This window comes from Cladophialophora immunda (genome assembly GCF_000835495.1).
Source record: "Cladophialophora immunda strain CBS 83496 unplaced genomic scaffold supercont1.4, whole genome shotgun sequence".
NCBI lineage: Eukaryota > Fungi > Ascomycota > Eurotiomycetes > Chaetothyriales > Herpotrichiellaceae > Cladophialophora > Cladophialophora immunda.
Window position 1 is genome coordinate 4,173,896 of NW_015622544.1, and position 994,508 is coordinate 5,168,403.

Consider the following 994,508-nt stretch of genomic DNA (forward strand, 5'->3'; position numbering starts at 1 on the left):
AACAACCTCAAGAATAGGAGGAGGAGGAAGAGGAAAGGGAGGCTAAACAGGAGCGGAGAGAGAGAGGGGGGGGGGGGGGGGGGGGGGGGAAGGGGAGGGCAATGGGGTAAGAGAAGTTGCCAGCACCACCGCCGAATCACTGGTTACGTCACTCCATCGCCTCGGCCTTTGGTGCTCCGGCCAATTTGAATCTACAACACCAATGTCCTCCTCTCCCTCGTTGGTCTCTGCCCCTTTCCTTTCCCTTCTCACAGGCTCATCGGTGATCGGGGGATTCCATTGTTCTTCTACTCGATTCTTCTTCGTGCTCAACCAGTGCGTGGGTTAGCTAAGACACCTCTTCAACTCAGCTCAGAACATGCGTTGCAAGACCGCAGGCTGCACTCTAGACGCAGGGCCCGAGAGACTGCTATGATGGCCGCGACAAAGATCACCATCGACCGCCGGGGCCTCTTACGATAGGAAGTCCAGCCTCAGCCACAGCCTAGTGAGCCTCAGCAACGTAACGTGGTCTCGACGTGTTCTGACAGATGAGAAGGGGTCCTGAGGAAGCCCAGAACTGCTTATCAGCGTGTCAGGCCTGTCGCTTTGACTTTCCCATCTCACCTCTTGGAGTCTTGGAGAAACGACCAGTGAGCCCAGCCGGCAGGGATCAGCTCAGGTTGACCATCTACAGGCCCAACGTTCCCGCCGCTCCTCCATTCGTTGACAGTGGTGCCGGAAACATTTTACGACACCCCCTGCAATTGGCTTGAATGCTGCCCATCTATTCCGAGTCCAGAACGAGGTGGACCTTGGGTGCACCAGTGTCCACCATCTCCTGGCGCAATGTGCATATCCTCTGGCCATCACCGGAAACCTTTCCCGGTCAAATCCGTGGCGCGATGGGTTGTGCTGGACGGTGGTGGTGGTGGTGGTGGTGGTGGTGGTGGTTGCGCTCTCCAACAAACAACGAACAATGGCCTGTTCGCCTGAGAACTGCAGTGCTTGGATCCTTTTTTCGATGACGCTAAAATTGATCCGTTTTCAAAACCCGCACATCTCGCCTTTGAAATCCCACGACTTGACTTGAGGCGAACAGAAGTGTCCACTACTGTCGAACCACCGAGTCTTTGCTGCTGTAATGGTCACAGGGGACCTTCTCGGCATTTCTTCATAAAGGGGATCTGCGTCTAGAATTATCCTTTGTCGTCTTCTTCCTCTTTTTATGTTGGTCCCCTTCGCGGATTAAGCTGGCCCAGGCTTCTCTGTGGCTGTAAGTGTTGGCTTGGGGCTGTTTGTCCCTGTCCGGAACACGACCCAGGGAGGCACCATGCCGGATCCAATGGACGTTACCGTCGGCCCGTCGCAGGGCCAGCGTCGGCCGGGAAGTTCTCCTCCCAAGCAACGCCCGTCGAGGAAGACCAACGTCGCCAAAGTGCGAACTTCACACGCCTGCGATCGCTGTCGCTTGATGCGGACAAAGTGTTCGGGGGGTGACCGATGTTCCAAATGTCTCAAAGACGGAGCAGCCTGCGTCTATGGTGATCGCAAACGGGAACGCAACAAAAAGTATTGATCGTGTGATTTCCCCAGTGCATGCCGCTGACGGTGAACAGAGATCTGGCCGAAAGTCTCGATCGCATCAGCCTCCTGGAAGAAGAGAATAGTCAGTTGGTCAGTGCACTTCGCTCAGTGACTGAGCAGCCAGATTTCCGCCCAGAGGAGAACGCCCGTATCTTGCAGCTCCTGACAAAGGTAACTATTCGTGCATCACACACTTTCCGATCTCGCTTGACGCCTAACAAAGTCGGCAGTACTCAGAGCAAGACGAAGAAGAAGAGGAGGAGGAGGTAGAGGAGCCTCCTGGGGGGCCGCTGAGCAGTCATTCGCAGAGTCGAGCCACGCCCTCTGCTTCCCAACTTCCATCATCCGGGTCGAGCCAAGCTCGGCCACGGGTAGGCGACATGCGTGGCGAGGGCAAGGCCAGATCCGACGCGGGCTCTCCTCATAGACAGGGCGAGCTGAACCATATCGTGACTCTGGATCTTGGGGGAGGCGCCTCGGGCTTTGTTGGAAAGATGTCGGAGATCTCTTGGATTCAACGTGGATTCGAGACTGTCCGGGGACACACTGCCCCCAACCACGGTCTGCTGCATGCAGCAGAAATGGACGAAGATCCCGTCACAACCACAGATTTCATCTATTTCATGGACGACATTAACGTATTGTCCGTGGATGAGGATTACGTGGATCAGTATCACTGGCCGAACGATGACTCTCTGGTGATTCTGTCGGAAGCCTTCTTTCACTGTATGCAGGGCGCATTTCATTTTGTCCTCCGTGAGGAATTTCTCCAACGGGCAAACTCTTTCTCAGGCAAGGGGACGGCCCCGTCGTGGAGAAACCGGCGATGGTTGGCGCTGGCAAATCTTGTGTGGGCTATCGGGGCGAAGTGGCTCAAAATTACCCAGCTCGCCGACGGGGACTCTAACGGAGAGCATCTCACTTATTTCGCAAGGGCACGGGCGTTGGGACTTGATCACAGAGTCATGTTCGACCATCCTGACATCGAGCGTGTCCAAGGCATTGGGCTTTTAGCTTTCTACCTTCTGGTCAATGGATCCATTACGCGGTACGTCGTTATCACTTGGATGGTCTCGCGTCTCCTAATCATTACAACAGAGCCTGGAATACGCTGGGCCATGCGACCCGGCACGCCACGGCACTGGGCCTGCATTTGAAAATCACAGATCCGGCCGTGAGCGAACTGGACAAAGTACGGCGAGCCCGCACGTGGTATTCACTCTACAGCCTCGAGATCTTGATTGCTGAGATCACAGGCCGGCCCAAATCCATATTCTTGACGGATGTGACGATACCCATCGATCTTTTCTATTCAGTTCCCAAAGAGATGCAGCAATTCTCTGCCCAGATCGACAACTTTCGCTCGCCTGATGCCTCGAGAAAGATCTGGCTCGACTACTTGAATCGTGGCCGCAATGTATCCCAAATGACCGGGGGCGTGGTGCCTTGGAAAAGTTTTGCATCAGTAGGACGAGGCGCCCCCACTTCATACTTGCCTCAACGACTATATCTCTGTCGACTCAGCGACAAGATTGCGTCGCAAATGTACACCGGGACGTCCGAAGATTCGTGGTTCCAGATTCAACGCAAGATCGGCAATTTGCAGTCGGAGCTGAGAGCCTGGGCGGACCAGCTCCCGCCAGAGTTGGCTCTTCAGGGCGAGGAATCGGCGGACATAGATCCTCGAAGCAAGATCGAGCTAAGGCTGTACTACCACAGCGTGGAGATGATCCTCCACCGTCCATGCCTGTGCGAGGTGATTATCGAGGACGAATCGAGCCGGTCGAAAGAATTCAACCGAAGCTCGGCGCGAGCCTGCGTCCACGCGGCCATGTCCATGTTGTCACTCATGCCCGACTATCCCACGGCTCACGAAGCGTATCAGCTGCTTCCGTGGTGGGCCCTCCTCCACTTCGTGGCGCAAGCAGCGGCTGTGTTGTTGTTGGAGCTCGCCCTCGACGCGCGACACTTCCCAGACGAGATACCCCAGGTGGTGATGTACTTGCGCAAGGCCATGTCGTACCTCTGGTGCATGAGCGAAGGCTCGTTGTCCTGTCACCGCGCATGGAGGATATTCCGGCAGCTGCTGACCGAGGTGCTGGAGCGGCACGAGGAGTTGGACATGATGGATGTCCCTGCCGAGGCGCCGCCTCCGCCTAGGTGGAATGACAAGCTCGAAGAGTTGACAGTCAAGGCTTTCGCGTCTAGGAAACATGGGATTTCTCCCCCTATGCCGCACTAGGAGAAGGAAAGGAGAGGAGGAAGCACTGGCCCTGCGCAACACAATCCTCGAAAATCCGCACGAGGATGGGAAAGGGTAAATTCGTTACTCGTAAAAGAGAAACCAGATCTCTTACGTGACCATCCGTGGAACAGCTACATACATATGCGGATTTGACGCAGTCATGGAAATGAACACGGACGACATGGCAACCACCTGCACCGGTTGTGCTTAGTATACATACACCAAAGTCATATCTAGCACTCGACGGACAAGCTTCCCCCCTTTCCTTGAATCCCCAAGTCAGCTTCATTGATCATGATACTTTGAGGGTTGATGAAAGAGGACGCTCCGCAAGTAGGGTTGGTAGCAGTGCTGTTTTCTACCTGGTGTAATGCTTGGGAGGTCGACTTGAGCTTGTTCGTCAGATTCCGGGTTTTCTTGTCGGGAATGTCACCGCTCCCTCCTAACAAGTCTTTGCCGAGCTCTTTCTGGACAACATTTCGTACTTCCAAAGTAGGAGCATAGTGACAGGATTCTTGAGCTCGAGGTCTTTCTCCTGCCCTGGGATCGTGGTTTGTCTCTCCGGCGGATACTATGAGCTCGGCTATGCGGTGCGGAGGAACGACCACTACAAGGCGTCTAGACCTTGCGCTAAAATGCAAAGAGTTGCGAGCCTCATTCAGAAAGCAGATTGAGGCATGCAATACTCGATGTGATACAAGTCAACAGTCACTCTGCCACCAGTCGTAGTGACATTAAAACTGCGAGACCACGTGGTTCCTTGGCACCAGGCGCAGGCGGCGAGGCTGCGACCTGGGCAGAGCAACAACTACTACCATGAGACAGTGAAGTTCACCTCAAGTCACGACCGCCTCACTGCGTCGTCTGCTGGTGCTTCGATGCCTGCTTTTCAAGTTCGCTGAGTGGTTGCTACCTCCCCGATGCTGCAGTCCCTGCGGAGTCGCATCCTGGAGACACTGTCCTCTCGAGATATCCTACCTCGATACCGCCCAGCAGAAGGACCATATCAACTCCTCCCACCTTCGACATTGCCAGATCTACAATCACCAGACCCACAAGTCACGATGACAAGAAAGGGGCTTTGTCCACGCCCGGGCTCTCGTGTCCTTGCCCTCGTCTTTTTGCTACTGCTCATCAGTGCAGTCAGTGCTGGAGTAATTCGTCACAGACCCGGGCCTTCTGGTAAAGCACCTGTCTCGTCTCCGAGTTCTGTTGATTCATTTGAGCAGGGCATCCGGCGCTTCTGGAGGCTACCATAGACGAACTACAAGCAGGGCTTGCCAGCAGGAGATTCACGAGCGTCGACCTAGTCAAGGTATGGACAGAAACTGCCCACGGGTGAGCCGTCCTACATCAAAGTTGTCGTGCTGATCTCTGCCTAGGCTTATATTGCGAGAATACATGAAGTCAACGATACGCTGCATGCTGTAACGGAAATTAATCCCGATGCCCTGGCTATTGCTCGCGAGCTGGACAATGAGCGTTTGCGAGGTTCGTTTCGTGGGTTAGTGATTCTTCCCTTTTGGAGTTCCACAATTCGGTTCACTAATCGCTGTAGGCCGCTTCATGGACTCCCCATCTTGATCAAGAACAATGTCGGTACTCACCTTCAAGAAGACGAACAAAACATACCCATCCCGTCTCGTTTGAGCCATCAAGATACCACGCTGACCTCTCAATCGAGACCAGATTGCCACGAATGATAGCATGAACACCACAGGTATATGAACATGATATTGTTGAAACAACAGGTCCTGGTTGATGCTGACTCCATTCATCCAGCTGGTTCTTGGGCTCTTGTGGGAGCCAAAGTTCCGAGAGATGCTACGGTTGCACAAAAGCTTCGAGCTGCGGGAGCCATCCTCCTTGGAAAGACGAACCTCAGCCAGTGGGCACACTTCAGATCCGTCAATACCACAAATGGCTGGTCAGCATACGGAGGGCAGTCATATGGACCCTATTTTCCAAAACAAGACCCATGGGGCAGTTCGAGTGGTAGTGGCATATCATCAGCGTGAGTATTCCAAATTGAAATCCGTTGTTATCGCTGACAGGCAGATAGGCTCGGTTTAGCACTTGGCTGCTTGGGCACCGAAACAGATGGCAGCATTGTAGATCCTGCTGATTTCAACAACATCGTGGGGATCAAACCCAGTAAGTGTGGTTTGGCAACAGGGCTGGGACCAAACTGACTGTTGAAGCTGTCGGACTCACTTCGAGGCACCTGGTCATCCCGGTCAGCGAGCATCAGGACACTGTTGGACCTTTGACAAGAACAGTCAAAGATGGTGCTCATATTCTGCGGATAATCGCAGGAGCGGACCCGCTGGACAACTATACCTCATCCATTCCACAGGGCAAAGTCCCGGACTTTGTTGCGGCTTGTCAACTGTCTGCACTGTCGGGCGTCCGGCTTGGTGTTCCAAGCAACGTCTTATCGATCCTTTCGACCAACACAACCGAGCCAATACTTGAATCGTTCTACGGAGCATTCGACATATTACAGGCAGCTGGCGCCACGATCGTTGAAGATACCAACTTCACCTCAGCTGCAGAGTTTGAAAGCTCACAGCTACCAACCATCATTCTCGAAGCAGACTTCGTCGTCAACTTACAAGACTATCTAAGCTCGCTAACATACAACCCAAACAACATCAGCTCGCTCGCCGACTTGCGCCGTTTCACTCAGTCTTTTCCACTAGAAGACTATCCGCAGAGAGATACTGGCTTGTGGGACCAGGCACTACAGAACTGGAACAACACATCTCCTCAATTCTGGCCCGCTTATCAGCAGAATTTGGTTTACGGCGACGAGGGAGGTTTGCTCGGCGCACTCAAGCGCTATGACCTCGATGCTGTCATTCTGCCAACCCATTTCTCTTCTAGCTTCGCTGCTACTGTTGGCGCCCCTATAGTGAGTGTGCCAATGGGCTTCTATCCAGCTGGAACTCCAGTCTCAACTGATCCATGGGGCTTGGTCGAAGCCGCTCCAAATATTCCGTACGTTCTGCCGATTCTGCAGATAAATGTGGCAACTAACCAGCCCAGGTTTGGACTCAGTTTCCTCGGAGCAAGATTCGATGATGCCAAACTCATCGGCATGGCCTACGCATACGAACAGAGAACCAAAATCAGGAACAAGGTATCGCCGTACATTGTGCCCCAGACAGAGATTCGGGATGTTGTAGGTTCCTGATGAAGCGCAGACAAGTAACTGCTGAGCATGATGAGGTGAAGTCGAGGGTGAAATATATGCAGTGACCAGCCCGACGAAGAACGGCCGACTGCTGAAGGAATTCCAACGGACTAGGGAAGTTGTCGACAGACCACAACCTCGCGGTCCGTAGCTGACCACCTTGGTAGCCACAGGAGGGCTGTTGATGGGCTGAGGCAGTACGGAACTACTAGGCGAGGAAGTAGAGAACGATACTCCAATAGCTATTGTCGGCGCCCAAGTCTCCGCTGGTTATTCAATTTCCTCTGGCCGTCACGAAGTGCCACCATGCATGGAATGGACCTGTCTTCTCGGGCTCGGATCGTGCGATCCTTTCTTTCTTGGATGTCTGTTACACCAGCACCAGCGCAGAAAATCTCCCAACTAAGGACTCCCGCGCGATATGCTGGAACCTGCAAAGCAGGCACTAAAACTCTGGTGCCCAACCCCCCTGCACATGTATCCGGTCTTCTTTAGCAAACAGGGCGCTCGTAAAAGAGGGGTGGCCTGTCGAACACGAGGCGAAGAGTGAATCATCCAATATCTTCTTCGATTTATGTTTCACAAAGGTAAGGGTCTTCGTGGGACTTTCACATTCACGACCAAGAGGCTTCATGCAGCAAGAAAAGAGGGGTGATAACGCAGTCGGTGGGAAAACGACCAGCCTGTGGCAGCCAATAGCATCCCCATCGTCGGAGGCATCGCTGCAGCTACAGTTGCAGATCCATGCAAATGCACTAAGGTACCCACAGCCTGATCAGCCGATGGAGGGTGCTGTGTTGCAAGGAAGCCCTCTCTCTGGAGCACAGTGAGCCCATTCTCGGCCTCAGTCTGTCTACGGCTTGACTTTGGAGTTTTACCACAACTGGCGAATGGCCGCAATGACGACCTCAGCCGAGCCGCAGATCACCCCTTCTATAGCCATGAGCCAACAAGATCACCTAGGGTCAGGTGATGAGGGTTTACCGGAGGGAGCAGTGTGGAGCGAAATCGAATACCTTGCAGTGGATGCAAAGCACCAGCACGAAAAGCCCTACGAGCTGAGGTTCCAGGCTGGAGGGACGATTCCAGAGACAAACATGGTGGATGAATCCAGAAAAGTGCTGATCTGTAACTTCCGGCCGCTCGAGAATTCTCGCAACTTCGAAGAATATGGCTTTTCGGCTGAGAAGATTGGGTGCACCTTGCCATCCGCAGAGTATGATGACAAGGAAAAGGTGGGCAAGACCTACTATCCTGCCATCAAACGAATGTTGTGGCAAAAGTTTCCCGACGCAACACAGATCCGAATCTTGGAGCACGGTGTTAGTATACCATGTGGATGTCTACGTTGGTATCCTACTATTGACTTTTGATAGCTCCGTAAGAGGGATCCAGAGTTCCCCGCCACCGACAAGCCCTTCTTCAAACACGTCCAGCCTTCCACCATTGCGCACATGGGTCAGTGGCTCGATACAATCCTGTGCCGGTACGGGACTCACCAAGTGCCAGACTACTCGATCTACTCGGCAGCGCGAACTGCTCAGGGGGCGTTCAAGATGGGCCCAGACCAATATCGGCGTCTGGTCACCGTCAAGTAAGTAGCTCGTGATGCGTTTTTGTCTTGGGAACCCCCGGGTTAACACTACAGCGTCTGGAAATCTCTTCAAGGACCGGGCAACGACTGGCCACTGGCTCTCTGTGACTGGCGTACCTTGGACCGGCCATCGGAAAGCGTGGTTGTCGACGTCGTGTACAGCAAGGACTTCACGGAGAACGAAAGCGTCTACTATAGCCCGAACCACAAGTGGTACTACTTCAAAGATTTACAAGACGACGAAGTCATTGTATTTCACCAAACCGACTCTGCTTTGCCAGGTGGCGGAGGTGAGTATATGTGTGTTTCGACACACCTCGTCCAAGCCTCGAAGGATTCAATTGACTTTACTCATGGTACGACAGGTGTCGCCCATGCAAGCTTTCAGAACCCAGACGCAGACAAGAACGCAGCCCCACGAACAAGTATCGAGCTGAGAGCATTCGTATTCTACTTGTGAAGTCTGTGAGAACACGGAAGTGACTTGATCCAAGGTCGGATGATGGAATTCCCCAATCAAAGAGCGTACATCAGTGCGAATCCGCGCTGAGACCACGAATACATACTGCGCCCCGTGAGCCCTCGTAGCATAATCACCATATCAACGACCGTTCATTTCTTCTCGGGCTTCGGCTCGTCAACCTTGACCTCCTCCTCGTATCCGAACTCGGCACTTCTGCCCCCTGAAAGCTTGAAGTGGGGGATTTGGTCTTTCTCGCCCTCTTCCACACGCTCCTTGTCGGTAGTGGTGTCGGGCGCGGGCCAAACCGACTTCCATGGCTGAACCTTGGTAGCTTCTGGCATGGTGGGACTGAAGTTTCTTCTGTGCCTTGGTCGTCTCTTTTATCGTGAGCACGAAGCTTTTGCGGTGGGTGATTTGATTTTGGATAATCTGTCATGTCATGTTAGGAACGACGGGATGGGCAATAGTTTGAAGCGGCACAAACCAGATGTCAGGCGATGGAGATTCTCGGGTTTGAAAGTATTTGAGTGGCAAGGCAGACACAGCCAATGTCATGATGTGGGCGCTGCCGTATAGATATGAAACTGGTTCTCACTGCTCTGTGTCACCCACCTTGCTGCAGGTATCACATGGCCTACATCAGTTGATCCCTGCATGCAAGCCGTAACACAAACAGCCTCTGCAAAGCGGTACCATAGGAGGCGGCTGGATAAGTGCCTGTTCATACCCATCGCGATACGTGTGCTTCGTTGATAGGTTATACAACTCCTCCTACAGGAAGGAGGCCTGTCGGTCATGGGGGATCAGCAGTTACGCTGTCGATCTGGTTGGTGCCCTACCTTTGCCAGCCTTATCCCGCTTCTCCTCCACGGCTCACGACGAGACACCCCTGCTCGAGAGGAAGAAATCAAGCTTCTCGGCGAATGGCGTCCGCTTTGGAATTGAGGGAGGAACCAGGGGAAACAGCAAGGGAGAGCCAGGACGAATTGCTGCCACTCCCTTTAACAAGTTCGTTTCTCAGCCACGCTGGGTCACGCCTATCGCGCGAACCCTGTTTGATCTCACTAGGGCCTTGCCACCGGATGCAGTAGGGCATTCGGGAGACGACCCGACTGTGTATGGTAACCGCTGGTGCTGTTGCCCGACGGGGTTTGCGAGGCTTGTGAAGCGTGCCGATTTTGTATAGGATCTTCTTGGCCCGAGATGCTCGAGGACACGAGCTCAACACAGCCTCCGAGGGACGACGCATGCTGGAAAAAGCGACGCCCAGAGGCGGGCAGTGTAAAACGGCCACAATCTTCACAGCCTGAGAAGACCTCGGAGCCACCTCATCAAGGTGTATTTACCCCGGTAGACACCCGTCCCCCTAGAGCATAACATGGCAGGCTTCCCAGCCGTCGGTAGTGCTTTGTTGGTGTCAATCCCCTGCTCTTTCGAGGCCACAGGACAAGTGCGCTCTCAATGACTTTTGCGTGGATCAGCCTGTCGACCCGGTGGAGTTTGACCAGTGTGCAAGCGGCGCTCAACGTGATCATCTCGGTGCTGGGGACGGTGGGAGTATGGGCGTTCTCGAAGTACTGGTGGCAGCGAGGAAGTGCCAACATTCTCCGGCACGGCTCTGAGCTGCCGTTGACCGAGTTCATCATTGTGTCTGGGCCGGGTGACGGGTGGGATCTCCTCACGGTGCTTCGACGGCGGGTCTTTTCCAAGGGACACTGGCATCTGCTCAGTCAGTTGATCGTGGTGGTCGGCGTCACACTTGCCTGCATGTTTGCCGGCCCCATTGCCAAAGTGTCGCTCAGGAGCACCCAGACTGTACAAAAGAGGCCGCTCGGAGTCCTGCCCACGGTCAAGGGCGACGGGTACGAGGCGAATCTGGTCGATGAGAATGTGCTGTGGAACAACACGATCCAAAGCCTGGACCTGGCCAACTTCACCCTCGATCACATGCTCGAATACCTGCCTCCGTCCACTTCACCATGGACTTACGAACCAAGTCAGTGGGATCCGACATGGACCTTGACGTGTAACTCCACCGAAGAGACGCTTCTGCACAATGTCAGCGCGGTCGGTAACTATACTTTCCGCAACCCCATCGATGCGTTTCCTGCCTATCGCCAGACGTACGAGCCCGCCTGGATGGACTCGTCCAAATACCGCACGCAGGTCGACTTTTCTTCGTGGTCCAAGACCCAGCCGGCCTTCATCTTTGAGGAGGTGCTGTTGTTCATCCTGATCGCATCCGACCCGGCGATTGACGATCGCATGTACACCAACAACGCCACCATGGAGGTTTGCTTCTCCGTGCTGCATCTCTCCCACTTCAACGCCACCGATCTCACCGACGCCACGCTCGATGCGGAAGATTCGTGGCGGTTCGTCGGGCCCGTGGGCAATGCCAGCTATACACGCCTCGAGTGTACCATCACCCGCAAGCCTGTGGTGGCCGATGAAGAGGCGATTCCGTGGATCTGGACCAACGACACATACTCCATCACCTTTGCATTCCGCACGTACTTTTCCAACATGCTAGAGTCGGCCGCGAGCAAAGAGCTGCCGGTCCCGACGCCGACGTCCGTGGACGTTCTGAGAATGTGGCAGGCGTACTTTGCCACCGTCAACACCATCTATGCGTTTCCCACCCCGCGAGTCCTTAGCGTCTGGATGGACACGGTCCAGCTGTCCACGGCCTTACTCTTGACGCTGGTCATCCTCACGGCGCTGATCGTCTGGACGTCCGGACGCTACTCGGTCTTCATGCTGCGCAACAAGGACAAGCTCGACAAGCTCGGCATCCCGGACAGCAAGATCGAGTGGATCATCCACGGGGCAAAAGTCCTTTGGGCCAGTCAAGAGAGGGTCGGGGAGCCACACCAGGACCACCAAGAGCAGCAGCAGCAGCAGGTGGTGGTCAAGGAAGACGACGACGCAGCTTCTTCTCCTCCTCCTATGGCAGCTACGCCTTTGGCGACACAGACGGACCGGGACCACCTGCGCATGGCGACCTTTGGCCACCGCTACTCACAGGTGTGCAATCCCACGGCCGATCCAGGATCGCCGTTGGTGGTCGTCCCAGAACCCAGCCTCGCGCGCATCCACGTGCCTAGGTCGTCGCGCTCGGCAGCGCCGTCGACGAGTATCTCGAGAGAGATCTCGCGGGACTCGGCGCGTTCGGGGCCTGCGAGCACGGACATACAGACGCCGTAGCTGACGGAGAAATCAGAATGACAATCTAAGGACCGACCAGAAAAAGGGTACGAGGGAAGGAGATCGAACAGGCATCTAGCATGCAAGTTTTTTGGGGCGGCCTCGAACGTGAATACGCAGCTGTCCCGGTTCTTGGGTTAATACGTTGTCAGACTGTAGCTCTCCCTACGAGGTCCATCTGATGAGTGGTGGTGGATTGAAAGAAGGAGACATACATACATGTATGTCACTGCACGGTGTTTTCGTTCGGTTTCAGTGATGGTTCGTGGTTCTTTCAATGTCTTTCCCCCTCTATACAGAGGGGGTTCGTGGTATATCGCCGCGGCGAAAACAAGGCCACACCTCACACCAACAGATCGAATCATCGATGCTCCTCCATAGCGTATCGCCTTTTGACACTCGGTACTTGTTCCACGTACTCCATAATTCCCGATGGTGGCTGATCTTTCCCCGCATGGAATGCTTATCGCCTCGGTTCCCCCAGACGCCGGTGTTTCAAGCATACGGGGTAGAGATGATATATACCTAGGCATATAAAAGGAAAGGCCGACGTCCAATGTCTTAGCACCGTCACATGTTGTATCCCCCAGCATCAGCATCAGGAAAGTCTTGTTCTTGCTGTAATTGTTCCCGCCAATCCAAAGACCAAGAGATCCAGACCAAATCCAGAGTCAAAAAGACCAGGATAATGCCCTATCTCAGCCGCAACGGCGTCCGCCTGTACTATGAAGTCCACGGCAGTAGCAGCAGCCCTCCTCTCCTACTGACCCACGGCTACTCGTCCACGTCGGCCATGTGGGCTGGGCAGGTGGCGGCGCTGTCGCGGGAATTCCAGCTCGTGCTGTGGGACATGCGCGGGCACGGCGCGTCCGACTACCCCGCCGACCCAGCGGCGTACAGCGAGGCGCACACGGTGGCGGACATGGCGGCGATCCTGGACGCCGCGTGCGGGACAGGCGCGCGGGCCATCGTCGGCGGCCTCTCGCTGGGCGGCTACATGTCGCTGGCCTTCTACCGCGCGCACCCGCAGCGGGTGCGCGCCCTGCTCATCATCGACACGGGGCCCGGGTTCAAGAAGGACGCCGCGCGCGACGCGTGGAACCGCACCGCCCACGCCACGGCCCAGGGGTTCGAAAGCAACGGCCTCGCCGTCCTGCAGGGCCTGAGCGCCGAGAGGGCCACCGTGACGCACCGCGACGCCAAGGGCCTCGCCCTCGCGGCCCGCGGCATGCTCGCCCAGAGGGACTCCAGGGTCATCGACTCGTTGCCCGACGTCAAGGTGCCCAGTCTGGTCGTCGTGGGCGCCGACGACGCCCCTTTCCTGGCCGCGAGCGAGTACATGGCCAAGAAGATCCCGGGGGCCAGGAAAGTCGTCGTCCCCGACGCCGGCCACGCCGTCAACATCGACCAGCCCGAGCGGTTCCTGCAGGCCGTCACGCCCTTTTTGGACGAGGTCAAGCGCAACGCGTCAAAGCCGAGGGCGTCGCTGTGAGAGAGCATTTTGAAGCAGGGAAAAAAAATACGAAAAGCGTGATTTGGAGGCATTTCCTATTCTGAGAGCTTGAGAGAGAGAGAGAGCGAGCGCGCGTGTTTGGACCCTGACCAGTTGTTGTACATATCCAGGCACAACGACCCTGAACCACATGAATCCCACCGCCTTGTGTACTGTGTTGTTTTGGTTCGCGTTTTTTTTCCAGTCTGCCGCACCTCTCTAACTTTTTCGTCGCCCAGTACCATAACACACACACACGCACACACACACTGAGTAGATGACAATTCAATATCCCCCCCAAAAAATACAGCAAAAAAAGAAGACTTACCTTGTGCGACTTACCGTTTCGAACTTACCTTTTATGCATTATCCTATCTCGCCATTGCCTCCTCGGTCAGACATCTTCCCAGGCGTCCCCGGTGATTATCCGCCTCAGCGACAATGGAATATTGGGTGGAATGGTCCCCCTAGGCAGTGTTCCCAAGCGGAGATAGGCGATTGAGCAACCCTATGTTACGGGAGAACCGGTTTTAAACACTGCTCGATGGCCCCAGATCAGGCTGTCAATCTTGGAGAGATTTTGCCCGTAATAAAATATATCTCTGCAACAGAGAAAATTTTTTCACCTGGTACGCCCGTGACATGGAACGTCCCTAGAGGTTGCTGCTTGGCGGTAGGAAGGGCGTCCGCCGCTGGAGTCTTCTTTGATGGCATTCCTTCTCGGTCGTCCAGTGCCCTTTGGTGCGTTGCAGCCAGTGTGGTCGTATCGAAACAACAACAAGGTCTCGGCCGACTGCGGTATCTTCCCCAATGGTATCGTGCTCTCTCGAGGTCGTGGCAGCTCTCGGATGGTGTGTATTTACCGTGGCCAAAAAAGGGCCCCAGAACCAGGCATGTCGGACTCGTCTGATCTGGGAGGCCACATTGTATCTATGGGCGGATAACAGGCTCCCAAGCGGCGACTTTCTCACCACACAGCGAGAGTATCACGGCGGCTCATGGCTTCTTTGGGGGCTCCTTTTCTAGATGACGGATCGTCTATGACATGTCGACTACCAAGGCGAGTGGCATTCAGTCATGGGCTGCTGTTGCTGTTTACGGCTGTGATGGATTGTGTCTGGGTCATGGATGTGGTCCTACTCCCATTATTACGTGTCGAGCTCTAAAAAATCCTACCTGAGATTGGACTCTTTCTCGAGGTGCAACATCTGCCCACGACAGTATGGGCATGACAGGCAAGGCCATCTTGGTCGATCAGACCAGCAAGCCCGGTTCGTCTGGCTTGAGGACATGTTGCAGCTGCTATGCATCCGTATTGTGAGGTTGATTGACGTGGTGGCTCGCTCAGCAATTACAGAGCTTTCTCGCACAGCGGAATAGGACTCTCGATGTGCTTCAGGCCCAGGACTTGATGGCAATGTATAGCAAGCGGATTGATGGATTTTTGAGTCGCAACCTTGGAGCATGAAAGGGTATTCTTCGTAGGGACAGATACGTGGACACCACATACTCGGCCGATGGAAGCAATTTTCTCTTCTCCATACACATGTGAAAGGCAAGTTTGCCGATCCCAAACGAGGGCTCGTCGCCTTGTGGCCTTCCAACCGCCAACCACCAACTGCACAACCCGGCTTGCTGCCTTGCCTCATACATTGCATGACCTCCGTTTCTTCCTGGTTCTTCGCTTCTTCTTGCACCTCTCCAGCGACCAACTCGACGGGACCTCCTCGCCTTTAACTCGTCACTAACCACCACCTCAGATGCGACTGCCAGCACGCCGATCCTTGCTCTGCCTCTCTATCCAGCCTCAATGACAGCGACTGCCTCCAACCCAGCGAACGCTTCGACCCTGTCAGCTTAACTTATCCATACGGGATTTCTCCAGCCTCACCATGAAGACCACTTATTCGCTAGTCGGTCTCCGACGTTGGTCGTGCAAGAGCAAGGAATTACCTGTAGTCCCCACAATCAAGGCGATCCACGTTTACGACTTTGACAACACTCTCTTCAACAGTCCCCTACCGAACCCTCAGATATGGGCGCAGCCTACCGTCGGCCTGCTTCAAACATACGAGACGCTGGCATACGGAGGATGGTGGCATGACAACAGCATCCTGGCAGCCACGGGAGACGGCCTTGAGATCGAAGAGCCCCGCGCATGGGAAGGTCACTGGAACGAGACTGTGGTCCAACTCGTCGAACTGAGCAGCCAAACCAAGGACGTCCTTACTGTCTTGCTGACTGGGAGAGGGGAGACATATTTCGCGGACCTGGTCAACAGAATTTGCAACTCACGGAAACTCGACTTTGACATGGTCGTCCTGAAGCCCGAGGTGGGCCCATCAAGCCAGCAGTTCGAGAGCACCATGGCGTTTAAGCAGGAGTTCCTCAAAGAACTGGTCTTCAGCTATAAGAACGCTGATGAGATCAGGATCTATGAAGATCGTCCTAGGCATGTCAAAGGCTTCAGGGACTATTTCGAGCGTTTGAACAAATCATTCCTCTCGCATCCAGTCGACCAACCGCCTCCACCTCGGAAGCCCATCACGGCCGAAGTGATCCATGTCTGTGAGCTGAAGACTACTCTGAACCCAGAGACCGAGGTCGAGGTCGTCCAGCGAGCCATCAACCGCCACAACGATGCAATCTCCAACGGAGTTCCAACTCTCACCAAGACTGCCCGCAAGCATTTGAAGATCGACCAGCAATTTTGCTACTTCGGGTATATGATTAATCAAACCGACTCTTCCCGGCTCCTGACACTGTTCAACATCGCAGCTGGCTGGATTGATTCCGGTGAGGTCCGCCTTTTCGCGTCGAGTATCCTCATCACCCCTTATTACCCTCGACACGATGTTCTCAAGAAGGTTGGCGGACGTGGGAAGAAGGTCACCTGGCAAGTCACTGGCATTGCCAAGTTCGAAGACCGTATCTGGGCTGCCCGTGTTGCGCCAGTGACAGAAACGCAGATATACACCCAAGATCCCACACCTCTTGTTGTGCTTGCCGTCCGAAAGGGATCCAGACAGATCGACGCAGCGAAAATCCAGAACTGGCAATCCGTCTCTCCGGACAAAGCTTTCATATTCGAGACCACAGTCGCCGATAAGGTCATGTTGAAAATCGAAGACGATCCCACCCGAACCCAACGTTGGTCAGGGGGCAACCGGAGGGGGCCTTTTGCCAACGATATGGAGGCGGGGCACAAGCGGAAATATGCTGCTGACGAGCCCAACTCGCGGAACAGAGATTCGTATGCACGCGTTGCAGCTGGGAGCGATAGAGATGAGGGTAGTTACGTCCCTAGAGGAGGCCGGTTTGCACAGCGCAATCAACAAAGTAAAGCCAACTTCAACAACCGCAACAACCCAAACTTATCCGGGAACAGAGGGAATCATCAAGGCGCGAACACTACGTCGAAACAACGCGGTGGTGGCCAAGGTGGGGGAGGTCCAAACAGAGGCAGAAACGGCGGTCCTGCCGGTGGAGGCGGCGGCAGAGGAGCCCCGGCTTACAAGAGTCTCGACGACTATCCACCAGGAAACTTTGATGGGGCCAATGATCCCAAGACTGGTTCAGGCGAAATGGTTATGAACTATTAGGGTCTGCATCTTCAGGCAGGCCATGATTTGTTGCAGGATACGACACAGGAGCTGAGATTTTGTTCGGGTCTATGACAGGATGAGCGGATGCTGGAGCATCCATCGGTCGGGGGTCTTTATTGCAAAGCCGGGTGTTCACGGGGAATGTACTGTTCCTGGGATGGGCCTTACTTGTATGATACCCAAAAAGGGCAGTTTGACTCGATATTTTATGATTGTTCTGCTCGAACGAAACCCGTTGCTAGGAGAGCGTTGCTGCTTCCAAAAGCATCAATGAATTGTCGGCGCAGAACTGGTCTTGTCGGAGCTGCCTTTCCAAATACGTCGCAGGAATCTCAATGGAACAGAGAAATCTTGTATGATCAGTTTAGGCACGAAGAAAAGACGGATCATCTCATGTGTTGCCAAGTGTAGCTGCTTCCCATCCTCCAACATGATGCTCTGCTCTGTCCGTAGTAGGTAATTGTTTGTCCTGCCTCGCCAGACCTGTCACTAGACGCTTTCCTGGTCCCTCGCACTGTCGACCAGCGCTGTCGCGTAGGTAGGTAGATACCTGTCTTTTTGCGCCGGGGCTGCCCCAATTCGAGCATTTCGCGCGCCCATTCCCCCCTGTCCGCCTTTCATTTCCGTGATCCGTGAGATACGCTCATGCGCATGAGGGAGTTGTCGACAGCCCTTTGCCTTACCGAGATGATGGGAGAGCCGCGTGAGGCCGTACGTTCGTGTCTGTGCGAGATGTTGGCTCGAGTTCGGCTCGCGTGTTGGGGCCCTGGTGGGTTGAGGAGGGAGGGATAGTGCTCGTGCCGGCAGGGGTGCGGGCAGAGATGGGTGGCGTTTGTTCTTTCTCATGCTGTGATTTCCTCCCAGTGTATAGCCGCGGCAGCAATGCTGGCGGACAACGGGAGTCCGGCAGGATATGTAGGCTTGATGGTCACAGTATCGGAGTCGGCGATGCGAGGAGCCGGCGAGAGGATGGCTTCTTTCTCTTCTTCAAAAGCCATTGCCCTCGTGCCACTCGCGGCCGCACTCCCGCGCCCTGGTCTGCGGATCGAACCCCCTCCGAACAGCCTGCTCTCTGGCGTCGTCCAACTCCCTGCCCAGCCTGCCGCTGCGGTTCTTGAGGGTCTTGAACTTGTCGCTGCCGCCCTTGTCCCCGCCCTCCCACCGCGCCAGCAGCTCCGCGTCCAGCGCCTCCTTGGCGCCGAACGCGTCCAGCCACCGGCGCAGCCCGTCCTTGCCGCCCTCGAAGCAGATCCCGTACCCGTCGCAGTAGCACCGGTGCCGGGACGGGCAGAATTCAAAGACGCCCGTGAAGATGTACTGCCACACGTACTCCAGGATGCGGCCTGCGGTGCTGTCGTCGAGCGCGGTCCGCAGGAGCCAGGCGCGGTAGTGCACGTACTCGTGCAAGGGACGCTGGCGGATGCGCGCGCCCGACACCGCGAACTGGGCACAGCACGGCTGGGAGAGGGCGCGCGGGACGGGCACGTCGGCCCCGAACAGGTCGTGGAACAGGCCCGAGGTCAGCGCCAGTTCTTCGGGCTTGCGGCGCAGGTCGTGCTGCCGGCGCGGCCGGTCGACGTGCAGCCAATCCGGGCAGCCGGGGTCCAGGTGGCAGCGCGTGTTGAAGTAGCCCTGGCGCACGACGTGGGCGTCCGAGAGCAGCTTGATCGTGATGGCCGTGTCGGTGTCCAGCACGATGTTGTTGTGCCAGCTTCTCTTGCGCGGGTGGAAAAACAGCACAACGTCCGGCAGAGAGTCGTAGTGGTCGATGATGTAGGTGAGGTATGCCATGGCCTCGCGGCCTTTGTTCGCCGGCAGCCCAGAGTCCGCCGAGTCGACCGTGTAGATCATCTTGGGCAGCTCGGGGAGGTCCCTGTCCAGCCAGGACGTGTCTTCGGTCGAGAGCCGCGCCATGACCAGGACACGGGTGTAGTTCTCGCCAGCTGGTTTGGCGGTGCCGGCCGAGAAGAGAGACGGGTCATATAGTGGTCCATCTTGGCCGTCGAAGTATGATTGCCTGTTACGGATGTTGTGGAGGAGGAACGTCAGGATGAGTGCTCCGAGGACCAGAGACAGGATGGACGAGCGGCGGAACAAGCGCATGGTAGAGAAAAAGTAGAGAGTATGAGAGAGGTAGTCACCGCCGTCTTTTGCTCTTCATGTTGCCCCACAGGCACAAAGTCCACAGACTGAGAGCGCGTGGTTTGGAGGAAGAGAGAGAGAGAGCGGCTCTTTCACTCCCTTGCCAGGAATCCCGGATTCACAAACGAATGTACAACCCAAGTCAGTGCATGGCCAAGGTCTCTGGATCCCTGCCGCTAGCGGCTTGACTCTTGTAGTAGATAGATGGGGACCGGGGCAGGGGACGAGGAACGACCAACGGAAGATAAGGAATCGAGGACCAACAACAGCACAGGTGTGACATTCTCGACGCCAGCCGAGCCTGGCAAGGGGTGATGGTGATGTTGCTGAAGAATGTCCGTGTTTGAGTCAGGGAATGTTTGTTTTTGGATATGACGGGGAATGCCTGGATTCTTGTCGAGTCACAGATTCGTCGTTATCGTTGTTTGTTTCTGGCGGCTCGTTGGGGGGAGAAGACGGTGGTGTGCGAATGCAATTTCTCTGGTGGAGGAGGTGTTGAGGCTTTGCGAGGGGATAAAATTGCGCCTTGCTGGGTACGTACAAGGCTCCGCCAATCCCTGGCAAGACAGACCAGCGATGGGCCCTCGTTCAGTTCGACATAGAATCTTGGCCTTTTTGTTCTATCATTTGGATGGATAGGTATGTGTCTGCTTCCCATCACACTTTATGACGATGTTGTACACGACTGTGCTCAAATATAGTACATACCAACGAGATGAGAGGAGTTGCGCCGTCGCTAATGCTCTATGTCCAAGATCTATTCTCCGCCATCATTCGTCGTCCTCGGTAGTGCATTGTATGATCGTACACTTCAGTATCCTCCAGTAGTCCCTTTCCTTGTCGAGCAGTGCCGTAACATCCTCAATCGCATTGTCCATCCTTCCATCCATCTTTCCATCTCTGCTTCCAGAGACTGCAATCGAATTCCGCCTTTCCCAGCTTCACATTCACCGCGTTATGAGCTTGACACATCCACATGCCCAGGTCGTCTTGTCCTTTGACCTTGGGCTCGTTTCCGGGCTTCTTCATCCAGTCTCGAAAGTCCTCCGCGCAGACCCAGCAGGGGTAGAGGATAGAGAAGGTTGAAATGAACTGCTTCATGACCGATTGGGTTTCGGGCGGGGCAGCTTCGGGGTATGTAGCTGCAATGCTGTGCAGCAGCGTCCACGTCGCGCGACCGAGTTCTTCGACGTCGGGTGGGCATTCGGTTCGTGGTTGAGCGACTGGAGCAACCGCTGTGGGCTTTTTGCCGCTCTGCTTCATCATCGCCATCCATGCCGCAGAGGAAGTACAGGTTCGGCATCTATTCCGCGGTCAGTGATAAAGCCGAGTCTAGGGCAGAAAACAACCCACGGTTTCCCGTCCTTGTCCAGGACAACCCCCGGAGCAAACTTCTGTGGCTTGTCTTCATCCTCTGCATCCTTGAAGCCAGTTGCCTTGCCAGCTGGGAATGGGAAAGACATCTGGTCGTTCAATCTAAAACACCACACGCCTTCCTCGGGTCACCGCAACCGTCTCTCACGCGCCCTTACAAACATCAAAGAGAATTTGGGACATGATTGCAAATCAGAAAGGAAAGCCTCGCCTAAGGCTTCAAACACCGATATATCCGATGCGTGCTCGCTTAACTTTCCATTTAAGCTTTACCTGGATGGGTTTAGATCAGCACCCGTCACGTGCTGATCTTGTCCATTTGCGGGGGGGCCTCGAGCCCGTCACGAAAGCAAATCCAATGGTCGATCAGCCTGATGCGACCAGCCATTGATCCCACGAACCCGACGCGCAAATTGACCAATATTACTATCACGGCTCTACCCCTTCGGTCGGGCTCTGTATTGTTTCCACGGATTAGCGCGTTATGTCTGCGTTCTACTCCGACTCTTCAGAGGCTTCGAACCCACCCGCACCGCCGGACAACGAACTCGAGAACAGCCTACGATGCGAGGTGGTAAAGGCGCAGAGAGCTGGAATAGAGCTCTCGAACAACTCCATTCGCGCCGCTTCCGAAGCGAGATTGGGATTGACAAAAGGGTTCTACAAAAATGACGAGGAATGGGCACAGCGAAGTAGAGGCATAATAGCCGACCAGCTGGTATAGTTGGATACTACATATTGAGGGTCGCATCTAGCTAACACTATTGCTAGACAATCCTGCAGGACATAGCAAGCTCTCCCGTGAAAGCCAAGCCCGAAGAGCCGAAGAAGACGTCCGCGAAGCGCAAGTCCTCACAGAAAGAGTCCCCGCAGAGGAAGAGAGCAAAGGTCGCAGACTCTGAACCAGGAGACGAGCAGGAGGAGAAAAATGGTGCTGCCGCAGAAGAATCCTCCGATGAGAGAGAAACCACCGCGGCCATTAAGGCCGAAGACGGGTCGGACAGCGACATGTCGGTTCTCTTGGACGAAGCGCCTCCGGAGAAGAAGAGTAGGAGGCGCAATGACTCCGCGGCACAAAGGCCCAAGAAGTCTGCCAGCAAATCCACCACAAAACCCAAAGCCGATGCCGAGATCGACCCCAAGCAGGCCGAAATCAAGCGTCTGCAAGGCTGGCTCGTGAAATGCGGCATCCGCAAGCTGTGGAGCAAAGAGTTGAAGCCCTACCCTACCCCCAGAGCCCAAATTCAGCATTTGAAAAAGATGCTGGCCGACGTCGGCATGACTGGGAGGTTCTCGCGGGAAAGGGCAAATCAGATCAAGGAGGCCAGAGAGCTGGCCGCTGACATCGAGGCCGTCCAGCAAGGAGCAGAGCGCTGGGGTGCTCTGAAAGATGACGACGGTGCACGAGCCGAGAAAGAAACAAATAGCCCGCGGCCCGCGGCAAGGAGGTTGGTCCGAGGAGCGAAGAATTATGATTTTTTGAGCAGCGATGGTGAGGAGACAGATTGAAGCTGTTTCGGGCCCGAATCTCCCTACGCCGGACCTTTTGCTATTGGGCACTGACGTGAAAGGTTGTTGCTTTTATTTGATAGTTTTGTTGCCGCTCATACGCTGTGCAACGAGACTGAAGACGGCCACGGACGAAATGAACAGGACCAGGTTGTAAAACTAAATCAAGCTAGTTAGAACTAATGCTCAAAACGTGCTTCAGAGCTGCAGGGATATCAAGGAAGCTTACGGCATTGCGTGAGTACTCGTTTTCTTCTGCCTCTGTTCGCGCCTCTACAAAGAGGCGGCGGAGATTTGGGAGAGCCATGTTTGATGAGTGAGATACGAGGCGCCCGTATCGACGTGCCTATACTGGATGTTACTGTGTCGATGGAATAGAAGGAGAAGCAGGTCAGCCAGTCGGGCTTTGCAAGGCTGGGCATGTCTTGGCAAGCCCCGCTAGAGCCTTGTGGCAGCTTTGAGGCAGCCTCATCACAGCCTTGCCGGGCTATTTTCCATCTCCTTTTTGAAAAGTAATCAGTCCGGTCATCTCTCACCGGAGACTGATTCAGTATTGGATTGCCGAACAGTTGATTGAAGGTGCTACGATAGCAGTAAGCTCTCCAGTCTCACCCGCGAATCAAGCTTGACCATCAGGACGCCGGCACGCTTTTGCAAAGAAAGGTTATATTCGCTCCCTTTACCAGAACGACCTTAGCAGGCCGACTCGAGCCCACCCTGGAAGGCTCTCCCAATCCAAAGGAAGAGCTCGTTCACTGACTCTCGGTCACTATTGAACCACAATCGATTCAACCTCGGAGACATTTCTAATTGGCATCATCTTCAGGCGTCCTGTTGCGACACCACGTCCTTTGGAGTGCAAAATCAGCGGCAACCCCTTCTCGATTTGGGTAGCGTGAGCGTAATCACAGTAACGGTAATAGAAAATGCTTCCAAGCTGATACTTATCAGCAGAACCGTCCTTGCTTGGCCTTCTGCCAATCCTTCAACAGCCAACGTTCGAGTCCCGTGCACGGAGGAAGTGGGAATCCCAACGTGATTCGATAATCAACGCTTTTCAACATGACTATCCCCTGGATGTGGCGCTTCCCTTCATCGGTGAGATCACATACGAAGGTAAGATTGCTTGAACGCGTCGCTTCCTGGTCTTGGATTGGTGGCCTCAACACTGCTCGTACACCATCTTCGTATACCGCACCAACTGCGGCTGGTTGCCCACTTGTCTGCTTGCTGCCTTACTGCGCTGTTGACCAGATGGAACGCCTGCTTGATTCTCACTATATAAACCATCGAAACCATATCCTCACGGCACAACTCTCTGAGGAATAACATTGCTCAATCTCAACAAGCTTCGGTAATCATGGACGGCCATCCACTTGCTTCCATACCACCACTTACGCTTCATGCCGGCGTCAATCGAGATCAAATCAACGCGGGTGACATTGTGGCCGACTGGCTCGCTGCTCTAGAGAAGCGTCCCAAGAACGGTCTGTCTACTGACCTCTCGGACCTTTTTATTGATGATTCCTGGTGGCGGGACTTCGCCGGGCTCTCCTGGGATATAGTGACAAAGCACAGTCTCGAAGATGTTGCAGAGTACCTCACTAGCTCGACCACTGGATTCGGACAGCTGACTGCCATCAAAACCGGCGGTCTGCAGGCGAGCTTGGTAGACATGCACGGATCCATCTGGATCCAGGGTGGATTTACTTTCCGGACAAGCGATGGCTCGGGCACCGGTCTGGTCCGATTGATCAATGTGGACAAGTTTCAGTGGAAAGCATGGATAGTCTTCACTCAACTTGAGAGACTCAACAATCAAGACGAGCTTGACAGCCAAAGGTTACGACAATCCTACACCCAGTCAAGGCTCGCCAATGGCGTCAATGGGGAGAAGAAGGACGACCTTCAGGTCCTGATCGTCGGTGCAGGTATGTCTTCACAGTTCTCAGGGCAATCACACGCTGACGCAGTTCTAGGGCAATCGGGCCTCATGCTCGCCGCACAGCTTAAGAACATGGGGATCAAGGCATTGCTCGTTGACAAGCTCCCCCGACTCGGTGACATGTGGCGCTCCAGATACGAAACAGTCAGGACCCATACACCCATCTATACCGACCACTATCCCTTCCTCAAATTCCCCACCAACTGGCCCCGATGGCTTGAGCAGGATAAGATTGCCGGCTGGATGGAACATTACGGACAAGTGATGGGACTTGACTATTTGCTCAGCACGACCGTGAGCAAGATTGACTACGATGAGGAGGCCCGTCGATATACCGTCGAGGTGGAAAATGAAGATGGCAAGCAGACCTTCCACCCTCGGCATCTTGTTTTAGCCACCGGCGTGTTCAGCCGGCACCCAATCGAACCCGAAATCCCAGGCAGAGACTCGTTCAAGGGCGAGACATATCACTCAATGCACCACAAAGCCGCACGCCTCATCCCCGACCTAGCCAACAAACGCATCGCCATCATCGGCTCTGGTACCAGCGCCCACGACATCGCCCAGGACTTTGTCAACTCGGGGGCGAAACAAGTATCGATCGTCCAACGAAATGCCATCTTCTCTGTCTCGGCCAAAGCGCTTGAAGATGCCTACCTGTCCTTCTGGAACACGCCCGGCGTCTCCACCGAGGAGGCAGACATCATTGCCAACTCTTTCCCCACCGCAGTGGGTCGGACGCTCAACATCGGACAAACGCAGATGATGGAGGAGCAGGACAAGGAGCTAATCGAGGGCCTGGAGAAGGCAGGTCTGAAGTTGAAACGAGCAAAGACGGCGGGGTACGGCTTTATCGATCACCTCGTGGTGAAGACCGGACACTTCTACATTGATCAGGGAGCTAGTCCGATGATTGTGGATGGGAGAATCAAGATCTACTCGTGCGAGGAGGGGGTCAAGGAATTCGTTCCCGACGGGGTCGTCCTGGCCAATGGGACGAAGGTGCCGGCCGACCTGGTCGTTCTGGCGACGGGTTATCAGAGAAATGTCCTGACCGTCGAGGAGCTCATGGGGAAGAAGGTGGCCGACAAGGTTGGCGATCTGGGCTACCTCGACAGCGAGCAGGAGCGGATCGGGGTAAGTGACTACTTTTTACCCACAGACTCCCCCATTTACTCAGTTGCTGATCATCGTCACAGTGGTGGAGGCCGACGGGCTTCCCGGGCTTCTGGTACATGACCGGCAGCTTCATCTGGGGGCGCCAGTTTTCGCCCATCCTCGCTCTGCAGATCAGCGCCATCGAACAGGGCCTGAACCCAGGGTATTGGGAACAAACACAGCGGAACAACAAGGGGATAGGCGCGGTCGCACACAGAGTGTAGACCCAAGTTCGCAGAGGCGGACGGTAAGTTCCTCAGGGCGACGACAACTATTTCAAGATGTTAGACAGGTCGAATGCTACCGGTCGGTCAGTTGAGTACGTAGTTGAGATATGGTCATCCGGTTCCTTTCTAAAGCTGTCCTCTGTCTCGTTTCCCATGTCCAGGTCCACGTTGCCGTCAACAGTTCATCGTTTGTTTGCTCTCCCCTTTTTGACCTAGCCTTGTCTCTTTGTGCCTTTGTGTCTTTGTCTACAACGTGGACGCTCGGTGTTGTTTGTCAATGAATATGCGTAGGTCACTGCATTGATTTCATTGTGGCATTGTCACTCGCCGTGGCAACAAACAATCGTCCTTCCGTTCTTGCGTCGTTATAGATTTGCTGGATGGGAGTTTCTCTTTCTCAGACTCTCGCGAACATCAAACACCATTCGATCTGTCTCCAAGACAAATACATACCTACATACCTACACGAAGCAAACAACAGAGCAAAAGCAAACCAAAGTATACCTCACACCAAGACTTACACGTACTCATTCACCATGAAATTCCTCACGACCATCACCGCCGCCGCCGCCTTCGCGATGGCCACGACCGCTTCGACCGTTAACGACCCGGCCGCCCTGTCCGCGAGCGTCAACACGTTCGACCTGGGCGGCCGCAGCCTGAAGAAGATGGACGGCAAGTGCACGGCCAAGGGCGGGTGCAAGGTGCCCGGCGGCCTGCACTCGGCGTATCCCTGCTGGAACTCGAAGTGCAACGTCACGGCCAAGGCGGGTGACGCTGACGACACGGGCAAGAACTGCACCATCGCCCCGGGCATGGACGGCGCGTGGGTCGCAAAGTGCCCGACGAACCTGTTGCCGTATGAGTGGGCGTGGCCGTGGGTACCGCCCAAGAAGAGCAGCAAGGGCTCGGACTCGGGCAAGGATTGAAGTGGAGGAGCTGGAGAAATACAGGACGGGTGATAGAACTATACTGTGTAGGAGAGGTCAGGTCCTGTGTAGACAGTCCGACACTGATCAAAATAGTTGCAGCCCATATGGATATTGGATCCTGAACTGTCAAAAGTAGTATGTTTGCAGCAATCCCCAAGCCACGTAGGCATGCGTACATACCAAAAGGGGCCTACTCCCCTGGACAGATACTGATTCACCGCTGAAACGCCGCGAGCCCCTCGATCTTGTCCTGGTCCACGTTCCCAATGGTGCCTGTGAACCCATTCTCCTTGACCGCAGCCAGATCATCTTGGTTCCTACCCGGGTGGCCGCCCGCGGGTCCTTTGCCGACCGCGACGGCCAGGATGTTTTCGACGTCGAGAGCCTTCTCGACACCCCCAGCAGTCTTCGAGCTGCTCCGCCACGCGACGTGGTCGTCGGGCCTGACTAGCACGGCGTCCCGCTCCCACACCTCCCTCACGTGCGGCTCGTCGGGCAGGTGGACGGCCTTGAGCGGGATGTCCAGCTTCTTCGCCGGGGGCGCGAAGGCCTCGATGTATCGGCCGTCCGGGGTGAAGTCGACGAGGGAGAACTCCCTCCCGCGCCCGAAGAGGTCGAAGACGCTGGTCGTGCCGTCCTGGAGGAAGACGTGCGGCGCCCGCGCGCCGGGCCACGTCGAGGGGACATAGCGCTCCGGAGTCCAGTCCGGCTCGGGCGTGGCGTCCTCGTCCGGCAAGACGACGGGGGAGCCGTTGTAGCGATACCCCATCTCGATTCCGTGGTCCTTGTTCTCGCCGTCGTGCGCGAGGATGTACGCGGCGATCTGGGCGCGCACGGCGTCCCCCTCGGCCGTCTTCGCGGTGACGGCGTCGCCCGTCCGGTCCACCAGGTCCTTGTAGAACGAGTGCTGGGACCAGTGCACGCCCGAGCGCTCGATGTTCCTGGCCGCCACGGGCCGCCGCTCGGCCTCGTACGACTGCAGCAGCGCGGGGCCCCCGTGGCCGGCCAGCACGGCCGCCAGCTTCCAGCCGATGTCGAAGCTGTCCCCGACGGCCGTGTTCATGCCATAGCCGCCCGTGGGGATGTTCTGGTGCGCGGCGTCGCCGGACAGGAAGACGCGGCCCCGCGGCGAGATGTATTTGTCGGCGATGCAGATGTTGGGCCGCCACGTGCTCGTCACCAGCACCTCGTCGATCGCGATGGGCCACGGCGCCCTCGAACCCCCCAGCACGCGGTATACCGTGTCCTCCGGGTCGAGCGTCGACACGTCAAAGTCCAGCGGCAGCGGGGTATGGGCCGTCCACGTGTCGACCTCGTCCTGCGAGATGATGACGTGCCCGCTGGTGAAGAAGATGTGCCAGAACTGGCCCTGCCGCTGGATGCGGCTCAGGTCGCGCGACTTGAAGTGGACGAGGTATAGTTTGGCGGGCCTGGGGGTGTGGCAGAGCCGGGTGGTGAGCTCAAATAGGCACAGAGAAGCGAGAACAAGGGATGATGGACTGGGTGATGAGGGCAAAAAACACTCACACTGGCCCTCCTATCAGCTCGACTCCGATCGCCTTGCGTACCCGGCTTCCTGCACCGTCGCACCCCACGACATACTGCGCCTTAACCCGGTGCGTTTCGCCCGCGGTGTCGGTCAATTCGCACTCGACGCCCGCGTCCGACTCGGCCAGCGTCTCGAACTTCCAGCCAAAGTGCGACTCGATCAGGGGCTGCGCCTGGATGCGCGGCTTCAGCCAGGCCTCGAAGATGGCCTGGGAACACCGCTGGTAGGGCTCGCGGGGCATGGAGCCGTCGTTGTGGGCTTTGATGTGGGCGCGCCACCAGTCCGGCGAGGGGAGGTCCTAGACCAGCAGAGAGAGACAGTCAAGTTAGTCGCCATACCCCCTCTATCGAGAAGACGAGTTGTTCAGGCTGGATAGTTGGTGAGTGAGTGAGTGATGCTTACCCATTTGGCAATCCGTTCGCCTCCGTCGGACAGCCCAGAGCTGAAATGCACATCGAATGAGTAGTTTTGCGGCACCCCTGCGTTTCCACCGCTCATCAGCCCAATCCAGCCATTCATCATCGCCTCTGTCAGGGTTTCACCCTCAAAGGCCCAGGCTAGACTCTGCCAAAACAACGCTGGACGGAACACGAACCGACTTCTCGCAGCCCCTGGTCGATCTGGAGCCGCTTAAACAGCTCCATGCTCCGACAGTTGGTAATGTCCATCTTGGGCCAGCGCGTCGTGTCGAGGTTGCGCTCCACGAGCATGCACGGCACGCCGTTCTCGGCCAGCTGCAGCGCTGCGATCAGCCCGGCAGGCCCAGCGCCCACGACGAGCACGGGCGTTTCGTGGTGGACGACCTGGAGGAGAAATGTTAGGGGGATGTGGCTATGGTACTCGCACGATTGGCCATGGTAAGACGCACCATTCTCTGTAAACAAATCTGGGAGGTTTCTGGGAGAAAGGGGCTTCGCCAATGAGATGTGCAAGGGCGGTTACACAAGTATCGCTATATTATATTATACGGAGTATAGTTATATGTATGCATATATATACTTTGAGCCTCCACAATAGGGTCTTACCTTGGGGCTTTTGCCCAGCACCACTACCACTACCACTACCCGGACCACTATCCATGTACGTACTAGGAAATCTCCGGAGACCCTCCGCATGTGGCCTTTCCTTGCCTGTGTCTGGGGAAAAGGCTTGTAGCCATTGCTGCATTAGTCCCTCAGGAACGAAGCACTCGCCCGAGAAAGTCGTAAAAGCAACGCCCATTGCCCCGCCCCATCTCGCTTCCCTTAGAATGTGTCCCTCCGGTCGAACACCTCGTTTACTCTATGACACGGCTTACACTACGGAAACGCTGGACGCCCTTTCGTGGGGAGGGGAAATTGATTTGACAATGATGATTAAAAGATGACATTGACACGATTGGGGGGAAAAGGGCGGCCAGGCAAGGCCCACTGCCGATCCTGAGCCTGCATTGTCAAAATCCCACAAGTGATAGAGGAATCATCCATCCACCAGGCGGGGAGCCCGGTGTCGAGGTTTGCGCCGTCCATGGCCGGCACTGGAGGATCACTGGGGCTGATTCCCGGGGATGGGAATTGGACGGTTTGGGTCTAGATCCGGCGATGGCTTGGACACGGAAGTAATATCTTTCATACGCCCTTGTGACTGGCTGAGAGCTAAGAGTAATGCTGCGCATAGGAGGGTATGCTCTTCTCTTTGTACGGTGGGTGTGTGCCAGTGATTCTATACAGAAATGCTCCGGCGTGGGCAGTTACACGCCACACCAGCCTTGTGCAAAGAGGGCATTATTCCCATTTGAACAGTCCACACGAGAGAAGATGTAACTGCCAGGTATATGAATACGGTCCTACTATCCACTAACACCCCCCCAAATTGCTCCTTCACATCAAGCTGCCACCATAGGCACGTTATACTGAGCTGGTTTCGCCTCCAGCGGGTCCGGGGGCACTGGCATCTCCTTGCCCGCGTCTTCGATTTTTCCCGACAGAAAGGCCAGAGGGATATTGGGGCCCCAGATGTGCAGCGTGTCCGGCGCAGCGGCCTCCCTGCCAAAGGGCGTGTCTTGGTTGACCAGATCCCCGTCCGAATAGTGTTCGACAATGTTTCCAGAGCCGTCGAACCTGTCAACCAGGAAATAGTCAGCCACAGTGTTTGAGATCACGATGCCAGAACGGAAGAGGTCCATACCAGTAGTCGAAGATCTGACTCCCCAGGACATGTCGCCCAATGCCCCAGCAGTTCGTCCAGCCCTTGGTTCGGAGCCAGTCATGCCCAAGGGTCTGCGTGTCGAAATCATTGACTTCGTAGCTTGAATGATGGACGAACACGGGCCGCCCTTCCTGGCCGGATGCGACAAACCAACTCTGGGGCGCATCCGTTAGTCTGCAATATCGACAATTGGCTGCATTGACTTACGTGATGATCAGTATATTCTGCCCCCAAGTCTATGTGGCAAAAGCACGTCTCATCTTTGCCCGTCACAGGGCTGAAAACGGCGTCGGTCGGCTTCAAATTGATCAGGCCGGTATAGAATGAGAGCGTGCTCTCAAACTTGCTCGGGGGGACAATGAATCCGTAGTGTCCCAGCTTGTGCACAGGGGAAGCCCCCGGCTTGAATCGTCGAAATGTGCCTTTCCTGGGCTTTTGGATGGCCGTGTTTGCGATTGGTGCAGTCTTCTCGAGCGGAGGTACGGGGCCGTCGCTCTCTCTCAACTTTTGTCCATAGACAAAGCCCACCGTGAAGCCATTGGGATCCTCGACCGTGACCACCTTTCCACCGCCGGGCGCATCGCTGTCCTGGATGGGCGAGGCACCTGGACGGGCAGCAGCGGCTTCCAGCTCTTGCAGGCTGTCCACCACCCAGAAGCCCCCGACAAAATGTCTCTTGGTGTCTGGAGATCGTTCGGCGACGTAGACGAACGGTTGGATCCCGTACCCGCGAAGGTACACGCGGTCGGCGGTTCGGTGCTCCTCCACGAACCCAAAATCGAAAAGGAAAGAGAGCGCTCTGTCCAGATCCGGGTGCTGGTATACCACGTGCGCCAGTCGGACCACACGAACTTGCTTGACTGCCATCCCGTCCTGGGTTAAACAAACACTGGTGTTAGGTCGTACGATGGGAACCAAGATGGACCTGCACAGGTACAAGCTGTGCCTCCCAGAGAGAGAGCTCCCCGGAGTGCAATATATCAACACCCCCCAAATTCGCCCCGCAAACCCGGCCGTATGAATCGCGACAAAGTGTATGGGATAGGTTTGCCCCGTGGGCTCTATCTACGGTCTTCACGGATCCCATCGTGGGTCAGTAGCGGACACGGCCATGCACGGTCTCAGGAATGTACCGATCACCGTCCACGTGACAACAGGTTCGATGGAGTCCAGGCTCGGTGCGGGCGCGGCTTCCGGTGGAGTGGTATAAGAAGCCAAATTCCGAGGCATTGGCATGGAGGTAACCCTCCTTTCAAGGTGCGAAAGTTGATTTGCCAGATAGCTCGGCGGCACCATCATTGTCTAGGACTACTCAACCAGGCATGAAATCCAGATCTTGGTAGCCACCAAAGAAGTCGGAAAATCCGAATTCGATCTCATTGCTGCCATCATAAAATTGAGGCTGGAGCACAGGGAAGTTCTGAGGGTCAAACATGGGGGCTTGGTAGCTGGCTATGTTCGTTTGATCAGTCAACTCCAGCGACGTTGGATACTCCTCCTGCGGGAGTGGCTGCCGTTGCTGCACCTCCGCCGGACCGGGGTACGAAATGTTGTCGCTGATCGTCGAGTTGTTCCTCTCTCGCCGGTTGAGATCTGGAGGAGTGTTGCCGCTGAGGCGCGGCATTCGGAAAAAGACTGCGTATCTTTTGGCTAGCTGTCTTTCTTCGGCGTTGAGCGCGCCTCCTCTTTCAAGGATCTTTGCCAATTCTGTTAAGGTGGTCAGAGCGTGAAAAATTCTGGAAAATGAATAGTCTTACCTGACACAACGGAACCCAACTTCCATCTCTCGCTGAAGTGTGCCAGGACCAGCTTCCCCAAGTCGTGACTAGAAGCGATCAGAGGCTGGGTTCTTAAGATATCGCCATCCACGTAGTAGGGTGGGAGCATCATGCATGTAAAAAATGGGTGTGCGACCGCGATGTATCTGGAATCCCAGAGACTGATGATCCGTGACAAGTCGATGGCGCGCTGCCGGAGGGGAGACGGCCCGCTAGCACCCACGCTTGACACACTGCGGTCGTCGTTTTCGGCCGTAGCAATGCCAGACACCATGAAGGACGCGGCCATCAACATGAGATGGGTCCCAATGACCCAGTTGCACCGGGCAAAAGTCGCCGGGGTGAATGTCAAGGTTTCGGCGTCGAGTCGAAGCGACGCAGGAAGGGCCAGTTTGAAACAGCAAATCTCGTTCTCCAGCGTCAATTTCTCATCCGCGGATACGTCTTGTTTCTGTTGCAGGCGGTCATGGACCGTCGCCATGAAATGGTTGGCGACCAGGAACCACGCCCTCTCGTCTTGGTTGCTACAGCCCTGCAACGACCTCCACGATTGTCCCGGTAGCATGTTAAGCTGTGCAGATGATACCTCTATTTCGGCAAACCAAGCTTCGTCTGAGACTGGTAGAGCAACAGCCATTCTTTTGCGGTCGATCGAATACGGGTGCCGGGAGACCGTAGATGCAAATGTATCGAGTTCCCACACAGCCCACCAGGCTCGCCTGAACTCTTCCCGTTCAACCGAGTCCATGGGCGTGAGGGGGCTCCAATCTTCATCGTCAATTTCGGAGAGCCCCAAATCGTAGGCTAACCTAACACAGACGCCGATGAGGATCCAGCCTTGGTGTGTTGGGCCTGACGTGTAGAAGTAGTAGGCCAGTAGGATACAGCCCTGGAGATAAGTCAAGGACGGACTTCGTATTGAACGGGCCTGGGCGTAGCAATCTCGAGCGCGCTGAGCGAACTCGTGTCCTCGCTTGTTTGGCGGCGTACCAGCAAAAACTGGATGGTTGGAAAACCTCGCGGACATGGCAAACATGCTGTAGAACAAGAGCGACTCGTCGACGGTGAATCCCTTCATGATATCGCCATCATTCAATAGAGACTTTTCGTACCGGGCTAGAAACCGCGGTCGATGGAGGATGGGGACCCAGGCCTGGACTTTGTCAAAGAAGACGTAGATCAGATCTATGGCGACCGAGCAAGGGATTTCTGCACCGAGGGCCGAAATCTGTGTCGGCGTCGAGAGTTTGGTGGTAGGTTCAGTTGAAGTTGCGGGTGGCGATTGCTCCAAGTCTTGCCCGTCGGCTTCGGGGTCTTCCTCGTCAATATCCTCGGCGTCAGAGGCAGAGCCATTTTGGTTGTTTGATTCGGTGGATTGGTCCTGGTTTTCAGGGGCGTGGTTCTCGGTCTCAGCGATCTCGGCGAGGAGTCCTTTCAGCGAATCTCGAAGCAGGGTCTGGGGAATTCCGCGCCGGCCGTCCTGCTCAGCGGAGCCTTCTCCCGCTCGCGAAGCTGCATCAAGAACCTGGACTAACTTGGACAGGCTGTCACTGATCTTTCGAGATTGAGTCTTGAGCTGGGGTTTGCGCGTAGGCTTCTTCCTTTTCAGAGGGAAAGTGCAAGAGTTACCCGTCCGTAAGCAAAGGCCGCAGACGGGACGACGCATGTCACATTTGGTCTTTTTGCGGTTGCACTCTTGACATGCCCGGCGCGGTTCAAGCGGCGGGACAGAGGCCTCGGTCTCGGCCATGGTGGTTGCCCGAAGGAGCTACGTAGCTCGACCACTGAGATACACAATCATCGAAGTCGACGTTCAGCGATTCGCGATGTCGTGACCATGAGGTTGAAATTGGAAGAAATGAGATGTTTTGCTAGCCCTTGAATCTTACTTAGGATCCTGCGGGCGAGCGCCCGGCGCTAGACCAGAAATGGCCATGGTGGCAGCCTCGATGCGGAACGGAGAGTGGGCGACAAAGTGGGGGCGGACGGTGGGGTGGCAAGGCGGGGGTCTTGGCACCACCAAGCTGACTAATGGCGGTTGGCGCAGTTTTTACTTCATTATCATTTTCCAGCCAGCCTTGCGACAACCCATAGACATCGTCCAACTCTGTAGGATTCGGGGCTCTCTAGCAATATCTCCCAGTCTACGGCTAGTCTCCTCGCGCGCTTTTCGCACCCAACCTAAAGAGTCGGAGTGCCTACATAAGAACGCATCCAGTTGCTCCTCATGTAGTCAGTTGGTGGACTTGAATAGCTGAAAAGGTAGGGTAGTCTCTCATTTGTCACTCAGTCAATGTCCATTGCCTTAACCGTGTGTGGGACTACATACGGCTGGGCGTAGCAGAAATGGCTCCAGTGACTATACGAGCTTCTCTCGGCGCAGTCCATCGTACAAGGCGTGGAGATCAGGTTCTCCTTCACTGACCGACAGCTCTAGCTGTGTCCTAAGCGTTCCGCGCAGTTGCATCCGTCGCTGATCTGACCGAATGTTCCCGATCAACTCGTCGAGCTGCTTCCCCTCCAGTTTGGTGGTATTCCCTACGACAGGGCGTTCAGATTCAGTCTTTATATGTGTAACTCACTGTGGCTGCACACTGGTACCTGTGCTTACCTTGGAAGTTCAAGTAAGGTTGGAGGCGGCTTTTGCACCTCTACCTTGACCACTTGCAGGCCACAAGTGGCCAACAGGAACGGGAAACTATCTATCCCAAATCCTACAGCTTTCACAAAATCTGAGATGACATGATGCTTCCTTCATTAGATCCGGCCCTTTTCCCCCTGTCTTCACTATCTAAACAATTCCCAGCTCCGCAAAATGGTCAATTGTAGAATGAAACGACGTCGTATCCTCCGAGTCTGATTTCTCGGCCTCATGCTCCATCCTCGCCAACCTCGTGTCGACCCTCGAGGGCACGGTTACACTGAGCAGCAGCTCCGCAAACGCAATCTCCCAATCCACAAGCTCATCCTGTGTCATCCGAGCCTCGTTCATCTCCGCCCTTTGTCCCTCGATGCGTTGGTGAGCCAGCTCCGCGGCCATGTGGCCCTGCTTGTCTCTTACAGTAGGATCGAGGCCGTACATGCGAGCGCATGCCAGGAGGCGTAGCATGGGCACATCGGCGAAGAGCGCGGCGTAGTGCAGCACCGAGCGGCCGGCCTTGTCGAGCGCGCCTGTGTCGAACTTGTGGGTCAGGAGCTCAGAGACGGAATCATGGGAGTTGTTGGTGACACCGCCCTGGAGTGGTGTCGTTCCGTTGTTGTCAGCCGCGCTGTTGATGCGGGCGCCGTGTCGTATGAGGATGCGGACGGCCGAGGTATGATTATTGCGGACGGCTTCGAAAATTGGAGACTGGCCGGAGTAGTCGGACGCATTGACGTTGGCGCCGCATGAGAGGAGGGCTGGAATGAAGAACTCTGGGTAAGAATAGTACATCGCGGCAATGAGGCAGGTTTGACCCCATGTATCGCGTTGGTCGACTCTCGCTCCAGCCTGAAGGAGGAGCTCCATACACTCTGGACCGTCGGCTTTGAGGGAAGATCGCAGCGGGCCCTGCATGATAAAGTCTGTTTTGTTTGGAGAGGCTCCGTGCTCAAGCAGCGTTCGAACGGCTTCGCTGTTGCCGCGAGCGGCTGCCCAGTGCAGTGGCGTCCTCCCGTCAGCATCGGGCTGATCGATCAACGTTGGATGCTGGAGGACTTCTTGCTTCAGGTCAATATGTAGCATGTTCATCACGACCTTGTGCAATTGAGTGAGCTTCCTTCTGCCTACACACGCGTCCTCATTGGGATAGATCTTCAACAACTGGTCTATCTTCCATTTTGATGAGTTTGAGGTACCCTGGAAACACAAGATCGAATTCCAGGCCATGTCATATGGTGATCTGCTTCGGCTCAGTTTTGTCCGCAGTTCTTGGCTGTCTTGATCACTTACTCCCTCGTATAGTTTTCTGCGTGTGGTTCGGCTCCAAATTGGATGAGCAGCTCCACAACCTCAAGTTGGCTTTTGTACATTGCAAGATGTAGGAGGCTGTTTCCGTTGCTAGCGTTGACATCTAGGACTGAAGCCTTGCCCGCAACTAAGCTTGACCTGACGGCTTCAACGTCGCCGAAGTAACAATCCTTGAAGATTGGATCCCACTCAGGCCGTACGTTTGCGACGCGGAGGCAAAGCTCTGGACCATTGGCCCGACTGATGCTCAATGCGATTGAAGCGACCTTTGCCAGGAACCAAGGTGGAAAGAAATAATGAACATGTAGCAGCCCTTCGGAATTGCCCTTACAAACGTTGCTGTCGCATGCGGGACTGAGTGCTGGGATTCCAGTGTATCCAATAAACAGCATGCCCACGACAGACCTCAGAAGCTTTGGCGTATGCATGCTCACCTGTACATGACAGGCACATCTGCACCAGGACTCACATCTGGTTCGTTGTGAGAACCTCATCTGAAGTGCGCCAAACCCCGATGTTGCAATTGGTGGCTTCTGCTCTTGATTGGCCCACGGGGTAGGCGCATGGCTCGCAACAGGTATGACCGGGGGCTGCTGCTGCTGGACCTGCTCTGAAAGGCTCAGAAGCCCTTGCTCAATCTTGTCAAAGCGCCCCTCATTGTTATCGTGATATTTCAGGATTGTTGCTAATGATTTTTCCAATGACGAATGTTGTTTAGCGACGACCTGAGAGAAGCCCAGTTGCCCATGACTTGTAGTAACGCGAAGATCCCGAAGCTCAACCTGAACCCGCAATGCGATACTCGAGGTCAGTATGCCCAGTGCAGTGTTCAGGTTGTGTTTCAGGGTTCCAAGCTCATTGCGTATCTTAAACACATTCGACTCCACCCTCAACCACAACACCTTACTCGTAAATTTGAGGCCATTGGCAGGGAGTTTTTTGAGGATGGTATCGAGATCGTTCAATTTCGCTTGGATGTGCTCAAGTATGGGAGGGAGGCTCTGGAAGCCAGCTATCTTGGGCGCGGTCGAGCCACGATTTTCAGCGTGAACCGATCTGGCTTCGCTAAAAAGAGAGTTAACCTCGTGTAACAGTAATTGAAGGTCAGAGACTTCGTTGTTCAATGCCAAGATGACATCTGGCACACCTCTCAACCTGATTAACTTTTGGAGACCCTGGGAAGCGGCATTGGCCGCACCTATCAGTGCTATGAGGCTTGCTGTAAATGACAGCGGGTCCATGGGGCAAAGTCGCTAGCATACACGGCAATGAGCGACATCAGCAAGCTAGTTAACGGAACATCGGTAGTGATACAGACGGCTTCAAGGTCTCCGCCGCGTTGGATGGTGATCTTCTCTTGTTCGAGAGGAAAGCCTAGCAGGCTCATAAGATGGTGCAGACTGAGAGCCTTGGTGTAGAGAAGACCAGGCGGGGGAGGCGGGGTTCTTATCTGCCCCTTATACCCGAGAGAGGCAGAGCCTCAACAGATTGTGAGCATCTCGATAACGACTTTTTAAGTCCAAACATGGTATAACCAAAAGAATATCCGAGGAAGATGCTTGGATATGTTATAATACAGGAAGTCCAATTCCGCGGCCTGGAACTAGCCAATCCTACCATTCTCATTCTTCGTGTTGCTGTGTGATGGAGTGAAGGTAGCCGCCCTGGTCAGAAAAATATTTTAAAGATGTCAGGCCGCACTCCTCCGTGCTCAGTCACGTGCAGGAGCATCTCAGGTTGAAGCGGCGAGGCTCAAGGCCGCGCTCAGGTCCAAAGATGGAAATGGAAAGTCCTCGTGTCGAGATTCCGACGTCGAAATCCCTGTTTCTCTGCCAGCCTCGTCCGTCGGCCTGCACAATGGACATGGCAATGGGGTGGCTGGTAGCATATGCAGAGAGGCTTCGAGGACGGTGGGTACTTGATTGATCGCAATGGATTCAGAGTGGATCTGCTTGATGTGATCTGAAAGAGTTGAGCTGTCCTCATATATCACATCATCGGTACATATCAAGCGGCTCCAACATCTGTCATGCAGATGTTCTGCTCACGCCATATGATCGACCCAAGCTTTGCGGGTGACAAAAGTGGCGTCTGGCTCTCGGGGCACTTGTCGTAAATGCACGTATACGGGCATATGTCCTCTGTGAGATGTCTCCTGTGATTCTATCAGTCCATGGCGTCGACCATGAAATGGCATTATTCGTTACCTCCGCCGGTTACCAATCGAAAGCTCGCGGTTCAAGGTCTGGCAACAGCGAGGGCATTTGAAAAAATAGGCGCCAGGACCTATTTTTGGTGGATGGGGGTATCGAATTCGAAAGGTGATTGAGGAGATCTGAGAAAGTTATCCTGGAAGGTTTTGGTTTAATATCTTTGTCGTGGCTTCTAGTTTCGTGGCGGTTGAATTTTCCACCAGTGGCTTTCGTGAATTGGCGGCAAAGAAGTCCTCACTGACTGTCCGAAGCGATGTGTCTGTAATATCATCAAATATGGAAACATTGGGCAGGCAAGCATCCGGTTGTACAGTGAAGATCAAGTCGACGCGATAAGCCTCGGCCAGCTTTCGAGAATGCTTCTGAGCGTAAAGAAAGCGGTTTCGCCTCCTGAGGTTGGCATTAATCAAGCGTAGTTGAACAGGAGTTAACTGGTCTCGATCATCCCGGATCTCTATGGTCTTGAGAGGAGATGTATTTGTTTGACCTAAAACCCAGAATGTGAGGAAGGTTTCGAGGACTGAGTGTTCTGATACATTGAAACGGGAGTCCGATCGCTTATTCAGTACGATTATGGGAGGCAGTTACCCAAGGGATTTGAACGAAAAGACTGCCTAGAGGGCGGCCCAGGAAAGTCTTCTGCAGAGATTCGATCGTTCCTCGCAAAATTGGAGGTATCACATCATCGACGGCAATTGGGTTGCAGTACGGGTCGCTTTTTGGGAGTCCTTCAGCGCGTGGACAAAGTGATGGCATATCCTGGGGCGGAGGCCGACAAGCTGTTCGAGCGCTCCTCACTGCATCAACATTATGGGGCTGGAACCTATCAGACGTGCGGACGGGAGGGTTCTGTTCGTATTTGCCTGGACGCCATCGAGAGCAGTTGCGAAGATTTAGGTTGCGAAAGGAATGGGCCCGTTCAACGTATACGATACCCAAGAGGCACTCCACCTGCAGGCACGATGGGGGGAGGAGGTTCATACCCGCCGTCAATCCATATCGGCAACACGGGATCTGGGGATGCGGTGATGAGATCCGCCACACGTCGAGACCAAGTTGCGCAGAAGTACGACATTCTCGGATTTGAAATGGGAGGCGCGGGGATTTGGGATTTCTTTCCTAGCCTCGTCATCAAGGCCGTGTGCGACTATTCGGACAGCCACAAGTGGCAGCAGTATGCCTCAGTCGCAGCCTCCGCAGCCACGAAAGCATTCCTCGAGGAATGGAGGCCAGGGAGTGGAACATCCAGGGATTGAAACGTGATATCCGCAACTCGATAAAGAGCCTGATCAAAAACAACCGGGTTGGACAGTGGCATCGTTCGTAAGGCTTGAAGATCATCCAACCATTCAAGCCTTGATTGACAGCCGTACAGCCTTCTACAGTGCACGTCGAGCTTCGACCTGCGGAAAATGAATCTGCGCGTCGGAAATGCGTGTGCACGAGAGAGCATTTGCAAAGTGGGCTTTCCCACTCTCACAACAACAAAGCAATCGACCCACATACCAATTCCGTGGCATTGGTACGTCTCTGCTTGGGCGTTTCCACGAGTGGGGAAATCATCGCTACACACCAATATAACCCAAGATTCCCGGTCCGAGGTTGTACGAGAACGACCTCGGGATGGGAACTCTGTCAGAAGTGACGCTTCACGCGAGACCTGTTCGATGGGCAACATTATAGCCAATGCGAGGTTCCGACATGGACGGCCGCTAGGGAATTTGCAAAGGACAAAGTCGACGGCGGCTCTTGGGGTTTCTGACCAACATTCCGAAGCATATCTTAGATACTGCGCGATGTCGGAGGTCTAAACCACATCGAGATGCCTGCCGTGGGACTCGTTTTCCTAACCACGAGTAGCCACCGAATCCAGGCGAAGGTGGGTGGGCATCTAGGCCAAGGTACTCGCTACTAGCCCCAGCTATTGTGGCTACAAAGTACTCCGTACCCCTTACCGGCTCGGAGCTGCAACAAGCAACACATGGCCCTCCCCCAGGTTTCTGGTGAGACTAGCCACGAAGGCATCAACACTCCCTGGGCTCAAACATCCTCGCCTGGCCAATAGTCGAGGGTACAGGAGACTGGACACTTGCCCCGGGAAGTATCAACATCCCCCACCCAGCCACCAAGGCACCACCACCCAGAAGAAAACCCCCACTAGTTAGTTCCTCTGGCGACTTTTCTGTCTCTTTTTCCGTCTATTTTCCGTTGTGTCTCTCACAGCCGCGAGGCATTGAAAATGGCCTAAGGCCTAGTGGTTCTCGACCTGATGGGACTAACAGGTTAGCCACTTGGAGGCTTCTCTCCTTCCTGAACCAGGCCAGACCTGCTATGTTTCCTCTCGATCTTCGCTGCTATCATGAAAAACCCACCAATGATTGCCAAGTGCGCGGTCCTGCTGACTTGGAAGTCCAAGGGCGAGAACAAACCGCGTAGCAACCGCGCCTTGTCTTCAAGACCAAGAAGAAATCGAGGCAGACTATCGGGAGCTTAGATGTTCTAACAACCAGCTGGGCCGTCGGCCTCTTCGAAACCCGGGAAATGATCGCCTACAGCGAGGGGACCACTTACACACGTTCGGCATGCGGGAAATGGTTACCGCTGCACAAGGACGGGGGATTTTATTTTATTTTATTTGCATTGGGCTGCAACGACAAAGACCGATGCGACTCTACACATACAGCCCTTCGTAAAGACGTCTTGACCGTCAGCAGCGCAAGGAAAACACGATGCGCGAAGCTGAGGGTTGAGAACCAATTAATCCGAGGTCAGCCACGACCGGTTTCTTACACAAGCACCAACAAGGGTCACTCAGGCCCTCGGCCCTCGCGTAACCTAGACCAGGGGCCTTGTGGGAGGTGTCAAGTTTTCTTCTTGCTCGCGCGAAACTCTTTTCTTGGGCCGCTCAATTGACTAGACCCTGCCGCGGTGATCCCAGCTGCATGGCACATGGCGCTTCGGGATTCGGTTCAGCTCTCCGTATAGCTCTGTGATAAGCCCGGGCGAACCCAACAAAGCCTACTGGTCTGGATGCTGATTAGCCCCGAATTCCCAGAAGATGCGAAGTCAAAAAGATATGGCGCAGCTGACCCCACCAACCCATGGAACCCCATGGCGCCCATGGGTCGCCTTCCCTCTTTCAGGTCAATAGAGGGAAGAGCAGGTCATATATGCCCCCCGGCGGGTTTTCATGCTCGGGTCAGTAGTTCCAAGCCTTTCTCTCCCATCCAGAAGGGCGTCGTCTACAGCGACCTGAAGACACGACCATGATCTACGCTCGGTTACAGGTCGGGAGACCGACAGCGGGCGAGGCTGTGCCTCCTGTGCCCGACAACGTCGACGATGTCGCCTGCAACAGGGCCCCTTCTCGAATCAACGGCAGACTTAGTGTCCTGGACGACTCCATCAGACGCCAGGCTTTTGATACGGTACAACTTGGTCTGAGAGGTAATGTCGAGATGGCAAGAAGTTGTTGTTGTGCAGTGGGGCTATTCTGACGGTATAATAACAGGTGTGATTACATCTTCCGTGGGCTACAGGCATGTGCTCGAGGACATCATCACCCTGACCGATGTGAAGGCGGTGTCGGATTTCCGACAGACCACATGTATCAGCGAGACCGACACGCGCAAAGGTCGCCATTTGGACTTTTACTTCGAACTGCCCACCACGATTTCAAGCGAGGCTGGCATCTTCCGCCCTCTGCCTCTGTCAGGCGTCTTCAAGGGCACCACCACTGTCACCCAAAGCACGGCGCTGAACGATCACCGCGTCACGCATGGGGACTGCGAGGTGTCGTACTGGATCGAGGCCCAGTTTCGCCTTTCCGGGTTACAGGTCGGCTTCTTGAACCAGCACATCCAAATCTCGTCTCTGTACCCATGTCTACGGGCGACGCCGACAAGAGGGACCCCCTTGACGATCCGCGCGAAACCCGACATCCTTGCGCGCTGTCGGTTCCAGAAAATCCCGAGTCTGTCACTCACCTTGCCCGAAGCGGACCTGACGATCAAACGTGAACCGCAGACGGGGAAGCGACAGATCAGCGTGCCGCTCACCGTGGCCATGGATGCCTCTGAGAGTCTTCCGATGGATGCCCGGCAGTCGCTGAAATGCTCCGTCGAGGTCAAGTGGGAGGTGAACACGCGCTTCTCGATCACCCCGGGACGCCCGTCCGCGGCGAGGCTGAGGGCAGGCGAGGTCATCTACAAAACGACCACGGCGTCGACGCAGAAGTCGACCATCTTGTTCCGCCCGCTGCCGCAGTACGACGACCCCCGGCGCGCGCAGAACGCGAAGAAGAATCCCGCCGAGCCGTACGTCGCGACCTCTCAGCTCGACTTGGCCGTGCCCGACGCCGTCTCGCAGCCTTCTATAGACTTCAGGTATCTGTCGAGGACCTACACCCTGGATCTCTCCTTGACATTCCACGGCGGCCACGGAGCGCCCAAGTACTCCTTGCACACGAGCATCCCGCTCTCGGTCACGGCGTACGGGTCGAAAGCCGACGACGCGGCGAAGCACCAAGTCGTCGTGGACGTCTCGGAGATTAACCAGGGACTGGAGTCTGACGGGGAAGAGGATAATCTCGTTGCATTGCTCGCGCCGCTGGGGATGGGTGCAACGCAGCGGCAGCAAAGCCAGCGCACTACGACGAGGACACCGCCCCCAGCTTACTTTCGATGACATGCACGACCCGCCAGATCAGGAAGCTCTGTTGCCTCGCCGTGTATCTTTTAGCGATGCACCAGTTCAACATACTAGCGACGCCTTCAGAGGTGGCGTGTAGAAGCCATGCCTTCCCCCTTAACGTGGGAAGGGCACCGTCACTTTTGCGCAGCCAGTCTTACCAGTCCAACATGGCCCGGCGATATTCTCGGAGCGTCTTCGGCACAACCCACGCCTGCACCCCCCCTGCCAGGGATGCTCAACAATCTCAACACTTGCTCTCCAGCAGGATTTATCTCCAGACTGAGCGGAAAGAGATTTCCAACCTGATGTTGGGGGACTGAGGTTGTCGCTCGCAAGGCTGCATCTCAGCCTCCCACGCAGTCCGTCCACGGCGCCGCCGCCAAACCTTCAGGCAAAACATTTTCCCCGGGCTGCTGCAGATGTCCAGCCTGTCCTGCTTGGCGGCAACATCAACTTCTCACTCAGCGCGCAAAGATAAACGAAGCTTGAGAGGGACATCTGGCCCAGCCTACAGTAGCATGTTGCGCATCCCGCCGACGAAGACAGAAAGAGGGTGTGTAAGCTGATTTGACTGATTACCTACTATCTGAAAGCGGCGCGCGCAAGTCCTGCCACTAGGACTTGGGCGCTGACCACGCAGCGCGCACGCACCAACCGATACGAAGGCTTATCATCCCGCAGGATCGAGCCTATTCCAGGCTCTCACCCCCCTAACAAGAATTACGCCACAACGCCCAAGGACAAAGCATGTCGGGGAGCAGAGGAGACCTCCGTCTAGAAACCGTGCGATTATTCCACCGAAGCCCCCCCCCCCCCCACGACCAGCGCGACCTTCCCTATGCACCGAGGACACGGTAGTAGTACGCTGTCATTGAGATTGAGATAGCAAGGCCGTGGGGGTCGGGGGACTGCGATCAGTAATTCTTCCCCCAACACACACACACACACACACACACACACACACACACACACACACACACACACACACACCCGCCATTATCGACACAGGCGGGATTTCGCAGCAGGGCGCGTGAGTTCGAGATAGCATGCCGAAGCACACCAGCCTGCCGAACACACTAGCCTGCCGAAGCACCGGGCTGCCGAAACAACGTTAACGTTATGCTGCCGAGACACCGGGCTGCCGAAGCACACACTATGCTGCCGAGAACACAACAACTACACGAAGGCTGCCGAAGCACAGCCGCCCGCCATACCCGCGAGGACGGGCAAACCTTCCTCGAGCCAGGTATTGGAGCGATAGGTGAGGGGTTGGTGGACGGATGAGAGCAAAGAGACGAGTTGGATGGGCCTAGTGCCCTGGCTGATCGCCCGATGGACGATGCGCGATGGTTGCGAGAGTGATGGAGAGAGTAGAGAAGAAGGGAAGAGGACTCGGTATTTGGTATTTGGTCTTCGCCATACACACTCGATCCATCGCCCGTGCGTCGACGTGCTGCGGGCACATTTCACCGAGAGAAGACATTAATCAGTGTTGGGAAGGAGAGGAATGTGTTGGTCAAACATCTCAGATCTCAGATCTCGCATCTCGCATCTCACCATCTCGGACAGCCTTGATTGGCAAGAGACGAAGATGGAGATACCTCGAACCGCTATAGACGGCACAAGTTACAACTACCTGGGATGCATGGTGTTTTAGACGGAATCATAGAAAGCCGCTTCTCCTGCAGGGTATAGAAGGGACGGAGTGCTCGTAATCCTCTGTGAGAATGGACATCAGTATGATGTACCCAGTCAGGGTCCAGCGCAGAGTAATCTCAATGAGGGGGAGATGAGTTCATTTTGTTTTGGTTCTCTCACACTTCTCGCCGTCCCATAACGGTCGCAGCGTCTGTGTAAGCGGAGGGGGATGTTAGCTATATACATTCCAGACCAGCGTGTAGCGTGTCGTGTCTTGTCTTGTGTTGACTCGCTTCATTTGATATCGTGTCTCGTCGTGTCGAGTCATGTCACACCCAACTCCAACTCTTTTTCGGCGTCGAAATGGTCTCTCCCTGCACCCACCATATGCCTCCATATTTCCACATGCGTCATCTTTCCGTTTCTCACCACCTCGTTATGTCCCGTCCATCCGGGAATGGGCAAACGAACAGTAGCCAGGGTAGGGACAGGGACAGGGGCAGGGGCGGCGGCCGGCACCAGATCTCCGCGCCTCCACGCTTCCCCCGCAAAAGTAAACGCCACGCACGCAACACACACGGGGTACATACAATGCAATGCAATGCACGAGTGAATGAGGGGAGAACAACTAATACCAGTGCCCGTTACTATGGCACAGCACAGCGACATCCTAGCCGGGTCGTCGTGGTTGGGTGGTGATGAGAGGAGAAGTTGAAATCCCCACCGCTTGCCTGCGCCGGAAACACGGATGTTTTGGGGAGTGGCCCTTTGTTGAGGTCTACCCCTACACCCCTGCGTGGTCCTGCCGACCACTGCAGCTTCGCAACGATCATGGTTGAAGGACCGAAGAACCGTCGAACCGTCAGGCGGGGCACACAAAGGAAACCCCGCTTCCCCAGGGTTATCGATCGAGGGCTTGTTCCTGGCACTAGACCACCGACGGCTGTCAGCATCGACAAATTCCGACTCACATGCACGGGTGGGGGAGAGAAAGAGAGCAAGACGAGAGACAAAGGGGAAAAGGACACAACACTCGGCGACTTACCATCTGCCAGTACGCCCCGCGTCGGCTCAACAGCTCCTTGTGCGTGCCGCGCTCCAGGATCCTCGAGCCTCTGCCGGCCTCGCTCTCGCCAAACACGAAAATGACATCGGCCTTTTGAATCGTCGCGAGCCGGTGCGCCACCGCGATCACGGTCATGCTGCGCTGGCCCACCAGCCGCTCGATGGCGCCCTGCACGAGCTTCTCGGACTGTGAGTCCAGGCTGGAGGTGGCCTCGTCGAGGAGCAGCAGGGCCGGGTTGCGCAGCAGCGCCCGGGCGAGGCACAGGCGCTGCTTCTGGCCGCCGCTGAGCGACGTCTGCGTGTTGATGCCCAGCGGTGTGCCGAAGCCGTCCGGGAGGGAGACGATGAAGTCGTGGATCTCGGCGTCCTTGCAGGCCTGCACGATGGCGTCATCCCCGACCTGTTCGTCGTCGAGGCCCAGGACCAGGTTCTCGCGGATCGTGCCGTCGAAGAGCTTCGGTTCCTGCGCGACCAGCGACAGCGCGCGGCGGTATGACGGCATCTCAATGTCCTTCAGGTTGCGGTCGTTGAAGGTGATGGTCCCCGCGACGGGGTCGTAGAACCGCTCGAGCAGCGAGATCACCGTGGTCTTGCCACATCCCGACGGGCCGACAAAGGCCACGAACTGCCCGCTTTCGATCGACAGGTTGAGGTTGCGGTAGATCGGGCTGTCTCGCGTGGGGTATCTGAAGACGACGTCCTTGAACTCGACTTTGGCCCCCGTCTTCTTTTCACTCGGCGGCAGCGGCGCGCCCACCCCGGCCAATTTGGCATCGGCGTCAATAACGGATCGTGATCCCAGGATGCGATTGGCTGCCGCGGTGGCTCGAGCAATGTTAGGGGACAGACTCAGGAATTGGCCGGCTCCCTGCGCGCCCTGCACGATGGCCGCGTAGATGAGGAAGAACTGGAGGATGTTGTACTCGCGCCTGGCCAGAAGCTGTCCTCCGTACCTAGAGACCGTCCTGTCAGCTGCTTCGAGCCTTAAGGAAGATGAGCCTTACCAGAAAGTCAGAGCCATGGCGCAGAGCTCGACGCTATCCGAGAGCGCAAAGACAAGACAGCCGTGTGTCGCTCGTCGAGTCGCGTCTCGAATCTGTTCCTGCAGCAGATCCGAGTACTTGGTGATGATGGAGTCTTCCATGGTCAACGACGTGACCGTCCGAAAGGCGCCCACCGCTTCCGTTGCAAACTGCGAGCTGTGGGCAAAGACTTTTGCGTTCCACTCCTCGAATTGGATCTCGTATTTGATGCGGACAAAGGCGGCGACGAGGACAACGGGCATGGCGGAGAAGAAGGTCACCAGGGTCAACTTCCACCCAAAGTAGAAGGAGATTATGACGCAGCCGGCCATGTTGAAAAAGGAGATCAGTGGGAACACGCCGTTCAGGCCGAGCAATTCGCTGAGCAGTCTAAAGTCCGTCGCCAACCGGCCCATCAGCGAGCCCGAGGCGTTGCCTTCGGCGTCGAAGAATGAGATGGGATTCCGGAGGAGATTCACAAAGTGTTCGCGCCGATAGACGGACGAGACGAGCTGTGTCGTTCGTTAGAACCAAGATCCATCTTGCTCCCCCTGGCACGAACTTACCACGGAGACATGGTTGGAGAGGAACCCCAGGATGAAGTAGGCCACCGCCATCCCCAGGGCGAGAATGAAGAACATCAGGGACCAAAAGTCCCCTCTTTCCTTCAACTTGTGACCCGTGAAGGTGAAGACTTGAATTAGTTGAGCAAAAATGTAGCTTTGAAGCGAGAACGCGGCTGTTGCAATCCTGGTTAGTTTGTCTGTCGTCCGCGAAGGAATGCTTCGAGAGACTTACAGCCCGCTCCCATCGCCGCAAGCACAATCAAAACATAAAACACCCAGTACCCTTGCTGTTCGTACAGGATCCGGCCGACGGACATGATGAAGCCCCGGTTCTTGTAAGTTGTCTTGGTCTCTTCATCTTGATTGGCCGAGACGGCCGTGTCCTGCCTCTCGAGATGTTCCATTTCAGAGGCCTCGACGGCCTCGTTTGTCGGAGGTGCCGTCTCAGCCTCGAGCTGCTGTGCGTGCACGAGGCCTGCGTAGATCCCGTCGGGGATCGCGAGGAGGTCGTTGTGCGTGCCCTCCTCCATCTTGCGTCCGTCGCGCATGACGATGATGTTGTCGGCCTTGCGGATCGTGGAGAGGCGGTGCGCGATCACGATCGTCGTCCGGTTCTTGGACACCTGGTCCAGGGCTTTCTGGACGATCCGTTCGCCGCGGACGTCGATCGAACTCGTCGCCTCGTCTAGGATTAAGATGGAAGGCTCCCGGATGATGCTGCGCGCGATGGCGAGCCGTTGCCGTTGCCCGCCGCTCAGCTTGATGCCGCTCTCTCCCACTCGCGTTTGATAACCCTAACCCGCGTCAGTATTGGCCAGAAAAGTTAACCACGGTTCAAACAGATTTGCTCACGTCTGGCAGTTGGCGGATGAATTCGTCCGCAAATGCTTCTTGACAGGCCCTTTCGACTCGTGTCTGCTTCGCTGCATCGTCGTCCTTTTCCCACGCCGTCCCGTTCAGTCCGCACGCGACGTTTTTGAAGATGGTGTCGTTGAACAAGAACGGTTCTTGCTGGACGAGGCCGATCTGTGACCTCCACCACTTCAGGTTGGTATCCCTGATATCATGGCCCCCAATTGAGATCAGGCCCTGGTTTCGGGGCGGTCGCTCCTGGTCATTGTCGGGTTTCTCTGTGGCGGATAGGACCTCGTCCTTGTCGGGATCCTCCCTGTCCAGCTCGTACCATCGTTCCAACAATGCCACGATGGTACTCTTTCCCGAGCCTGAAGGGCCAACCAGAGCGGTTGTCTTGCCTTTCCTGAACCGAGTGTTGAATCCCTTCAAGACCTGGACCTTGGGACGACTGGGATACGCAAAGTCGACGTTGTCGAACTCGATATCATCGTGCGACGACACGTCTGGATCGGTCATGCCCTCGCACGAGACTCTTGGAGCATCGATCATGGAAAAGAACTCGGTGGAAGCGCCGATCGCTTTCGTAATGGCAATGATTGGGGTCGCGAGGACTCCCAACAGAGCCATGACGATCAGGACAGAGAAGATTACCCTAAGAGGTCGTTTAGCAGCGACGGAAAACAGATTGGTAGATGGCTTACGTGACGACCGTGCCGATATTCTTAATATGGCCTTCCTGGTATTGCTTGACTCCGAACCAGAAGGCCAGCGCAAAGCTGGCGTACATGGCGAAAAATCCCGGCGCCACCTGAGTGCCGTACAGGGGGGACATGGCCAGTCCATACTTTTGCGACTCTTGGACGGCCGCGTAGTACTTCTTTGTCAAGCTCTTCTCTGCGCCCAGGGCGAAGACGGCGCGGATCGAACCGAAGACTTCTCCCGCTATTGACGCCGCATTCGCATTCGTCTTCTCGACCTGGGCCATTCTCTTCAGCAGGATGGGGGAAGTTATGCTGTACACGATGACGACGAAGAGCATCGACGAACTCGCGACGAGGGTGAGAAGCGCCGAGTACCGAAAGGCAATCACGTAGGCGGTGATGATCAAGGCCAGAGCCATGAACAGCGAATGGAGCTTGTCCGAGATGCTGATCTGGATCATGTTGGACGACGCCGTGATGGTGTTGGCGACCGTGCCGGAGGAGACTTCGTCGAGCTTCTTGATGGGCTGCGCGAAGAGCGCCTGGAGGTAGGAGAGACGCAACCGGGCCGAGATGCGCAGTCCAGTAATGCGGAAACAGAACTGCCACGGTCAGTAATGGGGTTTCTGCATCTGAATGCAACAGTGGTCTTCTCGGAAAGCTCACCGTGGAGATGTAGGTCAGGGTGAACCTGCCGATGAATAAATAGACCAGATATAGCCTGCCACGGTCAGCATATGCTTCGCCTGGAGCGACCAAGACTCAAGACGTACGAGTTCTTGTTGACAGCTGATTTGAATGTGCTTTCGGTCACCGTGGAGTCTGGGACGAAATAACCATTGAAATCTTTGACAAGGTCCCCAAAGACAATGTTCATGAGAGGAAGTGCCTAGTAGCCAGCATATCAGCACCGCCACACGAACCCGCTCAAGACCACCTACCGTGCCGGCTCCAATGGCACACAGACAACTGACACAAAGGGCGAATCCATCTCTTTTCGAGCGGAAAGACAGTATTCGCTATGCTCTATCAGTGAACCGCAGGAAACAGGAAATGACAAGGACAATCCAGACGCACCCAGTAATTCGAGGCAGGAGGCCGGGCTGTCTTCTCTGGCTTCTCTTCATCCTTGACAGTGACGGTTGCATCTTCGACGATTTGCGCGCTGGCAACTTTGGTCTTGGCGACAGGCGCTTGCTCCTCGATGGCGCTCATGGTGAATATCACTGGTATGGGACTCGAATCGCCCTCCTCCGCCAGCAGCACTGATGTCAGTACTTTCTCACCGGTTGCAGGTCGACATATTACAACGGCGAAGAAAAGGAATAATAGCTGGAAGTCCTCATCGCCCTATAGTTAAGGCTGAATTATAGAGGAGCCAGGCAGAATCCGTTGGCTCAACCGACGGAACCAGAGACGCGACGACGGGGATCCATGGGCCTGGGAACGAAGCGAGATGGTTGATCCAGTGGGAACGTCGTGATTCGCAGCTGCCTGGACTAGAAACACACTGCACAGTTTCTCCACCCAGTCGATGGTTACAAGTCCTCGAGAAGGTCTATAGCAGGATGAAGAGAGGGGGAGACGCTGTGGAAAGTCGAGGGTTCTCTGCTGCCTGAATAGGACCTCCTAGCCATAGCGACATGTGCGAGCTCGAATACGATCACGGATACGACGATTCAAAGCCAAGAACTATTACTCGCAAGTTCATCTCGCTTAACGGGCTAGCCGAGCATCGACCTTTTAGAAGCTAGGACAAGGCAGACAAGGTTTGGTGGGGGACAAGGCTGACTGAGGCGCTGTACGTTGTACTCGTAGTCGTAGGCATAGGAGTTTAGCAGGATCATCACAGTCTGCAGTCAAATCACAAAATATATTAGAACGAGCATGCCCTATCAAGCCCCAAGGAATGCTTCACATTCAGCCGGACCCTTCAGACAACACCCCTCCCAGAACGAAAAGTAGTTGCGATCCCCCACAAGAATGCCCCCCAACAACAGCCATCATCATTGTCATAAACCTCACTTCCTCCCACCCCTAATCAGCAACGGCTTCCATACACTCAATCACATCATTTCGGTCCAGTTCCCAGTCCCCTTGTCGAACTTGAGGACAACATCCGGGATACTGTCATCGTTGATAAGAGAATCCCGGGCATGGCGACGGCTGTAGTCCATCCCCGCAGGTAGAGCTCGCTTCTTGTATTGTGCCTGCGACGAGAATTCCGTCCCAGAGTTACCCCGGAGGAGGCCAGCGGCGAAGATGGTATTACTACCCGCATCCCTCGTGGTTCCTGGACTGGCGCCATTTGCAACACCGGCATTGGAGGGCCATAGTTGACATTGGTTCACTGCTGAAGGCACGAACTGCCAGAGGTTGCAGTCGGTACCACCGCTCAGAAGGAAGGAACTGTGATACGACTGACAGATTCGCGCACAGTCGTCCGCCGTGGCGGGGGGTGAAGTAAAGCCGAACACAGGCGTCGCCAAGGAATACACTGGGCTGAGTTGGATCCCCGACTGCGAGTTTTGGAATGAGGCCCCGCATGATACGTACCAGATGTTGTCTCGGTTCACATTGATCGTGGCAGGGCCCGTACCACTGGCCCCATTGTAGTACACGCCGACGAAGGTCAACTGGTAATTGTTGTTGTTGCAGAGACCTAGGTCGTAGCCCGGAGCAAGGAGATAGGTTGCGTCCACCACATTCGGCACGGGTTGGCCGGTGAGAAGTCGTGCGGTGCGAACGCCACTGCCCACAATCTTGGCTGGGGACTGCCCGCCAGCCAAGCTAGGTGAGCCACCACTGTTGACCCGGTTGTAAAGGTAGCAGACCCTGGTTTGTGAGGCCCAGTAGGCAACAAGACATGTGCTCGTTCCAGCCGCCGTACAAGCGTCAATACAGCTCTCGAGCGAGTAATAGGTGCCCGACTGTTGAGTGACAGTACCACCGGTGCTCCCGGCATTCATCCAGCATTCGACTTCGTAAACCGTACTTGGGAAGTCAGCCAGGGCTACCTTTTGATAGTTATAGGCGCCCGTGGCCACGGGCAGCGGCTGGCTGGCCCCAGGGCTGACGTTGGCTCCAGCGCACAAGGTTCCTGTGGCTCCAGCAGCGACGGTACTGAGGGTAACTGCCAGGGCCAGAGCCGAATAGTTCGGACCTGCTGGAGGGGAGTAGGGAACAGTTGTACTGCTTGTACTGCTTGAGCTGCTGCCGGCACCAGGCGTTGTAGTAGTGGTAGCAGCTGGGCTAGTCGAGGTGGTGATTGTAGATGTTGCCAATACCGTAGTCGTCGTCGAAACTGTCGTGGCTTGCGCAGTAGTGGTGGTGGATGCCGAAGATGCCGGAGAAGACGCGGCCGATGTCGTCGACGAGGATACTACAGAAAGCGAAGTCAGTATACTTGAAGTAGTACTAGAAATTGACGATGCACTAGAGGCACTTGTGACAAGGGCAGTTGTAAAAGAAGGAGTAGTAGTACTAATTTGTCCCGTCGAGCTCGTCGTAGAGGTACTTGACACCGTCGAACTGAGAGTGGTGGAGCTGGCGACACTGCTGGCTGTGGAAATAGTCGAGCTCGTCGCCGTCGACGTGGTGACACCGGTGGCGGTGGATCCGGTCGAACCTGCAGTGGCAGAGCTTGGGGAAGTGCTAGTCGTGGAGCTCGTCGAGCCCGCAGCTGCGCTCGAAGAGGAGGAACTGGCTGGCACTGTCGAGCTCGTGGTAGAAGAATTCGGGCCGGTGCTCGTGGTTACTACAGTGGATGTCCCTGCAGCAGAGGTGGAAACTGTAGTACTTGACGCCGGTGAAGTCGCGGCTGACGTGCTTGAGATTGTGCTCGTACTCGAACCAGCCACAGAGGAGCTTGTCGGGGACGTCGAGGATGCGCCATTAGTGGTCGAGCTTGAGGTAGTTGGCCCAGAGTTGGCACTCGAGGTTGTGGTGCCGGCCGCACTCGAACTGGTTGGCGGGCTCGAACTGACCGAATTGGTCGTGGTGGAACCTGCAACACCCGTGGAGGTCGTGGCGCCGCTTGAGCTCGCGGTGACAGAGCTTGACGTCTGACCTCCTGCGCTTGTACTTGACGGAGAGGCAGAGGAGGCAATCGTTGTCGTACTCAGCCCTGTTAACGTTGTCGAAGTCAGCCCTGTGGAACTCGTTGTTGCCGCACTTAGAGAAGTTGTTGAACTCGACGCTGAAGGTGAAGAAGAAGAGAAGTTCGACGTGGTAATTGGAGTGACAGAAGCCGTCGATGTGGTTCCCGGAGAGCCTGCAGTAGTACCAGGAGACGAGGAAGCTAGATATCGGACAAAGTAAGTCAATATCCAGAACGAAGACTAGGCAAGAAGCAAATGTGCAAGGTACAACGCTCTTCCGTCTTTTACACCGGTAGAGAGAGCCAACGATTGGGATGGAACTCTTTCCGATAACAAATATCAGGTGGTGGCTCGTTAGATACCGCACGAGTAGTGATCGATGGAGAAAATGAAAGATCGAAGTAGACTGAGGATGCTATTGACGTACCCAAGGATGAGGTGGTTGAAGTGCCCGATGCTGCCGCACTGGAGGTCGCAGCACTAGAGGATGATGGAATCACAGTCGACGAGCTGGACACAGAAGTACTGCCAGGTGAAGATGTAGATAGGCTAGTCGACGCAGACGTGCCCAAACCAGTCGCCATCGAGGATGTTCCGGCATTGGTTGTGACACCACCTGCTGTTGAGGACACACCAACAGAGCTTGTGGATGCCGAGGAAGACGACGAGACTGGCGGTGCTGATGAGGCGGCTGTGCTAGCACCCGTCGATGCTGCCATGCTCGAGGTTGCAGCAGAGATTGATGTTGTACCACCTGAAGGACTGCTCAGCATCGTAGTGACGGCGGTGATTGTGCTCGAAGCTGAAACTGAAGAAACCATGGTCGTGGGTGCTGCAACTGAAGGCGTAGCGACTGAGCCAGCAAAGCCCGACGAAGTAGTGCCAGATATTGTCGGGCTTGACAACGCAGCAGACAAGGACCCCATCGATCCAAGCGAACCGGAAGAGAGGGCCATACTACTGGACGTAGAGGCAGCAGCCATCGAGAGCGCAATCGTACCACCAGGTGCGCCACGGAGAGTACCCAGGATTGAGGATGGACCAAAAGAAAACACAAAAAGACTAGGAGAACTATGAAAATCACAATGAGAGACGTACCGGAGCTTGGAGCAGAGCTAGCACTGGTCGTGCCGCCAATAGTAGTGGATGTTACAACGTTGCTAGTCGTAGAAGAGGCCGCCACAGAGGTTTGAGTCGTTCCTTGTCCTGTCGTCACCAAGGGGCTTGTGGTCATAGAGCTCGGGGCTGAGGAGGTCGTCGGTACCGGGTTGGTCGTCGTAGGGCTCGTTACGACAGTACTTGCCGACTGGGAGCTTGTTGGCAATGAAATTGTGCTTGATCCGCCGGGCGTAGTGGCTGGCGAGGAGGTACCAACAGTTGTAGTAGGCGCGTTTGTCGATGCCGAAGTTCCAGGCGCTGGGGCTGAAGAAGACGTAGTTGCTCCTACAGAGCTGCTGCTGGGGGACAAGGATGAAGTACTTGGACTGGGGATGGTAGTGGATGAGGAAGGAGAGGAAGACACTATACCTGCTGGAGTCGTCGAGCCGGGATTACTCGTACTCGGAGATGCGCTGGAGGAAGGCGATGGTGAGCTACTCGGGCTGGTACTTTGAATGCCTGGAGATGTAGAGCTTGGTCCACTGGTAGCTCCGCCGGTACTTCCACTTGAAGAGACGGCAGAGGAAGCGCTGGTCACGACCGGCGTGGTTGGCACTGCAGAAGTCGTGCTGGATTGCGCGACAATGACACTTGTGGAGCTTGAATGGGTAGTGATTGCACTCGATGAGCTTGATGGCGTAGGGAGTATACTGGTTGAGCTCGATTGCGCAGGGGCTATGCTGGTTGAACTTGACTGTGGAGGGACAACATTTGAAGAGCTCGTCCCCACCGGCGCAGATGATGGAGAGCTAGTAGACTCTGTTGCAGAGGTGGCGGGCGACGCATTAGAGGTGGTGGAAACCTCAGTAGTCTCGGTAGTCTGAGCCAGCGAGCTGGTGATGACTGGTGTTGAACTTGAAGGAGACGGTGTCGCTGATGACTCAGTCGAGGTTTGATCGCTCGTTGACGTCGATTCAGGAGTTGTCGTGGGCGATGTCGTACTCTCCGAATCGGTGGTCGTGCTCGTGGTCACTTCGGGGGTCGTGGTCGTCTCGGGAGTCGTGGTCGTCTCAGGAGTCGTGGTCACTTCGGGAGTCGTGGTCACTTCGGGAGTCGTGGTCGCTTCGGGGGTCGTGGTCGGCACGTCTGTCGAGGTTGAGGTGCTCGAGGCAATGGTTGTTGATGATGTGGTCACGTCTGGATCCCTGAACGGCACTGGACAAGCGCTGGCCACGATACCGCCCAAGGTGACGTTGTAGCAGTCGGGCCGCGGAGGAGAGGGGAAGCCAGCCCACACCTTGTTATCACCGCAGCGGTAGAAGGTGGCTGCGCCTTGGTCGGTCGAATCCCAGTTCAGAATGCCATTAACAAACGAAAACACAGTGGTGACGTTGTTGGTATCGGGATCAGGTGTCATGAGGGCAAAAGAATCGGTGGTGTTGCGGCCGACCACATCGGTGCCATCTGTCAGCTGTCCATGTTGTAGAAAATATCTGACTGCAACATCGCATGCATTGCTGGACCCGCCGTCACTCCCGGAAAGCAGCTCGGAGGCCTGCGTGCCTGAATCCTGTCTCTTTACTTTCGCCCCGCCGGGACCACCAACTGCAACGCCGACGATGACGGCTGATGATGCCGGGAGATCCGTCACGGTTCCAGAAGGCAGACCTTCGCCAAGAACCAGTGGTGGCTGCGTGATCGGGACTAAAATTGTGTTTCCTTGCGCATCAACCGACGTAGAAGTCAGGACTGGTGCCGGGGTAGGTGTTGTAACTGGAGGGGGGATCGGGGTGAACTCTGTCGTGGATGTTGTGGAGGTGCCCGAAAGTGTCGTGCTCGAAGTTAGCGTGGAAGTTATCGAGATGGACGTAGAGAGTGAGGAGGCAGGAGTCGCACTTGTGGTGATTGGCCCGACACTCGCACTGCCAGACGGAGTCGTTGATGTGGTTGTAGCTGAGGGACTGACGACGCTTGTTACCGTGGAGATGATGGTCGTGGTAATGTATGTGTTCGTAATATACGTTGTAGGGGCATTTTGAATCGTAACCGTATCACCGTTGCCGAAAAGGTTCACAATCTGCGAGGCTGACTGAAAGAAGGAGCTGTAGTACCCTGCTTGTACAACAACGACGCTGGTGATAGATGGCACCGGACAAGGTCCGCTGGGTCCGTAGGTGACCGTGGCCAGAGCCTGCGCGTTGGCTGCTGCAACTTGCAGAGCTAGGGAGGATAAAAGGAGTGACGATGACGGCCACATGGCGGGCCACCCTATTGCTTTCTTTTTATATGCCGTATTCTGCGAACACCAAGACTGAAAACAGGATTGATAAGAAGTGGAGGACTGCAGAACTCCAAACCAAACGAGCGACTGGCAATGGCAAAAAGGTGAAGGAAGAATTGCAGAGGTGGTTGGCTTTTGAGGAGCCACGCCCTTGGGAGACGCGATATCATAACAACACAACCAGAATGTTGCATTCCAACCAGGCTCCCCCATCGACCACGCCGCACGGGCCTGCGTTGGTAGAAACCAAGCGAAACCAAGCATTCAAGGGGTTCTCGTGTGGAATGAGGGAGCTCATCCTTGGGAACATGCCGAGATGAGCTCCTCGGGCGCATTGTTCAGCGAGTGGGGGTGCGCCACCGGGCCATTCTGGACTGGATGGAATGATGGCAATTCGCTCCTAATCCCATCGTCCAGATCAGATTCCTGAGTGCTCGTGGAAACACAGTGATGTTGGCATGAGAGAAATGGTAAGTGCGTTGCAGCCTTTTGAGAGAATCCAAAATGCTTAAACTTCAGTCCTGATCAATACGCAGGAACGGTGAAAGCTGAGATGTTGGTCTTGAGGCCGTGAAGAAACTCATCCTGCGAGCTCTGTGAGCAATCCTCGATCTTCTCCGGTTGTCCATTGTGCACTTAAACCTGGCAGACAGTCCATCGCGACCCACCTTGGGCTCTTGACGACAGAGACAGAATCATGAAATTGAGGAGACGAGAGTGTGGTCTCGCTGCTTGGACTCGGGTATCGAGGCGTTGGCGGTGTTGAATGAGTCCAAGGGATATAGAGCACAGCTGATTGGTATGTTGCTCCCTCAGATTAAAGTTCTGAGACTAGGCCTTTTCCAGCAATTGACGTCATTGACCTCTGAGGGCCCGATTCTGGCGTCTCGGAGCTTCCAGCCACTTGAGCTTGACTGCGACATGCGACATGCGCCCATCCCACGATGCGCGACCATGGCACCACATGGACTTGCATTAGCGGGCCTCAGATCGAGGTTACTTTCCTTGATTTCTACTTCCTGCTCCTTCCGCGAACTGCCAGATTCAGCAAGAGTCTGTCACTCATTCCTCACCGGACAATCCTACGCCTGACCAGGCACGCCTTTCGTTTCTCTCCTCTTTGCTGTCTTGCATCGCGTGCTCTCATGCTGTTGTTGGTATTCTTCTAAAGGGCTGCAGATGGTCAGAGCTGAATAACTCGTGTGAGCGCAACATTCTCACAGGATAAGCTTCAATTGTTTGTGCCAGTTACTCCGCCCAAACAGAAACTATCACTAACGAGACGAGGTTATTACGATAAAACGTAGCCCAGTAATCATGGCTCTACGGCTCCTCCTAGCGACGTCTGTCCTCCTACTTCGAGTGTCTGCGGTGCCGACCCAAGTGTCTCCAGAAGAGGAAGCGTTGATCACACCTGCACCCACTCGCACCCTCGCCGTGTACGGATCATATGCAGGAGCAAGGCGAAACATCGTTAGTGACCTCGAGTCAGACTTGGACTCGTACGTGAACTCGGTGTTTAGCGAGCTGGGGACGGCTATCCCCTCATATGTTTCCAATGGACTGCTCCCGAATCTGCAGAATCTACCCACAGGCAGTGCTGTCATGAGCTCGGTAGGAGTAAGTAGCTCGGATCTGGCTGCCACCCCTACTCAGGTATTGAACATCCCTGGGTATGGTAATTGGACTTCTTCGGGTTGGAATCTGCGAATGCATGGGAATGTGTTCAAGCAACCAAATATCTCCAATGCAACGGTGGACCGTCTTGCCAACTTTTTCCTCATCGGCACGAGCATCGAGGATCTTCCTCCGTCACAGCAGGCCCAGGCCCGCAACCTCACAAGAGAGATCTACGTTGTTCAGCAAGGGAATCAGACGGTCACGATGGACATTCTACCTGGTCCCGAGTTCGGTGCCAACGGGCAGCCTGGAGGTGGTGGTGGTGTGACCCCAGCCGGCGGAGAGCAGGTTGTAACCCTTCCTAACCCGACCACCCCGGAGGGCGACTTTGACGTTTTCATCCCAATAGACAACAACTCATTTACATTGACTCCGGGAAGTGGTGATATCCCACCACAAAGGTTGAATGTCTACGCCCAGGGCACTGACACGGGGAATGCGACATCGTACCTCGTCTCCGACCAAGGATTAACCGTCATCTCTGACATTGATGACATACTTCGCGTGACCAAGATTTACGAGCCCAAGGAAGGATTACTCAATTCTTTCGCTCGTCCGTTCACACCGTGGATGAACATGCCAGACATCTACCGTAACTGGTCTGTCAGTCTGCCCAACATGCATTTTCACTATCTCACGACCACTCCGGAGCAAGTCACGCGTAACTACATGCAATTCATCTACGCCACTTATCCAGGTAAGTGAGGTTTTCCCGCGTCCATTTATCTGTATCTCACCTACGAATCCAGGTGGGAGCTTCGACACCCGGCCACTGAACTTCAGTGACGTCTCTGCCACTCTATCGATTAGAAAATTCCTCTTGGACAAGATCTTTCAGAGTTTCCCGAATCGCAAATTCATCCTAGTTGCGGACACAAGCAATTCGGATGTCATGCGCGATTACCCCGAAATGGCGAAGCAGTACCCCGGTCAAGTCCAATGTATTTTCCTCCGCAACACATCCTCGACAGACCCCGGAGATAAATTTCCTTACAATACGGAGGGCTTCAAGAACCTCAGCCAGCAAAGTTACATGTTCTTCAAGGTACCGGACGACTTGACTGGGCTTGATATTGTGAATGGGCAGTGTCTGAATGCGACTATCCCGCAGAATCTCACGTTTGGATACCAAGGACTGCCGTTCGGGCTGACTACGGGCGATGGCAAAAATGGAGCAAGTCGACTACTGGGTGGTGGTACTTTATTCGAAAGGTTTGGTGCCGTACTGTTTTCCGTGTCATGTGCGGTTTCTCTTCATGTCCTATGATACTGACGAAGTCATTGTTCTTGTGCACGCGGTGTTTTCCGATGGGCTGGTACCGCCAATGTACAATGTGAGAAGGGATTGAGGCAGTCGAAGCTATGTTTTAACCCTAAAAAGCATTCATAACGGAGAGAGGCTGGGCCTTGTCTACCTGTTCTATAATAGCTATCTCTTACTCGGCATGAATATAATGAGGGGAACCCAGGATCGGAACTACCTTGATGAGGCGAATAGTGGTCGCTAAGATTGAAGAAGACTCGCCGAAGAAGAGTTTCAAGCAGTCAAGGCTTATTGTGCATATTCATTTTCCACAGCAAAGTCTGAGAGCTCAGAGAAGAGTCGCTCCCAAGTCTGAGGGAGAGGAGAGAAGACTAGAAGCTCAAGGCAACCAGCAGACATTATTCAAAGTGTAGACATACATAATGCCACAGCTGTGCACAGCTCGTCTTTACATACAGAGCCTTGTCTTGGCGCCCGTCTCTCAGCCTTGCGCGATCTTGACCAATTTCCAATGTTCCCTTGTCGATGGATTCGGTTTTGCTCAGTATCCGCCAGCTCGTTGATCCAAAGGTCATAGATCAACAATTAAACACCCTCTCCATCGCCCCAATTACCATCTCAAAGTGTCTTTGCCTTCGCTAACACTTGATACTCGCGCGGTGACTGGGCAACTTCAACTCACCCTCCTCATCGCCCCTCCTCCAGCAGCAGATCCATTTGACATACTCCGTTCATGATATGGTGCTAGCACCAGAGGCCCCTGATGCGGCAAAAATGAGTCTTGGTTCCTGAGTTGCCCCTTCCAGATGCCAGCCATGCATCCGCTCCACAATCAAGTCTCCTCGGCCCTGCAAACACGCCACAACATCTCCGTCAACCCCCACTGGCTCGACACATTCCTCACGTCGCGCGGCCCCAACCCGCCACCGCTCCCAGCCCTCATATCGACCGCGCACTTCCGCATTCTCGCGAGCGACATCACGACCACCGTCTCGCCGAGAGGCACGGCGGAAGCGTTCCCCGAAGGCATTAGCGACGTGAATGTCAAGGAGCGACGACTCGAGGGCACGGTGATCGCCCAAGTCCTCGACGTTCTCGACGTGGGCAGTAGCAAGTGGAGCCAGGTCGAGGCCATCGAGCGGGTCGAACGCGGCGAGGAGGTCCGCGGACGAGAAGTCATCCGCACGGTCAATGGCATGGGTAATGACAACAACGAGGGCGATGCCGGCAGTGTCAACGCCACCGCGGCACCCCCTCCAGGCGGGGGCACAATCGCTCCCTCGTCTACGACTTTGTCGTCCGCGGCCAAGAAACTCAGCGTCGGTCCCCACAAGCTCCTCCTCCAAGACGCGCGCGGCACCAAAGTGCTGGCCTTCGAGCTGGTCAAGATTCCCAAGATCGAGCTCTCTACTTCGGCGTCGGCGGCGCTCCCGCCTTCTGCTCGAAACCTCGGCACTGCAACACTGCCTGAGGACCCGGGAATGTTCATCGGATGCAAACTACTTCTAAAGCCTGACACCGTCGTCCGGAGAGGCGTGATCATGTTGACCCCGGATAGGTGTGTCGTGCTCGGCGGAAAGGTCGAGGCCTGGGACAAGAAATGGAAGGAAGAGAGGAAACAAAGATTAACCGCGTTGATCGGGGAAGAAAATGCCACTGGGAGTGGCTAAGAGAGGGACCGAACGAGGGAGAGAATCAGGAAGAGATGAGCGCCATCATCCTCAGCTGTTCAGTCGCAATTGGGCTCCCACAGGTATCTGTGTGTCTGCGCCTTGGGAAAAAGGAGGAGGGGGGGGGGGCAAGAGAATGCCGTCTCTTACGCTCTCAACCAGATCATCGGTCCCAGCAGATCGCGATCCGGACCTTGAAACACAATCATAAGAAAGTTCTGGCCTCTCTCCAGCAGCTTAGGCAGCAAGATCCAGTCTCCACGGCGCAAGCATCTTCGCTTTAAGAAAATCCTCCGCCCTGCCCGTCCCTTCATACGCCCTTGCTAATTCCTCCGCGGTAAGATTGCCACCCGGTGGGATCTGTCTCTCAGCATTGAGCACCGCCATCTCGGCAGCGTAAGCACCGTCGTCCTCGTTCCCCACGGCCTGTGCGAGTTCAAGCCAGCCTTGCGGTTGACCTGGTGCAAGCATGATTCCGTTAAGAGCATCTGCAACCACCGCAACCTCGTCCACTTGGCCAGTGGAGGTTTTCCGAGGCCGACACCCAACGATACCAGCCAGGACTCTACTGACGCGGATCTTGTCCAGCACTCCGATCTGGTCTCCACGCCTCAATGCCTTTAGATCTTCCTCTACAGCTTCCAGCACATCTTCATCGTTGTCCAACAGGCCAGTGACCGCGAGCAAAGCGACGGCCTGGACATGTTCCGGATGGTTCTCAATCACATCAAACAGCTGCGATCTGGCCGCCTCCTTCTCCTCCGCGCCACCCTTTGCCCACAGGACCTGGGCCAGCATGCAGACCACGTCTGGTTCCCGATCGGATTCCTGCAGCGCCACTTCAAACATTTTAATCGAGCTCTCAATCTGCTTCAAGTGACTGTGTGCAAGGCCTGCCGTAAGGTGTGCTGAAAGTCGCCATTTCCGGCGAGCTTCCGCATATGCCGGGCCAAGATCACCGGGTTCACCAGAAAGATCGAGCGCCGTCTCCGCATTCGAGACTGCTTCTTCGAACTCGCCAGATGCAAGCTGTGCACGGGCTAGATCGGCTTTCGCCTGCGCATACCTGACCAGGTACTCGTCCGACTCGGACTTTTCGTATTCGGCTTCCGCAGCGTCGCAGACTTGCTGCAACACCTCGACGCTCGTAGAATGATCGTCAACCCGTTCCGCAAATAGCGCCAAGAGGTGACTCGCGATCATATCACCGGGCTCCAGCGCATGAAATTGGCGCAAGGCGAAGAGCGGCCTCAACAACGCAGTGACCTCCTGGGACCGAGAAGGGTCCTTGAGCAAATGGTCAAACGCCGACAGCGCAAAGTGGCGTTTCGCAGGGAGGACATAAGAGTCCGCAATCTCGAACGCATGCATGAACAGTCCCCTAGCTTCATTCAGGCTTCCGAACAACATGGCCAGGAATCCCTGCCCGATCCATGCCTCTGCATATTCCGGATCCTCCGATTGCGCGCGCGTGAAAGCTTCACCTGCGAGCTGGGTATCGTTGCTCAGTAGATAGAGTACTCCAAGATTCGTCCACGTCCAAGCATTGTTCTCGTTCAAGTGCAGACTTCTCACAAACGAATGCTGCGAGACTTTGGGGCTCAGCGTCATAGTCACCACGCCCAGTGCGTTCCAGAAGTCGGAGTTGCCGGCTTCCAGCTCAATGGCCCGCTTGAAGCACGTCATCGACGCCCTGAGCAGTCTGCGAGGTCTCTTGCCTTGTAGTCTGAGGGAGGCGCCGCCGGAAACGTACGCTTGATGCTCTGCCCAGCCGAGGTTGTACCACGAAACGGCTTGGGCGAGTTGGTCGGACGAGGAAGCATAGACGGCGCGTTTCTGCGCCAGGATCGCGGCCACGAGATACCTGTCCGCTTTGTCCGTAGGAGTTGGAGAGTCGGCAGCGACCGTGAGGAATCTAAGTTCGACCTTGTCGGTTTCTGCGAGAGTGTTGAGTTCGTCGTGAAGCGAGATCTGCAGCAGATCGGCCACCGCCTGAACGTTTACTGAGTCCGTGTATAGTTTGACATGCCCCAGAACAGAGCACGCATCGCCGACGGTTTTCCACAAGTTGAACACGTCCGTGCCTTGCTCTGCGATCTGGCTCGCCAGCTCAATGGCAGACGAGGCAAGTTTCGCCGCCTCGCCAAACATGCCCAGCGCAACCTTTGCCCAAGCACTCTCGGAAAACGTCTGGAGCAAGGCGATGAGCACCCCAAACTCTTTCGGCTTCAGCACAAGGATCTCTCTATATGCGGCGATGGCCTCGTCAAAGGAGCCCATCTCTCGTTGGACATTGGCAAGCATGTACTTGGCGAACCAGGTCTCCTCGGGCGACAAGCCGTGGTCAATGCTCGCGGCTTTGGCAAACGCTCTCGTAGCAGCGACGTGTCGTCCTGCGTTGTGATAGCTCTCGCCGAGTCCCACCCAGGAGTGGTAGTCGTCAGGCGCGATCCTCAGCGCATGCTGGAAGGACACGATCGCTTGCGCGTAATGCTGTTTGTTCATCTGCACAACGCCCAGCGCCGTGAAGGGCCAACTGTGCGCTTTCTTCTTTGAACCCGGCGCCGGCCTGGCTTTTCCCGACGTCACGACGCGTTGGGCGACCAGTTCCACGAGATCCCATTCTGAGTTGTCGGCAAAGGTCTTTGCGAGGCGGTGCGCAGCTTCGAGCTCCGAGGTGGAGAGCTCAAACGCCTTTTGCAAGGCGACCCGGGCTCGTGCTTTGCTTCTGCCGTAGTCTTGGAAGTAGATCCCCAAGAGGGTGTATGCGGGTGCGTAACTGGGGTCGGCTTTGATGGAGGCGATGAGGAACTGGTATGGCCCAGACTTGTCTTTTCGAGCGGCCGCGGAAGTCTCAATGTGCCAGTAACAGTACGCGATGCGGTAGAGCGTGACGGATTTCATGCTCAAGTTCTGCTGCCTTTCCGATTCGATAGCTGATAGCACCTCCTGGAGCTCTTCCAGGCCGTCGCGAAGTTGTCCATTGTGCGCACGGCACCATGCAAGCTCGATCTTGATCCTGGCATTATCTGGATCGCGTTCAGCCGCTTGGTGGAAGAACTTGACTGCTTCCGCATAGTCCTCGTCGTCTTCGTATATCAACCCCACACCCAGCAAAGCAGCAGTAAGCTTGGGCTTTCGCCAGAGAATGTCTTGGAACAGTGCTTTGGCTTCGGGATGATGTCGCGGTGACTGAAATGTGATCAAAGCATTTGCAAGGATGAGGTTGACACCGTCGAGGCTGTTTTGCAGGTCTATAGCATAGCGTCGCTGAGCGTCCAAGTGCAATTTCTGAGCCTTCCGTGCAATATCGACGGTGCTTTCCCATTCTTTCAAGCGGAGGTAGACATGCGCCATGATTCGATGCCCAAGCAACGACTCCGGACAACTCTCAAGGCCTTGATTCATTAAAATGAGCTGCTCTGCTTCACTCAGCTTCTGGGGTGTCTCTTCTCCCTCCTTCTCTTCAACTGGTAGGTGCGGAAATGGCGAGGCGTCGCTGTCGAGAAAGCCTTGGAGAACCTTGCTCAGGCCGTCCTCAGGGAAAAAGCCCACAAACTCGCGAAAGATGTTGACATCCCATTCTTGCAGCTCTTCGGCATCAACCCACTCAAGGGCGACTTTCCAAGCCAGGAGAAAGGGGTGTTTGATGATGACCATGCCGTTCGCCATATTCAAGACCTTGTCCCGTTGGTCCGGCTTAGATTCCTGGGGCAGGACAAGCAAGTTGTCGAACATGCGTTGGAACAGTTTCTGTTCGAGATCGTGGCGGGTATCGTCGTCCCTTGTCCAATCAATGAGAGCAGCGTACTTTTCCTCGATTTGAAATCTGCTTATGGCCTCGCATTTAACTTGTCGAGTCACCTGCTCAATCTTTGCGCCGAGACGCGTTCTTCTCTCACCAATCTGCGTGTTGACCCATTCCCTCTCTTCAGCTTCTGCCGACTCCAGAATGCGTTGGTAAGCCAGGCTCGGTTGCAACACACGGCCTTCGAGTGTAGAGTAGAGGCTTGAGGTCGGTAGAATGAGCTCGAGAGCCCGACGGTACTGTGATCGGCTGCCATGCTTCTTTGCAAACAGCTCATATTTGTCAATAACGTTCTGGCATTGTCCTTTGTCATCTTGCCCGGCGTATATCTCTGCCAACTTGAATGCCACATCATGATATTGGTTCAATTTGGCTTTCCCTTGCTTGTCGTACAGCGTCACTAGCCCCTTGTAAGCTTGGACGTCGTCGGGTTTGACGGAGGCGGCTTTGTGCAGGGCTTTCTCCGCAGCCTCCAAATCTCCAAGCTTCTCTCTTGCGAATCCGAGGAAGAGGGAGGCAGTGTAGTTCTTGTCATCTTGTTTGAGCAAATCTTCGGCTTGCTCGGCGGCTTTGGCAAACTGGCTGGCGTCCAGAGAGGCTTTGACCGCCTTCAAGGCAGCCTTGGACGAAGCCATTGGCAAGAATTTGGCAAATCGACGCCCTCACACAAAGCAGATGACGAGGAATCAAAGTGTCTCGCCGCAGTTACGCGTTGAGGAGGAGGATTTGGCCAGATCACGTTGTCGGATCTACTGCCTCACCTTAGACTGGCGCCTCTCTGAATAGCTTTGCCCGTTACACAGAACAACAGCACCTTCCCCATATTGATAACTTGATCTCGGAGCTGAGCCTGCTTGAACTGATTTTACACGATCGTGAAAGAAAAGGACGAACAGATGAAATCATCACGCTCATCACGTGTACGGAGTGATCTTATATGAATTGTACTCCGCCCAAGTCTTGGCTACGGGGAAGCATATAATCACACTCCCCTTCTCGATATCTGACAGACTGACACGCCCGACTCTCCTTCTTACACCAAACGTCGACCTTCTCACTCCGTCCGCTTACTACGCGCACTTGGGACATACTGCCGCTTCTCGAAGTGCAAACTATCTTAAAATTTGGACCATTTGATGAAAATGGGGTATTCGTCTCGAGTCCATCACTGGGCCCCCAAAACAACCATTTCGAGATCACGCGTCGCTTCACAGACCAGGGAGGGCGTTGTGTGATTATCTCTCCGCCGGTTATATGGCTCTATTGAATATGCGACGCCAAACGTTGCTCAAGCTTTGCCCTTCCCTTATGGGACTGTCGTTGGAATCAATGCATTCATGAGTCAGGCTGGATGTTGTCCTGACACCATATGAATCTGGCTGAAACATGGCCTGCTCGGTGAATTCAATCCGGTGTCATCAGAACTAGGCTTTAGGGGATCAACAAATGACAACACGATCCTCCGAACTTGAAGCCCTTCGGTTGCCTTGTAGGGATGACGAGGTAAATCAGAGATGAGCAAATTTATCTAACGCCTGGGTCCACTCTGGCTGTTATCCTACAGTCGAGATTTGACAATATGCCACAATCGGTCTGGTTCGGCCAACTACATGTACCTCAAGCAGAAAGGCGTCTCGGAAACATTTGGACTTTCTAAGCCTCAAAGTGGTGGTCCTAACAAAACGTCGGAGACTCGGAGAGTTTTCGCATATCTATCCGATCCGCCGTCGGAGAGTACCTTAAGAAGCTGGTGAGTTAAAGGGGCATTTATAATGCGAAGGCCGCACGGGTATCGTCCATCCTTCTGCACCTAGACAAGGTGAGCTGCTTGGACCTTCAAATACCCAAGGCATACCCTGAACAATCCTCCGAAGTAAACACATCCGTTCTTCTAGCTTCAGTACAGACGGCACGACATGGACCCCGCCCAATTCGACAAAATGTTTTCTCAAGCCGACCGTATCATGGGCCCATTCGCAGAAGTGCTCCTTCGGCAAGCCAATTTTCCACCCATGGCCGATTCCCGGCTTGTTGTCCTTGACCAGGCGTGCGGAAGCGGTGTGGTTTCCTCCCACATCATGTCAAGGCTCTCCGCAGAAGAAAAGTCCAGACTAGATCTCACATGCGCCGATATCTCCGATGCAATGATATCAAATGTATCAAGACGCATCGAGACCTCAGGCTGGGACAATGTGTCCGCGGTAAAGACTGATGCTATGGTCTGCTATGCCCACCCTCTAAACGTTTCTGCCCGGCACTGACACCGAGTTGGCAGGACACAAAATTTCCCTCTTCCCACTTTACGCACATCTTCTTCAACTTCGGCCCACAGATTCTATCCAATCCGCTCGACGGCATTAGAGAATGTCACCGCATTCTACGGTCGGGTGGGGTCCTGAGCTGCAGTACCTGGCAAGACGTCCCGTGGTGGGCGGACTACCGTGCAGGAATCGCAAAGGATCCCTCGCTGCCTCCATTCCCGTCCGATGAACAACTCGGACATGCATTCTCCGACACCACAGAACGCTGGAATAGCGTTGAAGACGTCAAAGCCCATATGCAAGAATGTGGCTTTCGTGACGCTGAAGTCCAGGTTGTGGAGAATACCACGAAGATGGACGTGGCAGAGGTCGAAGCCATGTTGCCATACTCTCTGGACATGATGGTCCAGAAATTCTGGAAGGACAAGTTCGAGCAATTCAAGGAGCCTGCACGGCGGGCCATCTTGGATCACATGAAGGACAAATACGGGTCTGGGCCGGTTGTGTGGAAGTGGGTGGGCATAGTCGCCGGTGGCCGGAAAGGATAAAAGCCTCGATGGTCGCCAAGATGGGGAATGTCAGAAAACACAGACAGAGACCACATATTGTCCGAGCCAGCCCAGCAGGTATGATGTTCATTGTGAGACTTCCACAACAGATATCCCGCGCGGACATCAATGCAGCAATAGAGTTAGGCTCTAGCGAAGAAGAGATATACATAGAACTCTGAACCACCTACGCGCGTCGCCTGATACGAATAGGGAGCGGGCCCGGGTTTGAGTTGAACCGCTCAAAAATCAACAGTTCCTGCCCTTCCCGCTCGAGCTGTATGTCATACCGTCTGACCAAACTGGAAATCAGAATCTGCAGCTCGATGATGGCGATGTGTCGGCCCAGACACGCCCGAGGACCCTGGCTGAAGGGAATATAGTAATTGCGCAACGCCTCCAGTTGGACGGGGTCGTCCTTGTTCAGCCACCGGTCGGGGTTGAAGCGGTCGGGTTCGGGGAAGACGGTCTCCTTCCGGTGGATCGAGAACGGGGGCACCGCGACCACAGTCCCCTGCTTGATATGCCGGCCGGCGATGATGGCTCCTTCCGGGGCAACCACAAGGCGTTGCAAGGGGTACGCGATCGGGGGTCGAAGCCGGAGGGTCTCGTCTATACAAGCGCGAAGATACGGCAGGTCCCGGACCAGGTCATAGGGGAGAATCTCTTGAGGGTCGTCGGGGCTGACGCGTGAATCAACCTCAGCCCTCAGCCGGCTCATGGTCTCCGGGTTGGAGAGGAGGTGGTAGATGGTGCTCGTCAGTCCGGCGGCTGTTGTGTCGCTCCCCGCGTTCATCAGCACTTGCGATTCGGCGACGAGCTCGCGAAAGGGGACTGGTCGATCCGAGCCCGCCTTGTCCTTTAAAATGTTGGCGATGAAGTCCTGGGTATCACGTTCCGGAGGTCCTTGCTCTAAACGCTGTGATGGCGTTGTTGTCAGCACCGACCTGACCAGTCTCCTTTCATCCCAGGGCGTGCTTTTTCTTTGCTCACCTTGCGTAATTGGTATATGCAGAGATTCTCAAAGTCATCGGCGTCTTTAGCGTGGGTTACCCGGTACCCAAGGGGAGTACAACGAGAAAGCGCCTTCAGCCAGGGCACCGTTCGCGGGGAGACAACTTGAGCGACTGTCAGGCTGTGGCGGACGCCTTGTTGTAGAGCATTAATCAAGCTCCCGACCTCGTAGGATATGCCTCCTTGGGTCTGCGCTTGCCTCGAGTCCCCGCCTTGTGTCAGAAACCCGGTGCAGTATCCAAACGCCATGTCCGAAATGACGTCCAGTGTAAAATAGTTCAACCTGAAATCACGTCGCGTCAGCCTTGTGGGTGGATACAGGTAATGGCTCATGGGTGATCAGATATATACCATTGACGGATGTTGAACGACTGCTGGGCTTTTGGGTCTGCCTCAGATGCAGCACAAAATGCATCGATGCGCACCAGCAAGTTCTTGAAGTTCTTCCTGATGACTGGTTCCATATCGACAACAGTCTTCAGGGCAAAGGAATTTGCGAGATACTTTCTCTTGCGACCGTGGTCATCGTGGTCCCTCGTGTTGACAATGTCGTGGACGTCGCCGGCAATCTTATCGTAAAACACATCTTTGACGATTTTCCTTGCTGCCAGGTGGCCGTAGATGTCCTTGACCGCTTGAGGATCGTTGAACATGAGCATGTTCGGCGCGACGCGGAGCACGTCGTCTTCGCATTTGGCCAATTCTGCGTGTATTGTGGCCGACCGCCGTTGCATCCACGTCTCCCACATGAGCCATAACGGAGTGGTGGCAGCAAGAAAGCTGGGGGCTCGATACTTCCGCAGATCCAAAGGATCCAGCCAGAAAATAACAATGGGCCTCAGCAGAAGGAGCACGGCACACGAGAGTGCCACGAGAGAAACGGCTGCGACTGGAGTTATCATGGCCGTGACTGCATGGGCTGGAAGATACTACCCTTGCAGACATCTTCCTCTCGATCTCTCCCCTCTCGCGTGTATATAATATACGCATCTTCGGAAGTTGTTCGTCAAGGTCATCTACACCACGAAAGGTTTCTATCCAAGAAAGGGAATTGTGTACGCGAACCGTGCCAGATTCGTTACTACCGGCAAGCGGCATCCATGATCGTCACGGCGATGGCGGAGCTTCAACAAGCCTCGGGCACTTTTGCTATTAGCGGTAAGGCGGGCAGCGGAGTAGAGAAGCAATGTGAGACTCCGTTCTCCCATTTTTCCTTCTTAGGTCCAAGTATCGCTAAGTGCATACCACAAGGCCGAGGGGCCCAAGTTCTCGTTCACTTTTACCACCTTTGATTTGAGAGATGGGCAAAAGAGCGCACAATATCTGGTATGCCATGCGGATTGTTCGCTGTAGGTGTCCACCAACGCTAAGCTGGGTAGCACAAACTGTCAAGAACGTCATCTGAAATGTAAGGTGGGAGCAAGCTTGGTTACAGGATCTGCTGCTGACGGGCTCGAGGCGATGGCGACGTCTCAAGCTGCACGCCCTGCAGGCGTTCGGACCTGCGCTGCGTCCCAGCACCGCGGTTTGTATTCAAAGGGGCCAGGCGGAGAGATAGTATCGCGGCTCGTTCCAATCCCCAGCGCCATCATCCACCTCCAGCATCCCGGCAATCACGATCAAAGTCATCCAACAAAGGTAAATGCTGGCAGGTTGCTGCCAAAACTGTCTGAGGACGACGTAGTTCGGTAGAGCCGAGTCTGGAACACATACACGATGCTAACTCTTGCCCTCTCGAAACCAAGCCATTCGCTTCTTGGACGAAACTGAAGAGACTACACGGCTGTTTGCCACCTCCCAAGATCAGAACCCTGAAGGAACCGCAGCATCGTCTGCAGCAGACGGTATCGAGGCGGTGGCCAAACATTCCCGCCCCCCTCCACCATCATCCGCCGACCCGGACACGGAGAGAGAGTTCGGGCATGACAATGTATGTATGCAGCAGCATGATGCGAACACAATCAGTGCTCCTAGAACGAGCGCCGTACAGTCCTTGAGCATTCCAGGATTCCCACTTGACCGCAGTTTCGGGATGCAGTACCTTGATGCGCCGGAAGAGCAGGCCGAGGCATTGCCTTTCGCGATGCCGATCCATCGCAGCCCTTCTAGGACCGACACCACGACGACAACGGGCGTCAGCGTCCCGGAAGCCTGGAGTCCATCTCCATGGACTGCAAATGACATCTTTGCCAGCTCGAGCTCTCTTGACGCTGACCGCTATGCTGTCCGCACACCACCACGGCGTAGTGGACAAACCCTCAGCTCGGACTTTGGGCCAAGAGAAGCACAGTTGCTGAGAACATTCGTCCAGGAATGGGGACCTTTGCTGGACTGTACAGATGCGCAGAAGCATTTCACAAACGCAATCCCTCAACTGGCGCTGAATGAGTCCGAGTGCCTGTTGTATGCGATATTGACCATTACAGCTCTGTACCTCAGTCGGGTATCCCAGTATCCTTCGTCGGCGGCTCAAGCTTACCGACAGAAGTGCGCTCGGGCGTTGATACCGATCTTACAAGAAGATCCTACCAACATGCATGAGGCGAGCATGTTTGCGACCTATGTCTTGCTGCGAGTTTATGACCATCTGACAGGTCCGCATGTCGAGCGTTCTCCAATGCGGAAGACTCGTGGCTGACTTCTCTTTAGTGAATTTTAGCAGTGAAAGAGTTCCCGACACAATATTTACGGAAGGGCTGGCACTTTCTACAACACCCTGGAATGCGTACGCCACACAAGCATCCCTCAAACAAGCCGCGTTTTGGGTCCATTTGCGACAGGACATCCACGTGGCATTATTGCTCGAATGCCCGGTCAACGTCGACTACACCTTATATACACAGACGGTGGCCGTTGCACAAACCATCACAGAGCGGGGCACGGTTGACTGGAATGCGGATCGAGGACACGAGCAGGATGGTTCGGCGGCGACCAGCGCCATTGTGGTCGAGTGCGCTTGGGCGAACCGAATCGTGGGCATCGCGCTCAACGTTGTCAACTATTGTTACAGCGACTCCGAGAAGACGGTCGACCAATGGGCCACGCTTCTTGTGTCCCTCGAACGATGGAACATCGAGAAACCGCCTTCTTTCTCGCCTTTCTTCGAATGCAAGCCGGCCACCTCGACGGGCGAAGGGTTTCCCCACATATACTTAATGAGCGACTGGCACGGTAAGCAATGCCTCATGAGGATGGAGTATCGTCGTCCAAGTTACTGAGCCACCGGGAGATAGTGATCGGGCTCATGTACTACCACCTGGCCATAGCCATGCTGAAAATTCACCACCCAGCCCGGAAAACGAACAAGTTGGGCTCGTCAAAGTTCTTTCTGAGCGACGACAAGGCATGTTTCCTCTTCCCGGCAGCCGAAGAGAAAGATCCGCTAATCTGAATACCGTGGTTAGGAGGAGATTGCTTTCTATGTGTTGCGGCTATGTGGGATTGTTCATTCCAACCCGATCCCCCAAGCCCTTATTATCGCAACCGCGATGGTGAGCACGGCTCGATACTCCGTCCCATTACAGAGGAGGGGCGCTTGCTGACACCCTACAAAACACAGTTCAATGCCGTCGGGAAAGTGTTGACGGAATCTGCCTCCCAGGCGCAGATGCTGGAGCTATTAGAGAAGGCACAGAGAGACACTGGGGCTCCCATTAGCAAGGTCCAATCAAATCTGAAAAAGGCCTGGACTTCTGCAAGTCTGCACTCGACGTGATGCCTTGTCGAACCGATGCTATGCGAAGCCAGCTGACTCGTCGCTCCACACAGGTTGTTCTCAACAATCGGGATTAGCTCAATTGTATATAGACGAGGACAGAGAATGTGCAGCCACTGGAGCACAGACAGATCAATTACTAGTTCACGTGGGTTCACGACAGCGGACAGAGCGATGGCCTAGTCCAAGATTCGAGACAAGCGCTCATTGATCTGTAATGATCTCAAATTGGTAGACCGAAGCACCTCGAAAGTGCGTTTTCCAGGAGAGCTCGAAACCCCAAGGGTTCCGCATTGCTTGCCGGCACACTGGCAGAACGAGAGGGCGGATGCATCTCATCGGAAAAGTTTCGGACACGACTCTTTTGGTATCCCGGTCCTGGTTTGTTTCCTCCTGTTTTCCGCAGACATTTGCCTGGCCGGAATGCTTTGGTAGGTAAGTGATTTCTCGCAGCACAAGCCTGGAAATCTCGGTGTCGCCCGAACCCCCCAGGACAAGCCGCTATTGGAGAAAACATGTGAGCTTGATGCCGCTTCTTGTACAGCGCGGCAAGCCAAAGATGGTCATCCAGGCTCGCCGACTAGGCGGATAGGTGTCCAGCCACGAGTCCTAACGTCGAAATCCTGGAGAAGAAGGAACAGGCTGGCCCTCTGCACTCCGCATCTGGGCTCCCCGGTGCGGATACTCGCCTGTGCATCATTCCCACAACCCTCAAACTATGTTCCCCAGATCTAGTCTACTTTCAACGAAGGGGGAAAACATGCCCGAGAGACCAGCGCGGTTCGTCCATAATTTCCCAATTTTGCTTCGATCCACCCCCGGGGGGGTGGGGGACAAGGGCGAGAGACGAGATGGACTGACTCCGTGTCGGCCACCTGACGAACCAGCCATTCTTGATGTCTCTCGATATTGTCCGAGGATATAATGGTCCTTGGCTCCCAGCGATCTGGTAGAGAGGCACCACTCGACATTCTGGCCAACGGCTCAGCTTGACGATTCCAAACAATTCGACCACCATGGGGAAACAACGGTTGTTCGGACGGGGTTTGCGGCTTCGCATCTTCGTCACGATTGCATGCGAGATGGGTAACGCTTCTCCTTGCTCCTGTTTCGTTGATCATATGGACTGACTGTGGACCTAGCATTCATGCTGATGGGTATGGCCATATACATCTGCCTCCCAACTCAGGCTAGCCAGCGGGTTTTCTCTGACTTCTCCAGGCTACGACCAAGGCGTCCTGAGCAGTGTCGTCTCGAACGAAGACTTCCTCGACAAGATCGATCACCCCGACGACGTGCATCTGGGTATTATTGTCGCCACGTACAATCTGGGTTGCCTGTCCGGCTCGATCCTCACCTTCTTCCTGTCCGAGAAGCTCGGCCGTCGGCGATCCATGTGGCTGGCCATGAGCTTCATTCTCGTAAGGGGAAAAACCCCGATGCCTCTGCTTTTCGGAAGATTTCCTTGAGAAGACGCTGACTCTGACGCAGGTCGGGGCAACGCTGCAAGCAACTGCGTTCACGCGGGCTCACTTTGTGGTTGGGCGCTACATCTGCGGCATTGGGACGGGCATTGACACCTCGACCGTGCCAATGTACCAGGCGGAACTGTCGCACGCGTCGTCTCGCGGGCGCCTCGTCAGCTCAGAACTTCTCTTTGTTGGCGTTGGTATCGTCACAGCGTACTGGTTCAACTATGGCATGAACTTTGCTGCTGGGTCGGAATCCTGGCGACTGCCCATCGCTTTCCAAACCGTCTACGCTCTCGTATGTGCCCTCTGCTTCCTCTGTTCCCCTTGAAGATCGGAAAAGAAAGAAAAGCAGTGGAAGTGTCTCATCGGCCCCAATTAACCACTCGGTTGCGACCTCTAGATCACCATTGTCGTCGTGTTCGGCATTCCCGAGTCCCCCCGATATTTGTGCAAGATAGACCACTTCGACGAAGCGCTCGAGGTCCTCTCGGCCGTATGGGACAAGCCCAAAGACGACCCGGCCATCCGCAAAGAACACGACGACATCGTGACCGCGCTGGCGATCGAACGGGAGCACGGCGAATACAAATGGTCTCAGCTCCACAAGTCCGACCGTGTCCACACCACGCGACGGGTTGTTCTCGCCTATGTGATCAATTTCATGAACCAAATGGCCGGCATCAACATGATCGTGTACTTCATGCCGACAGTGTTGCAACAGAACGTGGGCCTGTCGGCAAACATCTCCCAGGTCTTGGGTGGATGGTAAGGATGCCACGTATCCTCTGCGAAGATGCCCGAACTCAAGCTCACGCGTGCCTCTAGTATCAACCTCATGTTCCCCATCGGCGCCCTATTCCCGACCTTCCGGGCCGACACATACGGTCGAAGAAAGACCATGATGTGGGGTTCTTTCGGCCTCGGATGCTGCATGATGATGATCGCCATCCTGCTGAGCTTCCGGGGCAAGTCTGCTGAGAAGCCGACGTCCAACGCCGCCGTGGCGTTCTTCTTCCTGGTACGTACCGTGTCCTCTGTCCCTGGATCCTTTCCGCGTGCCAGAGCACTGAGACAATGTGGCGGGATAGTACATGCTCATCTTCGGCGGCTCCGTCAACTGCATCCCCTGGGTCTACGGGCCGGAGATCCTGCCCCTGCACGCCCGGGCCAAGGGCAACGCCCTGGCCGTCAGCGCGATCTGGCTGTGGAACTTCTTCGTCGTGATGATCACCCCCGTGGTGATCAACCGCATCCAGTGGAAGTCGTACCTGATCTTCACCGTCCTCAACTTCTCCTTCATCCCCGTCCTGTACCTGTACTTCCCCGAGACCCGCAACCTCACCCTGGAGGAGATGGACCAGATCTTCACGCAGGGCATGTCGCCCGTCAAGGCCGCCGAGAGGCTGCGTGCGGAAAAGGACCGTCGCGCGCAGGAGGGGGGGAGTCCCGACACGTCGGTGGTGGAGGTGCACCTCGCAAACCCGGAGAAAGAATGAGGTAACCCCCAGGCATCTGGTCTGGAACCAACCGTCGAGTGGAGGAACTGGAGCCGTCGGTGCGGATGGGAAAGGTGCCTGGACCTAGATGTAGGAATGCGCAATAAAGTGCTGGCCAGCGACATATCTCGTGAGTTGGTCCGGTTGAAGGGGTTGGATGCAGCCGAGACCGTTTTCCACTCCTGGATTGCGTCTCCTTTAACCCCTTTGACACGTCTTACGTACTCCTGGCTGTTATTCGGGGCTTCCTGAATAGATAAACATGGGAAGATATTGAAGCCAGGCCGCCCTAAGCTTCGCTCTTGACCTTATACAATCCGATTGCTTTTGTCTGCCTGGATGGCTGGCTGGTCTTCCAAGTACGAAAGTCCTAAAGCCTGGGATATGTGTGAATTATCCAGGGTCCGGAAAATAATGCTTTCGCCATGAGGGTGAGTCCTCTTGTTCGAGCACATTCACACCAGGCAATCTACCTCAACGCCCAAAAGGGTCGGAGAGTCTCAGGCCATATTTGTGTAGCGAAGTGATGCCGCCCTGTCGAAACTAAGGTCCATGCAGCTAGAGCAAACCCCTTACGCACGAAGCTAGTTGGCGATATATTCGGGAAATCCACTCCTCAACCCCACGGTGAGGCCGGCGCTGATTATATTGGCCACTGCAGCATCAACATATCTACGCAGCTCAGTGCGGTGATCTAATATGCGAAGATGTGGGAGTTGTTCCACGAGCGAGAGGGATCGACCGAGCGATACCCACCGCAGAACAAGTGCCACAAGCTGAATTGCGAGCAGGATTTGGGGGGTTTTCTGACATTGGATCGCCGAGCATGCCGGGGGATTGCAAATGGCAGGATAGATGGCAAGATAGACGATACACACAATGTATCTTGTATCGATATCCTCTCCCCCATGGCTGAAGCTCCGAGACCTTTTGTTGATCCAATCTTCTCCCCCATTCCTCCTTTGTCACACCGCGACCATCTAGTCAAGGTCGATTTCATGCTTAGGGACGACATCAATGGTGTCTTCGGTGTGACTCGTCCCTCCTTTTGACAGCCTCTCGTTCTCGAGCTCGGCGATCCTGCGGCCGGCGCCGTGTGTTTCCGTGGCGGCGAACTTGCGCGCCGGGACGTGGTTGTGGAAGAGCTCGTCGAGTTCCTCGAGACTCCGGTGCTATGTGGCGAAAGAGAAATTCATCAGCCATGTGCGTCACGTCAAGAGGGGGAATCAGAAGGGTCGTAGGCTCACCGCTATCTCCGGCACTCTGAAATACGCATAAAAGGTGGCGACGACGCTGATCCCGCCAAAGAGCCAGCCGATATTGACGCCGATGTCGTTCAGCAAGTACGGGACACAGAACGCCACGAGCCAAGCGGCCACCACACTAGAAACAACGTACGGATTAGCTGAAGACTCTCGCTCGGTTCATCGTCAGAGAGAAGCTGAAGACGTACTTGATGGTGCTGCTGAATGCCATTGTCTTTTCTCGGAGCGCCCCGGTGCCGATCTCAGATGCGATCTGCGCGAGAACGACACGTTAGTGAAAGATCATATCGGTTCCAGGCCGGGGATATCGAGAACGTACCACATAAGCCAGGGGTGCCCAGGTGCTGCGTGACGGACGGATTAGCGATTACGGACCCTGACAAGCTGCACACCACTTACCCCGAGAAGAAGAAGTTGAACAACATCACACAAGCGACGAGGCCGTGTCCGTCTGCCACGGTCGGGTTCTTGATCTGGCCAATGCCGGCCATGGAGAACAGAAAGACAGCCTGCCCGATGGCACCGATGATGAGCATATTGCGTCGGCCGACAGTGTCGAACAGACACATTCCGATGGCCACGCCCGCCCAGGCCACGGTCGAGGAGGCAATATTGTACTTGAACGCATTGGCGCCGAGACCGACCGTCTTGTAGAACCGGGGTGAGTACTGCGACACGAACCCTTGGCCGGTAAACTGCTGCAAGATGAAGACGATCGTGGCAATTTCGGTCCGGCGGAGGTTGGTGCCCCGGAACAGGTCCAGCCAGGGGCCCTTTTCGGTTTCTTGCCGCATGGCCTCTTGGATCGCGTCCGCTTCTTCCTTGCACGCGCCCGCGGCGACATCCTCCTTGGGTCGAACCCGCTCGAGGGTTTTGATGGCTTCGTCCTTCCTCCCCTTGAAGATGAGCCATCTCGGTCCCGAGGGCAGAAAGGGAGGCGTGAAGACAAGGATCACCGGGACAATGGCCTGGATGGAGACGGGGATGATCCATCCCTTGGAGGTTGTCGTGGTGGAGAAGTTGTTGTTGACCCCAGCGGCCATGATCTGCCCAAACTGAATGAAGAGCTGGATGGATCCCACCACGGCACCACGCAGGGATCCCGGAACAATCTCAGACTGGTAGGTTGTGGACGTGTTCTCAGCCAAGCCGACGCTGTAGTAGACGACGATTCTGCCGATCACAAATTGCGACACCTTGTGCGCCGTACATTCGAGAATGACGCCGATAAAGCTGATGAGACAAAGGACCCAGATGGTGTATCGATGCCCGATCCGTTCGATGTATAACGGGGCCGTCAAAGTCCCGCAGAATTTACCGGCGAAGGCGACCGAGGAGATGAAAGACGCTCGTGAGGCCGAGAGGGCATACGAGCCATCGGTGCCGCTCGGTGTCCCGAATTGGCGTTCGAAGGCCGGAATGCTTTGCACTCCGGCGAAACTGGTCGTGTCGAAGCCGAACAGCATGTTGAGCATTGCCGTGACAAAGCTGCAGAAGAAAAGGGGCCAAGTCATCTTTGCAAGGACAGACCGGAAGCCCCCAGCCTTTACCACTGCACCTCTCGCCATGGTGATTGTAAGAGGATCAGTCCCCGAGAAATGTCTGGTCAAAAGAATGTAACGACTGATATCTCGGTGCTCATTGTGAGAAAAGGAAGAGACACAGTCCAAGGAGGAGTATATAAGCCCGGCGGGTTGAGGTTAAGCCTTCCAACACCCATATGTGAGTGCTCTATACTTTGCGCGGCAGGTCTGTCGCTGGGAGATATTCGTCGACTCCACCTCCCCTTATGTGGCATGGCTAACACGTTTCAAGTGGAGGGAATCGCATAATTGTCGTGGAGAGGCGTCCATCCGGAGATCGTTGCGACGTACGCGACCCAGATTCCTCATTCTGGAGAATGATGACACCACCGGAGATTGAGCCGAGTTACGCGACGTAGACCTTCGGCCGGACTTTGTTGGCGACATACGCGACGGGAGACCAGCAGGAGCCAGTATGCTTGCTTCTGATGGGGATACAATCTGGACCCAGGCCACAGCATCCTATGAACATGACTGCTGTACATGCGAGAACCCCGTTGGATCCATTGACTCCGTCCGCCGATTCGCCGGTTGATGGCCACGTTGACCTGAATAAGGTCTTGCCTAGCTCAAGGGCACGATAGGCATATATCCCTGGAGATACAGCCTTGAACTCGACCTTTGCTTCAAACCCTACTACAGCGGCCAAGTTTGTGCGAGAGACCAAGACAAAATGGGTTCCATGAAGCGACCAAATTTTCTGGTCATCCTGGCCGATGGTAAGTGCTCATATATGTTTGGTACCGCGAGTTGATGCTGAAAGGTATAAACTAGACCTCGGATACAGCGACATTGGTTGTTTTGGAGGCGAGATACGAACGCCCAACATCGATGCTTTGGCGAAGAATGGTGCCCGCTTCACTGACTGTAAGTAACATCCATATGTCGGAGGAGGATGCTAAACTGTCTTTGAAGACTACACGGCAAGCGCTTGCAGTCCAACACGTGCCATGTTGATGAGCGGAACAGACAACCACATAGCTGGAGTGGGTGTCATGAGTGAGCAGAAGGGGCGTGATCCTGAGAGATGGAACGTTCCTGGCCACGAAGGGTTTTTGAAGTGAGTTGTCCCATGATATGCTCCATCGTTACTGAGATCTGACAACATATTCTCCTTCCAGCCATGATGTAGCTGCAGTGTCCGAGATCTTGCAGGAAGCTGGTTACCATACCTTGATCAGCGGCAAGTGGCATCTGGGTTTGCGTCCAGAGAACAATCCAGCAGCGCGAGGCTTTGACCGGTCGTTCTCCTTGCTGCCCGGGGCTTCCAACCACTACGGGTGGGAGCCTCAGTTTGGCAAAGATTATCTCAACTTTTTCGTCCGCATCCCGCTCCTTGTAAGTCTGCATTTCCTCGATTTGAGGCCTCGATCGTTTGCTAAGCCGTGGTTAGTACACAGAACAAGGCAAACGCTACGAAATGTGAGTTCTTCACCTCTCGGAGGGCAGCGGTGCTCTGATCGAGCGCCATAGGAAACCTTTGTGCTGACCGGACAACAAAGAACTCCAAATTTGACCCATGACAAGAAGGGATTCTTTTCATCAGACTTTTACACCGACAATCTTATCAACTACCTAGAAGAACGGACCGAGGAGAACAAATCGAAGCCGTTCTTCGCGTATCTGCCATTTTCGGCGCCTCATTGGCCTTTGCAATGCTCCAAGGAGGACCGCGATAGGTATAAAGGTGTGTATGATGATGGCCCGGATGCTCTCCGTCTGAGACGTCTGGAAAGACTCAAACAGTTGGGTCTGGTGCCGAAGAATGTCAGGCCTCATGAAGTCGTGACGCCTCTGGGCAATCCTGAGTGGGAGGAGATGACTGAATATGAGCGCAAATGCTCTGCTCGCAGCATGGAGTGTTTTGCTGGCATGGTGGACAATATCGATCAAAATGTCGGCAAGATAGTCGAGTACCTCAAGAAGATCGGCGAATTCGAGAACACCTTCATCATTTTCCAGAGCGACAACGGCGCAGAAGGAGCGACGTATGAAGCGTTGCCGACAATGGGCGCAGATCTCATGCGTGTCATCAATGCCTACTATGACAATTCCTTGGACAACATCGGAAATGCAACGTCGTTCGCCTGGTATGGCACACGGTGGGCGCAGGCCTCGACAGCGCCGTCGAGACTGTTCAAGATGTACACTACCGAGGGTGGTATAAAGGTCCCATTTGTCGTCCACTACCCCGGTTTCGCAAAAGAGCATCAAAACGGTGCTCTCATCCGTGCGTTCTCCAGTGTGATGGACATCTGCCCTACAATCCTCGACCTTGCGGGTGTTCAGCATCCAGCGGCGGATGGCAAACCAGGAGAATTCCAGGGTCGAAAAGTATTCCCGATGAGAGGGAAGTCTTGGGTATGTATCATCGCGAGATGGATTGCAACCATGTGACTGACTGCTATACCAGGTTCCCTTCATGACAAGCACAGGGTCCAACAATGACGCCCTTGACACAATCCACGATTCAAACAGCAGCATGGGCTGGGAGCTGTTTGGACGGGCCGCCATTAGGAAAGGGAACTGGAAGCTTGTGCATATCGAACCCAAATTCGGTGGCCGTGAGGACGGCAAGTGGCAACTGTATGACCTCTCTACAGACAAAGGCGAGATTGAGGACTTGTCTGAATCGAGACCGGAGATTGTAGAGGAGCTGCTGCAGATATGGGAGAAATATAAAGCAGAAACTGGAGTGGTGTGGGGTCAACCAATACGCTATATCGGAGAAGAATGGGATGGCAACGCCGAAGAAGGCATCATCGGCGGCGACGCCATCACGCAAACCACTGCCTGGATGAAGGTCAGGAAAGGCGAGGCGCCACCGTCAAGCCGTGTTTAGGTGTAGAAGCGCAATTCATCAGGCAACGTTTGATAGCATGTCAACAGAAGCCAATGTCCTCAAACGGGGCCTGTGTGTCGACTAGATCTTCGCCCCAGCTGAAGTCAATGTTTGCCCATTGATCGAATTGAGCCATTGCCCAGTCTATATCGTACAGACCATTGCCCCAGTCTGCTGCGAGGCGAAGCGTGTCAGGGCTAATGCCTTGTTCGGTGTCCCCATAGTCTGTTGGCAGAGGCATGTGGGGAATATTTGAGGAATTTCCATCAGCATTCAGCGCCACAGGAGCGGAGATGTTATTTTCTTTCGTTACCGAATTCGTTATCTGAAGTTTGGAAACCGAAGAAGTTGGCATTTTCGAGGCTTCCAAGTCATCGGCCGCACGGCTTTTTGCAACCTCGCCAAAGGTGCCGTACAGATTCAAAGTAGGGGATCCTTGCCGTGAAGGAGGATGTGTTGGGTTGCCAGACACTGAACTCACGAAATCAGGCACGTCCAGGAAAAATCCGTGTAAGCGAGCAAGTTTGTTTGCAGCAAAGAGCAGCTTTTGTATCGGCTTGGACCATCGAGCAGTTCTTGCCGCACACTGCACACAGAGCTGTAAATCCTCTGCCACGGAAGGTGGTAACAGTGGCGAAGGATTTCCAACCGTATTTTGTCCCTCCACCGAGATGATTCTGATGGCTAGACAGCTGCAAATTGCGATGAATGGATCATGTTCTGTCGCAGTTCCTTCCAAAAATTGTCGCACAACTTTGATTATGTTGAGAGCATTTTCAATCCGGCCCCGTCTACATAAATCAATAAAGTGTTCAGGTGGCGCGGTCTGTGCCCTTCTTGCCGGTGCTCTCGCTTGGATCCCGATTCTGAACAGGTCCGCGGAAGCTGCAAAGTACATGATGTGTAGCGTGTAAAGCGGAATTGGAGACTGGTCTGTAAAGTGTTTCATGTTGACCGTGAGTTGGAGTTCGCCTGGCAAAGTCGCATAGAAGTGTTCGAGCTTTCGCTGTAGGTCGTGGAAGGGCGAGTCCGCTAGCCAGGGGGGAGAGTCTATAAGCGGTTCATTGCCGTTGACGTCTGAATTTACATAATGGAGTATTTTCATCCGCAGCACGGCCATCTTGATCAGGTATGCGGATATGCTGGGGCAAGTGTTGGGAGCGGTGACAGACGTCGTGTGCCGATCAGACCAGAGCTCCGCTAACGTTGGCTGCACAGCACTGGTGCCACTCCTGCGTTGATAGCACGACTCATCCGACGGTAGTCTAGCTTGTATGGCAAAAGGATCCATGGCCGAATATAGTCGCCGAGTTCCCGCATCTGGTACTGATTCCATGATGAAGCAGCTCCATATGAGGCGACGGCGTGTCTCCAGAACTGATGGAGGCAGAACCGTGTCTGTCTGTACAGGACGTTCTGTCGGTTCCAAGTGTAGCTCGAGCGCAAATGCCAGTCTGATTGCCAGTGCTGACAGGAAAAAGGAGCTCAACACTGAACCCCGATGCCATTCGTAACGTTGCAAGAGCAGGAGCGTTTGTAGATTTACGGTTGACATACGTCGAAAGATCTGAGGAACGATCAATCCGCGACATTCGTCGGCCCAGCGGTCCGCTGAAGTGGCGCTAGGGTCCAGGGAGCGCATGCCCGTGGCAAGAACAATCAAAAGGAGGCTGTGCGAGACAAGGCCGTTTTCGAGCATAGCCATGAAGGTAGGACGATGCAGTATGGCAGAGAAACAGAAGTTATGAGGACCCTCAAAATACGCCTCGAGGATGGAAGCCGTCTGCCGACGATCAGGAAGTGGCTCTTTGACGAAATGCTCAATGTCCGCAGTATCCGCTCGCATCGCTCGCGGAGCAGCCTTTGAATCGCGGGGCGGAAGATTGCAGGGCGTATGAGATGTCAAACATTGCTGACAATTGCTGCTATCGTCCACGACGCGACATCGAAGCTGTAGAAGCAGAGTCAGTGTTGTCGCCGTGTATAGCCAAGCAAGCAAGCAAGCACCATGCCTTTTTCTCCCGGCATCTTGTACAAGCTCGATGTCTGCGTGAGCGCTGAGAAGCACCTTGCAAAGAAGGCCCGCTGACCGAGTCCCATACACATTGAAGATTCAGGCGCGAACAATTGCCGCACGTATCACGATGCTCGTCACATTTGACCTGGTGAGCGTCAATAGGGACGTGCGCTGAGCTTGCTGGGGACTGACCTTTCGTATTCGACACGTACGGCACCCGCGCCGTGAACGGTGCCTCACTGCTTTCAAGGGCGCCGAAGGATTCAAGGGGGTGTCAGAGGTATCCATAGCACCCAGTCGGTGGTCAGGTCAGTTTGTATAGCAGCATCTGGCGCACATTCCAAAGTGATTGACAGCGAGACGGGCACGCAATAGAGCCATCTGTCTAGGCTCCACGTGATCTACATCTGTTTTAATTCGACCCTACTGGACGGGGGTCTACCGCAGTACTTGTAGGTAGATCAGTCTAATAGCAGCAACGCACTTGTCGACTTCAGAGCTCACCTCGGGCCTCGCCAGACCAGCGCCGCCTTTAACATCGCGCACCCGCTCACCTCCTCTTACCTTTCCCTTACCTTCACTCACCGTTGCTCACCCACCGTCAGAGACACCGGGAATGACAATTTCCGAGCCAGTGAGTTGTTTTCTCAAACAACAATCGACCTAGCAATGCTGACTCTACCTTTCATGTGCTTCATTGAATCACACTCTCCTCGCCTTTATCCGTGTGCTAGTCGGTGAATGGCATGCGGATAAGCAAGGCCATTCTCATGGTCAGACTATCGCCAACACTGTCGAGACCATTTGAGATGAATCAGCTATCGAGCTGTTCTTTCATACATGCTCAAGGAAAAGGAAATAAACCACTTGAGGACTTCGACGGGACGCTAGACTTTTGTCTGACGAGATGGACTTCGTACCAACCGTCGCATCTGTGTCGTTAGGCCATCCCACCGTTCACCCTATCACTGCACGACTCTCCGCCGCGGCACGGCATGGCTTCAAACACGTGGAAATCGTGGAAGCGGACATCCTCGAGCAAGCAAAGGCCTTAGGGTTTGACGATTCCGCGAGTAGCCAAACAGAAGCCGCCAAATCCGTGCGGGCAATGTGTGACGAGCTGGGTCTGACAGTCCGAGTGTTGCAGCCGTTCTGGTTCTACGAAGGGCTGCTCGACAAGGCGGAACATCTGGCCAAGATTGAGAAGTTGAAGCTCTGGCTCAAACTGGCAGCGATCCTGGGCACCCAGACCATCCAAATTCCCACGAACTGGCTGACCTCCGGAACGACGGGCGATCTCGAGGTCATTGTGCGGGATCTCTCTGAGATGGCTGATCTCGGCCTCAAAGAGGACCCCGTTGTCTCTTTCGCCTACGAAGGCGTTGCGTGGGGAACTCACATTGACACCTGGCAAGGTACGTGGGACGTTGTGAAAAGGGTTGGTAGACCTAACTTCGGGCTGTGTCTCGATACGTTCCATATCGCCGGGCGAGTATGGGGCGATCCCACTGTCCTGTCGGGAATGAACGAAGACGCAGACAAGGCACTCGACGAGTCCTTGGAGGAGATGGTCCGGGATCTTGACGTAGGCAAGATCTTCTATGTCCAACCCGGCGACGCCGAACGGTTGGATCGGCCTCTTGTCCCCGGCCACCCGCTTTACACTGCGGACCAGAAGCCACGCATGACTTGGTCAAGGAACGCGCGACTGTTTGCCTACGAGCAACATCTCGGGGGGTATCTACCGGTGGAGAAAATCATGGAGACTCTGGTCATAGGGATGGGTTACCGGGGCCTGATCAGTGCCGAGGTCTTCTCCCGACACCTATTCGATCCTAGACCCGAGATACCGTCCGAATTCGCCGATCGAGCGGCCAAATCATATAGAAGAATGGTTGAAGCTCTGGAACAGCAGTCCGGTCGAAAATAGGACATTCGTTACCGATGGATTCTCCTGGGTCGAGTTCAAGTTGCTTAGGCTAGCTGGGCGAGGTTTATTTCTTTTTCCTACTAGGTAAACTTGAAAATACCTGGCAAGGCCAGCCGAAATGACATTCATACGTCAAGCTTCTTCACCCAGGCTGACCGGGTTCGTTGAAGCTTCGGGTAAATGCACATCCGCACATCTGATGCATCGAACTACAGTACTATGTCTGCTTTCCGACGGGGCACCCTAGGATCTTATATATATGTTCGAAGAAGAAATGGTAATGGTTTGTGACAGGCCCGGGATTGTTAGGAGAAAATGGTGGTTGATCTGCACTCTTTGCCGGCCGGTTCGAGGCCGGAAACCGCTATTCGAAATACCGGCCCAGACAGCCTGGCCCTGGAAAGATACAAGCCCAGGGAACTGGCCGAAGGTTGACCGATGTACCGGTGAGTAACGCATCTTCATCCCAGATCTCAACATGCAGAAAAGCTCATGGTTTTGGCGAACCCCAACGATGCGGGCGAATGGGAGAATCTAAGTCAGATCTTCCACCCTGACGCATTCATCTACACCACCTGGACTGGCTAGACCCATCATTTGGACTTCATATCAGCTTCCAAGACGGGAATGGATTCCAGGGCGTTTATTATGCATCGGTGCCACGGCATCAGCACAGACATTGACCCAAGCGCCAGCAGGGCAGTCACGAAGATGAAAGCAACCATCACCCAACGGTTCGACCTGGACGGCATTGAAGCCGACGCGGAGAGTGACTGTCGATTTTGCTTCTTTTGGCTGAAGGTCGGGGATAAGTGGAAGGCGAAGTTTGTCCGGCACTGGTATGAAAAGGCAAGAGGAAAAGAAGACGCCATGGCGTTGTCCCCCAAAAGTGTGCAACCACTAACATCAGAGAACAGGACAAGTTAATCCCGGTGAATCCCAACAAAGTGCCCACACTTGATGAGGCTCAGCTTCAGGCATACCCATCTGGCTACCGGCACTTGGCCTACTGTCAAGAAAAGACCATGGGGGTGAGGGTCCTGCCTGACATGCCTGGGCATAGGCGGGAGAAAGGATTACCTGGAGGTAGTTTGGCTTGCGGGGAGAAGCACGATCTGCTATATTGGCAGTGCAAACAGTGGCTAGAAGGCGAAGATTTCGAGATTTGAACGTTGACGAGCTATGGTGTTGTTTTCCTGCCTTCTTACTGCAAAGAAGCTCTTGGCGTATCAGTGAAATTGAAGTCACCATAATAAGAACGGGGCCCCTGGTCCTCCAAGTCTCCGATAGGTGAGGTGAGACCACGCCTGACAGCCTCGTGAGCGTGAGCTGGGGTGAGCACAGGGCGACATTGCCCGAGTCTGGAACAAGGCTGAGCTCGCCGCTGATTCACTTCGTCTTGGCGGGTCGTACTTTATTCCCAATGCAGATGCTCGCTATGCTGCTGCTGAGCCAACTTGAAGTCGAAGTGCTACTGATGCCGGCACCATTTCCTTTTTCTCAGCTGCCTATGAGGGAGAACTAGGCGTTGGCGACTTTGTGTTTTGTCCCTCGGCCCTGTCGTTGATGCCGTCCTGCCTCTAGAGAAGCCTGCGCTCAGAACACCCCAGCTCTGTCTGGCATCTGTGCCTCCCGCATGCTCCCGCAGTTCACTCTACACATCCCCACCGTCTCCCAATGACAACCCGTGGACTCTCGATCGATGGAGTCAGATTCCGAGATGCAGAAGGACGTGAGGTGACTTTTCGCGGCATCAACGTTGCTGGAGACTGCAAACTTCCCCGTCACCCAAGCCAACCCTCTCACGAACTCACTGGCTTCTTCGACGCCAAAAATGTCTCCTTCGTGGGACGCCCTTTCACGGAGGAGGAGGCACATATACACTTTGCGAGGATAAAGAGATGGGGCTACAACCTGATCCGGTACATCTTCACTTGGGAAGCCCTGGAACATGCTGGACCAGGCCAATACGATGAGGAGTTTATAGATCACACCATCAAGATCCTGCGGATAGCAAAGTCTTATGGACTCTATGTCTTCATGGATCCTCACCAGGACGTCTGGTCGAGGTTTACCGGCGGCTCCGGGGCTCCCCTTTGGACTCTGCATGCCTGTGGGCTGGACCCCGAGACCTTTGCAGTGAATCAAGCTGCCGTTGTTCACAATTCCTGGCCAGATCCTGCGCAATTTCCCAAGATGCTGTGGCCGACGAATTACACTCGTATGGCTACCGAGACTACGTTCACCCTGTTTTATGCCGGCCGGGACTTTGCACCAAACGCCATCATAGATGGCAAGAACATCCAGGACTACTTGACGGACCATTTCATTTCAGCCTGTGCACATCTGGCCCAGAGAATCCACGATGCTGGCGGTCTAGAGGATGAATGTATCATTGGGTGGGAAACGATGAACGAGCCGCATCGAGGATTGATCGGTTGGGAAGACCTCAACGCGCTGCCAGACGACCTCAAAATGAGGAAAGGAACAATGCCAACTCCGTGGCAGTCCATTCTGACGGGCTCAGGACGTGCCACCGAAGTTGACGTCTACGATTTCAGCACATTCGGGTCATATAAGAGCGGTCGAGAACTGGTGGATCCAGAAGGGGTGTCGGCGTGGCTATCGAAGGATTTCGACGACACACAGTACGGGTGGAAGCGAGACCCAGGCTGGAGACTGGGCGAGTGCCTGTGGGCTCAGAACGGCGTCTGGGACCCCAGCCAAGACCAACTCTTGAAGCCAGATTATTTCGCCTCGATACCCAAATCGGGGGAGAAGTTGGACTATCTCAAATACACCAACATATACTACATGCAACATTTCCGGAAGTATAGAGATGCTATCCGGTCGGTCCACAAGAATTGTATGATTCTGGTGCAATCAGCTGTTCTCGAAATACCGCCGAACATCAAGGGGACCGTCGACGATGACAAGAGACTGGTCTTTTCCACTCATTACTACGATGGCATCACGCTGCTTCAAAAACACTGGAATAAATACTACAATGTGGACGTCTTTGGTATCTTGCGTCACAAATACTCCAACCCGGTATTCGCTGTTCGGCTCGGCGAGACCGCTATTAGGAACTGCCTCAGGGACCAGTTGAAGGCGATACGTGAGGAAGGCGTGACATATCTGGGAGACCATCCTACGCTTTTCACGGAGATTGGCATTCCCTTCGATATGGATGATAAATACGCTTATAAGTCTGGTGACTATTCAAGTCAGATCTCAGCCTTGGATGCCAACCATTTCGCCTTGGAGGGCTCGGGGTCCCAGGGGTATACCTTGTGGACCTACGTCAGTCAGGTAAGAAACAATCTAGCCCAGCACCTTCGGCCGCTAATATCTCTACAGAACAATCACCAATGGGGTGACTTATGGAATGGCGAAGACCTCTCCATTGTCTCGGTTGATGATCCTCTCCTTCCAAGCGTCTCGACGTTGTCTGCCCTCCCCTCTGTCAACCCCTCCACAGTATCCCTGGGTCAGCAATCAGCCTCCTATTCAAGCACGACACTGTCTGACTCGACTACAATAAACCCATCAAACCTCAAAGACGCTCTGATCACTCCTCGGATCAATCAAACCCCTCAAGCGATCCAGGGAATCGCAGAGGGAACGCCCGGCTTCCGTGCTGCCGAAGCGTGGGTTCGGCCCTCCCCAATCGCTACCGTCGGTGACGTCGTGAATTACGGCTTCGACCTGAAATCCGTGACCTTCACATTCTCCTTAACCTCAGACAGTGCGACAAAAGAATCTGTACCTACGGAGATTTTCCTGCCCGAGTTTCATTTCCCGCCTGGGAAAACGCAGGTGGAGGTGAGTGGCGGACGATGGAGAATCGACGCAGTGGACGTCGATGGTGAAGGCATGCAAGTGATGAAATGGTGGCACGGGGCTGGAGAACAGAGTATAACTGTCAAGGGCATGAAGAGGAAACCTGGAGCGTTGAATGAGGAGGATGATTCGGAAGCCGGGTATTTGGACACGATGCGGGAGAGCTGCTTGGTGATGTAAATCTGTATGAAGCGGCCAGCTTTGGTCTTCAGCGAACTGTATGTCTTGTTTGGGCGCAACGGAAGCGGGTTGGAATCCACGGCTCTTTCTTGTTCAGCTGCGGCGACTGCTGTATCTGAATGTCACTGATATACAATTGGCCGACTGCCTATTTCCGCCTGGTGGCGAGAAAGAAGAATACGATGAAATGATGCAGTACAGTGTCTAACGCGAGTCCGCCCTCAACTCTCACGGTTCTGCGCGTATCCACCTTAAACTGCTCCCACAGTGCCTTCAATGAGGCTAACGACAGCACGGACGGTATATCTGGTGCAGCTCCCTCCAGACTCATACCCACTCCCTTACTGTGCATTTTCACTTTGTCGCGCTTCTTCTTCTTCTTCTTCTTCGCCATTCCCTTGCGGTTCCTCGTGGACATCATCAGCAGCACCATGGTTGCCCTCATTATCATCGTCCTCAGCAGCGTCGGCGTCGTCGGCATCAACGTCGTCCTGCGCTTCCGCGGTCTTCCCGTTCTTCCCTTCATCCTGATGGATGTCATCCTCTTCGCCACCGGCGTCCCCCTTCAACTTACCCCCTTTCCTCTTGGGGATGACCCGCAAAAAGGCCTTGCCCCAGTCCTCCTCCTCCAGATAGCGCAGCAGGATCTCCACGACGTGGTTCGTCGCCAGGACCTTGCGAGACGTCATCTCAAGGTACTCGCCGATGGGCAGCTTCGCCGTCTTGACCCCGCGGGCCGTGGCCGTCTTGTAGCAAATGCCCTTGTGCCGGTTTTTGTCCACCAGCCCGCCGACAATGTACGTCGAGTACGGGGACAGGGTGGTCAGGGTGTCGGGCGAGTCGGAGGTCAGGTAGATGACTTCACCTTGGGGAGGTAGGGAGGGTTCTGATGGCAGAGAATGTTGTACTTCGGGTTGGGCGGATTCGGGAGCTTTTGGTGCTGGTGTGTCCTGGGGCTTGAGAGGGCCGTTTGTGTCGGGTCGCCCGGCCTCTTCGGATTGTAGCGAGGTGTCCGCGGGCTTGAGATCTTCGGATACTGCTTTCTTAGCAGGTACCGGCCCATCGGCGCCAGCGGTGGTAGCAGCAGCGGCGTACTTCTCAAAGCATGCCACCAACTTCCCACCACCAGGGCCTTTCATCAACTCTTCGGCCTTCTTCGCCGCCTCGACAAAATCCCCCTCCACGAACGTTACATTCCTCCAGTTCAGATAATGTTTATTGAGCACCGTATCGAATCTCTCCTTCAGTAGCCCGCCCCAGGAGCTAATCACAAGATGTGCCTGATATCGCGTGCGCGAGTTATCCGAGTATGACCGTGTCAGCTGTGAGCCAAGGGATATCCGCTCTTTTTCCATCATGAGATCGTCGAAGCCACAGTCTATGAGGATGGTCATGGGGACTGGGACGGGACGACGGAACTTCATTTTAGGGGGTGGTTGTGGAAGCTTCGTCTTCGTCTTCGTCCCTTCTTCTCCATTTCCTCCTCCAACAAGGGACGGTTGTTGCAGTATTTGGAGCCGGTGCTGTTCCTCCTCTTCTCGGGCCGCTCGTTTCCTGGCCCTCTTCTCCTGTGTCTTCTGTTTTCGTTTCGCTTTGCGGTAGTCTCGGGCTGCCTCCCACTCTTCTCGCTTTCGTAGTTTCTTTAGCTGGTTCTTGGACAGTGGCTTCGAAGCGTCGCCATCTTGTCGTTGATGCTGCGGTGTCTGGGCAAGGTCTGGTTGGCTTTCTGGATCCAACCCCGAACTGTCTGAATCATCTTGACCGTCTTCCTCTCCCCGCGTCACTGAAGGGTCCTCGATATTAGTAGCACACTCCTCTGGCTTACTGTTTTCCAACGCCGGAACATCGACCGTGCCAGTGATGGTGCCAGGTAACTGTGACAACAGAGGAGGACCTGCATCTTCAGCCGAGCCTTTGTCATCGTTTGAACTAAGCTTCCGAAGCTTTGCAGGGCGCTCCTCTGCCTCCATGGCAAGCGTGGACAGTCCAATGTGGTCGGCACAGCCGGTGCAATGAAACCTTTGGAGCATTTCAAAAAAGTATTTTGTGTCGCATAAAGGACTGCGCACGTGCTGCTTTAAGCTTCTGCTCCAAATTGGGCAAACCCCGACCCGAGCCTCCAATTGACCTCATCTCGAACTTCCAAGCTACCCTTCACCACCACTCGCGCTGTCTATGTAGGTCCCAACACATCCAACAAGACCAGCCAGCCTTGGAGGACCTATAGACCATGCCTCAAGACCTCCCGCCCACGGGCGGCTACGAAGCCGTTCAATACAGAGTACGTCCACGAGCTCACCCTCCACACACACACACCTTCCTTTCCTCTACCCCCAATTCCTCCATTCTCGTCCGAGAGCAGCAATAGCAGCAGCAATAGCAGCGCACTAACATTTTCTGTCCTTGTCTTGCTTCGCAGCGTAACATCCCCACGCGCGGCCTCAAACCCTTATGGTACCTCGTCGGCGTCGGACTCGTGATGGCCTACGGCTGGCGCCAGGTGTTCGTCGGACAGCGCGAGAAACACGAAATGGCCCGAGAGAAGATGTGGAGTCGGATACACCTGACGCCGTTGCTGCAGGCGGAGGAGGACCGGGATCAGGTCAGGAGATACTATGCCGATTTGGCCAGGGAGAAGGAGTTGCTCGGGAGCCAGAGCGGGGCGTATAACAGTGATCGGTACGTCCCTTTTTTTTTTCTTTCTCTCTCTCATTTGTCTGGGTGGTTGGTTGGTTATCCTTCTGTCTTGCGCGGGACTAGACTGTGATTATCTTGAAAGAGGGCGGAGTAGGGGAAGCGCCTCAACGACTCGACGGCGGAGAGGAACATGACAAGAAAAAAAGGAACATGGGTCACCGAGCACGAGATGGCATGCTAACAGACCTTGCTCCCGCAGGTTCGTGAGACCGACATTTACAGCTACACCGAGCAGAACGGTGGAATGAGGGGCGGCACACACACACCTCTCATCGTTTCTATCAGCGGTCACCTCCGGCTCAGCTTGACATATGCTCCAAATCCTGCTCTTCTCCCAACGCTCGCAAGTCCCCTTCTGAGCGGCACAATGAACATCCCCTAAGATCCGAGAGTCAAGGAGGCACAGATACCAAGGAATCCCAAGAGGATGAAGAGATGTGGGAAGACCTTTATCAACCCGACATGTACATAAAATAAAAACCTCACGATACAGGAGACAGCATTGGGACAAGGAATGCATCGTTCCGTTACAGACGATCATCTCGCAGTGAGGAGGCTGGCTTTGACGTCCGTTTGCAAAATTCGCATTGAGCTTCACGTGCCTGCCTTCGAGCGCTGCCCGCCTCGATATCCAACGTGCGCATAACATCTACTCTATTCCCCGCAGTCGTTGTTGTGGTTGTTTGCGGTCTTTTGCCCCCCAGTTCTAGCCAGAAAACATGTCCGCCACTCCCGCCAAATCAGCTCCGTCGTCCCCAGGGCCGCTCCCGACGTTCTGCCCCGCGTCTTCGACGCCCTGCATGCTCAACATCTCTCTTTGCTTGTACTTCTCCAAGATCTTCGAGTGCTGCTGCCTCGTGTCGATCTTGCCCAGCTCACTAACCCGGACCCCTCTGACGCCCTCGAGCAGTGCGAGTATGATGGCTCGGAGCCTCTTTGACCGGCTGCCCACGGCGGCCTCCTTGAGAAGCAACGCAGATGCGTGGCTGACCTTTGCCTCGGTCATGCCGGGTAAGCTGAGGATCACGTCTTGGGGCGTCGAGGTCAACGGCTGGCGTTCGTGAGCGGGCGTGGTCTCTGTGGCGGGGACGTGGTTCGGCAACCCGTACGAGAGCCAGATCCCCGCGATCAGCTGGGCATAGTAGACCTGCTGGTCGGCGAAATAGCCGTCGTTCAAGCAAGTGATTGCGGTCTTGAGCATCTCCGTCGAGATGTACTCGCGCACCGCGGCGGCTTCTTGGCCGCTAACGAAGCGGTCGGATGCAAACTCTGGAACAAGACGGTGGGCAGTCATGAGCATCTGGTAGGACGACTTCATGTCCTTGAACGCAAGCGCATGGGTGATGAGGACAAGCAGCTTCTCCAGGATTTGCACATTCGAGAGCAAAAACTCGCGCATTGTTTGTTGACTGCCGTCGATCAAGTAGTTGCGATTAACAATCGACTTTTTTGAGCTCAGCTCCTGTTCGCGCTTCGGCTGCAACCAGTGCGCAACCAGATTGACGGCCCGATAGGTAGTCTGCCGCAGCACCGAGTCATCTCTCATCTCGTCTCCAAGATTCTCCTCGTCATGCTTGTTTTGTTTCCGTTGGTTCATCTTCTCCCACTCAATTGAGAGCTTGGTGTCCATCTGCACAAGGACGGACTGGATGATTGGAGTCAGGAAATGCTGCCGACTTCCCGGCGGACATTCGTCAATCAACTTCGGCAGCATCTGGAGCATGACAGAGAAATGATGCGGGCTCAGCGGAGCTGCCGAATCAATGGCGGCTTGTGCGATCAACTCAGGGAGTTGCTGCAAGCTGTAGAAAGTCGGGCCCAGCCTACCCAGTGTGTGGAGGATGCTGTAGCATTGTTCGAGGTGTCCTCGTATTTTCCCGCGCACTGATGATGCAAATCCCTCCAGCGTTGACTTGGAGGCTTTGACCCGGCTGTGAAACTCGCCCATGGAACCCGCCGAGATCCCCGACTGCCAGTATCGGTCTCGGAGAACTCGTCGGATGACACCCTCGAGGTCAGGGGGGACATTCGGCCACGATGAGGGATTGTGCAACTGGTGGTTATAGCTCGTAAGACGGAGAACGTACTCCAGCATCATTGGGACCATGGGTGACCACAAGTCGCATATCATACTGTGGAGCTGAGAACCCTGCTCGAGTCTGTCGGTAGATATGCTCAGGAAAATCCGCGTGGCTCGAAGAGGTAATCTTGCATAAGCAGACGACATCTCGTTCTGAATCTGCACTCCACGATTATCGTAGGGAACGGCAGACCAATCTTCAATTTTGCCTGCTCCTAAAGACGCCAGGTACGGTCCAACCTGGTCGAACCCTTGGAAATGGGCAAAAGACTCCAAGCTGCCTAAAGCGGATTGGAAGCTTTGGTCTGCCCAGGCTGCGGCAATCGGTCGGAGGAATTCTTCCAGTTTGGCTTGACGTTGGGCGTAGTCGACCCCGGTCGCATGTTGGATGACTGAGAAGAGCGTAGACTTCAAATCAACCTGCAGTCGTTCACTGGCACTAATCTGATCTATTAGATCTGAGAATTTCGCTTGGAGCTGGTCGTAGAAGGTGACAAAATAGTCGGCATGTTGCAACGACAAGCGCCTCAACTCGCTCGTAGCATAGCTGTGCAGGTCCTCGACAGCGTCTGCATAGGTGGAATCTTGTTGCCCAGCTATGATGAACGAGGACAATATGTGCTCCAGGACGCTAAAAGCGAAGCCCGTGTCCTTCTTCAGAGCTCGATTGGAAACCTCGACTACCGTCTTGATCTGGCGTTGCCTGATCTGCGGGTCTTTAAAGTGCCTATTGTTCATCATGTTCAACATCCAAGCTTTAGTCTCTTCCCGCATTCTTTGCCCGAGCTGGTCTTCTTCCGGACTTGAACTTTCTCGGTGTGCCCCCTGCCATCGATCGAATCCTTTGAATGCTGCATCGACCATGGCAAAGTAGGCGTCGGCGCGGAGGAGATGCATCGACACGCGTCCATACCTCGTAATGTCAAACTGCTGTTCCGCTGATTCGATGTCATTTAAGAGAGCGTCAACTCGACTCATGACGGCGTGAATCGCGTCTTCCAATTGTGCGAAACAGATCCATTCAATGACAGCCGAGCAGAGCCTGCGATAGTTCATGTAAAACCCCTGGCGTTCCGGAAAGAGCTCGATCTCTTCATTCACGAAAATCACCACAGATTCCTGGGTATCCTCCGGGAGCTGATCATACTGCATGAGTCGTTGTGACGCTACCTCCAGAAGCGGACCGATACATTGTGATACGGCGGGAGTTGTCCGCCAGCTCGGTACCTCCAGCATCTTGACCCAAGAGTGAACCACTGGAATGGAGACTATCAGACTTTCATGTTCTGCGACCATGGTCAAGAACCGCAAAAAGGGGAAAAGGTCGAGAGTGTCAACGTCCGGAGGTTTGTATTGGCACATGTGATCCGCAAACAGGGACATCAACTCCGAGAGCTTTTTCGAAATGACATACTTGCTGCTGTCCATTTCATTCGCTGAAACAACAGACCAGCTGTATAGCTGTCGTAGTGTTGCGATACTGTCAGGCTGGATTAGTGGATGCACAAGAGCTTGCACCTCGAGCTCTTCTAGGCGAACTCTTCCGTACAACGACAGTAGACTGTCGATGGCAGCCATGATGAGGTCCGGATCTGCTTGGGTCAGGAATCCACATGTCACTGCCAAAGCCATCGATTGTACAACAGCTGGTGTCATGACCCACGTGAAAGCTGAGCGTATAGTGGCAAGAGCCTTCAGGATGACCTCTTTGAGCTGTCCCTCTATGCTAGGGCTTTGGATTGCTTCCTCGAGGAATTGCCTGATTCTGGTGAGCCAGCCGTCCTTTCCATAGCGCATGTGGTGGGTGGTCTCGCCGATCTTGATGCCTCCTGCGAAGTTTGAGCTGGATGTGAAGATCTCGACAAGCGCGGAGTTCAAATCTCGCCCTCGCATAATGGCAATGCTATCATCCCGAACAAAGATGTCTTCCGACAAGTTTTCCAGTATCGTGAGAACAAAGTCCTTATGTACGAGGTCCTGTTCCCATAGGTACACCAAATGCTCATCCAGGCCGAACATATCCAGAGCCCAGTAGCGCTTGGCCAATTCGATCCATAGCTCGGCAATTTTGTTGCGAATGAAAACAAGATCCCTGTCCTGGATCGACCGGCCCAGCTCGTGGATGCATTCCCGAAGTTGATTGGTTTGCTGTTCAGAAAGATGGTGAACCTCATGTCGGACGATATGGCTGAGCACGGAAAGTCCGTAATGTTGTACCAGAGGCGGCTGCGTTTTGTCGCTCGAGAGGGCACAGCCATATTGAAGCGCTTCATTGCTCAACTTCAACCCCTCCAGGTACTCCGACGCTTGCCTCCTAACCTCATTCTTGGTGGCGGGATTGTGGATGACTTGTAAAGCTTCCAGGATATTGGAGGTGTCATAAGACGGTTCATGTGCTCCATTTGTGGTGCCGTTGGCCGTGGCTGCGTCTGTCATCTCCAGGTATGTCGATCTATGTGGTGACAGTCTGTGATGTGAGTGGCATATCGGCCTCGGGTGGGACCGACTCAGAAGATTCAGGTTGGGGATATTGAGAGCTGGTCTGTGCTGATTCGATATTCGTTCTTATTGGCAACTTAGAATGATGGCAGAGATTGCAGGCACAAGTTCTGCCTGTCGGTCTGCTGCTTGGCCGGTTCACGGTGAAAGATTTGTCACCACGGCCACCGCCCGTTGTCGTTCCTTTGTCTAGGAGAGCATCAGGTCTCTATGCCCAAAATCCAACACGGTAGTAGATGGCTCCCACTTCGTCAGCGAGAGTTTGCAGAGAAGGATCGTAGAAGGAGGAAAATTGTTTGGCGAACAGAGGCATGCGACACTCGCCGCAGTCCAAGTGACGATTTGCTGATGAAACAAACTCCTGCCAAACCAAGCGTCGCCTCGCCCAAAACGGAAGGTTGAGCCGAGCTTGTATATAACTCTCGATGCATCCCCTTTTCTTGCCCTTGGATCATTAGTACCATATTGACCACTGGATATAGGACTTGCATATCCCCTTCACGGTCACTTATCAAGGCTGGGGAACTTGTCATTCTGTATATAGAGGCTATACGCCTCTCCTTTCCTATCTCTACTGTTGTACCGCACCTCCACCCATACCTCTACCCATCTTTCGGGCTCTTCCTTCGCGTCTGTTGTGGCTCGCTCCGCCCCTGCCCCTGCCTTGCTCTTTTCGCTTCCTGGCAGCCTGGGTTGCTGCGTCACCACTGGGGCCGGCAGTATTCCCACCACCGCCACGACCACGTCCCCATGTGCGGTTTCCCCTGATCTGCGCCTGCTGTATCCGTCGGCCTCCAGCCTCACCCTCTCCCTCGCTAGCCTCAGGGGTGTTGTCCCACTGCCATCGTGTCGAAGCAAGTGAAACTTGATTTCCTCGGAAAGTCTGCGTCCCCGAGTACTTCTTTTCCAGGCGATCTTGCAGTTTAGGGTCTTTCTTCAGCATGATAGCCCATCCTTCCAGTTGTTCATCACTCATTTCCGTCTCGCGTTTCAGATCTTGTCGTACCTTGGATATCCGGGTCTTGCTGTCGCGTGCGAATAGCTCCTGGTTGCCTTTCCACGCTCGGAACAATTTCTCCTCGTGGGGATTCTGCTCAGGAACTCTTTCTGGTTGCGGCCTAGTGTCAGTGTCGAGGGTGGAATCCACTGTTCCACCTACGTCTGCAATATCGTAAGTGTCGTCCCGCTCATCATCGTCCGAGTCAAACGCCGCCAACGCCGACAGAATTGCCGCTTTTCGCTGTGTATGCTCATGCTCCGTTTCGGCGTGGTCAATCCCGACGTCTTTCCGCCCTCTGTGCAGTCGACCTGTAGATATCCGAAGCTTGTCCAAGTCATCTCCATCAAATATGTTCCTCCTCTCTGGAAGAAGGGGAGGTGTCGAATGTGGCGCAAGATCATGCGGTGGTCCCGCAATGTCGAGATCAGGTCCTTCGAACACCCCTTGATCATGGAGTCCAGCTGGGAGAGAATCAGGCTCTAGTAGCGCGGCCACCACGGCCTCCGTGTCATCATGGAAATAGTCGAGAAGCTTGAGGATATACTGGTTGGAAAGATCTGGAAAGAGGTCGTGCACTTGTGATATCTGGGAGGCTTTATGAATGTGCATCTCTTCGTTCACATCAGCCTTGCCTTTGCCTTTCGCAACCTTTCGTCTTCTCGGGCTGACTAGAGGGTGTAAATGCGCAGTATTTTGTCGATAGGTGCTGAGTGATTCTAGCAGTCCCTGACCTCGCCAACTGGAAGTTACAGGAGAGTCTGATGCGAGGTGCCTTAGGAAAGATGTACTGCAGACCAGGCTTGACGACAATGTTGGCTCGTTGGGTTTTGCCTTCATGAGTCGATCGGCCTCTGACTTCATGAAGTAAAGGTGATCTAGCAGGAGCGATCCATGGGAAGTACCGTCGGACATAAGACTGCGCAGGCAATAGAAGATGTGCTCGGTCAGTATTCTCTGAGACAAGCCTGTATCAGGTACCGTCTGCAGCCGACCGTAGGCCTCCATCAGCGTTTCGAGGTAATCTGAACCTGTCATGAGAACGAGGCCTGCGTCCGCGGAGACCTTGACAAAGGCATTCATCTCACGCAGTTGACTCGCAAGCGCTCCTGAGCCGGGCTGTGCCGAAAGATCTGCTGAGGCGGACTTTTTCCAGGCCTCCACTGCGTTCGTCATTTGGGAGTGATCTCTCTTCCAGAGTGTCTTCAGCGTCGTCCTCCAGTCCGACACGGTTGCATACTGCATGCTTGCCTGACACAGCAGCTCAATGAGGTTCGCTGTGTCGTAGTCGAAAGGCGCGTCCATGACGAGCAGGAGTCGCCTCAGGAGTAGATATGCGCGCTTCAGCAGCAGTCTTTCCTTCTGCAAGCTCGATGGTTGTGTCACGTTCTCCGTCCGAGTTGACCTGAGAAACGATGCGAGAAAAGCCACACCACTGACGTCCTGGCCGAAGCTGAACTTGGAGAAAAGTTTGTCTGGCAGTCGGAGGCGAAACTCCAGGCTGAGCAGCCATGAGTCGAGGCAGGCTTCCCACTCAGCGGCCGGCAGGCTGGCTTTGACGGTTGGTTCCGGGTAGAGGGCTAAAGGCGGGAGGCCGCCCTGTATGCCTGGGACCTGCTCCATTTTCAGGAGGACGGCAATTGTCCCAAACTCAGTTCCAGGAAATATAGGTCTCTACCTGTTAGAAAGTCAAGACCTAGTCGGAAAAAGTGGCTCACCAGAGTGCAAATCAAGTTCAACTTCATCGTCAGTGACTAAACCGTTGGAGAACGTTCCACAACAGGCTTAGTCTGCGGGTCAAGCCGCCGCCAAGATTTCAATCGCACTGTGCGCCAGCTCGTGCCGTCGCTATCGAAAACCACCGCAGGCAAAGTTCTTTGAATTGCTCTTCCTTTTTGACCCTTTCCCTTCCTTCAGCCTTTCATCACTTTACCGAACCCAGTCGTTCAGGTCTTGATTGGCGCCGACACTCTCTCAGACCTCTGAATCGCATCCCACTCGACCAAAACATCACATCAAAGCGCCCTCCACAAAAAGCCGCTCAAAATGTCTTTCCAAAAGCCCGAGAAGGATTTCGGCGAAGGCCCAGTGCGTTTCTGTTCCCTCCCTCCCTCCCTCAAACCCACCGACTCCCTTGCCCTCATACTCTTCCATCTCCCATGCGTCCCGAATGATCATGATCCGCTAACTCTTCGTTTGTGTGTTGATGAAACCAGAAAATCCACAAGATCCGCATCACCCTGACCTCGCGCAAGGTGCAGTCGCTGGAAAAGGTGTGCACGGAGCTGCTCGACCGCGCAAAGACCAAGAACCTCCGCGTCAAGGGCCCCGTGCGCCTGCCGACCAAGACCCTCAAGGTCACCACGCGCAAGACCCCCTGCGGCGAGGGCTCCAAGACGTGGGACATGTACGAGATGAGGATCCACAAGAGGCTGATCGACCTCAACGCCCCGACCGAGGTGGTCAAGCAGATCATCATCAACATCGAGGCCGGGGTCGAGGTCGAGGTCACCATTGCGGCATAGAAGCTCGAAGCTTGGAAAAGGCGTAATCTCGGATCCATTCGATTTTGTTTTATCTCCCACGACGGACTGGCGGAGAATATGGTCGGAATGGGAGATTAGCGAAAAAGGGTGGCGGATGGTTGTGCTCGAGCCAGGTACCGGGAGATGCATTGGTTCTGCTCCGGCCGCTACAACTCCTGGAGTAGAGAGCTTTTTTTCACGAGGCAAGATTAACGTCAAGGAATCAATGAACAAGATATTCCGAAGAAGAGAATTCGCATGGGTTGTGTCTTTGGCCCGGATCTCGTAGAGATACATGTGCCAGCCCGAGGGTGCAATTTTCCGCAGTTCCCACCGCCTTGCCTGTTTTCCGCATCCATACCGACTTGTTGTCTGTCTGTCTGTCTTTGTAATACAATGCAATTCCGAAGGTCCAGAAATCTCCAAGTCAACAAGCAGGACGCCGCTCAGAAGTCGTAAATCCCCCATTCCCGCAAGGGCGGCACCAGCGGAATCTTGCCATCCAGGAACCTCCCTTCCGAAAATAAATATTTGTAGCGATCCACCACGTCGTCTGTATACTCCTCTTTCCTTCCTTCGCAGTCCTCGATCTTGTCCTCCTTGTTCAATGCCACGACATCGGGTGTGGCCCCGGCGTCCGGAAACCAGATCTTCTCCATGCCCTGGCCGTCGGGACGTCGATAGCAGGGTATGGAATTGATGTATTCGACGCGTTGGCCGCGGTAGGAGGTGATGATGCGACCGGAGACGTCCTTTTGAGTGGGCTGGAGAGGGAGGGTCTGAGTGTAGTGCACGGCGTGCGGGGGCCGGTTGATAAGCGGGTGAGGAGTTGTCGAAGTGTTGATGATGGGTTTCGCGGCTGCATAAGGTTGGGAAGCCGCGGGAGTTGCTTGAAGCGGCTGAGGCGCTGTAGGCAGCGCGGATGATGTTTCGAAAGGGTTCGCTCGCGATGCCGGACGTGAAGGCGCGGGGGTGGTTGTATCCATGTTCTCATCTTTGGATTGCACATCTGCAGTTTTGGGAGCGAAAGGATTCACCGGAGCCGTAGTTTGGCCGAATGCTGGTGTAGAGCCGGACCCCGGACCAGCCTGTCCGAACGCGGGAGCAGAGGTTTGACCAAATCCAGCTGAAGTAGATGCAGCCTGACCGAATGGCGAGGTAGTGGAAGTGGGTGCTTGCCCGAAGCCAGATGTCGTTTGAGGTGACTGTCCGAATGCTGAAGCTGCTTGCCCGAATGTGGGCTTACCGAATGCTGACGGCTGGCCGAAGGCAGATGTGGGCTGCGATGCCTGTCCAAAGGCTGAAGCGGGCTCACTGGGCTGGCCAAAAGTTGAAGAAGGTTGACTGGGTTGGCCGAAGGTTGAAGAGGGCTGGCTGGGTTGTCCGAAGGTCGACGCAGGCTGTGAGGTCTGTCCGAATGCAGAGCCGGGCTGAGAGGGTTGGCCGAAAGGGGAGGAAGCCTGACCGAAACCACTTGATGCCGAGGCTGGCGCAAAGGGATTCTTCTGGGGGGTCGACCCAAAGCCTGATGAACCAAATGCCGGCTGACCGAACGCGGAAGAGGGCTGAGAAGGTTGGCCGAACGCAGAGCTTGTTTGTGGAGCCTGGCCAAAGGCCGATGCAGGCTGTGAAGGTTGTCCGAAAGTAGTAGATGCTGGTTGCGAAGGCTGACCAAAGGTCGACGACTGTCCGAACCCAGGGCTTCCAAAAGCCGGCTTTGCAAAGGGGCTTGATGACGATCCAAACCCGGCACCGCTAGAAGGCTTTCCGAATGGACTACTTGTTGAACTTCCAGCGCCAAAGCCGCTTTGCCCAAATGCTGGCTTCCCAAAAGGTGAGGTCCCGAAAGCGGAGGATTGGGCAGGCTGGCCGAATGACGAGGCAGCGGGCTTCGCAAATGGACTTGTAGTTGAGCTTTGGCCAAACCCGCCACCAGTACTCCCGCCGAACGGACTCGAAGCAGCAGGCTGCGATTCAAAGTCCTTGATAAATTGATCCCGCGATTTCGTTCCATCCATCTGTGTAAAGTCGTCTCGGTTAGGGCGCTTCTTCTCCGCGTCCAGCACAAACTTCTCGACATCGCGCGCATTGCTGAGGATCTGGTTGATGCTCTGTTCGGCTTTATTCCACAGCGTGATGGCTTCTTGGTCGGCTTCGTTCTCCTTGCCTTGGCTTGCAAGCTCGTAGAACCTCACGCGCACTTCTTCGGAGCTAAACTCATTCTCTACCAGGAGCGAAGCTGGAGCATTTCTGCCCGGGCCATATGCAGAAAGAATCCACTTTGGTCGACCTTTCCCAGCTCCAAGGTCGTTTGGGATATCGTCCGGGTTGAATTGCCAGGCATCTTTCCGAGCTAAATATCAAAAATGTCAGTTTGCCACGCAGCTTGCTGAGGCATGAGGTGGGCTATAGAGACGGGCGTCTTACCACTGCCACCGCCACTACCTCCAAATCTGTTGCCCGAGAGCGCGCCAAATCTGTTCTGATTTGCAAAGCCACCTCCACCAGGATGCTCGTTCCGACAATTGGCTGTGAGGAAGTAACCGTCAGTCACGTCCAGGAAGAAGATGTGTGTTGTCATCACAGCGTTGGAAACGTACCGCCAAATTTGCAGTTTCCCTGCAGGAAGTATTTGCAGATGACCATGATACTCTAGCCCCAGATGGAAGTTGGGAGAGGGTTGGTAGGTAGAGCAGAGAGAGCACGAAGTCGGTGATCTAGTTATTCACTTGGACATTTCGTGTTATGATGCCAATCTCCCAGGCGTGATAGGAATTTCAGGATATAGTGAATCCAAAAGCAGCTGCCGACGCTTGACTAGCGCAGTGTCTCAAGCTGGATGAAAGTTCTGAGGATAGGTCTTGCTGGGTGTGTTGGTATTGAGTGCCCCTTGGCCCGATCCTTGTGAAGTAGGCCCCCCTGGTTGGCGAGGCAATATGGCGAAGAAGTCTAGATACAGTGGTTGAGGTGCAGAACTAATGGCCTTTGTACCGTGAAGGAATTGACGTCCCCTTGAAAGTGATGCGCCCAGACGCGTCCGAAAAGGGCTTAGGGCAAACTCGGCTTAGTCATGTAGGAACGTTCTGCCACCAGCTGCAGCCTTGGGCCTCAGCCTTGCTTCAACTATAATAAGAACCCTCTTTGCAGGGTTCACGCCTGCTGCACCAAGATCTCTGACAATTTGACGACTTGTCGTCCATTATCTCCAAGAACCTCTCAAGGTACGGGGTTAGACAACAACCATAAAGGCGTGAAGTAAGACAAATAGATAATCTGAGCGAAAGAAGCTACACCTGAGTTCTGCTGTCAACGCACAGGGTCGCTGCACTTTTAAATCTCTTTCTATTCATGCTATTTCAACCACGGTGCAATTGCTGTCGACTGGTCGCACGCTAGGCGGTATATTGTGCTCTGAGCTGAAAATCTTGTGTTTCTCCCAGAAATCAATCATCATACGTCTGGTCGACCTGACCCAGAGACAGTGTCGTGGCACATTTGATGGATGAACTCTAGCCATATGTCTGAATTTCAATGTTACAGCTGGTCGCGGGATGCTGGGAGTATGGGCCGTGCTGGTAGCCACGAGAACCTGAGCATAAGTATCAACGACCCAGAACTCCCCAGATGGCACAAACGCTCACAGCATGACTGAAAAATATGTCCAAAAGCTTGAGCCTTGTGCCACCTCTGGTGACCCCTCCGGGAGATGATGTGGAAGTGGACTTTCGATAGCCTGGGCTCCGACGGTATGCACGGCTTCGGCACCGATTCCTTAGGTGCAGGCACACTTCTCCAAGCCTTGGCAGGGATGACAGAGGCTTCATTTCTGAACCTGTCTCTAGGAATGTGCATCCTCCTACGCCGATCACCTATTGAGATTGGAGTGATTGGCCACTTCAGGTTAGAACAGGGACAGCAAGTCTTCGTTTGTCTTCTTTCCGCTAGCACTGTCAAGTTGTTGTTTAGCGGGTGGGGGTTGCGACTGGGAAAGATCCATCGAAGCGAAACCGTTCAGGATGTCACTGTCGGACATTCCCCCAAACGCAGACGTGGCCGATGGAACAGCAGATGAGCCTCCATTGCCAAACACTCCAAGTAAATCATCCATGTTGTTTGCTGCAGCAGGCTGGCCGACCGTTGGTGAAGCCACTCTTTGTGGTGTCCCCGCAAGTCCTTCCAAGCCAGACAGGCCGTCAGAAGGCTTCTCCGACGCTGATGCAGGCGCGGCACCATCGAAATCGATGTCGAGTAGGTTTTCGATGTTGTTTTGTGCTTCGGGAGCCTTGCCTTGGACGGCCGCTGCCGCTGCCGCTGCGGCCAATGGGTTTTCGCGTGCATTTTGCATTTGTTCTTCGATCGCAGCTCGTTGTACCGCATCAGCTCCAAAGCGACCTTGGCCAACAAACTGCTCTGGCGGTTTGTGATAGACCGAAGCTAACGTGGAAAGCTCACCGAGCAACCTTTCGAGGAGCGCGGGTGGTAATGATTGGATTGTGGTGGTTATGGGTGGCTTTTCAGAAAGGATAATGTTCTTCGGGGCGTTTTGGTCGCTCGTGTTGGAGAGAAGTCGCCAGTACACATAAGCTCGGTCGCGGATGTCGGGGTTGTCGCTTTCGGCAGTTGCAGCGTTGAGGACCTTCTGGACGAGACCTTGGGCGGCTTGCGGTCGCTTCAAGAACAGCTTAACCACGGCGGTAAGGATCTGAAGCTGGGTCTGGTTGATTGTCAGTGATCTGTCTAGTGGGGGAGATGCGGTGAACCTACTTGCGTAAACTCTTCGGCGAAACCATCCACAAACCCTCCGAGAATGTCACCGGCGTTGCTGATTTTTTCTGCATACTCGCCGACGATCCAAATCAGAGACCCTCGCGCATGCGGTTCATCCAGCTCGTCGATACATTTGCATAATGTAGGGATGATCCCTTCATAGCCTGGGTATTTCCGGAAAATATCCTTGATCACGACAATCACCTCTTGCACCACGTAGTTCACCTTTGTGTTGATGAGGTCCAGCAGAGCATTGACACAGCGTTCGCTGGCACTTTCAATCTTGATGGCAACTTGCCCAATGGCCTTGACGGCTCGGCGCACAAAATCCATGTCCACTTCCAAGGCGTATTCTTTCAATTCGGCCAGCAATTGATCAACGTTTGTCTCGTTTGCTATACGGACCATGATCTCAAGTTTTTGAAACTTGACATACGGCGGATCGTTGTACTTGCAGAAAAAGACCCGGATTTCTTTGCTGAGAATATCAGGCTGCTTCTGCAGGAGAAGGTCAATATTGCGGAGGGCAACGTATTGTACTTCCGGCGCCGAGGACACCAGCGTGACCAGCGGAGGCGCCATTTTCTTCAAGTATGACTGCTGCGTTTCCGATGGAAGGTATCTCATATGCAGGAAAACAGCCTTAACGGCAGCGACAACCACGCTCGAGTTGACATGCTGAAATTGGGGAGCCACTCTTTCGCAAATGTGCTCGGCCTCTTTGACATCATGTGCCTTATATTCTGCCAGGGTACTCAAGATCGTGACACGGCCCCATTCTGTGCACTCATTCAGAGCCATAAGGAGCTTCTTTAACGTGTTGGGTGTGATCTGCAGGGCGTCCGTCTCGGGTGCCGACTCGTTGATTTCCGCGAGGGCTTGGACGGAGTTTGCTACCACCATCGGATTCGGATCACCAATCATCTCCTGTAGCGTTTCCAGAAAGCCGTTTTCCAGACACATGGAAGGGTTGAGATCGAACAGTTTTGCAACGCAGATCGCGGCGGTCTTTCGAACATAGGGCGATTCATCTCGGAGCGTCTTTCGCAGGGGTTCTTCCATATAATCAATCATCTTGTCAACTCTTATACACCCCATCGTTCGGATCGCCAGGGCGCGGATGAGGGGATTGGGGTCTTCGGAATCTTGGACAAAGGTGTTGACGGCGAGAATGCAGAGGTCGGGGTGTGATTTTGCATAGTTCCTGTAGCCAACGTCAGTATCATAAAGGATTTGGTCGAGTCCCAGCATACTGACATCAAGTATAGATAGACTAGTTTCTTCTGGTCGAGGTCAGATGTCGCAATGTTTTTGAGGACATCCGGAAAGAGAGCGGAGACGTCTTTGCCCAAGGTCATGGCCATGATGGTTTTCTGAATGGCCTCCTTTCTACAATCAAGATATGAGACTCTCTGTATGGGCCACTGCAAATGAAGTCGGGCTTACCGTTCGTAGGCATATTGGGATCTAGGATGATTCAGTTAGATTATCCACTCTGGACAGGGTGTCAGAGCACCTACACAAGGCCAGCTCGCAGTTCAAACGTCTCCCCTTTCTTCGGAGGCGCAAAGGCGTTCCTCACCCTGTTCATCGCCATCTTGCTGAGGGCTCGAGCGGGACACGGGATCTGGGCGAACTATTGTGACGGGTCGGTCGATGTTGAGGGGCTACCTGGCCATCTCAGAGGGCTGCTCGATCCATGAGTCAGCAAGAGTCGGAGTCTTTCAAGTAGGGCTGTGGTCTGAGTGACAAAATATTTGACACCTGACACAGTCCGGGGCAGGTCGTGGAAAGACAGCGTCAACAGATGATCTGGCGCATTTTACGGAGTCTAGGTCAACCTGAACCGCGGACTAGATGCCAAGTGGATGGATTGCCAGGTCAGTCCCCTTTGGGATAAAGGAGATGCCGCCCTGAGATGCCGTTGATGGAGACCCCTACAGCATCTATCATTGGCCCCCAATGCATACTGGCAGTAGCAGCACCAGCAACCCGTTTCCCGTATGCCCCCTAAGCAGTTTAGCGTTAAGCCTTCCATGTCTCGAGGAGACCAAGCCAAGCGGCATGTTCTTCATTACTGCTCTTGGGCGGCGACTCATTCACCACATTCATACATAAGTTCGGTCTCGGTCGCCTCAAGCAACTGCTGGACGGTTAATTGGTGGCAGAGATCCCCCAAAGCCATACAGGTACCCAACGTGGTTACTTCGTCTATTAGGCTTCAGGCACATGCCAGGCAGACATCGAGGTATTGATCAAGTACTCCGTATCCGTATTCATGGTGCAGCAATGCCTCCTCTCAGCTACATATATGTGTACAGCCTGTAGCTCACTAGTCTCGAAGGACTCCCTCTTCGCCGCTCGGCCCTTTGAAACAGCCATTTCACTCAAAGATACCCTGGAGTTGAGGATTCCGTCACAATGTCCCTCTCCCACGCAGTAAAGATCATCCCCTTCTTCACATCGCCACACCTGACCTCGCTTCTCGACTTCTATAGAAGCTACTTCCCAGACTTTCAGATTTCCACGCACCCTGCCGATACCGCGGAGCCGACATTCGCGTCCATCGCTGCGGGGCCCGGCGCTGCAGCCAACATCTACATCCTCCAGGACGAGAAACGCGCCCGCGGGAGCTGCATGATCATGATGAGCACTGTGTCTGCTCTAGATGATCTGTACGGGCGACTCGTTGGCCAGGGTTTGCGGCCTTCAGGCGCGGTCGACTGGACCGGGACGCCTCAGTCCGCCGACGAAAGTCGACCACAGACGGCTATGGGACCGGCCGAAGACAAGACATGGGGTTATCGCCAGTTCGATCTCATTGATCCGCACGGCAACATGATCGTCTTCTTCGCGTTCTTGGAGGAGTAGGAGCGGGTTGGAGGGAAGGATGGTGGTTGGACTAGTAGGAGGGTGGTGTTGGCAGTTCGAAGGCAAAAGTTGGGAATGTTGAGGGCCAGAAAGTAGATGATCATAGGTCCAGGAGAGTTGCAGAGCTGATCAGGTTTAAAATGCAGAGAATAGTGCATCGGGAGTCACGTCCACCGACCAGTGTGATAATGTGATAATATGATAGTAAAAAGGGGCAGGGGGACTCGATAGGCCAGTGTGGTGGAAAGGAGTACGGCATTCCGAGAGAAATGGCAGCTCATATTCATTCAGTATTTACCCTTGATCATCTCTTCTTCAGGGTACAGATGAGGCCCTCCTGCTGCACGAACCAATGGTTACAAATGTGCCACTCCTTTTCCGGGTATGTCAACTCGACATCAAACTGTCTGAGTAGCTCAGGTATAACTTTGTGGATTTCGATCCAGGAGATATTGCGGCCAATACACTTGCGGCTGCCTGCTCCAAAATTCAGTTCCCAGATGCTGTCCATCTCCTTCAGCTGGGTGTCGGACGCCGTCAACCACCGATCTGGGTTGAATTTCTCGGGCTCTGGGACGAAGACATCTGAGCGGTTGGTAACCCAAGGATTAATACCCACAATGGTCCCTGCGGGGATGTGGTAGCCCTGAACAGTGAGGCCTTCAGCGGGGACATGCCGTTCCATCAGCAAGCCCACCGAGGGATGAAGACGCATGGCTTCCTTGACCACGGCACCTAGATAAGGAAGTACCGTGGTGGCTTCTTTGAAGGTGATGGGGAGACTGAGTTTCCCCTGTTTATCTGCGTTGTCGATGTCGCCAACCAGGCGATTCATGCATTCTGGGTTGCGGCAGAGAAAGTAGACAATGGCACGAAGGGCGATAGCGGTCGTGTCACTGCCAGCAAAGACATTGGTCGACAGGTGGACCACGATGTCGCGAGTGTTCATCTTGAGGGGATCTGACGACTTGACATATGCCCAGCGGCTAAGCATGTCACGACCCTCGACGTCGGCGTTGATCAGCTCGCCGTCTCGTCTAATGCTTGCCCGTCCGTTGATGGCCTTGAGCGTGAAAACAAGCACTTGGTTCCAGGTTTCCATGGCGGGCATCAGCCGTGTGAACAGTGGGTTGCCCAGGAGAGCATGGTGCAGTTCAGGGACTTGGCCGCATAGTGATGCATACGCAAGCATGCCTTCGATGGCTTTCATCATACCCTGGAATGAGAGGTTAGCAGGCACTCGGGGATCAATTTGGGGACACATACATCAACATCTTTACCCTGCTCGAGGAACCCAAGCTTGCTTGCGAAAGTGACCTCTCCAACGATGTCGAAAGCAAAGTATTGTAGCCAAGCACCAAGGTCCACAGGTTCTCTTTTTGAAGCAAATTCATTGAGGCGATCCATAAACAGAGTAACGCAAGAATCAATGGCTGCCTCTGACTGCAGTAGGTTCGGCAAGCTATAGGCGGCTCCGACTTTGCGCTTCTCGATGCGATGGTATTCCGGGTCACGGGTAGAGAAGAGGTTCATCTCTGGCTGTTTCTTCCATGAGATACATTGTATCGGATAAAAGGCCGTTTTTGTAAAGTTCTCCTTGATGCCGTAGATGACGGGTATCAGTGTAGGGTCGGAAAGGGACACATGGTTGGGGCCAATGCGAACCACCGGACCGTATTTCTTGTGCAGGTTGATGGCGGTGATGTGGGCGTGCCCTCTATAGACATCATACAGCCTCCAGAGCTTGGTATAGGCGGCGACTGGAGGTCCGGGGATGCTTCTGAGTCCTGGTCTGAACCTGTTGTATACCAGCGAAATCACAAACAGGCCCACGACAAAGAGGACCGGGTAAGTAGTGACAAAGTGCTTAGAAGAGGAAATCAGACTTGTGACACTAACGGTAGCCATATTGTTAGGCGGCTTGTTAGAGCCTGGGGAGAGAGCGACAGAAACAAAAGGGTTGATCGCAACTCCCGCTCGCCAGGCTCCCCCTGGCCTCCTTTGTATAAATCTGCTTTCCTCCCATCAACCCACACCCGGATAATGCACGGCTGACGGCATCCAGCAGGAACAATGACTTCAGATGTTCATGTCGTCCATCGGTCGCCTCCCAACATCGGTGATTGGCCATGGACGAAGAATCAGCGCAATGGTTTGGAGCTTGTTGCTCAAACTTGACCACAATGGGAGAGGCAGCCCCTCACTGAAATCCGGGGCCCCCTTCTCCGGCGACGAGTAGGAGTGCAGGAATTATGAAGTCGAACGAGAAGAGTCGAACGAGCGACCGTCAAAGTGAAGCATCGTTGCGGGTCTGAAAAAGCGTATACAATTGAGGCTTCTCGACGCAAGCACGGACGGAAGCATGCCTAGGTACTCCGACGAATCTGATAGGGGGGCCAAGCCAACGACTCCCTTTTCCCGGCTCACTAGCCGCTGGGTGCGAGTCGCACACTGATCCGCTGGGCGTGCACGCGTGTCATGCTACGCTCCTGGCTAGAGTGCCAGACAGCTTTGTCCAGCCAGACTGGGGATGAGAAACGGTCCACAGCCCCGGATCCGAGGCAAGGGATCACACCAACCGGCCATCGGATGGCTGTAAACATCTCCACGCGGAGAAAGCGCCCAAAGACTTGCTCATGGCATGGTGGTGTTGCGAACTTGTGGGAAACGGTGGTATATTATACTGCTATTGCCTTCCCTTCGAAGTGGCGATACTGGGCTGAAGGCTGCCACGGGGATCTCGAATTCAGCTTTGACTGTGGGCGACAGAGAGAAGCATCACCGTCACTGTCGAGGATGCCAGGGCCAGGACTTTCTTCCCACGAGGCTCTACAGGACAGGAGGAGTCTATCATTCGCCTCCCCCGCTCCGCTCTGCTCCGAGTCCACGAACAGTACTGGCTGCCTTCAAAAGAACTTGAAGCCCTGCGGCCCTGCCCAGCACCAGGTGGCGACTGGAGGGAGGTTCGACGCTATTCTTTTCGACTCTCGTAGGCGGAAGAATACACAGCGTTGTGAGCCATTTTCACGTCCATCTCCCTTATGGCGACTCCATCGTAGCTCTCGGTGCTCTGGAAAGTCCCCCCTGCTGTGGGCATCCCGATTTTGGACGTTACAACACAATGACGACAGAAATCCAACAGTGGGAACGCGGTGGTGTCGGGGACATGTCTCGACCTCTCGGTGAATGTCGCGCCGCCCAGCGCAATAAAACACAGTATCAAGGCGAGTCCACCCAGGACCACATAAGCTATGATAGACGCGAGTCCCACGACAATCTGGTTTCTGCTTACGGTGAAGTACACGGGGCTGTTGCGTTCCAGTCCGTCAGGAAGGATGATTTTGTCGTAGTTAGTTAACAGAACGTTGCTTGGTAGCGCCGAGAGAGCTTGCCGTTCAACGTATCCCGGTTGACAAAAGTAAATGGGTATTGCTAGCAGTGCCTGTAGAGCATTGACTGCCCGTGTTTGGAGGGCCGGACTTTGTGAAGAGACTGCAGTGATGGCATTTAGCATCGAAGCGATCATTGCTGGGAACATGAATTTTCCAGCTCCCAATCCCAAGATTTCCAGAGTGGTAGATGTTGTCAGGTCTGTGGACTTTGCAAGACCTAGGAAATTGTCCCATGCCTGCAGTAGGTCGCTTGAATTGAGTGGTGCGACAGTTTCGGACATTTTGCTGAATTCGTGAGAGATGATGGTGCCGTTGAGCCTCGAATACGCGATTCTAGCATGCCGGAAAGTAGAGGACAGGCTCGTGGCCCAAGTTGGTGTTGAATTCCATGTCGACTCCTTGTCACAGTTTCCGTAGAGGGTGTCGTTGTAGCTGCAGCTTGAGATTCCTGTAGAGGTCAACACAGTCTCAGAAGGACATAGTTAAAAACTTACTCGCCTGTATCTGATTCGAGGCGACATTTTTCGCACAAAGCCTGAAAACCCCTAGGGCTGCTCCCACGGCCTCGGTGTAGTAAGTCCGGCATTCTGTCCCATTTTCAAACGCCCAGCCATGATCTCCTTCAGTAAAGCGGAGAACATAGCCTTGGTGATCTTCAACGAGCCAGGAATCGGCTCTTGGATGTGCATCTGTAGTGATCTGTGCAGCTATCTCCTCCTGCCCTGCAACGAGGTAAATAACTCTCTCACACGTCTGTCCACTTCCCAAATCGGCTGTGGTCGAGCAAGCCCTCCTGCGGCTTGCATCTGAGATGTCTATAGCATGAGTCGGATCATCCAGAAACTGGCTGAAAGAGGCTCCAAGTAGTATGTCCGTAAGGGGAGACAACGTCACCGCCACGCTGGTGTTCAAAGATCCCAAGCCGAAGCCTAATGGTGCGGCTGTTTGGCCCACCTTGTCGAACCTGAGCACTGTGCCCACCTCGCCTGTACAAAGTTAGCACACCCAGATTGTGATAGTAGAGTGAGATTTTCGGCCTTCAACAAAGCTGTTAACCCGGGGCGGAACACTGACTCATGATCAAGACACCCAGTATCGGCAACAAGACCACAGCAAGGATTCTGAGACTTCCCCAGAGCCTCGTCCTAGCTCTGGCCTTCGCCTCGGCAGTAAGTTGTATCAGTCCCAGAATCCCGGTTCCTTCTTGGAGGCACAAGAACTCGGTCAGCGGTATGCCGCCTTCGCGGACGGTCAGGAGCCACTGCAACAGCTCGAATGCAGAGGCCACAGTAATCGCAAGCAAGAACGCAGTCACTTCGGATAAGGCTCGGAGAACAAAAATTGCATTGCTTGGAGACGAGTTGATAAAGTCGCTCTTCCACAGATCTGGCCGAATAGCGTACAGCGCTGTCAGTGCCAGCATTATGACAGCGAGACATGCCGGAACCCATCCAATTGCGATTTCCCTCCTCTTCCTCATACTTGGCTTGACACTAGCACTAGGATCTGAAGGCACTGCTCTCCCATTGTGGCCTTTTTCGCTTGATGCTGGCTCTGTCACTAGAGGTCCGTCACCCTCTTTCGAAGAGTGCTCGGATATGGCAAGACTGATGGCCCTGTCAATGTCCGAGCCTTCGGCTTTGTTGGGTTGTGTAGACTGCGAAAAATTGCCTGTTGCCGTACGCATTGGCAGAACCTGCGCGGAGGTGTGGTCCTGAAAGGAAAGATCTCGACCTGAGTGGTGAGATCTGGGTCGCTCAGGTGCTGCCATTTCTCGATCTCTACCACGCTGCAGAGACAAGGGAGAGCGAAATCAAAAACATTGCGATGCGATGGTAGGAAATCTGCACTGGACATCGTGGTCTTGAAGCGAACTGTCAGGCTGAAATATCATGGAGACCGGCCAGCGACAGGACGCGAACCCCTGGAGATGACTGGTTATAGAAACACGAGGTTCAGAAGTGTCACCAGCCCATCCTGTCCGACGGTGGAACCTTGTTGGCTCGTATTCGCTAGGTTTGAACCGTCTCAGTTGGGTGCGTTGGAGATAGGGCTGTTCTCGACCGCTCTCGACGCGACATGGCCCAGCCACGTTTCGGATGGTCACACAAACTGCCAAAGTCAAACCAAAGTTTCTCTAGTTTCAAGTTCACTTGTCTGTTTGCTGGTAGTTATACGAGACGATTGCAATTGCCTCCGGGCAGTGGCTGCCTCCTAGCTGCCCAATAGTTTGTTCTGGCCTTTTTGATGGCTACTCGTCAGAGAGCACGTAGGTAGGACACCACTAACCTCCTGATCCTGTGCGGGCCCTTCCAGCCCGCGCCGTGCCATTTACTTAGATGATAGAAGTACTATGTAGTAGTACTAGTACTCACGATCTCACATCGATGTGAGTGAGTTGGCAGCAATTCTTTCAGTATCAGTGTCCAACCTGTTCACCAAGATGTGGAATAACTTCAATCTTCCGCTGGTATTTGGGCTCTTTGGGTCAGCATTCGCCATCACCCAGGCTCCCAAGCTTCCTTCCCTTCTTGTTCGTCAAGACGGGGACCTTGCATCTTGCCAGCTCGTGAACAGTATTGCTGCGGCATGCTCTGCGAGTACGAGTAACCTTTTCGATCAAGGCTTCAGCGTTGCCGCTTCCTGTCTCTGCTATTCGGGATCGGTATATCAGCCTTCAGTCTACGATGGAGCTATCGAAACGTGCCTCGCCTATCTTTCGACGGCCTCGCCACCACTATACACCTCACTTGCTGGAAGTGGCCAGACAGGGAGTCCTTGTGCATCGGTCGGCGACGTTCGCACCAACACAGGGATCGACCACAACTTGATTTCTTGCTCGTCTTGGTATAGCATGGAAGCCTCTTGCTCTGGCGACAACATAAACTCGTCGCCTCCACCCTTCTCAGTCCAAGCCAGCTGCCTGTGCTATACGAGTTCCGTTTTCGCTCCGTCGGTCTTTGACGGGTTCTGGGACGGCTGCCTGGACTACTACAAGACTGCATCCTCGGCTTACTACTACGAAACATTGTCATCACCAGGGAAGAATCTGAACACACCTTGTGCGAGGGTCGGCGACGTCAGGGCGTCAACAGCGGACGGTGCAAGTTCTGCCACTCCGGGCCAAACTTTGTCCACTGCACCGACTGCTACGGCGAGTACCACAAGCGCTGGTGGTACAACTAGCCCGAGCAGTAACGAACCCACTCAGACGGCGACAGGAGAGAGCGCAGCATGTTCTGGGCCAGTGCCTGGTATTTGGTGGCTTCTTCTGGGCATTGTTTCGCCGTTAGCGTTTTCCACGGGGCTATTCTGATTTCTTTTCGTGCTTGATCCTGCTCAGCAATTATTGGTTCGGTGGTACTATTAGGATGCAGAGCAATCCAGTCTACGATCGTTCAAAACTTTTCAATCCGCTTCGCTCTTTTTAACTCAGGAACTGAGCCACAATCGATCCCGGTGCTTAAATCGACCGATCGGGCTGGCCCGGGCCAGTTGCCCAGGTGGAATCGTGCCGACCCATGGGCGTATGCTAATTAGTGTGACAGTTTGAACCTCTACTTGCAATGAAGAAAGGGTGTAGGTGGTGTTACTAGTAGTAGCGATAGCATGAAGGCCAACACGAGGTAGGAGTGGTACCCCAGTACATAGTAGTGGTTGCACCTGGATGGAAAACAGGAAAGGTAGCAGTGGAACGAATTAGGAAAGTGATCGGGTCAGAAATGCAGCTAGTCTACTTTGGTCAAATTTGGTGGTGCGCTTTGGGGAGCATCATAAAGTCCAATCCCTCTTCTTTTGCACAATGGAAGTAACAATATGTACTTGTACTTTTCTTCCCTCCACTTTCATGCGTCTCTTTCTTGTCCTCGGAACAAACATACTTCTTTCCTTTTTGCTTCAAATACTACTTAGGCACTGGGAACGTTGAGCGGCACTCGCAGTGCGAACTGGAGTAAGGTCGCCACACCACTGCCTGGAGCTGAGCTGTATAGTACCTAGGCTGAGATCGGGATGACACCTACAATGAATGAATGATAGGATGATAGTAGATAGGACCCGGGAAAGGTAGGGAAAGCTCATGTGCCAAGGTGACATCTTCTCTCGTCGTCTCGTACTATATACATAGTACTCAGTATATATAGTAGTTAGAAGTTGATATCGAGGAAGAATTTAGCAAGATTAGATGACATTTCGGCTCGTGTAAGGCCGGAAGTGACACTGTTGGCTCATGATGGCAGTACTAGGAATCAATAGGCTACTGCAGCAGCACTGGTGGGAAGTGCTAGTGCTTCCTTCCACCCATTGCATTGTCGAAATTCGAGTCCTCGGTGGACGCGACGAGATGGTTTTTGAGCCTTTCCCTTCGTCGTCGCCCCTTCACTAGTACGTAGTATGTACTAAGTACTTACTATGTACTTGACTTGGAGCTAGCGTCCGAGCTGACTCGGACACCTTATCCAAGTTACTAAGTAGTAATGATGCCGGCGAAGCGACAAGAAGCCATACCGTACTACTGCTCGTGCATCTTGCCAATCTCAAATGTGTATTTTCCGTGGCATAGTGCGTCGTAGTAATGGTCATACTCACGCAGTCTTGGCAGCCAATTTCTGTCCAGGGAACTGTGCGAGTAGAGAGATACTTATGTAGATACTATCATAGGTACAGTCGGTATTGAACAAGGCCAAAAATGTGCCGAGTACATTATCAATACCAGATGCAGGCTAACAACTACAGAAGAAGATATGTGATCAACTCTATCGTTATGTGTGGGCCTGTTGTAAGGTCAATGCATCGAACGCAAGGAGGGGTCGTGGAAAGTGTATCCGATGAGAAAGCGCAGCAATGAGGTTCAAGTTTGTGCGACGTTGATATCGGATTAGGATTGAGAGCTGAGTCTAGTAGCTCTACTCCTTGTCGCTCTTTCTGATACGGGCACGTCGGCATAGCGTCAAGCCTATGCTCCTCAGCGCCAAGCGGGGCAAAAACGGCTCGCGTCTCACCGCGGATCGGGGTGATTCCGCCGTGCGCTCACCCGAGCTTCCCCGGGTTCGCGTCAGGCGGGGGAGCGAACGACTTGAAAATCCTAGCAGCGTATAGGGGCTGAAATGAAGCTTCCGCCTGAGCTGGCGGAGTCGATTCCCTCTCCTTCGACGTGAAAAGTGATCCAGATAGCAATATAGCCCAGGGATGGGACTGATATCTAATGTGTAAAGGAGGGCTTTTTAAATGCTGCCAACAATTATGAATGAGGGGGGGACCCCGCTGCCTGATCCGTTAGGAATAAATACCCTTCCCAGTGTAGCAAGTCTTCCTTGGGTAGCTAATCGAGCTGGCCAAGGCCTCGCAGACAGGCCTAGTTTTACCTTGGACATTTCGTGATCTTCCTCCCACTTATTTCATGGGTGATTGGCATATCTCTCAAGGATATAGGAAGTTGCTTTAACCTTAGCTTTCTGCTTGCCATGCTGTTCTTTAACAGCGCCATGGGGAGGGGCAATTCTACAACAGGCAAGATCCATATGGTCCTTGTTGACCCCGCTTCAAGCTCTTAGGAAGTGATAAACGTACTCTCGAGAAGACGAGGTGAACCATGGTGGAGCAGCCAGAACCATACCTAATGGGACTGGCCCCGGAGATTGTACTAAGATCGCCGGAGGAGCTATTCAAGAAATGGACCTGGGTAGGCAACGCAAGAAATTTTGACTAGCTAGGTAGAGATTAGGATAAAGGTACGAGTCTGGGGTGGGTGGTATCTTATGATTTTTGTCTTGGGCGGCTAGGACGTGATTCCTGGACATGCAGAGCGCCTAGGATCTCAGGTCCTGGTGTCAATTGATACTAGGCGTGGAAAGAGCCTAACCCGCTATTCCTAGATCCGAAGCCAGTATTTATCTCAATGGGTCATGAAGAGAAACCTCTTGAGGTACAGCGATGTTATCACCTGCAGGTCGTACATGGGAGTGGAGCTGCTGGTTCTTGCTGAAGTGCATGGTCAGTCAGGGCCGGGCAATCTCCCATGCACTCAGCTCGTTACAGATTTTAGCCCCCATTGATAAGCCGGTTTTTCTACATTGAAATGGTTGCCTTTTCTGCCACCTGACAAGTTAGGCTGAAACTGCTACAATCTTGGTGTTTGTACTAAGTATTTTCCACCTAATCTACGTTCTCTTTCACAGCTCTTCTTCCTTTTGACTCAAATACATAGTATCCATCCATAATGACCGACAAACAGTTTATGACGGTGCCTGCCCTAGACGAGCCAGAAACCACTCCTGATGAGGCTCGCCGATTCCTCCGTAAAATACGTGCAGGAAAGTTCCAAGTGCAGCGAGAAACCAAAGAGAAGTTGATCAGCCAAGGTAATTTAGATGTATTGGAACAATTGGAGGAGCTAGCGAAGAATGGAAGAAGCCTCTACAGGAAGAATCTGCAAAGGTAAGTCCACCTATTTATTAAACGCGATGCTGAACGTGCTAATGCTCTAGTAGCGTGATTGACGAAGTCTACCACGATTCTAGCCGTGTCCTCTATGAGCTGATCCAGAACGCTGATGATGCTGAATATTCGAAAGCTTGGAGGGAAGGGAACTCTCCTTTCATGAGATTTACGTTTGACCAACAGGACCTTGTCATAGACACGAACGAAGATGGATTTACTCGTGCCAATGTGGAAGCGATCTGTTCCCTCCGTGAGAGCTCGAAGAAGCATCCCAGCAGTGATAATTCAACGGGAGAAAAGGGAATCGGGTTCAAATCAGTCTTTCTTATATGCGACAACGTCCATATCCAGTCGGGTGTCTGGTCCTTCAGCTTCGAGCAGGATGAAGATAACTTCCTAAGTACGGTTATACCAATTGACACCGAACCGAGACAAATTCCTGAGAATGTCGGTACCCGTATCCGTCTGCGTTACAGGCAGAGCTGCCGAAATGACATCCTGCGGTACCTGGCGGAAATTCCAAGCGAGACAATACTCTTCTTGCGCAAACTGCAGCAAATAAGCATCCAATTTGACGAGACCTGCATTCCTAATTCAAGCCCGACATCCAGAATTATTACTAGGAAGACACAATTCTGTGCGGTACAAGATCCGCAGCGTTTCCCCCCGATCAAACAAACCAATGAGATGGAGGCGGGTAACGAATACCGATGCCCAGTCTGTCCGATTGCACATGTGCCTCGCCATGGTGCTGCGTTCTGCGATCACGCCAATGTCGTCCACATACATACGAGCTCTACGATCAGAGAAAAGGTTCAAAGATCCCAGACACATTATCGCTTATCACGGATTGCCTTCACCGACATGCCAACTACTAAAGGCCGTCCTACTGTCGGTGCAGATACTGAGATGAAGGTAGAGCTAGCGTTTCCTATCAATGAGGACGGGACGCATCCAAAAACGTCCAAGGGCGGCGCGAATGTTTGTGCATTCTTACCAATGTGTAGACAAGAGAATCTACCTGTATGTGGTGGTACTCGATTTATTCCAATCACTCGGCTAACAAAACTCTAGTTTTCCATACAGTCAGACTTTCTCACGATGCAGAACCGCCAAGACGTTGTCGATTGTCCTTGGAACAGGGTGCTACGTGAACAAACTGCGAATGCTTTCCAAGATACAGTCGTCAAATTCTGCAAGGAGGAGAGCTTTCGTTTCTCCTGGCCTCAGTATCTGCCACAAGAACGACTCAACGGAAATTTCTGGGAATCTTTTCGTGCCCTCCTTGTTGAGAAGCTGCGGACCACAGAAATCCTCCAGTGCTGGGATGATGACCAGCTCTATTGTCCGGGCGACCTCGCAATCTTGCCGAATTACTTCTTATATGGTGAAAAGAGAGAGCCCCTCTTCAAGGATTTGGTAGACAAAATCTACCTATCTCGGCACTACCATGAGGAAAGGGTTCTAGAACACCTCAGAACCCTCGGTGTCCGCGAACTCAGTCCTGACGAGATCGTGGAGCGAATCGAATTTGACTTGGAGCTACCGAATTCGGTACTAAGGGAGAAGTATTTGCAAACTGATTGGCACGACTGTATGTGTGAGGCGATAAAGGCTATATTGAAAGGCTCAATCGAGCACACCAATTCGGAGAACTCTTCAGGTTCCGATGATCAAAACGATACCCTCTCCAGTGATGAAGGTTCGTCTGATGATTCAGGGAATACGAATCCCACAACCATTCATGCCCGCCTCAAAGCTCTGAATATCATCCTCTTGCGAGACGGCTCCTGGGTCAACCTGGAGGAAGAAATATACTTTCCCACAATTGGCGGCTTCAGCATACCGGATGGCCTTGGCCTGAAACTGCTGCATCCTGACGTCTGCGAAAGCCACACACAAAGAGAATTCTATGAAAATACCCTGGGTATCTTATGGTGTGAAGCTGAACTCGTTATCAAAAAGATTATGGAAGCCCATGCGTCCACGACAGAGAGCTACACAACAAGTGATGATTGCGAACCTTACATCTCACACTTCCATTTTCTATTCCACTTCCGGGGCCAAGTTGCCAACGAGGATTTGAAGTCACTCTATGCAGTCACGTCAGAAGGGACTGTTCGGCGTTGTTCAGATGGGCTCTATTTCGGCTCTACCAAACCCTACGATACTCAGAAAATCCTCGAAGCTCTCTCACCCAGCTACGAGATTGATTGCGACATCATTCTGCACGACATTTATAATAGACACGTGGATGACTACACAAATGAAACCTGGAAGCAATGGCTGCAGGATGTCTTTTTAATTGCATACTATCCTCCGCTGGGCGAGGCAGGTGGCACAAAAGTATCAACGCTTCTCGAGTACCTGTGGCGCCTGGACACTTCCTTATTTCTTGGAGCATTGCAAGACCACTGGGCCTCAAGCTATGAGCAGGAGCTTGATGATCATCCGAATATACGAGACATACTGCACAGGGCCCCCATGTCCTGTCATGATCACCAAAAGCATCCACTGAACTGTACTTATTTCCCCGAAGACGAGCTGCTCCGGATGAGCGAAGAACTCAGTGTCACGTCCCATATGCCAATCATTTGCTTGCCGAGGAGTGATGAAGCGTTGAGCCATAGGAATTGGGACTTTTTGTCAAAGCTCGGGATCCGACGTGGTGACCAGAAATTGAACTTTTGTCTTGACGCGCTCCTAGCTCTACACAAGCGCAGCCAATCCGAGGACAAGCCTACTTACTCCTCTATTCGACAAGTTTTCGAGACGATTGGAAGAGAGGCAAGCTACAGGGACGCCGAAAACCTCAGGGTAAACACTCCCACCGTTTCTTCGGGTGGCACTACTGACAACGAGAGTAGAAATTCTTCTCCTTGCATCCATGCATCTGCAACCCAACTGATACCTCCGATTGGAGATTTAGCCGCGACTGTGTCTGGGATGGTCCTGATTTCCTAACTTGCAAGCTTCCTCTCAAGTGTCACTATGAAAACTCGACGGAAATGGAAATCCTCTTTTCGAAGTACATGAAGCTAGGGAATGCTGACTGGAAAGATGTTGCCAGCGAGCTGGAAAACATCAAGCGGTCAGGTAAATGGGAGCAGACCTCGAACTCAACCCACCAAAACAGATCGCTGTCATTAAGCTCACGGATCTACAACGAACTCCACGCGAGGGCGGTCGCGGAGAATGATGAGCTCGCCTTAAGGTAATTTCTGCCGTTGGGGTTGTTGAGCGCAAAATAATGTGTCTAACTAAAACTGATGTTTTCAGGACATTTTGCGAAAAAGAGGAGCTCGTTTTCACCGAAAGGGGATGGCGCGCACCTTCCCAGTGTGTATGGGAAAGCAAGTATAGGCTACCCGGCCTGCCTGGTCTTCAACATGACTACCCGGAGCTGAAATGTTTCTTCGTCGACCTATTGGGAGTACCAACGGTCAATATAAGTATCCTTCTCCATGGGCTTATAGACCTAGTGCAAGCTCAGGAGCCGAGTTACTCAGATGTCAAATCTATGCTGCTTGCGTTAGGTCCGATGTTTAACGCTGAAGCTGCACCTGAACGCTCGTTTACTATGGGCTTGGCAACGCTGAGGAAGTACTCCTTCCTGCCTGTACGTCTCAAGGACAAAGCGCCGGTCTTGCAGAAGATGGCGACGCGATTCTTTATCGCCGACCATGAACGATATGGGCAGGCGTTTGAAAAAAAGGTTGAATTGCTGGACTTCACGCTTGAGGAATTTCGCTTGCTGAAGAGCTTCTTCCGAAAGCTAAACCTTGAGAATCGTTACCTGTCCGCCTGCGTTACTGAAGCCTCAGAGGTGCCCAAGCCCAGTGTCGCATCTAAGGATTTTGCACGGATGCAAGACTTCAAGAAGAGAGCTTACTTTTTTTCATGGTGAGTTCTCGAGCTGAACACATGATTTTCTGCCTCACGACCTTGACTTATCTGACACTTTCTTCCTCAAGCTGTGCTGCTGCGTTTTCTAGTCCAAAGTACTTTAACTTCGACGACTCAACGCACAGCAAGCTGTTGGGTATCGAGGTATATACCTGCGCAGAACTGCAGACCATGCTCACTCTGCACTACGGCAATGAACCGCTTGATCCTATCCAGAGCGACCGGATCCAACCCATGTTCACGGAAGTTAATGACGGCATACAAATTTACCTCCCAACCCAAATGTCCGAGCTGCGCCGGTGCTATATGGTCGAGCTCCCTGAGTCGATGTTGAAGTTGCTCGGGATCGAGGATCAACGGGCAGGACACTGTCTTTACTTCCTGCTAACTGAGAAGCTGGAGAATCTACACGATGTCCTGAAGCAACAAGATATTCCTGAATTGACATGGCTCAACCCTATTATCGATGGCGACACCGATGAGCTGACCTACGAGATGGGGGATCTAGGTCTGTCAGACGCAAATAGAGGTATGGAGAGGACAGGTGCGATGCAGGAGTTGGACTTGAAAGATACTCGCCATGAGTATAATCGGCTACTCGAGCATCTTGTTCGGCAAGTTCGCAAAAAGACTCGGACAGTGGCAGAAGAATTCAGGCCGTTCAGGACGAGGGACACGTTTGGCACTCCTCAGACAAACCCCGATTTCTGGGACCGCATCGGGGTAGCTGGAGAATTATTCGTGCGTTCATCCCTTGTGTTTACATGTTTTCGTGCTCGCCTCGAATGGGACGAATAGTGTGGGTGTAAATCACTATCTGACCAGCCCCGTTTGAACAGGTCTACGAGCTTCTCCTCTCCCTCGACCTCCCAGGTTTCCGAACGGCAGACCATCGAAATTGGCGCAGCACCATCCGCAAACACGTCCGCGCCATCCACGAGTATCAAAATTTGCTAGAGTATGATGGGCCAGATATGGACATTGTGTACAAAGACACGACCGGCAAATTCAGCACGTGGTTAAAAGAAAACGGGTGGGGCGAGTCCCCTGGTTTCATAGACGCTGCTCCACCAGTTACACCGACATCCCCTATCACATACTACATCGAAGTTAAAAGCACGCCAGGCCCCTGCGGAAAGCCCATGAAGATGAGCAATGCGCAGTACCAAAGGGTGAGTCACCATGTCTCAGCGAAAATCGTGAGTTGACAACCTCTGACAATTAGATGCACGATTACCGTATTCCGGAACGAGGTTGGGCCAGCCGCACGACCGAGAGGAAAGTCTTCGTGCTCTGGCGCGTGTTCGACTTGCTCGGCCAAAATGCCCAGTATGCCGCATTCGTCGACCCGGCCAGGCTTGATGGTACCATTCTCAAATTCGTTGCTGACAGGTGGCAAGTCACTGCTAATCTCGACGGCTAAAAATTTGACTAGCAATCAGTGGATGAGGTAGCCCTGAACAGAAAAGTGCGAGGAGACGTTCGAGATTTATTGCGGTCATGGTTTCGGTACCTGGACATTTTGCAAGCTCTGGGCATTTTCCTTGCACCATTGGTTCCGTCTCGCGTAGAGACTGCAGGGCTATAGTTGGCCGAGGCGAATTGTGACCCGGAGGATGGAAGTGAAAGAGCGTGAGCGAAAGAAGAAAGCAAGACATATAGCATAAAAACACCACAGGCTTTCCTCCAATCTCGGTGGAAAGACGAATCAATCGTGAAAGAACCAAACTCCGCTACAGGGCGACTTTTCGTTTTCACCGGACCAGATTTCGAATCATTTGCTGGAGAACTACCCAGTATAAGTGCTTGCACTTTTGAATTTGGAGGGCTACTCTTGGGCTCTGGATAGAATATAAGTCTCCAGGCAGGAAAATGGGCACGAGATATGGCGACACAGGAAGCCCGTGATGGCGGTTGTTATTTTTTGTTGCGGCCGTCCTTCATTATTCGGTCCTCTCTATGATTTCAAGGCTGCCATCTTCCTGTCCCGCCTCATGATGATGAACCATGAGGTGAGAATCCACAGGATCGACATAATTAGAACGCGCAAGCAAACACCGTAGCTCTTACGATAAATCGGCCTGCAGATGGTGAAGTACACATGCAATCCCAGGGTCTCACTTTACAGCACACAAAGTTCGTCAGATCCATGCACATCCCCACGACGACTGTGCCTTTCAGAGCTCGAATACTCTCCGGCCAGATGATAGGGTATGGAGACATCAGTTACGGGGCAGAGTATGTAGGATATGCGTCCTACCAGAGTTACATTCGACCATCCCCCATGGCCTGAGCGGAGCGACCTGGGAATCTCTTTGTCCTGGGACAATTGGGCCAGTACAGATTCCAGCCCTGGAAGGGTACACCCAGCCCTAACACCACCCCAGGGCCTCTGCATTTCTAGGAACTATGTTCTACCTCACTATGGATCCTAGATACACCCATTGGTCCAAAATGGCATTGGAGGGGAGAGTTGCCGCGCCGCCAATATTGGATTCTGGCCGGAAGTGCATACGGCGGAGCGAGTGAGGACAAAGGTCGAGTGCGAAGGCGAGAGGGCAGGTTAGGGTGTCAGCGAGCCATCTCGGTGTGTCACACAACAGACATGATAGGCTGACTCGGGCTTGCCAATCCAACAACAAGCGGCCTCGTGGACACCTCAATGGATCGGCACGGACCTGAGGAGGATGTTAGATTCTGCGCTTTTCTCTCCTGCGTATCCCGATGCTAACTCAACTGAATACAAAAACATACTATGTGGTACTACATAGTACATATCATGTGGTAACCTGGCAATTGCTGCATTCGACCCGATGAACGTCAAGTTCCATCCACAGTCGGCTCGATGTCCAAGTCAACAGAGACTGAGACTGTCATCAACCCTCAGCTGAGATACGAACCCGAAACTCGGAACCATGATGAATTGGAGCCTCCTCCAGACGGCGGCTATGGCTGGGTATGTCTGGCTTGCTGCTTCGCAATCAACTGCTTCACCTGGGGCTCTGTAGCGGTAAGTCACGACCTCCATACTCATCCAAACTCGCTCAGCTGTCTTTCTCGCATGGGTTGTGTCTAGCAGTTCAAGTAGAGCTGGCTAACGAGGGACATACAGTCTTATGGCGTCTTTCTGTCGTACTACCTGACGGTGGATGCGTTTCCCGAGTCTCGCCCTCTGGACTATGCCTTCATCGGCAGCTTCAACTTCGGGGTCGCGATGCTCGCGGCGCCCTTGGTCACACGCATAGCCCGCTCGTTCGGCATCAAACTGCCCATGTTGGCGGGAGCAGTCATCTTTGGAGGAGGGTTCATCGCGGCGTCTTTCGCCACCCGGATCTGGCATCTCTACCTCTCACAAGGAGCACTGGTCGGGCTCGGTGTCGGCTTCGTCTATGTGCCCAGCATCGCGGTTCTGTCCCAGTGGTTCGCAAGGCGACGGAGCCTCGCCAACGGCATCAGCGCGGCCGGGTCGGGGATTGGCGGCTTGATCTTCTCCTTCGCCATTGGGGCCATGATCGAACATCTCGGGATCGGATGGGCGCTGAGAATCACGGGGATCATTGCACTGTTTGCCAACCTCGTCGCCGCGGCCTTCATCCGGGACCGCAACAGCGTCATTCGTCCCAAACAGCACCCGTTCGACCGGGACCTGGTGTCGCGCGTCGAGGTTCTGTTGCTCCTCTCCTGGGCCTTCCTGAGCATGCTGGGGTACATCGCCCTGCTCTACTCGCTCTCGGACTTCTCGCTCTTCATCGGCCTGTCCCGACAACAGGCGACGCAGGTGACTGCCTTTCTGAACATGGGCACCGCGCTCGGCCGCCCGTTCATTGGCGTCGCGAGTGATCGATTCGGCCGGTTCGGGGTCGCGACGAGTCTCACCTTTGTCTGCGGTCTCTCGTGCCTGGTGATCTGGATCCCGGCCACTTCGTTCGGGGTCACGGTGTTTTTTGGAATCCTGAGTGGCGGAATCCTGGGAGTGTTTTGGATGGTACGCTTTGGAACTGTCTGCCACTGTCAAACCCCTGTCACTTTCTGTGTGCTATTGATCAATCCCTGACTGACCGCCCGACTGACTATCTGTCTAGACAATCGGCCCTCTCTGCGTCGAAGTGGCCGGACTGAAACAGCTCCCTTCGCTCCTCTCGCTCTCTTGGCTATCCACCGTGCTGCCGACGACATGTGCGTCCTCGTCATTTCTCCTCACCTGTCTCTGCTTTCCAACCCAGGCTACAGGTGTAGTTAGTACACGTCTATGTCTGTCTGTCTATACTAACATGACGTTTCTCCACCCCTCAAAGTCTCCGAAGTCATCGCCCTCTACCTCCGTCGCCCAGGCCACGCCCGGCCGTACCTCTACACGCAAATATTCTGCGGAGTGAGCTACATCTGCGCGAGTTTCTGTCTCTGGGGGGTGCGGGTTCTGTGCCGGAGACCAGGGGGTCCTGCGGGACGGAGGAAGGAAGAAAGGACCGGACGGCCGGTGAGCATTGGGCTGGCTGAGACCTCGACAACAGGTTGAAAGTAAAATATGCCAAAGGTGAGGTCCTCGGAATGCTCAGAGAGGGGGGGGGGGCTAGTGCTTCGAGTCTTGAATTGACGATTTTTTTGTATAAAATGTCAATTACTAAGTACTAAGTACTAAGTGCTATGTAGCTGTACAAAGTCGTTGGTTCCCTTGTAGAGCTCTACTTTGTGGTCTGGTCTCTCAGAGACGGCTGGATTCCTGGGTAGACATACAACCGACTGGCAGACACGCACGCTGACAGAAATCAAACACCAAAGGAATACTTCATGGACTTTTTCACCCGGACGACATCCCTCGCCACATCGCTGCTGGCGTGATCCTCCTCCATCGCGGCGGCGGGTTTCGATTTCGTCGGAGGCGTGCTGCTCTTGTCTCGGTTGTTACTACCTCCTCCTACTCCGCCTTGTTGTTGTGGCTGCTGTCTCCTCGTGTGATGGAGTCTCATGGCCCGCCCCATCTGTCCCGCCAGCCAGGGGATCTGGTCCGGGCGGAGCAAGGATCCCAGCCTGCGCGGCTCCTTCCGCAGGCCGGTCAGGTCGAGAGGTTCGGCCGTCAGGCCCAGGACAAAGGCCATGGGTCCGAGGATGTTGTAGCCGCCCATGCAGAGGTTCTGGCGCTTGCGCTCGTCGGCGGTCAGGGGCACGACGTTGTGTTCGCGCGCGTACGCCCGGGCCACGGGACTGGACGGGTGCGAGTAAGGGTCCTTGCCCGGCGCCGGCCACGGGTACTCGATGGCCGCGGTGTCGGAGAGCTCGTGGATCGAGCCCGGGTCGGTGCGGTTGCCCAGGTGGAACGGGACGGCGGCGCAGATCTCGTCGACGCAACCCCGCAGCGTCTCCTCGGCGGGGGTCCTCCACGCGTCCGAGTCCGCGAGCAGCACGTCGTTCTCGCGCGGCGTGTCGCGCACCGTCTGGTCCGCGCCGAGCGTCATCCGGAGCAGGATCAGCCGGTAGCTGTTGTACGCGTGCCACACGCCCGCGATCTGGACGGACGGGTAGACGTTGCAGAAATCGCCGTGGAGCCCGGCCCGCCGGACGGAGGCCGGGATCTCGTCGGCCGCCAGGCGCACGGGCGCGTAGGACGGGGACTGCGCGGCGGCCCAGAGCTGCAGTCGCTGGTCGATGGCCGCCGCGGTCCTCCGGAACGACGCGATGATGCCGAGGTCCCTTGCGGTCAGCACCCTCTGGCCCTTCGCGAACCCGGCCTGCAGGGTGGATTTGTATTGCTCGAACAGAGCCTGCATGTTGGCGAGGTCGATGGCGATCTTGTCGAGGTCACTGGCCGGGTTGTGCGGCATGGGGCCCTCGTCCTCCCACACCGCCGGGTCGATCTGGACCGGCTGGCGAGTCCGGATGGCCTCGGAGACCATGGTGCTGCGCACCTCTTGCAGGAGCCGCTTGGAGGCCATGTCGCGGAAGCCTTTGCTCTTTCTGTAGTTGACCACGGCGTATGCGCCTCTCTGGTGGCTTCCGTCGACCTTGGCCATCTTGCGATGGGCAATCAGCGCTTCCCGGAACTGCAGGGCGATGATGGCGATCAAGGTCGTGTCAGACTCGCATCCCTCGGGGGTCCGCAGGGTGTCCTTCAAGAGGCCGATGGCGCGGCCGTAGTACTGTCTCGACAGCGCCGAATCCGGTGGCCGGCCGCGCCACATCGACAGCATGGTGGCCGTGAGAGAAGCCGTGGCGACCGACAGCAGAGAATCCAGGTCAGTCGGCTGATAATACGGGATCAGATGCTCGAACAAGCCTCGCGACGACTGCACGCCCCGCCCACCCATCATGTAGTTGTGGGAGAAGAAACACAGCGAGACAAAGTTCTCGTCCTCGCCGAGATGGGGCACTACGGCATTGGAGTATTCGCTGTAGTCGGCGTCGGCGTCGGCGGCTCTGTCGTCGGCGGCTTGGAATAGCTGTATCACTGCCTCGGTCTCGTCTCTGAACTGTATGCCCGGGGGGTCTGGCACACCGGGACACAGCACCCTCCTCTTCAAGCAGTTCTTACACAGTGGTCGGCCCAGGTCACACTTGACTCTTCTCCGTTTGCAAGTTGCGCACCCGCGGGAGGGGCCGGCGTAGACCATTTTCGAAAGAGATCTTGTATCTAGCGAGTCACTATCAGTATCTTCAGCCTGCCTGCTCTACTGAACATATCCAGGACCGAGAGCGCGGGAGGGCCACCGGATAAGGCTGTCGACAAACACGAGCCTGAATCGGTGCGAGTCATCGCCGTCGTCGACGAACACCGGCTGACAGCTGTGGAGGGTGTCATAGGGTGGGAGGTGATAGGATTGCGGTTGTCGCCAAAGAAGCTTCTGTGCTTGGGGTTTAGCATGAAGCCAGTCACCAGCCCTGGCCAGTCGGAGAAGTTGCAATCGCACATCTCCTCGCTTCTGGAGAACCAGTCGAATGCAACACCCGGGGCCTGAATGGACGGGCCAATTCCGAATACGAGTGGCAGGTCGCATCGTATATATGCTACTCTTGCCCAGTGCAAGGCTCTTTGGTCGATGCGTAGACAGAATGTACTGTCTGAGTCGAAGATGTGTCGTGGCCGACTGGAATACGATATTTCGATTGGGAGCTAGATAAGATGTACCAGAAGTGGGAAACAAAGCCACGGAATGAACATATTCGACATGAGATTCTCTCTCTTCGCACGACACGGCAGTCTCATTGTGCGCGCACTCTCTTCAACAGAGGGATCTTTTCCCAGAGATCCTTCGTGAGACACCGCCAGGCTTGTACTTTCTCAGGATCTTCGACGACTCCAGCTTCTCTTACTCGTCCAGGCGCGTAACTCCTCCCTTTGACTCGCTCGAGCTCTGGCTGGTTTTGGGTTGACCGATGGGGTCCCGGGCCACAACATCCCCAAACCTGTCCACGGTCAAGCCCGCACGGGCCGGACGCTTGAACCCGGCCTCGACCTGCCTCTCGTAACTGACGAGCCTCAACCTCTCGCTCTCTGCGGGGGTCAGCTTCAAGTACGTCTCGACGCCGATGGCGTGGACCGCAAGGCAAAGCCACACGGACATGCCAAACGTCAGGTGGAACGAGGCCGTGACGAACTCGGGGCCGAGCCCGTGCACGTTGGCCTTGATGACCACGGGCGCGCTCGAGTTCGCCGCCGTGCACTCCGGGTACAGGTACGGGGTGGGATTGCCGGCCCCGGCCGGGGCGCCGTACAGGGTGTACTGCTTCCAGATGTCCCCGCAGGTCTGCACGTCGTACCAGTGGCCCTGCTGGTGTTGGGCGACGAAGGTGTTGGCGGCCATCTGGACCAGGCGCACCGAGATGACGCTCCCCGCGTACACCCAGGTCCGGATCATCCAAGCGCGGTGTTGGTCGATCTGCAGGCGCTTGATGTTGACGTACGCCAGCACCACGGAGACCGTGGTCATGGTTCCCAGGAGGCCGAGGCCGGCTTGTGTGGACGGCGATCCCCCTCCGGCGATGGGGATGACCATGAATGCCCCAGAGTTGGCGGTCAACAACAGAAGAATAATCGTGTAGCCGTTGAGCCTGTGGAAGAGCAGGAGTTTGTACCTGATCGCCGGCACAAATTGGAAGCACACCAGGAAGCCTGCCGGGAGGATGCAGCCGAGGTGAAGGATGATCCCGATCCGCTTGTACCCTGACTGATAGTGGATGGCGTCCCCAGGAATGGTTTTCTGTGTGTTATGTACTGTCAGTCACAATAGGAAGCATGTGCGAAGGACTTCCTTGGTCCAGGCAGCACTGTACCTTCAAGAAGATGCCGTCAATGTTCAAGTATTGGAACCGAGCGAGTACAAACCCCATGAGGGCCCCGACAAGTATGACGAAGAGTATAAAATTGTACCCCCTCTTGAAGCCGAGGGGGTGGTATATCCGCTGCCCAAACTTGAGCCAGCGCTGCCCAGCTGTAGTCCGGGGAACGTGCTCTGAGGATTTGTGCACGTCAGGAGGCACTGACATTTTGAATGGGGATTCCGGTCGGCGAACTGCGACGGACGAGGGAAGAACGGTGGTAGTATATAGTGCGCCAGCGTGAATGATGCTTGGTGGGAGGGTCGGACTGCTCAGCTTGTGTGTATTGTGTGTTGGGCAGGCCATCCAAACGTCCTCTGCTGGACGGCATGGACACGACTTTATAGACGAACGGTATCACCCAGGAGATCTGCAAGTCGTAGGTTCTCGCAAACCAGTCTGAAAACAGAAAGCCTGGCTACAGGAAGCTGGCATAGACACGTATTCGTGAACGCCCTTCCACCCACTACCTAGGACACGGCTCTCGCAGCAGCACATGGTGGCCGATAGAAAGCCTAGCGAAGCCTCATAAACCTTGCTTGCTAGACCATGCAGCTCCCGACGAGCGAGAATAGAGAAATCGAGCACCGCCTATAGGGCTGAGTTGCTGGTTTGCTGATCGCGACAGAAACCAGCAAGGCAGCAGGGAGAGCAGACCAAGGAGACTGCATTATCTCTGTGGTGGAGCAATCGGCCCTAAACTGCTTCCACTCGAGTTTGCGAAGCGAGTCTTGATCCGGACTTGCTTCTCGGGCTTCTCTGTGTAAGCGACGCCTAAGCTGCTTTCGCTCGACTTTGCGAGACTATACTCGATGAGGAAGGATCCTCGGTGTTCGGTATTGCCATGGATCTATCTCTTCGTCACAGAGATGTGATGGTGGGTCTATACATTGCACGGTCAGGAATCCTGCCTCGAAGCAGCCCTCGCGAACATGCTATAGATGAGTTCGGTCATACGTCCGACAATCAGCGCGCCGCCACAAAGCCCTGATAGACTCGAGCGGGAAAGCCTCGTATACAGCTCTTTCCTCCGCTCTCGAGAACTATCAATCCTATCATGCGCTTAGACAAAGTGAATGATCATACAGTATGCTGGAAACCTCCGCCCCCCGTTGCCATCGTAGCACATACAAATCGTGATCGTCAACCTTGCGTCTCCGCTCTTCGCTCAAGCCACGTACGGCCCCTTGTCATATGATATGGAGGCGCGGGTTCAGTCGCAATGTACGTCGTTGAGCCGCTTCCCGTCGATCCCGAGTATCTGTGAAGGGGGATTCTTGCTGCGGATGTATCAAGATGTTTGATGGGTCTCGCGGCCTCCTCAGCTGGGACGACGACATGCTTGTCTGCGTCTTGAAAGGCAGGTAGAATCCCCGGACTATGCAAAGACTCGGTATCTTCAGTTGCAGATGAATTCCAATCGGTCGCTGACGAGAGCGCCCCATTCGTGCTCTGTGATGACGAAAACGATGCCATGATTGGCAGTGGCTTTCTGCGAGGAATTTGATGTGGCTGGTTCGACGCCCGTAGGGGAGAACTTGCCACAGGATTTGACACGTTCACTGCAGGAGGTTTCACTATTGTGGTGGCCAACATCGGTCTCAAAGCATCATTGTACTGTCCGTATGGAATGGGATAGCTGTCAGTAGCATCTGAAGTTTGATCTTCACCGGTGACTTTCGTTGCTGCCGATGACGCTTTAGAGGACTCGCTGGGATCAAAATTGGACTTGGATGCATCCCCATTTTGGATTGTTCGCTCTCGATGGATATGACCCTGTGTTGTGGCCAGTGCAATTTCAGTACCGTGTCCCCAGATCTCCGCAGCCTCAACTGCCAACGATACTCGGTAGTCCAGGCCGTTGTGTTGGTCGGTCGTTGCAGCCTCCAAGGCGGCGTCGTGGTCAAGTGCTCGACCGATTCTTTGCAGATAATCTTTCGGTGGTGCAAAGCCATTAATGGGTGTTCCCGTGCCTTTTCTTTGGTAGGATTGGGCTGGATTTGCCTCTTCCGCACGAGAACGCTCAGGGTACCCAGCTCCGAGTAAAGATCCAGCTGGTGGTTTGGATTCGCCCTGGATATCTCGTTGTTTGCCCTTGCCAATGCATTCTGATCCTCCCTCGAGAGAGTGTAGAGTATTATGGGCTGCACTCCTTCTCCTTCGGTTCAAAAATTCGCTGAGTTCCGGGGATGATTGTGGCGTCGGTGATTTGCAGTTTTCGCACGAAGACAGGATTTCCATGGCATCATTCAGAGATTGCGTGGCGACTAACATCTGTTGGGAGTGCGCTGTAGTCGCAGGTAAGTCTGAGGTCAACCCTTTCAGTCGTCGCAGGAAGGACGGATCAGGAAACCATCTCGGACGAACGTCAACGCTTTCGAGGGCAGGCTCTGGCCAGTGGAAGGCAGCATCGATAGCGTTTTTGGTGGTTTGGATTGCATTGTCGACGCAATATTTTTGGTATGGACTCAGGTCCGCCGACAGCCGCGATCGCAGGTTGCTAACGATGGAAGCTCGCTCATTTGCCTCGAGCACCGTGTCAATGTGCATGTCAGGGAATTCACCAGCTGCGCAGATACCGGAGCGGGCGACAGATGATCCTCTCGGGGACATGTGCCTCGTATCCCAATTGCCAGGATCGAATAGGTCAGTCAGTTCCAGCTTCTCGGTAGTGACAGAGCCTCATTTCCGGGTGGCTGGACCATTCAGGCAATCTGCACAATAGTGGACGTGGCTGATAACCACACCGGCTCTACTGGCACTCGTAGCTCGAAGCCCCTCTCGAATGCATGAATCTGCAGCTACACATCAAACGGTCGTAGCCCAGGAAACTGACATCGCGCTGGGCGAGTGTCCGAGGGCAACGAGGCATACCTCGTACTTGTGCTTCGTTCGATTTTGGCCCCAGCCGCAGGCGCTCAGGCTCTGCCGTTGGCGCCAATAGTGACGCATCTGGGGGCTGCGAACCTGGTCGACGCCTTGTCGACGTTACATCCGAGCTGCAGGGGCCATGCCGTGTTCATCGACTCAACCCCATGGGCTGGGGTTCGACGGTTCTGTATCACCACAATCAACCCTCGCCCAGGTACGGTGGGTACGTCAAGGGTAGCGGGCCAATGGTCGACAAATGTCCATAGAGACCGAACAGCAACAAACGCCCTGGTTGATGTCGAAACTGTATGTACCGGCCGAGTGCCGTCCATCACAGGCTGCGGCGTACTTGACTGGTCCGCTAACCCTCGTCGAGCACCCAAGCGACTGAGAGCGTCCAGTGCCATGAGGCTGAATCACATTCTCGCTAACCGAGGGCACTAGCCCCTCTATCCCTGGGATATTCTCAACGTTACTCAGGTACCCCCTGCAGTAGTGGAACACCCCTAGTCACGAATATCACGCCAAGGCGGAATGGACCTGCCGGAAGATAAGGGAGAACGTTCATATGACCGCAGCCCGACCTCCTCTATACAAGCCACATGTAGGCCGCTCCAACATGAGAAATTACACACTTGTGAGGACTCCGCACCCCCCGAGAGAGCCCCCGAGGGCTAAAACCAGCCCTCCCTGGACAACCGAGGCTCGATCAGGTGCAATGGAGACGCAAGCGAACGTGCCTCTTCGTCAGTCACCTTGTACAGTCCTGGCAGGACAGCAACCTTGCCTGGACCATTCTGGGGTACCCCTCCCCTGTTGCTAGCCTCCCACTGCCACCGGAACGAAGCGGGCTGCGAAAACAACATGACCCCTAAGTCGCTGGCTCGTTGCATTATGCCCACCATGCTTCGGAAGCGAGTATTATCCGCTGATCGAGCCCATGGCTCGAAAGCAACGCATAACTTTTCCGCGGCGGCATTGATTCTTTGATCACGCTCTGTAAGATATTCCTCGTCATGCTGCGGCTCTTGCCTCAGGTAGGCCGAGAGGACTCGCCAGTGGGCTAAAGCCTGTGCGAACCCTGTCCGTCTCTTGTCAGCCACGCGAATTCGTCTCAAGCCATGATTTCTCTTACCTGGGTTTTCCGGCGCAGTTTTCAAAGAAGATTGCAACATCATCATATCTCTGGGCAAGAAGGAGTCGTTTGAGTTCTTCGTAAAGTCAATCCGGGACAGGATCAGGTTGGCAATACAATGTTTGATCAACGAGGTAGGTCTGCGAGATGTTCGGATGAGGTTCGATGCCGAGTCAGGCAGATGACTACAGTCCAAGTCTCGCATTTCCGATGCAGCTGTATGGCTAATAGACACATTGGTTGCATCTCGGTAGAAATTCTCGACGTGCATCTCAATTTGATCCAGGGTGCGGCTGGCCATATTGCGCACAGCCTGATCGGACTCGGATTGTGGCAGGTGTTTTTCCCATGCCCGTGTTTCCACCACGACCACGTCTTCATTGCTGGGGCTTGGATCAGGATGCCTTTTCCCAGACCGGGCAGCTGAGCCAGCACCGGGAAGGATTTCAGACGCTTTTCTTTTGCGCCTCCGATAAAAGAGAAATGCCGCCAGGCCGACGAGGACAGCACCTCCAATCCCGCATCCCACTGCCGCTCCTGCCAGATCAGCGGTGCTGTAGCCCTTGCTTATTGTGGGCAGTTCGGTTTGTGTTGGTTGGCCAGCGGGCACAGAAAGTGGAGAGCTTGGTGCCGTCGCAAAGGAAGCCGTGGAATTCGACGATGACGTAGAGCTGGAAGTTATCGAATATAATGTCGTGGTGGTTTGCGACACAAACGAAGTGGGACTTGGAGAAGATGCGCTGCTCGTTGCCTCTGCTGGTGCCGCGGCAGGGTTGGCAGTAATGGTGGCGGTAATTGGTATCTGAGCACCAGCGGTATCGTAAACCGTGAAGGTGGCATCAGCAGAGAAGGGTCCTTTCTCTACTGACAGTGGAACTGAGAAGGTGGCCGTAAGAGTGGCATTTCCTTGCACATTCGTTGCTGCATAGGGGGACAATGGAGCCCAGACGACGGCAGTCGGTGTGCCAGCAATGGTTATTGAGGCTTGGACAGTGGTTCCGGCCACTATTGCCAGACTTGGAGGTACAGTTACTGTAGCAGTGGCTGTGTAGGGGATGGTTGCCATGCTAGCCAACGCACTCAAGCAATAATAACTCCCGACAATGGTGATGGAACACTGGTTCCGAGAGAGTGGAATAAAACAGAGTGTTGAAAAGGGAAGGAAAGGAAAGAAATGCTTCTGTAGCAGCTCATGGAAGGCTTAGATCGTCGCACCTCCCTGGGACGAAACATGGCCGCCGCTTTCCGCTAGTACGAGTACTTCACGGACATGTTCCTCGAGAGGAATACGAGCAAGTCGGACCAAATCTGCCTCGCCGCCAGGCTAAGGCAAGGCTAGGGGAGAGAGAAGAGCGGCAGAGAATCACTAGCATTTCTCCACCTTGATAGGCGCTCACACAGCTGAAACAGAACAGGGGTATGTGCAGGGCAACGGACATATTAGCGCCTAGGAATTGGACTATCGACGGTTCGTTGAGCAAGGCACGGGATGCGGATTCAAAACTCCTACTCACACACCAAGTATCGCTTTGTTTCGATCCACGGCTTCCTTGCAATAGACTCAAAGAAGCCTCTGGGCCTGTCCTGCCGAAGAAATGGAGTCAACACCAGATGTGATCGTTGGAATTGATTTTGGGATGACCAGTACAGGCGTCGCGTATTCGGCCGGCCCTGAATGGACGAGGCCTGAGACGATTCAGAACTGGCCTGGGAATCTTAGAGGAGGCATCGCAGACAAGGTCGACTCGAAAATCGCCTATGATTCGAATGGCGAGATTGTATCCTGGGGTTTTATGGTTGACACCTGCCGCGTCGGTGACAACTTTCGAGTCGAGGAGCTCTTCAAGCTTTACCTGGATCCTGATTTCAGGGATCCATATGAGGGCGCGCCTTCAGTTCGAGAAGCCCAAAGATGGTTCACCGACTATCTGTCGTGTCTCTATCAAGCGGTTGAGCGCCATCTGCGGGATACCATCCCCCGATACGAGTCAAAAAGTGTCGAGTTCCGATTCAGCGTTCCCACAACCTGGAAAAATCCAGCTATGATCGCCGAGACGAAGCAACTCATTCACAACGCAGGATTCGGGCGGCGCAATCCAAGGGAAACAGTCGAGGTCAGTCTGACAGAAGCAGAAGCGGCTGCCGTGTACGCATCAAAGCAGCAATATTCTCCCGGGGACGTGTTTTTGGTGTGTGATGCTGGTGGAGGTACATCTGATGTCAATATTCTGAAAGTCCTGGCCTCAGGGATAGGAGAGACCGAGCTCGAACCCCTGTCATGGGTAGAAGGCCGGGCTATCGGTTCGACATTGATTGATTACCGTATGGAGAAGCTGATCATTGAGCGTCTGAAGCCGATTCGTGAACAGCTGGCGCTGGATCCGGAGACCGCGGCGTACCGAATGCTGAGAGAAAGCTCGAGGTTTGAAAGCTTCAAATGCAACCTGGGTGACGAGGCCATGGACTTGCCCTCGCTTAGGCTACCGATCCCCGGGTTGCCCTTTGGGACAAATATCGAATCCGCCCACGTCGAGGACTCACAGATGATAATCACAAAGCAAGAAGTCCAGGCAATCTTTGACGACCAGGTCGAGAGACTTGCCGATTTGATTGACGAGCAACTGATCCACCTGCAAAGCACAAAACCTGCCGAGAATATCACTTATATGGTGTTGTCTGGCGGTCTTGGGAGTTCGCCATACCTTCAGAAAAGACTCATGGCTCGCTACAAGGGCGGAACAAGTCAGTCGCCGAATGCGAAAGATCTGCAAATCCTCCGGGTCCCCAAGCCCCAACTGGCAGTTTGCCACGGACTGGTCCTGGATCGAGTGCAGCAGATCAAATCAAACCGGTCTGTGTACAAGGAAAGATACTGTCGAAACTCATACGGGGTCGTGGTGAGGCGAGAATACGACCCGAGGTACCATCTTGGCCAACCCGTCATCATTGATCCCAGGGACAAGAAGATATGGGTGGAGAAGCAGATAGACTGGTTCGTTGTAAAGGTACGTCTGGATAGCGATATCCCACCGAGAATAAGCGTCGAAGCTGGAAGCTGAGAGCCGAACAGGGCCAGAAGGTCTCAGTACAGAACGGCATCAAGCAACGGTATTCGATGAAAATCCAGCCGGGAAGCGAACATGTCCCTTGGCAATCGCAGATTGTCATGTCGAGTCTGCCGCCAGAGCAACTTCCCAGCAGCCTGAACAATTCCGGAGCACAGCTCGTGTGCAAGGTCGAGTCTCAGCTCCCACAAGACATGAAAAGGAAGAACCGGCACTGGTATAACGTCGGTCCCGAGTACCTCCGTGCCGACTTCGACATGCAGGTGCTGATCGGACCAGCTGATCTGAAGTTCCAGACCCTCGGTCGAGATGGTGTTATGAGTAGGGGTCACGAGAGCATCGACGTGGAATGGGTTTCGTCCACCAGGGAGGCGAGTCAACCGGTCATGGCCGAGTTGGAGGGAGCTGATAGCCCTCACATTGCGCAGAAGGGCCAGCGATGGACCCAGCTCAAGTTTGTCAATCGGTGATGAGCTTGGACCGGGTGGTGGGAATACCTGTGTCGTTGCTGCCGACGCGGATAACCTTGATATGTCTGCCAATGAGATCTGGGTGACTATTTCCTCTGCCACATTCCGCGTTCATGATCCCAGCACTCTGTGCTTTTGGTCTTCTAGGCCTGGTTCAACCACTTCCGTCTGTCTGTCAGTTTGGCGCTGGCTCTTCGAAAGAGCGCAATAATTCCGCAACGGTTCCAGGTGAAGTCGGCTGGTTGTGATTGCTAAGAGGCTAGCCATCGAGAGATCACTATATCTTCGCCACTGCAGATACCGGAGTGTTATCTGCATTCCCCTTTCGAGGAGATGGCGTTCCCTGTTCATCGGTCAATGACCGATAGCAGCCCAACCTTAGAAGGCTTAAACTAGGGATAGAGCCGAAATACGCGGACCGGGGCATTAAGTGCGACATGATTGGACAGCCTGGTCCAAATCTCCCGGTCCCACTTCCCCATGGACGGCGATAGACGATATGCCAATCTATATGGGGTAATCAAGGTCGTCAGGGTATCTATGAAGACGTACGGTCCAGATCTGCTTACCGAGCGTGGTGATTATTCGAAGATGTCCAGGAAGACATAAATACTTCTTGCATTGTCGCGAGGAGGTCTCTACCCCTCTATCTCGCAGTCAACACAGATAGAACAACTTGACGCTGTCGAGAGAGCCAAGGCCACGATGAGTGACAGCAGTGCAATCGCAGAGATAGGAGTGCAGGCAGACCTCCCTCCTGGGACTGTCTTGCTTCATGACCGTGAGTTCCTCACAAACTACCCCGGGAGTCCTTTCCATCACCAGCTGACTATTCCCTCTCTGCCGCACAAAGTACAGAAATCGTCGTCAGAGATCGTCCTCCATCCTGTCCCAACAGCTGATCCAAACGATCCCTTGGTGAGTTTGTACCAACCCTCACACCTCCACGCGCTCTGCTCACTTTTGTTGAAGAACTGGTCCAAATGGCGCAAGGCGCTCAATTTCGCATTGGCCAACGTCTTCGTCCTCTTCACCTTCGTACTCCTGGATATCTCCTCGGTTGCGTACGGCCCATACACGGTAGAGCTGCACATTACATACTCCACCTTCACAATCGCGTCGGCCGTCGGCTTTGCAGGTCTCGCCATTGGGTGTGTGCTTTTCATCCCGTTTGTCCACAAATATGGCCGCCGGCCAATATACCTCCTGAGCTGCGCCGTGCAGTTTGCCTCGGCAGTATGGTCGGCCAAGATGAACACGCGCGGCGAAATGATCGCTGTGAGCCTGATATCCGGTCTCGGAGGCGCCCTCAGCGAAACGCTCGTCCAGGTTACCATTGCCGATCTGTTCTTCGTGCATCAGCATGCCACCATGAGTGCCATCTTCTTGCTCGTGCAGGCCGCAGGCTCCTTCCTAGGCCCTGTTGCCGCCGGGTACGTGGTGGATGCGCAAGGCTGGCGATGGATATGGTGGTGGTGCGCTATCTTCTTGGGTGTTAACGTCCTCCTTGTCGGGGCGTTGTTCGAGGAATCCAAGTACATCCCCGAGATAGCTGGCCACCCCCCGACAGCAACAGACCAGACCGAAGTTTTTGCGACTGACAAATCCAACAAGAACCCCCTGGTGTTTATGGAACAAGACGATTACCACGTCCGTCAGGTCGATATCAAGCCGCGATCATACCGGCAGCGAATGGCGCTGTTCACCAGGACAGAAGCGTCGGTCAGCCACCATTTCTATCAGCCATTTGTCATTCTTTGCACATTCCCCGCCGTCGCCTATACGGCTCTGACATATGGATGCTTGGTGGCTTGGTATGCTGTGATTGTCTCCGTGGTTTCTTCGACCATCATCTATCCGCCTTATAACTTCAGTGCGTCAAGCCTTGGTCTGATGTCCATTGCCCCATTTGTGGGCTGCGCACTGGGCAGTATCCTAGGAGGACCGCTCAACGACCGACTGATCAGCTGGCTGGCGAGAAGAAACCGAGGAGTCTTTGAACCGGAGATGCGTCTCTACATGTCCGTACCAGCAGCAGTCCTCAATGTCGGCGGCATCTTGATTGTGGGACTGGGACTGGCACACGTAAGGACCTCCCCTGACACCTGTTATTAGTGGTACTGATGCAAGATTCTTCAGGATCTGGCTTGGCCAGCGCTTACCATCGGATTCGCCGTGTTCGGATTCGGATTCGTCATAATTGGAGATGCCGCCCTGGCGTACCTGACCGACTGTTATCAGGATGTGAGCTTACCATCCACCTAACCTGCTCAAGTTTAATGATCATTACTGACTGAGCTGGCAGATCGTTGGTGATGCGCTCGTCGCCGTCGTCTTCGTCAGAAACGGACTGTCCATCGTCATAATGTTCTCCTTGAGCCCCTGGCGTTCTGCACTTGGGATCCAGAACCTCTTTGTGTGCCTCGCCATGATCGCCCTTGCTATCTTCCTTCTTCCCATTCCACTATTGATCTGGGGAAAGAAGGCCCGCGTCAAGACTGCCGAAAAATATCGAATTCTCTCAAATCGCCAGTCGTCGCGACAAACTGTGTCGTAATGGTGCAGTGGGGATCAAAACGCCATGGTCAAGAACAGTCTTTTCGTCCTAAGCGGTGCAGCAAGTGCAATGAAATGAGAAGACCCAGAGTCGAAAGGGACTGTAGGAAGGGGCCTTGACTTCAGATTGTTCCCTCCAAGGTACCTACACATACCCACGGCTTTATTTGGTAATGCTGTTACCTCGGGAGCCATCATCGCAGCAATATACGATCGTCAAGAGACGGAGATGTCACATTCGGGAAATGATATACGGTTACCCTCTAGTTACCTTGCCGCTTGTGCATCCCTTTGTTCCTATATTCCTGACACACGACCGAACAAGACCAACCAACATTACACTCTGCTCTCCGGCGCTCGAGAGTCTTGTAAAAATATATCAAGGTTTCTTCCTTGACTGAACTTGTAACTATCGATTGTTCTGACCACTGGAGTTACCCGGCTGAACATTGTTCCATTGGCAAGATCGATATACTACCGAGTATGAATTGCAGGGCACAGTAATGGAAGTCTGACTGGTGTATCCAACATCGACTCTCTGAGAAGTTGACGTTTGCTATCTTCCCGATATCCGGCTTTGATGCATTTCAAGGTTCAGATATCTTGTGGGTGATTCCCTGTGCCACAGGATCACGCACGCCTTGGGCAATCCACACGGTCCGCTCTCTGTATGATCCTCGTCCGTGCTGGCTTCCATTGTCGTGTGGCCCGTCCGCTCTGGAGGTTTTCTGGGTCTGTTGGTGCCCATCTCGCTTCCTGCCATCTAGTCACGCAAAAGAAACCTTCGTTGCTGACTTCGGAAGTTGGCTTAGCAGCTCCAAGTTCGCGAGCTGTTGGGCAGAACGTTTTCCGGCCGAGAAGTTGCCTTGTTGCAGGCCTGTTCTCAACTTGTGTTGAAAGTCCATCATCTACTGCAAAGTGAGCAAGTCTCTACATGATATGATATGACGAACCTGATAGATCATTGCGAGTCAATGGGAAGGCATGGCATACAGAGACGTCAAGGGACCACCTGCCTGGAATAGCCGACCTGTTACCACGTCTTTCAGCAGAGTTGCTGTACTTTCCCCGGACGGTTCGGTGCTTTCTGGTCGTGAAGTCTCATCCGACCTGGACATGGGGATTTAGTACGCTGCTCAATGGAATCGCCGATCGGTGACAGGTGTAGGGCACACGCACAACCATTTGATGTGGTTCAATACCTTTTTCTTCCTCATGCGACACGTCAGACGAACTATGGGTTTGCGAAACTGGCGGGTCTGGGCCTCCCTTGCCATTATGAGCTGCGCACTTATTTTGCCGACCGAAAGTCTGGAATTGACCGTGGTGCGAGAAGGGGTCAATGTGCTCAAGGTGTGAACGGACTGTCCCTAGGGACGAAGTGTGCCATGGGCGTCTGGGTCAATGCTATTTGTCCTTCCCTCTTCCAGCAATTATATATGTTGTCTCTATTTGTAAGCTGATGGCTGCGGTCGTATGGGCCTAGCTACCATAACACTATCTGGCATAGGGCAGCCGTGTGCCAGATGCATAAGAAGTATTCTCTGCTGTCGAGGATCGCCTGAACATGCTCCCGCGCCCTCAGAGTCCCAAGGCCAACTTCTATTGATCTGTTACGTCGGCCGAACATAGAGTGTCCTCGCACCGTTTGGCAGAATGTATCTTGACTATGTGCCTAAGTCGCCGACCGACCTCGCTCTGGATGGCAAGGGGGTCGTTGAGCGGATCAGGGCTCGATGGAGGACCCATGGTCTAGTCGCTCTCAATCTGACCACTCTAGCTGTCAAACTATGACGTGTCTATAGAATCAGCACTGGTATTAGGCCGACACCGTTCAAGCAGGTTCTACACTGCTATGGTCTATATTAGTTCTTCAATGTACACCAGAGGCGTTCAGGGTTGTGTCTTCCAGTCCCTGCCCACACTATATACTTGGAGAGTATAGGTGCCCACCTGGCCCTTCGACTTCATGTCCACTTCCAATCATGTGCCAGAGGTAGGTATGATAACTACCTCCACAACGTCATAATAACGCGTATCGGCTATACGGTGGCTTGGTCAACTAGTGTCTCCTTTTCATGCATACGCCAATGATCGCCACCAAGAGCGCCGGCAGTCCAATGCCAATCCCAACACCTAATGCGATCTTGTTGCTGGTCGCCTGGAGCGCGTTGCCTCCATCGGAGTCGCTGGTGGAACTTGCTGAAGCGCTTGTGGGGGAGGGGGAGGAGGAAGAGGAAGTGGACGACGGCGAAGTCGTGGAAACAGTATTTGTCGCTAGAGTTTCCGTTGGGACCGCTTCCACACTGGAGACCCAGGCTTCGTTAATGAAGACGGTCAGGTAGCTGGTGCTTTCTGATACGGATGTCGGGTACGCTGGATTGGTGAAATGCGCTGTGCTTGTCGTTGACCAAGAGGAGACACCGTCACAAAGACACACCACTCCGCCAATGTTTGAACTGGGATTGCCGTGGCCCGGCCACTGCACCGGCACCATGCATACGTCGGTATAATTCGGGTCTACCGTCAAGACTGCAGAGGTTTAGAAGGCAATGTCTGAACGACTCACGGAGGTGCTCTCGGATCGTAATGATTGGATCACGATTAGGAGTACTTACGGTGACCAAAAGCGTTTGAACAATCTGCATCGAAAACGGCCGTCTTATTGTAGCCAGTAGCAACCATGTAGATCCCGCCTGGACAGTAGTCCAAAGTTAGCCAAATTCATCAGTCTTTGACCGCGATAACAAGCCGCTTCACCTATGCACCCATCATTGATCGTTGTGAAGACGGCGCCCACGTCGTAAGAGTTGTCTAAGGTCGTGTAAACACATCCATTTGCGTCGACCGTGACAGTCCGGACCAGGGCGAAGGGGGAACAGTAGGTCCATGAGTCGCCATCGCGTAAGATAGTGTAGATCGAAACTTCGCACTGCGCGACAGCCTTAAGAGCCCGCAAAGCGCAGCAAATCAAAAGAGTGGTGGTGCGAAGCCACTGCATCCTCTGCGTTGGACAGCTGTCCGAGCCCGATCACCGGTTGAGAAGAATGAGACACCAGCAAACGTTCTGATGGAGATGAAGAAAGCCATCATCGAATCGTCTCATAGAGCGGGATGTATCTAGGCTCTCCAAGGCTCGCTAGCGAAGTGCCATCACGCTGGCCAACATCAGGCTGGCGAGGTGCCTCACAGACCGGTTGGGGGTGAGCAGTAGATTGTCCCGCGCCAGCCTCACTTTGCCTCGAGCGGAGTGATTTTCAGCACTAAGGTTTCGCCCCAAGATTTCAACTGTACCGGTGGAAAGCCTTACAGATTGTCGAGAATTACGTATGTCATAACGTGGAATCTCCGTCCGGTGTAGGAATGGGAAGCATGATTGAATAGAAAAGAGGGTTGTGGGTGTAAATGGATGGTGAGCAGATGACTTGAAAGGGAGGATGAGAGGCGCCTTTAAAGCGGCGCAAGTGCTCGTAATTAATAGTGCCTTTAACTCCCAAGCTCCGTATTGCTTGTTGCCAAGCTTCACGACACTTGATGCAGTGGAGCTGTCGGAGGTCGAACTGCATTGAAGCTCCTCCCACGCTGCGACTGTCACCTCCTTCGACTCTGACCTGCACCGACGCTCGATTGCCTGCAAAGGCTTCTGTCGGGCACTGCGTTGCAAGATGCACACCTGCCAACCCTCTACCCTCGCGCTGCGCGCAGCTCGGTCGTCACTAAAACCTAAATCCTTCCGACGAGGATACAACCAAGACATCGCTATCACGAGGACGGGCAAACCGATTATAAAACACGCAGGAGGGAGGTCATCGTTAGGAGGCTATACGGTTACTGTGTTTGGTGCAAATGGGTTCCTCGGAAGATACATCGTGCAGCGGCTTGCGAAGAGAGGATGCCAGGTTGTCGTCCCATACAGAGACGATATGGCAAAGAGACATTTGAAGCCCACCGGCGACCTGGGAAGGGTTTCATTCATGGAGTTCGACCTGAGGAACACAGAGTCGATTGAGGAGAGTGTGCGACATTCTGACATTGTGTTCAACCTGATTGGCAAGAATTACCCGACTAAAAACTTCAGTCTGTGGGATGTCAACGTTGAGGGCGTGGAAAGAATAGCTGAAGCTGTTGCCAAATACGACGTTGACAGGTTCATTCACCTCTCGTCGTACAACGCCGACATTGACTCACCATCCGAGTTCTTCAGGTCAAAGGTCAGAACGTCCGGGGACGCGGAGAGCACGACGGTTACTGACGCTTCTTACAGGCGAGAGGAGAGCAAGTTGCAAGGCAACTCTTCCCCGAGACCACCATCGTTCGACCGGCACCCTGCTTCGGCTTTGAAGACACCCTTTTGCATCGCCTTGCCGGCGTCACCAATTTGATCACCGTGAATAACATGCAGGAACGTTTCAACCCGGTTCATGTAAGTCCGCCTTCATGCTCCCAACAATTCTTCCACGGCTCTGACTCTACGATGCTAGGCCATCGACATCGGAATGGCCCTGGAAAAGATTGGCTACGATGATACGACCGCGGGCGAGACCTTTGAGCTCTACGGCCCCACAAACTACAGCATGCGCGAAATCGCCGAGTTGGTCGACAGGGAAATCCTCAAGGAACGCCGCCACATTGACGTGCCCAAAGCCCTCCTCAAGCCCATTCTTTATTACCTGAACAAAGTCATTTGGTGGCCAATCATGACAGCGGATCAACTGGAACAAGAGTCACTGGATCAGACGGTCGAGAAGGGGGCAAAGACGTTCAAAGACCTGGGAATTGAGCCGGCAGAGTTGAGGGATTTGACGTATTTGTACCTGCAAGACTATCGGAGCAGCTCCTACTATGATTTGCCGCCAGCAACGGCCAGGGAGAAGAAGGAGGCAAAGAAGTATTTGCACGTTATTGATGATCAGTAGGTGGGCGAAGGGAGGGGGTTTGGTGCGGATCGCATGCGTGGATATTCGAGAACGATTGGAATTGAGGGTCTGTGGTTGAACTGCTTGCAGGAGACCACTGTCCCTGCTCGAGACCCGAGAGATTGTACATACATAGCTAGAGAGTGAGGGTCCAGACATCAGAAAGGATTCGGCTAGGACACCCGTGATTCCTATCCTCCGTGCGTGCTGCCTGAACGATAGTATGGGATGCAGCTTAGCAGGGTTGAGAGGATACAGGTCGTTGCACCCTGAAGGAAGGTGACCTTCACGGATGCTAACGTTACCTTGGTACCTCGTGTACATACACAGCCGAGCCCAGTTCAATCACCGTGAAGCGATATTACATTATTACAGAGTAACTACTTCCCAAGGCGAGAGACCAGCGCACCCCTTCCTCCTGTTGCTCCTCAAGTTCGAAAAAGGACGACAAGATGAAACGAACCCCCTCCTCCCCCCCCCCCCCCCCGGGCGGGCGGCGGGTCTCCTCTTTCTTCTCAGCACACCCTCCGCAACCCGCCCAAAAACAAAAAGCCCCCTAATCCACGACAAAGCCCATGCATGCATGCAGATATGCCGGTGGTATATTAAAAAGGAGCCAAAAAAGTGTAAGACGTCAGCGACAGGGTTCGAACCTGTGCCTCCGAAGAGATGTGATGGCATTGAAATTTTGCTAGGAAAAACCACTGCGAGAGTTGTTTTTTTTTGTGGAAAATTCAAGTCACACGCCTTAACCACTCGGCCACACTGACGAGGTGTATTTTTCGCGATGCTCTGAATTTTGGGGAGCAATTTTCACGGTGTTATCGTGACATATAGTATATGAATCTGGAGATTTGAGGGAGGTGCGTGGGGATCATATGGGGGTGTTGGGGAACCCTTCGGGTGCTAAAAGGACATGCAAAGGCCTCTCTGTCTGGAACACCCGCGCGGGTAGCCGAGGTATGGCGAGAGCTTTATGCAGGAGTGTTTTATACACATGGACACCCAGAGAGGGGCAGGAGCGCTACTGTCCTGCAGTGTCTCTATCGCTGTCTCACCAGCTGTACTCCGTGCTCGATACTATCCGTCCGTTCTTCGATGGCACAGTCGCCTATGTCTGAAGTATCTCGACATTGAGTCGACAGTCGACAAGATGACGAAAAGGACGAAACAGCAAGAACAAGGAGGAAATATCTTGTACAGAAAGAAGCGGAGAGCCGTATGGTCTGGATTCTGCATTGATCTGATCTCTATCCGTTCATTTCAATTCGTGCATTTCACTTCAACTGTGACGAAACATGCGAATGCTTGCTGGGGCAACCCATCTCCCATCTCTCTCATCCAAGCACAAGGATGGGATTGCTGTGACCTGTTGGCATGGTTTTTGTCGTACCAGAGAAGCCCGGACCTGCCATCACATTATGTCTAGACATTCGCGTAAGCCCTTGGCTCTATTTGAAAACTGCCCTCATCGCCCGGTCATTGGCCCCTTCCTGCACATTGTTTCACTCAGCCCGAAAAGTTCTGACTCTGCCTTACTGCTCCCTCCGTTCTTGCAAGCTGGCTGCGGACCCAAAACTCGACCTTGTCGTGTTCATCGCATGATTTCATTCCAAATCAACGCCTTCAACTCCTCCTTGCTGAGCTGATCCTTATTCCTATCAAAGTCGAAGAACTCTTCAGGAATAGGCTCCGCGGTCGGTTCGTCGTCGGGGTCGTGGTATGGTTCGAGGTACGGATGCTTGAGGGCTTCTTCAACGGTAATGCGCTTGACTGGATTGAACGCTAACAATTTCTCCAACAAATCCAATGCCAAGTCCGAGGTCTTGGGAAAGAGTGCTTTCAGTGGGATTTTCTTTTTGAAGGGCAACGACCGAATGTATTCACGCGCGCGTCGGGACTTGATGCCATAATAGTCTTCCATTGTCGGAGTACCGAGGACATCCAATATTAGGGTGAGCTGGTGGTGATCTAGAAGGCAGTCAGCACTGTCCATGGCAACGGGAGGAGTGGTACACACAGTCTTTGCCGGGAAACAAGGGCTTGCCGCTCAACATCTCTGCAAGTATACAGCCAACGCTCCACACATCGATGGCCTTGGTGTATTCCTTGAATGTGAGCATGATTTCGGGAGCACGGTACCATCTTGTCGCAACATATTCAGTCATGAATCCTGAGTTGTCGTCGGTTGAAGCTGCGGACCTAGCCAGGCCGAAATCGCAGACTTTGAGATCGCAGTTGGCATTGAGTAGCAGATTTGACGGTTTCAAGTCTCGATGAAGAACGTTCGCAGAGTGCATGGCCTTGAGGGCGCGCAGGGTCTGATAGATGAAATACTGGCAGTGATCGTCAGAGAGATCTTGGGTTCTAATCACGCGGTGCATATCCGTTTCCATGAGTTCCTGTACAAGAAGTATCAATAGTTTAGCCCACTGCCCCTGGTGCTCTGAGACCAACCTGAATGAGATAGACCTCGGAGAAAGACTCGTAATTTCGTGGCTTCTGAATGTCGAGAATGGAGATGATGTTCTCGTGGTTGAAGTATCGTAGCAGCTTCATTTCTCGTAACGTGCGCAAGCAGAACATGGAATGGTCGAATGGAGTGATCTTCTTGATTGCCACTTTTTGACCAGATGGCTTGTGCAGGGCAGAGCTTCGGGGAGTCAGTCGGTGCGTTCGAAAATTGAAACATGACAAACTTACCAGACGACACCATAAGCACCCTCTCCAATGACATCCTGGATATCGTACTGATCAGAGACGTTGAACGAGATCTTTCGGGAGCCTCCTGATGGTGCAGTTTGCTGCTGTGGCTGTCCCATGTTTCCGGCACGTCACAATATGTCCTTGTTGGATCTACAGATGAGCAATCGAGCACGTGTCCCTGCCTCCGAAGTCTTATGGGATATCCAAAGTAACGCGGGCAACTGTCCTGCGACCACGGGGGGTTCTCGCTTTTCTGGTTCAGCTCGACGGAATGAAGGTGCGGGTGAGGTTGCGGCCTTGGGGATTGGAAGTGGAAGAGGGTAACAACTCGCTTGCGCGTGGGCCCTAGTCGAAGTTGGCTCCGCCTGTCTGCGCTGTTTCACAGTGGCCGCTGGGGTGTCTGAACGTGAATCCTGTGCTTGAGTCGAGGCGGTTGGGTGCGCTCAAGGTGGTAAGAGGTCGATGCTGGCAAGCAAAAGACACCTCTGCAGGACAGATGAACTGCGCCGCCGCGGAAGGGAGGGTTGTGGAGTGGTGCTAACTGCTGCAGGCGGTCAAATTCCACATTCCTTACGGTATGCGACAACAAACAGAGCGAAGGCGGCGTACGGAATTGTTTCTTGGTGCAGCTTCTCGCCTGCGAGGCTCAAGCCTTATCTGCAGTCTTCAGGGCGGTAAAGGTCTCTTGGTGAATTGGGAGGGTGCACAGAGTTGCAATGGCGGGGTTGTGCAGCTCGGGAGTTTGCGCAGCGACCACGTTGCAGTTGGACGGGGGCAGGATGTCTCAACAATGAGGGAGTTGATGGAACGAGGAACAAAGAAGAACGAGAACAAAAAAGGTCTGCAACAAGATGGTGCCGCAAGGTGATCAAAAGGTGTGTATCACATTGAGGGAGAGCGAAGCAGCTGGCATTCACACCCAGGATCGAATCCCCATTCACGCAGCGGTCGAATTGAAGGACGTTTGGATGAATAGGCGCTGGCAATGGCTCACTAGGCGGGGCTAAGCAGAATATAGCGGCCTCACTAGCCCTAAGCGGCCCTGAGCGGCCCCTCAGCGGCCAGCTTAACCCCTTCCATCCATGGCCTGGACGGGGGCGGCCATCCTGTGACAGCCTCTACCCACCCATTTGCCTTGTTTGAGCGTGTCGGATCAGCGTTTCATCTGTTTCTTGTTGCCGCAGGCCATGAACTGCTCCAAAGCTAGAAATAGCCCGTCTGGCCCGTGGCCTCATTCATCATCCTGATCACTGACGACCCGATAGGTCAAAGCGGAACGAGCCTTGCTATCTAGCCCAAGTTTATTGTGTACATGGTGTGCCCACAAGTAATTGAGTGCGTCATTCAACCTTTCCTTGTATCTCTTCAGCAATCAGAAAGCATGATCTTTTCTGCTCGATCTCAAGGAGGCCTGACCTCCTGTTGCTGTGGTCGCCCAGAGGCTTACTCGTCTTCGGGCCGTGGTGATTATTGCATGACCTGCATCCCAAGGGGTTAGCAATCCACACCCAGTACAAGAGAATCTTCAATCATGACTGTACCTTCTCGCGCATCATCCCCATCCATTGCTGCAAGCTCACTCCTTGATCTGCTCGGTCTTCCACAAGCATCGTTTGCGCCCAAAGCCTCAATCCTGGTTCGCCATCCTCTTTCACAACGTAGAGATGTGGCACCACAATGCTACCTACCCCCTTGGATTTGTGGTCACGGCTCTTGGAGACGACGGCCCTCACACGCTCGCTGAAGTCGTTGTCCAACTCAGGGAGTCGTTGCTTGCCCACTTTGAGTTGACTCTTATCTGACAGTCCGAAGACGTCAAGTATCAACTGGGGCACAGCATCTCGTCCAACCCAAAGGAACTGCGTTTGGCCGTCATCAATCAGATACAATCCATACGGCACGATCCTCTCAGATGATAGGTTGATCGGTGGCGGCAGGATGATTTCGCCGGTCTTCTCATCCACCGTCCCTGCGTCATCTGGCATGTCGTGCAGAGAAAACATTTTGGGATAGATGTACTGAATCAATAATGGGAGGGGCAGTGTTGATAGCAAACACAGAGCTGCTGATCGCATGTCGCTGGGTATTTGTGACGATCTCCTGAGACCCAAGTTCTTGACCAAGGCAAGGAAAAGCACAGGCAGGCCTCGAAGGTTGGCGGGGAATTGGAGCCCACCTCCGCCCATACTGCCTCCTGCGAGCTCCTTCTTGTATGTAGCCAGAAGCTCGACCAGTTTGTTCTGAATCATGTCCCGGGCACTGTCTAGCCCACTGTTTAGGACGCGCTCCACGGCTTTGTGGCTGAAATACTCGGTGATAGCTTGCTGGTCGGCCGAGGCGTAGACGTCGGCCAGTTGCTGCGTTGTGGGTAGTGCGAGGGTCATGACGCGGATTCGTCGTTCACCGTTGCATGTAGTGTGAAGGACGGCTGTCTGCATACACACAACTGGCTTCGTGATGGTCTCATCGATTGCTACCTCCACAACGTAACTCTGATCTCGTGGGAATGCTGGGAATGCACAAAGATCCGAGCTACGGTTGAAGAAATTGCCGTAGAAGGTACTCATCCGCAATCCTGTCGTCGCTCGAACACGGAGAACAGCCTCCAGCCCGATCTCTGACGACAAATAGTCAGAAAACTCTTTGGCAAACTTCATGGCGTCCTCCTCTCTGGCAGCATTCCAACCAGGATAGAAATAAGTTTGGCCGCCGGTGTATCTGGGCAAATTGCTCAGCGATGCCACGTCCTGGTACTGTGAGGAAAACAGGAACATATCCACTGAGATTTGTTGTTTCGAACATTCGACAGCAAAGCTCTTGTAGAAGCTGTTCCCCGTCTGCAGCAGGCTGCTTTCCTTTGATGTACCGAGGAGCTTCTTGTCCTCGCGCATTTCGAGTTTACCATGGCCGATGTTGGGGATCGAGGCGGTCACGACCGTCATCTTCCCACCGACCGGTCCGATAAGCTTATGTCCAGCTCGAAGTGCAGATCCCATGGCAGATGCGCCGTTCTGGGTGTTCTGGAACATCTCTTGAAGCTTATCCAAGAAATTCTCGATGTTTTCACGACATTCGGTCAAAGTCACCAGTAAGTCGGCTGGGGTGGGCAAGAACGCCTCTTCAAGGTCGCTCACGACTAGCATGCTTGTCTGGGCATTCTCAGTTCCGTCCCGAGGGATATTGAAGAAATGCAAACTCGAATCAACTGCGATAAAACCCAGGCGCGTGCGTCGATCTGCGTTGGGTATTCGATCCAAGCTCTCTCGGATACATCTTGCCGTCGTCGCCAGGAGTCCACTCGACACGGCCGCATAACTTACGTCGAGCAAGAATAAATAAACAAGCGGTTGTGGGGGCCGGACCATGTATTCCTGAGGCGCAATGAACTCAACGACTGCATGATTCAGATCTGGTCTCTGCCATCTGTCGAGGCTTTTCTGCGCGGCTGCGTCCCAGTCAAAGGCTTGCGGTACATCGTTTGTAAGGTTGCACATATTACATCTCCATCGGTGCCCGTGGTCCAGGAAAGTGACGAACGGATTGATATACGACCGACATCTTCTGCATCGGGAAATCACCTGATCGGGCACTACTGGCACGGGATCTTCGACGTCGTGTAGAGATGTGTATGGTTGGATGACGAGGGCGAACGGAAGTTTAGACTTTTTGAGCAAGGAATGAGTGGTGGGGATCGCGTTCAGCGTCGACCGCACAAATTTCGGTGGGCAGTTAGCGAAAGGCGAGGGTGTTACACTTGTCTGTTTAGATATTTAGCTTCTGATACAGAAATAGGGGGGCAGATTCCATACGTTAGGAGGGAGAATCACTGGCGGAGGTGGAAAGTCCAGCTCCGCGACATTGAATGGTTGGTTTGAGAGATCGGTCGGGTAAAGCTGGTTCAAGACTGGAGCACGTTGTGCCTGCTGTGGTGCAGCGGCGACAGGCGGCTTTTGCGAGATGTCCATCTCGCCAAACTGTTGGGTCATGCCTCCTACACCACCAGGCGCAGGGTAGGCCGGAGCGGGAGGTTGATAACCTCCCATCGCAGCTGGTGGCTCTTGGCCAGGATATAGAGGTGTTGCGGTCTGTTGCACAGCCGCAGGATTCTGTTGATAACCTCCCTGCGGATAGCCCGCTGCATCTTGTTGAACGGAGTACCCAGAGTATGCGCCACCAGCCTGTTGTTGTCCTCCAAGCGCAGCATTCGCTCCAGCACCAAACTCATAGGCTTGTCCTGCGTAGGCACGCTTCTTTCGACCAGCATGAGCCGGACCAGGAGCAGGTCCTGGTTGCACTCCTGGCGGATTGTTGGTTTCGTAGTTGTCATAATTTTGACCCGCCGGTGGTTGCGGTGGCTGCTGACCGTACCCATCCTGCCCAGGCACGCCTTGCTGGGGATATTGCTGAGGATATTGTTGCGACATCTTGAATCACAGTCCCCGAGTCTCGTGCATGCAACTCTCGGTCTGGACTTCAAGGCAGCGACAAAGGAGCGTAGGCCCGACTGTGGAGTGGAGGGGACGAATAGTGCGGAGCGAGGGCACTGGGAGGGAGATTTGCCGACAATGTGCGAGGTTTTTTATTGTCTTGATCGGTATAGGATGACGTCCATACCGAATCGGAAATGAGGATAATGTACGCACAGTTTGGTCAGAAGGGAGGATAAGGAGCTCTTCAAGTTGTGAGGTGTCTAGCCAGGTGGTGGTTACTGAGCAGACAACTTGTCCTCAGACGTGGTGGAAATCTGGTCCCTCTGCGGCACTCGGCGTGGTTTGCAAGATTGACCAATCGGCGACAACCTCGTTAAATGCCCGCTTCGAAGCATCAAGCTTGCTCTCTGTACCTTCTTCGACCTCGACAAGCTTCCATCGAATCACTCATGAGACCTTAATCGAGGGCGAGGGCAAGGTCAAATAAAGTATTATATTTCGATATTCCTCGAGGTAACAAACTAGCCGCAGGAGACTTGCTATTTGCACCTAACAAATCCTTCCGATTCTCAGATCCCTAGATTGTCCCTTAACACCCTGCATTGCACTCTGGATGACAAGCCGACCTCCGGAAGAACGCCTTTCGCTTCAATTTGATTGCAGCTGCCCCAGCTGAGCCATTAAATCATCTCTGACTAGACGCTCCGGGCGCCCAGATCGTAGGTAACTTTGCCTTCATGCGCCAGTGGCAGTACTGCTGGTACCGTGGTTAGGCCAGCCACGATGAATATCGTGACAATGATGGCCTCCATAAGAACGCCCAATATGCCGTGAACAAGGATGGCAGTCCACTCCAGGCTCCAAGAGCTGAACCATTTGGGGTCATTGGCGAAGACGCACAGAATGGAGAAGATCATGCGGACCGCCATGAAGGGCAGAGCCAGGGCAACTGCAAACAACAGCCGTCGTTCTCCAGGTAAGATGTGAGTGATCTTTAAGAAGCAATGTCCGGCGATGAGGATATCGGCGACGAACACAACTAAGAATAGGCACACGGCTGCTTTGAGTTCGGTAAAGCCAGCGGAGACATCAGAGTGACTATTGCTGAAAAGATTCGTGCTCCCGATAACGCTGAGGATGATACCGACAATACTTGGGAGGTGGAGGAGCTGGAAGACCTGATGTGGCAGACCGTGTGGTCCCATGCCGTCCTCGACGCGATCCAAGAGAGCTAAGGCTGTGGAGATGATTGCCGACAACCCAAAGCTGTTCATGATATCGTAAGTGATGGTCAAGCCACTGGATGGATGCCTGACATCAATAAGAGAAGTGATGGCGCCGATCAGTCGGAATAGGCAGATCATAAGGAGGAATCTCCAGCCGAGTCGTTTGCGATGACCGTGCTTATAGACGACATAACCCGAAGCTATCAGGGCAGGGACAAAGTAGATGAGCTCGAGGATGTCCAAGATCTCGAATGCCGAGAGACCCATGGTGAGAGATGTGGTTGGCAAAACTGTCTGGCGCTGGTGCTGCCCTTTTCAATTGTTGGGTGGCCAAGAGGAATTCAGACCAAGTGATTGGAAGGTATTCTGGTTCTGGTGGATATGTCTGGCGATCTTGCAGGTTGATGCAGAAGGTGCTGAAGGTCTGAAGCATCATTGCTATATACTCTCGATATGGACCTGGTGCTAGAAATCACTCTTCTTCTGATACCACAAGTAATAGGTGTGGTCACCCAATGCGAACGCAGTTGGTAGCCTGTTGGGTTTGTGCCTCATTGCGGCTGTGTATCGACCGCGTCCATTGTCGCGATAATGAACCAAAAGGGTTAGCTCTGTGAGGAATCAGCCAATGGCTTTTCTCCTTACCGTGTATAAATTCCTAAACAAGCAGGCACTCGCGGTCGCATCAAAAAACTTAGTCCTTCGTCTTCCTCTTATAGAAACCGCCAACCTTATGGTAAACCTTCCGACGTCATGCGTGCAATTTCCCACACTTCACTTAGAAAATTATCCTAAATACTCACACTAAGACGAAATCTACCGTCTCCTTGGCATCCGTCAACGCAGAACTGTCCATCAACCCTTCAATATACGCATCGCCGACCAGCTGAAAACAACCGTCTCCTTCGGGCGTCGGTTCGCTCCTCTGAACGCTGGCGCGGGGTTTTACCCCGTCAACTTCGCGATGTCCGCACTCGTTTCCCAGTGCCTGACACAAAGGGTGTCCGGCCTCCCATTAGAACACAGACCAAATCCCCAGCCATCGCTGTAGGAGGAGCGAAGCCGAATTCCCCGTCTTCCAGGACAATGAATCGTCGAAGGATACAATCTCGCCTAACCATATACTCGTACTGTGCGGCAACCCTTGCATACAATCTTCGTCATAGTACTCATGATGTCGACAATATCCGGGGCACAATATGCGGTAAACTCCTTCTCATCTTGCACCTTTGATTGTCATTAGTACATGAACAGATATTCATTGCGAGGATAGTCTTCGCGGCTCTTCATCAAGAAATATGCACCTTCTGCTGTGACGCCGATTCCACCCGTCAGCGCCACAATGAAGCGAAGTTTAGCGTGGTAGATAGCCATTGGACATCAATGGGTCGTCGAAAGTGACGTTTGCCGAGTCGCTTCAAGCCTTTATCATGCCGGAGTTGAAGATCAGAGGCCGTTCGTAACATTCACCGACATGTGGTGCGACGACGCCGCAGCGAAAGCCAGACACCAGGAGCCTCGGGCCTGTGTACTTGATGGATGCAGCCATTGAGCGTGCGGCACGGTACAGCGGCAGCAAATTCAATCGATCGGCCAAGAAAATCATCCCTGTGCTCTTGAAGTAGATTGACCAGTCTAGACTCGAGGATGCCAGTTTCGGCAAACGGTCATAGTCATTGTGCACGTTTCTGGCAGATGACTGCGCAGATGACCTTCTTCTAATAGTAGGTCCATTGGTACTGAGGCGGTTGAAAACAATCCAGAGCGCCTGTTGACTCAATGAGACGCACAGCGCTCCGCTCGAACTCTATCTCTGCCGTGGGTTTGTAGCCCAGTATATTGGGAGGGATTGGCGCCAGACCAGCGAGTGCAAATATTTTGTCATTGGGGACGGTAGTCAGTCTGTGGCGTACACTAGCCAGCAGATCAAAAGCAGATCGAAGACCTTACCTCCACGCTTGGCAGTTTGATTCACTCTCGTCGTAGCGTACGCTTGCGTCGCAATATCAATGGCGGAATCGACAAGAGTGCTGCGATCGTCACCTCGACACCACATCCCGTAGCCCATATGATTCATATACCAGATATAGAATGCATTAACAATCTCGCCAGATATCGAGAAATAGTCGTGTTAATAGAACCTTCCTTACCAAAATCAGTTCTTGTGCTGTCCACATCCGGAACCAATATTCGTTCTTGAACAACCTAAGGAGGTCACTCCATATCCCATACAGATCCATGGATCCTTTATAGTGCTCGTCTTCACTCAGCCGGCCAAAACCTTTGACCGTTTCGACAACGTTAAAGTCTGGCTGTGTAGACAGTTATGGTTGAGATGGGTCTAGGCGGCGCCTGTACAGTCACCTAGAACAAACTCGTCAAACAAGTCGATTAGCCACAGCTGCTACCCAAGGTCTGGGCCCTTTATAAATGGCTGTCAATCAGTGCATGAGTGACGAGCACGAGTGACGATAGCGACCATTCACTTGGTCCCTAGACCTGTGCTTTCTCACATTCACTCATGACGGTAGGATGATAGATAATGTTGGCGTTGTCAGTGGGTTCAGAGCATGATGATAGATCATGAAGTATGTTATTTGTGCCTGTGCTGATTTCATCTGCATCCGGGATGCTCGCTACAGCGATGGAGTACATCGCTGGGTGAACAGTTAGCCCACCGGCCCTGCTTCGTGCCCCTTAGGACCATACGACAGGGGTTCCTTCGATAGGTCCATCTCAAAGCAAATTGGGGATAGTCTGCAGGCTATTAGCCCGCCAAAACAAACCCTTTGGCGTATCCTTTGACGCGATATTCATCTTGTTCACACTATGACATCCTGTATCATTTACACGAGATCTCCGAATCGAGCATTTACGAAAGGTGATGTGACAGCGTACTCTATACATCCTTGCAGGTCGTCGCTCCATCATGATCTCATAAGAGCACCGTGATTCCTACAAGCATCGACCATCCGGCTATATCGGGACCCTCCTGAGGGCTGCTTTTTGGATACCTCAGGCTTCTACATTAACAATATTTTACTCAGAATAACTGGCATCTGGCTTCGAGCATCATATCAACTTGGGTCTCTCGAATGCAGTCTTAATTCCAAGGACAGTATTTGTGACTGGAGGGGTGACACACAAGTACCAACTACACGAGTCAGCCTCTCAGCCTATATCGATGACGATAGTGTCTCTCAATATGTCGTCGAAACAGAACACTGTAAACCTGGGTACCGCCCTCGGAATAACATCCTCAGCCATATTCTTCGGCGCCAGTCTCAGCATCTCATATGTGACCATCCCCGCGCTTCTGCTGCCATCGCCGCCAGCGGCCTTGCCAGCGCCAGCCAACTTTACAAATGCAGCTTCTCTGACATCTATCTCTTCCCAGAGACCGGCGACGAAATTTCCACATCTCGCCCGCCAATGGCAGGAAGCTTACAACATTGGAAAGAAAGCAGGCCCTTTTTTCGCTCTGCTTGCCAGTGGATCTTGGTTGTACACAGCGAGGCGGCTGCCAGCGGAATCGAAGCTCCAGCAACGACTGCTTTTGGCTGCAACGGGGCTCTCGCTAGCGTTGTGCCCTTCACATTTGGGGTGATGAAGCAGACAAATGACGAGTTACATCGCAGAGCGAATGCGGCAACGAGAGACGAGGAAGAAGATTCCAAAGCATATGCCCAGAAGGGCACAATCGAGAACTGTGAGACTCACGATCTTATCCGGTGGTGGGCGCGACTGAGCCTCATGTAAGTGGCAGGCACAGATGAAACTATACCGCGATTGACGATTCGCTTTCCAAGAGATCTTTGTTACACATCGGGGCTATCGCTTGCGCCACGGCGGCCCTGACTCTTTGAAGTCCCGGCGATCATACGAGAAATGTTCCCGCTCACTCTACGAAGCGATGACAGCCCGTTGGGAAATATTGCTTGCGGCAACTGAAAGGGTCGGCATTGCTTAAGGACAGGATTTTGGTTGCACAGCCCTTGAGACTTTTTCTTCTCCTAGTCATTCTAGCCTCTAGACCTGTGTGTTTTGTACCATAGGATCGAGTCCGTCTATACTGCTTGCGGCGGAAGGCGTATATATAATATCAAACTGGTCCGGAATAATAGATGGCGACCGGAAACAAAAGCAAAAATAGCAGTAGCAGGTCACGCAGGTATCCCGGTGAACCTGCCCCTCATGACAAACGCGCCAAGACTGGCATGTAACTCTTGGCACATTTTCAGCCCACAACTTTTCGGTGCCAAGTGTAGATGCGAACTTCAAGATTTTGACGACGACACCAAACGACAATCTCCCACCTTTCCTAAATCCACGATCGTGATTGCTGAGACGGGCTGTCTCGACACTTGCAATCATGGGTGGCGTTACCGTTCGAGATGTCGATGTGAGTTCGACCCGAAACCCTTCCTTGGATGGTAGTCCAAGAGCCGTTGTGAAAGGAGGAGGGATCTCACGTTTGGGCCCGGCACTTCTGAACATCGGATTCAATGAGGAAAGCATGGGCTGACGATGCGGATCACGCAGGCACAAAAATTCATCGAGGCATATGCAGCATTTTTGAAGCGACAAGGGAAAATCCGTGTACCAGGTACGGCCCAGCTCCAGCACTTCACCACTTCTCTCCCGGAACCTGAATCGGGTGCTTGGAAAGATGAATTGCACACTCGAAAAAATATTTCTTGGAGAAGATACTGATAATACTCGCTCTGCAGGTTGGGTTGACACAGTCAAAACCTCGCACTCAAACGAACTCCCTCCCCAATCTGCCGACTGGTTCTACGTGAGAGCTGCCTCAGTCGCCCGACATGTCTACCTGCGGAAGTCCGTCGGCGTCGGCCGTCTCCGAAAAGTCCACGGCAGCACAAAGAATCGCGGTTCTCGACCCTCGCACCACGTCAACGCGTCTGGCGCAGTTGATCGCAAAGTCATGCAAGCTCTCGAGGAGTTAGGCATTTTGGAGAAGATTGATGAGGATGAAGAAGGCGGTAGCGGAAAGGGTGGACGAAGAATAACCCAAGCCGGTGCACGAGATCTGGACCGTATTGCGCAGACCGCTGTGGAGGGTGACGAGGAGGAAGAGGACTAAAAAGTTTGAAGACGGAGTTGGGGATCATTAGCAGAATCACAAGCCGCCCTTTTCTTGCGAAGATGGCAGTCCCCGCAATGCGAGGTGGTCGTATGACCAGACCATTCCCGGAGTCCGGGAGGCCGCAAATTCAGCGAGCAGACTGACTGTTTGCCGAACTGGCCTGTCTAGCTGTCAATGTTCTACACAATGGCTCAGGACGACCGATAAGAGCCCAATGAATTCATTTCACAGTTGAATCGACTGTCCTCACTTCCTCGATCCTCCTGCCCCAGCATTGTTTGTGTTTGCGCAAGGAGCTAAAGGATCCAAATGATCCATATACCCCGTACAGCCTGGGACTGGCTTAGTTACAGGCCTCGAGGCTCAGGAAAGGACCACTTACATCACCGCACGTTGTCCTAGTCCTCGCCTATGATGGTCTAAAAAGTTGCTGAACCACCACAAGAAACAGCGGTTGGAGAATAATTGTTCCGCCCGGCTCTAAAGGAGTCAGCCTTGTCGGTAAACTGCGGCGACGGGCATAGCCCAGGCAGCCTCGACTGACTTGGCACGGGCCAAAATCCGCCTTCCAGAAGTTGGGATTGCTGGCCTCATCTACCCAATCCACCGTCTCCCTCATGTACGCCTTTCCTTTTGGTTCAGCCCAGAGCTTGTGGTGCGAATGCGAGACCAATTACCTCGTGATATCGAGACAGACCCCGCAGCGATACTCCCTCGGAAGCTACACAGGTACCTAGCTCACCACTTTGACATCCGGGACTGGTTGCACAGCCTTTCAAGGCGTCTATGGTACCTGCGGACGAGACGGCATGGAGCTTCCCACTTTTACTGGCTGGCAAACTTCTTCGCGGAAATGCACATGACACCACCAGAGGACGGCGCAGCTCCACCTTTGGCTGAGTTACACTCCGCCCGCGCGCATTGTATAGTTCCTCGCCATGGCATGGTTAGGCAGCACGTCTTTCGTGGGTATGCCACCAATGCCTCCACCAAGAGGCTTTCTCCTATCACCAGGCATACTCGGGACTCATCTCAACTCGCTCGACCCCAGGACTAATTCGCCTTGGGTATTGACTCATGGGGTTTTAAGCCTCCGTTTGACCATTTTCTCGCTGCCCGGTTGTGCGTTTGTCTCCCAAGCCTTGTGCGCTATTTCCCTAGCAAGCAAGCCTCCTTCTCAGTTCCATATCACAATCTAACAGGGCTATGCAGCTCCCGAGTGATGGTATTCAATGACTTTTGTTTTCTTAACTCGTTTGAATTCTTCTTTCTAACCTGCTTCATCATCTATCTATACGCTCCGATGTTACGCAAGGCAGCTGAAGCCTCCAGCAACAAGGAGCCGCCCCCAGGAGAGACTTGGGAAGCTTTCAAGGGCGTCAACTTCAATCTGCGGCCTAACAATGACTGGACAGGACAGAAAATACCACCTGCACTCCAACGAGTCGAAGAGGACTCGAACTTGCCAGAAAAACTCAAACAGATTCTTGTTTGGTCATTATCGCCCAATGCGCCTCTGCCACCGGGCAAGGGCCAGCGAAATGTTCGACTGCCAGACGGATGTACTGTTCAAAACTCGGCACAAGCAGAAGATGGTAGCGGGCCTCATCAGACGAACACAGAATCGGCTCGCCGCTCTGTTGCCCCTGAACATTTCGACAACGATGACACATCTGAGTCTCGAAGCGCGCAGTCCGAGCGCCGTTCCGAGAAAAGTCGGTTAAGATCACGGTACCTCGGTGGCAGCGTTCTTGGGTCTACCATCAGCCTTATCTCAACCCTCAAGAGCAAGTCGGACAAGGAATCATCGCAGCCTTCTAACAATGCAAAGAAGACACCGGCGAGGAGAACATCTCAAGTCGAATGTACAAGCTGCTTTGAAGAGATCTCCGAGAAGGAGTCGAGCAAACTTCCTTGCAATCACTCATATTGCAAGTTATGCTTGACAACCCTGATCACAACTGCTCTCCAAAACGAATCTAACTTCCCGCCGAAGTGCTGCTTGACAGAGATTCCATTACACACAGTTTTGTTGTCGCTCGACGCTAAGCATAGGGAGATATACAAGGAGAAGGCTGCTGAGTATGCAATTGCACCTCAAGAAAGATGGTATTGCCCAAACACAAAATGCTTGAAATGGATTCCACCCGCAAAGCTCCAACGCATCCGCATATTGAACATGAAATGCCCACACTGTGCAACGAAGATTTGCAGTATATGTCGCGGCTTGGCTCATCGAGACTCCGCAGATTGCCCTCAAGACTACGGCCTCGAAGCAACAATTATGCTGGCTGAGCTGCAGGGCTGGCGACGCTGTTTCAAATGCCGCACTATGGTCGAGGTAACATTATATTCGTTGACTGACAGAATGTAGCTAACATGTACCAGCGAACGCAAGGCTGCCGACATATGACTTGTAAATGTGGTGCGCAGTTCTGCTACGTTTGCGGTGTCAAGTGGCGGACCTGCTCTTGCACTGAAGTAGATGAGACCAACCGCCAGGCAGAGTTGAGACGGCGCAGAGGGGCAAGAGCGGAGATAGCGGAAGCTGAAGCTGCAGAAATCAATCGAATAATTGCCCAGGTCGAGGAAATGGAGCGACTTGAGGCGGAGGAGCGTCGAAGAGAACAGCAAAGACAAGAGGAGCAGCGCAGAGAAGAGGCCGAGCTCGCGAGACTGGAGGAACAGCGTCTTCGGGAAGAGGAGGCCAGACGCACGGAAGAAGAACGAATGGCCCAAGAGCTGCGACAGATCCTGCGAATCTCCATTGAGGAGTCCTGTCATACAATCCAGTCTGCCTGGAACGGTCTTCTGCGAGCACAAAAGAAGAACTTGGATGACAGACATTTGCGTACCGAGCAACAACATATGCAGTTCCGTGACGAAGCAATGACGCGACAAGAACAAGAGAATGTCGAAAACCTGGCAAAGATGGAATCGAACGTTGCGAAGAGAACAACCACCATCAAGGAGAGGCACAATATGGAGCTGGAGGCGTTTACCATTGAGCAGCAAGAGCTGGAAGACGACTTTTTCCTGGAAACTCAGCTACACCTCCGTGGAAAGCAGGACAAGGAAGCACGAGAACGCCGTCTTCAGGAACGATTTCAGCGACAGCGCGAGGAGAAGCAACAAGCCATGCTCTCAAAGCATCGATCCCAATCAGAAGCTCTGCAAGCGAATGCTACTATGGAACTCCAGGGCCTGAAGTTAACCAATGAGAGCAAGTTGGCCAGGCTTGAGCACAGATTCCATTTGGATTTTGAGACTTTACTAGTGAATGTTGCGGCGGATCGCGCGTGGTTTGGCTTCCTTTCAGAGAGACGTCAAAACATGGTGGACGCGAACCGGCGATTGATGCTCGAAGCTCTGGATGCCGGTCAAGAGCCGGTTGGGTTGACCGAAGACACTGCTACGACAATCGGTCCATTTTTGACAACCACGCAGCTCGAATCAGAGAGTTCTGGCTCGACGCCTTCTCTTGACGGCGCACTTCTTCAGGAGCAGAGACAGGAGCCATGGAGGGAGGTCTTATCACCATCACCGGCAAACAGTGCGTCTCCAGCGCGCTCCTTGGTCGAGCTTGCTGCAACGTCTCAGCAATTGTTGAACAGCCTGAATGGCTCAGTCACTACCCCAGAGTCGGACGTCAAGAAATTACACGGCGGTGCCTTCAGCCACCTCACGTCCAACAGTGCCTTCGCGTGGATGACTGGTGTCGTCGAGGACAACGCCACGTCCAGCAATCATACTACGCAGCACTCTCCCCCAGTTCGAAGTCATGAGCTCCACCGTCAAGATCGTCCCGATGCTGCTCCTATGAGGCTTCCGGCAACAGCCAATCCGGCCGAAATGAAAATGTCGGGAGCGCTGCCCTCCAGAGGACACTCGGCGTCATCCAGGGACCATCTTGAAGTTCCGGTCCCAATTCCTGCGCCATTGCAGGCTGGGAGACGGCGGCCACAGCCCCCCTCAGAAGGCTTGAAGGGCCCAGAGCGTTACATGAACGATCCGCCACCCCCAGTCCCCAGAGTGCCCGTCATTTACCTTGCCCAGCAGTCCGGCGCCGGTGGAGAGGTCGGGGACGATTCATACACAGTGCAGCAGCCAAGAGTACTGGGTGGCCTGGTACCCGTCGATTCAAACAGAGACAGTCACGGAGCAAGGTATAGAGACCATAGACGCCAGCTGTCCTCGTCCTCGAGTTCCAGCTCGCTCTTGACTCGCTGTACGGCGACAACATCAAGGTCAACTTCCGCTACGCGCACCGCAAGCTCTCGAAGCAGCGGCGACAGCGTCTTTCTGCACAGTCTGATCATGGCGACGACCAATGCAGCCACCGCGGCAGGCCGACCTTCGACGACCTCACTCTCGCCAGTGTCGCCGATATCCCCCACCGCAGAGGCAACGAAGCAGAAGCCCGGATCCGAGTCCGGGCCCGGGGCAGTGCCACAGATGCGGCCGACGCGATCAGTGTGGTCGATTCTGGGCTGAGACCGACACCATTCATGGAAGGGGAGTTGGACTAGTTGTTTTTGGCTAGTTGCGGTGGTTGGACTGGTGTGTCGTTGCATAGAATCCAGAAGAGGAAGGCGAGGCTACTGGGTGGGACGGATCTGGCAGTAATAACAGAGGGACCTAGGCTTCATTATTCGTTCGTGTGCTCAAATCTGTAGCAGCGAGGCTCAGCTTAAAGGGAAGTGGATCAGTCGTTGTGCCCTGTTCCCCATCCCATCTCATCTCCATTATTTCATTTCCCCTGCGTGCGATTGGTTCTGGGCAACGATAACACCAGACTCAAGCTCGCCCGGCCAGACCAGAACTTCCTCCCTCCCGAAAGAGAGGGGCTTAAGTAAGTTATCGCTTCCTCGACCTTATCCGCATCCAGCAAAATAACCCTCCCTCCCTCCCTCCCCTCCCGGACGGCCTTCTCCGTGGTAATGAGGGGATATGGGACGGATTGATAGATTTGCATTGGTCGACCGATGAGGAATAAGGAGGCGTGTAGGCCTTATCGAAAGTCGAGGAAGGGAGATGTAGCAAATTTTGTAAAACTATATAATAACTGGGATTTGGGATTCTTTATCGTTGGCCTGATCAGTGGCTCGGGCATCTGAACTGTGTCATCTGCGCCCCTGGAGAAGCGAAAGGGTGGAAGCAGTGCGTTGCCTGCTAGCTTGTCATTGCGCTTGTAAACCGTCTACGACCATCGGATCGCATCGCGGTGTATTGCAGTGCCTCTGACAGTATCTGGCGCCCAAGTTTGACGAGAGCGGGAGAAGCAGGGGGGAAGATATACAACAAAGCGTGGTACACGCGCGCCCGGAACCATGACGACCGTCGACAGCACAAAATTCCTCGCCAACGGCGGATACCTCCAAAAGGGACGCGAGAAGAATCTGCGCCCGGTCGACCTGGGAAGGAAGACGTTGAGTTTGGCACCTTCTAGGTATGCAATCGGGGCCCGCGGCCAGGGCACCCCGTCTGCGCTCGTCGGGTTCTTTCATTATGGGGGGAAAAAACAGACATAGATAGCAACTTGTCGTGACCAGACTGCTGACCGAGGGATGCGCAACAGATGGTATCGCGACGAGAAAATCTTCCAGCTCGAGAGGCGGGCGTTGTTCTCCACGGTAAGAGACCTGTCTTAGTCCCACACACTGTGCTTGCTCGAGGCTGGAGGACTCCTTGGTCGTCGTCGCCAACTTCCAAAGGAGTGATGACAGATCTGACTTGTCCTTCTCGTAGCTATGGCACGTGGCGAGTTTCAAGGCGCGTTTTCAGAAAGCAGGAGATTACTTGACACTCGAGGTACGGCCTCAACACCCTTCCGAGAGAGATTGTTGTCCAGGCTGAAGTACTCGTGCAGATGTTTGGATGGAACTTCTTCCTCATCCGCGACAAAGACGGGAATATCAACGCCTTCCACAACATCTGTCGACATCGAGGCCACCCGGTCACTCAGAAGTCCAGCGGGTCCAGCACGGTTTTGGCATGTCGATTTCACGGCTGGTCGTACCTGCCCAACGGAGACTTGCACAAAGCCCGAGAATACAGCAATCTCGAAGACTTTGATCCCAAGCAGCATTCGCTGTTCAGAATCCACACTCATGTGACGGCCCAAGGATTCATCTTTGTAAACTTCGATGCAAGGGAGACTCCTGCGGTGAGTTTTGAGGATCAATTTGGTGACGACTTCGATCCAGCCCCGGCGACGAAGACCGGAAGGGAGATTGGGGACGAGTTTGCGCTCTTCCCGAATGATGGGTGGGAGTATGATCATACCTGGAATAGTTCAGCGGCAGGAACCGAGTTCAACTGGAAAACTTTTGCGGATGGATTCCAGGTTTGCCTCTCTCCCCTTGGGCTGCCACATCTTGAACTTTGGTAACAGGGTGTCAGGAATGTTATCATTGCCAGACTGGCCACCCGACAACCTTGCCCAAGGATTTTGCACTGGACCAATACTACCTCCGGCAGGGCATAGGAGCATCACGCCATTTCCTGCCTCCGAAGAGGGAAGGGCTGTCAGAAGCATATATCAGTAAGTCCGCCCTGGGATTGGTCTAGTGAAAGAACAGCGACACTGACATCAGGTCTAACTTGTCCGTCTAGCCTGGTTGTACCCGATCGGCGCGGTCATATTCAGTGACAACCTCCTGTTCATCGCTCGCTTTAATGCAACGGGCGCACTGGAGACCTCGTACCAGAGCGAAACTTACCGGAGGTCGAGTATGCAGAAACCTAGCCCGGAGTACGACCATTGGATGGAGCATGACATTGGCTATTGGCGGTTCGTCGAGACTGAGGATGTCGAGCTGGCCGTTAATGCCCAGAAAGGGTTTAAATCCGGGGTTCTGGGCTTAGGCAGGCTGCACTCCATTGAAGGTATGTTTGCCAGACTCTGGACAATCCCATCGGAAAATATATCCAGGAGCTGACGAAGCCCACCCTTTTGTCAACAGAGCATGCCGTCAAATGGTATCTCGACAAGGTGAGGGATGTGTTAGTGGGCCATGCCGAGGCGGAGAAAGCGGAGGGTAAAAATATCGATTATTCAGTTCCCAAGGCGCAGAGCGAGGCGGCCGAGGAGGATGAACTCTGCAAGTTGGTCGGGCCGGAGTATGAATGGTAGAACACACTCGGCAGCTTCAGCTAGAGGGCGGACTCCGCGTCCTGCAAGATAGAGTTGATATGTCCAAAGGGGAGAGAATGATTGGTTGGACTGCCTGGCTTATCGGAGGTGCTTTTGGCCTTCCGCCGACCGTCTGGCTCATGTATGCAAGTATCGGCGATGTGAGCCGTGGGGGCACTGCTCGTGTAGGTAGGATGAACCGCCTCCGTGGCAATGAAACGGGAATGATGGCAGTGTCGGTGGGCGCATATTGTCGTGCAAGCATGTATGCAGTAATAACGCCAGATTGGGAGACTGGCAAGGAGGTTTTCAGACAGACGGCGTATGATCTTGAGGAGTTTTGAAACGGGTGGGAACCCACCATGAGCGTAGATCAAACATGCAAGATGGAGAATTGCGGTGTTGCCACAACGCAGATGGGATTTCGTTGGATGGCTGCGTCGGTGGAATAGGCCGGGGCGGGACCTTTGGGCCCTCTGCCGCTTTGAGGAATGTAAGGTTGGGTGGTAGAGTACGGGGTAAGAGCATCCACAAGGATAGCTGTAGTATGGAGCCCACGGAGCAGAGAACGGAGAGAGGTGAGATGGCAGGGGAGTGAGAGGCAGAGAGAGACAGAGAGGACACACTGTCGTCTCTTCTTTTTTTTTGTCAGACCCGCATTAGGGGTTGAGTTTGTTCGTTGGTGGGGAAGAGAATCCGCACCGCAGACTACAAGTGACGTCAATGCCTCAACAAGACACACCGTTGAGTTGAGCACTGAGTGAGTGAAATGAGTGATGAGTGAAGAGTGAAGAGATCATTCAGTGTGAGAGACGAGTTGCTTGCGCGTCCAGTATCAAGCATTCCCAGAAGAAAACACCCGGTCCAGAGAAACACGCCGGATGTTGTGTCCTGGCTGCATACAATCCATCCACCAGACTCAACGACTGGCTCGTTCAGTCAATCATCGAATCATCAGACGGCCACAGATGGCGCCATTGATGTCTTGTCTTCCTCTGCCCTCACACGTCCGCCCGCCCGCCGTTGGATGCATGTCGTACTGTCCGGCGTCATCCTGTCGCTGGTAGCACATGGATCTGAGTCTCCTAGCCCGGACATCCATCTCAGAAAGCTTGACATGACCGTGGCGCCAACCTTGATCCTGGGATCCCCCGGCCACCCCATCGAACGCCGCCTTGCCTCCAGGCACACCTCTGCCTCTGCCTCTCCTCCTCTCTGTCTCGTCTCGAGTCCGTCGCTCGCGTCTCCGGCTTGGAAAGGAAAAGGACCAAGATATAGAGATACCCGGAATACAAGTCACGCAGACACAACAGATAAAGAGCTGGACAGTGGGCGACGAGGTCCACCCATGTGTGGCCGTGGCCTTGATTGCGTGCAAATGTCCCACCACCCGCGTCTCGGGTTGGGGCCAATCGTCTATGTGCCCTGGACGCTACTTGCAGGTTGCTTCAGCCGCCATGGCTGATTTGAGGCTTTGACGGTGGTTGAAGGTTGCATGCTAAGACAGATGGAGACGGTGGGCTCGACCAGGGTCATACTGGTAGTTTTTTAGTCTTCTTTGCCTCAATGCATCTTCAATTTCCATATCCACTTTGCCCCGGAGTGGCATACGGATACTCCGTATTGTCTCTTGTCTATCTTTTCTCTGAGATTCCCACCCTTGGGGGCCCTTCGTTTTCTCCTTGTCTGTTTGCCTGCCTGCGCTGTATCTGGACGCCGTACTCCGTGCTTGTATCTCGACTCATTCGCTTTGTCGAGTTGGCTGTGCCTGCTACACACATCCCTCCCTTCCTCCCTGTACATTACCCTCGCTGTCAACTCGCCAAAACCCCCCTACACGCCGGTCGCTTCCCTCGTCCTGTTTGAACCTTGATGGCAACTTCCCAATCTGCATGACGCCCTCCAATCTTTCGTTCGGTCCACCAAAATCAACCCCAATTTCCTCCTACACGTCGTCTTCTATCACGACCACCACCATCGACTCTCGCTCTAGTAGCTGCGCGCCTCCTCACCTTCAGTCGCTCGTTTAGGCCTGTTACTATTTTACCATCCCATCGACAACCCTCTCTCGATCGATCGAACCCGAAATCTTATGACCCGAAGACTCACTATCACTGGCAGCCGCTCCGAGATGGGCTTGCTTGAAGACTCGCCTGTTGAGCCCGAGACACCTCCCCCAAGCTGGTCACCCGCCAGACACGACCTTTGGAAGAAGCCTTCAAGATGGCAGATTTGTATGCCTCGGTTGCGGATGGTGCTCAAAGTAGCAGCCACGTTCGTCGGCATCATAATTCTCATCAAGATAATGAGTGCAACACCTCCGCCCCCGCCACCCGAGCCCGCCCCAGAAATCCCAGAAGTCCCCGAAGTACCAGAGGTCCCCGAGATCATAGAAATCCCAGAAGTCACGGAGCCTCCACCCCCTCCGCCGACCGAGGATGAAATGATGGAAATGACAATGGAGAATGCAAAGAAAGAGCAATGGATCTGGAGAGACTTTACAACGTATGTCACCACACCCCTTTAGCGGCCAATCATTGTCTGTGTCAGGAGCCTAACCATGTTGATTTGACCAGGCATGACGGTTTGACGCGTGGAACGTCACACTTGCGCGCTTGTGAGACCGGTGAAATCGATTGCAAAAAGACGAGTCCCCTCCTCGTTCGCTATGATGGCTATCGGGCATTCCAAGAACCTGTGGAACACATTGTCTCCTGCGTTGGTCCGCGTGGTGTGCCATTGAACGAGAGCTATGAGGACGCCATTTGGGCGTATCCAGGTCAAGCAAACGGTGAGAGTGTGCGACCCATGGTGCTTGGGCATGTCTGATTCGAAATCTTTAGGTGCTGTTGAGCCTAGCCTTGGCTCGTATGAGGCATCCGGCTTGGATGGAAGTGTATCCTTTGATCGTGTTGGTCGCTTCCAGGCTTATGGAATCGACCAGTGGGATGCAACCGACGTCGAAGAGATGAAGAAGATGAGCGACGTCGACTGGGACATGGTTGACTGGGGTGAATTGCAGGACGGCTGTGCCGTCGCCAACAAGCTCCGGTTTCGACCCTTCAAGGAGCGCCCTGCGAATTCGATTCAGTATTCCAATCTTCGACACAAACACGACAAATCCTCGTACAAACCCCTCTCCTCAACTCTGGAACCCGGCATGGTCAACAAGGCAAAACGCACCGCGATTCTGATTCGTGTTTGGACTGGCGCGAAGTGGACTGCCGACGCCGTAATGAACATTCGTGCAATGATTGCAGAGGCCTCTTTGGCCAGCGGAGGGAAGTATCAGGTGTTTCTTCTGCTTCATGTCAAGGACGAAAATGTCCCACTCTTCGTCGGCGAGGATGAGCCGCGAGCAACGATCGAGAAGCACATCCCACCTGAGTTCCGGTCCATGACAGAAGTCTGGAACCACGCTCAAATTCGGGGCTTGTATTCCAACTTGGCTGAACATGCTTTTGTTGGCCGGTCGCCCTGGATGATCATCCAATGGTTCGCGCGCAACCACCCCGAGTTCGATTTCTTTTACCAATGGGAGTTTGACGTGCGGTATACCGGCCACTATTTGGACTTTTTCGAGGCTGTCGAAAATTTTGGACGCAATCAACCACGAAAGGGCATCTGGGAACGAGCTGGCAGGGTCTATATCCCCTCGGTCCATGGCGATTTCGACACCGATTTCCGCAATTCGACGAGGGACGAAGATCCTCACCATGTGTGGGGCCCGGTATCCGTTGAAGGCGTCAGACCCCGTGGGCCTAAGCCGCCCAAGGAGGAAGAAGATGATTTTGAATGGGGAGTTGGTGAAGATGCTGACTGGATTGGGTTCCTTCCAAGCTTCAACGTGACTGGCACCGGCTGGTGGTTTCGCAATTATCTCTGGGGTTATGCTCAGGGCACATCGACCCCAAGGAGGGCCACTCTGATTGCGCAAGGCAGAGTCAGTCGGCGCGTCCTGGAGATCATGAATTATGAAAACGCAGAGAACGGGCATCACATTGACGCAGAAATGTTCCCCCAGACCATGTGTCTCCACCATGGGCTGAAATCCACCACGTTTCCACACCCCATCTTCGCCGATCGATTTTGGACTCCCGAAGCGTTGCAATCAACGTTCAATGGAGGACCTTTCGGCCAGGCCGGAGGCCACTGGAACAGCACATTCAGCAAGTGGAACGAACATGCGTGGACCAATATGACCTGGTATTACAGCTCTGCTCAAGCAATGCCGATATTCCAACGCCTTCTTGGTATCACAGCGCTCGAAAGCGGTGGTCAGGAATGGGAGGATGTGTACGGCCGAACCGTTGTTCGCCCGATGCTGCTTCATCCCGTCAAGGGCGCGAAAACCTGGCAATGGACCGAAGATGGATGGCAGCAGACTAAGGCTCGAACCTGATCCATCCGCCAGCAACTTTGGTTGTCACGCAATCCGCCGGTCTTCACCTTTTGATTTTTGCATCAGCCCTGGAGTTTGGAGTTTGGAGAACCTGTTCGCGTCAGTCTGGCACTGCTTCATCGAACTCGTCGATCATCTGACCCGCCTTCAATACAAGTGGCTATCGCAGATGTCGACCGGAGGACATTCCTTGGAAAGAGAAGTTGTACATACCGGCACGACTGCTTATTTCCCACGACGACTAGGGGACGTCATCTCCCCCACGACAAATGAGACACTGATACATACATGACAGAGGACTTCCAGACCCAGGACAGCTGGATATGAGCTTTTTATCAAGCTATAGAAAGCATCAGCTAAGCTGGAAGACTTGAGTACCTGATAGATAGACATATGATCGGCCATTAGACGGCCGGCACTAATCATAATGTAAATTTTCGCTGGCGATGCATTTCAATGGCCCACTTCACAAGCTCATCAGACCCTCGGAAGCTATTACTGAATGTGTGCGGGCAGGCTTCACGAGGAGGTATTTGTGGAATACAGCCGGGCGTGAGAAATATCTGGATCTGCAACTAGCAATCATGATGCGTGAATGGAAAGGTGGCTTGCTCACAGTCTGACCGGGTGCGTCGCGATATGGACGAGGAACCACGAAATCCCGAGTCGCGGGCGGCTGCCACATGGGTTCCGCATCTCTGCTTATCCAAGGCCCAGTCCGATGCCAACCAGACTCACAAGACCCAAGTTATCCTCTTTGGCAGGGCATTTTTCTCTAACTTCCCCAGAATCTCTCCTGACCAACACAGATCAATGAGCGCTCATGCGGGTTACATGGCTGTTGAGACCTCATGTCCACAAATCCTTTCCGTAAGAGTAGTTCATTGAAAGGTTCTGGCGGAAGCAACACTCCCACTCCCAGTCTCACATCGGATCATCGCGGCACCAGTCCTGGCGCTCTTTCTCTTGATACCAGAGGTATGTGGCGCTTCTACACCTTCGGGCGATTGCCCTGGCCTCTGCTGAATTATTCGAGCAGTCCATGGTCCTTCGCAGAAACATGTGAACTTTGCCTCTCCCCCGGCCATCCCCATCTCGCCGGTCTCATATCCACCTTCGCCCGAGTCTACGCGACAGGAGTTCCTATCTACATTCCCAAGCCCGAAATCTCCTGTACCTGCGCCGACAGACTATAGCCAGGCGCTTGCGAGCGATCCTTTTGCGGCCGAAGCTTCCGACGAGGATGATAGCGCCATCGAGCAGGCATTGGAGAATGCGAGGGCAAACAATGAGATTACCGCGGCTGGGTCGATCACGACGAAGGTCTCAAGAGATGATGCTGTGAGAGAGACTCTAGCGCGATTTCCAAGCATACCACGGCGGCCGGTTAACAGTCAATCAGCCGCCGCTGCTGGGAAAGACCTCAGCAGCTCCTCGAAGTCGACAATGGATGTAGATGCTTTCAAGAGGATGTTGCTGACTGGAGATCGGAGTGCTTCTTCATCCCGCGATATCGCGGTGCAGAACATTCAGTCAGGCCCTAATCCTGTAAGTGACAGTGGCTCCAGTGCGGACACGGCATCAATCTCACAGCACTCGATTTTCGAGACTGTACAACCTGCGCACGATGAAAGCCCTCGGACTTCAGATGATCTAGAGGGCAACGAGGCAAATACATATCGAGCGCAGCTTGGGACCATCTCAGAGAAAGGAGAGAAACCACCTCCGCCGAAGAGCAGGCGCGGGAAACCTCTCAAGGACTTGGGAATGGAGCAAGGTCCAACAGCCAAATTCGACAGCTTTATCAATTCTCTGGCGTTGCCCGGCAGCCGTAATGTCAGCTCAGAAGCGCCGATTCTGAACTCGCCTCCGATTGTTGAAAGTCATCCTAGCGATCGATTTGCGAGTACCGGACATCCTGATACTCAGAAAAAGGTGCCACCAGCGCCTCCGTTAACTCGCCGGAAGAGCCAGCAAGCACCAAAGAAACCAGTCTTAACAAGGAGCAGCTCGTCTCGTTACTCGGTCTTCAGCGAAACGGATGGACCTCCAAGTCCGTCCTTTCTCAGCTCTGCATCGAAAGCTCCTCCGCCGCCCCCAGCCCGTCGCGCCAATAGCACTGGCGACCGCCGCCCTTCCATCGACGTGGCCTCCATTCCAGAGAATGCGGACTTGGCGGATACGGAATTACGGCCGGGCCTACACTCTAGTCCATCCTACTCGAAGCGGATGAGCCAAGGACTACCGCCTCCATTACCGCCGCCTCGGCGAGGAAGAGGCTCTAGCCGAAGCAGCATGGAGACCACGAGGCCGTCAATGGCACACCTAGACATGGCAGAGGCTGGAGGAAGTGATTTGGAGTTTCCCAAGAGTGACCCCAGAGACATTTTGGCGGACCTCGCGGCCCTTCAACGCGAGGTAGATGCTGCTCGGGCAGGGGCCGGTCAGTGACGAAGAGATGACATTGATTGACGAAGAACAGCTCTTGTATGATAAGGTAATAGCCACAATAAGCATTGGATGTTCCCATATCTAGCACGCACGCCGGCGCCTCTGGCCCGACTCCCTATCGACCCTATGCTAGACATGTACAGCAGCAGGGCGTCCACGGCGTCGAGGCTTCGCCTACCGTAGGAGCACCGTGTCACGTGAGACTCCGCCCCAATGACGTAGCCAACCGGAACTTGCCAGTTCTTGCGACCTGCATGCATGCGTTTCTGGGGAACTTCGAAGTCCACGTCTGGCTTCCTTGTGCACCGCGCAACCTGCGAATTCCTAACCTAAACTTTGACTCAGGTCCTCATTTCCTCCTTCACTTTGTATTCAAAAGGTCGCCTTTCCTGTGCCTAACACTATCACCGACACCGCTTCCTCCAAGAAACATACAAGTGCCTTCTTTTGTCACCTTGACCCCCCCGCAATTGTACTCAGCACAGAGCCCCCCTCTACCGGCCGCGCTCGTAAAGCCCCTCGAACTCTCACAGGGCATCGCTTCCACGCAGCACTCGACCACACTACGAGCCTATAATGACTGCGTGATAACTCTTGCTATCCTTCTATCACCGGCAGCTGCTCCATTCCCTTGCTATATCCGCGTTCAAAGACCACGGTTCTCGTCTCGGCTTCGGTCCCTGTACCACAGTTCCATTCCTACGGTGGGAAAACGGATCTATCGCAACCATGCCTAACAGAGGTCCCACTCTGATCAACCGTATGTCGCTGAGCCTCCTTTTGCCAGAAAACCATTTGGAAAAAAAACTAATCCAGTGGGCATGCAGTCCCTCCGCCTCCTTCAGATCCAGCCACGCCCAGCGAAATGGGTCCGGGCACCCCCAACTCCACCACCACCTCTCTCTCAGCGTTGTCCGTTGTCGCCATCAAAGACGGCGCAATGGGTCATGGCGGCAGAGGAGCCGGCGCATCTGCGAATACTCTGGAAGCTGAACGGGCCGATCGCATCTCCCGTCTTGCAGGCCTCGAGAGAGTTGCGACTTCTCGACCTACCCCGCTGGGACACCTTGCCCCAGGCGCGGGCGCACTCTACGGTCAAGCCTTTGATAACGCGCCTCAATTTAAAGAACGAAGTACGGTTGGGAGTGCCAGCGCAACAGGTAGCGTTGGTGGCCGGACCACCTGGGCGAGTGGCAGTGTCGACTACGATGCGGACAAGATGAGTGAGGATCCAGATGATGGGGTCTCGAGCACAGGTGGATTCAGTGACGAGGACAAGGCGAGTCTGGTCGGATTTGGCGAAGGGGCAGGTAGCACAGTCAGCGGCCCCGTCTCCACCCCTTACAATACTCGCGCTTCTATTTCTCGACAAAGCACCAATGTCAATGCTCCTTCGACCCCACGAACCGGAACTTTGCCGATGTTTGGCTCTGGGCAGAGCACGCCCATGAGTGGCATCACTCCGAGTGCTGCTGCTGGAAGCACCGATCCTAAGATGATGGACGGGATGAGTTACGACCAGAACTTCCTCGACACGACGATGCAGCCAGCCCCACCGGTCGATGACACCTCGGCGCATCCTCAGGCCCATCGATTCTCGGGCATGGGAACTGAAATGGCAGAGGAAGTCATGCGAGATCGACTAAGAGATCTGGAGCAGGCGCAACAGTCAATGCAGCCGGGCGAGGGCCAGACATTGGGCAGATTCCCCTTCGAGAAGGAATAAGCTAACGGCGTCGGCGTTGAAATTTCTCCCTACTGATGTACGAGTAGGGTCAGATCAAGGTAGAGAAATGAGATCAGGCGGTTCTCTGGGAAAGATTGTACTTGGTGGGGTATGAACGAATGAGTTTTGTGACTGTACGATATGAATAACTTGGGTTTGTAGCGGACGCTCTTGAGACTTGCCCAATGGTGGGTGGTACGCGGCTTGTTTACCAGGCGTAAAGGGTTTGTTTACCCTCTTTGGGCCGGGCTCGCGCCAGGGACTCGTCCAGAAAGAATGACACCTATATTATCAGAGTCTAATATGGACGTTCGAGTCTGCTAATTGGTGGCAACTCAGTTTGACCATGCCCACAGACGAAGTTTCTGTACTTGTTAGACAACGCGAATACAACGCGAGAACGGCTCATTGCGGTGCCCGGACGCTTCCAGCGAGCCCAAGTAGATGGCAAGGCTGAACCTCCCTTTAAAGCAGCGGTCTAACAGCGGGCTAGTCGCTAGCCAGGGCACTCGAGCCTCGCCCACCTTGCCCTGGCTAGGCAATTGCCTTAAGTAAGCAGAGAACCATTATTAGGGCCTCCTAGAGCCAGGCTAAGCCGTGCTAGGGGACGAACACCATTAAAATGAAGTTTTGCATGACTGCGCCCAGGCTCTACCACTAGCCTGGCATTCACGAAACTTGGTCCTCTTCCGTTGGACATTTTTTTTGTCCCTTGTTCCCTCTCCCTCTCTTCCCTCCACCGCCCCTCTTGTCACCCTGTCCAATTTGTTTGTCCCCTCCTGCAATCGCTGATATTAAGTTATCAAGTACGGAAAAGACTCGAATTGTGACAACCTCACCGCCACAAAGGCTGCTGCCATCCGCAAACTTCCTAGTCCGCAGGGCTTTGTTGTTGATAACCTGACACAAATCTCTCGTTGGCGATCGACTGTCTCTTCCTGCCAGACCCACGTTTTCGTACGAGAAAGTCTGACCATCTTGACCACTGGAAACGCTCAACTGTGCTCAAGAACCCACGGAAATGGCTCTGACACAATTTGCCTGTACGTGTCATCCTGGGCGCAGCCGGGGCAAAAATATACTCAAGCCTCGTTGCTAACTTTGCATGTCACAGACCGGACTCTCAAGGGGATCGGTGTGGTCAACGGTGCACCTAACTACGAGCCGCTTTCCGGTTTCGAAAGGTTCGTTCTGATGCGACCCGGTAGCGGACCGGTCATGTTGCTAACGCTCCGCATGCCAGACCCGAAGGAAATCTGCGATGCTGCTCCTACTCCCCGTGCGGCCGATACTTCGCATGGGCCTACCCCGAAAAGTATGATCCAAGAACGCCCTCGAGAGCCAAGCCAGATGGACTGACTAGAGACGAAGGGTCAACATTATCGACGCTGACACAGGTGTCATCATCTCCTCCCTTCCCGCCGAGAATGTTTTCGAACTGGGCTTCTCGCCCAAGGGTACCTACATAATCACGTGGCAACGCCCTTCGAAGGACGACAACGGTGACGCCGTCAAGAACCTCAAGGTGTGGCTGGTCATTGACGAGAAGGCTTTGGCGGAAGGCGTCGACAAGGAGCCAGTCGCTAGATTCGTGCAAAAGTCCCAGACTGGTTGGAACCTACAGTACACACATGATGAGGCCTTTTGTGCGAGAGTGGTTACCAACGAGGTGCAAATCTACGAGAGCCATGACCTGACGACGGTGTGGAATAAAATCCGCGTCGAGGGCGTGACGGACTTTGCGGTGTCGCCGGGGAAGAGCCACACCATTGCAGTCTTCGTGCCAGAGAGAAAGGTAATCTCCAAAAACTCGTCGCAAGCTTATATGACGCGAAGATTTAACCGGAACGACAGGGACAACCAGCTGCTGTCCGAGTCTACAACGTGCCGAACTTTACCACTCCCATATCTCAGAAGAATTTCTACAAAGGCGACAAAGTGCAGCTCAAGTGGAATGACCATGGCTCGTCTTTGATTGTGCTGGCCCAAACCGAAGTCGACAAGACTGGCAAGAGCTACTATGGAGAGACCACACTCTACCTCCTCAGTGCCAACGGTGGCTTCGACTCACGGATAGATTTGGGTAGGTCACTCGCTAGTTTCTTGCCCGATGTGCAAGTGCTAACCTGTGTATTAGACAAGGAGGGCCCCATCCACGACGTTGCATGGTCACCGAAGTCGAACAGCTTTGCTGTAGTTTACGGTTACATGCCGGCCAAGACTGTGATATTCAACTCCCGAGCCCAGCCGGTTCATACTTTTCCTCTCGGACCGCGCAATACTGTGCTTTTCTCGCCTCATGGACGTTTTGTTCTTGTGGCCGGTTTCGGAAATCTGGCCGGTCAGATGGACATCTATGACTTGGAGAAAGAATTTGCCAAGATTTGCACCATCGAGGCAAGTAATGCAAGCGTGTGTGAATGGTCGCCTGACGGCATTCATATCTTGACAGCAACTACGTCGCCCCGGCTCCGAGTCGACAACGGCATTCGGATCTGGCATGCTGGTGGTTCCTTGATGTATAACGAGGATATGAATGAGCTTTATCACGTTTGTTGGCGGCCACAACCAGCTGATGCATATCCTCTGGGCGCTAACCCACTCGCCGATATCCCCACAGCACATAGCAGTGCGATGAATTACATGGCAGCTCGGAAGACGCCCAGTAAGCCTGCTGGTGCGTACAGACCACCAGGCGCTCGTGGACAGGTCACGCCCCTGGCTTTCAAGCGCGAAGACGAAGGCGGCGCTGCATTCGTTCGCGAGGGTATTTCGTCATTCTCCAGCAACATCAATGGGTTCGGAAAGCCTCGGCAACGGATTGTTCCCGGTGCCGAACTTGCTGAAGAAAAGACTCCGCTCCCTCCTGGTGCTGCCCCTGGTGGGGGTGTGAGTTTGACAGGCACTGGGGAAGGGGCAGATGGAGAACCATTGTCCAAGGCGGCTAAGAAGAATGCAAAGAAGAGAGAAGCAAAGAAGGCGGCAGCGGCAGCAGCGGCTCGCGAGCAACAGCAAGGGGGAGGGCCAGCCAGTAACCTTGCGCCGGAGCAACGACAACAAGGTGGAAGGGGAAAGAGTCCAAGTCGAAGCCCGGATGGTCGTGGCCACCAGCGCAGCCGAAGTAGGAATTATGTGCCCGCGCCTGGTCTTGAGCCACCCAGTGGACCGAAGAAGGAACGGAGCAGGAGCAACAGCCGACGGCAACGCGGGGATACGAACAGCTCAACGTATGACCGTCACCACGCATTTTCGAATGGCACACCCAAAGGGCCCGCACAGGGAGCACCCAATGCTAATCAACAGAACAAGACACCTCGCACCAACGCGCCAACGAATATCAACACGACTCTTCCCATCCCCGCACCTCCTCCTGTCCCTCAAGCGTCACAAATCCCTCCCGAACTGGAAGTCACCTCCCCAATGACGCCTGGCGGCAACCCACAGGACAAGAAAATCCGAGGCCTCTTAAAGAAGATTCGAGCGATAGAGGATCTTAAGATGCGTTTTGCTGGGGGAGAGAAATTGGAGGATACGCAGATGAGGAAGATTCAGAGTGAGGAAGGGGTTAGGAAAGAATTGGCGGCGTCGGGGTATTCTGCCTGAGAGTATTTGTCTCGAGATGATACGTTGGTCTTGATTTTGCACTGTCGATTTGTTTTATCGAACATGAGAGGATTTCTGCCTCGAGGGTTGAACCGGTCAGGCCACCAGGAGAACAGCACAAACAGAGCCTCGTCCTCACCAAAGGAGCCTGCCTGTTGATGGCCGCCCAGGCCAGGTCAGACGCCGTGCTCTCCTCGGATTGGAGGAGTGTCTGTCTCGTCGAAATGGATTCCTGCTCCTCGTCATTTTGTGAGCACAGCACTGCCTGCTGTCTGGAGTCTGTGCCCAAATGATCCAGGACCACTATCCGATCCGCGATTGCTGTGGGAAGTTTGGGTCACGGAGGAGGCTGGGCCTTTGCGTGTCCGGGCGTGTGATTTGCGTTCTGTTTGCGAGGGGTTTCTACCCACTCATTTTGCATAGCGAGGACAGCGTCGATAAAGGGAGGGGAATGGCAGATAGATGGCTGGATCGCGGCCCATGAGAGAGTCGAGGCGGGGAGGACAAATCTGCAAGACACTGGAACTGCTGGTAGTCATGGCATACGTGCGTGGATACATGCATGGACCGACATAAGCGGATGAGAATGTGTGTGTGGAAGTAATCGCGCAATACCAAAGGAAACTACACCAAACCCAAATACTAAAAAAAAAAATAACTAAAAGACATTTTCAAGGAAGAACCATTGAGTTGATATTAACGTCGTCTGATCTCACGGGGTCGTGGGTCGGGAGGTGATAGATAATGCGATATAATGTGATGTGAGCCGCCAGCGCACCCGATTGGGAACCGTAGACTGCAGTTGAATATTGCGATTCCCACGGTGAATCCTGGACGATCTGCCCTTTCGGGGCAGGTCGCGGTGGACAGCTCGACCCAAACCGCCCTCCCTCTGCGTGTTCGACCCGTCAAGAGCACCCGCTAGAAGGCGAGGCCAGGCCGAGACGAGCACAGAGGGGTGGGGAGGTTTCTGTGGGGGGGTTTTCTCTTTGATCTTTCGCGAAGAATACTGAGCCGGGGGATTTGAGTCAAGGTATTGATCTCGCCTTGGGCTCCACCTTGCATCGCGATGAGGTGTGTGTATTTGGATTGGGGGAGAAGGGAAGGTAAGGGGAGCGGAAGGGGAGCGGAAGGGGAGCGGCGGCACGGAAGGTCTGGCTGTAGCGACGCAGAAGGGGACAAGATGAGTCCGCAAGAGGAAGGAAATGGGCTTGGAAAGAGATTGATCAAATGTCGCATGAAAAAGGGGATCGTAGGGGCAAGCTCCAGTAGATGCTGACCATGACGTTGAAGAGATGCCTTCAAAGGGCCACTTATGTCCTCTGTACGTTGTCCATGTGGACCTCCCAGCACATTCAGAGGCTCGAGTATTACTTCGACGGCGCATAAGAACAAGACAAAGCTCGAGATTTGGGTATCGTACAAAGGAACCGTCCTTGTTGCCAACATAAGAGAGCCAACTCCAGCTGGGAAAGCGGCAAAGTCCATCAGCTTTTCAACCGGGTTGAGTTTCAGAGGCGCTCATGTGAACAATCTCCTCGTTGGTACGGCTGACTGGCCTTCGAGCACTTTTTTCCCACTCATGATCTTCAACCCCCTGCCTTTCGCTGGCGTCGGGCTCCCCATGTCGACGTCCTCGTCCCCATCCTCATCGTCAATGCGGAATCCTACGCTCTTCGTAAATAGGTTCATGGGTTTCTTCGTTGCTGCCGCACCACCCATGTCATCAAGGATGCGGTCCATACCCTCGACATCCAGATTGCCGGATGCAAGCAGTGTTTGGTCTGACGGGGCAGCTATCGTCTGTGTAGACGGATCGGCCGCGCTGGAACGTAAGGAGAGTGGGTTGAGCGAGAGGATGAGGCGATGAGATGTCTGTATGAGGAAATCTGGAGGAGAGCGTGTATTGTCGAAGATGCTGGCCCCAGAGAACACATTGCTTGAAGGTTCTGAGCTAGGAAGGAGACTGAGGGACAATGGGACTTGGCCTCCTAAGCTTGCAGGCGGAAGCCGCACCGGTTTGGATTCGTCCTTCCAGAAAGAGAGGATTGACGGAATGTATATTGTTTCGTTGGCGTAGCTAATGAGCACGGACTCGTCGGATGCTACACGGTTCGAAAGCTTTTCTTCGACATAGATGGACCCGAAGCATCGTTGGCCGTTCGGTCTTGATGGGTTATTCGTGGATGCTGAGCCTTGGAACAGACCCTCGGATCGCACCTTGCGAGTCGACGGGGTCATTGGAGCCAAAGAACCGGATGTTGGTTGTGACTCAGTATAGGACGATTTCTGTTTGGACTCCACAGAAGGTAAGATGTGTGAGCGAACTGCAAACCGAGTCAAGGAGCCGCCTTGAATGCCTGAGATGTTTCCGTGTCCACGAAGAAGATTGGCACCGGAGCTGGAAGATGTCGGTCCCACCGCTTCTAGGTCCCAGATCCCCCATTCGCCATCTTCAAGCAAAGTTGCGACAGCACGGCCGCCGATGAGCCATCTTGCGTCCAAAACCCCTTTTCGTCTCTGCTGGAAAACTTCCGTATTCTCCTGCCTGAAGGGCGGGAGCATTGTGATGAGGAATTTCCCTCGATCACTGCTTGGGAGTTTTGTTGACCGCGTGCTCGAGACGGAATCAGCTGTTGCAGTGGATCCTCTGCGCTCTCGAGTGTGTGACGGGAAAATCTGGTAGATCTTGACTGTGGAATCTGCGGGAACTGTAATGAGTATCGTTGAATGTCTTTCAGACGGGTACGGAGAGGTATTGAACGAAACCCTCGCATTCATGCATGAGGAGCGAAGGTAGGTCCTCCTGATTGGGACAGGATAATCTGCGTTCGCCGTAAGTTGATTTTTGTGGAGCGGAACTTGATGAACGAGTAACAATCCCGCACCAGTACACGACACTGATGCAATGAGAAGTGACCAACGTTCGGGTTCGGATTCTGCACTCTCTTGCTTGGATTGAGATTGTGAGCGAGTCTGAGGCTTTAGTTGAGTCTGTTCCTCGGCGTCCTCTTGTTCCTTCCAAACAACTCCCGTGTGAGTGATTGCGATGTCTGAGACGAGCTGCTGGTGGGAATTTGAACCTTCTATTTTCAAAATTTGGACATCCATTCTGGAGATGTCGTGCACTTCTGGAGCAGGTGGATCAAGAGGAGCAGATATGACTCGAATACTAAGATCAGTGCAAGCGGCAGCGACAATGATGCGATCGTTGTAAATAGCTGGCCATGATTCTGGAGGAGCTTGCGCGAGATCCTTAACAATATGTGGCACTGCAATCCTCGAAGCTGCCGTTCCCAATGGTATGTCGATATGCCTGATCACATCTCGATATGGTGCCGACGGGTCCACTTCCTCCTCATCTTCTTGGAACTCAGCAGGCCCTATTTCGGCCTCTGTTTTCGCTGCCGCATCGTCGTCGTCGTCGTCGTCGTCGATATCGATGACCATAGGGTCGCTCTTTGCAGCCCCATTTATCTTTGGTGGCAGCAGCTCTTTCTTTGGTGGCTTGAATCCTCTGCCAGCGTACCACACAAGACGCAAGCCTTGCTCATGCCCGTAGACTATGACGGTGGAACCATTTGAGGACTGCCGAGGATAGACATGGGATCTGAATGCTTCGTGCGGGAGTTCATAGCTGGATTGTAAACTTAGTCGAGCGCTGAAGCAGCCGAGACGGTAGACTTACCTGAGCTGCCATCGCCCTTTCTGTCTCACAGATGACCGGTTCATTCTTCTAGATTGTGTCGTCGCCTCAAAGCAGGAAAGAGCGGACGAATATGAGGTTGCGTAAATTTGTGGTCAATGTGGTCGGAAGTTGATCTAATATAAACCGCAACTTCGGGTTTTCTCCAAATCGCGTCGGGAACGCGTCGGCGCCTTTCGTTCACCTCATCACCGCACCAAAAATGTGCTTGAACACAATATACCACTGGGGGTACATGGCACTTCTGCAATAGACATGCTTGTCGACTCTAATCCATTCCGTCTTACCCTCATGTCTGTCGACCCGCCTCCGTCACTCCAGAGCCATGAGTTCAATCCAGTCGCTCGGCCTCCATGAGCCCAGCGCTCTATCCTACCTTATTGCCGCTTCGATCCTGCCCCCAGATCCTCCAATCTCACTGTATAAATGGACACTCTCGCGCGTGTACGACAAACATGCTTCGAGTTTCGTGGAAGAAGAGATTCTCATCACAGAACACTGCGTGGTATGGTCCAGGAACGGCGCAATTGAAAGAGCGCTGAACCTCAGTGTCGAGGGGGAAACTATTCTCCATGCTTTTGTCACTCGGTTTGACCAGCCTGGAAATCACGAAAAGAGCAGTCAACAGCAGCATGAATCTGTGAAGTTGTCGGAGCGTGGTCTGGTGGTGGTGTTCAAGACTCAGGTCCACATATTCCTTCTCTCCGGCGATAGCTATGTTTTCCCTCTCTCCTTTGAGGTCGAGTCTGCGTTTCCTTACCCATCTGGATTCATTCTACAGCGGAAATTGGGAGATAGGGAATCTGGTGGCTACGTTGAACATGTCCACCATGATCTCAGTACCATCAACGAGACCCTGACTTCCATCGGTGGTAACAGCTCGAGGCCGTCACTGGTCCTGCCAGAAAAGCGGCACTCAGACCCTAGGCTGATATCTACCAGCACTAATGGCATCCCTCGGACCTTTTCGTTGACTGAAATCATGTCGGAGCTGGGTCTCGTGGTGTGGAGCCCGAACCGGAAAGGCGAAGCCCTCGAAGAATGTAATGCTCTTCCTCGCTCGGAGAAGTTGATCTTCATCACGGCTGGGGACGAACTCGGCCCTGAAAGCGCGAGCGATCGACCTGTCTGCATGGCTTTGACCTTCAACGAAAAAAATGCTACTTTCACAGTCTGGCATGTGAGCGGAGATGCCATGACAGGGCAGCAACAACCACGAAGTAAGAAGGATAGCAACACCAAAACTCGCGCGTCTCTGAGGAAGAGTTCAAACATCTATGGGCGAGACCCCAACACCCTCAGGGAAAGCCTTTTAGGCTCCCGTCCTTTGCATCCTGAGGGTGGGCCGTTTTCGTCTCTGGAGGAGCAGAAATCCTTTCCAGTAAATGACCTGGCTTCTCAACTAGGTCCCGAGTTTGGCGACGTTGGGGTGCAAACCCGGTCAGCCCGCAGAGTCAGCTCAATGCTAGCGCGCACAGATTTGGGTTCTGCAGCAGATCGAAATACGTTCAACGATCTAGCAATGGGCCATGCAGGCCGGCAGAGTCTAAATAGGGCAGGCAGGCGAGGCGAATCAATCGGGAGTTTCAACGATCGGCAGAGCTTTGGTTTTCGACGAAGGAGCTCTTTCCCGACAAATGCATCTATTTTCAGCAATGGCACCTCGTTCCTGGACATTTCAGCTCGGGGGCTCCTAGAAGAATTCGACCCATTGCGGCAATCTACACGTCTCGAAGATGATACTTTTGACGGCTCGGAAACCAACTTACCCAGAAGTGTCGGTTTCTTCAAAGTCAAAAGCTTTCCTAGGCGACAACCATCTCCTGAGTCCAATTCAGCGGTCGAGATGAAAGTTTTGCAGTTGAGCCCTGGTAGCCCCTTCGAGCAAGGTGGTAAGCGAACAAGAGACGTCCACCTTTGCGTGATGGACAAGAGCACCCAGGAGATGACCATAGTCAGGGTTCTGGTGAAGAGACATATCCAGAGCAATACAAGAAAGTCGACCGTGTCCAAGCATTCGTTTGAGCTCAAAGTTGCTGAAATTAGCAGGATTCCGGGTATAAAGGATGCATGCACAGTCGTGGATAGATCTATCCAGCGATTAGTCGTCCTCACGCAGTCCCGGTCACAGATTGTCGGCTTGCAACTCGAATCGCCGTGGTCTCCGTCCTTCGAAATCGGACTTCCTACTCGTTACGCAATCTACGATCCGTTTTTGAGCTCTCAGTCATCTAGCCCGAGAAAGGATAAAGACACAGGAATTAGGCGGGTCATACCAGGAAAAGATGTCCAGATCCAATCCTTGCTCAGTTCAGGTATTCAAGCACAGATCTATGCGATTGATCAAGACAAGCGCAAACATGCGCTGGGAATCCGACTTGCTCCGCGAGATCCTCTCGTTCACAAGGTTCTCAAGATGTGTGACATGGTGCTAGGATCAAACCAACAGGAGAGCCTGCTCGTTGCATTTTGGGAGGTCTCGAGGTGGTTGAAAGGCAGGGAACCACCAGTGACCTCTGAATGGACCGCAATGCTGGTGGTGCTCTTCTCGCTCGGAGTGCCTTTCATCAGCAGTCAACATCCACAGTCCACACCCACGCGGCGTCGAACCAAAACTGCTCTCCTTCGCTCCAGCAGTGGAAGTGCCATCGACCTTACGAATTACGACCTAATGCATCATGCAGATGACGAAATACCCCAGAGATTTGGAATGCAAGGACCCGCTTGGGAGTGGGTTTCGCAGAAGCCTCATGGTACAACGACAGTCACCCCCAAATCAAAGCACTCCCGTGCGGCGAGCACGGCGTCTTTCCACGAAAGTCCTCCTGATAAGAAGAACGCATTTTTGATTGGATGTATAGCACTGGCAAGAGAGTATACTCAGACTCCCACAGGGGAAAGTGCCCTCGGACCCGAGGGCTATCTGCCGACTTCGATCAACAAGGAGCGAGAACAACGATGCAATGCCATACCCAGCATTCTACTCGGTCTGCATCTCCTTTATGAAGAAGACAAACTCAATATAATGGCAAATCCTGGTCGGAAAGATGCAAGGAACAGTTTGTTGATTGTTCTTGTTCAGCTGGGGCGTTGGCTTGGATGGAAAGACTGGACATCTGGGAGTTCCACCTATTATGAACACGAATCGGCGGAAGTCACTGACTATTTGTACGACGAGTCATTACTTGATGGTCTGCGAATTCCAGCCCAACCGTTTCCGCCGCCGTCAATCTACGATCATTTTGAAAAATGGATCATTGGGAACCCGCCTGCTCCATTTTTGACGTTGACTCGTTTGTCTGGTTTTCCTGAGCTGAGCCACCATGATCACCCATTGTGGTGGCAGGCAGCAGACCTGACGCCCCGAACGTTGGCTCTTCTGTCCCTCATGGATCAAGCGAAGGATCAGCTCAGTCCCCAGAGAGCAATTACAGTTCTGCTTCGGTCAGGGTTTAATGAGCGCATCTTGAGCACTCTTCCGGACGGGGTAGCAGCTGCTTTCCATCAAACAATTGCGTCGAACCGGTACAGGGCGGACAAAATTGGGGACCAAGTGAATCAGCTTGTTCTGGGACGAAGCGTTACAGTTCAACGAGGTGACGATCTGTCTCACCACCCATATAAATCACAGTTGTCACCATCGTCGCACGAAGCTCTGAAGGACTATCACGCTGTCTGTTCATCTGCAATCGAAGCGGAAACACTTCAAAGATGGGACGCATCCTCCGAGGCCGACCGGCATGTTATTAGCAAGTTGATATTCAATGAGGACCGCCGCTTCTCAGAAGCTTCCAAACTAGTCAACCAGACAAGACCTCCAGTGGTTGAGTGCACGCCGGAGCCCGGCTGGAGCGACGTGGAGTTGTTAGAGGCGCAAAAGGAACTGGCGCAACACGTTACCCGGAGGACATTGTCTGTGGCTGCAGGACGAGGGATGATGCATTTTAATGCTCGTGTCCCCTTGCTCACCGAAAGGGTGCCCATACCTGCTTTTAGTCTGCAGTGTATCATGAAGCCTAGCAATGCCGGTGAGGGTACTCAAGCCATGACTTTCAGCGCCGACAAAGCCACATTTACGGAAGAAAAAGTGTGTTGGGCATTCTTTCACAACGGCGCTTCAATGGGTCTCATGATCTCGAACGATGCCAAAGGGATTAACACCTCATGGATACTGTATAACAAGCCGCCCGAATTGACCAACCGCCACGCAGGGTTTCTGCTTGCTCTTGGTCTCAATGGACATCTCAAAACACTGGCCAAATGGGTTGCATTCAAGTATCTCACGCCGAAGCACACTATGACATCCGTTGGACTCTTGCTCGGACTGTCAGCCTCTTTTCTAGGAACCATGGACACTCTGATAACGCGCCTGCTCTCCGTTCACGTCACCCGTCTCCTGCCGTCTGGTGCAGCTGAACTCAATCTGTCTCCATTGACACAAACCACTGGAATCATGGGAATTGGACTCTTGTATTACAATTCTCAACACCGCCGCATGTCTGAAGTTATGCTATCCGAGATTGAAAACGATGATCCGGAAGAAGGTGTTGCATTCGACAACGTCCTTCGCGATGAGGGTTATCGACTTGCGGCCGGATTTTCTTTAGGTCTCATAAATCTTGGGCAGGGCAAACGCCTTCATGGTCTTCATGATATGGGTGTTGTCGAACGCCTTCTCACTATCGCCGTGGGCACGAAGAATGTGAATATGGTCCACGTCCTCGACCGCGCGACTGCGGGAGCTGTTATGGCCATTGCTTTCATTTTTATGAAAACCAATGATAGTGCAATTGCAAAGAAAGTCGACGTTCCGGATACCTTGCACCTATTCGACTATGTACGACCAGATATCTTCCTCCTCCGAACTCTTGCTCGGCATCTGATAATGTGGGACTCGATTCAACCCACGAACGATTTTATCCAAGCCTCCCTTCCCGAGCCCTACAGACCGAGAATTGATTTGAAGGCTACGAAATTTCTGAGCACTGAAGACATGCCATTCTTCAACATTGTTGCCGGGATCTGCTTCGCAATCGGGCTGAGGTTCGCAGGTTCTCAACGACACGACGTCCGCGATCTCCTCGTCTCTTACCTGGACCAATTCCTCCGTCTGAGTCGTCTACCCGCGCATAACTACGATTCGCGAATTACGCTGAATAGTGTGCGTAACTGTCTCGATACCCTTGCCCTCTCTTCAGCCACCGTTATGGCCGGATCCGGCGATTTGATCATCATGCGCCGTCTGCGTGCCCTTCATGGACGTACCGATAGAGACACACCATTCGGAAGCCACCTTGCCGCACATATGGCGCTCGGTGCATTATTCCTAGCCGGTGGCACACGTACCTTCGGAACCTCAAATCTAGGGATCGCGAGCCTGTGTATCGCCTTCTATCCGATCTTCCCAAATGACGTCCTCGACAACCGCGGCCACCTTCAAGCTTTGCGACATCTATGGGTGCTTGCCGCTGAGGGGCGGTGTCTCGTCGCAAGAGACGGTGACGCAGGTGGCTCCGTCTCGGGAGGCATGACTGGTCGCATCTCTTTAAAAAATGGTGAGACGCAGTCAATTCGCTTGCCTGGGTTGATACCGGAGTTCAGCACCATCAAATCCATTGATATCAAGGGTGAAGGCTTCTGGGATGGGCATCTTGATTTCGACGCTGGGGGCAAAACGCTGAGAGAAAAGATTAAGAGCGAAAATGCCGTGAATGTTGTCCTTCGGCGCCGCACGGCGTACGATGAGCCCCCGAAGAATCTTTTCACGGCAGAGTTGCAAGCCAAAGCTTGGGCGATGGGAATTCCGAGTGTTGACCCTAACGCAGTTCCTTCTTATACTAGTGCGGTCGTCACCAGCGCTACATCCGGAGTTGGCCTTACCACGAGCTTTGCAAAGACGGCAACCCCGAACCCGTTCGAATGGATGTTCGAAATCGGGTCTCTCAAGGACTTTGATCATGCGGAACGAGCGCTGATCCTAGGCCCCACACTTATAGACGCCAAAGAAATGAGCAGAGTCACGGTCGTGGATTCCCGACTCGAGTTTGAGAAAGGCATTCTTCCTTTTAAATCTCACGGAGACCAAAATTCTGGCGTAGAAAAGAGCCAGATGGATAAAGACAAACTATGGCAGTTGAGGCTGTTGTTTGCCTGGTTTGATCGGTGGGAGAGGGAGGATGAGGAGCATAATCGAAGAGAACAAACGACTGGGCGACACCCAAAAAGTCCTGGTAGGGATACCGATGGGGATCAAGATCCAGATAAATGGTTCTCGAACAGTGGGGCCAGCTGGCTGAGAAAAGAGGTGATCGAAAAGCTGAGATGGAGGGTGTGGAATCTGGCTACAGGCTCTGCGGATGAGATCGACGAGGCCGGGGACGCTGACACTACCGAGATGTTGTGACGACCACGACCAACGACCTCCGCATGGCGACGACCTTGAAGACTGGATGAGGGTCAATCCCTTGTAATCTCGGGAAGGCGCCCATTTACGCCATGTATCATTGCGAAGGAGTATTTTTACGCCCTTCCTCTCCCTCTCTACGAGATTCGCGCGCTCCGGGGAAAGAAAAAGACATTATGGCAACGTGTTAATGACAAAAGCTGCATTCATGGATGGGTTTGGACCAGACCGGCGTTTGCGCAAAACGCGATGGCTTCACGCACAATGTCCTACATACCGAGCAAAATTGCCGATAGAAATATCAAATATCATCATCGTTACTGTTCGAGTAGTTTCGGTCTTTCCACCCAAGCAAACCTTGGCGGTTGCTGCTGAATTAAAAGCCAGCAATCACATCCTCTGTCTCTCTGCACTCATCAGGGAGGCTGTGACACGGTGATTGTTGGCGAGAGTGTTTTCTCGTGCTCGTGCTTGTGCTCGTGCTCGTGCTCGTGTTCGTGTTCGGGTCACTCGCGACAAGACAAAAGCAACCGCGTATCTCTATCCCGAGTGCGGGCGGCGTGCTGGGGAATCAGAACCACAACCACACCGTCGTCGATGATTCATCTCGCATGTCAGCCCCGTCGAAGGAAGCTTGGCCAAAAAAATAACCAAATTGCACACAAATCCTCGCTCACCGACGACGGAGGAGGAGGAGGAGGAGGAGGAGGAGGAGGAGAGGGGGGCCCGTTCTTGGGTCCAATAGACAGATTTGTGCAGCAAATAGGGAAGGAATCCCACATCCTGGTACTGCCCGTTCGTGAAACAACACTCCCTCCCTTGCCTGATGGATGCAGTGATCAAAAATTGATTCTGACCCCCTTGGGCAGGAGGCGTCGCATTGCCCCTACGGGGGACCATGCCATGCCACTACGAGTAGCCTCTGAAAATGATCAAGCCCACCGCTTGCTTTGTGCCATTTCCCAATTCAATCACCCCCCCTTCCCCCCTTTGGGAGACTTTCCATCAGGCGAGGAAGTGCGGAAGACTATCTATCGATCTGAACGTCCATGGGGAAAGAAAGCCGAGCTCGTGGACGTCCAAATGGCTCATCTATTCCAGCAGACTCGCACAGAGTGAGTGACGATGACGTCGAGCAATTCTCGCCAGTCACGTTTCTGCTCCTGCTCGTCAACTTCAGTGAGTAAATACGTGGGTACCACGCCGAGGCTGACTGACATCATTGCTGAACGCCCCCCCCCCCCCCCAAAAAAGAAAATCTGGCAGAAAGATTGGACGGGAGGGATTCAGAGGTTTTCTCGGTTCCCGTTCCCTGCACGACCTGGATCTCGTTTGTCCGCGAATGGTGTTGTTCAGATTTGGGGGAGGGGAGGGGAGGGAACTCTCATGATACTCCCTAAACCGTACCTTGCCAGCTCTCAGCTGAGCGGAAGATCTAGATGCCGATCAAACAACCCACAGATAGGTAATCAAGAACAACCTTTCGATGTTCGGTGGGTGTCAAGCTTTGCACGGCTGTAACCGCATAGGGTCCGGATTGCCGAGCTTGAAAGGAGCCGTAAGATCGACGATCAGCATAGAATTAGGAGTAGGCTGGGGATCCACGAGTTTAATCGGTACTTGTACGCAAGGACGGAGGTCGTACCGAGGCATCTCTGGATCGTACACCAGCCTCCTGGAAGGGCTGATGTAATTCTAGTGAACCCTCCAAGACGAGTTTGTTCCCTTTTTGAGCAGAGCAGCGTGTGACTTCCCGAAAAGGCAGGGTTGACTTGTTTGGCTTTGTTGCGCAACTGGTGATGCCCGGGCGCTTGTTTGTGATTTCCCGCTATCGGAGGTATTACCTGGAGCTGTGATCCATCATTCAACCAAAGGACAGTGCTGAGATCAGGTTCCAGATTGAGTTTGCGCACCTGGATGAGTAAGTAAGTATGTTAGTCTCTTGGGCAGACTATCGACGACTCTCTAGTCCGGGCTAGTCGTCGGGGTTCCTTCAAGTACTACGACGGAGGGGGCTGGGTTTCTTGGACAGCGACGTCGGTGCCAATTGGGCCAGGGGCACATGAAACACGATCCCGTGTGAAGCAGGGACGGATTCGCCTATTTCCCGTTGCGGAAGTGCCTGGTCTGATATCGGATATAACTGGGGTGGTCGTCAGATTTTCTCCGTTTCGTCATCGTAACCCGACGTTGAACGAGTCATGGTAGACGATTATTGAGTGGTCAAGGGCAGATCCGCACCTGGAGAGCAACAAGGGCTGCCGTTGCCCCTCTGGACTCTTCGTTCCGGCGTATGCTAACTTGGTGGGAACATATTGGATTCCAAATCAGGCGCCCGACGGCGGATATAACCTCGGTCGAAGTCCGAATTACTCAGAATTGTTCAGAAAACGCCCCCAGTCGGTTGTCAGACCGTCGACCTCGCTCGAGAATGGAAGGCGTCGAGGCAAATTGTAGGCCTTGGTGACAAAGCCGCCCGTCGATTTCACAAGCGGGCGCATGAGGGGCGGGCGCAGTATTCGTGCCTGGAAGAACTTCCAGAAACGTTGAATAGCCGTCTCCCAATCAGAAGTGAAGGAGCTCACTACCTGAAACAGGTCTTTAATGCCAAAAGAAGAAAATCCCATAGGTACTTCCTATCACGCAGCAGCTTCTGATTATGCTGCCCGAAGCCAATGGCAGGGGGGGCGGTGAAGATCCATCAAGAGCAATTAGTAGCGACATTGGAAACCCCGTGACCATGCAACTGGCCGTGCATTGGCAAAGAAGGGACCTGCGAAGCCCATTCTCGAAGTGGGAACAGGCCCTGACATTGGTTGCATGTGCGGAGAGAGCGCAGCAAGGGGCGTATAATTTGGCATGCTCCTTGATGAGTCACAGGATGGCATGCAGATCGCACATGCAAGGTCTCTGCTGTCTGGCGCGCTCGTCAAAGGAGCGGGGAAAGCAAGACCCAACATCTTCAAGTCTCGAACACCACTCGGTGTGAAACCATTCCTCGAACAGGAAGTCACACTTACCCGAGCAAGAAACAAGAAAATCCTCCAAGGGAGGCTGGGCTCAACGAGCCGCGGTCTTGAGGGCCAGATCTAATAGGTGACACGGGCAAGACGTGCAAAGTTTCGAGTGGGGAGAAGAACCTGTCTGGGTTGAAGCTGTCTGGTTCGAGGCGGGAATGAAGGTCAAGAACTAACCCGTGGCCGAGGAGAGTGTGCGAGCCGCTGTGGACAAAATACGAGAGCTGTTGACAAAGCTGGCGGTAGAGAGGGGGACTAGATTCACCCAAACCATGACAGAGATTTGGTGAGCACTCTGAGTCAGCGGCAGGCTGCTCGGTCGACAGGCCAATCAAGCCGGCCAACAGTCGAGCTCGAAAAGGGCAAAGCGCGGTCGGTTGGAAGTTGTTATAACCAGGCTAGGAACTTTGTTTTGTTTCTGTAGCGCCATGCAAAGGACTGACTGCCCTGCCCTTGACTGTAGCCGTGAACTGAGACCGAGGGAGGGGGGGGGACCAGATTGATAGAGGCATCAGTTTGGCGCTAGATAAGAGGGACTCCCTGCGAGCGCAACCCTGACCGTAGATCACGCGGGTCGATGGCGAAAAGGCTAGCAGCAGAGATACGGTGATGATCTGTCTGGTGGCCGAGTTGGGAAGTCTGATTACTTTTGCGTTGATTTCGGCGACCAAGAGCGAGCGAGCAGCCAGCGAGGAGCGAGAAGAAACAGAACCAAGAAGACGGGAAGTTTTGAAGATCGAACGAGAATCATGCGATGTCGACATTTGAACATTGAAATGTCCATACCGCCGTGACAATACCGGATAAACTCTCGGTCACGCCAATACAGCCATGACGTTGACATTTCACGACTTGAAAACTACTGGCGACTGGCCTTTATCCCGAACAGGAGTTATGCAGCGAATTATGCCCGGACAACTAACCCACCCGGGCCATACTTGCGCCCACCCCTCCATCATCCAATGCTTGTCCCCTAGTGAGCTGGCCTGAGCTGCTTGGGTCTTTCTCAGCAACTTGCTCAGCGGAATCTTCCCCCCCTACGCCCACCCGCCGAGATCAACAAAGAAAAAGATGGATGTTCTTAAAAAAAAAATAATCATTTGCACGAACGTCAAGGATTCGCGCGTCAACAGTGGCGCTGGGCAGAGGGGCTTCTTGGTGCTGGGCATGTCACCATATCCCCTGGATCAACTTGAGTTTGGGGGGAGCTCTCTACTGTTCCTCTTGGGACGCCAATCCAAATCGAAGAAGAATCATCGCCAGTCCTCCAAAAGCTGCGGTGAGGACCACGAGGCTTCCCGCGGGGAACGCATTGGCAAGCTGGCAGGGCGATCCTGTGTTGTAGCGACGACTGAGGATCCCGCTCTTGGAAGCCCAAGCGAATACGTGGATCTAGAGCCCGGAATATAGAAGGGGCTGTGACCTACCTCGTATCCCCCAAGCCGCCTTGAATGCCGCCACTCGCCCAATCGCATCTTTCCACATGCGCTCGACAAGAAGATGCCACGGCTTGCCTCCTTTGGCTGATGCCTGGGCAATGCCTGGAAACTGCGGCCTGCCCTGAGCAGCGACCGCCACCTGCAGCGACAATTAGACTGCTGATATCTGCTGCCCGATAGATCTTCTAGAAAACCACAGCCCCCGTGGATCCCAATTTGCGGCCGGTGTGGTTCGATCCTTGATGTGTTTTACACCCTCCGTAGGACGCCCAATAGCATCGATCCAGCGTCGGGGTCTTGTGCTCTCTACCCCCTCTCGCTCTTTGTTCAGTCCGTTTCGTGCGGATCAATCACACCTTGGAGAACGAGCTCAGACTCTGGTCCCCAGGTGTCCAATCATGCTCAGCCACTTGGACGTGATTTTGACCGCCGAATTCTGGTTGTCGGTGCGCACGAACCAGCCGTTTCCCAGGTCCAGAACCGCATCGCCAAAACACTAAAGGGTGGCTGGCAGGGGCTTCAGGCAAGCCATAGGGTCGCCGTGCTCCTGTCAAGAAGAGGGGAAGTTGAACAAAATACGGCGCAGCTTTGCAACCGCTTCAGTGTTCGTGCGAGTTCAGGCAGGGTTTCGGATTCGGGTGAAAAGATATCCGACACCATCCCCATGCTGGTGCCAAACGCCTTGAGGTGGATGCGTACTCGCGTGATTGGATATGTGATTCCTTGGATCGACACTCCCACAAAAATGGTCATGCTGGAGCCCTCTTCGCTGTAGCCTTTTTGCCTCCTGCCTGTCGCCAACAAGGGAATGCTTCAGACGGGACAGCTCATTACACCCAAGCGGCATTTTTGCAAGAAAAAAGGGGTTGTAATGCGATCGTGTCGATCAGAGCAACGCGGCGAGAACTCGGCTGAGACGCAGGGCCGAACGAGATTGATGTCTTGTCCAAGGTCCCCGAAACTTCAATCACGAGGTTCCAAGAGAGTTGGGTTCAGTCGTACTCCGTACATCAGGGACCACTCTGACCCTGGCGTTTGGAAGTTGATCGGGCCACGGATGCCTTTCCGAGCAAGGCACTCGGCTTTTAGTTACGGCCGACGCACCGCAAGTCGTTGCTCCTCGACATTTTGTCGTCGTCGATAGCTGAATAAAGCGGCTCCATGATCTCGCATCTCCCACGGCGATTGTCTGGGGGGGGGCTATGAGGCATTTTCTCTCCTTCTAAGATGAAATCCACATTTTCGACATGGTCTTCTGGAATATCGGCACGCGTGATTTTCTCCTGGACCCAGGAAGTGGCCAAGTTAGCCCATGCAACCAACGACGGGGACTATCCGCATTGTTGTTTGGCCATGGTCGTTTTTATGCCGTCATCGTATGAGCTGCATTTGTCAGGCCGAGATTGAATATTCTATCGCTTATCCTGCCTCGTTCGCAAGTGCTCACCGAGTCAGATTCTCGAGCTGTCTGTATACGCCCTCCCCCGTCATCACGCCCACACGTGATCCCACACCTTCTATGATTAGAAAAACTCACCGAGGGACACGGTGGGTGCAAGGCGAGCCTTGTTCAGCCTTGTGTACTCGGTACGTCGCCTGGGCGGCCTGATATTATCCTACGCCTTCCAAGCCTTGTGCACAGTCTTTGCGCCCCAGATCTGGCCGCGCTTGAGTATCACTTGGTTTCTCCATTCGGGCACGTTGATCGCGTTGATGAAGCGGCTTGCCTCAACGCAGAACCCTGCTCGTGCACCTCGTGCTGGGGTGTGCTCTGTTGCCGCGGCTTTGATGTGTTTCCCCGTGTAGAACTGAAAGCAAGGTTCCGTGCTGAAGACGTCCAGATGTAGCTTGGTTTGGGGGTGTGATACACTGATCAACGGCTTGAGCTGTCGTCGGCGAGTATCAAGGGGAAGTTCTGATGTGTCCGTGTCGACCACAAAGCAATGGTCAATGTCCGGCTCTGTCTCACCTAGGACGAAAGGTTTATTTGCTTCAACACCAGGGAAATCTTCAATCGCCCCGGTCGGGATCAGAGCGCTATCCACTACCAGGTACTTCGAAGTGTGAAGGGTAACCACCGATCCTTCGATCGTGGGTCCGTCACTCAGGTTGAAGTAGCTGTACAGGGCGGTGTTAGTAGGGGCTGACATAGAGGCAGTTGTGGACCAGGCTCACCCGTGGTTTGTGATGTTGACGACCGTCTCGTCACACTCGTTCCCAACCAATTCCGCCTCATACTCTGTTTCAAGCACGGTCTTGGTCACTCCGCCTTCGTCCTCCGTCCAAGCTATATACCAGACTTTCAGCTCTACCGTGCCGGGATATCCTTCCTCCCCGTCCGGCGACAGATACGTGAAGAGGACTGCTTCCTTTCCGTCGCGATTGACGGGCTGAGGGCCCTTGAACTGCTTCTTACCCCATCCCTTGATACCTCCATGAATATGTGTAGGACCTTCATTTGCCGCTAGCTTATACGTCTTTCCATTCAGAGTAAACTCGGCGTTCTCGATGCGGTTGGCAACGCGGCCAATCGTCTCCCCGAAGAAAGGCGAATCGGCATATGGCTCGGGGTTGGGATACCCAAGCACGATGTTATGACCGGCTACTTTGAACTCCTGGATGATTGCACCCTGCGGGAGGAAAGAGAAGCCGGACTCTGACGACATGATTGCGACGGCTGCAGCGGCCAAACGCGGTGCAAGCGAGGCAAGGTCAAAGTTGAGCAGAGAGAGTTATAGTCGCCAACAGAAAGTGACGACAAGAGACTGTGCATAGAGAGTTCATGGACTTGAGGTCATGATTGGGAATTTTTGGTTACAGTGACATTCTGTCCAATAGAACAGGCGGGGGACATAGTCATTTGTTGGCGCAAATTTACCCGGCTCAGCGTACCATAGGCTGAATTGAGCACGCTATGGGATTCATGCAAGTGCCGAGAAGCAACCGCTCTCTACGAGATTGTGGTGTAAGATAGACAATCCACAAGACGGACTGTCGAAGCTGTGAATGTAGACACGGAGTTTTTGAAGTTGGGGCATGGCGTGAGGCTGTTGCGGGGCAGGTGCCACCAAAATCATCATCACCTTTTGTCAAAGTTTGGATCATGCATCAAGCTCTGTAGGAAAATGCAAACGGCACAGTCTGACGCAATCTCGAGACAACGACGAGGTGGCCGCTAGATCAAATGGCTCATATCGTCAATTGAGGACAGGGGCATCGCTGTGTACAATAATAGAGTAGGTACCTAGTAGTATCTCGGAGCGACCAAGTCAGAGTTAACCCCCTGGAAAACCCGCTTCACGCCAGACTGTGCCATTTATTTTTGACATGGGCTCGGCGTGTCGTAGATGGAGCCCTTGACCACTCCTTCCACATTTCAATGCGTGGTCTGAGAGTGACGGGCGTAGGCAGGGGTGCCGTTCGGAAGAGCGGACTCGTACCAACCTCAGCATGTGGCCAATGCGACGTTCATCATCTCGCCGTGCGAGGCCTCATTCCCGGCAAAGCGGAGGCGGCAAAGGTTTCACGTGTAGACCGAAACTCCGTTGAGAGCAAGATCCCAACAGCAGAGCAGAATAGAGGCATGTGCGCAGAAGAAGCCAGGGGGAAAACAATCAAGGTTGAAGTTGAACTAGGCTCGCGCATTCTTGATCGAACTGCTGCCTCTGCTGCATTACTCGTACTCACGCGAAGAGATTGCTCTCTGCTCAATGCATTAGTATATAGAAGCTTGGTGAGGTTACTCGACGAGGCATGCCAGCCTGCGTTGACCCTGATCTCTCACACTGCCCGTAAACGAGTGCTGTGACCACCTTTTTCGCCATTTGGCAAATGCTCCCAGACCTGTTCCCACCCAAAGCATGTCCCGATCGAGATATGGTATCATCAAAAACTTGCCATCACCACATGGTACAACTCGAAGCCCACTGGGTGACGTAAACCAGCTGCGAGGAGATAACAATTCCACTCCGCTAGCAGAAAAGACGTTTGCCATCAAGGTCGTCTTTGGGTGCCGCCCTGCCCGCCGGATGCGATATCCGCAAAACCCCTCCCAATAACCCAAGCGATCGCGGGAGAAACCACCCCACAAAAAAAAGCCAAACCCGTACGCCCGCTTTTGGGATGCATTACAGTGATATGATCGTTAAACAGTCGTGTCCTGAGAAAGGAGCCTCTGGCGGTTATGAAATCATATTGGCGTTGAAGTACCGTTGAAGATCTTCCTGGCCAGCCCAGTCCTTCATGGTCAGACAAGGGTTGATGGCGGCGGGGACGATATGTTCCTGGAACATGGTTGGCGGAAATGAATTCATGTCGATGGCGGACTCCATTATGGGCGACTCGAATTGGTTGATAAAGTCCATGCTGTCATCGAATTCCGAGACCGCTGTGTTCCAGCTGAGGTTCGACTGAGCATGAGGATACGAGTGGGACTTCGTCGGGATGACGCGTGCGTTCTGGGGGAACGGACTTTGGTTGGGTGGTGTAGGAGGGAACTGGTTCAGGTTGAATGGGTTGGTGAAGTTGGGCCGCTGGGCAACGGGCTCGTAGATGGGCGAGGGTGCGCTGCTGTCCGAGTGGGAGTCGTGCGAGGGTTGCCGTTGCATGAAGCCAGCGCCGTCGGCGATCAACTTCTGTTGCAGCACAGCGAGGTCCTCCTCGAAGACGTCGCTTGTGTGACCATCTTGCTTCAGGGCACCCAGCCTCTCCAGAATGTCGTGGGTCAAAGGAACACCGTTCGCCGACTCCTTCAAAGGTGCGCCCGTCCAGCCTTGGCCGCTTTGCGTTCGCTTGTACAACTCTTGCAGGCCGGCTACAAGTTGTGCTTGCTGGCTTTCGAGCATCTCTACGTATCTGGAGACACATCAATGTCAGAAGGGCTGGTAGAGACCGAGTTCATGCGCCGAGAAACTTACCCTTTGGGGTAGACCTTGTCATGGGACTTTTTGCGCTCGCCGAAGACGCAGATGGCATTGTCTGCTTTGCACCGACTACAGGGACTGGCACCATCGCACTAGTACGGGGTCAGCATGTCAGGGGGGGCATGTAGGACGCGGAGGGATTTGACCGACCTTTGACTTCTTTAGACGGCAGCGGTCGCAAGCTTTGCATACTCGCTTGCGAATGCCGCCGTCCATAGGTGATGAGGGTTCCAGAGGAGGGGTCATGATGGTAGCGCCCATTGCTGATCTAGGTTCAGGGTTGCTGAGAGCGGTGATGTGTCCTCGCGATTCCAGGTGGACAACGCTATGCTATATATCAATGGAAGGGAGAGGCCCGACGCAGAGGGAGACCGAGGCACGACTAGGATATCAGACGAAGACAAGACTGTGTGTGGTCTGTCAGCTTATGGAAGTTTCGTCGACAAGAGTATCCTAAGAGGTGGGTTTCGAGGAGCATAGGGTGAGAAGGAGGGCATCGAGGCCATGAGGCATGAGGCCTTATATCGTTTGTAGTACCCAGTGGTACTCTGAGTGAAGGGCTGGGTTACTAAGAAGACATGAGTTAGTCGGGGATCCACCATGATGAGCATTTTGGGACCAGGGTGTCAGTGTTAGCCGTTCGAGTTGCGTTCGAACAAAAAAGAGTCCACTCGAGGGCAGGATGGAGAGCGGGCAAAAAGTTTGATGCACGTCCCCTTTGGTGCCGTACTCGTACGGCAGCAACACAACACACACATCTGCACACAAAGCAGAAAAGGTGCAAGCGACAGGGATGGACATGGGAGCGAGGGAGTGGAGCCCAGCAGGCTAACGATTAGCAAGGGGGGTGGTGGGTGGAAGATGGTTTGGGTTGGATGATGACATGATGCTGGCGTGGATCGTGACTGACTGACGCTTGGACACTTGTTGACGCTGCATAGGGATTACGATGACCATTCTCGAGTGGGGGGTGGTCGGAGCCTAGGAGCCTAGGAGCCTAGGAGCCCAGGGGCCTTAACGAGCTAGGTGCTAGGGAGGGCTGTCCTGGGCACACACCTGGGCACCTGGGCTCCTGGGCGCCGACCGACCGAGCGCGACACTTGGAGTAGGTACGGCACCTAGCCTACCACAGCCTGGAACCCTGAAAACCCTGGAATTTCCCAATACGCACTATGGCAAGGTACGACTTGGACCCTGTCCTGGATGAACAACTGGCACATATCGCTGCATACGCCTTCACTACTACCAGGTACTATCCGATTTCATTAGCCCACCATCCAACTTTCTCCCCCCCTCCGCAATTCTCAGCATAACTATCTCTCCCGGACTTCGGAATTAAAAAAAGACCACAACACGCTGCAAAAAGAAAAATCAAACCGTAAAACGATTGCCCTTTTCCCGGGATTCGGCAACCAAATCACCCCCTCCCCCAGCGAGTCAGGTCACAGCCAGTTGTTGCCCCGGCCTAACACAGCAACCTTAGGCGCGACGAAAAGAGCGAAGAAGCGAGGCCGCCTTCTGACCTGTCCACGACTTCCGCTTTGGTCCAAGGATGCGATTATGTGTGCGAGGAACCAATAGCCTCATCTTGTGGGCTTTCGCTGAGTCGGCCACACCGCAGCTTGGGGGATCCAGCTCGCAATCTTTGCTTCTTTCTGAAACGGCATTGACCAAATACGTCATGAGGACTTCTATACCAGACTGGTCGTGCCCCCTTATACGGAGAACAGTCCTGCTGCTAGTTTGCTGGGTTGAGCAGAGAGCAAACCAATGTGCGAACTTCCTCCGAAATATCACAAGGCCGACAAGGAACAGGAACCCAAAAAAGACGCAAAATTTGGGCCAAGGGGGGAAGAAGAGCGCCGCAATAATGCCTCTCCTGATTAGTTTTCGGGGACATGCTCGGTTTTGGTACGGCTGGGCAGGTAACCGTGGTATTATAGAATTTTTCCGGTAAGATATTTAGATTTCCGCAGTCAAATAGTCTCGTCTTTTGATTCTCTTCTTTTTTTCTTTCTTGTCCATCCTGGGCACCCACCAGCCACGGCGGAATTATTATTGAATTCTACTTCCCTTTCCCTTTTGCCCCCCGCCTCATGGTTTTTGTTTTATCTTATCTCTTCCTGGGCCTTGCAGCTGCCTGCTGGTCAAAGGTTGAAGCCATCTGAGTTTGCAGCTTGTCAGGGCCTCGAGGCAAACCAGCGACCAGGGACAATGCATCCAGCTTCGGCCAGGATGATTGAAGCAGTCCACTCAGTAGTAGTAGTAGTAGTAGTAGCAGTAAATGATACCCAGGCCCTCCTCCCCCGGCGGCCGCATTCATTCGTGTTCTCTCGCTGTGGGATCCTGACCGGAGGAACGTTGGATCAATTCTTTGGTCCGCTCCGTTGCACCTCGGATAATCTTTGCTGACCGTGTTTGCAGGGCGGAATTCGCTGTGGTCTGTTGCTTGAATGATCATGACTAACCCCATGGCGCTGTTCAAATCATCGGTTACACCACTACCCATTTTGAGATGTTCTTCTCCTCCCGTCTGCTTTAGTACTTCAGACGGTCAAATGGTCTGTTTCATCTGTTGCCGCTCTGCGTCCTCGAGCATGGCCAATACGAAGCACCCAAACAAGGGCCCCCCCCCGTTTCGGGGAACACGCAGTTTGCCAGGAATCAAGCCACCGTCGTTTATTCTCACCCTCAACCATCGCTCTTTGCCTCCCCCGCAAACCCGGACTAGCTGGCGGCGGTAGATGGGAGATAGCTACCCGTCAGATCATGCGAGTCTCACAGCACAACCACAACCACAACCACGTGGATTTTAGGCCCGGCGCATTTTCTCCCCCGTTTTCTGCTGCACACCAGTGGTCCAACTTGTGTGCATGGACTTGCTGACTAGGCGTCTTCTTTGAGTAGTGTTGCTGGTGCCTTGTACCACCTGCGTCATTGCTGGCCCACAGGTACAATGTTGGCCCGCGTTGCTTCGAAACAATAATGCTTGCAGCCATCTCCATCCTTCCGCAGGAATTCATTTCCTGGGATTCAAGCTTTCGCTTTACGGATATCGCCCGGGTTTCCTCTTGCGGCAGGTGTGGCCTCGACAGCCATTGGCCTAGCCGCTTTCTCCCCAGCTCCCCAGCTCGCACTGCTGTCCAGACCTAGGCTTTCATTCGGTCCCGCACACGGAATGGAGCATTCAAGTCGTGGCTTGCTCTGTACTTTCAGCCCCCCCAACACCACAGCACCTGAGGGATGACGTCGTTGTGGCTCCCCCAACGTTGGATTCACATCTGATGCAGCTGCGATGCTCTCGTACGAATACCTAGCAGCAGCATGCCCCTAAATGCGCCTGCGGTTGCGCCCGATCTACGTCCCGACCGACGGCTGATCTCCACCTTTAAACGCCCGGGGATATTTGGTACGACGATTTGAGCAGGGCATCTGTATAGCTTGTTGGAAATCAAAGGTGGAGTCTGGCTCCTGCGATTGAGACAAAATATTCGGCCGCCGTGAGCGAACGGGTCCAACGAAGGGCTCAATCGACGATCCGTTTCGACCGCATCTGAAAGAGCAGAGATCCAGACCTCCCATGCCTCTACAGATACGTATAACATAGTCCTTTTCAGGACGGGTTCTCAAAAGGGTTGGCATGGGATGCAAGTAGTGGCAGAATTACCAAAGCAAGGCAACCACTGACCTAATCCAAACCCTCTGCTCCACGGACGGGGAAAGTATATGGGATATCGGGGTCTGGGGACAGGTGTCTCCCAGCGCCAATAAGCCAAGGCCTCACTTGCCAGAAATCCTCACAAGGGAAAGCCACCTTGGTTGTCTTGAAGCTAACAATCAATTCGACCGGTACGGTCTGCTGAAGTAATCAGCGTTGGTGATTGCAGTCGGCTGTCCACACGGCTAACTTCTTGTAGATTGTACCCAGAAAGAGATCATGCAAGTCATGCTTCAAGATCAGGGCCGCGTGTCAAGGCAGCTCACTCAGCATGGATCGCTCCAGCCAAACACCGGTGATCTGCCCCAGATTCGTCGTCCAGCAGTATCTTTGCCGCAAACAGAAGTCTCGTTATGCTGTCTGGGGAAAACTGTTCGCTCGACGTACGACAAATTCGGCGCATTTCCCGATTATTCAAGATAGGGGACCCGGTGGCAGATTCCTGTCCGACACCCAGGGATAATGAGCTGTAATGAATCAATTTCAGTTTGGTTGGATCAATGACTGGAACGGCCTCCCAGACTCCCTGGCATTGTAGGTTAAGTGGTCAGTGTACAGAGGTGAGTGCTCGGCTCTGATTCGCCGCCGAAAGCTCTGTGTTCATGCACCAACATACCACACCTCCACGCCGAGAACTTCGAATCGTCGGCCCTCTTCGCTTAGTGGTTCGTTACCAAACGTGGGACATGATTCGCTGATGCCACTATTCAATTCATCGTCCAACCACAGGCCATAATGCCCATCTCCGCCTCCGACGGAGAGATATCCTGATTCACAGTAGATCAGAAAATCATTCACACCACTGTAAGGAAACGCTTTGAACCTGATTCGGTCGGGTGTTGAAGCGCCTGATCGATCAATAGGCGACTGTAAGTGCGCGGATGGTTCCTTGGTGTTGGAAGGCTGTGGTAACGAGGTGGTTGACGCCGAGGGTGTCCGACGCTCCCCTCGGATTGTGGTAAACCGTTGCAGGTTGGTGGTATCAGCACTAGGCGGAGGGGGCAGCCCAGCCAACTCCAGCAGGTCGTTTGAGGCGGGTTCTGTACCGGGGCGCAGGTTTGTAGACAGATCCCGCAAGGTGGGCAAGATGCTTGCCCGCCAGAGGAAACATTCGCCTGTGCCAAAGTAATGAAGGGATGGTTTGGGCACGTCCGAGAGATATGCCCCGAAGACAGATCCATTTGTTGATGATGCCGACCCGTCTCTTACTACAAGGACATAGCCTGAGCGCTGAGTGTAGGTCGAAACGTGGGCGCAGTGTTCATATAAGGTCGCTAACGAGGAACCATGAGCCTCTAGTGAATATGCCAACGTCCAGTGATCAATGAGTTGAAGCCGTGGAGGGAGTAGAAGTCGAATTTCTTCGGCCAGTGAGCGCGTCAAGAGCAAGGAGCCTGCGGCTTTTTGGGACAATGAGTGCCTCAATTCAAGAGGGGTGAGGGGTGGAGGTTGGAAAGGAGACGCAGTTCTTCTTGGAGGAGTATATCTGCCCGATGAGGAGGCCGAAATCGCGGGCGCATCGAGGAGTCTGTTGACCGGGTTCTCAGGAGGTTCGGTCATACGACGATAGAGGCTGGATACAACGTGTTTGACCGGGTATGCGAGATACGCGGCTGAATTGGGATGGTGAGGATTGTCGGCCAGAGACGGGCGCGCATTCTTGCGTTGAGAGGAGGAATCTCGTCTGTCTGGATTCGAAGTGTCCTTTGATGCCATAGACAAAGTGATAGTGCAAGATGAGAAATCCCGAGGACAGAAAGTGAGAGTATTGGTGCACAATGCGAGTTGTTGACGTCCTGAAGAGACACACCTGGAGAAATGTCGCAGGTGGGAGTGCCTGGCGTGACATTGGAGGACAAGTTTCAGCCTTGCGACTCCCCATCAGGCTGGGTTTCAGTAGTGCCTTGGTCGCCTGGTGCCGAAACCTTGCCTGTGCCTTGAAAAGGGGGGCTCGCAGTTGCCTAGGACTCTTGCGTCATGGGGGCACGCCTCGCTTTCACCTTACCCTAAAGTTTGCCTTTGCCTGCGAATTGTTTATCTTGCGTCTCTAACGTCTTGGAACAGCGGCGATGGACTGAATATTTCAACACAGGATTCTCTCGCTCTTTTGAAATCTATGGTAGCCTGATCTTACAACTACCCTTGACGTTCCTGCCACCGTTTCAAACCCAGTCGCGCAGGGGCCAAAGTCCATTCGGCTCGTTGCAGCTTAGCAGCCAGACCCCGCCATCATGTTTATGATCAAAAACGGTACGATACATCCTTGCCTGCTGTCCACTACCGGCGCTTTTGAAACTAACAAACACATTTTTGCAGTCAGCAAATATCTCTTTGGGGACAGCTCCAAGGAGGTTATTACGGAAATCCCCCAGGGCCAACTCTACCTCGTCCGTCCTCTTTCTCCAAAGGGCTACTCTGAACTCATCTACAAAGACGCTGTCGCCACAATTCGACGCACGGGGCAAGAATATCAATACCAACTTGTTATACAGCGTGCGTACGAGGAGGGTGAAGAAGAACTTGCTGAGGACGACGAGGACGCTGGCGCTGAGGGTCTGGACAAGGACGAGAAGACATTTCTCCTTGATCAGAGTCTTCATTTCAGATCAGAAAAGCGGTCAGGAGGCGAAACAGTTTTAGCCTGGCGTGACCTGAGCGGCGACCCTGGAGATGTTTATGAATTTGTTTGCGACCCTTCAATCCAAGAAGAAAAGATCCAGACTTTTCTTCTAGCCGCGATCGATTGTCAATTCGAGAGAAAATATCGGAGGTCCGCTCAGAAGGCTACAGAAACTGAACTCCAAGAATTCTACTTCGACTCGGACGACGCAATCCCCGCCGCGAGTTCGGTGTCTGCGCCTCTCGATCCAAAACCAACATCCAAAGAAACGGCTCAGAGAATGGCGAAGGATGTCAGAACGCCTACCAAATTAAACCAGGCCAAGGCGAGAGACAGTGGTCCTACGGAGGCACCCCCTGCCAAATCTGCGCCGCGCTCTGGAGAAGTCCTCACCAAACAAATCGGAGAGCTCCACCTCTTTGATTTCCCGTCCGGAACTTTCGTGCTTCAAGATCCGTCAGTAGTGGCTGTTGTGACAGATCTTGGAGGCTGGCAATACTGGCTTCAAATAACTAGTTCCACCGGCAAGGAATGGCTAGGCCAAGCTATAGTGCCGGATATCAATCCAGTCTTCAACTTCGACTATCTGTCTGCAATTTTCAATCACTACACCGATGATGGCTCCGCCTATTCTTGGCTGCTACGGTTCAAGGATCAGGCAGTCTTGGAGAACTTTCAAGAAGGCGTCATGCAGGCTTTGTGGGAGCAATTGAACGAGACGAAGTGGTCCAAAGTAAAAGACCAGGAGCGTGAATACGTACTGGAAGCCTTCAATGATTTGACGATGAAGGATGTAAATGAGGGGGAAGAGGAAGCCGAGGAAGAAGAAGACGAAGAAGACGAAGAAGGAGACGGTGCACGAAGTGAGCACTATGATGAGGACGAATCGGAGGATGATGTTGAGCTGGACAACAAAGACGGGAACATCAACTCTCAACTCGCCGTTGGAACTAAAAACGATCGGTCCTTCGTCATCCGCGGCTCTAAGATTGGTGTCTTCAAGCATCTGCCCAACAAACATCTCGAATTCACCACAAACATATCCAAGGTCGAGACTCCTAAGGGCAAACTCTTCTCCCCCACCAAAGTCATGCTGCACCAAGAGGACCAGAACATGGTGTTGCAAGACCCCAATAACCCCAATTCACTCTATCGCATGGACCTCGAGTATGGTAAGGTTGTCGATGAGTGGAAGGTCCACGACGACATTGCTGTAAGCGGGTTTGCTCCAGAAACGAAATTCTCTCAACGGACGTCAGCACAATCATTCATCGGTCACAGCAAGAACGCCCTCTTCCGCATCGATCCTCGTGTTTCGGGCAACAAGTTGGTCGAAGCACAACTCAAACAATACCTTTCCAAAAATGACTTCTCCGCAGCTGCCACGACTGAGAAGGGGTACATCGCACTGGCATCCAACAAAGGCGATGTCAGACTCTACGACCGTCTCGGAATCAATGCCAAAACACAAATTCCAGCTCTGGGCGAGGCAATCGTCGGTCTCGACGTCAGCGCTGACGGTCGCTGGATCCTCGGGACCTGCAAGACCTACCTCATTTTGATTGACAACCTGCAGAAGGACGGTAAAAACGAAGGCAAACTAGGTTTTGAGAAACCTTTTGCAAAGGACTCAAAACCTCAGCCCCGCCGCCTCTGCTTGAATCCTAATCATGCAGCACAATTCCAACACGAAACAGGTCAACCGATCTCATTTACGCGCGCCCACTTCAACACTGGACTCGACAGCCAGGAAACCAGCATCATCACTTCCACTGGTCCCTTCCTGGTCACCTGGACTCTTAAGAAGGTCCTCGAGGGCAAGAGAGACCCTTACCAGATCAAGCGCTACGCAGCGGAAGTCATGGCGGATAATTTCGAGTTTGGTAGCGACAAGAATGTCATCTTGGCACTGCCTAACGAAGTCGATATGGTGAGTCGCAAGAGCTTCAAGCGACCTACCAGGGAGAGTATTATGGGTCCGGCAGCGAGGGTTTCCGGGGTAGGGATGACACCGAGGAGAAGTGGAAGACAGAGTCATTTGAGAGACGAGATTGTGAACAGTCCTTACTAGGGTGCCGGGGACCAAGGACGGTGTAGCGGAGAGATTGACGATGGATGTGGCGTGCAGTGTGCGAGCTAATTTTGGGTGCAATTTTCAAATGGTACCGAGTTGGACGGGTCGGGCTGGTGGACTCATTTCTATGGAAGACTCATTTTCTCCTTTGTCGCCCTTTTCCAGGCCTTGAATGACGATCTCTGTCGATTGATACCCCCTCGAAGCACAAGGCGCGGAATTCAGATACTGGGTAGATGACAACGACCTATTTTAATGAGCTTTGGATAGTTTCCTGTTCTATAGGAGTTCAGCTCTACCTCGTCTGCCGATTTAGAGACAAATATGTATGTACGTATCTACACGTGTATGTTTCTGTCTCCCCGTCTTGATATTTTCTCAAAGGCTCTCTTCCCATACGTGGTGTAAGTTATATGGGGGGATAGTAGGAGTGATACATAGATATATAGATACGTCTTCGTATCTGTCTTCGGCAATAAGACATATTTGCGGGTCCTGCGCATTGCATATGCTGCCATTCCTTGTTCTCCACTCTGTCTGCAGCACTCAGTACTGACTGCTTGGTACCGAGCTTCCGGCCTGCCGCTACGCTTCGGCGCATTCCCTCTCACTTCGGATGTAGAAATTGAGGATTAAGGGGGAACCGATTTCAGTTCTCTTCAGCGGCAGCAAGGACACAACAGTCCATGAGGTTCTTTTGAACCACTCCGAGGTGAGGGATGACGAAGGAGGTCGCAACAACCCTCTTCACTGGTTGACACATTGTCGAGGACGTTTGCCTGGCCTGTCCCCATGGGCCTTCTCTGTGTTCATGCCCGTCTTTCATGGACGACCTGCTTCGCTATCCGTGAATGGCCAGTCTTCCATCCTTCTTTGGGTGCGAACTAGGTCGGCCTTGTTATCCAGTATAACGCTGACAGTCGACAGACCGTGTCGGGCCGAGGCTGAATACACTCCCTGCCTTGAAGATTTTGTATGGAGTAGCAGACACTCCGAGAGGTGATGACGGCGTCTGACAGACTGCCGACCACAGTCGAATGGTTTGTTCACCCCGAGTCTCCTTGCTCACTTGCGCTTGTTTCCTCCTTGGTGTTCTCCATGACCTTTGCACATTTGGCCCGCAGCTCCTCGACACCACCGACATCGTTCCACTTGTCTAGCACTTCTGTAACAGAGAGATACTCTCGCTCGGCCTCTTCCCGTTGCCCTCGATCGATGATTTGTTGTAGCCGCACGGGTGCATCCAAAGCCCACCTGACGATCTCTTTTTGTGTCCTCTTCCGCCTCGCCTCCGTTGACTGCGTAGCCCTTTTGCCGTCCGCTGTACCTGGACTGAACTCTTTGACCACTTTTAACAACCCATCCAACTTCTCTCCCAACAACGCTACTCCGTCAAGGCCGGGACTTTGCTCGCCCTTCTGTCTGGCCAACACACGCCCCCGAATATCCTGCTCCTTTTCCTTGTGCATCCCCTTCTGCATCTCCGCGATCGTCCCCACCGCTTTGATTAGCTTACTATAATTGTCGTAGACCAATGCCTTTCTCTCGCCATCGAGTGTTCTAATTTCGCTGACCAAAGCGCTCTCAGTTTTCAGAATGTCACGCAGACTGGCAGTTTTCAACAGTTCGGAGACAAAGGTTTCGGCGTCGAAACTCGGATCGTCCAAGTGTGCTGTGAGGGATGAGGTTGTGGACTCTGGAATGGCCGTGGAAGTGGTGGCTATCGTGGAGTCGGAGGCCGTAGAGGTTATGCTCGCTGTGCGGCTTATATCTCGGGGCTCGTGGATTGCGGCAGAAGCGCCTTTGGATTTGAGATTGTAGTAGTCCCGAAGGGCTGCACGATTGCGCCTTTGCGTTGTCGAAGCGGGGGTTGCCAGAGTGGCATTCTGTTGTAAAGAGGGAGAAGAAGAGGACGCATTGTTCCTGGGCAGATCGAAGGAAGGACGGACTGACGATGAAGGCGTCCCGCCTGGGCTGGGAATTGAGGGAGAGGTTATTCTCGGGACGGGGTTTGCTGGAGAGTCGCTGCGGGCAGGCGCGATGGTAGCCATAACGCTACACAGGTTGCGAACCAAGATAATGCGCTCTGCTACATGTTGTGGCGCCCGTCAAGTGAGTAGTCGGCATTGGTAGAGTGGCACAGTGGATGCCCACAGCGGTGGATTCAATGTGCACCGGCTAACCTACCTTGCAGCAAAACTGGGTTGGACGAGATAGCGAGGCTTCAGCGCCCCTTGCCGTGGCAGCCTTGTCGAACTATCCATGTCAATGTCTTCCAGTCTTGCTCCCTAGCGTGAAGAGGCACGGTGGAATGACATCCACATAAGTGTACCCTATACACGAGAGGGTTCTCTCGCTCATCCTTCAACTCTGATCACAACTGCGGTCGACGTTGCTTGACCTCGACTACCAGGAAAGTCTGCCGACGCTTTGATCCGCGCTTTGAGTTTTCCAATTGACTGCCGAGGCACCTGACGATGAGCCTTATCTGTCCGTCTAGACCTGGGCTAGCAAGAGAGTACGCCACCACGGCATCTTCGACTGCGGCCGCGCAGAGATGAAACACAAGCACGAACAGCAACGGGCCTGTGACCGCTGTCACGCAACCAAGGAATGTTGTCGCCGTTTAAATGGTTCGCAGGTCTGTGAGAGATGCCGGCGACTAGGGCGCCTCTGTGAAACCCGTCGGCAGTTGAATCGACCTGGCCGCAAACCTCGAGCGCAGAAGGCCCTTTTAGCAACAACAGCAGATTGGACTCGAGACCCGATATGTTTCAGTCCTCAGTCTTCTGCTTCTATTGCCCCGGAAGCTGAGATAGGAACTCAATGTCAGCTCGTTGCTGTGCCACGAGATCTATCGCCCTTCGGCGGCCTGACACCGCCCGAACAACAATCCCTGGTCGTTATATTGGACAAGGACAGGTTCTTTGAGCGTTTTGTCCTGGGCCCGACCTTTCAAGATGATCATTTTCGCGCTATTATCACGCGGCTCTATACCGCCATGCCGTTGCTCAAAGACGCTTTTCTGGCGTGCGCTGGCATCTTCGCGGACAGCCCGGTTCCGGGCACACCACGCCTCAACGAGGCCTACTACTATCAGCAAGCCACTTCAGGCCTCGGTACTTTTCGTTCCTTTCAGATCACCAGCGCAGGAGATACCTCTCTCTATTTGAGCCTTGCCCTGGCAGTTTTGACCTTCAACATCCACGTGGTCGGAGGCAGCGCCTTCCGGCTCTGCAGATACACGCTCCCTGCGCTGCAATCTTTGAATGACTGCCGCGCAGAGATTGACCATGATGACTTCGCGTTCCTGATTTGCATTCTGCATACGGAACTTGAGGGATGTTTGTTTCGCAACGAGGTGCCCAGCTTTCGATTTCAGATCCGGCCTGAAGGCTTCATGAACCGGTACCTAGGGTTGTCAGCACCTCTGCTCTCCTACGGCTACGACCTCTGTGTGCTATCCACCAAGCTCCACCAAGCGGACGAAAATGGCCGTCAGAGTTTGTTGGTGCAACTGCAGTCTCTTGAAGCTGAGATCTCTGCATGGAGACCTACTTACCCGGCGGACTTTTTGAGCCGATATTCCCAAGCGGAGGTGGCGCATATGCTTTCGCAGGTGCAAATCTTCCGTCAGAGTCTCTTGTTAATCGCTCATCGACTCCGGCATCCCTTTGGAACTTGTGTGGATCGCTCCGAAGTGCTCTCCGACATGATTCTCGAGCAGTTTGACTCGATCTCCAGTCTGGTTAACAGGACTGTCGTGTCAATGGATTTCGCCCTTCTAGTTGCAGCGTTCGAAGTTCGCGACCCAGCAAAACGCAAAGATGTTCTGGACAAGGTCTCCCTTTTCCAAGATCTCCCGGTGACGTACCAGACCCGGTTGAAGTCCATTCTGTGCACTTTCTGGGAGACAGCGGATGAGAAATCCGGGCTGCTTTGGTTTGATCTGGATCGCTATCTGGCACCGTATCTGGATTAAACAGGCACCTAAGACTACTTGAGTTCCACATCACTCTCTGCAAGACAAGTTAATCTGTCATGAGCCGGCTACGTCGACTACTGGTTATCTTTTGGGGTGCCTTTGACTCCATTTTGGCATCGATACAGCTTGGGCACCAGCCGCAGGCAAAGACAAGAGTTCTCCTACGCTCTATTGGGTCTTACAGGAGGCGGAGCTCCTTACTCCGCTATACCCCCGTTCAGGGACTCTGTAAGAGAAGCAACAGCCCAAGGCCTCTTCAGATGCATTGTGCGGAGAAGACAAGGCAGGAAGATCTGCCCGCGGACCAGCCCTTAGGTCCCGCCACCGACGAGAAAGGGCCTCCTCTAATTGATTTGATTTGGTCCTTCCGGCGTAGCCAGCTCAAAATAGCTGGCGAAAAGCGAACTCAAAGACATGAACGAGAGCGGAGACTACCTGGAGATGCTCAGAATGGATGGCAGAGCCGGTCGCACCTTCAGAGACAAGTGCATCTGCCAGAATACGCCCACTTGGATGCTCAACTCTCGGTAAAACCATCGAGCTAGTAGATCACAAGCGAAGCGACTACCCCATGCAGACTTGTACTTGACGAAACTTCAACACAGCTTCATACGACGGGACGTCGGCACAGAGACAGCAGTATCGAGTTCTTTCCGGCAGCTTGATAATCATCTTGGATGGTTATAAAGGAGCGGCGGTAACAGTGGCAGTGCCGGCATTCATCATGATGCCACAATCTGCAAAGATCTAAGCCAGGGGAGGTTGAGGCAGTCTTACTTCCTGTTCTCGAGCAGTATTTGGGGAAATCGCCTTCGGCATTGGCTTTTGAAGTCTCTTTCGAGTATGAAGGCAAATGATGTTACCGCAGTCGACGCCTGCTTGCTGGTAAGGATGCCCCGCAGAAATTTCCATTGTGAGAGGCAGCAAGGGACTTCTAAGCAGAAGAGATGCGTTGAAATGTACCGGTCGCTGAAAGGGTGGGCAGGATGGACAAGTCCGCCGTTAGATATGTAGCCCAGGTAGCACAGCGAGAAGAGCTAGCGAGGTGGACGGTCCCACTGCTTGGAAAGGTTGGTGCTTTCCTGGAAGTACGTTCATCAATAACCCAACCTCAGGCATGGGTGTTGCTGTCCAAGGCAGAAGGAGGACCAACTCGGAGGCGGGATATTTACAAGGCTCATCAGGCGAGCGTAGGATCCAAATTACAATCGTTCTGATGCACTGTCTGAGTTGTCTGATGAGGTTGTTCCAAGGAACCAGTTCATCTTTTGAAAAAGTCAGATGCCGTTGTTGCCATGCCCTACAGACGAGGCTGTACACGTGACCTGGAAGAAAGTGGTTGACGCGCCTGTCGATTGCCTGCGACCGCCGCTCAACTCGCTCTACCCTCTCCGCCATTTGCGACACACAGTGCGTCCACCACCCTCGTCTTTTCTCATTTCTACACATTCCCGAAGACGAACTCAACTCAAGGAATCCCTTTCTTTCACTCCACCCCAGTATCGCCATGTCAAAACAAAACGATCCAGAGGCGATTTCCAATTTCCTCGCGGAGCAACGAGATGAAGCACCCACCGAACTACAACACCTTTTCCTCACTTTCGAAGATCTCTGGGAACGAAAGCTATGGCATCAACTGACGGACACGCTTCTGGACTACTTCTCGAATCCAGAGAGCACTTCTCAGAGATTACCCATCTACAATACTTTCATCATCAGTTTTGCGGACAAGATCAACCAGCTCAAACTCGTCAAACTGGCACTGAGCGCCTCGGCGCAGATCAAGGGTAATTTGGAGAAATCTGATGCTGGGTATCAGAAGCTAAACGGTTGACAGACGACACTGAGCGAAGCGAGTTCCTCAAGACCCTCGCCGATCGAGTTGCCAAACCAGACTCTGAAGAAGCGCACGTCTATACCATCACCGAGCTGGCTAGCGTCTACCTGAGACTAGGAGAGGCGGCAAAAGCAAAGGAGCAACTAGAAAAGGCGCAAAAGACTTTGGATCAGTTCGACTTTGTGGAAAATGTGGTGCACGCAGCTTTCTACCGAGTCAATGCAGACTATTTCCAGGCCGCGAACGACTACACATCCTACTACAGAAACTCATTATTGTACCTTGCGTGCATAGACGAGTCCGAGTTGAACACCGAGCAACGGCAGCACAGAGCTTACAATCTGGCCATCGCGGCTCTGGTGTCAGACCAGATCTACAACTTTGGGGAGTTATTACTGCATCCCATCCTCGACGTCCTGAAACCCCCGCACCCTCAGTCATGGTTGCGAGACCTACTCTTCGCCTTCAACCGAGGAGACCTGGCTACATTCGATCGGATGTCCAACAACCTCGGCAAGGACCCCATCCTCGAGTCTCATCGGTTGTTCCTCTGGCAGAAGATCAACTTGGCGGCGCTGACGGAACTGGTGTTCAAGCGACCGCCGCACGACCGTGCAATGACGTTCAAGACGATCAGTCAAGAGACCAATGTCAAGCCCGATGAAATTGAGCACTTGATCATGAAGGCGCTCAGCCTGGGGCTTTTGCGAGGAAAGATCGACCAGGTCGCCCAGATTGCGAGGATCAACTGGGTCCAGCCTAAAGTGCTGGAACGAAATCAAATCGAGGGCATGAGGCAGCGGCTGAAGGAGTGGGACAGCAACGTCAATGACTTGGGTCACTGGATAGAAGGCGTGGGCAAGGACGTGTGGGCGGCATAGGCCATGCATCATCAAGCACAAATGTATGACCACGGCCCCGGGAATGGCGTGGCGTTTCATGGCAATAAAGCAGCGGTAGACGGCCGACGGGAACGGCTCCGCTGAGAGCTAAAAGCAATCACTCACTGTAGGATTAGCCCTCGAAAATCAAGATCAGTAATTGTGACTTGTCGTCTAAGAAGTCCTTTCTTGGCAAAAAGAAAGATGAGGCGAGGCTGTGGTTTGGCTGCGCTGCAGGCTACGAGGCTGAGGCTCGGGCCCGGCTCCAAGGCGCAGCTCCACCGACTCACTGACCGCACTCCCCCGAATCCAATGCACCCTAAAATTTTTGGACGAAGGCATCGAGGAGCTCCTCTCCATACTTTGTGCAATCATTTCCATCCCACCAAGCTCTGCTCGTCCATTCCGTGAATAGTCCCATCAGAGTCTGATTTCCGTCTCTTCTCTATTCCCCCCCTCCTCCTCATTTATGCTCACGGGTGCCCGGTGAAGCGCCAGTGGTCCCGGGCCTTTGACAACCGCAGTCAATCATGAACTACTCGTCCTCCGCAACGGCGCTCGCGCGACGTGCCCGCGCCTGTGCCTGTCGCGCCAGGGCCCTAGCGCCGCAGTCGACGACAGTACCGACAGCTCTCGCATCTTCGTCGGCACTGGCTGCTCGTCGAGGAGCCACTCGCAGCTTTTCACGGTGCCGCAGGATCCCCGTGCCGCAGCAGCACCAACAGCACCACCACCAACAACAACAACAACAACAACGAGCGTTCTCATCAGCATGTCTGCTGCACCAAGCACAACCCGTCACTGATCTTCCGCCCGCATCCTCAGAAGGACTCGACGCTTCGATACTGGGCAAAGCCAGCGACGACGGAGCAAACGTCTCGCCGAGCATACTCTCACGCGCAACGACGGATTCCGACCTGAAAAGATCGTCTACATCCCTACCTCCGAGCTCATCACAAGCACAGGCACCGCCCTCATCCCCGGAGGAGAAAACCACCCCGTCCTCGTCCTGGGACCCGTCGCTGATCTACCCTTCACGCTCCTCCTCCTCCTCCTCCTCCTCCTCCTCGTCGCCGCCGTCGGGGCACCACGAGGTCCCCGATCCCGACGACGCGGCCTTCCTCTCCACGTCGCCTACGCTGGTGGGGACGGTGTCGCGGGTGGGGACGATGCAGAAGACGGTGCGGGTGACGCGGCCGATCCAGGTGTGGCACGCGCAGTTCCAGAAGCACTACACGCGGCCGACGCACAGCCTGGTGCACGACCCGCACAACCTCCTGCTGGAGGGCGACGTGGTGCGCTTCGGCGCGTTCCCGCCCTCGATGCGGCGCGAGCGCGACCGCCGCGGCCAGGTGGTGGTCAAGCGGCACCGGCCGCGCGACCGCAACGGCATGGTCAAGGAGCAAGGGGTGCGCTACATCGTGCGCGAGGTCATCAGCCCCTTTGGCGTGCCCGTCGAGCAGAGACGGCCGCGCACCGTGGGCGGCGACAAGGGCCGCTGGCTCGGCACCGAGGGCGAGGTGAAGAAGCTGGCTCTGCGGCAGAAGGGGAGGAGGGATGGCAAGGGTGGCAGTGCCGGCAGCCGCAGCCGCAGCCGCAGCAGCAAGAAAACCCAGGCGCCGAAAGCGAACCAAGGCGCTACCGTTGAGGCGTAAACGTTTTTGTCCTAAGGCCTGCGCCCGCAAGGAAGGAGGAGAGGAGGTTCGTGCAGCGCAGAAGAAGCCAGAGAGCGAGTGAGAAAAGGTCAAGGCCTATTCAGTTAGGCGGACTCGGGGAGGTACAAGGCCCTACGGCCAACCTCCCCCCTGTACTTTACCCCTGCTGTGTGGTTCGATGGGCGAGCAGCGGTCCAGAACTGACATGCGAGAATACCAACCCTTTGATAAAAGAGGACACCAAAGACGAACTTAGTCACACAGCAAGGCTAGCTGATCAGTCATAGCTCCCTCCTGCCATCAGGGATCGAGAATAGCCTGTATAGAGACCTGCATCTAGAGAGCGTAAAGACCAAGGTGGAGAAGCATAAGAGAGGACCCCCTGAGGCTCGCTCAACGGAGTCTACTTACAGCCCATCAAGAAGCATGTCGATTCAATTGTCGAGCTCATAGTGGACTCAGTCTAGTTATGGCATTCGCAAGACACAGATTCCCGCAGTCAATGATTTCCTATCTATTGTCCCTGAGCGCCTTGCCCTGCCTGTCTTTGTTGCTTTGGCTCCTGTCTAAAGTAATGCCGCATGACTGTAATTAATGCAACAAGAAAGCCCACGGTAAGGACTCTGCCACATGACCTCGTATCGTTTCGTTGCCAACATTGGCAGTGCCCATCACTTAACCTCATATCGTCACCGATTTTTCTTTCGAAACTCCATCCGCAGCCGTGGCACCGACATTTCTCGATGCTTGCTCGCCATCGATTTCGACGTCTGTGTGCGTAGTGGGCCGAGGCGGCTGAGAGGTTTGCTTCATTTCCGAATCCCCATCTCTATTTTCAGAAGGTGGCTGCTGAGACGGCGATTTGATCAGGGACGCTCGACGCAACTTCAACTTCTTCTCGCCTTGGGCCGATATTCTGGTCAATTCGGCGACGAAAGATTGTCCCCAGAAAGCACTTGAAACGCCCGTTAGACAAACGGTCAAACGATGAATGGGTAGAAATGGTGCGGAATGACTAACCTGGTGTATTTGAAGACGTATTTATGCAGCTTGGCATAATTAATGGCCCGGTGTTCGGGGCTCATCGTCACAGCCTCTTGAATAGCACCTGCCAATTCCTCGGTGTTCCAAGGGTTGACCAAGATACTCCCATTCAAGCTCTGTGCTGCCCCGGCAAATTCGGAAAGAATGAGAACACCTTTTCGCTGTTCCTGAGAGGCTATGTACTCAAAGGACACCAGGTTCATACCGTCCCGTGTCGAGGAGACGAGGCACACATCAGAGACGGCGTACAGCGCAATGAGCTCATCAAAGTTGACCGATTTGTGCATAAAGTGGATGGGCATGAATTCGACAGTGCCTGGACTTGTTAGCCAACCAGCCACTAGATGGAACTGAGAAGACTCGTCAAAACTCACCGAATTTTCCATTGATGCGCCCCACCAACTCGTTGACAACAGCTCGAAGATTCTGATACTCCTCAACATCTTGTCGACTGGGCACGGCGACCTGGACTAAAACGACCTTGCCAATCCATTCGGGGTGATCTGTAAGGAAAACTTCGAGAGCATGCAGTTTCTGGGGAACACCTTTGATGTAGTCGAGTCGATCTACACCCACAATCAACTTAACACCCTTGAATTTTTCCTCTAACACCGCGATGCGTTTTTGGACCTTGTCTTTCTTCAGGCCCTCGGTGAATTTTTCTGGATCGATGCCGATAGGGAAAGCACCAACGGTGACAATCTTGCCTTCAAATTCGACCCCGTTGGGCGTAGTGGTGAGGTTCAAAATCCGCGAACAGCTGCTGAGGAAGTGTCGAGCGTAATCGTAGGTGTGAAAGCCAATCAGATCACAGTGCAGAACTCCCAACAGGATTTCATTTCGAACGGGCAGAATCCTGTAGATCTCGCTCGACGGGAAGGGAGTGTGTAAGAAGAAGCCGATCTTGACATTGGACTTTGTAGAGCCAATCTCATCGCGAAGCATTTGCGGTAGCAGCATCAGATGGTAATCGTGGACCCAGACCAGGTCACCATCCTCGACTTCTCTGGCTATGGCTCGGGCGAAGAGGCGGTTGACTTCGGTGTAAGCATTCCAAGCCGACTCGTCGAAGGTGATTTCACCCGGGTGGTAGTGGAAGAGCGGCCACATGATGGAATCTAGAGCTCGTCAGCTTGATCTACAAATAGTAATGGGGGGGTGTCTGTGTGTGGAGCCGTACTTGAAAACCCATTGTAGTGTCTGTCGGCCAATTCGTCGTCGACGAAGACGGGGATAGCATTGAATTCATCCTTCAGCCGCTTGACCACATCGCCGGCTTCGTCGTCAGGGACTTCCAGCCCAGGCCAGCCATACCACTGAAAGGTGGTGGTCTTTGCCAAGCCACTGAGCCCAGTGACAAGGCCTCCCGAAGACATGGAGAAGTCATATTTTCCTTCAGGAGAGCGCTTGATGGTGATTGGAAGACGGTTCGAGACCAGGAGAAGTCGTGATTCCACCTTGGGAGGGTTGTCGGTGGCTGATGGCATGTTTGCAATGGGACTAAATCAGGTTACGCTTGGAGTCTCGAGACAGTATCCCTGTTCAGAGCTGACTCAGACCGAGTTCAGAGGATGGTCAGACGGCGAGGTGTAGTGGAAAGGAAAAGATACCGAGTCGAAGGAAGACGATGTTGGTGGTAAACGGGTGAGGGTGGGGTTTTGGGGGGTGAAAGCGGCGAAACAGCCTCTGCAGCCTTGCTGTGCGGAGTGTGGTTTGTGAAGACGGTAGGGGGTGGAAAAGAAGGTGAAGTGAATATGAAGACAGGGACGTGAGGTTGATAAGTCGATGGAATCCCAAGCGTATGGTGTTTGGAGGTGATGGTGAATTCCTGCCCAATGCTTTGCGGGAAGCCAGTCAAAATGCAATCGAGATGCAGGTGCAAACGGATGAATTGAGGAAGGCGTGATTCGGTATCAACTAGTAATGTTGGCGTTCGTCAGCCTCTCTTCAAGTTCCACGAGAATGAGGGCTCGGTGGCGCGCTGCGAAGATCTCCCGCGGCGTCTTGACTTGATTCGCTGAGTTGGACGAGTCTCAGATGCCTTTGGCCAGAGGATGCAAGGTCGTGGAGGGGGGCAACGAAGGTTGATGGTCGAAGTTGGTGTCAAGGATTGGTGCAAAGTGACACGAGGGTGACAGCAGCAGCAGCAGGCATGTGAGAGGACACGGCCGGGGTTAATTGAGGCTCACTAGGCGCATCCTCGGGGGGCAAAATTGGATGGTTGGTGAAGTGAAGGTGCGGGTGAGGGTAACAGTGACGGTGACGAAGATAATTCTGGCGCTTTCCTTGTTCCCAGTTTCCAAGGCTGGTGGCTGTGGGCTCGATAGAATTTCTTGGAGCCGTTAACAAAAGTATTGTTTTAGCTGTCGATACGGACCTCGTTACCCACCAAAGAGTGGTAGTAGTGAGCTGCCTGGGTACGTCAGGGCAGTTTCGGAGCAAGGTTCCGGGGCTCGACGGGGCTGTGGAAGCCACCAGGAAGCCACCACCTCGAGCCCCCAAGTGCCAACCGCCACTACTGAATCAGGAATGCCGTCCCAGACTCCCAGGCTCCCAGACTCCCAGCTCGTGCCAGTGATTCGGAGCCTCCCGTCCCCAAGGCCTCGTTCTCCATTGGAGCCGGGATCGTCCATCCCATTCCCGGGCTCGCCTAACACAACGTCCTGGTAGATACGATAAGAAAAGGGAAACAACGCGTTGATCTCAAAAACTGGTGCTCAAGTACCAAATGAACTTTTGCTGCTCGAGTGGTCCGCTCGTCTCGATTTACGAGTGGATGATAGTGATAGTGATTCGCTTCTCAATGCTGGCACGCTCTTCATACATCTCAAACCTCTTCCCCGGGTCCTGTGAAGGCAGCACTCCCTCCCTCAACAAAACATGACCATGCCAGTAGTAATTGCCCGACAGTTAGCCGTGAGGATCCTCCTCTTTCTTCTCTCCCTTTTTTTTCTTTGCGGTCTATGTAACTGGTTGAACGGTGCATTCCCACCCAATGACCTCGCCAACTATGACAATTGGTTGAGATGGTGCAGGATCTGCTTGGAAACGCTCATTGCATGCACGGCGCCGTCCTTGTTCATGCTTCCAAAAAGAAACCCCACTGCCTTTCCCCGTGGCCGTCGTTCCTCGTCCCATTCCTCCTTCCATAGACCGATCCTTCGACACAAAAATATATATACGTAAAAAAATCGAGACCCAAAAAAAAAATTTCGAGGCCAGATTCATGCCAGTGAGTGCGTTCGTCGTCGTCGTCATAACGCCGTGGTCGTTCATCAGTCGTCCATCCGATACACGTGAAAACAAAAATCAAGAAGCAACGTATCGTGAGAGACGTCAAATATCTCGTGAGATCTGCAACGACAGGACTTTCTCATCGTAAGCCGTAAATGCATCATATCTAGTTCGCTCGAATCACAAGTTTGGCAAGGAATTTGTTCGACAACGAATCGAAGTCCTTGCGGTCGAACCGTGCGTTAGGTCGACCTCGTAAATAGTTTTCTGCTCGCCGAGTTAGTTCTTCGCACTAACCAAAAGCCGAGGTCCAGGGGCAGCTCCTTACCGTATCTCGTAACATGTTCTCGCACCTCACTCATCGTGTTGCATACATCCATGTTGGATGCCAGGAGCGCGTGGTGCTTCGAAGTGTCCCATTCAAGGAATGACGGGAGCTTTTGAGAGATGGCCTGGAAAAGGCCAACCACAACGCCAACGGGGGTAGTTTCCATGTCGTTGCAGAACTTCTCCACAGCCGCGGAATCGGGAACACGGTAGTGGCAGTCAAACTGCATGCACTCCCAGACAGCCAACAGGACCGATGCCAGGATGAAGATAGTGGGCCAGTTCTTGAGCTTGTCTCCACTGTACACGCTCGAATACAGGCTGGACAATTCTTCAAGAACGTCCTTGTGCAACTCACGCCACATATCAGCCATGGCACACTTGATCTGGAAGTTGATCATGACCGGAGCCATCGTCTTGCCGAAGAATTTGGATGTCTGCTCTTCGATCTTGCCGACGAATGACTCTTCGCTTGGCACTCCTTCCACCATGGTGATGTGTAGCGTCAAATTGTAGGCAAGCATCAACTTCAACGCCTTCTTGATGATCTTGGATCCGGTCTTGAAGTAGAACCGGTACGCCGTCTTGAGCATCTGTGAGAGGAAGGGTGTGCCCTCAAAGTAGTCATCCACAAATTTCTCAAACGTGCCGGTGCCGTCAATGTGTCGGTCGAGGTAGTCACTCAGCATCGTGGTCGAGATGCCTTCCATGCCAGCCGAGAGCTTGGCCGTCGACACTTCATAGCCATCGGGTGCGAATGAATTGGCCTCAATCCAGTCCATCTTCAGACATGTCTCATCCCTGACGTACACTTCTCGGGCGGTGACAGGGAGCATGTGGCCGTACCCATGGGTGATGAACAGTGTCTTTTCGGTATCGGAGAAACCCTTGATATTGCCCACAGAGAAGCCGAGCGAAATGTGTCTCTCATAGTCGAACTTCCAATCCTTCAAAAAGTACCCAATCTCTTTGATGTCGATGCGAGTGCAGGGGACTTGCCACAGGCGAGCGTGCGACGGTTGACATCCAGCACAAGGCTCTCCTTTGTCGCATGTCTTCTTCAAGAATTTGCATCGCAGGCAGGCTCTCAGCTTCCGAATCTCACTGGCTTGTTTCCGCTGCTCAGGTCGGAGCGGTCCTTTTCTTCGGCCAACCCGCTTCTCTCCTTCCACCCTGCCCCCGGGTGATGACTTTTTCATGACCTTGTCGGTCGATTTGGCAGCTATGGGACTCTTTCGGGAAGGCTTGCGGCCAGGGGACCCGGCTGAGCCTTGGGAGCCGGGCGATCGTATCGACGGTGCGGATGACTTGGCCGAGGGGATGGGGATCGGTCGCACGAGGGCGGAGGGATTGACACTCATGGACGGAGCCGAGCCGTGGTCTATTGATAGGCGGTGAGTATGTCCTGGATATTCAAAGTCGCTGTCCGACAAATTGGTCGGCGAGTACACTGCCTGAGAAGTACCCATGTCGAGATTAGACATGAAAGCACCATGACTGTGTTGTTCGAGGTCCGAATATGAGGATTCCGACAAGGTCCTATTGTGCACGGTTTGGTTGGGGTCAACGAAGATTTGTCGCTCATAAGATTCAAACGACGTTCGTGGCTCGACCATCGTCCACCCGTGTTCGTCACAAGAGCTGGGCTGCGAGAGAACTTCGAGGTGGGAGCCCGTGGGAGAGCTGGTCATCTGCTGATATGGTGAAACAGCCAGCCCGACATCCGTCGTCGTATAGTTGATCAATTCGCTCTGGAGATCTGCCCAGTTCTGGGGCATGCCTTCAATCCCGGACTCGAGGTGAAGGTAAGCGGCTTCGAGCGGTAAGCCAGGTGCCAACGGTGCCTGCGAGACCGGCATCATGGTCATCTGGGAATGGTGTAAAGACATGCCGTGAAACTGGGCATCGTAATGCAAATCGTACGGCGGTTGAGGATTGGCATAGTCGATGCTGGGCTGCTGCGGCTGCGGTTGTTGATGATGGTGGTGCTGCTGATGTTGTTGTTGTTGTTGTTGTTGGAACCTCCAAGTATCCATCATGGGATGTTCTGCCATTGTGGTCTGGCGCAGGCCATGGCTGTTGGTCTGGATTGGAGAAATGTTCCTCCTTGGATCTGACCGAGTAGCAGCCACTGGGTCGATTGGTATAGGCCAGGCATGATTCCGGAAGAAAGAGGCGCTTCTTGAATCGAGATCATAGGCAAGGTCTTCACTGGTCAGGGCGACGTTGCCCGCCATGTTTGATAAGATATGTCAGACAGTCAGCCTCGTGGGATGGGATATGCGGGATCTGGAGGACAAGGCGTCTCGAGCACAGGCTGGTCGATTGTTTCTCTCTCTCTTACGGGCCTCGTGAAGCAAGAGCAGAGTGAGCTGTCGAGAGGAAAAGGCAAAGAGGGAGGAAAGTGAGGACAAGAGTACAGGAAGTGACCGCTCAAAACGAGCTCGACTTGAGAGGCGGGCGTCAGGTGCGAGGGCGAGAGCGGGTGAGAAGAGGCGGTGAGCAGTGCATGCAGGGTTTTGCGGATCGTCGAATTGGGCGGGGAGCACACGAGGAAAGTGGGAGGGGAGTGGCAGCGGGCGATGTGGGTGGTGGATTTTGCGTCTGTGCGATGCCAGTGGTTCGTGGGCTCGCGGTGTGGTGCTGGGACAGGAGTGGTCAGTGGTCAGTGGTCAGAACCCAAAGGGGAGCCAAAGGTCCCAAAGGTCGCCTGCAGGATGAGGCCCCAAAAGCGACCAAGCGATAAGTGTCGTTCGACTGGATAAGAATGGGCCCGACTCGCCGACGCGTCTTGACTGGTTGATCCGGCCGAGGGAAGCTGGCGTCGTGGAATCACAGCCCCATTTGTGTCGACTTGAACGAGGCCTAACGGAGTTCGGTGAAGGTGGTCGGGGGCGGCGCTGGGTTCGTCCCTTGTGCCAACCAAGTTGGGGGTGTTGATATTCGAGCAGAGGAGGCAGGCCGTGATCGGGAATGCTGTCTGCCTGTCTGTCATTCAGTCCGTGATTCTGTGAGGGAGACACTGGGCAGTTAGCTGAATGAAGCCATAGTGAAAGGTGAGATAGAGATAGACTGCCGGGTGCTGTGAGAGAGGGGGCGACCCAAAGGAACGCCGTACTCCGTTCTCCGTACCTTTTGTTGAGGAGCCCACTGAGCCCCAAGCCCTAGAAAATTGATGCTTAGGCGGTTTGGTCAGGCGGGTTCCCAGCGGCCGTGGTCTTCCCTTGGCGGTCACTGATTTGTACAAGTCTCTGGAGCTGGGATACCGAGTAGTACTGGGTGCGGGCACTGGGCAGCAGTAGCCCGAAGTCCCGTCTTTTTCCGGGGGTCAAACAAGTGGCGTCGGTGGATTTGCCTAAGGCACTGTACCTATGGACGGAGTACAGAGGACGGAAGGAGGTACCTATTGAGTCTCCAGTGCTGAACAGAACGCAGAAAATATAGCACTGAGGAGAGAAAAGGTCAGAGGTGAGAGACAGGAAAAGCACGCAGTATTTACTCCTGAGAGGAGCCTGGGGGCATTACAGCATCGTTATCAATCACCATTATGCTGGGAACTTTGGTGGCTGCGCCCTGTTTGCCATCCTCTGCACCCTCTCCCAGGTCTTCAACCACTGCCACGGCACAGCAACACGGGAATGAAGCTTGAACGCGACAACCCAAATGGGATTCTTGAACATCCAGCGCTCCCCTCCCCCTGCCCTGCTCCGCTTCAGCCTTCACCTTCTGTCTCCCTAACCCCTACGTGGTGCATTTGCCGTTCATTGGGACAGCCAGCACCAATATTCGCGAGCATCCCTCGCCTTGTATCTGTGGTGGCGCTGATCTGCTCTGCGGGATCCAGGGTTAAAGCGCCTGGAACGCTCGCTGCTGGGCCTCCTGCGGTGACTGCTGCAAAGGGCAAACCGGTCTTACCGCAACAATACGAGGACTCCTTGTCGACCATAGACATGGCGCAATGCGGCAAACAAGCTCACCACTAATGCAAGTAATCGCCCAACGGTGCTGACCCCTAGTCCTACAATGGCAAGTCTTTTCCTTTCATCGTCTCTGCCGTGCAAACTCTTCGGCTGTGTGAGAGCGAGATCTGTGCTGCGCCTCTCTGTCCAAGGGCAGGTTGTAGTCGTTGCTTGGTATTATTATTATTATTCATCCCTACCATGTGTTATTTCATCAGGCAGGCTCGCCGCCGGCTCTGGCAGCTTGTGCAGTTCACGTATACCCCCTGGTACACGGAGATTTGAGACGACGGCATATATTAAGGATCGCAAGCTGAACATCATGCACGAGGTAATCTACCCTTTCGAAGAGCGGTGTGGACTTTGAGACGGCCTGCGCCTGGCCACCGGGCTATTGCTGCTCCCAGACGGCAACGAGAGTTCCAGTTGGCGATTCAAGACACCAGGAGTCTCCCGCAAATATGTCAGTTTCGTTCGAGGACAAAGTTGGTGACAGACCGACGTTTCAGATGATGAGACATGGAGGATCTCGCTGCCTCAATCCAGTCCGGCTTCATGATTGTGACGGTGTACCCACGCAACGGCTTTGCGGGAACATTGTCCGACCATATCTACCAGCCTGAGCCAGTCACCGACCGAGTCCCCAGCACCCCATGCACTGCTGGACTAATTGAGGTCAATGTCCTTGAATTTCGCGGACCGACCGAGTCGATATACCCCTGCTGCATGGGTTCGTACGAGCAGCATCCAGGAGCGAAGGGAGCTTAATGTAGAATATTATGCGCCGCTATGAGCCCTGAATTAGTCGACGTCCCTCGCTGTGTAAATATAGGGGAGAGGCAAGCTGGGTATATACGGAGCATGTGGTGGAGGAGGGTTGAACAGCGGGCAGAACCCCCCCCCTTCCCCCCCAAGTACCTAGAGCCCGTTGTCGCTTACAACTGGTGGTCACTTGGCCGCCGGGTGCCGTGACCCTTTGTTGACAATTACCCCGCAATGAAGCAGGTATACCACAATCATTCTCATGTCCATCTCAATCTCCAAGTGAGACGAGACGAGATGAAATGAGACTTGGAAAACAATCAAATCCCTTCCCTCGAAATATTACCTTCGCCGATCGGTCTTTGCCAACCGCAGTTCTACAACGAAAACCGTCAGTCGGGGCCCTGTCGTGGCTGACGTGACATGCTCCGCATTGCAGCCAACTCACAGGGAATTTGAGAACAATATCAACATGCAGATATCTACGTCGTCGTAACGCCATGTCCCTGGTCTGGTATGTGCACTGAGACAAAGACCTTTGACTTCTGGCCTCATCCAAGATTAGTCCTTCTACTTCCGCGATTTTGAGTCTTCCTCACACACTGCGAGCCCACCATGGACAGCGCCGACTATCAGATACCTCCATACTTCCGCCAGGCACCACTGCTACTCGATTCATTGGGGACGGAAACATCTGTCGTTCAAGATGAAACCGTCAGCGAGTGCTTGCCTCTCCTCAATGCCATCAACGACCCCAGCCGAAGTCCATTTGATTTCAATGAATTTGGATTGCCTTGCTTGGAAAGAGAGGCGCACATTGGATTCCTGCATCAGAGCCTAGACGAATTCCCTGCTCCTTATGTCGGTATCGACGCAAGTCGTCCTTGGATGGTATACTGGGCATTACTAGGACTCTACATGCTTGGTGAAGATGTCTCCGTATTCCGCTCAAGGTAATACTTGTTCTGCACTTGTGCTCTCCGCGGCGGACTGACCGTGCAAACAGGGTCGTTAAAACCTTTTATTCCATGCAAAACCCCAATGGTGGCATTGGTGGTGGCTTCGGACAAGATGCTCACCAAGCTGGAACCTACGCAGCGCTGCTATCACTTGCACTTGTCGGGGGCGAAGAGGCCTACTCACTCGTCGATCGTGAAAAGATGTGGCACTGGCTGGGGCGCCTCAAGCAGGCGGATGGGGGTTTTCAGATATGTGAAGGCGGCGAGGAAGACACTCGAGGAGCCCTATGTGCCCTGGTCGCTATCTCACTCCTCAACCTTCCACTCTTACTTCCACCGGATTCTCCAGCTCGCGACGCAGGTTTGGAGACTTTTAAGGATGGCCTCGGGGAGTATCTCTCGCGTTGCCAGACATATGAGGGCGGAATTGCAGCTTCACCAGGAGGCGAAGCGCACGGGTCTTACGCATTTTGTGCGCTCGCATGCCTGTGCTTATATGGTCCTCCGCACGAAACGATTGGCAAGTTCCTAGACGTCGATGCGCTGATATGGTGGCTGTCTTCCCGGCAATACGCGCCAGAAGGTGGGTTTGCCGGCCGCACAAATAAACTGGTGGACGGTTGCTATAGCCACTGGCTGGGGGGCTGTTGGCCTCTGGTACAAGCGGCGGTGAACGGTCCTGGAGACTCGGCTGGAGACAAGACAAGGGATGTGAGCGAGAATTTATACAGCAGCGAAGGTCTAGCAAGGTATATTCTATGCTGTTGTCAGGCAAACGGTGGCGGACTCAGGGACAAACCATCAAAGTTGGTCACCTCCGAAGTTCTTCTCACGTATACTAACGGACTTTACAGGATGCCCGACTCGTACCACACTTGTTACAATCTCTCTGGACTCAGCATAGTGGAACACTCACACTCCTATGGAACCTCGGACGGCGACGATCCATTTGGCTCAGCCTTTACCTGGCAATCCTCCGAGGCGCAAATCCCCAGTGAGTGGGATGCTAATAAGGTCTTTGACGCGGGTGCGGGTGTCAAGGAGCTTCACCCAGTCTTTGTCATTCCCCATGGAGCAGTGAAGGCCATGCGGGACTGGTCTTTGGCCAGGCCTCTTGACGTGCAAGGCGCAGAATAACACAATCGGACAATGCCGAAGTCAATGCATAGGTATCAAGGGCAACCTTGAACGGCAGACATTCTCCATGCATTGCTGCCTGTCATGCCGGTGCCCGACACACTTGAAGTTGGTATTAAACTCTATGCCACATGTGGCGAACACGCGGCCAGATCGCGGAGACAGTCAACTCTTTCTCGAAACTCGGACCATTCTTGAATTTCTCCCCTCTCCTTCCTCTTCCTATCTCTACTGTCTGGCAATCCTTCTCGAACCATTGGCCAACGAAAGGTGTAGCATTCCCACCGCAGCCCCCAAGCATGTTGGCGACTACTTGACCCTGAAACTCATTCTTGCTGCTGGAAACTTAGCATTGCTACTGCCACCCAAACGCAGGCCCGCTCTGGACAACCTTTAGTGGGGGAACTGCTCCTGTTCATGCAATGATCAGCTAAGGTTGGTCAGATGCATACGCAGTTGCAGGACCTGCCTTGCTTGCAGACGTGAGCGAACCTTCTCTTGACCTGTTGGAGACTCTGTGGCTGCCTACTCAGGACCATCTGCGACCAGCGCCCGCTGCATCCATGTCTGTCTGGCTGCCTGTCAACAACATCCAAGAATCCGTTGAGTTTTCTTAATTTATCGCTCGCCCCAGCCAGGAAATGAGAGGCTGGCACATTTGCTCGATTTCCAGGTCGTCCGCATAGACGGCGATGAGACATGACATCGAAGTCTGATGCGAGTTTGCCCGACAGCAACCCTGCCCCAAGTACCTGGAAACCTGCATTTGATATGACAACGCATCCATGCATCGGAGCTCTACGAGTCGAGTGCGGTCTGTGATCCACTGCAGCACACGCTTTCGTCGACCTGCCTAACCTTGTTCGCTATCAAGTTGAACCAGAACGCAACATTGGGAAGACCGTAAGAGCGAGATGGTGGGCGAGGTGGATTGTTTTTGAACATGTTGGCCTAATAATGATATGATGCACGTCAAAGTTTCGACTCGTTAGCACTGAGGTATATTTCCCCTACGAGTCTGTCTCTTCCTCTTCTCTCGGCGCCTAACCTGCCTATCAAGGAGATATATCTACTCCCCTTCTTGGAGAGTTTCATGGATGAATTTCTTGTGGCTTTTAGTACGGCGGCCAGACGACCCAGCCGAGATTTAAGGCCCTGCATCGTCAGAACACCATTCCCCACCTGCCAGCTGTCTCTGCATAACGGCTGATTGCGTCAATGGAAGATCTTTGGTCGAGGCCCAGAAGAAAAGATCTCCTCCCCGGATCCAGGTCGGCTCCCAACAGATGTCGCTCTGCAAGCCTCACCGGTCACGCATATAAGCGGAGAAGCAAGTCAGAGCCGAACGGCGACGACAAGCCACGAGTAGCTCTGGCACATGGGCCACTTTCTCATTCGACGGAGTGCGCGGGGAATCGTCAAGGAAGCTGGTCGCCAATCAGGCCCGGTATCTGGATCTGCAGCAGCCCCCGACAAAGAGGAATCATGCTAAGAATGGGCCCGACATCAAGGTTCCGTTAACTGGCTGCAGAGCATGCCAACACATCAACACATTACGATGGCAGAAGAGCATGAAAAATGCTATCCTCCCGAGATGGACCAATACCCAGCCGCTCACTCAAGACCGTTTGGCCACTGTGGAATCTTTCTGCAGGCCCCACGCAATGCCGCTGTCTTCGCGCTTGCTTTGCTGTCAGTGCAGGGTTTCTCCTGTTATCCAAAGCATGAAATATGTGGGAATGCCGCCACGGTTCACCTGTAAAAAGGCCCAGCAATGTCGATGCCATCAATTTTTGCTGCTACCTGACTACCTTTTGCCCTACGAAATCCGCCGTGCCTTCAAGCCTGGCGACATTTGACGAGCGGTGATACTGGTTGATAAGTTTCTTGTTTGTTGTCAACAGCTTGACCTGTTTGGTGGGATTCTTGTTTTTCTCCCTCTTCTTCTCGTTCAACAATTGGATGCACGGCTTGTTGGGCTTCCAAGGTACTGAAAGCAACCTCAAATTGAAGCAGACATGCTACACACCGTCTACCTGGCCAGTATGTCTCATTCAACATCTCGTTCTTTCAGTTTGGCTGCGACTCCTGGCCTGCACTTGTTGTTCCTGGCTTGAGGGCCTCGTCATGTTGTCGTCTTGATGTTCCCTCCACGCTATATTGGTCTCTCAGGGGTCAGCCAGCCTTGCAGATGTGTCCCAACGCACGACCGGTGGAAACTCTCCTGGATGTTTTTCCCTTCGGTCTTGGACTACTTGAAATCCCCGTCTTTCCTCGAAGTTTGCCACTCTCTTCTGGTCTCAGACACTGACGCCTCTTCCTCAGGTCTATGTCAGCGCCGGCGATGGCCCGAGCCTGCTTACCAAATATCCTATAGTCCCTCTGGGTACCGATGCGTTGTCAGAGTGAACAACCGTGAATATCAGACTCCTACGTATCATGCCTCGGAGAGCTCGGCGAAAGAAAATGCTGCATTGATTGCCTTCAACATTTGCCGAAACTTCTCCGCCAACGATGGCATGTACCCGACTGGATTTGCCCATGGAGGTGTGATACAGGGCAATCCCGTGCCCGTTGGCTCTGGTCGTCACAGCCGCAGGAGCGGTGCCGACACCACTCGAATGGAGTACCGTTATGGCGATTCTGATAGCGCTGGAAGTCGAAGTGGAGGAAGCAGCCCTGATTGGGGCGAGTCTCGCCTCTCGAGCCCGATGCGCTCGTCTCCATCTCGCCGAGTCGTCTACTCCTCGGACGCTGGCCAATACAGCAGACGAGCCGTGCCACGCTACTAGGCCTCAGCGGACAACCCTGAAAAGTTCACCATGCCCTATCGCTCGGATAATATCCTGGAATCGACTCGTTTCCAATGCCTGTGTACGAACCTTACGACTCACGAAACCATGACCTTTATGGGGGGCAATCTTTCCTTTTATTCATGATTCACGATGACACGACTACGCATCTTCTGTGACGGTTGGCCGTGGTTAGATAAAGAATTTAGCAGGCAACTGTGTGGTTCTCTGAGCCTTTTTTATTTCCTTTGAACCATAGCGGCTTGGAGAGCAGGTGGTGAGCTTTTGAGAAACGTCTCCTTGACCAAACTGTTTCGCCCGGAAGGATGTGTGAATGCTCTTCTTGCTAGAATTTAGAACAGCAAAAATGATGACTCTTTCCTTTCTTGACCGTCACAAAAAATGGCACTGGATGTAATCTCCTCTGGGTAACTGGTTCCGTCTGTTCTCGGTCGACCGCCGGGACGTGCTTTCGTAGCGAAGCACATGGCCGACTCTTCAGGAGCGGCGGAAAGAATAAAAGAGGAGAATAAGCCAGGATGAAGGTGGGAGAGAGCCGACCAAGCACACCAAAGAGCGGCCGTCAGGTTGACTTAGGCACGGATACAAAGTGTGCCAGGCAGTAGTTCTCGATACGAAGGAACTTGGCGCCAAAGCTGGGTGGTTCGATATTCAACGGTTCTCGCACTGTAGCAACCTAGCGTGTTAGGTACAGGAGGTGGATGCAAGACATCAAGCCTCACCGCCATGTTCGTTCACGAAGCTGCCCACTCGTATATGTTGCTAGCATGTTTGTCTTGGCCGTCTTCTTCACCTAGAGACCCACTCCGCTGCTGTAGTCCTGGATGCTTTGGATGGCGGGCTCGACGCACATGCAGTCAGGGGAGAAAGCGACGATCTGGACGGTGTCGTTCAAGGCCAGCCAGCGTCTCGGCCAGGTTCAACCCCGGTTCAGCCCTTCTCTTTTCCCAATAAGCTCTCGTCAGTACTCGTCAGAGCCAGAGATCTGTAAGAACCTCGTAAATATCATCTCAAAGTGGGCTGGATTGCAGAAGAGACAATGTCTACCAAAGGAAGATGTGAGAAAAAATTGAGAAGTGCCTCGGGTCTACATGAGCCGTCCAGCGCTCAGCTGCTCATGGTATGGGAACCAATATCATGTCAAGACTCTTCAATGCAGACAGGGACATTGGCAGATCTGTTGGATAGATCAAGAAGCACAGTAATGGCAGTCCCGAGGAGTGTCATATAGTCAAGTCGGGAGACCGTCTCTACTCGGTGCCCCTCCAGGTACCTCTGATATGAAGATCCCTGTCGAGACTGCCCAAGCCTTGGCCACCACTAAACGGTCACCTAAAGAGCCTCTAAAGCTGGTACCGAGGGGCCTGGCAGGCGATTGGGTCAGAACTGGTTCCGGCGATGGCCACGGTGGCTGACACCAATTCACCAGGCATGACGTCGCCGGCTGTTTTCCCTGTTGATCAACATGCTGCGATCCTTGAAATCATGAGCCTGCGTTTGTCCCTGTTTCTTCCTTACCAACACACTCCACGCGTTTTGGTCTATACAAGAACAAATTGGGGGAGACACCTTAGAGGACCGACACTATGCCGACGTTGCTTCGAGGAGTTTTATAGCCGTTAAGAGACGCCGCCGACAATGCGGGTCGCGTTGAGTCTTAGGCGACTCGGCCCGGTTAAACCATTGACCCATGCCTATCGCGCATCCAGTATTCGACTGGCGGTACTAAATCGAGGCCAATATCTCAGCTCCCGTACACTGCCGTCCTTGGGCGCGCCTACCTTCACTCCATACGGCCGCAGAGGCGTCTCCAACGAACAGAAGGCAAAAGATCTCAATCAGCAGGGAGTCGATGATGCCCTTGCAGACTTCGACAATGCTTTGGCCAACGACGGGGAGAAGCAACAACGTACACCATGGCATCGTCAGGGAGCGGAAGAGCCTCCTGTGCGAAGACAGCGCTCCGCTGGGGCCATGACCAAAGGTACGTCGTGCTCAGCGGTCACTGCCAGAAGAGCTCTCACTAAACTAGACCCTAGGGAAGCTGCTCACCACCCCGTCACGACTGCTCAAACTTGTTCTGCCCTTGACCACATCCGATCACAATGATGACAGGAAAAACATCGCTCCCCTGGCTCTCCTTGTCCACCCACAGCAACCGCTGTCTTACCTCGAAAGGTTGATCCAGGCGGAACTGCCCCGAGTCAAGACCGAAAAGGGCGACGATCGTTTACCGTCCATATCCTTCCGCGCCATGGAGGCTGAGGGCGATGAGATCATGCCCAAAAACAAGACGCCAGAGGAGCAAGAACAGGATCAACGTAAGGGCTCACTTGGGGACGGGGGTGTTCAGAGCTATAGCGGAGCTGGCAGAGAAGGGAAGGGCGAGGATTCGGGCGAGTTTGTACGATGGAGTGCCTCCACAGAGATTGGTGATTTCATCAGGGACGCGGCCAGAGCGAAAGAGTTTGAGGTCGAAATCGAGGGCAACCCGAGAACCATCAAAGTGGCAGTGCCGTCCTTCAACGACAGGACTTTCTATCTGCGACAAAGGCTTCGCCGGATTTCCAGGAGGATTGCCGACTTGGCTGCTGTCAAGCATGAGTGTGATGTGGCCGCCCACAAGAGCGGACAGAGGATTGCCCTCGGCGGATGTGGGGTCCTGATAGGATACTGGTACTTGGTATACCGTTTGACGTTCGAAACGGATCTCGGATGGGATGTGATGGAGCCCGTGACCTACCTTGTCGGAATGGGAAGTATCATCGGCGGGTACATGTGGTTCTTGTACCATAACCGCGAGGTGTCATACCGTTCAGCGATGAACCTCACCATCAGTCGTCGGCAGAGTCGTTTGTATGAGCTCAAAGGGTTCGATCCCAACAAGTGGGAGGCGCTGATCGAAGAGGCCAACGCTCTCAGAAGGGAAATCAAGGCGGTGGCTTCTGAATATGACGTGGAATGGGACGAAACAAAGGACGAACATGACGAAGCAGTCGTCAAAGCATTGAGAGAAGAGCGCAAAAACGGGACCAAGAGCAAGTCGAAAAAGAACGATGACGATGAAGACGACGACGATTAAAACGCCATTAATATCTGCCCAGCAGCCTGCCATGGAATCAAACAAGGAGTCATACAGAATTACAAGGTCTTCCCGCCACTTGGTCCTCATCAGCGCCGCACATATTTGTCTCGGGCCGGATCGAATATTTGCGAATCGTTGGAACCCGAACTCTGACCTGTATCATGGCCCAATAACTCAGCGTCGAATCCGCGAACGGGAAGCAGAACTGTCCTTACCTCCGGTACTACCTCCTTCACCAGCTCGACGATTGCGGTTGTTGCGAATATCCCGCGAGCGAAAGACACTGTACAGAAGCCACAGGGTCACCCAGTTTGGAGCGTGCTCGCCCGTTGTTGCGCCTTGATCGAAGAGCGTGCGTTGAATCGTGCCGGGTTTCGCCTGTTGCCAGGTGTCGATGATTGCTTGCCGACGACGGTCAAGGCGGATGTGGTGCCAGAAGAAGGGGGGCGTTGTAGATGAGTCGTTTCGTTTCTCGTCTATCAGACTTGTTCGATCCGAGTTCAGTTTGCTGTACACGGCAATGGCTTCGTCCTGTTCGCCTTGATCAGCCCGCGGACGCCATGGTGTAGAGTGTGTTTCCCGGCGTTCAGTTCCAACATACTCTCATAGCCCGGTAGTATCCCTCGTGGCGAGGATCGGTGGTGCTTAAGCCCAGAGCCCGCATGAAGTCATCCTTGGGGGCCCTTGGTCCTACCGGTTGTCTCTGAGGCATTCTGGCGGTGAGGGAAAAGAGGAGGTAGAGGGAGCCCGAAATATATGTGCAAGATGGTACGAGTCTGTGAGCACAGCGAGCGAGTGTCACAGGCTGGACGGCGTGAAGTTTCTTGAGCGCATGATATATATTGCAGCAGCTGAGCGCCAGAGCCTGTCTAGAGTCTAGACGCGAGAAGAGAGCAAACAGCGGCTTGATCCCCACCTGCGGTTCGACTCAGTATTCCATCACGCTCGGGCTTCGCAGTTGGGCATCTGGCCAAGATGATTTTCAAATTCGGACCTTGGGTCGCGTCAGGACAAAGGTTGATGGATTCGTCCCGCTACGGCTTCGTCAAGCCTGAAGTCAAATATGCCAGTTTGACATGTATGCGTGTTACCGCCTTGAGCAAGGGCTCCTCGTGGCTGGTTAATGTGTGGAACTCTGGCAACGCCAAACCGGACGACGTCCGTCATGCCGCATATTTCCCCATGCGTCGCCTTGCTGCATGGGGCCAGCAGTGTTCCAGGCCTGTTAGGAATGCCCAATGCTCCCAAGTGCATGTACCAAAATTTCAATTCACGGCGACGAGGGCACTGACATCAGCCCATTTGAAACGCCGGCCTGCAGCAAACACCCAAGTCCTGTCCTGTTTCATGCGCTGGCCCCAGCTCCAGATCAGGAGGGTTGGGTACGGTGACTGTTGGTCAGATATACTTTCCGATGTCAGCCAGGGTCCCAGGAAAGCCTCTGGTCGGTGACAGTCTCTCTCCAATGGATGGGTGGCCGACCTCTCTCAAGGCCAATATGACAGCTGCCGTGTCACAGACCGCTCAGCCACTCAAGGCAATCGACAAACCTTGAATCAAGGTTTTTCAATGGACTTCTTTTCCAGCCTGTCTGGACTGACTGGACATTGGGCAGAATGCGTGCTGATCCAGGACGCAGGATGTTTGCTACCTCGGACACTAAATTAAGACATGCATGACGAGACAAACAAATACGAGACCGATGCTTCTGAGCGGCCCCCTTTCCAGAGCAGCGATCCAAATACACAGCGGTTGACGGCAGCTTTTTCAACTCGTTGCAAGTGATATCAAGGTCGCCATGGCACCGTTGTCTGGTCCTCGTCTTCCACCGCCAATTCCTTCTATCCCACCACCACCTGACCCTAGGGCCCGTGTCCAGATCGGGAACTCCTGTGGCTCACAAACTTTCGCTGGAAGCCATTCCCGCTTTCTCCTACTGGTCGAGCTGTTCGGATGTGCGACTTGAAGCTCTGCCGAAGTTGGAAGACTGTTCAAAGAATTGTTCCATCTCCGTGCCCCCACTGTGGAAAGGCTGCCTACCTGCTGCTGCTGCTGCTACTGCTGCTACTGCTGTGCCACCTGTCAATGTCAACCGGCTGTACGAGGTTTTGGACATCGTCAAGACCAGTGAGTCGCCAGTTTCTGTTAGCCTGTCCCACCAACAAAAGATTGTATCCCTGGGAGTCAACAACAACAACGTCACCAGAGCAAGTCTCCATGGTCGGTCTGCAGCTGGAAGTCTCCTTTTGTGGGCAGCGAGGGTGTCCCTCCGCCTCTCGAATCTGTGGAGTACTGTGCTCTGCGTTTGTGGCCGCATTCAGAGCCATGAAACCTGTGCCTGAGTCGCCAGCGCGACGGATTACTGGGAACGTACCCATCTGCCTTGTGTCTAAGAGCGACGCATTGAGATACAACGAGTCGGGAGTGACATGCGTCTGTTTGCCAACGCCGTCGTTGAGGCATTTTTGGGAAATCCCTAGACATTGTTATGGGGAGTGGGAGAACCGGCGGAACCGCAAGGCTGCCTGCAGCCTGATAACGTGTCTTCCACGACTCGTACAGAGCAGGTCATTTTCCCCGCGCAAGCCTCTGGAACCGCTCACACAAGGCTCACGAGTGCGGAAGGGATTTTTGGGGGGGGATTTGTGTTGCGAGTTTCGACTGTCGAATGGGGAGTAGTAGCAGTAACCGGGAAAGGGAACAAACATTTGGGATGTGAGACGGGCTGCTTCGTAGGTGTGGTGTGTGCCGAAAACATTGACCGGTCTCAGCGCGGAAACGGGTCAAGGCGAGAGAAAGCGGTTGGCTGGGGATGGACGTTTGATCGGCTTGTCCTTTTGTGTAGGGGAAGCAAGAAGAAAGAGCTAATCACTTGATACAAGCATTCTGTCCGCCAGCATCATTCTAGTTAGTACGATGCGGCAATGTTGCCGATTCTTTGGAGACAGCCTTGCAAGGCTGCGGCCTTGGTTCCCACGATAGTTCATCCGCAGCTCAGCCACCTACGGGGGCGCGTGATTTGATTTCAATTGCAGAAATGCTTCAGGCGAGGATGTTTCGAGCTTGCAGCGTAAGTTTGATCTGCGAGTCAGCACCCGCCACTATGGCTGACTATATGGAATCATGTGTCTGCTGCTGGCGCAGAAGCCGTTTTACATTGACCCTCTCGAGTTCGGAAATAAGTGATGACTTTTTCGCACCTCGACCGTCCACCACCCTCAGCCTGAACTGGTTCTCCGCGCAGCCGTATTCAGCGGGCTCATGTTTCCATCCCCGTCTCCGTCTCACTGTCACGCTGTAGACAACCCTCCCTGCATTAATCCCCGTCTCAGAGAGAGCCCGGCGCGTGTCTTCCGGCTCGCCTCCTGCGAACGAACATGGCCCCCCCACCTACCATCCCCGTGCTCCTCCTCAAGACGCGATCTCAACCGCATGACGCATACGAGGAGTACTTCGCCGCCTCCTGCAGCGCCACTATCATCACCACCACCACCGCTCAGAGCACGGATCCTCCCCATCCCGTCTTCGTGCCCGAGTTCGTCCCCGTTCTAGACCACCGGGCCAACACCGAGAACCTGGGGGTGCTGGAGGAGCTGCTGAAGAGGGGGAGGCTGAGCGAGCGCTACGGCGGGATGATCTTCACGAGCCAGCGGGCGGTCGAGGCTTGGGCCGACGTGGTCAAGCGAGTCGAGCGGGGTGCCGAGCGACGACAACCAGGGGGGGAGGATGACGAACAACAAGGAGGCGTGAGTGCGTCACGTCCGGATTTGGGTCTCGGTATGGTCTGGCCTGTTCCTTCTCCTCCCGTGTCCTTAGTTCTGGCCTTTTTCCCTGGGGGCGTTACCGAGGGAAGAATTGACTCGTAGGGGGGGTTGTTGTGTGACCCCCCTCTGACAGGTGTGACGCGCACATCCAACACCACGACAGACCACGACGTCGACGGCACGAGTCCCCCCGCCGCGGGGCCTCTCTTGGACGACGACTTTGCATTCCCCCTCTACACGGTCGGGCCGGCCACCTCGCGGGCGCTGAACACTCTGGTCGCCGAGTCCGCGGCGCTCGCGCCGTCCTCCTCGCCGTTCTCGCGCCTGCGCCCCGCCGTGCTGGGTGCACACACCGGCACCGGCGACAAGCTGGCCCAGTACATCCTGACGCACTACAACGGCCTGCACGCGCGGCGCCTGTACACCTTCTACGACGCGCCGCGACTGCCCTTCACGCCGGTGATGGGACCCACGCCGGGGCAGAGGATGGGCCGGGACGACGCGAGGCTGCGGAAGAAGCCCCTCCTCTTCCTCGTCGGCGAGCAGAGGAGAGACGTCATCCCCAAGACCCTGGCAGACAGGGAAGGCCGCCTGGCCCCGGAGGAGCGGATCCCCGTCGACGAGCTCGAGGTCTACACCACCGTGGTGATGGAGTCGTTCCAAGACGACTTTCGGAGGCGGATCGCCACCGCCGCCGCGGCGCCGGCCTCCTCCAAGGAGGAGGGCGGGGCAAACGGCCTCGTGGTCGTCGTGGTCGTGTTCAGTCCGCAGGGCTGTGAGGCGATGCTGCGATCGCTCGACTACATCGACCAGGGTCGGGCGCTGACGGACCGCGCGCGGAACCGGTGGGCGGACCGAGTCGAGGACCACGATGCGACCGCCACGCCGGCGCAGAGGTACGTTATCGTCACCATCGGTCCCACGACGCGCGACCATCTCCGGGACAAGTACGGCTTCGACCCGGACGTGTGTGCCGCCAGGCCGAGCCCAGAAGGCGTGGGCACGGGTCTGATGGAGTTCCTGAGACAGAAAGGGTTGATATAGACAAAGACAAAAAGAAACTGCCTTTTCCTTCCCCCCGTACTCTGTTCCTGGACCCGGAAAGAGGGAGGGGAGCTTGTACAGTTTATCCAATAATAAATGCATCGATTCTAATGGGATCAGAAGCCCCTCTGTCTAAACTATTGTCATCCATGTGCAGGCGGGTCTGGTCACTTGGGCTTTGTGACCCTTCTCATCAACCAGCCTGGCTACCTATCTGGCACGCGTCACTGCTGCTCGCTCTTCTTCTTACAACAAGGACGGTAAAGGACATCGGTTCAGAGGATCGCCTTCTCACTCACCCTCCACCTCGCCTCCTTGGTCTTGACGACCTTGCCGTCCCGCCTCAGCTTCTCCAGCACCATCAACAGGCCGTTCTCGGCGGGCTGCCAGAGGTTCTCCGGGTAGTGGCGGTAGATGACCTTGACCATCTCGATGCTCTCCCACTCCTTGCCCAGCACGGTCTCTCCGCCACCGATGACGGCCTCGTCCTCACCATCGCCGACCCGGGTGATGCTGTCGTGCACGAGTGGCTCCGAGCTGTTTGGTGGTGTCGTGGTGCCGTGCTTCAGCACGTTCAGGGCTTCCTCCTCGCGCATGCGCCGGTGCGCGATGTACTCGTCGATCTTGGTGACGGCGTCTTGGATCACAGCCCCGTGGCCCGGGAAGGCCCTCTTGGAGCCCTCGCCTCCTCCCCGACCTTCTTGTTGCTGCTGCGCGGCGACCGCGTCCGACACCCGTTTCTTCATCAGGTCCAAGCTCTGCAGGTACAGGTGCAGATCTTCAAACACGGCTGTGCCGTGGCCCAGGACGTTGTCCGCCGTGAACAGCGCCCCGACTTCCGCCGGGTCCGGCGACGAGGTAATCTGGAAGACCATGTGGTCCTTGGCGTGGCCCGGGGTGTGGATGGCTTGGATCTCCAGGGACGGCGCCGAAGGGTCTTCTGAGAGAGGGATCGAGAAAGTCTGGCCATCCTCAATGTTATGCACGCGCGAAGGGTCGATCAGTCCGTCCGGGTTCCACGTAGGTTGGTTCTTGTAGACCTTGACCTCACCTCCTCCAGGTTGGTTGAGTTCCTCGCACAGCTTTTCCAGGTCAGTCACTCCACCCAGGTGATCGTGGTGCCAGTGCGTCAACAAGCATGTTGACACAGTGATGGGTTTGCCTTGCGAGGTCAACACGGTGCGTAACGTATCGATCCACTTCTTCTCCCCCGCCCCTGTGTCGATCAGTATGCGCCGGGGCCCGTTGCCGAGTAGATAAGTATTCGTGCCTTGGAGCGTGAACTATTTTAGAAGACGGTCAGCATTGGCTGGAGAAGGGCTCGGATCACATAGGGAAGTCGTCCCCCCTTCCTCCTTCTCTGTATCTCCTATGCCCAGCACAGATTGCAGGCACAACATCATCTCTCCGCAAGAGGGCTGGAGGTCAGACGAGGACCCGTAGACACAGCGGCGAAATGAGACAGGGAAAGCGGGATGCACTAACTGACCTTGCTAGGATTCCCGCCCAGGATGCGAACAATATTCGTGCTGATCTGCTCCCAGTCTGGGAGTTTCGGTAAGGTTTGTGCCATTACGCGTCTTGGGCCTCGAGAAGCAGGACTGGTGTTGTGAAGGAGTCTCAGTCCGGTGGGAAGTCTGTGCATATAACTGTGTTGGGTTGGAAATTTCTCGCTGCCGGGTGGAAAGAGACCGTGTGGCAGTCGACTTTCTGGGTTGGAAATGCTGCGAAGAAGGTCGGACAGAAGGCTGGCTGATTCAGTGGCTCAACGTATTCGGATATATATGTCTGGCGGTTGCTCGGTAGAGGAGTCAACAGAGTAATTAGAATGCCGAGAGATGTGATTGACGGCTCTGCAGGGAATGCTGAAGTTGTTGTCTGTTCTGGAGATACGTATTCACGCCATCTGACACTGTGAATTCGATCTCCTTCATGCACACAAGTTCACCGGAAAGACGGAGACCGTGGATCAAGGGCCCTTTATTAGAAAAGACAGCTAAGAACCGAGAGCAGGGGTTCGTCCTATATATGCAACCAGTGACAGAAGATACAGCGCATATCGCAATCCCTCGTCTGTAATTGTGAATCGGTTGTTTCCCACATGCCGAGGTTCACGCGGCTGATGACGCCTGCCGCCCTTTGGTCGGTGACATCAACACGCAGCCTTGCGGCGTCCACTGCCCACCAAGATACGTGTAGAATACATCCATAACCTCGTATCCAAGTCCGCAATGAATATAATCCAGTGTAAGTGGAAGGAAACAGGAGGCGCCTATGACTTTTAAAAACTGGTGCGCGTTGGTATTTCCGCTACGAAAAGTACATAACATCATGCTCCCAATCTGCCGCCATACTAATCCCCCCTTCAGGCTGTTGATATCTGACCTCTACTTGCTCGACTTTCCGTCTCCAGTCTCGATTATCTGAGAGGTTTCTTGAACCGTCGCAGTTGTCTGCGCCGATCCATCCCCGTTTGATTTGCATCCTGTACAATAGTTTCGCGTTGACCCGAGACGAACTCGATCCGTTGTGATTTAGCGGTGGCCGTGCATCTTGGCCATGGTGTTCAGGGCACTTCCGTTCTTGAACCACTCAATCTGGCCGGCATTGAATGTGTGTTGCAGCTCGCAGTCCCATGTCTTGCCATCCTTGGGGTGTACCTTCATGATCACAGGCTTGCCGGGCGCCAAGTCAGACACCAACAAGTCGATCTTGTCGTCAGGGTTGATCTTGTCGTAATCCTCGGGATTAGCGAAGGTCAGGGGCAGCATACCCTGCTTCTTCAAGTTGGTCTCGTGGATACGAGCGAAGCTTCGGGTAATGATGGCAATACCTCCCAGGTGTCTGGGTTCAAGAGCAGCATGTTCTCGAGAGGAGCCCTCGCCGTAATTCCAATCCCCAACGACGACCCATTTGATGCCATCCTTCTTATACTGGCGAGCAGTTGCGGGAACCGCATCCCACTCGCCTGTCTTGAAGTTCTTGACCTTGTTGGCTTCGCCGTTCGCAGCGTTGATGGCACCAATCAGCATGTTGTTGGAGATGTTGTCGAGGTGACCACGATACTTGAGCCAAGGACCGGCCATCGAGATATGATCGGTGGTGGTCTTGCCCTTGGTCTTGATCAAAATGGGAAGATCAACGAAATCCTTGCCGTCCCAGGGCTGGAAAGGTTCCAAGATTTGAAGACGGTCTGACGTCGGAGACACCTTCACGTCCACTTGCGCACGCTCCTCAGGCGGGGCTTGATATGTATCACGGCCTGGGTCGTATCCATTTCGAGGCAGACCCTCACCAGTTGGCGGCTTGAGCTTAAAGTCGTTGCCGTCCTTGTCCTTCAGTGTATCCGTGAGAGGGTTGAAGTTGAGATTTCCTGCGATGGTCATTGCCACGACCAAATCTGGAGACGTGACGAATGAGTGGGTAGCTGGGTTTGCGTCATTGCGGCCAGTGAAGTTTCGGTTGTACGACGAGATGATAGAGTTGGGCTCGCCCTTCTTTACATCCTTTCGATCCCATTGACCAATGCAAGGGCCACAGGCGTTGGCGAGGATAAGGCCTCCGAAGTCCTCAAGGGTCTTGAGCTGACCGTCTCGCTCGATTGTGGCGCGGATTTGCTCGGAACCAGGGGTGACAGTGAACTTTATATTGTCAGTAAACGGGATCACCATCACAGGGAAGGCTCATGACATGGGGTAGATAGCACGTACCAGTGCCTTGGCCTTGATGCCATGGTCCATAGCATCCTGAGCGATCGATGCAGCGCGGCTCATGTCCTCTGTGACCATCAGTTAGCTTTTACTAGTAATGAGAGAAGAACAGCGGCATCTCCACGGGTGAATAGCCTTCTGGAGAAGGGAAAATTACCATATGAAGAGTTCGTGCAGGAGCCGATCAGTCCGACCTTCAACTCCTCAGGCCATTTGTTGTCCTTGACTGCCTGTGAGAACTTGGAGATGGGAGTCGCCAAATCTGGGGTGAATGGACCGTTGATGTGAGGCTCAAGTTCGGAGAGGTTGATTTCAATCAGTTGGTCGTACTCGGCACCTTCGTCTTCGTGGAGCTCAGCAGCGTAGGCACGAGCAAAGTCGCCAATATGCTTGCGTTTCGTGGCAACCAAGTAATCATACATGCGGTCGTTGAAAGGGAATAGTGAGGTGGTTGCTCCGATCTCGGCACCCATGTTGCACTGGACATGGTCAGCATTGCAAACCGGTATGCAAATATGGTATCTGGTACTTACGATGGTGCCCATGCCGGTGCAGGAGAGAGCGTTGGTACCGGGGCCTTTGGAAAAAGAGATTAGCATAATATCACACAGTATATTGCTTTCAAAAAATATCCAATAAGGCTGGTAAACGGAATCGAGAGCAGGTGGCATGCCGGAAGTCGTTCCCTGTTAAGCCGGAGGCGATCGTCGTCTGTGAGGAGCATTCCGTTGAACTTCGAATAGCGGTGCTCCGTTGTTTATCGGTATTGTTGGCTGTATTTGACAGGGGAGTCACTTCGTCGTTGTCGAGTATTCCGGCCATATTGGATGTAGAGTGTACCCCGTCTCAGACACGTGCCACTTGTATTCAGTCGGGTGGGTCCGTCGAGGAAGTTGGGAGGAAGGAGGGTAGAGGACGTGATGGGGAAGGAGCCACCAGGTAAGGGGTAAACACAGCCTCGCCGGAGTATCAAGTCGGCAATGCATCAAAAGTACACTCACCATGGTATTCGACAATCGCACTGCAGAAATGTCAGACTCCCTCGGTATATTCAGAAGCTCAGAGAGAATGGGACTTACCCTGTACCTCCCTTCACCGTCAAGATACCTGCCACCTTGAGGATGATATCTGATACCCAAGATCAGCACAACGCGAATGAGTTGAGCATAGCTTTCTCACCCTTCGGAGAAGTCCATCCAGACATTTCACCGGTCAGCTTGACACCAATCACCTTTGGTGCTTTCAATTCCCAAGGCAGGTTGGCCATAACATCGACTGCATCGGCTCCACCAACCCCAATCGCCGCCATACCAAGACCACCAGCGTTGGGGGTATGGGAGTCGGTTCCAATCATCAAGCCACCGGGAAATGCGTAATTTTCTAAAATAATTTGATGGATAATGCCTGAGCCAGGACGCCAGAAGCCGATGTTGTACTTCGCACAAGCAGTGGACAAGAAATCGTAGACCTCTTTGTTGATGTTTTTGGCTCTTTCCAAATCCTTGTCTCCACCAACCTGGGCCTCAATCAAATGATCGCAATGGACGGTAGTCGGTGTAGCAACTGAGGGCATGCCTGCGGACATGAATTGGAGAATGGCCATTTGGGCGGTGGCATCTTGACAGGCGACTCGGTCAGGTCTGAGTTTGAGGTAGGACACCCCACGTTCGATGTCTTGTCCGTGCGGGTCATCCAAGTGCGAATAGAGAACTTTCTCAGCATAAGTGAGAGGGCGGTTGAGTCTGCTGCGAACGATCGCGAGGTTTTCCGACATCTTCCTGCAGTGGGTATCAGCACCGCCGCCGTATCCCTATACGTTGAGTTTCCATGCAACCACTTCCAACGGTGGAAGGCTCGAAGCATGGAAACCAGAGCTCAATAGGTCAGAAACTCACTTGTAGTTGATGTAATGGCCTTTCTCCCAGTTCGTCATTTCGAACTGTATCCGGCTGTCAGGAATTTCGACGGAAGCAAGTGTGCCAGGTGTGACTTATTTTTGCTGAGCGGATCATCCGAGACCGTGGCATAACCCATTCTTGACATCCGCAAGGGCTGATTTGAACTGTTAGCGAGCTGTTGGTGCTTCCGGATCGAGGTGGATAGAGAACTAACAGAACCAACATTGGCTCCCTGATTTCGAGACACATGTCAGCTACAGGTCATCGGCAAGAGCAACAAGTAAAGTGATATTTGAATCTTCTTGCAGCAACTGTGACGACTGCGCAATCACAAAGCAACGGTATGATGCAAGCAGGCCACTTACCAGGCGGGAGGCCAGACGGCCCAAAGGCCGCGAGGACATCATGTTGGCGGCAACACTGGATCTCTAGCAAAAGGTGTAGAATCCCAAGCTCGGGGTAGAGCTGGACACAAGAACAAGAGAGAGTGGAGAGGTGGAAAGAATTGAAGAAGCTGTGAGGTGTGGACGGAGATGTGGAATGGGAGGAGTTGTTGCAAGCTCCTAGGGTGCAAAGGTGCAGCGCCAATCAGCCTCGGGCAAAGAGGGCAAAGCACGATAAGCCTGGGACGACGTCAACTGCGGAAAACGTCAATGGCTGCAGCAACCACTTCTCCTCCTCATCTACGCAACGATCGATGAACTGCAGATATTTTTCTTGAAAAGGTTCCCAGAGTTCCAACAATATCCTAGCCCTGGATATATAGCATGCATCCACCAGACCGACCTTGGCCGCACAACAATTAGTCGCCTGAAGCATTCCGCAGCTCCTACCTAGGCAATGAGCTCCACCGCTACCCCATGCTCCGAGCAAATGCCTCAAGCCTGCAATTTTTCTTCTGGCCTGCAGACCGACCACCTAGCCAATCATGGCTGATGTAATTACCTCGTCGCACCAGATGCCCGCAACCCCCCCTTCCAGATAGCAGCATTTTCTTTCCCATCCGGTGTGAAGAGTTCCATATGTGATCCAGAGCAGGCGGCAAGGTCTCCTCAACGTGATTGACCACCCTGTTCAGACTCCGCGCAGCTCAACTTGAGGTGACCGGAAGATCAAGGCATGCCAGGCCTTCCAGGCTGGTGCGGAGAACCCAGGAGAAGACAACATAAGGTCCAATGCTGTGTCCAAGATTTAGGGGCGGAGTGATTGGATGGATGAGCCAGTCCGGAAGAGCCCCGGCAGATGCCGCTTCCTTGGCCCAGTCGGCATCCCGCGCTTTTGCTGGCGGAGGCTTGGCACCCACAATGTTGGGCAGGCTCTTGCCGCAGAAGATTGTTCCGGCCCCTTCCAAAAATCATCGGCCCACAAACATTGCCATTCGCCCTTTGCGCCCCAAAAACAGCCTTGCGTCGCTATGACCTGATATTTTTCGCCGGCCAAAGACTCAAGCCGAAAGCCTTGCGGATATTGGCCCAGGAAACACCATGGGCAGTATCAGACGCATCAAGACGAAACGTCGCACCCGGTCCGTTCAGCCGCTCTAGCAAAAGATGTCCTTCTAACCTTAGATGACAGCGATCTTGATCAAGTCAAAGCCGATCTGAAATCACCTAGACATCTTGCTCAACACAAAGGCCTCAAGGCCGCCGAGGATCTGCCCGGGCTGGGTGCCTTCTATTGTACCGAATGCGCCAAATATTTCTCAGACAGCCACAACCTGAACGAGCATAGAAGAGGGAAGAACCATAAGAGACGGTATTTGCGATCTTTCGACACTGTGGAGAGACCTGACCTTTGAATAGTGTTCGAATGCTCAAGGAAGAGGCACACACCCAGAGAGTTGCAGATGCAGCCGTAGGCCTGGGAACAGACAAGCGTCGCCCCCGCTCCTCGGAAGATGGTCCGGACAGCGAGGCCATGAAAGATGTCGAGCATTGAGGTCTGAACTGTGTTGCTCCATGCAGCATACATCACTCGGGAGTCTTCTCTCGTGGACGACCTGTTGACGGACTAGGCGCATGCAAACATGCAAACGCGAGTTTGCATGTGCGATACAGCAACGGCACGACTTTGGAAGGAGCCACCCCGCCTGAACAAGAATTTCAAGTCGGCCTCCCAGACCACACTTCGCTTCCTCGATCTATATCTTGGATCCATCATTGATGGTCCCCTAAGAAGACCATGATCCTTTCGTATGCATACCACTATCGAAAGGTTAGTAGGAATGACGATGAAATCATACCGGCGCGGCCTACCTGGACTGCATTTACAATGAACGCCCTCAAACTACAGATGCCAACACCACGATAGAAGCCGCTCATTCCGGAGGTTTGCCAAATGTCCCGAGCAATGCTAAAAGTGGTCTTTGCCTGGTGAGCCGCCACACTGGCCCCAGGAAGAAGTCTTTGGCACTCTGCGGTCGGGGAAGGCTGCGTCTGAAGACGGGTCTTGATAACATCCAGGGGATAGATGGACACCCAGGTGATGACCCCGGCAATGCCGCCACTGATCAAAACTTCCGTAGCAGTAGGAGAAGTGAACGGATCGGCTTGTCTCGAAAGCAGCAGTCGCTTACTTAGCTCGTACGACCAAAAATACCAGCCGTATCCCACTGCATCTCGAACAGCAGTAATTGTGCCTCCGTAGTAGAGTCCTCGAAGCCCACCATACTTCCATATTTCCTTGAATACCCCATATGAAGATCCTTGTCCATCGACAATCAGTTGGGCTCTGCATTTGATGAGCTCTGACGGTGCAGAGACGACGAAGGTAGCAAGCCCTCCGATCGCACCTGCCGCCCAAATCTTGCTCAAGTCCACGCCAGCCAGCTTCGTGTAGTCGAATATGCTTGGGTCCATCAGCTTCAAGGAGCGGTTGAAGGTCATGAACAATATCGAGTTCAGTGCACCATAACCCAAGACGGGAGCAGCGGCTCCTCTGAACAACGCTGTAAACCGCCGAAGCTGGCGATCAGACTCGGGCTGCACAGTCGAATCCGCAAGAACACCGCTAGTGCCTGCTTGAGCGGCGACCTTCAGCACATCGAGGCGATTACCCACCAGTATCCCTAAGGCTCCAGAGATATAGCTGGCCCAGAAGTCGGCCGACATCTTTTGACCGGAGCAGGGGATACAAAGGTATTTTTAATGGATGGCGGACGACTCTCTGGGTTATATCATGTTTTGCTGACCGGGACCTGTAAATATACCACACTTCGTTCGCCTTGAGGCTCACACATTATATGGAGTGAAATACGTATCAGAGCTTTTGGCTAGCAGTCTATATCTTGCAGAATGTGTGCGCTGAGTCTTGTGGAGATGTACCCCTTTCGGCTCGCGGGCTGCTTGGGGCAGGCGCCAATGGCCGAGGGAAGCACGTGAATACGCGTCCGTCTAACGACGCGTACAGGCGTCATGCGGCCACTGCCACTATTATTGTAGACATCATGAAATGCTTGACAGGCCCAATTCAGTGAAACCTAGGGATCTACTGTTCTGCAGTATTCTGTCTCTGGAGCCATGTATGTTTGTCCTGTCCTATAGCATGTTTGTTCTAACCTTTCCCACAGGATACGCACCAAGTCGATCTCGCTCGAGCAGGACAAGGAAAACATACCACCAACAAAAGCTGGCAGACTCAGTGCCAATTCGCCAGCAGCCCTCGACCGTCTCATCAAACCCTTCAAGTGTCCCGGTTCAGCCAACTCGCGCAAGTCCAATGGCGAACCAGCCAGAAAGAGAAGAAAAGTCAATTACGCTGAAGTGGACGGTGGGGGGGTAGACACCAGTGGTGGTTTCACACTCGATGAAGATGCTGCAGCCCTCAAAGACCGATTCCCAGTCTTCAAGGTCAAGGACAAAGAGTCGACATTTCGGGCTCGATTCTCCATCCCTTTGATCAACAAGAATGCTTTCGACCCGTCACGACCAGCGCCCAGTCTGGGAATGCGTCGAGGTAATGGTTTCGTCAACAAACCTCTACATGACCCCAGTGGAGAATTCGCAATCGTTCTATACGACCCGACGATAGATGAGAAGCCGGAGGAGAAGCCTCAAGATAAAAGGGACGAAGAGAGACCGAAGCTCGACACACCTCTTATGCACAAAAGCCTGGCGGAAATCCTTGGTATCAAGAAACAAGTCGAAGGCGAGAGACCCAAGGTGCCCGTGGTCATCGATCCAAGGCTAGCCAAAGTACTGCGGCCGCATCAAGTAGAAGGGGTCAAATTTCTGTACAGGTGCACGACAGGTCTTGTTGATGAGAAGGCTAAAGGCTGCATCATGGCTGATGAAATGGGCTTGGGAAAGACTCTGCAATGTATCACTCTCATGTGGACATTACTTAAGCAATCTTCGGAGGCTGGCAAATCCACGATCCAGAAATGTGTCATTGCATGCCCCGCCAGTTTGGTCAAGAACTGGGCAAATGAGCTTGTCAAATGGCTTGGTGAAGGCGCTATCCACCCATTCGCCATTGATGGAAAGGCAAGTAAAGAAGAGCTCACGATGCAACTGAAACAATGGGCAATGGCCACCGGCAGAGGTATTGCGAGACCCGTCTTGATCGTGTCTTATGAATCTCTGAGGTTGAATATCGAAGAGCTCAAGGACGTCAAGATCGGGTTGATGCTGTGTGATGAAGGACACCGCTTGAAGAACGCCGAAAGCGAGACGTATATGGCGTTAACCGGACTGAATGTCGACCGACGGGTCATTCTGTCAGGGACACCTATCCAGAATGATCTCACTGAGTACTATGCCTTGCTGGACTTTGCGAACCCAGGTTACCTAGGGACCAAGGCAGACTTCCGGAAGAAGTTTGAACTGCCGATTCTTCGCGGTCGCGATGCTGCGGGATCAGACGCGGACAAGCAAAAGGGTGAAGAGGCCAATGCCGAGTTGGGGTCTCTGGTCAAGAAATTCATTATTCGAAGAACGAACGACATCCTCTCCAAATACTTACCTGTCAAGTATGAACATGTGGTGTTCTGCAATCTTGCGCCGTTCCAGAGGGATCTCTACAATCACTTCATTCAAAGTCCCGACATCAAGAGTTTGTTAAGAGGCAAGGGGAGCCAACCGCTGAAAGCAATTGGGATCCTCAAGAAGCTGTGCAATCATCCCGATCTTTTGGACCTTGAGAAAGACCTTCCAGGAAGTGAGAAGTTTTGGCCTGATGACTATGTCCCCAAAGAAGCCCGGGGTCGCGATCGCGATGTCAAATCGTGGCACTCTGGCAAATTTGCCGTCCTGGAGCGTATGCTGGCTCGGATCCGGCAAGACACAAACGACAAAATCGTGCTCATCAGCAACTATACTCAGACTTTGGATGTTTTTGAGAAGCTCTGCCGTGCGCGCAGTTACGGATGTCTTCGGCTTGACGGCACCATGAATGTCAACAAACGACAGAAACTCGTGGACAAGTTCAACGATCCCAACGGCGAAGAATTTGTCTTTTTGTTGAGTAGTAAGGCAGGTGGCTGTGGCATCAACTTGATTGGTGCCAATCGTCTTGTCCTGTTCGATCCAGATTGGAATCCGGCTGCAGACCAGCAGGCTCTTGCCCGGGTGTGGCGTGATGGTCAGAAGAAAGATTGCTTCGTGTACAGGTTCATGGGAACAGGCACAATCGAAGAAAAGATTTTCCAGCGCCAATCGCACAAGCAGGCTCTTTCGTCGACAGTGGTAGACTCGGCGGAAGATGTCGAGCGACATTTCACCCTCGACTCTCTTCGAGAGCTATTCCAGTTCAAACCGGATACCAAGAGCGATACCCATGACACGTTTAAATGCAAACGGTGCAAGCCTGATGGCACGCAACAAATCAAGGCGCCAGCTATGCTTTACGGTGACACGAGCTCTTGGAACCATTTCGTCAACTCCGGGGAGAAGGGACCACTCGGCAAGATCCAAGACCTCTTGCTTCGACAAGAGGCGTCGGAAGAGGCCGTGAGTGCTGTGTTCCAGTACATCAGTCACTAAGAATGCTTTGCAGACTCGTTAGAGCCAACTTTGGGACAGCGGAATGGATTGGCGGGAAACTAGGTGTCTGTCAGGCAGCACCATTTCCCTTGTTTAGGGGGGTAACGAGGAAAGCGTGCCATGATCAGCAATTGGCCCACTGGACAGTAGGCAGTATGTTTGAGCAAATCAAGTCAGAACCTAATCGATAAACTATACTCTGTGCTTGGTCCTTTGCGGAAGAGACAGGTGCCCAATAGACAGGACGAATTAATGTCGAGACCTGCGTGACTTTTCTGAAAAGGACAGGCGGCAGTAGTAATGAATGAAGCTCAGGCGAATAAAGATGGCGCCGATGCAAACCCACGCCAACCGGTGAAAAGTAGCTCTGTAAGGCACAAGTCGCAAGGACATGTGTAGATGGATAGTACGGTCGTGTTGTGGCCAATCGAGTCGCTGTGGCGGAAAGAGGGAAAGTGAGTCGTGACGGTGACGGTGACGGTGACAGCGAATCTCGAATCCCAACCTCGAATCTCGCCTGGACCCCTGGACCTGCACAACGACGCGTTTGTTCATCAACCCTGAAGTTCTCACTCTCGCCCAACCAACATCCCTGCAAAACTGTCAACGGCTGAGCAGCGTGTGCCAGTCCTCCTGGGATCAGAGTTTTGATCGCTGCCTCTGAAATTGGACCGTTAATCCCCCAAACCTTGTGGCCACTTTGGGCGTATACCGAACATCCGATGATGGTCTTGAAAAGCCGCGTCGCTCAATCGATAGACCGCCATGGACCCCGCAGTTCAACGTCTGCTTAATGACAAGCTCTACGACAAAAGGAAGCAGGGGGCGCTCGAGTATGGCCCCTCCGCTGATCGAGACATTGGTGGCCATAACTGATCTTGACCAGGCTCGAGCGCTTCATCAGAGAGGCCAGTGCCGCCAAAGAATACGACAAGATCCGGAAGACGATTGATCAGCTGTGTCACGACTATGCCTATGCCGTGCACCTTCCGCACGCCCGCAATGGAGGACTCATTGGTCTAGCGGCTGCTTCGATCGCCCTGGGCTCTGTATGTCTGGCCCCAGTGTCTTGCGTCGCGCGACACATACTGACAACTACCCGTCTCCAGGATGAGGTTGCGCGCTATCTGTCTGATATTGTCCCACCGGTTCTTGCGTGCTTTACCGATCAAGATGCCCGCGTCCGCTATTATGCCTGCGAGGCCATGTACAACATTGCCAAAGTAGCCAAGGGAGAGATTCTGGTTTTCTTCAACGACATCTTTGATGCATTATGCAAGGCATGGCTTGACGTCCTCCCGCTCTCATCGCTGCTAACCCAGTATCAAACAGCTTGCCGCCGACTCAGAGCTCTCGGTGAAGAACGGAGCCGAACTCCTCGACCGTCTGATCAAGGATATTGTTTCTGAGTCTGCAGCCTCCTACGTCTCCGTCCTCAATTTCAATGAAGACGGCGAGCAACTCGAGCCAGACAAGGACAGCGCCGATCTTCCCACAACTTTCTCCCTTGCAAAATTCATTCCCCTTCTTGAAGAGCGCATCCACGTTATCAACCCATTTACTCGCACCTTTCTGGTTTCATGGCTGACGCTTCTTGATACCATTCCGGACTTGGAACTTGTACACTACTTGCCAGCTTTTCTTGGCGGCCTCTTCAAATTCCTCGGAGATCCGAATCGTGACGTGTATGTGGCTACGCAGGGGCTTCTTGAGCGCTTTCTCAGCGAAATCAAGAAAATCGCAAAGATCAAGCGCAGTATCGCTGAGAGTCGCCGAAGTCGAGCCGGCAACCGGAGACCTGGATCTGATACGGGCAGTGCCACGGCTCGGGGCAGTCAGTCAAATGAGAACGCCATCGAAGATTCAGAGTCTGGGACCGCCCAAGACGAACTCAACGAACTTGGGGAGCACGACGGTGATTGGATACCCGGACAAGACGTACAGGTGGATTATGCAGAAATCCTTGACATCCTGCTAAAGTTTGTCGACGTCTCGTCCAGTAAGGAGACGGCGCCTCAGTTAAGACTTGAGGGGTTGTCAAAACAAAAGGAAGAAGAGATCGGGATCGTCGCCTTGCGATGGATTGACAGTTTCTTCGAGATTAGCCCAGAAGAGATTCTGCAGTTTGTGCCTCGCCTGTTGTCTCGTGTTCTGCCCGCCCTGTCGGCGCAGTCGGAGCAAGTCAGAACAACTGCCAGCAAGGTCAACAGGTCACTGATGGACTACATTGTCACTTTCCAGGATGAGGTGTCGACCGATGACCAGAGTGCACACGCATCCGGCACCCTAACCAGTGTAACAACGCGGGATGGAGAAGGGTCTGAGAAAAGACAATCCGGCGGGACTACCAAAAGTGTGCCTTCTCAAGCAGAGACCAAGACTGATACACCTCCAGAAGTCTCATCTGAGATAGAGCAGTCTCCCCCAGAGGTCACTCCCCGCTCTACCGCAGCGCCGTCACCGCAACCCATGGCTGACCTCGACTATGCGGCAGCAGTGAATGCGTTGACGCTGCAATTCCTCAACGAACACGAAGAGACGCGTGTGGCGGCTTTGAGCTGGCTAATCATGCTTCACAGAAAGGCGCCAAAGAAAGTCCTCGCCTTCAACGATGGAACCTTTCCAGCCCTGCTCAAAACGCTCTCCGACCCAGCTGAAGCGGTCGTGACGCGCGATCTGCAACTTCTCTCCCAGATCTCCAAGAACAGCGAAGATGGATACTTTAAATCCTTCATGGTGGCTTTGCTGCAGCTCTTTTCCACAGACCGCAAGCTGCTGGAGATCCGTGGCAACTTGATTATTCGTCAACTGTGCATCAACCTCCAACCTGAGCGCATTTATAGGACGTTAGCAGACTGCATCGAAAAGGACGAAGACATAGAGTTCGCGAGCATCATGGTTCAGAATCTCAACAACAACCTCATCACGGCGCCTGAACTGGCCGAGCTGAGGAAAAGGCTTCGAAACCCGGACAGCAAGGAGGGACAGATGTTCTTTGTGGCTCTGTTTCGCGCTTGGTGTCACAACGCTGTGGCTACGTTCTCGCTGTGCCTGTTGGCCCAAGCGTATGAACAGGCTTACAATCTGCTACAGATATTTGCGGATTTGGAGATGACAGTCAACATGCTCATCCAGATCGACAAGCTAGTGCAGCTACTCGAAAGCCCGGTCTTCACCTGTAAGTTCTCTATACCCTTTTGCGCAACTACTTCTGGTTGAGCGTGGAGACTGAATGTTTGCGAAACGACAGATCTACGGCTCCAACTCCTCGAACCCGACCGCTATCCCTATCTTTACAAATGCCTTTACGGTCTCTTGATGTTACTTCCCCAGTCTTCCGCCTTCGGCGCTTTGAAAAATCGCCTCAACAGTGTCTCTGCCATAGGGCTGTTGCACACACCGGCCTCGATGCCGACTTCAGCGAGGCCATCGTACGTTATATCTATACCATTGTTCCTTCAACACTTCCCATTCCCGCACTCTTCTTTCTCACGTGTGTGAACATTTACCTAACGTGATTTCACGTCCTTTTTAGAGTGGTCTCCGGAATGACGTCGTCCTCTCTGCCGCCCACAAGCGGCGGCGCCCTAAACAGCACCGTCACTTCTCGTCTCTCACGAACGCGTGATGCCACAGCCTCTATCGGCATAAACGAGATCAGATGGCCTGAACTTCTCGACAAGTTCAAACAAACTCAGGAACGTGCAAGACGCCGGAACGAGAGGCTTCTTCGGGGAGACCTCGACGCAGAAACCCCTAGTTCTGCAATCCCGAGCGCAGTCGATGATGTCGGTCGGTCGAGTCGTGCGAGTCTAAGAGATGGCGGTATTGGCGGAGTAACAGATGGCGATGCATTCAGAACCGGGCACAAACTACACACTGGACGGCCTTTGAGTGGTATCAGCGCAACTGGCACCGGCTCCGGGCTGGTCAAGGCGGGAAGTGGGTTGGCGGTAACCGGACCTGGCGGAGCGGGTGCTGCTGGCCCTGGAGCTCGAACCGCGGGCATCGGCGAAGATCGAGCTGGACCGCATAAGAGAGGTCATAGTCTCGCAGGGGGGTTTGGGAAGTTTGCCAGCGGGATCGCCAGGGCCGGGGGAAGCAAGGACAGGGAGAAGAAGAAGTAAACCTTTTGGGGGCCGTGAGAATCTTCTCCAGTCTGGCTACTAAGGACTTGCACCGCACACAGTCCAACCCGGGGAAGAATGTCTGTTTGAGTGACGCGCTCCTTTGGGGAAGTTGTTTCGTTTTTGGGACGCGACCTTCCCACCCTTTTGCTTCCGCGAATGGAAAAAGAATGCATGCATGGCCCAGCGGGATGGAATTTGGCACTTGTATACGGTATTTCTTGGAGGGCAATAGGAGGGAGGGTGCCGTGCGCAAGTCATCACAGGCGCAAAGGTGTCTGTTGCCAACATGGAGAATTTTTCCTCTTTTCCCCCCCTCCAAAAAAGGATGTTGACACCCTTTTCTTCTTTGGCTTTCCCTGCTCTGATTCCCTCGACTCTTCATACTTGGACAGCCATGTCCCAGAGGAAAGGGGGGGGCTAGATTGCCAGACTGAGAAGCGATACGCGTTATCAGATAGGGCGTAAAGGAGGCGCAGAGACGAATAAATAATGGAAGAAGGTCAGAAGAAGGGCAGAGATCCTCATTGGGGGGGGGGGGGGGATTAATCACATGGACTCCGTACAGAGTACCATTCTCTCCGCCTCGTCTGCCTACCAAGCACGGAGTACTCGTACTCGTACCGACATCTCAGCCTCGTGGCGGGGGAGTTTAGGATCAAGGGGCAAAATCATTCAGGTTGGGGGGGCCAACTACTTGCATGTCGCTGCATGTCATGCATGCCGCGTGCGAGCCAATGCCATCGTCACCGAGTTGGGTTCATCGCGTGGGTTTGACGCGTGGGTTAAGCGCCGTGGGACGCACATGGATGGATGGATGGAGTGAGTGACGGATGACAGTTATTCGGCCCACTCATACACGGTACTGTAGCAAACAGCCTCGAAGATCCGTATTTTCACTCTCATGCACGCATACGTCGGATGAGCGAGCGGATTAGCTTTGGGTGAATGTATATCTATATCTTAGATACATTTCTTGCGTCTTATTCTACTTGTCGTGCTGGCTGTGACGAGAAAGTCGTCTCGCACAGTGCGCACATGCTATGATACACTGACCCTTTGCCGGATGGCCGATCGCCCCCTGACGGAGAAGCTCCTCGCGCGGTTGTCGAGGTCGTCGATCGCTAACCCGACCTCTCTAGCGTCTAGTTCCAGATCAATCGTTCCCCCTCTCCGAATCCCCCCCCCCAGTTCCAATCGTAACCCTTGCTGCCGCTTCTCATCCAACACGGACATTCGAAATCACATACTTCCATTGAACAAATAAAAGGGCAGGACATCGACACGGAGACGGAGAAAAGCCTAAAGACAACGCCGTTGCTATGCTCAACCACAAGACCAAAAAGTATTCACACGAAGCAAACGCCGCAGAAAGCTCACTTATGTCGGCGACAAGAAGTTGCCGGCCCTGATCGCTTGCTGTTCAATCATCTCCGTTGCTCAGGTGGTACCCACATCTGTGTCCTCCTCTTGTTGCTTTCAGAGCTGTTGTTCGAATTGCCGGTCGAGTTGGTGGACATGGTCGGACTTCTCGAGTCGGCGGCGCCCGTGTAGAAGTATTCGCCGTCTTGGTATACTGCGCCCGTTGTGAATGTCGTCCGATTCTTGCGACGCGCGTATTTCTGCTCGAGGCGGTAGAGCTCCAGTTCTGTTACAAAGATGGTCAGTTAGCCATTCTGTCTAAGATTCACACGCAGAGGAACAGTTGAGTCGTAGCATGAAGGGAAGATGGTGCCCTTACTTGATTGTAGCTTGTCGAAGAGACCCATTTTTTTCCGTGGATGGCTTTTCCAACACGTCCGCGAAAGTCGAGCGACGGTAGTCCTTTTCGAAGGCACAAAGCGTTGAATAGTCGTGAGCCTTGGTGTAAGCTGATCTACGGTGACGGCCTTGTTTTTGATATACAAGGTGCCCCCTCTTTCTATTTTCGAAATCTGCTGGCCTGGTGCTCAGAGGCCTAATCTTTGCGCACGTTCTTTTTTTTTGGTGTGTGTGAACCGTGAAGAAACAGCCCTTGATCGTTCGGAGGCTTGCGCCTTGATATTCACACCTCTTTTCGTTCGGATACGTCGGTTCCCAGCGGGGAAAGGTTTTGAGGATGGCAACTGCGGACAGCGGGCCCAATGATGTCTTATGAACAGTGCTGGCAATGAACGGCTGACTGCGTCAGATGAGCAGTTTCTCGGATTTTTCGGAGCTTCTTCTGAACACGAAATCGAGCAGGCGAGCGGGATATCGTGATGCGCTTGAGTTCCCCCGAGGTTCTGTGGGATGCAGGGCCCTAATGCAAGCTCTTCGAATTCTGAAACAAGCGGAGCGTTGCAAGCATGCAGTAGAATCGAAGGTTAATTGAGGGTGTGCCGGGAAGAACGCGTTGCAACCTGGGCCGAGAAGCAAAGATGCAGTTTAAGGAGTGACTGTAGAAGTTGGACGAGTTGGACTTTCAAGGAGAGGGTATGTAGGTCTGTGGAATGAGCGTTGCTGCCAGCAAGCGACAGACTGTCGGTGGTAGTGGGAGCTCCATTTGGGTTTATGAAGCACGGAGCATTCTGGGCCGCAAATTGAACGGAGCTGGAAATGGATGGGCGAAAGGGGAGTTGGCAGTGTGGCATCGTGGCAGGTGCAATTTCTCCGGCTTCATGGGCCATGGCTTTAGTTAAACGTTAGGGCTGCTTGGCCCGTTGGAGTCGCTATCGACGATTCGACGGTGCCCCCCAGCGGACTCACTAGGCTTAGCGAGCCTGGCTACTGGGTGCTATCATCTAGGTACACAGTGCCTAGCACCGACGTGGGTTGTTTTGCTAGGCAGCTTGGGCATGGATGGGCTCTTTGAAGGGCTTGAATACCACGAGCTCTAGCGCACCAGACGTCCATGAAATGAACCAAGGTCCTGACTTGTTCTACCTGAGATCTATCTGATTGATTGATTGAACGAGCTGCGAGAGTTCCGCTTACCTGGCACGAAATAGCAACTAACATACTCCGATTCTCCTTCTCCTCTCCATCATTCCCGTTCCCCCACGAGCCCTTCCACGCAGCCACGACCGTTTGACGTGCTTATCCAAGAAATCGAACACCGTCGAGGGATCGGCACTCGGGGGCTTCTCACTAGACTGCATGCAGTGGTGGCCGTTCTCTACAAGTGGAGCTGATGCCAGAGTCTCGACGCCACGTGCGAAAACGAAATTCGTTCACCCCTGTCCTTGTCTCTGCCCAACCGCGTCTATCATCTCGCTCCCCTGGTAACCTGATTGATGGTGAGTGTTGGTCGAAGTGGGCACAAGTGGGCACCTGTCTCAATAGTAGTGGTCTCCCCTCGTCCTGAGATCATCACGTCTCGCTTGGTGTTCTCGAAGAAAAGGTTAACGACGAGTTCTCTTCTTCCACTGACCGCCCCCCCTTTTCCTAACCCACCCTCACCGTGCGAGCGAGAACGACGAATCTTCTGGGCTGCGCACGCGTAAGCCCAAAGGAACACGTCTAGACCCCGCGTCTCGGTTTGTGGAGGGATCGAGGAATGCGCTCCCCTTTTCAAACTTTGTCCAAGGCAATGTCATCAATCCCACCGAAATCGAACGAACCGACTACCTTCACTGTGGCGCAGGTCGTGCCCTTTTGCTCTCAAGATCAAGTCTCCTTTTCTTCGGCCTGCCGTTTTTCTTCCAGGGATCGTTCGAGGGTCATGTCTTGTCCGATTGAAACTTCCTGGGCAGCCCAGAGATCAGCGTAGAGTCCCTCACGTGCCAACAGCTCGGCATGAGTGCCTTGTTCAACCACTTGGCCTTCTTTGAGGACGAAGATGATGTCGCTGTCATAGATGGTGCGGAGCCGATGCGCGACGAAGACGCTGGTGCGAGCCTTCTCCTTTAGAATACTGTTGATGTTTTGTAGCAGCGTCTGCTCGGTATAAGTATCTAGCGCCGACGTCGCTTCGTCGAAGAACAGGAGAGGAGGATCTTTCAGAATCAGTCGCGCAACAGCGAGTCGCTGCTTTTCGCCGCCGGAGATCATCATGCCTCGTTCACCGACCATAGTATTCCATCCAGCTGGCAAGCGCTCAATGAGGTCGTAGATATGCGCTCGCTTTGCGGCACTCTTGACTTCGTCCAAGGAGGCGTCGACGTTGCCATATCGGATATTGTGCTCGATTGTGTTGTTGAATAGCGGTGTATCTTGTGGTACAACCCCGATACTCCGTCGCAAGCTATCGAGGCTCACATCGCGGATATTTTGTCCGTCAACCAAGATCTTACCAGAGTCAGCATCATAGAACCGGAAGAGCAGTCGAAGGATTGTCGATTTCCCGCAACCACTGGGTCCGACTATGGCAACCTTTTTGCCTGCAGGTATTGTCATGCTCAGATTGCGGAGAATCAGCCGATCAGAATGGTAGCCGAACGTAACATTTTCAAACTTGATCTCGCCGCCTTTCGTCAAAGCTAGCGGCCTCGGGTTCGCAACCTCTTTGACGGTCACGTTCACCTTTTGCAAGTTGAACAACGTCTCCATATCGAGGAGGGACTGTCGAAGTTCTCGATAGACTGAACCCAAGAAGTTCAGCGGCACTGACAACTGGAAAACGAGTTGATTGACCATGACCAAGTCTCCAACCGTCAGCGAGCCACTAGCCACCCCATTCGCCGCCATGTACATCATGGCTGCTAGCGCACTGGAGAAGATCACATTCTGGCCGGTATTTAAATATGCCAACGACGTCGTGACCTTGATTGAAGCATCCTGGTACTTTTTCAAGGCCGCGTCATATCTGTTGACCTCGAATTTCTCGTTGTTGAAGTATTTGACCGCCTCGTAGTTGATCAGTGTGTCAACAGCCACCGTAGCTCCTTGGTTGTCAGCTGCATTTGCCTGCTTGCGGAATTTTGTTCTCCACGAGGTCGTAGTAATGGTAAAGGTTGAATATGCAACCATCGTAGCAGCCGTGATGGCAGCGAACTGGGCTCCATACTGATATGTTAAGATGCCACAGACCAAGGAAATCTCCAGCACAGTCGGGAAAATGTGGAACAACATGGATGTCAGCAAAAAGCTGATTCCTTTGGTACCGCGATCCAAGGCCCTGGTCAACCCACCAGTCTGTCTCGACAGATGAAAATTCAGGTCAAGTCGCAAAAGATGCTGAAACACGTTGCGTGCCACATTCCGGATGGCCTTCTGGGCCACACTGGCAAAGACAGCATTTCGTAGCTCCTGAAACAACGTTGCGCCAATCCGAGTCGCACCATATGCGACTATCATCGACCCTGCCACCGTCCAGGCAGTGCCGCCAACCGCCAGAAAATCAATGTTCATCGAGTCCACAATGCTTTTGAAATAGAAGGGAACATTGACGTTGAGGATCTTGGCCCCAACCAACAGGCCCAATGCAGTACCGACTCGTAACTTGGTCCCCCAGTCTCCCTTGGGCCACAGATACTGGACCATTTCTCTCATGATAGCCAGGTCGACTTTGCGTTGTTCCTTGTTGGAGACCACTTTTTCCGCGAGGAGAGCTTCTTTCTTGGATGGCTCTGGTTCGGCTTTTACGGTCTCTTTCTGTTGTATAGACTCTGGTTTGGTAACTTCGGTGCTGTCAGCCCTGCTTGGGGGTGCTTCTGCAAACTTGGTTGCTTGCGCAGCTTTCTTTGCGCCGTCATCCCGCCTCGCGAACGCTGACTGTGAAAATGCACGAACACAGAGCGGCGGATGGATTCGGCTCCGGAAAGACGATTTTACCCCAAGAGACCCAAAGGCACTGTAGAGCTTGCGCTTCCCACAGGGGAGGAGCGGACGTGACAGCATGGTGGGATCCGATTCTATCTTCCACGCCGCTGGTATTCAGGTGTCAGCACCACTCGCCCTCCTCCCCTACTTGGATCGGTCGCCAGCACCTGTGATCTGATCCAAAAAGTATCAAGCACCATGCATGGGTTGGAAGAGCAGGAAATTATGACATGATTGTTGGGTTGAAGACGCCATCGCCAGCTGATGGCCGAAGAAAGCCCTCAAGCCTAGACTACGCTTGGCATGAATATACTCTGCCGTAAGTGCTCGGTGAAGCTTTCGGCCCGAGTACGCAAGGCTGAATTGCCAGCCTTGTCCCTGTTCGAAACCACGGCACCTCCCTTGGGATGCATCTCAGGGCTATCCCATGAAAATAGATAAGCGGTTTGGCAGATCTAGTACATGTGAAGACTGTCACCTGCTCCTCGCAGAGATCATATTAGGCTACGGTCTACTTGGAAAATGGCTGAGTCCACGCACGCCACTCTTAAACATCTGAAAGCGCATCTCGATACATAACTCCTTGATTTCTCTCCAGCAGTCCGCAAATGGCGGTTGTGGACTCCGTACTTTGGCAGAGGAGCTCAAAGCCGCTTTCCGAATTTCTCCCACGCTTACCTATGGCGTTTTTTCCTGAAATAATCCATATAGCGAACATATTGTGAGCCTGCGCCATAACACTTGCAGCAATTTACTTATCCTTCATGGAGCACAAATCCATAAACTTTTCACAAAACGCCGAACACATCTCAGAAACATTACTCTTCCCGGCTCCGTGCCAAGTCAGCCATGGGCGGAGCCTCGACGGCCGCCGTCGAGGCTCTCCGCAATATCGTCTCGTCATCGTCCCTTGGCCTGGGCGAAAAGTAAAACTGGATGACCCCAATGATGGCGACAAGGGCACAACTCCACCACGCCCCTGCTGACCCAAGGCTGCTATAGAATATACCGACGAGCGGTGGTCCCACCGTTCTGGCGGCGGAGCAAGCTGACATGGCTAGCTCGTTGACTTTACCCAACACCAGCGGCGAGGGTGTGGCGTTCTTCAACAGGATCAAAAAGGTCGGGAAGGAGACGACGCCCGCGAAGCTCTGAAATGCCAGCACGGCGTAAATTCCTGCCCCTGGTTTTGGAAGAAGAGAGACAAACGGCACCACAGTGTGGATGAACGGGCTGAGCAGTGTCACTGACAAGACGGCCTTCCAGACACCCAACTTGGCCACGAAAATGGGAAATACAACTGCTTGGAAGAACAAAGACATGATGCTGCCGGCGGCGAGATATGTCCCGACTTCGTGCAGAGTCATGCCGAGCCCGCCCTTCAAGTCAAGTTCACGTGCCGGCCGTTGCGGGTCGTCAAGGAGGTAAATGGGGAGAACAGAGCCAAAAGCCATCGAGTGATATGACATCACCACGAGAGCAACGGTCCACATGATGACGGGCTTGGTGAAAGCCCTGATTTGCTCCGGCTTAACAGGTTGTTCGTCGTCTTCGTCTTCAATGACGGCTTCGACTTGTGATCCGACTTTCAAGAGTGGCTTGAGTGAGCCGATAGATGCCACAGAAGGCCGCCGAAGGTCGAAGGCCGGATCGATGGCAACAGGCATGGACTCCGCGACGTAAGTGAGTCCGCCAGGTCCTGTCGAAAATGCACTGAGCGCCGACTCCCGCCTCTGTCTCGACCTCAGGGGCGTCGTCTCATCGATGGTATCGGAACTGTTGACCGTGACTAGTGTACCTGATGATCGCGACACTGGATTCGTCTCCTCGAGGAAAAGGCAGCCCTGTATGATGGCGATGACAATGATCGCTACAGCAACCAGGTTCGGTAAGAGGTAAGGATATTCGCCGAAAATCCCGTCAGAAGAGAAGAGGTGAGGATAGAACCGGGCAGGTTGCGCTGTGAAGCCTCCCAGGGCCGACCCAGCAATTGATCCTAGACTCCATACAAAGGGCTGGACGGCGTATGCGGTGGCTGAAGTCAGAAATCAGCTTTAAGTAATTTTCTGGGGCTTTGCACCATTCTGCAGACTCACGCTCGTGCTCAGGTCTCTTCACCATCTCCGCCACCATAGTCTGCATTACAGCCACGTTTCCATTCAAAAGCCCCCCAACCACCCTCGCCATAAGAGCAACCCAGTAGCTCTTTGCAAACCCAAAGATCAGACTCGACAGCGCAACTCCCGCAAGCCCCAGAAGAACGATCGGCTTCCTGCCGTATCGGTCGGAGATGTGACCCCATATCATGGCCGTAGAGGCCTCAGCCATAGCAAAGGCGGAAATTAAAAGGCCGGCGTAAAACGAGGCATTTTCCTCGCCTTTGATGTCGACGACCATTACAAAGGTGTAGGCTGTGATGGAGCAGAAGGCGATGGGCTCGGCAAGGCGGCATAACGCTGTTTACGTCGTTAGCCGCGGTTCCAAGGGTGATCTGAGGACGACGAGGCCATCATACGTACCCAAGACCGTGAGTTGCTGGTATGGATATCCATCATCGTCTCGCCCTGGATGATTAGTCTGTTGTCGCTGGTCGGGCATCTCTCTCCCCCTCTCTACCACTCCACAAAGACCAAATAGATGTGCTCCTGGTAGCAACGACGAGGCTCACAGAATCAAACAAATATTGTCCCTAAACAATGTAGGAGGGAAAGAGTAGGGGTTAGAATGAAAAACGAAAACAAACCCTCAGCGGGAAGAAAAGTGTCCCTTAACATTCGGACATGCAACCCACTCGCATCCCAGCGGCTGGTGGCGGTGATCTGCGACCCTCCATTGTATTACCAACGGTAAGGCGCTCTCGACCCTGGGAATGTGAAAGTGAAAATGGCATAAAAGTGAGGGGAGGAGGAATTCTCCCCGGGAGGCACATCCCAGCTGCTGCTAGCCCAGCAGCTACCTGGACGGTCCTGCTGGGCAGGGCTGATCCCCTAATAAGTACCACAGGATTGACGTCGGATTAGCAGATCCTGGGCTCTTTCGTGTCTTGATGCACCATTGTGGACGTCGAGCCGATGGTGATGGAGGGGAAATGGCGCCACCAGTGTCTTTTTTAGGCTGATCTTCGGTTGAATGCCCGCGCGAAACCGGGTCCAGATTGTGGATTGGGCTCTGCGGAGTGTCGGAACCGCACTTTACTTGTACAACAAACATTGCATGGGTACTGGTAGGGCCGGAAGTATAGGGAGTCGGCGTTGGGACGCGGGATGCCGAAGAAGGAACCCGGAACGAGGCTCCAAATCGGCAACTTAACCTTTGATCTTAGACTGGAAGAAGCGAACGACAGATGTAGAGATGGCTTCGAGCGGGGAGGACATTGTCTGTTCGCACCAGTCAGCTTCGCCGAACTTCACCGCCATAACGAGAAAGATACTCGGAGAGCGCATGGACACAGTCTTGACCGATTGTGCCATGGATCTAACCAGTCGGTTCGCTCTCCGCTGGCAATATCCAATATTGTGATCCTGGCGGATCCGAAACAGGTGACGGAAGGAAGAGAGGGGAAAAGGAAATTCGCAAGGTGTTTAACACTTGAGACAAGAAAGTTTCCATCGTTCTGGGGAAATCGCGCCGGTATGGTTCTCATACCCTGGCTATGATTGTTCACGAGAATATATGTTCAGTATAGTAAAGGCTTGGACAGTATCATTCCGAGTCAGGCACAGGGGTGTTCGCGTTCACTATGTACAGTCTGTCGCAAAGACAACCACCAAAAGCACCAGATCGAAGCAAATATCGGAGGGGGACTGGCCAGGCTCGCCAGTGGCTCTGTGCTAGGCGATGCTAGACTAATTAGGGTAAATCAGGCCAGGACCGAAGAGCGTCTTGTTCGCAACCTCGTTGGCATTTGCGAATGGTCCGGTTGAGTTGACTACCGCCGCAATCGTAAGGCCGTTCAGTGAATTCTGGCTGAAGGGAAAGTCGGCGGAGAACGTGGTCACGCCGTTGCTGGTAGATGGGTTGATGATTGTTTCAACAATGGGCAGATTCTGTTGGTTGAGATAGACAAGGCTGAGACCTTCGATCGAATCTCGCTGAATGCTGAAGGTGAGAACCTGGTCGACAGCTTGTATGTTCGTGGTTAAGACGTCCAAAGTCCCAAAAATTGGCACGTCAATGGTATTGTCGTTGGGACAGGTGCCAGGCACAATGAAGTTCTGCTGAAGGGACGAGTACGCAAATTCACGGGTTGACTGGGTCAGGAATGGAAGCTCCGAGGGGACAAGGTCATCGGGTAGCGTGCGGTAGATGCCTTGCTGTTCTCCTTCCTGGCCAACCACAGAAACAACCCCCCGGATGACAGCCGAGTCCCCGTTTTGACCAAGCCGGACTGCCACATCTTGAAGGGTGCTGATTACAACGGCAGTGAAGTTTGCAGCAATGTGAATGGCGCTTGTGAGGTCGGTCGCAGGAGACTTAAAAACACACGGCTGGATCTGAGAGACATTAAAGTGCTGTAGAACGTTGCCGGCGTTGATGGCATGCCACTGCTCCTGGCCTTGGATGACTGTCAGCTTTTGAATGATGTCTTGCTTCAATGATGGGTCGCTGATCTCGAAACCGGGAACATCGTTGGTAATGTTGAGAAGCAATTGGGTGAAGTAGTAGACTTCAAAAGTCTCTTGGATTTGGATGACCTTGAAACTGCGCAGGTCATCGGCTGCCAAGGACGGCGGAGGCGGTGCGTTTGATATGGAGCCATGAGCTTGGACCGTTAGTTGCTGAAAAGCCGGCGTTCCTTTTGCTATATTTGGGAAACCATTTGACAACGGGAACACGACTGGTGCGTTCGGTCCATTGGCGCCGACAGGGAACTGGATGGAAGCAGAAGACGGTTGTGCTGGCGCGGAAGCATCGAAGGGAGCAGCTTGGGCTGGCAAGACAAAAGCCAGATACCCAAAGGCTGAACCAAGGATCTGTCGAATGCAACGCATGTTGATCGTTTGACTTTATCTCAGCTGTTTTCCGGTAGGAACCTGTGCGAAGGTCTATAGATGTTACAAAAGAAATGCTTGCATCGTGACAGCCCGGCCTTTTAAAGCATAATGAGGTTGTGGCAAAAGGCTCCAACGCCGCAATGGCACACGGATCGTTCGTATAAGAATAGATCACAGGAAGGTGTCTCAGGTTCTGAGCCGCTTGTGCATGACGCCGAGAAGTTAAACACAAGGACGATGGGCCTGTGTCGGCAAGTAGGCGCTCAGAACTTTACCTTCTCTTATGATTGCTGAGACTCAGAGGTGTCAGTTGTTGACCTACCTAAATTGTTGGCCGTACCTCTCGTAGATGAAGAAAGGTGAGCATATTTTCCCGGGAAAGCCCCGTCTTGAGAGCACCTTCTGGTGCATCGTAAACCATTCCTAATCCACAGCAGAATAACAATGTCGTTCTGGTAACCTCGTATTTTGCTTCGTATATACCATCAGAGAGGCGCAGGTCCCCACGTGTCCAGATCACTGACGGAAGAGAGGAGCTGTATCTGAAAATAGATGACCCTACCAATCTATCTCAACCAATTGTGCGATCCAGCGGGTCTGCGCGCATTGCTGAAGGAAGCGTCCGCGGATATCGTGTCTTGGTACACCTGCGACGATGGAATAGCAAGAAACTTTAAAGGTCAATTTCATTTGAGCACCATATCTCCAATTCCCAACTGGTCATTTTGTGGGGGAATGGGATTTCGACTCAAGGCCTCGGTGCGGCCACACTAAGGCATAGCTCGCTGTCGCTAAGCCACAAATGTTTGACACGCTGCTGGAGGAGTGTACTATGAAGCACAGCCTCAAAGGCCGGAAGTGCGGAAGCAGCAGGAATTTGGCCGTATCTGACGAGATCTGAAGGTCTTTCGTGTTTGGTAGGAGGGAAGTGAGCGGGAGATTTAACAAAGGAGGTAAGCGAGAAGCAACGCCAAGACTGTCAGCCTCGTTTGGCCTCTGACTCTTCCCTAGCGCAGTCTTGGCATATTTGTCTAATTTTGAACTGAAGCTTGCCAGTGCTAGCTTCGAGAAGCACCTGAGAAGCTTGAAAACGCGTTCAGCTCAAGCACTCACAGTCAAATAAGTCGGTCTCTAGAGCCGCATTGCTGGACTCCAGCATTTCCTAGCGTACCTCGCGCAAGGATGCCCCAAATTGCGGCTCAGAGCCTGCGGCGGCTGAGCAAGTTTCCTCGGAAATGGGCGTATCCGGCGCATCTGGTCGCTGGACGGAGAGTTGGCGGATACAAGTACATATCGGTTGAAGCGACGCCGGCAACAGACACCAGCAGAATCAACGTGGCGGGCAGATCGTTGTCCGCTGCATCACCGGGTCAGATGAACCCCTTGCCCAGAGGGAGCACTTACTAACTGATTTTAGACGCCTCATTCGAAGTCATCGGGAGCCCATACTCGCTCCTTTCCGTCACGCTGTCTCCTTCTCAAGAGCTGTATACCCGTCGGGGAACACTTGTGGCTTTTGCTGGGGATCCCAATGGAACAGTCTCGACGTTGCGAATCCTTAATCCCGTCCGCCGTGCCCTAATCGGAATTCCATTCTTGTACCAAAAGATCACGTCCACATCCCCTGCCAATGCTTTGATATCGACAAGGTCGCCAATAACCACATTTGCTATTCTGCAGTTGGATGGCACGATGGACTGGAAGCTAGCCCAGAGAAAAGCGCTGTTGGCGTGGACTGGCAGCACGCTCTCCGTGAAGCCGAGTATAAACACGAGATTTTCTCTCGCATACTGGGGAAGTTCCAATGTCACCGGAAGAGGACTCCTAGCGCTCGCAGGTCAAGGCCAGGTTTACTCTGTCGAGCTTGCAGAAGGGGAGACATATCTAGTACATCCTTCCAACATACTCGCCTACAGTTCGTCTTCACCTTCTCCAGCACCTCTGCCCTTTCGATTCAAATCATCCAGTGCTCGGTTTCAAATCCCTCTTCAGCTCGGAAACTTCTTCCCATCGTCGAAATTTGTCGAAACTCTCAAAACCAGCAACACTTACAAGTTTGTTGCCAATATGCTCTACAGAATCCGAACATGGAGCCGAAGGACTATCTGGGGGGACCGGTTGTTTCTACAGTTTAGCGGCCCGACGACGCTCCTGATTCAGAGCCGGGCTGCGAGAGTAAATGATGTCTTAACGACACAGGAAGTGAACGAAATTGCCGATACCCCTGCAGGGGCTTTCCAGGAGGCAATCTCCAATGTCCGCTCCGCTGGCCCTGAACTGTCCAAACCAGGCTCTGCCGTGCCTGTGTCTTCGGTGCCTGCGTCACCGAGACTGTCAGTGGCAAGCGTTGGCCGCGACGGCAAAGTTACTTTCGATACCGCACAGAATTCTGACCAGAAAAAGTGATAGACCAAAGTCTCTCGAGGACAACATGTACAATATCATGATACGAAATCTGACCTGCGTCGTGCTCGATTCCTTTGGTCGTTCGGATTGCCGCGTTTAGCGGTTTGGGGAATCCATTTCGAACCGTCGCATCGCAGACTCTTCGGTAAACCCACCATGAGTTTCGAGAAATTCATGATCTTTGAGTTACTCAAGTGACACCAATCAATCTTTTGTCGCTCTCCCTCCCTCCTATTTGGCATGATTTCTTCCGGTTCACCAGCAAAGTGCGAGTCTCCAATCCAATCCAACCAGAACCCCCTCTCCCTTGGTTGTCGAGGGCCGTTGCTCGGCTCCTTTCGTTCGTGTCATGAGGTTGAAGTATTAGTGGTCTCGCCTTCTTCGTGCTTGACGCCAACATCCTCTTCTCGTTTCTATCTCTCTACCCCATCTCTCTCGCAGTATTCACTATCACAGGCACATGATAGTTGTACGCTTGATGGATTGGGGCATCACCCATCATTTTCGTGCACGAGACGTATTGCGTTCCAGACCAGACGAATTGCGGAGACCCTCCACCCTTCGAGCACAGCGTGTCGCATTCTTCGCTGTATTCCTCTGCTGGCTTCTTCGTTCTCCCCGCGCCGGAAGCGGTCGTCCTTGCAAGAAGCATCAGAGGGTGAACTGATCGACTACCAATCTCTAGAATTGGAAGATATATCCAAAGATGGTAGCTCATTCATTTGGCCGTGGCAAAGAGGAATGGGATCTCTACCTCTCCTGTCCGCCTGGTAATTGAAATCTCCTCGTGTCCTTGCCGTCTGGCAACCATCACAGACAATGGCTTTACTTTCTCAACATTAAGGAGACCATTACGTACCTTGTCCTAGGAAAAAGCAGCAATTTGGAACGCGCATGGAGATCTGAAAGCTCGACTCCCTGTGATTAATCTGTTGTTTGTTCAATCCGCTCACCAATCAATGTCAAGGGGATTGTTATCCTTCAGCAAAGATATTGTCAACAGTGTCCAATAATGAGCTCATATTCCCTGATACGACCTTTTCAGCCTGTGCGATTCTCAGCGTCCACAATCCACACATGTGCTTCTATTTGAAGGATCGACTTGCGCTGGATTTGTCGCTTTGCAGGTGGGATCTCCCCTCTTCTGCGTCGAAGTATGGGAGCCATAGTCTGTGGCGTCGCCTCTCCACCTCATCGCGTCTTGGTATCCTCTACCTGCCCCTTGGGTCAGTGCTGACACAAAGTTGCTCTCACATTGTCTGGCTCCCAAACGGGGCATTTTCTGTATTTCCCGTGAACGTGATACTCGCATCCCCGCTCCCACGGTGGAAGAGCACCTCTGCCCGCGCGAGCGGAGACAAGGGTGAACACGAACCGCGAGATGGGAAAGTCATGCCTTGATAGCAAGTGATCAACCTCTTCTTTCTTTGTCTCTTTGTCGAGGTAAGACTCGCTTGTTATTGTCATGTCCCATGCAAAAGAGTCAACGACGTATCTCCAAAGTGCAGTTGTGTGGCTGACATTATCTAAAAACCAGGAGACCGGGTGTTTTTCCTCGAATATTATACACATATGCTCGGTCATAAGCTGGTCTTGCCATATTGGAACGCCGAATTTGTCCGCGAATGCCCAGCATTTGAACATCAACAACTCAGAGTAGTTACCAATGATCGGCGCCACGTGGATGTCATCATTGGCGTGCAAAGTAGGCAGATAGCGGGCAAAGGCAGCGACAGGAGCACCTGCAAGGCCCTCGATTTGACCTCTGCATCTTGTCTCCGTGTACGCAATGTTAATACCGTGAGGAAGGAATTTGAAGCAGAACAATGGGAAATTAAAGCTAGTCCAAAGTAATCCTAGTCCATTTTGTCATGTGCCACGTTCTTTCCGTTCCGGGCAACCCCTTTTCCCCCAACTACCACCCTTAATGCCAACATCAATTCTAATTCAGAGCTCTGTGGAAGCCGAAAGGGATCATGCCGGATGCTTGCGAGCTCTGTCTAGAAGATCACGGGCTCTCCACTACTACGTAGCCGACAGGCACGACACTAGCCAGTCCAGCCGACGCAAAACCAATGCCCTCGTTGGCTTCGGCATATCCCAACATGTAAGAAGAGAACCAACCCGTTGAGCGCGATAAATGATGAATCGTTGTCTTCAGACGCTGGTTCGGTGACTCGTGGACCGTACAGGAACTTCGTGAAGATATCGAGCGTTGATACGTTATCATCCGGGAGTTCGATGACGTTGGAGAGAGACTCATTCATGCCGATGGAAAGGCACTTCGGAAAGAAAGCACCACCAAAGTCGAGCTTCATGAAGAGATGTTCGTGGAAGATGTATTCGATCTTGCCTTTGCCCACGAGGACAGTCACCGTTGGTTTTGTTGTGAAGCTGGACAGAGGCGGGTCAGCATCGGAAACATCTCAACCTGTGGTGCTCGGCACTGATGTTCGAACTGGAGGGGATATATAGTATATTACTTGTTTCCATGTGGCTGTTGTCTCGGGAGGAGTTCGAGCTCTGCGAATTCGTCGAATTCGTCAAATCTATCAGTGGATGGTGATGGGGGTTGTTTGTTTGCTGCGGGTCCGGTGAAGGCTTCATTCAACAATTGTGAGTTCATGTTTGCTGCGCGTTATGGGAGATGTTTAGATTGACACAAACAAGCAAGTGGCACAAAAGGAGTTTGCGGTACTTGCAACTGTTGACGGTGAGGAGGCTAGGACACGCAGTTTTTCTTCTGACACGTTTTGCTCAGTGACGACCAGCACCTTGTGACAAAGGAAGTCACATTATCATTCACTATCCACTGTTGTGCCGGACTCTATTTGCGGGCCAGTGCTTCTGTGTTGCGAGGTCACTGTCGCTACGGTCATTGCCATCGCTGCAACCTCGTGCTGAAAGCGACCCGATCCATCATTGTGAGGAATCCTGCCCACGGTGTCCTTTCGCAAGTTGTCTTTTCACATTGCTCAAGAGACACGGGACCGCTTGATGGGCCGCTTGATGACGTTATCATTGAGGTCGCGGTAATAATGTTGGTCACAACGACCGTCACGACGAACGTCCCTGTCAGATTTGGTCGACATTTCGGCCTTGCGTGCCGCATGAAGAGCACAGAAATCCAAAGGATACGCTCTTTCCAAGTCTTTTATGGTCTTCGTTGGATTGATGACGATCTCGCCCTCCTTGTGGACATGATATCGACATGGATTTCCAACCCATGGCGGCCAAAGTGGTCCATGAGGCTTCGGGTTCAAGACCTTCGAGAGCTGGTGCCGTCGGGTACATGTCTGGCCGCCCAGGCCATGTGTGCCGGGTGGAGGACCTTGTACTTCCAGTTTTCCAGGAATCTGTCGATAATGGCGTTCTGCAACATGTTCATGCACCACTTGTCGGCCTGCACGTACGCGTGCAGCATGCCGAAGATGTCGTCTGATGACTCCGGTTTCTTCACCTGGTCGAAGTACATCCAGTCCGCAACAACGTTGAACCCAAGAGGAGTGTCCCCTGGGAGTCTGATCGCCCCTTCTCGTGCTTCATTCATATCGGTCTTGAGACACGTCCTGAAGAACCCCTTCTCCTGAAGCAAGATGTATCTGTGGATATGGTACACTCTCTCTTCCTTGCCCACAATGGCGTTCACGATACGTGACAGAAGAAAACTAGATGAGAGGCCCGGGGTCAGAATCACACTTTGTTGAAGGTTACATCGAAAGGAGGGTTCTTATTGGTCAGCCTTGTCCTTTCCGTCCAGAGGAGAATCGTCTGGAGGCTCATTGTCTGCCATTGTTGTCGCTTCTTCACAGCCTGCACAATGCTATTAGCTGTCCAGCTGCGTTCAACACGCAAGGTAAGGGAGTGATACACGTGCAGGAAGACTTTGTCTTGTTGTCAGGCCTGGTGAAGCAAGCAAGAGTCGCGCGTACACGTCCGCCGCGTAGGATGAAGGTTGAGAGGGCAAGGAAGGAGAACGAATTGAAAAAAAGAAAAAAGAAACAACAACCGCAATATATGGAAAAATCTCGTGGACGGGCCTTAGCTGTGCTCATCGCCGCCGCGGCGACGATGGGTGCCACGTTTCTTCCTCGCTCTGGCGCCGTTGTGGTGTGTACGCCCCGCTAGACTCTTCGACCGAGGGGAGAAGGCGCAGATCGGACTCGGGAAGTGCAGTTTGTTCATGTTTCTTGGAGCCGCCTAGCTGGGTGCTCTATATCAAACGTCCTACGCGAGCTATCTATCCGCTGGGAGGGAAGGGAGTTTTCATCAAGGGCACAGGTTTCAAGACAACACCTGTTCTAATATCTCGAGAACACGTAAGTCACACACCTTGTCAAACCAATTCTCCTTCTCTGGACAGAATTCTGCAGTTTGAGCAAACACTGGAGCTGCTCTGTTGTTCGTCCCGGAGGTTGATATTGCCCCTTTTCCAAACCACATACCCGAGCTCAACCTCGCTGTTCTAGTCTCGAGACAGAACCCGGTCTCATGCTCACTGAGTGATCACGCATGAGCAGCATCGTCTCTTTCATTGTCGTATCATGCTCGTGGATATTTCGCGACTGTTTAGCTGTGGGGGGAAAAAGAGTTGTGATACAGGCAATAGTGGAGATCAGGATTAGCACGATAAAAAAGGACAGGCATGGCGAATTGCAAGGCTGGGACGAGACGAGATACGGCCTCGTCTCATATCAAAGTTCGCAATCCAGAAGAAAGTACACAAGAGGGAATTGTGATTGTATTCTTGTACTCAACGGCTCAAGAAGCCCAATGTGTGATGTCTCTGTGCACGGATGTGTCACGCGGCACCTTTGTCAAGGTAGGTGACTGATGTATCTACACAGGGTATCCTAACTGGTTGCTTTGGCATATTTGATTTGGCACCGTGTGTTCCAGCTCTTTTGCACATGTAACCACTTTCAAAACTTGGGTGCGTCGTTGAAACACTTCTCGAGACCGGGCCGCTTTCGATCAGCTGTCATGTCTCCAAGTCTCGCCCTGGGCAAGGTCCACCATCTTCATGAACATGATAATGACACCCGACAAGTTCTGCAGGGCTGTCATGCGGCTCATTCGGCGCGTTGTATGCGTGCCAGAACAACTTGACCGAGATCTCTGGGTTGGCCAGCAAGTCCCTGAGCGTCTCCGTGTCGCTTTCTGCGCGCCCGGACTCTGACTCGTCGCATTCGATCCACCCGTAGAAGTCGGGCCAGCTGACCAAATCGTAAGCCAGCTGATCGTAGATGAATTCCCGGAGAGGATTCGTGGCTTTTGTGTTCTCCACCGCCCAAGACAGCAACCGAAGGTCCAGGACGTCGGTTTGACAAAAGCCCCGGAGCGCATCCATCAGGGCATCCTGAAGGGCCGGGATGCGATACTTGTCCGCCAGTGTCCAGGCTTGGGCGGCGGACGTGGCTTGCTCCTGGGTCTCGATCGCCGACACCTCGTGCCTGTAGACCCACTCGGCCAGAAACTCGAAGGCTCTGCATGGGTCGTCCGGGAGAGTGATTTCGTCCGTTTGCTGTTCGATCATCCCCGCCGACAGGCAAGCTTTGAAGAAGGGACTCGCCTCTGTCAAGCAGCCCTTGTGGATGTAAAAGGCCCGTGCTGGCGATCCGGCAACCACCTTGATGAGGGGGCCCGCATATGCGCTGAAAGGTTAGGAGCCTTGCAAATCGAACGGAATGGGAGCTCACCTCTCGACTTGGTAGTCGTCCTCGAAGCTCCAAGCCTCTTCACTCTGAGGATCTGACATCTTTGGACCTATGGTAAATACTAAACCGTGATGTCAGTGATCTGTGGTCTTCCGAGCACACGTGGTGCAGCAAACCTCAACTGACCCTTGATGGACTCCAGATGGATCAGCGCCACGAGCTGTCGAGTTGTGCAAAATCAGCACGTTGCTATTGCTTCTCAAGGCGCTGGGCGAAAGGAACGTGCAGATGCGATGAGAATGGCGTTCATATATAGATTTTCCTCCTGACTGAGCCTTGGCGAAAGGGAAGTCAAGTAAATTGAAGGAAATGAAAGTGAAGGGAAAGACATGGACGCGTCAAAGATCATAGCAAACTGATTTCATTCTCAACGCGTCTGGCTTGAGGCTTTTAATTCAAACTCAAAGGAAGTGACTTTCAAAGTGTCGGCAGAATCTAGTTCAACGTCAGCGAGCGAGCACCAGAAAGCGTTGTCTAGAGAATACCAAATGATATTCGGGTCGTATCCCCCTTACTCGTGTAGATGAATGTGTTGAAGATTGCATTTAATACAAGGCAGGCTCCTCCTCGAAACTACCTCGAAGCATCTTTCGGGACGTACATTATCATCATTTCAAATGTCACCCCTCCAACGCCGTACGATCCGTCAACTTGAGGTCAAATTCCCCATACCACGCTTGGTTGCAGATGTCCATATTCGATGCACCATGTCTTGTCTATCTCGACCCTAGAGATACTGATTGGTGGGCATGGGTAGACCCCACAATCCGGGGCCAAGGCTTTTCGTCATGTTGTCGGGTGGTATGTTGTACCACTGGTCCTGAGGGCCGATCGGAGGCATAGGCGTAAATCCAATCAACTTCTGGTTCCCAGGCGTCTCAATATACCTCTTTCTATGTCGCTGATTGGCCAGTTGCTTGGGACCCAGACTTTGCGGAATTTTCATGTACTTTGGAATGTCGCAGTCGAATTCCGGATAGTTGCCAAACATGTCTTTATCAAAGGTGAAGGATGTGAGGTCATTGAGGTGGCGGCGGAACAGCTCTGACAGCTGATACCTATTGGTGGATCGATTGTGGACATAACAATCACGGAGGTCATATGGCCAGACGAAGCGGAAATGTTCTGCCAGCAGAGACCAGAACCTGTTGGAACAATACTTGTGATAGTGATAGACAAATCGCTCACGGATACCCGGCCTAGGAACGAAGAGATCAGGAAATGATGGTCTCGTGGAAGCTGGGTCGTCACCTACCAAACGAAAAAGTCAATGGCATAGGCATGTTTCTGAGCCACTTGCGACGGCCTAGCGCTGGTCAACGTCGTCGCTACAAGCAGGAAACGAGGAGGTGGAGTGGAGATGAATGTTTACCTTGGCCTATACCATGCAGGCAGCCTCAAGAGATTCTCCTCTGAGGGATTGAGGTGGCACTGTATCTTGACGTCAGCCACGGCCGTGGGTCAGTCTCTGGAACAACAACAACATACCTGGAGCAGCAAGTTCATGATGCAGAGGACGGCGAGGCGATCGACGTCGCGAGACTGGGCCCATACTTTCTCGTCGACTTCGCGCAAGATGCGCCACGAGGCGCTTAAGTTGCCCATGGTGGACTCATTCCAGCCTTCGATGACGGCGCGGACGGCGATGTCGTCGGCAGTGCCATCGTTCTTGAGCTTGGGCCAGTTGTGCGTCTTCCAATCCATCAACGTCTCGCTCACAAACGCCCACATGTTGGCCTGCTTGTGAGGATGGAGGTGGTGGGCGCACGTGCACGAGGACCCACTTTCCGGAAACGAAAGAGGGATAGAGGTGGTGGCTGTGGCTGCTACGGTGATTGTGTTACTGTGGTGGGGGCCAGCCATTTCGTCCATCTGAGGTGGTGCTTGCCCTAACCCCATCGGATTGAAGGTTTGTTCATCGAACATGGCATCCGAAAAGTTTAAATTGAGGCTATCATCGACAGGAAAGCCGTATTCAGCCTCACCGTGGACGTTGCACACGGGCCCACGCGGCGGACGGCCAGCGTCGCCCGTGCCTTCGAGCTGGAGATCGTCCGCGACCGCCGGAGACGCCTTGAGCGGACTGAGGAGAGAAAAGGACGGAGAGAACTCGGCGCGCTCTGGCAAGCTTTGGTTAGTTGCTGGCACAATGTCACCAATGTCACCAATGTCACCCCAAGCTGATGCGGGCTGTAACCTACCCTTCTCCGCCATGTCCAGACGGGCCTCGGACTCCTCGTCCAGGTTGATCTGGGCCAGCGAATATATCGTCGCGAGCTTGCGTTTGAGCGACCGGCATTCGGTGCGGGCGCTCTCGAGCTGCTCCCTCAGTTCTCTGCAGACCTCGTTGCCGGACTGGCTCGTCAGATGTGCCACCAGAGACTCCAACTCGGCGATCTTGTTCTTGGTGCGGGCTCGAGCCTGGCGTTGACAGTGTCGGTCGGCCACCCGTTTCTTGTCGCGTCGCTTGTCGCTGATCTGCTTGGGCTTGCGGCCCGTCGGCGGAGGGCCGGTTGACAGCTGGAGGGGCAGCAGCACCTCGGCGGCCATGGTCTCCATCACTGCCTGAGGGTATTCAGAAGGATCCTGTCGACTGTGCCGTTGAGATGCTGGAGAGTGTACGGACGACGGGATACTAGATGAAGCTAGGATTTAGCACACGGGGGGAATTCTGGAGAAGTCGGAAGAAGGACGCGGGGCGGTCAAGGCTTGGCTTGTTGCCCTCGGCACATGCCATCATGGCCATCATGGCCCTCCATGCCCCCCCCCATTGCCCTCCATCACCCTCCCACGCCTCCCTTACCCTCACCCAAGCGCCATCTAAACCCAATGCGACTGTACAAAACACCCCCTACGAAAGCAAGCGAAATTTTGTACGGGGCGAAACCTGCCGCTCGACTCTTTGGGAATGAGGCGACTAGTCAGGGTGGTATTAGGCTGTTGTGGGAAGTTGTACGAGATACAAAAACTGCTTCCACTGATGATCCTGGTTGGAGCAGGTCGGAAGTTATTGGGTGCCTTGCAGGAGCAGCCAGGGGGGGCTTGCTGGGGGCGTTGAGGTGCCTGTGGGGGTGCTGTCGGGGACCTAGATAGCAATGCTTGAGGGCCGGCTAGTGAGGCTTGTAGGGAGCCCTATAGGGGAGCTTATAGGCGCCAATCCATCGGCAGTGCCTGAGGGCTTGCTGGTGCTTACAGGGTTTCTCATGGGGATCTCTTCAGCCAAAGTAGGGTCTATTAGTTGTTCTATGTGTAGTCATCGGGCTCTCACAGACACCCCAGACACCTTGATCGCTCTTCGATGTCTCGTCAAGAGCGCCGTGCTTGTCACATCTGCCCTGTGCATTGGTGCGCGAGTGGGAGTGGGAGTGGGAGTGGGAAGTACGAGGGCGAGAAATCAATGACACTTTGATTAGTAATCGAATGACCCTTCACAGCTTCTCAATCCGCGCAACGTACTCAAACCGTTCTGTCGCAGGCACCCCCCACTCCTTCGCCAATTCATGGTATCTCTTCTTGTATCCGAGATGTTTCGACCTGACCTCAGGTGCGGTTTTCAGCTGATCTCGCCCGACTTGATGCTTGTGTGCAGCGTCTGGCCCATCCGCGATCCGTGCGAACCTGGCGTACGTCCACTGCCAATCCATTAGCTCGAGTCGAGACCGCTCTTCGCCAAGTGTGTCGAGAGATGTGGGAGGGGATTGGGGGGCGAATCGCCCATTCTAGACAAAAGAGGGCCTTACAGCTTCAGGAAGGAATGTGTGCTGCGTGAGTCCTTGCCCGGCGAACATTTGCATGCACTCATCCACAATCTTGGTCACGCCCAGAGGCACCATGATCTTCGCCTGTGCGATAGCATATCTCCCGGCGACGTTGCCCATCAGGTCCATGGTCTCTGCGGCGTTCAGAACAACCAGGCGAAGAGCGTCGATCTCCATGCGCATGTCGGCAAGCCGCTCGATGTTACTGTCGAACTCACCAATTAACTTGCCGCGGGGTTTCTTTCTCGCATCCGTAGCTCTGATGAGTGCATGTTCGTATGCGCGCTCAGCTTGACCAAGCAGACGCATGCTCCAATGACATTAGTCCTGGGGGAAAGCATGGCATTTTGGAGGCCAACTCACCAATGGTGTATTCTCCCAGGTCCTAGTCGACCTTGAGCGATTTCAAATGCCCGGCCTTCTCCCAGAATGATGTTTTCCACGGGAATCCTCACATTTTCATACACATACTCACCATGTCCCTCTGGAGCACAGTCATAGCCCATGATCGTCATGTATCGAACCGCCTTCAATCCTGGAGTATCCCTGGGCACAATGACGGTCGAGTGCCGCTTCCAAGGATCCGGATTGTCTGGGTCAGAGCATCCCATCAGGATGTAGAACTTGACATCCTCATTTCCAATCCAGTTGCCATACAGTTTTCGGCCGTTGATCACATACTCGTTGCCTTCCCGCCGAATGCGGCACGAAATGTTCGTTGCATCGGAAGCAGCGACATCGGGTTCTGTCATTGAGTAGGCGGACAAGCATTCTCCGTCTAGAAGAGGCTGCATCCACTTCTTCTTCTGCTCCTCTGTGCAGTACTTGGCCAAAAGCTCAATGTTGCCGGTATCCGGAGCATGGCAATTGAGCGTCTACAACGTTGCGTTAGGGTTCATCTTTGTCTCTCGAGCGCTTTGCTACCTACCATCGGAGCCCAATAAACTCGCCCAAGAAGCTCGCAGCAGCATGAGTACTCGAGGATCGTGAGCCCCGGGCTTTCTTTGAAGTGGTTCGGGAGGAAGAGATTGAACAATCCTTCTGCTTTTGCCTTCTTTCTCAGCTCCTTGATGTATGGCGGCATTGCCCAAGGTTTCTCTGCCAATTGCGCCTTGACAATGTGATCTGCCGGAATGCATTCATTTTCGACCCAATCGTATACTTTTGCAATGATGTCGACTGCTTTGGGGCTCAGTTTTGTCCTGTACCCTGGAGGAATCCGAGCCAGGGATGGGTGATCTGGTATGGTGGTCATGGTGTTGGCTTCCGTCTTGCCGTACGAGCCCTCGTGGTTGTGAGAGTCAGAATCCACATGGCATGAGGCTGTTGTTGGCCGTTTTGAACCAACGCACCGGGCCCACAGATAGCTAGACACCGGTTGCTGCGAGGCCCCCAGAATGGAAGGCCGAGGTAAACAGCGGCGCGCAGCTGCGGAGATGGTCCCCAGCACGGGCCACCGCTGAGTGTCCGCGACTTCGACGCAATCGACGTCGTCGGTGTGACTTGGCTGCGTGGTGTGCTGCACGCAGTCTCTATCCATACCGCCATGAATCCAACCATGTCGTCTCGGTTGTTGGTGCGTCCCACACGGCAAACAGCTCATGGCATGCGGGTCGAGCCAAGCTCCCCGGGATATGTATGCCTCTTGATATAGACCTTCATGCTCGTTTCCCAAATGTGTTCGTGCTGGAGGCCGTGTTAGACGTTGATCCTTGCTCTTTTGTTGTTTGTTTGCGCCAAAAGAATGCCTTTCGTCTCCAAGATCGCGTCTCTGCCCTTGCAGAAATGCAGCATCCTGGACTTCCTGTTCCCGCCCGATCAACCTGTGTCCGATAAGCCACTCTGGATCGATGCCGCGGACACGTCGCATTGGAACTCTCCCAAGAGTGCCTTGGCTTTGGCCAAACGGTTTGGTTATGGTCTCCAGCAGCTAGGCGTTCAGTTCGAGGATAGATGCTTGCTCTTCACACCCAATCATATTATGGTTCCGGTGTCGTATTTTGGCGTTGTGGGCATTGGTGCTGCTTTCTCTGGAGCCAACCCTACGTTCACTGAGAAAGGTGGGTAGAGCTCTGAAAAGAGTGTGACTGTTGAGATGAACATCGAGCTTATGGTTGGTGGCCAGAATTGGAATATCAAATTACCATCTTGCAGCCCAAGATTATGCTTGTGCACCCGAGCTTGATCCCGACCGCAAAGGCTGCCGCCGCCAAAGCAGCTGTTCCGGGGATGAGGTTGTATGTCTTCTCAGACCGCGAGACAGGAACCATCGATGGCCTTCCAGATTGGAGGGACATTCTGGGGACGCCCGAGCAGGGTGAGCGGTGGCAATGGAGGAAGCTCCCTGGCGAAGAGGCAGTGAACACCATTGCTGCCATCAACTTCTCGTCTGGGTACGTCGCCTGACCCGGACGCGTTTGTGTGTGACGCTGACGAAGGCTCAGCACCACTGGGCTGCCCAAGGGCGTCTGTGTGTCTCATTTCAACGTGGTCTCGAACGTCATGCAGATCAAGTCTCTCTACGACTTCGAACCTTCGGAGAAATGGGCGGGATTCCTGCCTCTGTATCACGCCTATGGACAGTGCTATGCTATCCTCATGGCAACAATCAATCATATTCCCATGCTCATCATCAGCAAGTTCGAGTTCGTCGAGTACCTTCGCATCATCCAGGAGCACAAGATCACCCGACTACAAACCGTCCCTCCAATTCTAATCATGTTGAACAAGAGGCCAGAGACTGCAAACTACGACCTGAGCAGCGTCAAGGAGATCCTATGTGGAGCCGCGCCGGTTTCGAGAGAGCTTGAAGCCAACGTGTCCAAGAAATTCAACGTCCGGATCACGCAGGGATGGGGCATGACCGAGACGACGTGCGCCGTGTCTGGAATTCCGTACTATGAGAAGTCCCGGACTGGCTCCGTGGGAGTTGTCATGCCCAACACCGAGGTGAAGATCATTACGGATGATGGCAGGGAGGCAAGTATAGGGGAAGCGGGAGAACTCTACGTCCGCGGCCCGCAGGTCTGTCTGGGGTATTGGAAGAACCCACAAGCGACGCTCGACTCATTCGATCCTGTGACTGGGTGGCTAAAGAGCGGAGACGTGATGGTCATGAGCCATGACGGATGGATGGCGATCGTGGATCGAAAGAAGGTATGTACAGTACCCAACTCGGTGGATATCGTGCATCATAAGCTAACTCGTGCGCCGCAGGAACTGATCAAGGTGCAAGCGCTTCAAGTGTCGCCCGCAGAGGTCGAAGCAGCACTGATCGAACATCCCGACATTGCCGATGCTGGCGTCGTCGGCATTACCTTTGACGACGGCGAATGGCCCAGAGCATATGTGGCCCTGAAGGAGGAGTCCCGCGGGAAGGTCACGGAGAAGGAGGTCCAGGAGTGGCTGAACGCCCGTGTGTCGAAGCACAAGCGTCTCGTCGGAGGCGTCGCATTCATCCCTGAGGTGCCTCGTCTGCCCAGCGGCAAGATCCAAAGGAAAGTCATGAAGGAATGGGCGAAGCGGGACGCGATGACCGTGTTCAATTCGAGGCCGAAGCTTTGATACGGGTGTCTCGGGAGTCTACTGTACACCAGAGAGAACACATAAAGCGTGATGGATTTTTCTTCAAGACCCGGACGACGTTCATGAGATACTTTGTTAAAGGGTATTCTTTATAGTGTTTATGAGCGCCATACAATGATTATTTATTTATGCCATACTGCCCAGTTTGTAGGGCAACCCAGAGCTCAATCCACCATCCACGGCCCACACCTGGCCGTTGACATAGCTGGCTTCATCCGTGCCCAGGAACAGTGCAACTCTCGCGATCTCATCCGCCACCGCGCCGCGCCGGAGCGGACAGAGCTGTCCGACTTTGTGAAGCGTGCCCCTTTCCCGGGCTGGACCATAGAAGACCGGCTCCGTCATGCCCGAGTGCGTCATCCCCGGTGCAATGGCGTTGCATCTGATATTGCGGCCCGCGTACTGGAAACACGCAGTCTGCACGAGGCTGACGACTGCGGCCTTCGCGGCGCTGTAGTCAGTGCTGCCCCCATTGGAACGGAGACCGGCCGTTGAAGAGGTCGCGATGATGGAGCCACTGGAGTAGGGCTTGTCTTTGCTGGTGACCTGCATTGCCGGGCCCGCGTGTTTGATGGCCAGAAACACACTGTGTCCAGATTCATCGAAGTGTCAGACCAGCGACTTGAAGGGCTGGGTTGCTTGCTGCTCCTCTCAACAGCACAGTAGATATATGTGGGACCTACCTGGTCAAGTTCGTCCTGATGGTCCGCTCAAACTCGTCGACCTCCATGTTCCAGACTTCCTTCCAGGTGCCCGAGTTTGCGGCGTTGGCAAAGAACACGTCTAGTCGCCCGTAGGTCTCCAGGGCATGGGCGACGACAGCCCTGACCCCTTCCTCGTCTCCCGCGTCAAACTTGCGGGCATGGACAGCCACCTTGGGGTAGAGTTCGTTCATCTCCTCCACATGGAGGTTCAGGTGGTCGTCCATGTAGTCGCAGATGTAGACTGCTCGCGCACCATTCCTGGCGTACTGGTGAGCCGTTGCCCGGCCCATGCCAAGTGGTGAGTTGCAGCCGGTGATGATGACCACTTTGCCTTGAGCACGTCTGGCACATGCCCATTTGTCAGACCTCGTTCATCCTCTCAACCAGAAGCTGCATGAAATGAAGTTCTGAGGAGGGGTTTCAGCTCGGAAACTCACTGTCCCACTGAGTCTCCAGCCCGTCGGGCGACCCGGGGCATTCCTTTGTAGGTCCCTTCATCGATGATTGGGGGTTGCGCGATCTGGCTGGTGAGCTGTTCCAGGCGCCTCTTGGGCGTTGTTACTGTCGACATGCTGGACGCGAGACTGGAGCACTCACACCAGGGAAACGACAATTTCCGAGGTCATGGAGAACACGCCACTCCAACCTGGCGAACGTTGATATCAACCCAGTTCCTCGGTACCGAGGGCGGCAGCAACGTCCCTTGGCGCCTCCTCAGCTTCAACCTTGGATTAAAGACTCTGTCTGACTCGTGTTAGGCTGACTGCTGTCCGGGATTTGAGTTTTACAATCAGAGAGCGGTTTTCGGTTTCCAGGCTTGAAGCGAGCCCACTGTGGAGGATTGGTTTTCTTGGTCCCCGTGCGGCCCGCGGATGCCAGAGAAATAGGGGGCGTTGGGGGTTCTCTGGGGCACCTGGTACCCCGGGATGGGCCTCACAAATTTGACACCTTTTAGTCCCACAGTCAGCCACCAAACAAGGTTTCACTCTTCCATTTGGCTAAACGATGGACACTTCTATTCTGTTAGGGCTCAGCCCATGCCTCACATTCTCCATTGGAACTCTCCCTGTCCAACCGTCCAACGGCCCTGCTAGAAGACGGCTATCGCGTTAGGGGGACTCGCAATCCCTCCTGGGGTGTTCAACGGCGCGCTGGTGACGAAAAAGCTCCATCGTTGCTGCTTCTCACACTCGGCTGCCAACGCCTCCAAGTCCCACAGCTCCCCGAGCGGCATCCCCCAGAGCGCAAGGACAAAGTCGTGCAGACCTAAGCAGGACCAGGTGAGTCAGTGGGGGGGGGGCCAGGTCAACGAAAGAGTGAGGCTTGCGCAGTTGACTTACACCACGGTAGCTGCGGTGGCCAGGCTTCAAAGCCAATGGCATCACCACCAACGGCTGCAAAATGAGAGTTCCAAATCCACTCGACGACCTCCTCTGAGCCATCCACTCCCACGTATTCCGATCCATTCTTGACCTTGGCGACGCGCTCTTCGGGGCTGTGTTCGTTGTACCATTTGATCCAACCCGACCTGACGAGCAAGATGTCCCCGGGACGCAAGACCACGTTTTCTTCTTTGGCAATGTCCTTCAAAACGTCCAGGGTAATGCGGTGCCGGGTCATGGCATCGTACGTAATGTTGTGGCGAGCTGCATAGGCGACATAATCTAGGAGGACGCCTCTCCCGACGATACCTCCGCGCTTGCTCCAGTCTTGGGAGAAGGTCAAACACAGGGCTGGAAAACAAAAAGATCACTTACGGTCAATCCCAATACGGTCCGTTTTCAAGAGCTCGTCGTGGTGTATGCGATTATAATACAGTCCCGTCCCGCTATGGCCCCAGTGTCCTGGCAGGGGCATATAAGCTCAATGCACGGGCGATTGTGGTTTCCATGGGTTGTATACTTAGACCATCCCATTGACTCCCGGACTGAGTGTTAATACTAATCTCATCGTCGTATGAATACCAAGGAGACCCCTTGGCCCGCCAGTCGGTGATGTTAACGGTCGGCTTAATGCGGTCAAATCCCGGCTCATGGACGTGGTCAATGGGCCAACTATGCGAGTCAATCGGTTGTCATCAGGCTTCAGCCCTACGCCAAAGGTACCTCAGACGTACTTGAGAACAACACTCTTGCCGGTCTGGATCTCTTCTCGGGCCTTGACCACAGTCTCGGGCGTAAGGAGGTTCAAGGTGCCTATCTCGTCTCGGGTGCCATCCTTGTCAAACAGGCCCCAGGCGCAGCCATGTGGCATACCCTCTACGGGTGGCAGATCTTTCCACGACGGCAGTTTGAGGTCAGCCATGGCGAGTGGCTAGAAAGCGCGATATGCCCGGACCCGGAGTCTCACTGGGTACGAGGTACAACAAATTCACAATCCTCCTCGCCTTCCACGCTTCCGCTTATGAATCCCTGCATGCCAGCCAATTTCTGGGCCAGCGAGTCGCGCGTTGGCGATGTCAACCAGCAGGGGTGTCAGGGCGCCCTGACACTGATAACAATCTGCAGCTTGCTCGATTCTCGACGCGCCGCCTATGGGAACCCACGAGTGGCGGATGATTCTGACTCGCAAGAGAAGAGTAAGACACCTATTTCCCCACAGGTGCCCGCACCCGCGGATGCATCTAAGGGAGCACCATGCACGCACCATGCAAGCACCATGTGGGACCGCTAGACCGGGAAGCCCTTCGCCTGGGGAAGCCGCCCGGGTTCATATACAGCTCTAGACCTCGGGCAAACTCTCTCAAATCTCGAACGACTTTGCTCCAGGAAAACACTGCAGCGCAGACTCGTCTCAGTTCCAGTCTCAGAAGCTGCCAAAATGCCGCACCTCGAGGGCGTTAAGAAGCAAAAGATCAACGCATACAATGTGTTGTTGCTGTGTTTTATCGGCCTGGGGTCGTTGACCTATGGTTACACAGCCTCGATCATTGGGACAACCCTGGGTTGGTACCACCCGGCTGAACCTGACTCCTCCTGCCCAAGACTGACGCTCCCAATCAACAGGTCAACCATCTTTTATTGCCTACTTCGATCTCGCCACCAGAAGCAATGGAACAGACCTGATAAGTACTATGAACGGCCTGTTCCAGACCGGTGGCACTATTGGCACGTTGATGCTTCCCTACGTTGCCGACCGATGGGGTCGGAAATGGGCTATCGTCCTGGTAGGTGGAATTGGCGGTCGTTCGTTGTATCTGAGCAAGCTGACATTTTGATGCAGCCGGCAGTCATTGCAATGATCTCGGGGGCCTTCTTGGCTGGCAGCACCAATGTTGGCGAGTTCTTGCTCTTCCGATTCTTTGCAGGTGCCTCGGCGTTTATGATCCTTGCAGCTGTTCCAGTTGAGTCCCCTTGCCTGTTTCCTGGTGACTATCCATTACTCACGCTTGGTAGATTTGGATGTCGGAAGTCGTGCCGGTCGATTTGAGAGGTGCTCTGGTCGACGTTCACGCCGTCTTTCTTATTCTCGGGTACACCATCCAAGGATGGGTTGGATTCGGCTTCTACTTCTGGGATGGGGGTGAGGATACATGGCGACCTCCTCTAGCTCTTCAATGCGCGTGGCCTCTGCTCCTGCTTTGCGGTATCTACTGGGTTCCCGAATCGGTACGTTGTCGCTGCACGCTCAAATAAATCGAGGCTAACAGGACGGCAATCTCTAGCCTCGTTGGTTAATCATGCAGGGCCGCATTGATGAAGCAAAAGATATCCTCTTCAAATTGCACTCCGACCCCAGCGACCCGGACAACGAGTTTGCCAACGCAGAGTACTACCAGATCCAAAAGCAAATCGCCATCGACAAGACACTTGGCAACTCGTGGATGCACATGATTAAGAAGCCATCCTACCGGAAACGATGCCTGCTCGCAGTCGGAACTACAGGGATCATTCAATGCTCTGGCGTGTTGGTTATCAACAGTAAGCCCTCGTCCGGCATTCTTTTCGTCAGACTTGACTGACTTTGGTCAGACTATGGACCGACCTTGTATGCCAACCTTGGGTTCAGCCCGGTCAAACAGTTGCTCTATCCTGCTGGCTGGCTCACTCTCACCCTGGGCATCAACATCATGGCCATGGCCCTGGTCGACCGTTTCCCTCGAAACCGATATATGGCATTCGGTGTCTTGGGCTGCATGGTCACCCTCATCATCGAGGCCGCCTTGGTTGCGAATTTCGTTCCATCCAACAACCAATCTGCCCTCCTTGCGGCTGTAGCGATGTTCTACATCTTCCAAATCTTTTACGGATTCTGCCTTGATGGTAAAGCCCCCCACGTATACACGCATGTCAAATTTCCCGAGCAGGCTTCTAACTGGCTTCCGTCACTAGGCACCCAATTTAGCTACCTCAACGAGCTGTTCCCCAGCCATATCAGAGCCAAAGGCGTCTGCTTGGGAGTTTCGATGATCTCGCTGATGAACATCATCTGGCTCCAGGCCGCTCCAACTGCTTTCAAGTAAGTTTGCCCCCCAGTAGCCTATTGTAGATGCAGTTTGCTCACCCACAAACAGGACGATCGGGTGGAAGTTCTACCTCGCATTCATCATTCCCGGGACGATTGGCGGATTCATCATGCTGTTCTTCTTCCCGGACACCAAGGGCATGCCACTGGAGGAAATCGCCGCCATCTTCGGCGATGCCGACGAGGTGGCCATCTACCAACGCGAGATTGAAATCGACCACGTCACCCACACCATCATCACCCACGAACACGGTGGGGAGAAGACCACCACCCCCGTTGTCACCGAGGATCTCAAGACGGCCGACGATACCGTTTAAATCGGCAGGGGACCGGCGTTTTTGCCCTCTTGATAATGTCTTACCAAACGATATTTCTCCGACGAACTCTGAACTGGTAATCCGATGCAGGCCACCAGCACTCCGACAATCGACGTTCACAGCTCGTAGATTACATAGGATGCATGGATGGAAGCTGCAGCACTTGGTCGCGTTTTCAACGGATACCCTATGGTATTTTTGATCTGGCGCATATATAAATACATTAGTTTTGAGCCGGGGGGGTTTTATCCAGCCCCCCGAGCCTCGTAGCAAGCGCGCTCAATAACCACACTCTGCTATACGCACTGTAATCACTACATTTCTCGGGCGCTTTGACATGACATCTCGCGTATATACCCCAGAGGGGCTCAGGTACCCTCACATCCGAGGCATTTTGCCAAGCAATGCTGGATATTTCGCTTCTGCGAGCGTGAGAGAGCCCCTCGAGGAGTAATAATTAATATAAGAGGGTTGATAAATCCAGTCCTCTTTTCCTCGGTCGTGGATGATTTTCCCATATCTTCCATCTGTTCTGCTCAGCCAGCGAGGTGTCATATCACCCCCATATATTGACCCACAGTCGAAGAGAGTCTCTCACAATGAGACAGCCGATCGACAGGGAGTCGCTGGAGCGCTATCTCGCGCAGCACGTCCCTGAGATCCAACCCCCCGTCCAAATCCGACAGGTACGCGAGGACAATATCGCCGACCTCCACAAACTCTACTATTCTCCCCTTTCTGCCCTTCCACCCTTTGGATTCACTAACGTGTCGGGTTCGGGGGGAGGGCCGGTCCCCTCGCGGGCCTCGCTCAACCCCCCAAACCACCGAAACAGTTCGAATACGGCCAATCCAACCCGACGTACCAACTGACCGACAGCCGCGGGCGGCACTTTGTGCTGCGCAAGAAGCCGCCGGGGAAGCTGCTCACGACGGCGGCGCACCAGGTCGAGCGCGAGTACCGGGTCATCAGCGCGCTGAACGGCACCGACATCCCCGTGCCCAAGGCGTACTGCCTGTGCGAGGACAGCGCCGTCATCGGCACGCCGTTCTACATCATGGAGTTCCTGGACGGGCGCATCTTCCAGGAGGCGTGCATCCCGGGGGTGTCGCCTGAGGAGAGGAGCGTGATGTACGTTCTTAACCTTTTCGTTCATACGCGGAGGGATCCTCCTGTCTCCTGTCCTTTTTAATTTGTCCAGTCTGCTTGGTCCGGCTGCAGGACCGACAAGGACCGGACCAAGTTCTTGCAAGACCGTGTCACTCTGACTTCGTACGAGAGGAACAGGTGGAAAGAAGCCGTCCAGACCCTGGCGCGCCTCCACCGCGTCGACCCCGTCTCGGTCGGGCTCACCAACTTCGGCAAACCGCGCGGCTTCTACGGCCGCCAGATCCGCACGCTGAAGCGGCTGGACGAGTCGTACTCGAAGGTGGTCGACGTCGAGTCCCACGAGGCCGTGGGCCGGATCCCGGGCATGGACGAGATGGTGGCGTTCTTCGAGGAGGAGGGCCGCGGGCCGCGGGATCGCGGCGCCATCACGCACGGCGACTACAAGATCGACAACTTGGTGTACCACAAGACGAAGCCGGTGATTATTGGGATCCTCGAGTGAGTCCTGCCCCATCGTCCTCCCCCCTCTTCCTGCCAACGTACCGATCCTCCCCTTCCTCCACAAAAAGCACATCATACCAGGAAAATGACCGGCGTGTATAGCTGGGAGATCGCGACCGTCGGCCACCCGCTGTCCGACCTGAGCAACCTCACCATGCCGTGGACGGTGACGCAGGGCTTCAAGGAGATCAAGACGCACTCGCACCCGGCCTTCGACGTGGGCGCCGGCCCGCCGGGCCTGCCCACCAAGCAGCAGTGCCTGGAGTGGTACCGCGAGGTGGCCGGGTGGGATCCGCGAGGCGAGATCGCGTGGGCCGACGCCTTCGCCATCTTCCGCACCGGCGTCATGATCCAGGGCATCGCCGCCCGGTGGGCGGTGCGGCAGGCGAGCGGGGAGGGCTCGTCCGCGGCCGCACTCGCGCTCGAGAGGTTCCCCTACGCGCGCGCGGCGCTGAAGATGGTCAGGGAGTTCAAGGGCGCCGGGGACTCGCGGTTATAGGGGATTTCATTCTCAACGACCCTGGGAGGAACCAACCCCTGTTCAGATCGGCGAGGAGATTGGTTGAGACCCGGCTGCAAGCTGTGTGGAATCGTTTTCCTTCCTCCCCATATCTGCAGCGTTTTGATACATGAGCGATTTGGTATTAGCGCGGCTTCAGAATCAGATTATGCAAGAGAGAGAAGCAAGGGAAAAGTGAGACGGAGAACAGCATGGAGCGAAGGAGAAAGCACTACCATTGTCGAAGCTCCACGAGCCTGATCATCAACAGCATCTCGAGTCACCAACAACAGCCCTGATAAAGGCACTGGCTGGCTCTCTGTCCTTCCGAGAATGTGCCCTGTCGAAGTTTCATGCCTAGCATAGTCTCCACACCATCCGCTCGCTCTCCTCAAGTACCTGGTCGCTCTCCCTCTCCACAGCCTTGACAGCTCATAGAGGAGTTGCTGGCTGGTTTATCTGGGTAGAACGAAGTTCATAGACGATTCTACCTCTCACTCATCAAGGCAAAGATAGTCATCTGTTAGCTGAGGTCAGGTCCGGTGTCAAGTCAAGTACACTCCTTGCCGTCCTCATGGACATGATAGAAGCAGGTGTTCATTTTGAAAGCTTCTTTGGACGGACGATCTGCCGGGTCGGCAAAGCGCCAGAACAGCGCCGTCACAAGCTGCGCGTTTGCCGTGAGCTGCTCCATCTCCGTCACGTACTTTCCATTCGCTTCGGCGGCGTCGGCGCCCTTCTTGTACGCATCCGGCTTCCTCAGGACCTGGTGGTAAAATAGGTCCAGAACCAGCTTCCGCAGCGGGCATCCTTCGATCGTGTTCTTCCAGAAGTACGATGCCCACTCCGGATTGAGCTTCCAGGACACAAACTGGGCCCGGAGCACGTCGACGAGGGCGTTCTGCAGGTCGGACATGCCAAATCGGCGGGCCGCGTTGTACGCGCGCAGCATGCATCCCCAATCGAGATTCTCGGCGATCTTGTCCGCGTACAGCCACTCGACGATGATGGCGAAGCCGGCCGGGTTGTCTTCGGGCAGGTGGACGGCCTTCTCTTCTTGCTCTCACATGCGGGAGTGGAGACACTTGTTGAAGAATGGCGACTTGCACAGCACGCTCTCGTGCACGAGGTGGCGCACCTTCTCCGGGCCAACGGTGACAGTGATGATGTTGTCCCAGACGGCAAAACTGCATGTCCCTTGTTAGCAGGAAATCTCACTTTTTGAGTCAGGACCGTCTCTCCCTACTCTCTACTTACCTTCTCTTCTGGGCTCTGCCGTCCTCAGAGTCGTCCACAGAAGGGCGCTTGGGGGCCATGTCGAGGAGGATAGGGAAGATATTGGGATCGGCCGCTCGATCGATAGACGAGTTGGCTCACTGTGTCCTTGACTGGTTTGCTTTCCCAGTGATGAAAGGAACAGGGTAAAGTAGGACTGGATGAGGGATGTGACACGGTGAGATCGGTAAGTAACAGGAGTTATTCTATCATGGATGTAGTGAAATCACTCCTTTCGCTTTTCTTTCCCTCTTCGTCAACATGTTTGCTAGAAGAAGTCCGGGAACAGAAGGTGGGAGTGCTTACCGGTGTGTCCCAGGCTGATGCTCGAAGGCAAGGCTGTGAGGGATGCGCGAGATGGCTATTGAGAAACTTCACGAGTCAGACAACTTTGAAACTGTATCTGTGTTGGTTAACAAGCACGAAAGGACGCTCTGGTCTTGTCCATTTCTCCTTCCGTGTTTCAGTTCTCCAGCTCTTGCTCAGTGCTGTCATAGAAGTGATGTTCAATCCTGTCCAGTTCAAGTTGTTGAGATCCTCCCACAAGCAGTGTTGGCACAGCCGAAAATTGCATGTCCAGACAGGAACCCAACGATAGTGGATATCATTCCTTAACCCCCAGGCACAGAGGGATCTTGTTGCATCGTCCTTCACTTGCATTTCCTTCCGTCTTCGTGGACATGATAAAGGCAACTAACGCCCGAAGCTGGGCTGGTAGGAATACAGCTCCCCGAGTTGCGGCTGTGGTCTATTATCTTCCATAGCAATGCAGTCGTTAAACCAGCATTTCCCTTAAAAATCTCCTCCAATGCTGCTGCAGAGGCATCCACTGTACCTATGCTGCCCCGTCGGTATCTATCTGGATATGATGCAATCCAATAATGCATCTGATCCAAAAATAGTTGGCGAAGCGGCGACCCCTCTGGCAGCCTTCCCCATGCCCATGAGGCATGTCCCAGAGAGATAAAGACACCAGCTCTGAAAACATCGGCGATTGCATTCTGGAGATCGGGAATGCAATACTTGTCGGCGAGAATGTATGCATTGAGGAGGAGGAATCCGGGTGTCCCAAAACCGTTCAAGCGACCAGTGTACATCCATCGGACGACGACGTCGAAAGCCTTTGGGTCATCATCCGGAAGAGCAACTGCATTCTCTTGAGCTTCTTTCATGCCTGCACCAAGACACTTGTCGAAGAACGGGCATTTTGACACCAAAATTTGCTTGTGAATCCCATATTTCACCTTCTCCTTGCCAACGGTGACCGCAACAATATCCGCGTAAGAGTACATGTTAAGGCTGACACGTTAGCTCTTCAAAACTTCGGACCGGGAAGATGCTCGAGGAGCTCACCCTTGGGAGCTGTCTTTTCTAACTTCGTTGCGGGGCTTCTTGCTTGGGGGTTCATCAATACTGCCCTTGCCCGTGGGATTTTCGCTCCAAGACATCTTGTTGTCTGACCCAGCTTTCGGCATATCTGTGTTTGTCTCTTTCACGCGGACTGTCTCCGGCATTCCACCCCGATGGGCCGCCCTTTGCCTCTGAACCCCCTTTCGTGACCGCGGCCTCGGGTACTGTGGCCAGTTTCAAGTGAGGATAGATCAGAGGAGAAATGCCCCGCGGCGTTTCGTCCTAGTAACCAATACTTAGTAGTCTGGTAACGGTAGAGTGAGAAGGGTAGATAAGACGGTTGTGAGAGAGAGGCAATGTGTGAATCAGTCAATATTCGTGTTTTCGCCAAAGATGACCCCAAAGTGAGCGACCAGAGAATATGTCCAAATCCTCAGCTGCCTCAGAGCCAAATTCACCGGAGAGAACAAAAACGTGCGATCTCTTACCCAATCCAAGGGAATGGAACGCCTTTCTGGATATGGTAGACAGACTGCCTCGGAGAGTTTTTGCTAACATATTCCTCATCTCATCCAAAAACCTAACAACTGTTTGTCAGAGGCCGTTGGAAAAGCCGGGTAGTAAGCTCCCTTTCACGAGCGTTCGCATTTCCTGGAACCTGGATATAGAACTGGTAAGGCAGCGCGAGTGGCCTTGTACACGCCCAGCTTCTTCGGAAGAGGCAAGCAGGCCATCCTCTATTGCCGTGAGTATACCAAAGATCGTTCTTTCCTCGTATTACAAGATCATACTTCTGGAAAACCCATACAATGGCACATGCAAACATGACCCTTTTGGTTGTCCATGAGCTTTTGTGTTCCCCTCCTGGCCGTTTACATTCGGTGAGAGACTCCAGTATCGTGGCGTGAGTTCCGAATCCATTCGAGGGGGAGTCGTTTAGATCAGATGCTTCGACCTGGATAACAACACTCGTGAGCACTGATCGAAGAAAGCCGGCGCACAAGATCACAAACGCGATTGGAACAGGCGATAAAGGAAAAACAAACCTGAAGTAGGCCCTCAAATACACGACCTGCCACGCTCCCAGACCCACCAACATTCCCATCGTCCCAAAGGCAAACCATTTGACCCTTTCATTCGTGCTCTCGTTGGTATCCCGCAACTTCTGCTCTCTGATCCTGAGGTACTCCATCTCTTGGACGATCTCATTGACTGTCTCCTCTATTCTTCGCAGGTCCGCTTCCACAGGCTTCAGCTTTTCGTTGGCTTGAATGGCGGACCAGTCGCGGGCGTCAGCCCCAATATCAATGTCGAGTTCGACATGGCGAGTGGGATTGGGAACAGCGGCTTCATTGACTTGTTAGTCCTGATATTGCATTTCCACCGGAAAGATTTGACAATGGGGTTAAAGGCACTCACATCGGCCCGTCAATGTATTCTCAAAGCACACATCAAATGCGGTATCCGCCAAACTTGTGAATGCCATCCTCTTCTCCCCTGCAACATCCTTGGGTCTACCGTAATCGTTTCCTACGGCGTCTTTGATGTGCATGTTGACCATCTGCCCATCGCCTCTGCTCCCGCTCACAATTGCCGTGACCACGACCAGGGTATCCTTTGTGACAAAGTTCCGTATACACCGTTCGTTTTTGGCACTATGTCCCGGCTGGGCAACAAGTTCAAACTTGAGTGCGGAAGAAAGGAAAGGATATAGGAGGAGGGAGAGGAAGAAGACTGCGAGCCGCGTCATTCTGAGGACGAACCACCACTCCGGTCGTCGATGAAGTGCGCAAAGGGAAGGTGGAAAGGAAAACAAACAAAGGCCGCGCCGCGGCTCAGGTACAGAGAAAATGTGGTACTGTAAGGAGGGGAGAAGAAAGCGTGTAGCAAGTTGTTCAAATTGGCAGACCTTGAAGATGGAAATTCAATGTTCAGGAGTGGCAGAAACTGTGTACAAAACCTGGATCACGTGGGCGGTGAGAGTGAAGCCCCTTTTCCCGGCCCCTGGATTTGTGAGGCACGCGACCAGGAATGGGACAGATACTACCTCGTACTCTTCTTATTACAGGATGGAACATTTTGTGTATATTGACAATCTCTCAGAGCGCCCCTGACGCTAATCTACATGGCAGAACAGATTTGCTCGGGTATCTGACTATCCAGCTCCAGCAGAGAAAAACACCCCTTTACCAATGTGACAGTTCGGTGGCCTTTCCCCCTCCTACATTGCTTCCTAGCACAGCATTGAATGGGCATTATCTTTTGTCACATCCCGGGCACCCAGTGCTCAATACAGATCCCTCTGGACCTTCATCACATCATCGTCCACTTTCCTGATCACTTTCTCACACTTCCCCGTCTCTGGAAAAACTTCAGAAACCCCGCCTGATCCTTCTGCACATTACCTCCCAACTTTTGTGGCGGCTTTTCATTTACGCCCGGTGGTGGTCCTGAACTCATCAAGTACGCAGCTAAATCCGCAGTACCGCCACCATTTGAGTTCGTGGTAGCATCTCTCGGTTGGACGCGCATCTTTTGTCTGTTTCGCTCTACATGCGGAGCATGTGTTGTTGTCGTCGGTCTGTATTTGTCCATTCTTGAGCCCACCTGTGTTAAGTGAGGAGATTCTGCGCGTGCGATATTGACTGGTCTTGTGTTAGGCGTTGCAGTGTTCCCGCTTGCGTGTGGATTATTTCTGGCCGATGACGCTGAACCACCAGGTAGGAAGTCTTTTAGCTTGGTGCTGCTCGTCGATTGCCTCACCATGCTTGCTGGATCCGGCTGAGTAGGGTTGGGCATTGCAGCAAGAATGGGTTGAGTCGTCATGCCAGGAGGAGGTGCGGTGTTCCGGAGAAAATCAACAAGTGATTCTTCGTCGGTTCTGCGTCTCGGCGGCTCGTGCTCCTCTTCCATCTCTTCTTCCTCTTCATCAGAATAATCGATCGCGTATGGGTCTCGGATTTTCGGCCGGTTTCTCCTGGGCATGCCATCTGTCTCGGGAATGACGGGCTGTTTCGATATTGCAGTTGCAGAGGATCCAAATCCATTCGTGAACTTCCCGGCAGCACGGTTTGTCGAGTCCAGTAAGCCAGTACGGGAGTTCATTGATGAGGGCATTGATTTGACCGTCATTGCACTTTCTTGAGCGCTGCCGTCAGAGTTGCGTCCCTTGGCGTCGAGCTCAGGCGGAGGCGCCAGTGCATTCAAATCGTCAGAATCCATCGTCGTTCGAAACGGGGCCACGCTCCGGTCTATCCGATGTTCGCCAGGGGCCCTTGGAGGGCCTTCTCTGATGAAATCAATCAAATCGGAACTTTCGGCCGTTCGAGGCCCTCGGGCATCTCTAGCCTGGTACTTCAATCGACTCGAGGGCTTGCCAGATGTTGTGCTAGGACGGTTTTCACCATCCACCCCAAAGACCTTTTCCCTAAGAGACAATTCCGCCCTGGCGCTTTGAGCAGTAGCAGGACGCGCACTAAGCAACTTGGGGAGCTGTGCCTCATGTTCTGGCCCGGTAGACCGTGCATAATCAGCGAGATCCCGGGTGTTGTTTCGCACCATCCGAGCCTCACGCGGTTCACCAAGACGATTCTTAGGCTTAGAAGGCGAGGCGGCAGATTGCTGACCAGATGTTTGCGGTTGGGTTGATTTGATAGAAGTCGCAGGAGGGTTTGCTCGGAGACCGTCTTTCGCAGAGCGAGACGACTTTGGGCGGACTTCTTCTCCCGGAGGCGCAGTCGTCCTGAAGAAATCTGCCAGTTCCTGAGTCTGGCTTTTCACCTTTACCTTTCCTCCCTGTAAAGTTGTCAGCGCTTTGCAAAATAGAAGACAAATACTTGCATACCACATTGGCAGACGCAGGTGTCAGAGTATAATGGAGCGTTTCGTCGCTGTCAATCAAAAGATCAAGACTCTTTTTCGCTCGGTCCAAGTCCTCCCGCGGCCACACTTCCTCGTTGTCTGAACGAAGCCGAATGTGTTGCCGTCGAACTGTCCCAGAACCTGATGTTGATGGCCTTCCGTCCTTTGCGCTTCCACTTCTTGAACGGCCATTCTGCGTAGCCAAGGCTGAGGTCGCAAACCGCGGGATTAACTCTTGCGGTTTCTCGGCTGGCTCTTGGTTTTCCGACGAGTGGTACGATGGTGGCAGTTGCTGGGGAGCTCGCATTTCGCTTTGCAAGTATTCGGGTTTCTGTGGGTCTAATGACGATCTCCTATTCGGAATTACCGCCGGCCACGCAGATGTTGTGCTTGGTGTGGTTGTAGCTGAGTTCGCACCAGCGTCATTTGAGCGCGCCATTCCTTGCACAAATGAACGGGTAGAATTTGGGTTGCTATAGCCTGAACTCGTATCCGGTGTTTGGAAGATCGTCGCGTATCCCAAATTCGAATACCTCGAACTGCGACCAGCGGCTCCGCTTTCCCCCTGAACTTGTTCATAATCATGGTGATTTGTGATCTGTGGCTCTGTTTCGTCTGCGGCTACCTCTTGCTCGTGCTCATGAATATCATTCGCAGGGCCAGCAACGCTGAATCCAGAATCTCTAGGGTTCGTATGGTCGTTTGCGGCCGCGGCCCCTTCTCCATCGCTGGAGCTCAGAGCCAGGTCTTCGGGATCGCCTGTACCTTCGTGAGATTCTGGATCCACAACATCCATGCCAGTGGCTGACAATCGCGTTGGTATATGCATCCGTTCGAGATCATCTCCTGTGTTATTTGACATTCGTTGTTCTCCACCAGATTCAGGAGAGACTGGCGGAGTCAACTCGTGGCTCGGCCGTTCTCTCCGGAAAGCTTTGGCTGCTTCAACGTTGAGTGCACCAGCGATGGTAGCAACAGTGGCGCCGATTGCACTTGAACGCAGAACAGATCTGCTTCCATCCCGAGGGTGTTGAACTTCCTCGTCCCTTATCCCCTCTGTGTCGCCCATTTCATCCTTGTCTCCATGAACAGGCAGGGGTGGGGAGAGTCCTGATCTAGTCGCCAACTGTGCGCTGGAAGAAGCTTTGGAAGAAGTTGGGACCGATCTCGATCTCCTTCTACTTGGAGATGGCCTCTCTGGATGTTCATCGGCAGCTGACGAAGCTGGGAACTGGCCGGGCATAACTAACATGCTCGTGGGCCGCCGGTCTCCCGGAGTAGGGCGCTGTTCATTGGTCTCTACTTCTTCGAAAGTACGAGCCAGCCCCGGTACCTCTATTTCATCGACATCATTTTCGGTCATTGGTAGAGGGATGTTTGCTGGCGTAACAGATCTACTTCCTTCTTCTTGGATCGGCGGGATCACTGGAGCCGCAGGGAACTTCCATTCCTGCATGGGAGACTCTGGGCTTAGGGGCGACATAATGTTGGGCGTTGTGGGACGTGAGGACATGCTGCCGCCAGTCCGGATGCTGCCCTTCCATGACCGCCAAAGTCGGATTAGAGGCCCTTCTTTGCCGATACCCGACATGTCTATCTCTTCCAAGAAGATCACATCTGGGTCTGGGTGCTGCTGGGCGGGAGCCGTTTCTCGAGCCGCATCTTTGATGTACAAAGTTCGTTTCCTTGCATGCTGCGCCGCAATGCATAGGGCTTGCTCGGCGATGAATTCAAGGATAGTAGATAGGAAGATCGCAGAGTGTGGGGAGATTCTTGCAGAGGATCTGTAAGCCTCTTTCACTTGACTCAAATGTTCCCTCACGTCGTCGCCATCCAGGTAATCCTCCTCGTCTTCCTCTTCCATGTCTCCAAGTTTGGCATAAACCATACAGCGCAGCCTGGTGAGTTTCCAAGCAAGGTCAACGTCGAACTCAGCCCGGGGGTCAAGGACAGCTGGGTGGTTTTGGATATTCTCCAGTTCGTCTTCTTCCAAATAGTCTTGTAATTCCTCGTCAGCAGCTTTTATTGCTGCACGTCCCAGTCTCTGTTTTAAGACCAGCGGGATTGCAGCTCTGACTGCACCCAATGCAGTCGACTGCGATTTGGACAGAATGTCATAGAGTATCTGATCCAGAAACCCATTGAGCAAATGGACGGCGTTGTTTGAAATCTTGACTAGACGATCAATCTCTGCGTAGACCAGCTTCTCGGCTTCGGAAACTGAGACGTATGAAGGGGGTGCTGCGGCGTGTGGGAGAGTGGCTCTCGTAGATTTTGCAGACATGGAAAGGACGTCCGTTCCTGACCCCATGCTCCGTAGTTGCGCCATGTTGGAGAGATATCGATGCAAGGAAGGGAGCAGGCAGTGAGGAAAAGAGTTGCTGCTGGCAGGGCAATTGCAGTCGCAATAAAGCAATCAGTGATCCATGGGGATGCCCGGGTTGATACGAAACTGAGTGCGGAAATTAGTCTGGCAGAAATCGACTCAAGCTTCGTGGCAATTGAGGACTCTGCAGAGCGTCGTTATGAGTATCGAGGCAAGACACTTCGATTGGTCACTATGCTGAGTTCGAGTGAGGCGTCTGCGAGCCCTTTCTTGCGACTGGAAGCGGCGGTCGCAAAGGATGGACAGGGCGATGATCACCGGTTCCGCTCCGCAGTTGAGGGAGTTTGGGGGAAATTTCGAGGCTGAAAAGGTCAGTCCCCCTATTAACACAAGTGAAAGAACGAGCTGCGCTGTCGCTGTCAGCTGGACGATCGCTTCGACTTTGTAGAAAAAAGAAGGTCGAGCGCAATGAAAGTGTCAAGCAGCGACTGTGAGGACGGACTGAGCAAGGACGAGTGACTGAGTGATTGATTGCTGGATGGCGTCCGCGGTCGAGTGCTGGGCTTTTTCGGGGCTGGTGTTTCAATCGGGACATGGGGTGCCTCTCTCACTGTTTGACACCCATTGCTGTGGATGCTGCCCATCACGGACCCAGGCCCCGCGCCCAATTGCATCCTATCGGCCCTGAACTCTGGGTGTGCTTAAGGGGAAGAAATCCGGGCATGCTACTGGTCCTCTGTCGGAGCTGCATGATTTCCCTAGCTAGCTGGGGACAAGCCCATGGCCTAGTGGACACATGTTCGTAGGTGTCCGAGTTTGACTGCTGCTCTTCGACGCCTATGCAGGAAGAAGCCCCGCTGCCATTGGCCTCTGACAACGGCCGGCCACCTGCATCCCCTGGCCTTAACTGGGCACTACAGCACCAGGCCCCCCCAGACGCCCACAGATGGGGGAATCTAGTTGAACTGTTTATCTGTAGCTTCTACCTATACTATACCAGTCCTAGGTATTGGCTACCTACTAGGTATGCTTCGGGTGCCACCTTACCCTTTTCATCCTCCTCCTACGTACAAGGCGGCGCCCCCCTGAAGCATGCATGCAAGACTCTCTCAAAGGTAAGACTACATCAAATTCTACAAGTCGCCCTCTTGGTCCCCAACGAAGTTTTGCCTAGCATGCGCCAATCCACTTTCAACGTCTACCGTCTTACTTCTTTAGGAGGTTCGACCTATTTCTAGTCCTTCACCGAGTAGATTGATCGCACGGAGCACTGACTGTCGACAAGAACAAAGGCTATGCGCCCCACTACAGAAGCGTGGCTTCAGTAGCCCCTGGTAGCCACATGCTACTAACTATCCGTCTTGACTTGAGTGCAAAAGGTGGAGTTAGGACTTTGAGAATATTGACAAGAAGGAATCATTTCCACGTAAGCGAGTAGAGGATTTCTCCCAAGCGAAAGTGCACGTCCCTCTTGCTTTTGAGCGCCGCGATATGCCACAAGCCGCCGACTCCTGTCAGCTGGTGGCCGGCGAGGCGAAATTGTTGAGAACTGTTTGACATCCTTCTCCGGGAGATCTGTTAACGCACATGGTGATGTTGTAGCCCTGGTTATACCGAGTACAACCCTCTCTGAAACCGGGTGGTAATAGCGAATGCCTCAACATCCTGTTGCCCGCTGCATGATGATGACCGCTGACATTCAGCGCAGTGCGGCTGCATTGACGAGCCAGGCATTAGGAGGAGTCGCCCGTGTATCTGACTTGCAACCGTATTAACGAGCCGTTAGAACAGGACCGATGTGTGAACGACACAGGGAGCTTTTGCGGTATGCATCAGTCTGTCGGTCGCCCAAACGCAGGTGGCTCGACGCGTCAATCATCGCTTGAATCAGCTGTTTGGCCCAAGCACGAGGCTGACGCGGTTCTGAGCCACTCGATTGCTCATGGAGAAATGCCACGTCTCAAGACGTGTATTATCACTTGAGAAGGCCGCCGAGGTCTCTTTCCATGCCAGAGACACGCTCTTCCAAGGCTTTCTTCCTAGCCTCCAACTCGCGGATTTCTTCCTCTTCCACCTGGAAATCCTCTTCCATGAAGCCAAGCGCATCATTGTGGTAGACCGGATCTTGCTCCAGATCATTCTTATCTCCCCCTTCTTCAGGATTCAATGCCCGGTTCGTGCGGTTTAAAAGCGATTGTTGCCCGGAGACTTTGTCCTCGAGCATAGCTATCGAGCTTGCGACTTCTCGGTGACGATTGCGGAGGGCTCGAATTCTGTCTGTCGCTCCTGCCACGGTGTACACCTCACAGAGTCTTTCTGCTCCGCGAAGGAGGACTTCAACGTTCACACCTTCACGAGATCGCCCACTGCTAGATTGTCTGATCTCCTGGAGCATCTCTTTGCCCAACAGCGCTGAGACCGCCGATTGTTTTATGGGACGCGCGGACGGAAAACCACTCTGACGGCCTTGAAGACCATTTTTCGTGTCTGTAGGCCGAAAGCCATTCTGTGGACGATTCCTGTTGATAGCATTGGGGTCGATTGAGAAGAGAGCGCGCTCATGAGGTTCTGTATCGCGAATCAGGGTTGTGATCTCCTGATTGTTGAGCAAAGCATTTGTGAAGATCTTGGGGGGAGGGAATCTGCGACGCAGTCAGTGAAAGAGAACGAGAAGGCCAATGTTATATGCATACTCCAGCTCGGATATAGACTTCGCAGACAATGAAATCTGCTCTAGATGGTTCGCAAGGAGAGCCATCTTGCTGCTCAATGTTGAAGCACGTGTCCCAGTTTTAGTTCTCTCACCTGCGCTGTTGCTGTATCTTGCAGTTACAGAGTGTACGAAGCGACCATGATGTCAACAGCATTTGAGTCCCCAAGAAAGTACATCATTCGCACCGTCAAGGCGCCTCATAAGTGCATCATGGGTTCAATGAATGATTTGTTGGTGATTAGTTTGTGGCGTGTGGAGAGACACCGAACGCGTCTGTCTGTTGTGCCTGGCGAGCTGCGGCTGCGCTATGAACAGCAAGCGCCAGCCAAAGGTAAGAAATCACCACTAGTTACTCACTGACTGCATCTCCATTCCCATCTCCATTCAGACTTCTGTTGCTTCAACCCAACCCTTACCTCATCCCGAGCATTCTCCCTTCAAGTCCGACCTCCTTTTCTCGGGTTTGCACCGCGATTGTATACCCTACAAAGTCGATCGCATCTACGGACCTGTGATTGGTGGCGGACCAAGACCTCGAAACTCCGGGCATATGCCAACTGAGTAGCCCGATCTTGCCTTGATACAAGTCCTCCTTTCCATACAAGAGACCTCCGCACAACAAAGATAAGCCATACGCCTATCTCAGCTTGACCCTGCCTCTGCAGCAGTCCGATTCATCTCCCAGAACAACATTTCTAGCTTCCGCCGAAGACATGAGCGGCGACAAACCCCATCTCAACGGCACCGATCCCACCCGGAATGGCATCAACGGTTCGGACGACGTCGAAATGAAGGAGGATTCTAAAAATTCCAAGAAGACGCCAAAGCAAGCGAAGGAAAAGGATGGCGATGACGAGATGACAGTTGTCGTTCCACCCGCAAAGGGCTCCAACACTCCAAGTGCACCTCAGAAAGCTACTGACGTAGATCTTACAAATGGGGCAATAGATGAGGAGGACAAAAAGGAAGGCGAAGAGGAAGTTGATCCTCAAGAAAAGGCAATCGAGGGTGAGTCGCACAGTATTTCAGTTGTTGGAGATGTGTTACTGACATCGATCCAGAAATCAAAGCCAATCTTCCGTTACTGGAACGCGCTGTCAGCCAGTTTGATCCTCGATTCAGCCTGAGAGTCCTCCGTTCCATACCTTCGATCCGAAAACACCTGTCCGCTTATGTGATAGCCTCTGTTGTTACCAGCACTTACGCAACACCAACTGCGACGGCAATGTCACTCCTCAGCGCCGTTAAGGATGACCCGTCCTTTCCAACCCAACAAGTTGAGGAATGGCATGGGAAGAGGGATTCAGTACACCAAAAGAACTCACACAAAGAGGTCCTCCCCGAGATAGACGTCTACCTGTCGATCTTGGTACAAGTCCACCTCTACGATAAGAAATCAGTCAACGCAGGCGCCCAATTTTCAAGCGCACTGGTTGAACATCTTCGGACGTTGAACCGTCGAACATTGGATTCGCTGTCGGCTCGGGTGTACTTTTACTATGCGCTATTCTTTGAAGAAATGGCGCCCTTGCCCCCTTCGCCTGCCGCTGCGTTGATCTCGATCCGGAAGCCTCTCCTTGATGCTCTACGAACTGCAACACTGAGAAAGGATCAGGATATACAAGCTGCGGTCACGACTTTGCTTCTGCGGAATTATCTTTCTACCTCTCACGTCACTCAAGCAGACCTATTGATATCCCACACCAAATTACCTCCCACTGCTGCCAACAATCAGATTGCCAGATATTTGTACTACCTTGGGCGTATCCGAGCAATCCAACTTTCGTACACTGAAGCTCACGAGCACCTGACAGGAGCGACGCGGAAGTCACCAACGTCCTACAAAGCCAGTGGGTTTTATCAAGCATCGACCAAAATGCTTATTGTGGTTGAACTATTGATGGGAGACATTCCGGACCGTGCAATCTTCCGCCAGCCCAGTTTAGAGAAAGCATTGCAGCCATACCTTCAACTCGTGCAAGCCGTCAGCTCTGGAGATGTGATCGGTTTCCAGACCTTGGTTCAGCGGTACAACGCCACCTTTAGAAAAGATGATACGTACACCCTGATTTTGAGACTGCGGCAGAATGTGATCAAGACCGGCATTCGCATGATGTCTCTGTCGTATGCGAGAATCTCTTTGCGCGATATGTGCTTACGACTTGGACTAGACAGTGAAGAGTCTGCAGAGTACATTGTGGCAAAGGCAATTCGCGATGGGGTCATTGAGGCCAGCCTGGATCATGAGCGTGGGTACATGAAGAGCAAGGAAGTGGGAGATATATACGCTACCAGAGAGCCGGGCGACGCTTTCCATGAGCGTATCCAAGCTTGCTTAGCTTTGCACGATGAGAGCGTCAAGGTATGTGACTTCTAACATGCTTCGCAAGTCTGGTGCTAATCTTGGAACAGGCTATGCGTTTTCCCATGAACCAACACAGATTAGAGCTCAAGAATGCCCAAGAGGCACGTGAACGCGAGCGTGAGCTTGCAAAGGAGATCGTGGAGGGAGAAATGGACGATGACGATGCCCCAGGCGGTGATTTCGACGGGATTTGAGCTGAAGGAAGCATCTTGTGTTACCTACAAAGGGATGTTTGGGCAAGCAGCGAATGGCCGACCTTGACAGAACAGGACGTAGGGACGGGATTGATCCTCTTACAAGTCCAATGAGCATACATTCGGGAAAAACAAGGACTGTGGACCTGGAGTTGGGTCAGCCAGGTTTCGATGGGTCTCAGGGCCTTGCTGAACTCTAGAGCGTCGTGTTCAGTGATGGCAGCTATTTCCATAGCTTGGCCACACATGTAATAGTTTCCTGAAATACCTTTGTTCAGTCGCCTGGATTTCAAAGAGCTGCGCCCACGCCCACGAGCATCTTGCTTTTAATTCGGCAAATTGGTAGCATTCTCCAGCCTTGTAGCCTCGCCGGAACAATCTCGTATCAATGATTCTTCCGAACGCGCGGAAACTGCCGGATTGTAATTGGTGGACACGGACACGTCCACGAAATGCCAACTTCGCACCAACTCCCGTCCGTTGCACAGAAAACATAGGTACTGAACTCAACATCAGCGTCTACCTAGAGCCTATTGCTCTGTAGAAACGATGTCACAGCCTCGCACAGCGTCTCAAATGCCTGTGCGGACGAGGTCGCGCTCACCTACTTCCCGGCCGACGACTCCTCTCCGCCCTTCGTCGCGTTCCTCATTCCGTGCCTCCGTCCACCAAAATAATGGGATCTTCACGGGGCCTGGATTGCCGCTCGACTCGCTGGAGCCCCAGTTCGCAGAATTAAGTGATTCGATGGCTGACCTGGAGGCGAATTTGATGCACTTGCAACTCATGCACGAGAGTCTCAGTCGGTTTGGGGAGAGTTTTGCCAGTTTCTTGTATGGGTTGAATATGAATGCCTTTGTTGTTGATTTCCCAGAGGTGAGTCGCATGTCTCCATCTCCTCTTTGACATTGTCGCTCTGTGACTGCTGTCGGGACGGCGTTGACAGTGATGTTTCTGCTCCAGGCTCCAATCTCTGAGTCCATCAAGCGCTGGCAAAAGCGTCAGCAGGGAGACCAGGGAAATCTCGACGATCAGTCGACGACAATGCAAAACAACACCACCGCTGGTGATGGAAGGCTCGGCGAGGGCAGTGCAGATGCCACCTTTATGACTGCAGCAGATGCAAGTTTCGCAAGCTTGAAGGCAACTCCACGCCGTAAAAGCATGGCTCCATCGCTAACACCCGGAACTACCTCAACTATCAAGCAGAGCAATCTGCCTGCTAGTCGTGGAAATGCTGCTGCAGGGACAAGAGGAAGTAGAGGAAGTGTCAGCAGCCGTGGTTCGAGAGGAAGTGGTCTACCACGGGGTAGAGCGAGGGGAAGTAAGTAGGCGACGGTGTCATCGAGTTGCAGTCTCACGACATCATGGCCTTTTGTTCTCGCCGAGAGAGTCCATTAGGGCTCTTCTACGACGCCGAGATACTAATTCATCAACCCCATACGCCAGATTCGTGGATGGAATCTGTCCGGCCAGACTTGTTCTTTAAGCTGTCCTGCCATGCACAATTAGAAAAGGGGGACTTCTCTTCTAGCGCTTGTCATCTCCAGAGCCTGTTAGCCACCATTATCCGTCGACAGGCCGTCCCAGTCGACAACACCATCATCTCCCAAGGACGAACCCTTGAAAGCGAGACAAAGATTCCCTGCGTACAGACCACCGGAAGACGTCGAGGTCCAAAAGCCCCATCCATCACACGTACGACTTCCAAAGCTTTATCTCACTCAACACCCTCCTCCTCGCACTCCTCCTTCTTACCTCCGTCTTGTCAATATTGTGTTAAGATGGAAGAGCTCCAACCAAACAGTGAGTACTTAGCTACTTCACCTGTCACCTACAAATAGCTTACTAACTCTTTCACTACAGTGACTTTGTTTCAGTACGAGGTCGTCTACAAAGGAAGGTTGAGTGACAAATTCGAGGCGTTTTTTGAGAACATATTCCGAGTCGCGGCACTCGATTGGGCTTTGGCTCACAAAATCAATGCTCGTGTGACAGGGCTCCTGGAGACTTTGGAAACGGGTACCAGGGACTCTGAGGACTTGGATCAGGCTCAGAAAGAGGAAGCTGCGGATGACTTGGCCTTGTACGTAGGTTACCAAGACAAAGCCATTGCGGCGCACGTCCAGGCCCAGTTCATTATCCAGGCGTGCGCTAAGCTCTTCGTCTTCATGATGTCGGTTCGCTACACTGATGAGAATGGAGTCCGCTTGCCGCCACAAAGCCCAGGACAGTCGCACTGGTGGACTTATGAGTTCATCGACTTGGTATCAAAGGCTCAAGAGGCGATGTGGGATGATGATGATATCGACACCGCCTTCAACGACATTCCTGAAGAGCTCTTTTCTTACCCTTGAAGAAGGCGTTCGACCAGGGTACACGGAGAGTCGAGGGCGGGTTGCAGTCCATGACGACCTACTCGGTAGAAGTTAACGATTTGCTTTTTCTGGTACTGGCCCAGTGCTGGTGAGGCTGTGAGACCCTCAAAGAAAGCGATGAAGAGAGAGGCCGTTGGGTTGAGAGGAAATGGACGCCATCTTCAGCAACGTGCTTGGAGGAGCGGGCTGGATTTGCAGGCGACGCGGTGTGGAGATGGTCGGTTACCGCCAAAGAGTCTAGACCTTGATATGCAAGGCTGCGACAGGTGGGTGGTCTATTGGCCCACCGTAGTTCTACGGCGAAGCTTCGGCCGCTGGTAGCGCAAGAAATAATCGCTTCACTCCCAAAAATGTTCCTTGATTGTCGGCCACCACCTCGATCCACAATAGCCCCAGTCTCTATTGTCCTTGTATTCACAAATGGGAAATGGGTATTGTCACTGCTAACAGCTATTGAGGAGGATCACAGGACAAAGGGCAACCTCATCGTGGATGTTTTGCTATTAACACATTTTGCCTCTTCTGATTTCTCCTGAACTCGAAATCTCCAACAACCCACTTTGTTTTATATATATCCACCTCGTCCCCTGTTCTAACCCGTCATCCATCTTCATCACCCCGAAAGATTTCTCGATAGTCATGGCTTCAGCGCAATACATGCCCACGGCGGGCTGTGAGCATCTCGATGCCGACGCCACCAGCAAAATCAGCGCCTTTCGCGACAACAGCAACAACCACCTCGACCCGGACTTTGCAACCTACTCGTGCGTCTCGTGCTCTCTCTCCGGCAGCTTCGCGGTGCTGAACAAGCACCTCTCCAAAACGGAGCATGGGTTCGCCGTCTCTCACAATTCCGTCTACTGCGGTCACTGCAATGACCTGATCTACGACCCGGCATTGTTAGTCAGCAGCGGCAAAAGCAGCGCCATCAGCAACAAGGTCAACGGGGTGAAGCGGAAAATTACAGAATCCAACGACGGCGAAGACGACTCCTATCTAACAGCAAATACCTCCCAACGACCGTGCGGCAGGACCGGTGTCCGCGGCTTGTTCAACCTGGGAGAGACTTGCTACATGAACGCTGTGCTGCAGATGATGGTGCACAATTCCCTACTGGCAAGCTATTTCTTGGGAATGGGCCACCCGATTCACACCTGTCCGATCTCCAAGGAGCCTGACAAGAAGGACAAGAACGATTCCGACGACGATGATGACGAAGACGGGTCTGCGGAAGGTTCTCAGAATAAGGAGCAGAAAACTTGCGTCGCGTGTGGAATGACGGAGCTATTTTCTGATGTTACTATGGTGGATCAGCCTCTCCCTGCCCATGCCGTCAACCTCTTATTTGCTTCGTGGAAGAATATTCCGGTAAGTTGCTATCCCTTCTCATTCCTATGGCTTCTCCCTTCCCCTGTCCCGTGGTTGGGTAATCCTAATGCTCATGCCCCACGAACAGCAAATGTCCGGCAAAGGCCAGCAAGACGCTCAAGAGTGGTTCATCTGCATTATCGACCGCCTACACGAGGGTGTAGCCCAGTACGTTCCCTCTTCCGAAAACAAGTCCCACGCCACCAACCAGGCCAACGGGATCGCCACACTGGATAAGCAATGCGTCTGCTTCTTCCACAAGGTCTTTTACGGGCGCTACAACAGCCAGATCACCTGTGACACGTGTCACACCGTGTCGAGCAGAGAGGACGAGTTCTCGAGCATCTCGCTAGATTTCCAGAAACAGATGAAGAAGCGGAAGAAGGGGGCCAAGGACGGCAGCACCAAAGAATCCGCCTCGAAAGAAAAAGATGCCGGTGGCGGCGGCGGCCACGATGGAAGCAAAGACGACAAGGAAAACGCGAAGAAGGGCGACGGTACCAAAGCATCTCACAAGGACAAGGCCGCGGACCTCAAAATCACCATCCCCACCGTCCAAGACTGTCTGCGCGCCTTCACGGCGCCCGAGCCCCTGTCGCCAGAGCAATACAAGTGCAACAACTGCAACACGCGGCGGTCCGCCTCCAAGCAGACGCGCATCCGGAAGCTGCCCGCCATCCTCTGCGTGCACGTCAAGAGGTTCGGCATGAAGCAGATCGCCAGCGGGGTGTTTGGGCCCGAGAAATACGAAGGCAAGATCGACTTCAGCTTGCACCTCGACATGGCCCCGTACACGACGCGGCCGCCCACCAAGGGTGCCACCGAAGCGGTGAAGAAAGACAAGAAAGACGGCGGCGAGGCCGAGAAAAAGGACAAGGACAAGGACAAGGACAAGGAGAAGGGCAAGGAGACCAAGAATCCTTCCGCCCCGGCTTCTGCAAAAGCGGGTGCGAGTGCGGGTGCGAGAAAGGAGAGCGAGTTCATGTACGACCTCGACTGCGTGGTCGTGCATCAGGGCGAGCACGCCCAGAACGGCCATTACTTTGCCTTCTGCCGCCAGGACAACAAGTGGTTCCGCTTCGACGACGAGATTGTCAGTGCGACCACCACCGAGGACGTCTTGAGACAGGAGGCATATCTCCTTTTCTACAGCTTGCGCAGCCTTGAGAAGATCTGAACGCCGGACGACGGGCGCGCGGGTTGTGCGTGTGCGGCTTGGTTGGATATTGGGCTCGCGGGCTGGGTTGCCGGCGTCGGTGCGGACAGGAATATGGATGGGCATGGCAATCAAATAAGGGGGGCGCTACCACCCAGGCCTAGAGCATGAGTAGAATGCACTTGTAATTACATCTCAGATCTGCCTCCCTCGGGTGCCCTATTTTGTCGAATTGCATATGCGACAACTTCCTCTCCTGTCCTGATCGGTTAGTCAGTACGTTGGTCCCTGTCGAAGTAGTGCAGGGATTATCGCCGTTGTCAACCCCCCCACATTTTCAGCATCTGTAAGAGAGGATGTGTACAAGTACGAACCCTGCTGCCTGTGACCTTCGGCAGACCACTGTCAGTGGAAAAGATTGCTTGGAACCACCATTCGTACTACTCGTACATTCAGAGGATGGTGCGCGGCATATCAGACGAATACGTCCCCCGCCGTGTCAGATACACATAAAGCTCGTGATACGTCGCGAGACACCTCCTACGATTCGATATAAATATTGCTTTGAGAACAGGGCGTATCCATGGCGCAGAAATGGACATATTTCCATCCATTTGACAATGTGCTTCGACACGCTAAGCTATATACAGACTAGAACTCATACCAATTAATCATCAGCATGTTGTGCACCAGCAAAGGATTCCCTCTTTGACCGCAGTTCGGTTCCCAAGGATTTTGGTGAAGAGAAGTGACAAGATCATCGATCCATGATGTGCATAAAATATTGTGCAGGGCGGTCAGCCGTAGCGCCGAAGCGGGAGCCAGTGCGGGATCGACGAGATGGTGTCCTTGTGACCACTTGCAGCGACGGCCAATGCAAGTGTCGGTGGTACGATAACGTGCGGGAAATGCAGTGGTATGGACAAAAGGAAAGGGCGCGGGGTGCCCAAAGGTGTTTCATGCATTGATTGACGCCTAGACGTCCAGGTAGAGAATAATACGCTCCAAAGGCACTGGGTAGAAGACAAATCGGTCTGCCAACCATTGCCAAGGGAGGAGCTAGCGGGTTGCACGGCACCGAAACCCATACAAGGCTCGGAGCCTCGGACAGAAGAGTCGGCCGAAAAGAAAAAAGTCGCCATTTCCATTACTGAAGAGGTGGAGTATTCGCTGAACCAAAGCTTGAAGCTTTTTCAGAAGCGTTGTTGCAGCAGCGACGATGTGGATCGAGGCCTTGATTCGACGAAGAGGAAGATATGAGAACAAACTTTTCTAGGGCATTTCTTCGGCGAGTGGACGAATACTCCGTAGACCTACCCAGCGGTGACAAAGTTGGGTCGGTGGTCGACTTCGGCCCGGTGTGGGAGACCCGACTACGGGTAGGAGAGTATCCTGGTCGCCTAGGTAGGCCACCTGCCTGGCTTGGGCGTTTCAGGTTGCAGGATTATTCAACCAGTGACTCCATAGAACCGTTGGCTGTCCTGGGAGAGCCAGAGATATTTTCTGTATCGGGTTAGAGCCGCCGCCGATGAAACCGATGACCAGAGATGGTAATACAGCCAGTTCGGGTGTGGCGTGCGGGAAGTGATTGGGTGGGAGGAGAAGAGATGAGAGGAGTGCGGGAGGAAAGGCACGAGAACGATGGGTGCTCATGGAAGTCAGCAGAAGGTGACAGGAACAGGATGCTGAGAGCAGCCATAAGCGAGGGCGAGAGGATCCCAATGATTCATTTTCCATCGACAATGGAAAGGTGTACGAAACCCGCGGTCAGCATTGCGCGTAGGTGACAGTGACGGTGACGGTGACAGTGGAGGCGATGGAGATGGAACCGATGGGTATCTTAGGTGTTGAGCGATGAACGGGTACTGTGAATGGGTTGAGCAGCAACAATGTGTAGAGTGCGGTGGTCATGGAAAGACTCGTCAAGATACAGCAATAGTGGGAGCGCAGAGAGTCAAGTAAGGGCAAGGCTGGCTTGCCTGAAACGATGGCTCAAAAGCAGCAGGACAAAGTCAGTTTGGGAAACCGCATCCTAACCATGTGCTCTCTCTCCAGACTCTCTACACTTCTCCAGCCACCGGATTTCCCGTGCGGGAACGACGTGGTGCACCTGTCAGCATCCTCCGAGATGCCTGAGAAGCTGTCCGCTGAGTCACCGCTCCTCCGCCGCCGTCCACTGCTGTTTGCCGTTTGAGACCAACATCTCAATCTCGCGATCTCGATCCCACCAGGCCAGTCATAGACCACTTCTCACACCACACTCTCTAACCAGTCGCCCGGTTGGCAACTCGGCATTCCCCGTCTCCATCCAAAGTACCTTTTCACACCGCGCGAATCGAACGAGTCCCGTGCCTGACCAAGAGTCCAAATACCACCATCACCAGATCCGTGTGCGTGTTCGGTGTCTGGGGCCACGGAATGGCTCGGAAGGACACCTCATTTTCTTCAGAACTCTAGTCGTCTACGAGATAATGACATCATCTGGGGGAGGCTGGATGATGGTAGCAATAGATGTGAAGAGAGTGGAATTCTTGAGCAAATATAGACACTGATGCGAAAAAAGAGTCATGACAAGAACCAAACAAGAATCTGACGCGGGAATAGGTTCAACCTGTCCAAATCTGGAGTACGACAAGAGGAATTTGTCTCCAATAATTCCGCGCTGATCGCGGCTCTGGACAAGCACCCGATCTCGTCGCCCTTTTTGTCAGCAGGGCCAGGACTTTGTCAATTTACGACAGTTCGACTGCGACGTATCCGAAGTAGGGCGGCGGAGGCTAAACAGGAAGTATCCTTCCCGGTGGGGGCCCACGTCTGGGGACCAGCATCTTGAGGGAATTTGAGCTCCCTTGACAGTACGCTATCGAGTATGGCGCTCCTCAGAGAAAAGAGTGCGAGAGTGTGAGCTTTGTCGAAGAGCTTGGGCCAACAGCTCTACCTGATCTCCGCTCGTACGTGACTTTGCCCCATAAGCGCTTCTTCGCAGGAAGCTGGGCTCGTTGGTTAAGCGAATAATTTTGCGGGCAAGGGTGCCTGCGATCTGACGTGCCTCTCTGCCTGGCTGCTACCTAGTAGCAACTCGTAGGCTCTTCGCGAGTACGCCGAGCTGGTCCGCCCGAGCTACCTACGAGGAGATAGAGACCCCTGCCTGAGAAAAATAAGTAAGGATAATAGTAATAATACGCTCTGGTCCCTCCAAGTCGCAAGGCCCGGTGCTTGGCCCTAAGAGCTCTTCGGTGACCCTCGTTGGGCTCTGGTGGGCTCCTGTTGGCCGTTCCGGGCAGCTGCCAATGGGGGCGCCGCTGAGGTCAAGGGCGTCCAGGGCCTTTGGAGCTACTGCACCTGCGGGCCTTGTCACTTCTTGACGCCTCGTTCGATTTTCCTCCGGCCGGCGATAAGAAGGGCCAGAGTGGGCTGCAAGCTACAACACGCACCACCAGCACCACTCTTTCGCGCATCCGAGAAATCCGGCCACCAGTCCCCAAGATGCGTCCAACTGATGCCAACAGTCGATGGCATGCTCCATGGCTGCAAAAGCTTTTGCTCTGCTGACCTATTCGTCCCTTCGTCCCCGTCCTTGCGCGATGCCTGTGTGCAGGCCCTCATCCGATGACTCGCTCCAGTCTCCACGACCGGCCCTCGACTCTTTAATAATCTCCCGTGACCGCTGCATGTGGAAGTCTGTGTTCGCTCTCTCTCTCTCTCTCTGTACTGATCTCTGTTCCTCCTGTGAACCAACGTCTCCCCCTGTGTGTATACTTGATCCCTCACGCTGCCCTTCTTCGTATCGACTGTCCTCGCAGTCCTCTCCCTCCCCGTCACACCCTCCGCCGCCGTCGCATTCCGTCCTACCGCTCTTAATTGATCTCTAACTCCACCCTCCCTTCTTGAACGAACCAAGCTTTCGAGTCAGGTGGGCGTTGGTGTAAAAGAAGGAGCATTGAAGACCGTCCAAACAAGTGTGAGCCGAATGGGTTTGTCGAGATGGGCCATTGCAGCGGCGCTGCTTCAACTCGCCTCACTTGCACTTGCTCATGGTCACGATGAGGAGCACCATGATATGGATATGAAGAAGCCGGAAGCCCCTCATGACAATGGAGGAGAGGTCGACCCATATGACATGCCCAGCTATGCTGGCCTGGGCCAGCACCAGAATATGATAATGGCACATGTGGTCCTGATGGTGTTAGCATGGTTTTTCATTCTTCCAATTGGTGAGTCGGCAAGGGCAAGGTGGTGAAGCGTTTGTTCCTAACCAGAGTAGGCGCCATTTTCAGCATTGGTCGATCCAAACTCGCTCTTCCAGTTCAATTTCTCTTCCTGCTCGTCAACGGCGTTGGGCTGCTGTTTGGGATTGTGTACAACATCAACACTCCAGATTTGTACGTGCACAATGCCCACCACAGAATCGGCTGGATTGCCACCTGGATCATGACCGCTCAGGTCATTGCGAGCCTGTTGTTTGCCTACTCGCGGAGAGGCAAGCAACCCGCAGCTCCAGTCGGGGAGAGGGCAGCGTTCCTCCCAGTTTCAGTTGAGAACATGGCCCAGCATAACAGGCGGCCGCCCTATAATGCTTACCGCTGGTCCGGCGACAGTGGCCAAGGCACCGATACTTCCTCGACGCTGCACAGCCGTGACGGTTCTCCAACGGTTGTGGGTCGACGCGACACCTTTGACGACTTCGAGAAGCCTGAGCCCGTGCCAGACTCGGAAGATGATGAAGACGTGCAATTGCCGCAGCAGCCTAGCCGGCAATCCCGTTGGTTCCGCATCAGCTTCATCGACAGATACCTGTCCGCACGAATCCCCAATCTGGTCTCCTCTCAGATTCTGCGAATCATCGAGATTGTGTACAATGTGGTTGACAGACTGATTCTGGTCCTTGGTTTCATCGCGTTGGTGACCGGATTCATCACCTATTGTGGTCTTTTCGTAAGTGTTTCCCTAACTGCGCCCCTTTCATCACTAGGGCGCAGTTAGCCATTCGAGAGCTTGCAGAGACTGACCAAGTGTGCACAGAGAGCCAACAACGTCTTCACGGGGCTTGCCCACTTTATCAAGGGAGGAATTTTCTTCTGGTACGGTCTGCTCACCCTAGGACGATGGATGGGTTGCTTTGCCGATCTAGGCTGGGCTTGGAATCTTAAGCCGACCCGCAGCGAAGTCGGCCAATGGAAGTCGAAAATCCCCTCGGCTGAATTCACAGAATCCTTTGTCATTTGGCTGTACGGTGCAACCAATGTCTTCTTGGAGCATCTTGCTGCTTGGGGTGGCCAGTGGTCGGCGCAGGACTTCGAACATGTCTCGATCGCCATCATGTTCTTCGGCGGTGGATTGGTGAGTTCCTCTTTGTCTCTGCTCTTAGTTTCCCTCGGGTGCCTCGGCTAAACCATTCCCCAGTGCGGTATGCTTGTTGAGTCCAGCATCGTGCGACGATGTTTGAACACCGTTGTCGACAACATGCCCGCCCGGACGGACGTCCATCCTAGCGAAGCGCTGGAACTGCGCGAAACCCCGAAGCAGTACACCACATCTCTCAACCCTATGCCCGGCTTGGTCATCATCCTCCTCGGAATCATGATGTCCGCGCATCACCAGGACTCGATGGTTTCCGCCAACGTACACTCACAATGGGGCACGCTGCTGGTCGGCTTCGGTGTCGCTCGTATGTGCACCTACCTAATCTTGTTCCTCTCTCCACCTAAGTCGGTCTATCCAACCCGACCCCCTACCGAGCTGGTCGCCTCCTTCTGCTTGATCAGTGGTGGCATCATCTTCATGGCCAGTGCCCGAGACATCATCCACTATATGGAGACGACAGGCCTCATGGCCATGTTTGTGCTCACTGTCACATGTGGGTTCACAGCGTTCATCATGGCGTATGAGATCATCGTGCTGTCACTCAAGGGCTGGGCCATGAGGAGGGAAAACAAGGGCGCGGCCCCTAGATTTTGAGGATTGAGCCATGCTCCGTGCAGTGTTTTCCTGGTCTGACTGCGTCGATCGAAGACCTGCACGTGATTGTCGAAAGCCGCTCATCCCCCACCACCCCCAATCTCAAAGGAGTCGGGAGGACCTCCAATCACGCACTACACCAGAACCCCCGAGCTTTTTTTACGTTGTACAGCTTCTTACGATCATTACCCTACTGGGCGGCTCCTCGCATCAGACATAGCCTTGTGGAAGACCGACGCCCGAGTATAACGACGATTTACGACACGTCCCGAGTTTTGGAGAGACCTGCCTAATGAGGAAGCGAAAGGGTGAAACGAAATGGGAGAGAGGAGGCTCATCATTATGTGATCTGGAATTTTTATTAAAACGCACGATACCCCCTTTTACAGACGCCGCGCGCCGGTCACGTTCTGCGTCGCTCAGCACTGCCATAGGCGTCCGCGCATCCAGTGATACCCCCCCAAATCCATAGATTATCGCAGCTAGTGGATAGCTTGCTTTCTAGCTAGCTAGCTGGTTATTGTCCATAGCAGCAGTGGAAACACTGCCCTGGTGTGCTTTGTCCGCATTCGGGCGAACTACTAGTATAGTAATCAAAGAAGAACTATTGTTACAACTTGCCGCGTTCTGAATCTAGACGAAGCAGACCCTTTTTCCTTCTCCTGCTCAGCGACGGGATGCCGTCCCTTGTAACCCTCCAGCGTCGCGTGCTTATGTACTACAGTCTACCAAGGCCATGATCGTCTATAGGGTGGAGCCGTGGGAAAGCAATCGATGGGCCGGTGATGCCGGCAAGGATGTCCGTGAAGTCCTCACAGTCCCAGCTCGGTTCGAAGCCGTGTTGGTCGCTCTTGTCGTCTGGCGCATGGCACCCCAGAGCTCCCGGGTCATTGACTCTGCGAGCAAGCTTGCGGAACGCCTTTGTGTCTTCGGATAAGCCTGAGGAAGTGGTGATGACAGAAGGCGCCGGCCGCGGGGGCGGTGGCATGCGCATGGGGCTCTTTACGAGACTCCCGTTATTGATGCCCGTCGAATCCGGGTGGGTGGACTTGGTCTTCCTATCTGGAGCAGTCGACTCGAATCGCGAGGTTGCCACCAGCGTCCCATTTTGACGGTTTAAAGAAGCTCTGAAAGTCAAGGGGGGTACATTCATGTCGTCTCCTGGCTGATTTGGCTCATGTCGAGTGGGTGGCGCTTTGAATTTCCAAGCATCAAATGGAGGCGCTAGGATAGTTGACTGCACGTGTTTGTGCTCCGTTGCTGGTTGGGGAGACAAGCTGCTTGAGTCGACTAGGGGTCTGAGGTTGAGAACTTGTCTAAGATAGCGATTTAGGAATTCGTGTGGCGATTGCCGGATTTGATACATGGCCTCTGCGGCGAAGCTAGACAATGAGTTTGGGCCAATCAAGAAGCTGTTGGGTGGTCCAGATTCCCGAGCAAAGAGCGAAGAGAGAAGGCGGCATAGGATGAAGCATGCATCCAGATTGGCAGAGTGGTAAGCTGTCTGGGGAAAGGGTGCCGGCCGAAAATCAGTGGCGCACTCCGGCTGTTTCGAGTCGAGCTCCAACAAGCCTTTTCTGCAGACAAGAAACCAGAATAATGTGAAGGTCGCATCTTCCAATCCCTGGTCCGTTAGTGATTCAACTTTCGTGTACGAATCCAGAGTCGCGAGATCCGCAATTATCATGGTATGGCACTGATCGAGGAAAGCGGTAAAGCCGGAGGTATATTCGGGAGGAAAAGAACGCAACGGATTATCTTGAACAACTGGATCTGGCCCAAAAGTTAGTCGATTTAGGCATCTGGCAGAACGCTCTGAATTTTGACCACCAACCTGGATTGCAGATATACGGATAGCATGTACTGTGCAGAACAGTAACCAAGTCCGCGCTGGGGGTCGGTAGCCCGAAAACCGAGGGAAGAGGAGTGACGTGTCTCCAGGAAGGTTGCGTATAACAGGACATGCGACTGAAAAACGTCAAGTACTCTCGATGTTGAATTGTCGGATGAATCACTTTCCGCCATTCTGTCTTCCATGAGTATGGGTTAGATTCAGCCGAGTGCCAGGGTTCGAGTTCGAGAGTAGTTATTCGTTCAAAAGGTCGAGCACCCCTGCACCCCCACCCAGCCTCGCCCATTTCGTACTCATAGCAGTCAAACAGGGTTGCGAGGAATCGGAATGTCCCCAAAGATTCAATTTCACCTGTAATGCGGAGAACTGCATCAAGCGCGGAACAAGCAAGTTTCGCATGGTCCAATCCTGAACAAGATCGGGCAATGCCGATGGCGGCTTTGACAAGAAGTTGTAAAACAGGACCCTTATTGGCAACAACATGAAAAAGATTCTGAGTTAGAGCATCCTGCTCAGTCTCTGGGTGAACAAGATCATCAGGCAGCGAGATCTGTCGGGCATGCGACATAGCGCTGCCCAAGATCTCCACAAAACAGATATAGTGTAAATCGAAAGCGCTCGAGAAGTGACCTGCTGCGGCAAGAGCATCTGCAACATTGCCCATGCTCTGCCAGAACTCCAGAGACGTGCACCATTGACGAGATTCAGCGTCATGAATCTCAAAAGCGGTGGGCTGGAGGATCGTGCGTTTAGAAGTCATCCAAATCTCGGTTGCGTCGGTGCAAGGATGATATTCAGTAATCTTCTGAACGAGCTCGAGTAATGACACCAAGTCCTCTCCATCTGAGGGCCGTTCGTTAGAGAGGTCGGTAATAGGAGACGAATAGTTAGCGGTAGTCGAGCTCTCCCGCGATGCTGATCCTGGAGAGGATGCTCTGATGGGGGTGGGACAGGTGCTCGAGCTTGGATTCGCAAGATGCGTGGTCGCACTAGGGCGTTGACTCGTATAGCACGGATCGACTTCAGAACACAAGTGACCATCCGACGAAGAGCTACGGGAGAGGATATTATCTGGATTTGCTTGAGGGGTGGCAAGGGTCGAAATCGATCCAAAACTCGGGAGAGGCACTTCGGCAAAGTTGTGTGTCGTCCCCTTACGATGATATATCGAAGCGTGATCGGGCAAATCATGGTTCGATGGGACGTAGGCAGAGGCCAGGTCAGTCCTGCTTGATGATAGGCCCTTCTTCCTCGTGAATAGTCCCCATCGACCCATCTGTCTGTTTAACTGTGAGGTCCTTCGAGGCAGCAGAGCAAAAGAGTCAATAATCCGTGAAACTTATCAACGAAAGAGGATTCAAAGACGGGACTCTCTTGAAAATAACATGACTTACGAGGCGCGGAAACCATGCTTCTCCCACAGCAATTTAACTATCATCGTTCGGGAACAACGTTGTTCGTGGTATCTTGTCACCGCCTCTCGTAAAGGTGCCCAGTCGAGGTCGTAACGATTTCTAGCCCGGCGTGGATTCGCAGGATCGTACTCCCTCGAAAATCGTGAATTGCTCTCCATCATATAGCACGAGCTCGGGATTTACTGTTTGCACTGTGAGCACTATGTCATGCTCCAGGCTTGAAGGACCGAAGATGTGGTGAAGTGCCTTGGATCGCCTAGACAAAGGACTCTTCTCTTTAGTCTTATTCTGCCAGAAAATGTGACCGTGCGAGTAATTCTCGCAGCGATAGAACACCAAAAAGAACCACTCGAGCAAGACCGAGAGCGGATTGTAGCGAAAGACAGTTGTATTGAAGTCAGCGCGCGGGACGTCTTGTTATTTCCTGATTCGGTCAAGCAGCTCGTCCTTGGCTGGGGAAAGCTGGTTGGTGGGTTTTACCCAGCTGAGGCTGCTGGACGTGTGACCGGTGTGTGGCAATGCGTCAGGCTCTCAAGTTCGAATTTCCTGCTTAAGATTAGTACTGGCACGCTAGGAGCAGTCAAGCCACAGGAACAATGAAATGAGTCCCTTCCCGGGCGGAATGTTACAGACAGGATCAATGCCGTTCGTACTATGGGGGTATAGTTCCAAAAATGGTTGATGGCCATGAATTGCCCGTCGATTGTCATGCGGTGTCGTATGCAGCATCTCCTATTGCACCGCCATCACGTCCAGGCGATTCTCCACCTCTTACGCGCACTTGACCAGGGGTTATGTGGTTCCGTGATGAGGTGTTGCCTCCTGGAATTCCAGAACAGGAAATGAGGAATAGGAACAGACAGCCTTGTACTCATTCAAAATTCACTGGCGATGCTCCACTGCTATTGTACTTCCACAGATCGACGCTCCAAGAGGACGCTCCAAGAGGTGGCGACTCAACCCATGCCATGGCCTAGCATTAGGAAATCCACAAACTGGATTCCTCAATCGGGAAATGGCGATATGGATTGACCATCCATAAGGGAAATAAAGCAGGAGGCCTCCTTCAGGTACTTGTTTTCATCTCAATTTCTGGTGTTGCGCGGGAGAATAGGATAGCTTGACAACATCAGAAAATTGTCAGGACAGCCAGGTAGAAGGCACTTTTCCACGGTTCTGTCAATGCTGTAACGTGTTGAAGTTCACATACTGACTGTTGTCAAGGAACAGGCTCATCATGAGCAGCGAAACACCAACCAGTCGGGCAAGCGAAGCCAAAATCGATGAGCACTTTGCATATACAGGTTCGCAATTTGAGGTGTCCAAGCCGGACGAAACAAGAGCTGCTAAATCAGAGGGCAGTGGACTTGCAATGGAAATGTTGAAGGAATGGCCCAATACAGTCTCACTTCTTCAGATCGAGGCCTGTGACAGAGTATTCGGTACCGAAGGGTTAATACGTGCGTCGTGTGGGAGAGGAGACATCGAGGAGGGACCTTGGCATGGTATCAGTACCGTCGTTGGACTTGACGAGCAACCTTGCGTGAATGGCTCAGGGCCATCTAAGCCAAAGACACAGGCCTCCAGTCTGGTCGTCGAAAGGAGCTGTGCCTGAGGAGGATGGGCAGTACGGACCGCGTCGATGAAGGGCACGTGAGGGAGTGACTAGAGTCCCAGGATGCTTTGCAGGTAGATAGCTGCGACCGGTATCTGCGGCGCTCAGCGGTGAAATTGATCATGTCTGTGGCACATCTTCGACATCACGACGTGGGCGTCAACCAATAGTAGCTGGCAGCATTCCGTTGGGACGTTGAAGCCCAGCTGTCGATGCGCCCCCATCTTGCTCGCGATGTCGATGTGGCTCGGATGTAGAACACATCCAGACTCTCCTCTTGGTTTTCCCCCACGTGTTTTTCCTTCTTGGAGTGCTGGAATAAAAGGGATTGAGAGGAAACTCTGGAGACGAGGCAGAGGTAAAGAAACAGTTGACCAAGTCGAGGCAGTCTCAGTGGCAGCTAATTTCAGCAGGATCGACCTGCAATTTCTCCGCAGTTTGCAACCGGCTCCAGCGACTCCAAAAATCTCCTGCGCAGATTCGTCGATGATTCTTCAGGCACGAGACACTGCATCTCTAGTCTTACAGTCGTATCCCCCAGATCATGGCGTACAGCAACTCAGACCGTACTTCTACGTGTTGAAGAGTCAGACTCGTATCAACCCAATGTGCCGCACTTCCACCCTCAACTGCCATCTCTGACCAAGCATTGAAGTGCCCGCTGGTACCGCTATCCACCACCATCCTCCTCTGCCTTGCGCCAGAATGGCAGCACCTCGAGCGTTGCCTCGAATAACGACCAATAGCCTCCCTCTCCCAACCCGATTAATCCAGCCGTCGCGTATACGCTCCTACCTTCTGCGTCTCCCGCTTTTCACCCGCCTGATCCTCGTCGCAATAGTAGCCTTTTGGCTCCTCGAACTGCAGACCGTCTGGAGTGTGGTAAAATGGGGCTCACTGGAACCCAAGGAAATCAACCTGGGCAGCATGTACAGGCTCAACACATTTGTCTTGATACACACGGGGTTCTGGCATATGTTAATCAATACCATCTGCCTTATGCCTTTACTAGAGAGGTTCGAGGCTGAATTTGGCACGTTGAATAGCATTGCCTTGTTTATGGGCCGTACGTCTCACATGCCGTCTTTTTGAAAGGACGACAGACTCGGATACCTCGGTCTCGATGCGAAGAATGGCTGCTAACTCATATCACAGCGTTGGGACAAATACCTGCGGTGTTATATCTGTTGTTGGACGGTGTCATCCTCAGAGACAATACCCCAGTCCTCGGGGCCAGGTATGGATAGAGCCACACGACTCGACTCGAGACGGAAGAGACAGGCTAACATGGGCAACCAGTATCTGGGTGTTCCTCCTTCTTGCGGCCGAGGCAATTAAAACTTATCGAGCGAACCCATATCTGGAGTAGGTCCTGGTCTTGTTCTCTGTTGACCCTGAGGGAAGCGTCTGGTTACTCTATAAGCTGCTAACAAGTGAACAACAGGATCGCTGACCAAAAGATCCCCACTTGGATATCGCCATTAGTGATACTGGTCGTGACGTCCATACTGATTCCCAGTGCTTCCTTCCTTGGACACCTCAGTGGGTGTATAACAGGATATTTATGTAGGTGTCGATTTCCTTTGGTCGAATTTCTGTTTGCTACCTTGAGGCGTCCCGAGTCTAACGATTATTCAATAGGGGGCCTGGGCTATATCCGTTTCCTCGCACCTCCGGAGAAAGTCCTTCGCTGGATCGAAGGCAAACTCAATCTGCTTGGACGATTACCACACTATGTGTCTGTGGATCAGAAGACCTATGGGCGCTACGGCGTTCTTCCCACGAGTTCAGCCAGCGGACCAGAAGGTCATATGAGTCCTATTGGACTTGGTTGGATGGGCACCAGCAGTGATGGGCAGAGACTTGGGCCATGACCATCTGCCGGCCTTTGGAACGCTTTTGACCTCTCGAAAATTGCGTTAGAGCACGCAGAACCCTGGACGGTTGGATCAACCCCACGTTGGATAAATGGAGCGTCATGTCTGTGGACAGGTTGCTCGATGTACTAGTAGCCATATTTGCCGATGGTTTAATGAAGACAACTATTTGTGACTCTAAGATATTTTCCCTAGACTCAGGAAAACCAGGTGCCCCTTGGCCCCTTCGCCCCTTAAGCGGCTAATCTTCGGCGTGAGGGCAAGAGTACAGATTCCTCAAGACTGCGTTTGCCTTGAAGGTCGATGTCTGTGTACGAAGGCCTTGCCGTGAAGCCATTGATGAGCCGAGCAAGGTCAGTATGGGCCTCATCCGTGAGTATACCACCAAATGTACTGAAAATCGGAAAAAAAATTGCTAAGACACGGCTCTCTAGGTAACCTCATCTCAAGCCTCCGCAAGGACGACCCCCGACTCCTTCGAATCCCACCGTATTTGTCCCTGCTTTGCATGCTCGTTGGCATATCATGGATCCTGCCCTTGCCTCTACAGGAGTACTCTCGGCAGACGTACATCTCAGAAAATGCGCTCCTACCCGGCCAGGTCCACACTTACTTTGGCGGTAGCGAACAGAATGTTTTTCGCGCATATCGACACGAGTTGGCTACGGTCCTGGAAGATGCTGCGATGTCTGCTGAGAACGAGACCCTGGGGAAAGCAGAGCAGAGAGCCCGGGAAGATAGGACAAGTGGAAAGTTGGAAGAGCTCTTCCGGAACGCTGGCTTGAAGACTGCAAAGCAACGGTATTCTTACATGTCGTCCGGCCAGCTTTACGAGGGAGAGAATGTTTATGCTGTTTTGCACGCGCCTCGCGGTGACGGAACCGAAGCAATCGTACTTGTCGCACCACTCAAAAACATCGACGGCATCCCAAACGTGAATGGTGTACCGCTCCTCATTTCCCTGTCGCGCTATTTCAAAAGATGGTCACTGTGGTCGAAGGACATCATATTCTTGGTCACCCCGGACAGTACTGCAGGACCACAAGCATGGATTGATGCGTACCATTCCACCCACGATCCATACAAGGTACAAGATCTGTCGTTGAAGTCTGGTGCACTTCAGGCTGCCGTTTGCATCGATTACCCATTTGAGCATCGCTTCGAGAACCTTCATATCGCATACGACGGCATTAACGGCGCTCTACCTAACCTCGATCTGTTCAATACCGCCGTTTCTATTGCGTCTGGCCAGATGGGCATTTCAACATCGATCCAATTCCAACACACGTACAGCAAGCATGAGGAGTACAATTCGTACCCTGTTCGCCTTCAAACACTCGTGCGCGGAATGTCAACCCAAGCCCTCGGCCACGCAACTGGCCCCCATTCCACCTTCATGACGTATCATATCGATGCTATCACTTTGACGGCGACAAACGAGGGCTGGCAAGATGAGATGGCGTTTGGGAGGACGATCGAAAGCATCTGCCGAAGCCTCAATAATTTACTTGAGAAGCTGCATCAGAGCTTCTTTTTCTACCTATTGATGCAGTCAAATCGATTCGTCAGCATTGGGACGTATCTTCCAGGTGCGATGATCATGGCTGCCGCTTATACGATTATGGCAATCTACCTTTGGGTATTGAGTGGCTATCAAGTTACCGAGAAAGAAGCAGCGCCAGCGGTCAGCAAAATGGAGAATGGGTCAACTGAGAAGACAAGCGGTTCGCAACCGCAAATCACATTGCCCAGAGAATCCCTCTCGAAAATCGAATTCAAGCCAGTCGACAGACAACTCGTCCTTCCAATTGCCCTCTTAACGGCGATACACCTAGCGTCTCTCATCCCACTATATCTCCTTACCTCACTGAGCCTCAGAGCCATGCCCTCGACATTTTTTCTGATTACGGTTGCCCTGCTTGTGCTCCCAATAGCTCTCGCATCAGCACTTGCCGAAATGCCGAACAACACCACCTTACCTGCCTTTTCCGCGCCGACATATGAGCAATACGTCCTAACCAAATCGCTTAGCCTTTTACTACTTGGCCTCTTCTTGACTGTCCTAGCGACACTGAATTTCAGTCTCAGCATGTTTCTTGGTATTGTTTGCATCCCACTGGTCTTTGTGGGTAGAACTCGCTCTAGGGCAGGGCTGTCACTTGTTCAGTATCTGATACTTGTCGTCATGAGTCCAATGGGACTAGCTATAGGGTTGAGCGCATATGGCGTCATTGTCTTGGGACGAGACGATGTTCTTGTCGAATGGCTACAGCGGCTCGCCCTAGGTTGGAACATCTGGGGGAGTTGGGGCGTTCCTGTTGGCGTTTTGTGCATTTGGTTGCCCGCATGGGTCGTGAGTGCGACTTTAGTGGCCAGCTCTTGGTTCACAACGACAGAGGCGGTCCAAAGTACGCAGAAAGCCACGAAGAAGATGTCATCCAAAACAGCGTCGTGACGAGACATGCCTCAGAACAGCAAAGATTCAAGATGAAAAAGATTCTCCGTCAAAAGAGCCTGTTATTCTAGGAACATGGTCTCTACAGCTCAACATTTGTACAACCACTGCCCCCGGCTCACCATGCTCGAGACCTGAAATTCCTGGGCCATAGACGCAACACCTGGATGCGCCTTGAGGTGACCACCCTTCAAGGTTGTCCCTCGGAATGACAGTCTCTCCTAGGAGGGCAGCCTGGAGCCCCGTCCACCCTCATCTATAAAAGTCCTTCCAACATCCCTCAATGCCTTGAGCGCAGGTCCGGGCGAGAGATCAATCTGATACAAGGCTGGAACATGTCGTCCACCAACTGATTAAGCTGGCCACGATGGAATCCTCCATGTCAAGATTTCCTGACTAATTTCGCTCTGCATGCGATGATGGTCGAGGCTGATGTGGGGAAATTCTCCTGTGCGATGCTGCTTCCCGTAGCCTCGGCTTCAGGTTATTGGGTTTGATATACCTCGTCTACTCTAGATACTTTACCCCTAAGAGGGCAGAAATCGTCTAGTCTTTACTGTTGGAGCAAGGCAATTGTAGCAATACGAGACTGTGTCCGAACGTCGAACGATCTTCATCACCACCTACTGTGTTTTCCTTCAGCCGAGCTTGAGCATCGGCAAGCCGGCCTAGTCGCCCGATACAACGATACACGGTCCTCGTGCTTTGCATAGCTATCCTTCTGGCCCAGAGTCCTTTTGTCCTCTTGCCTCGTCCACTTTAAAGTGATAACTCCTCGTCCTGGGCTTTCCCCTCCCTCCCTCCCTCCCTCCGTCCTCTTCCTGGTCCCTGCCCTTGCAGGACGCGATGTCAAAGGACAACTCGCCGGCTGACAAGGTCGACCATGGGCGCTGCCTCTGCGGCGCCGTGACTTTCACAGTGGTGGGTGAGCCGGTATACAATGTCGTCTGTCACTGCGAGAACTGCAGGTGCGTAGTGGTCCACTTCCACTTTCTTCTTCCTGCTTGGGCCTTTCGTCACAGCCGGATTAGGGTTTGGAAATCCGGCCTTTTTGATTCCCATGTGTCTCTGCATGCTAGGCGACAGTGAGCTGTTGCGCGGTTAGGTGCGGAGTGAACGCTTTCGTGCCCTTTTTCGCTACATCCTGGGTTTCCAGCGAGTGATGAATGTCTTGTGTTTTGGGGGGGGGGGGGGTAATTCTCGCTTTTTATGCCGTTACCAAGGTTGTTTTCGAGCCTAGATGTACACACAGTATAGGGATCGGTTCAAGGGCAGAAGAAAGGAGATGGGATGGCGAAAGTTACGCTCGATAGCATCGGGGGGAGAATGAGTGCACAAAAGCTGACTTCTCGGGTGTCTCTAGACGACAAGGCGGAAGCACGTTGCACTGCGCAAGCATCTTTCTCAAGAAGGTATGTAAGCTCCCGATACGCCTTGAATTGCCCTATTGCATGCCCGCCTTTCTATCACTTGGGCCGTGGGCCGAGCAACTAGATCCCCCAGTCCCCTTGTGCGTACGTACCACACATACACCCCCTAACGATTCGGCAGCAATACACCCTGCACACCGGCTCCGAGAGCACGACGACGTACACCGACCCGGCCACGCAGTCCGGCCAGCCGCTGTCCCGCGCGTTCTGCAAGATCTGCGGCTCCAAGGTCTGGGCCCAGACGCCGCTGAACCACGACATCATCTCCCTCCCCGCGGGCGTGCTGGACAGCGCCGCCACGCGGTGGGCGCCGCACAAGGAGCAGTTCTGCGACGTCCGGTGCGCGTGGGTGCCCGACCTGGGTGGCCGCGTGAGGGAGAGGTTCGGGAAGGGCCCCACGGCCAGCGCGGTGGACGGCGTGACTAGCAAGTTGTAGAATGTCCCTCGTACATCCAGACGTCCTTGGAGGGTGGGACGAGGTGGGACAAGGCGGGGTCACTGGTGAAGGTGGAGGGGAGGTGATTGAGGCATCAGCAGCACGTTGGTGAGGAATGATGGGGCGGTGAAGGGCTGGGCTGGTTCCAAGGGACCACGCACCGGCAAGGTTGCTAGGAGGTGCAGGGATTCATGGAGACAGGATGAGAGAAGAGGCTTATCAGGACATGTATGCGTCGAGCAGGCTGGACTTGGATGTCACTGTACGCTCATGGCTCGACACATAAGAACCGTTGGTGTATATTCGCCACCTCAATCTGATACACAGCTTTACCCTATATAGCGGTTCGTAGTCTATTCATCATCAAGCACTGGAATTGCCCGCTTCGACGACATTATAGACGTGTGTCGACGTCCAAAGCCTGCACACCCAGTGTGAATCGGGCCTTCATGGCTCAGCACGCTGGACGACACGGCGGTTCAGAGCTTGCTTCCTCCTGTGGCATTCTGCTTCTGGGCCTCTCGGTTTTTCTCGGCCATCTTCAACAGAGCATATAGACTCTGCATCCTCGGCATCTCGTATCCCTTCTCCCGCGCGAGCCGGATCGGGTTCCCCAGGATGACTTCCAGCTCCATGAGCTTGCCCCCCTCCCAGTCGAGCAGCATGCTCGGCTTGCTCCCGCTTGTGTTCTTCCGCGTCGACCGAAGGATCTGTTCCGCGGTGGCAAATCCCGCCGGAAACGGCTTGCCCACGACCTTGGGCGCAGTGGTCATCACCTCATCCATCACGCCCTTGAGATGCCTCGACAGCTCCGGGTCGTTGGACATGGCTTCATTGGTAGATCCACCCGACAGCACCGCGGACGGATTCATGGATGCATTGATGGCGATCTTATGCCAGCGGACGAGCTGGAGCTTCTCGTGCGTGTCGGCAATGGCATCCTTGATGCCTCCCTTCAGGAGCAGGTCGACAAAGGTTTGGTTCTGAGCCGTTGCTGTTGCCTTGACCGCAGCCGAAGGATTTGATTCTGAGAAGTACGGCCCCACGTTTATCCGTGTCCAGCGGTTGTGTTTGATATGACCGTTCGAGGGCTGGGCACATGAGGCAATCGTCACGGCGCTTAGAATGGTTAATTGAGGGAATCGTTCGGTGTAGGGCTGTTCCACACCCAGACCGTTCTGGATCAACACAACAGCCGTACCGGGGCTAATGAGGCCCTCGAGGAGTTTCGAATCGTCTGAGACGTTGGGCAATGCTTTGGTGCTGACCACGACGAAGTCCCACTTGACACCGCTTTTGCGGGCTGAGTCGGGGGAATTAAATGTTCGAGTCGGAGTCCAAGTGTAATCCCCGTATTGGGAAGACGTTATTTGGAAGCCATTGGCCTTGACAGCTGAGTAGTTGGAGCGACAGACGACCGAGACGTTGGTGTTCGCAGTGCGAGCTACTCGGGAGGCATAGAATGCACCAATGGCGCCGGCGCCAAAAAACAAGACCTCGAGGGGCATCTCTGTGGAAGGAAGGAATAGAGGAAGCGTAGAAGACGCAATAAACCTTCACAGGGGATATGTAAAAGGTAATATACCGGGAGGATTGAGGTCGAGGAAGCAGGGAGCATGATAGCCTTGATGCCGAGGAAGGACGCCGCCTCAATGATTTGCCGGAGATGCTCGACCGCACTAGCCACGAGCACAGCCTCGTCACCAGCCACAGTTCAGCCACATGTTTACGCCACTTAACCTTCTCCGCCCTCGTCACCATCATCATCCTACCCACCGTCAGCTGCGCAGGCAGACGGGTTTGAGACAGCAGCTGAATATCCAGCTTGCGTATCACCAACTTCCTTCGACCACATTTTGGGGCCAGACTGTGACTACTCATTTAAAGCCTGCCTCTCGGAAAGGGCATGCTTTGCGTTCTGTCCTTCCTTTTCATCGCCTTGCTATACTCATATCCCGTCTTGACTCAGTTCATCCCCCAACTTGACCTTGGCCAGAGTTACCATACCATGGGCGGTGGACACGGGATTCGCTCGGTCGTGTATTACGTGAATTGGGCGCCCTATGCACGCAATCACCATCCTCAAGACCTCCCTGCGGAGAATCTCACCCATGTCCTCTACGCCTTTGCCAATGTCAAACCTGACAGCGGCGAGGTCTATCTGACAGATCCTTGGTCTGATACTGACAAACACTACGACGGTGATAGCTGGAATGACTCGGGGACGAACGTGTATGGGTGCGTGAAGCAACTGTTCCTTCTGAAGAAGAGGAACCGCAACCTCAAAGTGCTTTTGAGCATTGGTGGATGGACTTACTCCTCAAACTTCGCACAGCCTGCCAGCACGTCCGGTGGACGGAGAAACTTTGCAGAGACAGCTGTCAAACTGCTGGAAGAACTGGGATTCGACGGCATCGACATCGACTGGGAGTACCCTAAGAATGAAAGTGAGGCGGCAGACTTTGTCAAGCTGCTGCAGGAGACTCGCCACGCCCTCGACGCGGCAGCTGCCAAACGACACCATACCAGGTTTTACTTGACGGTGGCATGCCCCGCCGGACAGTCCAACTTTGAGAAACTGAAGATCGCCGAGATGGACAGTCTACTCGACTTTTGGAACCTGATGGCATATGACTATGCAGGATCATGGGACCAGCGAGCGGGGCACCAAGCAAATCTATTCCCCTCCCAATCCCACCCTCAGTGTACGCCGTTCAGCACCGTGGCTGCCATCGAACACTACACCAGGCATGGGGTACATCCATCCAAGATTGTCCTGGGAATGCCCTTGTACGGCCGAGCCTTCATATCGACCTCCGGACCCGGGCATGCGTTCAATGGGGTGGGCGAAGGAAGCTGGGAGCAAGGTGTCTGGGATTACAAAGCACTCCCAAAGCCTGACAGCACCGAGTTCCACGATCGTGATGTTGGTGCCAGCTGGAGTTACTGCCCTTCTTCGAACACCATGATAAGCTATGATACGCCAGATTTGGTAGCTCAGAAGGCGAATTTTGTGCGAGACTATGGCCTAGGCGGTGGCATGTGGTGGGAGAGTTCAGCCGACAAGGCGATTGGACAGGGCAGCCTGATTGAGACATTTCTCAGGCAGAGTGGTGGGCCGAGTGGGCTGGAAGAGGTCAAGAATTGCCTGGAATATCCCGAGAGCAAATACGACAACTTGCGGAACAAGTTTGAATGAGGTCAAAGGCATCACCTGCCGTCGTCAGCTGGGATGCTTGAAGTGTTGACAAAGAGTAATGTGCATCAGAGTGGAGATGCTAGCAACAGCTGAACAGATCACTTTCTAAAATTTCGGAGCCATTGTCAAGGGATGGCTTCCATATCCATGGTGATCGCTTCCTCCTAACGCAATCGGCAGGGTCTCCAGCCGCGTTTTGTGTAACATGAAGGCAAGGTGGAAGGCACCCGGCGGGTAGGGATGATGAATAGACCCCGGTCGAGAATGAAGGACAGCTGTCTGTCAACCATTGATGGGCGTGATATTGGCAAACCTAGCCTCGATGGTCTGAGTACCGAACGAGTCTGTACATGTCATCCAGGAGACGGGTGTTCAAGGTCCCCTCCACACCTCGCCCTGTCGCCGTACCAATGACTCCCCAGCAAGCGAGGCATGACACTGCTTCTGTCAAAACTAGACACCACATAGAGGACTTTTCTCTTACCTAATTCACCTGTTCTTGCCTGTCTACCGCTGGCGCCTAGGTGGTTGCCTTGCTGCAAAGAGCTGTCGCTGAAAGCCACGGAATCATCCCCCCTGGCGAGCCTTTGTCGATAGTCTCATGGACCCTGGCGCCGCGGGTGGTCGACCAACAGAGATCTGCGAGATTGACATGGGCCTGCAAACTAACTCCTCATCCGATCTACATACCACTAGATCATATCAACAAGCCAGCGAGCTCATTGCTCTTTGAATTGGGCCAGGTAACGGGAAGGCGAGCTCACAGTCCATCGATCGAATCGATTTTTTGCAGGTTGATGGATCCAGACGTGCCGTCTCGTCGCAAGCCACTTTTGTCATGCCAAAAACGTGTTTCATCTTGGCGGTTGTAAGGGGGTTCGCTGCCCACAAAGTCCGCCACTGACGACTGTCATCTTTTGTTCGACCAAGTTCCTCAGGACTCGCGGGAAGTACCCGCTGGAGAAGCATGCCATGCCTATCGGTCGGCCGCCCTCGGTACGGAGTACAGTCAATCAGACAGCAAGTTCCACTGTGAGCTGATGACGAGAAAGCAATTACTCAACAAATACCAGGGATGTTGACCTGCCACACCTGTCAAGACTCAAGGCCTGCAGTGAACAAGGAATCCGGATCCAAGGAGCCAGTGTTGGGATTCTGGGGTCTGGAGGAGGCGAAACGCTCGTGTTTGAGGAGTGCTCTAGAGCAACATCAGTGCCATCTGAAACTTGGACTCGAGCACCAACGAATCTCAAGTCGTTCTTGACCTACCCCTGCACATGCTCCACCTCAGCTCCCACTCACCCCCCTTACCTAGTTCGTGGGAGCCGTGAAACCCACAGTTAGCTCTGCAAGACACCACACAGATACGACTCCTCCAGCCCTTGTTCAAGAGGGTCGCATCTGGGTGGCTGATCTAGACCCGGGCAAACCAGCAGCTACCGGAATTCCTTTTGCTAGAAAGCTCTCGTTGTGACAGAGTAAGGCGCAGGGAACTTGCCATTCAGGCCATCAAGGCGAATGCCATGCAAGAAGCTATCTGCCAGTAGTCAGGTACACACGAGGTCCAAGCTTGCGGATACCACAGTGTCATTCTTCCTATTGGGTGGTAAGCCTGACGTTGGGCTGGCACGGTCTCTCCCCCTTGCATGCACGAGGTTTTTTGACATTTGATGAGCGTTTCCGGGAGAGGATATCAAGAAATTAACATGCCGGCCAAAATGGAATATCCAAATTTGCCAGGGCACCGACGGCACATTCTTGCGGATCTAGACGCTTGCGTGTGAGCGTCAAACAGACCGCAACAAAGATGGACAGTGGGACATTGATCGGCAAGGCTCAGGCTGAGGCCGTGGATTCGCATCTGATCGTCCATCCACCCTGCAACTTGATGTACATGCTTCTCTTTTGCTACGCGAGAGAACAGCTCGATTAGCCCAGAACAACCATGTTCACCGTCCCGTAACCTAGTGCTCCTCACATGGAATGCCGCTCGGGATCTGGAAGCAGTCTCGGAAAGTCAAAAGGAAAGGATTCTAGGAATGGGCTATGGAGGCGGTGGCTTTCATGAGCTGGTCAGCGACTTTTTTGCAGAGTGTGGACGGATTAGGCTGGGTGGGCGTCGTTAGCGGTTGAAGGCTTGGAGAGAGCAGGGATGCAAACCGTCTATCCGGAGTCAGTTGACTTTCTGAATTACCCCTGAGAGGCACCGAGGAGGAAGGGATGAGAGAGGAGGGAGGAGAGATCAGAGCCAACCCCGCCAAGCCGCGGGCAGCCTAACCAGAGCGAGATAGGTTTCCTGGGTAGCTGGCGACGCCTATGAGGCACCTACGAGCAAACTCCGTGCAGCAGCAGTGGTAAGTAGGGACTTGCCTAGGAGCTACTCGTACATCAACGGGAGGAATCCACCCCCTCCACCCTCCTTCAGGCACTGACATGCAGCCTAGTGAGCCTGTCAAAGCTCCTCAGAGACCAACTTCTCCATATGCCCATCATCCTCCACTGACGCGGCTGCCTGTCTTGTCCACGCCTTTTTTCCTCCTCGTTTGCTGCCAAAAGTTTATTGCCAGATCATAGTCTAAACGGCCCCTCTCTCATTCCCCCTCCAGGCATTGAGGCCACCTCTGAGGTTTAACTGGCATGCACCCCAGGGCAGGGATTGCCAGGGCTCAGTCGTCCACCTCCAAGCCCCCAGCCAACTACTGCTCGAAAAGAAACCCGCCGTGAACCACCCTACCCAATCCAGAGCCACCCCCCTTCTTTCCCTTCCTCCCTCCCTCTTCACCAGTTCCTATCCCTCGTCTATCCACACATCCACACTTCCACCCATTCACCGTTCCCAAAAAATAGTCCTCCATCAACGCGCCCTGACGCCCTGACACCCTCCACGACCCTCTCTTCCCCCCTATCATTTCTGGCCATCCGGCTGCCGTCCTCCCACTCCCTTCATTCGTCCGCACGGCTGTTCCTGGTTCCTGACAGACTTCTGTCCAACACCACTCCGTGCCTCGCTGTTCGCTCGCTGCCATTTCTCTTATCTTCATCCCAGTCGCCAACCAGCATCCTCCACGCTTCCCTCAATCCACCCATCCTCCGTTGTCGCCCTCTGCAGTTGCATTCTTCAAGCCGCAATCCTCCATCTGCGCCGCCAGTCACGGTGCGCCTGCGCACACCTCAACCCACCAGACCTTCTCTTCAACGCCCTGCCTTGAACACCGCCTGCCCCCCGCCAGTTCATTCACAAGGGCTTTACCTTGCCGCGTTTCACTGTTCAGGATATCTGTAATCTCTGTCGGGTGGAGCTTTTCTGCTTGTGTTTGTTCGAAATCTGCATCTTGACAGGAGAAGAAGGGAGAAGAGATTATTTACATTACTCTCGCGCCGGTCGCATCGGACGTTTCCCACCCCCGTCGAAACTTCAACACAAATAATACTGCAATCTGCCCTTTCCAGTCCGATATTTCCAACCCGCCTGCGTCTGCGTCCCGGGAGGAAACGATTGTGCATCACCGATCCCAGATGACCTGCGGCCCGTTCTGAAACACGGCCGACGTCACAATATCATACAACCCCCGAGTTGCATATAGAGTTCAACATCCCGCCTTGGATTCTGTTGCCTGGCCCATAAAGAGTAGATGAGCTCTTCACTTCGTTCCGACGTGCCCAGGCGTGTCTCCAGCGCAAAGGACCGTTCAAGGTCGCGTCGATCCAGACAGGGTGCCGACATGGCGGTCGCAACCATGCTCCAGCCTGCCTCACGAGGCTCGACCTCGACAAACTCCTCCTTCGAACCTGTCAGCCGTACGAATACCTTCTCGAGCCATGATGGCGCCCGCTCCTTGCGACAGAGCAAACGGGTCAGCATGACCGCCCTCTATGCGAGCATGAGCGCAAAGGACAAAGACTTGGAAATCAGCGATGACCTCGCCCGAGCACAACGCTCACTCAGGGACTTGAAGGTCAAGATTTCAAACCAGTCCAAGAAGAATTTCGTCCTTGAAAAGGACGTCCGTTACCTGGACTCGAGAATTGCCCTGTTGATCCAAAATCGTATGGCCTTGGAAGAGGTAAGTTTGGACCACATTGGCCCGGTGTTGAACGTTGTGCTAATACCATGTCAAGCAAAATGAGGTGGCCAGCCACCTTGATGAGGCCGCCGAGCTCCAAGAAGGCTCATTCCCGAACGACGACAAGACTCAGAAATATGGCAACCTATTCTTCATGCTACAGTCAGAACCCAGGCATATTGCTCACCTATGTCGCCTGGTCACCATGGCCGAAATTGATTCTCTGTTACAGACCGTCATGTTCACAATCTATGGAAATCAATACGAGAGCCGAGAAGAGCATCTACTGCTGACCATGTTTCAATCGGTCTTGACCCATCAGTTCGAGACAACGCCCGAATACTCCTCCTTACTCCGCCAGAATACTCCAGTCTCCCGCATGATGACCACCTATACCCGGCGAGGCCCCGGGCAGAGTTTCCTCAAAGAAGTCCTCGCCGAAAAGATCAACTCTCTGACCGAGTTGAGCGACGTGGATCTTGAGATCAACCCCTTGAAAGTCTACGAGGCCATGGTCAAGCAAATCGAGGAAGATACCGGTACTCTGCCGGAAGACCTACCCCGGTCTGTGACAGCCGAATTTGCGGCGGAGAATGCACAAGTGCAAGCCATCATTACGCCACGCCTCAAGATGCTGACTGAAATCGCGGAAGGATTCTTGTCCGCGATTATCGAATGCCTAGAGGACACCCCGTATGGGATCCGTTGGATCTGCAAGCAAATTCGGAATCTGTCCCGGCGCAAGTACCCCGACGCCCAGGACCAGGCGATTTGCACCCTTATTGGTGGCTTTTTCTTCTTACGCTTTATCAATCCTGCCATTGTCACTCCAAAATCTTACATGCTGATTGAGAGAGTGCCGGATGAGAAACCCAAAAGGACTCTGACCTACATTGCTAAGATGCTGCAGAACCTGGCCAACAAGCCGTCCTATGCCAAGGAACCGTACATGGCCAAGCTGCAACCTTTCATTCAACGGAACAAGGATCGCTGCAACAAGTTCATGTTGGACCTGTGCGAAGTTCAGGACTTTTACGAGAGCCTGGAGATGGACAACTACGTGGCACTTTCCAAGCGTGATCTCGAGCTTCAGATCAGTTTGAACGAAGTTTATGCTACTCATGCATTACTTGAGAAGCATAGCACGGAACTGGCCAAAGATCCTTCTTCTCACTTGGGCATCCTGCTGCAGGAACTTGGTTCAGCACCACCGCAATTGCCCAGAAAAGAAAACAGGGCGATCAACCTACCTCTCTACAGCAAATGGGAGACCACTTTCGACGATCTCACTCACGCACTCGACATCACTCCAGAAGAAATCCACTTCATGGAGGCGAAGAGCACGTTTGTGCAAATCATGCGAAGTTTGCCGCAGAATGCCGTAGTCATGCGGCGCCCTCTTCGCCTTGACCGGGTGGCCGAAGCGGCGGGGACCCTTAAGAATGACGCCGTCATGGTGCGGAAAGGCATCCGGTGTATGGAACTTCTTACGCAGCTGTCCGAATGGGGAGTGATAGATCGTGCCGACGACTATGCAGTGCTCCGTGATGAAGTTGAGCAGGAGCTGGCCCACCTCGGCTCGTTAAAGGAGAAGGTGCTCGAGGAGACGGCCAAGTTGGAGGATGTCTACAAGACGATTCGCGATCACAACACATATCTTTTGTCCCAGCTCGACACATACAAGAATTACCTGCACAACGTGCGTAGCCAGTCTGAAGGCGCGAGAAGAGGCAAGACGGAGAAGGTGCGAGAGCTCGGCCCATACAAATTCACCCATGCACAACTGGAGAAGGACGGTGTGATTACGAGAAGCAATGTCCCCGAGAACCGGAGAGGTAATATCTTCTTCATGTTCCGGAGCCCCCTTGCCGGTACTTTCGTCATCAGCCTGCATTACAAAGGTGAGTCTCATGGTGTTGATAGGGGTGCAGTGGATTCGAGACTAACACGGTGGCAGGGCGTGCTCGTGGTCTCCTCGAGTTGGATCTGAAACTAGACGATCTCCTCGAGATGCAGAAAGATGGGCAGGACGACCTCGACCTGGAATATGTGCAATTTGACGTCTCAAAGGTCCTGACCCTCCTCAACAAACGGTTTGCGAGGAAGAAGTAGAAGGCGACTTGGGCCACCTCCATCAAGGCTACACGATAATTGGAGCACGAAAGCACGAAGAGCATATTCAGGCAGATATCTCGGAACACGACGGGGACGAGCGACACGACTGACTTGAAGCAAACAACACTCCCAGCGATTGACGACCAAGAAGCCGGCGAGCTGAGCGGGACATTGCCATATCGATTTTTGCGCTGGGCCCCTTTTCTACCCCCTTTTTGTTTTACTAGAAATCAAAGCGCGTCATCATTTTTTGTGTAACTGTAATATTTTCCACCGGGAATCTGTCTCGAGGTTGTTGTTGCTGTTGTTGAAGAGCGAAGGACTGTTTGTGTCTGTGTACGGTGCGTGTAATATATCAAAGGGGAGCACCACACCCCCCCGGAGACCCAGGACGGCAAGTTGTTTTTGGAATGAAGTAAAACATGAATTTTGTATTGCGAGACCAGAAAGGGGCGAGGCGAGCAAGTCGACAGGGAGCAGGGAAAGAAAAGGATGGGAAATAACCCTCATTGTACTAATAGGACGCCCCCTGGCTTTTGGCATTTTGATCACAGAAGATTTTTTGTTTTGCTTTGGCCCCCTTTCCCCGGGATGGGATTAAAATCTGATATCCCACGGAGTTTATCGCGCTCTTGATCTCTCGCATGTCGGTATCCCTCTCGGTCTCTCCTTGGGTGTGTCTCTCTCTATCGCTTGGATAGGACGGGTATATTGACATGGGCATCGTCGGATGTGTGGACCGTATAATTCGCCGTGAATTAAGTCGGTGAGTTGTGCTTTGTGTTCTCTTCAGTCTTCTCCCCTTGCGAGTGTGGTGGATTCAGAGCGAATGAGGCGACAACGTCTCTCTGCCTGGGTCTCCGATAACTCCAACGGTTCGACAGGTTCATGACGGCTTATCATCCTCGGAGACCACTCAAAGTCATTATCCAGCTCATCGAACTCTCTTCGCGTTTCCTCCTGTCTATGGGACGTAGGCGGACCAATGAACAGTTCCAGTGTGCTTGCAACGAACTGGCCCTTTCGGCCGGATATCCTCCTCCTGATTTGTTCTGCCCCCGCCGCTGGTTCACAGGACAACTCGGGTGCGAACGAAGATGGGGAGGCGTTGTGCAACTGGCCCTCGATCCAAGTGCTGTTCTCTTCTAATCGGAACAGGATCCAAACCTGCCGTGCCTGCCGGTAGTCAGACGTCGTGTGGAAATCTTCCTGCTTCATTGCTCGCCCGTGGATTTTGGCTTCGGGTAGCCAGTCGATGCTTTCGAGATCGCCCAAGAATTTGAAGTGGCTGGGGCGTCCCGACATAATCGTACTTCAATCCTCTGAATAGGCTTAGAAATTGCCATGGATCTTCTTCCGTCCGCAGGGAGAACTGCAAAGCCTTCACAAAGATAACAACCAAAGCGCACAATTCTTGCGACGCTTCGTCGGTCATCTTCCGAGTCTGACGTGACGTTGCAAAATAATCCTTCAGCGGGTCGTCATCGAGAATAGGGGGTCCAGGTATTGAGCGGAAAACTGCGACGAAATCGAATGTCGCCATGGCTGGAGCTCCATCATTCTCAGAACCATATTTCGATTTGCCCGAGGAAATGTTCCGACATAGACGCAAGATGCCTGGGAACTCCAAAAGGTTGCGAATGAGAGTGACCAGACCGGTCAATTCCTCCATGGTCACCCCGAAGGCCTTCGGGTGTGATGCAACGATGCGCATGCTAACGCTGAAGCCATCGGGAATGCTATGTACCTCCCTGGCCAAGCTCAAGCAAGAACTTCAGGTAGGTGACCAGGACGTGTTTGCATTGCTGTGATAGATCCAGATGTGCGTCTTTGTTGCAATCAATGGGAAACAAGTGTCTGCTACCGTTGTAGTGCTCGAATGCGTACCTCAGAGCGTACAAGAAGAGGAATGAATATCTAACCAATCTCCATTGAGGGTACATTGATTTCAGCAGTTCATCGACTAGAACAGGCGAAGGTTGTTCCCATGCTGGAATTGAAGACCAGCCATTTGCTGAGAGACCCCGAAAGCATGCGAGGGCAATCTCTTTGTGTCCCCCTTCTATGAAGGCCTGTCGAGATGGCGTGAGCAGCTGGGAACAGCCTCTAGGACTGAGGAAATATTCACGGACAGTCTCATGGATGACCTGAACTCTTGCGAATCGCTTCGGGCGCCCAGCAACCTCGAATGAGCCTCCAGAAACATCATTAATATGTCTCTCCAGATGTTCAAGATCCGTATCCATCGGGTTTGAATCGTCCACATCTCGACACCCCTTCCCATTCTGCAAGTTGAACGCGCTGTGAAGTTGTTGTAAGGTTAGGGGCTGAAAGACACACAATATCCACTGCGCAAAGGCGGACAAGCTCTTTGTGTCCTTGAGTCGAAGTCCCTGCTTTCCTGGAAATTTCGCCAGACAAATCGTCGAGTTCGACGGGAATCGAGTCGAGCAGCTCCTGCAATTGCTGCTTAGTTTTGCCTTGATCGAAAGCTTTGAGTATCCTTTTGCTGACCAAAACAGTCGACAGGAATACTCCATTGGCTCTGGATATTATTTCGTCTTGGATTGACAGCAATAGAGGATCCAAGCGGACTGGCAACTCAGATCTGACAAATTGTTTGATGTCCGTGCTGTTGTACTTGTCTGTGCATACCTCAACACCATGCATTGACAACATACTGATGGTGGGATAATGGTGGCTGCTCCAGCAGATGCTGAGCGGGACATTTGGCTGTGTTGCAATATCAATCGACCTTTCGAACCTGCGAACCATGGCTCGAATTTCCTCTTCTTTGCACTCATCTAGGGCGTCGATGAGGATCTCAATTCCTTGCGGCTGCTTCCGGATGATTATGGAATGAAACAATGATCCAATTTCTCTAGCCTGCCAAGTGACTTCCCGGGAATCACTCCTAGATTCCTTTTCCACGAATTTCGGGAGAAACTCGCATTTAAGGATAAGACTTTGGCATAGCAAGCTGTGCATCAATGCGAAGGTACAATCCAATTGGAGACTTTTCGTAAACCGCGCCACGAGCATCGAAGAAGAAGGGTAAAACTAGAGTGGAAGTAGCGTTGGCCGCTTGCGATCGCTGAGCGCAAAGGGTTTTCATCAAAGCACTCTTCCTCGACCCTGGTTTGCCTTTAATCCACAGCATATTGGTGGCTTTGGTGGCCCAACGTGCAATAAGCCGTCGTGTTGTATATCCATTCACAAGTATCTTGTAAGGGCGGCACAATGTTCGCTTCCCTTACTCCCATTGCTGAAAACGAGAACGATCGGAGACATCTTGTGCATGTATCTTGGTATCTGTTTCTCAAGTCGGTTTCCAAAGAATGTTGGGTTTCGCGTGCGTCTTCGGATGCAACAAGCTGGAGAGACGTGATCTCCTCAACTTGGTGATTCAGGTTGAGCACCTCCAAGCACTTTTCCACCGCATCCAAACAGCGATCATTATCCCCAAGACCGAAGACATTAGAAATCCTTTTCAAGAGACTGCGAGACATGGAATGGCCGATCTGAAAGTCATCAAGCAAGGCTGCTTGAAAAGGATCCCGCGACATATCGTTCCTTTGACCCAGAGGGAGCGCTGTAATATTGGATTCTGTATTTTCTTCAGAGCCGAGACTGCGAGTAAGCTGTAGCTCGTGCACAAGCACCCAAGTGATAGTCAAACATACGTAATTTCCACCTCCGAACGGAGCAGCCCATCCACAACCCTGGTGAAGCCAGTCTCTTCATCATTTGAAAAATCTGACCATATCTCGGTGGTTGGCATGGATGCCAATTACATTGTACCCAGGAAACGTCGCAGACTTCTTGGATACCACTTTTCCAGCCATCGCCAGAGGTAGTTCCTCATAAAAGCAGGTTATTTCTATGCCGCTGCGACTGTTTGGGACATCACGAAGCATGGCCAGGAACCTTTGTTGAATCGATTCGAGAAATTGATCATTGGTCTGTAGGGTTTTCAGCAATGATGGATTGGATGACTTGATGATGCCAAGAGCTTTCGTAGGGATAGATGCCCAGTCGGCCATCCAGCTCCCGGTGTGCGAAGTGCCCATGAAAATGATCCCTCTTGTGGCGGCGAAGACAGCTTTGAGGTGTTTTCAGGGTTGTTCCGTGACGTCAAAATCGTTTCCTTGCAAACAAGACCTCCGAGGCTGTGGGCCACGAAATTCAGCGGCCTCTGTACAGCATTGTATGCGGCCCTGTTCGTTGTCGGGTCGTTCAAGAAGTTCGAAGCGTGGTCGATCAGTCTGTTGGACGTTGCAACGGTACCTAGTCCGCGGGTTATATATGCGTCATATCCATAGGTTAAAATGCGTGATCTGCGGATCCTGGAGGGGAGAAGAGCTTGGGGCCAAGGCTGGAGCTGTCCTTCGGCTGTCTAGGTTGAGTCACGATTGCTGGTGAGTCCATGGATGAAGCAAGTATCGACGGCAGCGTTTGGGCAGTCGTGAAGAACCTTTATACGGTCCGGAAACGAATCGGTGGGGCTGAGTCCCGGGATAAATGGATTCGTAGCTACAAAAGTGCGTAGTACGGGCAGCCTCAGAACCCTCTGGGCTAACATCGTGCTTAGATGTGTTCCGGAACTTTGCTGCAAGTTTCCTCATTGGACACTGAAGACCAGACCTCAGGGGGATGTCTCCAAGAAGAGAGGGTGTGGAAGGAAGAGATCATAGGAGCCTGGCCTGGGGGGACGAGGCCGAGGAAATGGACAGATGCATGAGGTGGGCTCGAGCCAATGAGAATTTGTTGGCCATTCTCAAGCCCAAGACATGTTGCACTTGGCCGCTTTGAGTCGGGATCGACGTGCACAGGGCAGCAGCGAGGGATCCAGTCTGCTCCATGACTGCAGGTAGCTGCTAACGAAGAAAAGAAACACCTGTTAAGAGTGAAGAGACATTGCCGACGTTCGCTCAATTTCACTTTCGGAATCAACGTCGTCAATCTGGCATCGGCACAACAATAATCCGACATCCACTCACTTGCCTGCTCCGGTCCAATGAGAATCCGGCGGCGCGGCTTCGCACCGGATAATGGGGCCTTTCACTATCTCCTCCCTTTAGCAGCATCTCCTGAGCTACGGGTCAGACTGTTATCTCGACTACTACTTCTCCTATATTCATATCATCTCCTGCATCTCTCCTTCTGACCAATCCATCTACCTGCTCTTGTATCGGGCAGATCTTCAGTCACCTAGCCAATATGGACGTCCTAGAGTTGCCTGCTTCTCACATCTCCCTTCTCTAACACGCGTGACACCCATTTTATTCCTCAAGGCTCTTTTCATTGGGTAATCTCGTGGCGGACGCATCTTGCCATCATGGCAAAAGGGAAGAAATCAGCCAAAAGACCTCAATCACTATCCCCCAGGATAGCATTGGAAAATGTTGCCGAAGTAGACCAGGCAAGTACTGGACACGAGCATTCGTCATTGACATCTCTAACGAGAGCTCAGCACATCCTCGTAGCACAGCTTGACGGACTATGCGTAGTCGATGACTCCGGCATCATATCAGTCGACAAGACCCGGCCGGATTCCATTACTCAAAACGTTCGGGCAATAGAATTAGCGGCACGACCGAGCATTCCAGGCCCGGCAGGAGTGTTGAAACCGAGACCTGAGGATGACATGCTCCAGGTGATCTCCACGCCCGATCGTGGTCTCGCCGTCTTCTCAACTCGCAAGATCAAAGCCGGGACACTTGTGCTGGCCGAACATCCCCTAATCTCGCTGAACAAGCACGAGGAAAACGACTACAGCACGGTCGAGCGCGAATTCTCCAAACTGTCGCGCGCAGAACAGAAGGTCTATCTACGCCTCTTCGATGCACGGAAATCGCGCATGTCCCGCGTTGTCTCAATCTACTACAGCAACTGCTACAACTGCGAGGGCTTCAGACCCGGCGGCCAGGGCGGCTCGGCGATCGGTGCATTGTCGAGTCGTCTCAACCACAGCTGTGTTCCCAATGTGCAATTTTCCTACGACGAGGGTAGCAACGAGATGAGGTTTTACGCCATCCGGGACATCTCGAGAGGAAAGGAGTTGTCGAGTAACTACGACAAGTCGGTCTTTGAAGTGGCGGCCAAGAGGCGGAGAAAGCAGCAAATGTACTACGGCTTCGTGTGTCGGTGTGAGGCGTGTGAACCGAAGAACGAGTTCTGGGTCAAGAGTGATGAACGGAGGCTGGCCATGTACGACGCCGTCCGAGCCGTACAATGGTGCGAGAGGAGGCTGGCCGCAGAAGGCGACGCAGCAATGGTGGACAAAGCGCAAGTTGGAGAGGCTGAATTGGTGGAAGAGGCGTTGAGTTCCTTGACGAGACTCGAAGGGCTATTGTTGAAGGAAAGCCTCGTCGGAGTGCCCTTGGCCAACACTTACCGGAGCATGGCGAAGTGGGCGGAGAGGAAAGGTGACCACGGAGATGACGAGGCTGTCAAATGGAAGGTGAAGGAGCTCGAGATGTGTATTACTGCGTTTGGAAGAGACTGTCAAAGGACCAGGGACATTGAGGTCAAGTTGGAAGCACTCCAAGCTGGGAGAAGCATTTGAGGGGACCCACGGGGCATGCATATGAGATCTGTTCCAAATTAGATAGACCACATAGAAACAGAACAGGAGCAATCCTGAGTAGAATGTTTAGAGCAAACGGCACATTGTCTCTTTGACTCTAGGCGACCTCGTTCTACGTCCATGGACATCTAGTCCTTCTTCTCTTTCAGTTTATACGCCGCCTCCTCCAACTCGACGAGCAACTCCATGCACAAGGGATCCCCGGCCGGGACGATCTGGTTGAACAGCGTGCCCGCCACGCCGCCCTTCCTGTCAACCCACCAGAACAAGTTCGGCAGGCCCCCCCAATTGACGGTGCCGCGGTGTCGCCGGCCGGGGACATCCTCGAGGTTGACCGCCCCGGCGAGGGAGTGGCCGGCGGGGATGGCGCCCTGCTCCTGGGCGGTGCCGGCGGTGGCAGCGGCCGTGGCGGCCGTGGCGGCGGCGCTGGCGGGCGACTTCCACAGGCGGTCGCGGCCGCTGCTCCGGACGGCGCCGTGGAAGGCCTCGGTGCTCCCCGCGCCGATCTGCGGGCGGAACATCTCGTCGACGCTCTCCTTCTTCAGCAGCGGCCCGCCGTCCTGCAGCAGGCAGGCCAGCAGGCGGATGTAGTCGTTGGCCGTGCTGTAGAGGCCCGCGCCGCCGATCGCGTCGCGCGCCGTGGTGGGCCAGAGGGACGTGGCGGGCTTCGAGTCGAGCGCCTTGGGCGACTCGGCCGGGTTGGTGCGCTGGGCGGTCTCGTGCAGCGCCGGCATGGGGTTTGGGTGGAAGTGCTTGGTCGGGTAGAAGGTCGTCGACTTGGCCGCGAGAGGGCCCCAGATGTTTTCTTGCATGTAGGCGTCGAGGTTTTGTTTCGTCAGAGCCTCGACCTGCGGTCGGCCACCAGTAAGTATATGGAGGAGTGGTCGAGTATCAGCCTCAAGTGTCTGTCTAGAACTAACGTACCACTTGTCCGGCCCAGTCAAGACCATCGCTATACATCCACGATTCACCTGGCTGATAGAGCAGGGGATGCAGTGAGCCTTCCTGAAACCCTGGTAGTCAGCACACAAATGCCCCTGGCTCAAGACAGAGGTGAGCGGTCTCACAATCTTTCCACTGAACATGTTATCTGTTCGCCCCGTCGCAGCCGACCATCTCATGAGCAGCGGACTGCTCAGGTCATAGCAGAACCCAGACGTATGGGACATGAGCTGCCTGAAAGCCACGGGTTAGCGATGCCGGACTTTCAGAACTGTTGGCGCTCTAATGGGTGCACAAGCAGAAGGTGTTTCAGACCGTAGAGTGATCTTCCCCTTTACGTCTTCGTAGATGGGCTTCCCGGTCGGCTTCATCTTGTCCGGATCGGCTCCCGCACCACCTCTGGAAATGGCCTGGAGGTCCGGCTCGTCTGCTTGATCATCTCCCTCGAACCCAAGGAGAACTTTCAGGTCCTTCAAGACCGGTAGCACTTCGCGCACATCGTCGTCCAGACCAATCAGGCCCTTCTCAACTATTTGCATCACCGCGACCGAAGTCACCAGCTTGCTCTGGCTGGCGATCCATGTCAGGGTGTCTGGTGTCAATGGATCCGATCTGTCGACAGTCCGACCCCCGACCGAAGTACGGCAAAGGTCATTTCCTTGCAGGTGTCAATCGCCGTACTCTCAAAAGCTTTGGCGAGGATTGACGGATGGGCCTTGCTCACCTTCTCTGTCGACAGCAACGAAGGTGGCCCCGTGCACGCACCCCGTCGAAGGATCGGTGTATTTTCGGAGAATATCCTCGACCTCAGCCATTGTCGTGTGCGTGTGCGTGTGATAATAGAGGCTTATTCGCAGACGATGTCAACTACGCACAAGACCAACTAACTGCTGAGATGCATTATTAATACAGGCGTCACGCTGAACGCGAACTACGGGGTTATATCTCCATCTTCCAGGCCACCGGTACCGGTGCCCGGATGCCGAGTTCCTCTTCACTGGCGCCTCTGTGCAAACCTCCAACTCCACCTCCAGATCCATTTTCGGTAATTCCGGTTGTTAGGTTTGGCTGTTAATACCGGTGGAATGTCACCCATCGCCCACCTGCGAGTCGAGGATAGAACCTCGGCGAACAGAACCAATTATAACAAAAACAGGTAGACTTGTGGCCAGGCTCGAAAAGCCGAACCGAAAGTATGTCCTCCCGATGTCAAATCGGGTCTGGTAATCTGAGCATGATAAAGACTACATGCCTACAGACCTTGACTACCATGCAAAGATCCCGACGAGTCTCCAGGACATTGGAATTGTAAGCCTGACAAAAACTTTAGGGCCTAATTTCATGTGCAGGGAAAGGCAGACGCTTTCAGACCGATGTCCACAGAGCAAGGCTGCGGAATATCGTGTCGATGTTCCGAGGGCTGGCTGAGAGCGACCCCTACTTGCAGGGAACAGCCAACCTGGCCTCAGTCCCGACAGTCCGCTTTGTATCATGAATCTATGCCTAGCCTAGCGATGTGTTCTGGGCCGGAAGCAGTCCTGAGCAGTCACAAAGTTGTTGCTCCAGTGATACCTGTACTGGTCTGCGAGTCCCATTCAGAAGTCGTCAAATTCTTGGTAAGTCGTCACCTCCTTATTGCCTACTCTCACAGGCCCTTTACCCACAACCGCAGACCACTGGCCGCGGCGCCAATCTCGCAGACCTCGCAGACCTTGCACACCTGTCCTTGGAACTGGCTCTGATACTTGGCTCCATCGAACGGACATGACACGCTTTGTGCCCCAGTGTAGATTGGAGTAAAGGAGGCGGCGCAAATGTCGAAATCGGCGAATTGGTCGTATTCGATTTCGGTCTTGTCGCTAGACCCTGAACGCTCTGCCTGTTGTTTGATTTTCTTCGCCTGCAAAGCAAGTTAGCAATAAAGTCAGATAGGACCTCTCGAGATACTGACCTGGTCAACCAATTTGGCCGCGCCCCCGTTGGCAAGGATTCGATTTGCAAAAGACAAAGCACTCGAGTATTGCCTATTCGAGAAGGCCAACTTCATAGCCGCCATGAGAGCCAATTGTCGATGAGCGACCTCAAGTTTCGGCATGGTGAAATAAGCCGAAAGCTCGAGCTGTCGCTTAAGCTGTGCTTCTGAATCACCACCTGCAGCTGCGAGTCGACGTCTTTCAAGCTCGATGCTCATCGCAAGCGTGTATTCCATCGCTTTCGTAATGAGCGCCTTGGCTTCATCAACTTGCGCTTGTGAGCTAACAATATTGACGAGGAGTGATTGCAGCAGCCTCCGGAACGTTACAACACCCTGCTCCAGTTTGTTTGTCCTCATGGCCGCGTATCCCTCCTGAAGGTCAACGTTCGTGAGGGTCTCTAGATTCCTAGGAATGACCGGCAGGAGCTTTCGGTTGTCCGTCTCTTCCGTTGTGCGGCGAACGTAGTTCACAATAGCAGGCAAGCCAGCATTTGCAGGTAGAAATGTTTTGGACGCCTGGTAAATTTCCAGGAATCTCGACTTGAGTGGTTCGAAATGCACCGCCCCAACTTGACGGTTCAGTAGTTGCATGGCACTGTCGAAAGAGCCGGCTGCAACATGATCTGCTGCTAGCGGAGAGTTCCTTGACCACATATCTGCTTCTGAGCTGCCCGGTCCAGCAGCTTCCGCAGGTGCGTCAGGGTTGTCCACATTGACAAAATCGGAGTCATTTCCTGCGGTCTCGAGCCCGATGTCGTCGCCCATATCCCAGCCTTCGCCAGCATCCGCCTCCTCATCTGCTGCGAGTCCGTCACCGTCTGCAGCCACGGGCACGTCTTCTGTGAGAAGATCAGGGCTTGTTTCGTCTTCAACAGCCACTCCCACCTCGCCGAGGAGTGCTCTTTCGAACGAGGAATGTGATGCCTCCTTAACTGGCCAGTTTGCTTTGTAGGTAGGAACAATGACCTTTGGAGGAGCGAGACCTTCTCCGGACTCGGGCATCGAGATTTGATCTTCCGTCAACCCACAAAGCTCGAGTATTGATTGACATTCTTCGGTCAGTCCGTGAGACTTTGCAGTAAGATAAGCCAGGGGATACTGATCGATCTCTTTGAACATCTGTATCCGGCTCTCCACATCGCCGAGATATAGCGCATTTTGGAAGCGAGAGACAAAATCCCCCCGGTGCTCAGCAATTTTGGCCATTCTCGTAAGTTTTTCCTCGTCGCCTGTGCAGAGGTACAAGAATGAGAGTTTGTCGAAATTTCGAAGTTTTTGGTAGGTCATTTCCACAGTTTGATGGTTGCCGTGTACTAAAGCTTCGGCGCCTAAGCGTGTCCAAATTTTGGGCCTGTCCAATTCTTTGGCCATTTCTGTGGCAACGTCCAGGTTGCCGCATTCGATGGCGAGTTCGAATCTCGTCTGGGGATCCTGCACAAACTGCAAGGCGATTTCGGGATAGCCCTTCTTCTGTAGGTAAGAGATGATGCTTTGCCCAACCAGGGGTGAGGTCTTGATAATCTGGAGCATTTCATCATAATTACGCTTCACGAGCGCCAATTTAAATCGGTATTCTGTCGGGTCAATTGTGAGGACTCGAGGCTTGGAGGATCTGTCGAGGCAGTAAACATTGCGGCCTTTCACCTTGACGAGGTAGACCGTCTGGTCGAGCGTCCTAACGATGCCGTTGTCACCATTGAGCAGAGTGTATTTGATATGATTGAGCGTCGAGTAAAGCAGGACGCCAGAATCGTCCCAGGCGGCACTCTTGATTCTGATTGTCTCGTGCAGAGTGCTGACTTGCTCCAGGGATTTGTTTACGATGGTAACATTGTGCTTGCTGAGCAAAGCAGCATAGAGACCATCGTTTGACCAGGCAACATATTTGACGCCTGTAACACTCAGTTCTGCGAGCTGCTTCTTCTGCTGAATATCGTAGAGGACAACGTTTGTGGGAGAGATGAGAAGGAGACAGCCAGTGCCACCATATGTGACATCAGTCGTGCCGGTAGGTGCTTTGAAGGATTTGGTTGTCGAATTACTGAGGTCTTTGATCTCAACCAACTGGGTGGAAGAGCTGAAAACAGCAAAGCGATTGCGTGCCACAAAGACTGCCGCGTTACCTGATCCACGCTTGATGTCGGTAGGATCCGTAGCTCCTGTGGCATCTCGTGGAAGTGCAATCAACTCATAAGTGCCGTTGTCCGTGGGTGAGGTGACCAGAATCGACCGCTCTGCTGGATTGTAGGAGAGTGCACGAGGAGGCACCCAATTGCTGCCAAACTTCCTAAGTGACAGAAGTGATGGGGACTCGACACTTTTGATAAAGTCGTAAGATCGGACATGCTTATCCTTTGTGATATAGAACAGCTGATTCTGGTACACGGAGGACGCAGGTCGTTCGCGTTCAAGTTTGAAGACCATGACACCGTTGTCATGACCGGCGGCGAAGAGATTGATTTCAGGGTGGGCGGCAATCACCCAAAAACGATCATTCTCCCGCTTGAAGGATTGGACGGAAGTTCTTTTGTTCAGGTCCCAGACACGGATAGTTTTGTCCTCTCCCACGGACAAAATGAGGTCTTGATGTGGATGGAACAAGCATGCAGAGACATTCTGGAAGTGCCCTCGGCAGGTATCGACCTCCCACGCCTTGGTCTCGCTCATTCTCCACAGCTTGACAAGCCTGTCATCGCCTGCGGAGACGATCAAAGGTAGGGTCGGGTGGAAAGCCACCCAATTGACCCCTCGATCGTGCCCTTCGAGAACAAATTTGACGACGGCGTCGGTATTGCCGAACATATCAGCCTGTTGTTGGTTTGCCCGGGCCATTTGATCCTCGAAACTCATCGATGTGGGCGCCGAGTGTTTTTTCCGCAGTCCTGAAATATCCCATACCCGGACGGATTGGTCGAGAGAGGCGGAAACAATGAGGTCTTCCTTAGGGTGGAATTGTGCGCACATGGCATAGTGATTGTGACCCGTCATTGTGCAGACTGTTATAAGCGTCAGGGGGAGCTAAAGACCATTGAGGGTAGTACTTACTCAAAGACCGATTCTGCCAGTTCCAGATTCTGATTGTCTGGTCGTCAGAGGCGGAAAGTATCCAAGGCAACTCATGGTGGAAGAAGACTGTTCGGACATAGTCCAAATGGCCATTGAGGGTGAAGAGACATCTCCTCGTTTGGTAGGACCAAACTTTGATTTTGTAGTCGTCTCCTCCTGAGACAAAGAGTGGTTGTGTCTTGTGAAAATCGATGCCACGGACTGGTCCATCATGCTCTTCAAAGCGGTCAATCAGGGTTCCCATGCGATAGTCCCATAGTCTGTAGGGCAGTTAGTCTGGGAGCCGCAGGAGATGGTGTGAGGGCACGTACTGGATGGTGCTGCTATGCAAGCTGACGAGGATCCATGGTCGTTTTGGGTGGAAAGCTAAGCCCTTTGCACGACTGCTCTTGCTCTCAAACTGTACTCGAAGGTTAGAGGAATAGAATAGAGGGCAGACGGCCTAGGCTTGCCTTTGTGAGCATTGAAGGAGACGCCATGTTGGCCGCTTAGAGAAGAGTTCAATTTGCTGGAGTTCTCAACGATGGGTTGTAATCATGCTGCACCCCTCCTCTGCTGCGTCGATATCAAGATTTGTCCAGTGAGAACTGTCGCGGTTTTGAATTTACGTCCCAGTTGGAAAGGCATAGGTGGCTCCCTATGGGGTTTGGGTGCGGTGCTCAATTCAGTAGCAGACAAATCTCCGCAGCCTGACAGTGATCAGCAAAAAGGAAGGTACGGCGAGGCTGCGCAATGTGGGGACTTGGCCAGTTTATCGATTTCCACGACTTGTTAGTAGCAGTCCACTGTCGCTTTCACCCCGAACTTGCCAGAGTGGCTCACTTTGTTATTGACCATCACTACTCTACTCCACCAGTGTATTCCTTGTCAATTTGAGATTCAGCTGGGTCGGATAGGTGGCTTTCTCCCACTCTTCTTAAGCCCAGACCGTCGAGCCTGCGGTCTCATCTCCTAGCCGTTCGCTCACCCGGATCTGTTCCCATCAGCATGTGTTTGTGACAGATTAGACACACCTACGACAATGGACCAGGCTCAGTACGACGCGATCAAAGACAATTGGGGGGAGGTTGAGGACAGGGATGGCGTCAGACTCAGCTGGAACGTCATTCCGTCGACGCGCATGGTACTAAAGGACTCTGCGACGGTACTGAATTAAACTAATAACTATTCTTTAGGAAGCAAACCGACTGGTGGTCCCCGTGAGCTGTTTGCTCACTCCGCTCAAAGTGAGCACTCTGAACTCAAGGAAGTTTCTCGTGCTGATGGTCTGATAGGAACTGGGCAAACCACCACTTCCCTATGAGCCAGTTACCTGCAAAGCGCCATGCCGAGCAGTCCTTAACCCCTTCGCTAACGTCGATGTCCGGGCTAAACTATGGATCTGTCCCTTCTGTCTGCAACGCAATCCGCTACCTCGTCACTATGGGGATATCAGTGCCGAGAACATCCCACCAGAGATGCACCCTGCGAATACTACGGTCGAATACAAGCTTGCCCGACCTGCTCCTGCCCCACCCATTTTCGTGTACGTGGTTGATACCGCGATCGAGGACGATGGTTTACAGGCATTGAAAGAAACTCTTGTCATGAGTTTGTCATTACTCCCTGCGAATGCGCTAGTGGGTCTTGTTACATTCGGAACGAATGTTGCGGTGCATGAAATTGGCTATACCGAGTGCCAAAAATCATACGTCTTTAGAGGCAGCAAGGACTATGCCGCAAAGCAGGTTCAGGAGATGCTGGGGTTGGCCGCGGCCGGCTTGAGACCTAATATGCCACCAGTGCAAGGACGACCACCGCCACCGATGGGCCCTGCTGCTCGGTTCCTCCTTCCTGTCCAGCAAGCTGAGTTCCAAATTACCAATGCAATTGAGCAGCTGCAAAAGGACCCTTGGCCTGTCGCGAATGACCGCCGGCCACTTCGCTGTACTGGTGTTGCCATGAGTATTGCAGTCGGCTTGCTGGAGACGTCATTCCAAAACGCCGGAGCCAGAATCATGCTCTTTGCGGGCGGTCCGGCCACCGAAGGCCCCGGTATGGTTGTGGCTCCAGAACTCCGTGAGCCTATTCGATCACATCATGATATCGACCGCGACAATGTCAAGTACTTCAAGAAAGCCATCAAATTCTACGAAGGCCTTGCCAAACGCACTGCTCACAATGGACACATCATCGATCTATACGTTGGTTGTCTCGACCAAGTGGGCTTGCTGGAAATGAAGGGATTGGCAAATTCGACTGGAGGCCATATGGTCTTGACGGACAGTTTCACCTCATCACAATTCAAGCAGTCTTTCGTACGAGTCTTTGACAAAGATGAGAGCGACAATCTCCTGATGGGATTCAATGCGTCTCTCGAGGTTGTTACGACGAAAGAACTCAAGGTAACCGGTCTCATTGGCCACGCTGTTTCCCAGAATAAGAAGTCGAGTTCTGTCGGCGAGACAGAATGCGGTATTGGGAACACTTGCCTCTGGAAAATGTGTGGCATTGACCCCACATCCAGCTACGGTATTTACTTTGAGGTTGCAAACCAGGGTGGTCCAGCACCCATGCAGCAAGGCCCGCAACGGGGTATGATGCAGTTCTTGACATATTACCAGCATTCGTCCGGACAGTATCACCTACGTGTGACCACTGTTGCTCGCAATTTGAGTGGACCAACTGGGGACCAAGCTTTGGCACAATCTTTCGACCAGGAAGCCGCAGCCGTCCTTATGGCTAGAATTGCGGTCTTTAAAGCAGAGGTCGATGATGGGCCAGATGTGCTCAGATGGGTGGACCGAATGCTCATCCGGCTCTGCTCACGCTTCGCAGACTATCGCAAAGATGACCCAACATCCTTCCGACTCGACAAGAACTTCACCCTCTATCCTCAGTTCATGTTCCACCTACGCAGATCGCAATTCCTTCAAGTATTCAACAACTCACCCGATGAAACAGCATTTTATCGACATGTACTCAATCACGAATACGTGGGAGATTCGCTGATCATGATTCAACCCACTTTGGACTCGTACGGCCTTGACCACGAAGGTGGCCAGCCGGTCTTGCTCGACTCCGCCTCCATCCAACCACAGACCATCCTGCTTCTGGATACTTTCTTCCAGATTCTCATTTTCCACGGCGAAACGATGGCTGAATGGCGCAAAGCCGGCTATCAGGAGCAGGAAGGTTATGAGAATTTCCGGGCTGTTCTTGACGCACCCAAAGAAGACGCACGAGAACTCGTGCAGGATCGATTCCCTCTGCCACGATTTATCATTTGCGATGCTGGAGGGTCACAAGCCCGTTTCCTTCTATCAAAGTTGAATCCTTCCACCACCCATGCGACCGGCGGTTACGGTGGTGTTTCGCAGTCCGCCCAGACGATTTTCACTGATGATGTATCATTGCAGACATTCATGGACCATCTGATGAAGTAAGTTTTCCCTCCTCGTTGCCTTTGAATTACGCTAATCCGATTCAGACTGGCGGTATCTGGGTCCAGCTAGAAGCATGCAGTAGAGTCAACAATAATGGCGATGTGGACAGGGATGTGGGCGTCCGTCTCTGCTACGGGGCCCACGCATGTTGGAGGTCTCTCAGGACCCGGGTCCATGGGTCGACCGCATCTCCCTTTCCAAGCAATCGAGTTGAGCGGTTAGATGGCGGTAGAAAATCGACATGACACGAAATGAGTTTACACAAATGCACTTGATCCAAGTCATCCGTACCGTAGTACGTACCTGTCGAGCGGTATCTGCGCGAGTCATATCAGACCTTTCCGTATTGGGAATAATTTCACCCACAAGCCGAAGTCTTGGCAGTAACCGAAAAAAGTTGCTAGTTTTGGTTGCAATTTCGAGACCAGCTTCTCCCTGAGTTTTTCTATTCTTGCAGCTCACATCAATCACCTCAAGAGAGACTGACTACCTTTCGCACTCGCCATGCGTAAGTATCGTCTTCTTGAGCAGCATCAGCTCGGCGGCTAACCTTATGTGTTCAATCTTTCAGCTCCCAAGTTAGACCCCAATGAGGTGAAGGTCATGTATGAACCCCCCGACAGTGTCCCGTGTCCTCCAAATTCCACCTCGCAAGATACTGACCTGGATGCTCTACAGCCACCTCCGCGCCACTGGCGGTGAGGTCGGATCTTCTGCCACGCTCGCTCCCAAGATCGGTCCCCTCGGTCTTTCACCCAAGAAGGTCGGAGAAGATATCGCCAAAGCTACTGGTGACTGGGTGCGTCTGATCCCCCAACAAGTTACGGGCCAAGCATGGAAGGGACCGGCTAACAGATTGGTTGTGCTTTTGCAGAAAGGCCTCCGTGTCACCGTCAAGCTGACCATCCAAAACCGACAAGCTGCCGTCAGCGTCGTTCCCTCTGCCTCCTCCCTCGTCATCCGAGCGCTGAAAGAGCCTCCTCGGGACCGCAAGAAGGAGAAGAACATCAAACACTCCAAGTCGATTCCCCTCGACGAGGTCTTCGACATTGCCCGGACCATGCGTGGCGCGAACAAGTCGCTTGCTCGCGAGCTGAAGGGTACCGTCTTGGAGATCCTGGGCACTTGCTTCAGTGTGGGCTGCCAGGTCGATGGAAGAAGTCCCAAGGACATCAGTGACGAGATCAAGGAAGGCTCAATTGAGGGTCAGTACTCGCACGTCGACTCGACGCTTTTGTGGAACGTTGTTACTAACTGACTGGACAACAGTGCCCGATGAATAGATCTAGATGCAATGTCTGCTCAAGAACCCACGAGTCTCGCCCGGTCGAGGTTGCGTGGTCTATCAGGAACATGTCGTCCATGAGCGATGCCGGGGGAATTATGTCACGTCCCTCGTCAAAAGGAGTAATGAGGATAACGAGAAAGAATTTGAAAACCCCACAAAAGCAAAAGGCGTTGGCCGTCCCGGTTTCCATTGCTTCGTCCTTCCCCTTCCACTTTCCCCTCCCTTGTCCATCATCATCATTAGTCCCTCGTTCCAAAGCACCCCTCCCAAACCCCCAAACACCTTTGCCAACACTCTGGCCTTTATCCCTTTCCGTCTCCGGAGAGCCATCACCAGGATAATGTTGCCTATTTTGATGCAAAGAAGATCAACTCTGTTACAGAATGACACCCTACTCACCACGGCATTCCCTACTTCCACCATGGATGCAGTGGTCCATCATCCTTCGTGTCTACAATTCCCCGTCATCCTCACAAATTCACTCACACAATACATGTTAAAAAAAAGCAAAAGGTAGATGATCACCTGCCTTTGCGTGAATGAATAAAATGCAATTTTATCAAAGTCCGACGTTCTGTTTGCCGTTCGCCTGTGTTCTAACGCCGCAAAGCTTCTGTGTTCTTTTGTTCAGTGACACGGACGGCCTCGCCCGCCAAATCCATCATGCTTGTGTCCATGACTCCTAGACGTCCTTCCGGTCTATCGTGCTTTTGTGTGCCTGTTTCTCAAACGGAAAACGTCATGCCCAGCCCAGTTCTTTTCCATTTCGAACGTCTTTGACATTCCCACTCACCATCCATGCCACCCGTGCCCGCTTAAACGCTACCTTTCTCCTTTGACCAGCCCGTCCAATTTCGAACGTCCTTCATACCCTCCGCCCACTGTCCATGCCGTCCGTGCCCGCTTGAGCGCTACGTCTCTTTTTGCGGATGGAACATGTTCACAAAGGCGTCGACGCTGGTGATATCGACCCTGTCGACAGACTCCAAGTTCCACCTGCCCAACCTCCCCTCGCGGCACGACGGGCACATCGCCGCCTCCCTGACCCTGCCGTACAGGTCGGCCTCGAAGCAGACGCGGCACACCCCCTGTCCAGCACAGTCACACCCGTCCCCTCCGTCCCCCGCCACCGCCGCCGGCTCAAAGGTCGCCTCGCACTCCATGCGCCGGCACTGCAGGTAGTTGGCCCGGCGGCACGTGGTGGTGTAGTCCCACATGAACTCGACGCTCTGCCGCATCAGACCCCAGAACTTGCTCTCCGAGAACAGTCGCATCTCGCATTTCTGTGCCAGGTACACGGCCCGCATCCGCATCTTTTGGCCCAGGGTCGCGTGCCCCCGGCGGGGGCCGGTGACGTAGAGGTACTCGATCGTCCAGAGGAGCAGGTCGACGCTGAAGAGGGGGCCGGAGGTATCGCCGACGAATTTGCGGAAGCTGACCGCCGACAGCGCGTCGATGGCGTAGTACTCGCCCAGCCGGTACATGTCGATGTGCAGGAAGAGGTGGTCGGGTCGGTATTCAGAGAACAAGGATGCAAAGGAGGCTCGGTCCTCTTCGTCTTCGTCGTCGTCGTCGTCCTCCTCCTCCTCCTGCGAACGTGCTGAAATCCCCATCCCACCTTCGTCCACGGCGGGCCCGGTTCTCGAGCTCTCGAGGTATTCTCGCCACTTGCCAGGTAGATCGGCCTCCTTCTCGGTGTACGCGTGGATGTAGATCGCCTGGATCATGCGCAGCACCACCAACGGATCCCGAATCCTCTCCAGATCCAGGTGCCCCAGGGTCCCCTCTTGAAAGTGCCCCGAGCAGACGTTGGCGAAATACCTCGAGCTGCGGCTCAGGTCTTCGCGGTGGCACTTGAACGCGTACCCGGGGATGCGGAGCTCGAAGTCGACCGCAAATCCAGCCAGGAGGTACAGGTCGCTCAAGAGATTGGGCGTGGCACGAGTGTGACCCGAAGACATTGCCGGCGCGAGGGTTTGGAGTTGTTGAAAGTGTGATGAAATGTATGAATAGATGGGTGAGTGACATGTGACGCGGCTGAAATACTCCCGGGAGGGGGGGGGGGTTGAGTTAGTGACAAGGCGGTCCCGCCGAGACGACACAAAGTGTCACAGAGTGTGCGGGTTCACAGTGAATGTCGTGTGTCTCGGCGGGAAACAAGGCTTTTGGAAGTCTGGATCACTAGGCGTCCTCCTAAGTAACAAGATTGACAAAGTAACATTATGGATCTACGGTTTGTGTTGAGCTCCAGCCTGGCTCAAGGTCTACGAGACAAACCTAGACCAGCGTCGCCCTGAGGTTCGTCAGCATAATGCTCCGTCTTGAACACGAAATCGACGCCTGGAGCTCCATATTGTTCGTACATGGCGGTTTCCCAACCTCTCAGTGTTTTCTCGCTCAAGCAGCGGCCGTCCTGAAACGAGAAACAACCGTGTAGGCCTCCTCCATCCGGTGTCTGATATCGCGCACCGCTTCCTCGACCCGTCTGCGGAACTCGGGATGCCGCTCGCTCTCCAGGGCCACATTTTCGTTCTTCAGGGTGTCCAAGTCACTCTGAATGGCGGCGAGGTGCGTGGCGATAGCCTCTTGGATATTGTCTTGTAGATCGCGGGCCAGGTCGGAGAATCTGTTTCTAAATCGTCGGCGGTGATTGTCGAAGAGCCGGTCGTCGCCAAACCCGTCTCGGATGATTCTCTTGCGCCTCATGTCGCTTCCGGTGCCTGTGTCAGAGACCTCTTGAATCAGTAATCCATTCTCGGACTTGGGACCGCTAGGCGGGTTTCTTGACGCCTCTTCACTGCCGACTAACCTTGCTCTTGGATGGTTCTGGTATACGACACTTCCATAAGCTGACCAATGAACGAGGTGCGAATGCCCGAAAAGGCATCGGTACGGAGAATGCTATGTTGCGCATTAGCTCTTCGATGTCTAATGAGAACGGATGGAACTGCGTCTCTTTCTTACGATAAATCGCTCTGGAAATTGTCTTCCAGTTCCTCCACGGCAGAAAGGAGAAGGGCCTGTCTGTGCCTCATGGTCCTATTCAAAGTCCGCAGTGAGCGTGTCGTGCCATCGGTTGAATCAGCTAGGAACCGTTCGTCAGCACTTGATCAGATCAATCCTTGACGTAGTTACTAGGGTGGCTCATATCGTACATAGAGCTATAACAGAATCGAAGCAACCGTCAATCGCGTCGAGCAGGTCATCCTGAGAGGCTTGAAGGTCTTGTTGAAGAGTCCGCCACGGGGTGGCCAGCTGGGTTACCATGGCTTGAATAGCTTCTTCGTTCCAGCAGCGCCTTCCAACCGCAGTTGTATTGTAGTCCCCGTACTTTCGACAGAAGGCGGAATAAGTACCTGAAAAGAAAGTAAACGTCCGCACAAGATCACGCACGTAGAGGCCGCATCAGAACAGCCGAATTTACCTTACCATGATTCCACTGCCAGTGCTCCCATTAGTTTGAACGCGACATACTGGTATACCATATTGGGACACTTACCCCTTGCCATTCCATACTTGCATCTTGTGCAGCTTCACTCCAATCGTTCGAGTATTGTCCTGCCAGAACATTAGCTAATGACGGTCTCCGTTGCGGGTGTCACGAACTCATGGTACGAACTATCCGGGTATTAAATTGCTGCTCCATTGCCCGCGCGGTCGCATTGACAGAGGATCCAGGCAGCTTCAACTTTTCGAGAACTTCGAATTAGCCAGCCCAAAACCCATCCAAGTCCTCGTCCACGAAACTCACGGTGTCTAGGGCATCTTCGATCTCTTCAATGCTGTTTCGAATAGTTTGTTTCCTTTCGGCGCTCAAACTTCCCGCGCCAGATTGAACCCAGAGCTCAACAGATCCCAGCAGTGCTGGAATGGCATCAGTCATATAGCTGACTGCCGCCCGTAGCTGGCTTTCCGCGACAATGGAAAGACAATATTTGCGGACTTGCAAAATTCCAGACAGTTGGAGGAAGGGCATGGACTCGGCTTTTGGTTTCTTTCGATGCTCCCAGTAATCAAGATTGCTAATGCAGAAAACTGGCAAGTTTCCTCCAGGAATCCGCTGCTGGTAGATTGTCTGAAGCGAGGCTGTGACTTGCTGATTGCGAGTATTCACGAGGAAGGTTTTCAACCTGATGGGTTCACTGTCATTCGTCTGCAGGGTTCGAGGGCAGAACTACTCACTCGAACTGTTCTTTCTTGATCCGTTTTCTGGGAAAGGGGAAACGTCAGTGTCAATATCAAGTACCTTCACGTAAAGGACTTACTTTAACTTTCTAGAGGCATTGTGAAGCCGCACGAGCTCACGGCTCTCTTCTTCGTCAACCTCGGCTTCGGTATCACTATCGATGCTGAATTCTTTTATTTCGTGGTCGATCGCGCCCAAGGATTTCTTCATCTTGTCGATGTTGCTGGTGAAGTTCTCGATGCGTGTTCTAGCCTCTCCATTCCTATCCTCCTTAGCTTCCTCTGCCAGAATATCCTGTGGAGAATATCAGCAGGAGAGCTTCGCGGAGTTTGCCATATCTGCTAGGGTAATAAAATGATCCTGGTGGTGATTTAGCACTTACTTCGGATTTCGTGCAAATGATCCCAATCTTCGACAGCGAAGCCCTCCTGGCGAGGTCGAATACTCCCATTACACTAGCATCAGTGGTAGCTCGACCTATATAACATACGGCAAAAATTTCGTCGCAATTGAGCAGGTACCTCTCGGTGACCTTGAGCCGAGCCGAGTTGAGGTCACGAAGACCTGAAACTGTTAAAAAAGGGCGTACCGCTTGAAAGGTATCCCCTCACCTGGAAGGTCGACGAGTACAAGGCCCTTGCTCAGAATAAATGCATTGAGATAGACTCTGCCATAATCAGCCAGGTTCAATGGGCAGGGAAATAGGTCTCCATTGCGTTCACGAACTTAATCTTTCGAATGAAGGGCCATGTGGAGGCTTCATTCGAAGAATTTTGCTCCGAGGTAAGCTCGGTCAAGCGGCGAGAACACTGGCTTGCCTCCTCGAAGAATTCTCTTTCTGCCCCTGCGCCAGGCCTTTCCAATAGAGCTAGATGGGAATTCCTGACCCAGGTTAGCAATGTCTGGAGGACAGTCACCTCGGAATTGTCGAGAAGGAATCGTTCATTATGCGCTAGGCGGTGCCGGAAGGCAGCAAGGAACGTGTCTTGAGCGACCTTCGCTTTCTTTTTGAGATCTTCTTTGTCTTCTCCCATGTCATTGTCCTGGGTATCGCGAAGATGATATTGTCGGTATGATTGCAGAAGCTCGCTGAATTGATCGTGAAGCTCATCCACAGTGAAATATTCCGTCTCAATGGCGAAATTTTCATGCTCGTGGTAGTGATACTCAGTTGCAACACAAGTACATGCCCACCCACTGTTACTCTTTTACCGACCGCGAGATCAGCGATAGTTCGACGAGGGATACGGGAAGAGCAGCAACTAACCGATCGAGCGAAGCCTTCGAAATCCAAAAGTGAGTTCAGAAGACTGCTTTTGCCTAGGTGTGATGAGAGACAGCTCAGTTAAACAAGGGCCTCAAGTCTACTTACCAACCCCCGAGTCCCCTACCAAGCCCACAGTACGAGTAGCGGGCTTTTGGAAGTGACTCAAATCGACAGCCTGCAAGTACAAGGCGCGTATACGGGACTGTGCTTCATGGTGCAGCGACGAGCTTGCAAGCACGTTGACCAAATCGCTCACAAGGTTCTTTGCGTTGGCAAACTCCCGCTGAAACTCTGGCTCGTGAAACGGCTCTTGCGGGGGTTCTTCCTCTGTGACATTGTGAGGGGTCGGATCGACATAAGAGCCCGACCTACGGCGGGAGGCAGATCTTGTATTGCGATCCGCCCCGTCAATTGATACGTTGGGGCTTGGGGATCGCGGATGAAGGTAAGTGGCCGGAGTAGGAGTATCAGGCCGTGGGGTTTCCGTGCCCAATCTGATATTCTCCATGATACGGGTAACATTGTCCACAGGACTTGGAGCAGAAACTTTACCATCAGATATACTAGATGATGTTTGGCGCCTTACCGGCTCTCCAGACAGCTCTAGCTGACCAATACGCTCAGTTAAGGCGGGCACTGTAGAGGACGGTGTCGGACTTGTCCAACGGTTGCTGGGGGATGAAGGAATTGGAGTCGCAATGCCCTCCGTAACAGGCGGCGTAATAGAAAAGGAAGGTGTTCTGGCGCGCACAGATAGATTGTTGTGAGCAGAGAGGCTCGAGGCCTCATCAGACTCTCTTTCAATTGAAGGAATTGGCACATCTGGGTCGATTTCCAAAGGTTCGAGAAGGTCAGCAGACTGCGAACGACTTCTAGTCGAAGAAGGCGTGAATTGTCTTGGACTGCTTCGGTCGCTGTCACTGCGCGGAGATTGGACTCGGGTCCTGACGAGCACGGATGATTCGGCGGGAGGGTGATCTGCCTCGAGCTAGACAACTGCCGTCAGCCTCTTCTACCAGCAGTGGCTTCGGGAACAACAGTACTTACGGGTCGTCTGACCATGGCTGCAGAGTTCTCGTGGCTGGAAGTTAGTTGAGTGTAGGTTGAAAACGTGGGAAGCTGCCACTGATAGAATGGAGTTGCTGAAGAAGATAGAAAGGCAGATTGAATGGGGGACTTTCTGCACAGTTTTGCACACCCGTGTCATGCTCTGTGACCAAACCCAAACCCCACCTGGAGCCTGGACCGAAAGGATGCTATCCCAGAATGTAGAGACTAATGTCGCAGATGCGCAGCACGCCAAACACTTTCTTTGCTCGGAGAAGAGGCCGACGATCGGGCGAACCTCGCAATCACCCGGTTGAGGCTGGAGAATAGCGCCATCGTGCGATGGACAGAGTGTTTACTTTCCATAACTTGACCCCAGAGAGAGACCAACAAAGGAGGATCCCAAGAGAGTCGGTGGATAGCATGCACTCCGTACTCCGTACCTGTTCCCCTTTTACTCGCGCTGCAAGAACTAGGGGGCGTTGCGTTGCCATCACCAGCCCTGCACGAAGGACGTACCTGGAGGGTATATGGGTCGCATGTTACCTTGTTCGAGTCCTATGCGCAGTAGTTGGCGCCCTGGCTCCATAAGCGCCCTCTAGCAGAAGAAATAAGCGCTTGCATATGCAGGTGGCGCATACAAGGTACTCGTCTGGGGGCCAAGAGAAGTACCCCATGTTGCTCCGGTCCTTTCAGAGACTGTGTCGACCCTGTACTTTTGGATCCTAAGGGGCGGGATATCCTCTGCAAAGGTCGCGGAATTGTCTCGGTTTCAGCCACATACCCACCTTGCGACAGCGCCTATCGTCACGAGGCGTTCTCGCTCATGTCGTAATTCGATATCTTGACGGAGCACTCGGCGCACCGTACTCCGTACAGGGATCACTCACAGGAGGCTGGTATAGGTGGATTCAGGTGGAAGGAAATTTCAAGCCGACAGCTTGACGTCGGCGCAGTGTCGGTTCTTCCAGGGTCAACAACTGGCACAAAGCAGTCAAGAGTCGTACGGCAGGCCAACACTGCCCCCAACAGACCACGAGCCAAGTACGGAATAGAGTGGCAAGAATGTGTGCACGAACAGACGTTTGATGGGATTGTTAGGCGAGGTTTCTTGGGCTCCTCACCTCAATGCTGGTGAAGCGGGGGTTGGACGATGTGCAATCGTATGGAGAAACGGAAAGGAACGGCCGTCAGATTCTCTAGGCCACGGACTCGGCAAGAATTGGGCTATTGTATTCAGCAGAGCAGGCGAGTGGCTCTGAGTGAGAGATTTCTGGACACCCATTGCGTCGTTGGTTGTTCAGTGCAAAGTGGTTGCAGGAAATTGCGCTGAGCTGGTCGTCCGGGTCAAGGAAGCGTTGTTACTTGTTTAGGCATGGTCTGTGGCTGGGCACTTTGGAACAATATAAAAAAGGGGGTTCACTGACACATTTCGTGGGCGAAATCAATAACTATCGAGAATGCTGATTAGTATGGAAGCGGTCTGTTTCTGTCCCAATCCTTGCCCAGAATCCACGCCATGCCGTCCATCGCCTTTTCCTTGATTTCTGGTGTGTGGGCTTCAGGAAATGGGACCGAAATCCAGCCGACATGACCATAGCCTTCCAGCACATCAATCTTCGTCTCCGCGACGCCCTCCTCTCTCAACACCCGTTCATAGATCACCGCATCATCGCGAAGGATATCTAGGTCGCCACCATGTACGTAGACCCGTGGAGGGTGATATGGTTTGATCTTTGGCAGATCCAGGTTGAGAGGTGAAAACCAAGGTGACCGGAAGTCGGTCTGGAGTCTCTTGATCGAATTGGCCAGAGACGCCGCGTTGATGAATGGCGCGTTGGCATTCTCCTCGCGAGACCGGAAAGCGGATGCGTGTCTGGCTGGGACAATGTCTCGATGGACGATGTGAGGGAGTGAGATGAAGAGCCCCGAGATGGACGAGACAAGGCTGGGTAACCCTTGCACGAGCTCTGCGTGGCCTGCCTTCGCTGCTGACGCAATGCCGCCTATGACTGCGGAGATGGTCGCGCCAGCACTGCAGCCCGCCAGGACGAAACCGAGGGAAGGATCGAACTCGATCCCTTCGTGCTTGAGGGCCCCATCGTTGAGGTTCCGTGGATCCGACAGCCACGCTACCACCTCCCATGCACTTTGCATCGGGACTGGAAAGGGATTCTCGGGTGCCAGCTTGTAGGACGGACAGGCGACGATGGCCCCAAAATACGATGCAAATGCCCGGGCGGGAGAAAGGGCAAAGTTTGGCGTGCCAAAGGTAAAGCTTCCCCCGTGGATGTACACGATGAGAGGACACTTATTGACGCTGTGCCCGTTTTTATGCCCTTTCGAGACGGGCCGAACGACGATGGTCTGGCTCACAAAGTGGTCTGAAAGTCGAATGTCGATCGTCGACTCGTTCAGGTCTGGGGGACAAGGACCGAGAATCCCAATGGCGGCCTGCTCCCAGGCTTGTATCTCCTGGCGGCGAGCAGCTATGGCCACGGGCGAGTTCTCATCGGGCTCGGGGACACCAACCTCCGAGGATGTCGCAGCCATATTGAAGAGAATAGTACTTACAGGATGAACTGTGAAGAGGGTGAAGTTATTTTGGGCAAGGACCAAAGATTTATAGAAGAGCCTGCTATAGCACAGACAGCCCAGGGCGCTCAAGGGCCCCCAACCTTTCCCCAAACACATTCACCTCCCTGCCGCAAGTTGAGTTGGGCACTAGGCATCTTTGTAATACGATATGTTCCAAGACTAGCACCGTCCTAGGAAAGGTGGGCGGCTTCAAATTACGCACGAACCAACACCATCCTCCAACTTGGATCCACCTGAGTTCCACCGTCCTGAATAAAAAGCACAAAGACACGGTCGGTGACGGACTAAATAATGAATGCCTGTTCTTCCCTTCATCCCACACACACGGGGATCGGAATGGGCACATCCACTCCGACGAGGTGTCTTCCCACGGGCAAACACCCAGCAATGTCGGCAGCTCTGCCGCGAGCCACCATCCCTCCCGAAGAAGGCGTGGAGACCCGTCTGAGACTCGGCACCGGCAAGAAACCTCGCATGGGCGCGAGGGGCCAGCGCAAGGTCAAGAGCGGGTGTCAGACCTGCAAGTAATAACTTCCCCCCTTCACGGTCCCTTGGTCGTCCCATCCACCGAAAGAGGAGGGAGACAGAGAGAACTATGTACATGCATGTGTTCGATGTGCTGTGCTGATTCCAGGACTCGGCAAATCCGCAGAATTCGGCACAAGCGGTGCAACGAGGCCAGACCGGCCTGTCTGCAATGCAGCAGCACGGGGCGGACATGTGATTTCACTACTATTACTACCCGTCCAGCCGTCGCGCGGTCATCGCATGTTGTCCGTGAATGGAGGGTTGTCCGGAGGTCCCTGTGGCACCGCCCGTCCAGCCTCCCAAGTCACCTGTGCGCCCTGGACAGCTTCGAAGCGAGCACCTTCGAGTACTTCCGGCACGTCTGCGCGCGGGATTTCGCCCTGTACTTCGAGAGTCCGTGGTGGGGGGCGCTCGTGCTGCGGTACGCGCTCGCCGAGGCCAGCATCTACCACGCCGCGCTGGCGATCAGCTCGATGAGCAGGCACAACTACTACCCGACGACGACGACGACGACGACGAGTTATGTTCCCGAACACCACTCATGTAACCACACCCACTCTCAATCTCACTCCGCCGCCGAATACTGCCTGGCGCAATACACCCTGGCGATCCAGCGGCTCAATGCCCGCCTGGACAGTTCCGTCGCGAGCGTCGAGCTCGCCGCCTTCGCCAGCATCCTCTTCATCTACATCGAGGGCATGCAGGGGTCCACGAGATCCATGCACGTCCATCTCCGCGGCGGCCTGGCTCTCGTGCAGAGCCTCCTCCAACTCGTGGCCCCCAACGTGGGATATCTCGAGTGGGCCTTGTGGCAGATTCGGGAACAGGTGCAACAGATCGAGGCTGTCAGGAGCAATGATCAAGAAAATCCAGAGGGGGCGGCGCAGCACTCACAGGGGTTCTAGGGAGAAACCGAGCAAGGCTGACGCAGGATGCGACTACGAAAGAACTACGAGAATTTTGTTACTTAATGAATTTCATTTCATTTCATTTCGGTCTGTAGCATTCATCAAGTCAACGATCTCAAAGACGATGCAAATGATTTTCTCGCCTGGTCTTTCCAAGCATTGGATGTGGAGGATATCTACTCCATGGCTTTTGTAGATGGATACACTGAAGTGCCGCCTTGGCTATGGAGTGCTTTTTCACGTTTACCTCCCGATCGGAACAGTGCGCGGTATTGAGCCTAACAAAGACAAAAATCAACCACCCGACCTTCTTAGACTGCCCTCACGAGGCGACAACTACCAGGTAGTTGACACTTGGGGGAATTCCTTGGACGTGATCCCGAGATCCGTAAAGACAGTATCATCGCCTGGAAATGTCAGCTACACACATACAAGACGTTCGAGTTGCACTCACCTTTCAAATGCTTGATCCGTATCTCATCTTCGCCATCCAGCTTCTCCATTTCCTCCTCAGGCGCAGCATTATTCTCTCGCTCATCCTTGGGCCGCTGTTCCGTGGCCTTGTCATAGTCCTCTCCGATCATCAGAAATTGCGCATTGTCAAAATTCAGGTACTTTGGCTCCAGTGGTTTCCACCGGAGACCCCGGAACTCATCAATGATTTCTTGGGGATATTCGGGTCCCTTAGGCACATTCTGGTTGCCCAGAGGAGGCTGTTCAGGGTTCTTGACACTGGTCACGAAACTTCCACGCTGTTTGAGGCCAAAATCCTTCTGCATCTCACCAATCTCAGCAGGGATGTTGACGATGTAGGCCAGATGCGATTCGCGTCCTGTAGAGGTGATTGCATAGACTCCCTCGGCCAGTGGAGTGACTGGAGGGGTGTGTCTTGTGCCAGCAGTCTTGGTCTCATATTCTGAGCCGGCCATGAAGGATTCTTTGAGCTCCGCAAAGCTGGTTTTATGCTTTTCGACAAAAGTGACGAATTTGTCCTTGCCACTCTTTGGCAGTACCTTCTTGGGTAGAGCTAGAAGCCGACAATTCCCATCGTCGCCAATTGGCCCATCCCCGAGTTTCGCGTCAAGAGGAATGGGTCGCATGACCATGTAGGAGCGCGCAACATCGTTGACGTCCTCGGGGTGGTCCACGTTGACTCGGGCGCGGAAGAAAAAGTATATGACTCCCTTTTCGAGGATGGTGGAGGGGACGTCATCTTCACGCGCACCTGGCTCAACAGCGTCGCCATTCGTCTCGGCGGGCTTTGTGTCTTCCTTGGGCTCTGCCGCCTCGGGCTCGGCCTCCTTGGGCTCGGCCTCTTTGGATTCTACCTCCTTGGGCTCCGAGGCTTCAAGTTTTGCACCTTCGGTCTCGGGCTCCTTTGGCTTTTCGGTAGCTTCCACCTCTTTGGGTTGCTCATCCTGTTCTTTCGCCGCGGCTGTCTCACCGTTGACTTTGTCCGTCTGCGGCTCTTCGGGCTTAGCTGGCTCAGGCTCGGTCATTTCTTGGTCGGCCTTCTCCGGGGCGGGCTCTTCATGAGCTCCACTGGGTAGCATATGTCAGCGAGGATGTGGCGCGGGGGAGTGAAGAGAGGCATTACTTCTGCTGCAGGGTTTCATCCAGAGTCTTCTGCTCGAGCTGCGCATCCTTTTTGCCTCGCTTCGCGCTTGGGGACGAGCCCGCTGTCTCATTCTTGCGCTTCTTTCCAGCCGGCGACGACTTTGGGTGCGGGGGAGACGCGGTCTGGGAGCTCTGGGAGCTCTGGTGTTGCGCCGCGATGCGAGCAGAAGAGCGTCGACCGGTCATGGTGGTTAGTGGGCGCAACGTTAGAGTGATGGATACGAGTGAAAGACGAGGGTGAACAAGGACACTAAGATGGTGGTTGATGGAAAGAGGATGGGCAGAATGAGCAGAGGTCAAGAAGCCATTGGAGTCGGGTCGGCAGCGACAAGCTCATTCTTGTCATGGTGCTGGGAGGAGCAAGGGAACAAGTGAAGTGCAGCTAAAGTTAGTCCACCTGTGAGGGCCCAGAGGCACAATGATGTAAGATCGGAACCAGACCCGTGCGGCGGCGTGGAAGCTTCTATCACAAGCCTGCACAAGAAGTGGTGGTGAGACAGAGGTCGGAAGCTGTTCGGCTGGTGGTGGAGGCAGCGGAGGGACATGGAGACATGGAGACATTGGAGGAGGATGCGGTTTGCGCTCTCTAGTCAGGAACCACCGACCAAGCCACCAACCCCGCCAACTGCCCGCCAAATGCCCCAATCCGGCGCCCCCTTCCAAAAGTGCCCTATTGCTTATCGCCTATTGCCGCCGAATACAAGTAACAAGTACCGAGTACGAATAATACCTGTCCATGACAACCCGGAACCCCTTCATCCAAGGTCCATGGCATCAAGATCTTCCTCTTCAGCCCTGCCATTCCTCATAGGTGTCGACGGCGTATTCGTGCCATCTGGTGTCCCCGTCGACGACTCGACCATGGCCTCCTCGGACCGGTCGGAGCTGTCGGACCAGGCCTCTACCGCAGCCGCATGCTTCTTCGCAGCCCGCTGGCCCAGCGGGGGCTTGCTGTTCTTGTTCTTCCTTCTTTTCGGTGGTGGTTGCTCGGCGTGTCCGTCGACTAGTTCAGACACTTCAATCTCCGTGTGCTTGAGCGGGACCTCACCCTCCTCGTCGTCCATCTCCCTCGACATGCGTTTCCGGCCGCGCTCCCCGTCGTCCCGGCGAGCGTGTCGGAGGGGGTGAGGATCGCAGGACAATCGCCGTAGTTTGGTGGCCAGCTCATCGTCTGTGTCTGGCCACAGCCTTCGGAGCGCCTTAGGGTCTTCGAAATCCGAGTCAGGTTCCTCGTATTGGTCCGGGAGGAGCACCTCGATGTCCCCGTCATAGCCGATGTCGTCGGCCGAGATCTCCTCGACAGAGTACCCGTCACTGGACTCTCGTCGGGGCCGCTTCCTCCTGTACATTTGTAGCGCCATTGATGGTCCGGATGATAGGTTGTCGACCATCGATTTGCTTTTCGACCCTCTTTTGGGGGACGTGTAACTTGTCGTCTGCTGCACCCGCTGTACCCCTCGTCATCTCAGAATTCGGTCAAATGAAGTTATGCAGGCATTCCGCAGCATCCTCACAGATGCAAAGGGTAGAAGTTCGTTTGAACGGGGTTGCCGGGATTTCTTATCGATAGAGGAGGTCTTTTCACTCGTCGCTAAGACTTCAGATGTGGCTGACGGCGGACCTTCACTCTGCACATTGGAGATTCTGTCGAAGGAGAACAATCATCTGTACCACCATGCCGTCGACACGCCACAAACACCTGAGACGCCCTGGTGGCCACCGTCGGGGAAGATTCTGACAGTTGTTGCTCAGGTGTCTTGTCCCAGCCATTTACGTCATTCCACCGGCTTCTATTCGGTACTATAGCACGCCCCAAGCTTCCACTCAAGGATGCCGCCGGGCTGCCGCTTTACAGGGATCTGATCAGGGTCGATCCAGACAGTAGTTAGCCAGACTTTCAGAGCGAGAGAAATGAGGGAGAAATAGGTAGGAACCAGGATGAACGTGATGTATTAGTCCTGATTAGATATGGACGAGTTGACGCTGAAGTCTTGCTCGTAACTATAGTAGCGTTTGTTTAGAACAATAGATTAGATTTTTCAAAATAAAAAACGTGTAGTACGTATCGAAGTCGTCTTCGTTATAGCAGCTATTTAAAGCAGAAAAGGACGGTCTAGGTAAGGTGTGCTTGTAGTTGAAGAGACTGTCGACACCTGATCGCCAGGCGTCTCTTTTGGTAGCTGAAACCGAGGACCACGCTTGTCATCCCCATCTCTCTGTCTGAAGCCGGAACGGGGACACACCCATCGGCCTATACTTCCGTCTTGCTACCAACAATTTTCTCCATGTCAATAGTGATGGCCTCCTTTTCGATATTCTCTTCCTGCATGGGCAGTCCGTGGAGCTCATCAAAGACGGTCGGGCGTCTCTCTTCCCCGTCGAAATAGCCCTCCGTGGCACCCAGGTACTCCCACTTGACAGGAACATCACTGTAGGCGGTGGGATATGTCTGCACCGGGAAGATATAGCAGAGGACGAGGTACAGGAAGACCGTCATGGCAGTTGTCAGGATCCAAGCCATTGTATACATACGCTTGGCCGACTCCCCCACAGCATTCGGCTGGTAGGCGGCGATAAGACCTGGCAGACCCAGCAGCATACCCCCAGTCCATGCGAGGTGGGAGCGAAGATTGAAGCCATGGTAGAACATGTATAGAGTACCTTTGATCGGCTGATAGAGCGACGGGATGTGAATGTTGCCCTTTCGGACAATGAAGTAGTCGGCGGCCATAAGCTGCCATCAATGTCAGTCTGCATCAAAACACTTTCAATCAGCATTAATCATATAATCTTACCCCCAGAATCGGGCCCATGAAAATGTTGTAGGCGCCCAAGAAAGTCAGGAATGCTTGCGCCGAAGCCACGAGCTTCCAAGGCAAGATCACAACTGCAATGAGAGCGCACAGAACCTGGCCGCGGACGATGGTGATGTACCGAGGGAGAAGCCCAGCGACATCCGCGGAAAAGGGTATAAGATTAGCACCGATATTCGTGCCGACGGTGGAGAAGAAAAAGCATAGTGATTCGAGAAAGACGGCAGTTCTTGCAGCGGCAGTCCAGTTGTGTTCCAAGATCGCATTGTTTAGATCCCAGATATTCCAGTAAGCAGTGCCCCATTTGCCTTGCATAGAGGCCGTCGAAGCTAGACCCAGGAAGAGGACTAGCAGCTTCGGAATGGCAAGGAAGAAACCTTGAGGAATTCCAGCTGCTCGTGGATTGACACTGTACCCTGGATCCGAGTTTAGTGACGAGTCAAGTGTGAATTGGATTCGGAGGATTAAAACTCACTCGCCATGTCAGGTTGACTGACCAAGAGCCCAGCCGAGATGCCAATAACACTATTGATGCCTGATAGCATCGCCCAACCCAACGGTGTATCTGCCTGTTTGGCCAGGGGATTACCAATGGCGGAGATCCCGGCCCCATTCGCCATGCACCATCCAAAGAGGCCAAATATAGCAACAGGCATCACGCTGCCCTTGACGACAAAGACCCAGTGAGCGTTGCGAGGGTGAATCAGCGTGAAAGGGGCCTGGATAAACCAGACGAGGAAAAAACATAGAAGCTGGGCGGATGTAATCGAGGCTGATTCGGGTAGGTGGTTGGGGAAGTTCTTCCACTTATGCCCGAACATACACAGCAGGCAGGTTGACATGAGGTTGGCGCCATAAAAGGTGTTGATGCCATACCAAATGGTGCCTATAGTGGCCCGGAAGAAGACAAAGAAGAAGCTGCCGTAGAGGCCAAAGATGGAACGGGCGATGACGGGGTATCCAATGTGGTACACGGCGGCACAGCGAGCGGCGAGGACGACCGCGATCCCTGAAATCAAGACCCCGAGGGCGCATGCCGCAAACGATTGCCGCCATGTCTGCCCACGTTTGGTCAGCATGAGGATGGATATCTTCGGTCTCGCCTGGACGCGCTTTGGCTTTGCGCATTACTCACCAGGCCGGTGGCAATCAAAGAGGCGGCCAGGTTCCACCCTGCCGTTCCAAACGCAGTGGTCATCCAGTAGAAGGGTAAATTGAACCATCTCCAATGGCGGTGCTCAGGTGGAGTTGGCTCCAGGTCTTTGTTGCTCCATGGTGTCGAAACCACGCCTCCGGGGGAGTCGGTACGGACGAATCTGAGGAACGCCTCTTTGCTTTCAAACGGAGCCTTGATTGTTTCGGCACTGAACTTGACCATGGCGGCTGACTTGACAAGGTGATGGGATCTGGGAGAAAACCCCTTCTCCCTGCCGAGGGGATCTGGTCTTTTCTATTCCCGAGAAACAACTTGACGTGTCTCGAGAGCCGACGAGATAAGGCCATGGGGAATATTTCGACTGTCGACTCGCATTGGCAAGATATCTTGAACCTAATGGCAAGGGACGACAAATTCTATCACCGAAAGTCGAGATTAGGTCGAGTTCATTCGTTGCCGACCGAGTGCTGTTCGCGAATTCCCGACAGCCAAGGATTGGGATATCTGCTCGCGGCTCACTCTGCGTTGGGGATAGGGTGATGCCGCCCTGTGCTCACCCCAGCCGCGCGTGAGTCAGGCTGAGTTCCAAACCCTCATAGGAGGGCGTCCTCGGCGACCATAAGCTGGTACTTTGAGCTGCCTATATGACGCTACGGACGGGTCTTCCATTATAGTTTCAGGCGGTGCCCCTTTCGGCACTAACTATATCTACAGAAGATGCCGTCGGAGACATCAGGGGAGGACTTCGCAATGTCGAGAATGACCGCGGAGAGTGACTGTGGAGTACGGCGCTAAGTGGATTTTAGGGCCTGCGCGCGATCCCCCTTTTGACTGAGCCCCCCAGCTTAGTCGCTGCTTATCAACCTATTGACTTACTATCAGGCAGAATTCGAGCTTGAGGGCGATTCAGTCGCAGATGGTCTTGACTCTCATCACAGCTCGTGCGTCTTCGCCATCCCGCTCTTCCTCGGTTGTCTGCACACCGATTCGTGAGGCATTTCTGCTATTGGTCGATGGTGAAGCTTATGAACCAGCCTTGTTTCTATGATGTACCCTGAGATGGAGACAGCTTCCAGACGTAATGAGATACAACCTGCAGTCCCAGCCTCAGCAAAAACATTCTCTTTTTTTTTATTGGGGGAAAACAAAAAAAAAAAAAAGGGGGGGACAGTGTCGTGATCAATGGCTGACCCTCGCCTCTCAGCCTCAGAAATCAGTCTCCTCTCTGATATCGCTATCCAGCTGGACCAGATCACCCTGCGAGAAGACTATGCGCTCAGCAGCGACGCAACCAACATCTCTACAGCGGAGGCGCCACCGCAGCCGTCACCGTCTCACCAAGAGGTTGAAGAAGACGAGCATCATCTCCCGAGTACGGATGAGACACCAGGACCATCTCGTCCTCCTCGTGCTCTTCGAGACAAATGGACCTGGGCACGCGACTTTGTGCACGACCGGCTCCCCACGACCTCAGCAGGCAGACAGCAACTCAAACGCGACATCACTAGGTCCAATCCAGTGGTGGCACGAGTCGACACCGATCCGCGACTGGGGAACGCCGCCTCGACAGGGTTGCGCAGTAAATGGGGACTGCAAGGCTGGCGGTTCGGCGTGTTCCTCTCAACCATGGCCGTCGTGGCATGCCTGGTCGCAGAGCTAGTCATGCTCGCGTGCGCCATGTCCCTCAACAAGCCGCAGGGCAACAAGCACAACATCGGGGTCCTGTACGTGGGCGACTGCGCGAAGGTCGAGCGGATCAACACTTTGCTGGCGATCCCGCTCAACATCATTGCCACGGTTCTGGTCGCGACGAGCAACTACGTGATGCAATGTCTGTCGGCGCCGAGCAGGAAAGACATCGACGGCGCGCATGCGGCCGGCTCGTACCTCAACATTGGCATTCCGTCGGTGCACAACTTGTTCCGGCCGGTATCGTGGAATTCGCTTCTCTGGGTGTCTCTCGTCCTAACCACGGTGCCTATTCACCTACTACTCAACTCAGCCTTCTTCAGCGCGCTACAGGCGAATAATTACGGCATCGTCGTCGCCGACAGCACCTGGGGAATTGGTGACCCGCCCAGTGGCAGAGTTACCTTCTGGAACGGTACGGTCGCAGGATCCCTGGCTCAACAATTCAGCTTGTTTATGTGGTTGGCGGTTGGAGATCTGGAGCACCTGTCCCGCGATGATTGCTTCGCGCGATATGGGGTCGAGCTGCAGAGCGACGCGTCCAATGTGGTGGTGATCACGAAGCAAGACACGGGCAAATACAGCACCCTCCCAGAACTGTCGCCGTCGTTATCCAGCCAGTCAGACACTTTTGAGCCGATTGACCCCTTTACGGCTTTCCAGCTGCCAGAGGGCGTTGGGATGTTTTTCAATCCTTTCAGCGGCAACGCGGAACCCATCTTCAACCAAACCATCCACCACTGGACATCGGGGATCCTTCCCCAAAACAACAGTGGCGGACTATACATCTGGCCCTTAGACGGCGTATACGGCGTCGACTCTCTCAGGAGCGTGTTTTCGTCATTTGACTATAACTACTGGTCCCTGATCAAGGAAATGCAGTACGACTTCGACAATCCTGATATCCTCCGAGCAGGCCAGTGGAATCCCACGAGCTGGATGTGCAGCACGGCCGATCTGCTCGCGGGCAAGGCGTGTACTTCTGGCAAGAACTCGCAAGCCCCAAGTCCGTGGCTGGTGACTCCGAAAAATTTCGAAGTCGACCACTGTCTGAGTCAGAGCACCGAGGAGAAATGTAGCCTGCAGTACAACTTCACAATTCTCCTCATTGTGATCGGCTGCGATATTGTCAAGATCATAGCCATGTCGGCCGTTCTGTTCATGGTGTCGGAGCGACGGCTGGCCACCTTGGGAGACGCCATTGCATCGTTCTTGGAGAGACCCGATCCCTACACGCGCGGCTATTGCTTGCTTGAACAAAACCAAGCACGTCGGTTGTCCAAGAAAAGCCTGTGGTCACGGCAATGGCAATGGCACTCCTTGTGGTCGTGGTGGTCAAGGAGGAGGAACAGGAACAACACCAAATCTTCCTTCAGCCATCGCTATCAACATGTCAATGCCGCAAGCATCAGCGCAGGGACCAGGGCTTGGGCAGAAAAGCTCGACTTAGATCCAGCCAGCGCTGTCTGGACTGAAAGGACGAGGCGCTGGGGGTCAATCCCGTCACACAATCGCTGGGCGGCCTTTGCCTTGCTGTACGTGGGATTACTCGCCGCGTCGCTTGTGGTGCTGTGGCTTGGCGTGCGCGACCTGCATCGAACCGGCATCAACAACCCATTCGGTCGGGGGTTTGGTTCTCTTGACCCGAACGCGCTCTTTGCATATCCGACGTCATTCACGACCACCGGTTCCAATGCCACGTTTACGGTGGTGCAGACCAACAAGTCACGCACGCTCTTCGCCGACGTCATCACTGTCAACACGCCACAGCTGCTGTTTTCGACGCTGTACTTCATGTACAATGGCTTGCTCACCTCCATGGTCATGGCGGCCGAGTGGGGCCGGTTCGCATCTACTCCCAAGGCCTTGCGTGTGAGCGAGCCGCGCGAGGGCCAGCGGTCAACGTATTGGCTTCAGCTCCCCTGGAAGTACAGTCTGCCATTGCTGACAATGTCAATTGTCCTGCACTGGATCGTCTCGCGGAGTTTGTTCATGGTGAGAATCAACGTTTTTGGTTGGGATGGCAAGGAGCAGCCCGAGAGAGACATCTCGGCGTGTGGATACAGCCCCTTGGCAATCCTGATTGTGATTCTAGTCCTCGTACTGTCCTTGGTAGTTATGCTATTGGCCGGAATGCAGAAGCTCGCCCCTGGGATCCCGGTATGTGGAACGAACAGTCTGGCCATCGCGGCAGCCTGCCACCACAGCGATGAAGGCGACCCAGACGTCTCGTGCAAACCGCTTCGATGGGGAGTCACCAAATTGGCCGAGAAAGATTTGCCAGGTCACTGTAGCGTGACGGACGAAGATGTTTGTAAACCAGTCAGCGGGTTGAAATACAGGTGATCGCATGAAAAAAAAAAAAGCACAGTAGTGTTACAAGGCACATTGACCTAGCTCAAGTCATCTTTCAAAAAATCGATGGTTTAGATCTGACGCGGTGACCGTATATGCCTCAGCAGAAAGGTACGTCTCCGACACAACGGCGAGTGTAGTCCAGGACGAGTATCGAGTATCTTGGCTTTTATGCAATCGGCTTGGAAGCAGCTGTCACGACAAGGTCCAAGCGACAAATAGAGCAGTGTGGTGGTAGTGTAGTGATCTTGGACAGCTGGAGCTGTCCATGGTACAAGCACAGGCTAGTGATGCGTCCCTTCTCTTCTCAATCACGGCTGCAGTGGAATGGGAGGCTTTAACAGTACGAAAGTGCTTGAAAAGCGTATCTCCCTTTGGATCCCAATTCTGTGCATCATGTGCTGCTTCAAATATTGTAGTCTGTTGACTTTGAATAATTGATTTGATCGGGCCGAGGAGGAATAATGTTGGTGTTGAAGGGGGACAACATCAGTTTCAGGCAAAAGAATTATTGGCGAATTCTGTAACGTGGGAACCACTAGAGAGTCATCTATAGCAAAGTCACTAGCACCAAACAAACTGCTTCGACTTTGTGAGGATCCCATCTGACGGACATAGCAAGGTATCGAGCGAACTCTCTGGGAGGTGCGCCGGGCAGTCGAATACATGAAGGAGGCACATTTTCAGAAGTGATGCTAGGAAATGAACCGCCGAGGGCGATACTTTTGGAGCCTTTTCGAAGGGAAACAGGGTGAGGCTGACAAGCCAAGGGCTTTCAGAGAGTGGCGTGTAAAAGCGGCGCGGTCGGGGTGAGCCGCCCGCGAGCTGCGAGCACCTACAAGTACAAGTAGTTTTTCACAACGCTTCAGCCGCCAAGCGGCTTCAGAGCAGAAGATGTGGCATCCGCAACGGACATTGCTCTTGGCGTGCACGGGCCACAACGACATGGCCATGTCGCTATGTCTTGGCAGACAGCTCCTGACGTGCACGGGCCACAACGACATCGCCATGTCGTTATGTCTTGGCACGCCAAGACAGCTCCTGACATAGACCAGGATCGTCCTGCAGCAACCATAGAAGGTTGGTTCTCGTTCATGATCCTCAGGCCTTGAACCTGCCTTTCGTATCTATCGTGATGACAACTGATGGCGATTTTCTAGTTGCACTGGCGTTAGGGGTCCTTTGAACCTGGACCCGCTTATCTCTCACGGTTTGTAGGCGTGAGGTGATTGGTGCTTGGTCCATCTCGTGCAATGCCGACGGCAAGACGTATTCGCCATCGAGATGGCCACTATATGGCGGAGGTGCCCTGTACCTCTGGCGCTTCAACCCTCCTTCTTTCAAGTTAGCCACATCGCTTCCCATTGGCAGCCTACGGATTGCGGCAAGGCTTGGGGTTGGGGGGCTTGCCAACCGTTGCCTCGCGCATCCCCGACACGGTTTGGGACGCGAGATTGCTTGGAAGGGTAAGTCGGAGAGAAACGAGAGATATTCACAACAGAGTCGCATGTCTCCGATGCGGCAGACAGCATTTGGGGCCCGCCATGAACGCTTTCGGGGCTCGAAAGGATCATGCCAGATGCCGTCTGCGCATTTGTCAACTCGTCGGGCCGTGCATGGTTTCGAGCACGGAGAGGAGAGTGACGACCATGAGAGACTTCGGCTTTAAATAAGGAGATGGAATTTGGGATAGTGATCGCAGTCCATTCCTAGACTACGAGGGTCCGCCTTGTCGACACAACCGTCCGGAACAGCAAGTGATTCCTGCAAATACAAACAGCAAGATGCAGGCTCAAACCACCGCCGCCGCCGCCGCCGAGACTGGCTCTTCGGTGCTCCGCCTCCAACAACAAGGCATCACACGAAAGCTCAAACCCGTCAGCAACGGTGAGAAGGGCTTCACCGAAATCCCCACGCTGGACGTCTCGGCAATGTACAGCGACCGATTGGCCGACCGCGTCAAATTGGCCAACGCGGTGCGCGATGCCGCCACGCGAGTCGGATTCATGCAGATCAACAACCACGGCATCAGCCAGCAGATCATTGACGACGCCTTTGCAGAGGCCGAGAAGTTCTTCCAGCTTCCCGCCGAAGAGAAGGAGAAGCTCCACCAGAACAAGAACAAGGACTTTCAAGGATACGAGCCACTCTATTACACCAACGTGGGTGGTTTGAAGCGCGGTGGTAGGGCAGAAAATATCCCTTCAGCTTGCTGGGGGAAGAGCACCCGTCCAGCTTCCCCCCCCCCCCCCCCCAGTGATATCTGAGAGAATGAATGACCCCTGACGAATCTCGCAGACTGCAAGGAATCCTTCTCCTACGGCTACGACCCGGCCTACGACGCCAACGGCGATGGCAAAATGCCCTCGATCCTCCAGAGACACAACCAGTGGCCCGACGAATCGGTGGCGCCGAAGTACAAGTCGACGATGATCCGATACCAGCAAGCGCTCCTGGCGCTGGCTCGCCAATTCATCCGGATCTTCGCCCTGGCGCTCTATCTCCCGGAGGACTACTTCGACAACAAGCTGGGGCACCCGATCGCGGGAGTCCGCGTCCTGCACTACCCACCGATGGAAGGAAGCGATGACGAGGAGATTGGGCTCGGCGCCCACACCGACATTGAATGTATGCACACACACCCCCCACCACTCCCTCACAGTTTTCTCCCGCTTCCCCGAGGGGCATTCTCTTTGCTAATCGTCGAGCGTAACCTCTCAGGCTTCACGATCATCAACCAGACCTATACCGACTACCCGGCCCTCGAAGTCCTCAACGCGGACGGGGAGTGGATCAAGCTCTTCGCCGAACCGGGCTGTTTCGTGGTCAACCTGGGCGACATGATGATGCGCATGACCAACGACGCGTTCCTGTCGACGGTGCATCGAGTGATCAACCGCGGCGACTCGGAACGGTACTCGATCCCCTTCTTCTTCGGGATTAACGCCGATGAGCTGATCGGCACCCTCCCAAGCTGCATCACCGAGGACAACCCGCAGAAGTATGATCCTGTCACCATCTTTGACGTAAGTCTCTACCATCCGCTGCTGCAGCAGCAGCAGCAGCAGCACTCGTCTTTCACTGAAGGAACCCCCTTGAATACTAACCAAAGGGACTACCATAGCACTCTCGAAAACGTTTGTTCGCCGCCAGACCAAACCACCCTCTTTCCAAAACGCTGGTGAATACGCTCCCCAAGAAGTACATTGTGCAAAACGGCGTCCCAGTGTATCCTGAAGAGCAGTGACGGAGGGGGTTCAGAAATCCAACATGAGGGATCTTCAGCGCCGCTGGATATCCTCCCAGTGTATCGACGGCAGGCAGACGACGAGAGCGGGGGTGACCTGATAAACGGTTGCAAGCATACAATTGAAAATGTTGGCCTTAGCCCGGTCCGGACCACGCAGAATAGCATAAGGCATATAGCAGCTGGCTAGCATTTTGGGTTCTCCTAAATACATGAATGATTCTGGCGGCGTTCCCAGCCCTTTGGTGCTGTTACTGAGACGTTGGTCATCTGATCATTACATCGTGAGATCTCGTAGCCCGGCACCTCCGACCAATTTTTGCTTTGTTTTATACACAGATTAGAAGCTCCCAGCTTTGTGTGACAAGTGGAAAGCTTCAAGCGCCCTCGACACTCCACTCGACAATGTGTCTCGATCGCCCTCGAGAGTTCCGAGGAAAGACATGCAGCGCCGGACTCGATCCTCGAGTGTCGAGGAGGTCGAGTCTTGATGTGCAGCGACAGCACGGGGAGAAGCGATGAGCATCAAAGCGGCCGAGAAGAGCGCGTACTGCAGCGGCCACGTCGAGACCGTGTAGAAACAAAATCGTGCATCCCGTTGCGGAGGAGATTGAGACGAGGGCGACGGCGCGGTGAGATCGGTCTGTGAGAGAGCGCGCCGGGTTTCATGGACCTGGATCTGGTGCATCTTCATGCAGCATTGGATGAATTGCTCGGCCGAATCGGCGACGTTAAATACTCCTCCTCCATCGGCGCACGACGTCAAGGGCGTGGCCGCTTGCTCCAAGAGGAGGTTGGAGCTGTGGTAAAGAGACTCGCTAAATGCCCCCAGCGTTTCAAGGGTTTCGCGGCCGACAGTGTGGCTGTTGTCTGGTGCGGGAGAGGACTGCTCCTCTTCGCAAGAGGCCAGTTCAGTCGCCCAAGAGGCCCTCAAAGTTTCCAACTTGCTCCGGCTGTTGATGTGCCACGCGCAGTTGTTTTGGGCGGCATGGCTAGCTTGACAAGTTGCCCCGCTGAGGATCTGGGCGTGGATCAGGGATCTCACTTCGGAGTACTCGTAGAGATAGAAGGATGTCTTCTCAATTACGCTTGTGGGTTGAAAGCATGAAATATTCTGTTTCGCCTGATTAGCTTTTTCCCTACCGTCACGAAGCTACGGTCATGCGTGAACAACTCTTCTGCTGCGGCACACTTACGAAATCGTATTTCGGCAACTGAGTCGGCCGTCCGAGTGCGATGGCGACGTCACTAACGGCTTGAGTCAGTCGTTCGTTCGTTCGTTGACCACGAAACGCAGCTGCATACCATTCCAGACAGTATACGGCACGATACAGAGCGAAGATCTCTTGGGTCTCTTCATCATCGCGATCGGCGTTAGTACTGGCCATGTCGAGGCACAAGCGGCACACAAAGCCAAGAAGGCGCCAAATATCTCCTGCTGTTGGGTTCAGCAACACATAGATACACAGGAGGAGCCTGATCCGAATATTGTGTGTGTTGCTCAGTCCCTTGGAGGCTTGCCACTCAGTGATCGAGTTTGTGAAGTACGTGACAGACAACCCCGCCAAACGGCGGTCTTCTTTGCTCGAGAGATAGAGAGAGATGGCAAAGATGAGATAGAGGGTTGGGATCTGCCAGCGGCTTGATCCATGATGTTCGCTTGCTTGAGAGAGATATGTATAAATTTCACTCAGGCGGCGTTGGGTGACCGCCGGATAAAAAATATTAATTGATGCGTTGAATATTCGTATCAACGACAACACCAAAGAATGGGATGGCAACTCGGCATTTAAAGGTCCAAGGGCATCATAGATTTGTGATGTCGGGACGTTTCTCCGTTGAATGGTTGGCTGATAGCTTGGGAAGCAGCCCTGGACTAATTTGCTCTCTTTGAGAAGTCGCACAAATGGATTTGTAGGGCCGAAATATGCCGTGGTGCACGAGAGCAGCTCATTATTGGAGATGGCGATCGTTAAGCCGATGCTTTCAGCTGCGTTAAACTCGCTGTGAGTTCTCTGCAGCGTCAAGGCCGGGAAAAAAGCGCCAGATTCGGGAACCTTGTTGGTACACGGAGACTGAGTTGACGCGGCACGCATGTCTTGTTCTGCGAGCAGGCTTTGAAGCCTCAGTTGAAGCGAATAAACATACCTGAACACCGCGGTGATTAGTGAAGATGAATGGTAAGAGGGTCTAAGAATGACATCTCAGGCTCTGAAGAATTGCAGCCGAATGTCCATTATCGTCGAGGTGAGCACTTACTCTCGAGGGATATCTTCGGAGAGGACATAATCGTAGTACAAGCAACGAGCGTCGGCCTTTTTGCAGTTATAACAAGTCGGAAGCTGGCGATCGCATCTGACACGGCGGCGCCGACAGATTTTACAGGCTGGTAGTAGCTTTATTGCGTTGTTCAGCCTTTCAGTCATGACGGCGCTCGGGATCGAACTCGGGTCCCATTGAGCAAAGGCTTTGGCTTCTTCGCCACCTGGGAGATTCGAGTTAGCTTGTAGTTGGGCTTCCTCGATTGGTGAAGCGGCTGTCGTCGGGAAAAGGTCGATGTTGTATTCATTGAACCCCATGTCAGCAATCTCTTGCCAGAAATCTCCCGCCATCATTGAATAGTCGCTGTCTTCCTGAAAAGTTTTGTCCCACTCGTCCAGAGAACCACTCGGGAACGAACCATGATCGCCATAGATAGCTGATTGGCGGCGCTCGTGTTGATACAGGTGTTCCACTGGTTTTCGAAGAATGATATTATCCAATTGATTGAGGAGCTGTAAGTCGTGCAAGGAGAAGTTACTGTCATCTGCAAACATATAGCTCTTCAACGTGACTTTTTTGAGATCGTCATAAAACTCTCCAACGTCCAACGCACCAAGCCATCGTTCGGATACCGTGGTCTATTGACGAGGTGTGTCAGAAATCTCCATTTTCTTATTGGCGTGTAGTACATGTGTGGTGGTTAGGCTGGAAAACTCACAAAGACTCCTGAGATTTGATTGAGGAGCTCAATTATGCGGTTATTCCCATACAAAGCTCGAAAGGTCTCGGGTGATATTTTCAATAGGTATAGAATCGTAGTCCCTGCCTCAAATAAGTTATGAACCATGTGGAACACAAAGACTAAATGGGCCGTTCGTGAGCCCGTCCAGCAGGCATTGGCGACTTCGACTGCGGCGGCAAAACATGCCGTCATCTGCGTATCAGATGGAGTGAGGTTGTATGAGCATGGTCGATAGAGCATCAGTCGACTCTGGCACACGGCGTGAGAACACCAGTCCGGCGCAGTCTCCATCATGAGAGATATGGAATCGTGGAGAGAACCAATCTTTTTTTCCATTTCTGACGTCCACTGAGCGTAAGTCTTGTTGGCAAGGCTTCGAGTAAAGAACTGGACCGCACAGATCTCCGATTGAATCTGTCGGAATCGAATGAAATTTATAAAATGATACTTCAATCGCCGCCCTCCCGGCTTAATCCCCGAAGGATGTATGAATGCATCCTCAGAATCGGACGGAAATGCCACGTTAATGTGCTCGTCCTTAATAGTGAATGGGCGATGAGAAGTAACAGCAAGAGATCTTTCTATGGCATAAATCTTTCAGTGGTTAATATGGTAGGCAGCAGTTACAGATATTGAATCAATGACTTACACTCCAAAAGATTCTCCTCCGAAGGTCGAGAGCGAGGTCGTCGAGGCCCAGAGCAGGATCAGGCTCTTGATGTAAGCCCAAACCGATGGCAATCTTCATGCCTTCTCCGACCAAATGCCAGAGATTCGCTGTGTGAGGCAGAAGTGCTCCCGACTGCTGCAGGAGGATTATACACTGCAACGAGCGAACATTCGCGTGTCGGAGGAAGCCGCTATGATTTAACGCATCCCGAAGAAGGGCTTCGGCGATCGCGCAGATCTTTCGAACATTCTGAGATTTGGAAGTCAAGGTGCTGAATGCCATGATGAGCGATATGATGAAATATGCATCTTGGGGGGGTTGGGATTCTGTCTGACCGTACACAGCGTCAAACTGCGCTCGGAGATCATCCTCAAGAAAGTAAGGGTATTGCGGCAGGATTCTCTCGATGTAGATGTCAACCAGGACACTTGCCACATCCCGGGGTACTTCGTGCAGACCCCCGATGGTGGCTGTCAAATCTCCTGTTCTGCGACCCTGGTGAGTTGCCCGAAGTACCACGGGTAGCTCAGCGCCAGTGGTCAGACTTTTTCCGTACGCCGTTTTGTCGAGTCCTTCTGGAAGACATGTGGACATTGGCTCAATAGCAGTCCGGGCTATGGTGACGATTGATGTATATGTGTCTGTGGGGCCAGTATCACAGACGCTGGTTCTAGGCACCTCATGGAAGCGAGTCGCGACAGGATCCGTGCTTGCTGAGGCACCCCGAGGTGGAGGATGGAAGAGACACCTCTCTTTGTCATCCGACGAATGTTCGTTGTAGACATCAGTCAAGCTCAGCTGGATCTCTAAAGCGGCAACGGCGTTCTCGAGATATTGGACAACACTGTGTATTGTGTCAGCAGCTCGTGTACGTCGAGGTCCAAGCCGAAGAAGGCACGAATGGCTCACCTCCTGGGTATCTCACCATCTGTGTCGCGGTCTATACTCACGCAGGCGACTCCGGCCTGCTTACACTGTGAGCAAGTGGGAAGAACATTGTCGCACTAGAGAAGGGTTACTAGGTCGAGTTCATGATCTGGTATCACGCATGAGGAGTCTTATGATATACCTTCTTCTTTCTCCTGTAGCATCGTGCACACGCGAAGGCGGCTTTGCTGCGAGCGCGTGGCATCTTGACTGTGTAGGCTGAAGGCACGCATCAACCTCGAGTATCAGAGGTGCCCGGTGGGCGGTGGGCGGTGGGCGGTCCAGACATTTCGTCAATTAGTGCTCATTGTCGATGCGAAAGACTACTGTAGGAGCAGCGGGAAAGTTGGGAGATAAGCCTAGTTCTGGCCAAGAGGGAGCCGTGTGCCTGGGTGCCTGGTGGGGAGGAGGGTGGGAGGGTGTTGCCAACCCCGACCTCCAGAGCCTCGCAGCGCCAAGAATTCCGACCTGGGTGCCAAGAAGTCTCAGCAGCGCAGCAGATATCACAACGAAGATAGTAAGGCATAACATAACCACATCAGAGAGCCGGGGGAAATGGAAAGATACACGTTCTTACATGACAACCCACCTACAGTATGTCAATTGTCGCTTTCCACCTGGCCACGCCTGCTTCACCAGCCTTTGTGGCGGTCGGCAATATGCGACAGGTGCGTGCATTTCCGACACTCCCTTAGGTAAGCTCGGATCTTTCGAGTTCGCCTTCTGCCCATTGGACGGGCCAGTTCGCGATTACTTCAACCTGCGGTGGAAAGTTGATATTCTCGTAGAGATCCGCCTGGCCCCGATCTACTATCCCTTGACAAATGTTGTGGTCAGCTCTATGCGGCGCCTTAATTGGGCTGGGTCAGTGTGGCCTGGACAAATGGTTGGAAAACTCCAGCCTCAAGCGCTGAGAGCTACGCCCGCCGACTCTCGACTGTGTCAACGCTAACAGAGCCTTCCATTCGGAATCTAGTCTCCTATGGCCCCAATGCTAAGCTATCTGACAGAAAAGGACCCAAATATTTCATACTCAGTCAGGCGTGCTGGACGTGTTGGTGCTCTAACATCCTGTTACCCCTTCACTGAGGTGGATGCCACTGATTGACGAGCTTCCCTCTGGGACTACTCTCCACCAGGGCTCCTGGACGACATCCTTGGGAAGAAGGAACAATACATCTCTTTCCTATTCTCCCTTGAACGCCGCTTATTGCCTCTTTTTCCAGAAGCACGTGAAAAAACTATACTTTTTGACCCTTCAAACCGCCGAGCTTGAGCCATAGCAGGCCATAAACCACAAAGCCTCCTGTCATCAAAGCACCGCTGAATCCTTGCATACTCTTGTATCCATCGTTGGTAATCAGCTGCCCACCAATGGGCGACCCAATCAGCACCGCAACCGCCACCACGCTGAACAGACACCCCGTCCGCACGCCGATCTGGCTGATATGGCTGATCTGCGCCACGCAGCTGGGCAAGATACTGGCCGCTGCCCCGGAGCTGAACCCAAAAATGAGACAGAAGACGACGGTGGCGGCTGTGCCGGACGCAGGGACCCAGAGGCAGAGGGTGATGAGGGACGAGAGGAGGGTCACGGAGAGGAAGACAGTGAAGCGGCCAATCCGGTCGGCGAAGAACGGAGGAATTGTACGTCCGAAGGTGCTGGCGGCGTTGAGGATCGCAACGAGGTATTTGGCGAGGGAGTTCGGGACGCCGTGGGCACGGGCAGCGAGGATGATGAAGGTGAAGGGAAGGAAAAGGCCTGATCGCACGGTTTTCGGTCAGTTGGTGAGCAGTTTGCAGGATGAAGCAATCCCAAAGAAGACTAGATGGGGAGGATACATACCCAAGAAGGTGAGGAAACTCCCCAGTGCCAACAAGGCGAAATTCCCCTCCATAAACGGTTTCACGAAATCCATCGGCCTCACCGGCCTGGCCATAGGTGGAATGCGGCTGACGAGAGTCAGATTCCCCAGGATCATCAGCCCTAGAATCAAGAAGGCGCAGATCCGCATGGTCCAGCCAAACCCGACCTCGGGGATCAATTTCTCAACCATGACCGGGAAGATGACACCGCCGATACTCGATCCGGTAGCCGCAACGCCCAATGCGAGGGATCGACGCCGGAAGAACCATGTTACGACGCAGGACATGGATGGGTAAAAGATCATCGAAGCGCCCAACGCGGAGCACACGCCCTGGGAAAGCAAGAACTGGTAATATTTGTGGGAGATGGAGGCCATCATCAGGCCGAAAACGTGCAGAAATGTGCCGATGATAAGGAGAATGCGAGGGCCATAGTTGTCTGCCGCAAGGGAAAACTGTTAGATTCATACAGACGGCAAGATGGAAGAAAAAAAGACGTACCATATACCCTCCCGACCCAGAGACCACCAACGAACATCATAAATGCCTCGAGGGACGGAATCCAAGCGATCTCCTGCGACGAGTATTCCTTGAGCTGGTGTGCTTCATAGTATTCCTGAAAGACACCGATGCCTGGTCGAGGATGGCGTTAGAAAACCGCCACATCACTCTCCTTGGGGACCATCAAACTCACAATTGATCCAGCCGAAACTGACAAAGATGCCACATGCAGCCCCAAAGACCACCGTCCACGCCTTGAGTCCTCCTTCCGGAAACTGCGATGGGTCCATTGGATTAACGGCTTGAGCCACTGGGACATCGCCACCAACGGTTTCCTCAATCTTGGGCTCGCTCTGCACGCTTAAATCGTGATTGGAGGTAGAACTGGCCATGATTTCGGCGGTCTTCTCAAGGTCTCTGTCCATTGTCGATCCCATCATGCTCGGGCTGCTGGATCTTGCTGCAGCGCTGTGGTCGTTTGGAAGTGTCGTCTCCGGTCTGAACGACTGACTGGATGGCTCCGAAGGTCTCAGCGAGGGGCTGCTGGTATCACGGGGAGAATCCGCCATCCACCCGGGGGAGCCTTGTGACTTTGAAGAAAAGGGCAGAGAGGAGGGCGTGCATTGAATGTGTGGAGGGCAAGGGACAACTCACGGACATTCATGTGCTTTTTGTCTCTGGAAACCTGCTGAAACAGACGGGTCAAATAAAGCAACGTTGAGGAGTTAAGCTTCGGGTTACAACAGAGAGATTGATAATGATGTACAAGACCCGATCAACCAACTCCAAAGTGGTCTAGGTACCGCTCTCGCTCGCGAACCCCAAGGTTAGCAGTGCTCGGGCTGAGTTAAAAGGCTCGAGCCACTGCTGCGTACATTAGTCCTCGCCCTCTCGGACGCTGTTGACCCAAGGGCTGGGCGTGTTTTGCACCATCTAGAGGTGCGAAAGAGCCCGAAATAATATCATTGGAAGGTCGACGGACGAACTCGACCGATGCGTAGCGTCATGTACGAAGGCGCGAACAGCTAGCGACTGTGGGAGGGGACAACGTCTCGGAGATATGGGAACAGCGAGCGTCCGAAAGGGATCGACGAGGCTGAAAAGGGAATGGCGACGAGTCGGGCATCTGGCCAATGATAGCAAAGACTGGCCATCTCTGAGGCATGTTACTCGTCCGAGTGTTGGGTACCCAAGTGGTTGGTGCTTGTACGGAGTACCTCGTACCTTGGTCCGCAATATAGCTGGTCTGAAGTATACCGGGATGATGCTTTGGCTTGACATCGATAGAGTGGATCGTGGGTAGGGCATACAATTGCTTGGTCAGCCTTGTCAGGCCCCTCATCTCGTATTCATGTGTGAAATACGTGCTTCAAGGGACCTTTGCCGAGTAGGTCTCTGTTCGCCTACCCTCTTCGAGACAGGCCGGCTGGGTCGCAAGATCTCATACGGCTAAAGAGACAAGCACACTTCGTACGAGGTGGAATTTTGTTATATTCGTCTGGCATTTCTTATCCTGAAAACAGCTGCCTCAGTGTGCCAATCTCCAATTCGAGGTACATTGTGTAGAGAGCTCAGGCAGCAGTTTCCCTAGCTTCACAGATTGCAGATCATACGGACCGTGATATCGACAGGTCAATCAGATCGTCACTACTTCGCTCTGTTGCTGAGCACAAGTTCGTGATACAGCTGTGCCTGTTTCAATTCTTCAAGACGTCTCCGTGCGACCTTCACCACCTTTTTAGCACGAGCCAAGACGCGAGCATTCGACTTTCGTGGCGCCATGCCAGAGGTTGGCGTGAATCTGGGCGTGGATCTCGGGATTGATCCAGGGGGAAGTGACCATGGCATCTAACCATCGTTCTCCTCGTCGATCAAAAACTCCACGAAGGGATCCAACTCGATGCACTTAAACAGCTGGCCCCATCTCACACGGAATTCTCTTCTCTTGTACAAACTGCTGGTGTTCAGTCTGAAACTGACCAGCTCGACTCTCCATTGCTTTTCCAAAGCGCGTTCGACCATGCGCAAAAACCCGCCCGAGTACTCGGCCTCGGCAGCGTCGCCAGTGGCGAGGACAATAGTGCTGGGTTTCTGGCTGTCAATAATCGACTCAAGGATCTTGAGGTGTAGAATTTCGTCCACAGCCTGTTCGACCCATTTCTCCGAACCCGAGTGCTTAGAAAGACCTGTGTTCGTTTCAGAACCACTTGTCTCACCGCCAGATCGGGATTGATATTTCTTCTGACGCGGCGTCAGCTCCTTCGCTTTGTGCACGCGTTCGAGAATGTTGGTTTCATAGCCGATCGACTTAGCCTGTTGAATTGCCGCATATTTGTCGGATCCAACCAAGACACGCTTGGCACATGGGCGACCGCGTTCGAGAATTAGAGAGAAGTTGTGGAATGAAAGAGGGACACGCTTCAGGCGGGTCTCACGGGGCATACCACGTGCCAATTTCAAGCAATCGTGGAAGCCAATGGATATGTTCGAAATGTCAACGAAGACGTGGATGCCGATGCTGGATGTATTGAGCGGGCTAAAGGCAGGTTCGAGGAGCCCGGGATTCGTCAGATACGTTTGTTCTTCAGGATGCCGGCGCATCAACTCGGTAATCAGAGCTTGTTTTCTGGTTCTGGCCGTCAATCCATCGCGGGGAGTAATGACTATGTTCTTTGACGGCGTAGAGACCGGCGTGGCAGGCCACACAAAGGGATTTGAGACAACAAAATCGCGTTGGGGAGTTCTGATTTCAGCTTTTGGGGGTGATGGAGAGGTCGGCGGCGAACTGTTATCGCGGAAACCAGGCCGATTACGACCCAGAATGCTGTCAATAACAGCTCTGCGGTCGGGGGAGCGGCGTAGCGACTCGAGTTCTTCTCCAGATTCCAAGTCTGTGGTGTCCGAAATGGGCTTCTCCTGGGCGACAGGCTTTTCAGCTCTTTCCTTGGCTCTGGCTCTTCTTGCGGCACGCTTCTGGTTGCGAATGTACGCGGCAGTGGCCTTGTTATTTGGGGCTTCCACATTGTCTTCAAGATCGGCGCCATCCAGCTCGTCCCGCCAGCGCACAGCCTTGCTGAGCTGGTTGAGGTCGACCTCTGCCACTGGTTCATCGTTGATCTCATATTTGAACAGCTCTGCAGCTTGCTGTTCGTCAGCAGCATGAGGCCGCCCTAGGTAGTCCCACAGAGAGGAGAAATCCCCAAGCGAACCCTCGCATGTGTCGTCGGCCCCTCCATCTTTGCTGGCGTAGATGACTACCTCATGGCTCAGTGCAGAATCACTGTTCTTGAGCTTGAGACTGTTAAGAAGTCTGATGGCATCATTCAGGTCCCATGACGGGGAATGCTGGGTGTCCGGCATGTGCGCTTTCGAGAGAGGCGGACTCTCCAGTACTCGAGAGGGAAAGGTGGAGGTTAGAGGAAGGTAGGTCTAGTTGGGAAGGTCAAGCGGGATGCACGGCGATTCATATCTCTCGTGTCTGTGTGCAGGTGGTGTCGGTGATTGGTAGAAGAGCAGGATGGTTGGGTCGTCAATCGAGACAGAGAAATGGTGGTTGTATGAGAGCGGTGGTGTTGTGGCTGTGTGGTGTTGGTGATTCATTCCCACTTGATCGGCTGGTCATTACTCGCCTTTCCGACGCCGCCAGCCAGATCTGCGCTAGTCACTTTGGGGCTAGTTCACTTCACTGCCAGCTCTCTCGCTTCACTTGTGCGTGCCGCTTTTACTTCCTTCTCACTGTTGACTCTGCGGTGCAAATGACATCGAGACGCCCAAAGAATGAAGTACTTGGAATCATGACCAGATGAAACCACTAATCTCTTTCCACAGATGGATACGACTCCTTCTTTGGAGAGGATAGAGTTGGTACTTCTGTGTCAAAGCGGGTTGCATCCGCTGTCTTGCAGCACTGTGCTGTCCCCCCAAATCCCCAGCTTCGGGCTGTACCAGCGATGATGGATGGACGCCATAATGTGTCGCCGTCTGCCCTGTTCATCTATCGGCGCTGCTTGTGATCCGCGCCCAACATGAGATCGTCTCTCAAGGGCTCCGCTTTGTTCCAAGGAGTCACTTTCCACTGAACTGTCAGCGGCGCTGTGGGAAGTGTGGACTGAGCGCTTTCTTCTGACCCGAAGTGATGATTGTTGGGTGAACATTGGATGAGATGAAAGATGATTTCTAGATTTTCGGGCTCATAAATATCTATTCGGCTATCTTTCCTCTCTATCTCTCCCCCATAATTGTTCTAATAGAGCTGGCGTTCGACAACGACAAATTGTAGACACGATGGCACCTCTGGTAGTCGACGCAATCCGGGCTTCCAGCATCCCACAAGCAGTAGTTGATGTCCTGACTCATGTTGTCACAATGTTTTGACAAGGCACTCTATGTTCATGTCACAGCTTCAGACGACGGCCCCTCTTCGACTGGAGTCCTTCACTTCATCTCCCGCCTCAGAAGCCTCCCTCGCGAACTGTTTCTTCTGATCTTGACCATGCTTTCCTACCGCAATCTCGTCTAGCTTACCTTGACCTGTATGGCTGTGGCGGACATCATTCTCAATGACCCGAAATTCACCATTGTTTCCATCTCCGAGAACGCCAAGTACGCAGCTCTCGGACATTATGACACCATGACATGGTCACCAATGCTTTCCCCGGCCGCTTCGACCACAGATCCCTCCCCTGGGGCAGTCACTACCCCCGTCCTTTTCACATGTGGCGACTGAGGGAGTGGCGCCGGAAATTGGGAGAGGCAGTGCAGAAGTTGAGGGAAGAACGAAAGGTCGTTGAACAAGAGGAGGATAAACATCGGCAAGAGCACGGAAGCAACGGCCGAAAGTCCTGAAAGAAACAGAAAGACGAGCTTATGCGGACTTAGCGTCCACAGCAGACTAAGACGCTGCGTCCAAGCTGGTTCGCTGCCTACAACAGATACTTTGGAGAAGCTGGATAGAACCAAACACATGCCAATCTGTCCACATGGTCTTGTTGGAGTACTTAGGTGCCTCGGATGCTTCCCCATCCGGAGGAAAATCAAGATAGATCTGCCCCCCTTCTGTGCCCCTCTAAAAGGACCCAATTGGAGGCTTTGCGGTGCTTCACCGTGGAGTGCGCTTGGATTCTGAGTACGTCACGGCCTGCCAGAAACGCGGTTCCGGTGGCTCGTATCGAAAAATCCATGGTTTCCCCTCTCGTTCTCTCGCAAATTCCAACTGCGGTCTTCCCGTTGGTGCGAAATCCGAGGCTTTGGGGGCGACCATGTCGTCGAGCTAGCGAGCTCGAGATGCTTGCTACAGTCTCGGAAAATGCCCCTGCTTCGATGACTCCGCTTCCACTCCTCCTTGAAAGACGCCAGAAATGGTTACTCTTGCCTCATCTTCGTCCGCACACTCCGCAGGTGGAGTGAGTTCAACAATCTGGGATGCGGGGCGAGCTCGATAGCTGTAGGAGCCCCTCAAATCCTGTATTTGAGCTCCCAGCCATCTGTCTCTTCCAGGACTGCACTCTTCTTCCCAATCCGTGGGTCATCATCGCTTCTCTTCAACAATGTCTGCTATCCAAGGCCAAATCGATCGGGGTGCCGTGCCCAACCACGTTTCCAATGTCTGCCCTAAAGGAACAAAGTTTCATATCATGGAGGTAGGCTGGCTCGAGTGTGACGAAGCCTTCGTGGTTCGTGGCGGCAACACCAGCCTAAAGAGCACCGAAAACAAGTCCTTTGTCAACAAACGGAGGGAGCTTCCCGTGTTTTGTATCCTTATCGAACACCCGCATGAGGGTCTCATCTTGTGGGAGACGGGTTGTGGCAAGGACTACCCTGAGATCTGGGGCCCTGTGGTGTCTGACGTGTTTTCTCGGGTGCGCTATGAGCCTCAGCATGAGCTGAAGGCCGCGGTTGAGGCCACGGGAAATAAGCTCGAGGATATCAAGAAAATCATCATCGGTCATCTACACCTCGACCATGCGGGAGGGTTAGACGAATTCCTTGACAGAAAGGACGTTGAGATTTGGGTCCACGACCGAGAACTCAGGGCAGCTTTCTGGTCTGTTGCGACGGGCGCCGATGTGGGCGTCTACCTGGAACATTACCTCAAATTGAGCTTGTATGTGGCCGTCGCTTCCGGCGCAGAAGTGCGTATTCTGACGGTTTGCAGGAATTGGAAGACTTTCGATGAGCGAACGTTCGATTTCTGCCAAGGCATCACCCTGCATCATTTACCAGGCCACACTGACGGTGAGAGCTGCGCTGCCTGGTTGAAGAAAAAAAAAGGAGTTGCTGACTGGCCACAGGACTGATTGGAATGCAAATCAACATGCCGGACAGTGGGACGTTCTTCTTCATCAGTGACCACTGCCACGTCATTGAAAATGTGAGTGTCTTTCACACCTCAGCTTGCTCAGTACTGAACTATTTCCCACCAGTGGCGCGATGGTATCCCTCAAGGGTGGCTTGCTAGAGATCATCCATCATGGTTCCAGAGCACTCAGCGGTTGAAGCACTTGGAGAGGACGACCAAGGGCCAGGTCGTTCCAGGCCATGACAAAGAAACATACGAGAATTTGATCGCCAACGGAAGGACATATACCTGAGTCGACTAGTGGACCGGCTCTGGCAGAGCTTGTTGACTTGGGACGGAGCGCACTTTAGGCGCCCAGAAATGAGAACTGTTGTGATGCTCTCCACCATCTGGTTCTTAATCCACGCTCAGCCAGTTGCTCGTCGTCTTGCATGCCGGTAGAGTCCAGTCCTTTCCAATGTCACTGCTTTCGGAACGTGAAATCTTTGGCGGCGGTTGAATGGAGTACAGCCCACAGTAGCTCCATGGGCCCAGTGTATGACCATGCCCTTGAAGTTTGAAACGTTAAGTGATAGAGGACTCCTGATCCGCCATGCTCCACTGGCTCCCGGTCAAGGCGGAGTCCATCATTTCTGGCGTCTCTTCGGACGGTCCATCTCGGTAATTCTCGCTCGAATCATCGTTGGCGACAGAGAAGCCGACCGATTTGGCGTTTTTATTGCTGCCCTTTTTCCCAACCAGGACGATGTCACCGTTCCACGGCTGGCATTTATATATGATTTCTCCGCAACGCAGACATGTCCAGCCACCACCCTCCTCGGCTTCAATTTTGGTGGCTATACATACAAAGCAGTAGATACAGCCACATGGAATGGTCTCGTAAGGATTCACCACATCGGTAGTGGCTGAGCCAATGACGCCTCCTCCAGCGGCAGCGTTTGCTCCTAGGATCTCGGCTTCGGAAGTCGATGTTGGGTTCTGGTCCTGATAGCAAATGGCGCAAGTCCTTTCGGGTAGAAAAGCCAGTGGCCCGCTTTTGGTCTTCTCACCGTCGTCTTCTGCTTCTGATTGCGACTTCATGGCATCTTTCGTTTTCTTCCACATCCTGGAGAGCCATCTTCGCCATCGACTAATGCCGACCAACGGCAAGAGGAATAGTAAAAATTCAGTAAAGGCATGCCAGACTAATTGACGGTTCAGATACTCGAACGAGACTTCCCGGCTAACTTGATTAGATGGCGACATCAGTCTCAATCTCAGCAAGCGATCTGTAAGAGTCCGGTAGCGTCCATTGACGAGGAACACCAGGAAGGAACAAAAGGCGGCGATGGAATGTGTTGTAGAGACAAAGGAGGTGAATCGCATCAGCCTCTGGACTGTCTCTGAAGGAGCTGTGTAACCTCGCTCTTGGTCGATCAGCCAATCTTCCCACTTGTCCCATCCATACCGCCCAAAGACCGTTAATAGCCCGTAAAGACTCTTTTGCCATCTGGTCGGTTTCGGAAGATCCAATCCAGATTTCCTTGCGTCGACGTATCGGAGGTTCTGTAGAGCCGCGCCATAGGAAGCATCGTTGTCCCATATAGATAGTTTGAACAGTATCGCTCTGAGGGCAAGCAGAATTTCTTGCGACCAGTCATCCTGAAGATGCGCCCCGAGGTATTTCAGGGCATCTGCCACTTGTGTTTTCAATAGCCCCAGCAACTCCTCATCCAGGAGTTCGGCATCCACTTGCCCAACTCGAAAGGCTGGCCGTGTGCCCTCCGACTCTAGCAGAGTTATCCAGAATGAAGACAACTTGGGTCGCAGGGACTGAGTGATTCGCGTCAAGGAGGAGCGGCCACTGGTAATATCGGGCTGCTGAATGAGGGTGCGGGCTTCTTGTTGTCTGGCTGTCTGCCGTGCTAGAATGCGTTCCTGAGCAGCGGCAAAGCTGCTAGATGACATTGCGCGGTCATCTGAGGGCGGAGGGTGAAGGGAAGGAAGCGGGAAGGACGACGAGAAAATTGCGGGAGACTGTCGAGAGCAATAATAATAAGAATTAATGAGCAGCCGAGGCTGGCTTCGGCGAGAGATTGGCCGTTGGGCTCGCTGACTGGTACGGAGTAGTTGTGGTTGGCCGCAGCCTCTTGCTGTTTTAAGGCTCGTGTAGGCTGCTCATTGTGTGAAGGCGCCACGAAAGGCTGGGGCTCCTTTAATGTGTTTCATCAGAGCCTTCTCCGTCATTCGCGGTCTCATGTTGAGAAGATTCTGTTTGGCCTTTCTCAGTCCTTTCTCAGTCCTTTCTCTTGCCAAACAATCCTTCTCTTCAACACCAGGATGATGACTTCTGCCATCATTTAGGCCCAAACGACAGAAATGCCTTCCTTCACCATCGAGGTAGAGGGCGAAACCAACCCGCTGACCAGGAATGCCGTCATATCCACCCTCGAAAGCGCCTCACATCCCACGGCTCAAGGCTTGAAAGTAGCTACACAGCAGATTGGGAATTGGGAAAGGTCACCTGGCTATTATGCCCTTCTTCAGGATGTCTACGCCGATTTCTCGCTCAGCCAAGAAGTTCGCTTGCAGGCCATCATTCAACTCAAGAACGGCATCGACAAACACTGGCGCAAAACGTCCGTAAATCCTATCAGCAAGGTTGAGAAGGAACAGATCAGATCGAGATCTATCGAAGTGGGCGTGCGCGAGCCTATCTCTGCCCTTGCACTCCAGAATGCCCTGATGCTTGCGAAGATTGTCCGGTATGAATTTCCCCACGACTGGCCGGACGTCATCAATGTCATAATACAACACCTTCGAGCGGCAAGTGAAGACCTAAATGCAAACCTTTATATCTCGAACATTTTGACCATTACCCTGCAAGTTATCAAGGAGCTGGCATCGGGACGTCTACAGCGCACGAAGAAGAGTCTTCAACTTGTAGCGCTGGAGCTTTTGCAAGTCCTAGGGCGCCTCTACGTTGGTTTGGTGGCTAAGTGGCAGTCAAGCGCTCATCAAGCCGACCTGGCTAGCGCAGTCAGCAGTCATTCAGCGCTCAAGACACTGCGGCGACTCCTCATCGTTGGCTTTGAGAATCCTCATCGGGAAGACGCTGTCAAGCAATTTTGGGATCTCCTGCAGACGCACCAACAAGCTTTTTGGGCAGCATACAGCCAAGCACTTCCGGAAGACGCTCGAAGCATGCTATTGAAGCATCTGCTCCAACTGGCCAAGTTGTATCTCGACATGGCTCGAAATCACCCGGCCTCCTTTGTCCTTCTTGGCTGCATGGACGTCTTGAACCGTTCCTGGTTGATAATCAGCCAGAGCGAAGCTAGGCAGCCACCTTTGCAGGGTAACTTTGATTGGAACGTGTACCGCAGTGGCGACAATGTCGAGGAGTCACCAATAGAGAAGCTTTGCTTGAAAGCCCTATTACTATTTCGTGCTTGCCTGAAGATGGTCTTCAACCCTGTCCAAACGTTCAAATATGTCACCCCAGAGGACAAGCAAGACAGAAAAGCCGCAGTCGACTACGTCAAAAACACGGTGCTTACCCAAGACTTCGTTCTTCGACTTATGGAGCTTTTGGTGACCCAATATTTCATCCTTCGGCCGTCCGACTTGCGAGATTGGGAGCAGGAGCCGGATGAGTGGGAACGCCGAGAGGAAGAAATTGCAGATGCATGGGAGTTCTCCATTCGCTCATGTTCGGAAAAGTTGTTCCTAGATCTTGTCATCAACTTCAAAGAGCTTCTGGTTCCACGGTTAGTCCAAGTGTTCCATCAATACGCTACCACTTCAAACACCGATGTGCTTCTGAAAGACAGCCTCTACTCGGCCATTGGCATAGCAGCCGCATGTCTGGAAGATGTCCTTGACTTCAATACTTTCCTCCGGGAAACCTTGGTGCAAGAAGTGCAGATGAACCAGCCAAATTACAACCTCCTTCGACGGCGAACTGCAATTTTACTAGGCCAATGGGTCCCAATCAAGGCGGAAACACTCGATCGAATTGCAGTGTATCAAATATTCACACATTTGCTTTCCAGCAAAGAGCCACTCAATGACCATGTGGTTCGAGTGACAGCAGGACGGCAGTTGCGTCTTGTGTTGGAGCCCTTTGAATTCAGCTACTCCGATTTCAGACCCTACGCTACACCTTTGCTAGAAGGCGTCATGTCTCTCATCACTGAGACTGAACTATCCGAGACAAAGATGGCATTGCTCGAGACGGTTAGAGTGGCGGTCACGAGGTTGGAAGGCCATATAGAACCGTACGCACAGGGCATAATGTCGATGCTTCCGCCGTTGTGGACAGAATCTGGCGAAGAACACTTGATGAAACAAGCAATATTGACCTTGATCACCGCAATTGTCAACAGTCTTGGGCAGAAGAGCCTTGCTTACCATGGGCCCATTCTACCCTTGATTCATGACTCAATCCAACCACAGTCGGAAGCAATTGTGTATCTACTTGAGGAGGCCCTCGAACTGTGGGCTGCAATCGTACAGCAGACTCCAACGGAACATGCCTCTTCAGATCTGCTATCCCTCTCTCAATCTCTCCTTCCACTGTTGGATATGGGCGGTGAACTTCTACGGCAGATATTTGAGCTCACCGAATCCTATACGATATTGTCGCCCACTACGGTTCTGTCTCCTCAATTTCTGACGCCGCTCCTCATATCAATGAAATCCTTCTTGCCAGCTCTATCAACTAGCCGAGCACGGGATGCGTCATTGGCACCTCATGTACTTGAAAACCTTGTCGCTACCATTTCGATCGAGTCTCAGTCCGGTGTGAATCCTCAACAGGCGCTTACACACGTGTTGGAATCGATGCTAAGTACCAACTATCTGGCATCGGTGATGGAGCTCCTTAAGGAAGCATACGAGTACCATCAGGATCCTCGTCCGATTCGCAAACCACCAGACATCATTGGCCCGGGAGAGACCAGCCTTTTCGGTCTACTTGCACGCATAGCACTGCTCTCACCAGACCAATTCATTCAAGCCGTGACCGCTACCGATATTACGTCAAGCGTTTCTACATCAGCGTCAACTCCGTCGTCTGTTTCACCACCCGCCAAATGGCTTTTGACAGAATGGTTCCTCCACATCGACACCATAGGCGACATCTTACGCAAGAAACTTCAGGTCCTTGCCCTCACAAACTTGCTTACTTGTACCGTGCCTCCACACTTTCCAACATTCATGCTCGAAAGCCTCGAGACACTGTTCACAATTTGGACCGATATTTGTACGGAGCTCGGGCAAGAAGCAGCAGATGAATCCGAGGGTGACTACTTGTGGCATAACCGCCACGGAAATGGTGGAGATGTCCCTGAGTGGCCGGATGCAACGCCGGAGGATGGACGAAAGAGAATATTGAGTAACCACGACCCAATCTACACGATGAATATACGCGAATTCATCGGGGCGCGGCTGAGACAGGTAATTGAGAGGACAGGCGGGTTGGAGAATTTTCAGCACCATTGGCTCAGTCAAATTGACGAAACGATTGTTAAGAGCTTCGCGAACATGAAGTTGTTGTGACACGGGATTTGTATTTAATCGAGCATCATGGCAATTGGAAACGACGGGACACGAGACTCACGCGAAATGTTCTAAAACTGATCCTATCTCTCACCACGAGGATGTTTGACCTGTTGTTACACGACCTCACCAATGGACAAGTCCTGCTATCAACATTTGCTTTTACAGATGGGTGTGGAGCTCTCGTGCTGGCGGTATTCACGTTTATTAGAGCCAACAAGGCGCCTGTGATCGATAAGTAAAGCCCAACACAAGAACAACTTCAGAAGGAGGGCAAAGGGGCCTAATGAAAACAGAGCATATGTCGGGAGGGCTTCCATGTACAGCTCACTTGAATGAAGAAAGGTGGAGTGCCAGCTACGGGCTATGAGACACCCATATCCAATGCTTCCTCACAATGATAATAGTCATTGATCCAAGCAAACACTGAATTCGAGGTACTGGTGTGTAGAACAAGCATACAAAGATATGGAACCCCCCAAAAGGAAGTGCAAATACCAACTCCAAGGGACTAAAAGAAAAGAGCCGCCATTTCCCAAGACGCCTCTGTTCTATGAATCTATGGATTGCACGGATTCCACCCCTGATATCGAACCCTGTCTGGAGTCGACGAAGGTGGGCGCCTTCTTCAGGCCCACGTGATACCGCATAAACAACGTATCGATAAAGTGCTCATGTTTGATGCCCGGGGGTTTCTGCGCCGCGAACTCCTCTATCGCGTCTTGTGGCCTGTAGCCCATTTTCTCGATCAAATAGCAGCAGATGAAGAAGCCCGTCCGGTTGTAGCCGTAGTGGCAGTGTACGCCGATGGTTTTCCCCTGGACAGTGTGGGGCGCCTCGAGACGCAGGCGGTCGACCAGGGCGATGAAGTCGGCGACTTCGACGACCGTCGGGGGTACTTTGCTCACGGTGGGGAACTTGTGGTACTGGATGCCGCCGCGCTCGAGGGCCTGGGTGTCGTAGACGGGGGAGTCGTGGGAGATGTCGATGACGGCGAAGATCTTGTCGCTCCAGTTCCTGACGAACACCGCGGGCGTGTGGATCTCGTCCTGCTCGCGCAGCGTCTTCATGGCCCGGAATATGCCCGATTCGGGCGGGTGGCCGATGGCGCCGGAGACGGGCAGGACCTTTTTCCACTTCTCCAGGTTCTTCACGTCCCATTTGCCCGACGTGGTGAGTTGCTGGAGCTGCCACCCCAGGGAGAGTTCGGGGGACACGTAGCGTGCCAGGAAGTCTTCGATCAGGCCGGCAACCGTGCGGTAGGTGGAGTGGTCGTACATCAAAGCGTGAGCTGCGGGGGAAGGCAGGATTGCTGTTTTGACAATCTTCGAGTTGTGGCTGGACATCTCGCTTGTTGACGGGAGGGTGCCGAACTTGCGTTCATCCGCCGCCGGCTCCTTCTGGTCGACAGTTGAGACGTCCGCCGTCGCGTGCTCTGGCCCGGCGGCGTCGGTGGGAAGTGGTTGGCTCCTGGGGCTTCCATTGATCTCCTCCCCAACCACGAGCTTCTTCAGGAAAGAAACAATTTTTGTAACCTCTGCTGGCTTCGTGACGGTATCGGCCTCTCCAGCAATGAGGAACAAAGGTACATGGATCTTTGCCCAGGTGTCTTTCCCAGGCAGACCGCCTACTGCTCTCCCTGAAGGTTCGTACTGTGGCAGGCAGCCCAATGCAGAGCGTTTCCAGACGGCTGTTTTGAAGCCCTTGTTGAACGCCAACTGGAGGCGGCGAAGGTCTATCCCGGCAGCCTTGCCAGCCATCCTCTCCACACTTCTGGATTTGACCCCACCTCTTCGATCCAGGGCTCTCAATATATCGAGCGCTATATCAGGGAGCGCCAAGAGTCGCCTCGCCGACGCCGTTTCAGATGGTGAAGGCGGAGTAGCCTTTGGACAAATGCCAACAAAGCCTTCTATGCGCAACGGGAACGCAGGCGATGTCGCCAACATTGCGGCGATAGAGCAACCCATGCTGTGACAAATGAACACCACCTTTTTATGCCCGTGCTGTTCGTAAATACCTTGAATGGCCGTCTGCCAGAGATCACTGAATGCCGCAATGGTATAGGCATCGTAATCCTTCGGGGAGAAGGCGGACATGCCATGACCAGGTAGATCGATGCCGAAACAAGGCGCAATATTGACCAAGCTCCCGAGAAGTGGCGCAAATTGAGGTAAAGAGCCCCCTAACCCATGAACGAAGACCAGCAAAGGCAGATCGGCGATAGCTTGGAGCTTTTCGGCATGGGCATGAGGGTGATAAAAGGTCCTTATCGACGGGTATTCGGCGTGCTTGGTTTTGTATGACCGGGCACTGGAATGGTTCTTGAGCACCGGATGGTCATTGTCAGCCGCAGCCGCGAACTCCTCCTGCTTAGAAGTTCTGCTCGAGGGCAAACAAGACCTTGCAATGTACAGCAGGCCAATGCCCAAAACTAAGCCCAGAGCAGTATTCATTGTTAGCATCCAAGGCTTCGCTATTGGCCGCCCCCATAATTCTTGGGAGAGCTGGCGGCTCCCCGGCCACCGAAAATAACTGAGACTCATGGTCCGAGTTTCATAAAGTCATTTTGAATGTCCGCACAGAAACAGATGAGTGAGTTGTCAAGAATATAAAGGTAGAAATGAGAGACTTCGCCTCCCAGTTCAACCCGGCTGGCAGAGATGCAGTTAGCCGGTGGACGGTAAGGCTAGCGATGCTCGCCGCTTGATCAATAATCCCTGCTTGTCAAACATTCTATGCATACCATTCTTCTGTAGTCTGGAGGAAGAAAAACCGTCAAAGCAAATACCTGCGTTTGTGCAACCAAGTTGGTTGACTTCATGGTTGGTTGGGATCGGAATTTTTCGAGTCCCGGAAAAATCTGTTTCTCCGTTGGAGATCAGTACGGCGGAGTAATACGGCGGAGCAAAGGAGCGCCAGCGGTGCGATCTTCTGGCTTTTGGGGAATTTGGTCGCATCTGCAATGATCTATCGCACATTGCTTGACCATTGTTGACGACTTCTCTCATGCTCGTGTTGGTGCGCCACGAAAGCCTATGCACCAAAGATGGTTGAGGTGGACTCGACAGCGGCTCCCAGTTCGGCCTCTGGCTGTTCACGGTCTCCCTGACTTTGCATCCACGAGCCCAGCCCGATGCCACCCTCAAGCTCTTTCTTGCAGCTTCCATTATAAAGCCCTATCGCTGCAACAAGACCATACTCCACTCCGCAAGCAGTTGAAGGATGCTGCAAAAGCAGTACGGACGCTTCCATCAGCTCCGGCAGCGGCTGAGAGCCCAGATCTATTGGCAAACTGGGAACTAACTGTGGGCATTGAAATTCATGCTCAGCTCAACGCTTCTCGCAAGCTTTTCTCCCGTAAGGATTTTCCATCTCTGTCTTGACATGGGTTCTGATACTGGGTAGCTGGAATAACTGCGCCGACTTCGATCCCAAACAGTCAAATCGCTCCCTTTGACATCGCATTACCTGGTAGTCTTCCAGTCCTCCAACCGGCTGTCATCCTACCCGCCCTTCGTGCGGCCACCGCGCTTGAATGTACGATTGAGCCAGTCAGCAACTTTGACCGCAAACATTATTTCTACCACGATCAGCCAGCGGGCTATCAGATCACTCAGTATTACCACCCCTTCGCAAAAAATGGGCGTATCGTATTAACCACCGAAGATGGGTTGGAGGACGGTCGCACTGTCACGGTGAACATCAAGCAAGTGCAATTGGAACAGGATACCGCTAGGACTCAAGAGGATGAGAGCAACACGGCGTTGATAGACTTTAACCGTTGCGGCCAAGCCTTGATCGAGATAATATCGTTGCCCGACCTGCATTCTCCGCGAGATGCAGCCATCTACGTCAAGAAGATTCAGTCAATCCTCTATGCTGTTGACGCTGTCACCACCGGTATGGAACAAGGAGGTCTTCGAGCTGATGTCAATGTCTCGGTCCGTCGTCGGGACGCCGAAGAGGGCCCATTTGCCTACAGCGGCGTGACCGGTCTCGGCCAACGCACAGAAATAAAGAACCTTAGCACCTTCAAGGGCATTGAAGATGCAATAAAGGCGGAAAGAGATCGCCAAATTCGGATCCTCGAATCCGGTGGCATAGTTCAAGGCGAGACTCGAGGTTGGTCCATGACCAACCCCAATGAAACGAAAAGACTCCGAGGGAAGGAAGGTGAGGTGGATTACCGATACATGCCCGACGCGGACATTCCTCCACTCTACATCAGCAGCGACTTGATTTCCTGGATTGAGAAGACTTTGCCTCCTACTGCGAGCGAGCTGGTTGAGATGCTTGTTCAAAAGTACGGCCTCAGTTTCACGGATGCAATGACCTTGGTCTCGCTTGATGATGGCGAGCGATTGATTTATTTTCAAGATATTGTCGATGAGTTGGTGTCCAGCAGTCGATCTACAACGACATCAAAGGATCACGGAAAGACTGTTGGAAATTGGGTGCTGCATGAACTGGGTGCTCTACTTTCCACCGAAGAAAAGCAATGGAGTGACAACCTCGTTCCCTCCAAACACATGGCCGAAATCATCTATCGCTTGAAAGACAATCAGATTACAGGCACTTCGGCCAAACATATCCTCAAGCTCATCTACAATGGTGACAAGCGAACCGTCTCACGTATCATCAGACAAGAAGAATTGGGCTTTTCGGAGATGTCGGCCGATAGCTACCAAGCAATCGCACAAGAAATAATCGACAAGTTCCCCCAGCATGTCAAAGACATTGTCGAGAAGGGTAAAGTCGGGAAATTGCAGTTCCTCATGGGACAAATGATGAGACACCCGCGCAAGGGTGACATGCGGGCCCCGGAGGCTGAAAAAACACTTCGCCAACTGATCTTGGGCAACAATGGATGACGCCGAAAGCGCCGTAGAACTATTGGCCATCCTTCTCTCCAGACAGGGGGCATATCGTCGACGCAGCGCCCGAGAAGCCCAAGAAAGGAGACCGTACCAACGCAATCAAGATAACAGAATGTTATGTACTCCATACTTGGTCCCCAGCCCAGCCTATCTTCGTTTCCTCATTGACCGGGTGCGGATTGCCGTGGCCCCAGCCATTAGGCCCACTATCCCTTCAGCCCCAATATGTGCGCGTCTGCACTTTTGCATTGGCGTCAGGTAAGCAGCAACTCTTGACAAAAGGCCTGACCAGGTCAGACTATTGCTCAGGCTTCTTCTGATTAGGCTCGCCGACTTCATTTACCTGGGAAATGGCAACTTGCTGACATATTACCACACCTTCCACCATCGGCCATGCGAGCATACGCGAAGGGGGGAAGTCATGGTGCCTAAAAACCCACCTTTTCGAAACACCATGTCTTCCGTCAACTCCATGAGGAACCTCGGGACAGATACACACCTAGCTACGGCGTCTTTGCGGTTGCAATCGCGGGCGTATCCTGAACGAAGTCTCTGTCGATGTGGTCGAGTCAGCTTGACTCGAGTACCTCGACATCAGAAAAGTCCGGGCAAACTTCACGCCTCCCCGCATTTCGGCACAGAATATGGAGGCCAAGTACGGAGTACTATAGCTCCGGGTCCACTCGAGTCTCTAAGAAGTGGCTTCAGGCTTTCCCAAACCGGCAGTTATGCGATGCGTGCAGGGATCGCTCCTGCCCAGGCCATTCTCCAATTAGCTTCTTCCTAATACGCGGTTAGGACTCCCATGCTGGAAGGAATCGACAAGCTCGGAGGGGAGTCGATTCGAAAACGTTTCCTCAGATGACATGTCGTTCTCCAGAGTTCGCAAGAAGAAACATCCTTAAAGTACGGCGTCCACCTGGGCTAATAAATTCGATATCATAACCCTCTTCATCCCTTTCTTCTCGTGCCTGACATCCCCTGCTTGCATAATGTCGGTAACCTACTTGCCCTTGGCCGTCGCCTCAGCTGGCGTGGCATCTCACTTATTCTTCTTCCATGTTGGCGAACGCTTTCTATACCCTACGCGCTACCTCCAAGCATTCCTTCTGGGGTGCATTGTTACGATTGTTGCTCGATCACATTATGGCAACATTCCCACTAAAGATGCCATTGCATTTACGGCCAAATACGCTTCACTGTATCTGGCTGGCCTTTATACTAGCTTGGTCGTTTACCGTCTCTTCTTCAATCCGCTGAACAAGATACCTGGTCCATACTGGGCACGACTGTCAAGATTCGACTTGGTCTTCCGGGTTGCTGGGAAAAGGAATCTGCATCACCACCTGCTCGCCATGCACCAGAAGTATGGCAAGTTCGTGCGGCTTGACCCCAGTGGTATCTCTGTCACGCACCCGGATGGCGTGGAAGTCATATCTGGCATTAAATCCAAATGCACCAAGGGCGAATGGTATGGGATGGACCTTCCATTCGTCTCGATGCACACGTGCCGGGATCGAGCGCAGCATGATCGACGGCGAAGGATCTGGAGCCCTGCATTCAGTGACAAGGCACTTCGGGGCTACGAGAACCGGGTGCAAAAGTATAATGACTTGTTTCTCCAGAAGGTGGAGGAGGCAAAAGGTAATTGCATTTGGTGGATATTTGTACCCGGATAGAACTGACACTACACATATAGGCGACCCAATGAATGTGTCGAAATGGTTCAATCTATACTCCTTCGATGTGATGGGCGATCTCGCCTTCGGCGCATCGTACGAGTGTCTCGAATCCGGAGAGATGCACTGGGCCATCAAACTGCTCAATGATGGCATGGACATTATCGGCTTCTGGTTGCCGTGCTGGCTCTTCCGAATCCTGATCGCTATTCCCGGCGCAGCTGCAGATCACTGGCGATTCATCAATTACTGCTCGGAACAGCTTGAAAAGCGGATGAGGATGCAAGGCAAGCTCGAGAATCAGGACATTTCGCACACGTTGATCGAGCACTTCAACAACTCGGACGCGGCGGCGCAGAAGGCTCAGCTGCCCATGCTGCAGGGCGATAGCCGGCTCATTATCGTTGCCGGTTCAGATACGACGGCGGCTACCCTGGTGCATTTGTTCTACCATATCGCCACGGAAAAAGGTCTCCTTCAGCGGCTGAGAGAGGAGCTCGACAGTTTGGTGAAGCCCGACGAGAATATTGACTCGCAAAAGATCCAGGACGCACCACTGTTGAACGGAGCGATCAACGAGACTCTGAGACTGAACCCCCCTGTACCGAGTGGAGTGTTCAGGAAAACGCCACAGGAAGGAGTCGAAATTGGAGGCGTGTATATCCCGGGAAACACGGTGATCCAGATGCCGCAGTATGCGATGGCGAGAGGTGAGTTTGTGCTTGTCTGTTGGATCCCCTTGGGCCCCCTAACTTCAAGTCTTTGCTCAACTTTGCCTGGTTGTCTGCCCTTGTCCACCACGCAACCACCCTTTTGCTCTGTTTACTTCTTCGTGCATACTAACTCCGCAATAGACCCCGACCTCTACCCTTCGCCCCTGGAATTCATTCCCGAGCGCCACTTCTCCCAGCCCGAGCTCATGCGCCACAAGGACGCCTTCAACCCCTTCTCCGCCGGCCCGTACAACTGCATCGGCAAGAACCTGGCCTACATGGAGATCCGCCTGCTGACGACCAACATCATCCGCAGGTTCGACGTCCGACTGGCGGACGGGGAGACGGGCGAGTCCCTCCTGATGGCGACCAAGGACCACTTCACCCTCGGGCTCGGGCCGCTGAGACTGTGCTTCGAGCCAAGGAAGGTGTCGTAGGCCGGGCAGAGCCGCCCATAGGCCCTTCAAATGGTTCTCATGCAACGAAGTCACAACTATTGAAAGGACATAACCGCCGGGGACTGAGAATGTAGTGCAGTTTCGCCAGGCCCCATCACATATCGTGCATCTCTCAATGCATCACACGAAGGAAGGACAGAAGAAAAAAACAACCTTAGCAAAGACGAAATGAACTAGCAAATCAAGGGTCTCTGGGCCGGGTGGATGCAAGGAGGACAACCGTCTTGCGCGTACCTGCTCGTCTCTGCGTGTCAGCGCGCTGGGCGTGTCCATTATATGACCGAACCGACGTTCCAGAATGCTCAACTCGGAGCTTATGGAAGTGCTTTTTACCGTCCTGGTATTGTCCAAGCCTGTTTTTGGCCCCTCTAGGTACCATTCCTTGTACGGAGCGAGCCTCGCACTGTCTAGGCCTCGTCTATATAGCTAGCTATATGTGGCCGTATCTCTTTCTGCAGAGATATATTTGTGTGCGTGTATAGGTACTCCGAATACAAATATGTTATAGGTATATGAATAGGTATAGGTATTTAGGTAAGCACTTCTTGTGTATCCCTGTTGTAATGCGAAAGGCTTTTAGTTCCCCCTTTGGTCCCCGTTGAGCCTCCCTTCTTTTTCCGTTGTTCTGTCGTGTCCAACATCTCATCGCGGGTCGTGTAACCAATTCAAAGAGAAGACAGAAGGAGAGTGTGTTAAGGATATACTGCCTGTCGTCGAGTGATGGGAGCCTCGCTTTTCTAGGACCAGTCTCTGCTACCTCACAGGAGGGTATCACCCAATGCACACCTCACCAGACTGACGCCTGCCCTCACCGTTTCAGTTGCTCCAGCCACGTCCAACGAAGGATTCACCTCAACCAAATCCATGGCCACCAATTGCCCTGTCTCATGGACGCATTCGGCGATGTAATCCCCTTCTCTCAGCGTCAAGCCTCCTCTAACCGGCGTTCCTGTGCTGGGCGCCCACATGGGGTCCAGGGCATCCACATCGAAGGACAGGTGAATAGGAGTGTCGGTCCCAATATGGGCGAGCGCCATTTCTACCACTCTTCCGATACCGTGGCGATCGATGTCGTGCATGGAGAAAGCCTTGATCCTGTGGTCGCGCAAGATTTTCTTCTCACCCCTGTCCACATCCCGCAGACCGATATAGACAAGCTTTGTGGTCGAGAGCATTTGGTCCTCTTGTAACCAGCCGAAGATATCCTTATCCTCGGAGTGCGCGAGACCTGTGGCGAACGCGACTGGCATGCCGTGGATGTTCCCTGAATCGGACGTCTCGGGCGTGTTGATGTCGGCGTGGGCGTCAACCCAGATGACCGCGATCTCTTTGCGTCTGTTGTACCGTTCACGGATGGCCTTGGCTGTACCCGCGATGGTGCCGATCGCTATGGAGTGGTCGCCTCCTAGGGTCAAGACCATTCTTCCATGGCGAGCTTGTTCGTAGACTTGGCCTGCGAGTTTCTCCGTAACGGCACTGACTGACCGGGGATTCTTCATTCCCCTGTACGGCTCATCGGAGGCAGGACGGATCTCGTTGAAGTTGTGTACCTCGCTGTCTCCATGAAGCGTGTATCCCAACTCATCCCGAATCTGGTGCAGCAACCCTGCGTTCACCAGCGCCGTGGGAGCGGCATCCACGCCATCTTTGCATTGCCCGCCAGAAAAGCCGACCAGGACCACGCCCAGGTCGGAAGGGTAAGGGAGGAACTTTTGGCGGATGGTGGAAGGTGAGTTCATATCGTACTTGTTGTCTGAAGACTCGTGGGAGGATGAGGACCCGTTCGTATGTCCGTTAGTGTGACCGTTGGTAGCGGTGGTGGTGGTCGAAGGGGAAGACTTCTCGGGGGCTTTGGGCTGCATCCTGGCAGATTCGTCTTGGGTGGTCAAAGCGGTAGATGGTTTGGACCGCGCAATGGAAGGAGAGGATGACCAGAAAACGCGGTCAAAGCACACGGTTTGACTGGTTCGTGAGTCGAGACCTTAACTTGGTGCCTTCAACGATGAAAAAGGATCGTGTCCACCCGGGGGGGGCAAAAGAATCAACTCCAAAAGAATATGCGAGCGCTTTTCCGTCTGTATGTACAGGACCTGATTTTGCTTTCCTCTTACCGCAAACACACGATGGAGAGAATAAGAAAGAACAAAAGAATGTGGGTGGTGAGCAGGGGGGAAGGGAGCGAGGATGGTTTTATGGATGTTGGCCCGTCAGAAGTTTTGTTGGAAGCCACTCCCTCTCCCTCCCCCCCTCGCTCCCTCACTCACGTCGCCGTCATCATCATCTCCATCCCACCCACAGCCATCGTTTCCCACCCCTGGCCTTTGCCTCCCCGCCTCCTTCCGCTCCGTCTATCGGAGAGTCTCGCTGTTGAGCTCCCTGCACCGCGTGTCCTTACGATTGCCCACTTAGGGCTCATCAAGGACAAAGCATCGGCTTGGGCATGCCCGCACCGTGGGGTTGGACTCCCCCTCGACCACGCCGAGGATGCTAAGGGTTAGCGGGATGATCTGCCCTGTGGGTTGATATCCCCTAAGCGCAAGATTACCCGCTCGTGTAGCACTGGCAGCAAGCTAGAACGAACAGGCTAAGTCGTTAAGTGACATTCCATCCTGCCTTATCATTCCATTTCCCCTAAGTACAGTTCCTGGCGAGGCTGGCATATTCCATTGCTAACAGAAACAACATCGACCAGATCACGAAGAGTTTTCGTGCTCCGATGTCCGTGCAAATGCATCACATGGCACCCATGACAAGTTTCAAGTTGGGTAAAAAGGGCTTTTTGATTTCGTAATTGGATCTCTCAAGGGGGCCGGATTGGGCACAGGAACCCGACCGCCCCAGGTTTCCATATCCTAGGTATAGTCCGTCTCTATGTTCGTGTTGACCAGCTGACCCTGCAACCCAATGCTAAAACCCAGTATCTTTTGCCCCAGCTAAACTCTTTGCTGCAAGGTTTCCCTTGCACGATCTTCCTCTCCCCGTCTGAAGTCGCTTTTATTTCGACAGTTTGCTGTCCTAAACAAAAGCCAGATTCGGGTGTTTCTGGGCGTCCGTGATCGAACCAGAAAATGGTCTGGAATACCTTCACGCTGCTGCAAAAAGCTGCTGCCCCTTTGCAACTTTCCTACGCAAGCCTCACGGGAAGAGTGCTCTATATTCCTCGCTGATTGAGAAGGCGTGAGCTGCTCAAGGGCCAGGTGGGAAGGATGGGTAAAATTGGACTTCGCCCAGTCTCCCCAGGAGTTGGACACAGCATCGTTCACACGACCAGTATTTTCAGCCAAGGAACTTCTTCAACGTGTGCTCGAGCTTCGACATTGCCAGCGGCTTCGGAAGAAATGCGTCTGTACCTGCCGACATGCAAAGCGCTTGGGCATCAGGGCCAACGACGGCTGTGACCATAATGATGGGCCGCCTGGTGCGAGAAAGTGGCCCAAGTAGTTCCTGGCTCTCCAGCTCTCGAATTCTCTTTGTCGCGGTGATGCCATCCATCCGTGGCATCGACTGGTCCATCAGGATTATGTCGATATCATGGTCGTGCTCGACAAGCTTATCGATGGCTTCTAGCCCATCATCTGCCACGATGACATTGTAGCCAAGCGTATTCAGCATCTTCACCCCGAGCTTCTGGTTGATTTTGTTGTCTTCCACCAATAGCACCGTTGCGCCGCTCAGCGTCTTGGTCTCGTGGGTTGGCCGCGAGTCTTGGTTGTCGTCCACCACATCGACAACAGGGGCAAACCTGACGGATCGATCTATGGACGACCTACCAGTACGAGCTGCCGAAACTATGCTCTCGACCATGCGATGCCACAGGAATGGTCTTCTGACCGGTATGACGTGCGGCGGAGGGACAGAGCCCAACGATTCGTCGAGCAGTGTTTGGGAGTCATATGACAAGATAACAAGTTGGTGTCGAAGGTCAAATATTCGCCCTAGGAGCTTTGGGTGGCTGGTCAGAAACACCAGGTCTGTCCAGATATAACCGAAAGAGTCCGATATCTCATCATCTGGATCTACTCGGATTAAATCGAAATCAAATGCTCTCCAAGCTAGTTGCAGTCCTTCCGTAAATCGAGCATTGCAGTCTTGCAGGAGCGCAATCCGCCGATTGGGAACATGAGAGCTCAAGGCGTCCGGCGTATCGGCTGACAGATGAAGTGGAATGGTGACAGTGAAGGTACTGCCGGATTTTTCAGCTCCCACATTATCTGCCTGGTGGGATTTGCTCTCCACAGCAATTGTCCCTTCCATTTTCTGTAGTAGTTGCCTGATGATTGCCAGGCCGAGACCAGTCCCTCGCTCAGCGCCTCGGGTTTGGGCCTGCTTGAATGGTTCAAAAAGATGGGGCAAAAATGACTCGGGTATGCCAAAGCCGGAATCTCTAACGGTGATAGCCAAGTCCATGTCCTTGATTTCCACGAGGAGAAGTACGTATCCAGATTGCGTAAACTTCAGAGCGTTTGTAAGCAAGTTCATCAGGATCCGCTGTAGATAAGTCTCATCCAGGAAAAGTGAGGCTGGCACTTGCGGCGCCACGACAATCATCAACTCAGTGCCAAACTCCTCGTCCTTGTTGGGCAAAATCGCCAGGATAGACTCACACACTTTGCGGAGATCGAGGCTGGTTGGTCGACAGACAGCTTCTCCTTTCTCTAAGCGAGACCAGTCAAGGACGTTAGCCGTGATCATGGAGAGCGATCTTGTCGCTTGCTGTATGGCAAGGAGGAGGAGACGAGCTTCTTCGCTCAGTTCTGTGCGCGATAGCAGGTCACTGTAACCCTGTAGCTGATGTAAAGGCGTCCGGATCTCATGACTGGCGCTTGCTATGAACTCGCTCCTTACAGCTGCAGCTGCTTCCGCATTTTCTTTTTGAGCAATTGCGGCCCAGAGTTTTCTTCGAGTGTGGACAATTTCAGCCAGCTTATTTCGAGCCACCGTCGCCGAGTGCGCAAGAAGACCGTTTGCAAGCAAGCAGGTGAGAATAGCGATGCTGGTGACGGCGATTGCTAGGTCTGGGGGATACCCACGTTCGGCCGTCGGGGTGGCCTGGGACCAAAAGGTAGTCGCCCACATTCCCGTAAAATGCATGGCGGCAACTCCCGCCGCTGCTACTATCGAGAAAATGAGTTGCTGGGATAGGTTGACCTCAATTTGGGGCATCAGTATACATCCCAAGGTGCAGACCAGCCAACTGCTCGACGCCGAGAGAAGGACGATGAGTGGGTGAAGCGTAACGTGGCCTCTGGGGATTTCCAAAGCCAATATGCCAACATAGTGCATGGTGGTAATTGCCAAGCTCCATATGAAGCCCTTGCAAAAGTTTATCATAGTCGCGCCATGGTACAGCAGCTCACCGATCCCGAGCAGAACATTCGTCGTGGTGGTAGTGTTACTCTTCCTAAATTTGAAGCTCATGAAGCCAGGGAGGCCAAGGCTGCTGCCGTCCGAATGATTTGTAGTCGAAGACCGTCGCGAACGCTCCCCTTCTTCCGAGCTCCTTTGGTAACTTTCAGTGTCGCGAGTAGAGTCGTCCTCTAGAGGGGATTCGTTTTGCGCGGAGAAAGGTTGTCGATCAGCTCCGACGGAGGGTTGGAGACGGTGAGGCAATCGAGATGATTCTATGGTTGTGCTGGTAGCAGGCGCACCGCCAGTGAAATGATCCTCCAAGAGCCCCAGGGTCATGCTGTCCCGACTCGGAGGACTGTGGTCGGCAGGGCCATTGGGATGCTCCGGCGTAATGCCCTGTACCTCCTCACCTTCGCCCGAAACCCGTGTTCCCAGAAGAGCATCTGAGCTGTCATTGAGATCCTGCCTTGCGGCTGCTGCTTCCTTCTTCCTCTCTCGTCTGAGGGCTCTTATCCTGCTCTTCTTGACCAAGCGCAGATAACGATCGCGCATAAGGTCTGCGGCTAATGCCAGGAAAGTGAATATGACCGCCAGAGCTGCGCTTAAAACCGTCAATGGGACGTTCAACCCGATCGGAAGCGGAAGCTCGCAGGCCAACATGGCGATGAAGTGGAGGCACCAAATGGAACAGAAGCCGAAGGTCAAGCTGCCTAGGATAGTCCAAACCAAGACGCCTGAGAAGTATCGCGAGGTCCGTGCTTGACACATCATCTGAGTGGAGGTGAAGGCACCCAAGAGGGAGACTGCGATGGACGCAGCAATGAGCCCTCCATTCCAATGGGCCTCGAGTCGGCTGAAGGCCGGCTCTGCTTGGAGCTCAACCATCTCTGTATGTTGTCGTGGCTGGTCGAGGTGGCCGTCACAGGATGGGGATTCTTGTCCGAGCACGCCTTATGCTCTTCCCTAAGTCTAACATAATGGCACTGACTTGCATGCCACCGCGTGTTTTCTTTCCGACACTGTTTTGCGGCGCAGTCAGGGTCTTCTCTGTGTTTCTGAGGTCGCGTAATAATAAAGGGGACAAGGTGCGGATCAGTTCGAGGGTGGTCTGAGGGCGGCGTTCGGCGCGAGGATTGGACCCTGTGTTTACCACGATGCCCGGCGAGCCCAGGCCTGCATGGGAGGGTATTGATGATAAATGTCCTTGCGCCGATGACAGACCGGCAACATCGGAGCGGTGGAACGAGGGCAGGTAAGATAAATGGCCCAAAGAAGGATTCCTGGGAAAAGAGCGGATGCAGAGTCATTCGAGGCGAATATCCGGCTGCACGCTATGGACATTTGCCGAGTGCGTCACTGCACATCAAACATCGCCCGATGGAAGCTTGTTATTAACCCCAGGGGCCGGATTAGGAAGTGATGGAGTGCCTTTAGTGGTCAGGAAGCCCGTCCCGCAGAGCCTGCTTAACTAAAGTGTGTCGGCTGGCCCCTAATGAATGGGCGCCCCCTGAATGATCAACTGTGGGGTTTTAGCGCGCACGTTTTCCCTTTGCTTGGCCTGCCATCTCAGAACCTTGGGCAGCCTCCTTGAAGTCTGAGCGCACCATTAAAGGATCCAATTTCGCATTGAATTCCATCTGACTGATGACTTTCCCATCCCGCAATACGAGCAACAATGAGATGTCTCTGGGGGTGGTTGCTCCGGGCTTTGGCTTCCTCATTGAATCATATTTCGCATCCTTTGTTCTATGCGGTGACTTTGACTACCATAGGTAGATACCGAGGTATTAATCATAGCATATCTTGCTCCTCTTGAATATGCACTCGACGGACAACACGACGCTCCTGACAGAAACCAGCAGCCTTGGCTTCCAGCTTGTGGCACTTGACCGGTCATTTATATGTATCAACGACATGATCTTACACCTAGAGCACACACATCGTGATGGCTTCGATCAAGATGAACGCAGAGCCGAGTCCCAGCTGCTTATGAGAAGATGTTCTAATCAGAGCTCAATGTGGAAATCCTCGGACATACACGGGGTACTGGCAAGGCTTCACGCGACACAGCGATATCACGAGTACGAGTTGGTACGGTGGGCCAGGCAGCTCCTTAGGCAGGTTCCTGGCTCGTACCGGTATAGGGGGTGAGCGGTTACGGTGCTATTTGGGTACCCAAGCTAAGTTTCTCCCTATAACAAGAAAGTCTCCCGGCCGCGGGGCATCAATAATGGCAGAGAGCATCGGCTCCCGACTCGCCAATACCCCTCGGTGTCTAGGCGCCCAACCGAAACATTCTCCAACCAACCACATGGCTTGCTCTTTGCAACACCAAGATCAACCAAGCATGCCTTGCTGGTGAGATGGAGAAGCTGCCTTATGAATGGACCATGGCGGCTAACTGCTCACCTCCCGTCCGTCTCCTTCGCTGATCATGTTCTCTATATAAATCCGTTGTCGGCATCTCAGGTTACCGCACCATTCGACGAAGGACCTCCAACATCTAATGAACTGACTTTAATATCATTGAATCGACCTCCTTGGTTGCTGCGGAAAAGTTGAGGCTTCACGTCTGGTTTAGTACCTGTTTCCGAGTTCCTTGTTACGTCTTGATTTCACTGAACTGCTGTCTCCCTCCTCGCCCTTGCGACCGTTGTCATCATGTCCTATCCTGCTCCCGGTTCAGGACAGCCGCAAGGAGGCTATTATCCTCGTATGAGTCCCTCCACCGTGCTTCGAACCCCTGAAGAATCGCTGACTGGCATCCAGCGCCACCATCCAATGGCCAGCGTACGGATAGAAGAATAGCTGCCCCCTCGGCCGTTCGCGAAACTGACCTCGTTTAGCATCATTTCCTCCTCCGCCTAGCCAACAGTCCCCGCCTCCCAGTTTCTTCCCTCCGCCTCCATCAGGCCCGTCGCTGCCTGCGCAGAATGCCTCATATCCTCCCCCTCCCATATCCCATCTAGCAGCGCAGACTCCTTCTCCTCCTCCCATCCAGCAGCCTACCGCTCAACGACCATTCAACTATTCCACCGTCCCTGCCTCGGCGCCCGCCCACAAAACCACCTTCGACCATGGTACAATTCACAACCGGCAGCCTTCGTACAATGGCCCGGCGGCCTCGTTCGACGAAGCCGAAGAGAAAGTCACATCCCCTCGCCTACAAAAACTTACCAAGGAGATGGCGAACGTGATGAAACTGCCTGAGGGGCCCTCGCTGGTTGGGGTGCCGCAAGGAGGCCAATTCGTTGGTGTCCAAGCTACGACGCAGGACGACGTAGGCACATTCAATGGTGGCTCGTACCGCATCTCACATCGCGACACGAATTCCATATTGACAATACAGTTGGCCATGGGGTGCCCCATCACCGCGAAACCCGGTGTCATGATCGCAATGAGCCCTTCAGTCATGTTGAAAGGAAACGTCAAGTTCAGCGTCAAGAAATTATTGATTGGCGGAGAAATGGCGCACTCGACATTCACCGGCCCCGGAGAGGTGCTGCTCGCGCCGAGTACACTAGGGGATATTTCGATCCTACGGCTCGCGGGGAATGAGACGTGGAGCGTCGGGCGCGACGCGTTCCTGGCCTGCACGCAGGGAGTGGTGAAAGAGTATAAGAGCCAGTCAATCAGCAAAGCCATGTTCTCCGGCGAGGGTCTCTTTGTCTACAAGATCTCCGGCATTGGCATCCTGTGGATGTCCACGTTCGGAGCGGTGTTGAGGAAAGATGTGAGTTCCCGACGATACCCCCTCCGCCCAGCAGAGGAAGAACCCACCTATCCATTAACTCACTTCACTCAACCTCGAGAAATCTCTTGAGAAAGTCAACGACTTCTAACCAGCGTTCTAATATAGCTCGTCGACGGCGAAAAATACATCATCGACAACGGCCACCTCGTCGCCTGGAACTGCAAGTACGTCCTCGAACGCGTCGCCTCCGGAGGCATCATATCCGGAATCAGCTCGGGCGAAGGTTTGATATGTAAGTTCACGGGTCCTGGGACGGTCTTCATGCAGACACGCAACGCAGCTGCCTTTTCGGCATTCATCAGTGGAAACTCACATCGGGAGGTATGAACAAGGAACAATGACATTTCTAATAATAGTTAGCGGTCCTACTTTGTCTTCATGAGCGTTACGCCTGTAATCTCGGTGTGCTCCATATCAAGTTCGTTTTCCATTTTCGGGCCTTCTCATGCCTATTTTCACATGGAGTCGTATCTTTTCGCCAACGCCATGCCATTCCCCTCCCTCGCGGAAACGACTGAATCCGCCCCTCCCTCCAACCCAGCCTCGAAATTCCAGACTAGGCTTATCCATTGAGCCTCTTTCTCTTGCCCACTTGAGCCGTGAAACCGCTCTTGATAGCCGTCACTGACCGTCTGCTGCCACATGACTTGCACGTGACAAAGTACAGCCGGTTCTCACCTTTGCTCAACTCGGTGTTGGGGGACCGGCAGGTCTTGCAAGTCACGTACTCGACGATATACCGTCTCAGGACGTTCTCAATCTGTTTCTGTTGGAATCTGCCCTTGATGACCAATCTCTTGGACCCATCGACCGAACCGCTCGTGCCGAGTTCGGCGAACAGGAATTGGGTGACGTGCTCGTCGTTTCGGTTCATCCTCTTGCAGATCTCGGCGATGTTGGCGAAGATTGTCTTCTTGTTGCCTTCCCTTAGACATTGAGGGGGTGGGATCTTGTATGATTTGCTCCCGGAGGACAGAATGTCCGGATTGTGTTCGTTGACGAGGTGGAAGAATCGTTTGAGGAGAAGCTCGTACGAAATCGGGGATGTGGCGTCATGAGCCCAAATTCCTGTTCCCTGAGTCATGTCCCCTGTCTGTTCCTGTGCCGCAACCTCCTCTTGCTCTTCCGCTGTTGCATCCGCAAGGCCGGCGCGGGCGAGCTTCTCGGCGAAGTCTTCTCCCTCAGCTTTTGGTTTGGTTGACTTCTTTTTCTTCTTCTTCAAGGCGGAGGCGTCGAAGTCGCCGTCAGCACCAGTACCGGGAGCGGCGGCTTCGCCATCCTCCTTGTCCTCCGTTTTCGATTTGGTCGATTTCTTCTTTTTCTTGTTTAGGCCTGCGAACATGTCCGTCATTTCATCGACGGCTTGGTCATCGGGCGCTGTAGATTCACGAAGCGTCAGTCTCGATTTACTCCTTGATGTTCCTGGAGAGCCCCTACGTGAAGAGTGTTTCTCTGCCGTAACCTTGTCCTCAGCGCCGGACAGAGGTGCCTCTGAGATCTCGCCATTTTCATCCATGATGGTGCTGTCGCCGCTGAATGCGACCGATTTGCGAGGTTTTCGATGAGGGATCGGTTGAGGATGTTCCTGTGTAAGAGGAGATGATGTGTCAGTCACGTCTGAATTCTTCCTGCTTGTGGGGCGAGGTGCATGAGGTTTCAGATTGGGTTCCCCGACTGAGGAGGCATCTGCGTGCGAGGTGGGGATTTGAGTGGCGTTACGCACAACTTCAGCCATGATTCGTGGTGCTTGAGTATGTTGCAGATGAGATGAAGATATCGGAATGCTCAATTCCTCTTTGTCTGTTCTCTAAATTGTGGGAGAAGGTTCAGGAAGATGTGTGGAATCGAGAAGTGCAGCATCGGGGATATTTTCCTGCTCAAATAATATCGATAATTAATGAGTCAACCCCAGGTCAGAGAACGTGTAGTGACGCATGGCACGTGCCACTTATTTTCCGTGGTCTGACAAATCTGCCACTATTTGACATCCCCAGCTAATTTTGTCAGACAAAACCGCATCAATGCGCAGTAGCCTTGCCGACTTTCATTCGTCCATTCCACTTCACTGACCACCGTCAACGCAGGCATTCCAGTTGATTGATTCATCCCGTCCGGTGGTGGACTGCTGCTATGATTTCGTCCTAGGATTCCTTTTAGAGCGGCCTGCCCTTGGCTGAAGGCGACAAATTCCATTCCATTCCGTCGCCAACATGTCTGAAACAGATGGTACAGCTGCCTCCTTCATTGAACCTCCCTCGAGCGGCGACGACGACAACGACGTCGACTCCTTGCCTTCCGAACCCGACTCCGACGAAGTCACTGTGAGCGAAGAGGACGAATATTCAGAGTCCGACGCAGAGCGAGAGTGGAAAGAGAGCTTGCAACAGCTGGAGTTACTGTTGTCCATGGTCATCGTCCCCTACGTCGGGAAGTACTTTGGGAGGAAATTTGCCTATTGGGGTATGTGAATTTGCGTCCGTATGCGCACTTAGGATGCCCGCGCTGTCCAAGCTTTCTTCTGCAGAGGGGGAAGCTAACTGAAAAACCACAGGGTGGAAACAATTCATGGAATGGAAATACCCGGTTGAGATCGTCGTGACGAGCAAGGCGGCGTTCAAGGGAATTGGTGCTGTAGAGGCTGCAGCTTCTCTATAAAGGCAAAATAACAACATTGTTGTCTCGGGAGGAACGCTGAAAATGAGGAAGCTCTCAAACATCGATTTGATCGAGCAGACTGTGGACCGAAACTCTGCAGCGCAATGAAAAATTGGGCATTCCAAGATGCGGCCGCTTCCATGGAGGGGGCAGTCTCGCCAGGAGTTTTCTTGCGTGATCCAGAAGGCTGTCGGTGTACGGTCAACAAAGTCCATGGGCAGCTAAACACAACATAACGAACGAATTTATTTAGAAGAACGCAATAACGCCAACAAACCCAAAACCAGCATCACCAGCGACCTTGTTCTTCGGGGTTGGAGGGGTTGAGGCATTTCGCTGGCCGGGCGCCGTCGCGCATCATGCCGATTTTTGGTACTGTTGTGTCTGCCGAAGAGGATAGCTGCCCGTCCCCAGTCGGCATATTGCAACTCAATCGCCTTGGAACAGTGATACCCTCTCGCCGTTCTCGCTTCGTATGCGTTTCTATTATGTCCCCCAGAGCAATCATTTCGAAGCTTTCCTGTTCCCCTCTTCCTCTCTTCTATCCATCTTTTATCCCAGCCCTCTTGTAGCATGTGTAGAAACAAGCACTGAGTATTGAAATCGTAGGATTGTCTCCGTCAATTCCCCAATGCTGGTATTCGCTCTGACCTTTTCAATGACACAGCTTGGTGCTGACGTGCCTTCTCTGTATTTGCAACATCGGTGTCTGGATCGGACGAAGACTCAACAGGCTCTGAGGGCGGCTGCCACGTCCGCTTCAGAACAGATATCTCGCCATCAATGTCCACGCCTACAGTCAGCCCTCGAACTGTGAAGCAGAAGATCTCCGCAGCTTCCTGAGCCAACGGTCCGAGCCACTTTGCATACAGTGAGTCTTTGGGAATGACGACGGGAAACGAGAACCCAGGTAGCCAAATCATATTTTCCCTTTGAAACTGGTTTTCAGGAGGAAGTAAAAGTCCCATCTCCCCCCATATCGAATCATTTTCTTGTTCAAAAGCCCGGCGGAGGTCGGCAACGCACAAATTACCAGCTTCTAATTCATTTCGGGGGTTGGCACTGGTCGCCCAGGCGACATTCGGGAGGATGATTTGGATGTGGTGATAATTTTTCTTGCAAGGGGGCTGGAAGATCCATCCCCATTCCCTCAGGATTAACTGCATGCCCTTTGAGTCCCACTGGAAGCATCCCGTTAGCCCAAGTCAGTTTTGAATCGCTTCTAGATCAGACGAGAACATCATGCAAGGAGGGCTGAAAGTGGCACTCACGAAAGGCATGAACTCTGGATGGCAGTGTCTCTCCTGAAAATACTGATCCCCCCGAAAATATGTCATGTCGATCTCGTGAAACACTAAAAAGAGGGACTTTTTGCCGTCTTTTCCATACTGTCTGTCGATGACCTCCTGTAGGATCCGGGAAAGGACAAGTGCTGCAGCGTAGTGTCCTGTTATGGCTCTCTGCGGCGCAAGCTCGTCGTTCAACTCTTCCGCCAGGCTGTTGTCGCGAAACCAGTTCACAGAATCACTCGTGTCAAGGCATGGAAGGAAGTGTACAGTCGTCCTTAATGAAATGTGACCGGGGCTCCCCCTGGATAGTCTCGTCCAAAGGATATTCCGATATTCTTCATATATGGAAGTCATCTGTCTGAAGTCGCCGAAAATAGGACCTATGAGCAGGATCTGCTGGAGGGGAGTATTGAACATCAATTGATCGGCCAGGGCCCGGAATCGACGACACACTCGTCTGACATATGCGGCGCTGCGTAGAAGGTGGCGGCTGCCTCCCTGGTATAAAGAGATGCATCCCGTGATGACCTGGGACAGGATGAGGAGGAGGATCTCGTCAGGTAGTCTGGAAAAAGTGTCGACTTTGTACTGGAAGAGTTGCTCTCGCCGCACTACTGATAGGGCGCCCAGATCCTCTGTGGTCAGGATGGGGAAGGCCATATTAGAGACTCTGTAACTGATGCTTGGATGGGGTAGTACTGGATACGCTTTGTAGGCGGCATGTGTATTTCCCTGAAGCTGCTCATCATCTCGGAATCCTCAGGCAACCCAAAACGCTGTTGGGCCACGGCAGGAGCCACCCACACAGCCATGTATCTCACAGTCAGACATCCTGGTTACCACTTAGACACCTACATACACCACGTACGCCCCCATCGGCACACACCTATTAGGCCATTCAACGCACACGAGGACAACGCATCACGAGCTCTCTCTCAACTCTGGGTTTCATTCGTTCTGGTTGGACAAAATAGGTTGCGAATCGCATGGTGGAGTGCCAGACGGGGTCTGTTAATCGTCTTCATGGGTGTCCCTTTAAGGCAAAATGCCTTCCTCGACCCGCTTCGAACGTTGAAACTCCCGAAACGGCTCACCGAGGACCTTGCCACGGCCATCAAATTTGACTCCCTCACTCCGGAGTAGTTCGATCTTCTTGGCCGCGTATTTCCCGTCCATTCCCCAGTCACCTTGAAATCCGCCAATGCTCCTATCTGCCGCTAAAACGCGGTGACAGGGTACGTCAGGAGCAAAAGGGTTGTTGCGCATCCCGTTCCCAACCGCTCGAGCTGAAGAGTCGAGATACTCAGAGATTGCGCCGTAGGTCGTATAGCGTCCACGCGGAACAGAAAGAAGAGTGGTATAGAGCTTCCTTCGATACGCAGTCAGCGAAGGATGGGACCGGATACGGCCTAGAGTTCGGTTGAACTCTTCCTCGTCTGCTTGAAATGCTTTTGGTGACGTTCTATTCCCCTCTACACGGTTCGAAGTGTTGGCCAACGCGGGGGAAGTCTCAGTCCGCCAGAATTTGAGTGTTGATTGGTGTTTCTGGGTCTTCGCACTCTTTGCTGATGTTGATCGGACCGGATGGTCGACCTCTCCTATGGTCCGTTTTCGACCAGTATTGGTTGACATTGGCTCAGGACCGTGCACTATCTCTTTGCTGGCAGTTGATTTAGCGTACTTCCTTTCGTTCTTCCCTCTGCATCGTAGACTCGCCTCGTCCAAGTCGGAAAGATCAATTTCTCCAGCTCTGATCTTTTGGCCCAGTGCAATTGCATCCCTTAACTGTTGCTCGTTCATGCTTCTTATGGCTGGCTTCTGTATTACCCCATCCCATTGTTGCTGACCGTTGCCAATTACGCTGTCGAGGATGATGCGGGCAAAGCAGTGGTCAAGGGTCACAGGCCATACAGGCTGAGCAAGATCTCCAGCTTTCGCCATCTGAGGGAGGGTTTGGGAGTATAATATCCTCCATTCTGTCCGCAGAGCTTCAATGTCAGACATGATCGTGAAGGTGCAGTGAAATGTGTAACTCTGCGCCCAGTTGATCCAAAACGAGGGAGACGGTGTCCGGCCAGCAATCGACAGGATCGTCAGGACCTGTCGAACACTGCCCGACGAGTCGTCGATAAAGTTGGAAGGTCTCTCAGAGTCGAAGGCCTCGCTTTGTGCACGATATGTGGAAATAAGTTTTGGACCGTGCATGGCCCGCCAGCCTCGCCAGGCACTCCGCGACCGTTGACGTCACGCGTTCGTGTGGACTCATACGCGACGCGCGCCAGCTAACTATATCGTTACTCGCCAATGTGATGTTCATACTCGACTACACTCGACGAAGTATTGATATTGCACCATGTCAGACACATAGGTCACGAACGTTGTGCGTTGTGTACCATCGAAATGTCTTCGACAACAAGTTCTCCTTCCGCCGCCGGCTCACCCTCGAGCGTAACTTCGAATATATTGACGCCAACGCGAAAAGTTCGGGCCTTGCTGGCCCAATTCGATGATTCAGAATCTGATACCGCTACTCCCACCCATGGTCAACAACTTCGGCAGGTTTCTACTCCTCATGATGCCCCTGGAGCGGACAAGGACAAGCTGGAAAATGGCTTGGACGATTCGGATGATGATGACATCTCAGCACCACGGCGATCGCTGGTTACGAGCGACATAAACTCTGATCCAAATGGTCATCCTCAGAACGGTCATGAGCGTGCTAGCCCCCGACCTATCATCAGCCCAGATCTTGACCAGCAAGACGGGGATTTAGACGACTCGGAAGAGGATGAGATCTTTGCGAGCCGGCGCCCTCCCAACACGAACCCGACAGGCACACCTGTGCCACGATCTCCTTCTCCTCTATTCTTTCCATCTCCCAAAGAGCAAAAGTCGAAATTCCTAGCCCTCGTCGAGAAGCACAGAAAGCAACGGCTTGAAAAAGAGGCAGAAGAAGCTGCCAAGCAAGCGGCCCGTGCTGAAAGCCTGAAGTCTCAGGAAGCAAAACAACATAGAATCCGTGGTTCAAGCCCCGCAGATGATACGGATGAAGAGAGCGATGTCTCTGAGGGAGCTGGAGGAAAGAAGCTGTCGCAGCATGTACGCCCGACACGGAAGGCTAGCAAGAAGGCCATCGAAGAGATGAATCGCGAGACACAGAGGATCAGTCGGAATATGCAACTTGCACATCAAGCGCGGACGAAAAAGAAAATAACCAAGGACAGCTTGTTGTCTCGGTTCAACTTCTCGGTCGCCAAACTCGCACTTGAGCAAGACACAGAGCACTGTCCTTCCAGCAGCTCCAGAGCCGCATCAGACAATGAAGCTGACAATATTCACGAGACACCTCCTACGAGCCCGGTCTTAGAAGGAACTGTCGACCATCAAAAAGACATCGCCGTTGAAGAACCAAAGAAAGGCAAAGAAAGGGCAGCCTCTGTCGAAGCCATGAAGCAAGAAGTGCACATCCGTCCATCGACAGTGCTTAGCGCCGGTACAATGGATGAGCAGTCACTGAAACCTACTGTCAAGCCATTGAAGTCAATTCGCTCCAAGATCCCATTGGCTGCAACGACTGCATCGGACAGTGACGACTCTGAATCTGATCTCGAAGTGGTCATGACACGTGGCGCTATGCGCAAGTATGCAGCGTTCGAGCATTTGCCCTCGCGGAAAGCCAAGGAGGCTCCGTCGCACTTGGCATTACGTTCCCTTGCAAATCTGGTAGGTGACGATCTCAAGCATTCCATGAACGCCGCCGAAATGGAAGCGTCATTGCGAAGGGCAGCTCGAATGCAGGCACGCCAAGAGAGAAACCAGAGAATTGAAGAATTAAAGGCCAAAGGAGTTATGGTGCAGACAGCAGAGGAGAGAGAGCGCGAACAACAGGAGGTGGAAGACCTTTTGGAGCGAGCGCGACAAGAAGCTGTCGAGATTCAGAAACGCGAAAAGGCTCTCGCTAAAAAGGACGGTACCTACAGCAAGGATAACTTGGATGATGAAGACGAAAGTGACGATGAAGATTTTGTTGAAGACGAGGACGGTGACCTGGAAGTGGATTCTGGAGAGGAAGATGGGAGTGATCGGGAGCATGATGATGACGATGAGGAAGGGGAGGAGGGGACAGAGGATGGTGAAGACCAAGAAGACATGCAGGGCGATCTCTTCGACAATCAAGCTGAAGAACAGGAGTCCGCGGAATCTTCGTCCTCAGATGCTGATGCCGTCGAAGAAGACGGGCATGTCGATGCTGGAGTCGAAGAAGGCAGGTTGCAAACTGATCTCAGGCCACGCAGAGGCCGGACTACTCGCATAGTCAGCGACGACGAAGATGAAGACGTCCTACCTGCCACGCTGCGATCTCCACAGCTTCCCGCACCTGCAAAGACACCCTCATCGATATCTCGTTCAGCGAGAAAGCAGATTCCTGGTTTGCAGATGTCTGATGATCTTCCGATCGGGCTTACACAGGCGTTTGCCGCTACAATGGCAGATTCGCAAAGTCAGGCCAAGGTGAACACACAAGAACAAGACAGTCTTACCATGACCGCGGATCTGCCATCGCCTAACATCGAAATGGTGCCGAGACTTTACCGTCTAGATTCGGTGGATATGATCACCGACAGTCAGCCTGCTTCTCAGACACAACCACTAGATATCAGCCTGTCATTTTCCGGGTCTCAGGCAGTCACACAATCCCCCGTGCATCATTCAGCTCTTCATGGTGTGGACTTTACTCCTTCACAAGCGCATTTCGAACCAACGCAGGACGCGGGATACGAACTGAGTCCGTTCCTGGGGAATCGCTTTGCTAGTGACACGCCTCAACAGCGAGCACCGCACTCTACGGTAGATACCGTCATTTTCCCAAATGACGTGCAAAATAGCCCCATTATGCAAAGAAAGGCGAGGCTCATGCGTGGGCGCGTGAATGTCGAGGAGTCAGACGAGGAGTTGACCGAGCCGAAGGACCCATCAGCGTTTGATATCATGCAAAGAGCTGCCAAGCAGAGGTCTCGTGAAGTCTTCGACAAGGCTAAGTCGCGAGCACGAGAGGCCGTTGACGAAGCGGCAGAAGAATCTGAAGATGAATATGCTGGCCTCGGAGGAGCCAGTGACGATGAGGTGAACGAGGAAGAAAATGAAGATGACCGCAGAATGATTGATGAAGATACGGAGGTCGGCGTCGGCGAAGCAGCCAAATTGGCGAAGCTCTTTGCAGATCGTGAACGTCAGCAAGACGAAGCAGCCGTTTCCAAGTTGATGAAAGACATCACTACGGGTGCACTGCGGCGGAAGCGTGGCAACGACGACCTTGACCTCTCGGACGAAGAAGACGCCGTCGTCAGAAGAAGAGAGGCCAAAAGGAGAGAGTTTGCCAAAATGCGGCGAGAACTACTAAAAGACGAGGCTGTCGGCAAGATTGCGGAAGACAAGAAGAAAGAAGCATTTCTACGAAGCATTGAGGACCGGCCAGACAGCGATGACGGCGAGGATGACTTGGTGCCGTTGGAGACTCCGGGCGAGGGTGATTCTCAGATGAAGGACAGTCAGGACTCACAGCAGAACGATGACAGTGAGGCGAAGGAACGGATGACTCAGCTCTCAGGGATGGGCGGTGCCCGGCCCCTTGCAACCACGGCGGTATCAAAGCTGAATCAGGCGGGGCGATCAAGTCGTTCCACCCATGCTCTTCACAACAGAAGGCCAGGCACTCTTGCCGAGATTCGAGAATCTGTGTCATTTCTCATCGAGGAGCCCGATTCGCAAGCAGGGACGATCGATCTTGGCCTTTCGGATTCGGAGGATGAGCCCGAGGCATACGTGGATCTCGATCGACATCTGCACGCCGCCACAGCGGATGAGAATGCCGAGGAAGCGGACGATCTTGGTGATTTTATAGTGGACGATGATGGGCATGGCAATGCCGAGGGAGCATTCAAGAAGCCCGCTTTACCTGGCAGCGAAAGTCGAGCGCCGTTCTCGGAACGGCGGACCAAGGAGCGGACCGACGTTGTCAACCGCTTGAGCATGCTACGTCAAGCATCGTCATCTTCCGGATCGAGCAGTACCAGAATGGCATTCTTCAGTGCAAGCAGCTCAGTTACCGGCTCATTCAACAAGGTTCCCAGTCTGCTGCGCCGCGCCACAACCAACTCGAGTTTGGGGAGCATGGCTGGCCGAGACGAGAACGTGTCTGCGACCGGGGTGGTGACGAACAAGACGGAGCGAGGCCGAGCCAGCGATGAGAAGGAGTTTGTCAGGAAAGGCTCTGGGGGTCGACGAAACGCCGTCAACTACAGACCGACGATGCGCGAGGAGAAGATGAGCCAGCGGGCGGGGATTGCAAAGAAGAAGGCGGCCAAAGCCAAAAAGAGCGGATTCTTGGGGGGTCTTTTCGGAGGAAACAGTTGGACCTGAGAGCCGCGACACGACTCTTGGTCGACAATGGAGATTTCAGTGCTTTTCCATCCCATCAATGCTTCATGTGAATGACTCATCACGCTCCCCTGAGTGATCCGCTTACGTGCTCGACCTCGAGGGCCATATTACCCCTCTTCGTAGATGGAGTGTGCCCTTACTTTGCCCTAACGATAAGACAGAAAATATATCCAGCTGATCGTTGGCATTGGACGGTGCAGGATGAAGTAAGTGGTAAGCCAACTGCTTGCCATGAAACGTTGGAATAGGTCAGTAGGATACGCCACGTCCTTGATGCCGGGAACAAGGTGTTGCTTGACTTTCGTAGGAACCCCTCGAAATTCGTCAGAGAGCTGGATGCATGATTCCACCGGTACATATGCAATACGAGGGCGTGAGTTGCTTGAATGAATGAAACGTCGTGGGAATTCGCTTTCCGCCCACCGGAACTGGATGGCAAGTAGCGATAAGGCTGCCTCTCTTTCTTAAGTAAAGGACCGGCAACCACACGCACCCAGGACGGTCAACGGTCAACGGTCCACGGTCACTACTGGGTACCCGAATACTCCAGCCGACCCCGCTCTTTCTTCTGTTTGCCGCCGGCAAGTCAGTTGGCCAGAAGCAGTAACTCGTAAGTACGGGGTATTGGTTTGAGTGCAACGGGGGCTTGGGACAGCCTCGGTCATGACCTCGGTAGAAGCAGCCCGTCTAGCGAGGCTAACTGGATGGGTACGTTAGGGTGGCAGGTTGATAGAGAGGTCGAGAAGGAGAGTCGAGATGAGACAGACCGAGTATTCGAAAGAGTCAGTTATTCGGTTCCAGTCGATCCAGCTTTGCCAAACACTCACTCATCTCACTGAGACCTTTTTCCACACGGAAGCAGGATTTGGGAGAGCCGATCAACATCCTCCATTGCATTGCTAGATTGTCGGACACTGGACTGATTCAATACCTCGCCGTCGCTCCTACGTTGTCAACGCCCGCAAGATGCCTCCCAAGATATACTATGCTCCGAGATACTATTCATATCCCAATCTTGATCTCCTGTCGATTCTGTTTGGTTCGTGGAAGCTCTCTTTCTTTTTTGGTTGATAGCAGCCTTTCTCGTTGGTGGCGGTGGTAATGATGGTGTATAACCTACCCGATCCATGCTAACCCGGTACCGCCCCCGACGACGATAGATCCCAACGAATATGCCATGTCCCAGGAAGACTCCAAGGTGCACATCGACGCCGCCAACACGGCAAACTACATCGACAAGGCGCGCGCGCGGGTCTTGACCGAGAACTTCGCCCACAGCCTCCGCCACCTCTACGGCATCGGGGCCGCGGGCCACTCCAAGGACGTGGTCGTGGGCTTTTCGTCGCTGCAGATCTTGCTGCCCATTGCCTTCTACGGCACCATCGCCGCCGGGGGCATCTTTTCGTGCGCGAGCCACGCCTTCACCGTCTCGGAGCTGGCCCGCCAGATCAAGCAGGGCGAGGCAAAGCTGGTGATATGCAGCCCCGACCTCGCCGCGGTCGCCATCGACGCCGCGAAGGCCTGCGGCTTGGGCCTCGACCGCGTGCTCATCCTCGACTCGACCTACCGTGCGTGGAGCCTGAAGTCGGCCGACGGCAAGGTCGACTGCTGGACGGACAAGCGCCTCACGTGGAAACGCATCACCGACCCCCAGGAGCTCGAGGACAGCATCATCAACTTGCTCTACTCGTCCGGCACCACCGGTGTTCCCAAAGGTAGGTCTTCCTCAGAGGGGATGCCCGGATCCACGCTAACCCGCGCGAAGCTGTGATGCTCTCGCACAAGATGATGGTGTCCCAGATCGTCATCTCTTCTCAGGTGGCCCGAGAATGGGCCATTCCGCGCATCCAGGCGGGCGAGCTGACCCCCTCACCACTCCGAACCATCGCCCATCTTCCAGCGGCCCATATCGCCGGGGTGGCCGGGTATTTCGTCTCTCCACTCTACGCTGGCGGGGAGTGTTACTGGATGCGTAAGTACGAGTGGAAGAAGTTCATCGAGTACAACAGACAGCACCGGATCACGGCCTTTTTCACGGTGCCCGCCATCTGGGCGCGCATCGCCAAATCGCCCGACGTTACCGATCACTTTGACTCTCTGGAAAGCGGCCTGGGCGGTGCAGCGCCGATGGATGCGGATCTCTGCAACGCCGCTGGCCAGCGGACAGGGATCCAGATGGGAGGAACCTACGGCATGAGCGAGACGACTGGGTCCGTATGCACTCTTCCTCGAGGAACGTCCGACAATACCGGCAGCGTTGGGGTGATGCATCCAAACACGACGTTCAGACTGGTCGATGATGAGGGCAATGATGTGCCCGAGGGGCAACCCGGCGAGCTGTGGGTGAAAGGCCCTATGGTTACAAAGGGCTACTACAGAAATCCCGAGGCTACGAAGGCGGCCTTTGTCGACGGCTGGTACTGCACAGGAGATATTCTTCAGCAGCGAAGCAATGGACTGTGGTACGTCACGGACAGAAAGAAGGAGTTGATCAAGTACAAGGGTATCCAAGTGGCACCCGCTGAGATCGAGGGCCTGTTGATCTCGCATCCGTTGATCGAAGATGCGGCTGTAATCGGCGTGCCGGGCGAAGGGACAGAAGTCCCTCGTGCCTACGTGGTGGCGGATAAGAACAAGATTTCTGAGGCAGAGATCAAGGAGTTTGTCAAGAGCAGGACGGCGCCGTACAAACAACTGCGAGGTGGTGTCGTGTATCTGGATCAGATCCCTCGGAACGCGGTCGGCAAGATTTTGCGGAAGGACTTGAGAGACATGGCGAAGACTGAGTTTCGACCCAAACTATAGCAGGAGTTTCATCCGTTGTGGAGATCTGCTTCGGCAAGAGCAGACTCTGCTCGCTCCCACTCGGTGGACTTTATCTTGACGGGAGAAAAAGCGGTATTTAAGTGGTAGCGAGCAGAAGTCCGTCCATGGGATATCCAGCAAGCCAGATCACCACGGCCACGATGTGATGTTGTCAGGTATCTAGCATCTCTTTTTCTAGGATATCGCTTGACTATGACGTTGGAATTCCTTGAGCAACTAGCAAAACAGCTGGCAGCATGGGAAAAGCAAAAGGCCGAGGATCTCGTGGCAGGATCTGGTGGTGGAGGAAATTTGACTCGCTTGAAGAGAGGAGTAGCCCGTCCATCCACCGTGCGACAAGATGTCCTTGTCTAGCGAAGCAGGAGGTCGAGTTTAAAGAGTGGTAGGATCCCTAGAATAGAGATTGTGAGTACTGTTCAGTTCGACGATGATGGCAAATCCCTACCTTTGGGGGCAGCTTCATTCTCCACATCGTCGGCTGCGAAATCCGAAGTGCGAACCGCTGCCCCTGAAACGAACAACCTCCAACGTCCAGAGACAATGTCCTCTTGTACCATCAGCTCTCAGCCATCCATCATAACTTATCCTGCCCTGTACGAGATGATATGTCAGCATGTAGATACTGCTCCCAGTATGCAAATAGTGAGTCCGGATAGCAAGAGCCTCAATCTGGTCCCGACCAATGCCAGAGCCTCGCACCACCTCTGACCTTCAGATGGAAGTTTGCTTCCTGCATCCAACCCAAACGTCCAGGGGTCTAGAAACATATGTCCATTGCTTGCCCTTAGGTGCTTGTCAGCTTGCGTGCATGAACAAAGAGACCATAACTGACTGAGGTTGGCCAAATCTGCTTTCGTCTGTCCAGTGGTAAAGAGGATGGGTATAGAATGCCTCCTTGTGGATTGAGCAAACTCTTAGCCCAAGACAGGTCGGAAAACATCACAGACTGGAGACTGATCTTTGTGAATGCGTGCGCATCTTGACAATAGCGACCTGAAGACCACTAGGGCGGCATCACGGCAGGCGACGGTTGTTTTTGTTTCATTGAGACACGAAGCTGCCTCTTTCCTCCTCTTTTTCAACTCGACGCACCTTGGCGTTTTCCGCGCCTCCCTCCTCCTGCCACTTTTACCGCTCAGTCATTAATTTATCATCTTTCATTCATTCATTGCTCACTTAAAACTCTTTCTTTCTTTCTTTCCTTCCTTCCTTCTTTCTTTCTTTCATTGCTCACTAAAACTCTTCTGCGTCACCCTCATCGCAAGCTATCGTTGTCCATCTGCCAGATCATCACGAAATCATCCAGTCATCATGAGCGACTGGGATTCTGCCGGCGCCCAAGGCGCTGCAGGTAAGTCATTATTTCCTTACTCTCACTCTCCTGTCCCTCATTGTCTTGTTACACGCCATCTCAAACCTTTGGAACACTCAAATCAAACATGTACAAGTTTCGCAAGAGGATCCTGCGAGCAACGAAGCCCTGCTACAAGTACCCTGATCTGTGGATGATAGAAGAAGTCCCCTCTTCGTGTTTGATTTCCTCTATCTCAATTTCAAGTGCACAGACTGACCATGACAGTCGATTCAGATTGGAACAACGATGCTGGCGCTGTCGCCATGCCTTCTGAGCTCGACGACACCTTTGGAGCTGCCACCAACGGCGACGGCATGAACGGTGATAACGAACGCAAGATGGGGGGCTGTTTCAACTGCGTAAGTGGAATTATCTCAACTTGTCTTGGGCTCGCTAACACTCCTTAGGGAGAAGAAGGTCATGTAGGTATACACTCTCCTTTCGCTGACCTCGCTCACCATGTGTTCAGTCCAAGGCTGAATGCCCTCATCCCCGCAAATTCAGAGGAGAATGTCGTAACTGCGGTCAAGAAGGCCACATGGGTGCTGATTGCCCGACCCGAGTCGTCAGATGCAAAAACTGCCAACAGGAGGGTCATGAAGCCTTAAACTGCACCAATCCCAAGTTCCTCGACAATGCCCGTGTTGCTGAGAAGTCTGTGGACGAGGCTTGGGACTTGCTCAAGCAAGCCAGTGATGGGCGGGATATTGGTGACTTCAAGGAGGCCCTTCAAATCCTCTCGAAGGCCAAACCTGAGTACACCTACCCCGTGCTGGAGACAGAGTTTCGCAAGCGTGGTTTCAGCATCTACCTGATTGCTATGGTATGTGTATTCACTGCAAATTTGTCATTCGTCCACGGCTAACCACTCGTGTAGGAGAAGGATCATGGTGATACTTGGACCAACGTCAATTTGCAAGGCGATACCGGCAAGAAATATGCTGTCAGTTACTTCACCTCCGACAAGCCGCAACGCCCTACTCTCGTCGACAAATGGCCTGCGTCTCCAGAAGAAAATCTTGCTCGTCTCGCTGATGCCGGAATTCCGCTCGATCGCGGAGTAGATAAGTGCAACAACTGCGGCAAGCTTGGCCACACTACCAAGCGTTGCCGCGAAGAAAGAATCGCAAGTGTTCAGCCAACCGTTACTTGCTACTTGTGTGGTGAAGAGGGCCATCGTGTTCGTGACTGTGGCCAGGAGCGTAAGCGTGGTGCTCGTGCTTGCAAGATTTGCGAGTCCGAGGAACATTTGGCAAAGGTGTGTCATGTCCCTGTTGCATCTGTGGCTAAGCTAAGACTGACATGATGCCGTAGGACTGTCCGAACAAGGAGATCCGAGCCTGTCGCAACTGTGGTGACGAGGACCACATGGCGAAGGATTGCCCTTCTCGTGAGAAGAGAACATGCAGGAACTGTGGAGCCGAAGACCATCTCGCTCGAGATTGTCCTGAGCCTCGAAAGATCACATGCAAAATCTGCAACGAGGAAGGTCATATGGCTCGCGTAAGTCTTCATTCTCTAGGACCATAGCTGTCTGTTCCGCTAATGTGGCCCTGCAGGAATGTCCCAAGAAAGGTGAAGCTGGTCCCCGTCCTCTGCGCGACTGGTCTCAGGCTGTCTGCAGCATCTGGTAAGTGGCTTAGCCGAGCGTCCCGGTACTTTGAAGCTAACCCGGTCATCGGTAACAGCAATGAGAAGGGTCATGGCCGTGCGCGCTGTCCACAAGGCCAAGCAGGAGGCATGGCCGGACAGGCTGGTGCTGGGAATACGAATGGTGCAAGTGACGTGGGAGCTGGTTGGGACAACAATCCAACTCCCAGCTCTGCGCCTTCTGGCTGGGAGTCTGCAGAGACAGGCGGATCCGCTTGGGGTGCCGGGCAAGATGCTGCTTCTGCACGGTAAGGACGTCCATGATTCCGAGACTCGGAGTCTGCTCCAGACCTGTGATTGCACCAGCCGGGCGAAATCGAGGTGCATGCGCAACACACCGGTGAGGTGACATGAACGGATTGTCGAGGGGAAAAGAGAAAAAGAGCTGAAAAGCGAGAGATACCCTGTACCTGTCCACGGGGTTACGAAGCTGCAGGGAGCTTTACCAATCACACCAATGGGTGGAGAGACTGGAAAACACTGAGGCAATCAATGATCAAGCATGAAGATGGCGGTGCCAGTGTCTGACCAGACGGCTCTCCCACTCTTCCAAGAGAATCATGAACAGGATAGCCCATCCAACAGCGCTTTAGTTCCATGCCTGGTGTCGAATCTCGCTGATTGATGTGTAATGTGTAATCTCAGGGTGAGAATACGCGCTCGGTCGACTGTCTAACCATCCAGACGGACGAGAGGTATCCTTCCTCACGGAGACTTTTGCAGAGTATTCAAGCCTCGAGTCGTATGAACTTTCGTCCGTGTCCTTGCGTAAGCCGGAGTTGGCTGCGCCGGCATTGTCTACCAGCCTCGCTGCATCTGCCCAGACGGCGCTACATCGAGCATCGGCCACGGCATACATCGGTGTATTGAAGGCGCACCTCGCAGGCACGCAATTCGGACCCAGCAATGTGATTTGAAATCGACCCTGATACTTCGCTATACGGCCTTTGATGCTGCGGGGTTGGGCGAGTATCTAACCACGTAAACTCTGGGTTCTCTATCTGCCAAAATGGCGTGTGGGTGGCAGCTGTAGGGGGGGGGAGGATGAGTATATAATGGATTGATGCATCGCAATACTCGTGTCCACAGTCCTTCTCGAGTTGCTATATACTCGTGAATCCTCTCACGCCCTGCCCCCAGTCGAGCATTCTGCAAAGCCCCTTGGAACCAAGTTCCCTGGATATCTCGAGTTCGACCATCTAAGCCACGTACCTCCAGCAGCTCTAATTCGACTCCTTCCGTCCGTCAAAGCCTTACTCGACGCAGCAACAGCATGACATCCTCCGTGCCCAAGATCCTCCTCATCCTCGGCGCCGGGCCGAACATCGGGGCTGCCCTGGCCAAGGCCTTCGCCGCAAAGGGGTACAAGGTGGCCAGCGCCTCACGCTCGCCGCCCAAGGACTCCGCCGCCGCCTCCACCGCCCTGCACATCCCCGTCGATCTGGCCAAGCCGGAGACCGTGCCGGGCGTGTTTGAGAGGGTCAGGAAGGAGTTGGGCGGCGAGGTCGGGGTCGTGGTGTATAATGGTACGTTTGTGGTTCTTCCTCTTTCCTTTTTTCTTCTTCCTTCCCCCCCCCCTCTCTCTCCCCGCGCGTGTGTGTCTCTGGGCCCTTACAAGGACTTTGTGGTTGGAGCTTGCGTTTCGTTGGAAGCGAGATTGACTGTGAGGGGGTGGAAGACCCGGGGGGTTGTGAGGAGCTGATGGCGCAAAGAGACATTGTCGTCAAGCTCGCTGGCTGGCTGCTGCTAGGGCGGCCAGTCCAGTCCCCAAGCAGCAGGCGAGGTCTACTTTCGCACAAAGGCAAGAGGGGCATGTGATGTGCTATTTAGTGGTGTTTGAAAAAGAGTCAGTCTGATGGGTTGTCTCTGTCCGGCTTGCGAGCATGGTTCTGTTTGCTACCCAAGAAAACTCCCACATTCGGGGGCCACAGCCTTGCTCCCGCCCATCCAACCCTCCAACCCTACAAGATGTGATCTCTTCCCGAGGACCAGTACCTTTGACCCCGTTGAGACTTGCGGCACTGACAAAACCCGCCATGTCACAGCGGCCCTGTTCAGCCCGGACCCAACCGACCCGCTCTCCCTGTTTACGCCGGCGGCCATCCAGGCGTACCACGACTCGCAGTCCGTCAACGCCACCTCGGCGCTGGTCTCGCTGCACGAGGCGGTCGAGGCGTTCCGCCATCTGCCCGCCGGGACGGGCGACGACGCGCCGGCCCGGACGTTCATCTTCACGGGCAACATGCTCAACGTCAAGACCTTGAAGGGCATGTTGAACTTCGGGCTGGGCAAGACCGCCGCGGCGTACGCCATCCGGCATCTCGTCGAGAACAAGCTCTACGCCGACGAAGGGATCAGGTAAGAGTTTTTCCGTTTCCTTGCCATTACTTGCACGTTTCGTTAGACGAGAGAAAATACATCTCGAACACCCCAAGTCTGCCGTCGCTGGTCGATGCTTTTGGCCGCTGTAACCTCCACATACATATGCCTCCCCCACCCCCAACAGACTATCTCTTCACCAAGGGAGAAGAGCTAACCACGCTCCGTGCCCGCTGTCCAGGTTCTACTACGCCGACGAACGCACCCCCGAGGGCCTGCCGGTCGCCAACGCCATCTCCGGCGCCGCCGCGGCGGATGAGTACGTCAAGCTGGCCGAGCAGAAGGACCAGGGACCGTGGCTGTACACGTTCGTCAAGGGCGCCGGGTACAAGGACTTTGAGAGGCCGGGTCGTTTGTGAGGACAAGTCCGCCAGAAAGAGAGGGGGGGGGGGCTGGGAAGCTCTGGGTGGTTCAAGGTAGTAAGACACCCTGGAGACTCTAAGGTCTAAGAGCAGGCTTGAGCTGAGGGCCACGTGCTGGAACTTCGGAATGGCTGGACATCGACAGAGGAAAAGAGCAGGCTAGGGAAAGGGGGGAATGGACGGAAGCGACCAGAGGATGGAGAGGCGAAATAGGAGGTGAGACATGGAGGGGGATCCCGGGGGAAGAAAGGGGGCCTCTGTGATGAGAAGGATAAAGTGCAAAGATCCGAAACAAGAAAAGTGAATAGGAATATATATACGCCGACGGGCCATCAGCGAGGAGCATAGCGAAAGGAACTGCTGCTTCAAAGAAGGAGAGGAGGAAATAAATATCAATCAAATCTACTATAATGGCCTCCCATAGGCACTTAGGCTGTCCTACGGTTTGCTAGTATTCGGGTATCTATCGTTCCTGTCATCGGCTCATCGTTGTCTCGTGAATAGGAAAAAGAAGGAAACATCAAAAGTATCAAGAAATACATCTTTCGTGCGTCAAATCCCTACCCGCATCCAACTGGCCAGAGAATAAGACAAGAAGAGCAATCATCGTCACGTCGTGTATCCAGAAAAGCAAGCCATAGGCCACCAGAGCCTTTCAATTTGGAAATTTGGAAGGTAGTTCCACCAAGCGGCTACTACACCCCGGTGTATGGTTCACTCTTGCACAGATGAGAGCTGTCAAGAGTCTCAACTTGGTAACGAGCTATCGTCTGAGTCGGAAGATTCTCATGAGCCTGCGCCGTTGTCGAAGGCCAAAAGAATGAGCCCACTCCCGAATCGGCAGCATAGAGCGGAGCCATCATGCTGCTGCTTGTAGTGTAATCTTGATGCTGGTGCTGGTGGTGCGTCGTGTATGTCGGGAGTTCATGCATCATTAGAGAGCTTGCAGATTCGGTTTTGACTCCGAGTCTATAAGGGTTGGGTTGAGCTATGCCACCTGTCGGAGAGTGTTGAGACGGGATATTGCTGTGTCTAGCTAGGGTGGGATGGTCCGGCGAGGCTATGACTTTGCTCTTGCGCCTCTGTGCGACCTTTTTGAATTGCTTGGATCGCTTAGGAAGAATATCTTCATAGACAGGGAAGATATTCTCGACCTCTTCATCAGACGAATGCAGAGACTCGTGTTTGATGCCGTGGTCGGTGTGTTCTGCAAAGCCTTGCTTTTCCGAGGAGAAGCAAAAGATCTCATCGCCTTGCTCGGTTGGAGTGAGGTCTTCGGACGAGCTGTTGGACCCGTTGCCGTTCTCACTCGTCTGCTTCACACCTCGCTTGGCCTTGGTATTGTTATGCCGGATCTTCGGAATCACCTCCATGTGGAAGCCTCTAAGGTGCTCCGTCATATGGTCTCGCCTTGTGAAGCCTTGGCTGCCCTTTCTTTCGCAGTTTCTCTTTGGGCAATCAATGTACTTGATGTCGTGTCGCGACTTGTAGTGTCTTGTCACATCCGCTTTGCGGCTGAAGAACTTTTTCGGTCTTCCATCTTCTCCCATGCAGTCCTTATGCGGACAGTACGACTGGTTGTCTGCGATAGACCTGTCGCAATGTTAGAACTGACTTTTCCAGAAGGAAGTCAAAAGAAGACAGCGTCAGGAGGTCTGTGTTTGCTGGACTCCATGAGCCCAGCCACCTGTCAAGATCCCTCGGCTCTGTGGGCGACTGAATACTTACTTGCCACTCGAAGATCTGATCCCATCGGCTTCTTGTTTTGCTACAAGCTCTTTCTTCTCCTGAATCAGCGATGATGTCCCTTGGGAATGAAATGCAGGCCCGCCATTGTAATTGACTTGGTTGTCTTCGGGTCCTCGATACTGACTGCTGGGTTCAATGAAGGAGTAGGGTGACCTGGGCGTTGCTTCCTGGCTTCCAACACTGTAGTCCGCACTGACTGTGCTCGCTCCGCTACAGCTTCGACCTCTTGCACTAGCAGAGTGACCAGTGATGGTATACGCCTCTTCAGAGTGGTATCCATGGGTTGGGGGAGCGAGCATGTAACCTGGATGAGGCGCTATCGTGCGAGGAGTACAGAAGCTGTTGCTGTACAGTGGACTTCCAAGCTGACATGACATGGTGGTCGGCAAACTGATTGAGAGGCCAGATGAAACCTCTGGCATACTCATTGCGAGTGCGTGTTCAGGGAAAAAACCATCCGGATCGAAATGATCCCTCAAGAAGCCACGCTGGTCGTAGCTGCCCATGATGCTGCACAAGTTTCCTTAAGAACGGCGAGGAAAGAGCCTCCAGACTTTGCTCAGATGAGAAGACGCAGCACTCGAGCCAGAGAAAGAACCAGCCGGTTGTTAATGAGATGGACGCAAATAGTCAGGCTCGACTTTCAGCCTTATGCCGGTATTTAGAGCATAGAACCACCGGTAGTTGGGAAGGGGAGAGTCTGTCAAGTATCCGCCGGCCAACACAGTTCGAGAGACAAGGCAAACTTGAGCTAGCTGTGAAAGGAGGCTGTACCGGATAGTTAACGATATTGGGACACAACGGAAGGACTGACAGGGCTAGGAACCTGGCTGGGCCATGCTTGAGCCGATGGATGCGGGAGTCATCAAGGCTATTAAACCATTCGGATTGAACCACTCGACAGTGGACAATGCAGGACTCTAGCGCGGAGTGTCCCCCCCCGGGTGAAAGACAAAATGCTCTGAGAGCAAACCACCTGACGCTCTTGTACAAGCCTAGCGGCCAGAAGCGATCGAGTCGCTGTATCGATAGACTTCCAAGCCTGGAGGGCATGGGAATCCAGTGTGAATGTCACAAGTGGGCTCCCTTTTGGAACGAGGTCCAATCAAGGCCATCTTTCAGACCGTGAGGCTAACCTCCAGGGCTCCTCCTCGCAGAAGCATTTCCCGCCCGTGCGTTGCGAGAATCCGGCCATTCGCTCATTCGCTCACTCGCTGTGGACTTTGGACCCCTGTCGAGATTTGGACCTGCAGTTTGCTGCTATGGTTCGTGAAGCGTTCAAGCGCATCATCGGGCATACGGCGACTATGGTAACACTGCCTCGATATTTCAATTCCTTGACGCCGGACCTAGTTTGGAAGGTGACGGCCAAATCGACGACAGCCAAGGTGGCATAATTAAGCGAGGGGCAGGGGGGGGACAAGGTGACGACGATATGACAGCCCGATGAACTCCAACCCGGGAGGACTTGGGGAGACACACACCCAGGTACTCCGAGGGTTTCTCGTGTCCGCCCTGTCGAGGCACGAATGCTTTTCGGGACGTTTCAGAGTAGAGCGGTTGTGGGCAGACACGGCAGTGCCCGTCAGAGATCTGCTCCTCGACCATCATGGTTGCCTTTTCGCGGACCGACGCGGCTCTGTACCTTGGTAAGTAGCGGAGGGAATGTGGACTAAAGCGAGGTGGGGAGGGAGGCTGAGGTAGCCATAGCAGCATCCTATTGGCCCACTGGAGCGGACTGCGTATACTAACTCAAAGGAGCTTAGCACGGATGCCTTTTATCACAGCCTCAGTCAATCGAGCCGGCCTCATGTTTGTCTCTCGACCCTGTCGCGGCAAGGCAAAAATTCTGTAACACCCGAGAGTGAGGCGGTGGTCCCAGCTAGGCTGCCATCTGCCACATGGACAAACAATCGAAACAACGAGTAGCACACATTCCCACAGAGCGCCTCGGGTGGACCCCCAGTCCCAACCCAGGCAAAGGTCAGGCCCCTGTGGCGGGCGTGGCACACAAAACAGATCTCAGAACAAGGGTTGGAAGTTGCAGAATTCGAGCTTGGTCGACTCTTTGAAAGGTGATCAAAACCCTCCCCCCCAAAACTGGGCAAGTGGTATGCATGCAGCGGGCCGACGGGCAGCGCTCCGCTGACTGAGTGAGCTATCCTACAGATCGTCCTCAAGGAACTTGTAGACAAACTTGAAATCTGCCTTCCGCCGATTCATCCTGCAACAGGTTAGAAACAACGAGGCGGTCAGTGCGAGGATGGCATGATACGTACCAGGTGCTTTCATAGTCGAAGAAGCGATATGTGCCTTGCTCAAATTCCTCGGTGATTTGCTTGGGCTCTTCGTGGCGTTGGAACCACGTTTGATATTGCTTGTGGAACCGCCAACTCTGGTTCTTGAGAGCTCGCGCCGCCAGCCACTGTTGATAGGTATTCTGCCGATAGTAGAATATGTAGAACAGTGTGTCCGTCTCCAGCCTCTGGTTCTCGTACAATGCCGGATCGTCGAAGATAGGGAGTACGTCCTGAGGATAGTGCGCCGGCGTGTTGTACTTGAACGTTGGCCGGTAGTATTGGGGCCTGTCGCTGTCGGAAGGCTCCGGACAAGTCTCTTGAGATGCCTGTAGCAGTCTGGCTAGTTGTGAGGGAGGCTGAGCAGCTCGGCTCTTGGTGGTCTCGAACGAGTCTAGGAGATCTTGAAGTCCAGGAGGCAAATGATAGATTGATTCCACCGCGGCTGGGTCTTCATGCACGTCTCCATTGGTGGTCGGTAACTCGTCCGCAATCACAGGCTCTTGGATAGCTTCTGATTTCTCCATGGCGGGCGTAGGTGGAACGCTGCTTGGAATGCTGGGAGCCCGGGCACTAGTGGAGCTTAAAGTCGGAGACTTGGAATGATTGGATTGCTCTTGCGATGTTGAGCCGTCCATACTTGCCGCGGCAGGTGCTGGCGAGGCAGTTTTCTCCACCGGTTGTGCTGGCAGTGAGGCTGGCGAGGTCGTGGCGGACGTCTTGACTGGGGGGGGCAATGGGTGTGATGTAGGTGCGGCGCTCGCTCCAACTGGTGGAGGAAGAGGAGCAATACCCACTCCACTTTTGTCGCTTGCTGCTGCTGCGGCCGCTGCTGAGGCGTACTTCAAGGTCTCTCCTGGGGGTCGATTTGGGATTGGTGCAGGTTTCATTGTCGAGTCTTTGGGTATTGACGGTGGCGGTGGCATCGTATTCAGAGTAGCCAGCGCTGGCAGGGGAGACTTGAGTTGGGTAGAAGGTCGTCGTGCGGCAGTGTGCGTTTCTGATTTCGTCTTCTTGAGTGCGTTCGTATCCGCCTCAACGTCTTCCTGAATGGACTGTGCATCTTGAGACGATATTCGGTCAATGTCATTGTTCAGTCCAAATTGCGCCTCTTCGCTGTCCAAATTACAGTCGTCGTAGATGCCTTCGTAGGCTTCAGGATCGAAATCCGGGTCCCGCACTTCCCTTACCACCTCTTCAATGTCGGACTTGATTGATGCCACTAGGTCATTTTCAACATTGCCGTTCTGTAATGATCGTAGGAGAAGTTGTAGCCGCGATTCGTGCCATTTGTATGTCTCAGTCATGGTTTCGATCTCCGCAAGTCGATCAGCCTTGGAGTTGTCTTTCTGCTTCTTTTTGAGAGCGGCTTGCAGATTGCCAGCCTCGGGCTCTAACTCCTCGGTCAGGATTCTGTTGATCTCATCCAACTGATCGGACAGGAAGTCGCAGAGTTCCTCTCTCTCCTTCTCTTTGGGATCTTGCTTGACGTTCTGCGACAACCCTTCCTTGGAGAACGCCTTTGTTTTCATCTCCTTCTCCACCGCTTTGAATATCTCCATGCACTGCATCGTTGTCAGTCCACATCCAGGGATGTTTTGCTAGGCGGAAGCCTCACTTTTTCTATCCGCTTGCGCTGTTCCAGCAGTGCAGACTTGTCCTTGATCTCATTGCCCGCTGCCCATGTCTTTATCTGGTCGCGGGATCTTTGCAGTTTCTTGATCTCTTTCTTGAGGTTGTCCTCCAATTTATCTTTCTGCGCGGCATTCTGTGAGGTGTAGATCTTCTCATAGATGGCCTCGAACGCTTGGATCCCTTCGTCAACCTTTTTGAAGGTTTTGTCAATTTCTTGCTGTGTTTTCCGCGACGCCATGATTCTGTGACATAAATAGAGGTTGAGGGGGATACGACGAGGATGGCGGGATAGAGGGGAGGGTCTATTAGGTGCACAGATGGCGCATGGACGTTGTGTTGTAGTTGAACCAGCCTGCGGTAGTGGCAGCCGCGCGCTGCGTCTACTGCTGCGGCATGCCAGGTGGAAGGGATGTCCGGGTCACGTGAAGGGCTGGTCTAGGGCAAACGGTGGTCTTGGCATGGCTCCATTTCCACCACCAGTTCCTCAGCATTTTGCTCCTCTACCTTTCATCACTACTCACACTTTGTTGACCAGGAGACGACACCCAGAGATCGCAGGAGGGCGCCCTAGTCTGTATTCTTCCTGCCAGCCACCGACACGACACCACGGATTCACTAAGCTCGTCCCCCTGATTATCCGGAAGGTGCAGTGAGACATTCAGAGTATCCTGTTAATCTGATTTTGCGCGTCCGTGCTGCGAGTTAGTGGGTTTTGAGACCAAATCTGTTTTCGGGAGCCATCCTAAGTCAGCCATATGAAAGCTATTCTGCAGCGAGTCCTGTCGAGCTCCGTCACGGTCAATGGTCAAACCGTCTCGGCCATCGGTAAAGGAGTTCTTGTTCTCGCTGCGATTGGCCCCGATGACACAAAGAAGGATGCCGAAACCATGGCTTCCAAAATTGTAAAGATGAGGTTGTGGCCAGACGAGAATGACTTTAACTGGAAGAAGAACGTCCAGGACATAGAGGGGGAGGTCTTGTGTGTGTCGCAATTTACGCTGATGGCCAACACGAGGAAGGGTAACAAGCCCGATTTTCATGGAGCTGCTAAGCCAGAAGTTGCGAAAGAGCTGTATGACTATTTCGTGAGTCGCGTTCGTGACCAGCACGGCTCGGACAGAGTCAAAGATGGTGTCTTCCAAGCAATGATGCAAGTTAGTCTTGTCAATGACGGCCCAGTAAGATCTGCTTTCAATGCCTATGGTCAGATGGTGAGTATATCGATGCTAAACAACCCAGGTCACCATCGAGATTGATACAAGGCCTCCGAAGAAGGATTCAGCGAGCAGCACCAAAACCAGCACTGGAGCATCAACGCCAGTGCAGCAGCAGACTAATTGAGGCGCTCCAGTTGTCTCGATGTCCAATATGAACTTGTCAGCCACCTCCGCGTTCGGGCAACAAGCCCTTTTAACACTTAGGAGTGTTGTGCCATTCGACGCTATCCCCCTTTATCCAGCAGACACCCTTGTCGACGCACCACTGTCCATTCCCAATAGTCACGTGCTCTCGCGCAGGAAAGGAGAAGCCCGCCCTCTGGCGATAAAACACGACACATACTTTGGATGATTCGACAGCGACGGAGCAGGGCATTCTGCGTATCTCATACGTAACCTGAAGCATGTCCAGGCACGCGGGGGAGGCCAACGTCCGTTCGTCCAGCATAGCTGCCTTTCCTGGTTTAACCGAGAAGCCAGGTTGCAGCCATTATTGGGCCTGGACGCTCCTTATCAAGTTCCACCTAAGCTGTAACGTTATTTCATCCATTTTCACCAAGTCGATGACGGAGGCCAAACACACAACAACGGACAAGTGCCTATCACTCGTGTGAGGGGTAACTGGTATGCTGATCGGTCATGCCCCGCAAAGCAGTAAACAATTCTTTTGATATGAGGACGATACTCCCAACGGGAATCTGCAACTCCTCTCCCAGCCAGGCTCAAGCGCAGCTCAGAAGCCATTTACTGAAACATCAACTTGTGCAAGGCGTTGCCAATCGTCCCCCACTAGATTCTTGTTCTTCGCCATTATGCCTGGCCCAATTAGGACTGCATTGAAGGTCGATCTCGACAAGCCTGCGAAAGACCAACCATATTTACATGTGAGCACTGAAGCAGCAGGAGGAAAAGCCAACAACTGACACGCTCTCCAGAACAGATGGCATCCTGACGGTATGCGAGTTTTCATATCCTTTGTGTCCATGGCTAAATTTCAGCTCTCAGTGCCCTTTTGTGGAACCATCAAAAACGGCGAGACAGTCAAGATCGAATGTTTGGACTGGACTGGTGGACAGATCAAGAACACCGACGATGCCGATGATGTTGTGAACGTCGACCTAACTCAGGTCCATTACCTTTCTGGCCCATTCGAGATCGAGACCGCAGAGCCTGGAGACGTTCTTCTCGTGGAAATTCAAGACGTGCAGCCCTTCCAGGACCATCCGTGGGGATTCACTGGCGTCTTCCACAAGGACAACGGCGGTGGGTTTTTGGATGAGATCTATCCCGAGGCGTAAGGAGATTCTCAGACTTCGGCACGGCCGCGCTGTCTAACAAGCTGCTCTACGATAGTGCTAAAGCTATCTGGGACTTCGAGGGCATCTTCTGTTCCTCGCGACACATCCCCGGCGTCCGCTTTGCGGGCCTTATCCATCCCGGTATCCTAGGCTGCGCGCCATCCCACGAGATTCTCACAGAGTGGAACAAGCGCGAAGCCGAGCTCATCTCGACGACATCCCTCACGCGTGTGGTGGCACAGCCTCCTGAACCCAGGAGCGTGCACGCCGGCACGGCCGACGAAGAGACGAAAGCCCGAGTTGGCAAAGAGGGTGCCAGGACGATCCCAGGACGTCCCGAGCACGGCGGGAACTGTGATATCAAGAATCTTTCGCGGGGAAGTAAAGTGTATTTACCCGTGCACGTCAAGGGTGCTAAATTCTCCGTGGGAGACTTGCACTTCTCCCGTATGTTCCTTACTTTCCCATCTTCTTGCAAAAGTTCAGGTCACTGACTCCTGCCTATCTTCCCGTGATCTCAGAGGGCGACGGTGAAATTTCGTTCTGCGGTGCCATTGAAATTGCCGGCATCATCACCATCAAGTTCGACGTGATCAAGGACGGCCAGCGCAAGCTGGGCATGGTCGGCGGGAAGTCTCCAATTTACATTCCTGGGCCCGTGCAGCCACAGTTCGGGCCCGGCCGCATGATCTATTTCGAGGGCTTCAGTGTCGACGAGCATGGCAAACAGCATTACATGGATGCCACCGTCGCATACCGTCAATCCTGTCTGCGGGTGATCGAGTACCTCAAGCGATACGGGTACAGCGACTACCAGATCTACTTGATGCTGAGCTGTATTCCGATCGAAGGGCATGTGGCAGGGATCGTGGACATTCCCAATGCCTGCACGACAATCGGGTTGCCCATGGACGTCTTCAACTTCGACATCTCGCCAGGCGCCGAGGCCGTCAAGATGGACCTGGGGAAGTGCGCCATGGCCACCAAGTGAGGGGGAAAGGCTTGTGGCCCGGTCGTTCGGTCCGTGGAGAGACGAGGCAAGAGAGACAGCCGTCAAAAGTCGCAAGCACGCACAATTTCCACTCTGTCGAGGATGAAAGCTTCATTTACGAGGGACCCAAGGGAAATTATTTTACCTCTTTCTTTTCCAGCCCTAATCATGTGGAAATTTCATCTCCAGAATGGCCCCAGTGATTATTGAGAATCTTTTGAGCAAGGTCTATTACGAAAGATAACAGAATGTGAAGGCCATGGATTACCGATCTCTTCCTTCCCTCACACGTGCATGACTGCCCAGACAGTTCATCTCTGCGCTGCGTGCGCCGTGGTTCCATCAAACGTGATCAAGAATCGTTGTGACATACGCCCGCTGCGTCCGAGGTTGTAACTCAGCATAAAGTCAGGATAGAGAAGGAAAAAAAAGAGGAAAAGTAAATATCGAGCACCTTTGTCGGGATCAAAAGCGTAATGCAGGCAATTAGTCCATGTTGTCTCCATTCCAGGATAGTTTCTCGATGCGCGTGCGTGGATTCTCGTTCAATTGCGAGGCTGCACGGGCGAAGTACATTCAACCGGGGGAGATGGGCTCCCAGTAGGCAGCGACGACAAGACTCCCCAGACCTTGCGGCTCGAGGTCGAGAGACCACCTGGTGGCTTTGCCTTTGATGCGAACGTGCGACCCGGGCCGGAGATCGGACCAGTTGGAGCTGGAGCTTCGACCGGGTCTCCCATGCTGCTCTGGGAGCAGCCACCGTGCGCCCTCCTCGTCGGACACAATGACAAAACGTCCACTGGCGTCCTTCTCGATTGCCGCTATCCGGAGCATTTCCTCCGAAAGCGACTCAGCGTGGGACTCCCGGGTCGCGATGTCCAACACCCAGCTTCTGACCAGGGACGCGCTGCCTCCGGGAATATAGTCCCTCTTGCCCTTGCGGCGCGAGGGCGAGAATATGTCCGGCAGGACAGGTCCGCTTCCGACAGATCCAGGGGGGTAGTCTTCCGGCACGGTTTTGAAGACGGTCCTTGAGACTGGGCTGGGTGGACTCAATCCTTGAGCGACGGGCCTGAAGCGTGTGATCCTGCTCGATTCGTTGGCTGCTGCTGCTGGCCGCCCTGTAGGCCGACCTTCGTCATCATCTAGATCGGACTGCGAGGCTCGTGAGCCGGCGTCGATCTGGAAACTGGCTTCATCAGGGCTATCATCCTCCGGGGAGGACGAAATCGCAATGGGCTCAACGACGCTAGCTCCGTAGTGCGACACCTTGCGTCGTTTGGTGGCCGGGGCAGATTTTCTCAGTCGATGCTGCAGAGGCGACGCTTCACTTTCGGCGTGGTGTTCGTGCACGCCTTCTGCTGCCCGAGCCCCTCGACTGTACAGTGGTGAGAGCGTTTGGTGAGTTTCGTCGTCGTCGAGGTCAGGGATACCTCCCTTGCCACCTATCAAGCCGGTCTTCGACAACATCGCCGAGGCGGGGTCGTCGTCAAAACTCGTTTGAATGTCATCCTGGAGCGTCGGCGTGGGCCGCTGAAACCGTGGCGTGCCGGCGAAAGAAGAGGTCGCAGAAGGTGGTGGCTGTGTGGAGCGCGTGCTCTGGAACGGGTTCCTGCGCACGGAAGAGGAAAGTATAGTTGCTTTGGCCGTCGACGAAGAAGATGGAGGAAGGAAACGCCTCGTTGGCGCAGGTGTCTGGGACTCAAGTCAGTGCAGCTGACCCGACTCGCCGGAGCGGGAGCAATACTTTTTCGGGCTCTGGCATGGTTCATCAACATCTTCCCTATAGCATGAGCAAGAAAACTCACTGATGGACCAGGCTCAAGGAAGCATTGAAGTTTGGTAAAAGGACCGACCATCCATAAATCTTTCCAGGGTCGGGGGTGGTCACGTGGAAGGTCGCCGAGGGCTACTGTACATTGCTAGTATCCATATCCACTCTGCGGTATTATATGTACATATCCGTGATTATCCTCCCTATTTTGGTATCCTCAGGTACGAAACAGACGATCGATAGGCGTTTCACCTTCGTCTTTCCCCGTAGGTCTCACGCAAGTATGAGTCCAGGTCGGCTTCGTAACGGCCTTTCCTTCTGGACAAGCCTGACTCCTTGGGAGCCTGCTTTCCCTCTTTCCACCCCTTCATATCCTCCTCGTTGTATCGCTTTCGTGCATTAGGCCCGTCGTTGTAATTCCACTGGTTATGACTTGGGGTTTCTGCCGCGTCTCTTCGCTGGATGGTATGCAGGGACTGAGCTTGCGCATTGGCTCGTTTTCCGGTGTCTACACCGCCGTTGTCGTCGGGGAGGCCTGGTTCGAAGACTCCGCTTGCACCTAAAAAAATACAACGATTCCAGTATGGGTCATTCCTTGTGATGTGATCCAAAGGTCCACCACGCCGTACTGGCCGCAAGAGCTTGGCCGCTGAGGAACAGCGCACACAGAATTTGTGCGCACACCCGAATGTTGGTCGGCTGGGCCCAGGCAGGGGATGTAGAATGGCGATACGGTTGAAGAAGCACGGACATGTGTGCCAACTTGTGCGTTTGTAGAGCTTGAGGGATGGCAAGGCTAGAGGCTTGGGTTGGGGTTGTGCCTGGCCCGCCTCTTTGCGAGAGGACTTGTACGGCCTCTTTGATAGGTAAGAGAAGAGAATCTTTGCATCCGACGAAGGGTTTGAGGCAGCATCTTGCGGGGGAGAATGGTCGGAGGCTGTGATAGAATGGAGGACGAAGGGGCAAAGTGGAACTAGGAGGTTGCACATTTCGCTAGACGCAGAGTATGCGACAAGGCTGAGGTGGTTGCGGTGTGATTTGGAGACTGCGAGCGGCTTGCATGGAAAACACGAGGAGAGTAGAGGACGACGAGGTTTTCTGACAAACACCGCCGGCGAGATCAACTTACATGTTTATCTGCGGACGCAGGCAGACGACAAAGCGAGGAGGCACGAGCAAAGGGCCAGCAGACAAAAGGCCTGACGAAAGGACTGCAAAGCAGGCCGGTCGTAGCCATTCAACGAGCCGCAGTGAAGATGATTGGTGCGAGCAGCCAAGGCAAGGCAGATGGATGCCTAACCTCTTGAGAAAAAGCATTGATGATTTGAGTCATTTTGCGTGTCTTTCAAGCCTGAGACATTGTTGCATGCCGAGTCATCTCGTGGCGGGGAGGGGAGGGGAGGGTTGTGGCCTCTTGCTGCTCGAGAAAGTTGGTCTTGGGCATCGAGGTCAGATGAGATCCTGGCTGATTGAGTCAGCGCCTAGAGGCCGCATAGAGGTCGTGCATAGTCAATCGCGTGAACAAGAAGAACAAGATCCCCATGAATAACGGAGTGTTGAAGCTAGAAGAAAGGGAAAAAGAGGGCGGAGAGGAAGAGAGGAGCAGGAGAAGTGTGTGTACTCGTAGGCGTGTGTTCTTCGTACCGCGATGAGAAGAGGAGGCTGGAGGAAACTGGCTCAGTGTCCCCAGGCGGCCCAACATTTACTTGCTACGAGCAGGGACTCCAGTAACTACTAAGTACCTAGTAAGTTCTTGGCGACCTTGATATGTACCCACAGCATTATTAGAGCCAACTTAAGTTGATAGTGATAATAGATCACCCTCCACGACAAAACCAAAAGCCAACAGTTATCTCAGCCCTGCTGAGCAGAAAGCCTCTCGCTAGAGACTCAGGTATTTGGTGCAAATGGCTGATATTGGATACCTTGTTCCAACCAAGCGTATTCATTCGATTAGGTTCATCGTCGCGCATCAACGCTCAGAGACGTGCCAAATGCTCAACCCCAGTGTCCCTGACAACATCCATCAGCTGTGTCCTGTGCTCATCCCGACGAAAACCACCAGAACGGCAGCATACGTCGCTGTTGCAGAGAGAGTATCCTTGTTGTCCGTCTCAAACACTAGACTCAATGCTAACGCAAATAACACTACCGCCATGGATACCGTAATCAGGCTCTTCGTCAGCGACGGCTGGAATATCATCACCATCAACGGCACCACAAGCGCACACCCTCCAAACATCCCGATGATTAAGCGCGCTGTCGAATCCACAAACGGAGAATAGATATCGGCCCCCCCCCCCCCCGGGATGAGTAAATGTCTGGGCGTGCGCGTCGCTCGGGGTTGGTCCAGGAAAGACGGTTAGGGAGGAACTTGCGCAGGACTTCTCTGACGCCGTCGCGGCTTTGCACGGTGCGGTCCTGGAGGGTCCGATAGGATGTGTTATAGGGGACGTTCTTGGTGCCAGAGAATTCTTGGTGCCAGAGAACGGGTTGGCGAGTCCCGGGAAGCTGCCTTCGAGAGCGATGCGCTTTTGGTTCCGGTATATGCGTGGTGCGGTGTTGAGGCCGGTGATGTATTGGAAGTCTCGGATTGCGTTCGCTGATTCGATGTTAGTTGGTGACTCTTTCAATCATCAATGGAACGTGTACAATAGTGGTGAAGCGTTTTCCTGAGCACTGTCATCTGCTTCTTGTTTGTGGTTCCGTTCTTTTCTACGTTGGCCTTGATGAGAACTAGTTGATTGAGCAAATGTGTGAGATTCATAGTATGCAGTTTCTTGAACTCGCCCAACGCATGCTCAACTTCAGCTTGCTCCAGCGTGGTGTGCTCGCCCAGTTGGCGCCAGTATTCTGGTCCAAACGTGACCGGGCCTGTATCATCCGGCTCATCGTCCAGCAAGAGAAGGTCGATGGGAGTTTGAACCTTGCTGTCCGTATCCGGTGCCATCCAGAATCGATCGAGGATGCGATTCCAGGGGAATATAAGCCAGAACATATTGGTAAAAGTGGGCTCGGTGATGGCGCCTCGATTGCTTGCGCATTCAAATATACTCTCAAGACCCTAGGTTATATCATCCGAAGAGGGCTCAGCGGTCTCTTGGGGTGGTTTGGTGCCATTGGTTGTGCGGTCTCGTGACGAGCACGCAGTGTACCCATGGCTGGTGGGCTGTGCTTTCAGCTGCGGCGAGAAGCATGCATGTCAGGAACAAGGAGAACTCAGTCACTTCCTCGCTGGCCAGCTCATCAGCGCTATCAGAGCACAACTTGATCATCCATTCCACCCATTTCTTGATTGCACCTCAATTCCTCCACGTTGAAATCCAGCTTAGCTGGTAGTCAAGGTGGGCAAGGCCACAAACAAGGTCAAGTATCCAAAAAGACCCCCATTCTATGAGCAATTCATACAAAATTCTTTGGGCGACTCCCTCTCCGGCTGGGAAGTCGTCATCTCCATCGTTGCATCGCTCGCAGCATTCGCCGACCTTGTGGAGTCGTTCACAATCGAAGAATCCGGCGCGAAGTACTATGCATTGGAAGAAGCCAAAGAGCAACTCTGTACCACTGTTGTCGATGCCGCAAACTCCGTGTCCTCGATTTGGAACTCGGTCGTTGATCCTGGAAACTCCTCTGCCGATAGGGCTCCGTCAGCGGCGATGGGCTGGTATCGAAAAGTGCTCAAGGGTAAGTGGAGGATATCCGCAACTATTGCTACCGTATCTTTTCCTGATTTTGTCTATTAGACACTTCGCTCCCCGAACACTGCAACGAGATCAAACGGAACTTGCAACAACCGTGGGAGCGCGCGACTCGCGATGGCACCATTCGCCGGCCAACGGACTTGGGGACTTATAAGGACCGGTTGCAGCAAATGATGCCGAAGATTCAAGAAGACTTGAAGAAGTTCCTAGAGCTGGAGATTTCGAATGGATTGATCCACCAGGATACTGCTCTGTTAGGAATACCCACGCACAGTCTCTCCGTGCTCGGTTTCCTCCCGACAGAAGGAAAGGACCAAGCACCGCCGTCGCAAGAATAAGAACTGGTGTGTGCTCATGTAACGAATGGAGTTTGTTTTCACGATCGACCTGTTGGACACAGCCCAGGTCGAGAGGTCACAGTGGGCGGGGGACAGCGAAGGAGGTTCTACGTCTAGGAAGTGGTCCAAGACCAAAAGTCCTTTGAAAAGGCGCCCTATGCAGAAAATCAGCGGGCACACGGGCTTGATCCGGGAGCAGCCGAGACCAACCGGCCCTTAATCCCCCTGTTAAAGCAGCCCCCAAACTGCCCCGGCACCCCCGGAGGATTTCCGCGCCAATTCAGCCTGCGCTTCACCCTCACCTCACTTTTCACCTCGCCTTGACCTTGATCTTCCTTTCTACATCATCTGCAACCCACGTGCTACAAGGAGGTAACTCAGCTTGTCGGGTTGCTGCCACCGCTGCCAATTACAGCATGATCGCCGTGCTGTGCGAGACGAGATTGCATCTTCTACTCTTGACTGTGCAACCAGCGGTCGTCAGCATTCCGTTGGTGGCGGCCTTTTGCATGATGGCTGCTCGTATCGTCGCTAAGTTCGCTAAGATTGCGCACATCTCATGTCTTCTGCCAATGACGGTCAGTATCAAGGGGCCGCGAAATGCTCCAGGTAACACCTCGACGAAACATCTGCCACATCTGCTTCCATCGCGCCCCCGGAGAACCTTCGATTGTCACTTCTCTCCACCATGACAGAGCTTATCTCCCCACCGATTCGTACTCCAGCGATCCTCCCCTGGGCGGTCGTATCCGCCACAATGTCGATCCCACCAACGACTCCCTCCAGGTCTATGCTTAATCTAGAAGCTGTCCAACAGGCGTCCAATCCTTGCCTCGCTGCCATACCTCGGTCCTGCAAGCTTCCTTCCAATTCCTCATCTTCCTGCGCCCCAATGCAAGGGCTAGCGACCCATGGTGGATGCTCGTGTCCTCGATGCCACCTCAATGCTTGTTTATCTCTCGGAGCTACGTCCAAAGAGGCAGGATAGCACATCAACTCGATGTTACATGACGTTGCTATTGCTGTGTGAACGGGAGAATGGACGCAGGAGGAATGGCCTACGCGCCTGCTTTATTTGTACCAAAGCTCAGGTATTTAGGTAAGTGGTCGCCGCTGCTGTTTCCAAGACAAATCACTGTCTCTCTCGCTCTGCCTCGTCGCTCGTTCTTGTCGCTGGGTCGGTCGGTCGCGTGCAACATCCCCGACCAGGTATCAGAAGCATGGCCTCTCTTCAAGCATCCACCATGCTTACTACGGCGTTGTCTCTCTTAAGCTGCTTTCAAGCTTCTCTTGTTGCAGCTGGTCCCGTCACCCGTCGCTCCGACCTTGTCGTCAAAGACTTCCATCCCGCTCCTAGGGCGTGGACAAATCTGGGGCCTGCGCCGAGTGAACATCTGATCAGGTTGACTATCGGTCTCTCGCAAAGCCGCTTCGACGAGCTCGAACGCCATCTTTATGAAGGTATGAGATATTGCATTCAAACCCATCGTCGCCCGGTCTGACCACTTACCAGTCTCCGACCCGTCACATGCACGTTACGGCCAGCATCTGTCAGCTGAAGAAGTTCATGACCTCGTGAAACCTTCGGATGAGACCTCGGCGGCCATCCATGAATGGTTACAAGAGTATGACGTTGACATTGAGCAACTCACCTACAGCCCAGCCAGGGACTGGATTACGGTCTCTCTCCCCGTCTCGACGATTGAGGACATGCTGAACACGGATTACTCAATCTGGGAACATCCTGACGGATCGGCGCTTGTGCGCACCGAAGGGTATTCTCTCCCCCACTATGTCCACAAACATATCAGCACGATCCAGCCAACAAACTCGTGGGCTCGACTTGAGGGACGCAAGAAGAGAACCGAGATTAAGAAGCGCTCCTTGGTCAACAAGCGTAGCTCTCATGTGCTCGAGGCTGCAGACACCTACTCACCGCCCGATTCGATTCCGCTGCCTGCAAACTCCACCGTTTATGCCGCCTGTAACTTCACCTCGGTGACTCCAGACTGCTTGAGAACCCTCTATGGCACCATTGATTACGAGGTCAAGTCTGCCGGAAAGAATAAGATGGGCCACACAAATTACTTGGAGGAGGCCACCAACCGCTCGGACATCAACATCTTCCTGTCAAAGTACCGGCCCGACGCGGCTGCCTATGCCTACCAGTTCGAGGCCATTTCCGTTGCAGGAGGCGTCCTCGACAATGGCACCAACGTCGCCGCAGAGGGTCTGGACAGAGAGGCAGACCTTGATGCTGATTACATGATTGGAATTGGCTACCCGACTCCCTTGACTGCATATCATACCGGTGGGAGAGATCCGTCATTTGTGCCCGACTTGGTGACCCCCACCAACAGCGATGAGCCTTTCCTGGTGTGGGCCAATTATATGGCAGGGCTACCGGATAATGAGGTGCCTCAAGTCATTTCCACCTCTTACGGAGACGACGAACAAACTGTCAGTCGCTCTTACGCCCAAGCAGTTTGCAATCAATTTGCACAACTAGGAGCACGAGGTGTATCGTTGTTCTTTTCTAGTGGTGATGCTGGTGTCGGATCAGATGGGCAATGTTTCAGCAATGTGGACAACACTACCGCCATGTTTCTTCCGTCCTTCCCAACTGACTGCCCCTACGTTACCACCGTTGGGGCGACAACTGGCTATCCTGAATCGGCGGCCTGGAGGAAGCTGAGTGGTGGAGGCTACTTTACCAGTGGCGCCGGGTTCAGCAACTATTTCGACATGCCGGCCTACCAGGCCGACACTGTAAACGCATATGTTGACAGCCTCGGAGGGCTCTACGACGGACTCTACAACAAATCAGGTAAGTTCTTGATCAGAGACGCAAACTATATGCATGTAGCCCGCTAACACTCTATTTCTCTATCTAGGACGCGCTTATCCTGATATTTCCTGCATTGGACAAGTCTTCCCCATTACATGGAACGGTAGCACACTCAACCTCGTCGGCACATCTGGTTCTTCGCCCATCTGTGCGTCTGTCTTCACGCTGTTGAATGATGCATTGATCTCTGAGGGACGTCCTCCCATGGGTTTCCTCAATCCCTGGTTGTATAAGTGGGGTCATACCCTCTTCACCGATGTCACGAATGGCACGTCTGCTGGCTGCAACACGACTGGATTCCCTGCAACTCCTGGGTGGGATGCGGTGACCGGCTGGGGAACTCCATATCTCCCAAAACTGCTCGATGCGTTTGGCTTGAAGTAAGCGAGAGGTCAATTGGACGAACCCTGTACATAGGCGCTTACGAGGAGAAGAATAACAGACGTGGTAATGAAGAATGAAAATACATCGATCTCCAGTAACTTGTCGCTGTCCACCCTTCTGTGGCTTTTGGCGGCATCCATGTTCTCGTGTTACATCTATCACCACAATGGAGTGCTATCCACGCGGTCCGAAGTTCAAATGGAAGCCACTAGGCTGGGTCAAGACACCCATTGACCACTGACTGGTAGTTAAAGCCTCGGCGACGATCGTTGTTCGGAGCTGGCCGACATAGTTTTCTCCATGGATAAGCGCGAACGCAATTGCCATTGCCTCCGCTCCGACTGTGGGGTAAGAATGATACAGCGTTGCATCCCTCGCGACCATCAGGAAAAGAAAAGTCGATCGAGGCCGTGCAAGACTGCGAGAGACGAGAAGCGATGGACATATCACAGAGCAAGAGAAGGACGTGATCCTCGCGGTGCAGGCGACACCAATTTCGCGCCGAGCACCTCCTCGATTGATACATACAGTCGGACTCCCCGCCCAACACTCGACGTCGCTTTCCGTCCTCCTCTGCTTCCGACAGTTCTCGCCTCTCACCATGAAATACAAGCAAGCCATACCCGTCACCGTCTCCCTACGCGACCTGCAGTCCAACGCCGTCCCCTTCAGCACCCTCCTCGATGCGTTTGGCCCGGACAGCCTGGGCATCCTCGTGGTGACGGACCTGCCGCCCACCTTCCCTCCGCTCCGGCAAAAGGTCCTCTCCAACGCCTCGCGCCTCGCGCACCTCCCTCCGCCGACTCTCCAAACTCTGACCAAGCCCAGTGCCAAGTATCTCGTCGGGTGGAGCCACGGCGTGGAAACCCTGCGGCCGGGCGTGGTCGACACGGCCAAGGGGAGTTACTACATGAACTGCGCGTTTTACAAGTCCCCCTCCCTGCAGTCCGCGGACGGGGCCAAGTTCCCGGGCTTCGAGGAGTACACGGCGCCGAACGTGTGGCCTGAAGAAGGGGACATTCCGGAATTCCAGAGCGACGCGGAAGAGCTGATCCGGTTGATCATCGACACGGCCGTGCTGGTCGCGCGGGCGTGCGACCGCTTCGCCGAGCACGAGATCGACGGGTACGAGGCCGGATACCTTGAAAAGGTTGTCCGGGGAAGCGAGACGACCAAGGCCAGGCTGTTGCACTACTTCCCCACGGCGCAGCAGAGTGCGAATGCGAACGCCAAGGCGAACGGGGATGCCAACGGGGATGCAACGAACGGGCACGTTTCTCCCTCAGTCAAGGAACAGGGGCAGAAGGAGGAAGATGATGGGCCTGAGATCGACGACTCCTGGTGCACCACGCACCTCGACCACGGGTGCCTGACGGGCTTGACATCGGCCATGTTCCTCGACGAATCCGCCTCCTCTCCCGGTGATCAGAATACAGAAGGGCAAGCACCCAACAGGGACGGTCAGTGCTACACGGAGCTACCTTCCTCCCCGGACCCGCAGTCCGGGCTGTACATCCTCTCGCGCGCGGGCCAGATCCACAAGGTCGGCATCCCGCGCGCCGCGCTGGCCTTCCAGACCGGCGAGGCGCTGGAGCGCATCACGCGCGGCCGGTTCAAGGCCGTCCCGCACTTCGTCAGGGGCGTGGACTCGCGCAACAGCGTCGCCCGCAACACCCTGGCCGTCTTCACGCAGCCGAATCTGGACGAGCCCGTCGATCTGGAGACGGGGCTGACCTTTGGCGAGTTCGCCAGGGGGGTCGTCGAGAGGAACACGGCTGGCTGAGAGCGGTGCGCGGAATCAATGGGTGTCAGGACCATTGGACTTCTCAACATGGGAAAAAGGAAGAAATTGTGTCAAGATATATGATTCTCTGTAGAGCAAAAATCAATACCCGCTTTTGCTTTCTTGTCGATAAACTCTGTCTGTTCAGCTTCGGTGATCTTCCTCGCCCCATAGATTAAATTCATACCCGTACCATACGTTTGCCCTTAGTTCTTCTTGTTGAATGATTCCACAACCCATGATCCCATACTTGCTCAACAAGTTCGACTTCCATACGAGCCCTCAAGCACTTGAACCTGCATGATCAGAGATGAAATGATGTTGGTTGGATTCGCCAAACGCCGGCGACGTCGTGGAAAGCCAGTCCGGTAGTCAGAATCCATCAAAAACGCCTCGCTCTAAGGACATAGACAAGTTATTGTGTCTTGCCACAAAATCTTAGTGTCAAAGCATATTCAGCCGTACTTTTGGACAACCACGCAGAGAGGCAAAAAGAAAACCGGCCACAATGACATCGAACTCCCACTGAATCTTGGTCCCTCCTGGAACGACAACGAGAAAAGTGGAAGAAATTCATTAAAGAAGCATGGCTTCACCTGGCTGCCTCTGTTTGAGATCTCCGTGCGAAGATTGATAGGGATGCACTATCAGAGGGCATATGGGTGCTGTCGGTCTCGACCCGGTCGAGGTGATTGGGTTCGTGGTATGATTCTGCATGGGATTGGAGGGTCGAGGACCGTGACATGGTTTCGTTGGCCTCTCCAGCTTGTCGAATAGCTCTCAGTGTTTGCGGGTCCAGTCTTCGAATGGCGGCCATGACCACGTTAATGTCAATATCGTCGTGCCGCTCCAAGGTGTCCTTGAGCCACTGTTCCCATGCAAGGTTCATAGCTGAAGGATCCCCCCGTAGACGGGACTGCATAGTATCGCGCAGTAAGGCGATGAACTCCTCTTCTGCTGCTGACGAGGGAGTGTCCACATCCTTGGCTTTGCATTCTTCTTTCTCCGGGGTTGCTACCAGGGTCTCGCTGGTCGAGGATGCTCGGTCGACAGAGGCTGGCCGGGACAGATCTTCAAAGACTGCTCTGGGACCATTTCCGGGCAGCGCTGCAACGACATCGTCGGCTGTGGTAGTTCTGACCTCGACCCCCGCTTCACGTTCGTATCTTTCCTTGGCCGCTCTTGTACCTTCCCAGTGACACAAACCCAGAATTTCGTCATCAGTCAGCCCCAGTTCGTCGAAGACGCGGAAAAGACGTCTATGCCAAGGATATCTTGATAGTCGACGGCGGTGAGGAGTGAACGTGTAGTCGAGGCCAGGGTATTGTGCTTCCAGCGTGTCGAGGGCCCCATAGAAGTTCTGTACTTCGACCCGGATCTCGCCCACGATATGACGTTGGATATGAGCGTGAAAGGAGACTGGATCGCCTTGCTTCGGTTTGGGAAACGTCCTCTGGTAGATCAACTCTGGAATGCACGGTTTTCTCATGATGGCTGTAGTCTCCCAGATCGGGCCAGTCCACCTGTTCTACTCGATTTTCCTCGGTCTTTTGCAAAAGCGAACTCTTGTGGCCTCAACGTTTGTACCCAGACCGCGCTTGTGTAATAGGTAGGAGTGCTCTTGTCACAGGCAGAACAGAGGTTCGGTGGGCGGCTGATGATCGGCTACCGACGTTTGGCCGGGGCTACGTAGGTGATCTTCAGGATCTTCGGAGCTGTGTACAATGGCGTGAGCAGATGGTTCGAGTGAGAGAGGGAGAATGGCGGTATTCGCAGGGGAAGGGCAGGTGAGACAGAGGTCATAGGATTTGGCGGAGGTGGTAGAGAGGTGGTAAGGGGTAGCTGCCAGGGAGATGTTGTGGGAGGAGCAGGTAGAGTTCGTCTTGCAGTGAGGGGGATTGTTGAGGTTTTGACAGCTCCCGATGGAATTCGAAGGAGGCCGCTAGATTTGCTGGTCGGTGGTCTTGTTACTTTGGGGGGCGGCAAGGATCTCGCTTTTAGCTTCAGGTACCACCAGACTGGGAGGCGAACAGGCTCCTTTCCCTGAACCCCGCCGCTGACGATACTTACTGCAATACCCTGAATATCAAGAGTCCAGGCGTCAACTGACACAGCCGTCGCCAGCTTGGATGTTTCGACTCGCGCACAAGTGTCCACGGCCCTGCCTATATATTCGATGCCGAGTGAAGAGCAGCCAAGGGAAGAAGAGAATGGGCTATTATTGAATGCGAATCGACGTTGAATTGGGACCACACTGCCAGCAATCGCTGCGTTGGCACAATCTGATGCACCCAGACGTCGTTTGGCCCTTGGTTCTCCGTACTGTTTGCTTCCCTCCGCTGCCACTTGAGTGACGGTCAGGTCGACTGGGTCTGCCACATCACCATCTATCCAACCAGCTAGAATTGGCCTTCTGGACCTCGAACCACAGTCACGTCCTCCATCACGACCCTACCCGCTTTTCGCCTTTCACGGATTTCCTGTTTGTCAGGTGGCCAGCTCAGGCCGTGCATGACCCTTATGCCTGGGTGCAGCGTTCGTCAAGCGGACAAATAAGAGGCAAGCTTTTGCGCCATTACCTCTGCGTTGCTCCCGGCTTCCAATCCTCTTTTGGCCTGCGTTTCCGATACGAACAAGCTGCCGACAAGCCCCCTACCTCGCTCGAAAACCCTGCAGGTCATGGTTGCGGTTGGCCAGGATCTGTTCCGGGCAGCCTCCTGACTGGTGGCCTTTTCGCACGTCACCCCACGAAGGCGCCCATTTCCTGGGACCTTGCCAGAGCCTGTGGGGTAACAAGAGCCAGATCTTACAGCCTTGCAGTCGACGTGTTGGACGCAAAGCTCGCCCGGGTGGTAGTATTCTAGGTGCCACTGGCCATCATGTCGACCTTCAATGGCCTCGTCAAGGAATTTCCGAGTATTAGGATCGACTACTTCAGGCATCATCCGGGAAGGCCGCCGCCTGCTGCGTATTTTCTCAGCCATGTCCATAGCGATCACTTACTTGGGTTGGAGTCGGTCAAAATGCCTTTTGTATATTGCTCGGCTACAACCAAGCGTATCCTGCTTAATATGGAAAAATATCCCCATCGCATCAACTTTGCAAAAGGCATCCTTGAAGCCCGCAAACAACACTATCGGCACCTGAAGACAGTCCTCAGACCGCTGCCGATGAACACGGCCACGGCACTCGAGCTTGGCCCAAAACTTACCATTCGGGTGACGTTGCTGGATGCGAACCATTGTCCTGGCGCCGTCATGTTCTTGATTGAAGATGATGGCAAAGCCATTCTTTACACTGGAGATATTAGGGCTGAATTGTGGTGGGTGAACTCGATTGTGCAAAACCCCGTCTTACTACCCTATGCTTGCGGCTTGAGGTATCTTGACTGTCTCTATCTCGATACCACGTTTGCCATTCGTGACGAGCCATATAGCGAGTTCCCGACAAAAGCTGAAGGGTTGAAAGAGCTTCTTGAGAAAGTGGTGCAATGTCCCCCAGACACGATATTCTACTTTAGAGCGTGGACTCTGGGCTACGAAAATGTTTGGGTCGCTCTATCCAACATTCTGCAATCCCGTGTCCATGTAGATGAATATCAGCTCCGGATATTTGCCAATGGAGTCGATACCGGCAGTAACGACTACGGGGCGCTGACGGGCTTCGCCGTTGGCAACACTCATCTTCCAGGTTGTCTCAGTCTGGATACCGCTGCAAGGATTCATAGCTGTGAACCTGGGTTGAAGTGTCACTCTGAAATCAAACAGATGAAGAACATCAGGTGGATAACTCCTATCATTTCGAGACTCAAAGATGGAACCGAGATCAGGGAGCTTGGGGCCGGCGGAGGCGCAAGAGACCTCTATCCCACGTCTGAATTGAAGGTGGAGGATCACGCATCTGTCCAGCAGCTTATGAACCTCTTTGCATCTTCTATGGACGACACCGCATCGGTATCGAACGTGTTTCGACCGCTTGGCCATTTCGGGGCGAGAGGAGATTTGTGCCTTGCCATGGAAGCACCAGACGAATTGGGACTTGACCAGAATGGCCATATACAACTGAAGGATTTGGTGCCCTTCCTTGCGAAGAGATACGGGAAGACAGATGCTTCACGTCCAGGGCAGAGGCATTCTGATCAAGAGTCAAGACCTCAGACCGGCAACGATACCATACACTTTCCTTATTCTCGCCACTCCTCATATAACGAGCTCCGTGATTTTGTTGAGCGGTTCCGACCTAGGGATATCTGCCCCTGCACAGTCTGCCCGGAGACTTGGACCGAGGAACTTAGCATGCAGGCACTTTTCGGAGACCTTTGTTCAGAGCAAACATTCTACTTTGACCAAGAGACGCGGGAAGTAGTTGAAAAATTGAGGGAAGGGGAGGGGCTTAGGAGTGCCAGTGGTAAAAGGAAACGAGGAGATGATGATACTCAGAAGACGGAATCCCAGGAGACCAACCACGACGATCTTATGAGTGGGGAAGAGGAAATGGAGATCCTGAGATCTTCCAAGAAGCGTGCTGAGTTCGGAGATGCAGAGGCAGATCCACAGAGGCGCAACCAAAAGGCGTGTAGCCTAGGCCCCAACGGTGTCTCTCAAGCCTATCCAGCATTCCACCGACGCCGGGGGAGCGATGACTGGGACCTATTCGAGGACGACACTAGTGATAACCCATTCTTTCCTTCGGTCTTCGACAGTCAACCAGGAGACCTACTTGCCTCGTCTGATGAAGACGTCGAAGAGCGGCCGTCGCGGCTCTCAGCGGCTCAGCCAGAATGTCAAGGCTCACGTAGGGCAGAAAGCCAGCCCCTCGAGGCAAAAGAAAGGCTGATCCGGAGGCAAGAGAGGATCTGGGCATACAAGGCTGCAACACGGTGTCTGGCACACAATGATAGCTCGGACTGGGATGCAATACCACTAAGAAGCGTGGGCCACATTGGACATGACGTTGAGGAGGATGAGCTGTAATGGGCAAAGCCTCTCGAAGGAGGACTTGGTGGAATAGCATTGAAAGGGACTTTTAGATAATAACGAGCATGTCTGGAGTACTCGGTATTATATGCATTGATTCGATGGTATGTAAGTGCGACAAGCCACCTTGGGGCGGGGCTGCTCCTCCGCGCGCGGTTGGATACCTCGCTCGGGCTTAACAGACTCGGGATGCTGTAAAGGCCGGGAGCCCGTCAATTGGCTGCGCGTATCTGTCCTCGTTCTCCAGCTTCGGTGCTCGAAATTCCATTGTTGACGCCATCTCGATTGCCCTTGACGTCTCACGATCCCATTTTCCGTCTCTGTTCTCCTGCTTGTTCTTATCACATCTCCCCGCCAAATCTCTTCCACCATGCTTGCCAGGTCAGTCCTGAGGTCCTGCGGGCCTCTTCGCCAGGTACGTGACCTTGCTCCTGTGTCCGTTGACTCGTGGGGGAAGCACCCGCTGCTCCGTCAATGGACATGATTGCTTCATCCCGCCAGCTTACAAATGAGCTCACACGTCCCTCCTTTCGCACAGAACTTCCGCACATACGCGACCGAAGCTCAGAAGCCGTCCTCCTCGTCGACACCCTGGATCGTGGGCGCCGCTGCCGTGGGCGCAGGCGTCATTGGCTACAACTTCCTGGGATCCAGCAGCAAGACGGCCAAGGCTGACGCTCCCAAGCCCTCCGAGGATGCACAGAAAATGGACAAGCAGGGCCCTGCGCCCAGCAAGACCTTCACGGGTGGGGAGCAAGGATTCGTCGATCTGAAGCTCGCGGAGATCATCCCGTACAACCACAATACCAAGATGTTCAAATTCGAGTTGCCGGACAAGGACCATGTGAGCGGGTTGAACGTTGCTTGTAAGTCGAGTGACATGGAACTATATGTGGTCGGTCAGGTTTATTGACTTGGGTCCCAAAAAAGCTGCCATCATCACAAAATTCAAACCGGCCGATCAGGAAAAGCCGGTCATCAGGCCCTACACGCCCATCAATGATGAAGGTAACCATCCCAGTCCTCGGTCCGGTGTCTTCAACCCAACTCACTCGCTCCCGCAGACGTCAAGGGCTATCTCGAACTTCTGGTCAAAGTCTACCCCAACGGGCCTATGTCCGAACACATCCACGGCATGAAACCAGGTGAAACCCTCTCGTTCAAAGGTCCCATCCCGAAATACCCCTGGGCGCCCAACAAGCACGAGCATATAACCCTGATCGCCGGCGGCACGGGCATCACGCCCATGTACCAGCTGATCCGCGCCATCTTCAAGAACCCCGAGGACAAGACCAAAGTCTCGCTCATCTTCGGGAACATCAAGGAAGAAGACATCCTGCTCAAGCAGGAGCTGTCTAAGCTGGAGAACGAGTTCCCCCAGCGGTTCCGGTGCTTCTTTACCCTGGACAACCCGCCCGAGAGCTGGCCGTACGGCAAGGGCTTCATCACCAAGGAATTGTTGAAGGAGGTCATCCCGGATCCGAAGAGCGAGAACATCAAGATCTTCGTCTGTGGACCTCCGGGCATGTACAAGGCGATCAGCGGCGCGAAGACGTCTCCGCAAGACCAGGGCGAGTTGACCGGCATCCTGAAGGAGCTGGGCTACACCAAGGACCAAGTGTTCAAGTTTTAGATGTTGGTGGGTGAAGCATCTTGTGTCTTTCGCCAATAGATATAAATTTTCCGCCCTAGAGAGAGGGGGAGGGAGAAGGAGACAAAGAGAACAAGAGCAGAAAGAAAAGTTGATGCTGGGAAAAGAATAAAGAGGTCATCCTGAACCAAAGTGTACAACAGTCAACAAAACTATTGTACATATATAGAGGCACTCTGATCAATCATGAGATTGTCCAACGGTACCGAACAAACAAAAATCCACTAGATTGTCAATATGGAAGCTTCTGACACTACCAAATGTGTGTTGTCTGCTGTGGCTGGTCATTGTGCCTCCCGAGGACAGGGTACCCTTTCACACCTGAACCTTTACCTACCTAATAAGTATGCAGGTGGATAGGGATTCAATTAGCCTGGGGACCAGGTATCAGGCTCTAACTTACCCGGTATACTCCCTCCCCTCGGCTCGCTTGGGTTTGTTCTCAGATCGCTCGAGACTGGGACGCGGGGGGAAACTCCTTGACTCCTGCCGGGACCGGGACGTGACTATCTACATAGATTGACGGTTCTATTCATGGAGGACCTCTGATTCTCCCGTTTGCGCACGGCGCGTCCATTCGAGGCTCGCGGGCCCAAGCGGAGAGAACAGTGGGTTTGAACGGAACGAGGACCGCGAGCTCTTGCCGAATCGAAGCCCGTGTCTCTTCAGCCTGGTAGAGACGTCGAGGAAAGTCCAGTCTCTGCCGCCCCCAGAAAAGCCCACTCCAGACTCATCGTTAGGTCGTCGACCAAGCACCCTGAATAGTGGACGGGTGGGTGGTGGTGGCAGAGCAATTTCTCGAGCTAAGTCGTCGAGTACAACCTCGGGATGGCACAGTTTGTCGACCTCATATCTTTTCATAGTCATCAAGTCTTCTTCGGGCGAGAACAGACCTCTCGAGCAACGAACGTGCAAGTCTCTACTTGGGCCTGGATTCGTCTTCGACCGTTGATAGGGGTTGATAGGTGTCTGCATCCGTACAGCAAGGGGTTCACGCATCGATTCATGAAGCGGTCCGCTCTGGTCTCGTCCGCAACATCCATAGTTTCTGCGTCGTCCTGCTTTCAGGAGCAAGCAAGCTTCAGTGGTGGCAGGCGATTGTGTGGGCTTTACTATTGGCATCAGGACACAGATAGATGGGGTTGATGGTGGGCGACATGAAGTGAGAACAGATCTGTTGTACTTGGAAACGGACTCATCCGAAACCTCAGCCTCGCGCGGGGTGCTAACCAGCTACAATCAAGCCTCGCAGCACATCCTCACCAACGGGTTAGCCGCCTTTGACTTCGAATCCGCCAATGATGCCAACGGCGCAGCGGAGTTTGGGAGGGCATACCCTCACAACGCCGCCCAAGTGTTTCCTATATAGGGGTGCCGGTGGTGATATAGAACAAGCGCACTACTGTCGTTGTTAACACTCCAATCATCCTAGAATAAATTTGCATGAGTCTGTCAACCCATTCAGTAAGATCAGCGGTATCAGTAATACATGCTCACTAGTCCACGTGGGAGAAATAGGAGGAGGTGCACTTGATTTCGTGGATGAGATGCTGAATACTTTCAACTGCATCTCTGTAAATGCTTCTGGTGGAGTTAGGTGCAGCATGTCAAGGCTGGAAGTCGTTGCGAAGGGGGCAAGACGCTGTATGAGCGTGCGGTGTTCGCGTTATTTTCGAACGGGCATTAGGTTTTTATTTGGAATGACCACCCAGTTAAGCCAGAGACGTTTTGGTTGAGTCGGAACTGCAGGGGAGTTGATCGCCCCAATGCAGGTACCACCAAAAAGATGGGCATGCTCTGGAACAAAGGAGCGTTTTACGGAGAAAGGCACCTCGGCGCCCGAGTAGAGTGCATGAAGAAGCGCCTGGAGAGCGAGGAAGTATCCAGGTGGCTGGAGGAGTCTGTGGTTGAGGTCCGGGTGAGAGAATGCAACTCGGAACAAGTATTAGAAGGGTCGAAGCACCTCCGTGAGCTCCAAGCTATCAGTGCTCGCTGTCAGTTTCAAGTACGTCGTCCGTACAGGCATGCCTACAATAGCCTACGAAGATGCCTGGAGTCGGAGCACCTCAGCCATAGGGCAAAGGCGCGCCGCCGTGAAGCGAGGCGCCCAAAGAAGAGGAGCAAAAGGGCCCCTTACCATTCAAGTCTGATCGAGATTGGAGAGCACCAGCAGCGACTTTGGCAACGCCACGAAAGGCCAGAAGTGGAAGGACAAGAGCGCCTGTGGAAGCTGCCGAGGGTGAGCTTCGGGGATGGTGGGAGCCACGAAAGAACAGGCCTGACCAGGGCTTCGCAAGACGGTGGACATGATCCGGCTCTGGCGGGTCGTGGGATGGAGTGATGTGCCTGGGACGCCCAAAAGGGACAGCCAACGAAGATGCTGCCAGGCGCTGATTTGTCGGGAGAGACGGGGACTCTTGGGGGTCCGAAGCAACAGGCTTTCGTGACCCGTCACCATGGTGGCCGTCAACTGAAATTGAGAACATCGACTAGCCCGAGGGCTGGGCGCTTTCAGCCTGAAGCAAGTCAGTCAGACAGGCTCCAAATCTCAGCGCAGGCGGCTGCCCAGAGGCGCTTATGCAGCTTGATGGGGCGCTGGTGATCAAAATTGTGAGTCCAAGGCCGCGTAGGGTGGTCTGACTGGCAGTTGCTGTGCTGCCCACTTCCAGAGATCCCGGAGCTTCCCAGCTCGAGCTCTCCAGCTGGATATCAGAGCCACCCTTCAAGCTCGCTCGGTGTTGCCTACCAGCCCTGCGCTGTTTGGCGCCGACGGCCGTCATTGTGCTCCCGGCAGCAGCGCTGATTTTTGCTTCTCGCCGTCATGTCCTCGATTCAATCCGCAGCCTCTTTTTGAGCTTCAGAAGAGCTTGGGCTCTGGACAGCTCTGTCCTCACCGAATTCTTCCCAGTGACGGACGTAAGAAGGACGCGACAAACATAAGCAAACGATTTGCGTCCGTCAGACTGGCACCGAGATGAGCGGACGGGGGGCATGGCACAGCGCCTGCAGCTCGAGCATTTTGGGGAATGGAAACGACTTGGAGACTGTCCCGTATCGTTGAGTAGTTCTCTGAGGAGAAGCTTCCTAGCCTGCATAACCAGATCGCTCGCAGAACAATGCCTCCGTTCGGCAGTGAGGGAGGGCTGGGTTCTAAATGCAGAGTCCAAGTCCAGCGAGTGAGCCTAGGCTAGGCTGTTTTAGCTTGCAGGAGAAGCAGGGTTTGGGGGTAAACAAGCCCAGGTGTTGCAGCAGGAAAAGGTGACCTCTGCCCTCGGGGGCGAATAACACTTGAAGCCTACAAGCTTAGAGCCGGGACAGTGCAGGAGCTTCAGCGAGGCAGGCCCAGTTAGGAGCCAATTAGACCTGCGGAAGGCACCCTTAGCGGCGTGACAGTGGAGCTTGCAGGACACCGAAACAAGCACCCTACAGAGAGCATCCCGGCATCCTTAGAGGCCGAACAGCAGGGAGGGGGGCACGGGGGCTTTAAAAAAAAGAGGGGGGGGGAGCGAGGTGCCAGGTGGCCGTGATCAATCCTGCCGCAGCTGCTGGGTTTTTTTCCCTTCTCGCGCTCTTCTTCCTCTGGGTTGATCCAGCGGCTGCCCATGCCTCGCTCGCCCACTTAAACAAGCCGCCCCCCCCGCCGCCCTCGCCCTCGCCCCCGTTTCCTTTCTGCATCTTCCACCTCTCGCTTTCATCCAGACAGCCCTTGCTTTCTGGCTTCAACTTCCCGCCACCCATCCTTTAGTTAAAGCTCAGCCTTGCAACCTCCCATCGCGGTCGCTTACAGGCGCCTATACTGTCAATTGCTCATACCCTTAGCATAGCTCCTGGTCACCTCCCTGCAAGGCGCCATGGCGAAGAAGACACACGACCCAGAGTCTGCGACGACCCAAGTCAATATTGCTGATTTCCAGCGAACTCGAGATTCGGTACGTGGAACAGAATTTTTGTATACTCCCACTTCCTGTTCTTTCTCTGCCTCACCCACCCACCCACAACACGCGTCCGACCAACCCGTGACAACAACCTCAACCCCGCGACGAGGCTCTGCCCCAACTCGCCTTCGATCACAACATTGACCTCGTCGTCACGCCCCCATGTGTGTTTTCACCTCACCGTCGCGCGCACACAATTTCAACCTTTGTAGTACACCTCCTTGGCTCTATGGTTCATTGCCTTCCTCATGGCTTCAAGCCCAGGCTGTGTCAACCTGAGTGCCGCACAAATTGAGTTCGGGCATCTATTGAACCGTGCCTCCATCAGATGCGTTGAGGTTCTCACTGAAGATTTGGCGACGCTCGGCGAGCTCGTTCGCGAAGTGCAAAATAATCCAAGAACATTTACTCACACATACCCTCAGGTCATTGTTGCCCTTGCAACACTCCAATCCTCCGTCCAAGACCTCTCGCGCGCCTACATTCAACATGCCAACACTGTCCTTACGCCTGGCAAACATGGCCTGAACCCCATTGACGCCAACCTCACCAGCATCCTTACCGAATCTGGTCTCTTGAGTGCTCGCCCCGCCGAAGCTACTCCGGCTGCTGCACCCGAACCAGAGGTCGATGGGAAGAAGAAGCGCAAGAGGACACCACATGATCCCAACGCACCAAAGCGTGCTCTCACCCCGTACTTCCTTTACATGCAAAGTGCTCGTGCCACCATTGCCAAGGAATTGGGCGACTCAGCGAAGCCGAAGGAAGTTGCAGATGAGGGAACCCGCAGATGGACCGAGATGAGCCCTGCTGAGAAGAGCGTACGTCTCTCTCCGGTATTTGTTCGTCGTTGCAAGCACTGACCTCTGCACAGATTTGGGATGACAAGTACCAGAAGAACTTGGCGGCGTACCGCGTCAAGATGGCCGCCTACAAAGCTGGTCAACCCGTCCCTGACGACGAAACCGCAGCGCGCCTGGTGGAGATGGGTAAAGCCCCCGAGCACATCGCTGGTCTGGACGCTGAAGCAGAAACGGAAGATGAGCCAGTCGAGGACGAGGAAGACGAGGAAGACGCTCCCGCTCCCGCTCCCGAACCCACACCGCCCAAGTCCAAGAGACGCAAGACCAAAGAGGCCGAACCTACTCCTAGCAAAGCCACTCCCAAGGCCGAGGCCAAGTCTCCAGAGAAGGACAGGAAGTCGAAGAAGAGCAGGAGGGAAGCTGCTCCTGCAGCTGCTCCTCCCTCAACCAAGGTCGAGAAGTCCAAAAAATCTAAGAAATGAATGCACTCCAACGATCCTGGTGGGAAATGACGGTTGTGTATGTGGGTCGTGCACATGATCATTCGTTACGGGTTTCGATTTTCGGTCTGGGGAATCTTTGAATGCAGGAACTCAACTCTCGCTGCCATGAGGTTGTTCTTCTGTCACGGAATGTTCATAATGAAAGGCGGTACCTGTTTGGCGCAGTGCAGAAATAGTGTTGAGCGCCATCCAAGGGGCCAAGTAACTAGTCTAGTCACCGCCGTCAATGTTGAAATGTCTCTTGAAGCTGCTTTGCACCATGCACATGTACCTGCTCTGATAACATTTCAGACAGATGACGCACCAGGGCAAAACAAAGTTCCTGTCTCGATCTCTTCTCCGCACCAGATGCCCCCACGCATGTGGTTACAAAGCTTGCTACTGCTACCACTGAGAGCTTGCAAAAGAACCACTCGATGGCCTCCTAGCGCATGGCCTGGGGGGAGGGTCCTTTTCTTATCCAGACCTGCCCTCATGCCACTTCAAGCTCTTCCTTTGCCCCGCATAGCCCCTCGACGATGATAGGCCCGACCGACACAGATAAAAGACGTCGCCTCCTCGACGGGACAACGATGAAATTCTTCAAAAGCTGAAGTTCTAGCCTGCAAGCGCCTCTATAGCAGGCAGTGTCCAATATGCAGCTCGTTCCGAAAGAGGTATGAGTGCTCCGGGAGCGTTTATCACCTGGAATGGCCTATCGCTGACTTCTTGAACTACTGGAACAGCTAGATAAGCTCGTTATATCTCAGCTAGGCTTTCTAGCGCAAAGAAGACTTGCTAGAGGTGTCAGATTGAACCATTCGGAGGCTTGCGTAGGAGATTTTCTGAAAGACAGTCTCGGAATCATGGACTGATCTGCTCTGTAGGCTCTCATTGCCAGCAATTTGCAAGAGGTATCGTCAAGAGCCCGGGGATCGCAAACATGCCTGCTGATGATCGGTTGTTCTAGCTGATTCGCGATGGAAACCACACGGTCGCCGACCTAATGTCCATTGGGAAGACCATGCTTGGTCGACGGCATGTCCTCCCCTCTGTTCTCTCTACCTTGACCGAATTGCAAGTCGAGGGCACCTTCAAGACTGGCACGTACCTGGTTACTGTCCACCACCCAATCAGCTCCGATGATGGTGACCTCGAGAAGGCTCTTTATGGAAGCTTCCTTCCTGTGCCATCGAAAGACGCATTTCCCCTGCCGGACCAAAGTGAGTATGACAATAAGAAAATGCCAGGTGCGGTCATTCCGGTCAAAGAAGGCAAGATTACGTTGAACGAAGGACGGAAGAGAATCCAGTTAAAGGTCACCAGCAAGGGCGATAGACCAATACAGGTATTGATGGACCCCAACTCTACCCAGTGTATCTCGCCGGGCTGACATTCTCGCTCTACAGATTGGATCTCATTACCACTTTATTGAAACGAATCCGCAGCTGGAATTTGACAGAAGCAGAGCATATGGTTTCCGTCTAGACATCCCAGCAGGTACCTCTGTCCGATTCGAGCCTGGAGATACAAAGACAGTCAATCTGGTCGAGATTGCAGGCAATAAGGTGATCCATGGCGGTAACAATCTCGCCTCGGGTCCTGTTGATATATCTCGCGCAGAAGAAATCGTACAGAAGCTTCAGCAAGCCGGATTTGCCCATGCTCCTGAACCTGCAGGTGACTTGGCCCATATAGACGTCGCATCCATGACCCGTGCGGACTATGCCGGCATGTTCGGTCCCACAACTGGCGATCTGGTCCGGTTGGGGACGACAGACCTCTGGATCAAGGTCGAAAAGGACTTGACGGTCTACGGTGAGGAATGTAAGTTTGGCGGCGGCAAAACTCTTCGAGAAGGGATGGGGCAAGCATCTGATCGGAAAGATGTTGATGTGCTGGACACTGTTGTCACCAATGCCCTTATTGTCGACTGGTCCGGTATCTACAAGGCAGATGTCGGAATCAAGGACGGCATCATCGTGGGCATCGGCAAAGCTGGCAATCCGGACGTCATGGATGGTGTCCATCCCAATATGATAGTCGGCAATGGTACCGATGTCATCGCAGGCGAGCACAGCATCCTCACGGCGGGAGGTATCGACTCGCACATTCACCTCATCTGTCCTCAACAGGTCTATGAATCCGTCGCGGCCGGCATAACCACTTACCTAGGAGGTGGCACCGGACCCAGTACAGGTACCAACGCGACGACCTGCACGCCCGGAAAATGGCACATGAAACAGATGCTTCAGGCGATCGACTCACTTCCCATCAATTACGGCATCACAGGTAAAGGAAATGACAGCTCACCGGTTGCCCTCCGCGAGCAGTGCGAAGCTGGCGCCTGCGGCCTCAAATTACATGAGGATTGGGGCACAACTCCCGCCGCGATCGACACCTGTCTATCCGTATGCGATGAATACGACGTCCAATGCCTCATCCACACCGACACGCTCAACGAGTCTGGCTTCGTGGAATCCTCAGTCGCCGCTTTCAAGGGTCGAACGATCCACACATACCACACCGAGGGTGCTGGCGGTGGGCACGCGCCCGATATCATCTCCGTGGTGGAGCACGCCAATGTGCTCCCTTCGTCGACGAATCCCACCCGGCCGTTCACGAGGAATACCTTGGACGAGCACCTCGACATGCTGATGGTCTGCCACCACCTGTCCAAGAACATTCCCGAAGACGTCGCCTTCGCCGAATCGCGCATTCGCGCCGAGACCATCGCTGCGGAGGACGTGCTCCACGACCTCGGCGCCATCTCCATGATGTCCTCTGATTCGCAGGCAATGGGCCGCTGCGGTGAGGTCATCCTCCGCACGTGGAACACGGCGCACAAGAATAAGCAGCAGCGTGGAACTTTGAAAGAAGACGAAGGTACGGACGCGGACAACTTCCGAGTGAAGAGGTACGTGAGTAAGTATACCATCAACCCGGCGATTGCGCAGGGAATGAGTCACTTGTTGGGCAGTGTCGAGGTGGGCAAAGTGGCGGATTTGGTGCTTTGGAAGCCGAGCATGTTTGGGACGAAGCCGAGCTTGGTGGTCAAGGGAGGAATGATCAGCCATGCGCAAATGGTAACGTACCCCCCCCGATCCCCTGACATACATTCAGCACACGCAACGCCCCCTATTCTCTCGATGTTTGCGATGTGCGCATACCGAGCACATGGTCAACACGCCCATGTGGTGTCCCTTTCCCCTTTTCCGTCCTCAGCCTTGTCTGTCTGCTAACTCCCGTGGCCTCGCACTCTGCAGGGCGACCCCAACGCCTCCATCCCCACCGTGCAGCCCGTGCTCATGCGGCCCATGTTCGCCGCGCACGTCCCCTCGCGGAGCATCACGTTCGTGTCGCAGCACTCGCTGGCCTCGGGCGTCGTGGCGTCGTACAACCTGGCCAAGCGCGTCGAGGCGGTCAAGAACTGCCGCACCGTCGGCAAGAAGGACATGAAGTTCAACGACGTCATGCCCAAGATGAAGGTCGACCCGGAGTCCTACAGGGTCGAGGCCGACGGCATGCACTGCACCGCCGCCCCCGCGGAGGTGGTGCCCTTGGCCCAGACGTACTACGTTTACTGATATAGGTACTTGCCATTGGATTCTGCAGTTGGAGGCCCCCAAGGAGCGGGATCGGAGAGCAGGGCCCCGTGAATGAAGGCCAGGGGTTTGTCCTTGAGACGCGCAAAGGCGGTTCAGGGACATTTATTTTGGTTCCGTCCCAGTCGATATATCGTGAAGGAACAAGCTCGTGCCCTGCCTATTCGTATGAGACCAAATGAGGCATGGTGCTCGATTCAGTGCCGTAGCCATGTAGAAGCTCAATGCATGAGACCTCAGCGTCACTCGTCAGGTCCTACAGAGGCTCCCCTCGTGATTTCTCGAGGTGCGATTGAAAAGTAAGAGTGCCGTGGGTTCCCATACATGGATCCACGCCAGGAAGAAATGGAAAAAAGGTTCAACAGGGACGCCCATGTATAAGGGCAGCGCAGAGCAAAGTCCAGGATAGTCTGTCTTGGTCATATAAATAAAAAGGATTGATTTTCGGGACAAGGCTTGAAACGAGTTATTCACAGTAAGCAAGCTACTGTAACCATGTCGAGCTGCGAAGCTACCCATACTGTAATCGTCAAAGATTTTATAATAAATCCCAAAGAAAAAGAATCACCGCAATCCGCAGGCTCTGCAATACCGCTAACCGCGCTCATTTGCAAGCGCGTTCCTGCCTTCGCCGACGTACAGTCAAGTGAAAAGAGATGTCGGCTTGCTCGTGGACCGCCAAACACAATGGTCCCTAAACCGAGAACGCCCCGCCCACAGCAGGCTCTATGCTTCGGATGTCATTCCGTCTTCAACTCATTATTCGTGTGCATCTTGTCCTCGTGGACCCAAGCAGTCGTTCGTATTCGTCATATCGTGGAGTGGCCGCAACCTCTGGGCACGCAATTGTTGGTCCGTTTAAGCGCGATATTTCACGCATTCAAGGGCTCAAACCATTGCAGTAGAGTTACCACGGGTATTTGAACTCCGTTGACGCTCAATGGGACTCATTGGATCTGCGGTAGGGTATTTTCGGCCTTGCACGCCGGTTACGGTGGCAATCCTCGGAGGCGGTTGCATTGGCCGCCTCTGCGCGTTCCCTCGCTCCCAATCTGAGGAGCGATGCCTGTTGTCACTTCCACTGCTACTTTCTCGCGTCAACGGTTCGAAATTTGTCTGGTCTGGGTAACGTATCGATGGCGCCCGTGGGTCAAACTGTGCCTGGGCATTTTCTGGAATAGGTGTGGCCGGGGTGGAACTGGGAGTGTCGTTATCCCAGACTGTCTCACGCCATTGCGGTGGGCGGCCTCCCCCATAAGGCTGTTGAGGTGGCTGAGGCGCAGGCTTGATTGCACGAGGTGGGTAGTACTCAGGCCGCAAGGGCTGCGAAGATTTGGATGCAGGGCCCGGTGCGCGGTAACCCGCGTCCGAAGAATGACGACGTTTGTGCGATGATCTCATGAAGGAGGGCACCCATAAGGAAGAGCGACGGCTCTTCCGATCTTCGTCAGACCTCCGCTGATGCCGACCCGTTTGCGAGGCCTCTGAACTTCCTTCGCTGCCTGTATCTTCGTCCACAGTTGAGGGAGTGCGTGCGGGAGAGCGGTATTGTGTGTTGTTGTACCCGGACGAAGGTCGTCGCCCTGGCTGGTCCGAGGGGGCAGCCCCCTGTCTCCGGTTCGAGGGGCTATTTGACGAGGTTTTATGGTGACCAGGAGGGGCCGTCGTTGTATGTGATCGCGGACGCGGCGAAGGTTTTGGTGATGGCCTTTGAGCCGAATGGCTGCGGGTCTTCCGCGCCTCATACTGATTTCTCGGTTCCCAAGGTGACCCTCTCTCTCCCGACGGCGAAGGGAAATCCGGTACACTGCTCCGTCTGCGATAGATATCTGTCGGATGATCTTGGTCATCGCGAGAACTGCTGCGCGAAGGCCTTGTTGGGCGTCCTGTCTGACCGCCAGAGAAATAGCCGTCTCGTCGATCATAGGCTTCAAGATGCGGGGATTGATAAGGAGAGTTCTTTATACGCCGCAAATTGTAGTTCTGCTGGTTCAATTTGCCAGTTACCAGTTTGTGCCATCTCTCCATCTCTTCGTCTGGTTTGTTTGGGAAAACGTCGAGGGGGATGTATTTTGGGTAGGTCCCGCCATTAGGCATCGGGACATTCCACAGCTGAACCGCTTTTTGAATGAAAGCCACATTTTCGTCAGGGCAGAGAAGAAGCTGGATCGTTTGCCAACGAGCAAATCCAGCCGGTGTTAGGCACGGGATTCGGGGCGTTTCGAAGGGACTGGGGGTAGGTTGCAGAGAGTGAAAGCATCCGAGGGTTTGGTACATGAAGGAGAGGGCATGATCGGAGGATTTGAGGAGGAGCGAGTCATAGTTGCCGCCGACGGCTCTATAGAAAGTGGCTAGACGTGATGGAGTGAGTTCGTTGTCTGGTCCGGGCTCAAGGGTCGCCTGTTTTCCCAGTAAGCGAGTAGAACCCAATGTGCGACGGAGTAGACTCACTATGACTTTGGCAATCCCCCGACACAGCTGCTCGAATTGAAGGGTTGCGCTTTTGTCTGGATTGACCAAATATCTCCAAAATCCAGGGGCAGAACCCGCAGACTGACTGGGCTCCATTATTGCAAAGAAGCGCAGTTGATGCTGCGGACAATCACAGCCGGGATCTTTTTGTCTGGTTTTCCCGTTGATGTCGCTCTCATGTTCAGGCCGCCCATTCACACAATTGTGAGAACACTAGATAGGTAGAGACGCGGGAGGAGAGGAGAGGACGAGGCTATCTGATCGTGGTGTTTGGGAAGAGGAGCGAGGACTGGTCGCAATGGATCAAGTGGCGGATGTCGAGTCACACTGGCTCAAGAGGGGGAGATCGGGTGCCTCGAGAGCGGCCGCAAGAGTCAGTGATCAGTTAAAGTGAGTCCAAAGAGATGGGAAGATGTGGATGTGATTCAATACAGAAGATCGTGGGAGAAATCATGCAAGCTCCCGGTGTGTTCACCGCTTGACTGTGCCACAATTGTCACCCCCGCGATATTGTCGCAGCCTTCAAGCTTCCCGCTTCCTTGGTATGGCTAGTCAGGAAGCGGATTGTTCCAAGAACCTGTCAAGCTGCCATCTGAGGCCCCAGAGTGTGCATCTTCCCCGTCATCGTGCAGATGATTGATCTGCTGCCTTCCAGGCATTCGCCCCCAATGGTCCATCTGACTGGTGGGATTTGCATTTATTCCTCGAGTTTCCGCCCTTGACATTGGACCAATTCTCGCCCATTTCATCTGGCTCACAGCAGGACAGCTATTCCTCCAATTGGTGCCTGACTCTATTCCCATTGCAGTGTTGCGGCTGCTTAGCTGCGAGGCTTAGGCTCAGAGTCTCCAGATCTACTGGCGTCCTATGACCCTGTAGCACTTGACCCGCCCTCCATGCGGCCCTATGGCATGTGCACTCAGTGGCACTTGCACACAATGGGGGCTAAAATGGCCAGGCAGAAAGCATCTTGATGCCCAAGGCATGCAGGCGCCCGTTTCCTGGTTTGCGAACAATGACACATACCTGAGCCTCTGTCTAGCTGATCTGATCACAGGAACGGCCGTCTACTTCTTTCATCGACCGAACTTCCAAAGTCTCCACGGTTGTGTGTTTTCTTTCCTGGCTGGCACAGGCATTCAAGGCCACGAGGCTTACCAATTGCTTGCCTGGGCTTGACACTTTTCTTCACGGCAAACCCTCGTGATGAGTGAAACCGCCTTCGGTACATTGTGGTGTCATCTGCCCGCACAATATCAGCGAGGGCGCTGTCCCGATGCCTCTAGGATGGGCGCATTATTGCTTGCACGACGCGAAAGCTGATCACTCGTGACAGTAGCACAATCAAAGGAATTAACCAATTTTGAAGCTTTAAAAGACACAACCTCGCACGACGGAACACCAGTTTCTACGCTACAGTGGAAGGTTGCGCACTCAGAGTTCACAATTGGAGCTTCAGCAACTTGAGTGAGCTGGAAAGCCTCTGTTATCAGACCTTGGCCAGTGACGAATGCCTTTCGAACTCACCGACGAAGCTGCTGCAAGAGGCAATATCACTGATAAAGATACAGGGCGCGTCCATGAACAGTCTACAATTGAAGTGAGTGCAACAGATAACACCGTGGAAGGACAAATCCTGCCTTCAGCTTGAAGCATGTCGCCTCTACCAGCATTGTGCATTCTCGGAAGTATAGAGAACAGTCTGTATTTGTTGATTCTAAAGTTTCGATAATATCACCAGCAAAGCACGATCTCTGTACCAAGGGAATTTCCAACGCACCATTTCCCTAGTAACTGTCCACGAGAGGTGCAGGGAACAGATCACCTTGGACCATCGCATCCTTCATTTCTCGAAACACCGTCATATGCAAGCAACAAGGAAATGTTGGGTTCTGAATATTTCAGCAGGAAACTGGTGAGCAGAGAGCGCTCGATGGCACGGAATCCTTTACTCGTGCAAATTGTATCAAGGCCGTGATCTCAACGTTGCTATACCCAACGGGCCACATCACTCGTCTTTTGTGGCGACTTTCCCCGTTCTATTCCTTCATCCAGCAAGGGGTTTCCTACCTGAGCCTCTTCGCAACATCAAGGATACTTTCTCAACCTTTCTTCAGGTGCAGTTGCCGCGAGTACGACTGTCACTTGCAGCACAGCCAAACAGCCCTCCGCTCGAAGATATCATCGAGAGCACTTCTCTATTCTCTTCACATTTCATTGCCCTTGAGCCAAGCTCAAGCATCTTCACCCTGATCAGTCTACAACGCCGAACAAAGAAACAAAGTTGGTTGGATTCAGAGCAGTTTCTACAAGAACCTATCTGAAAATTTGCAATGAGTTGAAAAGTGAGATATGCGTATTTCTTCCCTCTTTGCTTTCGCCCCTTCTACCACGCCAGAAAGACGTGACCCAATGATGGCCCGTTGACAACGCATCCCACGGTTCAATCGGCAGATAGTTTCCAGGCTTGTCATCGGCTTCCGGCTTAATTCCGTCTCCAACAACGACAGGTCAGCAAATCACGGGTCGAAGATGAAGGTCTTGAAGGACCTCAATTCTCCATCGCGGTCTGAACAATGCTGGTGAGACTGAGGTTGAGACAACACTGCGATAATTCTCCAATGTTGCGGTAAGTCACTGGCCCTGGACGATACCAGAGAACGACTTCACCATGGAAAGTCCGTCCTGACTTAATGTTGCGGACGTGTTTCGCAAGCGGCCTCTGTTTTCGATTCTTGCGCCGGTTGAATGTTTATACAATCTGTCACTGTGCCCACCAACAGTGCACGCCTTATTACTGATCAGCGCATCTGCCAACATCGCACAATTGTATGTCACTGTTCTGCTAAATAAGGCAGTTTGTGTAGCGGGTCAGCTATACTCTGAACGTGTCGCTGGATCTCATGCCACGCCTATCGGATCAGTGGGCATCCGGAAGAAAGGGTCAACTGCTATGGACTTACATGCAAACGTGATGCCGTGTTCCCACTGGTGACGAGGATTATGATCGGGGAGCTCTCAATGGTGACGAAGACCTTGATCAGGCCAGGTGTGAATTATAGCTTCCATTTGACAAACACCGGGTGGAGGTTGTACACCAACCCATATTGATCTCAAAGTCAGTGTGATATCAATAACCTTGGAGGGCGAATCACGCTTGAGCTGCAGGCTGACCTGTCGCACTTTATTGGGACCAGATCGCGGGAGAACGGACTCAAGGATCAGGTCTCTGGACCCAGAGTCGGAAGCATACGAAGCTGCTCACTTCAATCACAGGGCGTACCAACCAAGCGGAATGTTCAGAGCCTTACGGCATTCTTTCTACTCCCTCTTCGCTTCGCTACTGCGCATGTCCGCCCTACCTGAGTAGGATACGATCAGCTATCCCTGTGCGATCGATTCAAGCTACAGGTAGGAGCTCTGGTGCAGAGTGTTTTTTTAGGGCAGAGGAGAAATGGCAACCTGTGTATCAGAAACCTCTCAACCCAGAGCTCTTGACGGATATGGTATGTCTTCCCAGGTTGTGGCAATTCGAGCATTATGTTGGTAGGCTCCGGAGAGTAAGACCATGACCTCGGGCGGATACAGTTTGCTAACTCCAGACACCGGAGCAGAACGTCATGTCTCACTTCTTTATGGTGCACAACTCCAAGTCATGCATGATGGAGATAGGTGTCAGCGATCGTTCAGCTTGCGAGGCAGTTCACCCGGCATGTTAGGAGGTAGGCCATGTGGATATAAAGACGCGTTGATGCCCTCCAAAGAATCGTGTTCAAGGGCCAAAGCCGCCAATACACGTATCAAGATGGCTAAAGCAATAATCAACTGGAGTCTCATTCTCCTCCATCTGACTTCACTGGCCGTGGCTGCCTCAGTGACACAGAACAAGACAGCACTGTCCTCTTGCGCGGCCTCCATGAATGGAGCACTTCCGAGTCCCATTTCCTCAGATTTTCATTTCAGTGGCCAGATCCGCCGCTATTACATCGCCGCGGAGCAAATCAGCTGGAACTACGTTCCGTCAGGCTGGGACAATTGGCTTGGAGTTCCCATCCAGGACTCGCCACGAGCAAACTCGACGGGCTACACGGCTTCAGGCTCCCTGGGCACAACATGGCAAAAAGCACTCTATCGTGGATATACCGACGCTACCTTCACCGAACTCTCCCCTCAGCCAGCATGGCAAGGCATTAATGGGCCGACCCTGAGAGCCGAGGTTGGAGACATGATCGAGATCCTCTTCCTAAACCGCCTTCCGAACAACTACGCCACGATGCACTCCATGGGTCTTTCATACAACAAGGCGAATGACGGAAGCCTGTACGCGACTAGTCCAAGTCCGGGACAAGAAAGCGTATTCATGCCTGGAGATGCTGTCGCTCCGGGGGAATGCTTTGTCTACAAATGGGTGGTGAATGAGGGATCGGCGCCAACCCAGGGACAGGTTTCTCATATGTGGGCATATCACTCGTACGTGAGCATGCAAGAGGACCAGAATGCAGGTCTGATCGGATCGACCATCGTCTACGCACCAGGCATGATGAACGACACCATGACGCGACACCGCGAATTTGTCCTGGTGTACATGCAATACGACGAATCAGATTCTTTCATGTCGCAGACAAACCTCGAGCTTCTGGCAGGGACCAACGTTTCCGACGGTGGCACTGACCTGTCCTCGCCCACGCCGCAACTCAATCAAGGATACGGGAACTGGTCAATCTGGAATCCCCAACTGGTGAACTTGAAGAGTTCTGGCCAACTCAGCGCAACGCAGGCCCCGACTTTCTCCGCCCTCAACGGCTATGTCTGTGCGAACAACGCCCCCTTCGAAGTCTGCGTCAACGACCCCACCATCTGGTATGTCTCGGCTTTTGGCTCGAATCCGCATGTCTTTCACATGCACGGAAACGGGTTCGTGCTCAATGGGAATAACTATGCCGCAATCAGTGAGTGAACTTACAAGCGTTCCCCCCTTTCCCTTTCTAGTCGACAACACCGCCATGGCCACGACGAGATCCTATCGTGTTCCGCCGTTGCCTGCCCTCCCAAGATAAAATCTCTCTGATTCCAGAACTTTAGGCATCAACGACGGCGAGATGAAGACTTTGCATTCCAACATGACCGCCGAAGGCCAGTGGCAGGTGATATGTCACGTCGACAACCACCTGGCCTTTGGCATGGAAGACAACTATATCGTCTACCCCGCGGGTCAATGTCCTCTGCCTGCATTGGTCGGATAGTTAGTTGCACGTGGTGGTATCATGAAATGAATGTCAGTTTGAAAGACAGTTCGCATCATGCTCATCAATAAGATACAATAGCGACTGTAGGATTGGACACAATGTGACGAGGTCAAGGCGAGGCTGAGGATTACAGAATCTGGACCAAACCAATACTGTGAGATGGGTGTGTCTTCTGGGAGCGATCGTAATAGGAGTCCCAGACGAACTCTGCTGTACCTTCCAGGGGTGGTTAGTCCGGCAATAATGATACGATTTGTGGGTGATTTATCGCATATAGAGTACTCGACGAATAGGCTATAGAAGACATCGTATTAATTATACGGCTGCACGAATTGAGAGGTACTGGCGTAATTTTCCAAGAGGCTACATCGGGTTTCGTATAACATCAATATACGCGTTGTTATTTACTATGCTATAGCCTTGCCTGGGTTCTACGATTTCGAGTTTATTCGTCGAAAAAATAAAGGTGTATCCCGTCACATCCCCGAAGCCTCGGGGCCGTACCAGGTTAGTTGTCCTTGCATACTCAACTTGATTGCCTTTTGCAAGTCTTCGTCGTCATCGTCCTCGTACTCGTCCTCCGTCGCTGTGGCACGGCCTTTGCCTTTGTTCTGATGGTATGCTTCCAAGAGGCTTTGCTTCTTGATGTACTCCATCACGACCTCTTCTTCCGTCCTCTCTTGTGCCGTCTTCTCCCCCGGCTGTCCCTGTTGTTGCGCCTCGAACTCGCTCTGCCTGGTGCCCGCGACATGCCCCAGATCATACGAACGGGAGGGTCGCTGGACACTTGGTGACCCGCCGCCAGTCAAGGCTACCGCCTCCCTCGCCATTATTTCGGGTTCTCCTGTTGCCCGCTTGAACTCGTCCTTGTCCTCGTGATCGAGACTTAATATATCCGACTCCCATTCCCTGCCGCTGGCACTCTGTTTGTGTTCCAACACACTCTGTGTCATGACTCGCTCCAGCTGTTTCTGAAATTCCAATGCTTCGTTTGCGTGCCGCTGGGCTTCATTTCTGCTGGCCGCTATTGCCTGGCGGAGACTCTCCTGCTCTGCCTGACGATCTGCAGCATCTTCTTGTTGTCGCCGCTGAAGCTGAGACACGTTTTCCTGAATCGCCCGCTCCATATCGGCATCCTCTTCATCATCTCTCCGCGAGGTCTCCTGGAGCGATGGCCGGGTGGTTTCGTTGATTCCAGCAGCTGGGAGCGATTCTTCAGCAGAGTGTGACCCATCCACGACAAGTATGGTTCCCTCGACATCTGGTGTGGAAGCTTCTGCACTGGCGGACTGAGCGGTGTGTACACGGTTTTGACGGGCCACTGTGCCCTCTGTGTTCCTGCGCCGTGCCTCCAGGGCGTCTTGCACCATCTCGTCAGGGTTATAGTTTTTCTTCAGGGTTTTCTGGATCAGCTTCCACCGAGCGATGACCTCTTGCTTTTCTGCATGGGAGCTCTGCAGCCATTCTTCGTCGCCTTGAGATATCCTGGACGCGACGATGTAGGTCTCCACATTGGTGCCGAACATCTTCTGCACCTCTTTTTGTACCCCCTTCATCGTATGACCGAGGATACCGGAGAAGCCTGCGAATGGCTTGGTTGCAAATCCGGCGAACCCTTTGCCAATTCCTTTGACAAGGCCGCTAGCACCCTCTTTCTGGGCACCATTCCAGGGCTGAGTGACCAGCCCAGTAACGCCATCGTACCATCCAAGGCCAAACTCTCTTCCTGCTGCTATGGCGCCTGACTTGAAATCGCTGACTTGTTCTTGAGGTCGCACGGTATCGTCCCCCCACAGCTTGGGGAGATTGTGAAATCCTTTGGTTAAACCCACTGAGATTTCCATAGGTGTCTGCACAAACGCCTTTACGAAACGGCCAACGCCTTTCCTCGGGTGCACGCTACTCTGATGCAGCATGTCATGTCCATTGCCAAAGCCGGATTCGTTTCGACGGCGGACTCGGCTTCGGCTGGCCTCCCCCTTTTTAGAGCTCGACTGACCCTGCAATGCATCGGAAATGGAGCTTGTCTCAATTTTCGAACTGGGAGACGACAGACTGGAGAAGTTGGAAGGGCTTTGAACATGAGGAAGGGATTCCTGCACATTCAAGCTCGTCTGACTGTGTTCAGGCGAAGTTGGCAGATTTGATCTTTCTCCGCCACGTGAGGTCTCGGTTTTCCTCGCGATTGTCGGCACCGATTCTTGGGACTGCTGTCGGCTGGATCCCATTGGGATGTGCAAAGATTTCACCGTCTCCGAGGGAACCTCAGCTAGCCCCATCGCCATGCCGCTGAACGCCCTGAAACATGCTGCAGCTCCTCCGGATATTGGATCCCAAGGACCTTCGTCTGTGTAGTATTCTTGTGGCCTGAAGAGCTTCAAGTCTTCGAAAAGCAAAAGACCTGCGTTCGCCAAAGTACAGGCAGCAAAAGCGCTCAACCTGACCTGGGTGCGCTTGATGCGCCAGGTCGCGGGTCGGGATGGTGCAAGGGTGCAACGGAGCCGGTCCACCTCGAGATATTGATGGAAAGACTGAGCCCCCATGTCACTTCCTCGCTCAGTCGCGATCTTACTTGCGAGTTCTTGGGCGCGTTGTAAGCTTTCGGGCTTCAGGCAGAAGTTGATCGCATCGGCCAGTTTGTCCGCTGTGAGTTGTTTGTGAGGGATTGGGTGCGGGCCGGCGCCTGCTCGTGCGACCGTGGCGCCCCAGAAAGGCTGGTCTCCAAAGAAGGGAACGACTACCGTCGGCCGGCCTGCGCGAATGCCTGCCGCCGTGGTTCCTGCGCCACCATGGTGAACGACGCAAGAGACGTGCTTGAAAAGCCAGTCATGCGGCACGCTACCTAGCATAAAGACGCCGTCGGGGATCCGAAGTCTGTCCGCGCCCAGGCCTCCCCAGCCTTTAGAAAGGAGGACACGCTGGCCACTCTTCCTCACGGCATCGAAGATAAGCTCTGTCATCGCATCAGGGTCGTCCAAAACGATGCTTCCGAATCCTATGTAAACCGGGGGTGGGCCATGGTCGAGGAATGCCTGGAGATCAGAGGGAGGGGTGTAGTCAGAGGCCAAGTTGAGAAAGCAGAACCCGGAGATAGATATGTGAGGGCCCCAGTCTTTCGGCTTAGGTATCAGGGCTGGAGACCAGCAGTAAGTGTGAGGGACTTTGAGACGCTGGAGCATCCCAGGGGCCCAGATCAGGCTCACGGGATCTAAACCGAGACACTTGGCGCGAAATCGGTTGATGATATCACCCAGGCCCTGCCACGAGAGGACTTCGATCATAGTATAACTTATATAGTTAGTGAGTTGAGGGTCGGCATTAGTGGATTGGATGTTGGCCAGCGGATGAGGAAAGGCTTGGGTGGGAGAATATGGCATAGTGAACATGATATGGAGAGGGATACCCAGCTTCTCTGCGCAATGGATATGGGCAAAGCTTGGAGGATTGGCAATGATGCAGTCGGCGACAAAGGGTCTTGCTATAATCTCAGAGCTAGCATCGTCGTCAGAGATCTCAGAAAGGTCATCATCGGTAGCACGAACGCCCATTCCGTCACCAGTCTGGTAACATGAGCGCCAGCAGCCCTGAATGTACTCGGCAACATCTCTTCTTCGCTGACCGACGTCTCCACTTAGTAGACTGCGAAAGCCCGGCATGAGGCGGGGATTCCTGACCATAAAGGCCATTAGCTGCGAGGGGTCGCCGCCAATGCTGAAGAATTCCAGGCCATTCTCCTGCACAAAGTCCTGGAAACTGGGATGAGTCGCCAGACGAACGCGATGGCCGTAGGTATCTTTCAAGACTTTCCCCAAGGCAATGAAGGGTTGCACGTCTCCGCGCGAGCCCACAACCTGGATGACGATGTTCAAGGGCGGGGGTGGAGGAACTCGGTCGTCGCCGCCTAAGGAAGGAGGAACGTAGGCGGCAGGAGGCGGGCGACTATCTTGGACACTCTGGATCTGTTGACGTAAAGCAGGAGTAAAGATCTGGGACAAGCGGCGGTTGACCTGATTGATGCGGATGTTGACACGGCCGTCGTCGGTGACACGGGCACTGGTGGCCAGGCCGTTCTTTTCGTTGCTGATCTCGCCATAGATGTCGCCATAAGCAGGAGGGGGAATGTTGTCCTCGCCCAAATCGGGAGTGACGAGGTCGGCGTTTTGCAGGGAGGTCTCCTGTCCCGTGGGGCTTGCGAGATCGGTCTCGCTGGCAGCAGCAGCTTCTGCTTGCTGAAGCATGGATTGTTGCACAACAGTCTCCGGGTCGGAGTGGCCACTTTTTGAGGGAGATTGGGCCACCATGGTTTGAATGAGAGAAGGCAAGCCCAGTTTGCCCGTCAATCACTGCATCAGTACGGAGTACATACCTAAATATTTATGTTGTGGGAGAACGACTGAGGCGAGTGGCTGAGTGAGGTGACGCGGCTGCATAGAAGGGTAGGAGAGATTTTGTTATAGACGCGTACATAAACTACCAGGACCTTGTCAATACCAGGCGGGTGTGGATTGATCAGTACCTAGTAGGCTGTGCATCCATCGACACGTCAACTTGGCAGCCGGTAATTCGGCTGCCTGCGAGGTAAGTCGACTACATTCTGCAAGAATACGTGATTGGGTTAGTACTAGAGAACGTAGGAGACATTAGAAAACGGAAAATGGCCGGATTGGGAAACCCCCCGCATCTCAAACGAAGGCCCATCGTCTAAAGGTGATCAAAGCTGGTGTTATGGATACTGAGCAACAGGGGAGGAGTAGGAGCCTCTCCGATATGGACTGGACCGCGTAGTGAGGGCTTAGGAAGCGGCAGGTGAGCCGAGGGTTAGTTAGCGCAGTGTGGCCCAATCATGACAGGGAAGAAGAGGACGCGGCAGGTGAACCGAAAGCTAGGTAGAACAGCGAGGGCTAATCATTATTAACGGGAAGGAGGGCGAGGAACGAGGGGGACCCAAGGGGAGGAGAGCATGGCTGCATTGTGCTCCGTATATCAAGCCATCATCCCACTCCGGCCCCCTTTCCGAAGTAACTGATCATCCTCCAATATGACCAGCTTCCTCAGCCTCCCCACGGAAATTCGACAAAAGATCTACGCCCTCAGCCTCCCAGTCCAGCAGCTCAAAGTGCAGAGCTTCTACGACCCAGCGTGGTCGGACACTGAGAAACCCGCCGGCATCCCAGGCCTCTTCTTCGTCAACAAACTCGTCTCCGAAGAAGCTGCGGCGGTCTTCTATTCTCGGGCCGTGCTCAATGTTGCTCCCTTGCGCCTACCTCCCTATCTGTCTCATTCCTTGGCCGGCAACGCGCCAAAGATCAATCTAGCCTTTGGCTTGGACGTCGACTTCTCCTCTTGCCCACGTCGTCATCTACAGCGCATTACCAAATCGCACATCTACAGCGGCCAGCATGATGCCATCTCGGCCGAAGCATATGAAGCGCTTCTTCGCTGGCTCGTCGACAACACCGCCGTGCAGACGATTCACTTGTCTCGGCGCCTGATGACGAGGTTACGAGGAGCCAGAGCAGACGTCAAAGCCGCCTTCAACCTGTACACAGTTGCATCGAGCTTGACCCTCTCACGGAGTATCTATGTGTACACTGGCAGTAGTCGTTCACCCTGGGAGTTAACGCGCATGCGTGAGCTAAAACAAGCCTTGAATGGCGTAGAATTGCCTGCAGTGCAAGTCTATGTCCTTGAAGAAGGTGACCAGAATGATGCACTTCTGGATCCTCGATGGGATGCACGAAAGAGCGACAACGATGAAAGACGAGGCATGATCCATGAGACATCGCCTTGGTTTGATTCCCTCCTGGCCGCCGTCCCTGCTGCCAAACAGAAAGGCCGTGCAGAAGACGAGCCCCGGTTTTACCAAATGTGCTGCATTTTTCGACGCTTGCAGCCGACTCCAGGATAACGTGCTCCAGCTCTATTATCTGCTCAGAAGGATTGAAGAAATCTCACTATGTGGCTCCGACCCTGACCTTTGACCATTACCTCGGTGTGCAATGCTCCAGCAACGGTTTGTCGAACCACCTCTAGTTTTTCTTCTCGACAGACCTGCTCCAAGACGGCTGCTTGTCCTGGAGGCACAATTTCGTCGTTACCTGCCTCCAAAATCAACACCCTCATATTTGGTCTACTCTTTCCGATTTGATGAAGAGCAGTCTTGCTATCCCATGTCGACCGCAGAAACGGGGCCAGATATCGGTAAGGGAGAAATTTTTGTGGATAAAGTGCGATGAGGATTGCTTTCAAATCCACGAAAGGGGTCTCGAGGAGGAGCCCTGAGAATCGTTGCAGGTTCGCGTCGCCATGTCTCGATAGATTCGCAAGGCTCACAGTTGCAACCCCTGCACCAATCGACTGTCCCCAGACCACAAACCTGGCGTGATCGCAGTTGTACCGACTTCGCACCCACTCCAACGCCGCTTCGGCATCCAGCTCAATCCCGGTTTGGGAAGGGCTCCCCCTTGATTTCCAGAAACCACGATAAGATAAAGCGACAATCGTGTACCGTCTTCCGTTTTGGTGCTGCAACAACCCTTTCAAGATCCTTGAAAGATAGGGAAGCCGAGGTGGTAATGACGAGGCATTCCTGATCAGTTTCAGAGGTGCAGAAGCGCCGTGTGCGGATCACTTACCCCTGGAAATACAGAACAACAATATGATTGTTCGTCTCGGCCTCGACAGAAGCTCCAACTGATCCTTCTAAAATCTTGATCGCAGTTCCATCTGCGGCCTTGAGGTCATGCTCCGCCCATACCACAGGCTTACATTGCAACGAATAATCGTCAACCTTTTCGGATCTCGAAAATGGTGGGACTGAAGGCATATAGATGATTTTGTTCTGGAAGAGAACCATCATGAAGCACTTGTACGTCCATAATGTGACCAACAGTCCCCCAAAGACGACAGGCGGTAGGAGGAAGGCTGGGATTGATTCCACACCAAAGTGACGTTTAGGAAACAATGGTGAGTGGCGATTGGCGTGTGGGACGTATGGTCTCCTGGACCAAAAACCTACATGCCGAACCGGAAGACCCTTGATAGGAGGAAACGGCCGCCATGCTTGAGCACATCTCATGGATACGGGTGCTCTGAGGTTCAACAATTGAAACTCGAAACTGTCCCAGAGCCGAATCGCGACGTTTAGGCAAGCTCAACCACCGCCAAGGCACTAAACCTAACAGGACATGTCCCAAACAGAGTACTCAGCCTTGTGCCGGAGCCTTATCGAGTCGCAGCATGGTGTTGGAGACCTGTGCAAGAGCATGACGGAACATGATAGGAGTGCGCTTCACGGTTGGTCCTTGACCCAATCAGTCTCACGAGAACATCACTGGTTGCTGTCTGCTTCCTGGACCTGCTCGAGCAACGGCCAGCACCGACGACGACTCTCTCAGGTTCTCATCCTCAACGACTAACCGTGGGTCACTCTTCCTCTGATCTTTGTTCTTTTCAGCTCACACAGTTGGCCTGACGATATATCCCTTTCTCAAAATCCTCATATCATGCTTCATCGTCGCCTTCTCGCCACACGGTCTCCTTTCCTTACCTCACTCTTGTGCTATTTCTTCACTTCATCTGTCACTTCAACTGTTTCTTCCTCTCTTCTTCACCTTACTCATTTCCACTCTTTACTGTGTCTACCCCACCATCAATGCTCTCGACCAAAACCATCTCTCCGCGCCTCACTTTAAGGAAGCTTTATTCTTTCCACTTGACTCACTTTTGCTACACAGTCTGCTCTTCTCCTACATCTCTATCCTGGGTTGCCCAAACTGTCGCGTCGCTCTTCTAGTATGAGCATTGGATCGAAGACCATCTATCAGGCATACTTTCTCACCCACGATCCTTGAATTTCACGTTTTGTTCACTCTTGCCTGCTTTCACCCTAAGTTTCATAAACTTCTTCTCACATTCATTTACGCTTCTACATTCCTTACTTCAATCCGTCATCTTTAACCCCCATCTTATCATTCAACTGAATTCGCAATTGGATAAATCTGCCATACGTCTGTCACTGCGTCCATTTGATTTCTGCTATTGCCAAATATGGTCGTTCCAAACCAGCGTCCCGAACCTTACGACCTTCACGACAACCGATTTGCCGAAGTGCCTGGCGTTGGCTTCGCTCCTACTCGACCGCGTTCATGTGGTCGGTTCGTTGACCGGAGAGATCCTAAAAGTCACTCTCAACAACATGGTTCTCGGCGTGAGGAATGTCGGTCTCACTCGGCCCAGCGAGGGAGGAGACATGACAACCAGCCTTTCAGACGGGAAAGCCCAGACAATACTCCGGCGGACAAGAAGGACAGGAACCATATCCGTGCAACTTTCGAAGGGTTTGTGCCAGAGTATCGCAATCCGATCCAGTTCCTCACTGAGAGCTTTGCTCGTAGGCGGAGAGAACTCAACGACGAGGTTACAAGGCAGGTAGCCCTCAGCAGCAACAGCATTCGCCAAAATATTGATCACGTGGACCGGGATCGAGACAGACTTCAACTTTGCAGACACCAATTATCACAGAGGAGCTCGCCCGGACCTGTTCGAATCAAACGAGAGGACTCCGTCGAGCTCCAAAGTAAAGTGCCACCACAGACGGACGAAATTTCAGGAACGACTTCACCACTCAGTGAAAGTGCAAAATCAACGTCAAGCGAACGACGAGATGGCTCTAGCCAGCGCGGCTCTCCTCCCCCACGGCCAAGTCCACCAGCCCTCGGTAGACAAGATGGAGCTCTCCGAGGTTGCATTTGTCCAGTGGGTCTCGACTGTCCCAACAAGCGTAACAATCAAGTGGACTGTCGGACGCTGGTAGTGGAGTATGAACACTGGAAATGGATGCAGAGACAAAAAAGCGGTACAGGGTAAGTTAGTATCAACATCTGAATTGCTCACTGCACATATTGACAGAAAACCTGATCAGAGTACCGCCAGACCGTCCCCTGGAAGATGAGCCATTTGTTACACTACAGGAGACTTTACCAATCGTCAGGCTATTAGACCAGATTCCTGCACGCAGACGTATGTCGATGGGCATTCGACACACCTTCACCAAGATCCAAGAATGGATCAGAATGATGCTGAACAACTCGATGACACAAGAGGTTCTCGACGAGTCTCGCATACTCGAGCACCTGAAGAGGTTCCTTTCGGATGACCACGAGCGGATCCGGAGAGAAAAGGATGTTCCAGAACATATCGTCGAGGATCTCACTTACCTGTATCGCAAGTGGGATTTCAGCGATCTCGGGGTCCTTGCTCGACGCGGACTCCTTGCGCACAGACCCAACGGCCCGCTATGGCCAGACCCGAAGTGGCCGTGGAAGCGCTCAGCGGATTTTTTCGGCCACGGCCACCTTGTCAACGGTCAGACATGGTGCTTCCGCGTCGAGATGATGCGGGACGGGGCCCACGCGCATGCCATTGCGGGGATTTCAGGCAAGGCGAAAGAAGGAGCACGGAGCGTTGTGATGGGGTTCCACGACGAAGTCCGGAAGCAGTACTACGCCGACGTGGACCAGGGCGAGACGATCTACTACTACGGCACCGCTCTTCCCCGGAAGCCAGGCGATACAGAGCCCACCAACCTCAAAGACGCCGTCACCCACCGGGTCGAGCGCATCACAAAGAACTCGCAAGGAGAGGGCCCAACCGACGCGACAATGTCTCTCTTCACCTCGTACAGGACTGGATGCCCCGTTCGGGTGTTCCGGTCGTGGCGACTGGCTGAAATCGTCCCACATCGACCGGTGACGGGCTTCCGGTACGACGGACTCTACATCGTCACGGCGCCGGAACTGGTCAAGATCGAGCGCCAGATATATCGATTCAAAATGGAGCGCATGACCACCGGCCAAGGCCCGCTTCGACACAGCGGGACCCCCCTACAACCGGAAACTCGAGGCAGTCGGAAACGAAAGCGAGAGGCGTAGCGAGACTGTTCCCAAGCAAGACGAGACAAAAGAGAAAGTTAGCAGAGCTGTGCAGGAAAGAAGGGTGCTCTCGGACGGGGAGATGTGAGCGGGGCTATTGAGCACGAGCCTAGGAGCCGGACGGCCACGAACAACGACAATGTAGGAACATACAAGGGAAGAACCCCACGACACATGGCATCGCTTGACGCCGGGGCGCCCACTATCACCAAGCGCCCGAGCGCAGCGAAAAGACGCCGCGACCTGTTTTTGGTTCTGGGCCCCTTCTCAGGTGCCCCGGCTGCCTTCAACGGCTCGAAACGAGCATCCACTCCAACATGGCTGGCGGACACGCGGTCGGGCAGGCCGGCTGCACCGTTTACGATTCCTGGAACAAACATTTTTCTTGTCAATTTTCAACACAATAACTTCGCTGTGCAAATATGCACGCATACAAGGCATACATATCATGTCCAGCTTTTTACCTTTTTCGCTCGTTGCTCAATCACCAATCATTTCAAGGCCATCTATCAGGAACAACGCCCCTGAGGAATCTACGAGGGTGACAATTTCCACCCGGGGTGGGAAAGGGGGGGAGGGGGTCGTCATTCCATGTCTGAGGAGAGAGTCGCGAGGCTGCGTGGCGAAAAGGGGGGGGGGGGGAATGGTGTGGGGCGCGTTCAACATCGTCTCGAGAGTTCGCCGTTGCTTTTGCTGCTGGGAACCACAATTCCACCACACCAACTCAACCTCCCTGCGCTACTCCCTTTGCCCAAGACAACTGCTCTTTCTGCAAATCTTAAGAAAACAACAAGCCACATTTAGCTGCCGCGCTTTGGAAAACATTCTGGGCTGGGCGATTCAGCTGTTTATTTGTACAAGACACTCCTTCTAGGCGGATCTCTTCATCTAGCATCCAAATAGTGGCCTTGGGGTCGTCCGATTCAACCCTTCAGGAAGCGCTTCAGGAGAGTTCGCAAGTCCTTTCACGGGTCTCGTGCTAGCTATTGGCTTTGCCATCTTCACCTCCCGTGTAGCTTTCTCCTTCTGCACCCCTTGTGACCGCCCTGAGATTGCCGAAGCTCAGCACATCTCCAATCCTCTCTCTGCCCGTGAAAAGCATAACCAGCCTATCGATCCCGCAACCCCATCCACCAGTAGGTGGAAGCCCCCACTCCAGTGCCTGTAGGTAGTCCTCATCAACCTTCATCACCTCTTCGTCATCTTCCACATATGCGCTGGCAGTCTTTGTTCCGGTCTCACTCGAGTTAGTCTGTGGGTGGGATTTAAGAGTGCCATATATTTGTTGCTCCAGGAACTTCCTCCTTTGCTCGAAAGGCGAGTTTTCCTCCTCGTAACAGTTCACAACTTCCTTCCCTGCGATGAATAACTCTGCTCTGGCAGCAACTGGCTGATCATTGGGTGCTGTGGGATGGATGTATGATTTCGCCAAGGGCGACAGACACTCGGGAATGTTTGTGATCCAGAGTGGTCTCTGGGAAGAGCGCGGTTCCAGATACAGCGAGGAAAGCTTGTCCACGAGTCGAGGAACCGTGGGATTGCTGGGGAGGGGCAGATTGTGCGAATGGAAAAGTCCCAGGAGCTCGGCGTGGGCGAAAGGTGAGGAGAGGTTGGGGAGATCAACCCCTAAGGCAGAGTTGAGAGAAGGAATAAAGTCAAGCTCTTCGTATGGACCGTGTACAGAGTCAAGAAGGTATGAGCGCGCGTTCGCATATTGGTAAGGTAGAGCTTTGATAGCCGAGCCAATGTCTGTGATGAGCTGCTTCGTCATGTCCATCAGCTGGCGCAGATCGTGGCGCACGGCGTAGAACTCGCAGGTCGTGAATTCGGGATTGTGAGTTTTGTCGAGGCCTTCGTTCCGAAACGAAGGGCCAATCTCAAAAATCTTGTCCATGCCACCAACAATGAGCCTTTTCAGCCACAATTCTGGAGCTATCCGTAGGTTGAGCTTGCGGTGAGGAAATTCTGTCGCTTTGGTCTCGAATGGTTTCGCCGTTGCACCGCCCGCTGCGGCAGATAAGACAGGAGTGCTCACTTCAATAAAATAGCGGGACTCGAAGAATTGTCTCATTGTGCGGATAAGGGTCGACCGGGCCTTTAGGGTCTCTATGATTTCGGGGTCCGTCTGCATTTCCACATGTCGAGGTTGAAAATTAGACTCTGCAAGTTCGGTCGTTGCAAAGCCTCGATGTTCAACCGGAAATCGTTGGAGGCAAGGTGACAGAATAATGGGCATGGTTGAAGCCCGGATGGAGAGTTGGCCATTCTTGGCTTTATATGGTCGACATCCCTTCAATGCTTCGTTCGAAAAGTTAACGGACAGATTCTCCTGGGACGTGCTTCGGAAGACGTACAAATATAGTCACCTCGTCTAAGCAGCCGGCTAAAGTGCTTGAAGTCTGTCAAGGTCACTCCGGAGCCTTCGAATGCCGAGTGAGACAGCATAACCTGAAGCTTCACCTGGTCCTCAACGATATCAACGAAAGCCAACTTTGAGCCGCTCAGCCGGATGGAAGAGACTCTTCCAGACACTGGTGTTTCCGTCAGAACTCATTGCGTCTCTTTGCCTCCTCAGCTGTTGATCTTGCCTTCTATCCAGTCGCTAGGAGCCATAGCATCATCTTTGGTAACATTGACGTCCGCTTCCTCCCTCAATGATTGGAAGCTCCGCGCTTGAGAGGTACACTGATACCGTGGATAGAGGGGTATGGCGGAACTCTGTAGTTCTTGAAGCCGCTCTTGTACCTCTTTAGTCGCATACGGACTTCCAACTTTCGACGCGTCGTGGGAGCTTAACCTTGAAGCCCCCGTCGTAAGGTACACTCGTGAGGTCCATGACGGTGTCTGCAGGTAAGAATCCCTCCAGAGGCATGGGGTCGAGAGAGGTCTCCCAGTAGCGGTTTCAGGGCTGCTGAACGTGCAGTGTCAGCGGCTGCCTTTTCCCAAACGGTAACATGAAGAGCAGAAATATTCCGGAGCATTTGGGCCATAATCAGACAATCGCGGGAGAAGTTTGATCACAAACTAGCCGAAGCTAGCATCACTCGCAGCGGTTCTTCTCGTTGTCTCGTCATCTGGGTGGGAGAGGGGTGATTGAAAGTGATTGAGAGTAGACATACCTTCCGTGCGCCGGCCAACGGGTCGAACGCCATGCTCGCCACGTCGACCTTCCGTACATGAAGCTGCATGAACCGGAAAACGACCTGAGGCCTTGAGAAAAAGGACTGGTCGTAGCTGTGGTTGCGGGAATCCATGCGGAAAATTAAAATGTTCGCTTAAGCTTCGGGGAAACTTCGCCCTGCGTCTCTCGTCTCCGAGCTGCCCAACTTTTTATATACGTTAAACTAAACAGTTGACATTTACGTATCCACGGCGCGTTTCTCCTCACCATACCGCGTGCTCCTCCCTCGATAGAAAGCACTGCCCCGAGAAGGGTTACCATTCAATACCATGTCCTTCCTTTTTGGTGGCGGCCGACCTCAGCCGACGTCCGCAGAAAAGATCGCAGCAGCAGAAAATGAAGTCGAGATGGTCTCAGACATGTTCAATAGGTACGCACGCAACCCTCTGGCCGATATATATCTCTTCTAGCCCTTTATGAGGGAATTCCCGGCAACTTCGCTCTGATGAACAGTGCATTGACCCTGTCCAGATTAACGCAATCCTGCCTGAAGAAATGCATACCCGCCGACTACCGTGAAGCCGATCTCAACAAGGCCGAGAGTGTCTGCCTCGATCGCTGTGTGGCGAAGTTCTTCGAAGTCAATATGAAAGTATCAGAAAAGATGCAGGGCGAGGCGGCCATGAGACAAGGAGGTGCTGGTGGTGGCGGAGGTATGTTTGGAATGTAACCGTGTGGAAGAGATATCAGGTTCTTTCGTCATGCCGATGACCATCATCGCAGTGCATATGGCATGGCTTTGGATGTGAATCTGTACCCTCGTCATAGCATCCATCATGGAGGTGGAATTGCAGGGTTGGAAAATTGTGTACAGTATTTCGGCCAGATTTCATGTCAGAACTGGTGCAGGACAGTTCTGCTTGGTTTGTGATCTGGCCAGGGACTGGTAGAGATGGCGCAGTGGAAAGGGAGCATCAAATCTCAATTCCTACAATTTGAGGCCAGATTACCAGTGCTGTGCCAAATCCCTTGAACCAGGTCCGGCGAGCTTTTATACCTCCCAAACGCCTCGCTAAACCACAGAAAGCATCCCTTCTCCATCGACTCGCAGATGCCGTTCCATTACTTCTTGGGCCCCAAAAAGTTCAGCACTCGTGCAATCCACGATGAATTTGCAGGAGGCGTTTCATTCTCACCATTTAACTCCTTTGCTCTCGCCTCGATCAGCAAAACATTCCTCTCAAAGTCGTCCACTCCATCTTCCACCTCCTGCAGTCGACTCTGCAAGCTGTCCAATTCATAGTCCATTTTCGCACCCAACACTTCCATGCGCCGGAAACTTTCTGTCAAAGCCGTTTTCTCCTGCGACACGAGATCGGACGAGGTAGCCTGTAGAGTCTGATACTCTTCCAGGCGATGATAGTACAGTTCATTGAGTTCTTCCAGGTGTTGATGAGCAATTCTCTCTAGGCTCTCCACATGGACGACCCGGCTTTCAGTGTATGGGATTAGACCTTGCTGAATGCGCTGGATACGCTTAGCTTTCTTTTGGGCATAGGCCTCCAGGGCGTCGCGTTCAGCTAGGGCATTGGTAAGGTCTCCCTCAATTTTACCCTTCACAATACCTTCCTCCACGATGTTTTTGCCTGTGTCCAGAACTGCGCTTTCTACCACGCTGAAGGAAAGGCGTCGGTTGATTCGGTTCTGCCGAGGACTGTCAATGGTATGGCCAATTAGTTGGACATTGCTCTGCGTCCGTCGCAGGACCCGACTACTGGGGCCTTTATATGGCATAGCAGCGGAAAAGTTGCGGTAGATATCTGCTTTGAATTCATTGCGCAGGTCCGCCAACTCGGCATCGACTTTCTTCTTCCTAGGCGAGTCCCCTGGCAAGGCGGGACGCAGTTGTTCCCGATGTGATGGCATTCTCTTCTCAGTCGTCGTTTGAGTTCGGCGTAGTGGCAGGCGCCGTTCGGTTTGAGGCGAGACCGGCTCAGTGTTGACCAAAGCCATGTCAAATGCACGAGGTTCAGATGGATGCGGAATCCCAGTTGCCGTCCTCAATGTATGATCTCGAGGAGTGTGTCTGGTCGCAGCGGTTTCGACCCAATCCTGGGTTTCGTCAATATCTTTCTGATAACGATGGTTATAGCTCCTCAGGCCCCCAACAGCTCCTCTCAAACGGTGTCGGCCGGACTTGGAGTCCGATTGATTCGTGTACATCGTATCGGTCCGTTCAAGGGCGTTTACGTCCGAGGTGGATTCATGCTGGTTGCCCGTCCACAGAAAATTGCCTTGATCATCAGTGCTAAACACTCTGCCCTTGAGATCAAGATCGCCAGTCGGCCAGGCGAACGGATCGCCCGACTTGATGGGCTTCCCTTGCCAGAGCCACTTCATCTTAGGACCCGTGACCAACTGAGCGAAACGTTCAATGTCCATGGTCTCAGCTTCTGAGATGCCGGCTTTGTCGCGACCTCCGACTATACCCATGACCATCTCTCCTCCTTTGCCACTAAGCTCAGCAACGGTGGACTTGACTGCCTTTGGTACAGTCCAGCCTTCACCGCTGGCATTCTTTGCCGTAGCCCTGTGGAGACGATCGAGAGTCTCTCGATCAAGTCGTCGAGTCTTTTCCATTTTTTGGCCTTTTTGGAAATGGCCGATGGCCCTTTTCATTGAGACGGTATCCAAGACGTCCTTCCCAACAGGGGATCCGAAGGCTTTGAGGCGATTGTAAGCTCCGATGAGGAGACCAAGAAGTGCTGCCACCGTGGTTGGTCCAAGAATACCGTCGCCAGGTTCGACGTTGTAGAAATAGGTTCCAATATCTGTCCACCAGTCGTTGATAGCCCGCTCGGTCACATCGCAAAGCAAGCCGTCGGCGTATGTGGGTTGGAGTTTGTCGTACATAACCAATGCGATTTGGCATGTCCGTACAAGTTCCATGACCGATTGATATAGCGGGACAATCTCACTTGTCCGGTAGAGGTGATGGAATTTAGCAACGGTACTGGATTGAGGCGGCTGTAGGTTGATGCCAGCTCTCCCGGAGCATCCCATGCGCTTGAGGTCCTCGTTGACAATAAAGTCATCTCGATGCTTCCTGACATCGCCATCCGGAACTGGAACGACGGTAAGGGCTGATGGAAACGAACTCAGGTTGGTGACCATGAGTGCGCCCAAAGGCGTGTCTTTCTCTTTCGCATGATATTGAGAGACTGCTTGGAAATAGACTTGCAATCTCTGAGACCATGTGCTTTCGTCACTGGGCACAGCAAGGACGTTCACCAAAATGGAGTGCGAAGGGTCGCCTGTGTAGGTACAAATGATAAAAGTGGGATGGCTTCTCGAGCAGGCCCATTGCTCAACCACGTACATCTCGTACCCTTCAAGGCGTCTCCATCGTTCTATAGGATCAGTTGCAGGATCTTCTTCCAGGTAGCGAAAGGCAACGGGATCGGCGAAAACAAGGCGCTTTCGATTCTGGCCTGCTCGTCCTTGAGCGCCCCCGCTAGAGGTTGGGCTGGAGGTATCGACGGCACTTGGCTTTTGTGTCTTGTATTCATCTTTTGGACTAGGTCTAGCAGACTTGTCCTTCGGCGACCCGGGAAAGGAAGTGGGATGATGGTATGGGGTCAAAAACCCAGCTCCCACGAACGACATTGTAAGGCACTGTGCTGGTGACGCTAGCCAAACATGTGGGATTCAGGATCTTTCATCTCGCGTGAGCGTCAAGACCGTGCAAATAAACGTTGATGTCGGAATTGCTGTGCTGATTGATTCAACGTTGGTAAGGGTCTCTAGAGAAGGCAGCAGTTGCAAGCTGCTGGTTGGTTGGCAACGGGTGTTGCCACCCGAAGGGCGACCTTTAACCCGCCTTGCCCGCTTATCAACGATCTACATCACGGGAATCTGCCCACTCCATATCGAAGCTTGTTCATATGGCACGGTCACTTGCCATTCCTCGAACACAGCACCGTTCCTTACTCCAGGCCGTACTTGCATACCCTCCGGTCGAGATTTTCTATCCACCGCGCTCCTAGCAGAATTCCGAGAACGAAAGGCCGACGATGGTACAAGTCACGCCTAGGTTATAGCCAAAAGACGCAGACACAACTGATGACGGTGGCCCACCATGGACAATATACAGAAAGAACACGAGAAAGTGTGGAATAATAGCAAGCTGTCAAGGACGACTGGCCATGTCGACGACATCATTAGATCCCTTCAGAGGGCAAGGAACGCCATTGCCGAAGATCCCACGTCGAGACAGATTACACTGGCAAAACTGCAGAATCCAGTCAAGACATCATTCGACGGTATCTTCTCGGGATTGAAAGACACGCATGGACTACACAACAAATATACAAGAGCGTTGGACAAAGTCTTCAAGGACAAGGTGCCGAGCAGCGAGATTGACGCTCTGTCCACACACCCCGCGTTAATCAACCGAGCAGTCTACTTGCATTTGCTTCGAGAAGGACTATTTGAAGTGGCGTCGACCCTTCATTCCGAGGCGCTTGAGAGACAGCAGGCTCAACAGGAGATAGCAGCTCATTTGGAGTTGGATCTGTCGATGGAGCATCCCCTAGGGCTGGACGAGAACAAGGAAGAAAGCATGCAGGAACAGTTTTCGAACATGTACCACATCTTAAGTGAACTCAAGGACCACCACAACTTGCAGCCTGCTATCGACTGGGCTAGGAGCAACGCGACAGCATTGGAAGCTCGTGGTAGTAACCTGGAGTTTGAACTCTGCAGATTGCAATTTGTCAATTTGTTCCTTGACCGTCGAGAAGAAGACCAGTACGACTTTGAAGCACCCATACGTGCTCTTCAATACGCGCAAAGAGAGTTCCAGTCTTTTCGAGGTCGGTACTTAGTCGAGATACAGCAGCTGATGGGCGCCATACCCTTTTGCTCCAACTTGGAGGAGTCACCATACAGCCTCAGATTCAACAATTCTACCACATGGGATGAAGTGGCAACTTCTTTCACACGAGAGTTCTGCTCACTCCTCGAGCTATCTGCCGATTCACCGTTGTACATAGCAGCTACTGCGGGAGCGATCGCCCTACCCATACTTCTCAAATTGCAGACCATTCAGAAGCAGAAACGGACCGAATGGACGTCGGCCAACGAGCTCCCTGTGGAAACACCACTCCCTCCCTCCTATCAATTTCACTCGATTTTTGTTTGTCCTGTATCGAAGGAACAAACCACGGATCTGAATCCGCCGATGATGCTGCCTTGTTGTCATGTCATTGCACAGGAATCACTACAGAAGCTCAGCAAAGGCGCCAAATTCAAATGTCCCTATTGTCCGGTCGAGAGCCATCCAAAGGAGGCAAAGATAGTCATTTTGTGAAAGCGATTTGGGTGGGGACAGTTTGTGAGAGTCCATTTAGCGCTACGACCGGAGCTTCACTTGACTCGCGTTCTGGAAAACTGCGCATACAGTAGGCCGGCGTTGTCAAGGAGCATTGACAGCGTGACCAAGAGCAATCCATCGGGGCATTGTGCATACACTTGGGGGAGCCACGAATGACCAGCAGCCAGAGGGATTGCAACGTGATGGAGATGGGGCCAGCAATGGCATGCATAGTGAACATAGTCATAGGGACTCTGTTCGATTGATCCGGACGACGGCGCAAGGACCAATGATATCCAGGACATTGTCTTACAGTTGCAGTCGCAACATGTCAAGGTTGATAGATTAATCAGATCCCAACTCTGCTCTCCTTCTTTCATCCACCCAGCCTATCTCCTTGTATGATCGGGGAGAACGGGTGAGGTCAGGCTCCTGGAGCACTAATGCCAGGTACACAAATGGAGCAAATGGCCAACAAATGACAATCGAAGAACCAATGTTCATTGCAGAGCCGAAGACTGCGCTCTTTTCTGCTTCGGGCATCGGAGCTGCATGGTAGGGACGACGCCTAATGTTTCATGTTTTTTGCCTCACTCCGCCCATGGACATGGCCTGTACACCATCTTTTTCTCAATACATGACCTAGTCTCCCCGGTAGAACTCCGTTGTTCTGTTCTCGCTGCCTTCAGTCCCGGTTCTTTCTCTTTGATTGCCTGCGACGATCTGTGATTCGGTCGCACCGGCTTAAAAGTGCTTCCTTTTATGACTGTTCACCGTCGATCGGTCGAATCTGGGGGATGTGACTGGTCACTTTGGCCGCTGGGGGGACTCGGCACGCAAGGGGACAAAGGTCCAGGTGGCGAGGAGGAGGCACTACCAACATGCAGGTTGCTTCGCCTACAGAACTAGCCCATGGTCCCCCGGGTATCCTTGTAACTCTGACCAGACATGGGCACCGTGGGGAGACATACAGGAGGGGGCGAAAGCTGCCAGCCGCAGTCGAGTCACATCGAGCGACCCAGCCAGGCCAGTCAGACTCGATGTTCCGCCCCCAGAAGACCCACGAGGCCGTAAAGAGCTTGCATATCAGTCACATGCCTGCGCTCTTCGTTCGTGTTAAGTGGGTTCCACCTGCGACGCGGGAGACCGTGTCGAGCTTCCGACAGCTTCATCTAGGCTCGATGCAGTCTGGGAAACTCGTCGCATTGATAAGCTTCCCAGCAGCCTGCCCTTGGAAGGGGGAGCAACCTGGCCGCCATGTCCGACCATCAAAAGCTGCTCTTCTCCTGCTGTCAGAATGTTCTTCTCAACCTTCCCTCCTCGCTCTGCCTGATTCCATCAATTCCAGGCAGTTCTATCTTCGTGTCTCTGCCCTCCGTGTTTTTTTCATGTACCAATGCTGCCTTCCATCGCTTTCTTCCTGTCCCTGACTTGACCACACTCGCTGCTACTGACTCTCCTTTCTCCCTTTGACTCCCCCGTATAGGCTGCACAGGGCTCTTTGCGCAAGGGCTTTCGACAACAATGTTCAGCAGCAAGAGACCGCAACAATCAAACAGCTTCTCCTCTCGCTATGGGACAAGCAAGTCCACAAAGCCCAAGTCCTCCTTCCGAGAGCAATCCGTTACCCGAGGTCTCCAGCGCTCCGAGTCGATGAGGTCTCATAGAAGGGAACACAGTACTCATACAAGCCCACCAGTTGGGAGGTAAGTGACAGACCTCCTCTCCACACCGAGCTCTACTGACCAACTTTCTGCAACAGCACCCTCACCTCCGCCATCATCACCATCTGCGTTGGTCCCGAGCAGAGACTCTTTGCCGGCCACGAAGAAGTCCTCTCGCGCTCCCCCTTCTTCGAAGCTGCCTGCAAGGGCCAGTTCTTTGAATCCAACGCCAGAAGGATCAACTTGCCTGACGAACAGCCAGAGATCCTGTCTGCTGTTCTGGAATACCTCTACAGAGGAGACTACTATCCGAAGTTGCTGCATAACAAGAAAAAGGATACCTGGGAATTGGAAGACGAGGCCAATGGGTCCAATGTGACCATATATCATCATGGCGCCAAACAGACCTTGATGAGGGATACAGTCATTTAGTATGTTGTGCCCACCACCGGTCTGCTCATCTGCAGCTACTGACAACTACTCTTCCCCCACAGCTGTTCGGCCGAATTGTATGGCCTTGAAGAACTTAAACGCCTTGCCCTTCGCAAACAAGGCCTGCGACAAGGCATGCAGATCTCTACCATCCTTGCCTCGGCGCGCTATGCTTACAGCCACACCCCTGACTCTGACTCGAAGCTTCGAGCCCAATACCTCACCTTGATCATCCGTAGCCGCAACAACTTCAAGAAGAGCGGCACCATGAAGGTCGAAATGGAGCAAGGCGGCACCTTGTTCTTTGATCTTTTCGTTGCTATGTGCAACCATATGGTATGTCGCCCACACTTTGAACTTTGAGCTTCACGACATGGACTGACTATACGACATAGGACGACCTCAAAACACTCCGCTCCCCTTTCACATCACCGTTCACTCGCTAGAGAGTGACTCCTGAAGACGATGTGCTCCCCATTTTGTATCATGCTAGTCCCTTCCACCTAAATTGCCAGCTACGTGAGGATATCCGATCCCGCCACAAATTGTACCAGTTTTGCTGTGGATTACCCAGCGTCCCGGAGTTGATTGGATATTGTGCTGTCGGATGTCTATTTCTGCTGCCCTTTTGTATCACTATCCAACAAAAACCAACACTGACTGCCCTGTCCCCAATGGGAAAGGGACGAGGTCGATATCATTTCCAAGAGGAAATGTCGCACTGTACTACCATTTCGGGTCTATCTGGAAAGAGAAGAATCTCAGACCACCAAGGGCGAGAGTGGGAGAGGAATGCTCGGTCGTATCTGCTATCAGATTTGAACAACTCAGTCATTGTCTCGGATGCAGCGTATGAATGCTTCGTCTAGAGAGAAAATTAACGCAATGGAATTGATTTCTTCCAGAAGCTGTAGAGACCCTTAATCCTGACTATAGATAGCAGCCGTTTCTTCGAGCACTTTTTGGCCTTAATCCCCCAAAGAAAGCATGAAGATGCCGGGCACAGCGATCCGACTTGCCTCATTCTCCGACATTTTCGGCCAGTTGGAGGTCTATTGGTTGATTTCTCGCAGCATTCCCTCACGTAGATATCCGGCACCTTATAGCGCAAAGGCAGCCAGCCGAGTCGTTTCCTGGCCGAAAAGCCCCGGTTTCCTGGTCGGTCGGTCCGCTGCCCATCCAGGCCCTGGTCTCGCTAATGCAGGCCGCGGTGCCTGGCTCAAGGCAACGAGAGGCTGACAAAGGGGGAGAAGGTGAATTTGAGTTTGTTGGAGCTTGGACCCTTGAAAGCTCGAATCATACCCAGCTGTACCGAGCTCCTTGTACCCATATTTGCGCTGTGTTTGTATGCAGTGATAACGGGGCACTTTGACTCGTTCTCCCCAAACTCGAGAAAAAGCGGGTCAAAGCACCGCACCAATACTTCCTCTGGTGGTCACTTTGCCTGATCACATCCACACCTCGACTCACACGTTCCCACCTTCAGCCTCCATTGTGAGAGTTATCCAGCTGCGTGACGCGATGGGCCAGAAGATGGGCATGCTTCCATGTGCGGATCAACCGTTCCCTCCTCCCCTCTCGCTGGGACCCGTTGCTTTCGATTCCAGTGTGATCCGTTGCACTCTCCTGGGAAGATGGAGGTGTGGATATTCAGACAAGGTTGCTCAGCAGAGCGTCGACCAGCATCCTTCGACCAAGGTCAGCTCCACCATTGGTTGTTGCCGGAAGCAGCTAGCGCGAGCGGCGCTGCCTGCTGGCTTGGATTCGATCTGCCTTGCCGAAGAGGCGGCTCGACACCTGAGGAACATCGTGAACCAGTCATTCTAGCCATCAAAAGGTCAACCCGGTGGCCGCCTTGAAGTAGATGCAGCGGCCTAAACTGTGTGTGGGTGTGGCTCTTTGACTGCATTTTCGGTGACATGCTTGCCGTGTTCAGATCGAGACTGGACCCTTTTGAAAGAAGCTGTTTGCTATAAATGTGACTTAAACTCAGCACCGTAGCAGATAAGAGTGCTTCGTTGGGATGATCCAGCCCTCCAATAGCGTTGGGCAGGGATGTAATGGTTGTGTGAATTTGTCCATCGCGTAGACGAGCCTCAAGTTCGCCAGATGTAGCCTCAAACAGTGAGTAAGTGTTACTCTGGCATGTGTTTCTTCCATTCAGACACCTGTACCAGGAAAGGCACCAGCCTTACTGAGTACGACGATGCCACGGTCGCGAGCAATGTAACCTTTCATCATGTTCTGCGGCGGCAAAAGAGCCAGGAATTCAAAGTCAGCATTTTCCCTTCTAGGCCAGGGATCGGAGCAGAGCTTTCGCTAGTTGAGTTACATGGATCATGTTGTACCAGGCATCCGGCCATCACCAAGGCAACAGCGGCGTTAAGCCGTGCTTTGTAAGGGAGGCACCCCTGTTGAAAGAAAGACGAATGAAGCGAAAGGATGTTGGCAAACGAACATAAAATAGGCAACGGGACGCACCTTATAGATCATATTGGCCAGGAAACACTCAACCTCGTCCCTATCAACCAACACGTCCGTGCCACCCTTATAACTCACGCGCATTCCGGCCTCGAATTCTTCGATACGGATCCTTGTGCGACGGATTTTGCCTGTCACCTCGCCAGTCGTTGCGTCCTTGGTATCCTCCCAGCCTGCTGCCAGGAAGACTTTCCGGAACAGGTTGCGCAGGCAGAGACCACGGGTGCGCTCAAGAGTGAGATAGATACGTCGTCTGACTAATTCTGATTCAGCTTCAGAAAGAGCATCGTCGAAAGCGGCGAGTGAGCCGGCGCGAATGGCAGTGAATAGTGGCGTGAAGATCTTTGCCAGAGTTGGATAAGGAGCCAACAGGGCGTTTCTGGGAAGTTGGTGGTGGTTGATGATGTGTGCTGGGACTAGGTAAGTCAGGATCTGCTCTTGGTTCTTCATGGAATCCTTGTGACACAGTTGAAATGCCTCCATCAGATTCTGCTCCGCGTCGACGTAGTTCTCCTGCAGGAACTCAATGACTCCCCGGTAATACTTGAATGTGCATTGGTGGGATTTGGGGAATCGCGCCAGATTGGGGATGTCATCTGCTGCGGCTTCCAGAGCACGAATGACATTTTTTGTAAGCGAGACCGAATTGAGTTTGAAGTATGTCTTGAAGAGCAGGTTGGTGGTGCTGTAAATGCCCCATCTGCGTGACTCACTCTCCTCGGCTCGGTCACTCAAGCATATCGTGAACATTCGGTTGATGGTCCAGGCGGCCTGCTCCAATTTCTCGTTCTTGTTTGTGTCGCCCATGATATCGTCGGAGAAGCCACTCGCAAAGACATCTCCATTTCCTTCTTTGGCCTTGGTCTCGCTGTCTGCTCTCATGGCTATCATGCGGAGATATTTCCCGGCAACGCTGAGGCACGGAACAGTCCAGGCCTGGAATCCAAAGTTGGTGTATCCTCTAACCAGGTGATTGCACAACTCTCTGTAGGCATCAAATGCCTTGGACCAGTCGCCGGTGCCGGCGCCTTGCCGTAGCGCGACAAGTTCTTTGACACATTTCCATAGAGCAACGAAGATGTCAACCCAAGCATTCGCTTCGGCCTTGGGCAATTTGGCAGCATTGCGGTCTTGGATGATGTGATAGCGTACATCCGCCGAGACCGTCTGATAGTTTGATATCTGCGCGAATGACTCGAGTCGACGGGGGTCCCGTTCTGTGTCGATGGGAGCTAGACAGGATGCGAGCAGCGGGCCATACCCTACCCGCTGGGCTTCGTGGAAATCCGCAAAGATGCTCCCCATCAGACCAAAATGTTCTGGTGTAATTGCAAGACAAACGAAGAGCAAGTTGTTATGGAGGGAAGTTTGTTTGGGCTCCTTCAAATGACGAAGAAAGTCCGACTGACCAATCACCGGGCCCCTGGGAAGGAGCGCCAAGGAAAACGCAACTCTTGGCACACGAACCTAGATCGAAACTTGAAATCCGACGCCTGGCTGCTGGACTCTCTCAGCGATCAAAAGCACATCGACGACGAGCCACGTTTTGAGGTCGATCAAACACAGTCAAGGTATGTGAGAATCCGTCTATGGACATTTCAAGGCTAACTCGGCGCAGATGGGTAAGTCTCTGCATCACAATTCCTCTCTCCCTACGAGCCACTTTTTTGTCGAGTTCACGAGCGCCCACGAGGAATTTTCAATTGGAGGTTTCCGCAAAAGATTCTAGAGAAATATGATGGGGAAGCCTGTGAAGAGATGCATACGTGAAGGGAACAGCATGTCTCGCAATTCTTCGAAGCAGAATGTTCGAAAGAGAAGGGACATCCTCTCCGCCTTGGGATTGGAATTGAACGACACCAGGCCCACGCTCATAATCACGGCAAGCGTATATTCAAGGGAACGCAGACTGACATGTCCACCGCACAGGTCGCCTTCAGGAATACCAGGTCATCGGGCGGTCGCTGCCCACCGACGCGAACCCGACGCCCAAGCTGTACCGCATGCGCATCTTCGCACCCAACACCGTGGTGGCCAAGTCGCGCTTCTGGTACTTCCTGTCCAAGCTGCGCAAGCTCAAGAAATCCACCGGCGAGGTCGTGTCCCTCAACGTCATCCACGAGAAGCGGCCCCTGAAGGTCAAGAACTTTGGCATCTGGATCCGATACGACTCGCGCTCCGGCACGCACAACATGTACAAGGAGTACCGGGAGATGAGCCGCACCGATGCCGTCGAGGCGCTGTACCAGGACATGGCTGCCAGACATCGTGCCCGATTCAGGAGCATCCACGTAGGGTTTTTTTTTTCCTTTCAAACTTGTCTCTCTGACTTCCCTCGGAGAGGGGAAAGAAAGGGGAAAAAAAACATTGCTGACCATGCATGCCCCTCCAGATCCTCAAAGTCGTCGAAATCACCAACCCCAACGATGTCAAGCGACCATACATCAAGCAGCTGATCACGCGCAACCTCAAATTCCCGCTCCCCCACCGCAGCAGCCTCCAGAAGAAGCTCTTCTCCTCCAAGAGACCTTCCACATTTGCTTAAGTACGACGGTCCTTCTCGAGCGAGCGGTCGCGAGCGTGTTGTGGTTCTTGCGAGACGGAGGGGTTCTTCACGGTCTGGACCTGCTGTTTGGACGAGGACACCAACACGTGGAGGGGGGTTACGATCGGGTGGTGGTTTGTGGTCATTGAAACATCCCGTGACATGAAGAACTGAAATAGGGATGGGGGTTTAGAGTGTTCGAGCTGCATCCAGCAAGAGATGATGGGGCGACTCGAACAACAATGACGCCGGGGAAAGCAAAGGGCGTGGTTTCATTTACTGCATTGCCTGGGTTGACGACAAATCGAAGGGAACGGAGAAGAAAAGAATATTGATCAATCAATCCATTCACAACCAGTCAGTCGGAGAGACGTGCTTCTTGCCACAGGTTCCTCAGCGGCGGAGAACGTGCATGCAAGCTTTCTTCTACTACCCAGTTACAGTGCTTAGCCAATGCCACAACGTCTCAATCTCGGGGATGACGGGACACATTCCCCCCAAAGAAGGTTCCTGGAGAAGACAGCGCAAATACTGGCATACGTACTTGTAGGAAGGGATGGAGACCTAAGAGGTAGGAATTAAAAGTGCTCCGTAGCAGTGTGCTTCTTCCGGCGCCCACTTTCTACCACGTTACCACCCCTCATTCATCCTTTCCTCCATTTGAGCTCAATCTTTTACCCAGACACTGAGCAGGTCCAGAAGACGCTTCGAGCATCTGTATCTTGCCCCTTTTGGTTCTATGTTGCAGTTGGTAGTCTCGGCCATAGCATCCAACATACATTTGAGGCTTCTACCCAAAATCCCTCGCGCCAGATCGTGTATGGTTCTCCCCTGTCGAAGACTGACTTGGATGGCGTAACTGTTTCTTTCCCTGCTTGTCAACGGCCGCCGTCGTGGTGATCACACCTTTTTGGCGCATTATCATCGCGATTTAGAGGACCGGGAAACGCGACGTGAAAGTGGAGTCCTGGAGAAGCACAGCGCTCGTCAAACCATACTTATTATCCGGAGATCATATAAAATACTGTACATCACAAGGTCTGGCCCAGGGTTTGGCACAATCATGATCAGAAGTGCGAGCAGGGGAAAATTCTTGCCAGGATTATATGCGCACCCCAAAGCACACAGGCGCTAACCGAACGGCTTGTAAGCTGCAGAATTATATGAACATTCGTTCTCCATCACTTTATCCTCATTTTGCTCCTTCAAGGACTCCAAGCATGGCGACGGTTCTTGCTCGTACTGTATGTCCAAAGCGAGACGCATCGCGTATAGGTGCAGAAAGACTCGGAGATCCTTCCAGAACATGGCGGTCGGGGGTTATGATTCGTTTAGGCGAGGTGCTCTGGCCGTGATGATATGGATTTGGTTGTAGACATGGACATCGGTATCCGCAGCCTGGGCTAGTGCTTCGGCGCAAAGGCGTTGGACGTGATCAGCACGCCAACCGTGGAATCTGCACATAGGCGCAAGAGTGAGAGCCTCGAGTCCGTGGGCACCGCCGCCGTCATGGTCCGGGCCCATCATTGTGTGCCACCATCGCGACATGCGTCCCATGTAGTCGTCAGGCTTGCCCCATGTATTCAAGGGAATCTGGAATACAACGTGGCTGAGATCCCTGAACCCTATGCGCCTCAAGGTGTCGTCCACCGTTGGGTCCCAATGAAGACGACGACCGGCTGCTTCAAAGGTAGTCTTGATGTAGAGTTCCCACCACTCTTTCAGCTTTCCCTGCTGTAACGTACCGTCGTCACATCGAGGCTCGAAGTCGAACTCGACCCATTCAAAGTACCCTCCGGGAACGAGATGGACGAGAATCTTCTGAAAGAGTGAGTCCCAGTTCGAAACGCTGCCCAAGCCCATCCCAAGGTGGATAAGGTCCCATGACGCTTCTCCCAAAGCCCATGGTCCCTCGTAATCCCAAGGGACGGTGTAATCGACTGAGTCACTGGGATTCGGCGGCCCTTGGAAAAATATGTCGACGCCTCTGAATTCAGCGTCCTTGAAAGCGGTCGACATCTCTATGACCCAGACGCCGGTGCCGCAACCCAAGTCAAGGACGCGAGGCCGACGAGGTCGATCGTCCCACCCATCTGTGCGAATCTGGAGAATTTCGTGTGGGACTTCGGTGAGCCGTCGAGCCTTGGGTCTGATGACCTTGAGCAAGGTGTGTACCATATCCATCCTTCTTGTCTCTGCTTCGTCGTGGGGCAACAAGTATTGTCCACTAGGGTCAAACTTGTGTTAGCCGTCTATAAGAGGAAGGAATTGAGGTGCTTACAGTCTGTAGGCCCCATATTCTCGACCAAATTCTTGCACCCTTGTCCTCCAAGGAGGAAGATCGGGATTCATTGATACCACGTTGGATGGGCGTATGTGGGCTTCGAAGTTTGGAGGGACGAAGTCGTTGGATGTTTGCGATTGACTGTCGCCCATGCTTTACTGGTATATGCCTCGACGAGTTGTGGCCGGGCCGGACCAGAAAATGGCCGCCCACAGCGTTTGCTTCACAAAGTTCGTGAAACCGACGACCCGGGTCTGAAGATGGAGGGGCCAGGATGCGGAACAGGAGGAAGTAGCAACACCGCCGCAGAAAACCGGCTGATCTCGATTCAACCAGTCCAGGGAAGAGCGATCGTGTCACCATACATTAAGCGTTTGCTTGCTGTTTGCGCCCGATGTGCGTCTGAAATGTCCGGGACACGAGAGAATTGCCCTCGCAGCGAGACGACTGACCTGACAGACCGATGGAGTGAGGAAGGCTTCGGGCAGTCTTCTTATTTTCCGCAGTATGGCTTCTGGTTAGGCGATCAGCGTAGCCTGCCCCTCCCCTCGTAGGAGCCAGATGTGAAGGGTGTGGGTATTTTGTATTGTGCTGGACTCCCCTCTTGCGTCCTGGGCTGACCACTGAGCATTGGACATTCGAGTTCAGGTTTGACGAAGCTGCGGGTCAGAGCTTGTACAATGAACCCTGGGAGGGTGGGAAGGAAGGGAGGGGCGCATGGCAAAATCCCACCAGTTCACACGAAGGAGGGCCGATTTCGTCAGATGAAGGAGTACGAGCCAGCTCGAGCAGCCCACAAAGAAGGGTCGACATCGGCATCAGGGTGGAGAACTCGGGCAGCGAGCAACAGAGCAGTGAGCGGTGGAGTGATGCACGACAGTTCAGGCAGCCGGGGGGAAACCGAGCTGGCATCCAGATTTCTTCATGGAGGAGACGGCTGGAGGCTCCGAAACTGGGATGAGGGAGCTAGGGTTGGTCACGGTGGTATGGCTGGAGAGGATGCTGAAGTCAAATTGTGTGAAAGGGCTTGCAAGAGCCGGCCAACAATAAAGGCTCCTGGGGGGACGAGTAGTCGGGTGGGCTACGGGTCGTTGCGCGCGCTAGCCAGCCAGAACCGTAGTCACAATGTGCAAGTCGCCCAAAAGAAAATGCCCTGACAGGGACCGAGATGCCTGCGCGAGAATGTTTTCATACCTACCTGCAGACCTGGCAGCCACTACTGTACTTGGTAGGGACCCCCGCAGGCGTGATTATTTGCAGACAGCCTGGGTATCACGTCAGAATGCCAGTCGGGATGGGGGGGTTTGTTGGGTGTCTGGGTCCCTGGGTCCTTGGGTGAGGTGGCCATTAACTAGGTAGGTTAGTTAACTTGGGGCTTTCCAGACTGCCGGGACCTGTGCTGTAAGTCATCACTGAGAGCCGGCACCGCCGTGGCCTGGCACAGCAGGGGGTGAAGGGGATGTCTGATTCCAGCGCGAGCCGAAGCGTCTTAACTAACTCGATAGCGAATAGGCACTGCCGTCGCTGGGGGGTACACTCCGGGCGCTTGGCCCATGACCGAAAGAATGCCTTCCCAACACAGAGTGCTCCGGAGCATGGCCCGGGCGCCCACGTCGCTCCTTACTCTCTTATCCTCGGGTCTCCCTCTGCGCGAGAAGCTAGGGACTTGAGTTAGGTAGCCCCAACATTGTGTGCTCGCTTACCACGACTAGTTGAGGCTAGTTGCTTGGGTGGTAACATTATTATCAGCTGGGTCAATGTTTTTTTATCGAGCTTGCTCAAATGTGCCCAGACACTGACTCGTGACCCGTTACACAGATCATGCCCACCTGCACCTACGAATACGAAAGACTCTACGTTACGGAAGGGTTTGTATGGAGCCCTTGGAGCCACCCTCCTGTTTAGGAGCGTCGGCTGGCCGCAAGCAGCCCGCCCAACTCGACGGTCTACGGCCCAACGCCTTCTGCGTTACCTCTCTCGACAGTCCCAACCTGAGGGAGACGGCTATGACACTCTCTCGGACATTCGGTACAGGGGTCGCAGCAGGGGAGGGGCATGACTCTCGTCGCCGGTCGGCATGTTGGTGGGCGTCGCTAGCCTATAACACCACCCTACCGGCCACGCCGGCCTACCAGGGATTTCTTGCACCTGCGCCATTGCATGCCTTTACCCCGCCGTACCGGCCACAAACTGCGCTCTGCTGACCTTCGTACCCGTGGTGATACTCCGTACCGTAGACTGCGCCGATCGCTGGGTAAAAAAAAAGAGCCGCCACTTGTCGCGCACTTCTCCCATGATTCGTCGCCTACCACCACTAACGAACATCCTTGAACTCAATGTCTCTGCTCTTTATTCTTTCCAAACCCCCCCTCTTCCTTGCACACCGCCAGTTGTTCCCAGCATTTGTGTCAAGGGTGAAGGGAGCCATTTGTTTGCTTTGATCCCCGGCTAGCCCGACCTAGTGCGCCGCACTCCCCTCGACATGATCCAAATCTACCAACAGCTCGCCAGCTGTGCGCCATCCAAGAACGAGGATGTCTACATTTTTGCCATAGCTCCCGTGGCGGGCCGTGGGCTTGCAGCTATCACGTCTGCCGATGAACTCCTCCTTCTCAATAGGGACGACCTGGCTGTTTCCAACCCCGTGGGGATCCAAGGTGTGCCCCATGGGCTCTCTTCGTTGGCGGTGGAGGACCAGGGAACAACCGTTATTTGCGCGGGAAACGATGGAACCGTGGCCGTGTTTGACATCCGAACTCAGTCGAGTGTTGCCCACTTCAAGTCGGGTAAGGCATAGACTGAGAGCCTTCTCCTAGTGGTACCTAAGCTGACACGGACCCGTCTCTACTGCAAGCCAAACCTGTCAATTCTTTGGCCTCCAGACTGAACGAGGTGGCTTTTGGCAGCGAGGCGGTTGTATCCATCTGGTAGGTCCACGTCTGCTTTGTGTCACATTCAACACAGGCTCCTTGCTGCCCAAACAAATCAGCCACTGACTCAACTTGGTAGGGATCGAAGACAGGCGAAGCTAAAATGGCAGAATGCTGAGGTCAACGATGAGATCACGGCGCTGGACTTCCACCCCTCCAGGGATAATCTGCTCCTCAGCGGAGGCGATGACGGTGTAATCTGCGTCTTCGACACCCAAATTCAAGAAGAGCAAGACAGTCTGCTCCAGGCCGTCAGTCATGGTCCAATTCATAAGGCCGGCTTCTTGGGCCCCACAGATCTATACGCTTTGAGTTCGGACCAGAATCTTGCATTGCACTCTCTCACGGTTGATGACGCAGATGCTGAAGCAGATCAGCCAGCGCCGGATCAGTTGGGGGACCTGAGACAGACCGTCCCCTGCGAATATGTGATTGATATCCTCCACAGCGGCACGGACCATGTTGTGGCCTGTGGCTCGCACAGGTCCGTATAACCTCCCCCTCCACCACTGCCTCTCTTATCAGCCTGACACATACGGCAGTAATTCTCGTGTTGACTTGATCCGACTAAGCCGAGGACTTGGACTCAGTCTAGACCAGCGAATCGTGCTTGAAAATGCTCATGGAGGGGAAATTGTCCGATCAATATATGCTGATGAGACTGTGGGTCAACTAACCTTGTCGATATCTGTATGGTCCCGCTAATATCCTGCGCAGGATGGGACAATTTTCACGGCAGGCGAGGATGGACGCATCATGGCATTCCGTCCACAGACTGGTAGTGGTCTACCTCCCACCCCTGCTAAAACAACGAAATCCAAGAAGGCCCAAGATGCAAGATACAGGCCTTACTGAGGCTGCCGCAGACAGCTACCGCCCTGTCCCTCCCCGAGGATCACAATTCGCGCCTTCCTAAGGCCAGTCGTCAAGGCCAGAAGTCGAAGTCAATGGACTGAAACTGGAGTGTACCTTCCGGCAAGAGAGCGTCCGAACGACGTGCCTGGGAGCGTTGGCATGTTTGCTTTCTTGCTTCGAGATACCATCACGTACCGTGTTCCGCTCGACATCCCGTAAAGATGCATCTCTTCCTCATCTGCAGTCTTACGCTCATCCAGGTTGCTCGATCCCTCGGTGTCGACTGTCCCTGCGGTTGGCTACTGGCGGAACCGCACACTGTGTATACGCACCGGCTGTATGAAAATTTCTCCCAATATCCCGATATTGATTCACTCCTCAACAACCGCAAGGTTGCCAAGTTCAACCAAGATTGGATGATCTACGATTATTAGCAGCGCGCCGACAATCCAACCATCCGCTTGAACGCCAAATATGACTGGACCAATGTCAAGATCAAGGGAAAGCACCTCGTACTGAGACAGCGCGGCTATAGCCAGAAAGACCGGGAGGCTTACGCGACCGTCAGCATTGCTGGCATTCAGAGTCGACAGATTGACATGCGCTATGGCACCTATCGAGCAGTTTTCAAAGTCGAGGGCTCCAACGGTGGCGCCTGTGCGGGATTCTTTTGGTATCGTGTGAGCAACGTTCATCCCCCGCCTCCGCACCCGAGAAGGGACCCTGACCCTGCAGCATAGGATGACCGATCAGAGATTGATATTGAACTTATCACAAAGGGCACTTCGCTCGTGAACAACACCGTCAGCTTTACTTCGCACCCCTCTCGAGCACCGGACGGCTCTCCCATCCCAGGCGCGACCCTGGCCAAGTCCTTGAGCGATCCCCAGTTCCAACCCGGAGTATTTCGCGAGTATCGGTTCGATAGTCACCCGGACCTTGGGGTCGCGTACTATGTCGATGGCAAGCTCATCCACGAGAATACTGACCACGTTCCGAAGGAGGGCGGCAATTTACAACTCAAGCTGTGGGCAGACGGGAACAAGTGGTGGAGCGGAACACCCAGCACCACCGACGTCTTTATGACGGTTGCGAGCGTTGTTGCATACTACAACACCTCCATCGTGGATCCTCGTTGGTTGGCCAACTGCACGGCTGCTGGTGGCCCAAGCAAAAGCACTCTGTGCACCATCTAATTGCTCGATTTGATTCCCTGCAGCTGTGCTGGCAAGGCATGAACGAGAGAGCCGAATGACATTTAATGTCCTTCCCAGATCCATGCCTCTTCTCAAATGTTTTGATGTTCCCCCCTGCAGTCAGTAGCTTTTGCACTCTCCATTGTTCGGCTCTCCCCCCAGCTCCACGGATATCCCTCTGTCTCTTGTATTCGCGCTAGGGACTCTAACTCCCAACTTTCTTGTTGCTTGATCTACAAGGACTCGCCGCCGCAGGCACCTATTTCTGACTACGCCTTCCATCCAGCAGCGCATAGGGAGAGGAAGGACAAACAACCAGCCTCGTCCTCACGATTTATATAGATCCTTGAACCAACTCTCTTCCGCCCTCAACAACGCTCCCGGCTCGCCCACCTCCACCACCCTCCCTTGACTCAAGACCGCGACCCGGTCCGAATCATCAATCGTGTTCAACCGATGCGCCACCGCAATGACGGTGCAGTCGCGGAACCTCTCGCGAATGATCCGTTGCATGAGCTGGTCAGTCTTCACATCCACGCTCGCACTGACTTCATCCAGCACCACAACCTTGCTCCGACGCACCATCGCCCGGGCCAGGCAGAAAAGCTGCCGTTGGCCGTGGCTCAAGAAGTCGGGCGTCATCACGGCGTCGAGCCCGCCTTTCTCTTGGATGACGGGCCAGATTTGACACTTGGTCAACGTGGATATGAAAATTGCGTCGCGTTCGCTGCGTCCCAGGGGATTGTCGGAGTCCGCATTCGCGGCCGTCCATGGATCCATGTTGAACCGCACCGTCTCGGTGGTCACCCACCACGGTTCCTGCGGGATCACATTGAGCTTTGCACGGAGTGTCTCGCGTGGAACACGAGAGATGTCGACCCCGTCGATCTGAATCCGTCCGCTGCGAAACTCAAGGAGATGGAAGAGACTGGCCAGCATTGAACTCTTGCCACTTCCCGACCTACCACAGACACCCAACTTCTCACCACGTTGCACCTCCAAGTTAATGTCCCTCAGAACCAGCATAGAGTCCGCCGAGTAACTGGCTCCGAACCCAGTGAAGTTCACCTGTCCGCTCTCCGGCCATTGAGTCGGCACCGGCTCGACTTCCCATACCTTATGCTCTGATTCGATGTCCCGGACAAAATTTCTCAGACGGCTGATAGCTCCAATGCTAGTCTCCAGCATAGTCCAAGTCCGTACCAAGTTTGTTAGGTTGCCGCTCAGATTGACGGTGCTCAATAGACCCAACCCGACAAGTCCCGGCTCGATGGACTGCCGCTTCGCCACAATAATCACCATCAATATCGTCACAAGAGCCGTCACCAAGAGATCGAGGACAATGCCGAGCCATTGTTGAATACAGTACATCAGATAGAACGGCCGCTGACTGCGATCTAAGAGCTCTAAATTCCGCTCCGCGAACTTGCCTGCCCATCCAAAGGCACGAACACTTACCAGCCCGGCAGCGGTCTCGCCGAACAACGTGTAAAGCGGAGCTTTCTCCTCCAGGTCTAAAAGACGCATTTGGCGACTGGTCCGCAGATAGAACTTTTGGATTCCATACATGGCCGCGAGGACCACGGGAATAGTGGCGGCAAAATATCCCGTGCCGGAAGCAGCCATGATTGCAAGTCCGGTAGCGCAGGCTACCGAAGAGAGCACGAAATCCGCATATGAAAATGGCAGCTCCGAATCGACAAGTGCCATGTCCTGGCCAAACCTGCTCGTAGCGGATCCAATATCGGTGCGGGTGAAGAAGGACAGTGGCGCATTCAGAACCGATTCCAGAAGGCTCAGGTGGAGGTTGCTGGAGCTTTTCGGTTGCATGTCAAGAAGGATTTGAATTACCAGTAGCACTATTGACACAGCGGCGACGATGCATGCTACCCCGAAGACGATAATGAACGCGGTAGCTTGCGAAGGAGTGTCGCCCGGGAAGGCTTTCACCAACACACCGGGCGCCTGAGAGGCAATGACGAAAAGAAACGCCCAGACAACGGAGAGCAGACTTGAGAGGTATCCGCAGGAGCGGAACCAGTGTTTGTATGTGGACCACTCCCCGTTTCTTCGCATGAGATCTTGTGCATTCTCATTTTCCTCTTCGGCTGTCTGGGACGCTGTGGACACTTTGAACGTTTTCTCGACCTCAACCGGGGTTTCGACTTCTTCTTTCGTGGGATGTTCGTACTCCTTTCTGAATCGAACGTCAAGACTGTGGACATAGCCACCCTGATTTACCAGATTGAGATAGTTTCCCTGCTCGCAAATCCGGCCATTCGCGTCTAGGCTCACGATGCAATCTGCGTATGGGAGGCGGTGTACAGCGTGAGTGACCAAGATGACCGTCGTGCGCTGCCGCCTCAGCGGCCCAGAGCGACTGAAAAGTTTCTTGAATATCAGTTCCTCCGTATCGTTGTCGAGGCCTGAGAAGACGTCGTCAAGTACCAGGATTGGTGCTTTGGAGTAGACAGCCCTAGCGAGAGCGAGTCGTTGTTTTTGTCCGCCGCTCAAAGAAATTCCTTTGGAGCCGATCAAAGTTTTGTCGCCCTGTGCAAATACAGAGATATCTTCCCTCAATCCACAGCAATCTAATACTTCGTGGTACCAGAAGTCACCTTCGTATGGTATATCTCTCGAGTCCGGACCGCGAATGGCGTCCCTAATCGTGCCATTCTGGATCCAAGCCTCCTGATCAGCAAAAGCGACAGACTGATTCTGAATGTAAACAAATCCACGAGACATTGGGGTCTCGCTCAAAATTCCCTTGAGCAAAGTGGATTTTCCGCAGCCCACGGGACCAATGATCATGGTAATCCAACCAGCGCGCACGGACAAATCAACATCCTGCACAACAGGAGCAGTCTGTTCACTCCAACCAAAAGAGCAATTCTTCAGGACTAAAGCCTCCTCCGTAGTGCTAGTGTTCACACTTCCCAATCGTCTCATCTCGACAGACTCCGCGTCGACAGCAGACTGGGCCCAGTAACTGTCCGAGTCATCGGGATTGGTTAAATTGAGCCGATTGTCGTGGCGAGAGTTCGAAAGTAGATATTGCTGAATCCGTTCAAAGCATGAGAGGGAACTCGCCAGTTGAGGGCAACTGTACAGCAAATTGTTCATGGGTGTCTCAACCAACCTAAATATAGTCAAAATGCCAAAAGCGGTCGCTATATCGAGGGCTTGTCCGGTTTTGCTAGACCTGATGTAGTAGACAAGGAAGGTTGCAAATGGTGCAAAGACAATGTGTCCATTTTGCATGAATACCTGAACGTTGTTGACGATCCGATATCTTTTGCATTCGGCGATTTCCCACAGTCGAAGGGACTGAGTGCGATCCCTGATAATCGAGGACATGCCAAGGAGTTTGACGTTCCTCATAGAATGCAGCAAGGCAGAGGTGAATGAAACGCGGGTCTGGACTGCGTTCAGCCACCGCTTCTGGTATTGGCCGATGACTCTGACCACCCAGGCGGTGCCCAGCATCGAGAGCGCATACACAACTGCCGGTGCGTAGCACGCACTACCCAGGCGTTGATACAACAAATATATGGCGATACCAAGTTCGACAAGGCTGCCCCAGGCCGTATGCAGTAATACGAGCGGGTCCACGATTCTCTGTATATCGGATGACATTAAAGTCAAAGACGCCGAAGGATCGACAGTCACGACACTGAGCTCAAGCGTCTTTTGGTAGAGTAGAGAAATCAGTCCTCCTCGTACTTGTGTGACACAACGGTTTAGAAGATGATGAGAGGCGGCTGTGAGAATAGCTTGCCCGAGATAGACCAGGAAGTAGGCCCCTGTCAACCCCCACCCGACGGCCGCCGTCTGGGTCTGGCGGTTTCCGACATACTGAATGGTTTCCTGTACCAGGAATGGTTGCGCGAATTTGACCCCGATCAGGAAAAGGCGGGGACAGGCCGAAACCAGAAGTTGCCATCTCAGAACGTAGGCTGACACGAAGAAGAGGGTGAACCGGTGGTGTTCCTTCGTATCTGCCCACGCTCGTCCAAAACGAGCCGCGACATTGGCAGATGCCAGCTTCTCATCGAGGTTATAAAGATCGTCAAGTTTCAATGTCTTGCCAAACCCCAGCCTCAATAGAGGGTTCAGCCACCAGAAGACTGATTTGTTGTAAACACCACTGGTAGCTTCCGGCGGCAGATCACGATACGGTTCCAGGAGTATCCCACGCTTCTCAACGGCTTCAGTGACCAGCACTCCCAACTTGATCGCCAGCGACAGGGACAATAGGTTGGCAATACTTTTAGCAGCATAGCCACGGAGCAGATAAAAGGTTCGAAGCTGGACCGCACCAAAGAGAAACGAAACGATCAGATAGAGCCCAATGATGGTGGAAGGTGTTACTGAACGTGAGTGCTCGAAGCAGGATAGAACGAAAAGCACGCAGGATGCTGCAAAGTCAAGGGCGGCCGCAGCGACAGAAGCTTTTGTTGCTGCTTCAGAGTTCGTTGCTCGGGCAAGAAGCACCGTCAGCTGCACGGTGACGAATGCAGACAGAAGCACCTAAGAGACTGTGAGCTGGTCGGCTGGTCCAGTTCCGCAGAGAAGCGTCTCACAAGCTTGGTCAACCGGCTCAAGGAGGTCGCGACCTTGTTCGGTCTGCTCGTCAACCATGCAGCTCTCGCAGTGGCGGAGATAAGGAAGAGGGCAGCAGGAAGGATGGTGAGGATTGTGTCTTCGAAGAGGACTGTAAAGTCAAAGTGCCTGAACGGTCCCTCGTACGCAGGACCGAACAGTGAATCTGAACTGTTGGACACAAGAGAAGCCATTGTCACTCAAGCCGCCTACCTCAACACGGTAGCACTGTGCAGTGCAATCTTGGGATGTGGCGCTTGCACATTGATATGTGCCTGGCCAGAATGATGCTGCCTGACCGAGCACGTCAGTCGATCAGGATTCTCCATGCAGATCATGCACGTTCAATGTAACATGCAGGCTCTCGTTCCCGCCTCTTAGACCTTCGAGACAGCCGGCCAGTCGGCGTCGAGAGAGTATGCATGGTGCCTGAAGTGGCAGAAAAGGGTCGGCCGTTTGAAGAAGGTCGGTCATCGACATTTCTGGGATTGAGCGTGGAGTGGGATGGACACACCGAGGCAGCTATATTGGTGATGACTGACTGCTCACTGGCTGGTGCTTGTGCTGGCAGACTGCGCTGAGAAATGAAATGTCAGACATGTTGTCGCGGGAAGGTCGTGGCACGTGAAGCCCCGATATCGGCGCCTGCCTTTTCCAGTCTGACAGAGGAGCCATGTTCCTCCTTTACATGTACTGTAGCAAACTCAGAAGTATTCGCTACAGCAATTTGACAGTGACCTGACTCTATCACATACATTATCTCGCACGGAGAAATCGACAGAGGCAACATGCCTACATACAACATCGTCGTCTTTGCCGGCGACTATGCAGGCCCCGAGGTACGTTGTCCTCAAAGATGGAAAGGCATCGTCGCTAACGGTTGGACGGTTCTAGGTGACCAAGGAGGCTGTAAAGGTCAGTCCAAGCTCGAGAGCTCGGAGAATCTCTACGGGGATCGTTGGCTAATGGGTGTCTGTGCGAATAGGTCCTCAAGGTGGTAGAGAAGTGCTCAAAAGATGTCAAATTCAACTTCCAAGACCACCTGCTGGGAGGCGTGAGTGACAATCCTTCCGGGACACCCAGGGTTCAGTTTGCACCAAGCCGCCTTTATTGCTGACCTCTGTCAACTCCATCAGTGCTCGATTGACGCCCACGGGACACCTTTGACGGACGAGGCCCTCAGCGCTGCCAAATCCGCCCACGCCGTCCTCCTCGGCGCAATCGGAGGCCCCAGGTATGGCGTGGGCAAGGTTCGCCCTGAGCAAGGCCTCCTCAAACTCCGCAAGGAGATGGGCACCTTTGGCAATCTACGACCCTGTTTCTTCGCTTCTCCCAGCCTGGCTTCGCGTTCCCCGCTCAAGGAAGAGGTCTGCCAGGGAACAGACTTCATGATCGTCCGCGAGTTGACTGGTGGCATCTACTTTGGCGAGCGCATCGAGGGGAAACCCGAAGACGGTGAGAACGAGTGGGCCGAGGACCGCGAACCATACTCGAGGAAAGAGATCGAGCGCATCACTCGACTGGCAGCCTACCTCGCCCTCGCAAAGAATCCGCCTTCCAAAGTCTGGAGTCTGGACAAAGCCAACGTGCTCGCAACATCCCGTCTATGGCGCCGAGTGTTTACAGAAACAATGCAAAAAGAATTCCCCCAGCTCCAATTCGAACACCAACTGATCGACTCGGCCGCGATGATCATGGTGAAGAACCCCCGTGCCCTGAACGGCGTCATTGTCACGTCGAACTTGTTCGGCGACATCATCTCCGACGAGGCCTCCGTCATCCCCGGCAGCCTGGGCCTGCTCCCCAGCGCCAGTCTCAGCGGCGTCCCGGACGGAAAGGGGCACTGCAACGGCATCTACGAGCCGATCCATGGCTCCGCGCCGGACATCGCAGGCAAGGGTGTCATTAACCCGGTCGCGGCCATCTTGAGCGTGGCAATGTTGTTACTGTACAGTTTGAACTTGCCCAGGGAGAGCCTGCTCGTGGAGCAGGCCGTGAAGATCGTCATCGAGAAGGGCATCGTCACCAAGGATATTGGCGGAGAAAGTTCCACCGTCGAGGTCGGCGATGCGGTGGCGAGAGAATTGGAGAGCTTGTTCAAAGACCTGTGAGCACTTCCGAAAAAGAAGGGAGTGCGAATATATACCTCGACGTCGAGATGCGTTATGTCAGTCCTTCCTCTTTGGGAGACTCAAGCACCCACTTTATGGATGCTCTGTTACGGGGCTAGGGAGATCAAACCAGGTATCAGTCACGAATAAAAAGTTGTTCTCTTTGCACAGAAACCAAGCATTGCCATGAAATCTGGGAGTCATTGCATCTCGTCAAAGTAGTTACATCGATCACATAATATGTTTGCATGTATGAAGCCCCAGGAGCGTCGGGCCTGCCATCCATATACACCACCTCATGATAGATCCTGAATGCATTCATGCGGTTCTCGTTGGAGCCGTCGACATTCCAACACCGTATCCCGCTGCCTGTGGGTATCCAAAAGCTAAAGACTACCACCTCGAACGCCCACCCATCTCCCCGTCTGCCCGTCCACATTTGAAAACCATATTCATGAGCCCAGTCGTATCTAGTCGTTACCTCAACACGGACCAGTCCCTGCCATATCAAACCCTGTCATTTGCCCACTCCTGAATTCGCCTCTCCTCTCCTCTTGCCATGTGGCCGGGGAATCCTCCTGCGTCGTCGAGCCCCGCCTGTCTTCGTCTATTTGTCGCTCGTCGCCCTGTCCTTCGCCCTGGGTTGGCACCCTCTGCTGGGTCGCGCATGTGGCCTCCTTGGCCAAGCATTTCCAGCATCTGCTCCATCTCCATTGGCATGCCAGGCAGGGGGTTCTCTCGACCCCTGACGAAACCGTTCAAAAGGCCCATAGCGGCCTGGCCCGCTTGTGCGTAATTTGCCGTCAAAGCTTCACGCGCTTGCTGGATGAAATTCTGGTTCATGTGGTGGTTCGCTCCATTCCCCAATCCAAACATGCGCGCAGCTTGGCCGTCACCATCGCCGGCTATACCCATTTGCTGCATGCGTCGAGCGAGCGCTTCGTCGCGGTCGACCTGATCCCGACGTCTGTCCAATTCTTGTTGATATCGCACAGGATCTCCCAAGTGTGCATCAACAGCGTCGTAGTTGAACCAAGGACAGTCGCAGGATTTCCACTTCAAGCCGCATACCATACAGAACTCCGCAGTGCAACGGCATGTCATATGATTGCAGCCTTCTTTCAACTCGACCATAGCGTGACAGCTATAGCACCTTTGCCAACCCTTCTCTTTCGCCGTCTCGATGAAAGCTTTTGTTTCCGGGTCCTTGGGGCATTCGCGCGTGGTATGCATCCTCTGGGAGCACATCGGGCATACCTTTGTTTTGCATTGTTTGCAACGTCCCACTTTACGCCCATTCTCGATAGTGATATAGTGCGGTTTGATCCAAGCGCCGCATTTCCGACCTGGACAGTATACTCGATTCTTGGTTTTGTATTCTTGAAACTTGCGGTTCCACAATACCTTAAACTTGTCATCGAACAACTTCTCGACATGCTTGAGGGCAATGTGCTGATCCGTACAGCACCGAGGCGGCATATGCGCAGGATCGCTGACGGACATCTTGAAAATCCGCTTGAGGCATGTATTGCACATGCGGTGCTTGCAGGGGAGTAGAGCAGACTGCGCGACTGGGATCTCATCGTCACCGCAAGTTAGACAGGAGACTTTTCTTTGCGGCGCTGGCTTAGACTGCAGGAGCCCGTTCAACAGACCCGATCCTTTCTTGGGCGTTCCTGTGCTCTCCGAAGATTTTGCGACGCCCGCTTCGGCCTTGGGTTTTGCCGTTGTAACACTTCTCTTGATTTCGGGCTTTTGTGCTTTCTCCACCATGCCCGACGGTCGACGTGGTGGCGGCTGCAGTTCGACTTCTTCGCAAGGCGCTCTGCAACATGCGATCAGCGTTTGGGAACAATGTCGGAAGATTGAAACTTACTCTTCAAAGACATAAACCTCCTTTCTTCTCGCTGGCTCCGTGTGCCGTCGTTCTGGCGGTTTCCGTGTCACTTCTGTCTTTTTTGTAGCTTGACCTTGGGATTTCGTCCTCTGGGCGCGAGGTGCTTCCGTTTGCGCTGCGTGTGTGCCTGCGCCCGACGCTCTTTCGGTCCTAGTATAGACGTATTCGTCTTCACTGTCATCTTGCGCAGCGCCCCTTCGATTGCTGTCTGTCCGCGTTGTGGAGCGTCGCTCGGGTTTTCGATCCTCTCGGCCAACAAGTCGGACTTGGGCAGGCTTTTGGCGCTTGTCTTTCTCTTCGTCTACTTGCGACGCCTTCGTCCGTTTCACATACTCGTACTTCATGTCTTTTCGTCTTTCTTCGGGAGATTTGGCTAGATACGCGAGTCTGGCTTTTCTGACGGCATCGATATCGGTGGGGGCATTGGGGGTGGCGGGTGATTTTGATGTCGCACTGTCATCCTCGGACCGCTTGCGGGATTTTGACATTCCAGTATCACCATGTTTGTGTCGATGAGTCTTCCTCCTCTTCACCTCTTCTCCGGCCATGGCGGGCTTCTTTGCTTAAATCTGCGACAACCACTTCAGATGACCCAACCCCAAGAGTTAGTGCCCTTGGGCCGCGAGGTAGTGTCAAGAGCCAATCACTGGGATGCGCAAGCGGCACCCACTCTCGTGGACTGACGAGGCAGTAGGCGAGCACGCGGTGCTGAGTGCTGCAGGGGTCACATTTTCTGGATTTGCTGGCAGGATGTGTAGCCTTTGCAATTGAGGCGGCCAATAGTGGCAAGCCAGCTGGCAGTCGACCTCTTGAGGCGGGTGGCTGGATGGTAGCTCAAGCAGCCTTATCCCTCTTGAGATCGTCATTGCTGCAGCCTTGGGCTAGGGAAGTTCCTGTGACCATCATTGGCTGTGACGCATCAATATTTTTGCGGACCCGATATCACGGAATTCTCCCCAGTTGCTTGATGCTTTTGCAAAGCCGAGTACAGATAATAGCATCTTAGAACTTGATAACAGAGCAGATCTCTAGCCAAGAATTGAGATTTCTTGCGGATTGAAGTGGCCTATTCTCAATCGAATCACCAGGGAAACTAACTGGCAGAACGGACGTCTCCGAAGCAATATCTCACGCCCTACCACAAGAACCGAGCTCTGCTATTGAAAAATTCCAAAAGCTTCAATATGGTAGGACTACTGTAGCTCTCTGAAAGAAACAGTGCAGGAAACTTCTCCAGAGTATACTTTAAGCTATTGATTGAAGAGGACATAGTTTTGATCCGACCAGCAACACCATGTCCTACTCATTCATCTACAAGAACCCGCACGCTCGAACATGGACACACACGTACGATACAGACATAAGTCTGGCTCAAGCCTTCCACAAGCGCCTCCCTGGGTATAAAGAGACTCCACTTGTACCGCTGAATGACCTCGCGAAAGAGCTGGATGTCAAAGCAATCTTCGTCAAAGACGAAAGTAGCCGGCTCGGACTGCCGTCCTTCAAGGTCCTCGGTGCTTCATGGGGCACTTTTCGTGCAATCGTGGAGAGGCATGGACTTTCTCTTGACTCAAGCCTTGAAGATGTGTCGGATGCGGCGAAGAAATCGGAGACTGTGCTTTTCGCGGCCACCGAAGGCAACCACGGCCGGGCTGTAGCACGAATGGGCAAGATATTGGGCATTCCGGTTCGGATCTTCATGTCCAGATTCGCTGACCGTGAGACCTGCCAAAAGATTGAAAGCGAAGGCGCCGAAGTCACAGTCATCCCTGGTAGCTACGATGATGCTGTCTCAAGGGCCTTCCAGGAATCACAGGAGGCGCCGACTGGCCTTCTTATCCAAGACAATGCCTTCGATGGATACGAACAAATCCCGGCCTGGATCGTTGAAGGCTATTCAACACTTCTCTCCGAAGTTGAGCAGCAGCTCAAAGCGCAGAGATTGGAAGCGACCATGATTGTCAGTCCCATCGGCGTTGGCTCTCTGGGTCACTCTGTTGCCGCGTTTTGTAAGTCTGACGGCAGGCAAATCGGTGTTTTGGCCGTGGAGCCCGAGACCGCTGCATGTTTGCACCAAAACCTCAAATCCAGCAAATGGAGCACGATCGAGACATCGGCAACCATCATGAATGGCATGAATTGTGGGACTGTCTCGCCTATCTCCTGGCCAGTGCTTTCCAAAGCGGTCGATGCCAGCATCACAGTATCGGACGTGGAATGCCATCAGTCAATACAGTACCTTCAAGTCCATGGCATTAATGCTGGGCCTTGTGGAGCTGCTGCACTCGCCGCGATCAAGAAAGTCAGCTCGACAGATACTTTGTTCGCAGGCATGTCGAAAAATGCCGTCATTGTGCTATTGAGCACTGAGGGTGCGAGAGCCTACGCCTCTCCAGGTATGCCTTCTTAATCTCGTCGAGCGCAAATGGCAAACTACAGCTGGAATGAGTGGCTATCTATCTGATTTACGTCTTATGCGCAGCAGCGCCGGGTCCATGGACACTGATGGAGAACCAAGCCGTCAATAGCGACCAGGCAAAAGAGGAAGTGTATATGAGGCGAAAAGAACTCGCCTCAAGGGAATCACTCTCCAAAATAATAGAGCTCCATGCAAGCAATCACGTCTTCGGCTGCATCGGAGCCTCTTGCCCTTTCAGACACTTCTGTCTCTTTGCCCTGCGGCTCGTCTGGGCCATATGGATCTGAGGAACCAGTCCTTCAAACTTCCAAGGATTCTCGATTCCGTAGATAACATCATTTTTCCAATTGCATTGATAGCGCCACGGGCGTGCCAGAATCGTCGTGGCGACTCGTGCGAGAGGCTCGATGAGATTTGATCTGTGATGAGGTCCGCGAATGATAATGCTGAAGTGAGTTACAAAAGGAGGTCTTACACCGCAACTGAGCCAACCTCCCGCCAAGGACTCGCATGTTAAGTGAATTAGCAATGATCAGAGGGAAAAGTCAAAGACCCTTCAGCCTGTTGCTCACCTGGTCAAGAAGTCTACCACCAACACTGCAAGACATCACCTTCGCTTGGGCAAACTTCCGCAATATCGGCAGATAACAAACTACCAAACCACCGCGCTTCTTCACTGCCCTGATAGTCGCCATGCGTGAAGGCCCTGGGAACAACACCTTGTCCAAGCTTAGCTCTCAAGAACAAGACGTCTTGATTGCCTTCCTCAGCAATCTGAAGCCCGGCAACGTCGAGGTGAGCTCCTCACTTGCCTGTCACCAGCAAAGCCATCCCACTCCAACTGCTCGTTCTGTTCTCCTTCAGCTGATCTGACCAATTGTTAGGTCGACTTCGATGGGCTAGCGGCTACACTCGGCTTGAACACTCGGACGGCAGCTCACGAGGCTTGGGCTAAGGTCCAGAAGAGCCTTTTCGGTAATGCGAAGCCATCACCGGTGCTGGGACCGGGACCCATTGCAAAATCAAAGGCTGTGACCGAGAAGGGATGGTAAGAAGATAACAGAACGAAGCTTGCTGCATATCCGAGACGGCTGACCACGTTCAGCACTTCCTTTGCCTCTCCCACTGTTGTTCTTGTCTTCTGGCAAGGGAAATACAAGATCTCATTCCACAAAGACATACTCCTTGAAAGCCCTTATTTCAAAAAGCTTGATTGTCTTGCCTCGGATCAGCAAAACCAGCTTGAATTCGATTTTCCGCAATATCCAAAATTCGCTGGGGAGCAGTTGGTGCGCTGGCTCTATTATGAAGAGCTACTCTATGACATCCACGAGATAGCGCAGTTGAAAGGACAAGATGCTACACTTGCTAGATCTCAGATATTCAATGCCTATCGGCTTGCTACGCGTCTCGAGATGGAAAAATGGGCCAACCACCTCACTGACTTGTTCGCGGCCTTTTACCTTGAGGAGGTACGATTAACCGCGGTCTATCACGAGCTCACTGTCATTGGCGAGAATGTGGATGGTATGAAACGCCTCGTCATGACAATGGCCGCTCTTTTAGTCCGTACGCACGGCGTGCACAGTGACACCTGCGGCACGGTCAACGCTTTGGCAGATGAAGTCAAGAAAGACGGATCATTCGCGTTGGACCTCATGGAACATATGTGCATCCTCGGACAACGAAGCCTGGAAGATATCATGAAGGCAGATAAGTGCGCCTGGCACACTCACACCAGAACGGAAAAGTGCACTTGATGGTTCGGGGTTTCTTTCAACCTGAAACGTTACAGGGGCCTACTCTACCGAAGGAGACAGGGACTGGGGAGAGTCGAAAGGTAACACAGCCAGATGAGATTAAGGGGATTTTTGACGAGACGGGCGGGCTATGAAAGAAGAAACCACGGCGGAAGGGCGGGGCGCTGCTGATGCAGAGTTATCTTCAGGAAGGTTTTAGAAGCTCTACACGAGAGACAACTGGGAGCTTTGATAGTGTCCAGAACTGGTGGAGGGTTGATCCTGAGGTTGAGTTAGAGTGGTGATCCAATTATCAACCCTCCTTTGCACCCACATACCTCTGTCTGTTCTGTTCGGCGGGAAATACCTTTCGGTCACCAGCCTGAGCAAATGACCCCTTGACATACAACCTCTCTCTCACACACGCGACATTCATCGAAATCACTGATCAGATGACATGGTCTCACTCATGCCCTATCATCGCCTTCTGCTAACGAGAAGAGCTGGTGTGGCGTAGACTTTGTGTGGCGAGACAGCGCGCTCGTCGTTCCGGAGCATGACAAGACTTCTTATTTCCCCTTATCCCCGCAGCCTCGCTGGGCAGCCACAGCCTCACCAGCCTCGTCGACTGGACAATTCTGCACCTCTGACATGAAACACGCCGAGGGGGAATTGGCCTAAACGCATCGCATGGATGGCTCTCACCTCCTCAAGGCTGGATAGGATAGGTCTCGAGGCGTCCCTTTCCCATTTGGAAATTGCAACTACTGTACACCTTGCTTGATGCTGCTTATAACACACTGGGTACCTCGTACTCGTGCCCGATACATTATTAGACAATAAGGTATAAACAAGGTTAGAAGAACAGCAAGGAGAAATTCCAACTTGGACGATGGCAAAACACGAGGCGAAAAGCTCCAACTCCTTTTTTGATTTCCTTATATCGACATTACGTATCTTTTTCTCGCTCAGGGCACAGCCCGACGCGAACAAATTGTATGGTATCATATCTCAGCTCAGGTGCTAGCTCCGTCACTGCCGCTGCAGTCTGTGGTGTCTGAAAAGTAAATGCCCAGTGTGTCATCAACATCGCTGGATTGTCGAGCTCGCGTTTCCAACTCCTTCACTCAGGCAGGACGCACACACCAAGACCTTTTGTAATGCCAATAAGCCTGGCGGCGGAAATCGTCGTTCCGCAGTTTGGCATTGGCATGAAATGAAAACCCGTCCCAGTACGCGCCTCTAATATGCATTCGTGTGTCAATCGCTCACATTGCGCGCTCAAGAAACTCCACTGCCGCCGAAAAACCCAACATAACACTCAATAGGCCGTAGTGGCCTCGTCCTCGCTGTCGATCTGGTTCGGGCTGCCCCTGAATCTCGTTCTCTTAACGGCATTCAGATCGCCCTTCGATCCACCGGATCCAGCAAGGGGTCTCGGCCCTGACGGCTTTCGCGCCTGGCTTTGTGGCGATCTCAGTGCCGCGACGGGAGACTGGATCCTTATTAGTATCTCCCATACCAAAACGTGTATGTCTCCAACGTACCTTGTCAAATGCTGGGCTTCCCGCCCGTGCTGCAGCAACATGATCGACATAGGTCTGCTGTCTGTTCGAGGATGTAGGGCTCATCATGATCTTGGGTGGGCGTTGAGGCACCAATGGTTCGTCATTGGGAACCTTTGGCGGCCGAGGCGGGCCATGAGAGCTTCCAGATCGAATGCTCCTGTCATCACGTAGCTGGCCTGGCTCTGCAGAATAGGGTGAGTCAGATATAGGACTGAGGTGCCCTCCGTAAGCGATAGTCGTGTGATGATTCGGCTGCAGCCCCGAGTGGGTCTCCCACTGTGATGAGGTCTGTGACGTCGGCGAAGTTTGTTCATTGGTGTAGTGCTGTGCTTCCGACTCCAGACGAGACTGGAAGCGGCCAGTTGGTCCTTGCCTAGGTTGTGGATGCTGGAGATTGATGCTGTTTCTGTGAGCCTGATATTTGGGGTTGTCCGTCAACTGGCTTGGGACCAAAGGAGATGGTGGTCGGTTCTCCGCATCATCGTACTGATCTCGCTGGAATGAAGTATTCGACCGAATGCGGTCGTGGCCCTGAGGGTCATGTTCGAAGTCGTATTCTCCGAGGTTGGAGCCCGACCGAGAGTGCTCTGAGTAGGGTCTGACGCGTTGTTGACTTGCGCGGAAATTATCAGCAGAAGATGCTGTAGTCTTGGACCACCGAGAGACCATTTTTGGAATGAAGGAAGATGCGAAAGACTTGTGCTTTCGTCCAGACGCGTCTCCCGCAGAGAGGTGTGGTGTGTTTTCATGGCTTAGCGATCCCGTGTGTTGGTCCTGCGTCCGAGGTGGAGTATTCAGAGGGACCGAACCTCCTCTGGCTTGTCGAAGTCCATCATTTCTTGGAGGCGTGTCCAGCGGCGTGTGGCTGACGACTTGTGCATTTCCGGCGGCAGAGCCGCCTAGATGGTTCCCATAGTCGTCGTATTCTTCGTCACCTTCCATGACTGTGCTCACCCGGTTTCCAGAATCTCGATGGATATTATAGTTGCGATAGTCTGCCTGGCGAGAGGAGTTGTTCGAAAAGAATCCAGAACGATCACCTGTTGATGAGGTCCCTGCTTGACCCTCTGGCTCATATCCTGTGTCTGTAGGAGCCCGCGCGTTATCTGCAGAGGTCAAGCTCGTAGATCTAGGCTGATCTCTTGCAACAGGAGGAGGCTGCGAGGCCCGCAATGCCTCAACCTCGTCCAAAAGTCGCATCAACATTGCCTCAATGTTTTGCAATTCTTGTGAGTTCTTAGCTCCAAGTCCTCGAAGCGCACGTTGAAAAACATTGCGGCGCTTTAATGGCATGTCTTCCTCCGAAGTAGCTGACATCGTCGGGCGAGGAGCAGCTGCGGGTTGTGGTCGCGGGCCTCCAATGACCTTTTGCGTTTTTTCATGTTGTTTATCAGCAGTGTCCATGATAAGATCGTCCTGCTCTGCGATGAATTTTTTCATATCTTCAAACGAGTTACGCATTTCTGCAGCACTGCGAACCAGCGTCACGAGAATTTCCGTATCTCTTGCATTTCGTTGGGCGTCACGCATTGTGAGATGATCCATAAGAGCCACAATATCTTTGGATTGGATGTTGTCCCGGCCGCGGCCCGTTGCACTATCATACATGGGCGACATGCCATGCGACAGTCCACTGGCATACTGATCTCGCTGTGTAGTGAAGGGATCGTCTGCAACAGGAGCATTATCGATTGGAAGCTCGGGTGTAAAGCTGTCGTCTCGAACTCCTCGGCCTTGGGAATACAATCCTGGCGATGGTACATTCGCTCCAGTTTCGTAGCCTTCATCTTTAGCCCCTAGCGGAGTTGACAAAGGCTGAGGCTGTACATAGAGGTCACGTTTTGTATCCATATCGTGGTCACGGTTGATGGACAAGGCTTCAGGAATGAGATCTGCCCCAGCTGACCCAATATCGCGACTCACTGGTGGAAGCACCAGGTTAGCTCGGGAGTGTGGAGGTGTCGGATCATAAGGCCAATGCTCGGTGTTGCCCTGCGTGAGGCCGCCAATCGGACCTCGGATGATAGACGGATTGGTGGTGATGTCTGACTCGGGTGAACGTTCGACTGGGCCACTGGGCACATTACTGGTAGCAAGAGGTGCCGGCTGCGCTGATTTGGCGGAAGCTTGCTCCAAGTGTTCAAGTGAGCGAGCAGGACTCTGTGGGGGGGACGACATCAAAGTTGCTGGTACTGGAGCAATCCCGTGTGCGTTCTCGCTATGGTTTGAAAGTTGCCGTTTTAGGGGGCTGCTGCTGTGCCTCGACGCGTAATCATGGTGGGATAGCGAAGGGCTCGCGATCTCACGAGCGCCAGGCGAGTCTGCCTGACTGTGGCGAGGTGAATATGTATAATCGGCAGACAGAAGGGAAGGCTCAACTAGAGAGGCGACAGCAGATTCGATACCTGACGGCTCATCGACATACTGCGCGGTTGCCCCAATGCCTCTAGCGACAACCTGTTGGCCCGCAGTGACTTTGTCGATATATGGTGAGTCATGATAGTCGTCGTCTTCGAGGTCTTGGTCACCAAAAGCGTGTTGATCCACTTGGCGAGGAGTGCTTTCGAGCGACCTCACATGTTGAGCCATGATCTCACTCCGGCTCTCCAAACTCATTCCATGAGGTCGCCTCGAGCGGGCTAGGTCAGTGCTAGGCGCTGATGATAAGGAAGAGACGGAGACTTGGTCATCCATATGGGGATGTTTGCCCGGCGAATGCAAAGAGTCTGAGCTGCGTGGCTGCATTAATGAGTTGCGATTGGGTTCCGTAGTCGCATAGCTGGCAACGCTCTGTATTGGACTGAGGCCCCGCCTAATGGGATGCTGTTGATGAAGATTCCTCTCATATTGACGAGCCCGTTCTGGATCTGTGAGAGCCGCAAATCCATGGGTAGCGAAATCCAGCTCTTCTGGCTCAGGTGACTTGTCAAAAGTGCCCTCGTCGAACACCTCTTTCTTGGAGGACAAGTCGTGGGCCGACAAATCGTGCTCCGAAAAGTTACCATGATGAGTACCAAGTCCCCTTTTCAAATCAAGAGCATTAGAGGTGGGCGTCGCCTGGGACGCTGGCGAGGAAAGGTCAAAAGGAGATCCGCGTATCACTTCACGCACCTCATGGCGGGTTGGTGTCTCGGCGCGTCCGTCATTTGAGGATTTGAGCGAGCTCCGAGTGAGGTCGGTACCAATTTCGCTAACGAAGGGCATGGGTGGCACTTGATGTTTCTGGAAAGCATCCTCTTTCTCTGTATAACTCGCGCTGCGGCTGCTGCGGCTTTTGCTCCTCCGCCGTCGGCGGTGTTCCGAATACTCCAGACTCGACCCTGAATCATGCGATTTCAGGGCGGCGGCAGTCAGGGCTGCAGCTCCGACAGCCCCGGCCGCAACGTCACGAGCACGGCGGCTTTTAGAGTGCCTACGTGACTTCTTCTCATCGCCCAAGCTGTCAACAGACTCGGATGGCGCGTAGCTGTGCTCGGAAGGTGAATCGTAGTCGACAGTCTTGTGACGTCTATGACGGCGAGACGAATCTGAGGGCACACCGGATTCAGACTCCCGACTGACTCGGCGCTTAGATTTGCTTCCCGATGATCTGCGACGCGTCCTGTCCTCTCGTGATAGAGTACTCGACGACAGATCCGAAGGATTACTATATTTATCGTGCCGCGACCGGTGGGAATGCTTCTGGTCCCGACGCAATTCGTTGAGCTCGGGTAGTATAAGCCTTCGGATGGCATCTTCAACCGTTTGAAGCAGTTTCGGGTTATTCGTGACTGAGACGTTTGATGTTCCTGAGCGGGCAGATCGTTGGTCTGTCGCCCGCAGGTCTGCAGACACTTGAGAGCCACTGACAATGCTGGAGCCGGTGATGCTATGCATGGAATCATCGTCCACATTCTTTGTGACCCGAATTCGCGGTTCGGTGTGGATAGATTCCGCTTCTCTGCTCGCGCTGCTCCGGCTTCCACTGTGACTACTATGCTGACGCTTTCCGCTGCTCGACACTCGTGGCTTGTTGCTCAACTTTTCGATGACTTTTTGCGTGATACGCTCATTGCTCAAATTGCGTTCGGCGGGAATGACAGGTGGTTTCAACGAGGCTCCTTCAGAAGACATACCTCGAGTGATGCTGACACTCTGGCTGGCAGGCGACATGTTGATAGGTGGATTGGGTCCAAGGGAACTCTCTGCTGGCATAGACGAAATATCGGATTCTGGGACAATGGACCTGGTCTCGGGAGGTGGACTCAAGACGGACCTGTCACTGTCTTCGGCCTGTAAGACTTCAATTTCGACGGGGACGGTCGGCCTGAAATCGTCGCCTGTATCCAAGGAGCTGATGCTGCCTTCAATGACGTTTGGCGCAAGAGTCTCGTTTCCCCCAAGCGAAATGCGGTGGCTGAAGGAAGGCCTCCTAGCCGTTGGAGATTCGGTGACCAGAATGTGACGTTCCCCCTTGTCTCTATTCTTCCGGGAATGGGATGGTGTGTAGCGAACCCGTAAGCTGGGTCGCCTCTGTCCAGAGTCGGATGTTTTGCCTCCTTCGAAATACTCAATCAGCAGCGAGGTTTGGGACTGTTGACCGGACTTTGCAAGTTTTCCAATCGTGCGCTTGGGGGCTGGGGTAATGGTGATTGGGCTTCCGTCGTCAGGAATCGTCTCGGAGGTCTTCTCGCTTCGTCGAGAGAGATCAGTCCCAAGATCCGTGCCGTGACCAGCTTCGTCGGCGGATCCCAACAACGAGTCTGTGGGCGCAGGCAGAATTGGGCGTCGGCTCGAAAAGCCCATCCTGAAGCGGCCTCAAGTGTGCTGGGTCATGGAGCACATACGCAGGGGTCGATGCGCATGTGCCCTTGATGTGTCCTGGCTATGGTCTTGTAAATAACCTTGGAGCAGTCATGGTTGGTGTAGGAGGGTCGTTGCGAGGATCTTCGGTCGGGGATCTTTAAGAAAACGAAGATTTTGAGGTTGTCCGATGGGACCCTCGTCAACAGCAGCGTCGATGACGGCCGAATGTGATCTTGGTTGAAAGGCAGGGGATCGTCAGTCAGTGAAGGCACAAACGGGTGATGGCGGTGTTAGTGGTCGTTGGTCGCAGGCGAATAATTGTGAGGCTGGGTGAGGTCGTGGTGGGTGCGGCGGGCGCAGGTAGCTGTGACAGGACAAGATCTCAATGAGACAGTTTCAAGTATCAATTAAGGTGAATCAGAACAAAGCTGGCAACGCTCATAGGTACCATCTCTGTTTGGCAAGACAACATTCGCTGGAAGAGCAGAGCACAACGAAGAAAAGGTGGAAGCAAAAGCGGTGGACTTGGGCTGAAAGCTGTGCAGAGAGGGATGCCGCGCAGCCAGCGGGTGCAGTACTACGTACTTAGTTGCAGGTGAGATGCATGGATCGGGGGAGGCGGAGGGCAACCAAGAGCCCAAAGAGCCTGGCTGCACGAGCCTGCTAGCCCCCAATCAGTCGCCGGACCTTTTTTTCCCAGGTGTGCCACTAAAGAAAACAGCGTCCAACAGGCCCGCCCCCGGCCAGTCAGGGCTAAAAGCACACGCCACCGATGTTCTTGCCTCCGTTATTGGCTCACCACTCAAGGCATGGGCCTTTCCTTCACGCTCACTTCCGCTTCTCCACTGATATCCGCCTAGCTATCCTGATAAAAATTCCCCGGGAACGAACACCTGGGTCTCATTCACTGGTCCAAGACTCCGTATTCTTGTTCCCACCGGAGTATCAAAAGGGATTTGCGCAAACCAGAAGGCTCTCTCCCCTGCTTGCAGTTATGCTTATTATCGCAGCAATGGTTGATCCGAAGGCGCTGTCTCAGTGCCGAGCGTCAAGCAAGCAGAGAGACAGAACAGGGCACTGCTGCACCTTCGCACAGATCTACAGAGAACCCCGAGCTGCTAGGAATATCAGGTTTCTCTCCCGCAGAACGCACAACTCCTGTGGGTAATAGGCTTCTGTCGCCAGCATTGTTCGCGCTTTTCAACCGTCCATTGGCCAGTGCCATATGCATGCATAGCTGCAAAGTCACCTGTCGATGCTGCGACCTATTCCCATCCCCTCCTCTGCTGAGTCGTTGACCGCCTGAATTTGTCGCCAAAAATGGAAGAGAAGGACGGCATACGAAGACATCCGAACAAGAAGAAAAGAAAAGGGAGCGAAAGGCATATCCGAGGAAGCGGTTGGCTGGACAAATGGCCAAATGGATGGGCCAGCGACACTTCTAACTGAAGGCTACGGGCCCTTGCCGCCGTCGGCTCCACCCAACGCCCATTGCTTGATCCTGATGATGTTAGAGGCTCCCAGGAAAACAATCTTTCGGTTGTACGGGCGACCGCTTGTGACAAACAGTTTCAGGCTTGCAGAGACTTCCATGCAGCCTTTCGATTCGTCACTCACCACGGCGTGGACGAGCCACGCCTCTTCAGCTTGCCAACACATCAGCAACCATCCTGCCAATCGAGCGCCGTGTCTTGCCCATCATTATGCACCTTATAACTTCGGATCACCAGAATGTGTTGCGCTACGGATGCTGGATGTTGTGCTACATTGTTTTCACCATCGCAAAGCTGTATGTGTTGCCACGTGCTCAGGACAGCTGCTGCAGAAGTTGTCACAATAACACCGGCCCCTAGGTGCTGCTGAAGATATTATGGGAGGGGCAGGTGTCACGGTTTGTAGGCTATATCGTCGTACCCTGAATGCTGGGCTTTGTGCTACATCGGTTGGAAGAGAGCGGAATCTTCTGCCAACCTCTCAGACAGAGCTACTGCAGCGTCGCAAATTCAAAGAGCCCTAGAAACGCTTGGACCGCCATTTGCGCTGTGCGTGCCGGCCCCTGCGAGCCCCAGACCTCATGGATCGTACCGAGTATGCGTTCCACACATTCCACCACCGATTGGAAAACCATTCTCTCAATCTATGGCTGTGCGCTTTCCGCGAATCCATTCTCTAGGATGTCTATAAGGTCATCGAGCCGTCTGATGCTAAGACCTGTATACTCGTGCTTTACTAATTCCTGGTTCTCGTCTTGGGCCAACAGCACCGTGGCCGCCCCAGCTCTCCAACCCGCCGCCATGTCGTCGATGCTATCACCGACCATGATCAAGCCGGAACCCAGATACCTCCTGGCCAGTTCCAGGGGGTCAATTTCACCAGCATCAGCCTCAACCGACTCTCGGATTTCGCCAACCTCAATTTCTCCATCCAAACCCCAAGCTTGAGCAATCATCCACAACCCCTCCGGGCTCGGTTTTGGTTCCACTCCCTCGGTTTCCCTCGTGATGATCGGCTCAAAAACTTCCTCAGGTAGGTAATTGCTCAGCAGATGATGCACCGGGGCGGGGAAATTCCTCGTGCAGAGTGCCTTCCTCACGCCTCGTTGAGTGAGGTAATCCATGAGGGCCTGCAGACCAGGTTGCGGCCGTTGTGAGGACATGGCGTTGCGCTCGATGGCTTGGATCTGGGCCACGGCGCGAGCTTGCGGCGACAGAGGCGGCGGATCGGGGATTTTGTCGCTAAATGGGGACAGGATTTCTTCGGCAGGGAGCTGAAACGGGTTGACTGTCGAGTGAGGATGTGGTATTGACCCGTTATCGCCGCTGACGGCGGCGGGGATGTCGGGTTCATTGGACAGCGCGCGGATGTGGTCGAGTATGTCGACGGACCTGGGTATTCCCAAGGCCTCGCGCATCTCCCGGAACATGTAATTCTGAGGAAGACTGGAAGCGGAGGTATTCGATTAGAGTCACGGGTCGCAAAACAGAGATGTAGAGTCAATGAGCGGGTTGAGTCAACACGCACCACAACGTCCCGTCCATGTCAAAGATGATGCCCTTCAACTTTGGAAGCTCATGCCCATTCTCGGCATTGGGATTGAGCGGCGCAAACCTCTTTGGTTCTCTCTGTCGAGCCGTCGTTTGGGCCCTTGAGGAAGTTGAGGCCGAACTTGACAGCGGTCTTGACGTCGACATTTTTGTCGTCCTCGCAGATGGTGTCCTTGATGCCGGGCCCGTTATAGATAAGGGGGGATGAGGACACGCAGAATGTGGCCTATACGCAACAGTCGAGGTTGAGAGGGAGAAATGTCTTCGTTGCTGCTGGGTAGATCGACTGGCGACGACGATAGGGCAGCAAGCTGGTCTGTGAGAGCTAAACTGGCCAAAGTTGCCAGCTCTCGGCCGCACCAAAGTTGCTAGGAAGTTTGGCGGAGATGTCGCAGTCATAATACTTATCTCATTGAGAACGCCCTTTGAGGGAGAAAATCGGGGACGCCGCTGCATGTCGCAACAGCGCAATTATGACGACGATGTCGGCGACGGGAAAATCCGTCCCCACGACAAGCCTGACAGCCTTGCCTCGCAGCCTCGCCCCTCCTACAAGGCAAAGCCACAATGTACTCTCATGATGAGCAGGAGAAGCAAGCTACACATATGAGGCCTGCTCCTTGGTTGACGTCGGGCTTTGGAAAGCAGCGACGGGATGAGTGTCTTAGCTGAGCCTTTGCATGAGATTCTCGATATACTCTAATTAGCGGACTTTGTACCTAGACATGACGGTTGCATGAGTAGCCGTGATGTACCTCCAAACACTCAACCCTTCTTCGGTTTTCATATTTGCACTGCACAAACTCCAAAAAGACTTTCTCTGACCATGCCAATAACTCCAGAAACGAAGCAAAGCCATGCTGTGCCGTGGGGGTATAAGATGCTAGTAATACAAAGCTCCGACCCATTCGCCAGCTTCGAATGCATCAACAAACATATCTCGATGAAGACACCAGAGACACGGCCTTCGCCATCATGCATCCACGAAATCACCGACGTGCCCCTCTCGCCTCTTCCTCAAATGCTTCTTGAGCTTCTCTCTCCGCTCGCTCCTCCTCGTCCTCCACGGGTGCCGTAAGGAACTCGTGCTGCAATGCCTCCCTTGCGGTCCATCGTTTCCCAGAGTCGAGTTCAAGAAGTCCGTGCAAAAATGCGACTGCTTGAGCCTCGCCCGGCCGAAGAGTGTCTTGCTCTTTCTCGCGGCAACTTGCCCAGATGATGATCTTTTCAAAAGTAAAACCACGTTCGCCAATGGTCTCGATGTTGGTCTCAAAAAGTTGGCCATGCATTGCTGCCACAGATTGCATCTTCTTCCGACCAAATATCGAAGCCATTTCAATCATGGCATCAACATCGTCGGCGCTATTGAAGAATGGAAATCGTCGGGCCAAAAGGGTTAGGAGGATCACACCAGCTGACCAGATATCGATTTTGGTCGTCTGCGAGGTGCATTTCAACAAGACCTCAGGTGCTCGAAAACCCCGGGTCCCTGCTCTGTTCGCCCTTCGAGATGATCGGCTGTCATTCTTGGGAAACCCGGTCGACATCTGTTCGGGGGAGGACTGCAGAACCTGAACCGCATATGAGTTGATAAACTTATCTCTTCTTCTCTCCCTTGACTCTGTGCAGAGGCATGGTTGCCAATCCGTCCCTTGCCTCTCAGCTAGGCCAAAGTCGACCAGAACACCTTGCCTCCTAGAGTGGTCGTAAAGGAAATTGGTGGGTTTGATGTCGCGATGAAGGATCCCCGCTTTGTGCACATGGGCCAGGCCGTTGAAGAGGCAACGAAAATAATGTCGCATGTCATTGATGAGGAAGTCTCGATAGTACAAGCGAAAATCGAGGTGCCTGAAATATGGCAAGACCGCGACGACTTGGTCCAGGTGACGGAAAGCTGTCAACAATGGACAGATGTATGGCGAATGCCGTAATTCGTGTAGAAGCTCCAACTCATTCATGATGCGATGAGGTGAAGACGTCACATAGATCTTTTTCAATGCGACAATCAATCCCTTCCTCCGTGACCTATTGACCATGCCAGACGCGACATTTGTTTTCCGCCTCTTAGTAGGGGGAGCCTCAGACTCGTTTGTAGGGTCTTCATTCTCCTGATCTAGTTCGTCTGGCTGAACAAGCTGCTCTGCCTTGTACACGGTAGAGAAGGTGCCTGCAACGTAGAGGTCAGCAGAGGCAACAACGTGCTGAAGGCGATGTAGATACCTTCACCGATGCGGTTGATAAGTCGGTATTTTTGGGAGATGCCTTTGAAGCTTTCCTCAAGTCTGCGCATGTCATCGACTACACTCTCATCGACGTCGTCCTCGCTCTGCTCTGAGTCTTCTGAGAAGGAATCATCGAGAGAGTCCTCTTCTTCCGCGAGCCGCGCCATGTTGTCCACCTCTTCTTGATCACCATGAAGCTGTTCTTGTGCATCCTCGTGAATGGCAATCGAAGGGTGCCCCATGTTGCCTTGCTCCAGACGCTCTCTCACTTCCTTCCCTTGGATCCCTGCTGCGGGCCGCTGTGCCTTCTCCCGATGACGCGTTGACGCAGACTCGGGTTCAGCTTCCTTCTCAGGCGTGTCTCCCACCCCGGAGTCGCTTAGCAAGACATGGTAACGCGACGATGGTGTCTTTGAAGTCTTTGTTGACTGTAGGATGGTCTGTTTTGGCCGTAGGCTCTTGAGGACGCCTCTGGCACTCTTCGCTAATTTCATGGTGCTCGTGTTTGTATGTGGGGCATATCCGCCAGCACTGATTAGGAAATTCGTCAATAAATCTAATCGCGAAGCCATCAACAGTCGGACGGTCGCAAAGTTGGTCGCATTCAATCTTTGGTCCAGACCTTATTGTTGTTGACGGCAACGGGTCAGCAAAACCGATCATCGTAACGTTGTTGTCGGCACCGCTGCGATGCTTTTGTGAATGTCCCACAACGTTTACTGTCGCCCGCCAACGCCCACGTCAACACAACACATGCGCCCGTCTTAACAACCAGATCCTCGCCCCCGACCATTGACCACAGCAAACATGGAGGATCAAGTCGACTTCGATATCAATGAGTCGCTGAAACTTTACCTCAGCGACGTGACTACCATCACCACGCCGGAAGCGAGTCCAGAATTGATCGACTGCGAGAATGACCCAGACAGCCTGACTCCGGCGCTGGTGGACAGTGTGTTGGATTCAGTGATAGATGTTATTACGGAGAATCCAGAAGGATTGTTCAGAAGCTCGACGTTCGATACCTTACAGTTTCTGTTAAAGTGAGTCCCCTGTTCCCCCTCCCTCTGTTTCCAGCGCACCTTTGCTGAACTATTTTGCGTATCCAGAACCTCATCCGCCCTATCTACGCAAGCTCTGGCGAAGATTCTTAATCTGATCGTTTCCGGACTATCTACTACCGCGGACGTTGCAAATCACGATATCGAAAATGACGAACAAGAGACTCTACCGCAGCATAAACGCCTGCTGGAAATGTACGCATTCCTTCTTCAGTGGTCCATATCGGCCGTCGAAGCCAAAGCACAGGAGAAGTCAAGTGCGGCACCAGCAAGAAGAGGTGGGAAAGGGGCAAAATCAAAGTCGGCTGCCAAGGACAATGCGTGGGATTCTTCCAGTCAGATCCAGAGTGCAATGGATGTTATGTGTCGGGTGATGAAGCTCAAGCTGAATCGCATCTTCCAGACAACGTCTGATCGCGACACATTCATCAATCTGTTTACAAGATCCATCTACCTGATCATGGAGAGTGAGGCCAGAGTCAAGATTACAGCAGTCCGCATGTTTTGCTTCAAAGTGCTTTGCGTCGCCGTGAAGCATCATGGCCACGCTCTCGGGGCACAGACCTCGATCGTTCAGAACCTCACATACTTTGAGCATTTGTCAGAACCGATGGCCGAGTTTCTCCATATCTTGTCAGAACAATACGACTACCCTCAGCTATCTGCCGAGATCCTTAGAGAGTTGGCCGCAAAGGAATTCAGTCAAAACGACAACAAGGGGCCAAAGTCGGTTTCCGCGTTTATCATCAAGCTTTCAGAGCTTGAACCTAGACTGGTGATCAAGGAAATGGGCCTCCTCGCCAAATTCCTTGACAGCGAGGCACACACCTTACGATGTGCAGTGATTGAAGTCTGCGGAAACCTGCTTGCAGATCTAAGCAGACAAGAGGAGAAAACCGAAACCACCAAGATCCAGATCAACGCTTTCTTCGACACCCTAGAACAGCGATTTCTCGACACCGCACCATTCTGCAGAGTACGGGCAATGCAAGTTCTCACCAAAATATGCGATCTGGAGCAGAAGTTTCCTAAGAGGAGACAGAATGCTGCCGAACTTGCTATGCAGAGTCTCCAGGACAAAAGCAGTAACGTTCGGCGGAATGCTATCAAGCTGCTGAGGAAGCTGGTTTCTTCGCACCCATTCAGCTTAATGCACGGTGGACAACTTTCACACAAGGAGTGGACAGAAAGACTCGAGGCGGTGGAATCACAGTTGGACGCTCTAAAGCCTCCACCAGATTCCCCCGGACTTGCTAAGACAGCTGCAGGCGAAGAGCAGGTTGACCAAGAACTTCTTGACGATGCTACTCAGGCAGTCGAAGAGCCTAGGGAGTTGACTGAGGAAGAGAAGATTGCTGCAGTAAAAAAGGCACAAGAAGAGGCCGCAACGTCTGAGGTCATAGGGAAACTCCAACTGACCCGGAAATATTATCTCGAGGCGCTCAGATTCATCGAGACCATTCACGACGCCTCGGAAATCGCAGTTCAGTTGTTGTCGTCACCTAACAAGACGGAGGTCATCGATGTGATGGACTTCTTTGTCACGATTGACGCGTTCAAGGTCGAGACGGCGCGGAAAGGTATTCGTCGAATGATGCGGTTGATCTGGACCAAAGGAAACAGTGATGAGGGCAAAGGCGTCCAGAACCATCTCATCGACAACTACAAAAACCTCTTCTTTGATGCTCCTGACATGTTCAGCACCAACGATGCCGCCAATTTTGTCGCCAGAAATATGATTAGCTTGACATTCGGTGCAACGCCTGCAGAATTGACCTCGCTGGAACAGCTGCTGAGCACCATGTTCAAGGCGGGCCACATTTCCGAGTTGGTGATTGCCAAATTGTGGCAGGTGTACGGCGTCAACAAGGAAATCTCCAAGGCACAGAGGAGAGGCGCCATCATCGCACTCGGAATGATTGCTCTCGCAAGCCCGGAGGTTGTGGTGAAGGAAATGGACACGATGTTGAGAGTCGGCCTCGGCCAGCTGGGTCGAACAGATTTCGTCCTCGCCAAGTTCACCTGCGTTGCTCTCCGACGAATGATACCAACTACAAAGAAGGTGCAAGAAAAGACTGCTTCTGCGGGTCTTTCGAAGATGTCCAACAACCACGAGGTTCTGCGTATGCTCGCGTCAATCCTCCTGACCACCTCGGCAAGCAAAGACTGGTATGGGATGGCGGAACAGGCCATCAGCGCCATTTACGTTCTTTCAGATCATCCAGATGTTCTATGTTCCGAAGTGCTTCGACAGAAGACTCGCCTTGTCTTTCAGCAGACGAAAGACCTATCGTCACTATCGAGGACGCCTTCCCCAGAACCCGATGCCATGGACATTGACGGGGAGGAGCAAGTCACAAACCCAGAGACGGAACCGCACGAGCCAGAACCTACAGAATCCAAGCAGGAGAAGCCCTCGATTGCCCTCTCACAGTTGTTGTTCGCTGTCGGCCACATTGCCATTAAGCAAATCGTTCATCTTGAGTTATGTGAACTCGACTTCAAGCGACGGAAACAGGACCAAGAAAAGAATAAGCCAGAGGCCAATCCTTCTCCGGAGAAGTCATCAGGTCCTACGGCAGGTCAGCGGAAGAGGACTGCCGCCGAAGAGGTCCTCGCAGAGAAGCAGAAAGAGGAAGAAAAGGACGAGCTCGACTTGATCGGCGGCACAACCGAAGATGATTTCACCGAAGCCATCGCCCATATTCGGGAACGTGAGTTACTCTACGGTCCGCATTCGTTGCTTGCGAATTTCGGGCCCCTGGTGACGGAGATTTGCGCCAACAATACAGCTTACAAGGATCGAAACCTTCAGGCTCAGGCGACGTTGTGTCTCGCCAAACTGATGTGCGTGAGCAGTGAGTATTGCGAGAAGAACTTACCGCTCCTCATCACCATTCTGGAACGATCCATGGACCCCATTGTGCGGTCCAACGCTGTGATTGCGCTGGGCGACATGGCGGTGTGCTTCAACCATCTCATTGACGAAAACACCGACTTCCTGTACCGCCGGCTGAATGACGGCGACGAAAGTGTGAAACGAACCTGTCTGATGACATTGACATTCCTCATCTTGGCAGGACAGGTCAAGGTGAAAGGTCAATTGGGTGAAATGGCCAAGTGCCTGGAAGATGGTGATAAAAAGATTGCCGATCTGGCACGGATGTTCTTCACCGAATTGGCCACCAAGGACAATGCTGTGTACAATCAATTCGTTGATATGTTCAGTGTTCTCACTCAAGAAGGGCCGCTGGAGGGCGGAGTTATGGAGGAAGAAGCCGTTAAGAGGATTCTGAAGTTCTTGTGTGGGTTTATCGAGAAGGTACGTCTATGCCTGTTGCATCTCCTCTGCCTATCATGTTTGTGCGCAGCCTGGAAAGCAAGCAAGCGGCAAGCATGCACATGGCCGGTCTTTGCTGCAACGTCGCCGCCGTCCTTTCCATCCAGCCAGATTCAACGAAGAGATGAGACTCTATTCCTGTTCCGTTCAGCTGACTTGTGTGGCAAATAGGATAAACACGCGAAAAATCTGGCCGAAAAACTCGCGGCTCGGCTGAACCGATGTGTGAATAAACGTCAATGGGACGACACAGCATACGCGCTGTCGTTGCTGCAGCACAAGAATGAAGACATTGCGAGGAAGATTCAAGAGGGGTATAGAGTGGTGGAGACGGAGGCGTGAGATGTCACCACGCAGTGTCTGGACGAATCTCCGTTCGTATTCGGTCTGTGAGTGGAACATACCATGAAGAATGTAATGAATTGGATGAGGCTATGATACCAGTGCCGTTTCATTCTGTGCTCGTCGGGCGGCGGATGCCAGAGCTTTCTTTCACTTAGCAGGGGTGTATTTCGGACCACCAGCCCTTGCAGTCTGTACCAATATTGCCGACCCGAATGAATAGATTTCAACACGTTGGGGACGAGGCTTCAAGGGATGTAATAGTCTTTGCGTGAACGAACCGATTAACAATGAGGAAGAAAACGAAAGCCCTCGTAGTGAACCTGGGAAAGATTCACCCCCTAATTATCGAGTGGATGATCACGTTCACGTTCGCGTTCCTGATCACGGTCCTAATCGGGATGGTGATCATGTTCATATTCGTCATCACATCCGATTGTTCATGTTCATTTTCAGAGGGCTATTGTAGTAGGTAGGTAGGTAGGTAGGTACCTAGGTACGTAAGTAGGTATGATATCATATGTATAGTGTCTTCGTGGGCCCGTGGTAGGGGGTGGAAGATATCGGCCTCCACGTTCGCTTCCATCATCATATCTCGTCTTGCCTCTGCCTCTGCCTCGTCCTAATCTTGGGACTGGGGATGCATGCAGACGTATGTATGTAGATGGCGACAGGGATGAAGATGTCCATGCTGGACTGGACTGGACCTGCCCACCCCTTCCTTTCCCTCTCACTATCACTATCATCCGGATCATCAATACCCATCCACCAATTGGGGATACCCCAGATTTGATAGATAGAGCATCCACGCCCTGGATGGGAGGACGTGGACTCTCTCTCTCTCACCAAAAAAAAAGGATCAGGAACTGGTACCTCCGTGTATACCGCACAACGCCACAGCACCACAACACCGTATCAACATCGCCACCAGTTTCTGCGCGAAAACGCCGCTCGAAAACGCCCCCGTGTCGTTACTAGATGGAGAAAACCTTGTCGCGGTGGTTAGCGCGCTTCTAGCCTTTGGTCGTGAAGGTCATGGCTGTTTCAATCCGTTGGAACAACCATTTTCGCCGCGTCTCTCCGTGGGTTGTTTCGTGGGGGCGTGATTCGATTCGCTTTCGATAAGGGAGACGACGAGTGACGGGTCGAATAGCTGGATTGACGGACGGTCGGTCGGATTGATCGGATGAGTGAAGGTATCTGGATGCCTTTCCATCGATCGGTAGGCACCACGATTGGTTTTGATTGCTCGATCGCCCGAAACAGTCAGAACCTTTAGGGGTAAGTAAATAAGAAAAAAACGGCTGTCGTTAGGTGGATAGATCATTCAGGGGCAGGCTGGCTTGGGAAGGGCGACCGCCTCCCATTCCACACAGACGTTGCCTCCAGACGTTCGGAAAACATGGCTTGCCGCCGCCGTAGCAGCAAAGTACGCTCAAAGAAAAAGGAAAGAAAAGCAGTTTCCAACGAGTTTCTTCCCGCATCGCCCCCTTGTAGTCGACTCGACTCGACTCGACTCCTCCTAGGGCGTGATGGCCGGCGAGCCCGAGTTCTTGGACTCGGAGTCGCTCCCGGCCTCGACGTGGGCGAAGCGCTCGTCGCCGCCCGGGGCAATGTTGGAGCCGGACCGCAGGCGGGCGGCCTCGCGCTTGGCCAGCACCTCGTTCCAGGCGGCCGGGTCGAGGGCGCGCTGGGACTCCTCACCCAGCGCGGCGGCCGTGCCCATGGCCGTGGCGCTGTGGATGGCGGCGCCGACGGCCCCCCCGCTGGCGGCCATGGCATGCTCGGCGTCCAGCTCCGGGATGGGCGACTCGACCCGGCTGCGGCGGGCCTCGCGCTTGGCCGCCCGCGCCTCGTGCTGCGCGGCGAACTCGGCGTGGTGCTGCGCGAACAGCGGCACGTGCTTGTCCAGGAAGGTCGCCGCCGCGGCCAGCGGGTGCGGCGTCGCGATGTGGATGTGGTGGTGGTGGTGGCCCTGCGGGTGCCAGGAGGCGTCGCTCGGGTTCTGGGACGGCGACGGCGTCGGCGCGATGATGTACGCCGGACTGGGGTGAACAAAGGCAGAAGGCGGAGGGGGCATGGCGATCTTCATGTTGGACTTGGTCGAGGAGCGCGTAGTGGTAGGCGAGAGGGCCTCTTCCGACGTGGAAGGAGAAGACATGTGTGCGGGTGTACAAGTAGACGTTGTTGTGGTGGGTGGTGGTGGTGTGATTTTCAGGCGGCCGGTTGGATTGGCTCCCCTTTTTGTATTTGGTCGTATGCAACGATCCGAGTCAAATCTCGTGGAAGCGGGATTTTGGGCTCTTCTCCTCCTTGGGTAACGAGGCGCGGTTCTATATTACCGGAATGATATATTGCGCGGGGTCGGAAAATGCAGGGCCGAAGCCACTGAGGAGGCTCTGGCAGGAAGTTCAGGTGACCTCGCGCGATTCCGCCACCGTGGTTGTTAATTGCTCTGTAATGAGGGCTTTTATGTGCTTGTTTCTTTCGGCGACGAGGGCAAGGGTAGCGGACGGGGGGGTTGTGGGCGGGAGATTCCAAGGGGAGACGAGAGGACGGAGACAAAAAGGTAGAAACCGGGCCTTTATAGAAGAGGGATAGAAAGGCAGCACTCGGCGCGCACGACAAATAAATGGCCTTGCAAGTGGTTTCCTTACGCGAAACTTAGCAAATCATTCCATCCTCCTGAACATTTCGAGCACCGCAGCAGCGTAGTATAGCAATACCAGATTGCCCAGGAGCCGACACCCCCCGCCGACCGACGGGCATGTTTTCTCGTTGCAGCCACTCACGGGCCCGTAGCGAGGCGGGTGGGTGTCCTTCGAGGGGGAGATGATAGCGAAAGTCGAAGGAGCCAAGGAGAGGGGCTGGAGGGAGTGACGGCTTCAGTGGCTTCCACACGGGGATGGCCATGGTCCAATGGCCACCGCATGGCGACCCCGTAAGTGTCTGGTAAGTGTCTGGTCCGTTGCTGACGCATCATGCGACATTATGCATCACCCCCCTCCCACGGCGGCGTCGAGTAGCGGTGCGGCCAAGAGGGTCGATTACTACGACCGACGACTCTGGCCGGTCGGTGAGAGCAGCACCAGAGCAAATGGGAAACCCCTCGGTGACATAACGGGCGGTCATCAGAGGGCTGCTGAATACAAGAACCACCCCGATAAAGACAACATCTGGGAGGGGAAAAGGAAAAGGAATGTGTCAATGGCCCAGACAGGTAGGCAGTGCGACTGCGGAGTGAGTTGACCGAGCTAGAGCTAGCGAGAGAGAAGAATCTTCCATGCAGGATGCCCTGCAGGAAGCCCGCGCAAAGGAGCGACGAGGGGGGGGGAAAGGAGGATGGTCTGATGGCGCAAAGCAAACACCAGCTATTATTGGCGGTTGGACGAGCAGAGGATCCCGCGCGGTAGAATATTATTTCACGCACAGGCGATCCCAATGTGTGCACCTCGTACCGTCGTGGCCTCTTCCGTACTGCCGGCTGGGCGTATCTGTATAGCAAACTATGAGGGGAGGGAGTAAGGGGAGAGATCTAGACCTGGTGTCTCTCTGGAGCAAAGATGTCATCGACGACATGACCAGCACAAGTCACTGAAAGGCATCATGACCGCCTGCATGCTTGTCCTTGTCCGTGTCCTTGTCCATCTCCTCCCCTGTTCGCCTCCACTGCGTCTTTGCCACAGCCTTCCCTGCCTTGCCGGTGCTTCCTGGATTCAAGCATGTGACATGAACAACCCATAGGCCAAAGATCGTTTTCATGACTTCCCCTCTCCCATCATTATATATCCTTCGTCAACGGCTTGCCCTTGCCACGCGTCCCTTTGTGTCTCATGGACCAAGTTCAGCCCTCTCTGTGCTCCTTCGGTGGTGGAGCCCGTCTCCGTCGTGTCCGGTCGGCATCTCGACCCGGTCGTATTCCCCAGCTCCCGCCAATTCAGGCCGCGAGTGATGGGGAGCTGGTGCTGCTGCTGGTGCCTCCGCCACCGCCTGTTGTTGACTGTCCGCGTAGGGAGACGCAGGCTGAGACGCCACGGAGAAAGGCTTCTGCATCATCTGGTCTCGGTCGAGGAGGCCGCCATACCCGCCATCTGCTGGTCCGACCTTCTCTGCGTGGCCGTGACGTCTTTTGCGGATCAAGACGAAGAGGAGCACCCCTATGATAACCGCCGCGGCTCCCAAGCCAGCCCCCAGCCCGGCTGCAAGCCCCGTGTTGCTCGAGCCGCCACCTTTGGATGGTGCGGGCGTGCCTGATGTCGCGGATGCTGCCGCCGCTGTCGCGCTGCTGGTGGTGGGCGAAGATGTCGGGGTAGAACTGGTCCTGGTGTCGCTACTAGTGGTACTCTGACCAAGGCCACCCGATTCGCTGGTGCTGGTGCCATCGGCCACGAGAGGGCTTGTCTGGACAAACGGAGAGGTTGTGGACGAAATCCCGGGCCAGCTGGTGCTTCCAATGACGGTGACTGTACTCGGTTGCGTGTCCCCGAGCTTGACCACATCCTTTCCCGTGTCACAACTACACTCTGAATCTCCGGGGCAACAGTACTATGGGCCATCTGTTAGTTCCATACTGACGAGGGGGTAATGATATTGCTCCCTCCAAGTTCGGGCAGACCGTTCAAGGGCACCTACCCAGTCTTGTGCCGTGTCACATTTCAGTAAAGGTATGGACGTGTTGGCGTCTGCGAGCAACCCGTGTTTAGCATCCCGTATCACTGGGGGACGGGCAAGGGGGTAGTAAAGCGCCGCCACCTACTCTGAGCAAAGCACCATCCCGGGCATTGCTGGCTGTCCCAGGTCCGATCCGTGCATGTCCCCCGGTAATAGAAACTGTTCCCCTCTTGCTCAATGTAACACACCCCGTCCGAGAGACACGTCCATCCCGTCCCGCAGCACGCCGAGTTCTCTTGATCCGGGAAGCACGCCGTGTCGTCGGGAGCTATGGAGTACGGATCATCGGGTGCCAGCGTACTGTTTTGCCAATAGCACGTTGCCGCGGCGAGTCGTGGTATGAGCAGGACGAGGACGGAGAAGGTTGAGGCCGGCATTGGGCTGAGCACGACGCTCTTTGCCGTCCGATCAGGCAAAACTGGTGATATCTCTCAGAGTATAGCGGTCGGCGGGTTGCGATGGAAGACAGCCCAGACTGTGCAACTGCGGCGGGGTAGTCGCCAGGCGCAAATGATGGATGACAAACAAGAAGATGGTTATGAGAAGCAAAAGACGGGACATTGGGGGCGAGCGTGCCATTGTGAACAACCCGGTTGTGCCACTCAGGCACCCTACCGTTCCACCCTTAGTCTGTTTCACCGCAGCTCTAAAGACTCTGTCTCCAGAGGTAGAGGCCTTTAACGATACGCGGCTGGAGAAGGCTGTGGATCTGAGCGACCACCACATAGCCAATGCTGGGGGGACGAGAGGCTCAATACGCCCCCTGGCCCATATGCTAGCGGGCACGAGTATCCACGATTTCTGAGGGTGCGAACTCGCTAAGGCGTTCCGCCCAGATCTGCGAATCACTGGGCTAGATCACAACGGCCCAAAGTCAAAATCGGGCCTTAATAGGGATGTGTTGATGGGGATGGGGGCGTGTGTCGAGGCGCCCTGAATGCTTCGGTCAGGCTGTGATTGTGCAGCCTCGTAAATTACGACGGGCCTTAACCATTGGCCATGCCGCCAATGAAGATATCGCTATTCCCTGTGTGGACAGATCGAAGGAGGGCTTCAAGACCGATCGACAAAGCCGCTCGCAAACCTCATTTGTTAGTGGCGGCCCGAAATATGAAGGGTGCCCAGCATCGGCTGCACGGAGTTACCTAGGGAGTAAAGGCATCACAGCTAGCAGAGGAAAACAATCTGGGAATAAACTCACAGCAAACCGCCAAAAGCATCATCTCAATTGGAAGAGCTGCGTGCTCCAAACTTTGCACGTACGAGTACCCACGCAAACGGCCGGCTTGAGATGCAATCTCTCTGCCCAGCGCGTTCCCACACCCGGCACCGCAGACCCGAAGGCCAGCCAAGATGCAATCTAAAGCCCAACGGCCGAAGCAATGTGTGCAAGGCGATTGCGCATTCGCCCGAGGCCCAGTTTTCGTTTTTCAGAATCCGGATTGACAAGCAATACTCCCTCTGCTGAATGCTTTGAACATTTTTGTCGTGGCTCCAGGTTCGGTCAAGACGGTGGTGGTGGAATCCGGCTGTTGGCACTGAGCTGGGCGTGCGCCACACATCTTTCTCGAAGCCGGTCCTCCGCCAGAGCAGGCTGCCATCGCCGCTGGAGCTGAGGATGGTGTTCGTGTCAAGCCGCCAGCCAGCACGCCTCGGTCTAACGTGTGCTCTTTTGAGGCTTCCACTTCAACGACGAAACGAAAACACTCCTTCGAGACATCGTTCACGACAAGCGTCGAGGCAAGAAGACAAAAGACATCGAAGCACCAGTTTCCGGACAGTCTGTTCGCGAACACCAAGCAATTTTGCAGAACGTGACAAAGGCAGCAGAGACGGTTTCCCGCCGTGCAGGCGAGCTGAGCAAGATCGTCCGAATCAGAGATCATGCCATAATTAAGAGACAGGCCCCAAAAACAATGAGTAGCTCGGGGTACACACAAACGAACTGCTGATAGAACCTTTTGGCAAATGGACCGAGGGTGTCCAAACATCGACCGACCATGGGGGTGATGGTCAAGGAGAGCTTGAGATTGCCAGGTATGCCTCTGTTCTCAGACTCGCAAAGCAAGGCCATGGACCTCGACGTCGGCAGTCTCCAGTGGCAGTGTAGGAGAATCCCGTTGCTGCCTTCTCTAGACCTAGAGGCCAACAGTAACTGTTGCTCCGTGAACGACTGCCTGCGGGAAGCCAGGAACGATGTCCCAAGCTCTCATCTCTTTGACCTGATCGGTGTTCCGCCAAAAACATGAAGGACTCTGATCAAATGCAATGCCACCCGTCGTGTCCTTGGACCTTGATCCGGTGTTGCTGAGTAGGAGTCTGTGTTTGGCATGGCGGAATAAACATGATCTAGGTGCGACAGGAATCTCGCTCAGATTCCTCGTTCAAACCAGCCAGGTCTGGATTCGACGAGGAGCAAGGTATCCGGCGCACCTACGAATCCTCCCACCCACCACCCCCGTGGCCGCTCCCAAAGGTGATTGAAGGCTTGTCAGGAGGCATCGTCGAATACTTTGCACTATTTTTTTTTTCCCTGCGGTATTAGCCGAGTTTGAGAAGTCGTCGCTGGTATGCGCCTCTTCCTTGTCAATTCGAAGCGCAAAGCATGACCCACAGCGGCACGCGTTAATGATCCGAAACCCCGTGGCGTAATAACGGTCGGGGGTGATTTGCGCCAGGGTGGTAGTTTGTGAGGTTGTCCTCGTATCTATTGTGATTATACTATTCGGGAATCGTGCGGTGCCAGCGCAAGGTCCTGGAGGTCCCTCGTTACGAGATGACAAAAGGGACGAGCATCTGGTACCTAGGTACATGCCTCGCACAATCTCAAAACTCCCCCCTTATGTCGCGGGCGGCAGTTCCAGGCCTCCCTGTGTGTGCATTTTCCGAGCCGTTTCCCGTTACGAAGGGGTGGTTCGTAGCTGCAAAGTGGAGCGAATGGGAAGAAGATCCCCTGGTCCAAAGCCAGGAGTACTCGTACGAGTAGGTCCTTGCTTCTGTGCCGCCTTTGCTTCTTTATTTTTCTCTCTAACGTTTCAGGTTTGGGGAAGAGCAGGCAAACAACGAACCCGGAGTGGTTGGGGTGGTGTGATCGCGGTTGATTACGCTCAGCCGTTAATCCCCCGGTGGCCGCAATGTAGGTTAGAGCGGGAGGATGAGCCCGCTTTAAACGAGGAGGCCGAAGAGGGAGGGACGAGACAACAAACGCACTCTTGCCAGCACAGACAGAGAGGGGGGGATCCAGGGGGAAAGAAGAAACGAGTTTGTTGTTGTTGGGTTTCGTCTCCAGTTGTTGGCACTGGTTAGGATTCAGATCCCCCGGTGCCAATGCTCACGAGCTCCCTTGGCCCATGGTGGTCGTGCTCAATAGTGGTGTTTTGGTTTCCAATACTTTGCCGTCTCTGACTTACTACTAATGCACCTTGTCTTCCTTCTTGTGCATGCAGTGTGCCGAAGTCATGGTCAGGGGCGGCTCTACAGCCAGTAGAAGGAAGAGACCACGGTATCCAACTACGGCATGCATAGGTAGAGGAGAGTGTAGTCTCAGGAAAGACGATGATGACATGGGCCACCACAACAGAGACATGCATGCATGCATGCATCCTCAAGCTTCTCGAAGAATCAATGCCCGCTCGCTGGGGGATGGTCGGGTGGCTTTTGGTCTCCCGCTTCCCTTCCAAGCCAAGTACATGGTGGCTGAGACGAGGCTCAGCCCCTCAAAATCTCGCGGATGGTCCAGCTGCTCCGTCTGCTCCCATCCCAAATTTAGTAGCAGCCCAGGCACATCCCGTTGGCGGTTGATCTGCCACTGCCAGGGGCGTTGGGCTGTCATTTGCTCCCCCTTTGGCGTGCTCTGGCTCTCCCCCACAGGCCATTCCCCGGTGCTCGTTCGTTCGCGTTTATCGGTCCCCTGCTCCAAGCCCTTTGGTCGTCGGCGTCTGATTTCCGACCGCGAAGGTTCAACGCCGGGGACGAAGATCTCGTTCAGAGACCCCTCGTTCGTCAATTGCAATAACGGGAGAAGAAGATCAGAGAGGATCTGGCCTTGAAATTGGAGGAAGATCGCGTACGCCTCCGTCCAAACCTCTGAGGTTCTTCAAAATCAAACAATTTGATTGACAATGGCTCGCAGCGCAGGTACTCCAGTATGGTGGATGGTGGATACAGTCTGTCAAATTTACAAGTCTTTCTCGCTTGCTGGAAATCTGCCCTGAACACGCTGTGCTCCCTGTGGATCTTTTTTTCCCCGTTCGTCTCCTTGCGACAATATGCAAAACCCTCCATGTAGGTGCGCCAAAGTACGCCACAAGAAAGCAAAAAGATCACGGTGTCCCATTCTTGAAACATGCAAACTTGATCAAGGTCGCCGTGAACGCCCAATTTTCCCCGTCCCCATCTCAAGTAAAAGTGCAAGTCCCAGTCCCTCATAACCCGGAAATGGAGCCCCCAAAATGTGGTATCAAAGACAAAACAAATTCAATCCTCGTAAAGGTCGTAAAACATCATGGTCGTGACAGAGAACCAACCAGGAAAAAAGTGTAGGATAGAAAGACAAAGCCGCTCCTGCGCTCTAGAAGTGTGACAGTCGACTGCGTCCCTCCACGAGTCGATACAATACCCGTTCGGCTTCGTTCATCAGGCCACCCAGGAAGAGGGAGACCTTGTTGAGTCGAACAATTTCGAGAAGACCATGCATCCGTCCAAACACCTGTGGGTCTAAGCGTAACAAGTCGTCGACTGTTTTGACGTTGGTGTTTTGCAAATACTCTCGCATACTATACGCCGCCTCGTGCGAGTCAAGAAGAGCCGGATGCGCCGAAGACAAGCTGGAACTTCGCGAAGGATTGGAAGTGGGCTCGCTGGTGGCAGAAGCGGCCCCCGAGCCCTGTCCGTTATTCTCGGCCGTTGTCCATGCAGAAAAGCCATAGGCCCAGCAAACAAGGGCAGCCAGATAGAAAGCCCACGGCTCGTGGAGCATGTGGGTGTCCTGGAACGAAACTGAGAGATCGGTGTTTGTCAGATCAGAAGTCGAGAATTCCGCCCGGCTGCGGATCAGTTGCGTCGCATGCCAGAGCGCCACCCGGCTCTCACGGTTCGAGTCGACCCAGACTCTCAAGTTCCTTTTTGCGTCTTGAAACTCGGCTTCATTCTCAAGCTTCTTCCCGATGATCCAAGACTCGCCGCTGACCACAAGGAGCTGTCGGATCGGCGCGTTCTTGGCCATCTCTCGAGCGTGGCGGTTGAAGAAGAGCCGACATGCAGATTCACCCGCTTGGTCATTCCGGGGCAGAAGCTGATCGAGAGGCAGACCCTGGTTGGCGGCCAAGCTGACTTGGATCTGAAAGTAGTCCAGAGACGAAGAGGACGCTTGATCTGGGTGGCAAGGTCTGGCCTTGCTGGATGAAGGTGGTGTTTCAGAGCCCGAAGCCATCTCCACCCACTCTTCGATCGGGCTGGTCTCCCAAAGGTCCTCTGAACAGGGCAGAGAGACATTTAATCGAAGTCCGTTGGGGCCGGTTCTCCTTGGGCGCTCATGGTGAACAATAGTGGCCGGTTGTTCGAACAAGACCACTTGCTGAAGGTCCAGGACGGTACATGCTTGCAGAATCCGTCGCCGGGTCTCGTGCTCCAGCCAGAATTTATGGGCTCTTTGAACGTCGTCTGTCGTACGCTCTTTGGAGAGTGTCCTAAAGACTGCCAAGGGATCCGTTGCCAGAGTCCGTCTTGCTTGATCGAGGCTCGCAAATAGTGAGCGAAATCTAGCCGACATCTCCACTTCCACCCGCCTCGCACAATATTTGCTCAAAATCTCAAGAAGAAATACGGTTTGCAGGTCTGCTAGCCTTGACCGACTCGTGATGTTGTCTCGTCTTCTCAAAAGTTTCGTGGCAATCTCTAACAGGGTCAGGGAGTATAGTTTCGCGTCTGGTCGGGTGTCGTATTGTGATCCTATTGCTAGCATTGCACTGGCCAAGAGGGGACTCGGCTTCGTAGGCAGAAAGCTGGGTCGGTGAATGAGAGGGTAGGACGGGTGGAAGTACTGCCAGTAAAGTTCCAGGCAATCCCACCTTATAGTGTCGGATATACTGGTTGAGACATTTCCTGACTGAAGTCCAGAGGCATTGGATAGTTCTCTTCGTATGACAGACCATTCGATTCCATCCAGGTCGGAGAGGGGTATTGGTATGGTAGAGTCTGCAGGAGACTGATCAGCTTCAGTATACGCACCAACCCAATGAAAAGGGGCACATACAGGAAGATAAGTCCCGTCATCAAGCATGGTTGAAGGGAGAATGCTGGGAGGTCCAGACGAAGGCACCCAAGGGCCTGGCATTGTTCCGCTGATCAAGGGCGAGGCCGCGCTGGGATCGAAAGCAGCTACAGAGGACGAGGAAGAAATACTCTGGCGGTGGGCATACCGGCCATAATATTCAGAAACAGGAGATTGACTGCTTTCAGGGGTATAGAAAATAGAATCGTCCGCAGAGTTGTAGCCAGGGACGTAATGCATGGGCTGTCGTGGAAACCCGTTAAATGCTGGCGTTCCCATGCCGTATCGGTAGTCTTGCTGGGGATGGACGAGAGAACCGATGGAGAGTCCTCCAGAAGAGGACCTTGGAGCACTTCGATCGGCTTGAGGGCTGGTCATGACAGGAGCAGGCATCACAGAAGACGGTTCTGAAGTGACTGAGACCTGTGCCATCTGGCCCATGTGTCCAGAGGCGGCAGCATCAGCTGCGGTTTCCAAATCACTGCGCAGGGCACGTTAGAACTGCCGTCTCTCTCTAGCTACAGTCGCTCGCGGACTTACTGTCTCTCCTGATGGCGTTGAAGAAGATCCATCCGGTGGAATGCTTTTCGGCATCCAGGGCGAGTGCAGGGGAAGAGTGCTTCAGGATTGTGATTCAATTCATGCCTCCTGTTGATTGTTAGAGGAGGAGGATCCCAAAATGCTGCCGGAAGGGTACGAGCGGCCCAGTAGTCAGACTTACCTCCTGTGCTCTGCCCGGGTGAAGACCTGATGACCATCGTTAGCCAGTTGCTCCTGCTGGAGGGGGCGTCTTGGGCCCCAATGTTGGGGCCTGGATTTTGGGGGTCGCGACGCCTGACGGGCGGACTTACCTTTCCACAACCAGGAAACTCACACGCGTGAACACGTTTGCCTTTCTTTGCCTTGCTGATGCGGCCGGTGGGTGTACACGTCGGCACCATGTCGAGAGAAATGGAAGATGTCCTCATGGTGGAAGAGCTTTCGCGACGAGAAGAGAAACCTTGAGCAACACCTTCGACCGGTGAGGCAGGCGAGTCCGATACTATAGGTGATCGGCTCAAGGAAATCGTATCCTGGAAAGGCGACTGAGCGGAAGATATGGGCCGCGGGCTATCTCTCTGCCGGCGGCGGCGTTCTTTGGCTGGTTGGTCTGAAAAGAGTGTAGTCGTGACCTGCTGTTGGTGAAGGATTGACTCGGAGGAGTTGGCGACGCCGGGTTGTCGAGGAGTTTGGGAACGCTGTTTTGGGGCCATGACGGAGAAAAAGGATATTGTATAGAAGATATAAGAGTATACGAAGTGACCAAGAGGCCTGCGCCAAATGTTTCACGGTGGAGTCGATGAAATGCTTGGAAGCCTCCGCCCCCTTCTGAGCCTCAAGCAAAGATTAAGCTTGTTTGAGGAAATGGAGACGTTTGCATGGGTTTCTGGAGGGAGGGTAGGTGTGATGAGGGAAATGACGACTTGATGGTGGAAAGAAGGGGAGAGGCTAGGAGGATTAGAGAGTTTCCAGGACCTATCGGCAGGGCTGAGTTGTGTATGGGAGGCCGGAGGCACGTGGCGGGGCGAAGGCAGGTCCCAGGTGCAGGACCAGATAGGCCGGATGTTATTCTTGTCCCCAAGAATGGAGACGAGGCACCTAAGGGAATACTAGAAAAAGACGAGCAGAAAGTGGTTCCAAAGTGGAAAGCATGGAAATGAATTTGGACGCAGGAGCCAGGGTGAAATTAGCTACCATAGCTTTTTGGAGAGGCGGGTGTAAGAGAGGCAAGCGAGGTATAGAGCCTCCTGCTCCAATAGAACGGCCGAGAGCGGAGCGGCTGTGTCCTCTGCGTGAGGCTTTTGGGCCAAGCGTGGCCGGTCCCAGTCAAAATATAGAGCGTCTGATCAAGGGACGCCGGAGAAGCGATTGGACAGCGCCACCAAAAGCAGGTGGATGATGCTGACTAGGATGGAAGCCTACTCGTACTTGTGGCATGGGGCCCTTCCTAGTAGTACCAAGGGCAGGCCCAGGAGGGTGTGTAGGCTCGTTCTCGGGGGTGGTGGAGAGAGAGAGGTTCCCATTTCCACGAGGCCGGAGGGATAGAAAGGGACGATGGGAACTTTTGGGAGAGGGGGACCGAGCGGGTGGATCGAGTAACGGCAGGACGGCCGCTAGTATTGAGTCCACCCGCCAGTCATAGCCTCATAAACCCGTCATCCGTGAGGTCGTTAGCTCCAGGCGGGTGCAGCAGGTGGTGAGATGGGCCGGTCAGATGCTGGTCAATGTTCGTGTGAGAGATGCACAGCAGCGTGGAGTGGTACCTGAGGCCAACAAGCGGAGACCGCTGCTGATTGGGCTTGACCACGTCTCCGTCATCCTTGAATAGCACCAAAACCAGCACGCTTAGCGGTTTCTATCGCGAGTGCGGCGCAGGCCGATCACACTAACCCGAAAACTAAGACGGTTGCTACTATCTAAAGACTATGCTTATACTATCATGGGACTAGCGTGAAACACTGGCCAACCAGATACCGGCCAAGCCTCATCCACAGGGGTCCATCCATGCTGGTCTAAAAGTGGTCCTCTAGCCCAGTTTAGCGTAGCTTGCTGTTGTTTAGACGAGTCTGCCTTACCTGAGCACTAAAACATCCAACATCAGAAGCGAGTCTTCAGAAGGAGGAGTGATGGCACCCCTCGCCCATTCACGCTTTCAACAAACCACGTCCCATTTGAACGCCGAGCGCGAGGGACACGCTCGCCATAGTCTTCCGTTCCTGTGTTTTAGAGGATGATCATCGCCGTACCTGGCATTTCGAGCTCGGCTTATGTTTGGTGGAACTAACAAGTTCGTATCCCGATCGCACGCTGAATTCTCCGTCTTCCGATCACCTAACCCAGTATTTTTCCACGAAGACTCCACCCCGTTGATGCCGTCACTCTGTCGCACTAACTGCACGCCAGGGACATCCTGGGGAGGGAGGGTCGGGCGACGCCTTCGTAATTCTTGGTAGATGCCATCAGACACGTTCTGAATGGATAGCCATTTTTGAATCAATCTGTCATCGCCAGGACACTGATCACTGGCAGGCGACACAGGCCAGGAGCGACCCAGGAGAAAGAGCTTCGCCAGGAGTCTGGTATTGCCCGAAAGCCTTCGCCGAGTATCACCAAGTTGCAGCCAGTTCGGGGAACGGATCCCTTTGTAGATCAGCTCCCGTACGAGGACCATCAGGGACACGCAAGGTATTGCGCACTGATGAACGATTGTGCGATCAACAACACGGCATCCAGGTGGTTCGCGAACGCCATGTCCAGCTGAGAAGATCTACTGCAGGAACGAGTCGCCCCCAATGCTTGCCTGCCCTTTACAAACGCAACCTTTCCGTGACCATCGGTCTTTGCTGCTGTAGCCAAGGAGTTTACTCTCACATCCAAGATGGCGAGAAACTCTGGGCTTTCATGCAGATCACCGTTAGTTCGGGTTCCTCTTTCTTACCACCCTTTGCTCCTTTTCTGTAGCTTACTTTGCTCGGTGCGAAGCCGTAAGTGCGGGAAGGATTTGCCCCATCGACTACTGCAGAGAGGTACTTTCGCAACACTCGCCACGATGGAGCGAAGTAGCCCGGCTGTGGCTTGCACCCTGATCCCGGTCATCTTCCGGTATATGTGGCTGAGAACTGTGGCGTCAGCCCCGGAGCGCTTCAGCGATCAGTCCCCTCAACATCACTGCTGATGACCAAAGAGGTACGACAAATCCGTTGACAAACCTCGCAGAGGGATCGGAGGATCCAGATCCTGAAGTGCGGCTGAAGGTGGATGGACCATATGACAACGCACCTACGATTATGCTCATCATACTATCCACGACAAGGAACTCGTACTCCGCGCAGTGGATGCTACCCCGGTTGGATTGCGGAACGCAGCTAGGAGTCTACAAAGATTTGCGAGTCTCCCATCACCGCTCTCTCCCTCCACCTGGTCTGCAATTTCCACCTATCCTCCAAGAAGTGGTCTCTTCAATCATCACGGTGACAATTTCTTCAGCTCGACCGTGTGCTTGCCGAAGATGGGTAGTGACCCACTCGCCGATCAGCCCTGGTCGCTGGCGAGATGAATGATGCGTGGCCGAATACTCCTCCTACTCGTACGTGAGTCAGTCGCCGAGATACAGCGTGCTTGTTGTCTCCACGACGTGGGAAGCCGGCATTCCTCTCCCACGTTATGCTCACGAGAAGAAGGAAGCACGGCTCCTGCATTCTAGAGATCTAGCATCCTTCATTGTCAATGTCGAAAGATCCCAATGCCCCTTTCTCCTGCGTCCAACTGAACACGTCGACTCTCTCGAGCGCCGAAGCCTCCCATTCCCACGAGCACAACTGACAAATAACTCATGACTCTCTCAGAACCGACTCAACCTTATTGATCCTCCCAATCCCGGAAACGGCACAGCATGGCGATCTTGACAATCACGTGTTTCCATTGTCCGACGGGAAACCCTTGGCTTTGACACCAGCGTTTCAGGACAACGCTGTTTTCTCAGCCTTAGCGACAGGTTCAGACAATTGGGCGAGAAAATCTCTTTGCGCCTAATGCCCCTTCCAAGTCCAGAGGAGGAGCGCGCCACCTCAGTCCACAATTCCTTTTTCCTTGCAGATCTGCATGCTCCATCCGTCCTGGAGACACGAGACCACGTTCAGAAACACGCCCTCCCGTTCTACTCCGGCCAATTGACGTTGGACATCCCATTACTGCAAGGGGAAGAGTGCCGGGTACCGTGTTGTAACTACCTATGCTGGCTAAATGCATGCCCCTGACCAGGGCGACGCGCAGGTACCCGACCACTGTCGAGTCTTGACCGGTGACAGTTTCATCGTTAGGGGATCTGTTTGAGTTCCGTCGTCGGTTCGAGGCCTAGCTTGACGCGAAGAAAACGTCAGGGCGCAAATCTACGCGTTCTTCTAGAAGCCACTCCCCCCTCCCCCTTCTTCGAGCAAGAACAACAAGCATGTGGTCAACGCCGGCAAAAGCCAAGGCTCAGAGATGCATCATGCAGGAACCGGCGTCTCTCCCACACGACACGGGAGAATGAGACGCATCAAGGAGGTACGGAGTACATAGCTAAGGGGTACTCGCATGCATGCATCGTATTCGGATTCGCTTCCTTGTGGGCAAGGGTCTCGTCCAGGCCACCTTGCGATGGCCAGGAACCGTAAAAACAGCGAGAAGTTGCTGACGAAGACCTTCCAGACAATATTATTACAAGGCATGTGGAAGACGAAATGATGAGCCTTTCTGGTTTATGTATGGCACCGGTCACGACGAAGGAGGCAGCAAAACCCTCCACCCTCCCCGTATTCAAGCTCATGAGGCCACGAGGAAGAGACCCATAAGACCCCAAGGGCTTCAACGGTCGAGAGCTGTCAAGGGCGATGCGGGATAGAAAGGTAGACACGAAGTACAGAGTACGGAGTACTTTCTTTATGTTCTCCTTGGTCCACGTGCCGTGGCAACCTCTCTCCTTTTCCAAATTTCCCACCTGTTGATTCGACCCTAAACTGCCACCTCACCGACCTCTCAACTCGAGGCGAATTGTTTCGCGCCCCTTTCTGCGCGTGTCAGCAGCAGAAGGCATGCAGGGAATTGCTCACTCCATGGATACGGCCCTCCGCAATTGTCGAGCCAATTCAGTATCAACAGGGACCACGAAGGGCCCCAATTGCCGGGTCTTGAGCTTCTTCCCTTTGACGCACGGTCGATATCAAGGCGAGCTCTCGGGGAATAGTACCCTGGCATGGACTTCATTGCTGCACGCAAGGACCAGAGTCGAGAATCTTCTCAGAAGACGTGAGCGAGAACGACATTTGCCCTGGATGCATTCAACTTCACAATTGCAACAGGGTAGAGCCTGGTGACCGCCCTCTTCTCATGGAGACACCCGCAGGCTCAAGATGTCAAGAACGGTACGGTGGCTTTACAGGGTCTTGTTCTTGTTGTTGATCTCAGAATGTCGTTGGTTTCACTGGGTCTGACTGGCCTTGGGCGAAGTCGTGGTCGAGGGAATCCAGAATCCATCTTCGTTTCTTGTCGAATGCTCACTTTCAGTCCAGCCATTGTGTGAAGAGGGCAGCACAGTAGACAGGTGAGGCTTTGGACCACATTCCTTCCTTGTGCGTTTTGTCTGTCTTCGCCTGCTCTCCTCCCCTGCGAGGCCGCGCCAGGGTGTTGGAGTCGAGTAAGGAAACCAGCAAACAACAGCCTGCGCCATAAATGGTGTCAATGCTCCTATATCCTTTTTACTAGCAGATGATCTATCATTCATTAAAAATGCCCTCCGCAGATTTCCAATGCCAAATCATGTCTTTACCCAAAAACTCATTACGTATCGCATGTGCCCTCGAACCTGAGGACCAGTCTCGCCTGGCCATAGGCACTGTACGGGCCCCCGTCTAAACCTCGCCCGATATTTATGCGTCAGCCGTCCTTAGGAGCATAGTTATGGAGCATGTTTATGATCCAACTGTGGCCCCCTATCCTGTATGTACACTCTCATATGTGTCTGTCGACCCAATCGTTGACGATATACTCCTTCTCTTCCATCTCTTCTTTCTCACCAGACCAGTTCCGAGGACATCATCGCAACTCCTCGCTTTCATGCTCTACATGTCAGCATCAATCCCTGGCTCCGGTACAAAATCGATGACGTATTCTTTCTTCTCCAGCCCGGCCAATGTCTCCTTCCCGTACGTGGTCAACTCGGGCTTCCCGTTCGGCTCGGTGGGCGACGTGAAAAACCTCGGCTGAAACTCGACATTCAAGTCTTTCCTCTTTGCGGCTTTGTCTCTCTGGGCTTGCTCCAAGTCTTGTTTCATCCTTGTTGCATCCGAGTAGCGCTTCTCGTTGATCGCGGTGGTAACCTCCGCCCAGAACGTGCGAGACTCATGCGGCAGTTGCTCGTGGGGTGGGGGACACGCCTTGGGCACCGGAAACAAAGGTTGTAAGTCAATGAGGAGTTGCTTGTCGGAAGTTGGTTCGATGTTTGCGGTCTCCTTGACCGCTGCGCTGTTCGGGATCGTGTATACGATTTGTTCTTGCCAGCATCCTTCAAGCTTAACCAGGATATCCTTCTCGGGAACGTCCTTGACGCGGGAATATTTGTCGTCAGACGGGTCATAGCGGAAAATGAGACCATGGACCCGGTTCTGCGCCTTGCCAAACCAAGACTCTTCCACGTATGTAAGGAGGCATTTTAGCCTCGTCTGCGGACATGTTATTGAGCATGTGTCCGCGACAGAGATGTACAGCGAGCCCCGAAGCAGACCCCCTAGTGAGGCGGCCGGGTGGGCGAGCTGGTATTCTTCGTTTTCCCGCTGTGTGAGGGTGATAAAGATGCCCCGGTTGTAGACACCTGGGATCACGCGAACAGATGTGCCTGTGAACTTGGCAGAGATTTGGTCGTAACCTCGGGCAACGATGCCACGAGAAGGGCATTCATACCAATATGCTGAGACGGGAGGATGGTGTGAGGTCTGTTCAGTGAGAAACGATATTCGGACTGGCTCCTCGCCGGTGTAGCCGTTGGCTTGAGGCTCTGTAGGGTCGACGGACGGCTGAGGCGGCGCTTTGGCAGGGTTTGATATAGGCGGGGCGTCTGCATGGACTTCCCAGTGGCACTAGACAGGGGAGGTGCTGCGTTAGACAGAGACCATACTTGTTGGACGGTCATCTGTACAAATGACGGGCGAAAGTGAGACGAATTGCAACTTACCCTGAAGAACTCTCCCAGCGTCGAATTATAGGGTTTGCAGGGCTTGCCTTTCACATATTTCTGCACACTCTTTTAGCCTCAGCCACCAGGAAGACGGCGAAAGACTCTTCACAAACCAGATCTTTGGTGAACCAAAAGCGTAGGACTTCCAACATGCGACCGAGAGGCTCATCTGATCTTCCTATACTGCAGGACTCTGTCAGGATATTTTTGAAAGATAAAGTGCCTCCGAGGAAACGCAGCCTCACCTGACGAAAGTCTCAGGCCTATCCAGGTAGTGCCAGTACTCTGCATGCTGTCAACACCTTTGCCCCTCGGTAGCGCTTGCGACTGCACATACCTAGGTTTGGTATCGGTTCTATTAACTGTGAAGGCAGTGAAAAGCGAACATTTGCGATATCTGAGACGCCGATAAACCTGGTTCGTGCCCAGCCAAGTCAGCACAATATCCTGAACATCCAAGGACACCCCTGCCTCCTGACAGCTGGAAATATTTTGTTTCTAGCAACGACGTACTTCTTCAACAGGCCCAGGAATGTCCTCAGCTTTGAGCTATCATCTCGCAGATCGTTATCGGCAGGAACAGTGCCTCCCGTGGGAGGGGTAGACGAACTGGGCGTACCCGGTCTGGTGTTGGGATTAGAGGTCGCAGGTGTAGCAAAAGGTGTATTCGAGGTAGAGGTCATGATATGAGCCTTGGGAATCTTTTTTTTCTCTCGCAGGCTCCGAGAAAGAACTCGCGTGCGCACTTTGACCGCCGGTGAGGTGTTGTAGGGACTAGAGTTCAAGGAGCGACCGTCTTGTGGTAGAACGGATAAGAATGAGAGGCTAGGTTTCGGAGGGGGGAGACTCGAGGGCCTTTGTCTGGGAGAATAATGCCAACAAGATACTCGTATGGGTTGCAGGGGCGGTGGAAGTTGGGTGGCTGCAAAAAAACCATCCAATCCCAAGCAGGAGATGATGATCGTGGTATGGGAAAGCCATGCGGGATGGACGAAGCAGCTCGGTAACCTCGTTGGGGCGGCCCTGATTCTGTGGATGACGCGCACTTTGGACCCTGGAGCGAGCAAGACTAAGTTGGCTTTGGGTGCATTTTGGCGGTGGTGGCTTGGTGGCCCGGTGGCTCTGGGCTCTGTGGCGGTGCCCAGTTTATCGATAAGCCTACCTCGTACACATGCCGCAAGGCAAGGGCCAGCCTTGCCAACGGGTCAGCCTGATCAACGCGCCTCCCCACACTATCAAGTTCACCGTCGAACCGTCCCGGCTGACAAGGAGGCTTCTCGTAAGTATTACTGTGCCATGCATATAGAATGGAGTCAGATCTGTCTCCTCCGTGTGTTGCTATCTCCTGATGATTATCCGAGCCGTGCCGCTGCGATGGGAATATCTCAGAAATCCCGCCCTTATTTGCTGCCTGGTAGTGATTTCCCATCCATAAACGCCTTCAAGGCGAAGCAGATGCCCGCTATCAAGGCTGCTCGAAATGCACCTCCCGTTACACTCCCAGCCCCCAGCGTGAGCAGGTACCACATGACCCCTATCTTCCGATTGCCGTTTCGATCAAAGTCTGGCTTGAGAAGTCCCATCTTATTGAATTGGGCCAGCTTGCCAGTTCCGGCAAAAGGAGGGTATCTCACAGCCAACAAACTTTCCATCCAGCTCGGTGTATAGGTGACTGATCGTTGATGCGTAAAGCAGTCGAAGGAAGCTTTGCCGCGATAGGCTCCAGTGCCCGAGTCGCCCACACCACCGAAGGGTAAGTTCGGTATGATGCCGTGGAAGAAGCCATCGTTGATGCTCGCACCACCAGACCGTGTGCTGGCTAAGACTCTATCGGTCTCGGCCTTGGATCCAAAGGCGTACACGCCCAATGGGGTCTCATGGAGCTCATTGGCAATACTGATGGCTTGATCCAGGTTGTCGACGGGCAATATGGGGATAAGAGGGCCAAAAGACTCTTCTACCAGCAGTGAGTCCTTGGGATCTGCGACTTCGATAACAGTCGGCTCAATGAAGAGCTGGTCCGCATCCATGGTTCCGCCAATCACAATTCTGCCCGAAGTGTTATCGAGCATCTTCTTGATGCGATTGAATGAGTTGAGGTTGACTATCCTGGCGTAGTCGGCGCTCTTCTTAGCGCCCTCCGGGAAGAATTCTTTGATAGCCGCCTTCAGCTCTGCGATCAGAGTCGGGACGACTTCCCTATCCGCCAGGATGCAGTTTTGGCTGATACAAACCTGACCTGCGTTCATGGTCTTGGACCACAGCAGCCGTCGAGCCACCAAGCGCATATCTGCCTTCTTGGTCACAATTGCAGGATTCCGTCCACCCAACTCGAGAGCAACTGGAGTCAGATTTTTTGCCGCTGCCTGCGCAATGACCTTGGCTGTGCGGGCAGAGCCAGTAAAGAAGATTTTGTCCCACTTCTGCTCCAGCAAGGCTGAAGTTTCAGGGATCGCACCCTGAACGCAAGCATAACAGTCAGGATCAAGTGCCGTCTCGATGATTTTTTGCATGACTGCAGCACTGTTGGGCGACTGCTCGGAGGGCTTCAAAACGACAGTATTTCCTGCCGCAATGGCTCCAATCATGGGGCCAAAGGACAAATTCACGGGGAAGTTGAAGGCGCTTGAGTGGTGTTAGTTCCAGAATGATTTTACGAGACCGATCAAGGTTGCTTACCCGATCACAAGGACCACACCTAGGGGATCCTTTCGGATTCTGGGGTTGACCAGTCGGTTCGAGAAGGCAATGTCGGCAGGCTTCTCATCTTTCATCCATTTTTCTAGATTTTGAGTCGTGAATACGATATCATTTTGGGTCCAGTTGATCTCCCCAGTGAAGGCTTCGAAAGAGCTTTTACCCAAATCTCGCGATAGCGCCTCCAAGAGCTCTTTCTCGTGGTCCGCAATTGCCCAGTAGAGCTTGCGCAGCTGCTTGATGCGGAACTCAGCAGGACGGGTCTTCTGAGAGAAGAATGTGTTTCGCAGCCGAGAGACGATGGAAGGGATCTGCTCGACTGGCGTGCTGTTGAACGGTGGGAGTTGAACCGAAGTCATCTTGTCTGTTGTCACAATTCCCCTGTCGGAGATCTAGGCTTGTCGTTGCTGGAGAAAAAGCGCAGCGAGGGTTCGGATCTTGACAACAGTCAGGATAGAAATTTCTGTTGTCTTGGAATTCAGCGCACACGAGAAGTGAGATGTTTAGTATGCAGACGATACGCTTAAAGATGCCTCGGTTCAGCTTTCAACCAATTCGCAGTAAAAGCTGGCTTGTGTTTTCGGGTCGCAAATGGCAGAAGGGTGCTTGCGGAAACCGTCAGAGAGGTGTAGGTGTCCAATCAACAATCCCCTGAAGATGCCGCAATAGATATCGGGTCGCAATGAAAACAGAAATGCTCCGTCCCCGCCATGAAGTGACGAGTTCTCTACAAGCCCAGCTCCTTTTTTGCTTTCAGCAGTTGCGGGAACATCCCCATGCTAACCAGAACCAGCCCTAGGCACGCCTGCTAGGCCTAATGAGCCCAACGCGTGGTTCGTTGGCCTCCCAAGTCGTTGACGCATCACCGTCACATGCCTCGCTCGGGCGGCTCTGGCGGCCCCTCACTCCTCGATACCGTTGGTGCCGGTTCATCTGCTGCGAACTCTCCCTTCTCCGCAGTTTCAACAAACATCGTGCCTCATCTGCTGCGTCACAAGGTCTCTGTGCCTCTGTCCTCATTCAGCCCAACTTCATTTCATTCTGCATTCCTTGTTACTGGTTATCTTTCGTTCAACTTGCGGGGTTGCCGCTCTGTCCATCTTTTTCTCCAGACTCAAATGGCGACATGGCAGTGTTCTTCGATCTTGATGACGACGACTGCTCATCTAGCAGTCGGTCGCGCTTTGACACGGGCCCATCATCCCACCAAAATCAGCTGAAACCTGCTCTCAATGGAGGCTCAGATGCAGTGAGCAAGGTTCTCGGCATCCACAACGTCCAAGTACTGTCATCGAGACCCAACAAACTGGCTGCCGCTTTGACATGCTATCCGTAGGCATTGACACATGGCTGCATGAACCCCTCTACGTACTAACCTCGTGGTCCTATTAGGATTGCCCTGTCCCTGTCCTCTCATCTAGATCTCAATGATCTGCACGCTCTAGCGGCCACCTGTCGAAGTGTCCACAATGGCCTCTCACAGTATGCGCATCAACTCAAGTCTCAGTCCCTGCGTTGCATTCATGACGGAAGACCAGTGCTAGCAGAAGCACTCCTGGCACAAAGAGAAAGACCGCATACTGAAGCCTCCTCTGGGAGTACAGCCCTGCATCAAAGCCCTGTGATCTCGCAGGTGCAGGCGACAGCCGAAGCTATCGCGGGAGGTTGGCCACCGCAGAATCCTGGGGGCCTCTATGCATCAGTCGGCCTTTCGAGCAAGATCAGCTCTTGTGCTCGAGATTTGGTGGCTCCATGTCGTCGATGTGGAACGGTCGTATGCCGTAACTGTGCCGCCAAATCTCCCAGCACTGTGAGACTGAAAGATCGTTTTCGCCGACTTTGCAAGACCTGTCTCGACGCTCCGATTGAAGCGCATCTGCAAGCCATTGGCTCTGCCGACGATGCTAGCGATAGTCCCCTCTTGTCCAGTGCGAGTTCGATGCGATCGGAACGGTCAGCTTCCAGCTCATCCACGTTGGGCACCACCGCAGACTTAGAGAATCACGAGTCAACCACCAGCTCGAACCATTCTTTGACTTCTTCCGCATTTCTCCGAGGTCCATGCACGTGCGAAACTCGTGGGGTTTATTTGTGTGCGCCCTGTGGCCAGAGTCTGCGCACGGCTGATACCACTTACAAGAGAGTATGGACCTGGCGTTCTCGGTATTCGACGCATATTGGCGACGGCTTGGGCACCGGGCTGGGGTTAGGAAACCAAGCTCAAAAATGCGGCCGCGGGGAAGATTGCCTAGAGACAAGCGGCAAAGCCATATGCTGGGTGGAGATTGATTGCTCTGAAGGTAAGGCGCATGATGCGTCGGAGGCGGACAGAAACGGCCTCAGCCGAGTAGGCACGCCAGATTCAGTTTATGGCAGCAACAAGCCAGGGTATCTCCAGCAAGAAATCGAGGGCATAGGGGGTGTGGTCAAGAAGAAGGTCAAGAAGCGTGTCAAGGTCGGGGCGGGGGTTTGGGAGTGGGAAGATGAGAGGGAAAGTGGCAAATATCTAGAGAGGGAAGCCAAAGGGACGGCACGCAGTTGGTGTGGGTGGTGTGGGCGGGTATGTCCCTCTGAACAGGACAGACGTGAGACTTGCATGGATTTGACAAGCATGGCCGTGTAGACAGGAGGGAGATATGCTGGGCGGAGACGTTGGGGAACTCGTCATGACCTGTCGCGATGGTGGTACATGGTAACGAGGGTCTTCCGGGTACCAACACACCGCATTACGGAAAACTATATACCAAAGTAGTTAAAAAGTATCTGGTTACATGAAATGTCTCGTGTCAGGCACCGAACTAGTCAGTACCCGAGGGCAGCAGGGGGTATCAGACTAGTCCGTACCCCAGATGCAGATCTTTGGTGGACAGCCTTTTTGATAGCATTCTCCATCAAGGTGGTTGGCGGGCAATGCTAACTTAGTAGCGCTTGGATGCCCCTGCAGGAGCAACGGTCGGCTGGATGCAGCTGCAATGCGGATGGCGAAAGCCGGAATGGAATGTGGGATGGAAAGGTACAGCAACCGCTCAGAGCGATTGGTTCGCCCCCCCGTCCCAGGGAAACGTGGTTACACAAAAAGGCTAAGCAAGCGATGGAGGGGGAAAGCTCGGTCTGGGGAACATCTCCCTAGGCACAGGGCTATGGCGACGGGGCCGGTGCCGAGTCTAAGAGGTGCAACAAGGCTGAGGTTGATGAGGATGGCAGGATCAGGGATTTGGGTGAAATCAAGATCAAGATGACGGTGGAAGTCAGCATGTCGCAACTCGGCTAAAGGGGATACGAGACACTGATCAGCACCCTTGTTACTGCGCAGACGAGGACCTACCTACCTAGGGAGGCATTGTCGATCTTGTGTGTGACATGGTGCCCTGCGTGTGCCGCCCACGGCCAGCCAGACTGGACATGCCACAGAATTTGGGGGTCGGTTCAACTAGTTGCGCATCGAGGACGAGGACGAGTCTGGACAAGTCACACTGCAGGGTCTGTGGACACATTTGGCAGACATTGGACAGACACATCTGCATGCAGCTGGCTGGCACGGACTCCGAGGGGCTCCTAGGATTCCGTTCAGTCCGTCTGCAAAGGTCTCAGAGATGATAACACCAGCGGTTCGATATCCCAATTCAACTATCGCACCTGGAGACCCCCACAAGCCCCCTGGTCCACCTCCACGGTCGCTAACACAAAGGAGATAGCACCCTCGCAGGGCATTGGAGTTCACAGTCTGGCCCAAAAGCAATTCTTGCATCGATCGCCCGCTACGAGTGAAAATTTTTCAGAGGAGGCAACCCTGACTAACCTTGCCATCGAGACCAACCGACTCCGAGACTCTGTCTAAGTTGTTGACGGGGTTCAAGAGGGGGCAAAGGGACAGAAGGAGAGGCAGACGAGCCAGACAGAGAGAGTTGTCCAGCAAGCCCGCCAGCCATAAAAATAGTTCGACCTCGTTTGTTGTGTCTACGACAGTCCACCTGACCTGCGACTGCCCACACCGCACGCAGGTGGCTTTGAAGCGTACTACTGGCGGCGGCGGCTGCTGCTTTCGTTCTTTTCACTTTCAGGTCAATTTCTCACCGGCAGGACCCAACCGCTGAGCGATCAACAGAACAAAACACCATCCCATCGTCGTCCATTCACCACTGTCGACCGCCGACCACCACCACCACTACCACAAATCCCTCATTCGCGTCTCCTTTGTCTCGCATCCCACACCTCACACCTCACTCTTCGTCCAGCTGACCTTCCTCTCGACGCCTTCCTTATTCTTACACACTGCTTTGCTGGTCGTGTGCTCGGAAAGAGACTGACTCGGCACAGCCGGATTCAGCGACCCTAAAAGCTCGACCCAAGACCATCCTTAACCCCGGGCGCAGCCACCAAACCGCCTACTACCTACCACCTACAGCCCTACAAGATTTGGAGATTTCAGCGGGTCCGAGCTCTGGAAAGTCGACATCATCGCCCCTGTCATCACCACCCAAAGCCTCCAATCTCCGTCCCTGTGGTTGCCTCCTTGTCTGCAACATCGTATTCTGTGCTGGGGAAATACCCTTGATAATCAACCGCCGGCTACCTTTTCCACAGCCCTCCTCCCACGGATTTGCACAAAACATAACGGCCTCTTGCACACTCTTTTCCTGGAAAATACTCCTCAACTCAAAAAATTACAGAGAGAGCTGAGGTCGCTGGTCATGAGCTTGCCAAATGCGGTGCACCATCATCGTCGACGGAGTTCATCTCTCGAGCGCAGGGATCCTTATTCCTCACCCTCTGTTTACTACGATGAGGAAGCCGTGAGACGACAACTCTTGGGGTCACGAAATAGAGCCGTCACTTCAGTCTGTCACCTTGCCCCTTTTCCCTTTCTGACCACTGCTGACCCTTTGTTGACAGTACATCAAAACCACTCGCGAAAACGCTCTCGAGGCTTTCAAGGGCAACTATCCCGCTCGGAGGACAAGTCACGGTGCGTACATGTCCCCCCCCAAACTCATTTGTGGGCACAGAACAAAAGATGGCTGATACAGTGTCGTCGCAGATGAACACCACCAACAACACCAGGAGTTACTGGTGGACGTTGACCGCACCTTGGAGGATCTTTTGGAACGGGAAGACGTGGACAAGAACCAACAAATCACAATAGAAGATAACGGTCCCAAGGTAGGCTCAAGCCAGCCGTCGATATTGCCAGACACTGACCCCTTCACAGCACATCAACTTGGGCACATTGGCTTCTGCAGGCTACCGCTCGGCCGAAGTCCGCGGAAATTACATGATCAGCAACCTCCTACAAGAGTTAACTCTGGCTAAAGATTTGGGCAAGAAGGTGGTCAAGATACACCGCTCTCGACTGAGTGAAAACCCGGTCGATCGCCTTTCGCGCCGCATCAGGGATGAGTTTTGGAACAATCTGACCCGGTGCCTGGACGCCGCCACAATCGAAAAGGCCGGTCGCGATCCCAAAGACTGGACTGCCGATCCCAGGCCTCGCATCTATATTCCCTCTGGCTGCCCGGAGCAGTTTGAATACTACACCCAGGTTGCCAAAGACCGGCCTGACATGCGACTAGATGTGCGCTACCTTCCCGAAGGTCCCATCACTGCAGAATACGTACGGGGGCTCAATGATGCACCTGGCATTCTGGCGCTGGCTATGAAGAAAGAGATGGTCAATGGACAAGAGACACTCAAGGGGGAGCCGTTCGTTGTGCCAGGAGGACGTTTCAATGAGCTTTACGGGTGGGATAGCTACATGGAGTCCCTGGGTCTGCTTGAAAACGGAAGGGTCGACCTGGCCAAGTCCATGGTGCTGAACTTTACCTTCTGTATCAAACATTATGGCAAGATTTTGAACGCCAACCGGTCTTATTACCTCACTCGATCACAACCGCCCTTCCTGACCGACATGGCCCTGAAGGTCTATGACAAAATCAAGCACGAACCGGGAGCCCTAGATTTCTTACGCCTCGCCATCCGAGCCGCCATCAAGGAATACTACAACGTGTGGATGTCGGCACCTCGTTACGATCCGGCGACTGGGCTGTCACGATACCGGCCCGATGGCCTGGGTGTCCCACCAGAGACCGAGGCGTCTCACTTTGTGCACATACTGACACCGTATGCCAAAAAGCACGGGATGACGTTTTCGGAGTTTGTCGAAGCCTATAACAGTGAAAAGGTGCACGAGCCCGAGCTGGATGAATACTTTTTGCACGACCGTGCCGTCCGCGAATCTGGCCACGACACGTCGTACCGGTTGGAAGGCTGTGCGGCAAACTTGGCCACAATCGATCTGAATTCGCTGTTGTACAAGTACGAAATTGACATTTCCTGGTGCATCCGACAGTATTTCAAAGATCGGTTGAGCATACCCACCGAGTTTCAGACCGACGCCAATAGAAGGGAAGGATTCGAGACGTCGGCCACGTGGGATCGACGAGCGCGAATGCGCAAGGCCCGCATTGACAAGTATATGTGGAACGAAGCCAAGGGCATGTACTTTGACTATGACACGGTCAATAGGAAGCGCACCACCTACGAGACGGCAACCACCTTCTGGGCGATGTGGGCAGGATGTGCGTCTCCCAAACAGGCGGCTGCGCTGGTGCTCAACGCTCTGCCCAAGTTTGATTGCTTTGGAGGCCTGGTGTCAGGCACTGAGGAGAGTCGCGGAGAAGTCGGCCTTGATCGACCCAACCGGCAATGGGACTATCCGTTCGGATGGGCTCCCCAGCAGATGCTGGCATGGGGAGGCTTCATCAAGTATGGATATATTGAGGAAGCACAGCGACTGGCGTACAAGTGGCTGTACATGGTCACCAAGGCATTTGTCGACTTCAATGGGGTGGTGGTGGAGAAGTACAACGTGACTCGAGAGCTGGACCCGCACAAGGTCGAGGCCGAGTATGGCAACCAAGGCGCTGACTTCAAGGGCGTTCCCCGAGAAGGGTGAGTTTTTTTGGGGCGAGTCTGTTTTTGCCCCGCCTTGTCACTGACGGCGTTCAGGTTCGGCTGGGTCAATGCCAGCTACGTGTATGGATTGTCTTTTATCCCGATGCACATGAAGCGCGCTCTCGGCACCCTCACACCATACGAGACGTTTGCGAAGGCGACCGAAATCAAGCTCGGAGCGGGCGAGGGGACCATTCAAGAAGGATCAGACGAATCGAGGCCGGACTCGTCAGACGAGGCGGCCGTCAGTTCGAGCCTGGACTCGGTATGAAGAGGAAGTAAGGTCTCAATCCTGATGCCGGCGGGATTGTTTGTTTGTTTGTTTGTTTTGTGGCATTTCCGGCAAGCGAGTCGGTGGATACGATTCCCGATGCATCCTCTATTCGAGGGAATAGATTTGGGGGGCATCATGCAAAAAAGACGAGACTGTTTATGGTTAGCGAGCATGAGAGCATCGGGCCTCGAGATTGCATTCGGAGGCTCTTCTTCCATCAGTTATCCTTTGGGCAGGCGTGGTCAAGGGGAGTTTGTTTTTGCTTCAAGGCGACAGCTGAGAAGCGGGGGAAAGAGGCCAGGTGAAGAACCTGGGGAGGAATTCTTGGTATACATAGCCTTTGATATTGTTGCAGCTGCGGGAAGGAAAGAGCCACTGTAGAGGCGCCCGCCGAGCTGAAGAGTATGAGCAATTGCAAGCAGCACCAGCAGGACCAGCACCATACAGAGCATCAAAGCAGACGTTCCAGGACATTTTTCGACGAAGCCAATCGGCGTGCTGCGCTTGTACCCTGACAAGGCATCCGAGTCTTTCTCGAGCTAGCGAGCTGCGTGGATGGACTGGCAATTGCCGGGCCTGCAGCTGGGCCCTTCACGTGACATCAGTGCTGGGTCTTGTGCCTGTGTGTCGTGGAGTTTGGGCTCCTCCTGCCGAGGCACCAGATCCCATGCGTCATTATTGCATACCGGTGCCCATTGCCCACGATGCCACTCCATCATGGACTGGGACAGCAACAAAGGAATGGCAGAAGAAGAAGAGTGAAGACGACGACCTCTGCCGCTGCAGCACACAGAGAGAGACCATCCATGCTTCTCCCCATCTCCCCATCTCCAATCCGGGCACTCTGTCGACAAATGGCGGGTGAACGGAGTTTCTTGGTCCAACGTCATGGCCACATGCCAATCACAGCAATCCGCAAGTCTCCCCCACAAAAGGCCGATCCTGCACCGACACCATCGACACCATCGACACCATCGACACCACCAGCTGCCCCCCATTCCACCTGCTATCGACATGCTCACTCGCTCACTCCGCGCTTTTCCTGCCCGCAGCCAATCTCTTTTCGTGCTGGCTCCCGGCCGCAAGCGGCAAAGGCTTAGCCTGCGACGCCTGGAACTCCAGGTTTTTTGCCTTCTGAATCATCGGGATCCATACACCATGGCCGAGAGGCAATGTTCGACGCTCGATGCACCAGTCGAACCACTTCCGAGCCTCGACCCCCAGCTTCCCTTGGGCCTGGCTTGTGCATTTTTTACTTAATGCTCCTGCATCGCCCTCTTTCCCTCTCGATCCTCGACCCTCCAGACCTTGGATTCCTCTGTATAAACCCTTCCCCTCCGCTCCGTCTAAGCTTCTGGACCTCTGTGCCCTGTGTTGCATTGTCGTGACGACGACTGCTACGACTGAAGCTTGCGAGCTCTTTTCTTTATGACGTCTGCCCTCAAAAAGGTTGTCGACACGTTCAAAATGTCTTCGCTCGACCAGGAAGAGCAGCTGTACCTGCAAGATGTAGAGGCCGTCAAGAAGTGGTGGACCGACTCCAGATGGCGCTATACCAAACGACCCTACACGGCCGAGCAGATTGTGCAGAAGCGAGGCACCCTCAAGATCCAGTACCCCAGCAACGACCTCTCCAAGAAGTTGTGGAAGCTTGTTGAGCATCGTTTTGCGGTAGGCAATACCAGTCAGCTAATCCTTGACACAGACCGCAGCTAATCCAGCTTGTACAGACCAAGACCGCTTCGGCTACCTATGGCTGTCTCGAGCCCACCATGCTGACCCAGATGAACAAGTACCTGGATACCGTCTACGTCTCTGGCTGGCAATCGTCCTCCACCGCCTCCTCCACCGACGAGCCCTCGCCTGATCTGGCCGATTACCCCATGAACACCGTCCCCAATAAAGTCCAGCACCTGTTCATGGCCCAGCTGTTCCACGACCGCAAACAGCGAGAGGAGCGTCTCACCACCCCCAAAGACAAGCGAAGCCAGGTGGCCAACGTCGATTATCTGCGGCCCATCATTGCCGATGCAGACACCGGCCACGGAGGTCTCACAGCCGTTATGAAACTCACAAAACTCTTTGTCGAAAAAGGCGCTGCAGGCATCCACATTGAGGACCAAGCTCCGGGAACAAAGAAGTGCGGCCACATGGCGGGCAAGGTGCTCGTGCCCATCTCCGAGCACATCAACCGTCTAGTCGCCATCCGCGCCCAAGCCGACATTATGGGCGTCGACTTGCTTGCCGTGGCTCGTACCGACTCCGAGGCCGCGACCCTCATTACCACAACCATCGACTACCGCGACCACCCATTCATTCTCGGATCCACCAACGCTAACCTTCAGCCGCTCAATGATCTCATGGTTGCGGCCGAACAAGCCGGCAAGAACGGAGATGAACTGCAAGCCATCGAAGACAGCTGGATTGCCCAAGCTGGCATCAAGTTGTTCGACGACGCCGTGATCGACGCCATCAACGCTGGTGTCCACGTGGACAAGGCAGCTCTGATTCAGAAATACAAGACCGCCTCCAAGGGCAAATCCAACAGCGAATGCCGCGCCATTGCCAAGGGTTTGACCGGTGTGGATATCTACTGGGACTGGGACGCCCCCAGGACAAGAGAAGGGTTCTACAGGTACCAAGGTGGATGCCAATGCGCGGTGAACAGGGCGATCGCCTATGCACCGTATGCAGATATGATCTGGATGGAGAGTAAGTTGCCGGATTACGCCCAAGCTCAGGAGTTTGCCGAGGGCGTGCACGCCGTGTGGCCGGAGCAGAAGTAAGTCACCTGAATCTCCCTTGATCTCTTCCCGGCAAAAGGCGAAAGAACTCGACTAACAGCCTTTGCTTTTCCAGACTCGCATACAACCTCTCTCCTTCCTTCAACTGGAAACGCGCCATGTCCTCCTCGGACCAAGAGACGTACATCCAGCGTCTCGCCGAACTGGGTTACTGCTGGCAATTCATCACCCTGGCTGGCCTTCACTCTACCGCCCTCATCTCCGACACCTTCTCCAAAGCCTTTGCCCAGCGCGGCATGCGTGCTTATGGCGAACTCATCCAAGAGCCCGAGATGGAGAACAAAGTCGATGTTGTCACCCATCAAAAGTGGAGCGGCGCCAACTACGTTGACAACATGCTCAAGATGGTCACTGGTGGAGTCAGCAGCACCAGTGCCATGGGCAAGGGCGTGACGGAGACGCAGTTCCATTGATTTTGACCCTCTTTGTTTCGTTAATTATCTGGTTTGATTGGCAGCTCGGAAGTTGGGATGTTTGGGTATATTGATCTATCCAGCCAGCTATTATCTATCTATCCAACTGATCCCGAGGAAGGGAAAGAGGAGGGAGATCTATTGGATCGTGTTGAGAGAGTTAACAGAGAGAACCAAAAGTGCGGGAAAAACAAAACAAAAGTCGAAACTTAGGTCTTGTTATGTGACGATGAACGATGACGGAACAAAGAACGAGGGCGACCATGATAGGGGGAGAATATTTAGCGACAGAAGGAGATTTACTTTTGCCGAATCCTGTGACTAGTATATATACTTGATATATCGTACATCTGTTCCATCTGTCAGCCATCCATGTGATTTCACTTTGCCCCTATACTTTATCCGTGTGTATGCGTGTCTGCCTCTGCGATGCTCAGTCGCCTAGCTTGAGATGGATCTCTCGCCGGATTCCCGCCATTTTGCCCTTATGTCCCTTTCCACCAAGTCCTATCCCGACATTCGACAATCCATTTGCGACCCCCCCCCCCCCCAAGGAGAATAACTTCCCATACGATCTCGGCACCTAAGAGTCCGTCGCGGTCGCCCGGGCGGTATCCATCCTCGACGTGACGGCGACCCAATCGGGCACGGCCCTCAGCCAGGTCCCGACCCAGACGTTGTCGGGCACGTAGACGCTGCCGCTCCGGCCGGCCAGGACCTGGCGGACCACCCTGGCGGCGACGTCGCGGGGCTCGAGCACCGGCTGGCGCGCGCGGGCCAGCCCCGTCTCCCACGAGCCCACCAGCGGCGTGCGCGCCCACATCGGGTGCACGATCGAGGCCTGCACGCAGTGCCCGCCGCGGTCGCGGTGGCGCGTCGCCAGCTCCGCGGTCAGCGTCTCGTGCAGCGCCAGCACCCCGGCCTTGGTCGCGGAGTAGTCGCCCAGGCTGGCGCAGCCGGTGTAGCTGGCCATCTATCACAGGATTCAGCTCGTTAGACTCTTATATACACTCGTCTAAGATACCTAGGTAGGTAGGTAGGTAGGTAGGTAGGTAGGTAGGTAGGTAGGTAGGTAGGTAGGTAGGTAGGTAGGTAGGTAGAGTAGATAGGAAGGGAGGGGGGGACGTGGGGTCGGGAGAGCAGGGGCACGAAAACTTACACTGGCTATCGACACAATGTGCCCCTTCCGCTGCGCCATCATCCGCGGCAGCAGCAGGCGGATCAAGGTGAAGTGGCTCAGCAGGTTGACGCGGAAGATCTTGTCGAGCCAGGCGTCGTCGGTGTCGAGGATCGTGTGGGCCTGCGCGACGCCCGCGTTGTTGATCAGCACCGTCGGCGGCGGCGTGGAGTGGCGGCAGATGAGGTCCACGGCCTCGTGGATCGACGCGGGCGAGGTCAAGTCGGCGTGATAGTACGAGAGGCGGGGTACTAATGTCCACAGTTAGCAAGGACTCGGGAGTCAGTAGGGTATCACCCCGTGTGTGTGTGTGTGTGTATAGGGGTTTGTCCCCCGAGCCACATGAGAGGGGGTGAGCGGGTGCGTGCTTGAGGTGTTTAGGTGGCTGTACTGACCGTCCTTCAGATCGTCCGGCAACTCCTGCACGTCCAGCACGACGACGTTGGCCCGCGTGCGCGCCGCGAACATCTTGACCATCTCCCTCCCGAACCCCGAGCACCCGCCCGTGACCAGGATGGTCTCCTTGCCTTCCCCGCCAAAGTCCCACGCCTCGCCCTGTTTCCCGAGGTGCCAGTAGTTCAGGGCCAGGCGGTTGAGGAGCCGGTTGAGGTGCGTGATCAGCCCCAGCGCGAAGAGGAACTTGAGCGTCTTGAGCGCCGGGGTCGCCCTCAGCGTGATCCTGTTGGGGATGCCCCAGGGCAGTTGGAAGGGGAGGAGCCTCAAGGTCGTGGTCGGCGGTGGCCAGGGCAGGCGCTCCAGGAGCGTCGGGTTGCGGTGCACGTACAGGAGTAGCGCACCGGTGAGCACCGGGTTGAAGAGGGTTTCGGCCACCAGCGTCCGGAGGGAGGAGAGGTGAGATGATGGTTCTAGAGTAGAGTGGACGGCCATTTTGATTGACCACGATGGTTTGTGATGGCAAACCCACTCTGTCGCCAACTCCTCGATGTCAATGCTCTGGTTTGATCTGGTCGAGGCCCGCCCTTTTGAAGCTGCTACCACCTTTGGTATTCAGAGTGTTGAAGTGGACTGGTCCCCGGTGATGGATCTTGATTGTGACGGGTTTTATCTGGGCGCGGACCTTACAAATCTATCTTGATCCTTGCTGAGTGATGTAAGTGCTTCCATTCCCCCGGTGAGACCTAGATACGCCCAAGACGCGTACCCCCAAATACCTCAGGCACGGACCGAGTTGACCGAGGTCCACGCATACGAAGAGCTACGAGGCGTTCGCTTAAGCTTTTGGCGTCAAGGCTAGAAATAACGGGCCATCGCAGGGATGGCCCTACGAGTATTGAATTGCTGTGACTAGCGTTAGTACCCCAGATTTCTCCTACCGTACCTTATCAACTGCTGTGTATCACCTGCTTCACACCTCGATATCCGCCATGGCGGCGCAACAGAGTTGGGAAAGAGACGATCGTTAACCTGGGAGCATCTCTCCGTGTATCCGACAGGGAGGACTATCCCCTGCGATGCCTTGGCACTGGTGGCCGACCGGGCGCTCCTGGGGTCCTTGTCCCGACATCCAGAAAGTGTCCCAACCCATGTCTCCAGTGGGTTGTCAAGGGAGGCTGGAAAGTATTCGCCAATAACATTTGTGTCGCTGTGAGGTTTGTCTCTTGGCTCACCATCGTGCCCCAAGATCCGAAGACCATCCCCACCAAAAAGGCCAAAGAGGCCAACTAGACGGACGTCGACGCCGGTCCTGACGCCAGACGCAAGGGTTTCTGTCGCCACTGTCGACAGTACAGCTGATTCTGGAGGCTGGAAAGGGTACAACTATCCTCTTGAGCCTTTTGGCTTTGACCCCAAGCTATACTTGCGCACCGCAGCCGGCTACGTGAGCCTGGTGTGGAGCGACCAGACGACCATGTCACCGAACGGAACGTTGTTGACAGGAAACAGCTGCCGCCATGTGGTGCAGAGCCGCGACACGGTGGGCCCAAACTCGGCCCTCCTCAACGCTACAATCCCTTGCCTCTGAATCCATAGCCTCGAGTGCTACGAGACTGACTACCAAGTCCCTCGTGTCGAGACCGTTGGCCTCGGCCTCCTTTGCTCAGGTCTCTCTGACGTAGTATATACCTTGTTGTGCAGGTGGACTTGCTCGACGACAGCCGCGTGGCTTAGCAACTTTCCTGACACGAGATCATACGGCTGAGCCTTATTCTGTACTGCAAGTACGGTTCAATCCGAATGCTGTAGCGGCAGGGGAATGTCGCCGGGCAGCAAGCTTGACCGCAGGTTTGACCGCAAGTTCGCTTGAGACCCTGGTCTACACTTACCTCTACTACTACCAATCGTAGGAGGCGTAGTTGATGGAGAGTCAGTCCTTGGGCGGAGGACCGGCCAGTTATTTGACAGACAAGAAGACCAGGGAGATCTCGACATCGACATTAGCTGCATAAAAACAGGCGACGACGAGGGTCCGATTACGAGATTTTCTCAGTATTCGACCTCGAACTATTATGCAGGATTTATGCCTGGCAAGAACGCCCGCCAGCGAAATTTGGGTCGGTCAAGATTCTGCCAAGCAGAACTCGGCGAACTTGCGACGGTAACGATCTTTGCAGTCACACTTGCTGTGGAAAGATGAAGAGAAGGCGAACTTGCCCGTTCGTGCGGAAAGCAATAGATCGCGCGCAAGCTGAGATCTAAGTAGCTGACTTAATGGCGGGTGTGGGTATTGAGTTAAGGCTGCCACGCCCTATGCGCTCACAATTGGCTACAGTGGGTAATGAGATGGGGAAGGAAGGTCGAAGAGAAGCAGGTAAAGACGAGGAGGGCAGGGAGGGTAGCAGGCAGGACGAGGAAGAGGGGGCCTTTACTACGGGCCATTACCTGACAAGGGACTGGCACTGGCACTGGCAGCTCGAACCCCCGCGTCCATTATTCTAACTGGGGGCGATGCTGACTACATAGGGTACGTTATGTAATGTTTGAAAGAGTGGTGAAGACTGGTCAACACGGAAAGTGCCACAATCTCTGCCTACTTGGTACTAGCGGCCCTGAGCAGTAATGCAGAAGTTGGATTACGAACCAATCGGACACCAGGCTCTCCCCTCTGGTGACAAGAGCAGTCAGCGACTCCGTGCCTCGAATGGCAGACGGTCGAACAAAAGTTGTTGAGCAGGATCGAGTCCAAACATGTCGGGACAACCGCCCACGGTGCTAGGCAGATGAGGCTGGACTGCAGGCACAGAGTATAAGTAGTCCGGGAAAATGCACCCTTTCGCAGAAGCAGTTCGGGGAATTCTCTCTCCTCAGAGGTATTCCAGGGGCATTCTGTCTCCCCCAGAGGTATTCAGGTTCTTTCTGTCTGATATACACGAACGTTCCTAAAACACGTAACCATCTTCTGTCACCATGAACTCAAACAAATCCTTCATACCAGAGATCATCGTCGAGACCAGCGTACCAGAATCTCGACTTCGCGAGAACAAGAAGCATCCACCAAGCCACTCAGGTCAGGAGCAGTGTCCAAGACTCGTCAAGAGGCTCAAGCCATCACAGAGTACCTCCAGAGAATCCGCAAAGCGCACCCTCTCTTCGTCAGGGTCAAGCACAGTCGCCATCACTGGAGTTATGGGCCACAATCATACGCAAGACTCCTTGATCGAGAGTGAGCAGCTGGATGTCCCATATCAGTCCAGGTCCAGCCAGGCTAGTTTCGACCATGAGACAAAAGACACTTCCTTGATGACTGTAGAAGAGGAGGATCATCATCCACAGACAGTTGCATGGAATAACGGCTTCACAGGAGGTGCCGAGGACACCCTCGACCGAGACTGGGATCTTGCTCAGATCGGAAGCTTTGTGGACGACGAAGAGGCGTATGCTTGCTGCCGTCGCTGTGCCTCCGGCCGAACCCGCTGACTGTGCGTTGCAGAATCACCGAAGCTCTTCTGGCGGCTCCAGAAGAAGTGCTGGACGTTGTAGCCGCCAGGTTGGAGAAGACATTGAGGGAGGCCGAAGCAATTCTTTCAAAGCTCAAATCAGCCTTCCAGGACGCGGAGGACGGAGATGTCTGATCATGGTCCTCGCCATGCTTTGGATATTGTAATTTGATAGAGGACGTCAATGGTATCTGGGAAGCCTCCTGTAATGAGCGTCGATTCAGTATCGTGTGCTGTGGCACTGAGGGGTTCCGGACTCCAAATACAACATTGTGAACCGGTGAAGGTCCACACAGGCGGGTGTATTCCTGGGAAGATGTTCTGTGTTAGTATGGCGTGTCGTTCTTCGTTTCCAAGCATCGCTGTTCAGTGTCATCATTCCAAATACCATACCTCGACTAGCCTGCTGATTACTCGCTTGACAAAATAGGGTCCATGTGAGGATGCTGACGGATAGGGACATCAGGCCCATCTCGCCGAGCCCCCTAAGTAATATACGCTGACGACTCCTGGGGGATAACATGGAAGAGATTGCGCCCTGATCCTGGAGAATTGAGCAGCAGACCATCAACGTCCATTTTTATTGGCCAAAGCGAGGACTGCGTGGTTCTGCGCTGTCAGTTCTCGGTCGAAGCCGACAATCACGGAGCCAATTCAGAGACCCAGAAAACGTAGAGTGAGCCGAAACTCGAGAATATTGTCTCTTTTGTAGGCGGCAGGAATTCATAATCATTCAGCAAAAGGTGGTATCTAGTGTCCTAATGAAATGAAAAGACGCCTTCCTGGAGAAGGTCAGCGTGCAAGAAAAAGACATATTACCTGTCGCAGATATCCACACACTCCTTCTTCTCGAGATGTATAACTTCCCACCATGATATGCGCCCGCGTAGATCATGTCACCTCATGCTTGGCTGCTCGTCGCCTCATTTTCGCATATACTCATCTGAAGGGTCGCTCGTATGTCCCATCATCGTTGCCCACTGCGCTGGCTGGCGGACTGCGGAAATGGCTCAGATCTCCGCTCCCGGTCCGCCGGAGAGCTTGTCGCATGGTTTCAACGTTAATTTCATTTCCAGTAGCTAGCGGTGAGCTCTGTCCTGGCAGCGGACTACCGGCGCCTCTTGGGGCTCGGTTTGGGGATGTCTCGAATCCCTTCACAGAGGCGGTCACGCTTGTGGGTGGTGATGTTCCAAATGCCGCCGAGGAGGTGGGCGATCGAATAGGAGACGGCGAGCGAGCCGGAACGAGGGACGGATGGCCCGATAGATGGGTCGAGTCGCGGCGCGGGTCTCCCAGCTCCTGTTCACCGTGAACAACATCCGCGAAGGAAATGAAACTCAGGCGCCGCACATCGGTCGAATCCAAGGATCCGTAATTTGACCCAGTGTCGGCGTCTTGCCGATGCGTTAAAGAAGAAGGAAAATCCTCCTGGACCGAAGAAGCCAGAGAATGATCGGCTCCAAGCCCGGAGATTGTCACAGCAGCAGGTTGATGCGTTGCGTGAGTGACGATCTCCACCGTGTCGGGGTCCAGTTTTTCGTTCGTGATGGCCTCCGCAGACGCATCCAGAGCCGGCGCAATGTGATTTTCAATGAGGACATGAGAAGGCAAGTGTGGGGATTTCTCAGGCAGAGCGATTTCTTCCTGGACATTTCGCTCAAAGATCATGGAAGAAGCGGGTGAGTGCGGTCTGGGAGACGAGTTACTCGGCCCATACCCCGGGGAGCCCGGGACACCGTAGGGATGAGCCATAGAGCCTCTGTGCGGTGATACTGAACCACTGACCGAGTCCGGGGACCTGATGGGTGACGTCGGATTCAACCCAGCGGAGGGGCTGGCAGTGGAGGAAGAGGATTTCGAGGCAACGGCGGCTTTCCCCTTTATATGGTGCTTGTCTTCTTCTGGCTTCTTTCCCAACTTCCAAAAGTCCCTCTTCCGCGGCTTGGTGGAGGTTTCTTCAACGGTCGACGCAGAGGTCTGCGCTCCGGAGGGTTGAGCAGAGGAGTCTCTCAGCAAAGGAGCGGCCGAGTCCCTTGACTCGGTACTGGCACTGACTTTGTCATTGACGGATGGTTCCTTCGACGACATGACGACCGACTGTTACGTCGCAGGCAAGTGATGCGGATATTTAGTGTTCTAGGTCGGGAGGACTGACCCAGATTACCAGGTCAAGATAGAGGAAATAGGCCGTCGACAGATGTGACATGCGTTTAGACAAAGCGCCGGAGGCACAGCATAGTGTAGACAGGAAATCAGAGAGTGACTCTTAAATAGATCCAAATGTGAGCTGATTTCGGGTAGTGGTATTCTACTTGCGCCAGGTCACGCAGTTGTGGCACAGAGGCTTGTAGACGAAGGATGGAGTACAGCGGGCGCTGGAGGGAGGATGTACAGAGTGGAATGCAGATCGACTTGATCGACGGAGGGTTGTTTTCGGGACAACAAGGGGAAGGGTTCGGGATATTACAATGGATGCCCTGTGCAACGAAAGTATGTATGTGCGTTGGTGGTGCGGGTGGGAGAGGAGGTGAGAGTGAGGATGGCCGTCGATTTGCTTTTGTTGTTGAGAAAGGAAACCTGGGAGGAGACGGCAAGTACGTAGTCGGTATGCACTAGGGGAGGGATGGAAGTGTTCCTTGGACAAAGATGAGCACAATTGGTGCATGTTTCGGAGGTTGGGAGGCACATCAGTGGCACACCTGGAGGCTCATGATTTGTGTCCAATTGGGCTCGCAAGCCTCCAACATCACAAGCGTGCCTCGCCTAGAGCAGCCCAGAAGAGCCCAATAAAGCCCGGTGGCGGCCACCGAAGTGTCCACCCAGCTGGGCCCCCGTCAAGCATTTAGGCTCCCGCTTTTGGCAGCACCTGGAGTTTCAGGGACGCATCACCAGCATCGCCCATGTCTTGTGACAGGTGGAACAACCGATGAGCTAATCCGAACCTGCCAAGCCACCACCCGTGGTTGCGCTTTTGCTTCAGTGTCACTGGCCAACCTTGACTGCGCGCGAGCTGCTGATCCTTCACGCTCTGTTCGGGCCCTACGCACAGCACAACTGATCATTCCGGCATCTCGACCCTCCCGGGCATCGTCGAGGTCCGGGAGACGTGCACTTCAATTGTCCTACAGTATTCGGAGAAAAAGTGCACCGTTGGGGAGTATGCCTCAGCGACGGTAATCTCGACTTGTCAAAGCTAGGAAAAGCCAATTCTCATCAGAAGCATTGAGACCAGGCTTCGGGGGGACCAGCTAGAAGAGTGTTAACGTCTTCTCCGTTTTGACACCTGCAAAGACAGAGAACCTGTTTGTCAATATGCAGTCGATGACCCTTTTACCGGCGCCGTCGCCCGCATCTTCGCGGTTCTACAAGCTCTGCGCACAGATCCTCCGACCCTCCTTCCGTCGGCATCAATCATCTTACAGACGGACGAGATCCAGGCTTAATATCAAGCCAGATCCAGACTTTCTACCTTCCAAGACCGAGCTACACGACCACATCATCTACAATCCTCCTTCAAGCATGCCCAATGTCTACCACACGCCGAACATCTTCCTGCCTAAAAATGACCGCAGAAAGGTGTTTCCGGACCCTGAAACACGACAAACACTCTTACAATCGGCTCAGCAGCTACCGGCCCTTCGGGGGCAGACGGAAAAACGATATCACTTAGCGGAGAAGGACTTGAAAGAGATGAGGGAATTGAGGAGGGCAGACCCCACGCAATGGAGCGTCAGTCGGTTATCGAAGAAATTTGACTGCTCTCCAGTCTTTACACACCTGGTCGTCGAAGGGCTAGCCCCAGAAAAGGGCAAGGAACAGAAAATGGTGACCGACGTTGTCAAGTCGAATTGGGGCAAGAAAAGACGGGAGGCACGCGAGGATAGACAGATCAGAAAGGAACGCTGGTATAGAGATGCTTGAAACTTTGTTTGTATATGGGGAAAAAGCAAGACCTGTGTAAAAGATATTTTCCTTTGCCTACCTCAAATTAGAGAGCGCCGCTGTCAGGGGGTCGCATTCTTGTACAATTTTCCACCGTGTTTTGCAATGCGGAGATCTCCAAAATCTATCAATCACACTCTCCAAACCACATCCCGCGCAGTCACAGAGGCACAGCTGCCTGCCAACACATGCTCCACACATTTTGCGCAGGTCGTTACTCTTCGACAGGTCTCCATAGATTATTCAAGACTGCATCTTTACCACGCACCTCAGCTCGCCCTCGTTACCCGCTCCTGCGCGCATTGAGACTCCCCTCCAGTACACGAGATTACTACGGTCACATCTCTGACGACAAGATGGCACCACAGTTAGAGCCATATTTCAAGAAGTAAACCACAGAATGCCGACGTTTTGCAGCACGCTAACAAGTTTCAGGGTGGATGAGCTCGCCGATTCCTTCATTGACAGTAGGGACTCCATGCGATATCGATGACCGCGGGGTACTGACAGTCAATCTCACCAGGGCTACGAAAAGCCGTGGCAATCCCTTCCGTCTCGGCGGACGAAGAAAGAAGAAAGGATGTCGTCCGAGTAGGTGATCAAATGAAGTGAATTTGCTAGGAAGCGGCTGAAAGAGCAACAGATGGGACAATTTCTGGCTTCCGAACTCGAATCGCTAGGGGCAGAGGTACAACAACGCCCGCTAGGAAAACAACCAGGCAAAGAACATCTCGATCTTCCTCCAGTCATCATTGCCCGCTACGGGAATGACAAGAACAAGCGCACCATACTGGTCTATGGACACTATGATGTACAACCCGCCCTTATCGAGGACGGATGGGCCACAAAACCCTTCGAGTTGACCATCGACAACAAGGGACGCATGTACGGGCGTGGCAGCACTGACGACAAAGGCCCCGTGTTGGGCTGGCTGAATGCCATTGAAGCTCACCAGAAGGCCGGTGTCGACTTCCCCGTCAATCTGCTATGCTGTTTCGAGGGTATGGAAGAGTACGGTTCCGAAGGGCTCGACGACTTCATCAACGCCGAAGCCAAGAAGTTCTTCAAAGACGCTGATGCCGTCTGCATCTCTGACAATTACTGGCTTGGAACGGAGAAACCTTGTCTCACCTACGGTTTGCGAGGGTGCAACTATTACTCCATCTCCATCTCCGGACCGGGACAGGACCTTCACTCAGGAGTGTTTGGCGGCACTGCCCAGGAGCCCATGACCGACCTGACGCTCATTTTGAGTAAACTCGTCGATAGCCACGGGAAGATCCTTATCCCCGGCATCAACGAAATGGTCGCTCCTCTCACCGAAGAAGAAAAAGCCTTGTACGGACCCATCGCCTACACCATGGATAATCTGTATGAATCGCTAGGCTCCGAAACCGCCATCTTCTCCGATAAGGAAAATACCCTGATGGCCCGCTGGCGATACCCTTCCCTCTCCATCCACGGCGTCGAGGGTGCCTTTTCGGCCCCCGGAGCCAAAACTGTCATCCCAGCAAAGGTCATTGGCAAGTTCTCCATCCGCACCGTTCCAGACATGGAGTCCTCAAAAGTCAACGAATTCGTCTACAAGTACATTCGGGACGAGTTCGCCAAACTCAACTCAAAAAACACCTTGGACGTGTACTGCCAACACGACGGCAAATGGTGGGTCGCTTCTCCCAAGCACTGGAACTTCACAGCCGCCGCCAAGGCTGTCAAGGAGGTATTCGGCGTGGAGCCGGACATGACGCGGGAAGGAGGCTCGATTCCTGTGACCATCACATTCGAGCAGGCCACAGGGAAGAACGTTCTGTTGTTGCCGATGGGCAGTTCCACGGACGCGGCGCACAGTATTAACGAGAAGCTGGATCGGAGGAACTACATTGAGGGAACGAAGCTTCTAGGGGCCTACTTGCACTATGTGGCGGAGGAGCCGATGGTAGAGGCAAAGTAGACATGGTTCTTTCAGATGAACCTGCTGACGCGGAAATGGAGGGAGCTACTCTGAGTGGTCATCAAGCCCGCCTATGAAAGGGTGCAGAATATTGGATGGCATGAGAAGCGGATGATTTTGACGTGTCAATCTCGTATTAGTCCCAACCGCTGCCAGACCAGGTTGTGACATCCGGTTTGAATCGTGGACAGAGACATTATTCACCCTGCCACGCCAATCCCGCATTCCGCTATGTGTATCCGCAGTCTCAGTCATATTTTTTTTTCTTTGTTATACAAAGCCCTCACGCTGGAGGGGTCGAGTCGTGTCCATAGCAATAATACACAGACATCGTCAATGGCCTCGTCGCTGTATCAAACCACGCCGAACCTACCTCCCTCTCCACCACAAATTGTGCCACCAGTCGAGCAATTTCTGTGATTGTCAAGATGGCGCGTCTGTCAATGGCACATACCTAACACCCATGTCTTTTTTCTTGGTGACCTTGCCGTCCTTGTCCTTGTCCACCACCCAAATCCACTGGGAGCCCCAGCCGCCCACGTCTTCCACGGGGATGAACATCCGCCCGGGCTTGTTTAGCTGGTCAACCAGGATCTGGTGCATTTCGCTCGCCGCGGCGCCGACGTGGATGGCGTCGTAGGGTCCGCCTTCGGGGTACCCCTTGCGGCCGTCGCCGGTGATGAGCTCGACCTTGCCGGACTCGAGCAGCTCCCGGCCCTCTTGGCTCCGCTGCATGTTCTCCCGCGACATGTCCACGAGGCCCTTGATGTGATCGATGCCCACGACTTTGCCGTCTCCCTTGCCATCGGGCCCGCAGACCAGGTTCGCCAGCACGTGTGTCAAGTACCCGCTCCCGGAGCCAATGTCCAGCACTTTCGCGCCTTTGTTCTCGGGCATGAACGGCAAGAGCGATTCGCAGGCCGCCGCGTGCATGTGCGGCGCGGAGATGGTGGCCGAGTATCCGATCGGCTGCGGCGAGTCTTCGTACGCCGCGTGCGGCGAGGACGGGCAGTAGTGTGCGCGGTCGACGGACTTCATGGCGTCGCGCACCCGCGGCGCCTGGATGACGCCCGCGTTGAAGAGGTTCTGGATGAGCTCGGCGTTGGACCGCCCGGAGCAGCGCCACGCCATTCTGGTCGGAGGAGGAGTCAGCGAGACGAGGAACGGGATGTGCTGGGTGATGCTAGAGAAGTCCACGGTTGGGACCAAGACAGCTAGAATGAGGATGGTAGTGGCTGCGCAGAGAAATAGGCTTGCAAGAGACGCAAAGCGCATGTATCAAGGGACAGACGAAAAGGCACGAACTCGGACGGTTGAGCACGGCGGGGGTTTAAATACAACGAGATCGAGAATGGTTGTCACTTGCCCTGTAAGAAATGAACTATCAGAGACCCAAACGAACCGGAAGACCTCGTCGAGAGGAACATAAAAAGTAGGGTGATGGACAGGGAGAGATCGTCTGAGCAAAAGCGTGAATCGTATGACGTTGATTCGCGGGGTGGAGCGACGAGGCCATGATTGCTGTGTTGGTGCCGGGGCGGAAACAAAACCCGCAGTGCGGGGCACGGCGCAGCCTTGCATGCTCCAGCCAAGTGATGCTCAAGGCTGCGGCTACGCAGCGCTCACATGTAAACAGCATCTACAGCATCTACACCACCTATCGTATGGGAACTCTCCAATGTCCAAAGCATTTCCTTCGGCCGACCTCATAAGATTTGTCCGAAAATCTTGTTTTCATAGTCCCAAAAGGAGGCAGCTGGCTGAGTTGAACAGCCATGAACCCATGTTCCCCCCCTGACTTATGTACGCCTTGCCAACAAAGGGAGACACGCTCTTATACCTTCACATCCTCTGCAGCTTTCAGTGCTCGCTCTATCTTGCCTGTAAGCTCTGCGGGCTCTTCCAGTCCGACACTTAATCGAACAAGATCCGCCTCCACCCCCCACTGTGCTGTCCAGTCCAATTCCGTGTAGTGCGCCAGGATCGTGTAAGGACATGCAAGCGTGAAATTCGTGCCCAAGCTTGGACCCTTCTGGACTTCGAGGGCGTCGAAGAACGCAACCGCTTGCTTGGGGTGGTGGAATGTCACCGAGAGCAAGCCGCCGTAGCCACCACTCGGCGTACGACAGGCCTCGTAATTGGGCCGGCTGGGACTGCATTTTGGATAGTAGACCTGCTTAACCAACGGGCAATTCTGCAAGATTGTTGTAATTGCCTCAGCATTCGTGTTCATGCGCTCACTTCGGGAGATAAAGTCCCGCGAGTTGCGTTCCATGAACACGGCATCTTCTGCCCAATAATTGTCCTCGTACTCGCGGGCCATTGTTTGCTTGAGTTCGGGGTACCATTTGCTCTGGGGATTCAGGACGGCACTGCCGCCCATGACATTGCTGTCACCGCTAAACAGCTTGGTTAGGCTGCTGACCACCACGTCCGCCCGGCTGAGGACATCAATGTTGGTGAAATTGCCGACGGTCTCGTCGACTACAACTGCAAAGTCGTACTTGTCCGCTAACGTGCGGATACGTTCGAGGTCTGGCGATTTGAGGAGTGGATTACTCGGGAACTCCGTGAACAGAGCCAGATACCGCTCCCCGGATTCCAGACGTCGCTCAAGATCGTCTAGGCAAGCTGAACTACCCAGTCCATAGAAGAGACAGCCCGGACCCCACTTCTCTAGAATTTTGAGGGTGTCAATGTAAGGGAATCCGAAGCAAATACTCTTTCTGGGCGGTTGTCCTTTGGCCTCGGCGTTGGCCAAGAGTATCCGGTGCGTGTTGAAAATCGACGACATTCCGCAAGGGTAGAGGTAGACGTCGTCCTGCGACAGCCCGATCTGTCTGCTGTTGCAGTTACTCGGGGTTTCGGCCAGTGCTTGGTCCAGATCTACGTCCTCTGTGAGACACCCACTGATCCTGCGACGAATCGCCAGCTTCGCCTGTTGGGCAAGTTTGACGTTGAGATTGCGACCGAACCGTTCCTCTACGAATTGAGGATAGTCTTTGTCTTCGCCGTCATTTGTTGCTTCGTTTACGACTGGTTCAATCGGGACCGTGCTGTCATAGACCACCCCGTTCCGAGATGCTGGTCGTTGATATCGTCGTGGACCTTTGGTAAATAGTATGTCGTCCGTTTTCGGCTTTGTTTGTTGCGTATCAGGTTGGAGTATACCGTCTTTTAGTGCCTTTAAGCAGAACTCTCCGCGGCGACTGGATATGCCATCGCCGGTATGCTGCCAAACTTGCTTCGCGACGCTAAAGTAGTCCTTGGGAAAGAAAACACATGCCAGTCCGGAGAGAACAGTCTCGTGGCTTCTGTGTTTGTCGACAGCCGGTTGCAGTTGCAAGGTTCGAATGGAGCCCGTTGCTAACCCGTCGACCTTGTCGTAAAAGAACTTCTGGCATCTTTTCGCGGTGGCGAGAGATGGGAAGAGCATGACACTCTCCCCGGATCTGCCATAGAGCTTTAAAATCTCCCTCTGGAGTTCTTGGATGGTCAGGTGAATGAAGAACCTGGGATAGCCCGTCTCCATTTTAGACACTACCCAATCCTGTCCTTCTTCGTAACCCACCGTGGCCGCCCATGATGGCAATGAGACACTGACCGCATGGGCGGTGTTGGGTACTGGCTGCCCGACAGCTGCGAGCATGATGGAAGTCTCAAGTCACTGGTTTTGTATGTAAGGCCTTCGTCCTCGAATCGTGTAGGGGAGGGAGGCACCTCGAATTGGGAGTCACTCGGTGCTAGAGAGATTTTCTTTCCGACCTCGGAGGTCTTGTGATTAAATTTCCTTTTCGAGAGATTTGCGACAACAGAGGTCGAGGCAAGCCTTATGGCGGGTCATGAACAGATCTTATGGCGAGAGTTGCGTAGAAAATGCCATAGGACTTATGATGTCTATTTCTATAAGGTATTGCTTCTAAGGTTGAGACGCCGGTAGAATGTTTCGCATTGGAAAAGACACTTTAAGGCGAAAGCGCTCTTAAAGAAAGGGCGGCAAAATTTATCCAAAGCCATCACTACCTAGGCACACTAGGTAATTAAGCTTTAGATGTAGCGCAGATTTAGCAGCGACACCCACGCTAGCCGACCCAATATTGGTGATTAATATATTGTACATTCAAAATTGTCCTCAACAATTGTCCTGTTGAGTCAACAGTCAGTTCTCTGGAGAGATGGCCGAGCTTGGTTATGGCGTCAGGTTAAGGCTACAGTCTTGACACTACGTTTCCTGATGGGGCAACCCGCGTGGGTTCGAATCCCACTCTCTTCATTTTTGCGCATTAAGTATCATCACTGTGATTTTTTGGGAGACTTTCTAGGAAGATGGCCTTGAAAGTCCACTTGAATTTTGACCCTTGTGTCCTTTTTTTGTGAGAGCGTGCTGCCCTATAGTGATTACCGTTGTTTGTGATCTCGATTTCCTTTATCTACCTACATGGATCTATCTAGAACTCAAAGACTCGTCGGAGCTCGTTTTTCGGCCTCCTCGAGGAACAACAAACAAGAAATTCAAGCATTCAAAATGAGGCAGCAAGATAGTGGAATTCCGTCATATTGATCAAATGCACACCCGTTTTGGAGACGATTACGTGCAGCGTTTATACGAGAACGGTGGCAGCAAGGTTGCAGAAATGATGTGAGAACAACGGAGCCTTCATGGCTGCCTCACGCACGACAAATTCCTATTGAACGTATATAAACTGCGTGGGAGCAGTTGGAGATTCTCGTGAAGCAGTGGTCCATATATGTTAAGCGCCCAACCTAGCCTTTCAGAGCTCTCGCCCCAAGGTCGACCCGTAGCCTGCGACACGACAATCACTGGGAGTCATAAATGCAGTGGAGCTTCAGGATCAACGGTGCAGTCGACAATGCTCAAATCACCAAGTCGAAGCACTGGAGTATTGGAAGGTGTTAGAGCTTGTGCGCAGTCAAGCTGCTTCTGCTGGAAGCAACTTCCTGGACGTTTCGAAGTCGACGACGGACGATTTCTACGCCATTTCGGCCCTTTGACTCTTCACAGCACTGGCTTTGACCCTGCTAACTACTTAAATCTCTTTGGTGACGACTTTTGCTTTAGTAAATTCTGAATCGGCGCGGCCGGCTAACTCTTTGTGAGCCTTCCCGACCTCGTCCGACCAAGCGACTTTCGCTGGCGCTTTATGTGCGGGTGTGTGAACTATTATACCGTCTAACATCCAACTCTTTCGACCTTCAACAACACTGGCAGAGCAGCATCAGGCACTTGGTTCAAGCCCACCCACAGTATTTGCACTTGCGGAGTTGGGACCGAGGAGAGACGGCAGACATCGTGGACAAAGCAACTTAGTCGGCAGGACGTTCCAGTCAAAGATCATCGGGGACGTGTTGCACTTGCAGACCAGGTACGGAGAACTCAAGTTGTTGTGAGACGTTATCCTGAACAATCGATATACTGCGTCCTGGAAGGTACGTGTTGATGGAGGACTCCCTTGAATGGCTATTCGAAGGTAAGACCTCTCTGAGTCCATTCGAGACGGCTTTTTTCATGAGCCAGGCTCAGAATGATTTGGTGGGCCGTGATTGTCTTCATACACACTTCCCAGTTTCCTAACTCCACGGCCTGATTTCTACCGTCCCAATCTATCAAGATTAGCCTTGGTCAGCCTTGCCGGCTTGATTCGAATGGTCTTACGCCTGGACTGGCACAGACCATCCGTAGATGTCCTTGTTATCGAATCGATCGACTTGAAGGCTTGAAGGTCCTGAAAACCGCTGGGACAACTGTCTGAGGTATTGATACATCACAAGAGGTGCTGGAGCGGGCAATGTTCGTAGGTGGTATCCGCGCCAAGGTGCTAGACAGCCCTTGAGCCCACCAACACGAGTTGGAGCGGGAAATAGGGCGGCATCACCCTATTTCCTAACTTGGCGGAGGCGAGAGGAGATTTCCCAAGCCTTGGCATCAAAAAAGTTTTGGGCTCATCAACGAGTTGAACATGAACTCCTCGCACCCTTTGCTTATGCTCGTAATACAATTAATCCGGCTGACATAGGCAGAAAGAGGTGGTATGATCAATCACCAGCACCTGGCACTCCAGCATTCATCCCTCGACCATGATTCGGGGATTTTGAGAGGACACCTCTAACGAGTGCTTCGACATGTCTATCAAGAAAATGTCGGGTGGACGGTATTCAGCCAAGAGGCGGAAGCTCAGCCACGATTCGCAAGCAGACGATATTGATCTTTCCGAAGCTTCTTCCAACTCTGATGACGGCAACGATGTTCCGGACACTCTTCCAAGAAATAGTCTTGCTTCGAAGAGACCACCCCCGAAATCAGCTTCGAAGCCTCCTCAGACTTCTGCGTTGAAGCCTTCTGTGCTCCCGACTGGGGGCATCAACAAATCAACTATTCTCGGACTCCAAGTCGCTGATCTGGACGCCGAGGTGACGCCAAATTATGACAAACTGCGGTCCAAATGGATCACTCTCTCGAACAAGCTGGTCTCGCTCATCAAAGACATACAAGAAATTCCGCCGGTCACTGCTACAGATGCTGTAAAGTTGCTTCGCAATCAAGGAATAAAGATTCCATTTCCGCAGCCACAGCCATCAAAAGATACAAACTACAAGCTCGGCTTTGTAGCTCCGAAGCAAGTTGTGGTCGGTGGCGCTCTGCCATTGAATCTGAGTCTGAAGGATGAGAACACCATAGAGATCACAGCTATCATGCCTGATGGCATCTTGCAGGAGAAAGACTATCTCAACAACAGGGCATGCCACAAGGCTGCATTTTACCTCGCTTGCATTGCTTCAGCAGTCAAGAACAATGAAGAAGTTGACTTCAGTGTCTCCTTTGCACATAAGCACGATGTCGATCTGTTGCCGGTTATTGAACTCGTTGCTAGGGACACGGAATTGTCGAAGTTCAAGTTCCAGGTTGCTGTGGGTTTCCTCAATCACTCGATACCCATAGCAAAGACGTTACCTTTGAAGAATTGTCTCAGGCAAGGTCTATTGGGCGATAAAGAGCAAAGTGGCCAATCATCTCCATTTTACAACAGTGCCATCCGGTACGCGGCATCTATTCCAGCCTTTGACCAACTAATCCGTTCAACAAGGAGCTCGTCCTTTGATGAAGCATGCCGGGTCGGCCAACTCTGGCTTCAACAACGAGGCTTTTCCAGTTCCACTCGGTCGGGAGGGTTCGGATTTTTGGAATGGACAATAGTATGCGCACTGTTAACGCGTACAGGTGGTCACCGTGGCCATCCATTGTTCTCCAAGCAGTACAGCAGCATACAATTTTTCAAAGCCATGCTCCAAATCCTGGGTGGAAGGGATCTGCAGGAACCGATGCTCCTCAACAACGCCAATTTCGACCTCCCCAGCTCGGATGTGCCGGTCCTCTACGATGGGGAGACGGGTGTCAACATCCTCTACAAGATGTCTCCTTGGTCCTATGACTCCCTGCGTCACCACGCTCAAGTCACTTTGGTGGCGCTCAATTCTCGCAACCAGGATGGTTTTGACGCAACGTTTGTGCTGAGTGTCGCAGTACCGTTATTGCAGTGCGATGAGATATACTCTGTCAGAGTGTCTCGGGATAACCTCAGGACTCCTGCAGATGAGCGACGATTTGTCCAAAGACTGCACAAGGTCCTGAAACAGGGATTGGGCGACAGAGTCACATTGATCGACTTCAAGCTGCCCCAAGAGTCAGGCTGGGCGCTCAACAAGGACCCATCTCACCGAAAAGGAGATTACGAGTTGCAAGTTGCGCTGCTCGCCAATCCAGAGAATGTCAACCGCCTTGTCGATCACGGCCCATCCGCAGATGAACAGGAAGAAGCTGCCGAATTTCGGGAGTTCTGGGGCGAAAAGGCAGAGTTGCGCCGATTCAAGGATGGCAGCATATCTGAGAGTCTAGTGTGGCGAGGAGACCGGCCGGTGACGCTTCAAATCATCTCTCACCTTGCAGCTCTGCATCTCAAACTGCCGCCGAGTTCGATTGAACTAAGAACCCAGAATCTAGAGATCAGCATCCTAGGGGACAGCAACTACGCATCAGGGTTGACGCCGAAGGACGCTTTCCGCGTTATCAATTCAACGTTCCAGTCCTTGACGTCCAGTCTGCACAATCTCGAAGGTCTGCCTCTGCCGATCCGCTCAATTTCCCCTGCGGATCCTGCCTTACGTTCGAGCTCCACACTCCACCCATTACTCTCATCAACTTCAGCTCCAATTGATATCACCATCCAGTTTGACTCGTCCACAAGATGGCCAGACTCCCTCCCAGCCATCCAACATACTAAAATCGCATTCCTCCTCAAACTTTCCGAGCTGCTGGACTCAAACGATCCAAGTCTCACCACACGTGTAGGAATTGAGAACACAGAGTCGGCCAGCACGGGCTACTTCAATACCTCGTTCCTTGACATTATCTATCCTTCTCCAGCTCCGGGCATTAGTCCAACCTGTTTCCGTGCCCGCATCTACCATGACCGGGAAGCTCACCTCATTCAGACCGCTCTGGCGGATAAATCCCTGCATGGCGCCCTCAGAGATTCTCTCGCGATCGCACTGGCCACGTACAAGCGCGACTTTCAGGCAAAACCGATCCATACGACCACGATCCGCAACCTAATCACTCGGTTCCCACCATTGTCAAGTACAATCCGCCTGTTGAAGAGATGGGTGTCATCCCACCTCCTCCTTGACGAACATATCCCTGAGGAAATTCTTGAACTCGTCGCAGCACATGTTTTCCTCCAGCCTGCACCGTGGAGCGCACCCGGCTCTGCAACGACAGCATTTTTGCGGTGCCTTCATTTCCTCTCGAGATGGGACTGGGCCTATTCACCGTTAATCATCGATCTGAGTGTGTCGCAGGACTCCTTGACCGCCGAGCACCTTACGGAAATCCAGAACCGTTTCGAGGCGTGGAGGAAGTTAGACCCGCAGATGAACAATGTGGTTTGGTTCGTGGGTACGAACATCGACACGACCGGGACCGTGTGGACTGTCAACGGCCGCCCTCCGCGCGTTGTTGCGGGTCGACTGACCGCGCTGGCACGTGCAGCGATTGAGCTGGTCGAGAGCAAAGGTACCAGCATGACGGAGGACGAGTGGAAAGGACTCTTCGAGAGCCCGCTGGGAGATTATGACTTTGTGATCCACTTGAAACACTCCGTCGTGCGTGGTGGTGGACTTAAGGGCAAAGGGTTGAAGGCCAGCTCCAAAGCCAAGGGCGGAGTGGACGGTGGAGCGCTGGAGTTCAAGAACCTGCAGATCGCCGAGAGTCTGGACGTCGACTCGATCGGTTACGACCCCGTCGAGCTGTATCTGCGTGACCTACACCACGCGTTCGGGTCGGCGGCTCTGTTCTTCCACGATCGCTATGGCGGACAGGTCATTGCGGGATTGTGGAAGCCGACTGTCTTGGGGCGGAAGGAGTGGCGCGTGAGATTGGGCTGGTCGAGTGTGCCCGTCAAATCCGAGGGAGAGGCCGAACAAGGAAAGGACATGTGTGTGTTCAACAGGGATGGAGTGCTTGCGGAGATGGCAAGGTTGGGAGAGGGGCTCGTTCGGGAGATCAAGGTCAAGGAGTGACAGAAACGAAACGGGCAGCTAGCGTGTAGATGTGTACATTGGGTATCATTGTTAACAAGAATGAAAGCCTCAAGGCCAATCTATATCTGCAGCTTTCCACCTTGTTGGATTATCTCTCACAAATTCGCCCTTCCAGAGAAGGACGTTAACAAGGGAGATGGCTCTGTTCCAAAGGCCTGCTCTATCTTCCATTTTCATAAAGCCAGCCTTGGAATTCTGCTCACTATGTCCAAACCACACAAACTTTTCGTTCTAAAGAGCCCAGATCCCTCGCGGCCCATCAAATGTACTTTCCGTCGGGATCTGCAAGGTCTAGGAGCTGCATAGTCTTCTCGTACCTGAATTGATCAAAGTCAGAATGCTTCCCGATAGATACCCGCTTGGAGGAGACTCACATCGCGAAGACGATACCACCACTTAGAGTGAGACGGCCCAGACGTGGTAGTGCACCAGACCAGAAGGTTAATATGCCTTCGTTCTTGTAGATTGACGCTGCGCAGTGAAATGTGTTCTTATATACTTGCCTGGCCTCCAAACTCTGCATTCGGGTTTTAACCGTGTCAAGAGGCATGGTGGTGTAGACGGTAACGATGCCAGCAATACCTCCTAGGGCGAAAGTTGTCAGAGATCCAAGCTTCTCCCCTGGCGCAACATAGCCCTCGGCGAATTGTTTGAGGCTCGTGTAGGTACTGAATCGGACCGCGCTGTTGGCTGCTTGCCGTGCGGTCGTGGGCACAAACCCTTGGAAAAAGCCTCTAATTCCTTTCTCTCGAGCGATGACCATGGATCCGTGGATGAAGCCACGCATTCTTGGTTGCGCTCGTTTCCTGTCGTCCACCAGTTGTGTTTTTATTGACTCTGACGGGGTGACTGCCAGCAACGATTCAGTGACTCCAGCACCAAACCCCGCGGCGACTGTCCGAGGCCCAGATATTTGACCATCGTCGTCTGATAGCATATGTTTATATGTGTCAAACGCGAGGAATCGAACGCCTGCCTTGACCGAGTTCCCCACGATTGCCGTCGTGCACCCGGTGTACCATTCTTTCGAGGGGAAGGGAGGCCATGGGAGCTTTTTGGAGTCTGGTAATCGGCGATTGAGCTGCGACCTTGTCTTGAGGAGGTCAAACGGATATGTTATGGCGATCTCGACTGCTCCAGCTGTCGAGCCAGCTATTATCGAACGCAGCGCACTCGGCTGTTGCATAGGTGTATCAGAGTGCTATCTTCGGTGGACTTTATGAGTACATGGTGTCCTGCATACCTTGAGCTTCGACTTTTCCCCATCTTTAGCTGACGTTGATGCCATTCTCCAGAAAGAGACCGCTGTCAAGGCCAGCCCCAAGTCTGTGGACCAAAGCTATTGCTGAGCAGAAACAGAGAAAACGAGCGCAAGTGTCTGAAGAAAAGGTGTGTAGGACCTTCTGCGACATCGGGCCCATGACTTCACGCCGGAGTTTGGCCGGCCCTCATGCCACAACGCGTCAAACGCCAACGCGCAGGCGCGCTTCCCGTTTGCGCAGGCAACGACTCCGAAGTGGCCGATTTCTAATTCCAGTATCTCAGGTCCACGCCCACTACCACCTCCAGGACGAGCAGCCTGGCCTCCCAAAAAGCGCCGTAATGGCGCCTCACAAACGCCCCGCTCCAACAGATGGCGACGATGACAGCGAAAGCAGTCGTGAGTCGTCGTCGCCACCCCGCCGGGTCTCGGTATGGTATTTCTTTGGGATATCAGGCTTCCAAGTGCTAACAAGACGTTAGAATAAGAGAAGACGGACAAGTGACGAGTCATCCGTGCATCGTGATACTTCGAGCGATCGAGCTGATCGCGAAAATGCCAGTACCCCTCCTTCCGAGATTAGTTCTGATAGCGAACAAGACGACGACGACGAGGCTTTGCTCGAAGCCACCCAGGCCATCGAGGCTAGAAGTAGAGGAGGTATTCACAATGAGCCTGCAGAGTATGGCATTTTGGAAGGAGTCCAGCTCAAGAATTTCATGTGTCACGAGGATATGAGCTACGAGCTTGGGCCGTTGATCAATTTCATATGCGGTAAAAATGGCAGTGGAAAGAGTGCGATCCTCACTGCCATCGTCCTGTGCTTAGGAGGGAAAGCCTCGGCGACCAATCGAGGTGCGCGCCTCCAAAATTTCATCAAGGAAGGAACAGACCACGCCACCATCATCTGCAGGCTGAAGAACCAGGGCGAAAATGCATACATGCCCGATGTATATGGGAAGACGATTCAAGTCGAACGTCATATCTCGCGCACTGGTAGTAGCGGGTTCAAGCTGAAGTCAGAGAAGGGCCGCATCATCTCGACACGGAAGTCTGACCTGGAAGAAATTTGCGATCATATGATGTTACAGATCGAAAACCCCATGGCAGTCCTCTCTCAAGACCAGGCGCGTCAGTTCATTGCCAGCTCGAGTCCCGTGGAAAAATATAAGTTCTTCATGAAGGGCGTCCAACTTGAACAGCTTGATCAGGACTACCGACTCATCGAGGAGCAGCTCGACAATATTAGTGCAAAGATCGCCGCCAGAGCCCCGGATCTCAAAGTGTTGAAGGGGAAAGCGGACAGCGCAGCGAACAAGCTTGCCCTATCCGATAGATACGAGGCTATGCGTGACAGGCTGCGAGATTATCGCCGACAGCTGACATGGGCGCAAGTCACAATTCAGGAGGATATTCGAGATGCATACGTTAAAGAGCTTCAAGAGGCGGACGCTAAAATAGCGGCAGCAGAGGCGAAAGCCCAAGAGCTCGACGATGCCTATCAGGAAGCCGATAGACTTGCAGCTGCCACAACGGAGAAGTATAATGCAGCAAATGCAGCTGTTCAACACCTCAAAGACGAGAAGAATGAGCTGCAGGGGCAACAGCAGGATCTAAAGAAGAATTATTCAGAGGCGGCAGCCGAGCAACGACAAATTCGTGATGCATTGGTCAGTGCTGACAGGACCATCACACAGAAGAAAGCAGCTATCGAACAAGAGGTGCAACGGCTGGCCGAGCTCGATGGGGGAGGAGCTGCTCGCCGCATCAACGAACTCGAGGAGGCCAAAGAAGCCGCCAGAAGAGCGGAAGAGGAATTACACCATCACCTGGACCAGAGAAAAACGCACGTTGAGGAAATCGAGAGAATGCAAAGGCTGGAGAGCGAAACTGGAGAGGCGAAGAGGAACGAAGAGCGGAGAGTTAACGACTTGGAGAACAACCTCAAGCGGCTGGTAGAGAACCGCAACTCTCAAGATCTTGCTTTTCATCCTAGAATGCAGGAACTACTGCGAGCTTTGCACCAAGAAAAGGGATTTCAGGACGCTCCCGTGGGCCCTCTAGGAAAGCATGTTAAATTGTTGAAACCCGAGTGGTCTTCGATCTTGGAGAAGTCCTTTGGCAACTCACTTTCGGGGTTCATAGTGACCAGCAAGCGGGACGAAAATCTATTGAGCGACATCATGCGACGGAACCAATGCGTTCTGCCTATCTTCATCGCAAACAACCTCCCTCTCAACATCGAGCCACATCTTCCCGATCCCCGCTTCGACACCGTCTTGAGTGCTTTGGATATTGACAACGAGGCGGTCAGGAAGCAGCTCGTCATTTCCAATCAGATTGAGCAGAGCATCCTCATTCAAGACATGACGGAAGCCTCGAAAGCACTCTATTCGGAAGGGACGCCTTTGCGCAATGTTAAGCGGTGCTATTGCTTCAGCCCAGGCAGCAAGGTGAAAGGCGCCGTCTTATCTTATCGAAATGGTCGAGCTGCGCAAGACCCGGTGCACGAATTCATCGGCACTCCACGAATGAAAACGGATATTGACGAAGCAATCCATCGGCAACAAGATGTGCTTGCTGACTGCAAGGCCCAACGTCTACGCGCAGAGCACGAATTCCGCAGTGCTCAGGACCGGCATGTTAGAGCAAAACAGGCTCTCAAGCGACATGGGGACAGAAAGAGAGAACTCGAAATCGCAGTGCAGGAGGCGGAAGATAATCTCGAGCGGGTGAAGGAAGCGATCAGGGACGACAGCGTCGAAGGTGGCAAGCTTGAAGCCTTGCGTCAGTCATTAAGCGAGGCTGAGGAGCAAAAGACCATTCATGAGAGCTCTTTTCAAGACTCGGTCATCGCTCTTGACGACCAAACGAAGAAACTTCGCGAGGTGACTCGAAGGTGCAACGAATTGGATGAGCGCATCAAAGAGGCTGAAGGGATGGTTGACAAGGCGCAGTCAACCGCTCAGAAGGCTGGCAAGAAACGTGCGCATGAGTTGGGCGAGAAAAATAGAGCTATTGCTATGATCGACGACGCCAGAGCTGACCGAGGCACGCTGGAACGGAAGATGCAGGAAATGGATGAAAAAATTGCGAGCTTCACAGACCAAGCACGGCAGGTTTGTGAACGTGTCAACCTTCCCAAAGGCGAAACGTATGAAAGCCTGAGCAAAAAGCATGAAAAGCTTTCGGCGGATTACCGCAAGTATCAAGCCCAGGTTGGTGATCGGGACGACATAGCGGCCGAGGCATCAAAATCTTCAAAGGCATACAAGGCCGCCGAGAGGGAAATAAGTTCGCTGGAATCTCTCCAAGCACAACTCACAAGGACGCTTGCAGAGCGAAGAAGGCGATGGGTGCTCTTCCGAGGTCATATTACTGCTAGGTCAAGGGCAGGTTTCATCCACAAGCTCAGCGAGAGAGGATTCCGTGGAAGGCTCCACATCGATCACAGAAAGAAGGAGATGGACATCGCCGTCGAGCCCGATATTACGAGACGTGACGGAACCGGACGGAGCGCAAAGACTTTATCTGGTGGAGAGAAGTCCTTCTCCCAGATCTGTCTGCTCCTCTCGATTTGGGACGCAATGGGTGTCCCGATTCGATGTCTCGACGAATTTGACGTATTCATGGATGCAGTAAACAGAACTACCAGTGTCAACTTGTTGATCGATGGAGCCAGGCACAGCAGTGGCGGGCAATTCATTCTCATCAGCCCAGGCACCAAATCTGACATCAAGAGAGCTCCAGATGTCTGCGCTATTGAGTAAGTTGGAGAGCGTCGCACGTTGTGCACAGGTGCTAACGTTTATAGGGTTGCTCCCCCAGAGAGAGGCCAAACGAGGCTCGTGCTTGGTCCAACATGATTGTTGAATCTTGTCATGGTTTCTGTGTGAATGAGTACAGAGGAGTGCTACGACGCTCATCTGGTCGGGTTGAACCACTCCAGGACAGGACGTGACTGAGTTGACCTTGACACAGAATTGCATTTGGCCATGTTGAGATTGGCACTGGATCGCGGTTGACGTGTGACAGACACAGAAGGTTGTACCGACTTTGCTGCTATGGGCACCTCAACGTCCACACATCCTCAAATCGGCTGACTGCCATGCGCTATGATCCACGACTGCTCTCGGGAATTGCTTCCACTATGATGCGCTGTAAACATGTGAACAGGCAGGGGCCATTATGCGGGCCACATCACGGATTTTGGCTCACATCCGAAACCTCCTGGACTCACCTGTCTCTGTGTAACCGTCTCCTCTTCACCGAATCTTATCAACTCGGATTCCTCCGATTCTCGGTCAATATAGCAAAGTCGGCATTCCGGATAACATGTGCCTGAAGGTGGTTGCCCATTCAAGCTGCACAGACGAGGCCGTGGTGTCTCCTGGCACAGCTCTGATGGAAGGTTGTGCGACTGCCGTCTCGTTCTCGTGGCTGCAGTTCCGTCTGTTGGGGAAGTCATTGCCCAGTGAGTCTCAGCAAGATGTCCTGAGCGGCCATTTAACCGGCCACACATGACTTCGCAACTGCCTCTCTTCCACAAGATGATACATCCATTAGGCAGAGCAACATTATACATCCAACACTCTCGGCTCAACCCGCTGGCAACTCAAATCTCCTGCCGACGACTCTTCTCGCTGCGAGTATGGGTGTGCATTGCGACAGCAAGGGCTCGAAGAAGGCGCGTCTCTCAAGGCCACTGCGCGCATTGCGTTACCTTCATCCGATGTGGGAGACAAATCTGTCCCGCACGGTGACTTGTTCTCCAAAGTACAGCAATCCTGGGGTCCTGCACTCTGACCAAGGCCCTACGCTCAACGCCTCAAAGACAAGGAATTGCGGATGTGTGTTGCCGTGTGTGCGAGGAAGGTGCGCTGGCGAAGTCGATATTTTGGTGTGTGGCAGATAGCTTACGTTGATCAGTTGTCCTTGCAAGGGGTCGAGGGGACCAGGAGCATGTCCGGCAAGTTGCACCTGTCTATGTAACTGAGAGCACGACGGTCATGGGAATTTCGGAGGACTGCGATGGCGGTCTGCATGGTGTCCGGTGCACTGGGGCTGAAAGATATGTCTAAGGGTCGGTTCTACCGTCTCCCGGCGGGCTGGAATAAAAGGGTTGTGTCTGTTAGTTTGAGGGGTCCTTATTGTTGACGGGAATGAATCATGAATAGAGCAAATATTGTGCCCTGCCGGCGATGAATCTGAATGGGGGCTGAATGAGCTGAATGAGCTGAATGAGATGGTGGAATCAGAGTCGAAGTCATTGGAACAAAGCACGTTGCCTAAAACGGCAAGATTTGGTTTATGCCTTGGTCTTGGCGCTGGGTTGTGATCTGCAGTCGCGGACAAGGCACAAAGAACTTGCCCTCCCACCTTACTCTAGACTCGAGCAACAGAACTCACTTACACCTCGACTACTCTACCTACACGGTGCATAGCCGCAACTAGACGACCTCTGACACTCGCAAAGAACCTTACGAGCCTCTCGACAAAGGCTGAATTCATTTCCTCCCCACGAGCGACAGATTCTAACCCGCCACAATTAAGTGACACCCCGCGACAATCCTGTCTCCTGCCTCTCGATTCCTCTCTACCCTCTCCCACGCCTTTTCTCCAAGCACCACTGAATCTTTCGTGACCCAGAAAGGGTTGTTACCGTCAACCCGATTTGCTGCTAGCAAAAACAGCATATCCCCCCCTTCAATAGCAAATCCTTCACACCCTCTCCCACAATGACGGACGCTTTAGCAGCACAGCTCAACAAAGCCTCTTTGAACGATGGCGCAGACGAGTCGAACTGGAAAGATGCCCTCAACCTTCCAGCAAAAGATACCAGGCAACAGACTGAAGACGTGACCGCTACAAAGGGCTTGGATTTTGAAGACTTCTACATCAAGCGTGAACTGATGATGGGCATATTCGAAGCCGGATTCGAAAAACCCTCTCCGATCCAAGAAGAAACCATACCTGTTGCCCTGACTGGCCGAGATATCCTGGCCCGAGCAAAGAACGGAACCGGCAAGACGGCTGCCTTTGTCATTCCTACCCTTGAACGAATCAATCCCAAAAACCCAAAGACCCAAGCGCTGATCCTTGTCCCCACTCGAGAACTAGCTTTACAAACATCACAGGTCTGCAAGACCCTCGGAAAGCACTTGGGCATCAATGTCATGGTGACCACAGGTGGCACCGGACTCAAAGACGATATCATCAGGTTAGGGGAAACAGTACATATCATCGTCGGTACCCCTGGGAGAATCCTCGATCTGGCAAGCAAAGGTGTTGCAGACTTATCCGAATGCCCTATATTTGTCATGGATGAAGCCGACAAGTTGCTCTCTCCGGAGTTCACGGTCGTCATTGAGCAGCTCCTTTCCTTCCATCCCAAAGACCGACAGGTTATGCTTTTCAGTGCCACTTTCCCAATGATAGTCAAGGCGTTCAAAGACAAACACATGCGAAATCCCTACGAAATCAACCTCATGGACGAGTTAACTTTGCGTGGTATAACTCAGTACTACGCCTTTGTCGAGGAGAAGCAGAAAGTTCATTGCCTGAACACATTATTCTCGAAACTCCAGATCAACCAGTCGATCATCTTCTGCAACTCGACCAACCGGGTCGAGCTTCTCGCGAAGAAAATCACGGAGCTGGGGTATTCGTGCTTCTACTCTCACGCCAAGATGCTGCAGCAGAATCGCAACAAAGTCTTCCATGACTTCCGTGCCGGTGTCTGTCGAAACCTGGTGTGTTCGGATCTCCTCACTCGCGGTATTGATATTCAAGCTGTCAATGTGGTCATCAACTTCGACTTCCCCAAAAATGCCGAAACCTACCTTCATCGCATCGGTCGTTCTGGACGATTTGGTCACCGTGGTCTCGCTATCAACTTGATCAACTGGGATGATCGTTTCAATTTGTATAAGATCGAACAAGAGCTGGGTACGGAGATCCAACCGATTCCTCCATCTATCGACAAGAGTCTGTATGTGTATGACAACCCTGAGACAATTCCACGCGCAATGCCCCCTCCGGCACAGGCGCAGAAGGCCCACGCGTCGAATGTAAATGCCACTGCAAACACCACCGCAAATAACAATGCTACCAACACCAATGGTCAATACCAGCAGGCTCGCAGACCACAGAATCAGTCGAATGGATACGGCCAACAATACAACAACCAAGGACGTGGTGGATACCGCGGACGAGGCCGAGGTCAAGGTGCTCGAGGCCGCGGAGGTCATCCTCAACAGCTAACAGCAGCACCCGTGGGTCAAATCGCTCACTAGTTTGTGATTTGGACACTTCGATCTAGCGGCGGCTTTTCTCTTCCAATTTTTGTTTCCCGGCGTTTTCTTCATTTCCATGGTACGAAGGTCTATGACATGCGACATGCGCAAGCTGGGAGTTTTCAATAATGGCTGGCTCATGTGGTTTCCTTGCTATCAGATCTGTACAACAGTGTTGGTACAGTTTCTACTACTTTCTTGGGATGGGTGTTTTCTGGATGGATTGCCACGGATGGAGGGAAGGCTGCCGGCTCCTCTACCAAGCAAGCCTCGGTCGGGGATTTATGGCTTATGACATTGCATGTCTTGAAAGAGCCACGTTCTCTTTGGAGTCACGGAGACAACTGGCGCAAAAGTTTCGGTGAAGGTCAGTGCAGCTTCCTACAAGGATTGTAGATCTGCATGGCGTTGCTTGGCTATTTGCATTTCTCTCATTCAGATCTCGGACATACCAGCCACACGATTCCTCCTCCTCCTATCACTGTCACGAAATTCGATACTCGACGCTCATCCCGTTCAACTCTATCCACTTCGACACCAGTCCTACGGAATGACCTAATCATCAAATACGTCTGGCGCATATTCACTCAACATCTCTGCCGGTTACCAGCGGGACACCCTCTTTTCGACTCTTTCGCAGAAACGACACTCAGATCCAGAACCCACCACGACATACCGATATATCAACAGCGCATACCTAGTCCCCTGCATTACTACCTCACACCGAAGCATCGCTTCGATTGTAACCCCATGATTACCTCTCCTTGACGCCTTCATGTCACCTGGCGCGGCTCATTGCTGGGACCTGACACCAATTTTCATTACGAAAGACGACAATTGTCTGTCATCGAATCCACTTCAATCCAACAGCGGACATTCTTTGCCATGCCCTGATACCGGAAAGGGGAAGGCACCGCTTGATAGATGCAAGCAGATCTCAGAAGCACTCTGACCAGAAATAAGAAAAAACCAAAAAAATAAATAGGAGGAAAGCCGATAGCCTGAACATCCGAATTTGTTCGTAAGACTTGTATGTCTTTCACGGGAAAGCAGACTGAAACACCACACAGACCAACAAAAACTGCGAACGGATTGCACAGTGAACCGATACCCGAGCAAAAGGCCCGAAGCCATGTGCCTGCGACGAAAGAACTGTGACAGTTTGGACTACTGGTGGGGTGGAAATGGCTAGACAAGTTATCAGGGCAGCCTAGCACAGACCAGATGAAGCGACACTCAAGTATTTGTGTGTGCGTCTAGGGTTTTCTCCTTGCGCACCTCAGTCCAGGTCGAATACGCTGAATGAGAAAATTGCCCTCTTCCTCTAAAAACCCGAAAGACAAACGTGCTTCCAATTTCGATTCTAAAAGTCCCCCCACTGCCTTCTTTACACCCTGACGACGTACCAACCACGTCCCCGGTTATGCTGACAATGTCCCAAGATTCTGTGACTCCGACCAAACAAACCAACTGGCCGCACAGCTATTCAACCCGCCGAGCCCCCTGGTCGAGCTTATCGCCAAGGAAATCCGTGTTGCTGTCCTGCCTGCCCTAACTGATTGCCGGTAATATGCATGCCCACTCTCGAATTAGTTGTTATTTTGGGTGGTTGGTTGTTGGTACATGTGCTGCTAGATATGTGCAGGGCGGGAGATACATAAACCCTCGTCCTCGTCCCCTGGCTCTCGCTCTCGCTCTCGCCCTCGCTCTCGCCCTCGCTCAGAATCTCGCTATGGTTGGGTGGAGGGTAAAAGGACGAAAGAAGAAATACGATCCAAGGACAAGGAAGGGTAACCCCAGCCCAACCCAACATATGTGAGATAATGTGTCCGGAACAGACGCCAACTATTGGCCTGCAGTATGCGAATGAACCCGGCAGACATGCAAGCTGTGCATACCCTTCAACCGAGGTAAGGTCTTGGGACTCCCTTGAGAGTGTTGAGGCACTTCTTTCTATCCCGTATCAGGCTTTGGGGACTCCGTCCTCGGCTGCTGCCATCCAGCGATCCAGACGTAGCATGCTCAAAGGTCGCAAACTGTCCCGAGGAGGGTGGAGAAACAGGAACAAGGAACGTGAGCCGGTGGATGGGTGGCGATCGTCCTTCAATAGGTCAACAGCTTCTTCTGACCTCCCATGAGACCGCCGCCACTGCCAGCAGCCTTGTGACTGGGCTTGGTGTATGAGCAGAATCGGTCCTTGATGCTCACAACTTCATAGATGCCTTCGTCGCTGGCGCGGATCATCTTGCTAAATTCATCTGACGTGTCGTGGCGCGTCTCGAGAACACGGGGTTTGCCCATGCCTTTTCTGGGATTTTCGGTGCGGGTATATCTGGTTCGCATGATCGAATGTCAGTATCTTTTTCAGACTGCCCGTGGGTTCTCGGGCAAAAGTGTTCGCGCGCGGAAGACAGAGAACAGTGAAAGGAGACTTACGTGAACTCGAAAGGTGGTGTCCCGGTGAAGGTGAACATTATGTCCACCTCCCCGCCTTCATGAATATCGCTGACAACCGTCTTTCCCTTACCAATCTCCACCGTCGGATACGGATGAATGACTTTTCTGATGTCCTTCCTTGCACGACATTTATTATTGCCCATTGCCGAATCACTGACACCCGTAATAACGAATTCGCCGGGTGACTCGGCAAGCCGTCTGAACTCATTACCGGAGACACGCGCTTTTCGTTCACGGTTCTGGAAAGTATAGAAGACGTCGAAAGGGGCTTGGCCGCTCAGGGAGAAAGAGACGTGCTCGCCCACACAGTAGTGTTCCTGGGACTCGAGCGGGATGATGGCCGGTGGCGAGGAGACATGGATGCGCACGGCGGATGGATCTGAGTCGAGGATCGATTCACAGCCGAGAGCGTCTTTGACAGAGCGAATAGAAACAGTGTGTGTCCCTAGGTCGAGGGTGGCTCGCGAAAGTGGCCATGAGTAGCTGCGCGTCTGGATGTCCTTCTGACGGATGATCTCAGGGCGGGTTGATACGCCGTGGTGAATGATGGCTATTTCAACGGCGAAGGGTGGCGTGCCTGTGAAGGTGATCGGTATGTTTTCAGTCTCAGCGTCTGCGCTGTTTGTGAAGGTCGGATCGTGTTTACAGTAGCCATAAGTCTTCCCTGCCTGGCTGAACTTCGCCGAGGGTAGAGGATACACTTGCTGTGAGAGAACAATCGGCGTAAATCCCTTCTTGTCGGAGGAATAGCGTGCATCGCCAAGTTCACTAAAAACATAAGAGTATTCTCCGGCTTTGCTGGTATCAAGACTGATTTGCGCACTACTACCCGCAAAGGTGACGGGTTTGTTGCTGATTGCAGAAGGCCCTTTGATCGGCTCGAATTTCTGTTGGTATTTGAGGTGGAAGGGTGGACTGCCAGTGAGCCCAATGGCTAGCACTGATTCATCGCCCTGACAAACTGCAGGCTTGCGGAAGCCCCTCAGTCCTTCTTTTCCAATAGCTGAATCTCTGATTGATACCGTTGGTCGGGGTAACCAGCTCACTTGGAATTTGTTCGCCTTGGAATCAACCACGCCTGGGCAACTGTCATGAACGGAGACAATCTCGTAAGTACCTGGACGGTCAACCGAGATCTCGGCGTTTGCGTCCCTAAATATCTGCTCGAATGAGTCCGAACCGTCGTCCAGATTCTGCAGCCTCACCGCCCATGGCGCGAAGCCTTTGAGTCGCAAAGGTAGTTTGACCGACTTGCCGTCTAGCGCCAAGATCGAGCGTTTGCCATCAATATCGCCGAAGGCAGCGCGTGGTTGCTCTTGTCTGACATCGATCTTCCGTTCCTCTTGCAACGTGGTGCGACATCGCGATTTGTCTTGGACTCCCGTCAGTACGACAGAATAGCTCCCTCCTTCCGCCAAGGGGGGAACCTCGATCGTGCATAGCTCCTCTTCGGAATGGATATGGTGCTTCTTTCTTTTGCCGGCATGCACCAGCTCATAGTCCAGATCCCATGGTCCTTGACCTGCGAGTCTGACTGGTACTGACATGGGCGAGCCCAGACAAGCCTTCACAGCACGATTGTCCCCTTGAAAGATCGCGGACGCTGGAGGCTTGATGTCTTGCTTGAGGACAAGATTTTGGTCTTTCAGCGATACGCTCCCGTAGACTTGGTCTTCGATCTCATGGATTGTGTAGATGTAAGAGCCAGCTGCTCTTTCACGCAATTCCATCTGACCACGCATACCGGAGAACTCTTGCACTTTTGGATAAGCCGTCCCCCGGTGGCCCATCGTATATCTAACTTTGAAAGGCGGAGTGCCTGTAAAGTCAAAGTTGACATACATGCCAATTGGATTACCGGCGCACTTGTCAAAGATGTCTTCAGATTCCATACTAAGACCAGGTTTTGGAGGGTTGAGAAGTAAGCATGACGAAGGCTCAACAACCTCTCCGTGACAGTACTGGCTGTCCACAGAATCGAGGCTATATCTCCCAGGCTTACTGATCAGAGGCATGGAGCGACGGTCCGACATCTCGTGCACATGGTCTTCGGACTGAACAGTCTCCCCGAGGTCATCCGAGACAAAGCTATACTTCACATCCAGGGGCCAGTCGGACGAATGTAATGTGTCCACATATTGAACTTGAAAAGGAAGAGGGATAGAGCTTCCTTCACGAACCCGAAGTACACGGTCTGAGTTGAGGCCTCCCAGTGTGACTCGAGGTCTGTTATGCACCGTGAGGCTCTGAACCCGAGGAGCATGGAGGTCCTTTGGTTTGCTGGCATCGTAGACTACCTTGTTCCCAAGACCATCTTCCACTTCTTCGATGGTGTAAGAATGGCTTCCGTTCTGGTGCAGAGCTTCATTAATCTCGAAGGACTCAGTCGCGGATTTTGTCCATCCCATGTGCGGCCGTCTTGGATCGAGGACAATGCCTGAAGTCTCATCGCCGGAGACCACGTCGAGATCCACATTTGGCTGCACATTCTGGACAATGGAACTGAACTGCTTGTGATTGACGGTCTTGCTGTATTTGACTTTGAATGGTGGAACACCTGAAACATGCAGGGCCACATTGCTCAACTCTCCCGTGCATCTGTTCTCGGACTGTGTCGAGATGCTCGCGAACGGACACTGCACAACTGCCGTGTCAAAGCTCCGTTTCCGCACTTCCAGCTTTGTGGCGTCAATAACCCGATGCAACTGGTAAAGGCCCGCCTTCGAAACCGGGTAATGTAGGGTTCGGGGCGTATTTGTATCCGACTTGTGGTGACCACTGTCGGCGTGTTTTTTCAACTGCTTAGCTTGTTTGCTGCTGATGATGATCGTCTCAACTTCGTCTGTCTCGAGATCAAACCGTTGGAGCTCAATAGAAATAGGCGTCGTCTGATTGATCTGAATCGGTATTTCGACCGAAGGTCTGGACGCATCAATGCAAAATGCCTTCTTCTCGGGATTCAGAATGGCAGAGCCCTCTGGAAGGATGTGTATGATTTGTTTCCCCAGAATGATCGAGGAGTTGTGTAGAATGTCGGCTGGCTTCACCCGGTGTTCTGAGATCGAAAGTTCACGATCATAGGCCACCTTAACCAGTGCCCCCAGCCACGACAGGAAAGGCAGTGGAATCTTGTACATTAAGAAAGCATTTGCGATAGCATGCAATAACCATAATGTGAAAGTTGTGGGAAATGAGAACTCCAGCCAGGGTATCTTAAACGCCGGCAGCGCCACAAAGAAGGCGGCATCAATCCCCACCCATTTGAGGAAAAGCCATGTCGAATCCAGATCATTTTCCACAGTGAAGGAGTTGTACAGCCTCCAGGCCGTCAAGGCAATATAGAAGGCAAACACATAAAATCTTTGAGATGGAACGTCGACGATCTCTGTCGATATCAGTGGCGAGGAGGCAGCCGCCGTCTCAGGGGTGCCTTTCACAGGCCTGGTTATCGGCGATGGTCTCTGAGGAAAGGGAGAAGGGGGGGAGCCCAGGGCTGAGCGTGCATTGTTGTTGAAAGTTCGGCGTCGGGGATCTGTTCGCGGAGTGGTAGGGAAAGCCGACCGCAGTCGCGGAGTTTCATTCATTGCACCATGCGGCTATATAGCACCCTCTCTTGTGTCGAATCCAAAGTCGCGTGTACTAGCAGATATCGGATCGCCAGCAAACACCGAATTGCTGGGTCGCAGTTTCGAGAGAAAAGGATCTGGGGGTGCGAAGCGTGGATTCTCGTCGAGCTTTTAGGACAACAGAACTTGTTGGATGTCTGCAAATCGTTTTTCAGCAGGTACAGCCTAGTCCCCGTGGACTGTTGGAAGAGCCCGTTACAGGAGATGGGTCTAGCTGCTGGGAGTTAAGCGACTGACTGAGCTTTCCATCGCGTTTGCACGCGTCTTGCAATTGACAGCCACCTGAGGCACAAGGCTGAGCCCAAAAAATTGCTTGGCGGCAGGCAGCGGTGACGTCAGTGACGCAGCCTTGCGTAGCACAGACGGTATTCGCACGCTTTCACTCTCCCTCGAAACAGATATGCATCAACAACAACCAGGAGACCGTGGTCCATCCCGTGATCGATCAGAGATGAAGGAGCTCCACTACCGTGTCTGGTTGCACCTGGCGTGAAATTGTGAGAAAAGTCACCGTCTGACATGGAGATTGCTCTCGTTCAACAAACCAGACACTTTTCCGACCGGCCTATACTGTTGGTCCTCCTTCTATACAATTAGAAGGATAGAAGAGTCTTTCCAGCAACCAAATATCTTGAGAATACCATCCATGATGCCTGCCCCTGAAAATGTTGCCATTTCGGAGGCGGCTGCGGAGGTACGGCCTGAAGCAGATCCAGTTCAGGAGAGTTCAGGAGCAGCGTCAACACCCCTGGACACCACCTCAACGACTACCGACGATGTCGCTCTCGCCAGAAACCAAACGTCTTCGTGGAAGGGATGGGCAGAGATAGAAAATGATCCGGTAATGTCTTCCTGATGTTTGCTTAGGACTGCCGCCTGATCTGTGATCCAGGTCGTCTTCAGCACTTTGTTGCGAGAATGGGGCGTTCCCAATGTCCAGGTCAACGAAGTTGTGCCACTCGACAGTGTCTTTGAGTATCCGCCGTAAGAAATACAATTCGTGCTTGTAGTTTGTGCTAACTATTGCACAGACAGAGCATTTACGGCCTGATCTTTCTGTCACGATGGGCCGCACCGGAAACTGAAAACGATCTTACAGAGCCTCCTGCAGGAGTTTGGTTCGCAAACCAAACCCTTTCCAATTCCTGCGCCACGGTTGCTCTAATGAATATCGTCAACAACCACGCGACGATTAACCTGGGCCAAGCGCTCAACGACTTCCGAGCCAACACTATGAATATGACACCCAAGGAACGAGGCCTTGCCCTAGATCATTTCGACCATGTCAGAGACGTTCACAACTCCTTTGCCACGGAATTCGACAAGATGAATGTTGATCTTCGTCTCAAGCAGGACATGACTGCTGCCGAGAAGAAGAAGAAAGCCGCACAGTCCAAGCGGCCACGAAAGAAACTTAAAGCAGAAGACGAATCTGACGAAGACGAAAGCGGCCTTCACTTCGTCGCATATGTGCCTGCTGGCGGGGTGGTATGGAGGATGGACGGCCTCGAGCGGCTTCCCCGGAAACTAGGCGTTGTGGACGAGGGAGATAGCTGGATCGCGATGGTTCTTCCAGAGTTACAAGCTCAATTGGAGTCTGTAACGACCAACTCACTGGAGTATTCGTTGCTATCTCTGACAGCATTGAACGACTCTTGGGGCTTAGAGGCAGACAAGTTGAAAGTAGAGAGAGCGCGCGAGGACTGGGGCCCTTTCCTGGCGCAGATGGTCAGGATTCATGCTGACAAGGGGACTTTGAAGCAGACATTGGGGTAGAGTTGTGGGGTACCCTGTTGACTGGGTGGCAAGGAGAAGATCCAGATCGATAGCGAGGTAGTTTGGTATGTGTCTCATCACTGCCTGAGGCGAAAGCAGCATCTACCTGCGGAATCAATCGGTGCTCTATCACCCTGTATTCTCTGTATTAATGGGAAGATGGATCGCAGGCGTAGTTGGGGGTGGCTGTTCACTGATTGGCTGGCTGGGCTCTGGCAGTCATGACGTTCCCCTCGCTACTCGGCGTATCGGTTGTGTCTACCACACTTCATCTTGCAGAAAAACACATCAATCACACCCACACCGACCAATTCACCAGACACTCCCGTCCTCAATCGCGAAGGCAACGTGCATGCACATCGGCCTCCTCCTTACTGACGAAATAGATCGCAATGAGCTCGCAACTCACCCAACTTCCCAACGAGGTCATTCAGGTCATATTGTCATACTTACCGTTCGACAGCAATACTGCCCTACAACAAACCTGCCACCGCCTCGCAGATGTCGCGAAAGAACCGCTTCTATGGAAGAAATACTGCCAGGACTCGTTCAGATGGTGGGATCGACGACATGGCCTTCCGGAAAAACTCCGAGATGGATCATTTGTTGGTTGGAAGGAGATGTTTGCACAGCGCCACAGAACATCCAAGACCACTCGACAAGCCCTTGACAGAATCGTCTCCGAGGAGCTCGGGCGACTTGACCCGATGAAAGTCATTCTAGAGGCTGGTTACGATGCCAAGGACGATCTGTTCGACATGTTCTGGAACGCACCCTCTTCTCCAAACCATCTTGCCCAAAAGTTAGTGTCCCCAAACCCGCATTACAACCCTGCTTTTGACCTTTCTCCAGATACTGGAGTCATGCAGCCCTAGGTTGTGTACAAAGACTGGTAGCGGTTGAGCAATGGACAAATCTCAGAGCATCAGGGGACAATGTGAACGCAGTTGAACAATCGCTATCTGCCTACGATATGTTTATCCTCGAAGAACGACCTGAGGGAGACATGTCCGATGTGAGTTGTTCACCAAGCCACGTTGCTGCTGCAATCCCAACTGAATCTCGCGTCAGATCTTTGCTCGGCTTGACTCCTACGCCGATTCCGTTCGGGAGGCTCACCCCTATATCGACGAACTGTCGCCGCGGAAGAAAGCGAGCGTTATCGCTGAGCACCTGTTAGAGAAAAAATGGGTAGGTATCCAGGATGACCGACACTACCACAGCCTAGATCATATGTTCCTCGGAGTATCTGTGTTTAGCAACAACCGAAACTCAGTACCACTTATCTCGGCCGTCATCTTCTGCTACGTTGCTCGTCAGTTCAACCTGCGCGCTCAACCTTGTAGCTATCCTTTCCATGTCCATGCAGTCGTGCATCCTCCCCCCGGATTCGACCTTGATGGCCACCCTCTCCCAGAGTCTTCCATTCAAGGACCGTCCGACCTGACACATTTATACATGGACCCGTTCCACAGCTCAGAACCGATCTCCCGATCGAGGTTGGAGACACAGCTTAAATTCATCAACCCCGGCGCAACAGCAGTCCAGACTGCCACATACCTGGCGCCTGCGGCTGCCCGAGACCTCTCAGTTCGGACCGCACACAACATCTTATCCTCGCCGTCTCACGACCCCGATCCTCCGCTCCATCCTATCAACGCCAATCTGGCCACCTATGCAGCTCTCTTCTCTCTGGTTATCCTCGTCCCATATCCAGTTGCGCAACCAGGCCACTTGCGCCAACATCTCGCCGTCCTTACGCAGCACTTTCTCGAATATTTTGACCTGGATATCCACTTGTTCGAAACCTATGTCCTACCACTCACACACACTCTACCGGACTCCCGTGCTTACCGAAATCTAGTTTTCCAACTGAAGGAGTCGGATCACGAGTCACGCCCACCCAAATATCGGTCTGATCCTCGCAATTCGGCGGTGAAGTTCGGCATAGGTCAGGTCTTTATCCACCGCCGCCGTGGTTACTTGGCCGTGATTTATGGCTGGGATCCCTACTGTCGCATGCAGGAGCAGTGGATCACCATGAATCAGGTCGACCGCTTGCCCAATGGGAGGAACCAGCCCTTTTACAATGTGCTTGTGGAGGACGAGTCGACGCGGTACGTGGCGGAGGAGAACGTGATGCTGTTGTCCGCGAGTGATATTACGGAGGACCGTATCAACGCTTTCCCCATCGAGATAGGAAAGTGGTTCAAGCGGTATGATCCAAACACGGGCACATTTGTGAGCAACGTGAAGGATGAGTATCCGGAAGATTAACATGTCAGTGGCAAAGAGCAGCTGCACCGCAACAAAAGCCCATCGTGCCACAGCAGTAAGCTATTTGCGCATGAGGACCCCTCCTAATGTTCGGAGGTGAGGAAAGTCTTGAAACCTCACGGATGGCCGGCCACTGAGACATACAACAACTTCCACAAATGAAAAGAACGAAGACATATGAGGTAGACAATGGAGTAGATACCGGGACCGATCAGCCAGTCACACCAGCTTATCACTTCGTCAAGAAGTTTGGACGCGAACACACAGGGCAGGTCGAAACCCGTTGGCGTCACAGTGAACCAGCATTTCTACCTTGTTGTTCTTGAGAATGCGTATGGATTGCAACTGAGGAGTGCACTGTCTATCTGGATCTCGGGTATCTCATATATTGACGCTGGTGCCCACACTATTCAACTCCGTTCACGGGGATCATCAACTGCCATCACGACCTTGTCGACAAGAAACATGCGTCATGGATCTGAAGGTGTCGTGGCTAGCCAGGGTCCCGTCGGTAACCCGATCTAGACTCTTCGTTAGGAGCCTTCTCGGAGCTCTCTTACTTGGTGTGTTCCGACATCAGCCCGGTATCGTTCTTCCTACAACAACCACCCAACAAAGCCGACGACGGCTCCGATGAAGGAACCGGCAATGAGGTCCGTATTCTACAAGGAGTCAGCGCTGGGCCACAGTCTACTAACTGCGGACGTCTTACCTGGAGCACAATACCGCCGTTGGAGGAGCTGCTGGCTGTTGTACCGGAGTCGCCGGTCAAGGCAGTGGGCGTGGCAGAGGCCGAAGCGGGCGTAGTCTGCGCGGCATTCGCGGCGGCAAACTGGTCAAAGCAGGCGGAGGATGTGGCTTGGGCGCAGCAGGAATCGATCCGAGACTGGCCCAGACTGGTGCAGCCTGCACAGACGGCGTCCACGGCTACTTGCTCAAGCTGGATCGACTCGCTGAGTGGGAGGCCCGTCAGCGCCGGGAGACCGTGGATGGCATTCGTGCAGATGGTATATAAGTACAAGCTGTCGGTCGCGCTCGGGGGTGACGCAGTAGTCGCGCCGAAAAATTGAGAGAAGACCGACGAGTCGGCGTGGACGTAAGCGAACGGCGTCAACGCGGCCAGGAAGACGAGAGCTGCACGATAGGAAGGCATAATGATGGCAGGGGAGGGGCTGGGTCAAGGTTGTCGGGGAATATCACTTTTGGTGTTTTGTTGTTGGTGTCAGAGGGGAGCATTCCACACGTCAGTGATTCCACGATCGAGAACCAAACGGCGTTGCCATATATAAGGCGAATGGGAGTGACTCGAACATTGTAAAGGGGCGAGCATCACTGGTCCCCCGTGCTGGATAGCCTTGGTGGCCTGCCGGTCGACCACCCCCATAACCATCGCATCTGAGGAAAATGGCCCACCAAATCTAACTGCATGTGTATGTTGCTTGACTGCCGTCGCTCTGCTGCAGGTGTCCTCCAATCTTTGGCTTTTCGACTAAGCACTGGGTCGGCGCGCTGCGTGAAACAAGCCGCATCGACGCCACAGGGGGAGATAGAGAGGGCGGCGAACTGGTGATGGGTGTTGCACGGCGCCAAGCATGCAAGGGCGCCCTGACAAGGTGTTTGTCTCATAAGGGGTACATAGGCGAGGCTGGGTAGGGATGGCTGCTCGTATTCAGAGGCGTCGTTGCACAACGGCGACGACGGCGCGTCTTGGCGGCAGATGGTGAACGAGATGAGGAGGAGAAACTCCTCGGAGCTCACGTGCGACTCACCCCGACCGTGCCGCTTTTAGGAACCCTCAGCCCTGCATTCAGCCTCGCAGTCAGCCTTGCACTCACCCGACGACACAGGGGTCATCTACGTGAGGGGTGCCGTTATTGAGCAGTGCATCTATGCGGATTTGCTGAGGCATGTTCGATTCCAAAACTAGCCCATTTTCAATTGCCGGGCGGGTTTCTCAGCAGTAATGCCGCGGGACTGTCCTTCCCAGCCCAACTCACGATGTGATCCAGTCCCTTCCAAGCAACAGCGTCAAGTCTCATGACTGCCAGCTTGAGAACAGGCCAGGCCCGTGACTGCATCCGGACCGTGATCCGCCATTTGTCCAGGAGCAGCTTGTTCTCCTTGGCCACGGCCGTCGATGGCGACTGCACAAAGAGAAGCAAGGCAAAGTTCGTCATGTAAGACAGCTGATATCGTGTGTCTTCGGGTTACAAGAAGAGTCAGCACGGTTGGCCAAAAGTCAATTTGGGTCAATTGGCCCGGGGAAGACCATTGTCCATCGTGGAGATCAAGAATACGAGACACCACTTACACGAAGGCCAGAAATTGACAAAGTGATTTGCCTTGAGGGCTGCAACCAACTCCAGGACGAGTTTGGCACATGATTGACTATTTTGGAAGATGGTGGAGCGTGGTTCGGACATTTCCTGCTCACTTGTGCCTGGTTGAAAAGCCAGTGGGCGGAGGAGCGCTCTGAAGACCAGCAGTTCCAGCGTCAAATACGTCAGCCGGAGTGGGCCGCAGTTGTCGAGGCCATCATCCTCCATCAGCTCCTTGGTCGGCTTCAAGACGTCCGGGGGCAGTTTTTGTCGCCATTGTTGAATCAGCATCCTCAAGGGATGTGCGCGGGCCAGAAGAGCCTCCAGGGTGGTGGCTTCACGGATCGACTTGATGGAGCTGTTCGCGCAGAGGTTAGCACGGCGTAATCTGTTATGCGGTAAGCCGGAAGTTTGGGAGGTACTCACTAAAGAGCCTCAAGCACTTCGCTGGCAATTGCACTCAGGCTGCAAAGAGCCATGAAATAAGGACTCTGTGCTTGGACACAGCTGCGAGCTTCCGAATCGGCAATGTCATCAAGGTCGAAATCATCTGCAGTCAGTTCAGAGACATCCCAGTTTGAGGCGGCGATGTGGGATGGCCGTCCCAGAACCAGTGCCCGCCAGGTGTGCTCGACGTGAACAAGCCACCACAGCCTCCTCCGCAGCCTGATTTCATGCGAAGGCAGCTTCCAATCCGAAGGGTCTAAATTCAGTCCGAGTGTCTCTGCTGCAGCGAGGACCGAACAAGCCAGGGCCCATGAACTCGGGGTGTCGGCGACGGCATAATTTTGGGGAGGCCGATGCAAAAAAAGTAGGCCCAGCTGCACAAGCCCTAGGTGAGACTTCCGGGAATCACGCTGCAGGCCGCGATGAGCAATGCCCCAGAGTTCTTCTGTAGAAGGTTGCTGATAGCCTCTGTCCACGGAGAGATAGTCGTCAAGGAAGTAGTACGGCGCGGCTAACGCGTAGACGGCTGCTCTCAATCCAGTGGAACAATTGCAGTTTCGGTACTCGCCGTTATGATCGTGCGACGAGAGAACCGGATATGAAGGTTGAATGAATTTGAAGAAGCTGCCCAAGTCAGCTGCGGGCTTCCGAACCCACATCATACAATGACTTACAGTTTCAGGAGTCTTGAGCCCAGGTCAATCGGCACGATCTTGTACAGCAAAGCATGGTCTTCGGCTTCAGTATTGGAATCTGCAAAGTCCTTATCGATGATTTTGACATCGTCTTTGCATATCTCTTCGTCTGTCATGACAAATTGGACTGGTATGTCGCTGGCGGGGATTTGTGATGACTGAGACGAGAAAGTAGGCCTTGGCATGTTTATGTCGTCTGTGACTTTGCGAAAATCAAGGGCGAACATCCGAAATGTGTCCCGCGCATCATACTGATAGTGTCGTAGAAGAAATGGATCGGTCTCGCCCGACAAGCCGATGAGCTGGGAGGAATAGCCAGGGCGTTCGTCAAGAGAGAAGTCGCTGGACCACTCTCCATTCCTCGGTGCTTCCTGTTTCCCGGGTAGTGGATTCTCGGGCACATCATCTTTGTCACTCGAGCCGGGGCCATTCACAGCACCGTCGCGTTGCTCCAGTCGGTGGCTTGGACCTGGCGAGATGTGTTCCAATCGAAATGCCTGAGGTGAGCCATCACTGACTGCAGACATTCGGCTCGGGAAATCGAAGTCGTTACCTAACGGAGCTGGTACGGTGGGATCAGCTAGCCATAAACATCCGAAGAACAGTCAATCTTCTTACAGATGGGAAAGTTGAGGTACGACCAATCGATGGCTCCGCCTTGTGGGTCAGGGGGCTGCCGACCCAAAACCGACAGCTGGTCAGATACAGGCGGCAATGTTTGCGAATCGACGTCGATATCGAACTCCAAATCTGCGTTTGCGACAGCGCTGGCATCGACGGCCATCGGGTCGCCATGGCGGGCGTCGAAATCGGATTGAGAGCCGCGGTGTTGCGCAGTCGATTGAGTCTCTGGAGGATGCGACGACTGATGCTGCGTTGAACTTGACTGAGATTCTGGAGGCCAGCGTTCCTTTCTCAAAGGCTGCAAGACAAATGTACAGTGGCACCCGAGTTTGTCGCAAAGTTCACAAGCCCCTCCCGAGCCTGGAATCTTGCATTGTGTTTTGCGCCGGCGGCACAGATCGCAGGGTCTTTGCCGTTTCGACCGATACTTGCGGGCCTGGGACCCGTAGACAGAGCCTGACCCGTTTGGACGCATGCCGATGCGACATGCTCAGCAGAAGGATGGTTGTCATTGCGGTTGAATTAACGGCGCGTCCTTATCAGGTTTGGTTTTAGCACCGACTTTATCGATTGATAGCGTGCCAAGGTATGTAATGACCGAATCGCCGAGTGCGTCCATGTCTACGAGACATAGAGGGCGCCTCGTGTCAGACAGCAGGAATACATTAGTCCCGAAGTCACCGCTTTACATAGCCTTGGAGGAAGAGCCCATCACGTAACCTAGAAACGTACTCCGTACAAAATGATATATGCAGATGCCTCGGTAGGCGCGGGAAGTGAGGCCTGCTTGTCGCTCTGCTTTGGCTGCCTCAATCACGTGGAACTCTGCGCGTGCCTCGCAAGGCTGGGCTCGACAGGCTGATTTCTGCGGCGGATCGCGCCATCACTCATGATTTCCCTGATGACTGGCGAACGAATGAACACCATGTGATGGCCTCGGAAGGCCGATGGAGCATTGAAGAGCATCTACAAGCATCATCTTATGCAAACCAAGACTGTGTTTCCATGGCCGAACCTCGATTCATCCCACGGAGCTGGACGGGCGAAGATCGATACGGCAGATTACCAGCCATAGGTGGAGCTTGTATCATCCGCCGACGGCCAAGTGTAATTACCCGTCACACGGTTCCACATGACCCAATTGCGCCGACTTCGAATGCTGGCGGTTCTGTGCTCCATCATCCCTACAGCCTTGCCGCAGCAATCATGGCCACCATGGTCCGGGGGCTTTAGCAATGCCCGTTGAGTCCACCTTGAAGCTGCAAGGTCTAGGCTCGCCGCCGCCGCCGCCGATCTGTCCAAGCACAAGAGCGCAAAAGCCGGATGTGTGAGAGCCCTGGCATCCCATGTAGGCCGGGTACACCTTTCGTGATCCAAAGAAGGCTGATTCTGAGTCATGTCATTTTGAATCCCTTTCCCAGGTGTAGGCTTACCTTGGAAAAAACAAAACAAAAAACACTGCATCTCCATCTCGGGTTCCACGGCTAAAAAACAATCCTTCGCAATGCAGCTTACCAACGAGCAGAAGGAAGTCCTCCAAGGCGCAAAGTCAACCACGGCTTCTGCAAAAGATCTGTCGACTCTGAAGATCAACGGTGGCAGACTGATGTCGTCGCTCCATGAGTCATGTGAATTCGGAAAGGCGCATCCCTATGGGACGTGAGTGGGAGTCTATCGCATTCCATCACAGCATGCTGAAGTGTTCTCAGACACGAGACAGAAACCGGCATGGCGCGTCTAGCTCTCAGTGCCGCTGATAAAGCCGTTCGACAGTGGTTCGTGCAAGAAGCAAAATCTCTGGGCTGCAACATCACAATCGATCAAATGGGCAACATTTTCGCTGTCCGACCTGGGAAGAATTCAACCGCGCCTCCCGTCATGATGGGCTCGCACTTGGATACACAGCCCACGGGCGGGAGGTACGATGGAATACTCGGTGTTCTAGCTGGTCTGGAGGTTTTGAGGACGCTCCATGAAAGTGGCTATCAGACTGAAGGAAGTATTGGGGTCGTCAACTGGACCAAGTGAGTCCCACCACGAAGCCTTCAAGTGTACACCCTAACGCAGTATCCGTACAGTGAGGAAGGTGCCCGATTCCCCATCATCACCGTCTCTTCAGGCATCTGGTCCGGTGCCGTATCATTTGAAACCGCTTGGAACTGCCAGGAAGTCACCCCAAGCCGGGATGGCCACCGATGCACCATGAAAGAAGAACTAGAACACATCGGCTTCTTGGGCAGCACTCCCGCGTCACACGAATCCCAGCCTATCGCCGCACATTTCGAGCTCCACATCGAACAAGGTCCTATTCTGGAGGATGAGAGACGCAAAATTGGAGTTGTCAGTGGCGGACAGGCTTACAAATGGTTCGAAGTGGTTGTTCAAGGTAGAGACAGTCACGCTGGCACAACGCCTATGGCTGCAAGAAAAGACTCCGTTCTGGCTGCTGCCAAGATGATCGTTGAGTCGAACAAAATCGCAAGAGCGCATTCCGGATTGATCACAACTGGACTTGTCGAGACGAACCCGGGGAGTATCAACACCACAGCGCACACTGCCCGCTTCACTCTCGATATGCGACATCCTTCGGACAGCGTACTTGCACACATCGAAGACGAATGCCGGAGGACGTTCAGCAGGATCGCCGTGGAGGACAGTGAGCGAGGGGTGTCGCTGGAATGGCGACAATTGGCCGCTAACCCGGCAGTCACATTCCATCAAGATTGCATTGCCGTGATCGAACACGCCGCGGAAGAGACAGTCGCAGATCTGCCAAAGACTGCTGAAGACGGGAAATTGTGGAAACACATGGTCAGTGGTGCGGGCCACGACAGTTTCCATACCAGTCGAAGATGTCCGACAGGCATGATCTTTACGCCAACGAGAGAAGGACTGTCACACACGCCGACTGAATACTGCAGTCCTGAAGAGTGTGCACTTGGTGCGCAGGTGCTGCTTGGAGCAGTGCTGAGGTACGATAGGTTGCGAGCGGGGAGGGGAATGCTCGCTTGAAAAGAGCTCATCTTGAGGGAGCGTAAATGAAAACTTGGGATTCTTCTGCAATGAAGTCTAAAGAGCTAGATCTGATATCTTAGGAGCCGGGTTACATCGTCCACCAGGCACGTATGGCTGGAATAGAATCTGAAGATCTGGGACACCAGTCAGGTTGATTTGGTCAATAACAACATGAACGCCCCACGACGCATATTCGAAGATGGCAGGCCCCTCTGATCTCCTCATTGCCCAGCTGTCACACCCAGGATTCTCCAGGTCTCGGGCGAGGTAACGGATGGAGACTATGGTGCTGAGAGTGGAGCTCTCGGATATCGACCGGGCGAGGCTCCGTTCAAGTTGGCCGTTGATAAGGACCATCCGATTTCCATGTCGGCCAAGTTGATAACGCCCCACGACAAACATCTTCGGATTCACGCTCATGAAGGCGGATTATCGTCGGTATGAGTGATCTATGGGTCCTTGTTTTCTGCTAAGCTCCACGAATGGTCCTTTATATGGCGAGTGATGAATGCTACTTGTTCGAAGCCTGGGTTTGCTCGAACCGTACCGACGTCTCATCGAGAATGGCATTTGCAATGTCAACAGTCTTCGCCGGGATGGGTCTACCTCTGGTTGCACTTCTCTGTGCAGTCATGTCCCTGGCTGCAGTCCTGATATATCGACTCTTCTTTGCGCCATTGTCCAAATTTCCCGGCCCGAAGATCACAGCAGTGACGCAGCTATGGATGATGTATCACGAATTCAAGGGCGACAGAACCCTTCAAATCGACAAGCTCCATTCCCGCTATGGACCAGTGGTGCGAGTCTCGCCGGAGGAACTCTCGTTCAACAACTACGAAGGCTTGCGGGAGATTTATGGGAGCAAGTCGACTTTCTCCAAGAGCTCGTTTTACGACCTATTCGTATACTACAATACGCGGAACACTTTCACCAGTCTAGACAAGCCCAGCGTGCGTTCTCCTCGTTACCCATCCGCTTTACTCGATGTACTCATCCTTGACCATCCAGCACTCGGCCAAGAAGAGGCTGGTCGCAGATCGATACTCCAAGAGCTACGTGATGCAGCCGACTGTGGCGGACAAGGTACGCGAGCACGCTTCGGCGTTCATGAAGCAAGTGTCGACTCAAGGGCCCGTTCTCGATGTTTACACCTGGCTACACTATTATGCACTTGAGTATGCAGAAAGAACTTTCCCAGCTCGTGTAAGCTGCCATTCTGACCTCTGCCAGCGCCGTCACAAACCATCTGTACGGAATCTATGGCACACGGACACTGTCGACGCCGGAACACAGAGGGATTGTTTATGATCTCTCCGGCGTCAAGCACCGCACACGGCTGTACATGCTACACTACTTCGGCTGGGTCATGTCGCTGAAAACGCAGCTGACGCGGGCCATGCGCACGCTCAGCGGCCAGGGCACGGCGTTCCACGTCCGCGGCAACCGGCTGAACGCCTACGGCGAAGACAGCGTCTCGTCTTTCCGTCGCGACCAGACCGCCAAAGACACCGTCTCGACATGCGCGAAACTCTTCGGCCAGATCCCCGACCACGAGCCCGCCATCGCCGCCGAATGCATGGACCACCTGGTCGCGGGCGTCGACACGACCGGCGACGCCATGTGCATCCTGATGTGGCGGATCTCGACGCCCGAATACTCGCACGTGCAGGAAACGCTCTTCCGCGAGCTCTCGAGCGTCAAGGACGCCTTCGACCCCGCGACGCGGACCGCGCCCATCGCTGCCCTCGACAAACTCCCCTACCTCGACGCCGTGATCCACGAGGCCATGCGCTGGCGTCCACCGGTGCCCATGACGCTCTTCCGCGTCGTGCCCCCCGCGGGCGCCGTGATCTCGGGCCACGCCGTGCCCCCGGGGACCACGGTCGGGTGCCAGTCGTACAGCCTGCACCGGGTGGCAGAGGTCTTCCCGGACCCGGACCTCTTCGACCCCACGAGGTGGCTGACCGCGGACGCGGCGCGGCTGGCCGCCATGCGCAACCACTTCTGGCCCTTCAGCTCCGGCGGGCGCATGTGCCTGGGCCACAACCTCGCCATGGTCGAGATGAAGCTCATCGTCGCCGCCGTTTACATGCACTACACGACGCGGGTGACGCCGGGGGTCACCGAGGAGAGTATGCGCATGGACGACCAGCTGACGAGCGGCGTGCCGTACGCGCTGAGTTGTCCGTTGGAATTTGTTGCGCGATGATCGACGGTCGACTCGGGGTTATGGACCTTAGCCAAAATATTAGATTCAAAAATGCAGAATCAATCTTTTCGTAAGTTCGAACAATGGATCTCTCAAGATGTATAAAGGCCTCAAATTACCGCTGAGTCTTGGGTAGTCAAGGCTGGGGCAGCTTGACCCTCCTGGACTGCCTTTCGGAAATCCACACGTCTTCAAAACAAAAAGGCGTGCATCATGTCCCCGGCGTTCATCCATCTATAAACAAACTATCCCCCCTGACTAGGGGCCGTGGAACGCCCAACTCCTCTCAGGGAGCTGCAGATTCACCTTCCTGACCTCGAATCGCGATCTAAAGAGATACCATAGATGATCGGAAATAGAGTCTACCACTAAGACACAATAACCTGAAAAGATTGCGCACGGGCATAGAGTCCCCTCCTTTCGTTCTAGGCAAAAGACATGCATTCTTTGGAAAGTCAATTTTCCGTGGGAAATTTTACAATATTGGAATTTGTTTGGAGCCCGACATCATCGATTTTCGACCATCTTCTCGCCGGCCAGGATCGTCGTCGCTTGAGTCTCGGCATCAACATGTTGGATCTTGGCGGCCTCGAGCAGTTCCATGTTTATAATCTGTGTCAAGTTGCATTAGTACCACTTTCCCGCGGTCGAAAAGCAGAGGAGTATTAGTGTCCCTTATTGCCGGGTAAAAACTCACCGGCCCCACAAACGTCTTTCTCTTGCCAGAGAACCACATGATGACGATGATCAAGGCACAGCCGGCCACGACGACGGAAACGTAGTTCATGTCCTCGACCTCGGCGGGCAGGAAAGTGGGCAGACAGAACAACACCGTGTACAAGGAGACCCAGCACATGCAGAAGAGGTTGCAGAAGGGGCCGAAGACCTTGCCCAGATTGAACTGGCGTGTGTGGGGAAGGACTTTGTCCCGGCCTCGGAAGAAGACGATGCCTTGCGGGATCGCGTAGGTGACGTTGAGGGAGAGGATCGACATCGAGATGAAACTGTTGAAGGCGGTCGTGGAACCCACGTAGATCGCCCCGTAGCAGGCGACGAACACACTCGACGCGATCGTGGCATTCACGGGCATTTGGAGCGTGGGGCTGATCTTCGCAAAGGTGGGTGAGTAGGGAAGGCCGTTGTCGCGGGCAAAGGCCCAGGTCAGACGGCCCGTGGCGGCCACGACGCTGACGACGGAGCCGAAGTAGATGACCAGAAGCCACACGGCGAGGAACGTGGCGCCCGAGCGGTTGTTCAACGCCTGCTGATAGACCTCGAGGATGGGGAAGGTGGAAGAGGCAACGGCGTCGAGGTCGTTGGTCGAGAAGAGGAATGCCAAAGTCCACGGGGTGACGCTGAGGGCTGAGATGCCCAGGCTGAGCATCATCGTTCTGGGGACGCCTTTGCCCGGGTTTGGGATTTCCTGGGTCCTGTCAGCTTGGAGCTCAAAGTCATACCCTTTGCAGTCACTGCCAAACACTTGCCTCTGCGATATGGGACGCCCCGTCCGTGGCAATGTACGCGTACATGCACGTTCCCACTCCCAGAATGAAAGAGACCCCGTCACTCCACCCAGTGACGTTGACAACTTGGGTGAAAACGACCTCGGCGGGCTGTTTGGTGTCGCTGGCCGCAAGGACCGTGATGAAGAAGACAATGCAGCCAGAAACACTGATCAGAAAGAATCCAATCTCCGTCTTCGGTAGTTGTCGGGGGAAGAGCACGACGACGCCGGTCGCGAGCGCCTGGTACAAGATGTACATCAAGTAGATCTGCCACTGAGTGGCGACATAGTCCGCGTGCCAGAAACCGGCGATTGCGGCCGTGATCTGGGCGCAGACGATGGTGGCGCTGGCCGTGAAGAGGCAGTAGGCAATGACGGAGAGCCAGCCCATGACAAAGGCAACGCTCGCCCGACTTTTCTCGGATGACACCATGAATGCGAAATGGTATTGCCCTCCAGTGGAGGGATACGCAGAACTCAGCTCCGCGAGTCCGGCAGCTATAGCGTATTGTCAGCTCACATTCAGCACCAACGGGTTGCGCTGTCTCAAGGTGAACCTACTGATAATCGAACAGGCCACCGTGGCGACTATCAGGCCCCAAAATACATATGGGCCCCCTCCGGCCAGCAACGGGTACGGGAATGTTGCTGAATACCCGATCCATGCGCTCGTCAGGAGGAACGCGATGGCCAATGTGGACAGCGTAGAGAACTGTCGGGGAAGCTCTCCCTTGTGGCCCTGGGCTCGGAGTTCGAGCTCGTCTGCGGACAGGATAGCATCCTGGAAGTTCGGTGGCTGTGCCGAGTGTTCTTTGAGAGAGGGTGGTGAGTCGCTCATCTTGGCTCGAATTGAAGGAGCAGAATGGACCTATTCAGTCGAAGAAAAGAAGGGGGAATAAGAAATTGAAAGGGTGAGGCGGTTGGTTTGGCATGGATACTTGATTTCTATACCTTCTATATGCCCTTACCTGTATTGAGGTCTGCTGCTGGGTTTAGTATGCGGTGGAAACGGCAGAGTATTGTGATAGCCAATCAGGAGATCCCAACTCACGAGGCTGTCGGCGTCCAGATACCGCTTGTTATCCGCCGTCACGGGAAGATATCAGGGGCGAGCCTTATCTGACCCAACACCTTATAGGCGCTTATCTCGCCGAGTGTTCTGAGGCTCATGGCGATGATGGCGGCATCTTGATAAGAATTCTCTTTGCCGGTTCCATGGGGTCTGTGCGCGGGGCAGGTAGAAGGACCTGCTGTTGAAGATGCTTGTGAGGATCTCTTGCGATTGCTGCCAAAAGGAACTTCGATCAAACGACAACCTGCTTAATACCTCCTGAGAGACCTGCGTGGCAGAGTTCAGGAGAAGTCTTCTGAAGCCGCCATCACAGCACAACCTAGAACAGGAGGAGTCTCTACTGTTAAGGGTGTAAGTATGACATGAATTCTCAGGCGAAGGAATCTATGTAACTAGTCGTGGCGCGATTGGCGCGATAGAAGGGTGTGCGCTCAGCCTCGTGTGGGGTATTCAGCCTTATGCGGAGTCGCCTCGATGGTGGGCACTGGCTTGTAATAAACGATCAGACACGGCCTGAGACTAGATACGGAGAACCTTGCTTGGTATGCTATCTCAGCCAAGAGCATTTTCATCAAGAGCTCTACCAGCTTTCTTCTGAGCTACAGGCCTATGCACAGTCTGGCTCGAGCATTCACTACTCCTCGTTGCCTCAAGGCTATCCACACCGGTCCCTACCAGACACCGTTGTGCCCCTCACACGTTTTCCATCGTCCAATATTCACCCACTGCTTGAAAGGACCTCCTGCTCAATTGCCCCTTAACCCACCACATAGCCAGCTTAAGCACATAAGCGCCCAAGCACGCTCTAGTTTCATCGCTTACAACCACCCTGTCCACGAAAGGAAAAAGATGACCACAGCCACTTCGCAAGAAGAAAAGCCGTGGCACGCCCACTTCCCCGCCCCGCGAGAAACAGATCCCCAAGCCATCACACGCGAAGACCTCTTAGAGCGCTTCCGGCAGGGTCAGAGCGGAGGGCGGGATTTCCTGCTCGTGGATCTGAGGCGGAATGATCATGCAGTAGGGACCCCCCTTTCATTTTTTCTTCTTCTTTTTCTGAGCAAGGTTTTCGGGCTCCTCTTCCGGCGGGTGCTGCGTGGATGGTAAGGCAAACAGAAAGCGAGAAGGGGTGCTCAGGATAAGAGAAGTATTCCACATGCGGGCCGATATGGAAAGGACATGAAGTCCATTCCTACTTCGATTATACGGGGGAAGACACCATCCTCCAGCCCAGGCTCTGGGAAGATACGTTCAATCCACCCTCTCCCAGTGAAGGACTCAGATGGACGCGAGTGGATGGACAAGCGAATCTCTCAGCCCCCCCATCCTATCCCCTCCAGCAATTTTCCTTTCTTTGTTCAGTCAGAGCCGACTCTAACTCAAGCCCTCCACCACCGTAGGGCGGCACCATCAAGCACTCCATAAACCTCCCCGCGCAGACCCTCTACTTCTCCCTCGCGCCACTGTACAATCTGTGCACGGCAGCCAACATCCCGCTGGTGATTTTCTATTGCGGGAGCTCGCGCGGTCGCGGAAGCAGAGCAGCCGGCTGGCTGGCTGATTATATCGCTGACCAAGGCCAAAAAAAGGCTACGACGCTCCGGAGTGTGATCCTCAAGGGCGGAATCAAGGGGTGGGTGGATGGCGGGGACGAATATACGCAGTGGATGGACGCATTTGAAGCTGAGGCGTGGAAGAAGGGAGACGGCCAGTGAGAGATGGACTTGGGAAAGTGCCCGGTGCTTAGTGTATATAGGAGGAATCTCTCTGGCCGCTGTATCTGTTCCCAAACCCCTTCCCTCAAAAGAGCAAAAACTTAACACGAAGCAGCTCAACTCTGGTTCGTGCTAAGCGAAACTCGCCCCCGGAAGGGGTTGGTTTTTCTCGGCCGGTTTTACTACGGGTAATATATAAGTTGAGTCGGAGGAGGTCGGAGGAGGAGGAGGAGGGGGTTCGAATCGAAGACCTGATGCCTGCTAACCCGGTGTTAGTTTGACCCGACAGGACCTAGATGAATACTGGGAGGCTATCGGATTCGAACTCGATTTTCGCCCTTGTCGAGGTAAGGGGGTCTTTGTGTGACAGAACTTGGGGAAAGTAACATGATAAAGACGTGAATTGAATTCTGTGTGCATGTTTGGGTGGGTGGGTATCCTTTTGGACCGCACCCGGTCGGTGGTGGTGGTGGTGGTGGTGGTGGTGGGCGCAAGGCTGAACAACATATTAACACCGAGTAGGTACATCTCCATCACCGCATTCGAGGCTGTCGGTTCAACACAAGTCCCGAGTACCATGTATATAGTTGGCTATGAACGTCAAATGTCAAAACCGAAGATGGGCTGCCACCCAATTCTCTGAACAATTCCCATGGCGGAGACACCCATTCCTCTGACGACATGTCCAGGGTCACGCGCCGTTGGCAATCCCACCCTCCTGCCTTCGACGCTCCCGTTCACGCTGATACTCATACGTCCCTTTCAGACTCTGTTCCCTGCCGATGGCAGGACCGCGCGCCGCCTTCTCCAGGATACAATCCTCAATCTCGTCAAACCCCTCGGTCAAGCCGACCCGGGCCGCAAACTGGTCAAAATCCGCGCCCTCCAGGCCAAGGCTCTTCACATGCCCTTCCTCGATCTCCACGAGCACCGGCTTCCCCAGCACCTCGGCCCGGCAACTGAGGTTCCACATGTCCTGCACCAGACCGGCGAGCCGTTGCTGGAAATCTGCCCTGGGGTATTTGTCGGCCAGGTGCTCGAGTCGGCGGCTTTGCGACTGGGCAGATGCGTCGGCGGCGACGGAGAATTCGTGGAGAGTGTCGATGCGCAGCTGGGTCCAGTCGGGGTGCTCGAGACCTATATCTTCGTCCTGCCGCAAGCGGAAGAGGTTGTTGACCATCTCTGCTGTTTCGTCGTTGTGATGAGGAGTAGGGGGAGTATGGGGAGCATCGCCATTGAGCGACTCGTCGAGGTTGAAGTTGTAGCCCCACGCAAAACGGTCCTCGAGCTTGGGCAGACACTCGACGGTCCCATTTTGGCCACGCAGTCGTAACGATTCGAGGCCCGCCTGCAGCATGAATTCGCAGGCGACGTCCATCCAGATGTCGCTCGGACCCTGGTTTGTAAAGTCGACGAAGCAAGCCGAAATGGCCATGAATCGAGGCAGCAGGGAGAAGAGCAAGGGCCCTCTCGTATGCTGAGGCGCTCGAGATGCGTGGTGGGAACTTCTCGAGTGCCATGCGCTGTATATCTGCTGCTCCAAGTCCCAGGCCGGCCCCTGGTCGGCTTGCTCAACCACCGTGAACCCTTCGCCACCTCTGCGTGGATCCCTCTCGCGTCGGGCGAGCCATCTTCGACGAGCCATTAGATCGCTCATTGCGCGGCTGTCAAGCGCGGCCGACACGTCCTCCGTTAAACGGTCTGTAGAGATGACTGGGGAGTAATGGCACAGCAGCAGGATGAGGACTCGCAGAATCTCGAGCCTGAAATTGAACTCTGGGGATTGCTCGTATGAGGGATGGTTGTGTTTGAAGACTTCAAGAAAAGATTCAAAGATGGCCAGCACGCGTCGCGGCTCAGGCCCTGCCCTTTCATCTTGAAAGCCGCCCCGCGACAAGACGCTCAGTTGAGCCTCGATGGCCTGGAACAGCGTGTATTCCAGCACCATGAGATCCACGTCGAGCTGGATCTCGGAGTCTGCGCAGCGGGTGTCCATTGCGTGATTTCGTCAGTGAAGTTCCCCAGGGTCTTCCAATAAGCGCGACCCTCAAGGGCCGATTTTGGAATCAAGAGTCAAAGAGTGAGTGACCTGGCGCTGGCTCCTTCGTGGTGCGCATGTGCGAGCGAGGTCTCGCCCCCTTGGAGGTGAACAAGATGCGACGGGCGATGATCCCTGCGTCATCGCCTTGTTTCAGCGGCAACCTTGATGGTAACGGAAGTTGCCAGTGATTCGACGACCCCATGCTTCTGTGGCTGAAAGTTGTAGATGTGTACGAGAAACAGAGACGAGGATAATGGGAAGTAGAGGTGTGGGAGAAGAGGCTCGCTAGGCCTTGTTTCGCCCGCGTGGGCATTTTCCTCACCGCCACTCGCTCGTCTGTTGGAGAGCTTCTACAGACACCAACCGATGGGGGAAAAGAACGTGTCAAGTCGGAAGATTGAGATGAGGGGCTGCAAATAGACACACTCTGAATGAGTTTCAACATTCTCGCTCAAAGACGCCATCGCTATGCAACCAGACCTGGGGGTATATCTATATGCAGTTCATCGTGAGTGCTCGCCAGAGACCCAGTACAGTTCGTGGAACATATCTTCGTCATCTCCTCTTCCCCTTTGCGCCCTTGACACCTTTGACCTGGGTTACCGGAGCGGCATGGTTTTCTTCCTTGATGTGGTTGAACAACCGCGTTTTGGAAGGAAACTCGGCCTTGCATACCACACATTGAAACTCTGCTGCAGCCTTGTCGGATTGTTCAGCCGCCTTCTGCGCAGCCTTTCTTGCCTTTTTCTGTTTCGCTTTGCCGATTTTAGGCTGTGCTGTCGTCTCGTGGTCAGATGTTAGAGGAGTGCCTGAGAGACTGACATCGTCAAATGCTGCAGATATTTTCTCCAAAGGCTCTTCTCCCAGTCGTCGCTCTATGTCCGATCTGGGAGCATAGTCATCATCCTCCGAGGCCTCAGATGTCTCGTGGTCGCCCTCCGCTTTTGCAGTGCCGTTTTCCTGCGGCTGCACCTCTCCGCTATGTGACTCGTCTTCAGGGATGTCAGGCTTCTGATGAGTCAAGCGCGCTTGTTCATTGTGGACTTCGTCCCCATCGGCGGCCACGTCGTTGTGGAACCTTGCGGTATGGGCATTTTCCAGATCCAACTCTACACCCTCCTCGCGCATCTCCTTTTTCAGTTGTTTTAATAGCTTGATATGCTTTTTGCTCTTCTCATGAGCTTTGAATTGTGCCTCGCTCTTGAAAGTCTTGTCGCAGACGACACAGTCGTACTCATGTTCCTCCAAATCGGATTCGCTTGAGAAGCCCCCTTCATGTTCGTCTTTCGACCTTGACTTGGCCCAGTCAGCAACCGCCTCAGCGCCAGTGGCCTCAAACTTTGCTTGTTGGGCTGCCCTTGACCGTGCCGCTTGTGCCGCGGTGGCCTCTCGAAGGGCCCTTTGCCGTTCAGCTTCCGACTTCTGGTTGTTTTGCACGCGGGGGTCCCGTTTCCGGACAAAAGCCACCAACGAGCGGACCGCTTCATTGTATTCTTGGACAGCCTCGTCCCGAATCTTTTTGTTCTCTTTCTCCATCAAGCGTCTTATCCGCCTGTCTGGCGCATCCGATAACTTGTATTGATCTTTCCAGGAATAACTCTTCTTGGTTGCAAACCCACTCCATGCGGCGTAGAATGGACGAACCGCGTCCTCATAATCATCGTCCTTCAGCCCAAACTCGGGATAGTCCATTGGTTCTTCATCCTCCCATTGACAGGCAATGTCCTCCTCTTTCGCTAGCTGCTTAAAGAAGTCGTTCAGACCACCGTAGAAGCCGCTAGGCGCATTGCTATATTCCAGTCGACCATTGAACTTCATCATCAATTTCAGCACTTCCTCGGTGGTCGTCATCCGAATGTTGTAGAAGAATGCATCTGGCGTCGGGCCAGCTGCCTGGTCTCCGCGCAGAAGGATATCTCGGTGAGAGTCATACCAAGCTCGCTCTTGAGGGTCGGAGAGGACTTCGTAGGCGGACTGGATCTCTGCGAAAAGTCTCGTGGTCTCTTCGACATTCCCATAGTTTCGGTCGGGATGTAATTCGAGGGCCTTTCGCCGGTATGCTTTCTTGATTTCATCATCGGTCGCAGTTCTTTCGACGCCGAGGAGGTCATAGTAGTCGGCCTTGGCTGGGGCCTGCTCCTGGGCAGCGTTGCCGGAGGATTGTCGTTGACCCATGGCTGAGGGAGGGGATATTTTCCCCGAGTTCAAGAGAGTGGTTCAATGGAGCCAATCCATTCAAAAATCCATGAGCGTCATCCCACGACGCCTTAACGCCTCCACAGCCAACTGCACTTTTTAGCCCTAACGACGGAGAAATCTGGGCGGCGAAATTGTGGAATGGATCTCGAGCCTTGTGAGCCCACGAGCGACAGGCACAAATGCTTGGTATGGTGCGCCATTTACGAGTCATTCTAGCCTCGCTTAACTCTGGCCTTGCCTGAAGGGTCGAGGCTGAACAGCGGACCGTCACGTGGAGAGGCTGCCCAGCCAATTGACACCCACAACGACGAAAACTCTGACGTTGGGTTTCGCTCCTTGAAGTCGCTGGTTGCAAGGGGCGCAGTCTCTGCTGTCATCTGTCACCCGGTAGCAGCCTATGGCACGGATCCTTTTCCCTCCCCGCGGTTTCTCATTTCCGACAAATCCCATATATGGCGCGTGGCAATTTTCACCGTCTGGGGTCGCGGAAGCAGAATGGATATTAATGTCACACTCCCCCCACGAAAGAGGCGCACATCCGGAGATGGGAAATAAGCACGCGACGACCTTAAGCCTCCTGCTACTCCTACCTTCTCAGGCTTCGTTCTACTTCGTCTCCCCTACACCACTAGAGAATGCCTCATAATGAAGTTCGGTCAGGACTTTGAAGCCGCCCTCGCCCGCGGCGAGTATCCTACGGACTGGGTGAACTCTGCGATCTCTTACAAGAAGCTTAAGAAATGCATCAAACGTGTGCAACAAGAACTCCTGAGCCTGGGGCTGGATAAAGATACGCTTGATGCTCTGTGGAAGCGCGTTGGCTCAGATGGTTCGGGCGCGGACGGAAGAACAACCGATAGCTACCTACAGTATACGGTCGAGGATGGTGAGAAGGTCAGCTTCACACCCAAGCTGACAATCGTCGTCGATCCTCGTGATGGCTCTCCCATGGACGCATGGCTAAGCCCCGATACCCGGAGGATCCTGCGTCGTCTTGCCAGATCGTCAAACCCTAGCATTGACCGCTACCAACGCCAGGACGAATCTCCTGATGGAAAACCCAGATTGCCCAATGAGTATTATTCAGGGTGGGACACCATGGACAAAAGAAATGGACAATCATTGGACAATGAGGAGGAGCGGCCTTTGAACACGGTGGAGGTGCCTTTGACCGCAGATTCAGAGTTCTTTCAAACTCTCCGGCGGGAATTGGCGTGTCTAGATGATCTGCAACAGGCCGAGTACGACCGCTTGAAGGAGGAAATCACTCGACTCGGCAGCGAGCTCCGCGCCTTGCGAGCTAGCAAGTCAAAACGGTCCAAGAAGGAGGTGGAAGTATGGCGGAAGGTTTTCGAGCTTTACTCTGACGCTGAAGTCTTCCTGTCTTCTCACGAGGTCGATGCTGGGGCTCGAGATGCGGCACATGCTCAAAAGCAGTTCCAAGTTTTCAACCAGTCTCTAGCTGCGCAACAGAAGAAGGACGTCCTGAAGCTTGGGCAAGAAGCGAATGGTGCTCTGTCTCGCTTCCTGCGGATCAACGTCAACCTTCTGCGGCTGATCCGATTCCAAGAAATCAACCGCATTGCTCTTAGCAAGATCATGAAAAAATTCGACAAGCGTACGGCCTTACACGCCAAAACCTCGGTGGCACGATCACTCACAAAAGCCTCGCCGTTCATGGTCGAGGATTTGGCCAAGGCTACGTGCTTCACCATCTCGGAAGAGGTGTTGAACATCATCCCGCAGCTCAATGACTACCTGTGCCCGATATGCTTTACCATCTCATGGAGACCCATTCGACTACGCTGTGGCCATTTGTTTTGCATCAGATGTATGGTTGTCCTGCAAAGGGAGGAGAAGGATCATTGCCCTCTATGTCGCGAGGAGGTTGTCATGGAGGCGACCGAAAGTAAGTCATTGCCATTCGATTTGACAACTTATCAGTAATATCCACCTAACTGTTTCTGCCAGAGAACATCGACAAAACGATGGTCAAGTTCCTCAAAGACAATTTCAAAGACGATGTGAAGGAAAAGCAGAGGCAGAACGAGATCGCAGCTGGGATCGACCAATGGGGAGCTGCTTATGAGCATGCTCAAATGCAGAAATGCGTTGTCATGTGAGGCAAACTCTGGTATCACCATGCCCTCTCTGCGCCATATTGCCTTGTTTATACCACCACCAGCCAGTGACGAAGCTTATGAGCAGTTGATAGATTAATCATACATTTTACACCGTGCCGAACCCCATCTGGCAAGAACATCTCCTGTGAATTCGCTCCAGCTGACACTGTTCCCTCTTGGCCAGAAAATATTTCCGAGCCGAGCCTTTATCAAATAGCTGCACGTCTTTATCAGCACGAGGCTCGCATGCCAGGATCATTCACCTGTACCGCCAACTTTTGGTTCACAACGGCCGGAGTATACCATGCCTAAACTGTAGAGCCATTTTCACTTTGCTTTCAGAGTTGAGCATTGCCACCTGGCCAGGGCATCGACGAGGCCGTTTTTGAACTGCCTTCTGCAGGCTTGGGCGCATTCTAAGCGTACCTTGAGGGCTGTCAGCAGAGCCCTAGGGGACGAAAGGATGATCATCCGTGGCAGCCTAGTGCTTGGCCTACTTCGAACCAGTTCTTGTTTCGATTGAGGCTAGTGGGGGATGAGTAGTCAATCCAACTGCCAGCCTGTTGGCACATTCTGCTCGGGTATTTTCTGCTTGTGGTGAACAGGAGCACCGCTTCTCCTCCGACTCCTGGTGGTATCTCGAAGAGAGCCAGAACCCAGCAATGTCATTCTAGTGCAGAGTCCTGATGTGTTTACCATTCTGTTCTATGACATTGAATTGTGGTTCCATATTGCTGCCGGGCCAGATTCTCTTATGGCGAATGAGCACCCCTTTGTTCTGCTGTGCTTGCCTACTGACCAGTTTACCAACCAGTCCATTTATTCGACTCTCGATATTCGTCCCCGGTCCACGACAACTACGATGTGTGTCGTTACCGTCTGTGTTTCTGCTTCTACTTCAGGGGGATCAAATATACAATCCCGATTTCGTTAGAGGTCGGCTTTCGTCTCATGGACAAAGGTCCTTCGCAAGGCTGACAACAGTCTTTGCGCCTTACAAGTCTACCATTTGCTACGAGGCAGGTCCCTTTGCCTTGGCGTACCCGCCGACAAGATTTGACGAAGGGTAAAGGTCCGAAAATGGTCCCATCTAGGCCGTGACCAGTGCGAGGAGCCAAACACGGGTCGTCATTAACATGCTGGCATAATACTGTGTTTAGAAATAGGAAAGTGCAAGATAGCTTTCGGCTTTTGGGACTTGGTATGTTGATTTTTGAGGACCGTCAATCAAGCGCAAAGGACATTCGAGACGTCGCCGGTTATAGGGGACGCGTCCATCGACCGATGGCCCACGGCTTACGTCCTAAGGCTATTCTTTCCTGTGGCCGAAGACGCCGTAGCCGACCGAGTTCCAAGTCGCACCTACTGCGCTAGGTTCCATATCTAGGGGCATGCTCTTAGACGTGAAAGAGTATTTAACGCAGGTATTGGATTGTTATCGTCTTTCCGGATTGAAGATTTAGCCACGCTCGTCAGCCAGGAAAATGTCGGCCGCCAAGGTCTGTCACCTGGTGTTGCGTCACCTCTTCCAGAATGCTTTCTACAGTTGCACCACGTCGTCGAACGATTCAAGCGGTCAACATTGTAATATAACGTCTCCAATTCGGTCGATATTGTTGACTATTGCGATGCGGTTTGCTCTCTGTATCATGAATAGATAACACCAATCCCGAACTCTTTGAGACGTGCACATTCCCTCTACCCTTCACCCTAGAGTGAAGGTATCCACCTCCTCCTCTAGTACACGTTTATCTCGGCGCAAAACCTTAATAGCCTATCTTAGTTATATAAGGTTTAGAGATGCAAGATACGGTAACTCTTTGATACTCGGCTACACACTGCTAACTTGTTTTCTTTATCAGTGTTCGGGAAGTAATCCTTATATTACTTACGATCGATCCGGACGGGAGTGGATCAGGAGGATGTTAGGGATCCCCTCCCAAACACAACAAACCGGCCAGGCAAGGGCGCCAAGGTCACACGACATATCAGGGGCGCATGCTGCACGTACCCTACTCAAACCCTCTTCAAGGCTTTGAGTCTCTGTATATAGGGCTAGAGCTATCTGTACCAGGTGTGATTGCTTCTATTAACCTGTCTATCCACTGCTTCCCTTACATTTATCCCTTCCCTTTTTCGTTCGGGAAAGGGAGCGAGGCCGCTTTAACCTGAGCCTTTAGCTGAGCATCACTTAGTGCTCCCTGAGCACTGCCTGAGCAGACACACTAGGGACTTAATACGGCCCGTTGCGATCGGCTATACTTTCCTCTCGGCCAGGCATCCGTTTCAGACGGGCGTCAGGAACCTGGCAGATTCCCTGCCCTCACAATGCTGCCTAAATTTGATTGCAGAAAGTCGCGGACGCGTAGGCCGTACTCGGTACTGATCTGACGGAGGGGAGAATCAGAATCCCACGGGGCTCGTTTTGGAACTCAGAGGGTGCCGAAATAGATCTTCATCAAGGTGTAGAGGTCTCGTTTCCCGGCTACTGGGTTGCATGGAAATTTTCTGCCGAATCTGGAGGTCAATGCCGTCGCTTTTGGAAGATCCCTTCCCTCGATGCTAAGATCTACACCGCAGCCCTTTTCTACATCGCCCCCCGTCCTGCGAATGCCCGTTCTCTCTTCGTCGTCTGCGCCTGACTTTGCCTGCTCATGCACTATACTACTATGCAACTATCGCTAGGGACTAGAAACAGTCCCCCTTCGGAAACAGAAAGGGATCCGTCCAACCTCTCGAACATGATGGACTATATCTTGGCCTTTCGATGTACCAAGGCTTCGAATAACAGAATTTTAGATTAGTAAAGACTACAGGTTGATGACTTGGTGGCCAGAGCCTGAGGGCATCGAGCAGGGAATGCAAAAAAACAGAGTGAGCAGACATCAGGGTTGACGAATTAACGAAGGTAAAGGATCGAAGGAGGTCATAATATGATAATGGCCTAGTTGCAACTTTTCTCCATGTTCCTTGACGTCAAGGAGAGGAACTATGTGACCATTGGTCTGGCGGCCTTGCACCTGTTACTGGTGAAAGTAGATTGGCACATTCCGGTTCAGTTTGATTGAGACTTCTCCATGGTTGACTGAGAGCTCTCTATGAGCACTTCACATTTGTAGCCTGGGAATCATCGTCAATCAAAGAACCACACGGAAGCTTCTCTTGGGCGGACCTACCTCTCCATTTGTTCATAGGGATTCCCGCCGCGTACATTTCGTCAATCTCACCCAATGTTCGGCCCTTGGTTTCCGGTCTAAGAAAAATTAGTACGACCAAAATTGAACAAAAAACAGCCAAGTCTAAACTCACAGGTAAAAGTATGTAAATATCATGGTCAGAATCAGGCAGCCAGCAAATACTAGCTGCACTTTCGCGCCGAGATTACCCCTGGAACATTGAGTCAGCTGTGGTAACTCTCTGGTAACAGAGATCGCTGTCCTCACGCATCGGCACTCGTCAGTTGCGGTACAGCAAAGGTGGTAATGCAGGCCGTGGTTTGGCTCCAAAACAAAGTCCCTGCTACTTGATTAGTCTCCCTTGGCCGAACATAGAGTGACAACGTACAAGCCGTAGTAGGTTCTCGCAACTTGGCCGTCGGAATCTCCGCGACCAACAAGAAGCATCTGAGAAAGTCAGCGAGCCGAGAATGCTGCTTGTCGAATTCCAGGGTCTTACAGGGACTGGAAAGAAGCTGCATTGACGAAGCCAAAGATAATGAAAAGAGAAGCCAATATGAGCCTCTGCTGGGTGGTGGCCAACCCGCCGCATGCCAAACCTCCTATCGACACGTCGAGCAGAAGTAGGATGCTGAAGCCCACCAGTGCGACCGGTCGACGGCCTACCTTGTCCACCAAAACAGGACCAACCAACATGCCGGCAAACTGGAGTGTGTATATCAGAATCGTGATATTGAAGGCACTGGTCACCCCGCTCTGCAGCAGTACGACTGTCGAATATTGTAGGACCGTGATCTGACCATCGACTTGACTGGCACACATGAATGCACTCGATGTGATGGTCCGTTTGAGGTTTTCAGGGCGAACGATTTCCCAGAAGCTCCGATTCGCCTTCCTTTTCCGGTCCGATGCGACTCCGACAACGATGCTGGCGAGCTCTGCATTGACGACCTCTTCATTGTGCCGTCGTAAGGAGAGCAATATCAATCTGGCTTCCTCCACATTTCCCTGTAGTACATGCCACGTAGGTGACTCGGCGACGAACAATGTGAGCAGGAAGAGAATGGCCGGCAAAACGATTTGAATGAGCAAGGGGAGCCGGTACTGCCAATTGGTGTCGAAATTCTTCGAACCCCATACGGCAACAGTCCCTATCACCGCAGACCCGCTCTTGTAAAGGATGCAGACCCCCACGGCTCGGCCGCGGAGATGGACTGGAACAAGGTCGGCCAGATACAATGGACAGACGCACATTAGGACAGCGATGCCAAAGTCTGAAAGAGAAATACAGTGGTCAGCTAGGGCATCGAAAGAGCGACTCAAGGAACTGATTTCCGTACTGTTGAAAAACCTTCCAGCCACCAAAGCGCCCATATTTGGGGAGAAAAACTGCAAGAGTGAGGCAGGTATGCATATCGCCCCGTAGGCAATCAGAAACGCTCGTTTTCTACCGAATCGATGTTGAAGCCCAATGGCAGCAAGTATTCCACCGACAGCTCCGCCAACGAGGGGAACAGACACTAGTAGATTGAGATTCCTCGCCTAGGCGCATCGCGGATTAGAGGATCCATGTGGCCCGATGAACACGGGTGGCAGGACCAACCGTGAAAGCCGTGCCAGGTCCTTGATATTTCGCTATGAACTCAGGCAGGGACAACAGAGGAGCGATGAAAGCATTGTCGTAGCCAAATAGGCCGCTGGCAGACCCGACAATGATCACTGGTGTACGTCAGTCAGTAAGACACACCGATTCGGAATGAGGGTCGATCGCGTACAATTCAGGACAACACGCCAGTTCCACCAATTTTGGGGGGCTTGACGGATCTCAAGCGGCTGGGATTCTTCCACCTTATTACAGTCTTCAATGTGCTTTTCCATGGTTGAATCGTGGACTTCAACACCTTTCAGAATGGTCGTCGTCATTTTCGAGAACCCAAGAAGCGAGGGGTGGCCGAATCATCCAGAGAAAGTTATCAGAAATAAAATCCGGGGCTGTCAGAAGTATCATCATGTCTTAAGATGCTCGAGATCAACCCCTCTCGGTGTTGACTTGCTAATTTGCGAATAGCAATCACTGGGTTGGAGCGTGGCCGTACATGGCGTTGCCTGCCGGTGTGTTAAGCCCGCTCCGGAATGGAATTGCGGAGAGCGTCGTGGGCGTCCCTGCATTCGTTCTACCGGACCACGATTTCCAGAATCGGAAAGAGAGGTCCGGCAGCGGATTGCTGAGGTAGCGCTAAACCGATGATGGGAATCCCGCCCTCCATATCACCAGGTCCATCAAAGGGATCGAAGGTGTTGCGCGTCTAGAATCTCCCTAGCCACAAGATTTCTACTGTTTGAACGGACGAGATTTGGAGAGAACTTCCCACCACGAGTTACCATGCCAGACATGAACGGAGACGCCACCAAATCTATAGAAGCGCTGAAATTGGCCCAGGAGGATGCGCGCCCTAGCGAACAGACGCGGACGAACCTGGGACTGCCAAATCCTGACAAAGCGTTGAGTATGATGGAATATCCTGATCAGAACTTCCTCGAGGTCCATCTGCTTCTCTGGCTCTGCGACCAATGACTGACTGCCATTTTTAGGCTTTCCAGAAACTGGATGTCGACTGGGAGACAATGCCACCAAGAGCGAATGTACAAGGGATGCGAAAGTGGATTGAAAGAGTTTATCTGCCGATGCCGAAACCAATTCACATCAATCGAGTGCGAACAGAAGTTCAGGTTCATATCGAGGACATCAAGCTCTCGTACAGACCGGATTTGGCCTTTTCGATCCGCGTATATGACCCCCAGTGCCCAGGAAATGCACGTCGACCTGGTGTTCTCGTGTTTCACGGAGGTGGATGGGTATTTCTCCTGTCCATATGTCTTTGTCTCATGCTGATGCTGATCAGATTCACGGCAACTCGACTAACGACGAAGAAATGTCAATTTTCTTCGCCAGCGAATTACGTTCAGTAATATTCAGTGTTGACTACAGCCTCGCTCCAGAGCATCCCTTCCCGATTCCACACGAGGATTGCTATTACGCACTGGGATGGGTCAGTCTTCCCGCATCGCCTATTCCCGCACCCAGGTTTCTCCCATTTCGAAAGACAGAGTTGGCTGATCGCTCTGTAGGTCTCAAAGAATGCACCCCAATACAATGTCGACCCAGACAGGCTTGCGTTATGGGGCTGCTCTGCAGGGGGAAATCTTGCTGCCGGAATCGCTCTTCGAGATAGTCAAGAACATTCTTGTCCCCGCATTCGACAAGTGAACCTGGTTGTGCCAGCGACGTGTGGCCCTGACGCATTCACGGGACCGTTGAAAAGTGTTGAAGATGCAAAGATTGCGCACAAGTCATGTACCGGGCCTCCTGATTTTCGGGAAACGTTTCGTGAAATCCTCGGTAAGCAATCAACAGCTTTTGTCAATCTCAAGAGCCATCCTAAAATCTGAAGCATACTTGCAAGGCCCCGTGATTGACCATTGGTGATCAGCGAACTACGCCAAAGTCGATGATGTGTACAATCATTACGTGTCAGTTCTGGCGTCCAATCCTCCCGCCAACCACCCTTCGACACACATCACCGTCTGCGGTCTGGACTATTTGCGAGATCAAGGCATAGCTTATGCCCTCCACCTTCGCAATTCCGGCATTCCGACGCAGCTGGAGCTCCTCCCTGGAGTTCCTCATGGATTCAACTGGGCAACTGAGGCTTGGGTTACAAAGCAGTTCATCCGCAATCAGGTCAGGGTGTTGAATGTTGCTCTGCACACGAGCTTTTAGGTACAATGGATTCAACTTGTATGTGGCCTTTCGGTCAATGCAAAACAACCGTAGAGGAGAATTGTCAATGAAGATCCCGAATTCAATCAATCCCCTGTCGTGAAAAGAAATCATGTTTCTACAGAGGTCCTGCCTATGGCCTTGTCTAGAGTGTGTTCTCGCTTCAGCAGTGTGGCAGTTTGGAAGTTCTTACTGCACGTAGACGCTCTGGGACCGAAGCTAATTAATCAATCATTGAATAAGCTGCCAACAGTGACTGCGGGACGAAGCGAACATCCACCAGCTACCTGGCAGCTTCAGACGCTGCTTGCGAATACGCACTGGACATGATCTCAGATGTGTTTGAAGAGCATAGGTCGAATGGTGAGTCTCGTCTTGTCTCATTGACTTTCCGAAGACCGGAGCTAGTGCCGCTGCACCCCGCTCATTGCTTCGCCACGCAGCCCTCATTACTCCCATGGCACTTGGACTGGACTCTGAAGTTCTGAACCTCGAAAGCCATCCACCCCTTTCGGCAGTACCTAGACGCCATGTTCAGCATCATTCCCATAGGTCCTCGAAAAGCCGCAAACAGCGCGCCTCGCGCCTGCGATGCGTGTCGCTATCGAAAAGTCAGAGTAAGAACATCTCCATGTTGAGTTATGCTTCTCGTGGATTTCGAGCTGATGTGGACTCGTGCTCGACGAGAAGTGTTCCAGCGCACATCAAAAGCCGTCTGTGAATGCTCTTGTCGATGAGAAACCTTGCTCTCGCTGTATCTACTCCAATCGAGAATGTTGTTATACGGATCCACGTTGGAGGAGGAAGCAACCCGAGAATGGGTAAGCATTGTTCAATTCTTCCTTGTTCCTGTCGAAGACCTGGGCTCACCGGTTTCACCGATGCAGGGATACCTCAAGTACTCCCAATCCCAAAGGAACCCATGCTCAACGCAGGAAGCGGCAGGCAACGAATGTTCCGTGTTCTTCACCGGCAGATGCCACGCCAACGCCGCCTCATTTCACTGACGAATCCATTCCTGAGAATACCAGCCTCAACGGTCAAGACACTTCTGAGTGTGGACCTTTTGAATGGATGCCGGAAACTCTTTTCACAGATATCGGAGAACTCGATTTTATGTTCCCAGAAAGACAAATTGAATTGGACGAATCCATGCAATGGATCGAGAGCTCAGCTCAAATGCTGCCAGACATCCTCACACCGTTTCCTACGGGAGGATACAATTCCCCACCATCTGACCTCGACCAGCGGTCCCTTGATATGACTGCTGTCGTTTCGACTGCTGTGGGCCAAAAAAGCCATGTGGAGCCCAGCAATGTGGCCACCATAGAAGCTGACGGATCCCCTGGATTTTGTCAGGAAAGTGAGAGAGCTGTCAGCGATTTCATACAATTGTTGTATGTTGTGTTTCCAGTGATCGATCGCGACTCGGTTTACAGGCAACTTGCCGCTGGGGACGGGGAAGCCGACCCTCAATTTCGGGCGTTGCTCTTGGCCATTCGTATGATGAACCAGGCGAGACAGTGGAGGATGACGGCGGCAAAGGACGCCGAAACGCCCCTGGTCGAGCTTATCCGACAGGTCGAGGTGGAAAGAACGCGCACAGATTTTGCCGAGAGCCCTTCTCTTGATACTGTTGTCACCAGTCTTTTCCTCTTCTGCGGCTACAGCGTTCTTGATCGCCACAATCGCTCATTTCTTTACTTGGAAGAGGCCATCAACATCCTGGAGATGATATCGATCTCTGAGACCAATCTGGTGCCTATCAGAAACCCGAGATATGCACGAATCCAAATGGTTTTGTTCAATACCGAATCGGCAACGTACTCCATCTATGGTCGGAGCCGACGGCGTTCCCGGCGAGCTTTCGACCCGCTTCAGATCTACAGCCTTCTTCAGACCTCCATTGACGGAGATGAATTGGAGCAGAGAGCATATGCGCTCCTCCGTCGGTTAACTCGCATCCATTTCATGTCACTTCCAGGTTCTTCGAGATATCTCTTGGCACAACTTGGATTGCAATTGGCCAGGGACGAGTTCGGGATGACTTCGCAGGATTGGGCTTGCCTCCTCCAGGGCGCATCGGATACGAGTCACGACGAGCAACTCTTAGCGGGCTGGCGAAAGCAGACCGCTGACGTCCTCATATCATATCAATGGAGATGGCTTGAATTCATGGCAAGACATGTTTGCCCAGACGGGCGACAAACAGCTCCTTCTGCATTTTCCGATTCAGAGCCGGATTTCTTGCGGTCATTCTACGACGGGGCGCTGACAGTTCTGTCCTGCACTAGTGCTCTAAAGAATGGTGAACTTCGCAGCATAGGATTGGGCAAGCTGGTTGATATGACACTGATAGTGCACAGGCTTGTAGGCAGTCAGCATCTTGAGAGGGGACTGGACAAGTACAGGCACGTGTTGGTAGGATTGATCTCGACAATAACCACGTGGGATTTCGAGAAAGAATTCTCTTTGGTGCTGGCGGACTGCATCAATGAAGTCACTGGACTCAGTGCTCCTCGACAAAGTCCCTGGCGTTTTGCGAGCGCCGAAGTGGACACCGAAGGCATTGGGAGGAGCAACCTTGGAGTGAACGGCTTGCAACCTACAGATCTGGAAGGGTTCCATTTTTCTCGGCGGATGGATGGCTAATGGGACCACGGAAATGAAATTCCTCATGCTGCTCTCTCAATTGAAGTACCAACATGGTGCCGGCCAGTAACGTCTGGGAAAGGCTCTCGGCCCTCGACTTACTATTTGGGAAATTTCCAGCCGATCCCCACCTGTCGGCATTTCAGGTCAGAATTATGCCTGGTCCCTGCCTCCGATGTTCGGTTCAGGAAAGGCCTACTCAAGTATCTTTGAGACGGACAGATCGATGTGATAGCGGCCATCAGATCTCTCTACAAGAACATCTCATGCCAATTCCCTTACGGCCCTCCGGCATCACGGGACCATGTTGCCTAAACAGAAAGACGAAATTAGAATCTTTACACCAAGCCCTATTCTAGGCTATGGGTATGATGCCGACGAGTTCGCGTATGGAGTCGTCGAGTGCGGCGCCGATGCAATCATCGTCGATGCAGGGTCAACGGATCTGGGACCATTCAACCTCGGGGCTGGGACGACCCTTTACGGGTATGATTCGTACGTCAGAGGCCTCACGCTCATTCTGGACGCCTGTTTCCATCTCAAGGTGAAAGTGTACATCAGTTCGGCCGGAGGAGGTGGTAGCAATCAACATGTGGATGATCTCAAGTCCATCGTGTCGGAGATTGCGACTCAAAGGAATTGGACATTTGAGGTTGCCTCAATCAAGGCGGAAATATCCAGAGAAACAATACACAGAAAACTACGAGAGGGCCTGGTTCACCCCTTTAGACCCGTCCACGCTTTGACCCATGAACTTGTGGATGACACGATGAAGATTGTCGCTCAAATGGGTGCTGAGCCTTTCCTCGAGGCCATCCAAAGCTATCACGACCCCGATGTCATTGTCGCGGGGCGGGCCTATGACCCTACTCCATTCGCGGCTTTCTGTCTCAGTCGGGGCGTTGACCTCGGGGTGGCATGGCATGCTGGTAAGATTTCTGGAGTGCGGAGGCTTGTGTGCGGTACCCAAAGGCCGATCCATGCTCGCCACGGTGCGGAAAGCGAGCTTCGATCACACTCCTGTCAACCCAATGCAACGCTGTACACCCCTCTCGGTCGCTGCACACACATTTTACGAGAAGACTCGGCCCAACCGGCTCCCGGGACCGGGGGGTTGTACTACATCTGGAAGGGGCGAGATACGAACAGCTCGATGATGGTCAAACGACCAGAGTCTGTGGTTCCTCATTTGTTCCCACGCCCATTTATCAAGTCAAACTCGAAGGCGTCCAGATGCTAAGATATCGGGCTTGCTTTTTCGGTGGCATTCGGGACCCCATCCTGATATCCTGTCTGGATGGGTTCCTGGATGAGGTGTGCCGATATGTAGAGACCCTGTATCCGGACCTCCATCAATCGGAGCAATGCCAACTCATCTTTCGAGTTTTCGGGCGGGATGGGGTCATGGGGCCACTTGAGCCCGACCCTGCTCCTTCACATGAAGTTGCATTACTCGGAGAATTCTCGCACCCAGCCCAGATCGTGCATTATGCATTGCCAATTCCGCACGAACGGTCTGTCTTCACAATTCCTACGAGAACCAGCTTGCTACTTCTGGAAACGTGGCCTTCCCCCTCTGACCTCAAGAGCAGGCCGTTGGACCTACGTTCGGGTGGAGTATCTACCATCTTCTCGACATCGACGACCCTCTGCAGCTCTTTCCTATTTCTTACTCAAAGGTTGGAAGGCGCTCCATTTCCAACCTCGTTTCACAGATCAAGAAGACCAGCACATTGCCTCGCTGGAAGCCCTCTACTGCTATCAATCCGAAACCACAACCACTCACTGGTAAGAAAAAGTCACCCTTATGGCCACAAGTCACGGCTAACAAGTGTTCCACAGTCAAAAATGGTCTCCGTTCCGAAGAGGCCGTACTTCTTCGAGACATTGCCCAAGTCATCCGGAGCAAAGACTCGGGCCCCTTTGAGCTCACCTTCGACGTCCTGTTTGACTCCAAGGAGGCCTATGACCGTGTCCGCGCGGCAAATTTGCTGACAGCAGACACGGTCAAGACTCTGTTCCACATTGGTGACAAGGAGATATTAGCCTTGCAATTCTTCGAGCCAGCTCTCGGCTGGAAATGTACCATCGCGAGACCTTGGGCACAGGGTTCTCTGGAGAGAGAGACGTGCTGGGTACACAGCAGCATGTGCCGTTGGTCGATCTCATGATTCCAGGGACGTTGTCACGGCCGTCCAAGAGAGAAGCAGGCTAATAGCAAGGCTACCTCTCAGCCTTGCGTTCGCTAATAAGACCTCGTTACGAGATAGCTGTCTTCGTGATAAGATCGTATATGTTACGAGACCGCTTATACGGCCAGGAGGACCCTGCCTACAAGAAAGGTATGTGCGACAGGAGCTCCGAATGGTGTGACATTTTGCCCCCTTGGCAGGGATTTTGTAAGTGTAATGACGACCGCAGAGGCCTGCACCGCATCCGTAAAGCCTCTGATACGGCCACGTAGACTATATAGTCTGACGGTCCCCCGGACCCTTCAGAAATAGAACCATGTCCTCCAACTTGAGTCACATCTGGTAGCAACGCCAACTGGACAGCCTTCGCGGGCCTCTGCGTTCTTTAAACGGCAAGGAACGCCGTCCTTCAATCCAACAGGGCCATCGCGACCGCCAGAACGGCGGCGGTCTCAGGAAACCGATGGCCTGACAAACCTATTATCATCGAATACTTTATAAACACCTACCGGAGGACCGCAGACCCTACTAGAGGAGTCCTTCTCAGAGTAGTCCTCGACCTTTACAGCGGGGGATAGGCTTAACCCTAACAACCCTTCTGTAATGGGAAAGGTGGAAAGGGGATCTGAGGTGCTAGGTGGACGAGCAACGTGATTGGTCGACATTTAGCTATACATTGTACAGGCAAACGATCCTACTCTCTGATTGGTTGGTTCGGGAGGTGCCACTCTGGGTTGGTGGTCTTTCTTTTTGTCAAGAAGGGCTCGCCAGCGAACTATCTGATAAGTATATTGCCTATCTATAGGCGCAGAACGACAGCGATTCCAAAGCTGGGGAGCTTCGAAAGGTAGCCTACGACTCGTACGCTTATATACACCCGACCCCTTGAGGTCTTGGCACCCCTTGTTCGTGACAAAAAGAGCGAGAGAAGCATTATCCTATAGAACTGGGGGATTCAGTCTCAGGTACTCAACTGCCACTATCTTTTGTACAGAACACGTATGTGGACGCCTCGATTAGGTCGTCCAAGGATGGCATCCCCATTCTTCATAGACTACCTAGTCCTCGACGCTATGGTTATGGTTGTCGCCACCAACGTCACTAATGCCTCTTTAAGCCTATATGATCCTCGATGCACAGTTTCAGGGCTGCACCCTCTTCTTAGAAAAGAAAGGCCGTCTCAACTTCTTCTCCCAAACACAAACATCTTTGTCATACCGGCTGTCAGATACCTTCTACATGGACCTCTTGCCGTAAGGCTCGAATGGGAAAGTCACTGCCACGACAGCCTAGTGAATGCAGTGTCAGTCATTGTAAATCAGGAAGGTCTGGAGGGACGCACCATGACAATGTAGAGTGCGGCGCAGATGTAGATTGGTGCAGACGTGGCCGTGTCGGCGTACGCAGCAACAAACGCAGAGACCAAGCCCATGACTCTGTTGAAACCAACGGCGATTCCGTTCCCAGTGGCCCGATGCGCAGACGGCAAGGACTGACGGTCCGGTCAGAGTGGATTTCTGTGAGGCAGCAGCCATTTGGTTCACGTACCTCGGGGGTATAGGCATAGAGCGTGCCGTAGTAAATGTTCACGAAGAAGTAAATCGAGCAAGTAAAAGCAATGTTCTGGGCAGGAGTCCGCACAGCCGTGTAGGCGAAGAAGAACGTCATGGAACAGAGGGCGCCGATGGCCATGGTGTACTTGCGACCGAGCCACTTGAGATTACACATGAACCCAGCGGCAACGGGGCCGAAGATGCCCACGGTGTTGGTAATCATATAGTTGCGCCACTGGTAATAAGGACCGGGCTGTCCAACTTGGGCGCCGCGGCTAGCGAGAAATTCAGGGAGGAAGACGTAGAAAAGCGGGTACGCGAGGCCTGAAGGAAGTCAGCAAAACATCACTTTTCATCTCTATAGACCGAGGACAGTTATTACCAATTAAGAGCCAAGAAAACCAAATCATCGCGGTTGAAATGCCCAGTTTCTTGGTTGCGAAGAGTCCTCGCAAATGAGCCATGAACTCGCTGAAGCCGTACCTTGCTTTCCCGTAAGTGGGCAGGATTGTTCCGCAGGCCTCAAGCTCCTCAACAGTCAAACTGCACGGTCGCTTGTACGTCTGAGCGATCTCCTGGAAGGTACGGACGACATCTGCATCTTGGCCTTTGGCGAGAAGGTATTTGGGAGATTCTTTGAGCCGAATCACCGTCACCCGCAGTATGCTAAGGACGAAAACCAAAGCTCCGTTGCCGAACCAAACATATCGCCAGCCCTGCCTCATGAGATTAGAACAGGTTAACACTCACGATTGCGAGACCATGATTACCATGTTATTCGAACGGGTGCAGGTTGCAGCCTCGGTGCAGATAAATTGAGGTAGAGAAAGGAGAGGCCATGCGAAGGCAGCGCCAATGACGGGAGCGAGCCCCCACCAACAGGCCATAAGAGTGAGAAGCCATTGTTTATTGCCCGGGAGGAATTCGAGGAAGACAGTCGTGTCGAGGACAAGGTTGCCGCCCGCACCGAAGGCAGTCAGGGCAGTAAACGTGCCCAGGGCGTACCAGTTAGGCGACGCTCCGGCCACGATTGCGAAGACGGAGCAAATAAAGAGGGAGGTGTTGAAGGCGAAGCGGCGGCCCACGACATCCGCACCTTCAGGTATATTCAGGACAGAGTCCTATATGTAGTTTCCGATCGAGGGCTCTCTTACCTAGTCCCCAAAATAGAGCTCCCACCAACATTCCCGAGTAGGCAGCGACAGTGAGGCCGTAGGAGAAAGACGGTTGAAATTCCAGGGCAGCCTGGCCGGCAGTCACGGACTGCAACAAGAGGACGAGGGAATCCGCGGCGTATCCGAATCCATTGAGAAAGAATAGTTTCAGGTGCATGTTGGTCCAGCCGATCTCGTCAATTGTCTGGGGAAGAGCGTCAGCACGGATGTATCGCGGGACTTTGCCATGAAGAGACGTGATACCCTGTTCAGCAGTCTCATTTTCGCATCCAAGGCGGCGTCCACCTCACCCATAGAGAAGATTTGCCCTTCCTCGGTAGCTCCATCAATAGAAATGGGAGAGATGCTGGCGCGCAGTTCATGTCCGAGGCCAAAATATGGCTTTTGGGCAGCGTGCTTCTCATCCTCACCGGCGACAACCTCCTGCTTGAGGATTGTTCCGATCGCCATTTTGATGTCGTAGGTGACTATATGAACACAGCTGCTCTAGCTTTTGGTATATTTGGGAGTGTTGCAACTGAAGCGAGCAAAACGAAGTCACTCTGCAACGCGCAGACAGTGTGATGGGGCGAACATCGGGTGTAGAACGTGGGACTGGGTTGGGTTTATCAAGGACCCCAGGTCGACTTTTCTGCTTGACACCAATGCTCTCCCAGCAACGCCGACCTAGGAAGCCACTGCCCTGGTCCCCATGCCAGATCGTTTCGATGGGGCCCATCTCGAGCCGCGCAAGGGGCCCCCGCGACCACCCATATCGAGCTCCCGTCACCAAACCTGGGGTCAGTCAGATAAGCCGGGCTAGGCAAGGGTGCTTCGAGAGCTAGAGTGCTGGGAAGGACAGACGGCTCAAAGACGTGAAGGGCTTGGTAAGAGACTTCCTGCAGGCGGATGGCACGATGGATCAGCATGGCGGTGCAAAGGCCGTCCTCGGGGACACTAAACACTCGCCGACCGTACAAAATCCCGTTCATGTGACCGGCTGTCCAGCGACCAGGCTGACCGTCTGTTCGAGTTCCCATGCTCAATATGGCCCCCTGCAGTCAATTCGAATGCAGGTGAAGCGACAGACAGATAAGTTGAATGCAAGCTATCTACGCTAAGATAGTTGTTTGATATAGGGAGCAAGATAAGCAACACAATCCAGGGATCTCGCCTCCTCCTCCCGGGTTTCCTCCAAAAGATGCAAGAGCTTTAGAAGGACCTCAGCTACCAACAATGGCGCCGCCCTCAAAGCAAGACGCCATCGTCATCGTCGGCGCCGGTGTCTTTGGCCTCTCGACTGCCCTGAGTCTTGCGCAGAGAAATTTCACCGATGTCACCGTTCTCGATCGCATGGCACCCCCGGTGCCGGATGGAAGCAGCTGCGACATATCGCGAATCGTGCGTAGCGACTACTCCGACCCGTTCTACGCCCGCATGGCGAAAGAGGCGCTGGAGGCCTGGCGGGCGGGACCCTTTGCGAATCTATACCACAACTCGGGCTTCGTGTTGACCTCCGAATCTCGGCCAGACGCGTTTCTGGAGAAGCTCAAGGGGGTCCTCGCAGGGCAGGACATCCCTTATGAAAGCTTCAACAGCAGCAGTGAGCTGAAACGGAAGTTTCCATCCCTGAATGAAATCCAGACAGACTTTGGCGGTTATTTGAATCCCAATGGAGGCTGGGCGGATGCTGCGGCCTCGATTTCTCGGTTGGCGACCCTGTGTACCGAGAAAGGAGTCTCTATCATCACTGGACCCAGAGGGACAGTCAAGTCTATGAGAATCACGAACTCCCGAATCGAGGGCGTCAATGTCGCTCTGGGCCCTCCTGTTCTTGGATCGAGAGTTATTCTCGCCACCGGCGCGTGGACAAATGGCCTCTTGGACTTGATATATGCTATGTCTTCCTCTGGGCAGCCCGTCGGGTTCATCCAACTGACTCCGGAAGAGGCACACAGCATTTCCAAAATGCCAACCCTCATCAACATGACATCGGGATTCTTTGTATTCCCTCCCACCCCGGGCACGAACATCCTCAAGGTGGCCTGCCACAGCCACGGCTTCGAGACCAGGCAGCCCGTAGATGGCACCGACCGAACCATATCTGCGCCCAAACGGGACTTGAACAACGCGACCTCCTTTTTCATCCCGGAATCCGCGGATTCTGCGCTCCGGCACGGTCTGAGACAGATCCTGCCTCGGTTTGCGGACAGACCATGGATAAGGCGCCGGCTTTGCTGGTACACCGATACCCCTGAAGGCAACTTTGTGGTCGATCATCACCCGTCTATTGAAGGGCTGTTCATCGCGGCGGGAGGAGCAGGGCAGTAAGTTTGCCAACAAAACGCTTTCCACCCCCCCCCCCCCAACAAAATTGTACAAAACAAACACAATGATCAGTTTCATGTGGGCCGTCGTCGCTAATAGCTTTGCAGCGGCTTTAAGTTTCTTCCGATCCTCGGGAATTATATCTCGGACTGCTTTGAAGAGAAGGCGTCGGTGGAGGTGAGGGAGAAGTGGAGGCTGAGAAGCGACCCTGGCGTTAGACTCCCCTTCGTGTGCAACGATGGAAGTCGTCGGGGGCCGCCTCGCAGAGTGCTCTCGAAGTTTGAGCAGGCACGCCTCTGAAGAGGGCCAAACAGTACTTGAAAGGAGCAGCGGACGTCTTGAATGTCCGTGACGGGAAGATGACACATGCCTCGGGATGCTATGAACTGCTAGCGAGTCGATGCAACCATCCTAGGTAACCTGCTGGAAGATTCAAAATCTATATTTCTCTACCTCTCTCCAGATAAGTCATACGTTGCCCTGTAGAGACGCTCTTTCTCCAAGCAGATAGCAACGGAACGAAAACGACTGCTTCCAGAAGTGACCTGGCCTAAGTCTCTCGAAACTACACACTGAATGCGATAGCACCCGACAAGAAATCCGCTTGAGGTGTGTTCACGTCTCCCCAGTCCCTTTCCCAATGAGCGGGAACGTTCTGTTCTTCAGAGAAGTTGGTTCCCTCCGGATCGACACGACTCGTTGCAGCGTTTACTTCCACTTCTCCATTAATGCGAGAATGAAGTCGCTCCTTGGTTGTCGGGCTTTGTCGGTTCTGAACACGCTGCAGAGCTTCCAGGGGTAAATTGGGATGTGGCTTGATGTAGTAGCTCAAATCAGGTGCTTCGTCTCTTTCGAGATGAGAGAACCCCTGGCCCCAGTAGGTGAATTGGTTCGTGCTGTACCGCCACTCAAAGTCCTCCCATCGATCGGACTCGAGGAATTCGCGATAATGCAGCCCACTGCCAGGCCAGATGGCTGTAACCCTGCCGTGATGGTTCTTGAACCAGGATCGACAGCTTCCGGTCCAGACTAGGTTCTCCATGGCCTTTCCGGCGTGGTCGTTGAAGTCGTCCTGCACCGATTGTCGGACATCGAAAGACGAGGCTTGCTGGACTCTCATCTTTCGGATCATCCGCACAAAGAAATCAGCTGTCCCCTCCAGGATGCCCATCAGACTGCCGTTGGAAATGGGTGTGTTGGGTCCGAGGAAGATGAGATAGTTCGGGAAGCCAGACACGGCGAGACCGCAGTAAGATGCCGGTTCCTCTTTCCACAGCTCCCTAAGATCGCGGCCGCCGGAGCCGAGAATAGGAAACCGGGGTCTGAACGATGTATCGAAGCCCGTAGCCGCAATCAGGACGTCTGCAGGCCTCATCTTCCCCGAGGCGTCCTGTATGCCCTCCGGTGTGACCGTCTGAATGGACTCGAAGACAGGTGTAACGTTGTTCTGCTGCAGAGCCTCGAGGTATCTTTCGCCAGGATTAAGGCGCCGACAACCGGCTTCAAACGACGGGATCAGCTTCTGTTGTAAGTCTACGCTGCGGATGAGCTCCTTCATCCGTTTTTCGATCCGCGAGCGCATTTCACGCTGCCTCTCGCTGCCTTTTAAAAAGGCCCCGAACATGGCGTTGAACGTGGCTTCCATCTCCTTGCGCATTTGAAGTGAATATTCGCCGTCTTCGACAAATCTAGCCTTCTCGTCTGCGGTGTAGGTGTGGTTGTGCTCGTTCGAGAAGTCGGCACCGCTCGGCGGAGTAATCCAAGATGGCGTCCGAATGTAAATATCGATGTGATGTGCATCTTTCTGCAGCGCTGGGAGCACTTGGATAGCGCTGGCACCGGCACCAACTATCGCGAGCCTTTTGCCTGCGGTATCAACTCGGACATCCCAGGCAGCAGTGTGGACAATTTGTCCACCAAAGCTGTCCAGGCCTTTGAGTTCTGGGAACTTGGGGTTATTGAGGATTCCACTTGCATTGATCAAGATTTCACTCTCATATTCGCGTCCTCCTTCAATAGTCAAGCTCCATCGAGAGCATCTTTCGTTCCACACTGCCTTTTCGACTCGGCTGTTGAGTATAATGAATCGATCTATCCGATAATGGAAGGTGACTGCCTTGAGATAAGACTGTATCTCGGCAGACGATGCATAGCTACAGACCTTCCTGTCAGATCGAAGGTTCAATAAGGACCTGACAAGGCAGCCTAGAAGGAAGATCTTCCCTTACAATTTTGACCAGTACGGATTGGGGCAGAAGCTGAATTGATAGATGTGGCTGGGCACATCACAGGCGCAGCCTTGCAAAGGTCAGCACAGAACACGACTCCCTCAACCCACGGCTCTCTACAGGCATACCTGGATATCGGTTCTCCCACCATGTCCCCCCCACGTCGCTGTTCTTCTCAAAGATCTTGATTTCGATAGAATCTCCAAAAGCTTCCTGAAGCTTAAAAGCTGTTTGACCCCAGAGTGAGCATGTTTGCCACGCGAGAATGAAGAACCGAAATCCTCGTACCCATCAAGATGCCCGACACTCTGTCAGTGAAGGGTGATTAGCCAGAACCATCAGTAGGCTTGTCACTTGGACTTCTTACCCTGCTCCGATGATGTTGCATCTTCGTCGTTGGGACATGATCCGGCAGAGCTGTTCCCCCAGAATTCCAGTCCGAGATTGTTTCTGACATTGAACTGGGCAACATGCCCCTTTCCCTGGGACCTGTCGTCCCTGGCCATTGATTTCCTTATCCTATTTTCTGTCGCTCCCTTGCGCACTGTTCGAGCGGATCCATTTTCCTAGCATGGGATTTGTTTTCCTGATGCGGTAGGCGGTGATCCTCCGTGACTTGCCGCTCAGGTGACCGGCGACATCGTTCTGCTGACCAACAGTTATTGAAGCGTGCAGCACGGCAAGGTTCCCCGTGTTTGATATGGCCGTGAAAGAGGGCCGTCACCGACGGTCTAGAAGTGAAGCCATCGCCACAGACATGGGGGAACGCATGCAGTGGTCGGTACCGCCGAATGGTTGCGTGTTTCTGGAGAAATGCACCAAATGCGGCCAGAGACCCTGCCGCCAGTACAGACTGTTCGGCCAGAAGCACGGGGGAAAAATAAAAGAAGATGAAGCATGTCAGCGAGACTGTAGAGGCTTCTCTCCCTACAACCCATTGAGACATGATGTTGTCGACACTCAGTTCTCTTATTGGATCGACGAACGCAGACCCCAAAACAAAGATACCGTTAAAAGCCACGCCAGGGCCACGGGCACTTCCAGCATCATGGTATTCCAGCCTTCCCATGTACGAACTGGAGCGCCGGGCCATATTTTCAAAGAAATGGCTCCTAGTCACCCATAAATTGAGGTTCACCAAACCGGGCGACTTCTTACGCTTCGAGGAGGCCGGGTACTCTTTTGTCCTGTGCATGGACAAGGACGGCACAGTAAATGGCTTTCACAACATCTGCCGGCATCGTGCTTTCCCCATCGTCTCTGAAGATGCAGGCAACGCCAAAATATTTTCCTGCAAGTACCACGGCTGGTCCTACGGGTTGAACGGGAAGCTTGCAAAGGCTCCTCGATTCGAGACCGTGCCGACCTTTCAGAAAGAGAGCCATGCCCTGTTCCCGGTTCATGTGCATATCGATGCACTGGGGTTCGTCTGGGTCAATCTCGACGCCTCACCAACACCTTCCGTGGCCTGGGAGGACGATTTCAAAGGCGTCGATACCCAGGAACGGTTTGGGGCATTTGATTTTTCTCAGTACAAATTCGACCACGTATGGCAGATGCAAGGCCAGTACAACTGGAAAACACTGGCCGACAATTACAATGAATGCTACCACTGCCAAGTGGCGCATCCAGACGTGGCCAAGCTCGCAGATCTCACATACTACTACACAGTCTCCAAACTTGGCTATATTCAACACTTTTCTCGCCCGAAGACAGGGCAAGAAGATGAGGACATCAAGAACGCAAGCACCTACTACTTTCCCAATGCTTGCATGACTGTCTCGTAAGCCCAACGTCGCTCAGTTTCGTCAACAGGGCTCTTGCTGACTTTCTGTAACCTTAGGCCGCACTTCTTCTATATGATGCGATGCGTTCCGACATCCGCCACCACTTGCTCCATGGAGTACGAGGTCTACCGGCACGTGGATGCTTCGGACAGGGACTTTGAATACATCGACTCGTTCTTCAAACGCGTCCTTGACGAAGATAAACACCTCTGCAACGCGGCACAGAAGAACTTGAACGCCGGAGTGTACATCAACGGCGAGATGCATCCACAGCTAGAGAGCGCCCCTCTCTACTTCCAGAACGTGGTCAGACAGGTGGTAATGGAGCATCGACAGAGGGAGGAAGAAAGGGGCGAAGAAGTATGGCCGGCACGTCGGCCACTGCCCATATCCAAAACTACAGAAGACGACGTCGCTTTCTGTGCCGGATTGGCGTGCGATTCGGTGAAGTCGGCTGCAACTGAGTGGTGAATGGTGAATAGCGGTGATGAGGCCAGTGCAGTAGCTCTCACCGTAGCCTCGTCGCTCGGTATGCTTCACCACTCTGCTCCCGAGTCGGCCGCGAGGCGCAGACACGGTTGGGCTGGTACCTACCATGACAGCAACCTCAGAGTGTTTAGTTCTATTTATGGGGAATTGCGATACATGAACTTTCTGGTTCTTGGATGCCTTGGCAGAAGAGGACGGCCATCACGACGTTTTGATACCTGTAGTCTTGAAGCATAGATAAATGTTTTTGGAGGAAGGGAAAATGGTCCCATCCATCAATCCTCCCTGGCACCGTGATCTTGGTTCTGCGGGGGACGCTTCTATTCCTTAACAGGACTGCATTTCCCGGGGGCTGATTAGGGGATTGATAAGCCGTCGCGACCAAACACACACCTCGATCCTAGTTTCTTGCTACCGAACAATTTCACGAGGACTCCTTGTTGTTGCACCCCGCGCAAGAGAATCGCTATCGCCGAGGAAAAGATGCCCGCATCGCAGGGCCGTGTCCAGAAACGCATGCACCAGGCGTGCGAGAATTGCCGGTACCTTCGTCTGCGCTCCGCGAAATGGACGTTTGTGTCGTGTCGCTAACACTAACGATTCCACAGGAAGAAAAAGACACGCTGTCCGGGCGAGAGGCCGGCGTGTTCGACCTGCACGCGCCTGTCGCAGGCTTGTCGGTATGCTGGAAGTCAGTTCGGCTATGTCCCGTCCGAGATACTGCTGGGCAATTCGAGGGACGTGGTATGACATTTACCCCCCCAAGCGGCCGACTTGGGGATTCTGTCGAGCTCACCACCCGCATGCACGCAGGAGTCTCGACTGGCGCAGCTAGAGGAGAGGATGGAGATGGTCTTTGAAAAGCGGATGTATGCATGCCGGATTCGTTCTCCCCTGGGCTTGGGTCAGGGCCACTGTTTGCTGAAGGGCGAGAACCCAGGACAAACAGCGATGCAGAATCACCGAGATCGGAGTCGACCAGGTCTACGAACGGTCGGTCGTCACGAAACCCTCGCGATGGGATCGCCACATCCTCCAGGCAAGATTTGATCCGATTACTCTCTGGCTCTGCGCCTACCAAGCTGACGTTTCTATGCAAAAGGGCCATGCCTCCTAGGGGCGCCATTGTGGACGCCGTGGGTGCATACTTCAGATACTGCCACATGCAGCCCTTGTGGCTCTTTGACCCCGACGACCTCTCTTCCATCGAAGACTGCCGTGACGAGGTCGTTTTCTCGCTGCTGGCCCTCTCCCTCTGCCACTCGAAGCACTCTTTCTTCAAAGGGAGAGCGGAGTCCTTGAGCCCGCGATATGCCCGGCTGGCGCGAGAGCAGATCATGCTCCGGATTGCCCAGGGCAAGGTCAATCTCGCCACGATCCAGAGTTTATGCATGCTGGCACTGGCCAACTTTCATGGTACAACTCCCTAACCCCTGAATGGAGCCTGTCCCGAGGTTGTTCTCTTTAACTCTGGGGGCCAGATAACGAGATGCAACTGGTCGCCCTGCACATCAACATCGCCGTCACGTTCTCGAAGTGTGCCGGCTTCGACGTGGAATCGACCCCGACCGAAGTCTCCCCGGCGGCCGAGGCGCGCAGGAGGGTGTTTTGGAGCCTCCATCTGCTGGAGCGGATGTACGGACAGTCCACCGCGGCGCTCGCGATCCTCCAGGACATTGAAAATCCCCAGTATGTCCCCTTGCACCCGGACCTGCGGAAAAGGTCCAACGTGCTGCCCCCGCGTTTGCCGCAGGAGACGTTTCAGAGCGGAGAGACGGAGAGGATTGGCATCTGGGCGTACATGGTGCAGCTGGCGACCCTGTGGCGCGAGGTGCGCACGTACGTGATACAGTGCGCCCACACCACCTCGGAGCCCCCGTGGTCCGTCGAGTCGGGGTACGCCGTGATCGGGGCCCATCTCATGGACCTGGAGACCAAAATGCCCACGTACCATCGCTGGGACTCGGCGCGGTTCCTCGACCGGGACGCCGAGGAGCTGCAGAACCGCGAATACTGGAGCCCCTGGCTCTACCTCCAGTTCACCTACCACGCGATCCACAGCACCCTGAACCACCCCTTCCTGTACTCCTCGCGCCCGCAGCAGTCCGTCCAGCTGGCGGTGCCAAACACCTTCTGGAAGACGTCCTCGGAGCTGGCCTTCATCCACGCCACGTGGATTGTGCGGCTGATCGACGTCGTGCGAGAGAAGGAGTATCGGATCTCGGATCCGTTCATCGGCCAGTGCGCCGCTGTCGCGGCCACGATCCACATCTACTTCTGCCGGGCGGCAGACCACGACATCCGCGAGGCGGCGCAGGTGAAGCTGGACACATGCACCTCGTTCTTGGCCGAACTGGCCCAGCTGTGGCCCTCATGTCGGTTGCTGGTAAGCTGCTGGGTTTCCACCCGTTCCTGAGCTGTGGGCTGGGGGGCTGAATCTGCAAAACAGCATGACAAACTGCGCACCTTGATCTACTGCGCGTTTACGTCCGGGCGCTCCGATCAAGAGCCCGAGCCGTCTCGCCAGACGGTGTCGATCAATACGCGGCTGATGTGGAAGATCCTGCAGTACAATTTCGACGGCAAGGATCTGGGCGCGTCGGGTCACGGCCTGTTCCACGAGTCCTTCTGCCAAGGTGACGACGACGCCGCCCACGACGAGCACACGGTCGAAACGCAGATCTCTCACAATCCCACCACCCAGGTGGACCTGTCGAACGGACAGGCGCTGCCGCCCTACTCGGACTACCGCCCTCCGGAACCGAGTCCGCAGCAGGCCCCCCAGCACCACCACCAGCAGCGGCAGCAGCAGCAGCAGCAGCACGAGCGGCAGCTCGTCGACGACGGGGAACTGCCTGCTTCGTCGAACGCAAGAATGTTGCCCATGCTCTACGCCCCATTCACGAAAGCCCCGGCGGCACCGTGGACGATGCCCAGCAACGCCCCCATCATCGACATGGCCTACGATCCCTTCTACCAATTCCAGGACTTCGGGACCTCGGCGGATGGGTCGTGGGAAGTCGGGAATCTCTGATAGGTCCATGTCGTAATATAGGAATACGAGGACAAGAGCGGATCCAAGATTCATGTTGGCTCCATTCGGCCCTAGCTGGCCCCTGCCCACAACCGCATCAATGGGCCCTGTGGACCGGTGACGGGATCCTGTGTCGGCATGGCCACCGCCAGAATCTCATTGCGGAGTGCGTCCACGTTTATAGATTCCTTTCCTAGCTCATTTCTCCATCGAGGACAATCCTGCAATGCCAGGTCAGTCGAAGGAGCTGGGAAGAAACGGCGCGTTGCCCTCGCCCGGTCTTGTTCGTGGAGGCAAGAGGTCGAGTCTCGGCTTACCTTTGGATAGACGCCGACGTATCTGTAGTCCAAACTACTCTCTACCGAGCAGTGAGCAGTCCCCGCCGGAAGAACAATCACATCGCCCGCGTGCACCTCGACGTTCAACCCGCCGCTTGTATCGCTTGAGCCACACCCGAGAAGCAGCGTCGAGCTTCCCTGGAATATCCCTGCACCATCCAACCCCAGTGATCCACGTCAGAAAAAGAATTATGAGCCCCCCAAAAGACTGCTTCTTTCGGGGAATCGGGAGGTGAAAACTCCTACCGTAGCACTCGTGCGAATTCGGGTGGAAATGGCGCACGGGAATGTGGCCCCAGACGCCGCGCTTTTCCCAGCCATGCGACTCCAGGAACGCCGTCGCCGTGCTCTCTGTCAGCGGCAAGGGTAGGGCGTCGCGGTAGATCAGCACCGGCAGGCGGCTGTTGGGAGCGTAGACGTTGGGTTCGAGGTGGTGGATTTCAGGGGCGCTGGGCATTTTTTTCTTTCCCTTGAGGAGTTTCAGTGAGGACTGGACGTTGTGTTGGTCGTGTGGGAGGGAGGTTGGAGAGTAAGAGATAGTTGGTTGATCCTAGCCGGAGACGGGAACGGTCTTCAGCCGGCGTTTCGTGCTATGCGGTGTGCGTTCGCGGGCACTAACGGTGTCCGCCGTCTCCTCCCGGAGGAGATCTAGTTGCACCTTGAGACGTCCGTGAACTCGAAGTTCGTCCACGGCGCGGACGCTGTCATGCACTCCGGGCCCAGGGACGTGGGCGGGCATTTCCGATTCCCTTTGCGGTGTTTCTCACGGCAAAGAATGCGGACTGGAACGGAGTCGACCGGGAGCAAGGAGGTGCTTCGAGTCAGCATGGGGACAAATATGGGGAGGCTCTCGATGGTCAAACGGATCTGCAAGGATTCAATGGCTCAACGAATCGTCAAACCTCTCGTTATATCCAGCAGCGGCGCAAAGACTACGGCATGACTCGAATGCACGGCGAGGAAGGGCGAGAACCGCCCACGGAAGATGGTCTTCTTAACCCACCCGACTTCCTGCCACCGCGAACCGAAGCTGCGATGGGCATGCTGACAAGCCACGGGGAGGACTTTGACTGTGTCCTGACTCGGCCGACAACCCTCTACGGCCGCTCGGGCATTTCACGAGGGTTAGGAGGCATATAGAAAGACGCACGAGGCCGCGATAAGCGAGGACCCGGAACAGGTGGAGCGGGTGTTTGGGAAAAAGGCTCCGGGGACGCTGCAGGCCAGCTAATGGTGAAGTGGACTACAATTATCACGGCCACTCCAGCATAGCGAATAGTCCTACGACAAGGCCAGAATGGAGCGGCACGCACAGCAGCAAACCGGTGGTTAGGTTTTCCAACCAACTCTACGACGCTGTCAGCCTCGTGATCAGCTTGCCGGTATTCCGTCCCTCAAAAAGCCTCATCCACGTCTTTGGGATATCTTCGAAGACCGTGTCGACAACTGTTTCGTTGTCGTCGCGAATGACGAGATTCTCCTTCCGCCACTCTTCGACCAGGACTTGGGTGACTTCTCCCAGGTGGTCGAGCCAGTCGATGTTGATGAACCCGAGAACCTTCAGCCTCATCATGATGACCTCCTGTGCATATCCGTCAGAGTCTTCTTTGAGCCAAGCCATGCCCACAGTTCCAGGTTTCAGGAACACTCACGTAAAAGTTCTTCAGTCCGGCAATGTCGGCGTCGCGGTTGTAGTTTGAGATCGTGCCGCAGGCCGCAATGCGGCCGAACTTGTTCATCCGCTTGAGCATCAGGTCGAGGATCTCGCCGCCGACGTTGTCTGGCTACCCTGTCAAATTTTGAAGGTCATTCTAAAGGGGCAGAAGGGGGTGGGCTTACCAAAGAAAACGTCGACGAAGCCGTGTGTCGCATGGACCAGGTCGTCGTGGAAGGTCGGAGCCTTGTAGTTCAGGCACAGGTCGGCACCCAGACTTTCGACCCAGCGGCACTTCGCCTCCGTTCCTGCGAGGCCGATGACCTGAGGTAGAGGTCAACGTCAACTTTCCACAAGGTGAGAAGGTGGGTGGCTCGACCTTTTTGCAGCCGAGGACCTTGTTGGCAATCTGCACCACCATGCTCCCCACCGCCCCTGCCGCCGCGCTCACGACCAGAACATCGGACCTGTCGAGGTCCACGATCTGCGTGAGTGCATAGTAGGCGGTAAACCCAGGGAGGCCGAGGGCGCCGAGGAAGTGAGTCTCTCGCAGCCCCTCTGGCGCGCGAATGGCCGTGAGACCTCCGGCGTCGTGGACGGAGAACTCTGACCAACCTGTTCTGGCCAGGACCAAAGTCCCCGCCGGCAGAGCATCGCTTGTTGACTCGACAACTTCGCCGATCCCCAATGCGCGCATGGGGTCGCCCGGCTCGAGAGGTGGGAGGTACGATCGCTCGGGGTCGCTCAAGGGGGATATCCACGACCGCTGTGCAGGGTCGTTGCTCAAGTAGACGGTCTTGAGCAGTACCTGGCCGTCCTGGAGCTCATCAAGAGGTGCAGTCACGAGCTCAAAGGTGCAGTCTTCTCCCTCCAACACCGGCGTGGAATACGGCTTTTTGCGCAGCCTCCATTGCTTCGTCGTGGTAATTGCCATGGTGTCGAAGTCGTGGGTGTGTTCATCAAAATCCTAATGCCCTGGCACAGGAGTCCTACAGGATTGTATATGAATGCACTCCATGGTCACAGGAAGTACCTTGTATTGCCAAGGGGAAAGTTTTGCTGGCTAGGACCTACCGAGAAATAGAAGCGGTCGTGGCCGAATGACAAATAGCCATCAGGAAACATGAAGTGAGAATCCTCTACGAAAAATCCTCCCGAGCGTGCAATCAACACTTACACACTGTTGAGCCACCCATGACTGCGTCTGAAATCAAATACGTCCATATGGACCGCAATTCCGACCTGTGGGTCCACCGGGATCTACAATTCTCTGGAAAGTGCTCGGTATATAGAGATCCCACCGGAGCCAGTGAAGACGTTGGAGTCCGCCAATCGGAACGCGGCATCCCTCTTTTGACATTCGACTCTGGTTGAAGCTTGTGTTACGTCGTCACCTTTTGTTCTCGACCTCAATGGAGCATCGAGCCGGTTCAAGATCGTAACGATGGCCCCGGCCAGATCACGGGAACTGGTTCTTGGTATCTCATATCGACTTCGGTGACGGTAAGGGGTAATGACCCGCGGGTTCCACCCCGGCTTCTAGTGACTGCTTTTGGCGGCCCCTCGAGCAATGTGTGCTCCTGAGGGGAGGGCCATCAAAGTGACTTGACTTATGAGCTCCTTCTAATTACTTGGTGGCTTCTCCGGCACCGGTCAGACATGAGTTGGGACATTGTCAGGCCAGCATAAACTCGTCTATCGTCTACAAACCCATACATTCACCTTATATCGCCAAGTCGTCCACAAACACAGCTCGGAAAGCTTGTCTTGGACAATTCCAGGGTCGTGGTACATTGGCGAGGGTCATAATGAATATCTATCTTCTCAACAACCAATCGGCACTTCATGTGGAGGTACTCTTCCCAGCCCGGTGTTGGTTAAGTGGACTCTGGGGCCCGGGGTAACCCTCGACTCGAGGGGCCGTGGGAGGTTGTATCAATTCACCGGGGGGAATTCAACTACCACTGTCCCTATGCGTCGGAAGAGGAAGACATGGGTTATAAAATCCAGCGTGACTTCTGCGCGGGGACCCGGCCTCAGCCCATCGCCAGACAACCCATTTTACACTCGATATTCTGTTGAACATTAGATACGAGCGAATCGAGAACTCCATACTATTCACCACCACACGAGCTCTCATCACAGTGATTTGCAGCATCGCCTTCATTTTGATCGGGTGTAGGTGTATCCCCTGCCGAGCATATCAATACATTTCCAGATGATCAAGGTGTCCCAGGTGGATCGCCATTCATCCAGCAGTTCAAAAATCCTTCGGTGAGTTCTCTGGACAAAGTAGGCGGTGGAAGGAGTTGATGTCACGTAGGCCCTACAACAGGGTATCATCACCGGCGCGCTCGGGGTCTTTGATCGCGTTTATATTCCGCGAGCGTCTTGGGAGGAAGCGATCAATTGCGGGTGTCTCGGATGATTGCAAAAGACCCTGCTGACCGAGCCGTTAAGCTTGCCGGGGCAATGGTATCCTCGCTAGGCGCTGTTCTTCAAGCCACCTCGAAAGAAATCTCAAAGCAATGGCGAGGGGCTGCAATCCTACTTCAGACACTCGGGATGGGCTCTGATATGAACCATCACAAGTCATGCAACAGTGACTGAGAGGGGAAACGCCAACCGCGAGAAGCAGGAACAGAGTATGAGATGCGTCACTAGGATCGTAGCGGCACCAGAGACGAAGTCAGCACCAGTAGGACGGGGTCGACAATGTACATATGTACTTAATAATACTATAGAGCAGTGGGCAAGTAAAGTTCCCTGGCATCAGCGCCGCTTCCGGCGGAGGTGATTTGTCAGGTTCCGTGAACGAGAGGGTCCCTAGCTAGTTCTCAGTATACTCCCTCTTTGACCCCTGACAACAGTGAAACCCTATAAAAATAAGTCTAGCCACCATCTCGAGCTCCCTTGAGGCACCGGAGTCGTTGAACAAAGATATAAAACCCTGTGTATGTATACGCGTTGTACGTGTACACTTACATCGGTTCTCCAGGATGCCCCGTGCCAGGACTGTTCTGGTGACAGGAGCCAACGGCGTCATAGGCCAGGGCGTATGCAAGGCATTTTCCCAAGCAGGCTGGACGACCTACGGCCTTCTTCGAAGCGCACGGAGCGCGCAGGAACTGGTCCGCGAAGAAATCATCCCCATCGTGGGATCCGCGGCCAACTATTCGTCGTTTCTTGATTCTCTGCCCCCTATCGACGTTATCGCGTCCTGTTCCGAAGACATCAAGAACTACAAGGCGCACTTCGATGATGTCCTGGCGATGATTTTAGGTATCAGCTCGGCCTCTCGTCGCGCGGGTGGCTCGAAGCCGCTGGTCATCTTCAGCAGCGGGTGCAAGGACTACGGGACAACCGCACGGCACGGCGATCCTGACCTGGCGCCGCACACGGAAAACAGCCCGCTCAACCCCCCGGCGCTGTTGGCGAAGCGTACGCAATGTGCACTTAGTATGTTCAATCACGCCGAAGCATTCGACGCCGTCGTGACGAGGCCGACCACGGTCTTCGGCCGGTGGGGCAGCTGGTATGCGGTGTTTTTCATGTTGGCTGAAGCTGCCAAAGCCGCCGGTCGCAACAGCTTTACGCTTTACTCAACGCCCAATGCCATCTTACATGGTGCGCACGTCGACGACGTTGGAAGTGCCTATGTCGCGATCGCAGAAGCTCCGCGACAGGTGGTGGCTGGTCAGGTCTATAATATCTCTGCCCACTCGTATGAGACGCTCGCGGATATTGCCTCGGCGGTGGAAAAGTGCCACGGCGTGAAAGTGGACTATGCCGATCCAGGACCGAAGGACGACAAGGAATTTGGCGTCAACTCGGTGTTCAATTTTCCTCAGTGGGTCGACTCGACAAAGCTCAGAAGCCAGACTGGTTGGGTGGACCGGAAGCCGCTGTTCCACGAGGCGTACGATGTATATAGAAAGGCATGTGAGCAAGCAAAGGCGGACAAGAGTGACCAGTATGTGAGGTACAAGGAGTACCTTTCATTACTTAAGGATCCGAGGTATATCTTCGACGTCGAGGAGTAAAGAGCCGCAGAGATCGAGTTGTATCCTGCTGCGTTGTGTGAGAGATGGCTTTGTTCAAGGTGCGACTGCTCTCTGGTATAGTTGACGGAATTGCTACGGACTGAGGAAAATGACGTCTGTAGCGCGCTCCGTTGCACACCTTTACGTGAATTGGTAGCAGTCCTCCCACAACCAGCCCTGGCCGAGATCTTCAAGCTCATTGAGGAATCCGCTGTCAAAGAATGATCCACCTAAAGACGGGTTGAACAACATTTCACCGACAGGGTCATTGCTCTCTTCCGAGCCTTGGATAGGAGGAATGAGACTGTAGCTTGAAGGCTGCGTGGTCGATGAGCCAACAACCCCTGCAGGGTTGACCTCGATGCCGAAGTCTTCTTGTGTTCGCAGTAGTGGATTGTTTTGGAAGCTTCCAACTGCGTTTCTGTCATAGGATAATCCCTCATTCGACGTCGAGGTAGTTTGTATGTGTACATCGTCGCTCGCTGTGGATATATTGTTGCTGGAATTAGCCGGTATTCGAGTTGCCGGGGCGGTAGCAGTCGGATGCCCTCTGTCTGACTGGCGGGTCACTGCTGCGGGTGTGACTTCGTCTGATGTTAGTACCTTCAACTCTTCGTCCAAGATCAAGCGAAGGAGTCGCTGTAAGATTAGTCCAGTCTGATCTGATATTGTTGTGCGATAACCGAGCAGCTTAGGCATCCTGATCAGGCGCCCGATGCTTCGCTTCGCTTCTTGGGCTTGTGCAGAGAATGGCTTGGAGAGCGCAAAGATGCCCAGCATGACGCCCGCTGTAAAAGTTTGGATGCCGATGTAGCTGGTGGCGTGGTAATTGTGGATAGGTTTGAGGGCTGCAAGATATTCGTCCACGCACGAGGTGCGCCTGGCTGAATTCCAGCAGAGCTCTTTGCTTGTCTCCCAGAACCCGGTGCTCAAGTTGGGCGGTTGAGGCACGTTCAGGCGAGGGCCTAGAGAAAGTACCCCATTATAGACGAGGAGAGGGCGGTGTAGGATCAACTGGATGTTATCGTACGATAATTGCAATGCGAGGGCCTGAAGCTGGAACACTCGAGTAAGCGGATCGGGAGCTGCGTCCTTGGAGGATGAAGAAAATGACTTCGGAGTCAGTTCCGGTGGCACTCTCTTTTCCCACTCCAATAGTTGCTCGTTTATATCCTGGACTTTCTTGACAAGATCCTGGACAGGACGTCCGTCGTGGAAGTAAATTTTTCCCATGATCGGTTCGGCGATACGGTACAGTCTGAACTTGTATCGCTGGTACGAGAGAGTTGTGACTTCCTGCGGGATTTCATTCTCGAAGGTCTCGAACGAAGCGAAGCCCGGGCATCGATCGGACGTGTCATCAATATTCCGAGGCAGACTGACTTGACATTTCGACCCATTTATGGTGGTTGTGGTCCCGTAGGTGATGGACCCGTAACTGAGCGAACATTAGCATACTGACCCTTATGCATCGGTGACATGGATGTGCAAACCCGTCGAGTACATAAAGCGCCCACCAGACGCGACGACGAACCTCTCTCTCAATCACATCTATTCCACGCCAATACGATTCTCGGTGGAACTTGAGGTTCTGCGCAATCCTAACGGCTGCACTGTTGATCGCCAAGCAACGATTCGGTCGGCCATGATAGAAATAGAACGAGCTGAGCAGGATGCAGACCTGTATTGTTCCAATGTTGTCCTGATCCAGAATGGCCAGAAAATGAGTTTCAACGGTTTCGAGAAGTTTTGATTGTAGAAGGGGCACGTCGATTCCTGCACAGACATTCTCGAGTTCTTCGTGCGTGGTATACTTGGTGGCGATTAACAGAGTCACAAGGATGAGAATGAGAGTGGATAGGTTACGTTCTGCAACGTAACCGGTGTTGAGTATAGACTGCAACTCAGCCCTCAGAGACGGTTCATGGAAGACCATCATGAACCAATGTACCGACTTGATAAAGACGTCGAAGAGCAATAGAGTAGCTGCGGTGGGAGGGAGGTCAGATCCAATAAGATCCGATACTCGAGCGACTTTTCCAGTATTGATCATTGTCGAGGAAAAATGATCGGGTGTGGCATCCGGTATCGCCTCAGAGCCTGGCAGATTCGCGTTCTGCGAATCATAGCCCTGAAGGAGCTAGAATGCAGGCCACTGTTCAGCACATCCAGTCATGCAAGAGGGCGATCTCAGGCATACCTGGTCCACAAGACCATAGGTGGATGGCCTATCTTGGTTCAAAGATGGCATGCGCTCAGGACTTCGAGATTCATCCGGCGGCCACTCGGTCAGGGCGGACGTTGACTCTGGATCACAATTCTCATCGTCTCTTGCCGGGGTTTCTCCTGTCTGTCTAGGGACGGTGTCTGCAGGAACAATCTGCTCGGAAGACTTCTTCGCGTTCTTGTTTGCAGATGCATTCGCACGTCGCCTGAAGCTGTGCAGTCAGCCGGTCGAACTTGAACTCGGGAATCGACTGTTCGTATGGTGCGAGTACCTTGTTGGACGTTCACCCTCCTCGCACTCGACGCATGAGCGCACACAAAGGGCGCAGGGGCGTTCATTGTCGCACTAGTGAGACATGATGGGTTAATTCCAGCTTTTGTAACAATGCAGCAACAGCCCAGCAACCACTCCTCCTCAAGAAAACTGCCGCATACCCTCAATTTCTGGCGACGGCACCTTAGGCATGCATATCGGGCTCTGGGCGCCATTCTCTTCCTCGAGGTGAGACGATCCATTTCGTATGTGGTTCATGAGGATGGGATAAATTCGACTGATACAGCAAATCCTGCAGCGACTTTTGTCGACGTGGACGCATGGGTTGTCGCAGCTAATGCTAGTTGTCAATGCCATCGATGTCGCCACTGCCAACAAGTCGAGTTGCGGGCTTGGCATTCTCAGCTTTTGCTGCGGGGAACGAACGAGCAAAGTTCAAACTAATTTACAAGCACGGGGAATCTTCATCCTCTCCAGTCCAGACCTCGAGGTTCCCTGGAACTAAGCGCAGCTGTCAACAATGATATCTTCTACATGAAATGGAATTCGTCCTCGGTGTCCGTGGTAGCAGATGAGAGCCTCCGTGAGGAACTGTGCTAAACCCCTCGTTCGAGACAAGTCCACTCTTTTCATTGGCGTCGTGCACGGCCGACAACAAGGCAGACAGAACGTCGCTTTCCCCATGTGACTGTCCTAACCCACCGCCTGAACACCTCGGATACGGTCAAGACGAGCGATGCCTGGTCCTTCCAACGTTGTCCGGAGGCAGGTCAAAAATAACATGAATTTACCAGATCTCCCCAAGGCGTTCACGTTCCCGGTGGGAAGTCGAGTCAGACTGGAAGTACTTGGATCGTCATTATTCCCGGTGGAATTCCATGGCTGAGAAGGGGCAGCGACCAGACAACTGCCCAACCAAAGGAAACACGCTCCAAAACCCTGTGCATTCTGGCCATGCAGAGAGACAGATTCAGCCGCTGAGGCTTCGCGAGCTTCGATTGCACCGACCGACGTCGATGACACGCGTAAAGGCAGGCAGTGGATGCATAGGGAGGGTTCCCGCTCTATGGCCACGTTCCAGCGCCCGCACCCTCCGACTGTTAGATGGGTGAATCCTTCAATCGATCCAAACCAAGGACCGCCAGCAAAACCGGCATATGATTCCGAAATTGCCCCAATGGCATCGCCGGTCACTCTCTACCCTGGCTTGCGGCGTCTGCCTGGAGAACACGAACAATTTGACCGAGACATGGTCGCCAGGAGGACTTAGCTGGCTGCTCTAAGGCCCTAAACACCTGTGCTCGTATGAATCCAACCGTTCAGATTTTGGCAACCTGTCTGCCTGCGACTGCGACTTTTCCTTCTGTTTATAAGCTGTCCATGTTGAGTGTTTCTCAAATTCATGACCCACAGATACTGATAAAGTGGCGGTTGAGACTCGAGATCTCCTCACAAATGGTTTTTCGCAGTGTATTTCAACGTGATCTTACCTTAGAACCCGATTGATGGTCGTCGGTAGTGCCGAAGAGTTCTCATCAACGGCAGGTCTTCCATTTCCGGCGGGATCTTGAGGGTGGCGTGGAACCATTCTACAACACCTTGAACCTCTAGCCTACATCCCTCTCTCCGCCACTCCATTGAACTTCCCCACAACTCCAGGTTTGCCTCCCCTATGAATGATCCAGGACCATATGCGCCTGGGGAATGAACTTTCCGAATGCAAGTGGCCGATTATCCTCGGAAATCACAAATCGGCTTTGGAAATCGACTATAAAAGAACCGATCTTTGCACGAGAGCAACCCCGAACCCTCCTCTTCTCAACTCTTGTGTCCCTATCACTCGTGCACTCTTACCATGAATGATCAAAGAGCTCTTCATGCTAGCTTCGCTGGCCAACACCAGTTCAGCTGGCGCAATCTTCGGCTGATCATACTTATCTCAATGGGAGCATGTACCTTTGGGTATGGTGTCTCTATCATCGGCACCACTCTTGGTGAACCTGGCTTCCTGCTATATATGGGGCTGGTTGATCCTGTCACCGGTGAAGCAACTCCAAATTCTTCTGCACTCACGGGTGCCATTACGGGCACATTCTATGTAAGTGTTACTGCTTTCGCGAGAGAAACCTCTGATTCCTTGTCAGGCCGGTTCATTCTGCGGCCTCCTTGTGGGCAGTTGGGTGATGGACAGATGGGGAAGAAAGGCGGGAGTGATATATGCCGCCACTCTTGGACTCATTGGGACCATCGGAGTCACGGCCGCCCAGAACGTTGCCATGTTTGTCGTCTTCCGGTTCTTCTGTGGAGCAGGAGCGAATAGCTTCTTGGGTGTCACTGGAGTCTTCACGTCAGAGCTGGCTCCCCCGGCTTTGCGAGGATTCTTCGTCGGCATGGTTGGTGGCGGCATTGTCATCGGCTACTCGATTGCTTCGCTCATGGGACTTGCCTGCTTCTATATTGATGATCTGCAAGCACAATGGCGTGTTCCATTGGGACTGACTCTTGTGTTCCTGGTCTTCATGTTGTGCGTTCTTCCATGGTTGCCCGAATCACCTCGATGGCTGCTCATGGTCGGCCGGGATGCAGAAGCCCGGAAAATCATTTATGACATTCACAAGAGCTCCAAAGACCACAGCCGGACCTTCGCCGAGCAAGAGTTCTTCCAAATGCAACAGCAGATCGAGCTCGACAAGACCATGAAAACTTCGTGGCTGGAAATGTTCAGAAGGCCGTCATACCGCAAGCGATCCATCATCGCTCTAACCTTTGGCTTTTTCAACCAAAGCACCGGGATCCTCGTTGTGGGTAGTTATGGAACGCTCATTTACAAGAGTCTTGGTTATAATACAAGGGATGTTCTTTGCTTTCAGGTCGGGTGGATTTTGACGGCAGTGCCATTCAACTTTCTTGGTAAGTGATATTGTCATGTCCTCATTTGGAAAGAGGCTAACTTGGTCATCAGGTGCATGGTTGTCGGATCGCTGGGGCCGTAAGCCCATGTTCATCATAGGTTTGGCCGGTTGTGCAATCAGCTTGTCTCTTGAAGCTGCAATCGTTGCGACTTACGTGACTCCTGAGAAGCTCCTTCATCCAAACCAGGCGGCCCTCGGCATGGCCGTTGCTTCTTTGTAAGAACGGTGATGCCCCATGCAGTACGCAAAGCTAACCTTGCGTGTCCAGATATCTCATGATGGCATGTTTTGGTGCGACTCTCGATGTCGTTGGAACTCCTTTCATCAACGAGTTATTTCCCAATCATCTGAGATCCAAAGGCTACAGCATGACCCTAGCCATCATGACCTGCGCTACACTGGTAAGTCTCACTGAATGAGTCCCCTTGACAAGCGAAATGTAGCCCATTTTGCTGACTCAGGACAAAATCAGACATATACCGAAGTTGGTCCCACGGCCCTGCAACACGTCGGCTGGAAATACTATCTTCTCTTCATCTGCTGTTCAGTGGTGGGCTGCTTCTGGATCTACTTCACGTTTCCTGAAACCAAAGGAATCCCACTTGAAGAGATTGCGGCACTATTCGGCGATGCTGATGAGGTGGTCATATACTCGGCAAGTCTGGGCCAAGATGAGAAAGGACAGACGGTACTTGTGGATGGGGAGAAAGATACAAGAGAGGTCCGCGTTGAGGTTGCAGAGTAACCTGCTCCAGCTTCGAGTGGTGTGTCGAGCCGCGGTCAAATATCCCACCGAAAATTCCCTTGCTCTGCTCAACACATATGTAGTGACTCTGAGAGACAGTCTGAGTTGTCTGAGAGGAAATGTGCCCTTTATTTAGCCTATGTTCTTGTGTTCATCCCAAATCATCCATCAGTTCTGGCAAAGACGAGAGGTTTGGGTGACAAGCACTAGAGAGTAGGGCGGCGAGTGGCCATGTCGGTCACTCATTGTTCACTCGCCGCCAGTGCCTAGGTCTATCGTCATTGAACTTCCTATCCAAACTAGTGTTGGTATAGTAGCAAGCAAAAATCCAGAAAATTAGCAATTTTGCCGAGGGCACCATAATAATATACCGCTATATACGTATATAGCGATATAGCCGTACATAGGCTAGAGACAAGACTGGCTCAACTAATAGTACTGACCGGTTACTTGCTGTCTGAGTCTACTATTATCACCTTGCCCGAACCCAAGCACGAGTATTGCTCGGCGTCGGATGATTTTGTTGCGCTCGAGACTTCGTCGACTCATCCAAACACTCAGAGTGGAGGAAGCCTGGGCTTAATATCAGATACATTAAGTTAGTTAATCCTTTTTGATGCACGGCGAAATGACATGAAATTGATTTGTAAGTGAGCTGTTAACGTAACAATCTGCATCTAGCAGCAGAAAGCGCTGGTGTCAAGGCTGTGGTGCACCCCTAATGCAATCAGTCGGAACCTTGCATTTCACAATTTCTAATCATTCTTTTTCACCCTGCAGTGATGTCCATGATCGTACCTCAAGGCTTAGTCAGCCTAATGGGCGCGCCTCCTTCCTTTCTGGGATGTAGATGTCAATTTCTGACCCCGTACAGTTCCAATTCCCTCAGGTCGCTTTGCTTCCTAGCACCCTTCGAAAGAGATCCGGGAGTGACTGATAATACAATACCCCTGACCCACTCGACTACTCTCAAATGTTATCTACGTCTTTCATCTTGGATAGCGCCGCCCCCAGCTCATTGATTCGGTCTGAGGGCGGCGCCGCTAAATCTTGCAGCAGGCAACGGCCGCAAGAATCGTTTATTGTTAAATCAACCAGATCCTTCTTTGACCCATGTCGCCACCCGCAGAGCGGATACAAAGGAAAGAGATCCATGTCAATGAGTGGTTCGCTCATTACTGCTGTTCACAAGGACAGCCTCCCAACTAAGTAGCGTGTGTCACTTTGGACGAAGCCTGTCACTCTGTGCACAATACGAGGAACAACCATGGAGGAGTTGCATATGTCTAAGCGTACTCTCCCTAATCAAGCTTGCGATTACTGTCGTTACCGGAAGCGGCGATGCGATAGGATGGCGCCCAGATGTACCTTGTGCCAGCAGTAAGGTTGACCAACTGGGGTTTTGGGGTTTGATGCTGAGACAGACTACAGGAAAGCCCAGGACTGCCGTTACTCCGAGTAAGTTTGACATATCAACGTCCAAATAGGTGTGTCAGAGCTGACAGAGTCACGGTAGGAGTCTTCCATGGCAAGATACCGCGTCTCAAAGTTCAACACAGGCACTTCAGCACGTACAGGCTGGAGCAACGATAGATCAATCATCATCTCGTTTCCCGGAGGCTTTCTTTCTTGACCACTCCTTGTTCAAACGTAGCAAGCTGGCAATACCGTTGAATCCCGAGCTGCATCTACCACCATGTCTTTGGAACACAGTCGAACACGCGGACTCGGTGTCAAGGCGGTATTTCAATTGGGCACATCTGTGAGTGACTCTTGCTAAATCTCATCAAAGACAGTCTGATTGAGACTATACTGCACAGATGGATGCCTATCATTCCAAGAAGGCGATGGAAGTTGCAATTCTTGAATCTGCTGGCATCACCGCCCGATGCACAGCTTCTGTTGTGCTGCATGAGTCTCGTGGTTTGGTCACCAACTTCTCACGGCACAAGATTGAATCCGCGGACTGAAAAATACTTGGCCTTGAAAAGGGCTTTTCTCGATGCCGAAACAATGGGGCATCTATCGCTGCCGCTTCTTCAGGGAATGATACTTATCTCGATCTACGAATTAGGGCACGCCATTTATCCTGCGGCTTATATGTCAATTGGAAACTGTGTTAGACTGGGACTGGCTCTTGAGCTTGAGAAGCAATGTCAATCAGACCTCGATTTAACGTCTTATGATCTCGAAGAGCAGGAAGAACGAAGAAGGACCTGGTGGGCTATCTTTACTCTTGATCGGTAAGTGACTCCCGGTGTTGCAAGCTTATTCTGAATTCCAATGTTCATGCGCGCTTTCAAAAGTTGGGTGGGAATCTTATAACCAGTTGTTGACTTGTGCCTAGAGTTCACATTCAGTCTCGGCCGACGAGTCCAGATCCACGGCCTGCTGATTTGCTTCCTGTAGACGACCAAGACTGGGACGATGGAGTACGTTACTTCTGCAGCCTCGTCACTTTCTCTCGTAATACTAATCTTAAGTAGGTCATTAATCCTAATCAATGTCAGACCGTGAGCTCGCCGTCATCCTCAAGCATGGGGATGCTAGCGCGATTGGCGCAAGCTGCATACCTGCATGGAAAAGTTCTTCGGCACAAGCGCGAGCCAACCAGTGATGCTGACTTCAACCAACATGAACGCCTTCAGATAGACAGGTCGCTTCGGGCACTGCTAAGACTGGCGTATGAAGGCAATTCTGTTCCCGTGACAACTATTTGTCCGCAAACTGCTATGTGCTTTGGTGCATTAGTCGAGCTGCATTCCCCGGACCTATCGGAGGCAGCAGACGTTGCCACTGTCAATTGGCAGGCGAAAACAAAGTCCAAGCAAGAAGCTTTGAACCTCTTGCGGCCAGTGGCTTCGCAGGCTTACCATGAGAGCGGCGTCTGGTTCCGCAACCGACCTTTCACCCTTTCGCAAGCAACTCCTCTGCTGCTACCATGGACGTATCAAGCCGCCGTCATGTTTCTACAGCTGTCACATTGGTTTCAGATGATCAAGCTGCTGCATGGAAAATCCGACCTTGGTCGACTATCAGAGGAGAATGAACAGTGCATCATAGAAGCCAATCGCGGAGTCGCGAGCATGATGCGCAAGCTCTCTCTGTTGGGTGGTCAGTGGCGCGCCGCCGGTATGTGGATCTCTCCTAAGCTGGATCATTATGCTGACGAATTGGCCTTAGATGCATACTTACAAATTTTGGAGGCCAGAATTACAAGCAACATCGTCTGAGGAGGCGCCGCTGGCTTCTGCAGTGCGGCGCCGCTAGGGCTCCGTGTGACTGCAGTTGGCGGCGCCGCTAGGGCTCCGTGTGACTGCAGTTGGCGGCGCCGCTAGTTTCAAAGGGACTTATTACCCAGTGATTCTTACCAAACTCGAGGGACAGGATTAGCACTTTCAAAGCTGCATTCCCAAATGTCGATGACTTCTATTTGAATCAACGATGCTGCTGCAGGGTTGGGTAATCTCAAGCAATCTCCTCGAGTTAAGCTGAGCTCTGCAAAGCCATTGACAATGTCGTCCTCCTTCGCCAACACCGCGATTGTTCTCATTGACCCCTACAATGACTTCCTGCATCCAGAAGGCAAGATGTACTTTGCGACAAAGGAAGATCTCGCCCGCAAGAACACCATCGCGCATCTGAAGAAGCTTGTGGCGTTCGCTCGCTCAAATCGAATCCCGATATACTACGGTCTGCACCAACAGTACAAGGAAGGGTTCTTCGATGGCTGGAAGCATATGGCTCACATCCACGAGAACATCAAGAAGACGGCTACTTTTGCGGAAGGGAGTTTTGGAGCCCAGATCTATGAGGGGCTTGAGCCCAGCTTAGCGAATGGGGATGTTGTCGTCAGTAAGCATTGGAACAGCAGGTAATTGCGATCCTCACCAGCATTTACGAAATGAGAGAAAGTCGCTCACAGTCCCAGCTCCTTCCACCATACAGATCTCGATTTCCAGCTCCGTCAACGGGACATTACGCGACTTGTGCTTGCTGGCATGACGGCCAACACCTGCCTAGAGGCAACTGCCAGGTTCGCGTATGAGCAGGGATACCACATCACGCTCCTGTGAGCATTCAGTCCAATTGCCTCTGCATGCCACGTTGCCAAGTAACTAATGCTCTCAGGACTGATGCCACGGCTGGCTTCGACCCCAGAGCAACTGACGCAGCCACCGATATCATTTGGCCGATCTTTGCTTCCCGTGTTACCACTGTGCAGGGACTTATTGAGACATTCGATTAAATGGATATCATTACTTCCGGCACGATCTCGGGAAAAATTACGATGCCCATCGGCGCACTACTTGAATCAGGGGAATCAGGGGGTACTCTGGTAGCATAGGCGAATGGGACGAGTGACGAATCAAGGACCAGTGTACAAAGTCCAACGACACCTTTTGCCTCGATCCAAAATCAATGTTGCTAGTATTCAATGATACCGAGGAAGCCAAGGCATCAATGCCATCTCTTTTACACAAAAGACTAGAAACCGATGATCTCCTTATGTTCTGATTTGCAGCTCACCTTGCTGTCGATTGGCCGATCTTAGATACCACGCTCTTTGACACTGCTAAAACGGCATAGTATACGAATAAAACTCCATAACGAGACTATCGGTAGAATTATGCAAGTTTATTGTCTGATGCCTCTTGATTTAGTTTCTAAAAGCATCTCAGTAAGGGTCGAGGGGTATCCTCTTCAGGCCACGGAGCTTCAAGGGTCCATCGAAGGATTCGACTGAACAGTCCTGTCTAGATATTACTGGGAGAATTGGACCGGCTGCCGCCAACGCAGCCGTTATGGGTTTTCTTCGGCCACGACAATAAATGTGTCGCCAGCGGATCTAAAGACCCGTAGCCTTGCAAGGCTCCGCTGAGTAATTCCGCTAGGGGCGCCGCCAGCACCATTGAAGTGGAGTCAATTCCAAATAGCGACTTTCCCAACTAGCGGCTCGGTGACGGTGCCTTGTCTTCCCAAGCCTCCGAAGAGAAATACGTTGATATTTCTGCCCCATGCTTCCTCAAATGTTGTCGTGTCACTCTGTCTCAGTGGTCGAGGTATAAATATGACCCGCTATCCGTATTTGGCAAATGCTATGGAGTTTCAAACAGCACTGGATCAAGTCGCCTAGATCCAAGCTTTTCTGATGAGACCCCCTAACGTTCCCAGGCGAACTAACAGGCGATGCTCGTTCAATGCATTCCACTTCCCGAGCGACCGCCACTTGGGTCGCACGGAGCATCAGCGTTCTGTCGATCCCGTCCTTCTCGCACCAAATCTATTCGTAGACTTTACTCAATGTCCCCCGTTGGCGCCTTGAAAGTACTGAGAGAGGGATAGGAGGTACAAGGCCTTCGCTTGCCAGCGCCGCCTTCCTGATATAATGGGCCGCGAGCCAACCAACGCCGGAGACTAATGAAACCGTGGCGAAAACACAAGCATTAAGTACTGCCATATCGAATAAAGACGTTTCGGGGCGAAAATGAGGAAGCATAATGCAGGGATCCGCCGTGCATGCAACCTCGCAGCGTCGCTGAAATCCTTCGTGAATCTAAAGTCAGTTTTCCGGGCATGTGAAGGCTGCCGAGATGACATACACATCTGTGTGCATAGATGTGGCTACAAAGGGCGGTGCTCGGACGATGTCCTCCTCCCTACGTGGATCTTCAGAAAAGCGCTGCTGATAACTCAGACATATCCCTCCGCAAACGTTGCGTTTTCTCACTGGGGGGGTGATCACATGAGGGGATTGAAGGCCGCGACAGCAACAGCGTTATCTATCCAAAATGCAGCAGAAGAGGGCATTGTCATATCCTGGAGCGGATGACACGAAGCGTGTGAGTACTGTTCCGCAGCAGCAGAACCTCCACATGGCTCTTCTTGCTCGTCGACACAATATCCATTTTTCTTACCCAGATAATCAGCACATCCTCCAAGCGCCTGGTATACTGCCATTTATCGGGGAGTTCGACACCGGAACGGACACCAATTCTCCGGAGCTGCTCGGCGTTCAGAGTTCGAATCCCGGCGAGTTGGATTATTGGACATACCTGCTCGACGATGCCTTCAGCCCACTCGCTGTCTCAACTCTCTCACCGATTACATCGAGTTCTTCCCAACCCTCAATATCTCATGAAGGCCTCCAAGGCATAGAATCCCAGCTGAATCCATTCGACGACAAAGCACAATACAAAAAGGAACGACGGCGAGCGCAAAACCGGAACGCGTAAGTGTGTGAAAAGTCTTTCACAGATCTTCTATATGGTACTGACGTTCGGAAAGTCAACGCCGACACCGCGAGCGTAGAGAGTTGAAGCATTGCCTCACTAGGACGAGAGTGCTCGACCTGGAACGTGCTCTCGCTACCGCGCTTGAGCGGGAGAAATCTACCAAAGAGGAGAACGAGATACTGCGCAGAAGGCTAGGAGCACTTGAGGCCCGGACGAGCTTTACCAAAATGGCAGAATCTTTTCTTTCACTGGAGCCGACTGATTATATACTGGACATCTTATGAAGATCGTCTCGTCGGGGACGGCGATTTGGACCGGTGGAGAATCTATACATCAAGTCGCAAGGCGTAAACCACATAATTCTATCAGAGTCTCAGTAATATGATACTAGCAGTCCACGCCGAAGCACATCTCGTCAGTTGTGTTGTGCTGCTGTAGACGTTCACATGCTTGTCACTGGTTTGCTGGGGGCGTGCGTTAGGTCCTTCGGAACCTCCTTCGAGGCTGCATTACATACAGCTACGCTGAACTCCCAGAAAAGTGTCTCAATGCGACTCTACCCGTACGAGTCAAGGTATGAATACCAGGTTCATCTAGGAACGTTTCTTTATCATTGCAGAGCCTCGGGTTGTTCAATTCGTCAATTTGCGACCAGGCAGCTTAAGTGGTGCGACTTGACAGGCCCTGCCGCAAGCAGGGTCGATATATTCTCCCATCAGGCTCCTTACGTACGAGTTCAGTTAAAATGTAACGTCCCACAAATCTCTAAACGCCAGCAATCATTGTCGTTTCTAACTCACTCTGATGTTTGGTTGTTGCGTCTTCTCCGCCGCTCGGCCAGGCTTCCTTTCCGGCCGAGAGAGGATCTTCACCATTGTCAGTGATAGCCAATCAGCCATACAAGCCATTGCCAACCCAACAGCCAATTCTGGCCAAGAAATCGTGCGTGGTATCCTTGAACTTGTCAAATTGCTACGGGAACGTCGAATCAAAGTCCGGATACACTAGATTCCTAGTCTCCTTCAAGCCGTACGCAGTTGAATTGAGAGAACCCTCGCCGGGCGAATACGGGAAGCTACATCAATCCCTCCGCTATCAGCAATATATATATACTTAGGTATAACCTTTTATAATGTAGTGTATGGATGGGATTTACGGCGTGAGAAGAAAGGAGAATTGCTCTTTCGTGTGACTTTAGCACTCCCGCTGCCCAATACGTGATTTTAAGGGTTTCGATTATCGATATCACGAGTATACCGCGACGGTCGCACCAACGCGGGCGGGAAGAAAGGGACCATCGTCACAACGCATAACCGCAGGAAACACTGCGGACGTCGGATTACCAAGAACAACTGTCTTGAACACATCGGCCTCCCTAAACCTCTTAAAGCAATATTTAGACATATCCTGTTCCTTCTTCCCAGCGGACCGCTCACGAGACTGTTCCAGGCCATTTCGGAAGTTGCAGGACTGGACAGCGCCGGGTAACACGCCTCACGGAACGGCCATCCCAAATCATCCCTCCTCAGTTCTGACAAAGTGACAAACACCGGAGAGTAGGGCAGCGAGTGGCCATGCCGGTCACTCATTGGCCTGTCGTCATTGAACTTCCTATTGAAGCTAGTGTCGGTACAAGGTGACTATCCGCTGAAGAACTTCCCAATTCGGCTGTTGTGACGGAATGCAAGGGTCCTGGTCGTGCACATCGTGCTGAGGATCTACATCTACACCTGGACCCTTATTCCTGTGTTGGATAGCGCTATGTCATATATGCAGACCCTCATCCTTCGCAGTCACAGAAGAGATCATGCTCTCAACAGTGTGCTTCAGTGTTTCGCAGCCAATATCACTCCTGATGTTGTGGCATAGAACAGTCGCACCGACCGGCCATATGCTGAAACCTTTCAGAATGCACCATGGGTGTGCAAGATTTCATACGCTTCGACCTAGACGACTACCGGGCCAGGGTACGGAACTACGATGACCAAGAATTACAAAAGAAAGAGGTGGTCTTGATCCGGACGGCATACTCTGGGACGGCCGGGATTGTCAGCGGCGCCGTCCTGGCTCCTTCCACTGGAGGTGCTTCGATGATAGGCTGCGTGGCTGCGGGTAGGACAATACACCTTGTAGAGCAGAAGCTCGAGGTTGTCCGAGCCGAGTTGACCAGGCGGGGGCTGCCATTGCACGAGAAGAGGACTCGAGACCATGCAATTCCTGTGACGACCGGCAGCATAGCTGGAGCGATGGGGTTGGGGATGGGTATGGAAGGACATGTCTTGGGGACTGCTGCCGCTGCGGGAGCCAACCTCGTTGCAATCACCACGGAGAAGCTGGATCGTGTCCAGACAGCTCCGATGCGCCCAAGTCCTCAAGCTACAAACAGCTTTCAGCGCCTCAAGAGGTCCCTGACGGAGACTGCCACCTCACGTTCTCGATCCTTACGACACCCGTTTTCGTCTGAAGACAGGGAACTATTCCATCAATACGACGACTTGATGGCCCGCAAGAAGTCCCTAGAGGACCGCTATCAGAAGCTCCGCGAGGCTACTCTAGCGGCCGCGGGGGCCAAATGGTACTGGTACGTAGTCGACCATTACCCTTGTGAACCAGAAAGCCTCATTATTTCAACACATTCAGGCTTGTGGATCGACTCCCTTCGCCGTAGGGACAGCCTCGGCCAATGGGACAAGACTATCCAACGGACTCATCGCCGCTGGGCCAAGGAGGGATTGGAGCGTCTCCAAAAAGATCTTGACGAGACGGAAAAGCGCTTGGATGCGTGGAACATCTTGGTTGTCAATGTAAGTGATGCAGTGCCGTCCCCTAGGGTAGAAGATGTCTTCTCACTTTTCACAGTGTCTTCCACCCGGTCCGATTGCTGCGCCTGATGCCACCTCTGAGACGCTTATGGTGCTGAACCGCAGCATTACAATCTGTCTGCTCCCTCTGATCTGCTACTGGATATTGAGGCTCTCCTGGTTGAGACTGGCATATAGACTGCTAGTCATTGTCCTCCTGGGATTTGGTGTTCATGCGAGGATCTTGTGGGACTATGAGATGTACCCATTTGTTCCGGGAGGTGTTGCGAAGCCATGACATACAACCGTACAGACTGGAATTCCATTGGGCAATTGTTTCCGCTTGTCTGGTCGCCGGATCAGTCGATTTCTGCTTGTGTTGATGGCTGCCATTTGTTGTCACGGTTGTGGTTGTACCCATATTGATGTCTACCGAGCTATTCCAAGTTGAGCGATAGAGGGCACTGCATAGTGCCATTTCCACCTCGTAGCCTCATGAGCAGCTTCGTCACAGTCACCAGGGCAATTTAGAGCTTTTACAAGCCATGGATCGCGCCAGTGCGAATGAAGATGTACGATTATGTGATGGATGCAGAGCCTTACATCTAGACACCCGCCTGCTATCTGGAGAGTCGTACGACCGCAATCTTCCCGAATCAATCAGCCTCAATCCGGACAGATGTTCGCTGTGCTCAATCATAGACCAGCGGTTGACCAGACATCGATCGGCCCCGGCCACCTCCGCTGCGCATGGAGAAGACCCAAAGACGGTGATTCCAGACACGGGGGTGGTATTCCGAAGGGAACCAAGCGACAGGCTAGACAGACTTGTTCGTCGCCTCAAGATATATTTGTCCTGGTCACTTCCCAGAGCGCCCGTCGCCGAGTTCTGGCCTTCTTCATACCCAGTCCCAACGACTCGTCAATTTATCGAGTCGAACTGCAATGCGGTCTCAGCGTTCCCATCTGCGCGCATCCTGGAGGAATTCGTGGATATCCGGTTGCTACGTCGTTGGATCGGGTTGTGCGACGCGCAGCACGGAGATGCCTGTACTCGACCGCCTTGGATGCTCCAAAACGACGATATCCCGCCGAAGTTCCGGCTCATTGACGTGCAGCGAAGGTGCGTCGTGGACTCACCGGTCCGTCCCTCGTACTTCGCTCTCAGCTACGTATGGGGCCCGTCCAAGAACGACCTCCGAGCCACTTCGGCAAACATTGATGATCTGAAGAAACCACATAGCCTCACCGAGGAGGCCCTGCCTCGGACAATCTTCGATGTCATGCAGCTCGTTTCCGACCTAGGCGGCAGGCATCTTTGGGTGGACAGGATCTGCATCCTGCAGGACGACGACGCGGACAAATCGCTTCAGATCCCACGCATGGACTCGGTCTATTCTCTGGCGGAACTGACAATCATCGCAGCCAGTGGTTCAGGCGCCCATGATGGGGTCGCGGGGCTTTCTGTCGCGCGTAGTGTTGAACAGGATGTCTGCCGTATCTCACCCACTATGGCCCTGATCACCTTTCCCACGGAGAATCTATACGAGGGCTCCGTGTACAGCCATCGAGGTTGGACGTTGCAGGAGCGAGTCCTTTCCCGGCGCTCACTCATGTTCACCACAGGTCAAACCTTCTGGTCATGCATTTGCGCGGACTGGACCGAAAGGCTTTGCCTCGAACCGAGCAGTTCATGCGACGGAGGCAATCCATGGACAATCCCCAGGATCCACCTGGGAAGCTATGAACGCGTGCCTGCGGAGTACTACCGAGACTTCACCCGTGACCACTACCGGTATCTTCCACGAGTCTATGCCCTGAAGGAGTTCTCAGACGACTCCGATGCCCTGGATGCCATCAGCGGGCTTCTTCGCAGAATCACCCATGTGACCGGGGTCGAGTTCTACTGGGGTCACTTACTGACCGAGTCCTTCGACCAATCCCTGAGCTGGAGGAAATCGACGATGGAGATTGAGCGGAGAGATGCAATGTGTCCCTTTCGTTCTCTTGGCAGGCCTTACACGGTGCATTTTCCAAGCTGGTCCTGGCTCGGGTGGAAGGCGTCCATCAAACATGTCCTGCCCCAGGCAGACACGGCTCTGAAGCCCGAAATAGAATTCTTTCGTTTGGATATCGATGGAAGAGCGCAACGTCTCGTGCCGCACGCGAATGAAGGGGGACGGGATGCAGATGATCAAGCTGCATCCCTGCCCGTCTCGGCTGCCGGTAGCTGGAAGGGTGAGGTCAAGATCGAAGCAGACTGTTTCACCGCCGACCGGCCTTTCCGAGACAGCGGCAAGCTTCTCTTCTGGACGAGTCATGCAGAGCTATCCCTCCGGGCCGAGAAGAGAGTACGTCTCGGCTGTGTCCGGGTCCAGATCTGTTCTCCTTCAGGCCAGACCGTGGGATACATCACGGAGTTGACGTCGGCATACGACCACGGACGGGCTTGGCCGTTTATCGAATACGATGCGTCAGTGCCGCAGTCGTTCGTTGTGACGTCTCGAAAATACGAGCAGGGAATCGGACAGCATTCCGAGACGCTCTCTGCGACAGGGACACTGAAGGTGATGTGGATTAAATGGGAAGACGGCAAGAAGAAGGCTGCTTCGCGAATCTCGATCGGTGAGGTAGACGAGCAAACCTGGATTAGCGTCAAGCGGGACTGGAGACTTGTGGTTCTTCAATGATGGGGGGACATAGGGCCTTGCAATTGGCAGGTGTATCACAGATCAGACATGGACATTTTGCAAAGCTCCAAGTAAGTAGTACTTTAATTTCCTGTCCCTACTGACCCACGACTTCAGCCTTGCCCCTTTTTGTGACCGTAGACCACCGGCTCAAGCCTTGCCCTCGATGGCCGCGAGAATATCCTTGACCACGATCTTCTTCATCTTTATGACGGCCTGCATGGTCTTGTTCATCTTGTCCGCGTCGGCCGAACACATGATGTCCACCACCACCTTGGGCACGACCTGCCAGTGCACGCCGAAGCGGTCCTTGACCCAGCCGCAGATCTGCTTCGACTCGTCGATCTCGGCCCCGTCCTCCCCGGCCGCGGTCAGCTTGGCCCAGAAGTAGTCGACGTCCTCCTGGCCCTCGCAGATGATCTGGAAGCTGACCGACTCGTTCATCGGGATGTCCTTGGGCTTGGAGTTGAGCGCGACCCATTTCGCGCCGTTGAGGAGGAACTGTCCCGTTTGTGCGAGCTTAGGTGTCAGTGGCGGTCTCTTTGTTATTTTTTCTCGAATCATCTTGGGGGAAGGGAAATGGGGAGGCGGAAAGGTCTTACAGCCACGCTCATGACGGAGCCGACCGACTGCTTGTGGATCTCATGACCCGTGTCGGTGAAGTGGTTGATGGTCTCGACGGAGGAGTTGGGGAAGATGGACGTGTAGAACCGTGCGGCCTGTTCGGCCTGGGACTCGAAGAAGAGGCACGGGTATAGCGAGATGGGTGCGATGGACATGGTTCCTTGTGTTTTGGTGTCTTGCTGGCTGGTGAGTAGTAGGTGAAGTATCAGAAGAAGTGGTTGACAGAAGGTTCCTTGGCTGCTCAGTCAAGTCAATTGAATTCGATTCGATTCACCTTTTTTTTCTTCTTGAAGCTCTGGTTGTGTTCATTTCACGAGGCATGATTCTATGTTCCAATGCCCTTTATGTACTTCTGATGTCAACACGAGCCATGTATCTTTCCCACCTCCTTTTCATTGCTCTTTGTCCTGCCAGGCCCCGATTCAGGCAGCAGCTGCGCCAAGGCAGATGATGATTGGCCCGACACCTCCCAATGGCGCAACGCTCAACGTGACAAGATCTCAAAGGTTGTGCCGCACCCGAACGATATCCCCCTCCAGCGTTGGGACAAATCCGAGTACGAACAATGGGCTGTTCTGACCGCCTGTTCTGCCTGGCTGTGCCTGGCCTTGGGGGCTTGTCGAGCTGCGTTGGCGGCGACACAATCAGATGAATAGGTTACCTCCGCGACCCCTTCCCCCAGCTGCGAATCCTCAAAACATGACATGGACGCTGATCACAAGTGTATCAAGACCAGGGAAGAGCCCAACACCCTTGCCGACCGCTCATCACTTCTTCAGCGCCGTCACACTAGACCCGTCGGGCGTGCCCGTCTTCAATTCCACGCCAGCCCGCTTCTCCCACCCCTTGAGCAGCTCCGTGTGGTCGGCAGTCGGCTCCAGCATGGCCATGGACTGCTTGAAGTAACGAATGATCAGCTCGGGCATGTCGGTGTCGAAGTGCATGTTCTCAAAGACCTCCTTGGCGATACCCACGTCCTTGATCAGCAACGCCAGCTGGAAGCCCGAGGCATAGCGCCGGGGCAGCGCATCGGTCTTGTAGCTGTCCGTGGTGGAAAAGTTGCGGCCGGTGCCCACGTTCAGCACGTCGATCATCTGCACGGGGTCCAGCCCGAACTTCTGGCCCGTCACCAGCGCGTCCGAGAGCGCTATGATCGACGCTGCGCTGATGTAGTTGTTCAACGTCTTCATGACGTGCCCGGACCCCAGCTTGCCCATGTGGAAGACGTACTTGGCCATCGCTTGCAGGACCGGGAGGACTTTGTCCACCGCTTCTTGCGAATCGGAGCCCACCATCAGCGTGGCATCTCCAGTGTCGGTGTCGTGCAGGTGTGCCTGTGTGACTGGAGAATCGACCAGAATGAATCCCAGTGCTTCGAGGTCCTTGCCTAGGCTCTGGGTGTCGAATGGTGAAGACGACGATGTATCCACGATGATTGTTCCTGGGGAAGTCAACATGAGTTGTCGCACACACACAAGTGCGGGAATATACGCGAAAAGGGTGTAAAGGAGAAAACATACCAGGCTTCAGGCCCTTGGCAATCCCGTCCTCGCCCAAAATAACCTCCCTGACCACCTTCCCCTGCGGCAGCATCGTCACGATCACATCACAGTCCTTGAATCCCTCGACTCCCTTTTCAGCCACAGACGTGTTGGGATTCTCCTGGGCAAACTTCTGCTCTCGCGCCGGGTCAGCATCGCGAACAATGAGGCGGAAGCCCGCGCGTGGCAGGTTAGACGCCATCGAGGCTCCAGCCTTGCCCAGGCCGATGTATCCAACAGTCCTGACTGGCATATTGATGGATCCCATTTCTTTCCGGTTAGGCACGGTATATTTCGCGGAGTAAACAGCCTTGTCAGAGTCGAGGAGAGATGTTTTGGGAAAAGCAGAAGAAATTGAGGATCACCCGAGGGTCGTTTAGAGGTCCTATGTGTATGCCATGCGTCACTTCGGCTTACCTTTCCCACCACAACTCCCGGCCCTTCGCAATTAATTCCGTCTCTCGGATAGGGAACGGGAAGGGAGTACGAGTTTGATGTTCGAACGAGATTGCCTTTCCTACTCGGACCTTGCATCACTCGCCCTATGTTCAAATGAGGGGTGGGAAAGGACCCAATGCCTGCCTTCTCCATCGCCCGCACGTCGCTGTGGTGTCGAAAAGGGCCCGAAACCCCACAAAGAGTCGTCACGAGACTTGGGGAAAGAGGGCAGCATCGAAAATGTTCGCGGTTGCTTTGAGAAAATACCTAGGTAAAGTACTTGCCTGTGGGATCTACCACCAAAGCCTATCCCGTGCCGAACAAGGAGTGGAAGGATGGATAGCTAGTTAAACTCAGCGGAGCTGCTTCGCCTTTGATGGGTTCATCCCGGGGTAAGGCCCCTCGAGACTCCCCAGAGTGGGACATTCCACCTCCTGGATACGAACATGCTTTTAACTAGCCCGCCTTTCAGTGGAGTTCCTCGACTACCCTCAGCGGTTGCTTGTCGTTGGCACGGCGGTGGAAGATGGGACAAGGTCGTTAGGTGACCAAGAGCGTCAGTCAGAAGGGACTCACCCAGAACCCAAACCCATTTCACCTATCGGGTACCTAGCCTGAGTTTCCTCTAGGCATGGCATTCCGTGGCCAGCCTCGGCATGGGGCTTCGTCCACCATCCCGAGAGCCCAGCCTTTTGCTTTGCCTTGCCTGCTTGCCACAGGCTATCAGACGCGCTCCAGTCATGTGCGGGCCTCTTGTGGTTGGTTCTGTGTAATGTTCCTTCTGCCTCTGCGCCTCCGTCGCTGCGGGCACTGCCTTACAGGGATGGGGTTATTCCATGGATAAAGATCTACTCGCTGGCTTCATATCACACCATGCCCCCGGTCTTTTGTTGTTCGTGAATCCCAAGGCCGCAGTCTTACGTCTATCATTGCCTCCTTTTTCCGTCTCTACGCATTACAACCAGGCAAACCCAAAGAATAACAAGACACAAGAGCAGACTTGTAGACATGGGCTCGTTGGGGGTGGAGCCTCCTTTGAAAGGTACGTACAAGAAGTCGAAGACAACACTTCCGTTTCATGGAGAAACCATGGCTCTAACTCTACACCCGTTGGCAAAAATAGTCATCATTGTCGGCGCAGGATTGGGAGGATGTGCCACTGCTCTGGCCATGCACCACGCGGGCTTTGAGGTGGTCATGTTCGAGAAGGTCAGAGAATTCCAACGACTCGGAGATTCGCTGGGACTGGGCGAGAATGCGTTCAAGTTGCTCGATCGGTGGTCGCCATTCCTGCGTGACCGTCTCATCGAGATCGGGAACAAGTCGGAATTCATGCAGATCCGCCGGTGGCACGATGGCAAACTGCTCGCTCAGCAGCCTCTGATGGACATGGCTGGATACATTGGCCATCGGGGAGACTATCATCGAGGCTTCTTGGAGGCAGTGGCGGAGAAGGGTATTCCTTTACACATGGGCAGCGAGGTGAGTGCCACCTTTTTGTCCATGTGAAGAGTCTCTTGACGTCTTGAGATTCAGGTGGTAGAGTACGACGACATGACCCCGTCAGTGACCCTGAAGAACGGAGAGCAGCATTTTGCGGACGTCATCATCGCCGTTGACGGTAAGGTTGAAAATCTCCTTTTCCACGATACCCCGTCTTCTAGACCTGGACTGTGAGTTAATGCGAAATACCCGGGGATCAAGGTATCAAGTCACGCGCGCGTGAACTGGTACTCGGCTTCGACGACAAGCCCAAGTCGTCCGGGTACGCATGCTTCCGGGCGTTCTTCAACGGCGACAAGCTGAAAGGGGACCCCCTGACGGCCGAGTTTGTGGAGAACGAGTGCGTCAACATCTGGATCGGCAAGGACATGCACGTGGTGCAGAACACGCTGAGAGGGGGCGACGAGTTCAACTGGATCATCACGCACAAGGACACGGCCGACATCAAGGAGTCGTGGTCGCAGCCGGGCGACATGGACGAGGTGCGCCGGCTGGTGACAACGCTGGACCCGCGCATCGCCGCCGCCATCCGCAAGACCGACGAGTGTCTGGACTGGAAGATCTGCTACCGCGATCCCATCCCGACCTGGGTCAGCAAGAACCACCGGGTCGCCCTGGTCGGTGACTGCTGCCACCCGCATCTTCCCACGAGCGCCCAGGGTGCTAGCCAGGCGACCGAGAGCGCGGCTGTACTGGCGCAGTGCCTGCTCCTAGCTGGGAGGGACAATATCCCACTGGCGGCAAGTTTCCCCTTTTTCCCTTCTTTCCAGCCTGATATCCTACCTTCCTTTGCCAGTACTCACTTCTGACCTTTCTCCCACGTCATGGCTCATTACTGACTGAGAGTTCGTTTCGGCTATAGACCCGAGTATACGAAAAGATCCGCTTCCCGCGCGTGCGCCGCGCGCAGACCAACGGCGAAGACCTCCGCGACCGGTGGCACACGGCGCTGGACCGCATGGGCGAGGGCGACGAGATCGACCGCGACTCCCTCCTGATAAAGGTACGTACGGCCTGTCCACGTGTACCCCTGTATCTATCCATGCTTGTGGGACTTTTATGTGTGTGTGTCGGGTTCTCACATATTCTAACCCCTTCTTGCACCGTTCTAGAACAACGTCCTCTACGACTACGACGCCGAGGCAGACACGCGGAAGCGGTGGGCCGAGATGGCCGCGCTGGTGGGCGAGGAGTTGCGCACGGGCAAGATTTCGCCGCTGTGCTGAGTTTGCCTGCATGAATTGCGTGATTCCTTGGTTTACATTGTATGCGGCACTTTGATGCGTGATGCTGCCTGAAGTTCAAGTTTTGGGGGGTATGATGCTTGGTGCTTGACAAGGATATCATCTACTTGGGTTGTCTGATACCCGACACTCGTCGCTGCTGGATGCCTTGGTACGTGGGGGGTCAAGGTAGAGACTATTCTGGGAGGGCAAGCAGCGGCGGCGGCAAGAGGTGGAAGTCGAGGTCGACGATGACAGCGGCCAGGACGGGAACTATCAAAGAGGCCATGGTTCAGCGAGAGCACCCAACAGACATTGATTTGTGCCACATCTCTTCACCTATCTTCACATCCTCGCTGTATCTTGTCTTGCTTGCCTGGGTGCTGCGTATGGCTTGCTCTTTGCTTCTTGCTCGCCGCAGACTTGCAGACTTGTGGCCTTGCTCTGGCGAATGACCCTCTTCATCCCCCTTGAGTTGGATTGATTCCAGAAGTTCTCCCTCAAATCTATAACCAAACACCATTCACTGCACGCACGCACGTACCATCTCATGTACTACTGTATTATCTACAATTTCGGCCCGACGCCGTCGCGCAACAAATCCCTCTGGTCGCCGTCCAGGATCTCCCAGCCGCGGCCCCTGAAGCGACGGCCCCAGATGCCGTTGCGCCCCGGGGCCAGGATGCCGTTGGGGTCGAGGGCGTCCTTGAGGGTCTCGTTGAACTTCCGCAGCGCGCCGCCGCCCCAGCTGTACGTGGCGGCGACCTGGTCGGCGAAGAGGAGGTGGGTGCGGTACTCGCCGTAGCCCTTGCGGGCGGCGGCGCGGATCATGTCGCGCATGAGCCCCGTGGCGCGGCGCTTGGCGTCGGGGTCGGCGCGGTCGTAGACGATGTTGGCGATGTAGTGCATCTCGCGGCCCGCGACGCACATGGTGGGGAAGACGTCGAAGCCCCAGCGCGCGTGCAGGCGGGCGATGGTCGCGTGGATGAGCGCCGCGTCGCGGCCCTTGGTCGGCGAGATGGGCGAGAAGAACAGGTGCGCCGCGTTGGGCACCCAGTTGAGCCAGTCGAGCTCCTTGAGCACCGGCACCCCGCTGCACACCTGCACCCGCGAGTGCAGGTAGTGGTCCGCCGGCACGTCGCCGGGGAGCAGGAACCGGCTGCCCTCGATCTGGCCGAACGCGGCCCGGATGGTCGCGAGCTGCGCCGCGATCGAGGCCGCGTCGCCGTACTGCGTGCCGTAGAACACCCACGAGCAGTCGCCGCAGGGCAGCCTGGCGGCGTGCGCGCGGATCACGTCGCGCGGCATCGGGCCTGTGCGGCCGTCGCGGCCGCCGTACCAGAACGAGCGCGGCTGGCCCGTGACGGCCAGCTCCTGGATGACGTGCCGCAGCTGGGGGATGTTGCCCAGGATGCGGCGCTGGGCCAGCGGCCGGATGATCTCGACGATGCGCTCAAAGTCGTCCTCGCGCGGGAACGTGATCATGTACGACTGGTGGCCGACCGCGGGCATCAGCCAGAAGCCCATCTTGGTCACGATCCCGTAGTTGCTCTGGCTGAAGATGCCGTCGACGTACGGCCCGTACGCCGCCTGGAACGACTGCCACGTCGGGTTGTCCGCGCCGTCCTTGCCCGGCATCGCCCCCATGCCCGTCCGCAGCAGTTCCCCCGTGGGGAGCACCAGCTCCATCCCGCAGTGGTTGGCGAAGTGGTCGCCGTAGGGAGTATATCTGCATCATCGTCATCATCCCTGGGTTAGCCTTGGAGTGGCTCACAGGTTCTCGCAGAAAACTCACCCAACACCGCGGTCGATGGCATTGCCCAGAACACTACCACCCCCAAGATCCGGACAGTCAATCCACAGCGGCAGTCCTCTCCGCTGGATCTCCTCGTACAGCGCAAAATACGACACCCCCGGCTCCACCACGCAGGATGCATTGTCGGCGTCGACGTTGAGGATCTTGTTCATCCGCCGACCCAGATCCACCACGACAGATCCCGGAATACGCGGCGCTGCTCCCCCGTACCCGATATTCCGGCCCATGGAGATCGGGTAGATGGGGATCTTGTGCTTGTTGGCCCATCTCACCACCGTTTGGACCTCGGGCGTGCTGCAAGGATACACCATCGCACTGCAGATCAGCTCTTCCTGGTCGGCAATGTGATATGCGTCGTGGGTATTCCTGGCATAAGACCACGTTAGGGGAGAAAGAGAAGGGAAGGTTAGGACAACAGGGTAAGGATTCTCGTACGGATGCTCCATATACCACCCATCAACGAGGGGGCCGTCGTTGACCTGGACATTCTCATCTCCAAGGGCGCTCTTCAGCTCTGCGACAGCCTGGTCGAAGATTTCTCTGCTCACGTCGGGCGGTAGAGCAACTCTTCTTCGAGGCACACTATCCGGAAGTGTCTTCTGAGAATACAGCCTCGCTTTGGCATCAATGGCTTCTTGGGCGAGTCTGCTGGGTACACCACTGTATCGGGTTGTGAGATCTGGGATAGACCCCTGGGCGGACGAGGCTGAGTCTGACATGCTGTGGACAGCCCGCGGTGATTTGTTACTCCGGAAAGCGGCTATACTATTGGAAAGGGTCGAAACAGTTGCATCGACTTCAAAGGAGCTGAAAGCTAGCGGCAAGGGTACATGACTACACAGTACTTAAATGGGCAACTCGACTCGCCCCACGAGATCCAAAAGGCTGGACCGCATCTTCGGAAGCTGCCAGGCGGAAGCTGCTCCTCCGCAAGCCCCTCATTTTCCCAATCTGGTCGGCGGTGACTGGGGTTTCGCTGTGGTCACTGCATTCGTTCAATCCCCATCCTCGGATGTGGAGGATGGGTATTCTCCCCATGACCTGCCCTGTCCTCCATGAACTCTCCCACCCACAGCACCATGGTGACTGGCTTGTGTCATGTCCAGTCAGCGCTTCTTGGTCGCGGGGGAATTCCGATGGTCCAGGTTGTTTTGGCCAACTGCCGTGATTTCGTGCCCAGCCTTGTGCTGGGACTGCAACAGGCTGTCCTTCCTCGCCGTGTCGCCCATGAAGGCCGACATCATCGCCAAGAGGGCAGGTCCTCACGCCTCCTCTGCCACCCGCACGTTGAAGCACCTGAGGTGGCTGTGACAGTATAGTCTCCAGGGTAGTGAAAACGTCCACATCTGGCGCCTCCACACATTGCCGTAATCTCAATGCCACAAGCCTTCTGTAAGGTCGTAGGAATCCACTGCATTCCAGTGGCAGCGTTTGCTGTCTGACAGCGCACGGGGAGCGGGCCAGAAAAAGACAGTCAGAACGCCCACTCCCCTGGAACCAAGTCTTCACTTGAAAGTTGCTTGTCCTTTCAGCCCTTGGGCGTGCTTTGCGGAATATTTCGATGTTTCGTGGCGACGATTCGGCGGGACTTCGAGACATCTGCATAAGTCGCAGCATTTTGGGGCGGCTGAGAACGGACCTGGGTTTCTCATGACAACGCCGAGATCAAGACACCCTTCAACACTCGCTGTAAAGGCTGTACGAATGTTTCGGTTTGGCTGTTCAGATGAAGCGTCCTCTCCTTCTCCACAGGCTCTGAGTAAAGCAGGCGGACTGTTGCAAGCATAGGGTCAATCGTAAGCAGTCGCAGATAGCAGCTCGCGCATTAGACATTTCCTTGCTCGAGAACATGGCGGACAGTGATCAATTCCGGCAATCACTTTTGCAGGATCTTCCTCAAGTGGGCGCCTTGACTGTCGCAATCCGCCTCGAGGGGCATAAAGTCCAAGCTAGGACTGAGTCCTCCTGTCGCCCTACCGTTGGCGCTCGACTCACTCATCCCATCGTCACTGGCTCCTGCCTCTCTGTGCGCCAAACCACTGGTGGAGTTAGTAGCGGCTCCGTTTATGCTGCTGGCGGCGCTGCTGGCACTTTTTCTGTGTTCGAATTTCAGCACAATCATTCTGACAAGTGTCCAGTAACTGTCGGCCGAAGTTTCAAAACCCATCTCGCTGACGTTTGCACGGGACAGTTTCGCGCGGACATCATCCCAGAGAGTCTTCCAGTTTGCCAGGGCAGTCTTCATCGGCTCGTACACCAGATGTAGCTCCGAAGCCAGCGAAGTGGACGATATCCGATTGAGTGGGTTTCCAAACAGATGCTGCCAACAGTGGGTATACAGAACTTGCGCATGAATTAGCAGAGACTCGCCTATCTGCAAAGAATGAAGTCCATACCGTGGGTAAGGTAGAGCATATCCCAACAACACAAATTCTCGTTCTGATATGCCGCCTTGAGCTCGCCAGGATGGACGAATAGTTTCTGGAAAGCTTCGATCAACTTCATCCGCGGACGAGGGAATGAACCCCGTTGAAGCATGTCCGCATAGCCTAACAACTCGAAATATTCAGGATGGCATGGCAGCTGAAGATCTACTTCGCAGTAGTTGATGCGAGGAGGGACGTTGTTGAAGATTCCCATGGCTGAGTCTAGGGCGAGCAGCACATTCATCGTCCTAGGAAATAGCTGTCAGGGGAAGAGGCGTTCAGTCTAATGCTGCAAGAAATCACCTACCGAATACGGGCCTCGATCCGCACCCAGCGCTGAAAAGCGAGATCGTCCGGTATTGCAACAACGTTTGAATGCTGCGCTGCTGGCAAGCCGAAATATCGCGCGAGCTGCGACCAAGTCAGATACGAATATGTGAGTGGGCAAGGCTGACCGACATTCAGAATCGAAGGGAACCTCTGCCTTCTCGCTCTTCTCCGGCCGGCTAGATTCCCCGAGAAGTATTGGACGACGACAAAAAGGTAGGCCCCTTGAAACAGTTGAAAGTGGTATTCCACGGCATCCTCATCGGGTGCCTCCAAAACCCCCAGAGTGCCAAAGAACTCGTCTCTCACCTCCGGCAGCGAGAAGATATATGATTCAATAACGTCCAGAAGATTCTTCATCCAGCAGACTTTGGCCTGTTCCGAGTACATTGCCCCCAGAGCGACGCAGCCCAACACAAGAGGGATAGGGGCAATGGTAGGTTGAAAGGATGGGCGATGAATAATCGGACAGTGCCGGTAGTAGTTGTTGAAGAACAGGGTGAGACAGTGGTCTATTTCCACGTGGGTGAGGAGTCCGATGTTTGTCTCCAGGTGCCCGAGCTGAGGACTGTCCGGGTACTCGATTGCAAACTTGGTGGCTGCGCCCAGCAGCAGCTGTCGAATCTCATAGGCGCGAGGTTCGAGCGCCATGGCAGATGGAGAAACAATACCCGTCCCGCTCGTGATGTTTGACATGTCAGCATTCAGGGGATACGAGCCAAACGTCAAGCTCTCAAAGCCTCCGAAGAAAGAGTCGAAATTCATCCCTTCCAGGTCGGCCAGACTTGCACCAGCGAAGACATCGTGGGGGTTTTCATAGTCCTCGCTCCAATGTGAGGCTTCGGAGGAGTCCTCTGTTTCGTTGACCGTCGCATCGTCCTCGTCACCCCCGGCGCCTGGAGGGGTATCTCGAATCGGGAACCGGGGCACCAGGTCATCGCCGTCAGGAGCGTTGAGCAGATGATGGATCGGGATCGCGTCCCGACTTTTAGGCCTGGCAGCCTCTTGCGCCCTTTGTGGACTAGACGCCGCTACACACCGTCAAAAAAGTGTCGAGTCCACGGCGGTACAGACCACTTACATCGGATGCATTCCTTTCCCAGTTCCTGACAGCGAGTACAGGGGGTTTCTTGGTCACATTTCGTCCTCAGCTTTACACAGGAAAGACACGAAGATCTCTTTCGGCCTTTCGACTGCCCCTCGGGTACTGGCGCTGAGCCGCGTTCTTTGCATCGAAACTGATGGGCTCGAAGAACATCACTGAGCCAACGTCAGAACGGCCCCCTCTTGGCTTTTGAGTGGAGATGTCGGTGTTACCTTCGCTTAAAGCATTTGGAGCAGAAATTACAGGTGAAGGGTCTTTGTGCGACATCTGCAGAAGCGAAGTCAGCACACGCGAAGCCGGCCAAGTCGGGGAATCTATAGCCACAGACGTACGTTGCTGCTGATGACGGAGCATATGGGCCTTTCGCACAAACGACTTGGAACAGGACGGGCACTGAAACCGTTCCTGCCACTGACGGGACTGGTCCATGATTGAGGCTGTCATCGGCAGGTAAGATTCGAAATGTCAACCACTACCTGGGGGAGCGCCTGGGCCAATAGGCTGGAGGATTGCTGGGCGAAGATCGGTCGATAATCTCAATGCCGGGCTTCGCGGACATGGATATTACACATTACACAAGGTGTGCTCGAGTCGTTGCAGCATGGCGATCAAGTGTGGTCGCAAGGTGTTGGGTCTCTCGAGTGTCGTGTCATAAGAGATCCATCGATGACCACCCCGAGCGGGAACGGAGCGAGATGAGACGAGGTTGACACAACCGGCCTTACTGCAGTTGGCCCTCGGATCCTGTAGGCTTGGATGACCTGGTCAGGTGGACTTTTTATGTTCAAACGACCCCAGTGAGAATGGCGCAGCAGTCCGGGCGATGGCATACAGCCTTGAGAGACAGAGAGAGGTGATGAACAGCAGCCGGAAAGTGGAGAGGGGAGGAGGTGAGGGAGAGGATGATGGTGATGATGATGACGATTGATGGCGGACGGTGGACGGTGGACGGTGGACGGTGGATGGTGGATGATGGGCAGGTAACTCAACCTCGTGTCGGAGACGGTCTGGAAGGTGGATTTCGCACGACCAACCAGTTCTGGCAGGTTGGCGAAGTAATAATCAATGGGGCGGGGAAGACACGAGAGCGACAAAGACAAAGACAAAGAGAGTCTGTGTCATGCGAGCGCAATTGAGCGCAGTTGGCGCAGTCCACACACACACACACACACACACACACACATATCCACATAGTCCTGGCTTTTCCCTAGACGAGAAAATTTGCTCTATGCAGACACCTAGGTAGTCCCCGGGTATTAGTGAGTGGTACTCCGTCCTGGCCACCAGCTGGAAGAGACCGAGAGAACGAGCACAGGTGCCACTCGGTTCCCCCAGACCCCCATGATCCAATGCCCAGTGCCTATGGACGCCCCCGCCACATAGCCCTAGGCTCCTTCCGGGTAAACTCCAGGCTAGGAGTCGCCTAAATTCGACACTTAAGCATGCCCAGCGCGTGGTAGCCGGGATTGACCTTTGCCCCCTCCGCCTTGGCGACCCTCTCTTTCTCTTCTCCTTGTATCCACCTAAAGATCCGGGGGGAAAAGGCCATCAACCAACATGTGCTGCTGACACCACCAGTTCTTTGCGACGCATCATTCATAGGCACGGTACTCCGATGCTGATAAACTCACAGATACATACGGCGACGCCGTCGTCCGGTCCCGCCACTGCCACTGCCCAGACGACATCGTCCCACGCCCTCTACCTCCTTACCTGCGATCGAACGGCTGGAGAGAGATCGCGCCAACCACCTCCCGCATCTGACTTGGTCACTGGTCGAAAACAAGGCGCCGCCTTCATGGATACAGGAATGCCCCCCGGACACTCTGCCTATCCAAGATGCATGGTCTCCCCTGTCCACGGGTCGGGGGTTGCGTTGTCCTCACCGCCACTGCGCCAGAGGTACTGCAACCCCAACTTCAGTGGCTCACAACTTGATGGAGCCAATAACTTCCTTGTCCAGCCTCTGGGTGTTGACCATTTCCGGAACAAGCTCACTGATCCTGGTGGCCCCGGCTAGTGCCATGTTGCCTTCAAGCTCTTCGCGCAGGATCTGGACCATTCGTCGGAACCCAGCTTCTCCATAGCCCCCAGTAAGGCTGAACAGGAAAGGTCGCCCCAGCCCGACCGCCCGCACGCCCAGAGCCAGCGCTTTCAGAATGTCCGTGCCGCGACGAATCTCGCCGTCCAAGAACACCTCCATTCGGCTATTGAGCAGATGTGGCGCATATCGTCGGATCTCTAGCAGGGTGATCATCGGCGCTTGTGCCCTAAATGCAACCATTAGGTCCCCGAAGATCAATGTTGCCCGAAGCGCAGCGACGAGACATCACTCACGTATCCTGGGATCGGCCTCCGTGATTAGATAAAACAATTCCTTCGACTCCCTTTTCATACGCGAGGACGGCATCTTCCACGCTCTGAATGCCTTTGAGAACAAGTGGCAATTTGGTAACCTGACGGATCCACGCAATGTCATCCCAGGTCAATCTCGGATTCAGCAGGCCGCCGGACGCCAGTTTGGCCACGCCGGGTTTCTGTTCCTCGAGCATGGCGTATTCGTCTTCGCCACTGATCTGGGCTCGTGTCAGAAGTGCCAATAACTTTCTTCCGCGCAATGCTGGAGCCCCTACTGACTTGAACCTTCAATCGATCGTCCCGCTCCCGTTTCCCAAGAACCGGCGAGTCTACCGTCAACCATATCGCGCTTACCCCCAATCTCTCAACTCGGCGGATCATGGCTTCCGCCTTTTGGAAGTCTCGATTGAAATATAGCTGAAAGAACACAGGCTGGCTCTCGCTGATCCGGGCGTTGATGATCTTCTCGATGGGCATACTGGGGCTTGTGGGTATTACTTGGATTAGGCCTTCTTTTCCCGCTCCAGAAGCAAACGCGCACTCTGCGTCCGGATGTGCGTATCTCCCCAATCCCGAGGGCGAAACGTAGACCGGCAAGCTGGTGTTCTTGCCGAGAATGGTTGTTCTAGTGTCAATGTGGTCCACGTTGCGAAGGACTCGGGGTCGCAGAGTCAGCTTGCGGAATGCGCGAGCAGCTTCGTACCGGCTACGTTCATCGTCGGCCCCAGATGAATAGTAGGCCCATCCGGCTGGACTGAGGTATTGCTTTGCCACGTCTTCGAAGTCATTGACGCTGATCATTGACCTCAATGGTGGGAAGCGCGCCTTTGGTTTGTGCCGCGGACTGCGATTTGATGTCGACTGTGCTTTGGGGTTGGCCGAGTCGACAAGCCCGCGAAATGAAGTGGAGGGAAGGGTCTCTTCGACCAGGTCGGGACTGTGCACACTCTCGTACTCGGCCGTGGCATCCTGGCCTGCACTCCTCAAAAGTACCTGTGGCCCTCCTGGATGACCATCGAGAAAGTCTGCAGAGAGATGGGGTGAACTCGTGGTCGGAGGCTGGCTCTGATGCACGCACCTGTGATATCGTAGACTTTGCCGTACAAAACGATCCAGCATGACTGCCGGTGGTTGTGTTTGGCGACTTCTGAACTCTTCAGCTTCTTCATCTCACCTGGAAGTTTGCCGTGGGAGATGAGAGGGCGGTGTAGAGGATGCCTCAGCCAGCCCAATGGTCAGATATCCCTATACAAGTGTCACGCATTGAACCGATGCCAGGTACTGATTTGTTGGGCAATCCACCGAGCAATGGCTAAGATGACACGAAGATTCCTGCTGCATTATCCCCCACCTGTCATTTACCCGAGGGCGATCTCTTTGGAGAGAGTATAGCCACACCCGCCCACAAGACTGTTCGCTATAGACTAGCGGCGGTCACGATCTACAAGACGTTGCTGTGCCTTGGAGGAGGTGGCACGCCGTTGCTCCTCTGCATGATGAGCTGGGTTATGGGCACGGTGTGCGTTCAGCTGTTGTTGAGCGCTGGCAGCTCTCCCGCCCCGATGTAACAGTCAGTGATGTGGTTCCGGCGTCATGTTATAATTAATGGTCCTTGCATGAGTGCGGAGCGGCTGTGGGCACGACCCCCACGCCTGACAGAACCCACCGTTCCCAGCACACAACAGCGATAAGCCCGTGTTTGTTGTCTTTGAAAAGGCGTCAGTCTCGGCATCCCTGAGCCCAGGCCGAATTTAGCCAATTTCACAGTATCACGATAGAGAGAAGGGAGTACACTGAGTAAAAAAACTTCGCTGCGAGCTGCGCACAACCCGACCTAATAGCAGCGAGAGCAGGGCTACCAAGTCGAGAGAACCCGTGGGACCAATATCTTGAACAACCCAGCATGGCGCAGGATATCAATGTCATGCTGTATGGGCTCGGAGCGTACGTCGCGACCCCAAGACGCCCTGCAAATAAAGCCCCCTGCTAACTCGGCAGGATCGGATCGTTCTACGCCTTCATCCTGGACCGCACGAAGCGCGTGCGGTTGACCGTGGTGGCTCGTTCCAACTACGAGGCTGTCAAGAAAGACGTCCGTCCCGTCGACTGACCGGCCTTGGGAGGAGTGAAGCTGACACCTGTTGCTATTGCAGGGGCTGCGTATCCAAAGCATGAACCATGGCGACCACGTCGTACATCCGGCCAAAGGTGAGAGAAGGCCTCTCACCCCTCCTCTTGTTTCAAGAGGCGGCTGACAGTTGCATCGACGGGCAGTGGTCAGAACACCAGCCGAAGCCGGGGAAACGTACGACTACATCGTGTGCGCGCACAAGGCCATTGACCAGGCGTCCAACACCAAGCAACTGGCTCCCGCCGTCGACGAGAGCAAGACGTGCATCGTGATCATCCAGAACGGCGTGGGGAACGAAGACCCGTTCCGGGAAGCATTCCCCAAGTGCGCCATTCTGAGCTGCGTGGTACGTGAAATTCAGCTCCTCCCCTAACTAACCCCAACCTTTGCTCGACCACTGACGACGAGGACATCGCGCATTAGACGTGGGTAGGAGCCAGCCAGAACACGCCCGGGGTGGTCCACCACTGGAAATCCGAGAACACGCAGATCGGCATCTTCCGCAACGAGGCGCTGGCCCCGGCGCTCGAGCGCGCTCGCCTGGACGAGTTCACGGGGCTGCTGCGCGCGGGGGGGACGCCGTTCAGCGTCGAGGACAACGTGCAGGTCCAGCGGTGGGAGAAGGTGGTGTGGAACGTGGCGTGGAATTCGCTGACCACACTGACCATGCTGGACACGCACGCGTGGCTGGCGTCGTCGCCCGACGCAACGCCCATGACGCGCCGCCTGATGGGCGAGGTCATCGCCGTGGCGCGGTGCTGCGGCGTGCCCCTCCGCGACGGCCTGGTCGACGAGCTGATCGCCCGGATCCTCGCGATGCAGCCCATCGGCAGCAGCATGCAGACCGACTGCAGGGTCGGCCGGCCCATGGAGGTCGAGGTCATCCTGGGCACGCCGGTGCGCAAGGCCCGGGAGCTGGGCGTGCCCGTCCCGATCCTCGAGGTGCTGTATACCCTGCTAGTGGCGGTCAACTCGCGGATGAAGCCCAGTCCGTCGTAGCGCCACGTCGGACGAGGGTGAGAATCGAGGCCTCGCTTTCTTCTATAACTATATATATATCCGTCTGGAGTGATCCATTGATATACTACGCTAGGAGCGAAAAAGGGGAGCCATCAAGAGTCTTTTTACTACCCTATCTTCGCCGTATAATTCATGTCCCCTCCCCCTCTCCCTCTTGGATAACCATGCATCTACCTGCCCATCCACCCGCCGTCCACGACCAGCACATGGCCCGAGACGTACGCGCTCGCCGGACTCGCCAACCAGACGACGGGCCCCTTGAAGTCGTCGGGCACGCCCCACCGGCCCATGGGGATGCGCTCGAGGATCTGGCGGGCGCGGGTCTCGTCGCGGATGAGCGCCTCGTTCATGTCCGTGCGCACGTACCCGGGCGCGATGGCGTTGACGGCGACGCCGCGCCCGGCCCACTCGTTGCTCAGCGCCTTGGTGAGCTGCGCGATCCCGCCCTTGGCGCTGGCGTAGGCCGGCACGGTGAGCCCGCCCGAGAAGCTGACCAGGCTGGCGATGTTGACGATGGAGCCGCGACGCTGGTGGTGGCCCGCGGGTGGCCGGGTCAGCATGTACGCCCCAAAGTCGCGGCACAGGATGAAGACGGCCGTCAGGTTGACCTGCACCACCTCGTCCCAGTCCGCCAGGGGGAACTCGTGCGCCGGGTGCCGGCGCTGGATGCCCGCGCAGGTCACCAGGATGGAGACGTCGTGGCCGTCGTCGAGCACGCGCCGCGCCAGCCCCGCGACGTCGGGCGGCGAGGCCAGGTCGGCCGTGTAGATGGTGGCTTTGCGCGCGAGGGCCTCGATGGCCTGTTTTGTCGCCGTGTTGGAGGTGTCTCGCTGGGGAGCGTTCATTGCAGTGTCAGCGAGAGTTTGCGGGTGATACCAACCATGCCAACGAGATAACGTCTAGACTCGGTCGTCGTTTGCATACCTGGATCAGCACGATATCCGCCCCTGCTTCGGCCAGGGCGATGGCCATGGCTGCTCCAATGCCCCTCGTAGCTCCTGCGGCCATGGGGTCAGCACGGAGTGTGAGAGCGGCGAACATGTTTAAGACCATCTGTACTGACCTGTGACGACGGCCGTCCTGTTCTCCAGCGAGAACATGGCCGGGAAGGTGAGAGACATGGCGATGCCGTCTCTGTCGACCCTTTTCTGCTCAGCCTCGCGATGGACTGTCGTTGTGGGGGTGATGTATCTAGTTGAGCCGCCGCCCGAGTCCTTAGTTTGGTATCCCTGGATTGATACGTTAACACCTCTTCCCCCTGAGTAGGGCAGCCTGACGATGAAAGTCTATCCCAACTCTTCGCGGTTCTTGGGCCGTATTGCGCGGCAAGGTCTCCCTCTTCCTCGTCCTCCCGACTTGACACGGCTTTCCGAAAGCTAGAGAGGAGATCTATCCAGTTCCAGGACGAGGAGAGAGAAGCGTTTCATTGATCCCCCAAGTGAGAACCATCAACCACTCGTTTGATCCGGTTAGCTAAGAACACCCCCGGATAAATAGAGATCGCCCAACCCCGCGGGGGGTGCCGAGAAACAGCCAACTATTCACCAGCTACAAGGACCTATTTACCCCGTGCCACCACGCGGCGGATACAGACCCCTCGTCCTCTCAAGAACTGGAGTGAAAGGTTTTGTAGTCGCTTGCACGTTGGACGGAGGTCGATACGCGGAACCTTCTTCGACAACGTGAAATGTACGGGGGATTAAGGTTGGAAGCAGGCCGGTCTATTCTGGCAGATCATTCATCCCACAGCCCCCCATCTCTACTGGTATTTACTACTACTGTACCTCGTACAGGTCGATCCATCATCCATCTCCACTGCTGGAGAAGGAACAGAGGAGCGTCGGTCGAGGTTTGTCCCGAAGCACGGAAGTCGTACGGGATCGACACCGACGCTTTCACTATCCCCCCGGATTTCCTTCCGACGGGACGCGTCCAGAACATGGGGAGAAAGGGGCGGCTATCTGACCAGGGCCCTGCAACTCCCGTGGGGTTGGGGGGGGGGGAACGCCGGAGGAATCCGATCCGTCGGAATACCTATGATGTGTAATAGCTCAGTATAGCCAGCCTCGCAGAAGCAGGGAGCGACGAAGAGGAAGAAGGTAGTAGGTAGGCAAGCCTTGCTGGCAACGCGACTGACTGTCCGTATGCGTGCCTGGTCGATGCTCAGACGCCCATGATGCTACGCCCAGAATGAGACCCAAGCCTTTTTGGTTTCTTTCCCCTCTTGCCCCGGCGCTATACACGGTTTGTGGTGTTGAGAAACAGGGAGTATCTTTCTCTACCCTCGTCTCTTTCCGCTCACCACTCTCTAATCGACCCATCCGGCCCGTAAAACTCCTTGCACTGCCAATGGCCCGTGGACTGGGCGATCCTGCGCACGACGGCCTCGTCGATCTCGATCCCCAGCCCGGGGCCGCGGAGGGCGTCGACGTAGCCGTCCCGGATGGCAAACACGGCGGGGTCGACGAGGTAGGTGTTGAGGTCCTCCTTGCCGGCCTCGACGTTGTAGTGCATGCCCAGGGACATCTCCTGGATGACGAAGTTCGGGGTGCACAGGGCGACCTGCATGCTGGCGGCCAGGGCGACGGGGCCGAGCGGGCAGTGCGGCGCGATGGCGACGTCGTAGGCCTCGGCCAGGGCGGCGATGCGGCGCGTCTCGGAGATGCCGCCCGCGTGCGCGATGTCGGGCTGCAGGATGTCGACCGTCGCATCGGCCAGGAACCGCTTGACGTCCCAGCGCGTGTAGAGCCGCTCGCCGAACGCGATCGGGACCGTCGTGGCCCCGGCCAGCTGCTGCAGCGCCTCGCCGTGCTCCACCAGCAGCGGCTCCTCGATGAACAGCGGCCGGTACGGCTCCAGCGCCCGCGCCAGCTGCTTGGCCATGGGCTTGTGCAGCCGGCCGTGGAAGTCCAGCCCGGCGTCCAGCCCCAGGCCCTTGACGATCTTGAGCCGCTCGATCGTGGCGTCCAGCACCGCCGGCGAGTCGAGCCAGTTGACGGGCCCCGTGGCGTTCATCTTGACGCATTTCAGACCCTGGGCGATCCGTGCCTTGGCCGCCCCTTCAATGTCCTGGAACGTGTCGCCGCCGATCCACGCGTAGACTTGGACCTTGTTGCGCACTTTGCCGCCGAGCAGTTGATAGACGGGGACATTCAGCCTGCGACCTGGAGTTGCTTGCCGTCAGAAAGAGAACCTCCCTTTTTTGGCAGATTCCTATCAAACAGTGTCCCGGAGTCACCTCTCACCTTTCAAATCCCACAAAGCAATATCAATCCCCGACAAGGCGGACATGAAGACCGGACCTCCGCGGTAGAACCCCAGCCGCCATATCGTCTGCCATATGTGTTCGATGTCACTACACCCCGTCACATGAACACTTTAGCACCCATCATCCCCACCGAGATCGAGAACAGAGGAACCGAAGGAGAGGGGCGAAAAGGGGGAATCACAAAGGTGACTTACTCCGCCTCATACCCGACAATGCGGTCGATGATCTCGTCCAGCGCGCCCTCGACGGCCTTGGTGTGGCCCTCGAGCGTCGCCTCCCCCCAGCCATGGAACCCCTGGTCGTCGCAGATCTTGACAAACAGCCACCGGGGCTTGACGCGGAAGTACTCGACGCTCTTGATCTTGGCTTGCGGCATGTCGGGCACTTGAGGGCGGTGCTGGCCGTTCGTGGATCCCCCGAAGGATCGCAGTTGACTCGTCGCCATATCGTGCGCGGGTATTGCTTTCTTTGGGCAAGATAAAGCTTCCTTGCAAGAAAAAAAGCGCCTCTCTGATAGTCCTCGAAGGATACCTAGAAGTTTGTATCTATTGGCAGGGTCGAGCTGGGAAAATACGACCAGGAAATAAATCCCCAATAATCAATTGATTTATATCGACGTACGCCCCAAAAATAAACCCAATGAGGAAAACACCCCCCCAGGTTGTTTCGTTCGTATGCGAGAACTGGAACCGTGACAGAATCCCCACGATGACTTGGTAGCTCGGATGATGGGCACCGCTTGTCAAAAGGCGATCGGCTATAACATCAGGTACTCGTAGCACGATGGAGTCGAAGAAGATGACGGCGGTTCAATTGCCGTCAATGGCACGACAGGCGCTGGCCAAGCAGCCCTCGGAGTAAAAGGCGCCGTAGCATGGAGCAAGGAAGTACCAGGGGAAGCACTGGAGGTCCAGGATGTTACAGTGTCAGAGTGGGCGAGTGGGTTGGTGACAGGATCCCCCACAGCTGCAGCTACAGCCACAGCCACGGACACGCTGTTATTGCGCGTGGGGTTTGTGTGAGAGGGGAAAGAGTGAGTGGCTGGAGAAATAAGAGCCCTGACATCACTCTAGCAACTCCCTCTTGCTCATAGAACGTAGAGGCACCTCTATCCAGCACAAATGGCCTCGTAGAGACGCGGGATTCAGTCAAGTCGATGGCGGGCTCGCGAAAAAGGTACAATGTACAAACGGTGAATATGTAAGCTGGCATCTACCTGAACGCTCCAACGCTGGATCGATTTCTGTCTCGCTGCATCATGGACGACTCGCCCCACGAAGCAAGACAATGGCATTGCGAAGAAGATCAGCAGCCTCGTGCAACAACTCCCATCTGGAATCGCGAAAGGCGGTCTCCAGGATCGCCAAAACCCCAACCACATTGTTCCGACCATCCTTGATCGACTCGAGCTGCTGCGGCGACTTCACCGCGCCAACCGTCTGCAGGAAAGCGTGTGCGTCCTTGATCACAGCTTCCACCTGGAACTCGCTGCCATCGTGGGCCATATTCAGCATCGACTGGTTGGAGCCATGAGACCGGGCCGAAGCGGCGCCCGGGGAGGAATCAGGTTGCAAAAGACTAGGAAAAGGTCGGAGGACCCCGTCCAGAGCAAACCCGTATGACCAGACGACCAGGGCGGCAAAGTACAGGATCCACGGTCTCATCATCAGATAATCGTCGCGGGCATTGTACAGCTTTCTCGAGCCACCCTTTCCCGGCAGAATCACGGACTTGAGCAGCTGCAGAGCATGATAGACGGCGATCCTGGCACTCGGGCCCTTGGCCCAGTCGAAGAGCTTGCACTTGACTCTCTCGTAATCAGCATTGGTCACCACTCTGCCAAAGAGCCGCTTGATGCCCGCAAAGATCTGGCAGTCCATGACGTCGGTGTGCATTGCCATGTGGCTCAGGTGGTGGAGAATTTCCGCCGTCTGCGCCATGTCCTCTTGGCCCGAAACACCGTCATTCTTCTGCCAGGGGAGTGTCGCCCTCCGCATATGTTCGAGGCTCTCGTCAAAGTCTTTCTTCCAGAAGTCAAACGCTTTCGTCAGCGGTGTCCGCCAGCCATCAGGGACGCCCATTGTCTGAGATACGCCGAGGCTGGACACCTGGAGGTCACGTTGGTTCATGTGCCACGAAACAGACAGAAGACCGGCCATAAGGGTCATTCGGCCAAAGTTGTTCGTGCGAACCTTGCGGCCGGTCAGAGTCTTTTTGAGTCCGTCCAAAAATGTGGTAGGTTTGATCCCGTTGGCATGCAAACTAGCTTCGACTCGTCCAACTTCTGCGGCCGAAGTGGCGGACCACAGGGCGTCATCGCACGGGAGAGGCAGTCGGATTTCATGAACCACCATCATCGCCGCGTGGCCGAACATGGCCGCGTGAAGTGCGTCCAGATAGAATGCGGCGTAAGCGGCACGACGGGTCGCTTCTGCTGTGATCCAGCGGACCCACCATTCTTCGGGAGACGAAGGCACACGGGAGGAGTCCTGGTGTGCCGTCTCGATCAAAGCCGTTCCTCGTCGCATCAAGTTGATGGTGGTGGCATAATGAATGTGAGATCGCTCATGCAGCATTCTCGTCGCGTTCATTTTCTCGTAAACCTCCAGCAACAAGAGCGTTTGAAAGATCCACAACTTGGCTGGAGGATGGAAGTCACTGTGCATAAAAACCTGCCAACGTAAATGCCAGGCGATGAAAGTGGCGAATCGAGCAGCAGCGTCCGTCACGGCTCGTCCATGAGCTTTGTTGAGAAAGGCGGCACCGATGGCCATTACCGCAAGGAGGAGGTATTCGTGGGTATCGTCGGCGGAGAATGTGGGCTGATGTAGGATGGGCATCTGGGCGTGGAAATGATACCAGTAGGACCCGATGTAGTGCTGCATAGAACGAATGCTGAGAACATGCTCCTCCGCGTCGGGATTGCCTTGGAAGATCTCGTCTCTGAGCTGTCGGACCAATGGATTGTCGCCTTCGTGGAAGCGTTCCATCAAGTTAATCAACGACGCGCGCTTTGAATGTGACAGAATGGTGCTATCAACCGAGGACTCAGGCACCTTGCTCGTTGCTTCAACTGGCCGTTGCTGACTGATACCAGGATACGAGTTGTCCAGCGCAGGGTCCGCGAAGTAGTTGGAATACATGGCACTGCCAAATATTTCGGCACCGTTGGCGAAGCCGATGCCCCCTTGCGCGCCCATTGAGAACGGAGCGGTGTGGAAGCCGCCGGCATCTTCAAAGAGCCAGGCGGCAAATTCATCTCGGACGGAGACGGGTGAGTCGTTAAACGTCTGATCCCCCAGGTTCGGCATGCCGTATGTGGCCGAAGACCTGTCTGACATCTGCGGATCAGCGGCGGTGGGAATCCTAGAGCTGCTCGAATGTGTCCGCGTCTTGCTCAAGATAGAGGGGTCAAGATTATCAAACACGTTGTCGGGCATGCCCTGCGGTGCTCGGGTGGTCAAGGACGAATCTGACGACAGATCCGTCTGAGCGTAGTTCCTGGACTGCACGGGATGATGAAGAATGGCGTTGAGATCATGCCGCAGTGGCGCCGCCGAGCGGAGGGCTTGCGAGGTCGCATGGTCGCTTGTCCCGTTCGTTTCGGGGGCATTCTGTTGGATGATGGCTTGCAGATCCGTCGGCTTCAGTGCTGGCTCGCCAGAGAAGGACGGGCGCTTGAGAAGGGGTGACTGGAGGTTATCTGAGCCTGGCTTCGGTGTCGCAAAGATATTCAAGCCAGGAGAAGTCGGACTCATCGCAGGCTCTTCACTGAACGAGGAGCGCGGCGACAGAGGTTCGCGGTGAGGGTCATGGGCTTTGGGCATTGGTCCCCTCACTTCGTGCCTTTCACGGTGGCGGATGCAGAGGTCCTGACGCACAAAGGTCCTGTAACATCCCGGATAGTCACATTTGTAGATCTCTTTCGGGTTGTCTAGGGCCAAGTTAGCGGACGGGGGATCTCAACAACCACAAACAAGGCGCAACAGTCATACGGTTGAGTTGATGCCGATAGAGGTGCTCTGCCCGGGAATAATCTCGACCACAGCCCGCGTATGTACACTCGAATCGACGTTTCCCCTCGGTTTTACCCGAGCTCGAGCGCCGTCTGTGATCAGATGAGGCTGGCGGATCGGTCACAGGTTGGTCGTTGATGCTGGGAGCAATGGTAGGGTAGTCGAGACGCGGGCGCTTATTTTCCGACATGTTGTGTATTGCGTGCCCAGGTCCAATATTGCCCGGATCGTCGCTGGTGAGGTCTAAGCGCGGTAGGAGCAGTGTGTGTGCGCAGGGCGTCGTCTGCCGGATCGCGGCGAAACGTCAATCTTGCCACGGCCGTCGTCCCAATGTCATTGGCGCATCGGCGGCGGCGGCGGCATGTTCTTGATCGCAGGCTTGCGCTGAGCTCGACGACGAGAGCCTGAAGCGCAAATAGACACAGTGATGATACGGACACACGATGGATGGCGACTGGTTTGAAAGGAAGGGACCAATCCGCAAGAAGGTTTGCTGGTTGGAGATTATTTTTCCCTCGTTGGGGTCTCCAAGGAACTGGTGGTGACCAAGCTCCAAGGGAGACGCCCGAAGGCCGGGGTGCCATATGCCAGATGTGGCGTGGGTGTTGGGTGCGCCTGGGCAGTCCCCCGCCCTTGCCCCGGGCTGGTTTACTCCCTGGTGCTGGAGGTGCCCAGGCGTGAGGTTGGCCGCTGCAATTAATCCTTCCCGCAGCCTTCCCCGCAAGTAGTGGCTAGCTGGCACCCTAATTACCAGCATCACTGCCACTCGGCCTCGGCACAAATCTTCCGAGTGTGGGGCTACAAAGGGACTCCGTGGACTTCTCTTATCAAGGAGAGCTCCCGCAGCGCTACCTGCTGTTCAACATTCGAGTGAGGCTAAACTGTGTCTGAATACAGAGCAATACCTTAATACCAACTTGAAGACAACCATGGACACAGTAAGTACCAGGTGAAGCCCCGTTCCGGTTTTCCCGGTAGCTATCTTGTGCCTCGGGCAGACCGTCGATCCATCCTTGCATAGCCATCCTCCTCACTTCTTCAAGTACAAGGTCTGTGAGTTGCAGTATGACTTCAACCCACCGACACCGAACTCGGTCCCGATGCCGCTCTCCTTGTGCCCGCCGAATGGCGCTCTGGCATCAAGCTCGAAATGAGTGTTGACCCAGACGTTGCCGGCTTCAAGCTCCTTGGCAATTTTCGAAGCCCGTTCGAGGTTGCCCGACCAAACGGACGCTCCAAGACCATACGTGGTGTTATTGGCCTTTTCGATGGCTTCTTCGTCGGTGCTGAAGCTCAAGAGGGGTACAATGGGGCCTGTTTCGACCGATGGTCAGTCTCCGGGTCCGGTCGTGCTACAACACAGCTGTGACTTACCGAACGGTTCTTCAACGACCAGCCTCGAGTCCTCCTTCGGTCGGTCAATGATTGTCGGTGTGATGAAATAGCCCGGCCCATCAGGGTTTTTGCCTCCGACAGCAACGTTGTACTGTTCCTTCTCAATGTCATTGAAGAAGCCCTTGACCCGCTCATACTGCATGGAATTCTGAATGGGGCCGAGGAAGACGTCTTTCTCGAACCCTTCGCCGAGTTTCAAGGTCTTGGTGTATTCGACCATCTTGTCACGAAACTGATCGAAGATCTTCTCGTGTACAAAGATGCGTTTGAGCGCCAGGCAGATCTTGATGGGGTTAGCGCCATTTCAATGCAATGCACAAGGTGAAAGTTGTCTTACCTGGCCGGAGTTCAGGAAAGCGAGAGTCGCGATCTGAAATGGGTTTGTTATTACCAAATTCCTCGAGAAGGGCAAGGAATTACCTTGGGGGCAACGTCGTCGACGTTAACGTCATCACAGATGATGGCAGGATCATTGCCGCCACTGTTTGACTCATTAGCTTGGGCCATACAGAGATGCCTTGTAAAGGGCCACATACAGTTCCAACGTAACACGCTTGAGGGTCTTGCTTGCTGACTCCATGACTTTCTTGCCAGTGGCGCTAGAGCCTGTGAAACTGATCTTTGCAGGCCCACGGTGAGAGGTCAACCACGGACCAAGGTTGTCGTCTCCGCTCAGGGCTTGGACGACACCTGGTGGGAAGAACCTCTGCGCCAATTCGACCACCTTCAGTCCTCCATAAGGAGTGAACGGAGATGGCTTGATGATGATGGGGTTGCCTGTAACGACACAGGGAGCAATTTTAGAGCAGCACAGCAAGACAGGGTAGTTCCATGGAACAATGCCCACGGTGACCCCGAGCGGCGTGTATCGAACAACGATCTTCCGATCGGCTTCGTCCACAATTTCTTCGGTGGGGAGCTCCAGGTTTGCCATGGTGCGAATGATCTGCAGGGTGAAGTCCATCTCAAAGACGGCGAAATGAAGCTGCGATTTAAGAGACATATCAGCTATCAAGCCGAGGAGCTGGAGTATGCACGTGGCTGATTATCTCTCAGACTTACCGGCTTCCCTTGCTCTTGCGTCAACATCTTTGCAAACCCGTCCTTCTCTTTCTCCAGGGCATCCGCGAAGGCAAGCATGGCCTTCTGCCTCTCCGCGTACGGTGTTTTGGCCCATGCCTTGAACGCCTTCTTGCCCGCCGCTACGGCCTTGTCCACGTCCTCGGGTGTCGAGACGGGCACCTCAGGGTTCGGTTTCCCAGTGGCAGGGTTGATCCCATGACGAGTCTTTTCGGTGGACGTGAGCTTGCCGTCAATCACGTTGGAGAAGGTGGTGAAGTCGAGGCCGCCCGAAGAGGACGTGGCGTCGGTGCCGTTTTCAGTCGCGTGAGGAGCCATAGCTTTTGCCCTGGTGGCTGCGATAAGGGGTGCGGGTGGTGTTTAGACTGCGAGTGCTTGGGGACTGTGGGATGTTTGAGGGGAAAGGGTGGTGACACAAGGCGAGGTGAGGTTCACGGAGGGAGGCAGACTTGGACAACAGAAGTGAGGAAAAGTGTCAGGACAACTCCCAACGTGCAAGCACCAGTCCTACCACACTTTTATAGCCCTCTCTTTTCCTTTGTTTTCCTTGCCCAGCCGCACCTTCTTCAAACACGAAATTCTAGACTTGTCTCAGACACTTGTGCTCGTGTTGCATGGGCGGAGTAACTTCTTCTCTGGTCGTTCCAATGCCCACCCATGCCATGGCAACGTCACTCAGTGCATCAAATGCCCTTGCGCGCGGAGAAATTGACATTCCACTCATCCAATAGTTACACGCCACTGTCTCCTGGCATTGTGTCCTGGCACCACTGGGGCAGACATTCCAGCCTGAGATGGCGGGGTAGAACACGAAGGAGGGACGGGCAGCCTCCACGATGGATACGACCGTTAGCTGGAGTCCAGCCTGGACCATGTGCCAACGAGATTAAACTTTGAAGAGGGCTTTACGATTGACAAAACAGCCTTTTTTGGCGGATGCGAGTCGACTTCTTTGCCGTTTCAGTCATCACCAGACCAAGGCCGACACGATCATCCCATTGCTGGACGTGATAGATCACAGCGATACAGGGGACCAAAGGCGGGATCGAAAGGGCCTGCAATTGATGGAATCAAGAAAATATCACGAGGGAGCTGAGAAGCCCTGGGGTGAGACGTGTTCTGATTGGGCTGATGGGCATCATGGGCTTGGGGAGCTTTTACCACTTCCCCATGGGCGCCCCCCGTGTCCCTAGTTCTGGGGTTGTTACGCGAGGAGGCGCAAGGGAAGTTCGGAAGCCAGGCGAGTTGAACCCGAATCTACGTTTCCATCACGTGAGACTGATTAGGAGAGATTGGACCTGTCGTGGAAAACTTCCACTCTGGTTACCGCGGGATAAGAGGTTTTACATATGCCTGTTATTTCAATCTGCCCGCAGGTCCTCCTAGACATAGCACCGTCTCAGTTCCCACTCTTGACCGAGCAACCCACAAAGCCCTGCAGATGATGGTCCGGCAACATCCACTTCAGCAAAATCCCACCTCTTTGAGTGCCAGATCCTGCCCTTGACCTGCAGGGCTAGCAACATGGTCCATAATTTACACGAGCTTGCGCACATATTCTACAGGGCCGTCATAGACATGTCTGGCCTGGATGTAATAGTGAAGAACGGCAAAAACCATCACGCCCCCGTAGATCAAGGAGGCCCAGTTCATCTGTTCAACAGTTGGTTTCGGATTGCCGGGGAAAAAGGCGAAGATGAAGGCGAAGGTCAGGAAGATGAGGCTGAATCCGTTCAAGAATAGACCAACTGGTCTGCTGAAGGTGAACTTGGCCGGGAGTAGGGGCTGATATGTCAAACGCCTCCAGAAGAGGCAGCCGATGGAGACAATATATGACGACAGGATGGCGACTAGAGACAGCGACGTAATGTTGTTGAGCGCGATCGTGGAGCCGATATTGATCAGGGACAGCAGACAGGACACCACAAAGGAGACCACGATGCTGTTCATCGGAACGTCCCAGCCTGGTCGCACCTATATAACACAATCAGCTTCGGCACTTCTGCGGCACATGTGGTAGAAAGAGAAGCACATACGTATGCAAACCAAGAAGCTCCCGGAATGCCCTGATCACGGGCAAAAGACCACAGCTGCCTCGACGCAGTCGCTGTAATCGACAAGTTGCAGAACATGGCCATGAAGATGACCAGGGCAGAGAGAACCGATGCGCCGGCATAAGACTGTGTCGCATTGTAAAAAACAGCAATGTAGGGCTGTCCCGTGGGTGAGTCGATAGTATCGTCCAGGCTTCCCAGGGTGAAGCAAAAGGTGATGAGGATGATCCAACCCATGGCACCGTTTAGAACCGTGGTCCAGATCATGCTTTGGGGAAGTACTTTCGACGCATCGCGAAGTTCCTCGGACATATGAACGGCGCCGTCTGCACCGAGCAAGGGGATCATGACGGCAAGAATGCCAACTATTGCCGATAGCCCGTCGCTGCTCCAACCGCCGTAGTTGTTGAAAGTGGTGAAGACATCGCTTGCATTTCCGATCGGGCCCAGGACCCAGAGGGTGATTAGGACGCCGAAGAAGCCAAACACGTGTATGATGAGTACGATCCCTTCCACCAACGGCAACTTTTTGACGAGAAAGGTGTTGAAGAAGACTGAGAACGAGGCTACGGCGAACGTCAACAACGTGCCATGCCATCTCTCAGGTGTGTAGTCTGGATAGTTCAAGATGACCAGGCCTTGAATTTGAGTTCCGGCGAGAAATGCTATATTTCCAATTAGCGCATCTGCCGCGAGAGAGATGATCTGGGGATAGCCGGGAAGTTCCTCTTACCTGTATTGGCCGCACCTGTCTGCCAGCCGAGTACACAAAGCCACCCTGAGGACATGTTAGAAATAGGTCGAAGATGGAGCTGGGATACTCTTACCAACAATAAAACTCATGAACTTTTGGTAGGTTCTCGGCGCAAATTCGCTGACCCAGTGATATTGACCACCAGATGTTGGAGCCCTGGGTAGAGTATGAGCAAGGGTTGGATATACCGCTGAATCAGGTTGTCATACATGGATCCCATTTCGGCCATTGAAGTGTTGACAGCCAGGAAGCCAATCCAGGCCACCAGGTACAACCAGATCATTCCTGCAGTGCCGCCGTTGATCAAGCCAATGATGGATGTGCTGTCCAGAGTCAGTAAGATCCACAGGTGCCAGGAGGATATCTCGAGCTTCACTGACCCTAACATCGTTTCCCAGCTGGCCATGAGAATCATGGAGAAGCCGAAGATGGAGACAAATCGAAAATTGCGCTACGCGCGTTAACCATGGCGGCGTGTATTGGAGGACAGTGAGAGTCTCTTACGCGAAGCTCCTGATGCTTGCCCATGCGAAACATATCCCGTTGGTCGTCGTTGGTCCCTTTCTTTTCAACCGACAGGTTCGCATTGGATGACTCCAGGTCAACCTGGGATGTCACCACCCCATTCTCCTTGTGATCCGTCATGGTGATAGTAACAACAACTCTCAGGGAAGGACGAGGACGAGGAGCTTGTATAGAGCAGCAGCAGTTGAACTTTTAGAATAGCACGTCGTCAATGAAGAGCCTAACAGCTCGCAAGTCAGTCGGTGTTCGAAGCTGGAGAGATAGAAAGGAAGAAGATCGCGAAGGAAGCGGTAGAAGTGGAGGGGTGAGCACTGGTTGCCATGTGTCAAGCAAGGAACAAGGCCCATGTGGTCGCCAGTGCAGATCTTGACCATCCTGGGTCAGAGCAGAGGCAGGAGAACTCACTCTTGTCTGTTCGCGTGCCAGCGTGCTTATGCATGTCCCAATGCAAGCTAGACAACCTCTGAACGAAAGTGGCTTATCGGGTCATGCAGACTTCGCACCGGTCAAAGGGTCCAGGACCAATTGCCAGCAAAGAGACATTGTATGATAGGGGGTTTGCCAGTTAAGCCATGCTTCAGGATCGTTCGTGCCTCGTCGGGTATTTTCTCAACGCAGTCCAAGGTACAAGGCACAGACCGTATCAGGAGGGCAGCCGGCTGCTGGGTCGCGAGCTTAAGCAAGCCACAGGGCGCCCGAAGTCAATAAAACTAGAGACGTTCGTGTCAGAGGAGAACAAGAAGACGCTTGTAGAGGTGGCTGCAGATATGGAACGAGCAGGCCCAATAGCAGGAGGACGTCTTACAGGATCGAGGGTTGAGAAAGTGTGCTGCGAGAGACAGCCACGCGTGGTCCCACAGGAGGCAAGACCTGGAAATGTCAAACACCACACCATCTTTGTCTCGCTGACATCCTGGACGAGACCATCTAAGCCCGTAGGGACTAAGGGGGGGACCAATTGGTAAGAGCAGGCGCAGAGCTGTCAACTGTGGACAGCGGTGCAACTTCTCACTGTTGGAAGGGGATCGAGCCATGTAAGCGTGTCGAGGTAAGCGAGAAGTCGGCAATGTCGCCATCCACAACCTCGTGAGCGGATCGGATGGACTGTTGGAGCTTCATTTCCATGGTTCGCTTGTCACATCGGCCAAGGGTGGTGCGGAATGGAAGGCGTCCCTTTTCCTGCGCTGCGATCAGTCACTGAAGCGTCATCAGGGGGACCCAAGCAGAGAACTTACCTAGGTCAAGCATCCCCAACCTGATGCTCAGCTGTGCTTGACGTGAAGGCAAGAAAGATGCTTTCGATGGGCGGGGGGAAGCTTTTTCCCATCCTTCCCGTTAATTGCCGACCTCAAGGCCCAGTAGTAGTACTTGGTGTCCACCGGCGGCGTGGGCAAGAGATGGCGATCAGAACAGTTAGTGTGGATCACCACTTTGCCATGTCCGGCAGTCTCTTTTGCTCCGGGTAGACGCCTCGACGCTACCGAGATAGACTAAGGAAGCAACAAGCCATCTCTCGCGCCCACTACTGCAGCGAACGGAGAATATTGGGGGATGTGATCATCAGCTTGCTGCAGGTGGTTGTGTTGCCGCAGGACGCATCCCCAACCTCCAGGCTTGTTACTCCTCGTTCAACCCGGCTGCTCGCTGCTTCCGAAGTTTCCTTGCAACCTTCATTGGCATTTCCAGCTCTCGGCGGGACCCTGGACTAGGCCAGATTCCTTGTTCTCTCCGTGTCTCCATGTCTCCAGACCCATTCAGGGGTTTCCAAGGTTGGCTTGACAGCTGGTGTTGAGGGGTTCAGGCAAGCAATGGTCCAAGCTCGACTCCAGCCAAGGGCTCACTGATACAAGTTAACAGCATACCCCTCCTGCCAGTCAGCCCTAAGTCACCCCGGTAAGCGAACGGAGAAGACAGGCCAATTTCACATCCAAAAGTTGGCGTCAGTGGCGCAAGGTGCTATCTGGTTGTGCGAGTTGAGTCGATCGGGTCTGTTGAAAGCCTGCCCAGGCAGGTTGCTCATTGTCAAACTCTCCCCTTGCACCATGACGGGTCGGAATAAAAGAGGACGAACCACAGAGACTTGAATACACAGAGTTTTCCCAAAGTTCGGAGCAAATCTAGCTCCGATAAGGAGGAGGAGGAGGACACGAACCACATCTGCGCTCTACCAACCTGCCTAGCGACTGATCTGCAGTAGGACACCCGGGGAAGCTGCTCGCCAGGGTATCCCTCTCTTCTTCCTCCCGGCTCCTAAACACCCTTACCTTGGACTGGTTAGTGGACAGCCCTATTAGCGAGAGGCTAGCTGCTTCGGCTTTGATGCAGTATCTTTGTTCTGATGCATGCGGAGCATCCACTCGACGACCACGGCACTTCGCCAGCAAGCATCGCCACGCCTGCCTATTTGCTAACAAGCAGAATGAAAACTCTCCAGGCCCGATCACACGCCCATCACACCTGGCCCTCCTTGGGTCTCAAAAGGACAATGGAAGAACTGCGACACAAGAACTGTCATTCAACGCGAACCACCACCCACACACATTGGTCGAGCTTTGTTTCGTGTGTTTGCCTTCCAAAGTTTCCCTGTAAACACAAGGACCTGCATCCTTCCAAGAAATGATCAGCATATCAAATAACGTCAGTTCCGTTGCCATGTGCGCCACCTGTCTCCTTGATACTTCCCTGGCAGCCTCTTGCTTATCGCGCTTTGCCCGGTCATGCTTCCCACCCAGAACCCCAGTGCTGTTTCCCATCTTCTTGAACTTATCAGAGTTTCGAGAACACGGCTTTGGTCCGTGCCTTTCAGGTCCCCTCCGAAACAGTCTGTGGCAGGTGTATCGATAAAACCGGCGAAGCTGAACTTCCGGCGTGGTCAACAGGGGTGGCTGTGGATCGCCTTGAGGAGAAGGGCATATTCAATCCCGCCTCAAAGCATGATTCTCTGAAGTTTATACAGTTACAAAACCCACCTCGATTCTCAATTGATATTCTATGACACATCGCCTTGACGTCCTAAGTACTTTTGCACTATCCTTCAGCCATTTGCGCTATGGTGGAGGAGGGCACGTAGTCCAGCCTTGTTGCTCTTTGTCGACCACTGTGCGGATTTCTGTTACTCAAAACAACATCTCCATCACGACCCAGTCTTCTTCCTTATTCTTGTCGGTGTTATAGCTCGTCGACCAAGAAAAAGGGGGATATCATGGCAAGTCATCGCTTTTCCCCGATTACTCCCGACGACCACGCCGGGTCGGTGTGGATTGCGACGTTGCTATGCCTCATCTATTCGGTCGTCACATTGGCGTTGAGAGGGCATCTGAGGTGGAAGATGTATGGATTGGATGACTACCTTGCCCTGGCCGCAACCGTGAGAAGACATCTTGAATGGTATTGTAGAGGCATGCTGACTGAGGACGCAGGCAATTCAGATCGGAGAGGTTGTTGCGGTGATAGTTGGGCTGGATCATGGACTGGGAAAGACGCAAGAGCTTCTACGTCAGGACGAGCTTTCAAAAGCCAGCCGAGTATGCACCTCTACCTCGTCAAATCTCCAGTGCACGGGTTACTGACGCACGCAGGCAACCTTTGCTGGCCAAATCCTCTTCGTCATATCGGCTGCCACGGCGAAAGCTTCCACACTATGTTTGATGATGAGGCTTTTCAATTTGGTCGGCCCGCGATCAGCAAAAGATTTGCGGTCAAAAGTTTTATACTGGATCAGCCTTGCTGTCTTGTGTGGAATGGGCCTTTGGGGAATCTTGTCTATTGTCGCCGTCGCGGTCAATTGTTCCATTCCGGGATTTATTCAAGGAGACCGTGCGCAATGCGCCGACCAGGTGAGCATGTGAATCAAATGCTACGCTCAAGACGCGCTAATGGCGTCCTAGTTCCTTCGCTGGCAGTTGATCACTGCGTTCGACGTGGCGACAGAATGCATTTTGGTCCTGATCACAGTCTTCGTCGTTTGGCCTGTTAACCTGGCCTTCACGATGAAATGTCAGGTTGTGCTTGCCTTTGCGTTCCGCCTACCGTGAGTCTACCCAGCTCGCATCAAGGTGCAGCCGTGCTAACGAGCTCACAGTGTGGCCATGCTGTCTATCCTCCACCTCCACTATGTGGCCGACTATACCGGCTCCGACAATCCAGGCACTGCGATCGTGCCCGTCATCGTGATCCAACAGGTGCAGCTGTGCTGGTCGCTCATCTCGGCCACCATCCCCAACCTCAAGTCCTTCGTGCGAAGCTTCAGCAGCGGATTCGGCATCCAACTCGATCCTTCTGTGACGCAGGCATACGGTTCCGGACGGGGCTCTGGGCGTGGATCTGGGCGTGGATCCGGACGGCTGGGGCGGATTATGAATACCTACGAGATGGGCACCGTCCCAGGCAATGGTACGGCGAAGTCACGGTCTGCGGGCAAGTCATACCACGACGCGGAGCAGTATCCGCCGGTCCCCGAGCAAGATGCCGGCGCCAACAAGGTGAACTTGATGCGAGAGAACGATTCAATCGACAGCGGGGGCAGTCAAGATCACATCATCCGCAAGGACGTTCAATGGAATGTCCACTACGAAACGGACCAAGGGAGAGCTTGACGCCTGGGCACGGGTCAGTTCTGGACGGTACACGGTCAATTACTGGGATGGTTATTGATGGGTTCGGAGTAGACATCGGGCTGGGCCCGAAGGCGCAGGAGGGTGTGCTCACGGCTTCAAAATTGGAGGGTTTCGGGGTGCTAAGAGGGGATGTTTGGTATACACTGCACTCATTTGGTCTGTACCTAAGCGACGTAGGATTTGAATATCACTGCCATTTTGGGAGAACCGGGTTGGTCGTGGACAATGTTGTCGACCAACAAGCCGGGCACCTGCAGGCTCCCTAACAGGGGACTTTGGTTCTCACCCAGTGACAGATGAGTACCCATCCAGTCGGCGTCTTCTCTTTAACCAATATCACCGTCCCCGTTGCCCGTGTAGTTCGGTAGTCTCAAACGAGACCAGGAACGAGGAAATACAAGGCGACGCCCGGCCTTTACCGAAATGGCGCAGGCGCCCGTGGCACTAGTTGGCATGGCTGCCTGCCAACCGATGCACTGTCCCTCAAGTCGCTCCACAGGGGCAGAGACTCGTTTTCTGACGGGGCGTGGACGAAGGACAGTCGCGTGCGTTTCCCGCGGCAAGTTTGGTTGTTACCCGTAGTTAGAGAGAGTTTCGGGGATCGGAGACGGGTTACCAGATTCGATACTTGTCACAAGCTCGTGTACCTGTGCCTGTGCCGAGTAGTAGGGGGTGATGCCATGGACACATCCCCCAAGATTCCCTCACAACCAGTCTCTGAATTCACCAGCCTCTCAACACGTCGGTGCTGGACTCTCCTCTGAGTTGTCGTTGTCCTTCTTTGCCCTGTGCTGTGGAGCGGCATCGGCATCTCCACCCAGGCAGCCACTGTACCCATCGATCCACCGCCTAGCTGGGTAGAAGGATTCGCCAAAAGTCCAACGATACCCTGGCTCATCAAGCAGGCTGATGGTGCCCTGGATAGGTGGTTTGTCGCACCATGACGGGGCCCCAACGCAGCTAACCAGCATGCCAGGTACAAGTCCTCGCATCCTACAACTCGGACCCCACGAACCACGAGACCAGACCATCAGACCTTGCCTAACGGGAACCATCTCCAGCGTATCACTCCTAGCTTTCCGCTCACTCAGCACATAGGGCTTAGTTCAAGAGCCTGACATATATCGAAAGCTGGTCCCCAGCCTCATCGGAAGTGGTCGTGGTCGACGACCTTTGGCTTCAAACAGACCAGTGTCGCCCAAGGTGACTCCATCTCACCGTCCCAACAGCCATTCTTCCACACCGACACAGGAGAACCTCATTGAGTGTTGGGCGGAGTCTCTCCGGGCAGACAACCGCAGCTAACTGCTGTAGCGGTCGCACCAACATAGCTTCTCAAGCACATCAATCTTCTTTGCCTAGCTGGCCGTAATCGTGCTTACATTTGCACCTTCGCTCGGAACCGCTCGAAGAAAAATTGCAAAGCATAATCGAAGGATTCGTGTACGGGCCAATCAATACCATATCCGTCGGGGATACGCATATTACAACTGTCGGTCGCCTGTCGTTCAACATCTCCACCGTCAGCAGCACCCAGAGCCCAGAACACTCCAGCCGAACACCTCTCAGTCGCGGAGAAACTTCCAGTACCCTGATTTTGCACGCGAGTTGTGGAGAGCTCGACTCAGCAGCCACATGGGCCCGTTGGTCACCGCACGGCCAAACCAGTAGCAGCATTGCCGAAAAGAAACGGTCACCATGGCTCCCACTACCACACGTCCCTTGTCTCCGTCGTCATTCCTTGCTCAAGGGGCATTCGATTCCCGGAGGGCACGGTTTTCGGACCTCTCCGCCGCAGCACGCGTGTGCTCTCTTGCTTTTGACGACGATGTACTCTTCGGCCGCCTGATCCATCCTTACCGGAAGTCGTACCCTGGCGATGTCGACAAGTATTGGTATCGCCGGTTCGTCGTCGACTGGTGGGACCCCAGCCATGTTTTCCTTGTGACAACAGTACCTGCTGAAGATGGACGGGGAGAAATCGTGACCGGAGTAGCCCATTGGAGCCGTATGGCTCCTAGCTGGAGGGAGAACTATGAGGCTGGTTGGGGTTACGCCTGGTGGGATCCGAGTAAGTGTTTCTTCAAGATGTTATTTTCACCAGTTTGGTTCCCAGTACTTGCACAAACTCAGAGGGGACACATAGTCCGCCGCTTCTCATGAGAAGGAATTTTGGCTGGCGATGAGGCGCAAGACATGGGCTGTGGTACATGATTGGAGGGTTCGCAGCTCATGCTGCTTGCCACCAAGATCAAAGACTGTGTCTCCGCGTCCACTCAGTCTTTCTATTAGAAGACGATGCTAACTGACGAATCTTGCAGGACGTTTACTTCGACCCATAACGCAGTTGGTAATGGGACTTGTTGCATGGCTCTCGCCCAATCGCGCGGCGTCACCGACGGATGAGAACATCATCGAACGCTCCTACAACTATCTCGACCACATCTGGACAGGCCCACGCTCCGAGTGCTGGTATCTCGAATGCTTGGCCGTCCACCCCAAGTATCAGAACCAAGGGCAGGGCCGTGCACTTGTCACGCTGTGTATGTGGCAAGCACAAAGGGAAGGCGTCGCCTGCAGCGTCATCGCCGCAGATGGCAAAGAGAGATTCTACCAGGCCTGCGGGTTTGACGTCGGACCTGTCGGCCGTTCTGGCGAAGGGGAAGGCAATCCCCTGAGAGAAGTGCCTGGCGGCTTGGTGTTCTTCAAGGACAAGGAAGGTGTGGTCGTCCCAGATAGAGAGCCGGGATCGTGGACGTATGGGCACGGGGTGTTCGACTGGGATGAGTGGAAGATGAGAGTGGAATCCAAGAAGAGTACTGATGGTTAGAACTACAGGTAACCCCGTTCTTGACGTTTGGGATCAAGTTGTCGCCGGCAGTCATCTTCATCGTGTCTATCCACGACCAAGGTTCCCACGGGCGACCATCCTTCATCAGTTGTTCTTGTTTGTCTGTCCGCCGTCTGATGCTCCTGTCCTGACTTCCCTTTTCAACTTGATCGATTGCCAATTTCACTTGACGAGCTCCTTCATGGCAGGCTCTGCAGAGGTAGATGCAGGAACGCACTCGCCCCTGCCTGGGTATGTTTTTCAAGTTGATTAAAATGCTTCGCCGCTCGTCTGTTTCTGCTCGTCAAATAGTCGCCAGAGGACGCCCATGATAACCAGACTGAAATCGGCGGGGTCTATCTCAACAAGAAATCGACTTCCACCAACTTCGCAGGTCCTCAGGAAGTCTCTGACGGTGGCGACCATGGCTCCCAGGCCAAGACCAGTCCTTCCAAGAACCACAACCCAACTCACATTTGACTTGGTTCCCTGTTTGGATCGAACTTTGTGCCATGTCCACCGTCCTCGGCGAGGTATTTAAACCATCTCATACCCTTCAGAGGGTGGCCTTCGATCACAAAGTCCGGTCGCGTCGTCAAATACACGACCTGCTGCGGGAGAAGAAAAGTCTTCGTTTGTTTGGTGGACATCATCATCAGTCTGACACCGCAACAGACCACAGGCTCTCCTGGTGCTGTACATCGTGATAGTTACAGAGATCGCCCTACATTCAAGACGACCACGTCTCCTAGCCTTTCCAGTGTCCGCAACGAATAATACCGTCAATCGAACCTACCTATTCGAAACAGCCATGCCTGTGTCACACGATGAAACGATGAGGATTATTTCCATAGGATCTGCGGTAGTGCTAGGCACCGCGGGGATGCTCCTCTTTGATTATTTGGCACTGCAGAAAGCCCAATTGCTGAAAGGCATCTCTGTGCCAGTAGAGAGTATAGGAGACCGAGATCTTTGGGCTTTGGGGAACAGGATCGAACAAGAGAAGCGGTGGAGGATGAAGTACGGGATTAGTGTGGGTCAACAGCAGCAAACGCCTTCGCCGGCATCCAAGAAACGGGTACGAATATCGGTAATGACCAGCAACCCCTTTCGACATGTGATGATTGAATAGATGGAGCTGCTCACCAGCACGAGGTTGGGGGTAAGTCGAAGTTTCAGCACGGCGAGATGAGGATGTTGCTAACATCCACATCCCAGATTATCCCCCCAGAAGATGATGTCACCTCCCGAAGCCCACGCCGGGCACATCTTGATCGATAAGGGCCAGCGTGGGCGGATGTCGTATGTTGATATCAATATTGGGTCAGTTCTCTGTTGGACAGGTGGATAGTCACACGAGAGAGGATGTTTGAACAGGAGGAGAAGGAGTTCGCCATTCCAGGTGCGCGACCAAGTCACTTGAGCGGATGGCGGTAGACAAGCAACCACTTCTTTCCCTGGCTAAGGTCAATCCAAACCTGTTGTTCATTTCACAGCGCACATGTTCGCGTCGAGACCAGTGGAGTCCGACTGCCCTGTTCAGCCTCGCCGTGGCGCTTTCTTCATCTTGGTCTCCTTGGCCAGCAGGTTCCTTGGGGGATATCGACTCTTCATATGTGTCCACCGCCACGCCACCAATGCCTGGCCATGTCCAGATGGTGCGCAGTCGCAGTCGTGGGGGACGTCGTAGGATGGCGCCACCCCCACCCCCACGGCGCGGACGAAAGGGCAGGTGTGCTGTCAGCCTCGTACGAACCGTATCAACCTCTCAACCTCCACGGTGGGTGACGGCGACGGTAATCGTGACGGGCGCTGCTACCGGTCATGCCCGTCCCCCGCCATCTGGCCCGTTGCCGACGGGATTCCTTCGCCCATTCTGCGTCTGCACTCTTGTGCCTCCATCCAATTCCCTGCTTGGTTCAAATGCCGATCGCAGTTGCGGGGTTGCCCATCAGATGTCATCCATCCCTGCCGTGGCTTGAGTCTCTCCAATAGCTGTCCGGTCTAAGAGCTCAACCCCAGACAACATGCTTGGCTACTGCACTCCGCGCATTTCTCGGGCTTTGCCAGATGGACCATGAAGGGTGGATGATGCGCGCCCAGACCCCACACCTGTGTGATATCTTCGTCCAGCTTCAACCTGCGGAATTCTCGACCTCGTTTTCTGCTTTCCACCTAGGCGAGGGCGACATTTTGCGTGCATAAATAGCTTCTTGTCGCCTCCCTTGTTTGTTCTCTCCCCAAGCTACCCCAAGGTCTTCGTGGGATACGCCAGCGACATTCCGAAATACCCTACCAAGTGTCGAGTCGACTTCACGATGGCCACCTTTGACGACAAAACTGTGCGCGAGGCTCATGCCGAAGATGTCGAGTCGGGTCGCGCGTCCAAAGACATCACCGAGCGTCGGGCTTCTCTGAAGCACGCCGACCGAGCTCTTGCTATTGTGGGAGACCAGCGCGTGGAGTTGACCGAAGAAGATGTATGTCTGCGAATCATTATGCAGTAATGTCGACTCTAACATGCCTTGCCAGAACAAACGCATCCGGCGCAAGACCGACAAAGTCATCCTGGTCATCCTTGTCTGGGTCTACTTCCTCCAGATTCTCGACAAGTCCGTCCTCGGCTACGGCGCTCTTTTCGGCCTCACAACAGACACAAACCTCACCGGGGACCAATACTCCTTTCTAGGATCTATTGCCCCCATTGCACAACTAGCGTGGCAGCCATTCTCGTCCTTCCTGATTGTCCGAGTCCCCCATCGCATCCTCATGCCGGCGCTCTGCCTCGGATGGGGTATTGCTCAAGCTTCGATGGCCGCCTGCCATAATTATAGCTCGCTTCTGGCCGCTCGGTTCTTCCTTGGATTGTTTGAAGCCGGCTGTCTACCACTTTTCAGCGTCATCACCAGCCAATGGTATCGCCGCGCAGAGCAACCACTTCGCGTTGCGGCTTGGTACGGTACCAACGGAATTGCCACCATCGCGGCTTCAGCGCTCTCCTACGGGCTGGGCCATATCCCTTCGCATACTCTGCAAGAATGGCAGATCATTTTCCTTTTCGTCGGCCTTGTCACCATCGTCTCTGCCCCACTTGTTTGGTATTTCCTCGACAACGACATTCCCTCGGCGCGATTTCTGACGGAACACGAAAAGGCTCAGGCCATTGAACGCCTTCGTGCCAATCAAACCGGCACAGGCAACCGCGAATACAAATGGGACCACATCCTCGAGCTGGCCTTGGAGCCCAAGACGTATCTCTGGATTGGCCTCTCTCTCCTGCTCAACGTGGGCGCCTCGGTCACCAACACGTTTGGCCCACTCATTCTCCAAGGTGTCGGCTTCGACAAATACAAGACGTCACTGCTCAATATGCCTTTCGGTGCGATGCAATTCATTGTCATCCTGCTCGCTTCCTACGCAGCTCAGAAGGCGAAGCTCAAGTCCTTTGTCCTTGCCGGTCTCATGCTGCCAGTCATTGCTGGTCTGGCTGTTCTCTACGTTCTCCCGCGCACCTCAGGTTCCACCGCCGGGCTCTTGGTTGCCTATTATCTCCTTGCGTTCCTTTTTGGCGGTAACCCGCTGATTGTCTCGTGGATCGTTGGCAACACCGCCGGCAGCACCAAGAAATCCGTCATCATGTCACTCTACAACGCGGGCTCGAGCGCCGGCAACATCATCGGCCCGCTCCTCTTCAACAAGAAGGACGCGCCCGCCTACCATCCCGGCCTGCGCAAGGTTCTCGCAATCTTCGTCACGATGGTCGCCGTCATCTTCATCCAGTTGGCGAACCTGATCTTCCTGAACAAGCTGCAGTCCAGAAAACGGGTCAAGAACGGCAAGGCCGCCAAGATCAAGGATCACTCGATGGAAGACAAGTACGTCGCCATGGACGAGACGGAGGTCGGGCAGAGGCTGGGTGAGAATGCCTTTTTGGATCTCACTGATCGCAAGAACGATGAGTTTACGTACCTTTATTGATTGGATTGGATGGGGAGGGCTCGGATCTGAAGCGCAATCTGTTGCATCTGGCTAGCTCAGCTGCCTTGCTCATTGTAAGGAGGTCGTAGCACTACTGCAAGTATAGTTGGTTAATTGATCATATCTTTCTTCGAATATGGCACCACTACTGCTTTGAAAGATCTGGGTGTTAGGACGTTAACCGAGTTCAAGCACACCACTCAGTACGAATAGTCTCGCTTGAAGGCTACACCGCTTGAGAGGGGACACAAGTTTATGTGCATCATCAATCTGAGTCCAGAGTGCGGCAAGTTCAGACTTGATTCATACTTAAGTACTAAGTACATGATAGATAGCACCTATTTCAAACTGATTTGTACTGAGTCCAAACTGGATCCTTCCCGTCAGACGTCGAGCTCGGATTGAACCTGAGCTGAGGCATTTGATTTGGAACACAATCGCATGCAGACTGCTAGTTGTAGGCAGGTAGCAACTAGACTACTAACTAGTATATCCAGTGTCCGAGTCCCGTTTTCTCTTGAGGACTCAGGTACCCCGAGTGGTTATCGGTGGCGGCAGCAGCAATAGCAGCAGTAGTAAGTAGAACTACCTTCTGAGTACATACCACTCTAGAGTATGGCAGTTCTTGTTCTCCTGCACTACTCAGTAGAGTAAGTATCCCGTCAGTTCGAAGATTGAGAGAGACTTCCTCGACTCGAGTGTGTAAGTATACATCAGACTGTCTACTCGCTGCCCAGCTCCTCAACCCTCTCTCAGGAGACTGGTTGCAGATTGTCCGTCTAATCAAGAACCACTGACAATCCTGGTCTCGGAAACGCGTCACGAATTTGACAGAATCGGGTTTAGCTCAGCTCAGCTCGGCCGTGCGCTCACGTCGTCGTTGCCGTTCTGGGAAATAAGGTTTTGCCTCACCACCGCTGCACCACTGCACCACTGCAAGCTTCAAGTTCTTTGAGGCTGGCCACTGCAGTCACTGGTAACTTTGGGGTCCTTGCTTTCTTTTCTGTCTCGACTGATCCTGTCCGGACAGTCGCAAGGAGGTGGTAAGTAATACTGCTATGTATCTGGCTCCATGGACACGCTTGAGCACTAGCTCAAATTGGTCCAACTCGGACGGCCGTCACAGCGCAGTCTCGAAAGCCTTATGTACTTAGTAGCCTAGATACAACGCAGATTGAGATCGATTCGAATCTGAATACAATCAGCTCGCATCCAGTTTGCAGCAAGCAGGCCCAATGGATCCAGCTCGAACCCGATATGGATGGAGTCAGGTCTTGAATCGTGGTCGCAGCGGGAGCCGGATCGGTTCTGCTACTCACCGTGGAGGAGGAGGGGTGGGAAAGGCAACTACTAGAGCTTTTCGTGAGCCAGGGGTGAACGTCGCGCTGGCGTAGCTAACTCAGTTGGTTATTGGCAGTCTAGCGGTGGTGGTGATACAATAACTACATAGTACTTAATACATAGTATTGTACATGATAGTGGTAGAGGGACTTTAGGTAAGTACCTCAGGTTGCGTGGTCCTGCTACACGAATGAAGCCGAAAGAAATTACCATCCAACAAAAGCGAAGACCTTGAACCTAACATCAAAACCAGTCTTTGGTCCCCAAGTTCCGTCTTATAATCCTCACGCCCTAATCCCAGCACCCACCCCCTCTTCTTCCATCTCCCACGGAATGCATTCCATTCACCCCGATCAAATCCCACCTCCTTCCTCGTCCAGTCCTTTGTCTCTGCACCGCTATCCCGAATTCAAGTTCGACTCGATGACCCTCACCCGATCAGGTGGGTGAACTTTGGCATCCCGCCGAAGATCGTGAGGACGATGGAGCCCACCATGGTGGCCAGGAGGATGAGGGGAAACATGGTTGATAGGTTGGTAGTATTCTGTGTGTGCTGCGGGTGTTGTATGCTCTGTGATGCGTTGCAGGGTACCACTAGTAGTAACTTGAAGTTGAGGATGTTGTGTCGAATCGAATGATGGTTGGCGTCACTGCGTTTGGAGCTGTGCTGCTTAGTGCTTGAGCTTCTGGGTCTTTGTTTGCGTTGATCGTAGTATGTGAATGTATTTATTTGTGTATGCGGTGAACCGGAATGCGAGTGTGATGCGTGTTGCTTTAACTTGGTTTCAGTTGACCGTGCTGGGCTCCTCCTGGGTTTTATAGTGCGAGGGGCAGGCCTGGAAGGTCAGCTCTGAGGCTTTGGTGACATCAGGGTCCGAGGACCGTCGCGGAAGAGAGGAGGATGGAAAGAAAGGTCCTCGAAGCGTGAACCAGGATAGCCCAAAACATAATATAGTACTCCGTACCTCGCAGTGGTACCGAGCTGGAAAAGGCTGTGAGCTTTGGCCGAACTTCTACCGTCCGTCCTCATGGCAACTTTTTGTTGGCCTTAAGGTCCTCATCGGTAGGACCATAGCTTAGTATATATCTATGGACGCGCAAGCAAAAGGACCTTCGTCGAGCCGCCAACAATTTCATTCTTTGAGATGGAGCGGTAACAGACCGATCGATTTGTCCCACGAATAACAGGTAGACGCTGCACACCACACGCCAATGCCACCCACCCTAGAAGTTCTCATCGTGATAAAGACATCTGCAGGATCATAAGCAGACATGAATGTGAATACCCTTTTTCCGCCAGCCGTGCGCTAAATGCAGTAACATACGCCGTTATGGTTTCCTCCCCCAGACACGTCGACTGCCACCGCTGGGTCAGTATGGGCTGGTCAACACCGGTGCCAGGGACTCACGTGTAGTGCCATATATGCAGCCGTCGCTTCTTCAGTTCGTCCCTCACTCTGGCAACGTAGACTCGGGCTTCATCCGCCGTCCACGGTTCGGGCGCCCCCCATCTCGTCAACAGAAACATGGCCCACCCCTCGAGGCCAGAACTCCAGTGGTTCAGGTTGATCCTGCCGGCGTCCTTGAGGAGGGGGTCCTTGGGCCAGGCGCCGATGGGACACTTGTACAGATGCTCCTGGACGTCGACGAACCCGGCCGCCTCGATCTTGGCCTTCATGGTTAGTTGCGTGTCCAGCGGGCGCCCTGCCCGTCGCGCGCAGTCGAGAAACGTCTGCCCCCATCCGGCCAGCAGCGAGTCCGGGGCGAGGGAGCCGTCGTCAGACATGACCCGCACGTCTAGTTCGATCTGTTCGATATACCCTCCGGACCTCAGGTGGTCGAAGCACTTTTTGTACACGCTCGCCCATTCTGTGTCGGTGAAGGCGCCGAGCATCAACCGCATGTGGATCAGGTCGAACTCTTCTCGCCACGTCCATTCTTCGAGGACGTCGTCCACCTAACACTCCGTCAGCTTGTGTCTTCCTCACCAAGTGTCACCGTCGATTCACCTGGAGAAAACAGTTCGGAGGTACCCATGTCGACGGTGGCGGGGAGAGGTCAACACCATACACAGTTGCTAGGCTTGCTTAGAGCGATCGACGACAAGAGACTTGTTCCAGGTTGACCTACCAGCAGGAAATTGATCGGCAACGTCGCTTCACGCAGTGAGAAGACGAGCATCAAATGGAGGAGAGGGTCGACTCACATGGCCCAAGTGCCAGGTCCAGTCCCTATATCGAGGACGTACTAGGGTGCCAAAACTTAGAAATCCAGTGGTGAGCAATGATACGAAAGGGGTCGTACCAGTGGCGATTTGACGGGCGATCGAAAGAGTGGGTTTGGCTGATTGCTGTCCAGGACAAGATAGAGCACATGGCTAGGACATTTCGCTTAGCACCATCGCTGTGCGGTCTCGGACATACACCTACCCAGCGTTGAGGGTTTCGAACTGTTGCTCATCGGATGGACCCCTGTCGAGGCTGTGAGAGCCTTGTCTACGCGGACTTCTGGGAGAAAGCATACCAGTAGTCATCCCGCAGAGACGAGTACCTGCAGATGTCAGCAAAGAGGGACATCCACCACTGGCAAGGATCATATCTACTTTCTGCCGTTGATCATCCGACCCCGATATATCGAGGATGAAACAGAGGTCGTGTCCCTTGCAAAGCCTCGTCTCAGCAACTATTCCCAATCCGGGCACTTGTGCAGCTCACGAGAAATTGTCGCCATCCTCAAAAGCGGAGTCGACGTCTTCGTCAACCTAGAGATCCTGTTATCACGGGGGAACAAGGAGTTCGGCAGAAGCAAGCGGCGTACATCGACAATGTCCGTGCGCTGGGGCTCTTCCCCAGCAGTGGCTGAACTACTCGTACCCTCGGCTTGACCAGGAGCAAGAGAAGAAGCCATCAGTCAGAGAGGCACGAGGTAAGCTGCTGGCTGGATCAGACGGAAAAAAGGGCATGATGATGACGATGACAAACGAGGGCATTTGTCGATGATATTATCGAAAAACCGGTCCAGCTGGGTCTGCGCTCCCAAATTTCGCTCCCACTCACCCACCGAGAAGTCGTCCTCCTCCTCTTCCTCCTCTCATGACTTCGTGGCGTGGATTCCGCGCAAAGCTGACTCGTCACGCCGATCCATCAACGGTGGAAGACGGACTGGGCCTCACCAAGCCAGGCTTGCCCCATTAGTTTCTCACCGGCGTTCCACCAGTCCACGCATCGGCGTCCAATGGGGCCTCGACTGGTCTCGAGAAATGTTTCCAAAGGCTTTGGCCAGGGCCACGCCAACCACGGAACCGGCCAGCACCCAGCACCCAGCACGACGGATCTCCTTCGCGACCCTCTGGCTAGCGCGGGGCATCAGGATAACAGGACATCAAGCAGCCCATCAACTGGGTTGACCCGCCCTCGCCGCATCAGCTACAGAGATCCGTCCCGAAAGCTACCATCGAAAACGAGCAAGGCGTCTCCAGTCGACGGGGCTTGCTGGTTGTGCCTGTCAGAATCGAACACGTTCAGCGATTCCTTGTTGCTATTTTATTTTTCTTCGCCAGAGGAACGAAGAAAAGACCCCACGGTGGAGGGGCAGGATCGTGATTCCGAGGCAGGCGAACAAAATAGGCAGGCAAGCTCGCGTCCAATTTGCAGAGCTCACGCAGTCCCAGCAACTCCCAGGAAACACGGTAACACTCTGAGTATCTCTGCCGCAGGCACCTTACCTGTCCGCTCTTTTCGTTTGGGCTCGACTTGAGAAGGGAATTTTTGGTCTTGTGTGCGCCGTGTGAGTCGCCGTGTGCCCTCTTCTCCTCACATCCAACAATGGCATCTCCTGCCCAGTCGCTGCCCACGAAGGTGGTCGCGGGCGTGACGGTGCCGGACACGCCGCTCATCACCAAAGCCCTGGACTACGTGCGCCAGTACTCGACCGACGACACGTACAACCACATCGTGCGGTCGTTCCTGCTGGGCTTCGTCATCGCCGACAAGGTGTTGCCGGCGCGCGACCGCGAGGCGCACGCCGTCGCCGCCATCATGCACGACCTGGGCTTCCCCATCGGCCACCCGCCGCACTCGGCCCTCATCTCGCCGGACAAGAGGTTTGAGGTCGACGGGGCCAACGCCGCACGGGGGTTTCTGATCAAGGAGGCCCCGGAAGGCGAGTGGGACAAGCACCGGCTGCAGCTGGTCTGGGACGCCATCGCCCTGCACACCATCGGCAGCATCGTGTTCGAGAAGGAGCCCGAGGTGCAGGCCTGCAGCTACGGCATCTGGGCCGACTTTCAGGGCCCCGACCGCGTGCCCGGCGGCCTGCTGAGCTGGGACGAGTATAACCCCGTGGTCAAGGTATGCACACTGTCAAAAAGGGGGGCTCGTGGCCAGATATCAGAGAGACACGGGAATGTGAGAAAGTAAACTAATCGCTGATGCTTGTTTCCCGCGCAGGAATATCCCCGACTGGACCTCATGAAAGGACTCAAGGCCAACATGTGCCATCTCTGCGAGCTGAAGCCCCAGACCACGTACGACAACACGGTGGGTGAGTGGGGGGACCGGTACGTCGAAGGGTATAGCAGGAAAGGGAAGTTGACGCAGGACCTGCTCGAGACGTGTAACCTCGACGAGCTGTAAATAATACTACTACTATTCAAGAGGGTTGACTCAGTTTTACTTTCCCTTCCACCCTAGAACATGCATTTAGCAATTTGCGGGGGGAGGTTGGTACAGAGACTTTCGAGAAGCACCTTGGGGTCTCAAGCACGCCGCCTCACAAACCTCAGGCTCGCGTCTCCGGGCCTCTTGACGTGCGTGCTGATGTTGAAGTACTTCTCCCCCAAGACCTGCCTCAGCCCTTCCCTCCCATCTCCGCGCGCCGCTCTCTTTCCTTGCCCCCCTCCCTCCCCGACGTCCACTTCGACCCGGTAGCGGGACAAGATCTGCGCGACGACGGCGACGAATTCGACCTGGCTGAACTTCTTGCCGGGGCAGACGCGCGGCCCGAAGAGCCAGGGCATGAACATGGCCGTGGCCGACGACGGCAGGCCGCCCTTGTCGTCGGACGGTATCGCCAACGCCTCTCCGCCGGCGTCGGGACTGCCGCGTGTGACACTGATGAAGCGTCGCGGGTTGAACAGGTGCGCGTCGCCGCCCCAGCGCGGCGAGAGGTGCATGGCGTAGAAATGCGCCGTGACCAGCGTGTTCGGGGGCACGGTGACCGTCGTCGTCGTCGCCGTCGCCGGCGATCCGTCACTTTTCGCCCTCTTGTCGCCCGCGGGTGAAGACACGGGCAGCACCGTCGGCACCGTCGGGGTGCGGATCATCTGGGGCGCGGGACCGGCCAGGCGGAGGGTCTCGTACATGAGCGCCATGCAGCGGACGAGCTTGGGGTATGTCTCGTGGTAGCTGGCGTTTGGCCGGTGCGTGTAGTACCGGTCCACTTCCTCGGTCACCCAGTCTTGAATCTCCGGGTGGAGGGCCAGGTAGGGGAGTGCAAAGGACATGGTCCCCGCGGTGGTCTCGAAGCCGGCCATGTGGAACACGAACAGATTCCCGTACAGCTCCGAGTCCGTCAGGTAGGATGGCTTCGCGGGCGCCGCGGTCGTTGATGAGAAGTTTATGGTGGTGGTGGTGGTGGTGGTTGTTGTCTGGTGCCGGCTCTTCTCGGCTTCGTTGGCACTCACCATCGCCTCCAGCAGACCGGGCTTGGAGGGGGAAGAGTTGTTCTTGCCCGCCTTCTGCTGCTGCAGCTGTCGCAGCACTGCCTCCTCCATGTACATCCTGAACTCGGCCACCGAGAGCTTGAGCCGTTGGAGCAGCGGCGGCAGAATCGCGTCGGGAGCCTTGAGTCCCGCAAACAGGATCGCGGCGAAGATGTGCTTCAGGATGAAGTCCAGCGACTCCAGTAGCGTCTGCCGGTGTCCTGGGGGGATGGTCTTTAGGGCCGCGCTGTCCTGGCCGAATCCCACCGTGGCGAGGACGTGCATGGCGAGCACGTTGAAGTCGCATCGCATCGCGGCCAGCGTGCACCTCCCGCCGGCGAGAAAGCTCAGGTCCTCGGTCACCCGCGCGATCGATTGGTCCCAGACATAGCGCATCGTCTGGTCGCTGAACGCCGGGGCCGTGATCTTGCGGTGCCGCTGCCAGTCCGCGCCGTTCAGCGAAGACACGTTCTGCCCGTAGAACGTGAAGACCTGGGAGAAGGGCGCGGGCATGATCCACGTCTTCATGTCCCGGTAGATCTGGTCCGCCGCCGGGGGGTAGGCCGTGCAGATTTGGTTGCGCGTGGGAGTCACGAGCACAAACGTCTCTCCTCCCACGCGTGAGACCGTCTTGACGCCGTCGACCGTCGGCCAGCCCAGCTCGGTGTAGGCGTACCATTCACCCAGGCCGAAGGGGAGAAGCTCCACCCACCATAGGAGAGGCTTGAGGAGGACGAACCATGGGTCTTCAAAGGAGGCAGGGAGGATGATCAGGGGGAGCTTGAAGCGCCGCGCGACAATGAAGTTGTTGAGCAACCCGTAACAACGTAAGAAGACGAAGAAAGCGATGGGAGAGAGGAATAAATAAAATAACATCCTGACAATTCCTGCCAACGGGCGGACACCCACCAGCAACAGCAGTGGAGGAAGAGAGCCTTCTGCAGCGACTGATGTTTCCACCCGTGCGAGGTAAAGAAAGAGATCACATACTCGACTTGCCCAGCAATTCTAACCCCATGCAAAGCGCATATCAGGTTTATATCAACGAGGCCAGCCGTGACGACATTGAGGCCAGACACTTTGCTGGGCGCCTGATGTTCGTCAAGAAACAGCTTGTCGCGCGCGGGGCATCGCTCCCGTTGCTCGGCTTGGACAATCTAGCTCTTCATACTGGAGATACGGACGCAGGAAATGCGTAGAACGATGAATGGGACGCGATGGTGGACATTTCACAGAGAAAGAGACTGCGAGACGCGGGCAAAAAAGAGCAAAGGAACCAAGGTGCGGGAGATTCGCGGATCATTTATTTATTTAACGGGCAACATCGTCGTGAAGCTGCATCAGCGCGAGCCTTGCCTCTGCAGAACAGCCCAGGGAAGATAAAGGAAGGAAGTTATGTGAATATAAAGGTCAACCGGGTCAGGAATAGACGACCCTCCAGGAATTTAATTTTCCGTGGCCTCTTCGGGTCCATCAAATTTATAAACTCGTGAAATAAATCCACCACAAACGAAGGCCGTCTTTTTCATTCAACGTCAAAGCTCCAAAATCCATGTACAAGAAGGTCCAAATGTGAACGGGCTTCGAGGTCTGATATCCTCCAGCAGTTCGCCCTGAAGAATGAAAAACAAAAGGCTAGAATTCACGGAGCCTGGCCGAATCTAGCTGTAGAGAAGCCGATAAAAAGAAGAAAAGACAAGTCGGGCAGCACAATCTCGGGACTTGCGATCCCTTCAATGTGCATCATACGTGCACCACGCTCTCACCTAGTGGACGACAGTACCAGACCACTCGGAGCAGTCAACCTGTGTGGCAGAACCAACGGCGAGGCCGACGCCACTATTTCCAAAGAACGCCTCCGACGCACCGCTGTCACTGCAGAGGTCAAAGTTGACGTTGGCGCCATACTGATTCGTGCCGGAGAGCCCGTTCTGGGCACACAGTGGGTTCCCGTCGGCCGGGCAGAGGTTGTTGACCATGACCACGATGCTCGTGCCCGCATTGCTGAGGGTGTTTCCCGACGAGTCGGTCTCTCCGACCAGCTTCCAGCACGTCCCACATGCAGGACCCTGGCCTTGGCCCGGTCCAGCGCCGTAGAGGTTCTGCGACACTGCGGCGCTGAAGCCCGGGGAGGTGAAGAAGAAGCAGGCCGCCGTGTTGGTGTTGCAGTTCGGGGAGCCAAAGCTGTCGCCGGCACCGTAGTGGGTGAACGATGCTTTGTAGGTCAGGCCTCCGCTGCTGGAAGCTGGGCTGGTGGAAGTGGCTGGTTCGCTAGCACTGGTTGGGCTGCTGGACGGAGATGGGCTGGGCGACACAGGCTGAACGACTGGTGGTGAAGACGTTGTAGGCTGGGGTGGAGATGGAGTGTTGCTGGCTTGCAGGCATTGAGAATAGTAAGGATTCTGCTCTACGCAGGTCCAGCCTGATGTGCAAGTCGTGCCACCGGTCCAATTGATACCGCCACCTGGTGAGAATGAGTATATTGGGTCCAAAAAACTTCAGTGTGTACATACACTGTTCCCACGGGCCTTGTGCAGCACCAGAGCTGGCTGCCGGGCAGGCCAGAGAGATACAAGGGAGCAGGGAGACAACGATGATTGATTGACGCATTTTTCCTTGTATAACCAATATGGAGGATCTCCGAGATTCCGGGGCAGATGACACAGAAAGGACAGAGCGTGAAAAGGCACAGAAGAAACGAATGGACCTCGATCGACGAGTGTAAAGAACGGCAGGCTGCTGTCAGCTTGGAGGAACCGAGACCAGGCGGGATGCCAGGACATTATATACAATTCCCTCCCCAGAATAGCCCTGAGAAATACTAACAGGGGTGTACATCCACGCAGCCCCTAGGGTCGGGATGCTGTGCCGAAATCTGATGTCGCGTTCATCTCAAGCGAAGACGTTGGGCCAACACCTTTCTCTGTGTAGCCCGGGTCAAGACCATGGTGGACCATGTCGTTGGGTCCAAGGTAATCTGAGCAAGAGAGATTGGGGTGGTGGGATTTCGCAAGTAAAAGGAGCATTGCTGATTTGTCCTTAAATCTCCAGCGTGCATAGAATCCCTGTCCTGAAACATGGCGCCCCATGGACTCGATGCATTCGGCAGCCCCAAGGCTGAGACCCCAGACGGTTTTCGAGAGGCGAGATCTGGCTAAAGGCGAAGGCTTCCCACCCAGCCAGATCCACCAATCCCTTGAAGGCATGGTCAAATCTATCCTGAAACTCGATCCCGTCCTCGGTCTGAGCGTGCTGATTATCTTGTCGATAATCTCGTCGACAACCAGGCAGCTTGGGCGAAATGACCGAGGGATTTCTCCTGCAATTGGTTTCACGGCCAGCTTGCTCCTTGGTTCTTACGCAATGGGGACATCCTAGGATATCCAGACGGCACCTTAGTCCAGGACCATGGTGGCCACGTCTTCACGATATCTCGTTTGCCTTGCAGAGGCGGTCCACCACAAATAGGCCCTTGTCATCCAGCTCCTCAGCAAGAACGTAAGCCAGCCACAATCTTTCTGTGTTCCCCAGCCAAAGGCGGCCTCGTCGTAGGCCCGGTCGATGTTTACCCTCCTGATATTTTGGTATGTGCGGAAGACTTCGTCCAGTCCACCGTCAAACTTGGATTCCATGGCTCGGGCAAACAAGATGGCATCTTCCAAGGCATATGCTGTACTTTCACCTTGCGGCGGCATTGCATGTGCGGCATCTCCTAGTAGCATGCTGCGTTTCGAGCACCAGTTACCCCGTGGAGCGAGATTATAGACAGGGTAGAGGGTCCAATGATCCGTTGCTGAGATGAGAGGATCGAGAAATTCGATGGCACCGCCCCCAAATCGACTTTTCACGTCCTCCTCAATCCGCTTCTGTTCCGTGCCACGAGCCAGCCAACCTTCTCTTGACGCAACGTCCGCGGTCTCGGTGATGGCTGCCACGAATTGCTTCTTCCTAGTCGGCTCGTAGTAGGTGGTCATGAGACTGCCGCGCTGCGACTGGCACAATCCTGTGTCTTTCCAGGGGACTTTTGCTCCTTCCTCCAGGTCCGCAAACCCAAATACCGCTGCTATGCCCGTGTACAGAGGTTTTCTCTCCTTGTCGACAAGGCTGGTCCTGACGAAAGAATGTATGCCGTCGCACCCAAGGACTAAATCTGCGCTTAGTGTCTGACCGTCGTCCAGCCGAACCGTCACCTCATTGTCTGTCTCAACGATGTGGACTGGTTTGCAGCCATACTCCAGTTTGACGTTCTCGAGTGCTTGGACAGTCTCCGTAAGCGACTGGACCAAGTCCGCGCGTGGGATTCTGAGGCCCTTGAAGGCAGGATCGCCAACTCCGGCCCCGTTGTCGCCGGTGAAGGTGATCTCGCCGAGTCTGGCGCCGGTGTAGATTGTGAACAGCTCGATCTTATCAATGTCGACCCCCAGCCGCCTTGCTCGAATCTGTGGTAGCGCTCCGAGGTGGTGCAGACAGCGCAGGGCATTCGGTGTCAGTCCAACAGCGCCGCCGATTGTCGACGGCCGCGGGCGAATTTCAACAATGGTAACGTGCGGCATTTCGGGGAGCCATTTGGTGGTAGCCAATGCTGAGGCTAGACCAGCGATGCCGGCCCCGACAATTACAATGTTCATCATGGAGGATTGGAGTTGAATGTGTCGGTATGAAGTGAAGGCGCCTTGAGGATTGACATGTTTCCGACGTCCTTGGGGCTTGCTTTATACCCTGCGGCACGGTAGCTGAAGCTTCGAGCATCTGTCAAAACTACTGTGAAGGTTTCATTGTGCTGGAGTGGCTCGCAACTGGGCATCTTCTGAAAATGGCAGGCCGCCGTATTCGCAGCCGTTCCATTGGTTGGTGTTGTTCCTGCGACAAATAATAATACGAATAGGCTGCCGTACAGTCGGTCTCTCTCCACGAGCCGCTAGCTATTCTACTTGTGTCTTCTTCGAGGCTAAGCCGTAGGCAGAAACTCTTGCAGAATGCCCTGCACATGTGCGCGAGGCACATAAACCGGAACCATCAGTATCTGCCAGCACCAGCTTAGATGGTGATAGTCCAACAGTAGACAATCCGACCAAGAAATCAACCTAGTCCAGCCCTTGTGGTCTTTACGACATGTTTGATAGCCTCGAGACTGCCTTTGTTTCCCACAGCACCTAGTCCCACGCCTTCGACCCAGCCCATTTTCTCAAGCATCGCGCGACCTTTGTTGTTGGCGCCGAGCTCTGGGGCAGAAGCACCGACAATATCACCATTCATGTACGTGGCACCTGACGCGGCTCCACCGCCTCCTCTCCTAGTTCTCGCGGAGCCAGATGTTGCAGTAACGCGAGACTTGTAGGAACTAATTCGGTCCTTCGGGAAGAACTTTCTCAGGCTCATCAAGGCGTCAATCTCCCAGACGGTGTCGATCGTGTATCTCGGGGTATGCGGACTTTTGGTCAGAACAGGGTAGCGCCCTGTGCCGTGGCCATCCTTACCCTCTGACTTTGACTTCAACTTGAGCGACTTGGCAAGCCGATGGACAGAAGCACGAGTTGCTGCATCCATTGGGGCCAACTTCAGCGTCGTGACTTCCTCAATTAGGAATTGTCGGATTTCTGCTTTGATAGCGACGGGGTGATTGCGTTCGGACGCTTCCAGAAGCGCGGCCTCACGTTCCTCTAGTCTCTCGCGCTTGCGGGCCGCCTTCTTTTCCCGGTCTTTGTTCCAGGTGCTGCGCAGTCGCTCGGCCAGTTCCTCATCTTCGACACCGAGTTCAAAAGGCAAGTCCGACTTACGTCCTTTCTTCTTAGGTCGGAGACTGGGTCGATCAAAATCCATAATGTCGAACGCACCGTATGGATCCTGGTCAAGAGCATCGGCGAAAGCTGTTGCAGATGGGAAAGTATCGCGCTCACGCCTGTTTTTCTTTGACTTGACGCGGCTGGAAATATGCTTCTTCGAAGAAAACGGGATGAAGCCATCGCCAGCTGCAAACTCATCGTCATCGTCGTCGTTGTCATCATTATCATCATCATCATCATTATTGACCTCGTCGTCTTCCACAACTTGCCCGTCGAACAAGAGCAGCTCGTCGCCACCCATGCCCAGCTCTTCTTGCTTTGCCAATGCTCGGGCGATCTGCTCATCTGTCATACGCGCAGTACGCTCGAGTATGCGGTCATTTTCCTCGTTCTCGGATTCCATGTCGTCATCAAGATCATCCAAAAGCTCGTCGGCGTCCGACGACTCCGGGTCGCCCGAGTCTCCTATAAACTCTTGGATTCTCATTCTCCTAATTTCTTCAAAGATGCGGATCTCGTCGACAGCAGAGGCCGAGGTCAACTTTCCATGTGGAACCCACCGAGGATCATTAGAGTCTTTGCCAAGGGGGCTGACGAGATACTGCGGACCGGTTGGACGTATGCGATATCGTAAAACATGGCTGACCTCAACAATTTCCTCGTCTGTAGTGCTGAAGTCGTCGAAATCTTGCAGATCACTTGAGTTCCAATCGATCGCTTGGTTGACGTCGGTAGATTCTCTGACAGATTTACTTGGTTTTTGGGGCCGCAGGTGAACCTTTTGCTCAGTGGCGCCATCAAAGAATCGGAAATGTTCAGTTCTCCTTCCAGCTTTGACCGAGTGCTTGCTTTCAGGAATTTCGTCCTCGTCGCTGTCGTCGTCGACCGCTAGGTTTGCAATGTAATCATTAATGATGGCTTCTTCCTCTTCTCTTTTCTGCAGGCTTTCGGGTCGACCTCGAAGACGACCACGTCGGTCGAAGGCTTGGTTTCGGGGCGGAGGCAGAATGTTCTTGAATTTGTCCAAACCAGATGAACTGGAATCGCGGGTGGTGAGCCCAATGGCCGCGGGAGAACTCTGAGGTGGAGGCTTTGTCTCAGCAATTCTGGGTTCCGGGGGAACCGTAGGCTCTGAGCTGGGAACCGACGCATTTGTGACAATTTTTGCTGGAGGGTTGTTTCGGCCTGCAAAAAGGATCTCTTCGGATGATTGCGACGAAACAGAGTCTTTCCTTGCACGGGGCTCTCGGACACTAGACCTGACTGGACTCTTATTGTGATTAATGGGATCTTCGTTCTCTGACACATGTGGGACAATCTCCTTATGTTGTGCTTGCTTGTCTGAGGTTTCTTCAGATGATGTTGCTTCCTTCTGTGTTTGTTCGTTGTCCTTCGCGACTTCGTCTATGTCTTCTTGCTTCAGATCTCCGGCACTGATGAAAGTGATCCTCTGTTCCCTGAGGCGTGTAGAACCCCAGGACATGGCATGACGCTCAGTATTCCTAGCTGTTTGAGTCATACTCAACATCGAGTGGGGAGGATGAGGAGAATTTGAGTCTGAGAAATCCTGCCAGTCGTGCAGAAGGTTGCGGTGGAAGGGAGCAGGCACTGGGTCATCTTGTCAGGACGCAAAGCTAAAGGCACAGGCGGAGGCTCGCGTTTGCGGTACCTTTTTTGGAAGAGCCTGACTGACCATGTCGCCATGGCGATGGTGAGTGATTCTGCTGTCCGCCATTGCGTTTCTTTCGAGCTTGCGCTCGTTGACGAGGACCCATGTTGGGCGGGGTGTCACGCAATGAGGCGAGTTGCCCCTCCTCCGACAGTGGGCTTTAGGCAGTAATTGTTGCCAAGAAGCGAGTATCATAGAGCCAACAGGATAGAAATACAGAAGATTGAATACCAGCAATCGACTCTGCGGGTGTAGGTGTGAATCGTGCGTACAGATGAAGAGTCATGTCTCAGTCTTTGAAAGAAGAATCGGGGGTGCTGTCCTACGCCGAGTGACGATTCGCAGAAACGCGCCCGCAAATCCCACCAGTCACGCTTCACCTTCTGCGCTGGTGGCACCTACTTGGTAGGGCGATCGAATCAGCAAATCCACCCTGGACCAAGCCTGGTGATGTCCCCTAGCAAGGCTGACGTCCGACGGGCTTCCACTGTACGCCTGCACTCTGACTGCGGTGTAAGTCTACCTCGCCTCTCCGTTCGCGCCACAGTCTCAGCAGCAGCTTCACTATACCATATACTATCATTAGAACCGCCCCAGAAAGCGTCACTAGCACGAGCTCTCTGCCTAGACGTCGACAATCTGGAATCCCTCCGAGTTCTGTTTGCAACCCGGCACACCTCCAAATCCCGAGACTCGTCACCGATCCTACCTGGGTTCAAGCAGAGGGACGATGACTCTTTGATCCTGCTCCCACCAACGAGCCGATTCCCCACTCAAGCGCTCACACCGTTTGGCGCTCTCCTATATGCAATATCCTCTGGGCTTCAGAGCATTCCTCTCCCTTTCCAGGCCCAAGACGTCATGAATGGCGTCGACGTTAAGCGCTTTGTGCGCTACTTCTATGACCCTCCACCAAAGTACGATGACCTGTCTGGCACTTCCATATGGCTGCTGGGGAAAGAGTATCAGCCTGCACCGCCGAAGCCGGTAACAACAACGGATCACGACGATGTGGTGGAAGTCGAGTCCTCCACAGATTCCCACGACCCTTCTGACGCAAGTGCACTGTCGTCCACAACAGATCAACCCACACAACAGCAGCCTCATGAACCTCAATCGCAGAATACCAGCAGTTTTGATGATGCTCAGCATGTGACAGGAGGAAACAACCTCCCGTCACTATCGAACGACCCTTCCGATCGAGGATGGCCCATCACATTTCTCGACGACTTCGAATCGCGGATATGGATGACCTACCGTTCCAACTTTACGCCCATTCCTCGATCGCAAGAGCCTGGCTCTAGTGTATCCTTATCCCTGTCCGTTCGCCTACGCAATCTAACTGAGAGGGATGGCTTCAGTAGCGACACAGGTTGGGGATGTATGATCCGTTCGGGACAATCTCTTTTGGCGAACGCACTGGTTATGCTCCATCTGGGCCGGGACTGGCGCCGACCACACACATATACCAATCGTACCTCGTCTCCCTCCAGCGATCCCTACGTCGACCCACCTCCCTTCACTCAAACGCAAGGCGAGGCCTCCATCCTTTCCCTCTTCGCCGACTCCCCCCTCGCCCCCTTCTCCATTCACCGGTTCGTCCAACACGGCGCATCCGCCTGCGGCACACATCCAGGCCAATGGTTCGGGCCTTCCGCGACAGCTTCATGCATCAAAGAGCTTTCTGCCGAATGCGCTGCTGCAGGGTTGCGAGTCTACGTGACACCATCCGCGAGCGAGGTGTACGAAGACAAGTTCCGCAACATTGCCCGCGCTTCTGCCACAGATCTCAGCATTAGACCTACGTTGATACTTCTGGGAATAAGACTAGGACTGGACCGAATTACACCCGTCTACCATGAAGCTCTCAAAAGCAGCCTCACATACCCTCAGTCGATTGGTATTGCGGGTGGCCGTCCGTCCTCCTCACACTACTTTATTGGCTGTCAAGGGGACCTCTTCTTCTACCTCGACCCGCATGAGACCCGGCCAGCTCTGCAGCATCACTCTGACCCCAACGAATACACCGACGAGGAAATCTCCACCTGCCATACGCGCCGTCTTCGTGGGCTGAGGATAAGCGAGATGGATCCATCTATGCTTATCGGCTTTCTCATCAAGGACGAACAAGATTGGGACGATTGGAAAAGGAGGATAAAGGAGGTCAAGGGCAAGGCGATTGTGTCCGTCTTTGACAAGGAGCCGCCGGTGCCTGGTGAAACGAAGGAGAGGAAGGAGGCTGTGGACGAGGTGCAGACATTCGATGACGAGGACGAGGATGATGAGACAGTTACTGTCACGGGGAAGGAGGATGAACAAGCTAAACCCGAGGGCGAGGGCGACGAAGATGGTGTCAAAGTCGACCGCGAAGCAGAAGGAGATGGGCAAAGCGATGCAATCCGTGCTGGACTCGATGGCCCGAGACATCCCGTCAAGGTTGACAGTCCTGCGGAAAGAGTCCACATGCCCTGACCGCACAAAGACGCGCCTGTCTGCGTGATGATGAGTACGATGCTATGCATGACAAGAGTTCAACTACGGAGTACTAATACGGCTAATGACTATGGGACGCCTTGGGAGTATCTGGGTCGTTAGCAAGGGAGAATGGGCAAAGACTGTACGACAGCCGAGTGTTGTCCTCCATCTCGTCGGTGTTGCTGGGTCGGAATTGTGAATTGGAGTACATTACTTGGTCGTGCTCGGGAGAAAAGTATGACCGCCTGTACGGGCGGCAGTTGCCCAACAAGATCAATGTTTTGCTTGTTTCACCGCGCGAACACACACTATTTTCCCGCGAGAGTCTCAAACAATATTGTGAGACACGCTCTGGGCAACAGTCCTTGTTTATCTTCACGTGGTCCATGTTGAATATGTGGCGCCTCTAGCGCGCAACTCCATAAACGCGTACCAAAACATTGGAACTCTGAGCTATGACCGTCTAGATTTCACGCAAGGAGTCCAATGCGGCGCGAACCAAGACAAGATTGAAGTCAGGACGGTTTGATTTCATGCTTTCAATTCGAATGTCTCACAACCCAGCCAGTCTGGAGATCTGAAACTTCATGCTTCAGCGTGGTGAATATTGTACATAGCGCGAAAGCTTCTCTCAGTAGAGACTCGTAAAGCATGATTGCTGTTGATGAGCAAGCATGACCGTGCACAGCTCATCACATTGTCAATAATCCCCGATTCCCATGACGCATCGTAATGTGTTGACAAAAACCCATTTCAACACCGTTGTTCCATTTGTGCCCACAACCCCATTTGCAGAAAAGACACGCAAAAGCCAACCAAGAACCAATCACCCCCACAAACTTGAAACCAATTACTTGCTTTGAGAAGAGTATTTGGTCACGGCCTTGGTACCCTCGGACACGGCGTGCTTGGCGAGTTCACCAGGCAGGATGAGTCTGACGGATGTTTGGATCTCTCGGGAGGAGATTGTGGACTTCTTGTTGTAGGCAGCAAGCTTGGAGGCTTCGGTGGCGACACGCTCGAAGATGTCTGAAACAAACGTTAGACCACGTAATTGTTGCCGAAGGCGCAGTTTGCTTACCGTTGACGAAAGAGTTCAAGATGGACATGGCACGGTTGGAGATACCGGTGTCAGGGTGGACTTGCTTGAGGACTGAAGAAACGCGTCAGTATTGAGAAGGCGAAAGGGGTGATTCGCGTGGGGATTGAAATCTTACCTTTGTAGATGTAAGAGGAGTAGGTCTCCTTTCGCGTCTTGCCTCGCTTCTTCTTGTCACCAGAGGGGGCAGCGGCGGTCTTCTTGCCAGCTTCCTTCTTCTCGGCAGCAGGAGCCTTTCCAGCGGGGGCCTTGCCACCAGTGGTGGGCTTCTTCTCAGCAGCTTTTGGTGCCATTTTTGGTGATTGATTCGATTGCGCAAAAAGCGACGATGGATGGAACAAGTATGTGGGATGAAATTGATTGATGGAAGCGTATGTGCGTGATGAGTGATGGATGGATGAAGAAGGAAGGAAAGATGGAAGTGTGAAAGGTGGGTGACGGCGACTCTTATACCAGGCGCAAGTGCGAGGAGGAGGGCGCGGGTTGATGCGAGGTGGCAGACGCAGGCGGTCGCTCCTGGAGGTTGATCCAGGTAACAAATTGCGCGATTTTCCCGGCGTATTGTTATTGTGTCGATTTTGTTGATTTTTGAACCAGTCAAAATGCAGGATCACACTTCTTGGCGGAAAGATATGGTAACGCGATGTAATGCTGGCGTGTATTGTCAAACTCACCAGAAAAGTCATTTTTGATCATTCCCGTCCTCGCGCGGCGATTGGCCAGACCCCGGCTCCGTGATCCAGAGCACTCCTCTCTCGCGGCACCTTTCATCACAAGTTCTCCAAGGTTGATCTGGAGGCGCGACTCAACTGCCCACCACCCGCATCGCCCGCCCATCCTCACTCCTTTATAACAGCCCTTCCCTCCCACCTTCCATCATCGCTTCCTTCTCTCTTTTCATCCATCGTCAACCCAAGTTTCCATCGCGCATTTGCACACAGCATCCCATCACAACTTCATTTCACAAACGCTTTCCAACTTTCAATCCCAATCCCATCCACTCAATCAAAATGACTGGCGGAAAATCTGGTGGCAAAGCCTCTGGCTCCAAGAGCGCTCAATCGTAAGTTGCCATCTTCTCCCAGCTTGTTGTATCACTTTGAATTCTATGCGTGGTGTTCGTCTGGAGCCTGCGCCGTGTTGTCACTCCAGCTGTCTCTGTTGAATCATGGTGCTAATTCTTCCGCAGCCGATCCTCAAAGGCGGGTCTTGCATTCCCTGTCGGCCGTGTCCACCGTCTCTTGCGAAAGGGCAACTATGCTCAGCGTGTCGGGGCTGGTGCTCCCGTCTACCTTGCCGCTGTGCTTGAATACCTTGCCGCTGAAATCCTCGAACTTGCCGGCAACGCCGCCCGTGACAACAAGAAGACCCGTATCATCCCTCGTCATCTCCAACTGGCCATCCGAAACGATGAGGAGTTGAACAAGCTGCTTGGACACGTTACAATCGCCCAGGGTGGTGTTTTGCCCAACATTCACCAGAGTACGTCCTCCCAACTTTTCGCCACATTGACCTACGATACTGACTCTTACAGACTTGCTGCCAAAGAAGACTGCCAAGGGCAAGAACCCCAGCCAAGAGCTGTAAGCTCATTCTGCAAATTCTTTCTGGACTGGGTTTTGAAAGGGAGTTTCACGACAAATGCGATCACAACGTGGGGTTTCAGGGGTTGGGCTGGCCAGGTTTCACAGGCCTTGTTTTCAGAGTTTGTGCTTTATCATCGGACGGCAGGGTTGTGTACATTATGCTCATGGCATGCCTACTATCATCACGAACATGGATAGGAATGCAAGACGGGGCATGAGACATGCAAACGGCAAAGCGAACGGCTTTGCAAATGGTCATTAGACAGCAAATTTAATGATCGAAACTCATGGCAATTCACAAACTTGTTCTTTTGACTGCTCTTCTGCCTTCGGACAACTTGCAAGAAACCAAAGTAATGATTTCAGAGTCGATGAGGCATGATTAAGAAGACGAGCTGATACGCGGATTTGACACAGGAGAGGCAATGTAAACAAAATGCTGGGCTCAAAACGCGTGTGGATGATGTCCGCAACCAGATGGGGCGATATGGAAATCAATTCTGACAAGAAATGGGAGCGCGAGCAGCTCGCCACGAAAGCGTAGATCGGCTGAATTGCATAAACGCTTTCGGCGGCTCAATTCTCGAGAAATAGGATCGGACGAGACTTCGTAGGTTCAAGCTCTCTTGAGCTCCCTTCGCAAGCCGTCCTTTGTGGTGAACTAGGCATTTCTTCCGCTGTTTGCGACAGTATGTACAAGGACTTCATCCATCCACGACACCTCAGGCCACCTCATAATCTCTTGACAAACTCCCTTGACGGCGCCGGCAAGTCTGGAGCTGGCAGATTTCGTTCATATTTCGAGCCTGTAAACACGAGAGATGAGCGACTGTACTGAATAGATCCTGTGGCAATCCTTACCTCCTGGAGCAGTTGGTGGTCTGTAAGGGTCAGGATGCTTCCATTTCTGTAGCAGCTTTTCTGTTTCGTTGAAAAGGATCTGGTTCCACCACATGTCAGCCAGGTGCCCCGATGTGAGCGCCAGATTCGGCTCGAAGAGGGTGTCTGCGTACTCTTTGTTGCCTTGGATCTGTGATGTTTCTGTTCGCGTCAAAAAGTGACCGGATATATACTGCCTGGCCGCGCCAGAGGTTTCGTTGCACGGCCCAGTCAAGTGCAAGCTTCAGCGACCGCCGGTAGAGGTGTCTGATGACGATTGGGTGAGCAAGTTGGCAAACAGAGTGTGACTTTCTATTCTTTGAAGCACTCACTGGACAGCCTTGACGTGAGGACTGGGAGATGCCATTCTGGACGGCCCTTGGATGCCCTCAGACACTCGCCCGATCAATAGAAGGTAAACTGCCACAGACAAGTCGTGCACAGCCAGCTGCTCCCCCGGATTTCCAGCCTGACACTTCTGTGTGTATGTCGACCGCTTGACTTCTTGTTGAAGCCTCCGTTGAGTGTGTAATTGAGATGAGTCGATTGGAGATGCAGTTGCACCTGGCGCAGGCTTGGCGTCGAAGCTCTGTCCCGGTTCTCGCTGCCCTCTCTGGGTGCAGTTCTAATGGGAGCAGGGTGGAGCATCTAGCCGACTCCGCCTGCGCGACTTTTGCATCCGGACGTCAGTCGGTGCGTATGCCCAGCGCAGTCCAATTAGAGCTCTGAAAGAGCTTTCCCTTCCAGTCTACGAACCCAGAGGTCGATCCCTCCGCCTCTTTTCTTCTGAAGTGACAACATACAGTCAGGAAGTGCTTTCGCTTCTCTGCTTTCCTCTCATTCTCTTCTGTACAAAGTGGCGGTGTATCCGCCTCGCATGCTACAGCCTTGAGCTCCTTCGCTCTCTGGAGCATCGACTGCCCTTCTTGACTTCTTGTAACACGGTCGCCAGACCAACTTCCGATATGGCCTCTTTGCGGCTTCGACGGACGCCAGCCTTGGGCTCAGCGCTTGCACTGCCAAAATGTGGTCCGTCTCTACGTACCCGCACCTTCAGTGCTCTCAGGTCGAAGTCTGCGCCTCGGCAACTCAGCATTTCGAGCTTGCGGCCGTCCATCGTGCCTACATACGCCTCCCTCTCGAGGTATCAGCAATTCAGTACCTCCCCCTCTCGCTACGAAACGGTTGTCAAAGTGCCCCAGATGGCGGAGTCCATTTCTGAAGGTACCCTCAGCAGTTTCTCAAAACAAGTGGGTGATTACGTCGAGCAAGACGAGGAGATTGCGTCTATCGAGACAGACAAGATTGACGTCTCTGTCAATGCTCCGGAGGCTGGCACGATAAAGGAATTCCTGGTCAACGAGGGAGACACTGTGACTGTCGGACAGGAAATTGCAAAGCTTGAACCTGGTGCAGGCGGTGGAGGCGCTAAAGAAGCAAAGGAAGAACCTAAGGAACCTGCCTCAAAAGAGCAACCCACAAGCTCAGACTCTGAGCCGAAGAAGGAGGAGCCGAAGAAGGAAGAAGCTCCTCCATCTCCCCCCAAGAAGGAGGAAAAGCCTGCTCCGCCCAAGGAAGAGAAGAAGCCTCCTCCGCCACCCAAAGAGGAGAAAAAATCGGACGATTCAAAAGCTGGGATCGAGTCGCCATTCGGCAAGGGCACGAGAAACGAAAACAGAGTAGGGATGAATACGGCAATATCTGGTCTATGGAAGCTAACTTGGCTCAGGTCAAAATGAACCGCATGCGTCTGAGAATCGCGGAGCGTCTCAAGCAGTCCCAAAACACCGCCGCATCATTAACCACGTTTAATGAGGTGGACATGTCCAACATCATGGAATTCCGGAAGAAGTACAAGGATGAGATCCTGAAGAACACTGGCGTCAAACTTGGCTTCATGAGCGCCTTTGCCAAGGCTAGCATTCTGGCCATGAGAGAAGTTCCCACTGTCAACGCATCTATTGAGGGTCCAGGAGGTGGCGACACCATCGTGTACAGAGACTTTGTGGACATCAGCGTTGCGGTGGCTACACCCAAAGGCTTGGTGACGCCTGTGGTTCGAAATGCTGAGAGTATGGAGATGGTTGAGATTGAGAAAGCCATTGCGGATTTAGGCAAGAAGGTGAAGTAGTCAGCGCCCCGTGTCCAAGTCTGCTACTAACCTAGGGTTCAGGCTCGCGACGGAAAGCTCACCATCGAAGACATGGCTGGAGGTACCTACACCATCAGCAACGGCGGCGTCTTCGGGTCGATGATGGGAACGCCAATTATCAATCTGCCTCAGACCGCGGTGCTCGGGCTGCATGCCATCAAGGAGCGAGCGGTGGTCGTTAACGGCAAAATAGAGATCAGACCGGTAGGTTCACCTTGACTCGGTGAGGACCAGGTACTAACCTTGCTTAGATGATGTATCTTGCACTCACTTACGACCATCGTTTGTTGGATGGAAGAGAGGCGGTCACATTCTTGGTGAAGATCAAGGTAAGCCACGATAGATTCTGTCTGCTTGTTACTGTCTCTAACGTACGGTAGGAATACATAGAAGATCCGCGGAAGATGCTTCTGGCATAATCTCTTTGTTGATGTGAGTTTCGCCATGGGTTGGCAGCCTGCGCGGAAATGGATTGTACAAAATCAGAAAATACAGGGGCACCCTTTTGTTTGCCAAATGCATTTGAGCAGGGACGACGAACACCTAGCAGGCATTCAGCGCGTCTGTCCTGGATGCGCAGTCGAATTTATGAATAACAAACCCCGATGTCTTTGTTCCGTCCCTCTCTGTGAGGCATTCTCGCTCTTAACGCCCGAGGCGAGACCAGCTTGTATATAGGCTCAGGGTCATGCCGGAGATGTTCTTGCCTCAAATCGATTTGTATCTGTCCGCGTCCCCCTTGACCAAAACCTGTACCGAGGATCACGGTTCAGCTTCCTCGTCTCCCCTATCATCCTCGACCAAGGTCAACTTCCTTGAAGACAAGCTTGGTTGACTATCTTGCCATGCACGTGTATTCCCCTTGCTTTCGAGGTGATCTTTGGCCAATTGGGAAGACTCGGATCTCTGGAACTAGCTGGGCGGGTTCACGTCTCTGGCTCTTTCTCATGCTGGAGCATTCATGGGGAAGTCAGCCGCAAAGACGAAGGCCCTCGAGTGCAATGGAACTGGTTTTTTTTTTGGCGTCTACTGGTGTATGTAGTCTACCAGGTCATCCAAGAATCTTCGCCTGCAGACCGGAACCAGAGAGTCATCTCTATGTCCTGGAACGAGCTGCCGATGACGCTACCAAACGCTGCCACTTCCACACTCGCCGGCTCCCGTTGTGACCTGACGAGATCGACATGGTCCGCGGCAGGTTATCTAGTAACTTGTTGACATCCGGCTCAGACTGCTTGTTGGTCGGCTCTGGCACATACAAGTGTGCGTTGTTCCCTCGTCCCCAGTCTGTCTGAGAGATGTGGTTCGCTATGGGTCCGTGCCGGGAGTGCCGGACGACTTCATGCACGGCTGGTCAGGATGCATCTGATGGTATTGGGGCAGATTCCCCAGAGGTCCGAAGGAATATAGACCGGCTTGACACCCTGTGAGTGAGCCATGAGTGAGTCGAGAGTCTGGGACACGTTCCAGGACTAACTGGGCGGAAGTGGTGGTGGCGGGTTGTGTTGGTGGTTGGGTCGAATATAAATCTGGGGTTACAAATTAAATTCGGCCTGGTGGAGGAGAAATACACATGCATTTCCACCAACATCGACAACATAACCAAGTCTACTTTCCCGTGAGCATCGTGCCCTAAAACGTCGCAATAGACAAAACATCGAACTAGACACAGCTCTGGAAACATCAGAATGTACCATAGACCATGGTGTTGGACCACAAGTGCCTGGTCGATGCTCCTCTCCAAGCCTGCTCGGTACGCCGCTCGAGTTTCTCTCGACTCTACCAGGCAGCACGGAAAAGCCTGTCACCCTTCCACTGCAAAACAGACCGTCCGATGACCGACCACGGCGGCTGAAACAGCGCGACTTTATGTTCTCACAGGCTCGATGCGTTTCTAGGTAGCTATGGGTTAAAAGAACAAAAGCTCGGGAATTCAAAACACGGAACATCCCTCCTGCTCTGGCCACCGGCCCAGGCGTTTGATCTGCTTTTCCTTTGTTCCAGGCCAGACACGCTTCGAGAGACAAATGACCCAGGAAGCTCTTTGAATGGTACCTTATCGGGAATGTCTCTCGCCTCGAGGAGGTAGAGCCAGAACTGGCCGAAGTCCAACACCCCGTGCTCGAATGCAAGAAGGTACGAACCATACAAAACAGCCCCCCAACAAGCCGCTGACACCCCTCAGCAGGAATGCTCCAGCCTGTGATACTGCACCTTCTATGGGACCGTGCGGCATTTCGCATGTCGAGAATCCCCGGTGGGGACAGGGACCAGAATGCCGTTGGTAAAATCACCTTAATGTTGCGCTCTGCTGTCCACCTGGCCTCTCATTAGCTTCTCCCTCGCAGGTGCATCGTGCGTCAGACATACCGCAAGAGAGAACTTCCCTTGCAGCCGTGTTAACACTGAGGAAAATGTCCAGGGTTACATAACTTCCGACCCCAGCCTCGCGCATTCCTGCGCATTGAACCTCTCTCACCCTTCCCGGAAACGGCCAGACGCCGAAATGCTTTGCTTTGTTGCTGCATTCGTCAAGCCCTGCGCTGGCGCGCCCATGGAAATATATGGTATATATGCGGCGACAAGGGAGAATGGAAGTTGGAGTGCAAATTCTCGGCCAACTTTAATTGACCTGATAATCATCCTTCGTATCATGGGCAAATCATGGGTTCCTCGTATTCTGCGACCGGACTTCACCTGGCCTCGATCCATACGAGCCATATCCGAGGAGACTCCTGCTGTCCCCAAGGTCACGCATCCCCTTGTCCGACGATTCTGGGGCCTTGTCCATCGACAACTTCTTCACTTCTCCTACGTCTATGCCTCCTGGTTCGGCCTTAAACATCTAGGTTATAAATCCACCTACGAGCTCCCTTTTGGCCTGATCTTGAAATGGGCACCACATGTGCGCATCGAAGAGGTCATCGCCACGCAGTGGTGCATGCTGCCGGCATGCCTGCCCCCAGGGTCCTGTGTTACGGAGAAACCCCAGGACATGAGTCACCAGTCTCGATCCTCATGACCCGTCTGCCAGGCAAGCCTCCGTCAAAAATGCCCCGAAGCTTCGACCCCGAGCTCGAGGTCCCCTGGGTGGATGAACTGGCCCGCAGCTTGAAGGTGATGCGTACATGGCGGCCCAATGGTTGGTCCAACGAATCGCGCATCTGTTCCGTGATGGGCACCCGGATCCAGGGCGCTCGGATTCCACTCAACAAGATGGGCCCTTTTGAGACCGAAAGGGAACTTCACGACTATCTCTTGAGCGCCTGCTCAAGCCACGGCTTCGAGTCGAGGGCAGATTACGACCGGACGGTGGTCGAAGCCAGGAAAATCCTCACCACCCTTCCGCATCGGATTTGCTTTACTCATGGCGATCTCCACTCCCTTAACATTCTGATCGACGAGCACGGCAGCTTATCAGGGTTTCTGGACTGGGACAGCGCGGGGTGGTATCCCGAGTACTGGGAGTTTACGACCATCATGAGGCGGGGTCGGGGTTCTTGGTGGTGGCAAGTTCTTTCTTTTCTCGGCGGAAACGAGTATCTGGAGGAAATGGAGTGCGACAGAGCCTTGGATAGGCTGACGGTGGACTCCTACTCGTGAGGCCGTTATGTACGCCCTTGCTGGGCTAGCCCGAAGGTACATCTTTCCTCTCTGTGTACCTCGCAGATAAGTACGAGATAGTCGGGTCACAGAGTGCCCTCTCCACAATACCCTGGGAATCAGTCAGATACTCAACAACGGCTTCGCCACCAAGACACTTTCATTCCTCGTTCCCTAGCTAGAGGTGACATGTCTCCTTCCTCTCACCAAGACGGATGGGTTCCAACAACAACAACAACAACAACGAAGCTACCGCCGCCGCTACATCCTCACAGTCACATCTCGCGAGTCCTTCAACCCTATTTTGCCAGTCAGAAATGGCAGACAGTCCAGCCCAACGCTTCTCCTCAACCTTCCCAGTGTCCCGACAGCTTCAGTAGTATCCAATCGAAGTCTGTAACCCTCGGCCGGACCAGCACTATGCGCCGCTCATTGGCTGTCAAGATGGCACAACGTGGAGGAGACAATGGGGCGAGCGTCGTCTCCCTGGCCAATGGTGTGAATATGCTGGTTCCCAATGCTCGTGCATTCTGCTACCAATGCCTCCACGTCGTCGCAGCGAACCAACCCTGCCTGCGCTAGGAGATCGAGAACACGTAATAGCCATACACGAGAATCGACCTCAGGAATGGAGTTGATGCTGCCGTCGTAGCTTCGTATGATTTGGTCGAGTGCTGCCACTCTTCCCGCCGGGATGTTCCCTATCTGGATGATCACACAAAGATGTATTGATCCCACGCATTCATTCGTAGTACGATGCGCGATCCAGCCACTGCCGAAGGCCTTGAGGTTGTATTTCGTCCTACTGGCGTGATTGCGGTGGTAGAGAGCCTAGTGAAAGTCGTTCTCCTTAGGAGGGTCGTCTCGAACAGACAAGACAATATGCAGTGAATTTGGGGGCTAGTATTCTAGGTGTCCATCCCCTTGTGACCCGGTCAGTGATGTTGCCGCTGCTGTACTCGCCGATTGCGCTTCGTCGGTGGAAGTCATCCCTGCTTGGATGCTTCTGTGCTTCTGTATCGTTGGGTGGTCGGGTGGATGAGAAGGGGTTGGTCTTGATCTACCCAGAGTCGACTATGGTTCTGTTGGATGGGTGGAAAGCGAGCCCGTCTGGGAGGGGAAAAGCTGATCTGATGCGGACGGAACCCAGGTGCAAACTTGACGGAATAGATGGAACACAGCTGCGCGAAAGACGGAGATGCACTGTCAGATGTGAGGAGGTGCCACTCCATTTTGGTCCTTAGATATTCCATCTCCAGCCTTGCAAGCGGGAATTTGTTTGCTTTGTATGAGCACCCCGGGCATTTGTGGATAATATGGCGGACACGAGACGCGCATGAACAAGAAGCCTTTGCTTGTCCAGCGGCCATGTTTCGCTTGCTCCAGGTCAAACCGCATGAAATGAACTCTTGGAAGCATTTTGGGACAAAGCCACTGATGTTTGACGTGGGCCCCATTGCAGGGAGCTGTATACAAGTTGTTGTCGTTGCTGCTTGATGATGGAGCTTTGTGGAAAGGGCTCTACTCCAGCTTTGGATCAATCGCCCCGAAAAGAGCCGCTGACTGGAAAGGGACCACAGTCTGCGAGCTTTTGAGCAGCCGCCACCTGAAACAGCCAACAGGGCAAGGCCCCAAGTGTAGGTCCAGACTCTAGCTTGCTATGAGGAGGTTTGCTCAGGCCACATTGTCACATCCACCCTCACTGTTGATGTGTTGTATTCCGTCCGAGTGGCAAACGTCTCACGGACAAGATATACCTGTTTGCCCGGAAAGAGGCCTCCGAGACAAAGCAGGAGAGTCTGTCGCACTGCAACGGCGATGCAATTGAAGGGAGCGCCAGGTATTGCTGCCATCAGCCTCTCTCCCCCGTCTTACATGGTGGATGCTGGTGTGGTTCAGCCTCAGGGGCCTCAGCCTTGCAAAGTCGTTCTGTCGTCTACCGTGCCGAGGCCCGTGGCTCACGGAAATCTAATGGACCCCCAAAACCTCCACAGACCAACGAACAGGAACAGATGGATTTGGAAGATGGTCGAGATGTGAATCACATTCGACAGCGCTGTGCTGGTTGACGAGAATCATGTCCTTGACGCTAAGTTGGTCCTCGTGCATATAGAGACGGCAATCTACACTGGGAAGAGGTTGACCCGTGGACAGCCAGGAGCATTCTGCCTAGGATGTCTGCATCTTCAGCGCCGCCGCAATAATCCCCAGCCCTGTCTCTGCAGAGGTCCTGCATGGAAGATTCAACGCCTTGTCCCCTTCCTCCCTCCTCTCCACCGTTGAAGTGTCCACCAAGAGGGTCTGCTCTCCATTCCAGCATATCTTTCGCCGTCCAGCGTTGAACGCTTCCCATGGCTCTAGACCATGGATGAAGTTGATGTACGCTTGAGACATCCTTTCTTGCGTTGCCTTAATGCGGGGGTAGACTCGTCCCGGAGGTTCATAGAACGTCAATGGTACTCCAAACGAGTGCCACGAGTACCCATGGAGTGGACCTGGGAAGGGGTCCACGACGGAGATTTCATACGCATATACTGTGGTGCCCTGATCAGCGGCCTGCGAGAGCATGTCGATTGTTGGTTTGACAAACGTCTCCTCGGTCGCCCACTCGGTAAGTGCTTGCAAAGCGCCTTTGCCCTTGGAGAACAGGGCTTCATCCGCGATTTCCGGTGCCAGTTTGCGCACATGATCGATAAGCACCGCATCCGGCAAATTCTGAAAAGGTGTCAGAAAGAGTGCTGCTTCGTCCTTTGTGTGGCCCATGATGATCCTCGAACACCATCTAGGCATATCACTCCAGGAGGCGGGTGACTCGCTTTTCTCCTGCTGGGATCCCTGTTCGAACCAGTTGGGGTCCTCAATAGGCAGTGAGACGCTGCCGTCGAACAATTCAAGAAGTTGATCTGTGGACAAGGCTCGCAGGCCAGCCAGTTTTTCGGTGCCTGCCGATTGGGTTGCTAGACCTGCCGACCGGGCGAGTTGATCGAACGCAGCCTGTGCCTCCTCGAACGTCCTCAGACGAGGTCTAGGACTCGACTGAATCAAGGCCTGTTGAAAGAGCGCGTGGCCGCCTCTCAGATGGCAGAAGGTCGAAGCGGCTCCGGCAGACTCGCCGGACAGAGTGACCTTTGAAGGATCTCCGCCAAAATGATGAATGAACTTTTGGATCCACTCCAGGCCAATACGCTGGTCGTTGAGGCCTTGATTCAGGATCGGAACCTCACCCAGGGATATCGCTTCTTGTACAAGCTCCCTCGAGCTCAAAAAGCCAAAAACGTTCAGACGGTAGTTGAGGGTCACGATAATGATCGGCATTCCAAGGTCCATTGACCTCCGCACAAGGTGGTTGCCATCTATAGTCCCGAGTCAGTAATGAATCCATTAACTGGGAGCCTCAGGTTGCTGAAACCCACTAAACTCGGTCGTGTTGTCCCCATTATTGAATCCTCCTCCATGTATCCACACAAAGACCGGTAAACTCGAGTGCTCTGTGACACCTACAGCCTCTGGTGGAGCATAAATGTTGAGGTGTAGGCAAGTGGTCTCGTCGCACCTTTGCGATGTCGACAGTTTCTCGAACATGTTATGCATCATGGGATGGATATTGTCGGTCTTTTGCGGACAGCGAGGCCCATATCGCGATGCGTCTAGCTGTCCATGAAGGAGACCAAGGTCGGCCTGCCTGGCGGTTCGGAATCGAGCGGGAAATTGGGCGTAGGGAATACCCAGGAAATTGGCCACACCCTGCTTCGATATAAACCCATTGATGTCCACATCCCTGGCCCGGAAGGCGAAGTTTTCTCGAAAATTGTCAAGTGTTATGTTTTCCATAGCTCGTATCTCCCCTCGACGGTGGCTTGAGTGCTGGGAAAGAGGCAAGGAGACCACTTCGGTATTTGTTCCCAATAAAGTAGGACAGGGAGATTTGTAAAAGAAATTGTTCATCGTCTGCTTGCAGTGCAACTTACCGCGATAAGTACGTACACTCTAAAGGATGCTGTCCTTGCAATGGTGCGCCACGAGCAAGATCCTGCATGTACTGCGGCTCATCGGCAGGAAACCGCAGCAAGAGCAAATGTGTCGCGGCCGCCGGTGCCTCTCCTTCATCGGCACGCCGCACGCGTCGCAGTCGGCAGAACAACTCGGTTCTGAGACATCAACTGCCATTGGCGAGCACTTTGCGGTTGGTCGGCGATACACCGCAAGGCTTGAGCTAAGAACCCCAAGATGGCCAGGCAATCACAAGAGGCTTGCCATAAAGGGCATGGCCCACAAAGTAATACGGGGTAAGACTGGGGAAGGCGACGACATTGGTCAATCGACTGCGGCTCGTCGGCGATGAGCCGCGGCCAGAACGTCTAAATACTCACAATCTTTTTCCTGGCTCCCCCACAGAAGTCGCTGCGTAAAAGGTCCGAGATCCCCAGACCTAGATGTAACAGCAGAACATCAGCAAGAGACATCAAGCTCTTCCCTGAACTTCGAAAATGAGCACACCAGAATCCAGCGCCACAACGGCGATCCCTTCGGGGAGCAAAATCAGGACCATCTTGATATGCTGTTTTGTGATGTGTGGTTCTCTCCTCTTTGGCATCGACAGCGGCGAACTTGGTGGCTTCCAGGCCATGGTCAGGTCAGCGTCCCGTTCTCTGTCGGATCTTGCAGTGCTGACGACCAAAAGCTTCCTGAAGGACTACGGGTACTTCGACGAAGGAACTGACTCATACAACATCCGAACTCGAATACAAACCTCCTTGAATGCTGTGTTGCTGGTGGGTGCCATAGTTGCTTCCATCTCGGCGGGCGCCATCGGCACGAAATATGGTCGAAGAGTTGGTCTGATATGGATGGGCATTGTCGCCATCGTGGGTGTTATTTTCCAGATCTCGGTTCCTCATGTATGGGGTTTACTCCTTGGTCGCTTCTTCGCCGGAGGTAAGACTTTCTCTGGTCGGTCGCGCGTCCTGTACTAACAAATGTTGATAGCTGGCATTGGTTATGCTTCAAAGTGAGACATCTCCCATCTCTTGTCGAGGGTGGTTACCACGTCTGCCGACTGCGCAAGTGGCCCTTGAGTCTTGACCAGTTACCAGCCGGCCGCTGACACTTGGTTGTGTATCAGTTTTGTTCCGATATATCAAGCTGAAGTTGCCCCAACACAAATGCGAGGGATGATGATCGCTTTGTATCAGACTGGGATCAACATTGGTCAACTTATAGGGTCCTGCATCAATCAAGGAACTTACAATATGTCGACAAGATGGGCATACAGAATTCCACTGATCACACAGCTCATCTTTCCTACCATTCTGGTTGTGTTTGCCTCCTTCTTTCCGGAAAGCCCTCGTAAGCACCTCTGAATTTGCTGGCCGGAAGATTTGGCTGACCCTGCATCAGGCTGGCTGCTCTCGGTCGGTAAGGTGGAAGAAAGTGCCAGGTCCATCAGGAGGCTTCGTGGAAAGACCTATCCAGAGCATCAAATACACGCTGATGTGGACGACATCGCTAAACACATTAGACTCGAAAAGGAGCTTGAGGGTTCCGGCTCTTTCTTGGACGCCTTCCGAGGCAGTGATAGACGTCGCACTCACATTGCATGTGGTCTTCTCTTGTGGCAAGTTTTGTCAGGTATCAGCTTCATCAACGGGTAATTCTACCACGACTTAGCTTTGCATCATCGATCAATCGTCCACTGACACTGTCATAGATACGGGACATACTTCTACTCAGTATCTGGCATCTCCAACGCATTTGTTGTCAGTATCATCTCTCAAGTCTGCCAATTAGCCGGGATCATCGCCATGTTTCCGTCGGTCCATTTTCTCGGTAGAAGGACTATTCTCTTATGGGGTGCTGCTGCTGAGACCGTATGTATGTTCACTTTTGCGATCGTTGGAACTGTTGCACCCAACAGTGTCGCTGCGGCACGATGCCTAGTGGCATTTAGTTGTCTGTATGCCTTCTTTTTCACCTGGTCTTGGGGCCCTGTTGCATGGATTGTTGCATCTGAGATTGGATCCAATGTGATGCGATCCCGAACACAGGCTCTGGGTTCTGCTGTTTCGTGGGCCGGTACTCTGCTCATAGCGGTGGTGTTGCCCTATTTGATTAACCCAACAGCTGCCAACCTCGGTGCTAAAGTATGTTCAACAGGATACCCTCTATGGTCTTTGCTAACATGATTTCTAGGTCGGATTCATTTTTGGAGTCACATGCTTGCTTGGTTTCGTCTGGGCTCTGTTCTTTCTCCCAGAGACCAAAGGCCGTTCTCTCGAGCAGCTTGATGAGTTATTTTTGAATGTGAGCCTGGATAAACACTTATGACTGGTAGTTTGCTGACGTTACGCTAGGGTGTGTCGGTAAAGGAATTCAGCACTTACCAGTGCCGTGGTCACGTCGAATATGAAAGACACGGCGTAATCACAACTGCCGAGCTTAACGATGACACAAAAGAAGTCGTAGCGATCCATACAGAGAATACCAAGACCGACTGAGGATTAAGCGGGTATGGACATGGATCAGCTTTGTACCTAGTATCTTCAACGGCGTGGTGGCACAAACACTTTCTCAAAGTACAAAATCCAGGTCACCAAATGGGCTGAGGATAGCTCTCCTCGTACTGCATCAACACGGAATCCCAGTCTGTAGAGTTGAAAAGGACGTTGTTGAGGAATTCGTCGTCGTAGAAGACTTCGTCGGTATTTCGAAGAACACTTAAGGTCCCAGTGTCGCCAATTTCGCTTTGGTCAAGTGTTCGAAGACGTATAACGTTCTTCAACTCAACCGGTATATGCCGTGTGTGACGGTCTGTTTGCCGAAGCCGAGCGAGGACAGCGGCAAGTGTATGGCCTTGGGACCAGTGCGCTCCCCATGAGGTGTCTTTGAGTAGAAAGTCCTTCAATAAAGTAGCCGACGCAACCGCGTTCTCTAGCTCTTGGATAAAGTCCTTCGAAGAACTGAGTGTCCTTTGAGCCTCGAGGAGGACATCGACAACAAGCATCAAGGCTCGTGAAGAGCAGTACAGTAACTGATTTAGTCGAGAAGCCATCTCGAGATAGAATTCAACGCTGAACCAGATAAGCGTCTGGCAGGCTTCTGGAATGATCGAAGCAGCCTCCTGTGCCAGAATGAGGGAAAGTTCTTTGGACTGGCTTGACGCGTTTGTCAATGAGGCAAGGCCAAGTACAAAAAGCAGTCTGTTGTTATGGTGTAACATGCAAAGCGCTCGATACTCGCTCTCAGAATAGTGTCCTTGTCGGAAATTCAGGTACGTCCCATAGCGGTGTATCTGTTTGAGGACCTGGTCGCAGTTCTGAACGATGTCGGCATTGACAGGGTGGCTCGCATAGACTGCTCTTAGCAGTGATCGGAGACAGTGAGAAGCACCCACAGCGTCACTGAAAAATGTGCCTCCTGAGATACCGGAATTGATCGGAACCTCCATGATTTCTTCGGGCGAGACGACGATATTGAGAGGTTGGCCCAATGTGGCAGAAAGAATGGCATCCTCAAACAGGCAGCCTTTCCATAACACAACCTGAAGAAGCTCGCCATCGGTTGTCACGGCCGAGGATATCTTGTCTAGGCCTAAATCTCTGGCCATCTTACAGAGAAGTCCAAGTCTTAGTCCCGTGGACATGATGTCACCGTGTCCGTGCGTGATGAGTTCAAACTTGGTCAACGCCAGGAGGAGCGCTTGTACGGTTTGAATTTTGGGCTGATATCGTTGCCGTGTGCTGAAGAGGGCTTTGAGCTCATGGGCAACGACCTTTTGTATGTGGACGTAGTCCCTCCAAGAAGCAATGGCAAGATGATGACGGGCTGCGATGCCAAGTATAACGCTTTCCAGCAGCGACGTGACGGGGAAGTGTCGTAGACTTGCGTTGGTGACAATAGGAAACACCGGCTGTATGTGCTCGAAGAAGATGAGGTAGAGATGTTCCTTGACATTCGGGCTGATGTCCAGCGTTGTTGGCTCATCAGCTGTCGTCAGGCCGGCAGAGTTGAGAGAATGCTGCGCTTGGAACATGGGCGGCTCAGGAGGTGGTTCCTTCGACGTGTGTAGGTCCATAGGATGCCCGCCAGCGTTGCTCGAAGGGCCCCAATAGACCTTTCGAGAAAATCCCTTGGGCGTGGAGGACATAAAAGTCCGCTGAGCCCGTGCTGGCCAGGGAATGCCTTCAAACTCGCAGGAAAGACTGTACTGCCGGCATCGAGAGCAGCACAGAGTAAAATACGGAGGGTGTTCAAATTGACATTTCAACCGGAGTCTGGAGGCGAGCCATTCAGCACACTTATTTCAAGGGGAGCAAACTCGACGTACCTCCGGCAGTTGTCACAAATATGGTTAGCCATAGACAGAACGTGAAGAGACCGCGGTCAGAATTGTTGGTACAGTTGGCGCCATACAAGAAGAAGGGCGCGATGATGGAAGTTTGTAGTTGGACAGCGCTCGAGGTCAGCTGATGCGGAGGCTCCTAGGTAGCTTGCTGGTACTTAGCTACTTCTAGGTATCTGGACAGAAGCCAGCGACGCTCAATACCTAGGGGACTACCCGCTTGGGAGAGCCTAACAGCAGCTTCCACGGGCGACAAGTAAGGTGTTAATACCTGAGCCTACTAAGCTGTACAAGCCCACCAGCCCCAGTGAGCCTCCTGTTAGGGGCCCGAGGTTAACGCCCCGCCAACTGAGTTCCTCCCCCTCTCCCCAATTTGACCCGAATACCGCACAAAATGCAACTTGGAATTTAGATCCAAGCTACTACTTCTGCTAACAATCGCCTATATCTCCCACCCCTCTTGGCCTTTGTACCTGTGGGCTTGTTAGATGATGCAGACAGGCGATGTGGAGAGGGTGATGAAGCGGTTGAGAACAGGGAGAGCCTGTCAACAATGTCGGTCATCCAAGCGACGGTGAGTCCAGAGATATCGGATGTTGGTTGGAGCCCTACTCTAACAATGTGGCGAAGCTGCGAAGGCGGATTTCCCTGCCGAACCTGCGTTTCCAAGGGCTCAGAATGTGTACTTGAAGAGGATCAGCAATCCATCTCGCACCGAGCCACTCATGATGACCAGGATGGCAATCGAATGCCATGGAAAGTCGACCTTCCTTCAGCGACCTCGGCGGTTGTAGCCACTCTTCTTGACAGGTATGCACATACTTGTCCAGGACAAAACGCCCTGTCGGTGTCTGACTGGGGCTGAAAGATATTTCTCCATGATTGCGCCTCACTGGCCACTTGTCCAGGAAAGAGACCTTAACCAGGAGCCCTACACTTCTCCGCTCTTGTTCCGGTCCGTCTGTCTCGTATCGGCTCACCTCGCCGGCGCCAGTGGAACTGCGCTGGTCGAGGACATCTCACAGTCTATTCACCAGTGCTTCGACGCCTATGAGCTGCTCTCCCTCCCCACACTGTCAACCCTGCAGTCCATTCTGCTGCTGCTCGCTTCTCCCCAATTCTCTCAGCAGTCCATGATGACAGCGTCCGCTTGTCGCATGGCGCTGACGCTGGGGCTCCATCGACCACACTATCCCCAACCTATACTGTACTGGTCTTGCATCGTCGCTGCACGTTGGGAGTCCCTGAGATCTATTGGCACCCGCTCAACGGACCGCGTATGCTTTGACCTCGAAACCACCCCGCCTCACACCGAGCCGGATCCAAGGACGATATTTGGAGCCTTGTACCATCTATTGGCCCACGCAGATCGAAACAGGGAGCATCTGAGTGATCTGCATGATATCTTAAGTTCCCAAGAAATACACACAGCAAGCACAATACCGCACGGCCGGGCGGATGATACCTCTATTCTGATGCCGCAACAACACCCAGAGACTCTACAGGCTCTCACTAGCCCGCTTATCCGGTATCTGTCAGAACCTGATACGAGTAGCAGCAATATTTCACTATTAACACAGGCGGATGGCTCACCCGCATTTGAGCTTAATCCATTCTACTGCTGTACTCGAAGGCCTGGCGTCTGAGGAAGTATTGATTTGTGCCCCCCTACCGGTGGCTGAAGATTCCTGGATTCAAGTAGGATGGGCCAACGCACAAGTCCGTGCCTGCGCTCTATCGCTGACATTGTCTCAGGCCTGCCCATGCTGCTGCTTACGGGATTCAGCACAGCTGAGACGGGGGGTGAGAAGAAGTCTTCGCTCGACAGCCGCAGCGCAAGGGCCACAACACTTGGGGATCTCGTCTCACCACCTCCAATGCCCACTTTTCGACTCTCTGGGGCTCAATCAGCCGTACACACGTTCGTGCGCTCTCCGGGATATCTTTTGACGGGAGTGTAGCGCTGAGCATGCCTATAGGAGGCTCACTCGCATGCTGCCCGTTGCGCTCTTGTCTATTTTCAGCTATGCCATTTCCAGACATCATGTCCCTAAACGGCCTAGCTGGGTTTGAACCGGCGACCAATAGAAAGCCGCAATTTTTGAACTTTGGGTTAGACTGGTTTGTCTCGGGCTGGGACTTCCTGCCATGAATGTCTGCTTCCACGCGGAGTAGTATACCACGTCCTCGTGGACGCTGCAGTGGTAGATGATGTGTCTATTCCCCGACACGGAGCCTCGTTGTCTCCCTTCCTTCAGGTGACGAAGAGTGGAATGCCTAGTTGGATGTTCGCTCGATTTGGTTCGTCGCCCGTACTTGGACCTCCGAGGCGAATGCGTCCTTTGTATCTCGATGCTTCGGTGTATCGTGCGTGGCCTGATTTGCAAAGCAATAGAAGCATCCGTTCTCCGCCATCTCCAGTCACCCATATGGCTGTGAATTCAGGACAGAGCTGCGCCGTTAGCCCTGGAATAGCTAGTACTTTGCGCCACCAATCCAACCGAGCCTCGCTAACACTGTGAGGTTGGGTCTGCTACCATTCCCAGAGCACGGCTTACATTCTTTTACTAGTATGAAGTGACAACAACCTTCCTCTACGAAGGGAAACGGGTCAATTACCCTGTCGTATCTTACGGCTTGTTTCAAGCCATACTACCTCGACGAGACTGACGGGGAGAGAGCGAGAGTCGTCTGGCAACACCAGAAGTGACGGATTATTGGGCCACGAGCGGGTTGGAATCTTCACAGCTATCTACCGTGCAGGCTGTGGACCTTTACACAGTTCGGTGCCGGTGACAACTACCATCCCGCGCCCTTTCTCGTTCCGCCCAGGAACCGCATAGCCCTTCAATCGAGGTCAAAGAAATGTAAGATATTGGGCAGGAGGGCCTGCCGCCGTCGATCCTCGAGATATCATCTTGGTAATCGAGCACCGGCACTTGGCACTTTGTGCTACAATTCGTAGTCCTATGCTAGCCCGCCAGCCGGATGTGCCGCGGAAACTAAACTTGACGGGAAAGAAAATCCAACGTTCTGGGAACAAACAAAGCAAACGGAGTGCCGGGTGCGCATGGTGTGTAACCAGAAACGCAAAGGTGCCGCACTCGTTCTCTAGTTGAGGATGGACTATAGGACACTCGCCCAGGATCTCCGGGTCATCAGATACCCAAACCCCTGGCGTTGGGAGACTGCTCTTCCTTGTTGGCGCTTGGCCAGAGCCACGAGCGGCAAGAACGGAACCCCCCAGCAGATGGCGACAGACCTTGGAAGATCTTTGTGCGCCGGTTCAATTTTCCCTCGGACAGAACCTGGTCCTTCCAGACTGCAGCGGCCGCACTTTCGTGAGCCGTTTAACAGCGGTTCCGCCGCATCCAGTGGCGAGAATGGGAGGGGGCCCATGCTGTGGCGATTATAAATGTGTTTTGTAGACGAAATTTGCCACCGTCGTTTTCAATCGTCACATTTCACCGCAATCAACCATACTTATATAGGTGCCTTTAGATTTCAAGCACGGTAGGTTGCAGGAACCAGGACCAGCCTGGTCAGTGGCCACTCTCCAGCAAAGGCTGTAATGAGTATGTGGGGATGTCAAGCGGTCCTAGCTCAATACCCAGCGGCCTCTGCGGTCTCCCATCCTACGAAGAGGCAGTCGGAGATAGATCGGCCGGAATGCTTCTTCAAGGATATCGGAACAGTGCGAGCTGTTGGACAACATGCGATGTACTTGGGAGTTCTCGGTTCCGGATGCAGGCCGCGTCAAATATTCTGTGGCTCTGAAGCGAGCCTTTGTCGCTGTAGCGATTGTCCATACCTGAATGAGGCTCCCGCTGAGCCACAAGAAGACTGTTCGCAGACCAGATCAGCCTCAGTGGATAGGGCCACTGGTGCCTGTTGCGTAGAGTAGTAGCAGACCGTAGATGCACGGCAACGGTGAGCCGAATTCAGACACCCTTTTCACCAGCCAACGAGGTTCGATAGGGTGGAATAGTTCATGGCATAGAACCGCTCTCACGTTGACCATGTCTTTTGGGCACTTCAATTTCATGTTTCGGAAACCTAGAACCCTTTGACGGGACCACTCTACTTCATCGAAGCGGTCCAGTCAAAGCCAAATCGACTCCGAAAGAAATTATTGGGGCTCTTGTCAACCCGCGACCTACACAGAGCTGCACTCACTGGGTTTGAATAACCTGCACGGTGCAAGAATCTGTTGGTCTTCAATGCGCGTGGATTGTGCCCGACAGGTTGCTCTCCTCGTGCCTTGATTTTCTGGAGACGAATCAAGGCCGGGGAACTTGTGAAACGCAATTTAATCACCACCGCGTCGTCAAGAGATTTTCCCCTACCTGTGATGTCGGGAAGTGCCATTGAGGAGTGGATATTCCCTTGAGTTCCACACGGAATAGGCGGCAGACGCGAAGATCCTTGGGCGGCTGGCAAGGCACAGTGTGCAAGTGATGGGTCCTTCGCCTTGGTTGATGAGAAGTAGCATTTCTTGCACACCGCCCCGATTCTTTCTGGTTCTACCATATCAGAAATTGAGACTCAGACGTGCAGACGGAGACTGCAAGGAATTGGAGCCAGGTGTCGGATGGAGCCCTGGAATCCACAACCACAAACTTTTCGAAACAGTCCTTTGACTCACGGTGACCGGTGAGGCTGGTGAGGCTGAGGTCGGGCGCACGTCCGAGGACACCACTTGGCTGCAAATCCCCGCCCTTCGCTTTGCGCTGCTGACCAAACACCATTGCAGCCGCAGAAGCAGGCTACCGCATCGGGCTGAATCCGATGCTGTGCTGTTCGTATTCTTCGAGGGTTTTCCGTAAAGTCGCTAGGGTCATGTCGTGGCTGGGCTGAGACTATCCCGCACCAGAAACGCAGGGGTACAGGAAGTTTGGAGGATGATGCTTTAATCACTCAGGAACTTGCCAGCCAATAGCGACCCCAGCATTGTCTTCGAGAAAGAACTACCAAGGCGGCGCCATTGTAGTGTCAACTGGTGAAATGTCTTTGCTTGGACGCCCCGTCGACGAAGGGAGAACCAGAACCCGGGCCCCGAAATGACGAGTCAACAAAGCGAGAGACTTCCAGATCAGTAAACGCGGTGGAAAATGCCTCATCCAGGGCTTGTCAGGCATTCACTCCAATGAATCTAGGGACATAGCATACTCATACAGTTCATTTGAAATCGGAGACTGGGTCAGCCCTCACTCATGTGGTTGTTGATCTTGGAGCCTCGAATTTCGAGGACCAGGCACAACCTCCTCGAATGGACTTGTTGGCCACTTCTCTCCAAAGAAGACCAGTCTTGCCGATGAAAACACGCGCACCTGTACACCACCTAGAGGACTCCTTTCCCATCTTGACCTTTTTCCATATACCAACCCTATACCAATCAACATGAAAATCCATGATCGAAATCCAACGCTGGATGAACCCTCATGTCCCGTAAGCCTCCCCCATGACAATGCAATGCTCTCTCTTTCGCAGGAGGCTAGATCCTCCGATCGTTATATGTAACACAAGTGTCGAATTTATTCTTCCCTGTAAACAGCCCAGCCATCGTCTTCCCCAAACCATGCTCTCGCCAGGCCCGCTCCGCTTTCCGTAGGCTGACTGAACGCCACTTGCGCTGGCTCGATCTCCATACCGTAAATAAATTGACTCATAACACACTCTAGAAGATTGTTTGCGATGCCCTTGTGGCGGAAAGCCTTGCTCGTCCAAATCCGGCTAACGCCCACTACCGCTGGATGTGTTTCCTCGGAAATGCTGATGCTCGACGGGCGCGATGAAGAGGTGGGACTTGCAATTGGGGTCGGAATCTGCGGTTTCTGCGCCATGTGATTGTTTTCCTCCTCGTTGGTCTCGGTTGCAGCAGGCGAAACGGGCCCAACAGGGTTGAAATGGGAGTTCAGTGGGATCGTCTCGCTGGTTGCGGTCTCGCACGGTAGGACCCGATGGGCTTTGGTGATTCGCTCTGCCAGGCAAATGCCGACACATTTGTCGTCGATGACGTGTAAGAAGGCCTTGAATCTGTCGCATTTGCGGCCGCCTGATTCTTCGTCTTTCTCCCCATCCGGAACACGCTGGCTCCACAGCTCATCCTCTTTGATATCTACGCTTCCAAGCTCCTTGTTGACGATTCCTAGCACCTTTTGCACCACTCGTCGACTGGGGAGTGCCATCTTCCGGTCCACCACAACAACGCTGCCAGGGATATGCGAGACTTGATAGCACCACCGCATTGCCGACTTAAGGAATGCCTTTCCAAGTTCAATCCCGGAGTTATCTCGATTGTGGTACATGTTGTGTAACTGCGTGTCTTCTGGCAGTGAAGGTGTATAAGACATCTGGCATTGGGGGCATGTTGTAGGGACAAGCGGCTGGCCTAAATCGAGTATTGTTTGGACGAATTTCTGTTTCGGTGGCGCGGGTTTCGGGACCTGTATTGTTGGACGCGCCACGGGCGTCCTTTCCGGAGCCTGCTGCGGCATGGTTTCGTTGTTCGAGGGCTGCGAGCTCTGAGCGCGTGTGCTAAAGTTGAAGATCTCCGATAGCGGTTCTGAGTCGTGACGCGTACTTCCAGGCCCATTCGGTCCGCTCGCCTGCTCGTCGCGTTTCCGCTTCGCGTTTTTGAGATCCTTCTTCTCCTTCTTGGACTTGTCCAGACACGAGAATGTAGGCTTTCGAGCCTTGACGTTAGGTGGTGTCAGTTGTAGGCCGGGCGGCGGCGACGAGGGTGGAGTGATGGTGCTGGAGCCCAGGTCGTCTTCGTGGGATTCTGCGGAAAAGATGGTGCTATTCTTTCGAGAAGGGGAGGAAGACATCGCCGCGACACTTGTTTCTCGGATGGCGCGTTCAAGGCTGTCTTCGAGATCAAGATGATGGGTTGTGTTCTCGTTCGAGGCGGCAGCCGAGGGCGCGTTCCAGGCGTCATTGAGGCACAGGCGCTTCGGTGGACGATAGTCTTCGCCATCCCAGGCACGCCGCACGTTGCGGCTGTACGTACGCATGAAAAGGCCCCTGACACAGGGAATTCAAGTTAGCCCATTATCACTGCAGGGGTCTCGATACCAGGAGTCCCGGAACCAGGAAAGATAACATACCCTTTGTAGCTGTTTGTGACGGTGTAGGGATAGACGACAGGCGACATTGTCGCGTCGCAAAAAGGTGTGTTCAAGAAAGTCCCAACTGGTCCACGAGTACACCGAGGTGTAGCTGAAGGAATATTGAGGTATAAGTTAGTTGTGATGAGGAGTTGCAAATGTTTGGATCAAGTGCAGGTGGGAAATGGGGACGCGTTCGCTTTGGGGGGGGCGATGGTTTTGGGATAGCTCTGGATTAGCGGGCGACGGGGGAACGGTCTCGGGTTGACGATGCGAGCCGGGGGTGTCTTTGACAATAATAATCGACTTGGTGGTTTCGGAAGATTGAGGACTAGGTCTTTGGGTTTTGAGCTTGTCTTGTGCTTTTCGGCAATAATTGCGAGGGGCTCGATGGGGGGGGCTTGACAAGTCTAGAGCTGATGCAGGTTTGGCTGCGGCCTTTTAGTTGGGTGGGTGAGAGTGCGCTGGGCCACCGACAGCCACTGGCAGCCCGTCCAGTTAAAGGCCCAGGGGGGTGGTGGGGGGACGAGGGGGGGCAAATAACTTTGGAATCTCGCCGATTCCTTCCTTCGCTGCACTGCCTGGCCCTTGGACAATGAGGTCCCGAAGGCTCAGCCAAGCGAGTGAACTTGTGCACACCCTGGGCGTCCTCGAGCTTCGGCAGAGCGGGCTCCCTGTGCTGACTGATCTGCTGCTTTGCTGCTCACGGCAGCGATCCTCAAACAGTCAGAGTCTCCCTCGTCTTCCCACTTCTTTTTTAGGCTGAACAGGGGGTGGCTCGAATAGGAGGTGTGCCCAGCGACAGACCGGCCGCTGGAATTTCTGGGGGTTTGAAGCTTGCTGACAGGTACGAGGTAAGTACTCGGTACGTACCCCTGCTGAGGGATGGCAGTCGAACGGCGAGTATGACAATGGATGGTTGTGGTCCAAGATGGTGGTCAAGGAGCAGTGATGAAGGCGGCAAAGTATTAAGTAGCCAGGAATCGATCTTGATCTCGCCAGGTGATCAGGTGCCCAAGCTCGTGATAACTCGCCCAAGCTGGTGACGGCGAAGAATACAAGAACAATACGCCGCACAAGTCCACCACGGCAGTCCGTACGCGGAGTATGCGTGAGTGTGTGTCTCCGTGTGAGCTGAAGGAAGGGAGTGGTAATGACTGTTAAATGGTAAGGACCCTTCCGTTGGGTGGGGGAGGAATCGAGGTGACGAGGTTGGGACAAGGACAAGGACAAAGAAGAATAAGAACAAGAAATACCAATGTGATTTGACCCCACGGCTGATCTGATGATGATGAGTCCTTCTTGTTGCGCTCGAGGTTCTAAAAGCCATCACTCACTACTCGACCCGGACCACCGTCACTTTGTTGTTCAACAACAGACAAGTCCATTGTTCTCGCCCTCGTTAGCCCGCCCCCCGTCTCCCTCCTCGTGCTGCTTGCTTTTTTGCCTTCGTCTCCTGCACAAGCTGCGGCTAAACATGAGCGAGGCCACTCTTTCTGCCCTACGAGATCTAGAGGACTGGGGACGATTGCGCCCTGCAAGCCCGTCTCCTCAGTCGCCGTGGTTGTCCTGCCCACAACCCGCCATCCGCCATCCTCCTGCAGCCTGTCCCTCGTGTCAACCACCCTCGCTGTTTTCGTTGGTCAAATCACAAGTCGAGGCATTCAAATAGAATGGCCCAGTCCTGCCGCCTAAAGGTGGCTCACAGCCAATACCCTTGCACCGCCCCAGCTCCCTCGGAGGGGATCCATTGCAGCAACCACGAATCACGGGAGGCTGTAGTCGACAGGTCGACAGGGATCTTTGCCCGGGCTAGGAGAGACATCGCCACCTTTGGGGTCTGCCGGGGTTGCGGCTTCGTTTGGTTCCCTTTTGCCTCGACAAGTCCTCGAAGGGATTGTCAATCGAGATCGTAATCGCCAACGAAAATTCCTAACCGCGCGAAGCCGACTAATCCTGTCCATCCTTGGCCTTCCGCCCAATGGCCTCCACCTTGACGAATACCTAGCTGTGCCCAGTGCTGTGAAATGCTCGTGTCTTGCATATGCCTGAGAACGGTCTGGAAAGTGAGCCTTGGTTGGGTGGGGACTCTTTACAATGGAATCACGGCGAAGGAGAGACGAACACACTGTGGTACCCATCGCGAGCACTCTGATTACCACACATCTGTCCCATGACTCTCGTTCTTGTGATTCGTTGGACCATACTGGGGAAGATCCTCTCTTCTGTGTTGGCTCAATGTCTGGGTGCCAGATATCAGGCAGATCCCCAGCTGGCAAACCAGGCCAACAGGCAAGCACAAAGTAGCTTGGGCGCCTGTGACCCAACAAATCATGCTTTGTGTGCAAACACTGTAACCAGTGGACTGTGTTGCTCAGTTGGCGGAAGCAGCCAATGGTGCCTAGCCATTCATCACAACCTCGATGGGTTTTGTGACACGTCAGTCGGCCAATACAGCCGACTGCAAAACCGGGTCACCGCTGCGTGCTTCTCAAAGCGATTCCGATGGTGATTGAGATTGCCTTCCATGGCAATCATATCGATTGATTATTGCCTAACAACCCGCCGCTCAGCATATGCGAACGACTTCATGGACAGAAATAGTAGCGGCACTTTGACAGGGGTGCCGGCATTCGCAGGACGGAAAACCGGCTTGAACCGGCTCGACATCACCATTACACGCAGACACAGAGAGAGGGCAACCACTTGAATTCGAAGTTGTCGAGATCACTTCATTCGAAGCACTGTTTTCAGGGCGGTCGACACCACAGTTCCTCGAGGACCAGAGTGACGGTGGACTTTACAAGCGGTCATCAGAGCCAGCTGCAAGCCTTTCGACCTCAATCGCGTGTCAGTGGGCCATAAGGTATTCAGCGCAGACCGTCGGCCACCCGGGCCTAGCCTTCAGTACGTAAACATGTACCGTGGGTTTTCGTCGCCCATTTCCGCAATCTCTTCCTCCGTCTTCCCAGCCATCTTCGAATCTTCCTGCCCGGCCAAGCGACGCTTGTTTCGAGCAAAGAAATAGGCTCCCATCAGAACATATATCACACCGGCCATAGCAACCATCGAGAGCGACACGGCTTGACCGCGGACATACCGAGGGGCCTCGTTGGTTTTGTAGAGCTGGAAATGTGTCAGAGGTCGAGTGTGCAGGAGAGAATCCAATGTGCAAAACTTACGAAGGGCGCCATGATACCGGCTGCATTTCCAATCTAGAGGTTTCGAGTTAGCCTTGTTGACAACACCACATTCCCGAGACAGTGAATCTCCCGGGGCGGCAGTCCTTTCGAGGCAGGAAGTTACTCACGGTAAGTTGAATGCCACTCGCAGTTGTGCGTTTACCATACCGAGGTTGATCTATCAGAGAGAATCAGCTACTCTGTGGTTCGAGCGGAAGAAGAACATGACTTACTTGATGGCACCCACGCAAGCGGAATACCGACTGAGACGTAGAGCCCTACTGCGACCATAAAACAGGCGAAATAATGGGCTCCTGGACTGACGTCTGCGATCAGAATGGCATACCCAATAATGCTCACCACGCAGAAAGGAACAACAGCGAGCGCTCGGTGCTGGAATCTGTCCGATGCCCAGGCGACAACCAAATAAGTGATTGCCCCTAACGCGTAGCACGGTACCGTGAGTGCCTGTGTTTCAGCTGTCGACCATTTCCCCAGTCCTTTGATGATGGTGGGCAGAAAGGTCGAATACCCGTAGAGCATGGTATCGACGCCGAATTGACCACAGGCAAACATCCACACCTTCCAGTCCTTGAGTGCTTTCAGCACGTCTTCTTTGTGGAGTAAGTCGCCTGACATCGTATGCCCGATATGGCGCCGCTTTCGCAGAACCATCAGCTCTCTCTCTTTCTCAGAAAGATAATATGCCGTTTCTGGTTCGTCGGCGAGCCAGAAATAAACCACGACACCCAGTACAACGCTAGGTAGGCCCTCTATGATCATGATCCATCTCCATCCCGACTGACCCGCCACGCCGTCCATGAAGCCGATTCCGTAAGCCAGAAGGCCGCCCACGCTTCCAGCCAAGGCGGCCGAGACAAACAGATAGCCGACCCTGAGCGCGATCTCCCTTTTGGTGTAGAACATGGTAAGATATATTGTCATGCCTTTTAGAGGTCAGTTCACTTGTTCCTATAGTCAACGTGGTCCAGCCACTCGTTACCTGGGAAGAGTCCTGCCTCAAGAGCGCCCATGATCAAGCGGCAAGCGATCAACCCTCCATAATTCTGGACAATGCCTGTCAAGGTGGCGACAACTCCCCACCTACCATTGAAATTGAAAGTGTCAGTGTAGCTTCTCTTTGGCAAGCGCAAAATAAGAAACTATCTCAATCGAGACACTTTTCGCGCTTCGTTGGATTTTGTCCATTCTGGCTCAATCTCCACAACATCCCTGCGTAAATAAACTTGAAAGGAGAGGACCTACGCAAAAGTAATGAAGGCAATCCACCGACTTGGCCTCAGTCTCTTAATGACGAGATTGCTCGGCGTCTCACAGAGTATGTATGTCACAAACAACAGGCTAACCGCTGTTTGATACTGCGACCCGTGAAGTCCCAAATCTTCTTCCATATTGTACAGCCGCGCATTGCCAATGTTGACTCGGTCCAGAAAGGAGACGAGGTAGAGTAGCATGGTTGGAGGGACGATGTAGAAGTCGAGTTTGCGGACTAGGTGTCGTTCGGCGGCGTGATCGATGGGTGGCATTGAGTTCAGGTCTTTTTCTGAGGCAGTGATGATATTGGCCCCGTTGTCGCGTTCCATCGCGGTCTGCTTCTCGGGGTCAAGAATCGCGATGGAACCGCCGTTGCGGGTTGGGCTTGAGTCATTGCTTGTGCCCATCGTGTCAGAGGATCCAACAAGATAGGGTATTTGGTCGACTAAATAGATGAGAAAAGGACTGCGAGACAACTGATCTCAAATATATGGTTGCTCGAAGTTGTCCAGGACCTTAGCCTAGCCAACAGTGATTTCTTTGGTAACAACCAAAGCGAATTTTGATTTCAGATCGTTACACTTGCATTCCACGCGAGTGGTTTTCGATTTCAAGGCAAGCAGAAGGCAGGGCCAGGGAGTGTACGTCCAGAGCAGAGCGGCGGATATCCATGGTGTCCGCAGAGAAGATGAGCAGCGCACTCCCAGGCCCTTATCTCCCTCTTCCTTCCTTGGTATCTGCACCTGCCCGTCCTAGCGCACATTTCCAGCAATGACGCCTGCCAGGCGCTGAATGCCACCACTACTACTGCTCGGCATATCGATCAGCGGGCAGTTGGTGCAACGAGAAACGTGGAGATTATCAGGGACCCTTGCGAGTCTGGCTCCCAAGTGACGCTGGCCCAGGAGCTTGGCATGGAGTGGCTTGATCGTGATTGGCTGACACGAGGGGAAGCGGGGACCTGTTTTGGTGGAGGATCTGCAGGGTGGAGTTCTTAGTGCGACGTCATACGGAGCATCACGGAGAATTCCCGACCTCAGGACAGGTCGTCTTTCTCAGAGCTTGCACCAGCAATGTAATCTGTCGAGACTTGAGAGGTACGGAGTACCGGGATACACACGACAAGAACACGTGGAAAGAGGTCGCTCTCGGCAATTAAGAAGTCGTTATTACCACGGGACAGTCATTCGACAGCCGAGCTCAGTAGAATCCATCCACTGATGCAACGGTCAGTCTAAATATCTTGCAAGATAAGCAAGGACCAATATACCTCCTATCGGTACGCGCCTCTGGAAACGCACAAGGCTGAAAGGGGAAGGTCAAGCTGGATGGACACCCACTACGTCCCTGGGTTTGTTACTGAAGGTGAGCCGCCAAGTACCTCATTCGCAAAGAGCGCACACAATCACTGCCGAATGCGCAGAAACAACTACTTGTCAACACACCTCGATCGAACAAAAAGGAAAAGGCCCCCCTGTATTGCACACTGACTAAGTAGATTGAACCCCCAAATACCTCTCTACCATACAAGCGCTACTTGCTTCCTGTTGAAAAGCAAAAAAACTCACTTTTTTGGCTTGTTGTGAGAAAACCCCGCGAAGGAATTTTTTTTGGTGGTTCACATTCGGTTGGATCCAAGGGCGTTGTTGCTCCCACCTATAGCTTCATATCATGTTTCAGAGCTCCTGCGCACCCACTATGAACATATTCGAAGTCATCATATCATCCGAATTAGGGAGTTACAGAGTAGAGCTCCTACGTTTCAATGACCCTCAGCTATGCAAATACTGGCTGCGAGTTAGGGAGATGAATGCTGATTCAAGAAGACTGTGGACGAGACTTATTGCTTGCACCATGGCACCGGTCGAATGTTGACAGAATTCTGAGCAAGTAAATATATATGGTCGTTGTTTCCGAGGGTGGTGCTGGTGAGTATTGCTTGGCGGATCAAAGAGCGGTACGGTAGGGCCCCGGTAAAGTGAATATGGATGGGTCACGAATATCACATGGGGTAGTCGGATTGAAAAGACCGGCATTGTCCTGAAACTATCGCTCGTCTGCTTTCGAGAACCATGCTACAATGCAAGCCTATCTCAGGTGCTGGATTGACCGCTGACGAGAACAGGTGGAATGATGCCTCAACTCCCGGGATGTTACTTTGACACACGCACTTCAGACCTGCGCCCAAAGCTCGACGCAGGTCTCGCTCGGCTGATCCTCGAGATCGAGCCCATTCTTGCACAAAGAACCAATGAACCGAGCCACTTTCTCTGCCCTTGGGGGAGGACGTCCATGTTGGCTTGACGGTGCGTCACAGCAGGGTACGCTCCAGGCTCATTCGGTTACTTTTGACCTCTCGCTTGGTTTGCACACCAAACAGCCTGTTTCGAGACGGAGAGATTGCTTTGACGGGGACTGTGGGCCCCTGTCATCTAGAGAAGAGACTGTTCGCAGCAGACACAAGGGGTCTATTTCACAGATGGAGGCATCTATCTCTACCAGCGACCCAGAATGGAATGCAAACTGGTGGCCCTATCCCATTGAAGCCGTGCCAACAGTCCGTCCCCAGGGGGTTGGACTAATTGCATACTGGAGTTTAGCATGGTCGAAGTCGACACCAAGGGCACAAAAGGCTCGGATAGAGACACGTTAGGATCGGGGCCTGAGAGTACTCATACGAAGGGGGCTAGACGGCGTTTCGGAGAACAATTGCTCCCCATGCCTTTGACGAACCCACGCCCAACACTTGACAATGTTGGGCAGCAGAGGGGCCCATTCTGCCATGTAAGTCTCCTTATAGTAATGGGTGCCAAGCACACAAAGGAATAAATAGAAGAGAGAAAATACACACCGCGAAGTCCATCTTGTTGGTTCTTGTCCAGACTAGGGAGCACTGGGAGTGTGGTCTTAGGCTGCGTAAGCAAGGCTGTGGCTGATGAGGCTGAGCACCAAAGCGGGTCCCAGAACCCCCGTCGTTTCTCCGGCAGCCCTGGCGTCATCAGCAAAACATTGCGCAGGCTTGGGTTTATTTTGGCACACGAAGCGTCCCAGGCTGCAAGGCTTCAAGGCTCGTATTTGTCTGTTATCAGTCTATCCCAATCACCGCAGCGGCACGCAGTCTGTTATGCAGGCATCAGCCATAATGCTAAAGCCATCCTCTCGGTGAGTTGAAGTGCCCTTTTCCATTCATGGGAGGTTGAGAGCTGACAATCAAGGCACCATAATACACCTTTCCCTTCGACGCTTCCCGCATTCATCGACGCAGTTTTATTGCCGCGATCCCAAGATCACCACACATGAATACGCCCATCGAAGCTCAATCTATATCCTCCCTCAATAACTTGCTAGCAAACCCACCACGCTACCCGAGGAACCCCACTCATGAAGTCCATGAATCGCTTGTGCTCTACATTGTTCGGGTGCCAGGTAGCAAAGGTGAGAAGAGGATGGAATTGTACAAGGGAGGGACATGCATTGAATTCTTGTAGATGTGTTCCTCACGCCCCTGAAACCGGCGACTAAAGCCTCGATAAGTATCGAGGCTGTCCAGTCCAGTCTATATTTCCTCCATGTTGAGAGACCTGAAGACGAGGCGCTGAGAAAATCACTGGAAGCCGCACAGACTACAGAGACTCGCGGCCAAGAAATCCCTCCCATACAGAGGAAACCTCTTCCCCCTACCCCCTACGCGAACTATCCTGCTTCTCAGAGACCGCCAACTCCACCCAAGAGCTATCCTCATTATCAACCTCCCTTGCCAGAGTCAAAAACTGCGACTCAAGCAGAGCGCTATGTAGCGCGTGGCACTCATCTCCGGCTGGCCACTACGGACAACCGGAATGTTCCGTCTGGCAAGCCTGTCGGCGCCCGATTAATGCCTTCAAAGACGCAGGATTGTGAAGAGAGCCCATCTCCGAGCCCCATTGAAAATGCACAAATTCAACTTAGATTGGCCAGGAAGCCAGTTCAACCAGTGCTTCATACTGATGCTCATGGATACAATCAGTCAGATACTGATCAGGAATTGCCGATCAGTGGCGACCTTGACCACTATTGGCAACATCCTAGTTCACCGTCCGCAGGGTCTATACCCGTCAATGCGCGAACTGGAACGTTGCGCATTACAGTGATTCGGCGAGATCCCGCTTCTGGTAGTCAATGGAACGTTGGGAGCATAGTCCAGCAGACCACAGAAGCACCGTTGCGGAAGGTTGACATTGAGCTCACCTCACCGGGTTATACCAAGTTCGTGCAGTTAGAAGCTGGTGGAGGTGCTGGGTTCCGCAGAAAGGTCGCCTATATGCAAACATCTAGTGATGATGGATCATTATTGACAAGGAGGAGAGGCAGTTCCATGGAGTCCTATTCAAACGCTCCCCAATCAACTGGCCGAAGATTGAAGCAGGCCTACGCTTTCCTCTCGCCGTGGCAAGGGATGTGCGCTTTCGGCAATGGCCTGGATGGGAAAAGCCTACGATGTCGGCATTTACTACCAGGGGCAAATACATCCATGCCAGGTGTAAGTGCAGATGTTGCAGAACTACGCTTCAATCTACCGTGGGCATCACTTCGGTTGAAGGACCCGAACAAGAAACAGGCCAATCATATGTCGGACTTGTCTCACGACACGTCTATATCACGTCCGGAAACTTCCTCCAATAGAGAACAGTGGAGGCGAAGCTTCCAAACCTTGACGCACAGAGCGCGAAAACAGCTCTCGATCAGCGACAACACCGGCTCCATGGAGGACCCAGCACAGCTCGACAAGCCGGGTGACCAGATTCGGATGAGCCTTGATCTTGGACGGGAGAAGGCTGGAGGTGGATTCAAAGGCCACAGTGCCAAGCTAGGCAAGCTCATCATCAATGACGAGGGTTTGAAGATGTGTGACCTGGTAGTGGCAGCTTGTATGGGTGTCTGGTGGCAGCACTATGCGGGAGACATGTCGTCTTATTGAGCGTCTGTCCAATTCGTATCCATTGGATAGATGGGATAGGTCTCCGTGTTGGCTAGCAATGATCATACTCGGTGACCTTCTTCCCCTGAGCTGTGACTAGTTTCAATTGAGTATATACTTCTAGGTTCCGGAATGCATGAAGCCTCCCCTATGCACGTTACAGCCTCGCCATGCGCAGCAATCCACCGTAATGGCAATTTTAATATTTTCGATGCGGGGAGAAATGGAAAGGAGTCCCGCCTTGGCGGTTTCCTGATGTTGACGTTCTCCACAAGTGGCCGTTCCAACTGCGCATGGCCAACGGGCTGCTTAGAAGGTGATCACTCACTATATTCCAGAAGCAGCGCCGATAACTTGCACGTTTTACCTGCAGCGCCCGTGGGTGCACATGAGAAGCATCAACACTGGTTCAGTTTTGGCAGCAGCTCACCGTTACCCATTCGAGTTTACCCGCCGTATCCTTCATCCAATACGAGACCGCGATATTGGCACGACTGCGATCAACTGCCTGTCCTCCAGTCCTCGTGATTCAAATCGTCAGATTTAAAGAGATGCATATACAAGAATGATGACGAACTGTGTCTGAGATCAGCCTCTGGCGGCGGAAGAGGAGGACCTGTGGTGATTCAGCTACCACGCTGTCTGCTCGCCTCCGTCATCCGCTCCTATTGCCATGGCAGAGGCAGCTGAGATGAAGCAAAACCCCATGGGTGTAGGGGCAGCAACTGATCGAGAAAAACTGCAAGTAAAGAGTGCGCAGCTGCAACCAGCATTTCAGCCCGCCTTCAAAGTCAACGGGGAACCGGGTCCTGCAATCCTGTCTAATAGCCGCTCAAGCAACACACCGGGCGCTGGTCCGACTCCTTCGGGCTCGACTCCACGAGACGCTTCGCCTGACAAGCTCACCCCCTTTTCCACAGCATCCAGGACGTCAAGTGCCCTGAAAAAGACGTACGGTTCCGGATCAAACCTCGCCCGGAGTGTGACGAACGAACAGTCGGTTGGCGGAAGAGAACCCGCTGATTCGGACAATGCGTTGCAGAGCAATGGGACTCCCACAGCGGGCAGAAAGAGTGTGCAGTTTTCTCGAGACACCCAAGAGATCAGCCCGCATAGCAATGGCCACACCACGCCTCCAGTTGGCCGAGCCGATGGTTCAGAGCAGGATAAACACCACTCCCTGTATGCCAGGTTGAGGGCACTGGCTATACCTCAAGGATATTCGTTCAGTCATACTCGGTCTCCCAGCGGTCTGTCGGCCAGTGGGCGTTCTGTGGACGGCAAGGATGTCGACAACCAACTTTCTACTCCATCGGGCCGCAACGAGGCTGGGCTCGCTGCTACCTTGGAGGAAGATAGCGGTGCTGATGCCGATGCCGATGCGGAGGAGAGTAGCGCTGCAGAGAACAGCGTGTCGCAGTGGGCAACTCGAAAACGGCGGCGGAAAATACAACGTTTTGACGACATTGAAACCGCACCGTCATCTCCCCACAGCTTGATGCGTCCAGGCTTTGCAAGTGCTCCTATCAACTCTGATACGGACATAGAAAGACCTCGTGCACTCATCAGAAGAGCCACGGATACCGATATGATTAACAGCCCTCAGGGTGTCTCTGAGGATGAAGGGCGCAAGCAACTCACTAACAGCAGTGGTTGGACACCTCGTCATCCTCTCCGGGGTTTAAGCTATGGCGGTCAGAGAAAGCCAGGCGATACTACACCAGATGGTCTGAGAAGACCGCTGACCCTGCTCAATTTTGCTAGCATTACTTCCTCTCGAGAAGCTGGCTCCAATGAGGCACAAACTCCCAAGACACCTTCACGCCGAAAGCTGCTGGCCGAGCGAAGTTCAACCCTGAGCGCCGCCAAATGGAGGCAACTCAAGAACAGTATTAAAACCCTCGGTCAGGGTAGGAAGAAACCGCCCACTCCCGAGGTCCAAAGATCTGCCGCCCTTCTCGCTGAATTGGCCGCCGCAGCTCCTGCAGCTCTGATGCTCGCCAGTATGTTCCAGCGCGACGAGCATGATCACAGAAGGGTACCAGTGCTTCTGGAACAGCTCAAGGTGCAAGTCACCGACAGCGAAGTTGACCAGCACAAGAGTAAGGATGAAAAATCGATCAAGGAGTCCGACGAGGACAAGGTCCTGCGACATCTGATCTTCAAGATTGAATGTGAATACGGTAATGGTGCCAACCGGATGAAATGGGTGATCAAACGATCGCTTGGAGATTTCTCTAAAATGCATTTGAGATACAAAGCCGCCTATAACGCTGGGAGACTTAGATTAAGAAGCGACGGGCGAAAGAAAATGCCAAAGTTTCCTTTGGAGGTGTTCCCATACCTGAAGTCTCTACGCTTGTTCGCCGATGAAGGCGATGACGAAGAGGCTGACGCTGGGGACGATACCGAACCAGGCACAGCAACAGACACCGAAAGACCAACTCCTCGAAGCCAGACTCGACCTGGGATGAATTCAGGACGGCGGAAATCAAGCGTGGCAGGGCTTCACGATCCTATAACCCCTGGGAGTACGCGCCGAGAGATGTTTGCCGAGCGCCAGCGTAAGACTCTGGAAAAATATCTGCAACAGATGATTCAGTTTATGCTGTTTCGTCCGGAGAGCAACCGTTTGTGCAGATTCCTGGAAATATCAGCTCTTGGTGTTCGTCTTGCTGCCGAGGGAAGTGAGCATGGTAAAGAAGGGCTTTTGCTCATCCGATCGGCCAAAGGCCTCGATTTCAGAGCCTTGAATGCCCTCGAGTTTAAGAAGCGGCATACTCCAAAGTGGTTCCTGGTCAGACACAGTTATGTTGTCTGTGTGGACTCCGCAGAGCAGATGCACATTTATGATGTATTTTTGTTCGATTCAGACTTCAAAATACAATCCCGAAGGTTACGGTCGAGCGACCAGAGAAGTGCGAAGGAGTTGGCAGAGGCAGCAAAGGAATCTGCCAAACATCCACAGCACCATCGTCTCAAATTGGTCAACTCGGAAAGAAAGTTGAAACTCATCTCTAACAACGAACGCCAGTTGCAACAATTCGAGGAGTCCATCAGAGAAATGGTTGCAGGATCGCCCTGGGCAAAAATTAACAGGTTCGACAGCTTCGCTCCAGTGAGGCCGAATTGCTTTGCCCAGTGGCTTGTCGACGGCAGAGACCACATGTGGGTGGTATCTCGCGCCTTGAACCAAGCCAAAGATGTCATTTATATCCACGACTGGTGGTTGAGCCCCGAGCTGTATATGAGGCGGCCTCCTGCCATCAGTCAGAAATGGCGTCTTGACCGACTCCTGAAGAAGAAAGCCGAAGAAGGGGTCAAGATCTTCGTCATCGTTTATCGCAATATCGACGCGGCTATTCCAATAGACTCTCAGTACACCAAATTCTCTCTCCTGGACCTGCACCCCAACGTATTTGTCCAGAGATCACCGAATCAATTTCGGCAAAACACCTTCTTCTGGGCGCATCATGAAAAGATATGCATCGTTGACCACACCGTGGCTTTTGTCGGAGGCATTGACTTGTGCTTTGGCAGATGGGATACTCCTCAACACACGCTCGTCGATGACAAGCCCACTGGCTTTGAGCCAAGTGAGGAGCCTAAGGATGCGGATCATTGCCAACTGTGGCCGGGAAAGGACTACTCGAATCCAAGGATACAAGACTTCTATGCGCTTAATAAGCCATACGAAGAGATGTACGACCGTTCAAGAGTAGCCCGAATGCCGTGGCATGATATTTCAATGCAGGTTGTCGGGCAACCAGCTCGTGACCTGACCAGGCATTTTGTCCAGAGGTGGAACTACATCCTGCGGCAACGCAAACCAACACGCCCCACGCCTTTTTTGCTCCCCCCTCCAGACTTTGACCCAGCCGATCTGGAAGCGCTTGGTCTCGATGGAACATGTGAAGTCCAGATTTGTCGCTCCGCCGGGCCTTGGTCATTAGGTACTCCGGACAAGACAGAGCACAGCATCATGAACGCCTACATCAAGCTGATTGAGGAATCCGAGCATTTCGTCTACATTGAAAACCAATTTTTCATCTCTAGCTGTGAGACCGAAGGTGCCACGGTACACAACAAAATCGGCGACGCTCTTGTGGAACGAATCACCCGTGCCAGCAAGAACGAGGAGGCTTGGAAAGCGGTGATCATTATTCCGTTGATTCCTGGTTTCCAGAACACGGTTGAGGAAGAAGGTGGAACCAGCGTGCGGCTGATCATGCAGTATCAATATCGCAGTATCTGCCGAGGAGAATCGTCCATATTCGGTCGGTTGAAGGCTGTTGGCGTGGATCCTGAAGAATATATCCAGTTCTACAGTCTTCGTCAGTGGGGCAGAATCGGCCCACGCAAGACGCTTGTGACCGAACAACTCTACATCCACGCGAAATGTATGGTGGTCGATGACAGAATTGCATTGATTGGATCCGCAAACATCAATGAACGATCATTGCTGGGAAATCGTGATTCGGAATGTGCTGCTATTGTGCGTGATACAGATATGGTCTGGTCGTGGATGAACGGCAAACCCTATCAGGTTGGTCGCTTCCCGCACACGCTCCGCATGCGTTTGATGCGCGAACACCTCGGCCTGGATGTTGACAAGATCATGGAAGATGCACAAGTGATGGAAGCAGAACACAACAAAATGCATTCCTCTGGAAAGTCAGTCCGATCAGAATCCCCAGAAGACGCTTTTGGGAGCCCTCTCTCAGAAGTGGACGATGTGCTAAGTCCACTGCATGGGCAAGATACGGAACTGCACGAGGAATTGCTTCAACGCACTGAGGAGTTCAGGAGCTTCAACCATGATGTAGATTGGGAGCAACAGGGCAACCCTAACCTCAAATCGAAGAGGGCCGGTGTGACTCAAGACCCGCGCGTTACTGGCGATCCCCACCACCGGCAAGATGTAGAAGGGCACGGATATGACAGGATGGCGGAGATTGCCGCCAAAGGACTGGGAGACGGACGAGACAGCACGCTTGTCAAGGTGAACAAGGAGGTTTTGTTCTCGAGCATTGATCCAGAGGGCAAAGCCGCCTTGGAAGATCCGCGAAAACATGGTGAACAGCTTCGGCTGCCATCGTATGTGGTCAAGATGGAGACACCAAACCCTCCACTGCCTCCCAAGCCCGGTTTGAGCCGCATGGACACGATACAGCTGGGCTTACCCATGTTGTCGCAGTTGCCCCCTCTACCCTCGGGGGACGACTCGGACATAGGAGGTCCTGGACTTGCCAAGGTCAGTTCCAAGGACTCGATTCGCCCTCACCATCCACTGATGGATGAGCTGCGACGGCCGCTGGTCGATCGGGATTCGATGACGGACCCGATCCACGACGCCTTCCTCTACGACACCTGGCACGCGGTGGCAGAAAATAACACCAAGATATACCGCACTGTGTTTCGGTGTATGCCAGATAACCAAGTGCGGAACTGGGACGAATATCATCAGTACGTGGCATATGAACAACGCTTTAACCAATTGCAAGGCAATGACCTTCCTAAGGAAGACAAGGTGTCCGATCCTTCGCGAGCTGGATCCGTCGCCAAAAGCGGTCCACCCGGAGCCGGGTCTCGACATCCGGCCGCACAAATTAAGGCGGTAACTCACGTTCCCACCGATATTGAGAAGGCAACTGGCGATGTGAAGGCGAAAATCAAGAACGTGCTTGGGGAAAAGACGAACCACGCTCATGAGACCGCTGAAAAGGAGAAACTTCGGCGCTGGGCTGCCGAGACCAATCACGCGCAGGCTGAAAGACAAGGGATGCCCACCTTGCATCGGCAGGAAACGTTGACGGAGGAAAAAGCGGGACTACAGACTGTCCACGAAGGACAGGCCATCGTCGACGAAGGCAGCGGAACCGGCGAAGACGATGACTTCAGCACCGAGCGACCCATCAGCAGCCTGAGCTCGACGGCGGTGGAAAAGGAGAAACCGGCATCAAACGGTACTCCATCAACCACCAACGGTCCCTTTGTTGGGTATTCGGATGCGGTGAACCAGAATGCCGCTCATTCCACGGCCAACCTTGGTGGAAGTGGTCGTCGACGCAGAAGGGCTACTACTAGGTCCAGTAGACGTGACTTCAGCGCGAGCGATGACATACTGGCCATTGAAGAGGCGGAAGAGCTGTTGGGCTGTGTCCAGGGACATCTCGTGGTCTGGCCCTATGATTGGTAAGTGATTTGTCGCGGCGAACGTGTCTTTTCTCGTACTTCGTATATCGTCGTCCAAGTGCTGACGGTTGTTTGTGTCTAGGTTGGAGAAAGTCGAGGCCGGAAGTAACTGGTTGTTTCCGTTTGACCAGATCAGTCCGATCGAAATCTAGTGAGTGGCCCTCTGACCGTCGCCCTACACACAGGACGACAATGGAAGACTTCGAATGAAGGCACTGACAGTTGGCTTTAGTATCTGATCATGCCAACCTCACGAGGGGATGCAAACAGCTCCCACATCTACACTTCATTATTGCTTCCTTACATTCAGGCTGGTTCAATCATAGGGCTGTCGAGTCAAAGAGGTTCCGCAGAGAGGGAGAGAGGCACATGGAGAGGAAAACGTACAGATCCAGACACCGGCATGAGAGCACAGGGTCATGTTCCAGTGGAAAAGAAAGCGATTGATGTCATACACTTTGTCTTAACATTCATGCTACGGCCGACGAAAAAAAAAGGGCATATTTGTATTTCCCCATGGTTCCATACTGGCATTCGAGCATTCTACGGGAGGAACGGCGCATGGACTTTGGCGAGCGAGCATTGCCCCGCAGCACTTTCGCAATATATTTATTCTGTTGGTCTATCTTTCCTTCGGCAGGGTCTGCCTGTGTATGAGGCGCAGAATGGATCACGCGCCTGCAGATCGAATCTGTACATGTCCCCTGTACCACCCTTGTCAAGGAGCACACATACCTCTCCCGATGGTCCCGGCGTACGAGATGGGAAAACTGATGACGGACTCGCTCCCCGGACATACTCGACGCTGCCATACTCCGCATCGTCGAGCGACATCGACATCGGAGGACCGTCCGTGATGGGTGATACATTACTTGTCGTAGATAGTTCAGCATCTTCTAGAACAATATATCTGAGAAATATCTATGTACATCAGTGGTTCGCTGTCCCGCAGCCGGATTCGACTTTCAGCGGACTTCGCTGTGGAAGATTCTATAATGGCAGTAGATCAAAGCATTGTAGCGCTTGTCTTGGTCAAATCCGATCTCGTCTTCTTTCCCTCACAAGGTCTTTCAAAAAATATCGACAGTTCTGACTATACAGCACAAATTGAAAACAGCATGATACATAGCAAAAAGGTACATCGCTGGACATCTTCAAAACTCACTTTTCCGGCCTCGCGGCCACCCACCCGTCTTGCCTGCAAAACTCTATGTCTTCTCCCCAAAGAATACATCAGGCATTGATATAACACTGACTGTCGACGTCTGCTCGCCGGTCTGATGGATACAGTCCTGTCGACCTCCTTTTCCCACTGTCGGCTGATCTGTTCACCTTCAATCAGGCTTGAAGAGCACTGACAATTTGCTTCATGTTTGGAGCCAAGATCATAGAGATCCTGCAGCAGTCTCTGAAAGCCAGTGCCTGCCGACAAATACTATGCCTTCATGATAGGTGAAGAGAACGCCCATGCGGCTCAGTCTGGTAGTAGTGATTGCCGGTGTCCCGGCTCGGAAAGCTGAGCGCACAAGACAAAGAATCCTGATGATAAGCGGTGGTGTCTTCGCTCATACCCGTTGCTGAGTTGATACACGTGGTAGACTCTCTTCTCATCGAAGGAGTTGAGCCACAAAAAGCGTGGTGAGGTGTACCCCTGTAACATAATATTACAACACCAAGATAAAGCCATGTAGATGAGACGGCCGCCGTGTTGTACAAGCCCGAAGTATTTCATGGACTATCAACGAAATCGTCAACCTCGGCAGCAGAATACTTTCTTCCACCAAGGGACATTAGCGTTGTCGTCATCGAAGCCTGATTTCTCCGTAGGAGGCAAGGGATTAGGGGTGGATAATTGTCGGTTTGGTTGCATGGACGCAGGCATCTGGTAAGATGCCGCTCCAGCACCGCTAACGTTAGGAGTATGGCCCTTGGAGGCAAACGGTGCTTGATGGGGTAGCGAGCCAGCGCCGGCACCGTGCTGCCTTCTTGCCTCAACCACTCTGCGCACGATCACTGTCGACTCTCATTAGCCAGGGACATTGACGGACGGAAGAGCAGCGTCGACTTACGAGCAAAGGTCTCCTCGATGTTGACCATTTCTCGCGCACTTGTCTCCATAAAACCACAGTTTCTGCTCTTGGCCCATTCCCAGCCCACCTTGCTGCTGACCACTCTGGCATCTTTAAGATCACATTTGTTACCGGCGACGATCTTGATTGGAGGAAACTTCCATCCATCTTCCCTTCTGCCGCGGACCTTGGCTCCCTTTTCGCGGAGCAACCGGGAGTTCTCTTCGACTCTGTTCTCGGCTTCAATGTCAATCATGTCAAGAAACCACGAAAGCCCGTCGAGAGAGGCAGCATTGGTGATGTCATAAACCAGGAGAAAAGCGTCAGACTGGAGGTTGGAGGCAGCCCACAAACTTCGATACTCTTCTTGGCCGGCTGTGTCGGTGAGTGAGAGATAGTAGTTTAAGCCGTCCACTGTTCGGGTTACCGAGTACGAGTCCTCGATAGTAGGATCATATCTGCGCAGAGTTAGCAGGATCCTTTTGGTCAAGGGGACAAGGAGAATAACGTACTCGGAAGTCCATTGCGATCTGACGAGGCGCAATGTAATGGACGACTTGCCTGCAGAGGGAAAACGTCAGCGGAACGTGCCACATGCGCCGGCGACACGGAAAAGGCAAGAAAACATACCGCAACCTCCATCACCGCATATAGTGATGGAAATTTTGTCCGCCATGGTGGAATGGTGGAATGAGAGGTTTTAAGAGAAGGGTCCCCCTCTTGGAGCGCAAAATAACTGTGAAGCTGGTGTGGAAGGCTCTGAGACTCTAGTGGAGGAAACTGCGATCCTGCAAGAGAGACAAAGTCCCGGAGAAGGTAGGAGCAACTTTTATTATGGCGAAGGACGATCCGAACGACGGGGGACTGCGCACGGAGGCGCTCTGAGGATTCCGAGGACTATTTGCGTCTCGATCCCTGAGATTTGGATCTGTACTGGAGGCTTTCTTTATTCGCGACAAAAAGGGGAGAGCGACGCTGCAGACACGGGGGGCAGATGGTCAGGAGGTCGAGAGAGGATTCGTAGGAATATCGCAAGAAATCGGGACGAGAAAGTCGAGAGACTGCAATAGTCGGGACAGAAGTGGGATGCAATTTAATGCTGGGCCGGGGAAGTCGAGGGATACGGGCAGGTGCTGCTGGCAGTGGGATGAGTGGGCGCAAAGGTGCAGGTGGCAGATGCGCGGGTGGACGGTGGGATGTTGATATTGACGAATTTGGCGACAATGGTGGTGGGCAAGGTCGCACTGGATGATATAGGAGGCGTCGGGTGTTGTGTCTATCGGAAGTGACAAAGGTCTTGGGTCGTGTGATTGAGGAGAGGGGGAACTGTGAAGATAGAAATGTATGGTTGGAAATGTTGAAGCAGGAAGTGTGAGAGACGAGGTTCGGGAAGGCTGGCTTTGCGACCAGGGGGGGGGGGTTGAAGAACTAGCACCCACGCACCCACATGCCCACACACACTGGTCTTTTCCGTACGTACTCCGTCCGTTTGTACCCTGCCTTCGACTCCGAGCATTGGATGATGGCGTCCAATTGTGGGACAGGACTAGAGCCTCCCAGGCTCAAGACTCGGCGGATTGGGTACCAGGAGGACGGTGATCAGGCATCGAGTCAGTCGGCATGATGAAATGATGGTCGGCTCGTCGTGATCTCCCGCATCGTCCGCATCACCAGGGCGTCTTGAACCGGACAGAAGTGATGCTTCAAGCGAGATGGTAGAGTTACATGGGAAGAAAAAGGGACCAAAAGTTCGAGAGAGACGAAAGCTTGCCGGGGATGCAGGTGGGAAGAAGCAGAGCAGGAGACAAAGGGCCATGATTGAAACACCGACTGGGCGGAACAGCCGTTAGGAAAGAGGCCAAAGGGATGGGGGGACTAGGGGGAGTGGCCAATGGGCCGGGGAATAGGGAAGCCACCAAGCCTAGCCCTTAGCCTAGTGAAGACCCCCTCGGGTGCCCCCCCCCCCCCACCACCACCAGCAGGCACCGCAAGCACCAGAAGCACCAGAAGCTAGCTAAGAAGTCCACTAAGGCTCCCTGAAGGTCCCCTACAGGTCCCCTACAGGTCCCCTACAGGTCCCCTACAGGTCCCCTACAGGTGCAAGGCAGCCAGTTGGGCAGCAAAGGTGCTAAGAACCACCGTCGATCATTCTTGTTCCTCTTCTGCTGCTCGTGCCTCTTTTGCCGATCCCTCTCGCCCTCTCGCCTTACCACTTCTCCAGCCATCACACGCCACCCATCGCCACAGACAATCCCTCATGTCCCTCCAATTCCCTCGTCGGCGCATGCCGTTCCCTCACCTGCCTCCCTCCCTCCCTCCCTCCCGAGGTCCCTGTACAGCCCCCTCAGCCTTGTGCGTTATGTAAGCCCAGACACGTCGATCAGGGCATCAGGCCCTCTCCTGCGCTGAGGCCTCCACAGCGGCCGCACGGGCGCGACAAATATAGCCTCCCCCAGACTCTTTCCATCGCCGCCTGTCCAGCGCTTATCAAGTTTCATCCTCAGTCTGTCTTCTGGGCCATTCTTGCACGTTATGGAACAAAGGATTTGGAATGCACGCTCTGTTAAGGCCCTTCTTGCCTGGACATACGCCGATACGCGCCATTGGATTTGCTCGGACTCCAAACCCTCCGTCCGACCAAATCGCCCCCAACTTTGCCAAAATGCCCCTACATGAGAGACTCGCCAAATTGTGGCTGATGTTGTTGATGGGCGTGCTCTGCGTATTTGCCTCCCATGTCTGGACGCTGCAGATAGTACTATTTGCAGACTTTAGGGCTTCTGCCTGTCAATATATAGCGTCAGTTGTGGCATTCTCACATTCTTTGCTCTCGCCAAAAGGAGCGGAGAACAACTTTGCGACTGTCCCAACGACGTGGAAATGGAAGAAATCTCCAGCGGCCACTCCAGCACGCGAAGTAGACTGACATCTCACTCAACATCTTCAGAGAATTCCCCCAACAGCCTGTCATGGTGGACCCGGATGAGCTTGGACAACTGGTTATGGGAGCTGTCAGCAGCCCTGCTATGTATCTGCATCCTCGCAGCCATTGCAGCCATTCTATTTGTATACGACAATCGTCCTGTTCCAGATCTACCAGATGGATTGACAGTGAGTTCTGCGTGTTGAGCGTCCGTCATATGTGCGACCCTTCTAATGCCACTTCTCAGATTAACGCAATCGTTTCCCTTCTTGCAGGCTTCGCAAAGGCCGCCCTGCTAGCAGTATTGGCATCTGCCATACGTCAGGAGAAGTGGCTGTGGTTTATTGGAAAACCCCGACCGCTCAATACTGTCGACGCCTTCGAAGAGGCCAGCCGCGGCCCTTACGGTTCAATCCTCCTCATCCTGAGTCGCCGCGGTAGTCTTCGAGCACTAGTCGCCGCCTTGGTCACCGTCCTGGCTCTCGGGTTCGAGCCTTTTCTTCAGCAGGTTTTGAACACCGTAGTCCGCGACAGCGCTGTCCCCTCGCAACCTGCGTCGATTCGTACTCCAACTTCATACAATGAATCAGTCAGTGGAAACCTGGGTGGTTCAGGCCTGTCACTTAACGCTTTGATCGGAGCATTTGGGGGGGCAGCAGGTGCAATCCCGAATCCCATTTGCCCAAGTGGAAATTGCACATGGCCGGCGTACAACACCCTTGCAATGTGCACCATGTGCACCGACATGACCGACAAGGTCAAACTCGGAGGAGACGTCTACAACATCAACTTGACCTCCCACTTTGAGAAGCTCTCTCAAAGCAATCAGACGTCGTCCTCCACCACCTGGACACCAACCTATTCTTTCCCACACGGCAATCCGGTCAACGTCTCCGTGAATCTTGATTTGTCATTGCCGAGTGCCGTAGAGTGGTTTGTAACCTACCCTCGCCGGGTGGTATGGCCCTTGAATATCGACCCTGCCCCGGACAGCCACTGGGGTAAAAGCTGGGACAACAAATCATATGCTGGTATCTCCTCTCCTCTGTTCGCGATGGGTTATCTCGATATCAACACCACCTCCTCTTTCGACCAACTGGTAGTGCAAGCCGCCACGGAATGCGCCTTTACACCCTGTGTGCGGACCATGGACACCGTCGTTCGCTCCGGCTCGACCATCTCCCACCCGACAGCCACAGACTACGGCACCATCATCATTAGCCAGAATCAACCCGATGGTCGCATTCTGACAGGTTGGAATGCAGATGTGAATGGCACGACTTATTTTGCCTATGATGCAGGCAATGACGATTCTCAAGGTCGAGCGTACTTGCTCATCCAAGCCCTCCGGATGGCGCTCGAAGGAAATACCACTTACAGTTACGGCGGATACTGGTACTCAGACCCTGCCGAGCAAGGAGACATCTTCAATTTCTCCTCGACTAGCTTCGACCAAGTCTCCGGGCCATGGAGCTCCGCAGGTCAGCAGGCAATCGACGGCAACGGAAATTTCAGCGACGTCGTGAACAGTGTCGGGCGGGCACTGACGGGTCGTTTCCAGCAGCTGCAAGACACCGTGGCCACCGGCACAACTCTTCACAGCGAGGCGGTGATTGTAGTGCGCTGGGAATGGATCAGCTATCCCTTGGCCCTCGTCGTGCTCGGGCTGGCGGGGCTGTTCCTGACCATGTTCTCCACGCACCGCAACCACATGGCGGTCTGGAAGGAGTCGACCCTTCCTCTGCTCTTTCGCTACACAGCACCAGTCGAGCTACAACAAGCCCACAGTACTCCGGGAGGACTGGCCCGGCCTGATACGACATTCTCGTTTTCAAACGCCATCCCCAGTCCCGATTCGAACAAGGTCAGCTCGATCGTCACCCAGGCCTCGGAGGAACAAGTGCAGCTGCGCCGCCGGGATTCCTTCTGGGTTTTGGACTCGGATCCCAAACCACCGGGGCCAAGCAGCAAGGACAATCTGTCGCACCAGCCGATCTGGCATCGAGTATAGGAGATGGTAAGAATCGCCAGGGCGAACAAGCCCAGTGTTTTTTTTTCTCCTCCATATTTCATCTCGTCATTCATTATGTCGGCATTGCAGTTTTATCTTTTCTGTGACACTTTATTTCTTACCTCTAACTTCCTCTCCTTTGTTCTCCCCTCGTCGTACCTGTCCTTGGCCTATCATCTCGCCCTCGACGCCGAAAACCACGTTTGAACCAAATTAAGCGTGCCTGAGTTCTGCTCTTCTGTATCATGCTGGATCTCGTATCCAGCCTCCCCTTCTGAACCCTGGGCCTGTACATGGTCGTGGGATTATGAGCTTCATACTCCCTACATACGGACATGCATCACCCTCCCTACACGTGCGCAGCCAGGGGCAGGCAGAGACGACTCGCCAACAACGGAAGTAGTGATCATTCCTCGCCTCTATGTAATGATAAGACGTGACATGGCACGGCATTGAACATAGATTAGGAATTGGGTTTGCTGTTTTTGAAATGTGGCCTTTTCTATGTCTATCGCTCAGGTCAACAATTAAAAATTCGTCCCTAGCTGGCCCTTTCGCCTCGACGACAAGGGATGGCGGGGTGATATATGATTCATACATAGGTAACATGGCAGCATGGCAGCATAGCAGCATATCAGCATAGCGTACGTCGTGTATCGTATCATGCATTACAAGAAGAAACAATGAAAGAGTTTGTCGTGCCTCGTTGCTCTCGATGAACCGCTTGCCAGGTCGATTTAGGGCCGCCGCATTGCAATCCGGATCGCCCGTCACATTAACGTCGGTCCTCTTTTTGTTTTCTTGCTCAACGGACTCCGATGTGATACACCTGGCAATGCGTTTTGAGTTCGCTGTAAAGGTCAAACCCGCCGCTGTCGATCCCTGCCAGAGCCTGGCCTTGTGCCCGTTCCGGGAAGCCATGCTTTCTCGAATCCAAAAGTAAGGCGAGCGAAGCCATACCATATTACAACGCCCAGCGCCCAACACCCAAGTCTTAGCATCATGAACTTCGTAGCTGTCCGAGCCCAACTCATGGTCGTAACATCTCATTCAGTGCAAGTGTTCCTCCTTCATGTGAAGGGGGCGTGATAGTGACGAGATTTCCCCACCGACGGTGACATAGACGTGTTTTGGTATCCTTCGTAGCATTTAGATGGTGGCATCTCAGAAGGCGTTAAGTCTTGGCTGCCCAGCTTGGTGAACATAGTCGAGACCGTGTACCAGACGGACCAGATCGTAGCCTTTCCTATGAGCGCTCTCTGGTCCACGGGAATTGCGTTCTCCGAGGAGCGAAATTCCGTGGGTGAATAACAGATTGGGGACCTTGATGTGGCCACAACTCGGCGAAAGGCCCGGGTTGCGATGGCGCAGGGGTCAACGTCGCTTTTCCGTAATTGCGCCGGGATACGAATCTCAGCCGTAGATTCGACTATTCCGGCGGCCTCCCTTCAGGGATGGAGATAGGGGCAGGTCCAAATGGATCTCCGGTTCCTAGGAATTCACCATCATGTCGGTAGAATACTTGGATATGGAGGTTCTTCGCCTTCCTCGATCTTTGATGGCATCTGACCTCTCCAATCATCCGTATTCTCTTTCTGGCTGATTGTTCCCGATACTGTCCCTACCAACTGGGCCGAGCCACTATTAATTGTCTCAGACATTTCGCCATTCTTGGTCTCGGTCTTGTTGGCTGCTCTGATTTGGGCCGGGGATTTTGAGCTTTTGTCACTCTGATTTGAAGGCTTGCGCGGCGTTACTCGTCCGTTCTGCATTCACAGAGTATGTTAGCTGCATCCGCCTGTCTGACTACGCCATTACGCAGTGGGGTTAGAAGTCACGTACCTGTTTGGCCCACCGCAGACCACAGCTGTTACACAGATCACGGTTGCCACTTGGGCCTCGCCTCCATTCCGGTGTGTTTCGAGTGTGGCAGTTGGCACAATCTTTTTCAACCTGGCCAAGTCCCTTTCTCCTCTTGCGTTTCTTTTTGCGACTGATTAATGCTTGTAGCTCCTCATTCAACAGCCGATTTTGACGCTCCATCTGTCTAAGTTCAAACTGCCAACTGGAGCTTCGAGTTGTTTTCAGCTCGTCGAAGATGTTGTCTTCCGAGGCCAGCGCCTCATCTTGGTTGCCTAAACTCAGGGCGAGATTACCCCCTGGCTGCAGAGAGCCGGGATGTTCTGTAAGGTTCCTGGTAGACCCGTCCGGGGCATTGCTCGACAATCGGCCTGGCGGACGTGATGTCGTGGTTCCAGACCCTGCAGATGCTCGGTCAGTTCTCGCTGATGATGTTGCCGACGCCGTCTTCTGCTGATTTAAGAGTGCAGCACGCGTCATCTTGAGTAGGCGGGTCTGTGCAAGCAGGAAGGTAGGCTTGGAGCCAAGCCGAGCGTCACCGGGATGGATTGTCGTTTGTGCGTGAAGGACCTGGCCTCTCCGATTCTGAAGGTCATGCCTGAACGTCACTTTCTCGCCTGTTCGTGCGACTTCAAGCAAACGGCGGAATTCCCTTTTGGAGTCGGGTCTCATCAAAGCCTGCAAACTTGTCCCGACAAGATCCTCGGGGAGTCGGTCGAGCATGGCTCGAGAGGCAGAAGACACATGCAAGAACATTCCGGACGTCGAGATCTTGGACCACAGCTCACTCTCGCCAAAAGTGCCATCCGTCGCGAGCTCGGTCCGATCCAGGGCATAGACTGGTCGTTCTCGTCCCGCAAGGATGATGAATTTCCTGCCCTTGCCCTGCTCAATGTAAAGAGTGCCGTGCGCCTCGAACCAGGTGTATCCGCTGAATTTCCTGCGAATCCGGTAGACCACGCTCACTGGCTCTCCAGCCGGCGTGTCCTTCAACTCTCTGGTAACGGGCACAATGTCACTGGGGTGGCAGATCGAGGATAAGCCTACGCCAACAAGTTCACTGGGGTCGTACTCTAGGACTCTTCGGCTTGCGGGAGATACGTAGAGGAATAGTCCCTTTAGGGAGAGGACATGCACAACATCGTCGTTGTTTTCCAGTAGGACCTTGTCCCAGACACGTTTTGACACTTCGAAGTCGCCACGCTCGAGAGTGGTCAAGAGCCTGGACACCTCGTCCGGAGAGACAGTCTGGCCTATGTCTTGCAGTGCTTGAGTGGGATCGGGGGGAGTAGGAAGATGGTAAGCCGGCAGCGAGCTTCGGTTGTAGTTGATCTCATAAGTACCATCTGTTGGCGTAGTTAGTAATGCTTTGCCTTGATTGTTTGCTAGCCTTGGGGCACAGTGCCGTACCTGGATTCTTCCCGGAAACAGAGCTTGGCTGCTCGACAAGGTCGACCTGGAAGCCAACATAAAACTTGTAGTCTTCGGAGTCAAACTGGATCGGGATCATGGTGAGGAGGTTCATGAACGGTTGACCGCCTTTTCGATAATTAATCAGACTCAATTGTGCTTCCTGCCTTTTGGTGATTTGGTTCTTGAGATAGAGGACCGAGTTGTCGTCGACGTACTTTCGCTTCATTCCTGACTGCACTCTTCCGTCGGGCGCCTGGAGGAAGCGGCAATTTCGACCGAGGACTTCATGTCTCGTATATCCTGTCAGCCGCTCAAACATCTCCGAACAATAAACGATCGGCAGGTCAAACTTCTCGATGTCGCAAACTACAAAGGCGCAGGATAAGTCAACGGGACCAATGTTGATCTCGGGTCGTGGTCTTGTCGCAACTCGCATCTGTGGGAAGCATTAACGAAATTTGGGAGCACAGTTGGAGCAATTGCTCACCAGAACCCCTAGCATATCGAACCCGCTGGAAGAATATGCATTGGCGTACTTGGGATGTTGCATTGGCCCACCTTGTACAGGCGGCATATGGGGCAGAGAAGGAGGGTTCATAGCCCTCAGGGTGGCATTAACATCTATTGGATCACGTCAGTGTGCGGCTGTAAGATGCCCCTAATATTGTTACGGTACCTTTCACGGAAAATGCTGAATGAAAATCTACAGAGCGTCTTCTGTTTGGAGAATCCTGTATATGTATTGGAGAGGTCATTGTGGATAGAGAGCCTGGTGCAAGGGGGGCAACGGGGGTCTGCCTTCGGAGTTGCTGAGAAGGTCCCGGGAAAGGCTCGTGTATGGAGGACATGCCCTGGGCCATTGCTGCCATTGGATTGGGACCAGGCGGACTCATCGAGCCGCCGCCTGGGTCATGGTTGACGGGTTGATAAGGGATTGAGAAAGCTTGTTCGATTGGCGAGGCCGAGAAGATAGCCTCTTGCATTGGTCCCGATTGCATGTTTGGAGCGCTTGCGCTGGCCGCTAGGGTCTCAAAATCCATTGCCATATCCATGCTCGGGGGGAGGTAAGCGGTAGATGGCTCGACTGGGACGGACGTGCTCGGCACGACTCCCGGAGAGAAGTTGTTGACGGGCTGCATATTTTCAAAGCTGGCATTCATTTGAGAGAAACGGGTGTTGAGGGACAAGTCCTCCCTTGAACGGACTCTTCGTGGATCAAGGGATTTCGGTATTGACATGATATTGGACGGGCCCATAGCCAGACTGGGTTCGTTAGGATTCGGATCGAATTGGAAATTGGCCAAGTCACTGTCGATGGCGGAAGAAAACTCGAGCATCGAGGCTCTGCGACCATGATCGTGCGAGCCTTCTCGGTACTGGGACTGGAACGTGTTTCTTCTGCGCATCAATTCATCGTTGTTTTGAATGATGATCTGCTGAAGAGTCTGCGCCTGGCCCATGGCTGAAGCTTCCATGCCAGTGGGATCGATGCCGCTCATCCTTTCATCCTGCGTGTAGCCGTCCAAGGTCTCTTGTGGATCCGACCCCGGATAAGGCTGGCCGAAGAAGCTCGAGAACCCTTCCATGATGAAATCTCTCCTCCTCTTTTACGCCCTGCTCCAATGGGCCTGGAATTACCACAGTGAGTGCGTTTGGATGGAGGGGAAACGGTAGGTTGTCGATATGTCCGGTGGAGAGGCGAAGCACGGTTAGCCTAGGAAGGCAAGGTAAAACGGCAGCAGTGTGGGTGGCGGCTTGCACAACATGCTTGCCGCGAAGCTGTCGGATCCAGACTGCGATGACAAGAGGGGAGAGGAGGTGGGTTGAGGAGCCAGATAGTGAAGAGATGGAAGATGAGAAAGTGTCGACGTTCTCTAATGCTCACAGCAAGGTCGTGGGTTGTTGGGTCTTGGGACAATTACTTAGATGGGATAGACGGAGCGCGGGCAGCAGCAGCAGCAGCAGCAGCACGCACGCACGCACGCCTCAGCAAAGACCAGTCGGGAGGAGGTGCTGTAGGGCGGGTGGCCAGTCGCCAGTCACTAGTCACCAGTCACCAGTCACCAGCCGCAGACGCAAGCGAGGGATCAGGTGCGAGGAAGGACTTGAGCCTTGGAAGAGGAAAGGAAAGAGGAGTTGGCCACTGCATTATTCGGCGGATTGCGGTAGTAGCTCGTAGGTAGAGAGCCACTACTACTGAAAGAATCCACCCCCGACGAACCATCCACCACGGCGGACACGGGCCTCATGGGCGCAACCAGAAATTTGACGGGAATCCATGCACGGGTGGGGACCCAGAAGCCACACCTGGCGATGGTGAAATCTGCATCGCAGCTCTTAACCGCTGTCGCCGCGCCCGTCTGATTAGTGGACGAGGCGAGCTTTGGGAGATTGCCGGGATGGATGTTTAGTGCAGAGAGCAACTTGGGGGGGGGATTTGGCTGGGTCGCCCGTTAATTGGGGGGCGTTGAATGGGCGGTGACTGGGTCGCCCTTTCGCTGGCCGTGGCCGCCCCCTACTTGTAGGGAGTCCGTTGGAGGGCTGCATCGTGCCCATTTCAGGCCTGGCACCATGAGGATCGGCAAGGTCGGCATGGGAAACCAAAACAGCAAGCCCTTTCGGCAGGTGTGTTGGCTTCTGGGATTGGGGATCGCTGGGCGCCACCTGGCTGGTGCTGGACTATCAATGCTGTTGATCATATCACTCTTTGGGAACAGGTTGATCAAAATCTTGTTCTTGACCGGCGCTGCTGTTCGGGATGGTCAGTCTCACTTTAGCGTTTCGGCCATGGGAATTTGCGCTTTTCCATGGCCTCCCCTGTGTGCCCTGCTGACCCTCGAGTGACCCTGGCCGTCAGAGATGCGCTATGACGCCTTTGTGCCACACGGTCCAGCACTAAGTTCACACCACCACGCTGCAAGCCATCGCAGGGTGGTGGCAGGATTCCGAGTATAATGTTCGAAAAGGAAAAGAAACAAACCCAAAGCAAAAGGTAAGCCCCTTTTTCGGGAGCCATGGTCTTTGTATTCGGACATGGTGTGGTTCGTTGTGCGTGAACATCCTTCACCGCGCATGGGGAGAATACTAAAATACACAACTCGGGATTACAAGAGCAGAACATCTCGGCACTTTTCCGACCCGTGAACTGGTGAGGCCCATCCTTTGGACCTCTTCCCGCCCCTTGCACAGTCGATATCTATTTCATGACACGTCCAATCGCTGAATGTCGAATCCCCAGCACCTCCGCCCTTGAATAGCGGCCGTAACCGATATGACAGTGCTGTAGTCCAGCTGGTTAACCAGGATATGCCGTTGGCTTGGCCACCAGCGGCGCCATCTTCTCTCGCTGAAGCTTCTCCCTCTCCATCTGCGCTCGGTCGTCCTTTGTAATTCGAGGTTTTCGTGTGATGCCTCCTCCCCGGGACCCAGGCCCTCCACCCCTCCCAGAGCCTCTTTCAGAAGCGCCAGCAGCTGTTCTTCCGCCGCGAGAACCAGGACCACCGCCGCGGCCTCGGCCACGACCCCGCTTGATCGTGCCATCCGCCCTACATCAACGTCAGTAAGTGTACCAGGGCTCAGATTTGGCACAGGAATACATACCTCTCGACAGCTGGTTTTTCTCCCTCGGGTACAAGCGGCCCACAATAGACAAAGAATCCATCCTTGCTAGCCGCTGCTTGCGCTTCCCAGAGTAATTCGCTGTCGTCTACGAAGGGATCGTCTTGATCGTACTCCTCTACCTTTCTTCGCCGTCGACGTTTCGGCCCTGGCCCGTCGGTCCCGCTGTTCGCTGGTTCTTGTCCGCCGTTGACTCCAGACATTGCGACGTCTCCGTCGTTGTCAGAATCACGCTCAATGTCAACGCTGAGATCTTCATCACCACTGTCTCCGGCTGACGTGCCTCCAAACTTGCTGCCCGATGCTGACCGTTCGAGCGCAGCCCCAGCAGCGGCAATCTTGGCCAGTCGTTCTTTTTGGGCGGCTTGACGAGGGTACAAGGCTGCGAACCCGTACTTTTCCTCGGCCATACGAGCAAAGTTGATGACTCGATTACCGGGATCTTTCAAGTCGACATGCAGGACAATGTTGGGACCCTTTTCCGAGTCCTTTGGCATATCGTTACTCGAATCACCGCCAAACAGACTGGCCGACAAAAGTCCAGAACCCATTGGTGGCGGAGGCGGCTGCTCCTTTGACCGCGCAGGCTTCGGGGAGGTGGGACGAGTGGATGCTTCCGAGGGCACTTTGCGTGAAGAGGCGGGCTTTTTGGACTGCACTTGGTCTGGAACGACGTGGTCAACATCCATTGCTGACGAATTGCCATTGACTCCTGGTGAATCGACCACCCTGCCATCGGCCTGGCCGTGAGGAGGTTCCGTCTTCACCTGATGCGTCACCACGGTTGTAGCAGTTGAGATGTCGGGTCGCGGAGGGTGGTCGATGATGCTGGAGATGGTGGGAGATGTACTTGGGTTGTCGGCCCTTCTTGGAGGCGTGACGGTGGGTCGGATGGACGGTGGAGCAGGCGGATTTGTGTCAACCGGTCGCTGGACAGATCTGATGGGATCATACATGCTAGTTGAGCGAGCAGGGGAGGATTGAGGAGGAAGAGGAGGGGTCGGCGGCGGCGGCGGCGGGGCGCGTGGTTTGCTGTCATATTCACGTGGTTTGTATTCGTAGATCCGCTGGGGGGGTGTTCGGGCGGGCATCGGTGGGTTGTGCATCGTGAGGCCAGATCCGGTAAACTTGGCGGCTTCATCTCGGCGGCTCTCGGTGGCTCCTGGAGGGGAGAACAAAACTGGCTGAACCAGAGTGGATGACTGCAAATCTGCGCTTTGAAGCCGAGGCATCAGGATCGTGCTGCCTGGGTCTGGCGGCTCTATTTTGGTCTTTTTGCGAACACCTGTGGTAGTGAGGGCTGTGCCTCGCGGCTTACGAGGAACTCGTGGTTTCTTCTCTTCGGGCGTGTTGGGATCGCGCTTCTTTCGGGGTCTCCTGACAGGCGGCGCAGCTGCGCCGTTGTCTTGGCGCACGCCTGCAGCTGTGGCTGGTGATGCACTGACACCTGCACCGGGACTCGCTTGGGTTTGTCGCGCGCCGAAACTGTTTGCAACACCAAGATTGCCTGCTAGGCCAAAGTCGCGATGCACAGGGTGATGATTGGGAGGTCCGGGAGTGCTCTCAGCATCACTCGGCGGCGCGCTGGACAAGTCGTTGGACGAACTTCTGGTATCATGCATTTCCATCTTAAGCTCTTTCCGCGGCCACAACTGAGTGCACGGTCGAAAACGTAGGCTTACACCGCAGCCATCAAGAGAAGATTGAGGTGTTGGAAGTCCGTGTGCAGGTAGAGTGCGATCGGAAGACGCGACGGTGTCGATGACGCGAAGTCACAATTGATGGATTGATGGATTGATGGAACTGCTGATGGTGATCGGCAAAAGGGTGAATAATTGGGGTTGACGACTAGGATGCTATACAAAGCGACGTTGGAAGTACGGAGTTGTGGGAATGGTGACGGATATGTGAAATTGGCTGCACGACCTCAAAGGTTGTTGAAAACACCGACTGGAATGGGAAATGTGTGGTGAAGGGCGCCTAGCGGCGAGGATTTACAGCGGTGAAGGGGCGGATGGAGTAGACTGGGGAACATCAAAATTAGAGAAATCGTAATGGAGCATGCCCTGCGCCAAAAACCACTCGGGAGTAACGTGCAGGAAGGTAAAGAAGGAGAGGAAAAGGTCGAGGAGGGAGAAGGCTCAGAAGTGGGAAGATCGGGAGATATATGTATGAGCCCCCAAGAACAATAGCTTACAGGGCTTCTTGACACAGGGTAGAACGATGGGAGGGAGAGGGGGGATGATGATGGGTCGCAAGATGAATGGAAGGCAACAAAAACCCAGGCCACAGCTGCGACAGGATGGGATGGGAAGAGTGGATAGCAAAAACGTAAAATCACCCAGGTGCATCAGGAAGACAAAACCGGGGGGGGCGACTAGACGGGAGGGACTAGACTGTGCTAACACGAGGCGGAAGGGAAGACAGAGGGATGCAGGGAGGGAGAAAGGGAGGGGAGTAGCAGAGAGGCAGAAGCAACAAAGCGAGAAGCAGCACATGCGGAAAGCGAGGGAAACGGGAAACGGGGTGAGTGAATTGGTCTGGTGAGGCGCGCAAGAGGACGACCAGACCAGACCAGACCAGACCTGCGCAAAGACCAGAAGAGGGACGCCAGAGCCAGACAGCAAAAGGGCAATAATGGGGGAAAATAGCAGTCGTGACAAGTCAAGGGCGATGGAAGATCTTCGACTAGGTAGGTTCGGTCACAGATGGTGGAGAGAGGTTGGGTCCCGGTTCCTGGATAACGCAAGCAAGCAACCAAGTAGCAAGCAAGCAAAAGCGACAAGCTTCAGCAAAATAGTGAGTGATTGGGGTCCAAATGACAGGCGAAAGACAACCAAGGTCAAGGCAAGGCGCAAGGGCGGGAGGAGGAGGCAAGGGAGAATTGCAGCCGGTCAGGCAGCGTGTCATGACGGCCGGTTTATTGGGCTGTTCCAGGGCTGTTCAGGGCTGTCGGCGCTGTCAGCGCTGGTGGTGTCGCTGTTAGTGCCAAAACCGGAGTCCGCCTCAGTTGCTCTCCTTTTCGGTTTCATGGATTGATTGCATGTTTCCTCCCCCCAAAACACTCGGTCGTGCCGGAGACGAGGACGATGACGATGACGATGACGATAACGAGTGCTTCCCCAGTGCCATAATTACAGAAAGTATGACCACCTCGCCCTCTTGGATCATCACCTCATCCATCACTCGTGCTCCCCACTGCATGGCCTTCGTGTTCATAGATAGAAATTAGGGACCGAGAATCCCCCCAAGATCGGATACCACCAGTTAGACCCACCGGGTGGCTGCCAGATCCTAGACCCCCTGCGACAGAGTTTGTAGCTAGTGGCTTGCGCCAAGTTCGGCTATTTCACTCCGCACGCATGATCTGATATATCGTTGTTCCCCTCCTCCCATGGAGACTTCTGCCCAATGATACGAAGGTGGACTGCAGCTGGTCGGTGAACCTTGCATCATATCACGAGTCACCGCCAGAAAGTGCGCAGGGGCTCTGCGCCTTGAAAACACGAGGGTAGCACACCGCATACCGCACACTCCACAGGACTGCATCACATATTCAGCACACTGGAAAGGATCCCCATTGGTCTGACCGTCAAGTTCACCGCAAAGCCTCGACTAGTCCGCATCTGGCGTGATCGGCTTTTCTGGCACTAACTAACACCCAGCACGCCCGAGACAACTGCACAGCTGCGGCTGCGACAACTTTCTCTGAGCACTAGCGGCAGCAACATGGCCATACCGGGTCAACGGTTCGAATTAGATCTCGACGCCGATGACTTCGCAATCAGGCCGATCGACGAAGCGACATCCCAACCCCCGTCTGCGGGCTTCAGCATCAAGGAGATCCAAGAACATGACTCGGACGCTGTTCCTTCTGCCCCCTCGCTGAAACCCTCCAAGGCGGGCTTCCCAGAGCACAAACCACGCCGCAACGTGTCTGCTTTCAAACAAAGACATCAGACTGGGAAACCGCCCTCCCGTCCCTCGATCCCTCCCACAGTCGAGCCTTCAGACCAAGCAATTAGACACCATGTGGGCAAGAAGTATGGGCTGGACATGGACCAGCAGCAGAAGGCTGACATCAGTGAGGAAAACAAGAGGCGGATAGCCGAAATGTCAATAGAGGACATCGAGGAGGCTCGAGCCGAGCTAACACGGAATCTCAATCCTGCTTTCCTAGAACGCTTGCTCAAACGTGCTAATATCGAGGAAGATCAGGCTGGCCAAAAGGTTTGGCCTGAGGCCGACATGCAAGAGATGGATAACAGTCCCGGGCTCGAGAAGGGCGCAGTGGCTGGAAGGGCGATAGACGAAGATACTGCAGAGCCTGAGAAATCAGCCGATGACGCCCCGCCACCTCCCTCGACGCATTTTCCCGTTCCTCCTCGCTCAGCAGATGACTACATACCCCTGAACTCTGACGGCGCCTCCTTCCTTGCCGACCTCAAGACACATTACTTCCCAGATACTCCCCACGACCCTTCCTCATTGAGCTGGCTACAAGATCCGACCGAAGAGGAGGACCAAGCATCGTTGTATAACCCTGAAAACGAATCATTTCTGGCTTCTGCCCTCCGATTCGGATTCAATGGCCGTCTAATACCGCCAAAGGAAAGCTTGGAGGTCGACGTGAAAGAAGGGCTACACCATCACGGTGATGCACCTAGTAGCGCCGGGTATACGATACCAGAACTTGCGATGCTTGCCCGGTCTACCTTGCCTAATCAGCGATGCATGGCTTATCAAACGCTAGGTAGGATTTTGTACAGGCTGGGAAGAGGGGATTTTGGCGCCAGAGGCAGCGAACTCCAGGAAGCACTATGGTCCGTTATTGAAAAAGAGAGGCCGGTAGAGGCCATGATGAATGAGGCCAACCGTCAATCGGGACATGCCAGTGCCAAAGCGCTTGCAGTCGAGGCGCTCTGGCTGTGGCGAAAAGGAGGCGGTGGTGATCGGGGAGTGTTGAAACCGAGTCAACGGCTGGCAAAGTGAGAGTCTCCCTGGGGGGCAACATATGCTCAATGATCTACGATGTTGCACCGAGATCGATAGGGACGGTGGTCGGAAGACGATGCAATGGGCCGGTGGAGCATGGTAGGTGCAAAGATATGAGGTCTGAATGAATATCTGACCTAGCAGAGAGCTTTTAACATGCTTTCGTCGATGCCTCCTCCTTTCGCAAATCCGAGTTGAGCTTCGCTCAAGCAACAGGCCTTGGAGATTGCAGTCGCAACTTTCGCAATACAACAGGCGAGGGATCTCCGACACGGATAGCCAGCCGACAGCAGTCTGCCGTGGCGGCTGAAATCGAGCTTGGTGCCTCGTGGAATCAGCCGTACGGAAGAAGTTCTCCCGCGCCCTGTTGGTTTGGACATCGCATGTCATGAGTCTCTAGGGGGGCTACGATGCTATGTAACGTGAAATCCTGTGGTCACCTTTAGGGCTGCTTGGTCATGGGAGTGGCAAGACCGCCGTGCCATTGCGACGCGCAGTGGATGCTCTCACACATCAGGCGAATAGGACCAATCGACATAACCACTTGACTACCTACCTACTTAGATCGCAATTGCGAGTAAGAATACAAACAGTTGGTTCCACAGATTCCGTCATACTACCAGCATGGAAATATGCGGGTTGCCACTCCAGTGACAGTGCCGGTGACAGTGCCGGTGACAGTGGCAGTGGCAGTGGCAGAGACACAGACGGTGACAGTGACAGGGACGGGAGAAAAGTGGTACAAGGTCCCCGGCAAGTGTGGGTGCGAGTGTGAATGTTGGCTGGAGGACCGTACAAGATTCCTCGACCGTCGAAATTCACTCACCGAGACACGCGCATCGTGTAGTGGATGTTAGAATCCAATGCTAGAGGTAGGACGTGATCTACTATAATGTTGGAGAGCAAGTAGAGCAGACCAGAGCAAGTATAGAAGAGGAGGTATAGCATAGTATTGTAGTGTATATATATAGATTGTATATGTGTCAAAGCCAACGCTACGCGACCCGCCCACGCTGGGAGCGACGCTACTTCTCCACGTACCAGGACAGATCGGCGCCGTCCTCGAGCTCGTAGCGGGTGAAGCCGTTGCCCATGAAGCGGAACCTGTTGGGCGCGCGGTAGCGGATGTCGAAGTCCTCGGGCCGGATGCGCTCGACCATGTCGTGGAAGAGCATCGCGCTGCCGGCGAACGTGGCCGTCACGCGCCCGTCGATCCGGTTGTTCTTGTACCACGAGCGACCTGTCGGTGGCGTGTTAGAACGTGGGTACATAGCCACGCGGTGCGGATCAGGTAGGCGAAGTCAAAGGGATCAGAAGGAGGAGGGAATGAGGAGAAGAAAGGGGGGGGGGGGGAGAATCAACAGGAGACAAGAGGCAGAGCGCGGGAGAAGGACACAAAGGAGAGAAAAGAAACAACAGGGGGGAGGCGGGGGACGGGCAACAAGCCACACTCACAGTTCCCCGTCCAGGTCAGCGTCTTCATGATCTCGTCCCCGTAGCGGACCAGCTCGTCCACGACCTGCTGCTGGGGCGCGATCGACCCAATGTCCTCCCGGGCCATCTTGCGCAGCCACTGGATCATCCACTCGGCCGTCCAGTCCAGGCTGTAGATGAGCGACCCGTGGCCGATCGTGGCGTTGGGGCCCATGAACATGAAATAGTTGGGCATTTCGGGACAGGCCATCGACTATGTTATCAACAAACAGTTAGAGGACCAGACGTTCCGTCCATATTGATACGGGAGAAGGAAAGGGTTTGGAGGGTGGTTTCCCTGTTTCGAGCTCTCTTGTAGAAAACGCCACCCCCCCCTTTCCAGGCTTACCAGATATGATTCAGGCTCGTCTTTCCACTTCTCTCCCAGCTCGATTCCGTTGCGCCCAACGATGGGGAACGGCGGGCGGTTGGACACGTCGAAACCCGTCGCGCAGATGACCACGTCCAGCTCGTAGTATTGGCCGTCCTTGGTCTTGATCCCGCCTTCATCGATGTAGTCGATGTGGCTCTGTGTCAGGTATACGTTGTCCCTCGTGAAGGACTCGAGATAGCCGGCGCCCGGGGTGATCCTGCGGCACCCGACCTCAAAGTCCGGGATGAGCATCTTGCACAGCCGAGGGTCGTTGTTGAGCTTGTCGGCCATCTGCTTGGTGGCAAAGGCCTTGATCTCCTCCTGCTGCTTCGAGCCCTTCCCGAAGATGCGGAACCCGCGGTTGACGTTCCCGATGATGAGCTTGCGGTATTTCTTGAGCTCGTCCGGGTCGCGGAACCGCTCCTTGTCCACCTCGCGGTAGACCGGGTTGTAGCTGGGGTCGTCGCTGCCGACGAGCTTCGCGGGAGTGTGTCGAGAGACCACCCAGGTGGGAGATCGCTGGAAGCACGTCACTTTGGTGCCCTCCAGCTTGGCCATTTCGGGCAGAATCTGGATGGCACTGCTTCCGTTGCCGATCAGGCCAATTCTTTTGTTGCGGTAATCATATTCATGGTTCCAGCCGGCGCTATGGACCTTGAGGCCCTTGAAGGTGTGCAGCCCTGCGATGTTCGGCCACTTCCAATGACTGAGAATACCTCTGGCGGAGATCAATACGTCGGCCCATTCGGTCCGGTGACCCGTGTCCTTGTGCCTCACCTCGAGCTTCCATTGCGCCTTGTCCTCGTTCCATTCGGCGTGCTCGACGGTGGTGTTGAACTGGACGTCCCGGTCTAGCTTCCACTCCTCGACGGTCTTCTGGAAGTACTCCTTGATCTCGGGGCCCGTCGAGTAGAAATGCGACCACTCGGGATTCGGGGCGAAGGGGAAGACGTAGATATGGCTCGGCACGTCACACTGCACGCCCGGGTAGCTGTTTGCGATCCAGGTGCCGCCGGCGTTGGACTTGCTCTCGAAGATGGTGTGCTCAACGAGCGTGGCAAACTCTTTGGCGTAGGTATACTGTAGCTTGTGCGCAAAGATCATGCCCGAGTAGCCCGCACCAATGGTCACGACGCGAAGTTTCTTGCTGGGCGTGAAGGCCGGCACATTATGCATCGGGATCGTGATTGATTCGCGACCATGAGAGTGCCCATTCGCAACTTCCGCGGTCCACGAGGCGGTATCGTCGTGGCTTTCATCTTGCTTCCCCGTGACGGGGACCGGCGGGGGGCTCGTGGTGGTTTCGCCAATAGATCCCATGATGTTCCTCGTGTCGATTCCTGCACTGAAAGCCAAGCAATCTCAAGGATAGACCCGAGGACTGTCGAAGGCGAAGGATCACAGATAAAAGGCCCATGTTCACCTCGTGTAGCTCTGCCGAATTGCCGACTTACCGGTGATGGTGGTGGTGGTGTTGGAGAAGTTGCGGAGGTTCTGCCGTTCTTCATTTGTTGGTGGGAGGAACGTCGCGGTTGGAGAACGAAGGAGACTCGGTTCGGTTCTGTGTCTTGCGGCGGCAATGCTATGCCGTGGCTGTTTGTTAGAGGAGACGATGTGCCAATCCTCACGTGCAGCAACTCTAATCACTCCTCACCGTCGCTCTTGTCGATATATTCGCCGCGCTCATGGAGAGTCCGAGCATCGGCTGACGACAATCTCCCACAAGCTGCCGAGACGGTGATCCCGGTGGTGTCTGAGAAAGTGGAAGCCCTGGATGACTCCTCTGTAGTAAGGGAACCTTTACAGTAGCCGGACATCTTCTCGATGGATACTTCATTCAACCCCCATTCAGGACTGATCCGCCGTGTGAGCGACCAGTCTGCCAAGTGGGAAATCTGCATGTAGAAGAGGAAGCATATAGGTGCATCTTGACTCTTCCCTTATTTCTACGGCGACCTCGTGCGCTACTCCCCTGCAATTTGTACCCACAGACTCCCCGTGATCGAGACTAGGCCTCTTCCTCCTTGTCGCAAGCTTGGTCCCACTCATTGAGAAATTTTCCCAACAGCATCTTGTAGATGTTGCCATTCTCTGGCTCGGTGTCGACGATGCCCCTGTATTTCGGCTCCGAGTCGAGCCGGAGGAGTCGCTCCCATCCGCGACGATCGTACCCAAACAGGATGAATTCCACATGAACGGGTCGTCTGAGCAGGCCGTTGTTGGGTACCTTATCTAGAGCAGCTATAAGGTCGTCCAACAGTTCGTCGACAGCTTGCTCCCCTGTCATATCCGCCCAAACGCCATCGGTCAGCACAATCCACGTGACTCCATCTAGTACACTCGGCGTAGACTCCAGTCCGGTGTCCATCCGTTGCATGCATCTGGAGAATGCACGGCGCAGTGACTGACTCGTGTCGATGCGCAAGTCTCGGACGGGTTTTGCATACGATTTGCGCATCAAGTCTTGGAGTTGGCGCGCTGTCCAATTGCGATGAACTGTACCGGCATCTGAAGTGAGCAGCAACTCTGTTTTCCGAGGATCCTGCATCTGGGCTACCTTCATGCCCAGCGTTGTTACAACTGTAATGGCTCTATTTAAAAACGGCTTCATCGACATTGAGTCATCCATAAGGAACGTCTACGTCCTCAGTCAGTGATTTATTCGACGCAAAGATTGCTTCTTCTCTCGTAAACTGGCATGTAGGGAAAGTACGCTCGGACCTGGGGAGTTGAAAACAATACACCAGCAAGCTTGCAGAAATTTATGAACAATCCACTTACAATATTGCGGCCGTAGATATACCTCTTCAAGGTCTTATCTACCCGAGTCATAACGCGTGACCCTGATCGCGGAATCTGTATCGCCTCATTGATGGTCTGAAATCGCGGAGGTCGGGTCTTTGCAACCTTGGAAGCAGCAGATCCAGGCTCCTTGAGCATCCCAGGTTTGTTGGTTAGACTGCTTTCCAACCACGGATGTAGTCGAAACGTTGGGGGCCGTATATTCCACCATGTTTCTGGAAAGAATATCCCCGTTGGAGGCGGTAAACTTGCTAGAAGCGATGGACGCATCATCGACCACGGACTAGACTGAAAAAACTCATCCGCAAAATAGATTTGGTCGGTTGTTGTATTTGACTTGGCGGATACAGAAGGCCCCGGTGGCGGTACCGTTGGGATCGCCAAGGGCTCGATTTCCCATGCTGTTTTCAGGTTGCTCGAGAATGTTGAATCGTTACCATGCAGGACTTCTTGCAGTACATCGCTTAGCCAAGGCTGTTGGTCAACAGCTTTCTCGGCTGTCTGCCGAATCTTGTAGAGCGCTGAGCATAGAGATCTGATTTGAAGCCGCTTCCCAGGGTCGCCGAGGAGAACCGATGTGTCCAGAAGGTCGAGAGTGGTGGCTGTGATTGTATCACTACTTCTTGCCGACCTTCGTAAGAATGCATGCCACTCGAGGACCTCAGGAAGGACGTCTTTGCCATCATGGAAGCTATCTCTCAACCACCCGTCCCCAGCTTGGACACCTTCGCCGGATATAGCTCGACGAGTTGCTGCTTTCTCCCACTCAAGTTGACGCAATTTGTCGAAGCGCCGCACTCCCGACGCTCCCAGGACTACCCAAGTAGCAGCAACTGAGAACACACAGCCCAAAGACCATATGTTTACGGCTCGGCTAACTGCAGGCCGATATCGCTCATCGGGTTTCGTTTCAGGGGCGCCTGCGAAGACAAAATGAGCTTGTGGGCATTAGAAAATACGGTCTGACCTACCGTATGTGACTGTTCCCCCGACTAGCGTTGTGGTGTGCTTGTTCTCTGCCTCGAATCGAGAAAAGACTAAATCTCTCAACTTGAACTTTCCTCGGACCGCCAATATATTATCAGGTTTGATATCGGCGTGCCACCTGAGCGTTGTTAGATCCATACAATTGGGTGTGGTGGCCTCACGCATCCTGTGAACCGGTGCCTAACCCCAGCTCTCTGTCCTTCAAATCCATGAATCCTCGATAAGGCGTCTGCAATACGAAAAAGATGTTTCCAAAACGCTACAACGTCGACTGATGTGACTGGTGGTTCGGTACTGAGCAGATATTCTTCAAGATCGCAATCTGCATATTCGAGGAGAATGTTCGTCGTGCACTCGCCGCTTTCAGTCTCCTGGAGGTAGTCACACAGCCATTCAATTGTACCATCGGCGTCTCTTAGAGCCTGGAGGGCAGCGAGCTCGACATCAAAAAATTCGCGTCTGTTCGAGGGAAAGCATTGTAACGCGAACTGGTAGCGCTATGTATTCATTAGAGAAAGCGTATCGAGCTTGCGAGGTATTATACATTGGGAAGAAAACAGGAGGGGGCCATGAAAACCGGACTTAGATATCCAAGGTTGTCCGAAGCATTCATGAATCTTGCACTGGATGCTCTTTCCCGAAGGCGTGGGTCTACAAAATCTTCGAGAACGACAATCTCCCATACCGATGATATGCCACCTTTGGAGTTGACTCGCTGTCTCTGATGGATCGGAATGACTCTCTCGCGCTCGCGATAGAGATTTTTTTGGAACTTCAGTCTTAGCAGGATATATGCCCATTGAGCCTCATAGAAGCGACGGGCCTCCATGACGGGGCGGGACGGTCCAAGATTCATGAAAGTGTTTGTTAGCTCGGCAAGCGAGCACGGTAGCCGCGAACCAATTAGCCCATACCGATGGAAAATGTGAATCAGGTGGCCGAGTCTCAGTTCAAGGAGGATGCTGAACACGAGAGAGGATCCCCTCGACTCATTTGATATTGTGTCAGATTCGATCGGAACCAGGAGTCTGTCAGAATAGAGAAGGTCAAGTAAGAGATCGAGGTTTGAGGCATTGGACAATGCTTCAGACTGCATCCACTTCAATAAGGGTTTGCTCCTTCTGTATCTTTTGCCCTCCACATTATGTGGGGTGCAAGACTCAAGGGTTTTGTTGAATTCGATGAGGATAGATTCATTGCCTCTGACGCTGCCAGAAAGCCCTCATGTTGTCCCACGATTACTGGCTTTGGCATCTGCATCACTGAAATTTTCAAACGTCGACTGTTTGAGGTTTCACGTTGAATACATCTTGTAAAGAGAGACCTGGTGCTCCGCAGTACCGCAAAATGCTTTCGAACATCGCTTTTGCTGGGATCAAGTAGCTTATCATCGTCTCAGAGTCGTGCGCTACGATGAATCCGTACGTCTCTCCAGTTTGAGGGTTCAAGACTACGGATCCACGGTCTCCCACAGCTTATCATAGTGAAGTCAGCGATCCTATCAAAAGGAACCGTGGAGAGCATTCCTTACCGACGTCGGTCTCAATGGGCCATGCTCTCACCTCGCTGTGAAACCACGGCAGCATGATTCCTCCTACAATTCCTAAGCCAATGCCGTTAACATGGCCTGAGACTCCGGCTGTAACGAGAACTTTGCCAGTCGGAGGATCCTGAAGCAAGGCGGGTGCGGCCAAATCCAGCTTGAGGTCGGGACCAAGATCTATAACATTGGGACCCCACATCAAGGGATCCTTCAGTTCGATGAGAGCCCAGTCCATCTCAAAGTCCCACAGAAGATCAGAGGCACTTGTCGGTTGGAGGGCTTTTCGGAGCCGCGTGACTTGTGGCGCAAACAATCCAAGGGAAGTGCCAATGGACTGTCCTTCGTTGCAACTCTTTGTGCTGGAAGGCCAAATACTCTCCACGAAAATCTCGTACAAGTCCGACACCTGCGGGAGCGAACGCTCTTGTATCGCACTGGCACTACTGTCAGTGGTCACGAATAACCCACTATCGGCCCATGAGCTTGAGCTTGTAACATTGTCGAAGAATATGTGAGCAGCTGTGAGGGCAAAGTACCTCTCACGAATTCGAAATACACCACCGATCGTGGCAACATTTCTGCTCTTGTCGCGGACAGATCCCCAGCGCTTGTAGACTCCAATGCGTGCACCACACAGACCTCTTAGAGAACCATCCGCTTTGGTGAATAGGCTGGATAATGTGGACTGATATGCTGCTGCGAGGGCGAGCCCCGTCGATGGAGGCCCACCCTGGGCAGGCACAACATCGTTAGCAGCTGGAACAGGGGATGAATTCCCCGATCTATCTGTATCTGTATCTTCGCCGGACGTGATTTTCAAGTCCCCTTGTCGCGCCATATAACTGAATCTGAACTTGGAAAGCCGCGGGTGTTTCTGGAGGCGACCGACCATCTCTTGTGCCTTCTTAATATTCTTCGAGGTGATGATGACGTACGGAGAGGCGCTCTCACGCGACTCGGTTTCGCACAGCAGGCGCAGCTCATGTGATGATATCTTTTCTCGATAAAGACCAATTCGCCCTAGATGCAATTTGTTGTATTCAATTATGGCTGAATATTCCTGGTACCCACTGTCGAGCCGTTGCCTAGCCAGCTCCCCAATGGCTGCCCATGCGTAGTATCCTTCGATCTGGCATTTGAGGCGTGTGGCTGATATGCAAGAGTCCCTTTGAGCGGAGGTGAGGCTTTCCCAGACTGTAGGGCAGGTCCCAAAGAAGGAGATCGTAGGGTCAAGCGTCAGGGTCTGAGTCGGTTGTGCTACAGACGTTGCAGTGGCCATCGCATGCAGGCAGGTATGACCGGAGTTGGAGTGTCGTCAAGCGCACGCCAACAGCACGAGGCTATCAGTCTAAAGGATAAGGCTCTCTTAATAGATTTGGCCTAATACTTATTTCACGTAATGGCAAACGCCGGGAAGCTATAAGAATCTCTCCCCTACAGAATCGCCTAGGGACAGCTTCTCTTCGCTTCCTAAGCGTTGAGTCGTTATATATAGGAACTACAGATAGTCAATTGCATGTATTTCTCCAATCGAACAGTACCCACCGTATGGCGTAGGTCCTGATAAACATATACCAAATGCCATTTCTTCACCTCGAATGGAAGTAACCAGACCCAAAGACACAGAGATGCGCAGAAATGCTAACCTTAGTCGACACCAACGCTTTCCCGTCTCCGCGTAATTCTGAGTGCCTTCCCCGACGTCTGTTGCCATTGGACAGATACATGAAGACGTTGAGACGAGCGCAGTAGAGAGCCTGCCGTCCATCTTTCTCGCAATTCGTCCATTGCAGATCTGCCACGAAGATAGACTTACCCCCGTACTCGACGCACCATCCCAACTTATCTTTATTCCGCATGCGCTCTGGAGTAACTTCATCCATGGGACGTGTTTGGCGACCTCGTCCCGAGCCCTGCACGCTTTGAGATTGCCTAGAGAGGTCTAAAGGTCTCTCCATTGAAGATCCGTCCGTTCCATTCCGTGTGTGGGTAGTTGAATCCGATATGCTTCCCTCCGCAGAAGGACGTCCGCTGCATCTGGACTTGAAATGGTATTCTGTGGAGGTGCCAATGGTGCTCTGCTAATAGCCGTGGGGGGCTCTGGAGGCAGCGCGACCATCTCCTCCAGTTGCAGGACCGTAGCTCACGGATGATACTGCACTTGGTCTCAGGCGCTTGACCGGGGTCACTTCGTCACGAGCCAGCTCGTCTTCAGAGGTGTCCGACGCGGTCATAATGACCATCGACTGGGATGTGCGGCTGGTCGTCAAGCTTGTGCTGGGGCAGGGCGCAGGCATCAAGTGAGCCGATGGAGCTGTCCCGTTGTCTTTGACTGGCCCAATCTACAATGATGTGAGGCTGCTTTTATGAGGGTCGACTTGGCACGACTCGGGCATTCATTTTTCCATGCCGCTTTAGATGACCGACGCTTGGGCGTCCCCTGGAAATGACCGCTCCCGACGATCGCGGGACGGACGTCTTCTCTCAGCTCTTCACCATCGACAGAGAGACATATCACCCCTCCGTTCATGGAAGACTCAACAGTCAGGCGACCGCGCTCTCGGCGCATCCGGCCGTGTGACTTTTGCCGGGCGAGAAAGGTTGCCTGTCGTATCACAAATAGTCCGCCATGCGACTTTTGCGTTCTGAAGCAGAGGCCATGCACGTTCAACGACGCTCCAGGCCCAAGGCAGCGAAGACAATTGGCCGCTGAGGCCCAGTTCTCGACCGAAAACGCTGGATACATGCGTAACGGATATCATCAAAGCGAGTCCACCCATGGCGCGTTCAGTAACAATGCCACGTTCGACTTCGAGAACCTGGATTTCGACTTGATGGAAGTTCTAGAACTCGAAAGTCTGCCCAACAACCTGCCCGACAACTCTGATGCAATGGATGCTAGCAACAGCCATGCAGATGAAAACGATCTTCCCTTTGAAACCGTATCACCTAGCGGACGGAGAAACGAGGAAGAGCCGATCGGAGCTCGGACTCGCAGAATCGAGTTGGCCAGCGAGAAAACAGCTCTTGACCATGATCCGCCTCCTTCTGTGGTCAGTAGACAGCTTGCGCGATTCGTTGGACCAACGGGAGACCTCGATCTCTATCTTCTTGCGTATCGACAATACGACCAACGAGACCAATCCGAGTCACAGCACACCAATGTCATCTACCAACGGATGAAGCCAGATCGAAACCTCCCGGAACCCAACACTGGAGAATTGCCATTGCCTCCACCAGTTTTTACGCTGCATAAGGATCCCTACTCATCGAGACTCGCACGCATTGTTGAGGACAGCCCAGTCGAGCGCTTCAGAACAGAACTTAAAACCCTCATCAGTGACAATCTCGTATCTGACCTTGTACGACTCTGGTTTCGCTTCGTCTACCCTTATTTTCCTATCCTGACTCGACAGCAAATCTTCACCCAAGAAAAGCTGCAACCCTCTGTGTCACCTTCGTTGCTGGCGGCCCTGTCTGCTACGGCAATTCCCTTTAGCATTTATGATGACAAGCTATGCGTGGAAGGTTCCCGTTTACCCTCTTCTACTGACCTGCTCAAGATCTCTCTGCGAGCATTGGCAGCAGAAGTCCAGTCTCCGAGACTGGAAACGGTCCAGACTCTCCTGTTACTATTACAACGCCACCCTACAGGAGATCCTTTGGCCGAAGAGCCTCTAAACTGGAATCTCTGCGCACAAATGACATCCACGGCTCAAACCATTGGATTGAATCATGACCCAATGTCCTGGACCTCGCTACCTTTGTGGGAGAGAAGGCTCCGTAAGCTCATCTGGTGGGCTGTCTGGGTATGTGAAAAATGGACGGCTTTCGGCCAAGGCATGCCCAGTCACCTGCATGACCGCGACTGTACTTGTCAGCCATTGACCGAGGCCGATCTGGCCGACCTAGGAACGGATGCCGCGACTACACCCAATTATTTTCTACACTTTGTTCAGCTGACGACCATTCTCGACCGACTTATGAATTCCTTCTTTACCGCTCAGGCAACTTTGAGGTTGGCAAACGACGTGCAGGGAGCGATCGACGCAGCAAAGGTAATAAGAGCGCAGCTCAAGGAGTGGCACGATGCGTTGCCCGCAGCGCTCCAGACGCATGCTCAGAGCGACAAACGTGATCCTGCCACGGTCCCACGTCAGGACCTCGATGGGCAGAGCTCCCTACGTCTGGCCTACGTCGTTGCCCAGCTCGCAGTGTTCCGAGCTCTCCTTAGACCAGTTTCAATGGTTGCAATTCACCGAGGAAGCGGTCAAGGCCTTCCAGATAAGCCAGTCCTGGAGCCGGACGCTGCCCGTGCAATTGTGAGAGGAGCAATCACATGCTTGGAAGAATTGGTGGAGTTCGTCGAGGGCCTGACCACAATCCAGTGGGATGCGTTTTGGCACGGTTGTAAGAGTTTGCCCGCGCCACACCTGTTCCCTCGGGTACTGACACGTCTGCGCAGGGTCGCGACACAACTTCTCCATCGCTTCGACGCTCCTCATGCATTTACTTCTCATCACTGCTCAGTCACACACCTCGCCGATCGAACCGCATGAGCAGTGGCCTAGCCCGCAAGATCACCAACCTCGACTGGATCCAGTCCATGCTGAATCAACTAGCCAAATGAATCTGCAAACCGAACATGAAGAGCTTCGGAAGCTCACCCAGAGATGGAGATGGGCGTTGAGACTCGCAGCACAGGGAGCGGGCGGACGGAAGGGGTTGATGACTCTCAGTCTACTACGCATCGACGCACTATTCATAGAATGGCAGGATTCAAACATTCTATAGACGAAGCCGGTTTTGCATTACTTGGAAGCAGTCCATGCGTATATTGTCAATTCCACCGATTCTGGTCAGCCAAGCACTTTCTTCGCCGGTAGCAGTTCCGGCTCTACCACGCCGGTTTGCTCGGCCAGGCGATCATAGTGATCTATACATCGATGTCTATCGAAGTCAAACGTCTTTTCCTTTCCCCGGCGGCATTCGGCGAGATCGATGGTCGTCGCCACTAGTTCGTCACCTTTAGTTTTGGCTTCCGCAATGATTTTGCCGTTGGGGCCCACGATCATCGTCCCAGAAATGAGATCGTGACCGTCTTCCCGTCCGCACTTGGCCACGTTGACGCTGAAACACGAGTTGAGATAGCTGTTGGCCTGGCATGACAGCGCGTGATGGAAAAGTACATCCGACTCGGCAGACTCGCGGCTCTGATTCGGGTCGGAGCCCAACAGCTGCGGCGCAAACGCCGTGGTGTTGTAGCCACAGAACATCAACTCCACCCCCTGGAGGCCGTAACATCTCCATGCTTCCGGCCAGCGGCGGTCGTTGCAGATGATCATGCCCAGAATCGGATCTCCCTTGCCCGCTGCGGTGTCCTGCTTAGCGACCAGATCTCCTACCTTCAAGGTATTGCCAACAAGACCTGGTCCCCGGAAAGCCCGGAATCCCAAGTTCCCACGACGGAAGTATCGCTTCTCGAGCTGCTGCGTGGCACCAGGCTCGAGAAATGGTTCTGTCACACCCGGAAGGTGCACCTTTCGGTATTTCGCAAGCACTCGCTGCTCCCGCGCCGAATAGTATGCAGACGAATTGTAGTCTACATGGCCACCTCCTGCAGTCGGTGACCTCTCCGCGTATCCCACATATATATCGATGCCGAGGTTCTTGGCATGGTCGAACAAAGGCTTGACATTGGGAGACTGCTCAATGCCTCCCGCTGCAGGATCCTCGAATTCGAAGTATCCCGCCAGCTCCTCTTCATCGGAGATGAAGTGCCGCGGGAAGAAGGTGGTAAAAGCGAGTTCAGGGAAAACGACAATCTGGGTTTGGTCCTGGGCAGCAGCATCGAGAAGCGCGCACATTCGTTTGATGACGCTTTCGCGCGAATCGGCAAGTTGGATTGGACCCATCTGGGCCGCAGCGACTCTGACGAGTCGAGGAGCCCTTTGCGGGCTATTGCGCCCATCTGGAAGAAGCGGCATTGGATGTTGAAAAAGGGGAGCGCCTCAAGACAGATCTGTAACAATACTGAAATCAAATCGGAATGGTTTATATCGAGGAGATCATGTTCGATCAGACCGATCCCCGAAAGCAAATACCACTCAAATATTGTGCAGCCACTGCCATTGAGATTCGAAGCGATTGGGACGCACGACCAACGCCGAAGGTTGCAAGACGCAAGCTCGCCGTACGGCGAGCGGCCGATTAACCATTACTACATCTAGTAGGGTGTTATCTTAGCATGCGGCGCGTTTATCGTGCGCCGTACGGGCGGACGACGACGCGAACATCGCCAGCAATTTAGGGCCTCCGGTGTTCAAGTCCGCGTCCTGCCACTTTCTTGGCCGTGCTCCTCGTTCGAAATGCGTATAACTTAAATGTATGTTAAGCCGGGCATATCAGCTTCTGGCAACGCACGTGAGGGTGTGAGAGAAGCGAACTATGGACACACTGTACGTCCATGCAACCATCATCACCATTGATGCCGACAGACGTGTATTTCGAGATGGCGCGATCCTCGTATCCGGGAGCCGGCTTGCCGCCATCGACACCACTGCTACCCTCGATGCGGCGACACACCCAGCGGTTCCGCGGGTGGATCTGGAGCAGAAAATCGTTATACCAGGCCTGATCAACAGCCACATTCACTTGATCCAGTCGTTGATGAGAGGCCTGGGCGAGGACTTAAACCTTCATGAATGGGCGTCCTGTACCATTTGGCCGTTGGAAGTCAACTACGTAGGGGACGATGGCTACGTGGCTGCGAAGCTAGCGATGGCGGAGATGATTAAGAGTGGTACTACCTGCTTCCTCGAACCAATGCTGCCTGCCTCGGCCGGCTTTTCAGGGATTGTAAGGGCAGTTGATGAGACCGGCATCCGAGGCTGCCTGGTATGTAGGACTTTCGCCCATCGTGTACGGAGATAGCTGCTAATTGAGACGCTCGGGAAAGGGAAAACTTGTCAAAGGCCCTAAATCTAATATCTCGGCCGGTATCTCTGACGCTCGAGACGAGCAGTCACACTTGATGACTATCGACGCAGCTATCGAAGCACACAAAAGCTTCCACGGTGCCTGTGACGGCCGATTACACGTCTGGATGGCCACCGAAACGCCCCGTGGTCAAGATGAGGCAGGATTCGCTGCAATCGGAAAGGCCTGCCTTGACCACGACATCCATTTAACGGTGCATTGCTCAGAGGCTCCTCGAGATTTTGAAATGTTGAGCGAGGCGTACGGTACTACGCCCGGACAATTCTGTCAACGGATACACGCGACCGGCCCTCATGTGGTTCTCGGCCATATGACTCATGTGGATGCTCAGGTTGACCTTGAGATCCTCCGCATCACCGGCACTTCAGTGGCGCATAACCCTACTAGCAACGCAAAACTCGCCGACGGAATTTGCCCTGTGCCTCAGATGCTAGACGCAGGTATCAATGTCTGTCTAGGCAGCGACGGGGCCCCTTGTAACAACAGTCACGATCTCTTTCGCGATATGCATCTAGCCGGCATTATCCACAAGGCTACGACAAATAACGCCAACGTTCTCCCCGCGGAACAGATCCTCGAAATGGCAACTATAAATGCGGCAAAAGCTTTAGGAGTGGATAAAGAGATAGGAAGCTTAGAGGTTGGCAAGAAGGCTGACTTCGTCGTGGTCGACCCTAGCGGCCTCCATGCCGCGCCATACGATCCGGCCCAAGTCGATACAATGGGGGGCGTTCATCCGTCAACAGTGGTGGTGCATTCCTGCTCAGGGCGCGATGTAACGATGGTCGTGATCAACGGCGTCGTCGTCGTCGAGGATGGACGGTTTACCAGGTTGGACGAGGAGCAGGTCAAGTCTGCGGCACGGAATGCGATCGCCGAGATTCGCACGCGTTCACAGGTGAAGGCCCAACCACTGAAGCGCAATTGGCACTATGTATAAAGAAACCATTCCCAGCTTCATAGTCCGAGCTTCCTACCCTTGACCAAGATTCTTGGTCGCTACAAGTGTTTCAAGCCGAGGATGCGTCTTGCACAGAGAACATTGGCACTGTGTGAAATTGTCTAGGAATTCTCGTGGGACACGAGACGGGAGCTAGAACCACGCTCGCCGGGCTCTGAGCCTCAAGCAAGCAGAGTCCATGAAGGCGCCGTTCTCCGCGCGACGGCGAACTCTACGCCGGGCAGATGACAACCCACCATGGCCAATTGACAAGAGGCTACTAGATCGTGGGGAGTGAGTAAGTAGGTTTGTTTGGCAACGATGGGAAATCCTGCCGCCACGAGCTCGCGAACCTTTCATAGAAGACGCTCTCCTTTGATCGGTCTATGTGCAGGGTGTAAAAATTGGTGCAGCAGACTCGCAACCATGGAGTTTGATATGATCATTCACAATGGGCTGATTGTAAGTATTGCTCTGCGTATCTCACCCGGTGCAGATGAAGCCTGCATGCTTATTCATCTCTCGGGTAGGTCTCAGACACCACCGTGCTGCCGCTGGGCAACGAGATCGGGGTGAAAAATGGCAAAATCTCCTGTATAGGAATGTCTTTGCCGTCTGGGCCGAAGACCGAAAGAGTCGATGCCGAAGGTGCATATATCACCCCCGGGGGCGTAGACGCGCATGTCCATCTTGCGCAAACAAATGCTCCTACGGGAGACACCTGGGAAACTGGATCTCGAAGCGCCATTGCTGGTGGTACAACCACAATCCTGGCTTTCGCGTCTCAGAAGAGAACAGACACCTCATTAATACCGGTCTTGGACGACTATTACCAGAAGGCTCGAGGCCAGAGCTATGCCGACTACGGATTTCACTTCATCCTTACAAACCCTACACGCGACATCCTGCAAAAGGAATTTCCGATAATGGCAAACGAAAAAGGCGTTACCAGTGTTAAGCTGTATATGACGTACGAACCGATGAAGCTCACGGATCGCGACCTCCTGGACATCATGATATCCTGCCGCGCCCTGGGCCTGACGACCATGATTCACGCCGAAAATTCCGACATGATTGCGCTCATCATTGAAGGACTAGAGAGGAACGGCAATACCGATCCTTTTTACCATGCCATTGCGCGACCCAGGATTGCGGAGGATGAAGCGTCCTATCGAGCCATCTCGTTGGCGGAATTGGTTGGCGCACCTATTCTTATTGTGCATATGTCGTCCAAAGTTGCAGTGGAGCATGTACGACACGCACAGGCGCGGCTTCTGCCCATCCACGCTGAGACATGTCCACATTACCTATTCCTCTTGTCGGAAAATCTCAAAAGTAAGCCATCTGACCACTTCTGCGGGGCGATGCACGTCTGCTCACCACCGCTACGGCACCGCGTGGAGGATCTCGAAGACCTGTGGCAGGGCATCGCCAATGGCACGTTCACTGTTTTCTCCTCCGACCACGCCCCTTCCAAGTACGATCATCCTGGCGGAAAGAAACTTGGCCTCGTGAACGGGATCCCGATGTTCTCCAAGATCCCCAATGGGCTGCCTGGAGTCGAGACCCGGCTGGCCCTGCTCTTCAGCGAGTCAGAAGCATGCTTACCACCCGCCGAGGCTCGACTGAGTCTTCCACGTTTTGTCCAGCTGACTTCAACGAACCCTGCCAAGATGTATGGCCTAGGAGGCTGCAAAGGTTCAATACTGCCAGGCTATGATGCAGACTTTGTAATCTGGTACCCGACATCCAGTGATCAAGCACCAACGGAAATTACACAAAAAATGCTACACCACGGGGTGGACTATACGCCTTTCGAAGGGGTCAAAATCCGGAACTGGCCAAGATACACCATTCTTCGTGGAAAGGTCGTCTGGAACAGAGATTCCGGCAAGGTCTTGGGAGAGATGACTTACGGCCAGTACCTCAAGCGCGGCAAGGGTGAGGTTCTAGTTGGGAAATCCTCGCTTACTCCTCGGGGAATGCTTGACAACGAACGCGATATGTGGATGCCAAAACGGTGAATCGGTCTTGTGAGAGTTGATTAGAGACACAATCCTCAACTTTAGATTGAGACTATACAAAAATTTACGAAATTAGATCAATTTCTGAATATGATTCGCTCTATGTTGAATTGGCTGATATACCAGGCTTGGTTTCGCGTCTTGTGTCAGAGTCGTTCTTCACCACCGAGCAAGTCCACCGCCGCCTTGGCCATTCCCCTACGTAGAGCGTCAGCGATCCTAAAGTATCGAGGCGACTTTACACTTGTATGTGACTTACCACGAGGCTTGATATCCGGCGCCGCCAGCACCGTAGTTGTGGATCACCACAACATTTTGCATCACCTCTCTCTCGATCCGGGCTCCTCCTTTCCGGCTTGCTGCGTGAGGTGACGATCATCAGCACCACTTTCCAACAGGGGTTTCAAACAGATCGCCACAATGGGAGATACTTACGCCGGAGCCCGACGGCGTGGTACAAAATCTTGAGATCTTCTGGACTGCCTAATTCGGGAGCCAAATTGCAGCATCGTCTCTTGATGTCTTCTGCCAAATCGGCATCAATCTCTCCTGACCAGTCATTGTCCAAGCGGCAGCCTCCCAGCACGACACCATTGTGCATGCCCCGAGGGAAAACATAGGTCGTGTCATTGTCGACTCGTCGTGGAGATCGGAAATACATCCGCGTCAATGGGGTTGTTGGATTCTCGACGAGCATCACTTGTCCCTAAGTACAAATTCGCCGTCAGAACTGTAAAAAGTCCGGGTAGGGGGTGCGGCAAGGAAACGAAAAGGAACCGACTTTGGTGGGATAAACATTCTTGTCCTCAACTCCCTTGAGCGAGTGCGAGCCCAATGCAGAGCAGTTGAAGTATGCCTTAGCGCCGGGAAAGCTGTGGAAGAGCTCTGCGATGTCCGAGTACATGGCCCGGTGGAACTCGATTCCCATTTTCCGGGCCTTATGCTCGAGCCTGTCCAACCGTTAATGTGTCAGCAAATGCAAGCTCCCGGCCAATTTTGCGGGATCCTTCGTACCAGAAAAGATACACCCTGGTATCGATGACAAAGGTATCCAAGTCGAACCCAAATTGGCTTCCTTCTGGCAATTTGTCTGACGAGAGAGGCCGCAGTCCTCCAACCAGTCTGTCGTACCAGATTTGGCCAGTTCCAACACTCAAGATGTCAGCGTGATCGGCGGGCTGGTCGAAAATCGCCCGAAGCTCCATGCTTTGGACACCTGTTGTCGCACTCTGTTCAGCCAGCAGGCGAAAGCTTTTGTACGTCACCGCATCCCATTCTTCCTGACGTCCATTGTCTGTGGCAACCGATAACCAATTAGCCCCCGCCCAGGGCGAAGCGTACTCTGCGACTCTGTCTCCCGGCAGGTGTTTCGCGACAACGATGACGAGAGACTTTGGGTGGCGCTCGCGAAGCTCGAGCGCAGTTGACAGTCCTACCACGCCAGCACCTAGCAAAACGTACAGAGGTTGTTTCATCGTGTGTGGTTTGGAAGAATCAAGAAAGACATCAGTTACCAAGGAAGGGATAGAGTAAGCTCTGACTTTGGGTTGTCGTACGCTTGTTTGCCTCAGGAGTTGACCTCAACGTCTGTCTAGTGGAGCCAACTTCTGCCAGCGCTGCCGGCGGCCAACTTGGCCGGCCCGCCGTCAGTCACCACTTTATCACCGCCGAATAAAGGCTCCCCGGGTAATTGAATCCGCCTCCAGTCTAGGACAGCATGCCTGATATCTGTCTGATCAAGGGTCAGTGGTCTGACATCTGGTGTATGTATGGGACATTTAGCTATTTCCAAATTACTATATAGCACTTTTAAAATCGCAGTGCACGATACCACGGCCAGAGACGTTATGGTACGGAACAATCAATCAGATTTCTAGGCTATGCGGCAGCTGTGAAGGCTGCACCGTAGATGTTACTCATGATCTTGTGTCTGAGCTCTCCCACTGTGACACCAGGCTCAAGCTCCAGTCCATTTGAATAATATTTTTCCACCTGCCTTCCGGGCACGATAGGTTGGAGCACGGTCTCTGGGTTAGCGCTCCCGAAGTAGGCCATGGTTTGGCGCTCTTGATCGTGTGGAAGGCCGTCAAACGTCACCCGATGAAGTGTGGCCTTGAGCTGAGCCCCAGACCAGAACGATAGTGCATCGCCGATGTTGACAAGAATGCAATTTTCGATGTGTGGTGCCTTAACCCACTCATCGCCAGCCGGCGACAGAACTTCCAGGCCAGCAGCGCGTTGGAATAGGAGTGTTACCGAGCCAGAGTCGGTATGTGGGGCCATTCGAGATCCGACGTCTTTGGCCGGAGTTGGTTCTGATCGGGCTGGGTACATGAGCATCCTGAGGCTATTGCCATCTCCGACATTCTCGCGGTGCGCGTTGGCAAAGAATTTGCGATCTGGTAATCCTAGAGAGAGTGCAAAGCATTCGAGCAACCGGATAATCAAGCCGTGGCACTGATGCTTGAAATCCTCGACCGCCTGTATGTGCTGGTGCCAGAACGGGGGTAGCATACTAAGGTTCTCATCGAGGGTCCCCGGTGTGCCACCGAACCACATGGACATTTTGTCGTCCTTTGCTCGATCCTGAAAGCTGCCGACATACCCAATTGACTTGTTGGTGATAGGGTAGCCATCTTTTTGGCTTTCAGGCAGGCAAAAGAAGTCTCTGGCTAAGGAGAACATGTTCTCGATGCTCGAGGCTGGAATGGAATGTCCCTTGATCAGGAGAAAGCCCCATTTCTTGCAGGCATCGGTGACCTCCTGTGCAATGCGCAGTTGGGATTCAGGATTGTCGATATCCGACACGTCAATGATAGGGAACGACATGCTTTTTCCTTCTGGTTGGTTCCGGACTAGTTCGTTGTGAAACAATTTGTTTTCTGATTTTCTCGTCGCTGTGCACTTGGAAGGTAATGTAGTTAGAGGCCCAAAGGTGGAGGGCATTTACAGATGAATGAAAGGCCTGTCGATGGACGGCATTGGGTGGTTGGACGTAGATTATGCGCCCTTTGACCCCACCGCTATCGTAGGTGCCACGGCGTTATCCACCGCCGTCTCCAACATTGAACGTGCATGAGGAGTTACGCCACGCCCATAGTGAGACTAATTCCTTTGGGGGCACTGCATCGATGCGCTCAATCACTGGATTGCACAAGAGAGATGCAAGAACATCCAGTGGTTGATCAGAAATGGGGACACATGCAATTTCAAGAACTAGGCCATATGACTTGAGACTAGACTTTGTTTTCCACACCCTATCGGCTGCTCTGCATTCGTTACACACGATTGCGTTTTGGTTGGGTTTTTGCATAGGCAGCGTATCTTTTCGCACACATGATCCTCATTTTCTTGCCCCAAAATATCATGACGAAGGAGAGCAGCGAAAAGAACAGAGCCAGACAGCCCAAGGAGACAAATGTGTTGTACAACCCCAGGCTGTCAATCCACGGTCCTGTGGCAAAGACGAAGCCGGCTGCGATTGCGTTCCGGACGAAAGTCACTCCGATCAAAGCATCGCCCAGAATCTGTGTCATCGGTCAAAATTGAGGATTTCAATAATTGAGAGGCGCAAATACCTGTTCGTAGGAGTCCATAAGGTAGGACAGGCTCAACGCCTGAATCGAAGCCTGGGAGAACCCGTACAGCCCTACACCAACACATGGGATAATCCAGTGGGCCTCCTGTGATACATCAACTGTGTGCCTGGTGTGGTAGTGCATCCATGGGTGACTTACGTGTGCTAAGCTGAATCCATAAAGGAAAATGCCGGCAGGACCTAGCAGAGCAGGAATGATGGTGGGATATAAGCGCATCTCTGGTTCATAGATGCCTCCGTTTCGCTTGGCCAATTTAATGATGGACCAATCACTCAGCGGTCCAGAGTAAAGAATGGAGATAAGGGCGCCAATGAAGGGCGGCAAGTTCAGAAGGCCAATTCCAATCGTACTGAAGTTGTATGGCGACTCTGAAAAATAGTCAGACTCGGTGACTGCTACAACAGATACCCAGGACAGAAACGCCCCGAATTGAAGAGCCACATAAAGGACTCCCGGTATGGTCAACATCAATAGTGGTTGATAGAAATGGCGGGTAAAATCAGCAAAAGTCCCAGGAGTCTTCGTGACCAGAGCAAGGCGCTGTCGATACGACTTGAGAGGTATGGGAGCAGCGACAACAGGCTCCGTGGTCGATGCTGCAGCTGAAGTCTCTGCATTCTTGAGGTCTTCCAGAGGTCCTTCCTCCGGGTCTGCTTGTCGAGAAGTCGTTGGCGTTGGGCCCGATGTCACCACCCCAGCGAGTGTTATAACATACTTAGTCTCCTCATAGAAAAATACAAAAAGGAGAAAGTTCACCCCCAATAGGATGGCACACCACCAATAGATCCATGGCCATCCTTGCGCAACAGCCGAGTAGCCGGCAACAACGGGGGCAAGATATACCTGATAAAGTCAGCTTGAAATGGTACACATAGGTGTTCGGCATCCTTTACCCCAATGTTCATACAGGCCAGATATGAAGCATTCATTCTGCCCCTCTGGTGCAGGAAAAAAAGATCATTAATCTATAAGTAGCTGTCAGCAAGCGGCTCCAGTCCAGCATCGCAACCGGACAGTACAGTACCGTCATTTGGACGATGGTATCAGCCACCGAGCCAGCGAGTCCATCCACGACTTGCACAGCGACCATGTTTGGGTAGTCTCGCAGGACTGCCTGCCAAATGCCACAAATGAAAAGAACAAATGTCGTGACAAGGTAAACAGGTCGACGCCCATACTTGATCGCAAAGGGCACGAAAAGTAGACAGCCAAAAGCCAATCCAACACAATTGGCGGCAAACGTGTTGTTCAGGTCAGAATAAGAGATGTGAAGGAGAGTGTTGTAGTCTTGAAACACTACGACCCCGATATCAAGCCTTGAAAGTGTTAAATCTATTGAGTAAGCTTGTGGACTGTGGGCCATACATTGCGAAGACCATGAGAACATAGAAGGATGCGATTGAAAAGTTGACAATTTTACGCTTCATGGTCCAATTCTGTTTCTGAATTAGAACAGTACAACTGGAAAGCGGGAATAGGTAGGAAAGATACCAACGGATCATTTGGGTCTGACGATGGCTGAGGGTACAGTATCAATTCTCGATCTGTCTTGCTATGCTTAAGTGCCGAAGAGGCTGCAGTTGGGAGGAATATCAGCACCAAACCCAACAAATTGGGTCGTAGTTCTTACCACTCTCTAGCATGACTGTCCCAGGAGCATGGTCCAGGAAATTGGTGCTCGCAACATCATTATGCTGGGTATCACAATCAACAGCAGCCATCTTGTCTTCTCAATTTCAGGGGAAACTGTATTGAGAATCAAAAGCCTCCAAGCTTGATTGTCAAAGGCTTGGTCCAAATCCGCGGTTGAAGAGGTGTAAAGGTCTGCCAACGCGCGGCCAACGCAAGGACCGTATACCCCATGTTTCTGTTGAGAAGGGTTCCAGACCGGGCTACTTTAGGTAGGGCTAGCCTATCTCCCCCATCAAAGACGGGGCAGAATGCTTATCTCGGAAGCCATGATATTTGTACTAGGCTCACGGGCCGCGAAGACAACGGCGGCGGTGAGTGAGATTCGTGTCTTTCGATATTCGCATCCACGGATAAGAAGAAGATAGTTGTCTCGCTTCTAGATCCTGGGTCTGTGTTTAGCATGCCCGCTGTTCTTTGCCACTATGGGCACCTCTACCTGGTTTGTTCCGCATCCTTCACGCTACTTGCAAATATAGCTGCTTCAGATCAATGTCTTCTAGGAGTATCAAGATCGGTTGTAGCGTTAGGCTAAAGGACAATCACACGATCGATCACGTCTCGCGCCCCTCCAAGACGGCCGAGTCGGTCTGAATGTATATAGAAGACATTCGTCCAAATTTTGGTAGATCGAAGCAGCCATATCTTTGCTTTGTGTCCACGTACACAGAGTAAGGACAGCATCCATCAAGGTTTTTTTGTCAAACGATAGTCTATTCAACGGAGATCTCCACGTCACAGAGTGACTACTCAATACCAGTCTCGAGACCTTCGCTCGCTGCCCTGCGCAGCGCTGCGGTATTCACCTCCCTTCGCAGTGCCTGGGTTTTCGTGGATGAGAGCGGTCTCGACTGAATATACGAACAAATCACTTCCATGTGTGGTACATATATAAAGCTGGTAGAAACGAATGATATATATTACCGGTCTGTTTGATTCGTAGAACAGCGGCCCGCCGTATGGGGCTCGGCAAAGCTCCGGTTTTTAAACATATGGGGAATGATTGTAGTACTTTCATTGACACGTAGATCTGAGATATATTAGACATTGTATAAGGCTAAATTTGATGCTTTTGTCTGATTCGTGATAATATTCCAGGCTACTTGTATTTGTGACCTGGGGTGAGGGAGTGTTTCACGGTGATTTTCACGGTGATTTTCACGGTGATTTTCACCACCGAATGTACGAGCGACGATTCGAGAAGAATCAAGCCGACAAGTAGTGATGAGGATGAGCTGTATTGGTGACGTGACATCTTTCGATCCTCATTTGCCTACATTCCAGGAACTAATTCTCCGTCGATCTTCGTCATACCATAAGGCAGGGCAGCGGATGATTTGCCTTCAGCTGTCGGGTGTTCATGATGCGCGATTCGCATCCTGTTGTTGTAATGCTCATAGCCTGTAATGGGATTCTTGTACAACGGATTTAATGGGGCTTCTTCTGTGATGAATTGCGGCCGAGTTGAGACCAGCTCGTCGTTGCTCAGTCCAAAGAAGAAGGGTAGCGAGTAGCGACCGACGGCATCTGTCCCATTGTTGCACACACGATGCACGGTACTGACAAAGGTGTCGTTCGTCAGTCGGGCGACCATATCACCCAGGTTCACTACGAACGTCTGTGGTTCAAGCTCCGGATGGATCCATTCGCCGTTTGCATTGAGCACTTGGAGTGACCGCGCATTGTATGGCTTTTGGGCGATCATCGTCATCACTGGACGGGAATGTAAGCAAAGACACCCGCAACCACCGATGGTGACTTACGTTGAACATCGGTGTGAGCCCCCAAGCCGGTCTCCTCGTCCTCAGGAGTGGTTTGAGGGGGATAATAAAGGGCCCGAATGCCAGCAATCGGATAGGTGGTTTTGCGGTCGAAATATGTCGCTTCCTCGCCCATTGCCAGAGCAAGAATCTTTATTAACTTCCTCATCAAGGAGAGACAAACGTTGCGATATTTCTCCATGGCGGGTCGGAACTTGGGCGCATCTTCCTCACTGGGCCATAAGTTCTTGCGGATGAGAAGCTCAGGCACACCATCGCCAATTCCCAGTTCGTCGGTCCAAGGATCGTATGCGGTTGTCATCGACTCCTTGAGATCTAAAAAGGTAAAAGGGATTAACCGAAGCTCGAGGACGTCAATCACCTTGAGACTCATCGCCTTAAGACTTACCACCTCTTTTTAGTCGGTCAACATTGGTGTAGTAAGGTTCCTCATATCCCATAAAGCTCGGGCTTTTGCTCTGGTGCACAGCCATCTTCTTCTCCAGAGGCAGTCCAAAGAACTCCTCCACGGCCGCAAAGGCATCCTCAACGATTTTCCAGTCAATGCCATGATTCCTGATCACAAAGAACCCAACTCGCGTGCATGCGTCTTTGATGTCGGCCACCAGTTTCTCGAGAGCTCGTTGCTCGGGATCCGGCGATACCATAGCAGCCAGATCAATGATCGGGATTGTATCGAATTGCCCCCCCGAGCCATGTGCTGGGGCCAAATCTCTCACGATGCCTTGAGACAGGTAGAGTTTGCCATTGACAACGCCGGCTCGGCCTTGCGGCTTGCGCTTGGAGGCCCTTTCGACGGTTGTTTGTGTAGACATTGATGGCGGAGTGGCGGTCAGGCAAATCGAATCGTCTGGCCTGTCGGTAGGTCGCTATCACGTAGAGAAGTCACCTCGAGGGTCAATAGTCAGAGCAACATTAGTCTAGTCAACATTGTTATCTAAAAGTGAGACTCCAGTCCATCGCGTTATGCACACGCCTTACGATGATCAGGTGTCTCGCCGTTGGCAGATAAGGAAGGGAAGTGGAGACCGAAAACGCCGCTGATGTTCGCCTTTGCCGTCAGCGCCGTTTATCTTCGCCGTCCAAGAGGCGGGAAAGCCCACGAATAGCCTACGACACTATCTCCATGTCTCCACCCGCTACCCGAATCGGGCATCTTGATAAGAGGGGTCTGTTTATCTGTATATCAGATGTGAGTATCCTCGAGCCATGGCCTAAAGATTTTACAGACCAATATTCCCTGTGGCGCGTCTTGTTGAGCGTTACCTAGTCGGTACAGACCATCACGGTTTCGACGACCCCTAAACCGCAGCGATGGAAAGCACAAGTCACACGGCGTCGAGGGAGGGTCCTGGTGTTCAGCACGGTCTGCGCAAGACTTTCGGAGTATGGCAGCTCTGTGCGATGGCTGTTGTGCTGCCTGGGTAGGATTGCTCCCTATCGAGTCGGCTTCGTGACTCGAGGCTAAGTTATTCGTCCAGGGCGTGGTGTTTTGCTGCAAGCTCCATGGTGATCGGTATCTACGGTGGTGGGCCGGCTGTTGAAATTTGGGGCACTCTAGCCGTTGGGGCCGCGCTGTCTGTGTTCTGTCTGAACCTGGCCGAATACGCTTCTGCATTCCCAAGTGCTGCAGGGGTGACTTATGCCGCGGCACGTCTTGGTGGACCGAAATATGGACGCATGATGGTGAGTCAAATCCCATCTTTGTTTGTCAGTGTCTGATCGATTAGTCCTACTATACTGGATCTTTCCTCTCGACTACGATCGCATTCATACCCCCGGTACTCATCTTAGTCCTCTCTGAGCTCACATTTACTTGTGCATGCGTTTTTCACCCAGATTTTGTCCCCAAAAGGTGGCAAATCTGGCTCCTGTTTCAACTCTTCAACATAGTCTACTTGGTTGCCCTCAAGTATGGCTCTCGTTTCATTGGTGAACTGAATGGAGTTGGCAGTAAGTTTACACCCGGGCCCCAAAGCACTGAGCGAGAGACTTATTCATTGCGCCAGTTGTTGTCCTGACAACTGGCATAATCGTGACTATAGGAGTCATGGTAGGGATGTCAAAGGGAGACAGACCTTCAAACTCGTAAGTATTCGTCTCTGACCATGGCAGCGTTGTGGCTCACATTTGCCATAGCTTTTTGTGGATCAGCTTCGAAAACGGTAGCGGATACAGCTCCCCGGTCATGGGCGCCCTCTTGGGTCTACTTGGTCCTCTTTACGCCTATGGCCCCCCTCATTGGATGTTGAATCTGGCGGACGAAGTTCGAGACCCCAGAAGAAGTATTCCGATCGCCCTCCTAGTGCAGCAGATTGGCAACATCATCACGTAAGATCCTGATACAACGAGTGTGCGAGCCTAGCTGACTTGCGCAGATTATTTGCCTTCTATGTTGCGACCTACTACTGCATTAATGACTATGACAGCCTCCTGGATACCACGTTTCCCTCATTGGTAGGACAACTCTACCTCCAGGGCACGAAGTCATCAGTTGCTACTCTCTTTTTGCTGTTATTCGTGATTGCACCCTCCCTGTTCGGCACGTATGGCTACATTTCTGCCAACATCCGCCTTCTCTGGGGGTTCGCCTCAAAGGGTTCACTACCATTTCAAAAGTTCTGGACCAAAATCGACAACGAGCACAACATTCCCATCAACAACCTATACTTCAGCATTGTCGTCAACTTTTTGATGAGCTTCATCTATCTGGGCTCAGATGTCGGCTTCAACATCATCATTGACTCTGCGAACTTCTTCTATAGCATGGGTTTCCTTCCCTTGCTTGCGGCCTCAATCTTGACCAAGCGAAAGTATCTGCATGCCGCGCCAAAGTCGTATTTCCGCATGTCGTATACTGTTGGAACGTGTTGCGAAGTGTTCAGTTTTCTGTTCAATTTAGGCTGCTGTGTTTGCGAAGCATTTCCAAGCTCGTACCCTGTCACTGTCGAGAATATGAACTACACAGTCGTGTTTGGTGCTGCTGGTATCCTATTCACAACACTCGGATGGTTACTGCATGGCAGAAAGCATTATTTGATAGAAGTTTTGGACAGCATCGAAGAGGAAGAAGCTGTTGAAGAGAAGGGAAAGATGGCCTGGAAGTCGCGTGAATTGGTAGTGGATCTATAGACGAATGCGGACAACATTGCAGTTTAGCGAGGTCAACAACCATTGCAATGACTAGAATCGTGATAGGTAACAGCACGACTGCAAGGACAAACGTATTATGTAGAGACAGCTGCAATCTCAAGCTGGGTCCCTGAGCATAGTACCCCGGCCTTCTCTGATGAATGCGTGCGGTGTAGCTGAATGGCACAGGGTTTGAAATGCCCCCGAAGTCTTTTCTCGACTCTGATTCAAAAACGTACTGCCACAAGAGACGACATCTGGTAGTTGTGTTCGGCGAGTTCACGAGGACAGGATGCAGCAAGGAGCCGAGAGCAGAAACCCGTCACAGGGAGTCATAAGATGGGGTCTAGCCACTAATAAAGGGAACTGGTCTTAGGATACCGTGGATGGGGCAGACGAAGTACGGTTACTAGGGAGACAATAGCACAAATGATAAGAGGATGCGTCGTGAGCAGGTGGTTTTAAAGCGGCACTATTGGACAGTGTTAAACCACTGCTTGGGCGGCCAAGGGGCGGATCGGACAAGTTTTCGAACGCGAGACTATACAGTCCGTTCTTGGTCACCTAGTCCGGGAGTTCTGACGTGGTGGGAAGACCGAGAAGGGAATTTATCTCATGTGCTTGGCTGGCCAGGCATTGCGACGATTGAAATAGGATGGGAGAAGAAAATCTGGATGGTGGGCAGTGTGGGAGGATGTCGAAGACAGAATCGATCCCTGTACATCGTAGGTACAGTTAAGTCTGTTTTCATCGAACCAATCAACACATAGGGTGCATATCAAGACAGAGCAAGGGAGGGTAGACGTCCGGATTCACAAGTCAAGTTTTAGTGGAGAGTATAAGTCATTCGATCAGAATTCATGAACCGTGTATCGTAAACATCTTGATATGAACTATTGCCTCAGATGATTACAATAACACACCTCCTCTGAGATCTCTGGAGATGGGCCTCCGTCGCGCGGAATTTCCAACCCGAGATTCGATCCCCGAGTGGTCCGACCGTTAAGCTGCTGCTTCATATAGCTCACCCAGCGCTCGGGCGCTCTCCCCCGTACTCTGCCGTGGCTCCCGCGATGCTCTCCGGTACTCAGCCAGGCCTCCTCGATACTCCGTCACGTGTCTGATTAAAGCGGCCTCGCTCCCTTTCCTAAACTAAAATGGTAATAGGTAAAATACAATTTGGGGTAGTTAACTATATATATATATATACCCCGAACTATGCTTCATCCCTTACCGTTTTCGATAAGGGAGGCCGCTTTAATCGGGCAGGTGACGGAGCATCGAGGAGCCCCGGCCGAGCATGGGAGAGCGTCGAGAGAGCTACGGTAGAGTACGCGGGAGCCACATTAGAGTACCTGACGGCCCATTCGCAGAAGCCAGTTCGAGCTCATGGAGGGCCAGATCAGGCCCCCAAGCAATCGGATATACCTGCCTCTCAACTAGGCCATCTATTTTGTAAATGCTCTGCATTGAGTCGGCTCGGAGTAAGGTCACGATAGCGCTAGGTCATCCTCTATCGAGAACGCACTCGTCAAAATCTGTATAAATCATATAGATCTCCATATCTACAGTACGCGCCAGCAACACTATGTTCGCCACACCCTTCTCTTAGTCCTTTAACTCTTGGCGGGTCAGGACATCTGTCCTTGCTCCTGGTCACAAGGAGGATCAACCCGTTACGCAACTATGTAACACGTCTTGTGGATATTCCAAAGCAGGCAACGTCTCTTCATGCTAGCTAGTAGCTGTCACTCGGCGAGAAGCATCAAGGAGTCCCAATTCTCTCTTCAAGGTTTCCATCCAACTACAGCTCGTACAGCTGTAGTCATATTTTGAAGCTGCTCGCCAGTCTTGATCTTTTGCCCTTTCGTATATCCCTCCGCATATGCAATTCGATCCTCCGCTGCCACATGTTAGTCCATATTCCTCTGTGAGATCTCTTCGGGCCAAAAGAGGCCAAGTTAGGTACCTAGCAGTGCTTTGACCCATGGCTTGGGCGCAGCGTTCTGACCCTCATCCCATACAGTCAGAAGATAGAGCGCTGTAGTCCCGTATTCGGTATCATGCTGGTGCATAGAAGCGTTGAATTCTGGGTTGACTTTCATTGCAAGGTTATAGCGGTTCTCGGTGGCTTTGGCGGCTGTCTCTACCGTAACCAGTTGATCAGAAGAGTTGTAATTATTTAACCCAAGGTCTTTCGCGACAGGGGCGAAAACAGTAGCATCAAAGTGAACATCGTCTCCAAAGTAGATGTCGTTGCGGGTGATAGAGCCATCAGCTTCAATCGTGTCGTGCCTAGCTAGGTCGAAAAGGTTGAAAGTTTCGTTGGGTTGACTTGTAGTCGAGATGTTAAACTGGAATACCATGTCGACAGCCATCTTGTAGATGCCAGGCTCGAAACCGTATGCGGCTTGCGCAGCTTCGTTGATCTGATCGTAATTAAGGTTCTTGCCATCGCGTGGGAGAAAGCCATGGTTTGCCAGAGCATTTAGGCCAGGGCATGGTGAACGACCTGCAAGAGTTGTTGGTGGTCAGCTTACTGTCCGGGCTTCCATGGCAAAGACAGCTCAGCTTACTATCGAAAGGCCCCGGGGCACGAAATTCATGACCATTCGGCGTAGGGAATGCAAGGCATGGGATTGCAAAAGCAATTGTAGTAAGCAGGCGCGCCTTCATGACTTCTATTCAAGAAAGAGCAATATCGAGGGTATTGCAGCGTACTCTATCATATGCCTACCTAGGTATATGATAATGACCTCCAGTCTAGAAAAGAGATCTTTAAGTAGGACTCACCGATGGTCGAATATGAGAACGTGATTTGAAATTGGCGAAGTTTCATACGAGGGGACTTTCGATAGGGTGGAATTCAGCTTCCCACCGACTAATCAGGTCGAATCTTGAGAAACGAGATGTGGAAATTGATCAAATACCGACAAAACGCTAATCTAGATTTATTGAGCATAAATGCGCCGTAGTCGCGAATACGCCCTAGGAATACGCCTCGAGAATACGCGAATACGCTCTAGATGTGCACTTTGAGTACTCTCCGCCCGGAAACAGCCCACAGACCATGGTCATTTCTAAAGTAGGGTAGCTTTCCAGGGTAGAGGCGTTGCTCGGTTTAAATAATAATGGCATTGGTCTTATTCGTGCTTTATGTACGTATTAGGCCTACACAGGAGACCTCCCGGACGAAAACTTGTCGGTATTGAATGCCTCCAGTTTTCCAGGTCATCTGCGACTGCTTGGAGGTCTTGTTGATAATCTTTTGAACGGTGTTATACAGAACAAAGAATGGCGTATCTTGTTCGACTGTCTCATGAGATCCGTGATCAAGGGCCTGCTAAGCCTGTAATTCAGGTATCCAAACTGGTCCCTGATGTTGACTATGTGACACCGGTTCTGGGGGCCATCCAATTCCTCCTCGAGGTAAGACACCTCAGGGCCGAAACGGGCCACTATAACTGTGATCGGGTAAAGTTATCACGAGACTAGATGTACGCAACGTTAACGCCAATAGGACATAAGCCCAAACGAGAGCCTCCCGAATAGGCGAGGGAGTACGGCAGGAGCGGGCCGGAGCCGTAAGGGAGCAGAAGGGAGTGGAGGGGGAGCGCGAAAGAGAGGAAGGGAGTAGAAGGGAGTGAACGAGGGAGCGAGTCGACTAAATAGTCGTTAGCGGGAGAGCAACGCGGCGGGGGATGAGTCAGTCAAATGGGCGCGAAGGACAATTGTTCGAGGATTATATATATACCTATATAGACACAAACCTACATAGGCTCTTGGCCAGTAGAAAAGTGCCCGAATGCCGTTGATGTCTTAACAGTCTCAATAGTACATGAAAAACGAAGAAAGACCTTCCATCAATCCACCATTGATGTATCATCTACCTTGTGACACGGATCGCCATCCTCATGCATCCACCCGGTTCGAAGTGCCCGGTGTATCGCGTGGCTGAGTAATCCAGGCATGTACGAAGGAGCCAGGTACGTAGCCATGGACGTAGCTTCATTATTTACCCGCTCCTCACAGAGCCCGCCCGACGGGCGCCCGCGCGGGATTCAGGGATTAGGTACCTACGAGGAAGGCACAAGAGCGCGGCCGCACGCAGCAGAGGGAAGCGGGCCGTGCTAATTACCTACCTACCTACCTACGAGTAGCAGCAGCAGCAGGAGTCAGGCCAGCCAGGCTGTTGTCAGAATCAGATCACTCCAAAAGGCGGGGAGGGGGGGGGGCAATATTATGGAATCAGCCAGCCTTTTGCTCGGACCAAGACAGAAAACGGGATTATTGCGGTCACAGCCACGGAGTACAGAACACAACTACAAAATGAAACGTGCTTCTTGCTGACGGCTCCGTAACTGGATCCATCCGTAACTCGTCAGTGTCAGGAGAGATTATGAATCAAGATGCCGTTATATCTCCTTCTCTACAGGACGGATGGTCATGGTCATCTACCGACGAAACGCGTATAAGTCCAGAGAGAGAGACGCGGGCGTTTCCTGTCCCGCTGTCTCTCCCAGGGGAGGTTCTGCAGATGTATGTACGTCGACGCAGGCTTCAGGCTGTCCGTTTCCCCTAATAAATCCACATCCCACGGTCACCGGAAAACCAACCCGCGAAGCCCTGTCAAGGGCGTCACGGTCCAAGCCCCTTGAACGGAACCTGCCATGGCCACCACCAAGAAGCGCACCGTTCTCATCACGGGATGTTCTGATGGCGGTCTCGGTGCCGCCCTCGCCCTGGCCTTCCACAAACGGGGCGACCGTGTCTTCGCAACGGCACGCACTCCCTCGAAAATGGCGTCCTTGCAGTCCGTCGGCATCGAAACTCTGCCCCTGGATGTCCTCTCCGAAGACTCCATCAGGTCCTGCGTGGAGAAAGTGTCGTCCCTGACAGGGGGCACACTGGACATATTGGTCAACAACGCTGGGGCCGGATTGAACATGCCCGTCCTTGATGTCTCGATGGCTGAGATCCAGCGACAGTTCGACATCAATGTATTTAGCGCCATTCGGATGATACAGCTGTTTTTCCCGCTGCTTCGCAATTCGACGGCGGAGAGCAGGATGGTGGTGAACAATAGCTCCTGTGCTTCGGTTCTAGCCCTGCCCTTCGCGGGGCCATATTCGGCTTCAAAGGCTGCCCTCTCCAGTTTCAGCGAGACGTTGCGGCTTGAAATGCAAGCCTTTGGGATCAAAGTCGTCGATTTACGAACCGGGGGGGTGAGGTCGAAATTCTTCGACAACGCCAACAGCGAAATGAGTGCCAGCTTACCGGAGACGAGTCCCTACACACCCGGCAAGGACGTTGTGGAAAGATTTCTTGATCGAGGGCCGCAAGTGAGTCTCATGGACACAGCCGACTGGGCCAACAGAGTGGTGAGGGATTTATCCAATCGTGGCGGAAAAGGGGCCCCGCATCAGATCTGGAGGGGTCAGGGAGCGACGTCCGCATGGCTCGGAACAAGCGTATTGCCTGTTGGATGGCTCGATGTCATGGTGAAGAAGCTTTCTGGGTTAGATGTTGTGGAGAAGAGGATAAAGGGGGAGAAGCAAAAGATGGTATGAAGGTTTGGCGACCAAGTTCGTCCCGTCGTTAACCGGTCGTCTAGGTACCTTCATAGGTAGGTAAAGGCAGATATACGTCAGTGGTGTTGAGTGGCTGCTTCCAGACCCCCCAGGAGACTATCCCCATCTCTTGTATATGTGGCTTTACTCAGCCCCATTCACAGAGGTGACGATGGTCCCGTGATGTTTGGCCGCAACCAGTACGAGCATCTTGTGGGAATCGCACTAGCGAGGTAGGCTTGGCCAGATCGATCGCGCCAGGAGGAAAGGAGGTGGCTTTGCCTTGGAGATGAGTCTGTATATGCCTCGGATGCTCTCGATCCGCGACGGGCATCCGGTCTGGAGGAAAGCATCAGGTGCCCAAACCAAGTATGGGCGACAATAGTGGATGGAGGGCACGATTTCAAGCGACGGGGGGAGTAGCTAGAATTCTCCTCCCTCCAGTTTGGCTATGTAGAACTAGCTAGTCAGTGAAGGCAGCATGTTTAGAGGATTGGGTCTCTACCAGAGTGTAATTCATTCTTTGCTGCGGGTGCTGTCGTTATCAACGTGGACGAGGGTGGAGGACGATGTGTATGCGCTTGGCATCGCGAGGAGCTGAAACGCGTCGAGAATGCTCTGCGAAGCCAAGGGGCCAGCGGTAAGCAACCTCTACCCACTCAACGTAGCAAACAAAGTGAGCATACCAAAAGTGTCACCACTGTGGTACTGGTACAAGATCTCGGGACGCTCTGAAAACCGTGATCCCGCCTGCACAATCACGCAGTCCATGCGAGCCCACGATGCAGTCTCCGAGCAGTGTGTGTGCGCTTTGTCCTCAGTACACCAATGATGGGTGGGAATACGAGGTGCAGCCTGCATGGGCACCTGCGTCCACACCCACACGCCATCTCCACCATGGGACTTCTGCTCGTACAGCCATGAGGTATGAGAGTGCGCCCGCTATTTCCCGGTCACGGGTATCTTGGTTCGGGTGTCGGTTCGAAACCTTGTAGAGCTGAATCAGAGAAGTGCGACGGTGGTGACGATGGGCGACGGCCGCACTGCGGACAGGGAGTGGATACTCTGCGCCCTTACACTGCACGAGGAGTGCGACAAAGTGAACGGGGCGAGGTGGTGGTGACGCGAAATGGGAAGCGGGAAACGTTGAAGGGATCCCACTATTACTTGCGGCGTGGTGCCCGCAGTGCCCATCTGCGTACCTACAGTAGTAGCAGATGGCATCTGTCACCTGTCATCTGGGCATCTGGGCATCTGGAAGACTCGGCACTTCGGGGGCCAAAAAGCCCGTTTGGAACTCGGGGCAATCGAAGCTTAGAAGCTTGGAGCTTGGAGCTTGGGACAAGCGAAGCAGGCGAGCAGTCGAACGAGCAGCAATGGGCAACGGCGGGTGGCCGAATTGCCGGAATGGGCATGCCTAGTTGCTGGTTTAGGCGCTGGTGCTGCTTACTAGCTGATCCACTGGCCCCAATTGGGCTCCCCGGCCTCTGCGAGTAGGGAGCCCGGTAATGATTGACTACCACCTCCCACCTACAGTAGATGCCCGTTAACTAGAAGTCACCCGTACCACCGTGCATTGGCAGCACTGCCAGCCGGCTACCTGGGTCTGCTGCAAGCCTTCTTGGGTAAACATACCTAGGGAGACGTAACTCTCGGGCTGTGCTGCCAACAGTCACAGTCCTCACAACAGGTGACTTGAGGTAGTCAAGCACTGCCCTCGTCCATCTTTAGAAACGAGAGCTCGAGAAGGAATTGGAAAGCCGTCCTCCTCACCGAGACAGCGCTCGTAGTGCATCCAATGGGGTCAAGCAGTCGTCTGAAAGAATGCTACAGCACTAGGAGGCATCTAGCAAGTGTCTACACGGTCACTACTGTAGCTACTCGATGCTGCGTCCAACCACTAACCGTCCATTTGGGCAGGGATCGGCCTCGCCGAGTGTTAATTATGTGCAAGGGCAGCTTCCCCGCAAGCGCCCCGAAAAAGGTGATCAGGATTGGAAATGGTAGACCAGCAGCATAAGACCAGCAGCATCCTGGCCGGACACGCGGACAGGCTGCACATGAAGCATCCCATTGGGAACATCCAAATCACATTCACTCCACCACGTTCCCGAGTTCGGTTGTTCTTGCCTCGCTCCAAGTCACAGCACATCCCCAAACTGGTGGCCTTGTGTTCTGTGAGTCCTCTATATCCCAGTCCCTATCTCCCGATCCCTGGAAAATGTTTTCTCGTAATTCCATGCCCATCCGTAGCGTCATGCAGCCATCGTAAAATCAAACGAGGGCAAAGGCACAAAGTACCAAATGGCCGCTTAGATCGCTCGCCCTCTATCCCAGAGACCAACGAGAACCAAAATGAAAATATTAATCCTGCTTTTGGAGTCTGGACCTCAGCCACGACGCGAGTGCCAGACTCACTTGATCCCGACTTGCCCACTTGGCAGTCCAGCCGCCACCAATTCTTTCCCACCACCCCCTCTTAATTATGACGCAGATCGCAGTGCTTGCACTGCCTGGTAAGGTCACGCCCAGCGCTCAGAAAGGAGAAGGCCATCGATCGACAATGACGCAAGTATTAGACGAGGGTATTAGGTTTCAAGGTAGACTCAGGTTGGAACAGAAACGCAGGCCGAGGAAGACTTCTGGATAGCCCGAGACACCAGAGGCTAGCAACTGAGTTGAACCCCCCGTTCACCTCTGCATCCGAATCCATCCCAGCATGCGTTCCAGGACCGGGTCTTCGTCAAGCCAATAGCCCTTTCGTCGGTCTGCATTGCGAAGATCACGGTAAACATGGTCATCCGTGATTTCGCTGAGTTCCTAAATCAAACAACCAAATCAGCTTTTTTTTCTTCTTGCCCCCTTTTCTTCTTTCTCTTTTCGGGCGGTTTGGGGGCGGCCGCCTTCTCACGGTGCGCCTCCGTGTTGCTGATCATTTCCTCCTCTGGTGCTTCTAAACCACATGGCTTCAACTAGCAAAAGCTAGGGGACAACGGTCATACGGTGTGGGGAAGTGCGCCGATCGCATGCAACTTTTCAGATGCAAAAAAAGGAAACGTACCTGGCGAAGTCTCTGATCAATTGATCGCAGGCCGTTGGCGTGTTTGGCGCCTGGTTTCTCGCCGCGCAACAATTGGGTGCGCAGCTGCACCCATCGCATCGCAGCGGAGCCTCGCAGATAGATCTTGTGAGCCTGAAACCTTCTTGTAGAGGCATCAAGGATAATTCTGGGGCCTTGGTTAGCATATTTCCTTCCTCCCCGGCGATGGGACCTTGTCGCACCGTTGTAGAGACGCCTTCTGCACTTCGGTCTCGGGGATGCTGCCAGATTGGAGTCCAAGGTTGCCCGGATTGAAGTGCCCAGCCAGAACCGCCTGCGATTCAGCGGCACACTGTCTGAGGACCACGTAGCCATCGAGGTAGTATGATTCCTGGTCAGGAGGATTGGCCTCGCTACGCGTGATGAGCGAGTTGATGTGAATTTGCAACGTCCGAAAGTCGTTCATGATCTCCATGACGCGCATTGCGCGAGCTTCGTTCACTGCCGTGTCAGTTAGCCAGAGGGGTCTCGGTAAGGGCGGTTCTCGCAATGTGTGAGGCGAGGAATTACGGTCAGACGCACGTCCATCAGCCATTGCGAAAGGCGAGTTGGCCAAATCAAGTGAGGTTTGGTGGTCGACAGGCCGTGGCTCGACGGACAGCGCAGGTTCAAGTACTTTTCTCTTCTTCGCTTCGGGGGGATTATGGTGCTTCGCAGCCAAGTCAGGAGTCTTCACAGGAAGGAGGATGAGGTCTCAGACCGTGGGCTCAGCCTTCTGGTCAAGTTGTCGGATGGATGAAGCCTGAGGAGAGGAAAGCAACTTTGGTCGCGGCGAGGAAAGCATGCTTCTTAAAGACGACGGTGGTTCACAGATGTCATATACAGCTTCGGATCAAGAAGGACACTGCCACGAAGGGATAGAGACGGCCGTAGAGGAGGGTTTGTGGACTCAATCTCGTGGCTTCACCGTGGCTTCACTCGCAGTCAACCAGTCAGGAGGATAGAAGCGGTCATCAAGATAGGGGACCGGGCCGTAGCGTCATGGGAAAATGGAGCAGGCCTCCCAGCTGTATGAGAAATCAAACAGAAGAGGATGTTAGCAACGGTGAAGCTGGAGGCAAGTTTCACAGCACTAAGCCGGGGCAGGGTCAATGAGGTAGAGGAGAATAGAGACGAGCACCAAAACGGTCGACACGGCTGTAAACGGCGACCACTGCGCTTGGATTGATGCACCATGACTATTGGACACTGCCTCAGTCGCAGAGCACGTCGGAATGATGCAGCTCTGGCGGTGGATCAGTCGAGGCTCTGCTGTAGACTCCGACCCTGTGCGGTCTTGATCAGCAGGCGGCCTGCAAGCCACGGGGGTCGAGTGAGTTCTGGATCATTGACCATGACTGGGCCGATGGAGACCTGGGTTTGAGCAACATGGAAATCGTAGACGAGGCGTTGGAAATGACCATGTGCAGGACAAGTTAGGGTCCTGAGGAATCGCCGTGACGGTGGAGACGTTTGACCCAGAGCAAAATGTTTGTATGGGTGGAGAGAGAGGAGAAGCGGTAGACGGTTGCAAACAGGCGAGTTTGGGTGCCCCCTGGCCCCCAGCCAATCATGCTACAGGGCCTGGGCTAGGCTAGTCCTTTGGGGGGTGCCCTTCCCAAGCCTTCCCTAGGCCTTGGGCTTTAGGTGCCACGCCAAACTCAACGTGGGCGCTCAGGTCAACGGTTAAGCTTCCCCACCATGGCCCAATCCAGGCAGCTGAGCAGAAATGGCGTCCATGGGCCGATGCTCTTTGCTTGGTGCTGCGAGAAAAGAGGCTGCCCTCTTGCGGCAGGAACAGGCCCAGCACACGCACATGGCGTTTCGAACGGTTGCTGCATGCTGCAAGCTGAAAACTCTTCTGCCTCCATCCACGCCCGTCTACTGGTCCACTTCTCTATTTTCATCCTCCACCAGCACCTCGCTTCTGCAAACATGCAGGGGTCGTTTTTTTCGCGCACCCTTCTCTGGCGCAATGGGCAGAGATTCTTACGGCGCCGGACTCCCCAAACGAGGTGAGAAAACGGCACTACGAGGGACTCCATGGTGATTGAGTCGGCGGCTTGAACTTCCTGCGCTCAAGCCTCACACGCTCACGCCCACCATCTCAGCAATACGAGACGCAACGACGCATAACGCACGTCAACCACGCCCTGGTGCACAGCTCCTGGATCAACAGTTTTTCCATTTCCTCACCTCTATTCCAGCCTCACTAGAGCCACACGAAACGCCACAACTCTCTGAGACCGGCTGTGCTGACTGCCCTCTCAAGTCCAACGCATAGACGCGGCAATGAGGCTGGGACAAGGTTCGTCCACCCCCATGGACCTGAGAACTCGCCTGACACTCTAGTGGCAGTCATCCCAAGTCGAGAGCCGGATCCACAATGATCCGCTCCAGGAGTGAATCCCGTCGACTGTTAGCAGCAGCAGCAAAGGACTCGAACGAGTCCTCTACGCCAACCATGACGTGCCACACGCATCATCTCAGATCAGCTCCAAGAGGCTGCTGAACGTGACCCGACCAATAGTCCCCAGATTCACTCCATATTCTAATTTTCCGTGTGGACAAGCTGAACCCATCCTGATCCCTGTCCAGCGTGGTTGCCGACATTGTCGTCACTCCCCGTCCCAAAGAACACCCTATCCTGCGCCTTCTGGTTCGGTGAAGAGAGATGTGCTCAATCTCGCTCCGCAATGGCCTGGAGACGTTCCTCGATTTCGTCTTCTGTTAACGTCCTGAACTCATTATCCGTGCCTTCAGTTCCATCAGCCTTCGGCCCACCCACGATGCCAATCTCCAATTCGCCCTTCTTGAAGTCAACGCTCAACACGGTGCTGAGAGTGCTGATACCTAGCTCGACCACTTCGTCCCAGCTGCCTGGAGCGTGGTCCTTGTTCTTCAGCTTCTTCTCGAGATGATTGAGTGCCTCCTGTTGCTTAGGTCCAGACGCCGTCGCTTTGTATCCGACATAATAGCCCGCCGGATCACATTTGTAAAGTTGGGGGCCATATTCGTCGTCGACCGAGACCAGCGTTGTCGCTACGCCCAATGGTCGCATGTACGCCTGTAACAAAAAAATTAGCCTGGCTCTTGCACCTCCTTTCCAAGTGTATTTCGACGCACCCGTTGGGTATAGACTTGATTGATGTTTGCCAATCGTTTTGCCAGCACATCACACGGCATTTCATATCCATTTCTGTATCTGAATTCTGCAGCTTCCCCTCGGGCTCGATCGACTGAGGCTCGAGCATCGGCTATTGAGCCGGTCATGACGCAGCCGACTGAGGGAGAGATCTTGAAGACATGGGAGACCGAAGAGGGATCGATCAGTTTATCCTAATGCCCGGAGTAAGCGACTAGAAGAAGGTGAGGCTCGAATTTGACTGAATGATTTCGTACCGGCACCTTCTTTTGCGACAGCACAACAGCGCATGTCTTTCCCCTGACTCCCACCGAGGTGATGTTGGCTGCAGTAATTGCTTTGAAGGCATATTCTGAGTGTAGTTGTCAGTATGGCCGAAATCAATCTCATTCATGGCGGCTGGACTGGGGAGTCGACGAGAGTTCGTCCAGTTATTGCGGGCAACAGGTGCGTCGCAACTTGGACTTCGAGGGTGCCCAAACTGTTGCGGAGACGTACCGACTTGATATAATCGCCCTTGATCTGAGAAGATGGTGATATGTCGATCATAACCCGCGGAGCCTGATGAGAAGACTGTCAGCTCGGTGTGTCCGACAGCTACAAGCACGAAACCACGTCAAACTTGAACGCACCTGACATCTTGACCACCCACGACCGAGGTACAATGAGCCAATGATGTAGTAAATACAGCTGAAAGCGTCGACACAGGAATAGAGCTCGATTGAGAGGAACAAGGTGGTGAGTACTTATGTCGGACTTTTGACGACGGATGATGTTCGCAACTTGAGGCCTGCACGGAATATGGGGTTGCCAAACGCGCAAGTGTCGCGATGCCTACTGCAAGCTGCCCTTCCACTAGCCACCACAATCGCCCCCACAAAAAACCTTGCACCGCCACCTGTGGCACTGACCGGAGCGTCTTCTGTGGAATAAAATTCGTTTATTGGTCTCAAATGTTCGAAACTTCAGCTTCTACGAGCAGTCGACGACCTTCCTGAATGGCCTGAACCACGACCGTGATCAGCGTATCGGCTGAAAGATACTTCGGGTAACTCTAGCTACGAGTTTTAACACGGAAGCATCAGCATGTCTCGGCCTGGAATTCCAGCTTGGAAAAGACTAGGACTGAAACTCAAATATGCAAACGAAGACTCGGGTTCTCCAACAAGCAATGGTCTTGCTTCACGAGGCCACCAAACTGGTCAGAGTTCATTGAAGGACACTCAATCGTCCTCATCAGAACCTCCCAGGAAGAAGCTGAAGACGGGTCTCAAATCCAAGGAGGCTGTCGAGCCAACAACAGGCAACCCGAACTCAGTGCCAGAAACCATCAAAGGCAAAGAGAAGCACCCAGACAAGAAGATTAAGAAACGGGTATCTTTCTCCGCCGACTCAAAGCCTTCTTCGTCCGTAAGAAGTCCATCGCCTGTCCCGGATGGCTCCAAAGCGCAAAGATCCTCGGCAGATGTCAAGAAATCCAAAAAAGCTCGACCGAAAGCAGTTCAGCCACTAGCGCCCAAGTCCAATACTGCGTTGGAATATCTCAATCAATATCACACGGCGAGGTCAAAATGGAAATTCAACAAGAATCGAGAGACCTGGATATTGAAACACATCTTCTCGGACAGTGATGTTCCTCCGGAATTCAATCTTGCTCTGGGGAGATATATCTATGGACTACAAGGTGCCGGGGCTCGTGAACGATTGAAAGCACAGTGCATGGCGTCTTTAGAGAAGGGGAAAGGTACTCAGCCGCGGAGCAACAAGGATGGCAGCGCTGCAGGCGAAGACGAGGATGGTGAATGCCTTCGACGATTCAAGGACGATTTGGCAAGTCCACCGTCGTCCAATTTTGCTGCTGCCGGGGATACTACCGCAGATCCAAAATACCAAACCTGGATTCAGAAGCAGTCACGCCCAAGGATATTACTCTGGGCAATGGGGTTTGACGCTGACGTTCAAGCCGTGGCTAATGGGACTAAACAAAATGTCAAGAAGAGGAAGAACAGGACCGTGGTTGTCGATTATGATAGCTCCAGCTCTAGTTCCAGCTCCAGCTCCAGCTCGAGTGAAAGTGAAAGTGACAGTGACAGTGACAGTGAGAGCGAGGAGAGTGACGAAGAATCCCAGAGCGACACCAGGATGTCAAGTGCGGCGAACCCTAAGGAAGACACTTCCAGCAGTGCCAGCGATGAAGAAAGCAGTAGTGAGAGCGACTCAAGTACCGATGTTGACAGTGAGGTCTAATGGCCAAAGCGAATACAGGGCCGATGAATAATTGTGTCTATTTTCAGTTCCTGAATTCTCAGACCTGTCAAGCTGTCTCGCAGTCTGGCCGCCTGCATTTTGCCCTGTTTGCCCTGTTTGCACTGTGCCACCTGACTGGGCGGCTGTCGCGGAGCAACGGCCAGTGGAGCATGTTTTAAGCTGGACGACTCGGGGGGTTACAAGTTTCCCTGGTGCCTGGTGAAATGGAGGCGCAGTGGGCGTCATCGACCCCCATTATTCACAGGACAACTGCAGTCTGACAGCTGCGACTCACGGGACCTGCTGGTGCGAAACTGTCCAGCCCATCCATCCCATCTCCCATCCCAACCGATCACTTGCTTTCTCCTCCCTTCCTCATCATCGTTGCATCCCCATCATCCATCCATTGGCCTTCCTTCCTTTCCTTTTTTTAGCAATTGGTGGTCGTGACGATGAAGAACAGTCTTGTCATCGCAGCAGCTGCGCTGCTCGGTGCCGCCGATGCGGGTATGCATCGTATGAAGCTTCAGAAGGTGCCTCTGTCGGAGCAGCTAGTGAGTTTGACCCAGGACTCTCTCTTCTAACCCAACCTCTCTAACATCAGTCACAGAGCGCCGCCAATATTGGCGACCATATGCGTGCACTTCGCCACAAATACACCCAGAAGCCGATCGGTGGCCCCAGCGAGGACATCTTCAGTGACACTTCCATCCATCCTGATGGTCCCCATGATGTTCCAGTCGAGAACTTTTTGAATGCGCAATGTAAGGAACACTCTTATATACACATTTACCATTATCTAATGGGATGCAGACTTCAGCACCATTGCCCTTGGCACACCGGCTCAGGAATTTAAGGTCGTGCTCGACACTGGCAGCTCCAACCTCTGGGTCCCCAGCACCCAGTGCGGTTCGATCGCTTGCTACCTTCATCAGAAGTACGATTCCTCAGCCTCCTCTACCTACAAGAAGAATGGATCTGAGTTTGGAATCCGCTATGGATCTGGAGAGGTGGCTGGCTTCATCTCTCAGGATCTCCTGCGCATCGGAGACCTCAAAGTCAAGGATCAATTGTTTGGAGAGGCGACCAGCGAACCTGGTCTGGCTTTTGCCTTTGGCCGTTTCGACGGTATCTTGGGTTTGGGCTACGATACCATCTCAGTCAACCACATCCCTCCTCCGTTCTACAACATGGTTGACCAAAAGTTGCTTGACGAACCTGTCTTTGCATTCTATCTTGGCAACACTGAGGATGGCACCGAGTCTGAGGCCACTTTTGGCGGCATTGACAGCAACCACTACACAGGCAAGATGATTAAGATCCCCCTCCGCCGGAAGGCGTACTGGGAGGTCAACCTGGACTCCATCACACTTGGCAAAGACTCGGCCGATCTTGACAACACCGGCGTCATTCTCGACACGGGCACTTCGCTGATTGCTCTTCCAAGCACTCTCGCGGAACTGCTCAACAAAGAGATTGGTGCTAAGAAGGGCTTCAACGGCCAGTACACTGTCGAATGTGACAAGCGCGACTCGCTACCCGATATCACCTTTACTCTTAGTGGGTACAACTTCTCCATCACAGCTCATGACTACATCCTTGAGGTCCAAGGTTCTTGCATCAGCAGCTTCATGGGCATGGACTTTCCAGCGCCCACCGGTCCTCTTGCTATTCTCGGTGACAGGTAAGTCATACTCGACTGACATTTCTTCATCCACCAAGCGATTTTCCGCTAACACATCCTTTCACAGCTTCTTGCGGAGATGGTATAGTGTTTATGACCTGGGCAACGATGCAGTTGCTTTGGCCAGAAGCAAGTAAGACAATTTTGTAGAACTGGGGACAGGGTGCCAAATTGCTGCTGGAAACCTTTTGGGGAAACGTGGCTTTGAGGATATTTGTTACTATGCGCAAGTGGAATCGGGGGATGCATGTTGTCTTCTCACACCGACCAACATAATTGTGTACATCAAGCACCTTTCGTCCAGCCGTGCGTGTAACACGCGGGGACTGGCGCTCTTATCGAAAAGCAGTCTCATATACCCATAGTCAATGGATGAAGCAAATTGTCTTCTCGAGACCTCCAGAATCTGGTGATGTAGCTGGGAGAGTGGAGTCTCGTGACCATCGGATGATCAGCTTGGTGGCTCTTTGTCCCCTGACGGCATATAGCGGGGCTCAAGCCGAGCACCTTCTTGCATTTCTGAGGGCTGATTGGCAGCGGCTAGCGTGGGAGTGCGTGTTATAAAAGACAGCTTTCCGGCCCGGACAGTGGAATTCCCTGCCCGTTGGTTACAGTAACGAAGCCGCAATCGAGCTGTGCTGGAGCTCGTCGAACCCATCCATTGATCCCTCAGAACATCAGCACCACAAACTGCTTAGGCACCCCCATCTATCAGTTTCCCCATCCCCCAAACCTCCAATTCGCGAAGATCGAAACCTTCCCGCCATTGGACCACTTGCGACACACCCTTTGTGTGTGCTCCCTCGTATTGGCACCTTCCACCGACAGGTATTCCCGCCTGCGCACCGGTTCCCACAGAGCAATCAACCGAGTCTGTGCCAACACCTTTGCACATTTTATCCTTCACCGTTGCGAGGGTTCCTATACTCGCACTGACGCTCCTCTCTGATTGTCGCTGTGATTTCCTACCTGACCATCAAAACAAGACTCTCTTCGCTTCGAGCTTCTCCGACACCCGTCGCGGTACCAAAGGAAGGCCCCCGCCGGGCTCCCTTGCTCGTGTCTTGACCTTGACCACAAAGTCACCTACATGCGCCGATCAATGTCACAGTCGCTTGCACCGCGCTCGGAATGCTATTACGACTACCCAAGAATCTCCACTACCCTCTCACAATCACAAAAGTCGAGAAGCGGGTCGGCGAGAGTGTTGCCCGCAATGATGACCTATTTCTCTACTCATACACCACCAAAGTAAAAGAAGGCAGTCGTTACGATGAGGAAGAAAAAGAAGTGAACCGGAAGTTTGTTACCCACTTCCCTAGCACCCTCGAAGGTACAATCAAGGCTTGGAGGGTGTGGGAAGGGGATGTCCTGACCCATCCGTGAGTGCGGCTGAAGACATGGCTGGACGCGATTGATTGCTGACTGGTGCGCAGTGTCGATGTCTGTGAAATCGAAGAGGAGTGCCCACACACGGTGCAGTTCCTCGGTATGTGCACTAACTGTGGAAAAGACATGACTACGTAAGTACCTGTCCTCCTTCATTGAGCCTTGAAAACATGAGCTAAGGGTCGCCAAGTGTCCAAGCAGGAAGTGAAACCACCGATGCAGACCGCGCTCCTATCCGCATGGCCCACGACACGCCTCACCTCACTATTAGTAAGGAAGAAGCAAGTCGGATAGACGAAGAGGCGAAACGTCGTCTGCTCTCATCGCGCAAACTCTCGCTGGTGGTCGACCTCGATCAAACCATTATTCATGCTGCTGTAGACCCCACGATAGCGGAATGGCAAAAAGACAAGGACAATCCCAATTACGAAGCGGTTAAAGATGTCCGCGCTTTTCAATTGATTGATGACGGTCCAGGCATGAGAGGTTGCTGGTATTACATCAAACTTCGACCTGGACTCGCCGAGTTCCTGGATCATATATCCCAACTCTACGAATTGCACATTTACACCATGGGAACACGTCAATATGCTCAACAGATTGCCAACATTGTCGACCCGGATCGGAAATACTTTGGTGACCGCATCCTCAGTCGAGACGAAAGTGGTAGTATGATCGCCAAGAACTTGGAGAGACTGTTCCCTGTGGATACTAAAATGGTGGTCATCATCGACGACAGGGGCGATGTCTGGAAATGGAGTGCCAACTTGATCCGTGTCACCCCCTTTGACTTTTTTGTTGGCATTGGCGATATCAATTCAAGTTTCTTACCAAAGAAGCAGGAAATCCAAACAACGCCAAAACCGGAGCCCAGCAAACTGGCCGAAGATAGCACAGAGAACGGCGAGAACGGCGAGAATGGCGAAAGCGGCGAACAGGAATCCAATGGTCTTGCCGAGGACGGGACCTCTACCATACAAAACGGCACTTCGGCACTCGAACAGCTGATGGCTATGAGTGGCGGTGACGATCCCGCAGTACGAGAACTGCAGACGAAAGGCCAAGAAGAAATCATTGCGTTGCAATTAGAAGGCAAACCCCTTCTCAAGATGCAACTTCAGCAGGACGAAAAAGACGAAGCTGAAGCAGCTGCTAATGGTGAAATAGTCGCGTCGCAATCCACTGAATCTGACTCGAGCGACTCCTCGGACTCCTCCGAGTCCAACTCTGCGGGTCCAGCAAAACAGAAAGCGCGCCACAGCATCCTAAAAAATGATGATGAAGAGCTGATTCACCTCGAGGCCACTCTGACCACTGTACATGCCGCATTCTTTGCCGAGTATGACCGAAAGCGAATGGGAGGCAAGGGCGGTCGAGTCGCAGAACTGACTGGCAAGCGTAAGGCGCCTTTGCCTTCTCAGGATGAGGGCGACGGGCTGTCCGTGGAACTGATGTTTGTACCTGATATCAAGAGGGTGATGCCCGCCATGAAGTTGAGGGTTTTGTCGGGTGTCAGAATTGTGTTTAGTGGCGTGCTACCACTAGGCACCGACATACAAAATGCCGATATCAGTACTTGGGCCAAGACCTTTGGCGCTTCCATCACAGATAAGGTCACCAGAGACGTCACTCATGTCATTGCGGCGCGACCAGGTACCGCAAAAGTCAAGCAAGCGGTCAAACGTGGCATAAAGGTCGTCAGTACGTCTTGGTTGATCGAATCTATGCAACGATGGCGCAAGTTGGACGAAAGACCATACCTACTCGAAGGCGTCGGGAGGCAGAAGCAGGAAACGTCCAGTGAGCTCGGTGACCCCCTGGAGAAGTCGAGCGCTCCGCCCAACGATCTGCTTCTTAGTTCATCCGAAGGAGAGACAACCGGGATAGACACTGAAGATGACCAGCCCGCGCGGAAGAGGCTGAAGTTGGATACCATTAAAGATGCCAATACTTCGGCAGAAGCATTCGAGGACTTGGTTGATGATGGCAGCCCAATCACCATCAATCAAGACGAGTGGGCGGATATCGAGGCAGAGCTGAAAGAGTTCATGGGTAGCGACGCTGAGAGCGAGAGCGACACGGACTCAGTCAGCTCCGCGTTGAGCTTGCGGGAACGGCGCGGAGCCAAAAGAAGAAGGGGAGAAGACGGGGATAAAGATACGCCGGCTGGCGGCCTGGACACACCGTCGACAGCCCAGAGGAACGGTACGGGGAGTGCTCTTAGGAGGGTGGCCAATATCGATAGCGAAGTCGAGTCAGAAGCCACAGCAGAGGAACAAATCAGCCAGGAACAACGGGAGGTGGAAGAGGCGCAGGAACGTGAAGAAGAGGAAGAAGAAGATTCAGATGACGAATTAGCGCGCGAGTTGGAGCGCGAGTTGGAAGAGGCCGATGCTGAGGAAGAAAAGAGGCGAGAAACGGACTGAACGATCCCATCTGATGTCTCGATGAAAAGAGCATCTGGCTTCCATGTGTGGCTACTTTGGTTGCGATTTATGTTTTGACGACCCCATAGCGCGGCGTCTGGAAGTGCAAATGGATATGGGCATGAGCATGAACATTAGCACGAGAATCAGCATCAGCATCAGCATGACTTGTATGGCACACAAGTCAGAGTAAGGGAGTCGAGTACACCAGGATAGCATGGGAGCTGCTGCATGCCATGGATGCGGCACAGCTGAGAAGGCTCTCTGACAACGGAGTGATAGGGGAAAGACAACAGATAAGAAACAAGAGTATAGTTGCCCGAATGGGCCCAATGTCTCATTGTCCTCGTATCCTCAACAAGTGTCGTTGATCCATGATACACATACTGATGACATTGACGGTGAGGTTGAAGGCTTGCGCAAGCGACGGAGAAATATCACCAGTGACGGCTGAAAGTAGCGCCGCTGCCGGTGTTGGTCATTGCAGGGTATATGTTGCAACCTCTACAACTCTTCTCTTCCCTCTATTTTCTCTGCGCGGCACACGACGGCTTCCCGCCATCTTCAACGGCCTGGACAGTCAATCACCTTGCAGGCCCAGAAGCCTTCGGACTTGGATCACCACAATCCAGACGCATCATTCGAGCACCATGTCCGTGGACAATGGGGGCGAGACCATCAGGGTCGAAAAGGGTTTGGGCTGCCACGACCACGAGGATTCAAAAATATCTCACCGGCCAATGCCCGGATTGCAGCGCAGTCAGGTTCTCCCGCTGGCAAATGATGTTTCTATGTGATAAACATTTCTAACCGGCTTAGGATGACTCTCCTGTCGGCTGCTGTCGAACTGCCTCTTCCGGTTGGAAGCCTTCCCACACTCTCCCCGGCTTACTGAACGCTTTTCCTCTTGCCTTGATGCCTTTCGCATCCCTTCACTTGCCTTCTGCAAAGACAATTTGGGCTCCCTCCGCATCTTCAACGCCGGATTTTCAAGCCCTGCAAGACCCTGCATATCATTGCTGTGATTGATAATATCGCTCGGAGGTCTAGAGTCTCCGGCTTCATCCCTTGATCTGATACGTCTTATCCCCTTGACCTCTGCATGTCAGCCCTGTAAAGACCACTCTCCGTCTTGTTTACTTTTGGCTCTCTGTATTCGACCTCCGATGCACAGACTCTGAAGCTATCTGCGTGCTATAAACCTGGCTGCGGCACTCTTCTTCTCCGACCTCTGAGTTTCTAGGAATGACGGCACGACAACCGGCCCTTGACGGACCACTCGAACACCAGTTTGCGAGATAGCATGTTCGCTTCCACGCAATCTCCTGTGGATGGTGCCCCAGAAATCTCCCATGGCGCGCACTCTACGGCTCCGAGATCCTGGAGCAACTTGAGGAGATGGGGCGTACAAAAGAATCAATCGAACGTCGTGCGCGCAAAGGAGCGGTCAAGCACCGGTTCGACCAGCGCAACACTGACTGACAACTACAATCGCTATCACGTTGGTCCTGCACCTTCGCAACGATGGCATCCATCATTTCTCCCCCTCCTCAAACATATCATTGTGTTTCTCGCCTTCTCTCTTCCGATCATTTTCCTCGCCCTCGTCATCAAAATTCCAAAATGGTATGCCTTTGAGGCCGATTACTGGGTATCCAACTCGTTCACCCACTGCAACTTCAACGGACAGTTCACCCCCTACGACAAGCCATCGATAAGCCTCTGGGACCCTTCGGGATTCTTCTACATCACAGTGTCTTGGGGAAAGATGGCCTTCTCAACGGCAAAATTCATCGACATCGTGTGGGATATTTTCGTTGGGCGTGGAGGACAGGCATTCCTCGCTGTGGTCACCTTCAAGGTTTCGTCTCAGTATTTGGCCCTGGCTATGCGCGAAGCCCCCGTGTCTTACAACACATTCGAATCCCTAGCTTTTGTGCCTCCCAGCTTGGTCAGGACAGGGCGCTTGGCCGCGGATTTGTTGACGAATCGGGGCTGGCGAGCGAGGTTGATCATTGTCTGGGTCGTGTTGAGCTCTCTGTTCGTCCTCAGCTTCTCAAGTCTGATCACGGCTATGTCAGGGTACAGCAGCGATATCAGCGCGGTCATGCCAGATTATGACAACGAGTCCATTCAGTGGACAAATTTCCAAGTGGTTCAATTCGCCATTAACGACGCAGACCGTGTTGGACTGTCCGGGCCGATGTATATTACAGTGGGGGATACCTGCGTTCAGCAGGGTTTTCTTGATGATGATGATGACGACGACGACGATGACGATAACGATGATAAAGGTGGTAACTACGACGATAGTGAAAGTCCGTTCCCGGACAGGACACCCCGTCGACGTGATAGTGACGACGGAACAGACAGTGGGAATTCAAGTCATGGTAAAGTGGATTGGGAGTACGTACCAACCAACTGCACAACGTTCTGGCATGTTGTACAGTATGTGAGCCTCTATGGCCTCAACGGAAACAACCACTCCGCAAGCAACATTACCCTAAATGGGCAGAAGCACACAGTGGCCGCCCCGACGCTCAACATCACAACCTCATACTCGCCCGTTGCACTGTCCACGTTAACAACATACCTTAACACCTTCTCTGAATCATCGCCGCCCGCTCCTGGAGCATTGGATTCTGTCTCACAACTTACAGACTTCACCTTCTGGCTGTACGATAATCAAACCTATCCTTTCTCCTATGTCCTAGACAACGCGACATGCCGATACTCGAGATGGCATAACTGGGGATTCTCATTCCTCTTTCTGTTCATCACATCACTGCTCCTTGCGCTATGGGCAATTGGGACCTATGCTTTATGGCTGTATACCTATCTGAACAGTCCACAGGACCGCATTCCAGGAGAAGACACGACAGGCGGCATCTACAGATCGAGCTGGACCCTTGTTGAGGCTATGAGGAGAGATGTGGGCCCGGGCGCTGTGACACCGGAGATGGGAGAGAGTGAGATCCGTGGATTGGTGCGACGGCGGCCTGGACGTGTCATTCAAGGCGTGGGAAACATCAACGGCAGTCACCCACCGATTCTAAGCGGATCCGAGAAGGATGCCGCAATCTCTCCCTCTCCCATGACTCCTCTTCAGACAGCTCCCGTGACGCGCTGGTCGGTTTTCCGCGCATGGATGTCCCCATCTACCCATCTCAAACAGCGATCTGCACACGGGACATATTCGCCGGCGAACAGTGTATTTACACACGCAGACTCCACTTTCTCCTCAACCTCCCGTCATCCGATTTTGCACTCGCCTGCTGCGCCGGGGAGGACCATGACGATGACCTCGAGGATGTCGGGTCTTGCAACTCCTCAGGCAGACTCACCTGTAACCTTTGGCTTCTCCGCTGCCGCCGAGGCAGACATCATGGAGGGCTCCGGTGTGGTGACTGGCATTGATCCTGTGTCTGGCATCTCAATGGGAACGGGTTCAAATGGGAAATCTCGCCCGAGACTGAGTTTGAGTCGAATTATTCCATCTGGGTCGTACGGGAACAATTCACGCACCGCGTCAGTACTTTCTCCATCATCAGCGTCAGCGGCGAAGTGGATCTACTCTCCCGATCCGATGTCTGCGTCTGAAGAAGCTTCGACATTGACGATCTCTCCCATCCGCGAAGATCGAAAGGATAAGCCCGGTGAGGATGACGCGATCAGATGGAAGAATGATTTGGGTGACGGCTGAGGCCGTTAAATTCCGCACGTTGAGCGTTTGCCTTTCTGCGAATTTTGCTTTGGCGTGTTCCCATCTCGAGGATTGGGATTCGTGTGGAAAATATTGGAACCTTGGCGCCCAACGTTGTCGGCGGGTGCAACTGGGCGTTTGATGGATGGGTGGATCTCGGGGTGTTCCGTTCGCGCGCAACAATGCACAAAACAAAGGTCCTTGGGGCTTGGTTGACGATTTTTCTTGAGATATGTGCTTTTACGTTCACGGGGTCGATGGGAATATACACGCAGGCATCATGGCTGAGCGATGACCCCAACTATGTCAGCGATCTTCCACTTCTGGCAGATTCAGGACTTTGTCGGTTTTGGCTGTTGTTTTGGGCCTCGATCAGCATCCAAAAGGGGGGATCTGTGTTCGTTTGAGATACCAGCAGCCTGGTATTCTCACCTGACTTTGCTCCGAAACAAATCGGATTCAAGCTATGCTATATTGTAGGAAGATACGAAATACTTCAACATGTAACTCTATTTGCAATTTGTGCTACTACGAATGCTGGAGACGAGGGAGACTGTTAAGAAATAGGAAGATCATGTGGAAATGCCAAGTATGGCCGATCTCTAGAAGCCTTGCCGAGTCTCTGCTCTTCTGTTATTTGTTGTTGGATGAGCCCTGGACTCTCTCCAGGACAGTTCACCATTGTAGCTGCCATTTCTCCGTGGCAATTGTCTGGTATAATGTCAACTAGGCCTTCGTAGCAGCCATGTCGGTGTTGCGGGACGATGGGCATCGAAAGCAGCGGCAAGTCTTGTCCCGATGCGGGGGTGAAGGACTGCCGCTTTAGTTTTCAATTCTCACTCCATCAGAGCCGACACACAAAGAAGCTCGAAATGACAAAAGGACGTAAAGGCACAGGTCTTATCAGCATCCCCCATGGTGTCCAGCGAAATAATGGTGCCCTTCTCTAAAGACATTGAATACATATCTCGCGGTAAGTGGTCAATGTGGTTGTCCCTTGATGGGATGCAAGAGCGTAGCTCCTTCAGGCCCAAAGTCTTGCTTTCAGAATGTTGTTCGGCCTTCAGCACTGTGAGCAGACCGGAGGGATATGCACCCGGTGCAATCCGCTCCAGGGAAAGGCAGATGGCACGACGCGGATCACCCTTTCTTGGACATTCCGACTCCTTCGTGTTGATCATTCCAGTCGCGCTGGCCGTCTCACACGGACCACCGAGCCTCGAGAGTCGTTCACGACGCTCTCAATGCCTTTCCCATCAGCGCGATACCGATCCTTGTGCTCTACGGTAAGTTATCGGGTCGACCAAAGACGGAGAAAGACGAGATGAACTGGAGGGTTCTGAGTGGCATCGCCCTTGCCTGGCGTCTTATCCTACCGGTCTCCTGCTATGGCACGACGATCTCGATTGGGATCAGTTACTGTCCTGCGACATACACGAGCTCAAGCACCACCAGCAGCGCATCGGCGACTCCTACGTGCGTGTTCTCCTCCAGGCTATGGCGCCACAAGACTGACCTCATTTTAGTATCACCCTCGGAGAACCGGTTTTTCTCACATTCTCTCTGGGTGGTTTTCCGGAATACCTTGCTGCTGATGGATCAGTCACCAATGACACACAACAAGCCGCCTCATTTGCTATTTCATCCTCCGGCCAGCTGGTGAGCGGGAGCGATTATGTGTCGACCTCCGGAGACGTTTCCTCACAGCCATTTGCAGCCTCGCCCGAGGCGCCTCTCGTGAAGAGGTTGCCTCGGATTTTCACGCTCTTCTCCATAATAGAGAATGACATCCTCGTCTGGACGAACGACGCATTCGTTGGTGGACAGGCTATCTTCTGTGTCTCTGGCTCGACCCTTTTCGTCGTTTTCAACGGAGTACTGCCACCAGGTTGTATTGGTGTACAAATCGGCGTCATCCCCACTGCAAATTCCAACCCGTCTACGACATCTTCGACCACAACCTTGCCCCAGACAAGCACAATCAGCACAATCAGCACAATCAGCGCCTCGTCCATTTCAACATCGATGCAGTCCTCGTCAACCAATTTCGCTTCAACCTCTACCAGTGTCACTACCGTGCCTACCACTGCCTCGATTTCGAGTTCGTTGGTTTCTACTTCAACCACATCAACCTCATCGACCGATATAACCAGCTCGTCATCGGCGCCTGAGTCTTCTTCAGGTCCAGTAACTTCTTCGACAACACTTTCCGCATATCCAGCCCCGACAACGACCGGCACACCCAACTGCTTTGACCGCTCACCATTTGACGGCACTGTCAACAATGACTATCTGATTCTGTGTGATACCGACCTCCCAGGCTTCGATCTTGATGTAGTCGCGGCATCTGACATCGCCGAGTGCATTGATGCATGCAGTTCGTATGCTCCTGGATCCCAGGGGCCTTGTGTTGCAGTAGAGTTTGATATCGTGAGTCCCTGCCTTTCTCTGATTATTGCGTGAACTAAAGGGCTTTCAGCTTGCCAATACGGATCCGTGCCATCTCAAATTCGACATTGGTACTGTCAGCAGGGGAGCCAATTCATTTGCGCAGGCAGCGATTGTGGTCAACAAGCCATATTCTCCTAGTATTGTCTTCTCCGATACTGGTGTTTCTAGCAGCGAAACAAGCACGACCGAATCGTCAACCGTTACATCTGCAACCTCCACAACGACAACTGGTATATCCACCCTGTCGAGTTCGTCGTCAGTTCCCTCGGATAGTCAGAGTACTTCTGTTGATGTTCAATCTACCTCAAGTATACAGCAGGATCTCTCGACCACCACCTCCATTATTAGTCAGTCCTCTACGTCGCCAACAATTGCCGGAACGAGCAGCCAGGCGAGCCCCAGTTCTAGCACTGGAGGCTCGTCAGGACCAAACAAGCCCTCAACTACACAACAGCAATCCAGCACGATAACCACCGCAAGGAGTTCTTCCGGTTCTTCTTCCAGCACAAATCCTCTCAGCTCTTCAGCCGGTTCAAGTTCGCTGTCCTCGTCAGCCACCTCTGTTAGTGTTACCCCTATTTCTACTTCGCAGCCAGGATCTTCAGGTCCAGCTACGACCAGTCAATCGATCTCACGATCAAGCTCGTCACTTACGAGTACTTCGTTGGCCACTTCGTCGCGGAGTGGCAGTGCAAGCACCACTATCCCTCTTGCATCCACAACCGCAGCATCGTATTGCTCTGCCACTCCAACCACAACCAATCTTTGCTCCACTTACAACCACCAAGCGCTAAATGTTAACAGCGACGGCTACTGCTACGAGGTCGAGTGCGCGACAGGACTGCAGGGAGCTGTCTTGAGTGGGAATTCCACAACGGCTACCTCGCTCAAGAATTGTGTCGGTTACTGCACAAACTATAATGTCGCGCTACCATTTGGATGCGTGGGCGTTAGCTACCTTGGTTCGTCAAGTGGAAACAGTCCTAACTGCCTCCTTCTGTCCAGCATAACTGGGACGGTCTCCAGTGCAAACATCGATAGTGCTCGTCTGCTTTACGCTGGATATCCGTCGATCAACGACCCAGTCTTCACACCTACGAGTACCACTACACAGGCTCCAGTGTCGTCGCCATCGTCATCCCTTGCTACATCGTCGTCTCCAACCACATCTACAACATCAAACGTCCCTACGAGTTGCGCAGCCGCTCCAACTGGATCAGCGTCAGCGTGCCCAGGGAATTCTCCCACTTGTTATTCCTACAATTTCCTCGGCAACAGCGCCAACTTTGAGATAGAATGCGCTACGGCTTTTACGGGTTCAACGGCGCAACCGCTGCTGACGTTCGACCTCACAGACTGCATTAATCAGTGTCAATATGCCAACGCTCTTCGGGCCAACAGTTGTCTCGGAGTGACATTCATGGTTACAGACGTGAGCCAGGGGTCGACCAACAACTGTTTCCCTTACTCTACGTTGACTTGTGCCACGCGGGGAAACGCTACCTTCAACAGCGCCCGCATGCTCTATGCCGGGTATCCACAAATGACTGATTATAATAACCCGAGTTTCCTATGTGCTGCTTCGACCGCAACAACGTCTACCACTTCATTAGCGTCATCAACGAGCGTAGGTACATCGAGAGCGCCGACAACGACGAGTGTGGCAGGGGCAAGCAGCACCGTTTCTACATCTTCGACAGCGGATCTTTCTCAGGCCACTTCCACCAACTTCCCACTCGCATACCCTCAAGATCCAATCTGCAACAACAACCTCATGTCAAAATACGAAGGTAGGAAAGAAGGCTGCATCTCCGAGCTCTGGTGTTGATAACTAACTATTCATCAGGGGGGCAACTCTCGGTCAACCCAGTACAAGGTCGTTATTACGACATTGAATGTGCGGTAAGTTTACAGTCGGTGCTACCCTAACTGCTTCGTCCGGTGCTAACAGGGTACAAGGCCGATTACACCAATCCAGGCAATAACCCTTTCGGGGCCACGACACAGCCGACCTACGACAGCTGCGCGAACCAATGTGACATTGCAGCAGGGCAGAGCACTCCCTGCTACGCGTTTTCGTGGACAGCCAGTTCTGGCCTGTGCACCTTGTTCGGCCGAGTGAGCAATGGTGTCCAACTTACAACTAATATGACCAACACGGCCGGCATCCATTCTGGTCGGTGGCTTTCCACGACAGTAGGCAGCACCACGAGTCCGCAATCCCTGCAACTATACCTCGCAAGGCCCATTCCATTCCCCGTGGGCCCGCTCGCTGCAAATTCCCAAACAACCCGCGACTACCCAGGCGGCACCAACACGTATTTCAACAGCTGGTCCGACGCCTCGCACGCCACCGTCCTCGACCTCTCATCGCAGTACGGGATTCAATGGAAGATCTTTGGCCAAGTCCAGTCGACTTTGTGGGTCACGGCCAATTTCTGGTTCACGAACACTCCCTTGGGCGTTACCGCTGCGACGCAAAACCAGTGGAGCGCCAACTCCCGAAACAGCGATACGTCGCCCCTCGTATTCCCAGCCAGCAACCTGCCGGGATATACGCTGGCCCCGTTCTGGACGTACGGACACATCCTCGGCGCCTCACAGCAGGGCATCTACTACCAAGTCGACCTCATCTCTACCGGTCGTTATGGAATCTCGATCGAATGGTTCTTCAGCCACTACGGCCAAGACAACAACGTCTTCCACGCCGTCATGACCTACGACACGGGCGTCCCGGGGGTGTGGAGCACGTACTTTTTCCTGGCGGGCGCCTCCTCCGGCCAGTTTGAGGACCAGGGCCTTCGGCAATCCGTGGGTGGTCAAGGGAACCCGGACAGCGCCACGCAGTATTTCACCTACTGCGCTGGACAGCAGGACTGCGTCACGCCCGGAGCGAAGATGACCATGGACACCACGAAGATCGATGTGTCCCAGGTCATGAACTACACGGCCGGCCTGTTCAATCCCAGCAATTATGGTGTGGGCACCTGGACGTGGCAGACCAAGCCATGCTGCTAACGATTGACATGTTGTTCTTGAGCCCTGTGACCTCGGGTTTTGGATTCTGGATATTTGGCTGGGCAAGGATTTCCATTGAGGATAGTGTTGCCTTCTAGATTACGTCTTTTGGTGTGTTTCGAATTATATTCTTTTCTTGCCTCTGACTAGAAATTGACTGTTCCGAAACAGTATAGAAGAGGATGGTTCTTGACTCTTTGCCTGTTGCCCTTATAGTGGCCACATTTCCTCCCTCTCCCTATTTCACCGGGCACGAAGCCCAGGAACGTAGGTATGCGTGCGATAGACCAACAACCAAGTCGGCAAGCTCAGTGTGCAACTACTTGGACGGTCTCATTCAAACGAAGAACGCATTACTTGTCTCTCTCACATTCCGATTCATCGCTCGCCGCTCTGCTTCCCCCGGAGCAAACCCGGAGTGGTTTTGACATTGAAAGCTTCCGTTTGCTGACCGCTTTTGTTGCATGCTGTCCCTTGTTGCCCGACCCCGAAGGTACATAGCCTGAGAACCGGGCGGAGCAGCATCGGACCTGCTTGGATACTTTCGAGATGGAGAGAGACGCGGCGCGAAGAGAAGCTAAGGATAAACATAGGAGGTTTAACAAATTTGTCGGATTTGTCAGATATGCCATGTTTTCCATGTTTGCACCATATGATGCGGGTCCCGCATGTCACGTGATGGTGTTTCACGCATTGAGACCATCGAAGTTTCATTATTGACCACAGTTCGCTACCTGATATCATCGTCGCTACGACTCTCGGCGAAACAAGGGAGCAAGTGCGCTGTTGGTGTGTTGGTCTGTGGCCTCTCTGCGGCTGAGCCGCTTCAACAGAGTATTGGCGAAGGCAGAAAAGGCCAGGCACCAAGCCACTACTTGTAGGGACCGAGGCAGTGCAGAGGCTAGCTTGTCAGCCTTGCGTGTGACCTCGTGGTCGAGATGGGCTGAAACCGACACAATCCCTCGCAGCACGCGATAACGCGATAACGACAGATATTTGGGCCCGAGAAGACGACGGTGATTTGTTTCACGCCGCTGTGACTTGCCCCGATAGCGATGATGAGCCTCGCACCAGACCATACGAGACTCAGCCTTCCGGACCACCAACAATCATAACTGTCGAGCCTGCCCCTCTACCCCTGCAGCAATTCTCTGCTGAATTTCAACAGAGCCAAAAGCCCCCCGGTCTGACTATTCGTATCATCTCGGTCCCGGCCGTTTCTGGGGCGCAAGATGGTTCTCGATCCTGTAACTGCGCTGGGCGTCGCGGGGAACGTCCTCCAATTTGTCGACTTTGGTTCTCGAGTTCTGAGCACGTTCCGTGACATCAAAGCCAATGGCGGCCTCCCCAAAATCGAGACACTCGATGCCTTCACCAGGGCCTCGTTGGATCTGACTTTGAGATTGCAGCAATGTCCGCCCAGCACCAGCAGGAAGAATGCGGCCAGCTGGGAGGTTGGTATTCTGAAAGCGAATGAACGATGTCAACGAGCTGCCAAGATCTTGGTGAATGCGCTCGAAAAGATGAGGAGACTACATGGCGAGCGTTTCGGGGCAATCCGTCAGGCTTTCTCGTCGGTGGTCAAGGAGAAGGAAATCAGTGTCCTCGCAAGAGATCTTGACACGGCCAAAACCGAGCTCACTCTGCATCTTGTAGCGTACTTAAGGTGAGCTTCGACGGTGAGAAGGCGACACGGCCATGACGAATGCTAACTTTTGCCCTAGCGCCCAACACGATAGTGATCTCGAGGAGCTGCTCCGCGCAAGTAAATCCGCCGAAACGGCTTTTTTAAAGGCAGTACGGAAAGACTACGAAGATCTCGGCGGCCAAATCGGCCGGCTGAAAGCAGTCGTGCGAGAAGAAAACTCCGCCACTCAAAAGGCCATAAGTGACTGGCAGTCGACTTCCGGCACCGAGCTGGCCAGAAAATTGGCGAAAATTGCTGAAAACACGAGACGACAGGTTACCGACGAAGCTCAGATGAGGATGCTGGTCGGCTTGTACTTTGTGCAGTGGGGAGACAGGGAGGCCATGATATCCAAAGCCCATAAATCGACCTTCTCATGGATATTCGGTGACAAGTTTACCTCTTCATTAAAGGGCGCGACATTCACAGATTGGCTGGAAAATGACCAACCCAAACAGGGCCTCTTCTATATACGGGGCAAACCAGGAGCCGGGAAATCATGTCTTATGCGATATTTGACAACACATCCCCAATTGACAGCCTCCTTGCAGGGATGGGCTGGTTCGAGGAAACTGCTTTTGGCGAGCTGCTTCTTCTGGAGGGCAGGGACTTCACTCCAGAAATCTTTGACGGGCATGCTCCGATCCCTTTTATACCAGCTTCTCAAACAGGAACACTCGCTCATGCAGATTGCACATCCAGAGCGCTGGCATGCCTACTACTACGGGCAATCGGATCTGGACGACTGGTCGGAACAAGAACTCACCGCTTCCATTGCCCGTCTTTTCAGTCTGGCCTCCGACTCCTTCCGGTTTGTGATCTTGGTCGATGGCTTGGACGAATACGAGGGTACGGAGGCACAGCGGCAGAATCTGGTCAACTTTTTTGTCCGCATCGCTTCCGAGCACGACAACGTGAAGATATGCGTCTCGAGTCGGCCGTGGCCGGTTTTCCAGGAAGGGCTGAAAAAGTTCTCGAGCCTGAATCTGGAGGATTTGACCAGAAGGGATGTTGCCACCTACGTGCGAGATCATTTTGAGGAGGACGTGCACTTTCGAGAGCTACGTGCCGTCAAGCCTACGCAATGCGACAATCTCCAATCGCAGATTGTGGACAAGGCGCAGGGCGTTTTCCTCTGGGTGATTCTCGTTGTCCGAGATCTGCTACAGCGTCTGCAAAACGGGGCGACAATCACAAACCTTTTCAAAAGACTTGACATGCTCCCCGCCGAATTGGACGATTTCTTTATGCAAATCATCGAGTCGATAGATGCATCGGAGCGCGCCGACGCGGGAAAGATATTTCAGATCGTGACCGCGCTGCCGAAGACGCACAGGACAGTGCTGACCTTGGCGTTTACCGAGGAAGAGCACATCGACTTTGCGTTGCATCTCGAAGCAGAGGACTTGACGGAGCAGGCGATTCATCAGCTCATATCCTCCGCAAAGCGGCGGCTGAACAGCAGATGCAAGGGCCTCCTCGAAATGGGGGCGGAGATCAAGAGAGCAGGCTGGGTTGACTGGCAAGTCGAATTTCTACATCGGACGGTCTACGACTTCTTCTGCCAGAGCCAACTTGTGCGAGCCCGGCTCAACACATACACCAGCGGCAGCGTAGACGTTTCGCGGTACATGTGCAATGCGTCGCTGGTGGAATTTCTTGCTTTGGCCGACACGGACCACCTCCCTGCGATGCATACCGAGGCCGGAGAGGACGGCATTGCCACTGCCGTAACCTTCCTCCAATATGCCTCGCAGAATGACTGCACATCGGGCTCGGCGCCACTCAGCCTACTGTCTGTCTTCCGACAACGGATAATTGAGAAATGGGACCCTTGGGGTCTGCGTGATTGCGCGAGGGTGGTCATGTTCAACAAAAAATTCAGTCAATGGCGTTCGGTCCATCCGTTCACGCACTGGCAAGGAGACCGAGGGTCCTTCTTGGGGTTGGCCGTCCAGTTCAGTTTGACTCGCTTTCTCCGCTCCCAGCTGGACGCCAGCGTCGTGGAACTCGGAAATGGTTGGAACCTGGACAGGCTGCTCGATCTCGCGCTAGAGCCCGTCCTGCTCTTTTCGCAGGAAAGGGCCAAACCTTCTCCTGAAGTTGTGGCGCTCTTGCTCCAACGCGCCCAGAGGCCTCTGACGGATTCGTACGGCCGGAAGTCTCAGACCAGCTTCGAAGACAAGGCGGCGAAGGTGACCAGCCTCTTGGCTCGGTACAACAAGCAGTTTCCCGACGAGAAGATGGACGTGGCCTGGGCAGATGTCCTGGCGTTGCTCATTGATCACGGCCTGTTCCGTCGTGTCGTGCCGCCGACGGTCGTTGTTGGCAGACAAGTAGGACAGATCACCAAGGCGTCCGCGGCGGAATTTCTCGGAACGGAAGGCAGAGAGTGCCTGAGGGCCAATTTTGAGCCTGTGCAGGTGGAGAGGCTGGAAGATCTCATCTTCCGGAAAGAATACGAGTTTGTCGACACCGGAGACATCCCACAGAAATAGATCAAGATCAAATATAATATGGTAGCCCGACTTTCGAGCAACGAAACCCGGAAGCACTGGAATCTGTGAAGGTGCCATTCACTGCAGCGCTTACAGGGAGCCGTCTCAACCTTCCGGAAGGAAAAATTGTTGAGAGCCATCCGTGTACGCCGGATATGGGAGCTTCTGATCCCTCTTGAGCCTGGCAAAAAGCCATCGGCCCCCTTTGCCGAGCGACTCAAAGCCCTCCCTGGTCGAAAATCTCAAGCGGCTGGCCAAGGGAGAAGGACGCCGTGGCTACCCAGTGAGCCGCAAATGGCTCGAAGATGGGAGTCAGATATACAGACGCGCAACGAGCAACGACCAGACGGAACCTGCCCTTCCCCGAGATATTGCCAACGCGTTCCCTACAGACGATCGCGGCCGAGACATGCGGAAAGCCCTGGCGAGTGAGCTTGGCGACGGCGAGTCCGGGCTGCAGGTCTGAAAGTCTGAAATCGTCCATCATCTCCGCAAATTCTGCCTGCTCGGCGGCCAGACAGTCCCTCTGACCTGGGAAGGGGAGCCCTCGATGGACTTTTTGGACATGAAGCTCTCCGACATCGTCGAGGGGACCCTTCGCGACGTTATACAACAGCTAGAGCAAAGTGCCTCGGAGGCCTGGGCGCGACGGGTTCGGGCAAACGCGGCCAATATGGTGTACCTGTTCCAGAAGAGGTCCGTCGTTTGTCGATCTCCTGGGGCGGTGCTGGAATTCACGGAAAAGTCCACACTGTGGGACGCGTCAGTGGAAATGGTCGAGCCACACGAAACGGTGGATACCGGACAGGGCGCTGGGCTCATAGTCTAAGGGAGGAGAGAGTGTGCGCGAGACGGTACGAGGGCGCGAGAGCACATGAGGTGGCCGTAAAGCAATTGATTGATAGTGTAGATAGGTCTCAAGAAACCATAATTATGCCCAAGACGATTCGAACAGATAAACTCCGAGAGGGGCCTCGGGAGTTTCCGCAGAAATTGGTGCCAAGTGGGGCCGCACCCCGTCACCGACTGAGCCTAAGAATACCTCTTCTCAGCCTTACGTGGGGCCCCGCTTCTATAGATTGAATCCACGAGTAGACACGATACGGAGTGATTGAGTACTACATAGCAGAACACTCAGCATTGCGCTCTTGTCAGTCATGGCCCAGTAGTGCATCATCAATCTGACAGCTTCGCCATATAAGGGACTAACTACCCAACCACGGTCGGGGTCTTAGGGCGAGTTGCCGGCGTATAATCACCCATCGCGCGAACTCTCGAGCCGGTGGTGAAGCAAGCCAGGACCTTCTTCGAGACAGAAAGGGGAGCTTGAGAGATGATCGGCAAGTCGGTCCATGAAAGCCCGAACGTTAAAGGCTTAGTACCAAAGTCAAAATCACCTCTGCTCGTTAGCAATCATCAGGGCAAGGAAAAGGAGGCGGAGGAGGTGCGTCGGTGGACGGTAAAACGATGTTTGTATAGTCGGTGGTTCCCCTCTTTCAGCCGCACAGGGCAATGACCCAGCTTCCTGTTCTGAAGGGCCAACATAATACCAAGATGGCCCTAATGTCCTGGGTCGGCGGCACCCAAGTCGATCAGCAGACGGACCATTGCCTGATCACCGAATCCTCTCGCCACCATCAAAGGTGTCCGGCCATCCCTACTCTGACATTCTAGGTTCGCACCCAACTCGACCAGTAGACGGACCATTGTCGGATTCTCTAGATAAATCGCGTGCATCAGAAGTGTCTCACCGTTCTTGTCCTGACATTCGAGGTTCGCACCCAACTCGACTAGTAGACGGACCATTGTCGGATTTTTCATACTAGTCGCTTGTATTAGAGGTGTCCAACCATCCCGGTCCTGATATTCGAGATTCGCACTCAACTCGACTAGCAGACGGACCATTGTCGGATTTTTCATACTAGTCGCTAGTATTAGAGGTGTCCAACCATCCCGGTCCTGACATTCGAGATTCGCACCCAACTCGACTAGGAGACGGACCATAGTCTGATTATCTTTCTGAACAGCTACCATCAAAGGTGTCGCACCGTACTGTTCCTGACATTCAAGGTTCGCACCTAACTCGACTAGGAGACGGACCATAGCCTGATTATCGTTCTCAATAGCTGCCGTCATCAAAGGTGTCCAACCATTCCAGTTCTGACATTCGAGGTTCGCACCTAATTCGGCTAGGAGATGGACCATAGCCTGATTATCGTTCCCAATAGCTGCCGTCATCAAAGGTGTCCAACCATTCCAGTTCTGACATTCGAGGTTCGCACCTAATTCGGCTAGGAGATGGACCATAGCCTGATTATCGTTCCCAATAGCTGCCATCAAAGGTGTTATACCGTGCTGTTCCTGACATTCGAGGTTCGCACCTAACTCGACTAGGAGACGGACCATAGCCTGATTATCGTTCCCAATAGCTGCCATCAAAGGTGTTATACCAGTCCGGTTCTGACATTCGAGGTTCGCACCTAATTCGACTAGGAGACGGACCATAGCCTGATGACCGAGGATACTCGCTAACATCAAAGGTGTCCAGCCGTTGTAGTCCCGACAGTCTAGATCCACACCGAGCTCGATAAGTACGCGGGCGACAGCCTCGTGATTGCACTGAATTGCCGATAGGATTGGGGTAAAACCGAATCCTCGGTCTACTGCCTCTAGATCAGCACCTAGTCCGGCTAGCAGTCGGACCGTCTTGGCACATCCTCGCTCGGCGGCTACCGACAATGGCGTCCGTCCCCATGTATCATGCAGATCGAATTGATATCCTCTCTGAATCAACATCACCATGATGTGCGTTAGCCCGAACCATGCAGCCAAGTGTACACCTGTCGGGTCTATTCGTCCCTCTTCACTGCAATAGTCCCAGTATCTGGGCCACGTTAACAAAACTTGACTCGAGGCAGCAACTTTGGAGTCACTGATAAGAAACTGAAGAACGTCTTGTTGAGTCTCCGACTCCTCCGCGACATGGTGCCCCCAATATCTGGCTGCGTATTTATAGAGTGGATTAGTCCGTAGCCTTTCCGTGAACTCGTCGGCCGTGTAACAGATGCCGCTTTCGAAGTTGCCAAAGGACAAATAGGTAAGGCAAGCCTTCGTAATGTAGTTTTCTGGCTCGAGGAACCAAGTCCCTTGCTTCCTCAGGTACTCTTGTGCCGTGTAATGAACGAGTCGGATGACTTGGCTTTGTTCGTCGACCGTGACTAGGCCGGCACAGACAGACAGGACCGTGCCCAGGTCGGGCATTCTGTCATGATCCAGTTCGCGATCGCCAATAACCACGGCAAGAGCGTGCCGTAGCTCCAGGACCACAAGTGGACGCTTTGCATGCGTGATCCAAGACAGAGTTTTCTTTGCAAGTATCCGAAAGCCTGGTAGCTGTCCGACGATCCTCTCCATTGCATGTTTGTAAGCTTCGGCCAATGCCTCAGATTTCATCTGTTCCTTGGATCCTCGATTAGTCTTCGCTCCGAAATCTGCTAAGGTATTCTTTATTTCCCTTGGCGAGGTCTTATCCCGGAGCGAATTGAAGTAAAGTTGAGCCAAGAGGAACCTTCGTCAGTGTTAGCTGGGCAGCGTTAGTCTCGAGAGGTCAGCATAACACATACATGCCATCCACAGCCCCTATAATGCCCTTCTTGATCTCTTCCTGCAGATCTTGCCTCTCAAGCATAAAGGGTACCAGTTCTGGCATGCGTCCATCGAGATATGTTGACATGTCCTCATCGCTTGCAAGGATCTCTAGTGATATAAGTGACGCACATGCCCTGAACTCCTTGTTAACGTCAAGCATTGGCCGTGAGGTTGCAAAAATATTCAAGTTTGTATCTGCCTGTAGTCCGACAATTTGCGGTAGTAGTTTTCGTCGATGAACGGGAGACAGCTCATCCAACCCGTCAAGCAGAATTAGTGTTTTTGAGAATGAAGCAACTAAAGAGTGTAGCACTCTTAAGACTTCATTGGGTAAGGGTCGCGTTCCCCTAGCTTGGTGCTGATGATAGAGATCTTGGATCTCGACAGGTGTGGATGACAAATTCTGCGCCAGCTGTCTCAGTAAGCTAGATAGGAGCGTGGTAGCATTCTGATTCTCTTGCTGGCGAAAATCGCAATAGACATAAGCGATTCCGACCGTGGTATCTCTACTGTATCTCTTTTGGAGATCGTTGATCACAATGGATGTTAGGATCGTCTTTCCGACTCCGGGAATCCCATGGCAGAATAACGTCTGTTGGTGGACTTCTAGCCAGTTATGATACTCTTCTGAGTTGAGAAACCACTGGCCGGTTCCTGGCTGATGCTTCGACATGAAATCGTTTTGCAGAGAGACAAAATCTGTCGGCGAAAGCCAATGGAGGATGGCCTGCTGCGTTCGCTTGGTCTGTTCGCTGACGACGGCCTTGACATCTTTCTGAATATCTATTACATATATAAAGAGGTTAGGCAGACGGTTGCCAACTTTTTGAGGCTTACGCACCAGAGACAGATTCCGACAATGATTCCACGATCTTTCTCTCAGCTTCCACTCTGTTCGGCGCGATCCGCAGTAGGAGATCTTTCGCATACGCAGCAGCCGCCATCGCTGCATATCCCTGCCACCTCGTATTCTTGTGAGAGTCCGAGTAATCGCATATACCGCGGACCACCAGGCAAGGAAAGTGGTTCATAACACCCGCTGCCTCCATCTCAAAACACAGAACCCCGTCCCTTGCCGCGTTCTCTCGAATTGAGGCGTCCTTTATCAGTCGATTCCCTGAAGCAATCAAACCGTAATGTATAGCGGGGTCATCCTCGTCTTGTGTCCTAGGTCCACGGCTAACAATCTTCGATGGGTCTGAACCACAGGTTTCAGGACAGTCTCTCTCGTCGTTCGGAGGATGCGCGACCTCTGACAGGTATAGGCAATCGGTGTCCGAGCCCGGCGGCGCGTACTTTTTTTGCAGTCGCCTTTTATTCTCAAGCGTGGTAGCAATAGTTTCTCTGAGCCGATGACCGTCGCTCTCATATTGCGCCCTCAAGCCAGCAACAGCTGTCCGGAGAATGGTGGGTGGCTGATTTAAGAATCCTATTGTTTGAAATCCTTGATTCTGCCTCTCCTTGCCGAAGTCGTACTGAAATACTCCTCCTTTCCCATCGCGAGGTGCACTGACCACAATGTCACCAAGACGGATATCATTCTTTTGACTTGGTACACCGCCAGCGATGCCGACCAATATACCAATACGCACATTGGGAAAGCTGTGCACCATGTCTCTTGCGACACCTGCCGCGGACTGTGTACCATATTCTCCATCGGGGGCAACGGCCATGACTACATTGTGTTTTCCAACTCTTCCCAACGTGTAGTCATTGTTGTCGTTGGTGGCCACGAATTCCGGGCCGTCATGCTTATCGTCAAGGAATGCCTGCGCTGCAACGTACTCTGTGCTGATGGAGCATATCCAGCCGACGGTGTAGTTTAGGGGATTGGACATGCCTGGTGCGAAGGAGTTGAGCCGGAGGGGCAGTTGGGCGACTCACTGTCAGCATCCGCCGATCCGAACTTTCGAACGGCGTTCAAAGTTGAGCCATAGCTCGACAGTCGAGACAAATAAAGGGAAGTCATGGTAACGACACTGAATCAGGCTGAAAGATAAAACTGCAGCGCGTAGAAACTGGAGCTGTTTCGGCTGAGGACATGGGCTGGTGAACCATCACGTGAACTGGCTGCCCCCTTTCTGCCATGGGGGCGAAATCAAGGCTGCAGAATTGGAGCAGGGATTGACCAAGTTGACTAAAGCCTTTATCTCAAACAAGTGTCTGCAGAGAGGTACTCGTAGGTACCTAGATATTGAAGCTGGGACGCAAGGCTGAGCAGGACCGAGTACAGGCAGAAGACACATCTTGTGGGGACCAGGAAAGAAGATCTCTCAATGCTTGCGTAAACCTATCTGGATTCTGCAGAGCAACCGCTCTCAGCTATCAGAAGGCGCGAAGGTGCAAAAGCATTAACCTGTCCTGAGGGAGAGGCGCCACACATCTGGAGTTGAGAAAAAAGCTTGTTGTATATAGTGCTATACGTATTTTCTGGAAGGTGTGCGTTCTGTGAGAAACACCCTCTCAAGATTCTTTCTTACCTTTTCAGTTCGTCAACCCTTTCTGCCACCACGCACATCTCGGATTGCTGGTCGTGTCTGGAACCGTACTCCACCCCTTGGCGGTCAAGAGGTTCGAACTCGCATTCCCACTTTCATCAGGCCAGCTCGGCACGCCCGGCCCATTCGGATCCCCGCGAGTGATGAAGTTGACCTGGTACTCCTGCAGCTGCTGGGCGTAGGGCGCAAACATGCCCGTGGAGGCGTTGGTGGGCTGCCCGACGTAGAAATTGTACGCGGCGTCGCAGCCGTGGAACGACGGGCCGATGTCGAAGGCATACGTGTAGCTCCGGCCGTAGGCTTTGTTGGTGTAGTCTATGTTGCACGTGAAAGCGGATTCGCTGATGATGAGATAGACGCGCTCCAGCAGAGACGTGTACGGTTGTGTGCCGTCGTACACCGGCGGGTAGAGGGTGTTGAGGACGTATTGCCGCACACTGTCGACCGCTTCGGGGTAGCTGGTCCGAAACCAGGCCTCGACGTCTTGCTCAGTCCTGAGGTACGGAGGGGTGAAGAGCGCTCCTTCGTTCGCGCAGTGGGAATTGAAAACGCTGATGTTTGGCGCGGAATGTCCGGCGTTCAGGAGAAGGCCTGGCAGGGCGGGCGCAAAGCTGCCGTCCACGACGGGTCCGAACGTGAATGTCCCCCAATTCGACGACGCAACCAGCATGGCGTTGGCTCTGATCAGCTCGTCGGAAGGGACTCTGCGAGCCTCGGCGATGGAGCTGGCGTTGATCATCTTCAAGAATGTTTGTGTGGTGTTCTCCTGCATGAACGTCGACGCCGATGGGATAAAGCCGGGGGACTGAGGCATTGCTTTCTGGAAAGGCGCCGGTTTCAGACCCCCGTACGCGGTGATCTGGAATTCAATCGAGCCGCCTGGCACACACATGGGTTAATATCAGGTCGTGGTGAGACATCGGGAATGTTGGGAGCTCCTTACCACCAGCAGATTCTCCCGTAATGGTGACACGGTCTGGGTCGCCTCCAAAGAGGTGAATGTATTTCTGGATCCATTCCAGCGCGAGGCGTTGATCTAGGAGACCAGCATTCGACACGCCGCCGGCAGCTTGCACAGTAGGGCCAGACAAGAACCCAAGCGCCCCGAGGCGGTAGTTCATTGCCACAAAGACTAGGCCGTCCATTTGACTCGCGATTTTCATCAGACCGTGGACGTCATTTCCCGACGCCTTGTCCCCGATTGTATAGCCGCCACCGTAGATCCTGATGCGAATTAGTCTTTCAATGTTACGGACTTGCGGATGGGAGGGTATTAGGAGCATGCATACCACGCCATGACGGGGGCTCCCCGCTGTCCTTTCTTTAGTGTGCCGTTGTTGGCCTTGTCGAAGATGGACTTGGGCACCACGACGTCCAAGAAGAGACAGTCTTCAGTGGTCCGCGGGTCTTGTGGCGGCATTTTGCCATTGCGGAAACTGTCATATGGAACTGTGCCAGGGGGGCTGGCCTGAAGCTCTTGTTCAGCAAGTGAAATGTTGTAGTCTGATGCGTTGCCAGCCACAACGTTGGGCAAATTGGCGAAACCTAACGTGAGCCAGGTCGGGTTTGCCTGTGGACAGAGGCGACCAACACTGCCGTTCTGGACGGTCGCGCTTCGACCCGTCGGGGGTTCTGGAGCTGCCCAGCGAAGATTGCCAACAGGAGGTTGGGCGAACCGGATGTTGCTGAAGTTGTAGAATTGGCCGGTTGCCTAGGTAGGAGAAGTTAGCACCATATGACTGAACTTGGACGCAGCTATAGGGTACGAACATCTAGGCTGATAGCCTGGTGTATCTCGTAGCCCAGGTCGACAGTGGGCAAGCTTTGAGAGCAGCAGAGCTGGTAAAAGGCAAAGAGAAGTGCCGCAATGATGAATTTGGGCTCCATGGCTATATTAAATCTCGCTCAGATGCTGTATAGACCCAGAGATGGCCGATGCCAGTTTGACTGTTATACCTGGAGGAGTCCATGCTATATAGCTTCACGAGGGGAGCCAAAGCCGTCCTTTTCCCACCTCCTTTGCCGCGGATACGTATAACGACGTATCCATCGCATCAGGATGCCGAGGTTCGAAGGTGACTGAGTTCCAATGGCTCTGAACGCTCATAGTGGCGGTTGTACTTGATCTGCACGGCGTCGACATTGTCAAAGACCGGATCCAAATGCCCACTTGTCAGCGAAGAGCTTTAACGCCGGGGTTTGACAAACACTTTCGCTAGCACTGGCCCTCTCCCTCTTCTCCGCAATTTGGCTGCATTAGCTTGCATGATAGGCCTACCTTTGTTTAGTATAGCACGAGGGGTGACGACGGCATATATGGAGGTTTCTACCTGTCGAAATCGCACTGCCGAGTAGATGGCGGCGAGGTGAATTATATCCAATCAACGGCTTGAGACTTTCTGGGACCGGACACGGCGAGATGGATTCGTCCACAGCCCGTGTGTTCGCTTAGATGCCTGGATCAGGTAAGGGCACTGCGAAGCGAGCCTTAGATTGCTCAATCACATTTCAAGGGCCTTGCCGTCTTCGACCACGGACCTTCACCTGCTGTTGACGCGACTCCACTGCAGGGACAAAGGAATGTACCCTGTCTCCCCATACGCCACGAAAAATGTTGAGGATTGCATTTATAATGCCTCTGTGCATATTACAATGTTATTAAGATATCCTGTTCGGACGAATATTATGCCTTTCAAGCTAAGTACAAAAGCCGGGAACGAAAGCGCCCTGGGAGGCGTCTTCGTCGATAGCATGCGCTGGTCAAACTTTCGACTCAGTCAATCCACACCGTGTCACATTTTGCAAGGTCGCTAAGTCTTTAGAATACAACCCAGGCATTACGCAGATCGAAGAGCGAACGTTCCACAACGATGCCGATCAAGCCATCGAAAACAGTGTTAATCACGGGCGGCAATGGCGCCCTAGGTTCACACATCGCCTTTGCCATTGCCAAAGCACATCCGGAGGTGTTTTTCGTCCTCACCGCACGCAGGGAAAACGACGTCCAGGCGCAAAAGATCTCGACTCAGCTCCGCGACGAGGGCGTCACAGCCTTCGAGTTCCTCAGTCTTGACCTCGCCCGTTTCGCATCGGTTAGGGCTTTCGCAGCCAAAGTCAGCGAAAAGGTGCGGTCGGGAAAGATCCCGCCCATTGCCGTCCAGGTCAACTCGGCCGCGTTTTCGTCGTACGAGATGGACGGCAAGACCGACGACGGGTTTGATCCGGTGTACCAGACGAATGTGTTGTCGCCATTCCTCTTGACGGCGCTGTTGCTCAAGGGAGCTTTCCAGAAGGATCAGGGCGCGGCCGGTGGCAAAGTCATCAACATCACAAGCGAGACCGTATCGCTGGGCAAAGTCGACTTCTTCGACACCTGGGGCCCTACCGAGAAGAACCCCCTTGGCTCGCGCCTGTCCATCATGCAAGGCTTGACAAGATACGGCAGCAGCAAGCTGATGGCCGACCTCGCGATGTACACCTTGAGAGAGAAGATGTGGAAGGTAAAGAGACGACGACCCTGCTCGGGACACCGCAAGCCATGCGCACAAAGCTGATCTTTCGTTTCTAGGCCGGAATCAAGTCGGTCAACATTTTCTCATTGGACCCTGGAGGGATGAACCACAGCAGCAACCTGTCCCGAGGGACCATGCCGGCGGCGCTGCAGCTCAGCGCCACGGTCCTGTCATACCTGGGACCTCTCGCCCGACGGTTTCACAAGAGCATCATCAACCACCCCCGCGTACCAGCCGCCGCTGTCGCCAAAGTTGCGTTCGATGCATCAACAGAGGGGGGAGACAAGGACGTCTATTTTGTGCTGGACGACGAAATCGGACTGACGCGCGTGAGCAAGGCCATGCAAGAGCACAAGGATCGGGTGCTTGAGCGGGTGTTGAGGGAGACCGGGACCACAATCGAGCAGTTCACCGTCTGGCCCTGAAATCCAGCTAATCCTAGCTATGTAAGATCCATTGGCAGCTGTGGCTATAGATAAATAGTTTATAATGGGTTTTTGCCTTGGTTAAGCCAATGTATCTGTGCACCTCCCCAGCCAGGGCACAGGATGCACCTTGCTGACAGCGAGGACGAGAGTGGTATGCAGTAATTAGCACCGGTAGACCTTCCGAAAGCCGTTATAGCTAGAATCCCCACCTGCTACTCGTTCCTCCGCAGTATTTGATTGGTAATGGCATGCAATTAATAAGGCCCACAGTACCTTACTAGCAGCTCGCTAGGTGGGTAGAAATTAGGTATCAAGCGAAGAGGCACATTCTGCGAGGCGCCTTCTTACACTCTTGTCCGAATTATTGCAGTCACAGCACAGCCCCCCCAGAAGAATCCACATTCTCGATAACTCCTTTCAGTGAAACGGGCCTCAGGGATCAGGACCCCCCCACCAATGCCGAGCTGCTGGACCTGTCGCCTGCGGAGAAAAGGATGCGACGCTCAAAGGCCCGCCTGCGACGTGTGCCGTTTCCTGTTGATCCCCTGCTACGGCTATGGGCCGAAGCCGGGCTGGATGGACGGAGGAGTCCGCGAGAGGGAAATGGCGGCAGAGATTCGGAGCGGGGTCAAGTCGACGACGGACAGCCTGCGCCGCTCCCGCGCTCTCCATGCCCTGCGTCAACGACACCCTCTGACAGCAGCAGCAGCAACAGCAACGGATGGCTCGTCCACGCTGCTCCTTGCACGCCACCCTGACGAGGGCGCGACGACGGCTTGGGCGTGGCGTCCCACGGACTCAGACGAGCGACTATTGGATGAGTATTTCGACCGCGTCTTCCCTCTACAGTTCCCCTTTTATGTTGCCTCTGTTCCCGAGAGGGGCCACGGCTGGCTCCGTTCGCTCATGACAAGATGTGAACCGCTATGCTATGCGGCACTTGCCCTGGCTATCGTGTATCGGAATCCCAGCTCACTCGACAGTGACGCCATCTCCGGGCGGCCTCGCGAGATTGAACAGCTGCAACGTCATTATGCGTTGGCCGTGACTGGCTTGCGACAACATATTGACCGCCTAAGCAAGAAAAGTCTGCAGGAAGGGTTGCGAGACGGGATTGAAGTGTTTGCCTGCGTTGTCTATCTGATCATGCTTGAAGTAAGTGTGTCCGAGGGGTGCTAGGTCGGAAGCCGCAACGGGGAGTCGACGAGGTCACTTGCTAATGGCTTTCCATTTCTTCTCTAGAACTCGAGGGGCCGATTTGACAACTGGCAGAGGCACATGGTGGCGTCTCCGGGCGTGTTTCCGTACCTGCAAACCTATTGCAATGTTTTCCCATACAGCGACACGTCTGTCTTGCAGGACGAGGACGAGCAGGTCGAAGCGGCAGCCCGGGAGGCGAGTTCCATCGACTCCTCCCTGTCACTGGTGGATCATGTGGCGATGGAGTTCTTTAGTGCCGTATTCCTCTGGTTCGACACTTTGGCCACCGTCTCGACGGGCCGCGGCCCTCAGTTTGCCGACGTCTGCGCGGCGGCCTTTGGCGACCCAGATAGCAAGGTCCGGTTGCGGAACATCATGGGTTGCGAAAACTGGGTGATGATCATCATCCGGGACGTCGCCGTGTTGGATGGACGCAGGAGGAACGGACAGGAAGGACATGACCCCAGGAGGAACGCGGACGACGGCCAGAAATATACTGAGCTGAGGGAACGTCTGGAACTAGGCCTCGCCGAACCCTGGGAGAGCTACCTGTCACTTTTGGCAAGGGGAACAACCAGTGACAGCGCAGACGCAGAAAATCGGCTGATCCAAGCGACTCCGATCGTCACCTACATCTTTGCCTGCGCAGCTATGGTCTACCTCACCGCGGCTGTTTCTGGGCCTGACCCGCACGTTCCCGAGATCCGGGACGCCGTGTCGAGATCACTCGAGATCTTCAACTCCCTGCCCGACGACGTCCAAATGCTGCATAGTATGCTCTGGCCGTTCTGCATTACCGGATGTATGGCGCTCAAGGACCAAGAGTCGTCCTTTGAAGATTTGGCATTGAGGGCCGGCGCCCTGGTCCGACAGGGCGGCCGCAGCCCGGAAACTTGGGAGAGAGCTCTCCAAGTGATCAAGACATGCTGGCGACTTCGGAGTGAGGAGGCCCGAAAGGGGAGCCCTTCTTCTGCAGATTGGTTTACTGCCATGTCAACATTGGGCTATCAAGTCCTCCTTGTATGAGGCGCTATTGTCAGCCCGTCTTGGTAGACCAGAACAAACAAGGCAGCTTGGACCTCATAATACGACAACATGTTACCCAGTGGACTCTGGTAACGCCGATATATCAGTGGGAATGGGCGAAGATCTCCACAACCATCGACCCGAGGTTTGACTGGAGTTGGGGTGGGTGGATATTTGCGAAAACTTGGATGCTTCGAGTCCAAGCGACTGAGAACATAATACTCCATCAGGTGCCGCACACATGTGTCCCCTTCACGACCTCCTCCCAACAAGCATCCAAGTTTGCCACGTTGGTCTGGACTCCAACCTTTCCAAAACCTCCTTTCCTTCGTTGGGGCGAAAAACAATGGGGCCTGGTGCAGGGAGATCACCAAAACCCCGTCGAACTGTGGATGTTAACATGTCGACCGACGGAAGCGTGGCCGACACGTCCACCGTTGCTAGAAACTCGGCGTCCTGGTCTGACCGCTCGACTAGGATGGCTGTCCGGAGGTAGCTTGAGATGCCGGATTTTCTCGAGCTGGTTCTCCGTCAAGGTCCATCTCGCCGTGTCCTTGTGGCTCTCTCCAGCGTGATAGTTGCGCGTGCGGGTCGCACCCGAGTTAGTCGCCTTGTCTGCTGAGACCGTGTCGATTTCCTTTACCCACTCAGCGGTCAGGCCGACGCCTCTCACAGCCACGTTGGCGCCAACGGCGGCGCGTCCAACGGTTCCATGATTGGCTTCCTCTCAAGAGAGACGTATCCTTCTGGCGCAACAGCGATGACCGTCGGTGGCGCTGGTAAATGTGCTTCTTCTCCGTCGTGAGAGCTTGCGCCTTTCTTGACTTGCGTGTCTTCTCTTTTCGACGACTCCGGATCAGCCTTGACATCAAAAGTGACGTTGATAGCAGTGGCCAATATCCGCTGTGAAGGTCGTGCTGTTTCAAACAAGAAGTCTATCTTGATAATGTGCCGGGACGGTTGACGGTGAATGCGAGGCGAACCGACCAATTCGAAGCGGAAAAGAGGGATTTGGTCTCGCTGGGTCAGGTATCAAAGACTCTGAGGATGAAAAGGGTATGGATCGTAAGGCTGATGAGACAATTATCGAGAATCCAGACTGTGCTCGAGGCACGACGCTGAAGTGCAGGCCAAGAAGAGGCAATTGAAAGGCAAGATGTCTTCCGTGCTGTGCTGGCGTCTACCTACCTCACGGATCTAGGTAAATTCTCGTTGAAGCTGGGAACAAGGAACAACGAAGAGCAGGGGTTAAATACCCTCAGAAATGTCACTCCCGTTGTCGCTGCCTATGTTGCCTGATTACCTGGCTTTTCACCAAGGTATTGAAACGAACTATACTTCCCTCCCTCCTCCAAAAGATTCCTCTACGCCACGAACTCCGCGTGAAGAAACATAACGCATCCAGTTTGGTTTTCAATGTATATATATTATCCCAACACAATTCCCTCCGCAATCGACCATAGGATATGGAAAACAGGGCTTCCCGTTCGCTCAGCCGTACTTAAGCCATATGCCGGTCAGTTAGTACTACCGTGGGTGACCAGGTGGGAATCCTGACTGTTGATTGTTTTTGCTTGTCATTCTTTTTTGGGGGGTGATGATTTGCCGTATGTGTATTGGGTATCAGGGTTGATAGTGCTGGTGAGTGGTTGTTGTGCTCTTTCTTGAGATCACTTTTTTGTTCGGGGGTACAATAGCCCTACCTACTCGTTTGCATAGATGTGGGTCTGTCCTGCAAAACGGAGTAGTGCTGAAATCTATTATTTGCTTCTCTTCTTTCCCATGTGACTTGTAACTAGTATACATTTACCCGTATGTAGTCATCTCTATCGCTATCGCTACCGGTCTCAAGCGCACCTCAGCAATCCGCCCTCCCCCATGTTCTCGGAAATGGAACGACCTCCCTCAAGTTGTTGACCCCTGTCATGTACGCCAGCAGGCGGTCGAATCCCATGCCGTAGCCTCCATGGGGACTGCTGCCGAATCGGCGAAGGTCGGCGTACCACCTCATGTTCCCTAAGCTCTCTCCCTTGTCCAGAAACGGGTAGCCATTGCCGTTGTCTCCATTCGACATCTCGGCTCTCTTGATTAACCCCTTTTGGCGCATAGACCGAATGAGATGCTCCAGCCGGTGTTCTCTGAGGCTTCCTCCCACAACTTCGCAGTAGCCGAAGGGGAGAAGGAGGTCGAAGCAGGCCACAGTGTCTCCGCTGGCCTCCGATTGAGCGACGTCTTGCTGTGGAGTCATTGCTGATGAAGGGAGCATGTAGAACGGTTTGACATCTTTCGGATAATGCGTCACAAAGACTGGCTTGCCTTCTGCAAGATTGTCCACGATCCACCGTTCGTGCTCCAATTGCAATCCTTGCTTCCACTGAGGACGGTACACAAAAAGCTTGCCATCGCTCGATTCGTGAGCCTTTACCAGCGCGTCCATGGCTGACGCGTAGTCCACCTCGTGCCACCTCCCAGTAAGTCTATCCCAGCGAGCTTGCAGATCCACAAAGTCTGCATCCGTGGGTCGGTGTTTCTGGTCGGAGTAGTACTCCAGCAGTTCTTTACCCGTGCGGTGCTCTTGAAGTGATTGCGCGAGATACGCCACCAGACTTTGTACGCGGGACAGCAACTCCTCAAAAGAAACATGTCGATGCTCGACCTCTAGCATGTAGAACTCGGAAAGATGCCGCGGGGTATCGCTTTCTTCGGCACGGAAAGTGGGAGAAAATGCAAAAACATCCCCTTGCTCAGCGGCATGTGCCTCCAGATGTAGCTGTGACGACACGGTGAGGTATTTCGGTTCTCGGAAGTAGAGCTTCTCTTGTCCCTTGGACGTGCTGGGTGTTGTCTCCGGAAGCTGCTCGTGGCTTTGCGGGGCTATCGTGAATGCCTCTCCGGCGCCTTCGCAGTCGGAAGAGGTGATGAGTGGCGGAAGCACTTGATAGACGGGGTCTGGTCGGTTGGAGAAATGCGACGTGATTGCGGAGATCAACTGGCTGCGAGTCCGGTTGACCAGGGAGTGGAAGGCTGTGCGCATTCGAAGGTGAGGAACGGTTCGGAGAAAATCAGTCGACATGGACTGCTTCTGAATGGGGTTCTCCTATAGCCACGGTCAGGGGACAGCAGCGCACGAAGAGGAGCAAGTGGACCTACAGAGGTGTTGCCGTCACCGAGTGTCTCAATCTTCTCGACTTGCAGTTCGTGACTTTGTCCTGCGCCTTTGGAACGAATCCACTTGCCCACCAAGGCCACGTAGGCGCCGTTCGTCACGCTGGAAGTTTGGTGTCAGAACCGGTCGATGCTCTTTGAATGCAAATCCACGTACTCTTTCGCCAGGAGCGGGTCCGGGAACACTGCTTGGACGTTGGCGAGCGTCGAGCCATCGCCGATTCGGGCAAAGGCGACGTTTTTCTGCTTTCTGATGCTGCGCACCAGGCCTGCGATCTTGATGGATTCGTCGGCGCGCTGTCCGTCGACGTAGTCGGCATCGCTCGAGAGTCTGGCATGGCGGATAAGCGCCGGTGAGGTCTCTGTAGCTCCTGCGCTTGGGCCATGCAGACACCGCACGCAACGGGTAGGAAATGCAATTCTATTTCGGGCTCGCAGAACGTCAAGGGACGAGCATCGAGGCAGGATCTCGTCTCCGAGAAGCCATGGCGCCTTCAAGACACGCCATAGCATCACGCAGAGGAGGAGGAGGAGCAGCCAGCCGCCGCCGCCGCCGCAGAGTATCCGGAGGTGCGAAATAGGTCAAAGGAGCTCCAGGTCGCGTGGAAAGATTCTGCGAGCAGAGCGAAACGCGAGCTGGCGATCCTGGCGAGTGCGGAGTGCGGAATGCGGCAAAAGTGTTTATCCGGCCGGACCCCGAGCGCAGGCCGCAAGTCGCAGCCTCGCCAACTGCAACTCGCCAACATCGACGCCGCGTTACGTGTAAACGATTAAAAGTGGCCACCACATGTTTCCCGTTTCTCTCAAATGAATGCTCCACCGTCCCAATCGCCACTCAGCCACTACGCAAAACGGGCACATCCTGCGACCCGGTGCGGGATCCGAGGCGGTACTCTCTCAAGGACAGAATTCCCAACACGGAGCCTCCCTGAGGCACGGGGGCTTCCTTTCCCAAACGCGCAAAATGTCCATTATCAGATGGTCGATTCCGCTCGAGTGCCAAGGCTCCTCTCCTCCCTGCCTGGGCTATCAACACTTGCCAGATGCAGCAAAATGGCCTCCTCGTTCGCTGACGTTGCTGCCAGCTAGTGTCGCTGACGGAACTTGAGGAACGCTCGTTGTTCAAATGTATTATTATTCTTGCACGTCAATCCCTGCCTGGGGTTCCGGATCTTCGCCGCCAGTGTCCTTTTGGCATATGCCGAAGATGCTTTCCTTATGTCATGCTTCGACCATATGTAGCGACAAATCCAGCAACTCCGGGGCCGTGGCCGTGGCCGTCAGCAAAAAAAAAAGACTGCACAGGTGCTTTATATTGAGCCATTGACCAAGCATGACGGTCCGACATCTTCGGAAGGGTTGGCCTCAGCTTCTTTCGTCGTGAGCCATCTCAGCCTCTTTTGAATCTCGTGGAGAGCAGCAAAGCCATGGCATCTAGTCACAGCGGTCACTGTGCATCATCTCACCCAGCCTTGTATCAACAAGTGCCGGACTATTCTAGAGACCAGAACGTACTCAACACCATCCAGTTGTGCGATTCCTCCTCCAGCAGCAAAAGCAAGGAAGCTACTCCCGAGCCTTCGCCGGCCCCAGATTTGAGCACCCTTGTCGTCCTGCAGGAATACCGTAATTTCCTCGTCACCCAGCTTCAGTCGATCAGAGCAGCACAGCATCACCATGCATGTTCCAGGCGGCGGCGGCGGCGGCGCGCTGGCTGTGGGCACGAGCGTCACCGTAGACAGTCACGTCGAGGTAACCGATTCACTCATCGACCCTTCCACAGAATCTATCGTATCTACATCGCATAAGCACTGACCTTGTCGGCAACCACAGTATCAAGGACCCGTCGGCGTCCGTCCCTAGGCCGGCACTTGGTCCTGCGACGGCGTTTTCTCTCACACCATCAACTCCGCAGTCTCCGACCAACCCACAGATGCCATCTCCGGCTTCACTCAACTCTTTTTCGGTGCCCTGCTTCTCACCTCTTCAGTCCCACAGACCAGCAACGTCACCTTCTTGGACGCTGAGAGGATCTAGATCGAATAGGAACAGCCGGATCCTGGTGGTACAGGGTACGCGATTTGTCGCTCGCACAACCAGGTCAAAAGAGAGCCGAGCAATCGTTGTGGATTAAAGTAAGAAGTCTGTAACTGGTAGACTTAGAACCAGAGGGATTTCCTTGGGCACTGCCACAACAAAGATGCGATTTCGTTCAAGTTGATCGTTGTACCATAGGGAAACTGTCCTCTTGTCAGAGCCAGCCTGGGCAATGAGAAGCAACTTACCAGTATACCACTGATCAGTCCAGCTGTTGGCGTCCAGCTGCTTTGACTTCTGTCAGCATGTTTGAATGCCCTGCCAGTCGTATCTATTCCTTGAAAGGGTCGATCCCTCTGTTTTCACGTCTGTTCTGCCTGTGCTCTTCGATGAATCAAACGTCAAGCATACTCCTGACCACCTGGGGTGGCGACTGAAGCGAGTGGGTGGACGAAGACGGCTGTGAGTGACCGTCTTTGCTGGATTCATACGGTGTTCCTCTCTCGTATCTTGGAGGTGGCAGCGAACTTTCCGGCTCTGGGAATCGCGGGACTCTGCCCGTGCTGCCGCCTTCTGTGAACATCGAGCTGCCGACAGACCTATCACTATGTCCACTTTGCCTTGGTTTTCTGTACCTGGCGTCTTCTTCCTCCCGCTTCCGCCGCTGCCACCAAGCATGTCCACTTTCGTCCTGTTCTTCTGCTCGGTTCGCGTGCGCCGTTTGAGAGCTGTCTTTCAATGGAGGTCTCCGGGATGACGCAGGCATCTTGAAGACACCGCTTGGCGATGCGAAGGGGTTCCGAGACCTGAACCACCAGGCCGGCGGTCTGCGACTGTGGTGCTCGCGGGATTGCATGGCTACGTCCGGCCTCTCGTCCAATTCTTCGCCTCTCGATGCGCGCTGCGCTATCAACAACTTGTCTTCATTTTCATTGACGTAACCATGGACATTGAGCAGCACGAGAATGAGGAGAGCCGGTGCGTAGCCGAGTCCGTACAACAAGCCGACGCCTACGTCTCGACGATACGGCGATAGTTCCCATACCCACGATCCCGCAACCACGTACGCAACGCGCACACCAAGAGAAATGATGGTTAGGAATAGGGATGCAGGGATCTTGGTCCTGTAAGTCTTGCTGCCATACCCCAATCGAAAGACAACAAGTCCAAGGCAGACTGTTGCGAGCACGGAGGCCGCCTTGAATCGAGCATCGAGAGCTGCTGGTCTAGCTGATTCCAGAGTCTGCGTAGGCGATCGTTGCCTTTGAGCAAAGGACCAAGATCGTGGGACGAGCATGAAGAATACCAGGCCGTCGAAGGCGTAAAACACTAAGGGAAGGTAGAAATTGGCCCTGGTGTGGAATGCATTTGCTGAAGATGGATAAATTTGCGCCTCTTGGAATTGACGGTGGCTGGACGAGTTCCTAAGAATCAAGTTAGACAGAATGTTGATTCTTCTGGCTCCTGGAAAGCACAGAGCACGGGTGTAGTGCTCTCACCAGCTTCTCACAGCCTCCCAAACACACGCCAGCAACACCGGGACCATCAGGGTCAGAAAGAAGCTTTGGAGGATGATCGGTGTGTTAACGATGTAGTCCCTGTCCACGTCGACAGCCGTGAAGGAGCTCAAGATGCCACACGCAGCGACGATCAAGGTCCAATACCACGGCCAGCGTCTATCGACCGGTTTCCACCCTCTTTCTCGAGGGAGGTATGCGCGGCCATGCTTCCTCAGGTTGATCGTGGAGAATAGAATCGTCAGGGCAAAGAGAGATCCAAAGACAAGTCCAGTGATGCCTCGAGCCCCGATGGGGTTTATCGGGGTGTAGCATGAGGTCGTATTGGTGAAGGTCCCATTCGAGAAGATGATGGGCTTGTAGGTGCCGAAAGCGAGAAAGCAGTGCGAGCCGTTCGTCAGCGTGCCATTGCCGTAGAGGGTGTAATTCCACAGCCTCAGGACCGTCTCATTAAGCGCGACGCCGTTGATGAAGGTAGTCGAGTTGGATGTAGTCTGCGTACCCAGCATATCAGCGACAAGGATTCGCCCTTTTTGCCTCACAAGCAGCTAGGAGGTGGTTTGTCCCGTGGACTCATTCGTCATCCGCGCTCACTTTGATGATTCGGATAGAAGATCAGTAACGAGTCCAAAAGCTCGAGTTCGACTTGGGGATAGACTGGTGGCAACAACGATTATTCGGTGGATCAGATGCTGACTGCGGGTTCCTTTCTTGGGGCCCAGCCTTTCTCCGATTTCTATATGGAGCCGAAATTGATCGATCAAACACATCTAATACTGGACCAACCGAAATACCACTTTCATACAGTACAATCTACTACTCGAGCTTCATGCAGCTACGTATCATGCTACCGCATAGATATCTCGAACGCAGTGTCACCAACCCCTGCTTCTTCAAAGTCAAACCTTCTCCATTGAAGCGGCCAGGACATGCCTGGCTCAAATCAGAAACCTCTCTTGAGAATGAAGAAAGAGCAACAACAAGTAATATGGAAAATTGCAGTCATCAAAATTCGTGACCTCGTGCCCATTCTTGAAAACGATCGCGAATCCGCCGCCTCTTTACCTTTAACCTGAACGATATGGTTCAAACGATGACTTTTCCCCGGACGTCCTACAATGCAATGTGATGTTTCGACCTGAATAGGGCCTCTTTCCGTGCTAGACCTTAGCAAACACGCGGTCCAGCTTGCTCAGGGCTCTCTTATCCTCTCGAAAGCCTAGTTTCTCGCTAGGAATATCTTGCGGTGGCGCCCCGTTCTTGGTTCCACCCGGGCTGGTACTTCCTTGTCGGTCCGCGTCCGTTTCGGCCTGGCCTTTGTCTGCGGGGGGAAGACTTGTGTCGATGTTGTGTACGAGTGCGGTGATGGTAGGCGCCTGACTGGCACTCACTGTTATGGTGTCAGAGGGTTGCGGTGCTGAATGATGCTCGTCATTCTTGCTGTTAATGCTATTCGTCTGGGCATCGCCCCCATTGGCAGTGGCAGTCAGGCGCGGATCGATCTGCAGGCCAGAGCCAACATGTTCGTTCGAAGTTTCAGGACCAGGTGCATTGGCTGGCGGAAGAGGGCTCGACTGGTACAGTGGTGGAGGGGGTTGGCTGGCACCGTAGGTACCCAGCGGAGCCTGCGTGGAAGTCGTCGGTGGTAAAGGCGGAGGCGCTGACGACCGCGAGCCCAAGTTTCGCAAGGGACGCTGGTCAAAAGAGGACGGCGGTGCTTGGCTGAGAGGCAGAGGGTGTGGTGAAGGATAGGGCGCCGCGGAATATGCGAGCGGGGGTAAGCCGGGCTGAAGAGCATACGGCTGAAGGTAGTGCCCAGGAGGAGGGGTGTGCATGGGACTGATCGGGTAGATGTAGGCTGGATGAGGGATGTAGCCGGGTGGAATATATGCTTGTGGCGGAGCAGGGCTTGCACGGTGATATGCTGGGACGCCTGGAGCCATGACATACCCCGGGGCGGTTAGCATGGGTGACCGAGTGACGGCAGGAATGTTTGATTGATCGATGGTCGATTCTGGGTACATGCCTTTCGCGGGCTGGATCGAGGCCAGATTGGGATCGGTGCTTGGTTGACGCAGCCCCTGAGAAGCTGGATGAGTCCGGGAGAAGTAACTGATGAGATGCAGGTGTTGGCCCGCGGAAGTGGTGATGCTGAATGACTGCTTCATGAGCCCGTCGGGTTTATACCGATATCCATCAGGTCCCTCTTCGCCCTCGCCAGGCTGCGAAGGGTCATCTTGACCATGATCTACTATTTTAGGGGGGACTCGACTCGCCGGATTGACCAGGGGGGTTCCTCCTCTTTTCCCTTCCATCTCTCGGTAAGTCAAAAAGCTGCCCGAGACACGACTTGCGCTCCAACTCTTCCCATCCGTCCAGCGCCGCATTCCCGCTTCTCGCTCATCCCAAACAAAGACCGAGCCGGATCTGATCGACTGCCTCTCTTTCTCTGATAGTCTCCGCTGAACTCGAGGTAATATGCCCATTCTGCAGGCCTCGAAGAGGATGATGGCGTCCGCTGGGGTTCGGACGATACCGTTGTATGTCTCCATGGTCTGAATAGTCTGGAAATCTTTTTCCAATTTCGCCGAAGCAACTTGATAACCCTAGGGGTCCGCGCAGGGTCGGGTGCTTGTCGTCGGCTTGAGTCCGGTTTGTTTCAATCGCGGCGGGCTGAATGCTTTCGTGCAGACACTTCAGCTCGCCGCGCCCATTTGTCAAGTTCCAGCGTGTTCCCTTCTCCAACTGCTTAACGCGATCCCTTGTTGCCCGACGGTCTTTCTTTTTCCGGGCGCAAAAATAAGCCGCGCGTGACGTCGGTCGCGATGCTGAAGGGCCAAGTAGTCTCTGTTCACTACAATGTTTGTCAAGCGATGTTGGGAGTGGAGAGAAAGCCGTACGCAATCCGCTTGATAGTCGGAGAATCGAGGAGAGCACGCGTGAGAAGCGAGGAGATGCGGGATATTTGGCTCCTAATAATGCAAATGGAAGGGCCCAAGGATAAGAAATGGCGGCAAGCCCAGATCCAGTCTTGGAGAGCAGCGTGGAACCAATTGAGGACGCGGTGGTATAGAGTTGGTCTTGTCGACGGATATTACGCGGGCTGCGGTCTTGGGAAGGACAGAGTCTGGCACAGCCGGCGGCACCGATTCGCGAGCGCGAAGATGGGAACGTGAGAGAAGCTGCCAAAAAAAAAAAGACCAGAGCAAGAGGCAAGACAAATAGAAGAAGTTCAAGCCGCAGTGTGGGAGGGACTTGTTGGCCTTTGGAGTGGACCACTTGGCTGGGCCCTGGGGCCTTGGGGGAGGGAGGGAGCCTACAGGTATGCCACTTCCGCAGCGGGTCAAGCTTGCACACTAGGCTTATGCTTAACCCAGTGCCCGCAGCACTAGCTAGAGACTGGCCAGTGGCCGCCATTCTTCGCTGGGTCAGCGCCCAGCATTCGATCGCTGGGCTCTGCAAGCGAGCAGGGCGACGCTCCGGAGGGGAAGGAGACCCGGTATCTCGATGGGCCGATAGCCGCGGACAAGCCCAGTTCTGGCCATGACCAGAGAGGGTTTGCTGGTGCATCCCTAGGTCCCTAGGTACCTTAGGTGCACACCAAGCATCTCTCCAGCTCAGATACGAGTCCAAACGATAGAGTTCTATTTTCTGTTCTTTTTAAACTTCTGTGTGCATTCCAATCGCAAGAGGATCGTCATCAGTCGGGGATCAGCGTCTGCACACCGAAAGGGAAATTTGACCCCAGCTCGTCTTGGGGGTCTCTTCCTGGCAAAGGGCCGTCGTGTCCTTTGACGGCCAATAACTACTGGTGGCCTCGCCAATTTTCGGAATGACTCCCCTAGGGTCGTGGCATGACGCCCTAGCACAAAGCCTGAGTCAAACTAACACCCCCATCCAAGGGCTTGGCACCAGGAAAGGGCCGGAAGCGAAGGGGGAGGACACCAACGCCCACACCCACGTCTACGCCATGTTCGCCCACCGCCAAACGCGCACAAACGACAAATCATTGTGTGAGAAGGATGCTGACACGAGGTGAGGTTATTGTCGGTGGCCACAGCCACACCCTTTGGCACCCCCATAGCATGATGGATTCTGTTTACGAGTACCTACAATACTTCCTCGGTGTGTGCAAGCCGACAGCCAGGCAGGGAAGAGACTTGGCAGAGCGCTAGCACAGGCGCCAACAGTCTTGGTGGCTCTTGGGCTGGTCTTGGTGTTCTTAGTTTTGACGACCCTCGTTTCCTTTGCCAATCTGACTCGTTGCTGGGCGCCTGGGCATCTGCGTAATGTTGAGTCTCGGCGGATTCCCAGGCGCCCTTTAGGCTTTGATCGAATGCTTGGTCTGTTTCTGGGCGTCTGGGCGTCTGGGTCTCAGGGTCTTGGGGCCCTGTTGCCAACACTGATTCGGAGCAAATTCCACCTTGTGCTTGGCCCCCCTTTTTCCAGCTGACCTCTCGGTCTCGCTCCGGGTGGTTGAACTTCTCAAGAGTGGTGATTACGGCAACATCCCCCGTCCCCCAAGAAATGCTGACCCGGACCAAAGGGACTTGGTGCAGAGGCAGAAAAAGTCTGCCCTGCGACTCCTTCCTTGGTGCCGGCAAAGATGCTGGGGCATCTCCGCTTAGGCTTAAGCGTCCTGTTAAGCATGATTCAAGCCACCAAAGTCAAAAAGCGAACGGGGTCTCTGATCAAGCAGTTTTGGTGCTAGCCCAGGCCGCGTTGAACTTGGCACTTCGGTCCGGTCAATGATCAACTGACCAGTGATAACGAGATTACATCCCTTCTGGTGCTCGTTGTCTCTGCTGGGCAAAACACGGCAAAAGGCCACCAAGGGGGGGCTTGCGTGTGCAGTTGGCAGTTGCGAGATTGGCTCAAAAGTGGGAACCTCTGTTCCCAGACAATTGTTCTTATTACGTCCAATTTTCCCAAGCTGACTGCGTCTGCGCATTCCTTGTTGGGATAAAAGTCACCCTCGTTACCAAGGATGAGGATATTGTGGCAACAGAAGGAGGGACGGAGAGGAGGAGGACGGCTGGGCTCCAAGCCCCTTTCGGTGGGTTGGGTGACTGACTCCCTTGGAAGAGTGCTCCGTATCATCCTCCTCTTCGAATGTTGGCTGGAGTCATGCACTTTGCCGCGCCACGCATAAAACTCGGGGGAAGACGAGAAGACGAGAAAATTGTGCAGGCCGCTAGTAATTCCGCCCTCCTTCATCTCATCCGTGTTGTCCGACGAACGGCCCACCAACCACCAGGACAACCCATTCGGCATTCTTTATCTTTGCCCGGCAAGTGGAGTTATCTTTTCCCAGTTCAGGTGCTAGTCGACAGAAACAAGTCACTTCGTCTGGGTGCCGCCCTGGTGGTAGCGCCCTTGTCGTAGGAGTGGTGATGATAGCGGTGTGGAGAGCAGATAAAAAACCCACGTGGACAAAGCCAAAAAGAAGCTGGCGAAACACTCCCTCCCTCCACTGCACTCGTACTCGTTTGGCTGCAGTTCTTAGCGCGCAGGCTGCCGTCCAGTCCACCACAGGGCGGGTTGAACGGCTGAACCGGTTGGGCTGGCTGAGCCAACTTGTACTCCGCACCAAACCCCTTCAGATGCTCTCATTCACTCGTACATGTTCCTCTCGACGATGGCAACAATATTTCAAGACGCCCGACTCAGCCCCTCGACAGCTCAGAAGATCTACTCTTCCCTCCCTTCGCCCTCCTCGACGAGACTCTTGCAGCTCGAGCCAGGGTCGTCCGATGCTCCTCTCAAGGCGTCACTCGTGGTGGTGGACATTGCCTCGCCCTCCTGCCCCGACTATGAATGTATATCCTACACATGGGGCGACCAGACGTCACCCAATTCCCTTCACGTGGACGACCACGAGGTGCCCCTCCGACTGAATCTGGATCAAGCCCTCCGGCGCTTTCGCTCCCCAACAAAGGCCCGGCTTCTCTGGGTCGACGCCATCAGCATCCGGCAGGACGACACGGACGAAAAGGCCCAACAGGTGAAGATGATCGGCGACATTTTCCAAGGCGCCTCAAGGGTTCTGGCCTGGCTGGGCGAGCACGCGGACTCGAGCGAGGATCTCTTCGACCTCCCCGAAGATGCCGCGAGGGGCCTCTTCGCCCGCGACCGCGCCGCGTTCCGCCACAAGTACGACGCGCTGGCCCGGTTCATGGGCCGTCGCTACTGGCACCGGACGTGGATCGTCGCCGAGATCGTCTGTGCCCGCGAGTTGGTCATCTGCTGCGGCCCGGACGAGATCGCGTGGAGTCATCTCCTCGAGTACAAGTTCACCGACGTGATGCGGTTCGACCAGGGCTGGACGAGGAAGCTGACCAAGCTGGACGACGCGCGACAGGCCCACAGGCTCGCGCACGACCACCACCCATCATCGTCATCCCACATGGCCGACGTGGAATGGGAGGCCCACCGCGAGTTGCAGGGGTACCTGTACGCGACGGAGAACACGGACTGCCTCGAGCGCCGGGACAAGGTCTTCTCGCTGCGCGCCATCCTGCACGGCACGAGCATGCGCACCGCCATCCGCGTCGACTACGCCATGTCCGTCCCCGAACTCTGCGCCGACACGCTCAAGGCCGCCCTGGTGGCCTACGACGGCGACCGGAACAACATTGCCGAGTTCCTGCTCCTGTCGTACCAGCTCGACAAGAGCCTGGCCATGACACTCGAGGAGAGACTCCAGCTGGTCGACCTCCTCCTGGACGACCCGGAGGGTTTCGAGGCGCCGGCATTGGACCTCGTCAGCGACATGCTGTCCGACGGCGCCGCGGAAAAGTTCTTTGGAATCGAGTACGGGACCTACGACTCGGATTGGGGCTGGGGACGGAAGAGAGACCACGTCCTTTCGTGGCGCGACAAGGCACGCCGCACGGGGAAGTGGCCTGCCACCCCCGCGACAGCGCACGCTCCAGTCTGAGTGAGCAGACCGAGACCGGCATAGGTCGGAAAACCACAGGATCTGTCGCCCTTTTTTTTGCGCTGTCAAAGGAGTCCCCCCCCTCCTTTTCCTTGTTTGCCTTTTCCCCCCCAAGCAGTTCTCCCCGATCCAGACACATCCGTCCGATGATGGACCGCAGTTGGCCCTGATTGAGTAGAGACTGATGGAGACTTCCCAGGGGGAGTGCATGCACAGGGTGCATCGGGACATGACTCCCAACGAGGAGCAGCTCGCAGTAAGTGAAGGCTACATAAGTCTCGGGGTAACGCATCGTGCAGCTTGAGGAACTACCTCCACACCTACGGTCAGACCTGCTAGGCGCCTCGGCCCAACCCGAAGATCACGATAGACTCTGGTCTATCTACCCATACTGGGTAGGCAAGTGAGTATATGATCACTGAGACAGCAATACTTCAATCGTGCTATCACACGAGGTGCAAAGGGGCATAATCGTCTGCAATCTCCAAACGACGCGACGCGGTGACAACCACAGGAATAGAACTGTCTGAATGTCTGAATATCTGATGATCAATGGCATCGCATCCCACCAGGGGAAGATCCGAAGATCGCACACTCACCATCCCATGCCAATGCTTGAGCAGCGGTGTGTCTGGTCCACAGTACACATTAAACCTATCCCTGCAGCCTAAGGTTTGTCAAATTGAAGAGGCATCGCCGGCTTTGAGACCGATGACAGTCCAGTGTAACACATCATGACGAGTTTTCCCGCCCGCTCTTCATTTCACAGCCCCGCGCTCCTACACGCTCTGCTTGCGCCGCCTCACCTTAACGGTGGCAGTCAAGGGCGGCACCAGGCTTGTTCCGATCCACTTACTCGCAGGCCTCTCTTTCAAATGCTCAAACTCGTAATTCTGCACCATATACGCCAATAGCAACTTCAACTCATTCGCTGCAAAAAATCTTCCGGGACAGGCATGCCTTCCGTGTCCGAATGGATGATATGTTGGGGAAGTACTGACAAAGGAAAGATTGGCCTTCCTGATGTATTCTTCTGTGGTACTGGTATTAGGCTTGTCATTTAGAGTTTCTGGTGATTCTGCTGTCAATGATTCTCGCTCCACGGAGAAGCGGAAGGGATTATATGTCGCGGCATCGGGGTAATGCTCTGGATCGTTGTGGACGCCATTTGTCGGGACGGCGACACAACTCCCAAAGGGACAGAATGTTCCATTGGGGGCGGTGATTCCGTCCGGTGCCACGACTTGACGCATCAGCCCGGCGCCCAAGAATGAGCCCAGTCGAGAGGATTCCCGCAACGTCGAGTCTGTTTTGTACATCCTTGCAAGGCCGGCTTTGGTCCACACACCCTTGTCGGCGGCGATAATGGAGCCGGCTTCTTCGCGGATTTGTTCCAAGTATTTCTTGGATGGGTCAGAGGCGACCAGATCAAAAATGGCGTTTGTGATGCTAAATGTTGACGTGTGGATAGCGGCAAAGTTTACGGCGAGCAGTCTTTCGGCGATGATATCTGGGTCACGCTCGGCAGGGTACGGACTCTCACGAGCTCGATGAATCGACCATTGCAGGAAGTCGTTGGGTTCTGGATCGCCGAGCTTCTTCTCGATGTCCCCATTCTGACCTTCCAGAAGTCTCTGGCGTCGCTCGATCTCGGGTCGAACAAGCCGGGCGAAGGATTTCGTGTGGTATCGGTTCGGTCGCGCGATGGGGACAGCAGCAAGAGGCCGGAGGAATGCGGGGAAAAGCTTGAGGAGGGTCGATGCAATGGGAACAGCAGTGGCAAAACCAATCCCATGCTCCAAGAGTGCCTGGTTCCGACATAAAGGCAGGCCGACGAAGACGCGATTGCTGGTTCGAGCAATGATGAGCTTGAGGGTTTCAAAAGGACAGACTTCCTTCCACTCAGTCGTATCGGTGCCCCAGATATCGTCGAATGCAGCGCCCAGTTCGTCCATGATGTCCATGGTGAGGGCGCCCAATTGTCGAGTGAGCTCGCTTCTAATGGTCTCATGGTGTAACGGCTGATCTACAACGACCGGGTGAACGAACGTGTACTCTGTCTGCAGGACGTCCTTGTGAGGTTCGTCCACGCTCAGAATGCTATCTGGCTGATTGATGAGCCACGTTATTGACGATGCCGGGAGCACGATCTCGTCGCCGCTTAATTTGGCAATAATACATGATTTGTTGTTCTTCGAATACTGTAATTTGGTCAGCGGAAAGCAGATGAGGTAGATCGAGACACCTTGCCTGCTCATAAGCCTGATGGATCGACTCCTTGTAGTTGACTGTTGAGCGAAATCTAGCGCGCAAGGTGGTGAACAGTTCGCCTTCTCTAGTGTTGAGCCACGGCAGATCGGGCAGGCTTGGATTCGGCCGACGTCGATAATATAGAAGCACAACAACCACGACGAAAACAACGGCCAAGACGTGAGGCCGCAGGAGGTGTTCAATCATGATCGTAGATTGATGCAGAAGCTTGTGCGGGGAGGAAAGGGCGCCGAAGTTGATAAAAGACACAGTCAAAGACGCAGTGCGGTGGGTTACACTTGTTTATTCCTGAGCATGCTGCTGCGGTCGAGGGTCGTATTTTGAGGTGGGGTGGAGGGATCGTTCGTAGGGATCACCCAGTTCTTGGGCTAAACAGAATATGGAGAAATGCAGATAGGCACGTCGTCGAGTTGCCAATTTGGAGTTGGGGCAGTGTTCGGGATTCGACAGAACTGTTGCCAGAGCGTGTCAGCACTGCTGACGGTTCAAGAAGGATTCAAGATCACCCACCGTCCCCATGGCTGGTGCCATTCATAGATCACCGGAATACGGTGAGGAGCGCAGGGATGGTCGAACCAGGACTCGGGGCGAACATCAGCCGCATCTGATCTGGAACTGATGGAGCACGATGATCCACGGCGAACATTCATCTTTAGGCTCGTCCTGCCATTTCTGCTGATGGCGGAGGGCTGGCCAGGCATGTTTCGACGGATGATTGGCGCTGGGCGCAGTTACAAGGGGTTGAGTGGCTGAAGTTCTGGTGAGGACGGCGAGTGATTTTCCCGTTTCAAGAAATGTGTTGACGCGGCACTGAAACGTGAAGCTCAATGAGGCGCGTCTCGGAAGCTTCGAAGAATGCTCTGGGCTCAACGCACCGAGGCCGCAGGAGGTGAAGAGACGGGAAGCGATGGCTGATCCGACGCCATGCAACTTCGCTTCCCAGGATCGTCAACTGCCAGCCGGGCAAGCAGCGAGGCGAGGCGAATTGAGGCGACTAAAGGCTGTCTTCGAAGCCGGCTCGGAAGAACTCCGTCCCTAATATGTATGTCCTCCGAAGCTACCCAGGAATCCAGGGAGGTAATGATAATGTCCTTGTAGGGCCTTGCGCAATGCCCATGAAGCCCCCGAAGAGAAGTCCCCGGGCGTCTCCCTCAAATGCCTTCGTAAACTTAGCCTCTCTAAGATGTGGGCGCTGGGGGGCCCGCTTCGGTGGCTCGGTGGGTGCCGTTACCTAAATATTTGGGGACCCTAAATTTGCAGCCACAGGACTGACAGCGTGACAAGCGACAGCCACACTGGCAGCCACAGACGCGTCCAGTAACGAAAGGACACACGCAAATCCACCACCCAAAAACCCACCCCGCGCTACTCCGTACAACAAACATTGGTTCCTGAGTACAATTCGAGGAAACACTGTCTAGACACATCCCGATTTCTTTCTAGACGAGTGCCGCCTTGACGCATGCTCATTGTCATGCGCCCGAGATTCTCATTCCGCTCGCGCTGCCAATGGCAGACCCACGATTGAACCGCGTCGAAGGCACCTTGACCTCCCTCCTTGAAAGCCTCGTTCCAGCCCTTTCCCCCGACCAAGACGACACTGATACCGAGTTTCGCGTTGAGCGCGCTATTCAGAATGCAAAAGAGACTGTTTTCGATGCCGATGGCAGACTGCCCCCGGATACCAACCAGGCACAAGATTTGATCAAGCGGAAGTTGCTGCGAGAGAATGCCTCTCCAGAGAAAGCCGCGAGGTTCAGCAATCTTTATTCCAGACTTCTCGCTATTCCAGTACTCAACCAGAAATGGGCTATCTTGTACCTTCTCTACAAACTGTCGGATAAGTCCATCCCTGATGTGCGTCCTCGAAACCCACTCGCAGACTCGGAGCAACTCGCAAACATTCCGCGGCGACACACCTTGTCCCCAGAGACTACATTTACGGCGGAGGAAGAGCTAGAAGATGACGAGGAAGAACCGCAGCCACCGAAGGTGTCGATTCGCACACGCCGTGCTTTTTCAGCCAGATCCAGAAAGCCCAGTGAGCAAGTCGAAATTTCTGCGGAGGAGAATCAGCCACAGACTCAAGAACCAAAGGAAGAAAAACCCGTTGCGCAGAAGCAGGAGCCGCGAGTCTTTTATCCTTCGGAATTGGATCTTCTGCGTGATTTGCCTTTCAATCTGCAAGGCGTGTCTTCTGCGCACCTACAATTCACAGACAATGGCTCGCTCAAATTGCCGCCCAGCCTGCCGGTTCCGATCCTTTCACTCCTCCATGCCCTTGCAGAGCCTTGTCTGCTCTACCGGGGATTGGCGGAATATGCTGCAGGTCAGGATGGAGGCCTCATTGACCAGAGCCTTCGTTCCGCCATCAACATCGAACTCCGCTCATATTTGAGCCTTGTCGCTTCGCTCGAGACGGAGGTTCGACAAGCTTTGGCCACTGTCCAGAACGCGCATGACCCCAAAGCGGTTCGCCTGACTGGCGTCACGCTGAAGCGATGTTTGATCTGGACAAGAGAAGCCACGCTGGCCCTTCGACTTATGAAATTGATTGTCGAGGACTCGAAGCAAAAGCGAGGTGGACAACTGTTATCTCTGATACACAGCTTGTCCTCGTCCCACGGCGACCCCTTCGTGGCATCATTTGCGGAAAAGCTTCTGACCCATGTTGCACGCCCATTCTACGAGATGCTGAGGCATTGGATCTATGACGGCGAATTGATTGATCCATATCACGAGTTCTTCATAACAGAGCCGGATCCTACTGCGCAGCCTCCGGTCGATCATCGACACGTAGCAACTTCTGTGTGGGAAGAGAAGTACAAGCTCGACTCGGGAATGGTCCCCTCAATCATATCCTACGAGTTTTCCAGAAAAGTGTTCCTGATCGGAAAATCTCTTAACTTCATCCGTAACAATTGCGGAGACTCTGACTGGGTCATCAAATATTCCAAATCAAATTCGAGGTCGCTGGACTATGCAAATACTGCCAATCTCGCGCAGTCAATCGATGTGGCTTACCGAACGACAATGTCCCGGTTGACTCATCTGATGTCGACGAAATTTGGCTTATTTACTCACTTGACGGCGATCAAGAAGTATATGTTGCTGGCCCAAGGCGACTTTTTCGATCTTCTCATCGAGTCATTAGCTCAGCATCTTGATCGTCCGGTGAATTCAATGTACCGGCACAATCTAACATCACAACTCGAACATGCCATACGACATTCTAACGCCCAATATGACGACGCTGAAGTGCTGCGACGACTGGATGCACGAATGCTGGAATTGTCGAGCGGGGAGATCGGTTGGGATTGTTTCACCCTTGAATACAAAATCAGTGCTCCCTGTGATGTTGTCATCACTCAATGGGCTAATACGCAGTATCTCAAGATATTTAACCTGCTCTGGAGGATTAAAAGAGTCGAGTATTCTCTCAGCTCGACCTGCAAACGATGCATGACGGGCGGCCGAGGAGTCCTTGCTGCGGTTAGTGACAAGTTGGGCAACGATTGGAAGCGGTTAAGATGTGTGGTTGCAGAGATGGTTCATTTTGTCAATCAGCTGCAATATTATCTTCTGTTTGAAGTCATCGAGGCCAGTTGGAAAAAGCTCGAAGAGGCTCTGCACAAGCCCGAAGCTACCCTGGACGACTTGATCGAAGCTCACACAAATTACCTGAACAACATTACGAAAAAGGGTCTCATTGGGCAGCAGAGGCACCCGGTAACAGGCCAGCAAGAGGATAGCCTTATTGTCCAAGTCCACCACATCCTAAAATGCATGCTGGCCTATCGAGAAGTCATCGACTCGCTCTACTCGTACAGTGTTGCGGAGTACACTCGGCGTCAACAATTTAGTGCGAAGATTGAGCGACGAACTGCTCAAGGGAAATGGGGTATCACCGAGAAGGATCTCCTCGGCGATTCGAGGGCAAGCACACCCACTTCTGTGGCAGCCGCAGGAGCTTTTAGGAGGAATCAATTGCTTCTGGAAGAAAATGATTCTTCGCTTGCTCCGCCAAATGAGAATATACACATTACGGACGATGAGACCCATCTGAATTCCCTGAGGACACGACAATTGAATCTATCGGCCGACTTCCGATCGCGGCTCTGCATGTTGTTGTATGACTTGGCCCACCAACCCGATGTGGATCTGAGGTTTTTGGGCGTTGTCATGAATTTCAACGAGGTTTACCAGCCCGTCAACATCCGACGGCAACAGGCTAGACGCGCTCGAGAGAAGCGAGAACTAGAGCGGAAGGCTCGTGAAGCCACTGTCTCTTCCGAAGGCAACATCTCTCTAGAAAAGGACTTGAACAGCTCGGCGTCGAAATCGTGAAGCATGGCAGTGAACAAATATGACGGCCCTTTTTTTTTCCTGGTGGGGTGAGGCATTCTCGGCGCAGAAAAGAGCCTTGCATAGCTGCCTTCTCAAAAGGCGGACCGCACATAGAAGACCAACCGTGAGGATTTGGGGTGGAATGACGGCAAGATCGAACAGAGGACGCTCATCGTTCAACGGGCTGTGTCTCGTGCACCAAACCAACAAGTGGTGAGCAGTTGGGCTTGATTTTCAACCTCTACCATGGAAAACGTCTTCCTATACCGATCCGTAACAGTCGAAGTATTGAGCAGCCGTCCCTTCTACTGCATGCACAAACATGTGGTGGTCTATAAGTTGCCTCATGTTCGTTTCACGCAATTGGGTTTATTCTTCTACAACAGTCTCCAACAAATGTGACCTCGGCGTATCATGCAAGGATGGGGAAATGGACGTTTCTCGTGGTCGGCAGGCCCCGCTTGCGGCTCTAAGATTCTGCCTTGGAGTTTGCCTTACGATAATGGGATCGCCCCATGATCCCTCGCTAGAGAGGCTGCTGCATGCACAGCACCGGTTAACTATACGATCCAAATGCATTGAAGATCTCTGCCTTCCGTCCATCTGCCTCCAACGCTGGGCATCAGTTTCATCATGGATGGGTTGAGTACAATTGGAAGCATCATCGCCATAGCGCAAGCCATTGGAGCAATTCCCAGCATCATCAAAACTCTCGATAGATTTGTCCACACCAAACGCGAACTTGCCGGTTTACTCAATGAAGTGAGAATGTGTCTTCAGAGTCAGCGTTGACTGTTGACGCTAACTCAAAGCCCAGCTTTACACGTTACAACTCCTACGGCTCGCAGTCGAGGATACTGGGAAGCTGTTTTCGGCTGCGGACAACCCTGGAGAACTTGCCATTCCAGAGCCACCGTTGTTAAGCCGTGCGAGGACAAGTCTAGACAAGATCATTACCGAGCTCAGATTGCTGGCTGATCGTTTGGAGAGACAGTCGACTCTGCACCGATTGAAGTTTATTCTTTGTTCCAGGAAAATTGCCCAGTTGCAAGCAGACGCCAGAGCCATTCGAGAAAATTTACATCTGGCATTGAGTCAAATGGCATTACTCTCACAACAGTCAGTAACCCTTGATGTACAATTTGTTGTTTGAAGGCTGATACAAAATTCAGTGCACACGGGAAGATGTTATTAGAGGTTCACTCGATAATATCTAACAAAGACGTCCAGTCCCATCAAGCTCTTCCTCCCCAGAGTTCATTGATTCCCTCAATCGTGGAGTCTGAAACCGGTCACACTGCAGGGATGATATCAGACCAACCTCCAGCCCTCTTTCAGTCAGATTCTGTACCAAACGAAAGGTCAGAAGCCCCTGCTCATCACACAGAAGCGAGACCGAGTCGCGATTTTGTGCGCATTGAGACGTCCTTGAGACTTGAGCGGAAATGCAATGTTTCCTGCCACTGTCAGTGCCACTTCAATCGCATGCAGCTTCGCAGTCCTCGCTGGTTAAGCTGCGCGCTTGGGAATTTCTTCCTGAGCTACGACTGTCTTCCGGTTCCAGGACGCTGGAAATGCGACCAGGCGCAGTGCAGCCGTTCGAGTTCAAGCCTTCATGTCAGCTATCACCTCCCTCGTTGGCTGATAGATCGCGCTCTTAGTCTCACGGCCTCTTTTGATGGCCTCACCGGTGGAGGCGCCACCATTCACTTCACCGTCCCTCGCATTCTCGGTATGCGAAACATATTATGGAAATATATCAGCATGGACGATGTAGTATGTGTGGAGAAGCTTCTGCGGGAAACCCGTCATCGCCCAACAGATATGAATGAGTATGGCCATTCACTATTACAAGTGGGTACCTGCTTGACATGATCCAGATGGGACAGGGGTCAGTTGACTGTTCTTAGTACGCCATTCTTCAACGCGCTTCTCGGGTATTTGAGCTCATGAACCAAACCTGGCAGCTTCACAGGTTCCCCAACAGACGAGACAGGTATGGTCTAAGCAGAACACATCGACCATTCCATCCTAACCAAGCCATTGTCATAGAAATTCGATGCTACTCATACGAGAATTGGTTATGACCTCACCTAAAAGGCAGACTGACCCCTTCATCCTTGCCATTAACAGGTTGATTGATTGCGACGAAGATGAGGTAGCGATGCAGAGCCCAGTCCATAAGGCAGTGAGGGCTGATGCCGATGTTCTTGAAATCATCAATGAAGAGCGGAATTTCCTCGCCACTACCGATGATTTCCATTGGACGCCATTGCATCTGGCATGCGCATTCGGTCACAGTCGAGCTGTACAGACACTAATAGATGCTGGATCGCCGCTTGACCTACAAGATTACAGAGAGAGGACGCCACTGGTTGTCTCGGTGCATTATGGTCAATACGGCTCTGCTCTATGCCTCGTCAAAAATGGCTGCAACATTCTCGCCGTCGATGAGAATGGCGACAATGCTTGCGCACATATATTGCGACAGGATTTATCCGAAGCCTCAATCTCTGTTCTTGCCGAATGCCTCAGACGAGAACCCGGCCTCGCGAAGGTTAGAGGGTGGCACCAACGACAGCTACTGCACTTCCTGGCACAGCATCAGACAGTAGCGGGACCATTCACAGAGCAGTGCTTGAGAATGCTGCTTATTGCCGGCGCTGATCCTGACAGCCTCGATGCTTTTGGCGCGACTCCTCTCATACTTGCCGTTGAGAAAAACAACGTCACGGTTGTACGCCTCTTGTTAGAAGCCGGTGCCAGGCTCGAGACCAGCGATCATGGCTACGGCCGCCGCATTCTGCACTTTGTGGCGCTCTATGGCAACTTGAAGCTGATCAACTTCTTCCGAACCGTGACGGCCGCAGGCCAGAGTATGACGCATGACACCGAGGATCTTGATGGCAACACACCGATCAACAGCTGGAAGTGGAGGACACAGTCAAATGGACGGCTTTGGCCCGGAATGCGCCGTCCTACCTTGGAGGAAACGGACGCGTTCGAGGGTCTCATCCAAGACATCAGGAACCGTGCCGTACCTCGTTGAAATCAGAAGCCCTCAGGTCCACGATTTTGCGATGGGTACGCGCCACAATTTCAAAGCTCTTCCCAGAAACTACAAGAAAAGTTTTTTTTTTTGGCGCTCCGCCCAACTCTTATCGCACGGAAAGAAGCAGATCTAACCCTCCCCCGAAGGCAGTCAGTGGTCAAATGAGGGAAAGAAATGACAGCGCGAGCAAGGGATCAGTCTCGGGGACTCAATTGATTGCGTTGCGACGCCAGCGAATGCTTATGTATTCCTACATTCAGAGACGATCTAATTGTGCTTTGCACAAGGAACATGAGATTCTAGAAGCTTTCCGCCCTTCGCTTCTCGGCTGGCTCTCCAGCGCCCAAGAATTTCCGAATTGCCCGATCAAACCCCATAGCAAGCAGCCCATAAGAGCTCATGACAGAAGAACGAGAGGCGGGGTCAAGGTTCGAAAGGTGCTCGATCGCGCGGCCGGCGAGGCAGAAAAAGGCGAAGAGGAATAGAGTCAAAAGGTAGGCTCTGCGAGGGTACTGGACCCGTGCGCCCACGGCCTGCGTTGAGGCTGTGCATGCAATCCGACCTATTGCGGGTTACCAGCGAGGTACTGCCTCCCTAGCCTCAAGCATACGGGGCCGGGCCGTCGTATTTCACTTTTACGAGCAGCAGCCATTACCTACCTAGGGACGTATGAAAAGTCTCATTAGCAGCTTGTCCCCTCCACCATCATCCGACAGATCCATGTTTCTCCTTCTAGAGTTGTTATACTGTGGTATCGCAACTTCGGCCAAGAAAATCCACGCGCCAGTCCCATACTTTGATACAGTGCCAGTGGGAAGCGAAATCGGGGATATTTTTGTATCGGGAGACAAAAAGGGCAATTTCAACCCTGCCGCCACGTATTGCTGATACGACACAACGGGCCAGAATAACATGTGCTGCCCGTTTCTGGGACTTATCCTCTCATGCGCCAAGTCGCGCAATCGGCCCATCTCTTCCATTGAGGCGTTAGTATCTCCCCTTCTCTCTCAGAGTCCAGCAACCACGCCCCTCGCTGCCTAACTCTTGTCCCAACACAGAAGCGCCATAGCCGCCCGAGAACACAACAAGAAACCGGCGCTGCGAAACAACGACAACAACCGAGACGTCATTTACCATACCGATGGCAGGGGTGCTCCCCAGGTAGAGGAGCCCGGGTCGAGATGGAGGTTTGAACCATTTAAGATTGGGACGGATGGGTGATCAAGGGCACCACGTCTGCCAGGCCGCCTTACGGCTCGGGGGTGTCGCCCAGGATAGGTAGCCAGATGGACACTCCCAGTGTGCAACGAAAGAAGATAAGGCGATGAACAGTGAGGAGTGAAAGACGGCAATAGAGCCTGCTTGCCCCATGTGCCGAGTACCTTTTTTCTTTTTCCTTAGCGCCACTGTCCACAAAGACCTTCCTCTGCCTTGCCCAGCACGGGATCATTCTCGGGCTTCGCGACCGCCCATACCTTCTCGAAATTGCCCACGTCCTCACCCCCCTGGGCGAAATCCCACCTCCCTCCACCCTTGGGGTACGCGCCGATCATGGTGAACCCGGCGAGCTCGACGCCGGCCAACGTGTCCCTGACACTACTCCCGCCGCCTTCTCCTCCGGCGGGAGGGACCGCATGCCCGTCGCCGGGGGTGAGCAGCCTGAACTCCGCGACCGGGGCCGCGTTGAAGGTCTTGTGCGCCGTGCCCGCGGGCAGGACGAAGACGTCGCCCGCGCGCGCCGTGACCTCGACCCCGCCCTCCTCCCGACCGGCCCCGTGCGTGCTCTCGTCCAGGTCGGCGACCGTGTCGGCGACGCCGAACCGGATCGTCGCCGTGCCCGTCAGCACGGCCATGCACTCGTGCACGCCCGAGTGGTAGTGCGAGCGCTGCGACGGCCCGTAGCGGAAGATCCACTGCGTCTCCCACCCGTGGCGTGCGAACAGGTCGTGCGCCCTGGTCGCGATGCTCGCGTCGTCATCCGGTTTGTCTGTGGGTGATAGGAGGCCCGGGTAGTGGAGGAGCGGGTGTGGTGAGTTGGGCACGAGGGCGGTGGGGGGAAGATGGTATTTCTTTACCTCGACCATTGCTGGATTGTGCGCTCAGGCGCGCTTGGTGGAGGTTGTTGTCAGCTTTTGTCTGTTTGTTGGACAAGGGTAGAGATGAGTTTGGGGCACTCTGATAGAAGGCCTTGTGTATCTCGTACCCAATGACGCATGGCCCCGGTGACTGTTCAGCAAAATCCCCGCTTCGAGACAAAAGTGAGGGGATCGATCACCGTGGTCGGCTCGGGAACGTCCCAGGCTGCACTGGACGACGGGCGACATTCGACATCATTGTAGAACTACGTGAAAGAGAGTGGGATAGAGAATCGTAGTCTGATAATATGGTAGCAAGTCTCTTGTTACATAATCACGTCTCCAGAGTCTGTAGGCGCTCTCACAAGAACTCCAACTTGGGCTGTTGAACCTATATTCCCCATCTCGGCCGGTGCCTTTCTTATGGTCGCTGCTGTCTCACTCACTGACGCGCAGGCTTCTCTGGCCGTGCCCGCACTTCCTCCCTGCTTTCGATGGCTTTCCTGAGCGTCTGAGAGCGTTCCTGCTGGTTCTGGGCACAGATCCAGCTCCCACGCCAACATCACCTGAGAGAACAACACTCCCAGCACATCCGCGAACATGACACGTTCGCAAGTCTTCAACATATCCCGTAGCCACCAGGACGGCAAGCAGAGCTGGCTCCGGTCCTGCGAGAGATATACACCGTCATCGAAAAAGAACCTCTTTCCAAGACATTGTTCCCTTGAATGCAAACCCAATTTATCCACAAGTCGGCGATACACCGACTTTCAGACACGCAAAAGGCAGCACACCTCCTCAACAGAACACCACTCCTCACGTCGTTTGCTTGAGGATGTACGTCTCCTCCTCCGCCTGCGACTTGTCGTATCTGTAAAGCACCCACCAGGCATGGATGATCCCCGGCAGCCACCACAGCAGGCACAGCAGGATGTTGATGATGAAATCCCCTCCGAAGCCCTCCTTGAGGAATACCGCTAGCGGAGGGAGGAAGAGGGCGAGGACATAGAGCAGGACGTCGGATGCTGATAATGATAGTCGACTCATGACGGTCTGGTGCAAGGTTGTATGTTGGTTGTATGTTTGATGTATTTTGGTGGAAATATGGTTTTGTTCTTCTTGACTGGTTGTCTCAGTACTCCGGTTCAAAATCGTGGACAAGTAGCCTTTTTTAAGTCCTGGCGCGAAGTGGACCTAAGTATCAATCCTCTGCTGCCTGAAGTGAGGACAGACGAGAAAAATAATAATAATAACCCGATGTTCGAGAATTTTCATTTGCCTGGGGTTTAGTCACGCCGACAAGTACGAGAGACAACGAGATCATTCGATCCTCAGGAGACTCCACTTACCCCAGATGTGCTGCGCGAGATTGAGATCGCGGGATACAGCCACTTAGCTTCCCACTGTATCTCTTGCGGCGAGTCGGTAGTCTCGTTTTGAGGGAGATACTCGAGAAGAGACCTACAAGTAGGCGGATGGCGCGTGATGTCCCAATGCCTCTGCCAAGCCTGTCATCAGGTGATGCTCGGGTCGAGGTCGCTGACGCGTGATATTTCCCGTATGAGCAGGACGAGGAAGTGGCTTTCGACGTGGTGTGGACTCATTCTCCAAACGAGGAGCAGCACTGATCCTAGGGAGAAGCGACTACTTGTCAGGTTGATCATGCTCTGAGAAGTAATTAATACAGTTGTGTACCAGGCTGAAAGGGGGTCTCGCAAATCGCAGGGTGGCGGAATACTGCTAGTTCCTTGGCAAGGCTACTTCCCAGCCTTGTCCGGGTCGAAACGTGATCGCATCCACTTGTTGCATGTGAACACTTTACAGGCACACACGACGGGCACTATCAACTCTAAGAAACTGTGTTGGCTGGTCGTCGTATCTCCCTTCTTAACTGTCGATCTAGCAGTCGAAAGCACCGCGTGCAACGTCCAACGGCCCAGATCCTCGAGAGATGCCCATCAAGCCCCTCACGTTCAAGGGCGACAAGAAGCCCAAAAAGCGCAAGCACCGTCACGAGGAAGACGTTGACGACTCCCACAATGCCGGCCAGCCCACGGCCGACCCCTCGGACGACGACTCCTGGACCACCCCCGACGCCCCCAGCGATCTCTCCGGCCCGGTCCTGCTGGTCCTCCCCACGGTGCCCCCCACGGCTCTCGCTGCCGATGCGCACGGCAACGTCTTTGCCTCGCCGCTAGAAAACATCGTCGAGGGTGTCGCAGAGACGGCAGAGCCCCATGACGTGAGACAAGTCTGGGTCGCGAGTTCCGTGGCGGGTATGGGAAAGGGAGAGATGAGCTTCAAGGGGAGCCACGGCGGGTTTTTGAGCTGTGACTCGGTGGGCGTGCTGGGCGCGAAGAGGGAGGCCAGAGGCGTCGAGGAGGGATTCATAGTGGATTCTGTCGACGATGCTGAAGACGGGAGAACGAGGTGGCGGCTCCGAACTGCGGCGTCGAAGCCGGAAGACGGCGACAAGGGAAGACGATATCTTTGCGCCGTCACGGAGACGAAGCCGTCAACCGCAAAATCAATCAACATTTCCCTGCGTGGGGATGGGGAGGCTTCGTCGGATTCCACCCATCTCGTCTTCAAAATGCAGGCCCGCTTTAAGCCACGGATACAACAGAATAAAGAGACAAAAGCACGCGAAAAGGTCAGTCGGAGAGAGCTCGAACAAGCGGTTGGTCGAAGGTTAGAAGATGAAGAAGTGAAGCGCTTGAAGAGGGCCAAGAAGGAAGGGAACTTCTACGAGGAGGTCCTGGACGTCAGGGTGAAGGGGAAGCATGACAAGTTCGCCAGTTAAGATACAGCTTTGGTCCTATCATGAATCCGACCGGCCACGCCATGACAGACGTCGCGTATTCGAACCCAAACCCACGTATCCCACACCTTCATCCACATGGAGACTCATTATCCGTCATGTTTTTCCCAACCGTCCCATCATGTATCGACGCGTGTAACGCGTGTACCTCCCTGGTGCCAACTTAAAAACATCGCGGAAACGCCAGACGCTATGCATCAAAACTACTCAAGGGTATATCGCCCGAACATCATCACCTCGTCAAAGGCTGGGGAACAGGCGACCTGCGATCCGACGCCCTGGATGATGTGTTAGCAAGCAGGGGTTTTGACATTTGGGATCCGTTCGAATACTTACAGAGGGGTCTCGACTCCTCAGCCGCGCGACCTTCATCAGCCCGCTGTTCATAACTGCGAGCTTCTCTGCGCGCCAGTCGTTCACGCAGCCATGCTCTCCTCGCGGATATCCCCTGAGCTCGAACATCGGCCGGGATCTCGTCTTCCATCGTATTTCGTCTGCGAGCGAATGGTCCATTCTCCATGCTTGCAGTGGCAGTCCTCGCCTGATCCATGGGAATCTGAGGAGACACCATCGGTATCGAAATGGTCCGGACCGAGCGACCGGTTAATGCAAGTATCGGCGCAGGGAGTCGATTCATATGGGTGCCCGCTGATGATTCCTCTGGAGCGCTCGATCGCTGCCGCATCCTCCGCATTAGTCTTTCTCGCCTCACCATGAGGTTTGTCACTTGCACGGGACAGTATCCCGCGGGAAGCGACGATTTCTTGCACAGTGGACATAATGAGCTGTTGTCGCGGAGAAAGGGATCGATGCACTCCGGATGGAAGACATGGTTACAGGGCAGTTCGCGAACGGTGGTCTCTCCGCTTATGAAGTCGTCCAGACAAATTGGACACGTCGACTGAGAAAAGGCAACCGGCCGGACCACGATGGCTGGGGCAATTGCACTCTCGACGTCCTTCCCGTCATTCCCGTCATTGTGCGCCGGCTTTTCTGCTTCAGGTTTGACTGCATCAATCGTTTCGGGCTCGACGGTCTCATTTAGCCCGTCGCCATTGATGCTATTCGGCTCCGACTTCGCATGGTATGTGTACTTTGGCATCTTGTCAAGTAGCTCTTGTGGCACTTGCAGCCTCTTGATCCCCAATGCCTCAAGGTCAACCTCTCCGTTCGCCACTCGCCGCTGGAGGATGCGTCGTTGCCTTCGTTGTATCATGTGCATGACGATCGAGGTCATCAAGACCACGGCCAGAAGGATGGCCAAGACGATGATCAAAAACACCCATAGCGAAGGGATGCCGGTGGTTGTGTTGACATCCATTCTTGCATACAGCCTGATAGTATCGTGAGGGTTGTATATCTCGACAAGGTCGCTGCCAAATGGTACTTCTGACATGTTCCCTGAATAAAGCGCTAGTTCATTGAGAAGGAAAGATCCTAGCATCCCAGGTATTGCATATACTGGATATTCGTTTGTGGACTTCCATTGTCCACCGTCATGGAGAGTCCAGGAGCGATCGCTGACGGGAGGAGGTTGTGTATTCGAGTTGCCAGGTTGAAAGAATATTGCTCCTCGGACCTGGTCGGACCGCATGGCGGAGAGGTAGGAGAAGACGCATTCTGGCTCCGTCCACGGTGCCAACGCAATCAATGGGTAATCGCCCGGAGGTATCTGGGCCCGTGTCGTGGCATTGGCCGGAATCAGGGATCTAGTGGAGTTGTCACAAGGACTGGAGGGCGGAAGGGCGGGAGAATATAGAAGGCCTTGTATGACATCGTAATGGTGAGGATTGCTGGGAGACAGCGTGCGAATGAGGCCCGACGCTCTCAATGCAAAGCCAAAAGATTCCTTCCATGTATTAGCAGATTCATATTTTAAGAGTCTTGTACGCCGTCCTGATGTTTCATACATTGACAATGCGGGCTCCATTGGAGGGGTCATATTGTGGGTTGGGCAAGACAATCGCGACAACGCCAAAGTCCTGTGCGGCTGTGCAGCGGGTAAGCACCTATTCTTGTGTAAGACAGGAACATAAAAGGTCGCACTTACACATGGCTATCTAGGTTGCTCGAAGCAGTTGATTGCCACAGGCTGCGAGGGGAACAATTGCGCAGGCTCAGTCGGTCGGGTACATGGCTTGGGATGTGCGACAGGAATAACCGGACACTGTGCACCGGGAAACACGGATGGGATTAGAGAGGCTTGCGACTTCCGGATGACGCACGCTTCGAGGTCATCAAGTTCGATAAAGGAAGTCCTTGCGACCTCGTCGGCGTAGAAGGAGACAGATACAGGGAAGACGCGAAAGTGACGGGAGGGTGGAATCGAAGCCGGACTTCGACCTCAATGATCCTCGACCGTCGACGATCTGCGGCCTTGGACAATTGCAATGATGCAGGCCGCCTGCCCAGTTGGGGTTGCTCGTCCAAGCTGCGCCCAGCCTCTTGAGATTTGTCTCAGCATCCTGCAGCTTTTCCCGGGGCTGGGGCTGCTGTGAGTGGGCGCTTGGGCGGCCGAGAGGGGTGCCTTCAGATCCGGTAAGTGATTGTTTGGGAGGAGGAGGGGCCCCCAAGGCCAATAGTAGCGCCTGGGCAGGCTTGGGCAGGCTTGGGCAGGCTGCAGCTGGGCTGGTCGGCTATGCCGCTTCAGCAGAATCCGATCTGTTCTCCGGCAAACTTACAGGCACCAAGACACCAAGCGGGCTCTAGCCTAGGAAACGGCATGTTAGCCGACAGGGCGCTTGGCATCCACCTGCGGCCGAGTTCCAACGTCAGTCGGATGATGAGTGTTGAAAGTTGGCTTCGAGATCGTGCCGTATTGAACAGCCCACAATCATTGGCCCACAGCGACGACTCTGGTCAGTGTCGCGTCGGCAAGAGTTTGATATTGCCCCATCGAGAATCTCCAGAGACGGACCTCTGATGGAGAGACCGAGCGCGCAAACGCCACTCTGATCAACGTCCACGTCCCGCGCCCACCACCACCGACAAGCCCAGGCACGATCCCACCATGCCTCCCTTACCTGGCGCCAGCAAGAAGAAGAACCGAGACGGGCGACGGTCTCGAAGCAGGAATACCACTCCAAGCTCGGTGATCAGTGCCGGTACTGCCCCGCCTGGACCGACGACCACTCCTCTCCTCGAGTTGGAAGCGTCCAAACTTCTGGTGTCTTCGAAGCCGAATTATGCAGAGATCATAGACCATCTGGATACCCATGGCGCGAAACTGGAACCCAAGTCACTGCACGATATCATCGATCAGTTGAAGCATCTCAGCGAATCGGCCGAAAAGCGCGCCGAATCATGCGAGAAAGCCATTCGGCTCATTCATGAGCAGAAGAAGAATGTGGAAACAGACCAGCAAGATCGCGACCGCCAGGCAGAGCAGCTTCGCCGGGCAAAGGCGCGCAAAGAAGAAGCCCATTCACAGAAGAACCCCAAGGCAAAGAAACGCAAGGACAGACCCGAGACTGTTGACAATGTCGAGATCAAGAAGGAAGGTATGTTGGCCATCCATCCACTGCCGCCTATAATTCTATATTCATTCCTATCTTGGCGCTGCTCCGGCAAACTTCCTCTGTTGAGTTATCAAACGTCCTCTGAGGACGTGGACTGCGGCTAGAATTCACTAACGACATATGCGCAGATGAACCTTCAAAGACGAAAATGACCCGTGCCACACCTGGGCCTTTGGACACTCCTTCTCCTTCAAAGAAGACAAAACTCAGCCCTGGTACTTCGTCATTGTCCGAAGTCGCCGATTCTCCAGACGCTGCAGCGGCAAGCGCGCACGCCTCGCCAACCAAGTCGGACGTGTCCATGTCTGACGCTGAAGACACCCAGGTTGTTCAGCCGCCCATCCCCCAGCAAGGTTTCTTTCCTGACCCCCTGGCGCCTGACCCTGTCATCTACCACATTCGGGAGGTGACGCCTGGCATGTCAGACGAGGAGAAGAAGGAGATTTACAGCGTCACTGCGTATCCGACAAAGGACCTGAGTGATCAAGTCGCCGGCACGCCACCCGACAAAGACTTCAGCAATGCTAAGCCTACAAATCAGGTCGCCGCCAACACATTCCTCACCTACGTAGAGCCATACGTCCGGCCACTCACGGAAGAGGACATTGCATGGTTGCGTGAAAGAGTGAGTATGCGAGAGCAGTAATGGGACGAAGTTTTCACTGACGTGTGATAGGGCGATCGAACAACTCCATTCCTTGCAGTACCTCGAGGCAAGCGTTCCTATCAGGATATCTGGGCAGAAGAAGATTCGGGAACGATTATCGTCGAGAACGGCAACGAGAAATCATCCTTGAATCATCCAAGAGGAAATGTGGAACAAATCAATGATGAAAATGTTGTGACAGATCAGATTTCGACCGGTCCGCTTGCTAGCCGACTGCTTTCCCTCCTCAAGTTCGAGCACCGATCACCGCCCAGTGAGACCAATACCACAGGCGACCTGAATTCTTTCATGGCTGACGGCAATGATACTATGGACTTGGATGGGCTCACCAACGGTCACGACACCTCTGAAAAGCCACTGCCTCCTGCAGCAGCCGTCGCGGACCAGGCGCCTGCGAAAACCTCCAACTCTCAGCGCCTCGACTACATACAGGGTGAGGAACGAATCAAAGGCGAACTCCGACATCTTGGTCTCCTGGGACAGGAAGAGAATCCAGATTATGACGCCCACCATGACGATGATATCAGCGAGAGACTGCGCCTGCTACAGGGAGAGCTGCGTCGAGTCATGGTCGTGAACGGAGCCCGCAAATCTCGTCTGCTGGATCTGGCAAAGGAACGGCTCGCGTTTCAAGAATACAGTACTATCCATGAAGATCTCGACAGCCAAGTCCAACAAGCATACCTCAAGCGAACTCGTACATTGGGAAAGACCAAGAAGGGTGGCCCAGGAGCCAACAAACCACGACCGGGCGGCCACGGTGCGGGCGGACCCGGCACAGCCATGAGCGTGAACAGAGCCAGAGACATTGGTGACTCAGCTCGGATGCTCATGGATCGCAGAAAGAGATGGGAGAACTGCATCGGACCGGTCTTCAAAGATATGAACCACGGCATTCCACCGAAGGGAACTACATTGTGGGATCCAAAGATCATGGAGGCCTATGAGAAAGCCGAGTTGGAAGCTCTTGAAGAAGAAGCAGAAGAGTGAAACAAAGGGACTCGACTCTGTTTCTATTCCTGCCGGAGCGACACATGGAACAAAGCGCTATCAACGATGGTGGAAAGAGGTCACGTGCCAGATCACGTGGTTGATGTCTGCGGCGGTCGCAAGACGACTTCGAAACAATGCAACAAGGGAACTGGCTGATTTGAATTCACCGTGCGCTCACCAGCAATACTTCGGCTTCTCGAGCGTTCAGAAAGGAAAGAAAACAAAGGAAACTGACTTTGTCTATCGTCAAATTGACTTGGCTGAGAACAAAGGTGCTCCGGATCCGGCAGGAGAGCATAATGTACACCAGAACAGCACTTGCGAGCCGAAAGACATTCAATGGCCTTATGCCCATTCTTTCTCAAACTCGCTTGGCTCACATCCCAGCTTAATACGACTCGATTATTGACCGCTTGAGTTTTTCCACGGATCCTCGCACTTACAGCAGAGACCCAATATCGTTTCAGGCAAAACAATTTGCGACAACATGACGTTGGATCGCTTTCGCGTAGACTGGGACCCAAATGCCCTCCAAACATTCTTCAGTGATTCCGATGAGCGCGACGCCGTGGCCCCGTCACCCATTAAGCACTTTTTCAGCTGGCAGGAGCTCCGTTCATCGGGTCGCTTGACGTCCGTTGGCTCAAGGTTCCAACATCTCTTCTCCTCCAAACTCGATATTCCCGACGAAGACGAATGGTGCTTCGAAAGACCGTTGGGCAAGGTATGTTCTTTGAGAGATTGACCCCGGCAATAGAATGATCGCTTTGCCTTTCCTCATTCGAAGATCAGTGATTGACGTGAACCTTGGGGAGAGCATTAGGGATCCTTTGGTGCGGCAGCCCTCTATACCAAATGGAATGACAGGCAAGAAAAAACCGATGTAAGTAGTGAATATCTGGACGACTCCTTCGGACAACGGACCTGACGAAAGCATTGGTTAGGCATTCGTACTAAAAGTCACCGACTTCGAACCGGGCCAATTCCTCCCAGCTACATCGAGGAAGATATTCTTGACCGATGAAGCTGCCATCATGGCGCAAACCAACAACCTTGGATCAGACAACCTCGTGCGCCTTCGTCAGTATAAGGTGGACCGGCAATTCTGCCGGTATTACCTCGAGTTTTGTGAATTCGACACATTGGAGACACTTAGGCTGAGATACAAAGCATGGAAGTAAGTCCTATCCCGTCTCGCTGTTACCATCGTGGGTTCTAACAGCGAAATCTGCAGTAAATATCTTCCTGAAGCCTTCCTGTGGCATACCTTCCACTTCCTGGCACAAGCTTATCTTGACTTTTGCACGGGTCCGTACAGGAGTCTTAAGTTTTGGAATTTTGGAGAGATCCTGTCCGGCCAATATCTTCTGCACAACGACATCAAGACGGACAACATTTTCCTGGGCATGAATGCCACCAAAGACGAGGGGACTATCTGGTATCCTGTACCAAAGATAGGTGATTTTGGGTTGGCCATAACCACCAATGCTGACGAACTCACAACCAATACTGCCCAGGCCCTACAACGAGGCACCGTAGTGTGGTCACCACCAGTAAGTCCTGACTTTGCTATCCCCGCATATACCTGTGATTGACCAAATATAGGAGCAACGTATTCGACATATGCAGGATTGGCGTATGTACCATTTCGACGGCGACGTCAACCCTCGATTTCCTTCCAACAGGGACACCAGCCTGCATCGAATCCGTCCCGAAGCAAACATCTGGGCCATTGGTGCCGTCATGTGGAGTTTGATGACGATGGGCGAGATAGACGAACTCAGCGAGAAAGTCGACGACATCTTGTTGGGCGAGGGACCAGCCTGGAGGACTTTTGATGGGACAAACGTTCTCCACACCGTTGACCCCGAAATCATGAGCCGCTATAGTCTTGAACTCATTGAGCTCATCCAGGAATGCACGAGCTTGAGACCCGCCGATCGGCCGCCGCCGAACCGGCTGGTCCAGGACATCTTGGAGAACTTGCAAAAGTGCTTTGCACGGGAGGAAGAGGTGTTCAGGCAAACACAGGACCCGACGCCACTGATTGTGGCCTTTGACCAAAACCAAATCAACGACTTCCCCGACGGCGGCGCCAATTTCACCAAGCGAAGTTACTTCTGGGACGACTTCGCCGATCATCTCCTCTGGGGGCCGAAGGAATTGGACTTGCTCTGTCCGCCGGCAGCGCCGCAGTTTCTGAACTTTGACGACCGCTGGCCGCTCCCGCTGCGCAGGAAGATCAATGAGAGATGGAGACAAGCGGTGTTGAAGAGAGATAGAAGAGCTGCTCAAAGCCGCCACGGCAGGACAACACCGTCGAACGTATTGCAAAACCCAGAGACCAGACAATTCGACCAACATTCGGCAGACCAGCCGGATGCGCAGCCTCGAAAGCGAGCAAGGCTGTGACGGAATGTGGATAGGAGTTGGCTCGGCGGCCACTGCTCTCCTCTTACCAGGCACCTGCCGCCACTCGCCTCGCCATCTACTCATCCAGCAGAGCATGCTGGCTGCTAGGAGACTCGAAACCAGCTAAACTCATCGTTACATTCTATACGGTGACTAGCCCCCGAGATTTCCTCATTGAGTGAGCTCGAAGGCCGGAACAAAAAGCGCAAGGGCGGGGCTACCGTTGAAGACTGGAACGGATGATGTCTGAGCGGAGACCAAGCTCCTGAATATAACCTCGTTTAGTAATATCTATTGTGCGCTGGAATTCTTGACACCTGCTGTTATTGAACCCAAGCGAAACGCTGTGTCTCCAATATCGATACTACCGCCGCCGCAAGCAACCCAAGTAAGCGGTGCAGGGCGGCGCGACCATTGTCACGGCTTGGGCGACAAACAGCCACACCGCGATCCAGTCCGTGTCGGAGACGATGTGGTTGCGGGCCACGATCATCTCGGTCCACAGCACATCGGGCCAGACCAGGATCAAACACAGCGCTGCCCCCAGGGGGATGTAGAGCAAGGTGACGAACCACCTCCCCCAGGCGCTTTCGTCGTCGCGGTCATCGTCCTTTGTAGAAATCGCAATCGCGCCCACGATGGCGCCCACAGCGAAGCCAACGGCCAGGATCGAGTCGAAGATCTGCCAGTAGAGCATGAACCGGTGCCAACCGGCTGTCAGGGTGCGCGGGCCAAAAAAGAAGAAGCGATAAACCCCGAAGCCCTGGGGCTGGTTGGTCGTCCAGCTGATCCAGGCGGACGCGGTGTTGAGCAGCAGCGCGCCCCCGGTTCCCAGCCCGAGGAAGACGCCCATGACGACGTTCCCGGACGTGATGCCGCCCAGGAAGCTGAAGGCGTAGATGAGGTTGAAGTTGGGCAGGATCATGCACAGCGCGTGCAGCCGGCGCGCCCGCACCGCCCGGAACCACAGGATCTGGTTGTACAGGTTGTACGCCAGGAAGCCCAGGTTGCTGGGGCAGTTGTTGTGCATCCCCGCCGCGAACTGGGCGGGCGCGAGGAGGACGCTGGCGTAGAGGAGCATTCGGTTCGTCAGGCTGAAGCCTGGCATGATGTGGTTCGCCGTCACCGACATTGACGCTGACGTTGACGTTGACGTTGACGTTTTGTACGCCAGAAACGGACTGAAGAAGAATGTCCTGGTACTTTGTTCTCGTTGGTAATTGGAATCCTCGCTGTTACGGCTGTAATACTCTTGAGATTTTGTATCCCAACGGCTGGCATCTTGAAGGGAGTGCCGTCTGAAACCCTTAAATAATAAATATGTATGCCATATTGGCCTCTGCTGTTTCAACACCTTCCTACCTACCTACCGATGAGCCTCGCGCCACTGTCTCGGGGGCCAATTCCAAGCTGTTCAAGGCAGATTCGCCTTGGTTTAGTATGTCACTACTATCGGCCACCACCGCCGTCATCGGTTGGCGGTAGGAGAGAGACAACAGAACTTACCCTATGGCCAAGGGGCTTAGAAAGCCACCGACGACCTCGAGCAGCCTTTTGGGGAAACCACTTTGCCAGACTCTCCAGCTACGAGGGACATTTAAGGTTATGGGAGAAGAAGCCACAAGCCACAAGGTACAAATCCGTCATGGCTCTGGGCGAAAAGGGTGTCGAAGAGTGGCTGCGCCCGACCTTTACGGAGCAGCGAGGCATTTAGCGAAGGCCTATATCCAATCGTCTATTTCGTACACTTCCACGCCAGGGTCCAAGCTCCAAAAGAGGCGTCGGAACAGCCACCACAGGCCTGGAGCTTAAGTCTCGGGACGGCGCCTCGTCTCGCACCTTGAATTACCGCGTTAGTAGGCAGCACCAACCGTCGATTTAGGGAAAGAGGCTGCAGGTGAAAGGGGCCAAGGTAAGTCCGCACAGAGGGTGAAGGCGTCCCGTGTTCGCTGTCTGGCAAGAAGTGGAATGTAGAATGCATGCATTCCTTTCAGACTGTAAGAGCAGAGAGTGCGGCTCTAGTTAATAGCTATGGCTTAGCCATGTACTCGACTGAGTTGGACGTCTTGGTGTTCTATGTCTTGCACACACACCTGCAGTCTATGGAGTCCAGGCGGACAACAGGCGTTGCTCTGACGCTGGTGATACATCTTCCAGAGCGTAGTAGACTAAGGTGGCTATCGTAGATGGGGAACAGCGTCGACATACTATTTGCTAGGGAGCGGGGTGTGCGTTAGCTATATACCTAGGTAGGTAGGTATATATAGCCTTATGTGCGTCTCCACCCCCATAAAGTCAGCTACTTAGTGAAGCACAACAAGCTCTACCATTTTTCTTACGAACAAGTCCAAGTCAAGCATATCTTCTCAATTGTGCTCCATGTTGATTCACTCTACTGTCAAAGCGGCATTGGCTTTATTCATTCTTTGCTGCGGGGATGTTCAACTCGCGATGCCCACCACTCGGCGTCGTTGCCCAGTCTATCACTTCCTGTGGCTGGCTGCGATGCAGGATGCCCCGCGCCTAGTTCAATGGCGAAGCACCACGTGTCCAGGCGTTGACGGTCGTGTCTAGACTGTGCCTGGCAAGGTCTCCTCCAAAAGTCCCGGACTCTGGTCCCCCGCTCGATAAGATAAATCAGGCCGTGACCTGCGATTTCTTGCTTGTCTTCTTCTCAGCCGCGTGGCAACAATGGACTCCAAGCAGCGCCTGGACGTGCTGTATGCAAACTGTTTCCAGGACCAGGCTGAAGGTCATTTTCTGTACCGGCCACCCTCCAGTACCTGGCTCAGGCCGGGTGTCTGTGGTTTCTTCGACAACCAGGGAGATTGGCAGGCTCTGGCCGACCTCACCAACCCAGAAGACCTGGCAAAGAAGGGGTATTCATTCGTACCTGGTATCGAAGTGGAAGTGAGCGTAACAAGAGGAGAAGAATGGAGACCTCGCATGTCACAGAACGTCCGACGCATCGATCTTAAGGAGGACGAGTAAGTCAAGATGCTGAGCTCTCCACGCCCATTCTCTGACGGGAGCTTCACTTGATGGAATGGTTAGACTGACTCCTCCAGGATCCCCGGTCGCCCCGCCGGCGGCGGTTCTATGGCCCGGTTCACGAGCTCCTCGGGACCGGGCGCCATCCTTATCACTGACGGTGATGTGAAGCAGGCCTGGGCGCGGCCAATCCAAGGATTGGCCCAGTGGCTGCGCGAGAATTCTAGAGCTGTAGTAAAGAAAAATCCTGGTGCAAGACGCCAGCGCCTTGAGTTGGTTGTGTACAGTTATAGCGTCAAACGCCTTGCACTGGCGGTGATCAACTCCAAGGACGAAGCGAAAACGGTGGACGTGGTGCTCGGTACAAAATCGTTCCAGCCAACAGCTGCGTGGTGGCAAACCAACACGGCCACGGAAAGTACTTGGAAGATACACCACGATGTAAGTTCGACCTCCTTCTTTCCCTCCCAATCGTCGGGCTCTACGAGTTAAGCGTCTATAGAACTCGATGTTCCATTCTCAGCCTTCCTGTGCTCAATGCTGACTTAGGCTCAATATACTAGGAAAATGGTCTTGTCTACGCGATGGGCGGAATCGACTGGGTACCGGCCCGCGACCACAGCAATGAAGAAGAATCCGAAGGTGATGGCGACAACGAGGAAGGTATTGTTGAAGAGTCCGAAGATGATGGCGACGACGAGGAAGATATTGAATTAAGCGACAGTGGCAGCTCCAATGCCTTGGACGAAGAAGACAGGAGCGAGTCAGCTTCGCGGCCTCGAACCAAGATCGCGCAGTCCCAGAACAAGTCCATCCGCTACTCGAGGTCCAAACGTCGCGAATTACGGGGACCGGGGAGAGTTGCTACCATGTTTGCACAGCGTCGCAACTTGGGCCGAAAATTGGACGAATGCCGCGAATCAGTCCAGGGCAATTCGCCAGCTGCTGATCTGCACCGCTGGCCCGCAGGCCGCACTTGGCCTCCAGGTTCGGCACCATGGATGCCACTACGCCTACCCTTGGACAGCGGCCGTGCGGCGACAGATGTGGACCGATCTCTCGAGCACCTAATGGAATATAGTGATTGGCTGCTGCGAAATTGGTCAAAGTTTCATGCCATCTCAGGCGAGGATGTTTCAGCCACCGCTCTGGTATATCAGTTCTACAGAAACGTCGTCTCAGTGGTTAAGGTGAGTGAGAAGCAGTCTCTTTCACTAAGTGATCTGATAAGCCGGGCGCGCGCTACACTCGCCAAAAACGAGGACTTGGCCGATTGCTGGCGAATATATAAGGATTCTCCGCTATTAAATCCTGAAAAGGAGGTCCAATCAGGATCTGAGTTGGTCTCGATCATCGAGCCATGGAATGGCAAGTCTGAAGACCTCATCAGATATCTGCAGATGATGTTACAGACAATTGATCTAGCCATGGTGTCACATTTGAACGCTCACAGGTCGGCAGCTTTCCGCGAAAGCTCCGGGAATCTCATCCGTATTCCTACTGCCTTCGATGACACTATGAATTCGGAGCATATCCTCCTTTTCAAGCCTTACCGGCTTGCCTGCCTGGATGGTTTGGCACGCGGCCGTAAGGTCTGGGTTTTTCACCGTCAGTCCGACATGCCTAGAGAGCCTCTCTACCTTTCTGCGAGGGCGGATCACTTTGCTATGATATGGGGTCCGCTTTGGACAGTCCCTGCTGATGGGATGGACGGTCTGATCGATCACTACAATGTAGGTGGTGGCCACCTTTACCCCATTGAAAGCCGCCACGGTCCCCAGTTACTCCCAAACGAACGAAGGTGTCACTGGAGAAAACGAGAAGCGCCACATGACGAGCAGGAAGACGCCAGCAGTCTATCAGGCGAGGATTCCGAGCCGGACAGAAGTACTCCGGTACATTTACAACAAATGCGACAGGCAGAACCGCTGAAGGACAACTCGACCATGTTGATAGGGGCCACCGACAGCCCGAAGATGAAATGGTATGCTTGTCACTGCTCGATGTCTGATCTGAAGTCCAGAATGCGAGGCTCCCAAAAATTGCACCCACTGTCCTCTCGCGGGTGGTTCAACTATGTGTCCAGCACCTCGGTGGGTGTGAGTCTATCCCATTCGGGCGTCGGCGTGTCAGGCACGGCAAGCATACAAACAGACGAAGGGCAGACTCTGAAACAAGGATTGCTCGAAGAATGGGAGAACCACCCGCGAAGCTGGGACCCACGAGACTTGATGGATTTTCGAGGTGTGCTCGTCTCTGCGTGCACTTTCAATGCTCGACGTGTCCGCCTGGTGGAGTTGTTAAGCACCGATACCATGCTGGCAGTGATCGATCGATGCAAGTTCGACGATGAAAACACTCGTGAGAGGCTCATCCGTGCTCTAGAAGACGGTGATCCTTTTGCAACTGTGTACCTGTGGGAGAACAATTCCCACATGCGAGACGACCTGGGAAACGCATTCCTGGCTTGCCTCCGGGCTCTCTGCAAAAGTGGATATGACAGCCGCCACAATGTGTTCAATGTGTTGTGGAAGCCACCCCACGAACGGAAGGTCCATCGCCTCGAGCTCCAACCCAACGACCATCGATGGCTCAGCCTGCTGAAGGATACAGAAGATTCGATGACCGTGGCAGTGCTCGTGGAAGATCGACTTGCCACCCAGTCCAAACGGCTATGTGGGCGAGGTAACAACACACTTACCACTCTGGAGACCGCAATTACGATCAACAGATCGCTTTCGCCGGCTACATGTCTGAAAAAGGTCAAGGAACGGAAGTACAGAGACCACTCACCGTGGCGTACCGCCGACCGATGCTGGAAGTATGTGTGGAAGGTCCGTAATGTCCCGGCCGGGGCGTCCTTCAGGCTCGCGGAAGCGAACAGCCTCAAAACCCATTCGGTCTTGACGGACACACATCTCTTGGTCGCGCAGACGTCGGTATTGTCGCAGCTTCTCAAAGACCGGTTGAAAATCAAATCTTCCCGCAAGCAACGCCACTGGGAGTATGCCTCGGACAATAGCGACGATGATAGTGCGGGAGATGATATCAGGCCAGTGCCTGTGCAAGTGTATTGAGAGCAGGGAATGCATCGGTAGGTCGAAGATCAATGTTGGAAACGATAAGACTACCGAGATTGTCAATACATCATCCTTTTCCCCATCGAATGACATCGCTATACGACGTGTCGCCTAGACACCAGGTCTCTCCCTTCGCATATTCATCGAGAGACACCTTTGGTCGATCTTCGATCGATGTTATCTATCATCTTTTCCACTTTCAATCCTGAAAGTTCTCCAGCTTGCGAGAAAAACAACGACTCGAGTTGGACCTTACCATTCCGCCCCATTAGAGCAAGTTGGCACCCACTGGACTCGGAACTGCCCGATCCGATCGTCACATCTCGATAACCCGGGATCGTTTTTCTTGAGCTCGAAAACGCCGGTCAAAAAGGTGACGAGGATGACTGGCTTACGTCAGCGGTCAGCCTCGTTCGACGACAGCACCATTGAAATACGAGGTCAAGGGGTATGTCTACGCAAGCAGCGGCCTGATTTGTACGTTGCAGACGCGTCTGGATTGTACAGCAAACACCGATTGGGAGGAGGAATGTTGGCAGGTCATCTATGTTTAGGTGCTCCTTATTTTTAGGGCGCGGTGTGATACTCCCCAGCACGCGGGTGGTGAGGTCAACCATTGCACAGCTATTAATGACCGTGTTTGCGACCTGAGGACCTTTGCGACCGTCGCTGATTCAGGGATCTACGAACTTTTCGTTACTGTCACTTGAGATTTGAGCAACACTTTGGCAGATTCAATCGAATGCAGAGAGAGGTCGCGAAACGTGGATGCATATACTCCAAAGACCAACATGATCCTTGCGCTGCTCGCTGGCGGCATTGCAGCCTCGATTATATGGACGGTTCACGGCCTGGTCTGTAATTATATGATTGCCGCCAGGATCGGCCTGCCTATTATTCTGACCCCAGTCGACGCATTCAACCCGCTCTGGATACTTGCCAGACCGCTGCTTGCTCCGTTGATCCAGCAGCTTCCCTTTGGGCTGGGAGATTTTGCCGGGTACAGCTTTCTCGGCTGGCCATGGGAGCACAGATATCAAATGCACGGCCGCTATGGGGACGGCTTCGTTGTCGTAACCCCCGCAGAATGTCAGCTTGTCGTCGGCGATGTCGACGCGTCAGTCGACCTCTTGCAAAGGTGGAAAGATTTCACAAAGAGTTCCGCCATTTCTGCGCCGTTTGCTCTCTTTGGGCCATCCGTGCTGAGTGTCGAAGGGGAGACCTGGCAGCGCCATCGACGGATCACAACGCCGCCGTTCAACGAGCGCAATAGTGCGTTGGTGTGGAGTGAGGCGGCGAGACAGGCGAGGGATATGCTGACGGTTTGGATCTCAGCGGGCCCCGGAAAGGCAGGCACCATTCGAGACGATACCAACACCCTCGCCCTCAACGTCCTCAGCGGTGCAGGCTTCGGCAGACCGCAGCCGTTTGACAGCCGGTATCGAAAACCCGAAGCTGGCTATGAGTTTTCTTTTCTCGAGGCCATCCACATCCTCATGGACAGCTTATTCACCACCGTTGTCATGAAGTCGGCGGCGAACGCCCCGGCTTGGCTCCTACCTCGCACGTTCAAGCGAGTCAGAAAATCACTCGTGGAGTGCAGGAGACACCTGGGTGAAATGGTCAAGGCCGAACAAGAGGCGTACGCTAGAGGCCAAGGTGGAAACACGCACAATCTGATGAGCACGCTCGTCAGGGTCTCGGAGCAGGCCAAGCTCCATGTGGACACGGACCGAACCCGTCGACTTTGGCTCTCGGATGACGAGATCTATGGCAACTTGTTCCTGTATAACCTCGCCGGACACGAGACGACGGCAAACGCGCTGACCTATGGGCTTGCTCTTCTGGCCGCGCACCCGGAGCTGCAGGACTGGATCGGCGAAGAGATTCAGCATGTGATGGGAAATGGAGAGGAGGAGGAGGATGGCGCTCCTCTGTATGAAGAGGTGTTCCCGCGCCTGAAGCGGTGCTTGGCCATCCTGTACGAGACTCTGAGGCTCTATTCGCCGCTCAACGGTATCCCTCGCTGGACGGGGGATTCGTCGCAGAGACTCCGGATCGGCCACAAGACCGTGGTGTTGCCGCCCAAGACGTCGGTGCTTGTCAACAACGCCGCGACGCAGACGAACCCCGCGCTCTGGGGCCACGACGCCCACGTCTGGCGCCCTTCTCGCTGGATCTCCCGTGCCGCCGAGGATACCTCCCCCTCAGCCCCGGACCGGGAAGAATTGCTCCCCGGTCCGCTCGAGGGCCTCTCTTTCCTCACCTGGTCGCACGGGCCGCGAATCTGCCCCGGGAAAAAGTTCTCGCAGGTCGAGTTTGTGGCGGTGGTCGCCCAACTGTTCCGCAACCATCGTGCGGCGCCGGTTCAAGAAGAGGGCGAAACCATGCAAGACGCAAGACGGAGGGTTGAGCGTGTCGTCCAAGACTCACGGGTGGGTCTGACGGTGACGATCCGCCATCCAGAACGTATCAGATTAAAGTGGCAGCCCAAAGGGAGAGAGTAGCGTATGTACCGGGTCCCTCGTAGTGCTGTCTAGTAGGCACCCCTTATCTACACACAGCCTTGTTTGCACGCAGCCTTATCCACGCGCAGCCTTATCTAAGCACAGCCTTGTTCGGACACAGCCTTATGTTTATCATCTCCTCCGTAGTCCACCTCCCTAAGGAAGAGGCACTCTGTTTTCCCAGAGGATAAATCCAGGGTAAGCCCATCTTCATAGTGACGCTCCATAAAGCACAGATGGAGCTCTTGTTGATCCCCCAAGCTGCCCCAGCGACAACGTTAGACGCCGGCCAATTGGCGGACGCACGTGGGTGTGGTTGCCGCAGGCCAGACCGATGCTACGATACGCACAACGCCGATCCGACATCAGGCTTAATGTCGTCCTTTGCTCCCCTGCGCCGTGAGACACGCTGCTGACAAGATTCGGAGTCTCGGATTCTACGAAACCTGTGCAATGGACCAGAGCAATGTGGTGGCCGTCGCCGCCGGGGTGCTGCTCGCCACGGCCCTGCTCGGTTTGTGCGTCAATCGCGTATATTTCTCCCCTCTGGCACACATCCCTGGCCCTCTGCTGGCAAAGGTCAGCTACTGGTGAGTGCGAAATCCCGAGGGAGATCCCCCCCAGAAAAGGGGTCAAACCCCTGCTTTACGAGTGACGACGATGACTTGAGTGCGAGCGACTGACTGGCTAACCGCGCTGTGTAGGTACGAGTTCTACTACGACGTCGTCCTGCGAGGGCAGTACACGTTCAAGATCCAGAAACTGCACGAGCGCTACGGCCCCATTGTCCGCATCAACCCGGCCGAAGTCCACTTCGCCGACCCGGACTTCTACGATGTCATCTACGCCGGCCCTGCGGCGCCGGCGGCGCAGAAGCAGAAGCGGGACAAGTGGTCGTGGTTCTATCGCCAGTTTGGCCTGCCGGACTCGACCTTGGCGACCGTCGGGCACGATCACCACCTCCTGCGTCGCAGCGCCTTGAACCCCTTTTTCTCAAAGGCCAGAGTGCAGAGTCTGCAGCCGCTCATCGAGGACGCGGTGCGCAAGCTGCTCGCCCGGTTCGAGGAGTTCCAGATGCTGGGTGACCCTCTCCCGATCTCGCTGGCCTTTGCGGCCCTGACCAATGGTATGTACTACACCCACTGCACCGGCCTTTGGCTGGCTGGTTTGTTTGCTACCCTCAAGACACTGATATCACGCAGATATCGCCGAGCAGTATGTCCTGGGCCACAACGACAACCGCGTCCTGGCCAGAGACTTTGACCCGAGCTTCCACGACGCCTCGCTCGCGCGGAGCACAAGGGGCCATCTGACCAAGCAGTTTCCCTTCCTTCTCTCGCTGACGCAGCTCCTCCCGGACGACCTGACGATCATGTTTAATCGGAGCATGGCGTCTTACGTGAAGCTTCGGCGAGTGAGTCAGGCCTTCTCCATGTCCTCCCCCCTCCCAAAAAGTGGTGTGCACTTTGCTGAACGATAGTGAGCCAGGATATCAAAGCCCAAATCGAGCTCATCCAACGCCAACGCGACACCGCCGTGTCCAAATCCCCCACGCCGGCGGCGGCGGCGGCCCAGACCACCATCTTCCACGAGATCCTGAACAGTGACCTTCCCGAGGCCGAAAAGTCCACCTCCCGCCTCTGGCAGGAAGGGCAGGCCGCGGTCGTCGCGGGCACGCTCACGACCGCGGCCGCGCTGTCGTGCACGCTTTTCAGCCTGCTCTCCCAGCCCGAGCTGCTGCGACGGCTGAAGACGGAACTGCTGGTGGCGATGCCGAGCCCGACCCGGCCGCCCCGGCTCGCGGTGCTGGAGCAGCTGCCCTACGTGGCCGCCTGCGTCAAGGAAGGGCTCCGGCTGAGCAACGGGGTGAGCACGCGCCTGCCGCGGCTCACCCCGGACCACGCGCTCGTCTTCGTCGACCGGCACCGGCACAAGGGCAGACGCTACGTCCTGCCCCCGGCGACCCCGCTGTCCATGACGGGCATGCTCTTGCACCTCGACGAGACCGTCTTCCCGGCCCCGCTGTCCTTCAACCCGGACCGCTGGCTCGACGGGCCCGCTAGCGCCGCGCGCGAAAAGTCCCTGGTGCCCTTCTCGCGCGGCGCAAGGCAGTGCGTCGGCGTGGACCTGGCGCGCGCCGAGATCTTCCTCACCCTCGCCATGGTGTTCCGCGTCTACGGCAGCCCTGAGGTCAAGATGAAGGGCGACCGCGGGGCCCTGGAGCTCTTCGAGACCGACTGGGCGAGCGACGTCGAGATCGTGGGCGACGGCGTCGCGCCGCTGAACCGCAAGGGGAGTCGAGGGATCCGCATCAAGGTCAAGTAGATGGATTTTGGTAGCGAAGCCGTTCCTTTTCTGGAGCGAATGGCCCGCGGAAATTGCAGATATGCGAGTAGATTGAGGGTTCCAGGGGTGGACTTGGTCTGCTCGCACTTGGATAACTATGACGGACTGCTTCATCTCTCGCTGCTCCCTTTCGGCAACTTCTCTCTGGGCAGAGAGAAAAGACAAGTTGTACAGAGACAGTGGAGACAAAGGCATTCCGGCGAGCAGCGTACAAGAAGTCAACGGATTCCCCAGAACATGATGCAGTCTCGAGCCCAATTGCTGGCCATATGCCTGTGGCTTGTGCTATCTGAATGTTCACCGGACAATGCCTCACCAAGAATACCAAACCGCCCTTGTTTGCTGAGATAGAATTCGTACTCCCGGACCAAGAATCATGTCAGACAGCTGAGCATCTCAGCCCTGCGTCTCGTTCTTTGCGTTCTTATCAACCAAATCATCCATCATCGCTGTCGCCTTCCTCCACGCACTGTGTCTCATTCGATTCAATTCTTGCTCCCTGTCCGCGATTTCCTTGTGCATCTTCCTCAACTCGGAGTCTTCACTCATCTTCCGCTCCACCTCTGCAATCTCCGTCTGTGCCAGCTTCTGCATCTCCTTTGACTTTGTTGCTGCCAGTCGGAGAACCGCGGTACACCATTTACAGGGCTTTCCTAGAGGTCGTGCTTCGCCGGCAGCCATGGGCGCGATTGGGTTGACTAGGACGGGTCCGTGACCTTCGGGGAACTCTTGTTTGTGCTTTTCGCATTGCTCGGAGTTGCATGAGTCGGTGGTCGTGGGGTTTGGAGAGGACAGAGGTGCACCGGACCGAGTCAGTTGTTTGGGATGTTCGACCTCAAGCTTGCCACAGGAGAGGCGACCCCAAGGCCGTGGGTTGTTGCAGAGTTCCCATAGAGGACCGTTCTTCGGGTTGAAGATAAGGGAGGAGACTGGATCGTGGTCAGGATAGGGGCAGATGTGTAGCTTGATGCGGCACATGGTCACGGAAAAGCGCTTGGTATGATACCACCGGCAGTGGTGCGATCGAGGTTCTGAATCTGCGAGACTTGTGGAAGGAAGGGTGAAATGGTAGATTGCTGATGCTCTTCCGCCAGGAGAGAGATGAGTTATTATACCCCCAGTGAGTCAGAAATGTGAAGGTCTGATTGCTGATGTGAATGATTGCTGTGGTCATGCGGCAAAGAGGTGATTGTGATGTCGTGAATGGATGTTTGCTGACACTAAGCTGCGTGAATGGATGTCGGGAGTGGTTTTGAGAGAAGGAGGGAGAAGCATGAATCAACCGCTGCAGAGCGTAGTGTCTATGCCGCGATTCTGCTTCTCGACTCCAGGAAAGCGCAACCTCTCCAGCCGCGATTGTCTTGAACAGAAGAGCAAGGACGAGGGCACACGATTCCTTTGTTGCTTTTCTCTCGAACGAAATTCGTCCACCTGCAATTGATCAGAGTGACGCTTCCCTTGTCACAGACTGTCGGTAACCACCAGACAAACACTCTCTTTCTCTACCAAGGGCACATCCAAACCACCCTTGTCCCAGATCTCCGACTCTTTTGAATACTACCGAACCTCTTGGATGACCTCTTCAGCTCGAAAGCGTCCCACATCCACATCAGCAGCAAAGAAAGCACCAGAGAGCACAGCAAACATCAAGTTCCACAGTCTCACATCAAGCAAACCACAGATTCATCAACAAATCATTGCATACAGGCCATTCAAGAGGACGGACGGCTACTTGCAGCAGTCATCTCCGCTCTGAACAGCTCAACCAGCAGCCAAAGAACCGTTCTGACCTATTGCCTGCCGACCGAATCCCTGCCCTCAGCCTACAAGCTTTTCTTCTTCTTAATCAAAAATCGTACGACAACAACCCCTCTGTACGACACGAAGACTGCAAAATGTGCTATGCAATCAAGATTGTTTATTTCGGGTGTGTTGATGGGGAAGAACACGTGGAATATGCGGTGGTTCGGTGCAAGGGCGGCTTGGAATATATCATGATGATGCCAGTCAAGGAGATGTGTAAAGGGGTGAAGCAAGTGGAGGACTGGAAGATGTCTCCTTGCCGCTTTTGCAAGGAGTACATGGAGTCAAGGCGGTCGTTGGAGACAGCCGGTGGTCGAGCTCGGGCGGTGTCTCTGGACGCAGATAGGCCCAAGCGGGCAGCAATCGATGCCTTGTTGTAAGGCGCCTAGGAGCGTCATCAAGATATGACGATAACAATCTCCAACAACAAGCTTTGACCCAATCAAGTGTGAATAGCGTCCGTCTTCCGTTCATGTTCCTCTAACGACTTGAATCATAGGGTCTCCTCACGTATCCAAAGGATATGAGATCCCGTCACGGACCCTTCCGCCAACAAATTGATACTGCGATGAGCCTTGCGTCGTCTCAATAACCACTAGCGATCGCAGTGCGTCAAACTCGGCGTTTGCTCGAAATCCATCGTTCAGGCTGTGCACAGCGATCTTTGGCAAGGATCCGTACTGGAGGAGTTCAGGGCCTCCAAACATGGTGGGTGACTGGTCCAGCGGCTGTCGGAAGGACATCGTCCTGACACTGATAGCCTGCTCCTCAGCAACCTGTCAGTCTGAAACAGCGGCCACGGGAATCTCATCACGACAGTGATCCCAGCGGTCACCTCTCAGCTGACGCAGTGTCGAGACTGTGCTCAATTTGTCCAGTTCTCACAATATCAAATTGGGAATCCTGGACGGTCATGCTTGACGTCTGCTGTTTTCATATTCTCTCGCTGATCCAGATGGCTCCCCTGCATCCATATCGAATGACATCCGTCAGCGGCTGGTATGGCTGTGCCTCTTTCGCATCATTCTCGACGGCATAATCCAGATGCTCAAGCTCCTCATCACGTATTCGTTTGATTTCCTCAATCAAGACCTTCAATTCGGGATCAAGCTCCTCTCCTTTCTCTTTCAATTCAGTCATCCACTTGAAAAGCTCCCGCACTTGGCCGTTGTAATGGTTCCCAATCTCTGTCTCCACTGCCTCTGTACACGCCATCGCAGCCTCTCTTCCCATCATTCCTGTAGTCCATCCCAGGACAGTTGCTGCCACTTGCCAGACTGGATACATTGCTGTCGGTCGGATGCGGTGTTTCGCGAGAAGTTCATTGAAGATTTTGAAATGTCCGGCTTCCTGATCATACATGTGTTTCATGAGTGGACGGAGATGTGGGTAGGCTTTGACAACAGGTGGTGCCTGAGCGGTGTAGATGAGGGTAGCAGCAAGCTCGCCAGCCTGGTTTACACGTAGCGCACTGTCAAGGAATCTTCTCTGCTCATTGGAAAGCACTGTTTTAGGGTGGGTGGAGTCTTGAATTGGTTCAGAGGTGTCCTGGGTCGACATCTGTCGGACTGCGATTTGTCTTGAAGAGGACAAGCATGACTTTGAGCATCTGGGAGCACCAGACAGGGCTCTCCCGCAGCTCTTGAGCATCATCACGGCAACAAATTGACCATCACTTGTGAATTGATTGTGACTGGAGGCAAAGACCAACAGCTCTCCATGAGCATGGTCTGCAGGTGATCAATCAGCATTGATGCAGCGAGTCATTATATTGGAAACTTTGCCGAGAACGTAGTCATGTAAATTCCCAGAATGGCGTGTCAACTCCATACGAGGTGCCACCATAGAATCCAACGAAGAAGCCTCACCATCTGTCCTCCTTTGCGCTCTCTTCTCTCACTACGAAAGATTTATTCTGGTTTTACTGTGCCTGTGTACCATTTGACACATTTAGTTGTCCTCATTTGGTTTTTGCACTAGACTTGACTTTCTTTAGATCGGTGGTTGCCATCTAACATTTTCTGCCGGACCTCAGCGCAACCCTCCACAAACGACCAAGGCTTCAAAGAACAACACTGCCTTTGCAATCTCTAACATTTTTCCTCCTCCGACCGTTCGCCTCACCTTCTCCCTTTGACCATCAATACTGAGAACGTGCCTAGTCTCACTAGCACCGTAGTGAACAGTCGTCTTACTGCCTCACCATGGCCGACTTGGATGCGGAACTTCTTGCCCTCGCCGGAGGCGACTCCTCCGGCGAAGAGAGCATGCCATCATCCCCCAAACAAAAGTCTCCCTCGCCGCCACGCTCCAAGAAACCAACAAGAGAATCACCATCTCCAGACATGGCGCGCAAGGGTGTTGCAAAGGCCGTCAAGCGTACCAAACGTCGCAAGACGTACTCGGATGATGAAGATGAAGTGTAAGACTCGTGGTTCACCCTGACACTGCGATCACTGACGGGTTCGTTTTGCAGCTCTCTGCTTTCACAACATTCGGAGTCTGCATCCATGTCCCAGTCTGATTCCGAGGCCGACTTCAGCGCTGGTGCAGATGAGAAACCCATCTTCCCCTACGAAAAGCTCTACTATGACGCCGAAGACAAGGCCAGGATCGAAGCGAAGCCCGAGATCGAACGAGAAGAGATTCTAGCACAGCGAAGTGAACAGGTCGAGCGTCATGAACAAGATCTTACCCTTCGCCGCCTCGTCGCCTCGCGAGCTCGAGAGGAGGCCAAGAACGCGGCCAAGAACAAGCGCAAGGCCAGCGCCGCAGACCTGGAGGACACGCAGCGAAAGAGCACTCGACAGCGCACAAAAGTTGGTGGCGGTCGTGTCGGAGAGGCAAGCAGTGCCATCGAAGCCTACAAGCGTCAGCGGGAAGAGAAGAGTCTCCGTGAAGAGCAGCGAAAGAAAGACGGATTTGCGAGAAGAGCAGCGTCACCCCGGGGCGACTACAGTGATGCGGATGCTGAGGGCGAGAGTGACAATGACTACGACGACCGTCGGTATAAGCGACGATCCCCTACGCCACCAAAAGACGACCCCATCGCCGAACTTGCCGACATCCAGAGAGCTCGTGTTGGTCGTGACAATTTTGCCCAAGTTTGCTACACACCTGGTTTCGAGGATGCTATTACCGACTGCTATGCCCGTGTCTGCCTTGGACCTGGTCGTACCCAAGGAGTCAACGAATATCGTCTGTGCTTGATCAAGGGATTCACCAAGGGCAAGCCATATGCCATGATTGGATCCAACGGAAGGCCATTTCCCGTCGAGATGTACGTCAAGGCAGCGCACGGCAAAGCAGAAAGATCATGGTCATTCCTTGAATGCTCTATGTCCAAGTTTACGGACGACGAATGGCGACGATACCGCTCTGTCATGGCCAATGAGGATTGCAAGCTACCTACTAAGTCATTCATCAATTCCAAGCTCAACCAGATCAATCGGCTAATCAGCCACCGCTTCACCGAAGCAGAGATTTCGCAAAAGATCAAAGCTCAAAACGATCTTGTTGAGAAGATAACCCGAAACCAAGAGAAGGAGGATCTCAAGGCGAAGATTGCTGAAGCTCGCGCTGATGGGAAAGAGGATCTTGCCGAAGAATTGGAGAATCAACTTGCATCCATCGTGCCCATCAAACTGGCTTTTGGTACGACCTTGACCAAGCAGGATAGCGCCTACGTCAACCCCGAACAAGAGCGCCTTGCTGAGCTCAATCGCCGCAACCAGAGATTGAATGCAGAAAATGTTCGGAAAGCGCAACTTGCGGAGATGAGAGCACGCAAAGCAAAGAAGACCCTAGCTCCAGGCGTCGACGAACTGTTCGAGGGCGGAAGTGATATCAGTCGGTCGGGCACACCGGTCAATGGCGTGGGAACTCCGAGACTTGCGGCATCAGCAAGCATTTCACGAACTGCATCACCCAATCCGCTTTCGCTGGCTAATGGAACTCCACGAAGTGCAACGCCCCTCGCTTCCAGCACCCTGAAGCCTGTGGTTCTACAACAGCAGAAGAAGAAGGGTTTGCCTACCATTCGCAAGTCGGCAATGGACGATGAGATTATTGCGAGCATGGACTTGGGCATTGACATTGATGACATTGACATCTAGGACCGATGCGATTCAGTCAAATGGACGGGCGCCGAGCCTGCTGAAATGGCTGGACCACTCCCCCGTGTTGGACCCGCTAGTTGTTCACTTGGTTACCCAAACGGCCAGGATACGGTGTTCATTGAACTGGGACTGGCTTGGTCTCGAACTTGTGCCAAGTATTAGGACGAAAGTCGAAAACAGGAAAAATTATTCATGAGATGAGCCGGGGCTCTTCTACCAATCGTACGAAACAATAGGCATGAGCCTGGAAATATGCGGATTCAAGTTGTCAACAGGAGGCACACCATACCTCGCGCTTCGAAGCGCCAGAGTCAGAATCTGCCAAATGAAATGGTCACAAATCTTCACCGACTGCGCTAGCTGCTCTGCTGCATCTTCACCATCGTCACCTATTCCAGTGCTTCAAGAGCGATTCATTCTTCGTTTTTGCCTGTTCGTCCCAGTCACTCTCTAGGTTGCCACTTTTGGTCTGGCCTTCAGCTTCACTTTGCGTTTGCTGTGTACTGCTGCTCGTATAAGTCTGCCCTCATTGGCCTCCAGCCTTCTTTACCTCTTCCTCGAATTTATGCCCACTTGTCCTACCTGACTAATTGTCACAGAAACTTATGGGCAAGGCACATACTATGCCATCGAGGAGGAATACATCTCCTCTACCATCGTCAATTTGGTAAGTCATGACTCTTGCTGCTCTTTTTCTCTACCTGTGACTTTCTAAGCGCCCGCGTCAAAGACCTGCATAGTCACGTTTCAGATCGAAACCCGCCCCCGAACTACGCTCTATATGCAGCGATCCGCCTCGGTCGCTCCATTCGTTTTGTACTTCCGTCTTCTTGGAATCTTGTCGAAGCCTCCGCAGCCTGATGCTCAGAGCCAATTTAGCTGAGCGACACCCTCTGCACCATTTTTCATCCTGGATGTAATTCGTCCCGCTGCCGTCTGAAGAGCTACTTTTCTCTCGGGGAACATCTCCAGAATCTGGCTTCTCATGATTCAGAACAAGGGCACCGCTTCAAGACTCTCTAACTGGCTCACAATTTCTCGGACCAATTGCTCCTGCGCCAGTGGCCTTTTTGACTTTGATCAGGACTTTTCCTAGCTTCTGAGCGCTGGTCTTGTCCAAGGCACTTAAGCCAGCAACTCACAAAGGAAAGAAAACAACTGACATTCCCAGTCTGATTTAGTGCTCCTCGCCTGTACTCGCTCGAGTGTTCGAGCTGCCAGCTAGGCTCCTCTCAAGAAGAACGTCTTGCAACAACCCTTCCAGATATGTGCCTCTTCCACATTCTCAACTGCTCCGCGCGCAATGCATCTGAACTGCGCCGCACCCTTACGAGGCCTTCTCGGGAGGTCATCGCCGCCGGCTTGATCCGGTGCAAGTGGCACGAAGCCGTCACGAGAAGCGACTGGGATGCCCAAGACCCCTCAAAGTTTCAGGATCCCGATGCCGTCTGTCCCTATGTGGTAGTGCGTCACGACGAAACCCCCCTTCCCGAAGATGTCGTCAAGACTATTGTGGAAGCCGTATACCTGGAATGTGTTCCCGACCGCGGCTGCCCAAAATGTGAGGAGACCATATCCGCCGAGGAGATGTTGGGTCCCCTCCCGACAAGGGCAGAGAAGCTAGAATGTCTTCGCGCATCGGACCGTTCTGCCATTGCTAAAGGTGGAGATGCCTCTCAGCGTGGAGTTGTGGCTGTCCCAAGTACTGGGCAGAGACCTAGTGAAGGGACAACCGGGCCGAGCAGTGTGAAGAGGAAACATCACAACGGGAAGAACGACAAAGGAAAGAGACGAGATGATGACGACGATGTTGATGATGCTAGCAGTGATGATATCCGTATCGTTGAAGAAAGACAGGTGAAGAGACCCCGCTTAGGGAGTCCGCTGCAGAAAAGCATTCAGGACGGATCCCGAACCGTCAGTCCGGCTTCCGCCGCAAGTATACAACCTGCAAATTCTTCAATGGCGAAAAGCGTCCCCCCAGTCTCGGAGGAAGGGGAAACGTCTTCATCGCCGGCTTCGGCCAGCGCGACCATCGGCAAGGGGAGCAGCTTGAATTTAAGCGACGCAGCCTCGCGCGGACTTACTCACACACTGCGCTCGCCTGGACCGCCGCCTCAGGGTAGTGAGAATGAGGATGCACTACAGAGACGGAAAAGGGAGCTGAGCCTCGCAATGGCTGTGCACTTGAGCGCGGGAGCACGGCATTCGCGCGAGGCAGCACCTCTCGCAGAGAAAGTTCGTGGTCCCACCAGATCCTCGAAAGAAAGCAAGGAGAACGAAGCTCTTTCCATGCCTCCTCCGGCGCTGAATTCGAAACGTTGTAATGTCATAGATCTGACGAGGAGTTCCACCGTTGAATCGTCGAGATCCGAAACCGAACCACCAAAGTCACCAACGCCATCGGTAGAAAAAAGGGAAAGAGCTATCAGAGACCATGTCAGCGACGCCTTTAGACGTCTGGATTCAGCTGCCGCCCAACAAAAAGACCTTCCTCTGCGCGGGGCCGAGACTCAAGAAGACGGTGAGTTCGGACCAGAAGTCCTTCGCGCCGTCCGCGATGGCTACTTCCAGACTGCTGTGGAGGAGGTCTCCCGCCGACATTGGGACCTAGATGCGCCTGTAAGCTCCTCGAAAGCGGCTGGCGGGCCAAAAGGTAAAGACGACACCCTCCTAGACAGCATCCGGATCTTGCGCGCCGAGAAAGCTGCCTTCGTCGACCGCATCGCCGGGCTTCTTGAGGAGAAGGCGGCGTCGATGGAGAGGGAGGCGGCGCTGCTGAGAAGAGTCGCCGAGCTGGAGCGGATGGTACAGGCCAACGGGAGCGTGAAAGCAAAGGGAACGATTTCCCCATCGCCGTCGCCTGGGACACGATAGGCGGGAGAAGCAGGTCAAGAAGCGATGTTTCGACGGGAAGATATGTGCTCAACCGCAGGACATTAGAGGGTGAAGAGTCCTAGGGCTGCTACTGAATAGACACTGTATTGCGCTCGGCATTACAAACGAGGATCACGCGAAACAAGCAAACGTCACAACAGGATCTTCGCCATGTCGAGTACTACAGGTAAACCCACATCCCACTTGAGCTCCTCTGAAACGCTCTCGCTGTGGAAACAAGGTGGTGCAGCCCACATCTCTATCCACCTAGATGCTATGGGAAGGGGACGATGATCCTCCAATCATCGATGCAGCAGGGCTGGCGACAGATCCGAGCTACCATAGGGGCTTTCGGAGGCAATATCAGGACGAAATGCAAGGTGAAAGTATGAACCGAGAAGGAAAATCCCAGGAGGCGGGTTGGGAAAAGGAGATGGACGAGACCGAGTCTCCCTGCATTTCTCCAAGGAAAGAGCTGGAAAGTAATTAGGTACGGCACAAGGGCCAATCCGAAGAGACGCGGACGGCGCTGATATCTTTTTGTGACTCGGGTTCGGGTTTTGAAGGAACTGAGCAGCATCAATAGCTACTGATCGGGTTGTGCTTCATTCCTCCTTCATCCAGGGTTTGTAGCCCGCTAGGACATCTGCTCCGGTAAACACCAGCTTTCCTCCCTTGGAGAAAGATCAAGAGGGAAGAAGGACATAGTGCAGCGCAGATGCTTGGTCGAGGATTTCTTTCTGTGGCACTCTGCGGTGGAGACTATGCCTGAAGACGGGAGTGACTCTGAGACTCATTCCTTACCTTAGGGCTTGACACGTTCCTCCTGTCGTTCAGCACATACCATACCAGATCAGACACATGCGGGATTCTCAGAGAGCTGCCCTCATGCGACCGTTGAACCTCGACATGTACCAGCCTTGGCTAATGGAAGGGGCCCGAAGGAGAAGTCAGCCTAGGAGTCGGCACCGAGTCGATGTCCCAGCAGAAGGCCCCGTCGCCAGCAGCTGTGGAAAAGGAACGAGCTGTCCGGCAGCTTTTCATTGCATGCGCCACCTGGACGCCAACGTCTGGCAAACCGGGCTCAAAGAGACTCGCTTGCCGACCTTCACCTTCTCTGGCTGACCACCACAGACGATGCATCATCAAATTCGACTTTTTCTTCCAGCTTGTCTCACCCGGACATTGAAACTACGAGAGAGCAGTAGTTTTGGGGGGGGGGGGGGGGGGCCATCGAGGGCCGAAAGCCGGAAAAGCTCGTATAGCTGTATCGCCGTGTCCGTAGCTCGTCGTAGGCGACAACATGCACGCAGCACAAGGTGGAAAAGCGCCTTACCGGTCGATTCTTCGTGGCCCTTTCTCACCTGTTCACAGGGACGGTCGTGTCTCAGGCCGCCCGACCTCTCCAGCCTCCCCGATACTGATCGAGCCAGCCCATCCACGCGCTATACGGGCGTCCTGCATGAGTCATGGAGCAAGAGGGGCTTAAGCTGGCGAAGTTAGCGAAGCATTCATCCTTCTCGCTCCCCTGAATAATAATGTCTCCTGATCCTTTCGAACCAACGAGTGTGAAACTGGTTCTGGTTCTGGTTCTGCCTTGTCCGATCCGGATAGTCCATCGATGTCAGTCTATCGGCGGCGGAAGCGAAGGACATGACCGAGCGAGCGAGCCAGGTCAGCCAGGTCCATTATTCCTAGTGCACAGAAACCCACACACTAAAGAAGAAAAAAACGTGGCGTTGATGGCACCTGGCGCCTGGCCAGACCTCCTGGGGGCCGGAGAGAGGAGTTTGGAAAAGAAAGCTCCGAATGTGTACACTCCCCCTTGGAGGAATCAGACTGGCAGGCGTCCTCCGTAATTTACTGGAAAAGTCCTCTGCGCTCCTGTTGGACAGCCTTTGAGGATCCTGCGAGGCGGCGGGGGAAGGAAGGACATGGCTACGAGGACCGCGCGTAGGGTCATGCTAATTCCTGAGGCCAGTTGGTGGCTCTATTGCGTGATCCCGCCCTCGGAACGGAGAGGAAACCTACCCCGAATGTTGATAAGTCGGCCGAAAAGGCAGGATAGAGTACTCCGTACCTCGTAGGGTTAACACGTCCTAGGCAGTCCGATGGCGTTCTCCTGGTCTGAGAGAGCAAGGGGGGGTTGATCACCCCTCGTCACCCGTATATAGCGACAAATCGACCACGTTTTTTTTGCTAAATTCAACAATCAGCAGTAGCAGTAGCTGGAGAAGGGGCCCCGAATGTCACGACCTGGAGGTCCAAAACACTGCCTAATTGCACGCGATGGGAGCCGGGGAGGCATGCAATAGGGGGCGCAGAGGAATAGGGATGCAGCTACATATGCGCGCGCACATATACATGGTTTGTAGCGAGTAGCGGGTAGCGGGTAGCGAGTACCCTCGTAGTCACAGCACAGCACGTCGGATGCCGAAGCGCCGTGGGCCGGTTTTTGGTTTATGTAAGGGAGGGAAGGAAGGCTAGTTAGGTACATATATGGCAACTAATAATTGCTCCCTGTAATAGTAGTAGCAAGCAGGTAAGAAGGAGTTCCCAGGAAATTGAATTGGAGGGGGGGCTGTTTTCTTGATTTCGGTCGTGTAGGAATGAATGGCTTTGAGACCCTTTGGTATTACTGATCCTCTTTCCAACCCTGCGAGAATATCCAGGGGAGTAACGAGGTAAGTCCTGGTTAAGGATCAGTAGGGGATGGAGGGGCTAGGCCGAGACCAGAGTGCTCAAGGAGTAAAAGAAACCCCTACGCTGATTAGGCAGAAGAAAACCAAGGGCGCCGATAAGAAGAGCACGTGAAAAGGCGACGGACGATAGGCGATGCGAGCGCATGCTACACTATCTCCCACGTTGCAACTCAGCTGTCAAGGCCAAACGGCGATGCTCCTGGCGCCAGGGCGTGCATGTTGGTGGATCAGAGATTCTCGTCCACCGCGTCACCTGTTGGTTGTTGTAGCGCATATGTAGACAGATACGAGTAGAACGCGCGGGTGCTGGCCAGAGAAGGGCGGGTGCAAAGAAGTTGGGAGACATGGAATCCCCCTGCTGCTATTTCTCAGCCCCTGGTGATGGGTTGTTGTACTTGTATACAGTCTAGGGCGGGAGCAGGCAGGCGTAGCCGAATCGATACCTCCATCATCCGAGGGATTCCATCCTCGATCGACAAAGGATCCAGAGGGACAGCGTCGGCGACATGGCCATAGATAACTCCATCGACCGATTGAAGAAGGTGGCATCTGGTCCCGACGGGCACAAACGAATGGAACTCCTTGTAAACGTGCTCGCTGCAACTGTCCTCTGCGGCAACGTTGGAAAGGCAGGGCGACATGTGTATGCGACTTGTAAGCACTTGAAACACACAGCCAGGCTGCGGCAGCGCAGGGATGTAATTGCAGCTAGCATTGAGGCTTCATACCGCTCTAGGTAGCACATTAACGATGCTCCCCGAATGCTGGGCCTCTTAAGAGGAAAACTGCAAGAGAAGGGGGCCGAAATGGCACACAAGTCCGGTTGCTCCCATGAGCTGTGGCTTGCTGCATATCGCCGACATATGGGCCTGGAGGCGTGGTACGGTAGTCGTGAAGAAAAAAGCTGCATATAGAGTGAACAGGTCACGGGCCCTCTACATCTGACCTGTGTTGTGAACGAGGTAGCTTTGGATGCCAAAAAAGCTTTCCACACGTGTACACAGTAGTTGCACGTTTGTTCCAACGCCCACGCAGCCTATGGGATGTGTCAGGAGAGCATGCTCGGACGCACTGTACCTTCAACGGTGTTCCTTCTGAGGAAAGCCCTGTGCAAGAGGCAAGCACGTGTAGGAAGCACTGGTGGGTGCGTTGACGTCGCCGTCCCCTGTCCCGAGTTGCAGCTCGTAATTGTTCGCAGAAGAAAGTTGTTGCTGATGTCAACTTGCACATTCTTTCCTGTGCTGCGCTAGACTGTGGAAATGGAATCCGCGGGATCTCAATCGAAGGCCGCACATCATGAGGGGGCGCATGGGATCTCCTCTGAGCCCCTGTGAAGATCAAGCAACCCGGTCCAGGTGAACGGCGACTGGGCGTGTACTATGGTCGTTCGTGTGACACGACGGATCACCAGCGCAATGAGAACAGCAAACGCACGTCATGAAATGCTGAAAGACGTCTAGCGGACCTGATCTGGGATGGATCGATCAACGCCTGCCTACCTAGAGTTGGCACCCGGACCGCCCGAGCGTTAAAGATGCGCCATTTGGCGGTGCTCGAGTGCTGCTCTGGCATCGGGAAGGTTCCAACGCCCAAGCAAACCAAGGCTTGGGAGAATACTTGTCGAGGAAATGATGCGCTCGCTGTTTTGCCGGCATGCAACTTTGGATTCCAATGGACAAGCAGTGGGATGGGGAGAATGGATCGGCTTCTGCAGCAGACCTACAGTAGCATGTAGTATCGACGCCCACCTACCCTCTGCAGAAAAGACGCCCCCACAGATAATAGTGGATGGACGACATGCTCCTGACCAAAGAATGAAGAGGCCTGGATGCGCGGAACGGCGCTCGTTCGGCAGACGTAGCATTGCTGTTGCTTCATTGTTGGTCGGCGACTCCTCTTCGCGATTTCCTACAGCTGATCGGACCAGGCATGTCGTAGGCCGGGCCCGAGTAACCACAAGATATCCGGTTCGGGTTGCTGCAGGACGATTTCTGCTCGCCGTCCGGCTTGCTCCTCTTGTGCGTGCAGGGGCGTATCTCTGGTATTGTACTTTTCCCATATCGTTTCGGTGTTGGATTGCTGTTGCAGCAACGCCATTCCTCATCTCGACAAACCGGAGACTGATGCTGTACCGGTGCCCACCGAACGCGTGGGTTTGTTACTGGCCATAACAGGTCACTACGACTATTACGTCTTCAGGAGCGGCCGGGTTTGGGATTGTCATGTAGCTAGCCAGTCTGCAGAGCTAGCACAAGGTAGACGCACAGCTTCCTCAGATGTCTCAACTGGCTCTGGAGATCCTTTCAAGAATGAAGGCTGTCAGCGCCCGTGACCGTTACGCCGATCTGCTGCACTGCTTGCTTCCAAAGTTCTCCCTTGGCTTCTATTGCGCAGCAGGACCGATGGCAGATCACAGCAAAATCCAGGCCTAGTGGCCACTGCATTGAATTTGGTGCATATGCTTCCTGTTGTCCGTCGAATCTCCGGACGCAAGATCAAGATAGAAACAACAAGCACTTCGTGTTGGACGCGCAATGCTCCGGGCTGGAGAGCCAGACTCCTCGGTCGAACATGTTTTGTCTCGCCGACTCTGGCTCTCTTGCATGGCATTGGCTTTCAGCTTTCCAATATATTCAGCCATCAAATTTCTGAAAGCAGATGAGCTGGGACAGCAGATCACTTTTGTAAGTGATGCAGGCCAGGATACTTCGGCGAAAATAAGGATTAACAGGAGCTGGCAATTTACCTGAGCTCCCCTGTACCACGGCGGCACCCTGGCGTGCCCCTCCAGGCCGAAATTGTGCTTGGTCTGGGCGAGCAGGCTTCCCCAGAATTTCTGGACGCCACGGATGGAACCAGTGGCTGCGCTAAGGCCAAAAGGCGTGTTTGTCTCCATTGGGCTTTGTTTCGACACGGCGCCTTTTCGCCGTTTCGCCGACGCCAATCTGTTGTTTATCAACTACCGCCACAGGCGAGCCCCAATATTGCGCCAAAGGAAGGCGGGGGATGTCGCTGGAAGAGAGAGCCGAATGCAGACTACTCGTCTAGGCTTGTTGTGAGTCTTGGGAGGAGTCGTCATCGCAGCACCGCCCGGGGATGACAACAGATGAGCGTTTCGGGCGAGAGTGAGCAGTGGTAACCACGCATGACCACCGTGGCAGCATGACCCGAGAGAAATTTGTGGTCATGGATGAGAAATAGGTAGACGCGAAGCTACGAGGTACGGTGGACGCGAGTGAAGACACATCCGCCTCTGCCCGGTGACGTGGGTACTGGTGTTCCTTCCATCTTCTCCAGAATTGGATGACCCATCATCCCAGGCATATTTGTCTTCCTGTTGGACGCGTGGGTGCACCTAGCCACTTACTGGGAGGCGCTACCAGGACCAAGGGACTGAGCAGATGCAATCAGAGCGAGTCATCAGGTCGACTGACTTATGCGCCACAGACGTGCGGGAGGTCACCGTCAAGCAAGCAAAGGGTGCAACTAAGCAGTCTCCAGCCATAGTGAATTGCGCAAATACTGGTAACTCCGGTGGGGTCGTACACCTCGGCACGAGGCATTGCAAATTCCAGCCAAAGCCAAGAAGGGGAAGCCACAGGACACATCATCAAGGACGTGTGGTGGTCGTGGTGGTGGTGGCTTGATGCTGTAAACAACCAAAGAGAGTACCGTGTAGCTCCATCCGGAGTGACTCGGTGTATGTTTGTTGCCAGAGACAAGAGGGGGTTGGGGCTCTAGGTCAAGAGAAATAGGCCACAACAGAGAAGAAGTGAGTTGGCTGGTTACTGGCTGGCTGGTGGTGGTGGTGGCAGCGACGCAGTCTGCGCTGGAGAGAGAAAAAACTTGACGTCGGCAGGTCGGAGGTCGGTGGAAGAGACCGCCGACATACCGACGCTAAGAACTTTAATCTGGGGACTAGTCGAATCTGAAGCGGCCAATCACAGACGCCAGACACAGCACTATTCTGTCTGCCCTGCTACTCCCACCGTGTACCTTGTTTTCCAGCATATTGGAGGACTCGGCGATCAACAGATCTAACTGGGTTCTCGTTTCACTTCCTCGAAAACCACTCGATGACATTCTCGAGACCATGGGAGTCGCTCTCTTCCCTGTTCTGGAACAGAGGACGGACAATTCGGTACCTGTAGCGAGTACCTACGGAAGTCCTGCGAGCCTCCTCCTCCCCGTCCTGGTCGAGGTCCGTAAAGCGCATCGTTTATGTTGCTACTTTTATGGCTGTAAACCAAAAGAGGGAGGACCTGGGAGAAAGTCACGCTCCGTGACCTCTAGAGCAAGGCCCGTGGCAGATTGGTGAAGCCCGTCAACGAAAGTCCCCCAGATTACAAGAATGAACGGAGGACTGTTACCCGAACTGCCCAATCGCGGCTAACAGCCGCTAATCTCTCCACCCTCACTGACGCCATTAACATGGTCTTTACAATCATCAATGTAGAGGGAGAATGAGTACAGACGCCTGTTGTGGCCTTAGGATGCTGGATGTTGAATTGTTCAACAGCCAAAGCTGCCGCAATGGACAGTGAGTTGCAATACGAGCCTCGGATGGACTGCCTCTGTTTAGAGACCACCTGCAGCACGCATCGCTCGGGAGTATGCGCATCTCTGTTGCTGATCGAGGTGCCGATCGGTGACCCCTAAAGCCTTTTTCAGCGCTCTGGAGGCCACGAGGAGGGCCAAGAGCAGCGCCTCCACCAGCTGGGTGTCATTTGAACGCCTGGGGACAGGTATGACGCGCTGGGCTCAGGTCTGGCGCAAACAAGCCCCCATGGGCGGGGACTGGGCAGCTACAGAATGGTTTGGCAATTGAGGGGAGACGAGTCACCACTCGCCAGCCAGCCCAGCCAGGTTGCTGAGTTCGCTGACCGAATCGGCATGGACGAGCGAAAAAAGGCAGCGGCTGACTGGGCTGAGGGCCCTCGCTCCATGACTTGCCAAAGCATGAGACGTGGAAGAGCCGTGACTCGGCGAAAGGGTGTTCTTTGGCGCTGGGCGAGAAGGAAGGGACTAGACCACGACCAGCCCTAGTTGAAGCTGCGGCACGACGGGGTGGGCGTACGAGCATGGGCGTCGACGCATCAACAAGGGGGCTTTTCACTTTGAGCCGAGCATTTGGAAAGTTTGTCCTCTTCCCTCTGGGCCAGGGGGCAGGGATGGAACAACAGCTGACCAGGGTCACGACGCACACCAGGTGGAACCACGGCGACTGTGGGTTCCGTGTCACCTGGATGCGAGTGGGTGGAAGACGCCAGGACCGTTGGCTGGCTGCGTCAACTCGGAGGAGGAATGCTCGAGACTTGGGCCGGCGCTCGCCACAGGCCACTTCTCCTCTCCTCTGCACAGTCCCATGGCCCATGGGCCGCGCAAACAACTGTGGCGACCCTTGATCCTGCCCATCAAACCCCAAAAAGGATGGGCCCTGTCGGCAAACTCCTCCGTTTCAGGTCCCAGGCTAGATATACTCCCATCTACCGCCCTCCATGTCCCCTACCCAGACTCTCTTATACTACACAAACATCTCCATTCACCCACACGCCCACTGCGATCTACCCAGAGCGGCAAACATTGTGTTGTGTTGACAAAGACTTACAAAAGCTCTTTGTCCCCCTCCTTACTGATTAGCCTTTTTTCCCACACCACCACCCTCCATCACCGCCCAAGCACGGCTGACTGTATTTCTCTTGAGTGAATTTATTTCTCGAAATACGCTCCTGCCAAAAACAGTGACCTGTCCCTCCCCGGACCCTCTATATTAGTCGCCATCTGTCCCTCAGACGTCCAGTGACAATGGCAGACTACGACTATCCTCAATCCCCGACCATGTCACAAGACAGACACATGGGCTCAATGGCCGCAGCCCTCAGATCGAGGTTGGAGGACCTCCCTCAATTAAATATGGCAAACCTGGGCACACATTGGAAACGAACGTCTCTCGAATACCCCAACTCCGCGTCTTCATCACGCTCTGCATATTCATTCAGCTCGAGACTATCAGAAGATACCGACGCCACAGACCTGACTGTCACACCGACCGCCCGCTCACGCGCAAGCACATTTGACAACACAGAGAGTCTACCTATGCCCGTTGTGCCGGCAGTGCCATGCAAACCCCCTTTGAGAGTAGTACTGGGAACAGCTTCGGTCGGATCGAACTTGTCACCACTCGCCAAAATCACCACAGTCGAGGACGCCTCGAAGTTCGTCGACTTGTTCCGGTCAAGGGGCTACGCAGACATCGACACCGCCCGAGCGTACCCAGTGGGTCGAGGTGGCACCTGTGAGAAGCTTTTGGGCGAGGATGCACTCCGACTATCCAAATGGGCCAATGTTTCGACCAAAGTCTCGAGTTTCATGCCTGGATCCCACCGGGCCAAGAACATTGCCCTGAGCATTGACAGATCTCTGGAAGCCCTGAACACCGACACTGTAGACGTCATGTATCTGCACGCCCCCGACCGAGCCACCGCATTCAAGGAGACATGCGAGGCCATGGACAAGGCTTACCACGAAGGCAAGTTTGAACGCTTTGGTCTTTCCAACTACTCGGTCGAGGAAGTCGAGGAGATTGTACGCATCTGCGAGGAGAACGGCTATGTAAAGCCTTCCGTCTACCAAGGACAGTACAACCCCATCTGCCGAGGAGGCGAGGAACGATTGTTTGCGGTGCTTCGCGAACACAACATCGCATTCTACGCTTACAGTCCCTCGGCGTGCGGCTTTTTCTCCAACAAGGTCTCACGGGCATCGACGAGAGACAGGAACAGCCGCTGGAACATCGCCTCGCCTCTGGGCGCCAAATATGCCGGCGACTATTTCCAGGATCCTCTATTCGCGGCCGCCGAGATTGTTCGTCAACAGGCCAGAAAATTCGGTATCAGTGGTCACGCTGCCGCCCTCCGATGGACGACCTGGCATTCGCAACTCGGTGCCGAGTACGGTGACGCTGTCATCGTCGGCGCATCCAAGCTTTCTCAACTCAAAGAAAACATGGATATCCTCGAGCAAGGGCCTCTTCCCGAGCCTCTTGTCGAGACCCTCAACAGTGTCTGGGAAGACGTCCGGGCCCTCGAAAAGGGCCCCCGCTTTTCCTTTGTCTAAATGTATCACGACTTTTTGCAGGCTACGAAACGGACATGGCACAATGAACGGAATACACGGAGAAATGGGGGGCTTTCTACGGCGTTGCTTTCTCACGGAACACAAAAATTCCCCAGTCGTGGGGGTCTTTTTTTCTTCTCACGGAAAGAATTTTATCCTTCTATCACGATCCCTCAAGTGCTGAGTTGGATCTATTGTCTTTTTTTGGCAAACGTTCCAAAACCGAACGTCTTCTTTTTTTGATTGGATTGTTACTGTATGTGTCATGATACCCAATGCGGCTGTATGTTATTCTGAGAAACAGCATGGAAATGTCTCTCTACCGGTCTCTGGAAGACGCAGGTTGTCAACTATGGGTCGAGCTTACAGGCTCGTACACCATGTGAGACCCAGAATGCTCTGGGAAAGAGGCGTATCAAGTTGAGAGATCGCCCACTTCTAGGTAGCAAAATGGAAACATCTATTGGACTATGCAATTCACAATCGTTCCTTCATCCAAATATGGTCGTCTTTGTAATTCTCTTCACCCCCGGTCTTGTTCTGGTGCAAGTGCTTACATGCGCGGCTCGCAGGACGATGGGGGGTGGGAGAGGAAGTACCAGTTGGATTTGCATTCATTCCTCGCCCGATTTCTGTGGAAGAAGAATGATACTGGTCGAAACTTCTCTCTAGTCTCTGCGGCTGACCTCTAACCAGTCCGAAACGCCAGCGATGGATCCTCCATCATGCACGGCATGTCGACGAGTCGATGTGCAGTTGTGCAACGAAGGATCCCGCCCATAGGCTCTTCGATCGCCCCTCCATGGTAACGACGATGATTGGGGCTGTTTTCGGTGAGCAAATCAGTCCTGTCGGGTGTGGGCTTTCCATCATCCACACTCTGTGATGCGCTCACCTGCCGTGCGCGATACTCCTTGCACAGACCACGAAGCACCAGCTGGGAGCAAACCGTGCTGGCCCAGGACAAGAGGACACCCACTTGCCCAAGGGAGGAAGTGAGATTATGCCCTACTGGGGCTGATACGTGCCAGGCTTCCTCCTCTCCGCCTGTGGCAATATGGACAATCGCCCTAGAGAAAGGGGGGCTCGGCCATTGCCAGCCAGGTCAACAAATTGTCAACCACCAAGCTCGTAGACGAAAGAGGCAACCGATCTTACAGCATACTGTGAGGGGGTTGATTTCTTCCATGGCTCGGTTTCGAACCGGATCCCTTCTCCCTGCCTGGCTCAAAGCCGGTGAAAGAAGGCCATCGAAAATTTTTTTCCCAAGCGCTTGTCAACGTGTCGAGGCGGATCGCGGGGCAACAACCGCTAGAGAAAGTCTCCCTGCGGTCCAGTAGCAGCGTGTGGAAGCCCTCCTTCTAGTAGAATCCTTCGTATCGAACAAGGAAGTGATTTGCATCCTGCAATTGCCCGGTTCACGCACACACACACACACTCTCTCTCTCTCTCTCTCACATTGGCGACCAAGCATTGCATCGAAGTCATGGTGCCAGACGTCCGAACTTACCCCCCTCGCAATGGGTTATGATCAGGGCTCAGGCCTCCCGACAGAGCGAAGGAATCTGCTCGTGTGACGAAGCATCTCCAGACACCATTTGGCATCCCCCTCCGCAAAATCCCTCGATCACTCGATCAGAACTGTGACTTGTAAGCGAATGAGGCAAATAATGACGTGGAGAGCAGGACGTTTGACTGGTCAGCCGACTCGACAGGCCCTTTACCAGAACACGCAACCTCGGGGTACGACTTGGGATGCCCTGGATGCCCTCTCGCTCCCCCAGTGTTATTCGTCAGGAAAGGTCCCGACCCTTCTCGTGGCCCAAGGAGCCCGAGGGCTGCTCTTTGGGACACCCTGCCGACCGAGTATCCAGCAGCTTACCTCAACGACCAAGGAACCCGGGAACCATCGAATCGACTCCGCCCCCATCCACGTGGGTACCTCGTTTGTGCCTTGTCCTCCTGGGGAGCGACTTGTCTGCATTGGGCCAGGAAAGGCCTTGCCCGGCATTTTGGAACGACTTCTGGCCTAGTTCCTCCCTTGCATACTGCCAAGTCGTTCCGGGAGTCGCTGGGAAGTTTCAGTCTCCCTCTTCGGGACCGCAAGGGAGCTGGCCAAAGCCAGAAGTTCGGGTAATCGCAATGCTCCTTCACCACTTACGAGGGCATATGTGGAGAATAGGGCTGAGCCCTTCGCTTACAAAGTTGGGCGATGGTGCCTCCGAATCCCAGAGGGCGCAACAGTGTATGCGGTACCTGTCCTTCTCCTCGTAAGAGCAGTTAAACTCTCGGTGGCTGATCGGAGCATTCAGCTGCTAGAGCGGGAAGACCGAACAGGACGCCACAAAACCACACACTGGGCGTGGTTTTCGCTAACCTGCTCCCCTTTTCAGCCTTTTGCCAAACGTGTAGCGCTCAAAAACTTCCCGACTCTGGTGGACGGCTCGCTTCAGGGGGTGACGGGGATCTCGCGTCTTCTCTCCCCTTGATTGGGTTTGTGCCTCTATCTCTGGATCCCTCCTGCGTCCAGAGGCCGTCTTTCTTGCATGAATTGTCTCGCAAACACGAGGCAGCCTCAAAAAAAGATCCCGCTTCCTGTTGAAGAGACGGACAAATGGGGTAAATTACAGTAGAAGATCAACGAGGGCTGACTGAACTATTGCCCCTCGCATCTCTTGTCGCTATCGCTATCGATACCGCTATCGATACGACTATCGATAGGCGAGGAGACGTGGGCGCCCGGTGGGAACTTGGGCTTATCGATCGCTGTCGTGATCCCCGTGGCGCCGCCCCCAATATCCCATCATCCAAACAAAAAACATGTGGTCGCTCTATTGGGGAACCACTGACGACCTGTCGGTTGCCCCTTTTTCCTGACCTGTTCATGGATGACCGCTTCTACTCCGCAAGATTTCTGAGACACCTCATGTCGCATCTAAAATCTTAGAGATACCAAGAAGCTAACTAGCAGAAGGACCGAATTTTTTGTTTGTTCATTCTCCATGCTGACGGGCCTTGATGTAGGAACCCGTGCTAGGAATCTCACCCATCGAGGGGCAGAGGGCGCCAACTGGCACAGTACTCTGCCTGAGAATCACAGCTCCATGGAGCTTATGATGACACGTACTCAATCCTTCAGGCTGAGGTAAGAATCAATCTTCTCCACCCCGCTTTGGGAGCGAAGAGTATGGCTGTTCGCTATGGGTCTATGGGCCTCTGAGCAGAGAAAGGACCACCATTGGGAGTGCCCCCCCCCGTGCGCGTATGGTCACCAGCATACGAGGCACCTGCTGCATCACCGCTGCGTGTCTCATTCACACACCATCTCGCCTGCGCAAACTGGGTGTAAAATGGGAAAATGTGGAAAATTGCACTCACTCGTCTGCCGAATCCAACCGCAATTTGGCCACTGATCCTCTTGAGAGGAGGCTCTGGGCGTCGCAGGTGAGGGCTGCGTACGACCTTCTCGCTTTCTGGCTGGGTCGTATTCGTTCTGCGCCACCGAGTTTTCCTTGAATGGGTTGGTTCAACATCGCCCCCGAAGTATTGATGTGGATATCAGGCATTTCCTAAATCGGTATACGTGCTATACCCGCCAACGCAGAAGTCTCAAATTCACATCGCGGCGATTTGGTTACTATTGTCCCTGGATTACTCAGGATAACCCCGAGAGAAGGGTCTGCTGTTCTGGGACGACCACGGTTACAGCAACAGCCTGTTCGCTTGCTCCCCTGCGACGCCCCCATGTCCTCAGCACGGCGAATCTAAGCCCAGCGCACACGTCGAGCTGCGGCTGCATCTTACGCGGTGGACAGCACAAAGTGAGTCATGTCGAACTGCGGCTTAAACTCTCTGGCGTCTGCCCGCCCTATCGCAAACAGTGATGCCCGGCGGTCGCTGCTGCTCGACCTTCACGCTGTTGCAGATCCTTGCGCAAGCGTGATGAAGACACTGCCGCAGCTAGCACAGCTCCCTCGCTAGACGTCCAGCTAGGCATGATCAACATCTCGCCGCTCATCTTGGAGGCAGAGGCAGAAGCAGCGACCATGCTTGAAACTTGGGCTGGATGAGAATATTCGTCCTGTGACCATTCCGGGCGCTTAGTGGCGATGACATGGTGTTTTGGATCTTGCGAAAGCAAAAGCCGCAAGCCGCATCGAAAAACTTCAGCACCGCCCGTCGACTTGCCTCACTGGTGGACTCAGAGCGAAGGGGCCCAGTTAGGCAGCGCCTTGTCGATGTGGGCGTGTCCACCATCTGATGTAAGGTGCTCTGGGCATCGCGGCAGTCGAGGTCCCAGACTCACTGTCCCTCCTGTGCCCCCAATCGTCCGTCTAGACAAATCTCGTTCGTCTGACACTTGACATTCGACACTGACATTCTGGTGACAGAGAATGACGGGAAAAGGGGGGCCCAGAGGACGACAGGCTCATGTCGGAAGGTCTTGCCTGGTCTACAACTCGGGGAGAGCAACGTAAGTACAGCTTTGGCTTGTGTCACTCCGAGGCTCTAGACCGCCGACAACGTCTCCTATCATATCTAAGTGAAGGTTATGAGGCTGGAGTCTTGTTTTCCCACCCGGTTTGTGCCCATGTCTTGCTAGGCAGGAGGCTCGTGTGTGCGTCTCCGTGTCGCCATTTCGCCATATCCCCTCAGTCCGCCTCGCTGGTGGTCAAAACCGAGATCATGCTCTCTGTCTGGACTGCGAACACAGGTTCGCTTCGTTGGAGTTCCAGCCTTTCTGATGCGGTGATGCGTTCATAATCTGACCACAGTTGTCCGCCGGCCTCGTTTCATAAAAGGCCAGAAGGTAGGGGGAGTATCCCGCCACTGTGTCTGCTGTCCCGGGGTCGCATATTCTGCGAGGGATTGTTCAATCAAGTGGGCGGAGTCGCGCCAGATTTTCCAACCACCACCACTACCCCGTTTCAGTCTGAGTCCGAACAGAGTGCTCTGAGGGATCCAGGTCTCATCTCCAACGTATTGTGGAAGCCCAGGTCGAGATTGACCAGACGCTGCTGTCTGCCGCCCAAAGCCCGGGCCAGACGCAAGACCTCGAGGTTTGGAAAGGGGCTCCTTTCAGCTTTAAAATCCAACCAGAACCCCCTCCCTCCCCTCAATAGTGGTGGCTGCTGGCAACGATGCTCCAGATCACAGGCAGGCAAAAGAGGCTTGTTATACGGCAAAAGCGGTGTCACCGGGTCGAAGATTGTCCAGAGGGATGTCGACCTGCAGGCAGCATACCAACTTACTCACCTCTTCACTTTCCTCCTCGTGGTATCTGGCTGAAACTGGCCTCGTCGTCCCTCCGCTGCGTCCCCGTGTTACGGAACTCATGCCACTGATGCCACTCAGGGTCTCTCTGTGCGACTGCAAGCCCCCAGTCCTCTCTCCCTGCCTCCCTTTGTCACGTTGCACCGTGCGTATGACAGACCAACCTCCTCCATTCTGGGGAAGCTGCACAAATTGCACAGGGCCCGGACCGGCATCGAGCGGGCGGGGATCCAGGCCTTGGGCATGGTGAAGGTCACACAAAAGACGCAGGGACACGAAAGTTGAAGTCTGGACTGAGGGGGAGGAGGGGGTCTGCCGTGCGACGACGCAGCAGGGCTTGTCAAGACGCGTTCGAAATATGTTGGGAGATTCCACCGCGGACGGCCAACCTCGCCCGTCGGTGTCGAGAGGTCATGCTGTGCTGTGTGTGACACGCTCGTCCACGTCTTTCCTGACCGGTTTGTGGCACCACATCCCTGCCCACCTCGACATCTTCTGCCCAGCACCTGTTTCACAGTGTGCACATTGCAGCAACTGGGAGAGCTCTCCTATGGTATCCCAATGCCACTTCACTCGATTGAAAGGCTGGAAAAGAGGGGGTGAAGACCAGCCCAGCCCAGCCCAGCCCACGCTGTGGTATGTATCACAAAGCGCAACCCTCCCTCCCCGCCATGGCAAGGAATGCATCAACCTCTGGGGCATGCAGGCAGGCAGGCAGGCGGATATTTGGGCCTTTATGGAATCCTCACCCGGAGAAATCTCTCTGGCACTGGCTTTGCTGCAAAGGTAAGGAAGGGTAAGGCTCCAGCTCTAACCCCTTTCCAAACAACGTATTTTTTGGCCTCAGACCACGCTACCGCGACCTATGCCCGTGCCCGTGCCCGTGCGGCCTTCATCTCCAATCAAGCCAGACCAGACCGGTCGGGTGCTGCAATGGAACCTGCGCTCTCCCGTACAGACGAGCGGGCGTGCGCCAAGCCGTTCTGGACGTGTCAACACGCATGTGCTGGACGCCAGGCGTGATTCAGATTGTGGGCATGGGCGTGGGCGTGGCCACGGCTGAAAGACTACATGGGCGTGTGAGCCAGGGGTCTCTTGTCTTCGGGAATGGTGGTCTCGATTCGGCGGAAGGCAAGACTTCAAACCTCCTGTGCCATCCATCGAGGGGGTCGGCGATCGGGGCTGATCGATCGGTTGGTCGGTCGATCCGAGATTCGAGGTCCCTCAACCTGGAGTTAAGGGCCATTTGGCATCGGGCTCCTCACGGTGCGATCCAGCGGGAGGAGAGACAGAGGAGATGGGAATGGAAATGTCAGAGCGAAGAGAGGAAAACGCACACTCCATCAAGAGAGGAAGGTTCGGAAGGGGCCAACATTATGAATCCGTACTTGGTATCCATCCATCTTTGAGCGAGGCGAATTGGTAGCAAGGCTGGTAGGTAGGGTTATGTGTTATATTTCTTGACCTATTGGAGGAGAATGAGCGACAAAACGTCCCAGTCACGGAACCCCCAAGCCTTCCAACGGTCCGACTCTCTTCATCTCTCTCGAGGGAAAAAACCTTTCTCCCCGGCCTTGCGGCCCTCGACACCATCACCGCTCGTCACATCTCAATTACAACAACAACAACAGCAACATCCATCACCTTGCGGCTCCTTTTTGGGAGTCCTCGGATGACCTCCTTTGCCTCCCCCCAATCCCCAAAGAACAATCAGGCTTTCCTCGCCAAAATGCTGCCATTGGCCGCGTCGACCAGACCGGTGAATTGCCTGTAGGTCTGGTTGGTCGTGAGGACGACCGACTGGCCGCCCGCGGTGACGACGACCTCGACGCCCTGGAAGTCGGCTGTCAGCTCGGCGGCGTTGATCATGAGCTTGCCGCTCGAGTCCAGCGCGTAGAACTCCCGGATGGGCTGCTGGTGGTTGAGCAGGGGGATCTCGGCGTTTTCGCCGTGCCCGGTCTGGTTGTTGGTGAGTCGAAGGCGGACCATTTTGTTTTCGTCAGAACCGTTGTTCGGGGTCGTGGACTTCTTGTTGTGATATATGAATGAAAGACTCTCTTGAAGGCTCAAAGCACAGGGGTTTGTGAAGAAGGCTGTGTGTGAGAGAGAGAGAGACACTCCTGCCTGGGTTCCCTCCCTGCCCTTTTTATAGACATTGTCTGAGGTCCATCAGGCTCAGCTGATGAGCCAAGGCCTCGTGAAAAACTGGCGACGGGGCTAACCTGCAGCTGAGGGTCTTGGAGATGCTCGATTCGTCCTGCAGGTTACAGCTTGTCGACCAGGGGCCCAGAGTCCGGATAGCCATTCAGAGGCAGGCATGGGCTTTTCGAGCAGGCGAGCACGGACGGACAGGGCGGCGCTGACGCCCTGGCAATGTGGTTCGATCTACAGGCAAAACGAGGAGATGGGTTGCGCAATGCGCCAAGGTCGCGAGATGCATCGCATTGCTGGGAGGCCTGTGCTGATGAGACGGTGAAGACGCTGCCAACAAGAGCGTCGTCCTAGCTCTTTCTTCTGCCCGCACCACGCGCGAGGATTTCTTTCCCTCACGCTCCCCCGGAGGAGGAAATCCCTGCGGTGATGCTGCTAATGGTTGATACTTACTTGTGCAGGAAGAATCAGGTAGCCACTGGCACGCCACGGGCAGCCAAAAGCCTCATGTGATGGCCTGTGAAACATGCATGAGCTGAGGGGGCTGGGGCTCGTTTTCGTGCTCACCAGAATGCGAGCAACATGATGATGATGATGATGATGATGATTGATGATGGCGTGCCAGGGCAGGGCCAAACAGGGTCGACGATCTGATCGCCTTTTTGTTTACTTGCTCTCAAAGTCCCACCTGACCCGTCGCTTCGTACAGACTGACCATTTACAACGGTCTCACGGAATAGAGTCCGCTGATGGTTGGTGGTTAGGCCACTCGTTCTAGACTTTGCCCAGCTTCAACCACCACCTCCACAGCATCTCCCTCCCCCGCCTTTTCAGCTCCGAGTCGCTAGCCAAGGAGTGATCAACCGTGCAATGGTTGGCTGGATTGTCTTAACTTTCGTGCAGCAAAGGGCGGCAACAAAGAGACGGAAGGGCCCGGAGAATACGAGGCGGAAAGATGCTCATGGTGAAAGTATTGGACACAAACATCATGAGAACGGGGAGCTGAGACTACAGTGACCAACCAGCAGCGGCATCGAATGAGCAACGATCCTGGACGCTCTCAGCCTGAAGCATCCAGGGTAGGGTGGCTTGCCCTTCTTGCTACGGTGAGACCACAGTACTGTGTAGGCCCGCGAATGCCCTCTACTGAGGCTGCCGCGATTCAGCAACCGTGTCATATGATGTCTTGGGATCGGCCTCGGCATCAATAATATGCAAGCATCAGCTTCTGAACAAGTACACAATAGGTTTTGTGGCTGACTCAGCCCCTGGTGCTTGAGGGACTTCCAGACAAGAAGGCGGTAAGTCGATCAGAGAAGCTTGAATATCGATCGTCCAACGAGTTCCTCGTTAGAGAGTGTCCGCAGGTTCATTTGGACAAAGAGCCAAATCAGGCCACACATCACCCGATTGACAAACCTCAAGCGGACCATGAGGAGTGTATTATGATATGACCCACGGTCCGAGACTGGAAAAGGCTGCGGCATTCAATATCTTGAGTCTTGTGTCTACAAGGATATCGTCGGCGAGCTTGACTGAATGGAGCCGAATTGTCCAGACGTGATTCACTATAGTGTGCGGCCTACACACCCTTGCTCAACGATCGCGCCTGGGTCGGCCAAGATGGGCATAATATCCAAGAAGACAGGAGAATGGACGCCTGAGCCACAGAGCAGTGGCCTTACGAGATGAGGCTGAAAGAAAAATCTGTATATTGACCAGTTGTCTCGGTCCCTATCCATCTGATGTCAAGCATGAATAGTGTACACACGCAGGCATTCCTGTAAAGACCGTTTCCCCACAAAATCACAACAGCATCCTTTCAGCAGTGCCCACCGTCTTTCTCTGATCAACACCACAAGTCAAAAGCACGTGAAAGCTTCTTGTCCGTCCCTCCCAGCATCATGCTACCATTCAAGAATGACCGTGGCCGTTGGTCGAGGGAGACGGTTTCATATAAAGGTAGTTCTCTGGGTCTGGCGTCTCCTTCATCCCGTTGCGGATCACATCGGCAGGGAGCTTCATTTCGTCGGAAGTAGCCGGATTGACTGACGACTGCCTTGGACGAGCCTCGCCCAGATCTTTGACGATGTACGCGCATTTCATAAGGTGAGTCCCGAGAAGATTCCAAACCCCAGTCGCTCCAGGGAAGAGTTGTGCCAGTTCTCCATTCTTGTAGGAATCTTGAAGAACTTGGTGGCAGCGGTACCAAAGCGCTTCTTCGTGCTCGGTATTGCGCTCGGTAGGGGTGTCACGATCCAGGCAGGAGACGCTGACTTGAGGCAGAATGAAGGGAGGAGTCAGCAACCTCGCCTGAGTTGCTAGGGCGGCAGTGTTGTGGATCGACTCTGGTTCAATCCAGTGGAAGGCTGCCATCATTTGTGCGAGGTCGCAGAGACGCCAGATGGGCACAGCCACGTATGCACCTCCGGCTGTGCGAGAACGGAGCTAACATTCCCCAAAAACAACTTGAACTGATTTTTGTCCTGCATTGATATGATCTTGCAGCTGGCTCTTCATCAAAGCAGAGATTCTTCCCACTCGAGAGACCAGGCTTGTCATGGAGGCTGGAGCGTGGTTGAAGTCTACCATGGGGTTTGCGGACCCTGTCGGTGAGTCTGGCAATGGATTGATGCGTACAATAATGGTCGAACATTGCTCCCACTGAAGATCGGGTACAGGGCCGGGGTTTGGCGACTTGTCGGTGACATAAAGCACCCAGGAATTACCCTCTTTGATCAGGACTGGCTCGGAGGCAGTTGGTTCAGAGGGGTATTCTTGGGTGGAGGCAGTGGAAGGTCGGGTCGACGGCTGGGAGTGGGACGATGCATGAGAGGATGCCATGGTCAAGAAGATTGATGCTGGAGCAGAAAGCTTGAAATGGTACGAACACAGACAGGAAATGGATAATGCTTGATGTAAGATGTGCTGTAGCCTAAGATGTGGTGAAGTTGGGTAGAGAGCGTGGAGAGATACGAGAGGGCAACAATATATGGCCACATCCTACCTGGGAGGCGCCTGCAAATGTTGCCATCATGCTGTGATGCAGGCGTTCTTTGAGGCAATGGCAACTGGAACAAAAAAAGGAAGAGTAAGGAAGGAAAAGGGAGGAGAGGATGAGAGGAAAGAAGAGAAGGTGGATGATCCTGCCAACGAGGCTTGGGACCGGCGAGGCTTTTATTTAGGGGGCTTACCTAGGTAGTGAGGCCAGTGAGGCCAGTGAGGTGTTTCGGGGGACCTTCCCTGTGCGATCAGGGCCTCACTAGCCACTTCCCCGCCAAACCAACAAGGCTCACTAGGCCTCACCAGCCCCTCAGGCACCAGCTGCCCGCCATTGGCCGATCCCCCGACCGCCGCAAGCGCAGTGAATAGCAAAGAAGATTCAAGAAGTTTTTGTGCGATTGAACGTCCTGCGGCTCTCACCGTGCATTTCTCCCTCCTTGCTCGACTTTTCCCCTGTGACACTCACTGGTTTCTCGGATTCTGCGACACCCTCATAGTCTTGTCTAGTTCTCGTTCTCGTACCTCACACCATGGCGGAGGCAAAGAGTGGTAAGCCTTACCAAGTCCAAGTACCACTGTCCCGTGCGCATCGCAATAGCCTGACCGACTTCTCACCGCGCAGGAAGACCTCGGGTCTACTTTGACATCACAATTGGAGGAAGACCACAAGGCCGGATAGTCTTTGAACTTGTGAGTGAGCCGCAACTCCCTATTCGAGGGCAACCTGAACTGACACCAAGAACAGTACAGTGATGGTACGAGTGCCTTTACCCTCCGCAGCTTGCTCCCTCCCACTGAGACCTCCTTTAGTGGTACCGAAAACGGCAGAGAATTTCCGTGCTCTATGCACGGGTGAAAAGGGCATGGGAAAGCAAGGCAAACCGCTACACTACAAAGGTTCGAATACGCGGTACATTGATGGATTAGCCCAAGGCTAACTCTGTGGACTAGGGTCAATCTTCCACAGAGTCATCAAGGCATTCATGATCCAGGGCGGCGACTTTACGAGGTTCAACGGAACTGGAGGCGAGTCCATTTATGGCGAGAAGTTCGAGGATGAGAACTTCGACCTGAAGCATGACCGCCCTTTTCTCCTGTCTATGGCCAACTCCGGCCCTGGTAAGACATCGAATGCATATGGATAGGCTTCACCGAGTCCCGAACTAAACCTCGTCAGGTACCAACGGTTCGCAATTCTTCATCACGACTGTTCCCACTCCTCACCTAGACGGCAAGCATGTTGTGTTTGGCGAAGTCATCAACGGCAAGAACATCGTGCGAACCATCGAAAATCTTCCCTTGCAGTCAGACAAGCCAGTTGGTGGGGACGTGGTGGTAGCCGATTGTGGTCAGCTCGAGGGTGATGGCTATAGTACAGCCACTCAGAAAGTGGCGGATCCGACTGGCGACCCATATGAGGACTACCCAGACGACCAAGGTGAAGGCTTGAAAGGGGAGGACTACTACAAAATCGCATTGGACCTGAAGGAATTCGGCAACAAGGCCTTCAAAGCTGGCGACGTCGAGACAGGCATCGAGAAGTATCAGAAGGCCCTCAGATACCTGAACGAGTATCCCGCAGCCAACGACAACGACCCCAAGGATCTTCAGAGCAATATGGACGCCTTGCGATTCACACTTCACAGCAACTCAGCCCTTCTCGCCAATAAAGCCAAACGATATGATGAGGCTCAGAAGTGGGCTGGATTTGCCATTGATTCTATCCCGAAAGACGCCAAGGAGACGGACAAGGCCAAAGTGTACTTCCGACGCGCACAAGCGCGTGTGGCGCTGAAGGACTTGGAGGAAGCACTCAAAGACTATGAGCAGGCCGCGACACTTGCCCCCGAGGACGCTGCGATCAAGTCCGAGCTGGCCAGGACGAAGAAGACCCTTGCTGACAGCATCAAGAGGGAGAAGGAAAGCTACAAGAGATTCTTCACCTCTTAAAGAGAGGGGCTATGTCGTGGGTTGGTTGCATCCTTTCGAGGTGTGGACAAAAGGGTCTCGGACGTGGGTGCTGCACGGTTTGAGGCATCATCGGCAGGCAGGCGTGGCTCCTACGAGTAGACCTCGTGTTCTCGGTGGGTTGTCCTTTTCAGCCCGGGGAAAATGCATGAGCTGAAGGCGCGGTTGAAAATGAGTTTGAATATTCCCCTCGAGCGAACAAGTGCTTTCAATGAGCTTCCCGCGTTATGACGCAGCTAGTCAAGGTAGACCCAGACCAATGATATACCAGGCGACATGCAGACTCCCAAAATGACCCGATTCCCCACGAAACATGACGTTACTCCTTGCTCTGAGCCTTCTATCCAAAGAAACATAGAGTGGCTCAACACGTACAGGCCCCATGACCGAACATGAATCTTTGCGCATCAATCGAGATGTCCTGCGCACTCAAGGCTGACTCCTGCCTTGCGTATTCCCCTGCGCCAGATTCCCCGTGCTCCTCCCGACCTTCATCTCCTCCCGCCACGTCGTCCTCTCCTCCCTGGTCACGCCGGGGCCGCTGTACACACTCCCGTACAAGCCACTAGCCCAGCTCTTTCCCTGTTTCGCCCTGTCGCTCTCCTCGCCGGCGCGCTTGCTCTTCGCCGCGGCGGCCGTATAGCGTCGGCGATACCACTTGCCGTACGCCAGCAGATAGTACAGCCAGAAGCTGAGGAAGGCGAACTTGTCGTGCTCCAGGTCCTCCGGGTACTCGGCGCCCAGGTCGACCGCGGCAGCGATGCCGGCCATGATGGCGACCTCGTGCGCGTTGACCAGCGTCCAGCTCGCGGCGTATCGGACCCGCCTTTGGCCCTGGAGGAACATCATCCACGGCACCACGAACAGGTAATGCGTGTACGAATGGCACAGTTGGTGCCACCAATCCTTCCTGATAATCTTACTCTCGTCTATCTCGCCGTCGCTCCACAGGTGCCCGTCTCGGTCTTTGTTGAGGAAGATGGTTTGGAAAACGTGGTCTTCGAAGGGCACCTTGTCCGGAAACTGCGGCTGATAGTTGCTGGCATCAAAACACATCTCCAGCTTTGACCGGTCCTGGTCATACATCTTGATGTAGTACATCGGGCGGAAATTTGTGGCCGCGAAGTCACAGCGGGATGACTGGTCCTGGCCGCCGAGGGTTCTTACGGCGAGAGATTCGGAGTAGAAGTTTTGGTAGTACTTTTTCATATAGGCCGAGTCGGTGTGCGTGATGGTGATGTCGTCGGAAAACTTGGCAGAGCCGAGGACTTTGCGTTCGCGCCAGGACGAAGTGGATGAGAGGAGGCGCTTAGCGGTATCGGCAAGGCAGCAAAGGACGAGTTCGTCGTAGTGCTCCTCAAACGTAGGAGCATCCCGGTCGTCGCCAATGGGGTTGTGGTGGTCAGGCGCCGGCGTGCGCTGTTTCAAAGAAACCACCACGCCACTGGACCTTGAGCGGTGGAGGATAGCCGCCAGCTCAGTCGAAAGGCGGACCGTTACGCCGCGCGAGATAAGATCTTTGCGCCAGGTTTCATAGAATTCGCTGAAGTTGGGAAAGACGACCATCGGAGGATGATTGGTCGCGATGCTGGTTGGGTCATAAGGATACCACATGCCGTAGGTAGGGCTTGTGCACAATCTCTCAAGCATAATCGAGGGAACATTGGGGGCTTCATTGCCTGTCCCTAGAAACAGTGCCACCATCGGTAAGGCGACAGTGTTGGTGAACTCCTCTGAGAAAAACCACAGCTTGAAGAAGAGCTTCATCGGAATCAATGCGAAGAAGATCTCGAACCAGCGCATGACTTTCAGGGCAAAATGGAGGCGTTTGATCTCCCTCTGATGCCGAGCCAACAGGTCGGTTGGGAAGACGTTGGTCCAGAAGGTCTTGTCCTTGCCAAATGAAACTTGGAGATTGACCGGGTCAGCGTGATATCCCTGTCGTGCGAACATGGTCAACGTGTGGTGGAAGATGTAGCTCCCGCCCTGAACTCCTTGGTTGAACCAGCTGGCTCCATGGCGATCCTTGTCGAGGGGACAGGAGAAGGCTTGACCGCCGCAATAGTCGACGGCGTCGATGAGGGTTATATCGTATTTGTCAGGATGTTGGGAGAGATGGTGGGCAGTGGACATTCTGTGCGAGGTAATCACAGTTATTACCTAGCCATGATGAAGGATTTGAGGTGAGAAACGTTACCCAGCAGCACCGGCGCCAACAATGAGAACCTTCTTGCGGCCAGCGTGATGCTGGGAATTGGAGGGCTTCTGTGCCATGGAGGAGGTCGCAGTCGAGCTTTGTTGCTCGACGTCGTGGTGGAACGGAGTGCTGTCCATCAAAAAGAGATATCCAGAGAGAGGAAGACCATTGGACCTGGGCAGAGAGCTGTTGCATGGTCATAAAGAGGTGTGTTGATGGTGGTGGACAGTGCAAGGTGCGTGGTGCATGATCCGCACATTTGAGACTTGCGACGTCATGACTTTCAGGAACCAGCAGCTCAGCAGCGCAGCGCAGCTTCATCTCTCACTGGCATCTCTTGTCAATCGCTTCCGTCTCGGTCTCCTCCCTCTTCCGCCTACGCCTCATCTTAGATCCCCCGGCCTTCGCTAATCGGCATGATCCGACTTGCTTTCTCTGGTCGTGAACATCTCTATTGCGGAGTGCTCATTTCCTGGTGGCTGGCTTGCAGACATCTCGAACGCACTCACCGCACTCACCCTTCGCCCTCCGCCAGATCTCCTACACTCCCGTCTTCCACGGTCTCGAACCCCTCTCTCGAAGCATTGTGGCCATTCACGTCCAAGTACATCTTCGGAGCGGCCCTTGACTCCATCTCCGTGCACTAGAGAAGGTGGTGATGGCTGCCCACAGCCCTATGCAGGGGATCAAAAGCTCGATTTTTCAGAAACTATGCCGAACATCTCGCCCCAGCCTCCGCCGGAACACCATCAAGTTACCTTCCCCCATACTCAGTTTATTGATGGAGGCGACTGCGCATATGGTACTCCGTATAGCACAGTCATTCACCGTGAGTTCAGGTTCTTGTCGGCCTGCGCCAAAAATTTCTACCAAGGGGTCACACAGGGGAGAATTCACAAGTATAAATGGGTGAGTCGTGCTTTTTCAAGTTCAAGATGGTCTGAATCACGTATGCACACAGTGGAATAGCTGTGAATGTATTTTCATGCATATGTCCACGGAGCATCTGGCCATTCATCTGTACTGCGATAGTCGATCCATGTTCGAGCTAGTTGGCCTTCAGAGCTGCCTTCACACGGCAATCATACACAACCTCGCCACTTTGACCCTACGTCTCAAAAAGACAGGAATAGTACCTTAACACTAACCTCTTGCCCCTTACTTCGCCATGACACCCCCCTACCATTTTCCCTTCAGAAAATGGCACTGAGTGCCTTCCTCCACCACGGCCAAGTCGCGACCCTGGCCCTGTACGCGTTGATGGTCTCCCAATCGTGCTCGCGGCGGCCCGTATCCAAATCGATCTGGTCCAAGCGAAGGAAGCCGTGGCGTTTCCAGAGGTAACCGCAGGCCCAGAAGAAGAGCACTACAGGGAGGGCCAGGTAGGCCTTGAAGAAGTCCTCGGCAGTTGCCAGTTTGGTTGTAAAGGGTGGGGCGATGGCGACGAAGAACTGCGCCGCGAGCGCGATGAAGACGAGGAACAAGCCCAGCCATGATCCCCACACGCCGCCAATGGCCTTGAACGGAATCTCGTCTAGGGTGCGTCCAGCGTGAAGCCATGCTGCTCGGAACCGGATATGTGCCTGCCCCGGAATGTATCAGCAAAAGTGCATTACGGAGAACATGAGATGGTTGGTTTCTAAGGGACTTACCACACAGATGGAACCCCAGGTGAAAAGAGCAGCAAGGCCAGACAGCGCGAGCAGCCAATCGAAGACAATACTACCGGACGACGCCAGCACAATGTAAGCCAAAGCACCAAAGGCCAGATTGAGTGCCACAGAGGGCAATGGGCGGCCCGATCGATCGATGTAGCTGAAGACCTTGGGTGCATATCCCTGCTGAGCGAGGGCGGTCAAGGTGCGCGAACCGCCATAGACGCTGGACACACCAATCGACACGACCGAGACGAGGATGACCACGTTCATGAAACTGTCATAGCCGATGAGGCCGGCATCGAGCGGCGCAAGCACGAAAGGCGAGGTGCCGTCCGCATACGGATTTGCCGCATTGAGGAGACGGTTGTCCGTGGAGCTGACCAGGAGGCCGACGAAAGTGAGGCCGAGAATGTAGAATCTTTCGAGAGCATTAGCAGGGCAGTTGCTGGGGGGGGGAGTATTTTCTCTCACAGAGTGATACGCCAGAAGACCTGTTTGATGGCACTCGGAAGGGACTTGCCAGGATTCCTGGACTCAGCGGCAGCAAGGCCCACGAGCTCGGTGCCCGCGAATGCAAAGGCCGCCGTCACGAAAACGGAGCAAAAGCCACGGAAACCATTCTGAAAGGCACCAGGATCGTACCACAGCCGGGCTCCCCAGTACTTATCATAGATGCCGCTCGAAGGTCCACCACCGCAGATGAGAACGATAGCGACGACCATGAAGATGACGGTCGCCAGGAGTTTGAACAAGGAGGCCCAGAACTCTTCTTCGGCGTATCCCAGAGTCCCAAAGACGTTGACAAAGATGATGAAGACCCAGAATATGGTGATCCAGACGGCCACACTTATGTCTTTGTTCCAATACTGGACGGTGAAGGAACAGACGGTCAATTCGAGCGGTAGGACGATGACCCATTGGAAGACCTGCTCTGTGTGAGTGGACAACAATTACTGTCAATCCTCGACATGAAAACGTACGTAATTCCACCCCATCGCAAAGCCCCAAGAAGGGTCAATCTTTCTAATCGTCAGCATGGTGGACTTGGCTTCAGACTTGCCGGGGATCATGACATACGAAGCGAACCGAGTACGTGTAGAAACCTCCGCTGATGGGGTACATGACGGCCAGTTCTCCGAGGGCATAGACAACATTGAAGATCATGATTCCGGTGATGAGGAAGCAGATGAGGAGAGCAGCCGGGCCGCCTCGAGTCAACGCTCCTCCAGAGCCCACAAAGAAACCAGCACCGATCGACCCTCCAATGGCGATCATGTTCAGGTGGCGCGACTTCATGGAGCGATCAAGCTCCTCCGCGCCCGTGCCCCAGTCACCTATACCACATTGTCAATGACACGTTCTAATCGACAGTACTGTCCCCGTCAAGGGACAGAGGAAGAGGAATCTTACGTCTCCGGAAACTGGAGAGGTTGAGGCCATTGCGGGTAAGGAAGTCCTTTTCCCGGAGGTTCTCAGGCACGTATCCATCTCCTGGAGTGTGTCTGGTGAAAGGCACAGCTTTTTCTGAGTCGGTGGGCGACTCCTGAGCCAGAGGGTATTCCTTCGGCGCGTCGAGGCTCATTTTTGCCAATTGAACATCAGCAGAATGGGAAAGACAAGGAGAGACCCGAAGGCAAGGTCACTTGTGTTCAGGAAACTTGCTCGAGAGGCAAATCGAGGAACGCTTTGAACAGCGCAACAACCGTGCAAGAGAGGAGGGAGGACGAAGAAGGAGAGGGTCCTGTTCGCACTTTTTAATACCACCACCCATCTTCCGAGCTGTCTCTGGAGGGGCACAATAGGCTCTCAAGGAAGCTCAATCTGCTATCTCTTGGTATGCCATCCCTCCTCCTCCCATGCTCGAGCTCTCACCAACCATCCCAGGTGGACATGTTATCATGCTGTGTGGCGGCTTGGCCCGATCAACAAAGGTCACGTCACTTTACTGATAGAGGAAGGCAATCGAGCAGATGCCGCGAGGCCAAGAGGTTACGACCAAGAGATACTACGACTCGGCGCGGAGGCGATGCCGCGGGTGTGCAAGGAGGCGGCCCCTTTGTCGCAGCGGGAGCGGAGAATCGATACAGAAAGATCACCCCAAGATTCACGAAGTGTCCTTGGCCGCCGTGGCACGGCGAATCCGCAGCGCGCGCCGAGGTCTTGGTCGTTCTGGGCGGAGGCAGGGCCCAAGCACGGCGGTGGAATAATCAATCTCAACTGAAGCCCGAGAGGAGAAGCAGCAGCCGGTCCAATGGCTGTTGGGTGTGGCTCGTGACGTTCGGCTGCCATACCTGTTTCTGCAGTGTTGGCTGCTGTCATGGTTTTGTCAACCCGCGAACTCTATTAGCAAAACCTCGCGAGCTTCACGGTGTATGCACGGCTATCGAGGGCTATTCAATGATATGTTCGTTCTGTCGCGACGCAAGAGGGTGTGCTGTGCTTCCTCGAGCGCCCGGGAAGCTTTGGTCCAGCTTTGGTTGACTTTGCCGGAATGCTACATCATACATCGGACTTTGGCAGGAAAGCATACCCTGCATCCAGCCATGTCCGACGCCGTCCTGCATTAATGAGCAGGACGACCAGTTTGAAGTCAATTCGATCCCGTGGACAGTGCACGTGGAGCCCTACGGAGTCCCCTGCACGAGACCAGACTACCCACCATAGTTTGTTGAGTCTATGTAGTCAATGGACGAGACTCCTACCCGTGATCGAGGTGTCCATAGAATGAATGCCGAAGTACCTTTATCACCCATTGTTTCCCCCAGCCTCGCGATATCATCATTTTTCCCCCACGCAGCTAGTCATTCCCACTAAACCCAAGTATATGACCGAGTCGAGTTCCCGTACGAGGAAAATGGCCTCCCCCGAGCTGTAACCTTCGTCAGCGTCTGTCGATGGGTAGGTGCCCTACCTACATACCTACTTGTACCTTGCATTGTGGATACCTAGGTGTGTTGAACGAGGGGGGAGCCCAGCCCCCTCGAGCTTTGAAGGAAAATGAATGCATGGTGCCATGGAATGGACCAACGGCGTCGGACGCGGAGAGGACACGGTTCTACGTATGGCATGTGACGTGTGGCATGTGGCGGAGCGTATCAAGCACGAGGCCGCAAGGAATAGGATACGCGATACGCGATATGAGGTATGGAGTATGAGGTATGAGGGTGGGGGATCTGCTACATAGCAACACATTGAAGCCATCACACGGAAAGTATAGACCTCCCTGTACCGAGTACGCCGACAAGAAACACACGATGGAGGAGTGAGAGGGAGCAAACATAAGATCACATTATTAGTTCACCTGTTTTGGAAACCAACTCAACTAGATAGAACAAGGATTGCTTTTTGTTGCTTTGGCGTCGTCGTCGTCGTCGGCCTTGTAGCTATTGTTGTGGTCGACCGTTCTCGGCCGTGACTCTCTTTCAATCTGTAGACCACCCCTCCATCGAGCTCTTCTCCCTCACCGACCTTATCAATCCACTCTTCAAGCCACGTGGATCTCCCAGTGTGCAGGCAAACGGAACACGCCATCCTGCTTCTGCGCCTCCGCTTGGCCTAGCGCTAGTCCCTCGACCTTCCACTTCGCGGCGTTCCACTCGAGGTCCTTGAGTTTCAGGTCTTCGCCGTAGTGGGCGCTGACCTTCTGCGTAAGCGCCTCGTACTCCTTGGCCGACTTGAAGAAGCCGCCGGCCCGCTGGAGCGCCAGCTTGAGCAGTCTGAGGTGTCTGCGCACGATCTCGAGCTCCTCCTCGCGATTCTGGAAGGCGCGCACATGCTTGTGGTCGCCGTTGACTTTGCTCTGTGAGCTCGTCCCGTTGGTCGTGGCGGACTTCTTCAAGCTGATGCCGATGTCGAGCTCGTAGTCATCATCGTCGCCCGTGTCGGCCGCATCAGCATCAACCAATTGCTTGAGCGCTGTGAGGTGAACATCCGCAGCTTTCCTGAGGTACAGGAGAGCGCTCTGCTCCGACGCCTTCTTGGTGGCCGGTTCCTGCTTCGCGGCTTCGGCCAGTAGGTGGTTTGCGTAGCCGGTGTAGAGCTCCGCCAGCAGATTCCAGCACGAGTATAGTCGTGGGTTCCTCGAGCCATGCACACGCTTGATGTTATAGACAATGTCCTCGCACAGGCGCAGGGCAGGCTTATAGTTGCCGGCACTAAATTCCGCTTGAACAAGGCGGAAGCCCAGGTCGAGGATGGTATCCTGTGGCCAGGAACTCTGGCCCTCACGGGATGTCCAAAGCGTGTTGAGAAGCCAAGAGAGACGGGAATAGTCCTTGTGTTCGCCAATCAAGCTGATGAGTTCGTTGAGTTCGGAGAGCTGCGCTCGGGCGATGTTGATGTTGTTGTTCTTGCAGATGTCGAAAACCTCGGCCAGGATCTGCTGGGAGAGCGCGAGCATCTCACTCTGCACCTTGGGGCTGCTACTCTTGTGCGCGAATTCGCCCCTTCCGGCTGTCATAAGGCATAGCTGGAACCCAAGGCGGATCTCAGTAGGGTCATCAAGGCCTTCGTGCGCCATGAGGAATTTGAATGTGCAGGTGGCAAGGTCAAGGGCTTCTTGATCCTTGTTCTGCTTCAACAAGAGGCGGAGTTGGTCAACTGCGGCGTAGCTGGCGGCGACGACGAAACTCTTGAAGTGGACATTTGGATGCTCAGCGGCGTATTTGGTAATGACATTGACGAATGCTTTCAGGGCCGCTCGCGAGACGGCCTTGGAGACCGAGACTTCCGTGGCAGCGAAGAAATCAATCAGCTGCGTTTCGATGATAGTGAAGTCTTCAAAGCGTTTGTTTCGGACCAGAATATGACGCAGACGAGCCGCATGGACGAAGACCGCCTGCAGCTTGGCTTTGGCCTTGATAGACCTGACGAAACGCTCGTAGAACAAGTGCTCCTGTTCAATTCGGTTAATGTCTGAGTAATGTATCGCAGAGGGGGATGGAGATTTAAAAGGTCAAGAAACACTAGAGGTCAAGTAGTGGGGAGAACTTACGGCCACCAGCTCAGCGATATTGTGAGCAATACTGAGGGTATGATCACTGCGGACGTGATACTCAAAAGCAGCAATGAAAGCGAAGCAAGCTCGCCCGATTGTCGCACCGTGAAACGCGGAGGTCTTTGGCGCTGACCGATAAATGGCCTGGAGTTTGAGATCTCGGACGATCTCCAGGGCATGACGGCGGAGGTCGTAGCTGATGAAGATCGTGGCGAGGAAATCAGCCACATACACCAGTTCTTCCGTTGTGCGGACGTTTAGGACGATGTCCAAGATCAGGGACCGGAGTTCCTTGATGATGAGATCAGTCTTCTGTTGCTTGTGGTAGATGGCAATCAGTTGTTGGAGTTGCTTGAGCGTCTTCGTCTGCGTGTATTCATGCGCTCTGCGGCTTGATATGTACTTTTCGAACAAGAGCAACTCGGCCTTCTCCACGGTCTCTTTGCTCAATGTCGTGGACTTCGTAGACGTAATTTGCTTGATGTAAAGCTCCTTGATCATACTCTTGGATCGCTCGATTGTCTGGACGGACACCACTTCGGAATGCTGCGACACGGTTTCAAAGTAACGGATGGATTCAAACCTGCGAATAGATGTCAGCGTCTATCGATAGACCCAGGAAGAAAATACAAGGGACCCCTCCGAGGGCAAACTTTCTGAAGAAGTGGACGACTCACCAATACTCTTGACTCTTTGAACACGCCTCAGCCAATGCGCTTGTGGTGATAATCGAGATCACAGACTTTTCTCCGTAATACTTGAAGCAAGCTTCACGAACCTCTCTCAAGATCTTGACGTGTTGGTCGACATCCAGCTTGGTCTCTTCCATGGAGGTGTAATACTTCTCCAGCAGGCGCTGGACTACCGCGGCATCGGCGAAATGTTCGTACTGAGTGCCAAACTTGATGAATGTCGCCGCGATGGACTTGAAATGGATCAACGCTTCTGTAAATCGCCGGCTCTCATAGTAATGCTCCGCAACAATTATGAGAGCACGGAGTGCATCTTTTTGGCTGATCAATTCACCTTTGTTGACAGCATTGACGATTTCAAGGTAGTACTCCACCCAGTACCTATGCACGAGATGGTGGGTTCGACAAGTGTCTGCAAGGTTATAGAGCAGAGTGATTGTCTTCTTGTCGCTCTTGCCGTAGAAGTTGCGGTAGTCGATCAACAATTCCTGATAGAAGCTGATGATGCGGTCGTGCAGGCCGTGGCGCTGCAGGAACGCAATATACATATCAGAGTACTTGGCCACGGCGAGATTGTCAATGCTGTGTGTCTTGTGATGAGCGCGGTAGAGCCTCAGGTAAATCTGCTCGCTCTGATCCAGGACCTGGTGTTGTTCGTAGCATTCCGCCAAGCGCACAGCAAGCATGACACTCTCAGTGGAGAATTTGGCGGGGAGAGTTATGCTCTCCAGAGCGTCATTGAATAGTCCCGCCCAGCCTTTTTTCATTGTGCTTTCAAGGACTGTTATGGCTTGCGCATACCGGCTTTGTTCGATGTAAATCGCCGTCAGTGATTTGGACAATTCGAAGGTGGAGTGGGTGACCTCTGAAGTGGTTGTGATGGTATGTTCGAAAACCTTCAAGCTTGCAGTTAGCACCATCATTTGTGAAATGGCAGCGGACTTTCGGAATATGTCCTTGCAGGTCTTTCAGACCGGTTAAGACGACTTACCTCACGTATAGTAACTTCAGTGGATTCACTGACTGTCGTGGTTGAAGATTTGATAATCTCCATGGACGTGGCAGTGATTTGCTCTTCGATTTCTGAAATGAAGGTGGTTTCGCTGACGTTCTTGTAGTAGGAGAAGCATTTCTGATAAACGGACAAGGCCACGGTGTTGAGCTTGACTACCTTCATAATCACAGCGATCTCTTTCAGGAGTCGGACGATAGACTCGTACATTGAGAATTCGCTGTGCTCAAACTCTTTCCAGGCGAAGAGAAGGACAGAGGATGCTTCGTCGACGCGGTTGCGGGAGTGCAAGAAGCGAGCATAGGCCAGCATCAACTCTAGCTTCTTCTGGTGCCACTCCAAGGTCCTGACACTGGCGCAGTGCTCTGTCAGTTTCCACCAGAGTTCAATGTATAGTTCTTCAGCCTTTTCATAGTCCTCGCGTTTGATCAACTCGGTGGCACGGGCAAATATGCCTTCGACCAACGCGAGGGTGAGGGACTCTGCGGTTTCTTCTTGGTAGCCAGCAAACAACTGTGATCCTCAATTAGTTTGTGGCCGGATAGACATATTATGGAGTAATTGTGCCGTCCATGTAGCAATCAACGCTTTAAGGAAAGGAGTGACTTACGGATCCCTCAAAGGTGTCAATGAGCTCCTTCTCCTTACGCTTGCGCAGGGTGACATCCAGACTGCGAGATACCTTCTCGCCATTCTCTTGGACGGTCTGATCATCGATGGCAGTCGAGCCCGTTTTCTGCTTGAATTCTTCGGTCTTCTCAGTCTCGCCGATAAAGATATAAAGCTCGCTCAGCTGTCTGTAACATGCAGACACCTCCCTTGAGCTCGCACCATAGCGGTAGGTGTAGGCGGAGACGAGGATTCGCAGAGTTTCTTCACGATAAGTTGTGATCTGACTCCGGCTTTTTGTCACCAAGCTTTCTGTCACTCGCAACAAGCAGAGACAGAGTTGGACAACGAGGTCGTGATGTGAGCCCAGTATCTTTGCGGCAACTTTGATCGATGTCATGTACCAGGACGCCGCATCGTGGAGTCGAAATAGGGTTGTCTCATAGATTTTTGCAACAACAATGGCCGCCTGTAGCACGCAGGCGTGGTCTTGCCCAAACAGGTTCACGCGAACACGATAGGCAAGCGCGTGGAGCTCGGTCGCCTCACTTGGTGATGTCTGTGCGCGCCAGCAAGCCTCCTCAAGGAGTGCCAAAGTCACAGTCGAAGGGAAGATGTTGGCAAAATCTTTAGGAACCTCCAAATCTCCGCCACGCTTCAGCAGCGAAGATTGCTTGAAATGGACAATCCAGTATCGCACGGTATACTCCAGCAATTGGCGTGAGTGAGAAGGACGGTGAATCCTGCTGAAGTCCAAATAGTCCAGCGTCGGCTCCTGATCCTCTCTAAGAGAGGTCTTTGCATGGATCAGAATGCGAGTCAGCATATCTCTGTGTCGATCCTTGAGCAGCGAATAGTCCTTCGACTTTTCAGCGACTGCAATCAAGGCTGTTTTGATTGCCGCGTGCCTGATGGTTAACATGCCTTCGCCTCTGATAGTGAAGGGGGCCACAGATGCCGTCAGGTCGCGTAGGTCGACGCTCTTCTCGTCCATCTCGAGACGGCTTGGCTGGGCCTGGAGTAAGAGTTCGAGTTCTGAGAGCAGGAGCGGCCTCTCTGCAGCTAAAGTAACGGAAAGCAAGCTTTTCGCTCGTGGGTCGATCCGAAGAATTGACATTAGTCTTTCCACTAGATCCGGCACAGTCTTCGGACTGTTGACGAGGGCTTGCAGAGCTTCGTCAAACGTAGAGTGGACTTTCTGGTGTCTGATGTATTGTGTAGCGAGCCATGCCCACAGAATTGAGCCATCAGCGGCGGCCGCCAGCTTGTCAATGGCAGATTCCTGAGCGCCATCTTCAATGGCGGCAAACGATTTGAAATCACCAAGTTCTCGGCGTACAATCGTACGAATGTCATCAATCATAGTTTCTGTCGTGAGTTTGACATATTCCGATTTCGAGTGGGTGGTTTCAAGCGGCTGTGAGAAGCGGATCAATCGCAGACCAGGTATCTTGACAGCCAAGTCATGGAGCCTGTTGGCTATCGCATGGGCATGGTGTCTCTGCCCAGTAATTTCATCAAGACCGTCAACAACGAGGACAAGGGTGTTTGTCTCATCCTCATCAATGGCCGACAGCACTTTTTCGAGGACGGCCCATAGGATCTCCTCATTCTTGTGCAACGCGTTGGAGTCCTTGAACTCGTGGTACGCTTCGGTCAAGGCTTTGTACAGGTGGATATCTCCAATCCTCTGAGACAAAATCTGCCACAAGAGAGTTTTCAACAGCGCGAAGGAATTCGCCTGAGCAGGAATGTTGCTGTTGAAGAAGAAGCTTAGAGGGAAAACAAGCTTACGGCCAATAGGTCGTTGAAGTCGATCGACCGTCCAGTTCGCCAGGGTCGTCTTGCCTGTGCCCGTCTTACCCTCGACAACAAGCGAGCTTTCCCCGCTGCGCATGAAGTTTGTCAAGTGGGATTGGAACCATGTGCAGGTGAATTGCTCTGGTCTGCTGGCGATGTTAATGTTGTTACTGGCCAAGAACGCCAGAACGGTATCTTGCGGAGCCAGCCACGCCTGCAGGGCTTCCAGGATATGGGTTTCTTTCAAGCCACTCGCGGTCAGGCTGTAGTTCCACATGTCCTGAGAGCATTGGGAAACTCGAGAGCGGAAACTCTCAATAGACGTGCTAAAGGTTGAAAAGATGTCGAGATTGGTCGACGAGTTGTTTCCATGGACGATCTGCCAGAACGTGATGGCCACCCCGGTCACGATAGACAAGAGCTCGGAGAAGGCTTTGGAGAGATTATCGGAAATGAGTCTGGACGAGGTAATGATGTCGACGCGTTTCAAAAGCGGCGACAATTCGAGGCCGAACTGGTAGAAGAGGTTGAAGACCGTCTCCAGTGCTGGAGCATTGTCGCTTCCAAGCTAAAGAAGCGTTAGCGGATTCGAGCTTCAATTTGTAGGGAGAGGCAGTCACAGTGATAGAAAAGGATTTGTGCTTCTGCGAAGGTGTCAAGGGCTTGCATTGAAAGTGGTAAAGACACAAGACAATGAGCTTGAGAGGAAGCGATGGGCTAATTGACTGGTGAATGGTAAGGGTGTAAGAATGGAAAACAACGTACCTCCAACAGAAGAAGACACTGGCCAAAAACCAGATTCGTAGCTGCGTTGATGTCGGACTCAAAGGTCGAAATTGCGATATTAAATCTGTGGACTTGTTCCGCGAAGTGTTGTGCAGCGATTAGCACACGATCCCAAGAACCGCCTTTGTGGGGGAGTCTGATCAATCTTTCGTCCCGTATCCATTCAAGAAGTCCAGTAATGGAAGTGTCAAATGCGTAGTCGCTGAAGTTAGAGCCAAGGACACGGTAGGCGTGGTTGCGGGAAGTGGCTAGCTGCTCCTTGACTTGCTCCAGGCCGCCGAAGGACGACGTGCGATCCGTGCTGGCTCGTGGTCGCTGCATGAAAACGGAGGGCATTGGCTTAGCTGACCGGACTGTGATGTCCGGGATATCTGGAGGAGCCAGTGCCGAATATGTGCCTCCATTGACGCCGTTGGTGCCGTTGACGCCGTTGGAAATAGAAGAGGTTGATGTATACTCGAAGGCTTTTGTCGACGAGCTACTGACGTGTCGAAAGGAAGAGGAAGTCATATTAGATTGTTTCTCGGCCTTGATAGCCGAAGAATCCTGTCCTGTAGAGAGAGCTATGGTTAGCAAACACCTTTCCGGCCGGGGAGCGCAGCTTTATACCGAACGGTTGCCGCAACAGACCAAGCATCTTGACAGTGCACCCTGGAAAAGTCAAAGGGTGTCACTGAACCCGCTCCTACTGTCCTGATGATGAAAACTGAGAGGCGGGGAACGCGCGCCATTTGTGCGCTGAGCTATATACTCCAGCATGTGAGAGAGCCACATTCGATCCTGGAAGGTTTCCACTTGTTGGGGTGTGTCATTGGGTGCAGCATACGTATATCCTCAGCACCCCCTTACTGGGTTGTGCTCTCGCGAGACCCAGTCGACAATAGATGGCGGGGGATGTCGGGTCCGCCGCCAGGAGCAAGTGCCCATCACATCCATGAGATCGTCTTCAGCTCTGCCTCCAAGGCGGAATCATTGGTCACCACACCAGGGAGTTGCTGAAAGCTATCGATGATGACCTTCGTCCCTGAGCACCTTTCTGGAAAGATGGTGTCGCTAGCACTCAGGAACTGATGCGTACCCACCGACCACTCCCCTTTGCACCACTCTCATTCTCCGCCGATATGCAAGCCACCTCCCATTTCGGACAGGCCGGTCGAGCGTAGCCCAGCGTTTGAAACATCATCGCCCTCTTGCAGCTCATCAAAGAGTATTCGCGCAGCGTGCTGGAGCGAGATACGTAAAGAAGCTGGAAGGATTATACTAGCTGCATGCTGAAGCTAGACATATTCGCTTAGCGAAAAACACCTACCAAACCCTTTCGGGGTCAAAATCCTCTCGCAGTGAGGTAGGGTCGTTCTGCCCGGGCTTCAATAGGCATGGAATAGCGAACATGTGCCTTGTCGCAATGGTAGTAGGTTCAGTCGTTGTCTTTCTCGAGACAGATGCGGTCTGACGAGACCAGGTCCACGACCACACTGGTTCCTTCAACATCCGAAAAGGTAATGCGGGTTGGCCATGGCCTATTCGCCGAGGGTACGGGTGCGGTCTAGATTGCGCCATCGCTAACCGTCGAGGACATGGGAAATGGCTGAGGACTGCAAGCCGTTCCGCTTCTGCACAATTTTAGTCAATTGTGGACTCGGTACGTATACTTCCCCTCACCTGAAAGAAGTCTGAGATGTCACCAAATCGGTGGGCTGCTGCATGTGTTGTCCAACCTGATGGGCACGGAACGATGGTCAAAGCTCCTCCTTTCCGAGGGCGATCGTTAAACGAGCGAGAGAGAATCGTTTCGGCAGTCATGTTCTTTGTCAGATGCAGATGGTGATGAAAGTCTTGCAAATCGATGTGGATGGGCCTCGGACGCAGCTCGCCAGACAAAGGAGAGAAGGGTTGAGAGTGAGTTTTTTCAGCGACCGGATAGACCCACTAGCTGGAGGGGTTAGCTAGGCTACTGGCGGCCTACCGGCGGGCTACTGGTAGGCTGTTAGGTGGAAGGCAGTAGGCTAGGGGTGCCGGGCCCCGGAGCCGGGGGGGTTGCAAGCCCCCTCAAGCACCCCTTAAGGCCCGCCAATCGCATCGGTAACTCGGCTGTGCCCCCCGGTAAGTTCCTTAGGGAAACGGTCATGCCGATCCATGGCTCCCCGCATCCAGAAGCGTCATCACTATGCCAAGTCTGGAGGGCCAGCGCAGGCCAATGCATGCAGCCTCGTCGTATCTGGAAAGGCCGCTCTCCATTCAGTACGTAAAGAGTCCACGGGATTCATCCTCCCACTTTTATTAGGTCTCCTCTGCCGCTGCTTCTTTTGAGCAAGATCGTACTTTCGACAAGCGAACTGGGGCTTGACTGGGCCAACCTATTTGTTCCGTACTTGACGTGTCGTCTCCATCTCGGAGCCTATACCTCTGGGCACCCCGGAGCAAGCCCAGCTCTTGACAAAAAGCACCTTGGGCGAGTCACCAATAGCAGTGGCTGGAACAGGCCCTCGTCCTTGAAGCCACCCCATGCTGAGAGGTGGTGTGTTACACTCCTTCTCAAGGACATGAGCCATCTGCCTCATTTACATGTGAAAGTTTTGTCCATTGGCGGCTTTTCAAAGGTACACATCTGGCATACGAGGGCCTTCTGGGCCATATATAGCTCGAAAAAATTGCGCAATGCGGAGAAAGCAGGCGAAGCGATGGTCCCCGATCGCCCTAAGCAGAGAAGAGGGCTCAGAACACCGGCAAGTACTCGATCGGGCTTTGATGGGTCTTTGGTGCCCGCTGATCCTTGGACTCGGTGCTGGTGGAACAATGATTGGTGCTCGAGTCTCTTTGAAAGGTCCATTCTTCAAGAGATCATCCATAAAGGGATGCAGGAGGAGAGAAGGGCAAAGGTGATGTTGGCCCATGCAAAAGCTGCAAGTGAATCGAAGTTGATCGAAAAGCCCATGCACACGGCTTGCTCATCTGCATGGCTCAAAAGCTCTGTTCTTTTCTGGACAACGCGGGGTTTCCGAAGTACGCCTGTACGGAAAGTTTGCGAGGACCATGCACTCAGGGAGGAATGTTGCGGAGATGTCTTCACATGCCACCAAGACTCTTGAACATGGGGACGTGGTAGAGTCGAGAGCAGGTATGTAAGCCATCCGTGAAAAGCTGATCTCCAATGAAGGCTCCCGCTTGTCCTCATCACAACCTTCCATACAAAGAAACTTTCCTTGACACTCTCTTGTCTAGAGGCCGGCGTCACGAATGCAGAGGAGATGGTGATCGAGTTGGGTCTGCTGTGACATTCAAACACTCCACCTCAACTCTTTGGCGTTCCACTCAGAGCTCAGACCTGATATTTGCAGCTCTTTGGCGGTTCGTTCAACGAGTGGGGTATGGTCTTCGCAATGGACCCATTGAGAACTTCAGGGTGGAAAACTCTTCCCAGCCGTGTAAGGCCAGTTGCATATCTGTGAGATGCTTGCTGCAGTTTGCCTCATTGCGTATGATCTTCGCCGCCTCTTGAGAGTAGTGAAATATTCTCGCGTGTGGTGAAAACATCGAGGCTCACTCCCTTTGGAACATCTCGTAGCAGTGCTGAACATCTAACCTTGACAGTGCGACATGTTTCTCGCCGAAAAAAAGAGGTCTGTGCAGAGTGGTAAAGCGCACTCTATCACCTGCAGACACCATTCCACACGGCTGCCACGGAAGTGCTGGTCCAGTTGATGGCTCTCGATCTGGATCTCCACGATATTCGAGGATGGGAATCCGGTTCAGAGGATCCAAATGCTAAATTCCTCGTCTCCAAGGCCTGCCAACGAGGCAGTGATGACTTGACCGTAATTCTGGACTACGTGGCCTCCAGTCCCGCATATGAAGGTCACTTCCAGGGAGAATTCTGCAGAATGTTGGGCAAGTTAATACTGCTTTCGTCTGTGCCAAATGGCAATCGGCGATCAACAAGCGAATGTATGCAGACCGGAAACGCAATCAATGGAAGGCCAGATTCGTCCGGTAAAAAGGTTTCACAGGGCGAGCTTGTGGTGCCTGGGTGCTGATCTCGAATGTCTCCGTCAAGGATATGAGGCGAATGTTACGAACTCATACCACTGCCGTAGCCAACCGATAGAGTAGCTTCCCAGTGGCAGATGCAAGAGATGCTCCAGAGGATTCAAACTCTCACAGCTCTTCAATTAGCTTTGTGCCTGTTCTGCCCGTGGTAAGCAGTACTCGGTGGACTGCTGTAGCGGCGATATGTCGATCATCGCCAGGAATTTGAGGAACAGTGGCTTTTGTTATGGGCCGGGGGTCTGTGTTGGCAATCTTGATAAGGATGGGCATGACGTGTTTGCAATGCCAGCATTCCTTCAAAGGCACACCTTGGGAAACGAGGTTCGCTTGGTGGTCCTCGCGGTGCTGACGATCGTGGTCCACCTCACATGCCATCCAGCAACTTAATTATCCACTGCCGGCCGGAAGGACGCCGTACTGTGCGTGCCGGGAAGCACTGAGCTGGTGCCACCGGTGAATTCATCCAGCTTGTCTGCCTCGTGCAGTGTGTTGGCCACCGCCAAATAGACCTTGGGCCATTGCTGTCTCTTCTACCCTCGGGCTAGTGGATGAAATCAGGTAGCTTGATACGTAGGTCTTAACGACACCGAGGTGTTCTAGGGCATTTCCTAGCTCGGAAAGACATGTGCGCTGTCGATGTATTGGTGTCCGTCAGGCGGTCAGACCAAGGGATTCGAGGAGAGGACATTGCCATGGTGTCATCAGACTGTCTCGATGTACGCGACTGTCGACGCCTAAATGCTGCGGGCGCTTCGAGGCAGCACAAGAGAACAAGCATGTATGATCAATGACAGCTAGCCATGCAGCACATGGAGAAATCAGATTACCGGTCAGTATGCTCCTTGTCGCAGCGTATAAACTGATCCCTCCACAAAACCAATTCTTGTCAAAGCTGTCGCAACAGGACGATCAAACACAAGCTCCAAACTGTCCAGTTTGGCCCCACCGGGTTGTTGGGACCATAGGGTGAGGGCCAGCCAATTTGTTCCATTGTAGTTCAAGATCCCCTGTGGCACTGGATAACTTGTTTGCGGACCGATGTGATTGACATGCTTCCCGTACTGAAAACCATTGACAAAGAGTTGGGTTCTGTAGGGCTCGGCAGGCGTCGTGGTATTTCCGAATGTGAATGACACCGGAAGGTCCCATCCGTCAGGGATACTCAAGTCGAAAGAGGTACTGAAAAAGCCGATTCCAGGGTCTGAAATCCCAATCAACGGACTGCGACTTTCCCACGACAGACTTGGTGGATTTGGCAAATGCCAGCCCTGTCGCTCGGCATACATTGATCCCTCATTCAATGGTCCCCGGCTGCGATCCACATAGTCTTCACCACCTAGGTTACCAGTCAGCTTCCAGCTGATGGCACTGTCATCATAGCCAGCGAGCTCGTAGTCCAAGATCCCGCGTGGTGTCTTCATCTGGTCTGAACCAACATATCCATTCTCCTCCAGTCCCATATGGTCAATGAGGATGGTCAGAACATAGTTGCTTCCTGGCTGGAGGGTGGAGAGAAGGTATGTTGCGTTGGTGTTGTTTTCTGTACTCACACCAACATACGATCCCAGGAAGCTCTGATTGAGCCAGAGAGAGTGGCCGAAGGCCCAACCACCCTGGGTATTGAGGGAGAGGTTGGTGCTTGATCTTTGAGCAGTGAAGTGACCACGATAGATCAGAGAGCCGCCGTGATAACCATAGTCCGACGCTTAAAGGGAAGTGGGAGTGGTGAGGTTCCGCACTGTATTATTGGTTGAAGCAAGGTTCGCGATCGTCCAGCCGGAGTCATCGTAACCTGGCTGGATTTCTGGGAGACTATCAATGTACTTCCACTCCAGGCTCTGGATATCTGGAAGGGTTATATTTGGATCTTCGTAGTCGAATGCTGCCGACCAGTCGCCTCGGCTATTCGCTTTGTATTGAACGGGTACACCATTAACGAAAAGTGACTTTGCGGTTGTCGGCACTCCAATCACTTCAATGGAGGTGGTATCATTAAAGTCAGCCCTCAGATGCAACTCGTCACGATTGAGATGTATTTCTCTCGCGAGGTAGCCAGTTTTAACGATCACGGAACTGGCGTTGGTATATGCTGACGCAAATCTGTTCCTAGATCCGATGGTAAAGAGATCAAGGACCCAGTAGTCGTAGGCCGAGTTTTTACCTGTAAGTGTTAGCGGGCTTCGGAAGCATTCAGGCAAACGTACCAAGAAGGAAGACCTCCAGCTGTCCAATCTGCACCACGCGGCGGGTTGAAGAAGCATCCCAAGCAACAATAACACCAGACCCAGTCTGGCTGGTCGTGACCGTCGAAGAATCACCTTCAATCACGGAAGGCACCGATGACGACGTCACACATAGTTCATGATGCTCGCCTTCGCCTCCATATAGAATAAGCACTGTCCTTCCGCCGAGGTCCTTCCATGTGAATATCTCTGCTGTGGAGTAGAGCAGATTTACTCCAGCCAGGTCGTAGTCAACCACATGCACTTTAGAATCACGGCCACCAAGCGTCAATGTCCCGCCGAGTTGAGGGACTGTCAAGTTTCCTGAGCGTGTCGGCACAGAGAGCTTGTACAAGGTGGCACTGAGATCGGAATAGTTATAATGTCGAACGATGTAGAATGTAGTTTCGCTCTCGTTTCCGCCCACTGAGGTGACTGTGAGATCGGACGTGTTGGTGAAGACCGAGGTAGTATTGAGTTGCAGCGGTTCGGCAATGAGATATGCTGGTGAGGCCTTGACGAAGTTGGATATTAATTTAGTTTCGCTGTATTTCTGTCGATCGACCTGGCGATTTTCCGATATTGCGGCCGCATAGTCATAAGACGTGTAGCCCCCATCATGACCTAGATTACCCCAGTTCGTCCCTCCGTAGATCTGCTTGGAAGTAAGTCCAAGCGCCCCTTTGCGTTTCGTGTGCCTACATTACTCACCATATATATGTTGAAGATCTTGGCACCCGATGCAATAATGTTTTTGTAAAAGACTCGAACAAATTCATAGTTCACGAGTATCTCGCAATTGTCGAAGCCCGGCCCTCCCCAAGGATCGAAGGAACCCCCTTGGAACTGAGAAAACCGTTCAGCACACGCGCACCACGTCGCAGCGTTCGGGTGAATTACCTCGTCAATGCTATATGGGGTTGTAGGACTCTCATTCAGATGCGTCTGCCAATAGGTCGTTGGCAGGGCACCGTCGGGCCACGCCCTAGGATGTGACTTTTCTGTTAGAACTCCTTCGGGAGCGTCTAAAAGGTCAGCTTACGCAGTCGAACCCAAGCCTGTCGGCTATTAGCCACGGAAAACTTTGACACGAGGGAAGGCCTTACGGGTAGCCATCATGCCCATATATATCCACTGCTCCAACTCCTGTGCCAGGAGCATTGTGCCCACTTGGCCTTGCATCGTTGCTGATCATGGGAACCACAATGCCTGCCTGTCGAGCCTGATCCATGACATCTTGCATATACTGGCCGTCAGGAAAGTCCACGCCACAGCAACCTTGGCTGTATTCATTCTCAGGCTGATAGAGGATGACTGGTCCACCGTTCGTTATCTGGGCGGCAGCAATGGAGCTTGCGACGTTTCGAACATAACTGAAGCCGATGTGAGTCTTCACTCTATTGACAGGGGAAATGTTTCACTTTTCCGTTGATGCGAGATAACCTGGGTCTGTTGTTCTAAGTCTATCCGGCAGTCTCGCAAGCCAGCCAGGGAACCCTCCACCAGATGCCTCTGCATTGATGTAAGGACCAGGTCGAGCAATGAGATAAACACCTGCGGCGCTGGCAGCTTCATAAAACGGCTCGAGAGCGAAGACTCCTTCAGCCGAAAAGTTTCCGGGTTTGCCTTCCAGGACCGCCCAGTCCAGATAGAAAGAAACGCAATTGAACCCAAGAGCCTTGACTTTCTGAAAGACGTCTAACCATAGAGACGGCACAGGAAGTCTGCCAAAGATCGGGGTGTCAGCAGGGCGTTTGATGGCAAAATGATCTTTGGTCCTACCGAAATGGATGGAATTCGCCGCTGAATATCATGATTCTCTGGCCATGGATAAAAAGCGACGTTTCATCCCAAGTTACCTGGAACGAGTCAGCACCATGGTAACGGCGCATCTTGCCAGTATGAATCGTACGATGTCTTGCAAAAGTTGTCGTTTCTCTGGGTCCGGATGCTCAATAATTTTGAGCCCGCCGAAATTTTGGCCTGGGAGAGCAAGGGCCGCAACCCACGCTGCCAAGCAGGCAAACACCGAGACAATAGTGAGTCTCATGATGCTTGCTGGATTTACAAAGGCGGTATCGGCGTCGATTGAACTCAAGACTAGGCCTGTCCATGTTGCGACCTCTCTTTTTATGCTGGATTGCCAATCGTCATCTGTCCCACCATCTTCTCACATGTAACCACCGTCTCCGCTGCTCGACAATGAGCTTGATGACGATGTCAAGTGCGGGGAGAGGCCTCTATACCCTGTTGCCCATGTTTTGGAACCTGCGATTTTGAGATAGGCTGGGACGATCAAGCGAAACCCGAGTCACGAATAAAGGGCCAGAAGGAGCTCAAAATGAAATCATGGAGACGCAAGAGGAAGTAGACTGGGCCGGGAAGAGATGATCATTCATGGAGTACAAGGATTGCTTCGGTGGAATGAGCAGCGAGTTATCAAAATGAGTAAATGGCCGGTGGGCGAGGCACTCCGGGGAACGGCTCCAGCAGGTGCAACTACTTTCTCGCAGTCTCCAATATTTCGAAGATCCTGAGCATTGCCCGATGATGGATCTCGCAGAATGAAGTTCCTCACTTGATGAAGGACGACGTTGACGGCCCCAAGTTGCTTAGCTAAGCCTGTTGTTCCTGTCACGTGCACGCCTCGCTATTTTATTTCCCCGGAACCGATGGTAACCTCGTCTCCCCCCTTTCTCTGGTGTGAAAAAGGTAAGAGAGATGCTCTGCTCCCCTGGACCTTAATGCACTCGGTTTTGGTCGATGTATCTTCAGATTAGGGTGGTAGTCTCAACTACCAATTCGATGAACTAGTCGCTTCGAGGCTGGCTCAAGGTCCTCATTTTCCAGCCAACCAATCCAACCACCAGCAACATTGCAGCTGTAGAGCTGATTTCAGGAGTTTCTAGCCCTCTCTGCTCAGACATCGATCTCACGTATTCTGGACTAACAGAGGATCAAAATATCGTCTCATACCCTGTCTGTGATTGGCAGCAATGCCAAATCAATCCCCATGAGCCTGTGGATTCGGATATCCACGCGATCCGTCTCGCCGAGGGCCAGTGCTCCTGTTCAACTTTAACGTCCATACTCTCCAGACTCAATTGGAAGTTGTCGTCTTGACAGTTCACGACGATGCAGATTTGGTGTCCAAGATCGCGGCATCGGACTCCGGCCCATCTCCACGGGGGTGGTTCGATGCTGACGTCCTTCAAAGCCTGCCATCGCCAAAGGTTGTTGATCCAGGAAGGTCTTGCTGAGTCTAACGAGCGACTTGGGGACCTCTGGACGCTGGAAATTTATGGTTGAGCTTTATTTGCGCGACTTATTCTTACGTGTTGATAGAGTCACGGGTCTAAATCGACATACTTTACGATGCACCACCTGGTGCTCTTCGGCTGAGACGGTAGACTATCGACAATGGAGTTGTCATGAATTGTTTCTCGGGAGGAGTCCGTCCATTTCAGTCCTATGACCTTGTATTCGGATGGAACAGAAACAAAAAGCGGAAAGCGGATACTCGGCTGGTTCCCGAAGAGTCAAGACCTGGCATGATCGACGACGAGGTCGATGCGCTCTCAGCCGGCCATTCCTGCAGCTATCGGTAAGCACGGGATCACATTATGCGGAGAAAGCCAATGGGGGCTACCAATCTAGCTCCAGGAGGTCCTGGCCCAGCTCCAATGTCACGCAGTCGGACATGTACCGAGGGATCATCCAAAGTGTAGAAAAAGCTTCATAAGTAATACGTGCTACCACATGGGCATGACGGGCTAACAACACGCCCCCCTCCTTTTGGAGCCAAGATCAATGAACATCAACCGAGACGACACGATGATGGCAGTACAGGAATTTTTTGGTAGATTTGTTACCAGCGTTGAGAACCTCCGGCCACTCAGCTACACCCCTCCGAACGTCGGCTTTTTCTGCATTGCCGCAGCTACATTGATTGCTTTACTACTCCGCTCTTTGCTGCGAAAGCGAGATTTCGCGACATTTGACGAACATGTCGGAAGCCCTCCATCAATGGAGAGCCAAATCCGCGCGGGATTCAAGAAGGTTAGAGATTGGTGCCACACGAGTATCTCTGTTTTGTCTAGGCACTGACACTTCCTCTGACAGTTCAAACAACCCTTCATGATCAAAATGAATATAGGGCCAATGTTGATGCTGCAGACGGAGCATATCGATGAGATCAAAAATACACAAGCCTTCAGCTTCGCCGACTTCTTTGGACGAGTACGTCGTTCCACACGACCTGAATCAAGACATTGTCTTCTCACGCCGTCCAGATCTTCTTCAGTTCGTATCCTGGCTTTGAAGCTTTCGGCCGATTTGTCGAAGACAATGTGTTCTCGAATGTCGTGCGGGTGAAATTGACCCAAGCACTCGGTAGAATCCCTGGCCGAGTTTTACGCCGAGATGTGTTGACTGATATCCGCCAGCAATGTTCACAGAAGATCTCTCCCAAGAAACGGCATTTTCGCTGCCAGCAGTCTTTCCGCAATCAGGGGGTAAGTGAGCCTTGCACTCCAGAATGATCGCTTGGAAACTAACAGCAAGGCAGAGTGGACCGAAAGCAACCTTTACCCAGACTGTCTGGCATTAGTGACGAGACTTTCATCCCTGGTCTTCGTCGGACGCGAGTTTGATAGACTTGACGACTGGCACCGAGTCTCGAACCTGTACGGTTATCATTCTACCGAAGCAGCGAGGACTTTGAGACAGTGGCACCCTCTCCTACGGCCTATTGTGCATTGGTTTCTGCCCGAGACAACCTTCATCCGCAAGCTCCTGAAAGAAGCACGCGAAATCATCGAACCAGAGGTGGAGAAGAGAAAGATCGATCGACGAAAACGTCTCGCGGAAGGAAAACAGCCCCGCAAGTCTCTCGACACGGTGGACTGGTTTGTCGAATGTGCAGAAGGGCGCCCGTTCGACATCACCGTGGGTGAATTGACCCTAGCTGGCGTTGCAATTCACACAACTACATTTACCCTTGTCAACGTATTGCTGGATATATGCACGCAGCCGGACGTCATAGAGCCTTTGAGAAAGGAGATCAAGGATGTGTTGGCTGAGGACGGAGGCCTCAGGAGACAGTCTCTCCACAAGCTTAAGCTGATGGACAGCTTGTTGAAAGAAAGCCAAAGGGTCAACTCGATCAGTTCTGGTAAGTGGTTCCATCTCCCAGATCCGGTTTCACGACGACAGAACGCTGACGCAACGACAGTTGGTATGGGCCGAATGACCACGGACCTGGTCAAGCTGCACAACGGGAAGAAAATACAGAAAGGAACGCTCGTCGGCGTCGCGCCTCTCCCCATGTACGACCCGGTGATTTTCGACCATCCCGAACAGTTTGACGCCTTTCGATTCGCCACCAAGCGCCAGAAGGCCGGTCAGGAAAACAAATGGCAATTCACCACGACATCTCCCGAGCACATAGGTTTTGGCCATGGCCTGCATGCTTGTCCCGGACGCTTTTTCGCCGGCAACGAGCTCAAAATCGCTCTTGTGCATCTGCTGTTGAAGTACGATTGGAAATTGCCAGCAGGGGAGACACGGCCAGGACTTGTCGACCCGCCGGGTGAGTTCTTCAGGGTTCTGGGCGGACAACCTAGGCTGCTGTTCAAATCTGTTGCAACCGACGTCAATTTTTGAGCTTGATCATCCTATTTGTCAGAGAGAAGTTCGAAGCAGCGCCTGATTACATCGGCATATAACGAAATCCTTGGCAGTGAGACGTAATCTATATAGCCATCATGCCCTGTTCTTTTTTGATGACCGTGCTCAGCCTTCTCGAACCTCATATCACGGACTTCCATGTTCAAAGCAGTCTGTTCCGAAACAACATAAAACACCCTAAGAAAGCGCAGAATTGTTGAATACGGACGGTCTAATGTAAGACCAGGCAGGTGATTGAGGCGCGGCAAAGTGCTCAAGCAAACATGAGAATGAGAACCAGGTACGAAAGGATTTCGAAGAACGTGTACCCAGAGCACCTTCCAACACATAAATATACAGGCAAAGCTTCCCATGGCATGGTTTTCAAGTTGCTTCAGATTCTATCCACCGCCAGCTCTTTAACCCCCTTGAAATGGAGCCTGTTCTCTTGTTCAAAACTTGGGCAGCATTCTCTTGAAGATCTCGGTATCATAGGTGAAGATCCTCTCCGCAAGCCCATCATTGCTCATGAATCCACCAGCGCTACTTATCTTGAACATCAGCCAGATAACCCATTCCTTCACGTACTGGGCCAGCCAGCTCCCTCCCGCCTGTCTTAGCTTCCTATTGCGGTTCGTAAAGTCTTGGATCATGGCGAGCCGCTCTTTGCGATGCCCTTCCCAGATCCCGAGAGCTTGTTGAAGAATTTGGGGCTCCATCTTCGAGCCTGAAAGAGATGCGAGGACGTGAGCGAAGCATTCTGCGTCCTCGAACGCCAGTGATGCGCCGAGACCGCCAGTGGGGATCATGGCATGAGCGGCATCGCCCATGACGAGGACGCGGCCACTTTTTGAGGACCATTGTGGTAGTTGTGGAGAAATGTAGAACCTGCGAAGACGGCAATATCAGCCAATTTGAGATCAAGAAGAAACCCAGGACAGGCAATACGTACGGCCAGACAAACATCGTATCGTTGGGTGATACATTGCACACCAAGTCGACGAGTTCGCACCAGCCTTGCTCTTTGGAAAACCGCTCTTTAAGAAGAGCTCGCACTGCAAATTTGTCTTCGGAAAGCCTCTCCCACTCCTCTCGGCTTTTCTCCTCTTTAAAGTCCATGGTGGAAAAGACCCCCAGCTCTTCCCCAGATACGTCCGACGGCATGATAGCGATGAATCCAGTATGACCGATAAAATGCGACGGAAGCTCAATTTTCTTCGCGGCCGCTCGTACCTGGTCTCGTCGCAAGATGGCAGTGACGCCCATAATACCAGCATACACAGAGCGCGAATTCGCGACGACGTGTTTCCTGACAGCCGAGTGCAGCCCATCGACTCCAGCAACAAAGTCGGCGTGGGCAGTTTGGCCATTGGCAAACGTCATTGTGACTTTGCCTTTGCTTTCTTCTTCGTGGACTTTGAGCAGCTTCATGTTGTGTTGAATCTTGATGCCTTTTGCCTTGCATTCTTCCACCAAGACCTCTTGTACGAAGCGTCGATGAATCCTCATGGCGCCAAACCCGTACCTCTCCTTGTCTCCCACATTGAAGGCTGCCACGACAGCCCCGGCAGCATTACGGAAATATAGTTTCTCGTATGTGTTTCCGATTGCTTCAAGTTTCTCAAAGACGCCGATATTTTTCATCACGCATAAGGCGTTTGGTGCTAGAGAAATGTGTTGCCCTTCCTCATAGCCCTCACCACGTAATTCGTAGACCGTGCAGGTGACGCCCGGAACATTTAGAAGCTCAAGGGCAAGTGCTGGTCCGCCGAGACCGGCACCAATGATGGCAACCTCGATGGTCATTGTCAGACGGTGTTGTGGTTGTCGGGCTTCAAGTGACACTCTTCGATTTGCCGCTCGTAATCAATCGATATGCTTCCAATAGATATAGTTCTAGTTTATGTCAAGTCTTCCGATTAGACCGGTTTGGAGGGCGAAATAGGTCACAATAAGGTGTCCTTGCGACGGAATCTTCGCTCGCATCCCGACAGCCGTTGCACTTGGATGATGTAGTGAGCTCGTTGCCACATTTTGGGGCCAGACCCGAAAGCTTTGGGCTGGTTCCCTTTTTGCCTCAGTAGACATGGCAGGCTCGGGAAGCTCCCGAGCCTGGTTTTCGTGCAAGTGGAGGAGCATTCTGGACGAGTGTTGTGTGCCGTCTGAACCTTCCACGATCGGAAGAATTGGAGATCAAAAGATGATGCTTCCTGTCGAGTCTGGGTAGTCATAATTTCAGTACTTCCAGTGGTTTTCTGCAGCAGTCGTGTTTTGTACTTGAATCGGGTAGAACTGGATTGGGTTGAAGTTGGTCCAGGATCCGAGCCCTAGTATTTATACTACCTATTCCTCACTCTCTCTGGAACCCCATTGGTCTGGTTTGCCCTCGCGCTTCATTCGCGTTTCTATCAGCATTCTATAACGGCTTTAGGGCCATGACCGAGTCAACAATGAGAGGTCATCATAGTTCGCGGATGACGTTGGCTGGAATTTCGTGTGCATTGGCTGTATAATGCAAAATTTCTGTGCATTCTCTCCAGGGTATGAATGAACTGTCCGCCCACAACTGGTAGTACGTGGTGTCTAGACGGGCTGCCTGCGTCATTTAATGCACCCCTTAAGTTGGGGCAATTGCGGGAAAGAGGGGGAATGGGGTTACGGGGCTTGTGCGGGTGACGCGTGAGAGGCTCTCGAATTCTAGCTCCTCGGGCGGGTGATCTGGGTGATGGCACTGGCCAGCGAGACATTCATAAACTACCGACGCCACCAACCGAGAATGGCCGGCGTCGTCAGATAGAATTCTTTCCCATCTAACCACGAGCAAGAACATCAACTACTCGGTGATCAAGCTGAATACACGGCACTCCATTTCTCTCGAAGCGGCTCTCGTTCTCAACACCCATCAAAGCGGAAAATCAAACCAAGAATGTCACCTGCCAGGCATGAGGCAAGTGTCTGTTGTACCCTGTCGTCAGGTCAGACGGCCCATAAGCTTCTAACACGATCCGTGTTCAGGTTGGTAAAACTACTCGAGGAAATGCTGGAGGCCGAAAACGCACACGGACACCGCTTGCATGTGATATCTGTCGCGAACGGAAAGTCCGTTGTAATGGGACCAAGCCAATCTGCGGAAGATGTCAGGCGCGCGGCTTGACCACAAGTCAGTGTGTCTATAGCACAACGATAAATCCCAGCAGAAACGACAGTCAGAGAGAGTAAGTAAAGTTTCCAGATTCCAGCAGTCTTCCGAAGCGACTTATGAGGCATGGCAGATATATCAATGTCCTTCACAACCGTATCCGTGAGTTGGAGGCCTCGCATCATGCTCCTGATCAAGCAGGCGATGTACTTCATCATCCTCCGACGCCAGATCGCAACACATCATTGTCAACCACTTTGCAAGTCGTTTCGGAAAACACTCTGGAGTCTACCTCGTATCCGGTCTTTCAGAGTCCCAACTTTCAAGTCGATCATAATATCAATTTCAAACAGTCCGAGCCAGATTCTAGCATGCAGAATCCAATTACGCGAGCATCAGCCATTGAAACGCCCAATCCGGTGCCCTCAAGCGGAGCTTCAATGTCCTTCGAAGAGTCTCACCGAGAACCTGCAGCCAGAACACCTTCTGCCTTACTCTGTGGTGGCGATAGCGCCGCAAACCCATCGAATCCAATACGCAGCCCGCCTACAGCTGACAGTGAAGGTCAATTCAATGCCATGGGTGTGATGTGCTCGATGGAAACTCAACAACAGAGCCCTAGCCAGACGTTTTACGGTCGGTCATCTGTTGCCTCGTTGTTGAACCAAATTCCATTGGATTCAACAAGCGTCGAGGCTTCACGGCGCCGAGACGATATCAGTCAACGAGATCATGGATCCCAGCGCCGTACGCCTTACGCTCCGAAGACATCTACCTTGAGTTCTATGAAAAGAATGCGTTGGCTTTCTCTACCTCCTCGCAATGTGGCCGATGATCTTTTGGGTCACTATTGGTCTGGCGTGCACCTTTACTATCCTTGGATTCACACGCAAAGCTTTCTGAAGGCTTACGAAGCAGTCTGGTCTCCCGGCGGGTCGGAATCGCAAAGTGATCATCGACCGCGAGTCGGACTTGGAGGATCGGACTGCCCAGACACAGTGTTTAGCCTTGCATTGAATGCCATCTTTGCCTTAGGGTGCAAATTCTCAGAATCCCTCTCGGACCAACCAGAGGATCCAGCATCAGAGTTTATGGAAAACGCATTCAACTTGCTGCACGTCGAGCTCCTGGACGAGCCTAGCCTCGCCCTTGTCCAGGCATTGGTGCTCACTGCGTTCTACTTACAGAGCACTCAGCAGGTCATGAAATGCTGGAGTATGGCAGGTCTGGCCTGCAGGATGGCTCAAGGAATTGGCCTGCACCTCGGTCATCATGACTCTGAGTACACCGTCCTTGAGCTTGAGATGAGACGAAGGGCATGGCACGGCTGTATGCTACTCGACAGGTAAGCGGCCTTCTTCTCTTGACGAGATCGAGCTCATCCACCCAAAGAATTGTAAGCATGACTTTCGGGCGGTTCCCCGTGCTGGTCGGAGTCCCGCAAGTTCCTTTATTTTCCGCGATTGATGATGAATATCTGAGAGATACATCAGAATCTTGCTTTCAGCCAGACGGAAAGTTTTCTCGAATCAATTTTGCAGTCGAGAACGTCAAGTTGGGTTGGATACTAGGGGATATCCTGCAACAACTCTACGGCACGCAGCTCGAAGGTAACTGGAGCAAGAAAGAAACACAGGAAAAAGATCACCCGGAGCAAACGCCAAAGTTCGATACTCTAGTGTTGCTAGAATCTACTTTATCACAGTTCGAAGCAAACCTTCCCCGGGAACTACAGTGGAGAGACCATGACTTGTCGGGACTGGATGTCCAGCTCGAAAGACCAATTTTGCGTCAGAAATACGTGCTTCGTGCGAGGTGAGTACTAAGTTCCCTGGCTGAAATGTGCTATCATCTTAATTTAAGTCATCCTAGGTTGTTACACGCCAGACTCATGCTCTATCGGCCCTCGTTCTGCAAGTTCTGTGCTTCTACCTCAAATGACACTCACTTCGAGCAAGAGGCACGAAGCATTAGCAGTAAAGGCAAAGATATTGGAGCCGTATTTGCATTTCATTCCGCTCTTGCCTGTGTCCACACAGCTAGCGAATTGGTCGAGCTCTTATTCCATGCGATTGCCGAAGACCTTTTCGGGGCCTAGTGGTATGCATTATATTGTGAGCAATTACGAACAATGATAGGGACTCTCATGCAAAGACTGACAATAGCGATACAGACCTTGTGTCTTGCAACATCATTTTGATCATGGCCGAAACATCCGAGAGATTGCATAACGAGATCAGCGAGGCCAAGTTCACGGCACTATGGAGATTATGTCGCCAGACGCTGGAGGTTATCAATCTCAAATATCCCATGACGAGTCAGTGTGCTGTCGCTTTGGAGACCATCCGGCAACGCTCGATCAAGATTCGTCAATGTAAGTTCAGTCATCTCCGAGAGCTATACAAAGCTTATTCTGCACGGTGACTTACCCGCCCTTCCAGCTACCTCTTCTAAATGCAGACGTCAAGACGAAGGCATAGGACTCGAGGCCAACAGCTATTCGCAAGTCCATAGAAACCAGCCACATCGACCATCAAACGATCCCGAAAGAGACTTGAGTCTTGGTTGGACCATTAGCCCAACCCAGGATGCTTTTGCGAGTTTAAACGAACTTGACATGGAACAGATCAATGGCGAAGCTGGAGGGATGACCCCGATGTTTGAAAGTCTGCAGAATTCTTTTGGGAGCGCTATCATCCCGGGAGACATGTGGGAGGCTCTGGACATGGCAAGTATCAACGGCTTTGTGCCATGCGTATAGATCACCGGAACAGACAACTTGGACAAGCTGTAATGATGACGGTTAGGAGGGTCAAGTCTATGTACCTCCAAGAACACTCTCGCCACCTGGACTCATCACCGGTCGAAGATCTTGCCGGGGTTCATCAACCAAAACGGATCCAGGCTTTTCTTGATTGCTCTCATCACATTTAATGGTCCCGGTCCAAGCTCTTCCTTCAGGAAACTTTTCTTCCCTAGACCAATTCCATGTTCCCCCTACATTTAGTGGTCATTAGCCGAATGCAATTGCCTTCTCAGGAATGCTTGGTCTTTCTCTTACCGTGCAGGTCCCTTCCATGCCAATTGCGAGATGAACCATATCGCGAACACATTTCTCAACCTTGGCCCGCTCTTCCGGCTTTGTGCCATCATATAGAATCGTTTCGTGGAAGTTGCCATCCCCTATGTGACCGAGCATGCTTCCAAATAGTCCGAGAGCATCCATCTCTTTCTTGCAAACCTCTGGAAGGAATATCAGCAATGCTTCTAGCGTCTAGGGCATATTTTAACTTACCAACCAACTCAGCCACGCGAGAAAGGGGCACGGCAACATCAGTGGCCCAACTCTCTCCACCGGACTCCCTGAGGCTTAACATGCTCCAGAGAGCTTGTTTTCTTGCCGACCACAGCTGCTTCTGTTGCTCTTCGCCTTGGGCGAACTCGAAGTCGCTCCCTCCGTGCGATTTAACCACTTTTGCCACCTCAGCAATATTGTCTTGGACCGAGTTCTTCGTCCCGGCAAATTTGAAGAAAAGCGTCGGAGACTCCTCCCAGACTCGAAGCGTACTGCCCACCCGATTGATCACGCCCATCTGTACGTCGTCCAAGATTTCTATGGCCCCCACCGGTATTCCTTTGCGGATGACCTCGATTGCGGTTTCGGCGGCTTTACGCATCGATGGAAATGTGACCACTCCGACCCCTGTCTCCTCCGGAATGGGCGCGAGCTTCAGGGTAATCTCAGTCACGATACCCAATGTGCCCTCTGATCCTACAAACAGACCAGTGAGATTGTATCCAGCAGATGTCTTCCTATATTCATGGTGTTAGACACAAATACCCAACAACGAAAGCATTACTGGCTAAGTTTAGTCACCTAGGTCGTCGTCTCGTCTTAATAACCTGGCCATCCGCAAGCACAACCGTCAAGTTAACCACCCAGTCCTTCATGGTGCCATATCTCACGGCATTTGTCCCACTGCAATTTGTCCCTACCATTCCCCCAATCATGGCTGTTGGGCCTGGGTCAATCGGAAAGAACAAGCCGTGGGCTTTGAGCTTCTCATTGAGGTCCATCCACGAGACCGACGGTTGAACAACCACATCCATACTGAAGGAACATCTGTTAGCCTGAAGTTGCAAGATTTCAGATTATGAAATGACCATACTCCGCTGAATGCAGTTCCAATATCGCCCCCATTTGGACGAAATCAAAACTCACCCCTCCGTAAGGAGCAGAAAAATTACCTTCAACGCTGGAACCACCAGAATAAGGAACTGCGTAGGCCTCGTCAAGTATAGTCCTTCATACTGCTTGAGTCTTGGTGGAGCTGGGCTTACTGATTGGAATCTTGTATTTGAGACAAATTTTTACCATCTCGGAACACTCTTCGGTGCTACGAGGGTAGACGACGGCGACTGGCAATGTCTCGATATTGTGGCTGGACCATTCGGAATAGCCATGGGCCAGGAGGACCTCGTCTTCGACGCTTACACTATCCTCTCCCATTGTGGTTTTGATCTCACGTATGGCCTAGGAGTAATAGGAATATTAGATCTTGGACCACCACTCTTGCACTCTTTGCAAAAGAAAGCAATCACGTTCGGGCATCAAACTCGCCTTGTCCATCTGAGCTTTGGTCGCATAGCTGGGTTCAACAGTCGTGCGATGCTCTTGGTCAGGCTTATTGCCTTGCCAAAGGGTAAATCCTCCCACTCCAAAGCCCAAAACGCCCAGGGTCAAACCTCCTATATTGAAGTGTGAGACTTGTTGGGACGGGACGCCAGATATAGCTGGCCTTGTACTTAATAGGCGCCTGGATAAATGTGTCGCATCCTGACTGAAACTCCATCTTGCGCCATCCTGACCATTTCATCTGATCAGGGACCTTCTCGCGAGTGACTGGTGGAGGTGGAGGGAGGCCCTGAACCTCGATAAATGAAGCATGATGTTGATGATGGACCAGGTGGTTGACAGCTAGGCAGGGCAGATTATCAACTGTCATTCCCTGGAGTTCTCACGGGTGTAAGATTTTCCCGGTCTGGCGTTTAGTCCATTGAATGCCTCTTTGCTCACAGTGGAGACAGTAAAGATCTCGACAAGGCTGGGCTCGTTTCGGAAGCTGGAAACACCCAATCACTTGGCCTCTCGGTCCACTACCGAACGCTTCAGCTGTCAGCCAGTCAAAGCATTCTGTCGGCAACGTCCCGACAACCTTGTTCGATAATCCAACATCCCGAACTGTTGCACTAAGCATCGAGATCAGCGTCACAAGCTTTGCGTCCGCGATCTAGCCGTGTTATCCACGCACCCCGTTATGCCCCTATGACCCCAGGTTTCTACGCGGGTTAGCCATCCCACCAGTCTTCTGGCATCTAAGACGATCCCGGCTCACAGCCACGCGGCTGTCATTTACGTCGAGAAAACCCGGCTCCCTCTCTCGGCACTTGCAACGCGGGAGTGCGTACAGACGTATCAGGCTCCCCCAGATTCTGCGAAATGCTCCATCACGCTAGTAAATATGGAAGTATGCGGAGCAAACGCTGTACGAACGTCTATTATTGCTAGGAGGACGAGGGGTCGCTCGCTTGGGAACACAGTTCAACGAGCTTCACTTCTTGCGATCTTCCTGTAACTATTTCCCTCTGAGTCCAGTTCCAGATCGCCTCGTGCGCTGTCGGCAGCCGAACCGAGTCTGATGTGGACAATTGGCGTCGTATTCGGTTCCCCATAAGTAGAGCGACCCTTGCTCTCCTTGTTGAAAATCTTACCTAGCTATGTGATTACACTCTGAGATACTGGTATCAAAATGGCCGAACTCAAAGCAGTCTGTCGATACCAGCATCGAGCGCGTCGGGTCCATTCCGCTTGATCCTGCGTTGGAAATCCATGAGTTTGATGAGCATACCGGTTACGTCGTCGACGCCGAAAAGGCGAATCAGCATGGGTTGAAGCTGGCCGGCGACGGGCATACCATCCTTGTCCCTCAACCTAGCAGTGATACCTATGACCCTTTGAATTGGGGTTCCTTTAAGAAGCACTTCATTCTTCTTGTCGTCTCAATGTGTGCCTTTCTCCCAGAAGCGGCGAGCACCACAGGAGCGGTCGGCGTGCTCCCTCAGGCTGCGTACGTGGATACGACTCTTCAATGATGTGACTTAGCTCGCTAAGGCTTGGCTAGGATCTGGCGCCTCTCTGAGAACGAAATCAACCATGCAACTTCGGGCAATGTATTCATGATCGGTGCCGGTGGACTGTTTGCTGTGACTCTATCTGCCTACTTCGATCGCCTGCCGGTTCTCTTCTGGTCTCTATTCTTCACCCTGCTGTCGATCATATGGTGTGCCGTGGCAACCTCATTTGACTCGTACATGGCCGGTCGGATCCTAAACGGCTTTTTCGCCGTCGGAGGCGAAGCGGGAGCTACAATGTGGATCAACGACATGTTCTTCTTTCACGACAAAGTGTAAGTCGTTCGGCCCTGCACTCTCGAAAAACCGAGACAACTAGCCACTATATAGCCGGAAAGTTAGGATTTACGTCTGCTTTATCCTGAACGCCGTGTTCATCGGCCCGCTACTCTCGGCTTTCATGCTCACCACTCAGTCGTGGCGTACCACTTTCTGGCGTGAAACGGGCGAAGTCGCGCTCTGCTTCTGTCTGGTGCTCCTATTCTTCGACGAGTCCTACTATGACCGGCGACTGCGGCCGGACCAGCAACCACAAAGGAAGACTCGGCTACACCGCCTCGTGGGAGTTCAGCAGTTCCAATCGCGACATACTCGCAATACGTTGAAGGAGGCCATTATGCGTCCAATCAAGGCCGCCACGAAGCTGACTGTGTTGATTTCTTTTCTCTATACCTTCTGCACCTTTGCCTGGTTCGTGGGAATCAGTGTTACAAGGTCCATCTTTTTGACCCCTCTCTACCACTTCGGCCTCCTCCAGATAGGATATATGTTCTTTCTGCCCATCCTTGGCAATACCCTTGGCTACGTCCTCGGAGTTTTTTTGCACGACTGGGTTGCGAAGGCATATATCAAACGCCATCAGGGGCGTTTTGAGCCAGAAGCTCTCCTCTGGAGTATTTGAATAGCTACCCCTTTCATGGTTTCTGGCCTGGTCCTCCTTGGCTTTGCCCCGGAAGATCACTATCACTGCATGGTGACTGCGGTGGCTTGGGCCCTGTTCAATGCTGGAATTGTCATCCTATCGGTAGCATTAACCGCCTACAACTCGACCAATGGCAGAAATGACTCACGGACAGGTTTACAGGCATCGAAGACAGTGGCTGGCGTGGTTGCGCGCACTTTGAAGAACGGGCTTCGGCAAAGGTCCACGCTATTGGCGGCAGAATGGTTGCCAAGCTGGAATTCAGCCTGACAGGGAGTCGAAATGTGGAAGCGAGTCGGAAGCCGCTCGCAGCAGCTTGGATTGGTGGCCGAGTTCAGCGCGAGAAAAGCTAACAGGGAATTGATTGGCCTCGTCACGGAGACTTCCCCTTGACCGACCAGCCTAGGCCATCACTTCGAATCGATTTGCCATATGCAGTGAGGCAGGGCTCTTCAAGCTTTTTCAGCCGCACGGCGAGTGAGTGCTTCCTACAGATCGCCGCCAATGCCCTTCCTCCCTCCACGCTGCAGCTAATATTCGTATCTATCACCCCTGTTGCATCAAGCGGATTAACTGGTTTCATGTAATGCGTTCTTAGCACCTAATTCGAACACGAACAGTCCTCCACGTGCCCCTTCATCAACAACATTACGATCAGGCTGGAACCCCACACCAACTATTCTCACTCGCCCACTGGCAAAATTCATCGAGCCTGAACGTCACAGCAACAAGAGGCAAAGAATCAGTGGGAGAGGCCAAGGATGCCATCCTGATCTTGAAGCTGCGGCTCCATTCCCCTGTGTCGCGGTCACGGATACCGTCGTTAGCAGCGTCGTCGGATTTGGCTTTGAAGAAGATCCCGGGGTGATCGAAGCGGCTGTCGTGGTCAAGCCGCGATTAGAAGTGTCACTAGCCGTTCTCACATCACCCACCTCCGCACATGGATGTCTTGTCAAACTGTTCCCTCCGAGGGAGGAATAGAATGCTGGACTCGTGGAAGAGTAAAAGTCCAAACAGCCATTCCAATACCCATCATATACACTTGGTGCATAGGTGCCACTGTTGTAACAAAGACAGCTTGCTTCATCACGCCACGGGAGATCCGTAAACGACGTTGTCGACAATGCGCAAGAGGCGAGCATGATGTCAAATGATACACAGGCTGCCGAGCTGGGAGGTTTGGATGTGATGGTCCCTTGTGCTGCTGTGGTCGACGGTGCAATGGAGGACAAGGCTATGGTCCCGGTCCCCGTCGCTCCAGCAACAACATCGCCCGCTTCCTGACAGGGAGCGGTAGATAGAGTAGGTCCTCCTACGGATGAGTAGAGCGAAGGGCTGGCTGTTGACAGATATGCGAGACAAGTGTCAAGAGCCATATCGTACACGGAGGGCTGCCAGGAACCGCTTGAATAGCAGAGACAGCTCGCTTCGATGGAGAAGGGAAGGTCCGCAAAATTGGTGGTAGAAGCTGTGCAGACGTCGACCATTGCAAGCCATGAGTCGCAGGAAGTAATATCAGCGCTCACTTGCCGTTTCATGATTGGAAGAGGATCTTTCTCCGGCTGTGTCAGGCTGCCATCCATCACCTTGCAGAGACCAGCAGGCAGGCTGAGCAACAACCAGCCTGGGCCGTGTTGGAGAAACATGGTGGCAGAAGATCGGGCAAATCGAGTAAGCCCTTTGTTTTGGGTAGGCTTCCGTGGAGGCAGACAACTGAGGCTGAGGACCAGACTTGAGACCAAAGGTGAACGACGATGAATTTATGAACCTCGGGTTGAGAATGTCGCCAAGTGACCGACACGAGGACCAACACGGAAATTGAGATAGTGTCGCTGCATCCTTCGTATTGGGAAATGCACCTGACCTTCCGGCTAGCTATCTCCATATTTGACCAACAACAGGGCGTACACTAGCATCCCTGCCCTGACGGGCTCGTATCGAATGTAATCACATGACTCCTTGCGCCTACGGCCCCAAGAAAGGGTATAAATTAGCGATCCAAGAGACTGCCATGAAAATGCTGAAAGCCGGTTCTGCCACAGCCTTACCGCAACGAACATAGCAGAAAGCCGCAAGCCATGTCCTCAATACCTGTCCATGTTGGATATTGGCAAGATCATACTCAAAGCTCCGCTCTGGGCAAGACTGTGACGCTCGATGTGCGTTGGAGTGGCTATTTGATTGCAGCACTGTCAACTTTCATCGCCATTGTGGGATCTGCCACGTGGGTTACAACCGCATTTATCGTCCATCAGCTGCATGCCCGAGGCCGCGGTAATGATGGTGTGTACTTTCAGCATCAGATCATATACCGCAATCAGGGTACAGCTCTAGGAGCCCTGCAGGACGTGTGGTGCGTATGTTGGAGCTGGCGGACCAAGGCCCGTGGAGCTGGTCGGCGAGTCAGTCGGCTGAAGGCACGAACATTCTGGCGATCTGTTCCACCACTTGTAGTGTTCCTTGCTTTCACAGCCGCCGGCATATTTGTAGGAGAGGTTGCAGCACCGGACTATGTCAGCAACAATGTCATCATCAAGCCTGGGAGGTGCGGCTTCTGGGCTTTCGACACGACTTCTCAAGATGGCCTTTTCGCCGAATCCTACAAATCGGTCAATGACACCCTTGCGGCTCGTCAATACGCAAGGACTTGCTACGGCCCAGTGACCAATACACTCCGAGACTGTGGATGGTATCCGGTGCAGCAAATAGTTTACAACAGCTCCATGGTAAATTGCCCGTTTCTCAACGATCCGAACGGCGACACCTTGTGCCTCCCAGATGGCAACGAGGCGTTGCAGATGGACACGGGCTATTTGGACAGCAGCCAGACCTTTGGAATCAACACACCCTTGTCAGAACGAATCTTGCTCCGGAAGGTTGTGACGTGCTCTCCGATCAGAACAGATGCGTATCTGGATACCACCAGCACCGACCCATCTGGATACACGTACTGGCAGTTTGACCTGGGAAGCATCAGGGACGTAACGACTTACACATACCTCTACGACACGCACACTGTTTCCGATCTTGTCTCATACACTTTGTTGTGAGTACGAAAGTTATGCATCAAACTTCTCAAGCACAGTCTAACATGCGTAGACCCGTGATTGCATTTGACGGAAACCAGGCATGGGAGCCCGTTGTCGCCCTCGACATTCCCAACGCAGATATCAGTGCTTTTTTCCTCGCCCAAAACACCGTTAGCTACAGCAGCCCGGTGCATGACATATGGTTTGCTGCGACCAACTTCTCCAATGGGTCTGATCCGGCCGTTTCTCTCGGTACTTACGGGCCAGAAAAGAGGGTGAGCGTGATGGCGTGTACGGACCAGCACCAGATCTGCAATCCCAAATCATCCCCACATACCTGTTCGATTCTCGGCAGTATCAGTGACGTCGATGCAAGCATCCCCCTGCTAGGCCTTAATCAATACCAGATAGCCACAGCGCAGAGGTTCATTCGCGTTTTGCCGTGGACGACGACCTATCAAATTGCTTGGGATCTAGGAAGCAAGGCATTACTTGCTTCCGACCTGGTCAGGGTCATCATTAGTCCAGGTTTGCCTGATGACCAATGGCAGCTCGAAGCAAAGGGGTGGTTCGAGGCGTCTATGGCGAAACTCCAAGACTATGTCATTCAGTTCGCGGTGAATGAGGCAGATCTCGGGCCATATGGTTTTGTCGTTGCCCCGGATCCGAAGGGGGATTCCACGCAGAAAGCTCTCGCTCAATCCTGCTCGAACCAAAGGATCAGAAACCTAGGACAATTCCGGTCCTTTTCATTCTTGGGTTTGATGGTCATTGTCTGTGTTGGGTCGGCCTTGCTCGTCCTCTCTTGGAGTCTGGAGTTTGTGGTTCAAAAGGTTCGTGCCTCTCGAACATCCAGGAAGCACGATGACCGTGAAATCGGGCGGATTGCGGACCACAAGCTGCAATTACACCGTATGGCTCTGGTTGGTGCTGGGTACCGAGATGTCTGGGAGCACACCTGGGACAGCGTTCCTGTTGCGAAGCCCGATACCGAATTGCCAGCCCCAAGCCGGGTGAGTTCCGGCAGGGATGCCGACTACCACTATAGCCCTCCCATTGACGTCGAATCTTTGACGGCCAAAACCTCAAACTCGCCGAGCGCTTTTCCTGCGCCTGCCACAGACGGGCAACCTCCCACAGACGGGCACCTCCCACAGACGGGCAACCTCCCACAGACGGGCAACCTCCCACAGATGGGCAACCTCCCACAGACGGGCAACCTGCCATAGACGGGCGACCTGCCACAGAACCGTAAACTGCCTTCCTTTCCAGGTAGATAACCGCCGAATGACCGCAGGCGTGACACTCAGGCTGATCAGAACTTTCGCTCTGATCACTGGGCACTGGAGTGTTCGGGGAGAATGAGAGAAAAGCGCCGAATCTGTAGGTTAATTTCACGAGTTGGATTTCAGAACGAAAGAGAAACATTTTCACTTAAATTAGACGTTTGTTTCAAGAACAGTTATCAAAGCTCACTGGGAAGCCTCTCCAGTCGTGACTGGGATTGGCAGGCTCCGTTGCCGAGCACTTGAAGTTGGCGGGTTTCAATGGGATCGAATTCTTGTAGCACAAGCCGGATCAAAAGATAAAAGATTGGGTGCCTTATTCGGCTCTCGTTAACGCAGCTGACTGTTTCAGGAGCTCTCGGTCAGAAAAGGAAAGATCTTACCATCATCTCAGGAGTTGTTAGCTGGCAGTTCAGCGACACTTCCAACTCTAGCTAGGACGAGCTTCACATTTGAAGCGTAGTCTCCATTGAAGACTGAGAGTAGGACACACAGCGCCCAGCTTGTCATCGGCGCTGTGACAGGGAGCGTTGAATCCTCACTCCGTCACGTATGCCTCAGTAGGCTTCACGGGAGAGAGAGAGAGAAAGGATGGTCCAGAGGGAGGAAGGGTGCTAAGGCAAAAGCGGCGCGCCTAGTCTTTGACTATCCCCGAAACGGCAAAATCGCCTAAACCAAAGCGGGATTTCTTCAACGAGCGACCTTACAAGTACAGAGAAGAATTCTACTCCAGAAGCCGAAATTCCCGAGACTTACAAGGATTCCCGCACTACTGTACTAGTTTGTAACACGTAAATTGTCTCGCCTCTGGCGTCCTAGCATTCTGCAATGTTGCCCGCTGTATCCATAAACAACTTTCTCGGTTGATTGATCAGGTCCATGTCGGTGAACAACGTCAACTCTATTCACAATGGCTATCAAGACCTCCACTAATGCTCCTCGTGTATGTGAAAGTATACTTTAAGTTATAGTATTTGAGCATTCACTTAGAGCCTCTTTCAATCGAGGCCACAGCTAGTACGCACGCGTCTGCGATCAATTGTGAAGGCCATGACCCGACCGTTAGTTAGGCCCATCACTAGCTAGTCACCCTTCATATACTTACTGAATTTATTTAGTCAATTGCCCTGTAATAGCAGTTCGCAATTCGGCGCAGTATCCATGGTGTGTACGTGGTCCGCGATATTCGGCAGTGCACACCGTGTATGAAAGAAGCGGGGCAGTGGCCTGTTTGGGAAATCATCTCACCATATGATTCGTCAGGCGCCGAAAAGAGACTAGCGGGGTAGAGTCGGGAGCTTCCCGACATCGTGCCTGGATTTAACTCTGCTTATATCGCTGGAATATATGGGCGAGAGTGAGTCGAATCTGAAGAATCCTCAGTGTAGTCTACCCTCTAAATCACTGAAGCGCCCCGTCCTGTCATCACTCCACGAATCGCGAATGAATATGGCGAAGAAGGGGTTGCTGTCACGAATAAAACGTTTTGTTACATATTATGTCCCCGCCATCACCAACCCGTTCGCTGCATGGCTGTTTGGAGCCTCGGAGACGTCGGCTGTCTGGAATTTCCACACGGCTGTGATGGTCTCGATCGCACGAGCTCTGTTCAATGATCCTACACCTACCTCCATGTTTGAGTTTCAGCAAGCGAGTCTTGTACCACCGAAGGCGACCGATCCTACGAAAGTTCGAGAAGATATAATAGAGCCCCCAGAGAGTAATAATGTAGTTGAAGTGGTGACACGGGCCTTTAACTCACTTTCTTCTACAAATCTGGAGATCCCCCACACAGAAGTGGCAACAGTCAAGGGCGAATGGCTGGGCTTTCAGGAGCAGGAAAGTTATATACGTGTGCGCAAATCAAGTGATCCAGTGCTGGTGTACCTACACGGAGGCCAGTTTCAGTAGGTCTAACCCACACGGGCTCCAAAGGCTTCTACTGATACGAGTGATAGTCTTCGGAATGCTGCCTCACGTCGACCCTTGGTACAGGAACTGGTCCGTCGCTCAGGAGGAATAGCATTCTCTATGTCCTGTCGTCTTTCCCCTCAACACCTTTTCCCTGCTGTACTGGTTGATCTCTTGGTGGTATATCTTTCGCTGATATATCCTACCACAAATAATCGCCATGCTGCGTTTACAGCATCTTCAATTTGCATCTGTGGTGATAGTTCCGGAGCCAATATCGCCGCAGCATTTCTCCAACTCATTCTCGAACTACACCGAAGCGCGACGAATGGCGTTGCTACGGTCTATTGGAATGGGACAGAAGTCGTTATCCCTTACCCCAGCGCAATTGTCGGACATTCAGGCTACATGGAGCTTACCAGATCATTGCCGTCTGAGATGATCAACTTGAAATTTGATCTCATCCCATCACCCAGTCTGCCACCTGTACCCCGGTCTCAATATATTCAAGATACGATATGGCCACCAACACCGCCCCGTCACCACGTGTATGCACCGACACCACTCTTGACACATCCCCTCGTTTCTCCAGCCACTGCGTCTGATTGGAGAGGATGTCCCACCAAGGTCTTACTGAGTGTAGGGCAAGAGTGTCTCGCCGACGGGAATATTCTTCTGGCCAAGAACATGGGCGAGCACGGGGTCGACGTCGTTCTCGAAATGTACGACGGCATGCCCCATGATTTTCTGTTGCTTTTTAGAAGCAGCCCAGGCGGACAAGATTGCCTCAATCGTTGGACGGCAGTCCTGCAGGCGTCGACTACACCGGACGCAAAGACCCAGCGGCCGGAGAAATCTGCTTCCGCTTTTGTGCGCTCCAACAAGGGAACGTGGCGTGAGGTTGGCATCTCCCAGATGCAGCCTCATAGAACGACGAAGGAGTTGATTACTGGTATGGAGGAAATGATCGTCAAATGGGGTGCTCCATGGGTACGGAGTGACAGCTGAGCTATGCTAGACTATATATCACGATCTATCGATGCCGAAGATAGGTCAGCAGGAAGACAAGCATTGCCAGGCCCGACGGTCCCCTGGTCGGTCCAGCTGGGCCAGGGGATCAAAATCTGGCAATTTCGCACTTCGCCCTTGGCGTTAGAGCTGAGTCTGCAGGAGAGCACCGTTCCGAGCAAAGTCGTTGATGTGGACTTGTTCGCAGGATAGCGACCAGCGGCGAATAATAATAACGTAGCAATACTCTTTACTAGAACTCTAATATTTAACTAGACTCCCGAATCAGGTAGTAAAGCTATCGAGAAGTCGTGATAGACTTCTGCCTTTCTTTAGCTTCCAGCGGCTCCTCCAGTAACAATAACTGCCCAGTGATAACATATTGCCTGAAAAGGGTTTAGCCCGAACCCAAGACACCGAGCCTCGCCGCCTGCGCTTGCAGTCGCGTCGACCCCTCTGAACCCCTCCCCCTCGCCCTGTGAGGACTACACCGATGTCGTCGTAAGCTCTCTGTGTGACGAGCACATATCAACGACCGATCACTGATTATCGCCCTGTCCCCTGCCCGAAACCTTCCTGCCTTTCGATGACCCGCATCCGACCCTACTAACCGAACCCAGTCCGCGGGCCGATTCTGTAGCCCTCGAAAGGACATATCTCAGGTGTCTTAGAACACCCCTGACGCATTCGCCCCACGGCGATAGCGGGAGACTGACTGGAGAATCAACCACTTGACGCATCATCAACCCTACATAAGCCTGTTGATTATATACTTCCCATCGCTCCTCGCGAGTGGTCACGCGCGGTGTCCGCCCAAAATCCTCAAGATTGGTGCTCTCGGGGAACATGTCTGAAAATGCTGTGGCCGTGTCTTGTTCATCCCCAATATCTGTGGCACAGTCGAAGGCCTTTATTGTCAATGACGGGCAGTGGCCACAGTACTCAGACTTTCAAGCATTGCAGCCTGAACGCAGAGAGATCCGACTGCTTCAACGGGACACCAAGGCAGATACACATTCTATGAGGTACAAGATGGTTCATGCATCGCTTCAGAGAGATCCCGAGTACTTTGCTGTGTCATACTGCTGGGGTCCTCCTGTACCAGGTGGTGCCCTGAAGGAGATATTCATTAATGGGTTGCCTGTTCGAATCAGACCGATATTGTACTCGTTCCTAAAAACCATGAGGATTCATGAACCCGAAACAAGCCTGTGGATTGATGCTATTTGCATCAACCAAAGAAATAATACGGAGCGCAGCCATCAAATCTCTATCATGGGTGATATCTTTGAAGCGGCACAAGGTGTATTTGTCTGGCTGGGGCGAGGTGACGATTATACCGATTATACTATGGATCATATTGGAAATTCGCAGCCACAGACTGACTACAACCCTCTCTTGTTCTCAGATGGTGCCGAGAAGCTCTTGAGAGCTACTTATTGGACGCGACGGTGGGTTATCCAGGAATTTGCCCTAGCTCAGGAGATCAAGATTGCCTGTGGGCGATATTTGACTGGATGGGATAAGTTCACGAACAGCATCAACGACAAGGCCCTGAGGAATAACCATCCGCTCCAACAGACGCTGGAACGCTTTGAGCGTTTGAGGACTCCTGCACGACGGCAGATGACATTACTTGATCTGATGGAGCTGTTCCATGATGCAAATTGCACTGAGCCACTCGATAGAGCATTCGCGCTGCGTGGCCTTGCAACAGACAGAGAACGACTATCACCGAATTACCTCGACTCAGTTGGTAACCTTTACTTCCGACTGCTCTCCATGTTGCCTACCGAGAGAGTTTTGCCTGTGATGTATGGGTATCGTTGGCCACACCAAGCGGCACATCGGCTGTCAAAGTGCATGCGAATTACGAAAAACGACATTTTCAGTTCATTAACGAGCACTTCAACAGATCGTCTTTTTGCCGTGTTTGAATTTATCGACTCGATCGCAAAGGTCTCCGGCGCGGGACACAGGACAACTGAAGACCCCCTAGGTGACCATTTCACTTCTTTCCCCCTAGAAGTTCAGCTTGGGGATTACTGGAAGACAATCCTTCGCGGCAGTATAGGCCTCCTGCCAGGGGATAGGGTCTACGGCTTACGGTCAACGTCTGATTCACCAAAAGGGTTTTTTATGGCTTTTAGATCTTCCGCTGCAGGCCAGGCTGTCGCGGGCGTGATGATTGAATGGCCAGAGAGAAATAAAGAAAGTCCACACTGGGAAAACATTGACTATCCATACGCTGACCCTCTACCGAACGAGAAACTTCGTGACAAGAGATTCGAATTCATTAAACATGTGATTCTTGGCGGAGTGTCCATGTGTTCTCGCAACGATCCAGATTTGCGTCGGGAAGCTCGAGTCCTCTGTCACATCAATAGGGTCACACTTATTCTGCTGTGGCTGCTTGACGCCCAACAACTTGACCACCTTTGGAACATCCGTGAGGAGATTCAGACTTGGTCCGTTGGGAAGCGTACTCTGTGCAGCTGTGCAGGAGACAAAGAAGGAACACTGGGGCGTGTTCCCGAGACAGGCGGGCACCAGAACAGCACGGTTGAGATACTACCTTCCTGGAAGTTGCATCAGGATAAGTTCTGGGCTGAAGAAATGACAACCCCTTGGAGTGACCAGGTTCAACATGGGCGACAAGAGCAACTCCATGACGAAGGTTTTGCCGCGGAATCCAATTATATCCAATTTAATCGGCCTAAAAGAACTACTTTATCATGTGCTGCTGAGGACGGACTTCCACGTTTCGTGAAGCAATTGATCTTGAGCGTCATAGACGTTAATGAGTCAGACATTCAAACATCAGACACGCCGCTGTTGTGGGCAGCTGATCGCGGCCATGACGAGATAGTGAAGATTCTTCTTGATGCCGGTGCGAATATCGACGCTCAGGACGAGAACGGCAATACTGCACTAATGGCGGCGTCAGGGAATGGCCATGATAAGGTGGTGGAGATTCTACTTGATGCCGGTGCGAATGTCAACGCTCCAACCAACTTGGCACTAATGGCGGCGTCAATTGGTGGCCATGATAAGGTGGTGGAGATTCTGCTTGATGCCGGTGCGAATGTGAAGGGTGCGCTGGGAGCCGCGTCAGATCCCAGTCGTTTCGCAGATGACAATCACAATCATTACGCAGTGGTCAAGATGCTCCTCGGTGTTGGCGGGTGCCCATTCACCCAGAAGGAGCTGAACGAGGCACTATTAAAGTTCTCAGAGGATGGGCGTGTCGAAATGGTGCAACTGCTACTAGAAGCGCGAGCAAACGTCAATGCTGAATATGAGAGTAGTACGTTGCAGGATGCAATCGTGCAGGCTTCGGCAAAGGGCCACAGCAGCGTGGAAAAGATACTGCAGGACGCCCTGGCACGGCAGGGCCGTGGACGTTGAACCTTTTCATACATCAAAAGAAATGACCTCTGGATATGACATGACATAACGAAGGCTTGAGGAGCCTCAAGCTACACTGAATTGATGTGCAGTCGTTCTGCCAGCCTTGAGGCAACCTCGGGACCGCAGAGCTGACGCCCCAAGGTGGCCTGCAGGACTCAATGGGTGAAGCGGACACCTGCGCCGGAATGCCCGTCCTTGGTGATTGCTTTGTGTCTGGATTCCCGTCTGGAATGGAGATCATGGGGCGCAAGCACTTTGACATTAGGACCGAGTACATGAGAGTCCTGGACACATCTGGACCCGAGTCTCGTGGCGTCTCGTCCCTCGTTGTGTCATTCTGCTCTCAGCTCCTGATGTGTCGATTGATGCAGAGAGATGTCAGACCATCTCTCGACGATAGGTGCTCTCACTCTTCTTGAGGGGTTCCCGTCGCAGGATAAAGGTATTCCCCTTAGGTACCTTGAGGGTGGTAGATCTGGGATCTCGGATTGTGGTGGACTGGCTTTGCACCTAGCGACTGACACTGCGCTCGGCAATAATCTGGTTGATAGAGTTCGAGGCAGAATCAAATCCTGGCCTTTTTCATGAGCTGAACGATGGCCTAGATGAAGGAGGCGGTTGCGAAAGATTCGGGGCCACTTTTGGCTAGGGTAGCCGCAGAACGATCCAGATCAGTAAATGTCCGCGACACGCGTCATCTCTGGGGCGAGCGCCAATACAGTTTTACCAGGAAATTCAGCTGTTTTAGTGGTCGTTCGCTGAATTGTAGTCTGCGGCATACCTGGGACAGTAGGGAGTGGTCAGCAGCGAGGTCGGTCTCCAGAGCAACGGAACTTTCTGTCACGTGCCACTTACAAAATCCACCCTACGGAATTGTCCCCGGAAACGTTCCGCCGCGACTTCGGAGGCGGCAACAGCGATGCGGAGAAATAGAAACCCTCCCCCTTCACCACCACAAAGCCTAATCAGCAACCGTCAATATAAAACAGGGACAATTTCAAATCCCCCGATTCGAAGTGGACGTCGTCAATCACTCCTTCCTCCTCACCCAGCCAATACACTCCCCCTCAAAGATGTCCGCCAAAGTCGCGCTGGTCACGGCCTCGTCGGCCGGTCTCGGAGCCGCCACGGTCAAGGCTCTGGCCCCTTACTTCCGGGTGGTGGTGAACTACCACTCGCGGCAGGAGAAGGCCGACCAGGTGATCAAGGAGGCCTCGGCGATCCAGCCCACGTACAGCGCGGCGCCGGACCAGCCGCGGTTCCACGCGATCAAGGCCGACGTGTCGCAGCGCGGCGAGATCGAGCGGCTCGTGCGCGAGACGGTCGCCCAGATGGGGCGGCTGGACGTCGTGGTCAGCAACGCGGGCTGGACGCGGCTGACCAACTTCTTCGACCTGGAGCAGCAGCTGGTCGAGGACGACTGGGACCGCTGCTTCAACGTCAACGTCAAGAGCCACCTGTGGCTCCTCTACGCCGCGAAGCCGCACCTCGAGAAGACCGCCGAGACCGAGGGCGTGGGCGGCGCCTTCGTCACCGTCGCCAGCCTCGCGGGCGTCCGCCCCAGCGGCAGCTCCCTGCCGTATTCCGTCACCAAGGCCGCCGAGATCCATCTCACAAAGGGCCTCGCGACGATTTGCGGCACCAAGGTCCGGTGTAATAGTGTCAGTCCGGGACTCATGATGACGGAATGGTGAGACACCTCTCTCTCTCTCTCTCTTCCCGGTGTCTGATAGCAGCAACGATACTAATTTTCCGGGTAAAGGGGCAACCAATTCCCCGAAGCAAAGGTCAAAGCCACGGTCGACAAGGCCGCCTTGAAATCGACGGCCACCCCGGAGGATGTCGCCGACCAGATCAAGACGCTCGTATTGAGCAAGTCCATCACGGGCCAGAATATCGTGTTGGATTGTGGTATTGCGATATAAAACGGTTTCCTTTCTAAAGAAAGAAATATAAACTCTTCTATTTCTCCCCTTCCTGTTTCGTATTACCGTCCAAGTTTACATCAGGCAAACAATCATGTTGCGGCATGAAACGTAGGTCTCGTGTGTGAAGGTGTGGATATCAATCCATGTGCAAAGCTGGGATCCTCTCCATCGAAATTCACTCGGAGCTCGCACTCTCCTTCGTTAAGGCCCGCCCGTTTTTGGAGAAGTCCCCCGTTCCTAAAGATCCTGACTACCCATCACTCTCCCCTTCCGCAGCCTTGATAGCCTTGAAATACCTCTCCACAAGGCGATCAATCTTCCCCTGAATCCTCTCCTTCAGGCTTTCAAGATCATCCCGCGAGCCTTTCTTGATACTGTCCCTCTCATCGCAGAGCCCTGTGACCAGGTCCACACCGGCGGCCTTCGTCCGCTGGCATTGAAAGCCGAGAGTCTTCCAGCAGTCCAAGAGCTGGAAGTACCGCGCGGAGAGGCCGCGGATGGCGGTGAGTGCGCATGTAATCAGCCTCTGCACCTCGGCGCCGTCGAGCGAGATTCGAAAGTCGCCTGGGAGAGTCACGCCCGGGGTTGGCATCTCGGAGTACGGTCTGAAATCCGTCGAGGGCAGATGGACGACGTCGTCCCCGTGGAAATGAGGCGAGCTTGGGCTTGGACTTGGGCTTGTGCTCTGACGGAATATGTCGGCGTGCATGGATCTCGCGCATTCGTCGAGTTCGGCGAGGAGCCACCGCAGGAGGTGCAGCGGGATTTCGACTGTTTCTTCCGGAATTGGTTGCATTGCGAGTGAAGTGTGGTCGTCCATGACTCTGGCGAAAGAGCAGCTACGGTTCAAGTTTAACGCTGCTAGGAACTCTGCAACTGTTCTGGACTCCTGGTATATCGGGCAACGGTTAAATAGAGCCAACTTCGTCAAACGCGTAGAGGAGGGATGGCATTTTGGGCTGGTTTGTGCAAGTCCGAACAAACGAGATCCGATGGTTTGTATATCGAGCGAATGCTGATATGCGTCTGCAGCCTATCTCACACATCAGCCCCGTTGTCGATCAACTCGAGTTTCCGCAACGTCTCCAGCGCAGTTTGACACCCCCGTTTGACAACATCCCTAGCCTTCTTTGCGACCAAGTCCGAAGTCCTCACATTCTTTTTGATGAAGAATTGCAACCTCTTGATGATCTGCGGCGTCTCAGCTGCGCGCTCAAACACCTTGATCAACGCGTCCGGTATATCTTTCGCCTCGATCATCATGATGATGAGCAACAGCTCCACAAACATCGCCGTTCGTTCCTTGATGTAGGCGAGTTCCAGCACTTTCAGGACACCGAGAGTCTCTGCTCCATCCAGGATCAAAAATGCATATAACCTGGCGAGGTTGGCGATCTCAGTCATTTCAACTTCTTGATCTCCTTCACCGGCATCTTCTTCCTCTTCATCTCCCCGGTTCGGATTCTCGCCCATCCTCTTGAAAAAACTCCATAGCGCAAACTGAAAGGCCTTGCGCATCTTCTTCTCCAGACACAATTTCCGCGCCACGAGTGTGTAATAGTGGTTATATGGATCTTCGCCGGCGCTGCAGCGAAGCAGGACTTTGGGAATCTCCTGCTCCTGTGTACGCTTGAGACGCAGTTTGAGAAGGCGCATGTGCGCGTCCTGGTAGTCCACTGCTGATAGAAGGGCGACAAAGATAGAGCGGCGGATGTCCGTGTTCATGCCGTAATGGCGTGAAAGGGCGATTAAATCGACCGAATCATCGTCATCAAGCCCACCGCCGGTCATCGGGATCGAGGCGTCGACGCGCCCTTCAGCAGCTGCTGCTGCCGCAGGCTCGTGACCTTTCCAGCTGGCGCCAACTAGCCACCATCTCCCCTTCTTGTCGCTGTTCTTGATATCATCCCTCGTAATTCGCAATGGCTCGGAAGCTCTCACATTGCGGCTGTTGTTTAACGAACCAAGCACTTTCCGCATCAGTGTGATGTGCTCACTTGCAACGCCTGCATTGTTTGTCGCGGCTTTCATCTTGTTGTTCTTCAGATCCGTAATTGTCTCGATCATGAATTTCGTCCTGACGCTCATTTGTTCCCCGGCCGAATTCATCCGTGCCGCTTCCTTCTGCATTATTTGGACGATCTCTTTGAGAGAGGAAGGATCATCTTGCCGCAATTGGTGGCCGCAATCTCGGACGACACGGAGTAGCAACTCCGTATTGTTCTCGCTTAGTCGCTCGAGCAATAGTCGGATGTAGTGGAAGATGATGGCGCTGCTAATCAGATGGAATGTGAAGAGGTGACAGAGAAGACTTATCAGATTCAGTGCCTCTTTGCCAGTCGCGGTATCGCTGCGGTATTGATCAAGTCGCTCGACCAACTGCGAAAGCATGTCCGCCCCGAAATCCACGCCGATGACTTTGTACACTGCTGTCGCATATGCGGCGTGAAGGATGACAAAAGTGTTCGAGAGAGCTGACTTGTTGCAGAATAAGGTCAAAAGGAGGTCAATTAGAACTGACGTGACGTCCTGCCTAGGATTGGACTGGTAGAGTTTCTCGGCCTCTCCGAGTATTGGCAACAGGTTCGCTTCGGATAGTCTGTTAAGGTGGCCTTGAAACTGTCTTTTCAGTCTTTCCAGCGAAGGGCTTTCGGAATTTTGTGCTTTTCTGAGTGACGGCGGGATGTACTTTCCTGTGGGTGTTTGGGGGACTGGGGGGACGTAAGGATTTTCTCGGACCTTTTTTGGCTGTACGTCGGACGTGTCTTCGCCTGACTCGAAACCTTCGAAAGAGTCCTCACTTCTCTGGTCCAGATCTTCATCAGAGTGCTCCTCTTCGGACTCTTCGGGGTTCTCGCCCAGCAGATCATCACGGTCTCCTTGTTCTGCCTCGAATGCTTCAAGCTCGTCGTCATCACTCCCCTCTTCAAGATCAAAGTCGCCCTCACTAAACTCATCATCCTCAAGGTCGGCCTTTCTTCTTTTCCTGTCCAACCACGCATCCTCCTCACTCTTCCTCTTGACGCCACGATCCTCTCCGTCTAGCCCCTCCAGCAAGTCGTCCAACCCATCATCCGCAAAAGATTTCGAAGTTTTCTTTTTCTTCAAGCCGAGCTTTCTCTCAAGGGCCACGATCTCTGCATCATCTTGGGCAGCTCGCTCTTTGAAGGCTTGGGAATTGGCGTCTAGGACGAGACCTGGAGAGGAAGACCGTGATCGCGACGGAAGAGAGGTTTCGGATAGAGATGGGGACGGGTTTCTTTTCTTTTTGAGAATCGATTTCAGCTCTTTGGGCTCGTCTTCCTTGATCTTTGGTTTCACCGCGTCTTTCTTTGAAGTATTGGACGAGCGGATGGGTTCGTCAGCACTGTCTTCGTCCAGGTCTTCATCTGAGAGCCCCTGCTCTGCAACAGGTGGCCTCCTTTGTGACCCTGATCCGCGTATATTCTGTTTCTTCTCCTGCCTTTGTGCTTTGCGCTGCTCTTTTCTGCTTTGCACCGAACCATGCTGCCGCCGACCGCCTCCATCGCCTCCAGGTCGTGACCTCCCCTCGAGACCAAGTTCCTTTTCAAGTGCAAAGGGCAATTTCAAGCCATTCCGCGGTCGCGCACTCTGTCGTGACATTGTGTCTGGATAACAGGTCTCCACGAGTTCTCAACCTTTGATCTGAGAGCATCAGCAAAGGGCTGTTGTAGACTGCGCACTGGCTGGACTTAATTTTCGTGGAAAATGCGGAGATGGTTTAGCCGGAGTTTAGGCGGCATTTTTGAGGACTCGGTCCTCCCCACCAAAACGACAATTCGGTCAGTGCAATGAACCTGCTAAGTCACTTAACGGCAAACGGATATGGCGCAAGAACGTCTAAGCAACGACGAGGTAATGTGTACCCCTTGCTAGGCTACGACACATAATTGACATGAAATCGCACAGTTCCTCTCCCGCCTCACCACCCTCCTTTCCTCAACCCATGCCGCAACTCACGGCTCCGTCTACCTCACGCAAAAGCCCTTGAAATCCACCGATGAATCAACCTCGTCTTCGCCCTCGTCACCACAGGTTCTAATACGCGCCTCGAACGGCCTCTCAAAGCCACACCGGCTGGCGGCCAAGAAGTCGAAGGCCAGCGATGCCAAGAAGGAGAAAGTGAGGTTCGCGACCGTGGTGGAGACTTCAGAGTTGGAGGCATTTTATACCAAGTATGCCGAGACCTGTAAGAAGGGGATGGAGGGGCTGAGGAAGAGGGACAAAAAGAAAGCCAAGGAGAAGGCAAAGGCGAAGAAGAAGGGCAAGGCTGGAGCAGGCGGCGGCGCTGGCGCGGAGAAAGCCTCTGGATCGTGAAGGGAAGGAAGAGCCCCGTTTCCCTGATGGGCTACATTGGAAGCTGTTTTGCAGCGCGGGCATCCGAACTGGAGACAATCGGGGACTGAATGCCCTATGCTTGAATCTCGCCTTCTATCGGCTGGACCAAATCGACCTGTGAAAGTGCACCGGATGCGCCTGGACATACGTTGGACTGGGATATGACTGGAGCTGAAAGAACCTCATGAACCACGGACTGCTTGCCGGTCTACCCTGGTGAGGCGAGAGGAAGCACTTCAGGCCATGTGCGTCAGGCCTATAGCCGACAACTGTCCATATGGCATTGCTTATCAGGATACCAAAGACGTCCGCAAAGATGGATGAATATCCTGTGTCTGACACGAGAGCTGCCATACATGAGACACAGACAGAAAGGATCTTGAAGCAGCCAATTCATTGCAACTCCGCCATTGGGCGTGAAAACTGGTGGTATCATCAAGCAAAAAGCAAACATTCCACAAACTTCCCACTATCTTTGTACACAGGACCCAGTCGTTACTATGGTCATGAAGGAGCGCCATGCTCAAATATAAACCTCTCACGTTGATTAATAGTGATAGATAACCTGGATGCTTTGGTCTCGCACACGTGATAACTCCCTCGTCTCAACAGACTATATCACGAGTAGGACACCTAATCCAGATCAAAGATGGAGTCTGCATCGTCATCTTTCGTAGTCATGGTGTTTGTTGTATCGGGATTCGTGCCTGGATCTTGACTTTTCGTTCGGCCCCTGATTGGCATTCCAAAGTCATCTTCTTCCTCGCTGTCATCCCTTGGCGCAGGAGGCTGGTCCGGGAAGCTTGTTCTCCGCCGATGTGTTTCCGGTCTGCGAAACAACTCGCCACTAAGTAAGTCACTCACCGTGGCGCCACCGGCTATTCGAGCGAGAATATGGACCAGCAGGACAACAGCTTCAATGGGTTTGACAAATGCCACATTAGCCGCTTTCTGGAGAAAGTCGGCAGTAAAGGGACTACCATAGTTTGTTGGGGATGGTGAAGATGATAGCAGAGTGGTGGATGGCGGCAGAGGCGAAAAGGATCGTTTGGCGTGCAAGCGCCGCCTCAATCCCTCTTTGATCGGCGATGTTGGTGGTGTGTGAACCTCTGGCCAAGACGAATCAGACATCGAGGACTGCGCTAGACCTGGAGTCGAAGCCTTGTCCATCGAGTCACTAGTCGAGGGCCTTTTCTTAGGACTTTGTTCGGATTCCACAGTGGAGGCCGTGACTGTAAGCTCGGAAAGACCTCTTTGGTGCTGATTCCTATTCAAAAAGAAAGGAGTAAACCCTTCCGCTTGAGGCCGCTGTTCAAAGTCAATAATCTGTACATGCCCATCAAGGGGTTCTTGCGCTAAAGAATCTGTCGTATAGAAGGAATCCACACTCGAAACTCTGCTAAGAGAACCCTCGGTTTCGAGGACGGCAACCACTTCACGCGGCCCAGAGTCTCCTTCCTGGTGTAAAGTTGGGGGTTGTTCAGAAGTCCCGGTATTCTCTGATAGGGGCTGCTCTATTGTGGTCTCAGCGTCTGCGTCATCGGTCGCTGGCTCAATGGTTTGGGAGAGTGCCAGTTCAGATTCGGACTCAGTGGAGGGAGACGTTGTTGTGGTCTGTTCTGACTCCTCGGGAGCAACCTCCGTGGAGCCTTCTCTGTCATCCCCATGGTCCCCTTCTAGTTGCTCTCCCGGATGATCAACTACGGGGCCGACTTTCTCTTGAGGGACCTCGTTTTCCAAATTCTCCCCTGTTGATTCTGGCGCATTTGTCTCGCCAGATATCTCCTCCATATCGCCTTCCTGAGGCTGTACCGACGTTGGCACCCCTTCAATAGTCGATTGTGCCCCGGTTTCAATTGTGGAAGAGTCGACAGGCTGTGCAAGAGACATATCCTCGGACTCTTCAGTTCGACCGGCTTCGTCGTCCGATCGAGAGGATGGGATCGCATCCCTGTGTTCTTTTTCAGCGATGGACGATCGCTGCGATCTCGAAGCGCCGATTGCGCTTCGAGTAAGCCCCCGCCTGGGAGCGACCTCCTCGCGCTCCTCATCGTGTTGTGAACCATCCTCGCTAGACTCGTCATCATGTCTTCTCTCAAGAGGGTCGTCGCCAGAAGCTACACTAGATGGGGTGGAGGAGCGGTAGCCATCAGCTCCGGGTCGAGATCGAGACGAGCTTGGACTTGGGCTGTAGCCATAATCTGACCCACGACGCCCATAAGTCTGGACGGATGTCAAGCCGTTCTGACCTTGAAAGCTCCAGGCTCGTGAAGTCTTCGTCCTCCCCATGGGCAATGGATCAGTGTTGGGGGTGGTCGGATCTGGTTGCTGTCTTCGTTTCCAAGTTCCCTTCCTTCGAGGCGTTATTGCATCCTCCGGAAGATCCACGTGAAATGCGCGCTTGAAAGGACATGGCGTTCTCTCAAATCGGAGGACTTTCGGTAGGGCAGCTTTCAGTTCTTCGACCTTTTTCTTGTCCTCCTCTGTTTCTGAGGGTAGCTCAATTCTGTAGTATCTGAATTTTCCTATGCGCAATACGAATTTGGATTCTCCGTCGACACACCAACACTGTGAATTGCGCATGATGGTGTGGATGACCTTCTGGTCGGCAGATTTGAGGAAATAGCTGGAGCCGCGGACCTTCTCTATCACTATAGGGCCTGTGGCAGCCAGAATCTCTGAGCGCGATCGCCACGGTAGTGTTTCTACCGTGTCAATGGGATAGTCGGCATCGGGGAGCGTCTCCTTGCTCTGTGGAGGGATCGACTCTCTGGGAGGGGAGAAGGCGATAATGCGCGCAGAGGGGTGGGAGTACAGGATATCGGCATCGGCATCTGATTTGTCGAGTCCAGCTCTTTCATGTAGGGAGAGTGAGCGTGAAGGGACAGTAAAGGACCTGCGGTAACTTTGGAGGGGAGGGGCGTCGCCGTAGGAAGGAGGTGGACTGGCCATGATGCATTTTCACAGGCTGCGGGGATCACATAAAGAGGGCATCAATGGCGAGACTGGGTTCATCTGGTCAAGGTTGTATGAATGAGGAGGATTGTGCCAATGTTGATGTTCGTCCCTCAAACAAACCTCACAATATCGACCGAGCCACAACGGCGGCGTGGGCGGCTACAAGCGAGAAAGCCACATGCTGTCGGAGAGGGAACCAGCAGCAGCCGCTAGGCGTCTTGGCATTATACTACCTAGTCACGTGTATCCCTCCGTGCCAAGAATCCAGCCATGCTACATTCGGGCTGAATTGAATGGTCTGACCCGAATTTCTCTATCATGGACCCACTTCACTGAATTTAGGCGCGGCCCAAATATACAGGTAGGATCAGAATATAACGCCTTAAAGACGATCGTCTGATGGAGCTATTTAATAAGGTATTTTGGCTCGAGTGCGCTTCAACATAGAACTTCTTGGCGATCTAGGTGAAGAGGCAGTCCAGTCCCCCATAAGCTCCGAGCAATAAGGCATATACTTAAGCTCAGATCAGCGTTCCATGTACCGAGGCCGAATTTAGGCCTGTAACGGTAAACTTGATCCAACAAGTACCTGCACAACGTTCTCGCGGCCACCCTATAATGCTGCCTGTAGCGCATTACTATATAGGCCTCATGCGTTAACATCGGCACCCTTGTCGAGTAGCATCTGCACTATCTTCTCGTAGCCCCATCTTGATGCCGCCTGTAGTGCGTTACCGTACGGGCCTCCTTGTGCGTTAACATCGGCACCCTTGTCGAGGAGTATCTGCACTGTCTTCTCGTGGCCACCCTGTGATGCCGCCTGTAGTGCGTTACCATAC

At 53.6% G+C, this 994,508-nt stretch overlaps 307 protein-coding genes and 3 non-coding genes across 330 annotated transcripts in view; 150 read left to right on the forward strand and 160 right to left on the reverse strand.

Moving 5' to 3' along the window:
- Positions 1-243: 243 nt before the first annotated feature.
- PV07_07797 lies at positions 244-4,126 on the forward strand. Of its 2 annotated transcripts, XM_016394912.1 has the most exons (5): positions 244-487; positions 539-1,551; positions 1,599-1,737; positions 1,797-2,614; positions 2,665-4,126. In XM_016394912.1, the coding sequence occupies exons 2-5, from the start codon at positions 1,313-1,315 to the stop codon at positions 3,806-3,808; spliced, it is 2,340 nt and encodes a 779-aa protein (XP_016248331.1). In that variant the 5' UTR covers positions 244-487; positions 539-1,312; the 3' UTR covers positions 3,809-4,126. The 2 variants fall into 2 exon arrangements, with proteins under 2 accessions (XP_016248331.1, XP_016248330.1); XM_016394911.1 differs by having other exon boundaries at positions 244-1,551.
- A 509-nt stretch (positions 4,127-4,635) lies between these two features.
- PV07_07798 (uncharacterized protein) lies at positions 4,636-7,330 on the forward strand. The gene is made up of 9 exons (XM_016394913.1): positions 4,636-4,993; positions 5,041-5,126; positions 5,194-5,315; positions 5,370-5,406; positions 5,501-5,531; positions 5,594-5,825; positions 5,874-5,965; positions 6,013-6,811; positions 6,860-7,330. Exons 1-9 carry the CDS (start codon positions 4,732-4,734, stop codon positions 7,005-7,007), a joined length of 1,809 nt encoding a protein of 602 aa, XP_016248332.1. The 5' UTR covers positions 4,636-4,731; the 3' UTR covers positions 7,008-7,330.
- A 576-nt stretch (positions 7,331-7,906) lies between these two features.
- PV07_07799 (uncharacterized protein) lies at positions 7,907-9,061 on the forward strand (the record flags this gene model as incomplete). The annotated part of the gene is made up of 4 exons (XM_016394914.1): positions 7,907-8,329; positions 8,384-8,601; positions 8,656-8,891; positions 8,967-9,061. 4 exons carry the CDS (start codon positions 7,907-7,909, stop codon positions 9,059-9,061), a joined length of 972 nt encoding a protein of 323 aa, XP_016248333.1.
- A 40-nt stretch (positions 9,062-9,101) lies between these two features.
- PV07_07800 (uncharacterized protein) lies at positions 9,102-9,614 on the reverse strand. Its single transcript, XM_016394915.1, has 2 exons — positions 9,549-9,614; positions 9,102-9,493 (listed from the first exon to the last, which is right to left on the reverse strand). The coding sequence occupies exon 2, from the start codon at positions 9,403-9,405 to the stop codon at positions 9,214-9,216; it is 192 nt and encodes a 63-aa protein (XP_016248334.1). The 5' UTR covers positions 9,406-9,493; positions 9,549-9,614; the 3' UTR covers positions 9,102-9,213.
- A 911-nt stretch (positions 9,615-10,525) lies between these two features.
- Positions 10,526-12,271, forward strand: PV07_07801 (uncharacterized protein; the record flags this gene model as incomplete). The annotated part of the gene is made up of 1 exon (XM_016394916.1): positions 10,526-12,271. One exon carries the CDS (start codon positions 10,526-10,528, stop codon positions 12,269-12,271), a length of 1,746 nt encoding a protein of 581 aa, XP_016248335.1.
- Positions 12,272-15,389: 3,118 nt separating this feature from the next.
- PV07_07802 (uncharacterized protein) lies at positions 15,390-17,810 on the forward strand. The gene has a single exon (XM_016394917.1). It carries the CDS (start codon positions 15,656-15,658, stop codon positions 17,363-17,365), a length of 1,710 nt encoding a protein of 569 aa, XP_016248336.1. The 5' UTR covers positions 15,390-15,655; the 3' UTR covers positions 17,366-17,810.
- PV07_07803 (uncharacterized protein) lies at positions 17,568-19,979 on the reverse strand. The gene has a single exon (XM_016394918.1). The coding sequence runs from the start codon at positions 19,469-19,471 to the stop codon at positions 18,356-18,358; it is 1,116 nt and encodes a 371-aa protein (XP_016248337.1). The 5' UTR covers positions 19,472-19,979; the 3' UTR covers positions 17,568-18,355.
- Positions 19,980-20,102: 123 nt separating this feature from the next.
- PV07_07804 (uncharacterized protein) lies at positions 20,103-21,065 on the reverse strand. The gene is made up of 2 exons (XM_016394919.1): positions 20,864-21,065; positions 20,103-20,813 (listed from the first exon to the last, which is right to left on the reverse strand). Exons 1-2 carry the CDS (start codon positions 20,971-20,973, stop codon positions 20,372-20,374), a joined length of 552 nt encoding a protein of 183 aa, XP_016248338.1. The 5' UTR covers positions 20,974-21,065; the 3' UTR covers positions 20,103-20,371.
- A 186-nt stretch (positions 21,066-21,251) lies between these two features.
- Positions 21,252-22,575, forward strand: PV07_07805 (uncharacterized protein). The gene is made up of 2 exons (XM_016394920.1): positions 21,252-21,602; positions 21,656-22,575. Exons 1-2 carry the CDS (start codon positions 21,369-21,371, stop codon positions 22,391-22,393), a joined length of 972 nt encoding a protein of 323 aa, XP_016248339.1. The 5' UTR covers positions 21,252-21,368; the 3' UTR covers positions 22,394-22,575.
- Positions 22,466-22,700, reverse strand: PV07_07806 (uncharacterized protein; the record flags this gene model as incomplete). Its single annotated transcript, XM_016394921.1, has 2 exons — positions 22,466-22,552; positions 22,623-22,700. 2 exons carry the CDS (start codon positions 22,698-22,700, stop codon positions 22,466-22,468), a joined length of 165 nt encoding a protein of 54 aa, XP_016248340.1.
- A 1,053-nt stretch (positions 22,701-23,753) lies between these two features.
- On the forward strand, positions 23,754-25,720 carry PV07_07807 (uncharacterized protein; the record flags this gene model as incomplete). Its single annotated transcript, XM_016394922.1, has 3 exons — positions 23,754-24,324; positions 24,373-25,475; positions 25,538-25,720. 3 exons carry the CDS (start codon positions 23,754-23,756, stop codon positions 25,718-25,720), a joined length of 1,857 nt encoding a protein of 618 aa, XP_016248341.1.
- Positions 25,721-26,869: 1,149 nt separating this feature from the next.
- On the reverse strand, positions 26,870-29,284 carry PV07_07808 (uncharacterized protein; the record flags this gene model as incomplete). Its single annotated transcript, XM_016394923.1, has 5 exons — positions 26,870-28,085; positions 28,183-28,502; positions 28,607-28,731; positions 28,800-29,078; positions 29,230-29,284. The coding sequence occupies 5 exons, from the start codon at positions 29,282-29,284 to the stop codon at positions 26,870-26,872; spliced, it is 1,995 nt and encodes a 664-aa protein (XP_016248342.1).
- A 784-nt stretch (positions 29,285-30,068) lies between these two features.
- Positions 30,069-31,258, reverse strand: PV07_07809 (uncharacterized protein; the record flags this gene model as incomplete). Its single annotated transcript, XM_016394924.1, has 3 exons — positions 30,069-30,303; positions 30,371-30,546; positions 30,599-31,258. The coding sequence occupies 3 exons, from the start codon at positions 31,256-31,258 to the stop codon at positions 30,069-30,071; spliced, it is 1,071 nt and encodes a 356-aa protein (XP_016248343.1).
- A 445-nt stretch (positions 31,259-31,703) lies between these two features.
- On the reverse strand, positions 31,704-33,919 carry PV07_07810 (uncharacterized protein; the record flags this gene model as incomplete). The annotated part of the gene is made up of 2 exons (XM_016394925.1): positions 31,704-32,098; positions 32,149-33,919. The coding sequence occupies 2 exons, from the start codon at positions 33,917-33,919 to the stop codon at positions 31,704-31,706; spliced, it is 2,166 nt and encodes a 721-aa protein (XP_016248344.1).
- A 1,014-nt stretch (positions 33,920-34,933) lies between these two features.
- On the reverse strand, positions 34,934-37,489 carry PV07_07811 (uncharacterized protein). The gene is made up of 2 exons (XM_016394926.1): positions 36,101-37,489; positions 34,934-36,050 (listed from the first exon to the last, which is right to left on the reverse strand). The coding sequence occupies exons 1-2, from the start codon at positions 37,357-37,359 to the stop codon at positions 34,961-34,963; spliced, it is 2,349 nt and encodes a 782-aa protein (XP_016248345.1). The 5' UTR covers positions 37,360-37,489; the 3' UTR covers positions 34,934-34,960.
- Positions 37,490-44,793: 7,304 nt separating this feature from the next.
- Positions 44,794-50,460, reverse strand: PV07_07812 (uncharacterized protein). The gene is made up of 11 exons (XM_016394927.1): positions 49,948-50,460; positions 49,812-49,889; positions 49,644-49,759; positions 49,537-49,591; positions 48,871-49,472; positions 48,167-48,821; positions 47,547-48,108; positions 47,315-47,487; positions 46,731-47,260; positions 45,707-46,679; positions 44,794-45,589 (listed from the first exon to the last, which is right to left on the reverse strand). The coding sequence occupies exons 1-11, from the start codon at positions 50,083-50,085 to the stop codon at positions 45,563-45,565; spliced, it is 3,909 nt and encodes a 1,302-aa protein (XP_016248346.1). The 5' UTR covers positions 50,086-50,460; the 3' UTR covers positions 44,794-45,562.
- A 270-nt stretch (positions 50,461-50,730) lies between these two features.
- PV07_07813 (uncharacterized protein) lies at positions 50,731-57,100 on the reverse strand. The gene is made up of 4 exons (XM_016394928.1): positions 54,069-57,100; positions 53,398-53,724; positions 52,355-53,170; positions 50,731-52,252 (listed from the first exon to the last, which is right to left on the reverse strand). The coding sequence occupies exons 1-4, from the start codon at positions 56,611-56,613 to the stop codon at positions 50,937-50,939; spliced, it is 5,004 nt and encodes a 1,667-aa protein (XP_016248347.1). The 5' UTR covers positions 56,614-57,100; the 3' UTR covers positions 50,731-50,936.
- Positions 57,101-57,287: 187 nt separating this feature from the next.
- On the forward strand, positions 57,288-59,737 carry PV07_07814 (uncharacterized protein). Its single transcript, XM_016394929.1, has 3 exons — positions 57,288-57,586; positions 57,637-58,726; positions 58,779-59,737. Exons 2-3 carry the CDS (start codon positions 57,667-57,669, stop codon positions 59,294-59,296), a joined length of 1,578 nt encoding a protein of 525 aa, XP_016248348.1. The 5' UTR covers positions 57,288-57,586; positions 57,637-57,666; the 3' UTR covers positions 59,297-59,737.
- A 196-nt stretch (positions 59,738-59,933) lies between these two features.
- Positions 59,934-61,082, forward strand: PV07_07815 (uncharacterized protein). Its single transcript, XM_016394930.1, has one exon. It carries the CDS (start codon positions 60,100-60,102, stop codon positions 60,961-60,963), a length of 864 nt encoding a protein of 287 aa, XP_016248349.1. The 5' UTR covers positions 59,934-60,099; the 3' UTR covers positions 60,964-61,082.
- Positions 61,083-61,092: 10 nt separating this feature from the next.
- Positions 61,093-65,636, reverse strand: PV07_07816 (uncharacterized protein). Its single transcript, XM_016394931.1, has one exon. The coding sequence runs from the start codon at positions 65,404-65,406 to the stop codon at positions 61,201-61,203; it is 4,206 nt and encodes a 1,401-aa protein (XP_016248350.1). The 5' UTR covers positions 65,407-65,636; the 3' UTR covers positions 61,093-61,200.
- A 924-nt stretch (positions 65,637-66,560) lies between these two features.
- On the forward strand, positions 66,561-67,811 carry PV07_07817 (uncharacterized protein). The gene is made up of 2 exons (XM_016394932.1): positions 66,561-66,990; positions 67,047-67,811. Exons 1-2 carry the CDS (start codon positions 66,688-66,690, stop codon positions 67,578-67,580), a joined length of 837 nt encoding a protein of 278 aa, XP_016248351.1. The 5' UTR covers positions 66,561-66,687; the 3' UTR covers positions 67,581-67,811.
- PV07_07818 (uncharacterized protein) lies at positions 67,768-69,496 on the reverse strand (the record flags this gene model as incomplete). The annotated part of the gene is made up of 3 exons (XM_016394933.1): positions 67,768-68,499; positions 68,574-68,877; positions 68,946-69,496. 3 exons carry the CDS (start codon positions 69,494-69,496, stop codon positions 67,768-67,770), a joined length of 1,587 nt encoding a protein of 528 aa, XP_016248352.1.
- Positions 69,497-70,626: 1,130 nt separating this feature from the next.
- Positions 70,627-71,985, forward strand: PV07_07819 (uncharacterized protein; the record flags this gene model as incomplete). The annotated part of the gene is made up of 3 exons (XM_016394934.1): positions 70,627-71,188; positions 71,244-71,765; positions 71,828-71,985. The coding sequence occupies 3 exons, from the start codon at positions 70,627-70,629 to the stop codon at positions 71,983-71,985; spliced, it is 1,242 nt and encodes a 413-aa protein (XP_016248353.1).
- Positions 71,986-80,920: 8,935 nt separating this feature from the next.
- Positions 80,921-83,046, reverse strand: PV07_07820 (uncharacterized protein). The gene is made up of 2 exons (XM_016394935.1): positions 82,980-83,046; positions 80,921-82,918 (listed from the first exon to the last, which is right to left on the reverse strand). The coding sequence occupies exon 2, from the start codon at positions 82,811-82,813 to the stop codon at positions 81,008-81,010; it is 1,806 nt and encodes a 601-aa protein (XP_016248354.1). The 5' UTR covers positions 82,814-82,918; positions 82,980-83,046; the 3' UTR covers positions 80,921-81,007.
- Positions 83,047-83,538: 492 nt separating this feature from the next.
- PV07_07821 (uncharacterized protein) lies at positions 83,539-84,992 on the forward strand. The gene has a single exon (XM_016394936.1). The coding sequence runs from the start codon at positions 83,892-83,894 to the stop codon at positions 84,912-84,914; it is 1,023 nt and encodes a 340-aa protein (XP_016248355.1). The 5' UTR covers positions 83,539-83,891; the 3' UTR covers positions 84,915-84,992.
- Positions 84,993-86,357: 1,365 nt separating this feature from the next.
- On the forward strand, positions 86,358-89,157 carry PV07_07822 (uncharacterized protein). Its single transcript, XM_016394937.1, has 2 exons — positions 86,358-88,226; positions 88,275-89,157. Exons 1-2 carry the CDS (start codon positions 86,592-86,594, stop codon positions 88,935-88,937), a joined length of 2,298 nt encoding a protein of 765 aa, XP_016248356.1. The 5' UTR covers positions 86,358-86,591; the 3' UTR covers positions 88,938-89,157.
- Positions 88,917-90,945, reverse strand: PV07_07823 (uncharacterized protein). Its single transcript, XM_016394938.1, has one exon. The coding sequence runs from the start codon at positions 90,905-90,907 to the stop codon at positions 89,279-89,281; it is 1,629 nt and encodes a 542-aa protein (XP_016248357.1). The 5' UTR covers positions 90,908-90,945; the 3' UTR covers positions 88,917-89,278.
- A 97-nt stretch (positions 90,946-91,042) lies between these two features.
- PV07_07824 (uncharacterized protein) lies at positions 91,043-92,281 on the forward strand. The gene is made up of 3 exons (XM_016394939.1): positions 91,043-91,218; positions 91,357-91,616; positions 91,834-92,281. Exons 1-3 carry the CDS (start codon positions 91,168-91,170, stop codon positions 91,880-91,882), a joined length of 360 nt encoding a protein of 119 aa, XP_016248358.1. The 5' UTR covers positions 91,043-91,167; the 3' UTR covers positions 91,883-92,281.
- On the reverse strand, positions 92,132-96,523 carry PV07_07825 (uncharacterized protein). The gene has a single exon (XM_016394940.1). The coding sequence runs from the start codon at positions 96,148-96,150 to the stop codon at positions 92,341-92,343; it is 3,810 nt and encodes a 1,269-aa protein (XP_016248359.1). The 5' UTR covers positions 96,151-96,523; the 3' UTR covers positions 92,132-92,340.
- Positions 96,524-96,725: 202 nt separating this feature from the next.
- PV07_07826 (uncharacterized protein) lies at positions 96,726-98,920 on the reverse strand. Its single transcript, XM_016394941.1, has one exon. It carries the CDS (start codon positions 98,831-98,833, stop codon positions 96,785-96,787), a length of 2,049 nt encoding a protein of 682 aa, XP_016248360.1. The 5' UTR covers positions 98,834-98,920; the 3' UTR covers positions 96,726-96,784.
- A 151-nt stretch (positions 98,921-99,071) lies between these two features.
- Positions 99,072-100,156, forward strand: PV07_07827 (40S ribosomal protein S20). The gene is made up of 2 exons (XM_016394942.1): positions 99,072-99,298; positions 99,427-100,156. The coding sequence occupies exons 1-2, from the start codon at positions 99,257-99,259 to the stop codon at positions 99,733-99,735; spliced, it is 351 nt and encodes a 116-aa protein (XP_016248361.1). The 5' UTR covers positions 99,072-99,256; the 3' UTR covers positions 99,736-100,156.
- Positions 99,990-102,726, reverse strand: PV07_07828 (uncharacterized protein). Its single transcript, XM_016394943.1, has 3 exons — positions 102,336-102,726; positions 102,163-102,264; positions 99,990-102,088 (listed from the first exon to the last, which is right to left on the reverse strand). Exons 1-3 carry the CDS (start codon positions 102,379-102,381, stop codon positions 100,182-100,184), a joined length of 2,055 nt encoding a protein of 684 aa, XP_016248362.1. The 5' UTR covers positions 102,382-102,726; the 3' UTR covers positions 99,990-100,181.
- Positions 102,727-103,004: 278 nt separating this feature from the next.
- On the reverse strand, positions 103,005-106,329 carry PV07_07829 (uncharacterized protein). Its single transcript, XM_016394944.1, has 5 exons — positions 106,023-106,329; positions 105,949-105,969; positions 105,760-105,891; positions 104,500-105,706; positions 103,005-104,449 (listed from the first exon to the last, which is right to left on the reverse strand). The coding sequence occupies exons 1-5, from the start codon at positions 106,097-106,099 to the stop codon at positions 103,637-103,639; spliced, it is 2,250 nt and encodes a 749-aa protein (XP_016248363.1). The 5' UTR covers positions 106,100-106,329; the 3' UTR covers positions 103,005-103,636.
- Positions 106,330-106,594: 265 nt separating this feature from the next.
- PV07_07830 (uncharacterized protein) lies at positions 106,595-107,638 on the forward strand. Its single transcript, XM_016394945.1, has 2 exons — positions 106,595-106,783; positions 106,847-107,638. Exon 2 carries the CDS (start codon positions 106,924-106,926, stop codon positions 107,371-107,373), a length of 450 nt encoding a protein of 149 aa, XP_016248364.1. The 5' UTR covers positions 106,595-106,783; positions 106,847-106,923; the 3' UTR covers positions 107,374-107,638.
- A 2,384-nt stretch (positions 107,639-110,022) lies between these two features.
- On the reverse strand, positions 110,023-112,597 carry PV07_07831 (uncharacterized protein). Its single transcript, XM_016394946.1, has 3 exons — positions 111,840-112,597; positions 111,260-111,751; positions 110,023-111,213 (listed from the first exon to the last, which is right to left on the reverse strand). Exons 1-3 carry the CDS (start codon positions 112,534-112,536, stop codon positions 110,345-110,347), a joined length of 2,058 nt encoding a protein of 685 aa, XP_016248365.1. The 5' UTR covers positions 112,537-112,597; the 3' UTR covers positions 110,023-110,344.
- Positions 112,598-116,982: 4,385 nt separating this feature from the next.
- On the forward strand, positions 116,983-122,782 carry PV07_07832 (uncharacterized protein; the record flags this gene model as incomplete). Its single annotated transcript, XM_016394947.1, has 8 exons — positions 116,983-117,200; positions 117,254-118,226; positions 118,278-120,020; positions 120,071-120,417; positions 120,483-121,106; positions 121,199-121,850; positions 121,949-122,281; positions 122,335-122,782. 8 exons carry the CDS (start codon positions 116,983-116,985, stop codon positions 122,530-122,532), a joined length of 5,088 nt encoding a protein of 1,695 aa, XP_016248366.1. The 3' UTR covers positions 122,533-122,782.
- Positions 122,783-123,954: 1,172 nt separating this feature from the next.
- Positions 123,955-125,625, forward strand: PV07_07833 (uncharacterized protein; the record flags this gene model as incomplete). Its single annotated transcript, XM_016394948.1, has 4 exons — positions 123,955-124,119; positions 124,222-125,094; positions 125,192-125,285; positions 125,405-125,625. 4 exons carry the CDS (start codon positions 123,955-123,957, stop codon positions 125,623-125,625), a joined length of 1,353 nt encoding a protein of 450 aa, XP_016248367.1.
- Positions 125,626-130,562: 4,937 nt separating this feature from the next.
- On the reverse strand, positions 130,563-132,194 carry PV07_07834 (uncharacterized protein; the record flags this gene model as incomplete). Its single annotated transcript, XM_016394949.1, has 1 exon — positions 130,563-132,194. The coding sequence occupies exon 1, from the start codon at positions 132,030-132,032 to the stop codon at positions 130,563-130,565; it is 1,470 nt and encodes a 489-aa protein (XP_016248368.1). The 5' UTR covers positions 132,033-132,194.
- A 770-nt stretch (positions 132,195-132,964) lies between these two features.
- On the reverse strand, positions 132,965-134,491 carry PV07_07835 (uncharacterized protein; the record flags this gene model as incomplete). Its single annotated transcript, XM_016394950.1, has 2 exons — positions 132,965-133,371; positions 133,426-134,491. The coding sequence occupies 2 exons, from the start codon at positions 134,489-134,491 to the stop codon at positions 132,965-132,967; spliced, it is 1,473 nt and encodes a 490-aa protein (XP_016248369.1).
- A 6,838-nt stretch (positions 134,492-141,329) lies between these two features.
- Positions 141,330-142,941, reverse strand: PV07_07836 (uncharacterized protein). Its single transcript, XM_016394951.1, has 3 exons — positions 142,277-142,941; positions 142,135-142,212; positions 141,330-142,048 (listed from the first exon to the last, which is right to left on the reverse strand). The coding sequence occupies exons 1-3, from the start codon at positions 142,515-142,517 to the stop codon at positions 141,579-141,581; spliced, it is 789 nt and encodes a 262-aa protein (XP_016248370.1). The 5' UTR covers positions 142,518-142,941; the 3' UTR covers positions 141,330-141,578.
- An 88-nt stretch (positions 142,942-143,029) lies between these two features.
- Positions 143,030-144,805, forward strand: PV07_07837 (uncharacterized protein). The gene is made up of 3 exons (XM_016394952.1): positions 143,030-143,727; positions 143,781-143,939; positions 143,998-144,805. The coding sequence occupies exons 1-3, from the start codon at positions 143,182-143,184 to the stop codon at positions 144,430-144,432; spliced, it is 1,140 nt and encodes a 379-aa protein (XP_016248371.1). The 5' UTR covers positions 143,030-143,181; the 3' UTR covers positions 144,433-144,805.
- Positions 144,806-145,064: 259 nt separating this feature from the next.
- PV07_07838 lies at positions 145,065-145,202 on the reverse strand. The gene has a single exon. It is a non-coding gene; the product is annotated as a tRNA-Ser (tRNA).
- An 824-nt stretch (positions 145,203-146,026) lies between these two features.
- PV07_07839 (mitogen-activated protein kinase) lies at positions 146,027-147,254 on the reverse strand (the record flags this gene model as incomplete). The annotated part of the gene is made up of 4 exons (XM_016394953.1): positions 146,027-146,403; positions 146,453-146,834; positions 146,890-147,085; positions 147,136-147,254. The coding sequence occupies 4 exons, from the start codon at positions 147,252-147,254 to the stop codon at positions 146,027-146,029; spliced, it is 1,074 nt and encodes a 357-aa protein (XP_016248372.1).
- Positions 147,255-148,605: 1,351 nt separating this feature from the next.
- On the reverse strand, positions 148,606-151,562 carry PV07_07840 (protein transporter SEC24; the record flags this gene model as incomplete). The annotated part of the gene is made up of 3 exons (XM_016394954.1): positions 148,606-148,617; positions 148,680-150,896; positions 150,948-151,562. The coding sequence occupies 3 exons, from the start codon at positions 151,560-151,562 to the stop codon at positions 148,606-148,608; spliced, it is 2,844 nt and encodes a 947-aa protein (XP_016248373.1).
- Positions 151,563-152,263: 701 nt separating this feature from the next.
- On the reverse strand, positions 152,264-153,188 carry PV07_07841 (uncharacterized protein; the record flags this gene model as incomplete). Its single annotated transcript, XM_016394955.1, has 1 exon — positions 152,264-153,188. The coding sequence occupies exon 1, from the start codon at positions 153,059-153,061 to the stop codon at positions 152,264-152,266; it is 798 nt and encodes a 265-aa protein (XP_016248374.1). The 5' UTR covers positions 153,062-153,188.
- Positions 153,189-157,166: 3,978 nt separating this feature from the next.
- PV07_07842 (40S ribosomal protein S19) lies at positions 157,167-157,898 on the forward strand (the record flags this gene model as incomplete). Its single annotated transcript, XM_016394956.1, has 3 exons — positions 157,167-157,196; positions 157,337-157,400; positions 157,525-157,898. 3 exons carry the CDS (start codon positions 157,167-157,169, stop codon positions 157,896-157,898), a joined length of 468 nt encoding a protein of 155 aa, XP_016248375.1.
- Positions 157,899-159,123: 1,225 nt separating this feature from the next.
- PV07_07843 (uncharacterized protein) lies at positions 159,124-162,395 on the forward strand (the record flags this gene model as incomplete). Its single annotated transcript, XM_016394957.1, has 2 exons — positions 159,124-160,242; positions 160,290-162,395. 2 exons carry the CDS (start codon positions 159,124-159,126, stop codon positions 162,393-162,395), a joined length of 3,225 nt encoding a protein of 1,074 aa, XP_016248376.1.
- Positions 162,396-162,976: 581 nt separating this feature from the next.
- PV07_07844 (uncharacterized protein) lies at positions 162,977-165,599 on the reverse strand (the record flags this gene model as incomplete). The annotated part of the gene is made up of 1 exon (XM_016394958.1): positions 162,977-165,599. A coding segment is annotated over one exon (543 nt), but the record flags the coding sequence as incomplete, so codon positions are not given.
- Positions 165,600-166,705: 1,106 nt separating this feature from the next.
- Positions 166,706-169,883, forward strand: PV07_07845 (uncharacterized protein). Its single transcript, XM_016394959.1, has 3 exons — positions 166,706-167,541; positions 167,613-167,827; positions 167,880-169,883. Exons 1-3 carry the CDS (start codon positions 167,129-167,131, stop codon positions 169,436-169,438), a joined length of 2,187 nt encoding a protein of 728 aa, XP_016248378.1. The 5' UTR covers positions 166,706-167,128; the 3' UTR covers positions 169,439-169,883.
- A 202-nt stretch (positions 169,884-170,085) lies between these two features.
- On the forward strand, positions 170,086-171,969 carry PV07_07846 (uncharacterized protein). The gene is made up of 2 exons (XM_016394960.1): positions 170,086-170,416; positions 170,478-171,969. The coding sequence occupies exons 1-2, from the start codon at positions 170,290-170,292 to the stop codon at positions 171,887-171,889; spliced, it is 1,539 nt and encodes a 512-aa protein (XP_016248379.1). The 5' UTR covers positions 170,086-170,289; the 3' UTR covers positions 171,890-171,969.
- A 226-nt stretch (positions 171,970-172,195) lies between these two features.
- PV07_07847 (uncharacterized protein) lies at positions 172,196-173,936 on the forward strand. Its single transcript, XM_016394961.1, has 2 exons — positions 172,196-172,649; positions 172,717-173,936. Exons 1-2 carry the CDS (start codon positions 172,619-172,621, stop codon positions 173,613-173,615), a joined length of 930 nt encoding a protein of 309 aa, XP_016248380.1. The 5' UTR covers positions 172,196-172,618; the 3' UTR covers positions 173,616-173,936.
- Positions 173,937-174,283: 347 nt separating this feature from the next.
- On the forward strand, positions 174,284-177,892 carry PV07_07848 (uncharacterized protein). The gene is made up of 6 exons (XM_016394962.1): positions 174,284-174,658; positions 174,730-174,799; positions 174,859-174,930; positions 174,987-175,410; positions 175,470-175,698; positions 175,753-177,892. The coding sequence occupies exons 1-6, from the start codon at positions 174,637-174,639 to the stop codon at positions 177,216-177,218; spliced, it is 2,283 nt and encodes a 760-aa protein (XP_016248381.1). The 5' UTR covers positions 174,284-174,636; the 3' UTR covers positions 177,219-177,892.
- Positions 177,893-178,451: 559 nt separating this feature from the next.
- PV07_07849 (uncharacterized protein) lies at positions 178,452-181,018 on the reverse strand. Its single transcript, XM_016394963.1, has 2 exons — positions 180,907-181,018; positions 178,452-180,855 (listed from the first exon to the last, which is right to left on the reverse strand). The coding sequence occupies exons 1-2, from the start codon at positions 180,948-180,950 to the stop codon at positions 178,740-178,742; spliced, it is 2,160 nt and encodes a 719-aa protein (XP_016248382.1). The 5' UTR covers positions 180,951-181,018; the 3' UTR covers positions 178,452-178,739.
- A 68-nt stretch (positions 181,019-181,086) lies between these two features.
- On the forward strand, positions 181,087-187,644 carry PV07_07850 (uncharacterized protein). Its single transcript, XM_016394964.1, has one exon. It carries the CDS (start codon positions 181,250-181,252, stop codon positions 187,325-187,327), a length of 6,078 nt encoding a protein of 2,025 aa, XP_016248383.1. The 5' UTR covers positions 181,087-181,249; the 3' UTR covers positions 187,328-187,644.
- A 5,474-nt stretch (positions 187,645-193,118) lies between these two features.
- On the reverse strand, positions 193,119-194,753 carry PV07_07851 (uncharacterized protein). Its single transcript, XM_016394965.1, has 2 exons — positions 193,959-194,753; positions 193,119-193,901 (listed from the first exon to the last, which is right to left on the reverse strand). The coding sequence occupies exons 1-2, from the start codon at positions 194,447-194,449 to the stop codon at positions 193,400-193,402; spliced, it is 993 nt and encodes a 330-aa protein (XP_016248384.1). The 5' UTR covers positions 194,450-194,753; the 3' UTR covers positions 193,119-193,399.
- Positions 194,754-195,314: 561 nt separating this feature from the next.
- PV07_07852 (uncharacterized protein) lies at positions 195,315-197,566 on the reverse strand. The gene is made up of 3 exons (XM_016394966.1): positions 196,856-197,566; positions 196,700-196,797; positions 195,315-196,637 (listed from the first exon to the last, which is right to left on the reverse strand). Exons 1-3 carry the CDS (start codon positions 196,964-196,966, stop codon positions 195,965-195,967), a joined length of 882 nt encoding a protein of 293 aa, XP_016248385.1. The 5' UTR covers positions 196,967-197,566; the 3' UTR covers positions 195,315-195,964.
- Positions 197,567-199,098: 1,532 nt separating this feature from the next.
- On the reverse strand, positions 199,099-202,255 carry PV07_07853 (uncharacterized protein). The gene has a single exon (XM_016394967.1). The coding sequence runs from the start codon at positions 202,137-202,139 to the stop codon at positions 201,024-201,026; it is 1,116 nt and encodes a 371-aa protein (XP_016248386.1). The 5' UTR covers positions 202,140-202,255; the 3' UTR covers positions 199,099-201,023.
- Positions 202,256-202,415: 160 nt separating this feature from the next.
- PV07_07854 (uncharacterized protein) lies at positions 202,416-205,474 on the forward strand. Its single transcript, XM_016394968.1, has 2 exons — positions 202,416-202,673; positions 202,740-205,474. Exons 1-2 carry the CDS (start codon positions 202,655-202,657, stop codon positions 205,112-205,114), a joined length of 2,394 nt encoding a protein of 797 aa, XP_016248387.1. The 5' UTR covers positions 202,416-202,654; the 3' UTR covers positions 205,115-205,474.
- Positions 205,394-207,258, reverse strand: PV07_07855 (uncharacterized protein). Its single transcript, XM_016394969.1, has one exon. The coding sequence runs from the start codon at positions 207,166-207,168 to the stop codon at positions 206,164-206,166; it is 1,005 nt and encodes a 334-aa protein (XP_016248388.1). The 5' UTR covers positions 207,169-207,258; the 3' UTR covers positions 205,394-206,163.
- A 146-nt stretch (positions 207,259-207,404) lies between these two features.
- PV07_07856 (uncharacterized protein) lies at positions 207,405-210,356 on the forward strand. Its single transcript, XM_016394970.1, has one exon. The coding sequence runs from the start codon at positions 207,675-207,677 to the stop codon at positions 209,097-209,099; it is 1,425 nt and encodes a 474-aa protein (XP_016248389.1). The 5' UTR covers positions 207,405-207,674; the 3' UTR covers positions 209,100-210,356.
- Positions 210,357-210,409: 53 nt separating this feature from the next.
- Positions 210,410-212,001, forward strand: PV07_07857 (uncharacterized protein). Its single transcript, XM_016394971.1, has 2 exons — positions 210,410-210,889; positions 210,940-212,001. The coding sequence occupies exons 1-2, from the start codon at positions 210,610-210,612 to the stop codon at positions 211,818-211,820; spliced, it is 1,161 nt and encodes a 386-aa protein (XP_016248390.1). The 5' UTR covers positions 210,410-210,609; the 3' UTR covers positions 211,821-212,001.
- A 156-nt stretch (positions 212,002-212,157) lies between these two features.
- Positions 212,158-213,978, forward strand: PV07_07858 (uncharacterized protein). Its single transcript, XM_016394972.1, has one exon. It carries the CDS (start codon positions 212,351-212,353, stop codon positions 213,473-213,475), a length of 1,125 nt encoding a protein of 374 aa, XP_016248391.1. The 5' UTR covers positions 212,158-212,350; the 3' UTR covers positions 213,476-213,978.
- On the reverse strand, positions 213,893-216,852 carry PV07_07859 (alpha,alpha-trehalose-phosphate synthase [UDP-forming]). The gene is made up of 4 exons (XM_016394973.1): positions 215,700-216,852; positions 214,894-215,637; positions 214,496-214,835; positions 213,893-214,430 (listed from the first exon to the last, which is right to left on the reverse strand). The coding sequence occupies exons 1-4, from the start codon at positions 216,004-216,006 to the stop codon at positions 214,157-214,159; spliced, it is 1,665 nt and encodes a 554-aa protein (XP_016248392.1). The 5' UTR covers positions 216,007-216,852; the 3' UTR covers positions 213,893-214,156.
- A 326-nt stretch (positions 216,853-217,178) lies between these two features.
- On the reverse strand, positions 217,179-221,573 carry PV07_07860 (uncharacterized protein). The gene is made up of 3 exons (XM_016394974.1): positions 221,213-221,573; positions 218,082-221,102; positions 217,179-218,020 (listed from the first exon to the last, which is right to left on the reverse strand). Exons 2-3 carry the CDS (start codon positions 220,315-220,317, stop codon positions 217,920-217,922), a joined length of 2,337 nt encoding a protein of 778 aa, XP_016248393.1. The 5' UTR covers positions 220,318-221,102; positions 221,213-221,573; the 3' UTR covers positions 217,179-217,919.
- A 692-nt stretch (positions 221,574-222,265) lies between these two features.
- PV07_07861 lies at positions 222,266-225,079 on the forward strand. Of its 2 annotated transcripts, XM_016394976.1 has the most exons (4): positions 222,266-223,315; positions 223,367-223,754; positions 223,808-224,566; positions 224,615-225,079. In XM_016394976.1, exons 2-4 carry the CDS (start codon positions 223,417-223,419, stop codon positions 224,895-224,897), a joined length of 1,380 nt encoding a protein of 459 aa, XP_016248395.1. In that variant the 5' UTR covers positions 222,266-223,315; positions 223,367-223,416; the 3' UTR covers positions 224,898-225,079. The 2 variants fall into 2 exon arrangements, with proteins under 2 accessions (XP_016248395.1, XP_016248394.1); XM_016394975.1 differs by having other exon boundaries at positions 222,266-223,754.
- A 1,492-nt stretch (positions 225,080-226,571) lies between these two features.
- Positions 226,572-228,092, forward strand: PV07_07862 (uncharacterized protein). Its single transcript, XM_016394977.1, has 2 exons — positions 226,572-226,940; positions 227,223-228,092. The coding sequence occupies exons 1-2, from the start codon at positions 226,916-226,918 to the stop codon at positions 227,687-227,689; spliced, it is 492 nt and encodes a 163-aa protein (XP_016248396.1). The 5' UTR covers positions 226,572-226,915; the 3' UTR covers positions 227,690-228,092.
- A 1,113-nt stretch (positions 228,093-229,205) lies between these two features.
- PV07_07863 (uncharacterized protein) lies at positions 229,206-233,641 on the forward strand. Its single transcript, XM_016394978.1, has 2 exons — positions 229,206-229,694; positions 229,750-233,641. The coding sequence occupies exons 1-2, from the start codon at positions 229,349-229,351 to the stop codon at positions 230,790-230,792; spliced, it is 1,389 nt and encodes a 462-aa protein (XP_016248397.1). The 5' UTR covers positions 229,206-229,348; the 3' UTR covers positions 230,793-233,641.
- On the reverse strand, positions 230,882-231,610 carry PV07_07864 (uncharacterized protein; the record flags this gene model as incomplete). The annotated part of the gene is made up of 3 exons (XM_016394979.1): positions 231,397-231,610; positions 231,011-231,326; positions 230,882-230,949 (listed from the first exon to the last, which is right to left on the reverse strand). Exons 1-3 carry the CDS (start codon positions 231,505-231,507, stop codon positions 230,882-230,884), a joined length of 495 nt encoding a protein of 164 aa, XP_016248398.1. The 5' UTR covers positions 231,508-231,610.
- Positions 232,477-233,366, reverse strand: PV07_07865 (uncharacterized protein). The gene has a single exon (XM_016394980.1). The coding sequence runs from the start codon at positions 233,110-233,112 to the stop codon at positions 232,729-232,731; it is 384 nt and encodes a 127-aa protein (XP_016248399.1). The 5' UTR covers positions 233,113-233,366; the 3' UTR covers positions 232,477-232,728.
- Positions 233,642-233,955: 314 nt separating the features above from the next.
- Positions 233,956-235,719, forward strand: PV07_07866 (uncharacterized protein). The gene is made up of 2 exons (XM_016394981.1): positions 233,956-234,572; positions 234,693-235,719. Exons 1-2 carry the CDS (start codon positions 234,173-234,175, stop codon positions 235,601-235,603), a joined length of 1,311 nt encoding a protein of 436 aa, XP_016248400.1. The 5' UTR covers positions 233,956-234,172; the 3' UTR covers positions 235,604-235,719.
- On the reverse strand, positions 235,685-237,666 carry PV07_07867 (uncharacterized protein). The gene is made up of 2 exons (XM_016394982.1): positions 237,093-237,666; positions 235,685-236,886 (listed from the first exon to the last, which is right to left on the reverse strand). The coding sequence occupies exons 1-2, from the start codon at positions 237,246-237,248 to the stop codon at positions 235,879-235,881; spliced, it is 1,164 nt and encodes a 387-aa protein (XP_016248401.1). The 5' UTR covers positions 237,249-237,666; the 3' UTR covers positions 235,685-235,878.
- Positions 237,667-237,876: 210 nt separating this feature from the next.
- Positions 237,877-241,928, reverse strand: PV07_07868 (aconitate hydratase, mitochondrial). The gene is made up of 10 exons (XM_016394983.1): positions 241,577-241,928; positions 241,426-241,443; positions 241,209-241,365; positions 240,493-241,091; positions 240,393-240,441; positions 240,315-240,334; positions 239,847-239,890; positions 239,471-239,792; positions 239,314-239,381; positions 237,877-239,244 (listed from the first exon to the last, which is right to left on the reverse strand). The coding sequence occupies exons 3-10, from the start codon at positions 241,244-241,246 to the stop codon at positions 238,138-238,140; spliced, it is 2,247 nt and encodes a 748-aa protein (XP_016248402.1). The 5' UTR covers positions 241,247-241,365; positions 241,426-241,443; positions 241,577-241,928; the 3' UTR covers positions 237,877-238,137.
- A 607-nt stretch (positions 241,929-242,535) lies between these two features.
- Positions 242,536-243,854, forward strand: PV07_07869. 2 transcript variants are annotated; one of them, XM_016394984.1, is made up of 3 exons: positions 242,536-242,736; positions 242,787-242,966; positions 243,014-243,854. In XM_016394984.1, the coding sequence occupies exons 1-3, from the start codon at positions 242,696-242,698 to the stop codon at positions 243,147-243,149; spliced, it is 357 nt and encodes a 118-aa protein (XP_016248403.1). In that variant the 5' UTR covers positions 242,536-242,695; the 3' UTR covers positions 243,150-243,854. The 2 variants fall into 2 exon arrangements, with proteins under 2 accessions (XP_016248403.1, XP_016248404.1); XM_016394985.1 differs by having other exon boundaries at positions 242,787-243,854.
- On the reverse strand, positions 243,368-244,321 carry PV07_07870 (uncharacterized protein; the record flags this gene model as incomplete). The annotated part of the gene is made up of 2 exons (XM_016394986.1): positions 243,368-243,415; positions 243,467-244,321. 2 exons carry the CDS (start codon positions 244,319-244,321, stop codon positions 243,368-243,370), a joined length of 903 nt encoding a protein of 300 aa, XP_016248405.1.
- A 335-nt stretch (positions 244,322-244,656) lies between these two features.
- Positions 244,657-247,192, forward strand: PV07_07871 (uncharacterized protein; the record flags this gene model as incomplete). The annotated part of the gene is made up of 2 exons (XM_016394987.1): positions 244,657-244,682; positions 244,780-247,192. 2 exons carry the CDS (start codon positions 244,657-244,659, stop codon positions 247,190-247,192), a joined length of 2,439 nt encoding a protein of 812 aa, XP_016248406.1.
- Positions 247,193-247,642: 450 nt separating this feature from the next.
- Positions 247,643-251,821, forward strand: PV07_07872 (uncharacterized protein). The gene is made up of 6 exons (XM_016394988.1): positions 247,643-248,025; positions 248,079-248,241; positions 248,302-248,472; positions 248,525-250,370; positions 250,443-250,623; positions 250,728-251,821. Exons 1-6 carry the CDS (start codon positions 247,958-247,960, stop codon positions 251,317-251,319), a joined length of 3,021 nt encoding a protein of 1,006 aa, XP_016248407.1. The 5' UTR covers positions 247,643-247,957; the 3' UTR covers positions 251,320-251,821.
- Positions 251,822-252,262: 441 nt separating this feature from the next.
- Positions 252,263-253,917, reverse strand: PV07_07873 (uncharacterized protein). Its single transcript, XM_016394989.1, has 2 exons — positions 253,061-253,917; positions 252,263-252,967 (listed from the first exon to the last, which is right to left on the reverse strand). The coding sequence occupies exons 1-2, from the start codon at positions 253,086-253,088 to the stop codon at positions 252,747-252,749; spliced, it is 249 nt and encodes an 82-aa protein (XP_016248408.1). The 5' UTR covers positions 253,089-253,917; the 3' UTR covers positions 252,263-252,746.
- Positions 253,918-254,192: 275 nt separating this feature from the next.
- On the reverse strand, positions 254,193-257,268 carry PV07_07874 (iron-sulfur clusters transporter atm1, mitochondrial). The gene has a single exon (XM_016394990.1). The coding sequence runs from the start codon at positions 257,116-257,118 to the stop codon at positions 254,947-254,949; it is 2,172 nt and encodes a 723-aa protein (XP_016248409.1). The 5' UTR covers positions 257,119-257,268; the 3' UTR covers positions 254,193-254,946.
- A 281-nt stretch (positions 257,269-257,549) lies between these two features.
- On the reverse strand, positions 257,550-260,072 carry PV07_07875. 2 transcript variants are annotated; one of them, XM_016394991.1, is made up of 3 exons: positions 259,560-260,072; positions 259,137-259,496; positions 257,550-259,075 (listed from the first exon to the last, which is right to left on the reverse strand). In XM_016394991.1, exons 1-3 carry the CDS (start codon positions 259,636-259,638, stop codon positions 257,859-257,861), a joined length of 1,656 nt encoding a protein of 551 aa, XP_016248410.1. In that variant the 5' UTR covers positions 259,639-260,072; the 3' UTR covers positions 257,550-257,858. The 2 variants fall into 2 exon arrangements, with proteins under 2 accessions (XP_016248410.1, XP_016248411.1); XM_016394992.1 differs by having other exon boundaries at positions 257,550-259,496.
- Positions 260,073-260,817: 745 nt separating this feature from the next.
- On the reverse strand, positions 260,818-262,031 carry PV07_07876 (uncharacterized protein; the record flags this gene model as incomplete). Its single annotated transcript, XM_016394993.1, has 1 exon — positions 260,818-262,031. One exon carries the CDS (start codon positions 262,029-262,031, stop codon positions 260,886-260,888), a length of 1,146 nt encoding a protein of 381 aa, XP_016248412.1. The 3' UTR covers positions 260,818-260,885.
- Positions 262,032-263,116: 1,085 nt separating this feature from the next.
- PV07_07877 (uncharacterized protein) lies at positions 263,117-264,665 on the forward strand. Its single transcript, XM_016394994.1, has 2 exons — positions 263,117-263,403; positions 263,452-264,665. The coding sequence occupies exons 1-2, from the start codon at positions 263,217-263,219 to the stop codon at positions 264,438-264,440; spliced, it is 1,176 nt and encodes a 391-aa protein (XP_016248413.1). The 5' UTR covers positions 263,117-263,216; the 3' UTR covers positions 264,441-264,665.
- Positions 264,666-267,699: 3,034 nt separating this feature from the next.
- Positions 267,700-267,990, reverse strand: PV07_07878 (uncharacterized protein; the record flags this gene model as incomplete). Its single annotated transcript, XM_016394995.1, has 1 exon — positions 267,700-267,990. The coding sequence occupies one exon, from the start codon at positions 267,988-267,990 to the stop codon at positions 267,700-267,702; it is 291 nt and encodes a 96-aa protein (XP_016248414.1).
- A 1,228-nt stretch (positions 267,991-269,218) lies between these two features.
- PV07_07879 (uncharacterized protein) lies at positions 269,219-270,198 on the reverse strand (the record flags this gene model as incomplete). Its single annotated transcript, XM_016394996.1, has 2 exons — positions 269,219-270,094; positions 270,140-270,198. 2 exons carry the CDS (start codon positions 270,196-270,198, stop codon positions 269,422-269,424), a joined length of 732 nt encoding a protein of 243 aa, XP_016248415.1. The 3' UTR covers positions 269,219-269,421.
- A 686-nt stretch (positions 270,199-270,884) lies between these two features.
- On the reverse strand, positions 270,885-275,170 carry PV07_07880 (uncharacterized protein; the record flags this gene model as incomplete). The annotated part of the gene is made up of 9 exons (XM_016394997.1): positions 270,885-271,356; positions 271,413-271,463; positions 271,530-271,588; positions 271,646-272,298; positions 272,359-272,743; positions 273,697-273,789; positions 273,898-274,225; positions 274,279-274,790; positions 274,844-275,170. The coding sequence occupies 9 exons, from the start codon at positions 275,168-275,170 to the stop codon at positions 270,885-270,887; spliced, it is 2,880 nt and encodes a 959-aa protein (XP_016248416.1).
- Positions 275,171-275,612: 442 nt separating this feature from the next.
- Positions 275,613-277,608, forward strand: PV07_07881 (uncharacterized protein). Its single transcript, XM_016394998.1, has 4 exons — positions 275,613-275,975; positions 276,041-276,308; positions 276,360-277,071; positions 277,132-277,608. Exons 1-4 carry the CDS (start codon positions 275,660-275,662, stop codon positions 277,477-277,479), a joined length of 1,644 nt encoding a protein of 547 aa, XP_016248417.1. The 5' UTR covers positions 275,613-275,659; the 3' UTR covers positions 277,480-277,608.
- PV07_07882 (uncharacterized protein) lies at positions 277,595-278,823 on the reverse strand. Its single transcript, XM_016394999.1, has 3 exons — positions 278,642-278,823; positions 278,184-278,546; positions 277,595-278,086 (listed from the first exon to the last, which is right to left on the reverse strand). Exons 1-3 carry the CDS (start codon positions 278,773-278,775, stop codon positions 277,627-277,629), a joined length of 957 nt encoding a protein of 318 aa, XP_016248418.1. The 5' UTR covers positions 278,776-278,823; the 3' UTR covers positions 277,595-277,626.
- Positions 278,824-279,294: 471 nt separating this feature from the next.
- On the reverse strand, positions 279,295-280,545 carry PV07_07883 (uncharacterized protein; the record flags this gene model as incomplete). The annotated part of the gene is made up of 5 exons (XM_016395000.1): positions 280,321-280,545; positions 280,107-280,258; positions 279,962-280,048; positions 279,545-279,913; positions 279,295-279,470 (listed from the first exon to the last, which is right to left on the reverse strand). Exons 1-5 carry the CDS (start codon positions 280,506-280,508, stop codon positions 279,295-279,297), a joined length of 972 nt encoding a protein of 323 aa, XP_016248419.1. The 5' UTR covers positions 280,509-280,545.
- A 416-nt stretch (positions 280,546-280,961) lies between these two features.
- Positions 280,962-283,296, forward strand: PV07_07884 (uncharacterized protein). The gene is made up of 8 exons (XM_016395001.1): positions 280,962-281,148; positions 281,210-281,370; positions 281,427-281,546; positions 281,600-281,812; positions 281,869-282,124; positions 282,176-282,466; positions 282,536-282,662; positions 282,718-283,296. The coding sequence occupies exons 1-8, from the start codon at positions 281,025-281,027 to the stop codon at positions 282,983-282,985; spliced, it is 1,560 nt and encodes a 519-aa protein (XP_016248420.1). The 5' UTR covers positions 280,962-281,024; the 3' UTR covers positions 282,986-283,296.
- A 288-nt stretch (positions 283,297-283,584) lies between these two features.
- Positions 283,585-285,482, forward strand: PV07_07885 (uncharacterized protein; the record flags this gene model as incomplete). Its single annotated transcript, XM_016395002.1, has 4 exons — positions 283,585-283,671; positions 283,821-284,116; positions 284,207-284,593; positions 284,699-285,482. The coding sequence occupies 4 exons, from the start codon at positions 283,585-283,587 to the stop codon at positions 285,093-285,095; spliced, it is 1,167 nt and encodes a 388-aa protein (XP_016248421.1). The 3' UTR covers positions 285,096-285,482.
- On the reverse strand, positions 285,328-286,411 carry PV07_07886 (uncharacterized protein; the record flags this gene model as incomplete). Its single annotated transcript, XM_016395003.1, has 3 exons — positions 285,328-286,155; positions 286,234-286,282; positions 286,353-286,411. The coding sequence occupies 3 exons, from the start codon at positions 286,409-286,411 to the stop codon at positions 285,646-285,648; spliced, it is 618 nt and encodes a 205-aa protein (XP_016248422.1). The 3' UTR covers positions 285,328-285,645.
- Positions 286,412-287,020: 609 nt separating this feature from the next.
- Positions 287,021-287,884, reverse strand: PV07_07887 (uncharacterized protein; the record flags this gene model as incomplete). Its single annotated transcript, XM_016395004.1, has 2 exons — positions 287,021-287,669; positions 287,724-287,884. The coding sequence occupies 2 exons, from the start codon at positions 287,882-287,884 to the stop codon at positions 287,021-287,023; spliced, it is 810 nt and encodes a 269-aa protein (XP_016248423.1).
- A 772-nt stretch (positions 287,885-288,656) lies between these two features.
- PV07_07888 (endoplasmic reticulum vesicle protein 25) lies at positions 288,657-289,470 on the reverse strand (the record flags this gene model as incomplete). The annotated part of the gene is made up of 3 exons (XM_016395005.1): positions 288,657-288,675; positions 288,767-289,067; positions 289,140-289,470. 3 exons carry the CDS (start codon positions 289,468-289,470, stop codon positions 288,657-288,659), a joined length of 651 nt encoding a protein of 216 aa, XP_016248424.1.
- A 307-nt stretch (positions 289,471-289,777) lies between these two features.
- PV07_07889 (uncharacterized protein) lies at positions 289,778-294,468 on the reverse strand. The gene is made up of 2 exons (XM_016395006.1): positions 291,565-294,468; positions 289,778-291,515 (listed from the first exon to the last, which is right to left on the reverse strand). The coding sequence occupies exons 1-2, from the start codon at positions 293,908-293,910 to the stop codon at positions 290,058-290,060; spliced, it is 3,804 nt and encodes a 1,267-aa protein (XP_016248425.1). The 5' UTR covers positions 293,911-294,468; the 3' UTR covers positions 289,778-290,057.
- A 451-nt stretch (positions 294,469-294,919) lies between these two features.
- PV07_07890 (uncharacterized protein) lies at positions 294,920-296,877 on the reverse strand. Its single transcript, XM_016395007.1, has 2 exons — positions 296,601-296,877; positions 294,920-296,549 (listed from the first exon to the last, which is right to left on the reverse strand). The coding sequence occupies exons 1-2, from the start codon at positions 296,663-296,665 to the stop codon at positions 295,883-295,885; spliced, it is 732 nt and encodes a 243-aa protein (XP_016248426.1). The 5' UTR covers positions 296,666-296,877; the 3' UTR covers positions 294,920-295,882.
- A 103-nt stretch (positions 296,878-296,980) lies between these two features.
- On the forward strand, positions 296,981-299,520 carry PV07_07891 (uncharacterized protein). Its single transcript, XM_016395008.1, has 3 exons — positions 296,981-297,628; positions 297,682-298,982; positions 299,033-299,520. The coding sequence occupies exons 1-3, from the start codon at positions 297,334-297,336 to the stop codon at positions 299,177-299,179; spliced, it is 1,743 nt and encodes a 580-aa protein (XP_016248427.1). The 5' UTR covers positions 296,981-297,333; the 3' UTR covers positions 299,180-299,520.
- Positions 299,521-299,678: 158 nt separating this feature from the next.
- On the forward strand, positions 299,679-301,821 carry PV07_07892 (uncharacterized protein). The gene is made up of 3 exons (XM_016395009.1): positions 299,679-300,055; positions 300,143-300,985; positions 301,046-301,821. Exons 2-3 carry the CDS (start codon positions 300,547-300,549, stop codon positions 301,534-301,536), a joined length of 930 nt encoding a protein of 309 aa, XP_016248428.1. The 5' UTR covers positions 299,679-300,055; positions 300,143-300,546; the 3' UTR covers positions 301,537-301,821.
- A 110-nt stretch (positions 301,822-301,931) lies between these two features.
- On the forward strand, positions 301,932-304,303 carry PV07_07893 (uncharacterized protein). The gene is made up of 2 exons (XM_016395010.1): positions 301,932-302,925; positions 303,014-304,303. The coding sequence occupies exons 1-2, from the start codon at positions 302,197-302,199 to the stop codon at positions 304,100-304,102; spliced, it is 1,818 nt and encodes a 605-aa protein (XP_016248429.1). The 5' UTR covers positions 301,932-302,196; the 3' UTR covers positions 304,103-304,303.
- A 221-nt stretch (positions 304,304-304,524) lies between these two features.
- PV07_07894 (uncharacterized protein) lies at positions 304,525-305,865 on the reverse strand. Its single transcript, XM_016395011.1, has one exon. It carries the CDS (start codon positions 305,227-305,229, stop codon positions 304,879-304,881), a length of 351 nt encoding a protein of 116 aa, XP_016248430.1. The 5' UTR covers positions 305,230-305,865; the 3' UTR covers positions 304,525-304,878.
- A 1,787-nt stretch (positions 305,866-307,652) lies between these two features.
- Positions 307,653-310,655, forward strand: PV07_07895 (uncharacterized protein). Its single transcript, XM_016395012.1, has 4 exons — positions 307,653-308,295; positions 308,346-309,016; positions 309,104-309,421; positions 309,485-310,655. Exons 1-4 carry the CDS (start codon positions 308,052-308,054, stop codon positions 310,037-310,039), a joined length of 1,788 nt encoding a protein of 595 aa, XP_016248431.1. The 5' UTR covers positions 307,653-308,051; the 3' UTR covers positions 310,040-310,655.
- A 21-nt stretch (positions 310,656-310,676) lies between these two features.
- Positions 310,677-313,167, reverse strand: PV07_07896 (uncharacterized protein; the record flags this gene model as incomplete). Its single annotated transcript, XM_016395013.1, has 2 exons — positions 310,677-311,812; positions 311,874-313,167. 2 exons carry the CDS (start codon positions 313,165-313,167, stop codon positions 310,758-310,760), a joined length of 2,349 nt encoding a protein of 782 aa, XP_016248432.1. The 3' UTR covers positions 310,677-310,757.
- A 2,206-nt stretch (positions 313,168-315,373) lies between these two features.
- PV07_07897 (uncharacterized protein) lies at positions 315,374-316,983 on the forward strand. Its single transcript, XM_016395014.1, has 5 exons — positions 315,374-315,987; positions 316,077-316,158; positions 316,221-316,286; positions 316,366-316,487; positions 316,563-316,983. The coding sequence occupies exons 1-5, from the start codon at positions 315,627-315,629 to the stop codon at positions 316,793-316,795; spliced, it is 864 nt and encodes a 287-aa protein (XP_016248433.1). The 5' UTR covers positions 315,374-315,626; the 3' UTR covers positions 316,796-316,983.
- Positions 316,984-317,074: 91 nt separating this feature from the next.
- On the forward strand, positions 317,075-319,929 carry PV07_07898 (uncharacterized protein). Its single transcript, XM_016395015.1, has 2 exons — positions 317,075-317,170; positions 317,233-319,929. The coding sequence occupies exons 1-2, from the start codon at positions 317,158-317,160 to the stop codon at positions 319,251-319,253; spliced, it is 2,034 nt and encodes a 677-aa protein (XP_016248434.1). The 5' UTR covers positions 317,075-317,157; the 3' UTR covers positions 319,254-319,929.
- Positions 319,930-321,310: 1,381 nt separating this feature from the next.
- On the reverse strand, positions 321,311-322,715 carry PV07_07899 (uncharacterized protein). Its single transcript, XM_016395016.1, has one exon. The coding sequence runs from the start codon at positions 322,625-322,627 to the stop codon at positions 321,599-321,601; it is 1,029 nt and encodes a 342-aa protein (XP_016248435.1). The 5' UTR covers positions 322,628-322,715; the 3' UTR covers positions 321,311-321,598.
- A 189-nt stretch (positions 322,716-322,904) lies between these two features.
- PV07_07900 (uncharacterized protein) lies at positions 322,905-324,826 on the forward strand. The gene has a single exon (XM_016395017.1). It carries the CDS (start codon positions 323,026-323,028, stop codon positions 324,316-324,318), a length of 1,293 nt encoding a protein of 430 aa, XP_016248436.1. The 5' UTR covers positions 322,905-323,025; the 3' UTR covers positions 324,319-324,826.
- Positions 324,827-326,832: 2,006 nt separating this feature from the next.
- On the forward strand, positions 326,833-331,084 carry PV07_07901 (uncharacterized protein). The gene is made up of 3 exons (XM_016395018.1): positions 326,833-328,382; positions 328,438-330,283; positions 330,340-331,084. Exons 1-3 carry the CDS (start codon positions 327,951-327,953, stop codon positions 330,492-330,494), a joined length of 2,433 nt encoding a protein of 810 aa, XP_016248437.1. The 5' UTR covers positions 326,833-327,950; the 3' UTR covers positions 330,495-331,084.
- Positions 331,085-331,683: 599 nt separating this feature from the next.
- PV07_07902 (uncharacterized protein) lies at positions 331,684-332,211 on the reverse strand (the record flags this gene model as incomplete). The annotated part of the gene is made up of 1 exon (XM_016395019.1): positions 331,684-332,211. The coding sequence occupies one exon, from the start codon at positions 332,209-332,211 to the stop codon at positions 331,684-331,686; it is 528 nt and encodes a 175-aa protein (XP_016248438.1).
- Positions 332,212-332,726: 515 nt separating this feature from the next.
- Positions 332,727-334,063, reverse strand: PV07_07903 (uncharacterized protein; the record flags this gene model as incomplete). Its single annotated transcript, XM_016395020.1, has 2 exons — positions 332,727-333,557; positions 333,755-334,063. 2 exons carry the CDS (start codon positions 334,061-334,063, stop codon positions 332,727-332,729), a joined length of 1,140 nt encoding a protein of 379 aa, XP_016248439.1.
- Positions 334,064-334,191: 128 nt separating this feature from the next.
- On the reverse strand, positions 334,192-335,253 carry PV07_07904 (uncharacterized protein). Its single transcript, XM_016395021.1, has one exon. It carries the CDS (start codon positions 334,565-334,567, stop codon positions 334,241-334,243), a length of 327 nt encoding a protein of 108 aa, XP_016248440.1. The 5' UTR covers positions 334,568-335,253; the 3' UTR covers positions 334,192-334,240.
- Positions 335,254-335,598: 345 nt separating this feature from the next.
- On the forward strand, positions 335,599-337,180 carry PV07_07905 (uncharacterized protein). The gene is made up of 2 exons (XM_016395022.1): positions 335,599-335,919; positions 335,971-337,180. Exons 1-2 carry the CDS (start codon positions 335,836-335,838, stop codon positions 337,063-337,065), a joined length of 1,179 nt encoding a protein of 392 aa, XP_016248441.1. The 5' UTR covers positions 335,599-335,835; the 3' UTR covers positions 337,066-337,180.
- Positions 337,123-338,921, reverse strand: PV07_07906 (the record flags this gene model as incomplete). 2 transcript variants are annotated; one of them, XM_016395023.1, is made up of 5 exons in its annotated part: positions 338,753-338,921; positions 338,344-338,686; positions 338,154-338,262; positions 338,011-338,091; positions 337,123-337,934 (listed from the first exon to the last, which is right to left on the reverse strand). In XM_016395023.1, exons 1-5 carry the CDS (start codon positions 338,841-338,843, stop codon positions 337,215-337,217), a joined length of 1,344 nt encoding a protein of 447 aa, XP_016248442.1. In that variant the 5' UTR covers positions 338,844-338,921. The 2 variants fall into 2 exon arrangements, with proteins under 2 accessions (XP_016248442.1, XP_016248443.1); XM_016395024.1 differs by having other exon boundaries at positions 337,215-337,934; positions 338,344-338,921.
- A 99-nt stretch (positions 338,922-339,020) lies between these two features.
- On the reverse strand, positions 339,021-343,717 carry PV07_07907 (uncharacterized protein). The gene is made up of 5 exons (XM_016395025.1): positions 343,522-343,717; positions 343,381-343,469; positions 343,049-343,329; positions 339,980-342,999; positions 339,021-339,928 (listed from the first exon to the last, which is right to left on the reverse strand). Exons 1-5 carry the CDS (start codon positions 343,546-343,548, stop codon positions 339,674-339,676), a joined length of 3,672 nt encoding a protein of 1,223 aa, XP_016248444.1. The 5' UTR covers positions 343,549-343,717; the 3' UTR covers positions 339,021-339,673.
- A 132-nt stretch (positions 343,718-343,849) lies between these two features.
- Positions 343,850-346,880, forward strand: PV07_07908 (protein transporter sec23). Its single transcript, XM_016395026.1, has 4 exons — positions 343,850-344,192; positions 344,245-344,295; positions 344,344-346,490; positions 346,539-346,880. The coding sequence occupies exons 1-4, from the start codon at positions 344,091-344,093 to the stop codon at positions 346,561-346,563; spliced, it is 2,325 nt and encodes a 774-aa protein (XP_016248445.1). The 5' UTR covers positions 343,850-344,090; the 3' UTR covers positions 346,564-346,880.
- A 118-nt stretch (positions 346,881-346,998) lies between these two features.
- PV07_07909 (60S ribosomal protein L12) lies at positions 346,999-347,777 on the forward strand (the record flags this gene model as incomplete). Its single annotated transcript, XM_016395027.1, has 5 exons — positions 346,999-347,002; positions 347,066-347,099; positions 347,173-347,293; positions 347,369-347,699; positions 347,764-347,777. The coding sequence occupies 5 exons, from the start codon at positions 346,999-347,001 to the stop codon at positions 347,775-347,777; spliced, it is 504 nt and encodes a 167-aa protein (XP_016248446.1).
- Positions 347,778-347,783: 6 nt separating this feature from the next.
- PV07_07910 (uncharacterized protein) lies at positions 347,784-348,299 on the forward strand (the record flags this gene model as incomplete). The annotated part of the gene is made up of 1 exon (XM_016395028.1): positions 347,784-348,299. The coding sequence occupies one exon, from the start codon at positions 347,784-347,786 to the stop codon at positions 348,297-348,299; it is 516 nt and encodes a 171-aa protein (XP_016248447.1).
- Positions 348,300-348,352: 53 nt separating this feature from the next.
- On the reverse strand, positions 348,353-349,743 carry PV07_07911 (uncharacterized protein; the record flags this gene model as incomplete). The annotated part of the gene is made up of 1 exon (XM_016395029.1): positions 348,353-349,743. The coding sequence occupies one exon, from the start codon at positions 349,741-349,743 to the stop codon at positions 348,694-348,696; it is 1,050 nt and encodes a 349-aa protein (XP_016248448.1). The 3' UTR covers positions 348,353-348,693.
- Positions 349,744-350,006: 263 nt separating this feature from the next.
- PV07_07912 (uncharacterized protein) lies at positions 350,007-354,359 on the reverse strand. The gene is made up of 16 exons (XM_016395030.1): positions 354,283-354,359; positions 353,341-354,223; positions 353,236-353,288; positions 352,695-353,173; positions 352,580-352,635; positions 352,351-352,532; positions 352,048-352,262; positions 351,965-351,991; positions 351,534-351,912; positions 351,389-351,470; positions 351,282-351,340; positions 351,212-351,221; positions 350,938-351,138; positions 350,747-350,867; positions 350,592-350,683; positions 350,007-350,502 (listed from the first exon to the last, which is right to left on the reverse strand). Exons 1-16 carry the CDS (start codon positions 354,295-354,297, stop codon positions 350,180-350,182), a joined length of 3,177 nt encoding a protein of 1,058 aa, XP_016248449.1. The 5' UTR covers positions 354,298-354,359; the 3' UTR covers positions 350,007-350,179.
- A 1,366-nt stretch (positions 354,360-355,725) lies between these two features.
- On the reverse strand, positions 355,726-356,852 carry PV07_07913 (uncharacterized protein). The gene has a single exon (XM_016395031.1). It carries the CDS (start codon positions 356,833-356,835, stop codon positions 355,750-355,752), a length of 1,086 nt encoding a protein of 361 aa, XP_016248450.1. The 5' UTR covers positions 356,836-356,852; the 3' UTR covers positions 355,726-355,749.
- Positions 356,853-357,267: 415 nt separating this feature from the next.
- PV07_07914 (uncharacterized protein) lies at positions 357,268-358,313 on the forward strand (the record flags this gene model as incomplete). The annotated part of the gene is made up of 2 exons (XM_016395032.1): positions 357,268-357,391; positions 357,631-358,313. The coding sequence occupies 2 exons, from the start codon at positions 357,268-357,270 to the stop codon at positions 358,311-358,313; spliced, it is 807 nt and encodes a 268-aa protein (XP_016248451.1).
- Positions 358,314-358,392: 79 nt separating this feature from the next.
- Positions 358,393-360,456, reverse strand: PV07_07915 (uncharacterized protein). Its single transcript, XM_016395033.1, has 3 exons — positions 359,914-360,456; positions 358,771-359,858; positions 358,393-358,723 (listed from the first exon to the last, which is right to left on the reverse strand). The coding sequence occupies exons 1-3, from the start codon at positions 360,117-360,119 to the stop codon at positions 358,653-358,655; spliced, it is 1,365 nt and encodes a 454-aa protein (XP_016248452.1). The 5' UTR covers positions 360,120-360,456; the 3' UTR covers positions 358,393-358,652.
- A 2-nt stretch (positions 360,457-360,458) lies between these two features.
- Positions 360,459-361,647, reverse strand: PV07_07916 (uncharacterized protein). The gene has a single exon (XM_016395034.1). The coding sequence runs from the start codon at positions 361,322-361,324 to the stop codon at positions 360,689-360,691; it is 636 nt and encodes a 211-aa protein (XP_016248453.1). The 5' UTR covers positions 361,325-361,647; the 3' UTR covers positions 360,459-360,688.
- Positions 361,648-361,997: 350 nt separating this feature from the next.
- On the reverse strand, positions 361,998-364,422 carry PV07_07917 (uncharacterized protein). Its single transcript, XM_016395035.1, has 4 exons — positions 363,882-364,422; positions 363,222-363,804; positions 362,729-363,162; positions 361,998-362,667 (listed from the first exon to the last, which is right to left on the reverse strand). The coding sequence occupies exons 1-4, from the start codon at positions 364,122-364,124 to the stop codon at positions 362,185-362,187; spliced, it is 1,743 nt and encodes a 580-aa protein (XP_016248454.1). The 5' UTR covers positions 364,125-364,422; the 3' UTR covers positions 361,998-362,184.
- Positions 364,423-365,065: 643 nt separating this feature from the next.
- On the forward strand, positions 365,066-367,954 carry PV07_07918 (uncharacterized protein). The gene has a single exon (XM_016395036.1). The coding sequence runs from the start codon at positions 365,085-365,087 to the stop codon at positions 367,935-367,937; it is 2,853 nt and encodes a 950-aa protein (XP_016248455.1). The 5' UTR covers positions 365,066-365,084; the 3' UTR covers positions 367,938-367,954.
- Positions 367,955-369,517: 1,563 nt separating this feature from the next.
- PV07_07919 (uncharacterized protein) lies at positions 369,518-371,419 on the forward strand. Its single transcript, XM_016395037.1, has 4 exons — positions 369,518-370,130; positions 370,245-370,574; positions 370,668-370,972; positions 371,071-371,419. The coding sequence occupies exons 1-4, from the start codon at positions 369,731-369,733 to the stop codon at positions 371,191-371,193; spliced, it is 1,158 nt and encodes a 385-aa protein (XP_016248456.1). The 5' UTR covers positions 369,518-369,730; the 3' UTR covers positions 371,194-371,419.
- Positions 371,420-371,533: 114 nt separating this feature from the next.
- PV07_07920 (uncharacterized protein) lies at positions 371,534-375,864 on the reverse strand (the record flags this gene model as incomplete). The annotated part of the gene is made up of 7 exons (XM_016395038.1): positions 371,534-372,307; positions 372,390-372,441; positions 372,499-373,341; positions 373,453-374,093; positions 374,174-374,791; positions 374,847-375,711; positions 375,818-375,864. 7 exons carry the CDS (start codon positions 375,862-375,864, stop codon positions 371,534-371,536), a joined length of 3,840 nt encoding a protein of 1,279 aa, XP_016248457.1.
- Positions 375,865-376,938: 1,074 nt separating this feature from the next.
- Positions 376,939-378,730, reverse strand: PV07_07921 (uncharacterized protein; the record flags this gene model as incomplete). Its single annotated transcript, XM_016395039.1, has 4 exons — positions 376,939-377,556; positions 377,641-378,099; positions 378,162-378,293; positions 378,355-378,730. 4 exons carry the CDS (start codon positions 378,728-378,730, stop codon positions 377,036-377,038), a joined length of 1,488 nt encoding a protein of 495 aa, XP_016248458.1. The 3' UTR covers positions 376,939-377,035.
- A 361-nt stretch (positions 378,731-379,091) lies between these two features.
- On the reverse strand, positions 379,092-379,566 carry PV07_07922 (uncharacterized protein). Its single transcript, XM_016395040.1, has one exon. It carries the CDS (start codon positions 379,467-379,469, stop codon positions 379,095-379,097), a length of 375 nt encoding a protein of 124 aa, XP_016248459.1. The 5' UTR covers positions 379,470-379,566; the 3' UTR covers positions 379,092-379,094.
- Positions 379,549-381,779, reverse strand: PV07_07923 (uncharacterized protein). The gene has a single exon (XM_016395041.1). It carries the CDS (start codon positions 381,519-381,521, stop codon positions 380,010-380,012), a length of 1,512 nt encoding a protein of 503 aa, XP_016248460.1. The 5' UTR covers positions 381,522-381,779; the 3' UTR covers positions 379,549-380,009.
- A 784-nt stretch (positions 381,780-382,563) lies between these two features.
- PV07_07924 (uncharacterized protein) lies at positions 382,564-382,782 on the reverse strand (the record flags this gene model as incomplete). Its single annotated transcript, XM_016395042.1, has 1 exon — positions 382,564-382,782. The coding sequence occupies one exon, from the start codon at positions 382,780-382,782 to the stop codon at positions 382,564-382,566; it is 219 nt and encodes a 72-aa protein (XP_016248461.1).
- A 281-nt stretch (positions 382,783-383,063) lies between these two features.
- On the reverse strand, positions 383,064-386,478 carry PV07_07925 (uncharacterized protein). The gene has a single exon (XM_016395043.1). The coding sequence runs from the start codon at positions 386,404-386,406 to the stop codon at positions 385,024-385,026; it is 1,383 nt and encodes a 460-aa protein (XP_016248462.1). The 5' UTR covers positions 386,407-386,478; the 3' UTR covers positions 383,064-385,023.
- On the forward strand, positions 383,690-384,824 carry PV07_07926 (uncharacterized protein). The gene is made up of 4 exons (XM_016395044.1): positions 383,690-384,264; positions 384,316-384,395; positions 384,452-384,531; positions 384,584-384,824. Exons 1-4 carry the CDS (start codon positions 383,708-383,710, stop codon positions 384,749-384,751), a joined length of 885 nt encoding a protein of 294 aa, XP_016248463.1. The 5' UTR covers positions 383,690-383,707; the 3' UTR covers positions 384,752-384,824.
- A 201-nt stretch (positions 386,479-386,679) lies between the features above and the next one.
- PV07_07927 (uncharacterized protein) lies at positions 386,680-390,392 on the forward strand. Its single transcript, XM_016395045.1, has one exon. The coding sequence runs from the start codon at positions 386,818-386,820 to the stop codon at positions 389,998-390,000; it is 3,183 nt and encodes a 1,060-aa protein (XP_016248464.1). The 5' UTR covers positions 386,680-386,817; the 3' UTR covers positions 390,001-390,392.
- PV07_07928 (uncharacterized protein) lies at positions 390,313-392,821 on the reverse strand. The gene is made up of 2 exons (XM_016395046.1): positions 392,747-392,821; positions 390,313-392,654 (listed from the first exon to the last, which is right to left on the reverse strand). The coding sequence occupies exon 2, from the start codon at positions 392,544-392,546 to the stop codon at positions 390,552-390,554; it is 1,995 nt and encodes a 664-aa protein (XP_016248465.1). The 5' UTR covers positions 392,547-392,654; positions 392,747-392,821; the 3' UTR covers positions 390,313-390,551.
- Positions 392,822-393,038: 217 nt separating this feature from the next.
- Positions 393,039-394,874, forward strand: PV07_07929 (aspartyl/glutamyl-tRNA(Asn/Gln) amidotransferase, B subunit; the record flags this gene model as incomplete). The annotated part of the gene is made up of 2 exons (XM_016395047.1): positions 393,039-393,360; positions 393,409-394,874. 2 exons carry the CDS (start codon positions 393,039-393,041, stop codon positions 394,872-394,874), a joined length of 1,788 nt encoding a protein of 595 aa, XP_016248466.1.
- A 998-nt stretch (positions 394,875-395,872) lies between these two features.
- PV07_07930 (uncharacterized protein) lies at positions 395,873-397,709 on the forward strand (the record flags this gene model as incomplete). The annotated part of the gene is made up of 3 exons (XM_016395048.1): positions 395,873-396,524; positions 396,580-397,269; positions 397,414-397,709. 3 exons carry the CDS (start codon positions 395,873-395,875, stop codon positions 397,707-397,709), a joined length of 1,638 nt encoding a protein of 545 aa, XP_016248467.1.
- A 357-nt stretch (positions 397,710-398,066) lies between these two features.
- On the reverse strand, positions 398,067-400,039 carry PV07_07931 (arginase). Its single transcript, XM_016395049.1, has one exon. The coding sequence runs from the start codon at positions 399,590-399,592 to the stop codon at positions 398,489-398,491; it is 1,104 nt and encodes a 367-aa protein (XP_016248468.1). The 5' UTR covers positions 399,593-400,039; the 3' UTR covers positions 398,067-398,488.
- Positions 400,040-400,448: 409 nt separating this feature from the next.
- Positions 400,449-404,327, reverse strand: PV07_07932 (uncharacterized protein). The gene has a single exon (XM_016395050.1). It carries the CDS (start codon positions 403,962-403,964, stop codon positions 401,007-401,009), a length of 2,958 nt encoding a protein of 985 aa, XP_016248469.1. The 5' UTR covers positions 403,965-404,327; the 3' UTR covers positions 400,449-401,006.
- Positions 404,328-405,428: 1,101 nt separating this feature from the next.
- On the forward strand, positions 405,429-407,273 carry PV07_07933 (uncharacterized protein). Its single transcript, XM_016395051.1, has 4 exons — positions 405,429-405,792; positions 405,849-405,869; positions 405,926-406,812; positions 406,939-407,273. The coding sequence occupies exons 1-4, from the start codon at positions 405,741-405,743 to the stop codon at positions 407,158-407,160; spliced, it is 1,182 nt and encodes a 393-aa protein (XP_016248470.1). The 5' UTR covers positions 405,429-405,740; the 3' UTR covers positions 407,161-407,273.
- PV07_07934 (uncharacterized protein) lies at positions 407,142-408,707 on the reverse strand. The gene is made up of 3 exons (XM_016395052.1): positions 408,557-408,707; positions 408,271-408,418; positions 407,142-408,210 (listed from the first exon to the last, which is right to left on the reverse strand). Exons 1-3 carry the CDS (start codon positions 408,566-408,568, stop codon positions 407,396-407,398), a joined length of 975 nt encoding a protein of 324 aa, XP_016248471.1. The 5' UTR covers positions 408,569-408,707; the 3' UTR covers positions 407,142-407,395.
- A 35-nt stretch (positions 408,708-408,742) lies between these two features.
- On the forward strand, positions 408,743-410,003 carry PV07_07935 (uncharacterized protein). The gene is made up of 3 exons (XM_016395053.1): positions 408,743-408,793; positions 408,841-409,293; positions 409,385-410,003. The coding sequence occupies exons 2-3, from the start codon at positions 409,044-409,046 to the stop codon at positions 409,486-409,488; spliced, it is 354 nt and encodes a 117-aa protein (XP_016248472.1). The 5' UTR covers positions 408,743-408,793; positions 408,841-409,043; the 3' UTR covers positions 409,489-410,003.
- PV07_07936 (uncharacterized protein) lies at positions 409,759-411,437 on the reverse strand (the record flags this gene model as incomplete). Its single annotated transcript, XM_016395054.1, has 2 exons — positions 409,759-410,669; positions 410,760-411,437. The coding sequence occupies 2 exons, from the start codon at positions 411,435-411,437 to the stop codon at positions 410,109-410,111; spliced, it is 1,239 nt and encodes a 412-aa protein (XP_016248473.1). The 3' UTR covers positions 409,759-410,108.
- Positions 411,438-411,812: 375 nt separating this feature from the next.
- PV07_07937 (uncharacterized protein) lies at positions 411,813-412,781 on the reverse strand (the record flags this gene model as incomplete). The annotated part of the gene is made up of 1 exon (XM_016395055.1): positions 411,813-412,781. One exon carries the CDS (start codon positions 412,779-412,781, stop codon positions 411,813-411,815), a length of 969 nt encoding a protein of 322 aa, XP_016248474.1.
- A 334-nt stretch (positions 412,782-413,115) lies between these two features.
- Positions 413,116-417,240, forward strand: PV07_07938 (uncharacterized protein). The gene has a single exon (XM_016395056.1). The coding sequence runs from the start codon at positions 413,178-413,180 to the stop codon at positions 417,195-417,197; it is 4,020 nt and encodes a 1,339-aa protein (XP_016248475.1). The 5' UTR covers positions 413,116-413,177; the 3' UTR covers positions 417,198-417,240.
- A 1,155-nt stretch (positions 417,241-418,395) lies between these two features.
- On the forward strand, positions 418,396-420,023 carry PV07_07939 (uncharacterized protein; the record flags this gene model as incomplete). Its single annotated transcript, XM_016395057.1, has 2 exons — positions 418,396-418,933; positions 418,984-420,023. The coding sequence occupies 2 exons, from the start codon at positions 418,396-418,398 to the stop codon at positions 420,021-420,023; spliced, it is 1,578 nt and encodes a 525-aa protein (XP_016248476.1).
- Positions 420,024-421,355: 1,332 nt separating this feature from the next.
- Positions 421,356-423,300, forward strand: PV07_07940 (uncharacterized protein; the record flags this gene model as incomplete). The annotated part of the gene is made up of 8 exons (XM_016395058.1): positions 421,356-421,395; positions 421,624-421,757; positions 421,806-421,820; positions 421,868-422,221; positions 422,276-422,656; positions 422,713-422,901; positions 422,958-423,028; positions 423,087-423,300. The coding sequence occupies 8 exons, from the start codon at positions 421,356-421,358 to the stop codon at positions 423,298-423,300; spliced, it is 1,398 nt and encodes a 465-aa protein (XP_016248477.1).
- Positions 423,301-426,484: 3,184 nt separating this feature from the next.
- On the reverse strand, positions 426,485-428,044 carry PV07_07941 (uncharacterized protein; the record flags this gene model as incomplete). The annotated part of the gene is made up of 2 exons (XM_016395059.1): positions 426,485-427,382; positions 427,518-428,044. 2 exons carry the CDS (start codon positions 428,042-428,044, stop codon positions 426,485-426,487), a joined length of 1,425 nt encoding a protein of 474 aa, XP_016248478.1.
- Positions 428,045-429,701: 1,657 nt separating this feature from the next.
- PV07_07942 (uncharacterized protein) lies at positions 429,702-431,708 on the reverse strand (the record flags this gene model as incomplete). Its single annotated transcript, XM_016395060.1, has 3 exons — positions 429,702-429,762; positions 429,818-431,400; positions 431,454-431,708. 3 exons carry the CDS (start codon positions 431,706-431,708, stop codon positions 429,702-429,704), a joined length of 1,899 nt encoding a protein of 632 aa, XP_016248479.1.
- Positions 431,709-432,225: 517 nt separating this feature from the next.
- PV07_07943 (D-tyrosyl-tRNA(Tyr) deacylase) lies at positions 432,226-432,811 on the forward strand (the record flags this gene model as incomplete). The annotated part of the gene is made up of 2 exons (XM_016395061.1): positions 432,226-432,648; positions 432,710-432,811. The coding sequence occupies 2 exons, from the start codon at positions 432,226-432,228 to the stop codon at positions 432,809-432,811; spliced, it is 525 nt and encodes a 174-aa protein (XP_016248480.1).
- A 688-nt stretch (positions 432,812-433,499) lies between these two features.
- Positions 433,500-434,976, forward strand: PV07_07944 (uncharacterized protein; the record flags this gene model as incomplete). Its single annotated transcript, XM_016395062.1, has 5 exons — positions 433,500-433,571; positions 433,623-433,641; positions 433,693-433,981; positions 434,041-434,432; positions 434,507-434,976. 5 exons carry the CDS (start codon positions 433,500-433,502, stop codon positions 434,974-434,976), a joined length of 1,242 nt encoding a protein of 413 aa, XP_016248481.1.
- A 549-nt stretch (positions 434,977-435,525) lies between these two features.
- Positions 435,526-436,741, reverse strand: PV07_07945 (uncharacterized protein; the record flags this gene model as incomplete). The annotated part of the gene is made up of 2 exons (XM_016395063.1): positions 435,526-436,671; positions 436,724-436,741. 2 exons carry the CDS (start codon positions 436,739-436,741, stop codon positions 435,553-435,555), a joined length of 1,137 nt encoding a protein of 378 aa, XP_016248482.1. The 3' UTR covers positions 435,526-435,552.
- A 1,837-nt stretch (positions 436,742-438,578) lies between these two features.
- PV07_07946 lies at positions 438,579-440,870 on the reverse strand (the record flags this gene model as incomplete). Of its 2 annotated transcripts, XM_016395064.1 has the most annotated exons (3): positions 440,535-440,870; positions 439,403-440,476; positions 438,579-439,352 (listed from the first exon to the last, which is right to left on the reverse strand). In XM_016395064.1, the coding sequence occupies exons 2-3, from the start codon at positions 439,746-439,748 to the stop codon at positions 438,865-438,867; spliced, it is 834 nt and encodes a 277-aa protein (XP_016248483.1). In that variant the 5' UTR covers positions 439,749-440,476; positions 440,535-440,870. The 2 variants fall into 2 exon arrangements, with proteins under 2 accessions (XP_016248483.1, XP_016248484.1); XM_016395065.1 differs by having other exon boundaries at positions 438,865-439,352; positions 439,403-440,870.
- On the forward strand, positions 439,946-440,789 carry PV07_07947 (uncharacterized protein; the record flags this gene model as incomplete). Its single annotated transcript, XM_016395066.1, has 3 exons — positions 439,946-439,951; positions 440,083-440,434; positions 440,494-440,789. The coding sequence occupies 3 exons, from the start codon at positions 439,946-439,948 to the stop codon at positions 440,787-440,789; spliced, it is 654 nt and encodes a 217-aa protein (XP_016248485.1).
- Positions 440,871-441,821: 951 nt separating the features above from the next.
- On the forward strand, positions 441,822-444,159 carry PV07_07948 (uncharacterized protein). The gene is made up of 3 exons (XM_016395067.1): positions 441,822-442,250; positions 442,303-443,616; positions 443,684-444,159. The coding sequence occupies exons 1-3, from the start codon at positions 442,010-442,012 to the stop codon at positions 444,019-444,021; spliced, it is 1,893 nt and encodes a 630-aa protein (XP_016248486.1). The 5' UTR covers positions 441,822-442,009; the 3' UTR covers positions 444,022-444,159.
- A 235-nt stretch (positions 444,160-444,394) lies between these two features.
- PV07_07949 (uncharacterized protein) lies at positions 444,395-445,952 on the forward strand. Its single transcript, XM_016395068.1, has one exon. It carries the CDS (start codon positions 444,623-444,625, stop codon positions 445,802-445,804), a length of 1,182 nt encoding a protein of 393 aa, XP_016248487.1. The 5' UTR covers positions 444,395-444,622; the 3' UTR covers positions 445,805-445,952.
- Positions 445,871-448,159, reverse strand: PV07_07950 (uncharacterized protein). Its single transcript, XM_016395069.1, has 2 exons — positions 447,875-448,159; positions 445,871-447,774 (listed from the first exon to the last, which is right to left on the reverse strand). The coding sequence occupies exon 2, from the start codon at positions 447,291-447,293 to the stop codon at positions 446,397-446,399; it is 897 nt and encodes a 298-aa protein (XP_016248488.1). The 5' UTR covers positions 447,294-447,774; positions 447,875-448,159; the 3' UTR covers positions 445,871-446,396.
- Positions 448,160-448,568: 409 nt separating this feature from the next.
- Positions 448,569-450,777, forward strand: PV07_07951 (uncharacterized protein; the record flags this gene model as incomplete). Its single annotated transcript, XM_016395070.1, has 1 exon — positions 448,569-450,777. Exon 1 carries the CDS (start codon positions 448,684-448,686, stop codon positions 450,775-450,777), a length of 2,094 nt encoding a protein of 697 aa, XP_016248489.1. The 5' UTR covers positions 448,569-448,683.
- Positions 450,778-451,037: 260 nt separating this feature from the next.
- PV07_07952 (uncharacterized protein) lies at positions 451,038-452,692 on the forward strand. The gene is made up of 4 exons (XM_016395071.1): positions 451,038-451,195; positions 451,319-451,646; positions 451,711-451,788; positions 451,845-452,692. The coding sequence occupies exons 1-4, from the start codon at positions 451,151-451,153 to the stop codon at positions 452,411-452,413; spliced, it is 1,020 nt and encodes a 339-aa protein (XP_016248490.1). The 5' UTR covers positions 451,038-451,150; the 3' UTR covers positions 452,414-452,692.
- A 3,394-nt stretch (positions 452,693-456,086) lies between these two features.
- Positions 456,087-457,918, forward strand: PV07_07953 (uncharacterized protein). Its single transcript, XM_016395072.1, has 3 exons — positions 456,087-456,360; positions 456,792-457,187; positions 457,241-457,918. Exons 1-3 carry the CDS (start codon positions 456,283-456,285, stop codon positions 457,649-457,651), a joined length of 885 nt encoding a protein of 294 aa, XP_016248491.1. The 5' UTR covers positions 456,087-456,282; the 3' UTR covers positions 457,652-457,918.
- Positions 457,919-458,111: 193 nt separating this feature from the next.
- On the forward strand, positions 458,112-461,703 carry PV07_07954. Of its 2 annotated transcripts, XM_016395073.1 has the most exons (6): positions 458,112-458,328; positions 458,398-458,484; positions 458,539-458,565; positions 458,622-458,999; positions 459,061-460,737; positions 460,918-461,703. In XM_016395073.1, the coding sequence occupies exons 1-6, from the start codon at positions 458,308-458,310 to the stop codon at positions 461,236-461,238; spliced, it is 2,511 nt and encodes an 836-aa protein (XP_016248492.1). In that variant the 5' UTR covers positions 458,112-458,307; the 3' UTR covers positions 461,239-461,703. The 2 variants fall into 2 exon arrangements, with proteins under 2 accessions (XP_016248492.1, XP_016248493.1); XM_016395074.1 differs by lacking the exons at positions 458,112-458,328; positions 458,398-458,484 and having other exon boundaries at positions 458,492-458,565.
- Positions 461,676-464,211, reverse strand: PV07_07955 (uncharacterized protein). Its single transcript, XM_016395075.1, has 2 exons — positions 463,708-464,211; positions 461,676-463,656 (listed from the first exon to the last, which is right to left on the reverse strand). The coding sequence occupies exons 1-2, from the start codon at positions 463,822-463,824 to the stop codon at positions 462,145-462,147; spliced, it is 1,629 nt and encodes a 542-aa protein (XP_016248494.1). The 5' UTR covers positions 463,825-464,211; the 3' UTR covers positions 461,676-462,144.
- Positions 464,212-467,533: 3,322 nt separating this feature from the next.
- On the forward strand, positions 467,534-468,971 carry PV07_07956 (uncharacterized protein; the record flags this gene model as incomplete). The annotated part of the gene is made up of 2 exons (XM_016395076.1): positions 467,534-468,677; positions 468,811-468,971. The coding sequence occupies 2 exons, from the start codon at positions 467,534-467,536 to the stop codon at positions 468,969-468,971; spliced, it is 1,305 nt and encodes a 434-aa protein (XP_016248495.1).
- Positions 468,972-469,357: 386 nt separating this feature from the next.
- Positions 469,358-473,289, reverse strand: PV07_07957 (uncharacterized protein). The gene has a single exon (XM_016395077.1). It carries the CDS (start codon positions 473,273-473,275, stop codon positions 469,451-469,453), a length of 3,825 nt encoding a protein of 1,274 aa, XP_016248496.1. The 5' UTR covers positions 473,276-473,289; the 3' UTR covers positions 469,358-469,450.
- A 723-nt stretch (positions 473,290-474,012) lies between these two features.
- Positions 474,013-475,085, forward strand: PV07_07958 (uncharacterized protein; the record flags this gene model as incomplete). The annotated part of the gene is made up of 1 exon (XM_016395078.1): positions 474,013-475,085. One exon carries the CDS (start codon positions 474,013-474,015, stop codon positions 474,880-474,882), a length of 870 nt encoding a protein of 289 aa, XP_016248497.1. The 3' UTR covers positions 474,883-475,085.
- Positions 474,729-476,070, reverse strand: PV07_07959 (uncharacterized protein). The gene is made up of 2 exons (XM_016395079.1): positions 475,610-476,070; positions 474,729-475,563 (listed from the first exon to the last, which is right to left on the reverse strand). The coding sequence occupies exons 1-2, from the start codon at positions 476,050-476,052 to the stop codon at positions 474,906-474,908; spliced, it is 1,101 nt and encodes a 366-aa protein (XP_016248498.1). The 5' UTR covers positions 476,053-476,070; the 3' UTR covers positions 474,729-474,905.
- Positions 476,071-479,698: 3,628 nt separating this feature from the next.
- On the reverse strand, positions 479,699-482,151 carry PV07_07960. 2 transcript variants are annotated; one of them, XM_016395080.1, is made up of 4 exons: positions 482,026-482,151; positions 481,495-481,817; positions 481,261-481,437; positions 479,699-481,204 (listed from the first exon to the last, which is right to left on the reverse strand). In XM_016395080.1, exons 1-4 carry the CDS (start codon positions 482,082-482,084, stop codon positions 479,886-479,888), a joined length of 1,878 nt encoding a protein of 625 aa, XP_016248499.1. In that variant the 5' UTR covers positions 482,085-482,151; the 3' UTR covers positions 479,699-479,885. The 2 variants fall into 2 exon arrangements, with proteins under 2 accessions (XP_016248499.1, XP_016248500.1); XM_016395081.1 differs by having other exon boundaries at positions 481,261-481,817.
- A 92-nt stretch (positions 482,152-482,243) lies between these two features.
- On the forward strand, positions 482,244-483,471 carry PV07_07961 (mitochondrial import inner membrane translocase subunit tim10). Its single transcript, XM_016395082.1, has 2 exons — positions 482,244-482,457; positions 482,559-483,471. Exons 1-2 carry the CDS (start codon positions 482,357-482,359, stop codon positions 482,755-482,757), a joined length of 300 nt encoding a protein of 99 aa, XP_016248501.1. The 5' UTR covers positions 482,244-482,356; the 3' UTR covers positions 482,758-483,471.
- On the reverse strand, positions 482,961-485,854 carry PV07_07962 (uncharacterized protein). Its single transcript, XM_016395083.1, has one exon. It carries the CDS (start codon positions 485,691-485,693, stop codon positions 483,150-483,152), a length of 2,544 nt encoding a protein of 847 aa, XP_016248502.1. The 5' UTR covers positions 485,694-485,854; the 3' UTR covers positions 482,961-483,149.
- A 7-nt stretch (positions 485,855-485,861) lies between these two features.
- On the forward strand, positions 485,862-487,775 carry PV07_07963 (uncharacterized protein). Its single transcript, XM_016395084.1, has one exon. It carries the CDS (start codon positions 486,166-486,168, stop codon positions 487,396-487,398), a length of 1,233 nt encoding a protein of 410 aa, XP_016248503.1. The 5' UTR covers positions 485,862-486,165; the 3' UTR covers positions 487,399-487,775.
- An 850-nt stretch (positions 487,776-488,625) lies between these two features.
- On the forward strand, positions 488,626-490,417 carry PV07_07964 (uncharacterized protein). The gene is made up of 4 exons (XM_016395085.1): positions 488,626-489,107; positions 489,164-489,496; positions 489,560-489,833; positions 489,893-490,417. Exons 1-4 carry the CDS (start codon positions 488,926-488,928, stop codon positions 489,941-489,943), a joined length of 840 nt encoding a protein of 279 aa, XP_016248504.1. The 5' UTR covers positions 488,626-488,925; the 3' UTR covers positions 489,944-490,417.
- Positions 490,342-493,307, reverse strand: PV07_07965 (uncharacterized protein). Its single transcript, XM_016395086.1, has 2 exons — positions 491,979-493,307; positions 490,342-491,741 (listed from the first exon to the last, which is right to left on the reverse strand). Exons 1-2 carry the CDS (start codon positions 493,281-493,283, stop codon positions 491,658-491,660), a joined length of 1,389 nt encoding a protein of 462 aa, XP_016248505.1. The 5' UTR covers positions 493,284-493,307; the 3' UTR covers positions 490,342-491,657.
- Positions 493,308-493,334: 27 nt separating this feature from the next.
- PV07_07966 (uncharacterized protein) lies at positions 493,335-494,523 on the forward strand (the record flags this gene model as incomplete). Its single annotated transcript, XM_016395087.1, has 4 exons — positions 493,335-493,553; positions 493,597-493,600; positions 493,908-494,269; positions 494,371-494,523. 4 exons carry the CDS (start codon positions 493,335-493,337, stop codon positions 494,521-494,523), a joined length of 738 nt encoding a protein of 245 aa, XP_016248506.1.
- Positions 494,524-495,383: 860 nt separating this feature from the next.
- Positions 495,384-497,833, reverse strand: PV07_07967 (uncharacterized protein). Its single transcript, XM_016395088.1, has 2 exons — positions 496,805-497,833; positions 495,384-496,750 (listed from the first exon to the last, which is right to left on the reverse strand). Exons 1-2 carry the CDS (start codon positions 496,957-496,959, stop codon positions 495,844-495,846), a joined length of 1,062 nt encoding a protein of 353 aa, XP_016248507.1. The 5' UTR covers positions 496,960-497,833; the 3' UTR covers positions 495,384-495,843.
- Positions 497,834-499,289: 1,456 nt separating this feature from the next.
- On the forward strand, positions 499,290-500,592 carry PV07_07968 (uncharacterized protein; the record flags this gene model as incomplete). Its single annotated transcript, XM_016395089.1, has 5 exons — positions 499,290-499,593; positions 499,662-499,734; positions 499,817-500,221; positions 500,280-500,400; positions 500,455-500,592. 5 exons carry the CDS (start codon positions 499,290-499,292, stop codon positions 500,590-500,592), a joined length of 1,041 nt encoding a protein of 346 aa, XP_016248508.1.
- Positions 500,593-501,191: 599 nt separating this feature from the next.
- Positions 501,192-501,788, forward strand: PV07_07969 (uncharacterized protein; the record flags this gene model as incomplete). The annotated part of the gene is made up of 2 exons (XM_016395090.1): positions 501,192-501,272; positions 501,333-501,788. 2 exons carry the CDS (start codon positions 501,192-501,194, stop codon positions 501,786-501,788), a joined length of 537 nt encoding a protein of 178 aa, XP_016248509.1.
- Positions 501,789-502,096: 308 nt separating this feature from the next.
- On the forward strand, positions 502,097-504,129 carry PV07_07970 (uncharacterized protein). Its single transcript, XM_016395091.1, has one exon. It carries the CDS (start codon positions 502,245-502,247, stop codon positions 502,728-502,730), a length of 486 nt encoding a protein of 161 aa, XP_016248510.1. The 5' UTR covers positions 502,097-502,244; the 3' UTR covers positions 502,731-504,129.
- Positions 504,130-507,093: 2,964 nt separating this feature from the next.
- Positions 507,094-508,699, forward strand: PV07_07971 (3-isopropylmalate dehydrogenase A). The gene is made up of 4 exons (XM_016395092.1): positions 507,094-507,229; positions 507,285-507,305; positions 507,376-507,444; positions 507,527-508,699. The coding sequence occupies exons 1-4, from the start codon at positions 507,179-507,181 to the stop codon at positions 508,499-508,501; spliced, it is 1,116 nt and encodes a 371-aa protein (XP_016248511.1). The 5' UTR covers positions 507,094-507,178; the 3' UTR covers positions 508,502-508,699.
- Positions 508,645-511,204, reverse strand: PV07_07972 (uncharacterized protein). The gene is made up of 2 exons (XM_016395093.1): positions 510,378-511,204; positions 508,645-510,326 (listed from the first exon to the last, which is right to left on the reverse strand). Exons 1-2 carry the CDS (start codon positions 510,944-510,946, stop codon positions 509,009-509,011), a joined length of 1,887 nt encoding a protein of 628 aa, XP_016248512.1. The 5' UTR covers positions 510,947-511,204; the 3' UTR covers positions 508,645-509,008.
- A 204-nt stretch (positions 511,205-511,408) lies between these two features.
- Positions 511,409-513,042, forward strand: PV07_07973 (uncharacterized protein). Its single transcript, XM_016395094.1, has one exon. It carries the CDS (start codon positions 511,693-511,695, stop codon positions 512,806-512,808), a length of 1,116 nt encoding a protein of 371 aa, XP_016248513.1. The 5' UTR covers positions 511,409-511,692; the 3' UTR covers positions 512,809-513,042.
- Positions 513,043-513,249: 207 nt separating this feature from the next.
- On the forward strand, positions 513,250-514,706 carry PV07_07974 (uncharacterized protein). The gene is made up of 3 exons (XM_016395095.1): positions 513,250-513,612; positions 513,702-513,865; positions 513,923-514,706. The coding sequence occupies exons 1-3, from the start codon at positions 513,511-513,513 to the stop codon at positions 514,575-514,577; spliced, it is 921 nt and encodes a 306-aa protein (XP_016248514.1). The 5' UTR covers positions 513,250-513,510; the 3' UTR covers positions 514,578-514,706.
- Positions 514,707-515,452: 746 nt separating this feature from the next.
- PV07_07975 (uncharacterized protein) lies at positions 515,453-521,485 on the reverse strand. Its single transcript, XM_016395096.1, has 2 exons — positions 516,104-521,485; positions 515,453-516,051 (listed from the first exon to the last, which is right to left on the reverse strand). The coding sequence occupies exons 1-2, from the start codon at positions 520,907-520,909 to the stop codon at positions 515,878-515,880; spliced, it is 4,980 nt and encodes a 1,659-aa protein (XP_016248515.1). The 5' UTR covers positions 520,910-521,485; the 3' UTR covers positions 515,453-515,877.
- Positions 521,486-522,896: 1,411 nt separating this feature from the next.
- Positions 522,897-524,376, reverse strand: PV07_07976 (uncharacterized protein). Its single transcript, XM_016395097.1, has 2 exons — positions 523,931-524,376; positions 522,897-523,848 (listed from the first exon to the last, which is right to left on the reverse strand). The coding sequence occupies exons 1-2, from the start codon at positions 524,350-524,352 to the stop codon at positions 523,047-523,049; spliced, it is 1,224 nt and encodes a 407-aa protein (XP_016248516.1). The 5' UTR covers positions 524,353-524,376; the 3' UTR covers positions 522,897-523,046.
- A 249-nt stretch (positions 524,377-524,625) lies between these two features.
- PV07_07977 (uncharacterized protein) lies at positions 524,626-526,669 on the reverse strand (the record flags this gene model as incomplete). Its single annotated transcript, XM_016395098.1, has 2 exons — positions 524,626-526,120; positions 526,174-526,669. 2 exons carry the CDS (start codon positions 526,667-526,669, stop codon positions 524,943-524,945), a joined length of 1,674 nt encoding a protein of 557 aa, XP_016248517.1. The 3' UTR covers positions 524,626-524,942.
- A 93-nt stretch (positions 526,670-526,762) lies between these two features.
- Positions 526,763-531,324, forward strand: PV07_07978 (uncharacterized protein). The gene is made up of 3 exons (XM_016395099.1): positions 526,763-527,218; positions 527,285-530,558; positions 530,748-531,324. The coding sequence occupies exons 1-3, from the start codon at positions 526,983-526,985 to the stop codon at positions 530,916-530,918; spliced, it is 3,681 nt and encodes a 1,226-aa protein (XP_016248518.1). The 5' UTR covers positions 526,763-526,982; the 3' UTR covers positions 530,919-531,324.
- Positions 531,325-531,326: 2 nt separating this feature from the next.
- Positions 531,327-533,613, reverse strand: PV07_07979 (uncharacterized protein). The gene has a single exon (XM_016395100.1). The coding sequence runs from the start codon at positions 533,077-533,079 to the stop codon at positions 532,441-532,443; it is 639 nt and encodes a 212-aa protein (XP_016248519.1). The 5' UTR covers positions 533,080-533,613; the 3' UTR covers positions 531,327-532,440.
- A 636-nt stretch (positions 533,614-534,249) lies between these two features.
- Positions 534,250-536,145, reverse strand: PV07_07980 (uncharacterized protein). The gene is made up of 3 exons (XM_016395101.1): positions 535,675-536,145; positions 535,551-535,600; positions 534,250-535,463 (listed from the first exon to the last, which is right to left on the reverse strand). The coding sequence occupies exons 1-3, from the start codon at positions 535,964-535,966 to the stop codon at positions 534,750-534,752; spliced, it is 1,056 nt and encodes a 351-aa protein (XP_016248520.1). The 5' UTR covers positions 535,967-536,145; the 3' UTR covers positions 534,250-534,749.
- A 3,536-nt stretch (positions 536,146-539,681) lies between these two features.
- On the reverse strand, positions 539,682-543,559 carry PV07_07981 (uncharacterized protein). The gene is made up of 5 exons (XM_016395102.1): positions 542,712-543,559; positions 542,582-542,607; positions 542,401-542,508; positions 541,843-542,341; positions 539,682-541,784 (listed from the first exon to the last, which is right to left on the reverse strand). Exon 5 carries the CDS (start codon positions 541,549-541,551, stop codon positions 540,160-540,162), a length of 1,392 nt encoding a protein of 463 aa, XP_016248521.1. The 5' UTR covers positions 541,552-541,784; positions 541,843-542,341; positions 542,401-542,508; positions 542,582-542,607; positions 542,712-543,559; the 3' UTR covers positions 539,682-540,159.
- Positions 543,560-548,098: 4,539 nt separating this feature from the next.
- On the reverse strand, positions 548,099-550,641 carry PV07_07982 (uncharacterized protein). The gene is made up of 6 exons (XM_016395103.1): positions 550,124-550,641; positions 549,948-550,024; positions 549,856-549,895; positions 549,724-549,793; positions 549,608-549,667; positions 548,099-549,512 (listed from the first exon to the last, which is right to left on the reverse strand). The coding sequence occupies exons 1-6, from the start codon at positions 550,291-550,293 to the stop codon at positions 548,499-548,501; spliced, it is 1,431 nt and encodes a 476-aa protein (XP_016248522.1). The 5' UTR covers positions 550,294-550,641; the 3' UTR covers positions 548,099-548,498.
- Positions 550,642-550,774: 133 nt separating this feature from the next.
- PV07_07983 lies at positions 550,775-553,015 on the reverse strand. 2 transcript variants are annotated; one of them, XM_016395105.1, is made up of 3 exons: positions 552,795-553,015; positions 552,290-552,744; positions 550,775-552,235 (listed from the first exon to the last, which is right to left on the reverse strand). In XM_016395105.1, exons 2-3 carry the CDS (start codon positions 552,664-552,666, stop codon positions 551,011-551,013), a joined length of 1,602 nt encoding a protein of 533 aa, XP_016248524.1. In that variant the 5' UTR covers positions 552,667-552,744; positions 552,795-553,015; the 3' UTR covers positions 550,775-551,010. The 2 variants fall into 2 exon arrangements, with proteins under 2 accessions (XP_016248524.1, XP_016248523.1); XM_016395104.1 differs by having other exon boundaries at positions 552,290-553,015.
- Positions 553,016-553,273: 258 nt separating this feature from the next.
- On the forward strand, positions 553,274-555,171 carry PV07_07984 (uncharacterized protein). The gene is made up of 2 exons (XM_016395106.1): positions 553,274-553,639; positions 553,700-555,171. Exons 1-2 carry the CDS (start codon positions 553,434-553,436, stop codon positions 554,928-554,930), a joined length of 1,437 nt encoding a protein of 478 aa, XP_016248525.1. The 5' UTR covers positions 553,274-553,433; the 3' UTR covers positions 554,931-555,171.
- Positions 555,172-556,050: 879 nt separating this feature from the next.
- Positions 556,051-559,992, forward strand: PV07_07985. Of its 2 annotated transcripts, XM_016395107.1 has the most exons (5): positions 556,051-557,145; positions 557,201-557,273; positions 557,346-557,467; positions 557,517-559,255; positions 559,313-559,992. In XM_016395107.1, exons 1-5 carry the CDS (start codon positions 556,999-557,001, stop codon positions 559,527-559,529), a joined length of 2,298 nt encoding a protein of 765 aa, XP_016248526.1. In that variant the 5' UTR covers positions 556,051-556,998; the 3' UTR covers positions 559,530-559,992. The 2 variants fall into 2 exon arrangements, with proteins under 2 accessions (XP_016248526.1, XP_016248527.1); XM_016395108.1 differs by having other exon boundaries at positions 557,517-559,992.
- Positions 559,993-560,641: 649 nt separating this feature from the next.
- PV07_07986 (isocitrate lyase) lies at positions 560,642-563,118 on the forward strand. The gene is made up of 3 exons (XM_016395109.1): positions 560,642-561,203; positions 561,263-562,314; positions 562,392-563,118. Exons 1-3 carry the CDS (start codon positions 560,961-560,963, stop codon positions 562,747-562,749), a joined length of 1,653 nt encoding a protein of 550 aa, XP_016248528.1. The 5' UTR covers positions 560,642-560,960; the 3' UTR covers positions 562,750-563,118.
- Positions 563,119-563,332: 214 nt separating this feature from the next.
- On the reverse strand, positions 563,333-565,074 carry PV07_07987 (uncharacterized protein; the record flags this gene model as incomplete). Its single annotated transcript, XM_016395110.1, has 3 exons — positions 564,322-565,074; positions 563,909-564,177; positions 563,333-563,722 (listed from the first exon to the last, which is right to left on the reverse strand). The coding sequence occupies exons 1-3, from the start codon at positions 564,812-564,814 to the stop codon at positions 563,333-563,335; spliced, it is 1,152 nt and encodes a 383-aa protein (XP_016248529.1). The 5' UTR covers positions 564,815-565,074.
- A 1,967-nt stretch (positions 565,075-567,041) lies between these two features.
- Positions 567,042-570,417, reverse strand: PV07_07988 (uncharacterized protein). Its single transcript, XM_016395111.1, has one exon. It carries the CDS (start codon positions 569,908-569,910, stop codon positions 568,762-568,764), a length of 1,149 nt encoding a protein of 382 aa, XP_016248530.1. The 5' UTR covers positions 569,911-570,417; the 3' UTR covers positions 567,042-568,761.
- Positions 567,293-567,957, forward strand: PV07_07989 (uncharacterized protein; the record flags this gene model as incomplete). Its single annotated transcript, XM_016395112.1, has 2 exons — positions 567,293-567,759; positions 567,816-567,957. The coding sequence occupies 2 exons, from the start codon at positions 567,293-567,295 to the stop codon at positions 567,955-567,957; spliced, it is 609 nt and encodes a 202-aa protein (XP_016248531.1).
- A 717-nt stretch (positions 570,418-571,134) lies between the features above and the next one.
- On the forward strand, positions 571,135-571,743 carry PV07_07990 (uncharacterized protein; the record flags this gene model as incomplete). The annotated part of the gene is made up of 1 exon (XM_016395113.1): positions 571,135-571,743. The coding sequence occupies one exon, from the start codon at positions 571,135-571,137 to the stop codon at positions 571,741-571,743; it is 609 nt and encodes a 202-aa protein (XP_016248532.1).
- A 209-nt stretch (positions 571,744-571,952) lies between these two features.
- PV07_07991 (uncharacterized protein) lies at positions 571,953-573,715 on the forward strand (the record flags this gene model as incomplete). The annotated part of the gene is made up of 4 exons (XM_016395114.1): positions 571,953-572,152; positions 572,200-572,231; positions 572,288-572,355; positions 572,408-573,715. The coding sequence occupies 4 exons, from the start codon at positions 571,953-571,955 to the stop codon at positions 573,713-573,715; spliced, it is 1,608 nt and encodes a 535-aa protein (XP_016248533.1).
- On the reverse strand, positions 573,662-575,140 carry PV07_07992 (protein-L-isoaspartate O-methyltransferase). The gene has a single exon (XM_016395115.1). It carries the CDS (start codon positions 574,988-574,990, stop codon positions 574,139-574,141), a length of 852 nt encoding a protein of 283 aa, XP_016248534.1. The 5' UTR covers positions 574,991-575,140; the 3' UTR covers positions 573,662-574,138.
- Positions 575,141-575,308: 168 nt separating this feature from the next.
- On the reverse strand, positions 575,309-577,663 carry PV07_07993 (uncharacterized protein). Its single transcript, XM_016395116.1, has 2 exons — positions 577,436-577,663; positions 575,309-577,382 (listed from the first exon to the last, which is right to left on the reverse strand). The coding sequence occupies exon 2, from the start codon at positions 577,362-577,364 to the stop codon at positions 575,550-575,552; it is 1,815 nt and encodes a 604-aa protein (XP_016248535.1). The 5' UTR covers positions 577,365-577,382; positions 577,436-577,663; the 3' UTR covers positions 575,309-575,549.
- Positions 577,664-577,884: 221 nt separating this feature from the next.
- PV07_07994 lies at positions 577,885-577,988 on the forward strand. Its single transcript has one exon. It is a non-coding gene; the product is annotated as a tRNA-Leu (tRNA).
- A 1,704-nt stretch (positions 577,989-579,692) lies between these two features.
- PV07_07995 (uncharacterized protein) lies at positions 579,693-583,410 on the forward strand. Its single transcript, XM_016395117.1, has one exon. The coding sequence runs from the start codon at positions 579,857-579,859 to the stop codon at positions 583,307-583,309; it is 3,453 nt and encodes a 1,150-aa protein (XP_016248536.1). The 5' UTR covers positions 579,693-579,856; the 3' UTR covers positions 583,310-583,410.
- On the reverse strand, positions 583,335-584,708 carry PV07_07996 (uncharacterized protein). The gene is made up of 3 exons (XM_016395118.1): positions 584,574-584,708; positions 583,705-584,507; positions 583,335-583,647 (listed from the first exon to the last, which is right to left on the reverse strand). The coding sequence occupies exons 1-3, from the start codon at positions 584,616-584,618 to the stop codon at positions 583,590-583,592; spliced, it is 906 nt and encodes a 301-aa protein (XP_016248537.1). The 5' UTR covers positions 584,619-584,708; the 3' UTR covers positions 583,335-583,589.
- A 147-nt stretch (positions 584,709-584,855) lies between these two features.
- On the forward strand, positions 584,856-589,872 carry PV07_07997. Of its 3 annotated transcripts, none has more exons than XM_016395121.1 (4): positions 584,856-585,022; positions 585,074-588,357; positions 588,406-589,466; positions 589,521-589,872. In XM_016395121.1, the coding sequence occupies exons 1-3, from the start codon at positions 584,933-584,935 to the stop codon at positions 588,455-588,457; spliced, it is 3,426 nt and encodes a 1,141-aa protein (XP_016248540.1). In that variant the 5' UTR covers positions 584,856-584,932; the 3' UTR covers positions 588,458-589,466; positions 589,521-589,872. The 3 variants fall into 3 exon arrangements, with proteins under 3 accessions (XP_016248540.1, XP_016248539.1, XP_016248538.1); XM_016395120.1 differs by having other exon boundaries at positions 588,406-588,520; positions 588,573-589,872; XM_016395119.1 differs by having other exon boundaries at positions 588,406-589,872.
- Positions 588,548-589,662, reverse strand: PV07_07998 (uncharacterized protein). The gene has a single exon (XM_016395122.1). The coding sequence runs from the start codon at positions 589,174-589,176 to the stop codon at positions 588,778-588,780; it is 399 nt and encodes a 132-aa protein (XP_016248541.1). The 5' UTR covers positions 589,177-589,662; the 3' UTR covers positions 588,548-588,777.
- A 109-nt stretch (positions 589,873-589,981) lies between the features above and the next one.
- Positions 589,982-593,217, forward strand: PV07_07999 (ATP-dependent RNA helicase dhh1). The gene has a single exon (XM_016395123.1). It carries the CDS (start codon positions 590,330-590,332, stop codon positions 591,884-591,886), a length of 1,557 nt encoding a protein of 518 aa, XP_016248542.1. The 5' UTR covers positions 589,982-590,329; the 3' UTR covers positions 591,887-593,217.
- PV07_08000 (uncharacterized protein) lies at positions 593,065-598,216 on the reverse strand. The gene is made up of 2 exons (XM_016395124.1): positions 594,323-598,216; positions 593,065-594,218 (listed from the first exon to the last, which is right to left on the reverse strand). Exons 1-2 carry the CDS (start codon positions 597,925-597,927, stop codon positions 593,990-593,992), a joined length of 3,834 nt encoding a protein of 1,277 aa, XP_016248543.1. The 5' UTR covers positions 597,928-598,216; the 3' UTR covers positions 593,065-593,989.
- Positions 598,217-598,375: 159 nt separating this feature from the next.
- PV07_08001 (uncharacterized protein) lies at positions 598,376-599,810 on the forward strand. Its single transcript, XM_016395125.1, has 3 exons — positions 598,376-598,810; positions 598,862-598,953; positions 599,001-599,810. Exons 1-3 carry the CDS (start codon positions 598,616-598,618, stop codon positions 599,743-599,745), a joined length of 1,032 nt encoding a protein of 343 aa, XP_016248544.1. The 5' UTR covers positions 598,376-598,615; the 3' UTR covers positions 599,746-599,810.
- A 228-nt stretch (positions 599,811-600,038) lies between these two features.
- PV07_08002 (uncharacterized protein) lies at positions 600,039-603,330 on the forward strand. Its single transcript, XM_016395126.1, has 3 exons — positions 600,039-600,547; positions 600,598-600,760; positions 600,817-603,330. Exons 1-3 carry the CDS (start codon positions 600,138-600,140, stop codon positions 602,020-602,022), a joined length of 1,779 nt encoding a protein of 592 aa, XP_016248545.1. The 5' UTR covers positions 600,039-600,137; the 3' UTR covers positions 602,023-603,330.
- PV07_08003 (uncharacterized protein) lies at positions 602,619-603,175 on the reverse strand (the record flags this gene model as incomplete). The annotated part of the gene is made up of 2 exons (XM_016395127.1): positions 602,619-602,684; positions 602,735-603,175. The coding sequence occupies 2 exons, from the start codon at positions 603,173-603,175 to the stop codon at positions 602,619-602,621; spliced, it is 507 nt and encodes a 168-aa protein (XP_016248546.1).
- Positions 603,331-603,956: 626 nt separating the features above from the next.
- Positions 603,957-606,611, reverse strand: PV07_08004 (uncharacterized protein; the record flags this gene model as incomplete). Its single annotated transcript, XM_016395128.1, has 5 exons — positions 606,101-606,611; positions 605,462-606,044; positions 604,767-605,411; positions 604,334-604,698; positions 603,957-604,222 (listed from the first exon to the last, which is right to left on the reverse strand). Exons 1-5 carry the CDS (start codon positions 606,579-606,581, stop codon positions 603,957-603,959), a joined length of 2,340 nt encoding a protein of 779 aa, XP_016248547.1. The 5' UTR covers positions 606,582-606,611.
- Positions 606,612-607,610: 999 nt separating this feature from the next.
- On the forward strand, positions 607,611-609,208 carry PV07_08005 (uncharacterized protein; the record flags this gene model as incomplete). Its single annotated transcript, XM_016395129.1, has 3 exons — positions 607,611-607,765; positions 607,816-608,130; positions 608,185-609,208. The coding sequence occupies 3 exons, from the start codon at positions 607,611-607,613 to the stop codon at positions 609,116-609,118; spliced, it is 1,404 nt and encodes a 467-aa protein (XP_016248548.1). The 3' UTR covers positions 609,119-609,208.
- A 6,875-nt stretch (positions 609,209-616,083) lies between these two features.
- Positions 616,084-617,892, reverse strand: PV07_08006 (uncharacterized protein). Its single transcript, XM_016395130.1, has one exon. The coding sequence runs from the start codon at positions 617,615-617,617 to the stop codon at positions 616,313-616,315; it is 1,305 nt and encodes a 434-aa protein (XP_016248549.1). The 5' UTR covers positions 617,618-617,892; the 3' UTR covers positions 616,084-616,312.
- Positions 617,893-617,969: 77 nt separating this feature from the next.
- PV07_08007 (uncharacterized protein) lies at positions 617,970-620,011 on the reverse strand. The gene has a single exon (XM_016395131.1). It carries the CDS (start codon positions 619,835-619,837, stop codon positions 618,218-618,220), a length of 1,620 nt encoding a protein of 539 aa, XP_016248550.1. The 5' UTR covers positions 619,838-620,011; the 3' UTR covers positions 617,970-618,217.
- Positions 620,012-620,222: 211 nt separating this feature from the next.
- PV07_08008 (uncharacterized protein) lies at positions 620,223-622,725 on the forward strand. Its single transcript, XM_016395132.1, has 2 exons — positions 620,223-621,770; positions 621,833-622,725. The coding sequence occupies exons 1-2, from the start codon at positions 620,507-620,509 to the stop codon at positions 621,982-621,984; spliced, it is 1,416 nt and encodes a 471-aa protein (XP_016248551.1). The 5' UTR covers positions 620,223-620,506; the 3' UTR covers positions 621,985-622,725.
- Positions 622,726-630,015: 7,290 nt separating this feature from the next.
- On the forward strand, positions 630,016-631,593 carry PV07_08009 (uncharacterized protein; the record flags this gene model as incomplete). The annotated part of the gene is made up of 1 exon (XM_016395133.1): positions 630,016-631,593. One exon carries the CDS (start codon positions 630,016-630,018, stop codon positions 631,591-631,593), a length of 1,578 nt encoding a protein of 525 aa, XP_016248552.1.
- Positions 631,594-631,897: 304 nt separating this feature from the next.
- PV07_08010 (uncharacterized protein) lies at positions 631,898-632,833 on the forward strand (the record flags this gene model as incomplete). The annotated part of the gene is made up of 1 exon (XM_016395134.1): positions 631,898-632,833. One exon carries the CDS (start codon positions 631,898-631,900, stop codon positions 632,831-632,833), a length of 936 nt encoding a protein of 311 aa, XP_016248553.1.
- Positions 632,834-632,989: 156 nt separating this feature from the next.
- PV07_08011 (uncharacterized protein) lies at positions 632,990-633,764 on the forward strand (the record flags this gene model as incomplete). The annotated part of the gene is made up of 3 exons (XM_016395135.1): positions 632,990-633,107; positions 633,181-633,381; positions 633,436-633,764. 3 exons carry the CDS (start codon positions 632,990-632,992, stop codon positions 633,762-633,764), a joined length of 648 nt encoding a protein of 215 aa, XP_016248554.1.
- A 1,256-nt stretch (positions 633,765-635,020) lies between these two features.
- Positions 635,021-637,145, reverse strand: PV07_08012 (uncharacterized protein; the record flags this gene model as incomplete). Its single annotated transcript, XM_016395136.1, has 7 exons — positions 636,757-637,145; positions 636,493-636,697; positions 636,109-636,434; positions 635,721-636,054; positions 635,334-635,662; positions 635,128-635,277; positions 635,021-635,074 (listed from the first exon to the last, which is right to left on the reverse strand). The coding sequence occupies exons 1-7, from the start codon at positions 636,961-636,963 to the stop codon at positions 635,021-635,023; spliced, it is 1,605 nt and encodes a 534-aa protein (XP_016248555.1). The 5' UTR covers positions 636,964-637,145.
- A 583-nt stretch (positions 637,146-637,728) lies between these two features.
- PV07_08013 (uncharacterized protein) lies at positions 637,729-639,120 on the forward strand (the record flags this gene model as incomplete). Its single annotated transcript, XM_016395137.1, has 2 exons — positions 637,729-638,819; positions 638,928-639,120. 2 exons carry the CDS (start codon positions 637,729-637,731, stop codon positions 639,118-639,120), a joined length of 1,284 nt encoding a protein of 427 aa, XP_016248556.1.
- A 2,875-nt stretch (positions 639,121-641,995) lies between these two features.
- Positions 641,996-646,358, forward strand: PV07_08014 (uncharacterized protein; the record flags this gene model as incomplete). The annotated part of the gene is made up of 7 exons (XM_016395138.1): positions 641,996-642,831; positions 642,892-643,153; positions 643,933-644,004; positions 644,138-644,193; positions 644,265-644,740; positions 644,806-645,710; positions 645,774-646,358. The coding sequence occupies 7 exons, from the start codon at positions 641,996-641,998 to the stop codon at positions 646,356-646,358; spliced, it is 3,192 nt and encodes a 1,063-aa protein (XP_016248557.1).
- Positions 646,359-648,044: 1,686 nt separating this feature from the next.
- On the reverse strand, positions 648,045-649,284 carry PV07_08015 (uncharacterized protein; the record flags this gene model as incomplete). The annotated part of the gene is made up of 4 exons (XM_016395139.1): positions 648,045-648,278; positions 648,349-648,476; positions 648,536-648,674; positions 648,730-649,284. 4 exons carry the CDS (start codon positions 649,282-649,284, stop codon positions 648,045-648,047), a joined length of 1,056 nt encoding a protein of 351 aa, XP_016248558.1.
- Positions 649,285-651,285: 2,001 nt separating this feature from the next.
- Positions 651,286-652,650, forward strand: PV07_08016 (uncharacterized protein). The gene has a single exon (XM_016395140.1). The coding sequence runs from the start codon at positions 651,350-651,352 to the stop codon at positions 652,391-652,393; it is 1,044 nt and encodes a 347-aa protein (XP_016248559.1). The 5' UTR covers positions 651,286-651,349; the 3' UTR covers positions 652,394-652,650.
- Positions 651,801-655,222, reverse strand: PV07_08017 (uncharacterized protein). Its single transcript, XM_016395141.1, has 5 exons — positions 655,055-655,222; positions 654,892-654,965; positions 654,594-654,825; positions 653,887-654,533; positions 651,801-653,831 (listed from the first exon to the last, which is right to left on the reverse strand). Exons 1-5 carry the CDS (start codon positions 655,133-655,135, stop codon positions 652,535-652,537), a joined length of 2,331 nt encoding a protein of 776 aa, XP_016248560.1. The 5' UTR covers positions 655,136-655,222; the 3' UTR covers positions 651,801-652,534.
- A 6,686-nt stretch (positions 655,223-661,908) lies between these two features.
- Positions 661,909-662,799, forward strand: PV07_08018 (uncharacterized protein; the record flags this gene model as incomplete). The annotated part of the gene is made up of 3 exons (XM_016395142.1): positions 661,909-662,424; positions 662,482-662,622; positions 662,682-662,799. Exons 1-3 carry the CDS (start codon positions 662,066-662,068, stop codon positions 662,797-662,799), a joined length of 618 nt encoding a protein of 205 aa, XP_016248561.1. The 5' UTR covers positions 661,909-662,065.
- A 7,559-nt stretch (positions 662,800-670,358) lies between these two features.
- Positions 670,359-671,196, reverse strand: PV07_08019 (uncharacterized protein). Its single transcript, XM_016395143.1, has 2 exons — positions 670,880-671,196; positions 670,359-670,778 (listed from the first exon to the last, which is right to left on the reverse strand). Exons 1-2 carry the CDS (start codon positions 671,054-671,056, stop codon positions 670,428-670,430), a joined length of 528 nt encoding a protein of 175 aa, XP_016248562.1. The 5' UTR covers positions 671,057-671,196; the 3' UTR covers positions 670,359-670,427.
- Positions 671,197-673,758: 2,562 nt separating this feature from the next.
- PV07_08020 (uncharacterized protein) lies at positions 673,759-675,953 on the forward strand. Its single transcript, XM_016395144.1, has 6 exons — positions 673,759-673,922; positions 674,004-674,362; positions 674,417-674,501; positions 674,585-675,123; positions 675,246-675,386; positions 675,496-675,953. Exons 1-6 carry the CDS (start codon positions 673,889-673,891, stop codon positions 675,607-675,609), a joined length of 1,272 nt encoding a protein of 423 aa, XP_016248563.1. The 5' UTR covers positions 673,759-673,888; the 3' UTR covers positions 675,610-675,953.
- Positions 675,954-678,214: 2,261 nt separating this feature from the next.
- PV07_08021 (uncharacterized protein) lies at positions 678,215-682,370 on the reverse strand. Its single transcript, XM_016395145.1, has 7 exons — positions 681,613-682,370; positions 681,493-681,547; positions 681,257-681,435; positions 680,308-681,206; positions 680,156-680,259; positions 679,819-680,096; positions 678,215-679,765 (listed from the first exon to the last, which is right to left on the reverse strand). The coding sequence occupies exons 1-7, from the start codon at positions 681,722-681,724 to the stop codon at positions 679,299-679,301; spliced, it is 2,094 nt and encodes a 697-aa protein (XP_016248564.1). The 5' UTR covers positions 681,725-682,370; the 3' UTR covers positions 678,215-679,298.
- Positions 682,371-683,207: 837 nt separating this feature from the next.
- On the reverse strand, positions 683,208-684,830 carry PV07_08022 (uncharacterized protein; the record flags this gene model as incomplete). Its single annotated transcript, XM_016395146.1, has 4 exons — positions 684,717-684,830; positions 683,918-684,663; positions 683,618-683,856; positions 683,208-683,550 (listed from the first exon to the last, which is right to left on the reverse strand). The coding sequence occupies exons 1-4, from the start codon at positions 684,805-684,807 to the stop codon at positions 683,208-683,210; spliced, it is 1,419 nt and encodes a 472-aa protein (XP_016248565.1). The 5' UTR covers positions 684,808-684,830.
- Positions 684,831-685,382: 552 nt separating this feature from the next.
- Positions 685,383-686,893, forward strand: PV07_08023 (the record flags this gene model as incomplete). Of its 2 annotated transcripts, XM_016395147.1 has the most annotated exons (6): positions 685,383-685,435; positions 685,492-685,582; positions 685,637-685,730; positions 685,792-685,846; positions 685,913-686,115; positions 686,193-686,893. In XM_016395147.1, the coding sequence occupies exons 2-6, from the start codon at positions 685,542-685,544 to the stop codon at positions 686,766-686,768; spliced, it is 969 nt and encodes a 322-aa protein (XP_016248566.1). In that variant the 5' UTR covers positions 685,383-685,435; positions 685,492-685,541. The 2 variants fall into 2 exon arrangements, with proteins under 2 accessions (XP_016248566.1, XP_016248567.1); XM_016395148.1 differs by having other exon boundaries at positions 685,383-685,582; positions 686,193-686,768.
- Positions 686,894-688,888: 1,995 nt separating this feature from the next.
- On the reverse strand, positions 688,889-690,790 carry PV07_08024 (uncharacterized protein). The gene is made up of 3 exons (XM_016395149.1): positions 690,252-690,790; positions 690,035-690,144; positions 688,889-689,953 (listed from the first exon to the last, which is right to left on the reverse strand). Exons 1-3 carry the CDS (start codon positions 690,500-690,502, stop codon positions 689,088-689,090), a joined length of 1,227 nt encoding a protein of 408 aa, XP_016248568.1. The 5' UTR covers positions 690,503-690,790; the 3' UTR covers positions 688,889-689,087.
- A 372-nt stretch (positions 690,791-691,162) lies between these two features.
- PV07_08025 (uncharacterized protein) lies at positions 691,163-692,973 on the forward strand. Its single transcript, XM_016395150.1, has one exon. It carries the CDS (start codon positions 691,806-691,808, stop codon positions 692,739-692,741), a length of 936 nt encoding a protein of 311 aa, XP_016248569.1. The 5' UTR covers positions 691,163-691,805; the 3' UTR covers positions 692,742-692,973.
- Positions 692,974-697,888: 4,915 nt separating this feature from the next.
- PV07_08026 (uncharacterized protein) lies at positions 697,889-701,142 on the reverse strand. The gene is made up of 10 exons (XM_016395151.1): positions 701,117-701,142; positions 700,687-701,060; positions 700,287-700,591; positions 699,861-700,101; positions 699,737-699,807; positions 699,566-699,679; positions 699,430-699,512; positions 699,336-699,380; positions 698,585-699,267; positions 697,889-698,522 (listed from the first exon to the last, which is right to left on the reverse strand). Exons 4-10 carry the CDS (start codon positions 699,999-700,001, stop codon positions 698,085-698,087), a joined length of 1,575 nt encoding a protein of 524 aa, XP_016248570.1. The 5' UTR covers positions 700,002-700,101; positions 700,287-700,591; positions 700,687-701,060; positions 701,117-701,142; the 3' UTR covers positions 697,889-698,084.
- Positions 701,143-705,549: 4,407 nt separating this feature from the next.
- Positions 705,550-707,515, forward strand: PV07_08027 (uncharacterized protein). The gene is made up of 2 exons (XM_016395152.1): positions 705,550-706,568; positions 706,819-707,515. Exons 1-2 carry the CDS (start codon positions 706,196-706,198, stop codon positions 707,325-707,327), a joined length of 882 nt encoding a protein of 293 aa, XP_016248571.1. The 5' UTR covers positions 705,550-706,195; the 3' UTR covers positions 707,328-707,515.
- A 1,724-nt stretch (positions 707,516-709,239) lies between these two features.
- PV07_08028 (uncharacterized protein) lies at positions 709,240-711,587 on the forward strand. The gene is made up of 2 exons (XM_016395153.1): positions 709,240-709,807; positions 709,860-711,587. The coding sequence occupies exons 1-2, from the start codon at positions 709,646-709,648 to the stop codon at positions 711,303-711,305; spliced, it is 1,608 nt and encodes a 535-aa protein (XP_016248572.1). The 5' UTR covers positions 709,240-709,645; the 3' UTR covers positions 711,306-711,587.
- Positions 711,588-712,684: 1,097 nt separating this feature from the next.
- Positions 712,685-715,693, reverse strand: PV07_08029. 3 transcript variants are annotated; one of them, XM_016395154.1, is made up of 11 exons: positions 715,464-715,693; positions 715,361-715,407; positions 715,249-715,305; positions 715,170-715,196; positions 715,076-715,117; positions 714,951-715,023; positions 714,853-714,893; positions 714,777-714,802; positions 714,656-714,723; positions 714,056-714,603; positions 712,685-714,003 (listed from the first exon to the last, which is right to left on the reverse strand). In XM_016395154.1, the coding sequence occupies exons 1-11, from the start codon at positions 715,551-715,553 to the stop codon at positions 713,976-713,978; spliced, it is 1,047 nt and encodes a 348-aa protein (XP_016248573.1). In that variant the 5' UTR covers positions 715,554-715,693; the 3' UTR covers positions 712,685-713,975. The 3 variants fall into 3 exon arrangements, with proteins under 3 accessions (XP_016248573.1, XP_016248575.1, XP_016248574.1); XM_016395156.1 differs by having other exon boundaries at positions 715,249-715,407; XM_016395155.1 differs by having other exon boundaries at positions 715,076-715,196; positions 715,249-715,407.
- A 279-nt stretch (positions 715,694-715,972) lies between these two features.
- Positions 715,973-717,344, forward strand: PV07_08030 (uncharacterized protein). Its single transcript, XM_016395157.1, has 2 exons — positions 715,973-716,995; positions 717,095-717,344. Exons 1-2 carry the CDS (start codon positions 716,471-716,473, stop codon positions 717,278-717,280), a joined length of 711 nt encoding a protein of 236 aa, XP_016248576.1. The 5' UTR covers positions 715,973-716,470; the 3' UTR covers positions 717,281-717,344.
- A 2,411-nt stretch (positions 717,345-719,755) lies between these two features.
- Positions 719,756-721,087, reverse strand: PV07_08031 (uncharacterized protein). The gene is made up of 2 exons (XM_016395158.1): positions 720,861-721,087; positions 719,756-720,811 (listed from the first exon to the last, which is right to left on the reverse strand). The coding sequence occupies exons 1-2, from the start codon at positions 720,955-720,957 to the stop codon at positions 720,114-720,116; spliced, it is 795 nt and encodes a 264-aa protein (XP_016248577.1). The 5' UTR covers positions 720,958-721,087; the 3' UTR covers positions 719,756-720,113.
- A 181-nt stretch (positions 721,088-721,268) lies between these two features.
- Positions 721,269-723,093, reverse strand: PV07_08032 (uncharacterized protein). The gene has a single exon (XM_016395159.1). It carries the CDS (start codon positions 722,976-722,978, stop codon positions 721,743-721,745), a length of 1,236 nt encoding a protein of 411 aa, XP_016248578.1. The 5' UTR covers positions 722,979-723,093; the 3' UTR covers positions 721,269-721,742.
- Positions 723,094-723,182: 89 nt separating this feature from the next.
- On the reverse strand, positions 723,183-726,098 carry PV07_08033 (uncharacterized protein). The gene is made up of 2 exons (XM_016395160.1): positions 725,800-726,098; positions 723,183-725,738 (listed from the first exon to the last, which is right to left on the reverse strand). Exons 1-2 carry the CDS (start codon positions 725,903-725,905, stop codon positions 723,427-723,429), a joined length of 2,418 nt encoding a protein of 805 aa, XP_016248579.1. The 5' UTR covers positions 725,906-726,098; the 3' UTR covers positions 723,183-723,426.
- A 151-nt stretch (positions 726,099-726,249) lies between these two features.
- PV07_08034 (uncharacterized protein) lies at positions 726,250-728,825 on the forward strand (the record flags this gene model as incomplete). The annotated part of the gene is made up of 1 exon (XM_016395161.1): positions 726,250-728,825. The coding sequence occupies one exon, from the start codon at positions 726,250-726,252 to the stop codon at positions 728,269-728,271; it is 2,022 nt and encodes a 673-aa protein (XP_016248580.1). The 3' UTR covers positions 728,272-728,825.
- On the reverse strand, positions 728,319-729,850 carry PV07_08035 (histone H2B). Its single transcript, XM_016395162.1, has 3 exons — positions 729,492-729,850; positions 729,356-729,427; positions 728,319-729,303 (listed from the first exon to the last, which is right to left on the reverse strand). The coding sequence occupies exons 1-3, from the start codon at positions 729,664-729,666 to the stop codon at positions 729,125-729,127; spliced, it is 426 nt and encodes a 141-aa protein (XP_016248581.1). The 5' UTR covers positions 729,667-729,850; the 3' UTR covers positions 728,319-729,124.
- Positions 729,851-730,172: 322 nt separating this feature from the next.
- Positions 730,173-731,487, forward strand: PV07_08036 (histone H2A). The gene is made up of 3 exons (XM_016395163.1): positions 730,173-730,436; positions 730,563-730,855; positions 730,908-731,487. Exons 1-3 carry the CDS (start codon positions 730,384-730,386, stop codon positions 730,958-730,960), a joined length of 399 nt encoding a protein of 132 aa, XP_016248582.1. The 5' UTR covers positions 730,173-730,383; the 3' UTR covers positions 730,961-731,487.
- Positions 731,340-732,413, reverse strand: PV07_08037 (uncharacterized protein). Its single transcript, XM_016395164.1, has 4 exons — positions 732,171-732,413; positions 731,973-732,105; positions 731,821-731,899; positions 731,340-731,765 (listed from the first exon to the last, which is right to left on the reverse strand). The coding sequence occupies exons 1-4, from the start codon at positions 732,203-732,205 to the stop codon at positions 731,692-731,694; spliced, it is 321 nt and encodes a 106-aa protein (XP_016248583.1). The 5' UTR covers positions 732,206-732,413; the 3' UTR covers positions 731,340-731,691.
- A 126-nt stretch (positions 732,414-732,539) lies between these two features.
- PV07_08038 (uncharacterized protein) lies at positions 732,540-735,014 on the forward strand. Its single transcript, XM_016395165.1, has 5 exons — positions 732,540-733,517; positions 733,568-733,960; positions 734,012-734,194; positions 734,242-734,319; positions 734,371-735,014. The coding sequence occupies exons 1-5, from the start codon at positions 732,804-732,806 to the stop codon at positions 734,407-734,409; spliced, it is 1,407 nt and encodes a 468-aa protein (XP_016248584.1). The 5' UTR covers positions 732,540-732,803; the 3' UTR covers positions 734,410-735,014.
- A 1,629-nt stretch (positions 735,015-736,643) lies between these two features.
- PV07_08039 (uncharacterized protein) lies at positions 736,644-737,593 on the forward strand (the record flags this gene model as incomplete). Its single annotated transcript, XM_016395166.1, has 2 exons — positions 736,644-736,927; positions 736,957-737,593. The coding sequence occupies 2 exons, from the start codon at positions 736,644-736,646 to the stop codon at positions 737,591-737,593; spliced, it is 921 nt and encodes a 306-aa protein (XP_016248585.1).
- A 4,487-nt stretch (positions 737,594-742,080) lies between these two features.
- PV07_08040 (uncharacterized protein) lies at positions 742,081-744,087 on the forward strand (the record flags this gene model as incomplete). The annotated part of the gene is made up of 7 exons (XM_016395167.1): positions 742,081-742,528; positions 742,580-742,601; positions 742,716-742,939; positions 742,991-743,240; positions 743,301-743,733; positions 743,783-743,893; positions 743,944-744,087. 7 exons carry the CDS (start codon positions 742,081-742,083, stop codon positions 744,085-744,087), a joined length of 1,632 nt encoding a protein of 543 aa, XP_016248586.1.
- Positions 744,072-745,736, reverse strand: PV07_08041 (uncharacterized protein; the record flags this gene model as incomplete). The annotated part of the gene is made up of 1 exon (XM_016395168.1): positions 744,072-745,736. The coding sequence occupies one exon, from the start codon at positions 745,734-745,736 to the stop codon at positions 744,180-744,182; it is 1,557 nt and encodes a 518-aa protein (XP_016248587.1). The 3' UTR covers positions 744,072-744,179.
- Positions 745,737-746,484: 748 nt separating this feature from the next.
- On the forward strand, positions 746,485-747,630 carry PV07_08042 (uncharacterized protein; the record flags this gene model as incomplete). Its single annotated transcript, XM_016395169.1, has 2 exons — positions 746,485-746,741; positions 746,800-747,630. The coding sequence occupies 2 exons, from the start codon at positions 746,485-746,487 to the stop codon at positions 747,575-747,577; spliced, it is 1,035 nt and encodes a 344-aa protein (XP_016248588.1). The 3' UTR covers positions 747,578-747,630.
- Positions 747,631-750,910: 3,280 nt separating this feature from the next.
- On the reverse strand, positions 750,911-754,456 carry PV07_08043 (uncharacterized protein). The gene is made up of 2 exons (XM_016395170.1): positions 753,041-754,456; positions 750,911-752,957 (listed from the first exon to the last, which is right to left on the reverse strand). Exons 1-2 carry the CDS (start codon positions 753,085-753,087, stop codon positions 751,466-751,468), a joined length of 1,539 nt encoding a protein of 512 aa, XP_016248589.1. The 5' UTR covers positions 753,088-754,456; the 3' UTR covers positions 750,911-751,465.
- A 6,057-nt stretch (positions 754,457-760,513) lies between these two features.
- On the forward strand, positions 760,514-762,601 carry PV07_08044. Of its 2 annotated transcripts, XM_016395171.1 has the most exons (3): positions 760,514-760,659; positions 760,713-760,932; positions 760,986-762,601. In XM_016395171.1, exons 2-3 carry the CDS (start codon positions 760,794-760,796, stop codon positions 762,452-762,454), a joined length of 1,608 nt encoding a protein of 535 aa, XP_016248590.1. In that variant the 5' UTR covers positions 760,514-760,659; positions 760,713-760,793; the 3' UTR covers positions 762,455-762,601. The 2 variants fall into 2 exon arrangements, with proteins under 2 accessions (XP_016248590.1, XP_016248591.1); XM_016395172.1 differs by having other exon boundaries at positions 760,713-762,601.
- A 122-nt stretch (positions 762,602-762,723) lies between these two features.
- PV07_08045 (uncharacterized protein) lies at positions 762,724-769,489 on the forward strand. The gene is made up of 3 exons (XM_016395173.1): positions 762,724-768,649; positions 768,732-768,800; positions 768,882-769,489. The coding sequence occupies exons 1-3, from the start codon at positions 763,128-763,130 to the stop codon at positions 768,886-768,888; spliced, it is 5,598 nt and encodes a 1,865-aa protein (XP_016248592.1). The 5' UTR covers positions 762,724-763,127; the 3' UTR covers positions 768,889-769,489.
- On the reverse strand, positions 769,481-772,122 carry PV07_08046. 2 transcript variants are annotated; one of them, XM_016395174.1, is made up of 4 exons: positions 771,349-772,122; positions 771,231-771,279; positions 770,719-771,176; positions 769,481-770,662 (listed from the first exon to the last, which is right to left on the reverse strand). In XM_016395174.1, exons 1-4 carry the CDS (start codon positions 771,392-771,394, stop codon positions 770,400-770,402), a joined length of 816 nt encoding a protein of 271 aa, XP_016248593.1. In that variant the 5' UTR covers positions 771,395-772,122; the 3' UTR covers positions 769,481-770,399. The 2 variants fall into 2 exon arrangements, with proteins under 2 accessions (XP_016248593.1, XP_016248594.1); XM_016395175.1 differs by having other exon boundaries at positions 769,481-771,176.
- Positions 772,123-773,063: 941 nt separating this feature from the next.
- Positions 773,064-776,169, forward strand: PV07_08047 (uncharacterized protein). The gene is made up of 2 exons (XM_016395176.1): positions 773,064-773,829; positions 773,889-776,169. Exons 1-2 carry the CDS (start codon positions 773,599-773,601, stop codon positions 775,650-775,652), a joined length of 1,995 nt encoding a protein of 664 aa, XP_016248595.1. The 5' UTR covers positions 773,064-773,598; the 3' UTR covers positions 775,653-776,169.
- On the reverse strand, positions 776,125-781,039 carry PV07_08048 (uncharacterized protein). The gene is made up of 5 exons (XM_016395177.1): positions 779,602-781,039; positions 779,413-779,546; positions 778,923-779,361; positions 777,495-778,858; positions 776,125-777,418 (listed from the first exon to the last, which is right to left on the reverse strand). Exons 1-5 carry the CDS (start codon positions 780,509-780,511, stop codon positions 777,158-777,160), a joined length of 3,108 nt encoding a protein of 1,035 aa, XP_016248596.1. The 5' UTR covers positions 780,512-781,039; the 3' UTR covers positions 776,125-777,157.
- Positions 781,040-781,911: 872 nt separating this feature from the next.
- PV07_08049 (uncharacterized protein) lies at positions 781,912-784,885 on the reverse strand. The gene is made up of 2 exons (XM_016395178.1): positions 782,526-784,885; positions 781,912-782,470 (listed from the first exon to the last, which is right to left on the reverse strand). The coding sequence occupies exons 1-2, from the start codon at positions 784,169-784,171 to the stop codon at positions 782,221-782,223; spliced, it is 1,896 nt and encodes a 631-aa protein (XP_016248597.1). The 5' UTR covers positions 784,172-784,885; the 3' UTR covers positions 781,912-782,220.
- A 1,097-nt stretch (positions 784,886-785,982) lies between these two features.
- PV07_08050 (uncharacterized protein) lies at positions 785,983-788,144 on the forward strand. Its single transcript, XM_016395179.1, has 2 exons — positions 785,983-787,637; positions 787,683-788,144. The coding sequence occupies exon 1, from the start codon at positions 786,273-786,275 to the stop codon at positions 787,533-787,535; it is 1,263 nt and encodes a 420-aa protein (XP_016248598.1). The 5' UTR covers positions 785,983-786,272; the 3' UTR covers positions 787,536-787,637; positions 787,683-788,144.
- Positions 788,145-788,563: 419 nt separating this feature from the next.
- Positions 788,564-790,704, reverse strand: PV07_08051 (uncharacterized protein; the record flags this gene model as incomplete). The annotated part of the gene is made up of 3 exons (XM_016395180.1): positions 788,564-788,778; positions 788,994-789,225; positions 789,361-790,704. The coding sequence occupies 3 exons, from the start codon at positions 790,702-790,704 to the stop codon at positions 788,564-788,566; spliced, it is 1,791 nt and encodes a 596-aa protein (XP_016248599.1).
- A 688-nt stretch (positions 790,705-791,392) lies between these two features.
- PV07_08052 (uncharacterized protein) lies at positions 791,393-793,338 on the reverse strand (the record flags this gene model as incomplete). The annotated part of the gene is made up of 3 exons (XM_016395181.1): positions 791,393-792,022; positions 792,166-793,106; positions 793,158-793,338. The coding sequence occupies 3 exons, from the start codon at positions 793,336-793,338 to the stop codon at positions 791,393-791,395; spliced, it is 1,752 nt and encodes a 583-aa protein (XP_016248600.1).
- Positions 793,339-793,711: 373 nt separating this feature from the next.
- On the reverse strand, positions 793,712-794,002 carry PV07_08053 (uncharacterized protein; the record flags this gene model as incomplete). Its single annotated transcript, XM_016395182.1, has 1 exon — positions 793,712-794,002. The coding sequence occupies one exon, from the start codon at positions 794,000-794,002 to the stop codon at positions 793,712-793,714; it is 291 nt and encodes a 96-aa protein (XP_016248601.1).
- A 3,242-nt stretch (positions 794,003-797,244) lies between these two features.
- PV07_08054 (uncharacterized protein) lies at positions 797,245-799,510 on the forward strand (the record flags this gene model as incomplete). Its single annotated transcript, XM_016395183.1, has 2 exons — positions 797,245-799,126; positions 799,182-799,510. 2 exons carry the CDS (start codon positions 797,245-797,247, stop codon positions 799,508-799,510), a joined length of 2,211 nt encoding a protein of 736 aa, XP_016248602.1.
- A 3,571-nt stretch (positions 799,511-803,081) lies between these two features.
- On the forward strand, positions 803,082-804,679 carry PV07_08055 (dihydropyrimidinase; the record flags this gene model as incomplete). The annotated part of the gene is made up of 2 exons (XM_016395184.1): positions 803,082-803,117; positions 803,186-804,679. The coding sequence occupies 2 exons, from the start codon at positions 803,082-803,084 to the stop codon at positions 804,677-804,679; spliced, it is 1,530 nt and encodes a 509-aa protein (XP_016248603.1).
- A 146-nt stretch (positions 804,680-804,825) lies between these two features.
- On the reverse strand, positions 804,826-806,154 carry PV07_08056 (uncharacterized protein; the record flags this gene model as incomplete). The annotated part of the gene is made up of 5 exons (XM_016395185.1): positions 804,826-804,877; positions 804,939-805,038; positions 805,115-805,385; positions 805,461-805,629; positions 805,694-806,154. 5 exons carry the CDS (start codon positions 806,152-806,154, stop codon positions 804,826-804,828), a joined length of 1,053 nt encoding a protein of 350 aa, XP_016248604.1.
- A 403-nt stretch (positions 806,155-806,557) lies between these two features.
- Positions 806,558-807,570, reverse strand: PV07_08057 (uncharacterized protein; the record flags this gene model as incomplete). The annotated part of the gene is made up of 1 exon (XM_016395186.1): positions 806,558-807,570. Exon 1 carries the CDS (start codon positions 807,506-807,508, stop codon positions 806,558-806,560), a length of 951 nt encoding a protein of 316 aa, XP_016248605.1. The 5' UTR covers positions 807,509-807,570.
- Positions 807,571-811,199: 3,629 nt separating this feature from the next.
- Positions 811,200-812,563, reverse strand: PV07_08058 (uncharacterized protein; the record flags this gene model as incomplete). The annotated part of the gene is made up of 3 exons (XM_016395187.1): positions 811,200-811,680; positions 811,731-812,063; positions 812,137-812,563. The coding sequence occupies 3 exons, from the start codon at positions 812,561-812,563 to the stop codon at positions 811,241-811,243; spliced, it is 1,200 nt and encodes a 399-aa protein (XP_016248606.1). The 3' UTR covers positions 811,200-811,240.
- Positions 812,564-816,572: 4,009 nt separating this feature from the next.
- On the reverse strand, positions 816,573-817,556 carry PV07_08059 (uncharacterized protein; the record flags this gene model as incomplete). Its single annotated transcript, XM_016395188.1, has 3 exons — positions 816,573-816,783; positions 816,850-817,392; positions 817,457-817,556. The coding sequence occupies 3 exons, from the start codon at positions 817,554-817,556 to the stop codon at positions 816,668-816,670; spliced, it is 759 nt and encodes a 252-aa protein (XP_016248607.1). The 3' UTR covers positions 816,573-816,667.
- Positions 817,557-819,550: 1,994 nt separating this feature from the next.
- On the forward strand, positions 819,551-820,506 carry PV07_08060 (uncharacterized protein; the record flags this gene model as incomplete). The annotated part of the gene is made up of 2 exons (XM_016395189.1): positions 819,551-820,444; positions 820,495-820,506. The coding sequence occupies 2 exons, from the start codon at positions 819,551-819,553 to the stop codon at positions 820,504-820,506; spliced, it is 906 nt and encodes a 301-aa protein (XP_016248608.1).
- A 2,000-nt stretch (positions 820,507-822,506) lies between these two features.
- PV07_08061 lies at positions 822,507-824,647 on the reverse strand. Of its 2 annotated transcripts, XM_016395190.1 has the most exons (5): positions 824,251-824,647; positions 824,073-824,199; positions 823,733-823,991; positions 823,512-823,677; positions 822,507-823,270 (listed from the first exon to the last, which is right to left on the reverse strand). In XM_016395190.1, the coding sequence occupies exons 1-5, from the start codon at positions 824,332-824,334 to the stop codon at positions 823,142-823,144; spliced, it is 765 nt and encodes a 254-aa protein (XP_016248609.1). In that variant the 5' UTR covers positions 824,335-824,647; the 3' UTR covers positions 822,507-823,141. The 2 variants fall into 2 exon arrangements, with proteins under 2 accessions (XP_016248609.1, XP_016248610.1); XM_016395191.1 differs by having other exon boundaries at positions 824,073-824,647.
- A 681-nt stretch (positions 824,648-825,328) lies between these two features.
- On the reverse strand, positions 825,329-827,484 carry PV07_08062 (uncharacterized protein). Its single transcript, XM_016395192.1, has 5 exons — positions 827,307-827,484; positions 827,173-827,235; positions 826,932-827,026; positions 826,656-826,868; positions 825,329-826,596 (listed from the first exon to the last, which is right to left on the reverse strand). The coding sequence occupies exons 1-5, from the start codon at positions 827,311-827,313 to the stop codon at positions 826,210-826,212; spliced, it is 765 nt and encodes a 254-aa protein (XP_016248611.1). The 5' UTR covers positions 827,314-827,484; the 3' UTR covers positions 825,329-826,209.
- A 159-nt stretch (positions 827,485-827,643) lies between these two features.
- On the forward strand, positions 827,644-828,993 carry PV07_08063 (uncharacterized protein). The gene has a single exon (XM_016395193.1). The coding sequence runs from the start codon at positions 827,761-827,763 to the stop codon at positions 828,919-828,921; it is 1,161 nt and encodes a 386-aa protein (XP_016248612.1). The 5' UTR covers positions 827,644-827,760; the 3' UTR covers positions 828,922-828,993.
- A 185-nt stretch (positions 828,994-829,178) lies between these two features.
- PV07_08064 (vacuolar protease A) lies at positions 829,179-831,101 on the forward strand. Its single transcript, XM_016395194.1, has 4 exons — positions 829,179-829,475; positions 829,532-829,685; positions 829,735-830,605; positions 830,673-831,101. The coding sequence occupies exons 1-4, from the start codon at positions 829,374-829,376 to the stop codon at positions 830,740-830,742; spliced, it is 1,197 nt and encodes a 398-aa protein (XP_016248613.1). The 5' UTR covers positions 829,179-829,373; the 3' UTR covers positions 830,743-831,101.
- A 111-nt stretch (positions 831,102-831,212) lies between these two features.
- On the forward strand, positions 831,213-834,768 carry PV07_08065 (uncharacterized protein). The gene is made up of 3 exons (XM_016395195.1): positions 831,213-831,987; positions 832,042-832,128; positions 832,185-834,768. Exons 1-3 carry the CDS (start codon positions 831,737-831,739, stop codon positions 834,418-834,420), a joined length of 2,574 nt encoding a protein of 857 aa, XP_016248614.1. The 5' UTR covers positions 831,213-831,736; the 3' UTR covers positions 834,421-834,768.
- A 498-nt stretch (positions 834,769-835,266) lies between these two features.
- Positions 835,267-838,646, forward strand: PV07_08066 (uncharacterized protein). The gene has a single exon (XM_016395196.1). The coding sequence runs from the start codon at positions 835,724-835,726 to the stop codon at positions 838,121-838,123; it is 2,400 nt and encodes a 799-aa protein (XP_016248615.1). The 5' UTR covers positions 835,267-835,723; the 3' UTR covers positions 838,124-838,646.
- Positions 838,647-839,447: 801 nt separating this feature from the next.
- PV07_08067 (uncharacterized protein) lies at positions 839,448-843,728 on the forward strand (the record flags this gene model as incomplete). Its single annotated transcript, XM_016395197.1, has 5 exons — positions 839,448-839,599; positions 839,650-840,553; positions 840,603-842,364; positions 842,421-842,476; positions 842,534-843,728. 5 exons carry the CDS (start codon positions 839,448-839,450, stop codon positions 843,590-843,592), a joined length of 3,933 nt encoding a protein of 1,310 aa, XP_016248616.1. The 3' UTR covers positions 843,593-843,728.
- Positions 843,729-844,598: 870 nt separating this feature from the next.
- On the forward strand, positions 844,599-847,798 carry PV07_08068 (uncharacterized protein). The gene is made up of 2 exons (XM_016395198.1): positions 844,599-845,258; positions 845,317-847,798. The coding sequence occupies exons 1-2, from the start codon at positions 844,825-844,827 to the stop codon at positions 847,775-847,777; spliced, it is 2,895 nt and encodes a 964-aa protein (XP_016248617.1). The 5' UTR covers positions 844,599-844,824; the 3' UTR covers positions 847,778-847,798.
- A 10,521-nt stretch (positions 847,799-858,319) lies between these two features.
- Positions 858,320-860,089, forward strand: PV07_08069 (uncharacterized protein; the record flags this gene model as incomplete). The annotated part of the gene is made up of 2 exons (XM_016395199.1): positions 858,320-859,018; positions 859,106-860,089. The coding sequence occupies 2 exons, from the start codon at positions 858,320-858,322 to the stop codon at positions 860,087-860,089; spliced, it is 1,683 nt and encodes a 560-aa protein (XP_016248618.1).
- A 1,453-nt stretch (positions 860,090-861,542) lies between these two features.
- On the forward strand, positions 861,543-861,658 carry PV07_08070. The gene has a single exon (XR_001622147.1). It is a non-coding gene; the product is annotated as a 5S ribosomal RNA (ribosomal RNA).
- An 81-nt stretch (positions 861,659-861,739) lies between these two features.
- On the reverse strand, positions 861,740-863,888 carry PV07_08071. 2 transcript variants are annotated; one of them, XM_016395200.1, is made up of 3 exons: positions 863,412-863,888; positions 863,240-863,357; positions 861,740-863,186 (listed from the first exon to the last, which is right to left on the reverse strand). In XM_016395200.1, the coding sequence occupies exons 1-3, from the start codon at positions 863,765-863,767 to the stop codon at positions 861,948-861,950; spliced, it is 1,713 nt and encodes a 570-aa protein (XP_016248619.1). In that variant the 5' UTR covers positions 863,768-863,888; the 3' UTR covers positions 861,740-861,947. The 2 variants fall into 2 exon arrangements, with proteins under 2 accessions (XP_016248619.1, XP_016248620.1); XM_016395201.1 differs by having other exon boundaries at positions 863,240-863,888.
- Positions 863,889-864,575: 687 nt separating this feature from the next.
- Positions 864,576-867,414, reverse strand: PV07_08072 (uncharacterized protein). Its single transcript, XM_016395202.1, has 3 exons — positions 866,791-867,414; positions 865,540-866,715; positions 864,576-865,494 (listed from the first exon to the last, which is right to left on the reverse strand). The coding sequence occupies exons 1-2, from the start codon at positions 867,315-867,317 to the stop codon at positions 865,686-865,688; spliced, it is 1,557 nt and encodes a 518-aa protein (XP_016248621.1). The 5' UTR covers positions 867,318-867,414; the 3' UTR covers positions 864,576-865,494; positions 865,540-865,685.
- Positions 867,415-867,521: 107 nt separating this feature from the next.
- PV07_08073 (uncharacterized protein) lies at positions 867,522-870,003 on the reverse strand. Its single transcript, XM_016395203.1, has one exon. It carries the CDS (start codon positions 869,358-869,360, stop codon positions 867,969-867,971), a length of 1,392 nt encoding a protein of 463 aa, XP_016248622.1. The 5' UTR covers positions 869,361-870,003; the 3' UTR covers positions 867,522-867,968.
- Positions 870,004-874,212: 4,209 nt separating this feature from the next.
- Positions 874,213-876,459, reverse strand: PV07_08074 (uncharacterized protein). The gene is made up of 2 exons (XM_016395204.1): positions 875,999-876,459; positions 874,213-875,949 (listed from the first exon to the last, which is right to left on the reverse strand). The coding sequence occupies exons 1-2, from the start codon at positions 876,203-876,205 to the stop codon at positions 874,528-874,530; spliced, it is 1,629 nt and encodes a 542-aa protein (XP_016248623.1). The 5' UTR covers positions 876,206-876,459; the 3' UTR covers positions 874,213-874,527.
- A 1,069-nt stretch (positions 876,460-877,528) lies between these two features.
- Positions 877,529-880,366, forward strand: PV07_08075 (uncharacterized protein; the record flags this gene model as incomplete). Its single annotated transcript, XM_016395205.1, has 1 exon — positions 877,529-880,366. One exon carries the CDS (start codon positions 877,529-877,531, stop codon positions 880,364-880,366), a length of 2,838 nt encoding a protein of 945 aa, XP_016248624.1.
- A 633-nt stretch (positions 880,367-880,999) lies between these two features.
- PV07_08076 (uncharacterized protein) lies at positions 881,000-883,415 on the forward strand (the record flags this gene model as incomplete). The annotated part of the gene is made up of 5 exons (XM_016395206.1): positions 881,000-881,128; positions 881,184-881,485; positions 881,539-882,220; positions 882,277-882,362; positions 882,419-883,415. The coding sequence occupies 5 exons, from the start codon at positions 881,000-881,002 to the stop codon at positions 883,413-883,415; spliced, it is 2,196 nt and encodes a 731-aa protein (XP_016248625.1).
- A 1,246-nt stretch (positions 883,416-884,661) lies between these two features.
- PV07_08077 (uncharacterized protein) lies at positions 884,662-885,502 on the reverse strand (the record flags this gene model as incomplete). Its single annotated transcript, XM_016395207.1, has 1 exon — positions 884,662-885,502. The coding sequence occupies one exon, from the start codon at positions 885,500-885,502 to the stop codon at positions 884,816-884,818; it is 687 nt and encodes a 228-aa protein (XP_016248626.1). The 3' UTR covers positions 884,662-884,815.
- Positions 885,503-886,309: 807 nt separating this feature from the next.
- PV07_08078 (uncharacterized protein) lies at positions 886,310-886,540 on the reverse strand (the record flags this gene model as incomplete). The annotated part of the gene is made up of 1 exon (XM_016395208.1): positions 886,310-886,540. One exon carries the CDS (start codon positions 886,538-886,540, stop codon positions 886,310-886,312), a length of 231 nt encoding a protein of 76 aa, XP_016248627.1.
- A 567-nt stretch (positions 886,541-887,107) lies between these two features.
- Positions 887,108-890,203, forward strand: PV07_08079 (uncharacterized protein). Its single transcript, XM_016395209.1, has one exon. It carries the CDS (start codon positions 887,445-887,447, stop codon positions 888,294-888,296), a length of 852 nt encoding a protein of 283 aa, XP_016248628.1. The 5' UTR covers positions 887,108-887,444; the 3' UTR covers positions 888,297-890,203.
- On the reverse strand, positions 888,264-890,737 carry PV07_08080 (uncharacterized protein). Its single transcript, XM_016395210.1, has 4 exons — positions 890,365-890,737; positions 890,225-890,304; positions 888,651-890,163; positions 888,264-888,592 (listed from the first exon to the last, which is right to left on the reverse strand). The coding sequence occupies exons 1-4, from the start codon at positions 890,366-890,368 to the stop codon at positions 888,555-888,557; spliced, it is 1,635 nt and encodes a 544-aa protein (XP_016248629.1). The 5' UTR covers positions 890,369-890,737; the 3' UTR covers positions 888,264-888,554.
- A 587-nt stretch (positions 890,738-891,324) lies between these two features.
- On the forward strand, positions 891,325-893,489 carry PV07_08081 (uncharacterized protein; the record flags this gene model as incomplete). Its single annotated transcript, XM_016395211.1, has 3 exons — positions 891,325-891,814; positions 891,961-892,457; positions 892,509-893,489. 3 exons carry the CDS (start codon positions 891,325-891,327, stop codon positions 893,487-893,489), a joined length of 1,968 nt encoding a protein of 655 aa, XP_016248630.1.
- A 490-nt stretch (positions 893,490-893,979) lies between these two features.
- On the forward strand, positions 893,980-895,941 carry PV07_08082 (uncharacterized protein; the record flags this gene model as incomplete). Its single annotated transcript, XM_016395212.1, has 5 exons — positions 893,980-894,216; positions 894,316-894,375; positions 894,437-894,669; positions 894,727-895,045; positions 895,098-895,941. 5 exons carry the CDS (start codon positions 893,980-893,982, stop codon positions 895,902-895,904), a joined length of 1,656 nt encoding a protein of 551 aa, XP_016248631.1. The 3' UTR covers positions 895,905-895,941.
- A 209-nt stretch (positions 895,942-896,150) lies between these two features.
- PV07_08083 (uncharacterized protein) lies at positions 896,151-897,183 on the reverse strand. Its single transcript, XM_016395213.1, has one exon. It carries the CDS (start codon positions 897,034-897,036, stop codon positions 896,269-896,271), a length of 768 nt encoding a protein of 255 aa, XP_016248632.1. The 5' UTR covers positions 897,037-897,183; the 3' UTR covers positions 896,151-896,268.
- A 7,752-nt stretch (positions 897,184-904,935) lies between these two features.
- On the forward strand, positions 904,936-906,807 carry PV07_08084 (uncharacterized protein; the record flags this gene model as incomplete). Its single annotated transcript, XM_016395214.1, has 4 exons — positions 904,936-905,072; positions 905,187-905,608; positions 905,685-905,896; positions 905,971-906,807. 4 exons carry the CDS (start codon positions 904,936-904,938, stop codon positions 906,805-906,807), a joined length of 1,608 nt encoding a protein of 535 aa, XP_016248633.1.
- Positions 906,808-907,224: 417 nt separating this feature from the next.
- Positions 907,225-907,806, reverse strand: PV07_08085 (uncharacterized protein; the record flags this gene model as incomplete). Its single annotated transcript, XM_016395215.1, has 1 exon — positions 907,225-907,806. The coding sequence occupies one exon, from the start codon at positions 907,804-907,806 to the stop codon at positions 907,225-907,227; it is 582 nt and encodes a 193-aa protein (XP_016248634.1).
- A 1,758-nt stretch (positions 907,807-909,564) lies between these two features.
- Positions 909,565-910,191, reverse strand: PV07_08086 (uncharacterized protein; the record flags this gene model as incomplete). The annotated part of the gene is made up of 1 exon (XM_016395216.1): positions 909,565-910,191. The coding sequence occupies one exon, from the start codon at positions 910,189-910,191 to the stop codon at positions 909,565-909,567; it is 627 nt and encodes a 208-aa protein (XP_016248635.1).
- A 297-nt stretch (positions 910,192-910,488) lies between these two features.
- PV07_08087 (uncharacterized protein) lies at positions 910,489-913,416 on the forward strand. Its single transcript, XM_016395217.1, has 2 exons — positions 910,489-911,053; positions 911,108-913,416. The coding sequence occupies exons 1-2, from the start codon at positions 910,836-910,838 to the stop codon at positions 912,744-912,746; spliced, it is 1,857 nt and encodes a 618-aa protein (XP_016248636.1). The 5' UTR covers positions 910,489-910,835; the 3' UTR covers positions 912,747-913,416.
- Positions 913,417-913,482: 66 nt separating this feature from the next.
- On the forward strand, positions 913,483-916,373 carry PV07_08088 (uncharacterized protein). Its single transcript, XM_016395218.1, has one exon. The coding sequence runs from the start codon at positions 914,016-914,018 to the stop codon at positions 915,624-915,626; it is 1,611 nt and encodes a 536-aa protein (XP_016248637.1). The 5' UTR covers positions 913,483-914,015; the 3' UTR covers positions 915,627-916,373.
- A 7,427-nt stretch (positions 916,374-923,800) lies between these two features.
- On the forward strand, positions 923,801-925,920 carry PV07_08089 (uncharacterized protein). The gene has a single exon (XM_016395219.1). It carries the CDS (start codon positions 924,134-924,136, stop codon positions 925,442-925,444), a length of 1,311 nt encoding a protein of 436 aa, XP_016248638.1. The 5' UTR covers positions 923,801-924,133; the 3' UTR covers positions 925,445-925,920.
- A 6,508-nt stretch (positions 925,921-932,428) lies between these two features.
- On the reverse strand, positions 932,429-933,037 carry PV07_08090 (uncharacterized protein; the record flags this gene model as incomplete). Its single annotated transcript, XM_016395220.1, has 2 exons — positions 932,429-932,877; positions 932,941-933,037. The coding sequence occupies 2 exons, from the start codon at positions 933,035-933,037 to the stop codon at positions 932,429-932,431; spliced, it is 546 nt and encodes a 181-aa protein (XP_016248639.1).
- A 1,527-nt stretch (positions 933,038-934,564) lies between these two features.
- Positions 934,565-936,002, reverse strand: PV07_08091 (uncharacterized protein). Its single transcript, XM_016395221.1, has one exon. The coding sequence runs from the start codon at positions 935,246-935,248 to the stop codon at positions 934,784-934,786; it is 465 nt and encodes a 154-aa protein (XP_016248640.1). The 5' UTR covers positions 935,249-936,002; the 3' UTR covers positions 934,565-934,783.
- Positions 936,003-936,207: 205 nt separating this feature from the next.
- Positions 936,208-938,146, forward strand: PV07_08092 (uncharacterized protein). The gene is made up of 6 exons (XM_016395222.1): positions 936,208-936,421; positions 936,495-936,562; positions 936,618-936,627; positions 936,683-936,769; positions 936,824-936,991; positions 937,050-938,146. Exons 1-6 carry the CDS (start codon positions 936,403-936,405, stop codon positions 937,820-937,822), a joined length of 1,125 nt encoding a protein of 374 aa, XP_016248641.1. The 5' UTR covers positions 936,208-936,402; the 3' UTR covers positions 937,823-938,146.
- On the reverse strand, positions 938,002-940,669 carry PV07_08093 (uncharacterized protein). Its single transcript, XM_016395223.1, has 2 exons — positions 940,038-940,669; positions 938,002-939,974 (listed from the first exon to the last, which is right to left on the reverse strand). Exons 1-2 carry the CDS (start codon positions 940,172-940,174, stop codon positions 938,270-938,272), a joined length of 1,842 nt encoding a protein of 613 aa, XP_016248642.1. The 5' UTR covers positions 940,175-940,669; the 3' UTR covers positions 938,002-938,269.
- Positions 940,670-941,230: 561 nt separating this feature from the next.
- PV07_08094 (uncharacterized protein) lies at positions 941,231-943,277 on the reverse strand (the record flags this gene model as incomplete). Its single annotated transcript, XM_016395224.1, has 6 exons — positions 941,231-941,620; positions 941,690-942,113; positions 942,167-942,621; positions 942,676-942,714; positions 942,773-943,029; positions 943,106-943,277. 6 exons carry the CDS (start codon positions 943,275-943,277, stop codon positions 941,231-941,233), a joined length of 1,737 nt encoding a protein of 578 aa, XP_016248643.1.
- Positions 943,278-944,961: 1,684 nt separating this feature from the next.
- On the reverse strand, positions 944,962-952,813 carry PV07_08095 (the record flags this gene model as incomplete). Of its 2 annotated transcripts, XM_016395225.1 has the most annotated exons (7): positions 952,200-952,813; positions 951,570-952,141; positions 949,006-951,372; positions 948,375-948,908; positions 947,369-948,279; positions 946,689-947,274; positions 944,962-946,589 (listed from the first exon to the last, which is right to left on the reverse strand). In XM_016395225.1, the coding sequence occupies exons 1-7, from the start codon at positions 952,225-952,227 to the stop codon at positions 945,180-945,182; spliced, it is 6,408 nt and encodes a 2,135-aa protein (XP_016248644.1). In that variant the 5' UTR covers positions 952,228-952,813. The 2 variants fall into 2 exon arrangements, with proteins under 2 accessions (XP_016248644.1, XP_016248645.1); XM_016395226.1 differs by lacking the exon at positions 952,200-952,813 and having other exon boundaries at positions 945,180-946,589; positions 951,570-952,182.
- A 3,654-nt stretch (positions 952,814-956,467) lies between these two features.
- Positions 956,468-959,909, reverse strand: PV07_08096 (uncharacterized protein; the record flags this gene model as incomplete). Its single annotated transcript, XM_016395227.1, has 10 exons — positions 956,468-957,342; positions 957,430-957,798; positions 957,842-958,514; positions 958,571-958,705; positions 958,760-958,855; positions 958,902-958,917; positions 958,966-959,232; positions 959,281-959,583; positions 959,642-959,718; positions 959,772-959,909. The coding sequence occupies 10 exons, from the start codon at positions 959,907-959,909 to the stop codon at positions 956,468-956,470; spliced, it is 2,949 nt and encodes a 982-aa protein (XP_016248646.1).
- Positions 959,910-961,558: 1,649 nt separating this feature from the next.
- PV07_08097 (uncharacterized protein) lies at positions 961,559-963,626 on the forward strand. The gene is made up of 6 exons (XM_016395228.1): positions 961,559-961,918; positions 961,982-962,098; positions 962,152-962,251; positions 962,305-962,373; positions 962,427-963,032; positions 963,093-963,626. Exons 1-6 carry the CDS (start codon positions 961,670-961,672, stop codon positions 963,521-963,523), a joined length of 1,572 nt encoding a protein of 523 aa, XP_016248647.1. The 5' UTR covers positions 961,559-961,669; the 3' UTR covers positions 963,524-963,626.
- Positions 963,627-968,867: 5,241 nt separating this feature from the next.
- Positions 968,868-969,426, forward strand: PV07_08098 (uncharacterized protein; the record flags this gene model as incomplete). The annotated part of the gene is made up of 2 exons (XM_016395229.1): positions 968,868-969,039; positions 969,107-969,426. 2 exons carry the CDS (start codon positions 968,868-968,870, stop codon positions 969,424-969,426), a joined length of 492 nt encoding a protein of 163 aa, XP_016248648.1.
- A 95-nt stretch (positions 969,427-969,521) lies between these two features.
- PV07_08099 (glycolate oxidase, subunit GlcD) lies at positions 969,522-971,175 on the reverse strand (the record flags this gene model as incomplete). The annotated part of the gene is made up of 6 exons (XM_016395230.1): positions 969,522-969,662; positions 969,727-969,908; positions 969,961-970,478; positions 970,543-970,776; positions 970,835-970,943; positions 971,007-971,175. The coding sequence occupies 6 exons, from the start codon at positions 971,173-971,175 to the stop codon at positions 969,522-969,524; spliced, it is 1,353 nt and encodes a 450-aa protein (XP_016248649.1).
- Positions 971,176-972,364: 1,189 nt separating this feature from the next.
- PV07_08100 (uncharacterized protein) lies at positions 972,365-973,758 on the forward strand (the record flags this gene model as incomplete). The annotated part of the gene is made up of 4 exons (XM_016395231.1): positions 972,365-972,382; positions 972,495-972,793; positions 972,848-973,132; positions 973,188-973,758. 4 exons carry the CDS (start codon positions 972,365-972,367, stop codon positions 973,756-973,758), a joined length of 1,173 nt encoding a protein of 390 aa, XP_016248650.1.
- Positions 973,759-985,389: 11,631 nt separating this feature from the next.
- Positions 985,390-986,415, forward strand: PV07_08101 (uncharacterized protein). Its single transcript, XM_016395232.1, has 2 exons — positions 985,390-986,114; positions 986,187-986,415. Exons 1-2 carry the CDS (start codon positions 985,498-985,500, stop codon positions 986,347-986,349), a joined length of 780 nt encoding a protein of 259 aa, XP_016248651.1. The 5' UTR covers positions 985,390-985,497; the 3' UTR covers positions 986,350-986,415.
- A 187-nt stretch (positions 986,416-986,602) lies between these two features.
- Positions 986,603-987,172, reverse strand: PV07_08102 (uncharacterized protein; the record flags this gene model as incomplete). Its single annotated transcript, XM_016395233.1, has 1 exon — positions 986,603-987,172. The coding sequence occupies one exon, from the start codon at positions 987,170-987,172 to the stop codon at positions 986,603-986,605; it is 570 nt and encodes a 189-aa protein (XP_016248652.1).
- A 218-nt stretch (positions 987,173-987,390) lies between these two features.
- PV07_08103 (uncharacterized protein) lies at positions 987,391-989,976 on the reverse strand (the record flags this gene model as incomplete). Its single annotated transcript, XM_016395234.1, has 1 exon — positions 987,391-989,976. The coding sequence occupies one exon, from the start codon at positions 989,974-989,976 to the stop codon at positions 987,391-987,393; it is 2,586 nt and encodes an 861-aa protein (XP_016248653.1).
- Positions 989,977-990,159: 183 nt separating this feature from the next.
- PV07_08104 (uncharacterized protein) lies at positions 990,160-991,291 on the forward strand. The gene is made up of 2 exons (XM_016395235.1): positions 990,160-990,228; positions 990,283-991,291. Exons 1-2 carry the CDS (start codon positions 990,199-990,201, stop codon positions 990,688-990,690), a joined length of 438 nt encoding a protein of 145 aa, XP_016248654.1. The 5' UTR covers positions 990,160-990,198; the 3' UTR covers positions 990,691-991,291.
- On the reverse strand, positions 991,011-993,808 carry PV07_08105 (uncharacterized protein). Its single transcript, XM_016395236.1, has one exon. The coding sequence runs from the start codon at positions 993,661-993,663 to the stop codon at positions 991,345-991,347; it is 2,319 nt and encodes a 772-aa protein (XP_016248655.1). The 5' UTR covers positions 993,664-993,808; the 3' UTR covers positions 991,011-991,344.
- A 255-nt stretch (positions 993,809-994,063) lies between these two features.
- The window catches only part of PV07_08106 (uncharacterized protein), a 4,325-nt gene continuing 3,880 nt past the window's right edge, over positions 994,064-994,508 (reverse strand). Inside the window, exon 2 of the mRNA XM_016395237.1 lies at positions 994,064-994,489. Within this exon, the coding sequence (XP_016248656.1) occupies positions 994,319-994,489 (171 nt within the window). The 3' untranslated portion in view covers positions 994,064-994,318. The remainder of the gene's footprint in view (positions 994,490-994,508) is intronic.

What these genes read in the sequence shown, in the direction of transcription:
- PV07_07962 (XM_016395083.1), bottom strand. Translation starts at nt 485,693, where the DNA reads ATGTCGTTCGTGGGAGCTGGGTTTTTGACCCCATACCATCATCCCACT.
- PV07_07815 (XM_016394930.1), top strand. Translation starts at nt 60,100, where the DNA reads ATGCCAGCCATGCATCCGCTCCACAATCAAGTCTCCTCGGCCCTGCAA.
- PV07_08087 (XM_016395217.1), top strand. Translation starts at nt 910,836, where the DNA reads ATGGCCGACTTGGATGCGGAACTTCTTGCCCTCGCCGGAGGCGACTCC. An exon ending in TCGGATGATGAAGATGAAGT is followed by an intron (nt 911,054 to 911,107) that starts GTAAGACTCGTG and finishes TTCGTTTTGCAG; the next exon opens with CTCTCTGCTTTCACAACATT.
- PV07_07867 (XM_016394982.1), bottom strand. Translation starts at nt 237,248, where the DNA reads ATGCACAGACTTCCCACCGGACTGAGACTCCTTCACAACACCAGTCCT. An exon ending in TGGGCGGGAATCCTAGCAAG is followed by an intron (nt 236,887 to 237,092) that starts GTCAGTTAGTGC and finishes CTTCTAAAATAG; the next exon opens with TTCACGCTCCAAGGCACGAA.
- PV07_07986 (XM_016395109.1), top strand. Translation starts at nt 560,961, where the DNA reads ATGACGTCTGCCCTCAAAAAGGTTGTCGACACGTTCAAAATGTCTTCG. An exon ending in TTGTTGAGCATCGTTTTGCG is followed by an intron (nt 561,204 to 561,262) that starts GTAGGCAATACC and finishes CAGCTTGTACAG; the next exon opens with ACCAAGACCGCTTCGGCTAC. An exon ending in GCCGTGTGGCCGGAGCAGAA is followed by an intron (nt 562,315 to 562,391) that starts GTAAGTCACCTG and finishes TTGCTTTTCCAG; the next exon opens with ACTCGCATACAACCTCTCTC.
- PV07_07855 (XM_016394969.1), bottom strand. Translation starts at nt 207,168, where the DNA reads ATGGCTACCATCGCGCCTGCCCGCAGCGACTCTCCAGCAAACCCCGTC.
- PV07_08063 (XM_016395193.1), top strand. Translation starts at nt 827,761, where the DNA reads ATGTCTCGGCCTGGAATTCCAGCTTGGAAAAGACTAGGACTGAAACTC.
- PV07_07935 (XM_016395053.1), top strand. Translation starts at nt 409,044, where the DNA reads ATGTCTGAAACAGATGGTACAGCTGCCTCCTTCATTGAACCTCCCTCG. An exon ending in GAGGAAATTTGCCTATTGGG is followed by an intron (nt 409,294 to 409,384) that starts GTATGTGAATTT and finishes GAAAAACCACAG; the next exon opens with GGTGGAAACAATTCATGGAA.
- PV07_08105 (XM_016395236.1), bottom strand. Translation starts at nt 993,663, where the DNA reads ATGGCCAGTCCACCTCCTTCCTACGGCGACGCCCCTCCCCTCCAAAGT.
- PV07_07974 (XM_016395095.1), top strand. Translation starts at nt 513,511, where the DNA reads ATGCGTGAAGGCCCTGGGAACAACACCTTGTCCAAGCTTAGCTCTCAA. An exon ending in TGAAGCCCGGCAACGTCGAG is followed by an intron (nt 513,613 to 513,701) that starts GTGAGCTCCTCA and finishes ACCAATTGTTAG; the next exon opens with GTCGACTTCGATGGGCTAGC. An exon ending in GCTGTGACCGAGAAGGGATG is followed by an intron (nt 513,866 to 513,922) that starts GTAAGAAGATAA and finishes GACCACGTTCAG; the next exon opens with CACTTCCTTTGCCTCTCCCA.
- PV07_07849 (XM_016394963.1), bottom strand. Translation starts at nt 180,950, where the DNA reads ATGAACCGGTCATCTGTGAGACAGAAAGGGCGATGGCAGCTCAG. An exon ending in AAAGGGCGATGGCAGCTCAG is followed by an intron (nt 180,856 to 180,906) that starts GTAAGTCTACCG and finishes TTTACAATCCAG; the next exon opens with CTATGAACTCCCGCACGAAG.
- PV07_07995 (XM_016395117.1), top strand. Translation starts at nt 579,857, where the DNA reads ATGTCTATCAAGAAAATGTCGGGTGGACGGTATTCAGCCAAGAGGCGG.
- PV07_07824 (XM_016394939.1), top strand. Translation starts at nt 91,168, where the DNA reads ATGCCTCAAGACCTCCCGCCCACGGGCGGCTACGAAGCCGTTCAATAC. An exon ending in ACGAAGCCGTTCAATACAGA is followed by an intron (nt 91,219 to 91,356) that starts GTACGTCCACGA and finishes CTTGCTTCGCAG; the next exon opens with CGTAACATCCCCACGCGCGG. An exon ending in GGGGCGTATAACAGTGATCG is followed by an intron (nt 91,617 to 91,833) that starts GTACGTCCCTTT and finishes TTGCTCCCGCAG; the next exon opens with GTTCGTGAGACCGACATTTA.
- PV07_07825 (XM_016394940.1), bottom strand. Translation starts at nt 96,150, where the DNA reads ATGACAGACGCAGCCACGGCCAACGGCACCACAAATGGAGCACATGAA.
- PV07_08064 (XM_016395194.1), top strand. Translation starts at nt 829,374, where the DNA reads ATGAAGAACAGTCTTGTCATCGCAGCAGCTGCGCTGCTCGGTGCCGCC. An exon ending in TGCCTCTGTCGGAGCAGCTA is followed by an intron (nt 829,476 to 829,531) that starts GTGAGTTTGACC and finishes CATCAGTCACAG; the next exon opens with AGCGCCGCCAATATTGGCGA. An exon ending in GAACTTTTTGAATGCGCAAT is followed by an intron (nt 829,686 to 829,734) that starts GTAAGGAACACT and finishes AATGGGATGCAG; the next exon opens with ACTTCAGCACCATTGCCCTT.
- PV07_07846 (XM_016394960.1), top strand. Translation starts at nt 170,290, where the DNA reads ATGTCCACAAATCCTTTCCGTAAGAGTAGTTCATTGAAAGGTTCTGGC. An exon ending in TCTTTCTCTTGATACCAGAG is followed by an intron (nt 170,417 to 170,477) that starts GTATGTGGCGCT and finishes TTATTCGAGCAG; the next exon opens with TCCATGGTCCTTCGCAGAAA.
- PV07_08019 (XM_016395143.1), bottom strand. Translation starts at nt 671,056, where the DNA reads ATGTCCATCGCACCCATCTCGCTATACCCGTGCCTCTTCTTCGAGTCC. An exon ending in GCTCCGTCATGAGCGTGGCT is followed by an intron (nt 670,779 to 670,879) that starts GTAAGACCTTTC and finishes CAAACGGGACAG; the next exon opens with TTCCTCCTCAACGGCGCGAA.
- PV07_07804 (XM_016394919.1), bottom strand. Translation starts at nt 20,973, where the DNA reads ATGTCTTTCCCATTCCCAGCTGGCAAGGCAACTGGCTTCAAGGATGCA. An exon ending in CTGGACAAGGACGGGAAACC is followed by an intron (nt 20,814 to 20,863) that starts GTGGGTTGTTTT and finishes ACCGCGGAATAG; the next exon opens with ATGCCGAACCTGTACTTCCT.
- PV07_07992 (XM_016395115.1), bottom strand. Translation starts at nt 574,990, where the DNA reads ATGCGCTTTGCGTCTCTTGCAAGCCTATTTCTCTGCGCAGCCACTACC.
- PV07_07893 (XM_016395010.1), top strand. Translation starts at nt 302,197, where the DNA reads ATGGCTTCAGCGCAATACATGCCCACGGCGGGCTGTGAGCATCTCGAT. An exon ending in CTTCGTGGAAGAATATTCCG is followed by an intron (nt 302,926 to 303,013) that starts GTAAGTTGCTAT and finishes CCCCACGAACAG; the next exon opens with CAAATGTCCGGCAAAGGCCA.
- PV07_07948 (XM_016395067.1), top strand. Translation starts at nt 442,010, where the DNA reads ATGGCCTCTCTTCAAGCATCCACCATGCTTACTACGGCGTTGTCTCTC. An exon ending in CGAACGCCATCTTTATGAAG is followed by an intron (nt 442,251 to 442,302) that starts GTATGAGATATT and finishes ACCACTTACCAG; the next exon opens with TCTCCGACCCGTCACATGCA. An exon ending in CGGACTCTACAACAAATCAG is followed by an intron (nt 443,617 to 443,683) that starts GTAAGTTCTTGA and finishes TTCTCTATCTAG; the next exon opens with GACGCGCTTATCCTGATATT.
- PV07_07981 (XM_016395102.1), bottom strand. Translation starts at nt 541,551, where the DNA reads ATGCTAGCAATAGGATCACAATACGACACCCGACCAGACGCGAAACTA.
- PV07_07952 (XM_016395071.1), top strand. Translation starts at nt 451,151, where the DNA reads ATGCTTGCCAGGTCAGTCCTGAGGTCCTGCGGGCCTCTTCGCCAG. An exon ending in GAGCGGGTTGAACGTTGCTT is followed by an intron (nt 451,647 to 451,710) that starts GTAAGTCGAGTG and finishes GTCCCAAAAAAG; the next exon opens with CTGCCATCATCACAAAATTC. An exon ending in CACGCCCATCAATGATGAAG is followed by an intron (nt 451,789 to 451,844) that starts GTAACCATCCCA and finishes TCGCTCCCGCAG; the next exon opens with ACGTCAAGGGCTATCTCGAA.
- PV07_08021 (XM_016395145.1), bottom strand. Translation starts at nt 681,724, where the DNA reads ATGACAGCCTCAATCATGGACCAGTCCCGTCAGTGGCAGGAACGGTTT. An exon ending in GCTCCGTCATCAGCAGCAAC is followed by an intron (nt 681,548 to 681,612) that starts GTACGTCTGTGG and finishes TCGCTTCTGCAG; the next exon opens with ATGTCGCACAAAGACCCTTC. An exon ending in GGTTCCCTTCGATTCTGAAT is followed by an intron (nt 680,260 to 680,307) that starts GTCGGTCAGCCT and finishes ACTTGGTCGCAG; the next exon opens with CTCGCGCGATATTTCGGCTT.
- PV07_08088 (XM_016395218.1), top strand. Translation starts at nt 914,016, where the DNA reads ATGTGCCTCTTCCACATTCTCAACTGCTCCGCGCGCAATGCATCTGAA.
- PV07_07964 (XM_016395085.1), top strand. Translation starts at nt 488,926, where the DNA reads ATGTTCAGCAGCAAGAGACCGCAACAATCAAACAGCTTCTCCTCTCGC. An exon ending in ATGAGGGATACAGTCATTTA is followed by an intron (nt 489,497 to 489,559) that starts GTATGTTGTGCC and finishes CTTCCCCCACAG; the next exon opens with CTGTTCGGCCGAATTGTATG. An exon ending in TTGCTATGTGCAACCATATG is followed by an intron (nt 489,834 to 489,892) that starts GTATGTCGCCCA and finishes TATACGACATAG; the next exon opens with GACGACCTCAAAACACTCCG.
- PV07_07892 (XM_016395009.1), top strand. Translation starts at nt 300,547, where the DNA reads ATGGCCTTTTGTTCTCGCCGAGAGAGTCCATTAGGGCTCTTCTACGAC. An exon ending in GGAAGAGCTCCAACCAAACA is followed by an intron (nt 300,986 to 301,045) that starts GTGAGTACTTAG and finishes CTTTCACTACAG; the next exon opens with TGACTTTGTTTCAGTACGAG.
- PV07_07890 (XM_016395007.1), bottom strand. Translation starts at nt 296,665, where the DNA reads ATGGCTCTCCTTGCGAACCATCTAGAGCAGATTTCATTGTCTGCGAAG. An exon ending in AAGTCTATATCCGAGCTGGA is followed by an intron (nt 296,550 to 296,600) that starts GTATGCATATAA and finishes ACTGCGTCGCAG; the next exon opens with ATTCCCTCCCCCCAAGATCT.
- PV07_08026 (XM_016395151.1), bottom strand. Translation starts at nt 700,001, where the DNA reads ATGACGGATCACAAGGAGAATGGGGTGGTGACATCCCAGGTTGACCTG. An exon ending in AGCTGGGAAACGATGTTAGG is followed by an intron (nt 699,680 to 699,736) that starts GTCAGTGAAGCT and finishes GACTCTGGACAG; the next exon opens with CACATCCATCATTGGCTTGA. An exon ending in ATGGCCGAAATGGGATCCAT is followed by an intron (nt 699,513 to 699,565) that starts GTATGACAACCT and finishes TACTCTACCCAG; the next exon opens with GGCTCCAACATCTGGTGGTC.
- PV07_08007 (XM_016395131.1), bottom strand. Translation starts at nt 619,837, where the DNA reads ATGGGTCAACGACAATCCTCCGGCAACGCTGCCCAGGAGCAGGCCCCA.
- PV07_08045 (XM_016395173.1), top strand. Translation starts at nt 763,128, where the DNA reads ATGGCAGAGGCAGCTGAGATGAAGCAAAACCCCATGGGTGTAGGGGCA. An exon ending in GTGGTCTGGCCCTATGATTG is followed by an intron (nt 768,650 to 768,731) that starts GTAAGTGATTTG and finishes GTTTGTGTCTAG; the next exon opens with GTTGGAGAAAGTCGAGGCCG.
- PV07_08073 (XM_016395203.1), bottom strand. Translation starts at nt 869,360, where the DNA reads ATGGAGACATACAACGGTATCGTCCGAACCCCAGCGGACGCCATCATC.
- PV07_07908 (XM_016395026.1), top strand. Translation starts at nt 344,091, where the DNA reads ATGGACCAGGCTCAGTACGACGCGATCAAAGACAATTGGGGGGAGGTT. An exon ending in TCATTCCGTCGACGCGCATG is followed by an intron (nt 344,193 to 344,244) that starts GTACTAAAGGAC and finishes ACTATTCTTTAG; the next exon opens with GAAGCAAACCGACTGGTGGT. An exon ending in TTCATGGACCATCTGATGAA is followed by an intron (nt 346,491 to 346,538) that starts GTAAGTTTTCCC and finishes AATCCGATTCAG; the next exon opens with ACTGGCGGTATCTGGGTCCA.
- PV07_07860 (XM_016394974.1), bottom strand. Translation starts at nt 220,317, where the DNA reads ATGGCGGGCAACGTCGCCCTGACCAGTGAAGACCTTGCCTATGATCTC. An exon ending in AGAACATGTTACGAGATACG is followed by an intron (nt 218,021 to 218,081) that starts GTAAGGAGCTGC and finishes CTCGGCGAGCAG; the next exon opens with AAAACTATTTACGAGGTCGA.
- PV07_07997 (XM_016395119.1), top strand. Translation starts at nt 584,933, where the DNA reads ATGGCGCCTCACAAACGCCCCGCTCCAACAGATGGCGACGATGACAGC. An exon ending in CGCCACCCCGCCGGGTCTCG is followed by an intron (nt 585,023 to 585,073) that starts GTATGGTATTTC and finishes ACAAGACGTTAG; the next exon opens with AATAAGAGAAGACGGACAAG. An exon ending in CCAGATGTCTGCGCTATTGA is followed by an intron (nt 588,358 to 588,405) that starts GTAAGTTGGAGA and finishes TAACGTTTATAG; the next exon opens with GGTTGCTCCCCCAGAGAGAG.
- PV07_07934 (XM_016395052.1), bottom strand. An exon ending in GGCAGAGAAACACTCTTCAC is followed by an intron (nt 408,211 to 408,270) that starts GTAGGGGCTCTC and finishes GTGAATCTACAG; the next exon opens with CGCCCGATGACCAAGCCGTC.
- PV07_08079 (XM_016395209.1), top strand. Translation starts at nt 887,445, where the DNA reads ATGCCCATCAAGCCCCTCACGTTCAAGGGCGACAAGAAGCCCAAAAAG.
- PV07_07848 (XM_016394962.1), top strand. Translation starts at nt 174,637, where the DNA reads ATGGCTCTGACACAATTTGCCT. An exon ending in GGCTCTGACACAATTTGCCT is followed by an intron (nt 174,659 to 174,729) that starts GTACGTGTCATC and finishes TGCATGTCACAG; the next exon opens with ACCGGACTCTCAAGGGGATC. An exon ending in CCGCTTTCCGGTTTCGAAAG is followed by an intron (nt 174,800 to 174,858) that starts GTTCGTTCTGAT and finishes TCCGCATGCCAG; the next exon opens with ACCCGAAGGAAATCTGCGAT.
- PV07_08092 (XM_016395222.1), top strand. An exon ending in CAAACCGCTACACTACAAAG is followed by an intron (nt 936,770 to 936,823) that starts GTTCGAATACGC and finishes TCTGTGGACTAG; the next exon opens with GGTCAATCTTCCACAGAGTC. An exon ending in TATGGCCAACTCCGGCCCTG is followed by an intron (nt 936,992 to 937,049) that starts GTAAGACATCGA and finishes AAACCTCGTCAG; the next exon opens with GTACCAACGGTTCGCAATTC.
- PV07_07826 (XM_016394941.1), bottom strand. Translation starts at nt 98,833, where the DNA reads ATGGAGCAGGTCCCAGGCATACAGGGCGGCCTCCCGCCTTTAGCCCTC.
- PV07_07845 (XM_016394959.1), top strand. Translation starts at nt 167,129, where the DNA reads ATGACCCGAAGACTCACTATCACTGGCAGCCGCTCCGAGATGGGCTTG. An exon ending in ATCTGGAGAGACTTTACAAC is followed by an intron (nt 167,542 to 167,612) that starts GTATGTCACCAC and finishes TGATTTGACCAG; the next exon opens with GCATGACGGTTTGACGCGTG. An exon ending in GTATCCAGGTCAAGCAAACG is followed by an intron (nt 167,828 to 167,879) that starts GTGAGAGTGTGC and finishes CGAAATCTTTAG; the next exon opens with GTGCTGTTGAGCCTAGCCTT.
- PV07_07928 (XM_016395046.1), bottom strand. Translation starts at nt 392,546, where the DNA reads ATGAGTCTCAGTTATTTTCGGTGGCCGGGGAGCCGCCAGCTCTCCCAA.
- PV07_07927 (XM_016395045.1), top strand. Translation starts at nt 386,818, where the DNA reads ATGCCTTCCTTCACCATCGAGGTAGAGGGCGAAACCAACCCGCTGACC.
- PV07_08024 (XM_016395149.1), bottom strand. Translation starts at nt 690,502, where the DNA reads ATGGCGACGAGTCAACTGCGATCCTTCGGGGGATCCACGAACGGCCAG. An exon ending in ATTGTCGGGTATGAGGCGGA is followed by an intron (nt 690,145 to 690,251) that starts GTAAGTCACCTT and finishes GACGGGGTGTAG; the next exon opens with TGACATCGAACACATATGGC. An exon ending in TGCTTTGTGGGATTTGAAAG is followed by an intron (nt 689,954 to 690,034) that starts GTGAGAGGTGAC and finishes AAGCAACTCCAG; the next exon opens with GTCGCAGGCTGAATGTCCCC.
- PV07_08068 (XM_016395198.1), top strand. Translation starts at nt 844,825, where the DNA reads ATGGTTCTCGATCCTGTAACTGCGCTGGGCGTCGCGGGGAACGTCCTC. An exon ending in CATCTTGTAGCGTACTTAAG is followed by an intron (nt 845,259 to 845,316) that starts GTGAGCTTCGAC and finishes CTTTTGCCCTAG; the next exon opens with CGCCCAACACGATAGTGATC.
- PV07_07891 (XM_016395008.1), top strand. Translation starts at nt 297,334, where the DNA reads ATGAGCGGCGACAAACCCCATCTCAACGGCACCGATCCCACCCGGAAT. An exon ending in TCAAGAAAAGGCAATCGAGG is followed by an intron (nt 297,629 to 297,681) that starts GTGAGTCGCACA and finishes ACATCGATCCAG; the next exon opens with AAATCAAAGCCAATCTTCCG. An exon ending in TGCACGATGAGAGCGTCAAG is followed by an intron (nt 298,983 to 299,032) that starts GTATGTGACTTC and finishes ATCTTGGAACAG; the next exon opens with GCTATGCGTTTTCCCATGAA.
- PV07_08016 (XM_016395140.1), top strand. Translation starts at nt 651,350, where the DNA reads ATGCCCCGTGCCAGGACTGTTCTGGTGACAGGAGCCAACGGCGTCATA.
- PV07_08046 (XM_016395174.1), bottom strand. Translation starts at nt 771,394, where the DNA reads ATGGCGGACAAAATTTCCATCACTATATGCGGTGATGGAGGTTGCG. An exon ending in ATGCGGTGATGGAGGTTGCG is followed by an intron (nt 771,280 to 771,348) that starts GTATGTTTTCTT and finishes TTCCCTCTGCAG; the next exon opens with GCAAGTCGTCCATTACATTG. An exon ending in AGATCGCAATGGACTTCCGA is followed by an intron (nt 771,177 to 771,230) that starts GTACGTTATTCT and finishes AACTCTGCGCAG; the next exon opens with ATATGATCCTACTATCGAGG.
- PV07_07918 (XM_016395036.1), top strand. Translation starts at nt 365,085, where the DNA reads ATGGCTGACCCTCGCCTCTCAGCCTCAGAAATCAGTCTCCTCTCTGAT.
- PV07_07872 (XM_016394988.1), top strand. Translation starts at nt 247,958, where the DNA reads ATGGACCCCGCAGTTCAACGTCTGCTTAATGACAAGCTCTACGACAAA. An exon ending in AGGAAGCAGGGGGCGCTCGA is followed by an intron (nt 248,026 to 248,078) that starts GTATGGCCCCTC and finishes GATCTTGACCAG; the next exon opens with GCTCGAGCGCTTCATCAGAG. An exon ending in TCTTTGATGCATTATGCAAG is followed by an intron (nt 248,473 to 248,524) that starts GCATGGCTTGAC and finishes AGTATCAAACAG; the next exon opens with CTTGCCGCCGACTCAGAGCT.
- PV07_08083 (XM_016395213.1), bottom strand. Translation starts at nt 897,036, where the DNA reads ATGTCGGTGACGGCGAACCACATCATGCCAGGCTTCAGCCTGACGAAC.
- PV07_08049 (XM_016395178.1), bottom strand. Translation starts at nt 784,171, where the DNA reads ATGGAAATGCATGATACCAGAAGTTCGTCCAACGACTTGTCCAGCGCG. An exon ending in GAAAAACCAGCTGTCGAGAG is followed by an intron (nt 782,471 to 782,525) that starts GTATGTATTCCT and finishes ACGTTGATGTAG; the next exon opens with GGCGGATGGCACGATCAAGC.
- PV07_07970 (XM_016395091.1), top strand. Translation starts at nt 502,245, where the DNA reads ATGCGCCACCGCAATGACGGTGCAGTCGCGGAACCTCTCGCGAATGAT.
- PV07_07926 (XM_016395044.1), top strand. Translation starts at nt 383,708, where the DNA reads ATGTCTGCTATCCAAGGCCAAATCGATCGGGGTGCCGTGCCCAACCAC. An exon ending in CATTACCTCAAATTGAGCTT is followed by an intron (nt 384,265 to 384,315) that starts GTATGTGGCCGT and finishes GACGGTTTGCAG; the next exon opens with GAATTGGAAGACTTTCGATG. An exon ending in ACTGCCACGTCATTGAAAAT is followed by an intron (nt 384,532 to 384,583) that starts GTGAGTGTCTTT and finishes ATTTCCCACCAG; the next exon opens with TGGCGCGATGGTATCCCTCA.
- PV07_08043 (XM_016395170.1), bottom strand. Translation starts at nt 753,087, where the DNA reads ATGTCGCCTGTCGTCTATCCCTACACCGTCACAAACAGCTACAAAGG. An exon ending in GTCACAAACAGCTACAAAGG is followed by an intron (nt 752,958 to 753,040) that starts GTATGTTATCTT and finishes TCCCTGTGTCAG; the next exon opens with GGGCCTTTTCATGCGTACGT.
- PV07_07812 (XM_016394927.1), bottom strand. Translation starts at nt 50,085, where the DNA reads ATGAGCGCCATCGAGGAGCAAGCGCCTGTCGCCAAGACCAAAGTTGCC. An exon ending in AATATCGGCACGGTCGTCAC is followed by an intron (nt 48,822 to 48,870) that starts GTAAGCCATCTA and finishes ACGACCTCTTAG; the next exon opens with GGTAATCTTCTCTGTCCTGA. An exon ending in TCTCCAACCATGTCTCCGTG is followed by an intron (nt 47,261 to 47,314) that starts GTAAGTTCGTGC and finishes CGAACGACACAG; the next exon opens with CTCGTCTCGTCCGTCTATCG.
- PV07_08033 (XM_016395160.1), bottom strand. Translation starts at nt 725,905, where the DNA reads ATGGGTCCTCGTCAACGAGCGCAAGCTCGAAAGAAACGCAATGGCGGA. An exon ending in GTCAGGCTCTTCCAAAAAAG is followed by an intron (nt 725,739 to 725,799) that starts GTACCGCAAACG and finishes AAGATGACCCAG; the next exon opens with TGCCTGCTCCCTTCCACCGC.
- PV07_07900 (XM_016395017.1), top strand. Translation starts at nt 323,026, where the DNA reads ATGCTTTGCGTTCTGTCCTTCCTTTTCATCGCCTTGCTATACTCATAT.
- PV07_07996 (XM_016395118.1), bottom strand. Translation starts at nt 584,618, where the DNA reads ATGGCATCAACGTCAGCTAAAGATGGGGAAAAGTCGAAGCTCAAG. An exon ending in GGGAAAAGTCGAAGCTCAAG is followed by an intron (nt 584,508 to 584,573) that starts GTATGCAGGACA and finishes CCTATGCAACAG; the next exon opens with CCGAGTGCGCTGCGTTCGAT. An exon ending in GGTGGTATCGTCTTCGCGAT is followed by an intron (nt 583,648 to 583,704) that starts GTGAGTCTCCTC and finishes TGATCAATTCAG; the next exon opens with GTACGAGAAGACTATGCAGC.
- PV07_07862 (XM_016394977.1), top strand. Translation starts at nt 226,916, where the DNA reads ATGCTACACACCGTCTACCTGGCCA. An exon ending in ACACACCGTCTACCTGGCCA is followed by an intron (nt 226,941 to 227,222) that starts GTATGTCTCATT and finishes CCTCTTCCTCAG; the next exon opens with GTCTATGTCAGCGCCGGCGA.
- PV07_07982 (XM_016395103.1), bottom strand. Translation starts at nt 550,293, where the DNA reads ATGACCTCTACCTCGAATACACCTTTTGCTACACCTGCGACCTCTAAT. An exon ending in TTCCTGGGCCTGTTGAAGAA is followed by an intron (nt 550,025 to 550,123) that starts GTACGTCGTTGC and finishes GGCACGAACCAG; the next exon opens with GTTTATCGGCGTCTCAGATA. An exon ending in TTTGGTTCACCAAAGATCTG is followed by an intron (nt 549,668 to 549,723) that starts GTTTGTGAAGAG and finishes AAGAGTGTGCAG; the next exon opens with AAATATGTGAAAGGCAAGCC.
- PV07_07922 (XM_016395040.1), bottom strand. Translation starts at nt 379,469, where the DNA reads ATGCCCTACCCACGATCCACTCTATCGATGTCAAGCCAAAGCATCATC.
- PV07_07857 (XM_016394971.1), top strand. Translation starts at nt 210,610, where the DNA reads ATGTCAAAACAAAACGATCCAGAGGCGATTTCCAATTTCCTCGCGGAG. An exon ending in CGCCTCGGCGCAGATCAAGG is followed by an intron (nt 210,890 to 210,939) that starts GTAATTTGGAGA and finishes AACGGTTGACAG; the next exon opens with ACGACACTGAGCGAAGCGAG.
- PV07_07856 (XM_016394970.1), top strand. Translation starts at nt 207,675, where the DNA reads ATGAAACACAAGCACGAACAGCAACGGGCCTGTGACCGCTGTCACGCA.
- PV07_08047 (XM_016395176.1), top strand. Translation starts at nt 773,599, where the DNA reads ATGGAAGAAATCTCCAGCGGCCACTCCAGCACGCGAAGTAGACTGACA. An exon ending in ATCTACCAGATGGATTGACA is followed by an intron (nt 773,830 to 773,888) that starts GTGAGTTCTGCG and finishes GCCACTTCTCAG; the next exon opens with ATTAACGCAATCGTTTCCCT.
- PV07_07965 (XM_016395086.1), bottom strand. Translation starts at nt 493,283, where the DNA reads ATGGGGAGCATCTTTGCGGATTTCCACGAAGCCCAGCGGGTAGGGTAT. An exon ending in TGGCCAATATGATCTATAAG is followed by an intron (nt 491,742 to 491,978) that starts GTGCGTCCCGTT and finishes TTGCCGCCGCAG; the next exon opens with AACATGATGAAAGGTTACAT.
- PV07_07912 (XM_016395030.1), bottom strand. An exon ending in ATCAAGAAAGAACAGTTCGA is followed by an intron (nt 351,913 to 351,964) that starts GTGAGTAGTTCT and finishes TGAACCCATCAG; the next exon opens with GTTGAAAACCTTCCTCGTGA. An exon ending in AATTTCCAGAGCGATTTATC is followed by an intron (nt 350,684 to 350,746) that starts GTAAGAAAGAGA and finishes TGCGCAACATAG; the next exon opens with CATTCTCCGTACCGATGCCT.
- PV07_07973 (XM_016395094.1), top strand. Translation starts at nt 511,693, where the DNA reads ATGTCCTACTCATTCATCTACAAGAACCCGCACGCTCGAACATGGACA.
- PV07_07803 (XM_016394918.1), bottom strand. Translation starts at nt 19,471, where the DNA reads ATGCGCTTGTTCCGCCGCTCGTCCATCCTGTCTCTGGTCCTCGGAGCA.
- PV07_08089 (XM_016395219.1), top strand. Translation starts at nt 924,134, where the DNA reads ATGGCAGACTACGACTATCCTCAATCCCCGACCATGTCACAAGACAGA.
- PV07_08037 (XM_016395164.1), bottom strand. Translation starts at nt 732,205, where the DNA reads ATGGCATCTCCCAGTCCTCACGTCAAGGCTGTCCA. An exon ending in CCTCACGTCAAGGCTGTCCA is followed by an intron (nt 732,106 to 732,170) that starts GTGAGTGCTTCA and finishes AATCGTCATCAG; the next exon opens with ACACCTCTACCGGCGGTCGC. An exon ending in CAGATCCAAGGCAACAAAGA is followed by an intron (nt 731,900 to 731,972) that starts GTACGCAGACAC and finishes TGGTGGAACCAG; the next exon opens with ATCCTTTTCAACGAAACAGA.
- PV07_07975 (XM_016395096.1), bottom strand. Translation starts at nt 520,909, where the DNA reads ATGGGCTTTTCGAGCCGACGCCCAATTCTGCCTGCGCCCACAGACTCG. An exon ending in GAAGCCCAGCATTTGACAAG is followed by an intron (nt 516,052 to 516,103) that starts GTACGTTGGAGA and finishes ATAAGGATCCAG; the next exon opens with TCTCCCGTCGCGGCACTGAG.
- PV07_07907 (XM_016395025.1), bottom strand. Translation starts at nt 343,548, where the DNA reads ATGGCGTCTCCTTCAATGCTCACAAAG. An exon ending in TTGCATAGCAGCACCATCCA is followed by an intron (nt 343,330 to 343,380) that starts GTACGTGCCCTC and finishes ACTGCCCTACAG; the next exon opens with ACTATGGGACTATCGCATGG. An exon ending in CGGCCAAATTGGTTGACCAG is followed by an intron (nt 339,929 to 339,979) that starts GTCAGTATCTCG and finishes CTTGCTTTGCAG; the next exon opens with GCGAAGAAAATCAAACAACA.
- PV07_07985 (XM_016395107.1), top strand. Translation starts at nt 556,999, where the DNA reads ATGAGCTTGCCAAATGCGGTGCACCATCATCGTCGACGGAGTTCATCT. An exon ending in GAAATAGAGCCGTCACTTCA is followed by an intron (nt 557,146 to 557,200) that starts GTCTGTCACCTT and finishes CTTTGTTGACAG; the next exon opens with TACATCAAAACCACTCGCGA. An exon ending in CGCTCGGAGGACAAGTCACG is followed by an intron (nt 557,274 to 557,345) that starts GTGCGTACATGT and finishes GTGTCGTCGCAG; the next exon opens with ATGAACACCACCAACAACAC.
- PV07_07827 (XM_016394942.1), top strand. Translation starts at nt 99,257, where the DNA reads ATGTCTTTCCAAAAGCCCGAGAAGGATTTCGGCGAAGGCCCA. An exon ending in AGGATTTCGGCGAAGGCCCA is followed by an intron (nt 99,299 to 99,426) that starts GTGCGTTTCTGT and finishes TGATGAAACCAG; the next exon opens with AAAATCCACAAGATCCGCAT.
- PV07_08000 (XM_016395124.1), bottom strand. Translation starts at nt 597,927, where the DNA reads ATGAATGAAACTCCGCGACTGCGGTCGGCTTTCCCTACCACTCCGCGA. An exon ending in ACACCACCTTTCGAGTTCAC is followed by an intron (nt 594,219 to 594,322) that starts GTAAGTCTCCTT and finishes CATGCGAACCAG; the next exon opens with ATATACCCGCACCGAAAATC.
- PV07_07983 (XM_016395105.1), bottom strand. Translation starts at nt 552,666, where the DNA reads ATGACTTCGGTTCAACTCCCACCGTTCAACAGCACGCCAGTCGAGCAG. An exon ending in GGTGTGGTCCTTGTGATCGG is followed by an intron (nt 552,236 to 552,289) that starts GTAAGCAACCTT and finishes ACACCACTCAAG; the next exon opens with CGCCTTCAACTTCCCCGTGA.
- PV07_08061 (XM_016395190.1), bottom strand. Translation starts at nt 824,334, where the DNA reads ATGCTTTCCTCGCCGCGACCAAAGTTGCTTTCCTCTCCTCAGGCTTCA. An exon ending in CAGAAGGCGTCTCTACAACG is followed by an intron (nt 823,678 to 823,732) that starts GTGCGACAAGGT and finishes CCAAGGCCCCAG; the next exon opens with AATTATCCTTGATGCCTCTA. An exon ending in TTGATCAGAGACTTCGCCAG is followed by an intron (nt 823,271 to 823,511) that starts GTACGTTTCCTT and finishes TGTTTGATTTAG; the next exon opens with GAACTCAGCGAAATCACGGA.
- PV07_07858 (XM_016394972.1), top strand. Translation starts at nt 212,351, where the DNA reads ATGAACTACTCGTCCTCCGCAACGGCGCTCGCGCGACGTGCCCGCGCC.
- PV07_07837 (XM_016394952.1), top strand. Translation starts at nt 143,182, where the DNA reads ATGCACACCTGCCAACCCTCTACCCTCGCGCTGCGCGCAGCTCGGTCG. An exon ending in CCGAGTTCTTCAGGTCAAAG is followed by an intron (nt 143,728 to 143,780) that starts GTCAGAACGTCC and finishes CGCTTCTTACAG; the next exon opens with GCGAGAGGAGAGCAAGTTGC. An exon ending in AACGTTTCAACCCGGTTCAT is followed by an intron (nt 143,940 to 143,997) that starts GTAAGTCCGCCT and finishes CTACGATGCTAG; the next exon opens with GCCATCGACATCGGAATGGC.
- PV07_07993 (XM_016395116.1), bottom strand. Translation starts at nt 577,364, where the DNA reads ATGCTCGCAGCTGTCGGGCAGCCAGTACCCAACACCGCCCATGCGGTC.
- PV07_07884 (XM_016395001.1), top strand. Translation starts at nt 281,025, where the DNA reads ATGCCGCACCTCGAGGGCGTTAAGAAGCAAAAGATCAACGCATACAAT. An exon ending in GATCATTGGGACAACCCTGG is followed by an intron (nt 281,149 to 281,209) that starts GTTGGTACCACC and finishes CCCAATCAACAG; the next exon opens with GTCAACCATCTTTTATTGCC. An exon ending in TCTACTGGGTTCCCGAATCG is followed by an intron (nt 281,813 to 281,868) that starts GTACGTTGTCGC and finishes GGCAATCTCTAG; the next exon opens with CCTCGTTGGTTAATCATGCA.
- PV07_07882 (XM_016394999.1), bottom strand. Translation starts at nt 278,775, where the DNA reads ATGTCGACAGTAACAACGCCCAAGAGGCGCCTGGAACAGCTCACCAGC. An exon ending in GCTGGAGACTCAGTGGGACA is followed by an intron (nt 278,547 to 278,641) that starts GTGAGTTTCCGA and finishes GGCATGTGCCAG; the next exon opens with ACGTGCTCAAGGCAAAGTGG. An exon ending in ATCAGGACGAACTTGACCAG is followed by an intron (nt 278,087 to 278,183) that starts GTAGGTCCCACA and finishes ATCTGGACACAG; the next exon opens with TGTGTTTCTGGCCATCAAAC.
- PV07_08065 (XM_016395195.1), top strand. Translation starts at nt 831,737, where the DNA reads ATGCTATTACGACTACCCAAGAATCTCCACTACCCTCTCACAATCACA. An exon ending in GGGGATGTCCTGACCCATCC is followed by an intron (nt 831,988 to 832,041) that starts GTGAGTGCGGCT and finishes ACTGGTGCGCAG; the next exon opens with TGTCGATGTCTGTGAAATCG. An exon ending in TGTGGAAAAGACATGACTAC is followed by an intron (nt 832,129 to 832,184) that starts GTAAGTACCTGT and finishes AGGGTCGCCAAG; the next exon opens with TGTCCAAGCAGGAAGTGAAA.
- PV07_07976 (XM_016395097.1), bottom strand. Translation starts at nt 524,352, where the DNA reads ATGACTGCGACATCTCCGCCAAACTTCCTAGCAACTTTGGTGCGGCCG. An exon ending in GACATGGACGGGACGTTGTG is followed by an intron (nt 523,849 to 523,930) that starts GTGCGTGTTGAC and finishes CTCCGCTTCCAG; the next exon opens with TCTTCCTCAGAATTACATGT.
- PV07_08050 (XM_016395179.1), top strand. Translation starts at nt 786,273, where the DNA reads ATGGCCATACCGGGTCAACGGTTCGAATTAGATCTCGACGCCGATGAC.
- PV07_07967 (XM_016395088.1), bottom strand. Translation starts at nt 496,959, where the DNA reads ATGGGCGACAGTCAATCGCAAACATCCAACGACTTCGTCCCTCCAAAC. An exon ending in GAATATGGGGCCTACAGACT is followed by an intron (nt 496,751 to 496,804) that starts GTAAGCACCTCA and finishes GTTTGACCCTAG; the next exon opens with TGGACAATACTTGTTGCCCC.
- PV07_07847 (XM_016394961.1), top strand. Translation starts at nt 172,619, where the DNA reads ATGCCTAACAGAGGTCCCACTCTGATCAACC. An exon ending in AGGTCCCACTCTGATCAACC is followed by an intron (nt 172,650 to 172,716) that starts GTATGTCGCTGA and finishes GTGGGCATGCAG; the next exon opens with TCCCTCCGCCTCCTTCAGAT.
- PV07_08080 (XM_016395210.1), bottom strand. An exon ending in ATGGAGCCCGCATTGTCAAT is followed by an intron (nt 890,164 to 890,224) that starts GTATGAAACATC and finishes AATACATGGAAG; the next exon opens with GAATCTTTTGGCTTTGCATT. An exon ending in TGAGGAGTCGAGACCCCTCT is followed by an intron (nt 888,593 to 888,650) that starts GTAAGTATTCGA and finishes CACATCATCCAG; the next exon opens with GGCGTCGGATCGCAGGTCGC.
- PV07_07836 (XM_016394951.1), bottom strand. Translation starts at nt 142,517, where the DNA reads ATGCAGTGGCTTCGCACCACCACTCTTTTGATTTGCTGCGCTTTGCGG. An exon ending in GATCAATGATGGGTGCATAG is followed by an intron (nt 142,213 to 142,276) that starts GTGAAGCGGCTT and finishes ACTACTGTCCAG; the next exon opens with GCGGGATCTACATGGTTGCT. An exon ending in TTCAAACGCTTTTGGTCACC is followed by an intron (nt 142,049 to 142,134) that starts GTAAGTACTCCT and finishes AAACCTCTGCAG; the next exon opens with TCTTGACGGTAGACCCGAAT.
- PV07_08091 (XM_016395221.1), bottom strand. Translation starts at nt 935,248, where the DNA reads ATGATGGCAGCCTTCCACTGGATTGAACCAGAGTCGATCCACAACACT.
- PV07_07805 (XM_016394920.1), top strand. Translation starts at nt 21,369, where the DNA reads ATGTCTGCGTTCTACTCCGACTCTTCAGAGGCTTCGAACCCACCCGCA. An exon ending in GCATAATAGCCGACCAGCTG is followed by an intron (nt 21,603 to 21,655) that starts GTATAGTTGGAT and finishes CACTATTGCTAG; the next exon opens with ACAATCCTGCAGGACATAGC.
- PV07_07831 (XM_016394946.1), bottom strand. Translation starts at nt 112,536, where the DNA reads ATGGCAGCACCTGAGCGACCCAGATCTCACCACTCAGGTCGAGATCTT. An exon ending in ACTGGGTGTCTTGATCATGA is followed by an intron (nt 111,752 to 111,839) that starts GTCAGTGTTCCG and finishes AACTTTGTACAG; the next exon opens with GCGAGGTGGGCACAGTGCTC. An exon ending in CTCGAATCAGATACAGGCGA is followed by an intron (nt 111,214 to 111,259) that starts GTAAGTTTTTAA and finishes TGACCTCTACAG; the next exon opens with GAATCTCAAGCTGCAGCTAC.
- PV07_07821 (XM_016394936.1), top strand. Translation starts at nt 83,892, where the DNA reads ATGGACTTCGTACCAACCGTCGCATCTGTGTCGTTAGGCCATCCCACC.
- PV07_07889 (XM_016395006.1), bottom strand. Translation starts at nt 293,910, where the DNA reads ATGGCGCAACTACGGAGCATGGGGTCAGGAACGGACGTCCTTTCCATG. An exon ending in CACCTGCGTCTGCCAATGTG is followed by an intron (nt 291,516 to 291,564) that starts GTATGCAAGTAT and finishes ACAACTTTACAG; the next exon opens with GGAGGAAAGGTAAAGGTGAA.
- PV07_08066 (XM_016395196.1), top strand. Translation starts at nt 835,724, where the DNA reads ATGTTCGCTTCCACGCAATCTCCTGTGGATGGTGCCCCAGAAATCTCC.
- PV07_08006 (XM_016395130.1), bottom strand. Translation starts at nt 617,617, where the DNA reads ATGGACACCCGCTGCGCAGACTCCGAGATCCAGCTCGACGTGGATCTC.
- PV07_08097 (XM_016395228.1), top strand. Translation starts at nt 961,670, where the DNA reads ATGAACATCAACCGAGACGACACGATGATGGCAGTACAGGAATTTTTT. An exon ending in TCCGCGCGGGATTCAAGAAG is followed by an intron (nt 961,919 to 961,981) that starts GTTAGAGATTGG and finishes TTCCTCTGACAG; the next exon opens with TTCAAACAACCCTTCATGAT. An exon ending in AGTCTTTCCGCAATCAGGGG is followed by an intron (nt 962,374 to 962,426) that starts GTAAGTGAGCCT and finishes ACAGCAAGGCAG; the next exon opens with AGTGGACCGAAAGCAACCTT.
- PV07_07894 (XM_016395011.1), bottom strand. Translation starts at nt 305,229, where the DNA reads ATGGAAATGGCGACTTTTTTCTTTTCGGCCGACTCTTCTGTCCGAGGC.
- PV07_08035 (XM_016395162.1), bottom strand. Translation starts at nt 729,666, where the DNA reads ATGGCACCAAAAGCTGCTGAGAAGAAGCCCACCACTGGTGGCAAGGCC. An exon ending in CTCCTCTTACATCTACAAAG is followed by an intron (nt 729,428 to 729,491) that starts GTAAGATTTCAA and finishes GCGTTTCTTCAG; the next exon opens with TCCTCAAGCAAGTCCACCCT. An exon ending in CTTGAACTCTTTCGTCAACG is followed by an intron (nt 729,304 to 729,355) that starts GTAAGCAAACTG and finishes CGTTTGTTTCAG; the next exon opens with ACATCTTCGAGCGTGTCGCC.
- PV07_07899 (XM_016395016.1), bottom strand. Translation starts at nt 322,627, where the DNA reads ATGCCCCTCGAGGTCTTGTTTTTTGGCGCCGGCGCCATTGGTGCATTC.
- PV07_08027 (XM_016395152.1), top strand. Translation starts at nt 706,196, where the DNA reads ATGGCTCCCACTACCACACGTCCCTTGTCTCCGTCGTCATTCCTTGCT. An exon ending in TTACGCCTGGTGGGATCCGA is followed by an intron (nt 706,569 to 706,818) that starts GTAAGTGTTTCT and finishes CGAATCTTGCAG; the next exon opens with GACGTTTACTTCGACCCATA.
- PV07_07978 (XM_016395099.1), top strand. Translation starts at nt 526,983, where the DNA reads ATGGAGGATCAAGTCGACTTCGATATCAATGAGTCGCTGAAACTTTAC. An exon ending in ACCTTACAGTTTCTGTTAAA is followed by an intron (nt 527,219 to 527,284) that starts GTGAGTCCCCTG and finishes TTGCGTATCCAG; the next exon opens with AACCTCATCCGCCCTATCTA. An exon ending in TGTGTGGGTTTATCGAGAAG is followed by an intron (nt 530,559 to 530,747) that starts GTACGTCTATGC and finishes TGTGGCAAATAG; the next exon opens with GATAAACACGCGAAAAATCT.
- PV07_07998 (XM_016395122.1), bottom strand. Translation starts at nt 589,176, where the DNA reads ATGTATAATGTTGCTCTGCCTAATGGATGTATCATCTTGTGGAAGAGA.
- PV07_07963 (XM_016395084.1), top strand. Translation starts at nt 486,166, where the DNA reads ATGGACAATATACAGAAAGAACACGAGAAAGTGTGGAATAATAGCAAG.
- PV07_08071 (XM_016395200.1), bottom strand. Translation starts at nt 863,767, where the DNA reads ATGCTATGGCGTGTCTTGAAGGCGCCATGGCTTCTCGGAGACGAGATC. An exon ending in GACCCGCTCCTGGCGAAAGA is followed by an intron (nt 863,358 to 863,411) that starts GTACGTGGATTT and finishes CCAAACTTCCAG; the next exon opens with CGTGACGAACGGCGCCTACG. An exon ending in TCGGTGACGGCAACACCTCT is followed by an intron (nt 863,187 to 863,239) that starts GTAGGTCCACTT and finishes CCGTGGCTATAG; the next exon opens with GAGAACCCCATTCAGAAGCA.
- PV07_08101 (XM_016395232.1), top strand. Translation starts at nt 985,498, where the DNA reads ATGTCCGCCAAAGTCGCGCTGGTCACGGCCTCGTCGGCCGGTCTCGGA. An exon ending in GGACTCATGATGACGGAATG is followed by an intron (nt 986,115 to 986,186) that starts GTGAGACACCTC and finishes TTCCGGGTAAAG; the next exon opens with GGGCAACCAATTCCCCGAAG.
- PV07_08038 (XM_016395165.1), top strand. Translation starts at nt 732,804, where the DNA reads ATGGCCTCTTTGCGGCTTCGACGGACGCCAGCCTTGGGCTCAGCGCTT. An exon ending in GCAAAATAGAGATCAGACCG is followed by an intron (nt 734,195 to 734,241) that starts GTAGGTTCACCT and finishes AACCTTGCTTAG; the next exon opens with ATGATGTATCTTGCACTCAC. An exon ending in CATTCTTGGTGAAGATCAAG is followed by an intron (nt 734,320 to 734,370) that starts GTAAGCCACGAT and finishes AACGTACGGTAG; the next exon opens with GAATACATAGAAGATCCGCG.
- PV07_07915 (XM_016395033.1), bottom strand. Translation starts at nt 360,119, where the DNA reads ATGACCGGTCGACGCTCTTCTGCTCGCATCGCGGCGCAACACCAGAGC. An exon ending in GATGAAACCCTGCAGCAGAA is followed by an intron (nt 359,859 to 359,913) that starts GTAATGCCTCTC and finishes TATGCTACCCAG; the next exon opens with TGGAGCTCATGAAGAGCCCG. An exon ending in ACGGATCAAGCATTTGAAAG is followed by an intron (nt 358,724 to 358,770) that starts GTGAGTGCAACT and finishes TGACATTTCCAG; the next exon opens with GCGATGATACTGTCTTTACG.
- PV07_07919 (XM_016395037.1), top strand. Translation starts at nt 369,731, where the DNA reads ATGCAGGCTCAAACCACCGCCGCCGCCGCCGCCGAGACTGGCTCTTCG. An exon ending in GGGTGGTTTGAAGCGCGGTG is followed by an intron (nt 370,131 to 370,244) that starts GTAGGGCAGAAA and finishes CGAATCTCGCAG; the next exon opens with ACTGCAAGGAATCCTTCTCC. An exon ending in ATCCTGTCACCATCTTTGAC is followed by an intron (nt 370,973 to 371,070) that starts GTAAGTCTCTAC and finishes GGACTACCATAG; the next exon opens with CACTCTCGAAAACGTTTGTT.
- PV07_07897 (XM_016395014.1), top strand. Translation starts at nt 315,627, where the DNA reads ATGGCAGCACCTCGAGCGTTGCCTCGAATAACGACCAATAGCCTCCCT. An exon ending in ACCCCAGTCCTCGGGGCCAG is followed by an intron (nt 316,159 to 316,220) that starts GTATGGATAGAG and finishes ATGGGCAACCAG; the next exon opens with TATCTGGGTGTTCCTCCTTC. An exon ending in CGAGCGAACCCATATCTGGA is followed by an intron (nt 316,287 to 316,365) that starts GTAGGTCCTGGT and finishes AGTGAACAACAG; the next exon opens with GATCGCTGACCAAAAGATCC.
- PV07_07822 (XM_016394937.1), top strand. Translation starts at nt 86,592, where the DNA reads ATGACAACCCGTGGACTCTCGATCGATGGAGTCAGATTCCGAGATGCA. An exon ending in TGTGGACCTACGTCAGTCAG is followed by an intron (nt 88,227 to 88,274) that starts GTAAGAAACAAT and finishes ATATCTCTACAG; the next exon opens with AACAATCACCAATGGGGTGA.
- PV07_07817 (XM_016394932.1), top strand. Translation starts at nt 66,688, where the DNA reads ATGGACCCCGCCCAATTCGACAAAATGTTTTCTCAAGCCGACCGTATC. An exon ending in CGGTAAAGACTGATGCTATG is followed by an intron (nt 66,991 to 67,046) that starts GTCTGCTATGCC and finishes CCGAGTTGGCAG; the next exon opens with GACACAAAATTTCCCTCTTC.
- PV07_07816 (XM_016394931.1), bottom strand. Translation starts at nt 65,406, where the DNA reads ATGGCTTCGTCCAAGGCTGCCTTGAAGGCGGTCAAAGCCTCTCTGGAC.
- PV07_08104 (XM_016395235.1), top strand. Translation starts at nt 990,199, where the DNA reads ATGGCGCAAGAACGTCTAAGCAACGACGAG. An exon ending in AACGTCTAAGCAACGACGAG is followed by an intron (nt 990,229 to 990,282) that starts GTAATGTGTACC and finishes GAAATCGCACAG; the next exon opens with TTCCTCTCCCGCCTCACCAC.
- PV07_07972 (XM_016395093.1), bottom strand. Translation starts at nt 510,946, where the DNA reads ATGGCCGGAGAAGAGGTGAAGAGGAGGAAGACTCATCGACACAAACAT. An exon ending in GAGGTTTATGTCTTTGAAGA is followed by an intron (nt 510,327 to 510,377) that starts GTAAGTTTCAAT and finishes CGCATGTTGCAG; the next exon opens with AGCGCCTTGCGAAGAAGTCG.
- PV07_07999 (XM_016395123.1), top strand. Translation starts at nt 590,330, where the DNA reads ATGACGGACGCTTTAGCAGCACAGCTCAACAAAGCCTCTTTGAACGAT.
- PV07_07961 (XM_016395082.1), top strand. Translation starts at nt 482,357, where the DNA reads ATGTCCTTCCTTTTTGGTGGCGGCCGACCTCAGCCGACGTCCGCAGAA. An exon ending in GTCTCAGACATGTTCAATAG is followed by an intron (nt 482,458 to 482,558) that starts GTACGCACGCAA and finishes GACCCTGTCCAG; the next exon opens with ATTAACGCAATCCTGCCTGA.
- PV07_08030 (XM_016395157.1), top strand. Translation starts at nt 716,471, where the DNA reads ATGGCATCTCCTGCCCAGTCGCTGCCCACGAAGGTGGTCGCGGGCGTG. An exon ending in AGTATAACCCCGTGGTCAAG is followed by an intron (nt 716,996 to 717,094) that starts GTATGCACACTG and finishes TTTCCCGCGCAG; the next exon opens with GAATATCCCCGACTGGACCT.
- PV07_07866 (XM_016394981.1), top strand. Translation starts at nt 234,173, where the DNA reads ATGGCCCCCCCACCTACCATCCCCGTGCTCCTCCTCAAGACGCGATCT. An exon ending in ACGTCCGGATTTGGGTCTCG is followed by an intron (nt 234,573 to 234,692) that starts GTATGGTCTGGC and finishes CCCCTCTGACAG; the next exon opens with GTGTGACGCGCACATCCAAC.
- PV07_07932 (XM_016395050.1), bottom strand. Translation starts at nt 403,964, where the DNA reads ATGGTTGAGCTCCAAGCAGAGCCGGCCTTCAGCCGACTCGAGGCCCAT.
- PV07_07895 (XM_016395012.1), top strand. Translation starts at nt 308,052, where the DNA reads ATGGGTTTGTCGAGATGGGCCATTGCAGCGGCGCTGCTTCAACTCGCC. An exon ending in GTTTTTCATTCTTCCAATTG is followed by an intron (nt 308,296 to 308,345) that starts GTGAGTCGGCAA and finishes TAACCAGAGTAG; the next exon opens with GCGCCATTTTCAGCATTGGT. An exon ending in TGTTCTTCGGCGGTGGATTG is followed by an intron (nt 309,422 to 309,484) that starts GTGAGTTCCTCT and finishes ACCATTCCCCAG; the next exon opens with TGCGGTATGCTTGTTGAGTC.
- PV07_07852 (XM_016394966.1), bottom strand. Translation starts at nt 196,966, where the DNA reads ATGGGCGCTACCATCATGACCCCTCCTCTGGAACCCTCATCACCTATG. An exon ending in GCCGTCTAAAGAAGTCAAAG is followed by an intron (nt 196,798 to 196,855) that starts GTCGGTCAAATC and finishes ACCCCGTACTAG; the next exon opens with TGCGATGGTGCCAGTCCCTG. An exon ending in GACAAGGTCTACCCCAAAGG is followed by an intron (nt 196,638 to 196,699) that starts GTAAGTTTCTCG and finishes ATGTGTCTCCAG; the next exon opens with ATACGTAGAGATGCTCGAAA.
- PV07_07865 (XM_016394980.1), bottom strand. Translation starts at nt 233,112, where the DNA reads ATGCGGCCACAAACGCAGAGCACAGTACTCCACAGATTCGAGAGGCGG.
- PV07_07802 (XM_016394917.1), top strand. Translation starts at nt 15,656, where the DNA reads ATGAAGACCACTTATTCGCTAGTCGGTCTCCGACGTTGGTCGTGCAAG.
- PV07_07960 (XM_016395080.1), bottom strand. Translation starts at nt 482,084, where the DNA reads ATGTACGGAAGGTCGACGTGGCGAGCATGGCGTTCGACCCGTTGGCCG. An exon ending in CGTTGGCCGGCGCACGGAAG is followed by an intron (nt 481,818 to 482,025) that starts GTATGTCTACTC and finishes CTGCACGTTCAG; the next exon opens with CAGCCCTGAAACCGCTACTG. An exon ending in TCCTAGCGACTGGATAGAAG is followed by an intron (nt 481,438 to 481,494) that starts GCAAGATCAACA and finishes CGGAAACACCAG; the next exon opens with TGTCTGGAAGAGTCTCTTCC.
- PV07_07800 (XM_016394915.1), bottom strand. Translation starts at nt 9,405, where the DNA reads ATGCCAGAAGCTACCAAGGTTCAGCCATGGAAGTCGGTTTGGCCCGCG.
- PV07_07916 (XM_016395034.1), bottom strand. Translation starts at nt 361,324, where the DNA reads ATGGTCGACAACCTATCATCCGGACCATCAATGGCGCTACAAATGTAC.
- PV07_07873 (XM_016394989.1), bottom strand. Translation starts at nt 253,088, where the DNA reads ATGGGTCTCTTCGACAAGCTACAATCAA. An exon ending in CTTCGACAAGCTACAATCAA is followed by an intron (nt 252,968 to 253,060) that starts GTAAGGGCACCA and finishes TCTTTGTAACAG; the next exon opens with AACTGGAGCTCTACCGCCTC.
- PV07_07868 (XM_016394983.1), bottom strand. Translation starts at nt 241,246, where the DNA reads ATGACGAACTGGGAGAAAGGCCATTACATCAACTACAA. An exon ending in GGCCATTACATCAACTACAA is followed by an intron (nt 241,092 to 241,208) that starts GTGAGTTTCTGA and finishes TACCCACTGCAG; the next exon opens with GAAGATGTCGGAAAACCTCG. An exon ending in TGGATGGACTTCTCCGAAGG is followed by an intron (nt 240,442 to 240,492) that starts GTGAGAAAGCTA and finishes CTTGGGTATCAG; the next exon opens with ATATCATCCTCAAGGTGGCA.
- PV07_07984 (XM_016395106.1), top strand. Translation starts at nt 553,434, where the DNA reads ATGGCAGTGTTCTTCGATCTTGATGACGACGACTGCTCATCTAGCAGT. An exon ending in GCCGCTTTGACATGCTATCC is followed by an intron (nt 553,640 to 553,699) that starts GTAGGCATTGAC and finishes TGGTCCTATTAG; the next exon opens with GATTGCCCTGTCCCTGTCCT.
- PV07_07877 (XM_016394994.1), top strand. Translation starts at nt 263,217, where the DNA reads ATGCCCCAAATTGCGGCTCAGAGCCTGCGGCGGCTGAGCAAGTTTCCT. An exon ending in GTTGTCCGCTGCATCACCGG is followed by an intron (nt 263,404 to 263,451) that starts GTCAGATGAACC and finishes AACTGATTTTAG; the next exon opens with ACGCCTCATTCGAAGTCATC.
- PV07_07949 (XM_016395068.1), top strand. Translation starts at nt 444,623, where the DNA reads ATGAAATACAAGCAAGCCATACCCGTCACCGTCTCCCTACGCGACCTG.
- PV07_07881 (XM_016394998.1), top strand. Translation starts at nt 275,660, where the DNA reads ATGCCTTTCGTCTCCAAGATCGCGTCTCTGCCCTTGCAGAAATGCAGC. An exon ending in GCCATCAACTTCTCGTCTGG is followed by an intron (nt 276,309 to 276,359) that starts GTACGTCGCCTG and finishes ACGAAGGCTCAG; the next exon opens with CACCACTGGGCTGCCCAAGG. An exon ending in CGATCGTGGATCGAAAGAAG is followed by an intron (nt 277,072 to 277,131) that starts GTATGTACAGTA and finishes CGTGCGCCGCAG; the next exon opens with GAACTGATCAAGGTGCAAGC.
- PV07_07917 (XM_016395035.1), bottom strand. Translation starts at nt 364,124, where the DNA reads ATGGTCAAGTTCAGTGCCGAAACAATCAAGGCTCCGTTTGAAAGCAAA. An exon ending in CTTTGATTGCCACCGGCCTG is followed by an intron (nt 363,805 to 363,881) that starts GTGAGTAATGCG and finishes AAACGTGGGCAG; the next exon opens with ACATGGCGGCAATCGTTTGC. An exon ending in CAGTCAACCTGACATGGCGA is followed by an intron (nt 363,163 to 363,221) that starts GTGAGTTTTAAT and finishes ACTCGGATCCAG; the next exon opens with GGTACAGTGTCAATCCACGA.
- PV07_08062 (XM_016395192.1), bottom strand. An exon ending in AGGGCGATTATATCAAGTCG is followed by an intron (nt 827,027 to 827,172) that starts GTACGTCTCCGC and finishes AACTACACTCAG; the next exon opens with AATATGCCTTCAAAGCAATT. An exon ending in ATCAAGTCTATACCCAACGG is followed by an intron (nt 826,597 to 826,655) that starts GTGCGTCGAAAT and finishes TTTTTGTTACAG; the next exon opens with GCGTACATGCGACCATTGGG.
- PV07_07979 (XM_016395100.1), bottom strand. Translation starts at nt 533,079, where the DNA reads ATGTCTTCTCCTTCCACGTCGGAAGAGGCCCTCTCGCCTACCACTACG.
- PV07_08093 (XM_016395223.1), bottom strand. Translation starts at nt 940,174, where the DNA reads ATGGACAGCACTCCGTTCCACCACGACGTCGAGCAACAAAGCTCGACT. An exon ending in GTTGGCGCCGGTGCTGCTGG is followed by an intron (nt 939,975 to 940,037) that starts GTAACGTTTCTC and finishes TACCTCGCACAG; the next exon opens with AATGTCCACTGCCCACCATC.
- PV07_08044 (XM_016395171.1), top strand. Translation starts at nt 760,794, where the DNA reads ATGAATACGCCCATCGAAGCTCAATCTATATCCTCCCTCAATAACTTG. An exon ending in TCGGGTGCCAGGTAGCAAAG is followed by an intron (nt 760,933 to 760,985) that starts GTGAGAAGAGGA and finishes GAATTCTTGTAG; the next exon opens with ATGTGTTCCTCACGCCCCTG.
- PV07_07980 (XM_016395101.1), bottom strand. Translation starts at nt 535,966, where the DNA reads ATGCCGGCCTCAACCTTCTCCGTCCTCGTCCTGCTCATACCACGACTC. An exon ending in GGGATGGTGCTTTGCTCAGA is followed by an intron (nt 535,601 to 535,674) that starts GTAGGTGGCGGC and finishes GGTTGCTCGCAG; the next exon opens with ACGCCAACACGTCCATACCT. An exon ending in GTGACACGGCACAAGACTGG is followed by an intron (nt 535,464 to 535,550) that starts GTAGGTGCCCTT and finishes GATGGCCCATAG; the next exon opens with TACTGTTGCCCCGGAGATTC.
- PV07_07859 (XM_016394973.1), bottom strand. Translation starts at nt 216,006, where the DNA reads ATGCCATCAGCCACCGACAACCCTCCCAAGGTGGAATCACGACTTCTC. An exon ending in ACACTACAATGGGTTTTCAA is followed by an intron (nt 215,638 to 215,699) that starts GTACGGCTCCAC and finishes GACGAGCTCTAG; the next exon opens with ATTCCATCATGTGGCCGCTC. An exon ending in GCGCATCAATGGAAAATTCG is followed by an intron (nt 214,836 to 214,893) that starts GTGAGTTTTGAC and finishes TAACAAGTCCAG; the next exon opens with GCACTGTCGAATTCATGCCC.
- PV07_07853 (XM_016394967.1), bottom strand. Translation starts at nt 202,139, where the DNA reads ATGGCATCAAAGGACACTTCGAATCCAGACAGACGAGATTCCTCCTCT.
- PV07_07828 (XM_016394943.1), bottom strand. Translation starts at nt 102,381, where the DNA reads ATGGTCATCTGCAAATACTTCCTGCAGGGAAACTGCAAATTTGGCG. An exon ending in GGGAAACTGCAAATTTGGCG is followed by an intron (nt 102,265 to 102,335) that starts GTACGTTTCCAA and finishes ACTTCCTCACAG; the next exon opens with CCAATTGTCGGAACGAGCAT. An exon ending in AGGTAGTGGCGGTGGCAGTG is followed by an intron (nt 102,089 to 102,162) that starts GTAAGACGCCCG and finishes TTTGATATTTAG; the next exon opens with CTCGGAAAGATGCCTGGCAA.
- PV07_07913 (XM_016395031.1), bottom strand. Translation starts at nt 356,835, where the DNA reads ATGGCTGCGACATCCTCGGAGGTTGGTGTCCCCGAGCCCGATGAGAAC.
- PV07_08032 (XM_016395159.1), bottom strand. Translation starts at nt 722,978, where the DNA reads ATGATGAACATTGTAATTGTCGGGGCCGGCATCGCTGGTCTAGCCTCA.
- PV07_07850 (XM_016394964.1), top strand. Translation starts at nt 181,250, where the DNA reads ATGAGTTCAATCCAGTCGCTCGGCCTCCATGAGCCCAGCGCTCTATCC.
- PV07_07811 (XM_016394926.1), bottom strand. Translation starts at nt 37,359, where the DNA reads ATGGACCCGCTGTCATTTACAGCAAGCCTCATAGCACTGATAGGTGCG. An exon ending in GCAGAAAACTATACGAGGGA is followed by an intron (nt 36,051 to 36,100) that starts GTAAGTGATCAA and finishes GAGCCGAAGCAG; the next exon opens with ATCACCATATGACATGGCCT.
- PV07_07953 (XM_016395072.1), top strand. Translation starts at nt 456,283, where the DNA reads ATGGCGAAGAAGACACACGACCCAGAGTCTGCGACGACCCAAGTCAAT. An exon ending in TCCAGCGAACTCGAGATTCG is followed by an intron (nt 456,361 to 456,791) that starts GTACGTGGAACA and finishes ACATACCCTCAG; the next exon opens with GTCATTGTTGCCCTTGCAAC. An exon ending in TGAGCCCTGCTGAGAAGAGC is followed by an intron (nt 457,188 to 457,240) that starts GTACGTCTCTCT and finishes ACCTCTGCACAG; the next exon opens with ATTTGGGATGACAAGTACCA.
- PV07_07954 (XM_016395073.1), top strand. Translation starts at nt 458,308, where the DNA reads ATGCAGCTCGTTCCGAAAGAG. An exon ending in TGAACCATTCGGAGGCTTGC is followed by an intron (nt 458,485 to 458,538) that starts GTAGGAGATTTT and finishes TCTGCTCTGTAG; the next exon opens with GCTCTCATTGCCAGCAATTT. An exon ending in TGATCAGCCATGCGCAAATG is followed by an intron (nt 460,738 to 460,917) that starts GTAACGTACCCC and finishes CGCACTCTGCAG; the next exon opens with GGCGACCCCAACGCCTCCAT.
- PV07_08072 (XM_016395202.1), bottom strand. Translation starts at nt 867,317, where the DNA reads ATGCTGGGTACGCAGACTACATCCAACTCGACTACCTTCATCAACGGC. An exon ending in TGGGAGGCTGTGAGAAGCTG is followed by an intron (nt 866,716 to 866,790) that starts GTGAGAGCACTA and finishes CTTGATTCTTAG; the next exon opens with GAACTCGTCCAGCCACCGTC.
- PV07_07988 (XM_016395111.1), bottom strand. Translation starts at nt 569,910, where the DNA reads ATGTCGTCGAAGGAACCATCCGTCAATGACAAAGTCAGTGCCAGTACC.
- PV07_07863 (XM_016394978.1), top strand. Translation starts at nt 229,349, where the DNA reads ATGCGGGTCGCGTTGAGTCTTAGGCGACTCGGCCCGGTTAAACCATTG. An exon ending in CGCTGGGGCCATGACCAAAG is followed by an intron (nt 229,695 to 229,749) that starts GTACGTCGTGCT and finishes ACTAGACCCTAG; the next exon opens with GGAAGCTGCTCACCACCCCG.
- PV07_07957 (XM_016395077.1), bottom strand. Translation starts at nt 473,275, where the DNA reads ATGGTGGCCCAATCTCCCTCAAAAAGTGGCCACTCCGACCCGGAGACT.
- PV07_07874 (XM_016394990.1), bottom strand. Translation starts at nt 257,118, where the DNA reads ATGCTGTCACGTCCGCTCCTCCCCTGTGGGAAGCGCAAGCTCTACAGT.
- PV07_07861 (XM_016394975.1), top strand. Translation starts at nt 223,417, where the DNA reads ATGGACAGCGCCGACTATCAGATACCTCCATACTTCCGCCAGGCACCA. An exon ending in GTCTCCGTATTCCGCTCAAG is followed by an intron (nt 223,755 to 223,807) that starts GTAATACTTGTT and finishes CCGTGCAAACAG; the next exon opens with GGTCGTTAAAACCTTTTATT. An exon ending in CTCAGGGACAAACCATCAAA is followed by an intron (nt 224,567 to 224,614) that starts GTTGGTCACCTC and finishes CGGACTTTACAG; the next exon opens with GATGCCCGACTCGTACCACA.
- PV07_07959 (XM_016395079.1), bottom strand. Translation starts at nt 476,052, where the DNA reads ATGAGATGTGCTCAAGCATGGCGGCCGTTTCCTCCTATCAAGGGTCTT. An exon ending in GTTGTTCTGTATTTCCAGGG is followed by an intron (nt 475,564 to 475,609) that starts GTAAGTGATCCG and finishes GAAACTGATCAG; the next exon opens with GAATGCCTCGTCATTACCAC.
- PV07_07904 (XM_016395021.1), bottom strand. Translation starts at nt 334,567, where the DNA reads ATGGGCACTTCGCACACCGGGAGCTGGATGGCCGACTGGGCATCTATC.
- PV07_07938 (XM_016395056.1), top strand. Translation starts at nt 413,178, where the DNA reads ATGTCTTCGACAACAAGTTCTCCTTCCGCCGCCGGCTCACCCTCGAGC.
- PV07_08025 (XM_016395150.1), top strand. Translation starts at nt 691,806, where the DNA reads ATGATAGACGGCGATCCTGGCACTCGGGCCCTTGGCCCAGTCGAAGAG.
- PV07_07813 (XM_016394928.1), bottom strand. Translation starts at nt 56,613, where the DNA reads ATGCTTGGTTTCGCTTGGTTTCTACCAACGCAGGCCCGTGCGGCGTGG. An exon ending in TTCAACCACCTCATCCTTGG is followed by an intron (nt 53,171 to 53,397) that starts GTACGTCAATAG and finishes TCCGATATCTAG; the next exon opens with CTTCCTCGTCTCCTGGTACT. An exon ending in GAGCTCGACGGGACAAATTA is followed by an intron (nt 52,253 to 52,354) that starts GTACTACTACTC and finishes CGCTTTCTGTAG; the next exon opens with TATCCTCGTCGACGACATCG.
- PV07_07875 (XM_016394991.1), bottom strand. Translation starts at nt 259,638, where the DNA reads ATGCCCGACCAGCGACAACAGACTAATCATCCAGGGCGAGACGATGAT. An exon ending in CCAGCAACTCACGGTCTTGG is followed by an intron (nt 259,497 to 259,559) that starts GTACGTATGATG and finishes CGACGTAAACAG; the next exon opens with CGTTATGCCGCCTTGCCGAG. An exon ending in GAAGAGACCTGAGCACGAGC is followed by an intron (nt 259,076 to 259,136) that starts GTGAGTCTGCAG and finishes TTCTGACTTCAG; the next exon opens with CCACCGCATACGCCGTCCAG.
- PV07_07971 (XM_016395092.1), top strand. Translation starts at nt 507,179, where the DNA reads ATGCCTACATACAACATCGTCGTCTTTGCCGGCGACTATGCAGGCCCC. An exon ending in TGACCAAGGAGGCTGTAAAG is followed by an intron (nt 507,306 to 507,375) that starts GTCAGTCCAAGC and finishes CTGTGCGAATAG; the next exon opens with GTCCTCAAGGTGGTAGAGAA. An exon ending in AAGACCACCTGCTGGGAGGC is followed by an intron (nt 507,445 to 507,526) that starts GTGAGTGACAAT and finishes CAACTCCATCAG; the next exon opens with TGCTCGATTGACGCCCACGG.
- PV07_07798 (XM_016394913.1), top strand. Translation starts at nt 4,732, where the DNA reads ATGCTGCAGTCCCTGCGGAGTCGCATCCTGGAGACACTGTCCTCTCGA. An exon ending in TGATAGCATGAACACCACAG is followed by an intron (nt 5,532 to 5,593) that starts GTATATGAACAT and finishes CCATTCATCCAG; the next exon opens with CTGGTTCTTGGGCTCTTGTG. An exon ending in CATCGTGGGGATCAAACCCA is followed by an intron (nt 5,966 to 6,012) that starts GTAAGTGTGGTT and finishes TGACTGTTGAAG; the next exon opens with CTGTCGGACTCACTTCGAGG.
- PV07_08020 (XM_016395144.1), top strand. Translation starts at nt 673,889, where the DNA reads ATGGGCTCGTTGGGGGTGGAGCCTCCTTTGAAAG. An exon ending in CTTTACACATGGGCAGCGAG is followed by an intron (nt 674,363 to 674,416) that starts GTGAGTGCCACC and finishes CTTGAGATTCAG; the next exon opens with GTGGTAGAGTACGACGACAT. An exon ending in GCGACTCCCTCCTGATAAAG is followed by an intron (nt 675,387 to 675,495) that starts GTACGTACGGCC and finishes GCACCGTTCTAG; the next exon opens with AACAACGTCCTCTACGACTA.
- PV07_07933 (XM_016395051.1), top strand. Translation starts at nt 405,741, where the DNA reads ATGTCCTATCCTGCTCCCGGTTCAGGACAGCCGCAAGGAGGCTATTAT. An exon ending in GCCACCATCCAATGGCCAGC is followed by an intron (nt 405,870 to 405,925) that starts GTACGGATAGAA and finishes GACCTCGTTTAG; the next exon opens with CATCATTTCCTCCTCCGCCT. An exon ending in GAGCGGTGTTGAGGAAAGAT is followed by an intron (nt 406,813 to 406,938) that starts GTGAGTTCCCGA and finishes GTTCTAATATAG; the next exon opens with CTCGTCGACGGCGAAAAATA.
- PV07_07851 (XM_016394965.1), bottom strand. Translation starts at nt 194,449, where the DNA reads ATGTCGTCAGAGTCCGGCTTCTCTTTCCTCCCGCAGGGTGCAATCATC. An exon ending in GTCAACATCACAAACCACGG is followed by an intron (nt 193,902 to 193,958) that starts GTGAGCCTGGTC and finishes CGCCCTGTACAG; the next exon opens with CTACTTCAACCTGAGTGACG.
- PV07_08028 (XM_016395153.1), top strand. Translation starts at nt 709,646, where the DNA reads ATGGCCACCTTTGACGACAAAACTGTGCGCGAGGCTCATGCCGAAGAT. An exon ending in TGGAGTTGACCGAAGAAGAT is followed by an intron (nt 709,808 to 709,859) that starts GTATGTCTGCGA and finishes ATGCCTTGCCAG; the next exon opens with AACAAACGCATCCGGCGCAA.
- PV07_07829 (XM_016394944.1), bottom strand. Translation starts at nt 106,099, where the DNA reads ATGGCGATGAACAGGGTGAGGAACGCCTTTGCGCCTCCGAAGAAAGGG. An exon ending in TCCCAATATGCCTACGAACG is followed by an intron (nt 105,892 to 105,948) that starts GTAAGCCCGACT and finishes TCTTGATTGTAG; the next exon opens with AAAGGAGGCCATTCAGAAAA. An exon ending in CTAGTCTATCTATACTTGAT is followed by an intron (nt 105,707 to 105,759) that starts GTCAGTATGCTG and finishes CGTTGGCTACAG; the next exon opens with GAACTATGCAAAATCACACC.
- PV07_07931 (XM_016395049.1), bottom strand. Translation starts at nt 399,592, where the DNA reads ATGCAGCCCAAAGCCCCCGAGAAGTCTTCCCCTTCGACCACCACCACC.
- PV07_07923 (XM_016395041.1), bottom strand. Translation starts at nt 381,521, where the DNA reads ATGCCGGACACCCAGCATTCCCCGTCATGGGACCTGAATGATGCCATC.
- PV07_07820 (XM_016394935.1), bottom strand. Translation starts at nt 82,813, where the DNA reads ATGCGAGCGGATACTGCGGACATTGAGCATTTCGTCAAAGAGCCACTT.
- PV07_07869 (XM_016394984.1), top strand. Translation starts at nt 242,696, where the DNA reads ATGGGCAGTATCAGACGCATCAAGACGAAACGTCGCACCCG. An exon ending in AAGACGAAACGTCGCACCCG is followed by an intron (nt 242,737 to 242,786) that starts GTCCGTTCAGCC and finishes CTTAGATGACAG; the next exon opens with CGATCTTGATCAAGTCAAAG. An exon ending in GGGAAGAACCATAAGAGACG is followed by an intron (nt 242,967 to 243,013) that starts GTATTTGCGATC and finishes ACCTTTGAATAG; the next exon opens with TGTTCGAATGCTCAAGGAAG.
- PV07_07830 (XM_016394945.1), top strand. Translation starts at nt 106,924, where the DNA reads ATGTCCCTCTCCCACGCAGTAAAGATCATCCCCTTCTTCACATCGCCA.
- PV07_07950 (XM_016395069.1), bottom strand. Translation starts at nt 447,293, where the DNA reads ATGAGAAAACCGTGCATTCCAGAGTTGATCTACCAGAGGACGTTTCCC.
- PV07_08001 (XM_016395125.1), top strand. Translation starts at nt 598,616, where the DNA reads ATGATGCCTGCCCCTGAAAATGTTGCCATTTCGGAGGCGGCTGCGGAG. An exon ending in CAGAGATAGAAAATGATCCG is followed by an intron (nt 598,811 to 598,861) that starts GTAATGTCTTCC and finishes TCTGTGATCCAG; the next exon opens with GTCGTCTTCAGCACTTTGTT. An exon ending in AGTGTCTTTGAGTATCCGCC is followed by an intron (nt 598,954 to 599,000) that starts GTAAGAAATACA and finishes ACTATTGCACAG; the next exon opens with ACAGAGCATTTACGGCCTGA.
- PV07_07925 (XM_016395043.1), bottom strand. Translation starts at nt 386,406, where the DNA reads ATGTCATCTAGCAGCTTTGCCGCTGCTCAGGAACGCATTCTAGCACGG.
- PV07_07823 (XM_016394938.1), bottom strand. Translation starts at nt 90,907, where the DNA reads ATGGAGGCAGAGGAGCGCCCTGCAAAGCTTCGGAAGCTTAGTTCAAAC.
- PV07_07797 (XM_016394911.1), top strand. Translation starts at nt 1,313, where the DNA reads ATGCCGGATCCAATGGACGTTACCGTCGGCCCGTCGCAGGGCCAGCGT. An exon ending in AAACGGGAACGCAACAAAAA is followed by an intron (nt 1,552 to 1,598) that starts GTATTGATCGTG and finishes GACGGTGAACAG; the next exon opens with AGATCTGGCCGAAAGTCTCG. An exon ending in TCTTGCAGCTCCTGACAAAG is followed by an intron (nt 1,738 to 1,796) that starts GTAACTATTCGT and finishes CAAAGTCGGCAG; the next exon opens with TACTCAGAGCAAGACGAAGA.
- PV07_08017 (XM_016395141.1), bottom strand. Translation starts at nt 655,135, where the DNA reads ATGGATCGTCTCACCTCGAGGAAGAGAATGGCGCCCAGAGCCCGATAT. An exon ending in GCCGTCGCCAGAAATTGAGG is followed by an intron (nt 654,966 to 655,054) that starts GTATGCGGCAGT and finishes ATGTCTCACTAG; the next exon opens with TGCGACAATGAACGCCCCTG. An exon ending in CCTATGGTCTTGTGGACCAG is followed by an intron (nt 654,534 to 654,593) that starts GTATGCCTGAGA and finishes CCTGCATTCTAG; the next exon opens with CTCCTTCAGGGCTATGATTC.
- PV07_07814 (XM_016394929.1), top strand. Translation starts at nt 57,667, where the DNA reads ATGGCTCTACGGCTCCTCCTAGCGACGTCTGTCCTCCTACTTCGAGTG. An exon ending in CATCTACGCCACTTATCCAG is followed by an intron (nt 58,727 to 58,778) that starts GTAAGTGAGGTT and finishes CTACGAATCCAG; the next exon opens with GTGGGAGCTTCGACACCCGG.
- PV07_08008 (XM_016395132.1), top strand. Translation starts at nt 620,507, where the DNA reads ATGAAGTTCGGTCAGGACTTTGAAGCCGCCCTCGCCCGCGGCGAGTAT. An exon ending in TGTCATGGAGGCGACCGAAA is followed by an intron (nt 621,771 to 621,832) that starts GTAAGTCATTGC and finishes TGTTTCTGCCAG; the next exon opens with AGAACATCGACAAAACGATG.
- PV07_07955 (XM_016395075.1), bottom strand. Translation starts at nt 463,824, where the DNA reads ATGGAGCCCAGTCAGTCTGCGGGTTCTGCCCCTGGATTTTGGAGATAT. An exon ending in GGGGGATTGCCAAAGTCATA is followed by an intron (nt 463,657 to 463,707) that starts GTGAGTCTACTC and finishes CTGGGAAAACAG; the next exon opens with GCGACCCTTGAGCCCGGACC.
- PV07_08029 (XM_016395154.1), bottom strand. Translation starts at nt 715,553, where the DNA reads ATGGCTTCTTCTCTTGCTCCTGGTCAAGCCGAGGGTACGAGTAGTTCA. An exon ending in AGCGCACGGACATTGTCGAT is followed by an intron (nt 715,408 to 715,463) that starts GTACGCCGCTTG and finishes CAGGATCTCTAG; the next exon opens with GTTGACGAAGACGTCGACTC. An exon ending in TTCGAAACCCTCAACGCTGG is followed by an intron (nt 715,024 to 715,075) that starts GTAGGTGTATGT and finishes GAAATGTCCTAG; the next exon opens with CCATGTGCTCTATCTTGTCC.
- PV07_07901 (XM_016395018.1), top strand. Translation starts at nt 327,951, where the DNA reads ATGAGCTCTTCACTTCGTTCCGACGTGCCCAGGCGTGTCTCCAGCGCA. An exon ending in ATCGTATGGCCTTGGAAGAG is followed by an intron (nt 328,383 to 328,437) that starts GTAAGTTTGGAC and finishes TACCATGTCAAG; the next exon opens with CAAAATGAGGTGGCCAGCCA. An exon ending in CATCAGCCTGCATTACAAAG is followed by an intron (nt 330,284 to 330,339) that starts GTGAGTCTCATG and finishes ACACGGTGGCAG; the next exon opens with GGCGTGCTCGTGGTCTCCTC.
- PV07_07905 (XM_016395022.1), top strand. Translation starts at nt 335,836, where the DNA reads ATGGCAAAAGGGAAGAAATCAGCCAAAAGACCTCAATCACTATCCCCC. An exon ending in ATGTTGCCGAAGTAGACCAG is followed by an intron (nt 335,920 to 335,970) that starts GCAAGTACTGGA and finishes ACGAGAGCTCAG; the next exon opens with CACATCCTCGTAGCACAGCT.
- PV07_08074 (XM_016395204.1), bottom strand. Translation starts at nt 876,205, where the DNA reads ATGATTGAACACCTCCTGCGGCCTCACGTCTTGGCCGTTGTTTTCGTC. An exon ending in TCCATCAGGCTTATGAGCAG is followed by an intron (nt 875,950 to 875,998) that starts GCAAGGTGTCTC and finishes ACCAAATTACAG; the next exon opens with TATTCGAAGAACAACAAATC.
- PV07_08036 (XM_016395163.1), top strand. Translation starts at nt 730,384, where the DNA reads ATGACTGGCGGAAAATCTGGTGGCAAAGCCTCTGGCTCCAAGAGCGCT. An exon ending in GGCTCCAAGAGCGCTCAATC is followed by an intron (nt 730,437 to 730,562) that starts GTAAGTTGCCAT and finishes ATTCTTCCGCAG; the next exon opens with CCGATCCTCAAAGGCGGGTC. An exon ending in TTTGCCCAACATTCACCAGA is followed by an intron (nt 730,856 to 730,907) that starts GTACGTCCTCCC and finishes TGACTCTTACAG; the next exon opens with ACTTGCTGCCAAAGAAGACT.
- PV07_08002 (XM_016395126.1), top strand. Translation starts at nt 600,138, where the DNA reads ATGAGCTCGCAACTCACCCAACTTCCCAACGAGGTCATTCAGGTCATA. An exon ending in CCAAACCATCTTGCCCAAAA is followed by an intron (nt 600,548 to 600,597) that starts GTTAGTGTCCCC and finishes ACCTTTCTCCAG; the next exon opens with ATACTGGAGTCATGCAGCCC. An exon ending in CTGAGGGAGACATGTCCGAT is followed by an intron (nt 600,761 to 600,816) that starts GTGAGTTGTTCA and finishes ATCTCGCGTCAG; the next exon opens with ATCTTTGCTCGGCTTGACTC.
- PV07_08048 (XM_016395177.1), bottom strand. Translation starts at nt 780,511, where the DNA reads ATGGAAGGGTTCTCGAGCTTCTTCGGCCAGCCTTATCCGGGGTCGGAT. An exon ending in TCGATATGCTAGGGGTTCTG is followed by an intron (nt 779,362 to 779,412) that starts GTGAGCAATTGC and finishes TGCTTCCCACAG; the next exon opens with ATGCGAGTTGCGACAAGACC. An exon ending in GTCTGCGGTGGGCCAAACAG is followed by an intron (nt 777,419 to 777,494) that starts GTACGTGACTTC and finishes CTGTGAATGCAG; the next exon opens with AACGGACGAGTAACGCCGCG.
- PV07_08031 (XM_016395158.1), bottom strand. Translation starts at nt 720,957, where the DNA reads ATGCGTCAATCAATCATCGTTGTCTCCCTGCTCCCTTGTATCTCTCTG. An exon ending in ACAAGGCCCGTGGGAACAGT is followed by an intron (nt 720,812 to 720,860) that starts GTATGTACACAC and finishes CATTCTCACCAG; the next exon opens with GTGGCGGTATCAATTGGACC.